The sequence below is a fragment of the Pan troglodytes genome, chromosome 2, assembly GCF_028858775.2.
Source record: "Pan troglodytes isolate AG18354 chromosome 2, NHGRI_mPanTro3-v2.0_pri, whole genome shotgun sequence".
NCBI classification, from domain to species: domain Eukaryota; kingdom Metazoa; phylum Chordata; class Mammalia; order Primates; family Hominidae; genus Pan; species Pan troglodytes.
Genome location: NC_086015.1, coordinates 123,892,348 through 124,850,000, shown reverse-complemented (window position 1 = coordinate 124,850,000; position 957,653 = coordinate 123,892,348). Strand labels below are relative to the sequence as shown.

Here is a 957,653-nt window from a genome sequence, read left to right as displayed (position 1 = left end):
CCACCTCAGCCACCCAAAGTGCTGGGATTATAGGCATGAGCCATCGTGTCCAGCCAACTTTCATTTATTTATGCATTTTTGAGACAGGATCTTGCTCTGTTGACCAGGCTGGAGTGCAGTGGCATGATCATAGCTCACTGCAGCCTTGACCTCCCAGACTCAAATGATCCTCCCACTCTAGACTCCAGAGTTGCTGGGACCATAGGTGTGAACCACTGCGCCCAGCCCCTCAGCCAACTTTTTAAATGTCTCTTGGTTATCTATGCCTACCAAATTCTCTTATTCCTGTCAGTCTGTTGCACTCCTATCCAGCTCCTCCTTCCTCCTTCCCTCCCTTTCTCCTCTATTTCTCCTCTTTTACCCTTCCTCTCTCTAAATCTCTTTCAAAACTCAATTTCTCAGCCAGGCACGGTGGCTCATGCCTGTAATCCCAGCACTTGGGGAGGCCGAGGCGGGTGAATCACTTGAAGTCAGGAGTTCCAGAGAAGCCTGGCCAACATGTCGAAACTCCGTCTCTACTAAAAATATAAAAATTAGCTGGGCGCAGGGGTGCATGCCTGTAATCCTAGCTACTCGGGAGGCTGAGGCAGGAGGATTGCTTGAGGCTGGGAGGCAGAGGTTGCAGTAAGCTGAGATTGAGCCACTGCATTCCAGCCTGGGTGAGAGAACAAGACTCCATCTCAAAGAAAAAAAAAAAGAAAATATACTGAAACAAAAAGGCCAATAAAGAAAAACCAAAATTAAAGAGAGAAGGAAGCAAACTATTAACAGGGGTTCTTAAGGGATTAGGATTCCCTTGAACAGACGCATAGTTCATTATTGTCATTTTTTTTATATAAGAATGAGAAAAAGGCTGCGCGCAGTGGCTCACGCCTATAATCCCATCACTTTGGGAGTCCGAGGCAGGAGAATCACTTGAGCCCAGTAATTTGAGACTAGCCTGTGCAACATAGCCAGACCCTGTCTCTATTTAATTATTTTTTAATGAGAAAAAAATGAAAATTTAAAATAAATCAGATTTGCTGAACTCTTTCTGCATCTCTTCCCCATTTTCAGCCTGTTTATGTGCTGAGCTTTACCTTGAGTGGACTAGGGTAGGGACAAGCCCAGCTTTGCCCTCAGGCAGCTCCTCCTTTCTTTTCTCTACCCTTCTGTTTTCCTAACTAGTGGGAAATGCAGATTCCTTTCTTGCAGATAGAAGCCAGTGTGTGAAGAGGTAAGACTGTAGGAGTGCCCTGTAACACAAAGGGGAGAGAATGTCCTAGGTGAGAGCACCCCAGATGACAGCAAAGATTCCCAGCTTCAGCAATGAGCCAGGAGAGAACTGTCAGCAGAGGTAGAAGCCCATGGCTTGTGTTGAAAGGGAGGGAAATTGTCTGGAAGGAGCCTTAGGGGCCTGCCCTTAATCTCCACTCCCACCCTGAGGGAAGATCCTGTGCAGCTATGTGGCATAGATTATGGTTGTTGGGGATATTGTGTCTTCATTCCAGTAAACCCATTTATTCATCCTAAAAGATTAGTGCCCTTGGGACAAGACCCTTATTCCAGGAGCTGGTCTTGTTTCTGAAAGTCTGATTGGCTCATTCTTCCTTATCCCCAGGTTGCTTCTTCTCCAGCTCGCCCTCCTCTGAGCTTGGCAGGGCCTAAGACTCCTCCCTAACTCCTGCCTGCCAGTGTCCTTGTTCAAACGTGAAGAGCTAAAAGAAGGCAAAGATGTAAATAAAACTTTGGCAGTTTCCCCAGAAGTAAAAGTATCTGCAAGATGAGGAGAAGGACAGAAAAGGAAGGATAAGGAGAGTGAGAAAATGTAGAAAACAGTGAGAATGGGCCCTGGAGCCAGAATATATGCATCTAGGCTCCACTATTTACTAGATGTGTGGCCTTGGGCATTTTTTTTTTTTTTTTTTTTTTTCAGGCAGAGTATCGCTCTGTCTCCCAGGCTGGAGTGCAGTAGCACAATCTCGGCTCACTGCAAGCTCCGCCTCCCGGCTTCACGCCATTCTCCTGCCTTAGCCTCCCAAGTAGCTGGGACTAGCGCCCGCCACCGCGCCCGGCTAATGTTTTGCATTTTTAGTAGAGATGGGGTTTCACCATGTTAGCCAGGATGGTCTCAATCTCCTGACCTCGTGATCCGCCTGTCTCGGAATCCCAAAGTGCTGGGATTACAGGCGTGAGCCACCACGCCCGGCCAACCCTGGGCATGTTACCTAACCTTTTGGGGTGGTTCTGAGGTTGTCAACCCAAGTAACAAATGGAAAGAGGCCCTCTAAAAGGAAAAGATATAAATCTGGGAATAGAGCATTGCAAAGGGAATACACATGCCATAATAAATTATGGGCATATTCAGGGAGGTAGAGGAAGACAAAGATGTTTAAAGGAAGAAATGAAGAGAATTACATAATTATTTTGAAACAATTATCCCCGGCTACAAAAATCAATAACAAGGATGATGCCAGTCTGAGGTTGGACAGGCAGTTGCTAGGCAGATGTCCTTGCAGAAGTATCTTTTGTGTAAGATCGCGATGGCCACTGTGCAAGGTTGTATTTTTGGCAGAATCTTTTGTGATAGTTTTTGTTATCAGGCATATGAGCATGAGGACCTTCTATTCATGGCCTTCCCCAGCTCTTTTCGTCAGGATTTTTGTTTTTGTTTTTAACATTAATGACACCATTTTAGTTCTGATTACTTTCACAAGGTTAAAGCGATTAATATCACTGGAGCAATCAGAACATTAAATCATCTGTGATACTGTGATTTACAGTAAAATGTATATGCACATGTATATTTCCTGGCACAGAGCTCCGCAAAGTCAGAATCTCTGGAGTGATAAGCGTGTGTTTTTTATGTCAACACAATGACTGGTAGCTGGCAGCCCTAGGTAGCTTCAGTGTGGGGCTGGTCACCAGAAAGACCAAGGCATGATTAGAGGATTGGGGCTTTCAGCCCCACCCTCCAATCTTCAAGGAGAGGACAGAAGGCTAAAGGTTAAGATGGTCACTAATGGCCAATAATCCAGTCAATCATGCTTACATAATGAAACCTCCATAAAAACCCAAGAGGACAGGGTTTAGAAGAGTGTCTGGATAGCTGAACATGATGAAGTTCCTGAAGGGTGGTGAGCCCAGAGCAGGCATGGAAGCTCTGCACCCCTTCCCACAAACCTTGCCATAGGTATCCCTTCATCTGGCTCTCCAGTATCTTTTATTATATCCTTTATTAATAAACCAGTAAACATAAGTAAAGTGTTTACCAGGTGCAGTGGTGCATGCCTGTAATCCCAACACTTTGACAGACCGAGGTGGGAGGATCACTTGAGGCCAGAGGTTTGAGCCCAGTCTGGATAACATAGTGAGACTCCATCTCTACAAAAAAATAAAAAAAATTAGCTGGGCAAGGTGGCACATGCCTGCAGTGCCAGTTACTCAGGAGCTGAGGTGGGAGGATCCCTTGAGCCCAGGAGGTCCAGGCTGCAGTGAGCTAGGATTGCACCACTGCACTCCAGACTAGGCAACAGAATGAACCCTGTCTTAAAAACAAAACAAAACCATGTTTCTCTGAGTTCTGTGAGCCACTCAAGCAAATTAATTATACCCAAAGACGGGGTTGTGGGAGCCCAAATTTATAGCCAGTAGGTCAAAGCATAGACCATAACCTGTGCTTGCAACAGGCATCTGAAATGGGGACAGCCTTGTGGGACTGAGCTCTTGACCTGCTGGATCAGATGCTATTTCCAGGCAGGTAGTATCGGAATTGAACTCAATTAGAGGACACTTAGCTGGTGCCTACTGGAGAATCTGCTGCAGAATTGGTTGCTGCTGGGGAGAAATCCCCACATACATTTTGGTGACCCCAGGTGAGGTGGTCTTTTTTTTTTTTTTTGAGACGGAGTCTCGCTCTGTTGCCCAGGCTGGAGTGCAGTGGCGTGATCTCATCTCACTGCAAGCTCCGCCTTCCGGGTTCAAGCAATTCTCTTGCCTCAGCCTCCCGAGTAGCTGGGACTACAGGCGTGTGCCACCATGCCCAGGTAATTTTTTGCATCTTTAGTAGAGATGGGGTTTCACCATGTTGGCCAGTCTGGTCTCGAACTCCTGACCTCGTGATCCACCTACCTCGGCCTCCCAAAGTGCTGGGATTACCCGCGTGAGCCACCGCGCCCGGCCAGATTATGTTCTTATCAGTAAGAAAAGTGGGGCTTATATGGATATGACAGTGTGCCCAAGGTTATACTCAGGAGGTGGCAGAGCCGGGTTCTAATTCAAGACTTATCTGACTCCAAAGACTTTGCACACAACCCCCACTCTATATATAGAGATGAGTCACAAAAATTAGAAGTGTGAAAGAAGGAAAATATTCAATGAGATTCAGAGATAGAAAAACAGAAAGTCTGATGCAGAGAAGGAGAAAATAGGAGGAGGGAGAGACAGCAAAACAGCCGGAGCAGTGACTGAGGGAAAGGAAGAAATTGAAACCCTTGAAGACGGAGGCAGAGAGAGAAAGAGATTTTTATTTTATTTTATTTATTTATTTATTTATTTATTTTTTATTTATGTATTGACATGGACTCTCGCTCTGTCCCCTAGGCTGGAGTGCAGTGGTGTGATCTTGGCTCACTGCAAGCTCTGCCTCCTGGGTTCACGCCATTCTCCTGCCTCAGCCTCTTGAGTAGCTGGGACTACAGGCGCCCACCACTAAGCCTGGCTAATTTTTTTGGTATTTTTAGTATAGACGGGGTTTCACTGTGTTAGCCAGGATGGTCTTGATCTCCTGACCTCGTGATCTGCCCATCTTGGCCTTCCAAAGTGCTGGGATTATAGGCGTGAGCCACCGCGCCTGGCCAAGAAAGAGATTTTTTTTTTTTTTTTTTTTTGAGACGGAGTCTTGCTCTGTTGCCCAGGCTGGAGTGCAGTGGCGTGATCTTGGCTCATTGCAACCTCCGCCTCCCGGGTTCATGCCATTCCCCTGCCTCAGCCTCCTGAGCAGCTGGGACTACAGGCGCCCACCACCACGCCCAGCTAATTTTTTGTATTTTCAGTAGAGACGGGGTTTCACTGTGTTAGCCAGGATGGTGTCAATCTCCTGACCTCGTGATCCACCCGCCTCAGCCTCCGGAAGTCCTGGGATTACAGGCGTGAGCCACCGCGCCCGGCCCAAGAAAGAGATTTTTAAAAACATCTGGAAAAGAGACAGAGGCAGAGTTGACAAAGATGGAGACAAGATTAGACAGAAAAAGAAAGCACATGACTGAAATCTTTTTTATATTTATTTTTTGGAGACAGGGTCTCACTCTGTTGCCCAGGCTGCAGTGCAGTGGCATGATCATAGCTCACTGCAGCCTTGACCGCCTAAGCCCCCAAGCAATCCTCCAGCTTCAGCCTCCTGAGTAGCTGGGAGTATGAGTGTGCACCAACATGCTGGCTTCTGTTTTTTTTTGGAGACAGAGTCTCACTGCATCACCCAGGCTGGAGTGGAGTGCAGTGGTGCGATCTCAGCTCACTGCAAACTCCACCTCCTGGGCTCAAGCAATCCTTCCACCTCAGCCTCCCGAGTAGCTAGGATCACAGGCACAGGTCACCACGCCTGGCTAATTTTTGTATTTTTAGTAGAGATGGCGTTTCGCCATGTTGCTCAGGCTGGTCTGAAACTCTTGGGCTCCAGCGATCTACCCGCCTCAGCCTCCCAAAGTGCTAGGCTTACAGGTGTGAGCCACTGGAAATATAATTCTTGACCTTTGCCTCATTCTTCCTTCATTGGTGAAAGCCTCTTTCAAGGGTGTGGTGGTGCATGCCTGTAGTCCAGCTACTTGAGAGGATGAGGCAGGAAGATCACTGGAGCCTGGGCATTACAGGCTACAGTGTGCTGATTGTGCCTGTGAAAAGCCACTGCAGTCCAGCCTGGAGAACACAGCGAGGCTTTGTCTCAAAAAAAAAAAAAAAGTCTTCTTCAAGGTTTTCATAGCTATTCCCTCTCTCATTCCAGGAGGAAGAAAAAGGACAAATCAGACTAAGGAAATCAGGGCACAGATCTCAAACTCCAAGAGAGTCAAAGTTTAGGAGTCATTCTCAAATGCTCACAACTCTTGTCTCTAATATGAGCGGTTAATATTTATATCTCAGGGAACATAGCACACTCAGTAAAGCCTTCCTTAAACTAAACCTCTCTTTTTCCAAGTCAAAGAACAAAAGTGAAAAACTTTAGAAAACGTAGTCAGATGGTTTGAAATTGAGATTCACAAAAGGGGAGACTGGGTCCCATTCATTCATCACTGTATCCCAGAGCCCAGCAATGTGTCTGACATAGTGGTCACTCACTCATTCCAAATGTCTGTGAGTGTCTGCTATGTGTCATACATTGTACTAAGTGCTGGAGATAAGACATAGAAGGCAAAGTTCCTGCCTTCATGGAACTTACTTTCTGGTGAGGAAGTCTATAAAAATGTAAATAAATGCAAACGGCCAGGTGTGGTGGCTCATGCCTGTAATCCCAGCACTTTGGAAGGCCCAGGCAGGTGGACTGCTTGAGGCCAGGAGTTCAAGACCAGCTAGGCCAACATGGTGAAAAAAACGTGTCTACTAAAAATACAAAAATTGCTGGGTGTGGTGGTGCACGCCTGTAATCCCAGCTGCTTGGGAGGCTGAGGTGGAAGAATTGCTTGAACCCAGGAAGGGGAGGTTGCAGTTAGCAGAGACTATGCTACTTTACTCCAGCCTGGGTGACAGAGAAAGATTCTGTCTCAAAAAAAAAAAAAAAGGTTAAAAATGTAAACAAATAATACATTACAGAGACTTATACGTGTTATGAAGAATATAAAGCAGAAGAAGAGAAAAGAGAGCTGAGCCAATGGGGGATATTTAGAAAGGGTGGTCAAGGAAGCCCTCACTGAGAAGATAACTTTTAAAGCAGAATATCTGTGGAATAATTGCATGAATTAATGTAATCTTTTTCTTTTTTTCTTTCTCATTTGTAAAAGAAATGGGTGGCCCTTGATCAACTACAATTTTGATTGTGACAAAATATTTTAGGAAAACCCTAAAATCAATGTTTAAAGTTGATCTTCCATAACTAAGTGAGCAGAAACCCGTAAGTCCAAACAGTTTCCTGAAAGTTTTTCTTAAAGGGCACAAGATAGTCCATGGGAAGAGGAAATGCCAAGATCCCGGCTGCTGGGAATATCCTTTTCCCAAGGAGGAAGAAATTAAGTAATGGGGCCAGGCGAGGTGGCTCACGCCTGTAATCTCAGCACTTTGGGAGACCGAGATGGGGAAATCACCTGAGGTCAGGAGATCGAGGCCAGCCTGGCCAACATGGTGAAACCCCGTCTCTACTAAAAAATACAAAAAAAAATTAGCTGGGCGTGGTGGTGGGTACCTGTAATCCCAGCTACTGGGGAGGCTGAGGTAAGATAATTGCTTGAACCCAGGAGTCAGAGGTTGCACTGAGCCAAGATCACACCACTGCACTCTAGCCTGGGCAACAGAGCAGGACTCTGTCTCAAAAAAAAAAGAAAAGAAAGAAAGAGAGAGAGAGAAAGAGAGGGAGAGAGAGAAAGAAGGAAAGAAAGAAAGAAAGAAAGAAAGAAAGAAAGAAAGAAAGAAAGAAAGAAAGAAAGAAAGAAGAAAGAAGTTAAGAAATGGGTGGGGATAATAGAGTAGGAAAGTCTAATGTATTTCTAATTAGAAATCTGGGCCAGGCGCGGTGGCTGACGCCTGTAATCCCAGCACTTTGGGAGGCCGAGGCGGGCGGATCATGAGGTCAGGAGATTGAGACCATCCTGGCTAACACGGTGAAACCCCGTCTCTACTAAAAATACAAAAAATTAGCCGGGCGAGGTGGCGGTCGCCTGTAGTCCCAGCTACTCGGGAGGCTGAGGCAAGAGAATGGCGTGAACCCCAGGGAGCGGAGCCTGCAGTGAGCTGAGATCGCGCCGCTGCACTCCAGCCTGGGCGACAGCAAGACTCCGTCTCAAAAAAAAAAAAAAAAAAAAAAAAAAAGAAATCTGGAAGAGAGAGACAATATATTTGAGCAGTGATACAGTTTGGATATTTGTCCCCACCCAAACCTCATGTTGAATTGTAATCCCCAGTGTTGGAGGTGGGGTCTGGTGGGAGGTTTGGATCATGGGGGCGGATACTTCATGAATGGCTTGGGCCATCCTCTTGGTGGTAAGTGAGCTCCCAGACTCTGAGTTTATACAAGACCTGATCGTTTAAAAGTGTGTCACACCCCCACCCACCACCCATGCACTCTCTCTCTTGCTTGCTCCTTTCTCCATGTGAAGTGCTTGCTCCCCCTTTGCCTTCTACTATGATTATAAGCTTTCTGAGGCCTCCCTAGAAGTTGAGTAGATGCTAGCACTATGCTTCTTGTAAAGCCTGCAGAACTGTGAGCCAATTAAAGTTCTTTCTTTTATAAATTACCCAGTCTCAGGTCTCCCTTTCCGTCCTTCCTTCCCTCCCTCCCTCCCTTCCTTCCTCTTTTTCTTTCTTTCCCTCTTTCTTTCTTTTTCTTTCTTTCTTTCTTTCCTTCCTTCCTTCTTTCATCTTTCTTTCTTTCCTTCTTTTTTCTTTCTTTCTTTCTTTCTTTCTTTCTTTCTTTCTGTCTGTCTTTCTGTCTCTCTCTCTCTCTCTCTCTTCTTTCTTTCTTTCATGGAGTTTCATTCACTCTTTTGCCCAGGCTGGAGTGAAGTGGCACGATCTCCGCTCACTGCAACCTCCACCCCAGGGTTCAAGAGATTCTTCTGCCTCAGTCTCCCGAGTAGCTGGAATTACAGGCATGTGCCACCATGCCCAGCAAATTTTTGTATTTTTAGTAGAGATGGGGTTTCGCCATGTTGGTCAGGCTCGTCTGGAACTCCTGACCCTTAGCGATCCACCCACCTCAGCCTCCCAAAGTGCTGGGATTACAGGCGTGAGCCACCGCATCCGGCCTTGTTTTGTTTGTTTGTTTGTTTTTTAGATGGAGTCTTTCTCTATTGGCCAGGCTGGAGTGCAGTGGCACGATCTTGGCTTGGCTGGAGTGCAGTGGCGTGATCTCGGCTCACTGCAACCTCTGCCCCCTGGCTTCAAACGATTCTCTTGTCTCAGCCTCCCGAGTAGCTGAGATCACAGGCATACACCACCACGCCCAGCTCATTTCTGTATTTTTTGGTAGAGATGGGGTTTCACCATGTTAGCCAAGCTAATCTCAAACTCCTGACCACAGGTATCTGCCTGCCTTGGCCTCCTGAAGTGCTGGGATTATAGGCATGAGTCACTGTGCCTGGCATAATCTACTTATTTCTATTGAGTGTGTCTATGTGTTTATATTTTTCCAAAATATTTGTATCATGCTTCCTGTTAAATTTTGCAAGCCACTTTTTTCTCTTAAATATCAATATGAACAATTTTGCTTTTTGAAATTAATTGCTAATTCGCTTAGCTCCAACTGTCCCCTCATCTTCTAACTCATTTTTTTTTTTTTTTTGAGATGGAGTCTCGCTCTGTTGCCCAGGCTGGAGTGCTGTGGCTCACTGCAACCTCCACCTCCCGGATTCAAGTGATTCTCCTGCCTCTGCCTACTGAGTAGCTGGGATCACAGGCACCCACCACCACACCCGGCAATTTTTTTTTTTTTTTTTTTGTATTTTTAGTAGAGACAGGGTTTCACCATCTTGACAGGCTGTTCTTGAACTCCTGATCTTGTGATCCACCCACCTCAGCCTCCCAAAGTGCTAGGATTACAGGCGTGAGCCACCATTCTTGGCGGGGTTTTTTTTTTTTTTTTTTTTGACAGAGTCTTGCTCTGTCGCCCAAACTGGAGTGCAATGTCGCCATCTGGGTTCACTGCAACCTCTGTCTCCTGGGTTCAATCGATTCTTGTGCCTCAGCCTCTTGAGTAGCTGGGGCTACAGGCGCGCAGCAACCATGGCCAGTTAATTTTTGTATTTTTAGTAGAGATGGAGTTTCACCATGTTGGCCAGGCTGGTCTTGAACTCCTGAACTCAAGTGATCCACCTGCCTCAGCCTCCCAAAGTGCTAAGTCACTGCTCTCAGCCTTAATTTTTTTTTTTTTAATATAGAGACAAGAAGAGGAGCTTTCATTATTCTCTGCATGTCCCACTCGACTCTCCCTCCAATTTCTCTGATTTAGACTGGGTCTCTAAGAATGCTGTGGACAGGAGAACTTGAGCATTTTTCTACAGAAGAACAGGACAGGGACAGAAAGCTACTGGCAAGAGGGAGCACAGGGTGTGGCAGAGAACAGTGAGAATGGCAGAAGATAGTTGGGAGGAGTGAGATGTGTTCTGGTCTGAGCAACAGGGGAGGAGCACAATAAGATGGAAGGGCTGAGGTACCAAAGGAAAGCAGAAGATGCCCACCTTTGCTGTGAATTTTACACAGAGAAAATAATATATTTCTTTTACAAATTAAAGTATAAAATAGAGTAGGTAACATAAAAGAGTCTGAGGCAATAGAATTACGATACAAATTGCTTCTGTCTATTCTCTCTCATTGTGTTGCAAACCCTGTGCAAGTGCCTGCAAGTGCATGATCTTATGGAGTGTGCGAGGTTGGTACATTACTCCCACTTTGCTGATGAGATAATCGAAGCTTAGAGAGCTGAAGTGAGTTGAGATTAGCTTTGTCCACCTTGACATCACAGAAACACATTTAGAAAAATGGAAGGAGTAAAAGAGGAGAACCAGAGATGGTCAAAGGGGAAAAGGTAGCAGGGAAGTTGGAGGAGGGATGGTAGATAACAAATGCATAAATAGCATTAACCATAAGAGAAAAGATGGATAAATTCAGCACCATAAGTATCAAGAGCATGGTCTCAGCTGCAGACTAGCTTCAGTCTCATTTCAGGAGGAAGCTCTGTAGCACAAATCTGCAGCATTGATAGCAGTCAGGCCCTGGCCGAAAGAGTAGATGGTGGTGCATAGGCCACACAAAGACAGCTTCTGTTTGTCCCTGAGATATTCCTCCGAGGAGGGGGCAGCTGTGAGTTATCAACCAACACGGCAGCCAGGGGTTGGGTCAAACAACTAGTAAAAGGGATCTGGGAAGGGCAGTATCATACACTGTAAATGTCTGTTTGTAAAAAGATGGTTAAAAGACTAAAAGGTGAGAATTCTGCTTCTGGGACGATGAAGTAGATATGCTTTCCCCCGTTCCTCCTGAGAAGTGGAACTAAAAGCCCTGACCATTATATGTAAACAAACATATGAAGATTCCGAAGGCAGACCAGGCAAGGACCTGGGGAACCAAAAAACTAAACTTTTGTGAATTGCTTGGGTTTTGTTTTTTTGTTTTATATATTCTAAACGGGACACTGGAGAGGCCAGCAACCTGGAAATGCCAATGAACACAAACCAAAACCAAAACCAAAACAAAACAAAACAAAACAACAACAACAAGAAGTCACAAGAAAATCCTAGTTTTCTCTAGTCCAGGGACAAAGGAAGGTCAGCCAAGCAAGAGAGACAAGACAGAAAACATATATATATATATATTTTTTGAGATGGAGTCTCACTGTGTCACCCACGCTGGAGTGCAGTGGTGCGATCTTCGCCCACTGCAACATCTGCCTCCTGAGTTCAAGTGATTCTCCTGCCTCAGCCTCCAGAGTAATTGGGATTACAGGCACACACCACTACGACTGGCTAATTTTGTATTTTTTGTAGAGATAGGGTTTCACCATGTGGGCCAGGCTGGTCTCAAACTTCTGACCTCAAGTGATCCACCCGCCTCGGCCTCCCGAAGTGCTGGGATTACAGGGATGAGCCACTGCCCCCAGCCAACAATACATTTCAGTTGTTTATAAATTATGCAGTCAAAGGAATTTTACTATAGCAGCCAAACTAAGACAGGACTATGTATGAATCTGGAAGTTATGGGTTTGTGTTCTTACATGTTCAAGTAATTTAGTCTTTTTATTGGGATTCATTCTTTAGTTTTACTACCTTCAAGTTGGCTTTCTGATGTTTTAACCTAGACTTTTGAAGTTATTTCAGTTGTGCTTTCATCTGCATCTACAAGTAAGCTATTTCAACTAGTTCTTTGAGGCATTGTGGAAAAATAGGTCTTTGTCAGAGTTCCTTGTTAATTTAAGCCTCTTATTAAAACTTTCTCACTGAAGCCACCTGAATTCAAGTCAGCCTCATCCCTTGTGTGCACTGGTGGTTTTCTTTTCTTTTCTTTTCTTTTCTTTTGAGATGGAGTCTCGCTCTGTCACCCAGGGTGGAGTGCAGTGGCGCGAACTCAGCTCACTGCAACCTCTGACTTCCGGGTTCAAGCGATTCTCCTGCCTCAGCCTCCCAAGTAGCTGGGATTACAGGTGCGTGCCACCAGGCCTGGCTAATTTTTTTTGTATTTTTAGTAGAGACAGGGTTTCACTGTGTTAGCCAGGATGGTCTTGATCTCCTGACCTCGTGATCCACCCGCCTCGGCCTCCCAAAGTGCTGGGGTTACAGGCATGAGACACCATGCCCGGCCTTTCTCTTCTTTTTTTTTTTTTTTTTTTTTTTTTAGTAGAGACAGGGTTTCTCCATGTTGGTCAGGCTGGTCTCAAACTCTCGACAACCTCACGTGATCCACCCGCCTCGGCCTCCCAAAGTGCTGGGATTACAGGTGTGAGCCATCGCCCCCAGCCGCACTGGTAGTTTTCAATTCCAGCATGTCAGAATACCTGGGGAGCTTTTAAGACATGTCAGTGCCTGCACTCCATCCCAGATCAATTAACTCAGAATCTCCAGGGGTATTATAATATTTTAAAAGCTCCTTAGGGATTCTAATGTGTACCACTGGACTTGTTTTAGCTGAGAGTCACTGGATTTCAAACACAAAATCTCCTTAATTAGCATCTCCTTTGTTCTGAGTACCTCAGACCTAATCAGTACTACTCTTATTCCACGTTCGTTGTTTATTTTCCAGCTCTTTTCTTTCTTTGCCTTTTTGTAAATCACTTCCACTCACATCACATGAGAAACAGAGTTTTCAGTCTGGGTAGATAATTCTGTTTTAGTCAATTCACAAATGTAGTTTGAGTAATTTTTGTTTTTGTTTTTATTTTTATTTTTGAAACCGGGTCACTCGGGGGATTGCAGTGGTGCCATCACAACTCACTGCAGCCTCAACCTCCTGGGTTCAAGCAATCCTCTCTCCTCAACCTCCCTAGTAGCTGGGGCTACAGGCATGTGTCACCACTCCTGGCTGATTTTTAAATTTTTTGTAGAAATAGGGTTTCACTATGTTGTGCAGGCTAGGCTCAAACTCCTGGGCTCAAGTGATCTTCCCGCCTTGGCCTCCCAAAGTGCTAGGTTTATAGGTGTCAGCCACTGTGCCTGGCCTAATTTGGGTAAAATTTTATTTTTCCATATAACTTCTGAAATTTCCATGGGAAATCACTCTTGATAATTTATGTAAAGTTAAAAAAAATCAGATGATGTTTTTGAATGTACATCAATTATTGTTATTTGGGGGCTTTTTTTCTTCTGTTTTTAGCAATATTAAACTGAAAAAAAACCACTTTGAGTATGGCACATCTTCCTTAAAATTCTAAATATTATATTTAAAAAACTTTTAAAATTCATAACTAAGTTGATTAAAATCAGGGAATCCTTTGTAGGACAGAAATGTCAAACATATTCTAGAGGATTAAGAAAAGCACTAGACCCAAAGTTTTCCATAGTGATGCCTGCTGTTCCCCCTGGAGTCTAGAGCATGGATTATGGGCTCTGGGGGATAGGAATCTGTTGTTCCCAGCAGGGTGAGAAGTAAGATCTAAAATTCTTTGCATAGGCCAGGTGTGGTGGCTCACACCTGTAATCACAGCACTTTGGGAGGCCAAGACGGGTGGATCACTTGAGGTCAGGAGTTCAAGACTAGCCTGGCCAACATGGTGAAACCCCATCTCTACCAAAAATACAAAAGTGAGCTGGGCGTGGTGATGCCCACCTGTGGTCCCAGCTACTCGGGAGGCTGAGGCACAAGAATCGCTTGAACCTGGGAGGCGGAGGTTGCAGTGAGCTGAGATCGCACCACTGCACTCCAGCCTGGGCAACAGAGTGAGACTCTGTCTCAAAAAAAAAAAAAAAAAAAAAAATTTCTGCAGAAAGCCAAAACCCAAGAAAGGCAGCACTCTCAGTAAATGAAGCAGAGAAATATCTGTCCTGCAGATTGAGACAATAAGGATGCAAGCCTGCACAAACCTGACTCTGGGTATCTAGCATAATTCTACTACTTACATATTTTTTAAAAAGCCAAAGATTAAATTTAAAGTGATCCACAATTGGTATGTCTCCCAGGTAACTGGCAGAAGTATGTGTAAATTTTATTTGGAGGGGTTTACTCAGACCTTGAAGAATCTTTTTTTTTTTTTTTTGAGACTGAGTCTTGCTCTATCACCCAGGCTGGAGTGCAATGGTGTTGTAGCAGGATGAGCTGCAGACAAAACTTCTCAGACACCGAGTTGTAGAAGGAAGGGCTTTATTCAGCTGGGAGCATCAGTGAGCTACTATCTCAAAATCCAAGCTCCCCAAATGCACAGTTTCTGTCCTTTTTAAGGGCTCACGACACTAAAGTTTTCGTACGAAAGGATCGTGGTTGATTGAGCAGTCTAGGGGTATGTAACAGGGGTTTCATGCACTGGTATTCAGAAAGAAACAGAACAGGGCAAGGAGTTTCACAGTGTTCTTCTATACAATGTGTGGAATCTATGAATAACATCAGTTTCTAAGTTATGAGTTGATTTTTAACTACTGGGTTGAGGCCTGGCAGGCCCAGGCCTGGTTTCGGGCGTGGCGCCGGGCTGCTGGTCTTTGGTTTTACTTCCTTGTTGGTTTTTTTTTAAAAAAAAAACAAAAAAAAACAAACAGGTACTGAGTATAATACAATATAAAACAATATGAGAGGGTCTCTCTCTTCCCAATATGAGAGGGTCTCTCTCTTCCCTCAGTGTGATCCTGGCTCACTGCAACTTCTACCTCCTAGATTCAAGCCATTCTCCTGCCTTAGCCTTCCAAGTAGCTGGGACCACAGGTGCACCACTAGGCCTGGCTAATTTTTGTATTTTTAGTAGAGACAGGGTTTCACCATGTTGGCCAGGCTGGTCTCGAACTCCTAACCTCAAATGATTCGGCCTGCCTTGGCCTCCCAAAGTGCTGGGATTACAGGTGTGAGCCACTGCACCCGGCCTCCTTGAAGAATTATCACAGACAAAATTCCAAGGAACACGAGTTTAGACACAATACAGATGGAAAATGCTTCTGGTATTTTAATATTAGTTATTATGATAACTGTTAGCATAAACATCTTTAATATTTTTGAGAAATAGCCTTCTATTCTCCATTTTCAGAGTTTTTCTGAAAAAATTAGAAATGTTGAACATTTAAAATAAATTATATATTTTAAAATATTCTCTAGGCTTTTGGTAGGATGACATAAAACTTTCAATTCCTTTCTAATTATTTTTCTGATTTGATCATAGTTCACCTAATAATAAAAACAGAATAGCTTTGTAAGAGATTTTTCTAGTTTAGCCTTTTCCCAGCAAAATGCTGAATTTAAATTGGGAGCTATATTAGAACATCTAAATATTTTCTCTGAATAGTATTTATTATGTGCCGGCACTATTCTAAGTACTTTACACATATTGACTTACTCAGTCCTCAAAATAACCAAATAGGTTGTTACAATTATTATCTCTATCATACAGACAAGGACATGGAGGCACAAAAGGGTTACGCTGTAATCCCAGCACTTTGGGAGGCGGAGGTGGACGGGTCATTTGAGGTCAGGAGATCGAGACCAGCTTGACCAACATGGTGAAACCCTGTCTGTACTAAAAATACAAAAATTAGCCAGGTGTGGTGGTGCAGGCCTGTAATCCCAGCTACTTGGGAGGCTGAGGCAGGAGAAACGCTTGAACCTGGGAGGCAGAGGTTGCAGTCAGCAGAGATCAAGCCACTGCACTCCAGCCTGGGCGACAGAGTGGGACACTCCGTCTCAAAACAAACAAACAAACAAAAAATGGGTTAAGCAAGTTGCCCAAGATCTCACAGCTACTAAGTTTCAAACCTAGACTGACTGCCTCCAGAGTTGCACTGTTAACCCTTAAGTTACACTGCATCTGAGAAAGTTCTTTCTTGGCTACAATCTAGGGGTCTCTCTCTTTTTTTTTTTTTCTTTTTTTGAGACGGAGTCTTTCTTTGTCGCACAGGTTGGAGTGCAGTGGTGCGATCTCGGCTCACTACAACCACCGCCTCCCAGGTTCAAGCGATTCTCCCGCCTCAGCCTCCAGAGTAGCTGGGATTACAGGCACCCGCCATCATACCCGGCTAATTTTTTGTATTTTTGTAGAGACTGGGTTTCACCATGTTGGCCAGGCTGGTCTAGAGCTCCTGACCTCAGGTGATGCACTCATCTCGGCCTCCCAAAGTGCTGGGATTACAGGCGTGAGCCACCACGGCCGGCGAGATCTCTTTTATTTCTTTAATAGTACTCTTCATTTCTGCCCGAGCATATGGCACACTTCATTAACTGACTTGTTTAATGTCTGCCTTATTCTCTAGACTCTTTCTCTTTGAGAGCAGGAACCATTTTATGCCATTTCACTGCCATTTACCCAGTGGCTAGCTTACAGTAGATACTCAGTAAATAGTTGTTGATTGCGTAAAAGGCCAAGAGAAAAATGTTTCATTCACGGAGTAATGTCGCCATCTCGTGGAACTTTAGAATATTGTCATTTAAATCAAAAAAATGTTTTCACGGAAGGAATTGATGGTTCGAATGCTATTTTCCAGATTGTATTCGAGTGTTTTTTTTTTTTTTTTAATTGGACTGGACCTTTTGAGATTTTTAGTGCTCTAGAACTGCACAGCCTCTTCAGGTCAGGCTTAGGGCCTACTAGGTTTGCTTGGTGAAATGAATTATGCAACTAGGTAATGGATGGTCACCGTTTTACGTTCAGAACTCGTTCGCTTCTACCTTTACAAAAGGGACAACACAGATGCATTACTAAGCTCTTGGCTCATAACGATCCCTGGGGTATATTCAGAGCCCCTTCCTCGCGGCGTTCATACAGTGTCTCAGGGGTCTGTCAGCCAGCAATCCCCAATTCCTCATTACATATTCCTCACAATGCATGCTGGCTAAAATGGAAATTGTGTTCAGAAATAGCCCTGCCCTACCATCATATACTAGGAGAAAGGAGGAAATTATGCTCTATTAGAAACCCTAGGCTATCTTGCATAATGCTTCTCAATCTGAAATAATTTTTTACAGAATACCAATACGTTAAGAAGAGCTACTTCCCTGATCTACCTATTATGGGCAGCCCATTTTATGAAGTTAGCATGGCCTTCCTATTCAAACCAGAAATGGACAAAAAGAGAAGGAAGGCTTTTAGGTCAGTATGGTTATAACTATAGATTCTGTATTCTTCCTCTTTAATCTAGCTCTCATATTAACCAACCAGGACGTTGGAGGCCGGAAGTCTTAGACGCCAGCGAGAGCCGCTCCTTCCCCACGAGTCTATGGCTTTCGGGTTACTTAAGCCACGGAGAACTCTATGGTTCCGGGGCGGGCCGGGAGGTTTGAGTTTGAAGACTGGCGGGAAGATGCCCGCAGCTGTTGCCAGGCCAGGGTTCTCCCGAGAGGGAGGACGCTGGGACTGCGGCTTGCCCTGATCGGCCGAGAAGGGTTTGCCATGAATCTTCTGCGTCGGAGTGGGAAACGGCGGCGTTCAGAATCAGGCTCAGATTCGTTCTCGGGAAGCGGCGGTGACAGCAGTGACAGCCCCCAGCTCCTCTCCGGGTCCGTGCTGAGCCCGCCGCCCGGCCTGGGTCGCTGCCTGAAGGACCGCGGCCGTCAGTCGGCCGCAGCTGCAGGTGCTCCAGGAACCCGGGAGGCCGCGGGCAACGGGGGCAGCTCCGCCGGGCCATGGGTCGGGAGGTGTCCTCACCCCACGGGGCTTGCTTCGTTGCATACCCTATTGGGCTTCTACTCCCCTTCTCCGTGACTGGGGCCTGGTGTGGCAGGTCACTTTCTGTTCAGACATACGCGTGTTTTCAGTGATCGCCTGGTATTAATGTTCACGTGGCTTCTGGATCTTTCGACCTTTACAGAAACAACTTCCTAGTTAGCTTCATCCCATCATCTGTTGGGGGGCTCGTTCCTCGTAGTACCCAGTACTCCTTACAGACCCTTAAGACAGGATTGTTGGGCCTGGAGTACGGCACAGGCTGTTCGGCATCCAGGGGAAGGCTGGAAGGGATTCGTAATGAGATTGGTTGGGTGTCCCGTGGATGTCGACCCAGTTTTTAAAAATCGTTAGTTGTGCAGTCGTCATGGAACTAAAACTTACTATAAATAGAAACTCACCTAACTTAGCTTTGTAATGCTTGCATATTGCCCTCCTCCCCCAACTACACCCGTAATTCCAACACTCTTTATCTACTGTGTATTGCACGCTTTTTTGTTCGTTTGAGGCTTTTAAGGAATTTTTATTATATGCAGTAAATAACAATTTATTACTTTTCTATACATGGTCAATTTCTCATAAGATTCTTGAAGTCAGGATGTGCTTTAAAGAGCTTCATTTCAACACATAGGAATTCCAACACACGGTGAAGGGCTAACTGTAAAACTCATATATTAGAAGTAAATTAAATTTTAATTTTTTCTTTTTCCTAAAAGGAGAATGCAAGCCTACAGTTCCTGACTACGAAATAGACAAGCTACTATTGGCAAACTGGGGACTTCCTAAAGCAGTTCTGGAAAAATACCACAGTTTTGGTGTAAAAAAGATGTTTGAATGGCAGGCAGAGTGCCTTTTGCTTGGACAAGTCCTGGAAGGAAAGAATTTAGTTTATTCAGGTATCCAAATTTATGTAAACTAATTACTATTTTTAAGATATGAATGTAAAGAATACTCTATTGAGGTAGTTGTGGTTTGTTTAAAAGGTGAATGAGGCAGTGCTTTATAACTAGAGAAAATCGTACAATATGTGTGAAAAATGGAGTTTTATTATTTATATTTAAATTACAAAAGTTTTATTGTTTGACTGGGGTGGAGGGAAGCAAGAAAAATGACAATTTAAAGAGTGGGCAATTCTGCCTGCCATTATTCTCAACAAACATATATCCCAGTGAGTGTGCAATGGGAGATGTAAATCTGCCCTTCCCCTGTTTGATCCTGGTTGCTTTTCAGGGTATGAGCATTATCATTATATGTTTGTTAATTTACCTTTTTTTTTTCTTGAGATAGAGTTTGTCTCCAGGCTGGAGTGCAGTGGCGCTATGTGGGCTTACTGCAACTTCCACCTCCCAGGTTCAAGTGATTCTCCTGCCTCAGCCTCCCAAGTAGCTGGAATTACAGGTGTGCGCCACCAGGCCCAGCTACTTTTTTGTATTTTTAGTAGAGATGGGATTTCACTGGGTTGGCCAGACTGGTCTTGAGCTTCTGACAAGTGATCTGCCTACCTTAGCCTCCCAAAGTGCTGGGATTATAGGTGTGAGTCACCGTGCCCAGCTATAGATTGACCTGTTTGTACAGGGTTGTATATACAAACAACAAGTAATATACTTTATATAAAATTTTTATGGGTTTTCTTTTTTTTTTTTTGAGATGGAGTCTTGCTCTGTCGCCCAGACTGGAGTGCAATGGAGTTGTCTCGGCTCACTGCACCCTCTGCCTCCCGGGTTCAAGTGATTCTCCTGCCTCAGCCTCCTGAGTAGCTAGGATTACAGATGCCCGCTGCCATGCCTAGCTAATTTTTGTATTTTTAGTAGAGACGGGGTTTCACATCTTGGTCAGGCTGGTCTCGAACTCCTGACCTCAGGTGATCCACGCACCTCAGCCTCCCAAAGTCCTGGGATTACAGGCATGAGCCACCATGCCCGGCCCTATATGGGTTTTCATGGGCAACTATGGCATACACAATTTTTAACTCGTGCTTACTACACTGACTTTAAATCTAATCATTTGGTAAGATGCAATTCCTTTGTGTCAGTTTTCTCCGAAATTATGAGTCACACAGATTTTTCATTATGGCTGTAAGGACGAATTAAATAATTATCAGCAGATATAAGTTCAGGCAGTGGAATTAGACTGGTTGGATTTGAAAACTATCACTTACTGGCTATGCAGCCTCACAGATTACTTAGGAAGAGTGAGAGAGTGTGTATGTGTTTGTGAGTATGTGTGCCTCGGTAGTACTTAGAGTTGATTAAATTATTTCATATATAAAAGCTCAGAACAGTTTTTGGCACATAGAAAGTACTTGTATTGTGAAAAGGCATTACAAAAAATAAAATACTTGTAAATGCTAAGAAGTCATAGTTAGTGGCAGTGGCATAATTGCTTGACCATTTCAATTGCTTGAAACTGAAACTTGGGTATCATTCAGAACTCTGGTCACCAGCTTATACAATTAAACACCAAGTCCTGGTGTCTGTTACCTCATATATCTCTTGCTTCTGACTCCTTTCTGTTTTTAGGTCCATTACCTGGTACAGCTCATTATCATCTTCTAGATTATGCAATAGCTTTGAAACTAGTTCATTCTTTTCCTCTGATCTTGCCCTGCTCCTGCAGCCAAAGTGGTCTTTTTTTTTTTGATGGAGTTTTGCTCTTGTTGCCCAGGCTGGAGTACAATGGCACAATCTCAGCTCACTGCAACCTCTGCCTCCCGGGTTCAAGTGATTCTCCTGCCTCAGCCTCCGGAGTAGCTGGAATTACATACAGGCGCCTGCCACCATGCCCGGCCCCAAAGTGGTCTTTTTAAAAAAAATTTTTGTTTAAATTTTTTGTAGAGATGGGGGTGGCACTGTGTTGTCCAGGCTGGTCTTGAACTCCTGGGCTCAAGTGATTCTCCCAAAGTTTTGAGATTACAGGCATGATTCACTGTGCCCAGTCCAAAGTGATCTTTATAAAGTACAAATATGATCTTGTCACTCCTTTTCATAAAACTCATCAGTCACACTGCATTGCTTTCAGGACAAGGTTTAAACTCCTTAAATGGTGGGATTATAAACCTTTCTTGTGGCACTTTCATATCTCTTCTTTTATACCCCTGGGGTACTTTATACTCCATGCTTACTAAATTACCTTCTGTGTTATCTGAACATGCCAGGCTTTCTTCTAGGCCTTTGTACCATATGCTGTTTCTTAGGCATGGCATTCCTTTTCTCTTCCTTTCTTTTTTCTTTTTTTGGAACAGAGTCTCACTGTATCACCCATGCTAGAGTGCAATGGCGTGACTGCAACTCACTGCAGCCTCCTCTTCCTGGGTTCATGTGAACCTCCCAAGATGCTGGGATTACAGACATACAACACCTTGCCCATCGTGGCCTCCCAAAGTGCTGGGATTACAGGTGTCAGCCACCACCCTGGCCTCCTCTTGCTTTCTTCCTTACCTTCTCATAAATTCTGTTTCATTTCCATAAGATTCCTTGCAACTTTTTTCCTTCCACTTCTTTTTTTTTTTTTCCTTTTTGAGACGGAGTCTCTCACTGTCGCCCAGGCTGGAGTGCAGTGGGGTGATCTCGGCTCACTGCAACCTCTGCCTCCCAGGATCAAGTGATTCTTGTGCCTCAGCCTCCTGAGTAACTGGGATTACAGGTGCCCGCCACCACGCCCAGCTATTTTTTTTGTTGTTATTTTTATAGTAATAGAGATGGGGTTTTACCATGTTGTCCAGGATGGTTTCAAACTCCTGACCTCAAGTGATCCCCCAGCCTTGGCCTCCTAAAATGCTGGGATTACAGGCATGAGCCACCATGCCCAGCCCTTTTCTTCAACTTCGATCATAGCTCCTATCATAATAAAATTGTTCATCTACTTCCTCAAAGCAGGCCTTTTACCCATTTGGTACTTAAAGGAAAGGATCTTTAGGTATAAACTAGGTACTCAGTAGTATTCATCATATTGCTGATATAAAGATTTATTTACACTGTTTTTAGTTGAGACTATTAAGACAGGTGGTTTAAAGTAAAGGGCATTTCAGGGTATAAAGATTTTAAGTGCTATTGGGCCCTTAGTGATCGGTTAACCTTAGGCTCTGTAGTACTACACATGGCTTAAAACATTTATTAATGAATTGTACCAAATATTACTTTTTTCTTGTAATCTTGTGGAATAATCATGTTTTAGCTCCTACAAGTGCTGGGAAGACTCTTGTGGCAGAATTACTTATTTTGAAGCGGGTTTTGGAAATGCGGAAGAAAGCTTTGTTTATTCTTCCCTTTGTTTCTGTGGCTAAAGAGAAGAAATACTACCTCCAGGTAATGTTTTTTACTAAGTTTGAAATAGTGAAAGGCTCATTATTGGCAGTCTTGGTTTCATTCATTTGAAATAGAATTATAAAAGCAAGTGGAAAACAAAGTTTCTTCATTGTGCCCTATGTAGCTTTAAGAGGCTACTGCCAAAAGCATTAAAAATTTACAGCAAGGGGCTGGGTGTGGTAGCTCACGCCTGTAATCCCAGCACTTTGGGAGGCCAAGGTGGGCGGATCATCTGAGGTCAGGAGATCGAGACCAGCCTGGCCAACATGGGGAAACCCCATCTCTACTAAAAATACAAAAATTAGCTGGGTGTTGTGGCGCACACCTGTAATTCCAGCTACTCGGGAGACTGAGGCTTGAACCTGGGAGGTGGAGGTTGCAGTAAGCCGAGATCACGCTATTGCACTCCAGCCTGGGCAACAGAGTAAGACTCTGTCTCAAAAAAAAAAAAAAATTAAAAAAAATTTACAGAAGGAAATTAAAAGAAAATTATTATTGCATTAAGGAGAAGGGGCCATCAAATCAAAAGAATAATTGGTGAAAATTGTGTAAAAATTTGTAAACCTTTTCTTAGGAAATAAACAGAATACTTAAACTAGCATATAAACATGCACATTAAGAATCAGCATTTAACTGAACAGTAGGACTAGACTGAAGCATAGAAAGGAAAGAGTGTTTAAGGAAGTGTATCCTGCCCTAATTGAGGACTATTTAGGAATATTTAGGGAATGAAGGTCAAGATCCATTGGTGCTTAGGTAAAGCTCCAGGTATGTTATCTGTTCCTCTGTTCTGCAAAAATGACTGATAGTAGTTTACATCAATAAGATGCTCACAGTTTTTAGGGCATTTTCACAAATACAATGTTTTATTAAATGGAATAAATTTACTGTTGTGATTTCTGCAGTGAAAAATATGAGCTTTTGAAATGGAAAGATTGTTATACTGATTGTTAAAGAAATGTGGGTTCTAGTCCCAGTTTTGCCACTAACTATGTCTTTAGGCCGGGCATATAACCGGCTGGGCCTCAGTTTTTTTATTCGTAAAATTAGGATGTTAACCCTTAGCCCTGTGGGTTAACTTAGTAAACACTCAGGAAAATTTTATTGAATGAATAGCTCTAAATTTCTATGGTTCTATAAATCTTTTAAATAGTTATTTCAGAGGCACAATAGCCAACAAAGCTGGTCATACATGGTAACATCACTCAACTTAGACCCAAAGTAACGAAATGATGAAAGGATCCTTTTTATTGAAAGGTATGTTAGTTAAAAGTTAAACTAAAAAAAAAAAAATTATTATAAAAGTCCCACTGAATTTGACTTTTAAAAACTTTTCTTCCAATTACATTAAAAAATTGGTCATTAGTAGGATAATGAGACTATTTTCCTCATGAAGTATAAATTTGTTTCTTTAAGTGTTATAGCTAGTTTCTTGCTATTTATTAGATTAAAAATGTTAGTGCTTAAGGTAGTTTTTCTCCAATTTTAATTCCTCTAAATAGCTCTTAGAAGTTTTTAGATTATTATGCTGTCATTAAAATGGCATAATTTTATTTGACTCTTAACAGTTTTGTCAGTTCTAAACTTTATATTTTTAGTGTATGATCTAAAAAGAACCAGTGTGTCCTGGCCAGAAACAACTGACGACAATAATCTGGTAGATGTCTTTAGATACTTAAGTCTATGTTCTGGGATAGAACCAGTTTATAACTCTTGAATTTCAAGTTTTTTCACCTGTATTGTTCCTTTTTACTCAATTCAGAGTCTGTTTCAGGAAGTAGGAATAAAAGTAGACGGTTATATGGGCAGCACCTCTCCATCAAGGCATTTCTCTTCATTGGATATTGCAGTCTGCACAATTGAGAGAGCCAATGGTCTGATCAATCGCCTCATAGAGGAAAATAAGATGGATCTGTTAGGTAAGAAAGTTAGAAAATAAGTAAATACTTTCTATTGCTATTTTTGATGGAATGAGTGGAGCCGTTGTGATTTCTCTAGGTCCCATTTGTTTTTCTCTTGTCTATTATCTACTTCTGGAGGCAAGAATTGGCATCTCAATATCTTATTTCAAAGATATTGAGTCTTTTAAATGTCTTCTTGGCGCAGTCATAAAAAGAATGAAATCATGTCCTTTGTAGCAAAGCCACATGGATGCAGCTGGAGCCATTATCCTAAGCCAATTAACGCAGGAACAGAAAACCAAGTACCACATGTTCTCACTCGTAAGTGGGAATTAACCTTTGAGTACTCATGGACATAAAGATAGCGACAACAGAAACTGGGGACTACTAGAAGGGAACAAGGGTTGAAAAACTAACTATTTAATAATAGGGTACTATTGCTAAGTACCTGGGTGATGGGATCATTTGTATCCAAACCTCAGCATTACACAATATACCCAGGTAACAGACCTTCACATGTACCCCCAAATCTAAAATAAAAGTTGATATAAAGGAAATTAAATAGAGTGAAATAAAGGTTGGAAAAAAATTCTTCATGGATGTGACATTCTGTAAAAACCTAGTATCTGGAAAATCTTTTTAGGAATGGTGGTTGTGGATGAATTACATATGCTGGGAGACTCTCACCGAGGGTATCTGCTGGAACTTTTGCTGACCAAAATTTGCTATATTACTCGGAAATCAGCATCTTGGTAAGTACATGAAATAACTGAGTTCCTGAGATTTCAAACAATGTTGAGAAAGTGTCTGAAAAATGCATAAGTATGAGTTAAATAAATTAAGGGAGTGTAATATTTTTCTTATTGAGAAAACTTATGGATAGTAGTTTGTTTTTGTTCCAGAAGTCAGTCCAGGCATGGTGGCTGACACCTGTAATCCCAGCACTTTGGAAGGCTGATGTGGGAGGATCACTTGATCCTGAGTTCCAGACCAGCCTGGGCAACACAGTGAGACCCCATTTCTATAAATAATAAAAAAAATTAGCTGGGCATGGTGGCACACACCTGTAGTCCCAGCTTCTCAGTAGGCTGAGGCAGGAGGATTACTTAAGCCCAAGAGTTCCAGGCTGCAATGAGGTATGATTGTGCCACTTTACTCTAGCCTGGGCAACACAGCAAGACCATGTCTGTAACAACAACAGAAAAAGTATTTCAGGTTGCAACTGATTTTAGATTACCGTGTAAACATTCTTAATTTTCTGACTGCTCACCTTTCAATGTATACATTTTTATTATAGATTTTTAAAAATCTAGTTTCTGTATTTGTCATCTATATATATATAAGTAGTCAGGCTAATTTTGAAAAAAATATTATTTTTTTAGCCCTCACTTCTCAGAGGCAACTACCTTTCAACTCTTCTAGCTTTTTAAAAATATTTACAGCAGTATCTCTAATTGTGGCTACTTAATTTTTTAAATTTCAGACCTTATATCTTGACTTTTACTATGAAAGATGAAGATCTAGCTTTCTTTTAAATTTTTTACTAACCACTACCCAATCTTCTCCCTTCTCTACAGTCTCTCCTTATCCTCTCATTATCTTCCTATTCTTCAAATATAGTTATGTTATGATTTTGCTTAGATCATTATTCAGTGTTACACTATTATGACTATATAAATGACATTGGTAACTGGGCTATAGTGTAATATGATTACTTTTGCTTTTCTAAACAACTTTTTGTTTTCTCTGAAATTAATAACTGTCTTTTTTGTTTGATGGCTTGGTTTTCCAGATACTTACTGCTAATTTATCCCTAGCCTCCTCCCCAGTTGTGTATTCTACCACATTTGCTATTCTGCCAGTCATCTTCTTGAAGATTTTCCTGAAGCCCTTCAAGTTGTTATATATGTGCTATATAGCAATCATCTTGGGATTCCCTTCCCCCTACCAATTTTTTGACCATATGTCTGTCTTGATTTACCATCTCATTTTGGTGGGAATATCTTCCAGGAACTTCTACTTTATTTCAGTGAACACACATAGGTATAAACTTTTTGAGAACTTGCATGTCTGAAAATGCCTCATAATTCTTTCTTTCTTTTTTTTTTTTTTTTGAGATGGAGTTCCGCTCTTTTGCCCAGGCTGGAGTGAAGTGGCGTGATCTCGGCTCACTGCAACCTCCATCTCCCGGGTTCAAGCGATTCTCCTGCCTGAGCCTCCTGAGTAGCTGGGATTATAGGCGCCTGCCACCACACCCAGCTAATTTGTGTATTTTTAGTAGAGACAGGGTTTCACCATGTTGGCCAGGCTGGTCTCGAATGCCTGACCTCAGGTGATCTACCCACCTCGGCCTCCCAAAGTGCTAGGTTTATAGGCATGAGCCACTGTGCCCGGCCTCCATAATTATGGACTGTCCAGGTATAAAAGTCAAGATTAGAAATACTTTTCCTTCAGAGTTGTCAAGGCATTACTTCATTTTCTCATTGCTATTGAGAAATTCAGTGCTATGATGGTTTTTCATCCTTTGTAAACAATTTTTTAAATTCTGTCTGGGAATTTTTAGGCACTCCTCTTTTTCCACAGTGCTGTGAAATTTCATACTGATGTGTGTTGGTGTTGGTCTATTTTTAGTCATTGTGCTGGGTACTCAATAGATTCTTTTCAGTTAAGGGAGAATTGAACACATCTCTCTTGTGATAGAACAAGCAGATAACCATCTATATCCCAAATCACTAGGGATATAGAAAATCTGATTAATATAATCAGCAAATTTGACCTAATGGATATATATTGAACAATTACCTCAAAACAGCAGAGTACCTGTGCATTTGAGTTACACATGGAACATTTATCAAAAAGTTTTCCATATGCTGGACCATAAAGCAAGTCTTAACATATTTTAATGGATTCATATCATTTATTTTCTAACAACAGTGAATTTAGCTATAAGAAAAGCATAACTAGGACATGTCTACATGACTAGAAATAAACACATTTTTGACACACTTTTAGATCAAAAAAGTAATCACAACAGAAGTTAGAAAATAGTTTGAACTGAAAGTATAATAAAAATATCTCTTAACAAAACTTGTGAAGGGCAGCAAAAGTTGTTTTTAAAAGGAAATTGATAGCATAAAGTGTATATATTATTAAGGAAGAGAGACTGAGAATCAATTATTTAATTATCCATCCCAATAACTTAGAAAAAAGGCCAAGCATGGTGGCTCATGCCTGTAATCCCAGCACTTTGGGAGGCCAAGGCAGGCAGATCACTTGAGGCCAGTTCTAGATGAGCCTGCCCAACATGGCAAAACCCTGTCTCTACTAAAAATACAAAATTTGGCTGGGCGTGGTGATGCATACCTGCAATCCCAGCTACTCAGGTGGCATAAGAATCACTTGAACCCTGGAGGTAGAGGTTGCCATGAGCCAAGATCATGCCTTTGCACTCCAGCCTGGGTGACAGAGCTAGACCCTGTCTCAAAAAAAAAAAAGTAAAATAATGCAACAGAAAGCTTGATAAACTAATAAAAACAGAGCAAAAAATGAAAGAGGAAATTCACTATCCAGACATTTAAAAATTCTACAAATGAATAAGAAAAACACAACCCACTATATCAATGGACAAAAAAACAGGCTTTTGAAACAGTATTGGCTGGGCGTGGTGGCTCACGCCTGTAATTCCAACACTTTGAGAGGCTGAGGTGGGTGGATCACGAGGTCAGGAGATCAAGACCATCCTGGCTAACATGGTGAAAACCCGTCTCTACTAAAAATACAAAAAATTAGCCAGGCGTGGTGGTGGGCGCCTGTAGTCCCAGCTACTCGGGAGGCTGAGGCAGGAGAATGGCAGGAACCCAGGAGACGGAGCTTGCAGTGAGTGGGCGACAGAGCAAGACTCCGTCTCAAAAAAAAAAAAAAGGGTATCCACATGGTTCATACACATGAAGTGATGCTCAGTAGTCTCATTGGTTATCAGGGAACTGTAAATTACTTCTTCAAAGAAATACTGGCTGGGCACAGTGGCTCACACCTGTAATCCCAGCACTTTGGGAGGCCGAGGTGGGTAAATCACAAGGTCGGGAGTTCGAGACCAGCCTGGCCAACACAGTGAAACCCTGTCTCTGCTAAACATACAAAAATTAGCCAGGTGTGGTGGTACACACCTATAGTCCCAGCTACTTGGGAGGCTAAGGCAGGAGAATCACTTGAACCTGGGAGGCGGAGGTTGCAGTGAGCCGAGACAGGTCCATTGCACTCCAGCCTGGGTGACAGAGCAAGACCCTGTCTAAAAAAAAAGAAATACTACCACATACTGTCTATAACTGCCAACATTAAAAAGATTGACAATACCAAGTGGTGACAAGATTATGGAACAATAGAAAACACAGATTGTGGAGGTGTTACTTTGGAAAACAATGTGGGATTATCTACTAAAATTGAAGATATTCTGTGACTCAGTAATCTGTGGCTCAGTAATTTTATTCTTAGGTATATATCCTAAAGAAATGTATGCATGTGTGTACCAAAGGGCATAACCAAGCATATTGTTAGCAACACTAATTATTAATGTATTATATATCTTTTAATGTTCTTTTCATTTGTTTTTTTACAGTCAGGCAGATCTAGCCAGTTCTCTGTCTAATGCTGTGCAAATCGTTGGCATGAGTGCTACCCTTCCTAATTTGGAGCTTGTGGCTTCCTGGTTGAATGCTGAACTCTACCATACCGACTTTCGCCCTGTACCGCTTTTGGAGTCAGTAAAAGTTGGAAATTCCATATATGACTCTTCAATGAAACTTGTGAGGGAATTTGAGCCCATGCTACAAGTGAAGGTAAATCAATATGTGTACATCACTACTATTTTTATCTGTGTGTTTGATTTCATTTTCTAGCAAATTGCTAACAAATTCTGAATGATGTAATTGGGAGTTACATATACATTAGGATTAATATTAAGCTAATTGGTTTCCTCTTAAAGAATTGGTGGTGAGCTGGGTGTGGTGGCTGACGTCTGTAATCCCAACATGTTGGGAGGCCAAGGCGGGTGGATCACTTGAGGTCAAGAGTTAGAGACCATCATGGCCAACATGTGAAACCCTGTCGCTACTAAAAATACAAAAATTAGCTGGGTGTGGTGGTGGGCGCCTGTAATCCCAGCTACTCGGGAGGCTGAGGCAGGAGAATTGCTTGAACATGGGAGGCTGAGGCAGGAGAATTGCTTGAACATGGGAGGCAGAGGCTGCAGTGAGCCGAGATCATGCCACTGCACTCCAGCCTGGGCAACAGAGTAAGACTCCATCCCCCACCAAAAAAAATATTGGCGGTGATGGTGAGAGAGGAAATGTAGTTGTACCTTTAATTTAAATAAATAATTGTTTCCTGATATATAATATAAACATTTAAAAAAAATAACTGATCTTGTAGCGTTTTCTTTTTACTGGGAAAAGATTTTCTTATGGTTTAGTTTACACTGCTAGTGTGCAAGATTAACTTTTTTGTTAAATGGTAGGTATAATATATAGTAGAGTGAAAAGAATATTATTTTTGTAGTCTGATAGATCTACCTCTGATACTTAATAGAGATACTTGATATGGCTGAGATAGTAGTTGAATCACAAAACCTATCTGAACCTCATATCTTCACCTATTAAATAGGATATTATAATCCCTATCTTGAATATTGTAAGAATTAAATATGATTTTTAAAAATTATCTGGCATCTAGAAAGTTACTTGATAAATAAGTACCCTCCCATACTCCCAAATACACTTTAATCCTGAGGTTAAAGAACTGACTCATGTACATTGGTGGAGTGAGGCATCTGCTGTTTTTGTGCAGAGTTGTGCCTCTGAGTACTAAAACAGCTAAGGGTCATTTTAGAATTGGAAATAGAATTGGAAATTCATGTGTTTCACTAACTACCTAGGTATGCATTTGTAGCTTCTGCATACTTGGTATGGAATCTTGCTTGCTTTGCTCTGTGCCCCATATTTCGCCTGGCTATGCCTTGGTTACTTCAATACATTTATGTGTGAACACATTCATTTGCTCTCCTGTTAATTTTTTTCTTCTTTTACCATGTCTGTGCCTCCACCCTTTTGAACCACTTATATTTCTTACCTGGATTATTGAAATATTTCCTAATTGTTCTCTCTGCTTCTGACCTTGTCCCTTTCAGTCTGTGCTTACAGGAGCTAGTGATCTATTTAAAATGAACATCAGATCATGTTACCCTTCTTCTCAGAAACTTGCAGTGGCTTTCTGTTTCATTTAGAATAAAAGCCAGTGTCTTCTTAGTAGTCTATGAGGTCCTACATGATCTACATCCCCCACCCCTCTTAGTGCTCCATCTACTATGTTCCCTCTCACTTCCTTCACACTGGCCTCTGCTGTTTTTTAATACAACAAGAGTTTCTGGCCTCAAGTTCTCTTTTTCTAGAATACTTTCCCCTTAGGGCCATCAGTGTGGTTTACTCTTTCATCTTTGGACTTTTTTACTCAAATGTCACCATCTTAGACCTTCCCTGGCCAACTTGTCTAAATTATAGTGTTCTCCCTTACATGGTCTCTATTTCTTTTCCCTTAGCACTTTTCAAAACCAAACATATTATTATTATTATTATTATTATTATTATTATTATTATTATTGAGATGGAGTTTTGCTCTTGTTGCCCAGGCTGGAGTGCAATGGCACGATCTCAGCTCACCGCAACCTCCGCCTCCCGGGTTCAAGCTATTCTTTTGCCTCAGCCTCCCGAGTAGCTGGGATTACAGACATGCGCCACCATGCCCAACTAATTTTGTATTTTTACTAGAGGCGGAGCTTCTCCATGTTGGTCAGGCTGGTCTCGAGCTCCCGACCTCAGGCCTCGGCCTCCCAAAGTGCTGGGATTACAGGAGTGAGCCACTGCGCCCTGTCCCTTATGTATTTTACTTACCTCATATTTGTAATTATCTATCTCTTCCTACTGGAGTAGAAACATTATGAGGGTAGAGCTTTTTTTCTGCTTTGTTCGCAGCTCCATCCCCAGTACCTAGAACAATATTTGACAAATAGTAAATATTTGTTTAATGAGTGAATAGATGGATGCATTAATCCAGTTTTTAATACATACATTGACATACTTCCAGTATGGAGAACTTGCAGGGCCACCACAGTGGATTCACACGTGCCCTTTTGTTCATTTGAAATGTGTTGCCTTTCATTGAGATAATGTTTCCCCACCTTCACATCTCAGCTAAATTGTTTTCTCAGGACAATTTTTCTTTCAGATCTTTCTGTCAAATATGAGGCCTCAAAACACCGTAAAACTCTCTTTTAATGGTATATATTATTGTTGTATTTTATATTTATTTATTTAGTACAGATGCTCTTCGACTTATGATAGGGTTATATCCTGATAAACTCATCGTAAGTTGAAAATGCCTTTAATACATTTAACCTACTGAATATCATAACTTAGCCTAGCCTACCTTAAATGTTCTCAGAACATTTACATCAGCCTATAGTTGGGCAAAATCATTTAGCACAAAGCCTGTTTTATAATAAAGTATTGAATATCTTATAATTTAATGAATACTGTGCTGAGAGTGAAAAATAGAAGAGTTGTATGGGCACCCAAAGTATGGTTTCTATTGAGTGCATACTGCTTTTGCACCACTGTAAAATAAAAAAAATCATAAAGTCCAATCATTTTAAGTTGAGGACATCTGTATTTTAATGTGTCTCTTGGTGAGACTATAAACCCCTTGACTATTAGGATCTTGACTTTCTTTTTACTCAATATTGTATTCCCATTGCCTGAGGGTTGGAGCTCAGTAAATATTAGTTGAATGAATAGTAAGTATTTCTTTCACCTTTCATCATTAGGAGTTTATTTTTTCTTCTTTTTTTTCCTTTCTTTTGTTATTGACTTTGTAACTGATTTTCATTATGCCTTAAAGAAGAAAAAGCTTCCCCAGAAAGGAAAATGAGTGCTTTTAAACTGATGTGAGAATCTTTTGAAAGTACCACTAAAGTGGTTATTTATCTTTCTGTTTTAGGGAGATGAGGACCATGTTGTTAGTTTATGTTATGAGACGATTCGTGATAACCATTCAGTATTACTTTTTTGTCCATCAAAGAAATGGTGTGAGAAGCTGGCAGATATCATTGCTCGAGAGTTTTATAATCTACATCATCAAGCTGAGGGTGAGTTATGGATGGAAAGGAAAGTCTTCATGCTTAGTACATTTGCTTGAAAGTAATGGTAGTGATTATATTAGCAAAAACATGGCTTTTGTTCATCATTGTCACTGCCTGCCCACTAGGTGGTATCCTTTTTACCAAGCTGTGCTTTTGTGATTCTAATCATATTCCGTCCCTAGTGTAGACTATGTATACACACACATGCTTAGACTAATCAGCTTTAGATTTTTAGAATACTGGGTATATACTATAGTTCTTTATCAGGGATCCATGGGCTTTAAGAGTTTGATCTTTGGAGCCCCTAAATTGGATGCAAAACTTCACATGTAGACATTTCTTTGGGGAAAGTAACCATATCTTTCTTTATATTTCCAAAGGAATGTGTAACTCTGAAAAGAATCATACACACATACATACATATGTATAAGTTGACCCTTGAATGACATGGGTTTGAATTGCGTGCGTTCATTTATATGTGGATTTTTTTTCAATACATAATATATTAGAAAATGTTTTGGTGATTTGTGTTAATTTGAAAAAACTGACAAGCTATGTAGCCTAGAAACATGAAAACATTAAAAAACAAAAAGAAAAAGGTATGTCATGTAGCCTAAAACATATGTAGATACTAGTCTATTTTATCACATACTACCTTAAAATATACACAAATCTATTATTTATTTATTATTTTTTGAGACAGAGTCTCGCACCGTCTCTTAGGCTGGAATACAATGGCATAATCTCGGCTCACTGCAACCTCTGCCTCCTGTGTTCAAGTGATTCTTCCATCTTAGCCTCCCCAGTAGCTGGGTTTACAAGCACCCGCCATCATGCCCGGCTAATTTTTGTATTTGTGTAGAGACGAGGTTTCACCATGTTAGCCAAGATGGTCTTGAACTCCTGATCTGAAGTGATCCTCCTGCCTTGGCCTCCCAAAATGCTGGGATTACAGGCATGAGCCACTGTGCCCGGCCCAAATCTTTTATTAAAAATTAAAATTTCTGCCAGGTGTGGTGGCTCATGCCTGTAATCCCAGCACTTTGGGAGGCTGAGGAGGGTGGATCACCTGAGGTCAGGAGTTCGAGACCAGCCTGGCTAACATAGTGAAACCCCGTTTCTACTAAATACAAATAATTAGCTGGGTGTGGTGGTGCACGCCTGTAATCCCAGCTACTCGGGAGGCTGAGGTGGGAGAATCACTTGAACCCGGGAGGCAGAGGTTGCAGTGAGCTGAGATCGTGCCATTGCACTCCAGCTTGGGCAACAAGAGCGAAACTCCATCTCAAAAAAAAAAAAAATTAAAATTTCCAGCCCAGCCAACATAGTGAAACCCCATCTCTCCTAAATACAAAAATTAGCTGGATGTGATGGCGGGCACCTGTAATCCTACCTACATGGGAGGATAAGGCAGGAGAATCACTTGAACCTGGGAGGTGGAGGCTGCAGTGAGCCGAGATCACGCCACTTTACTCTAACCTAGGTGACAGAGTGAGACCCTCTCTCGAATAAATAAATAAATATTTATCAAAACTTATGCACACAGACACAGACCATACATGGCCCCATTCACAGAAGAAAAATGTAAACAAATGTAAAGAGGCAGTGTTAAATCATAACTGCATAAAATTAACTAGTATATACTGTACTACTACTGTAATAATTTTATAGCCACCTCCTGCTGCTGTTGCAGTGAGCTCACGTGTTGTAAGTATGCACTTAAAATATGACGCTTATCACCTTCATATGAGCAGTTTGTGTCTCATAAATTTCATATTGCAGTAAAAAGTAATTTATCATGTTTCTCATGTACTTTTCATCATATTTAGTGCAGTACTGTAAACCTTGAATAATACCATGGGACCAATTTGAGGTGCCACTAGTGATGCTGGAAGTGTTCTGAAGAAGCAGAGAAAAGTAGTGGCATTCTAAGAAAAAATTGAATTGCTTGCTATGTACCATAAGTTGAGGTCTGCAGCTGCATTTACTATTTTAAGATAAATGCATCGAGCTTAAGTACTACTGTAAAAAAGGAAGGAAATTTGTGAAGCTATTGCTGCAGCTTTGCACATTTTATGAAATACTTCTTCATCTGATTTTGAAAATGCAGTTTTATGTGGCTGCAGGATCACTATATGAAAGGCATACCTGCTGGGTGAGGTGGCTTATGTCAATAATTCCAGCACTTTGGAAGGCCAAGGCAGGAGGATCACTTGTGTCCAGGAGTTTGAGACCAGCATAGGCAACATAGTGAGACCTTATCTCTACAAAAGTTAAAAAATTAGGCTGGGCATGGTGGTTCACACCTGTAATCCCAGCACTTTGGGAGGATGAGGTGGGCGGATCACCTGAGGTCAGGAGTTTGAGACCAGCCTGGACAACATGGTGAAACCCTGTCTCTACTAAAAAATATAAAAATTAGCCAGGCGTGGTGGGGCATGCCTGTAGTCCCAGCCACTTGGGAGGCTGAGGCAGGAGAATTGCTTGAACCTGGGAGGCAGAGGTTGCAGTGAGCCGAGATCGTGCCACCGCACTCCACCCTGGGCGATGGAGCGAGACTCCATCTCAAAAAAAAATATCCAGGTGTGGTGATGTGTGCCTATAGTTCCAGCTACTTGGGAGGCTGAGGTGGGAGGATCGTTTGAGCCTGGGAGGTAAAGGGTGCAGTCAGCCATGATCGTGCCACTGTGCTTAGCTCAGTCTGGGTGGCAGAGTGAGATCCTGTCGCCACAGATGCACGTGCGTGCGCGCACGCACACACACACACACATACAGAGACACACACACACACACACACACAGAAGAAATACATACCTATAGACTCTACTATGATTTGAGAAAAAATGAAGTCCATATGGCAACTTAAAGCAAAAGGATCTAAAGCTGGAGAATTTAATGCCAGCAAAAGATGGTTGGATAATTTTAGAAAGAGGTTTATATGTGGATTTTTTTCAATACATAGTATATTGGAAAATTTTTTGGTGATTTGTATGAATTTGAAAAAATGTCAAGATAACAGGAGATGCAAGACCAAGAGGCTGCAGATGAGTTCCAAGATACCATTAAGAAAATTATTGAGGAGAAAGGATATCTGCCTGAACAGATTTTTAATGCAGATGGAAGTGCCCTATTCTGAGAAAAAAAAAAAATTGCCACAAAGAACCCATTTATTAGTAAGAAAGAGAAGAAAGCACCAGGATTTAAGGCAGGAAGGGATAGGCTAACTCTTGTTTTGTGCAAATGCAGTTGGGTTTATGATCAGGACTACTCATGTCTATAAAACAGCTAATACTCAAGCCTTAGAGGGAATAGATAAACACTAGTTGCCAGTCTTTTGGTTGTACAAGAAGGACTGGAGAGTGAGAACCCTTTCTCTGGATTCGTTTCATCGATGCTTTGTTTCTGAAGTCAGGAAATACATTGCCAGTAAGGGACTGCCTTTTCACTTTCTTTTGATATTGAACAATGCCTTGGGCCATCCAGAACCCCTTGAGTTCAACACTTAAGGCATCAAAGTGATCTACTTACCCCCAAACACAGCATCTCTAATTTGGTCTGTAGATCAAGGGGTCATGAGGACATTTAAAGCTCATTACGCACTGTACTCTATGGAAAGGACTGTCAACATTATGGAAGAGAACCCCGATAGAACCTTGTGAAAGTCTTGAACGAAAATCATGAAAAAGATTGTGAAAATGGCAAAAAAAGGTGGAGGTATGAACGAAATCATGAAAAAGATTGTGAAAATGGCAAAAAAAGGTGGAGGTAAAGGGTTTCAAGATATGAATCTTGGAGAAATTCAAGAGCTAGTAGACACCACATCAGAGGAATTAACAGAAGATGACTTGAAGGAAATGAGTGCTTCCAAACAAGTGCCAGATGATGAGTAAGAAGACACAGAAGAAGCAGTACCAGAAAACAAGTTGACATTAGACAATTTGGCAGGATTCTAATTATTCAAGACTGCTTCTGACTTTTTTTATGGCACGGACCCTTCTATGATATCGGCACTGAAACAACAGCAAATGGCGAAAGGATTGGTACCGTATATAAACATTTTTAGAGAATGAAAAAGCAAAAACAGGCAGAAATTATAATGTATTTGCGTAAAGTTACACCAAGCGTGCCTGCCTCTACTGCCACCACTTCTGCCTCTGCCACCCCTGAGACAGCAAGATGAACCCCTTCTGTTTCTCCTTCATCAGCCTACTCAAGGTAAAGATGATGAAGATGAAGACTTTTATGATGATCTACTTCCAGTTAATGAATAGTAAATGTATTTTCTCTTTTTTGTTTTCTTTTCTTTTTTTTTTTTTGAGACGGAGTCTCGGTCTTTTGCCCAGGCTGGAGTGCAGTGGCACTATCTTGGCCCACTGCAAGCTCCGCCTCCCAGGTTCATGCCATTCTCCTGCCTCAGCCTCCCGAGTAGCTGGGACTACAGGTGCCCACCACCACGCCCAGCTAATTTTTTGTATTTTTAGTAGAGACGGGGTTTCACCGTGTTAGCCAGGATGGTCTCGATCTCCTAACCTCGTGATCCACTCGCCCTGGACTCCCAAAGTGCTGGGATTACAGTTGTGAGACACCACCTATTAGTAGTTAACTTTTGGGGAAGTCAAGTTGTGTGCAGATTTTTGACTGGGGGTTTCTGTGTTTCTAACTCCTGTGTTGTTTGACAGTCAACTCTGTGTTTGTGTGTGTGTGTGTGTGTGTGTGTGTATTTATACACAAATATACACGCACATGCATGTATATACAAATGTATTTTAAAATAAGCTCTGAGGTATTATTTATAAGAAAATGTACCCATTTTGTATGTATATGATAAATTTTAACAGATGCATACATCTGTTTAACCATAATATAATCAACACCTAGAACATTTTCATTACCCTAAAATATTCTCTTTTCTTTTGCTGTCTCTTCCCTCTATTCCAGACTTAGGCAACTGTTGATCTCTGCTTGCTGTCACTTTAGATTACTTGTGCTTTTCTAAAAATTCCACGTAAATAAAGTCATACAGTATGTATGTGTCTTTTGTATCTAGCTTGCTTTCACTCAGCCTGGTGTGATTGATGTTCACCCAGGTTGTTAATTTATCAGTTTGTTCCTTTTTTGTTGCCAGATGGTGATCTAGTATATACTAATGGCTATAATCATAGTATATATTTTTACCGATTCTAGAGTGAACACTGTTGCCTCACTATTTTTACTAGTCTGTGGTGCTCAAGATAAATACAAGGAAGACAGGGACCAGTTCTAGTCACAGAATATTAGGATATTTTATTAATTAATTATACCAGTCACATCATGAGGATAAGTGATGGAAATCTCAAGCCTAGCTCTAACAAGTAAACTTTGCCTGAAGTTTATATTGGCTAGGCTGTTGTCTAACAGTGTATCATCTCTTCCAGTTTCCCCTTAACTGGTACTTTCTATACCAGGTTAGCTTATTTCCTTACATTTTACCTTGGCCATTTATAATCCTTAATAACCAGAATCATCATCATTTTCTTTTCTTGAGATTTTGTTATCTTGGTTGTAGCAGTGGTTCCCAAATGCTCCTGCTTGGACTGGAGCCTGGTCTATGATGAGATTTTTATCAGAAAAATAAAGACAAGGCAGCACATTATTTATAAAGCTGCAGTTTACATTCTGAAATTATTCCTACTCATTTTTTAATGTTAAGTGTCTTTTTTTGAAGTAAAAATATTGATAGATAAGGTTTTAAAAAATTAATTGCCCTCAGCAAAAGAAAACATTGGCAACTCTCTGTGATTCCTTAAAATTTTTTAAAAAGTTTACCTAAAAATTTAAAAATGTATGAAATATAAGGTACATATTTAAATATACATATTTTTATTTTCAACTGACATATAATAATTCTAGAACATACATTTATTTATTTTCCTTTTTGTTTGTTTTTATTTTTGTTTTGAGACAGGGTCTTGCTCTGTTGTCCAGGATGGAATGCAGTGGCATGATCTCAGCTCACTGTAATCTCTACCTCATGGGCTCAAGTGATCCTCCCACTTCAGCCTCCCGAGTAGCTGGGTCTATAGGTGCATGCCACCATGCCTGGCTAATTTTTTTGTATTTTTTTTTAGAGATGGGATTTTGCCACATTTCCCAGGCTGGTCTCAAACTCCTGGATTCAAGTGATCTGCCCACTTTGGCCTCCCAAAGTTCTGGGATTATGGGTGTCAGCCACCATGCCCAGCCATATATTTACTGTTTATGAAAAGTTTTACAAGTTCAAAAATCCAAAAGTCTGGAAAATTTTTAAAGACAACATATAAGTATGTAAAGCTTTTACTGCATATAAGAAAGTTAAGGCTGGGTGGTGGCTCATGCCTGTAATCTCAGCACTTTGGGAGGCCAAGGTGGGAGGATTGCTTAAGCCCAGGAATTTGAAACCAGCCTGGGCAGCCTACGGAGACCCTATCTCTACAAGTGAAAAAAAAAATGCTAGCTGGGCATAGTGGCTCGTGTGTCTGGTCCTAACTAACCAGGAGACTGAGGTAGGAGGATTGCTTGAGCCCAGGAGGTCGAAGCTGCCATGAGCAGGGATTGTGCCACTGTACTCCAGCCTGGGTGACAGAGTGAGACCCTGTCTCAAAAAAATGTTAAGCTCTTACTGGGGGAGAAGACAAAAAACAGAGGGTACTATTTAATTAGCTACCAGATTAATGCCAAAGAGGCAAGAATAATTTCACAGAGGAGTAGGCTTTTTCATGACGGGATTGGTGAAACCCTCTGATACTGCTACTGCTGGTTGGTGGTACACACCTTGAGCAAGGGTTTTGATTTTGGGGCTTTGAGTGGTAATCAGTATCCGTAATACTCTGCTTCCTCAGCAGGTTCCTTTGATCCCCTCCTGTGGGCTTGGTCTTACCCTTACACAGTTTCCTAAACTTTGGCGCACATTGGAATTGCCTGGGGAGATTTAAAAATTCTTCATGTCCAGGTCACATCCCACACCAATTATATAACAATGTCCAGGATTAAGAACCAGGCATCAGTATTCTTAAAAGATCCCAGGGGATTATATAGCATGCAGCAGTTTCAGAACCATTCCCCTGCTATTTAGCTCTATTATGATTTAGACAGATACACTTAAAGAAGCTGAGTTAGAAGCAAATGGTGTTGATAATTTTTTTGTGACAGGATTGGTGAAACCCTCTGAATGCCCACCAGTAATTCTGGAACAAAAAGAACTCCTGGAAGTGATGGATCAGTTAAGACGTTTGCCTTCAGGACTGGACTCTGTATTACAGAAAACTGTACCATGGGGAGTAGCATTTCATCATGCAGGTATTTCATATTTATAATCTGTTATTAAGAAACCTCCAAAATTCCTCATACTGTCTTAACTTTTATATTTGTGTACATTTATTTCTTGTTAAACACACTTAATATCCTTAGATTTCTTTTTAAGAAATTGTGTGGGCTGGGCGTGGTGGCTCACTCCTGTAATCCCAGCACTTTGGGAGGCCGAAGCAAGTGGATCACCTGAGATCAGGAGTTTAAGACCAGCCTGGCCAACATGGCGAAACCCCATCTCTACTAAAAATACAAAAATCAGCTGGGCGTTGTGGCACGCACCTGTAATTCCAGCTTCTCAGGAGGCTGAGGCAGGGAGAATTGCTTGAACCCAGGAGGCGGAGGTTACAGTGAGCCGAGATCGTGCCACTGTACTCCAACCTGGGTGACAGAGCGAAATTGTGTGATAGATTAAACAAGAGTAAAACGAACCTGTTTCAGTTTACTTATTTGTATATAGTAGTCTCCCCTTGTTCACTGAAGCTATGTTCCAAGACCCCCAGTGGATATCTGAAACCATAGATAGTACCAGCCCCACATATATGATGTTTTTTCATAGCATGTTAAAACTTTTAAATGCATTAGAAATGTGTGTGTGTGAGGGGGTATATATATATATATATATATATATATATATATATATATATATATATATGGTATATAGTAGTCCTTTGTGAGGAATATGTTCCAAGATCCTCAGTGGATGCCTGAAACCACAGATAGTACCAAACCCTCTATATACTATGTTCTTTCCTATATAGTCACATTATATAGTGCCGGTAGTGTATACAGCATGGATACACTGAATAAAGGGATAATTCATGTCCTGGGTGGTAGGACATGCAATTTAAAACTTATGAGTTGCTTATTTCTGGAATTTTCCTCTTTATATTTTTGACTTTGGGTAACTAAAACTATAGAAAGCAAAACCACAGATGGGGGAAAACTACTATATACACACACACAGAATTTACATTGTATGTAATTTATGATGCATACTAAAAAAGTGAACACCTGTGTACCCATCACTTAATTTTAAAACTAGAACCCCAGCCCTTTAAATTTTTAAATAAAATTGAAAATGAGCCAGCTAAATATATATTCTATACACTGTTTTTCATTTACTCATGTTTTTGTTCATCACATATTTATGTCAGAGGTATATCTGACCAATGTGATGCATAGGCCCTGAAGATATCTTGATGAATAAGGCATATCACTACCCACAAGGAGTTCATTGTTTAGAACAGTGGTTAGCAAGTTACAGTCTGCTGGTCAAGTCTAGCCTACCATCTGTTTTTGTAAATAAAGTTTTATTGGAACACAGTCATGCCCATTTGTTCTGTTGCTGCTTTCATGTCACAGTGGCAGGGTGGGATAGTTGCAGCGGAGACCTGCTGTTTTCCACAGGAACAGGAAAAGTTTGTGGACCCCTGGTCTAGAAAATAAGATAGAGGTATACTAGAGGCAGCAGATTCTACTCTTTTTTTGTTATTGTTGTTGTTGTTTTCTCGCTCTGTTGCCCAGGCTGGAGTGCAGTGATGTGATCTCAGCTCACTGCAAACTCTGCCTCCCAGGTTCAAGTGATTCTCCTGCCTCAGCCTCCTGATTAGCTGGGATTACAGGCACCCACCATCATGCACAGCTAATTTTTATATTTTTAGTAGAGGCAGGGTTTCACCATGTTGGCCAGGCTGGTCTCGAACTCCTGACCTCAAGCGATCCACCTGCCTCAGCCTCCCACAGTGCTGGGATTACAGACATGAGCCACCGTGCCCGGCCAGATTATGCTGTTAAAGAGATAGACTGTGATGACTCCTTTGTCAACAGTCATAACAATAGTTTCAAAAATCTTTAGAGGCTTGAAGCAGACTCTCAAATCCATTTGTAAGTGAACACATATAATATTTTCATTATATATCAATAAATATATAAAAACCTCCTTTTTTTAGGTCTTACTTTTGAGGAGAGGGATATCATTGAAGGAGCCTTTCGTCAAGGTCTCATTCGGGTCTTGGCGGCAACTTCTACTCTTTCTTCTGGGGTGAATTTACCTGCGCGTCGTGTGATTATTCGAACCCCTATTTTTGGTGGTCGACCTCTAGATATTCTTACTTATAAGCAGATGGTTGGTCGTGCTGGCAGGAAAGGAGTGGACACAGTAGGTAAGTGAGTTTGAATTTAATTGTAGCAGCATTGCTGAAGGACAGTGTCTACTTGAAATTTGACTAGTGTCTGGCAACCTGTTTCTCATCATGCTGTATTTCTTTATTATCCAATGCACTAGTGTCATCATTTTGGATTCACTTAATATTTATAGTGAGTATGAGTTATAATTTTCTTTTTTTTTTTTTTTGAGACAGAGTCTCGCTCTGTCGCCCAGGCTGCAGTGCAGTGGCACGATCTTGGCCCACTGCAAGCTCTGCCTTCCGGGTTCATGCCATTCTCCTGCCTCAGCCTCCCAAGTAGCTGGGACTACAGGCGCCTGCCACCATGCCCGGCTAATTTTTTTGTATTTTTAGTAGAGACGGGGTCTCACCATGTTAGCCAGGATGGTCTCGATCTCCTGGCCTCGTGATCCGCCTGCCTCGGCCTCCCAAAGTGCTGGGATTACAGGCTTGAGCCACCGCGCCCAGCATAATTTTCATATATATATATATATATATATATATATATATATATATATATATATATCATCAACTGTTGATTTTCTACAAATGTTGAATTCAGTTTTTCTTTCGTATTGTATACAATAAAATGATTTAGTATTATGTAAATCAAGATGACTTCTTATGACTTAGCTGGAAGATGATTTTTAATTTCTAGGTGTAGTCTACTCTTTAGCACTAATTAATTTTCACAGATGTTAGTTCAACTTAGGTGACTGGTCTCAGAAATCAGACAGGGATGCTGGGGTGCACCCTCACACTTTGGGAATAGGAACTTGACATCCCATCTTTTTTCTCGAAATTGGTGCTGGCTCTGAAAAAACACCTTTTCATTTTTTTTACCTTGTATCAGCAAGTTATGATTGTTTTTACCAGCAATCCAAACAAAAGTTTTGTCTTAAGCAGTAAGGAAGAGGTTTGTTTGAATTAAATGTCAAAACGGCAGCAAATTTTATTTCTAACGTGCTGTATCATTATATGTAACTAAATCATTATCAGCCATCTAACATTGAAGAACCTTGGGAGGAACATTCCCTGCCACTTTCTACTCTAGGACATAATTGTCATCTTTCTACTCTAGGACATAATTGACTCCAGTATTTTATTAGATATGTCAAAAAAAAAAAAAAAGGCAAACAGTTCTGTGGCTACTGAAGAGAAATTAGGAAATCCAGGAGAATAAGGAAAGTGGATGGGAAATGGATATTCTGGGCAGAGGAAGCTGGGTAGTACACTGAGGAAGTAACTTTTAGAATAAACTGACTTGTCACATGAAGTCCCCAAATATGTCAGTTCTCATTATTCATGGATTCCATATTTGAATTTTCCACCTTAACAGAATTTATTCAGAATCCCGAAATAATACCTCTGGGGCTTTTGTGGACATATGCAGATCTGCGAAAAATTTGAATCTTTCCAAGCACACTTTCCCTGCTGTGGTTGAACAAGCCAAAGCTCTGCGTTCTTGTTTCAGCTCTTATACTGTGAACAAGCTTCTTTTTAATGGGCTAGTTAGTGCCATATTTTTCACATTTTTGTGCTTTTAGTTGGTGATTTTGCTGTTTAACATGACCCCCAAGCAAAGTACTGAAATGGTATCTAATGTTCCCTAGTGCCTTAAGGCTGTGATGTGCCTTATGGAGAAAATATGTGATAAGTTTTCTTTAGGCATGAATTATAATGCTGTTGGCTGGAGCTCAATGTAAACAACTATGTACATTAAATAAGATGTCTTTAAACAGAAACATGCATAAAACAAGGTTTTGTATTGATGAAGTGATGAAAACGTTTTTACTAGAGGCTTGCAGGAACCTAATCATCTATTTTCCTTGGCAGCAAGGGTTCAGTATTCTGTGTTCGTGGCAGCTTTATAGAACATGACTACCACAAATACCAAAAATTGACCGTAATTTATTGGTATCTGGATTAGTTAGAATATAAATTCACTGCTGTAACAAAAACCAATACAATAAGTGTTTAACAAGATAGATGTTAATTTCTTTCTCATATAACAGTAAAATTCTATTCTAGGCCTTATATGATGTAATTGTAATTTAGGCCTTATATGATGGCTGTAGTGTGTTGGGGACCTAGTCTTCTATTTTGTTTTAACATTTTCAGCAATGTAGTTTCTATCCTCGGTATATGATGGCCAGTCCAGTCTCTGTCATCACATCTGCATTTCAGCCATCAGGAAGGGAAGATGAGGAAGCAAAGAGCATGCCCTGCCCTTTAAGGCCGCTGCTCAGAAGTTGCACATAGTATTTCTCTTCACATACAATGGGCCAGAACTTTCACATGATTACATTCCCCAACTATAAGAGAGGCTGGGAAATATAATCTTTAGCTTGGGTGGCCACGTGCTCCACTAATACTTAAGAAGATGTGCATGGCTATTGGAACAGCTTTCAGTCTCAGCACCAGTAATAAATGACCCATTTACAATCCCTGAAGGGCATTGGTCAGCCTTTCTTTTAAGCCCTGAAAATTTTGATGATTTAAAAAAAAAAACAAAACTTCCAATTTGTTGGATTTTTCCTACAGCTGACACCAGAGACGTTTATCCTGTTTCTCTCTTACTTTACCTACAGAATATGCAGATTACATGTATATGCTTAAAAAGAGTTGAGGGAAGAGAGTGAGATTCTTCCTTCCCATTCCTATTTGCCTACCTCTGTCCATCCCCAATTTTCAGTGGACTCACACCTCTGGGGAATGGAGTATAAGTCCATTTTACATAGATAATTGTCTCTCGGGACAGAGGGTCTTTTAGTTAATGTAGAAGATAAGGAGAAATAAGACAAGAAATAAGCTGAGATCTTATTTGCCTTGTTATGTTCTTAGCTTATATTTATTATGGGAAAGAACAATTGGAAGGTTAGTGCCCTGGGCTAATTATCAAGCCTTAAATCAGACAATTTTCAAACAGAACTAAAATATACTGTAATAAGTTCATTTCTGAGGTCTTAAAGACTTCCAAGCTTTTGATCTTGCATATCATTGTATTTCAGGATGTCATATGACTTGCTCATAACTTCAAGCTAATGAAGAATGTAGGAATATAGTGGTTTATATTCACTATGGAGACTTAAATACTTGGTCATGCTTTTTGTATCGTGTAGCATCATTGGAAATTCTGTGCATTTTATATTCCTGGACAGCACATGGTGTTTTATTTAGATGACACTTCAGTCTTTCCATAGACTACTTAGAAGCTTCTAGTATAGGATGATGGTGCTTGGTGCCAAAATAGCGATTTGCAAGTTCAGCAGTCAGTAATAAATTATTTGATTCTAAATAATTTCAACTTCCCTCTTGTGATGTGGATGAGTCCTCCCCAGACAGGTGGTTGCAGGAACCTGTACATATATACTGATGTTCATTTGGACATTTTATAAACCTTGCCCATTCAGGAAAAGGGCAGTTCATTTTGTTGAAGAATCAAAGCCCCGAAAGACCTTTAAACAGCCCAAAGTGGCTTGTTTATCTTGCTGCTAATGCTAGTTGATTCATTCTCTAGGTAATTTATATGTGTGTGTTTTCTTTCTTAAGCTGGGCTGTTTTGTAGCCATTGCAAGAGTCAGGTGTTATATTCATGTGATTTTTAAAAATTGGATATTGACAAATTATAATTGTATATATTTTTGAGGCACAGAGTGATGCTATCTGTATACAATGCAAAATGATGGAATTAAGCCAGTTAACATATCACCCCCAAATACTTATCATTTATTCTTCCTGTCTAACTGAAACATTGTACTCTTTGACCATCTTCTCATCCCTCCAACTCCCTAATCTCTCTCTCTTCTGCTTGATTGAGCCTGCTGCTAAAGCTTTGATTGCATTTTTCAGTTCACTCATTGTACTCTTCATCTCTAAGATTTCTCTTTCTTTTTTATTGTTTCTATTTCTTTGTCAAACTTCTTGTTTTGTTTGTATATTGTTTTCCAAATTTTATTTAATTTTTTATCCATATATCCTTGTAGTTCATTGGACTTTTTTAGGAGAATTATTCTGGATTCTTTCTCATTTCACAGATCTTCATTTCTTTAGGGTTCATTGTTGGAGCTTTGTTAGTTTCTTTTGAAGGTATCTTGGCTTCCTGGTTCTTTGTAATCTGTGTTCTTGTGTTGGTATCTGCACATTTGAGGAGACAGCTACCTCTTTGGCTTTTATAGGTGTTCTTTGGCAGGGATAGAACTTCACTTGTCTAGCCTTTGATTCTGAATAGGCCAACTGGCAGCAGCCCTGAGCAGGCAAAGCTTGCTTTGGATTCTGTAGATAGTTGGGCTGCTGCCTTTGCTCTGAGTTTGGGTGGGACTGCTGGCTGGGCTCTGCTATCAGGTGAACCCACAAGCTGAGCTCTGCAGTCAGGCAGAGTTGCTGGTTTGGCACTGCAATCACCTCTCAGCTGGGCCCCAGAGTGTATTCCTTGGCCAGATGGTACCCCTATTTGAGATCTGTACTTGGACAGTGTTGCAGGCTGGGCCTCGAGGTTAGGTGGAGTTGCTATTCTGGACCAGTGGGCCAGCTGCTATGCTCAGTGGAAATGCATGATTGAGCATGGTGGCTCATGCCTGTAATCCCAGTGACTTGGGAGGCTGAGATGGAAGGATCGCTTGAGCCCAGGAGTTTCAGGCTTCGGTGAGTTATGATCATGCCACTGCACTCCTATGTGAGTGACAGAGATCCCACCTCTAAAAATAAAATAAAAAAAATGCATATCTGAGGTTTGCCTCCCTGCCTAGGTGGGGACTTGGAGTGGGCTTTGAGACTGAACTGAGGGCTGTTTAAACTTCCACCCTTGGCAGAACTAGTCCCTGCACTTTGCAAAAATACAGTATGATAGGCATCTTCCACCTGGGGCAGGTCCTTGAGGCTGAGCTTGAGCACTGTTTAAAATCCCAGGTTTGGCAGAACTAGCCCCTGCTTCTTTCCAAAATGCACTGTGATGGTCATCTCCTTTCCTGGGCAGGGTCCTCATGAGCTTTGATGCTGGGCCTGGAGGCTGGCCATCTAAAGATTCAAGCCAGGTAGAATTTCCTACCACTTCTAGAAGTGATCAGTTTGGCTTTGTCCTGGGCTACACTGTTTAGCTGTTAGCTGGTACCTCTGATTGGGCACCACCACTGGCAGGTACACAGAGCTACCACCAAGATCTGCATGCTGGTTGCCGTGAGCTCTACCTCCTTGCTTTGTTTCTGCCTGACCCCAGGTGATCTAGCCGTGCTGTTACCCAGCATGTTCTCTGTGAGGCGAGACTGGAGTTGGCTTCTTGGGAAGCCTCTTGGAATGCTAGGGAAGCTCTATGTTCTCTGGTTTTCTTCTCCCACTGTAGAAGCCATGAGCCCTGGGGATTCCTTTCTGTGTGATACTATGCTGACTTAGGGGAGTGGAAGGGGTGATGAGGTTAAAGTGAGACAGTTTCTCTTACTATATCTTGCAATTTTTATGTAGTTTTGTGGTCCATGCATAAGTTTCAGACTTATTCCCAAGTTTTGGGGTTTTTTTTTTTTTTTTTTTGGTTATTGTTGTTGTTGTTGTTGTTGTTTTTAATACACGGAATTTTGCTCTTGTTGCCCAGGCTGGAGGGCGATGGCGCAATCTTGGTTCACTGCAACCTCCACCTCCTGGGCTCAAGCGATTCTCTTGCCTCAGCCTCCCAAGTAGCTGGAATTATAGGAATGTGCCATCATGCCTGGCTAATTTTGTATTTTTAGTAGAGATGGGGTTTCACCATGTTGGTTAGGCTAGTCTTGAACTCCTGACCTCAGGTGATCCGTCCACCTTGGCCTCCCACAGTGCTGGAATTACAGGCATGAGCCACCATGCCTGGCCTCTTTTTTTTTTTTTTTTGAGATGGAGTTTCACTCTTGTTGCCCAGGCTGGAGTGCAGTGGCACAATCTCGGCTCACTGCAACTTCCACCTCCAGGGCTCAAGCGATTCTCCTGCCTCAGCCTCCCAAGTAGCTGAGATTACAGGAATGTGCCATCATGCCTGGCTAATTTTGTATTTCTAGTAGAGACGGGGTTTCACCATGTTGGTTAGGCTGGTCTCGAACTCCTGACCTAAGTGAGCCACACTCCTTGGCCTCCCAAAATGCTGGGATTACAGGCGTAAGCCACTGGGCCTGGCAGTTTTGGGGTTTTCACAAAGGTGTTCTTGTCTGCAGATAGAAGCTAGTTGAAGCTTCTGGGGAGGGGGGTAGTAAAGCCTCCTAAACCACCATCTTGCTGACATCTTGTTTTCCTTTTTTTTTTTTTTTTTTTTTGTGATGGAGTCTCTCTCTGTTGCCAGGCTGGAGTGCAGTGGCGTGATCTCGGCTCACTGCAACCTCTGCCTCCTGGGTTCAAGCGATTCTCGTGCCTCAGCCTCCTGAGTAGCTGGGACTACAGGTGCGTGCCACCATGCCCAGCTAATTTTTGTATTTTTAGTAGAGGCGGGGTTTTACCATGTTGGCCAGGCTGGTCTCCATCTCTTGACCTCGCGATCTGCCCTCCTCGGCCTCCCAAAGTGCTGGGATTACAGGTGTGAGCCACCGCGCCTGGCTGTTTTGCTTTTTTAATGGTGCCTATCTTTATAATCATTTCTGGGATAAACAGCCATTGATAATCAAGTTTATAATCCCTTCACTTTATCCTATCTTGATTCTCAGTTTGGCAATTGGGAAGGATAATCTGTACCTTCTCTTTGCCTCGGGTGGTAAGGATATTCCAGCACTGTGCCAGTTTTATCTAAAAAAAAAAAGTATTCTTCATTTGTCTTTTTGAACCTCTTACCTGCTTTCTTTCCCACAGTATTGGATTCATTTTTGAAGAAAAATTATGATTCTCTCTAGTCATAATTGTTGCAATAATAGTTTGTATTTGTTCAAATTGTATAGTTGTATATGGCTTTAACATATAAGTGCTTTCATGTATTTTTGTTCATTTGGTTCTCACAATAAAGCATTTAAATTAGTAAATGTTGTAATATAAATTTTGGGTATCTACAAGTATTTTTGAATTTATTTTATCATATAACTGGTAACAATTTACATTTGCATTTTACTTTATAGGTTTGAAAGTACCTCTATTAATTACTTCATTATTCAATAATAATGGTTAATCCTGTAGGGGAAGAAGAAGACTTTTCCTCTACTTTCTTAGGTTCTGCAGTTGGGACCTGCTAATTAAATTGACAGATTAACAGGAGAAAAGGCATATAAACTTTATTTGATGCTAATATTTTAATTTTTATGTACATGGAAGCCTTTATAGAAAAGGATTGAAGACCTGAGAAACTGTTTAACCTGGGGTCTTATATAACATTTTAACAACGGGCAGTAAATTGTGGAGAAGCAACAAGAAAAAGGAAAAGGTATCTGGGCTTCTAGGGGCAACAAATTGTGAGAAGGTAAGTATATGGGGGAAACTAATGGAAGATAGAAGTTATTTTAGTAGGTAGAGTTTGTTTGTGCAGACCCATCTCAGTGCTGACCTGTCTCCAGTGATAAGGGTTGTTGTCCTGTATGGGAGAGGGAATGGAAAACATCATCACAAAGGGAAAAATTTATTCTTGCTTTTAGGCAGATAGGGAGAGGACAAAGAGTTCTTTCTGTGTTTGCTGCTTCCCAATGGCCTTCAGCTCAAAATAATCCTTATGCTGAAGTGGCATATTTTGGAGTAGCATATTCTGATGCCCTTCTGTCCAAAGTTCAAAAAATAGCCATAATTTTATTACCATAACAACCACTATCATCTCTTGTCTGCTTTTAAGCAAAGTAAGGCAACTTAAAATCTCTTTAGCAGATATCTTATGGAACTATATTGGGATTTTGCAAATGTGTATCTTTTGGTTATAGGCGAGAGTATCTTAATTTGTAAGAACTCTGAGAAATCAAAAGGCATAGCTCTCCTTCAGGGTTCTCTAAAGCCTGTTCGCAGCTGTCTGCAAAGACGAGAAGGAGAAGAAGTAACTGCCAGCATGATACGAGCTATTCTGGAGGTAAGAGAGAATTTACTAAATTACCATTTGCTCTTTTATGCCTAAATTAGTAAAATGTTAGTATATGAAAATCTTAGCTTTATTTATTTATTTTTTTAATTTATTTTTGAGACAGAGTCTCACTCTGTTACCCAGGCCGGAGTACAATGGCATGATCTCAGCTCACTGCAACCTCCGCCTCCCGGGTTCAAGCAATTCTCCTGCCCCAGCCTCCCGAGTAGCTGGGATTACAGGCACACACCATCATCCCTGGCTAATTTTTGTACTTTTAATAGAGATGGGATTTCACCATTTTGGCCAGGCTGGTCTTGAACCAGCCTTCAGGTGATCTGCCTGCCTTGGCCTCCCAAAGTGCTGGGATTACAGGTGTTAGCCACTGTGCCCGGTGCTTTATGTTTTTTTTGTTTTGTTTTTGAGATGGAGTCTCGCTGTGTTATCCAAAATTTCAGATGAATTTAATGATTCATTTCTTTTTCTTTCTTTTTTTTTTTTTTTTTTTGAGATGAAGTCTCACTCTGTTGCCAGGCTGGAGTGCAGTGGTGCAATCTCAGCTCACTGCAACCTCTGGCTCCTGGGTTCAAGGAATTCTCGTGCCTCAGCCTCCTGAGTAGCTGGGACTGCCACCACACCCAGTTAATTTTTTTTTTTTTTTTTTTTTTTTTTTTTTTTTTGGAGACGGAGTCTCGCTCTGTCACCCAGGCTGGAGTGCAGTGGCGCAATCTCGGCTCACTGCAAACTCCGCCTCCTGACTTCACACCATTCTCCTGCCTCAGCCTCCCGAGTAGTTGGGACTACAGGCGCCCACCACCACGCCTGGCTTATTTTTGTATTTTCAGTAGAGATGGGGTTTCACCGTGTTAGCCAGGAAGGTTTCGATCTCCTGACCTCGTGATCCGCCTGCCTCGGCCTCCCAGAGTGCTGGGATTACAGGCGTGAGCCACCGCGCCCGGCTCACCCAGTTAATTTTTGTATTTTCAGTAGAGACGGAGTTTCACTGTGTTGGCCAGGATGGTCTTGATCTCCTGACCTCGTGATCTGCCCGCCTTGGCATCCCAAAGTGCTGGGATTACAGGCGTGAGCCACCATGCCTGGCCCACTTATTTTTCTTTTTAAGAAAATATTTTATCTACTTTAAGGAGAACTTTTCTGTTGTCATTAGGTGTTACCAACAGTTACAGTGAGTGGTGATGGGAAAGTAAATAAAGAATCTCTACATTAAGATTCTAAGAACATTTAAAAAAATGAGAATGAAATAGCTTGCTTTATTTTATATTCAGAGGGCTTGCATGTTTTATTTATTTATTTATTTAATTGTTTTTTTGAGACGGAGTCTCGCTCTGTCGCCCAGGCTGGAGTGCAGTGGCGTGATCTTGGCTCACCGCAAGCTTCGCCTCTTGGGTTCATGCCATTCTCCTGCCTCAGCCTCCCAAGTAGCTGGGACTACAGGCACCTGCCACCAGCCTGGCTAATTTTTTGTATTTTTAGTAGAGACGGGGTTTCACCGTGTTAACCAGGATGGTCTCCATCTCCAGACGTCGTGATCCGCCCGCCTCGGACTCCCAAAGTGCTGGGATTACAGGCATGAGCCACCGCGCCTGGTGGCTTGCATGTTTTCTTAAAAAGCTACAGAAATTTCCAAATATCTTCTTTCAGATAATAGTTGGTGGAGTGGCAAGTACATCACAAGATATGCATACTTATGCTGCCTGCACATTTTTGGCTGCAAGTATGAAAGAAGGGAAGCAAGGAATTCAGAGAAATCAAGAGTCTGTTCAGCTTGGAGCGATTGAGGCCTGTGTGATGTGGCTACTAGAAAATGAATTCATCCAGAGTACAGAAGCCAGTGATGGAACAGAAGGTAAGTGTGACTTCTCAGTTGCAATTTACTCACTTTTTCTTCTTTAGTGAGGGTGTATGACTGCTCAGTGAATGGAAATTGTCTTTTCATGTAGTATAAAAGGAATTTGATTTTTTGAGCAGCGTATCAACTCATTTTTAGTAAATCAGTATTGTATTTAGCAACTTCAGACCATTATTATAGAGCCTGCTCATACATTTTCATGTGCTGGATAAGGTACTATTTGTAAAATTTATCAGCCGGGAGGGTTAGCATGGAATACAGAAAGATAGTATTTTGTTTTATTTTATTTTGAATGTTTGTTCCTCTGTTTCCTCACCCTAACCCTAAACCAGGAAAGGTGTATCATCCAACACATCTTGGTTCGGCCACTCTTTCTTCTTCACTTTCTCCAGCCGATACTTTAGATATTTTTGCTGACCTGCAAAGAGCAATGAAGGGCTTTGTTTTAGAGAATGATCTTCATATTCTCTATCTGGTAAGTTCTGTTTTAACAATTATGTTTGTGAAAATAGGGAGAAAAAAATAGATATATAATCCTGAACATCAAAGATACCCTAACAGAACATCTCGTCTGTTTTCCATGCCTAGGTTAGTACTGGTGGGAATAGAGAAGAGGTAAGAAGATAATTGTTTTAAAGTAATAATCTAAATGTTCTAGTTACCTTTAAATTTATTTTCTCCAACCTCCTTCCAAAAAAGATTTGAGTTGTTTTATAAAAAATATATATTTTTACAACGTATAAAAGAACAGCAAAGAAAAATGGGATATCAGAAAATTAAAGATCGGATCATGATGTAAAACTCAAGCAAAGGTCAGTACACAAACATGCATGCCATTAAGTCATGTCCAATGCTGTTGTCAACTTTGATTCTGGGTTTTCTAGCAACTAAAAGAAAGAGGAAAGCTTGATTAGTGTTAATATTCATAAGATAAAAAACAAAACAAGTTTAGGAAAAACATTGCATTTCCCTGCCTAAGAGAAATTTAGTCCTAAAAGGATACTTTGGAACTTAACATTGTTTGATAAAAATCTCTATAATAAATGCAATAAGGAATTTTAACAGTTTGTTTATATTAGACAATGTTCTGTGAATATTATTTTGTATAACAAAGATATTAATAAGAATTGGATAGTGTTTAAGGTCATATTCTCTGGCAAGAACCTGATCAGAAATAATTAATTTTGTCAGTTAAGAGCAGATGCATGCATTTTGATAAGCAAGTGATAAGGGGAGGTGAGTAAAATTGAAATTCTCATTAGAATGAAGGGGGCTTATCAGGAAATGTGTTCCAATAAAAATCGCTATGTAGTGAGCAGAGGGGAAATGTCTAGACAGTGCCAATTTTCTTTTATTACAAACTCGCATAATACATGGGTGATAATAGGCTCAAAGGTCTGTGCCCAAGAATGTGGCTGGGAGGAATCTCAAAGCAGGTTTCACCGGTCATCTATCATGGCCTTAAAAATAAGTCATTTATTATACAGTGGCTAAGATTGTGGGCTCTAGGATCAGACTGCCTTAGTTCAACTTTTGGCCTCATCACTTAGTAATCATACAACCTTGGGTAAGTAACCTCTCTTACGATTCCATTTCCTCATTTGTAAAATGGAGATAATAATACCCACCTCAGGGCTGATAGTCTTTGATGAATGTTTGGTATCTGAATAAATGTTTAATAACATCTATTATTTCTAGTAAATTCTCCCATAAACATTATGTAAGTCATTTGCCAAATTACCTAACTACTCCTACTCCTGTTCCCTCTCTAAAACGTGAAGACTGTTGGCAGTGTTAGTATGCTGAATGCTTGTGGTTAGTGGTCTTGTATACTTCTCTCACCATTCAAGTTGTATGCCCTTCAAGAGTTAGTTGTGTTCCCAAACTCGTTCATGTCAGTTTGCTTCTGAGAAAATTAGGCTGAGGCAGAAGGATCACTTGAGTCCAGGAATTTGAGACCAGCATGGGAAACAGAGCAAGAATCTGTCGCTACCAAACAAAAAAAAAAAAAAAAAAAATTGTGTGTGGTGGTGCATGCCGGTAATCCCAGCTACTTGGAAGGCTGAGACAGAAGAATCACTTGAGCCCAGGAGTTCTAGGTTATAGTGAGCTATGATTGTGCCACCATGCTCCAGCCTTGGTGACAGCAAGAGACCTCGTGTCTTAAAAACAAGCAAAAAAATATAAGTGAGATAACTGAAAGCTCTGAGAAAAAGTTATAGGAATTTAGACAGGGAAGAAACTAAAAGGACACTGCTCAAAGTTTATTTTGCAGTTATCTTTAATTTTTATTTATTTATTTATTTATTGAGTAGAGTCTCACTCTGTTGCCCAGGCTGGAGTGCAGTGGCACAGTCTTGGCTCATTGCAACCTCTGCCTCCCAGGTTCAAGCAATTCTTGTGCCTTAGCCTCCTGAGTAGCTGGGACTACAGGTGCATGCCACCACACCTGGCTAATTTTTGTATTTTTAGTAGTGACAGAGTTTTACCATGTTGGCCAGGCTGGTCTTGAAGTCCTGACCTCAAGTGATCCACCCTCCTCGGCCTCCCAAAGTGCTGGGATTACAGGTGTGAGCCATTGCACCCGGCCAATGATTATCTTTAATATCTAACTTCACATTACAAAACAGAAACTGGATTTCTTAGACAATGTATTGTGGTTATGGTTTAAGAAAGCCATGGTAAATTCTAATCAACAGACTCATGCTCAAAAGGCCTTGACCCCTAGCTTAAAGCATTGGCAATTAAAATACATTTATGTTTTAAGTTAGACAAAACATTTAGTGTTTGCATGTACTATTTTATATTTTGAATATATAAAACATTTCTGTGATTCAAAAGTCAGAACTATATAAACAGGAATAGTCAGAGAAGTCTGACTCCTATATCCATCCCTTCCATGCCTTTTCCACCTACCTTTCATAGATGACTGTTTTCATTCATTTTTTAATGTATCTCTTCTCTTTTTTAATTTTACAGAAATTATCAGACATACATATTCTTCACCTTTTTTATACAGAGGGTAGCATGCTGTATACATTATACCTTTTTTTTTCTTAACAGTGTATCTTGGAAATCACTTCATATCAATTCATTTTTTATTCTTTTTTAAAACTCTATAATTCTGTCATGTAGGTGGATGTGCCGTTGTTTATTCTGTCAGTTCCCTATTGATGGACATTTGGATCATTTTCAATATTTTGTTGTGGCAAATTATGCTTCAGTAAGTAACATGGTACACACAGTGTTTAGTTTTTATGGAGGTGTATCTTTAGGAAAGACTGAAATGTAAAACCATAAGTGATTTTGGTAAAATGTAAAACCAAAGAGTGAAATGTAAAACCATAAGTGATTTTGGTTTTGCAAAGTTGACCTCTGTAGAGTTTGTATCACTTTCCTGTTTTACCAGAGATATATTAGAGTTGTTGTTTTTTCACAGCTTCACAAGTAGAGAGTATATGGTCAAACTTTTGTATTTTTGAGTGTAGTTTTAGTTTACATTTTTTTACATTATGAGTAAATTTGAACATTTTCCCCATTTATATAAAATGTCCAGAATGGCAGTCTATAGAAACAAAAAGTACATTTAGTGCATTAGTAGTTACCCAGGGCTGGGGGAATGGAGGAGGTTGGATGAAAATGGAGAGTGATTGCTAATGGGTACAGGGCTCCCCACCTCCCTCCCCAGTGAATTGTCCATGTCTTTTGCTCATTGTTCTGTTGTGTGTGTGTTTTTTTGTTTTTGTTTTTGTTCTGTTTTGTTTTTAGTTTTAAAGGTTTTTTTATATATTAGGGAGATTGGTGCTTTGTGGTATAAGTAGAAGGATTTTCCTCTTGATTTTTCACTTGTCTTTTGACTTTGCTTATTGTATGTTTTGTCTAGTAGTTGAATATATGGACTTTTGAATTAGTGAGAAATTTTTTTTTGCTCTGAAATTATTAAGGAATTCACCCACATTTTCTTCAAGTAATTGTATAGTTGTGATCCCCCTATTTTTTTTTTTTTTTTTGAGATGGAGTTTCGCTCTTGTCGCCCAGGCTGGAGTGCAATGGTGCAATCTCGGCTCACTGCAACCTCCGCCTCCTGGGTTCAAGCGATTCTCCTGCCTCAGCCTCCTGAGTAGCTGGGATTACAGACATGCGCCATCACACCTGGCTAATTTTGTATTTTTTTTTTTTTTTTTTAGTAGAGATGGGGTTTCTCCATATTGGTCAGGCTGGTCTTGAACTTCCAACCTCAGGTGATCCACCTGCCTTGGCCTCCCAAAGTGCTGGGATTACAGGCATGAGCCACTGTGCCTGGCCTGCCCCTATTTTGAGCTCTGCTTCATTTGGAGTGTATTCTAGTACATGGTTCTTCAGTTTCATGTTTTTTTCATAATGGCTATCTGTAATCTCAGCATCATTTATTAAAAAATTCATTTATACAATGACTCAAGATGGCAACTTTTATCTTCTGTATTTCCATTTGTATTTGGGTACATTTCTAATTCCATTTGTCATTGTGTATATTCCTGTTTCACTTGTTAGTCTGACAAAAGACCAGTTTGACTGATTTTTGTGCCAGTGCCTCTGTTTTAATTAAAAACTTTCTGGTAGGGCAAGTTTCCCTTCATTGCTCTGCTTTTCAGTGTTCATAGCTATTCTTTTTGGCTTACTGTATTAGTCCATTCTCACACTGCTATAAAGAAATTATGGAGACTGGGATATTTATAAAGAAAAGGGGTTTAATTGGCTCATGATTCTGCAGGCTGTACAGGAAGCACAGTGGCTTCTGCTTCTGGGGAGGCCTCAGAAAGCTTCCAATCATGGCAGAAAGTGAAGGGGAAGCAGGCACATCTTATATGGCCAGAGCAAGAGGAAGAGAGTGAGAGAGAGGCGGGAAGTGCCACTTACTTTTAAACAACCAGATCTCACGAGAACTCACCATTACAACGACAGCACCAAGTGGGGTGGTGTTAAACCATAAGAAACGGTCTTCATGATCCAATCACCTGCCACCAGGCACTATCTCCAGCATTGGAGATTATATTTCAACATGAAATTTGGTGGGGACACATATCTATACTATATAAATCTACACTTGGGCCCCTAAATCTCATGACCTTCTCACATTCCAAAATACAATCATCCCTTCCCAACAGTCCCCCGGAGTCTTAACTCATTGCATCATTAACTCAGAAGTCCAAAGTCTCATCTGAGGGAAGGCTACTGCTTTCCACTGATGAGCCTGTGAAATAAAAAAACTAAGTTAGTTACTCCCAAGATGCAATGGGGTTACAGGCATTGGATAAATACTTCCATTCCAAAAGGGAGTATCTGACTTGGTTAGGTTGTATAATCCTTTTTATGTTGCTGGATTTGGTTTGCTGGTATTTTATTGCTAGTATTTTATTTGGTTTGCTAGTATTTTTGTCATAAGATACATTGACCTGTAGTTCTGTTTTCTCGTGATGTCTTTGTGTGGTTTTGGAGTAACACTAACTGCACAGTATGATTTAGGATATATTTCTTCCTCTTCTGTTTCTTTTGAAGAATTTGTTAAAGATTGCTATTAATTGTTATTTAAATGTTTAGTAGATTTCACCAGTCAAACCACTTGGGCCTGGGCTTTACTTTGGAGTAAATGTTTTGATGATGAATTTAATCTTTTTACTTTTTATAACTATTCAGAGTTTCGATTTTTTCTTCAATCGGTTTTGGTAGTTTGTGTATTTCCAGAAAATAGTCCACGTAGATTATCTAATTTGTTGGCATTTACTTGTTCATAGTATTCCCTTATAATCCTTTTTATTTATGTGAGGATGGTGGGGGTGGTTCCTCTTTCATTCCTGATTTTAGTAATTTGAATCTTCCTGCATCATTTCTTGATCAGTCCAGCTAAATATTTTTCAATTTTGTTTGCTTTTCATTCTTTCAGCGGATCATCTGAGGTCAGGTGTTCGAGACCAGCCTGGCCAACATGATGAAACCCTGTCTGTACTAAAAATACAAAATTACAAAATACAAAAATTAGCTGGGCATGGTGGCACTCGCCTGTAATCCCAGCTACTCAGGAGGCTGAGGCAGAAGAATCACCTGAACCTGGGAGGCAGAGGTTGCAGTGAGCCGAGATTATGCCACTGCACTCCAGCCTGGGTGACAGAGTGAGACTCCATCTCAAAAAAAAATTTTTCTGTACTGAACTTACAGTTTATTTTGTCATTATTCCCTAAACAATACAGTATATCAGCTATTGACGTAGTATTTATGTGGTATTAGGTATTATAATTACGCTAGATGATTACTCTGTATATGGCAGGATGTGCATAGGTTATATACAGACACTATCATTTTATATCAGAGACTTGAGCATCCATGGATTTTGTTATCTGAAGGAGGTCCTGGAACCAATCCCCCACAGATAACAAGAGACAGCTATACATTTTGCTATGGTTTGGTGGAGTTCTATAGATGTCTCTTAGGTCTAATTGACTTAGAATGTTATTTTAGTCTTCTATTTCCTTTTGATTTTCTTAGTAGTTCTATTCATTGTTGAAAGTCGGGTATTGAAGTTTTCAACTACAGTCGGTATTCTCAGGGAATTTGTTCCCCTGTACCTCTTTTACTGCTCTTTTTTGAATGAAGGGAATATATTCTAGTATAGTCATTATTGCTTAAGGACAGTGATACATTCTGAGAATTGCATCTTTAGGTAATTTCATTGTTGTGTGAATATTACAGAGTGTGCTTACACAAATGTAGATGGTATAGCCTGCTACACATCTAGGATATATGGTATAACCTTACTACTTCTAGGCTACAAACTTGTTTGGCATGTTACTCCACTGAGTACTGTAGGCAGTTGTAATACAATGGTAAGTATTTGTGTATCTAGACATTTCTAAACATAGAAAAGGTAATGCAACATGCTAGATATTTGATGACTATGATGTCACTAGGCAATATTAATTTTTCAGCTCCATTATAATCTTATGGGACTACTGTCATAAATGCAGTTTGTCATTGACCAAAAATGTCATTATGCAGCACAAAACACTATGACATTTTAATTTTGTACATTTTTCTCTATATTTTTTGCCATTTTTTTTTTTAGTGGTTACTCAAGGGTTTATCAGGTACAGCTTAAAATTTATACTAACTTAATTGCAGTGAAATAAAGAAGTATTCTTAAATAACTCTATTTTGATTCCTTTTTTTGTGCCATTGTTATACTTATTACATCATTATGTGTTGCAAACCTAACAGTAGGTTGTTATACTTAGTATTTTATGTAATTTAATGTTTTTAGAGAAGCTGAGAGAAGAAAGGAGAGCAAATATACATTTACAGTTTGCTTCATTAACATTCTTATTTATGATTGTGTTTTTTTCTTCATTTATTTCTATGGATTTGGGACACCATCTCTTGTCATTTCCTTAGTCCAGTACAGCTTTGCTTCCACCTGCCTCCTGTGGGCTGATACTGTCAAATATATTGTGAGTTTTATATGTTATAGACCCAACAATTCAATTATATGCATATTGGCAGGTTGTAGTGGCTCATGCCTGTAATCTCAGCACTTCGGTAGGCTGAGGCGGGTGGACCACTTGAGGTCAGGAGTTCAAGACCAGCCTGGTCATCATGGTGAGGCCCCATCTTTACTAAAAATACAAAAATGAGCTGGGTGTGGTGGTGCATACCTGTAATTCTAGCTACTCAGGAGGCTGAAGCACAAGAATCACTTGAACGTGGGAGGTAGAGGTTGCAGTGAGCTGAGATTGTGTCCAGCCTGGGCAACTGAGTGAGACCCTGTCTCAAACAAACTAACAAACAAACCCAATACAGTACAAAAATATGCATATTGTTTTATAAGTTGCCTTTTAAATCAGTCAGGAGAAGAAAAGAGAAATATGTAATGATACTGTTTTTATATGTACCCACATAATTTCCTTTGTTGACTTTCTTTTTTTGGTTTGGAATTGAAATATGGTTTTGGTGAGTTTCTTTCAACCTGAAGAGCTTTCTTTAGTATTTCTTTGCTTTTTTTTTTTTTGGAGACAGAGTCTCATTCTGTTGCCCAGGCTGGAGTGCGGTGGTGCAGTCTCTGCTCACTGCAACCTCCGCCTCCCAGGTTCAAGCAATTCTCATGCCTCAGCCTCCCGAGTCCCTGGGATTACAGGTATGCGCCACCACTCCTGGGTAATTTTTTTTTGTATTTTTAGTAGAGACAGGGTTTCGCCATGTTGACCAGGCTAGTCTCGAACTCCTGACCTCAAGTGATCCAAACCCCGCCCACCCAGCCTCCCAAAGTTCTGGGATTACAGGCATGAGCCGCTGTGCCTGGCTAGCATTTCTTATAAAATGGATTTGCTAGCAAAATTTTCTTGGGTTTTGTTTATCTGGAAATGTTTGTTATTTTTATTTTTGAAAAATAACTCTCCTTTATATAATATTCTTAGTTGAGGCTGGGCGTGGTAGCTCATGCCTGTAATCCCAGCACTTTGGGAGGCTGAGGCAGGTAGATGGCTTGAGCCTAGAAGTTTGAGACCAGCAACATGGTGAAACTCTGTCTTTACCAGAAAAATACAAAAATTAGCCAGGTGTGGTGGTATGCATCTGTAGTCCCAGCTACCTGGGAGGCTGAGGTGGGAGGATGGCTTCCGCCCAGGAGGTGGAGGTTGCAGTGAGCTGAGATCGTGCCACCGCGCTCCAGCCAGGGTGACAGAGCCAGACCCTGTTTCAAAAGAAAAAACAATGTTTAGTTGACAGATTTTTTTTCTTTGAGCAGTTTGAATATGTCATCTCACTGCATTTAGAATATGTCATCTCACTGGCCTTCTTGTTGCTGGTGAGAAGTTAGCTCTTAATCTTATCGGGTTTCTCTTACATAGGATGACTTTTTCTTGCTGTTTTCAAGATTTTTTTTCTTCAGTTTTAATGTTTTGACTGTGATGCGTCTTTGTATGGATGCCTTTGTATGTATCCTGCTTGGAGTTCACTGAGTTTCTTGGATATGTAGGTTAATGTTGTCCATCAAATTTGGAATACTTTTAGCCATAATTTCTTCAGATGATTTTCCTTTTCCTTTCTATCTTCTCCTGGTACTCATTATGCATATGTTGGTACACTTAATGTTTCCCATATTCCTTTAAGACTCTGTTCATTTTTTCTGCTTTCTCCTCTCCCTCTTTCAGATTGCATAGTCTTTATTAATCTATTCATGTTTGCTGATTCTTTCTTACGCCAGCTTGGATATACTGTTGATCTCTCTAGTAAATTATCTATTTTAGGTCCAGGTTTGGTGGCTCACGCCTTTAATCCTAGCACTTTGGAAGGCCAAGGCCAAGGAAGGAGTGTTATTTGAGTTCAAGAATTCAAGACCAACCTGGGCAACATAATAAACCCCATTTTAGTTACTGCACTTTTTTTTTTTTTTTTTTTTTTTTTTTTTTTGAGACATGTTCTTGCTCTGTTGCCCAAACAAGAGTACAGTGGCACAATTACGGCTCACTGCAGCCTTGACCTGGGCTCAAGCAGTCTTCCCACCTCAGCCTCCCAAGTAGCTGGGACCACAGGCATGTGCCATCATCCCTGGCTAATTTTTGTATTTTTTTGTAGAGACAGTGTTTCACCCTGTTGCCCATGCTGATCTCGAACTCCTGAGCTCAAGTGGTCCTCCCCTCTCAGCCTCCCAAAGTGCTGGCTTTATAGGCATGAGCCACTGTGCCTGGCCAGTTATTGTACTTTTAACTCCAGAATTTTCATTTGGTTCTTTTAAAAATAATTTTGTCTTTATTGTATTCTCTACTTAATGAGACATTGGCATCATGCCTTTTACTTCAAGCATGGTTTTTGTTTTTGTTTTTACCATATTTATAATATTTGCTTTGAAGTCTTTACTTATTTCAATAGCTGGACCCTCTCAAAGGTATTTCTTTTTATTTCTTTTGCCTGCTTTCCCCCCTGTGTTTGAGACATACTTTCCTATTTCTTATATGTTTCATAATTTTTGTTGAATCTTGACATTTTGGGTAATATATCAACTCTGAATATTGATTCTTCCCTTATCTCCTCTATGTTATTGATTCTTTCTTGAAAATTACTCAGAATACTTAAGATTGTACCTACAGTTAGAATATTGATATTAGAAGTGTCTATAATTAAAAACTTAGGTTCTGGCCGGGCGCAGTGGCTGATGCCTGTAATCCCAGCATTTTGAGAGTCTGAGGCAGGAGAATTGCTTGAGGCCAGGAGTCTGAGACCAACCTGGGCAACAGAATAAAACCCAGTTTCACCAAAAAAATTAAAAAATTAGGCAGACGTGGTGGCACTCACCTTGTAGCCCCAGCTACTTGGGAGGCTGACTTGGGAGGATTGCTTGAGCACAGGAGGTTGAAGCTGCAGTGAACTAGATCCCAGCCTGGATGATAGAACAAGACCTTGTCTCAAAAAAAAAAAAAGACTTGGGTTCTATAAAATCCAGTTTGTATGCTTAGTGATCTCTTTCCATTTGTCCTGGCAGTGCATTGTTTGTGAATAAATGATGTTTCCATATGAATGAGGTATTATCACAGTTAGACATTTTTGTAAATCCTGAGGCCTTTGTCTTTTTATTTTAAGTAATTTTATTTTATTGTAATTTTTTTTGAGATGGAGTCTTGCTCTGTTGCCCAGGCTGGAGTGATGTGGCACAGTCATAGCTTACTGCAGCCTCAAACTCCTGGGCTCAAGCGATCCTCCTGCCTTGGCCTCCTACAGCATTGGGATTACAGGCATGAACCACCACAGTCAGCCATTTCATTTATTTTATTTTATTTCATTTTTTTAGAGACAGAGTCTCACCTGGTCAGTTGAGCTAGAGTGCAGTGGCACAGTCATAGCTCACTGTGGCCTCAAACTTTTGGGTTCAAGCAATCTTTCCATCTCAGCCTTCTGAGTAGCTAGGACTACAGGCACATACCATCATGCCTGGCTTTTGTCTTTAATATGAAGGTTGTATATAATGGTTTTTTGTAATATAATAGTTTTAGTTAATGAATAATACTTCTTCCTTTTAGGTTACACCTATGTTTGAGGATTGGACTACTATTGATTGGTATCGATTTTTCTGTTTATGGGAGAAGTTGCCAACTTCAATGAAAAGGGTGGCAGAGCTAGTGGGAGTTGAAGAGGGGTTCTTGGCCCGTTGTGTGAAAGGAAAAGTAGTAGCCAGAACTGAGAGACAGCATCGACAAATGGCCATCCATAAAAGGTAAACGTCAAGGTCTCTGGGCTCTCCGGTATTTAACACAGTGTCTTGCATGTAGTAGACGCCCAGTTTATTGTAGTCACTTTCATTGTCAATAAAATCAAAATTTTGGCAGAGTATAAGATTTTTCAGTTTTCTTTTTTTTCATTTTCTTTTTTTTTTAATTTTGAAATGGAGTTTTGTTCTTGTTGCCCAGGCTGGAGTGCAATAGTGCAATCTCAGCTCACCGCAACCTCCGCCTCCCAGGTTCAAGCGATTCTGCTGCCTCAGCCTCCTGAGCAGCTGGGATTACAGGCATGTGCCACCATGCCTGGCTCATTTTATATTTTTAGTAGAGATGGGGTTTCTCCATGTTGGTCAGGCTGGTCTTAAACTCCTGACCTCAGGTGATCCACCCGCCTCCGCCTCCCAAAGTGCTGGGATTACAGGCGTGAGCCACCACGCCCAACAAGTTTTCTATATTTACTAAATTTATTGGTATTTTAGTTTCTTTCTGCAGCTCACAGTTTAGCAGCCATTATATATAAAGACCTTATCTTTTAAGGTAGAATATTTAATTACCTCTCTTTTGTAAAGAAGGTGTTGATCAGAAGAACCACCAACTTACTGTGACTTCACCTGGGGTTATGCTTTATATCATACTTAAAAGTGATTCATTACCAATAGAGGAGAAGAGCTAATTAAAAGATTCAGGTGGAAAAATTGGTACAGGCTGTTAGCTTCTTTGAAATATAATGAAATTGGCTGGGTGCAGTGGCTCACGCCTGTAATCCCAGCACTTTGGGAGGCCAAAGTGGGCGGATCACTTGAGGTCAGGAGTTCGAGACCAGCCTGGCCAATGTGGTAAAACCCTGTCTCTAGTAAAAATACAAAAATTAGCCGTTTGTGGTGGTGTGCACCTGTAATCCCAGCTACTTGGGAGGCTGAGGTGGGGGAATTGCTTGAACCCAGGAGATGGAGGTTGCAGTGAGCCAAGATTGTGCCACTGCACTCCAGCCTGGGCAACACAGTGAGACTCCGTCTCAAAAAAAAAAAAGAAATAATAATGAAATGATTTTTCTTAAAAAACAGTCTCTAATATATTATTTATAATATGGTTAAGTATAAATTTTATAAGGATTTATATACTTGGATTACTTTTGCTACCGTTGCCTTTCAAATCAAAATTGGATGCTATATTTATATTGTCATTTTATTGGAGTAATGATATACATGTAGCTGTATATCAAGTTATCTTTTTAATTTTTGTGTCATCACATTTCTTGAACCAAGTCTCATTTCTTGTTAGCAGCAGTTTTGAATATGGGCAGGTTTTTGTTATACAGACATTAGTTCTTTACTGTAGTACTAATGCATGTCAAAACTTGCTTTGCAAGCATTGATCTCAGCCTTTGTCCAGTAATCCTATTTTCTATTAAGAATCTCACCACAATGTATTATATAAGCCCTCTGTTGCCTTTCCAGTTCTTAGTCATTTTTCAACACACTGTATCGCCTAGTAGGCGTGAAGGATCTCTTACCACGCTTTTGATGATTTATTCCCAGGTTTTTCACCAGTCTTGTGCTATTAGATTTAATCAGTGAAGTTCCCTTAAGGGAAATAAATCAGAAATATGGATGCAATCGTGGGCAGATTCAATCTTTGCAACAGTCAGCTGCTGTTTATGCAGGTCAGTTAAACAAAGGGTTTCACATTTATTTAATACTGTGATTTGAGGTCGAGTTAAGATTACTTTTTTTTTCAAATTCCATTTTATTATAGGCTTCTTTAAAAGTGCTAAAATTTTGTACAGTTCTTGTCATCATCAGAAAATTCAAAACTATGGCTCCTCAGGGCTCAGTACCATGTTACAGAGGATTGAATGTCTTGGCCTCTATTCCTTAGCAACCTGCTGACTATCCTCCTTTCTGTTTTCCTTTTCTTTTTCCTGTTGCAAGAAGAAACAGAAACAAAGTTCTCTGTGGTCTCCCCTTTCTCATTAAGGTACTGATTGCCGGGCGTGGTGGCTCATGCCTGTAATCCCAGCACTTTGGGAGGCCGAGTCGGGTGGATCACGAGGTCAGGAGTTCAAGACCAGCCTGGCCAAGATGGTGAAACCCCATCTCTACTGAAAATACAAAAAATTAGCCAGGTGTGGCGGTGGGCGCTTATAATCCCAGCTACTGGGGAGGCTGAGGCAGAGAATTGCTTGAACCCGGGAGGCAGAGGTTGCAGTGAGCTGAGATCGCACCACTGCACTCTAGCCTGGGTGACAGAGCGAGACTCTGTCTCAAAAAAAAAAAAAAAAAGGTACTGATTAATACATATTGTTGAGGAGAAGGACGGAAGATGGAGAGGGATTTCTGAACTCCTGTCTGACTGTTATAAAAATGATCTAAGGAAGCACTGGTCTGCCTTAATGTATTAAACCCTAAGCAAACGAGAAATTCTGGGTCTGATTTTACTAAGGAATCCTTACAAGCCCTTAAGAAGGAAACTATGGGCTACAAGAGGGTGTGTTATATGTATAATAGGTTTCATCGTGAAGATATGTGCTTAGGAGGGAGTACTGCGGGGAAGATGAGAAGAGATAGTGGTAGGAAGGGAGGCACTCACTTTTTTTTTTTTTTTTTTTTTTGAGACAGAGTCTCGCTCTATCTCCCAGGCTGGAGTGCAGTGGCGCCATCTCGGCTCACTGAAAGCTCTGCCTCCCAGGTTAATGCCATTCTGCTGCCTCAGCCTCCCGAGTAGCTGGGACTACAGGTGCCCGGCACCACGCCCGGCTAATTTTTTTTTTTGTATTTTTAGTGGAGATGGGGTTCCACTGTGTTAGCCAGGCTGGTCTCGTTCTCCTGACCTCGTGGTCCACCCGCCTCGGCCTCCTAAAATACTGGGATTACAGGTGTAAGCCACCCGCGCTCGGCCGGGAGGGACTCACTCTTAGACTCACTGGTATCAAAGATGAAAGACTGCCTCTAGGGGTTTATGTTCTTGTAGGGAAGTGTAACAAAATTTTAATTCAACAAATGTCTTTATGACATGGCACTTGTTTTGGTTTCTTTATTCCAAGACAGTGCAGCTATTGAGCTCAGCAACCTTTCTTTGAAGAAAATGCGGGTGGGAACTTCACTCTTTCTAGTTCTCTCAGCACTTGAATATTTAAACCAACTCTTGTTTTCCTCCAGGTGGAAAGAGTCCCTTACTTTTTTTTTTTTTGAGATGGAGTTTCTCTCTTGTTGCCCAGGCTGGAGTGCAATGGGACGATCTCGGCTCACCACAACCCCCGCCTCCCAAGTTCAAGCGGTTCTCCTGCCTCAGCCTCCCGAGGAACTGGGATTACAGGCATGCACCGCTAATTTTGTATTTTTAGTAGAGATGGGGTTTCTCCATGTTGGTCAGGCTGGTCTCAAAGTCCTGACCTCAGATGATCTGCTCGACTTGGCCTTCCAAAGTGCTGGGATTACAGGCGTGAGCCACCGCGCCCAGCATCTTTACATGTTTTTTTTTTTTTTTTTGAAAATTTGTATTATTTTAATTATTTTTATATACAGAAAACTCAACAGTGTACATTTAACCCAGTTTAGTGGCAAGTTCTTTAGCCTTTGCCTTTTCGAGCTTGGTGATACGAGCCACAGACTTAGGACCCAGGACGTTGCCGCCCCAGTGACGGTGGGTCTCATCCTATCTGTCGTTGTAATTGGTCCTGATAACTTCCACCAGCTTAGCCAAAGTGCCTTTGTCTTCCGAGTTCACCTGTGTGAAGGCGACAGTGGTGCAGGTCTTCCTGTGGACTAGACGTCCCAGTCTTGCCTTCCCCTTGATAATGCAGTAAGGGACCCCCATTTTACGACACAGGGCAGGCAAGAAGACAACCAGCTTGATGGGATCCGCGTTGTGTGCAGTCACCACCAGCTGAGCTTTCTTGTTCTCCACCAAGGTGGTGACGGTGTTAACTCCTGTTCGAAGGACAGGTGGTCTCTTGGTGGGGACGTCCCCTCTGCCAGCAGCTTTCTTCTTGGCCCAGGCCAACAGCCTCTGCTTCTTCTCTTGCTTTGACTCTGGTCTGTACTTGTGGGCCAGCTTAAGCAGCTGAGTAGCTGTTTGGCGGTCCAGGGCCTGGGTGAACTGGTTAATCGCAGGAGGCACTTTCAGCCGCTTATAGAGGATGGCTCTCTGCCGCTGCAACCTGATATAGGGGGGCCGTTTCACAAAGCGGGTGAGGTCTCTTTTGGGCTGGATGTCCTGTCCAGTGCCAAAATTCTTAGGCCTTTTCACAAACGGGATTCACCACTTTCTTAGCCTCCTGCTTCTTCACGACAGCAGGGGCGGGGCCGGAGCCACCTTCTTTCCCTTGGCCTTCTTTCCTTTCGGCATCTTGGGCGGCGGGAAGAGAGAGACCTTTACATGTTTTTAAGAGTTCTCTTTTGCTTAAGAAAGAGAGAGAGAGAGGAATGAATTAGGGTGAGGGCTTCTTGTTTGTTTTGTGTTTATGTGCTCTGCCTCAGTTTTCATGTATTAACTTGAGGATTAAGAATAAATAAGATGACATTTAATGTCATCTCATAAAACTTAGCACATTTATTGTCCAATTAGTTAAGGCTCTTAATATATATCTGCTCCCTTGTTAACTTACACCTTGGGCCTTGTTAAATCTTACAATTTGGCAGGGAAAAAACAAAAGAAAATATAAATACATCTAAAGAAATGGAGAATTCGTCTGTAAAAAAAATTGAATTCAACAAATATTCTATGAATGTTCTAGGGATGATTACAGTATTTTCCAACCGTCTGGGCTGGCACAACATGGAACTACTACTTTCCCAATTTCAGAAGCGTCTTACGTTTGGCATCCAGAGGGAGCTGTGTGACCTGGTTCGGGTATCCTTACTAAATGCTCAGAGAGCCAGGGTTCTCTATGCTTCTGGCTTTCATACTGTGGCAGACCTTGCTAGAGCAAATATTGTGGAGGTGGAGGTGATTCTGAAAAATGCTGTGCCTTTCAAAAGGTAAGAAAATACCTTTACCTACATGGGCTTATGAAATAAAAAAAAAAATCATGTCAATTTTAAAATAATAGATAATGTATTAAAGTTATTTTTCTCTTAAATAATCTTATTACATACTTGGTGTAAGTGGAAGAAAATATGGCTACTTTTTCCCCGTTGCAGATTACTTTTTTTTTTTTGAGAGGAAGTCTCACTCTTGTTACCCAGGCTGGAGTGCAATGGTGCGATCTCGGCTCACTGCGACCTCCACCTCCTGGGTTCAAGCGATTCTCCTGCCTCAGCCTCCCGAGTAGCTGGGATTATAGGCACCCACCACCAGGCCCAGCTAATTTTTGTATTTTTAGTAGAGACAGGGTTTCACCATGTTGGCCAGGCTGGTCTTGAACTCCTGACCTCAGGCAATCCGCCTGCCTCAGCCTCCCAAAGTGCTGGGATTATAGGCGTGAGCCACAGTGCCCGGCCGCAGATTACTTTTTATTTTGTATATTTAAAAAATAATACATGACTTAAAAACATTCCTGCTAGAACGTCTGAGTGGGGCTGGGCACAGTGACTCACGCCTGTAATCCCAGTACTTTGGGAGGCTGAGGCTGATTGTTTGAGCTTAGGAGTTCAAGACCAGCCTGGGCAACATAGCAAGATCTCATCGCTACTAAAACTGAAAAAAAGAAAAAAATAGCTGGGCATGGTGGCATGTGCCTATAGTCCCAGCTACTTGGGGATGTGAGGCTGGAGAGTTGGTTGAGCCCGGGAGGTCAAGGCTGCAGTGAGCCCTGATAGTGCCACTGAACTCCAGCCTGGGTGACAGAGTAAGATCGTGTCTCAAAAAAAAAAAAAAAGAACTGAGCAAAAGTTTGGTATCAATGCTTTCTGCTTTGCTAAATTTTGATTTTGATCTGCTTTGATGGATATTGATAATTTTGATGTGATTTCATTATATATCTCAGGCTCATCTTACACTTTAGGCAAGAGCATTTTAAAATACATTCCTCTGAAATGTTCTTTGGAATGCTAGTGTCCCTCAAAACAATTTGTGAGAAGATTCCTTGATTATTTTTTTGTGTGTATGTCTGAATAACCAATTTATTGAACGGGCTAGACTCAGTATATAAATCAAGGAATAGCTTAATTATTTTTTCTACCACTGTTTTTTGAACTCAGTCTTATATGAAATCTCAGGCAGATTCTATAGGTATTTAGTTACTTTCAGGTACTAACAACCAGTTTTATTTTCAGGTATTAAACAATTTGTTTTAGATGGAAGCATCAATCTCATTTCCAATTAGTGTTTCTTCCCTCCCACTCAGGTCTGAGACCTTAACCTGTGTGGGAAGGGATGGGGTATAGTATTTTACTATCCTCTTTGCTCTTGCATATCTCTTGCCCATGGAAGACAATTTTTCCACAGACCGGGGGTGGAGGTGGTGGTGGGGGGTGGTGGAGATGGTTTGGTTTTAGGATGAAACAAAACAATTAGATTCTCATAAGGAGCACGCAACCTAGATTCCTTGCATGTACAGTTCACAGTAGGGTTTGCTGCAGCTGATCTGACAGGAGGCGGAGCTCAGGCAGCAATGCTCCCTTGCCTGTAGCTCACCTCCTGCTGTGCGGCCCAGTTCCTAACAGGCCATGGACTGGTACTGGTCTGCATCTCGGGGGTTGAGGACCCCTGGTTTAGACTTTTAACTGGCCACTTGGAATCTGTCCACACTTGCACGGTTTAGAGGTCAGTCAGAGATTTGGGCAGAGTTTATATAAGAATTACGAGTTGTTCCTCTCTAGTTATCTGTTCTAGACTGCCTTAAATTTCCAACTAATGTAGTTACTCTTAACTCTCTTCTGACTTCTGTCAATCAGTGAACTCCAGGTTTTTATCTAAGTTTTTAGCCAACCTACAGGGTGCTGACTGGGCCCTGCCTTCAGGTAAAAAGTGAAAATTAACCCACTGCCATTTTCTTTCTTCCAAGTCTCAACCCCCCTCCAATTTCTGCTTTCTTTTGTTCATTTTCTAGTCCCTTCATATATTTTGCCCAGAGTTTATATTGTGTATTGTACAGAAGCATTCGTTTTCTTTCTTGTCTTGTCTTTTTTTTTTGTGACAGAGTCTCGCTCTGTCGCCCTGGAGTGCAATGGCGTAATCTCGGCTCACTGCAACCTCTGCGTCCTGGGTTCAAGCAATTCTTCTGTCTTAGCCTCCCAAGTAGCTGGGACTACAGGCACATGTCACCACACCCGGCCAATTTTTGTATTTTTAGTAGAGAAAGAGTTTTACCATATTGGTCAGGCTGGTCTTGAACTCCTGACCTCAGGTGATCTACCCACCTTGGCCTCCCAAAGTGCTGGGATTACAGGCATGAGCCACTGGGCACAGCCTTTTAAAAAATTTTTTTAATGAGACAGGGTCCTGTTCTGTCACCCTGGCTGGAGTGCAGTGGTGTGATCTTGTCTCACTGTAACGCCTCCTGGGTTCGAGTGATTCTCATGCCTCAGCCTCCCAAGCAGCTGTAATTACAGGTACCCGCTACCATGCCTGGCTGATTTTTTGTATTTTTAGTAGAGACAGTGTTTCACCATGTTGGCCAGGCTGGTCTCGAACTTGTTGCCTCAAGTGATTCGCCTTCCTCGGTCTCCCAAAGTGCTGGGTTTACAAGTGTGAGCTACCGCGCCCGGCCGGATGTTTTTCAATGAAAGTTTTATGGCTTTCACTTTTTAAAAGGCTTCTACTTAAAGAATCTGTCTTAGTGAAGCCTTCCTTTATTATGCCGTTTAAAAACTACAGAACCACCCACCCCTTTCTGGTGCCTCATTTTTGTATACAACTCTTATCACCAGGTAATATAGAATGCATTTTAAACTTTTTGTTTATTTTCTGAATTCCCCAGCTAGAATGTGCCATGAGAGCAGATACATTTCTCTCTCTTCTTCATTGTTATTTTTTCAGTTCCTAGTAACAGCTCAGATTGCATGTTTAATAAATATTTGCCTTACGAATGAATGAATTCATTTCTGTCTTTTCCCATCTCCTTGTGTAGTGCCCGGAAGGCAGTGGATGAGGAAGAGGAAGCAGTTGAAGAACGTCGCAATATGCGAACTATCTGGGTGACTGGCAGAAAAGGTTTAACTGAAAGGGAAGCAGCAGCCCTTATAGTGGAAGAAGCCAGAATGATTCTGCAGCAGGACTTAGTTGAAATGGGAGTGCAATGGAATCCATGTGCCCTGTTACATTCTAGTACATGCTCATTGACTCATAGTGAGTCCGAAGTAAAGGAACACACATTTATATCCCAAACTAAGAGTTCTTATAAAAAATTAACATCAAAGAACAAAAGTAACACAATATTTAGTGATTCTTATATTAAGCATTCACCAAATATAGTGCAAGACTTAAATAAAAGTAGAGAGCATACAAGTTCCTTTAATTGTAATTTCCAGAATGGGAATCAAGAACATCAGAGATGTTCCATTTTCAGAGCAAGAAAACGGGCCTCTTTAGATATAAATAAAGAGAAGCCAGGAGCCTCTCAGAATGAGGGGGAAACAAGTGATAAGAAAGTTGTTCAGACTTTTTCACGGAAAACAAAAAAGGCACCTTTGAATTTCAATTCAGAAAAGATGAGCAGAAGTTTTCGATCTTGGAAACATAGAAAGCATCTAAAGCGATCTAGGGACAGCAGCCCCCTGAAAGACTCTGGAGCGTGTAGAATCCATTTACAAGGACAGACTCTGTCTAATCCTAGTCTTTGTGAAGACCCGTTTACCTTAGATGAGAAGAAAACGGAATTTAGAAATTCAGGGCCATTTGCTAAAAATGTATCTTTGAGTGGTAAGGAAAAAGATAATAAAACATCATTCCCATTACAAATAAAGCAAAATTGTTCATGGAACATAACACTAACTAATGATAATTTTGTGGAACATATTGTCACAGGATCTCAGAGTAAAAATGTGACTTGTCAGGCCACTAGTGTGGTTAGTGAAAAGGGCAGAGGAGTAGCTGTTGAGGCAGAAAAAATAAATGAAGTGCTGATACAAAATGGTTCAAAAAACCAGAATGTTTATATAAAACACCATGACATCCATCCAATTAACCAGTACCTGCGAAAGCAATCTCATGAACAGACAAGCACTATTACCAAACAGAAAAATATAATAGAGAGACAAATGCCCTGTGAAGCAGTCAGTAGTTACATAAATAGAGACTCAAATGTTACTATCAATTGTGAAAGGATAAAGCTTAATACAGAGGAAAATAAACCAAGTCATTTTCAGGCATTAGGAGATGATATAAGCAGAACTGTGATACCCAGTGAAGTACTTCCATCAGCTGGAGCATTTAGCAAATCAGAAGGCCAGCATGAGAATTTTCTAAATATTTCTAGACTACAAGAAAAAACAGGTACTTATACAACAAACAAAACTAAAAATAATCATGTTTCTGACTTAGGTTTAGTCCTCTGTGATTTTGAAGATAGTTTCTACCTGGATACTCAGTCAGAGAAAATAATACAACAGATGGCAACTGAAAATGCCAAACTAGGAGCAAAGGACACCAACCTGGCAGCAGGGATAATGCAGAAGAGCTTAGTCCAACAGAACTCAATGAACTCTTTTCAGAAGGAGTGTCACATTCCTTTTCCTGCTGAACAGCACCCTCTAGGAGCGACTAAGATAGATCATTTGGACCTTAAGACTGTAGGTACTATGAAACAAAGCACTGATTCACATGGGGTTGATATCCTGACTCCAGAAAGCCCGATTTTCCATTCTCCAATACTATTGGAGGAAAATGGTCTTTTTTTAAAAAAGAATGAAGTTTCTGTTACTGATTCTCAATTAAATAGTTTTCTTCAAGGTTATCAAACACAAGAAACTGTGAAACCAGTTATACCTCTGATTCCTCAAAAGAGAACTCCCACTGGTGTAGAAGGAGAATGTCTTCCAGTTCCTGAAACAAGTTTGAATATGAGTGATAGTTTACTATTTGATAGCTTCAGTGATGACTATCTAGTAAAAGAACAATTACCTGATATGCAAATGAAAGAACCCCTTCCTTCAGAAGTAACATCAAACCATTTTAGTGATTCTCTGTGTCTACAAGAAGACCTAATTAGAAAATCAAATGTAAATGAGAATCAAGATACCCACCAGCAGTTGACTTGTTCCAATGATGAATCTATTATATTTTCAGAAATGGATTCTGTTCAGATGGTTGAAGCTTTGGACAATGCGGATATATTTCCTGTCCAAGAGAAGAATCATACTGTAGTATCTCCTAGAGCATTAGAACTAAGTGATCCAGTACTTGATGAGCACCACCAAGGTGATCAAGATGGAGGAGATCAAGATGAAAGGGCTGAAAAATCAAAATTAACTGGGACCAGGCAAAATCATTCATTCATATGGTCAGGGGCATCATTTGATCTAAGTCCAGGACTGCAAAGGATTTTAGATAAAGTATCCAGTCCTCTAGAAAATGAAAAGCTAAAATCAATGACTATAAACTTTTCTAGTTTGAATAGAAAAAATACAGAGTTAAATGAAGAACAAGAAGTTATTTCAAACTTGGAGACAAAACAAGTGCAGGGAATTTCATTTTCTTCTAATAATGAAGTAAAAAGCAAGATTGAGATGCTAGAAAACAATGCCAATCATGATGAAACCTCATCCCTCTTACCTCGTAAAGAAAGTAATATAGTTGATGATAATGGTCTCATTCCTCCTACACCCATTCCAACATCTGCTTCTAAGCTGACATTTCCAGGGATTCTTGAAACACCTGTAAACCCTTGGAAAACTAATAACGTTTTACAACCTGGTGAAAGTTATTTATTTGGCTCACCTTCAGATATTAAAAACCACGATTTAAGTCCAGGGAGTAGAAATGGGTTCAAAGACAACAGCCCTATTAGTGACACAAGCTTTTCACTTCAGTTATCACAGGATGGATTACAGTTAACTCCAGCCTCAAGCAGTTCAGAAAGTTTGGCCATAATTGATGTAGCAAGTGACCAAAATCTTTTCCAAACCTTCATTAAGGAGTGGCGGTGCAAAAAGCGATTTTCCATCTCACTGGCTTGTGAAAAGATTAGAAGTTTGACATCTTCTAAAACTGCTACTATTGGCAGTAGGTTTAAGCAAGGTAAGAATTTTTTTAATTTTATTTTTTCATATTTATAAACTACTTAGTAGACTGAGATAAGAGTTAGATTTCTCAATGTTAGATATTAAATATAATCTATTCAAATTGTAGTATGTATCTCCTCTGTGGGTTTATGTGTAGAACAGCCTTATTTATTCAGCATACCTAAATTAATTAATGATAGTTGCCCTCCAGTATAAGAGGTGCATGTAATATATATTAGCATAAAAGTTTATAAAAATAAAGATAATACATATTTTGAATATGAATGTGACATTTCTTTTATGGTATATTAATGTTGTAACATAATGGTTTTTATTAATCACCAGTGCTCATGAATTCTTTTCTTTTTTCTTTTTCTCCTTTCTTTCTTTTCTTTTCTTTCTCTCTCTCTCTCTCTCTCTCTCTCTATCTCTCTTTCCTCTTTCTTTGTCTTGTTCAGTTGCCCAGGCTGGAGTGCAGTGGTGTGATCTTGATCTTCGCTCACTGCAACCTCCACCTTCTGAGTTCAAGCAATTCTCCTGCCTCAGCCTCCCAAGTAGCTAGAAGTACAGGCGTGTGCACCATGCCCAGCTAATTTTTGTATTTTTAGTAGAGATAGGGTTTCACCATGTTGTCCAGGGTGGTCTCAGACTCCGGACCTCAAGTGATCCACCTGTGTTGGCCTTTCAAAGTGCTGGGATTACCGGCATGAGCCACTGCGCCCAGCCTCATGAATCATTATTATTATTTTTTAGACAGAATCTCGCTGTTGGCCAGGCTGGAGTACAGTGGCATGATCTCGGCTCACTGCAACCTCTGCCTCTTGGGTTCAAGCAATTCTCCTGCCTCAGCCTCCTGAGTAGCTGGGACTACAGGTGCATGCCACCATGCCTGGCTAATTTTTTATTTTGTATTTTAGTACAGATGGGGTTTCACTGTGTTAGCCAGGATGGTCTCAATCCCCTGACCTCGTGATCCACCCGCCTCGGCCTCCCAAAGTGCTGGGATTACAGGCGTGAGCCACCATGCCCGGCCTCATAAATTATTTTCTATTAAATTGTAATATCCTTGTTTGCTTATGTAATTACAAAATTACATTGCTAATAGGAGCTTTGTTCTTCACAGTGTACATTAGCTACATTTTCCAAGATTTATCTTGAGTAGAACTTAGACCTCCATGATAGTCATGAATTGTATACTGAAATGTTGCTTCCAAAACCTTGCCGAGCTCTTCCAGGTTTTGAGAGAGTTGAACCTTTTGGTCAAATAAGGCTATGTATATTCCTGTCTTATTGCGTGAGCTCTGCCTTCTGGATTGTGGGGACCAGTTGTAGTCAGCTGTGGAAATCAGGTGTTTGATTAGATTTATTAAACCTTGCTATTTTATGAATTAATTTGTTCATAAAGGTTTGAGTATTGGTCTGATTTTCAATTCATGAAGCAGATGTGTTAACCACAACTTTTATGTACTTTTAGTGTTGAATAGCACTTTCCATTTTTGATGTAACAAACAAAATTGAGCACATTTTCTGTATCAGGCTATATAATAGAGGCTAGAGGGATAAAAAAGTTCACCTAAATTTAATAAATATGTACTAAGTTCCTATGTGCCAGTTATTTTCCTGCTACTAGGGATATAATTATCAATAAGACGGATTGATTCTTGACCTTTATAAAATTGGAGATACATTATTTTAGGAATAAAACATTGACTCTAGATACAAAATTATGCTTCTTCACTAAGGAGTAATAGTCTTTATTTTTCTGGAGTTTCTTAGCTAAGAATTGCTGAATTTGCTGCAAAATATTTGTAGTATGCAAATGATCTGTATTTTTGTTTGAGTTATAAAATTTGAAATGCAGCCTCCCTTTCTTGACGTTAATCATTATAGATTTATTTTAACAAATCCTTGATAGCTTTTTCATAGTGACAGTTATCTTAATTGATGGGAAGCCTGGAAAGAGCTTACTTATACTTAAAATGACTGTCCAAATGCATATTTTAAGATCTGGAAATTTTGCCTATCAAAGATAGGTTTTTTATTATAATTGTTTTAACAATTTATGTAATGTCTTTATTTTTAGAGATTTTTAACTGTTTCACTTTTGTTTTACTTAGCTAGCTCACCTCAGGAAATTCCTATTAGAGATGATGGATTTCCCATTAAAGGTTGTGATGACATCTTGGTGGTTGGACTGGCAGTATGCTGGGGTGGAAGGGATGCCTATTATTTTTCACTGCAGAAGGAACAAAAGCATTCTGGTAAGTAATGAGTATTTGGCTAAGTCACTATGTAATTACTGTAACATCCATTAGGGTAGTGATCTTATATTTTGAGAATAATTTCCTGATATTTACCTAGGATTTATTTTTAGAGTTTAAATTTTTGTTTGTTTGTTTTTTGAGACAGAATGTCACTCTTTTGCCCAGGCTGGAGTACAGTGGCATGATCTTGGCTCACTACAACCTTCACCTCCTGGGTTCAAGCGATTCTCCTGCCTCAGCCTCCCAAGTAGCTGCTATTACAAGCATGTGCCACCGCACCGGCTAATTTTGTATTTTTTTAGTAGAGACAGGGTTTTACCATGTTGGTCAGGCTGGTCTTGAACTCCTTACCTCAGGTGATCCACCCGCCTTGGCCTCCCAAAGTGTTTGGGATTACAGGTGTGAGCCACTGTGCCTGGCAAAAATTGTAATTTTTTGGAGAGCAGCTGGCATGTACATTATTGCATATATTAACTAGAATTAATGTTTTAAGAAGCACTTCCTTACTTCTCCCTGCCTGTCACACGAGGCTATTCATGCTATGGGTTTTTCCTCTGAGGGGGCAGTGAAGACTCAGGGACTCTCTTGCCACCTTTAGGGTTTGCTTCTGAAGACTAAACGATGGCAGTTTATTTTCAGTCTTCTGTCCTACCATTGAATGGGTCTGAAACTCATCTAGAGGGAATGTTGAGCTAGAGATCTATAGTAGTCGAATTATATAAACTTTGGAGAAGTCTTTAGAGTGGAAAGGTTGTAATCTGGAAATACCCTGTGATCTGAATGTGGATGTTGGATACCCCAGCTGATAGGTTGGTTTTGGACAGGAGCAAAATTAATAAGGAAACATTTTAAAGGATGCTGTATAGTGTCTGTTCCTTAGTAAGCATGAAATATTTTCAGTTGTTTTGAAGGAAAATATATTGGGGTGAGTAGTTACTTAAGCTTTTTTTAGGAGCAAAATTAATAAGGAAACATTTTAAAGGATGCTGTATAGTGTCTGTTCCTTAGTAAGCATGAAATATTTTCAGTTGTTTTGCAGGAAAATATGTTGGGGTGAGTGGTTACTTAAGCTTTTTTTTTTATTTTGGATAGAATAGTATCTGTTCATACTAAATCTCTCTTTAAAATTTATTTCCAAATACTTTTCCTGTCTTTAACTCCTCATTTTGGGAAATGTAATTTTGTTTTTACAAGTATTAATATTTAATATTTTCTCCCACCTAAGTAGAGCATTAAAAATCTTCTAGCCCAAATCATAATTTTTAGATATATGACGCACTTCATCTACATAGCTGATATGACCTGGATGAGATGCTGAATTACTCGTCACATGGAACCAGACCCTTAGGCTTCTGAGTCTTTTTCAGTCTTTCTACTAAAGATTGCTGCTTCAAATGAATGCATGTAATTTTTGCCTTAAAAATGTTTTTTCCTTTTTTTTTTTTTTAAAGAAATTAGTGCCAGTTTGGTTCCACCTTCTTTAGATCCAAGCCTGACTTTGAAAGACAGGATGTGGTACCTTCAATCTTGCTTGCGAAAGGAATCTGATAAAGAATGTTCTGTTGTCATCTATGACTTCATCCAGAGCTATAAAATTCTTCTTCTTTCTTGTGGCATCTCCTTGGAGCAAAGTTATGAAGATCCTAAGGTTCTATGTCTAATTTAATTTTTATATACTTAAAACAACATTTTTAGTGTTAATTCTTAAATGACTTGGTATTTACTTAGCATCAATAATGCAGCTTAAGTATTTTAGAGTAGTCACTTCTTTATTCAATAATCTCATCTACCCAGAATAGAATATCATGCACCAAATATCTCTGTGTAGATAAAAACAGAGATGTCACAAATTTGGAGCCCTAAAGTTTATGTCTTTCCTCAGAGATTTTTAAAAAATTTTAATTTGGGTCATAAGTCCTAAGTTTTCTGTCTGATAGTAAATTGGAAGTGAAATGAGAACAGATTTAGGTGTATGATAGCAGGAGGTCTTAAATATTCATGAGGGTGGAGGCAGAAAATTGGAAAAGAGTGTGAATAAGATGTCAAAAAGGATTGTAGTTAGTGGCCATTTAGCATAGAGGCAAATCCCCTTACTGGCTCCTGAGAACTTTCCTTTATAATAGCAAAGTATGATGCACTCTTCGTAATGATGACTCAGTTAAGAAACATGTTAACTTTTACATCAGACTATTTCACTCAATATTCCCCTATAAAACTTTATTCTTAACCTACAAAAGAAAGAATTGAGTCATATAGTAAAGTAATTGTCAGAATTATGAACAGGGCTTAGATTCCCTTATTCTAATCCAGTTAATGATCTGCCTGATCTAGTATTAGAAACTACAGGACTCCTAGTCTCATGAGGAAGTTGGAAATAGCAATCAAATGAATAATTGGATGATTCTGGTGACAGACCCCCCCATTCTGAGGGGAAAGTGTAGAGGCTTTCTGAAACTCTGGATATAAACTTTTAATGGTAAAACATTTATGCGTCACTTTTTTTTTTTTTGAGACGAAGTTTTGCTCTTGTTGCCCAGGCTGGAGTGCAGTGGTGCGATCTCGGCTCACTGCAACCTCCGCCTCCCAGGTTCAAGCGATTCTTTTGCCTCAGCCTCCTGAGTAGCTGGGATTACAGGTGCCCACCACCATGCCCAGCTAATTTTTTGTATATTTAGTAGAGACAGGGTTTCACCATGTTGACCAGGCTAGTCTTGAACTTCTGACCTCAGGTGATCAACCCGCCTCAGTCTCCCAAAGTGCTGGGATTACAGGTGTCAGCCACTGCGCCCGGCGCCTCACTTCTTTTGATGATGAAAGAACTAAATATACCTAAAACCTCACAGGCCCATCTTTATTACAGTAGCTTAGCCCAAATTAGCCTAAGTGGAGGAGTCCATCTTCATTTTCAGACACATGGTTTGAGTTTGCTGAGACACACTTGTTTTTCAAGCCTACTGCTAAACTGGATCGGCCTGAGCATTGTAGGAATGGAATAGTTACAACTTTCCTTTCTTTGAAAGCTACTGCTGTTGTTGCTACCAAAAATGAGTCCTGTTACAATTATTCTTTCCTTCTTTCCTGGGAAGACCACTGAATAAATATTAAATGAAAATGAGTGAGGTTAGAAATGAGCTTTGTTTTTTTCCCTTTTCATTTAGAGGTACACAAGTGTCTTTGAAAAAAATCAGGAAAATATTCTCATTGCTATCCCATTCAGGTGGCATGCTGGTTACTAGATCCAGATTCTCAGGAGCCGACTCTTCATAGCATAGTTACCAGTTTTCTTCCTCATGAGCTTCCACTCCTAGAAGGGATGGAGACCAGCCAAGGGATTCAAAGCCTGGGGCTAAATGCTGGCAGTGAGCATTCTGGGCGATACCGAGCATCTGTGGAGTCCATTCTCATCTTCAACTCTATGAATCAGCTCAACTCTTTGTTGCAGAAGGAAAACCTTCAAGGTAAAAACCAAGTTTCTGGCATTTTTATGTTATAGATTAGAGATAGAGATTTAGCCACTCTTTATCAAAAATGGGTAAATTACACATTTATGCAAATCCTACCTTTGGATTGTCTAGTGCTTTTTTTTCTGTAAAAGGCCAGAGAGTAAATATTTTTGGCTTTGTAAACTAAACAATCTCTATCACAAATACTCAACTCTGCCATTGTAGCAAAAGAGCAGCTGTAGACAAGACCAAAACAAATGGCTGTCTTCCAATAACACTTTACAAAAATATGCATCTAATGTTAGTTTGGCCATAATTTGCTGACTTCTGGCCCTTGTGTGAAGAAGAGAATTACAAAATCGCATTTATGCAGTTGTTGGTAATTTTGTATTTGAACTTTATCAAAGGATTTTTATTCACACTTAGAAGACATCCTTAATGGATTTCAAAAAGTTAACTCTTTTCTTTTTGGAACTATTAACAAACAGATGTTTTTTCACAGCAAGGGATAATCATGAGAGTCTCTTTTTTCCCTCATGACAAATAACATGAATTTATTGTCATTGTTATCTGCTGGCCCAGATCAAGCACCTTGACTACAGAGAGCTTAACGGATGCTTATGGTAGAGATGTGAAGTAGAACAAATTTGGCTTCATTGTGAGGAGTGACCGAATTTATTGACTAATCAATAGGTACTAGAAAATAGATGGATGAATTCATACAGACTAGGGTTTGGATCTGGGTTATCCACTTATGAGCTGAGGGACTTTGGGCAAACTACTGAAACTGTAAGTCTGGTTCTTATAAAGTTGTTCTAAGGATTAAATAAGATAGTGAATATGGGCAGTGTTTGTCACAGAGCAGGTGCTTATTATGTTAGTTGATTATTATAATTTTTAACTTTCACAATTTCAATGTGCTTTTGAAAGCTCCTTTTTTTTTCTGCACTTTCAAAAATGTATGGCTAGGCTGGCTCAGTGGTTCCTGCCTGTAGTCTCAGCTACTCAGGAGTCTAAGGTGGGAGGATCACTGGAGCCCAGAAGTTTGAGACCAGCCTGGACCACATAGTGAGACCCCATCTCAAAAAAAAAAGGGTGGTTAGGAGGTATTAAATGCATTTTTTACAGTGTTAATGCTTTCTTATTCATAGAATTCAAGAATTGAAGTGCACTGAGATAAGGGAAGTTTTTGGAGAGAATGTAGACAGCTATCAGATTTAGTTTGAATATAATTATTTCTTTGTAGAAAGACATATAGATATGTTTTATTTTTTAAATTTTTCTGTTAGCCAGGAGGTATTCTTATCTGACATAGAAAGATATTTTAACTACAACTTTGATTTCTTTAATAACTGTAAGATTATTCAGTTATTTCTTTTTGAATATATTTGGTAAGCTATATATATATTTTTTTTTTCCAAATCTTTTTTTTCTTTTTATTACTCCACTGTGACATTCTCAACCTATATATTTTTAAGGAATTTATGTTTCATCTAAATTTTCAAATTTATTGATATACAGCTATTGCTAAGTCTCTCTTTTTTACGTCTCTGGTTTATTTGTTATATTCTCTTTTTCTTTCATAATATTATTATTTAATGTCACTTGAAGTTTTCCCAATTTTCTAGTCTTTTCAAGGAACCAACCTTTGCCTTTGATTCTTCCTATTACTTTTGTTTTGTATTTCCTTGATTTCTGTCCACATCTATATTATCTATTTTCTTCTAGTTCCCCTAACTTTATTTTGTAGTCATTTTTCAATATTTATAACTTTGACCTTAAAACCATTACTTCGCAAATTATTTTTTTTCTTTTCTAACTTAAGAATATAAGGCAGCCGGGTGCAGTGGCTCATGCCTGTAATCCTAGCACTCTGGGAGGCTGAGGTGGGTGGATCACTTCAGGCCAGGAGTTTGAGACCAGCCTGGCCAACATGGTGAAACCCTGTCTCTACTAAAAATCAAAAATTAGCTGGGTGTGGTTGCATGCACCTGTAATCCCAGCTACTCGGGAGGCTGAGGCACGAGAATACCGGAGGCAGAGGTTGCAGTGAGCAGAGATTCCGCCACTGCACTCCAGTCTGGGCAATAGAGTGAGGATCTGTATCACAAAAACAAACAAACAAACAAAATATATATATATAGCTATAAATTTTCCTCAAAGCACTACTTTTATTGTATTCTACAGTTTTGATGTGTATACACACACACACACACACACACACACATTTTTTTTTTTTTGTAGAGATGGGGGTCTTGCTATGTTGCCCAGGCTGGTCTCAAACTCTTGCCCTCAAGCAGTCCTCCTGCCTTTGCCTCCCAAAGTGCTGGGATTACAGATGTGAGCCACTATTCCTGGCCTGATAATATTCTTATCATGCTAGATATTTTTAGATTTCTGGTATATTTTTTCACTCACAAATTATTTAGAAGAATGGTTTTTAATTCCCAAATATTTAGAAACTTTTATTTTGTATTTTTATTATATTTAAACTTAATTGTGTTGTAGTTCGAGTACATGGTTGTATAATACTAATTCTTGAAATTTTTAGCCAACGATTCATTATCTAAAACCTGAGCTATTGTGTAAATGCTCTATGTGCACACAAAAGAATGTGTACTCTAATTCTGGATGCACAATTTTATATGTCTGTTAAGTCAAAGTTGTTTTTAAAATATTCTATGTCTAATTTTCCCTGTAATTCAATCAATTTTAACTTTGTTTTGAGGCCATTTTATTAGGTGTGTATGTGTTTAAAAATGATTTGTCTTCCTGGTGAATTAAACCTTCTATTATTGTATTATGACCATCTGTATTACAAATAATGATTTTTATTCTTAGTCTGTTTTCTTATATGAATATGGCAACATCAGCTTTCTCTTAATATTACTTCATATAGCTTTTTTCTATCCCTTTTAACCTTTCTAGGTTCCTATCTTCAGACATGTCTTATAAACAAAGTATAGCTCATTTACTTTTCAGGCTTAACTTTTTTTTTTTTTTTTTTTTTTTTTACAAATTTGCCAATTTATTGTGATTCTTGATGTATTTCTGCTTATTTGATTATTGATACACTTGTTCTCTATTTTCCTACTATTTTACTTTGTTTCTAGTCACTTTTTGTTTTGTAAGTAGTTCGTTCGCAGTTGTGCAATATTCTAACTAGTCCTTATCTGCAATTTTGGGGATCTAAATTTCTTCTTGGTTGTTTCTTCTGAGTCCTATTCACATTTCTTTGCTGTCTTGTATTTTTCATATTTTTTGTGAGTTCATATAGGATTTATTATGATCAAGGATCCCTGCAGGACTTACGTGGGGGAAATCTTCCCTTAGAAAGGTTTTGCTCCTGCCTCTGCTGGGTACCACACTACTCTGCATCAAAGGACCACAGTAGCCTTTGAGAGTTTTGTTTCCGAACAGGAGTCTGAGACTCAGCTCCTCATCCTGTTGTTGTTTCAAGGATCTATATCCCCTTAACTTTTTTTGCTATGGGACTCCATTCCCATAACGACCTTGCTCCTTCCTAATGGCTATGGATGCAGGCTAGCTTCCTGCCACTCTTACTTTGTGCTTCTCTGATTGTTCCTGTTCTGACCCAAGTTCATTATTTCTCTAGTCTCAAGTAACGTGAATTTCTCCACTAGTTCCAGGCTTCTAAAGCCAGGCTCTGACAGTCTCGTACCTTCTGCATGTAGTTAGAGGCCAGTAACTCTCATTTGTTTCTTTGCTTTTCGTGGTGGTTACGGGTGTCCCTGGAGATTTCTCATGCTAATTGAGACCAGCAGTGCCTCAAATAATGTTTGTGTGGAGCTGGGGAAGGTGGGCCAGGGTTGCTTAGATTCCTAGTGACTCAATACTGGAAGCTGAAGTCTTAGGGATTCTTTCTTAATGATTTAGGACAGCATTTCCTATAGTACATTCCATGGATGCTTACTTTTCAAGATGTTAATAAGTATTATATGAAAAAAGGGTTTAATGGTCAAATAAGTTTGGGACTTTCACTTAAAATAAAATTAAATAGTTGTCTTTGCTTCAGGTCCTCTCAGGGCCTTTAATATATAAGTTAAGTCTGCCTTATCCAAAATATGGGACCAGAAGTGTTTTACATTTCAGATTTTTTTGGATTTTGGAATATTTGCATATATATAATGAGATATCTTGGGGATGAGATCCAAGTCTAAATGTAGAATTCATATATACCTATAGACATAGCCTAAAGATAATTTTATACAATGTGTTTAATAATTTTGTGCACAAAATAAAATTTGTGTACACTGAACCATCAGAAAGCAAAGGTATCACTGTCTCAGTCACTCATGTAGGCAGTCTGTGGTTGTCTGGCAGAAAAGATACATTGAAGCTGAATGGGGCAAGGAGGGGCTTTTTTCCTTTAGAGACGCTGAATAAACTTTGTGTTGTACACCTGTGTTTTGACTGTGCCCTGTCACGTAAAGTCAGGTATGGAGTGTCCTAATTGTGGTGTCATGTCAGTGCTCAGAAAGTTTCAGATTTTGGAGCATTTTGGATTTCAAAATAAGGTTGATTGTTATGCTGCTGCTAAGAGTAGAAGCAGAAACATCTTAGGAGAAATACAGTCTCTTGTAATCCAGACTAGTCACAAGATTGCCGACTCTTCTACTCTCTGCAGAGACAAGGATAGTTGTCCAGTGCTAAACTAGCCTGTACTTTTCCACCTTTCATTGTTGGCTTGAGGATGCTGCTCGGGAGACTGGCTCCTGAAGGATACCTTGGTAGCATTTCTGGATTTTCCTAGATGAATTCTGTATAGTTTAGGTAAGGCTGCTGATCTAGCCACTTAGCCAATGAATTAACGTTTTAATTTTCTTTTTTCTTCCAGATGTTTTCCGTAAGGTGGAAATGCCCTCTCAGTACTGCTTGGCCTTGCTAGAACTAAATGGAATTGGCTTTAGTACTGCAGAATGTGAAAGTCAGAAACATATAATGCAAGCCAAGCTGGATGCAATTGAGACCCAGGCCTATCAACTAGCTGGCCACAGTTTTTCTTTCACCAGTTCAGATGACATCGCTGAGGTTGTATCATGGGGTTAGGGATATAGATACATGATTTTTAGAGTTAAAATGATTGTGTGTGTGTGTGTGTGTGTGTGTGTGTGTGTGTGTGTGTATTTACCTGAACACCAAAGGTCAGTAAAATGAAACAGCCAGTTAACCAGATTGCTTTGGGAATATTCTAGCATCTAATTTGTAAATTATATCTGTATTTAATTTACAAATAAAGGAAGGTAATAAAGAGGACTTCTAGAATGTAAGCTCCTTGAGAAGGAGATTTGCCTGGAACAGAGGAGGGACTCACTAAGTATTTGTTGAAGAAATGATTGGTACTGGTGGTTGCATGACAGCATAGCTATTTTTCCAGGAAGTTGGTCATTTCATGAGCCCTTACCCCTTCCTTGCTTGCCCTAACATCTTTCTATAGAATAGGAAACTGGATATTTTTCTGAATTAAATGAAAAAGGGATTTTTTGCTCGTGAATTCTCATCATTTAGCTTCCACTTATAAGTGAGAACATGCAGTATTTGATTTTCTGTTCCTTCGTTAACATATTTAAAAGAAAATGAGGAACTTGGTTTCTCTTATTCATGTGTTGAATTCAGTGGTGCCTTTTTTTTTCTTTTTGGTATCTGCTTTTCAAATCCCCAAGCCAATACCTAGCTGACAGCACATAAAATTACATAGGGAACTTATAGAAAATATAGAATCTCTGTTTCAGCACAAGTAGGTTTGGGGCAAAGGCAAGAATTGCTGCCCTTGTGATTCAGATGGGCCTGAAAGCATGTAAGCTATAGGCCTTGAGCAAATCCTGGACTAAGAGTAAAGGGCCTTTGATAGTATTGGCTTCTTCGTCCTGCATGTCAAAATGGCAGTTACCTGGAAGGTAGTTTGTATGTGAAGTTTCACAATTAATTCTGAAAGCTTCACCCAAAAAAAAAAAAATGCTTAAGCTAAAGAACTTCTAAATATATAACTTGAGATATTTGTGTTGTCTTTAATCATAATGGGTCTGTCTTCCTGGGTTTGCTGCTTTATTATTACTTTAATAGTGTTTTATTTTTCCTATCCAGTTGCTTGGTTTTTTTTCCCCTATACTGCCATTCATGTACCCTTTGATACCTATATTAGGGTTGCCTGATAAAATATGGCACATCCAGTTTGAAATTTGTATTTCATCCTGTCATTTTTGAAAACATGGAGGAACCTGAAAGACGTTATGCTAAGTGAAATAAGCCAGTTACAGAAAGATAAGTACCATATGTTTCAGATGATCTCACTATATGTGGAATCCAATGAAGTTGAACTCCTCGAAGTGGAAAGTGGAACAGCTGTTACCAGAGGCTGGGGGAGTAGGGAGCGGGGAAATGGGGAGTTGCTAGTCAAAGGGTATAAAGTTTTAGATAGGGGAATGGGGAGTTGTTTATCAAAGGGTACAAAGTTTCAGATAAACAGGAGGAATCGATTCTAATATTTATTGTACACAAGGGTGACTACAGTCAATAGTAACGTATTATATATTTCAAAGTAACTAAGAGTAAATTTCAAATGTCTTACCATAAAAAATGATAAGTCTAAGTGTGGTGATCAATATGTTAATCAGCTTAATTTAATCACACCACATTGTATACTTACATCAAAACATCATCTTGTACCCCATGAATGTATACAACTATAATTTGTCAATAAAATCAGGTAAACAATGGATAACAATTTAGTATAAGTATGCCCCATGCAACTCAAATTTAACTGGGCATTTTGTAATTTTATTTGGTATATGTGGCAACCCTAATCCCTATACATGCATATGTTCATATCTGTGTAACATAGTTCTTGGGCTAAATAGTTACTGACATCTGTAGTAAGCCTCAGTACCTTTCATTCCTAAAACCCCAGTTCAAACTGGAACCAGATCATTGTTTCTGTCATCATTACTATTCTAGAGAAGCACAGGGATTATCTTCCCTTCCACCCCTGGCTCAACTTGTGGGAAAAATTCTTGTACTTACACAAATAGTTTCAATATTTAGAATTATTACTGGGAAAATAATCCAAGGTTCATTAAAACCCACTCAAAGTATATAAGTGAATGATTAGGTATAGTAGATAATGTTCTGAATTGCCCTAGTTTCATCCCCTCTCATCTGAGCTTGTGAGTGTTACATGGGGTCTTCCACCTCCCACACAGCACGGTTCTGGTGTCTTCAGTGGGTGCTACCGGCCCTCTCTAGCATTCATTATTGCCACATTGTATTGGCCACCTTCTCCTAACTTTTTGTGCCTAGGGACTATCAGGGCCCAGCATTGTGGTGGTGGGACTAGATGACTTTTCAAACCCCTTCCTACTTTAGTGTTTTCTGATTTTTGTAATGAGACAATAGCCATGTAAGCTTCCATGTTGATCTATGGGGCTTAACTGATTGAGCAGCCTCATTTAGGAGAGCTCACAATTCTTAGAGCAATAAGTCTCAATGTCAATAACTTGTTTGCCAGTTGCTCAGCACAGTGTATATACGTGCCTGTGTTCCTGACTGCTTAAAAGCTGGCTGTGTGTGGTGGCTCCTGCCTATAATCCCACCACTTTGGGAGGCTGAAGCAGGTGGGCTGCTTGAGCTTAGGAGTTTGAGACCACCCTGGCCAACATGGCGAAATCCTGTCTCTACCAAAGATACAAAAATTAGGTGGGCATGGTGGTGCTTGCCTGTGGCCCTAGCTACTCGGGAGGCTGAGGTGGGAGGATCACTTGAGCCCAGGAAGTCAAGGCTAGAGTGAGCTGTGATCACACCACTACACTCTGGCCTGGGTGACAGTGAGATCCTGTCTCAAAAAAAAAAAAAAAAAAAAAGGCCTTGTGTTAGTATTAATTAATCTGATAGTGTCTAATTAGAGTATGGATAGACTACCTGACATATAAATTTTGATTGCCATCATTTATTAAATATGGTAATTCCAAATTATCCACAGAAACATTATTTCAATCCATGTTGAACTGTAGAGATTGTTTTCTGAAATAACTTAAAATATTTTCTGAATGATAATCCTTGCAAGTTTCATTCTTGACTAAAGAGACATTAATTTCTTGCAGGTTTTATTTTTGGAATTGAAGTTGCCCCCAAATAGAGAGATGAAAAACCAAGGCAGCAAGAAAACTCTGGGTTCTACCAGAAGAGGGATTGACAATGGACGCAAGCTAAGGCTGGGAAGACAGTTCAGCACTAGTAAGGTGCTCTTTGGGGCAGTCACAGAGCAGGGCAGAACCTAAACTACTTTTAACATTTTGGTGTCTAGAAAGAATGCTGATGAAATCAACATCTTAGCCTACCATTTGAATTTACCCAGATATAAATTAACACATTGGTTTGTGGTTTGGTAGCCCACAAATTCTGTGGAGATATTCCAGCATGGAAAATCCGAATCATAAGTTAGCAGTTGTGTCCTTCCTTCCTATCATTAAAATGGTGTAAAGGTTTATAAAGGTGTACCACCATGCCTGGCTAATTTTTGTATTTTTAGTGGAGATGGGGTTTCACCATGTTGGCCAGGCTGGTCTTGAACTCCTGACCTCAAGGGATCCTCCCGCCTCAGCCTCCCAACGTGCTGGGATTACAGGCATGAGCCACTGCACCAGGCCCTGATTTAAGAATTTAATCTGCTAATTTCAAAGTACAATTGTTAATCATAATCCATGGAAACTGTACGCATTAGTGGGAGGGAAGAGAGAAGGGGCTTAATTTTACATTTTTACAGATGTTTCAGGGGAAAAATAGGGTAGAAAATATAGCCACAGAGCTGTCCAAGTTGCCCTTGTGTAGAATTGTGGTCCTTATACCGTTATCTATGATTTGTCTGCTCCTAGGAAGTTTCCTTAGCTCCAGGCTATAGCACAATTTTTAATTTAATCTCACTGGCCCTTTTACTCACAAGTTTCTGTTCCTTAATAGTTCACTGAAAGTCTATAGTATGAAAAATTCAAAGTTTTAAAAATAAATGTCTCCTCATTACCTTGATATGGAAACCGTCTAAGTATCCGGGCAAGCACAAAAACAACTGGGATACTTCCAGTCATGTGAGGAGCGAAGGAGGAAAATGCATAAAGAAAACAGATGGTGTAAAATAAACTTTTGGTGGGGTGTGGGGAGGCAGTTACTTTGTTAAACTGACAATTCATTTATTTTTTTGAAAAAGGTAGTTTTAAATTGATACTGCTCAGTATTACCACATTTCCATTTTGTAAACTGTAGTTATAGTTTTATCAATACGGTGGTTTAAAAAACTCCAAGTAATAGTTTTGAGTTGTCGATATTACTCTCAAATTTAATTTTGAGACTATATTATTTACAGAAAAGAGATTTTAGCTTGCTGTGGAATTTGGACAAGAATTCAATCTTACCTTATATTTTTTTGGCAGGACGTTTTAAATAAATTAAAGGCATTACATCCTTTACCAGGCTTGATATTAGAATGGAGAAGAATCACTAATGCTATTACCAAAGTGGTCTTTCCCCTTCAGCGGGAAAAGCGTCTTAATCCTTTTCTTGGAATGGAAAGAATCTATCCTGTATCACAGTCGCACACTGCTACAGGTGATGAGAAATCTTAAGTATAAACAATATCCAATTTTGAAGGAAAAACATTTTCATATGTAATATTTTTTATGATGGCCAAGAATTCAAGTGTTGATCAAGGGGTTCAGTGAAGTTTTACAACTATAAAATACATGCTTTATCCAAAGCATAGATAGATACTACCTGGGTACAGAGATGAGTATTGGTTCCTGCTTTTATTTTTATTTATTTATTTTGAGACAGAGTTTCACTCTTGTTGGCCAGGCTGGAGTGCGGTGGCATGATCTCAGCTCCCTGCAACCTCCGCCTCCCTGCAACCTCTGCCTCCCAGGTTCAAGTGATTCTCCTGCCTCAACCTCCCGAGTAGCTGGGATTACAGGCGCATACCACCACTTCTGGCTAATTTTTGTATTTTTAGTAGAGATGGGGTTTCGTCACATTGATCAGGCTGGTCTCGAACTCCTGACCTCAGGTGATCCACCTGCCTCGGCCTCCCAAAGTGCTGGGATTACAGGCGTGAGCCACTGCGCTCAGCCTGGTTCCTGCTTTTAAGAACTTGTATAGAGTAACTGGGATGTCTGAGACAGTACTTTCAATGTGAGTATACACAGGAATTAAATATTTGAGTCAGTGGTCTTATCTAATTTCAGTCCCAGCCCTTTTTTGAGCCTCTTAAGATTTCTCCAAGTTGAATCTGAGTAGGCCTCTGGGGCATCCGTATAAGTAAGTGTCTTATTTTACCCAAGCAGAAAAGAAAGCTGTAGAGTCCTTTGGTTATCTCATGGTCCTCCTGAGATAAGTAAGAGTGTAATCTTATGAAGAAAAATGTATTCTTTCTCTAGGCAGTACAAAACTCTAAATATTTGCTAAATGTGATGTGTAGTGGAAGAAAAGGTAGCTTTAACTCATTCATAGAGGAGGCAGGCAGTTTAGATTGGTGGTATAGAATGTGGGCTTTGACATCAGAAATCAGGGTTTGAATCCTGGTTCTGTGAATCTTTAGACAAGATACTTAACCTCTCAATGCCTACATTTTTTTTCATGTATAAAACAAGGTAATAGGCTGGGCACAGTGGCTGCCGCCTGTAATCCCAGCACTTTGGGAGGCCAAGATGGGAGGGTCACTTGAGCCCAGGAGTTTGAGACTAGCCTGGGCAAGATAGTGAAACCATGTCTCTATAGAAAGTCAAAAAATTAGCCATGTGTGGTATCTTGTGCCTGTAGTCCCAGCCACTTGGAAGGCTGAGGTAGAAGGATTGCTTGAGCCTCGGAGATCAAGGCTACAGTGAGCTGTGATTGAGCCACTGCACTTCAGCCTGGGCAACAGAGTGAGACCCTGTCTCAGTCAATAAATAAACCAATAAACAAATAAGGTAATAACAGTCTCACCTCACCTGGTAATTCTGAGGATTAAATAGGTTCATAGATGTAGAGTATTTAGAATAGTGCATGGCTCCTAGAAAGTGCTCACTATCAGTTGCTGCTGTTACCCAGCACGGAGGCTCCATGAGGTGCTGCTTTTCTCTGCTTGCTTTATCCCTTGTTCTAAACGTTCTAAACTTGTCCCATCCTAGTGATATCTTGTCCTGTTGGTATTTAAATTTCACTTTGAAACATATGCTAATGATATAAACTTACGTAAAATAAAATCCTCCGTGATGAAAAGACAACATCAACCTAGAATTTTCTTTTATTTATTTATTTATTTATTTTTGAGACGGAGTCTCACTCTGTCGCCAAACTGGAGTGCAGTGGCGTGATCTCGGCTAACTGCAACCTCCGCCTCCTAGGTTCAAGTGATTCTCCTGCCTCAGCTAATTTTTGTATTTTTAGTAGAGACAGTGTTTCACTATATTGGCCAGGATGGTCTCAATCTCTTGACCTCGTGATCCACCCACCTCAGCCTCCCAAAGTGCTGGGATTACAGGCATTAGCCACCACGCCCAGCAACCTAGAATTTTCAATGGTGTTGCACATTTATTTGTTCTTTACAAAACAGAAGATAAAATCAGTAATAAGCCTTCTGCTTTGTTATTTGTTCGTAAAGAACAAATAAATGTGCAACATTTCTTTTGATTTTATTACTGATTTTACTTATTAGTGATTTTAGAAATGTATTTTAATATTTTATAATGCTTATAATATTTAGAAATACAAACTTAAGCATAGCAAAGCCATTTCATGAATATACTTCATATCCATTAAGCTATATATTCATTCTTTGTAATTTATTTTTACCATTTTTTTGGTCTGCCAGTGTTGCTTCATTAATTCAACTAATAGACCAGAGTAGTGTGCTGAATATTAAGTGTTATAGAAAAGAAGACAATGTGTTGATGTAAAAAGAGCCTTGGATGCCTTCCTCTGCTGTTTGTTAGCTTTGTAACACTGAACAGGCCATTTAATGTCAACAATTATGTTAAAGGTTATCATTAACTGAGCACTTATTTTGTGCTAAAAGCTAAATGACAAAGACATAATATTAGGGGATCATTCAAAAAAACAACGTCCAAGTCACTTAAAAGGTCTGATTTATCAGAAGATAATGGAGTTATACATAGCTAGTAGACAGCCTGTTACAATGAAGAGTGTGTCATAAAATAGAGTTTTAGTGTTGCTGATAGTGTTATAAAAATCACAGTAACAAAATTACTCAAACTTTTTTGGAGTGATACTTAACATGTTTTCACGTTTTAGAGAAATTCAACCAATAAGTAAACAAAAGATGTAAAATATATTTGGAAATAAAGGCTTTATAAGCATTTTTTTTTTTTTTTTTTTTTTTTTTTTTTGAGACAGTCTCACTCTGTTGCCCAGGCTGGAGTACAGTGGCATGATCTCGGCTCAGTGCAACCTCCGCCTCCCAGGTTCAAGCAATTCTCCTGCCACAGCCTCCTAAGTAGCTGAGGATTGCAGGCACCCGCCATCATGCCCAGCTAATTTTTTGTGTTTTTAGTGGAGACGGGGTTTCACTATGTTGGCCAGGCTTATAAGCATTTTTTTAAAAAACAGCTTTCTGTTCACTGGAAAATTTACTATTAACCACCTGATTCAAGTCTCACCTGATTCAGTACTTCTAGTAAGTACTGTTGTAGATTCTCTTGATGAATGACAATGATGAAGAAAAACAGCCAGATGATGTCTGAAAGTGTTGTTTTTAGAAGCTTCAGTGGTTGTTTCTCCTAAGATCCATTTGATTAGCCTTTACTCATTAATATGACCACTAACATGTTATAGTGCTGAAATCTGATACTCATTTTAGCATAAGAATAGTTCAGTTTATCAAATTACTTCTCATTGTGGGATGGTTTTCTGTGTAAAATATAGTATTGTAGCCAATTCATACATTCATTTATTTGGGATGATCTTGTACTTATTTTATCATTGTTAGACACATGAACATGATGAAAAATATTTAAATATAAATGTATTTCAGTTCAGCATTGATAGTCTGCATTTTTAAGATAATCCAGAAATGTGAATACTGTTAAGACAAATACTAGATTTTTTTTTTCTAATTTTATGTCTTTATTCTGCTTGATTTTAGGACGAATAACCTTTATAGAACCAAATATTCAGAATGTGCCAAGAGATTTTGAAATCAAAATGCCAACACTAGTAGGAGAAAGCCCACCTTCTCAAGCTGTAGGCAAAGGCCTACTTCCCATGGGCAGGTAGGTGCTGTTTCTCTGTATCTGTATTAATAAACTTTTGTAAGTATGAATGGCTCAAAATAGCTTATTAGACAAATAAATGAAATTAGTTTAATTTTATGTTTCAGACATACCCATTTCTGTCCTAGACCGTTTTGAATCCTGAGTCCCATCTATAAAGAAGCTAATTCATGTTTAATTCAATGTTTGCTAAAAAAAAGTTCTAGTATCTTTGTTAAGCTTTAAAGTGAGTCTCAGATAAAGATTTGGTTTTCTTTGTTTGTTTGTTTTTTTGAGACGGAGTCTTGCTCTCTTGCCCAGGCTGGAGTGCAGTGGTGCGATCTCAGCTTACTGCAACCTCCACCTCCTGGGCTCGAGCAATCCTCCCACCTCAGCCTCCTGAGTAGCTGGGACCACAGGCGTGTGCCACCATGCCTAGCTGGTTTTTGTAGAGACAAGGGTCTCACTTTGTTGCCCTAACTAGACCCGAACTCCTGGGCTCAAGCAATCTACTCGCCTCGGCTTCCCAAAGTGCTGGTATTACAGGTGTGAGCTACCACACCCAGCCCTCAGTAAGGTTTTTATTAAGTTTCTTAGACGGAAATACTGATGTTACTGAAAATCAGACCTTTTTCATATATTTGAGACTGCTTCATGTCTAACTGATGATGTTGTTTGCACCACAGAGGAAAATATAAGAAGGGTTTCAGCGTGAATCCTAGATGCCAGGCACAGATGGAGGAGAGAGCTGCAGACAGAGGAATGCCATTTTCAATTAGCATGCGACATGCCTTTGTGCCTTTCCCAGGTAAGGTGGCTGATAGCTTTGAAGCTTCTCATTGCTGTGAGAATGTTTTTCAAAGCATGGATAAAGCCTGAAATATGAGTGAGACTTAGAGCATGCATTGGTCCCTCCATCTTTCTGTCTACGGTGGAGCCTGCCTTTCTCCTTTGTCATGCCAGGTTTATAGCAGTCATCATCTCCATGATCTGCTCTGTGGGAAACTTTTATGGTGTGTGCTCAGCAGCAGCAGTCTGCTGAAACCATGTTTTCTAACGTCATTGTAAACCTCTTTGCAAAGGCCAGTTGGTTTTGTCAGTCTTCATCCTGTTTAACTTGTTTACAGCATTTGTCACTGTTAATCAACTCCTTCTTCAATTTCTCTTCTCCCTTGACCTCTAAGGGCAGTTTTTCTCTCCTTCTAACTTGTTTGCTTTTATGTTTTTTCTCTCTTTTTCTGCACTGCTGCTTCCTATTGCATGGGGTGGCCCCTAAGGCTATTCTCATTCTGCCTGACCCCTCCTCAATACTCTAGTCATAAACCTTTTGTTGTCAAGACATTTGGAAGTTATAATGTAACTTGCAGATCATTCCAACTGTTAGTATACATATTTGTTCTTTAATCTTTCACCAGCTAGCAAGTCCTAGTGAGTACAATTAACCATCTGAATTTATTTAAATTCCATCAGAAACTTATATGCCAATGGTGAATTCAGACCTATGATGACATGTCCTGCTTGGCAATTTTTAGTTTTACTTATGTCTAAACTATCAGCATACACAATTCTATCAAAGTTATCCAAGGGAGTCCCCAGAAAGTCTATATGGTGTATGGTAATTTTTTTTTTTTTTTTCGAGACGGAGTTTCCCTCTTGTTGCCCAGGCTGGAGTGCAATGGCGTGATCTCAGCTCAGCGCAACCTCTGCCTCCCAGGTTCAAGTGATTCTCCTGCCTCAGCTTCCCGAGTAGCTGGGATTACAAGCATGGGCCACCATGCCTGGCTAATTTTGTATTTTTAGTAGAGACGGGGTTTCTCCACGTTGGTCAGGCTGGTCTCGAACTCCTAACTTCAGGTGATCCGCCTGCCTCGGCCTCCCAAAGTGCTGGGATTACAGGCGTGAGCCACTGCGCCTGGCTAAGGTGTATGGTAATTTCTTTCTTTCTTTCTTTCTTTTTTTTTGAGACGGAGTCTCACTCTCGCCCAGGCTGGAGTGCAACAGAGTTTTCTTAAAACTCATGAATCAGTTTTTTTTTTTTTTTTTTTCCTTGCAGCTTCCTCACCCCTCTCAGCCTTCATAGAAATTCTGGAGTAGGAAAATGCAATTGACATACTGAATAGTACATCAGAGTCTCCTTGCTCTGGATTAGACTTTGGCTTAAGAGAATGTTGTGGCTGGTTTCATTTTTTTTATCCAGACCACTTAAATTTTCTCCATATTAGCAATAAGCCTGTTTTGCCTTCTTATCATTTGTGTGTTCAGCGTAGTAACACTTTTAATTTCCTTCAAGAACTTTTCCTTTGCATTCACAACGTGGCTAACTGTATGGCACAAGAGGCCTAGCTTTCAACCTATCTCAGCTTTTGACATGCCTTCCTCATAAGCTTAATCATTTCTAGCTTTTTGGTTTAACATGAGAGAGATGCGACTTTCCCTTTCACTTGAACACTTAGAGGCCATTGCCATTGTAGGGTGATTAATTGGCCTAATTTTAATATTGTATCTCAGGGAATAGGGAGTTCTGAGAGAGAGGGGAGAAAGGTGGGGGAACAGCCAGTCAGTGGAGTAGTTAGAACACACACAAAATTGATCAATGAAGTTCACTCTTACATGAGTGTGGTTCATGGATTGTAATAATAGTAATATCAAAGATCACCATAACAGATAATAATGAGAGGGTTTGAAATAATGTGAGCATCACTATTAATAAAATGTGCCAGAGTGAGCACATGCTGTTGGAAAAATGGTGCTGAAACACTTGCTCCACTCAGAGTTGCCAAAAACCTTTAATTTCTTTAAAAAAAAAAACTGCAATATCTGTGAGGCATAATAAAGTCAAGTCCAATAAAGCAAGGTATGCTTGATTTTATAAAACTTATATTTTGAAAAAGTAGATCACATGCCCAAGTTGTTTCAAACATACTCGAAAGTATTTCTCACAAGGCATGGTGGCTCACACCTGTAATCCCAGCACTTTGGGAGGCCGAAGCAGGAAGATCGCTTGAGTCCAGGACTTCACGACCAGCCTGGGCAACAAAGGGAGACCCCATCTTTACAGAAAGTCAAAAAATTAGCTAGGCATGGTGGTGCGCACCTGTAGTCCCAGCTACTCAGGACACTGTGGTGGGAATATCATGTCGCTTGAGCCCTGGAGTTTGGGGCTGCAGTGAGCCATGATCATGCCACTGCACTCCAGCCTAGGCGAAAAAGCAAGACCCTATCTCAAAAAAAAAAAAAAAAAAAAAAAAAAAGAAAAAAGAAAAAAAACATTTCCAGTAACTGGAGTACCAGAAACTCATTTTTTAAAAAATTGCATCTGATTGACAAAGCTGGTTCATCTTTTTTTAGAAGTATTAATTTGACTTTGAAGCAGAAACATCCATTACAAAACAATGTCTATACAAGTTAAGTAAATTTACTAATTCTTATGTTACTCAGTATTACAAGTTAAGTATCCTTTATCTCAAATCCTTGGGACCAAAAGTATTTCAGGTTTTGGAATATTTGTGTATACATAATGTGATATCTTGGGGATGGGATCCAAGTCATAATGTGAAATTTATGTTTCATATACATCTTATAGACATAGCCTAAAGGTAATTTATACAATATTTTAAATTTTATTCATGAAACAAAGTTATAACTTTGACCTGTTACAAGAGGTCAGTTGTGGAACTTTCCACTTGTGGCATTATGTCAGTGCTCAGAAAGTTTTAGATTTTAGAACAGTTTGGATTTTGAATTTTCAGATTAGGGATGCTGTACCTACAGTATGTCAAATTCAAAGGAGTATTACTTAAATAAAAAAGCGACTCTAAATTCATCAACATCAGAGCATTTTTAAAAATTTTTAATATTTTCAGTTTATATAACATGTTGATTGTAATTAAACTATACTGCATATTGATTTATGCTTGAAAAATGCATAAAATTATTATTATTATTGTTGTTGTTGTTGTTGTTTTTGGTAGAGATGGGGGTCCCACTATGTTACCCAGGCTGGTCTGGAACTCCTGGGCTCCTCCAGGAGTGATCCTCCAGCCTTGGCTTCCCAAATTATTGGGATTAGAGGTGTGAGCCACTGCACCCAGCCCATTATTAATTTGTTTTATGAAAAGTTTTCATTTCCAAATACATTCTCTTACCTGTCTAGCTAGGTCAGAAGTACATTTTTCGCTTTCTTGGAGCCTCAAATATATGCTGTGTGATATCAGTCAAAAAACATAAACCACATTGTTCTTTTTGTCTTTGATTACTGAATACTTGGCAAATGTTCTTTTGTTTCAAGAAAATATTGAATTGGAGTACAGTTAATCTTTGTAGGACTCTCATGAATCAAACAATGAGCTTTGACAGAGTATACAAGATTGTTAAATTCATTGTTGGAAATTTTCAACAGTTCTTAAGTTGGTGATGACTTAGCATTTGTACACATACATAAAATAATTTTAACTGTATTGTAACACTTTTGATGGTCTGATTTAGAAAACTAAACATAAATCTTTTTTATATATATAGTGGAATGAAGAAATAGGGAAACATCATTCTCCTGTTTAAAAATCTAAAAAAAAGAAGTTTTTAATGACAAAGCTAGAGCATTGTCTATATGATGGAAACTAATTTTTTCATATCTACTTAAAATTCTTCTTTGACAAATGTAAAAGATTCCAAAATATCTATGCCACTGGTTTGATTTTGTAAGCTAAGAATGGTGTTTTCTTTATAAATTTGGAAGTCCACTGAGACAAAGCCTATTCAGAATATTAATTAAGCAGTTTCTCTGTTATGGGACAATTTATCCAAAGCCAAAAAAGAAACACTTGCAATTTGATTGATGTATCATACTGTTAGGTTACCTATAGAATCTATAGGTAATTGTTTGGTGGTGTATTAGTCCGTTGTCATGCTGCTAATAAAGACCTACCTGAGACTGGGTGATTTATAAAGGAAGGAGGTTTGATGGACTCACAGTTCCACATTGCCGGGGAGGCCTCACAATCATGGTGGAAGATGAAGGAGAAGCAAAGGGACATCTTGACATCTTATATGGTGGCTGGCAAGAGCTTATGCAGGGGAACTCCCATTTATAAAACCATCAGATCTCGTGAGACGGACTCACTACCATGAGAACAGTATGGGGGAAACCACCCCCATGATTCATTTATCTTCACCTGACCTCTTGACATGTGAGTTTTGTTACAATTCAAGGTGAGATTTGGATGGAGACATAGCCAAACCTTATCAGGTGTGTTATTTGGAGATCTTTTGCTTTTTGTAAAATGTGATTGATTCTTGTTATTCATGGTAGTTGCATTCTACAAAGCCACAATGAACACTAAATTAAACAAATATTGAAGCATTGCTGCTAGTATGCGGACGTTATGGTTGCCACCTTGTTGAATCTTTGGATTTTGTAGTCTTCACTAATAGAATATAAGGTTTTCTTTTGTCAGACAATTTACTTTCACATCAGCTTGGTCATTTTGAGGCTTTTAAAGCTTTGCTAACAAATGTTTAGAGTAGCCTGCACTCTAGGGCTAGGTTATTCCTGTTCATAAGGTGTGGCCTTTCTGGAGTCTACTTGGTGCTAAAGTTGTTTAGCAAGATCTCTTCTCAGTCTTGTTTGTTACAGCTTGATCATTTCTCAGCATTCAAGAATATGTTGTTGAAGTAGTTGTTCAGCTGAAAGCTATGCAGTATTTGTTCTTCCTTTAGTAATATTTATTTCTTCAGTGTCTGTTCTTTGGCGCCCTGCACTTTCCCCCTGCACAACTTAATATTTGGTCAAAAATCCAAGGGAATTCCTGTGTGTATTTCTGGTGCTCCTTTTATGCACAACTCTTTTCTCTCCAAATTCCAGCTGCCTCAAAGCCCCAAACTCTAGACTGTGTTTCCTTAGTTCAGAGACAGATACAGTGCTGTGCTTCAGCTCCCTTTCCCTGCTACAGATTCTGGAAAATGCCTCCATTCAGATCCCTGAGACCTTTGTGTGGCTCACCTCATTTTCTTCCATTCTCAGTGATTATAGTTCTGCATGGCTTGTTGTCTAACATCTGAGAACCATTTTTTTTTCCCCATATAATTTGTCCAATTTTATGGTTGTCTGTGGTAGGAAGTCCACCAAAGTTGTGGCCATTTACAGTTTGAGTATCCCTTGTGTGAAATGCTTGGGACTAGAAGTGTTTTAGATTTTGATTTTAGAATATTTACACTATTTAGAATATTTACCAATTGAACATTTCTAATCCAAAAATCCATTATCTGAAATGCCCCAGTGAGCGTGACGTTTGAGCATCTCGTTGGTGCTCAAAAGTTTTGGATTTTGGAGCATATTGGATTTTGGAATTTTGGATTAGGGATGCTCAACCTGTATTTTAAATTAGTATTTATCTCTGTTTTTGAATAGGTTATTCATTAACATAGTTCAGAAATCAACATGATATAAAAGATGTGTATTGGGAAGCTTTGCTTCCTTCCCTGTCATCTACACTATCCTTCCCAATTCTTACAGATTACTACATGTATGAGGCCTTTTATGTATTTTGACAGTATTTCTTTATGCAGATATAAGCAAATATGGGTATATAATCTTTTCTTTCCCTATTTTTACACAAAATTAGCATTCTGTATACATTATTGTGTACCTTGCTTTTTTCATGTAATGTTTCTTTTTCTTTTTTTTTCTTTTTCTTTTTTTTTTTTTTTTTTGAGACGGAGTCTCACTCTGTCACCAGGCTGGAGTACAGCGGTGGGATCTCAGCTCACTGCAACCTCCAACTCCCTGGTTCAAGCAATTCTCCAGCGTCAGCCTCCCGACTAGCTGGGATTACAGGCATGCTCCACCACTCCCAGCTAATTTTTGTATTTTTAGTAGAGACAGAGTTGCACCATGTTGGCCAGGATGGTCTCGATCTCCTGACCTTGTCATCTGCCTGCCTTGGCCTCCCAAAGTGCTAGGATTACAGGCATGAGACACTGTGCCTGGCTGTAATGTTTCTATACTAGAGATTTGTGCTTATCAATAAGGACATTTAAACAAAAACCAGTTTAAACTATGTTCAGGTAGTCTGTGCAGCAGTCTGTGGGCTTGTTTGCTGAGTCATAGAGTAAAAACCTGTTTAATTTCGATAGACACTGTTAAATTGCCAACGAATGGGGAGGAGATTCCATTTTACTTCTCAGTAACAATGTACGAGTGTTTTTCTCCTCAGCCTTGTCACAGAGTGTTGTCCAACTTTTGTAATTTTTGCAATACAGGTGAAGAAAAATTGTTTCTTGCCATAGATTTTTTATTTCTCTTATGAAGCTGAGCATTCTTTAATATGTTTAAGGTTCTTTTGTTTTTATTATGTCTGAACTTCTTATTTATAGTTTGTCTTTTCCTCCACAAGTAACAACTCTTCTTATGAAAGGGCAATGAGTCTTGTGAGATCAGTTGCAAATATTTTTCTAATTTTTCTTTGACCCTGCTTTTATTTTTTTAACTTTGTTTTTGTTTTGTCATGCATATCTAATCCACCCATTTCTAATCTATAGGTAAATTATTTTAATCGTTTTAATAACTTGCTCACCTGTTGACCACTTGATTTTTTTCACTGAATGACTTTGTTATTGTCAAATCAGGGCACACATTTCTCTCCAGCCCACTTAACATTTGCACACATTGGACACCAGTTTTTTCATTAATTCATTCATTCAACAAGCATTTGTTAAGGGCCTATTATCTATCAGCAACTGTGCAAGCTTTTCTGTAGAATGAAAAGGAAAATTAAGCTTCCTATTCTTAAGTACTCAGAGCAAAATAAGAGAGGCATGAAAGCACCATTTTGGATTATGTGCCAGGTGCTGTAGGAACACTGAGGAATGCACTCCACGGTGGGCAGATGTCAGGGTGGCTTTACCCATATTATACATACTTGAAAGCTACATGGAAAAAAATGACCTAAGATACAGAGCTGAATTCCATCATATTAAGAGGAAGGTTTTAACTTTTGACATGTAATTTCAAAGTTCTAAGTTAGAACAAAATTTTTGTCATCCTGCTCAATTATATGATATAGAACTTGGATTGTGTGATATAGAAACTTTGTACTAGCTTTTCTGAAATCACTTCTACTTCAGGTGGTTCAATACTGGCTGCTGACTACTCTCAGCTTGAACTGAGGATCTTGGCTCATTTATCCCATGATCGTCGTCTCATTCAAGTGTTAAACACTGGAGCTGATGTTTTCAGGAGCATTGCAGCAGAGTGGAAGATGATTGAGCCAGAGTCTGTTGGGGATGATCTGAGGCAGCAGGCAAAACAGGTGATTTTAGTGAACATGGTTAATATAAAGGAGAAGAATTTAGTGACTCAAAAAAAATTAAAAATGGTCTCAATTATTTGCAGCTGAGAAACAGTTTCTCCAACTTTGGATCTTTCAAAGCACAGTTCATCTGAGCTTATCTCATGGTATTCATTATATTTTCTTTTGTGGAGGCAGTAGGAAGAACCAAAAAGACTGAGATCTGAGGCTACTTCGTGTCAGGAAAACCATGTGCATTTAAAGCCATTATATGGCTAGTCACAGTGCCTGGTACTCACTAGATGTCATGGTGGTAGTGGTGGTCAGAGTGCGTGTGTTCGTACACACCCGCATGTGTGCACATATGTATACTTAAAAAACATCTTTCCAGGCCGGGCGCGGTGGCTCACGCCTGTAATCCCAGCACTTTGGGAGGCTGAGGCGGGCGGATCATGAGGTCAGGAGATCAGGACTATCCTGGCTAACACAGTGAAACCCCATCTCTACTAAAAATACAAAAACTTAGCTGGCCGTGGTGGTGGGTGCCTGTAGTCCCAGCTACTTGGCAGGCTGAGGCAGGAGAATGGCATGAACCCAGGAGGCGGAGCTTGCAGTGAGCCGAGATAGCGCCACTGCACTCCAGCCTGGGTGACAGAGCAAGACTCCATCTCTAAAAACAAAAACAAAACAAAACAAAAAAATCTTTCTAGTCTGTAAGTGTTCTGACGTAAAGTTTCATATTTTCATTTTTATATCTTTTATAGCATCAAGCCATAGTGCTTTGTATAGAAGGTGGTCTCTAAATGTTTGTTGAAAAAATATTGCTGACCTGTAGATTATAGTTAGTACCTGATAGCTTTTTAGCCGTTGAAGTTATTGGTTAGTAATCTACCTATGAAACTTCATGCTGCCTTTGTAACTTTGAAATGGATCCATGTTAGTTTCTACTCTGGATAACTATTAGGCAAAGAGTAAGTCAGAGGCCACATTTATACCATTCCTTGGCCTGGGTTAACACTGATACTTTCTTACCACATGACCCGTGGGAAATCTGATGCCATTTGCAAGACAGTAGGATTGCTAGCTGAGGTAAATGCACACCACCGTACTCTGAGATCCTGCTTTTTTTGTTTCGCATTTACATTTCTAGTTCCTCACAGTTGTAGTTTTTGTGTGTGTGTGTGGAGAGGTGAGGTCTCAATTTGTCGCCCAGGGTGGTCTTCAACTCCTGGCCTCAAGTGATACTTCCAACTTGGCCTCCCGAAGTGCTGGGATCGTAGGCATGATCCACTGCACCCAGCCTCACAGCTGTACTTCTTGACTGGCTCATCAAGCATGGAACACTTTCTCTAACCACCTGTTTAGCACCAACACTTGTTTCTTCCACTATTTAAAAAGCCAGCTCTGTCCTCTCTGTCTGTTTAATCCCTGGAGAGGTTCTGCATTCAGCAAGAATCAAACCCTAGGTAAAATAGGTAATATTCCCATATTTAATTCTCATAACCCATGAGATAGCTATTATTATTACTATCACCATTTTATAGAGGAGGAAACTGAAGCACAGAAAGTAATTTGCTTAAGGTCATGCAGCTATAAGTGGTAGACCAAGAATAAATTCAGAATGCCAGAACTTGGGCACCCGACTTCCTTTTATTTATTTATTTATTTATTTATTTATTTATTTTTATTTTATTATTATTATACTTTAAGTTTTAGGGTACATGTGCACAATGTGCAGGTTAGTTACATATGTATACATGTGCCATGCTGGTGTGCTGCACCCATTAACTCGTCATTTAGCATTAGGTATATCTCCTAATGCTATCCCTCCCCCATTCCCCCACCACACAACAGTCCCCAGAGTGTGATGTTCCCCTTCCTGTGTCCATGTGTTCTCATTGTTCAATTCCCACCTATGAGTGAAAACATGCGGTGTTTGGTTTTTTGTCCTTGCGATAGTTTACTGAGAATGATGATTTCCAATTTCATCCATGTCCCTACAAAGGACATGAACTCATCATTTTTTATGGCTGCGTAGTATTCCATGGTGTATATGTGCCACATTTTCTTAATCTAGTCTATCATTCTTGGACATTTGGGTTGATTCCAAGTCTTTGCTATTGTGAATAGTGCCGCAATAAACATACGTGTGCATGTGTCTTTATATCAGCATGATTTATAGTCCTTTGGGTATATACCCAGTAATGGGATGGCTGGGTCAAATGGTATTTCTAGTTCTAGATCCCTGAGGAATCGCCACACTGACTTCCACAATGGTTGAACTAGTTTACAGTCCCACCAACAGTGTAAAAGTGTTCCTATTTCTCCACATCTCTCCAGCACCTGTTGTTTCCTGACGTTTTAATGATTGCCATTCTAACTGGTATGAGATGGTATCTCATTGTGGTTTTGATTTGCATTTCTCTGATGGCCAGTGATGATGAGCATTTTTTCATGTGTTTTTTGGCTGCATAAATGTCTTCTTTTGAGAAGTGTCTGTTTATGTCCTTCGCCAACTTTTTGATGGGGTTATTTGTTTTTTTCTTGTAAGTTTGTTTGAGTTCATTGTAGATTCTGGATATTAGCCCTTTGTCAGATGAGTAGGTTGTGACAATTTTCTCCCATTTTGTAGGTTGCCTGTTCACTCTGATGGTAGCTTCTTTTGCTGTGCAGAAGCTCTTTAGTTTAATTAGATCCCATTTGTCAATTTTGGCTTTTCTTGCCATTGCTTTTGGTGTTTTAGTCATGAAGTCCTTGCCCATGCCTATGTCCTGAATGGTATTGCCTAGGTTTTCTTCTAGGGTTTTTATGGTTTTAGGTTTAACATGTAAGTCTTTAATCCATCTTGAATTAATTTTTGTATAAGGTGTAAGGAAGGGATCCAGTTTCAGCTTTCTACATATGGCTAGCCAGTTTTTCCAGCACCATTTATTAAATAGGGAATCCTTTCCCCATTGCTTGTTTTTCTCAGGTTTGTCAAAGATCAGATAGTTGTAGATATGCGGCGTTATTTCTGAGGGCTCTGTTCTGTTCCATTGATCTATATTTCTGTTTTGGTACCAGTACCATGCTGTTTTGGTTACTGTAGCCTTGTAGTATAGTTTGAAGTCAGGTAGCTTGATGCCTCCAGCTTTGTTCTTTTGGCTTAGGATTGACTTGGCGATGCAGGCTCTTTTTTGGTTCCATATGAACTTTGAAGTAGTTTTTTCCAATTCTGTGAAGAAAGTCATTGGTAGTTTGATGGGGATGGCATTGAATCTATAAATTACCTTGGGCAGTATGGCCATTTTCACGATATTGATTCTTCCTACCTATGAGCATGGAATGTTCTTCCATTTGTTTGTATCCTCTTTTATTTCCTTGAGCAGTGGTTTGTAGTTCTCCTTGAAGAGGTCCTTCACATCCCTTGTAAGTTGGATTCCTAGGTATTTTATTCTCTTTGAAGCAATTGTGAATGGGAGTTCACTCATGATTTGGCTCTCTGTTTATCTGTTATTGGTGTATAAGAATGCTTGTGATTTTTGTACATTAATTTTGTATCCTGAGACTTTGCTGAAGTTGCTTATCAGCTTAAGGAGATTTTGGGCTGAGACAGTGGGGTTTTCTGGATATACAATCATGTCATCTGCAAACAGGGACAATTTGACTTCCTCTTTTCCTAATTGAATACCCTTTATTTCCTTCTCCTGCCTAATTGCCCTGGCCAGAACTTCCAACACTATGTTGAATAGGAGTGGTGAGAGAGGGCATCCCTGTCTTGTGCCAGTTTTCACAGGGAATGCTTCCAGTTTTTGCCCGTTCAGTATGATATTGGCTGTGGGTTTGTCATAGATAGCTCTTATTATTTTGAGATATGTCCCATCAGTACCTAATTTATTGAGAGTTTTTAGCATGAAGTGTTGTTGAATTTTGTCAAAGGCCTTTACTGCATCTATTGAGATAATCATGTGGTTTTTGTCTTTGTTTCTGTTTATATGCTGGATTACATTTATTGATTTGCGTATATTGAACCAGCCTTGCATCCCAGGGATGAAGCCCACTTGATCATGGTGGATAAGCTTTTTGATGTGCTGCTGGATTCGGTTTGCCAGTATTTTATTGAGGATTTTTGCATCAATGTTCATCAAGGACTTTGGACTAAAATTCTCTTTTTTGGTTGTGTCTCTGCCAGGCTTTGGTATCAGGATGATGCTGGCCTCATAAAATGAGTTAGGGAGGATTTCCTCTTTTTCTATTGATTGGAATAGCTTCAGAAGGAATGGTACCAGTTCCTCCTTGTAACTCTGGTAGAATTTGGCTGTGAATCCATCTGGTCCTGGACTCTTTTTGGTTGGTAAGCTATTGATTATTGCCACAATTTCAGAGCCTGTTATTGGTCTATTCAGAGATTCAACTTCTTCCTGGTTTAGTCTTGGGAGCGTGTATGTGTCGTGGAATTTATCCATTTTTTCTAGATTTTCTAGTTTATTTGCGTAGAGGTGTTTGTAGTATTCTCTGATGGTAGTTTGTATTTCTGTGGGATCGGTGGTGATATCCCCTTTATCCTTTTTTTTGGTGTCTATTTGATTCTTCTCTCTTTTCTTCTTTACTAGTCTTGCTAGCGTTCTATCAATTTTGTTGATCCTTTCAAAAAACCAGCTCCTGGATTCATTAATTTTTTGAAGGGTTTTTTGTGTCTCTATTTCCTTTAGTTCTGCTCTGATTTTAGTTATTTCTTGCCTTCTGCTAGCTTTTGAATGTGTTTGCTCTTGCTTTTCTAGTTCTTTTAATTGTGATGTTAGGGTGTCAATTTTGGATGTTTCCTGCTTTCTCTTGTGGGCATTTAGTGCTATAAATTTCCCTCTACACACTGCTTTGAATGTGTCCCAGAGATTCTGGTATGTTGTGTCTTTGTTCTCGTTGGTTTCAAAGAACATCTTTATTTCTGCCTTCATTTTGTTATGTACCCAGTAGTCATTCAGGAGCAGGTTGTTCAGTTTCCATGTAGTTCAGTGGTTTTGAGTGAATTTCTTAATCCTGAGTTCTAGTTTGATTACACTGTGGTCTGAGAGACAGTTTGTTATAATTTCTGTTCTTTTACATTTGCTGAGGAGTGCTTTACTTCCAACTATGTGTTCAATTTTGGCATAGGTGTGGTGTGCTGCTGAAAAAAATGTATATTCTATTGATTTGGGGTGGAGAGTTCTGTAGATGTCTATTAGGTCTACTTGGTGCAGAGCTGAGTTCAATTCCTGGGTATCCTTGTTAACTTTCTGTCTCGATCTGTCTAATGTTGACAGTGGGGTGTTAAAGTCTCCCATTATTATTGTGTGGGAGTCTAAGTCTCTTTGTAGGTCACTCAGGACTTGCTTTATGAATCTGGGTGCCCCTGTATTGGGTGCATATATGTTTAGGATAGTTAGCTCTTCTTGTTGAATTGATCCCTTTACCATTATGTAATGGCCTTCTTTGTCTCTTTTGATCTTTGTTGGTTTAAAGTCTGTTTTATCAGAGACTAGGATTGCAACCCCTGCTTTTTTTTGTTTTCCATTTGCTTGGTAGATCTTCCTCCATCCTTTTATTTTGAGCCTATGTGTGTCTCTGCACGTGAGATGGGTCTCCTGAATACAGCACACTGACGGATCTTGACTCTTTATCCAATTTGCCAGTCTGTGTCTTTTAATTGGAGCATTTAGTCCATTTACATTTAAAGTTAATATTGTTATGTGTGAATTCGATCCTGTCATTATGATGTTAACTGGTTATTTTGCTCATTAGTTGATGCAGTTTCTTCCTAGCCTCAATGGTCTTTACAATTTGGCATGATTTTGCAGCGGCTGATACCGGTTGTTCCTTTCCATATTTAGTGCTTCCTTCAGGAGCTCTTTTAGGGCTGGCCAGGTGGTGACAAAATCTCTCAGCATTTGCTTGTCTGTTAAGGATTGTATTTCTCCTTCACTTAATGAAGCTTAGTTTGGCTGGATATGAAATTCTGGGTTGAAAATTCATTTCTTTAAGAATGTTGAATATTGGCCCCCACTCTCTTCTGGCTTGTAGAGTTTCTGCCGAGAGATCTGCTGTTAGTCTGATGGGCTTCCCTTTGTGGGTAACCCGACCTTTGTCTCTGGCTGCCGTTAACATTTTTTCTTTCATTTCAACTTTGGTGAATCTGACAATTATGTGTCTTGGAGTTGCTCTTCTCGAGGAGTTTCTTTGTGGCGTTCTCTGGATTTCCTGAATGTGAATGTTGGCCTGCCTTGCTAGATTGGGGAAGTTCTCCTGGATTATATCCTGCAGAGTGTTTTCCAACTTGGTTCCATTCTCCCTGTCACTTTCAGATACACCAGTGAGACGTAGATTTGGTCTTTTCACATAATCTCATATTTCTTGGAGGCTTTGTTCGTTTCTTTTTACTCTTTTTTCTCTAAACTTCCCTTCTCGCTTCATTTCATCTTCCATCACTGATACCCTTTCTTCCAGTTGATCGCATCGGCTCCTGAGGCTTCTGCATTCTTCACGTAGTTCTCAAGCCTTGGCTTTCAGCTCCATCAGCTCCTTTAAGCTCTTCTCTGTATTGGTTATTCTAGTTATACATTCGTCTAAATTTTATTCTAAGTTTTTAACTTGTTTGCCTTTTGCTTGAATTTCCTCCTGTAGCTCTGAGTAGTTTGATCTTCTGAAGCCTTCTTCTCTGAACTCGTCAAAGTGATTCTCCATCCAGCTTTGTTCCGTTGCTGGTGAGGAACTGCGTTCCTTTGGAGGAGGAGAGGCGCTCTGCTTTTTAGAGTTTCCAGTTTTTCTGCTCTGTTTTTTCCCCATCTTTGTGGTTTTATCTACTTTTGGTCTTTGATGATGGTGATGTACGGATGGGCTTTTGGTGTGGATGTCCTTTCTGTTTGTTAGTTTTCCTTCTAACAGACAGGACCCTCAGCTGCAGGTCTGTTGGAGTTTGCTAGATGTCCACTCCAGACCCTGGTTGCCTGGATATCAACAGCGGTGACTGCAGAAGAGCGGATTTTTGTAAACTGCGAATGCTGCTGTCTGATCGTTCCTCTGGAAGTTTTCTCTCAGAGGAGTACCCAGCCATGTGAGGTGTCAGTCTGCCCCTACTGGGGGGTGCCTCCCAGTTAGGCTGCTCGGGGGTCAAGGGTCAGGGACCCACTTGAGGAGGCAGTCTGCCTGTTCTCAGATCTCCAGCTGCGTGCTGGGAGAACCACTGCTCTCTTCAAAGCTGTCAGACAGGGACATTTAAGTCTGCAGAGGTTACTGCTGTCTTTTTGTTTTTCTGTGCCCTGCCCCCAGAGGTGGAGCCTACAGAGACAGGCAGGCCTCCTTGAGCTGTGGTGGGCTCCACTCAGTTTGAGCTTCCCGGCTGCTTTGTTTACCTAAGCAAGCCTGGGCAATGGCGGGCGTTGGGCACCCGACTTCCTATCCAACACACTTATCCGCCGGAGACAACTGCTTCTATTTAATAGACTCCTGCATGATTTAATAGTGTTTATGCTATACCAGTTTTTGTTTGTGTCACCATGCACTGAACCACCTAATCCCTGAGCCTTGCTGAGATCTCAGACAGCACTAAGCAACATGAGTTAAAAAAAAAAAAACAGGAGTAACAACAAAAAAAAGGTGAAAAAGAAAAAAAGGAAAGGAAAAAGGCATTAAAAAACGTGGCGGTGGGGGCGGTTCCAAGATGGCCGAATAGGAACAGCTCCAGTCTACAGCTCCCAGCGTAAGCTATGCAGAAGACAGGTGATTTCTGCATTTCCAACTGAGGTACCAGGTTCATCTCACTGGGGCTTGTTGGACAGTGGGTGCAGGACAGTGGGTGCAGCCCACCGAGCGTGAGCCAAAGCAGGGCGAGGCATCACCTCACCTGGGAAGCACAAGGGGTCAGGGAATTCCCTTTCCTAGCCAAGGGAAGCTGTGACAGATGGCACCTGGAAAATCGGGTCACTCCCACCCTAATACTGCGCTTTTCCAAGGGTCTTAGCAAAGGGCACATCAAGAGATTATATCCTGTGCATGGCTCGGAGGGTACCATGTCCATGGAGCCTCGCTCATTGCTAGCACAGCAGTCTGAGATCGAACTGCAAGGAAGCAGCGAGGCTGGGGGAGGGGCGCCCGCCAGTGCTGAGGCTTGAGTAGGTAAACAAAGAGGCCAGGAAGCTCGAACTGGGTGGAGCCCACCACAGCTCAAGGACACCTGCCTGCCTCTGTAGACTCCACCTCTGGGGGCAGGGCATAGCCAAACAAAAGGCAGCAGAAACCTCTGCAGACTTAAATGTCCCATCGGACAGCTTTGAAGAGAGTAGTGGTTCTCCCCGCACAGAGTTTGAGATCTGAGAACGGACAGATTGCCCCCTCAAGTGGGTCCCTGACCCCCGAGTAGCCTAACTAGGAGGCACCCCCCAGTAGGAGCAGGCTGACACCTCACACGGCCAGTTACCCCTCTGAGACAAAGCTTCCAGAGGAGCGATCAGGCAGCAACATTTGCTGGTCAGCAATATTCACTGTTCTGCAGCCTCCGCTGCTCATACCGAGGCAAACAGAGTCTGGAGCGGACCTCCAGCAAACTCCAACAGACCTGCACCTGAGGGTCCTGACTGTTAGAAGGAAAACTAACAAACAGAAAGGACATCCACACCAAAAACCTATCTGTACATCACCATCATCAAAGACCAAAGGTAGATAAAACCACAAAGATGGGGAAAAAACAGAGCAGAAAAGCTGAAAAATCTAAAAATCAGAGTGCCTCTCCCACTCCAAAGGAACTCAGCTCCTCGCCAGCAATGGAACAAAGCTGGACGGAGAATAACTTTGACAAGTTGAGAGAAGGCGGCCTCAGACAATCAAACTTCTCCGAGCTAAAGGAGGAAGTTTGGACCCATTGCAAAGAAGCTAAAAACCTTGAAAAAAGATTAGACGAATGGCTAACTAGAATAACCAGTGTAGAGAAGTCCTTAAATGACCTGATGGAGCTGAAAACCGTGGCAAAAGAACTACGTGACAAATGCACAAGCTTCAGTAGCCAATTCGATCAACTGGAAGAAAGGGTATCAGTGATTGATGATCAAATAAATGAAATGAAGCAAGAAGAGAAGTTTAGAGAAAAAGAATAAAAAGAAACGAACAAAGCCTCCGAGAAATACGGGACTATGTGAAAAGACCAAATCTACACCTGATTGGTGTACCTGAAAGTGACCGGGAGAATGGAACCAAGTTGGAAAACACTCTACAGGATATTATCCAGGAGAACTTCCCCAGTCTAGCAAGGCAGGCCAACATTCAAATTCAGGAAATCCAGAGAACACCACAAAGATACTCCTCGAGAAGAGCAACTCCAAGACACATAATTGTCAGATTCACCAAAGTTGAAATGAAGGAAAAAATGTTAAGGGCAGCCAGAGAGAAAGGTCGGGTTACCCACAAAGGGAAGCCCATCAGACTAACACCAGTTCTCTCTGCAGAAAGCCTACAAGCCAGAAAAAAGTTGGGGCCAATATTCAGCACTATTAAAGAAAAGAATAATGAGAACACTTGGACACAGGACAGGGAACATCACACACTGGGGCCCGTTGTGGGGTTGGGGGAGGGGGGAGGGATAGCATTAGGAGATACACCTAATATAAATGACAAGTTAATGAGTGCAGCACACCAACATGGCACATGTATACATATGTAACAAACCTGCACATTGTGCACATATACCCTAGAACTTAAAGTGTAATAAAAAAAATAAATAATAAAAAAGCGAAAAAATAAAATAGAAAACTTGGGGGTGGGGGTAGACTTTAGTTAGCTTATCATGTTGAAAGTTTCTTTGGAATTCTGATAATCATGCAAGTTATCTTTTTAGATTTTATTTAATGATATTTATACAGAGCTTGCTTTATGTCAGTTTCCTAAACAGTTATAAGTAATAACTCATTTAAACCTAACAATCCCATGATGCAGATATTACTGTCTTCATTTTGTAGATGAAGAAATTAAGATACAAATTGGTTAAGTGACTTGTGCAAGATGATACATTTTGTGAATGATAGATCTAGGCTTTGAACCCCGGCCGTCCTTATGATTAAACCAGACTTTCTTTAATTGCCTATTTAGATCATTTCCCTTCACTACTCCCAAAATTTTCTTAGGAGTTTTTGTTTGTATTTAAGTGAATTAAATTCTGCAGTTGTGGCAATTTAGGTGGCTATGAGGTGAGGAGGATTTTTTTTTCCAGTTAAGTCTTCGTCATAAAGTCACAAAGCCTACTGTTTCTACACTTCAAGTCTTTTTCAAGGACAAGAAGAGGGATGTTTGTAATGCTTCTCTTCCCTGACTCCTAGGCACTTGAAGTGGAAGTTAATGAAGTTCTGTGAGGAGTAAAAAGTTGCTATAAAGACTGCTGGATAAAGGACAAATAGTCAAAAATAAATTTTTCCTTAGATCACACATACCTATTCATTCATACTCCCTCCTGCCCTTCTGTCTCTCTCTCAAAAAGTAATGCTGAAAGGCAGAAAAGATGTTTGCTGGATATCAGTCTCTGTGGATCTAACCCACCAAAAGCAATCTAATCATTGTTTCACTCACTGTGAAATAAAAAGTTTGCCGAAATTCGCATCCTAATGAACCCTTTTATTTGCATTTTATGTACTTATAACCTTTATTTGTTGGATGACTCCCTTTCAGATTTGCTATGGGATCATTTATGGAATGGGAGCTAAATCTTTGGGAGAGCAGATGGGCATTAAAGAAAATGATGCTGCATGCTATATTGATTCCTTCAAATCCAGATATACAGGTAATTTATCTTCTAGATAGTATTCTTTTCAACCATCTTACCATATTATATTTTTAAAAATTTGTGTAATGGAATTTTCTTTTGAAATATCAATTAGTCAGAAGTTTTCATCAGGCATTGTTAAGGGTAAATAATATTAACCTTATAATCACTTACTAAGATGTAATAATCTTATTTCATATTTTTCATTAAAGTAGGAACAGAATAGTAAAATGTAGTTGATGTGAATCTACTGTGTCACTGTGAACAACCCATAAAATCAGGAGTTGACTTGTGCTTTGGTTTAGATAGCTGTAGTTTGAAACAGTAAACTATTGAGTATATATACTAGGAACTCTGATAATTGCTAATTAAATATACGAGGAATTCTGAGAACAATTGCTGTTATAGAGCAGTTTGAGTATTGTCTTAAATGATCTTTTTTGCCTGTTTGTTGTGGTATAATTTATGTATAATAATTAGATTCACCCTGAAAAAGGTATATATTTCTGTGAATTTTGACAAATGCATATGGTCATAAAATTTACACCACAACCAAGATATAGAACCATTACTCTATCATCCCAAAAAGTTCTTTTATGCTCTTTTTAAATCAACCCTGTCCCTTATCCCTTATCCCCCTTGTATTGGTACTGAAGCAAGCAATACAATACTAGGCATGGTGGCTCACGTCTGTAATCCCAGCACTTTGGGAGGCTGAGGTGGACAGATCACGAGGTCAAGAGATCGAGACCATCCTGGCCAACATGGTGAAACCCCATCTCTACTAAAAATACAAAAATTACCTGGGCGTGGTGGCATGCACCTGCAAGTCCCAGCTACTCGGAAGCTGAGGCAGGAGAATCACTTGAACCTGGGAGGCGGAGGTGCAGTGAGCCGAGATCACGCCATTGCACTCCAGCCTGGGGGTCAAGAATGAAACTCCATCCCAAAAAATAAAATAAAATAAAAAATGTAAAGAATCAAGCAGAAATTCTGAAGTAGGAAAATGCAATTGATATACTGAAGAGTATCAGAGTCTCTTAATATAGCAGAATTATTCAAGCAGAAGAATTACTGAGTTTGAAGACAGGCTATTTGGAAATTCACAGAGGAGATAAAAAAGTATTAAAAAGGATGAAGCACACCTGCAACATCAGAAAATAGCTTCAAAAGGGCAAATCTTCTAAGAGTTATTGGCCTTAAAGAGGAGTAGAGAAGGAGATAGGAGTAGACAGTGTATTCAAAGGGATAATAAAGAACTTTCCAAACCTAGGGAAAGATATAAATATTCAAGTAAAAGAAAGTTATAGAACAGATTTAACCCAAAGAAGACTGCCTTAAGACATGTAACAATCAAACTCCCAAAGGTCAAGGATAAAGAAAGGATCCTAAAAACAGCAAGAGAAAATAATCAAATAATATACAATGGAGCTTCAATATGTCTGGCAGCAGACTTTTTAGTGGAATGAAGTGTCGAAGGAAAAACAGCTTTTACCCTGGAATAATATATCTGGCAAAAATACTAATATCCTTCAAACATGAAGGAGAAATAAAGACTTTCTCAGACAAATGAAAGCTGAGGGATTTCATCAACCCCAGAGTTGTCCTACAAGAAATGCCAAAAAGAGTTCTACAATTAGAAAGAAAAGGATGTTAATGAGCAATAACAAATAATCTAAAGGTACAGAACTCACTGGTAATATTAAGTACGCAGAGAGACACAGACTATTATAACGTTGTAATTGTGATATATAAACTATTATCTTAAATAGAAAGACAAAAATATTAATCAAAAATAACTGTAACAGCCTTTCAAGACACTGGCAGTACAATACGATATAAATATAAACAACAAAAAAGTTAAAAAGTGGGCCAGGCGCGGTGGGTCACACCTGTAATCCCAGCAATTTGGGAGGCAGAGACAGGCAGATCACCTGAGGTCAGGAGTTCAAGACCAACATGGTGAAACCCCATCTCTACAAAAAAATACAAAAATTAGCCGGGCATGATGATAGGTGACTGTAATCCTAGCTACGTGGGAGGCTGAGGTGAAAGAATCGCTTGAACCCAGGAGGCGGAGGTTGCAGTGAGCCAAGACTGTGCCATTGCACTCCAGCCTGGGAGACAGGGCGAGACTCTTTCTCAAAAAAAAAAAAAAAAAAAAAAAGGGTTATAAGACATTATTTGCAAGTCTCATGGTAACCTCAAATAAAAAAATATACAACAGATACACAAAAACTAAAAAGCAAGAAATTAAATCATACCACCAGAAAAAATCACCTTTGTTAAAAGGAAGACAGGAATGAAGGAAAGAAAGAGAAAAAAAAAAAACATGGAACAACCAGTAAACAACAAAATGATGTTGTCCTTAGCTGTCAATAATAACATTGCATGTAAATGGACTAAACTTTCCAATAAAAAGACATAGAGTGGCTGGATAGATTTTTTAAAAAAAGAAAAACAAGACCCAATGATCTGTTGCCTACAGGAAACACATTTCACCTCTAAAGATATAGACTGAAAATAAAGGGATGGAAAAGAGATTCCATGCCAATGGAAACCAAAAAAGATCAAGAGTAGCTATACTATTTATCAGACAAAATAGATTTCAAGACAAAAACTATGAAAAGAGACAAGGTCATTATATAATGTCTTTTACATTATATAATACTCCTTTTGAGTCAATTAAGCAAGAGAATATAAGAATTGTAATATGCACCCAGTATTGGAGCACCTGGACATATAAAGCAAATATCATTAGACCTAAAGAGAGAGAGAGAGAGATCGCAATAATAATAACTGGAGATTTCAACACCCCTCTTTGAGCAGCAGACAGATATTCCAGACAGAAAATCAACAAAGAAATTATGCTAAATCTGCACTATAGACCAAATGGACCTAATAGATATTTACAGAACATTTCATTTAATGGCCACACAATACACATTCTTCTCCTCAGCACATGGATTATTCTCTAGGATAGACTATATGTTAGATAACAAAACAAGTTTTAAAATATTCAGAAAGTTAATATCAAGTATCTACTCTGACCATAATGGAATAAAACTAGAAATCACTAACAAGGAATTTTGGAAAGTATACAAACATGGAAATTAAACAATATGCTCTTGAGTGACCAGTGAGTCAATTTAAAAATTAAGAAAGAAAATTTAAAATTTCTTGAAACAAATGACAATGGAAATACAACACACCAACACCTATGGGATACAGCAAAAGCAGTGCTAAGAAGGAAGTTTATAGCTATAAGTGCCTACATTAAAAAAAAAAGAAGAAGAAAAATTTCAAATAACCTGCAATGCATCTTAAAAAACTAGAAAAGTAAGAGCAAGGCAAATCCAAAATTAGTAGAGGAAAAGAAATAATACAGATCAGAGCAGAAATAAAGAATGAAATTGAGACAAAGAATACAAAAGAACAACAAAACAAAAAGTTGGTTATTGGTTGTTTTTTTTTTGAGATGGAGTGTTGCTCTGTCACCCAGGCTGGTGGGCAGTGGCATGATCTTGGCTCACTGCAACATCTGCCTCCTGGGTTCAAGCAATTTTCCTGTCTCAGCCTCCCAAGTAGCTGGGATTACAGGTATGTGCCACCATGCCTGGCTAGTTTTTGTATTTTTAGTAGAGACAGAGTTTTGCCATGTTGGCCAGGTTGGTCATGAACTCCTGGCCTCAAGTGATCTGCCCATCTTGGCCTCCCAAAGTGCTGGGATTACAGGCTTGAGCCACTGCACCTGGCCTGAAAATAAGTTGGTTTTTTGAAAAGATAAAATTGACATACCTTTAGCCAGACTAAGAAAAAAGGAGAAGATCCAAATAAATAAAATCAGAAATGAAAAAGGAGACAGCACAATGAATACTTCAGAAATTCAAAGGATCATTAGTGGCTACTATGAGCAGCTATATGCCAGTAATTTGGAAAATCTAGAAGAAATGGGTAAATTTCTAGACACATACAACCTGCCAAGATTAAACCATGAAGAAATCTAAAACCTGAACAGTCTAAGAACAAAAAAACCTGAACAGTCTAAGAACAAATAATGAGATCAAAGCCATAATAAAAAGTCTTCCACAAAGAAAAGCCTGGGACTCAATGGCTTCCCTGCTGAATTCTACCAAAAATTTAAATAACTAATACCAATCCTACTGAAACTGTTCTGGAAAATAGAAGAGGAGAGAACACTTCCAGACTCATTCTGTGAGGCCAGTATTACCCTAATACCAAAACCAGACAAAGACATATCGAAACAAACAAACAAAACCTACCTACCGGCCAGTATTTCTGATGAAAATTGATGCAAACATCCTCAACAAAATAGTAGCAAATGGAATTCAACAATATATTAGAAAGATCATTCATCATGACCAAGTGGGATTTGTCCCTGGGATGCAAGGATGGTTCAACATATGCAAATCTATCAATGTGATACATCATATCAACAGAATGAAGGATAAAAACAATATCATTTCAATTGATGCTGAAAAGGCATTTGATAAAATTCAACATTCCATCATGAAAACCCTCAAAAAACTGGGTTTACAAGAAACATACCTCTACATAATAAAAGCTGTGGGTATGATAGACCCACAGCTAGTGTCACACTGAATGGGGAAAAAGTGAAAGCCTTTTTTTCTAATACCTGGAACACGACAAGGATGCCCACTTTTGCTTTCATCACTGTTATTCAACATAGTACTGGAAGTCCTAGCTCAAACAATCAGATAAGAGAAAGAAATAAAGGACATCCACATTGGAAAGGAAGAGGTCAAATTCTCCTTGTTTGTAGAAGATATGATCTTATATATGGAAAAACCTAATGACTCCATCAAAAAACTATTAGAACTGATAAACAAATTCCTTAGTATAGTTGCAGGATACAAGATCAACATACAAACATCAGTAGCATTTCTATATGCCAGGAGCAAACAATCTGAAAAAGAAATCCAGAAAGTAATCTCATTTATAATAGCTACAAATAAAATTAAACACTTAGGAATTAGCCAAAGAAGTGAAAGATCTATATAAGGAAAACTTATAAAACACTGATACTAGAAATTGAAGAGGACACAAAAATATGAAAAAATATTCCATGTTCATAGATTGGAAGAATCAACATTGTTAAAATGTTCATACTCCCCAAGTCAATCAACAGATTTAATGCATTCCCTATCAAAATACCAATGACATTCTTTACTCTTCACAGAAATAGAAAAAAAAGAAAAAAAGTACTACAATTTACATGGAACCACAAAAGACCTAGAATAGCCAAAGCTATCATGTGCAAAAAGAACAAAACTGGAGAAATCACATTACCTGACTTCGAATTATGCTACAGACATATAGTAACCAAAATGACATGGTACTGGTATAAAACAGGCACAAAGATCAGTAGAACAGAATAGAGAACCCAGAAAGAAACTCACACATCTACAGTGAACTCATTTTCAATAAAGGTACCAAGAACATACATTGGGGAAAAGACAGTCTCTTCAATAAATGGTGTTGGGACAACTGAATATGCAGAAGAATGAAACTGGACCCCTATCTCTCTATATATACAAAATGAAATCAAAATGGATTAAAAACTTTAAGACCTCAAATTGTGCAACTGCTACAAGAAAACATGGGGGAAACTCTCCAGTATATCAGTCTGGGCAAAGAGTTCTTAAGCAATACTCACAAGCGCAGGCAACCACAGCAAAAATAGACAAATGAGATCATATCAGGTTTTAAAAAAACTGCACAGCAAAGGAAACAACCAACAAAGTGAAGAGACAGCCCACAGAATGGGAGAAAATATTTGCAGATACCCATTTGACAAGAGATTAATAAGCAGAATATATGAGGAGCTCAAATAACTCTGCAGAAAAAAAATCTGATTTTAAAATGGACAAAAGCTCTGAACAGACATTTCTCAAATAAAGACATACAAATGGCAAAGAGGTTTATGAAAAGATGCTCAACATCATTGATCATCAGAGAAATACAAATTAGAACTAGAATGTGATATCATCTCACACCAGTTAAAATGGCTTTTATCCAAAAGACAGGTGATAACAAATGCAGGCGAAGATGTAGAGAAAAAGGAACCATCATTCACCTTTGGTGGGAATGTAAATTAGTACAACTACTGTGGAGAACAGTTTGGAGGTTTCTCAAAAAACTAAAAATAGGCTGGGCATGGTGGCTCACGCCTGTAATCCCAACACTCTGGGAGGCTGAGGCGGGTGGATCACAAGGTCAGGAGTTTGAGACCAGCCTGGCCAATATGGTGAAACCCCATCTCTACTAAATATACAAAAATTAGCCGGGCATGGTAGTGGGCACCTGTATCCCAACCACTTGGGAGGCTAAGGCAGGAGAATTGCTTGAACCGGGAGGCAGAGGTTGCAATGAGCTGAGGTCACGCCACTGCATTCCAGCCTGGGCAACAGAGTGAGACTTCATCTCAAAAACAAAACAAAACAAAACAAAACAAAAAACTAAAAATAGAGCTATCATATGATCCAGCAATCACACTGCTAGGTACATACCCAAAAGAAAGGAAATCTGTGTACTGAAAAGATATCTGCATGCACTCCCATGTTTATTGCAGCACTATTCACAATAGCCAGGATTTGGAAGCATCCTCAGTGTCCATCAGCAGATGAATGGATAAAGAAAATGTACAGGTACACAATGGAGTACTATCCAGCCATAGAAAAGAATGAGATCTTGTCATTTGCAACAACATGGATGGAACTGGAGGTCATTATGTTAAGTGAAATAAGCCAGGCACAGAAAGACAAACTTCACATGTTCTCAGTTATTTGTCACTCAGCTAAAAATTAAAGCAATTGAACTTGTGGAGATAGAGAGTAGAGTAATGGTTACCAGAAGCTGGGAAGGGTATTGGGGGTAGGGGGTATTGTTAATAGGTACAAAGAAATAGTTAGAATGACTAAGAACTAGTATTTGCTAGCACAACAGGGTGACTATAGTTAATAATAATTAATTGTACATTTAAAGATGACTAAAAGAGTATAATTGGAATGTTTGCAACACAAATGATAAATGCTTGAGGTGATGGGTACCCCATTTTCCCTCATGTGATTATTATGCATTGCATGCCTGTATCATATGTACCCCATAAATATGTACACCTACTATATACCCACAAAAATTAAAAATTTATGAAAAATGTAAAAGCAAGGTACAAACTGGGAAGAAATATTTGCAGTACTTCCATCGAACAAAGGATGTATATCCAGAATATATGAAGAACTTTTACCATTCAATGCTCAGAAGCTAGACAATCCAATAAATTAAAAGTCAGAAAATTTGAAGAGACACTTTACCAAAGGTATGAATGACCATATTAAACATTGTCATTATTTGTCATCAAGCAAAAGCAAACTGAGATGCCAAAAACAGAGATGCCATTACAAAAACACTAGAATGGCCAATATTAAAAACACAGTCTTTTACGTTGTTCATTTATTTGTAAAATGGTAAAACTACTTTGGAGAACCGTATGGCTCTTTTGTGTAAAGTTAAACATCCATTTAACTATATAACCGTGCAATTCTACTATCGTATTTGTGCAAGAAAAATGAAAGCATGTCCAAAGGAAGGCTCGTATGTGAATATTATAGCAGCTTTATTCACAACAGCCAGATTCTGAGAACAGGCCACATGTCTATCAACAGGAAAATGTATAAACAAATTTTGTTATACCTCCACAACAGAGTAGTATAGATCAAGGAATAGTAATTAAATATTGATATTCAGTACAATATTGATGATTCTTAAAAATGTTTTTCTTAGCAAAAGAAGGCAGACACAAATGAGCATATACAGTGTCATTCAATTTGTATGAATTCATGAACATGAAAAACTTAAGAGTATCATAAAGCAGATGAGTGAGTGTCTGAGGGTGATCATGGGGCCTGACTGTAAAGGGAGATGAACATGTTTTGTATCTTGTAGTAGTAGCTGCAGGGGTGTGTATATTTGTTAAAATGCCTCAAGCTGTTTAAAGCGAGTGTGTTTTGTTGCATGTAAATTATACCTCAGCACTGATTTTTTTTTTAAAGTAGCTCTTTCAATTTGAGTATTTGGAGGTCTCCTATAGGAGTTTGGTAAGAGATTTTGTAGAAGTGCAGCCTCTTAAATCTCACTCTTTTCTTTCCTCTTTACCCAAAAATATCACAGTAATTCTTAAACAGAAAAAGATGAGAGTCCAGTGGCTTTTGGAAATTCCCATGCTATTGATTACATATCACCAACAGCAAAGGATTCATCCTGGAGATGCTTAAGACATAATGACTGACCCAGATTGCAAAGGATGAATGTTGGTCTAGGAAATACAAATACGTTGGAATACTACACTACACATAGTTTTTTTTTTTTTTTATTTTAAGAAGTGGGTCATGTTTATTCCTAGTGAAATATTTATCGTAACTCATGCATTAATTTCAGCAAGGTCCTACTTTGGATCATAGTGTAGATGGTAACAAGGAGCTATTGAAATGTTTTAAACCTAGGAATGATAAGATGAAAGAGTAAAAGGGGATTCACACAATCAACAGACACTTGTGAAAAGTGATGTGGAATAGTCTTAAGATCCTGGAATAAAGACACCTAGATATCTGCCCCGTTCTGGAATTTTTAGTTTTACGTTTTGTTTTTGTTGTTGTTACTCAAAAAACAAAGGCCATGTAGTGGCTCACACCTGTAATCCTAGCACTTTGGGAGGCGGAGGTGGGCAGATCGCTTGAGCTCAGATGTTTGAGACCAGCCTGGGCCACATTACGAAACCTCATCTCTACAAAAAATATAAAAATTATCCTGGCATCGTGACGCGGTGCCTGTAGTCCCACCTAGGCAGGAGGCTGAGGTGGGAGGATCTCCTGAGCCTGGGGAGATCCAGGCTGCAGTGAACCATGATAGCACCACTGCACTCCCACCTGGGTGACAGAGTGAGCGAGATCCTGTCTCAAAAACAAAAAAAACCAAAGAGTTAGAGTATTTCATTTCTAAAGTCTCTTTTATTTCTAACTTTTTGAGTCTAGAAAAAGTGAATGAAAGTTCGCATGCCTGATTTGACGATATGATATTAATGTTAAGAATCATCGTGGGGTTTTGGTGTATTTTGCCATATTTAAGCCAGTGAATGAAGTGAAGGATAGACTTTGGTTCTAATTAATTATTTCTGTATTTTCTTTGTAGGGATTAATCAATTCATGACAGAGACAGTGAAGAATTGTAAAAGAGACGGATTTGTTCAGACCATTTTGGGAAGGCGTAGATATTTGCCAGGAATCAAAGACAACAACCCTTATCGTAAAGCTCACGTATGTTGAAATTTTTTAGGAATTTTAACTTAACATTTCAATGACATGTACTTTTTCAGCAGAGTAAATACTACAAATATCCGTTTTAGGGATTACTGGCATATTAATTGGATTTTCTGTATAGACAAGGTCAACCATTGGTTTCATTAAGGACTTCTGAAGTGATGGCACATGCCAGTATTTGCTGAACAGAGTCTGGGGGATTAATGTAAACATGTGTTTACTTAATAATACTTTAAGCATGTTCTGTTGCAGTAAACCAATTATTTATTAGCTTAGGTAATAAGTTGTAAATAAACTTAATTTTTACATTTGCTAATTATTCTTTGTTTCCTATACCATATACTAATTTATCATATCATACCAAATTGCTAACATTCCTCAGAGATTAGCCAGTCACTAAATTTTGATTAATTTTTGGTTCATTCTACTTGTTTGCTTATTTTAAAAGCACTATCTGGCCAGGCACAGTGGCTCATGCCTGTAGTCCCAGCACTTTGGAAGGCTGAGGCAGGAGGATTGCTTGCGCCCAGGAGTTTGAGACCAGCTTGGGCAACATAGTGAGATCACCTATATCTATAAAAATAAATAAATTAGCTGAGTGAGGTAGTGCAATGCCTGTAGTCTTAGCTACTTGGGAGGCTGAGGTGGGAGGACTGCTTGAGCCCAGGAATTGGAGGCTGCAGTGAGCCATGATTGAACCACTGTATTCCAGCCTAGGTGGCAGAATGAGACCCTATGTTTAATTAAAAAAAAAAAAAAGGCACTATCTCATCAGAGATTATTAAGATATCCCAAATAGTGAATAAGGCTATTTTTAATGGCACTTAAAAGATTTATTGATATTTGCTCAAATTATGTTTAAGTCTCTTTTTGAATTCATTGGGATTCATGAAAGTATTCTGTGTACCTAAGTATTTAAACTTCGAGTATAGTTCATATCTTCCTATTTTAACTAGATGTTTTTTGCCCTTCACCCATAACTTTGTATTTTAGTGCTCATTAGACATTGTATGTAATGAAAATACCCCGCTAAACTTCTGTCTGGAGCTCAAAGCCTTCAGAGCATTAATGCTTTTAGGGACTGTGGAAGAATAGTTGGCTTTTTGTTACTGCTTTACTCTCTAGCCTCCCATATATCCACATGCAAATATCAGATATTTATCAGGCTTCTACCATATCTGTAAGTGAACTAGTAACTTTAGTTGATGGACTAGGAAACTTAAGTTTTAAGTCTTGGAAGAAATAATGCAAACAAAAAAATATATATGAAAACATCATTGATATACTTAATTATTTAGGTTTCAGGGAGAAGGAAAGACTTAAACAGATTCTTGAAGGCTAAAGTTTAGGCTGTTGGGAATGAGAAAAAGACAATCACAAAAGGATAACTGAGTGAGGACTGGCTAGAAGCCAAACTGGTAGGAATGGAGAGTTTGAGTTGTCACATAGGGGTATATAATTTTCTCCTGGATAGATGGAGCCAGCTAGAACCTAGGAGACTAAAAGGCTTCTTCTAAATGACAGAAGGCTTTTAGTGGCAGGCTGAGAAATTTGGACTCGATCTAATAATACGAATTGATTATGTTTTCTGGCATTTACATGATAAAAAATGGAATATGTAGTTATTAATATAAATGAATCATATGTTTGTGAAAATTAATATTATTGTACCTGAAGATGCAAGAGAGTAATAAGACTTTTTCATGCCAAATACTTCAGTGTTAAAGTTCTGATTCATTATGTTGCTGCTGAGGAAAAATATTCCAGCCCTCTGAATTAGGAATAGAGTAAACACAGCCAGGTTGTTTTTTGGTTTTTGTTTTGGTTTTTGCTTTTGTTCAAACTTTTGTTGTACTGAAAAATACATTCTCACACATAAAGAATGTAGATTTCACTAAATTATCACAGAGCTACACCTGTGTAACTACCATTCAGGGCAAGAAATAGAATACTGTCAGTGCCCCAGAAGCGCCCCTCATGCATCCTCCTAATCACCACCCATCACCTTCCCAGAAATAGCCACTGTTATAACTTCTAACACTATAGTTTTGTTTTGCATTTTTTTGAGCTCCATATACATCATATATGTATATTTTGTATCTAGCTTCTATCAAAATTACATGGGTAAGTCATTCTTGTTTCTTGTAGGAATAGCTGTATACTCTTATATAAATATACCATAATTTATCTATTTTTCTCTTGATGAGAACTTGGGTTTTCAGTTTGAAGCTAAGCTATTATGTTTTTGAACATGCTTGTAGAAGGTTCTTGGTGCACATATACATGCATTTATGTTTGGTAAAGACACAGTGGTGGGATTGCTGCATATTTTCAACTTCAGTAGATAAAGCCAAATTGTTTTCTGTGGAGATTATAGCAGTTTGTCCTCCCATCAGAAGAGTATGTGAGTCCTCACTGCTCTGCATTCTTGTCGACACTTGCTATTAAGCTAATATAATTTTAGCTATTCTGGTGGGTATAAAGTAGTATCCTGTAGTTTTAATTTGTGTTTCCTTGGCTACTAGTGAGGTAATCTTACAAATGAGCAACCTTACAAATGTGTATTAGCCATTTAGTTATTTTTTCATGGGTAAATACCTATTCTGGTTTTCTTTTTAATTTTTCTGTTGAGTTTTCTGCATTTTTTCTTATCAATTTGTAGGAACCTGTTACTGGTTACATGTGTAGAAAATATTCTCTCCTACATTGTGTCTGGCCTTTTCTCCCACTCATTAGTAATTTTAGGTGTGGAGAGAGGTTTTTGTTTTATTTTGTTTTTCTTAAAGACAGGGTCTCACTATGTTGCCCAGGCTGGTTTCAAACTCCTGGTCTTAACTGATCCTCTTGCCTTAGCCTCCTGAGTAGCTGAGATTACAGGCATTTAATATACTAGAAGTTGGGTATAGCTCAGATGACAGAGGACTAGAGAATACCTCTCATGTTACATTGACTCCCTTCCCTGGAGTAGACCTTTTTCATTTTCTTAGATATTTTGGGGCACCGGGAATGATATTCATATATAGATTACACCTGGATATTAACCCAGACTCCCTTCTCTACTCTTCCAAGATGATTAATTTTAGTAGGCATGGTTCCCTGCCAAGAAGCACTTGGCAGCAGTCATTTCAAGGAAGTTGTAACTGAATACCCAGGGATCTAGGATGTGCGTTTTCACTAGCGGCTAAGGATTTGCCTCAGCAGCCCATGAAAAGCTCTGATTCACATCAGAGGGCTCCATACCTGCAGGGCTCACACTCTATATTAAAGACCAAGAGGCCATTGGTATAGAGGGTGTGCTTAGGACATTCCAACCCCCCTCCCAAAGAATGATATTCTACTTATTTAGGATTAAGATTATTTTGAGGAGCAGATCTTTTAGAATGATGTCTAGAACAGCTATAACACTGATGAGCTAAATACATCTAAGTGCAAAGTAGTTTTTGGATGCTAACTGAGTAGTCAAGATATCTAAGCTGAAGCAATCTGACCTTATTTTTGTCTGCCCTAATGTGGAAACCCCAGAATCTAGAGCCCTGGATCATGATAGGTGTTATTCTTAGGATGCAGCCTAATAGTTGGTGTTCTGGGTCACATCTCAGTCCAGCTTTCCAGTCTGGCTGCAAATGTGAGCACTGAACTGTGGACACTAAAGGAAAGTATGAAACCATGTTGGCATATCTGGTGGAGCACCTGTTGATTGTTTTTTCTAGGCTGAGCGTCAAGCTATCAACACAATAGTCCAAGGATCGGCAGCTGATATTGTCAAAATAGCCACAGTTAACATTCAGAAGCAATTAGAGACCTTCCACTCAACCTTCAAATCCCATGGTCATCGAGAGGGTATGCTCCAAAGTGACCGAACAGGTTTGTTCATAGATGAGGCCTGTGCTGTAACATGATGAGAATAATTGTATCAGAAATGTAAATGGGAAGTATTTTTTATTTTATTTCTCAACAGTTCTCAAATGTTTTGGTCTCATGATGTCTTTATACTATTAGAAATTATTAAGGATTTCAAAGAGCTCTTGTTTTTGTGGGTTATGTCTATATATTTACCATATTATAAATTAAAACAGGGAATTTTAAAACATTAACATTTAAAGTAATTACAAACTCACCATATTTTGACATGTCACATATTTTTATGAAAATAACTACATCTCTTAAGAACTAAAGAAAATTCTTGATAGGTGGCTTTATTTTACATATGTGTAAATCTCTTTAATGTTTGGCTTAAGAGAACACAGCTGGCTGTTTGTATCTGCTTCTGTATTCAATCTGTTGTAATATCACATGTCCTGTAACCCTCTTTGGGAAACTCTCTACAGTCTGGGATGATGCATGTCTCAATTTGTGGGAGACGGATGGGTTTCCCAGGATGTGGAATTTCACTTCTATACCAGGACAGTTGGCCACTTTGCTGCACTCTTACAAGAAAATAAAACTGAAAAAGGCAAATAGCCTCATAGTGTTATTATGAAAGTAATTTTGACTGCAGATTTTGGGATCCTCTGTGGTCTTCAGACCATACTTTAAGGATATGTTGATATTCCTATTTATGACCTTCAGTGTTCTCTGGTCTTAGAATATACTCTTGATCTCTTTATCACATATGTTCCTTTGCTGATATTGTTTTCTTGTTCTTACTTTCAGAATATTTTCCCTGAGTTTTCCCTTTATTGCTTGGATAAATTATTTCTTGTACTAACAAGTACAGTGAAATTTTCTTTTTTTCTTCTGTCACATTCCATATTTCTGCTTTAAATACCATTTCACTGTCACTGAGATTGTCAAAGCATGACAGCAGACTTTTTTTTTTTTGAGACAGAGTTTCACTCTGTCACCCAGGCTGGAGTGCAATGGCACGATCTCAGCTCACTGCAACCTCTGCCTCCTGGGTTCAAGGGATTTTCCTGCCTCAGCTTCCTGAGTAGCTGGGATTACAGGAGTGTGCCACCATGCCTGGCTAATTAAAAAAAAATTTTTTTTTAGTAGAGAGGGGGTTTCACCATGTTGTCCAGGCTCTTCTGGAACTCCTGACCTCAAGTGATCTGTCTGCCAAGCTTGGCTTCCCAAAGTGTTGGGATTACCAGCGTGAGCCATCACACCCAGCCAGGAGGCATGTTTTAAATTTTCCTGGGAAGAAATTAAGGTTTGGTGCATACAGAGGAAGAAAAAGCTGCTAGAGATGGGGCAGAAAGGTCATGATTAGTTATTGAGGATGAGATTTGCTATTTCTAGAAGAGACATACATACAGGTTATAGAGAATAATACAGCCAGTTATAACGTGTTCACTTACGTACAAAAATACGTAGATAACAAAAGTTTATTTTCTCATTAAGTGAGGATTATTAATTTTGTCATCAGTCCCCCTTGAAATATCTGAGGCCCCTCATTCATTTTCAGTGTGGGACTATGTGTGTATATACACACACATACACATTTATATTTAATTGAGAGAGAATATATAATTAAACTTATTTGGGGAGTAATACTGTGCTGTGTGCTTTGGGGATTTAGAAGTAAAAGTTATCAATCTATCTTTAAATTTAAGTTCTATTTAAGAAAGGAGAGGAAGATATGATACCTGACTGAAGTATTTGTATTAATTCCACACAGCAGAGTGATAAATGTCAAAATGAGGATACAGACAGTAATGACTTTAAGAGTCAGTGGAAGGCGATATGGCTCTGTCGCTGAGGATGGCTTCATGATGTCATGCCAGCTTAAAGTAGCACTAGGTCAGTAGGGTGAAAGGAAGGTGAGCGTGAGGAAGCAGACCATATGGGGAACAAGAGCATCATGGCATTCTAGGTCAGAAGCCAGGTAGCCAAGGGAAATCAAGAGGGCAAAGGCATGGTCATCAGAAAGCAGAAAAGCTAGAGCATCCAGACAGTCAATGGTGTGAGCCAAGTGTGGCTTCATGGGGCAGATCCGATTTCAGCTGAACAGGTGAACAGAGGTACAGCCTTTGCAGTCCTAGTGTGGAAGCAGCTTGCTGCAGCCTCAGGTGATTTTGTTTGCTTACTGTGTGAGAGCCACCTCTGAGCAAACTGGCACTGCAGATAGTGACAGTTGAAGAACTCTCTCCCTGAGGGAAGCACCAGATACTGAGGGAGATGTTACTCATGCTGGACCTGAAAGATAAGTAGGGAATTTGGACAACAGAAAGGAAGATGACTACTATGAGGTTTAAGCAAACAAGTAAAGGCAGTTCCAGTAAAGGTGTTCATGTTGAGCTTTATCTTTTTGGTCAGAAGGGCATAATCTGTACCACTAGGTCCAGCTAATGAGGAAATAGTAACTAAGTCTAGTATATATTTTGGAGTTATGGCTACTGGAAGGTATGGATTATCTCCACAGAAAAACGTACAGACATAGACTCTTACATATAACTGCAAGGGGTTTATGTACTCTCTGAAGTCCACTTTGGGAGCCTAGGTTTTACAATTACTTGTTTGGAGTGTGTACGGTTCAATTGGGGAAGCACCAGTTCTATCACGATGACACTTCTGGCCATAAAAAGACATGAGGGAGTGTCCCCCTTAAGAAACAGTGCCTAACAATATTAGTTTGCTTTCCTGGGGCAGGAATCAGGCCCCATACCTCCCTGGTGCTATTACTCAGATGGTGGTTGGGGGACTCCATGGATAGAGAAAATGTTAGTTATTCATGAGAAATAAGTTGGACTAGAGCTTGGAGCAGAGTTCCTCACACCCCATTTACTGACTTCTTTGGGAGACTCCTTCTTTCTAGGAGGAAGTTTGTGAGTTTATACCAGATACTTAGGGTAGGTAGCGACCAGCAAGTAGTTATTTTCCTGATAGTTCTTATTCTTGTGTGTTTTAATCTTCTCATTAAAATTCCTCAGAGTTACTCAGAATCTCTAAAAACACTCTCCTATGACTTAGCGACATGCTGATCAGTTTTGCTCCTTTTTCATGAAGTAGGATTGTCACGAAAGAGAAAACTGCAAGGGATGTTCTGCCCAATCCGAGGAGGCTTCTTCATCCTTCAACTCCATGATGAACTCCTATATGAAGTGGCAGAAGAAGATGTTGTTCAGGTATTTTTGCAATGCTTGTGTCCATTTCATAGGAAGACAAGACACTGTATTGTCAGGCCGACAGCTTTGTTTCCTGTGCATGAGGATTTTGGAACTCTACCCTAGCCCTGGGATGGCTGTATAAATGTTGAGTCCTTACAGGTAGAAAAGGAGCTAAGAGTGTTCCGTTTTGTACTAGTTCTTAATAAGTGAAGAAATTGCCAATGCAAGATGTTTTTGTCTTGGAGGAATTAAACAAAAATTTGGAGTCTTTCCCTTAGGGTTTCTAAGCTCCAAGCATTCTAGCAAAAACTTTCAGAAATTCCTGCTCATCAGTGAAGAAGAGTATGAGATGTCTTTTTATTTATTTATTTATTTTATTTTTTATTTTTTCTGATTTAGCATTTTAAGCACCATTGGGTGAAGAGCTCCAGTCTGGTTTATAACCTTCTCAGGGGATGGTTTGGGAAACATTCTTTGACTGGGCAGCGTTTGTTAACTTCATTTTTTTTTTCCTTAGGTAGCTCAGATTGTCAAGAATGAAATGGAAAGTGCTGTAAAACTGTCTGTGAAATTGAAAGTGAAAGTGAAAATAGGCGCCAGCTGGGGAGAGCTAAAGGACTTTGATGTGTAACTGTGCTGTTGATGAAGTCCTCCCAGGGAAGCCTGTGCAGATGCAGTCACCTGGAAAGAACAGAGATTACCCTTTCCCCTACCTCAGGAAAACAAACTTTCAAGTCTTGATAGACTTAGCCTAGTAATTTTATAGTGAGAGTTTCAAACTATATATCAGTGTCTATAGCATCAAAAACTTCTGGGGGCGTGGGGGAAGTAGAATACCAAGTATAATAGTTACATTCACTTTCAAAGAGCATCTATGAATTTGCCTTTTGTAACTTACTGTGGCTTTAAACATATTCAGAACAGATGCTTGAAATATGCACTTAGCACTTTGGTTCCACATCTGTCTGGGTAAACCATGAAGAAAATGAAGCTGCTGCCTCTATCGACCCAGACAGCAGCCATAGGCAGATAAAGATTTGGTTTCATCCTGGTGGTGGTAGGCATTGTGTGTGACTTTTTTTCCTCTAATATCAATTTTACAGTATGGAAATAGTATTTTAAAATAGTATTGGCTAATAAATTATGAATTCTATAAAGTAGTAAGACTTGGTATGGTTGGAGTGTAGGAATGAATATTCATGAAATGTTTCTTATTGCTTTTCCTTCCCTAATTCATACAATGAATGTATTTGGAATACTTACATATTATAAAATAAACTATACCTCTTCAAGAGGTATCCTGTTCTGTAATATCAGATGTTTTTATTGCAGGTCAATATAATACTGCCAGAGACAGAAAATACCCCCTTATCAGTCCCTTAGTGCCTCTTTCTGTTTGTGGCATGGTGAGAAAACCCATGCTGAAAAGATTGTACTTTGTGATCCCAATCGGAGGGATGGAGCTAATCTTTTTGCTGTTGAAATAAAATGAATTTATGAGAAACTTTATATCAACAATTGTTTTGTTAAAAATTATAGTCGGTCTAAGAGTGTCCCTTATTTAGTTACTCCATAGCTTGTTCATAGGAAACACTGATTATATTCTTAATCAGTTACCAGAAGAGCTCTTTTATGTTTATTAATCAGAATAATGAAAAAAGATAGTTGCTTTATAAAATGTAATGCATTATCAGTAGTTGGATATTAATGCATAAGAGACTTAGACATAGTTTTTTTGGGGTGGCAGGGTGAGAAAGGCAGAGATGGCAGCAGTAAGAGGGAAGAATATCATTATTTCTTTTTCCATATTTACCTGTACTATGTTTCTCAGAAGCTGAAGTGCTGTCAGTATTCTGGTAGGCTTGAAAGATCTGGCACAAGAGAAAGCTCAATCTGTTTACCTGTGAGTGTTCTTCAAACATGAGGGCAAGCAAAAGTCCCTTCTGCCTCATTCTCTGCAGCCGTGGCCCAGCATGTGTAGTCACATGCATTTTCTCATTCTGTTTGACCTGTCAGCTGGACCTGAAACAGGCCATCCCCATTTTGCATGATTCAGATGTGCACAAATCCCAGTTACTATGGTTTACTTAATAACATGAGTCTCCCCTGCAACACAATTCAAATTTCAGTTACCAGTGGATATTAACTGTGAGTAACTGCATGAAATTCAAACTTCACTGATAGTTCTTCAAACCACAACCACTGTGTAAATAAGAAATGCACATTGTGTTATGCAGAATAATGCCCCCCACCCCAAAGTTCACATCCTAATTCCTAAAATCTGTGAACTATTATATTACATGGCAAAAGGGACCTTGTTGATGTGATTAAGTTAGAGATCTTGAGGTGGGGGATTATCCTGGATTATCTGAATGGTTCCATTGTAATCACCAGGGTCTTTATAAGAGGGAAGCAGATGGTCAGAGTCAGGGAAGATGTGACAACAGAAACAGAGAAAGATTTGAAGATGCTACACTGCTGGCTTTAAAGTTGGAAGAAGGGGCCATGAGCCAAGGAATGCAGGAACCCTCAAAAAATTGGAAAAGGTAAGGAAATGGATTCTCTCCTAGAACCTTTTGAAGGGATGTAGCCCTGCCAACACCTTGACTCTAGCCCAGTTAAGACCATTTTGGACCTCTGTCCTTTAGAACTGCAAGACAATTATTTGAATTGTTTTGAGCTAGTAAGTTTGTGGAATTGGTAGCAGTAACAGGATATTCATACATGCATCATGATGAGGACCAGTTACATCACTTCTTCCAAAGGCTGTCTATGATTGGCTACTTCACATCTGTTATTCACTTTACTTGCAGATGGCAAAATGTAGTTGTGTTGATTGCTTGTCTCCCAGTGGTAAATCCACATTATACAAAAATGGATAATCAAAAGTAGAAGTTGGCTAATAAAGATCAAAGTGTACCAGAGAAGTAAAAAATAACACTGGAAGTGAAATTCAAATTGAACATAAATGGAATTACAGAAGAACTACCTGCCTGGGAATGCTGACACTGCTGCTGTTTGAGATACGGTAGATAGGCAACCTGAGAAACAGTAAAGGCACAATTTACATAAATGAGGAAAATGGTTGTGACAAAAGGATAAAGATGTCCCAGAGGAAGCGATGCCAACAAAAAACTTCATTAATTTTTAATCTATAACTTTAATTCCATCAAAGTCTCATCAGGATTTTATATTTTTTAGATAGATAGTATCTTAAAACTCACCTGAAGAAAAACCAGTACCTGGCCGGGCGTGGTGGCTCACGCCTGTAATCCCAGCACGTTGGGAGGCCGAGGCAGATGGATCACGAGGTCAAGAGATCGAGACTATCCTGGCCAACATGGCAAAACCCCCTCTCTACTAAAAATACAAAAAATTAGCCGGGTGTGGTGGCGGGTGCCTGTCATCTCAGCTACTTGGGAGGCTGAGGCAGGAGAATCACTTGAACCCAGGAGGTGGAGGTTGAAGTGAGCCGAGATTGCGCCATTGCACTCCAGCCTGGACAAAAAGAGCAAAACTCTGTCTCACACACACACACACACACACAAAATACCAGTACCTATCAAACTTGAGAAGTAACAAAGATTTGTATCAGATATTAGGATGTATTACAAAGACATAATAGTTTCAAATTATATATAGGGGATAGAAATAGGTAAGAGTATTAAAACAGACTAAAGAATTTAAGAAACAGACTTATACATATATGAGAAATGATTAAAATGTCATTTCAAATTAGTGGTGAAAGATGGGCTGTTCATAAACGCGATGTAGTGATAAGAGTATCCATTGGTAAAAATATCAAGTTGGATCTCTATCTCAAATGCTCACAAAATACTCCAGATGGATTAAAAGCCTAAATATTTAAAAGAAGACTATGAAAGTAAATTTAAAAAATATGAGAATGTTTATGACTTTATAGAAATAAAAGCCTGCTTTAAAACAAAGTTCTAAAATCATAAAGTAAAAGATAAAACTTGACTACATTATAAAGAAAAATTTTCAGTATAAAAGGGACATCAATAAAGTTAAATCATGAAAGACACTGAACTGTCTAACCCAGGGGCCATGGCACAACAGCAAATCCAAAACAGATCCATAGCCTAAGTAAGGCTGAGTTAGCAAGCGAGGACCATATGGTGCTAACCCCAAGTGAGAGCAAAGCACACATTCATCAGTTGTACTTCAGCACATATCAGTGGAAGGTGCTCAAGGGTCACAACAGACCAGCCACTGTTACAGAGTCCCAGAGGATCCAAGGAGGAAGACAAGGACCAGCACCCCTCCTTCCTTATCATGAGTTAATATAAGCCTTCCCCTAAACCCAGAAGCCAATCTTGTAAGGAGGAAGAGGGAGAGACTACAGAATTCCTAGGAAGACTCAAAGGCAAGGAAAAATCAGTCATAGAAAGTAAGCTACATTTTAAAAATCAACAATAGACAAATGATCTGTAGTAGAGTCTGACTCCATCTTTTGATGTTTGCTGACAAGTTTTGAGCCTCTATTCTCCCACTTCCTCTTCTGTCCACATCTGAGTAAGCTGAGAAGAAATCCAATGCTCCCTTCTTTGGTGCCAGTGGGATTTTCAAACCCTGCAAGCCCCATGCTGCAACCCCTGGCCCACCTTCTGACCACAATAAAAACCCAGTCTCTTCCTTGTTCTCTCAAGTTGCCTTGCTCTCTGCAGAAAGCCTCACTGAGTAATAAACCTTTTCATATCAGAAAAATTCCAATTAAAACAATAAGATGCCATTTTCATCTTTCACAGTGGGAAAAAATGAAAATATTTGAAAATAGGTGAAGATGAGACTAATTTTTATACACTGGTAGAAGAATAATTTAGTCAACATCTATTTAAATTGTTTAAATGAGCATGCCCTTTAATTCAGCAATTCCACTTGACATTAACATCTTCCCTAGAGAAAACACTTGCATGTATGCAAAATACATGTGCAGATGTTCACTGCAGTCTTGTTTGTAATATCAAGAGATTGGAAAATATCTAAATACTAGTAAAGAGTGGTAGCAAGTTATGGTTTATTGACACCATGGGATAATATAAGTGAGTTAAAAAGAATGAATTATAGGTACTGACAAAGAATGATCTGAGACATAGTAGAGACATGAATAAGCACGTTGCAGCATAGAAAAATTTTTTAGAAGGAAACACAGCAAACTATAACTCGTTAGTTTAGATGAGTAGGAGGTAACCAAGGGAAATACTCACTTGATCTTGTCTAAATTTATCATATGACTATTACAATATGCATTTATGTATTATTTGTGCAATTAAAATACATTTTAAAAAACGTTTAAATAATGGTTGGATTCCCAAATCAGCTCACGAGACTATTGTTTAAGCTGCAAAGCCGCTGTCCATTTGCTATGAAAGGTAGAAGACAATGCCATTGAAGTGCAAGTAATACAACAAGATTGGAAATATTTTATTTTTATAACTTTATTTTGGAATAACTTAAAACCTAGGTAAAAGTTTGAAGAATACTACCAAGAATCCCAATCAAGTCAGAAATCACCATTCAAGTTTTGTTAATTTCTCCAGTTATGTCATTTATAGCAAAAGGGTCCAATCCAAGACTAAGAGTTGCACCTAGTTGTCATGACTGTCTAGTCTCCTTAAATCCAGAACATACATCTTTCCTTGACTTTTATGACACTGAAAATTTTTAATAGAGGGCAGATATTTTATAGAATGTCACTCAATTTGGTTTTGTTTATTGCCTCATGATTAGACCTTGATTCTGCCTTTTTGGCAGGAATATTGCAGAGGTGATACTGGGTTCTCACTGCATCCTGTCAGGTGGCACATGATGTTGATTTGTTCCCTTGCTGGTGGTGGTAACTGATCACTTGATTAAGATGGTGTCTGCCATGTTTCTCTAGTTACAGTTTTCTTTATGATTAGCAAATGTTTTTTTGTGAAGATACTTTGACTATGGAAATGTCCTCTTCCTCTGTCCCACTTTACCTCACTAGTTTTAGCATCCACTGGTATTTGTTGCCCAAGTCATTATGATAATGGTTGCTAACTGGTAATTTCAAAATTCCATCTACATTTATTTATTTGTTGACATTCTATTGTAAGAAAGAATTTTTGCTTTCTCTTTTTATTTATATTAATGTGGACTAGTGTGTACTTATTAAGTTACTGTTATGACTTTTGATGCTTTTTCCTTTTTCTTTTCATTATTATTTATTTATTTATTTTTGGGTAGACACAGGGTCTTGTTATGTTACCCAGGCTGGTCTCGAACTTTTGGTCTCAAGCAATCCTCCCACCTTGGCCTCCCAAAGTGCTGGGATTACAGGCATGAGCCACTGCACTTGGCCTTGATGCTCAAATTATACCTGATTTGTCCTAAGCTAGCTTGTCCTTAAGCTTGTCCTAAGCTAGCATGTCCTTAAGCTAGCTGCTGTATCCTTTTGACATGTCCCTATTCTTTGAATACTTTATTTTCTGACACAAAAATGTTCCTTAAAATCAGACATTTCTTCATAGAGCTCCAGTTCCTTTTAGCAGAGAATAGTAATTGGAAATCAATATCCAGGCACTAGTTGTGCTCATTGCTCCAGGGTGTGAGGGGCTTGCTCCCTGTCCTCTTGGTGTGCAGAATTAGGAAATATATATGTACCACACAGGCACGTGTGCACACACACACCTTTATATCACATATGTATGTAAACTATGTAGCGATACCCATATATATTTGTATACATTATTTATACACACTTTATATATATGTAAAAATTTATACTTATACTTCCTATTCTAATCTAATACCACAGGGTTTATTCTAGCTTTCCCTTTTAATTTTTCCTTTCTTTGTTCTCCATCAGGGAGAAACCTGGCTCCCATAGTATCAATGTACTTGTTAATTGCTCAGTACCCTGTATGTAGCCAACCTCCTGACCCCACCGGGCTGCCTTCTGCCCTGCTCCAGTGCCAACATCACACGCCATCACTGACCACTGAAGGGTTGACCCTGCCACTTCCCTCCAGTGCTGTCTCCTGTGGGCTGCCCTTCTCACCCTACTCCAATGCAGTCTTTGTATGGGGATGCCATCACCAACCTTTTTGAGTGTGGCTGACTTTTGGAATGAATGAATGAATGAAAGGAAAGAAAGGAGGAAGGAAGGGAGGAGAGGAAAGGGCAGCAGGGAACAGAGGGAGGGAGGGGGTGAAGAAGAAACAGAAAGGAAGGGAAGAAGGAAGAAAGGAAGTTGAATCAGTATTTCAAATATTGAATGCAAGTATCTGAAGCTTGAGTTACTGTAATTCAAAAATAAGAAGGTAAATGGATCCCTTTGAAGAAATTCTGCTAGAGAAAAATTCTGAAAAGGAATTTGTATTTTAAAGGGTCAGTATGCATATTTGTATTTTTAATCAACAAGTTTTTTAGCCTAGAGTTGGTTGGCTGTTTTTTTCAATTTTTATATGGAACTAAAATTAGGAGAAAAATTATGGCGGTGGGGAAATTTTCCTGAGATTAAATTAGACAGGATTTGGAAGAATAAAGTCAGTTGTTTACGGCCAGAGTATAGATAAATATGGGGAAAGTGCCTGGAGAGGAATTAACTATGCTTATGAAAGCCAGAGGCGCAGGAGAGCGACACTCTCCAGAGAACTGTTGGAGATCTTGAGTTAATGAATGTTTATCATAACTACTAGGAGCTGGAATAAGCCCATAGTAGCTTAATTTTTCGGCCTGGATGAGGACAAAGCCTGAGCTGAAAAGAAGTGAGGAAGTAAGGTCTGCATGTTGAGTTTGTAGGTACATCTTACCCACCTTGGTTTCGTTTGATGCATTATTAACAAATTATTTTTGCTTGTACTTCACTGAAGGTGGACTTCAATCAACATCGTCAAAAGTTGTCTTTAAAGTCTTCCAACAAAAAGTAACACATCTCCTCAAATTGATGGAGATTTTGAATGGCTATTGGGTTAATAAATTCTAGTACAATGTGTGAGTTTTGGGAAGTTGTATTTGATAGATTTGCTGTACATTGCTCTCCCACCCCCTCCCTGCTTTTTGAAAACAATTAACACTTTGCAAAACCATAGTTCATACTGTTATAAATGGGTCTTACCTCTGTCCATATGTAATCTTGGAAAAAATCATTAGTGCATGACATCATGACATAAGAGAGCATCTATGTACAAACATATACAATTTTATTGATATCTCTACAGACTACAAGAATTTTGTTAAGTATAGTCACAATTGCTGAGTGCAACAGAAAAATAGTAATTTGTCATTTTCTGAAAAGATGCAAAAATTCTGAAGATGAAAGAAAGATACATCAATGATGTCATCTGTTTCTTATTTCCTAGAATAAAACATCACATAATTAAGTACTAAAAATTATAGGTTATTAGAGGTTCTGTTCCTGTGTACAATTGTCCAAAACCACCATCTAGTTTATTTTCTGGCTTTGCAGTCAAGAAGGGTGGGCCAACAGCAGAGGGAAAGCAGTATGAGAGGCGATAACTCTGAGTTTCTTCTCATTATGTGTTACTGCCTTTGATAGGCTGGACTCTCCTTTTTTGAAGGTGTAAGCACCCTTTCAGGGCACTGGATGTCATATAGGAAGTTACAGGTATTCTTTTCCTTTAAACACATGTCCAAAGACTAAGAAAATAAATCCAAGTGGCCCTGGGAGCTTTTGATTGAGATAACAATCAAAAAGGAAGATTTGTTCTCCCATTTTGCTAAGGCCAAGTCCAGTGAAATATACCTACAGCAGAACAGGTACCTGGTACCCATGTCTCCTCCAGAAGAAGAATGAATAATAAATTTGGACCTAATTTAGCAAATGATTGTTTTGAGAATTTCCACTGTCTAAATATGAAGAATTAGTTTTCCACTTAGCTTTATATGCTGTTGAATTTACTGTGCTACTTCTGGTATCTTGTGATGTCACATGTGTAAGACAATTGAAAAAAAACCTAGACCTTTGAATTGGAATAATTGATGGACAAGTCACATAGGAGAATATCACAAAGATGGTTATTAAGAGTTGATGGAGCACTGCCTGGTCAGAAATTCTCAAATGCTTTTGTTCTGTGAGACATACAGAATAAATACCATTACTATATCTTACATCTTGCCTTCCCTGACCACTCAGAACTGGGGCTGGAGCACCAGCCAAGGCAGACAAACAAGGTTTCCTTAGTTGGCCATAAAGCAGTGATAATCAACTTTGGCTGGACATTAGAACCGCCTTGGAGGCTTTCACAAATATTGGTGTCTGGTTCCCACTCCAAATGATTTTAATATAATTGGGAATTTAAAAATTTCCTGAGGTGATTCTTATGTACAGTCAAGGTTGAGAATCACTCCTCTAGATAAATGTGTAAATCAAAGCATCCATCTGTGCATCTGATTCCTTAAAGCCTCTTTCACTTCACTGTGGCTCCCATGTCCTTCCTCACCACGATCTTCTTGCACCAAATTGGTACTTCCTCCTCCTTTTCTAAGACAGACCTTACCTATTCTACATTTCATGCTTTCAGGGCTATGTTGTCTGCAAATACACACACTAAACTTGTTATGTTGACAACCATGTTCCCTGGAATGGTGCATACTAGAGGTACTGCTCAAACCAAGTACACCACAAGTATTTCTGGCACCCAGGACAGTGTGCATGTGAAATAGTACCTAGCCAAAAATGGAGTTGCATGACAGAGGACAGAGGTGAAGAAGCTGTGAAAGCCACCATGTTTCTCCTGACACAGAGACCAAGACCTGATATGAATGTTTTGACTTCTTTTGCATTGCCGTGTGTGAGCCAACATGGTCAAGTTACAATTCTTTTTTCTCATAGCAGCAGGTTGTAATCACACAGATATACTCCCAGTTTGACCCAATGATCCTAAGCCAAGGAGAGGATTTTTAGCTTACTTTTCTAGATTGGCTTCATTTTTCCCTTCTGCTTGAATATAAGAATCTATTTTAATCTTCTTCAACCAATCTTAGGCCTAATCTGATTCTTTTTTCTCTCAAAGTCATGGTGATCCCTTCATGTAGATAAAGTATAGATGGTGCCTTTAAAACTGGTACATGGGTCACATAAAAAGGGACTCCAACAGTAAACCTTTTCCTTCAGATCCCTAAAAACTTTGAGGGAAAGGAGTTGGATTTTGATTTATTTATTTGAGAATCACTTTCAAAAGATTTGAGAAAATTGTCTTTGTGACTGAATCACTGGAAAACATCTCATTCAGTTCTGTCACTGTCCTTTCAGAGTTCCAGTTAGACAATGATCTTGACAGTGATTGGGGCCCTAAAGTCTGGGGCTCAGTGAAGTGTAAGAAGCAAAGTCAGTAGTACTGCTTTTGTAGGTGATTAAAACAAATGAGGAATCAATCATTCCTCCCTCCAAACTCCAAGACTAATGGATGATTTCAAGGTAAGGACTATTGCTCACGTTATTATCAGGGAAACAAATACCTCTAGCTTCTCACAGATGAATAAATGAAAAGGCCCATTTTCTACTGTAACACTAAAAAGGCCTTATCTTCCAAGGAAATCATAGGGAGACAAGGTCAACTTGTTGGGACTGTGGTTTGCAAGCCTTATCTTCTGATGTCGCTTTAGCAGATAGAATGTAATTTTGATGGTAACTAAGGCTCAGAGTCACTTTCTGTATCATTGTCCAAGTTATTAGGAGTATTTTTCTTATGTTCCGAAATAGAAGAAAGATAGTAAAGATGAGACTATGCAAAGGATTACATGGATCAACAGTACTTATTTTCCAAAGATGAGGATAAGATGATGATGGTAGTGGTGGCGATGGTGTGTGTGTGTGTGTGCGCGTGCGTGCTAAGGTCAGTGCAACAGAACAGAATTGTTCAAAGAGAAAAATCACATCCACATTAGATTCTTCTTATTGCTATCATCTCTTTGAATTATAAAAATAATTTTGATACAGTAAAACCTCATTAATTTGGATTCCACTAACCAGGAGTTTGTGAGATGAAGTTACCCTTACGTTAAGGAAGGGCTTATAAAAGCAATTTTGAAAGACACGTTTTAACTACTTCAAAGAGCCTTTTCTTTTCAAGCATTTGAAAAGCACCTGTTTACTTCCAATTGGTGTGCTAATTATAAACTTTTGATCTATTCACTGAGGCCAAAGTTTTAAGCACTTCTACAGTGAAATGCTATAATGTCCTTTTTGATATTTTCTCTGTGCGCCGTAAAATATTCTGTAGTTGTTATTTTTCACTGATTCCTATAAGCTTTCTTCAAAATTGTATCTTATTGCATATGAACCACACATGTAATTTTGGGTATAATAATTTATCTTGCTAAGACATTGTATACTTATTGTACAGTTTTATACAACAACATATATTACATATTCACACAATCTACCTCTTTGTATGATGTAGAATCGTGGCTGTAAACTGGGAGAAATTTGGGCAATGACTGGAGACATTTTGATTGTCATTACTAGGAGGTTCTTACTGGCATCTAGTAGACAGAGGCCAGGGATGTTGCTAACATCCTACAATACACAGGACAGTTCCCCACAACAAAGACTTTCAGCTAATAGTGCTGCTATTGAGAAATCTCGATGTAGATCAAGTTAAAACAAGTTAAATCTTATTGAGAGCTTCAGAAATACTCATCAAATGTACTGCTACTTTGGACTGAATTTCATTATTTCTAAAATAAACTAATATTTTACTCTTTTAGTTTTTTTTTAAATACAGAAATGATAAAGTATTTGTTCTGAAAATCAGAAAACTAAGTCTTTGAAACAGATGGTACAAAGAATACATTGCAATTTGGCCACTAGTATTTTCTAGATCCTACTCTTAAGTTTCTTTAATATTTTTACCATATAATTTTATAATTCTATAAATTATACAGTCATGTAATGTCTGTGTTTCCAAGCCAGATTCTGTTACCGTAAGGCTGTTCACAGGAGTCTGGGAGATTCAGAGAGGCTTTTTTAACAAGAGGATTCAAGGACTCTGAGAAATGCTATCCTAGTGTACATTATCTAACTCTTTCACTCATCTTTGTTCTCCTCAAAATTACTGAGAACATTGTACCACTAGAAACATTTGCTAGAAAGTACAACTTCTAGCAAAAAATTAGACTAAAAAGGAAATAAAAATACCATTTTTTGGCTAATAAAATAACCTGAAATCCAGGAAAATTGTGAAGTCTTAAGAAACACAAATGTAAATCCAATAAGACCTTGATAAACAAAAATTCAATAAGCCAAAACCATAATTAAAACTTTTCGTGACGAAACAACATATTACAGGATGGGTCCTGGAATATGTATATATACATTCCTATAACTTTTGACTTCCAGAATCATGTTAAATGGTAGTAGGTGTCTCTATTTGGTTTTGACTCTGGTGCTTTTCTGGTGAGTTATAGATACCTTGTATCATGTTAAGGATATTCTTTATTCCAGCTTTAAAAGAGTCTTTAATAAGGGACAGGTGTTTGGCATCTATTGACATAATCTAGTGGCTTATATTATTTGACCTAGGGACAAAAGCATTGATTTTGTATCATTAAACTCTTTATGTATTTCTGTTGTCTATAATGATGACTGAGACCAAGATAGCAAACAGATCACTATATTTTATAAAGATTTCCAGTGGTAAGTATCGAACCAATTTCCAGTGGTAAGTATCAAACCGAAAGGTATTTTCTAAGGAAAGCCCTTGTAAATCAGAAATGTCATAAATCAGAATCCCTTTCCCAGAACATTAACTGAGATTTTACTGAATCACACTAAAGAGAATGACCAGTTTGGTTTGTGAATGTCAGGCTGCAAGAGCACCTTTCGATTGCAGACCCTACTGGGTTTGAACAGTAATATACTGTGTAACTGGCAGACAAGGATACAAATGAAGCTTTTAAAATATATCACTTTAGAAGCTGAAATTGGGGTGTGTGAAATTTCCCTTTTTGTGAAGTCAGTTCTCATAGCTAACTCTATTGTTCCTATAGATTCCCCACACCTACTACCAACTCCCCTATAGAGTACAAGCCAGGCTGAAGAAAATGCTTTGAGGTGACCCAACCCTGCATGGTTTGTGCTAAAAACAGCAACCCATTCTGAAGGTGATAGAAATGAAACTGATTGTGTTGGGAATAATTTACTATACTGGCAATATTTGATTTTGACACAACTGTGAATGATGTAAAACATGGAGAGAGAACATTAATCAGACTCTTGCCATAAGAATTCAATAAGGTTCTAGTACAATGAAAGTTACAGATGAGGAGAAAACTCTGGGTTCTTGTTTTGTTTTGTTTTCCTTTTCAGTTGGGTATGGCAAATATATTTGAAATGCACTGACATCTTCAAATGCAGATTTTTAAAATTGTTGAGTGTGGCCCAATTGATAGAAATAGTTTACCATGAATCTTTTTTTCTTCTATCACAACATGCTTTTTTTTCTTTTCCTCTTAAGATGTTAATTTATCATGCAAAGATTTTTTTTCATTAAGTGCATTAATGCTTTTGTTTGTACAGGAATTTTCAAATCAAGAGGACTCCCCGTAGTTACTAAATATAAATCCTTATCGAATGACATGCCAAGATGATAGCTCCATTCCACATGGGAAAAGGCAAATTCAGCCATATCTTGGGATTTTAACCAGGGCTCCAGCCTTTGGGTTGCACAGTGTCTCTGATACATCTCTTTTATGAAAATTTCAGATTGACTGTAAATGGAACATTTTGTAGAAGAAACTGGCTTCTAGCAGTTGAATAGTGATGCTGGGAATAAATTTGGTTTCCCTGAATATGGTTTCTCAAAGCAGTCACAGCTTCTTTGGAAGTCAGAATTGGTACCATTTCTTATCCTTGTATTTCAGCATTAACTGCAAAGAAAAAATAGCCACCATAAGACGCTAAAATACTTTAAAAGTGCTATTCAAAGCAAGGCCATTTTGAGCTAATCATGCAAATCTATCTCAAAACTTACAATCAAACTGAGTGGCTTCTTTTATTTTGTGAAATAAAGTGCATATGAGAAAGATTTTAAAAATAAACAAGCTGTAAAGACTCAGCTGATAGAAAATGATTTTTCATGACTGAGACAAAATGGAGGATGTGGATCCCAGATGTATCAGAACCAATGGATAATTTCTTTAATTATCCCCTAAGGTAAAGAAGTATTGATACATTAAAGTATTTTTTTAAAAAACCTTTTATCTCCCAAGCACTGGGAGAATTATAATACTTAGAAGAGATCCAGGTTACCATGATTCTCATACAGGATTACTTATGTGGATCTCTGTTTAAGCTTTCTTGTGCAGATCCTAAATGTTTAAAGTTACTCCTGTATGAAGATGTCTGTATTTACTTAGGCAGTTTACCTCATGTGCATGTTTGGAAAATGCTTCTGCACTGGTCATCATGCCTGCAGTTTTCTCTTCCAGCTCTCCTAGCCTCTGTCCTCTTTCATCAAGTGCAATCCGTGCACGGGTGAGCTCTCCCATCACCCCTCCAGCAGCGCCTTTCATCCCTTCTATACTACCTGGTCCAGGAATGTGTTGCGCAAGGCTGCGGGATGCTTTTCCTGCCGAAGCTTCCCCAACTGAGAATATACGCAATAGCAGTTTAAAACATTTTGTCAGTAATTCAAACAGTCAAGCTTGTCACCAAGACAAAGTACTAGTATTACATTCTACTGTCATAATTCTCATTAAAAGAGAATCTTATTTGGTCCAGTCATATATGTATTTGGAGATGTTAGCACTTAAGAAAAATGCTAAGAAAGAGACTGTGAGATATATTGTTATCATAGGCCTTTTGTATGTGTGTGTGTTCCATACAATATGGCATAATTGCATTTCTTGATGCTGAATTGGAATATTCAAATATGTGACTTCATATTTAACCCATATTAATGTTTGTTCCAAGCTTAGGCCTGATCATTTGCTTAAATTTCTGCCTGAGTTTTTATTTCAGCCTTCTTGGTTCACCTTCATGTATAAAGCCTTTGTAGGCCTCAGGTTCTCTTTCTCTCTCTTTCTGTCTCTCTCTCTCTGTAAATACTGAAAAATGGGGTATATGAATATATGAATGATGGTTCTGTGTGTTAAAAAATTGATTTATAAAACAAACATAACATTTACCCATGTAAGTTACATATGTTAAAAATCTGTGGCTGGGCACGGTGGCTCACGCCTGTAATCCCAACACTTTGGGAGGCTGAAATGGGCAGATCACCTGAGGTCAGGAGTTCCAGACCAGCCTGGCCAACATGGTGAAACCCTGTCTCTACCAAAAGTACAAAATTAGCCGGGAGTGGTGACATGTGCCTGTAGTCCCAGCTACTCGGGAGGCTGAGGCACGAGAATCTCTTGAACCAGGGAGGTGAATGTTGCAGTGGGCTATGATTGTGCCACTTTACTCTAAAGCCTGGGCAGCCAAGTGAGATTCTTTTTTTATTTTTATTTTTAAGGAAAAAAAACAGCTATTTTGGCAGAAATTTAGTTAGAATTCCCAAGGATGTAATATTGGAATGGATTCTAGATTTTTTTAAAATAAGAGTGGATGGAATCTAATTTTTTTAAAATAATAGCCTTATTGAGATATAATTCACATAACATTTATCCATTTAAAGTGAAAAATTCACTTGTTTTTAGTGTATTCACAAAGTTGTACGACCATCACCACTATCTGATTGCAGAACGTATACATAACTCCAAAAAGAAACTCCATGCTCATTGGTAGTCTCTCCCTGTTCCTTCTGTGCCTCAGCCCCTGGCAATCATTAATCTACTTTCAGTCTTTCTGAATTTGCCCATTCTAGACATTTTATATAAATGGAATCATACAATATGTGGCCTTTTTTTTTGTCTGGCTTCTTTCACTTAGCAAGATGTTTTCAAGGTTTATCCATGTTGTACCATGTATCAGTACGTCATTCCTTTTCATGGCCAAATAATATTCTATTGTATGAAGGAACCTAGATGTTTTTGCATAAAAGTTCCAGAGAAAGAGAATTTTGATCTATAGGACCAAATGATGGTAGGATATTCTGGAAAATATATTCATACCTTCTCTCTGAAAATTTTCCCTAGTATCTTCCTATTATTTAAAAATCTACCAGTGAGGCTGGGTGTGGTGGCTCATGCCTGTAATTCCAGCACTTTGGGAGGGTGAGGTGGGCAGATCACCTGAGATCAGGAGTCCAAGACCAACCTAGCCAACATAGCAAAACCTCGTCTCTACTAAAAATGCAAAAATTAGCCAGGCATGGTGGGCGCCTATAATCCCAGCTACTTGGGAGGCTGAGGCAGGAGAATCGCTTGAACCCGGGAGGCAGAGGTTTCAGTGAGTCTAGATCAGGCCACTGCACTCCAGCCTGGGCAACAGAGCAAGACTCTGTCTCAAATAAGTAAGTAAATAAATAAATAAGTAAAAATCTACCAGTGAGACTTTGATAAACAATAATACTTTTTGATTTTGTTTATCAAAGTCTCACTGGTAGATTTTTAAAGTAATTTATTCTGTAGGATTTATAAATCTTACATTCTGAATAAGGAATCTGTTTTCCAGCAGTGATTAAAGTCAAGCAGATTCAAAAATCTTTTTTCCAGACTTTTTTGAATACCTTCACATTGCCATGCAGGTATGATCTACTTGCAAATGAGATATTTATTAGCTTGCTCATTATTTGTATGAATTATATGTATCATTTTTGTTAAACAATTTCCTAATATGAAGTGACCACTTTCCATGTTTGGTAAACGGAAATGATTTTTATGGTACAGAAGGAAACAAATATTCAAACTTTAAGATAGATGCAAAAAATACATAGTCTAGAATTTGAGATCACATATTACATTAAGTTACACACACAAATACACATACACAGAAACGTCTTCTATTTTGCAATACATTTCTATAATCAGGAATTTACTCACAGAGCTCTTCTCTGTCAAATGTTTGTCCGCTTCCACCAAACAGTCCCTTGAGAAAGCCTCTGTTTTGAGCTTCTGGTGTCTCTATGGGAGTAAACAAATCTCCTAGCATGTCCTGTATCAAATTCAAAGAAAAAAGCATTAGAACAACTAAAAAATCAATTAATATACAAAAAGGTAACACTGTGATATATTAGGACACATCATGAAAAAACAGTCTGCTTTTCATATATTTTCATGGTGATTTTTGCTGTGCTCACAGTTCTCCCTCTGGCATTTCTTTTATTCCTCCCCTTCTGTAGTAACAAACATTCTAAAATTTTCCTTTATCCTCTTCTCTTCTTCCTTCCATCAAAGCATGGGAAGCTAATATAGCTACCCTAGGATTAATTTCCATCTGTGCTCAATAATTACCACTAGACTTCTGATTCTTTTTCAGTCACTATAGCTTCTTTTTTATCCTGGTACCCTTCCCTGAACCAAGCATAGACTGCCCTATGAAATAGGACAGCTTTGGTGGTATGTGGAAGGTTGGATCTATTTTTGTAGGAGTACAAAACTATAAAATGATTAAAGATAATTTAAACGAGTCAAAATAGGCAGCTACTGTATAGGGTGAAGTACATTTGTTTTCAATATTTGGTGAGCTTTACAATGACTAGAGAAATGCTTGTTAGAAATGCAGATATCCAGGCTGCATTCCACATATATGAAATCAGACTCTACATAGATGTACTCTCGTTATCTACATTTTTACCAGACCTTGCTCCCCAGCTCTTTCTAAAGCAGACCAAAGTTGAAGAACCATCAGTGTGGAGAAAGGAACTTAGACTGAGTCAGGAGATCTGTGACCTAATATTGGTTTCCTATGAACTTCCAGTATGATTTTAACTGCATCATCTCCCTTTACCTCTACTGAGACCTGTGCTCTTCCTCCTGAAGCCCTTCTCTTTGGAAATGGCAACATCATCTATTTGGTTCCCCAAGCCAGAAACCGAGAAATGACTAATTCCTTCCTTTCCACTCCTATTATCTAATAACCCTAAATCCAGTTGATTACACTTTATGGCTATTGAATCTGCTAACTTTTCTCCATCCTTATGCTTCCTGAAAACCAACTGCCATACTATAACCAGAATATTTATTTTAATAAACAAATCTGCTAAAACTTTTTAATGACCACTGCCCTTGGGATAAATGCTATAATAGATTCCTTAGGTAGCTTACAAGGGGCTGCAAGATCTACTCGACTAATTCTCCAGCACAACACCTCCACTCCCAATTCTGCACTTTCTTGGCAGTTTCCTTAGCCCTGAGGCTTTTGCATGCCACTACTTCTGTCTAAAGTATCTTACCTTTTTCATGCCCAACCATTCAGTCAACTGGATAACTCCTGTTTACCATTTGGAAGTCAGTTGTGCCCATAATCCTTCTCTAACTTCTTTTGATTAAGGGACACACAAAATAAATATATATCCAGTGAGTTAGAATTGGGCATTTGTCTCTGATTGTAGCCGTAGGCATAGACTAGAAACAGGATAGCTGTAAAAGTTTAACCTTAAGTGAGAGTGGTCACAAAATTTTTAAAAAGCATGTTAGAGAGTCAACGGGTTAAACCACCTCCCTTCTGCTCCATCAACCCAGGTGTCCTTCTTATATGTCTCCCCAGTACTGGCACAGCCATATACAGCAGTTTCCACAGAGTAGTGTGATTGTGTTTACTTCTGTCTCTCCACACTAGCAGGCAGGGACTTGTATCTTATTTATTAGCATGTTCCTAGAGTCTAGCCAAGTATTAGGCATATAGAAAAAACTCAATAATTATCTGTAGAATGACAATGGTGATGATAGTAATATTTATTATTATTTATTTTAAAAAACATACTATATTCCAGGCACTGAGCTCAGTCTTTTATATGAATTCTTACTAAATTCTGACAACAGTGCTCCAAAGTAGAGTGTACAGATAGGTTAAGTAAAATGCCCAAAGTCACACAAATGGAGGAGCCAAAATACAACTCGAATAGTTCAGAGCTTATGCTCTTAACCCCTGTATTATAATAAATATGTTTTAGTTTTCTTATTTGTAAAATGAGGGGGGGTTAACTAGTTAAATGTCCAAGATGCTTTTAAAAAATGTTGTGACCATTCTTACAGAAGGTTAGACATTTATATCTATCCTGTTTCTAGGCTATGCTTACTGCTACAATAAAAGACAAATGCTCAATTCTAACCCACAGGATATATGTTTATTTTGTGTGTCCCTTAATCACAAGGTTTCTTCAAGAGTTCTTGAACTCCTTGAATGGTATGGAAATTTTTGTGTTTACATACATATTTTCCACCCTGAGGGGAGAGTTTATAATCTTTTATAAGATTCTCCATAGGCAAAAACAATAAAATAAACAAAAAGATTAGCTATTAATATGAATGATCTTTCCATTGTCTCCCTCTTTCTTATTATTTCTGTGCAATACCTAGAACCATACTAGAAGTTGGTAGGCTCAAAATGAAGAATATATATTCAAAACATGTTATTGGAAGGGCATATTTATTGTCTGACCTAATAATATTTTTGATTTTAGACATCTTTCTCATTCTCTCAACCATGTCCAATGTCTTTTTCATAAATGTAACTCCTGACCTACCTGTAGATTATCACACATTTCTTGGCTGTATGTTAACCGCTGAATTTCAGTAGGAGAGACGAGGTATAATGCCTGTCCTTCATTGGTAAAACAAAATGTTCGTGCTATCCTCATGTCTGTCAGTGGCAAATAATTAACATCCAACATTGGGCGAAGACTAGGTAGGCTGAATGGAAAAAAGTAAATCCATATATCATATGCAGGTTGTTAGAAGCAGATATTTACATAAAAACAGTAATTTTTATTCTAGTATTTTATGGTTGTTTCTTTTTATTTTTTTATTTTTATATTTTTTGGAGACAGAGTCTTGCTCTGTCACCCAAGCTGGAGTGCAGTGGAGTTAGCTCACTGCAATCTTGCCTTCCAGGTTCAAGTGATTCTCACGCCTCAGCCTCCTGAGTAGCTGGAACTACAGGTGTGCGCCACCCCCCTGGCTAATTTTTGTATTTTTAGTAGAGACAGGGTTTTGCCATGTTGGCCAGGCTTGAGCCACCATACCCGGCCTGGTTGTTTCTTCTTATCTTCAAGGCTCAGTGGTAATAAACTAGACTTTGTTTTTTTCTTTTTCTTTTGTTTTTTTTTTTTTTTTTTGGAGGGAGAAACAACTTTATTTTCATCAGAAATAGTAATGTTTACAAATTTGTTTATAGTAGTTTGTAAACTATTATCAGAAATGCTAATGTCAATAAACCACTTAAACTTTAAGAGATAATTGGGAACTATGATGAGGGTGATAATAAAAGGAGAAATCTTACAAAAATTAACCTGGATGTTAGGCTTGCTCTAAGATTAAGTCACTAGGGAAACAGATTCAGTATTATCCAATGGCTTAACCTTCCTTCCTTCCTTTTGTTCCCTTTTTGGTGGTGGCTGGGTTACAAAGAGTAGTGTCTTCTGCCCTGAAGGTAGCAGTAGTATGGTGGGTGCCTAGAGGTCAATTATTGGTTTAGAAGAGATTCAGGCTCTTAACTTCTACATGTGCTTCCCAGGAGGGGGAACACTTTCTTTCTCAGCCCTGTGTGAGGACCATGTTAGCCCAGAAAGTGTTCTCAGACCACTGGGTGCCCATTCTCAGTGTTAGAAACAGGAAGACCTTGGTTTCCTGGCAGAAATGGATCCTACAGTTTTCTCTCCATCAAACTGTAAGTCACAGTAAGACAGGACTCTGAAGTCACAGGCACAGCCAGGAGAGGTCAGCATCCTTATGCTGACTCCTGTTCCTGGACATGGGTCTTAAGATCCAATAAACTAGACTTTCATATAAAATCATAAAAATCACAGGCACAGTTCTTTTAATTCACATAGATGCTTAGCAAATGTTCTTGATGGATTAAATGCAGTGGCCAGCAATTTCAGGGGCACTTTTTGTAGCACTTCACATGTTCCTACAATGACTTACAGCCTTTGGCTATGTCAGAAACACCACAGCTAGAAAGTGTCTGACTGCATACTTGGTCTATTGTCTTTCTTTAAGGCAAAACTGACAGAGATGTGTTGTGGGTCCAGTTCACTGTGCCTGGAAATGAAGTGGCTTTGTTCCCCATTCCTTTACTCACTCTATACACAGGAAATGAAAATTACCCATAACTTAGGGCAACTGCACTGGAGGCATGACTAATAAGTAAATATGGCCAAGACTGTAAGGGAATGAGAATAAGTTATAAATAATAGATCAGAATTTGCACATCCAAATGAATACCATCTGAATTGTCTTACCCCATGGCTATATGCTTATCCTAATGTAGCAGATAATTTTGCTAAAATATTCATCAGAATGTCCTTTTGGATACTGTTTTTCGAGCCAGTTTTACAAACCACTGAAGAAAACCAGTCTCATTGCCTTTTAATCAGTCCTTTAATGCCAAAAGGGAAAAGGTAAACTTGTAATTAAATTTTGAAACCATTATACTGATTCTAAGTGTGCACAATGATTTTACATTGTCCTAGATCATAAAACCAGCACCTTGAAAAAAATACTGATTTCCTTTATCAAAGTGGTTTGTAACTATACTTTGAGACCTGGAAATTTACTATGTAAAATGGGACCTGAAATTTGTGCTATTGGACTAAGCACTGTGCTGTCCAATATGGTAGCCAGTAACCACATGTAGCTATTGAGCAGTTGATACGTGGCTCGTCTGAATTGAGATGTGCTGTAAACGTAAATTACACACTGGATTCAAAAGCTTCATTGATGAAAGAATTACCTAATATCTTAAAAAGATATTAAAAGATGATCTGTTATAGCACTTCTGGTAACTAAGCTCCTTAAGATATGAGTCCAAACCAATGCCAGTTAAACAGATTTCCATGACAGATTCAGTCAAATTAAAGGGTGGAGTTGAGGAAGAGGTTCCAACTGACTTTTCTGATGTGCTACATTGTCTATATTGTGTAATAACAAGTAAGCCAAGAAAAGAAAATTAAAGAGGTGTAGTCACTTCAGGTAGGAAAAGAGAAAGAGCAAGTCAGTTGCTAACTGCTAGGAAACAATTGCTCTTATAACAGAAGAAAAAAGACTTTCTTCTATGCAGGACACTTTAATAAAGAAATAGTGTCAGGTAACTAAAGGTGGATCTCACAAAAAGTGTCTCTTACAGCCAAGTTTGAGAATTCATACAAAGATAAGCCTCTTCTATTTCTCCTCTCTACTCTCAAACTTGCTTTTCTGGGTCTGGGTACTTAGGATCTAAGTAACCACTGGCTAGCTACCTGATATCTATCAGAAACCCAGGACTTGAGAAGACTGGGCTCAGGAGAGTTACCTTCTGATAGGGTCTGGAAAGATCCTGGGAATATACTCAGTATGGGAAAACGAATGAGGCCAGGTGCATACTAATTTGTAGGATTCATTTCTTTAAACCATAGAGCAGAGTACATACCATTGTTTCCTAGCTATACTTTATGTATATGTATTATTAAAATCATATCAAAATTATTTCCTTTTCAGATATTTTTGAGGATCCTCAGGAACACATGAAGAATTTCTACTATGACACAATATCAAAGTAACCATTATCATGTCAAGCAGCTTTTATAAAGGACAGAGGAAGACAGATACCATTTATCAATGACTCAATGTATGTGTGTGAGAGATACACACATTTACACACATACACAAATAGACCTTTTTTTCCCCCCCAAATCTGAGGCATGTATGGGAGTTAAATCATTTTCAAACAAGATTGAAATGACCTTATCAGAAATTTCTAAAAACAGTTTGAGAAAGGGGGAACTAGATAGAAAAGAATCAGAAATATATGAGAGAATGAACAGACCATAAAATGATTATTTTTATTCAAAATTTTCTCCTTTACTACTTTCCCTTGGCCTACAAATCTGCTCATATTTTCCCTATTTAAAAAAAAAAACACTCTCAAAACCTAGTTTCACTCTTAAGCAACTTTCCTGTCTCATCTCTCTTTTAACCACAAAATTTCCTGAAAGAATAATCAATACCAGGGGAAAAGGGCCCATAAATATTTATGATAGTAAATATTTTAGGCTCTCTAGGCTATATAGTCTCTGTTGCAACTATTCAACTCTGCCCTGTAGTGCAAAAGCAGCCATAGTCAATATACAGAAACATGGGTGTGGCTGTGTTCCAAAACCTTTATTTGTGGTCATTGACATTTAAAATTAGTATAATTTTCACATATCATGAAATATTCTTCTCTTTGAGTTTTTTCAACCATTAAATATGTAAAAACCATTCTTAATGCTTGCAGGCTGTACAAAATCAGATAGGGGAATGGAGGTTGATTTTGTTTTGGATATTAATTTGCCAAACCCTGATCTACACCACTGCCTCTATTCTTGTCTCCTTGAAAATTAGCTTTTGTTTCCACCATTCTGCTAAGATTTGCTTTCTCAAAGATCATTAATATCCCACCAGTTGTGAGATCTACTGTTTTTTTCTTGTACCCAAATTCTTTGACCTCTCTGCTATATTTTACTACCTCTTGACAACCTCTTTTGTTTTAATATTCTTCTCTTTTTATTTAATGAAGTTATACAATTCTGGTCCTTTCCTATCTTTCTAATAACTTCTCAATCTCCTTTGCTGCATCTTCTTCTTTCTTTCACTACATAAACGTAGAATACCCCCAAGTTTCTATCCTCAGCTCAGTCAGTTTCTTGTTTCTTTTTATGCTATCTTTTTTATTATCTCATTTGCTGACATAACTTTTACTGATGCATTTACATAGATGACTTCCAAAGCTGGACCTTCCACATATATTTTTCTAAGAGTGCAAATCTTAAATTTATTGCTAAACCTCTGCTGGATGGCTTATAACACCTAAAATTTCAAATATTTATTCTCAATTTATTATTAAATTTCTCTTTATTGGCTTTTTCAAATCCTTCTGACTTTCCTATATGCTAATAACATAACCGTTATCTAAGTTCAAAAAAATTTTTAACCTTTAAACTCTCTTCTAACCTCGAGATTTAACAACCTCCATTACTGTTCACAACCAATCAGCTTTGCATTCAATAAGTTTCCCTTACACCTGTTTCCTCGTTGCCTTCAATACAGACACCACTTCAGTTCAAAAGCCTATCTCAACTTCTCCCTCCCTGTGTATGTCCTAACACATGGCTAGAGAAGGTTAATTACCTGCTTAAAACCCCATTTCCTATTAATTGATAAATGTCAAACTCAGCCTGACATTCAAGGTCCTCAACAATTTGCTTCAAACTACCTCTCCATGTTACTGTCCTCCCAACAACTCTTCTTTTATAATACGTGTTCAACTATGCTGTGACTTTGAACTCTGGGAACTTAGTTTGTGGCTAGAAAATTCAATCCCATATTTCCTCTGTTGGAATTTATATTTTCTTTTTGTTATAATGTCTGTGTATCTATCTTATCTCCCAAGTTAGACAGTGAGTTTCTTAAGGGTTAGGACCATGTTCTACTAATTTTTATATCCTTCACAGGCCTAGCACAGTGCTCATCTCAATGATTTTTGGAAATAAGTGAGATATTAAAAAAATGACAGTGACTTCTATATAGTATACGTTTATGAGCTATTTGCTGAATTCATAAAATCATTAGGTAATTATTTTTGTGTCTCGTAAATTTTATTTCATTTCACTAACAGTAGAATGAAATCTCTTGACCAATATTTTATTTTAAAAGTATCTGATAACTTTTAATTATCAGACTGGCCTCACTTTTCCTAGACTTGCAACCTCAGGCAAACTGTGTAACTTTAATTTATTAACACATGTAAAATGGAGGATGCAAATAATAGTTTATTTTCCTATGTCCTAGAGAAGTTCTAAGGATCAAATGAAACTCTGTATGTAAATTTCTTGGGTGAAGTATGAAACACAGGAAAAGTAAAAGTTAACTTCTTTTCCATTTAGCTTATTCATCTTTTATTTCCAGTGCTTAGTGTAGCATCTGGGAGATATGCTCAATAAATATTTGTTGAATGATTGAAAAATCATTCTTTTCTTAGATTCCTTCAAAACAATTAAAAATATATTTCACTCACAATGCCAAGCATTTTTAGAAAAAAGAAAAACCAAAACAAAACACAAAACCCCCAAACTCTCATCAAATTGTTGAACAATAAAACATCCAGAAACATAATGAAACAATCATCTCAGTTTGCTTCTTGATAACATCTGCACATAACACATATATTTTTTAGGATTGTACCTTGCTGGTATTGTTGTGATTACCAGATAATTTATAAGAAGGCAAGTACCTCATTATCATGATATGTCCGTTAGCACAAAAGCATGCCAAGCAGGCACTGCTACACATGACCACCACATTTGCTTGCAGTATAAAAGATGTCTCCGTGATGTTATGAACATAAAGGCAAGTCTGAGAAGGCAGTGAGAAGACTTTGGCTTGTTTTTCTGAGCAGATTATTGTATACTGATGATCTCCTATTTCTTGGGATGCAGAAGATGAGTTCATTACCACTTTCCTTCTCCAAGATTTTTCATTTTCATCTATGTTGTTTGGATCCCTCCAAACTTCATATGGCGGTTGCATTAATCCACCCATTCGGTCCATACAGGAGAATGTTAGCACAGCTCCTTTCAATGAGAGGAATGTACCTATAAAAACAATTGGACATCACTGACATGTCAAATTCATTCTAAAGCATCTATAGGGAATTAAAGTTTTACATTGTGATAATTTATACCTATAGAGTCATAATATTGCCCTAATGTATATGAATTTGTAGATTTGTGAGCTCATCTGTTATAATAAGTTGGAATCATAGAATGTTAGGTCTAAAAGGAACTTAAGACGTCAACTGGTCAAACCCTCTCATTATATTAAAAAAGAAGAAAAAACAGACCCAGAAAGATTATGAAAGTTGGGCCAGGTCACACAGCAAGTTAGGTCACAGCCTAGATTAGAACTCAGATTTTTCTGATTCCTACCCCACGATTCTTTCATTATACTATATAGTCCCCCTTAAAGACCTTTTATAAAAAAGAAAATTTTAAAAATGTACATATTTTATTTATTGAAATAACTTCAACTGAAAAAATAATCACACAATCTTATTTGATTTTCTTATTTCATAGACTAATTTGCTAGAAAATGCTTGATTTTTCTTCAAAATCAAACAAGAAGAAATTTCAATATCTGGAATTCATGGTGGCAATTTTAGTTGTATGAAAAAGACAAAACAATTACCTTCAGCTCTTAGGTAGGCTTTTGCATCTTTACACAGAAAGGGGTTTTACTCACCTGGATTCTCCAAGGTTGACAATGTATGCCAGATTATTGCCTATAGGTGATTTTCACCAGTCTTGGAGGACAATATACTATAAAGCTTAGGAGGTAGTTTGGGCTCTATTGATCTTTGGATATTTCCAGAATCTTCCCTAAGCAGTACCCTATTAGCCCTTTCTTTCCTTTGTCCTTTTACATCATGCAGAGAAAGTATGTTAGCTTAGACTGATAATGTCTCAAGGGTGTACATGTGACAGAGACTTGAAAAGGGAAGGGTGACAGATAAAAATATATTCATTTAGAAAGTACTTACAAAGTCCTTAAAATTTATCAAATTGAAAAGAGTATATTGGGATGATCTAATATCTTAGTTGTGTTTTTAAATCCACTTCAAAACTAAGAAATCTATAAATGTATATAAGGGTAACGGCAGAGGCTAGGGGAGTAGAGGTTTAGGTGCTGCAGTTTAAGGGTTAAGGGATAAAAGAACATCTCTCCCAATCTCCCATGAAGGAAAAATGCCAAAAGCTATGAAGAATGATTTAATTAAAATTAACCTAGGATTGATCCTGCTGTTCAGTAAAACCACATTTTCCTAACTACCTGCCATAGAAAGACTTTTCTAAATATATCTTTTCATCCTTGATTTAGAGATGGCTGACAGTAGGTTAAAAAGACAAGAAATCCACATTTTGAAAGCCATTTTACTTATACTCATTGCATACAATCTGTCAGCATCAAGATGAATTTCTCAATAAGCTGCCCTTGCCAAAACAGCTGCTTTGTTTCTTAATTTTTAGTCATAAATGCTTTGATTATATTCTGTTCATTAGGTTTATACAGGGTTTAAGTTTTCCAAACAATGTATTATTAATCATTTAGAATTCTTTCTTTAATCTTTTCCAACTGGAAAAAACTCAAGTAAATCTAAATTATAAGCAGCTACTACTTCAGAAATACACTTACAAAGTATGCTTAAACTTATGGGCTTCAATAATAAGATCTTAATTAATTAGGACTTTCCTCTTAAAGAAGAACTCACTGGCTAGGAGTGTACTTTACTCCAGCTTTCCCAAATAACCAGCCTTGCTGACTACAACCTTCATTCAATCAATACATACAGTATCAAGTACATTCTATGTGCTCTAGGCTCTATTTTAGTCATAGTCAATATAGTAGTGAATAAAACAGACAAAAGTCCCTGCCTTCATAAAACTTACTTTCTATGGTAGAGATAGATAATATGTCTGATAAATAAGTAATCATATGGGATATTAGATAGTAATGAGTACTAAGGAAAAAATTAAAGCAGAAAAGAAGATAGGAATTCTTGAAAAAAGGTAGATAAATTTTAAATAGTGTTATAGACTGAATGTTTGCATCCCCTGCCAACCTCTTGTAAAAAAAATCATATGTTAAAGCCCCAACCCCCACTATGGATCTATTTGAAGAGGGAGCCTTTAAGGAAATAATTAAGATTAAATGAGATCATAAGGGTATGGCTCTAATCTGATAGAATTAGTGTCCTTTTAAAAAGAGATACCAGAGTACATGCTCTCTCTCTCTCTCCCCCTCCCTATGTGTACACAAAGGAAAGGCCATGTGAGCACACAGCAAGAAGGCAGCCATCTGCAACCCAAAGGAAGAGACCTCACTAGACATCTGCCCTGCTGGCACCTTGAACTTAGAGTTTCAGTCTCCAGAACTGTGAGAAAATAAATTTCTGCTGTTTAAGCCACTGAGTCTGTGGTATTTCATTATGGCAGCCTGAGCAAACTAATAAAGAAGGGAAGGCTTCTTTTCATCATCCTGTGGGAATTAGGGTTCAGGAAACCAGCACAAAATACTGATATTCTATGACTGTTGTGAATAATAAATTATCCTTTGTCCCTGAGCCAGGAGTTTCATGTCTTCTATCAGCATCGAAACTGGCAACCTAACTTTATTAGCTTACAAGTAGAATAAAATCTCAGATTCTTTATAGATCTTGACTTTCTAGAATGCCAAGAAGATTCATAGGAGGTAAGATCAGAGAGATGAAGTAGAGCCACATCATGTTGGTTCTTTCAGGACATGGTAAAGACCTAGACTTTTACTTGGCATGAGATGGAAGGATTTTGAGAATGGAAGTGATGTAATCTAACTTTCATGTAACAGAATCACCCTACCTCCTGGGTGTATCCTAAAGGGAACCAAGGCTGGAAGCAGGGAGAGCAGTGAAGAGGTTAGTGTATTAGTGTGCGTGAAAAATGGATAGAGGCTTGGTTGAACTGTGTGGTAATAGTACAGATGGTGAGCAATGTCAGAATCTGAGTGTATTGTAAAGGTTGTGCCAGCAGGATTTGTTAACAAATTGGATTTAGGGTATGAAAGAAATATGGGGGTCAAGGGTGATTCCAGTGTTTTTGACCTAAGAAACTGGAAGAATGGAATTGTCATTAATAGATGTAGAAAAGTGTGAGAGGAATGAGAGGAATACCAGGAGCTCAGGTTTGAACATGTTAAGTTTGGGATACTTACTAAACATCCAAATGGATATCAAATAGCTGGATATATGTTAGGAATTTGTGGAGAGGTCCAGACTATAAATATAAATGTATGATCCATCAGACATTTAAAGGCATGAAGCTGGCTGAATTCATCTAGTGCTTCAATATAAAGAGAAAAGTTTCAAAGAATCAGTCTTGGGGCATTCTGGTTTAAGTCCACTGAAATGGAGGAGGAACAAGCTAAAGAGATTGAGAAGGAATAGCTAGAAGGTAGGAAGAAAATCAGGTGAAAATAGCACTCTAGAATTTGAAGTGTTTTAAGGTAGGAATGGTAGCCTGTGTAATACGTTGCTGATATGTCAAATAAGATGTTTCCTGAGAAATGACCAAGAATTCCTATCTCCTTTTCTGCTCTAATTTTTTCCTTAGTACTTATTAGTGTCTAATATCCCATAGAATTACTTATTTATCACACATATTATCTATCTCTACCATAGAAAGTAAGTTTTATGAAGGCAAAGACTTTTGTCTGTTTTATTCACTACTATATTGCCCATGACTAAAACAGCCTAGAATCCATTGTTTCTCTTTTTTAATGGAAGATATAACAATATATTTATATAATGATTCAGTAGAAAGAAAAACATTTATTATAAAGGAAACAAAGGAAAAATTGCTGGATTGACTTTCTTAAGTAGGTGAAAGCAGGTAAAGTCTAGTATATAAGTGGAGTCTAGTGTACAAACAGAGTCTAGAGTATAAGTGGAATATAGTGAATAACTACCACCCAGTTCACACAAGCCTCTATCCATTTTTCATCCAGACTATTATATTAACCTCTTCACTGCTCTCCCTGCTTCCAACCTTGATTCCCTTTAGGATAGGCTAGGAGATAGAATGATTCTGTTAAATGAATCACCTAGTTAGAAGCTTAGTTTAGTAACTGTAACAGGAGAGAATATGCAGGCCATGAAGATACAAGCAGATAGGTTGGTAGATGTGATGATAGCTGTTGAAGTTTTTATCTGATTGTTTCAATTTTCTCAATAAAAGAGGACACATGGTGATTGCTGAGATTGAAGACAGAAAAGCAAGTTTTGGAGATTTAAAGAGACTAGAGAAAATACGTAATTGTTAGCCAGGCATGATGGCATGCCTGTAGTCCCAGCTACTCAGGTGGCTGAGACGGGAGGATCGTTTGAGTCTAGTAGTTCAGGGCGACAGTGAGCTATGATTGCACCATTGCACTCCAGCCTGGGTGACAGAGTGAGACCTCATCTATACCAAAACAAAACAACACACACACACACAACCAAAAGGATAAACAAGAAAATATGCAATTGTTGTCCAGGAGTGCAGGGGCAAGGACTAGGAAAATATAGTATGATTACCTAGCAGCATAAGAGCCCACTTGAAGTTAGTGATGATTTATGGTAAAATGTGACACTTTAGTGTGGTTATGTATTTTTCTCTAGCCATATTCAGCTACATGGGTCTAGAAATAGGATAGGTAGAGTTGAATTTAACCAGGTTTGAGATTAAGCTGAATAAGTATGACAAAGCAAACAAAGCAAAAAGGAGGCAAGAGAGTTGACAATGCATGAAAGAAAAGCATTATAGAGCTTGACTGTGAAATTTAAGTTAGAAAGGGGGAACATGAAGGGGGTGAATGACAATGAAAATGGTAGGATCAATAGATTAAGGTTCCAGTGAGGCTGAAGAATTATATTAAAGTTGGAGTCTTAAGGAGCCTGAGATATTTGCTTTCCTTTTCCCTTACATACATTGTTTAAACTTTGTCTCTCAACTTCCACGGAACTTCTCAATTCCTATCTAGAATGTAAGCTCCTTGAGGACAGAAACTTCGTATGACTTCGTCATTACTTTATCTTCAGTGCTTATTATAATATCTGGACATGTCGTGTGCTCAATAAACATTTATTAACTTCCTGACTACTCCAGTTCAGTCTTAGTTATGGATTTTTAAACTTCTATTTTATATTATATACTCAAGATCAGCTACACAATTTGTGGGCCTAGCACAAAATGAAAATGCACTAGGCCTACAAATTATGGGGGACTTTTTGTTCAAAAATTGGGAGAAGAGGTACCATTGAAGGTTGCAAATTATAAAGCTTTTTTCTTTCTTCTGTGGTCTATCTCTTTAGTGTTTTTATATTTGCTATTTATGTTCTATGTAAAGGAAAGTTAACTTTTTTTATTATTCATCTTTATAATATTCTATATAAGAACATTTAACCTCTATTTTGTACTGTAGCAAAAACACAATAGCTAGTCTCCAGAGCTATGAAATGATTATCCACAGGGAGTTGGCCAGAAGAGACAAACCAGTCAGTCTCAGGAAGGTTGGAAGGTGGAAGACAGGGTCATTCAAGTCCAGACCAGACCTGAGGGAGCACATTCTTAGGTATGGGGATATCTCTTTCAGCTTGAGAATGCTTGCAAGATGACTGCAGACTTTCACAGGCATCTGAGGGTCTCACCACATGACTTCAGCTACTTAAGTACATATGAGTCTGATGGCTGCTAAGTTTCTCCTCTTTACAGCAATAAGACCCCATCCTGCCACCTCAAACCATAGAAGAGGGGTGACTCCCAGAAAGTCTTTAAAATTGTTTGCTAGGAAGTGCTAGCTACCTGGAACAGGACTGGTTAAGACTCTCAATCTGAGACATGGCCTCTGGTTGGCTGATCACATGCTAGAGTCACCAAGTACTACCAACTCAGGATAAGGATGGCTGCTTCCATGCCCCAAAATGTCACCAGGCATGTGCCTGACCCTGACCACCTCTATGTATACTCCAGGCCCCAAAAGCAGTGGAAAGTGAAAGTGGAATGCCTCTCTCCCCACAAACTAAGTCATCGCCTGGGTGAGAGGTAGGTGGGAGGCAGACTGCTCATGAGCAGAGGCTTCAAGCCCCTGGTGCATGGTCCATTGTCTCATTGGTCTTTACTTACAAAGCATATATCAAAAGATAAAATTATTAAGAATTTTAAGACTTTAAGAGCAGAGGGCCTTCTGGGAGCAGAACCCTGTGCATCAGTAGACAAAAGGGACAAGTAAGGTTTCATTTTTGTAGACTCAGCACATCTGGGAACTTGCTAAAAATGCAAATTCTCAGACCCTACCTCAGACCTACTGAATCAGAAACTTTGGGGGCAGGGCCCAGTAATCTGTGTTGTAATGAATCCTTCAAGTGATTTTGATGCAGACAAAAGTGATAGGTGTTGGAAACAGGCCCCCCAAAATCTGGCCATAAACTGGCCCCAAAACTAGCCATAAACAAAATCTCTGCAGCACTGTGACATGTTCATGATGGCCGTAACGCCCACGCTGGAAGGTTGTGGGTTTACCAGAATGAGGGCAAGGAACACCTGGCCCTCCCAGGGCCGAAAACTGCTTAAAGGTATTCTTAAGCCACAAACAATAGCATGAGCAATCTGTGCCTTAAGGACATGCTCCTGCTGCTGTTAACTAGCCCAACTTATTCCTTTAATTCAGCCCATCCCTTCATTTCCCATAAGGGATACTTTTAGTTAATTTGATATCTATAGAAACAATGCTAATGACTGGCTTGCTGTTGATAAATATGTGGGTAAATCTCTGTTCAGGGCTCTCAGCTCTGAAGGCTATGAGATCCCTGATTTCCTTCTTCACACCTCTATATTTCTGTGTGTGTGTCTTTAATTCCTCTAGTGCCACTGAGTTAGGGTCTCCCCAACCGAGCTGGTCTCAGCAAGTGGCATCCATCGTGGGGGCTTGAATCCAGGTTGAAGGGTCGCTGGAGCAATGGTTGGAGAACATGAAACTAGCTGGAGGACACCCGAGTACTCTTAAAGCAATCCCCATGGTGAGTAAGAAGGGGAGCTCAGAAGCATCAGGGTAACAATGGGACAAGTGTGGGGTCTGGTTCATTCCACCTTGGAACTTTTTCACACTGATGAGGAGGAGGAAGGAGAGTATAATGAAGTACAGAAGAGGTTACAGACCAGGCTTATTTGCCAGCTAAAACTAAAGTGGAAAAGGAGGGAGAGGTTCATCCCTACCCTTCTGCACACCCTCATTATTATTTTGAAGAAAAAGAGTGGCCTGACCCTCCAGATCTTTCTTTTCCGTAGGACACTGGGTGAAAAGTAGTTGCCCCAGTGTCTGTTCGAGCAGTGCCTCGAGCGACCACTCTTAGTTCTATTCAGGCAGGAATTCAGCAAGCTAGAAGAGAGGGTGATTTAGAGGCTTGGCAGTTCCCTGTTAGAATACAGCCCCCAGATCAGCAGGGAAATATTATAGCTACATTTGAGCCTTTTCCTTTTAAATTCGGGAAAGCACATTTAGTTGATTATATCAAGGCCTGTGATGGTATTGGAGGTAATCTGCATAAAGCTTTGTTGGCACAGGCAATGGCAGGACTGAGAGTGGATAAAGGAAATACTCATTTCCTGGGGCTTGTTTTAACTGTGGGAAGCACGGTCATACTAAAAAAGAATGTAGAAAAAATCAGCAAGTCAGGCCGCCAGATAAGGGAAAAAAGAAAACTGCTGAGCCTGAAATATGTCTAAAATGTAAAAAAGGAAAACATTGGGCTAAGCAGTGTCACTCTAGGTTTGATAAAGATGGGAACCCGATTTCGGGAAAAGCCATGAGGGGCCCATCCTGGGCGCTGTTCTAAACTGGGGCATTTCCAGCTCAGACCATTCCCTCACCCCTGTACAATATCTGTCCCCTGCCACAGCCGGTAGTGCCGCAGTAGATTTATGCTGCACAAAAGCTGTGAGCCTTCTGCCTGGGGAACCCCCACAAAAGGTCCCAACAGGAGTCTGTGGATCCTTGCCAGCGGGGACAATAGGATTACTTTTAGAAAGGTCTAGTGTAAGTTTAAAACGGGTACAAATACATACAGGAGTCATTGACTCAGATTACAATGGGGAAATTCAAATTGTTATATCTACTTCTGTTCCCTGGAAGGCAGAGCCAGGAGAGCACATAGCACAGCTCCTGATTGTGCCGTATGTGGGAATTGGAAAAAGTAAAATTAAACGAACAGGAGGATTTGGAAGCACAAATAAACAAGGCAAAGCTGCTTATTGGGTAAATCAAATTACTGATAAACGGCCTACCTGTGAAATAACTATTCAGGGAAAGAAATTTAAAGGTTTGGTAGATACAGGAGTGGACATTTCAATCATTTCTCTACAGCACTGGCCGTCTGCGTGGCCAATTCAACCTGCTCAATTTAACATAGTTGGAGTTGGTAAAGCCCCTGATGTATATCAAAGTAGTTATATTTTGCATTGTGAAGGGCCCGATGGACAACGTGGGACTATTCAACCAATTATAATTTCTGTACCTATAAATTTATGGGGAAGAGATTTATTACAGCAATGGGGAGCACAAGTTCTAATTCCAGAACAATTATATAGCCCTTAAAGTCAACATATAATGCATGAAATGGGGTATGTCCCTGGTATGGGACTAGAAAAAAATTTGCAAGCTTTGAAAGTACCGCTTCAAGTGGAAAGACGACGTTCCCACCAAATATTAGGATATCATTCTTGATGGCGGCCATTCTTAAGCCTCCAGAACCTATACCTTTAAAATGATTAACAGATAAGCCAATTTGGATAGAACAATGGCCGCTAAGTAAAGAGAAACTGGAGGCGTTAGAGGAATTAGTTACTGAACAATTAGAAAATGGGCACATAGCTCCAACATTTTCGCCTTGGAATTCTCCAGTTTTCGTAATTAAGAAAAAATCAGGTAAATGGAGAATGTTAACTGATTTAACAGTCATCAGTTCAGTTATACAACCTATGGGAGCATTACAGCCAGGATTGCCTTCTCCTGCTATAATTCCTAAAAATTGGCCTTTAATAGTCATAGATTTAAAAGACCGTTTCTTTACTATCCCCTTAGCTGAGCAAGACTGTGAACGGTTTGCATTTACAATTCCTGCAGTAAACAACCTGCAGCCTGCTAAGCATTTTCATTGTTTCACAGATGGGTCTAGTAATGGTAAAGCTTCTTATTCTGGATCGAAAAGTAAAGTTTTCCAGACACCCTATACTTCAGCTCAAAAAGCGGAGCTTGTAGCTGTAATTGAGGTATTGACTGCTTTTGCTATGCCTATTAATGTGATTTCTGATTCTTCATATGTGGTTCATTCCACACAGTTAAATGAAAATGCTCAGTTACAATTTCATACAGATGAACAACCGATGACTTTATTTACCCAATTGCAAACAGCAGTTAGAAGTAGAATGCACCCTTTTTACATCACTCACATTAGGGCTCATATACCTCTTCCAGGACCTTTGACTGAAGGGAATCAAATGGCTGATCGCCTAGTTGCTAATGCAATATCTAATGCTAGACACTTTCACAATTTAACCCATGTTAATGCCTCTGGTCTCAAATGCAGATACAGCATTACCTGGAAAGAAGCTAAAAATATTATCCAGCGATGCCCAACTTACCAAATGGTACATTCTTCATCTTTTACAGGAGGAGTTAATCCTCGAGGATTGGAACCTAACTCTCTTTGGCAAATGGATGTCACACATATTCTCTCGTTTGGGAGACTAGCATATGCACATGTATGTGTGGACACCTTTTTTCACTTTGGGCTACATGCCAATCAGAAGAGTCTTCTGCCTGTGTTAAACATCACCTTTTGCAGTGTTTTGTGGCGATGGGCATTCCAGCCTCTACTAAAACAGATAATGCCCCGGGCTATACTAGCCAAGCTCTAGCTACATTTTTCTCTATGTGGAATATTAAACACGTTGCTGGTATCCCATACAATTCTCAAGGACAAGCCATAATGGAAAGAATGAATCTTTCCTTAAAACAGCAGTTGCAAAAGCAGAAAGGGGGAAATAGAGAATATGGAACACTGCAGATACAACTGAATCTAGCATTATTAACTTTAAATTTTTTGAGCCTGCCCAAAGGCCAGATGTTATCAGCAGCTGAACAGCATCTACAGAAACCAGCTGCAAAGACAGAAGCAGAACAACTGATTTGGTGGGGAGATCTGATAACAAAAAGTTGAGAAATAGGTAAAATAATAACTTGGAGTAGAGGTTATGCTTGTGTTTCTCCAGGCCAAAATCAACAGCCGATTTGGATACCATCAAGACACCTGAAACTTTTTCATAAGCCAGATGCCGAGGAAGAGATTCTGGGAGGATCCCGAGGACCCCTCGGCTGCAGCCATGTCGAGACTGACGCTGAGGAGGACCCCAACTGTCACAAGCAACACCTGTTGAACACAGCCACCCACCTGGGGACAGATCAAGAAGCTGTCACAGATGGTGGAAGAAAACCTGAGGAAAGTGGGACAACCACTCACAATGAGTAATTTAATGGTAGCTATGATAGCGGTATCACCATTGCTGGGAGTATTCCTTCAACAAGGGCTGACACAGAGAACAATTATACTTATTGGGCATATTTATCAACCTTGGCTGGCAATAATGCCTAGATGTAATCACTCTATGATGCAGTTGCACATGCTTTCTGATCTCAGTATTTATCATAATAAATCTGCTCCTATAATTGAGGCATACCACCCTCAAAAACCTATTTGTAAACAAAATGGAACCTGACCAGAAAAAAATGCAAGAATATTTTATTAATGACTAAAGGTTTAGCAGAAACAATTTAACATATGTATCATACTCATCTGTAAGACTATGCTTTTGGAAAACTCAGCCTTAATTAAAAGTCATAATTTTTAATTTCTTATTTGTTTGAAAAAATTTTCATCATTTTGAATTTATATTTCCACAGTCCAAGATTATTTCTTCTGTTTCAGACTTTTCTTATGTGAAATAGAAGAGTTTTGTTTTGTTTTCCGTTTGGTTTAGCCTGAAAAAAGATGTAAAATTGCAAATACCTCAAAACTACATGCCCAAGTAAGGATGTGTATAATTGACAGTCTTTCAATGTTTGCCAGTCACACATCTAAAGGGTTACTTACTATTTCTGCTCTATTAAGAAAAGAACTGTATATCTAGTTCATTGAATTTTCACAAAGAATGATAATAGATTTTTTTTCATCTGTCTATATAAGAAGGGGCCCTATTCTGGCAAAAGTCTGAATTCATGCCACTAAAAAATGACAAAAGGGTAAATGAAGTTTTGTTTTTGATAATAATACCTGAAGGGAATTTCATTTTTCTTCAGTGAATTTTAAAAATCTAAAAATCCTTTAAAACCCTCAACAGCCTGTAATCCCAGCACTTTGGGAGGCTGAGATGGGTGGATCATGAGGTCAGGAGATCAAGACCATCCTGGCTAACATGTGAAACCCCGTCTCTACTAAAAAATGCAAAAAATTAGCCAGGCGTGGTGGCGGGCGCCTGTAGTCCCAGCTACTCAGGAGGCTGAGGCAGGAGAATGGCCTGAACCCAGGAGGTGGAGCTTGCAGTGAGCTGAGATCGTGGCACTGCACTCCAGCCTGGGCGACAGAGTGAGACACTGTCTCAAAAAAAAAAAAAAAAAAAAAACCCTCAACAAACTAGACACACAAAGAATATGCTTCAAAATAATAAAAGTCATATATGACAAACCCATAGCCAACATCATACTGAACAGGGAAATGTTGAAAGCATTCTCTCTAAAAACTGGAACAAGATAAGGATGTATACTTTCACCACTCCTATGCAAGTCCTAACCAGAGCAATCAGGCAAGAGAAAAAAAAAAGGCATTCAAATTGGAAGAAAGGAAGTCAAATTATTGCTGTTCACTGATTATATGATCTTATAACTAGAAAACCCTAAAGACTCCTTCAAAAGACTCCTAGATTTGATAAATGACCTCAGCAAAGTTTCAGTATATAAAAATCAATGTATAAAAATCAGTACCACTTTTATACACTAATAATGATCAAGCTGAGAACCAAAAGAAGAAATCAATCCCATTTATAACAGCTATTAAAAATACCTAGGAATAATTAATCAAGGAGGTGAAAGATTGCTAAACGGAAAATTTAAAAAACACTAGTGAAAGAAATTGAGATGACACAAACAAATGAAAAAACATCCCATACTCATAGACTGGAAGAATCAATATCATTAAAATGACCATACTGCCCAAAACAATCTACAGATTCAACACAATTCCTATCAATTTGCCAACAGCATTCTTCACAGAAGTAGAAAAAATAATTCTGAAATTCATATGGAACCAAAACAGTCTGAATAGCCAAAGAAATCCTAAGCAAAAAGAATGAAGCTGCAGGTATCACATTGCCTGACTTCAAATTATACTACAAGGCTATAATAACCAAAACAGCAGAGTACTCGTATAAACATAGATAGATAAATGGAAGAGAATAGAAGACCCAGAAATAAAACTATATACCTACAACTAACTGATCTTTGAGAAAGTCAACAAAAGCATCCACTGAGAAAAGAACATCTTACTTAATAAATGGTTCTGCAAAAATTGTATAACCATATGCAGGAGAATAAAACTGGACCCATATCTCTCAACATATACAAAAAGTAACTCAAGGTGAATTACAGATTTAAATGTAAGACCTGAAACTATAAAAATGCTAGAAGGAAACCTAGCAAAAATTCTTGTGTGGACATTGGCTTAGGTGAAGAATTCGTGAATAAGACCTCAAAAGCAAATGCGGCAAAACTAAAAATAGACAAATAGGACTTAATTAAACTGAAAAGCTTATGCATAGAAAAAGAAATAAACAACAGAGTGAATAAACACTTGAGGAATGGGAAAAATATTTGCCAACAATGCATCTGACAAAGGGCTAATACCCAGAATCTGCAAGGAACTCAAGCAATTCAAAAAGGAAAACACAAATAACCCCATTAAAAAGTGAGCAAAATACATGAACAGGCACTTTTCAAAACAACACATACAAATGGCCAAGAAACGAAAAAAAAAATGCTCAACATCATTAATCATGAGAGAAATGAAAATTAAAACCATAATGAGATACCATCTTATACCAGTCAGAATGGCTATTAATAAAAAATAAAAAAATAGACTTTGGCAAAGATGCAGAGAAAAGGGAACGCTTATACAGTATTGGTGGGAATTAGTTTAGTACAACTTCTATGGAAAGCAATATGGAGATGTCTCAAATAACTAAAAATAGAACTATCTTTTGATCAAGTGATCCCACTACCTGCTATTTACACAAAAGAAAAGAAATAATCATATCAAAAAGACACAAGCACGTGTATGTTTATTGCAGCACTACTTACAATAGCAAAGTCATGGGATAAACCTAAGTGTCTATCAATGGGCAATTGGATTAAAAATGTGATATATATATATATATATATATATATATATATATATGCCATGAAATACTACTCAGTCATAATAAAATGAAATCATTGCTTTATACTTGACTACACACTGGGCTTATTAAGTGAATGACAAGGAGTTTGGTTTGTCTAGGGCCCAGGATATGTAGTGAAAGGTCAAAGACTATAAGCCTGGAAAAGAATGGTGGAGCTGGGGAATGGAAGGTCTAAATGCCAAGGATTCCTTTCAATTGCTATATAAAAGAATGTAAAGACTGGGGGGGTGTTCCAAGATGGCCGAATAGGAACAGCTCTGGTCTGCAGCTCCCAGCGTAATCGACGCAGAAGATGGGTGATTTCTGCATTCCAACTGAGGTAACTGGTTCATCTCATTGGGACTGGTTGGACAGTGGGTGCAGCCCACGGAGGGTGAGCTGAAGCAGGGTGGGGCATTGTCACCTTACCTGGGAAGCGCAAGGGGTGGGGGGATTTCCCTTTCCTAGCCAAGGGAAGCTATGACTGACTACCTGGAAAAACAGGGCACTCCTGCCCAAATACTGCACTTTTCCCAAGGTCATAGCAACTGGCAAACAATGTGATTCTCTCCCATGCCTGGCTTGGCAGGTCCCATGCCCATGGAGCCTTGCTTACTGCTAGCACAGCAGTCTGAGATTGATCTGCAAGGTGGCAGCCTGGCTGGGGAGGGGTGTCTGCCATTGTTGAGGCTTGAGTAGGTAAACAAAGTGGCCAGGAAACAAACTGGGTGGAGCCCACCACAGCTCAACAAGGCCTACTATCTCTAGACTCCACCTCTGTGGGCAGGGCATAGCTGAACAAAAGGCAGCAGACAACTTCTGCAGACTTAAACGTCCCTGTCTGATAGCTCTGAAGAGAGCAGTGGTTCTCCCAGCATGGTGTTTGAGCTCTGAGAACAGACAGACTGCCTCCTCAAGTGGGTCCCTGAACCCCATGTAGACTAACTGGAAGACACCTCCCAGTAGGGGCAGACAGGCACCTCATATAGGTGGCTGCCCCTCTGGGACGAAGCTTCCAGAGGAAGGATCAGGCAGCAATATTTGCTGTTCTGCAATATTTGCTGTTCTGCAGCCTCTGCTGGTGATACCAAGGCAAACAGGGTCTGGAGTGGGCCTCCAGCAAACTCCAACAGACCTGCAGCTGAGGGACCTGATTGTTAGAAGGAAAACTAACAGATAGGAATAGCATCAACATCAACAAAAAGGTCATCTACACCAAAACTCCATCTCTAGGTCACCAACATCAAAAACCAAAGGTAGATAAAACCACAAAGATGGGGAGAAACCAGAGCAGAAAAGCTGAAAATTCTAAAATCAGAGCGCCTCTTCTCTTCCAAAGGATCACAGCTCCTTGCCAGCAACAGAGCAAAACTGGACAGAGAATGACTTTGACAAGTTGACAGAAGTACGCTTCAGAAGGTCAGTAATAAGAAACTTCTCCAAGCTAAAGGAGGATGCTCAAACCCATTGCAAGGAAGGTAAAAAGCTTGAAAAAAGATTAGACAAATGGCTAACTAGAATAAACAGTGTAGAGAAGACCTTAAATGACCTGATGGAGCTAAAACCATGGCACGAGAACTTCATGACACATGCACAAGCTTCAATAGTAGATTCAATCAAGGGGAAGAAAGGGTATCTATCAGTGATGGAAGATCAAATTAATGAAATAAAGTGAGAAAACAAGGTAGAGAAAGAAAAGTAAAAAGAAATGAATAAAGCCTCCAAGAAATATGGGACTATGTGAAAAGACCAAATTTACGTCTGATTGGTGTACCTGAAAGTGATGGGGAGAATGGAACCAAGTTGGAAAACACTCTTCAGGGTATTATCCAGGAGAACTTCCCCAACTTAGCAAGGCAGGCCAACATTCAAATTCAGGAAATACGAGAAGACCAAAAAGATACTCCTCGAGAAGAGCAACCCCGAGACACATAATTGTCAGATTCACCAAGGTTGAAATGAAGGAAAAAATGTTAAGGGCAGCCAGAGACAAAGGTTGAGTTACCCACAAATGGAAGCCCATCAGACTAACAGCAGATCTCTTGGCAGAAACTCTACAAGCCAGAAGAGAGTGGGGGCCAATATTCAACATTCTTAAAGAAAAAAATTTTCAACCCAGAATTTCATATCCAAACTAAGCTTCATAAGTGAAGGAGAAATAAAATCCTTTACAAATAAGCAAATACTGAGAGATTTTGTCACCACCAGGCTTCCCATACAAGAGCTTCTGAAGGAATCACTAAACATGGAAAGAAACAACCAGTACCAGCCACCACAAAAACATGCCAAATTGTAAAGACCATTGATGCTATGAAGAAACTGAATCAATGAATGGGCAAAATAACCAGCTAACATCATAATGACAGGATCAAATTCACACATAACAATATTAACCTTAAATGTAAATGAGCTAAATGCCCCAATTAAAAGACACAGACTGGCAAATTGGATGAAGAATCAAGACCCATCAGTGTACTGTATTCAGGACACCCATCTCACATGCAAAGACGCACATAGGCTCAAAGTAAAGGGATGGAGGAAGATCTACCAAGCAAATAGAAAGCAAAAAAAGAGCAGGGATTGCAATCCTAGTCTCTGATAAAACAGACTTTATACTAACAAAGGTCAAAAGAGACAAAGAAGGCCATTACATAATGGTAAAGAGATCAACTCAACAAGAAGAGCTAACTTTCCTAAATATATATGAACCCAATATGGGAGCACCCAGATTCATAAAGCAAGTCCTTAGAGACATACAAAGAGACTTAGACTCCCACACAATAATAATGAGAGACTTTAACACCCCACTGTCAACATTAGACAGATCCACGAGACAGAAGGTTAACAAGGATATCCAGGACTTGAACTCAGCTCTGCAACAAGCAGACGTAATAGACATCTACAGAACATTCCATCCAAAATCAACAGAATATACATTCTTCTCAGCACCACATCAAACTTGTTCCAAAATTGACCACATAATTGGAAGTAAAGCACTCCTCAGTAAATGTAAAAGAACAGAAATCACAACAAACTGTCTCTCAGACCACAGTGCAATTCAAATTAGAACTCAGGATTAAGAAACTAACTCAAAACCACACAACTACATGGAAACTGAACAACTTGCTTCTGAATGACTACTGGGTAAATAACAAAATGAAGGCAGAAATAAAGACGTTCTTTGAAACCAATGAGAACAAAGACACAATGTACCAGGATCTCTGGGACATGTTTAAAGCAGTGTGTAGAGGGAAATGTATAGCACTAAATGCCCACAAGAGAAAGCAGGAAAGATCTAAAATCGACACCCTAACATCACAATTAAAAGAACTAGAGATGCAAGAGCAAACAAATTCAAAAGTAACAGAAGGCAAGAAATAACTAAGATCAGAGCAGAACTGAAAGAGACAGAGACACAAAAAACCTTTCAAAAAATCAATGAATCCAGAATCTGGTTTTTTGAAAAGATCAACAAAATTGATAGACAACTAGCAAGAGTAATAAAGAAGAGAGAAGAATCAAGTAGACGCAATAAAAATGATAAAAGGGATATCACCACTCATCCCACAGAAATACAAACTACCAGCAGAGAATACTATAAACACCTCTACGCAAATAAACTAGAAAATCTAGAAGAAATGGATAAATTCCTGGACACATACACCCTCCCAAGACTAAACCAAGAAGAAGTTGAATCTCTCAATAGACCAATAACAGGCTCTGAGATTGAGGCAATAATTAATAGCCTACCAACCAAAAAAAGTCCAGGATCAGATGGATTCATAGCTGTATTCTACCAGAGGCACAAAGAGAAGCTGGTGCCATTCCTTCTCAAAGTATTCCAATCAATAGAAAAAGAGGGAATCCTCCCAAATTCATTTTATGAGGCCCACATCATCCTTATACCAAAGCTTGGCAGAGACACAACAAAAAAGAATTTTAGAGCAATATCCGTGATGAACATCGATGTGAAAATCCTCAATAAAATACTGATAAACGAATCCAGCAGCACATCGAAAAGCTTATCCACCACGATCAAGTTGGCTTCTTCCCTGGGATGCAAGGCTGGTTCAACATACAGAAATCAATAAACGTACCCATCACATAAACAGAACCAATGACAAAAAACACATGGTTATCTCAATAGATGCAGAAAAGGCCTTCAACAAAATTCAACAGCTCTTCAGGCTAATAACTCTCAATAAACTAGGTATTGATGGAACATATCTCAAAATAATACGACCTATTTATGACAAACCCACAGCCAATATCATGCTGACTGGGCAAAAACTGGAAGCATTCCCTTTCTGGCACAAGACAAGGATGCCCTCTCTCACCACTCCTATTCAATATAGTGTTGGAAGTTCTGGCCAGGGCAATCTGGCAAGAGAAAGAAATAGGGGGTATTCAATTAGGAAAAAAGGAAGTTAAATTGTCTCTGTTTTCAAATGACATGATTGTATATTTAGAAAACCCCATCATCTCAGCCCAAAATCTCCTTAAGCTGATAAGCAACTTCAGCAAAGTCTCAGGACACAAAATCAACGTGCAAAAATCACAGACATTCCTATACAGCAATAACAGACAAACAGAGAGCCAAATCATGAGTGAACTCCCATTCACAATTGCTACAAAGAGAATACCTAGGAATCCAACTTACAAGGGATGTGAAGGACCTCTTCAAGGAGAACTACAAATCCCTGCTCAAGGAAATAAAAGAGGACACAAACAAATAGAAGAATATTCCATGCTCATGGATGGGAAGAATCAATATCGTGAAAATGGCCATACTGCCCAAGGTAATTTATAGATTCAATGCCATCACTATCAAGCTACCAATGACTTTCTTCACAGAATTGGAAAAAACTACTTTAAAGTTCATATGGAACCAAAAAAGAGCCTGCATTGCCAAGACAATCCTAAGCAAAAAGAACAAAGCTGGAGGCATCAAGCTACCTGACTTCAAACTATATTACAAGGCTACAGTAATGAAAACAGCATGGTACTGGTACCAAAACAGAGATATGGACCAATGGAACAGAACAGAGGCTTCAGAAATAACATCACACATCTACACCATCTGATCTTTGACAAACCTGACAAAAACAAGAAATGGGGAAAGGATTCCATATTTAATAAATGGTTCTGGGAAAACTGGCTAGCCATATGTAGAAAGCTGAAACTGGATCCTTTCCTTACACCTTACACAAAAATTAATTCAAGATGGATTAAAGACTTAAATGTTAAACCTAAAACCATAAAAACCCTAGAAGAAAACCTAGGCAATACCATTCAGGACATAGGCATGGGCAAGGACTTCATGACTAAAACACCAAAAGCAATGGCAACAAAAGCCAAAATAGACAAATGGGATCTAATTAAACTAAAGACCTTCTGTCCGGCAAAGCAACTACCATCAGAGTGAACAGGCAACCTACAGAATGGGAGAAAATTTTTGCAATCTACCCATCTGACAAAGGGCTAATATCCAGAATCTACAATGAACTCAAACAAATTTACACTAAAAAACCAAGCAACCCCATCAAAAAGTGGGCAAAGGATTTGAACAGACACTTCTCAAAAGAAGACATCTATGCAGGCAACAGACACATGAAAAAATGCTCATCATCACTGGTCATGAGAGAAATGCAAATCAAAACCACAATGAGATACCATCTCACACCCGTTAGAATGGCAATCATTAAAAAGTCAGGAAACAACAGATGCTGGAGAGGATGCGGAAAAATAGGAATGCTTTTACACTGTTGGTGGGAGTGTAAATTAGTTCAACCATTATGGAAGACAGTGTGGCAATTCCTCAAGGATCTGGAACTAGAATTACCATTTGACCCAGCAATCCCATTATTGGGTATATACACAAAGGATTATAAATCATGCTACTATAAAGATGCATGCACATGTATGTTTATTGCAGCACTATTCACAATAGCAGACTGGGAACCAACCCAAATGTCCATCGGTGACAGACTGGATTAAGAAAATTTGGCACATATATACCATGTAATACTATGCAGCCATAAAAAAGGATGAGTTCATGTCCTTTGCAGGGACATGGATGAAGCTGGAAACCATCATTCTCAGCAAACTATCACACAAGGACAGAAAACCAAACACTGCATGTTCTCACTCATAGGTGGGAATTGAACAATGAGATCACTTGGACACAGCGCAGGGAACATCACACACTGGGACCTGTCGGGGGGTGGGGACCTGGGGGAGGGATAGCATTAGGAGAAATACCTAATGTAAATGATGAGTTGATGGGTGCAACAAACCAACATGGCACATGTATACCTATGTATCAAACCTGCACATGGTGCACATGTACCCTAGAACTTAAAGTATAATAAAATAAATAAATAAATAATGAAATTATTGCCCTTTGCAGCAATGTGAATGCAGCTGGAGGCTGTTATCCTAAATAAAATGACTGAGAAAGTCAAAAACTACATGTTCTCACTTATAAGGTGGAGCTAAACAATGGGTACACATGAACATATGAAATAGAATAAGAGATACTGGTAACTCCAAAAGGTGCTAAATATTGAAACCTATAAATGGGGAGTATATATGTTGACTATTGTGTATGAGGCCTTTATTATTCTTGTTCAGTCAAATATAATGATTATGTTTGATTTTACAATGTTATTATTGTATTAGTTCTTATTGCAGTTTAGAAGAGATAAAATGTGTGAATTTCATAAGTATATTTGAAATATACCCATCTTATATCAAAAGACCTTAACTAAATAATACTTTAATAAAGTTTTTCATCAAGGTTTAGACTTAGGATTAAAAATAATATCATTCTAATTTCAATTAAATAATTTCCAGACAAAGCCTATTAACCAGTTTTATATTATATCATAAGAAAGCACATTAACCTATTTTCATATTTATATAAATTAGTTTACTAGTTCTTCAATGGAGAAATGGACTTTAATGGAATTGAATGCTGGAAAATAAGTTTGACTTAGGGAGTAAGGCTGGGACAACTCTAGAGTAGACAGGGTAGGTCCAAAAGTGAAAATTCAATGATGAAAATAATACTGGTATATGACCAATATGAAGGCAGTGAGTAAAAGGGATCAGAAGAAAAAAATTGAAGTTATGGAGGCTATTTAGGTAGTATGATGGCTATTAATTACATTTCTGTTAATATTCTACTACTAACAGAAATGAAAGAGTGTTAAAAATAACTAGTTTGGAAGTTGACATGGTTTGGATGTTTGTTCCCTCCAAATCTCATGTTGAAATGTAATCTCCAATGTTGGAGGTAGGGCCTAATGGGACGTATTAGATCATGAGGATGGATCCCTAATGAATGGCTTAGCGCCATCTCCTTGGTGATTAGTGAGTTCTCTCTGTGCTAGTTCACATAAGATCTGGTTATTTAAAATTATGTGGTACCTCCCTCCTCTCTCTCTTGCTTTTCCTCTTGCCATGTAATGTGCCTGTTCCCTCTTTGCCTTCCACCATGACTGGAAGCTTCCTGAGGCCTCACCAGAAGCTAATCAAATGTCAGCACCATGATTCCTGTACAGCCTGAAGAGCTATTAGCCAATTAAACCTCTTCTCTTTATAAGTTGCCCAATCTCAGGTATTCATTTATAGCAATGAAAAAGCATCTACCACTGGGGTAAGGAGAATGAATTTATTCTGGAGAATCTTGACTTTAATCATGAATTTAAATCTTGAGTTTGATTATGAGAGATATATATTTATATATACACATATATATTATATATGTTACAAAGCATGCTAGGTACTTTGTATGGCAGAACTGATCATTATAGAATAATTTATAGTTGGCAGCATAAAGAGTTAAGTAGAAATAAACAAAACTTAAAATGAGTTTTAACAAATTTCTCACCAAGTTGCTAGTGGAGAGTAAAATTCCTAGGGGAGGAAATGAGGATGGGGACGGGGACAGAGAAGGGACAAAGTTTGCTAGTGGCAGAATTTTCATTTTTTTCCTTTATATTTTGATTTTTACAATTATAAAATTTAAAATTTAATAACTAGATCTTGAAAAAAACCCAATGTTTTGCATCACAAGTTTTGTACTGAAAAAATAATCTACTAGGTAGTCTTTTCCTTCTTCATGATTTATAAGGCACTGTATAATAATTCCCTGCCTACTTTTCCATCCTCATTTAGTATCATTCTATCTACAGTCTCCAGCTATGCCATGTCCTCTCTTACTTCTAGAGTTTTACTCACACTGTACTGACTTTAGTCTTTCAAAAATTTTTTTTTCTAGAGACAGGGTCTCCCAGTGTTGCCCAGGCTGGTCTTGAACTCCTGGGCTCTAGCATTCCTCTCGCTTTGGTCTTCGAAAATGCTGAGATTACAATTGTGAGCCACTGCGCCCAGCCTCTGAATTACTCTTAAACGCCAGTACTGTACACTTCCTCCCAAACTTGTCCAACTTCCACTTCAGATGTCATCTTTGTTAGGGAGCTCTTCCCCAAATCCCCCTGCCATGCTGCCATGGTATTCTTTATTTCTCTTTGTGTAATTTCCATTATTATACTTTCTTTATTGTAATTTTGTGTTTAATTTTGTTTTTCCCTACAAGTCTCTGAAAACAGGGACCACTGTATCCCCAGTGCTTATTTCGGTGGTATGGGCTTGGTAAATGTTTGTTGAATGAGTAGATAAATTTCAAAGTAGACTGTTTTCAAGTCTAAGGAAACTATTTGACTCATGAATTTTCCTAGGCCGACTAACAAAAGTTTATTTAACAACGTTCTCACAGGAAAAAAGATGCATTCAAGGTCAGAGAGCATGTCACTCACTTCAGCACTGACAATGGACAAGTGCTAAATGCCCCTAAATCCAAACCTTCTTTAATGGTTCCCATAAGCTATGGCAGCAATCATAATAACATAAACAGTACCCATAATAGTTCCCATAAGCCTGGGCAGAGACTCATGGGTATAGGAAAGAAAATAAATATGGCAAGGAGAGTGAAGACCGGGACAGTTAGTCAATAAGTAGGCTCTGAAAGAGGAAGCACAAAATTTTCTACTTTAAATTTAAACAAGATTTCTGTCACCTTTATCTTTTCCCTCCTTTCTTTTTACTGCCATAAATTATGGCTCCCAAGTAGACTTTCTTTCTTGTAATGGTTAATTACAGAACAAACATGGGAACCCAGACTCATGGCTTTCTCCTTTATATACATCATTTTTCAACAAATTAATAGAGTGTATTTTTAACAGCAGTTTCAGATTTAAAGAAAATTTAACAGATAGTATAAAGAGTTCCCACATACCCCTTCTGTCATTTCCTTTATTACTAACATCTTGTATAAGTGTGGCACATTTGATTTAATTAATTAAGTTTTTATTATTTTTCATTGAGATGGAGTCTCACTCTGTCACCCAGGCTGGAGTGCAGTGGTGAGATTATGGCTTACTGCATGCTCATCCTTCTGGCTCAGGCACACACACACCATGCCTGGCTAATTTTTAAAAATTATTTGTAGAGATGGGGTCTCATTATGCTGCCCAGACTGGTCTTGAACTCCTGGGCTCAAGCAATCCTCCTACTTTGGCCTCCCAAAGTGCTGGGATTATAGGTGTGAGCCACTGCACCCAGCAATTTTTAAAAATATATATATTTAAAAAAAATTTTTGGTAGTGATGGGGTCTCACTATGTTGCCCAGGCTGGCCTTGGATTCCTGGCCTCAAGTAGTCTTCCTCCCTCAGCCTTCCAAAGTGCAGGAATTATAGGCATGAGCCACTGTGCCCAGCCAATGAACTGATGTTGACACATATTATTAACTAGAGTCTTGAAAGAATAGTGACATAGAGACTTGGAGAAGATAGCTTCCCATTAAATCTTATTAAATAGATAAAGAAAAAGTTTTCAAATATTTACAAAATAGTGTCAAAAGTTAAATCTATACTTATTTTGTATTTTGTCATCATTTTTTGGTCTAAGTATATGTGCTAAGAATGACAAAGAATTTCCCTATAATATTGAGAGATCTGCTTTATTAGTCCAGGGATTGCTTATTTCTATGCTTGTGATACAGAAAACCACAATTGTTAGAATATTTCTAATTACGAAATTGTCTTTCACTTACAGCTTTAAACTTGTGTGACAGTGGAAGCTGATTGTACCTTTAAACTTGTGAGGAATGCCTGGTACATATTAGATGTCCAATATATATAATCTTTTATTGAGTTAAATAATGAATTGAATTAATAATTAATAATTCATTATGATCTCACTGATTTGACTCCAACTAACTCACCAGTCAAAAGAATTGTGTATATTTCTTTATAATTAGGAATATAGTAAAATATATTTTTCATTGTGAACTATATGTTAAAATAAAATTGTCATCACGATTAACTTTTAAAACACAAATCTGAATTTGCCACATTAGTAGAGAACTGACTACTCTACCTACAATCTTGTCATATGAACTTAGCACATTAGTTAAAGAAAACACAAGTGTAATCTTCTATATAATATATATCCTTTTAAAATAAAACCCTTATCCTGCAGAGTAATGAAATTTTTTGACTTAAAAACTATCTGAAAATTTCTTATATAGGAAACAGGGAAACAATAAAATTAGTGATAAGAACAAATTAGGAATAACAGGAGGAATCATACTTATCTCTTCTTCAAAAAAAGATAATTCAAGGAGGAAGAGAATACAACATATGCTTGGCAACAATACTTACAACATTGGTCAAATTCTCTAGGCACTAGCATGAAAAGGAAAGAAATTGGGTGGCATGCTTTTGAAACAAGATGGGAAGGTTATAAAAGTCTTTAGAAATCCACCTTAGGTCAGATAGCTTCTAGCTTAATTATTCTGAGTTCTTCAAGGATGATGTAAAAACACTCATGCTCTGATCTGGCATGGAACTTTGGGTAATGCTTCAATTTGTTAAAAATAAATTTAAGTTTTGCATTAAGGTTTTCCTCAGTGCTTTTCAGGAACTTATTTCCCATGTCATTGTTCAGGTTGGCACTTACACAGTTTGCTACCGAAGAAATGGTTGTACTCTTTTACCCCAAAGGAAAGTTACAATATGACAGATGTTGGGATGGTATATGATGTATAAAATTCTTAATAGTTCCCATTGTGCAGAATACTTATAACCTTTGCTCCAAATCAATACAAATTTATGTTTATAATACCTTATATCTAAATTTGAAAAAGTAACAGTGAAGGAATGAATGAATACAAACTCTTACCACTTGGCAATACCATGACTGGCTCTGTAAACCTTTGTTCATCTGCTAATGGTAGGTTTAAGGAGATGATTAACACCATTCCCAGACTGGTTCCAACGAACAGACAAGGAGAGATGGTAGAGTCATTTTTCCGTGCAAAGGAGTCCATGAAGTATAGTGCTGTAATTGCTTCTTTAGAATCTTTGTCAATACTGGAGATACTAGAGCTTCTAGAACGATTATAGGAATTTTCTCGGTTTTCTATGGAAATAAATAAAAAAACCCACACAAATTGTTAGTATATTTCCACAATAACATCAGATTTAATATATATAAACCAAAATTATGAGGAGAAAGTAAAATTTCATTGTTTGTTAATTGACCTGGGAGGGAGCTTATCCAGTTCACCAGCTTATTTTGAAGATGGAGAAACTGAAGTCTAGAAGTATAATTCATAAGCTTAGGCAGACCTAGGACTAGAATTGGAGGCTCCTGAGCTCCAGTTCACCATTTTTCTTTCTCTATGTTAACTCACAAGTTTGTTGAAATTCTTTTACCTAGAGAAAAGATTTAGTCTAAATAGTAATGGTTACAAGAATTTCTGACATCAGTTAAATTGTGCTTCCCTCCTACCTCTAAATTGTTGGAAGTATCCCTAACAGTTTCTTGTCAATTCCAATGACAATACTGTGGCGATTGGCATGAAAGGGCTTATCAGGATCACAAATCTTCTGCAGCAAACATATTCTATATCTGGGGTAATTACAATTCTAAAAATTAACATTTCTACCAAGGCCAAAATGCAAATTTTATCTCCCTGAACTGGTTTCAGGCTGTTACCTTTAATTCAAATGCAGTCCTAACTTTGCCTAGGGCTAAACAAAGAGTACAGACTATATGCCATCCTGTTGATAGTGGTAATCTTTCTGAGAGTGCTTCAGCTCACTTAAAAAAAAAACAGGATGGTTTCAGGTTCTCCTCTCATCAACACTTGTACATGTGCACGCTCCAATAAGCATAAACTCATACAGCTCAGTGAAATGTTATCAAGGTTGTCCTGCTCTTATAATCTCTCCAGAGTACAAGTTCTTCATATTTTTCTTTCTACAGCCTTCACTCTCTTTTCCCTCTTGATAGGTACACATGTAACTCATAATTGTTTTTATAGAAAGAGGATAAATATAGGCTCCTCAGACTTTTTTCTAGGAAACAAAATATAGTATTCCTAATTTCTCCTTTTTATCTCTTAGCAAATTTATAAAAATAATTGTTTGTCATAAAATTTAGAGATGAGAGGGAGGTTGGAGGTTATATGTTTTACAGATTTGGAGACAAACTTAGAGTTTAGTAATTTTCCCAGAATCCAGGACAAATTAGAGGTAGAAGTATCTAAAATTCAAAATTCCCACCTCTCATTACAGTGATTGAGAGTGCTACTTCTGGCTGGGTGTGGTGGCTAATGCCTGTCTGTAACCCCAGTGCTTGAGGCCAGGAGTTCAAGACTACCCTGGGCAACTTAGTGAGACACTGTCTCTACAAAAACTGAAAAATAAGCTGGATGTGGTGGTGTGCACCTGTACCTCCAGCTGCTTGGGAGGCTGAGGCAGGAGCATCACTTAAGTTCAGGAGTTAGAGGCTGCAGTGCACTATGATTATGCCACTGTAATCCAACCTCAGCAACAGAATGAGATCCTATCTCTTTAAAAAATAAAAATTAAAAGGGGGCTACTTCTTTTATAATCATTACATATTGCTTCTTTTATAACATGCTAGATATTATATGGCTCCAAATCTTTTCCATTCATGGTTCATCACCATACAAAGTTGATACTCACAGACACCTGTTAGAGAAATAACATCATTATCTGCATATCTAAGGGATCAGATTTAGTATAGCATAATATTTAAAAAACCAAAAACTTAAATATAATTTTTTTAAATTTGAAGACCAATATAGATCACTGTCAAAAGTTTTCAGGAGTAGTAAATAGAGACTTACTTCACAGCATAGAATTACTATAGCAAATCTTCCTAAAATTATTTTTTTCCTATCTCTTTCTCTAAAGTTCCTTATCAATAAGACAGTTGCAGCAAAGTTACAAAATTCCCTTTTTTTGCCTCTGTAAAAATTTCTGGTCTCTGGCTCTTGTAATTTACTCCCCTCCCCCACCGCCCCACACTCATTCCATAAATAAGCAAATAGACCTTCCTTTTAAAAATATATGAAGATGAAAATTGCAAACTTTAGAATTTAATATCTTGCCTTTGTTCTTGGTCACATTCATTTGACAATTGAGGAAATTAAGGTTGCAATACATTAAATATCTACAGATAGAGACACCAAAAAGCTTACCATTGGGATTGAAATAAACTCTTAATTATTATGGGAAAGGTAGGGAACAGATTAAGGCATAGGTCTCCCTTTGTACAGAGGAGGGGGTAGTTACCTATAAGCAGAGGCATTCTGGTTTTAGAGGTGAGGAAGGAGGTGGAGTGAGGAATGGAGTTGGAGTTATGGCCACAGCCCCATCAGGCTCTCAGGTATTCACTGATTAGTAGTTTTTTAACATCTTTCATATGTGATCTCCATCCCATATCTCTGTTCCCATTACCATCGTAAACCAAATTTTAACTGTAACAAAAAAATTTAATATGTTTAACATACCTTCTGTTGTAACTGGTAAAGAAATCTCCATGCAGGCTGCTGACTGGGCCTTTCGAAATGGTGGTCTTCCAGGACCCCAGCGATTTACTTTTGAAACATCGGCACTAGAAAGACGTTTTCCAGAACTGCAACTCTGAGAAGTTGGACTTGTGCAGTGTCCATTTACATGGTCTGTGCCAAGAGGAGGAAGGCAGCATACATATAATGATTAACTCTTAATACAAAGGAATACAAGCGTGTAGATTAACAAATGAAGATGAGCAACAATTCCTTTATTTTCTAAACCAAATGAATATAGTTAAGTCCTTGTTCTTTTAAGACTTAGTCATAATTTTAGTAGTTAGCCAAAAATTTCAAAAGATATTTATTAAGTATAAGATTCATTTTTTTATATTTTGGCTGTGTAACATAGATTAAAATTGGTTCTATATCTCTACCATGTATTCTGTCATTATAGTATTAAACTTTTTGTTGCATAACTTAAATATACAATGAAAGTACTTTAAGTGCTTGGAGTTTAAAAAGATAGAATAGAAGCATTTTTAAAAAAATTTTACTTTAAGTTCTGGGATACATGTGCAGAATGTGCAGGTTTGTTACATAGGTATACATGCACCATGGTGGTTTGCTGTACCTATCAACCTGTCTTCTAGGTTTTAACCCCCACATGCATTAGGTATTTGTCCTAATACTCTCCCTCCCCTTTCCCCCCACCCCCCGACAGGCCTCGGTGTGTGATGTTCCCCTCCCTGTGACCGTGTGTTTTCATTGTTTAACTCCCACTTATGAATGAGAACATGTGGTGTTTGGTTTTCTGTTCCTGTGTTAGTTTGCTGAGAATGATGGTTTCCAGCTTCATCCATTTCCCTGCAAAGGACATGAACTCATTCTTTTTTATGTCTGCATAGTATTCCATGCTGTATATGTGCCACATTTCTTCATCCAGTCTATCATTGATGGGTATTTGGGTTGGTTCCAAGTCTTTGCTATTGTAAATAGTGCTTCAATAAACATATGTGTGCATGTGTCTTTATAGTAGAAAGATTTATAATCCTTTGGGTGTATACCCCATAATGGGATTGCTGGGTCAAATGGTATTTCTGGTTCTAGATCCTTGAGGAATCGCCACACTGTTTCCACAATGGTTGAACTAATTTACACTCCCACCAACAGTGTAAAAGTTTTCTATTTCTCCACATTCTCTCCAGCATCTGTTGTTTCCTGACTTTTTAATGATTGCCATTCTAACTGGTGTGAGATGGTATCTCATTGTGGTTTTGATTTGCATTTCTCTGATGGCCAGTGATGACGAGCTTTTTTCATATGTTTTTTGGCCACTTCTTTTGAGAAGTGTCTGTTCACAGCTTTGCCCACTTTTTGATGGGGCTGTTTTATTCTTGTAAATTTGTCTAAGTTCCTTGTAGATTCTAGATATTAGCCCTTTGTCAGGTGGATAGATTGCAAAAATTTTCTCCTACTCTGTATGTTGCCTGTTCACTCTGACAATAGTTTCTTTTGCTGTGCAGAAGCTCTTTAGTTTAATTAGATCACATTTGTCAATGTTGGCTTTTGTTGCAATTGCTTTTGGTGTTGTAGTCACGAAATCTTTGTCCATGCCTATGTCCTGAATGGAAGTTCTGGCTAGGGCAATCAGGAAAGAGAAAGAAATAAAGGGTATTCAAATAGGAAGAGAGAAAGCCAAATTGTCTCTGCTTGCAGATGACATGATTGTATATTTAGAAAACCCTATGGTCTCAGCCCAAAATCTCCTTCAGCTGATAAGCAACTTCAGCAAAGTCTCAGGATACAAAATCAATGTGCAAAAATCACAAGCATTCCTATACACCAATAATAGACAAACAGAGAGCCAAATCATGAGTGAACTCCCATTCACAATTGCTTCAAAGAGAATAAAATACCTAGGAATCCAACTTACAAGGGACGCGAAGGACCACTTCAATGAGAACTACAAACTACTGCTCAAAGAAATAAAAGAGGACACAAACAAATGGAAAAACATTCCATGCTCATGGATAGGAAGAATCAATATCGTTAAAATGGCCATACTGCCCAAAGCTATTTATAGATTCAATGCTATTCCCATCAAGCTACTTTCTTCACAGAATTAGAAAAAAAGCTACTTTAAGTTTCATATGGAACCAAAAAAGAGCCCATATAGCCAAGACAATCCTAAGCCAAAAGAACAAAGCTGGAGGCATCAAGCTACCTGACTTCAAACTATACCACAAGGCTATAGTAACCAAAACAGCATGATACTGGTACCAAAACAGATATATAGACCAGTGGAACACAACAGAGGTCTCAGAAATAATACCACACATCTACAACCATCTGATCTTTGACAAAGCTGACAAAAACAAGCAATGGGGAAAGAATTCCCTATTTAATCAATGGTGCTGGGAAAACCGGCTAGCCGTATACAGAAAACTGAAACTGGACCCCTTCCTTACACCTTATACAAAAATTAACTCCAGATGGATTAAAGACTCAAACCTAAAGCCTAAAACCATAAAAACCCTAGAAGAACAGAAGCATCTTACTGTGCAGTTAAGAAGGGTACATAAGAACATTGGTTCTGGGGCCAGGCTAGACTGCCTGGAATCAAATCTCAGTTCTGCCACTTACTAGCTGTATAGATTACTGAAATCTTCATGCATTAGTTGCCTCTTCTGTAAATTTGGAATATTATTACCTACCTATTGGAGTTTTTGTGATAATACATGTCAAATGCTAGAATATGTGCTGGCATACAGTAAACTCAGAACAAAAGTTAATTACGATTGTCGGTCTTGTTCCAGAGTATAAAACTACTCACGTCCAAGATAAGAGTACTGTTTATTTAGACCTTGTGAGTTTGGCTCTGTTTTGATAGAACTTAAAAACTTGGCAATGCATTAAAGTATGTCTTATTTTTCTTAATGCTAACAAATTATATTTGAAACATCATCTCGTAGTTCAGCAATACGTAGAATACATTTTAAAATGTGTTTCTTTGGTCATACAAATGAAGATAGAGTGCCACAGAGAAAAATCATGTTTATTGGCCATGTTGAACATGAAGAACTAGTACTTGGTATCCACTACAATATAGCCTTACTGTATTATAGAGTTTGAAAAGGTATGATTGTACATTTCCTGGATTCCCTTGCAGATAGTGCAAAGATGAAAATTAGTTTTCACCATTTAAATGGGCTGGCATGTTAAAAAATGGGAGTTAACATTTATCAAACACTTAAATGCTGGGCACTTTGTACACATTACCTCATTTAACCTTCACAACAATCCTGCAATGTAGGTGTTTTTTTCTATTATCCTGATTTTGCAGATGAAGAAACTAAAGCTCAGAAAAAATCAGTAAGAAAATTTTCTCATATCACATACGTAATAATCAGAATTCTAATCCAGAGTTGCTCACTTACTGTCTGTATGCTTAAACATTTGACTACAGGGTCAGGTAAAATATTTCAGAAGGAGTGGAAATTTTGAAGACATATTTAGTAGGGTTTAAGAGGCACATGTAATGCACACTGAGATCCAGGCTTTTTGGATTCTGACTATAATGTGCCTTGGAGAGGACATTTTAAAATTAAATCTATTTGGGGATTATTGAACTTTCCATATCTGTATGTTTATATCTGTTCCAAGACTTAGGAACTTTTCAGTTATTGTTTCATTAAGTTTTCTTTTTTTGGTATAAATTTAAAGGGTACAAGTGCAATTTTGTTGTTACATGAATATATTGCATAGTGATGAAGTCTGGGCTTTTAGTGGAATCACATCTGAATAAGTACTCTGTACCTGGTAAGTAATTTCTCCTCTTTCACTCCCCCTCCCACCCTCCCACCCTTCTGAGTCTTCAATGTCTAGTATTCTGCACTCTATGTCCATGTGTACAAATTATTTAGCTCCCACTTATAAGTTAGAATATGCAGTATTTTTCTATGCCTTTTTCCTTCTTTTCTCTTTCTGCAACTTCTAAAATTTGATTATTTGTTTGCTTGTTTCCCACATCTCCTAGGCTTTCCTAATTCCTTCTCATTCTTTCTTCTTTCTCCCTCCCTCTTTTCCTCCCTCCACAACACCCCCATACCACCTTTGTCTGATTGGGTTATTTCAAAAGACCTGGGTTCAAGTTCAGAAATTCTTTCTTCTGCTTGGTCTAGTCTACTGTTAAAGTACTCAATTGTATTTTTTTATTCCATTCACTGAATTCCTCAGCTCTAGGATTTGTTTGGTTCTTTTTTATGATATCTATCTCTTTGTTGAATTTCTCATTCAGCTCAGGAATTGTTTTTCTTATTTCTTTGTATTTATCTGTATACTCTTGTATCTTGCTAGATTTCCTTAAGATCGTTATTTTAAATTCCTTTTCAGGCATTTCATAGATCTTTTTCTTCCTTTGGGGTCTGTTATTGGAGAATTATTGTGTTCCTTTGGAGGTATCATGTTTTCTTGATTTTTTGTGTTCACGTGTCCTTACATTGATATTTCCACAGCTGGTATAACTGTCACTTTTCCCAATTTTATAAAGTAGCTTCCATAGAGAAATATTTTTTCCTGTTGATGTATCTATAATGTAAGTTGGGTACATGGCTTTGGCTTTGGTTCTGGATGGGCACCATAGTGTAGTCTCCATGTGATTACTTTGGCTGTAATCAGTATTGGAGATGTCTGCAAGTTCCTTAGTGGCATAGGCTGCAGTTGTTTTTGGAGGCTGTGGTGAGGATTTGCTGGGGATGGAGGTGCCAAGTGGGATGGTCCTCAGGCCTCTTGGTGGGGTATGTGAGCATCAGCAGTGATGGCAATGGGCCAGTTCTTGGTTCCCTGGGGGGCACATGCAGGTGTCAGTGGTGGTAGTATGGGCCCTGAGTAGGCTGGTCTTTAGGCCCTTGGGTGGAGCACACAGGTGCTGGCAGGTGAGGTGGCCTGCTCCTTGAGTCCCTGGGTAGGATGCATGCATTGGCACTGGCAGTGGCAATAGCAGGTGGGTCCTCTGGTGCCTGAGTGGAGTGCACAGAGACTGGTGGTGTCAGCAGGCCAGTAGGAGCAGTCTGCAGGCCACTGGGTGGCATGCATGGGTGCCAGTAGTGAGCCAAATGGCCCAAACCCTAGGCCTCTGGGTGTGGTATACAGGCACTAGTGGTGTCCATAGTAGGGCAGGCAGGCTGATCCCTGCTCCCCTGGGTGGGGCATGTGAGTATACAGCCTCTCTGATGTGCTAGATCACCTGCTCCCTGGGATGTAGGGTGCTGCATGGCTCAAGTGCCAGAAATGCGGTTATACCACTGGGTCAGCTGGCATAGCAACACTGCAGCCTTCTGGGTGGATGTGGAGGGATGTTGGAGATGCAGGAGTCATTGGGCACCAGGGCAGGATGTAGTTTGGTGTTGACTCTGCTCTCAAAATGGCACCATATTGTAGCAGCTTGGGTCCCAGAGGTCCCAGCACAAATTCCCTCCCTGAAACAATGCAGTCTTGTGGACTCCAGGAAGCTCCTTATACTAGGCTCAGGGCCCAAGAGGGCCAAAGGGCTTTCTTATAGCTAGGACTGCAGGCATTTGTGGTTGGAATGTGGACTGCTAGGAATCTCTCACTTACCGTTTCTCCTGCATTGGAGCATCCCTCCTAGGTGTGAGCCAATCCAACTGAGTGCCTTGCTTCCTTTTCTATGCTCCCATCTCAAACTTCCATGCCTCAAAGGGTCCCTGTTGTTTTCTTACTGGATTCATTAATTCTTCCCTAGATTTTCTACCTGATACATTGTTACCTACTTGCTGTAGGTTCCTAATATACTGAGATAAGATTATTTGGTTAAGAAGGTTAAGAACAAGTTTTACTCTTGGATATATTAAGCAACGTCATGTTCTAGCAGTGATCTCTGGGTATTGTAGTTTCTACCTCCAATTTACTTATTCTTTTAAAAATAGCTTTAATTTTTAAAATTTTAACTTCCTTAGAGTCTCACTTCCATTTAGACAAAAAGTTAATATTTTCTTTCAGTATCCTTCTGCAATTAGTCTAATTAATTTTTTTCCAACAGAAATAGAAGCATAGATTGAATTCCTGCTCTAAGATGGCTGACTAGATGCAGCCAGGGGAACATCTCCCACCAAGAGACCAGGATACTGGGGAGACTGGCACACTCCTATCAGATCTTCAGAGGGAAGGCATTGAGAGCAGATGGAGGGAAGACACAGGGGCTGGGCTAAAGGAGAAGAAAGCTAGGAAACCTGCATTGGGCTACCACACACCACGACTTGTTCCCTGACCCCAATGACTCCTGCAAAAGGGGTGAGTTGAGCAGTCAAGAATGAACCTGCTATCGCCATGGGCCTCTGGAATCCCAGCAGGAGGAGACCCCTTAGCCACAATGGACATCTGAATTGGCAGGGAAAGCTGCTTAGAGAAGAGAGAAGCATTAAGGAAAGAACTCCAGCTAGCGCCCAGAGGGTTTGGTGTGGGAGCACCTGTAATGGAGCAGACCAGTGATGCCCATCACCCTAGGCTCAACTTGCTCCCATAAGAGCTTTAACCCTAGGGAAACTGTGAGGCCTGAACTCTATAGGGTGGTCTTGCCCATGAGACAGAGCCAGTCTGACCTGAGCACCCCTCAGTCTTCTGGCCTCTCCCAGGCCCCCAGCCTGGCTAAGCCTGTCTGTAGTACAGCCCCTAGGTACCTCCTGGGGGCCCTTATCATAGCTCCTGTGCTGGTGGACTGTGCCTGACTGGCAGAGTGCTCCAGCAGAATGCCCCTGCCTGCACCACACTGAGCCCTCCCCCAACAGCAGCCTCCATGCTGCTTTGCCCACAGGCACTCACCCGTAGCCACCTCCACATTGCTTTGCCAGCACATGTGTGTGCAGGTAGACATAGCCTTCCCTTCCCTGCCAGCATAAATATGCATGAGCACCCTGTCATGACACTACTGCCAGTGGAGTGCACCTTGTCCCACTTCTCCCAGCGGTACCACCATTGTTGTTGAAGCATTGGTGGTCAAGGAGCCCACTGGCCCTGCACTGCCTGTGCCCCACCTGTGCAGCAACACTGCCACTGGTGCAAAACTAGGCACAGAAAATAGTGGCCCTGGCCTTGGCACTGGGTGGCCACCACTACCAGCATGAACATGCACAGAGGGCACACACAGCACCCACCAGTGCTCCCATGATAACACCACCACTAGCATGAATGCATGCACAGTTGCCTACAGGGACCCCTGGTCCACACTGCCCCCACCCCCCAGACATACTGCCACTACTACTGCTGTGAATGCCTGCTCAAAGGCTGGCACTCTGGTACCTACCAGCACCCTGCTGCAGCCAATGAGAGTCTACACTGCTGCACTGCTGCTGCTGCTAGCATGTGTAAATAAGAACAGAATCTGCTGCCACCACCCTACGAAGTGCTTTGTCTCCATGGTTGGCATTACCCATTGGAATGCTGTGACCAGTGGCCAGGACACTCTGGCCCCTCTAGTGCAGTAGATTCCTAAACTCAAGGAGCTGGAGATCAAAGGCAAGGCCTGAAAGGAGTCCTCAAGAGTTAAAGCTTGCAGTCCAGGTGTCCTAAGCTGAGCCTTGGTCCCCAAAAATCTTGCCATAATGAAGAAAGTAGTTAGCTGGGCCCATATTATACCACAATCAAACCCCCAAGGTCATCAAATAGAATAAAAGAAAAAAATACTCATCCAAAGGACAACAACTTCAAAGACTGCAAGAACATCAGCCCATAAAGATGAGAAAGAACTACTGCAAGAACTCCGACCACTCAAAAAGCCAGTGTCTTCTTTCCTCCAAATTACCACATTAGTTCTCCATCAAGAGTTCTTAACTGGGCTGAGATGGCTGAAATGACAGAAATAGAATTCAGAATATGGATAGGAATGAAGATCATCAAGATTCAGAAGAATGTTGAAACCCAACCTAAAAAAACTAAGAATCACAATAAAATAATACAGGAGCGGACAGACAAAACAGCCAGTGCAGAAAAGAATGTAACTGAGCTGATAGAGCTAAAAAACACTCTACAAGAATTTCATAATGCAATCACAAGTATTAACAACAGAATAGACTAAGCTGAGGAAAGAATTTCAGAGCTTGAAGACTGGCTTTCTGAAATAATAGAGTCAGAAAATAATAAAGAAAAAAGCATGAAAATGAATGAACAAAACCTCTGAGAAATATGAAATTATGCAAAGAGACTGAATCTATGACTCATTGGCATTCCTGAAACTGATGGAGAGAATGGAAGCAACATAGAAAACACATTTATGATATCATCTGTATTAGTCCATTCTCACACTGCTATAGAGACACACCTGAGGCTGGGTATTTTATCAAGAAAAGGTGTTTAGTTAACTCATGGTTCTTTGGGCTGTACAGGCTTCTGCTTCTGAGGAGGCCTCAGGAAACTTACAATCATGGCGGAAAGTGAAGGGGAAGCAGTCACATCTTCACATAGGAGGAATGGGGGAGGTGCTATACACTTTTTTTGAGACGGAGTCTCCCTCTGTTGCCCGGGGTGGAGTGCAGTGGTGTGATGTCAGCTCACTGCAACCTCTGCCTCCTGGGTTCAAGTGATTCTCTTGCCTCAGCCTCCCGAGTAGCTGGGATTACAGGTGCCTGCCATCATGCCTGGCTAATTTTTTTTGTATTTTTAGTAGAGATGGGTTTCACCATGTTGGCCAGGTTGGTCTTGAACTCCTGACCTCAAGTGATCCACCTGCCTCGGCCTCCCAAAGTGCTGGATTTACAAACATGAGCCACTGCGCCTAGCCACTACCCACTTTTAAACAAGTGTATCTCAGGAGAACTCTATCACAAGAACAGCAAGAGGGAAGTCCACTCCCATTATTCAATCACTGCCAATCAGGCCCCTCCTCCAACACTGGGAATTACAATTCGACATGAGATTTAGGTGGGGACACAGAGCCAAGCCATATCATCATCTATAAGAAATTACCCAACCTAGCTAGAGAGGCTAACATTCACATTCAGTAAATGCAGAGAAACCCAGCAAAGAAGACCACAAGAAGACCATCCCCAAGACACATAACCATCAGATTCCCCAACATCAAAATGAATGAAAATATTTTAAAGGCAGCTGGAGAGAAAGGATAGGTCGCCTACAAAAGGAAGCCCATCAGACTAAAGTGGATTTCTCAGCAGAAAACCTACAAGCCAGAATCTCTAGTGAATTGCCTGGTGAAAGGCTTTTCTGAAGCCAGTGAGTAAGGACTGGAGGAAGTGACTGCAGACTTCAAGGAACATGAAAAAAAATCAAAGAAAAAATCAAAGAACCACGACACCACCACAGGAACAAAATAAACCTCCAGTGGCCAACCCCAAAGAAAGAGACCTTTAAGAAATGTCTGACAAAGAATTCAAAATAATCATCTTTAGAATTTCAGTGACCTAAAAAGAACAAAGAAGAAAGAAAAAACTAAACAAAATCAGGAAAACAATACCTGAAAAAAGAGAAGTTCAACAAAGGGATAGAAACCATTAAAAAAAAAAAAGCCAAACAGGAGGATTCTGAGATGGAATAGGAGGCACCAGAAAACTCTAGATAACAATTGCACTGACAGAATTTGAAAGAACTACTGTGGAACTCTGGAGTTTATTGAAGACATACAACTTTCAGGGGAAGGCTTACATGGTAAATTGCAGCTAATTTTGGTCAATTTTAGCTCTTAGCTCAGTAGTAGCTACCTATGCCCCACTCCCAATCCCCTGCCAGGCAGCTGTGCACATGTTCCTGGAACAGTTTGCATACAGCTTTCAGGAGACAGGGTGGACCAACAAAACCCCCCTCTATCCTAAAAAAATCAGGGATTTGTGTCCTGATCATTGATGACTGCTTCTGATCACAGAAGTGCAAACAAAGAACTGGGCAGCCATTGTTGTTGCACTTACCCTCATTCCTGCAAGCCCTACACCCTCTGTCTGAAGTGACTTCCAAGGGATTTAAAGCTCCACTGCCACTCCATCAACTCCTTCATTTTTCTCTTTTTCTTCTTTTGAGAGCCAGACATTAAAGAATTAGACATTAAGAAAACAACTGCATATACAGGGAAAATTAGAAAATGACCACACATATCCAGAGAAAAGCTCAGAAAAGGCTTAAGAAGACCTTAAGATTACACCCCAGACCAGTCCTTGGCACAGAGACAGATTACAACTATAAAGCAAATTAATAAATAAAATCTAAAGCAATAACAGCAACAAAATAAACCCTAGAAAATGGAGCAAATATGATTTCCAGAGTTATTACATTATTAAATTAAAAAGTTCCCTTTTAAACAAAAAAAATCATAATGTACACAAAGGGACAGGGAAGGATGGCCCATTGAAAGAAAAAAATAGCAACAGAAATTATCCCTGAAAAAGTCCTGAGGGTAGACCTACTAGATAAATACTTTAAAACAACTGTCTTAATGATGCTTAAAGAACTAAAGAAAGATGGGGAGAAAGTCAAGTAAAGGATGTATGAACAAAATATAAATATCAGTAAAGAGATAGAAAACCTAAAAAGAAACCAGAAAGAAACTCTGGAGCTTAAAAGTATAATAACCGAAATGAAACATTCACTAGAAGAATTCAAAGGCAGATTTGAGCAGACAGAAGAATTAGCAAACTTGTAGATTAAAAAATGAATATTATCAAGTCTGAAAAACAGAAAGAAAAAAATTCAAAATGGTGAACAGAGGCTAAGTGACATATGCATCCCCATTAAGTAAAAAGTCAATATTGTGGAAATTTCAGAAAAAAAAGAGAAGAGAGACAGAAAGGGGCAGAGAAAATATTTGAATAAATAATGACTGAAAACTTCTCAAATTTGATGAAACACATGAATATAAACAACCAAGAAGCTCAATGAATTCCAAGGAAGATAAACTCAAAAAGACTCACACTGAGACATTATTACAAAGCTTTCAAAAGTCAAAGATGGCTCATGCCTATAACTCCAGCACTTTGGGAGGCCAAGGCAGGAAGATTGCTTGAGTTCCAGAGTTTGAGACCATCCTGGGCAACATAGGAAGACCTGGTCTCTACAAAAAAAAAAAAAAAAAAAGGAAAAGCAAAAAAATTAGCCAAGTGTGGTGGCAAATGCCTATAGTCCCAGCTAATCAGGAAGCTGAGGCAAGAGGATCTATTTGAGTCCAGGATGTTAAGGCTGCTAGAAGCCATGATCAATCAGGCCACTACATTCCATCCTGGGTGACAAAGTGAGAACCTGTTTAAAAAAAAAAAAAAAAAACAAGAGTCGAAGACAAAGAGAGAACCTTGAAAGCAGCAATAGAGAAGTGACTCATCATATACAAGGCATCCTTAATAAGATAATCAGCATATTCTTGATGCTGATTATGAAAACTTTGGATGGAAAGTAGAAGGCAGGAATCAATATATTTAAAATGCTAACAGGAAAAAAAATTTCAACCAAGAGTCCTATATCTGGCAAAAGTGTCCTTCAAAAGTAAGGAATAAATTAAAATATTACCAGATAAACAAAGCTAAGGGAGATTGTTACCACCAGATCCGCCCTGTAAGAAATGTGCAAAGGAGTCCTGCAGGGTGAAATAAAAGGATATTAGGTAGTAACTCAAAGCCATATGAAGGAATAAAGATCTCAATAAAGACAAATACAAGGGCAATTGTACAAGCTAGTGTTATTGGAACAATGGTTTGTAACCACACCTTTTGGGTTCTACATAATTTAAGAGATAAATATATTTAAAAGAATTATTAGTTCATGTTGTGGGGTACATATGGTATAAAGATGTAATTTTAGAACGTAAACAACTGAAAGAAGTGAGAAAGAAGCTGTAAAGTATCAGAATTTCTGTATGCTATTGAAGTTAAGCTGGTATCAATTCAAATCTTAGTGTTATAACTTTAGGATATTAAATGTAAGCCAAATGGTAACCATAAAATTAGCTATAAAATATACCAAAAGGAAATGAGAAAGGAATCTAAACATCCCATTTAACAGTCAGCTAAACACACACAAGACCACACACAAACAGTAATAAAAAAATGGAGTACAAAAAAGCTATAAGGCCTATAGAAGAGAAATCATAAAATAACAGAAATCCCTCTTTACCAGCAATTACTTTAAATGTAAGTGAATTAAAGCCTCTACTCAAAAGATAGAGATTGACTGAAAGGATAAAAACACATAGTCTAACCATACATGGTTTATAACAGACTCACTTTTGATACAGAGTCACAAATAAATTGATAGTGAAAGGATGGAGAAAGAGATTCCATGCAAATGGTATCCAAAACAGAGTGGGGTAGCCATATCAATATCAGACAAAATGGTCTTTAAATTTATAAAGTTAAAAGAGACTAAGAAGGACATTATATTTCCTAAAAAGCTGAACATATTAAGAAGATACAACAATTATAAATATTTAAGCCTCTAATGAGAGACCATCAAAATATATGAAGCAAAAAATGAGACAAAATAGAAATATACAGTTCTATAATAGTTGTACAATTCAATATTCCACACTGAAAAATAGATAGACCAACCAGACAGAAGTAAGAGAAAAGAGGACTTAATACAATAAACCAACTAGATCTAACAGTGATATATAACACTCTATACATCAACAAAAGTATACGCATTCTTTTCAAGTGCACATGAGACATCCTCCAGGATAGGCCATATGTTAGACCATAATTGAAGTCTTGATAGACTTAAAAAGATAGATGCCATACAAAGTGTCTTCTATGAGCACAGTGAAATGAAGTTAGAAATCAATAACAGAAGTACAATTGAGAAATTAACAAACTTGTGGAAATTAAACAACACTCTCTTAACCAATGGATCAAGGCAGAAATCAGGATGAAAATTAGAAAATAATTAGAGATAAATGAAAACAAAAATACAACATACCAAAAACATATAAGATACAGTGAAAGCAGTGCAAAGGGGGAAATTTGTAGCTATAAATACTTATAATAAAAAATAAGAAAAATCTCAAGGCAACAACCTAACTTTACAACTCAAGAAAGCAGAAAAAGAAAAAAAGAACCCAAAGCAAGTAACAGAAAACATAAACATTAGAGCAGAGATTAAAAATTAGAGAATAGAAAAACCACAGAGAAAATCAATGAAATCAAAAGTTGGGTCTTCAGAAAATCAACAAAATTGATAAAGCTTTAGTTACATGTAAGAAGAAACAGAGAGAGAAGAGTCAAATTACTAAAATCAGAAGTGAAAATGGGGACATTATTGCTGATTCTACGGAAATAAAAAGAATTTTAAGATAGTATTATGAACATTTGTATGCCAACAAATTGCATAATCTAGATGAAAAAATAATTCCTGAAACACAAAACTTGCCATGACCAAGTCACAAAGAAATACAAACCGTGAATAGACTTATAACTAGTAAAAAGATTTAATCAGTAACAAAAAAAATCTTCTGATTAAAAAAAAAGAAAGAAAAAAAGCCCTGAACCTGTTGGCTTCACTGGTGCATTCTGCCAAATCTTTAAAGAAGAATAATATCAGTCCTTGTAAACTTTTTCAAAAATTGAAGAGGACCAACACTTCTAACTCAATCTATAAGGCCAGCATTACCCTGTTACCAAGCTAGAGAAAGACACTACAACTATAAACTATATTGACTATATTAATATTCCTCATGAACAGTGATGCAAAATGCTCAATAGAATACTATTAAATAGAATTCAGTAGCATATTAATGGAATTATAGACTATAACCAAGTGGAATATATTTCTGGAATATAAGGATGATTTAACATGTGAAAATTAATCATTGCAATATATTAAGGTTACAAATTAATAAAATAAATATACCAAGCAGACTCAGATAGAGACTCAAAAAAAGAGGGGAAAAACCCACATGATCATCTCAATTGAGCAGAAAAAGCATTTGATGAAACTCACCATCCTTTTATAATAAAAACACTCAACAAATTAGAAATAGAAAGAAATTATCTCAATATAATAAAAGCCATATATAAAAACAAAGATTCCACAAAAAACTGTTAGAGCTAATAAATACATTTAGTAAAGCAGCAGAATATAAAGTCAACACATAAAAGTCAGTTGCATTTCTTTATATAAACAATCGGCAAAGGAAATTATAAAAAATTTCATTTACAATAGCATGAAAAAGAATAAAATACTTAAGAATTAATTTAACCAAGGAAGTGAAACACTTGTATAATGATATCTATAAAACATTACTGAAAAAATTAAAGAACATATAAACAAAGGAAAACATATCCCATGTTCATGGATTAGAGGACTTAATATTGTTAAGATGTCAATATAACCCAAAGTAATCTATGGATTCAATGCAACCTCTATGAAAATCCTTTTTTTTTTTTTTGCAGATATAGAACAACACATCCTTAACTTCATCTGGAATCTCATGGCCAAATCTAATAGCCAAAATAATTTTGAAAGAGAAGAATAAAGTTGGAAGATTTACAATTTCTGATTTCAAAACTTACTACACAGCTGTAATAAGACATTTTGGTACTGTTATAAGGAGTGACATATAGACTATTGGAGTAGAATCTAGATCCCATAAACAAACACTCTCACAGATGGTCAAATCAATTTTGACAAGGATACTGAGCCCATTGAGTTAAGAAAGAATAGTTTCTTCACTAAATGGTGCAGGTAAAACTTGATGGTGCAGGTAAAACTTGATTATCTCTTAGAAGCTACAAAGGGCAAAAGTTAATGACATTACATTTAGTAACAATTTCTAAAATATGATATCAAAGGCACAAACAAGAAATGAAAAAATAGACAACTGGACTTCATAAACATTTAAAAACTGTGTACCTCAAATGACACTATCAACAGAGTAAAAAGGCCACACATAGAATGGAAGAAAATATTTGCTAATCATATATCTGGTAAGGGACTATTATTATCTGGAATATATAAAGAACTCCTAAAACTCAACAATAACAAAATAAACTACTCAATTCAATAACGGGCAAAGATAGGAGGCATAGCAAGATGGCAGAATAGAAAACTCCACCAATCATCTCCCCTTGCCCCCAGCAAGGACACCAAGCTAACAAATATCTACACAGAAAAAAAACCCCACCTTCATAAGAACCAAGAATCAGGTGAGCACTCATAACACCTGGTTTTAACTTCATATCATTAGAAGAGGCACTAAGGAGATAGAAAAAACAGTTCTGAATCACTGATGCCACCCCTCCTCTTGGTAGTGGTGATGTGGTGTGTAGAGTATCTGGGTGCTCAGGGAGGGAGGGAGAAAACAGCAATTGTGAGGCACTGAAATCAGTGCTGTCCTGTTAGAGCAGAAAGGTAAACTAAACCAAACTCAGCTGATGTCCATCCACAGAGAGAGAATTTCAACCATCCCTAGCCAGAGGGGAACTGCCAATCCCAGCAGTCTGAACTTGAGTATGTGGAAACATCACCACCAAGGGCTACAGCTCTCTGTGTCTCCAAATAAATTTGAAAGGCAGTGTAGGGCATAAGGACTACAACTCTTAGGTGAGTCCTAGTGCTGAACTAGGCCCAGAGATAGTGGACTGGGTGGGGCAGAGTGGGGGGCAAACAACATATTGAGACACCAGCTGGGTCAGCCAAGGGACTGCTGGTATCACCTCTCCCATAACCCCAGGCTGCACAGCTCATGGCTCCAATAGAGACCCCTTCTTTCTGATTAAGGACAGGAGAGAAAAGAGTGGAGAGGACTTTGTCTTGCATCTAGGATACCAATTCAGTCACAACAGGATAGGGCACTGGTCAGAGTCTTGAGGCCCCTATTCCAGGCCGTATCTCTCAGAAAAAATTTCTTAACATCACCTGGGCCAGAAAGGAACCCAGTTCTTTGAAGGAAAGAACCCAGTTCTGGCAGCATTGATCACCTGCTAACTGTAGAGCCCCTAGGCCCTGAATAACCAGCAGCAATATCCATGTGCAATGTTAAGGGCCTTGGATGAACCCCTTAGACTTGCCAGTTTCAGGTGAGACTCAGCACATTATCAGTTGTGGTGGCTATGGGGCAAAACTCCTTCTGCTTGAGAAAAGCAGAAGGAAATGTAAAGGGGAGTTTGTCTTGTACCTTAGGTATCAGCACAGCCACAGAGGAGGAGAGCACCAAGCAGGCTCTTGGGGTCCCTGATTCCAGGACATGACTCTTAGATGGCATTTCTAGACCTGTCCTGGGCCAGAGGGTAATTCACTGCCGTGAAGGCTGAGTCCCAGGCCAGGCAGCATTCACAATAAGCTGACTTAAGTGACCTTGGACCTTATTGGAATGTTAGTGGTAGCATGACAGTACTTCTCATGGCCTGGGGTGGTGGCAGCTATGGGGTGGAGCTCCTCTGCTTTTAAAAAAGGAGGGAAGAGTAGGAAGGACTCTGTCTTGTGTTTTGAGTGCCAGCTCTGGCTCCCAGACAGCACTTCTGGACCTACCCAGGACCTAGGGGGCCTTGCCACCCTTGAAGAGAAGGACACAAGCCTGGCTGGCTTTGCTACTTGCAGATCGTAGAGCACCAGGACCTTGAGTGAACATAGGCATTAGCCAGGGAGTGATTATAGCAGGCCTTGGGTGAGACCCAGTGCTACACTAAATTTAGGTCTGACTCATCACAATAATAGTAGTGGTGGCCACAAGAGTGTCACTTCACCCCCAGCTTAAGGTGGCTTAGAATAGAGAGAGAGAGAGACTCTGTATGTTTGGGAGAAAGTAAGTAAAGAATAAGAGTCTCTGTCATGTAACCCAGATAATTCTCCCAGATTTGTCCAAGACTATTAAAGCAGTACTTCTATGAGTCTGCAAGAACTATAGCACTACTGGGCTTGGGGTGCCCCCAAAGCAGATACAGCTTAGATCACAATACCCAAGTCCTTTCAAATATCTGGAAAGCCTTTCAAGAAGTATGGATACAAATAAGACCCAACCATGAAGACTAAGATAAATACCTAACTCTTCAATGCCCACACACCAAAGAACATCTACTAGCATCAACACGATCCAGGAAAACATGACTTCACCAAATGAATTAAATAAGGCACCAGAGACCAATCCTGGAGAAAGAGAGATATGTGACCTTTCATATAGAGAACTCAAAATAGCTGTGTTGAGGAAACTAAAAAAAAAAATTCGAGATAACATAGGGAAGGAATTCAGAATTCTATCAGATAAATTTAACAAGAGATTGAAATAATCAAAAGAATCAAGCAGAAAATCTGGAGCTGAAAAATGCAACTGGCATACTGAAGAATGCATAAGAGTGTTTACATAGAATTGATCAAGCAGAAGAAAGAATTAGTGAGCCTGAAGACAGGCTATTTAAAATACACAATCAGAAGAGACAAAAGAAAAGAGAATAAAAAAGAATGAAGCATGCCTACAATACCTGGAAAATAGCCTCAAAAGGGCAAACCTAAGACATGTCCTTAAAGGGGAGGTAGGGAAGGAGATAGGAGTAGAAGTTTTATTCAAAGGAATAATAACAGAGAGCTTCCCAAACCTAGAGAAAGATATTAATATTCAAGTAAAGAAGATTATAGAACACCAATAAGATTTAACTCCAAGAATACTGCCTCAAGGCATTTAATAATCAAACTCCCAAAAGTCAAGGATAAAGAAAGGACTCTAAAAGTAGCAAGAGAAAAGAAACAAATAACATACAATGGAGCTTCAAATGCTGGGCAGCAGACTTTTCAGTGGAAACTTTACAGGATAGGAGAAAGTAGTATGACATATTTAAAGTGCTGAAGGAAAAACCTTTTACCCTAGAATAGTATATCTGGTGAAAATATCCTTGAAACATGCGGAACTAATAAAGACTTTCCTAGACAAACAAAAGCTGAGGGAGTTCATCAATACCAGATCCATCCTACAAGAAATGCTAAAGGAAGTGTTTCAATCAGAAAGAAAAGGACATTAATGAGCAATATATAACCACCTGAAGGTACAAAACTTACTGGTAATAGTAAATACACAGAAAAGCATAAAATATTATAACACTGTAACTGTGGTGTGTAAACTACTCTTATCCTAAGTAGAAAGACTAAATGATGAAACAATAAAAAATAATAACTACAACTTTTCAAGACATAGTACAATAAGACATAAATAGAAACAACAAAAAGTTAAAAAGCAGGGGGACAAACTTAAGGTGAGTTTTTATTAGTTTTATTTTTCACTGTTGGTTTATGCAAATAGTGTTAAGTTGTTATCAGGTTAAATAGCGGGTTATAAGATAGTATTCGCATGCCTCATGGTAATCTCAAACCAAAAAGCATACAATGAATACACAAAAAATAAAAAGCAGGAAACGAAATCATATCACCCAAAAATATCATGTTCACTTGAGGAAGACAGGAATGAAAGAAGGAAGAGAAGACCACAAAACAACCAGAAAACAAATAACAAAATGCCAGGAGTAAGTCCTTACTTACCAAGAATTACTTTGAAAGTAAATGGATTAAACTCTTCAATCAAAAGACACAGAATGACTGAATGGATTTAAAAAAAGATCCATTGATCTGCTGCCTACAAGAAAACACTTCACCTATAAAGACACACGTTGACTAAAAATAAAAGCATAGAAAAAGATATTCTATGCCAATTGAAACCAAAAAAAGAGGAGGAGTCACTATGCTTATATCAGAAAAAATAGATTTCAAGATAAAAACTATAAGAAGAGAAAAGAAGATCACTATAAAATAATGAAGGGGTCAATTCAGCAAGAGGATATAACAATTTTAAAATATATATGTACCCAGTATGGGAACACCTATATATATATATAATTAATATATATTATATTTATAGTAATAATATATATATTATATATATATTATATTATATTATATATGTATAACCACAAAAGACTCAGAATAGTCAAAGCTATCCTAAGCAAAAAGAACCAAACTGGAGGAATCACATTACCAGACTTCAAATTATACTACAGAGGTACAAATTATACTACAGAGGTATAGTTACCAAAACAGCATGGTACTGGCATAAAAACAGACATATTGACCAATGGGACAGAATAGAGAACCCAGAAACAAATCCACACACCTACGGTGAGCTCATTTTTGACAGAGGTGCCAAGAACATATGCTGCAGAAAAAACAGCATCTTCAATAAATGGCACTGGGGAAACTGGATATCCCTGTGCAAAACAATGAAAATAGACCTCTACATCTCACCATATACAAAAATCAAATCAAAACGGATTAAAGACTTAAATATAAGACCTCAAACTATGAAACTACTACAAGATTGGGGTATATCTCTAGGACATTGGTCTGGGCAAAGGCTTCTTAAGCAACACCCCACAAGCACCCCCAAAGCAAACATGAACAAATGAGATCACATCAAGTTAAAAAGCTCAGCACAGCAAAGGATACAATCAACAAAGTGAAGAAACAAACCACAGAATGGGAGAAAATATTTTCAAACTACCCCTCTGATAAGGAATTACTAACCAAAATATATAAAAAGCTCAAAACAACTCTATATGAAAAAAATCTAATAATCTGATCAAAAGATGGGCAAAATATTTGAATAGACTTTTCTAAAAAACCACGTACAAATGGAAAACAGGCTTATGAAAAGGTGCTCAACATCAATGATCATCAGAGAAATGCAAATCAAAACTAATGAGATATCATCTCGCTTCAGTTAAAATGGCTTATATCCAAAAGACAGGCAATAACAAATGCTGGCAAGGATATGGAGAAGAGGGAACTTTCATGCACTGTTGGTGGGAATATGAATTAGCAAAACTGCAAACAGTTTGGAGGTTCCTCCAAACTAAAAACTGAGCTACTTACTATATGATCCAGCAATCCTACTATTGGGTACATACTCAAAAGAAAAAAAATCTGTATATTGAAAAGACATCTACTATCCTATATTTGGAAAAAACCTAAGCATCCATCCACACATGAATAAATAAACAAAACATGCTACATATATGCAATGGAGTACTATTCAATCATATCAAAGAATAAAAGCCTGTCATTTGTAACAAGATAGATGGAACTGGAGATTATTAAGTGAAATAAGCCAGGCACAAAAAGACAAACATTAAATATTCTCACTTATTTGTGCGATCTAAAAATAAAATCAATTAAACTCATGGACAGAGAGAGTAGAATGCTTATATGGTTTGGCTCTGTGTCACCACCCAAATCTCATGTTGAAGTGTAATTTCCCAGGAGGTGGGGCCTGGTGGGAGGTGACTGAATCATGGTGGTGGTTTCTAATGGTTTGGCACAATCCCCCTAGTGCTGCCTCATGATAGAGTTCTCACAAGATCTGGTTGTTTAAAAACATTCAGCACTGCCCTCTTTTCTCTCTCTTCCTCCTTCTCTGGCCATGAGAAGACATGCCTCGCTTCCCCTTCACCATCCACCATGAGTATAAGTTTCCTGAGGCCTCCCCAGCCATGTGGAACTGTGAGTCAATTAAATTTATTTTCTTTATAAATTACCCAGTCTCAGGTAGTTCTTTATAGCAGTGTGAGAATGGACTAATACAGAAAATTACCAGAGGGTGAGAAGGGTAGTAGGGGGTTAGGGAGGTGTTGGGGATGGTTAATGGGTAGAAAAAATTAGAAAGAAAGAATCAGACCTACTATTTGACAGAACAATAGGGTGACTACAGTCAATAATAATTGTATCTTTTAAAACAACTTAAAGAATGTAATTGGACTGTTTGTAACTCAAAGGATAAATGCTTGAGGGGATGCATATCCCATTGTCCATTATATGGTTATTTCACATTGCATGTAATCAAAACATCTCATGTGCCCCATAAATATATACAACCACAATGCACCCACAATTTTTTTTAAAATAAAATATTTTTAGAAAACAAAAAAAGATTTTAAAATATTGCTTTTCCACTTCATAAATAGGTATTTGAGTGATGATGTTATGAAGCAGCTTCTCTGTAGCTCTATTGCTGTCTGTGGTTGTGGCTCTTTTGTATGTGTGTGGAAGTGTTCCATGGCTGACATTTTATGCTGCATGCTCTATTTTGGAATATCTAGTTTGGAGACTAAGATCAAGTATCCATCACCATCATAGTTACAGAGCCTTCAGCAGCAGTCTTGGCCAGTGGCTACAACAATGTTATTCTCCAAGACAAATGATATATTCATGACAGGCAGCAACTTCTTTCAGAGTTGAAATCTGCACTCTGAAGCATCAGTAAAGAACATGTTGCTATCATAGCTCATCCAGGCCAGAGAGCTCCCATAGACAAATTGAACTTGGGACCCAGTCTCCAGTGGCACCAAGCTATGACATCAGCTAATCAAAAGGCATCTTGCTGTCCCATGGCATACTGGTTGGGTTTTCAAACATTAATGTACGCAGAAACACTCTTCATTTGAAGTCACATGAACCTGCTACTAGCAAAACATTGTTGGAATGCCAATCCAAACAAAGGACAATGAAATTAATTGGCCTTTAAATTAACTTGCTTATCCACTATTCATTTCCACACACACATAAAAAGCGATGCTCCACTACCTACAACAATTTTGTTCTCTAGGAGGGACCACTTCACAAAATTAGTTGCATGATCAATTCTCAGGATCACCAGGGTTAGCTTCCAGACACCATCTTTCTGACTCATGCAAATGATAATGTGGTCATGCTTGGGAGCCCAGTCAGTACCTGTGATTGTGCTTCTGGAGTTTATGAGGTTTTGCTATTGGCTCCCATTCTTCTTACAGATGTGGATTTTGTGATTATTCAGGCCAAGGGCAATTTGGGTATGATCCCTGTTCCAGGCATGACACGTGATTGGCTCTAGGAAAAACTGTTGCAGAGACAAAATTCTTGCTGTTTTCAAAGGTAGAAAGCTGGGATTGAGGCACTCCTGAAAGGCTCAGACTGGAGAATTTGAAGACTGACCAGTCCCTTGAATGGGCTCTGGCCAGTTATACCACTTTTTATAGTAGGTTATATCTTCTTCTCATTTGAAAATATGCTGGTCCAGGTTCCAAGATGGCCAAATAGGAACAGCTCTGGTCTGCAGCTTCCAGCATGATTGATACAGAAGATGGGTGATTTCTGCATTTCCTACTGAGGTACTTGGTTCATCTCAATGGGAGTGGTTGGACAGTGGGTGCAGCCCATGGAGGGTGAGCTGAAGCAGGGCAGGGCATTGCCTCACCCGGGAAGTGCAAGGGGTTGGGGATTTCCCTTTCCAAGCAAAGGGAAGCTGTGACAGACTGTACCTGGAAAAATGGGATACTCCCACCCAAATACTGTACTTTTCCCAAAGTCTTAGCAATGGGCAGACAAGGAGACTCTCTCCTGTGCCTGGTTCGGCAGGTCCCATGCCCACAGAGCCTTGCTCACTGCTAGCACAGCAATCTGAGATTGAGCTGTGAGGTGGCAGCCTGGCTTGGGGAGGGGCATCCGCCATTGCTGAGGCTTCAGTAGGTAAACAGAGTGGCCAGGAAGCTCAAAATGAGGGAGCCCACCACAGCTTAGCAAGGCCTACTGCCTCTAGACTTCTCCTCTGTGGGCAGGGCTTAGCTGAACAAAAGGCAGCAGACAACTTCTGCAGACTTAAATGTCCCTGTCTGATAGCTCTGAAGAGAGCAGTGGTTCTCCCAGCACGGCGTTTGAACTCTGAGAACAGACAGGCTGCCTCCTAAGTGTGTCGCTGACCCCCGTTCAGCCTAACTGGCAGACACCTCCCAGTAGAGGCTGACAGATACCTCAGATAAGTGGGTGCCCCTGTGGGGCGAAGCTTCTAGAGGAAGGATTAGGCAGCAATATTTGCTGTTCTGCAGCCTCCACTGGTGATACCCAGGCAAACAGGGTCTGGAGTGGGCCTCCAGCAAACTCCAACAGACCACCAGCTGAGGAACCTGACCGTTAGAAGGAAAACTAACAAACAGAAAGGAATAGCATCAACATCAACAATAAGAACATCTACACCAAAACCCCATCTGTAGGTCACCAACATCAAAGACCAAAGGTAGATAAGACCACATAGATGAAGAGAAACCAGAGCAGAAAAGCTGAAAATTCGAAAAATCAGAGTGCCTCTTCTCCTCCCAAGGATTGCAGCTCCTCGCCAGTAACAGAACAAAGCTGGATGGAGAATGACTTTAACGAGTTGACAGAAGTAGGCTTCAGAAGGTCAATAATAACAAACTTCTCCGAGCTAAAGGAGCAGGTTAGAACCCATCGCAAGGAAGCTAAAAACCTTGAAAAAAGGTTAGAAGAAATGCTAAATAGAATAAACAGCATAGAGAAGACCTTAAATGACCTCATGGAGCTGAAAACCATGGCACGAGAAATTCGTGATGCATGCACAAGATTCAATAGCTGATTCGATCAAGTGGAAGAAAGGGTATCAGTGATGGAAGATCAAATTAATGAAATAAAGTGAGAAAGCAAGGTAGAGAAAAACGAGTAAAAAGAAATGAACAAAGCCTCCAAGAAATATGGGACCATATGAAAAGACTAAATCTAGTTTGATTGGTGTACCTGAAAGTCATAGGGAGAATGGAACCAAGTTGGAAAACACTCTGCAGGATATTATCCAGGAGAACTTCCCCAACTTAGCAAGGCAGGCCAACATTCAAATTCAGGAAATATAGAGAACACTACAAAGACACTCCTTGAGAAGAGCAACCCCAAGGAACATAATTGTCAGATTCACCAAAGTTGAAATGAAGGAAAAAATGTTAAGGGCAGCCAGAGAGAAAGGTCGAGTTACCCACAAAAGAAAGCCCATCAGACTAACAGCAGATCTCTTGGCAGAAACCCTACAAGCCAGAAGAGAGTGGGAGCCAATATTCAACATTCTTAAAGAATTTTCAACCCAGAATTTCATATCCAGCCAAACTAAGCTTCATAACTGAAGGAGAAATAAAATCCTTTACAGACAAGCAAATGCTGAGAGATTTTGTCACCACCAAGCCTGCCTCACAAGAGCTCCTGAAGGAAGTACTAAACATGGAAAGAAACAATTGGTACCAGCCACTGTAAAAACATGCCAAATTGTAAAGATCATAGATGCTAGGAAGAAACTGCATCAATTAACAGGCAAAATAACCAGCTAACATCATAAGGACAGGATCAAATTCACACGTAACAATATTAACCTTAAATGTAAATGGGCTAAATGTACCAATTAAGACACAGACTGGCAAACTGGATAAAGAGTCAAGACCCATCAGTGTGCTGTATTCAAGAGCCTCATCTCACATGCAAAGACACACATAAGCTAAAAATAAAGGGATAGAGGAAGATTTACAAAGCACATGGAGAGCAAAAAAAAAAAAAAAAAAGCAGGGGCTGCAATTCTAGCCTCTGACAAAAGAGACTTTAAACCAACAAAGATCAAAAGAGACTAAGAAGACCATTACATAATGGCAAAGGGTTCAATTCAACAAGAAGATGTAACTATCCTAAATATATATGCACCCACTACAAGAGTACCCAGATTCATAAAGCAAGTCCTTAGAGACATACAAAGAGACTTAGGCTCCCACACAATAATAATGGGAGACTTTAACACCCCACTGTCAATATTAGGCAGATCAATGAGACAGAAGGTTAACAAGGATATCCAGGACTTGAACTCAGTTCTGCAACAAACAGACCTAATAGACACCTACAGAACTCTCCACCCCAAATCAACAGAATATACATTTTTCTCAGCACCACATTGCACTTATTCTAAAATTGACCACATAATTGGAAGTAAAGCACTCCTCAGTAAAGTAAAAGAACAGAAATCACAACAAACTGTCTCTCAGACCACAGTGCAATCAAATTAGAACTCAGGATTAAGAAACTCACTCAAAACTGCTCAACTATTTGGAAACTGAACAACTTGCTACTGAATGACTACTGGGTAAATAACGAAATGAAGGCAGAAATAAAGATGTTCTTTGAAACCAATGAGAACAAAGAACAATGTACCAGAATCTCTGGGACACATTTAAAGCAGTGTGTAGAGGGAAATGTATAGCACTAAATGTCCACAAGAGAAAGCAGGAAAGATCTAAAATTGACACCCTAACATCACAATTAAAAGAGCTAGAGAAGCAAGAGGAAACAAATTCAAAAGCTAGCAGAAGGCAGGAAATAACTAAGATCAGAGCAGATCTGAAAGAGATAGAGACACAAAAAACCCTTCAAAAAATTAATGAATCCAGGAGCTGGTTTTTTGAAAAGATCAACAAAATTGATAGACCACTACCAAGACTAATATAGAAGAAAAGAGAGAAGAATCAAATAGACGCAATAAAAAATGATAAAAGGGATATCACCACCGATCCCATAGAAATACAAACTACCTTTGGAGAATACTATAAACACCTCTATGCAAATAAACTAGAAAATCTAGAAGAAATGGATAAATTCCTGGACACACACACCCTCCAAAGACTAAACCAGGAAAAAGTTGAATCTCTGAATAGACCAATAACAGGCTCTGAAACTGATGTGATAATTAATAGCCTACCAACGAAAAAAAGTCCAGGACCAGATGGATTCACAGACAAATTCTACCAGAGGTACAAACAGGAGCTGTTTCCATTCCTTCTGAAACTATTCCAATCAATAGAAAAAGAGGGGATCCTTCCAAACTCATTTTATGAGGCCAACATCATGCTGATACCAAAGGCTGGCAGAGATACAACAAAAAAAAAGAGAATTTTAGACCAATATCCCTGACGAACATGGATGCAAAAATCCTCAATAAAATACTGGCAAACCAAATCCAGCACCACATCAAAAAGCTTATCCAACACGATCAGGCTGGCTTCCTCCCTGGGATGCAACGCTGGTTCAACATACGCAAATAAATAAACATAATGCATCACATAAACAGAACGAATGACCAAAACCACATGATTATCTCAATAGATGCAGAAAAGGCCTTTGACAAAACTCAACAGCCCTTCATGCTAAGAACTCTCAATAAACTAGATATTGATGGAACGCATCTCAAAATAATAAGAGCTATTTATGACAAACCCACAGCCAATATCATACTCAATGGGCAAAAATTGGAAGCATTCCCTTTGAAAACCAGCACAAGACAAGGATACCCTCTCTCACCACTCCTATTTAACATAATGTTGGAAGTTCTGGCCAGGGCAATCAGGTAAGAGAAAGAAATAAAGGGTATTCAATTAGGAAAAGAAGAGTCAAATTGTCCCTCTTTGCAGATGACATGACTGTATATTTAGAAAACCCCATTGTCTCAGCCCAAAATCTCCTTATCTGATAAGCAACTTCAGCAAAGTCTCTGGATACAAAATCAATGTACAAAACTCACAATCATTACTATACAGCAATAACAGACAAACAGAGAGCCAAATCAGGAGTGAATTCCCATTTGCAATTGCTACAAGGAGAATAAAATACCTAGGAATCCAGCTTACAAAGGATGTGAAGGACCTCTTCAAGGAGAACTACAAACCACTGCTCAATGAAATAAAGAAGACACAATCAAATGGAAGAACATTCCATACTCATGGATAAGAAGAATCAATATCGTGAAAATGGCCATACTGCCCAAGGTAATTTATAGATTCAATGCCATCCCCATCAAGCTACCAAATGACTTTCTTCGCAGAATTGGAAAAAACTACTTTAAACTTCATATGGAACGAAAAAAGACGCCAGAAGTCAATCCAAGGCAATCCTAAGCCAAGAAAACAAAGCTGGAGGCATCAAGCTACCTGACTTCAAACTACACTACAAGGCTACAGTAACCAAAACAGCATGGTACTGGTACCAAAACAGAGATATAGACCAATGGAACAGAACAGAGCCCTCAGAAATAATGCCACATATCTACAACTATCTGATCTTTGACAAACCTGACAAAAACAAGAAATGGGGAAACGATTCCCTATTTAATAAATGGTGCTGGGAAAACTGGCTAGCCATATGTAGAAAGCTGAAACTAGATCCCTTCCTTACACCTTACACAAAAATTAATTCAAGATGGATTAAAGACTTAAACGTTAGACCTAAAACCATAAAAACCCTAGAAGAAAACCTAGGCAATACCATTCAGGACATAGGCATGGGCAAGGACTTCATGACTAAAACACCAAAAGCAATGGCAACAAAAGACAAAATTGACAAATGGGATCTAATTAAACTAAGGACCTTCTGCACAGCAAAAGAAACCGCCATCAGAGTGAACAGGCAATGTACAGAATGGGAGAAAATTTTTGCAACCTACTCATCTGACAAAGGGCTAATATCCAGAATCTACAATGAACTCAAACAAATTTACAAGAAAACAACAAACAACTCCATCAAAAAGTGGGCAAAGGATATGAACAGACACTTCTCAAAAGAAGACATTTATGCAGACAAAAGACACATACAAAAATGCTGACCACATACATCACTGGCCATCAGAGCAATGCAAATCAAAACCACAATGAGATACCATCTCACACCAGTTAGAATGGCAATCATTAAAAAGTCAGGAAACAACAGATGCTGGAGAGGATGTGGAGAAGTAGGAACACTTTTACACTGTTGGTGGGACTGTAAACTAGTTCAACCATTGTGGAAGTCAGTGTGGCGATTCCTCAGGGATCTAGTACTAGAAATACCATTTGACCCAGCCATCCCATTACTGGGTATATACCCAAAGGATTATAAAACATGCTGCTATAAAGACACATGCACATGTATGTTTATTGCGGCACTATTCATAATAGCAAAGACTTGGAACCAACCCCAATGCCCATCACTGATAGACTGGATTAAGAAAATGTGGCACATATACACCATGGAATACTATGCAACCATAAAAATGATGAGTTCATGTCCTTTGTAGGGACATGGATGAAGCTGGAAACCATCATTCTCAGCAAACTATCGCAAGGACAAAAATCAAACACTCATGTTCTCACTCATAGGTGGGAATTGAACAATGAGAACACATGGACACAGGAAGGGGAACATCACACCCTGGGACCTGTTGTGGGGTGGGGGGAGGGGAGAGGGATAGCATTAGGAGATATACCTAATGCTAAATGATGAGTTAGTGGGTGCAGCACACCAACGTTTCACATGTATACATATGCAACAAACCCGCACGTTGTGCACATGTACCCTAAAACTTAAAGTATAATAATAATAAAATAAAAAGAAAAAAAGAAACAAAACTAGAAGAACAAAGACTAAATCATTAACAGTGGTACTGAAGATGAGCAGTTTGGGATTAAGGAAGGAGGCAGGTGACATTTCCTTTAGATATATTGTCTGAATTTTAAAATTAGTATATAAAAAAAGAAGACTTCTATGCAGCCAACAGGCACATGAGAAAATGCTCATTATCACTCGTCATGAGAGAAATGCAAATCAATACCACAATGAGATACCATCTCATGCCAGTTAGAATGGCAGTCATTAAAAAGTCAGGAAACAACAGATGCTGGAGAGGATGTGGAGAAATAGTCACGCTTTTACACTGTTTGTGGGAGTGTAAATTAGTTCAACCATTGTGGAAGACAGTGTGGTGATCCCTCAAGAATCTAGAACTAGAAATACCATTTGACCCAGCAATCCCATTACTGGGTATATACCCAAAGGATTATAAATCATGCTACTATGAAGACACATGCACACGTATGTTTATTGTGGCACTATTCACAATAGCAAATACTTGGAAACAATCCAAATGTCCATCGATGATAGACTGAATTAAGAAAATGTGGCACATATACAGCATGGAATACTATGCAGTCATAAAAAGGATGAGTTCATGTCCTTTGTAGGGACATGGATGAAGCTGGAAACCATCATTCTCAGCAAACTATCACAAGGACAAAAAACCAAACATTGCATGTTCTCACTCATAGGTGGGAACTGAACAATGAGATCACTTGGATACAGGGTGAGGAACATCACACACGGGGTCCTGTCAGGGAGTGGGGGGCTGCGGGAGGGATAGCATTAGGAGAAATACCTAATGTAAATAATGAGTCGATGGGTGCAGCAAACCAACATGGCACATATATACCTATGTATCAAACCTGCATGTTGTGCACATGTACCCTAGAACTTAAAGTTTAATTTAAAAATATGCTTTCTGTACTTACTTTTTTAATATATACAAAAATGTGTATATATATATAATCTTATATATATAATTAAAGATCTTATAATCTTATATACATACTCTTCTTTGTAATTTTAAAGTTTTGGGGTATTTTAATATTTTTCTAATGGTCACCTTGAAGATGTATTCTTAATTCTTTACTTTTTAAGTTATCCTCTATGTATAGTATCAATTGATTTCCCTTTATGAAAGGTGAAATTAGTATAATTCCTCTTCCTTCTACTTCTCTTTGCTCTAAATTCACCACCAATTAACCACCAAATATAGTTATAGAATTATTAACTCTTTTATTGGGTACTTTAACCTCCTCTTTGCCTCCTATATTTCAATTTTTAAAATTACACTATTGTATTTGTATTGTCGTGGATTTTAACTTCACATTCTATTTTACAATCATATTTATCACCATTGCTTAACTTTAGTTTTACAATTAAATGAATTAAATAGCACCTGTCCTTTAACCATGGCCTCTCCATGTATCTTTTTGTTGGCTGAAGATAATCCTGTAGCAGTTTTTTTTTGTAAGGGCTTAGGGGGACCAATGTTGCACTTAATAGTATTCTAATTTAATTAGATCCCATTTGTCAACTTTGGCTTTTGTTGCCATTGCTTTTGGTGTTTTACACACGAAGTCCTTGCCCATGCCTATGTCCTGAATGGTAATGCCTAGGTTTTCTTTTAGGGTTTTCATGGTTTTAGGTCTAATGTTTAAGTCTTTAATCCATCTTGAATTAATTTTTGTATAAGGTGTAAGGAAGGGATCCAGTTTCAGCTTTCTACATATGGCTAGCCAGTTTTCCCAGCACCATTTATTAAATAGGGAATCCTTTCCCCATTGCTTGTTTTTCTCAGGTTTGTCAAAGATCAGATAGTTGTAGATATGTGGTGTTATTTCTGAGGGCTCTGTTCTGTTCCATTGGTCTATATCTCTGTTTTGGTACCAGTACCATGCTGTTTTGGTTACTGTAGCCTTGTAGTATAGTTAGAAGTCCGGTAGCTTGATGCCTCCAGCTTTGTTCTTTTGGCTTAGGATTGACTTGGCGATGCAGGCTCTTTTTTTGTTCCATATGAACTTTAAAGTAGTTTTTTCCAATTCTGTGAAGAAAGTCATTGGTAGCCTGATGGGGATGGCATTGAATCTGTAAATTACCCTGGGCAGTATGGCCATTTTCACGATATTGATTCTTCCTACCCATGAGCATGGAATGTTCTTCCATTTGTTTATGTCCTCTTTTATTTCCTTGAGCAGTGATTTGTAGTTCTCCTTGAAGAGGTCCTTCACGTCCCTTGTAAGTTGGATTCCTAGGTATTTTATTCTCTTTGAAGCAATTGTGAATGGGTGTTCCCTCATGATTTGGCTGTCTGTTTGTCTGTTATTGGTATATAAGAATGCTTGTGATTTTTGTACATTGATTTTGTATCCTGAGACTTTGCTGAAGTTGCTTATCAGCTTAAGGAGATTTTGGGCTGAGACAATGGGGTTTTCTAGATATACAGTCATGTCATCTGCAAACAGGGACAATTTGACATCCTCTTTTCCGAATTGAATACCCTTTATTTCCTTCTCCTGCCTAATTGCCCTGGCCAGAACTTCCAACACTATGTTGAATAGGAGTGGTGAGAGAGGGCATCCCTGTAAAGAGCTTCTGCACAGCAAAAGAAACTACCATCAGAGTGAACAGCCAACCTACAAAATGGGAGAAAATTTTCGCAACCTACCCATCTGACAAAGGGCTAATATTCAGAATCTACAATGAACTCAAACAAATTTACAAGAAAAAAACAACCCCATCAAAAAGTGGGTGAAGGACATGAACAGACACTTCTCAAAAGAAGACATTTATGCAGCCAAAAAACACATGAAAAAATGCTCATCATCACTGGCTATCAGAGAAATGGAAATCAAAACCACAATGAGATACCATTTCACACCAGTTAGAATGGTAATCATTAAAAAGTCAGGAAACAGCAGGTGCTGGAGAGGATGTGGAGAAATAGGAACACTTTTACACTGTTGGTGGGACTGTAAACTAGTTCAACCATTGTGGAAGTCGGTGTGGCGATTCCTCAGGGATCTAGAACTAGAAATACCATTTGACCCAGCAATCCCATTACTGGGTATAAACCCAAAGGACTATAAATCATGCTGCTATAAAGACACATGCACATGTATGTTTATTGCGGCACTATTCACAATAGCAAAGAGTTGGAACCAACCCAAATGTCCAACAATGATAGACTGGATTAAGAAAATGTGGCACATATACACCATGGTATACTATGCAGTCATAAAAAATGATGAGTTCATGTCCTTTGTAGGGACATGGATGAAATTGGAAATCATCATTCTCAGTAAACTATCACAAGAACAAAAAACCAAACACTGCATATTCTCACTCATAGGTGGAATTGAACAATGAGAACACATGGACACAGGAAGGGGAACATCACACTCTGGGGACCGTTGTGGGGTGGGGGGAGGGGGGAAGGATAGCTGTGGGAGATATACCTAATGCTAAATGACGAGTTAATGGGTGCAGCACACCAGCATGGCACATGTATACATATGTAACTAACCTGCACATTGTGCACATGTACCCTAAAACTTAAAGTATAATAATAATAAAAAAATAGTATTCTAGTATAATTCCTAATGTTATGTGCCAGCCCCTCAATTACATACATTCAAGGCTTGAATTCTATTAATTTACTTTTAGGTTTTTAAATTAAAACTCCTGTTTATTAGGAATGAGAAATGTTTATGCAGTTGATCCTTGAACAGCAAGGGTTTGAACTGTGCAGGTTCACTTGTCTGTGAATATTTTTCTTTCTTTAATTTTTAATTGTTGTGGGTAAATAGTATGTGTATGTATTTATGGGGTACATGACATATATTGATACAGGCATACAGTGTATAATAATCAGGGTAAATGTGATATCTATCACATCAAGCAATTACCCTTCCTTTGTGTTACAAAAAGTCCAGTTATATTATTTAAGTTATTCTAAAATATACAATAAATTATTGTTGACTGTAGTCATGTTGTGCTAGGAAATACTAGTCTTATTCATTTTTTCTATTTTTTTATACTCATTAACTATCCCACTTTCCCTTCACTACCCTTCTCAGCCTCTAGTATCTCTCTATGTCCACGAGTTCAACTGTTTTAAATTTTAGTTCCCACGAATAAGTGAGAACATGTTGTTTGTCTTTCTGTGTCTGGCTTATTTCACTTAACATAATTACCCCCAGTTCCATTCATGTTGTAAACAACAGGATCTCTCTCTTTGGTGTGGTTGAATACTACTCCATTGTGTATATCTACCATATTTTCTTTATCCATTCATCCACTGATGGATACTTAAATTGCTTCCAAATCTTGGCTACTGTGAATAGTGCTGCAATACATGGGAGTGCAGATATCTCTTCCATATACAAATTTCCTTTCTTCTGGCTATACACTTGGTAGTGGGATTGCTGTATCATATGGTAGCTGCATTTTTAGTATTTTGAGGAACTTCTAAACTGTTCTCCATAGTGGCTGTACTAATTTACATTCCCACCAACAGTGCTTTTCTCCACATCCTTGTCAGCATTTGTTATTCCCTGTCTTTTGGATATAAGCCATTTCAACTGGAGTGAGATAATACCTCACTGTAGTTTCGATTTGCATTTCTCTGAAGATCAAGGATGTCGAGCACCTTTATATGCTTGTTGAGCACATAAACCTGTTTTCCAGTCAAAATATGTCTTATGTTGAGAAATGTCTACTCAGATTTTTTGCCCATTTTAAAATCAGACTATTAGCTTTTTTCCTACAGAGTTGTTTGAGCTCCTTATATATTCTGGTTATTAATTCCTTGTCAGAGGGGTAGTTTGCAAATATTTTCTCCCATTCTGTGGGTTATCTCTGCACTTAGTTGATTATTTCCTTTCTTCTGCAGAATCTTTTTAGCTTGATGTAATCCCATTTTTTTTCTATTTTTTATTTGAGGTTACCATGAGACTTGCAAATAATATCTTATAATCCATGATTTTAAACTGATGACAACTTAACACTGATTGCATAAACAAGCTAGCAAAGAGAAAACTAATAAAAACTCTACACTTTAACTTTGTCTCCCTGCTTTTTAACTTTTTGTTGTTTCTATTTATATGTTATTATACTATCTATGACTTGAAAAGTTGTTGTTATTTTTTATTGGTTCACCTGGGTCTTTCTACTTAATGTATGAGCAATTTACACACCGCAAACCCAGTGTTATAATATTCTGTGCCTTCATATACACCATGGAATACTATGCAGCCATAAAAAGGATGAGTTCATGTCCTTTGCAGGAACATGGATGAAGTTGAAAACCATCATTCTAAGCAAACTATCACAAGGGCAGAACACCAAACACCACATGTTCTCACTCAGGGGTGGGAGTTGAACACTGAGAACATACGGACATGGGGCGAGGAATATCACACACCGGGGCCTGTTGGGGGGTGGGAGGCTGGGGGAAGGATAGCATTAGGAGAAACACCTAATGTAAATGACGAGTTGATGGGTGCAGCAAACCAACTTGGGCACATGTATACCTATGGAACAAACCTGCATGTTGTGCACATGTACCCTAGAACTTAAAGTATAATTTAAAAAAAGTAAAAAAAAAGACATTACTACCTTGAAAAAAATAATATTCCGTGCCTTTCTATACTTTGTCAAAGATCATTTGGTTGTAAGTATTTGGCTGTATTTCTGGATTCTCTGTTGTGTTCTATTGGTCTACGTATCTACTTTTATACCAGTAACATCTTGTTCTGGTTACTACAGCATTGTAGTACAATTTGAAGTCAGGTAATGCGAAGCCTCCAGCTTTATTCATTTTGCTTAGAATTGCTTTGGCTATTTGGGCTCTTTTTTGGTTCCATATGAATTTTTGGATTTTTTTTCTAATTTTGTGAAAAATAATTTGGTATTTTGATAGGAATTTCAGTGAATATGAAGCTTCCTTTGAGCAATATGATCATTTGTGTGATACTGATTCTTCCAATCCATGAGCATGGCACGTATTTCCATTTGTTTGTATCATCTGTGATTCCTTTCAGTGGTGTTTTGTAGTCCTCCTTGTAGAGATCTTTCACCTCCCCGGTTAAATGTATTCCTAGGTTTTTTTTTTTCCAGCTATTATATAAGGGACTGAGTTTTTTATTTGATTCTCAGCTTGGTCGTTGTTGGCATGCAGCAGAGCTACTGATTTGTGTACATGGATTTTGTAACCTGAGACTTTACTGAATTCATTTCTCAAATCTAGGAGTCTTTTGGAGGGATCTTTAGGTTTTTCTAGTTACACAATCATATCGTCGGCAAATATAAATAGTTTGACTTCCTCTTTTCTGATTTGGAATTCCTTTCTTTCTCTTGACTGATTGGCCTGGCTATGACTTCCAGTACTATATTTGAATAGAAGTGGTAAAAGTGGGCATCCTTGTCTTATTCCAGTTCTTAGGGGGAATGCTTTTGACTTCTTCCTATTCTGTATGATGTTGGCTGTGGTTTTCCATATGTAGCTTTTATTATTTTGAGATATGTTCCTTCTATATCTAATTTGTTGAGGGTTTTATAAAAGGATGCTGTATTTTATCAAATGCTTTTTGCATCTATTGAGATAATCATATGGTTTTTGTTTTTAATTCTGTTTACATGGTGAATCACATTTATTGACTTGCATATGTTGAACCATCCCTGCATCCCTGGGATAAAACCCACTTAATCATAGTTAATTACCTTTTTGATGTGCTGTTGGGTTTAGTTTGCTAGTATTTTGTTGAAGATTTCTGCATCTATGTTAATCAGGAGTATTGGTCTGTCATTTTGTGTTTTTTTGTTTTTTGTTTGTTTTGTTTTGTATGCCCTTTCCTGGCTTTGGTATCAAGGTGATACTGGCTTCATAGAATGAGTTAGGAAGGATTCCTTCTCTCTCAGTCTTTTAGAATAGTTTCAGCAAAATTGGCGCCAATTCTTTGAATGTCTGGTAGAATTTGGCTGTGAATTTGTATGGCCCTTGGCTTTTTTTAGGAGGACAACTTTGTTAAATTACTGATTCAATCTCACTGCTTGTTGTTGGTCTGTTCAGAATTTCTGTTTCATTCTGATTCAAGCTGGGGAGGTGGTATGTTTCCAGGAATTTATTAATTCCCTATAGATTTTCTAGTTTATGTGCACAGAGGTGTTCATAGTAGTCTTAAATAATCTTTCGTATTCCTGTGGTATCAGCTGTAATGCCTCCATTTTCCTTCCTTCCTTCCTTCCTTCCTTCCTTCCTTCCTTCCTTCCTTCCTTCTTTCCTTCCTCTTTCTTTCTTTTCTCTTTTTCTTTCTCTCTTTCTCTTTCTTTCTTTCTCTCTCTCTCTTTTTTTTTTTTGACAGAAATGCAACCTCTGCCTCCCAGGTTCAGATGATTCTCCTGCTTCAGTCTCCCAAGTAGCTGGGATTACAGGCGGCACCACCACGCCCAGCTAATTTTTGTATTTTTAGTAGAGACAGGGTTTCATCATGTTGGCTAGGCTGGTCTCAAACTCTTGACCTCAAGTGATCCACCCGCCTCAGACTCCCAAAGTGCTGGGATTACAGGCGTGAACCACCGCACCTGGCCATCCATTTTCATTTCTAATTGAGCTTGTTTGATTCTTCTTTTCTTGGTTAATCTAGCTAATAGTCTACCAATTTTACTTTTTCAAAGAACCAACTTTTTGTTTTGTTGATCTATTGTATTATTTTTCTTTGTTCTAATTTCATTTAGTTCTGCTCTGATCTTTATAATTTCTTTTATTCTGGTAGCTTTGGGTTTGGTTTGTTCTTGCTTCTCTGGTTCCTTGAGGTGTGATGTTAGGTTGCCAATTTGTTTCATTTCAGACTTTTTGATGTAGGCATTTAGTGCTATAAACTTTCATCTTAGCACTGCTTTTCCTGTATCCCAGAGGTTTTGATAACTTGTGTAACTATTATCATTCACTTTAAAGAATTTTTAAATTTTCATCTTGATTTCATTTTTTACCCCCAAATCATCCAGGAGCAGATTAATTTTTAAGCATTTGTATAGTTTTGAGTGTTCCTTTTGGTGTTAATTCTTGGTTTTATTCCACTGTGGTCTAAGAAGGTACTTGATATAATTTCAATTTTTAAAAATTTATTGAGACTTGTTTTGTGGACTATCATATGGTCTGTTTTGGAGAATGTTGCATGTGCTGAGGAAAATAATGTATATTCTGAAGCTCTTGAGTAAAATGTCCTGTAAATTCTGTTAGTTATATTTGTTCTAGAATGCAGTTTAAGTACAACATTTTCTTGCTCACTTTCTGCCTTGATTATCTGTCTAGTGCTGTCAGCGGAGTGTTGAGTCCCCCACAATTATTGTGATGATCTCTTTCTCTTTTCTTAGGTCTAGTAGTAATTTTTTATGAATCTGGAAGCTCCATAGTAAGGAGTAAGTAATGTATATTAAGGATTGTAATATCTTCTTGCTGGGGATTGATTCTTTTATCTTTATATAATGACTTTTTTTTTTTTTTTTACTGTTGTTGCTTTAAAGTCTGTTCTATCTAACATGAGAATAACTACTCCTGCTGCTTTTTCTTATATTGGCATGGAATATCTTTTTCCACCCCTTTACCTCGAGTTTGTAAGAATCCTTGCATTAGATGAGTCTCTTGAAGAGAGCTGATATTTGGTTTGTGATTTTTAATTTTTTTGTTTAACTTGTATTTTAAGCTCAGGTGTATATGTGCTGATTTGTTATATAAGTAAACTCATGTCATGGGGGTTTGTTGTACAGATTACTTCATCACCCAGGTACTAAGCCTGGTACTAAATAGTTATTTCTTCTGATCCTCTCCCTCCTCCCACCCACCACCCTCAAGTAGACCCCAGTGTCTGTTTTCCTCTGTGTCCACGTGTTCTCATCATTTAGCTCCCACTTGTAAATGAGAACATGCAGTATTTGGTTTTCTGTTCCTGCATTCATTTGCTAAGGATGATGGCCTCCAGCTCCATCCATGTTCCTGCAAAGGACATGATCTCATTCTTTTTTATGGCTGTGTGGTATTCCATGGTGTATATGTACCATATTTTCTTTATTCAATCTGCCATTGATGGGCATTTAGGTTGATTCCATGTCTTTGCTATTGTAAGTGCTGCAATGAATACACACGTGCATGTGTTTTTATGGTAGAATGATTTCTATTCCTTTGGATATATACCTAGTAATGGGATTGCTGAGTCAGATGTTAGATGTGTTTTCAGCTCTTTAAGGAGTTGCCACACTGCTTTCCACAATAGTTTAATTTACACTCCCACCAACAGTGTATAAGCATTCCCTTTTCTCTGCAACCTTGCAGCATCTGTTTTTTTTTTTTTTTTTTACTTTTTATTAATAGCCATTCTGACTGGTATGAGATAATATCTCCTTGTGGATTTTTTTGTTTGTTTGTTTGTTTGGTTGGTTGGTTGGTTTTTTTGAGACAGGGTCTTGCTGATGCCCAGGCTGGGGTGCAGTGGCACAATCTTGGTTTATTGCAATCTCTGCCTACTGGGCTCAAGTGATCCTTCCATCTCAGCCTCCTGAGTAGCTAGGACTACAGGCATGCATCACTGCTCCCAGCTAAATTTTGTAGTTTTTGTAGAGAAGAGGTTTTGTCATGTTTCCTAGGCTGGTCTCAAACTATTGGGCTCAAGTGATCTGCCCACCTCAGCCTCTCAAACTGCTGAGACTACAAGCATGAGCCACCAGGCCCAGCCTCTCATTGTGGTTTTGATTTGCATTTCTCTAGTAATCACTGATATTGAACCTTTTTTCATATGCTCTTTGGCCACATATATGTCTTCTTTTGAAAAGTGTCTATTCATATCCTTTGACCACATTTTAATGGGGTTGTTTGCTTTTGTAATTTGCTTAAGTTCTTCTTAGATGCTGGATATTAGTCCTTTGTCAGATGCATAGTTTGAAAATATTTTCTCCCATTCTGTAGGCTGTCTGTTTACACTGTTAATAGTTTCTTTTGCTGTGCAGAAGCTCTTAAGTTTAATTATACCCCATTTATCACTTTTTGCCTTTGTTGTGATTGCTTTTGGTGTCTCCATCATGAAATCTTTGCCGGTTTCTATGTCCAGAATGATATTGCCCAGCTTGACTTCCAGGGTTTTTATAGTTTTGGGTTTTACATTTAAGTCTTTCCTCCATCTTGAGTAGATTTTTGTATGTGGTGTAAAGAAGGGATCCAGCTTCAATCTTCTGCATTTAGCTAGCCAGTTATGCCAGCACCATTTATTGAATAAGGAGTCCAAAGATCAGATGGTTGTAGGTGTGTGGCCTTATTTCTGGGCTCTCTATTCTGTTCAATTGGTCTATGTGTCTGTTTTTGTACCAGCCCCATGCTATTTTGGTTACTGTAGCCCTGTAGTATAGTTTGAAGTTGGGTAACATGATGCTTCCAGTTTTGTTCTTTTTGATTAAAATTGCCTTGGTTATTTGGGCTCTTTTTTGGTTCCATATCAATTTTAAATAGTTTTTTTCTAGTTCTGTGAAGCATGTCATTGGTAGTTTGACAGTAATGAATCTCTAAATTGCTTCAGGCAATATGGCAATTTTAATGATATTGATTCTTCCTATCCATGAACGTGGATATTTTTCCATTTGTTTGTGTCATCTCTGTTTTCTTTAAGCAGTGTTTTGTAATTTCATTGTAGAGATCTTTCACCTTCCTTTTAAGCTGTATTACTAGGTATTTTATTCTTTTTGTGGCAATTGTGAATGGAATTGTGTTTTTGATTTGGCTGTTGGCTTGGCTATTGTTGGTGTATAGAAATGCTAGTAATTTTTGTACATTGATTCTTGTATCCTAAAACATTGCTGAAGGTGTTTATCAGCTGCAGGAGCTTTTTGTCTATAACTATAGGGTTTTCTAGATATAAAATCATGTCATCTGCAAACAGGAATTGTTTGACTTTCTCTCTTCTTGTTTGAATGCTCTTCATTTCTTTCTTTTGCCTGATTGCTTTTTGCCAGGGCTTCCAATACTCTGTTAAATAGGAGTGGTGGGTGAGCATACTTGTGCCAGTTTTCAAGGGTAATGCTTCCAGCTTTTGCCCATTCAGTATGATGTTGGCTGTGGGTTTGTCATAGATGACTTTTATTATTTTGAGGTATATTCCTTCATTACCTAGTATGTTGAAAGCTTTTAACATGAAGGGATGTTGAACTGAGATGATCATGTGGTTTCTATCTTTAGCTCTGTTTATGATGAATCACATTTATTGATTTGCATATGTTGGACCTACCTTGCATCCCAGGGATAAAGCCTACTTGATTGTGGTGGAATAGCTTTTTGATGTGTTGCTGGATTTGATTTGCAAGTATTTTTTTGAGATTTTTGCATCAATGACCATCAAGGCTATTGTCCCAAAGTTTTCTTTTTTTGTTGTTGTGTCCCTGCTAGGTTTTGATATCAGGATGATGCTGACCTCAAAAAATGAGTTGGAGAGAAATCCCTCCTCCTCAATTCTTTGGGATAGTTTCAGCTGGAATGATACATTTCTTCTTTGCATATCTGGTAGAATTCAGCCATGAATCCTTCTGGACCTGGACTTTTCTGGTTGGTAGGTGTATTAGTCAGTTTTCACATTGCTGATAAAGACATACCCAAGACTGGACAATTTACAAAAGACAGAGATAATTGGACTTACAGTTCCACATGGCCGGGGAAGCTTCACAATCATGGTGGAAGGCAAAAAGGAGCAAGTCACGTCTTACATGGACGGTGGCAGGCAAAGAAAGAATGCGAACCAAGCAAAAGGGGTTTCTCCTTGTAAAACCATCAGATTTCATGAGACTGCTCCCCACGAGAGCAGTATGGGGGATACTGCTGCCATGATTCAATTATCTCCCACCAGGTCCCTCCCACAACAATGGGAATTATGGGAGATACAATTCAAGATGAGATCTGGGTGGGGACACAGCCAAACCATATCAGTAGGCTATTATTAACAAACTCAATTTTGGAGCTTGTTATTGGTCTGTTGAGTGAATCAATTTCCTCCTGGTTCAGCCTTGGGAGGGTGTCTGTGTCCAGAAATTTATCCATCTCTTCTAGGTTTTGTAATTTCTGTGCACAGAGGTGTTTATAGTAGTCCCTGCTGGTTACTTGTATTTCTTTGGGGTCAGTGGTAACCTCCCCTTTGTTGTTTGTAATTGCATTTATTTGAATCTTCTCTTTTACTCTTTATTACCCTAGTTAGCAGCTTATCTTATTTTTTTTTCAAAAATCCAGCTCCTAATTTCATTGATCTTTTGAATGTTTTTTTGTGTGTGTGTGTCCCAATCTCCTTCAGTTCAGCTCTGATTTTGGTTATTTCTTGTCTTCTGCTTTGGGGTTGGTTTGCTCTTGGTCCTCTAAGTTTTTTTAGTTGTGACATTAGGTTGTTAATTAGAGATCTTTCCAACTTTTTGATGTGGGTATTTAGTGCTATAAATTTCCCTCTTAACACTGACTTAGCCGTGTCCCAGAGATTCTGGTATGTTGTATCTTTGTTTTCATTTGTTTCAAAGAACTTCTTGATTTCTGCCTTAATTTCATTCTGTATATTTTAAGTAGAGCATTTAGACCATTTACATTTAACATTACTGTTGAGATGTGAGGTACTGTTCCAATCATCATGCTGATTGCTACCTAGATGCTTTATTTTCTTCATGTGCTATTATTTTATAGGACCTGTGAGTTTAAGCCTTTCAAGAGTTTCCATTCTGGTGCATATTGACCTTTGGTTTCAAGATTTTGCCCCCTTTTAGCATTTTTTTTATAGGGCTGGTGTGGTAGTGGCCAGTTCCCACAGCCTTTGCTTGTCTGAAAAAGACTTTATTTCTCCTTCATGTAAGCAACTTAGTTTTGCTGGATTACAAGATTCTTGGCTGATGATAGTTATTCTGTTTAAGGAGGCTAAAGATAAAGCCTGAATCCCTTCTGGTTTTCCTGTATAGGTTACCTGGTGCTTTTTTTTTTTCACTGTTCTTATCATTCTTTACTTCACTTTGACTTTAAATAGCTTGATGACAAATACCTTGGTGATGTCCTTTTTGCAATGAATCTCCCAGGAGTTCTTTGAACTTCTTGTACTTGAATGTTTAAATCTCTAGCAAGGCCAGTGAAGTTTTCCTTAATTATTCCCTTAGATAGGTTTTCTAGACTTTTTGGTTTTTGTTCTTCTTCAGAAACACGAGTGATTTTTAAGTTTGGTCATTTTACATAATCCCATATTTCTTGGAGACTTTGTTCATTTTTTTAAACTTATTTTTGTTTTATTTTGGTTTGAATTAATTCAAAATTTTGTCTTGAAGCTCTGAAATTCTTTCTTCTACTTGGTCTAGTCTACTGTTAAAAGTTTCTGCTGCATTTCATAATTCCTTAAATGTGTCTTTCATTTCCAGAAGTTCTGGTTTTTTTTTTGAAAATATCTATCTCTATAGAAAAGTTTTTATTCATATCCTGAATTGTTATTTTTAAATTTTTTTTATGTTAGTTTTCTCCTTTCTCTTGTATCTCCTGAAGTAACTTAATAATCAACCCTTTGAATTCTTTATCTGGTGTTTTAAAGATTTCATCTTGGTTTGGATCCATTGTGCAAGACCTAGTATGATCTTTTGGGGGTACTACAGTATCTTGTTTTGTCATATTGCCAAAATTATTTTTCTGGTTCCTTCTCATTTGGGTAAACTATTTCTTTTAATTATTTTTGGATTTATTTTTAATTCATCTGTGATTTTTAAAAATTTCTTTTTTGTGTGTGTCTTAAAGTGACTTTAATGATTATAGTTTTTGTAACCTAATTTGGCTCTGGGCGCTTTCAGAGGTGAAGACTCTGTATGAGTTTCTTGGTTATAGAAAGTCTTTGTATGATGGCTTTCTCAGATGCTGGTTGTGGTGGCAATGTGCTTGGTGTGTGAGCAGGTTCACTGTCTCCTGCAGGGCTAGAATGGCAGAAGTTTCTGGAAGCTTATCTTGTTCCCCATTGGTGTGCACTTTTTTATTTAGTTATTTTTTTCCCCAACATTTTATTTACTGGGTTGAAATGTTCAGGCTTCAGGCCAGTAGGGGAGGTGTCTGGGGGTAAAAACCAGATGTAGCTAAAGTATGTGGGTAGATGCAATACCCAATGTTGGGGAGAGATCACGGCCTTGACAAAGGTAGCTGGGAGAATTCTCAGTGAAATGCACTGTGGTCTTTTCAGGAGGAAGGGAGAGAGCCACCTCAGCTCCTCTGCCAGACCAGAAGGAAAGCTACTCAACTCCCAGACACACTCTTCACCCAGTGTTTCACCTATTCAGATTAGACAGGCACCTCTTTTCATCTGCAGGAATTTTGATATTCCAAGTAGAGAGGAACTATGATTCTACCTTTCATGCAAGCCTGAACTTGGAGGATGCTCCTTCTGTGGAAAAGCAGTCACCCTGAAATGTTCCAGAAAGGGTGTCTACAGGTACACTCATGCTAAGCTCCCATGGGAGAAGCCTCAACTGTGTCTGCAGTGGCGAGCAAGGGGGAGAAGTTTCCATCTCCAAGATCTTTCACGAGCACCCGGGCTGCCTGACTGTTGGGGGAGAGCTGCAGACTTTTCTTGCTGAGCTCAGCACTGCACCAGTGCCTCTGCTGAAAGAAACTTCCCACATGTGGAAAGTTTGGTACTCAAGACCTGCCATCTGGATTCTTCTGTCCCACAGGATGCCTCCTTAATGTTGTGCACTCCCTCTTCCCCTAGCCGTAGGAGTCCCTGAAGGCCAGACTACTGTGAATGCTGCTCTTCTGGGTCTAGCTGCCCAGTGGGGCTGCCACGCTTCAGGATGGTAGTGGGGACTGTCTGCAAGGGATCCAGGCACATGACCTGTCCTCAAGTCTCCCAGCAGCAGGTATTAGCACCAGCTCTGATGGTGGTGACAGGCGAGTGATATAGATTCTGTGAGATTCCTTGGTTATAAATAGGCTTACTGTGTTGGCTTTCTCAAATGCCAGCTGTAGTAGTAATGAACGGGTCATGTGAACAGACTCAGGATCTCTCGGTTGGCCAGGGTGATGCAGGCAATGTTGGTAGCTGAGGTCATGCACAAGTTTTCTCCTTCTTGGGTGCTGTGTTATTCTGCCTGCAGATGCTGTTGTGGGCTGTGTTAGTTGGTCTCCAGCCAGGGGGTAGCATTTGCAAAGAGCAACAGCTGTGGTGGTAGTGGTGGGATTTGTGCTTGTCTTATGTTAGTTACCCAGGGGAGGTACTCTGATGTCTCAAGTGTTACCCAGGAAAGGTACCCTACTGTCTCAAGCAATGAGTGGGGTCATAGAACTCCCAAAAGTTTCTGTCCTTTGTGTTAAGCCGTTAGGGTGGGTAGAGGAGCAAAGCCAGGTGGTGGCTGGGTCAGGTTAAGTCTGCACTCTAGCTCTCCACATGTGGGTGCAAGAAGCAGCCCCGGGGAAATCAGAAGGCAGTTCTCTGCTGCTGGGGTAATGTTCCAAGGAGAAGTGTAGCTGCCTCTGCTTCCCAGAAGAATCTGCTAAGGCAGTGGGGAGTAGCAGGCAGCAGTAAGCCCCATCCAGCTCCCACATACTTGGCAAGGCAGGTTTCACACCTACAGTGTTCCACTAGCAGCAGCTAGCTAGGTTCTGAGCAGTCTGCACTCAGAAGGCTTATGCCCTATGCCATAAGCCTTCCCTGTTGAGATAGAAACTGTGGCTTTCAGGCCATGCCCCTCCCAGTCTGCCCATGAAGCAGAAATATTGTATAATTATTAAAACCCTGATGAACATTCCATTTAGTGAGCATGTATGGAAGCAGAAATATTGTTCCAATATTAGTGTTTTGCTATTCAGTAGTAAATATTTAATATGCAAACAGAAATATGTGAAAAGCAATTGTCTTACATTAAATAAGTGTATCTTTATGTAGATTTTTTTCATATGTGGTGTGACAAGTAGTTTCTTCTTTAATTCGGAAAGAGGAATGTGGGGGAACAGGGTCTTGCTGTGTCACCCAGGCTGGAGTGCAGTGGTGCAATATCGGCTCACTGCATCCTCCTCCTCCTGGGTTCAAGCAATTCTCCTGCCTCAGCCTCCCGTGTAGGTGGATTATAGGCGCCTGCCACCATGCCTGGCTAATTTTTGTGTTTTTAGTAGAGATGAGGTTTCACCATGTTGGTCAGGCTGGTCTTGAACTCCTGACCTCAAGCAATCCTCCCGCCTCAGCCTCCCAAAGCACTGGGATTACAGGCATGGGCCACCCGTCCCACCCCTACTACATTCTTGACATTCTAACTGTTTGAGTATTTCCATGATAGAACCTCCAAAAGTATTAAAAAATTCTAATTTGGGATTGCTATAATTGCCACAGAATTTCCTCCTATTCAAGCTCAAACTACTTTTCTTTACCATTTATTGATTTGTCTCAGTTCTAACCTCTGGACCAATAATGAGTAATTAACTGGTTCTTGCTCCCACATGCCAGATCTTAAAGCACCTGGAGAGACTTAGTGGACACCTCCAGGTATCCTTAGGTCAGCAGGAATTGTATTTTAAGAAGAATTGCATGTTATACTGACATCAAGAGGTTGACAGATGGCATTTCAAAAAGCAATCTTTTAAGTCTTCATGAGTATTAACCAACCTACGGGACTTTTACCCAGGATAAGAAGGTACATAAGAAGTACTTCCTGAAGTGCAGCTCAGATTTTCCATACAAGAGAAGCCATATTGTTCTTAGTTGTTGAATTAGACATAGATGTGCATACAGATACAAATGTACATTATATATATAATATATATACATACACACATATGCATTATATATATGTGTGTATATATAACTTTTCTGGGCTTTTTAAGGTGATTATGATTAGTTCTTTTTTTAAGTAATTAAAATTTTTCATCATATTTTTATATTCCATTTTCTAATGAGGAATAGAAGGTGGTAGTTACAAGGAACAGTAGTGCCCCTATTAGGAGAGGTTAGATGCATTTTTTTCCCTTTATACAGCTCCACACAGACACTCTTGCTTTTCTCCATGGTAGGTTTCCTAGCATTTATGAAGCGAAGCCTAGTTTATTTATTTATTTATTTATTTTTTGAGACAGAGTCTTGCTCTAGCACCCATGCTGGAGTGCAGTGGCGCGATCTCAGCTCACTGCAACCTCTGCCTCCTGGGTTCAAGCAATTATCCTGCCTCAGCCTCCTGAGTAGCTGGGATTACAGGCGCATGCCACCATGCCCGGCTAAGTTTTTATATTTTTAGTAGAGACGGGCTTTCACGGTGTTGGTCAGGCTGGTCTCGAACTCCTGACCTCAGGAAATCTACCTGCCTCGGCCTCCCAAAGTGCTGAGTTTACAAGCGAGAGCCACCAGGCCCAGCTGTGAAGCCTAGTTTTTAAGAACACAAATGAGCTGGATTCAAATCATGACTCAACCATCTGCCCTGGGCTAATAGTTACTTAATTTCAGAAAGATTGATGCTTCCCTTCCTCTGTAAAATAAGGATAATAATTGTCTGTACTTCACAAGAATCTTGTCAGGATTAATGGAAGGAATGTGTGTAAAGCCCTTAGCATAGTGTATGGTATATGGCAAGCATTCAATGTTAGCTATTATTTTCATTATTAAACTTAATTGGCAAGAAAAGATTGTCATTCTATAGTATTCCATGTCAGAAATAATTTATCTGGGCAACATGTTCTACTGAAAATCTAGTGCCTGGCATTAAACAGCACACTTGATAAAGCCTTCAATTGTATATAATACTGTTATTTCCTTTGCACAATAGTATGTCCTAACAAACTTGAATTATAACGGGCTTATTTATTTTCTCTAAAAATCTCCTTAAGTCACATTGTGCATCCTCACATTGAATGGTCTCTTTAATCCTTCACACCCTGAAAAACTGCCTGTCTTAGCTCACAAAAGTAACACGGCAAAAAGTACCATATGTAATCCAGTTGGAGTCAGGGAATATTACCACAGCAAGTGTTAGAATTATAACAATTTGATTTCTTATGCCCACGGACTTGTTAGATTCTGGGCAAATTGTCAGGAAATTTTTGTTACTTTAACATGCTGTAGCATACTTTTTGAAAATAGAAACAAAATCAAAAACAAAAGAAAGAAAATCTGTAGAATTATACACTAAAATGTGAATGTTATTTTACATAAATTGTACTTTAATAAATATGACTAAAAAAAGAAACAAAATACATAGGAAAGCATCCCCACAGATTGGGTTAATCACTTACCTAGTTACATCTATCAACTTCTGAATTAACTAGTAATTGTTAAGTGGTATAGCATGAGAGACTAAAAATTATGAAAATGAGTGAAAGGATTCACTGATGGCAAACTACACAATAATAGTCATCTGTAAATTCTGGCCTAAAGATTAGATGATGGCCTAGCCTCACAACAGCAGCAGATTATAAACCTTTGTGAAAGTATTTATCTCTACTCCTAGACTCATTCTTTCCAAATTTATGTTCAATTATAGCATTGCAGCAGAGTAATCAACAGTCTGGTGGCTTACCATAGCTTATGTGAGAATGAGGTTTTATGCTTAACCCTAAATAAAAATAGAATTGCAGGCATTACATTATGGTTTTGTCTAGGGGACTTCGTGTGTTTTGACTGTATCATCTTTCTTCAATCATCTGTATATTCGTATGCCTTTCTGCTGACTCCTAATTCAATTCAAAGTCAATGGATAGTGCAGCCTGGTTCATCATAAGGATGTTGTATTGGCTACAAATAAGTCTCAGTCAGATCATTGGTTCTACATCTGAATTAAAATTTTAGGAACAGATTAAATCCTGAATCAAAGTCTGCATATGGCTACTACTTTAATGGGAGATATCACAAAGAGATAGGTCAGAAGTTTCTAATTCAAAGCTTCTGATTAATTGCTTCTTACTTTGAAATGACAGAATTTACTTTTTGATTTCCAGTGAAGAATTTCTACTTTGTTATGGCTAAGCTACAACGAATATTTGGAAGTCCAGAATGGTCAAAGGGACCAAGCTGAGTCTCTTCAGGCCATGGATATTCACCACTGCTTTTATAATAATCACTACCATATATTATTGAGCATCTATGTTCTGAACACTGGCACACAATTAAGTGTAAGAAACCTGCTAAAGTTATAACTGTAGAAAGTGAGAGGGTAAGGTCAAATTTTTCTCCAAAATTGACTCCAAAGCTATGCCATTTCCACTAAGCAACATAATCTCCTTGATACAGAAGATACCACCTGTATGGTCTGGATATATTCTCTGAAATAAATAAATACAACATTAAATTAAAATAAAAGTTGTTTAGATTAAAATGTTTTTAGTTTATGTACTTATGAATTTATCTATTTACTGATTAATTAGCTGACTGGTTGGAATACAGTAACAAATTTCATTTGTCTCTACCTTTCCCTAAGCCAGAAACTAAGATAAGACAAAAACACCTGGTATGTATAGAGACAAAGTTAAAAACAAAAAAAGCAAGCATTCTGGGGTCACCACGCCATGGTAAAGCCATAAAAAGCCTACATATCTCTAATTTTGTTGCAATTTTCCCCTTTTTTCCCAAGATGTGGTTAAGATACAACTGGGTAAAGAGGTATTTTTTATTAGAATTTGCTCCAGCATGACAATGTTTAATGTTGTGACACTACCTTCATCTTAAAATATGTAATATATTTCTATTTGGACAATGTTAATGAGTCCATGACTATTAATGTCATATAGTTGTTCGATGATTATAAAACTTCATTTCTGTTAAGATTAATGTCTATTTTGAGTTATAAACTTACAGTGATAACTGAGTTTTTCAACCTACTTTTTTTTTTTTTTAGTAGACATAATAGGAGGCCAAATAATTTGGGCCAAATAATCAGAGGACCTTGAAGTCTGAAGACTTGGGTTCAGACTAAGCCATTACTAGCACAGTGACCTTGGGAAAGAAATTATGGCTAAGAATCTTTTCTTAGCCATAATTTCTCCATTCATACGAAATAAGAACAATAATAGTATTACATAGATGTAAGGATTAAAGATAATACATATGAAAAATACCTTGTTTGCTTTAAAGTACTATACAAATGTTGATTATAATTTTTAGTAAAAAAGGCTTAATATATTCAAAAGGTGATAATGTTGTTGATTTATGAACTGTAAGAACTAAAAATTATTTTGAAAATCAGTTTTTCCAGAAACTTTAATGGTAAACTATATTTTTTCTGATGTTTCATGGAATGTATATTTCTTAAGTTCTATTAAATTTCTTTGTTAAAACATTTCACAGCTCAGCTACTTTTCATTTTCTCACTGTTTGAATGTCCCATAATTTTAATTGTGATTATTTTTTGTAATTCCCAAATTAATTTTTCTCATTTAATTAACGAACACTAGGGAAAAAACAAATATAACTAACTTGGAATTCCACCTCTACTCACTTAAATAGTCTGAACTTTAGTTTTCTCACCAGAAAAAGGCATATGCTGGGGTGTTGTATTACATAAGAGAAAAATAAAATACTGTTTGAAAAACTGTGGATAACTATTATCTCTATCTTCCTTGGCTACTGACTTTATTTGGGGACTAGAACATTAATAGTTCACACTTTGTGGAGTTGTAAAACTGGCCACAGTCATTTTGCGATAATGCCTAATTTCAGGAGGCTGTGCAACCTGTGTTTGAGTGTTTGTTTTTTTTTTTAACCCTATGAGCTAGCATGGGGTAAAAGAAAGCAAATGTCAAAGACTGCATAAAATTTAGATTATAGGACCTTCCTTTCCATTTACTGTTTTTGAGAGATAACATTGCCTCTTTGAGGCAATTTTTTTCATAAAGTTTCCATGGTTATCATAGTTGTTTCTGATGACAGAAAATATTTCATGGTATTATGAAGAATTACAGAGAATATAAAAAAAAATCTTACTATTGTCTGGATCTTAAGATTTCACTGAATTCTCTATTGACCATACCCCCGACCCCCTTACTTTCTTAGAGACCTGAGAAAACTAATCAGGTTTAGAGTACAAAAACAACACTACCAAAATTTTGTGGAAAATTTCCAAACATTTCACAAAAGCCTTAGGGATTCCTAATTCATATCTCATGAAGTGTCTCTGGCGTTATATTTGCTTCAGAAAAATTTGTTTTCATACACCATGAAGGACTTGTGTTTCCACCACAAAAAATGAGAATAAAGTTTTGAGACAAGTTGTGAAGCCTAGAAAATTGTGGAGATATGAATAACTTTTGTTTGTTCATAAAGAGATTTTCATCTTCACCTGGCAAGTGATATACTTGATTCCTCTGTCTCATAGCTGATATTTCATTCCTATAAAAGCCTAGTGCTGACTCAGGGGTTCTGGTAGCAAGTCCTAAAGGAAGGGAATATAAAACTATTGGCATGGAGTACCTTAGCCTAAGTGAACCAATAATTTTTATCTTTAATAAAGCTGAATTTCATAATAACTATTTGGAAAGATCTGCATTTTGTATCCTTATCTAAAATAAAGATAAATACTGCTCCAACAAAGGACTGTTTGGAGGGAGAAGAAAGGTTTTTGGAGACTAAAATAGGACTTTAGGCACATAGGAATGCCCAGAAGGAGCATTCAAACTAGGCTGTAAGACCAAGCTCTGACCCAATCCTGAGAACAACAGAGTTTGATACTCCTTTGTTAGTATTTTGTGACTAACCTCTATGATATTTTGATAAAGATATATATTTCTATCATCCTAGCCTTCACTTGAACTTGATAGCATAATAAATATGTTGTAGATTGTGCACTGAGAATTATGAAGGTGAATGTCTACACAGGTAGCAGTGTCAGGACCTAATGCGAGTATAGAAAAAGATATTAATCCAAGTAAAGAATTAGGAAAAAGGGATACATTCAATAGGACATTAGAAAAACAAACAACGTTTAGAAAGACACAGCCCCACAGTTGAAAGCGTGGTAAGTTTTCAATTCTTCGTCCAAATAAAAAGGATCTGTTCTCTTTAAGAGGTTGTAGTCCTGTACCAGGTAAGTGAAGCTAGGGCTGATTGTTAGCACCTACTCACCCTCTTGGGAGGTCAAGTTGTACAGTACAAGTTGGTGAGTAAAAAAAGGTTGTACAGCCTTTAAAAAAGTATGAACAATTTATATAATTAAAGTTTAATGTTTATTTCTGCATTTGAAGTATGTTTATTTTGTTCATTAGTTTATCCTCAGTGAATAGCATAATGTCTAGCTGTAGAAACTGGAAATTATTTGATGTATAGTTGAGTGAATGAATAGATAATATAAAGTGTTATATTATCTTGGAAACTGAGAACATTGGCATTCCACTTGACTCAACGGATTCTTCAAGCTCCCAATCCCTGCTCTTTTCTCCTGTATTATCCTCAAGAAAATGTTTAGGTCTGAACCCTCACTCTATTTTATCTGTAGTTCACTGTGGTATAAGGAAGTTTGAGACCCACATAGAAAATCAGAGTTATAATCTTTCACCATATACAAAAATGAATGCAAGATGGGTTAAATATTTCAATGTAACACCTCAAACTATAAGAATCCTAGAAGAAAACCTAGGAAACACCATTGTGAACACTGGCCTTGAAAAAGAATTTATGACTTAAATCCTCAAAAACAATTGCAACAAAAACAAAAATTGATGAGTGGGACCTAATTAAAGAGCTTCTGCACAGCAAGAGAAACAATCAATAGGGTGGACAGACAAACTACAGAATGGGAGAAAATATGTGTAACCTACGCATCCAACTAAGTTATAATATCCAGAATCTACAAGGAAGTTAAACAATTCAACAAGCACAAAACAAATAACTCCATTAAGAGTAGGCAAAAGACATGAACAGACACTTCTCAAAAGAAGACACAAGCAGCCAACAAACATATCAAAAAGTGCTCAACATCATTAATCATTAAAGAAATCCAAATCAAAACCACACTGAGATACCATCTTAAACCAGTCAGAATAGCTGTTATTAAAAAGTCAACAAACAACAGATGCTGGTGAAGCTGCAGAGGAAAGGGAACACTTATATATTGTTGATGGGAATGTAAATTAGTTCTGCCCCTGAGGAAAGCAGATTGGAGATTTCTCAAATAACTTAGAACTACTATTCAGCCTAGCAATCCCATTACTGGGCATATATCCGCACCCCCTCAACCCCCCCCCCCCACCGCCACACACACACAAAAAGAAATAGTTCTACCAAAAAGACACATACACATATATGTTCATTGCAACACTATACACAATAGAAAAGATGTGGAATTAACCAGGTGCCCATCAACAGTGGATTGGATAAAGAAAATGTGGTTCATATACACCATGGAATGCTATGCAGCCATAAAAAAGAAAGTCATGTCTTTTTTTTTTTTTTTTTTTTTTTGGCACAGTTTCACTCTTGTTGCCCAGGCTGGAGTGCAATGGCACTATCTCAGCTCACCACAACCTCCGCCTCTTGGGTTCAAGTGATTCTCCTGCCTCAGCCTCCCTAGTAGCTGGGATTGCAGGCATGCACCACCACACCCGGCTAATTTTTTATTTTTAGTAGAGACTGGGTTTCTCCATGTTGGTTAGGCTGGTCTCAAACTCCCAACCTCAGGTGATCTGCCCATCTCGGCCTCCCAAAGTGCTGAGATTACAGGCATGAGCCACGGCGCCCAGCCAAAAATCATGTCCTTTAAAGCAACATGGATGCAGCTGGATGGAAGTCATTACCCTAAGCAAATTAACGCAGGAACTGAAAACCAGATACTGCATGTTCTTATTTGTAAGTGAGAGCTAAACATTGGGTATTCATGGACATAAGGATGGCAACCATAGACACTGGGGGCTACTAGAGGGGAAAGGAAGGAAGGGGGACAAGAGTAGGGTTGGTAAACTAACTGTAGGGTACTATGCTCACTGCCGGGGTGATGGGATGATTTGTATCTCAAACCTTGGCTTCATGCAATATACCCATGTAACAAACCTGCACATGTAACCCCTGAATCTAAAATAAAAGTTGAAATTATATTAAAAGGAGAATATCAGAGTTATAAAATGATTACTGGTTTCTGGTTTGCCTAATTCCTGACCTCCTTTATTCAGAGACATTTGCATCAATCTTTTCATCTGTAGCAGATTTAAAGGGGTGAGAGCTGAGATTCCCAAACAGATACCTACAGGGGAGGTAACTACTGAAAAAATATTTTTAAAATGTTTCATAGGGCAGTGATTCTCAAGTGATCTGGAGACCAGAAGCCTTAGCATCAGCCAAGAGCTTGCTAGAAATACAAAATCTCAGGCCCCACCTCAGATCTACTGAATCAGAATGCAGCAATTCCTACAACAGCAAGAGATTACAGAATGTAGTTTTAGGTGTATGTGTGGCTATTGTATATGTATTGTATTGAATTTTGGAAATAATAATGGGCACACTGTCCTTTAAATGACCCTCTAATATAGCACAATCAATTATCATTCTCTTTCATGGAAAATGAATGAAATCAGTAAATATTGTGATTATTTCCAATATTCTTAAGTAGTAAACTCCATTCGCACTTTTCCCAGAAGGATGCATTTCACATAGTTTAACAAATATAACATTTAATGATTACAAAACTGTTATAAGGAAAAAAAAATCTCTCATTCTTCAATTATTATTACTTATAATTTAAAGTTGCTACTAAAGAAGAGTGGGACCTGTCTAGTAGACCAGTATCAAGTAAGGTATTGAAGTGACAAATGGATCTTATCACAATCCATCATTTCTGCCTCAAGTAACATAATACAAAAATAGTCAAAATTTTCCTGCTTTGAAACAATCTACTTAATTGCATGCACAGTTTTCTGAGTCTGCTTTGAAATTAAAAATAAAGTGTGGGCCGGGCATGGTGGTTCACGCCTGTAATCCCAGCACTTTGGGAGGCTGAGGCGGGCAGATCACCAGGTCAGGAGATCGAGACTATCCTGGCTAACACAGTGAAACCCCGTCTCTACTAAAAATACAAAAAATCAGCTGGGTGTGTGACACGCTCCTGTAGTCCCAGCTACTTGGGAGGCTGAGGCAGGAGAATCCTTGAACCTCGGAGGCAGAGGTTGCAGTGAGCTGAGATTGCGCCACTGCACTCCAGCCTGGGTGACAGAGCAAGACTCCGTCTAAAAAAAAAAAAAAAAAAAAAGTGTGGTCGTTGTGCGTTGTGGTGGTGTTCCTAAATCTGCTGTAACATTAACAAAAGAAGAAACATCATAGGCAAAGGGCTAAAAACAGCATATCTACCAAAAACTGACAGCAATTATAATAATTAATTATGAGTTACTGAAAGCCTTATCAATGAGACTGGGAACAAGAAAAAAAGTCTACTTATACCACATCTATTCAACATTGTATTGAAGGCCCTAGCCAATTTTTTCCTTTAGAAGGAGAAAATGGAGGTTTCATTTTCACAAGGGGCATACTTAGATACATAGATAATCCAAAAGAATTTTACCAACTATAAGAATTAAGAAATAGATTTAGCAAGTTTCCTGGATGCAAGCTCAATATACAAAAATTAGCTGTATTTTCATATTCTAACCACAAATAATTAGAAAAAGACATAAAAATAACACAATAATAGGAAAAAAACAAACACAAAGGAACAAATTTAATGAAAGATATGCAAGACCTCTACAAAAAAATCCCAAAAATATTACCGAAAGAAAGTAGACACACATAAACAGAGAGATACTAAATGAAAAATTCAATATTGTTGAATATGTTAATTCTGCCCAGTTGATCTATAGATCCAGTGAAATCATAATAAAAATCTAAGCATGTTTGTGTGTGAACCGACAAATTCTTTATAAAAGTTATATGAAAATACAAAAAGGTAGAACAGCTATAATGATCTTTAAAAAACTTTTAAAAATTATTATTATTATCATGTTTAATGAGACGGGGTCTCACTATGTTGCCCAGGCTGGTCTTCACACTCATGGCCTCAAGTGATCCTCCCTCCTTGGCCTCCCAAAGTGCTGGGATTACAGGCATGAGCCACTGTGCCTGGCCAGCTATAACAAAATTTGAAGTTATGTATGTAAATTTGATAAAGGGTATTGAATTATATTTTATATCGAAGATTTATAAGCATGGGAAAATATGATCAAAGTAATATTTTAAGAATATTAATTTTACAACATGACATGCAACATTAATTGTAAAAGGTGAAGAGAGAAAATACAGACATCTACTAGAATATTTGTATGATACCATAGGTATGAGGCAATAAATACCTAAATTGGGTTGGTGTCAATGAGAATACAAAAGGCAGGGTAAACATATGAGACAATCTTTACAATAAGATCAGTAAAATAAGAATTAAAAATATATGACTAAAAGAAAAATTTACATAGGATATAACTAGATTATACATAGCCTAGATTCCTGAAGAATAAGAACAAAGAACTAACCACTTTTCAGGGATGGAATAAATGGAAGAAATGCTGCAATTCTAAATTAATTTCTACAAGTCCAAATTCGTTGCTTTATAATGGCATTATTAAACTTTTGTTTGTTTGTTTGTTTTTGGGTTACTGATTTGAATCTGTTTTCTTTTTTTTTTATTATACTTTAAGTTTTAGGGTACATGTGCACATTGTGCAGGTTAGTTACATATGTATACATGTGCCATGCTGGTGCGCTGCACCCACTAACTCGTCATGTAGCCTTAGGTATATCTCCCAATGCTATCCCTCCCCCCTCCCCCCACCCCACCACAGTCCCCAGAGTGTGATATTCCCCTTCATGTGTCCATGTGATCTCATTGTTCAATTCCCACCTATGAGTGAGAATATGCGGTGTTTGGTTTTTTGTTCTTGCGATAGTTTACTGAGAATGATGATTTCCAATTTCATCCATGTCCCTACAAAGGACATGAACTCATCATTTTTTATGGCTGCATAGTATTCCATGGTGTATATGTGCCACATTTTCTTAATCCAGTCTATCATTGTTGGACATTCGGGTTGGTTCCAAGTCTTTGCTATTGTGAATAATGCCGCAATAAACATACGTGTGCATGTGTCTTTATAGCAGCATGATTTATAGTCATTTGGGTATATACCCAGTAATGGGATGGCTGGGTCAAATGGTATTTCTAGTTCTAGATCCCTGAGGAATCGCCACACTGACTTCCACAATGGTTGAACTAGTTTACAGTCCCACCAACAGTGTAAAAGTGTTCCTATTTCTCCACATCCTCTCCAGCACCTGTTGTTTCCTGACTTTTTAATGATTGCCATTCTAACTGGTGTGAGATGATATCTCATAGTGGTTTTGATTTGCATTTCTCTGATGGCCAGTGATGATGAGCATTTTTTCATGTGTTTTTTGGCTGCATAAAAGTCTTCTTTTGAGAAGTGTCTGTTCATGTCCTTCGCCCACTTTTTGATGGGGTTGTTTGTTTTTTTCTTGTAAATTTGTTTGAGTTCATTGTAGATTCTGGATATTAGCCCTTTGTCAGATCAGTAGGTTGCGAAAACTTTTATAAATTTGTATAAGGTTCAAATTAAAATAATGTAAATAAAAAGGAACTACAGTTTCTTGTCTGTAAGAACAGATCTATCATTCAGTAAATACATACCTAATGATTTTGGTGTTTAAAAACTCACACAAAACTATATATACATTATAGAAAAATCAGAATTATCAAATATGTAAAAATTTAAAAAAACAGGCCAACCAGTCATATTCCCACCACCCAAAAATAACTGTTAACTTTTTTTTTAACAGACAGTACCTTAAAGATTTATCCCTAGGAATCTTTATTCTCACATTTTAAATATATTTTAATGGGTGCACACTTTGTCTTGATGTTTTGCTTCATATCATATTCTATTATCATTTTTCCTTGTGAATAAATATACATGTTTCCAAACTGTGGTCTAGAGGAATGGTATCATTTGCTGCTGCATATATACTGTATATTTCCCACTAATTCAGCTCTAGCCTGAAGATGACAAGTTTCTCTATATCACCAATTTTTATTCGATACTTAGTAAGCATTATTAATGTATCTGCAAAATAACTTTCCTTTAAAATGTCTTTTAAAGTGTTGCACTTTTACCTCTGATCTTAATTTTATTTTGAGATAAAAATATTTTAAAAGACATTTGTTTGTATTTGATATTTGGAATCAAATTTGCTTACAGTAAATTTAATGAATGGAATTATACCTAATTACTAAAATTATAAATTTCACATTATAAAGATCATGAAAATAAAGCAACAGATTACTGCAGTGAATTACCAGAAGTCTGCAAAATACCACTCATGTTTACCTGAGGTAGGAGACTTGCAGCGCTCAAGTTCTAGGGGAACTGGACTGTCATTCAGTTCAGTTAAACCTGAAAATACAATGAAAAAAAAATGAGATAAATTTTGCTAGCATTTTGTAGGTTATTCTTATTTCTTAATTCCTACAAGTTTAAAAGGCTTTTTTTCATGTGAAAACTACTTTACCATGTCCAAGTTATGTCAATTATTCTGAATTTTAAAAATATTTTTATTAATTTTAATTTTTATTTTTATAGAGACAGGGTCTCACTATGTTGCCCAGGCTGGTCTTGAACTCCTGGGCTGAAGCAATACTCCCACCTCAGCTTCCCAAAGTGTTGGGATTACAGGTGTGAGCCACCATGCCTGGCCTATTCTGAAAATTTGTTTAAACAAGTGATACAGGAAAAAATAAGGAGAAGTAACTGATTGACATGCAAGAGTATTTAAACATGGATGGTACAAAGATATAAAATCCTTTTTAAACTATTTTCATAAGAAATAGCTACTTTAATAAATGACCTAATTTTATCTGAAAATAGATCATAAATAAGAAGAATTAGAAGGGGTTTTAACAATACCTAATCAAATATCCTCTCAGGAGATATGATTATTGGCTTTTAAAAGATCTTTAAAAACTACAAATTCTAAATTTTATATTTATTTATAAAAATATAGTATTGTATATTACATACTGTGTTTTGTTCAATAGTATCAAATTCCTTATAATAAGCACTATATTTTTCCCTTTCCAATATTTCTTAATTTTTATTCTGCCACTTTTCTGACAAATGCAACAATAGACACAACAGATTAATAAACATTTTATAATTCTTTCTACTTGCCAATCTGTATTTATATGGCATTTGTAAAATATTCTTCATTATGGTTTTTCTATCTTTGTTAGAAAGTCTCACAGACTTTCTTTTGTGAAATAAATATTCATAATTTCTATTTTAATCTGTCTCCATGCTCAGAAACATTTGAGAGCTATTTTCAATGACCAAAATAATCTTTGTTCCTATTCTTTCCCATCACCCTCTTCTTTATACAATTTATAGCAATAAGCTTGTGGTAGGTCCAAAAAAAATCACAGAATTTTGGAACCAAAAGGTGCCTTGTGACAACCCAGCCCAACTCTCGTGTTTTATAAGTGAGAAACTATAACTTCAAAGAGTTTAAGCTATTTATTCAAAGTCAGAGAAGTAAGTCAATAATATAGCTTGAAAAGGACACAGAACTCAGATTTTTTATTCTGCACTCATATTTCAATTGCTTATAGAGCACTGAATACCAAATGCAAAGCTTACTGTTTGCTCTATTTTTTACTTCATTGAACATTATTTTCAAGACTTTCAATTTAATGCTCATCCAATTTTAAATTTCTGTTTGTAATCATAGTACACATAATATTTACTGATATAAATATTACCATTAATCTGGAAATAGGCATTCATCAAACTAAACTATGTCGAACACGGTCTTAACCCTAGATATACAAATTAGGAAAAAGTTTGACTAAATAAGCAGTAAGTGTTAATCCACAGAGTTGCTATAAGAGTTTTCCAAGCACTCCAAGAAAGTGTACTGACTTGAACAGGCTTTGCTATCTGACAGCAAATTAGAAACTGCAAGTTATAAAGAGGAGGAGGCTGCTAGAACTAGAAACATTAAGAAAAGTAACGTGGAACAACAGTGAAAAAATGGGCAGAGAAAGGAACTGTAATGACTAGTGAGTGAGAGATCTGGGACCATTTAACAGGTGGGTGTTTTACAGATCTCTGAAAGGTTTTAAAGACATCACTGTAAGTTGAGTCAGTGAATCAAATTTATTGAATGCCTACTGTGCCACACGTTCTTTGTAGTAATAGTAATAACAGCAACTAGTATCTATTATTTTGTACCTAATCCTCTGCTAAATACTTTATATAAATTATCGTTTTCCCACCTACCAATATAATTAGAGGGGTTATAATATTAACCCCATCATACAGATAAGAAAACAGGGGAAAAAAGGCTATTACATCAGTTCTCCAAAGTTAAACAGCTAGGAGGAAGGATGGGATTTGGTCACTATAAGATAGTAAGTAAGAAAGCATGATGTATATGTTAGAAAGAGTTTCATCAAAATTTTAAAATACAAAATTTGGTGGTTAAAGAGCTAAGCTCATTTGTCTGGAAAATACCATCTTTTCTATTTCTGTACTGTCTATTGATTCTGTCATTTTCCCTAGCTCCTTCTGAATTTACCTACTTTCCTGATGAAGGTAGGAACTGAACTGAATATGGATCTAACAATAATAGTAAAACTACTTCCTTGTGCCAATTTACAATGTGTCAAAACCCTAAACAATTTTATAATTATCATCATTAAATACTATATAGTTATTCAGAACAATCATTATTTAAAAATAAACATTTTTTGGACTATAGAAGTAATGTTTTGTCCCTCTAGAAAACTTGGAAGATACAGAAAAGTGATGGAGAGGATTAAAAAATACACAATTTCATCATAATTTTGGCTTTTTTCTTCCTTTTTTTTTTGGGGGGACAGAGTCTCACTATCGCCCAGGCTGGAATGAATTGGTGCAATCTCGGCTCACTGCAACCTCCACCTCCTGGGTCTCAATCAGTTCTCCTGCCTCAGCCTCTCAAGTAGCTGGGATTACAGGTGTGTGCCACCAAGCCCAGCTAATTTTTATATTTTTAGTAGAGACAGGGTTTCATCATATTGGCCAGGCTGGTCTCGAACTCCTGACCTCAAGTGATCTGCCTGCCTCAGCCTCCCAAAGTGCTGGGATTACAGGCATGAGCCATCACGCCTGGCCCCTTCTATGATGATTTTTAATCCAATAAAGAGAGTTTCATACTCTGATTTTTTTTTTTTACTTTGATGAGCTTCTTTTTATTATTATTATTATTATACTTTAAGTTTTAGGGTACATGTGTACAATGTGCAGGTTAGTTACATATGTATACATGTGCCATGCTGGTATGCTGCACCCATTAACTTGTCATTTAGCATTAGGTATATCTCCTAATGCTATCCCTCCCCCCTCCCCACTCCCCCCACCTCACAACAGTCCCCAGAGTGTGATGTTCCCCTTCCTGTGTCCATGTGTTCTCATTGTTCAATTCCCATCTATGAGTGAGAACATGCAGTGTTTGGTTTTTTGTCCTTGCGATAGTTTACTGAGAATGATGATTTCCAATTTCATCCATGTCCCTACAAAGGACATGAACTCATCCATTTTTATGGCTGCATAGTATTCCATGGTGTATATGTGCCACATTTTCTTCATCCAGTCTATCATTGTTGGACATTTGGGTTGGTTCCAAGTCTTTGCTATTGTGAATAGTGCCACCATAAACATACGTGTGCATGTGTCTTTATAGCAGCATGATTTACAGTCCTTTGGGCATATACCCAGTAATGGGATGGCTGGGTCAAATGGTATTTCTAGTTCTAGATCCCTGAGGAATCGCCACACTGACTTCCACAATGGTTGAACTAGTTTACAGTCCCACCAACAGTGTAAAAGTGTTCCTATTTCTCCACATCTTCTCCAGCACCTGTTGTTTCCTGACTTTTTAATGATTGCCATTCTAACTGGTGTGAGATGGTATCTCACTGTGGTTTTGATTTGCATTTCTCTGATGGCCAGTAATGATGAGCATTTTTTCATGTGTCTTTTGGCTGCATAAATGTCTTCTTTTGAGAAGTGTCTGTTCATATCCTTTGCCCATTTTTTGATGGGGTTGTTTGTTTTTTTCTTGTAAATTTGTTTGAGTTCATTGTATATTCTGGATATTAGCCCTTTGTCAGATGAGTAGGTTGCGAAAATTTTCTCCCATTTTGTAGGTTGCCTGTTCACTCTGATGGTAGTTTCTTTTCCTGTGCAGAAGCTCTTTAGTTTAATTAGATCCCATTTGTCAATTTTGGCTTTTCTTGCCATTGCTTTTGGTGTTTTACACATGAAGTCCTTGCCCATGCCTATGTCCTGAATGGTAATGCCTAGGTTTTCTTCTAGGGTTTTTATGGTTTTAGGTCTAATGTTTAAGTCTTTAATCCATCTTGAATTAATTTTTATATAAGGTGTAAGGAAGGGATCCAGTTTCAGCTTTCTACATATGGCTAGCCAGTTTTCCCAGCATCATTTATTAAATAGGGAATCCTTTCCCCATTGCTTGTTTTTCTCAGGTTTGTCAAAGATCAGATAGTTGTAGATATGTGGTGTTATTTCTGAGGGCTCTGTTCTGTTCCATTGATCTATATCTCTGTTTTGGTACCAGTACCATGCTGTTTTGGTTACTGTAGCCTTGTAGTATAGTTAGAAGTCCGGTAGCTTGATGCCTCCAGCTTTGTTCTTTTGGCTTAGGATTGACTTGGTGATGTGGGCTCTTTTTTGGTTCCATATGAACTTTAAAGTAGTTTTTTCCAATTCTGTGAAGAAAGTCATTGGTAGCTTGATGGGGATGGCATTGAATCTATAAATTACCTTGGGCAGTGTGGCCATTTTCACGATATTGCTTCTTCCTACCCATGAGCATGGAATGTTCTTCCATTTGTTTGTATCTTCTTTTATTTCATTGAGCAGTGGTTTGTAGTTCTCCTTGAAGAGGTCCTTCACATCCCTTGTAAGTTGGATTCCTAAGTATTTTATTCTCTTTGAAGCAATTGTGAATGGGAGTTCACTCATGATTTGGCTCTCTGTTTGTCTGTTATTGTTGTATAAGAATGCTTGTGATTTTTGTATATAACATTTATTTCATAAACAATTCCACCATTTAAAAAATTTATCAAATCATTATAAAGATATACCACACTTTTAATTTAACATTCCTCCATTGTGAAACATTTGGATTTTCCAATCTTTACTATACTAAATAAAGCCACAATAAATACCTATATGTCAAAATCTTTGATTTGTTTGTGTTTTTCCTTTAAATACTTCCATAGTCTTTCCACTATGGTAATGACAGGGGCTGTCTATTTTGCATTCTCCGTAGCAACTTACGGGAGTTCCAATTGTTCAATATCTCCACCAACACTAGGTAATAGTCTCTTAAAATCTTAGTCCTTCTGGTCATAGTGGTATCTTATTATGATTTTAAATTTCTCTGATGACTATGGATAGTTGGAACATTTTCACATGCTTATTGGCTAATCATATATCTTCATGATTCTATCCAAATTTCTGGCTTATTTTTTATGTTGGACTGCTTATATTTGTGTTATGTAGTAGTAAGAATTCTTCATATGTTTTAGGTAAGAATTATTAGTCAAAAATAGGCATTGTGAATATTTTCTTTCAGTATGTGATTTATCTTTTAATTTGCTTAATGGTGTCTTTTTTTTTTTTGAGACAGAGTCTTGCTCTGTTGCCCAGGCTGGAGTGCAGTGGTGCGATCTTGGCTCACTGCAACCTTCACCTCCCAGCTTCAAGTGATTCTCCTGCTTCAGCCTCCCAAGTAGCTGGGATTACAGGTGTGGGCCACCATGCCTGGCTAATTTTGGTATTTTTAGTAGAGACATGGTTTCACCATGTTGGCCAGTCTGGTCTCAAACTCCTGACCTCCAGTGGTCTACCTGCCTTGGCCTCCCAAGGTGCTAGGATTACAGGCATAAGCCACCATGCCTGGCCTCTTTTGTTTCTGAGGCGGAGTCTCCCTCTGTCACCCAGGCTGGAGTGCAGTGGCACGATTTCGGCTCACTGCAAGCTCTACCTCCTGGGTTCACGCCACTCTCCTGCCTCAGCCTTTGGAATAGAGTAGCTGGGACTACAGGTGTCTGCCACCATGCCTGGCTAATTTCTTGTACTTTCAGTAGAGACGGGGTTTCACTGTGTTAGCCAGGATAGTCTCAATCTCCTGACCTCGTGATCCGCCCGCCTCGGCCTCCCAAAGTGATGGGAGTACAGGCGTGAGCCACTGTGCCCAGCCCATGCCTGGCCTCTTAATAGTGCCTTTTGATGAGCAGAAATTTAATTTACTTGAAGAAAAATTTATTATTTTTATTGTAATTTCTTTTTAATTCCTAAGTAGTCAGTGCCAAACCTATGATCATGAAGATATTATTCTTTGTTTTCTTCTAGAACTTTAAAAATGATTGGTTGTGACGTGAAGTAGGAATTAAAGTTCATTTTTCCTCCTATTTGTTTGCCCAGTTGTTCCACCATTATTTGTTAAAAAGACTTTCTTCATTGATTTTTATTGGTGCCTTTGTCAAAAACAAATTGGCCACACATGTGTGGATCTATTACTGGACTTTTTATTCTGTAATGATCCGTTTATTTATCTTTTTTTTCAATTACCACACTATCATAATTAATGTGGCTTTAAGGCACATCTTGAAATCAGGTAGTGAAGTTCTCCAATTTTGTTCTTCTTTTCCAAGAGTATTTTAGTTATTCCAGATCCTTTGCATTTCCGCATAAATTTTAGAATCACTTTCTCAAGTTCTACAAATAATATGTTAGATTTTTTTATAGGACTGTGATAAACATATGGCTTAATTTGGTAGAATAAAGATCTTTTAAAAGGTGAGTCTTCCAACCTGTAAACCTGGTATTCTCCTCCATTTAAATAATTTTTTAAATGTTTCTTTCTGCAATATTTTGGAGATTTTGGTATCGAGGTCTTCTACATAGCATTTTTCCAGTCATCTAATTCTTTTTTGATCTTCTGTCTAGTTCTTGTATCTATTTTTAAAAGTGGAACTTTGAAATTTCCAACAATTATTATTGACTTTCTCTTTTTGATCATGTTAGGCATTGCTTCATGTATTTTGTAACTCTGTTATTTGGGACATATATGTTTTAATTATTGTGTCATCTTGATTGACACTTTTATCATTATAAAAGGTCACTTTTTATTCTAGTGACATTCTGTTTGCTTTAAAATCTATTTTTTTAAATGGTATTAGTAAAGTAACTCCAGTTTTCTTATGGCTGTTGTTCATATGATCTTTTCCCATTCATTTTCAACCTATTTACACCTTTAAATCTAAAATCTCTCTCATAAACAGCATATAGGCAGATCTTGATTTTTTTAAAAAAAGTCTCACAATCTATGTCTTTTGATTGGATTGTTTAATCCCTTAACATTTAATATTATTGATATAGTTGGGTTACACTTGTCATTTTCCTTTTGGTTTTCTCTGTCGCATGTCTTTTTTTGATCCTCTAGTCCTCTTTTACTGCTTTGTTTGGCATTAAGTGAATATTTTCTTGTGTAGCATTTCATTCCTTTGATTAATCTTTCACCATATTTTCTGGAGTTTTCCTAGTGGTAAAACTTACCATATACATTAGAACTTACTGTATATATCCAATCAGAGTCTACTTCAGATGTATACTGACTTAATTCCAGTGAGATACAGAAATGTTAATTTTTAATAGCTGTATTCTCTCTTATGTGCTGTTATTGGTATACAAATTAAATCTATATATTTTACAAACCAATAAAACATTATAATTACTACTTTATATAATTTTATTTCTTTTATAAAAGCTAAGAAATAAGAAGAACAAGCATATATTTATAACCTTCTGATTTACCATTTACCATTTTTTATTCTCTTTATTTGTTCTGGTGAATCCAGGCTATCATCTGGAATAATCTGTTTACTCAAACACAACTTTGCTCCCACCCACTTCCTTTATGCTGTTACTGACAAACGTATTTAATTTCTATGTTATAGATCCCCAAATAACAATTATATATATGTTGTTTTATAAATTGCTTTAAAAATCAGCTGAGAGAAGAAATATGCATTTATACTCTTTCATAATTACATAGTTACCTTAACAATGCTCTTTGTTCCTTTGTGTAGATTTAAATTACAATCTAGGTTCACTTTCTTTCAGCCTGAAAAACTTCCCGTAGTATTTCTTGTAAGGTGGCTCTGCTAGTAATAAATTCTCTCGGTTTTTGTTTACCTGACAACGTCTATTTCACCTACATTTTTGAAAAATACTTTTGCTGGATATGAGATTTTTTAAAAAATTTAATTTTATTTTAAGTTCTGGGATACATGTGTAGGACGTGCAGGTTTCTTACATAGGTAAACATTTGCCACGGTGGTTTGCTGCACTTATCAACCCATCACCTAGGCATTAAGCCCCACATGCATTAGTTATTTATCCTGATGCTCTCCCTCCCCCTGCTCCAACAACAGGCCCCAGTGTGTTGTTCCTCTCTGGATATAAGTTTCTTGAATGACAGTTTTTTCGTTTGACCAATTTGAATATGTCATCCCATTCCCTTCTGGCCTCCATTGTTTCTGATGAGCTGTTAATCTTGTAAGAGTTCCATGCATGTGACAAGTCATTTTTCTCTTATTGCTTTCAAGATTTTCTTTTTGTTTTTTGCCTTGTAGCATGTTTCAGCATGTTTACTATGATGCATCTGGTTGTAGATATTTTTCTATTTATCTTCTCGGAGTTCATGGAGCTTCTTGGATGTGTAATTAATACTTTTCATAAAATTTGGGAAGTTTTCAGTCATTATTTCTTCAAATATTTTTCTCCTTTTTTCTCTAACTCTCCTCTCCTTCTGCTAATCCTATTATGTATATGTTGGTGCACTTAATTGTGTCCCATGTTTCTCTGAGACTTTATTTTTCTTCATATTTTTTCTCTCTGTCCTTCAGAATGCACTCTCTATTAACCTATTTTCAAGTTTACTGGTTGTTATTTTTGCTAGTTCAAATCTACTGTTGAGTCCCACTACTGAATTTTTCTTTTCACTTACTGTACCTTTCAACTCCAGAATTTCCATTTGGTTCTTTTTGTAACTTCTATTTCTTTATTTATGTTCTTGATTTGATGAGACATTGTCATCATAGCTTCCTTTACTTCTTTAAGCATAGTGTCTTCCAGTTCTTTAAGCATATTTATAATGGTTGTTTTGAGGTCTTGATCTGTTCAATCCAACATCTGGGCCTTCTCACAGGAAATTTTTGTTGCTTTTTTTCCCTGTGAATGAGCCACACTTTGTTTCTTTGCAAGTCTCATGATATTTTGTTGAAAACTGGATATTTTAGGTAATATATTGTATCACTTCTGGGTACTGATGACTGATTCCTCTCTCCCCTCTCCAGTTTTTGCTGTTTGCTTATTTATTTATTCAGTGACTTGGCTAGACTATTTTCATGAGGTTTATTTCCTCTACATTGTGAAGACTTTGAGGTTGCTTCTCAGAAGGCACAGTATTCAGTGTATATAGTCACTCTGGGATGGCAGTGATTTTAGCAGGATTCTCTTTAACTACCTCCTTCATCTCTCTGTTAACCTGTCTGCCTCTGTTAATATCATATACAGCTGTTACACTGCCAAATCACAGCTGGGTAATTGGTCTATTATTTTATTGTTTTTCAAGCTTAGCATCCACCAGATGTTCTATTATTTTTGACAGTACCCTGGGACATACATTGTACAGTATTCTGATCTAATTTAATTTGATAAGGGGTCATTGTTCAGGCTAGTCTTTCAGGTTTAAATCCCAGGAAGGCTCTTCTTAGCAGTCTTGTTCATTGGTTCTCACTGGTCTAGTCTGTTGCCCCTAATTAAGAGGTGCTATCAATTACTTCCTCTTATTTCATTATCACCAAATTTCCCATTGGTCTTGAGAGCACACTTAGGCTTGAACTTTCCCACACTGTTTCATATAAGGCTAGTCACTTTGGGGAGGGCTTTGAAGCTCTCTATTCACGTAGACTGCATTTCTTTCCTGGGCAAAACCTTTGAGCCACTAGTCTGGGCCTTGGGCAAAGGTGGTATCCTCTGGTCTTCTCAGCTTATCTTTTCAAGCATAAAACTTCTGCCCTATGAGCAAGATGGGGTAAGGGCAATCAGGGATTCAACATTTTATGGTACTGAGGTCTATGCTTGGGGTAGAGCTTCTGTCCTGTGAGTGGGGAATGGTCAGAAGGGAGCCTCTGACCTCTTGGTAACACTTCCCAGGAATTTGGTCTCTTCAACTTGGAGTTGGAGGGGATGAGAAATGCTGGCAACCTGGAAGGGGGAGAGGAATTAAGTGAGTTGTGGTTCAAGTGCCACAGACTCTCATTGTTTCTACCAAGTTTCAGTAGATTTTCTTGAATAAATATGTCTTCATTTGCTATATGCCCTTACAACAATTTCTGGAGACTTTACATGGTTGTTTTTAAAATAGCTTTCACAAATTATGCTCTTCCACTCAGGAATAAGTCCATGATACTCCTCAGGCTGCCAGCTGGAAGTCTATCCTGTACATGGTATTTTTTTAAAGTTCATTTTCAAATTGTTTGCTGTTATTTATATAGAAATATAATTAATTGTTGTCTACTGACATGTGTTCTTCAGTCTTGCTAAATTCACTTATTATTTTTGTAGTTTCCTTTGGGTTTTCTACATACACCATCATACCATTGGCAAGTAAAGACAGTTTTAAATTTTCTTTCTAATCTTTAGGCATATAATTTTTTAATCTTGCTTTTTGTCCTTACTAGGTTATGAACTAAATGTTGAATAAAAGTGATGATAGTAAACATCCTCCCCTGGTTACTGATTCTACAAAAAAAAGTCAGTATTTCACAATCAAGTATGATGCTGTAGATTTTTCTTAGTACAATTTATTCTATTGAGGAAATATTCTTCTATTCTTGTTTTGTTAAGGATTTTTATTTTAAAATATCTAATTTTATCAAATGTTTTCACATGTATTGATATGACTGTATTATTTTCTCCTTTATTATGTTAATCAGTATTTTACATTCATTGATTTTCAAATTTTAAACTTGCATTCCTGGTATAAATCCACCTTGGTTATGATGCTTTATCTTTCTTTTATATGTTTGTCTTCCATTTGCTAATATTTTATTTCTGATTTTTGCATCTAGTTCCATAAATGAGACTGACTTGTACTTTTATTGTACTGCCTTTGTCAAGTTTTAGTTATCAACATTGTGCTGGTTTCAGATAAACAGTTGGAAAGATTTCCTTCTTCTTTTATTTCCTGGAAGAATTTGCATAAGATTGGTGTTGCTTCTTCCTTAAATGTTTGATAGCATTAACAAGTGCAGCCACCTGTGGCTTGTAGTTTTCTTTGTTGTGGGTATTTAATTTTGAATTAAAAAATTTTAATGATACGGGTTACTTATATTTTCCAATGTGTTTGGTGTTACATTTGGTGAGTTTTGTCTTTCAAGGAATCTCTTAATTTCATCTAAATTGTCAATTTCTGGGAATAGAGTTAATAATCTTACTTTATTTCTTTAATGTCTGTAGAATTCACAGTGATGCTTTTTTTTCACTCCTGGTATTAATTATGTTTCTTCTTTCTGGATCAGTATTGTTAGGGTTTTATATAGTATTTTTGAAGAACTGTTTTGGGGTTTTGTTGATCTACTCTGGTTTGACCTCTATTTCGTTCATTTTTGATGATTATTATTTCCTTTACATTGGGTGGTTTTCATTGCTCTTACTTTTTAATGTCCTAATCAAGAGCTTTAGATCATGAAGTAGAGATTTTAAAAAAAATCTAACATAGCATCTAATGTTCTAAATTTTCCTCTAAGCACTCCTTCAGTAATATCTCATAAATTTTGATATGTTGTGTTTGTACTTTCACTCAGTTCAAAAATATTTTAAAATTTCCTTTGTAATTTCTTTTTTAAGCTATGAGTTATTTAGAGATGAGTTGCTTAATTTTCAAGTATTAGGGAATTTTATACATACTGTTGATTCCTAATTTAATTCCTTTTGTGGCCAGAGAACACATTCTGTTTAATTTCAATTATTTGTAATTTATTATAACTTGTTTTATCGCCCAGTCTATCCTTGTGAATGTTACGTGTTTACATGAAAATAATTTGTATTTTCAATTGCATTGTGTAGGTGTGTATGTTATTAGATCAATCTGGTCAAGAAAGTTGCTTTAGTTTTTTATAATCTTACCAATTTTTGTCTATTTGTTCTGTCAGTTACAAAAGAGAAATGATGAATTTCCAGCAATGATGGTAGAATTGTCTATTTCTAGTTTTGACAGTTTTTGCTTCATATATTTTGAATAGTTCTTATTAGGTTTATGCAAGTATGTAGGATTTTTATATCATTCTGGTCATTTATTTTATTAATTTGAACTGTTTATCTCCTTGCCTTGAAGTCTACTTCATCTAATATTAATATAGCCATATCAGCTTTCTTGGGGATAGTGTTTTCATGGAATTCTTTTCCCCTTCTTTTACTTTCAACGTATTTATGTTTTTTTTTTTATACTTTAAGTTTTAGGGTACATGTGCACAACGTGCAGGTTTGTTACATATGTATACATGTGCCATGTTTGTGTGCTGCACCCATTAACTCATCATTTAACATTAGGTATATCTCCTAATGCTATCCCTCCCCACTCCCCCCACCCCACAACAGGCCCCGGGGTGTGATGTTCCCCTTCCTGTGTCCATGTGTTCTCATTTTTCAATTCCCACCTATGAGTGAGACTATGTGGTGTTTGGTTTTTTGTCCTTGCGATAGTTTGCTGAGAATGATGGTTTCCAGCTTCATCCATGTCCCTACAAAGGACATGAACTCATCCATTTTTATGGCTGCATAGTATTCCATGGTGTATATGTGCCACATTTTCTTAATCCAGTCTATCATTGATGGACATTTGGGTTGGTTCCAAGTCTTTGCTATTGTGAATAGTGCTGCAGTAAACATACGTGTGCATGTGTCTTTATAGCAGCATGATTTATAATCCTTTGGGTATATACCCAGTAATGGGATGGCTGGGTCAAATGGTACTTCTAGTTCTAGATCCCTGAGGAATCACCACACTGACTTCCACAGTGGTTGAACTAGTTTACAGTCCCACCAACACTGTAAAAGTATTCCTATTTCTCCACATCCTCTCCAGCACCTGTTGTTTCCTGACTTTTTAATGATTGCCATTCTAACTGGTGTGAGATGGTATCTCATTGTGGTTTTGATTTGCATTTCTCTGATGGCCAGTGATGATGAGCATTTTTTCATGTGTCTTTTGGTTGCATAAATGTCTTCTTTTGAGAAGTGTCTGTTCATATCCTTTGCCCACTTGTTGATGGGGTTGTTTTTTTCTTGTAAATTTGTTTGAGTTCATTGTAGATTCTGGATATTAGTCCTTTGTCAGATGAGTAGATTGCAAAAATTTTCTCCCATTTTGTAGGTTGCCTGTTCACTCTGATGGTAGTTTCTTTTCCTGTGCAGAAGCTCTTTAGCTTAATTAGATCCCATTTATCAATTTTGTCTTTTGTTGCCATTGCTTTTGGTGTTTTAGTCATGAAGTCCTTGCCCATGCCTATGTCCTGAATGGTATTGCCTAGGTTTTCTTCTAGGGTTTTTATGGTTTTAGGTCTAATGTTTAAGTCTTTAATCCATCTTGAATTAATTTTTGTATAAGGTGTAAGGAAGGGATCCAGTTTCAGCTTTCTACAGATGGCTAGCCAGTTTTCCCAGCACCCTTTATTAAATAAGGAATCCTTTCCCCATTTCTTGTTTTTGTCAGGTTTGTCAAACATCAGATAGTTGTAGACAGGTGGCATTATTTTTGAGGGTTCTGTTCTGTTCCATTGGTCTATATCTCTGGTACCAGTACCATGCTGTGGAAAGATCTAAAATTGACACCCTAACATCACAATTAAAAGAACAAGAGAAGCAAGAGCAAACACATTCAAAAGCTAGCAGAAGGCAAGAAATAACTAAGATCAGAGCAGAGCTGAAAGAGATAGAGACATAAAAACCCTTCAAAAAATCAGTGAATCCAAGAGCTGGTTTTTGGAAAAGATCAACAATATTGATAGACCGCTAGCAAGACTAACAAAGAAGAAAAGAGAAAAGAATCAAATAGATGCAATAAAAAATGATAAAGGGGATATCACCACCAATCCCACAGAAATACAAACTACTATCAGAGAATACTATAAACACCTCTATGCAAATAAACTAGAAAATCAAGAAGAAATAGATAAATTCCTCAACACATATACCCTCCTAAGACTAAACCAGGAAGTAGTTGAATCTCTGAATAGACCAATAACAGGCTCTGAAATTGAGGCAATAATTAATAACCTACCAACCAAAAAAAAGTCCAGGACCAGATGTATTCACAGCCGAATTCTACCAGAGGTACAAGGAGGAGCTGGTACCATTCCTTCTGAAACTATTCCAATCAATAGAAAAAGAGGGAATCCTCCCTAACTCATTTTATGCGGCCAGCATCATCCTGATACCAAAGCTGGGCAAAGACACAACAAAAAAAGAGAATTTTAGACCAATATCCCTGAGGAAGATCAATGCAAAAATCCTCAATAAAATACTGGCAAACCAAATCCAGCAGTACATCAAAACACTTATCCACCATAGTCAAGTGGGCTTCATCCCTGGGATGCAAGGCTGGTTCAACATACGCAAATCAATAATTGTAGTCCAGCATATAAACAGAACCAATGACAAAAACCACATGATTATCTCAATAGCTGCAGAAAAGGCCTTTGACAAAATTCAACAACGCTTCATGCTAAAAACTCTCAATAAATTAGGTATTGATGGGACGTATCTCAAAATAATAAGAGCTATCTATGACAAACCCACAGCCAATATCGTCCTGAATGGGCAAAAACTGGAAGCATTCCCTGTGAAAACCCGCACAAGACAGGGATGCCCTCTCTCACCATTCCTATTCAACATAGTGTTGGAAGTTCTGGCCAGGGCAATTAGGCAGGAGAAGGAAATAAAGGGTATTCAATTAGGAAAAGAGGAAGTCAAATTGCCCCTGTTTGCAGACGACATGATTGTATAGCTAGAGAACCCCATCATCTCAGCCCAAAATCTCCTTAAGCTGATAACCAACTTCAGCAAAGTCTCAGGATACAAAATCAATGTGCAAAAATCACAAGCATTCTTATACACCAATAACAGACAAACAGAGAGCCACATCATGAGTGAACTTCCATTCACAATTGCTTCAAAGAGAATAAAATACCTAGGAATCCAACTTACAAGGGATGTGAAGGACCTCTTTAAGGAGAACTACAAACCACTGCTCAACGAAATAAAGGAGGATACAAACAAATGGAAGAACATTCCATGCTCATGGGTAGGAAGAATCAATATCGTGAAAATGGCCATACTGCCCAAGGTAATTTATAGATTCAATGCCATCCCCATGAGGCTACCAATGACTTTTTTCACAGAATTGGAAAAAACTACTTTAAAGTTCATATGGAATCAAAAAAGATCCCGCATTGCCAAATCAATCCTAAGCCGAAAGAACAAAGCTGGAGGCATCACGCTACCTGACTTCGAACTATGCTACAAGGATACAGTAATCAACCTATTTATGTTTTTATAATTAACGTGCATCTTTTATAGATAGCATATACACTGTTTTTGGTATTTGTTTCTTTTTAATCCTGTCTCAGAAGCTCTTTTTCTTTTTTTGGAATGTTTACTCTATTTATATTTAATATAATCTTTGATGGGGTTAAGTTTATGTCTATCATCTTTCTAATTGTTTTCAGTTTGTCCCCTCAGTTCTTTTTTTTTTTTTTTTTTACTGTTACTCTTTTCTGTCTTTTGAGAAAATAAAATATACTTAGTATTCCATTTTATCATCTCTTTGGCTTCTTAGCTACACCTCTCTGTTTTATTTTCTTTAATGGTTGTTCTAGGGATTATAATGTGCATCTATTTGTTAGATTCATTACAGTCCATCTTTAATTATTCTTACATCACTTCTCCTATGTTGAAAAAAACAACAGTATAATTCTGTATACTTCTCTTCAATACTTTGTGTTACTGTTGTCATACATTTTACTTCTACATGTTATAAATCCTATAATACATTGTTACTTCTGAAAGAGTAACACAGAATTTACGGAAAGACAAAATACCTTTTTATATTTACCCACATATTTATTATATCCAGTGCTTTTCATTCTTACCTGTATTCCTAATTTTCCATCGTTTTTTTATCTGCTTTAAAAATTTTCTTTACTATTTCTTATAGTACAGATCTGTTAATTCATGCACTTTCATTTTTGAATGATATTTTTGCTAGATATAGAATTCTGGATTGACAGTTGTTTTTCTCTAGCACTTAAAAGACGTCATTATGTTGTCTCTAGCTTCAATTATTTCTGATGGAAAAAATCACTCATTATTCATATTTTTCCCTTGTATTTGTATATGTGTGTATGTTTCTGTACTGCTTTTAAGATTTTCTCTTGTAGGTTGGTTTTAGTAGTTTGACTATAAAGTCTTAAGTGTCGTTTTCTTTGTATTTTTTTTTTTTTTTTTTTTTTTGAGTTCAGGTCTCTGTTGCCCAGGCTGGAGTGCAGTGGTGCAATCATGGCTCACTGCAACCTCTGCCTCCCAGCTCAAGCAATCCTCCAACCTCAGCCTTGCAAGTAGCTGGGACCACAGCTGCATGCCCAGCTAACTTTTTGTAGTTTTTGGTAGAGACAGGGTTTTGCCATGTTGGTCCGGCTGGTCTTGAACTCCTGAGTTCAAATGATCCACCTGCCTCAGCCTCCCAAAGTGCTGGGATTACAGGCATGAACCACCATGCCTGGCCTTTTTGTATTTTTCTAGTTTAGGGTGTTTTGAGCTTCCTGGATCTTTAAGTTGATGTTTTTCATCAAATTTGGAAAAAATTTCAGCCAAAGTCACTGATGTTCATTTAGCTTAATTATTATTATTATTTTTTAACTCTGTGCTTCTGTTTGGATCATTTCTAGTGACGTGTATTCAAGTTAATTGATAGTTCCTAGTGCTGTGCAATATATTGTTAAAGCAATCATGTGAACTTTTGTCTTTGAAAGGAATGCCTTTTTATTCAAAAAGTCCAATTTAGGTTCCTTGGTAGTAAGTATAAAGGGTGCCTTGACACTTCCATAAAGACGTTTAAATGTTACTGTCTCTGAAAAAACAGTTTTAGAATATGAAACCTTTATCCCCAAGGTTTCTATGAATATGAGACTCCTCAAGGAGGAAAAACATCACCAGCTTAATTATTTCTATAAAATATCTTCCTCATTTGCTTTTCATGTTGCTAGTGGGAAAAGATAATAATACTGTTTTCAAAAAATGACGATGATAGATGATTTCATGAAACTTGCTTTTGATTTTTTGTCTACTTAATACCTCAATTCAGAGGTCAGAGATGAATATAGGATTATATATTATCCTTCCATGTTGATTTTTACAAGATCTGCTAGGAGAGCAAATACAATTGAAAATATGCTGTTGTGTTGGTGATTGTTACCCTACACTGACTTCACAAAGGTTCTTATAATTAGGAGAAGAACCCCAAAGACACTTAACTCTACATATATAATCAACACATATATTCAATGGTAAAAAACACACAACATGAAATCTACCTTCTAAACAAATTTTTCAGTGTACATTACAGTACTGTTTACTATATTCACACTGTTGTACAGCAGATATTTAGAACTTGTTCATCTTGTATAACTCAAACTGTGTATCCACTGAACCATAGCTCTCCATTTTTCCCTCTCCACAGATCCTGGCAATCATTATTCTACTTTCTGCTTCTGTGAGTTTGACTATTTTAGATATACACCATATAAGTGGAATCATATAATATTTGTCCTTCTATGACTGGCTTATTTCATCTAGTGTAATGTCCTGAAGGCTCATCATGTTGTAGCATATGACAAGATTTTCTTTTTCTTTAAGGCTAATATTCCATTGTATGTATCTACCACATTTTCTTTATTCATTCATCTGTCTGCAGATATTTAGGTTGTGTAGAAGCTTTCAGTTTGATGCGGTGTCACTTACGTATTTTTGCCTTTATTACCTGTGCCTTTGATGTCATATTCAAGAATTCTTTGCTAAGACCAATGTTACGAAGGTTTTCACCTATATTTTCTTCTGGAAGTTTTACAGTTTTAGGTCTTATGTTTAATTTTTAAATGCATTTTGAATTTATTGTCACATATTGTGTAAGATAATACAAATAGCCAACAGTTATATGAAAATAACATCACTAATCAACATCACTAATTATCAGGGAAATGCAGATTGAAACTACCATGAGATATCACCTCATACCTGTTAGGATGGCCATTATAAAAAACAAAACAAACAAACAAAAACAGAAAATAACAAGTGTTGATGAGGATGTGGAGAAATTGGAATCATTGTGCACTATTGGTGGGCATGTAAAATGGTACAGCTGAGATGGAAAACAGCAATGAGGTTCATCAAAAAATAAAAAACAGAACCACCATATGATCCAGCAATCCTACTTCTGGGTATTTATCCAAAATAATTGAAAACAGGATTCTCAAAGAAATATTAGCATTCTCATGTTCAATGCAGCATTATTCATTAACAGCTAAGAAACAACCATGAACTTTTAATTTCACATATTTTATTTTTAAGTTCTATAATTTCCATTTGGTTCTTTTTCAGCGTTTCACTTTCTCTTCTAAAATTCCCCAACATATTTACTCAGCCAAACCATCTTTTCCTATATATTATTTTGGCGGTTGGGAGCAGAGTCTCACTCTGTTGCTCAGGCTGTAGTGCAGTGGCGCGATTTTGGCTCACTGCAACTTCCACCTCCTGGGTTCAAGCAATTCTCATGCTTCAGCCTCCCAAGTAGCTGGGACTACAGGCATGAGCCACCACATCCAGCTAATTTTTGTATTTTTAGTAGAGGCAGGGTTTCACCATGTTGTCCAGGCTAGTCTGGACCTCCTGACCTCAGGTGATCTGCCCACCTCTGCCTCCCAAAGTGCTAGGATTATAGGCGTGAGCCACCATGCCCAGCCTCTTTTCCTATATATTCTTATAATAGTTCTTTTAAAGTTCTTGGCTTCTAATTTCAATTTGGGTCTCTATGGATCTGCTTCGACTGACTTTTGTCCCCCCACTCAATTATGAGTCACAATTTTCTGCTTCTTTGCATGTTTTCTAATTTCTGATGGTATGATCTGTGTACAACAGTAGTAAAAACTAAAGAATCATTCATATATGTATATTATCACTAATATCAGGAATATCTCACACACACACACACACACACACACACACACACACACACACACATAATGTAGAATCATTCGGATTCTGCTAAGTATTTAACTAAGCTGGGGCTGGGCTGTAGCTTTAATAAGATTAAGTTCCACTCTTGTTTCAAATTGGACTATGAAAATCTCTCTTTATTTCTCAATCCAACACTCAATCTTTTATATCCCCTTTGCCAAGGGACTGATTGTTATTTGTATTGGTATTTGTGCAGTGACACAGTTGGGATGCTGTTTCAGATAGTTTTAATTCATCTTAATTCAACTTTTGGTTAAATTCTATAATTACCCCAGAATACAGCACATTAAGACTGCATAAATTTCTCTGCCTTCCAGTCCACCTGCATTGCTACTTTTGCAGAAAAATTCTGAGATTGGTGAGGGTTTAGTGGCAGACAATTGCCAACTTGAATGATTTATTTTTCTATTTAGGGTTGTTTCAAATTCTTTCAAATTCCAATCTATAGGTCAGTCCAAACAGCCATTAAACCTCACTGGCTATTTTCTATTCCTTTCAGTCTGTCTATCTATCAAAAGCCCACTCTTTCCCCCACCTATACCCAGGTCAGTCACTAGCCCCAGGTATGGAAGCAGCAGTAGCTTTCTGCTCACCTGTGAATGGCTCTTCTCTGTCTGGCATTCAGTTAATTAGACTTCTTTGAATGTATCACTCTTCCATAGCCCCATAGAAAAGGATAATTTTAATTTTATTGTCATTACTATAGGATTTTGTTGTTTTCATCATTGTTCCTACCATGGGGATTAAGGTCTTTTACGTCTTTTAACATCCTATCTGGAAATGGAAAGCCCCTCTTTCACTTATATTTGAAATATTGGAAATACTGTGAAAGCTGGATTGAAGACAGGAGGAATCAGTGGAATGGAAACCAGTTAAGTTGGTTAACCCATTACTGACATTAGTAGGTATTCTACTAAAGTACTCAGGGTACAGGTCAAACATCATGCTTTTGCTAATACTCTAATGAGCACTAAATGGTGAAATTTCCCCAAGATTTTATGTGGATAAAGCTGTGTCTGACACGTGAATAGAGTAAAGCAAACTGGCTACTAAACTTGAAGGTTTTTACAGTGATTCATCAGAAAGTATGTAATAAATTCTGGTTGGAACAGATACAGAACTTTTATGGTAAATAAACAATTGAGTATCAGAAATATGATTTCCTGGCTACTGTGAATCACACCAACTTTTATAACTTAAAAATATACACCTGTGATGTAGCTTACTTGGTAATATAATAAGATAGTACTTTAAGTAATAACTTGTAAACATCAAATAAAATATCAGTATTCTCTAGGAGACTTATACCCAATATACAAATATTTCCATCCATATAGTCTACACTTTAAAATTTTTGCTTACTAAATTATTATTTACAAGTGTGTTCTAAATGTTTTCAATTTGATTTCACATTTTGGCCAGATAATATTTTGTTGTAGAAATACATTGTAGATGTAGGTGTCAGTAGACTATCCCTACTCTTCAGTTGTGACAATCAAAAAGTTCACAGACATTGCCAAATATCCCTGGGGTACAATGTTATTCCTAGTTGAGAGACTGTTTTATTTGTCTGACTCACGATGAGATTACTATTAACTAACGTCAAGAAAATTCACACATACTGCTAGGTAATATCTCCCGTATTTTGTATGTTTTTGTTGATTTTTGTAAATTCAAAGATAGAAACATATTTTTTCCTACTAATTACAATTCAAAGTAGTTGATTTTCAACATAAAGCTTTGTAGTAAGAAATTTACACTGTAAAACTGATTTTAAGAGAAAAAAACTACTAAAATACTGAACTGAAAATCAGATATAACAATTACTTGTTTCATCTCTCAATGAAACAATGTACTTTTCAATGTATCTCTTCATTCTGTAGCTCTCTCATTTCTTTTAAAAAGTCTGTCTATAATAATAGACAAAGCCTCCTATTAAATGTCAGTCCTTGTACCTGTGCTTTGATTCCCATTCCTTCTCACTTCCTTAAGAATTTTTTTCCTTTAGTTATCCCCTCTCTCCCTTATCCTCAATCTCTTTTTCTATGGATCATTCTGTATTCACATAAATTAAAAATATGCTCTTTTCTCTAAAATTAAAAAAACCCCAAACTACTCCTTTTAACATCTTACTCCAATCCAGGTATTAATCTTTTTCAGCACCCCTTCATAACCAAATATCTTTAAAGAGGTATTCAGTTGTGCTGTTTCCTCACCTGCCACTCTTCAGTTTAACAATATTTTGGCTTCTATTTCATTGCTTTTCTAAATTGCTTTTTAAAGGGTCACTAACAACTTTCACAGAGCCAGACACACTCTAATCACTTTTCTGAACCTATCCTACTTAGCTTATCTGTAGCATCTGATGGAGTTTACCACTTCTTGAAACATTCCCCAGGTTTTTTGTTTTGTTTTGTTTTGTTTTTTCTTCTGTGAAGGTCTTTTCCTTTTTCTCTTCTCCCTGGCAACTCCTCTTCTTCCTGAAATTAAATGTTGAAATTCCTGATATCTCTATTCACAAATCTCCTTTTCTTCCCTACTCCCTTATCTCTCTCTCTTGCTTTCTCTTTTTCTCTCTTGTCTTCTTCCTTCTATGCTTCCTCCTTCCCCCACCCTTCTTCTAGGTAATTTCATTTATTCCCATGCCATTATATACCATCTATATGCTAAAGACTCAAATTATTGCCCTAGACCTCTCATCTGATATTCAGACCTACTTGTCCACTTGACATCTCCATTTATACAACAGACATAATAACATTTAACATGTCTAAAACTGAACTCTTTATTTCCTACCACCACATGCCCCCTCCTATCTCAAGCTTCTTCACCTTTGTAAAAAATATCATGACAATAAGTGGCTCAAGCCAAAATCTGGGAATAATCTTTGATTCCACTCTCTTATCTCTGACATTGAATGATAATCAGTAGCTCTGTAAATGCTAATGATTTCCGAATCTATCCTTTTTTCTCCAACAGCGTTGCTATCACCCTAGTCAAGGCCACTTCATTTCCTGCTGGAGTGCAATACTCGCCTTCTAATGGGTACACCAGCTTGCTTTCCTTTTTGGCTCCACAATATTTTCTTCACACAGCAGTGTGGATATTTATAGCATAAATCAAAGCATATCATTCCCCTGCTTAAATTAAAATATAATTTCTTGTAATTACTTCAGAAGCTTTTATGATCTTGTCCTTACTCATCTCTACAACAAAATCTTCACTCACTTTTTCTCTTCCGCATGACACTGTCAGCTTCCTTGCATTCTTTCTGTTTCTAGATGATATAGTTAAGTCCTTTACCATCCTAGAACCTTCTATTTTATTTATTTATTTATTTATTTATTTATTTATTTATTTATTTATTGAGGCAGAGTTTTGCTCTTGTTGCCCAAGCTGGAGTGCAATGGCACCATCTTGGCTCACGGCAACCTCTGCCTCCCGGGTTCAAGTGATTCTCCCGCCTCAGTCTCCCAAGTAGCTGGGATTACAGGCACCCACCAATACACCCAGCTAATTTTTTGTATTTTCAGTAGAGACAGGGTTTCGCCATATTGGCCAGGCTTGTCTTGAACTCCTGACCTCAGGTGATCCACCCACCTTGGCCTCCCAAAGTGTTGGGATTACAGGCGTGAGCCACCGCACCTGGCCTAGAACCTTCTTATAAGCTGTTCACTCTGCTTGGAATGTGCTGTTCCCTGCTCTTCTTTGCGTTAGTTCTTCTTTTAAAAAATAGCCTTGTTAAGGTTTAATTAATATGTTTATAAAATGTACTATTTGAATACATTTTGACATACGTATACATCCATAAAACCATCTCTGCAATTAACATAATAAACACTTCTGTCATGCCCAAGAGTTTCTTTGTGCCCTTTTGTAACCCTCTCTTCCAGCCCTCACCACATGTGTCCCTTCCCATTCCCAGGCAATTACTAATCTGCTTTCTGTCACTATGCATTGGTTTTCATTTCCTGGAATTCTATAGAAATGGAATCATACAGTAATGTGTCCTTTTTTTTCCTGATTATTTTTACTCACTACAATTATTTTGGATTCATCCATGTTGTAGTAGTTATCAATAGTATATTCTTTATTGCGGAGCAGAGCACCATTGTTTGGATTTGCCAGAATTTGTTTATCCATTTACTTAATAAAAATTTGAGTTGTTTTAGTGTTTAAAATTTAAAATTTTTTTTTCGTTTTAATAGGTTTTTAGGTAACAAGTGGTGTTTATTTACATGGATAAGTAGTGGTGATTCCTGAGATTTTAGTGCACCCATAACCAAGCAGTGTGCACTGTACCCAATGTGTCATCTTTTATCCCTCACCTACCTCCCACCCTTTCCCTTGAGTCCCTAAAGTCCACTGTATCATTCTTATGCCTTTGCAGCCTCATAACTTAGCTCCCACTTATAAGTGAGAACTTACAATGTTTGGTTTTCCATTCCTGAGTTACTTCACTTAGAATAATGGTCTCCAACTCCATCCAGGTTGCTGCAAATGCCATCATTTCATTACTTTTTATGGCTCAGTAGTATTCCATGATATACCACATTTTCTTTATCCACTCGTTGATTGATGGCCATTTGGGTTGGTTCCATATTATTGCAATTGTGAATTGTGCTGCTATAAACATGCATGTGCAAGTGTCTTTTTCATATAATGACTTCTTTTCCTCTGGGTAGATATCCAGTGGTGGGATTGCTGGATCGAATGGTAGATCTACTTTTGGTTCTTTAAGGAATCTTCATACTGTTTTCCATAGTAGTTGTAGTAGTTTACATTCCTACCAGCAGTGTAAAAGGGTTCTCTTTTCACTATATCCATGCTAACATGTATTATTTTTGATTTTTAAATTACGGCCATTCTTGCAGGAGAAAGATGGTATTGCATTGTGGTTTTGATTTGCATTTCCCTGATAATTAGTGATAAGCATTTTTACGTGTTTGTTGGCCATTTGTATATCTTCCTTTGAGAATTGTCTATTCATGTCTTTAACTCACTTTTTAATGGGATTATTTGATTTTTTTTCTGGCTGATTTGAGTTCCTATAGATTCTAGATATTAGTCCTTGTCAGATGCATAGTTTGTGAAAATTTTCTCCCACTCTGTGGGTTGTCTTACTGACTATTTATTTTGCTGTGAGGAAGTTTTTAATTTAATTAAGTCCCATCTATTTATCTTTGTTTTTGCTGCATTTGCTTTTGGGTTCTTGGTCATAAAGTCTATGTTTAAGCCAATGTCTAGAAAGGTTTTTCCAATGTTATCTTCAGAATTTCTATGGTTTCAGGTCTTAGATTTAAGTCTTTGATTCATCGTGAGTTGATTTTTGTACAAGGGTAGAGATGATGATCCAGTTTCATTTTTCTACATGTGGCTTGCCAATTATGCCAGGATCATTTATTGAATAGGGTGTCCTTTCCCCACTTTATATTATTGTTCGCTTTGTTGATGAGTTGGCTGCAAGTATTTGGCTTTATTTCTGGGCTCTCTGTTTTGTTCCAGTGGTCTATGTGCCTATCTTTATGTCAGTACCATGAAGTTTTGGTAACGATAGCCTTGTAGTGTAGTTTGAAGTCAAGTAACGTGATGCCTCCAGATTTTTTCTTTTTGCTTAGTCTTGCTTTGACAATGTGGGCTTTTTTGGTACTGTGTGAATGAATTTTAGGATTGTTTTTTCTAGTTTTGTGAAGAATAATGATGGTATTTTGATGGAAATTCCATTGAATTTGTAGATTGCTTTTGATAGCATGGTCATTTTCACAATATTGAGTCTACCCATCCATGAGCATGGCATGTATTTCCATTTGTTTGTGTTGTCCATTATTTATTTCAGCAGTGTTTTGTAGTTTTCCTTGTAGAGATCGTTCACCTCCTTAGGTAAATTTCTAAGTATTTTATTTTATTTTTTTTTACAGCTGTTGTAAAAGGGGTTGAGTTCTTAATTTGATTCTCAGCTTGGTCACTATTGGTATATAGCAGTGCTATTGATTTGTGTACATTGATTTTGTATCCTGAAACTTTACTAAATTCACTTTTCAGATCCATGTGCTTTTTGGATGTGTCTTTAGGGTATTCTAGGCATACAATCTTATCATTGGCAAATAGTGACAGTTGGATTTCCTCTTTACTGATTCATATGCCCTTTATTTATTTCTCTTGTCTGGTTGCTCTGGCTAGGACTTCCAGTACTATGTTGACTAGAAGTGGTGAAAGTGGGCATCTTTGTTTTTTTCTAATTCTCAGAACGAATGTTTTCAGCTTTCCCCCATTCCGTAAAATGTTGGCTGTAAATCTGTCATAGATGGCTTTTATTACCCTTAGTTGTTTTCCTTCTATGCTGATTTTGCCGAGGGTTTTAATCATAAAGAGATGATGAATTTTATCAAATGCTTTTTCTGCATCTATTGAGATGATCATACGATTTTAAATTTTGTTTCGTGATGTATCACATTTATTGACTTGTGTATGTTAAACCATCCCTGCATCCCTGGTATGAAACCCACTTGATTGTGGTAGATTATCTTCTTGATATGCTGTTAGATTTGGTTAGCTAGTATTTTGTTGAGGATATTTGCACGTACGTTCACCAGGGATAACAGTCTGTAGTCTTCTTTTTTGTTATGTCCCTTCTTGGTTTTGATATTAGGGTGATACTGGCTTCACAGAATGATTTGGGGGAGGATTCCCTCTTTCTCTATCTTTTGGAATAGTTTCAATAGGATTGGTACCGATTCTTTTTTGAATGTCTGATAGAATTCAGCTGTGAATCCATCTGGTCCTGGACTTTTTTTTTGTTAGCAGTTTTTTAAATTACCATTTTAATCTCACTGCTTGTTATTGGTTGGTTCAGAGTTTCTATTTCTTCCTGGTTTAATCCAGGAGGGTTGTATATTTCCAGGAATTTATCCATCTTCTCTAGGTTTTCTAGTTTGTGTGCATAAAGGTGATGATAGTAGTCTTGAATGACCTTTTGTATTTCTGTTGTATTGGTTGTAATATTTCCCATTTGTTTCTAATCGAGTTTATTTGGATCTTCTCTCTTCTTTTCCTGGTTAATATCATTAATGTTCTGTCAATTTTGTTAATCTTTTCAAAGAACCACATTTTGGTTCATTTATCTTTTGTATTTTTTGTTTGTTTCAATTTCATTTAGTTCTGCTCTGATCTTTGTTCTTTCTTTTTTTCTGCTGGGTTTGGGTTTGCTCTTGTTTCTCTAGTTCCTTGAGGTGTGACCTTAGATTGTCTATTTGTGCTCTTTCAGACTTTTTGATGCAGGCATTTAATGCTATGAACTCTCCTCTTAGCACTGCTTTTGCTGTATCCCAGAGGTTTTGATAGGTTGTGCCACTATTACCACTCAGTTCAAAGAATTTTTAAATTTCCATCTTGATTTCATTGTTGACCCAACTATCATTCAGGGGCAGATTATTTAATTTCTATGTATTTGCATAGTTTTGAGGGTTCCTTTTGGAGTTGATTCCACTGTGTGAATTTTATTCCACTGTGGTCTGAGAGAGTACTTGATATAATTTTGACTTTTAAAAATTTATTGAGACTTGTTTTGTGGCCTATCATATGGTCTATCCTGGTTAATGTTCCATGTGCTCATGAATAGAATGTATATTCTGCAGTTGTTGGGTAGAATGTTCTGTAAATATCTGTTAAGTCCATTTGTTCTAGGGTATAGTTTAAGTCCATTGTTTCTTTGTTGACTTTCTGTCTGAATGACCTGTCTAGTGCTGTCAGTGGAGTACTGAAGTACTGCACTATTATTGTGTTGTTGTTTATCTCATTTCTTAGGTCTAGTAGTAATTGTTTCATAAATTTGGGAGATCCTGTGTTAGATGCATATAAATCTAGAATTGTTATATTTTCCCGTTGGACTAGTCCTTTTATCATATTTAATGTCCCTTCTTGTCTTCTTTAAACAAGAAGGGACATTCTTTAAACAATGTCCCTTCATGTCTTTCTTAAATATTGTTGCTTTAAAGTCTGTTTTGTCTGATATAAGAATAGCTACTCCTGCTCACTTTTGGTGTCCATTTGCATGGAATGTTTTTCTACTCCTTTACCTTAAGTTTATGTGAGTCCTTATGTGTTGGGGGAGTCTCTTGAAGGGGAACAGATACTTGGCTGGTGAACTGCATGTTGTGGGAGTTTGGTGTACAGATTATTTAGTCACCCAGTAATAAGTATAGTACCTGGTAGGTATTTTTAAAATCCTCTCCTCGCTCTCACACTCCACCCTCAAGTAGGCCCCAGTGTCTGTTGTTCACTTCTTTTTGTCCATGTGACATAGGACCTGACAAAGATTTCATGATGAAGATGCCAAAAGCAATTACAACAAAAACAAAAATTGACAAATAGGACCTAATCAAACTAAATAGCTTGAGCACAGCTATAAAAACTATCAACAGAGTATACCGACAACCTTCAGGATAGGAGAAAATATTTGCAAATTATGCATCCAACAAAGGTTTAATACTCAGAATCTGTAAGAAATGTAAACAAATTTGTAACAAAAAAACAAATGATTTTATTAAAAAGTAGGCAAAAGACATAAATAGACACCTTTCTAAAGAAGACATATATGATGCCAACAAGCATATGAAAAAATGCTCAACACCTCCAATCATTAGAAAAATGCAAATCAAAACCACAATGAGATACCATCTCACACCAGTCAGAATGTCCATTATTACAAAGTCAAAAAATAACAGATGTTGGAGAGACTGTGGATAAAAGAGAATGCTTATACACTGTTGGTAAGAGTGTATATTAGTTCAGCCATTGTGGAAATCAGTGTGGCAATTTCTCAAAGAACTTAAAACAGAATTATCACTCAACCCAGCAATCCCACTATTATGTATATACCCAAAGAAATATAACTTGTGGTTTACCATAAAAACACATGCATGTGTATGTTTACTGCAGCACTATTCACAATGGCAATAACATGGAATCAATCTAAATGCCCATCAACAGTAGACTGGATTAAGAAAATGTCATACATGTACACCATGGAACACTACACAGTCATAAAAAAGAATGAAATCATGTCATTTGCAGCAACATGAATAGAGCTGGAGGCCATTATTCTAAGCTAACTAATGCAAGAACAGATTCTTCTTTTTAAAAGCTGTTTTGGCTACTCTAAATCCTTTGAATTTCCGTATGAACTTTAGAATCAGTTTGTCAGTTCCTACAAGAACATCTGCTGTATTTTTATTGGGATCTAGCATTGAAACTACAAATCGATTTGGAATGAACTGCCATCTTAATAAAATTGAGTTTTGTAAGACATAAACTTGGTGTAACTATTTATTTAAGTCTTCTTAACTTTTCTTAGCAATGTTTTCTGGTTTTCCATGTGTGGGTCTTTCTTTTTTTTTTTGAGATGGAGTCTCGCTCTGTCACTCAGGCTGGAGTGCAGTGGCGCGATCTCGGCTCACTGCAACCTCTGCCTCCCGGGTTCAAGCAATTCTCCTGCCTCAGCCTCCTGAGTATCTGGAATTACAGGAGCCCGCCACCACGCCCAGCTAATTTTTGTATTTTTAGTGGAGACGGGGTTTCACCATGTTGGTCAGGCTGGTCTCGAACCCCTGACCTCGTGATCCACCCACCTCAGCCTCCCAAAGTGCTGGGATTACAGGCATGAGCCACCGCGCCCAGCCCATCAATGTGTGGGTCTTTCATATCTGTTGTCTCATTTATGGCTAAGTACTTCTTATTTTTGATGATATTGTAAATGGTAATTTTAAATTTCAATTTCAGATTGTTGTATGCATATAGAAATACAATGGAATTTTGTATATTAACCTTATATCCTGCACATTGTTAAACTCACATTTTTAGTTCTAGTAGCTGTTTTTGGCAGATTTCATTAAGTTTTCTTCATAGACAATCATGTGTTCTGTGAATAAAGACTATTTACCTTCTTCTTCCTTTCCAATCTAGATAACTTTTATTTCTTATTCTTGCTTGACAACATTGTCTAAAATTTCCAGTACAATGTTAAATAGAAGTGGATGTGAGTTATGAACTATTTCTAGTTGGGGTAGTGGAAATGGCACTATTTCCTTTATTTGAGTGTTGGGCACTGTTTCCTTTAATCCTTTCAGATGACTCTTTACCTGTTCCTGGATAGCTGCATCATATGTATACGTTGATCAGCACTTTGCTCTAGGAGGAAACACTGTAGATCTCTGAAATTCTTTTGTGAGCTGTAGATGCTTTGGTTTCTCTGGTTTCTCATCTTCATCTCCCAGCCTAAAAAGCTCAGTGGTTTCCTCCTGGGCTTCCCCTCCCTTTGCTACAGTCTAGAAATTATCTTGCCATAGTAAATGCGTGTGATTGTTAGGTTTCCCATCTGTCCCATCATTATTTTTTCATTGTTTGATACCCCGTGTCTTAAAAACCATTGTTTTCATTTATTTTGTCTATTTTGGGGGAATGGGTGTGGGGTTTTCAGGCAGGAGGTTAAATCTGGTACTTGTTACTCTATCTTTCTATCTTGGTTGGTAGTGAGAATCTAAAGCTTTGACTATTTATCTTGCAAAACTTCACTTAAATGTTTCCATGTTGGATAGGCCATTCCCTGACAACACTTTCAAAAATAGGTCCACCTTATCTCATTTTTCCCTATTATTGCATTGCCACCTTTCTTCAATTATCTATGACTTTATTTATCTGTATATTACCTGTTATAAATGAAAGGAAAAGACCATAATTGTTTCACTCATCACTATGTACTTAATGCCTAGAAAAATGTTTGACACAAGAGATGCTCAGTAAAATATTATTTGAATGAATGTTTTCCCCATTTATTGTTTACCATAATTTTTGCTGATTTTTGTTTCTTAAAGCATTTCTTCTTTAATTTTTTGTTTACTTCTCCATTCCTGACTTTCTGTTCGTTTTAAAATACTTATTTGCCTTTCTTGGATAGTTCTCTTATCATCCCCTTTTCTTTTATTTCTTCTTTATGTTTCAGGTGTTTTTAGGATCTGTTATCATACCCCTACCCTTTGAAAAGAAAGGGATAATAGGCCTGGGACTCTCCAAAGGATCCCTTGTTGCATAACTAGAAATTGATGCACAAGCAATGTAGACAATTCTCTACATTAAGCCTACTTTTCAAACTTCCCTTGATTCAAATGGCATAATATCAGTTTTTAAATAGCAAAATTTATGTGATTATCATAAGTAGAACTGTTGCTAGGCAATGAGGCAGCAGCCTGAGTTTTAGTTCTACGTATTCCATAGATTTCTTATGATTCTGGAAGTTATTTAACCTCTCTGTGGTGTGGGTTGGTTCATCTTTTATAATAATTATAATAACTAACATTTATAGAATCACTTTTATTAACATTAACCCAGAAAAGTTCTACAACTCTCTAAGGGAGGTAAAAATTGCAATTTTTACTTTATATATTAGAAGAAAGAAACTCAGAGTGATTAAATGCCTTAAGATTATAAATGTATGAAGTAGCTAATAAATGGAAAAGGTAAAATAATGTAAATCTTCTGATAAGATGTCTGCTGTTCTTTTCAAAGCGTTTTTCTGCTTCTAAAAATCATAATCTGTAGAACACGAAAGTTTTCTTTCAACTACAAAATTTTATTATTCTATGATGTGAAAGTTTTGCTGCTTGGTAATTTAAAAGTTTGGGGAGGTCAGCTGTTTGGAGCCTAACCTATGGAATAAGGTGACCAGTAAAAGAGTCATTGATATAATTTCATTGAGTGTGCAAAAACTGAGGTGTTTTCTGATTATAAAATAACGGACTTGGTTTCCAATGTTCCTGAAACTTTAAAAAAGACACTTAGAGATCCAAGATTATACAGTGAAAAGCCTATCGAGTAATTTTAGTGTCAGATAGGCATAAGTTTGGGTCCCACTTATTCTGTGTGGCTTTGAGAGACTAATTTCATTTTTTTCAACTTCAATTTTCTCATGTGTAGAGAAATATACTAATATATATCAATCTGCCTCAAAGGGTTATAATCACTAGTAGATAATATAACACTGAGTCAAACTGACTAGCAGAGTAGAATAGATAATCAATGGAACTGGGTTCTATTACCCCAAATATGAACAATGCGTATATGCTTTTCTGAAAGTTAGGAAACAATTAATGAAAAGGCTGAGCAGTGTCTACTATAATAAAGTGAGACTATAGAAATATAATCAGATTATATTATCCAATAGTTAAACTTCAAGTCAAATTTTCATTAAATGTATTTTGAAAAGCAATTGTAGGATATGCCTTTGAGTGGTTAAAGAATCAATCCCTTTTCATAATATACAATATCAATCATTCAGAGAAGACTTTTAGGAAATCTGATTTGAAATCCTAGAGCTTGTCTGAGCCCTTGTGGGGCCCACTGGTAGAGACACGGGGATTTCTTTAAGTCCTTCAACAGACTTGATTTTACTTCTGACTTAAAACGTTAGGTCTCTAGTTAGAAACTATGATTACTTTTGCAAAATTCTGGTGAGCCCGTTACCTAGTTCTTCTCTCATTTGTCAGATTTGAAAAGTTTTCTGGCAGTTCATGTGAGAGAATAAAGTCTGCTGCCATGCTCTATCCTACTGACATCATCATTTACGTAGAGATCTTGTGACTTGTGCTAGATGCAGGGAATATAAAGAATTTTAGATATGGTCTTGAGATTCTTGTCATGCATTTGGAAAGGCAGAACAAAAGTATAAAAGTAAGTAGCCATACAAATGAATCTAGGCTAAATGTCAACTAAATGGTTCAGGCAAGCCTGTACTGTGTACAAACCTGGACACTGGAAGCATTTAAATAAAGGAATTGGCACAACAGGGCTCTGATGGTGGTAGGAAAGGCTTACTATAGAAAGTAAACTTTTAGCAGGGCATTTCCAGAGAGTGGATAATATGAGTAAAACATAATGGTAGTAAGATACAAAAATTTGGCTTAAGAGGAGAATAGTAGAAAATCCATTTGAGGATGTTGATAGAAATTATACTTTAGAGGATCCTGAATGATGGGCTGAAAAAAAATTCTGAAGGAAATATAAGGAATATAAGAAAATATATTATTGAGATTTCTCAGAACTTTTAAAAACTTTACATCATGGCTGATATTATAGGATCCTGATAAACTAAGAGCCCGTTTCTGCTCCTGACCTTCAGTCTCCAATTTAGCTTTTTAGCATAAAATAATTACAAGTTTATTACAGAAAAATCAGAGTATACTGTAAAGCCAAAAGAAGTCTGTAAAATCCACAAAGCCATGTTCCAGAAACTTTTCTGTCTACACACACACACACACACACACACACACACACACACACACAAATGTAGGAGATCCTACCTTCAGAAGGCTAAACTGGGATTCTGAAGTCTGAATATGTGTATTAAACTACCCTGAGACTATTTACAGAAAGGTTTTGGCTGAAATCCTTTATGTGGTGCAGAGGATGGGTATGAAAAAATGGCACAGAGCAGGAATCAGCAAACTTTTAATGTAAAGAACAGGATAGTAAACATTTTAGGCCTTGTGGGCATATAGTTTCTGTTGCAGCTACTCAACTCTGCCATTGTAGTGTGAAAGCATTTAAGGACAATATATAATGAATGATTGGGACTATGTTCCAATAAAACTTTATTACAGAAACTGAAATTTCATAAAATTTTCAGATGTCAAGAAATATCACAGTTATCATAGTATCAAATAAGCTTCTGTTTTAGGAGCAGCAGAAGCCAACATAGATACCAATATTCTTGCACACAGCAACAGGAACAGAGAGAGTGGGAAGGATTCCTAAAAGGGGGTGCTCTGCTAGAGTAGAAAACTAGAGAATATTTATGAGCAAAAATTACTCAACTTCTAGGCATTCCCAGGAACATTTTAAGGATTTCACAGAGACTGACTTATGTAAGCTAAGGGCATAAACCAGTAAAGTTTTAGGTTTTATTACTGATAAGATTCCATTAGTATCTATGAACTGGTGAGGTCTGAAGGAATTCAGGTTACAAACAACATATATGTGTGAGTGTGTGTATATAATGTATAATGTATATGTTATACAACTATAAGGCCATTTTGTATATATTGTTAAACAACCTGCTTTTTAACAGAATATATTAACATATGATAAACATTTTTTATGTCAATAAATATTTACCCATAAAATCACTAGTCTCATCTGTACCTCCAGTAACACACACTCTCACTCTTCATCCTTTCTATACCAGTTTTTATAATTGCTTACTCTAGACATTTTCGGATCTGTGTTTGATACGATGGTAAATGTTGATCTTATTTATTCATTTACTTTTTACCTTAATTATCCTACTTTATAATGTCTGAGTGCCTTAAATCACCATAGAAATATGTGTTTGTATATTTTAATAAAAATCATCAGAAATCAGGAATACTTAGTTATCTTCAAGGAATATAATTATTTAAAAGAAGCAAATATTGTGACCCTGGTTAGAATAGTATTATAAAATGGCCAAAGCATAAGGTTGCCAAAATAAGAAAGCATTAACTTATTACTGATACTGGCATGTCAGTAATAAGTTTTATTATTTACAGGGCATCATAGCTCTTCCTCCTCAAAATAAAAGACAGTGACTCTTGGAATAGTAGGACATGGTCTGCATGGTTGGAAATAAACACTGAAACAATGGGTATGATTGAATGGGTACAGGACAAAAATGGATTGAAATATTTCTATAATAATGTTTATTAAAATTATCAGGTTGCACACCATAACAAAACAAAAATTTGCATGCATGCTGAATGTGTTTTAAGAAACACATTACTGAGCACTGATGTATGGATTTAACTCAAGCATTATGTCTTAAAAAGGCTATTTGCCTAACCTTTATATAACTTACTCTGATAGGAAGTACGGATCCGTTTCGTTAAATCAGGATAAAAGTTAGACAGGCCACGCATGCAAAAGTTGTCTTTGGAACATGCCAGACCACCAGCATCAGCAGCAGGCAGAAGAAAGAGAAAAAAAAGTCTAAAGTGAAAGGAAGTGATATCATACCAGAATCTAGAACAGCCAAGATGAAGAAATTGCAGCAAGATTAGGTAATTAAATTAGAAGGAGATATTAATAAAACAAATCAATTATAAAGTAAGAGGTGATAGATGAATGATGAGAATGCGGTAGTAATTTTAACATTTATTTAAATATTTAATATAAAAATATTTATAAATATTTATTTTTATCTTATTTAAATGTCTTATAAAAGTAGATGGCACATTTTCCTTATATGTTTTTACAAAATACACTTCTTTGGCTTGTAACTAATATGTATAAATTATTTCATTAATAAAAAATGATTGTCTTTAATCCTTCAGCAATTAAAAAGAAAGCTAAAGATTTCAGTCTTTAATACTTCATTGTTATAATATAAAGTGAGTTCTCATTGTGTCATCTTGTACACTAAACACAAACTGAGTTTATAACTTCACAGATTTTCCTGATTTTAAAGTCATCAATGTTCTAAGCTCTAGTAGTAACTGTTAAGGTTCAAGCAGTTTAATTTAAATTAAATAATAATTGTATTACCTTTGTCAAATTATATACTTTTTTTGCCCCACTGTGTATATCCAGCAAGTGATTTAGATATTGTCATAGGATTCACAGCTTTTCTGATTATATTGGTGCTTTTAGCATTGCAAACTGAACACCTGAAATATGGTTATTATGACTGAGGAACTAAATTTTTAATTATAAGTAGCCTACTGCCCCCTAACACCTTTCTATCCTAGAGTCCATCAACTTCAAACTTGTCTTTCCTAATCATGAGGAAACCTCATGTTATGTGAATGTACAGTTGCTTTTTATTTTGTCTTCCTTTCAAAATCTGGTAGTGATAGAGGCAAAATCTCCAGAAACTGAAATTTCTAGCTCTCCTAAAATATTGCTAAAAGTTGAGATCCCTCACTAAAAACCCTTGGTTTCTGAAAGAGAAATTTTGTGCCCCTCAAAAGGGTCTAAACTGGTAATTCGGAAATCATTGAGTTTTGCAAAAGAAAGGTTAACAAGAAGAGTTTCAGTATAACAAGTTTCATTAGTCCAAAAAGGAAATTCATTTATTATCACATTTGGATGTTAAATTTGACGTATCTGCCACTTGGAAAATAACACCTACCATCATGTACCTTTTTTATTTTTTATTATATTTTCCTATGGTCATATTTAGTAATATCATCAATATTCAATAAATTATTTTAAATAATACAATGTAGAAATTTTATTTTATTTACTTATTAAAAAATTTAAAAAGTTATTATTATTATTATTATTAGAGATGGGGTCACACTATGTTACGTAGACTGGTCTTGAATTCCTGGCCTCAAGAAATCCTCTCACCTCGGCCTCCCAAAGTACTGGAATTACAGGCATAAGCCACCATATCTGGCCCAAAGTAGAAGACTTTAAAGGACTGTCTAAAATAACACTTAATATTATAGAAGCATTTTCATCTGCAACCTTTTGGCCTAATTTTCTTTTACCAACTGGACTGTCAATGGACAGAAAATATGCAAAACTTTGGCAGTGTTTATAAAGCCAACTATTTGGATATATACTAAAATTTCAGTAGAACTTTGGATAATTGGCATATCAAAGTTTGGCATTAAATCCTAATTACCTTAAGTTTATTTTCTTTTATAGTTAAATACATCGATTTATTGATCCTTCCAAGAAAAATGCCATCTGTCATAGTACTTTAAAAATGTTAATGAAAAATGTTTATTGAATTGTGAAAATACCTTCAGGAAGGTCATCATCCAACAAGGAAAGGAGTCAGCTACAATATGGAATTAATTTAAAAAATTAAAAGTAGTAAATGACCTAAAATTATCTCTTTAAAGGGACCAGATATTTTAGAAGAAAGTTAACCTGTTTGACACAACCATTGCAAGCAGTTTTTTTCAACTACAGAGCCCTAATTTTCATAGCATTTTTACATTTAATAGCTTCTTATTTTCTGTTATTTCTTAGGAATTAAACCTAAGAAAGTTGAGATGCTTCCTAACTTCAATAGCAAATTGAAGTTTAAACATACACACCCCTGACCCTTTCAAAGATTCTCACAATGTTTCTGCCCAATTTATTTTACTTACATGATTTTGTAAATTATGTTGATTTTATTTTGCCATGCATTTGAATAGTATCAGAGAAGAAAGACAAGAAATCTAAAAGTAAGAACACAGATGACCAAATCAAGTTCATAACTCATCTTGTTTTATCTCCTACCTGCAATGAACTGTTTGTTTTTTCGAGGAGACCGTGGTTGTCGCTGGTATAAGTCACTTGATCTATATAGGTCAATGGTCCCCATGCTTAACAGTACTGTCTTCTGTATAAAATCCACCACAGCCAACCCATTGCAGTTCCCAAATGCAACTCTAAGAGAGAAAAAAAATACAACTAGAATGTATCACAACAAGCATGATTATTTTTATCTTCAAATCAATCATAGGATTATTGAAAAGTAATGTCTTAGGGTTGGGGAAGTTGGGCAGTGATTTGTGTAAAGTCAAGAAGGATGCCTTGCCTTTATGATGGATAAACTGTCTTCGTATAATAGGCATACAATTTACCACAAAAAAAGGATGATCGGCAATTATATTTTGCCAGCAGTTTTATCATGTAAGTCGTGATTACCCAATCCGCTCTTTAAACTAGGCCTTATGTTTTCACAGAAGAATCACACAAAACCTTTTTGCTATGCAAGGGGGAGATAGGTTAAGAAATGTCACTAGCTAAAGATGCTTACGTATGTAATTAGATGCCTTTTTCAAATAAAATTATAACTACTAGACTCCAAATTAATTATCTTCTGAAAGAGAGAAAAATAAAAATTAACTTCATATATCAAAGGCATTGACACTATATTAGAAATGAGGAGATACAAAAAGTTAAATGTTTCTTACTTTTGTGCTCTTTATTTTGTGCCCCTTTCAAAAGATAAGGAGACCATTTGATTAATTACTTAACTAAATCTCCTGAGAAATTTAAAAAAGACAGCTCTTCTAAGTAGGCATTTTGATTATCTTAACCATTAGGCATACATTAACTCTTATTTTTCTCCATTTACAACATGCCCTCTAGCTGAACAATTCTGTCGGTACTTTTTGCTTCATAAACTATTAAACATTAGTTATATGAATGTTGTTTTGCTTGTTTTATGTATGTTCCATGTTGTATTATTTAGATTGAATCTTGTTTACAAACCATCTGCTTACTCTTAAAATGGTTCTTTCCACTTCACCACACAAGTTAAAACACAACAACAACAACACTTCTACCCATACTAGATGTTTTGCTAATTCACATAGAGCTCTACATCTTCCAGTAAGACAAACTTTGGAAACTGAAAAAAAGTATTGTTATACTGGTCAGATCTGGGTTTAATTCTCATCTCTATCACTTACAGGATATGTGACTTTGAGAAAAATTAATGAATCTTGCTTGGCCTTAGCTTCTTTATAATGATAATTATACTTCTACATTTATTTGGTTCACAGAGCTTTTATGAGTATCAAGTCAGAAAATTATTTTTAAAGTACATTGAAATTTTTCCATGCAAAAAGAATTGATCTTAATATTATAAATAAATGCAATATTATACATGTTACCAGCTATAACAAATTAGTATCCTTAAACTTTTTATGTTAAAATATAGCAAATTACTTCTGCTTACAGACACGACACGATAGAGTTTCTAAATGCAATAATGACTGAAAAAATGTAGGCAACTAGGATGCATGACATTCTATATACCATAAATAATTATTTTTGTCTTGGAATTAAAAATAAGAATACTGAGAAGTTATAGCTTAGGGCTGGGGAAGTCAGGCAGTAGTTGTCAGAAAGTTGGTAAAGAGAAAAGATTTAATCTCCTATTTTAAATTACTAGAAAAGTGGACAAAAATATATTAAACAACAGTTTTCACATATTGGTCAACAGGCAACATAGAATAAGATGAGAGAAGGATAGCAACCAAGGTAATACATTTCACAAATGTTCTGTGTTAGTGACTGAAGATAGTTCCCAGGCTTGGGTACAGGAAACTAGAACTCAAAGAGAGATTGATGGTCTCATTTAGTTGAGGAGGCAGAGATGAGAGACTGAGACTACAAAAACAGCTACAACTAATAAGGCAAAATAAACTGCACAGAGAAAGAATACCAGAGATTTGCAGAAAGATGTCCTTGAGACTTCGGCTGTGTACTAATCTGTGCATCCATGTGTAGAAGCTACTCAAGACCTATAAAAGAGCCACCAAAAAGATAAGGCAGAACAATTCCCAGAGCTCACACAAGGCTAAGAATATTTTATGCTACTACCAATGAAACTGCAGAGCTCTCCTAATACATGGAACAGCAGATATAGGAGTGTCACTTCAGCAGTGAGACAAATTAGCTACAGATTCCAAGTAACTTAATTTCATTCCAGGAAAAAATTGAACACTACTAAAAAAAGGCACAAAATACCACCAAAAACGTAAAATTCACAATATCTAGTATATAAAAAGTAGCAGGCATATAAAGAATCAGGAAAATATGATAACCAGAGGAAAAAATAACTCAATAGAAACATATCCAGAAATGAAAGAGATGATAAAACTAGCAGATGGAAAATAATGAAAGTGCTTTTCAAAGCATATTACAGATAATCAAGAAGGTTGAGGAAAATACAAATGTGACAAAGGAAGGAATGGAAGACATAAAAAAGCCTTAGAGATATAAATGTATATGAAATTTAAACATTATCTGCACATTAGACATTATAGTAGAAAAGAATAGAGAATGCTATCCTCTGAATGTTTGTGTTTTCCCAAAATTAATACGTTAAAACTTAACCCCCAAGATGATTGTATTAAGAGGTGGGAACTTTGGAAGGTGACTAGGTCATGAAAATGGAGCTCTCATGGATAAAATTAGGGCCCTTATAAAAGAGGCCCTAGAGAGCTGCCTCACCCCTTCCATTATGTGACGATGAATTTAGAAGGTACTATCTATAAGGAACAGGTTCTCACCAGACATCAAATCTACTGGTGCCTTGATATTAGACTTCTCAGCCTTCAGAATTGTGAGAAATAAATTTCTGTTGTTTATAAGCTACCCAATTTATAGTATATTTGTTTACAACATCCCAGACTAAGACAGTAAACTTGAAGAAATAAGAGAAATTACCTAAAATGAAATGAGATCTTTAAAACTTTAAAAAACAAAACTCCATAATTGGAGTTTCATAAAGGAAGAACAAAAGAAAACATATTTGAAAAAATGATAGCCAATTTATATAAATGACAGACAAAATTTGAAGACAGTAATAAGCCTGCAGATAATAGAAACTTAAAGATCCCAAGCAGAATAAGAATGAAGAAAAACAAAAAGGCATCATAATCATATTGCTGAAAACAACTAATAATAAAGAGAAAATGTTAAAAGCTGGCAGATAAAAAAATTTATTACATGTAAAAATTAAAATGATAAAATCATTAAAAACATTAGATGAAACTATACAAACCAAAAGATGATGGAGTGGCATCTTTACAGTAAGAAATAAAAATAATGTCAACCTAAAATTGTATACCCAGCAAATACATCTTTCAAGCAGTGGAAAAGAATTTTTGCAAAAAAACAAAAGCTGAAGGAATTCATCACTCACATAAATGGGTTACAAAAATAATAAGGGAAATCTTAGACAGAAAAAAATGATTCCAGATGGAAATATGGATCTCCACTATATAATGAAGAGCAACAAAAATGTTAAATATGAAAATTAATATTAAAGACTTTTCTCATTTCTTTAAAGGATAATTGACTAAAGTAAAATTAATAACAATGTATTGTGCGGTTTATAACATATGGAAGTAAATTTATGACAATAATGCAAAAAACAGGAGGATAAATAGAAGCATGCTGTTGTAAAGTTATTAAAATATATGAAAAGTGGTATCATTCCATTTATTTATCTACTTATTTGATAATTCAAAGATACATATTGTAAGCCTGAGAGCAAACAAACAAAAAACTAAAAGAAGTATATCTAATAAATCAATAATGAAGTTAAAATAGAATCATTAAAAGATATGCAATCTTTCCCTGAGAAGAAGGCAGAGAAAAAGAAGAAAAAAAAAAAGGGGGAGTGGGGGGACAAAGAGAAAAACAAATTAGAAAATGTTTTGCTTAAACCCAATCACGTAGATAAGTATATTAATGTAAATGACTGAAACACTCCAATTATGGGCAGAGATTGCCTGAGTGGATAAAAAGTAAGACCCAACTATATGGTGCCTACAACAAATCCACTTTAAATATAAAGCGAAATGATGGAAAACATTTACAATGAAAACACTAATTTAAAAAATGCTGAAACGACTATACTAATATAGACAAAGTCTATTTCAGAAAAAGGAAATTTTGAGAGATATATAGGGAAAATGATTAAGGAATCAATTTCTTAAGAAGATATAGCAATCCTAAATGTGGATTCATCTTATAATAAAGCTTCAAAATTCATGAAAACCAATAGAACTGAAAGGGAAAATAGACAAATCTACAATTAAGGTGTAGTATGCAAACATTCCTCTTTTAATAACTGATAGAATAATCAGAGAAAACAAATCAGTAAGGATATAGAATTTGTAAGCGACACTGTGAACCACCTTCACTGAACTAAAATCTATGGAACTCTTGAATCAATATTCATAGTGGCATTGCAATTATGAAATACATATGAATAAATTTAACAGCAAATGTGGAAAATCTGTACATTAAAAATTATAATTATTGTTGAGAGAAATTAAAGAAGACTTAAGTAAATTGAAAGATGTACCTTGCTTAATGGTTAGAAAATTCAATATTGTTACTTTTCCCCAAACTGATCTACAAATTCACAGCAATTTCAAACAAAATCCCAGCAGACTTCTTTTTTACTTAAGAAACTTAAAACATGATTGTAAAATATATAGAGAAGTATAATAGACCTAGAATAGCCCAAATTGTTCTGAAAAATAAGAAAGTTTGAGGATACAGACTATATAATCTTAAGACTTAATTAAAAGTACAGGAATCAAGACAGGCCGCTATTGGTATAAAGACAGACCTAGATATTGGTAGAACAGATGAGTACCTGGAAATAAACTCACACATACATGGTCAAATAATATTTGACAAAAGTGCTAAGAAACATATATAATCTTCAACAAATGATGATGAAGCAGTTGTATATTCATAAGTAAATAACTGACTGCTCTCTTACCTTGGGTTATAAGTCAGGGCTTTTACCTACTTTCACTGGGGCTTCAGACTACTGCTCTGCATCCTGCCCCTGTTGTGACCTGACAGGCCTCTGATACACCCTGTTGTCACTGGACCCACGTTACTGCTATGTTCCATGCTATTACTATGTCTCATCACCCCTGGGACCAAGTCATCATGGCATTCCCCAAAGATGACACAGGTTCTTACTCTATAGGCAATCTGTATATGCCCAGGCCTCAGACATTGGTGTCAATGCCAAGTAAAAAAAATGCACCTGTGCCCCAGGCACCACCTCAGTTACACGTGCCTCTGACCACAGAGCCCTGGCTTCATGGCTGCTCTGGGCACCTGCACCCAGAACCAGCATTGCTGACTGTGCACCAGTGCCCAGGATCCCAACACCACCACAGCTGCATGTGTGCCAGCACATCGGACTTAGTGCCAAGAGGAATCACTTTGGCTGGAACTTCCCTATGTGAGATAAAAGTTGAATAGGAAAAACTCAACAGCTTTCAATACTGAGGACCTTAACAGCCTTAACCACTACAGTTACTACAGACATCTGCAACTTTGGCTTCTGCCATGGATACCTGCAGTATTTGCCAACACTGACTTCGGCTGATTAAACTGCATTGAGACCATACCTGTGTCTTTCTTAAAACAGGAGATGTTGCACCCCATCCAGCTGGTGCCCTTGTAGCCATTCACAGCTGAAAGCATTTCCCCACTGTATCTACTTCAAAAAGACCAGATCAGGTGACTTGTTGCCTCAAATATACAAACATCAATGCAAGTTCACTAAAAACACAAAAAAGCAGGGAATGATAACACTGGCAAAGGAACACAATAGCTATCCAGGAACTGACCTCAACAAAATGGAGATCTATTAGTTATCTAAAAAATGATTCAAAATAATTATTTTTCAAATTCAAAATAATTATTTTAATTCTTTTAAGGAAGCTCAAGCTGAGCAAGACACAAGAGTAAACAGACAACTCGAGAAACAATGGAAAATAATACGTGAATAAAATTTAAAGTTCAACAAAAAGAAATCACAAAAAAGAACCAAATAGAAATTCTGGAGCTAAAAGAATAATGAATGAAAGAAAAAATGCAGTAGAGAGCTCTGCTAGCCGACTTGATCAAGCAAAAGAAAAAATTTGAAAACTTGAAGACAGATCTTTTGAAATTATACTATCAGAGTACAAAAAATAGATAAGAATAGAAAAGAGGAAAGAAACCCTATAGAACACTGAAAATAACAAAAAACGGAAAAGAAACCCTTATCGAACACTATCAAGAGAACCAATAGTCACATTATGGGAGATTCAGAGGAAGAGAGAGAGAAAGGGACAGAGAGTACATTTAAAGAAATAATGGTTGAAAACTTTGATAACCTTGAGAGAAATATACATATCCAGATTTATGAAGTTCAAAGGTTCCCAAACAGATTCAATCCAAAAGACAGCTTCACACACATTATAATCAAACTGCCAAACATAAAAAAAATTGAAAGCAGTAAGAGAATAGTAACTTGTTACATACAAGGGAACAGTAATAGTGCTAACAGAAGACTTCTCAGCAGAAACCATACAGCACCAGAGAATGGGATGATTTATTCAAAGTGCAAAAAGAAAAAAAAAACTGCCATCCAACAATACTGTATCTAGCAAAATTGTTCTTCAGAAATGAAGGAGAGATACTTTCACAGACAAACAAAAGTGATGATGAAGTTCATCACCACTAGACCTGTCTTACAAGAAATGCTAAAGGGATCTTAAATTAAGCTAAAATGGAAGGGTGTTAATTAGTAACATGAAATCATATAAAAGCATAAAATATACTTATAAATGTAAATTTATAGTTAAATTCACAATATTGTAGTACTGAAATGATGGTGTATAAATCAACTTTAAGTCCAGTATAAAGGTCAAAAGACAAAAGTATTAAAAGTAACTATAGGTATAATATTTTGTTGTTTTGTTAATAAATTCACAATATAAAATATATATAAATATAAAATGTGTGCTGGAGGAGAGTGACAGGTAAAATGGTAGAGATTTTGAATGAAATTGAAGTTGAGTTGTTATTATTTCTAAATAGACTGTTATTAAGTATAAGATGTTCCACGTAAGCCTCATGGTAGCTGTAAAGCAGAAACATAGTATGTATATATGAGATAAAGAGAAAAGAATCAAAGCATATCACTACAGAAAATCAACAAAGCACAAGGGAACACAGCAAGCAAGAAAGGAAGGACAAAGAATCCATTAAAAATAACCAGAAAATAAAAATGGCATTGTAAATTTGTACCTACTAATCATTACTTTAAATGTAAATTGTTTAAATTCTCCAAACAAAAGGAAGAGTGGCTGAATGGATCAAAAATTAAGATCCAACTATATGCTGCCTACAAGAGATTAACTTTAGCCTTACACATAGGCTGAAAGTGAAGGGATGAACATGAATTTCTATAAAAATGGAAGCTAAAATAGAGCAGAGGTAGCTTAATTATATCAGAAGAGAACAGACTTTAAGTTAAAAACTGTCATAAGACAAAGAGGATCATTATATAACAATAAAGAAGTCAATCCATCAAGAAGATATAACAACTATGAATACATATGTGCCCAATATCAGAATACCTAAATATGTAAAGCAAATATTAACACAACTGAAGGGAGATACAAACGGCAATTCAATAAAAGTAGGGCATTTCAACGCTCTCACTTTCAACAATAGATACGTTATCTAGACAAAAAATCAGTAAAGAAAATTGGACCTGAACTATATGTTAGTGCAGATGGATCTAACGGACACATACAGAATATTCCATTCAACAGCAGAAGAATACACATTCTTTTCCAGCACATGTGAGACATTCTTCAGAACAGATAACATGTTAGACCAAATCTTAGCTGATTGAAATCATATCAAGTACCTTTCCTGATCACAATAGTATAAAACTAGAAATCAATCACAGGAAGAAAATTTTAAAATGGACAAATATCTCCTGTTCCACCATAGTAAGATGTGCTTGCTTCCCCTTCACCTTCCACCATGATTGTAAGTTTCCTGAGGCCTCCCAGCTTTGCTTCCAGCACAGCCTGCAGAACTGTGAGTAAATTAAACCTCTTTTCTTCATAAATTACCCAATCTCAGACATGTCTTTAGAGTAGTTTGAGAATGGACTAATACAGTTTTAATTGATGCAGTAAAAGGATTTGACTGAATTCACAAGACATTCATGATAAAAAGATTTCTTAGAAGAATCCAAAAGCAAGAATATAAAAGAATAAATTGATAAGCTACTTCAAAATTATATCCTCTATATATCCTTTAAAATTGTATCTCATATATATCAAAAAGTGTTCAATGTTTGTTTTTTCTTAGCTTTGTATACTGATAGGGGCTAGAAGCAATGACAACAATAGAAATGAGCATCTTTTGTGTCCAGATATTGTTTTCTAAATAACATTCTCCAGTAAAAGAGACTAAGATAGCTGATTCCAGGGGTAGACTAAAGAATATACAAGATACACATTGAACATCACATTGTACTGGAAAATAACAAACTGCTAAAAAACGATGGGAACATATCAAAAGGACATAGAAGCCATTTTGATGGGGTTCCATATGGTCAAATCTGGAAGAATTAGAGCATCACAGGCACAAATGATAGAAACAGATCTTAACTCACTGAATAAAATGCAAATCTACGATTTCATACTTATATAGTAAACAAGTAAATAAATGTTTATATAGGATAGGGAGTTATGGTCTCTTAATAGTAGAATCTAACTTATAAATATAGAAGGGTAACAGAGAATAACCAATGGATGCTAAAAGTAATGGGTGAAAGTTTGATGAGTAAGAAGTTTAAAAACTTTCAAGTATCTCCCCACAAACTATTATCTATGAAGGGAAACAGCAACTTTATAGTGGAGAAACCTGGTAGATATCACCTTAACAAGCAATCAAAATTAGCACCACTAAAATTAGGACAATCCATGATCATGTACCTTCTGATAAGATAAACTGAGAAGACATTACCTTGTTTCTGTGGTATTCCTGCCAAAATGCTTAATTTACTCTCATCATGAGGAAATATCAGACAAACTCAGCTGAGGTACAGTTAACAATATAATTGGCTGTATTCTAAAAATATGAAGGTTAAAAAATAAATGCTGGGTCAGGCACAGTGGCTCACGCCTGTAATCTCTGCACTTTGGGAGGCCTAGGTGGGCGGATCACATGAGGTCAGGAGTTCAAGGCCAGCCTGGTCAACGTGGCAAAACACCATCTCTACTAAAAATACAAAAATTAGCTGGGTGTGGTGGTGCATGCCTGTAATCCTAGCTACTCAGGAGGCTGAGGCATGAGAATTGCCTGAACCCAGGAGGCGAAGGTTGCAGTTAGCTGAGATCGTGCCACTGTACTCCAGTCTGGGCAATAGAGCGAGACACCATCTAAAAAAAAAAATGCTGAAGAACTGCCCCCGATTAAAGGAGACTAAGAAGAAATGAAAACTAAAAGCAATGCAAGATCCTGAATTTGATTCTGTTCTGTGAATAGACAATATAAATGACATTATTGGGACATATCTAGAAACTTAATATGGTATGTGAAGTAGAAAATAGTCCTGAATCAATGTTGAATTTCTTAATTTAAAAAATACACTATGCTTATGATGTAAAAAAAAAAAGCTCTTCTTCTTAGGAAACATACACTGAAAGAGTAAGACCAGTTTTCAGTTCTTAAATTTGTTATATTATCTTTCCAAGTTCAGAGCAAAACCCTCAATATGAGTGACTACTCATATTTTATCAAAAGCCCAATATCACAACATATCCAAAGGGGAACAAGACTGAATTTCAAAGGTTCTTACAAGAATTCTATTCCAGCAAAAAATTCTTAAACTGAAATGTGAGATATGCAATTTACTTCTAAACATAGACTCAAATGGCAAGTAACACAACTTAAGTCTAAGGATCTCACAGGCTAATATAAACAAACTGGCACAATTAATCCTAAATAATAATGTACAACTGGTCACATTACAATTGGTAGACCATTCTCCATTAGTACTTCACTGTACTGCACAGTCCTTTTAGTGAAGGCATTTACAGTTATGTTTGTATGAAGAGACATCCCAGAATAGTAAAGCTTAGGGGCATCTCCCTACTTTGAGACATTTCAGGGTAGTAGAGATAAAAAAACCTCTCTTCTTCCCCAGGGAATATTTGCTTATGTTCCAGAGTAAAGATAAATGGGCAGTTCACCAGCAGACCTACATAAGATGTGAGTTTTTAAAACTTGGAGTTCCTCTTTTATTATGCACCCAGTTGCACATGCAAGTACCATCTGCCACTCACCATGTTCCCCTGTGGGCTCAGGGAACTGATGCAAGATCTTGCACTAAGCTGCTGCTTTTGCTGTCACTAATAAACTGTCTTTGTTCTGACCCAGAGGACTATTTTCTGTCTATATATATATATATACACACACACATATAATACTGTCGCAGACAAATTTACTATTTTCTGAGAGGGAAACATCTTAGACCCTTCACAGTTTCTGATTTAACAGTTGCCCCTTGATATGTTCTTCAAAAGAGTAAACAATTAATAGTGAATGGAATAGTAAGGCCACTGAGTTAACTAAAGTTAACCACATTAATCCTTGAAAATTATTTTCCTAGTTAGACTTCGGCCAACCAGGATTTAGAACATCAAGTGGTTTCCACATATTTCTTATAATAATCATGATTGTCTTATGCTTTTTCCCCCCTTAATGTCTAATGTCCAGATACTGAAATGCTGCTACATAGGCATTGTAATGAGGTACTATATAACTAATAATCTGTTCTATAAAGAGACTGAGGCCCTCATGGTCAGTCAGCTTGGGGGTTGAGTTTGACCAAAAGGGTAAAATTGAGAAATTATAAGAAGAAGAATGATAAAGACCTGGTGTAATTCAGACAGGCATACTACTAAATGATAATGACATAAATAATACAGAAAATGTCTTCCATATATGTGCGACAAACTGAACAGCTAAAGCCTTTTGGAAAAGCTAGAAATAAATGAAATCAGTTTAGTTGATGATTCATACAGCTGTCCAAAAGCAAATACCCTGACTGGTCTTTTGGCCGGCTGCTAACTCATTAGCATCTCACAATGAAAAAAAATTAGAAAATTCATTGTTTAGAAAGTGGCCGTGGTTTTTCTCTCTCTGCTTTTCCCTTTTTATTATATATAAATGCTTTGTTTGCATTCATTAGATGAAATCAATCTATTACGGTTTAATGTGTATTCAAGTATATAATATGGTAATAATCAATATATATCTTTCAGTTATTCTTTTTTTATTATACTTTAAGTTCTGGGATACATGTACAGAATGTGCAGGTTTGTTACCTAGGTATACATGTGCCATGGGGGTTTGCTGCACCCATCAACCCATCATCTACATTAGGCACTTCTCCTAATGCTACCCCTCCCCTAGCACCCCATCCCCTGACAGGTCCCAGTGTGTGATGTTCCCCTCCCTGTGTCCATGTGTTCTCATTGCTCAACTCCCACTTATGAGTGGGAACATGCGGTGTTTGGTTTTCTGTTCCTGTGTTAGTTTGCTGAGAATGGTTTCCAGCTTCATCCATGTCCTTGCAAAGGACATGAACTCATACATTTTCATGGCTGCATAGTATTCCATGGTGTATATGTGCCACATTTTCTTTATCCAGTCTATCATTGAAGGGCATTTCGGTTGGTTCCAAGTCTTTGCTATCGTGGACAGTGCTGCAATAAACATATGTGTGCATGTGTCTTTATAGCAGAATGATTTATAATCCTTTGGGTATATATCCAGTAATGGGATTGCTGGGTCAAATAATATTTCTGGTTTGAGATCCTTGAGGAATCGCCACAACTGTCTTCCCCAATGGTTGAACAAATTTACACTGCCACGAACAGTGTAAAAGTGTTCCTATTTCTCCAAATCCTCTCCAGCATCTGTTGTTTCCTGACTTTTTAATAATCACCATTCTAACTGGTGTGAGATAATATCTCATTGTGATTTTAATTTGCATTTCTCTAATGACCAGTGATGATGAGCTTTTTTTCATATATTTGTTGGCTGCATAAATGTCTTCTTTTGAGAAGTGTCTGTTCCTATCGTTTGCCAACTTTTTGATGGGGTTGTTTTTTTCTTGTAAATTTGTTAGAGTTCTTTGTAGATTCTAGATATTAGACCTTTGTCACATGGATAGATTGCAAAAATTTTCACCCAGTGTGTAGGTTGCCTGGTCACTCCGATGATAGTTTCTTTTGCTGTGCAGAAGCTCTTTAGTTTAATTAGATCCCATTTGTCAATTTTGGCTGTGTTACCATTGCTTTTGATGTTTTAGTCATGAAGTCTTTGCCCATGCCTATGTCCTGAATGGTATTGCCTAGGTTTTCTTCTAGGGTTTTTATAGTTTCAGGTCTTATGTTTAAGTCTTTAATCCATCTTGTGCTAATTTTTGTATAAGGTCTAAGGAAAGGGTCTAATTTCAGTTTTCTGCATATGGCTAGCCAGATTTCCCAACACCATTTATTAAATAGGGAATTCTTTCACCATTGCTTGTTTTTGTCAGGTTTGTCAAAGATCAGATGGTTGTAAATGTGTGGTGTTATTTCTGAGAACTTGGTTCTGTTCCATTGGTCTATATATCTGTTTTAGTACCAGTATTATGCTGTTTTGGTTACTGTAGCCTTGTAGTATAGTTCGAAGTCAGGTAGCATGATGCCTCCAGCTTTGTTCTTTTTGCTTAGGATTATCTTAACTATACGGGCTCTCTTTTGGTTCCATATGAAATTTAAAGTACTTTTTTATAATTTTGTGAAGAAAGTCAATGGTAGCTTGATGGGGATAGCATTGAATCTATGAGCATGGAATGTTTTTCCATCTGTTTGTGTCCTCTCTTATTTCCTTGGGCAGTGGTTTGTAGTTCTCCTTGAAGAGGTCCTTCACATCCCTTCTAAGTGGTACTCCTAGATATTTTATTCTCTTTGTAGCAACTGTGAATGAGAGTTCACTCTCTGTCTGTTGTTGTTGTATAGGAATTGTAGTGATTTTTGCACACTGATTTTGTAACCTGCCACTTTGTTGAAGTTGCTTATCAGCTTAAGGAGATTTGGGGCTGAGACGATGGGGTTTTCTAAATATACAATCATGTCATCTGCAAACAGAGACAATTTGACTTCCTCCCTTTTTATTTGAATACCCTTTATTTCTTTCTCTTGCCTGATTGCCCTGGCCAGAACTTCCAATATTAATGTTGAACAGGAGTGGTGAGAGACCGCATCCTTATCTTGTTCCAGTTTTCAAAGGGAATGCTTCCAGCTTTTGCCTATTGAGTATGATATTGGCTGTGGGTTTCTCATAAATAGCTCTTATTATTTTGAGATATGTTCCATCAATTACTAGTTTATTGAGAGTTTTTAGCCTGAAGGAGTGTTGAATTTTATCAAAGGTCTTTTCTACATCTATTGAGATAATCAAGTGGTTGTCATTGGTTCTGTTTATGTGATGGATTACATTTATTGATTTGCACATGTTGAAGCAACCTTGCATCCCAGGTATGAGGCCAACTTGATAGTGGTGGATAAGCTTTTTGATGTCCTGCGGGATTCGGTTTGCCCGTATTTTATTGAGGATTTTCGCATCGATGTTCATCAGGGATATTGGTCTGACATTTTCTTTTTTTGTTGTGTCTCTGCCAGGTTTTGGTATCAGGGTGATGCTGGCCACATAAAATGAGTTAAGGAGGAGTCCCTCTTTTTCTATTGTTTTGAATAGTTTCAGAAGAAATGGTACCAGCTCCTCTTTGTACCTCTGGTAGAATTCGGCTGTGAATCCACCTGCTCCTGGACATTTTTTGGTTGGTAGGCTATTAATTACTGCCTCAATTTTAGAACTTGTTATTGGTCTGTTCAGGGATTTGACTTTTTCCTGGTTTAGTCTTGCGCGGGTATATGAGTCCAGGAATTTATCCATTTCTTCTAGATTTTCTAGTTTATTATAAACTAGAAATACTAGTTTATAGTATTCTCTGATGGTAGTTTGTATTTCTGTGGGATTAGAGGTGATATCCCCTTTATCATTTTTTGTTGTTCCTGTTTGATTCTTCTATCTTTTCTTCTTTATTCATCTGGCTAGTGGTCTATTTATTTTGTTAATCTTTTCAAAAAACCAGCTCCTGGATTCATTGATTTTCTGAAGGGTTTTTCATGTCTCTATCACCTTCAGTTCTGCTCCGATTTTAGTTATTTCTTTTCTTCTGCTAGCTTTTGAATATTTTTGCTCTTGCTTCTCTAGCTCTTTTTATTGTGATATTAGGGTGTCAATTTTAGATCTTTCCTGCTTTCTCTTGTAAGCATTTAGTGCTGTAAATGTCCCTCTAAACACTGCTTTAGCTGTGTCCCAGAGATTCTGGTACGTTGTGTCTGTTCTCATTGGTTTCAAAGAACTTATTTATTTCTGCGTTAATTTCATTACTTACCCAGTAGTCATTTAGGAAAAGGTTGTTCAGTTTCCATGTAGTTGCATGGTTTTGAGTGAGTTTCTTAATCTTGAGTTCTAATTTGATTGCACTGTGGTCTGAGAGACTGTTTATTATGATTTCCGTTCTTTTGCATTTGCTGAGGAGTGTTTTACTTCCAATTATGTGGTCAATTTTAGAATAAGTGCATTGTGGTGCTGAGAATAATGTATATTCGTTGATGTGGGGTGGAGAGTTCTGTAGATGTTTATTAGGTCCACTTGTTCCAGAGCTGAGTTCAAGTCCAGAATATCCTTATTAATTTTCTGTCTTGTTGATTTGTCTAATATTGACAGTGGGGTGTAAAAGTCTCCCTATTATTGTGTGGGAGTCTGAGTTTCTTTGTCTGTCTCTAAGAACTTGCTTTATGAATCTGGGTACTTCTGTATTGGGTGCATATATATAGTTAGCTCTTCTTGCTACATTGATCCCTTTACTATTATGTAATGCCCTTGTTTGTCTTTTTTGATCTTTGGTTGTTTAAGGTCTGTTTTATCAGAGACTAAGATTGCAATCTTTTTTTGTGTGTGTGCTTTCCATTAGCTTGGTAAACATTCCTCCATCCCTTTATTTTGAGCCTATGTGTGTCTTTGCACATACGATGGGTCTCCTGAATATAGCACACCAATGGGTCTTGACTTTTTATCCAATTTGCCAGTCTGTGTCTTTTAATTGGGGCATTTAGCCCATTTACATTTAAGGTTAATATTGTTATGTGTAAATTTGATCCTGTCATTATGACGCTAGCTGGTTATTTTGCCTGTTAGTTGATGGCAGTTTCTTCTTAGTGTCGATGGTCTTTACAATTTGGTGTGTTTTTGCAGTGGCTAGTACCGGTTTTTTCTTTCCAAAACTCCATGGGAGTTTTATGGGACTTACTTTGGAGTTATTTCCCCTTTCTTTTTTCCTAATTCTTCCTTTAGAATGGGTATGTTTACTTTGTGCTGATGTCACCATTGTATTTTGGAAACATAACTTGTTTGATTTCATAAGCTCACAGTTGGAGAAGAATCTGCCTCAACTTTCCTCAGGAGCTCTTGTAAGGCAGGCCTGGTGGGGACAAAATCTCTCAGCATTTGCTTGTCTGTAAAGGATTTTATTTCTCCTTTGCTTATGAAGCTTAGTTTGGCTGGATATGAAATTCTGAGTTGAAAATTCTTTTCTTTAAGAGTGTTGAATATTGGCCCCTACTCTCTTCTGGCTTGTAAGGTTTCTGCAGAGAGATCCTCTGTTAGTCTGATGGGCTTTCCCTTGTGGGTAACCTGACCTTTCTCTCTGGCTGCCCTTAACATGTTTTCCTTCATTTCAACCTTGGTGAATCTGACAAGTATGTGTCTTGTGGTTTCTCAAGGAGTATCTTTGTGATATTCTCTGTATTTCCTGAATTTGAATGTTGCCTGTCTTGCTAGGTTGGGGAAGTTCTCCTGGATAATATCCTGAAGAGTGTTTCCCAGCTTTGTTCCCTTCTCCCTGTTACTTTCAGGTACACCAATCAAACATAGGTTTGGTCTTTTCACATAGTCCCATATTTCTTGGAGGCTTTGTTCATTCCTTTTCATTCTTTTTGCTCTAATCCTTTCTTCACGCTTTATTTCATTAAGTTGATCTTCAATCTCTGATATCCTTTCTTCTACTTGATCAATTTGGCTATTTATACTTGTGTATGTTTCACGTGCTATATTTTTCAGCTCCATCAGGTCATTTATCTTCTTCTCTAAACTGGTTATCCTACTTAGCTGTTCCTCTAACCTTTTCTCAAGGTTCTTAGCTTCCCTGCATTGGGTTAGAACATGCTCCTTTAGCTCAGAGGAGTTTGTTATTACCTGCCTTCTGAAGCCTACTTCTGTCAATTCGTCAAACTCATTCTCCATTCAGTTTTGTTCCCTTGCTGGTGAGGAATTGTGATGATTTAGAGGAGAAGAGGCTTTCTTGTTTTTGGAATTTTCATCGTTTTGTGCTGGTTTTTCCTCATGTTCGTGGATTCATCTACTTTTGGTCTTTGATGTTGGTGAACTTCAGATGGGGTTTTTGTGTGAATGTCCTTTTTGTTGATGTTGATGCTATTTTTTTCTGTTTGTTAGTTTTCCTTTTAATAGTCAGGACCCTCTGCTGCAGGTCTGCTGGAGTTTGCTGGGTGGTCCACTCCAGAACCTGTTTGCCTGGGTATCACTAGTGGAGGCTGCAGAACAACAAAGATTGCTGCCTGTTCCTTCCTTGGAAGATTTGTCCCAGAGGGACACCCTCCAGATGCCAGCCAGAGCTCTCCTGTATGAGGTGTCTGTCGACCCATGCCGGCTAGTGTCTCCCAGTCAGGAGGCACATGGGTCAAGGATCCACTTAAGGAGGCAGTCTGTCCCTTAGCAGAGCTCAAGCGCTGTGCTGGGAGATCCACTTCTCTCTTCAGAGCCAGCAGGCAGGAACATTTAAGTCTGCTGAAGCTGTGCCCACAGCCACCCCTTCCCCCAGGTGCTCTGTCCCAGGGAGATGGGAGTTTTATGGGACTTACTTTGGAGCTATTATCCCTTTCTTTTTTCCTAATTCTTCCTTTTAGAATGGGTATGTTTACCTTGTGCTGATCCCACCATTGTATTTTGGAAACATATAACTTGTTTGATTTCATAAGGTAACAGTTGGAGAAGAATCCTGCCTCAGAATGAATCATACCTTGAGTCTCACCCATATATGATTCAGGTGACTTTTTTTTTTTGAGATGGAGTTTCACCCTGTCACCCAGGCTGGAGTGCAATGGCAGAATCTCAATTCACTGCAACCTCTGCCTCCTGGATTCAAGCGATTCTCAGTATCCCTAGTAGCTGGGATTACAGGCACGTGCCATCACGCACAGCTAATTTTTACAATGTTAGTAGAGATGGGGTTTCACCATGTTTGCCAGGCTGGTCTCAAACTCCTGACCTCAGGTGATCCACCTGCCTTGGCCTCCCAAAGTGCTGGGATTACAGGCGTAAGCCACTACATCCAGCCCAGATGATATTTTGATGAGACTTTGAACGTTAAACTTTTGAGTTAATGCTAAAATGTTTTAAGACTTTTGGAGCTATTAGAATCAAAAGAATGTATTTTGCATATGAGAAAGACATAAATTTTGGGAAGCAAGGTCACAATGTTATTGTCTGAATTTTTGTGTTTCCCCAAATTCAGACCATCTAATCCTCAAGGTGATGGTATTAAGAGTTGGGGCCTTGGGAAGGTCTTTGGGAGGATTCCGCCATTATGAATGGAATTCATTTTCTCATAAAAGAATTCTGAGGGAGTTTGTTCACTCCTTCTGCCAAGCGCAAACAAAGCTAGAAGGTGCTATATTTGAAGCAGAAAGCAAAGCAGAGAGACAGACACTGAATCTCCTGAGACCTTGATTTTGGACTTTCTAGCCTCCAGAACTGTGAGCAATAAATCTTGGTTGTTACAAATTACCAATTTGTAAGATATTTTGTTAAGCAGCCCAAATGGACTAAGAAACTTCTCTTATTTTTTCCTCAAAGACAAAGTCTCTAACATTTCACCATAGAGCATATTTGCTAAAATGTATCAGATTAAGAAAAATTCCTTCCATTTTAGCTATTAGTTTCTTTTGAAGTCACAAATGGATATTTAATTTTATCAGATGTTTTTGTTTTTTGCATTCCTGACCAGACCATCATGTGGTTTTTCTGGTTTATTTGCTAATGTGATGAACTACACTGATTAATTTAAAATGTTTAAAAACTTCGAATTCCTGGTGTAAACCAAACTTGGTTATGATATGTTATCTTTTTTAATTGCTAGATTTATCTATATTTTGGTTGGGATTTTAAATCCATGTTCATAAATGATATAGACTTACAACTTTCTCTTTTTGTAATACCCTTTTCAAGTTTTTGCAGTGAGTTATGTTGGCCATAAAATGAGATGAACATGATTTCATCTTTAATAATTCTCAGGAACATTTAAAGTAATACTTGTAAAATTTATTTCTTTAAAACTTGGTGGAATTTACTCTAGTAGCCACATGAACTAGGATTTTTGCAGTGGAGGCTCTCTATGAGATAGATGTCCAAGCTGTCATTTTCATACAAGTGTCAGTTATTCAGAAGCTCTGTAATAACTTTCACCTCCACAGTTCCCTTATAAGGGAAATGTGTTTTTTATCTGATCTATTCTAACAAACTTCAGCTTCTGAACCAGGTGACACATCTTCATAGTCTCTGAATTCTGAAGTCCCCTTGTCTTTACAGGCCAAACTCTAGAGAAGTGAACTCAGAAGATGGCTTGAGCTCAACTATCTTTCACAGTAATTACTTGGGCTAGAGAATAATCATATATTCTTACCGTATCAAATAATGAAACAGTAGGCTATCCCACAGTCCATTCCTTCTCTCCCATCATCCATCAACTGTGGTTGCCAGCTTTCCCATCAAATAATATTCTAGTAAAGAAGCAAGCACCCAATACTCTATGTTCACATATATCCTCCACATCCCCCTGAAGAAAATTCCAGGTACTCAAAGATAAGACTTTTTTCCATGGACTCCTTACTGATGGTTTCAAGGCATTCTCTTGGAGCTTATAAGACTCAGCTTAGGAAGTACAGAAATAAAAGTGAAATATATAAGGTAATGTATTATTTGATAAAAGTTGATTCCAAATAAGCATAGAAAGATGAAGTATTCAGGAAACAGTATTGGCACAATTCTTAGCCATCAGGAAAAAATATAGTTTAATACTTACTTCATATCTTATACTTAAAAAAATTCCAGACAGATCAAAGATTTAAACATATAAAAGAAAAAAAGCATATTAGAGAGAACATAATTTTTTTGTTTTTATTAATTTTTATTATTATCTTGAAGTGAGGAAGGACTTTTTAAATAAGACACAAATTCAGAGCCATAAAAGATAACAAAAAATAGAATTGCAAAAAATTCTTTAAAGTAAAAACCATCTTAAACAAAGTCATAAAGCAAACAAAAGCAGGGAAGATCATTGCAAATTACACTATAGAGAAAGCTAACTTCCCTAATATGCAAACAGTTTTCACAAATCTCTATGAAGGCCAACAACTTTACAGACAAATGGACAAAGAATAGAAACAGAATGTCACAAAACAGGAAAAGATGTTCAATTTCACTTAAGATATACGAAAATTTTACTGATATTATAATAACATACTACTCTTTACTTAACAAACTGACCAGGATGGAAAGTTTGATTATACATTGTAGTTAGAAAGGTTGTAGGAAAGTAGACATTCTAAACATTGGTGGTGGGAGTATAGTTTGACACAACCTCTGTGGAGGGCTACAACCTAGAAATAAGGATTAACTGAAATTAAATTAGGCTTTAATGGGAATAAAATTCAACTTTCAAAGACCTGATGTCTGCTTGAATTATGTTGTTCTGACCCTTCAATAGTTTTTTAACCTAGACTGCCAGAGGAAATGTAGATACTTTCTGGAGGAAAGTATCATCTAGAACCTCAAATTATAATGTTCATTTCTCAATTAAAAAAAAACCAGGAACAACTAATAAAAAAACCATACAAACTGGCATACATGAACATAATATAATGTGACCCAAAACTAAGAAATGTAATAGACTAGATACCAAATATGGAAGTATCAAACACATATTTAAAGTAACACATTTTAAAGTCATACATTCAATATGTTCAAAGAAATAAAGAATACAGTGATAATTTAGGAAGAGAACAGGATGTTTTAAAATAATCAAATGTAAGGTCTAGAACTGAAAAATAAAATAGCTGAAATTGAACTCCATAGGTGGATCTACCATCAGATCAGACACAGTTGAAGAGGGAGTTAGTGAACTCTAAAGGATAAGTCAAAAGAAAGTATCCAAAATGAAATATAAAGAGAAAAAAAGACAATATAAAAACAAACAACACAGTTTAAGTGTAATAAAATCCTAGCAATCTCCTACTAACATCAAAATTGGGAACACTATCACAGGTTTGACTTCAAGAAAGAACAAAAAACCATAATGTAAATTTAAATTATTTTTCTTATATATTGTTTAATCTAATAAAAATCCAGGTAAGGGCTTCTTTTCATTTTTAGGACTTAAGCAAGGAACATCTAAAAAATCAAACATATTAGCTAAATAATACATATCATAAAAAAGTTTAATTACTTACATTCCATATGCTGAGCTTACAGCAAGACTAGTAATCTGTTGTGGAGGTTCACCATCTACCCACACCAATTGAATAACAAGTTCTGCTTGATATCCTGGAGGCATTCGCACTGGCCGTGTCTTCACACTTTAAGAACAAAAACAATCCTATTATATACAGCTTAAATAAACATGGTCAAACTTATCTTGAGAATTTACATAGAATCATGCTACAGAAATATACAACACCAGGCATTGCAGGCAGCATGCAGATGGATGGTGCCTTCTAGCTTTCTCAAAATACGCTGAGTCCCTTATGATTACTTAGTTATTTCTTTATGTGGCTTTTCAGCCAGTTAGGTCCACAACTTCAACTGGCGCTTTATCATTTCAATTTTTTCTTTTGAGAATATTATTTTTAGTTATTTTTATTATGTAATTATTTTTCTAATGTAATATATGTTACATATATATCAGTTATAAAGCATAACAATAAAACAAATGACCATTAACCTACCCTCCAGTGTAAGAGTTCAACATATCTAGCATCTGAATTCCTATTTTCCTTTAAAGCTGACTAATATCTTTCTCTCATACTTCCCACCAAACCAATTATCAAATACTGTTGATGCTACTTTCAAAAAATATATCCACTTGCTAAAATTTTATGATGATGTTTCCTCTTTGTAGATTTTCCTCCCAGTAATATTTGCTCATATTTCCTTCTTTTTATGTACTTCAAAAGAAAATTTTGAGAGGACAATCAATGATTACAAAAGTATAGCATCTGCTAATTGCATGAATTTTGCTCCTAAAATCTTATCTCTAAATTTTCCATAAGCATATTTGTAAGAAATGAGAAAACTAGCTGTCTAAAGTTTTTTGAGTGGCAAATGTAGATATGCAGCTCAAAGAAATTCCCTGCTTAGGTTTAATTCTCCAGCCAGCTAACACTAGAAATATTTGATTTGATGGTATAGAAGCAGTAAGTAGTAATTTATACTCTATTACTAAAATCATAAAATATTACTATGGGCTTTGTTAACTTTAGGTTTTATTGAACATGATGCAAATCTTTGTTTAGCTTATTCATAAATAGTTTTAAAAAAGAAAGATTATGAAATATACTAGCAATCATGAGAGAAATCCTTTTTTCTAATATAGAACTCTTGTAGTAGATAGTAAACTTGGTTTTCTTTTTGATTCCAAGAAAGCTAAAGAAATTACATAAACATACTTCTTTAAAAAATTATCATTATTATTTTTTTGGAGACAGGGTCTTACTGTCACCCAGGCTGGAGTGCAGTGGCAAGACCATAGCTCACTGCAACCTTAAACTCCTGAGCTAAAGTGATTGTCCCGCCTCAGCCTCCCTAGTAGCTGGAGCTACAGGTGTGTACCATCACACCCAGTTAATTTTTAAATTTTTTGTAGATACAAGGTCTTGCTATGTTGCCCAGGCTGGTCTCAAACTCCTAGTCTCAAGCATTCCTCCCACCTCAGCCTCCCAAAGTGTTGGGAATACAGGCGTGAGCCATCACACCCCATAAACATACTTTTTCAATTGGAAATATCAGGCATGTCACCAAGTTTCTGCCCTGCCAAACTTCCTATTCTGTGAAAGCCATGTTTTCTTTAGAGTCCTTCTGGGAAGGAAATATATAAATAAGTGAATGAAGGGTGAAAATATTATGCCCTCTTCACAGATGTTCAAAGAAAAGACCAGAGTAACCCCTGAAGAATTGTAGATCACCTGACAATAGCTTGATAATAAGAGAAAATTAATTTCATTTGTCACAGTTTCAAAGACATATGATTAATATCTAAAATTGTTTGAAAATTTGGTAGAAACTCTTACTTGAGGCATGGAATACTGTCCTTTGTTACTCCTTCACTAGCAACAGTGTTAGTGCTCCCAGAAAGACTCCTTGAAGAAGGAAGCTGGGCTGAGAGATCTGGAAACGGAGGACTTGTTTCTGGTTCAGGGGTAATAATATCTTCAACATCATACTGAAGTCGTACCTCTAATGACTTAAAAAAATCAAGTTTAAATTTAATTTAAGTCACAATAATAATCATCGTTTTAATTTAATCTAAGTCATAATAAATAATCACATTAAAATACCTGATAACTTTTTAGGAATCATTCACACAGTTTTTTTCAAATTAATAAGTTCAATACTATTTACAGGAAAGTTGAGAAGTATCTCATACTAAATCAAATAGTTAATTATATGGAATATTCAATGGCAATCACAAAAAATGTAAATTTTTAAACTTCAGAATTAAAAGAAAAATACCTCAGTGAAGATAAAGTTTTTATATAATAAATATACTTTAAGATATAGTATAAATTACAATTTATATATTACAATTTGATATATGATAAAATAAAAGGAGAAGTTGATTATGATTATTCCAATGAAAGAAATTAAACTTTTTTCATATACACACACAAACGTGTATATGTGTGTGTAGTGTGTATGTTTGTGTGTGTATGAAAAAATTACTTGTTTAAAGCCTTTTAGTATAAAAAACTTTCATTGCATTTTAACTTTGCATTAATTCACTAAAAATTTTCCAAACGAAATTCCATATTTTTGGTTGTTTATTTCATTACCTTGGCTTTTGTTTAATCTAATTAGCAGATCAGAATTACTTGATAAAAAACATATAATAATTTACATAGGAATAAAAAGGTGACCTAAAAACCTTTATTAAACTAAAAAAGTTTTAAAACTAAATCCTTTATGAATGCATAAAATGCATTAAATGATTTAATTAGAACTGATTTTATAACACATATTTGCCTTATAATGTAAAAATGAGCATTTTTAAGATTGAAAACAATTACTTACAAAAATGTCATTATGGGAATATCACCAAAATTATTGTCATAATTATTTTAAACTACAGAAAAACCTCTGGTGGTGACAATACAGTTACCAATTATTGAGTGCTTACTACAGTAAGGACACTATTATAATGTCTTTATATAATCATCACAAGAACACTATGAAATTGGTATTTATATTCCAAGTTTATTTTTATTTTCCATTTTCCCATTTTATTTACACAGGGAATTGTACATGTGATGAAACTGAATCATAGCTACATTCTACTACTGACTTATGGCTTGTTCAGAGTCACACAGATATTTAATGGGAAAGCCAGAATTAAAACCTAGGTTTATCTGACTCCAAAGCCTTAGCTTTCAGCTACTATACAATAAAAGGGTGATATTAATTTTAGCTGTTGAGGTAAAAACACTTATATCCAGGCCTATAGTAAATAATCTTTATATTCTGGTAAAAGGGGCAAGGTAGAGAAGGACAGTTGTTTATAGGTGGCTTCATTTAGAATTAATTTATCCCATAAAATCATTATTCTTTTGAATAAGCAGAGTATTTCATTGATTTAAAAATTAAGATTAGGTGAGGTTGCCCCATAATTAGATCTGCCCCATAAAAATGTTGCTACATAGAAAATCATTAAAAATAACCTTATTGTAGCTGAGAAATAATCATTTATGTCAAACAGTTGATGAGAAAATACAAATCAGATAAACTTAAAAATTAATAAAAGTATAGAACAAAGCCTGCATTAATTTGATTTTTATACAAAAATAAATCAATAACTATATGTATAAAACCTATACATTTTATTAGTATATATAGAAGAATATATAGGTGTATATTCCACAATATATACATAGTTCAAAACATCATGTTGTAGAGTTGACTTATTTCGGCCAGGTAGATGCAACTCACGTAACATCAAAGAGAAAAGTGAGAAAACTGTAACATGTTTAATTTGTAACAAGATTAACTTAAAATACTAAGCTTGTTTTGACATTGAAAAAAATACCAAGTTTTGATAGAGAATTGTTTTGGCCTTTTAGGCCAAACCATTTATTAATATGTTATAGTAAGTAACAATAATAATTTAAAATTCTGTGAATTGTATTACTAGCCACATACTGCACACTTCATGGAAACCATACCAAGTAGTAGTCAACTCTATGATAATAGCTTTCTTTTAATAACTGTAAAAGTGAAAGTTAAATTTTAAATAACTTACCACTATTTCTGTTGTAATTTCATGTCTGCTGAATTTATAAATTATGACATATGCAGAGACTCCTGATACACAGAATATTCTGCTCTCTGGACACCAGTAAATCATCTGAATGGCAAATGGGTCTTCCTCTACAATTTCACATGTTTGTTTTCCTTCTCCTACCTTCTGTTTTTCAAACACTTTTGAAGTTTTTAGTTTGTACAGCATCTGCAGAGTTACTATAAGACATCGAAGCACAGTTATCTTCTAATTTAAACTTAATTCTTAGATGTTATTAAAGCTTTTCCAATATATTTGTTAAACAACAAAAGTAAACCTAAGTAGACAAAGTGAATTACATTTTAACCAGTAAAGCATTCAATGCCACGCTTTCATATCAGTACAGCAGCTAGAGGGAGACTACAGGGAAAAAATAAACATTCCTTGAATATATACTACATACCAAGGAATATATAGTTGCTTTCTTGTGTCATTCTCAGAAAAGTCTCATGAAGGAAGTATTTTTATCATTATTTATTGATAAAAATATTGGGGCACAGAAAGTCTAAAATGGGAATACTGAAAATAATTCTTCCCTAGCGGAGACTCCTCTATTCTTTATCTCAGTTTTCCCCTTTGATTGTTAGGTGAGAGGTTGATGGTATTCCTAGAGGGTTTACTACTCTCAACAAATTTTTAGACACTCCTTCAGATAAGAAACATTGTAATTTACCAGTTAGCAATATTGGGAGTCCAAGAATCTGTAACTATTTGAGAAGGGATCTTTTCTGAGTGGCTCTGTGTCAAGAAAGGGTCAGATATAATCTCATACATTGTGTTCGTGAACTGTTTTTAAGAATATTTGGGGGAATATTTTTCCACTGGAGACCATGATGATAATAACTCTATAAAAGAACTATGATTCTACAAAGGATCCTTGAGTAAAGTTTTAAATATGAGTCCTGTGAAAAGTGCATCACCTGAATCTAATAATGAGAAACATTAGTCAAAACCAGACTGAAGGAGATTCTATAAAATAACCGGCCTGAACTCCTCAAAAACGTCAGTGTCATGAAATGAAGACTCAGGAACTTTTCCAGATTTTTTAAAACTCAGAAGATACAATGACTAAATGCAAAAATAATCCTGGATTTTTTTGTCGTAAAGAATATTAATTTGCGGCCGGGCGCAGTGGCTCACGCCTGTAATCCCAGCACTTTGGGAGGCCGAGGTGGGCGGATCACCAGGTCAGGAGATCGAGACTATCCTGGCTAACGTGGTGAAACCCCGTCTCTACTAAAAATACAAAAAAAAAAAAAAATTAGCGGGGCGTGGTGGCGGGCGCCTGTGGTCCCAGCTACTCTACTGGGGCTGAGGCAGGAGAATGGCGTGAACCCAGGGGGCGGAGCTTGCAGTGAGCCGAGACTGCGCCACTGCACTCCAGCTTGGGCAGACAGAGCGAGACTCCGTCAAAAAAAAAAAAGTATATATATTTATGTGTATATATACATATATATACACATATATATGTATATATACATATATATACACATATATATGTATATATACATATATATACACATATATATGTATATATACATATATATACACATATATATGTATATATACATATATATACACATATATATGTATATATACATATATATACACATATATATGTATATATACATATATATACACATATATATGTATATATATAAATTTGCAAAAGCTGAATAAAATCCGGAGATTAGATAATAGTGTTGTGTCAGTGTTAATCTACTGGTTTTGATGACTGAAGTCTGGTTATGTAAGTGAATGTTTGTAGGCAATACACACTGAAGTATTTAGGGGTATGTAATGTGTCTCCAACTTACTCTCAAATGCGTAAGAAAAAAAGCTATATGTATATATGTATGTGTGTGAGAGAAAAATGTGTGGAAGGAAGAGATAAAGAGTAAGAGAGAGAGCCAGGGAGAGGAAAGGAATATTTGGAGAATCTGGTTGAGAGGTATAAACCATTTCATAGTACTTTTTTTTTTTTTGCAATTTTTTTGTAAGCTTGAAATTATGTCAAGCTAAAATAGATTTTTTTAAAAAATAGACAAAGGATTGTATTGCGTGCTATAGCCTGGCTTCTGAGGTCAGATAGGGTATCATTCCTATGATTATTTATGTTACATGACAACAGTAAAATGATATTGCAGACATCATTAAGGTCCCTAATTAGTTGACTTTGAGTTAATCAACAAAGAGCTTTTTCTTAACAGCCAAAACCTAATCAGATGGTCCCCTTAAAAGAGGGACTGAGGCCCTCCCTGAAGGTAAAGAGACACTCTTGCTAGCTTTGAAGCAGCAAGCTACCATGAGCTCTGAATATGCAAGAAAATGAAGTCTGCCAACGATTACATAAGCTTGGAAGAGAACCTTCAGTCTCATGAAACCTCAGCCCCAGCCAACACCTTGATTACAGTCTTGTGACACCCTGAGCAAAGGACCCAGCGAAGGTATAATCAAATTCCTAACACACAGAAACAGTGAGATGATAAATGGGTATTGTTTTAAGTTGTTAAATTGTGGTAATTTATTACTCAGCAATAGAAAACTAAGATACATAATAATATAAACTCAGTTATTCAAATTCATTTTGCTTTCTGTATTAGACAGTGTTTCACAAAGTTAGCAAACTAAGTAATTTTTTTAAGACATCCATTAAGTTGGAGATATGACCTTGATTACAGTGAAAATATTAAACATGCTGCAATCATTTGCAATTTATATTCTAAATGTGATAAAATATTTATTTAAAAATTAACTTCTCAAAATATTATTATGCATACTTACGGGTGTTATTCACTCTAATAATTAAAGTGTTAAAGTGTCCTCTAAATTTTATTTTATTTATTTATTTATTTATTTGTTATTTTTCTTTTTGGAGATGGAGTCTTGCTCTGTCACCCAGGCTGGAGCGCAGTGGTGTGATCTCGGCTCACTGCAACCTCTGCCTCCCAGATTCCAGCAATTCTCCTGCCTCAGCCTCCCGAGTAGCTGGGACCACAGGCGCATGCTGCCACACCCAGCTAATTTATATATATATATTTTTTAGTAGAGACAGGGTTTCACCGTGTTGCCCAGGCTGGTTTTGAACTCCTGAGCTCAGGCAATCTGCCTGCTTAGGCCTCCCAAAGTGCTAGGATTACAGATGTGAACAACTGCGCCTGGCCCTCCACATTTTAAAAGCCAAAAAGTGACTTTGAGGTGGTGGGAAAGGAGCAATGGCATCACTATGCGATGAATTTTGTTCCAGGAACAAACTCAGGTTTGCATGAGAAGATTCATCAACAGAAAGTCTGTTGTCCTTTGGAGTTTCTCTTTAGGCAGTTGCTTTTTATTATGTGAAGTCAGAAGGGGACTTCAGAATGTGTGGGTTTAGATCTTTTAATCCTTTTCTCTTGCTGATAGTTAGTTTGCTTGCTCAAGGGACTCTACCTTGTGGGCTAAGAGTATCATCAATATTCAACCTTCTTCCTCTGCTTGTGTGTTTATTGCAGTCTTCCTCAGAAGCTATTCATTTCTACAGCTTCAAACATCACTTTTATGCTGCTTCTTCATTGGTTTCCATTTCTGACTGTTCTCCTTACCTGCTGGATATTTTTACTTGAATTTTATGGTTTTACTAAAAAATTCAAAGCTCTCTTTATTCCTTATTTCCAAAAGAGTTACCTACATCTTCCTGGTTACTCAGCTTCAGAAACTTAGAGTCACTGTTAACTTGTTCTTCACTCCTATTCCTGTCAAAAGTTAACTAACTTCCAAAACTCACATTAAATGTTAACTCCATTAAAATACCTTTCCTGGATCTACCAGGTCTCAATAAGACTCTCCCATTTCTGATAGCAAACAGATCTGGGGTACTGCATTGAGAGTTCTTATATTGTTTTCCCTATAGTTATATATGTGCATTTCTTTATCTTTTCTAATGACTACAATTTTTCTGAAGGGTATATATGAGTATAATGAAGACTTAAGTATCTTTGCATTCCTTCAACATTGAGCAGAGTACCTTATTTATTCTGTAAGTTACATAATTCTCAAGAATTTAAAAAGAGTTCTTATAGTTATCAAATCATTTGATCTTTGCAGGATGTGGTAGATGAGTGGGGAAAAAAAGTGAAGACTAGAGGGATATAAGCACTTGGCGAAGACCACAGAGGTAGAGGGTGAAGGAAATTCCTTGAACAGAGTTAATTTAACAGAGTTTGGTACTTTTTCTGATGTAACATGCCTCTTGTAGATAATAATGGGTTGCTGACAAAGAGTGACTTAGTCTTGTTTACCTTATATTATAGAAGAGAAGTAAAGCAGAGATAATACTTTCAACTGATCTAACAGTGTAGGTAATAGATTTTTGTAACACAGCCACATATGCATGCTAAAAATATATCTGAAATTTTAATTGCCCAAACTAAAAAGTGGTAGCTGGCTATAAGTAAATATTAACCAATTGGTTTCTGTTGTACAGAAACTTGAAACTTACTTGCAGAAGCATCCCAAAATTTTATTGATCCATCTGCATGACTAGATGAGAAATAAATTAGCATTAATTAAAGTATACTAAATAAAAATCATAATCACTCCAAATGTACAGAAACTTGAGTTACTGTTGATACAGTTTTGATTCAAAAATACCACTTTAATGAAAACTAATGTATGCTAAACCATTTCTAAGCTTAAAACAATGGCTCATTTCTTAAACAATATACTAAAATCTAAAGATTAGAAAAGGAACAATAATTCCTTAGACTTTACTGTAAAAAGGTTATATGTGTAATGGAGAACAATGAAAAATGGCCTGTGGAAAGTGAACAACATATTTTCATGTAAAAGGATAGATAATTTTGATATTAATATAAATATGAATTGAATATCATAGTAAAATTCAGTTAAGTTTCAAAATATAAAAGCAAATCACCAAATATATCTAGAGTTGCATCATTATTTGGTAATAATCAAATGTCAATTCTATAAAAACTCATCGAGAAAATAGAAGATAAAATACTTCCCAACACTTTTGATGAACTCAGCATTACCCTGACACCAAAACCACATAAAAACATTACAAGAAGAGAAAATTACAAACCGATATTCCTCATGAGAATAGGCATAAAAATTGTCAACAAAATATTGGCAATGCAAATGAAGTAATATATAGAAAGGATAGTACATAATGACTAAGTGGGTTTTCTTAGGAATGTAAGAGAAACACTTAAAAAATCAACTACCATATTAAAATTCACCATATTGACAGATTACAAAAGAAAATCCATATAGTCATCTCAATAAATGCAGAAAAAGCATTTGACATGATTTATCATCCATTCCTAAAAAAAACTTTCAATAAACTAGGAACACAGGAAATTTCTATAACCAGATAAAGGGTGTGTAGGAACAACCTACAAATATCTCCTAACATACATAATAATGAAAGATTGCATGTTTTCCCCTAAGATCAGGAGCAAAGCCAAAAAAATGTTCACTCTCACCATTCTTATTCAACATCTTATTGGAGGTGTTAAGCACTGAAATAGGGAAGAAAAAGAAATAAAAGGCATACAGACTAAAAGGGAAGAAATAAAATTGTTTGTATTTGCAGATTATATGGCTATGTAGAAAATCTCAGAGATTCTATAAAAAGGATACTGGAACTCATAAATGATTATCAAAATTGTAACACACAATATCAATATACAAAAATCAATTGCATTTCCATTGAATAGCAATAGACATTTGGAAATAACAAAATAGTACCACTTACAACAGTGCCAAAACCAAGAAATAGATAAAATCTAACACAATTTGTGCCAGATCTGTATGCTGAAAATTGTAAGATGTTGACCAAAAAATAAGGCATTAATAAAAGGAGATATATATTATTGATAATTGTATGACTTATTCGATGTTTGTTCCCCTAAATGGCATATAAATTCAATGTAATCACAATTAAAATATGGTAAAACAATTTTTTGTAGAAATAAACAAACTGATGGTCATACTGCCCAAAGCAATGTGCAGATTCATCACTATTCCTATCAAACTACAAACATCATTCCTCACAGAAGTAGAAAAAAAAACTATTCAAAATTTCATATGAAACCAAAAAAGAACCTGTATAGCTAAACAAAAAGAACAAAGCAGGAGGCATCACACTACTCAACTTCAAACTATACTATAAGGCTACAGTAACCAAAACAGTATGGTACTGGTACAAAAACAGACACATAGACCAATGGAACAGAAGACAAAACTGAGAAAGCCTCACACCTACAACCATGTGACCTTTGACAAGGCTGACAAAAACAAACAATGGGGAAAGAACTCCTTATTCAATAAGGGGGTGCTGGGATAACTGGCTAGCCATATGCAAAAGAGTGAAAACTAGACCCTTACCTTTCACCATATACAAAAATTAACTCAAAATGGATTAAAGATTTAAATGTAATACCTCAAACTACTAAAATCCTAGAAGAAAACCTAAGAAATACTCTTCTTGATATCAGCCTTGGCAAAGAATTTATGGCCAAGCCCCCAAAAATGATTGTGACAAAACCAAAAATTGACATGTAAGAACTAATTAAACTCAAGAGCTTCTGCACAGCAAAAGAAACTATCAACAGACTAAACAGACAACCTACACGATAGGAGAAAATATTTACAAAGTATGCATCTGACAAAGTATGTCTAATACCCAGAATCCATGAGGAACTTGAACAAACCAAAAAGCGAAAACCAGATAATCCCATTAAAAAGTGGGCAAAAGACATGAACAGATGCTTCTCAAAAGAAGACATACAAGCAGCCAACAAACATGAAAAAATGCCATCATCACTAATCATCAGAGAAATGAAAATCAAAACATGGCCAGGCACGGTGGCTCATGCCTGTAATCCCAACACTTTGGGAGGCCGAGGCCAGCAGATTACCTGAGGTCAGGAGTTCTAGACCAGCCTGGCCAAAATGGTGAAACCCTGTCTCTACTAAAAGTACAAAAATTAGCCAGGCATGGTGGCACATGCCTATAATCCCAGCTACTGGGGAGGCTGAAGCAGGAGAATTGCTTGAGCTCAGGAGACAGAGATTGCAGTGAGCCGAGACTGTGCCACTGCACTCCAGCCAGGCCAACAGAGCAAGAGTCTGTCTCAAAAAAAAAAAAAAAGAAGAAAAAAAAAGAAAATCAAAACACAGTAGGATACCATCGTACAACAGTCAGAATGGCTATTATTAAAAAGTCAAATAGTAACAGATGCTTGCCAGATGGCAGAGAAAAGAGAATGCTTAAACATTGTTGGTAGGAATGTAAATTAGTTAAGCCACTACTGAAAGTAGAAAGCGGTTGGGAGATTTCTCAAAGAACTCAGAGCTACCATTTGACCTAGCAATCCCATTACTGGGTATATAACCAAAGCAATATAAATCATTATACCTAAAAGGCACATGCACTCATATGTTCATTGCCATGCTATTTACAATGGCACGTGGATCAACCTAGGTACCCAACAACAGTGGATTGGATAAAGAAAATATAGTACATATATACCATGGAATATTACACAGCCATAAAAAAGAGTGAAATCATGTCCTTTACAGCAACATGGATGGAGCTGGAGGCTATAATCCTAAGTAAGCCAGCACAGGAACAGAAAACTAAATACCACATGTTCTCACATATAACTGGGAGCTAAACATTAAGTACACATGGACATAAACACAGAAACAATAGACACTGCAGTCTACTAGAGTGGGGAGGGAAGGGAAGGAGAGGGATTTGGATTGAAAACTACCTATTGGGTATTATGCTCGCTACCTGTGTCTAATATACCCATGTAACAATCCTACACATGTACCCCTGAATCTAAAATAAAAGCTGAAATTATTTTTTCAAAAGAAAAGAAACTAGATTAGCCAAAGCAATTTTGAAAAATAAAAACAAAGTTGGAGAACTCAAACTACATAAGGTTTAAGTCTCACCCTAAAGCTCCAATAAAGTTTTTGTGCTAGTGGTGAAAAACAGACATATATATCAGTGAAACATATTAGAGAGTCCAGAAATAGAACCATATGTATATAGCCAACTGATTTTTTATTTTGAGAGGGGGTTAGTCACTGAGTGGCTTACTCTACTTTAACAGCTTTATTCAGATGTAACTTACATAACTATAAAATTCACCCACTGGGAGTGTACAGTTTGATAATTTTTAGTAAATTTACACAGTTGTCACATTGACACCATCATCCAGTTTTAGAACATTTCCATTACCCCAAAAAGTTACCTCATGGCAATATGCAACCCTCTTTCTCATCCCTAGTAGATCCCCAATAATCTACTTTCTGCTTATATAGATTCTTTTTTTCTTAGAATTTTTATATAAGTGGAACCCACATAATATCTACTGCATTTTGTGTCTGCATTATGCACTTAGCATAATGTTTTTGAGGATAATCTTTCTTACATGTATTAATAATTTGTTCCTTTTTGTTGCTAAATAGTATTCCATTGTATGGATATGCTCTACTTATCCCTTCACCAAATGATGAACATTTGGGTTGTTTTCAGTTTTTGGCTGTTACAAATAAAGATGCTATGAATGACTTTGTATGTTTACTCTAATTATAAACTTATAGATATTTTTAAATTTTATTGCTGAAAAATCTGCAGGATGTTGATCTGAGACTCTATATACCCTAACAAAATTTAATTCTATTTTATTTTTCATCATGTAATACTTGATATGAAAATAACAATGTATGTAACATAGATTTAATATACAGAATATAATCGTATTGAAACCACTCAACCAAAGAACTAACATTACTAATAACTTGCATCTACAGATGTGTGGTCTAACGGAGCACTCCCCAACCTTTTTGGCACCAGGGACTAGTTTCGTGGAAAACAACTTTTCCACAGATGCGGGTGGTGAGAGATGGATTCGGGATGAAACTGTTCCACCTCAGATCATCAGGCATTAGTTAGATTCTCATAAGAAGCGTGCAACCTAGATCTCTTGCATGTGCAGTTCACAATAGGGTTCGTACTCCTATGAGAATCCAATGCTGTCCCTGATCTAACAGGAGGCAGAGCTCAGGTGGTAATGCTCACTTGCCTGCCACTTACCTCCTGCTGTGTGGCCTGGTTCCTAACAGGCCATGGACTGGTACTGGTCTGCAGCCCAGGGGTTGTGGACCCCTGGCCTAACATATTACTTATCCTAGAACAAGGTCCATGTGTGCTTAAGGAGAATATTTTTCTCCTATTGCTAGGTGTAGTGTTTTGTATATCTGTTAGGCCCAATTGTTCTATAGTGTTTTTCAAATACCCTGTTTCCTTCTTGATCTTTTGTCTAGTTGATCTGTTCATTACTGAAAATGTGATATTGAAATATATTACTATTATTGTGTTATTCTGTTTGTTTCTTCAATTTTGTCAATGTTTGCTTCATATATTTTGATGCTCTGTTGTTATGTTCATACATATTTGTACTTTTTATATCTTTCTGTTCGATTGACTCTTTTATTATTAGGTAATGTCTTTCTTTGTCCCTTGTGAGTTATTGACTTAAAGTCCAATATAAATGTATTCATCTCGTTTTCTTTTGGTTACAATTTGCATGGTACATCTTTTTCTATCCTTTCACTTTCAACCTATGTGTGTCCTTAAATCTAAAGTGAGTTTCTTGGAGGCAGCATATAGTTCTACTTTTTTCAATCAAGCCATTCTATGTCTTTTGATTAGGGAGTTTAATCAATTTACATTTAACATAATTATTGGTACAGAATAATTTACTAATGCCATTTTATTATTTTCTATATGTTATGTGGTTATTTTGACTTTCTTTTCTTCTCTTGCTGGCTTCCTTTGGGTTTTGTTTTGTTTTTTTAGTGACATACTTCTATTCCTTTTTCATTTTCTTTTGTGCACCTTCTATAGGCATTTTCTTTGTGTTTACCACCAGGATTACATAAAATATCTTCTAGTTATACCAATCTATTTTAAACTATAACAACTTTAACTACATACAAAAAATCTACTCCTTTACATTCACTATCTCTTCATGTTATTGATGTCCCAAATTACATATTTTTATATTTTGCATCTATTATCATAGTATTATAGTAATTTTTATGTTGTTATTGTTTAAATTATATGCCAGAAATCAAAGTGATTTATCCACCATCTTTAAAATCTTACAATATTCTATATTTGTCTATAAATTCAACTTTACCAGAGAGCTTTTAAGTTTTTGTATGCTTCGGTGGTGTTGTCTAGTGTGTTTGTTTCAACTGAAGGAACTCTCAGCAATTCATGTAAGACATGTCTAGTTGTGATGAATTCCTTCAGTTTTTGTTTATATAGGGAGGTCTTATTGCTCCTTCATTTTTGAAGTTGGTTATGCCAAATATAGCATTCTAAGTTGGTGGGGTTTTTTTCTTTCAGCACTTTGAGTATATTATCCCACTCCCTTCTAGTCTGCCATGCTTCTGCTAAAAAACCTGCTGACAATCTCATGGGGATTTCCTTGCATGTGATAAGAACTTTTCTTCTTGATGCTTTCAAGATTTTCTTTTTGTCTTTGATTTTCGACAGTTTGATTGTCTCTTTATGAGCTTCTTTGGGTTCATATTATTGGACTTGTTTAAGCTTCTTGAATTTGAATTTCCATTTCTTTCCTCCAACTTGGGAAATTTTTGACCATTATTTCTTCAAGTAAGCTCTCTGCTCCATTCTCTCTACTCCATTCTCTCTCTCTCTGTCTCTCTCTCTCCCCGCCCCTTCTTAAATTCCCATAATGTATACATCAGTCCACTTGAATGTGTTTGTAAGGCTCTTAGGCCCTCTTCTTTTTGTTCCTCTGACTCAATAATTTCAAGTGACCTATTTTCAAGTTCACTGATTCTTTCTTCTGCTTGGCCAAGTCTGTTGTTGACACTCTGTAATGAATTTTTCAAATCAATTATCATATACTTCAGATCTAGAATTGTTTCTTTTTAATAATTTCAAACTCTGTTGATATTCTCATTTTGTTCATGCATCATTTCCCTAATTTTGTTTAGTTTTCTATTTGTATTCTCTAATATATTGAGTTTCTTTAAGATGATTATTTTGAACTCTTTGTCAGGTAATACACAGATTTCTGTTTCTTTAACCCTTTTCCCATTTAGAATAAAAAGTACAGTTCGCTTCCAGTGCTCCTTTAATTTTACATAAACACACTTTTTGAGGCTGAAGAAAATCTGACTGGTTTTCAATGTGAAAATAAAATATGAAAACTGTTCCTGGAGTTATTTCTGAACAGAACTAACATCAGAATAGTCTATTTCGGAAAAAATAAATTCACCAAATGAATCCTCAGCCAACAACTGTACAAGAATGATGTTAACTTCACACGTAGGAATGCTATGTTTCCTAGGATAAGACATTTTCAGTGATGGAGAATTACTATATTTTGTAAATGGAAATACCACTACTAAAACCAGAATGCTATAAATAGAATGATGTCTTTTATTTCCAAAGTCAATATACTAGAGTGATACAACAATAATAATAAAAGTGAGATATTTTGAGGCAAAGTTATCTTGGCATAAATGTTATAGCTGCAACTGCTGCCAGTGAGTATTCTTGGGGCAAGTAGGAAAAGGGTTAAAATCATTTACTGGACTTTTTTGTGTGTGTGTCTCTTTGATTGGGCCATGTTTCCCTGTCTCTTTGTATGCTTTATTTTTGTTGACTTTAATGTGAAAAATTAGTCATATCATTATGGACTGACTTTGTACAGGGAACATTTTTCATAAATCAGCCCAGGTAGAGATTCTAAGAGCCTCTCAAACCTTTTATGGGAATTTGTCTTCTCTGGGCTTGTGCATGTAATTCCTAACTAGTGAAGTTTTCCAGTTTCTTTCAGGAACTTGTAGTATCTTGCTGCTCTAGTATCTGTCTGAAATACTGCAGGTTCTCTGATGCTACAAGCCACTGAAATATATTTTGCTCTCAGTGGCACCCAGGAATCCAAAGTATGCCAGATCTCTATCAGATGACACAGAAACTAGTCCCTTGAGCAGCCGCTATAACATATATCCAGAACATTGTGTATATCTTCCGCTCTTTTCTTTCCCTCAAAAAGGTGAAGCCATGAGTTGCACTTTTCCTCCTAATTGTGAGCTCTGCCAGCTTGGAAAAAGGACTGATGTGGCTGAAACGCCCTGCTTTTCTTACCCATTTCAATGTGACCATTCTTGGCTTTGAGCTTGTCTGGGGTACTGTGACTTCCTAAATGGTTTCTGAAGTTGTCCTAATGGCTTTTTGGACCACATGTTGTTGTAAAGTAAGTGTGCCTGTGGAGAACAAAGTCTAGGGCTTCCTATTCTGTCACCTTGTTGACATCACTCTCAATTAATTCTTTTATTAGTTTTTTTTTCTGTCTTTTTACTCTCAAATTGTCTATGCTGTTATATTTGAAGTGAGTGTATTGCAGATAACATATAGCTGGTCATGTTTTTAACCCACTCTGTCAATCTCTATATTTGAATGGAAGTATTTAGACCATTTCTATTTAATATAATTATTGATATGTTAGGGCTTCAGTATACCATATAATTTTTTCTGTTTCCTTTTTTCTGCCTTCCTGTTACCTGAATTATTATAGTGCTTCCATTTTGATGTGTCAGTAGTGTTTTTAAGTGTACCTCTGCATAATTTTTACAGTTTTTTTAGGTATTACATTGTACCACAACTTATCACATTCTATGAGTGTCATCTTATTACCAGTTCAAGATATATAAAAGCCTTAACTCTCTTTACATCCTTTTACCCTCTCTTATTTATAATTGTGTTAAATATCTCCTCTATACACATTTAGAACCACACCAGACAATGTGATTATAGTAACATCAGACTCTGTTACTATAATCTTTGCTTCAACCATAAAATATACCTTTAAAAATCCAAGAGATGGAAAGCCTATTGTATTTATCCATACTTTTATTATTGCATTATTTCTTCCTTCTTGGTGAACCAAGGTTCATTTCCTTTCTGTGTAGGGAACTTCCTTTAGCTACTTTTTTAATGGTAGATTTGGTGTTGAAAAATTCTTTTAGTTTATTGCATCTGGAAATGATGGATTTTGATCTTGATTTTGCCTTAATTCTTGAAGGATATTTTCATTGGTTATAGGATTCAAGATTGATAGTTCTTTTCTTTCAGTACTTGAAAACTACTCATTTTTCCTTTTGGCAGGCAGGGTTTCCGATGAAAAATCTGCTGTCATTCAAATTGGTTTGGCCCCATAGGTCAGATGTCATTTCTCTACTGTGGCTTTCCAGATTTTTTTCTTTCAGTGTTTACTGTTCAGAAGTTTCACGATAATTTATCTTGGTATAGATTTATTGGGGTTTGCTCAGCTTCTGGAATCTGAAGGTTCATGTTGTTTTGCTAAATTTGATAAGTTTTCAGCCATTATTTCCTTAATACTTTGCAGTCCCACCCTCTTTCTTCTCTTCCTTCCTCATTTATTTCTGTTGACACAGGGAAGGGGATAGGGAGTGGTAGCTACTCATTACTGCTAGGCAGTGGTGAGAATTCTAGCTCCCCACTGACACCACAGGGGAGGGGTTTCACCCACCATGATTCAAAGCCCCAGCTCCCTACTCTGCTTTATCTGACACTCTGGGGAAGTTGGGGGTACCTCATTATACCCTGATAAGGGTGAAACTCTAAGCTCTCCACTTGGCCTTTACTGGAGTGAGTTGGGGTGGGGCCACAGTTGTGTGTGTGGGAGGAAGGTGTGTGCATGTGTGTGTGTGTGTGTGCGTGTGTGTGTGTATGTGTGTGGTGTTGTTAAACCTAAGTAGAGAGATTATTTTCCAAATGTTTTCTGTCTTGATACACTGCCGCTTTCTTCATTCTATGATTAAAGAGAGCTAGATTTTGTTGGGATTTTTAATTTGTGTTTATTCCCAGTTCTAGGTTACTAGCTTCTTTAGCTCTAATTCTGGGATATATGAGGCGGAAAGAAAACTTAGGGAACTGACTTCCATGTCATTCTCTAAGACTTAGGGGTCCTACTTGGTCTGATGCTTCTTCACATTTCCCAGTCATCTTATGTTTGTCTTATATGTAATATCCAGAGTTTTTAGTTGTTTAGTGGGAAGAATAGGAAAAAATATATTTACTCTATCTTCCCATTAGCAGATCCCTTAATTACTTTTTAAATCTCATATTTATCATTAGCTATGTCTCTATTTTTGTTCCTAATATTAAAACATCAAGTGGGTTGTCATACAAAGGAGTGTTATTTCTGGTGCTGTAAGTTTTGAGAAATATTTAAAATAACCATCTCGTACAGATATAGAGCAGTGATTCCTGAATTTGGCAGAAATAGATAAGTGTTTGTAAGGGCCTTTGTAAAGCTAATATTCTGTGATTTCCATGAAGACTAATATCTCATGACTTCCCAACTTTGACCTTCTCCTGGTGATATAATCTATGCTTACTTTTCTGTTATTATGTTTCCAATGGTTTGATTATATCCTCTGTCAAGATGAGAATCTTTGGGTAGAAGCTATTTCTTATATTTTTACTTTTACTTAAACTATTATTCTGCATAGAACACAATTATGGAAAAGTATCAAGACTCAGTAAACATCTTTTTGTTGATGAACTAATAACTCACAAAACACATCTACTTACCCAGTAATAATAATTTCTGGATATGTTTGTGCTCCAAGGTTCCAAGCTCCTCCACTGATTGGCCACTCCTAAACAGATTATCCAGAAAGAATATATATACATGTTTAAATGGCTTAGAAATTTAAAATGAAAATAGCTTAAAATAATGATAAAAAGCTCACTTAAAGAAAAATAAGTGTAAAATAATCAAGAATGAAGTGCGTAGCTGTCTTTTAATTCTTTCATTGAACAAACACCTCTAAATGCACAATTCCATCTCCCTTAAAAATATAGATTTTAATCAATCTTACCATTTATATAAACAAATCAAAGAAGTATTTTTAATTGTACAAATACAGTGTTGCTACATGCGTCATATAGTCTGTGTACCACCAAACTACTGTGGTGCCATTTAACATAGAAGCTATGTAAATAGTGTCTCTTGAAGTTGTCCATCCCAACAGCCCTGGGAGAATAATAGAAATCATAATAGATAATCTGTTACAATTGTAAATAGTTGAATCTTGTAGTAAACTATAATAAAAAATTCTAGAATGTTATTTAACAAATAACTTTTAATAATTATGTTTCCTAAACCATTAATTAATTAATTATAAACTAGGAAGACCTGAGTCTTTTTATTTTCTTTTTTATTTTATTTTATTTATTATTATTATACTTTAAGTTTTAGGGTACATGTGCACAATGTGCAGGTTAGTTACATATGTATACATGTGCCATGCTGGTGTGCTGCACCCACTAACTCGTCATCTAGCATTAGGTATATCTCCCAATGCTATCCCTCCCCCCTGCCCCCACCCCACAACAGTCCCCAGAGTGTGATGTTCCCCTTCCTGTGTCCATGTGTTCTCATTGTTCAATTCCCACCTATGAGTGAGAATATGCGGTGTTTGGTTTTTTGTTCTTGTGATAGTTTACTGAGAATGATGCTTTCCAATTTCATCCATGTCCCTACAAAGGACATGAACTCATCTTTTTTATGGCTGCATAGTATTCCATGGTGTATATGTGCCACATTTTCTTAGTCCAATCTATCACTGTTGGACATTTAAACATATTTTTTCATCTAAAATAAAGGTTACATCTTATGACTCAAATATATATTAGTATAAGTACATACTTAGTATATAAATGTACATACTAGATAAGTATATCTTAGTATATAATTATATACCTTCTGTATAAGAAATTATATTTCTATAGGCTTAAAGCTATGTAGCATTTAGAAAATTTGAATTTAAGAAGTTATGTATTTAATAGATGTTGGCTTATAACTTAAAAAGAATTTAGTTAAGTCCTCCTATATGGAATGTAAGAAAATAAAGTAATGGAAAAAAGTATGATCATGTGATATGAATACAAGAAAAGTTATTTATAATTTCTACTTTTACCTTATTACTGTATCCTTGTTTTTTATGCTTGACTCCTATAGAATACAGTACTAGAATCAAATCCGGAGGACAATCTGCAAAGTATGCTGTGCATGTAACTGGTGATTCATGAATGTCCATGGGATATGGATTTTCAAAGATTGGAAAACTAATAGATAAAGACAATATATCAGTGTTATTTTACAAAGAAAAAAACAGAAAATAATTTTGATAAAGTAAGCCCTAAAATGTCTCTAAACATCACTATAAATTTTGCTTGTTTTTTAAGTACCATAAAACAAGAATTGTATGAACAAAAATGCTCTTTTTGTAATAGTAATTTATAAAATGTAATATTAATACTAGTAAAATTTTACTCAAGCTCAAAATTTACTTCTCATAATTCTAACATTCCACAGTGGCATTGTTTTGCTAATATAGATACAATGAATTCTATTAATCTGAAACTATTATATAACAAGTTTACTTAGTTAATTCATTAAAAATAAACCAAGCACTTTACCTATATACAATGGTAAATATTTATTTAGTATCCTTATAAATATTAAAATATAAGTAAATTTTGACTTTCTTTCAATGGGAGTGCTATGGTTTGGATGTTTGTCCCCTCCAAACCTCATCTTGAAATTTAGTCCCCAGTGTTGGAGGTGGAGCCTAATGAGAGGTGTTTGGCTTATGGGGCAGATCCTTCATGAATTGATTAATGTCCTGTCTTGGAGGTGAATGAGTTCTCCCTTTTTGTTCCTGTGAGAGCTGGTTGTTAAAAAGAGCCTGGAGCCTCCTCCTTCTCGCTTGTTTCTTCTTTCATCATGTAATCTCTGCACACACCAGCTCAGCCCCGCTTCACCTTTCACCATGAGTGAAAACAGCTGAGGTTCTCACCACATACAGATGCCCAATCTTGTAAACAAAATAAACATTTTTTTTAAAAATAAATTACTAGCTTCAGGTATTCCTTTTAGTAACACAAAACAGACTAAGACAGAAAATTAGTACTAAGGAGCAGGGTGTTGCTATAAAGATACCTGAAATTGTGGAAGCACTTTAGAAATGAGTGATGGGTAGAGGTTGGAAGCGTTTGGAGAGCTCAGAAGATAAAAAGATGAGGGAAAGTTTGGAACTTCTTAGAGATTGGTTAAGTAGTTGTGACCAAAATACTGACAGAAATATGGGCAGAAAAGGCTATGCTAATGAGGTCTCAGACAGAAATTAGGAACTTACTGGAACTGGAGCGAATATCCCCATTGTTGCACTGTAGCAAAGAACCTGGCTGCACTGTTGCACTGTAGCAGAGAATTTGGCTGCATTATGGAAGGCTAACCTTAAGAGCGATGACCTAGAGTATCTGGAGGAAAAAAATTCTAAGCAGCAAAGTGCTCAAGAAGTGGCATTGTTACTTTTAACAGCTTACACTAAATTATGTCCACAATGGAATCACCTAAAGGAAGAATCTATAATTAAAAGGGACACGAGCATTAACATTTGAAAAATTTGCAGCCTGGCCATGTGATAGTAAAGAAAAGAGTGTTTTCAGGAGAGGAATCTAAGCAACTACTTCCTAAAGAGATTAGCATGACCAGTAAGAGAGCAAGGTATTAATAGTCAAGACAATGGACAAAAGGCATTTCAGAAATCTTTGAGGCCACCCATCCCATCACAGTCACAGGAGCCTAGGAGAACAGAATGGTTTTGGGGGACAGGCCTAGGGCACCACTGCCCTGTGCCCCTTTGGGTCACTGTTCCTCACATCCCTACAACTCCAGCTCCCACTATGGCTCAAATGGACCCAGCTACTGCTGGGGTTGCTGCTCCAGAGGGCACAAGCCATAGCTTTGGTGGCATCCACATGGTGTTAAGTCTGCAGGCACCCAGAACACAAGAGCCATGGAGGCTTGGCAGCCGCCCCCTAGATATCAGAGGATATATCAAAAAGCCTGGGTGCCCATGCTGAAACCTGCCACATAGGCAGAGCCACCAGCAGTGTGCAACCTCAGTCTGGAAAAGCCTCAGGCATTCAACTCCAACATATGAAAGCCACATGGGCTGTGCACAGCAAAAACATGGGGACAGGACTGCCAAGGTCTTGGGAGCCCACCCCTTGCACCAATGTTTCCAGGATGCAGGACATGGAGTCAAAGAAAATTATTTTGGAGCTTTAAGATTTAATGTCTACTCTGCTGTGTTTTAAAGCTACATGAGACTTGTTACGCCTTCCTACTGGAATGGAAATGTTTACCCAATACCTATACAACCATTTTTACCTTGGAAGTAAAGAACTTGTTTCATATTTTATAAGCTTACAGCTGAAAGTAACTTACTTTGTGTCTCAGATGAGACTTCGGACTTTGAACTTTTGAATGGATGTTAAAATGAATTAAGACTTTTGAGACTATTGGAAAGGAATGATTGTATCTTTTATGTGAGGACATGAGTTTGGGGGATTCAGGTGAAGAATGCTATGATCGGGATGTCTTTCCCCTTCACAGGGGCAGATTCCTCATGAATAGATTAATGTCTTCCCTTAAGGACGAGTTCCCACTCTTCGTTCCCATGAGAGCTGGTTGTTTAAAAAAGCCTGAAACCTGTCCCCTCTCTCTCTTGCCTTCTTTCTCACCATGTGATTTCTGCACACTCTGACTTCCCTTCACGTTCTGAGATGAGTAGAAACAGCCTGAGACCCTCAACAGAGGCAGACACTCAACCTTGGACTTTCCAGACATCAGAATTGTGAGCCAAACAAATAATTTTTCTTTATAAATTATCTAGCCTTGAGTATTCCTTTATAACAATATAAAAGGGACTAAGACAAAGAGGTAATATATAGGAAACTTTTAAATTTTTTTGCAGGAATAATGAAAAGATGTGTGTCATATGTAGGTTTGTGTGTATGTGACTGTGTATATCTAAAAGATCATTTCCTATGTAAACTAGAGAACATAGTTGGAATAAAGACTTATGGATGTAATAACTTTCATATCCTCAAGCCTACTATAACCTTAAAAAGGAAATGAGTTCAGACTCAAATTTAAAATTCCTGTAGCTATTTAGAACATCATATGTACAAGGCACTGTACTAGGAGGAAATTAGTATTATTCTATGCTATATCCGTTCCAGGTCTGTGTCATCCTATAACTTCTGACACACTGTGTTTTTTTAGGGTAGGAGGTGCTTGTTACAAAACAGTTTTTTGCCATATTATTAGGAACTTAATTAAAAATTAGGAGTTTAGTCCAATCTCCAGAGAATATAGTGTGTGTGTGTGTGTGTGTGTTCTGGCAGGAGTTCTCTTTCCACCAATCTGAAATGTTGCAGATAGTATCCCAAATAAGAATAGTTATATATGCAAAATCAGGTAAAGGAAAAACTCATGTCTAGTTAAGTGACAAGTAGGTTAAACTAGAGGTACCAGAGGTTAAACTAGATATATCAGAGATTCTCTGTTTCAGAGTAGAAATTATTAATATTTCTAAGATTACAGAGTTAGAAGATAAATGGACCCCTTGAAGACCAGGCCTACAATTTAGAATTTGATAATAGCAAGAGGTAACGATAATAGGCTCCTGACAAAGTGAAATATTGAGAAAATTTTTGAGAAAAATTATTTTAGTACATTGGCAAAGAGTAGGCAAAAAGATATTTAAAAGAGAAATAATAACTAAAAATTTACTAGAGGAATTTAGACATAAAGAAATCAAGAATAGAAATAATTTGTAAACCCTAATGCTTGCCTTTGGGTTGGGGATTAAATGGAAAGAAAAAGATAAAAAGAAAAAAATTGAAAGAGATTCCAAAGTTACAACTTGTTTAACATTCAATATAGCTGAGAGGTAACCATTTGGAGGGAAAGAGAACATACTCAGTTTTTGACATGTTAAATTTCATGTAATAACCAATGAAATGGGAATGCCACATAGATTTTAATACACGCTAAAGAAGGTAAATGTTAGATGAAAACTTGCAAGCAAAATGTTAATTCACATACTTATATAGGGTAATGAAAAGCACAAGAATGTATGTGTACATAAAATGGTAACTTTTATGTTATACATAGTCTATCACAATAAAACAAAATTTAAATTAAAAAATATATATATACTGAAGAAAGTGGGCATGAAAGGTAAAGTATAATGGGCCTGCAAAGATGTTAGATACTTAGACAAAGTATGAGTAACCAACAAATATGACGTAGAAAGAAGAGTTGAGTACCAATGAGATTAGAAGAGTATGTTTTAATAAGACTCATATTAGAACTTCTTAGAGGAATAAGCATAAATCCTTACATCTACCCAAAAAGTGTTAATGTTGATAAATAGGGCAGCTAAGCAGAATTCCCAGTTATGATGATTTAATGGCCCAAATCCTACATCCCTTTCCAAATTCCGAGAACAATATCTGCAAATTAGTATGAGGAAGAACCCTGGATCTTACATTTACAAACAACTTGAAGAGTAGAATTTGGACTGATTTATTCAACAAAAATTTATTGAGAGCTGACTCCATGTGGAGACAGAGCCCCTCCTTCATGGAGCCTACAGCCTAGTGGGGAGACAATCTTTAAGCAACAGCAAATAGAAAATTGTATCTGTGTCAAAAGCTATGAAGAGAGAAATGTGGGGGGTATGAGAGCCCATACTAGAATATGTGGCCAAATTATATAGATAATGAATTTTTTTTAAATAAGGAAGTGATATCTGACTTGAGAATCTTACAGATATTAATAAGAAGAAAAAATGAAGAGAAAGTCATTCCAGGCCAAGGAGAGACAACTTACAAAATTGTGTTACAAATATATGAGGCTAAAAGATCAGTGGGTGAAGAACATACAATGATGGAAATTAGTTTCATGCTATTACCATTATAATAAAAATGTATAGTTAGATTTTTACTGACAATGTAAAGGAGTGGAGAGCACCACTATTATAGCATTATTCTACAGTTGTTTCAATTGCCTGTGACATAATGAAAAAGGAAAAAAAGTAAAAGAAGGCCCCTGTCTTCTCTGCCCCTGAGATTCTGGTCTTCTGTGTTGTCTGCAGCAGTAGTGCAATAATACTTCTATCATGTGTCATTTTCCATTACTCAGCTATCACATTGTACAAGTTTTCATAATGATTGATTTTATTTAAGGAAACAACAAAAATGTGATCAATTTTATGTGTCCTGAGTCTCCAATGCTTCTGTCCAAACATCAGGTGCTGCCTTTAAGTTGTCTCACAATTTTCTCAGTGTTTCCCAAATTCCTCTTGTTTAATTTTCACCATTGAACCAAAGTGCATTTCTGTAATTCTAGCAAACCAATATTCACACAAAGAATATTTCCTATTGAAAGAATACAAATGCCAATAATCTAAAATAAATAGAGTTTAAAAGTGTTAATCTGTACATGGATAACTTACTTGCTTTGTGTCAGATCAACTACAATGAGATCTTTCTCCAGAAGTACCACGACAGCATAGGGTTCTTGAAATTCTACAAGTAAAAATAAAAAATGACAAGTTTTCATATTGTATACACTATAAAATCAGCAAAATTGCATTTCCTTTATCCCTATACAAATATTATTTAAATGATGTGAGAAGACCAAACTATAAGCCAAAGTAAGAAGTAACAAAGAGCACTTAAAAAAAGTTGTGCTTCTCAAATTTAATATTAAGATCACTAGAAAGAACAAGAAAAAAATTTTAAGAGTAGCACAGTATAAATATATCTCAATAATCATGCAGTGATGACAATATTGGATTATGTGAAGACAGTGAATCTGTCACCTGATCTCACAAACATTTATCTTATTCTTCCATAACCTTTGTATTTTAGATGTGATTTTATGCCCACAGGGAGATGTACTGAGGGAATAGTATCTCTGCTTCTCTGGGATATGACATACATTCACATCCGTATAAGAGCAACACTGCTTATAATAAAAAGTTTACTTTCAATTCAATGTAATTTGAAATATATTTATAGGTTGTATAACCATATCATATCAATCTGGTTCAACTTTTACATAACAAAGCTCTTCAGTTGCCATGGACTCCCAGATTGAAGGCCACGTAACCTGAACATGCCAAGATAAACCAAGCATGCAACCACAGGTAGAACCTAAGTGCCCAGAACAAGGAACAGGGATTAAAATTAAGAAGCATACATTGCATGGTAGGCTGCAGGATCCGATCAGATAGAGCCCTGGTATCACACCAGGGAAGGATCCAGTCAGAGCATACCTCCTGGCATCATCCTATGGCAAGATCCAATCAGATCATGACTTATTACGCTCTGACTATAAAACCTTCCTGAATCCCCAGCTTGGGGAGACAGATTTGAGATCTGTCTCCTTGCCAGTTCACTCACGATAAACCTTTCTTGCTGCAAAAACCTGCTGCTTCAGTGTTTGGCTTTCCATTGTGCATGGGCAAATGGACCCAGTTTAGTTCAATAACAAAGTTGGTGACCCAGATCGGACTTCTCTAAATCCTTTCAGGACAGTTTTGACTGTGGCTCACCAGCTCCATATCAGGGATGGGATCCACTTGAGGGTCTGAGCAGCTGTCCAGGTGTTTTACTCAGTGATTTGCTCTTGGTTCCTGTCTCCCCAGCATGGCCCTGCTGACTTTTGGTGCTTTTACTTTCATTTTTGCAGCAAAAAGAAGTTTTGAATTTTGGAACACATTTTTTTTCCTCTTTTTTATTTTTATTTTGTGGTGAATTAATCTCTGTACAAGTAACCAACTCTCAGCTCCTTTCTTATCAACTTCCACTAGGGAGCCTTGTCAACCTCCACAAGGGGGTTTTGTTAGGGGATTTCAACTTTGATTGAAAGAAGAATAAGGGGGTATGTTCACGTGGCACTCTTGATTATAAATTTGACTAGGAACTTGACTGGGAACTTGGAACTTGGATGTGTATATGTATACGTGTCAAGTTTAGGGTTTGTCTAGTCACTTGTTTATGTTGTTAAGACCACTCAGCAAACCCTGAAGGAGCTGCCAGTGGCAGCCAAGGAGGCCTGACTCAGGGTCGCTGTCTGTTCCAGTCAACTAGACTGAGTAAATTATTTGCTTGATTATCGGCTGGAGGTCAACCTTCTCCATCCAGAATGGACTAAAGATGTCGGAAGCTTGCAGGGACAAGTTTGAGCCTTGTCTGTTTGCTCCCTTTGAGGGGATCAAACTCAGAGTCCAAAATGCTGTGGTTTGTCTTGTTTGATTGGCTTTTTCTGTTTCTGTTTGTATTCTGATATGAGCAGTAATATTTGGCTTAAGCAGCAGTAAATATTTTGATGGCACAGAAACAGCCTAATTAGAAAATTATTTAATAGAGGGACTACATTGCTCCCTCCAGCCCTTTTAGGTACTCCCAGGTGACTAGAGGATACCCAACCCATTGGGTGATTCACTGGGAAGGAATCTCCATAAGTACCACATTGCAGACCCAAAATATATATATCTCTTTCTAGTGCAGGGCCTTGCTCTAGCCATCTGAGATAAACTTCCAAGCAAAATGGGGAATGTTAATTGTAGCAGGACTCCAGCAGCACAAGCCATAAAAGTACAACAGTGGCCAAAGAAAATGCTTCTTCCTTTCTTGTGGTCCTTAAAGCCTTCAGGCAATACACTAACATTAACCCTGAACATCTAGGTAACCTGAGAGTTTTATCAGTCAGAGTGCCCCTGGCATAAGAGGAAAACTACAAAAAGTAGAAAAGGTGTTGGGAATATCAATATCTCCAGTAGTCGAGATTGCCTTTAAGGCATTTAATCATCTTATTCAAGTCCAGGAAGGGCAAAAGCAATGCGACATGAGACAACAAGCTATGCTGCTTGCTGTGGCTCTTGGCCACAACCAGTCGAGGCACAACATGGAGCATGCTAGGAAAAACAAATGGCCATGGGTAAGACCCTTAGGGACCCCACTGGTGGCCAAAATGGCCGTACACTCTTGAGGCCACAATGTGCATATTATAAACAAGAGGACCATTGGAAATGGGAGTGCCCTAATCATCCTGGCAGGTAGAGAAAGAAGCTGTCCATTAATCAGCCCACCAGATACCAGTTTCTGATAGTGATTAAAAATAATGGGACTGGGGATCCTCTATGATCTAGGAACCTTAGGTAATCTAATGTAGAAAAGAGACTCATTGGCTTTCTAATTGATTCTAGAGCTAACCTTCTTCAACTAGCTCCTCTCTTCCTGCCGGTCCGCCCGACTACTTTGCTACTCTGGTTTCTCTAAAATTCAGTAAGGGGCTTCAGCCACGTGGAACAGAAAAATTTAAACTAAAATTGTTAGTTTAACAGTGACGAAGTTTGAATCTAACTATCCCTTTTAACTAGTGAGTTATGCCTGACATATGGCTAAAGCTTTAATTAAAGCTTGATCATTATTTGTATCTGGCTGCATGTACAAGTCTGGTTGTATTTGTCTATGGTACCAAATTGGCTTATAAATAGATGAGTATTCATAAATTAAGCAAATAAGACCAGGAACTTTTCAAATTCATGTTTGACTTAGAAATCTTTTGGCAAATGGGACTAGTCTAAGATTGTCGATTTGATGGGAATGCCTGTGTCCTCTGAATTATTTGACTTTAAGGTCATTACTTTTATAATATTTGCCTGATATAGACAAATACAACCAGACTTGTATCTGGCTGCATGTACAAGTCTGGTTGTATTTGTCTATGGTACCCAATTGGCTTATAAACAGATGAGTACTCATAAATTAAGCAAATAAGACCAGGCACTTTTCAAGTTCACATTTGACTTAGAAATCTTTTGGCAAATGGGACTAGTCTAAGGTTGTTGATTTGATGGGAATGCCTGTGTCCTCTGAATTATTTGACTTTAAGGTCATTACTTTTATAATATTTGCCTGATATGCAGTTATATAAAATAAGTAATAGATAAATAATTTGGAATAATGACTAGTTTGTCTATTATCTCAGTTTTCATAAGTAATCTCAGCACACTGCTAAAAATAGATAAATAAAGGTAAATGGGATAAATAGCTATAAATTTTATGTAATCTGAAATCCTAAATTAAATAATAGATAACTCATTAAATGTACAAGTCATTTTCAAATACGATAAAAACTGAAACAAACTGCTGAACATAAATAGGGTTGTCCTTGGCTTCTTAAATTTAATAGAAAGACTAGAAATACTAAGAGAAAGACTAAATATGCATAAAAATATGTTATAGGGAAACACGTTTTTCTGACAATTATAAAATGGCTCTTGGCCAAGCATGGTGACTCACGCCTATACTCTCAGCACTTTGGGAAGCTAAGGTGGGAGGATTGTTTGAGGCCAGAAGTTTGAGACCACCCTGGGTAACAAGGCAAGACATCTCTACAAAAAAATAAAATAATTAGCCAGGTATGGTGACACACACTTGGAGTTTCAGCTACTTGGGGGGCTGAGGTGAGAGAATTGCTTGAGCCCAGGAGTTTGAGGCTGCAGTGAGCCATGATCATGCCACTGCACTCTAGCCTGGGCAAAAGGGCAAGACCCTGTCTCTAAAAAGTAAAAAAATGAAAAATAATAAAAATAAAATGGTTGTTATCTGTTAAATAATGATATGTAACAGGCAATTCAAGATTTTGTGTTTCCTATGTTTTTAATAAAATTTAAGGTTACCAGAAGCTAAAAATTCCAATTGATATATAATTCTGTATATAAAGTATGCCAAAGTAAGGTGTGTTTAATAAGAGAAAAAAATTATAAGAGGAAAAAAATGTCTTTTATTGGGAAAAAATAACTTTTTCTAATTCAAAGGTTATCTAAAGGGAGTGTCAAAATGTGGATTTAGGAAGGAAATAGAAACAAGATAGAAAGGAACTGTAAATAGTAGAGACAGAAAGAGATGTAAGGAGAGTTATAGATGTAAAGATAAGAGAATAATTTTGCATGAGATAGTCTTGCATGGTAAATCTTTTTCCTAGAGTGATATAACTGGTTACTTAAGAAGAAAGAGGAAGTATAGAGTGAGGCAGGGTGTCTCAGTAATCCATAGATGGTCTGAGTAAATCATGATAAGGTTCATGAATGGGAACTTATGAAGGAAATTCTGGGTGTGATTAAGCTGGCTATAATTAAAAGAAATTATTTGTGACAGTCTTTCTAAAGAATAAACTTTGATGTTAAAATACACTGATACAAAGTTTAAAAATCTGGTCACCTATGTTAAAACAACAAAGGTTTCCTTTCTTTTCTTTTCTTTTCTTCTTTTCTTTTCTGAGATGGAGTCTCACTCTATCGCCCAGGTTGGAGTGCAGTGGCATGATCTCGGCTCACTGGAACTTCCACCTTTCAGGTTCAAGCGATTCTTCTGCCTCAGCCTCCCGAGTAGCTGGGATTACAGATGTGTGCCACCTCACCCAGCTGATTTTTGTATTTTTAGTAGAGACGGGGGTTTCACCATGTTGGCCAGGCTGGTCTTGAACTCCTGACCTCAGGCCATCCACTGCCTCAGCCTCCCAAAGTGTTGGGATTACAGGCATGAGCCACTGCACCCAGCCAACAAAGGTTCAATTGCTTTTAGTAAGATTGCAAGAGGTTTTGATTTTTAATTCTGAAATGTGTTTAACAACCATCCTCTGAATTACAAACAAATTTCTATTTCTGTCACATTTCTTCCTGAGAACCACCTAGTTTCTCTGGTTTTACTTTTATCCTGAAGGTCCAGAAAAGCAATGTTTTACTCGGTATAACTTGATTGAGTACTCTTGGCTTTTCTTTATGTGTCTGAATTATTTTATGTAACCAGAACTTCATATGCTCTTGCTAAGAACCACATATTCCTTGCTCAAGGAATATATGAGCCTAGGAAACACAGATTCTGTGTTTTACCAAGGAAACTTCCTGTACTTCATGCTGTCCTTGTTGGGTTTTGACTACTTCAGAAAACTGAACTTTACAAGGGTTAAGGTTTTCACATCCATGTAACTTTCTGTATTGCTTTTGAAATCTTCTGATTTTTACTCTTACTTTGGTTGAATAAGTAACTATTATTTAGCAGTGAACACCATTCTATTAAAGAAAGTAGTTTTTGAAATTTTTAACATCTTTGGCAGGTCTCTCCAGGACCCAAATCTTAAGTTAAGCCTTTTGGCCTAAAATTAATTTTACAATTTTCCACATAGGCCCCCTGAAGAGCCTCAAAGGGTTTATCTCTCATCTTGTACAGATATTAAATGATTAGGTTTATTTGGTAAATAATACAGGAAGTGCTGTCAAATTATGAATGGTGTTTAACTTCCTTTAAATTATATTTGTGGCTTTATTAAAAAGTGTAAAATTGTATAAAATTCTGATATGCCAAGATATGTGCCATAATAATGATTATTATGTTAAATGATTGTATGCCACCAAAACATCTAAATTGCCTTGTCAATTGGAAATTCTCATCATATCTTTGGCTATAATTGTTCTGGGTTTTTGTCATCCACAGTTATTGTTTTAAATTCTCTAGAAGTATTTGCAATGGGCTATAGTCCAAAATTGCTAATCAAAATAAAGAAAAAAAATTTTTTTGAAACAGTCTTACTCTGTTCCCCAGGCTGGAATACAGTGGTGCAATCATAGATCGCTGCAGCTTCCATCTCCTGGGCTCAAGCTTGATCCTCCTACCTCAGCCTCTGGAGTAGCTAAGACTACAGGCATGTACCACTACACCCAGATAATTTTTTTGACTTTTAGTAGAGACAGATCTTGCTATGTTGTGCAGGCTGGTCTTGAAATCCTGAGCTCAAGCTATTCTCCCACACAGCCTCCCAAAGTGCTGGGATTACAGGTGTGAGCCACTGCACCTGGCCAACCAAACAGAATTATTTAAATGAAATTAAGTAATTGATAAGGATAATGTTTTTGTTGCTTAAATGTTTTGATTTCCAAATTCAAGGAAATTTTCTGACATAAGCTATCTATAGCTTGCAATATTTTGGTAAAGTATCCTCTATTGAACAAAGGTGGAAGCGTTTGCTTTTTCTCCCTACTTGATTCCTTAAAATTCAGAAGCTATAAATGAATATTCTTATTTTTATTTATATAAGTTAAATAAAAATCTTATCTCTCTTGAAAGCAGGATACAATTGGGAACATTGGTTATATTACCAAGGTATGTACTGAAATGTTATATGTAAAAATGTGCCTAAAATGCTTGTCTTCAAGAGTTCCTAGTTTTACAGTGAGTAAGTAAAAACTATCACTTCCTGGTAGGCCCAAGAACCTTAAGACTATAAGTAAAATCTAATGCCTGACTTGGTCTGGCCATCTAGCTTCAAGAGGTTCTAATAGCTGAGATTTCTTATATGATCAATGTGGAGAGGAAAAGTTATGCTTCTAAGAAAAGCAAAATTGTATCTGTTATTAGATTGTAACATTGTGCATTGCCCTAAAGTCCTTGTTATTTGGCTATAGACTGGACTAGATTCTGAATTCTCCTAAGATCCTCTAACATTTGGTTATAACTAAATCCTGATGGAGTCCCCTAGCCCTCTTTCCCCAGTCCAGACTACGGATGCTCTCGGGACATTCAGGGGATTTCCCCTTTTAAAATCTAACCAACTAGGTGAATTAAAATATCAGAATTGGACACAAACCGTACCCATAGGATACTATAGTCTCCTTGTCTCAAAGAAGTTGATGTTGTCTCTTCTTTTGTAAAAGCCACAATGAAAATAGTAACGGGGCCCCCCTCACTATCTGTGTTCCACACTCTAATGGGGCTCTCCTCAATTCACATCACAAGAAGTCTAGCAAACTATGCAGTTCTTTTTCTATACTCACCTCCCCTTACCATGACCCAATATAACTTGCTTAATTCTGCCACTTTACTTACCTTTCCTGATGTCAGGTCTGTCCAACAGGCAGAACTGCATGCTCTTACTAGACATGTCTTTTAGCCAAAGGTAAAACGGCCAATTATTTATACAGATGGCAAGCATGCCTTGGGATAGCTCACAACCTTAGTATCTGTGTGAAATATATCCACAATACCATATTGGAAAACCATTTCGTGCCTTCATGGACCACTTCACATTACCAAAAAGTCCCTTTGAGGCATGGCAACAATATTTTTTTCAGCTCCCTGTCTCTCAAGGATATCAGTATGTACTAGTTACAGTTTACATGTTTTAGCATTGCATTGAAGCCTTCTATTGTCAACAGGCCATAGCCATGGCAGTAGCTAAGGCCCTGTTGGAAAATGTATAACAACCTGAGAAGTCTCTCAAGGGCTTCATAATGCACGAGGAACTCATTTTACAGGGCAAATTATTGAAAACATTTGTATAATTTGGCCTATTTATCAACATCTCCATTGTGCTTACCACCTCTAGTCCTCTGGACTGGTGAAACAGACCAAAGGAATAATAAAAGCCCAATTGGCAAAGATTTGTGGTGTGGCATTTAGCCTGCCATGGCCCAAGGCCCTTTCTTTAGTCCTCCTTAACCCTGGCATGCTTTCAATGTTCCTTCGTAGAGTTCTAAATTCATCTAGGTGGTCAGGGTAGCCAACACATTTGTGGTAGTCTCTAATCTTTACTGATCCCCTTCCAATTAGGACTCCTCATTGGCAGTCATTTCTGCTTGTCCCATTGGCCTCTGTACAGCTCCTGGGAAAGAATTTTGTACAAATCTGCCAGGTCCATATTTCCTTCTCCCAAAAAGGGTGAAATAATATTAGCATTATCTCACCAGGAGATCTGGCCTCAGAAATGGCTTTTACCCTAATTCTCATCTCTCGAGTTGGCCTCACTAACAGTGCTCACCCTCCTCTCCACGAGCTACCAATTGTGCCCCGAGAGTCCTGGGGCACAATCCAACACCAATGATAATCCCAGAGATTACAGCTGGGGATGTACTCAAGGATGTGATTTACATGGAGAATAATCCTCTAATGAAGGAGCTAGATTAGGAAGGTTTCTGGGGTCCTGGTTTGGACTAGGTTCTGCTTGAGATGGATATATGGTCAGAAACCTTTCCAGCACTGTCAATAGAGTTAAAGTACATCTCCTAGCTTTTGACAAGTGAAAAGTTCCATCCTCATTACCACATTGCTAAAAAACAAAGATTTTTATATATGGCTTGAAAGTGAATAGGAATGGTTACATTGCATTTATGCTTTATTGAACCTTATTAGAAATTGTCCTAACATCTCTACCAACGTGCAGAAATTTATATACACACAGACCACACATTCTCAATTTCTATTGCTCACACATCTTCTTCCTCAAGGCTTTTCATAGGAGGCATTTTCCTAAGCTCAGCTGTTGGTCTTCTGTTCTTTCTTCCTACATTCTTTCATTATTCATTTTTGTAACTCCAAAAAACACTTATATTCTGATGATTCATAAATATTGTAAGACAGTTTCTCTCTTCTTCTGTTCTCTAAACAACTCTACTCTCTCATAATCAGACTTACCTTTCTCTCTTTCCAAAAACTGCTATTACTATGCATGAAACCACGACTATTTAGCTTAAAAATTAATACATTATTTATACTCTGAACCATACAACTCAGCACTTAATTAAGGTCTTTCATTACTTAAACTTAACAAGTCATAATAATCTCACTCATCTGACCAGATTTTATGCAATTTGATATCAGAGATTAGTTCAATACTTTATCTGTATGCTCAACAAGTTCTTGTAGTACTGGGGCCATAGAATGATTCGATAATTATTTGACAATTAAAAACATAAGTAAATTGTCTGTCCTAGTAACTTTGGAAATAAAGTGCTACATTGATTATTATTTAATATCAATTTATCCCATCTTTTAAATGTGAGACTAAATAAACTAAGTTAATACATATAATAGTGGAACTCACAACATATATATTTTTATAGTTTAAGAAGTATGCTCACTTAACCTTCCAGTAGTCATGTGGAGACCATATTACTATTCTCTTTCTACAAACCATAAATAAAACTAATAAATGTAAAGTGACTTGCCCAAGGTCACCTAGCTTGTAAGTGGCAGAGCTAAATCATAACCTCACATATTCTGTCCCCAAGTCCAGTGCTCTTTCTCTTATATCTGCATATTTCGTCTTAAAAATATAGTAATGTATATACACATACTATGTTGTTTTAACATGACTCATATTTCCTTTTTTATGTTTTCACTTTTCTCACTTTTTAGATTTATTTATTTATTTATCTATTTATTTGTTTGAGATGGAATCTCATTATGTTGCCCAGGCCAGTCTTGAACTCCTGGACTCAAACGATCTGCCTGCCTTGGCCTCTCAAAGTGCTGGGATTACAGGCATGAGTCACCACACCTGGCCACATTATTAAAATATTTCATCATTATTAGATTTCATTATACAGATTGCAAATAAGTTTAGACTAGTTGTTATGTTTACAAAAAGTCTTTATATTCAGTATAATAAAAATATATAAGCATTTCTCCTCCCAAAGTCCCTTCTGACTATTCTCAAAATTTTAAAAAGTCATTAACCACACATCTGCATTACTAGAGTAATCAGAGGTGCTGCAGTTGCATCTGAAGCAAAGCCAGATGTGAAACAGATGCAGCACCACCACAGTTACAGATTACTGATATCAGGTAAGTGCTTTAACTTTGATTGGCTTTGGGATGGAATTGATGGAGCTGGTCTGAGAGAGGCTATTAAGAGACCTCAGCTTCCCCAAGTGATTTCACCCTGGACCCTTATCAGACCCTCCCAGCTCAGCTTCCACCATCTAATCAAAGTTTAAAGCACTTACCTGATATTAGAACCTGAAATGCCAGCATTGCTGTACTACATCTGTGTTATTTCCAGTTTCTCAAGTAGGTACAGTTGCAGAACCTGTTCCAGCACCTGTAGCTCACAGCGTTATACCACAGTAGACATCTGAAAATATTTAACCTTAATTTTGTTAGAAACTTGTCATTTCCAAAATGATTTTCAACATTAATAGTTTCATTTTAGTTACTTACCATTTGGATAGGGCGTTTCACATAAAGTTAGAAATTCAACAATAGGATGATCCATTTCAAGTACTGTAATTGCTTTTCCATGCATGATGGTTAAACTTGGTCTTCTACAAGCTTTGTCATAGGACAGCCCACCAGAGAATATTATGAATGGTTCGCTACATAGGAAAAAACATTAATGAGACTCAGAAGTCCTTTAAAATGACACAAAGTCACAGGACTGAACCTATAAAGAACAGGTTTTGTTGCATACCATATAACATGACAGACAGCAAAAAACTTGCCCGGCTCAAAATTTCTCATTCAATAACCTACTATTCTACCATTTCCCACTTTCTAGATGTACATTCTCACATTAAATTTACTAATGGACCAGTCTAAACATATTGGGGTAGGTTTGGGGAAAGGCAGTGAGCTTGGAGGAAGGTAGATGTGCTCACTGACTCTCAAAAGGACATCTTCACATACTTTACTTGGTTCCCAAACTCTAAATCACTATCATTGGAATATTAGTCTATGTCAGAATATCAGATTAATTAGCTGGCCTATGGAGCCTAAAATCTGTACAAGAGAAAAGAGACAAATTTTAATATAAAATGAAATGTGACAGTGGAAAGCTCAGAATGGCAGAGGGTAAAATAAGAATTCTAGATAATGGAGTTTCTGTGAAAAAAGAGTAAAGATAAAAAGATGGAGAAAGCTAATATGTAAGAGAAGGATAGCTAATCAAAGATAAATTGCCTTTTCTATTTTACTTGTGGCCAGTCTATAGATCAGTATAAACTCCATATATCTTGCTCAACTAACTTTAAACAAGATTTTTGGTCTGTTGCTTTATAAGATATAATTAGATAATAGAGTGGGGTTAAGATTCCTCTAAAACATTATAGCTATCTGAAAATTATGAAGTCATTTCACAGTTTTTCATTTTTCATTTCTCAAATCAATACTTACATATCTCTAGTGTATGTGTACAAAAGAAAAAGTGTGTTAGCAAGAAGTATTTTCAAGAAGTAAGAAGTAAATACCAAATTGAAAATATTCTTTTCTAATTTTTTTAAAGAACTAGAGGCTTTTATTGTATCAAATTATTTGAGAATATAATGCTCATCTACATAATTCACTTACATCCTATTTGCTAAGCTGAAGAATCTACTTGTTTCTAGAAATCGCTCTGTAAGATTTCCTTTTCTCTTCCGTTTTGTACTGTGTGTGGCGCCAAACATTATCAGTGGGACATTTACTAATCTTATGCTGGCTATATAACCAAAAAGGGTTTTTTTTTAACAAAGCTTCTATACAAACATACATATAAAATGTGTGTATTATTTTCTATTTATAATTCTATCTTAATATTCTGACATAAATATTTGAGTTATAAGCAAAATAAACAAAAATACTCTAACTTATTTTACTTCAGTTGATTTGAGTAATAGTCTTGCACCAGTGATTTGATATGGTAAATGACCAACCTACTAATGGTGCCATTAAAAAGCACATTTGTTATTTCTATAAAATGTATATTTATATTATTAATAAGATTTATCCAGATTTAAAAAGCATTTCTAATATAGTTATTTATGAAATCGTGTGGGGGTTTTTACCTTTGTTTTTTGCTCTGTTTTGCAAAAAAAGGCCACGACTTAAGAGAATGTAGTATCTTTTCATAATATTAATAATAATATTAAGCTTAACTACCTACTATTAATATTAATAAAGGCCATACGTATCTATTTTTTTCCTGTGTAAAAGTAGGTGAATTTACTCTCATCCCCTAATACTAATCCAAACATAGGATAAGGAGCAATGTACCCCCCCTGCTTTTTTGTATATACATTGGAAATATGTCCTCTCTAATATTGAAAGGAAGTAAAACCTCTTCTGCTCTAATTACGACTCTGCATCAGAATACTCTGGGTCTGAAGTTAGTTGTTAATATATATGCATTTCTCTATAAACTACTGAGTGATTGAATAAAAAGTTATTTCCTCAGGAAAGTGCTCAGGGAACCACTCATGGTTAACTGTACTAAATATTTAATTATCATCTTTAATACTCATAAGCAATGTCCTCATTTTATTAATGAGGTTAAATAACAGCTAAGAAGCAACAACCAAAAGAAAATTGAGATCTACCAGACTCCAAAGCCTATGATTCTAAACACTCCTATATATTGCCTCTAGTAATAAATAGCTACCATTTACTGAGTGCTTACCATGTGGCATATATTGTGCTATGTGTATATATAAAGTAAATTTTGTGTAATCCTCACAACAACCTTGATGAAGAAAGTACTATTAGTCCCATTTTATACATGAAGAATCTGGGATTAATGCAGATTAAACTTGTCCAGGGTCAAGCAGCTAGTGAGTACCAGGACAAAGATTCAAACCCAGACTCAAAAGCCCACATTTTTCATTTTTAGTTTAATGTTTCCCAAACTGTGGAATACAACTTGGTAGTTGTCGAGCAGAAAAAAATTAATTTTGATGATTTGATAATTTGCACTTGCAAAACCATATCTCCTTTCAGGAATTTTGCATTTCATAGCATATGTTAAAAATTCTGAGAAATCATATGGCAAGCAATCCAATTTACTTTTATAGAATTCAAAATTTCTCACATTTATTAGATTACAGATCCTTTTTATTGCATGAATATCATTAGTGATTAAAGGAACACAGTTGTTTGATAATGCTGTACCACACTAAATGTTGTACCAGACTAAACTGTGTCAGGTGTTATTTAATACAAAGATTCTATTAAGGGATACCTATCAGATGGATTCTTAGAAAAGAATTAAATGACCATATACTTGAAATGTCCTCATACTTAAAGAAAGCATTAATAAAAAATAACAAATTATGGATACATAACTTGGATGAATCTCAAAGGCATTCTGCTGAGTGAAAGAAGCTAGGCTTAAAAGGTTACATAATATATAACCACTTATATGTAACAGTCTCCAAAAGGCAAAACTATAGTGATGGAGAACAGATCAGTGGTTGCCAAGGGTTAGGAGTTGGGGAGAGGAGTGACTATAAAGGGACAGAAAGGGAGAGTTGTGGGAAATGATGGAAATATTCTTTATTTTTATTGTGGTGCTAGTTTTAGAAATCATACATGTGTTTAAAAACATGAAACTGTACACCAAAAGAAAAATAGTTAATTTTACTGTATGTATAATTTGTAAAATACATAAAGAAAACAGCATTAAAAGTTTGTTCCAATGAAGGCAACAAGATTAAACAAGTTGTGTAACATAATAAATATTAAATGCTAACATATATTGAGTATTTATGATATTCTAGGCATCGCATGCAGAATTTTACATGCATTCTTTTGTTTAATCCTTATAACATCCCAATGAGATAACTACTATTATTATCTCCATTTAACAGATGGGTATATTGAGGCTTGGAGAACTTAATTATACATAAAGCCTATCAGTAGGCTGCCGTAATAGGAACAGATTAAAAGATTAGCAGAAAATAATTTTCTTTAGCTTAAGAGCACCTAATAATTCTAGTGGTAGTCAGTATATAAATCAATATTCCTATCTTGAAGAGGATAAAATTATTAAGCCTAGAGGCCATCTTAGTTGGAGTGTCAGTAAGCAAATTGGTGATTGGGGATAAATGATTCCCATATACATAGCTGTTTATCTCTGGAAATGTAAAGCAAGTCTGCGATTGGCTGGTCTGACATAAAACCGAGAAGAAAACACATCCCTTACATGTGCTACCTATGCAATCCAGTAAGAGACCCTACTGCTGCAGCTTATATGGTAGAGCTCTTCCTAAGGTTCCTGTTTCTGTGACAGCCATCCTGACTTATAACTGTACAGTTTCTGCCATGTAATAGTTGGAGCAGGGATATAGCTATATAATTCCACTTCCTAACTGTGGCCCATTTTGCTGTGGCAATAAATTTTAGTATTCTTTTTTTTTTTTTTTTTTTTTTTTTTTTGAGACGGAGTCTCGCTCTGTCGCCCAGGCTGGAGTGCAGTGGCGCGATCTCGGCTCACTGCAAGCTCCGCCTCCCGGGTTCACGCCATTCTCCTGCCTCAGCCTCCCGAGTAGCTGGGACTACAGGCGCCCGCTACCACGCCCGGCTAATTTTTTGTATTTTTAGTAGAGACGGGGTTTCACCGTGTTAGCCAGGATGGTCTCGATCTCCTGACCTCGTGATCCACCCGCCTCGGCCTCCCAAAGTGCTGGGATTACAGGCGTGAGCCACCGCGCCCGGCCAAATTTTAGTATTCTTAACCTACTGCCCCTCTGCTTTTTAACCTCCTTGTGTGCTAAGCTCCAGAGGTAATAAAGTAGTAATCACAAAAAAACAGAAGCAATGTACTAATGTACACAAGTAGGTGGGATGACAGTAATTATCATCAATAATATGATTGTTTCACATTACAAATATGAAGATTAATTTACACATAGTTGTATTATTGACTAGCAAAAAATTAAGGATACTTGAATAATTTTAACAACATGAAATAATGATGTCAATAATAATAGTAACTATTAAGAAACCCACTATATGTCTTCATCAAACTGAGGACATTACAGGCTGTATCCATTATTTCATTTAATTCTCATGAATATCATAGTGAGACAGGTATTGTTGATAAGGAAACTAAACTTTAAGAGAGTTAATTAAACTTTGCAAGGTCACACAACTGTCTTACTTCAAAGCCAATGATTTTAATTATTACTTTACACTGCCTTAACTTGAGTTTTTGATTTCTAAAAATATGTTCTCTTCACTTTCATCTCTTCCTCCCTTTGCTTGGCAACATCTGATCATCCTTAAAGTCCCATCTCAGGCATCTCCTTGCCAAAGAATTTTCCTGATCTCTCTCTTCATGGTTCTCCTCCCTACTCCCCTCAAGGCTGGGTTAGGTGCTCTTTTTGTGTGCTCCCATAACATATCTCTATAAAAGTAACTTCCATGTTGTATGGAAATCACTAGTTTATGTCCTTGCCTCTACTGCTAGAATATAACAAATTCAAAAGCAAGCAGTAATCTTATTTCAGAACATCAAACAAATCGCATTTGTTTAGTAATATAGTAATAACTACTAAATAATACCATATACTATATATTATATAGTATATTATACTAGCATATATAGTATATTATATATAAGCTAGTAGTATATAGTAATATATATACTATATTATACTATGTATAGTATATAGTAATATATATACTATATTATACTATGTATAGTATATAGTAATATATATACTATATTATACTATATATAGTATAGTATATTATTACTATATATTACATTATATATTATACTACATATTATATTATATTATACTATATAGTATATTATATATTATACTATATATTATATTATATACTGTATGTAGTGTATATATATTATATATAGTATATTATATATTATATTATACTATATAGTATATTATACTATAGTATATATAATACTATATAGTATATTATACTATAGTATATATATTATACTATATGTTATATAGTAATAGCTACTAAACTATAGTAGTAACTACTAAATGTTGTTTTAACTGAATTAAACTGAATACTGTTGAGAATCCAACAGAAATACAAATTTTAAAGACCTCCAAGCAACAAAATAGATATCATAAAGTCCAGGCATGTATACATTGTCATGGAAGAACCTCTCAGGCATTATATGGATCTATTTGCTCTCATTTTACAAGTTTGGCTTTCAAGTTTCTTAGTCTACAGAAAATCAAAGATTGGATACTAGTAGATAACACAATAAAAATTATAAGAAATCCTCATGGCTCAAAACTGAAGGAAAGAGAAAGATTTTTAAAAATATATGAAAGTGAAGCAGAATCTGGGGCTAGCAAGATGGCCAAATAGGAACAGCTCTGGTCTGCAGCTCCCAGCGACATCAACACAGAAGAAAGTGATTTCTGCATTTCCAACGGAGGTACCCAGCTCATGGAACTGGGAATGATTAGACAGTGGGTGCAGACCACGGAGGGTGAGCAGAAGCAGGGTGGGGCATCACCTCACCCGGGAAGTGCAAGGGGTTGAAGAACTTCCTCCCCTAGCCAAGGGAAGCCATGAGGGACTGTGCTGTGAGGAATAGTGCATTCTGGCCCATATACCACGCTTTTCCCATGGTCTTCGCAACCCGCAGACAAGGAGATTCCCTCCAGTGCCTACGTCATCAGGGCCCTGGGTTTAAAGTGCAAAACTGGGAAGCCATTTGGGCAGACACCGAGCTAGCTGAAGGAGTTTCTTTTCACACCTCGCTGGCACCTGGAATGCCAGCAAGACAGAACCATTCACTTCCCAGGAAAGGGGGCTGAAGCCAGGGAGCCAAGTGGTCTAGCTCAGAGGATCCCAACCCCACAGAGCATAGCAAGCTAAGATCCACTGGTTTGAAATTCTCGCTGCCAGCACGGCAGTCTGAGGTCGATCTGGGAAGTGCCAGCTTGGTTGGGGGAGGGGCGTCACCATTACTGAGGCTTGAGTAGGTGGTATTGCCCTGACAGTATAAACAAAGCCACCAGGAAGTTCGACCTGGACAGAGCCCACCACAGCTCCACAAAGAGGCTGTAGCCAGAGGGCTTCTCTAGATTCCTCCTCTCTGGGCAGGGCATCTCTGAAAGACAGGCAGCAGCCCCAGTCAGGGCTTATAGACAAAACTCCCATCTCCCTTGGACAGAGCACCTGGCGGAGGGGTGGCTGTGGGCGCAGCTTAAGCCGACTTAAACATTCCTGCCTGCTGACTCTGAAGAGAGCAGCAGATCTCCCAGCACAGTGCTCGGGCTCTGCTAAGGGACAGACAGCCTCTTCAAGTGGGCCCTTGACACCCATGCCTCCTGACTGGGAGACACATCCCAGCAGTGATCGACAGACACCACATACAGGAGAGCTCCAGCTGGCATCTGGTGGGTGTCCCTCTAAGATGAAGCTTCCAGAGGAAGGAACAGGCAGCAATCTTTCCTGTTCTGCAGACTCCCGTGGTGATAACCAGGCAAAGAGCGTCTGGAGTGAACCTTCAGCAAACTCTAGCAAAACTGCAGCAGAGGGGCCTGACTGTTAGAAGGAAAACTGACAAACAGAAAGGAATAGCATCAACATCAACAAAAAGGACATCCACACAAAAACCCCATCCGAAGGTCACCAAGACCAAAGGTAAATAAATCCATGAAGATGAGACAAAAAAGTATAAAAAGGCTGAAACTTCCAAAAACCAGAAAGCCTCTCCTCCAAAGGATCACAACTCCTCGCCAGCAAGGGAACAAAACTGGATGGAGAATGAGTTTGATGAATTGAAAGATGTAGGTTTCAGAGGTGGGTAATAACAAAATCCTCTGAGCGAAAGGAGCATGTTCTAACCCAATGCAAGGAAGCTAAGAACCTTGAAAAAAGGTTAGAGGAACTACTAACTAGAATAACCAGTTTAGAGAAGAAGATAAATGACCTTGGAGCTGAAAAACATAGCACATGAAGCATACACAAGTATCAATAGCCAAATTGATAAGTGAAAGAAAGGATATCAGAGATTGAATATCAACTTAATGAAATAAAGCATGAAGAAAACATTAGAGAAAAAAGAATGAAAAGGAATGAACAAAGCCTCCAAGAAATATGTAACTATGTGAAAAGACCAAACCTATGTTTGATTGGTGTACTTGAAAGTGACAGGGAGAATGGAACAGAGTTGGAAAACACTCTTCAGGATATTATCCAGGAGAACTTCCCCAACCTAGCAAGACAAGCCAACATTCAAATTCAGAAAATAAAGAGAATATCATAAAGATACTCCTAGAGAAGAGCAACCTCAAGACACATAATCGTCAGATTCACTAAAGTTGAGATGAAGGAAAAAATGTTAAGGGCAGCCAGAGAGAAAGGTCGGGTTACCTACAAAGGGAAGCCCATCAGACTAAACCAGTTCTCTCTGCAGAAACCCTACAAGCCATAAAAAAGTTGGGGCCAATATTCAACACTATTAAAGAAAAGAATTTTCAAACCAGAATTTCATATCCAGCCAAACTAAGCTTCATAAGTGAAGGGGAAATAAAATCCTTTACAGACAAGCAAATGCTGAGAGATTTTGCCACCACAAGGCCTGCCTTACAAGAGCTCCTGATGAAAGTACTAAATTTGGAAACAAAAAACTGGTACTAGCCATTGCAAAAACATACCATATTGTAAAGACCATAGACACTACGAAGAAACTGCAACAACTAATGGGCAAAATAACCAGCTAGCGTCATAATGACAGGATCAAATTTACACATAACAATATTAACCTTAAATGTAAGTGGGCTAAATGCCCCAATTAAAAGACGCAGACTGGCAAATTGGATAGAGTCAAGACCCATCAGTGTGCTGTATTAAGGAGACCCATCTTATGTGCAAAGACACACATAGGCTTACAATAAAGGGATGGAGAACTGTTTACCAAGCAAATGGAAAGAAAAAAAAAGCAGGGGTTGCATTCCTAATCTCTGATAAAACAGTCTTAAACAAAGATCAAAAAAGACAAACAAGGGCATTACATAATGGTAAAGGGATCAATGCAAGAAGAAGAGGTAACTATCCTAAATATATATGCAACCAATACAGGAGCACCCAGATTCATAAAGTAAGTTCTTAGAGACCAACAAAAAAACTTAGACTCCCACACAATAATAGTGGGAGACTTTAACTCCCCACTGTCAATATTAGACAGGTCAATGAGACAAAAAATTAACAAGGCTATTCAGGACTTGAACTCAGCTCTGGACCAAGTGGACCTAATAGACATCTACAGAACTCTGCACCACAAATCAACAGAATATACATTCTTCTCAGTGCCACAATGAACTTATTCTAAAATTGATGACATAATTGGAAGTAAAACATTCCCCAGCAAATGCAAAAGAACAAAAATCATAACAGTCTTTCAGACCACAGTGCAATCAAATTAGAACTCAGGATTGAGAAACTCACTCAAAACCACAAAACTACAGGGAAACTGATCAACCTTCTCCTGAATGACAACTGGGTAAATAATGAAATTAAGGCAGAAATAAATAATTTCCTTGAAACCAATGAGAACAAAGACACAATGTACCAGAATCTCTGGGACACAGCTAAATCAGTGTTTAGAGAGAAATTTATAGCACTAAATGCCCACAGGAGAAAGCAAGAAAGATCTAAAACTGACACCCTAACATCACAGTTAAAAGAACTAGAGAAGCAAGAGCAAACATATTCAAAAGCTAGCAGAAGACAAGAAATAACTAAGATCACAGTGCAACTGAAGGAGATAGAGACATGAAAAACCCTTCAAAAAAATCAGTGAATCCAGGTGCTGGGTTTTTGAAAAGATTAACAAAATACATAGACAACTAGCCAGCCTAATAAATAAGAAAAATGAGATGAATCAAATAGACACAATAAAAAGTGATAAAGGGGATATCATCACTGATCCCACAGAAATACAAACTACCATCAGAGAATACTATAAGCACCTCTATGCAAATAAATTAGAAAATCTAGAAGAAATGGATAAATTTCTAACCACATGTACCCTCCCAAGACTAACCCAGGAAAAAGTCAAATCCCTGAACAAATAAGTTCTAAAATTGAGGCAGTAATTAATAGCTTACCAACCCAAAAAAGCCCAGGACCACATGGATTTACAGCCGAATTCTACCAGAGGTACAAAGAGGAGTTGGTACCATTCCTTCTGAAACTATTCCAAACAATAGAAAAAGAGAGACTCCTCCCTAACTCTTTTTATGAGGCCAGGGTCATCCTGATACCAAAACCTGGCAGAGACACAACAACAACAACGAAATTTCAGGCCAATATCCCTGATGAACATCAATGCAAAAATCCTCAATAAAATACTGGCAAACCGAACACAACAGCACATCAAAAAGCTTATCCACCATGATCAAGTTGGCTTCATACCTGGGATGCAAGGTTGATTCAATGTATGCAAATCAATAAACGTAATCCATCACATAAATAGAACTAATGACAAAAACCTCATGATTATCTCAATAGATGTAGAACAGGCCTTTGATAAAATTCAACACCCCTTCATGCTAAAAACTCTCAATAAACTAGGTATTGAAACATATTTCAAAATAATAAGAGCTATTTATGAGAAACCCACAGCCAATATCATACTCAATGGGCAAAAGCTGGAAGCATTCCCTTTGAAAACAGGCACAAGATAAGGATGAGGTCTCTCACCACTCCTATTCAACATAGTATTGGAAGTTTTGGCCAGGGCAATCAGGCAAGAGAAAGAAATAAAGGGTATTCAAATAGGAAGGGAGGAATTCAAATTGTCTCTGTTTGCAGATGACATGATTGCATATTTAGAAAACCCCATTGTCTCAGCCCAAAATCTCCTTAAGCTGATAAGCAACTTCAGCAAAGTCTCAGGATACAAAACTAATTTGCAAAAATCACAAGAATTCCTATACACCAATAACAGACAGAGAGCCAAATCGTGAGTGAACTTACATTCACAATTGCTACAAAGAGAATAAAATACCTAGGAATACAATTTACAAGGGACATGAAGGACCTCTTCAAGGAGAACTACAAACCACTGCTCAAGGAAATAAGAGAGAATACAAACAAATGGAAAAGCATTCCATGCTCATGGATAGGAAGAATCAATATCACGAAAATGGCCACACTGCTCAAAATACTTTATAGATTCAATGCTATCCCCCTGAAGCTACCATTGACTTTCTTCACAGAATTAGAAAAAGCTACTTTAAATTTCATATGGAAGCAAAAAAGAGCCTGTATAGCCAAGACAATGCTAAGCAAAAAGAACAAAGCTGGAGGCATCATGCTACCTGACTTCAAACTATACTACAAGGCTATAGTAATGAAAACAGCATGCTTCTGGTATCAAAACAGATATACAGACCAATCGAACAGAACCGAGTCCTCAGAAATAACTCCACCCATCTACAACCATCTGATCTTTGATGAACCTGACAAAAACAAGCAATGGGGAAAGGATTCCCCATTTAATAAATGGTGGTGGGAAAACTGGTTAGCCATATGCAAAAAACTGAAACTGGACCCCTTCCTTACACCTTATATAAAAATTAGCACAAGATGGATTAAAGACTTAAACTTAAGACCTAAAACCATAAAACCCTAGAAGAAAACCTAGGCAATATCATTCAGGATGTAGGCATGGGCAAACACCTCATAACTAAAATACTAAAAGCAATGGCAACAAAAGGCAAAATTAACAAATGGGATCTAATTCAAGTAAAGATCTTCGGTACAGCAAAAGAAACTATCATGAGAGTGAACAGGCAACCTACAGAATGGGAGGATATTTTTGCAATCTATCCATCTGACAAAGGGCTAATATCCAAAATCTACAAGGAACGTAAGCAAATTTACAAGAAAACAACAAACAACCTCATCTAAAAGTGGGTGAAGTATATGAATAGACACTTCTCAAAAGAAGACATTTATGCGGCCAACAAACATGAAAAAAAGCTCATCATCACTGGTCATTAGAGAAATGCAAATCAAAACCCCAATGAGATACAATCTCATGCCAGTTAGAATGGTGATCATTAAAAAGTCAGGAAACAGGCCAGCATGTTGGCTCACTCCTGTAATCCCAGCAGTTTGGGAGGCTGAGGCGGTCGGATCATGAGGTCAAGAGATGGAGACCATCCTGGCCAACATGGTGTAACCCTGTCTCTACTAAAGTAAATACAAAAATTAGCTGGGCATGGTGGCACATGCCTGTAGTCACAGTTACTCAGGACGCTGGGGCAGGAGAATCGCTTGAACCCCGGAGGCAGAGGTTGCAGTGTGCTGAGATCACGCCACTGCACTCCAGCCTGGTGACAGAGCGAGACTCTGTCTCAAAAAAAAAAAAAAGAAAGAAAAGAAAAAAAGTCAGGAAATAAGAGATGCTGGAGAAGATGTAGAAAAAATAGGAATGCTTCTTTGAAAACTGGCACAAGACAGGGATGCCCTCTCTCACCACTCCTATTCAACATAGTGTTGGAGGTTCTGACCAGGGCAATCAGGCAGGAGAAAGAAAGAAAGGGTTTTCAATTAGGAAAGGAGGAAGTCAAATTGTCCCTGTTTACAGATGACATGATTGTATATTTAGAAAACCCCATCGTCTCAGCCCAAAATCATCTTAAGCTGATAAGCAACTTCAGCAAAGTCTCAGGATAAAAAATCAATGTTCAAAAATCACAAGAATTCCTATACACCAATAACAGACAGAGAGCCAAATCGTGAGTAAACTCACATTCACAATTGCTACAAAGAGAATAAAATACTTAGCAATCCAACTTACAAGGGATGTCAAGGACCTCTTCAAGGAGAACTTCAAACCACTGTTCAACAAAATAAAAGAGGACACAAACAAATGGAAGAACATTCCATGCACATGGGTAGGAAGAATCAATATCGTGAAAATGGCAATACTGCCCAATGTAATTTATAGATTCAATGCCATCCCCATCAAGCTACCAATGACTTTCTTCACAGAATTGAAAAAAATTACTTTAAAGTTCATATGGAACCAAAAAAGGTCCCGTATTGCCAAGACAATCCTAAGCCAAAAGAACAAAGCTGGAGGCATCACACTACTTGACTTCAAACTATACTACAAGGCTACAGTAACCAAAACAACATGGTACTAGTACCAAAACAGAGATATAGACCAATGGAACAGAACAGAGGCCTCAGAAATAATACCACACATCTACAACCATCTGATCTTTGACAAACCTGACAAAAACAAGAAATGGGGAAAGGATTCCCTATTTAATAAATGGTGCTGGGAAAACTGGCTAGCCATATGTAGAAACCTGAAACTGGATCCCTTACTCACACCTTATACAAAAATTAATTCAAGATGGATTAAAGACTTAAATGTTAGATCTAAAACCATAAAAACCCTAGAAGAAAACCTAGGCAATACCATGCAGGACATAGGCAGGGGCAAGGACTTCATGTCTAAAACACCAAAAGCAATGGCAACAAAAGCCAAAACTGACAAATGGGATCTAATTAAATTAAAGAGCTTCTGCACAGCAAAAGAAACTACCATCAGAGTGAACAGGCAACCTACAGAATGGGAGAAAATTTTTGCAATCTACTCATCTGACAAAGGGCTAATCTCCAGAATCTACAATGAACTTAAATTTACAAGAAAAAAACAAACAACTCCATCAAAAAATGGGCAAAGGGTATGAACAGACACTTCTCAAAAGAAGACATTTATGCAGCCAAAAGACACATGAAAAAATGCTCATCATCACTGGCCATCAGAGAAATGCAAATCAAAACCACAATGAGATACCATCTCACACCAGTTAGAATGGCGATCATTAAAAAGTCAGGAAACAACAGGTGCTGGAGAGGATGTGGAGAAATAGGAACACTTTTACACTGTTGGTGGGACTGTAAACTAGTTCAACCATTGTGGAAGACAGTGTGGCAAGTCCTCAAGGAGCTAGAACTAGAAATACCATTTGACCCAGCCATCCCATTATTGGGTATATACCCAAAGGATTATAAATCAAGCTGTTATAAAGACACATGCACACGTTATGTTTATTGCAGCACTATTCACAATAGCAAAGACTTGGAACCAACCCAAATGTCCATCAGTGATAGACTGGATTAAGAAAATGTGGCACATATACACCATGGAATACTATGCAGCCATGAAAAAAGATGAGTTCACGTCCTTTGTAGCGACATGGATGAAGCTGGAAACCATCATTCTCAGCAAACTATCACAAGGACAAAAAACCAAACACTGCATGTTCTCATTCATAGGTGGGAATTGAACAATGAGAACACTCGGAAACAGGAAGGGGAACATCACACACTGGGGCCTGTCATGGGGTGGGGGGAGAGGGGAGGGATAGCATTGGGAGATATACCTAATGTAAATGATGAGTTAATGGGTGCAGCACACCAACATGGCACATGTATACATATGTAACAAACCTGCACGTTGTGCACATGTACCCTAGAACTTAAAGTATAATAATAAAATAAAAATAAAAAATAAAAAAACATTAAAAAATAGGAATGCTTTTACAATGTTGTTGGGAGTGTAAATTAGTTCCACCATTGTGGCAATTCCTCAAGGATCTAGAACCAGAAATACCATTTGACCGAGCAATCCCATTTCTGAGTATGTATCCAAAGGATTATAAATCATTCTACTATAAAGACACATGCACATGTATGTTTACTGCAGCACTATTCACTATAGCAAAGACTTGGAACCAACCCAAATGCCCATCAATGATAGATTGGGTAACGAAAATGTAGCACATATACACCATGGAATAATACTGTGCAACTATTAAGAAAGACAAGTTCATGTCCTTTGCAGGGACATGGATGAAGCTGGAAACCATCATTCTCAGCAAACTAACACCGGAACAGAAAACCAAACACTGCATATTCTCACTCATAATTGGGAATTGAACAATGAGAATACATGGACATAGGGAGGGGAACATCACACACCGTGGCCTGTTGGGGGTTGTGGGGGTTGGGAGGCTAGGGGAGGGATAGCATTAGGAGAAATACCTAATGTAGATGATGGGTGCAGCAAACCACCATGGCACGTGTATAACTATGTAACAAACCTGCACTTTTTACACATGTATTCCAAAACTTAAAGTATAATAAACTATATATAATGTGAAAAAAACCCATAAAATAATACCACAAGCTGCTAGGAACAGTTAATATAGTGTCCTGCACCTTAATAATCCTTGAAGTGCAATACTACATAAGAAATATTGTAAATAATGTTGAACCTGAAAACTCAAGCAAAGCTTAAACTATAAGTAATATTTCAAGAGGCAAAATATATGTCATATATTTCATATTTCCATTAATAATGATTAAATTTGAAACTTTCTAATACTTTAGTTATAATGGTATAAAACAGTGGTTTTTTGTTATTAGTTTTTTTTACTATTACACTTTAAGTTCTAGGGTACTTGTGCACAACATGCACGTTTGTTACATATGTATACATGCACCATGTTGGTGTGCTGCACCCATTAACTCGTCATTTACATTAGATATATCTCCTAATACTATCCTTCCCCCCTCCCCCCACCCCATGACAGGCCACGGTGTGTGATGTTCCCCTTCCTGGGTCCAAGTGTTCTCATTGTTCAGTTCCCACCTATGAGTGAGAACATGTGGTGTTTGGTTTTCTGCCCTTGGGATAGTCTGCTGAGAATGATGGTTTCCAGCTTCATCCATGTCCCTACAAAGGACATTAACTCATCCTTTTTTATGACTGCATAGTATTCCATGGTGTATATGTGCCACATTTTCTTAATCCAGTCTATCACTGATGGACATTTGGGTTGGTTCCAAGTCTTTGCTATTGTGAATAGTGCTGCAATAAACATACATGTGCATGTGTCTTTATAGCAGCATGATTTATAATCCTTTGGGTATATACCCAGTAAGGGGATGGCTGGGTCAAATGGTATTTCTAGTTCTAGATCCCTGAGGAATCGCCACACTGTCTTCCACAATGGTTGAACTAGTTTACAGTCCCACCAACAGTGTAAAAGTGTTCCTATTTCTCCACATCCTCTCCAGCACCTGTTTTTTCCTGACTTTTTAATGATCGCCATTCTAACTGGTGTGAGATGGTATCTCACTGTGGTTTTGATTTGCATTTCTCTGATGGCCAGTGATGATGAGCATTTTTTCATGTGTCTTTTGGCTATATAAATGTCTTCTTTTGAGAAATGTCTGTTCATATCCTTCACCCACTTTTTGATGGGTTTGTTTGTTTTTTTCTTGTAAATTTGTTGGAGTTCATTGTAGATTCTGGATATTAGCCCTTTGTCAGATGAGTAGATTGCAAAAATTTTCTCCCATTCTGTAGGTTGCCTGTTTACTCTGATGGTAGTTTCTTTCACCGGACAGAAGCTCTCTAGTTTAATTAGATCCCATTTGTCAATTTTGGCTTTTATTGCCATTGCTTTTGGTGTTTTAGTCATGAAGTCCTTGCCCACGTCTATGTCCTGCATGGTATCGCCTAGGTTTTCTTCTAGGGTTTTTATGGTTTTAGGTCTAACATTTAAGTCTTTAATCCACCGTGAATTAATTTTTGTATAAGGTGTAAGTAAGGGATCCAGTTTCAGGTTTCTACATATGGCTAGCCAGTTTTCCCAGCACCATTTATTAAATAGGGAATCCTTTCCCCATTTCTTGTTTTTGTCAGGTTTGTCAAAGATCAGATGGTTGTAGATGTGTGGCGTTATTTCTGAGGGCTCTGTTCAAACAGTGTTCATTTTTATCAGTGAATGTATAGTAGGCTAAAGAGATATCTATATATAGATAAAATAACAGGTTAAAAATGAGCATAATTTTGTACTATTAAAATTTTAAAAGAGCAGTTATAAACAAACATTCAGTATACCTATGATACCAAGAAAACATTATAAAATGATCATATTATTAATATAAACTAGGATTATTTAATTTGAATTAAAATAAATTTAATGTTTAGGCAAGATTTATTATGGTAATTCTCAATGAGTGTATTGCCACTAATTATTATTGCCAAGTAAAAGGAACTTGTTGATTTATAGGATATGGCTACTTTTTTTTTTTTTGAGACAGAGTCTCGCTCTGTTGCACAGGTTGAAGGGCAGCGGCAGCATCTTGGCTCACTGCAACCTCCACCTCCTGGGCTCAAAGGATTCTTGTGCCTCAGCCTCCCAATTAGCTGGGATTACAGGCACATGCCACCATGCCCAGCTAATTTTTTTGTGTGTTTCTAGCAGAGGCAGGGTTTTGCCATGTTGCCCAGGCTCGTCTCGATCTCCTGACCTCAGGTGATCCACCCGCCTTAGCCTCCCAAAGTGCTGGGGTTACAGGCGTGAGGCAGGGCACCCAGCCAGATATAGCTACTTTAAACACAAAATAATATTTTACTAAATATTATTATTTTTGTATTTTTCAACACCTTAAAATTTAGTACTTTTTATTACATTAATATACACAACTTTATCTTTCGAACAAACTGTAATCTTCCGACTTCAGAATGTAAGATCTTAAAGTACAGACACTTGGTTATGTATTTAAGTCTTTCACATCCAATATTAACGGGCACATTGCTTCTGCTTAATAAATCCTGCTACTTGTAATATGCATGGCCAGAAGTCCTTTACTGTTAAAATTAATGTGTATAATACTTGTCTAAATGTTCATTAAGAATCCTGAAATAATTAACACTTGTAATTTATAATAATCATAATAATAATCATCAGAGATATGTCTACGAGACAAGTCAATTATGTTAATATTGAGGATTCAGTTGTCTTTACAATTTTGTAAAACGTTAAACAATATCTTAACATTAAAGGTCATCTGCATTTTTTGTCTCTGCTTCATATCCCTCTTTCCCTAAAGTAAAAATGCATACCTGTTTTTGCAGGTCTTGTATTCTACTTTAAGAATTGGTTTACAAGATTCAGATTTTCTTCCTTCTCTTTGACTTTTTCCTAAAGAAAAAAAATATTTAATTGAATCTAATTTAAATTATATTCATCTGTAAGAATTAAAAAATTTGACTAAAGGAATTTAAAGATAAAGGAATAATAATGTTAATTCTATGTTTGTCATAATAGGATAAACTTATATCTATGAATCCCAATATTTTTGTTGAATTTGTAAACAATCTTTAGAGTTGCAATAATTGTCTGCTATATAATTCATAAAATTACCTGTAAAATTATATAACTTTTATCACTTTACATCCTTCACACATAAATCTAATTTCATGTGGAGTTATTTTAATTATTTAAGTTTGAAGACAAAATAAGTTTAGAATTGAAGACCACACATACATACTTATCTACATAATGAAATGTATTACTATTGCTATGGTTTGAATGTGTCCCCCAAAATTCATGTGTTGGAAACTTAATCCCCAATGCAACAGTATTGAGAATGAGACTTTTAAGAGGTGATTAGGACATGGGTGCTTTGCCCTCATGGATTAATTAATACAGTTATTGTGAGAGTGGGTTGGTTATCATGGGAGTGGGTTTCTGATGAAAGGATTAGCTCAGCGCCCTTCCCTCTCTTGCACATCTCTCAACATGTGATACCTTCCACCATGTTATAACACAGTAAGAAGTCCCTCATCAGATGTTGCCCCTCAATCTTGGCCTTTACAGCCTCCAGAATCATAAGCCAAATAAACCTCTATTTTTTATACATTGCGTAGTGTGTAGTATTCTGTTACAGCAACACGAAACAGACTAGGACAACAATGACAATCCATACTAGGATCAATATTTTATCTATAATACATGCAAACTCCTTTCATACAGAGAAATACTTGCTATTTAAAGCATACAATGAACTATTAAAATTATTCTATCAAATACATTTTTTAAAACTTCCATTAGACAATGAACACAGATACTACATTTCATGATTTTTAAAAATCATTTTAATGATGTATTCATTTTGCATAAAACAAAAATGATAATTTCTTATAGGGGATGGGTTATTCTGTTTAGACTCCATAAGATTTTGAATAAAGGATCAAAAAGAGAAGGAAATAGAAGTGAAGCTACTTCTGCACATAACATGCTTATCTTTCTAGTTATGCTTTCAGTTTAATTCTTTCTCATTTTGGTTAAACTGGCTTGTGTTCTGAAATGCAATATTTGTTTCTTTTTTATTTTCAGTAAGTACCCTTATTTATTCTTGTATTACCACAGTTGTTTATCTATTACATAGATACCTATGTAATACATTGTTTATCTATTACATATCTATTACATAGAAGTTTACATGCATATAGCTTTAAATTTTCAGATTAGCTTCAGAATAACATAAGCATATCCAAATAGGATATCAAGATAGCTTTATTCAACTTGTTTAAAGGGCAAGGAATTAACAAACAACAAATCAATATCTGCTGCTTGGCATGCTTTCTGAAATTGCCTTTTCTTTATTTTACCCTATGTTGACTAAAGAAGAAACAAATAATAAAAAATTGACCATAATCATTCACACTGTACAAAAATATACATACTGTGCCATATGTAAAATAGAATTGCTAACATTATATGTAGATCATGATGCCTTAGAAAGAGAAAACTTTTGCTCAGGAACTTATCTGAACAATAGTCTTTTTTTTTTGAGACAGAGTCTCGCTCTGTCACCCAGGCTGGAGTGCAGTGGTGCGATCTTGGCTCATTGCAACCTCTGCCTCCTGGGTTCAAGTGATTCTCCTGCCTCAGCCTCCCGAGTAGCTGGAACTACAGGTGTGTGCCACCATGCCCAGCTAATTTTTTGTATTTTTAGTAGAGACAGAATTTCACCGTGTTAGCCAGGATGGTCTCAATCTCCTGACCTCGTGATCCACCTGTTCTCAGCCTCCCAAAGTGCTGGGATTACAGGCATGAGCCACCAAGCCCAGCCCTGAACAATAGTCTTAAGATTGAGAAATAGATGGTTGGAGATTACTGGCTTTGGTAATGATGTGGGAATAGAGAGAAATAAAAAAGTGACACAGCCAGGGGAGAGATCCACTCCCCTTAGTTTATATGTCTTTTCCATCCAGCACTTCACTAAATTGTCAAACCATTAATTGAACAAAACAGTATATTTGCAGTTGTTTGTACATATTAAAGCATTTTTAATCAATATACATCAGAGTCATCAATTGATTTCAGTGGGAAAGAATAATTATATAATTACTTGTTAAGTTAACATTTTCCTTCAATTTCCAACTCTACCAATTTATTCTTGGGAGAGAATTTTTGTGCTTTGATTATACTTATTGACTGTCACTAATTGAAACATGATTAAATGTCATGTTGTGTATCACAACATTATCAACAATTATATTTCTTACTATTCCTAACATTCAGAGTAGTGTACCAAGTGTTAGGGTATTAAACAACTGAATTCCAGAGGCTTAAAATTCACTGTATTAAAAAATAAGTAAAAATGACAATATGAAGTACTATAATGAAATGAGTGATAAGCATAAAGTGCTGTAGAGGTTGAGATTAAAACTGGTTTTACTGACAGGCCAATTTGACTAGATTAAAAGATTTGTGAAGGGAAATAGGGGAAATAATGTTAATGAGGTACAAAATAGCCAATCAATGGCAATCTCTAAACTTATTTTCAGTATAGACAATGGAGAGTTATGAGAAGCTTTCAAGTTAGGGAGTGATGAGTGTAAAGCAATGTTTCAAAAATATTAATGTGTCTTCATTTAATAGAGCAATTTTGAGGGTGTAAGAGACTGATGCTGGAAGAACACAGAGATTATTGCAATAGCACAGAAAAAAAACAGAAAAAAGAATGAAGGAGTATGAACAATCTCAAAGAAATGTGGAATACTGTTAATCACAAGAATATACATAATTGAAATAGAAGAAAAGGAAAGAAAGGAATACAAACTTTTTAAAAATAATGGTTGAAAACTTTCCTAAATTTGAAAAAAACATTATCTATGCTTTAAGAAGTTCAATAAACTCCAAGTAGGATAAAGAAATCTCTACTCAGAAACATCCCAGTAAACATGCTTAAAAGAAAAAAAAATAAAACACCTTGAAAGCAGTGTGTACAAAAGAACCCTATTAAGATTAACAGCTAACTTTTAGAAACGATGGAGGCTGAAAGGCAATGGAATGTGATAAGACATATTTAAAATAGTAGAAGAAAAAAAGTCTGCCAACCAAGAGTCTTATGTTGAGCAAAACTGTCTTTCAAAAATAAAGATGAAATAAAGATAATTTCCAGATAAACAAAAACTGAGAGAATTTGTTGATAACAGAGCTATCTTACAAAAAATACTTAAAAAAGTCCTTCAGGCTGAAAGAAAGTGACCCCAGCAAGTAATTTAAGTCTACACAAAGAACAGAGTACCAGTAAAGGTAACTAGGTAGATAATTACAATGACATAATTGCATATGTATTCTCCAACCACCTCTTAACTGACTTAAAAATCAATTATATAAAACAATATGTATATAATTGTATTGTGAGATCTGTATATATATTTGCCAATAACAAGAAAAAGAAGGTGGGTGAGAGCAAAGCTGTATTGGAACAAGGAAAAGATACCAGTTGGTAATTTGAATCTACAGCAACAAATGAAGAAAACCAAAAATGATAAGCAAAAACATCAATGTAACAGATTCTGTGAATATATACTTGATCTACATTTTTTGTCAACATTCTTAAAAGACATACAATTATATAAGATTTAATAATAATTTAATTTAAATAATGTATTATTGGATTTGCAGCACATATAGATATAAAACGTATAACAAAAAATTGGACAAAAAAAGGAGAAGAAGAGCAGAGCACAATGGCTGATTCCTGTAATCCCAGCAATTTGGGAGGCCAAGGTGGGTGGATCACCTGAGGTCAGGAGTTCAAGACCGGCCTGGCCAACATGGTGAAACCCTGTCCTTACTAAAAATACAAGAATTAGTCAGGTGTGGTGGCACGTGCCAGTAATCCCATCTACTCGGGAGGCTGAGGCACGAGAATCCCTTGAACCCAGGAGGGGGCCAATATTCAACATTCTTAAAGAAAATAATTTTCAAACGAGAATTTCATATCCAGCCAAGCTAAGCTTAATAAGCACATAAATAAAATGCTTTCCAGACAAGGCAAATGTTGAGGGATATTGTCACCACCAGGCCTGCCTTACAAGAGCTCCTGAAGGAAGCACTAAATATGGAAAAAAAAAACAACCAGTATCGGCCACTGCAAAAACATACAAAAATATAAAGACCAATGACACTGTGAAGAAACTGCATCAACTAATGTATAAAATAACCAGTTAGCATCATAATTATAGGATCAAATTCACACACAACAATATTAACTTTTAATGTAAATGGGCTAAAGTCTCCAATTAAAGACAAGACAGATAAATTGGATAAAGAATCAAGACCCATCGATGTGCTGCATCAGGAGACCCATCTCACATGTAAAGACACACTTAGGCTCAAAATAAAAAGATGGAGGAATATTTACCAAGCAAATGGAAAGCAAAAAACAGTAGGGGTTGCAATCCTAGTCTCTGATAAAACAGACTTTAAACCAACAAAGATCAAAAAAGGAAAAGAAGGACATTACATAATGGTAAAGGGATCAATGCAACAAGAAGTGCTAACTATCCTAAACATATATGCTCCCAATACAGTGGTATCCACATACTGGGATATGAGCCAATATACCACCCAGATTCATAAGACAAGTTCTTAGAGGACTACAGAGACTTGGACTCCTGCATAGCAATAGTGGGAGAATTTAACACCCCACTATCAATATTAGACAGATCAACAAGACAGAAAATTAACAAGGATATTCAGGACTTGAACTTGGCCCTGGACCAAGAGGACCTAATAGACATCTGCAGAACTCTCCATCACAAATCAACAGAATATACATTCTTCTCAGTGCCACATAACACTTATTCTAAAATTGACCACATAATTGGAAACAAAACACTCCTCAGCAAATGCAAATGAATGGAAATCATAACAAACAGTCTCTCAGACCACAGTGCAATCAAATTAGAACTCAGGATTAAGAAATTCACTCAAAACTACACAACTAATGGAAATTGAATAACCTGCTCCTGAATGACTACTGGGTAAATAACAAAATTAAGGCAGAAATAAATAAGCTATTTGAAACCAATGAGAACAAAGAGAGAGACAACGAGCCCAGAATCTCTGGGACACAGCTAAAGCAGTGTTAAGAGCAGAATTTATAGCACTAAATGCTCACATCAGAAAGCAAGAAAGATAAAAAATCAACACACTAACATCACAATGAAAAAAACTAGAGAAGAAAGAGCAAACAAATTCAAAAGCTAGCACAAGACAAGAAATAACTAAGATCAGAGTGGAACTGAAGGAGACAGAGACATGAGAAACTGTTCAAAAAATCAATGAATCCAGAAGCAGGTTTTTTGAAAAGCTTAACAAAATAGACTGCTAGCTAGACTAATGAAGAAGAAAAGAGAGAAGAATCAAATAGATGCAATAAGAAATGATAAAGGGGATATCACCACTGATCACATAGAAATACAAACTACCATCAGAGAATACTATTAGCACCTCTATGCAAATAAACTAGAAAATCTGGAAGAAATGGATAAATTCCTGGACACATACACCCTCCCAAGACTAAAACAGGAAGAAGTTAAATCCTGGAATGTACCAATAACAAGCTCTGAAATTGAGGCAGTAATTAATAGCCTACCAACCAAAAAAGTCCAAGAATGGATAGATTCACAGCCAAATTCTACCAGAGGTACAAAGAGGAGCTGGAACCATTCCTTCTGAAACTATTCCAAACAAAAGAAAAAGAGGCACTCCTCCCTAACTCATTTTGTGAGGCCAACATCATCCTGATACCAAAACCTGGCAGAAACACAAGAAAAAAAGAAAATTTCAGGCCAATATCCCTGATGAACATCAATACGAAAATCTTCAATAAAATACTGTCAGACCAAATCCAGCAGCACATCAAAAAGCTTACCCACCAAGATCAAGTCGACTTCACCCCTGGGATGCAAGGCTAGCTCAACATACACAAGTCAATAAACATAATCCATCACATAAACAGAACGAATGACAAAAACCACGTGATTATCTCAATAGATGCAGAAAAGGGCCTTTGATCAAATTCAACATCCTTTCATGCTAAAAACTCTCAATAAACTAGGTATTGATAGAAGATATGTAAAAATAATAAAAGCTATTTATGAAAAACCCACAGCCAATATCATACTGAATGTGCAAAAGCTGGAAGCATTCCCTTTGAAAACTGGCACAAGACAAGGATGCGGTCTCTCACCACTCCTATTCAACATAGTATTAGAAGTTCTGGCCAGGGCAATCAGGCAAGAGAAAGAAATGAAAGGTATTCAGTTAGGAAAAGAGGAAGTCATATTGTCTCTGTTTGCAGATGACAAGATTGTATATTTAGAAAACCCCATCATCTCAGCCCAAAATCTCCTTAAGCTGATAAGCAACTTCAGCAGAGTCTCAAGATACAAAATCAGTGTGCAAAAATCACAAGCATTCCTATACATCGATAATAGACAAGTAGAGAGCCAAATCATGAGTGAACGCCTATTCATAATTGCTACAAAGAGAATAAAATACCTAGGAATACAACTTACAAGGGACGTAAAGGACCTCTTCAAGGAGAATGACAAACCACTGCAAGGTAATCAGAGAGCACACAAACAAACGGAAAAAAATTGTATGCTCATGGATAGGAAGAATCAATATTGTGAAATGGCCATACTGTTCAAAGTAACTTACAGATTCAATGAAATTCCAACAAGCTACCTTTGACTTTCTTTGCAGAATTAGAAAAATCTACTTTAAATTTCATATGGAACCAAAAAATAACCCGTATAGCTAAGACAATCCTAAGCAAAAAGAACAAAGCTAGAAGCATCACGCTACCTGAGTTCACACTATACTACAAGGCTACAGTAACCAAAACAGCATGGTACTGGAACCAAAACAGATATATAGACCAATGAAACAGAACAAAGACCTCAGAAATAATACCACACATCTACAACCATCTGATCTTCAACAAACTTGGCAAAAACAAGCAATGGGGAAGAGATTCCCTATTTAATAAATGGTGCTGGGAAAACTGGCTAGCCATATGCAGAAAACAGAAACTGGACCTCCTCCTTACACCTTATACAAAAATTAGCTCAAGAAGAATTAAAGACTTAAATGTAAGACCTAAACACATAAAAAATCCTAGAAGAAAACCTAGGCAATACCATTCAGGACATAGGCATGGGCAAAGACTTCATGACTAAAACATCAAAAGCAATGGCAACAAAAGCCAAAATTGATATATGGGATCTAATAAAACTTATGAGTTTCTGCACAGCAAAAGAAACTATCATCAGAGTGAACAGGCAACCTACAGAATGGGAGAAAATTTTTACAAGCTATCCATCTGACAAAGGTCTAATATCCAGAATCTACAAGGAACTTAAACAAATTTACAGGAAAAAAAAAAACATCAAAAAGTGGGAGAAGTATGTGAACAGACACTTCCCAAAAGACATTTATGCAGCTAAGAAAGATATGAAAAAAGGTTCATCATCACTGGTCATTAGAGAAATGCAAATCAAAACCACAATGAGATACCATCTCACGCCAGTTAGAATGGCTATTAAAGAGTCAGGAAAGAACAGACACTGGTGAGTCTGTGAATAAATAGTAATGCTTTTACACTGTTGGTGGCAGTGTAAATTACTTCAATCAATGTGGAAGACAGTGTTGTGGTTCCTCAAGGATCTAGAACCGGAAACACCATTTGACCCAGCAATCCCACTCCTGGGTATATATCCAAAGGATTATAAATAATTCTACTATAAAGACACATGCATGCATATGTTTATTGCACTACTATTCACAATAGCAAAAACTTGGAACCAACCCAAATGTCCATCAGTGATAGACTGGATTAAGAAAATGCGGCACATATACACCATGGAATACTATGCAACCATAAAATAGAATGAGTTCATGTCCTTTGCCGGGACATAGATGAAGCTGGAAGCCATCATTCTCAGCAAATTTACATAGGAACAGAAAACCAAACTCTCACTCATAATTGGGAGTTGGACAATGAGAACACATGGACCCAGGGAGGGGAACATCAAATATCGGGGCATGCTGTGGGGTAGGGGTGATGGGGAGGGAGAGTATTAGGACAAATACCTAATGCATGCGGGGCTTAAAACCTAGATGATGGGTTGACAGGTGCAGCAAAACACCATGGCACATGTATACCTATGTAACAAACCTACACATTCTGCCTATGTATCCCAGAACTTAAAGTAAATAAATAAATAAATAGAAATTAAAATTTTTAAAAATATTCATTTAACGTTAAAAATCAGTAAAGGAGGAGTACAAGGAAAAAAGGCATGAACATATGGAAAATAAAAACTAAATTTACAGACATCAATCTAACAGTACCAACAATAACACTAAATGTGAATTGATTAAACATTCCAATCAAAAGGAAGATATAGTATGACTGCACAAAACAAGCAAATAGTATCCAACTATATGCTTTCTACAGGAGACACGCTTTGATCAAAGATACAAAAAAGTTTAAAGCAAACCATAAAAAAGGACATAACATGGAAATAGCAGCCGTAAGAAATCTTCAGTGGCTCTACTAACATCTGACTGAATAACAAACGAAAGAAACGAAAAATACTTTGTGAAGAATGAAATGAAGATATAACATACTAAAAACTCCAGTATGCAGCTTAAACAATGCTGAGAGGAAAATTTATAGCCATAAGCAAGTATGTTAAAGAAAGGAAAAGAGAAGAAAAGAAAAGAAAAGAAAAAAAGGCTGAGCCCAGTGGGTTGCACCTGAAATCCCAGCACTTTGGGAGGCTGGGGTGGAAAGATTGCTTGAGTCCAGGGTATTGAGACCAGACTGGGCAACATAGGTAGACCCTGTCTCAATCAATCAATCAATCAATCAATCAATAATCTGGGCATGGTAGCAAAGGCCTGTAGTCCCAACTACTTGAAAGGCTCAGGTGGGAGGATCACTTGAGCCAGGGAGGTTGAGGCTGCAGTGAGCCGTGATCCATGATCATGCCACTGCACTCCTGCCTGCGTGACAGAATGGGACCCTGTCTCAAAAAAAGGAAAAAAGAAAAGAAAATTACCTCAAATCAATATCCTCACCATTCACATTAAAATATAGAAAAATAAAAAAAAACTAAACTGAAAGCAAACAGAAAAAAGGAAATAAAGATTATAGCACAAATTAATGAAGTATTAAAGAAAAAATATATACAAAAGCAAATAATCTAAAAGTTGGTTCTTTGAACACAGATAAAAGGAAAGACCTCCGTTTTTATGGACTGGGAGAATTAATATTGCCGGGTGCGGTGGCTCATGCCTGTAATCCCAGCACTTTGGGAGGCCGAGGCAGGTGGATTACCTGAGGTAAAAAGTTTGAGACCAGCCTGACCAACATGGTGAAATCCCATCTCTACTAAAAATACAAAAAAAATTAGCCAGGCATGTCGTGGGAGGCTGAGGCAGGAGAATTGCTTGAACCCGGGAGGCAGAGGTTGCGGTGAGCCAAGATTGTGCCACTGCACTCCAGCCTGGGTGAGAGAGCAAGACTGTCTTAAAAAAAAAAAAGAATTGATATTGTTAAAATCCCCATGCTATCCAAACTGATCTATAGATTCAATGAAATCCCTATGTATGAAAATACTAAGGAAATACTCTACAGAAATAGAAAAAAAAATCCTAAAATTCACATGGAACCACAAAAGACCCCAAATAGCCAAAGTACTATTGAACAAGAATAACAACGCTGGAGGCATCCCACTTTCTGATTTCAAAATATATTACAAAGTTAAGTGGGATTGAATCAAACTAAAAAGCATCTGCAGAGCAAAGAAAACAAGCAATAGAGTGACAAATGTGTCCCAGGGGGCAGGGCCAGGGCTTGGATCCTACTGTGTGCCCAGTCTCCTTCTCTTCCCTGCAGGTTCCACCATTCTCCCATCCTAATGGCATCATTAGGGATTGGAAAGCAGGTATTGTTGATGGGAACCAGGAGATTTGAGCAGTAGTCCTGTCCCCACTGCTCACTGACTTCGTCCTTGGATGAGTCACGCAATCTATTAGTTTACTAGAGCAGAAAATGTGATACACATACACACACTAATTCACTGAAATATTATTCAGCTTTTATAATAAAGTAAATCCTGACATTTATGACAACTTGGATGAACCTGGAGGATATTATGCTAAGTGAAACAATTCAGACACAGAAAGACAAATATTGCATTATCTCACATATGCAAAAGTGGAAATACACCTAGACAAAGTAGAATGGTGGTTGCGAGGGTAAAGCAGGGGAGGGGAGAAGGAAGAAAATGACAATTATGTGACGCGATGGATGTTAATTTATATAAAATATTGAGTTGTATACCTTAAATATATTCAATTTTTGTCTCATAATTCAATAAAGCTGGAAAAAAGCAGCTTCTTTGAAAAGGTCAAAACGGTTGACAAAACTTTAGCTAGGTTGACCAAGACAAGAAGAGAAACTAACATTATTATAATCAAGAGCAAAGGCCGGGCACAGTGGCTCACACCTGTAATCCCAGCACTTTGGGAAGCCGAGGTGGGCAGATCACGAGGTCAAGAGATCGAGACCATCCTGGCCAACATAATGAAATCCCGTCTAAATTTTGTATTAAAAAAATACAAAAATTAGCTGGGCATGGTGGCGTGTGCCTGTGGTCTCAGCTACTCGGGAGGCCGAGGCTGAAGAATCACTTGAACGTAGGAGGCGGAGGTTGCAGTGAGCCAAGATCTCGCCACTGCACTCCAGCCTGGTGACAGAGCTAGACTTCATCTCAAAAAAAAAAAAAAAAAAAAAATAGTGAAAAGAGGGACCTATCTCAGAGAATTAAAAAGATTGTAATGGAGTATTATGAATAACAATATTCCAACAAATCAGATAACCTGTACAAAATGGATAAATTCCTAGAAAACCACAAACTATCAAAACTGACTTTAGAAGATATGAATAGACAAAACAAGTAATGAAATGAATTTGTAATTGGAAAAATCTCTCACAAAGAATAGCCCAGGCCCAGAGGGCTTCACTGTTGAATTCTACCCAACATTTGAGGAAGAATTAGTATCAATTTTTCACAAACCGTCCAAAAAAACAGAAGAGGAGGAAACACTTCCCAACTCATTCTATGAGGCCACTTCTTATAGCAGTCTGTTATGTCCTCTAAATGTTAAACACAAAGTTACTTTTTTTTTTTCAAGGCAGGGAGTGCAGTGGCATGATCATAGCTCACTGCAGCCTGGAACTCCTGGGCTCAAGCAATCCTGGGCTCAAGCAATCCTCCTGCCTAGGCCTCAAAAAGCACTGATAAATAAATAAATAAAATATGATAAAATGGAATCTTATTCACCAATAAATAGGAATAAAGTACTCATACGACATGAATGAATCGTGAAAGAATTTTGTTAAGAGAAAAAAGCCAGTGACAAAATGCCAAATATTGTATGGTTTTATTGCTTTGAAATGGCTATAACAAACAAATTCATACACACAGAGACTAAAGTAGTCATTGCCTAGGGTTGCAAGGTTTGGAGAGAAAGGGGAGTAACTGGTAATAGGTACGTGGTTTCTTTTTAGAGTAATGAAAATATCGTAACATTGATTTGGTGATGGTTACCAACTTCACTGAATATACTCAAAATCATTGAATCATATACTTTAAATGGGTAAATTGTAGGATATGTCATTTTATTTCAATAAAACATTTACTAAAGCAAGCATCTAAAATTTCTTTTTATTATTATTATTATTATTATATGTTAACTTCTAGTGTACATGTGCACAATGTGCAAGTTTGTTACATAGGTATACATGTGCCATGCTGGTTTGCTGCACCCATTAACTTATCATTAACATTAGGTATTTCTCCTAATGCTATCCCTCCCCCTGACCCCTACCCCATGAGAGGCCCCCATGCGTGATGTTCCCTGTCCTGTGTCCAAGTGTTCTCATTGTTCAATTCCCACCTATGAGTGAGAACATACGGTGTTTGGTTTTCTGTCCTTGTGATAGTTTGCTGAGAATGATGGTTTCCAGCTTCATCCATGCCCCTGCAAAGGAAAATGAACTCATCCTTTTTATGGCTGCATAGTATTCCATGGTGTATATGTGCCACATTTTCTAAATCCAGTCTATCATTGATGGACATTTGGGTTGGTTCCAAGTTTTTGCTATTGTGAGTAGTGCCACAATAAACATACATGTGCATGTTTCTTTATATTAGCATGATTTATAATCCTTTGGGTATATACCCAGTAAAGGGATGGCTGGGTCAAATGGTATTTCTAGCTCTAGATCCATGAGGAATCACCACACTGTCTTCCACAATGGCTGAACTAATTTAAACTCCCACTAACAGTGTAAAAGTGTTCCTATTTCTCCACATCCTCTCCAGCACCTCTTGTTTCCTGACTTTTTAATGATCGCCATTCTAACTGGTGTGAGATGATATCTCACTGTGGTTTTGATTTGCATTTCTCTGGCGGCCAGTGATGATGAGCATTTTTTCATGTGTCTGTTGGCTGCATAGGTTTCTTTTTTTGAGAAGTGTCTGTTCATATCTTTGCCCACTTTTTGATGGGGTGGTTTGTTTTTTTCTTGTAAATTTGTTTAAGATCTTTGTAGATTCTGGATATTAGCCCTTTGTCAGATAGGTAGATTGTAAAAATTTTCTCCCATTCTGTAGGTTGCCTATTCACTGTGATGGCAGTTTCTTTTGCTGTGCAGAAGCTCTTTAGTTTAATTAGATCCCATTTGTCAATTTTGGCTTTTGTTGCCATTGCTTTTGGTGTTTTAGTTATGAAGTCCTTGCCCATGCCTATGTCCTGAATGATATTGCCTAGGTTTTCTTCTAGGGTTTTTATGGTTTTAGGTTTAACATTTAAGTCTTTAATCCATCTTGAATTAATTTTTGTATAAAGTGTAAGGAAGGGATCCAGTTTCAGCTTTCTACAGATGGCTAGCCAGTTTTCCCAGCACCATTTATTAAACACGGAATCATTTCCCCATTGCTTGTTTTTGTCAGGTTTGTTGAAGATGAGATGGTTGTAGATGTGTGGTGTTATTTCTGAGGCCTCTGTTCTGTTCCATTGGTCTATCTCTCTGTTTTGGTACCAGTACCATGCTGTTTTGGTTACTGTAGCTTTGTAGTATAGTCTGAAGTCAAGTACCATGATGCCTCCAGCTTTGTTCTTTTGGCTTTGGATTGTCTTGGTAATGTGGGCTCTTTTTTGGTTCCATATGAACTTTAAAGTAGTGTTTTCCAATTCTGTGAAGAAAGTCATTGATAGCTTGATGGAGACAGCATTGTATCTATAAATTAACTTGGGGAGTATGGCCATTTTGATGATATTGATTCTTCCTATCCATGAGCATGGAATGTTCTTCCATTTGTTTGTGTCCCCTTTTATTTCCTAGAGCAGTGGTTTGTAGTTCTCCTTGAAGAGGTCCTTCACATCACTTGTAAGTTGTATGCCTAGCTGTTTTATTCTTTTTGAAGCAATTGTGAATGGGAGTTCACTCATGATTTGGCTGTCTGTTATTGGTGTATAAGAATGGTTGTGATTTTTGCACATTGATTTTGAATCCAGAGACTTCGCTGAATTTGCTTATCAGCTTTTTTTAAATTATACTTTCGGTTCTAGGCTACATGTGCACAATGTGCAGGTTTGTTACATATGTATACATGTGCCATGTTGGTGTGCTGCACCCATTAACTCATCATTTACATTAGGTATATCTCCCAATGCTATCCCTCCCCCCATCCCCCACCCCAAAACAGGCCCCTGTGTGTGATGTTCCCCACCCTGTGTCCCAGTGTTCTCATTGTTCAATTCCCACCTATGAGTGATAACGTGCTGTGTTTGGTTTTCTGTCCTTGCAATAATTTGCTGAGAATGATGGTTTCCAGCTTCATCCATGTCCCTGCAAAGGACAAGAACTCATCCTTTTATATGGCTGCATAGTATTCCATGGTGCATATGTGCCACATTTTCTTAATCCAGTCTATCACTGATGGACATTCGGGTTGGAGAATTCTTCAAATGGAAGAACATTCCATGCTCACGGATAGGAAGAATCAATATTGTGAAAATCAATGCCATCCCCATCAAGCTACCAATGACTTTCTTCACAGAATTGGAAGAAAAACTATCGCCCTATCCCTCTCCCTCTCCCTCTCCCTCTCCCTATCCCCTTTGCACAGTCTCCCTCTGATGCCCAGCCGAGGCTGGACTGTACTGCCGCTATCTCGACTCACTGCAACCTCCCTGCCTGATTCTCCTGCCTCAGCCTGCCGAATGCCTGGGATTGCAGGTGTGCACCTCCACACCTGACTGGTTTTCGTATTTTTTGGTGGAGACGGGGTTTCTCTGTGTTGGCCGGGCTGGTCTCCAGCTCCTGACCGCGAGTGATCTGCCAGCCTCGGCCTCCCAAGGTGCCAGGATTGCAGAGGGAGTCTCGCTCACTCAGTGTTCAATGTTGCCCAGGCTGGAGTGCAGTGGCGTGATCTCGGCTCGCTACAACCTCCACCTCCCAGCCGCCTGCCTTGGCCTCCCAAAGTGCCGAGATTGCAGCCTCTGCCCGGCCGCCACCCCATCTAGGAAGTGAGGAGTGTCTCTGCCTGGCCGCCCATCGTCTGGGATGTGAGGAGCCCCTCTGCCTGGCCGCCCAGTCTGGGAAGTGAGGAGCGCCTCTTCCTGGCAGTCATCCCATCTAGGAAGTGAGGAGCGTCTCTGCCCGGCCGCCCATCGTCTGGGATGTGGGGAGCACCTCTGCCCCGCCGCCCCGTCTGAGATATGAAGAGCTCCTCTGCCCGGCTGCGACCCCGTCTGGGAACTGAGGAGTGTCTCTGCCCCGCCGCCACCCTGTCTGGGAGGTGAGGAGCATCTCTGACTGGCCGCCCCGTCTGGGAATTGAGGAGCCCCTCCGCCCGGCAGCCGCCCCATCCAGGAGGTGGGGGGCAGCCCCCGCCCGGCCAGCCGCCCCATCCGGGAGGTGGGGGGCAGCCCCCGCCCGGCTAGCCGCCCCATCAGGGAGGTGGGGGGCAGCCGCCGCCCAGCCAGCTGCCCCGTCTGGGAGGTGGGAGGTGCCTCTGCCCTGCTGCCCCGTCTGGGAAGTGAGGAGCCCCTGTGCTCGGCCGCCACCCCATCTGGGAGGTGTACCCAACAGCTCATTGAGAAGGGGCCATGATGACGATGACGATGGCGGTTTTGTCGAATAGAAAAGGGGGAAATGTGGGGAAAAGAAAGAGAGATCAGATTGTTACTGTGTCTGTGTAGAAGGGGGTAGACATAGGAGACTCCATTTTGTTCTGTACTAAGAAAAATTCTTCTGCCTTGGGATGCTGTTAATCTATAACCTTATCCCCAATCTCGTGCTCTCTGAAACGTGCTGTGTCCACTAAGGGTTAAATGGATTAAGGGCAGTGCAAGATGTGCTTTGTTAAACAGATGCTTGAAGGCAGCATACTCCTTAAGAGTCATCACCACTCCCTAATCGCAAGTTCCCAGGGACACAAACACTGTGGAAGGTGGCAGGGCCCTCTGCCTAGGAAAACCAGAGACTTTGTTCACATGTTTATCTGCTGACCTTCCCTCCACTATTGTCCTATGAACCTACCAAATCCCCCTCTCTGAGAAACACCCAAGAATGATCAATAAATACTAAAAAAATTTAAAAAAAAAATGGGACAAAAAACCAAAGCTTATTAAAATGGACAATTTTCCCCAATTAATCTATAAACCTGAGAATGCCAAGATGCTTAAAGATATAATCGATTACACTTATAAGTGCTTTCTATGAAAGAGAGGAACAGGAATAATGAGAGATTGATTATGAATGTACTTATTTATAATATAACTGTTAGTGAATACATACTTTTTATTTGTTTATTTTAAGTTGGTCATTTTATTCACACGCAAATTATTCATTATGGAAAAATGAGTCAAATGTATAATTTAATGTAATAAAGGGAATCAAATAACAAACAAACAAAAAAAACTATTTTAAAGTTCATATGGAACCAAAAAAAGCCCGCATTGTCAAGACATTCTGAAGTCAAAAGAAAAAAGCTGGAGGCATCACGCTACCTGACTTCAAATTATACTACAAGGCTATAGTAACCAAAACAGCATGGTACTGGTTCCAAAACAGAGATATAGACCAATGGAACAGAATAGAGCCCTCAGAAATAATACCACACATCTACAACCATCTGATCTTTGACAAGCTTGACAAAAACAAGAAATGAGGAAAGGATTCCCTGTTTAATAAATGGTGCTGGGGAAACTCGCTAGCCATCTGTAGAAAGCTGAAACTGGATCCCTTACTTACACTTTATACAAAAATTAATTCAAGATGGATTAAAGACTTAAATGTTAGACCTAAAACAGTAAAAACCCTAGAAGAAAACCTAGGCAATACCATTCAGGACATAGGCATGGACAAGGACTTCATGACTAAAACACCAAAAGCAATGGCAACAAAAGCCAAAATTGACAAATGGGATCTAGTTAAACTAAAGAGCTTCTGCACAGCAAAAGAAACTACCATCAGAGTGAACAGAAAACTTAGAGAATGGGAGAAAATTTTTACAATTTACTCATCTGAAAAAGGGCTAATATCCAGAATCTACAATGAGCTTATCAGCTTAAGGAAATTATGGCCGAAGACAATGGGGTTTTCTAAGTATAAAATTCATGTCATCTGCAAACTGGGACAATTTGACTTCCTCTTTTCCTAATTGAATACCCTTTATTTCTTTCTCTTGCCTGATTGCCCTGGCCAGAACTTTCAAAACTATGTTGAATAGGAGTGGTGAGGCAGGGCATCCCTGCCTTGTGCCAGTTTTCAAAGGGAATGCTTCCAGTTTTTGCCCATTCAGTATGATATTGACTGTGGGTTTGTCATAAATAGCTCTTATTATTTGGAGATATGTTCCATCAATACCTAGTTTATTGAGAGTTTTCAGCATAAAGCGTTGTTGAATTTTGCCAAAGGCCTTTTCTGCATCTATTGAGATAATCATGTGGTTTTTGTCATTGGTTCTCTTTATATGCTGGATTACGTTTATTGATTTGCGTATGTTGAACCAGCCTTGCATCCCAGGGATGAAGCCCACTTGATCATGGTGGATAAGCTTTTTGATGTGCTGCTGGATTCAGTTTGCCAGTATTTTATTGAGGATTTTCACATTGATGTTCATCAGGGATATTGGTCTAAAAGTCTTTTTTTTTTTTTTTGCTGTGTCTCTACCAGGCTTTGATATGAATGAAGGCTTTGCCTTCATTTCGTTAATTACTCAGTAGTCATTCAGGAGCAGGTTGTTCAGTTTCCATGTAGTTGAGCAGTTTTGAGTGAGTTTCTTAATTCTGAGTTCTAACTTGATTGCACTGTGTTCTGAGAGACAGTTTGTTGTGATTTCTATTCTTTTACATTTGCTGAGGAGTGCTTTACTTTCAACTATGTGGTCAATATGGGAGTAAGTGTGATGCGGTGCTGAGAAGAATGTATATTCTATTGATTTGGGGTGGAGAGTTCTGTAGATGTCTATTAGGTCCACTTGGTGCTGAGCTGAGTTCAAGTCCTGGATATCCTTGTTAATTTTCTCTCTTGATGATCTGTCTATTACTGACAGTAGAGTGTTAAATTTTCCCACTAACATTGTGTGGGAGTCTAAGTCTCTTTGTAAGTATCTAAGAATTTACTTTATGAATCCGGGTGCTCCTGCATTCGGTGCGTATATATTTAAGATAGTTAGCTCTTCTTCTTTCAGTGATCCATTTACCATTATGTAATGCCCTTCTCTGTCTCTTTTGATCTTTGTTGGTTTAAAGTCTGTGTTATCAGAGAGTAGGATTGCAACCGCTGCTTTTTTTTTTTTTCTTTCCATTTGCTTGGTAAATATTCGTCCATCCCTTTATTTTGAGCCTATGTATGTTTTTGCACATGAGATGGGTCTCCTGAATACTGAACACCAATGGGCCTTGACTCTTTATCCAATTTGCCAGAATATGTCTTTTAATTGGGACATTTAGCCCACTTACATTTAAGGTTAACATTGTTATGTGTGAATTTGATCATGTCTTTATGATGCTAGCTGGTTATTTTGCCTGTTAGTTGATGCAGTTTATTTTTTTTTCTTTTTTTTTATCATTCATGGTTCTTTTTTCTATTTTTCATTTTTTATTTTTATTATATTTTAAGTTTTAGGGTACATGTGCACAATGTGCAGGTTTGTTACATATGTATACATGTGCCATGTTGGTGTGCTGCACCCATTAACTCTTCGTTTAACATTAGGTGTATCTCCTAATGCTATCCCTCGCCCCTCCCCGCTCCCCCCACCCCACAACAGGCCCCAGTGTGTGATGTTCCCCTTCCTGTGTCCATGTGTTCTCTTTGTTCAATTCCCACCTAAGAGTGAGAACATGCAGTGTTGGTTTTTTTGTCCTTGCAATAGTTTGCTCAGAATCATGGTTTCCAGCTTCATCCATGTCCCTACAAAGGACATGAACTCATCATTTTTTATGGCTGCATAGTATTCCATGGTGTATATGTGCCACATTTTCTTAATCCAGTCTATCATAGTTGGTTCCAAGTCTTTGCTATTGTGAATAGTGCCACCATAAACATACGTGTGCATGTGTCTTTATAGCAGCATCTTTTATTATCCTTTGGGTATATACCCAGTAATGGGATGGCTGGGTCAAATGGTACTTCTAGTTCTAGATCCCTGAGGAATCACCACACTGACTTCCACAATGGTTGAACTAGTTTACAGTCCCACCAACAGTGTAAAAGTGTTCCTATTTCTCCACATCCTCTCGAGCACCTGTTGTTTCCTGACTTTTTAATGATTGCCATTCTAACTGGTGTGAGATGGTATCTCATTGTGGTTTTGATTTGCATTTCCCTGATGGCCAGTGATGATGAGCATTTTTTCATCTGTCTTTTGGCTGCATAAATGTCTTCTTTTGAGAAGTGTCTGTTCATACCCTTTGCCCACTTGTTGATGGGGTTGTTTGTCAATGCAAAAATCCTCAGTAAAATACTGGCAAACCAAATCCAGCAGCACATCAAAAAGCTTATCCACCATGATCAAGTGGGCTTCATCCCTGGGATGCAAGGCTGGTTCAACATATGAAAATCAAAAAATGTAATCCAGCATATAAACAGAACCAAAGACAAAAACCACAGGATTATCTCAATAGATGCAGGAAAGGCCTTTGACAAAATTCAACAAACCTTCATGCTACAAACTCTCAATAAATTAGGTATTGATGGGATGTATCTCAAAATAATCCGAGCTACCTAAGACAAACCCACAGTCAATATACTGAATGGGAAAAAACTGGAAGCATTCCCTTTGAAAATGGGCACAAGACAGGGATGCCCTCTCTCACCACTCCTATTCAACATAGTGTTGGAAGTTCTGGCCAGGGCTATCAGGCAGGAGAAGGAAATAAAGTGTATTCAATTAGGAAAAGAGGAAGTCAAATTGTCCCTGTTTGCAGATGACATGATTATATATCTAGAAAACCCCATTGTCTCAGCCCACAACCTCAAGCTGATAGGCAACTTCAGCAAAGTCTCAGGATACAAAATCGATGTGCAAAAATCACAGGCATTCTTATACACCAATAACAGACAAACAGAGAGCCAAACCATGAGTGAACTCCCACTCACAATTGCTTCAAAGAGAATAAAATACCTAGGAATCCAACTTACAAGGGACATGAAGGACCTCTTCAAGGAGAACTACAAACCACTGCTCAATGAAATAAAAGAGGATACAAACAAATGGAAGAACATTCCATGATCATGGGTAGGAAGAATCAATATTGTGAAAATGGCAATACTGCCCAAGGTAATTTATAGATTCAATGCCATCTCCATCAAGCTACCAATGACTTTCTTCACAGAATTGGAAAAAACAACTTTAAAGTTCACATGGAACCAAAAAGGGCCCGCATTGCCAAGAGAATCCTAAGCCAAAAGAATAAATCTGGAGGCATCATGCTACCTGACTTCAAACTATACTACAAGGCTATAGTAACCAAAACAGCATGGTACTGGCACCAAAACAGAGATATAAACCAATGGAACAGAACAGAGCCCTCAGAAATAATACCACATATCTACAACCATCCGATCTTTGACAAACCTGACAAAAACAAGAAATGGAGAAAGGACTCCCTATTCAATAAATGGTGCTGGCAAAACTGGCCAGCCGTATGTAGAAAGCTGAAACTGGATCCCTTACTTACACCTTATACAAAAATTAATTCAAGATGGATTAAAGACTTACATGTCAGACCTAAAACCATAAAAACCCTAGAAGAAAACCTAGGCAATACCATTCAGGACATAGGCATGGGCAAGGACTTCATGTCTAAAACACCAAAAGCAATGGCAATAAAAGCCAAAATTGACAAATGGGATCTAATTATACTAAAGAGCTTCTGCACAGCAAAAGAAACTACCATCAGAGTGAACAGGCAACCTACAGAATGGGAGACAATTTTTGCAATCTACTCATCTGACAAAGGGCTAATATCTACAATTGTAGAATCTACAATTAACTCAAATAAATTTACAAGTTGCAGTTTCTTCAGAGTGTCGATGGTCTTTAAAATCTGGTATGTTTTTGCAGTGGCCGGGAGTGGTTTTTCCTTTCCATGTTCAGTGCTTCTTTCAGTAGCTCTTGTAAAGCAGGCCTGGTGGTGGCAATATCAGCATTTGCTTGTCTGTAAAGGATTTTATTTCTCCTTTGCTTATGAAACTATTTGGCTGGATATGAAATTCTGGGTTGAAAATTCTTTTCTTTAAGAATGTTGAATATTGGTCCCCACTCTCTTTTGGCTTGTAGGGTTTCTGCTGAGAGATCTGCTGTTAGTCCGATGGGCTTCCCTTTCTGGGTAACCTGACCTTTCTCTCTGGCTGCCCTTAACATTTTTTCTTTCATTTCAACCTTGGCGAATCAGACAATTGTGTGTCTTGGGTTTGCTTTTCTCGAGGAGTATCTTTGTGGTGTTCTCTGTATTTCTTGAATTTGAATGTTGGCCTGTCTTGCTAGGTTGGGGAAGTTCTCCTGGATAATATCCTGAAGAGTGTTTTCCAACTTGGTTCCATTCTCCCCATCACTTTCAGGTACACCAATCAAATGTAGATTTGGTCTTTTCACACAGTCCCGTATTTCTTGGAGGCTTTGTTCATTTCTTTTCATTCTTCTTTCTCTAATCTTGTCTTCACACTTTATTTCATTAAGGTGATCTTCAATCTCTGATATCCTGTCTTCTGCTTGATCTGTTTGGATATTGATACTTGTGTATGCTTCATGAAGTTCTTGTGCTGTGTTTTTCAGCTCCATCAGGCCATGTATGTTCTTCTCTAAACTGGTTATTCTAGTTAGCAATTTCTCTAACCTTTTTTGAAGGTTCTTAACTTCCTTACATTGGGTTAGAACATGCTCCTTTAGCTTGGAGGAGTTTGTTATTACCCATCTTCTGAAGCCTACTTCTGTCGATTCATCAAACTCATTCTCTGTCCAGTTTTGTTCCCTTGCTGGTAGGGAGTTGTGAACCTTTGGAGGAGAAGAGGCATTCTGGTTTATTGAATTTTCAGCCTTTTTGCACTGTTTTTTTCTCATCTTCATGGATTTATCTACCTTTGGTCCTTGATGTTGGTGACCTTTGTATGGGGTTTTTGGGTGTACATCCTTTTTGTTGATGTTGATGCTATTCCTTTCTGCTTGTTAGTTTTCCTTCTAACAGCCAGGCCCCTCTTCTCCAGGTCTGCTGGCGTTTGCTGGAGGTCCATTCCAGACCCTGTTTGCCTGGGTATCACCAGCGGAGGCTGCAGAACAACAAAGATAGCTGCCTCTTCCTTCCTGTGGAAGCTTCATCTTAGTGGGCACTTGCCAGACGCCAGCTGGAGCTCTCCTGTATGAGGTGTCTGTCGACCCCTGCTGGAAGCTGTCTCCCAGTCAGGAGGCACAGGGGTCAGGGACCTACTTGAGGAGACTTTCTCTTTCCTTGCTTTCCTTTCCTTGCCCTTCCTTGCTTCCTTCCTTCCTCCCTCCCTTCCTTCTTTCTTTCTCTTTCTTTCCTTCCTCCCTCCCTTCCTTTCTTTTCCTTTCTCTTTCTTCTTTCTTCCTTTCTTTCAATTTTTATTTCTCTCTTTTTCTTGCTTGCTTGCTGTTGTAAAAGGGGCTGTGTTCTTGATCTGATTCTCAGCTTGGTCACTGTTGGTGTATATCAGTGCTACTGATTTGTGTACACTGATTTGTTTTGTCCTGAAACTTTACTGATTCATTTATCAAATCTAGGAACTTTCTGGATTAGTCTTTAGGGTTTTCTAGGTATACAATCATATCATTGGTGTACAGCAACAGTTTGAGTTCCTCTTTTCCAATTTGGATGCCTTTCATTTTATTCTCTTGTCTGATTGCTTTGTCTATGACTTCCAGTATTATGTTGACTAGAAGTGGTGAAAGTGGGCATCCTTGTATTGTTCTAGTTTTCAGGGCGAATGCTTTCATCTTTTCCCTATTCAGTATGACGTTGACTGTGGGTTTGTCTTAGACGGCTTTTATTACTTTGACATATGTCCTTTCTATGCCAATTTTGTGAGTGTTTTCATATTAATGGGATGCTGGATTTTGTCAAGTACTTTTTCCCCACCAATTTTTGTTTTAAATTCTGTTTATGTGATGTATCACATGTATTCACCCATGTATGTTAAGCTATCCCTGCATCACTGGTATGAAACTCACTTGATTATGATGTGTAATCTTTTTGATATGCTGTTAAATTCGGTTAGCTAGTATTTTGTTAAGGATTTTTGCATCTATGTTCATCAGGGATATTGGTCTGTCATTAATAGTAGCTTTGAATGATCTTTTGTTTTTCTAAGGTATCAGTTGTAATATCTCTCCTTTCATTTCTAATTGAGTTTGTTTGGATGCTCTCTCTTGTTTTCTTGGTTAATCTAACTAATGGTCTATCAATTTTGTGTATCTTTTCAAAGAACCAGCTTTTTGTTTCATTTATCTTTTGCATATTTTTTGTTTCAATTTCATTTAGTTCTGCACTGATCTTTGTTACTTTTCTTCTGCTGGGTTTTGATTTAGTTTGTTCTTGTTTCTCTAGTTCCTTGAGATGTGCTCTTTCAGACTTTTTGATGTAGGCATTTAATGCTGTAAGCTTTTTCTATTAGCACAGCTTTGCTTTATCCCAAAGGTCTTGATAAGTTGTGTAATGATTATCATTTAGTTGAAATAATTTCTAAATTTAAATATTGATTTCCTTATTAACCCAAAGATAATTCAAGAGCAGATTATTTAATTTCCATGTATTTGTTAATGTTGAGGATTCCTTTTAAAATAAATTTCCAGTTTTATTCCACCATAGTCTAAGAATATACTTTATATGATTTAGATTTTCTTAAATTTATTGAGACTTATTTTGTGGCCTATCATATGGTCTATCTTGGATAATGTTCCACGTGCTGATGAGAAGAATGTATATTCTGCACTTGGGTTGAATGTTCTGTAAATATGTGTTAAGTTCACTTGGTCTAGCATATAGTTTAAGTCTACTGTTTCTTTGATGCCTTTCTCTCTTGATGATCTGTGTAGTGCTGTCAGTGGAGTATTGAAGTCTCCCACCATTACTGTGTTGCCATCTCTCTCATTTCTTAGGTCTAGTAGTAATTGTTTCATAAATTTTGGAGCACCAGTGTTAGGTACATATATATTTAGGATTGTAGTATTTTCCTTCTTCTTTTTTTTTTTAACTGTTGTTGCTTTCAAGTCTATGTTGTCTGATACAAGAATAGCTACTCCTGTTTGCTTTTGGTTTACATTTGCATGGAATATGTTTTTCCACCCCTTTACCTGAAGTTTATGTGAGTCCTTATGTGTTAGGTGAATCTCTTAAAGATGGTGGACACTTGGTTGTTTTTTGTTTGTTTGTTTTTGTTTGTTTTCTGTTTTCTTTGAGATAGGGTCTCATTCTATCGCCCAGGCTGGAGTGCAGTGGCACAATCTCAGCTCACTGAAGCCTCCAACTGCCTCTTGGGTTCAAGCAATTCTCCTGCCTCATCCTCTCCAGTAGGTGGGACTGCAGGCATCTATGACCATGCCCAGCTAATTTTTGCATTTTTAGTAGAGAAGGGGTTTCACCATGTTGGCCAGGTTGGTCTTGAACTCCTGATCTCAAGTGATCTGCCCACCTTGGTCTCCCAAAGTGCTGGGATTACAGGCGTTAGCCACTGCGCCCAGCCGGTTGGTGAGGTTTTATCCATTTTGCCATTTTGTATCTTTTAAGTGGTGCCCTTAGGCCATTTACATTCAATGTTAGTATTGAGATGTGAGGTACTACTCCTCTCCTCTCCTCTCCTCTCCTCTCTTTTCTTTTCTTTTCTTGATGGAGTTTCACTCGTGTTGCCCAGGCTGGAGTGCAATGGCACGATCTCAGCTAACTGATACCTCCACCTCCCAGGTTCAGGCCATTTACATTCAATGTTAGTACTGAGATGTGAGATACTGTTCCCTCCTCTCCTCTCCCCTCCCCTCCCCCTCCCCTCTTTTCTCCTCTCTTCTCTTCTTTTCTCTTCTTTTGTTTTCTTCTTTTCTTTTCGAGACAGAGTTTCACTCTTGTTGCCCAGGCTGGAGTGCAATGGCACAATCTCAGGCCATTTACATTCAATGTTAGTACTGAGATGTGAGGTACTGTTTCCTTTCTTCCTTTCCTTCTCCCCTCCCCTTGCCTCCCTTACCCTCTGCTTCTTTTCTCTTCTCTTCTTTTCTCTTTCTCTTTCTTTTCTCTTCTCTTCTCTTCTCTTGTCTTCTCTTCTTTTTCTTTTCAAGTCAGAGTTTCACTCTTGTTGTCCAGGCTGGAGTGCAATGGCACGATTTTGGCTCACTGCAACCGCCACCTCCTAGGTTCAAGTGATTCTCCTGCCTCAGCCTCCCAAGTAGCTGAGATTACAGGCATGAGCTACCATGCCTAGCTAATTTTGCATTTTCAGGAGAGACGGGGTTTCACCATGTTGGTCAGGCTGGTCTTGAACCGCTGAACTCAAGTGATCCACCTGCCTCGGCCTGCCCAAAGTGCTGGTATTACAGGCCTGAGCCACTGTGCCCAGCTGGTGAGGTACTGTTCTATTCATTATGTAAGTTATTGCCTAAATACATTGTTTGTTTGTTTTTTCATTGTATTATTGTTTTATAGGCCCTATGAGCTTCATGATTTAAGGAGTTTCTATTTTGGTGTATTTTGAGGTTTTGTTTCAAGATTCAAAACTCCTTTTAGCATTTCCAGTACTGCTGGTGTAGTAGTGGCAAATTCTCTTAGCATTTGTTTGAAAAAGACTTTACGTCTCTCCTTCATTAATGAAGCTTAGTTTTGCTGGATACCAAATTCTTGGCTAACAAGTATTTTGTTTAAGTAGGCTAAAGATGGCACCCCAGTCCCTTCTGGCTTGTAAAGTTTCTGCTGACAAATCTGCTGCTAATCTGACAGGTTTTCCTTTATGGGTTACCTGATACTTTTGTCTCACAGCTCTCAAGATTCTTTCCTTCATCTTGACTTTGGACCACCTGATGACTATGTGCCTTGGTGATGATCTTTTTTGTGATGAATTTCCCAGGAGTTCTTTGAGCTTCTTGTATTTGGATGTCTAGATCTCTAGTGAGGCCGGGAAAGTTTTCCTCAATTATTCCCTCAAATAAATTTTCCAAACTTTTTATTTCTATTCTTCCTCAGGAACACCAATTATTCTTAGGTTTGGCCATTTCACATGATCCTATATTTCTTGGAGACTTGGTTCATCTTTTAAAATTCTTTTTTCTTTGTTTTTGTCTGATTGGGTTAATTCAAAAGCCTTGTCTTCAAGCTCTGAAGTTCTTTCTTCTACTTGTTCTAGTCTGTTGTTGAAACTTTCCACTGTATTTTGTATTTCCCTAAGTGTGTCTTTCATTTCCAGAAGTTGTGATTGTTTTTTCTTTATGATATCTATTTATCTGGAAAATTTTTCATCCATATCCTGTATATATTTTTTAATTTCTTTAAGTTCGTTTTCACCTTTCTCTGGTATTTCCTTGAGTAGCTCAATAATCAATCTGAATTCTTTATCTGGCAGTTCAGAGATTTCTTCTTGGGTTGGATCCATTGCTGGAGAGCTAGTGTGATCATTTAGGGGTATTAGAGAACCCTGTTTTGTCATATTATCAGAATTACTTCTTGGTTCCTTCTCATTTGGGTAGATTATGTCTTCAAATTGTTTTTGAATTTTTGACTGGACTGTTTATGTATGGTATTTTTTGCTTAGAATTACTTTTTTTCCTTCTTATGGATCATACTTTAATGTTTATTTTTGCCTATTTTGATTTTTTATGCTTTAGAGGTGAAGACTTTGTATGAGTTCCTTAGTTATAAAGTCTCTGTGCACTGGCTTTTCCTGATGTTGGTTATTGTAGTTATGTTCTTGGTGTGTGGGTGAGTTCACTGTCTCCTATGGAATTGGAATGGCAGGGATCTCTTGAAGCTTATCTCGTTCTCTCATGGTGTACAATTTATTTATTTATTTTCTTTGTCTCCAGTTTTTAATTTACTCAGTTGATGTGGGGAGGTATCCTTTGGTGAGCACCTGCCCCAGGTCATAAGCTTTCCCACTGAGAAAGCAAGCACAGCTTTCAGGCCATGCCCCTCCCCATCTTCCTGTAATGCCAAGTGCCCACACCTGTGCTCGTATCTGCCACAGTTCCCATTTGTGCCACAGATTCTTTTAAAGGGGGTTTATTCCCACTGTAAATTAAAACAAGATTCTGCTGGAAGCTTCTTTCACCCTGTGACTCTTCCTAATTCTGCTGGCTGCCTGACTCTTCCCTAATTCTGCTGGCTGCCTTCCCTCAGGGTGCCTGTAAGATATAGTCAGGGATGGCTTCCCTGGGCTTGAGCTAGAGACTGAGAATGCCTATATGGCTCTTCTCAATGCTACTTCTACTTTCATATTTTGCACCATTCCCTAAATCCATTCCAGCTCCAGATAAGGTTAAAGCCTTCTCCTGTGATCTGGATTTTCAGATTCCCCAGTGGAGATGTGCATTCAGAGGCAGATTCTCCCCATCTCACACTCTGCAAACTTGTTTCCCCTTTTATTTTATGTTGTTTTAAAAAGAGTTTTTATATAAACCAGTAGAAGATCATTTATTTTTTAAATTAATTTTATTGTACTTCAATGTCATCAAAAGATGCTTTATCGTGCCTACTTTATAAAATTTATTAAGATTTTCCTTGTTATTTAACATATAGCCAATTAAAAAATATTCCATATGTATTTCAACAGATGTAATGTGCCATCATCTTTCACTCACTGGAACACGGAAACATGGCCAACTTACCTGTAAGGGAGACTAGAAAATGTAGTGTTTTTTTTTTTTAATTGTAGTAAAATACAACTAAGATAAAATTTAAAATCAACTATTTTTCAGTGTACAGTTCAGTGGCAGTAAGTAGATTCACATTGTTGTGCAAGAATCACCACCATTAATCTCCAGAACTTTTTGTCTTCCTTAACTGAAACTCTGAACCCATTAACAATAACTCCTTATATCCCCTTTTTCCTTAACCTCTGGCAACCACCGTTCTCCTTTTTGCCTCTGTGAATTTGATAGTATAGGTACCTTATATAAATGGAATCACACAGTATTTGTCTTCTTGTGCCTGGCTTACTCCACTTAGCATAATATTCTCAAGGTTCATCCATGTTGTAGCATGTTCAGAATTTCCCTATTTTTCAAAGTTGAATCATATTCCATTTGATGTATATACCACATTTTGTTTATCCAGCCATCTGTTGAAGGACAATTCAGTTGCTCGCTTCTTTTGGCTCTTATGAATAACGTGGCAATGAATATGAGTATACACATATCTCAAGTCACTGCTTTCCTTTCTTTTGGGCATATGCCCAGAAGTGAAACTGGTAGATCAAATAGTAAGTCTACTTTTAATTTTTTTAAGAAACCACCATACTGTTTTCCACAGAAGGTGTATCATTTAAATTTGCACCAACAGTGCACAAATGTTCCAGTTGCTCCACATTCTTGCTAACATTTGTTATTTTCTAGTTTTTGTTTTGTTTTGTTTTTGACAGTAATCATCCTAATGGATGTGAGGTGGTATTTTCATTACGGTTTTAATTCACATTTTCCTAATGATTGGTGATGTTGAGCATCATTTCATGTGCTAATTGGCTAACTGGCATATCTTCTTTGAAGAAATGTCCATTCAAATTGGCTGCCTACTTTAAAAATTCAGTTATTTGTAGTTGTTGTTGTTGAGTTGTAGGAATTCTTTACATTTTCTGGATATTCACCCTTTATGAGATATATAATTTAGAAATATTTTTCCCCACTCAGTGAGTTGTCTTTTCATATTGTTGATTGTGTTCTTTGATGAGAAAAAGTAAATGTATTTTTATTTTAGTAGGTGAATTAAGCCTATCTAAACTTATGGTTATAGTTGATGACATGTGGGCTCAGCCATGCCATATTATTTTATAGTGTCTTTGTTTTGTTCGTTGTTATATTTAATATATGTTGTGATGCTTCATTGTGGGTGAGAATTCTGATGCCACCCATATTTTTTCCTTTATAAATGATCTAGTCTTTTGCATATTGGCCTAGCAGATTTTTTTCCCTTTGTCTTAAAAGTAGAAATTTCCTAAAAAATGAGTTACCAATTTTCCCAGACACAAAGTAGGTCTTTCAAATATACAGATTCAGAGTTTTTATTTACAAAAAGCTATCTCAATTATAATTTTAAATATTACTTCTGTTTAGTGCTTTGTTCTTCTTTCTAGATACTTCAATTAAACTTTTGTTATATTTTCTTTGCTGATCTTCTATATTTATTACTTTCTGCTCTGCTTTTTTTTAAAAAAACTCCTTCATTTCATGTTTGTTTTATTGGTTGTTCTCATGCCTTTTCTCAGTCACCCTTATTGGGTTGTTAGCTGAGAACATTTGTTCTTTGTAATTTTATCTTTATTTTTGAGATGATTTTGTCTTTTTATTGACTTACTTTCTTGAAGTCAGTTGATTTTTATTTCATATTTCCTAAGGTTTTGTTGCCCATTTCTGTCATAATTTTAAAATTTTTGATTTGAGATTACTTTTCATATCTGAAAAAGCTTAAGAATATTAGTTATTTTGGGAGTGTTAAATGACAGTTTTTCAATACTTCATCTTTTTTTTTTTTTTTTTTTTGGCCAGTTTGGCTAGATGTTTATTGATTTTAACCTTTTCAAAGAACTCTCTTTTGGTTTCATTGATTATCTGTTTTCTTTTTGTCTTTAATTTTATTGACAGTTGCTACAATCCTTATTTCTTTCTTTATTCTTGCTTTGGGTTTGATTTCGTCTTCTTGTTTTAAGTAAGCCTTGCTTACTGATTTTAGATCTTTTCTAATATAAGCATATAATGCTCTAAATTTCCACCCAAATTTTGTGTTATTACTATGCCTCAAATTTTGGTATGCTATAGTCTCATTTTTATTCATTTCAGAACAATTTTTTTTGAGACAGAGTCTTGCTCTGTTGCCTAGGCTGGAATGCAATGGCACAATCTCGGCTCACTGCAACCTCTGCCTCCTGTGTTCAGGCAATTCTCTCACCTCTGCCTCCCAAGTAGCTGGAATTACAGGTGCATGCCACCATGCCCAGCTAATTTTGGTATTTTAGTACAAACGGGGTTTCACCATGTTGGCCAGGCTGGTCTTGAACTCCTGACCTCAAGTGATTCACCCGCCTTAGCCTCCCAAAGTGCTGGGATTACAGGTGGAAGCCACCACGCCTGGTCAAAAAATTTTTAATTTCTCTTAGGATTTTGTCATTGTCTCATGGGTTCTATAGAAGTGAGCTGTATAATCTCCAAACAAATAGGGATTTGATAGATATTTTTCTGTTATTCTACCTCAGACTGTTATGGTCTGTGATCATATTTTGTATGATTTCTATTACTTTAAATTTGTTAAAGTTCGTCTTATGGCCCATGACATGGGCCATTTGGATTAGTGTCCCATTTCCACTTTTAAAAAAATGGTGTGCATTCTGCTACTCTTGTGTTGACTGTTCTATATATGTCAGTTAGGTCAATCAGTTGATAGGGTTCAGGCTACCAATATCATGCCCACTTGTTCTATCAATTACTGAGAGATTAGTTTTGAAGTTTCCAAATATAGCTGTGGATTTGTCTATTTCTCCTTTCAGATCTATAAATTTTTGTCTCATGTATTTTGAAGAGCTGTCTTAGGTACATACACAGTTAGCATTATTATGTCTTCTTGAGAAATGCCTTTATTATTATTTTATTATTGGGTTATGCCACTCTTTGTCTCTAATAATATTCCTTTATATCTACATTATTGAAATTAGTACAGCTACACTAGCTTTCTTTTGGTTGGCATTTGTAAGCTATATCTTTTTTTTTTTTACTGTCAACTTATCTATAGTTTTGTATTTAAAGTTTGTTTCCTGTAGACAACATGTAGTTGAGTCTTGCTTTTTTCAAAATTGAATGTTAGAATCACTGTCTTTTAATTGGCATGTTTAAGCATTAAAATGAATATTGATATACTTGGATTTAAAATCTACCATATTTGTTATTTTCTATTTGTTCTTTATTTCTTTTTTCCCTCCTTTTCTGCCTTCTATGGGTTTAATTGAGCATTTTAATGGTTCTATTTCATCTCCACCATTTACTTAACATTTATACTTGAAAAACTTTTAGTGATTGTCCCAGGGTTTAAAATATACATTTTAAAACTTAAAATTTAAAATGTATCAGCATGCTTGCTTTGCCTCTTGAGACTGTGTGTGTTTGCCTTGTCATATGCCTCATAAATTTATGTGGAATGTTGAACATGTATGTACAGGACAAGAGATATGGAGATAAATATTTTTATGCTTGGAGATGAACATTTTTTTTCTAGGCCTTTAGTGTGGGTGTTAGCATTAATCTAGCCAGTAGTTACAGTGGGTTTGGAGTTTATTGTTGCTATGGTTACCTTCAGTGCACCAAACCTTCAAATTTCTCTAGAGATGTCTGGTATTTAGGGCATGGGCTATTTGCCAGAGGGTTTTTCTCAATCTTTGTTCCCCAGAGAGAATCTGTCTCCTACAGTTTGTCCAGTTGTATCTACTGTTATTTTTCCTTGTTACATGTCATATAGTTTAAATTTTGGCAAACTGGTGTGTGGACAGTAGATACAGTGTTCTCTTATTTGTACTGTGAACACAGTTTCTTTGCAGGATAAGCTTCAAAAGTGTTTCTCTCCCTCTTCCGGTAGTTGTGCAGGCCTGGCATATATTCCTTCCATTCCTCTAAAGGTAGGGTTGTCTGGGTTTTTTTTCCTGTTCCCTTTCCCCAGCTCAGTGAATTTCATCCAGTGCCCTAAATTGACAGTTTTGTTACTCTTCTTCCTCTACAGGCTTTTGTCAATAAAATAAATAGAGGACATTTGGCTTTGGCTGCTGTTTCCTTTCTCCAGCAAGAACCCTGAAGGAAGCTTTCCCTGGATTGACTCTGATTTTCCCTGTGGTTGGTTGGTAAGGTCATGGAGGAAAATGCTGAAAGACGGTACAAAGACCTTATGTCTGTAGCCCCAGGGGGCTTTATACCTTCATATTAGTCCATATTCAACTTTCAGAAATTCATTTAAAAATTTTTGCAAAATCTTTCTATTGGCTTTAGTGGCCTCCAAAGGTGTCCGCCCTAAGCAAGCGAAGATTCAGGTCTTGTTTCTCCCAAATTGGCACCTTTCTCTCCCCAGATTTCAAATTACAGTTGACCTTTCAGTAACATGGGTTTAGACTGCATGGGCCAACTTATGCACAAACTTTTTTCTATAAGTATATTGGAAGTTTTTGGAGATTTAAGACAATCTGAAAAAACATGCAGACAAACATCTTTAGCCTAAAATATCAGAAAAAACTAAGGGAAAGCTATGCCATGAATATGTAGAAAATATATAGATACTAGTCTATATTATCATTTACTACCATAAAATATATACAAATCTATCATAGAAGTTAAAATTTATTAAAACTTATATACACAAATATTTACAGAATGTACAGGTGCCATTTGCAGTCAAGAGAAATGCAAAAAACTGTAAAGATGCAGTATTAAACCATAACGGTATAATATTAACTATAATCCACACTACAACTCTGAAATAATTTCAAAGCCACCTCCTATTGCTATTGCAGCAAGCTCAAGTGTTGCAAATATCTGCTTAAAATGCCATGTGACCCTAGTCATCTCAGTATGAGCAGTTCATCTCTCCAGCATATTGCATATCACAGTAAAAGGTGATCCCTCCGGTTCTTACATATTTTTCATCATGTTTAGTGCAATATCAAAAACCTTAAATTGCGTCATGGAACCCATACAAAGTGCCACTACTGATGCTGGAAATGTTCCTAACAAGCAGAAAAAAGTCATGACATTATGAGAAAAAACTGAATTGCATGGTGTATATTATAAATCAAGGTCTGCAGCTGCAGTTGTCCACCATTTCAGACACGATTCATCTTGTAAAGAGATAACACAAACTTATGATATTGATAAATACAGTACAGTATTCTAAATGTATTTTCTCTTCCTTATGATTTTCTTAATAACATTTTCTTTTCTCTAAGGGTACAGTATATAATACATATAATACACAAAATAGTTGTTAATCGATTATGTTATTTGTAAAGCTTCTGGTCAACAGTAGGCTATTAGCTGTTAAGTTTTTGGAGAGTCAAAACTTATACATAGATTTTTTACTGCATTGGTGGGGAGTTGGTGCCCCTCACACTCATGTTGTTCAAAAGTAAACTATAGTTGTTTGCCCTACAACCTGAGTTCTCTGATAAGTTTAATAAAAGTTGTTAATTTAAAGTTTGTCCAGCATTTTTTGTTGTTACTGAAGTGAGAGCACTATTCTATTATCATTATTATTATTATTATTATTATATTTTAAGTTCTGGGGTAAATGCACAAAGCGTGCAGGTTTGTTACGTAAGTATACACGTGCCATGGTGGTTTGCTGCACCCATTAACCTGTGATCTACCTTAGGTATTTCTCCTAATGCTATCCCTCCGCTAGCCCCCCATCCCCTAACAGGCCCCATTGTGTGATGTTCCCCTCCCTGTGTTTCCATGTGTTCTCACAGTTCGACTCCCAATTATGAGTGAGAACATGCGGTGTTTGGTTTTCTGTTCTTGTGTTAGTTTACTGAGAATGATGGTTTCCAGCTTCATCCATGTCCTTATAAAGAACATGAACTCATCCTTTTTTATGGCTGCATAGTATTCCATGGTGTGTATGTGCCACAGATTCTTTATCCAGTCTATCACTGATGGACATTTGGGTTGGTTCCAAGTATTTGCTATTGTGAGCAGTGCTATAATAAACATACATGTGCATGTGTCTTTATAGTAGAATGATTTAAAATCCTTTGGGTATATACCCAGTAATGGGATAGCTGAGTTAAATGGTATTTCTAGTTCTAGATCCTTGAGGAATCACCACAGGGTTTCCACAATGGTTGAACTAATTTACAGTCCCACCAACAGTGTAAAAGCATTCCTATTTCTCCACATCCTCTCCAGCATCTGTTGTTTCCTGACTTTTTAATGATTGCCATTCTAACTGGCCTGAGATGGTATCTCACTGCGGTTTTGATTTGCATTTCTCTAATGACCAGTGATGATGAGCTGTTTTTCATACGTTTGTTGGCTGCATAAATGTCTTCTTTTGAGAAGTACCTGTAGATACCCTTTGCCCACTTTTTGATGGGGTTGTTTTTTACTTGTAAACTTGTTAAGTTCCTTGTAGATTCTAGATATTAGCCCTTTGTCAGATGGATAGATTGCAAAAAATTTTCTCCCATTCTGTAGGTTGCCTGTTCACTCTGATGGTAGTTTCTTTTGATGTGCAGAAGCCCTTTTATTTAATTAGATCCCATTTGTCAATTTTGCCTTTTGTTGCCATTGCTTTTGGTGTCTTAGTCGTGAAGTTTTGCCCATGCCTACATCCTGAACGGTACTGCCTAGATTTTCTTCTAGGGTTTTTATGGTTTTAGGTCTTACATTTAAGTCTTTAATCCATCTTGAGTTAATTTTTGTACAAGGTCTAAGGAAGGGGTCCAGTTTCAGTTAGCTGGATATGGCTAGCCAGTTTTCCCAAAACAATTTTTTCCCCATTGCTTGTTTTTGTCACGTTTGTCAAAGAGCAGGTGGTCGTAGATGTGTCGTGCTATTTCTGAGGCCTTGGTTCTGTTCCATTGGTCTATATATCAGTTTTGGTACCACTACCATGCTGTTTTGGTTACTGTAGCCTTGTAGTATAGTTTGAAGTCAAGAAGTGTGATGCCTCCAGCTTTGTTCTTTTCACTTAGGATTGTCTTGGCTATACAGGCTCTTTTTTGCTTCCATATGAAACTTAAAGTAGTTTTTTCTAATTCTGTGAAGAAAGTCAATGGTAGCTTGATGGGGATAGCATTGAATCTATAAATTACTTTGGGCAGTATGGCCATTTTCACAATACTGATTCTTCTTATCCATCAGCATGGAATGCTTTTCCATTTGTTTGTGTTCTCTCCTATTTCCTTGAGCAGTGGTTTGTAGTTCTGCTTGAAGAGGTCTTACACATCCCTTGTAAGTTGTATTCCTAGGTATTTTATTCTCTTTGTAGCAGTTGTGAATGAGAGTTCACTCATGACTTGGCTCTCTATTATTGGTGTATAGGAATGCTTGTGACTTTAGCACATTGATTTTGTATTCTGAGACTTTGCTTAAGTTGCTTATCAGCTTAAGGAGATTTTGGGCTGAGACGATGGGGTTTTCTAAATATAAAATCATGTCATCTGCTAACAGAGACAATATGACTTCCTTTCTTCCTATTTGAATACCCTTTATTTCTTTCTCTTGCCTGATTGCCCTGGCCAGAACTTCCAATACTATGTTGAATAGCAGTGGTGAGAGATGCCATCCTTGTCTTGTGCCAGTTTTCAAAGGGAATGCTTACAGCTTTTGCCCATTGAGTATATTGGCTGTGGGTTTGTCATAAATAGCTCTTATTATTGTAAGTTACGTTCCATCAATTCCTAGTTTATTGAGAGTTTTTAGCATGAAGGGGTGTTGAATTTTATCAAAGTCCTCTTCTGCATCGAAGGCCTTTTCTGCATCTATTGAGAAAATCATGTGGTTGTTCTCATTGATTCTGTTTATGTGATGGTTTACGTTTATTGATTTGCATATGTTGAACCAGCCTTGCTTCCCAGGGATGAAGCCAACTTGATCACGGTGGATAAGCTTTGTGATGTGCTGCTGGATTCGGTTTACCAGTATTTTATTGAGCATTTTTGCATTGATGTTCATCAGGGATATTGGCCTGAAATTTTCTTTTTTTGTTGTGTCTCTGCCAGGTTTTGGTATCAGGATGACGCTGGCCTCATAAAATGAGTTAGGGAGGATTCCCTCTTTTTCTATTGTTTGAAATAGTTTCAGAAGGAATGGTTCCATCTCCTCTTTGTACCCTGGGATAATTCGGCTGTGAATCCATCTGGTGCTGGGTTGTTTTTGGTTGGTAGGCTAATAATTACTGCCTCAATTTTAGAACTTGTAATTGGTCTGTTCAGGGATTGGACTTCTTCCTGGTTTAGTCTTGGGAGGGTATATGTGGTTAGGAATTTATCCATTTCTTCTAGGTTTTCTATTTTATTTGCATAGAAGTGTTTATAGTATTCTCTGCTGGTAGTTTGTATTTTTGTGGGATCAGTGGTGATATACAATTTATCATTTTTTATTGTGTCTATTTGATTCTTGTCTCTATTCTTCTTTATTAGTCTGACTAGCGGTCTATTTTGTTGATGTTTTCAAAAAACCAGCTCCTAGATTCATTGATTTTTTTGATGGGTTTTTCATGTTTCTGTCTCCTTCAGTTCTGCTCTGATCTTAGTTATTTCTTGTCTTCTGCTAGCTTTTGAATATGTTTCCTCTTGCTTCTCTAGTTCTTTTTACTGTGATGTTAGGGTGTCAATTTTAGATCTTTCCCACTTTCTCCTGTGGGTATTTAGTGCTATAAATTTCCCTCTAAACACTACTTTAGCTGTGTCCCAGAGATTCTGCTATGTTGTGTCTTTGTTCTCATTGGTTTCAAATAACTTATTTATTTCTGCCTTAATTTCATTATTTACTGACTGGTAGTCAGGAGCACGTTGTTAAGTTTCCAAGTAGTTGTGCGGTTTTGATTGAGTTTCTTAATCCTGAGTTCTAATTTGATTGCACTGTGGTCTGAGAGACTGTTTGTTATGATATCTGTTCTTTTGCATTTGCTGAGGAGTGTTTTACTTCCAATTATGTGGTCAATTTTAGAATAAGTGCAGTGTGGTGCTGAGAAGAATGTATATTCTGTTGATTTGGGGTGGAGAGTTCGGTAGATGTCTATTAAGTCTGCATGGTCCAGAGCTGAGTTCAAGTCCTGAATATCCTTGTTAATTTTCTGTCTCATGGATCTGTCTAACATAGACAGTAGAGTGTTGAAGCCTCCCACTATTATTGTGTGGGGCCTAAGTCTTATTGTAGGTCTCTAAGAACTTGCTTTATGAATCTGGGTGCTCCTGTATTGGTTGCATATATATTTGGGATTGTTAGCTCTTCTTGTTGCATTGATTCCTTTACCATTATGTAATGCCCTTCTTTGTCTCTTTTGATCTTTGTTGGTTTAGTCTGTTTTATCAAAGACTAGGATTGCAACTCTTGCTTTTTTTTTTTTTTTCCACTTTCCATTTGCTTGGTAAATATTCCTCCATCCCTTTATTTTGAACCTATGTATATCTTAGCACCTGAGATGGGTTTCCTGAATACAGCACACTGATAGGTCTTTATTCTTTATCCAATTTGCCAGTCTGTGTCTTTTAATTGGGGCATTTAGCCCGTTTATATGTAAGGTTAATATTGTTATGTGTGAATTTGATCCTGTCTTTATGATGCTGGCTGTTTATTTTGCCTGTTAGTTGATGCAGTTTCTTCAGAGTGTGGATGATCCTTACAATTTGGTATGTTTTTGCAGTGGCTGGTACCGATTGTTTCTTTCATGTTTAGTGCTTCCTTCAGGAGCACTTGTAAGGCAGGCCTGGTGGGGACAGCATCTTTCAGCATTTGCTTGTCTGTAAGTGATTTTATTTCTCCTTTGCTTATGAAGCTTAGTTTGGCTGGATATGAAATTCTGGGTTGAAAATTCTTTTCTTTAAGAATATTGCATATTGGTCCCCACTGTCTTCTGGCTTGTAGGATTTCTGCAGCGAGATCTGCTGTCAGTCTAATGGGCTTCCCTTTGTGGGTAACCTGACCTTTCTCCCTGGCTGCCCTTAACGTTTTTTCCTTCATTTTAACCTTGGTAAATCTGACAATTGTGTCGTGGGGATGCTCTTCTCGAGGAGTATCTTTGTGGTGTTCGCTGTATTTCCTGAATTTGAATGTTGGCCTTCCTTGCTAGATTGGGGAAGTTCTCCTGGATAATATCCTGAAGAGTGTTTTCCAGCTTGGTTCCATACTCTCCTTCACTTTTAGGTACACCAATCAAACATAGGTTTGGTCTTTTCACATAGTCCCATATTTCTTGGAGGCTTTGTTCATTCCTTTTCATTCTTTTTTCTCTAATCTTGTCTTCACACTTTATTTCATTAAGCTGATCTTCAATCTCTGTTATCCTGTCTTATGCTTGATCAGTTCAGCTATTGATACTTGTGTATGCTTCACGAAGTTCTCGTGTTGTGTTTTTCAGCTCCATCAGGTCATTTATATTCTTCTCTAAACTGGTTATTCTAGTAAGCAATTCTTCTAACCTTTTCTCAAGGTTCTTATCTTCCTTGCATTGGGTTGGAACATCCTCCTTTAGCTCAGAGGAGCTTGTTATTACTCACCTCCTGAAGCCTACTTCTGTCAATTTGTCAAACTCATTCTCCATCAAGTTTTGTTCCCTTGCTAGCGAGGTGTTGTGATCATGTGGAGAAGGAGAAGAAGAGCCATCCTGGTTTTTGGAATTTTCAGTCTTTTTGTCCTGGTTTCTCCCCATCTTCATGGATTTATCTACCTTTGGTCTTTGATGTTGGTGACCTTCAGATGGGGTTTCTCAGTGGGTGTCTTTTTTGTTGATGTTGATGCTCTTCCTTTCTGTTTGTCAGTTTTCCTTTTAAGAGTCAGGGCCTTTTTCTCCAGGTCTGCTGGAGTTTGCTGGAGGTCCACTCCAGACCCTGTTTGCCTGGGTATCACCAGTGGTGGCTGCAGAACAGCAAAGATTGCTGCCTGGTCCTTCCTCTGGAAGCTTGTCCCAGAGGGGCACCCACCAGATGCCTGCCAGAGCTCTCCTGTATGAGGTGTCTGTTGGCCCCTGCTGGGAGGTGTCTCCAAGTCAGGAGGCATGGGGGTCAGGGACCCACTTGAGGAGGCAATCTGACCCTTAGCAGAGCTCGAACGCTGTGCTGGGAGATCCACTGCTTTCTTCAGAGTCAGCAGGCAGGGATGTTTATGTCTGCTGAAGCTGCACCCACAGCCACCCCTTCCCCCAGGTGCTCTCTCCCAGGGAGATGAGGGTTTTATCTGTAAGCCCCTGACTGGGGCTGCTGTCTTATTTTTTTCAGAGATGCCCTGCCCAGAGAGAAGGAATCTGGAGAGGCAGTCTGGCTACAGTTGTTTTGCTGAGTTAAGGAGGGCTCCACCCAGTTTGAACTTCTTGGTGGCTTTGTTTACACTCTGAGGGGAAAACAGCCTACTCAAGCCTCAGAAAAATTGCAGACGCCACTTCCCTAAAGTGGGATCTATACTCTTTCCAGGTCTACATTTAGAAGGTGAAATCTAAACTACCTGTTGTTGTTTTTGATGAGAATTTTTAGCAGCTAAAATATCTTTATTTTCTATTTACTTTTTTCTTTTATGCCATCTTTATATGAGGATGGATTCCAATGGTTGTTAATTTGAAATGTGTATTCTTTATGGAACAGAATTAACACATAAGCAGTTAGGTTAGCTTACTATATTTCTTAGGTTTAGAGCAACTTCTCATTTTGGCAAAGTACAGTTTTATTAATTGTACTTCATTTATGTGTGTGTGGAGGTGTTGATATGTGTTCTGATTTTGTGATTTTCTTTTGTTTCTGGAGGACCCTCTATTTTCAATGCTTGCTTCCTTGTTTCTCTTTACCACTTGGACTCCAAGAGTCATATCCTCCTTTATTTCAGAAATGGTATCCTCCAAAGACTGCTAATTCTAGTCTGGCATATTTTTAGGCTCCTTCGTTTTTTTTTGAACAGTTTTATTTTGATATAGAATTAAGGAAAATTTACTTAAAAAAATCTCTTCTATATCATTTACCCAAGTTCTCTAGTTCTTTATTTCCACAATTGCCTTATCATATTCTTTCTCTTTATATGCTATTATTTCACTTCTGAGCTATTTGAGAATAAGTTGCAGATATTTTGTCGTTTCATCTCTTAGTCAGAGAAGCAAGAGAAGACTCTCTGAAAAACTTTCAAAATCCTCAATCTAATCCTACTCTATGTATTAATATTGAGCAATGACCTTTCAACCCAATATCATTACACTAAAAGGAAGTTAGACACTATGATAAAAATCAGCAGAAACAGTAAACAGCTTTATACTTCCAATAAATGCAGACATTAGAATAGTAGGACCCAGAATATAGAAGACATGTGTATGTAATGATTAAAGAAATAAAGGATATTATCCCAAAGACCAAAAGATTATTAGATTTGCAAATTATGAATATGTAAAATTATAATCTGCAAAATTAACTTTAGAAACAAAAACTAATTATAGAAATTAAGAAAATTAATTTCACAAAAAGCAGAATATACATAGCTGAAGAGAAAATTAGTGAAAGAAGTTATATCTGAAAAAAATTACCCAGAATGCAGTACAGAAAAGCAAGGAGACAGAAACAAACATTATATTGAAATATATGAAAGCCAGGAACGGTGGTCATGCCTGTAATCCCAGCACTTTGGGAGGCTGAGGTTGAAGGATCATTTGAGCCCAAGAATTTGAGACCAGCCCAGGCAACATTCGAAAACCTGTGTCTACAAAAAGTATAAAAATTAGCTGGGTGTGGTGGCACACTCCTGTAGTCCCAGCTACTCAGGAGGGAGTATCACTTGAGTCCAAGAGGCAGAGGTTACACCTCTGCAGTGGGATCACACCACTGCACTCCAGCCTGGGTGACAGAGCCAGACCCTGTCTCAAAAAAATAAAAAAAAAGTGAAAATCTTAATATGTCTAAAATACATTTGAGAAGAGAGTGGAATGGAACAGGGGCGATATTTAAAGAGAAAATAGCGGTAACTTTTCATAACAAATAAAAAATATAAATCTATAGATCAAAAAAACCCAATGTATTCCAAAATGAGACAAGCCAAGTATAAAGGGGTGCCCGGAGAATCTCCAACCGGCCTGCCCACTGGGAGGAATGCACACTGGGGTGGAGCCTCGGGAAGTTCGCACCATTTGCAGTGGGGAGGAGCCTGACCTCTTCTGTTTGGGAGTGGTAACCTGGGGTCCAATCTGTGAGACAGGAAGCCTGTTAGCAGGACTCTCGCTTTGCTGAGAGTCCTTGTTTCCCTTTTTTTCCTTTTCACCCAATAAACCCTGCTCTTCTCACCCTTCAAAGTGTCTGCGAGCCTAACATTTCATGGTCGTGTTATAAGAACCAGTTTTTCCTACAACAAAAGCAGGATAAGGAAAGAGATGTCCAACCTAAACACACTTCAATGAAATCATAAAACATCAAAGGTACGGATAAAATTGTAATAGAAGTCACAGAAAGGATGAATCACCACAAAAGAATGAAAATTGTGTGACTGAATACTTCCAACAATAAAATGGTAGCCTGGCAAACATTGTATAATATCATCATAGTGCTGGGGGAAAATAGTTCCCAATGCGGAATTATATATATGCAGATAAAACATCTTTCAATAATGTGGGTGAAATGGAGGCATTTAGAGATTAGCAAAAGATGAAAAAACATTCATATATAAACTAAAGGAACTTCCAAACTTTTAAAGCATACACTTTTTTTAACCTTACCTACAGCCGAAACACTTCATTTTTAAAAATAAATTTTATCGTATATATTTAAGGTATACAACATGACGTTATGGAATGTATATAGATGGTAAACATGTTACTATAGTGAGGCAAATTAACATATCCATCATCTCCCATATTTAACCATTTTTTTGGTTGCAAAAGCAGCTAAAATTCTTAGCAGAAATCTCAAATACAATTTTATTAACTTTAGTCCTTATGCTGTGGATTAGATTTCAACTTGTTCTTCTATATATCTGCTACTTTGTATCCTCTGACCTACATCTCCCTGTTTTCTCCCCCAGGCTCTCCTGCCCCTGGTAACCACTGTTTTATTCTCTCAGTATATTTGACTTTTTAAAAAAAATTTCACATGTGAGACAATGCAATACTTTTCCTTCTGTGTCTAGCTTATTTCACTTAGCATAATGTCCTCCAGGTTCAGATATGTTGTGGCAAATGACAGGATATCTTTCTTTTTTAAGGCTGCATAAAATTACATTGTATTTAAATACCTTGGTTTCTTTACCCATGCATCAGTCAACAGACACTTAGGCTGTTTCCATATCTTGGCTATTGTGAATATTGTCATGAACATGGGAGTGCAGATAACTTTATAGGGTGGTGATTTCATTTCCTTTGGGTATATACCTATAAGAGAAACTGCTGGGTTTCTATCTTAGTTCTATTTTTAATTTATTTAGGAACCTCCATACCCTATTAGTTTTCCATAATGACTGTACCAATCTACATTCTCACCAATAGTTTACAAAGATTCCATTTTCTCTATATACCTGCCAACATTTGTTATCTCTTTTTGATAACAGCCATCCTAATAGGTGTGAGATGATTTCTTTTTGATAACAGCCATCCTAATAGGTGTAAGATGATTTCTCATAGTGGTTTTGATTGGTATTTCCTTGATGATAAATGATGTTGAGCACCTTTTTACATACGTGTTGGCCATTTTTATGTGTTCTTTGGAGAAATGTGTATTCAGATCCTTCACTCATTTTTTAATGGAGTTATAAAGAGATAGAAAAAGATTAGTGATTACCTAGGGCTGAAGGAGTGGGGATGGAAATGAACTGCTAGTGGGTATGGGGTTTTTTGGGGGAGTGATGAAAATGTTCTAAATTTATTAAACGATTAAAAGAATTGTGTTAATGATTGCACAACTGTGAATATATTAAAAAATCATTGAAGCTTATACTTTAAATTGCTGTTGTGAACTATACCTCAATAAACCTGTTTTTTAAAGAACGAAGTTTAAGCTCTCCAAAGTATAGCAGAAAATTTAGAACAAAATCTATTGTCACTTATCTCTCAGAGTTCCTAGTTTAACATTCTCTTTTGGAGTCTTTAGATTCCTTATTCTCATGCTTACCATCTCAGTGACATTTAAAATTAAAAAAAAAACATGATATATTCAACGTTTTATTTATTTCAGTAAGAATCATTCAGGGCATCAAACCTTCCAAACTGCCTGTAATTAACCAGTACTTCTTGTTTAAATAATTTTCCTACTGTGTTTATCTTTGCTACATATTTGCTCATCTAATTTTAAAAACCCTGTAATTATTTTTCTGTTTTATTGTTTATTAAATTTTAAGCTCTGGGATGTATGTGCAGAAAGTGCAGGTTTGTTACATAGGTAATCATGTGCCATGGTGGTTTGCTGCACCCATCAACCCATCATCTAGGTTTTAAGCCCGGCATGCATTAGGTATTTGTCCTAATGCTCTCCCTCTCCTTGCCCCCCATCCACCGAGAGACCCTACTATGTGATGTTCCCCTCCCTGTGTCCATGTGTTCTCACTGCTCAATTCCCCACTTATGAGTGAGAACATGCAGTGTTTGGTTTTCCGTTCCTGTGTTAGTTTGCTGAGAATGATGGTTTCCAGCTTCATCCATGTCCCTACAAAGGACATGAACTCATTCTTTTTTATGGCTGCATAGTATTCCACGGTGTATATGTGCCACATTTTCTTTATCCAGTCTATCACTGATGGACATTTGAGTTGGTTCCAAGTCTTTGCTATTGTGAATAGTGCTACAATAAACATACATGTGCATGTGTCTTTATAGTAGAATGATTTATAATCCTTTGGATATATATCCAGTAATGGGATTGCTGGGTCAAATGCTATTTCTGGTTCTAGATTCTTGAGGAATCGCCAGACTGTCTTCCACAATGGTTGAACTAATTTACACTCCCACCAACAGTGTAAAAGCATTCCTATTTCTCCACATCCTCTCCAGCATCTGTTGTTTCCTGACTTTTAATCATCGCCATTCTAATTGGTGTGAGATGGTATCTCATTGTGGTTTTGATTTGCATTTCTCTAATGACTAGTGATGATGAGCCTTTTTTCATATATTTGTTGGTTGCATGAATGTCTTCTTTTGAGAAGTGTCTGTTCATATTCTTTGCCTACTTTTTGATGGGGTTGTTTGATTTTTTTCTTGTAAATTTGTTTAAATTCCTTGTAGATTCTAGATATTAGCCCTTTGTCAGATGGATAGATTGCAAAAATTTTCTCCCATTCTGTGGGTTGCCTATTCACTCTGATGGCAGTTTCTTTTGCTTTGCAGAAGCTCTTTAGTTTAATTAGATCCCATTTTTCAATTTTGCCTTTTGTTGCCATTGCTTTTGTTGTTTTAGTCATGAAGTCTTTGCCCATGCCTATGTCCTGAATGGTATTGCCTAGGTTTTCTTCTAGGGTTTTTATGGTTTTAGGTCTTACGTTTAAGTCTTTAATCCACCTTGAGTTGATTTTTATATAAGGTATAAGGAAGGAGTCCAGTTCAGTTTTCTGCATATCACTAGCCAGTTTTCCCAGCACCATTTATTAAATAGGGAACCCTTTCCCCATTGCACATTTTTGTCAGGGAAAACCCTGTAATTATTTTTCTTGGGAACAAACTGAATTTACAAAGTAATATGTGGGAAATCAACGTCTTCATACCATTGAATTTAGTATGCATACATATGATATGTTTTTAATTTATTCAAGTTTTCTCTTGTATGTTCCGTATTAGAAATAATACTTCACATGTACATTAAGGCTTATTCCCATGTATTCTTGTGGGTGCTGTGATCTAAAATGGTTCTATTCATCCATTATATTTTGTTTGTTTTGTGTACAGAATTCTACTGTTACATGTAATAGTTTTCCTAATTCATTTTTGTTTTGTGTTGTCTAATTGCATTATAAGAAACTAAAATTTTGAATACTCTCTAAATTTTTAAATATCATATTTCATTTTCAAGTCTAATAATATTGGCTAGTATTTCCAGGAAAATATTAAATAAAAGCGGTAATTGTGGACACCCCTGTCCTGCTTCTGAGCAAAATTTTCACTATTAAGTATTTGATAGGATTTGGTTTAATATCATATATATAGATATGTGTTGTATATGTATGTGTGTATGATTGCATGTGTAACTGGTAGCACTGCAATTGAAAAATACACATTTGAAACCATAAATACATATTTGAAATCATTGAATAGGAAAAATCGATGTTTGCAGCAACAGCAGCAACCAGCTATAAGAACAATGCCATCAACAGTGCTAATCTTGAGTAAAACAGCTGATGATCCAGCAAATTATATATCATATATATATATATATGAGAATCTTGGTAGAACCCTTAACAGAATGAACTTGAAGAAACCAAGCCTAGACATAAAGTAGTCAAATTGCTGAAAATAAAAGATACCCCGCAAAATTTTGAAAGCAATTGGAGAAAAGTGACACATTATATAAAGAGGAAGCAAAATTCAAGCTACTACAGATTCCTCATTCAGAAATTATGGAAGGCAGAAGATCATGTAAAGTGTTCATCACCTTAAAACCAAAACACACATGCCCACACAAACTGTCACTTCAGGAATCTAAATCCAGGAAAAATGGCCTCCAAAAAAGGAAAGCAAAAAAAAAAAAAAGCAAAAGCAAAACAAAACAAAAATGAACTTCCAGATAAAGGAAGCTATGTGAATTCATTTCCACTAGGCCTACAAGAAAAATTAAATAATGTTCTTGTATCTTCAGGAACAAATGAAAATGATAAATAGCAAAGAAAATTCAAAAGACTGTTTTTCCTCTTAATTAAAAAAAGACATGATGATTTAAAGCAAAAATTATAACAATATATTTGGATGTACTATATGATAACCATAGCATAAAGGACAGTAGGGGAAGAGAAATAGATCTACATGGTTACAAGATTTGCATATTTTATGTGAAGTGTTACAATGTTAGCTCTAATAGGCTTTGAATAGTTAAGGAAGTATATTGTAATCCCTGGAGCAACCAATAAAAAATATGTGAAAATAAAATGCTTAGATTAATATTTAAATTAAAATGGAATTCTAATAGAAAATATTGAAATAAACTCCAAGAAGGCAAAAAGAGAAAAGAGGGAAAAATATGACGGGACCCACAAAACAAATAATAAAGTGGTAGGCCAAAATTCAATCTCATCAGTACTTACATTTAATATTAATAGATTGAACTCTGACTAGATAAAAGCACAAGACTCAACTATGGTTATTCCCAGTATCCGTTGATTCCAGGACTCCCCCTCCTATACCCAAATCCACAAATGCTTAAGTCTGTTATATAAAATGGCATAATATTTGCATATAATCTACATACATCCTCCTGTATACTTTAAATCATCTCTAGATTACTTATATGCAATACAGTGTGACACTATGCAAATAGTTGTGATACTGTATTGTTTCTTTTTATTTGTATTATTTTAAATTTTTGTATTTTTAATTTTTTTTCTCAGAACACTTTTGATCTTTGGTTTTGTTGAATCTTTGGGTGAAGAATCTGTGTATACAAAAGGTGGACTATGCTCTTTATAGGATATGTAATGGATGCCTAATAATAGATCCCCAAAATAAATAAAGCAGAAATGGGCAGAATTAAACTGAGAAGCGTGCACTTCTATAATCATATTAGGAAATTTAATAGCACTCTCTCAGCAATTGATAGCACTAGACAAGTATCAGTTCAATTACAGGGAATCTGGAAAACACCATCAACTACCCTGACCTATTTGTTTTTTAAAATACATAAAACAAAAATGAACAGAATTACAAAGGAAAATCCATTATAAGAGAAATGTTAACTCGTTTCTCTAAGAATTGAAATATCAAAACAAAAAATTAGCAACAATTTAAACCATACAAAATGAAAAACACAATTTCAAGTTTGACCTTTATGTAACAATTAGAAAATGTACATTCTTCCCAAGCACACTTAGAATGCTATGGTAATTGGCTCTGCACTGATTATAAAGCAAATCTCAGTAGATTTTGTAGAACTAGTTATGTCATATTCTCTGGCTACAATTTTAAAATCCATCATAAAAAACATGCTTAGAAATTGAGGTTGGGTGTGGTTGCTCACACCTATAATTTTAGCACTTTGTGAGGCCAAAGAGGGAGGATCACTTGAGGCCTCCAGAAGCTTAGGACCAGCCTGGGCAACATAGTAAGACCCATCTTTTATTAATAATAATAACACAAATAATAAAAATGAAAATGTTTAGAAATTAGAAAGCACATGTCTAAATAACTAATGGGTCAAAGGAGAATTATAATAGGAATTATAGAAAATATCTCAAACTAAATATTAATGAAAATTATATATGATTAATAATATTACATTTAAAGACTTATAGGATATATCTAAAGTGGTACTTAGAGAAAAGTTTTATTTTAGAAAATAAAAATGGCTAAAACAAAAGGGAAAAAAATAAACCCAAAGAATGTCAATAGATATGACAATAAATGCCTCTATTATCAAAATCACTGGTGCTTATGTTATTGTGAGGCAACAGGAATATAATCTATTCCTGTTTTATATGTTATAAAAGACATCAAGGCTGATGTGTTGAACAACCTGTAAACAGAACTTTATTTCAACAGAAAAGCAGAATAATAGAAAACAATCCAAACTGATGAAATAAATATGGATATGGTAAAAAAATAAAAGTATCAAATGTCCAGTCTAGCCAAAAGAACTAATAGAAACTGATATTTGAGAAGAACATAAGGAAGTAAGTAGAAAATTTATGACTAGCTCATATTATACTTTTACATATAAAAGGCATGAGTATTGGGGGTTAGCTGGGGGTGTGTGGAGAGAACTTATCCCCTATCGTAGAAATAAATAGTTAATCCTAAGTGGTATGTATAGCTAATATCTACCCAAGGTTTCTGTAATGGCAATCTCTAAATAAAGCATCTCTAAGTAAGCATCTAAATGTAAAGTAATCTCTAAGTAAACCAGCTAAAGACTAAAACATTTACATCCTGGAAGAATGTTGCAATAATTTAATCATTTACTGATGGAGCATGTAACTATGGTACAAAAAAATGGCAGACAAACAGCATGAAATAATTCTAAGAATGCTTGTGATCTATGGGTCACCCATTACAGAAAACATACCACTACTTTCCAAATGTGACATGATAACGAACGCTCAGAAACTGTAACATAGAATATGTTTGATCAACTGTTAGTTTCTGACATATCTATTATTACAAATAATCAATGGTATGAGGTAAACATAGAACTCAGATCATCACCAATATTATCAAATAATTTAGTCATCTGAATTATATATATTTATACATTTGAATTGCTTATTCTTCCCCATTAGGTATACAGATCCAATATAAATCCTCAATTAAGATTAAAATCCTCATTTAGGATTAAAATGCTCTTCTCAATGTGGAAGGCAATAAGAAAAGTAAAACCTAAAATTAAAACCACAGTCTTCATAACTTACTGGAATCAAATGGCAGAAATGGAAACAAGTGGGAGAATCTAGAAAACAACAGACTATAAAGTGGTATAGGAATTAACTCTGAAAGTCACATCTAAATAGTGCCATTCCCTCACTGGCTCCTCAGCCCTTAAAAGTGACAAAATTTCCTATATTATCTCCTCTGCCCCAGATATATCAACCATCCATTATCCAATTTTTGGTTGGGACAGTACATAACTACAGCTTACAAAACAGGGATGTGGGTTGGTAGGAAGAAGGGAAGTATGGAAAGTTTGGGGTACAATGTTGGGATCTGTAGGTGGTATAAAAGGGATGTTTAGAACCAGAAGCTATGTCCTATTACTTTTTTCTACCAAACGCATTAATACCATCTCTCTTACTTCAAGTCAAGGCACTGAATTGCCAGTGTTTATTCCTTTTGAAAGCATACATCTTACCATGTGGAATTGTGGTCTGGAAAGGGCGACTTGGGCTTTTCAGGTTCCATAAAGTCAAACTACCATCTGAATGGCTGCACATGAACTGTTTGCCCTCATGATGCCAATCAATTGAATGAATAGCCTAATAAAATAACAATTAAAAACAAGTAGAGGGGGAAAAAAGTAGATAGGTTATATCATTCTATATTCTAAAGAAAAACTATTCTGATATAAAATTATTATACTAACAACACTTAAAAAACATAATTTTTCTGACCCATATCAGACTATAATTTCTGGTAAGATGAAGTCCTATTTCCTCCTAACATAGCCAATTAAAAGAATAATTTAAGTAAGAGCTACCATCTGAAGGCTTTCTATGTGCCAAACCCCAAGGCAAGCATTTTATACACATTATTTCATTTAATCCTATAAAAAGTGTATTGATTTTTCAATTTACACATGGTGAAACAGGCCTTCAGAGATTGAGATACTTGCTCAAGTCACAGAACTCAAAACCAAGGTCTAACTACGAAAAACATTCTCAATCATTGCACTGTATTGCCCTCTTGCATATACTATTTAAATCAATTTGAAGCAAGAAAGGTTTAAATTTTCTTTTATATTTTCAGGTTAACTCTGTAGTTTTGAGTCAGATAAGATTCAAAAGTAATTACAGCCATCCCTCGGTATCCACTGGGGATTAGTTAGAGAACTCCCACACTCCCTCAGATTCTAAAATCCACAGATGCTCAAGTCCCTTAGATAAAACAGCATACTATTTGCATACAACTTATGAATATCCTCCCATATACTTAAAATCATCCCTAGATTACTAATAGAATGTAAATGATATGTAAGTAGTTATACTATACTGTCTTTTTATTTGTATTATTATAAATTATTATATTGTTTTAAAATTATTTTTTGTTTTTAAAATATTTCCTATTATAGTTAGTTGAATCCAAGGATATGGAATTTATGGATACGGAGGGCTGACTGTATTTCATTTTCCCAAGCTATTGTATTCCCAATGCTAGCATAGTGACCAGCATAAAGTAAGTACTCAATAAATATCTGTTGACTGAATTAGTAATTAATGTCACATGCATTTCCACACCCTTGGTATTCTTTCTAAATTAATAAAGTACATACAGAACTTGGGTAAAGTACTAAGTACTATGAGAAAAATTCTAGTAGACATAAAGGCAGAAAAGAAGCATACAACATCTTTTCCTTAAAGACACTTATAAAACAGCAAGAGAGAGAAGATTAATATAAGTGAATACTAATCATATTTATTTTTTGAAACTTCACACACAGACACATACAACTAAAATTTCCAAACTAAGTTACACATACATAACTGATAAAAGTTCTAAACAATCAGTATTATTAGAGTTGCAGATAACTGATGGCTAAAGTAATTATTACACATATAATCAAGAAAATAAGATTTGATTAAGCGGAAAAAGCAACATGAAATCCTGGACTTGTGTTTTCTCTCACTCTGTGGCCTTCATTACTAAGCAGAGATTTCTTTTTTGCTAGGGTCCAGCAGAGGAAGTTAGAGATAAAATACATTTTTCTCTTCTCCTCTGCTTATTTCTTCTCCCTTCTGTAGGTGGTTCAAGGGAAAGTCACATCTTCTTGCCTCCCCTACATGTTAACTTTGATGAGCCTCATTTAACTTAAAGTTGTCTCAAACTGTTTTGCCATCAAAGATGGAGGCAGAAAAGGCACTCTCAACCCTAAACTTTCTTATTTCACTGAATTTCTATCTACTGGAGAGGACAGATATAAAAACAATAGCTAAAATAAAGCCAAAGTAAGTCAGTACTATTAAAGAAGTATATTTATTGTTTAGAAAAGCAAGCATGTAAAACCAACTTGTTATTAGAGATCAGGGTCTCATATAGTGCATTACTGAGTAGCTAGCATTTGATCTAACTTGATGGATAAATATTCAATTTCTATTTATTAGATTCTACCCCTCTCTTTTCTCAAAAAAAGGGAGGGGGGCTCAGAGGGCTTACTGAAAAAAACAAATATAATACAACTAATCCAAAAAGAATTTTAAGAGATAGAAAACAGAATTTTCAACATAAAATACTAGCTAGTTTTATCAACTCAGTGGCTGAGACTGAGTTTCTTGAACACATGAAAGAAGAAGGAAATCCAAAAAACTGGATAACAATATGGAAAAAAAGAAATACAGCAGTTCTTAAGAAATTAAAAAATTTTCCTCAGGCCAAACTCTGAGGGATTTCTTTGTGAAAGATTACTTAAGAATTACTGACATAATGAAAGAAAAATTTTACAGTTAATGTGAAAGTAAAATTCATATATTTGTTTCTAAAAATAATCTTGGATTTCCAAAACAAAACTGAATTCATCAATGGCTATTTATGAAGAGGCTAGTTAAATTGTCTAAATAGTTTTACAGGGGCTAAAGACCTAACAGAATTTTGATATACAGAAGAGGAAAGAAGGCAGTTCATGATGAGAAGTTAGAAGGAGCAAAGGCTCAGAGATAAGCAATAAGTGTTATATATGGAAGAGAGTAATATGTCTGAAATGTGGGGAATGTGTAGAAGGATGTTGTAAATTTAACTAAAGAGGAATGATAGCACTAGGACCTTAAATCTCAAGTCAAGCAATATGGACTGTGTATTGTCGACAATTGAGAGCTATTCAAAGGTTCTGTTCTAGAGAATTCCAAAATCTGTTTTAAAATGATAATCTTGTTAATGAAGGATATATTGAAGAGGTAAGACATCAAAGGAAAAGTGGTTGTGATTAGTTAAAATGCTCTTATAGTCATCCAGGCAAAAGATAACAACTTAAACTAGGACATTGGAAGTGGGAATTAGAAAAGAGGAAATAAATGAGACAATATAAAATCAGAATCAGAAAGCCTGCAGAAATTGATTGCATATACAACACGATGATGGAAGAGACAAATATTACTTTGAGGGGTCTAAACTGAATTAACTAAACAAGACTTAAAAACCAGAAGAAAACATAGAAGGAGGTTTAGATATTTAAATACAAATTCAGTGCCAATGGGATATTTTGCTGGATTTATCTAATATATTGTTAGATATTTAGATCTAGAGTTCAAGAGGGAGGTAAAGGCTACAGATATATGGATGTTCTTTTTTTAGCATAAAGGTAATATTTGAAATAAGAGATAATATAAACACTAGAAAGTAAAAATTAGAGAGAGAAGAAATGAGGGTAAAGACATAATATCCTGAAGAATATCAATAACGTAAAGGAGAGCTAAGGGAAAAATCAGTTATGGAAAAAGGTGCATGATAAATGAGGTGGAAAGACACAGACAAGTGAATAAATTATTTTAAGGAGGAGAAACTGAGGTAAAGCCACAGGTTTAGTGAGGAATTTAAAGGCTTGGAAGAGGTCACTGTGTGTAGTAATGAAGAGCTTATTGGTGACTTAAGAAAAACCATTTCAGGTAAGTATTAAGCATGCTTTCTAGATATGAGAGGTAAAGTGCTGAGGAGAGGCTGAAAAGTTTGGTAGTGAAATGAAGTATTTAACTATCTCTATTAAAACAATAGAGCATATAATGACACATTAAAGTAGATAAAGATGATATATTTACATACATATATCAGATGTCAATAACTTCTAGGTATAAATTACATATATTTGTACTAACTTAGGCAGCTGCAAATCCTTATTTTAAAATTTCACTGAAATTTTACTCTCTTTTTAAGGCTCAAAACGTTTCTTCCATACTTTTTAAGGCCATAGGAAAGCTAGATGATTCAGCATTTTCCTCTGGGTTTTCTTTTGAGCTGGTTATTCTAATTCCAACTGGCTAAATATTCCCATGGTGTTTGTATTCTTATTTAGCTGCTAGTGTTGAGAGAGGGAAGAGAAGGAGCACTATCCATCCCCATCTTTATGATTTGTATAACAAAAGGAAAATCCTAGCTTAGCTCCCTAAGACCTTCTTTTCTTATGATTCAAGATGCTGAAGAATTTGATTATAAAGAACATAACTGCATGATATTACTTATCAGATTATTTTTCACCAATTGTGAAAAAATTACCCAGCTGCCATTTTATTTTATTTCTAAACATTTTTTTACCACTATGAGAATGACTGATAACGAATTGTGCAGCTTATGAAATAGGTGAAGGCTTATATCTTTAAGCACCGAAACTTAAAAAATTAACTGTTATGAGGGGGATGGGAGAGAACATGTAAAGTATTCTAGGGTGACTACAGGTTCATCTGGAGACTTTTTTTTATCCCTCCAATGATAAAATGAGGAAGTGTTCTAAAATAAATGTGTGTGTGTGTTTCATTTTCTAATTATTTCAGTGCTGCTTTAAATTATTTGGCACTTTTCCTATATAAGATTAGGTTTTACTGGACATAAATTTTTGACATATATTTTCCTCCTATCTCTTCCTACTCCCACCATTTTCAAATTGAATTAATAGCACAGATGATCACCTTTGTTTCCACAGATACAAAAGGTAATTTCCCTTTTAATCTGTTGCCCCCAGTTTTGCCATCTTCTTATTAGCCTCTTCTAAATGCAAAAATAATTAATGGCCCGGAATTAATATTTGAACAACTGAAGTGTCAACTGGGAGATTATTCCTTGATGAATAGGAGTTTGTTGCTTCCCCTAAATACAAACTTAATCAAGTCTCAATTACATACAATAAAACTTACTTCAAGATCTTGTCATTTAATAAGTGTCACTTATTAATATCTGGTCACTTAATAAGTATTACTATTTACAAAATTTTTCTTTATTCTAAGAAGGCAAGTATTAGAAGACAAGACCTTTCAAACTGACTTGAACTTCTTGTCACTGAAAAGGAATTTTCTAAGGAAGGTGTGAATAGTGTCTTTAGAGACCTTAAGGACAATGAGGCACAACGTAGCATGGAGCCTACAGAAAGGAAAAGCAGTTGAGACAAAGTTGGGGATATAGTACAGGTGACAGGCACCCAAGTATATAAGATTGACAAGGCAGGATCTATTAACAAATGCAAAGTATATAAGATGCCACAAGAGGGCCCCGAAATAGGCAGTCAAGGCAGAATTTCCTCTTAAAAGAAAATTCTAGAGATGGAACTTACACAAATACTAAAAGACAGTGTGAAGCACTGGGTCAGAATCAGGCAACTTTCCAAGGCTAAACATACTGGTAAAGTGCAAAGCTTAAAAGTAGTAAACAGGCATAACGTCACAATACTCTTTCAAACATGTCGGTAGAAATCACTTACCTCATCATAATAAACTCTCAGTTCTGCTCTTTTAGATTTCAAGTCCCAGAATACTACAGTACCATTTTCATAACCTATTAGCAGCTGGAAAACATTAGAACAATCATTTTCTTAATTCTAACATTAATTTTAACTTGCTTCAAATAAAGTTTAATGTTAATAAAGTAAAATCATACCACATAACACAACCTTATTTAGAATAAATTTTTCTAGAACTTGAATATAGGTTTTCTACATTTAAAAAATGGCAAACTCTGCTTCAATATGAACACTTACCAATAAATCACCTAATTTCAAAGAGGAAATAAGGAAGAATATAAATATATATGACATGATATAAAATAAGTATGAAAATTAGAAGAAAAGAAAAATGGGATAGAAAACGAAGATGAAATAAAACATGAAATGGGATAAGATTAATGAACTATGTATATGCCATTCAGTCCTATGCACTTGAGAAATGTGGCTTCAAATTTGGCTTCAAATTTCTTCTACCAAATCCTATTTTCTCTTTGACCGAATTCAATATTTTAAACTGATGTTTTATGAACCCTCTGAAGATTATAAAGTTATTCTAGAGATTCACGTCATTAAAAAGATTAATATTTATTTTTAAATCAATAAATAAGATGATTAATAAAATATTATTTCTTTAAAATAGAAGAATTTTAGAACATATCATGATTATAATATGATCATCTTTAAGACTCAGCCATTAAGCTAAACAATGCTAGCCATACTGATAACTTTTGCTGTTAAATGATTCTCAATTATTATTTGTATCCTTCCTATTTTTTTGTTACCAATGACAGAAAATTTAACCTATCATTGGTTAGGGAAAAAAAATAAGAGGAAGGATAAAAATAGCCAATGTTAAAATAATGATATATTTCTGACAGATTTGCCTTAAGATGATTTTCTTCAAATACATTAGTAGCATTCCTCTGATGAAAATTCTTATACACTGGATAAAGATGTATCAATAACTTCAAAAAACCATTGGTAAGAACAGAAAATATAGTGGTGGTGATAACCTAAGCCTGCAGAGCATCCTGAGACCTTATCACTTATCTTGACATCTTACAATGAGACACAAAAAATAACAAAAGTAAACCAGCTAGTAGTTTTCGCAGTAAAAACACAAAAGATTTCAAATATCAGTTCATTAAAGCAATATACATTTATTTTTGAAGTTATAACAAAAATGCTTGGTTATTAAACCACACACAATAAATGTTAAAAATGACAAAAAATTGAGCTTTTTACATGTTAACTTGAAGTAAATGGCATATATGACTTGCTAAGTGAAAATGTCAAAACTAAATACATATTTGAGTAGTATTTCTTAAAATAAAATTGATATGACTGTACTAAGTGTACTAAGATATGTTTTAACTTCAAATTGATTTTTTTTACATACAAGAGAAAATGATGAACGATGAAACCAATTTCTTTTCTTTTTTTTTTTTTTGAGACAGAGGACAGAGTCTTACTCTGCCACCCAGGGTGGAGTGCAGTGGCACAATCTCTGCTCACTGCAACCTCCGCCTCCTGGGTTCAAGAGATTCTGTGCCTCAGCCTCCTGAATAGCTGGGATTACAGGCATCTGCCACCACACCTGGCTAATTTTTGTATTTTTAGTAGAGATGGGGTTTCACCACGTTGGCCAGGCTGGTTTCGAACTCCTGACCTCAAGTGATCTGCCCCTCTTGGCCTCCCAAAGTGCTAGGATTACAGGCATGAGCCACCATGCCCAGCCAATAAAACCAACTTTATTGAGTGTATGAGACTCTTGGCAAGGAGATATTGGCAAGGAGATTCATTAGCCTAAAAAGTTTAGAAAATATAACTTAAGCAATAAAATGAATAATATAATCTTTCTAAATCTGAGCCCCAAGATTTAATAAAATAATATCCTAAAACACTATTATATTTTATTAAAGTAAATATCTGAAAGATAAAAGTTGCTTTGCTTATAAAACATTGCTAGCAATAGCCCCAGTAAATCACAAAATATAACATACTGAACCTCAAAAACACCATAAACTGTTGAGATAAGTATACAAGATTATGATTTAGAAAACATGATATTAGAATCAGTTAGAGAATTAGAAAAGAGAAAAGAATCCCCCTGACATCCAGGAGACATTAGACAAGGCCACTCTGTGACCATGAGGAACCAAGACAAAAATAAGAGCACTCTGCAATATTTGACCACACCAAAACAGGAACAATGCCCAAACCACAAATTATATATACATATTTTTTAAACAGAAAATGTCTCTCACAATAGAAGCAAGTACCATAAAGGCAAAGAAGTAGGGTTACTTCTTCACCATGATATCATTAGAAACTACACTAGTGTCTGAAAAAAATAGGTATTTGGTGAATAACAAATTAATTGTTAAATACCAAAAAATCAAAATTGTAGATATTATATTCTAACCACAGTAAAATAAAATTAGAAGTCATGACAAAAATATTTTGAAAACTAAAAAATATATCTGTAGGTAATTAATAAGCAAAGAATAAATCATAATGAAATATATAAAACAGAACTGAACAAAAATGCCTCACAAGACACAGATGAATCTTAAGAGGAAATTTTATGGTTTTGTAAATATGTACATAGAGAAGAAAAACTGAAAATGTTTTAATGATATAAGCATTTGACTTTGAAAAGTAAAGAAAAAAGTAAATCTCAGAAAGCAGAATTAAAAATAATGAGCCACCTTATTCAAGAGCAAAGGATACCACCTTTTATTTATTTGAGTATATGTTTATATCTTTTAGGAAAAGTTTGAAAGTTTTCCACATATTGGTTTTCTTGCTAATTTTATACCTAGTTATTTTAACTTTCTTATTGCTATTTTATATGGGTTCTTCTCTTCATTACCTTTTCTAATAGGGTATTAATTCTATAGTTAGATTTTAGTATACACCTTTCTAAATTATTTTGTTTGTATTCATTTTAAGGTTGATTCTCTTTGCCATTCCAGATATATTATCATATAATCTAAAATAGAGACTACTTTATTTTTTTCTAATTTTTATGTCTGTAATTGTTTGTATTTATCTAACTGCTTTGCTAAAAATCATCCTAGAGTATTAAAAATAGTAGAGAGGCTAAGCATCCTTGCCTTCTTCCTGACTTTGGTGGCTATGCCTCTAGTGTTTCCCCATTAAATAAGATCCTGAATTCTGGGGAGGGAGGGAGAGGGCATAGAAAGAGAGAGAGAGAGAGATTTAAAGAAGTATAAATTGATTTATATGTTATACATTTCTTTTATTAGGAATAGGTGTTTAATTTTAAAATAAATATTTTTGTTGAAATATATATAATGTACACAGATTATAGATGTATATTTAATGAATTATGATGAAGTAAACATACCCATGAAACTACAATCCACGTTAAAAAACACAATAGAAAGACAAGTAATACAAGAAAAACAATACAAGCCATTCACAGAAGCCTATTTCATACTCTTACCTAGTTAATATTCCCACTCTCCTCTCTAAAAATAACCACTATCCTGACTTCTAACACTATAGGCTACTGTTACCTGTTTCGAATTAGACAGGTAGAATTATACAATACATATTGCTCTCTTTCTTGCTTCTATTTCTATTATATTTGTAGCATTAGTTAATTTAATTTCATTATTAAAATAGCATTTCATTGTTTGGCTATGGCACTACCACAAATTAATTTATTCATTTTACAGTTGATGTAATAATACTGCCATGAACAACCTTGTACATATCTTTTGGTAAATACATATATGCATTTCTGTTAAATGTATATTGATCCATAGGATATTAGTATGTTTAACTTTAATAGATACTGCCAAGCAGTTTTCCAAAGTGGTTATACCAACCACTTCATGTTTTCATTTTCACAAAATGTATATGAGTTCCAATTCCTTCTCATCTAATGACCAATATTGTGAATAGCTGTACAATGTTAAATTAAAGGAATAAATCATAGCCATCTTTGTCTCATTTATCATTTCAGGAGGAAAAATATTAATTCATCATTAAGGAGGATGTTTTCATAGCTTTGGGAAAATTAACAAAGTTCATATTAATGAAATTCCTTTCTTTCCCTAGTGTACCAAGAGATTTTTATAATGAAGAGAGGGTAAATTTTATTAAATGCTGCTTATTAGCTATTTTTATTGCCATATATTTTTCTCCTTATTTCTGTGAATTGCATTGACTGATTCTGAAAAGTTAAACCAACTGTACTACTAGGGGGAGCATAAATTGGTTGTGATTTTTTGTGCCTTCTCTTTCATTCTTGATCAGACTTGCCAGAGATGCATCAATTTTGTTAGTATTTTCAAATAACTGCTTTTGTTAATGTACTAAATTTTTGTTTTCTATTCTTTTAATTTCCACTCTCATCTTTTGAATTAGGGTTCTCCAAAAAATTAGAACCAAGAGATGTTTTTCTATGTATAGAAAAAGATATTTATTATGAGGAATTGGCTCACGTGATTATGAAGGCTGACAAGTCCCAAGATCTGCAGGGTGAGCTGGCAAGCAGGAGATCCAGGAGAGCTGATGGTGTGCCAGTCTGAGTCTGAAGACCTGAGAACCAGGAGAACCAATGGTATAGTTCCAGTCTGAAGGTCAGCAGGCTCAAGAACCAGGAAGAGCCGATGTTTCAGTTAGAGTCCAAAGGCAGGAAAAAGCTGATGTCTCAGTTCAAAAGCAGTCAGGCAGGAAGAATTCTCTCTTACTTGAAAAAGGGTTAGCCTTTTTGTTCTATTCAGGCCTTCAGCTGATTGATGAGACCCACTCGCATTAGGAATGGCAACCTGCTTCACTCAGTCTACAGATTTAAATATTCATCTCAACCAAAACATCCTCACCTAAACCTTTAGAATGATGTTTGACCAATATTTGGTTACCTCAAGGCCCAGTCAAGTTGACACATAAAATTAACCATTATATCTTTATTGTTATCTTTCTACTACTTTCTTTGGGTTTAATTCACTGTTTATCTAGCTTACTGGGTTGGATACTAAGATCACTGATTTTCAGCTTTTCTTCACTTTTTAATAAATGCAATATAAACTATAAATTTTCCTGGAGGCACAGCTTTAGCTACATTGCACAAGTTTTTGATATGTCACATTGTTATTGCAATTTTGTTTAAAATATATTCTAATTTTTATACTGATTTCTTCTATGACATAGAAGCTATTCAGAAGTGTAGTACTTAATGACTAAACAATTAGGGGATTTTTCATTTATCTTTTTCTTATTGATAATCTTGCTAAATTCTCTTGTGGTTAGAGAATATATTGTGTATTATTTTAATCCTCTGAAATTTATTGGCATGTTTTTTGGTTCAGCAAATATACAACTTTGGCAAATACTCTATAAGCACTTGAAAATAATGTGTGGTCTGCTAGTACTATATACATAATGTATTATATGTGTCAACTTGGTTAAGTTGTTAATCATGTGGTTTTAATTTTCTTTATCCACACTAATTATTTCTTTGTTTGCTTGTTTTCTCAGTGACTGGAAGAGGTTTGTTAAAATCTCCAACTACAATTGTAGATTTGAGTATTTTTCATTTTAGTTCTGTCCAATTTTAAAAATATTTTTAGTTCTATCAAATTATACATACACACACATCATGATTCCATGCAAAATGAAAACACAATTCAGATAAGCACATGTTTTAGTTAACGTGGTACCATGCAAAGTAAGCACTACCTGTATACTATAAATCTATGTCATCATTAGGCATATACAAATTTAGGATTATTACATCTTCTGCTGAATTAACCAATTTCTATTATAAAATATTATCCTTAAAAAAGTTTTTGCCTTAAAGTCTGTATCCTCTGATATTAGTATAGTTACACAAGTTTTCTTTGGTTATGGTTTACATACTGTATCCTTTTGCAGTTTTGCATTAAACTTTTCTACATCTGTAAGTTTAAAATGTATCTCTTGTAACAGCATATTGTTGTTTTAGCAGTTTGCAAATTATTGTCTGGTAATTAGCCTATTTAGTCAGTTTACATTTAATATAATTGCTGACATATTTTAGAACAAAGCTACCTACTTATCTTGTATTTGTCCCATTTGTTAATGTGTCCTCCCTTTTTCTGGGAAGGGAGTTGGTTAGTAGTTTTTTCTTATCCTAATTTTCCACTCTATTAACTTATCCATTATACATACATTTATTATATTTTACCCACCAGAATAAAAATTTTTCACAACTTATCAAATTATAATGTAAACTAGTACTTGTGCTACTTTCTGGAAATTATAAGGACTGTATTAGTCAGGGTTCTCCAGAGAAAGAGAATCAATAGGATATATATCTGTATAGCTATATAAGAAGGAATTTATTATGCAAATTGGTTCATGTAATTATGCAGGATTAGAAGTTCCACAATATGCTCTCTATAAGCTGACTAAGTAGGAAAACTGGGATTGTAATTTAGTCTGTGTTTGAAGGCCTGAGAACCAGAGAAGTGGGAGAGGCCTGGTGTAAGAAGAGTCTGAAGTCCTGAGAACCTTGAGCTGATATTCAAAAGCAGGAAAGGATAGATGTCCCAGTTCCAGTAGAGAGAGCAAATTCACCTTTCGTCTTTTTTGTTCTATCCTAAGCTCAATAAACTGGATAATGTCTACTCACATTTGTGAGGGCAGATATTCTTCACTCAGTCTACTAATTCAAATGGTCATTTATTCTGGAAACACTTTCACAGACATACTAAAAATAATGTTTTACCAACTCTCTGAGTATTCCTTAATCCAGTCAGTTTGATGTGTAAAATTAACCATCATAAAGACATTGGCAATTAAATTTAGTGAACGTCATCCCAACTTGTATCATAATTCTCAATATATTACACTGCAAGAAGTCATTATTATTTTTATAAAATATTTCCTTAGTTTAACACGTTTGTGGTTCTTTATTCTTTTCTTCATCTCTGTTCTTATATAATAGATCATTTTCATTTTCTTAAACAAGTCTTTTAGGTTTTTCCTTAGTAAGATTTGATGTTGATGAATTGTTGCAAATTTTGTTTGCTGAAAATAATTTGATGACATGTTTTAAATTATATTTTTGTAGAGTATAGAATTCTCCCAGTGGAAGGACTGATCTGATTATCAAAACTGGAAATACAATGGGTGCTAAATTTTATTCAAAGACTTTGTCAGCATCAATAAAGATAATCATTTGTTCTTAGACCTATTAGCGATATAAATTATATTGATGGATTTTGTAATAGTATCTATCCTTGCATCCCTGGAGTAAAACACCACTAGTCATAATGAATTATTTTTTAATGTGCTGGTGGGATTCTGTCTCCTAATATTTTATTTAAGATTTTTCCATTAATATTTTATTTTATTGTAGTAAGAACACTGAACATGAGATCTACCCTATTAACAAATTTATAAATATATAGTACATTACTGTTGACTCTAGATACAATGTTGCACAGCAGATTTCTAAAGTTTATACATCAATCAAGCTTGCTTGACTGAAACTTTAAGTTCATTGATTAGTATCTCTGCATTTCAACCTCCCCCAGCCCATCAGCCACCATTACACTCTTTGATTCTATATATATGACTATTTTAGATACCTGATATAAGTTGAATAGTGAAGAATCTGTCTTTCTATGACTGGTCATTTCACTTCACATAATATCCTCCAGGTTTATCCATGTTGTCACATACTGTAAAATTTCCTTATTTATTAAGGCTGAAAAGTATTCCATTGTAGAAATACCACGTGTATTATAGGTACACGAAGGGATACTCTTCCGCCCTAATAAGGGCTGGGTAACCACATGTTGTTTATTCATCTGCCAGTGGCCATTTAGGCCATTTCCACATATTGGCTATTGCCAAAAGTATTGTGATTTATTTCTCTTTGAGATCTTGATTTCAATTCTCTTGTATAAATATCCAGAAATGGAACTGCTGTATTATATAGGTAGTTCTATTTTTAATTTTTTGAGGAACCTCCACACTGCTTTCCATAGTGGTTGAACCATTTTGCAGTCCCACCATACAAGTGTTCCAATATCTTCACATCCTTGTCAAAAGGTGTCTTTTGGTTTAAAATACATACACATAATAATGATCCTAGTATCTATTCTTGGTTTTGATTTGCGTTTCTCTAATGATTAGTAACATTAAGCACTTTTCCATATACCTGATCTTAGGCATTCTTTGTGTGTGTGGTTACCTTAGGACTTATATAAAATCTAATGCTCTGTTTTAAGCTGATAACACCTTAAGTTCAATAGTATACCAAAACTCTACACTTAAAACTTCTCTTGCCCTGACACATGCTTTATAGTATAGACATTGGAGAAATGTCTATTTAAGACTTAAGCCCATTTTAAAATCGGGTTACTAGATTTTTTTTTTTTTTTTTACTATTGAGTTGTATGAGTTTCTTATGTATTTTGCAGATTAACGCTTTACAGATACATGGCTTGCAAAAATTTTCTCCTATTCTCTACATTGTGTTTTCACGCTGCTGATTGTTTCTTTTGCTATGCAGAAGCTTTTTAGTTTGACCTTGTCCTACATGTTTATTTTTGTTTTCATTGTAGTTACTTTCAGTGTCAAGTTTATAGAGCCATGACATTGTCAAAACCAGCGTCATGAAGCTTTTCTTCTACGTTTTTTCTACATATTTCAGAGTTTAAGGTCCTATGTTTATTTCAGAGTTTAAGGTCTCATGTTTAAGGCTTTAATCCATTTTGAATTGATGTTTTTAGTAAGATGTATGAAAAAGGTCTAATTACATTCTTATACATGTGGATATCCAGTTTTCTCAATACCACTTGTTTAAAATATTATCCTTTCTACACTGTGTATTCTTGGCACCCTTGTCAAAGATCAGTTGACCACATATGTATGGATTATTTCTGGGCTCTCTGTTCTGTTCCATTGGTCTATATGTCTGTTTTTATGCAATTGTCATACACATTAATTATTGTAGCCTTGTAATTTAGCTTAAAATCAGACAGTGTTATTATTATGTGTTGAATCATCCTTGCACTTCAGAGATAGATCCCACTTGATCATGATGCATGATTATTTTAACGTGCTCTTGGATTCAGTTTGCCAGTATTTTGTTGAGGATTTTTGCATCTATTTCATCATGAATATTCACCTACAGTTTTATTTTCTTGTGATATATTTGTCTAGTTTTGGTGTCAGGGTAATGCTGATGACAATGTTTTCCCCTCTTCAAGTTTTTTTTTTTTTAATTTAAGGACTGATGTTAATTCTTCAAATTTTTGGTAGAATTCACTAGTGAAGCCATCCTGAGCTTTTCCTCGTTAAAAGGTTTTTCATTACTAATTCAATCTCTATACTAGTTCTTAGACGTTCTGTTTCTTCATGGTTTGTCTTGGCAGGTTTTATGTTTCTAAGAATTTACTCAATCCTTCTAGATTATACAGTTTGTTGGTATATAATTGTTCTTATTAGTCTCTTATGATCCTTATTTCTGTGGCATCAGTTGTAAATCACTCCTTTCATTTCTGATTTTATTTATTTGAATTTTAAATCTTTTTTACTTAGTGTAGCTGAGTTTGTCAATTTTGTTGATCTTTTCAAATAATAACTCTCCGTTTTGTTGATTTTTTTATCCATTTCATTTATTTCTCCTCTAATGTTTATTTCCTTCCTTCCACTACATTTGTGCTTAGTTTGCTCTTCTCTAGTTCCTTGAGGTAAAGTTGTAAGTTTGCAGGTCTTTCTTATTTTTTAATGTAAGCATTTATTGCTAGAACTTCCCTCTTAGTATTGCTTTTGCTGCATCCCATAATTTTTGGTAGAGTGTGTTTTCATTTTGGTCTCAAGATATTTTCTAATTTCTTTTTTGATTTCTTATTGAGGCAATGGTTGTTTAGGGATGTATTGTTTAATTTCTATATATTTATACATTTTGGAGTTTTCTTCCACTATTGATTTCTAGTTTTATTACATTGTGGTCAGAAAGGATACTTGGTATCATTTCAATCTTCTTAAATGTATTAAGGTTTGTTTCATGGCCTAACATGTTATCTATTTTGGAGAATATTCCATGTGTGCTTGAGAAAAATGTATATCTTGCTGCTGTTGGGTGGAAAGTTCTGTATATATGTTAAGTCCATTTGGTCTATAGTGTTATTGAAGCCCGCTGATTCCTTTTAATATATCTGGATAATCTGTCTATTATTGAAAGCAGAGTACTGAAGTCTCTTACTATGATTGCATTGCTATCTATTTCTCCCTTCAGTTCTGACAATATTTGCCTTATATATTTAGGTGCTCTGATATCAGATGTGTATATATTTATAATCATTATTTTCTTCTTGGTGGATAGACCTTTTTATTGTCCTTCTTTGTCTCATGATAATTTTTGACTTAAAGTCTATGGTGTCTGCAATAATAATAGCCATCCCTCCTCACTTTTGTTTACTATTTGCATAAATTATCATTTGCATGAAACATCTTTTTCAGTCTTTATATATCCTTAAATGGAAAGGGAGTTTACTGTAGACAGCATATGGTTGGGTCTTGTTTTTTATTTTTTATTTTTCTAAATCAATTCAGGTACTTTGTATCTTTCGATTGGGGAGATCAATTTATTAACATTTAAAATAATTATTGACAGGGAATGATTTGCCATTTTCTTAGTTGTTTTCTGTTTGTCTTATAACCCTTTTGTCTGTCCTTTCCTCTCTTGCTGTCTTCCTTTATGTTTTTTATTGATATGCTTTGATTTCTTTTTATTTTGTGTAACTTCTTAGGCATTCTTTGTGTGTGTGGTTACCTTAGGACTTACATAAAATCTAATGTTCTATTTTAAGCAATAACACCTTAAGTTCAATAGTATACCAAAACTCTACACTTAAACTTCTCTTCCCCTGACACATACTTTATAGTATTGTTGTCACAATTTTCATCTACTTATATGGTGTATCTTCTAACATAATTTTCAGTTAGAGTTATTTTTACTAATTGTATCCTTTGAATTACTTTACTGCAATTACTTTTGCACTGTCCTAATAGAATTAAGTGATGTACCCATCATCATCTCACGCTACAGTATTCTGAATTTGTTTGTATATTTACCCTTATCAATAAGTTTTACACATTTTTTTTTTGAGACAGAGTTTCACTCTTGTTGACCAAGCTGGAGTGCAATGGCACAATCTCAGCTCACCGCAACTTCTGCCTCCCGAGTTCAAGTGATTCTCCTGCCTCAGCCTCCCAAATAGCTGGGATTACAGGCATGTGCCACCACCCCCAGCTAATTTTGTATTTTTAGTAGACACAGGGTTTCTCCGTGTTGGTCAGGCTAGTCTCAAACTCCCAATCTCAGGTGATCTGCCTGGCTTGGCCTCACAAGTGCTGGGATTACAGGTGTAAGCCACCATATCTGGCCTAAGTTTCACACTTCCTTCTGCTATTGCATTGCTGTTTAACATACTTTTCTTTCAATTTCGGTATTTTTTCAGTCTTTAAAAAGTTTATTTCTTTTATATTGACAGATAACATTGTATGTTTTTATCACATATAACACAGTATTTTGAAATATATATACATTGTGGAATGGTTAAACTTATTATAGTTAACAAAAGCATTCCCTCACATAGTTATCATTTTGTGATAAGATCACATAACATCTACACTCTATATTTTTCAACAGTGCAATATATCATTACCTATAATCACCTTGTAATACATTAGATATCTTACAATTTATTCCTGCTACATAACTGTAATTATGTTATTCTTTGACCAACATGTCCTCATCCATTCCTCCTCATTAACCACCTCAGCTGCCGGTAAGTAACTTTCCTCTCTCTACTTCAATGTAATCAATTTTTTAAAATTCCACATATGAGTGAGATGATATGGAATTTGTCTTTCTGTTTCTGGCTTATTTCCCTTAACGTAGGGTCCTCCAGGTTCATCCATGTTGTCCCGAATGAGAAGATTTCATCATTTTATATGGCTGAATAGTATTCCATTGTGAATATATACCATATTTTCTTTATCTATTTATCCAATGACGGATAATTACATTGATTCCATATCTTGGCCATTGTGAATAATGTTGTGATGAACATGGGAATGCAGATATCTCTTGGATATATTGACTGCAATTCATTTAGTTATATACCAAGTAGTGGTATTGCTGGATCACATATGGTATTTCTATTTTTAATTTGAGGAATCTCCATACTATTTTCTACAATGGTTATACCAATTTACATTACCTTCTCTCCATATGTTCACCAGTACTTATTATCTTTTGTCTTTTTGATAATGGCAATTCTAAATGAGGTGAGGTGATAGCTCACTGTGGTTTTGATTTGCATTTCCCTGATGATGAGCGATGTTGAGCATTTCACTATATACTCGTTGGCCATTTATAATATGTCTTCTTTTGAAAAATGTCTCTTGTCATTCATAGTTTGAGGAATTACACTTAATTATTTAATCTATTTTAATTTTTTAATATAGTGAGAAATGAGTGTTTCATGTCATTCTTCCACATGTGCATATACATGTCTATTTTGTCCATTTTTCAACTGGGTTGTTTGGTTTTTTATGGTGAGTTGTCTGAGTCCCTTATACTCTTGAATGTATAGTTGACAAATATTTTCTCTCATTCTGTAGGTTGTCTTTTTTTCTCCAAGTCTTTTATTGTCACTTTCAGCATAAGTGATGGTTTGTCCAACATACTTTGAAGTCTGCTTATAGTAATAACTATTCTGCTACTAAGTACGGTTTCCTTTGCATTGTCCTCCCTCTTCAAGTTTCATACATTTGAGAATTAATCCTGACTGGTTGCAATAGAATATGTACCATTTTCTTTTGAGCCTAAATGATGGTGATGAAGTTAATGTTCTCATTGCCTTTGAATTACCATTTTGATTCAGAACTCAGAATAAAAATAGAATTTATATCCTCCAGGTAAGTAGATATTTATTATATCTGTTCTTATAGTGTGATTGTTAAGAGCATTGACTCTGAGCCACATTGCCTAGGTTTGAACACTAATTCTGATACTTACAAGCAACACGATCTTGGGTAAGTTAATTCATATTCCGCCTTAATTGTTTCATGTGTAATGGCACTCCTCTCATAAGGTTTTTAAAAATTTGACATGTGTCATTCTTTTTCTTTTTAGTTGACATATAGTAATTGTACATGTTTATAAGAGAGTGCTTTTTTACATTTGAACAATGTGTAATGACCAAATCACGATAATTAGCATACCCATCACCTTAAATATTCATCATTTATTTGTGTTATGAACATTCAAAATCTTCTCCTTCAGCTTTTATAAATATACACTAAATAATTGTTAATCATATTCAACCTATAGTGCTACAGAATGCTAAAACTCATTCTTTCCATATAGATGTAATTTTGTGTCCATTAACCAACTTCTCCCTTTCTTTTCCTTGCCTTCTACTCTTCCTAGTTTCTAATAATGACAATGCTACTTTAATTCTGTGAGCAGAATTTCTGTTTAGCCCTCCAATATGAGTAAGAACATATTTATTTTTCTATAACTAACATTTCACTTGTAGATTGTCTTTTCACTCTGTTGTTTCCTTTGCTATGCAAACATTTTTGTGTGTGATATAATCTCATTTGTCTATTTTAACTTTTGTTGCCTGTGCTCTTGAGTTCTTATTCAAAAAACTCCTTGCCCATACCCATGTCATGAAGCATTTCCCCTATGTTTTCTTCCAGTAGGTTCATAGTTTGAGGATTTACACTTAATTATTTAATCTATTTTAATTTTTTAATATAGTGAGAAAAGAGTGTCTCATGTCATTCTTCCACATATGCATATACAGTTTTCCCAATATTATTTATTAAGGAGACTTTCCTTTCTTTATTGAATGCTTTTGGCACATTTGTCAAAAATCAATTGGCTGTAAATGTGTGGATTTTTATGTTGGGCTCTCTAATATGTTCCATCAGCCTATGTATCTGTTTTTATGCCAGCACCATGCTGTTTTGGTTACTATAGCATTGTGGTATACTTTGAAGTCAGGTAATGTGATGCCTTCGGCTTTGTTCTTTTTGGTCAAGACTGCTTTGGTTATTTAGAGTCTCTTATGGTTCCATACAAACTTTGTGATGTTTTTTCTATTTCTGTGAAGAATGGTATTGGTATTTTGATAGAAACTGTATTGAATCTATAGATCACACTGAGTGGTAAAAATATTTTAACTATATTAATTCTCCTAATCCTTGAATATGGGATAGCTTTCCATTTATGTGTCTTCTTCAATTCTCTTATCAATGTTTTATAATTTCCAATGTAGAGACCTCCTTTCACCTCCTTAAATTTATTTCCAGTTTTTTTAATGGATATGGTAAATAGAATTATTTATTTCTTTTACAAATAATTTACTATTAGCATATACATATACTACTGACTTTTGCATGTTGATTTTATAACCTGCAACTTAACTCACTTATAAATTCTAAAAGCCTTTTAGTGGAGTATTTAGGGATTTCTATGTATAAAATCATGTCATCAGCAAAAAGGGACAATTTAACTTCCTCCTATCAAATTTGGATGCCTTATATTTCTTTCACTTGCCTAGTTGCTCTGGTCAGGACTTCCAGTATTATGTTGTATAGGACTGCCAAGAGTGGACATCCTTACCTTGTTCCGGATGTCAGAAAAAAAGTTTTTAACTTTTTCCCATTCAGTATGAGGTTAGCTGTGGGTCTTGTCAATTGTGGCCCTTATTGGGTTGAGGTACAATCCTTCTATCTAATTTACTGAAAATTTATATCATAAAGGAATGTTGACTTTTGTCATATGCCTTTTCTCCATGTATTAAAATGACCATATGGTTTTTGTCCTTCATTCTGTTAATATGATGTATTATGTTTGTTGATTTGAATATGTTGAACCATCTTTGTATTCCTGCAATAAATCTCACTTGGTCATAATGAATGATCTTTTTAATGTGCTGTTGAATTTGGTTGAGTATTTTGTTAAACGTTTTGCATCTATGTTCATCAGGAATATTTGCCTGTAGTTTTCTTTTTTATTATGTCCTTACCTGGTTTTGGTATCCAGGTATTTATCTATTTCTTCTAGGCTTTCCAATCTGTTGGCATAAAATTGTTCATAAGAGTCTGCCAATCCTTTGAATTTCTGTGGTATCAGATGTAACTTTTTTTCATCTCTGATTTTATTTATTTGGTCTTCATTCTTTTTTCTTAGTGTAGCTAAAAGTTTGCCAATTTTGTTTATATTTTTAAAAAACCAACACTTTTTTAATTCTTTTCAACTTTTATTTTAGGTTTAAGGGGTACGTGTGCAGGTTTGGTACATGGGGAAATTGCATGTTATCAGGGTTTGGTGTACAAATAGTTTTGTCACCCAGGTAATTAGCATAATACTTGATAGGTAGTTTTTCAATCCTCACCCTCCTCCCACCCTCCACCCTAAAATAGGCACCAGTGTCTACTGTTCCCTTCTTTGTGTCTGTGTGTACACAATGTTTAGCTCCCATTTATAAGGAGCACATGGAGTATTTGGTTTTCTGTTCCTGTGTTAATTTGGTTAGGATAATGGCCTCCAGCTCCTTCCATGTGCTGAAAAGGCCATGACCTCATTTTTAAAAATAGCTATGTAGTATTCCATGGTGTATATGTAGCACATTTTCTTCATCCAGTCCACCATTGATGGGCACTTAGGTTGATTCCATGTCTCTGCTATTGTGAATAGTACTGCAATGAACATACACACGCATGTGTCTTCATGGTAGAACAATTTATAATTTCTTTGGCTATATACCCAGCAATGACACTCTTGGATCAAATGGTAGCTCTGCTTTCAGTTCTTTGGAAAACCTCTAGATTGCTTTCCACAATGGCTTAACTAATTTACATTCCCACCAGCAGTGTACAAGTGTTACCTATTCTCTCCAACCTTGCTGGCATCTGTTATTTTTAAAAAATTGTAGTAATAGCCATTCTCACTGGTGTGAGATGGTATCTTATTGTAGTTTTGATTTGGATCTCCCTAATGATTAGTGATATTAAGCACGGCAACTAAGGTTTATTCTGGTCTCAAGGCTGCTGAAGTAGGCAAGAAGTGATGTGGGTTGAGTTCTGAGTCTGCTTTGCTGGGGCCCATGGGTTCCTAACTGACACCAGGGCAGGTCTAGAGGCTCTGCCTGTGCATATCAGCCTAGAGTCAGGAGCTGTGGTGGGGAGGGATCTGCCAGATATTGAGTTTTACTGTGGTGGGCACTATACTGGGTTCTACAGCAAACCTCTATGCTTATACTTTCCTTTCCTTCGCCAAGTGAATGATTTTTCTCTCTGTGCTGTGCTGCCTGGTGTTGGAAAAAAGGAGACATGAGTTATCTTCTGGTTGCTGAACTTATACCCAAAGTCCACTGCTACTAAGATGAGAATGGCACCAGGGCATGCCTAAGGCCCGCAGCAGCTATAACCTGCCTGCCACTGAGGTTTCTTCAGGGCCTAAGGGCACTGTAGTTGGTCAGCGGTCATGCAGGCCAGAACTCAAGTTCATTCCACCATGGCCATGGGTTCCTGTCTGGCACCTGGACATGCTAAGGCCTTCAGTAGCTATAGCCCGCCTGCCACTGAGGATTACTGGGGGCTTGAGGCCACTGTAGTTAACCAGTGGTAATGCAGACTGGTACTTCAGCCCATTGGATGGTGTTGTGGATTTTCATGACACCAAGGTGGTCTAGAGCAGGGGTTCCCCAAACCCTGGCCACAGTACCAGTCTGTGGCCTGTTAGGAACCAGACCACACAGCAGGAGGTGAATGGCAGGTAAGCAAGTGAAGAGTCATCTGTATTTACAGCTGATCCCCGTCACTCGCATTACCACCAGAGCTCCACCTCCTGTCAGATCAGCTGCAGCATTAGATTCTCATTGGATTGTGAACCCTATTGTAAAGTACACATGCAAGGGATCTAGGTTGCATGCTCCTTGTGAGAATCTAATTCCAGATGATCTGTCACTAATCTAATTCCTGATGATCCATCACCCCCAGATGGGACCATATAGTTGCAGCAAAACAAGCTTAGCACTCCCAATGATTCTACATTATGGTGACTTGTATAGGGTGACTATCACTGAAGAGTCTTACTTCACCATTGCTATGGTTTGAATGTCTCCTCACAGGCAACCTACAGAATGGGAGAAAATTTTTGCAACCTACTCATCTGACAAAGGGCTAATATCCAGAATCTACAATGAACTCAAACAAATTTACAAGAAAAGAAAACAAACAACATAGTCAAAAAGTGGGCAAAGGATATGAACAGACATTTCTCAAAAGAAGACATTTATGAAGCCAACAGACTCATGAAAAAATGCTCATCATCACTGGCCATCAGAGAAATGCAAATCAAAACCACAATGAGATACCATCTCATACCAGTTAGAATGGCGATCATTAAAAAGTCAGGAAACAACAGGTGCTGGAGAAGATGTGGAGAAATAGGAACACTTTTACACTGTTGGTGGGACTGTTAACTAGTTCAACCATTGTGGAAGACAGTGTGGCGATTCCTCAAGGATCTAGAACTAGAAATACCACTTGACCCAGCCATCCCATTACTGGGTATATACCCAAAGGATTATAAATCATGCTGCTATAAAGGCACATGCACATGTATGTTTATTGTGGTACTATTCACAATAGCAAAGACTTGGAACCAACCCAAATGCCCATCAATGATAGACTGGATTAAGAAAATGTGGCACATATACACTATGGAATACTATGCAGTCATAAAAAAGGATGAGTTCATGTCCTTTGTACGGACATGGATGAAGCTGGAAACCATCATTCTCAGCAAACTATCACAAGAACAAAAAACCAAACACCACATGTTCTCACTCATAGGCGGGAATTGAACAATGAGAACACTTGGACACAGGAAGGGGAACATCACACACCAAGGCCTGTTATGGGGTGGGGGAAGGGGGGAGGGAAAGCATTAGGAGATATACCTAATGTAAATGACGAGTTAATGGGTGCAGCACACCAATATGGCACATGTATACATATGTAACAAACTTACACATTGCGCACATGTACCCTAGAACTTAAAGTATAATTTAAAAAAAAGAAATTTAATCTCCAATGTAGCAGTATTGACAAGTGGGGCCTTTAAGAGGTAACTCAATCATGAAAGCTCTGTCCTAATGAATGAATTAATGGGTTAATGAATTAATGAAGCATCATAGGAGGAGAACTAGTGGCTGTATAAGAGAAGAAAGACCTGAGCTAGAATATTAGCACACTCTGCTCCCTCACCATGTGATACCCTGCACCACCTCGGGACACCACAGAGTCCCTACCAGCAAGAAGGTTCTCACCAAATGCCTTCCCTAGACCTCAGACTCCCCAGCCTTCATAAATGTAATAAATAAATTCCTTTTCTTTATGAATTTCTCAGTTTTAAGCATTCTATTACAATCAACAGAAAAATGGACTAAGAGAGCTGATATGGTTTGGCTCTGTGTCCCCACCCAAATCTCATCTCAAATTGTAATCACCATGTGTCAAGGTTGGGAACTGGTGGCAGGTGACTGGATCATGTAATCCCTTGCTGTTCTCTTGATAATGAGGGAGTTCTCATGAGATCTGATGGTTTTAAAGTGGGGCATTTCCCCTTTGCTTGCTCTCTCACCTGTCACCATGTAAGACATGCCTTGCTTCCTCTTTGCCTTGCGCCATGATTGTAAGTTTCTTAAGGCCTCCCCAGCCATGCAGAACTGTGAGTCAATTAAATCTCTTTTGTTTATAAATTACCCAGTCTCAGATAGTATCTTTCTAGAAGTGTGAGAATGGACTAATACAACAGCTATCTTGCTTCCCTTTTGCTTCAACTTAAAGAACTCTTTAGCATTTCTTGCGAGTCAAATCTAGTGGTGGTAAACTTCCTGAGCTTTTGTTTGTCTGGGAAAGGTTTTATCTCTCTTACATTTTTGAAGGACAGTTTCGTTGAATATACTATTCTTGATGGACAGTATTTTTTTTCTTTTAGGATGTGAATATATTGTACCACTCCTTTCTGTCCTGCAATTTTTCTGCTAAAAACTGTGGATTATCTTATAAAGATTCCTTTGTATGTGACAATCCACTTTTTCTTGCTGCTTTAAAAATCCTTTCTTTGTCCTTGACTTCTGACAGTCTGATAATAACATATCTGAACATAGATTTCTTTGGGTTCATTTTATTTGGTGTTCTTTGGGCTTCCTGGGTTTGGATATCTACATTCCCCAGATTTGAGAGGCTTTCAATCGTTACATCTTTTTTCTTTTTCATAAAATCAGGGTCTTGTCATGTTGTCCAGGCTGGTCTCAAACTCTTGGGCTCAAGCTATCCTCTCACATCAGCCTCTCAAACTGCAGGGAATACAGGCATAAGCCACCATACCTAGCTCTCATCATTTGTTTAAATAAGCCTTCTGGTCCTTGATATGCTTCTTCTCATTATGGATCTTCTATAATACACAGTGGCCCACTTTAATTGTACCCCATAAGTCCCATAAGCCTTCTTCCCTGTTCTTCATTCTGTTTTCCTTTTGCTTTTCCGTCTGAATTATTTCTAGTTACCTGTCTTTGGGTTCACTGATCCTTTCTTCTACTTTATGTAGCCTGCTATTGACCCCTGTAGTGATTTTTTTTTTCAGTTCTATTATTGTGTTCTTCAGATCCATGCCTTCTGTTTAGTACTTTTAAATATTTTCTCTTTCCTGAAAATTCTAGTTTTGTTCATGAATTGCATTATTGACCTCAGTGAGTCTCTTTTTGAGAGTTATTTTAATTCTCTATCAAGTAAGTCATATAAATCTATTTCATTAGGGTTGGTTTCCATTATCTTATTCTTTGTTTAAATATTTTTGCCTGATTCTTCATTTTCCTTGACTCACTATGTTGCTTTCTGCACTTTAGGCAAAGCAGGCATCTCTCTCAGTCTTCCTGAAATGTTCTCATAGAGAAGTCCCCCACCAATTGGCCTAGACAGAGATTCTGAGGACTTCTATCTACTCTTTCCTTTCCCATGGAGATACAGGCATCTGTGGTCTTTATCTTCTCACTCTGTGCTGACCCCAGTGGGGTAGCTATGGCATCTACCAGCTCAAGCCACCACCTTGGTTCTCCCCAGGTAGCTAGATGTTCCAGACCCATCAGAGCTTCAGGACTGGTGAGATGTGTGCTAGTTCTTTTGGCACCCCCAAAGAAGCTGGGGCACTGGATGCACAGATCCACTCTTTTCAACCTAAGGGGTAAGCTGAGAGCTGGGATTTTTCATCTGTCCTCTGTGCTAAGCAGCAGGGCAGGGAGGGTCAGAAGTGTTTATCAGCGCAATTTGCTGCCCCCATTCTTGTCTAGGCAGCTAGGCTGTTTCAGAGCTGTCAGTGCTCCAAGACTGGCAAGACAGAAGCCAATTCTCTGGGGAGCCCCTTTGGAAAAATTGAGGTGCTAAACACATGAACAAAGTTCTTACCTCCCTTAGGTGAAGCTGCAACCTAGGAAATCTCTCCTTGACCATATGGCACTGCACCAGGAGCAAGGTTTCTGGTAAGAAGGCATCCTGAATTTCCTTACTGGTGTTAATGAATCTGGTTTCATGTTCTCCCGGGGTTCAGAAACTTTTCAATTACTTTGTCATTTCTCACAAAGGGAATTTATATGTGAATTGTAGCTGAATCTGTGTGTTTGTAAGAATGAAAGCCCAGGCTTCCTATTCTGCCACTTTGCTGATATCACTCCTCTTCCATTGGTATTAATACATCCAATAAAACCAGTTTTCTTTTTATGCAACTTTTATTAGGTTTAGTTATCACTCTTACAATTGCTTCATAAAAACAATTTGAATTTTTTTCTTTTTTGAAACTATACTCAGAACAGGGGTTGGTAAAGTTTTTCTGTAATAGGCCAAACAGTAAATATTTTAGGCTTTCCAGACTACACAATCTCCAATAAAACTTTATTTAAAATAATAACAGGTAGGCCATATTTGTCCCACTGGCCATAGCTTGGCAATCTTTTTTTAAGAACAGTCTATGTAGCATTGGTATTATCTAATATTTGAAAAATTCATAAAATTCCATTATAAAGTCATCTGTGTCTTGTACTTTTGGGTGGGAGTAGTAATTTAATAACTTTCTCATTTTCTTAAACTTTCTGTCTCCATTGGTATCACTGTTAATAATTTCCCTATGGGATTACCCATTTTATGTAGGCTTTTATATCTACCTGCTTAGAGCTGTGTAAAATGATTTAACTCAAAAGTTTAAAAATGTCCTTAGTTTTAGTATGATTTCCTCTTGTTTCGTGTATTATTCTGTGTAAGTTTGTTTTCTCCCTGTTTTTCTTGATTAGGTTGGATGTTGGTTTGCATATTTTGTTTATGTTCTATTCAAAGAACTAGCATGTTGATTAGTTTATAACATAGCTTACAATCAGAACTAACTGAAGTTCTGCTCTTATCTCTTTATGTCTGTTTCCTTTTGCTTTATTTTCTTAATCTTTTTTCTAGCTTTCTGTGTTTCATATTAGATTTATGTATTTTAATTTATAATTCTATTTATATATGATTTAAAGACTACAAATTGTTTTTGATAATTATTTTCATTATATTCCATAGATTCTGATATATATATCACTATTTTGATGTTTATATGTTCACCTATTTTGATTTGTATTTTCTACTTGATCTAATAGTTGTTTAATGAAGAGTTTTAACATTTTCAAGTGGAAGAAAATTTTTCTGAATTTTAAATTATTGTGTCATTATTCATATGAAATGCATAATACAGTATACTGCTATTGGCTCTACCCATTGTGATGATTTTCTTTACCAGGGTCATTCAGGGTTAGCCCTTAGTAGAGATGTAATTGAGCAACAGTCTGTAACCAGCTAATGGCAACCAATCCTCTGACTTGTCTATGAAGCAGGCATAACTTCTTTCCTCCTCTGTCAATTGGTTTTAGGTATTTCCTTCCAATCCCATAAGATTATATATGTAGGTCGAGAGGGAGGCATTTTTGCAACAGATGAAATTCTGGGCTCGGTGTACATCTAATTCACTAATAGCTTTTGAAAAGTCAAGGCTAACATCCTAAATATACCATGTCTCCCACCCAATTTTATGACTCAGTGAATATAATATGTAACTCATGATGGACAGCACAGGTAACACAGTCATTTGGCATTCCATGGTTCAGTCTCTACAAGGGCCCAGGAGCATGTCAGGAGTTGCTTTGAAAATGGATAGTAACTGCTATGACTCCTCTAGAGGGCTTTCCAATAGAACATTTTATCTACCAGGTGCATTAAGTTCTATCAGATCTATAAAATCATACATCCCAAGTAGTACAGTAGCTTGCAAAGCATCTTTGACTTAGGAGACAAACACTACCAGCTTTTTCTCTAGGCTTTCACTCAAAACTGGCAGACTTTTGGGCGATATAAAAATTAGTTGGTTCAGTAATTTCAAGGACATTATAAACTATGATTCAAATCCAAGAGCCCCATCAAGTGATGTGACACTTTCTTAGGGGAAGTAAAATTGCTTATGCTTTAATTTAGAGGAGATGCTCTGTATGCCCCAGACCCTAAGACCCTCAAAATCTTCATATCTGGTACAGGCCCCTGGATCTTTGTGGTATTTTCTTCCCACCCTCTGAAACATGAATCTTATGAGTTATAAAGGTACTCGCCAGGTCTGCTCACCAGATCCAGTTAGCATTACATAGGCAAAAAAGTGAATTGGTATACTTTCCAAAGAATGTCCAGACAATCAAGATTACTGAGAATTATATTATGACTGAGAGCATGAAAAATAACATAGTCCTGGAGAAAGATTTTGAATTTACACTGCAGTCCTTTCTTTCATTCCCCTCTGTTGATGAATATGGGGTCCATCCCACATCCATGTGAAAAAAAGATTTCACTAAATATATAACTGTATCTTAGGTACCATAGGTTGTGTTGATCTATACACATAAAAGCTAGGCAGCTGTGATTGGGACTGTCACCTGGTTATTTTTATAGCGATGTACTATTACCAACCTCAATCTATTTTTTTTTTTTTTTGCAAAACCTACACAATGGAACTCAACAATATGTATTGGTGACCACTACCATTACGTCATTCAAGTCTAATTGTGCTAATAATCTCTGCAGTTCCTTCAGAGATGCTGTATTGCTTCTGATTACAATATTGGCAGAGGAAGACAGTTTCAGGAGACTCCATTTTCCTTTCCCACTATGTGCCTCTAATTACAGGGTAAGCAAACCAATATGAGTATTATTCCAGCTACTAAGCATATCTGTCAAATTATACATTTGGAGAAAATAACTGGGTATGTCTGCATACCCACTAGATCTACTGTGAGATTAGACTTGGGCCAAAACTCCGTCTATCAACTGGGTATTTATTCCATATGTCTCGCCTCTAACTGGAGGACCATAATTGCTTTTTTTAAAATTTCCCAGTACTAATGTCTGCTCTGACCCTATATCTAACAGTCCTGAAAACTAAACAGTTACTCCTGCAAACAATCACAGATGTTTCTACAATTACTATATGTACTTATTAGAGCATTTCAGGATTCTTTTTCAGTGACAACTAGCTCCTTTTTTAATCAATAGATTCTGAATCTGCAAACTGACTTATATTTGAAAACCTGATGAGATATTGTGATTTTCCATTTTGATGGTGACTGTCAAAAATTAAACTACTCTTAATTTTTTTCTGATCATACAAGGCAAACAACATCCCAGTCAGCTTCCCACCTTATTTTGCTCCTTTAAACGTCATGGTATATTAGCCATTACCATAGATTCCTGCATTGCCACTCCAGCCTTGCTGCTTATTATGGTAATTAAGCCCATATTGCCAGATGGTTAAATTTTGTGACCTGGCCTCTACAATCCATGAATATTATGGAACCTGGCTCTCTTGCATCAACTCCTACTGTCAACAAGGGCCTAAAAAGGGACAACCACTACCAAGCTTCTCAAATATGCTAATATTTTCCTTTCTAGGGCATTTCTTATTAGGTTAAGTGAAGACAGTCTCCTCAGAAGCCTCCTAGGGAACACAGTCAAAAGGTGAGTTGCCAGAACAAACATAATACATTCATTTTAACATTATCATCCCCCAATCCCTTCTTTAATACCATACCCAAAGACTCTGACATCTCTACTTTATTTACTATATGGCTTTTTTTTAGTCTAGGCTTCAAGGAGCCATGCCAGCAAATTACTACTAGGACCATATCCAAGTGTCCCTGCCAAAGCACTGAATCCAAAATCATAAGTAACTGCCCCCACAAAAATAAACCCTCCTCTAGGCAGCCCCCACGTTCAAGTCCTTAAAAACCACTCTAAACACATTTCATTGGTGAATGGCAGTATTAGTCATATCCTCAATTCCTTTGGTAGGTATTCTATTTCTTTCAAGTATAGTTTATTTATTCCTTGAGGAAGATTTATGCTTCTGTGTTAGGCTGTGCTGAGATCTGAGATCTGATTCTGGTTCTTTGCCTGGATGTAATGATACTGGAGGTGGTCTTGTGGGGAAAAACATCATCATACGAGGAAATTATTTTAGGTGAAGTCATTACACGGTCACCCAGAAAAGGGAAACTGTTCTCCTCCAGAAATGGTGAAAGAGGTACTTCTGCTGACCAGAAGTGTTTGAGGAAATTGGGGGTTGCTGGGGTTTACAATATTCTCAGGCTTATCTATATAAATTTTTCCATCCCAGGTTAATGGTTGAATAGTGCTCTCAAAAATTCATGTTCACCCAGAACCTCAGAATGTGACTTTATTCAGAAATAGAATCTTTGCAGATGTAATTAGTTAAGGATTTCAAGAAGAAATCATTCTGGATTTAGGGTGGGCCCTAAATCCCATCCTAGGCCCACCCTAAATCCAATGACTGCTGTTGTTATAAAAAGAGGAGAAGACATAGAGAAGATCATGTGAAAATGGAAAATGAAGGCAGAGATTGGTGTTATACTGCCACAAGTCAAGAAACATCAGGAGCCACCTAAGCTGGAAAAGGCAAGGAAGAAGTCTCCCCTAGAGTCTTCAGAGGGAGCACGGCCTAACTGACACCTTAGTTTTAGACTTCTGGTTGTTAGAACTAGGAAAAAATAAACTTTGTTTTAAGTCATCCACTTTGTGGTCATATGTTATGGCAGCCATAGGAAACTAATATACAAAGGTCATACTCTTTCCTTATCAGGGCTCTGACTTTAACAAATGAGACCTATCAAAGTTATGTATTTGGTCTCCTTATAAGCAGCTCCTGGGCCTATTTTTAGCACAGTCTTCCCTAGAGCTACATGAGGTAGGAGTTCCTTTAAATCTACTTTAGAGGACTTCTGGGATTTGGTAAATCAGTAATTAAGTGTTCTGAGATGATGTAGGAAGAATAAAGGACTCCCAAAGACACCCACACTCTAATCTTTGGAATCTGTCAATATGTTCTTTACATAACAACAACAACAACATAAAATATTTTATAAAAGTGAAGAACGTTTCCCAGTTGTGGTGAGAAAGAGGCACAATTGCGGAAGAAGAGTCAGAGAGATACTATGCTGTTGGATTTGAAGATAGACAAAGGGGCTGCAAGCCAAGGAATTTTGCAGCCTCTGAAAAAGGCAAGAAATCAGATTATCTTCTAGAATTACTAAAAAGGAATGCAACCCTGCAGATACCTTGATTTTTGCCCAGTGAGACCTGTGTTGAACTTCTGGCCTACAGAACTGAAAGATAATAAATTGTTTTGTTTTAAGCTATTGAATTTATGATAATTTATTTTGACAATGGGAAACTAATACAAGTGCCCTCAAAGGAAGTTATTTTATTTCATCATCATTATGTAATTATCATTACCCCATATCAATTAAACACCATGACTACTTGATCTCCCTTTATCTTATCTTTCTAGCAGAGAAAGATTAGTCCCTAATCACAGAAGAACATTTTTAAAGTAACTGTGATGTCACTGCATGGAAGAGTTTAATTCATTTCACCTGGTACCTTCAACAGGTTTGCTGATTTTAGACAGGAGACAACCTAACTTCAAAAATCCAATACTGAGGGTTTACAGACTAGAACAGGAGTTGGCAAACTTTTTATGTAAAGGCCAGATAGTGAACATTTTAGGCTTTGCAGCCCAACTGCTCAGCTTTACTCTTACAGCAAGAAAGCAGCCACAGACATATGTTAATGAATGAGCATGGCTGTGTTCAATAAAACATTTTGAGAAAACAGGCAGCATGCCAGATTTGGTTTGTGGCTGTATTTTCCAGTCCCTTATCGAGAATAATTGTAGTAACTGTTATCTTAACCAGGAGTGTGTACAAAAAAAGCTTGAGGCAGGGTTTAGTCCTAGTGTTTAAGGGAGGAGTGCAATCTCAGGGTTGTAATAATAAAAGAAAGATGATTCATTATCACTCTAACTACTATTTCATGGGGAGAAGCAGAAGAGACATCACTGGTCAGGTGTAGCATGGTCTTGCAAGAAATCTCCAAAAGTTTATGTGAGAAAACTATGACTCAAATTAGCCAAATAATAAGGAGGAAGAGAGGAAGAATTTATTACTTGTCTCTTGCCTAACATTGGTCAAGGTTTTCTCCATGGGAGGTTAACACCCCCTCTCTTCAGAATTGTGTCATTTGACCCCTTTGGTGTGTGTTATGGAAGCCAGATTGAATGCCTTATGTTGTAGCACATCTTCTGAATCCAGAATTAATGAAAGGAGCCAGAGACCTGGGAATAGCTCAATTAATTTTGCCAAACATGAAGTGAAGCAAACAGCCCTTGTTTGGGAGAGCATTTGTTTGGGAGACAAGAGAAGCTAAGAGAATTCAAGCAGATTCACTCAATGCTGTATCAAATCAATACAGGCATCTCTCAGCTCAAGAGTACCCTTTTGTATTTGATAGACCAATGCACAGTTTCTTTATAAATGATATATTGGGGGAAAGATGGCCTATTTTCTGATTCTATGACATTATCTTGATTTTTTTTTGAGATGGAGTCTTGCTCTGTTGCCCAGGCTGGAATGCAGTGGCATAATGTCAGCTCACTGCAACCTCCACCTCCTAGGTTCAAGCAATTCTCTTGCTTCAGCTTCCAAGTAGCTGGGACTACAGGCGCATGCCACCACACCAGGCTAATTTTTTGTGTGTTTTTGGTAGAGACAGGGTTCCACCATGTTGGCCAGGCTGGTCTTGAACTCCTGACCTCAGGTGATCCACCCACCTCGGCCTCCCAAAGTGCTGGAATTACAGGCGTGAGCCACCGCGCCCAACCATATTATCTTGATTTTGTAGGAACCTTAACTTTAGCAGTTTGTTCCTTCTTGCACTTCACCAATTAGCTTCCAATGGAAGCGTTCCCCTTCCAAGTTGAATTTATCCCAGAAATACAAATATGTTTAAAGTTAGAAAATCTATTAACATAATTCAACAAATTAACAAATTAAGAAATAATAATCTTGATACATGTAGAAAGCATTCAATAAAATTTGACATTATTCATAATTTTAAACTCTTAGAATATTGGAAATAGGTGGAATGTTTTTAACTTCATAAAAGCAATCAAAGATCTGCAACAACCATTTTACTTAATGCTGAAATCGTGGAGGCATTTCCTTTGAAGTTGGAAACAAAAAAAGTTCCCACTAAAACCATTTTTACTCAACACTGCACTGGGGTCCTAGTCAATAAAACAAAAAAGATATCTATAACCATAAATATTGGAAAGGAAGAAAATTTGTCTATATTTTCAGTTTTTATAAATAGAATATTCCAGAGAATCTAAGGACAGCTATTAAAAACAAAACATTCAATGATGCAACTGAATACAAAATATTAAAAAATCAATAATATTTGATAATCTAAAGATAATCAGTTATGAAACTTCTTTAAGAAGATTAAGTCACAAGTCACAAGAGCAATAAATTCTATAAGGTACTTATCAAATTGAGCTAGCAGAAGATATAAAATACTTTTATAAAAAAATTTATAGTTATATAGCAAAACAAATGAAAGCCAAAGTAAACATATTTATAGATGGAACACCCATATCTTAACATGTAAATTTTCTATAAGTTATACACTCGAATTTCAAACAAAATCCCAATTGAGAATCACATTGAGCTTGATAAGCTGATTCCAAAATTCATATACTAGAATAATGAGTCAGAAATAGCCAAGATAATTCAGAAAAAGAAAAGGGACCAGCTTACCAGATATCAAGACATTTTGTAAGTTATTATAATTAATAAAGTATGTCATTAGTACAATAGTAGATAAATAATTCAGCAAAAGGTTAAGCCTAGGAGACCAATCCAAATATTGGAACTTGATATATGAGTGAGGTGTATAAATCAGTGGAAAATAGATTCACTATACAATAAATGAATTATTTACATGTGCAAATAAAAGTCTACTATATCAAACCATCATAAACTACATGAAGATTAAAATCTAATTGTGAAATGCAAGGTCTTAAAACCAGTAGAAAAAAATAGAATTGTATTTTCTCTCTGGTAGGGAAATATTTACTGAATAACAAACAAAAAGCAAGAATCACATGAAAAGACTGATAAAACTGCATATATTAAAATAAAAAAACTTCTGTGACAAAAGACTATTGATGGAAAAACTGATATACAAGAAGTAAAGTGATTTATTCAAGATTATATGCTAATAAATGCTAGAGCCACAACTCAAACCTATAGTTTTCTGATGCCAATATTCATTTATTTTGCAGTCCTTTTAATTTGTAATTAAACAATTGCCACATTATATTCTTTCATAAAAATTTGAACAACACAAATAAAATAAGAATAACTTTGACCATTTTCCCCAATTCCAATCTTTAGTGTTCTCCCAGATTTGTCTATATTCTTTCAGGCTTTTTTTTTCTTAGGCATTTGAATATATAAGTACAAATATAAAGGCAATGTTCAAGTGGTTTTATACCTTACTGTTCTGCAACTTTTCTTTTAAAAAATGCATCTTAAAGAACTTTCCATATCAACACAGCATTCCACAGTATGAAAACATCAGCATTCATTTATTCAATATTCTATTAAGAGACATTTAGACTATTTTAATAGTTTGCACCATTAGTCACATAAACAGTATAGATATCGGAAATGAATTTTCTAGGTCATAACAAATTCCAAAAACGAATATATGTTTTAAATGTTGATAATGCTTAATTGCTCATCCTGGTATATATACATATATTTAGATGGCTATTTCCCAGTGCTTTTTCCATTCTCTGATATTTTAAAATTAATATTTTTAGTGTTTAACATTTTGTCGGTATGATGTTGACAAATTGTATATTGTATTTCCCTAATTACTAGTGAGACTGTTTCCTCCTCACTGCCAAATCCTTCTCTCTAGAAGTAAGAGGCAACAACATCAACTCTTAAAATCATCTTTTTTGGTAGACTTATTTTCATATGTCTAAATACGTTTATATTGCTATTTTCTGATTTAGTCATTAGATATTATATATTGATTTCTTACTACAAGATGAGGATTTAGTACAAGTTCTTTATATATTTTACATGTTCATTATTTTTGACATGAAGGAAATATTACCTCCCACTTTGTTGCCTATCTCTTATTATGAGAGTCTTGTTATAGCATATGCCCTAAAGTTTTTAGATTTTGCCCAAGAGTGTCCCTACTCCACAGTAACTAACAACCCTATCCTACAAGCATCTTTGAATACTTTCTGAGTTGTGATTTTAATGTTTATTAAACATTGGTTCTTTATGTATCTATGAGGCAGAGGTCTTACTATTCTTTTCAAAGTGAAGAACCAATTATCCAGTACCATTTATTCAATAGCTAATTATGTCCTCAGACATCTTCTTTAAAATATATAACATTTTCCCAAATACCTGAACTATTTGGGGATTTATCTATTTAGATACATTGGTCTTCTTGTGTACCCCTGTACCAATATAACACTGTATTTCTTTTTCAAAAATGTCATGGCTATTCGTATACATTTTCTTTTCTTAATAAATTTTAAAATCACCTTTTGAATTCTTAAAAAATAAACTCTGATGGCACCTGATTGGAATTACATTGTACTTGTGGATCAATTTGAAGGGATCCAATTTTATTCCTTGGGTGGGTGGACTTGCCTTTCAGGTTTGATTTTTGATAGGCTAATTCAGTTTCTATCCTTTAAAAATAAAGAACCAAACCTATATACTAAATAATTTATTAACATTAATTAATTAATATTAAAAATATCTAATTTTCATGTTTTCAACTGTTTCCTCACCATCAAAGGCAAATTTTGAAATAATCAAAGTGAATAAGAATTATTTCTGTAGTCTGATAACATTTTATATATTAGTACATGTTAATGAAATCAAGATTGGCTAATTTATGTTATTTAATATTCGTCATTTTTCATTACCAAACTGAGTAACAAAGGCAAATTATAATCATATTATTAAATTCAAGCATAGAGTATTTGAAAATTAAAGTTGTTCTACATGTTATCGTTCTCAAAATGCCAGAATTAAATACCGATTTTATCTCTCAGTAAAGCTAAAGACTTAATTTGGGACCATCAGTAGCATGATTCATTCATTCATTCATTTACTCATTCGTTGATTCAACACATTTTCATTTTACATAATATAAAATGCTATCAACTGGGCTAGATACTAGATATAAAATAATAGTAAGAAACACCTTTTTTCAAGAATGAGGAAAATAAAACTAATAATAAAGATATCATAATACTCACTTTGCCTTCATCTCTTGGGCTATCACTTAAATGTACAACTGGACCTGGATGAGTCTTAGTGGATCTGTTAAATCAATTCAAAACAGTAATTAAAAACCAAACATTAAAATACCTTACCACTAGAGACTGAAACAAAGAAATTAAGATTACACTGGAATAAAATCCCACCATTCTAGGGTTAAGCTCAGATTCACTTAAGTTTTTTATTTACTTTACCAGTCCTAACTGCATTTCTGTTTACTAATTGCAAACTACTTATTTATGTTTTTCTTTAAAAATCAGGTTAAAACACAAAGATCCTAATAACAATGGGGTTCTTTATTATTTGAAACGTTTGTTGTCAGATAAGCGCCTCTGAATTTTTTTAATTGAATTTTTATTTACATAGATAAAAGAACACTACAGCTACAAAGGTAATGGTGTAAAACTGTCTCAATTAAATTGCAAAGTACATACCTGATTTAAGATTTCCTTTTACACGAAATCTCCTCTGATTATTTTCCCCTAAAGAAAAGTACAGTGGCACTTCTGATTTAAAAATAAATCTACTCTAGTGATAACGCTTTTACAGAAAAACAACAAATTGGAGTGAAACCTAGTTCATTGGTTATACCACACTTATCAGGTTATTTAGTATAATAAATAACAGATAATTATGAGTCTAACAGAATATTGTTAAAAGACCTGGGCTCTCTATCAATCTGACTTTAAATTTATTCTACTCTCATATCTGGCATGTTTCTATTATAATTCTTAGTTTAACTTACATCACTTTGAAAATGATTATGTCATGATTAAATATGATCTGATCTGATATAACAAGGGTTTTATTATTGCTCCACTTTCCACAGCCTTTCTCCACGACCTAACAGTGTCAAATTATTCTTATGATTATATTAACACAGTTTCAGTTTCTTTCTTAAGCACACATGAAAACTATCAAAGATTCTATACAAAACAATGAAGAAGATTTAAATCTTAGAAACTATTTGGAATCAGAGAAAAGTGACAAATTAATTCTAGGATCTCCTGGTGCTGACTCCTCAGAGTTACCAAGGGGAATAAACACAGATTAATTGGATATTGATGAATTTTGTTAGTGGATTCATCTTAAATATTTTCATCTAAAAATGGAAATATTAGCACTGACCTTACTGAATAATTGTGCAGATTAGAAGATACATACAGCATCTAATACTATGGCAAAACATAGTGTGCATTCAATAAATAGTATGTATTATGATTGATGTGATAATTGGAAATTAGAGTTACTATTTGCATTCTAGAATATATGCAGGAAGAAAAGAAATTAAACAGGGCTTCATAAAAAGTTTACAGAGCTTTCTTTAATTTTTTCCACATTTATATGTAACATATCATTTATACATAAATTAAGTGTTCTATAAAGGTATAAATGCCTCTGATAAGGTTTAATGTCTTTAAATTATCCTCCAGGAATTCATAATTGCCAACAAACCATAGCCTCTCCGTCTCTTGGTTTGATTGCACTAACACTTACCAAAGTGTACTTTACGATAAGTTAGTTGTTCTATATTTTAAAACTTTGGGAAACCCTGAATTAAAGTTAAATATTATTTCCCCTACAGAATTTCTTAGAGCCTGTAATATGCAAATAAGCATTGTAAATCTTCAGTACTTTACAAAATTATTAGTCCATTGAATCCTTTTTCATTGATCATATTAATGAAATCACAGAAATTTGTTTTGGGAAACACTACTCGGATCACATGCAAGACTCTTGTGTTTAGATCCTTAAACTATAAAATATTCTACTTCTGAAAATAATCTAACATTAAACTTCTGTTATTTGTAGTTGCTTTTTCAGACTCTAGAAGAAACATTATTTACTATCTTAAACAAACATAGAACACATCAAAAGTGAAGAGGAAAAAGGGTTCACATTATTTCACTGCGTAGAGATAATGCCTATTAACATTTTGGGGTATTTCTTCTGGCTTGTTCCCTAACATTAAACTTCCAAAACCACAAAGCACTCCTGGAAAAACTTATGGTCATGAGAAATTGACCTAAAAATAAAAAAGCATCTGTGGACTTTGGATTCTGAAAATTACAAAAAAAATTCTTTAGATAGAATTATCAATGAATTATTTTCATGTACTAGCCACCTAAAAAAATGTGCAGTAATTCTTCTCGGTATCCCTATTTAGTTCTCTTTCTCCCATTCACTAAAGTAGCCTTCTTAATATTAGTTTCTATTATGGGCTTTTCATTATCTTCCCATATCTTAAATATTGATATTCTATGGTATCCTGTCCTAGACTGCCATGTATTCCCATATAATATATGACCACAAATTCAAAACCCTACAGGAATCAGGCAGGTATTGCAAATGAGTTAAATAGGCTGAATAAGAACTGTACCAACCTGGATAGCACATTACCCACCTACATACGGAAAGTTACTACTCATTTGCAGTTGATTATTGCCATACAGGAATGCTAGACTAGGACTGTTTCACCAAAAAGTCCAAATTTTTATCTTCATTCTACCAATTTTTAAATAATAGAAAGTCATAATTCAGAGCATATTTAAATGCTCTGATGGCCAAACAAAATATATCTATGAATCATAATTAGTTCAATGGCTATTAGTTTGCTAACTTTTCTCTACATACTCTTTATGCACAATTTCATCTGTTCATCTGGTTTTAACAACCCAGTAAATTCTGATCTCTCTCATTACCTTCAGATCCATATATATCCCACCTCTTGCTATTCTTCTAAACCAACTCAACTTGAAAGTCTTATAAACACATACAATTCAATGGAGCTAAAATTGAACTTATTATTTTACTCTCAACCTACTCAACCTCTTGCACTTTCGCTAAATGGCACCATTGTACACCATTGCTCAAGGCAAACACTGGGAAGTCATCTTTAATTTTTCCCTATTATTATTCCTTCTTTTAAATATTTCTTTAATATGTTGGTTTATCTCCACTCCTACAACACCAACATAATTTTTACCAAGAACACAGTCTTTCTTTCTCTCCAATTATTTCTCCATACCTGCATTCAGGGTAGTACTCCTAAAATATAGATTTGATTGAGATCTGCTTACAACCGTCAAAATCTAGCTCCCTATTAGTCTTTAAAGTCTGAACTTATCAAATTGGCTTACAAGACCTTTCATGTTATAAAACCTGATTACCTTCCAGCTTTATCCCTTGCTATCCTATCCACCAGCCATTCCAACAAACTATAAACTGCAGTACTTAAAATTTCTGGGCATAGAGCAGAAAATTATCTTATATTCCATCCTTTAAATATTCTGTTCCCTCTGCCTGGAATGTTCTTGTCCCTGGTATTTTACTCATCTAACTGAAACTCACCCCTTGGATCTCAGCATAGATGTAACATTCTTCACAGATACCACTTTGAGATCCCATGTCTATATTATAATTGATGTCCTTCTTATGGAATTGCCATATTATATTACCAGTATATTGTAATTGCCTTTTTATTTAACTTTGCCTCCATTAAACTGGAAGTCCCAGGAGGACAGAGATTATGTCTTCTCTGTTCATAGTTGTTTCTAGTATCTATCATATAATAGAGCTCAGTAAACATGCTTGAATGATGTTAAACATGAGTCTTACACTTTTATGATTTGATTATAAATTTCATGCTCAAATTTTAATCATATGTGGAAAAAAAGCTTACATTTTTTTAAAATGTTAGGGCTGCCCTACAGAAATAGCTGTTTCTATGCTATCACCTGGTATATATTTTCCCATATAAATATTTTTAATGATAGTTTAGTTCTATGCTGTTATTTTATAAGGTATTCTTCAAATATCACTGTTTAAATGAAAAATTTCTCCCAGGTTCCAAATAACCAATATATACATTTTGGAAACCCAACTATTCATACTCTTGGGAATTGCCTCTAATTGCAATTAGAATAATTCACTAAAAATAGAAACAAGGTGAAAAATAAACATTAAATGAAAAGTATTTCAATAAGGACTTAAAATAGAAACAATCTCATATTTTTTTAGATAATTCTTGCATTTGTCCTACTTAGAAAATATATTATTAAAATTCATGGACTAAAATTATATTTATTAAATGAGTCTTCTTAATTAAATGCATATTTTATTACTGTCCCATACACTTGACAGATATTAACAGGAAGTTACATACATTTTCTAATGTATCTCAAGAGGTAGAGAGCAATGAAAAGACAGTTCCAGGAGATTGGAAATTGGCATTTAAAATGTTATCTGTCACAGTGGAATTAGAATTCTATGGAACATATTTTTGGAAATCCGGTCTAAATAAATCAAGAGACATTCAGGAAGTGATGGTATGTGGTTTACTAATAATTTCTCAGAGATATTTCAAGAACATTTTCAGAGGCATGTACAACTCGATAAAACACAGGTTTATATATAAAATAGTAGATGCTATTCTAATGCTGAATCATGTGTATATTATGAAAAATAAAAATGCCTTATTTTAGCTCTTTAATTTCTCCTGATTTTAGCCTCCCTTATAATATACATTTTAAAAACTCTTCATTAGTCTTGAAATTGTATAGACTATATAAACACATTAAAATAAAGTATAAGTCACTAGTTCACGTAGTAATCTGAACCATGAAAAGGATTTGTTACATAAATGAATATAAGAACAGCATTGCAAGAGTGGTGAAATGTTTAATTTGCTTAAGATAACAAATTCTTCTCAATTACTTTAGCAGCATTCAACCTGAACACAAGTGATGCATCTATATATTTTCACTAATATTGAATTTATTTAAAAGTTGTATAACTGAATCTTCTCTTGTTCATCTAAGCCTGTATGTTTTTATCAATATCCTGAAACAATATTATGTAAAACTATTAAAATTCAGCCCTTTTATTACTTTTATAGGACTAGGATTACAGGGGAAAAGGACCTTCCCAAATACCTAATAAAGTAACTTTGTGGGGAAACATAATTATTTATAGGATTAATGTTTTTAGAAATATTCACACAGAACAACAAAATGAGCAAAATAACTCAAACCAATTATCTTGAAAACATAAATGAAAGTTGTAAGTCAATAGCAGTGTGTATGTAACAATTTATCATACTAATGCTTCAATAATGTCATCAATCATTTAGTATTTACTTTGGAAAGCACAGAAATAAGCCAAGTACGAAGAACAAGAAAAGAACAATAAACAAAAATCCTGCTCTGGAGCAGTTCCTAATCTAATGAGGGAGAAAGAATTATCATTAATAAAAGACCCATTCAGACATAATACAAAAGGAGTATCATGACAAGAGTATAACTAGTAACAACCTTCCTTATGAAGCAATATACATGCATATTGAAACATTAAGATTAGGTAAAAGATTTATTTCCAGCGTCAAGCTTCACAAAAATGGGGTGTTTTAATCAGAATTTTGCAGAATAATTTTGTAACTTAGACTATATATGAGGCAGAAAATGAGTCAGCTTCAAGTCAAACATCTTATCAAGGACCTAATATGTATAGAGCATAAACGTGTTAAATAAAAGTTGTTTTTCTGATTAATAATTTTACTAGAAGAATTGCTTACGTATGTACTACAAATAGATGGTGATATAGTTTGGATATTTGTCCCTGCCCAAAGCTCATGTTGAATTGTAATCCCTAAATGTTCAAGGTGGGGCCTAGTGGGAGGTATTTGGATCATGGGAAGTGGATTTCTCTTGAATGGTTTAGCACCATCCCCTTAGGGCTCTTCTTGTAATAGTGAGTTCTTGCCATAGTAAGTGAGTTCTTGCAGTAGTGAATGAATTCTCGTGAGATCTTGTTGTTTGAAAGTGTGTGGCACCTCCCCCTAACTCCTCCTCTTGCTCCTGCTTTCATTATATGACATGCCTGCTCCTAACTTCTACCATGATTGTAAGCTTCCTGAGGCCTCCCTGGAAGCTAAGCAGATGCCAGCACCATGCTTCCTGTAAAGCCTGTAGAACCATAAGCCAATTAAACCTCTTTTCTATATAAATTACCTTGTCTCAGGGATTCCTTTATAGCAATGCAAAATGGCCGAATACAGATGGCTTGAAATTCCACAGAGTTTGATATTTGGGGAATTTCACATTTCACATGTACAGAAACTTAAATATCAGTGCCAAAGCCAAAGTGGTAATTGCCATTCATCATACACCCAAAAAACCTATGTATAACGTAACCTAAAAGATATTTGAGCCCTGAACAATATTTTAATGAGGCAAGAAAAGAACAAGCTACAAGCATTAAAATCATATGCAGTGATCATGATTATTTTTACATAACACAATTCATTCTCACTGAAAGTTGCTATACTAAGCTTGATTATAATGAAGTGAGATTTCCATGTAAAACTTTTAGAATAAGCCTTACTATTTTGTCATCACATTTTTAGATATAAAGCTTAATTATTTATGGTATTTGGAAAGCCTAAAATATTGTAATATCTATTTTTAAAAGCTTTTATGGCTTTAAGTTATTTTACTGAACTTTTCACTCAAATTCATTATAAATTAGTAATAGATGTATCAGATAACTGTAATTTGACCTACATGTTACATAACTGTATGAAGTATTTAAGCCAATAAAGTGATATCCAAGTTCAAACTTACAGTTCAATTGCCTTGTTCCACATGATAACATATCCAGAAAGAATGAAAGATTCAATATTTACAATATGTGTATTTCCTCTTTCTGTTCCAACATAAAGCCATTTACTCTGGAAAGGTAGATGACAGTAAGTAATTCTGAAAGAAAGAAAATTATAATTAAAATATCTAAATTTTACATTTGGTCAGCATTATATTTTCCTTACATGTATTATGTAGTGATAGCTATATAAATAATAAAATGTACTATATACTCAAGTATAGCATGTAGTTATTCATTGAGAGTATAGGATAAATAACAATATTATAGCATTAAAAACAATAATGTTAATAAGCACTATTAATAAGCGCCTATATGGGCATTAATTTACATTATTTCTAATTCTGAAAACAGCAAGATAGATATGTATTTCTGTTTTACAAAAATGAAACTGTGGCTGAATTTTTTTGTTTACTTGCCTAAGACCGCTAATAAGCAGCAAAACCGGGATTCAAATCCTTTCCTGTTTGGTTACAAAATTAACATCTTTCACTAAGCTACATTTTTTTTCTATTTTTAAGATCATATTTGCTTCAAATACATGAATTTCATATTATATTTCGTAAACTTAATATTTGCTTCAAATACATAAAGATCATATTTGCTTCAAAACATAAATTTCAGAGTTCACAGAGAAGTGGTAGCTATGTCTACATGAGATGATAAATTATTTAGTTTTTATTCAGATGTTTGACATACAAGCAATAAAAAGAAAACTTATAAAGTCAGAGCTTCACTGTATTTTTCCCTTCATTTTATTGTTCTGTTTTCATCTTCACAATGGGCTCTCTGACTAGCTCTAGGACCTGTTCCATAGCCAGAGCAACCATGACTCCTACATATTAAATATGGGAATTTACCAGAGTCCTCTATTCACAACATTATCACTCCTTCTAGTTTGGCCTAATCATGCTTTTTAGTTACTCCACAAAAGAGAAGGAGGATAAGTTCATAGTTATCTCTTGTCAGACAGACCAATAAATTTTTCAAAAAAAATGTGAATGACATATTTCCAATATGATATTGTCTTGTACTTCTTTATATAAGAATAAAAAGGCCAGGCGCAGTGGCTCATGCCTGTAATCCAAGCACTTTGGGAGGCCGAGGCAGGTGGATCATGAGGTCAAGAGATCAAGACCATCCTGGCCAACATGGTGAAACCCCATCTCTACTAAAAATACAAAAAATTAGCCGGGCGTGGTGGTGGGTGCCCATAGTCCCACCTACTTGGGAGGCTGAGGCAGGAGAATCACTTGAACCCAGGAGATAGGGTTACCGTGAGCCGAGACTGTGCCACTGCACTCCAGCCTGGCGACAGAGCAAGACTCCGTGTCACAAAAAAAAAGAAAAAAGAAAAAAAGAAAAAAGAATAAAAGTGAACATCCAGTGTGTCCAATTTATATTCTCAGTCTGGTTCACTGAAGTTTTCAACAGTCTGTTTCTTTGAACCAAACTTCATCTATTATTCAAAGTACCCTGCACACTACATTCAAAAAATTAAAAGCCCTGCTATTACATAAGCAATTACTATTGACAATAGTAATTGTGTAGCCTATATGATGTTGGAAAATTTTGATTAAAACCTAAAATCTAGAATTGCTGTTGCCAAGAGATATTTAATAATGTTGCACAGGAAATAACTTGATGGTCATGTTTCAAGGCAATGAAGAATCAATTTTCAATTCAATCTTAGGTAGAAAGAGGAAACTTACTTTAAAGAGGATTAAGATCATCCTTTCTGAATTACAGGGACAGTGGAAAAAACACTAATCCCATTAAAGAAGACATAAATATAGGGGTTCAAGTAGAAAAAAAGCAAACCTCAATATTACATAGTCACTTCCAGGGTTAAGAAGAAAAGTGTAAGAACTACCAGGTTTCAGTAATGAGACAGAACTAGAACTATTCCTTGAACTAGTAACTACTTTTTTCCTCATCCTTATTAAATAGAAACTAGAGCCTTTATATCAGACAGGTTTCACCTTATATTCAATGTCCAACTGATGAGTAGTGGTTACAACAACTAGATAAAGATTTTCAGGTTTTAACTGAACCCCCCCAAAAAGAGTAATAGGATTACTTAGAATGATTGCCATAGATAAAGGAAAAGATATACTAACACTTCTGCTGTGTATTTGCTAGCTCTAATATATGATTAGTCAATACCTTTATACAACTTAATTTATTGTATTTTATAATTACACTTTCATTTGTAACTTATTTCTACCACCACTACCTGATAGATGAAGGATTTTTTCTACTGCATGTAAGCCTTGGAAAAATAATCTTATTCCTATATCAATATCAACTATCATTAAATAATCGAAGATATCCTTAGCTTTCCATCCATTCATCCATTTATTCAATCTTCACCGAATAACTCTTTATAAAAAAGTATTGTTGCCGGGAGGGACCAAGATGATTGACTGGAAATAGCTACGGTCGGAGGCTCCCACCGAGAAGAATGAAAACGGCGAGAGAAGAACGAAAACTGCAAGTGAATCCCGCACCGGCAACTGAGGTATCCAAATTCTCTCATTGGGACTGAATAGGCAGTTGGCACAACCCACAGAGAGCCAGCAAAAGCAGAGTGGAGCAACGGCCCACCTGGGAGCTGCAAGTAACAAGGGGAACTCCCACTCCCAGCCAAGCAAGGTGGTGAGTGTGCTACCTACCACCAGGAAAACCATGCTTTTTCCACGAATCTGTGCAACCCGCGAATCAGAAGACCCCCTTTGTGAGCCTATGAGACCAGGGCCTTGGGTCCCAAGAACAGAGCTGTGCAGATTCTTGGCGGTCGCTCAGCTAGAGACTAAGATTACCAAGTTCCTGAGGGGAGGCGCAGCTGCCATCATTGCAGCTGCCTGTTGCCTAAGATGACTGAGTCCTGGGGGGAGGGGTGGCAGCCATAAATGCAGCTCCATTCTGCCACTTTTCCCCTGCTGGTGCGAGGGAGACTGAGCGGTTTGGACTCAGGAGGAATTCTCCACAGTGTAGCACAGCGGCTGTGGTGGATCATGGCCATACTGCCTCTTTAGGCTGGACCCTGACCCATTCCTCCTCACTGGATGGGGGCCTCTCTGCAGGAATTTCAGAAACTCCAGCTAGGGATTTACAGACAGAACTCTGATCTCCCTGGGATAGAGCCCCTTGCAGGAGGGGCAGCCATGGTCTCTCTCCATGGATCAGTGGACTTAGTCTTTCCCTCGATGGCTCTGCAGAACCTGGGAAGTGCAGATGAGAGGGATTCCTCCCACCACAGTGCACCCCCTCTGCCAAAGCCCAGCCAGAGTGCTTCGTTAAGTGGATTCCTGATCCCATGCCTCTTGACTGGGTGAAACCCCCCAACAAGGGTCACCAGACACCTTATTTAGGACCATTCCTGCTGGAATAAAGTTGGTGCCCCTCTAGAGAAAGTAGCAGGCAGTCATCCTTGCTGTTCTGCAGCCTCCACTGGTGACACCTTCAGGTGTGGGAGGGACCCAGGCAAATAGGGTCTGGAGTGGACCCCCAACAAACCAGAAGAGGGGCCTGACTGTTAAAAGAATAACAAATAGAAAGCAGCAACAACATTAACAAAAAAGTCCCCTCAAAAACCCCATCCAAAGGTCAGCAGCCTCGAAGACCAAAGCTAGATAAACTCATAAAGATGAGAAAGAATCAATGAAAAAACACTGAACACTCAAAAAGCAGAGTGCTTCTCCTCCTCCAAATTATTGCAACACCTCTCTGGCAAGGGCACAGAACTGGGCAGGGCTGAAATGAATGAATTGACAGAAGTAGGCTTCAGAAGGTGGGTAATAATGAACTTCACTGAGCTAAAGGAGCATGTTCTAACCCAATGCAAAGAAGCTAATAACCATGATAAAACATTACAGGAGCTGTTAACCAGAATAACCAGTTTAGAGAGGAACATAAATGACCTGATGGAGCTGAAAAACACAACATGAGAACTTCACAATGCACCCACAATTATTGATAGCCGAATAGACCAAGCGGAGGAAAGAATTTCAGAGCTTGAAGACTATCTTGATGAAACAAGACAGGCAGATAAGATTAGGAAAAAAAAGAAAAAGGAATGAAAAGGAATGAACAAAACCTCCAGGACCTATGGGGTTATGTAAAAAGACCAAACTTCTGACTGATTGAAGTACCTGAAAGAGACAGGGAGAACAGGGCCAAGTTGGAAAACGTACTTCAAGATATCATCCACAAGAACTTCCCTAACCTAGCAAGAGAGGCCCACATTCAAATTCAGGAAATCCAGAGAACCCCAGTAAGATATTCCATAAGAAGATCAACCCCCAAGGCACATAATATCAGATTCTGTAAGGTCAAAATGAAAGACAAAATATTAAGGGCAGCCAGAGAGAAAGGCCAGGTAACCTACAAAGGCAAGTCCATCAGACTAACAGCAGACCTCTCAGCAGAAACCCTACAAGCCAAAAAAGATTAGGGGCCAATATTTAACAATTTTAAAGCAAAGAATACTCAACCCAGAATTTCATATATGGCCAAACGAAGCTTCATAAGTGAAGGAGAAATAAAATCCTTTTCAGACAAGCAAATGCTGAGAGAATTTGTCACCACCAGGCCCATCTTGCAAGAGCTCCCAAAGGAAGCACTAAATATGAAAACAAACAAGCAAACACACAAACAAAAAACTGTTACCAGCTACTACAAAACCACACTGAAGTACAAAGACCAATGACTCTATAAGGCAACTACATCAACAAGTCTGCAAAATAACCAGTTGGCATCATGATGACTGGATCAAATTCACACATAACAATATTAACCTTAAATGTAAATGAGCTAAATGCCCCAATTAAAAGACACAGAATGGCAAGCTGGTAAAGAGTCAAGACCCATTGGTGTGCTATATTCAAGCGACCCTTCTCACATGCAGGGACACACATAGGCTCAAAATAAAAGGATGAGGGAAAATATACCAGCAAATAAAAAGCAGAAAAAAGCAGGGGTTGCAATCCTAGTTTCTGACAAGACAGACTTTAAGCCAACAAAGATCAAAAAAGACAAAGAAGGGCATTACATAATGGTGAAAAGTTCAATTCAACAAGAAGAGCTAACTATCCTAAATTTCTATGCCTCACTTCAAGAGCAACGAAATTTATAAAACAAGTTCTTAGAAACCTACAAAAAGATTTAGACTCCCACAATAACAATAGGAAACTTTAATATTTCACTGCCAATATTAGATCATTGACACAGAAAGTTGATAAGAATCTTCAGGACTCAAACTCAGCTCTGGCTTAAGTTGGTCTGGGTATCTACAGAACTCTCTATCCAAAAACAGCAGAATATACATTCTTTTCAGCACAACATGGGACTTACTCTAAAATCAATCATTTAATTGGAAGTAAAACGCTCCTCAGCAAATGCAAAAGAACTAAAATCATAACAGTCTCTCAGACCATAGAGCAATCAAATTAGAACTCAAGATTAAGAAACACAGTCAAACCCACACAACTAAATGGAAATGCAACGACATGCTCCTGAATGACTCCTGGGTAATGAAATTAAGGCAGAAATCAAGAAGTTCTGTGAAACCAATGAGAACAAATAAACAATACACTAGAATCTCTGGGACACAGAAAAAGCAGTGTTAAGAGGGAAATTTATAGAACTAAATGCCCACATCGAAAAGCTAGAAAGATCTCAAATCGACACCATAATATCACGACTAGAGAACCAAGAGCAAACAAACCCCAAAGATAGCAGAAAACAAGAAATAACCAAGATCAGAGAAGAACTGAAGGCGATAGAGACATGAAAAACCCTTCAAAAAAGTCAACAAATCCAGGAGCTGGTTTTTTGAAAGAATAATGAAATAGACCGCTAGCTAGACTAATAAAGATGGAAGAATCAAATTGATACAATAAAAAATGATAAAGGGGATATCACCACTGACCCCACAGAAATGCAAACAACTATCAGAGAATACTATAAACAAATAAATTAGTTTATTTGCATTAATTTGCATACTATGCAAATAAATTAGAAAATCCAGAGGAAATGGATAAATTCCTGAACACATACAGCCTCCCAAGACTGAACCAGGAAGAAGTTAAACCCCTGAATAGACAAATAATGAGTTCTGAAACTGAGGCAGTAGTAAATAGCCTACCAACCAAAAAAAGCCCAGGACCAGACTGATTTATAGCTGAATTCTACCAGAGGTACAAAGCGGAGCTGGTACCATTTATTCTGAAACTACTTCAAACAAATTAAAAGGAAGGACTAGTGCATCAATCATTTTATGAGGCCAGCATCATCCTGATACCAAAACCTGGCAGAGATACAACTAAAAAAGAAACTTCAGGCCAATATCCTGATGAACATCAATGCAAAAACCCTCAATAAAATACTGGCAAATCAAGTCCAACAGCACATCAAAAAGTTTATCTACCACGATCAAGCTGGCTTCATCCCCGGGATGCAAGGCTGGTAACAACATATTCAAATCAATAAATGTAATTCATCATGTAAACAAAACTAAAGACAAAAAACCACAGGATTATCTTAATAGATGTAGAAAAGGCCTTTTATAAAATTCAACATCTCTTCATGTTAAAAACTCTCAATAAACTGGGTATTGATGGAACATAACTCAAAATAATAAGAGCCATTTAGAACAAACCCACAGCCAATATCATACTGAATGAGCAAAAGCTGGAAGCATTTCCCTTGAAAACCAGCACAAGACAAGGATGCCCTCTCTCACCACTCCTATTCAACATAGTATTGGGAGTTCTGGCCAGGGAAGTCAGGCAAGAGAAAGAAATAAAGCGTATTCAAATAGGAAGAAAGGAAGTCAAACTGTCTCTGTTTGTAGATAACATAATCGTACATATAGAAAATCCTATCGCTTCAGCCTAAAAGCTTCTTAAGCTGATAAGTAACTTCAGCAAAGTCTCAGCATACAAAATCAATGTGCAAAATCACAACCATTCCTATATACCAACAACAGACAAGCAGAGAGCCAAATCATGAATGAACTCCCATTCACAATTGCTACAAAGAGAATAAAATAACTAGGAATACAGCTAAAAATGGATGTCAAGGAGCTCTTCAAGGAGAACTACAAACCACTGCTCAAGGAAATCAGAGAGGACATAAACAAATGGAAAAAACATTCCATGCCCATGGGCAGGAAGCATCAATATTGTGAAAATGGCCATACTGTCTAAAGTAATTTAAAGATTCAATGCTATTTCCATTAAAATACCACTAACATTCTTCACAGAATTAGAAAAAACTACTTTAAAATTCATATGGCGCCAAAAAAGAGCCCATATAACCAAGAAAATTCTAAGCAAAAAGAAGAAAGCTGCAGGCACCATGATACCCAACTTCAAGCTATAGCACAAGGCTATAGTAACCAAAACAGCATGGTACTGGTACCAAAACAGACACACCAACGGAACAGAATATAGATCTCAGAAATAAGACCACACATCTACAACCATCTGAACTTTGACAAACCTGACAAAAAGAAGCAATGGGGAAAGGATTCCCTATTTAATATATGGCACTGGGAGAACTGGCAAGCCACATTCAGAAAATTGAAACTGGATCCCTTCCTTAAAACTTATAAAAAAATTAAATCAAGATGGATTAAAGACTTAAATGTAAAACCCCAAACTATAAAAACTCTGGAAGAAAATCTAGGCAATACCATTCAGGACATAGGCACGGGCAAAGATTTCATGATGAAAACATCAAAAGCAATTGCAACAAAAGCAAAAATTAACAAACGGGATCTAATTAAGCTAAAGAGCTTCTGCCCAGCAAAAGAAACTATCATCAGAGTAAATGGACAACCTACAGAATGGGAGAAAATTTTTGCAATCTATCCATCTGACAAAGGTCTAATATCCAGAATCTACAAGGAATTTAAACAAATTTACAAGAAAAAAAAACAAAGAATCCATTAAAAAGTGGGCAAAGGACATGAACAGAAACTTCTCCAAAGATAACATCCATGCGTCCAAAAAACATGAAAAAAAGTTCAATATCACTGATCATTACAGAAATGCAAATCAAAACCACAATGTAATACCATCTCACTTCAGTCAGAATGGTGATCATTAAAAAGTCAAGAAACAACAGATGCTGGCGAGGCTGTGGAGAAATAAGAATGCTTTTATACTGTTGGTGGGAATGTAAATTAGTTCAACCATTGTGGAAGACAGTGTGACAATTCCTCAAAGACCTACAACCAGAAATACTATTTGACCCAGCAATCCCATTACTGGGTATATACCCAGAGGAATATAAATCATTCTATCATGAAGATATATACATGCATATGTTCATTACAGCACTATTCATTACACCAAAGACATGGAATCAACCCAAATGCCCATCAATGATAGTCTGGATAAAGAAAATATGATACATATACACCATGGAATACTATGCAGCCAAAAAAGAATGAGATCATGATCTTTGCAGGGACAAGGATGGAGCTCAAAGCCATTATCCTCAGCAAACTAACACAGGAACAGAAAACCAAACACCGCATGTTCTCATTTATTAAGTAGGAGCTGAACAATGAGAATACATGGGGAACAACACACACTGGGGCCTGTTGGGGGAGGTTGGGAGGGAGGGAAAGTGTCATAATAAATAGCTAATGCATGTAGGGCTCAATACCGATGTGATGGGTTTGTCAGGTGCAGCAAACCACCATGACACGTGTTTACCTATGTTAACAAACCTGGATGTCCTTCACATGTATCCCAGAACTTTAAATTAAATTTTTAAAAATGTATTGTCCCAGATTATACACACACATCCGTTTTTCTTCAAATCATACTATCTAACAGGAGAGAAAAAACAAGCAGACAAGAAAAATAAAACTAAAATGTAATAATTTCTATAGACTCCAAAGAAGGAAGAGATTAATTACAGTAAGAAAAATCAAGAAAAGCTAATGTAGAGAGTTGTGTTTCAATTGGGCCATTAATGATCAAAACACAAAATAAATAAATTTTTCTCACTTTGAAAAATGGGCAGACCTTTGAATTTGTTTATATTCTTTACTTTTGACTTACTCTTAGAAATTTTACTTAGGTATAAAAACAAAATAAAATATAAATTTTTCACACTTATGGCTCTTTACACATATAAAACAAAAATTCCAAATTAATTACAAAAAACTACAACCAGAATTTAAATCAATATTAATTAATGTGACAGTTGAATTTTTTTTACAGAAATAAAATAACCTCAAAATATGAATATGGTTCTAACTGCACAGGTTCTATTGAGTTTCATGTGTCCATACTTAGTTTGTACCTTTTCACTATATTTATCTATTCTAACAGCTTTTTTTTAAATCAAAAGTTATTTAAGGAATCTCCATACTGTTTACCAGAGTGGTTGTAGTAGTTTACATTCCCACCAACAGTGTAGAAGTGTTTCCTTTTCACCACATCCACGCCAACGCCTATTCTTTTTATTTTTTAATTGTGGCCATTATTGCAGGAGTAAGGTGGCATCACATTGTGGTTTTGATTTGCATTTCCCTGATAATTAGTGATGTTGAGCATTTTTTCATGTTTCTTGGCCACTTGTACATCTTTTTATTTATTTATTTATTTATTTTGAGACAGAGTCTCACTCTGTTGCCAGGCTGGAATGCAGCGGCGTGATCTCGGCTCACTGCAACCTCTGCCTCCCAGGTTCAAGCGATTCTCCTGCCTCAGCCTCCCAAGTAGCTGGAACTACAGGAGCACGCCACCACACCCAGCTAATTTTTGTATTTTTAGTAGAGATGGGCTTTCACAATGTTGGCCAGGATGGTCTCCATCTCTTGACCTCGTGATACACCCACCTCGGCTTCCTAAAGTGCTGGGATTATAGGCGTGAGCCACTGTGCCCAGTCCACTTGTACATCTTTTGAGAACTGTCTATTCATGTCCTTAGCCCACTTTTTGATGGGATTATTTGTTTTAATTTTTTTTCTTGCTGATTTGTTTGAGTTTATTGTAGATTCTGGATATAGTCCGTTGTCAGATGCATAGGTTGCCAAGATTTTCTCCCACTCTGTGGGTTGCCTGTTTACTCTGCTGATTATTTCTTTTGCTGTGCAGAAGCTTTTTAGTTTAACTAAGTCCCATCTATTTATCTTTCTTTTTGTTGCATCTTGGTCATGAGCTCTTTGCCTACGTCAATGTCTAGAAGAGTTTTTCCAATGATATCTTCTAGGATTTTTGTGGTTTCAGGTGTTAGATTTAAGTCTTTGATCCATCTTGAGTTGATTTTTGTATAAGGTGAGAGATGAGGATCCACTTTCATTCTCTATATGTAACTTGTCAATTATACCAGCACCACTTGTTGAATTGGGTGTTCTTTCCCACTTTATGTTTTTGTTTGGTTTGTCAAAGATCAGTTGGCTGTAAGTGTTTGGCTTTATTTTTGGGTTCCCTATTTAGTTCCATTTCCCTACATGCCTATTTTTATATCAGTACAATGCTGTTTTGTTAACTATAGTTTTGTAGTATAGTTTGAAGTCGGGTCATGTGATGCCTCCAGATTTGTTCTTTTTGCTTAGTCTTGCTTTGGTTATGCAGGCTCTTTTTTGATTTCACATTAATTTTAGGATTGTTTTTTCTAGTTCTGTGAAGAATGATGATGGTATTTTAATGGGAATTGCATTGAATCTGTAGATTATTTTTGGCAGTGTGGTCATTTTCACAATATTGATTCTACCCATCCATGAGCATGAGATGTGTTTCTACTTGTTTGTATTCTATTATTTCTTGATTCTCTTGTCAGGATATTATTTGTTACCTACCATATAAGTTAAAATTATAACATTTTTATTATCTTGCCTGGATCAGGCAAGAAAAATATATGGTCAAAAGATTTCATGAGCAGTCATAAATTCATATAATGATTGACATATAGAAGATTTACTATTGTAATAAACACTTCACAGATACTATGTACCAGCACGTAGATGCTACAGACACATATCATCTGACACACTCATAGTCCTTCAGAAATTCATAATTAAAAATAATTTGACAGAACTGAATGATAAATATTTATTATTTTCGTTCACTTACGTAATACCCTGTCAGCAGTAAATACCCAAACATATTTCTTCACTAAAACTTAAGTGGCAAAACACTAAGAACTTTGTTTTGAAGACTGTTACTTAATTTTCTTTATCTGTTCTTAAAATAATCACCTAATCATCTAATTTTCTCTAACTTTTCTCTTAACCAACAGAAGTCATTTGTAATGCAAGCATTTTATGTCATATGTACTAAGCTTTATATTCTCTATACTGTCTTATCTTTTTATATATTCATGTATGTTTATTTTGTGGTTTTTAAAAATAATTTCAACTTTTATTATAGATTCAGGAGGTACATGTATAGGTGTGCTGCATGGGTATATTGAGTGATGCTGAGGTAAGCACAGTACCCAACAGTCAATTCATTAACTCCTGCCCCCTATAGTAGTCTCTAGTGTCTATTTTTGCCATCTTTTATCCAAGTACATCCAATGTTTAGCTCCGATGTATACTTGAGAACATGTGGTGTTTGGTTTTCTGTTCCTGTGTAAATTTTCTTAAGATAATGGCCTCCAGCTGCATCCAAATAGCTGCAAAGAACATGACTTCATTTTCTTTATGGCTGCATAATACTCTGTAGTGTATATGCACCAATTTTCTTCCTCCAATCCACTGTCAAGGGGCACCTGGGTTGATTCCATGTCTTTGATATTGTGAATAGTGCTGCAATGAACATACATGTGACATTTTGGTAGAACAATTTATTTTTCTATGGATATATACCCAGTAATGGGATTTCTGGGTCAAATGGTAGCTCAGTTTTGTTTGTGAAATCTCCAAACTGCTTTCCACAGTAGGTGAACTAGTAACATTCCCACCAAAGGTGTACAAACATTCCTTTTTCTCCACAGCTTTGCCAGCATTTGTGGTTTTTAGACTTTTTAATAATAGCCATTCTGATGGGTAGGAGATAATATCTCATTGTGGTTTTTGATTTGCATTTCTCTGATGATTAGTTATGTGGGGTATTTTTTCATTTTTGTTGAACACTTGTATGTCTTCTTTTGAGAAGTGTCTGTTAAGGTCTTTTGCCCAATTTTTAATGGGGTTATGTGTTTCTTGCTTGTTGAATTATCTAAGTTCCTTATATATCCTGGATATTTGACCTTTGTTTGATGCATAGTTTGTAAACATGTTCTACCATTCTGTAGTATATCTGTTTCTTCTGGTGACAGTTTATCTTGCTGTGCAGAAGTTCCTTAGTTTAATTAGGTCCCACTTGTCAATTTTTGATTTTGCTGTAATTGCTTTTGAAGACCTAGTCATAAATTCTTTCCCAAGGCCAATGTCCAGAATGATATTTCACAAGATTTCTAGGATTCTTATAGTTTGAGGTCTGATATTTAGAACTTTAAACCATCTTGAGTTAATTTTTGTGTATGGTAGAGGTCTAGTTCATTTTTCTGCATATGGGTAGCCAAGTATCACAGCACCACTTATTGAATAGGGAGTACTTTTCCCATTGGTTATTTTTGTTGACTTTGTCAAAGATCAGATGGCTGTAGGTGTGTGGCTTTATTTCTGGGTTCTCTATTCTGTTCCATTGGTCTATCTCTCTTTGTATACCTGTACGATGCTCTTTTGGTTACTGTACACTTACAGTAGTATAGTTTGAATCAGGTAATGTAATGTGTCTGGCTTTGTTCTTTTTGCTTAGGACTGATTTGGCTATTTGGGCTCTATTTTGGTTCCACATGAATTTATAATAGTTTTTTTCTAATTCTGTAAAGAATGACTCTGGTAGTTCGATAAGTATAGCATTGAATCTTTACATTGCTTTGGGAAGTATGGCCATTTTAACAATATTGTTCTTCCAATCCATAAGCATGAAATATTTTTCCATTTTTTTGTGTCACCTATGATTTCTTTCAGCTGTGTTTTGTGCTTCTCCTTAAAGAGATATTTCATATCTTGGGTTAGATGTATCCTAGGTATTTTTTGCTTGTGACTATTGTATATGGGATTGTTTTCTTTGTTTGGTTTGCAGCTTGAACATTATTGGTAGATAGAAATGCTACTGACTTTGTATCCGGAAACTTTACTGAACTCATCAGTTCCACGAGCTTTTCAGTGGAGTCTTTAGGGTTTTCTAGGTATAGAATTATATCATCAGCAAAAAGACATAGTTTTTCTTCTTCTTTTCCTAGTTGGATGCCTTTTATTTCTTTCTCTTGCCTGATTGCTCTGGGTAGGACTTCCAGTACTATGTTGAATAAGAATGTTGAGAGTGAGCATCCTTGTCTCGTTCCAGTTCTCAAGGGGAATGCTTTCAGCTTTTGCCTGTTCAGTATGATATTGGCTATGTGTTTATCATAAATAGCTCTTACCATTCTATGGTATATATTCCTTCGTTGCCTAGTTTGTTGATGTTTCTTATTATGAAGAGATGTTAGATTTTATCGACAGCATTTTCTATGTAAATTGAGATGATCATATGGTTTTTAAATCTTTTTATGTTGTGATTTATTGATTTGCATATGTTGAATCAACTTTGCATCCCAGGAATGAAGCCTAATTGATCATGGTGTATTAACTTTTTGTTGTGTTGTTGGATTCTTTTTCTTAGTATTCTGTTGAGGATTTTTGCATCTACGTTCATTGGGGATATTGGCCTGTATTGTCCTTTTTTCATTGTGTCTTTGCCAGGTTTTGGTATCAGTGTGATACTGGCTTCATAAAATGAGTAATAAAGGAGGTCCCTCTTCCCTGAATTTTGGAATAATATCAGAAGAACTGGAACCAGCTTTCTTTGTATGTCTGGTGGAATTTGACTGTGACTCCATCTTGTCTGGAGCTTTTTTTTTTTGTTTGGCAGATTTTTCACTAGTGATTTAATTTTGGAACTTGATATTGGTCTGTTCAGGGTTTCAATTTCTTCCTGATTCATTCTTGGGAGGCTGTGCTTCCAGGGATTTATCCGTTTCCTCTAGATAACGTAGTTTGTGTGCATAGAGGTATTCATAGCAGACTTGGAGGATATTTTATATTTTTGTGGGATCAGTTATAATGCCACCTTTGTTGCTTCTGATTGATTATTTGGATCTTCCCTCTTTTTTTTCTTTGTTAATCTAGCTAGTGTTCTACCAATATTTATTCTTTCAAAGAACCAACTTTTTTTTTTTGTCGATATATTGTGTGGATTTTGGGGTCTTAATTTCATTTAGTTCTGCACTGATTTTAGTTCTTTCTTTTCCGATGCTAGCTTTAGGATTAGTTTGTTCTCGTTTTTCCACTTCCTTTAGATTTGATGTTAGATCATTAATTTGAGATCTTTATGACTTTTTGAGACAGGCGTTTAGTACTATAAACTTTCCTCTTAACATTGCTTTTGCTGCATCCCAGAGATTTTAGTAAGTCATGTCTCTGTTTTCATTTATGTCAAATAATTTCTTTTATTTCTGCCTTAATTTCATTGTTTACCAAAAGTCAATCAGGAGCAAGTTTTTAAGATTTTCATGTAATTGTGTGGTAATAAAAGATCTTGGTATTGATTATTTTTATTCCACTGTTTTCTGAGAGTATGTTTGATATGATTTCAGTTTGTTTGAGTTTATTGAGACTTGTTTTATGGACCAGGATGTGGTCAAGTTTGGAGTATGTTCTGTGTGCAGATGACAAGAGTGAGTATCCTATAGTTGATGGGTGGAGTATTCTGTAGACATATATTAGTTTCAATTAGGTCAAGTGTTAAATTTAATCCAGAATTTCATTGTTAAGTTTTCTGCCTCAAGCATCTGTCTAACGCTGCCAATGGGGTTTTAAAGACCTCACTATTATTGTGTAGCTGTCTAAGTCTTTTTATAGGTCTAGGGGTACTTGTTTTATGAATCCGGGTGCTCCAATTTGGGTGCATATATATTTGGGATAGTTAAATTTTCATGTCAAATTAACCCCTTTATCATTATGTAATGTCCTTCTTTATCCTTTTATACGGTTGTTGGTTTAAAGTCTGTTTTATCTGATATGAGAATAGGAACTACTTTTTTGTTTTCGATCTGTGTGACAGATATTTCTCCAACCCTTTCCTTTGAGCCTGTGGGTCCTGTTAGGTGTGCAATGGGTCTCTTGAAGACAGCAGAGAGATGAGTCTTGCTTTTTTCATCTACCTTGCCACTCTATGCCTTTTAAGTGGGGCATTTTTAAGAACTGCAAATACTTGAAAGCTTTTCCACATTCCTTAAATTTGCAGGGTTTTCTTGCAGATGCATAGCAAGGCCTGGAGTCAGGGTGAAGACTTTTGCAAACTAATTAAACTAAGGAAGCTCCTGTCCAATAGAGGTTTTCTTCTGCAGAGTATGGATGTCTTTTCTACACTAGTTACACTCAGAAGTGTTCCCTCTATTCTGAGCTCTCATGTGTGTCATATTGATTGATATTGGTCTGTTCAGGGTTTCAATTTCTTCCTGATTCATTCTTGGGCATAACTGTTCACTGAAGTTTTCTCTACAATTCTTACAATCACAGAGTTCCCCTCTATTGTAGCTTCTTGAAGAACTCCACTCTGAACTGTCTTCAACTCTTTTTATTGTAACCAAGAGATCAGGCTGTGTATAAAGAGCTGAAATCTTACTGAGCCCAGGTGCTTGCAGTTCTCCAGTATCATGTATCTGCAGAGGTATCTCTGAATCATGTCCAGTAAAGTTCACTCCTCTGGGTGAACTCCATAGTCATATCATAAAAGTTCACTGAATCCTGATACCAATTTGGCAGACAGTCACCCACCAACCTTTCTATTATATCTTTGTCTTTTTCTCATAAAGGCAGATTGGTTCCCTGGTAAGGAAGCCACAGGACAAATCAATGGCTGCCATGCTGTGAGGCTGATGGTGAAATGTACCTGAATTCTCCCTTCATTGATACCAAGATCATTTTGGGGAAGCTTACGAATGTATACAGATAGAGGCAATCTCTATCTCTCTATATATATACAGGGTTATTTGGAGTCCAGAATGCACCAGAATTGCAGGATCTGTGAGGTGGGAGGATGCTGGGGACCATGATAATGTGCCTGAAATGGAGAAAATTATTTTCTTTCTGGAAAAAAAAATTCACAATAACTTCCTTGGAGGCTTTTGAAGGGATTACAGTGGATGCTCCCTACAGACATGCCAATTATAAACCAGATTCCTTGTAGGGAACAATGGCCAGAGTGGTCTTTTGAACCTGGCCACATCAGGAGGACCCATCATCCTTGCAGATGCAAGTGGAGCAGGCCAGGCCAACCCTACAAAGGTATTCCCGACAAAACTTGAACTTTAGCATTCCATTCCACAGCTGAGCCACTTCATTTCTCTGGCCTCATAATACGGTTTGAGTGTGTGTCCCCTCCAAATCTCATGTTGAAATGTGATGTCCGATGTTGGAAATGGGTATAGTGTTTGGGCCATGGAGGCAGATCTCTCTGCCTTGATGACTAATCTTATAGAGTCAGAACTCACTCATTATCATGAGGACAGCACCACCATGGCATGGTACTGTCTTCACGATAATGAGGGAGTTCTTACCCTGTAAGTTCATATGAGACCTAGTTGTTTAAAAGAACCTGGCACCTCCTGCCTCTCTCTCTTGCTCCCTGTCTAACCACATGATACTCTGCTCCTCCTTCTCCTTCCACCATGATTGTAAGCTTTCAGAGGTGCTCACCAGAAGCAGATGCTGATATCCCACTTCCTGTACAGCCTGCAGTACTGTGAGCCAAAATATATATCCCCTTCTACTGAAAAAGAGCAGTCATCAAACAATCTCCACCAATTTTCAAACCAACTCTAAAAAAAAAATCAAGATATTAGATAATATAATGTGCTTTCCACATTTCTTGATATCAGTACCGTAGGTTGAACAGAAAATTATACTAATAGGGATACATAGAAAATTCTGCATTTTCATTTAAAAAACATCAACTGCTAAAGTATATGATTGAAAAACTGTTTAACAATGGTTAAAATAGAAAAAAAAATGGGAGTATTGCTTGGCTTTACGTTCAACGTAAACCAACAGTATAACCGCTCTATAACCAAGATTACAAAATTAAATGTAATCTTAAGTATAATATATTCAGTAATGGCATCCATTGTATTAGATCACATTTCAATTAGTTCCATTTGATATGCAACAAGCTTAAAAAATACTGGCAAACAAGGGGATAGCTGGCAAAATGGCCGAATAGGAACAGCTCTGGTCTGCAGTTCCCAGCAAGATCGACACAGAAGGTGGGTGATTTCTGCATTTCCAACTGAGGTACCCGGTTCATCTCATTGGGAATGGTTGGATCGTGGGTGCAGCTCACGGAGGGTGATCTGAAGCAGGGTGGGGCATCGCCTCACCCAGGAAGTGCAAGAAGTCGGGAAATTTTCTCCCCTAACCAAGGGAAGCCATGAGGGACTGAGCCTGAGGAAGGGTGCACACTCCGGCCCAGATACTGCATTTGTCCCATGGTCTTTGCAACCCCGCAGACCAGGAGGTTCCCTATGGTGCCCACCCCACCAGGGCCCTGGGTTTCAAGCACAAAACTGGGTGGCCATTAGGGAAAACACTGAACTAGCTGCAGGTGTTTTTCTTTCCATACCCCAGTGGCTCCTGGAATGCCAGCAAGACAGAACCGTTCACTCCCCTGGAAAGGGGTGCTGAAGTCAGGGAGCCAAGTGGTCTGGCTCGGTGGGTCCCACCCCCACTGGCTTGAAATTCTCACTGCCAGCACAACAGCAGTCAGAGATCAACCTGGGACAATTGAGCTTGGTGTGGGGAGGGGCATCCACCACTGGTGCAGCTTGAGTAGCCAGTTTTAAGCTCACAGAGTAAACAAAGCAGCCAGGAAGTTTGAACTGGGCAGAGCTGAGCAAGGCTGCTGTGGCCAGACTGCCACATTTCTCCTCTCCGGGCAGGGCATCTCTGAAAAAAAGGCAGCAGCCCCCATAAGGGACATATAGACAAAACCCCCATGTCCCTGGGACAGAGCACCTAGGGGAAGGGGCTGCTGTGGGCACAGCTTCAGCAGACTTAAACATCCCTGCCTGACAGCTCTGAAGAGAGCAGTGGACTTCCAGCAGAGTGTTTGAGCTATACTAACGGTCAGACTGCCTGCTCAAGTGGATCCCTGACCTCCATACCTCCTGAATGGGAGACACCTCCCAGTAGGGTCTGACAGAAACCTCATACAGGAGAGCTCTGGCTGGCAACTGGTAGGTTCCCCTCTGGGACAAAGATTCCAGAGGAAAAAACAGGCTTTTTTTTTTTTTTTTTTTCGCTGTTATGCAGCCTCCCCTGGTTATACCCAGGCAAATAGGGTCTGGAGTGGACCTCCAGCAAACTCTAGCCAACCTGCAGCAGAGGGGCCTGACTGTTGGAAGGAAAACTAACAAACAGAAACGAATAGCACATCCACTCAAAGACCCCATCAGAAGGTAACCAAAATCAAGGACCAAAGGTAGATAAATCCATGAAGATGGGGAGAAACCAGTGCAAAGTGGCTGAAAATTCCAAAAACCAGAACACCTCTTCTCCACGAAAGAATCAGTGTCTCGCCAGCAAGAGAATAAAACTAGATGGAGAATGAGTTTGATTAACTGACAAAAGTAGGCTTCAGAAAGTGGGTAACAACAAACTCCTCCAAGCTAAAGGAGCATATTCTAACCCAATGCAAGCAAGCTAAGAAGCGTGAAGAAAGGTTAGAGGAGGAGGTGGTTCCAAGATAGCCAAATATGAACAGCTCCAGTCCACAACTCCCAGCATGAGTGATGCAGAAGATGGGTGATTTCTGCACTTCCAACTGAGGTACCGGGTTCATCTCACTGGGGATTGTCAGACAGTGGGGGCAGGATAGTGGGTACAGCCCACCAAGCAAGAGCCGAAGCAAGGTGAGGCATCGCCTCACCCAGGAAGCACAAGGGGTCAGGGAATTGCACTTCCTAGCCCAGAGAAGCGGTGACAGACACTAACAAAAAGAAAGGACAACCACACCAAAACCCCATCTGTACGTCACCATCATTGAAGACCAAAGGTAGATAAAACCACAAAGATGGGGAAAAAACAGAGGGGAAAAGCTAAATATTCTAAAAATCACAGTGCCTCTCCCCCTCCAAAGGAACACAGTTCCTCACCAGCAACAGAACAAAGCTGGATGGAGAATGACTTTGACGAGTTGAGAGAAGAAGGCTTCAGACGATCAAACTTCTCCGAGCTAAAGGAGGAAGTTCGAACCCAACGCAAAGAAGTTAAAAACCTTGAAAAAAGAATAGACGAATGGCTAACTAGAATAACCAACGCACAGAAGTCCTTAAATGACCTGATGGAGCTAAAAACCATGGCATGAGAACTATATGATGAATGCACAAGCTTCAGTAGCCGATTCGATCAGCTGGAAGAAAGGTTATCAGTGATTGAAGACCAAATGAATGAAATGAAGCAAGCAGAGAAGGTTAGAGAAAAAAGAGTAAAAAGAAATGAACAAAGCCTCCAAGAAATATGGGACTATGTGAAAAGACCAAATCTACATCTGATTGGTGTAACTGAAAGTGACGGGGAGCATGGAACCACGTTGGAAAACACTCTGCAGGTTATTATGCAAGAGAACTCCCCAACCTAGAAGGACAGGCCAACATTCAAATTCAGGAAATACAGAGAATGCCACAAAGATACTCCTCAAGAAGAGCAACTCCAAGACACATAATTGTCAGATTCACCAAAGTTGAAATGAAGGAAAAAATGTTAAGGCAGCCAGAGAGAAAGGTCGGGTTACCCACAAAGGGAAGCTCGTCAGACTAACAGCGGATCTCTCGGCAGAAACTCTACAAGCCAGAAGACACTGGGGGCCAATATTCAACATTCTTAAAGAAAAGAATTTTCAACCCAGAATTTCATATCCAGCCAAACTAAGCTTCATAAGTGAGGCTTTACAGACAATGCTTTACAGATATGCTTTACAGACAAGCAAATGCTGAGAGATTTTGTCACCACCAGGCCTGCCCTAAAAGAGCTCCTGAAGGAAGCACTAAACATGGAGAGGAACAACCAGTACCAGCCACTGCAAAATCATGCCAAAATGTAAAGACCATCGAGACTAGGAAGAAACTGCATCAACTAACGAGCAAAATAACCACCTAACATCATAATGAAAGGTTCAAATTCACACATAACAATATTAACTTTCAATGTAAATGGACTACATGCTCCAATTAAAAGACACAGACTGGCAAATTGGATAAAGAGTCAAGACCCATCAGTGTGTTGTATTCAGGAAAACCATCTCACGTGCAGAGACACACATAGGCTCAAAATAAAAGGATGGAGGAAGATCTACCAAGCAAATGGAAAACAAAAAAAGGCAGGGGTTGCAATCCTAGTCTCTGATAAAACAGACTTTAAACCAACAAAGATCAAAAGAGACAAAGAAGGCCATTACATAATGGTAAAGGGACTAATTCAACGAGAAGAGCTAACTATCCTAAATATATATGCACCCAATACAGGAGCACCCAGATTCATAAAGCAAGTCCTGAGTGACCTATAAAGAGACTTAGACTCCCACACAATAACAATGGGAGACTTTAACACCCCACTGTCAACATTAGACAGATCAACGAGACAGAAAGTCAACAAGGATACCCAGGAATTGTACTCAGCTCTGCACCAAGCAGACCTAATAGACATCTACAGAACTCTCCACCCCAAATCAACAAAATATACATTTTTTTTCAGCACCACATCACACCTATTCCAAACTTGACCACATAGTTGGAAGTAAAGCTCTCCTCAGCAAATGTAAAAGAACAGAAATTATAACAAACTATCTCTCAGACCACAGTGCAATCAAACTAGAACTCAGGATTAAGACACTCACTCAAAACTGCTCAACTACATGAAAATTGAACAACCTGCTCCTGAATGACTACTGGGTACATAATAAAATGAAGGCAGGAATAAAGATTTTTTGGAAACCAGTGAGAACAAAGACACAACATACCAGAATCTCTGGGACACATTCAAAGCAATGTGTAGAGGGAAATTTATAGCACTAAATGCCCACAAGAGAAAGCAGGAAAGATCCAAAATTGACACCCTAACATCACAATTAAAAGAACTAGAAAAGAAAGAGCAAACACATTCAAAAGCTAGCAGAAGGCAAGAAATAACTAAAATCAGAGCAGAACTTAAGGAAATAGAGACACAAAAATCCCTTTAAAAATTAATGAATCCAGGAGCTGGTTTTTTGAAAAGATCAACAAAATTGATAGGCCGCTAGCAAGACTAATAAAGAAAAAAAGAGAGAAGAATCAAATAGAAGCAAGAAAAAAATGATAAAGGGGATATCACCACTGATCCCACAGAAATATAAACTACCATCAGAGAATACTACAAACACCTCTACGCAAATAAACTAGAAAATCTAGAAGAAATGGATAAATTCCTCGACACATATACCCTCCCAAGACTAAACCAGGAAGAAGTTGAATCTCTAAATAGATCAATAACAGGAGCTGAAATTGTGGCAATAATCAATAGCTTACCAACCAAAGAGAGTCCAGAACCAGATGGATTCACAGCCGAATTCTATCAGAGGTACAAGGAGGAACTGGTACATTCCTTCTGAAACAATTCCAATCAATAGAAAAAGAGGGAATCCTCCCTAACTCATTTTATCAGGCCAGCATCATCCTGATACCAAAGCCGGGCAGAGACAAAACCAAAAAAGAGAATTTTAGACCAATGTCCTTGATGAACATTGATGCAAAAATCCTCAATAAAATACTGGCAAACCGAATCCAGCAGCATATTAAAAAGCTTCTCCACCATGATCAAGTGGGCTTCATCCCTGGGATGCAAGGCTGGTTCGATATATGCAAATCAATAAATGTAATCCAGCATATAAACAGAACCAAAGGCAAAAACCACATGATTATCTCAATAGCTGCAGAAAAGGCCTTTGACAAAATTCAACAACTCTTCATGCTAAAAACTCTCAATAAATTAGGTATTGATGGGACATATCTCAAAATAATAAGAGCTATCTATGACAAACCCACAGCCAATATCATACTGAATGGGCAAATACTGGAAGCATTCCCTTTGGAAACTGGCACAAAACAGGGATGCCCTCTCTCACCACTCCTATTCAACATGGTGTTGGAAGTTCTGGCCAGGGCAATTAGACAGGAGAAGGAAATAAAGGGTATTCAATTAGGAAAAGAGAAAGTCGAATTGTCCCTGTTTGCAGATAATATGATTGTATATATAGAAAACCCCATTGTCTCAGCCCAAAATCTCCTTAAGCTGATAAGCAACTTCAGCAAAGTCTCAGGATGCAAAATCAATGTACAAAAATCACAAGCATTCTTATACACCAATAACAGACAAGCAGAGAGCCAAATCATGAATGAACTCCCATTCACAATTGCTTCAAAGAGAATAAAATACCTAGGAATCCAACTTACAAGGGATGTGAAGGACCTCTTCAAGGAGAACTACAAACCACTGCTCAATGAACTTAAAGAGGATACAAACAAATGGAAGAACATTCCATGCTCATGGGTAGGAAGAATCAATATCGTGAAAATGGCCATACTGCCCAAGGTAATTTATAGATTCAATGCCATCCCCATCAAGCTACCAATGACTTTCATCACAGAATTGGAAAAAACTACTTTAAAGTTCATATGGAACCAAAAAAGAGCCCGCATCGCCAAGTCAGTCCTAAGCCAAAAGAACAAAGCTGGAGGCATCATCCTACCTGACTTCAAACTATACTACAAGGCTACAGTAACCAAAACAGCATGGTACTGGTACCAAAACAGAGTTATAGACCAATAGAACAGAGCCCTCAGAAATAACACCACATATCTACAACTATCTGATCTTTGACAAACCGGAGAAAAACAAGAAATGGGGAAAGTATTCCCTATTTAATAAACGGTGCTGGGAAAACTGGCTAGCCATATGTAGAAAGCTGAAACTGGATCCCTTCCTTACACCTTATACAAAAATTAATTCAAGATGAATGAAAGACTTAAATGTTAGACCTAAAACCATAAAGATCCTAGAAGAAAACCTAGGCATTACCATTCAGGACATAGGCATGGGCAAGGACTTCATCTCTAAAACACCAAAAGCAATGGTAATAAAAGACAAAATTGACAAATGGGATCTAATTAAACTAAAGAGCTTCTGCACAGCAAAGGAAACTACCATCAGAGTGAACAGGCAGCCCACAAAATGGGAGAAAATTTTCACAACCTACTCATCTGACAAAGGGCTAATATCCAGAATCTACGATGAACTCAAACAAATTTACAAGAAAAAAACAACCCCATCAAAAAGTGGGCGAAGGACATGAACAGACACTTCTCAAAAGAAGACATTTATGCAGCCAAAAAACACATGAAAAAATGCTCACCATCACTGGCCATCAGAGAAATGCAAATCAAAACCGCAATGAGATATCATCTCACACCAGTTAGAATGGCAATCATTAAAAAGTTAGGGAACAACAGGTGCTGGAGAGGATGTGGAGAAATAGGAACACTTTTACACTGTTGGTGGGACTGTAAACTAGTTCAACCATTGTGGAAGTCAGTGTGGCGATTCCTCAGGGTTCTAGAACTAGAAATACCATTTGACCCAGCCATCCCATTACTGGGTATATACCCAAAGGACTATAATCATGCTGCTATAAAGACACATGCACACGTATGTTTATTGTGGCACTATTCACAATAGCAAGGACTTGGAACCAACCCAAATGTCCAACAATGATAGACTGGATTAAGAAAATGTGGCACATATACACCATGGAATACTATGCAGCCATAAAAAATGACGAGTTCATGTCCTTTGTAGGGACATGGATGAAATTGGAAAGCATCATTCTCAGTAAACTATCACAAGAACAAAAAGCCACACACCGCATATTCTCACTCATAGGTGGAATTGAACAATGAGAACACACGGACACAGGAAGGGGAACATCACATTCTGGGGACTGTTGTGGGGTGGGGGGAGGGGGGAGGGATAGCACTGGGAGATATACCTAATGCTAGATGACAAGTTAGTGGGTGCAGCACACCAGCATGTCACATGTATACATATGTAACTAACCAGCACGTTGTGCACATGTACCCTAAAACTTAAAGTATAATAATAAAAAAATAAAAAATAAAAAATTCATACCATCTGAGGCACTAATTGTGTCCCCATGAAGTAAAGCTAAACTGTACATGATCAACAATGTTATTAGTACAAATAAATGACCAAAAATGATTACTCTTAGGTACAAAAATTTTTAGACAATTCAGATCTGTATATACCTCCTTTAGAGACTTTAAAATATTTTACACATAACTAACTAAACTCATTCCCTTTCTGTTCCACAGGAGCAAAAGCCATGATTTCTGGCAGAGGTATGGAAGTCTATTTTCATGCTCCTGAACAACAGAAATAATATGTTCTACATTTATATGGATAAAATATTTCAATTTCTGAATGAGAATTGGGTTAGTAGAATCCATTTGAGGAGCAGTAAGGAGGTACTCTTATTCTTCCTTGTAAGAGGGGTAAAAGTGGAGGCATAGTGGAGAGCCAAAAATCCCACCCCACCCAGCAGCTACAAGCTGTCTCTCCCTATCTAAGATGTCAGTGAGTTTAAATGGAGCACCTGAACTTCAATTCCCACCTATCATTAATAACACAACATCTGACCTTCCCCTGCCAGACCAATGTAAAATACAACCACCTAAAAAAGGGGTTTAAATAAAAACTGAAACCTCATAACAATGCCTAGAATGTCCAGGTTTTAATTTAAAAATCACTTATTATAATAGGAAACAGAAAAACCTCAATTTGAATGAAAAAAGGCAATAGTTACTAGCAGCAAGATGACATAGATATTAGAATTCGCTAACAAATATTTAAAAGAAGTAATCATGAAAAGGTTTCAACAAGTACAGACACAATGAAACAAATAAAAATATAAAGTATAAGCAAAGAAAAAGTAAGTAAAAAGAACCAATTACAAATTTTACTACTTAAAATATAATGAAGAAAATTTAAAATTCTGTGGATAAGCTAAACACCAGAATAACAAGGACAGACATAAGAGCCAGTGGCCTAGAGGATGTAATAATATTTATTCACCAATCTGAACAAACAAATAATAGAAGTAAAAAAATACCAGAGCTTCAGAAACCTATGGGACAAAACCAATAGATCTATCAATCATATTATCAGGATAACGGAATGAAAGGAAAAGAGGATGAGACTGAAAAAGCAGTTGAATAAATAATGGCTAAAAAATGCAAGAAGCTGAGCAAAACTAAACAGAATAAACCCAGAGAAATAAACAGTCAGACAAATCACAGCCAATTATCTGAGATAAAAACAAGGAAGAAAAGAAAAAAAATCTTTAAAGCAGCAAGAGAAAAAACAACACCTTAACTATGGAAGAAAATTTCCAATGACAGTAGATTTCTCATCAAAAACCACAGAGACCAGGAGGAAGTAGAATGCTATTCAGGTGTATAAAATGAAAAACAAAGAAAAACTACCAACCTAGAATTCTATATTAAGCAAAATTATCCCTCAGGTATGAAGAAATTATGACATTATCAGGTAAAGGAAAACTAAAAATTTTTTCTTTAAAAGACCAATAAAAAATTGCTTTATGGAGTTTTCTAAACAGAAAAAAATCTAATAGAAGAAACTTTTAAAAATCAAGTATGGGAAAAAAGAGACAGTAAAAATATAATAAATGTACTATGTATATACTAAGTGTATTTATATATTTTTTTCCTTCTCTTGGAGCTTCTAAATTATATTTGATGGTTAAAGCTGAAATAACATAGTCTGATGTGGTTCATAATATATATAGGGAAAAACAATAAAATTTATTATAAATGAGAGAAGTAAAGGGAAGTAAAGAAAGGAAAAGTCTCTGCATTTCATTCAAACTGGTAATTTGTAGCAGCAGTAGATTCCAGTAAGTTGTTTATATATAATAAAATACCTATAGCAACCTCTTTAAAAAGTGATACAAAGAAATACACTAAAATTAACTAATAATAAGTCAAAATGGAATTCTAAAAAGTGTTCAATTAAACCACAGAAAGGCAAGGGAAAAAAAGCAGAGCAATAACAAATAGAACAACCAAAAAACAAAAAATAAAATGGAGAACCTAAGCCCTAATATATCAATAATTATATCTAATATAAACATTAATTAAAATATATAGACTGACAGAATGAATTAAAAACCATGACCCAACTATACACTTGTCTATAAGAAATACACTTTGAATATATTAACATAGCTAACTTTAAAGTATAAGAATAGACAAAGATATATCGTGCAAACATGAATCACTAGAAAGAAGACACTATATTATGTTAGATAATGAAAATTTCACAGTAAAGGAAATTATGAGATAGAGAGGGACACCAAATAATAATAAAATGGTCACTCTACCAAGAAGATATAGCAACCCTAAATGTGAATGCACCAAACAGGCTGCAAAATATATTAAATAAAACATGACAGAACTGAAAGGAGAAAAAAGAAATCCATGATTCTTGTAGGAGACTTCAATGCCTCTCTCTCAGCAATTATTAGAACAACTAAAGAGAAAATCAGTAAGGATATAGAATGCAAGAAAATCATAACCCTATAGAATCTAATCAACTTTTACAGAATAATCTGTCAACAACAGCAAAATAGACATTATTTTTCTAGCATACACAGAACATACACAAAGATGAGCTACATCCTGGGGTTGAAAAACAAACCTCAACAATTTTAAAATAACTCAAGTTATATAAAATATTTTCTCTGAATACAATGGAATCAAACCAGAAATCAGTAAAAGAAAGATACAATAAAATCTCCAAGTACTTGGAAATAAGAAAAACACTTCCAAACACAGTCATGCATCACTTAACAATGGGCATAAGTTCTGAGAAATGCATCATTAGGTGATTTTATCATAGTGCAAACATCGCTCTTATATAGAGTGTAAGTACTTACACTAACCTAGATAGTACACCTTTTTATACAGATAGATTACATGGTACAGGTTGAGTATCCCAAAACCCAAAATCCAGAGTGCTTAAAAATCCAAAACTTTTTAAGCATTAACATGACACTCAAAGGAAATGCTCATTGGAACATTTAGGATTTTGAATTTTCAGGTTTGGGATGCTCACCTGGTAGGAATAATCTCAACATTCCAATATTCAGAAAAATCTAAAATCCAAAACACTTCTGGTCTCAAACATTTTGGATAAGGAATGCACAACTTGTATAGCCTATTGCTCCTAGGCTACAAACCTGTACCGTATGTTACTGTAGTGAATACTGTAGGCAATTGTTACATAATGGTAAACATTTGTGTATCTAAATATATTTAAATATAGAAAAGGGCAATGCATTGTGCTATAATGTTACAATGGCTATGAACGCATGAGGCAATAGAAATTTTTCAGCTTCATTATCCTCTTTTATATGTAGTCCATCATTGACCAAAACATGATAATATCATGCCTTATTGTAATCTTTGTGTCTAAGAAGTCACAATAAAATTTTTAAAAATACAATGAACTGAATAAAATTGGAAATATAAACATTTGTCAGATATAGCTAAAAGACTGCCAAGAGGGAAATGTGTAGTGCTAAATACATTTAAAAAGAAAAAAGTCTTTAATCCATCTTGGGTTAATTTTTCTATAAGGTATAAGGAAGGGGTCCAGTTTCAATTTTCTGTATGTGTCTAGCCAGTTTTCCCAGCAACATTTATTAAATAGGGAATTATTTCCCCATTGCTTTTGTCAGGTTTGTCTAAGATCAGATGTAGATGTGTGGTCTTATTTCTGAGATCTTTATTCTGTTCTATTGGTCTATGTGTCTGTTTTGGTACCAGTACCATGTTGTTTTGGTTACTGTAGCCTTGTGGTATAGTTTGAAGTCAGTGTTGTGCCTCCAGCTTTGTTCTTTTTGCTTAGGATTGTCTTGGCTATGTGGGCCCTTTTTTGGTTCTATATGATTTTTAAAGTATTTGTTTCTAATTATGCGAAGAATGTCAATAATAGTTTAATGGGAATAGCATTGAATCTATAAATTGCTTTAGGCAATATGGCCATTTTCATAATATTGATTCTTCCTATCCACAAGCATGGAATGTTTTTACATTTGTTTGTCCTCTCTGATTTCCTTGAGCAGTAGTTTGTAGTTCTACTTGAAGCGCTCCTTGACTTCCCTTGTTAGCTATATTCCTAGATATTTTATTCTCTTTGTAGCAATTGTGAATGGGAGTTCATTCATGATTTGGCTCTCTGTTTGTCTATTGTTGGTGTATATGAATCCCTGTGATTTTTGCACATTTATTTTGTAATCTTATCCTGAGACTTTGCTGAAGTTGCTTATCAGTTTAAGAAGCTTTAGGCTGAGGCTATAGGGTTTTCTAGATATAGGATCATGTTATCTTCAAACAGAGACAGGTTGACTTCCTCTCTTTCTATTTGTAAAACCAAAAACTATTAAAATCCTAGAGAAAATCTAGGCAATACCACTCAGGACATAGGCCCAGGCAAAGATTTCACGACAAAAACGTCAACTGCAACTGCAACAAAAACAAAAATTGGCAAACGGGATGTAATTAAACTAAAGAGCTTCTGCACAGCAAAAGAAACTATCATCAGCATGAACAGAAAACCTACAGAATGGGAGAAAATTTTTGCAATTTATCCATCAGACAAAGGTCTAATATCCAGAATCTATAAGGAATGTAAACAAATTTCCAAGAAAAAAACCATCAACCCCATCAAACAGTGGGCAAAGAACATGAATAGACACTTCTCAAAAAAAGACATACATGCGGTTGACAAACACATGAAAAAAAAAGTCAACATCATTGATCATTAGAGAAATGCAAATTAAAATTAGAATGAGATACTATCTCATGCCAGTCAGAATGATGACCATTAAAAAGTCAAGAAACAACAGATGCTGGCGAGACTGTGGAGAAATAGGAATGCTTTTACTCTGCTGGTGGGAATGTAAATTAGTTCAACCATTTTAAAGAGTGGAAGACAGTATGGTGATTCCTCAAAGATCTAGGACCAGAAATACCATTTGACCCAGCAATCTCATTACTGGGTATATATCCAAAGGAATGTAAATCATTTTATTATAAAGATACATGTATGAATATGTTTATTGCAGCACTATTCATAAGAGTAAAGACATGGAATCAACCCAAATGCCCATCAATGATAGACTGAATAAAGAAAATATGTTACATATACACCATGGAATACTATGCAACCATAAAAAGGAATGAGATCACATCCTTTGCAGGGACATGGATGGAGCTCAAAGCCATTATCCTCAGCCATGTATCACAGGAACAGAAAACCAAACACCACATGTTCTCACTTATAAGTGGGAGCTGAACAATGAAAACACGTGGAAGAAGGAGGGGAACAACACACACTGGGGCCTGTTGGGGGTAGGCGGGGAGGGAGAGCATCAGGATAAATAGCTAATGCATGCAGGGCTCAATACCTAGGTGATAGGTTGATAGGTGCAGCAAGCCAACATGGCACAAGTTTACCTATGTAACAAACCTCCATGTCTTACACATGTATCACAGAACTTAAAATAAAATAAAATTACAATAATAATAAGAAAAGTCTCAAACCAATAACTAACCTCCTGTCTCAACAACCTAGAAAAAGAAAACCAAAATAAACACAAACTGAGCAGAGTGAAAAAAAAATAGTAAAGAGCAAAAATCAACAAAATTGAAAACAAAAAGAATAGAGATAATCAATGAATGACAAAGCAGTTTCCTTGAAAAGTTACATAAAATAGAAAAATCTCTAGTAGGAGATTTTTTTAGGAGAAAAAAAGAAAAAACAGTGCAAATATCAGGAATGAAACAATGAGTATTGCTACAGACCATGCAGCTTTGAAAATGATAACAACTCCACACAAATACATTTAACAACTTAGATGAAATGAAAAAATTCCTCAGAAACTGTAAACTAGCACAATAACCCCAACTGAAATAGGCTGAATATCCCTGTAGCTACTAAGAAAATTGAATTTATAATTTCCAAATTTCCAAAAAAGAAATTTCCACACACACATGATTTTGCTAGAGAATTTTACCAAACACTTAAAGAATAATTGACACCATTTTTTTTTTTTTTCTTGAGACACAGTGTCACTCTGTTGCCCAGGCTAGAGTGCAGTGGTGCAATCTTGGCTCACTGCAACATCTGCCTCCCAGGTTCAAGCAATTCTCCTGCCTCAGCCTCCTGAGTAACTGAGATAACAGACGCCTGCCATCACGTCTGGCTAATTTTTTGTATTTTTAGTAGAGATGGGGTTTCACCATGTTGGCCAGGCTGGTCTTGAACTTGTGACCTCAAGTGATCTGCCCACCTCAGCCTCCCAAAGTATTGGAATTACAGGAGTGAGCCACTGCGCCCAACAATTGATACCAATTTTAACAATCTCTTCCAGAAAATACAAGAGGGAAAACGTTCCAATTTATAAATAAAGACTACCTGAGAACAAACCAGATAAATTCAGTAAAATAAAGAAAACTACAGACTAATATCCCTGATGAATACAAATGTAAAAGTGATTTTTTTTGTTTTTTTGGTTGTTTTTTTGAGACAGAGTCTTGCTCTGTTGCCAGGCTGGAGTGCAGTGGCGAAATCTTGGCTCACTGCAACCTCCACCTCCCAGGTTCAAGCAATTCTCCTGCCTCGGCCTCCTGAGTAGCTGGGACTACAGAGCACGCCACCACACCCAGCTAATTTTTGTATTTCTTTTTAGTAGAGATGGGGTTTCACCATGTTGGCCAGGATGTCTTGATCTCTTGACCTCGTAATCTGCCTGCCTCAGCCTCCCAAAGTGCTGGGATTACAGGCATGAGCCACCACGCCCAGCCCAAATGTAAAAGTTCTTAACAAAAGATTACTAAATAGAATTCAGCCATACATTTAAAAACAAGAGAGGCTTATTCCAGAAATTTATGGCTAGCTCAATATTCAAAAATCAATCAATGTTGTTCACTAAATTAACAAGCTGAAACAGAAAAATCATCAGTTGATGCAGAAATAGTATTTGACAAAATTCAAAACCAAATTACAATAAACCTCAAAAACAGGATTACAAATATATATATACACACACACTGTCATGTCCCTCCTGCTTACACATGTACTCCATTCTCCTATGAAACTTCATTTAAAAAACATGGATTCAGAGATAAAATTACCAAGAATTTCAAGATGGTCAGAGCAGAGTATTTAACCAAGCATTGGCCCTTATTAGTACAGACCTTGGTCCAATGGAATGGGTCCCAAGCAGATAAAGCTGCCTCTGCCTGAAACTTACTAGTGAGTTCAGCAAAGTTGCAGGACACAAAGTCAACAAAAATTAATTGTATTTCTATATATCAGCAATGAACATGTGCAAAACAAAATTTTAAAAATACCACTCACAATCAAAAAAATACATAGGTATAGATCTAACATGACATGTACATGATTTGTATGCCAAAAAAAATGATGAAAGAAATCAAAGAAGATCTAAGTAAATGTAGAGACCTACTATGTTCATGAATTGGAAGACTCAACATAAGCAATGATATAAATTCTCCCCAAAGTAATATACAGATTTAATGTAATTCCTATCAAATTATCAGCAAGATTTTTTTTTGAAGTAAAAAAACTTATTCTAAAATTTAGGTAGAAAGGCATAGGAACTAGAGTAACTAAGACAATTTTGAAAAAGAATAAAGTTGGAAGAATCAGTATATCCAATTTTAAAGCTTACTGTATGGTCACAATAATTTTAAAAGTGTGGTATTGGCAGAGGGACAGACACATAAAAATAGAAAAAAAATAAAGAATCTTGAAATAGACCCATACAGCCTGTCTGATTTGAACAGCCAGAACACTTGGACAAGAGTAAGGCTGTGAGGCTGATAGCTTTCCTGCTAGTCTGGCAGGGGAGCTGAGGTAGCTCCCACTCTTTGCCCTGATAAAGCCTCTCCACACCTAATTGAGAGCTCCCCCAGCCAACTTAATAAATACTGGGCCTCTGCCCACCATTGGTAGTATGTCTCCTCAACCTGCCTTAGCTACAACCAGTGCCTAGCCAGGAATACCACCCCTATTGGCCTGAAGGTTGAATCACCAATTCAGTAAATAAAATACTAGGGAAAAATTAAATAAGTAAATAAAGTATACACTATGAGAGAATAAGATAAGCTTCAAGAGATCCCTGCCATTCTAACCCCCTAGGAGACAGTAAACTTCCCCATACACCAAGTACATAACTACTACAACCAGCATCTGGGAAAACCAGCAGACAAAGACTATAACTAAGTAACTCATACAGAGTCTTCACCCGTAAAAGCACCAAGAACCAAATTCGGCTAAAATAAACTACAAACATTAAAGTTTGATCCTTAAGAGCAGAAAGAAATTTAAAAAACACCACAATCCAATCAAAACTAAATTCAAGAACAATTTGAAGAAATAGTTTACCCAAGGAAATACCAGAGGAAGGTAAAAAACAACATAAAGAAATTTTTAAAAAATACAGGATATGGATAAAAAATTTTCCAGAGAGATAGCATAAAGAAAAAGAACTACAACTTCTGGAAATAAAATACACACTTAGGGAAATATAAAATGCACTGGAGAGTTTCAACAATAGACTAGAACAAGTAGAAGAAAGAATTTCAGAGGTCAGAGACAAGGCATTCAAATTAACCCAATCAGAAAATGAAAAAAAAAGAATTAAAAAAATAAAGTCTCCAAGAAATATGAGATTATGTTAAACAGCCAAACCTAAAATTAACTGGTGTCCTGAGGAAGAAGAAAAATCTAAATTTTGGGAAACATATCTGAAGGAATTATTGAGGAAAACTTTGCTGGCCTTGATAGGGATCTAGACATCCAAATACAAGAAGCTCAAAGAACTTATGGGAAATTCATCACAAAAAGATTATCAGCAAGGCACACAATCATCAGGCTAAACAATTACTACTGAAGTCAAGATGAAGAAAAGAATCTTAAGAGCTGTGAGACAAAAGCATCAGATAACCTATAAAGAAAAACCTATAAGGTTAACAGCAGATTTGTCAGCAGAAACCTTACAAGCCAGAAGGGATTCAAGCCAGAAGGGATTGTGGTCCCATCTTCCACCTCCTTAAACAAAATAATTGTCAGCCAGGAATTTGGTATCCAGCAAAATTAAGCTTCATGAATGAAGGAGAGATAAAGTCTTTTTCAGACATACAAATGCTGAGAGAATTTGCCACTACCACACCAGCAGTACAAGAAATTCTAAAAGTTCTAAATCTTGAAACAAAACCTCAATATTCACCAAAATAGAAACCCCTTAAAGCATAAATCTCACAGGGCCTATAAAACAATAACACAACTTTAAAAAAACAAAGTATTTAGGCAACTAACATGATGAATAGAACAATACCTCACATCTCAATACTAATATTGAATGTAAATGGCCTAAAAACTCCACTTAAAAGATACAGAATGGCAGAATGAATAAAACACCACCAACCCAATATCTGTTGTCTTCAAGAGACTCATCTAACAGATAAGGACTCACATAAACTTAAGGTAAAGAGCTGGAAACATGTTCCATTCCAATGGAAACCAAAAGTGAGCAGAACTAGCTATTCTTATATCAGACAAAACAGACTTTAAAACAATAACAGTTAAAAAAAAGACAAAGAAGGACATTATATAATGATAAAAGGATTAGTCTAAAAGGAAGATATTACAATTCTAAATTTATATCCACCTAACACTGGAGCTCCCAAAAATATTAAACAATTAGTACTAGACCTAAGAAATAAAATAGACAGCAACACAATAATAGTGGGGCACTTCAATACTCCACTGACAGCACTAGACAGATCATCAAGACAGAGAGTCAACAAAGAAACAATAGACTTAAACTATACCCTAGAACAAATGGGCTTAACAGATATTAACAGAACATTCTTCCCAACAAATGCATAATACATTCTTCTCATCACGTGGGGAACATTCTCCAAGATAGACCATGACAGGCCACAAAATAAGCCTCAATTAATCTAAGAAAATCAAAATCATATCAAGTATCTTCTCAGACCACAATGCAATAAAACTGGAAATCAACTCCAAAAGGAATCTTCAAAACTATACAAATCATGGAAATTAAATAATACGCTCTTGAATTATTTTTGGGTTTGAAGAAGGAATTAATAAAATCAACTATAACTTAATAGTAGCAGTAATAGAAATTTTAATATCCTCTTAAAGTTGCTGCAAATTGTGACCCTCCCTTAAACTCAAGTTAAAAAGGAATATTAACAGCCTGTCTTCTCGCTGTGGACAGTGAACCTTATCTATACTCCGCAACTCCACGTTCCTCAAAGTTTATTACAGGCCCAGTGAGTTCCTGCATGGCTGCAGGGTCACAAGACCAATAAGTTTAGGTTGCAAGACATGTTTCTCTCAAGATGTAAGAAATGTTGTAATGCTGCCTTTGTTTCTTGCATCTGTAACTCACTTCCTGCCTCACGTAGTTCCCACCTTAAGATGTTTAAAAGTAGGAAAAGCCCTTTGTTCAGGGCTCAGACTTTCTGGACATATGTCCGGCTGAGCCGGTGAGCACCTTAATAAACTTTCCTCCACCTTTTTTGGTCTCTCTGAGTGGTGACAGCGTGCTGGCACCCTTGCAGCCCTCATTCGCTCTGGGCACCTCCTCTGCCTGGGCTCCCACTTTGGTGGCACTTGAGGAGCACTTCAGCCCACTGCTGCACTGTGGGAGCCCCTTTCTGGGCTGGCCAAGGCCGGAGCTGTCTCCCTCAGCTTGCAGGGAGGTGTGGAGGGAGAGGCATAAGTGGGAACTGGGGCTGCGCGTGGCAATTGCGGGCCAGCTGGAGTTCTGGGTGGGCATGGGCTTGGTGGGCCCTGCACTCAGAGCAGCCAGCCAGCCCTGCCGGACCCAGGCAGTGAAGGGCTTAGCACCTGGGCCAGCGGCTGCGGAGGGTGTACTGGGTCCCCCAGCAGTGCTGGCCCACTGGCGCTGCACTCGATTTCTCCCCAGGCCTTAGCTGCCTCCCTGCAGGGCAGGGCTCAGAACCTGCAGCTGGCCATGCCTGAGCTTCCCCCACTCCGTGGGCTCCTGTGTGGCCCGAGCCTCCCCAAAGAGCACCACCCCCTGCTCCACAGTGCCCAGTCCCATCAACCACCCAAGGGCTGAGGAGTGCGGGCGCATGGCACGGGACTGGCGGGCAGCTCCACCTGCGGCCCCGGTGCACGATCCACTGGGTGACGCCAGCGGGGCTCCTCAGCCTGGTGGGAACTTGGAGAACCTTTATGTCTAGCTAAGGGATTGTAAACACACCAATTGGCACTCTGTATCTAGCTCAAGGTTTGTAAACACACCAATCAGCACCCTGTGTCTAGCTCAGGGTTTGTGAATGCATCAATCGACACTCTGTATCTAGCTACTCTGGTGGGGACTTGGAGAACCTTTATGTCTAGCTCAGGGATTGTAAACACACCAATCGGCACTCTGTATCTAGCTCAAGGTTTGTAAACACACCAATCAGCACCCTGTGTCTAGCTCAGGGTTTGTGAATGCACCAATCGATGCTCTGTATCTAGCTCCTCTGGTGGGGACTTGGAGAACCTTTGTGTCTAGCTAAGGGATTGTAAATACACCAATTGGCACTCTGTATCTAGCTCAAGGTTTGTGAACACACCAATCAGCACCCTGTGTCTAGCTCAGGGTTTGTGAATGTACCAATCGACGCTCTGTATCTAGCTACTCTGGTGGGGACTTGGAGAACCTTTATGTCTAGCTAAGGGATTGTACATACACAAATCAGCACTCTGTATCTAGCTCAAGGTTTGTAAACACACCAATCAGCACCCTGTGTCTAGCTCAGGGTTTGTGAATGCACCAATCGACACTCTATCTAGCTACTCTGATGGGGACTTGGAGAACCTTTGTGTTGACACTCTGTATCTAGCTAATCTAGTGGGGACGTGGAGAACCTTTGTGTCTAGCTCAGGGATTGTAAACGCACCAATCAGCACCCGGTCAAAACAGACCACTCGGCTCTCTGTAAAATGGACCAATCAGCAGGATGTGGGTGGGGCCAGTTAAGAGAATAAAAGCAGGCTGCCCAAGCCAGCAGTGGCAACCCGCTCCGGTCCCCTTCCACACTGTGGAAGCTTTGTTCTTTGGCTCTTTGCAATAATCTTGCTGCTGCTCACTCTTTGGGTCCACACTGCCTTTATGAGCTGTAACACTCACCGTGAAGGTCTGCAGCTTCACTCCTAGCCAGCGAGACCATGAATCCACCAGAACGAAGAAACTCTGAACACATCCAAACATCAGAAGGAACAAACTCCGAACACGCCGCCTTTAAGAACTGTTAACACTCACCATGAAGGTCCGCGGCTTCATTCTTGAAGTCAGTGAGACCAAGAACCCGCCAATTCCGGACACATCTCCAGTCTTTGATTGCCCCGTAACATTTCTGGGGACCCATCCGGGAGTGGAGACAGAAGATTTTCTGTTTTGACAGGGTGCTGATTTGGATGAAACTCACACCCTAACTGACACCAGATGCGGGTGGGGCTCGTGAATTGGTCAGAAAGGAAAATTGTTTCAGGGACAGAGGAAGTGTGTGAAAGTGTGTGAAAGAGATGGTCTCAGGAGAGACCAACACAGAGCGTGACACTGGGAGGCACAGACCTCTTATCATGGACTGTGTGCTCCAAGGAGAGTATGGGAAAAACCAGACCTAGGACACTGCATACAGTCCATAGAACCAGCTCCACAGCTGCAGCTAGCTGTGACAGGAATTAAGGCACTCTCCTGGTTAAGTAGTATCAAAACCTCCTGTAATAGGACCCAGTCTGGTGGATCCAAGAGTGAAACTGAGAGTGAAAGCACGCCATGAGGGAGGAAATGGGAGGAAAAGCATCAAAGCCTACTCCACTGGAGTGCATGCTGAAAAACTTTAAAAAAGGTTTTAATGGTGATTATGATGTTAACCTAACTCCACAGAAACTGAGAACCCTTTGTGAGATAGACTGGCCATCTCTTAAGGTAGGGTGGCCAGCTAAGGGGAAAATAGACAGGGAGATAATTGGCCAAGTGTTTTGGGTGATCACCAGGCTTGGAGAACAGCCTGGGCACCTGGATCAGTTTCCACATATCGACTCCTGGCTAAGTGTAATTCAGACCTGCCCTGAGTGGCTGCAGGGCACTGAAGCCTACTTTGAGACCTACTGTAAGACTCTAATGGCCTGGACAAAACCAGGAACCACAGAAAGAGACTGCAAGGCATCAGAAAAAGAAAAGGAGTCATAGAAAAAGCAGAAAAAAACCATCTTACAGGCCCCACCAGAAGAGTTAGAAAGTCCACCCCCCTATGCACCAATTTATCCATCCCTGACAAGGCTTAGACAGGAGGCTGACCCAGCTGCCTACAGAGGCTCAGACTCAGAAGAAAGCAACACCATGCAGAGAGAAGCCAGAGCCCTTGCCTGAAAAGCCAAGGGAGGAACTCCAGGGGGATGAGGTCAGCTGCCTTAGGTCGGGCCATGCCCAAGCAATGCAGGTGCCCCTCCGAGAAACACAGAAACAAATTTATTTGAATGCACAGAATGAAGTCCAAGGGGCAGAACAGCTCTTCGTTTATCAGCCCTTCTCTACTACTGATCTCTTAAATTGGAGACAACATACTCCCTCCTATACAGAGAAGCCTCAGGCTCTTATAGATCTAATGCAGTCCATTTTCCTAACTCACAATCCTACCTGGGCTGATTGCAAACAACTTCTTCTGTCATTATTTAATACAGAAGAGCACTGTAGAGTTATACAAGCTGCTCTCTAGTGGCTGGAGAACAATGCACCTGCAGGCACAGGAGATATCAGGCAGTATGCACAATAAGCACTCCCAATAGATGCTGACCCAAACTGGGACCCTAACCAGGCTCAAGGGCTACAAAGTTTGGAGCAGTATCAAGAGGCACTCCTAAATGGAATAAAGCCTGCAGGGAAAAAGGCCACCAATATCAGAAAGGTCTCAGAGGTCCACCAGAGCCAAATGAAAGTCCCAGTGAATTTTATGAGAGGCTCTGCAAGTCTTACTGGCTTTACACGCCATTTGACACAGAGGCTGCAGGTAATCAGTGTATGGTTAATGCGGCATTTGTAAGCCAGGTGCAAGAAGACATAAAGCAAAAGCTTCAGAAGTTAGAAGGTTTTGAAGGCATATTACCAAGCTTATACAGGTGGCTACTAAGACGTTTGTAAATCGAGATGAGGAGGCCAAGAGAGAAGCTAGATGCAGAGCTAAGGAAAAGGCAGACTTGCTGGCAGCAGCCTTAGTTGGAAGAGAAACCGGTTTTGTGAGAGGACGTGGTCATGGTCACAGTCATGGTAGAGGACTAGCTAGGCAAAACCAGGAAGCTAAGCCAGAACAAGGGGGCTGACCTAGGCTTGAGAAAGATCAATGCAAGCAGATGGGACACTGGAGGAGTGAATGTCCAGAGAGAGAAAAGGATAGAGGCAACAATCAAGGACAAAACGGCTGGCCAGAACCCCCTGCCACCAGTCAAGGGGTTCAGAAGTCAGATATGGATTTATTCAGACTGGCAGGAATCAATGATTATTATGAGGACTGAGACAGACTGGGTTCCATTTCATTAGGCCCCAAAGAGCCTATGGTCTTAATGGAGGTAGAGGGCCAAAAAGTGGACTTTATGGTCAATACTGGTGCAGAGCACTCAGGAGTAACTCAAGCGATTGGGCCATTGTCTAAAAATTATGTCAATATAATTGGAGCTACAGGAGTAACAGAGGCCTTACTTCAAATCTACAAGATGTGTGATTGGAGGACAGCAGGTTCAACATTAATTTTTATATTTGCCAAATTGTCTGGTGCCCTTGTTAGGAAAAGCCTTGCTCCAGAAATTGCAAGCACAAATCTCCTTTACACCGTAAGGGGGCACGACTCTAAACCTAGGTCAAAGAAAAGGCATGATAATGACCCCTACTGTCCCAACAACAAAGGAATGGAGACTCTATGAGAGATGCAAAATTTATAAAGATGCATTTTGCCAGCGGGAAAATGAGGCAATGTATAAGAAATTATTTCTCAAGCTGCCAGGGGTCTGGGTGGAAGACAGTCCCCCAGGCTAGCCATAAATCAGGCACATGTAGTGGTGGAACTGCTGCGGGGCACTTACCCAGTGTGAATCCGTCAGTATCCCATCCCAGCAGAAGCCACCCATGGGATTACAAAGCATATAGACTGGCTCCTTAAATTTGGGATAATGCAAAGATGTGCCTTGTCTTGGAACACTCCATTGGTACCGGTGTTAAAGCCCTCCAGAGATTACCAGCCAGTAAAGGATTTGCGGGCCGTAAATAAAGTTGCAGCTACATTATATGCCATTGTGCCCAACCCATATACGATGCTTGGGTGAATTCCTGTGGATGCTGCTTGGTTTACATGCTTAGACATAAAGGATGCATTCTTCTGCATCCAACGAGCTCCTGAAAGCCAGGGCATCTTTGTCTTTGAGTGGGGCTCATCACAGTATACTTGGACCAGGCTCCCCCAAGGATTCAAAAACCCCCCAATCATTTTTGAGGAAGCACTAGACAGACCTGAAGGCTTTTGTGCCACCAAGTGACCCCTGTGTCCTGTTGCAGTACATGGATGATGTATTGTTGGCTGCACCCACAAAAGAAGAGTGCTTTCAAGGCACAGAAAGCCTCCTTCGTGTTCTGTGGGAGGCTGGCTATAAGGTGTCTAAGGAAAAAGGCACAAATCTGTGGCCAAAGGGCAAGATATCTTGGCTTTAACATCTTTCAGGGGCAGCATGAGCTTGGACATGAGTGAAAAGAGAACATGTGTGGCATTCCTCTACCTGACACTAGGCGACAAGTGCAGGAGCTTTTAGGGGCAGATGGTTTCTGTCACATTTGGATTCCAAATTACTCGCTTTTGCCAAAACCATTGTATAAGGCTACCAAAGCTGGGGCAGGGGCAGGGGGAAAGAATCCCTCCTGTGGGAAAAAGAGCAGGACATGGCCTTCAAAGACATCAACAAGGCTTTGATCCAGGCCCCAGCATTAGGACTGCCAGACATGACAAAGCCTTTTTACCTGTATGTCCATGAAAGAAAAGGAATAGCTACAGGAATCTTGGTACAAACACTAGGGTCATGGTACTGGCCCACGGCATATTTCTCCAAGTGACTAGACCTGGTGGCTATGGGATGGCCACCCTGTTTCAACGCATTGGCAGCCACTGCCCTGTTAGTGGAAGATGCTAACAAGCTCACATTTGGACAAAGGTTAATAATTCAGGTGCCCCACATGGTCGTGTCACCCTGATGGAGCAGAGGGGGCATCACTGGCTTTCTAACCCTAAGATGTTAAGATATCAAGGGCTTTTGTGTGAAAACCCCTACATAACCCTGGAGACTGTGAACACTCTAAATCCAGCCACACTGCTGCCAACAGAATGGGTGGAGTACGGAAAGCCCCATTGTGTGGCCCAGGGTATCACTGTTGTGTGGAAACAGTGAATGAGGTTTTCTCAAGCCAAAAAAACTTAACGGACTAGCCCTTAAGAGACCCAGATGTTGAATACTTTACTGATGGAAGCAGCTTCATATCTGAAGGTGTCAGACGGGCTGGATGTGCAGTGGTAACACTGAATTCAGTAGCCGAAGCCCGCCCTCTGCCAGTCGGAACTTCGGCCCAAAGAGCTGAGCTAATAGCTCTCACTAGAGCATTGCTCTTAGCCAAAGGAAAGTCAGTAAACATCTATACTGACTCAAGGCATACTTTTGCCACTTTGCATGCCCACAGAGCCAAATATAAGGAAAGAGGATTATTAACTACTGAAGGAAAGGAAATCAAAAATAAAAAGGAAATAGAGAAGCTCTTAGAAGCCGTATGGGCTCCAAAAGAAGTAGCAGTCATCCATTGCAAAGAACAACAAACAGGAGGAGGTGACAAGGCTAGAGGAAACAGAAAGGCAGACAGAGAAGCCAAAAGAGCTGTAATGATAGAGGTAACTAAGAAGGAAAAGGAAACCCTTACCATGCCCTTACTGGAGCTTCCGCTAACAGAACTCCCTAACTACTCTTCTAATGAAAAGGCTTCGTTTGAGCAGGAGAGTGGAAGTTACCAGAAAGGATGTTAGTGGAAGTTCTCAGATGGGAGGCTTGCCATCGCAGAAGCAATAGCCCCCCAGTTCATAAAGCAGTTTCATCAAGGAAAGCATATGGGAAAAACTGCATTAGAAACTCTTATAGGACGGCATTTCTATGTGCTGCTCCCAACTGCCATCACTCAAGCCGTTTGTGAGCAATGCTTGGGTTGTACCCAAAACAATCCATGGCAGCGGCCAACACGGCCCCCAGGGATTCAAGAAACTGGAGTTATACCCTGTAAAAACCTGCTTGTGGACTTTATGGAGCTGCCTCAAGCCAGAGGCTACTGGTACATGCTAGTGTTTGTCTGCACTTTCTCAGGGTGAGTGAAGGCATTTCCTACCAGGAAAGAGAAAGCTCAGGAAGTAACCAGAATCTTACTAAAGGACATTATTCCTAAATTTGAACTGCCTTTAACTTTAGGAACAGACAATGGCCCAGCATTTGTGGCAGAAATAGTACAACAGCTAATGCAGATGTTAAAAATCAAATGGAAACTGCATACAGCTTATCGCCCACAAAGTTCTGGAAAAGTTAAAAGAATGAACCAGACACTCAAACAGCTGTTAAAGTTTTGCCAAGAAACTCATCTAAGGTGGGATCAGGTGCTGCCCATGGTCCTTCTCTGAGCCAGGTAAACCCCTACTAAATTAACTGGGTATTCACCCTATGAGATAGTGTTTGGCCAAGCACCCCTGATGATAACTCAGATAAAAGGTGATTTAAGAGAATCTGGGGAATTAACCTTAAGAAGGCAAATGCAAGCCTTAGGTGAGGCCATACAGGAAATATAAGGGTGAGTAAGAGAAAGAATACCTGTTAGCCTTACAGATGCAGTACATCCCTTCCAACCTGGAGACTCTGGGTCAAACAATAGAACCCAACCACTTTAGGGCCTTTATGGGATGGTCCCCATATTGTGATCTTGTCTATCCTCACAGCTGTTAAAGTTGCAGGTATCATACCTTGGGTTCATCATAGCTGGCTGAAACCAGCAGCTGCTGCCATCCAGGACCAGTGGACCAGTCAACAAAACTAAGACCACCCAACATGGCTGATCCTGCAGTGAAACCAAGCCACTGCTGACACGGACAACTTCCCTGCTCTGACTGCACCAGAGGCTGGTCGGTCCACGCACAACTGAAGCTTGCGGAAACATTGAGCCCTGCTCTAGTCACACAACCAGAATCTGACTAGTCTATGCATGGCCAAAGCCTAAGGAAGTCAATGATAGATAAGTAAATGTGGGTTAAATGTACAAACATAGTTATATGTTTACTTGTGCTGATTATTTTGCTGTCATGTTATCTTTGCAAATGCTGCCAAGCTTGTTGCCTAGAAGGGTGCCCGTGCATAGTATAAGTTTAATCATATTAGTAATACTAAAGCCACCGACACTTTCACCTATGGTTATAATTGGGGACCAGGATGTCTGTCATCACTGTATGATAGAAGCCTGGTCCAGAAAAGGTGTGACTAAAACTCTGTTATACCAGACCTACTACAACTGTACAGGGACTCATACAGGAACTTGTGTCTATAACTAGACTAGTTACTCGGTCTGCAATCCCGGAAATGAGCAGCCCCAACTATGTTATGACCCAGAGTTCTTGCCCTATGACTTCGGGTTTAAAGTCCGAATTGGCGAACCCCTAATGCCATTATATACCAACCCCACCGAAACCAGGGTCAGTAAACTTGTAAACAAAACAGAAGTATTCCCATACTCACATAAAAGGCCTGTCTCCATATATTTTGATGCCTGCCAAGCTGCACATCTCAGTAAACTAAATAATATTAAAACCACCTGTAAAAATCTAGGACAAGAAAAACTCGGCAGCAGAGCCATTATTCGGGTCGTGGGGTATGTCTGTTCTTGGCGGCTTTGCAAAAGTACCAACTGGTATCACAAGATGGGTATGTACCCACTCAAGAAGAATTAGCTAACTGTGGTGCTCTTTACTAATCTACATTTGTGTCGAACACCAAAAGGGAGGAATGAAGAAGGAAATAATGAAAATAACTGTAACCGAATAGTAGTAGTAATAGAAATTTTAAAATCCTCTTAAAGTTGCTGCAAAGTGTGACACCCCCCCTTACACTCAAGTTAAAAAGGAATACTAACAGCCTGTCTTCTCTCTGTGGACAGTGAACCTTATCTATACTCCGCAACTCCACATTCCTCAAAGTTTATTAGAGGCCCAGTGAGTTCCTGCATGGCTGCAGGGTCACAATACCAATAAGTTTAGGTTGCAAGACATGTTTCTCTCAAGATGTAAGAAATGTCATAATGCTGCCTTTGTTTCTTGCTTCTGTAACTTACTTCTTGCCTCACGTAGTTCCCACCTTAAGATGTTTAAAAGTAGGAAAAGCCCTTTGTTCAGGGCTCAGACTTCTGGACATATGTCCGGCTGAGCCGGTGATCACCTTAATAAACTTTCCTGAACCTTTTTCAGTCTCTCCAGTATTTGATTGTCCCACAACAGGTTAACAATGAAATCAAGAAATAAATTTAAAAATTCTTTGAAATGAATAATAATCATGACACAACTTATCAAAACCTCTGGGACACAGCAAAAGTGCTGCTAAGAGGAAAGTACATAGCATTAAATGCCTACATCAAAAAGACTAAAACAGCATCCAACTGAGTTTCGACAAAAGTGCAAGAGCAATTATTTAATGAAAAAATCATCTTCAACAAATACTGCTGGAGCAATTGGACATCCATAGTGGAAGAAAAAACAACCTTGACCTAAATCTCATACCTTAAACAAAAAAATAGCTCAAAATGAGTTATAATTTTAAATGTAAAACCATAAAAACTTTTAGAAAAAAAATCAGAGAAAATCTTTGAGACCTAAGGCACCGAGACGTGACCTAGATGTCACAAAATTCTAGTTAGTATATGGCGAAACTAGATCTCCTACATATTTCTGGTAGAAATATAAAGTGACACAGCCACTCCAGGAAATAGCTTTGCATCTTCTTATAAATGTAAACAAATGTCATACAACCCGGCAATTGCGCTTTTTGGAAATTACACCGAGAGATGAAAACTTATGTTCACAAACATACTTGCACACAAATGATCATAGCAGCTTTACTTGTAATAAGTTCACAATGGAAACAATCTAGATATCCTTCAATGGGTGAATGGTTAAATAAACTGTAGTCACTAATACTGTAAAATACTACTCAAGAAATAAAATAAGCTCTTGATGTACACAACTTGAATGAATCTCCAGGAAATTATGCTTTGTAAAAATACAATCCCAAAAAGTTACACATTGTATGATTCCACTTATATAACATTCTTGAGTTATAAAATTATAAATATGGAGAGCAGATTAGTGAATTCCAGGCGTTAGAAATAGGAGAGATAGGGATGACAATGGAAGTGACTATAAATGGGTAGCACAAGAACAATCTTTGTGGTGATAGAACCATTTTGTGTCTTGATTATAGTGGTTGTTACATGAGTGTAGTCATGATAAAATTACATATAACTATGCACATTCAAGTATACACACACACACACACGAGTGCATGTACGACATTAACATATGGGGTGAATTGAACATAAAACCTCTGTACTAGTTTTGCAACTTCCTACAAATCTGCAACTATTATGAAATAAAAAAGTATTTTAAAAAGTGAAATAATAAAAGCAGAGAGAATTTGTTCTAACAAAGCTGCAGTAAAATAAAGAATAAAGAAAAATTTTCAGGCAAAAGAAAAAGAATGCAAGTAGACATAGTAAGGAATGAGGATAAAAAGAAAGAATAAATACATATGCTGATAAATATATATGAATATAAACAATATTAACATACTAAACTATATTAGCAATGTATTATAGGGTTTAAAACGGATGTGAAAATAAAATACAAAAAAAAAATCCAAAGAGCAACAGGGATGGTAAATAGAGGTAAAGTGCAAGTTGCTGTCATTATTAAAGAAGTGGTAAAAGAAATGCTCTATTTTAGATCAAAATAAGTGAAGGATTCATGTTGAAATCCTCAAAAAGAGGTTATTAAAGATAATCCCTCAAAAAGCATGAAAAAATACATATTAATGTCATATAGAGAAAAATAGGATAATAAAAAGTTTAAGAAAAAAGAAAGTAAAATAAAAAAGAAACATAAAGACTGAAATAAAAATATGGCAGATAAAAACCTAGCTATATCAATAAATTATATTAAATGTTAGGTACACCAAGTATAAGACTAATATTGTCACCAGGTGCATTGGCTCACGCCTGTAATCCCAGCACTGGGAGGCCGAGGCAGGCAGATCACAAGGTCAAGAGATTGAGACCATCATGGCCAACATGGTGAAACCACATTTCTACTAAAATGACAAAAATTAGCTGGGCATGGTGGTGTGTGCCTGTAGGCCCAGCTACTTGGGAGGCCGAGGCAGGAGTATCACTTGAACCCAGGGCGTGGAGGTTGCAGTGAGCTGAGATTGTGCCACTGCACTCCAGCCTGGTGACAGAGTGAGACTCCGTCTCAAAAAAGAAAAATTTACTAATATTGTCAGACTAATTTTTTAAAATTGTATGCTTAAAAATGACTACGAAGAAGTTGACAATAATATAATGGAAATATATATGCCATGCAAACACAAAGTAAAGATGGACTAGCTATGCAAATATCAATGTATATTTCAAGACAAGATATATTACAACAGAAAAAGAGATATTTTATAATGATAAAGTAATAAATACATATACAGAAAATAAATGTATACATCCAACAACTTAGATTCAAAACATAAGTCATCACTACTAAAAAGAGAAATTCTCAAATTTATAATCATAGTGGGAGCTTTTAACGGTCCTCTCTTAATATCAGATAGAACAAATACAAACAAATTGGTAAGAATTTACAGATCTAACAACACAATTAATGAACTTAGTCAAATTTACATATATAGTACATTTAACCTAGTAACAGAATAGTAAAATCAGTTTGTGCACATTTACTAAAATTGTCCATGTGCTGAATCATAAAACAAGTCTCAACAAATGTCAAAGAAGCTAAAACCATATACTATGATCTTTCCACAGTGGCATTTTATTTTTTACTAACAAGAGATAGAAAACTCTCAACTTCTTGAAAACTAATTAACTTCTAAATAACACAAGGTTCAAATAAGAAACTATAGGAAAAATTATAAAAGTTTTAGTTCCACATTAATAAATATTAGACATAAAATCTGTTGGATGGAGCTCAAACAATTTTCAGGGAAAAATTATGGCCCTAAAGTCACATATTAAAGAAGAAAAAATACTGAAATCAGTTATGTAAGGTTCCATCTCATTAATCTAGTTAAAAGACAGTAAACCAAACCCAATGAAGAATAAAAATCAGTAAACTAGAAAAATACATGTACATTTGAAAAAAATCAAGTATTCTACCAGTACTTTGAAAATACTGAAAAAATGATAAATCTCCAGAAGACTTATTTTTTAAAAAGATAACTCAAAAATAACCAGTATTAGGAATTGAAAATAGTAAACTACTACAGGCCCTACCATTAAGGCTAATAAATTTGAAAAATTAGATGAATAGGAAAAACTTCTTCAAAAACACAACTTACCAAAACTGACTCAAGAAAAAACAGAATATCTGAACATTTCTACACCTATTAAGGAAATGTAATATGTCATTTAAAATTGCCCCACATAGAAAACCCAGGCCTACATTGCTTTACTGGTGAATTTTTCCAAATTTTAAGAGGGAACACCAAAATTTCACAAATATTTATAGAGTACAGAAAAAAGGAAACATCCCCCATTCATTTCATAAAGTCGACATAACTATGAAGTGAGAACTTGACAGGGGAATCAAAAGAATGGAAACTTACATACTAAACTTTCGTGAACATAGAGATTAAAATCTCAACTTATTAGCAAAATATTAGCAAACCCAGCATATATTAGCACATATAATAATGCTAATACATCGCAAAATTTGTTTGTATTCTGGGAATGCAAGGGTCATCTAACATTTAAAGATCAACTGATGTAACTTACCACATTAACACATTTAAAAAGGGAAAAATTACATGCTCATCTCAATAGATGCATGAGAAAGTATATGATAAAATTCAACACCCATTCATGGTTTAAAATATATATATATATTTCCTATAAGCGTGTGTGTGTATATATATATATATATATATATATATATATACACACGCTTATAGGAAAATAAGAGCAAAATAAACTTTCTTAATCTTACAAAGAACGTCTACCAAAAATCTTCCAGCAAATATCACACTTAAAGGTGAAATAATGAAAACATTCCCCCTACAATCAGTAATGAGACAAGAAAACCACTGTTCTTTTCCATTTTAGTCAGTACTGTACTGGAGGCCTATAGAGGACAAACTCAAAGGTAGTTTCCATGAGTCCCACCTCATAGTATTCTTGCCCTTGAGTGTGCACGGGACCTGTGATTTCCTTTTAACTAATAGAATATGACAAAGGTCATGGGCTGTCACTTCTGTGTTCACATATGATTATGACCTCCATCTTGTAAGGAAACTCACACCCTTATTGGTTTTGAAGCAGCAAGCTGCTCTGTTGTGAGTTGGCTTATTGAGAGGGCTATATGGCAAAAAACTGAGGATCATCTCTGGCCAAACAGCCAGCAAAAAGTTGAGGCTCTCAATCCAACAACATGCAAGGGATATGAATGCTACCAACAACAAAATGAGCTTGAATAAAGATCCTTTCCCAGTCAAACCTCGGAAAATCGCACAGCCCTGGCCACAATTTTAATTTGTGAGACCCTGCAACAAAAAAGTCAGCTAATAATATATATTTTTTAATTCTCAAATAAGCCAGGCATGGTGGCACATGCCTGTAGTTCCAGAATTCCAGATACTTGGGAGGCTGAAAAAGAAGGATCCCTTGAGCCTAGGGGTTTGAGGCCAGCCTGAACAACATAGTGAGGCTCTATCTCTGAAAAAACATTTTTAAAACTTTTTGTAAACTCAACTAAGCTATGACTAGTCTCCTAACCCACTGAACTATGAGATAATAAATGTGTGTTAAGTCACTAAGTTTATGGTAACATTGTTATATTATCAATAGATAGTTAATACAAGGTCCTAACTAGTGTAATATGGTAACAACAACAAATAAAAGACATGTGTGTGTGTTTATATAATGTATAAATATGTATGGATATATATTATAAAATATGTATATACAACTACCATTTACAAAAGCATTAAAAAATATCAAATATTTCTCAGAGAACTTAAAGCAGAGCAAACATTTGACCCAACAATCCCATTACTGGGTATATACCCAAAGGAAAATAAATCATTCTACCAAAATGTCATCTGCCCTCATATGTTTAGTACAGCAGTATTCATAATAGCAAGGACATGGAATCAACCCAGGTGCCCATCAACAGTGGATCAGATAAAGAAAATGTGGTACATATACACCATAGAATACTATGCAGCCATAAAAAAAAATAAAATCACAACCTTTGCAGCCACAAGAATGCAGCTGGAGGCAATAATCCTAAAAGAATTAATGCAGGAACAGAAAACAATACTATATGTTCTCACTTAAAAGTGGGAGCTAAACATTGAGCACACATAGACATAAACATTTGAAGAATGGACACTATGAACTGCTAGAAGACGGAGGAAGGCAAACTACATACTAGACGGAAAAATTACCTATTTGGTACTATGCTCACCACCTGGGCGACAGGATCCATACCCCAAACCTCAGCATCACATAATATGTCCATGTAATAAACATTAAACATGCCCATGCATCCTCTCTGTCTAAAATAAGAGTTGACATTTTTTTAAAAATCAAATATTTAAGACAAAACCTTAAAAAATGTGGAACATCTCTACAAAAAAATCTATAAATGTTACCTGGAGAAAGCAAAGACTCTAAGCAAATAAAGGAATATAACATATGTCCACAAACTGAATGAATCACTACTGTCACTGTCAATGACAGAGAGTCAATATTGCCATCTCCCACAGTCATGTCAGTTCTCCCGAAAATGATCTATAGATTCAAGGTAGTTCTAATCAAAATCTCACAAGGGTGTTTGTGGAATTTTTCAAGCCATTTGTTAAACTTAAACAGAAATGCAAGAGCGGCTGGCAAGATGGCCAAATAGGAACAGCTCCGGTCTGCAGCTCCTAGCAAGACCAACACAGAAGGTGAGTAATTTCTGCATTTTGAACTGAGGTACTCAGCTCATCTCACTGGGACTGGTTAGACAGTGGGTGCAGACCATCGAGGAGGAGCAGAAGCAGGGTGGGGCGTTGCCTCACCCAGGAAGTGCAAGGGGTTGAGGAACTCCCTACCTTAGCCAAGGGAAGCTGTGAGGGACTGTGCCGTGAGGAACAGTGCATTCCGGCTCAGATACTACACTTTCCACAGTCTTCACAACCTGCAGACCAGGAGATTCCCTCCGGAGCCTACACCACCAGGGCCCTAGGTTTCAAGTGCAAAATATGGCAGCCATTTGAGCAGACACCGAGCTAGCTGGAGGAGTTACTTTTCATACCTCAGTGGCGCTTGGAATGCCAGTGAGACAAGCATTCACTCCCCTGGAAAGTGGGCTGAAGCCAGGGATCCAAGTGGTCTAGCTCAGTGGACCCCAACCCCACTGAGCACAGCAAGCTAAGATCTACTGGCTTGAAACTCTTGCTGTCAACACAGCAGTCTGAGGTCGATCTGAAACATGCTATCTTGGTGGGGGGAGGGGCGTCCTCCATTACTCAGGCTTGAGTAGGCCGTTTTCTGCTGACAGTGTAAACAAAGCCGCCAGGAAGTTCCACCTGGATGGAGCCTACCACAGCTCCACAAAGGTGCTATGGCCAGACCTCCTCTCTAAATTCCTCCTTGCTGGGCAAGGCATCTCCGAAAGAAAGGCAGCAGCCCCAGTCTGGGGCTTATACATAAAACTCTCATCTCCCTGGGACAGAGCACCTGGAGGAAGGAGCAGGTGTTGGCGCAGCTTCAGCAGACTTAAACATTCCTGGCTGCTAGTTCTGAATAGAGATCTCCTAGCACAGTGCTCAAGCTCTGCTAAGGGACAGACTGCCTCCTCAAGTGGGTCCCTAACCCCCATACCTTCTGACTGGAAGACACCTCCCAGCAGGGGATGACAGATACCTCATACAGGAGAGCTCCAGCTGGCATATGGCGGGTGCCCCTTTGGGATGAAGCTTACAGAAAAAGAAACAGGCAGCAATCTTTGCTGTTCTGCAGCATCCACTGGTGATACCCAAGCAAACAGTCTGCAGTAGACCTCCAGCAAACTCCAGCAGATGGCCTGACTGTTAGAAAGAAAACTAACCAGCAGAAAAGAATAGTATCAACATCAACAAAAAGGATATCCACACCAAAACCCCCTCCGAAGGTTACCAACATCAAAGACCAAAGGTAGATAAATCCACAAAGATGGGGAGAAGCCAGCGCAAAAAGGTTGAAAATTCCAAGAACCAGAATGACTCTTCTGCTCCAGAGGATCACAACTCCTCACCAGCAAGGGAACAAAACTGGATGGAGAATGAGTTTGATGAATTGACAGAAGTAGGCTTCAGAAGATGGGTAATAACAAACTCCTCCAAGCTAAAGGAGCATGTTTTAACCCAATGCAAGGAAGCTAAGAACCTAGAAAAAAGGTCAGATGCATTGCTAACTAGAATAACTAATTTAGAGAAGAACATAAATGACCTAATGGAGCTGAAAAACACTGAATGAGAACTTTGTGAAGCATATACAAGTATCAATAGACAAATCAATCAGGCGGAAGAAAGAATGTCAAGAATGAAGAGCAACTTAATGAAATACAGCATGAAGACAAGATTAGAAAAAAAGAATGAAAAGGAATGAACAAAACCTCCAAGAAATATGGGACTATGTGAAAAGACCTAACCTATGTTTAATTGGTGTATCTGAAAGTGATGGGGAGAATGGAAGAAAGTTGGAAAACACTCTTCAGTATGTTATCCAGGAGAACTTCCCCAACCTAGCAAGACAGGCCCAGGCCAACATTCAAATTCAGGAAATACACAGAATACCACAAAGATACTCCTTGAGAAAAGCAATCCCAAGACACATAATCATCAGATTCACCAAGGTTGAAATGAAGGAAAAAATGTTTAACATTTTTCCTTCAGCCACTGAGAAAGGTCAGGTTAGCCACATATTTCTCAGCCACTGAGAAAGGTCAGGTTAGCCACAAAGGGAAGCCCATCAGACTAACAGCAGATCTCTCTGCAGAAACCCTACCAGCCAGAAGAAAGTGGGGGGAAAATATTCAACATTTTTAAAGAGAAGAATTTTCAACCCATAATTTCATATCCAGCCAAACTAAGCTTCATAAGCAAAGGGAAATAAAATCCTTTACAGACAAGCAAATGCTGAGAGATTTTGTTACCACCAGGCCTGCCTTACAAAAGCTTCCTGGCGGCTTTGCCTTTCAAGAGCTCCTGAAGGAAGCACTAAACATGAACAGGAACAACTGGTACCAGCACCTGCAAAAACATACCAAATTGTAAAGACCATCGACTCTACGAAGAAACTATATCAACTAACAGGAAAAATAACCAGCTAGCTTCATAATGACAGGATCAAATTCACACATAACAATATTAGCCTTAATTGTAAACAGGCTAAATGCCCCAATTAAAAGACACAGACTGGCAAACTGGATAAATAGTCAAGACCCATCAGAGTGTTGTATTCAGGAGACCCATCTCATGTGCAAAGACACACATAGGCTCAAAATAAAGGGATGGAGGAACATTTACCAAGCAAATGGAAAGCAAAATAAAGCAGGGGTTGCAATCCCTGTCTCTGATAAAACAGACTTTAAACCAACAAAGATCAACAGAGACAAAGAAGGGCATTACATAATAGTAAAGGGAACAATGCAACAAGAAGAGCTAACTATCCTAAATATATCTGCACCACATACAGGAGCACCTGGATTCACTAGGCAAGTTCTTAGAGACCTACAAAGAGAATTAGACTCCCACACAATAATAGTGAGAGACTTTAACACCCCACTGTCAATATTAGATCAACAAGACAAAAAATTAACAAGGATGTTCAGGACTTGATATCAGCTCTCAACCAAGTGGACCTAATAGACATCTACAGAACTCTCCACCCCAAATCAAGAGAATATGCTTTCACCTCAGCACCACATCATACTTATTCTAAAATTGGCCACATAACTGGAAGTAAAACACTCCTCAGCAAATGCAAAAGAACAGAAATCATAATGAACAGTCTCTCAGACCACAGTGCAATCAAATTAGAACTCGGGGTTAAGAAACTCACTCAAAACCACACAACTGCATGGAAACTGAACAACATGCTCCTGAATGACTACTGGGTAAATAACAAAATTAAGGCAGAAATAAAGATGTTTTTTGAAACCAATGAGAACAAAGACTCAACGTACCAGAATCTCTGGGACACAGCTAAAGCAGTGTTTAGATGGAAATTTATAGCATTAAATGCCCACAGGAGAATGTGGGAAAGATCTAAAATGAATACCCTAACATCACAATTAAAAGAACTAAAAAAGCAAGAGCAAACATATTCAAAAGGTAGCAGAAGACAAGAAATAACTAAGATCAGAGCAGAACTGAAGGAGATAGAGACACGAAAAACCCTTTAAAAAAATCAATAAATCCAGGAGCTGGTTTTTTGAAAAGATCAACAAAATAGATAGACCGCTAGCCAGACTAATAAAGAAGAAGAGAAAAGAATCAAATAGATGCAGTAAAAAAATGATAAAGTGGATATCACCATTGATCCCACAGAAATACAAACTACCATCAGAGAATACTATAAACACCTCTATGGAAATAAACTAGAAAATCTGGAAGAAATGGATAAATTCCTGAACACATATAACCTCCCAAGTCTAAACTAGGAAGAAGTCGAATCCCTGAATAGACCAATAACAAATTCTGAAATTGAGGCAGTAATTAATAGCCTAACAACCAAAAACAGTCCAGAACAAGACAGATTCACAGCTGAATTCTACCAGAGGTACAAAGAGGAGCTGGTATCATTCCTTCTGAAACTATTCCAAACAATAGAAAAAGAGGGACTCCTCCCTAACTCATTTTATGAGGCCAGCTTCATCCTGACACCAAAATCTGGCAGAGACACAACAAACAAGGAAAATTTCAGGCCAATATCCCTGATGAATATCGATGTGAAAATCTTCAATAAAATACTGACAAACCAAGTCCAGCAGCACATCAAAAAGCTTATCCACCACAATCAAGTCAGCTTCATCCCTGGGAAGCAAGGCTGGTTCAACATATGCAAATCAATAAACATAATCCATCACATAAACAGAACAAATGACAGAAACCACATGATTATCTCAAAAGATGCAGAAAAGGCCTTTGACAAAATTCAACACCATTTCATGCTAAAAACACTCAATAAACTAGGTACTGATGGAACGTATCTCAAAATAATAAGAGCTATTTATGACAAACCCACAGCCAATATCATACTGAATGGGCAAAAACTGGAAGCATTCCCTTTCAAAACTAGCATAAGACAAGGATGCCCTCTCTCACCACTCCTATTCAACATAGTATTGGAAGTTCTAACCAGGGCAATCAGGCAAGCAAAAGAAATATAGGGTATTCAAATAGGAAGAGAGGAAATCAAATTGTCTTTGTTTGCAGATGACATGATTATATATTTAGAAAACCCCATAGTCTCAGCCCCAAATCTCCTTAAGCTGATAAGCAACTTAAGCAAAGTCTCAGAATACAAAATCAATGTGCAAAAATTACAAGCATTCCTAGACACCAATAATAGACAAACAGCCAAATCATGAGTGAACTCCCATTCACCATTGCTACTAACAGAATAAAATACGTAGGAATACAGCTTACAAGGGATGTGAAGGACCTCTTCGAGGAGAGCTACAAACCACTGCTCAAGGAAATAAGAGAGGACACAAACAAACGGAAAAACATTCCATGCTCATGGATAGGAAGAATCAGTATGGTGAAAATGGCCATACTGACCAAAGTAATTTGTAGATTCAATGCTATCCCCATCAAGCTACCACTGACATTCTTCACAGAATTAGAAAAAAAACTACTTTAAATTTCATATAGAACCAAAAAAGAACCCACATAGCCAAGACAATCCTAAGCAAAAAGAACAAAGCTGGAGGCACCATGCTACCTGACTTCAAACTATACTACAAGGCTACAGTAATGAAAACACCATGGTACTGGTAACAAAACAGATATACAGACCAATGGAACACAACAGAGGCCTCAGAAATAACACCACACATCTACAACTATCTGATCTTTGACAAACCTGACTAAAACAAGCAATAAGGAAAGGATTCTCTATTTAATAAATGGTGTTGGGAAAACTGGCTAGCCACATCCTGAAAACTGAAACTGGACCCCTTCCTTACACCTTATACAAAGATTAACTCAAGATGGATTGAAGACTTAAACGTAAGACCTAAAATCATAAAAACTCTAGAAGAAAATCTAGGCAATACCATTCAGGACATAGGCATGGACAAAGACTTCATGACTAAAACACCAAAAGCAATGGCAACAAAAGGCAAAATTGACAAATGGGATCTAATTAAACTAAAGAGATTCTGCACAGCAAAAGAAACTATCATCAGAGTGAACAGGCAACCCACAGAATGGGAGAACATTTTTTGCAATCTATCCATTTGACAAAGGCTAATATCCAGAATCTACAAAGAACTTAAACAAATTTACAAGAAAAAAACAACCCCATAAAAAAGTGGGCAAAGGATATGAACAGACACTCCTCAAAAGAAGACATTTATGTAGCCAACAAACATATGAAAAACAGCTCATCATCACTGGTCATTAGAGAAATGCAAATCAAAACCACAATGAGATACCATCTCACACCAGTTAGAATGGCTATAATTAAAAAGTCAGGAAACAACAGATGCTGGAGAGGATTTGGAGAAATAGGAACACTTCTACACTGTTGGTGGGAGTGTAAATTAGTTCAGCCATTGTGGAAGAGAGTGTGGCGATTCTTCAAGGATCTAGAATCAGAAATACCATTTGACCCAGCCATCCCATTACTGGGTATATACCCAAAGGATTAGAAATTATTCTACTATAAAGACACATGCACATGCATGCTTATTGCAGCACTGTTCACAGTAGCAAAGACTTGCAACCAACCCAAATGCCCATCAGTGATAGACTGGATAAAGTAAATGTGGCACATGTACACCATGGAATACTATGCAGCCATAGAAAAGGATTAGTTCATGTCTTTTGCAGGGACATGGATGAAGCTGGAAACCACGATTCTCAGCAAACTAACACAAGAACAGAAAACCAAACACCGCATATTCTCACTCATAAGTGGGAGGCGAACAATGAGAACACATGGACACAGGGAGGGGAACATCACACACTGGTCCTGTTGGGTGATGGGGGTGTAGGGGAGGGATAGCATTACTAGAAATACCTAATGTAGATGACGGATTGATGAGTGCAGCAAACCACCATGGCACTTGTATACCTATGTAACAAACCTGCACTTTCTGCACATGTATCCCAAAACTTTAAGTATAATAAAAAATTTAAAAAAAAACAACAACAACAAAAAACATAAATAAAAGAGCAAGGTGTTATGCTACTTGGGAGACAGAAAACAATATGAAGAGTCAGGCTATAGTATGTATTTGGAAGATAGAGAGAGTGAGAGAGAGAGAATGAGAGATAGAAAAAAAGAGATATAAAAAGAATTTTAAAATTTTTATTATTATACCAAATTATTGATATATTTTCTAAAGAAATGTTATAAAAAATAGAAATGCAAAAGTTAAGTTTAAGAAAGAGAACTAAAATAGAATGGTTAATCAAATTGCAGAATATCCATTAAATAGAATAGTACATAACAATGAAAATAAACTACAGCTAAATGCCACATGGATGGAATTCATAAATACAGTGCTGAGCAAAGGGATCCAAAAGCAAAGAACTATATATATATTATTCCATTTTTATATGTGTCAAAAACAGGCAAAATTAATCTATAGAGATGGAAATTAGGATACCTGGGGGTAAGTGACTGGAAGGTAACATAGGGGAGTTTCTATGAATCTAGTAATTTTCTGTATCTTGATTTAGGTGTTTGTCACACAACGGCAAAGTTATTTCAAGGTGTACACTTAAGATTTAAACAGTTTCCTGATGATTCAGTAAAATTTACAAACAAACAAAGAAATAGGGAAAGTCTATATAAAGAGTGATCCTTTAGAATATACTATAGAGGGAAAAAAGCAAGACACAAAACTGTATAACATGCTACATTAACATGTAGCATTAATTTTGCCTGTTTTTTGACACATACAAAAATGGAATAATATATATGTAGTTTGCTTTCGGCTTCTTTTGCTCAGCACTGTATTTATGAGTTTCATCCATGTTGCATTTAACGGTAGTTTATTTATTTTCATTGTTATGTAGCATGTTATGCAGTTTTCTGTCTTGCTTTCTTCCTTCTTTATAATATATTCTAAAGATCTTGCTAATTTGTTTAACAATATATTGTGTGTAATAAAATATATATAAATATATATGTATATTTTGTGTCGCTTTTTTCCCTCTTTATAATATATTATAAAGACCTTGCTAATTTGTTTAAAGGTCTTGCTAATTTGTTTAACAAAAAAATATGATATTCTCTCTATATATGATATATGTAAAAATATATGGTTTTCTATTTGGCTTATGTACATATAAGAAAGAAAATTATGTTACATATTATATTTGCTTATATATGTATTTAATGAACGTCTATAAAGAAACAACAAATTAATTACACTGTTTAGCTCTGCTGAGGGGAAGTAAGTAAGTGTCCAGGGCACAGGAATAGAAGAAAGATCCTTTATTGTATATACTGTTGTACCTTTTGAATGTCAAACCCAGTAAATATATTAGTTATGCAACACTTTGAAAAGAATCAAAGCCAGTTCAAATTGCCTTTATAAAATAATATTTTTAATGTGGGTTATAAATTGGGTCTGCAAAAGCCAATTCAGATGGATCCAGTTTGCCAGAGATTTCATAAATTATGGAGTTTTCAACAAAATATTGCTTCCTTCCAGTTTAGTTAATAGTTTTCAGAAATTCTCTGATAGTAAGTAGCAGAACACTAGAGTAAGAAAAATTAAATATACATAATAAGTACAGATAATTTAAGGGTCTGTATATCGTAGCCTACATTTGAATTTCACTCAAAAGCCATATAAAACAACTCTGTGCTTTCTCCAGTATTCCATAAATTTATGATTGTGATAGCAAGGACTGCTATGCCTAAAATATGAATGTTTTATTTTATTCATTACTCAGATCATGCATTACAAAAATCAAGACATTTTTTTCTTCCTTATTTAGGTTTAAAATCGTATTTGTAAGAAGTCCAAGGATCATCCACCAGAAAGGCTTTAATATATAAGCCTTACCAGATGCAAAGGTTCATACTTGTAATCCTAATACTTTGTAAGGCCAAGGCAGGAGGATAGCTTGAGCCCAGTAGTTCAAGTCTAGCCTAGGCAACACAGTGAGACCCCAGGCCAAGCACAGTGGCTCATGCCTCTAATCCCAGCACTTTGGGAGGCTAAGGTGGGAGGATTGCTTGAGCCCAGGAATTTGAAACCAGCCTGGGCAACATGGAGAGAATCTGTCTCTACAAAAATAAATAAATAAATAAATAAATAAATAACATTAGTCAGGCATCATAGTGCACACCTCAGGAGGCTAAGGTGGAAGGACTGCTGTAGCCCAGGAATTCAAGGTTGTGTGAGCCAAGCTGATGCTACTGTACTCCAGCTTAGGTGACAGAGTGAGACCCTGTCTCAAAAAAAGCATAGTAAGAAACCATCTCTACTTTAAAAAAAAGAAATAGCTGGGCGTGGTAGCACACGCCCATAGTCCCAGCACTAAGGAGGCTGAGGCGGGAGGATTGCTTGAGCCCAGGAGTTTGAGGCTGCAGTGAGCTAGGATCACACCACTGCACTCCAGCCTGGGAGACAGAGCAGGACCCTGTCTTCAATAATAATACTCCAATAATAGTAATAATAATAATGAAAGCCTATTACTTAACAATCTAAGGCTGGATTCTGCCTTCAAAAATTGTAAGACTAAAGACTGTAGGTGCCCTAATAAAATAAGCTAAAATTTATAGTATAAATTTATAAACTGAAACACATTTAGCATAAACATAAGAGTACTTAGAAAATTTACAGAATTAAACGGCTAATATCAGATGTTTTGGAGAATGTCCCAAAAGATGCTTGGTTAAATTCTCCTACAGGACCTGAACCTCCCATTCACCATACTTTGATAGATAATTTTATCTCCTCCAATAAGTTATGATCATAATGAATATTCTCATGTTACATGACAATATGTATGTATCTTTCTTAAGAGATAAATATCACATTTATCTTTAATGTAAGCATTAAAACATTTTCAAACTTCCTGTGATTAAAACTTAAATCTGTCAGCTTGCTCTTTTATGTTTCTACCAATTAATCTAACTCAGTTGAGATAATAAAATCACAATTGGAAATCATCGCCACTAATCAATTCTTCCTCCCAAAAAGTCCATAAAAGGGGCCAGAACATTGCCTTCAACATTCCAATTGTGAGGGGAAATAAAAACACTCTGTCCATCCACATAAAACTATACAGTCAGATCTATTCAAAGTATTAGAAGAAAAATCTTACAAACAGAGAGAAAGATAAAATCAATATGGTGATCTAAATAGGTAATATTTTACTGGTAAAGAAAAAGAAACAGTAAAACAACTCTTTTTAAAATTTTATTATTATTATTATACTATAAGTTTTACGGCACATGTGCACAATGTGCAGGTTTGTGACATATGTATACATATGCCATGTTGGTGTGCTGCACCCATTAACTCGTCATTTACCATTAGGTATATCTCCTAATGCTATCACTCACCCCTCCGCCCACCCCACAACAGGCCCTGGAGTGTGATGTTCCCCTTCCTGTGTCCATGTGTTCTCATTGTTCAATTCCCACCTGTGAGTGAGAACATGCGGTGTTTGCTTTCTTGTCCTTGTGATAGTTTGCTGAGATGATGGTTTCCAGTTTAATCCATGTCCCTACAAAGGACATGAACTCTTCATTTTTTATGGCTGCATAGTATTCCATGGTGTATATGTGCCACATTTTCTTCATCCAGTCTATCGTTGTTGGACATTTGGGTTGGTTCCAAGTCTTTGCTATTGTGAATAGTGCCGCAATAAACATTCGTGCACATGTGTCTTTATAGCAGCATGATTTATAATCCTTTGGGTATATACCCAGTAATGGGATGGCTGGGTCAAATGGTATTTCTAGTTCTAGATCCCTGAGGAATCGCCACACTGACTTCCACAATGGTTGAACTAGATTACAGTCCCACCAACCATGTAAAAGTGTTCCTATTTCTCCACATCCTCTCCAGCACCTGTTGTTTCCTGACTTTTTAATGATTGCCATTCTAACTGGTGTGAGATGGTATCTCATTGTGGTTTTGATTTGCATTTCTCTGATGGCCAGTGATGATGAGCATTTTTTCATGTGTCTTTTGGCTGCATAAATGTCTTCTTTTGAGAAGTGTCTGTTCATATCCTTTGCCCACTTTTTGATGGGGTTGCTTGGTTTTTTTCTTGTAAATTTGTTTGAGTTCATTGTAGATTCTGGATATTAGCCCTTTGTCAGATGAGTAGGTTGCGAAAATTGTCTCCCATTTTGTAGGTTGCCTGTTCACTCTGATGGTAGTTTCTTTTGCTGTGCAGAAGCTCTTTAGTTTAATTAGATCCCATTTGTCAATTTTGGCTTTTGTTGCCATTGCTTTTGGTGCTTTAGACATGAAGTCCTTGCCCATGCCTATGTCCTGAATGGTATTGCCTAGGTTTTCTTCTAGGGTTTTTATGGTTTTAGGTCTCACATGTAAGTCTTTAATCCATCTTGAATTAATTTTTGTATAAGGTGTAAGGGATCCAAATTCAGCTTTCTACACATGTCTAGCCAGTTTTCCCAGCACCATTTATTAAATAGGGAATCCTTTCCGCATTTCTTGTTTTTGTCAGGTTTGGCAAAGATCAGATAGTTGTAGATATGCGGCATTATTTCTGAGGGCTCTGTTCTGTTCCATTGATCTATATCTCTGTTTTGGTACCAGTACCATGCTGTTTTGGTTACTGTAGCCTTGTAGCATAGTTTGAAATCAGGGAGTGTGATCCCTCCGACTTTGTTCTTTTGGCTTAGGATTGACTTGGCAATGGGGGATTTTTTTGGCTCCATATGAACTTTAAAGTAGTTTTTTCCAATTCTGTGAAGAAAGTCATTGGTAGTTTGATGGGGATGGCATTGAATCTATAAATTATCTTGGGCAATATGGCCATTTTCATGATATTGATTCTTCCTACCCATGAGCATGGAATGTTCTTCCATTTGTTTGTATCCTCTATTTCCTTGAGCAGTGGTTTGTAGTTCTCCTTAAAGAGGTCCTTCACGTCCCTGTAAGTTGGATTCCTAGGTATTTTATTCTCTTTGAAGCAATTGTGAATGGGAGTTCACTCATGATTTGGCTCTCTGTTTGTCTGTTATTTGTATATAAGAATGCTTGTGATTTTTGTACATTGATTTTGCATCCTGAGACTTTGCTGAAGTTGCTTATCAGCTTAAGGAGATTTTGGGCTGAGACAATGGGGTTTTCTAGATACACAATCGTCATCTACAAACAGGGACAATTTGACTTCCTCTTTTCCTAATTGAATACCCTTTATTTCCTTCTCCTGCCTAATTGCCCTGGCCAGAACTTCCAATACTATGTTGAATAGGAGTGGTGAGAGAGGGCATCCCTGTCTTGTGCCAGTTTTCAAAGGGAATGCTTCCAGTTTTTGCCCATTCAATATGATATTGACTGTGGGTTTGTCATAGATAGCTCTTATTATTTTCAGATATGTCCCATCAATACCTAATTTATTGAGAGTTTTTAGCATGAAGGGTTGTTGAATTTTGTCAAAGGCCTTTTATGCATCTATTGAGATAATCATGTGGTTTTTGCCTTTGGTTCTCTTTATATGCTGGATTACATTTATTGATTTGCGTATATTGAACCAGCCTTCCATCCCAGGGATGAAGCCCACTTGATCATGGTGGAGAAGCTTTTTAATATGCTGCTGGATTTGATTTGCCAGTATTTTATTGAGGATTTTTGCATCGATGTTCATCAGGGATATTGGTCTTAAATTCTCTTTTTTGGTTATGTCTCTGCCAGGCTTTGGTATCAAAGCCTGGATGCCAGGATGATGCTGGCCTCATAAAATGAGTTAGGGAGGATTCCTCTTTTTCTATTGATTGGAATAGTTTCAGAAGGAATGGTACCAGCTCCTCCTTGTACCTCGGGTAGAATTCGGCTGTGAATCCATCTGGTCCTGGACTTTTTTTGGTTGGTAAGCTATTGATTATTGCCACAATTTCAGAGCCTGTTTTTGGTCTATTCAGATATTCAACGTCTTCCTGGTTTAGTCTTGGGAGGGTGTATGTGTCCAGGAATTTATCCATTTCTTCTAGATTTTCTAGTTTATTTGCGTAGAGGTGTTTGTAATATTCTCTGATGGTAGTTTGTATTTCTGTGGAATTGGTGGTGATATCCCCTTTATCATTTTTTATTGCATCTATTTGATTCTTCTCTCTTTTCTTCTTTACTAGTCTTGCTAGCAGTCTATCAATTTTGTTGATCTTTTCAAAAAACCAGCTCCTGGCTTCATTAATTTTTTGAAGGGTTTTTTTGTGTCTCTATTTCCTTCAGTTCGGCTCTGATTTTAGTTATTTCTTGTCTTCTGCTAGCTTTTGAATGTGTTTGCTCTTGCTTCTCTAGTTCTCTTAATTGTGATGTTAGGGTGTCAATTTTGGATCTTTCCTGCTTTCTCTTGTGGGCATTTAGTGCTATAAATTTCCCTCTACACACTGCTTTGAATATGTCCCAGAGATTCTGGTATGTTGTGTCTTTGTTTTCGTTGGTTTCAAAGAACATCTTTATTTCTGCCTTCTTTTCGTCATGTACCCAGTAGTCATTCAGGAGCAGGTTGTTCAGTTTCCATGTAGTTGAGCGGTTTTGAGTGAGTTTCTTAGTCCTGACTTCTAGTTTCATTGCACTGTTGTCTGAGAGACAGTTTGTTATAATTTCTGTTCTTTTACATTTGCTGAGGAGTGCTTTACTTCCAACTATGTGGTCAATTTTGGAATAGGTGTGGTGTGCTGCTGAAAAAAAATGTATATTCTGTTGATTTGGGGTGGAGAGTTCTGTAGATGTCTATTAGGTCTGCTTGGTGCAGAGCTGAGTACAATTCCTGGGTATCCTTGTTAACTTTCTGTCTCGTTGATCTGTCTAATGTTGACAGTGGGGTGTTAAAGTCTCCCATTATTATTGTGTGGGAGTCTAAGTCTCTTTGTAGGTCACTCAGGACTTCCTTTATGAATCTGGGTGCTCCTGTATTGGATGCATATATATTTAGGATAGTTAGCTCTTCTTGTTGAATTGATCCCTTTACCATTATGTAATGGCCTTCTTTTTCTCTTTTGATCTTTGTTGGTTTAAAGTCTGTTTTATCAGAGACTAGGATTGCAACCCCTGCTTTTTTTTGTTTTCCATTTGCTTGGTAGATCTTCCTCCATCCCTTTATTTTGAGCCTATGTGTGTCTCTGCACATGAGATGGGTTTCCTGAATACAGCACACTGATAGGTCTTGACTCTTTATCCAATTTGCCAGTCTGTGTCTTTTAATTGGAGCATTTAGTCCATTTACACTGAAAGTTAATATTGTTATGTGTGTATTTGGTCCTGTCATTATGATGTTAGGTGGTTATTTTGCTCGTTAGTTGATGCAGTTTCTTCCTAGCCTTGATGGTCTTTACATTTTGGCATGTTTTTGCAGTGGCTGGTACCGGTTGTTTCTTTCCATGTTTAGTGCTTCCTTCAGGAGCTCTTTTAGGGCAGGCCTGGTGGTGACAAAATCTCTCAGCATTTGCTTGTCTGTAAAGTATTTTATTTCTCCTTCATTTATGAAGCTTAGTTTGGCTGGATATGAAATTCTGGGTTGAAAATTCTTTTCTTTAAGAATGTTGAATATTGGCCCCCACTCTCTTCTGAACAACTCTTTACTGATCTTAAAGTTTTTTGATATCCTCGAAATTTCTGCTACGTTACTTATTTTAAACTAAAATAACCAGAATTAGGACTAAAGAAATAAGTCCTATCTAGTTTCAACAAATGTCTAAAATATAAATTCCTTTCCTCTTAAAAAAAAAAAAAAAGACTAAGTTTAGAGATTTGGGGTGAGATAGCTGAGTAGAAGTGGGTAATAAGCACCACTCTCATGGAGAGAAGAAACAGTGGTGAATGGACACTAGCTCTTCAACCAGAACATCCAGGTGGAAACATGCGGATTTATCAGGGAAACAGCATCACCCACAGTGAACAGAGAAGAGCAAGACAGGACAATTGCCCACCCAGAAGTGGCATGGAGCCAGAGGAGTCCTCGCATTACAGGGAACAGTGAGTGAGTGAGAGTCCCCAGGGATTCACACTTCTGTCATGGACCTTTGCATCCTTGGACTCAGGATCAGGAGATTTCTCATCATCCCTGCAACCAGGGCTTCCAGACAAACATGCAAAGAGTTATGTGGAGTCTTGGCAGAGCCATCACTCAGGTACTCAGAGACTCCCAGGAGTGCTGGATCCCCAGGCACCTCAACACCAGCATATGCAGCTCTAGCAATGGAGGAGGCCAGGCTCCCTCACGTCTCCAGGAAAGGGGCTGAATCCATGCGGCTGAAGAGTAACCAGGCCCAGTAGACCTTATCCTGCAAGGTGCTACAGGCCTTGTCTCTGCAGCACCTTGCAGGATAAGACCCACGGGCCTGGGACACTAGTGAGACCACCACAGCCCTACCAGAATTCTCGGATCAGGAGCAGCTCTGTGCTTTTCTGGGACAAGCTCCTAGAGGGAGAGGCAGAACACAACCACAACCCTCCCTCCTGTTTGCCCTCAGGCTAGGGAGTGTACACAGTGATTAGGGGCAATCGTAGACACTCAGTAAAAGGCAGCCACCTTAAGGAAAAGTAGCCAGATTGTTTTCCACAGGAGCCCCCACCCCTGCTACTTCTCACTGAGCAAGGCCTCCTGACCTAGAACCTCAACCACCCCACACTGGACTCTTAGGCCACTACCAGCTCTCCACTTCCCTGGGACAGAGCTCTCAGTGGGAAAGGCAGGCCACCAGGTTTGTTGCCCTACAACCTTCCCCACTGATGCCCTCAAGATCAGGAGGGTACACAGTGATTAGGGACTACCATAAACCCCTAGCACAGTGCAGCCACCTTACAGAAAAGCAGCAGACTGTTTTCTACATGGGTCCCCAACCCTGCTATGGTTCTCTGGGCAGTGTCTCCCTACCCGGGTCTCTAGCCACCCCCTACCTAGGCTCTCAGGCTAGTAGCAGCTCTGTGCTTTTCTGGAACAGAGCTCACAGAAGGAGCAAGCAGGCCACCATTTTTGCTGCCCTGCAGCCCTTGCTCCTGTTGCCCTTGGGATTGAGAGGACGTATAGTGGTTGGGGACCGATACAAACCTCTAGCACAACACAGCCACTTTATGGAAAAGCAGCCAGACTTGTCCACATGCCTCCACTACTCTTCACTGGGCAGTGCCTCTTGACCTGGGCTCCCAGCACCTGTAGTCCCAGCTACTCAGGAGGCTGAGGCAGGATAATCACTCAAACCAGGGAGGTGGAGGTTGCAGTGAGCCAAGATTGTGCCACTGCACTCCAGCCTGGGCAATAGAGCAAGACTCTGTCTTAAAAAAAAAAAAAGACTCAAACTGATCTGATAGAGTGGAAAACACACTACAAGAATTTCACAATGTAATTGCAAGTATTAACAGAAGAATAGACCAAGTTCAGGAAAGAATCTGAGAGCTCAATGACTGGTTCTCTGAACTAACTCAGTCAGAGAAAGAAAATGAACAAAACGCTCAAAAAATAAAGGATTATGTAAAGAGACCAAATCTCCAATTCATTAGTATCCCTGCAAGAGATAAGGAGAGAGCAAGCAACTTGGAAAGTATATTTCAGAATATCACCCATGAAAACGTCCCCAGCCTCACTAGAGAGGCCAAAATACAAATTCAGGAAATGCAGAGAACCAGCGTGAGATACTACACAAAAAGACCACGGCCAAGACACATAATTAGATTCTCCAAGGCTGAAAGAAAAAGGAAAAAGTGAAAGGCAACTGGAGAGAAGGGGCATGTCACCTACAAAGGAAACCCCATCAGGCTAACAGAGGACCTTTCAATAGACACCTTACAAGCCAGAAGAAATTGGGGGTCTATATTCAGCCTTATTAAATAAAACAATTTCCAAGCAAGAATTTCATATCCAGCCAAACTAAGCTTCATAAACCTAGGAGAAATTAGATCCTTTCCCAATAAGCAAATGCTAAGGGAATTTATGACCACCAGACCTGCCTTACAAGAGGTCCTGAAAAGAGTGCTAAATATGGAAAGCAAAGACTGTTATAAGCTACTACAGAAAGACACTTAAGTATACAAACTGTTGACCCTATAAAGCAACCACACAAACAAGTATGCACAATAGCCAGCTAGAAACATGATGAAAGGATCAAATCCACACACATAAATATTAAACTTGAATGTAAATTGGCTAAATGCTCCAATTAAAAGGCACACAGTGGCAAGCTGTATAAAGAAGCAGGACTGAATGGTATGCTGTCTTCAAGAGACCCATCTCACATGTAATGACACCCATAGGCTCAAAGTAAAGGGATAGAGGAAAATCTACCAAGCAAATGGCAGTCAGAAAAAAGCAGGGGTTGCTATTTCAGACAAAACATACTTTAAGCTAACAAAGATCAAAAAAGACAAGGAAGGACATTATGTAATGGTAAAGGGTTCAATTCAACAAGAATGCCTAACTATCCTAAATATATATGCACCCAACACAGGAGTACCCAGATTCATAAAGCGAGTTCTTAGAGACCTACAAAGAGACTTAGATTCCCACACAATAATAGTGGGAGACTTCAACACCCTACTGACAGTTTTTAGATAGACCATCCAGTCAGAAAATTAACAAAGATTTTCAGGATCTAAACTTAACACTTCACCAAATGGAACTATTAGACATCTACAAAATGCCCTACCCAAAAGGAACAGAATATACCATTTTCTTATCTGTACATAGCACATACTCTAAAATCAACCACACAATTGGACATAAAACAATCCTCAGAAAATCTTAAAAAAATGAAACCATACCAACCACACTCTCAGGCCATAATGCAATAAAAATAAAAATCAATACTAAGAAAATCGCTCAAAACCATACAATTGGATGGAAATTAAACAACCTGGTCCTGAATGACTTTTGGGTAAACAATGAAATTATGGCACACATCAAGAAATTCTCTCGAACTACTGAGAACCAAGAAAACATACCAGAATCTCTAGGACACAGCTAAAGTAGTGCTAAGAGGAAAGTTTATAGTGCTAAAGGTCCACATCAAAAATTCATAAAATCTCAAATTAGCAACCTAACATTACACCTAGAGGAACTAGAGAAACAATACAAAACAAACCCAAAGCTAGCAAAAGACAAGAAATAACTAAAATCAGAGCTGAAATGAAGGAAACTAAGAGGCAAAAAAAACATACAAAAGATCAATGAGTACAAGAGTTGGTTTTTTGACATAAGAAATATGATAGACCACTAGCTAGGCTAATAAAGAGAAAAAGAGAGAAGATCCAAATAAACAATCATAAATGCCAAAAAGACATTACCACCAACCCCACAGAAATATAAAAAACCCTCAGAGACTGCTATGAACACCTCTATGCACATAGACTAGAAAACCTAAAATAAATGAATACATTCCTGGAAACATACAAACTCCCAAGATTGAGCCAGGGAGAAATTGAATCCCTGGACAGACCAATAAAGAGTTCCAAAATTAAATCAGTAATAAAAAGCCTACCAACCATAAAGGACCCAGGACAAGAATGATTCACAGCCAAATTCCACCAGATGCATAAAGAATAGCTTGTACCATTCTAACTGAAATTACTCCAAAAAATTGAGGAGGAGGAACTCCTCTCCAACTGATTCTATGAGGCCAGCTTCATCCTGATACCAAAACCTGGCAGAAATACAACAAAAAAATCTTCAGGCCAATATCCTTGATGAACACAGATGTAAAAATTCTCAACAAAATACTAGCAAACTGAATCCTGCAGCACGTGAAAAAGCTAATCAACCGCACTCAAGCAGGCTTTATCCCAGGATGCAAGGTTGGTTCAATAATCACAAATACATAAATGCGATCTACTACATAAACAGAACTGAAAACAAAAACCACATGACTATCTCAATAGATGCAGAAAAGTCTTCTGGTACAATTCGATGTCCTTCATGTTAAAACCCCTCAACAAACTAGACATTAAAGGAACATATTTCAAAATAAGAAGAGCCATCTATGACAAACTCACAGCCAACATCATACTGAATGGGCAAAACCTGGAAGCATTCCCCTTGAAAACCAAAACAAGACAAGGATGCCCTCTCTCACCATTCCTAGTCAACATAGACTGGAAGTCCTAGGCAGAGCAATCATGCAAGAGAAAGAAATAAAAGGCCTGTAAATATTAATAGGAAGAAAGGAAGTCAAATTATCTCTCTTTGAAGATAATATGAGTCAACACATAGAAAACCCCATAATCTCAGCCCAAAAGCTCCTTAAGCTAATAAACACTGCATTAGTAGGTGACTGGATCTATATCAATTACGCATTTTCTACAAAAAAGAAAACACTATGAAAGTAAGCATAAACATTAAATTATTTCTAGCTGTTGAGATTATGAGGAAAAAAGCCTGTCAAGTTAACAAAAACTTGCTCAGGAAATAATTTTGTTGTACATTAAGAAATTGTTTAATTCATAGGTTCTTACCGTTCCCGGTTAAATTTAAGAGAATGGAGTATGGCTGGCCTTTTTTGTCTAAGGTTCCACAAATGAAGTGTATCATCTGAACTTGCACTGACCAAGGCACCCTAGAACAAAAAGAAGATAAAGTAAGTGTGTGATTTACTTAATTTAGGGTTTTTTTAATCACAAACAAGCTAATTTACTCAATGTTTACTACCTGAAGAGGTACTTTTGTTATCTCAGAAATATAAGGAAGGATAGGTGCATAAACTTCAATCAGGAAGGGTAAGAATGCTGAAAGTAGAAGAGGCAACTGACCCACTGCATTTCAACGGTCAGGGAGACTAGCTTAAGGAATATTTATTTACCAATAGAGAGGATTAATTATTATAGCACTGTTATGGCCATTAAAGGTTTTTCTTTGGGAAAAAATAGTTTAGGGATGGTTTTTGTTTCTACTGTTTACACATATACTATATAGGCTTACAGAGAAGAAAATATTCAATGCAGTCTTACAAAATTGAATACAGGTCATATAAAAATTCTCCTTTGCAAGAATTTTCTGTATATTTGGAAAGTGTATATCTTCCTAAAACGTATATTTGGTATAATTTAATTTGCTTCTTATAGTCCAAGAAGCTTCATCAATTATAAAGGAAATATCCATAATAAAAGAAAACATTTCTCCAACTAGAATTTAGTATAACTATAAAATTATACTAAGATTCCTTTTATACAGCACCACCAAATACAAATGAATCCTATTTCGCATACAATAGGATATTTTCTACCTCTTAATGTGGCAGAAAGCATGTGGACAGATAATAACTGTTTGTATGACTTTGTATATATGCTTAAACTATTTATTTGACTGGGTTAAATCAGATCATTTTAAAATGTTAGAACTTTTACCATAATGACAGCTAACCAGCTGAAAATGTCGATGCTTACCCATTCACAGATCCTAAATCCAGAGCATTAAATGTGTTCTCTAAGAGTGATCTTTCAGAACCTTGGTTGTCCAGAGATACCTAAAAGGCTTTTTATATTTTCCAAAGTACTTTGTTAGAAGTAATCTCTCATAGTTTACAGTATCAATCACAGATATCCCATTTAGATGCTAGGAAGAACAATATTGAAATTGCTAGCATTTATTTCTTCTTTAGGAATTAGAAGAGAGAAGATAGGAATCTAAATGCCCTTCTATAATAATTTCTAAGCCAAAAAAATGCTCATGTATCCTATGATAGGTCTCTTTATATTTGGTACCTGTGATTTTAGTCTCAGAGAGGAATGGCTTTATAAAAATAGAAACATAATCAAAGATCATATCCAAGAAAATATTTACAAATTTGTATGATTTGCATATTTATATCTAATTACATACATACATGTTCAAAGATGTATATATTGATATATACATCTTAACATGAACTCAGATAATTTCCTTCAATGAAATAGGAGGTATTCTATATATAAGCCTTGAGAATTTTTGTGTTTGTTTGCCTGTTTTATTTGTATACTGTACTTATGCTTCCTATAAACAAACGAGAAATTTATTAGGATTCCTTGGAAGCATTTGATGAGTTACACTTGATTTTTTTGAATACAGTATACTGGTCTCATTTCTCAGAGAGCCGTGGAAGTTCACCTGAGATGGGGTGAGGATAGAACATGATATGTAACAACAATAAAACATTCTCTACAAGAGATAGTTACATGCTATACAGAAGATACAACATGCCAAAGGCAATGTTATTAAAGTAGCATATATTCAATAATATCTTACAGTAATACCTAAATAATTCTAGTGAGGAATTCAGTATTCTTTTTTTGTTTGTTTGTTTGTTTGTTTGTTTGTTTTTGAGATGGAGTCTCGCTCTGTTGCCAGGCTGGAGTGCAGTGGTGCGATCTTAGCTCACTGCAACCTCTGCCTCCCAGGTTCAGGCAATTCTTCTGCCTCAGCCTCCTGAGTAGCTGGGACTACAGGTGTGTGCAACCACGTCCAACTAATTTTTGTAATTTTAGTAGAGACGGGGTTTCACCATGTTGGCCAGGATGGTCTTGATCTCTTGACCTCGTGATCCACCCACCTTAACTTCCCAAAGTGCTAGGATTACAGGCGTGAGCCACCGCGCCCTGCCAGTATTCTTAATTCTGTGATAAAACTGAGATGTGACTTATCATCGGAGGGAAGTGAACGGTACCACTAAGCATAACAGCACCAACAGAGACAGACACATGAAAGTAAGCACAACACCACAGTGTCTGGGTTCATTTATAAAAACAAAGTGAACCTACCAAAAGCACTATAAAGATCTGTGAAAATGCTTAAAACTAAGAATAGAAAAACCAGTCAGGTCAGAAACTGGGAAGTTTGGGAAAAGATACAGAAGCTTTGTGTGAGGTACATAGGGCGAGTAGTTCAGGATAAATGATGTGAACAAGGCAAGGAGGTTGAAGGCTTGTCTTTATTTATTCTTAGTTATGTACCACAGGGGCAAACTTAGGACCTGGAAGACAAATCTCAAAGGATCAGACCCAGTACAAATCACATGGAAACAAATTATGCCTGTAAGTATACATCCATGCAGAAGGCAAAAAGCTGAGATCCCTCAACAAGGAACTACAGAGTATCACTGAGACCTCGAGAAGCCTGACATTCTAGATAATAATGAGCAGTTATTACAATGAAATATTTTTCAAATGTTTTCTTTACCTTCCTTTCTCATTTCAGTACCCCATAGCAAGTGTGCCTACATGGTGAAATATGCTACGTTTGTCAATAAAGAGGATCTCATAGTCCTCTGAGAAAGACTTTGAGCCAAGAGAAGTGAAAAGTGAACATTTGCCAATATCTTTCTTGCCTTGGGTTACCTCTGATATGAAGTTCTATGAGACATTTTACCCACACTTATAATTGTAAGTTCTTAGGAAGATAAACAGATATAGATATATGCAAATATATGCAGACACTGAATGAAAGATCATTGTCATGCCATGAGAAAATAACCAAACATTTTTTTCCGAGACACTGAGTTCAATCTTCTAAGTGCCTGCATTTGGCATGGCACAAACTTTTAAAGCATTTTTGCATTGACTGGCTCACTTAATATAAAAGAAGCTCTAGAAGACTCTAATTTCCACTATAAAAATCTGATTTAAGAAAGCCTAAAGTAGCCTTCTACTAATGGAATATCTGCAACCTCTCTGAGCTTCATAAATACATATTTTGTTTTTAGAGAGTTCCTCATCACCATAATTTTATAAAAATGTAGATACAGTGGAAAGCTAATTTCCATAATAACTATGGACACAAAAATAACTACAAATGCATATCTATTCCAACAAATGTATTTGGAGATATATACAGATAAAAGGGCCCATACGTATATAAGCAAAAGGATCATTTCAGGGAAGATAAAGATAAAATATGAAGTTAGGCCTTAATTACAAAATTTAAGTTGGTGGGAAGTGAGTGTATAGAAAAAAAATTAATGGCCAGTGAAGCAATCAAAAGACATTAGGATTTTTTCTTAATTTAAATAATTAAACTAAATTATGCTATATAGTAACAATAACAGAATATGGCATATACAATCTTTTTTCTTTAAAATTTAATAAATTAACCAATACAGGAGTACAGTCTTTTGTGAAAAATATAATCAGAAGTAATATTGCATGCATATATATTTAAGCACTTAGAATCACAGTATTTAAAAGATTACATTAACTGATTCACTGTGCAGTGGGGGAGTGTGTGATTTAAGTAGTCAAAAAATAATCCTTACCTCATTGATCAAAAATTGGAGCTGTAGGACAGCTGCACCACTTTCATGTTGGCAATAGCAATCAACACCAGGTCTCCCGAGTCTAATATAATAAAAGTCAAGGATTCTAACATTTTAATTAGCACCAATATTAATGAGCAAAGAAACTAACTTATTGATCAACAGATGTTTTGCTATTTAGTTTCCCTTATTTTTATAAATAGTTGAAAAATCTTACTCTTAGTAGATGTAAATTAAATTGTATACCTCAGATGTTTAATACTCCAACAATTTGAAAAAAAGAATGACAATAAGGAATTTGAAAGATGGCAGCTTTTTCCATGAAGTTAAACAAGAATTGGGAATCTAGATACACCTCATTTAAGATTTTTTAATTGATTAAACACTATTTTCACTACAATAAATTCAAAGTGAGTCAATAACTTCATATAATTAAATCATAAGATGAGTTTTAAAAGACACAGGTAAATATGTTGATAATCTTGACATATAAAAAATCTTCTAAGCATAATTTAAAACTCAGAGATCATAAAGAAATAGATTGATATATCTGACTAAATAAAAGTGTAAAACATCTACACAGAAAAACATGATAAGGTAAAAAAACAAGAAAACTGGAAAATAAATGGTAACAAGTCATCTACATATGCTACATAACATATAAGTAAGAGAGAGGAAAAAAAAAGGAAGGAGGAGGAATGAAGGTAAAAAAAAAAAAGAATGAGAAAACACCATATAACAAAATTTACTTACATATTCTATACCAAATGATCTGATATATATGTATATTTACTTATCATTTGTTTGCTTGCATAAAGATACAAATTAGATGAGAGTCTCCACTTATGGTCATAATGAGGAATGTGGGCCAGATTTATTCACCACCTAAAACAATTAAAAATCTGTACAAAATGTATGTAACAAATTTTAAGACACTGCATATCAGGTAGGAAATGACAATGATCCCTGAAAGAGAGAAAATATATAAGGCGAGGCTTATGATAGCCCCAGTTTACTGCCTAGAGAGAATTTCAAGGCTCCAGCACAAGGAAGGGGAACCCAGATAAAATCTAGCAGGCCTACTGAATGAGGAGACAGAATTAACAGTCTAGGGAGGCCAGGGACAACTAGAGTTCATAGGGTTGAGTAGCAAAGAAGAAAATGTGACACACAAAAAGAGCTCTAGAGATTTGCAGAAGGGTCTTCCTCAAATCTTTAGCTAAGTACTAAGGAAGGAATAAGTTTGAAGAAACTATCTGAGACTGAGGAAAGAACAAACCAAGAAGAAAAAGCATCCTTCTTGAAGAATAAATCAAGAAAACAAACCAAAAATAAAGTTTATGTTGAGGCAAGAATTTTTCATGTTCCCACCAACAAAAGTGCAAACCCTCAGAATTCACATGCAAAGTACTCAGAGAATATTACCTCAGTATGAGGAAAAATTCCTCCCTAAGATAAAGACTGCTCTGGTTCTGCTTAGCAATACTTAAAACCAGGTTACAAAAAGGATCAAACTGTTCCACATAGCTTAACTGCATACTAAACAAAGATCAAAGATAATTATAGAAATACGAAAACCTTTAGCACTCAAAAACGTAAAATTCAAGAGGTGTGGCATTCACTGCAGAGAAGTAAAAAAATATAACTTGTAACAAGGAGAAATATCAATAGAAAGAGACCCAGAAATAAAACAGGATAGAAATAATAGACAGAGATAGTAAAACATTTATTATACTACACTGCATATGTTGAAGAAGGTAGAGAGGAGATTGAGCATGTTAAGTAGATATACAGAAGATAGATCTATCTATCCATCCATCTATCTACCTATCTATCTCAAATAGAATATCTAGAGATTTTTTTTAAAAAATACATTGAGGATTAGTGAACTTGAAAATATGTCAATAAAAACTACCCAAAATATAACACAGAGAAAAAAATAACTGAGGGGTAGAGAAAGAACAGCACACCATTGAACTGTGGGTCAACGTCAAATGGCCTAATTAGTTGTAATTTGAGTAATAAAAAAGAGAAAGAGGAGGGAGAGAAGAGATAAAAATTTTTTTAAATAATGACCAAAATTAAGTTTTCTTCAAAAATGAAACTGAAATGAAGGCACTTTTCAGACACATAAAACTGAAATAATTCATCATGAAAAGACCTGCACTAAAAGGAATGTGAAAGAGGGTCTTCAGGCAAAAGGGAAATGATATCAAATAGTATCTGGATATACAAAAAGCAAAAAAGAACATTTAAAATGATAAATATATGGGTAAATATAAAATACAAGTTATCTTTAAAAAATAATTTACTGTTTAAAGCAAAAATAATAATAGTACATTTGTGGTTTATAACGTATGTAGAAGTAAAGTGATATTAACAGTAACACAAAGGCCAATAGGAGGGGAAATAGAAACTTTACTATTATACCATTCATAAAGTAGTATAACATTAATTGAAGGTAAATTTATATAAGGTACAGCTGCACACTATTAATGTAAACCATAAGGCAATCAGCAAGAAGATTACAGCTAATTAGCCAACGAAGGAGACAAAATGAAATCATTAAAAAGTTTAACAAAAAATAACGCAGAATATTGTTGGGGGGAGCTAAGAACTAGTAAGATAAATAGAAAACAAAGAGCAAGATGGTAGATTTATACCCAGCCATACCAATACCACACTAAATGCAAACAGTGTAAACACCCCATTTAAAATGCAGTGACTGTCAGAAAAGACAAAAATGCAGACCTAAGTATATGCTTTGTACAGAAACCTCCTTTAAATATATACAAATAGGTTAATATATACAAATAGGTTAAAAGTTAAAACATAGAAAATTATACAACATGCTAACATTAATTAAGATAAAGGTGGAAAGATATATTAATATACAGTAAAGTTGATTTCAGAATACAGAACATTACCGGGGTTAAAGGTGGTCACTTCATAATAATAAATGGGTTAAATTATTAAAAAAACATAAAAATCCTAAATTATACACCTAATTACAGAGCTTAAAATACATAATACAAAATTGATAGAACCACAAAGAGAAACAGATGAATTCACAATTATAGTTCGAGTTTTTAGCACCCCTTTCTCGATAACTAATATAAGACAAAATCAGTAAAAATGAAGAAGACATAAGTAAAAGGCTATCAACCAACTTGTCCCAATTGGCATTTATAAAACACACAACCCAAAAAAAGCAGAATAAATATACTTTTGAAATATAAAAGAAACAATTACTAAGAGATAAAATATTTCGAACTATAAAACAAGCATCAAAGCATTTAAAAGTATTGAAATCATAAAGAGTATAGTTTCTGACCATAATTGAATTTGAAATTAATAACATCCAGAAAACCCTCCAAATGTTTGAAAATTAAATTATAAACTACTAAATAAGCATTGATAAAAAAACAGTAGATAATTTAATAAACTAATAAAAATATATCAAAGGTGTGAGATGCAGCTAAAGCAGCACTTTGAGAAAAATTTAGAGCTTTTATTACCTATATTAGCAAAGAAAAAGATCTTAAATTATGTAAGTTTTCATCTTAAGAAGGTAGAAAAAGAAGAGCAAATTAATTTCAAAACCAGAAAAAAGGAGAATAAAGATGATCAGATAAATCAATAAAATAGAAACAGATTAACAATTTAAAAAAAGTGAAACCAAAACCTAGTTTGAAAAATTCAATGAAATTAATAAACCTTCCGCCAGAGTGATCAAGGTAAAAAGAAAGTACACACATTTCCTTTTATAAGGAAAGGAATATTACCATAAAAACTTTAGAAATTAAAAAGACAACAAACAAATATTATTTAAAAAATTATGCCAATAAATTTGACAATCTAAATGAAATGGACAAATTCCCAGAAAGACATAAATTACACAAGGAGAAGTAGGAAATTTAACAGCACTATACAAATTAATGAAACTGAATTCTAATTAAAATTATTTCCTCTAAGAAAACTCCAGGTCAAGATACCATTACTTATAAAATAAAATCTATGACACATTTAGAGGAAAAAATAATGCCAATTCTATAAAATTCCCGCAGAAAAATTGAGAGGAAGAAAGATTTTCTGACTCATTCTATAAAAATACCTTTACTCTAATACCAAATCATGACAAACGATATCATAAAACAAGAAAACTTCAGACTAATATCTCTCATGAATATAGATTCAAAAAATACCGATAAAAAATGTTGGCAAATTTAATACAACAACATATAAAAAGACTATAGTGCTTCATAAGGCCAAGGCAGGAGGATGATTTGAGGCCAGGATTTCAAGACCAGCCTGGGCAACATAGCAAGATCTCATCTCTACAAAACTTTAAAAGATAATAAAATTAGCTGGGTTCAGTGGCACATACCTGTGATCCCAGATAGTAAGGACGGTGAGGCAAGAAGATTGCTTAAGTCCAGAAGTTTAAGGTTATAGTGAGCTATAATCACACCTCTGCACTCCCGTCTGGATGACAGAGTAGAGCCTTTCAAAAAAAAAAAAAAAGAAAGAAAAAGACAGAAAAAAACAAACCAGGTGTGGTGGCTCACTTCTGGAATCCCAATACTTTCGGAAGCCAAAGCAGAATGATTGCTTGAAGCCAGGAGTTCAAGACAAGCCTGGCCAACATAGTGAGACCCCCATCTCTACAGATAAGATTTTTGAAAAATTAGCTGTGCATGATAATGTGTGCTGGTAGTCCCAGCTACTCAGCAGGCTTAGGTGGGAGGATTGCCTGAGCCCAGGAGTTTGAGGCTTTAGTGAGCTATGACCATGCCACTGAACTCAAGCCTGGGTGACAGAGAAAGACCTCATCTCTAAAAAATATATATTTTAAAAATTTTTTAAAGAATTATATAATATAACCAGTGGGATTTATGCCAGGAATGCAATGTTGGTTGAACATTTAAAAAATCAATCAATGTAAGTCATCCTATCAACTGAAAACAAAACCAATCATTTTGATAGATACAGAAAAAGCATTTGACAAAGTTTAAGATGCTTTCTTAATAAAATCTCCCAGTAAACTAGGAAAAGTGAACTTCCTCAATCTGATTAAGTGCATTTAAGGAAAATTTGTACATTATTCTTAACAGCAAGAGGAACAATACTTTCTACCTAGGATAATGAATAAAGCAAGAATCATCTATCATTATTTCTATTTACTATCATGCTAGATACTAGAAGTACTATCAAGTGCATTAAGGTGAGAAAAATAAAAAGCATGCAGGCTGGAAAGGAAGACAACTCTGTTTGCAGAAAACATCAAATTTATATAGGAAAACCATAAGAAAGCCATAAAATATTACTGAAACAAATAATAAGGTTGTAGAATGCAAAATCAATTTTTTTTTAAGATGGAGTCTCACTCGTGTTGCCCAGGCTGGAGTACAGTGGCTCAATATCAGCTCACTGCAACCTCTGCCTCCTGGGTTCAAGTGATTCTCCTGCCTCAGCTTCCCAAGTAAGTGGGATTACAGGAGCCCACAACCGTGCCCAGCTAATCTTTGCAGTTTTAGTAGAGATGGGATTTCACCATGTTGGCTACGCTGGTCTCAAACTCCTGACCTCAAGTGATCTGCCCACCTCAGCCGCCCAAAGTGCTGGATTACAGTTGTGAGCCACCATGCCCAGCCCCCAATTTTTAAATAAATTGTAATTCTATCTACTAGCAAAGACCAATTATATATTAAGAAAAATTCATTTAAAACAGCATCAAGAAATACTTTGGAATAAGTTTAACAAAAGATGTTTTAAGACCTGTTCACTGAAAGCTATAAAATATTACAAAGAGAAATTAAAGACCAAAATAAATGAAGATGTTCAAGACTCAATATTGTTAAGATGGCAACTTTCCCTAAATTGATCTAGATTCATTAAAATGACAATACTTCCCAAAGCAATCTACAGATTCAATGCAATTTCTATCAAAATACTAATGTCATTTTTCACAGAATTAGAAAAAATCTTAAAATTCATATGGAACCAACAAAAGTGCCAGAATAGCCAAAGCAATCTTAAGCAGAAAGAACAAAGCTGAAGACATAACATTGCCCAGCCTCACATTACACTACAAAGCTACAGTAACCCAAACAGCATGATATTGATATAAAAATAGACACATATCTCAATAGAACAGAATCGAGAACCCGGAAATAAAGCCACATGTCTACACCCAACTGATACTTAATAAAGTCAATGAAAACATACACTGGGAAAGGACATCCTTTTCAATAAATGGTGCTGGGAAAATTGGATTGTCATATGCAGAAACATGAAACTGGACCCCTATCTCTCACTATATACAAAAACCAACTCAAGATGGAGTAAAGACTTAAATGTATGACCTCAAACTATAGAACTACTAGAAGAAAACTTGGGAAAACTCTTCTGGACATTGGCCTAGGCAAAGGATTCATTATTAAGACCTCAAAAGCACAAGCAACAAAAACAAAAATAGGCAAGTGGGGCTTAATTAAAATAAAACCTTCTGACAACAAAGGAAACAATCAACAGAACGAATAGCCAACCTGCAGAATGGGAGAAAATATGTGCAAACTATTCTGGGGACTGACATCCAAAATCTACAAAGAACTCAAACAACTCAAAAACAGTAAAACAAATAACCCCATTAAAAAACAGGCAAAGGACATGAACAGGCATTTTTTCCAAACAAAGACCTACAAATTGCCAACAAGTATATAAAAAATGCTCTACAACACTATTCATTAGAGAAATACAAATTAAAACCACAATGAGATATCATCTTATGTCAGAATGACTATTATTAGAAAGTCAAAAAATAACAGATGTTGGCAAGGATGTGGAGGAAAGGGAACACTTACACATTGTTGGTGGGAAAATAAACTAGTACAAACTCTGTGGAAAATAGTGTGGATATTTCTCAAAGAACTAAAAATATAACTACTATTCAATCCAGCAATCCCACTATTAGGTATCTACCCAAAGGAGAAGAAATCATTATACCAAAAAGATAACTCCACTTATAAGTTTATTGCAGCACTATTCACAATAGCAGATACATGGAATCAATCTAAGTGTCCATTAATGGATGGTTCGATAAAGAAAATGTGAGCTAGATAGATACATAGATAGATGGATGGATGGATGGATGGATAGATAGATAGATAGATGATTGATAGATAGATAGATAGATTAGATAGATAAATGATATAGGTACAGCTATATAGAGAGATATATAATGGAATACTATTCAGCCATAAAAAATGAAATCATATCTTTTGCAGCAACATAAACGGAATTAGAGGCCATTATCCTAAGTTAGATCAACTCAGAAACTGTGAAATATTACAGTCTCACTTATAGATGGGAGTTAAATAACGTGTCCACATGGACATAAAGTGTGAAATAATAGACATTGGACACTCAGAAAGGTGGGAAGGAGGAGGATGAGGGATGAGAAATTACTTAATGGGTATAAGGTATATTATTTGGGTAACGGTTACACTAAGAACTCAGAATTCACCACTATGTAGTATATTCATGCAACAAAACTGCAATTGTACCCCTTAAATGTATATAAATTTCAGAAAAAAATAAAACAATGGTTTTATGTCTTGTTTATATCACTAATCTCCATTTGCTACCTAGAGAGTGGCATATTATAGATGCTCATTTTAAAATAATATCCAAAGCTTAGTTTCCTAGTGCTATTTTAGTAGTTACTATCCAAAAGACTTGCATAGAATCAATTTTCAAAAACATAGAAATGGCATGAGAAAATACTGTTTTTAATAAGAGTTAAAATATTTCAAGATCTTTTAAGTATTTCTTAAAGCAGTAATGTATTAATCAGTTTAATTCATGTTTTCACAGGCTGCTTGATACTTTTCAGCTGTGACATTTAGTTTATATAATTATAACAAATGTTCACAAAACTCAAAGTATATAATTTTATATAAAACACTATAATTTATCTTTCAATTATTAAAAAAAGTTCTTACTTATAAGAATATACAGCAGTTAATGCTAAAATTACAAATACAATTACAGACTACTTGGTAATGTATTGGTTTAACACCAAGTGGGTAAATATACCATAAAAAACACATGAATTTATTACCTAGTGGCTAATAAGGTCACGAATAGCAACTTTCTAGTAGCTAAATTCAATGATCACTTTTCAGTCTTTCTCTAATTTGATCCCTATTGCAATATTTGACTTTATAATCAAACCTTTCTTCATGATACATTCTTCTTCCTTTGGCTTTTTATAATAACAAGACTCTCCAATTTCTTTTTTTTTGCCCATCACTTCTCAAGTTCCCTTGGGAAATTATTTTTCTCTACTGCTTATATATTTTCCTACATTCTTTTCTAGACCTACTTCTTTTCATACCTTACTCACTCCTCCTGGGCCATCTCAGCCTTCAATTACCATTATATGTTTATGATTCCAAAATCTTTATCTGCAGCTCAGAATTCTGCCCCAAATTTCAGAAAATGTATCTAAATACGCAGTAGATCACTCTACTTGCATGTACCACAAAAATCTTATACTTAGCACGTAACAAACTGGTTATCTTTCCTACCAAATCCTGCTTTGCTTTTTCTGTATCCTATCTCAGTGAGTGGCAAAACCTTCCACTACGATGGTCAAGCCTATCATCTGTTATTCTATTCCAAATTCAGCATATTATGTTAGTCAATTCTACTTTGAAGCATCTCTTGAGTACATCTATTTTTGCCCATTCTTAGTGCTACTATCAAATCTTTCACATTGCAACTCCTTAACTGGTCTCCTTGTGTAGTGGTTAATTTTATGTCCACTTAGGTACCCAGTTTTTGACCAAATACCAGTCTAAATCTTGCTATGAAGATATTTTTTATGTGATTAGTATTTAAATCAGCAGATTTTGAATACAGCAGGTTACCCTTCATAATATGGATTGGCCTTCTGTTGAAGGCCTTATAAGACCAAGTTCCCTGAGAAAGAATTCTGACTCCAGACTGCCTTTAGATGTAAGACAGCAACATCAATCATCCCTGGGTCTCCAGCCTGCCAACCTGCCCTACAGATTTTGGATTTGCCAGCCTCCATAGTTGTGTGAGCCAATTTCTTAAAACAATCTAGATAGTTGATTGATTGATTGATTGATGAATAGACAGAAATAGAAATATATACACATACATAGATATATACATATACATCCTATTGGTTGCCAATAGGATATACATATACATATATGTATGCACATACATGTACATAAACATCCTATTGTTGTGTATTCTGACCTTGCTTCCAACCTATTTTCCACAATGCATCCTCAATCATCTTTCTACAATGAAAATCTCATAATGCCATTCCTGTTTAAAAGTCTCCTGCCACGAGAATAATATTCGAATTCCTTATGGGGTTTTAATCATGTGGTTTATGGGGTGTTTCACGAACTCTTGCTGCTTATCTTTCAGCCTTTTCCTTCTCTGAGTAATTCTCACATGCAACAAAGATACAGTGGGAGAAGAGATCATAATTTGTTTTAAGAGTGTCAATACATCCACATTAGGTCACTTCTATAGCATGGTTTGCGATGTTGCTCTTGGAAGCTTGTCTTGAACTCATTTTTCCAGCTCTCCCAGTAAGTTACCCAATATCCATTTAATAAACTCCCTTTCTTTTTTGAGGAGAGGGGAGCTATTGCTTTAATTGATCAGGTTTAAAAAGCCATTGAATTTTCCTAAAATATTGATTCTCAAGCTTTATCATGCATCAAAATCTTCTACAGGACATGTTAATACGCAGATGGCTGAGCCCTACACTGAGAATTTCTGATCAGTAGTTCTAGGGTGGGGCCTGGGAATTCTGGGAATTTGTGTGTTTTTTATACTTTAAGTACTGGGATACAGGTGCAGAACGTGCTGGTTTGTTACATAGGTATACACGTGCCATGGTGGTTTGCTGCACCCATCAACCCATCATCTACATTAGGTATTTCTCCTAATGTTATCCCTCCCCTAGTCCCACACCCCACAACATGCCCCGGTGTGTGATGTTCACCATGCTGTATCCATGTGTTCTCATTGTTCAACTCCCACTTCTGAGTGAGAACATGCAGTGTTTGGTTTTCTGTTCCTGTGTTAGTTTGCTGAGAATCACAATTTCCAGCTTCATCCATGTCCCTGCAAAGGACATGAACTCATCCTTTTCTATGGCTGTATAATATTCCATGGTATATATGCGCCACATTTTCTTTATCCACTCCTATCACTGCTGGGCATTTGGGTTGGTTCCGAGTCTTTGCTATTGTGAATAGTGCCACAATAAACATATGTGTGCATGTGTCTTTATAGCAGCATGATTTATAATCCTTTGGGTATACACCCAGTAATGGGATTGCTGAGTCATATAGTATTTCTGGTTCTAGATCCTTGAGGAATCATCACACTGTCTTCCACAATGGTTGAACTAATTTACACACCCACCAACAGTGTAAAAGTGTTCCTATTTCTCCACATCCTCTCCAGCATCTGTCGTTTCCTGACTTTTTAATAATCACCATTGTAACTGGCATGAGATGGTATCTCATTGTAGTTTTGGTTTGCATTTCTCTAATGACCAGCGATGATGAGCTTTTTTTCATATGTATGTGGGCCTCATAAATGTCTTCTTTTGAGAAGTCTCTGTTCATATCCTTTGCCCACTTTTTGATGGGTTTTTTTCTTGTAAATTTGTTTAAGTTCCTTGTAGATTCTGCATATTAGCCCTTTGTCAGATGGATAGATTCAAAAAAAATTCTCCCATTCTGTAGCTTACCTGTTCACTCTGATGATAGTTTCTTTTGCTGTGCAGAATCTCTTTAGTTTAATTAGATCCCATTTGTCAATTTTGCCTTTTGTTGCCATTGCTTTTGGTATTCTAGTCACGAAGACTTTGCCCATGCCTATGTCCTGAATGGTATTGCCTAGGTTTTCCTCTAGGGTTTTCATGGTTTTAAGTCTTACGTTTAAGTCTTTAATCCATCTTGCATTAATTGTTGTATAAGGTGTAAGGAAAGGGTCCAGTTTCACTTTTCTGCATATGGCTAGCCAGTTTTCCCAACACCATTTATAAAATGGGGAATCCTTTCCCCATTTCTTGTTTTTGTCAGGTTTGTCAAAGATCAGATGGTTGTAGATGTGTGGTGTTATTTCTGAGGCCTCTGTTGTGTTCCATTGTTCTATATATCTGTTTTGTTACCAGTACCATGCTGTTTTGGTTACTGTAAGCCTTGTAGTATAGTTTGAAGTCACATAGCGTGATGCCTCCAGCTTTGTTCTTTTTGCTTAGGATTGTCTTGGCTATATGGGCTCTTTTTTGGTTCCATATGAAATTTAAAGTAGTATTTTCTAACTCTGTGAAGAAAGTCAGTGGTAGCTTGACGGGGATAGCATTGAATCTATGAATTACTTTGGTCAGTATGGCCATTTGCACGATATTGATTCTTCCTATCCATGAGCATGAAATGTTTTTCCGTTTGTTTGTGTCCTCTCTTATTTTCTTGAGCAGTAGTTTGTAGTTCGTCTTGAAGAGGTCCTTCACATCCCTTGTATGTTGTATTCCTAGGTATTTTATTCTCTTTGTAGCAATTGTGAATGGGAGAATAAACTCCCTTTCTAATCAATCAGCCAACTAGTTTCTATTGTTAGCAATTAAGAACCACAACTTATATGGCAGTTGTTGTCAGGAATTAAGTGGTACAAAAACAGAACCTGAATGTGGAATTTTGGCTCAGTGAAGGAAGCAAAGTAACAGAAGTGAGGATATAGCCACTGCACTGATTACTATTTAAATTTAAATTATTGGTAGGTTTTCTTTTATTTTCTTTGCTACTACCAGAAAAAAATGATGGTTCCAATGGCTTATACAAGATCTCCAAAGAAAATGATAATCTTATTTTTGAAAACTGACTGTAAATATAAATGAAGCAATATTTCTAAAAGATCTCCTTAGAATATTTTTGATGTTTCTACTATAGAAAATGTAAGGGACACCCTGGGAACACACAGCAGTGGATAGCTTTACTTTTGAATATCATATAATCACTACAAGACTCTTGCAATGATTTTTAAGGAAAGAAGACCTACATAAAAATTTCTAAGTTTTTGAGGATATTCTAGTAACTTACAGCCATTGATCAAGCAAGTTATAGAGTACCAATTAATTTTTCCATTACTAATAATATCAACTAGAGAAAAGAAAATACTGCAAAAATTTCTGCTATAGCCTGAAAAAGTTATTATTTCTATTTATTAATAGCATAATAATCTATGTATTACACAGCAAACAATCCACTTAATACTTCTAAACTTAATGAAAATGTAGTCAGTGATTTTGAAATAATTCAGCTGTGAAAACTGAAATTAATTCTAATGTTTCTATTAATTTAGATACAATTTTTGAATAGATACTTGTATTAATTAATTTATTTAACAAATGTATATTGTGTATGTGATTTCTGAAGAAATTTAACTGACTGAATTTTTATTTCCAGAACAGATTATTTCTGGCCCTATTGCATATCACCAAATAAATCAAGTGACAGTTTACAGAGTACTCAAAAAGTTACGGTGATAGAGAAAAGTAGAAAAAATCAAACTAATAGCTGAGAGCTGAGGATATACGAAAGGAAAGGTGAAGAATAAAATATAGGGTGACTATCAGTGTAGTAGGTAGAATAATGCACCTGCCCTGAAGATGTCCATGTCCTAATCCCTGAAACCTTTGAATATGTTATGTTACATGACAAGGTGAAATTAAGGTTGCAGATGGAATGAAGGTCACTGTTTGGCTGACCATGAGATGGGGAGATTATCTTGGATTATTCAGGTGGGCTCACCATAACTACAAGAGTCCTTATAAGTGAAAAAAACAAACAAAAAAAGACACAGGGAGTTAGTGTCAGGGTAATGCAACATGAAATAGACTCCACTGACCACTGTGGACTTTGAGGATGGAAAGGGGCCAAGAGCCAAAGAACAAAGGCAGCCTTTAGAAGCTGAAAAAGGAAGGAAAACAAATTCTTCCCTACAGCCTCCAGAAAGAAGTGCAGCTCTTCCAACACATTGATATTAACCAAGTGAGACTCATTTTGGGATTCTGATCTCCAAAACTGTAAGATTCAAAGGACTTACCCTACATGGATGCTATTAAGTTAACCTTTCAGTTCCTCTTGACCCTGAAATCCCACGGGGGTGACTTTTTCCTTTTCTTACACTAATTTCCTTAAATCATGATTAACTACATGAATTTGAGTACTCTCTTTCAGAATGTACTAACACATTGGATTTACATGGCTCTCAAAAGTATTCTGAAATGGAATGAGACATATTTTGATCATGTGCTTATAGGATTTAGGAATCCAATGGATATATACATATATATAAACACACATACACATATACAAACACATATATATACACATATATACACATAAATAGAAAAACTTACATTCATTTTGAAGAGGATCAGAATATGCCACACCAATATATGCCACTTTGGCATATGGATTATTTTGAGCTGAAGGCAATTGAGAATCAACAGATGTAGAAAGAAGTCTACTCAGAGCTTCCCTTGTCTGACTAAAAGCAGAAACTTATGGAAGTGAGGGCTGCTTGGAATAACCTCTTTTTGTAGTGCAACCTAGAAATATAACTATATATATATATATTTTTTTTTTTTTAATAATACTTTAAGTTTTAGGGTACATGTGCACAACGTGAAGGTTTGTTACATATGTATATAACTATATTATATATCTGCCACCTCTTCCTGATTTTACTTTTTCTTCCTCTTTTAGTTACTCTTTTCTCTTATTCCTATTCTTTCAGTGTCAAATTTCTTGAATCACTAATGGATGCTTTCTCTGCTTATTCAACTTGCATTCAGTCTTTACCCTATGTTCATCAAACTTCGTCATCCATCTTTTCTCTGAAACTACATTAGCTAAGGTCATAAATTACCTAACTGCCAAACCATTGAACACTGTTGTACATATGAGGATATATCAGTGAACAAGACATAAAAGCCCTTGCTCTCATATTGCTATATTTTACTTGAAGGGAAGCAACAGCAAACAAATAAGCAAAATGAGAAAATATAAGCTAGTGATGTGTTATAATGAAAATAAAATAGGAATATGTGATAAAGTGTTTTGTGGTTGTCTCTTAAGGAAAGGCTCTGTTAGTAGGTGACTTTAAAGCTCAGGCATGAATATAAAAGATTTAACCAGGCAATAATCCAGGTGATCTAGAACAAAGACATTTAATTGTGAATTAACTTGAGTTACTAAAAGAACTGTAAAAGGTTAATGGTGCTTGGAACACAGTGATTGAGGTTGGAGAAGAAGCAAGTACTTGATCATATAGACACCTTGAAATCAAGGTGATACATTTGAATTTTATTTTAGATGTAATGAAAAGTCACTGAAAGCTTTTAAGCATGGGAATTAAATATAATTTAATTATAATATAATTAAATTATAATATATCTTATAAAATTATAAATATATTTATATATAATATATTGATAATACTAATATATTATTAACATTAATATATTATACATTATGATATATTGATATAATTTATAAAATTATAGACATATTTATAAATTTATATAATTTATATATTATAAATATATAAATAATATAATTATAATATAATTTAATGATACACTTTTAAAAATTACTTTATATAAGTAATGCTCTAGAGGGATTCAAAAACAGAGGCAGTAAGGCTGGTTTTAGTAGGATGTTTATTCATTAAGCAATTTATTCCTAAATGCCAGATAAGACAACTAATATAATCCCATGTACCAGGTAAAAATATATCTGAGTCAACAGTTCACGGTTTACAGAAACTATTGGAATTTGAGAGCCAAGAGCAGGTTTTGGAAATTCAAATACCTGCAAAATTTAGACAGTTAAAAATTAACTTAAGTGAATAAAGTGTAAGAAATATATGGAACAGTAAAACCTTTAGTAAACTGGAAAGTCTGTACAATTTAAAGAAACAGCTATGCTTCAGCTTCAGCTGATAATTGCTATATGAGAACTCAGGCTCAGATCTGATTATTCAAGAGAAAATATTTGCATTATAATATTTATATTTAGAGAAAACCCACTTATATATAATGTATACTTTAAAAGAGCAAACCATATAGGGTTGAGTTATAAGCAATAGTATTTCTTGCTATCCCAACTACTCCCTCAATCTACTGTGTACATCCTAAGCTGTCCAAGGAATCATTTTGAAAACTCCTTTTCACTAGGTCCAGCATAGGGAGATAGGGAAGCATTTCCTACTTCTTCAAAAATAGGGGAGGCTTAAAAACCACCAAAACTCCCTTTAAAGAAATATTTATAATCTCTAACATCTCTCTTGGCCTCTCTAACTTCTCTTATTAATTGAGTTGGGTGGTTACCTAAGAGTCACAAATTACTTTTTCATTTTCTCTTCAAGCCTTGCCAAGGTGATTTAGTGCCTTGCTTTGGAATTTGGGGAATATTTGCCACCTAGTTTTGGAGACCTCAATTTAAACTATCATTTTAACATTCTGTTATATACAATATTAGAATGATACTGTTCTAAGCATTGAGAAATTAAGTGATTTTTCATGATCAAAAAACCAGGGCATGATAGAAGTAGAATTCTAATCCAGGGTTTTCTAAATCAATTGCTCAAGCTTTATGCACTATTTTTGTTGTCTTTATTATCTTTTAATTTCTGTAAGGATCAAATCTATATACTTGTGTTTATACATTTATGGGATATATATCATGGAATAGATGTTGTAGAGAAGGAAAAATTTTCTCCAACCTCTTAACGTTTTCTACTTGAGTGTTGCAAATTAAATTAACAAATGGCATTAATGGTAGAATGAGTTTATAAATGTTATTGATGGTAATATTTTTATTTTACCTGCATGGGGCTTCACAGAAAAGAAGTGGAAACCCAAGAGATGTTTAGACTTGACAGCTTACATAGCACTAGAAGTTACCTGAATTCCAGAGCTGAATGTATCCGAGAGCTGACAGAACACTGAAAGGTATTTGAATTTCAAACACCAAGAGTAGAGATATCTCAATGCTCAACCAGAGGCATTCAGTAGTAACCCCAAAAAGATTTTACCTTAGTGGTAGGACTAAAGAATTCCTAAAGTAAAGCCACTCTAGACCCATCCTAATTCCCTAATGGCATATGAGGCAAAGCATATTTTCATATGCTTATTTGTGATCCATATAGCCTCTTTGGTGATATCTGTTCAGAAATTTTACCAATGTTTAAATTAGGTTGTTTTCTTATTGTTGAGTTTTTAAAGTTCTTTAAGCTTGTGGACAGCAATACTTTTTTAGATACATGTTTTGCATATATTTTCTCCAAGTCTGTGGCCTCTCTTTTGATTCCTTTAAGAGTGTCTTTCGCAGGGCAATTTTTATTTTTCATTTTTTGTTTAAAAATACATTTTTAGGCCAGGCGCGGTGGCTCATGCCTGTAATCCCAGCACTTTGGGAGGCCAAGGCGGGCGTATCACAAGGTCAGGAGATCGAGACCATCCTGGCTAACACGGTGAAACTCCATCTCTACTAAAAATACAAAAAAAAAAATTAGCTGGGCGTGATGGTGGGCACCTGTAGTCCCAGCTACTTGGGAGGCTGAGGTAGGAGAATGGCGTGAACCCGGGAGGCAGAGCTTGCAGTGAGCCAAGATTGCACCACTGCACTCCAGCCTGGGTGACGGAGTGAGACTTCTAGAATTTTTATGGTGTCAGGTCTTAGATTTAAGTCTTTGATCCATCTTGAGCTGATTTTTGTATAAAGTGAGAGACGAGAATCCAGTTTCGTTTTTATACACCTGGCTTGCCAATTATCCCAGCACCATTTGTTAAATAGGGTGTCCTTTCCTCATCTTATGTTTTTGTTTGCTTTGTCAAAGATAAGTTGGCTGTATTTCTGGGTTCTCTATCCTGTTCCATTTGTCTACATAACTATTTTTATACCAGTACCACTGTTTTGGTAACCATAGCCTTGTAGTGTAGTTTGCAATGGGATAATGTGATACCTCCATATTTGTTCTTTTTGCTTTGTCTTGCTTTGGCTAGGTGGGCTATTTTTGGTTCCATATGAATTTTATGATTGTATTTTCTAGTTCTGTGAAGAATGATGGTGGTATTTAGATGATAATTGCATTGAATTTGTAGATTTCTTTTGGAAGTATAGACATTTTCACAATACTGATTCTATCCATCCATGAGCATGGGAGGGGTGTCCATTTGTTTGCATCATCTGATTTCTTTCAGCAGTGTTTTGTAGTTTTCCTTGTACAGGCCTTTAATCTCCTTGGTTAAGTATATTCCTAAGTATTTTTTTTTTGCAACTATTGTCAAAGGAATTGAGCTTGATTTGATTCTCAACTTGGTAACTGTTGGTGTATAGAAGAGCTACTGATTTGTGTGCATTATTTTTGTATCCTGAAACTTTGCTGAATCTATTTACCAGTTCTAGGAGCTTTTTAGATGAGTCTTTAGAGTTTTCTAGGTATACAATCATCACAAACAGCAACAGTTTGACTTCCTCTTTACCAGTTTGGATGCCCTTTCTTTCTTTCTCTTGTCTAATTGCTCTGGCTAGGATTTCCAGTACTATGTTGACTAGAAGTGGTAAAAGTGGGTATCTTTATCTTTTTCCAGTTCTCAGGGGGAATGCTTTCAACTTTTCCCCATTCAGTATAATGTTGGCTGTGGGTTTGTCACAGATGGCTTTACCTTAAGGTATGTCCCTTCTCTGCCAATTTTACTGAGGGTTTTAATCATAAAGCGGTGCTGGATTTTGTCAAATGCCTTTTCTGTGTCTATTGAGATGATCATGTGAATTTGGTTTTTAATCCTATTTATGTGGTATATCACACTTATTGACTTGTGTATGCTAAACTATGCCTGCATCCCTGGTATGAAACCCACTTGATCATGGTGGATTATATTTTTAATATGGTCTTGGATTTGGTTAGCTAGTATTTTGTTGAGGATTTTTGCATCTATGTTAATCAGGGATATTAGTCTATAGTTTACTTTTTATTTAAGGTCCTTTCTTGGTTTTGATATTAGGATTTGATTTAGAGAGGATTACCTCTTTTATCTTTTAGAATAGTGTCAATAGCATTGGTACAGATTCTTATTTGATTGTCTCATAGAATACAGCTGTTAATCCATCTGGTCCTGGACTTTTTTTGTTGTTGTTGGTAACTTTTTAATTACAATTTCAGTCTTGCTGCTTGTTACTATTTAGAGTCTGTTTAGAGTTTCTATTTCTTCCTGGTTTAATCTAAGAGGTTTGTGTATTTCCAGCACTTTATCCATCTCCTCTAGGTTTTCTAGTTTATGCACATAAAGGTGTTCATAGTAGCTTTGAACGATCTTTTCTATTTCTGTGGTATCGGTTGTAATATCTCCTGTTTCATTTCTAATTGGGTTTATTTGGATCTTCTCTCTTCTTTTCTTGGTTAATCTTGCTAATGGCCTATCAATTTTATTTATCTTTTCAAAGTACCAGTTTTTGTTTAATTTGTCTTTTGTATATTTTTTAGTTTCAATTTCATTTAGTTCTGCTCTGTTATTGGTTAATAGTTTTCTTCTGCTGGGTTTGGGTTTGGTTTGGTTTGTTCTTGTTTCTCTAGTTTCTTGAGGTGTGACCTTAGATTGTCTATTTGTGCTCTTTCAGACTTTTTTATATAGGCATTTAATGCTATGAACTTTCTTCTTAGCATCAGCTTTGCTGTATTCCAGGAGATTTGATAGGTTGTGTCACTACTATCGTTCAGTTCAAAGAATTTTAAATTTTCCTCTTGATTTCATTGTTGACCCAGCAATCATTCAGGAATAGGTTATTTAATTTCCATTATTTGCATGGTTTTGAGGGTTCCTTTTGAAGATGATTTCCAGTTTTATTCCACTATAATAGAGAGAGCACTTGCTATAATTTCGATTTTCTTAAATTTGTTGAGACTTGTTTTGTGGCCTATGATATGGTCTTTCTTGGAGAATGTTCCATATGCTAATGAATGGAAGGTATATTCTGCAGTTGTTGGGTAGAATGTTCTGTAAATATCTATTAAATCCATTTGTTCTAGGGTATAGTTTAAGTCCATTGTTTCTTTGTTCACTTTCCGACTTGATGACCTGTCTAGTACTATCAGTAGAGTATTAAAGTCCCACACTATTATTGTTCTGCTGTCTATCTCATTTCTTAGGTCTAGTAGTAATTGTTTTATAAATTTGGGAGCTCCAGTGTGGGTTGCCTATATATTTAGGATTGTCATATTTTCCTGTTGGACTAATCCTTTTATCATTATACAATGTCCCTCTTTTTTAACTGCTGTTGCTTTAAACTTTGTTTTGTCTGATATTAAAAAATAGCTACTCCTGCTTGCTTCTGGTGTCCAGTTGCATGGACTATGTTTTTCCACCCCTTTATCTTAAGTTTATGTGAGTCCTTATGTGGAAGGTGAGTCTCTCAAAGACGGCAGATACCGGGTTGGTAAATTCTTATCCATTTTGCCACTCTATATCTTTCAAGTGGAGAAATTAGGCCATTTACATTCAATGTTAGCATTGAGATATAAGGTACTATTGTACTCATTGTGCTATTTGTTGCCTGAATACCTTGTTGGGTTTTCTTTTCATTGTATTGTTTTATAGGTACTGTGAGTTTTATGCTTTAAGTAGATTCTATTTTGGTGTATTTCAAGGATTTGTTTCAAGATTTAGAATTCCCTTTAGCAGTTCTTGTGGTGCTGGCTTGGTAGTGGCAAATTCTCTCAGAATTTGTTTGTCTGAAAAAGACTGTATCTTCCCTTCATTTATGAAGCTTAGTTTCACCTGATAAAAAATTCTTGCCTGATAATTGTTTTGTTTAAGGAAACTAAAGATAGGAACCAATCCCTTCTAGCTTGTATGGTTTCTGCTGAGAAATCTGCTGTTAATCTGATAGGTTTTCCTTTATAGGTTACTTGATGCTTTTGCCTCATAGCTCTTAAGATTATTTCCTTCATCATGATTTTAGATAACCAATAACTATGTGTCTAGGTGATTATCTTTTTGCAATAAATTTCCCAGGTGTTCTTTGAGCTTCTCATATTTGGATGTCTAGATCTCTAGCAAGGCTGGGGAACTCTTCCTTGATTATTCCCTCAAATATGTTTTCCAAACTTTTAGATTTCTCCTCTTCCTGGGGAACACCAATATTTTTAGGTTTGACCATTTAACATCCCAAACGTCTTGGAGGCATTTTTTTTTCTTTTTTCTTTGTCTTTGTTGGATTGGATTAAATCAAAAGTCCTGTCTTCAAGTTCTGAAGTTCTTTCTTCTACTTGTTCAATATTATTGCCGAGACTTTCCAGTGCATTTTGTAATTCTCTAAATGTGTTCTTCATTTCAAGAAGTTGTGATTGTTTTTTATTTATTCTATCTATTTCACTGGCGATTCTTCCATTTGTATCCTGCATCATTTTTTCTTATTTCGTTAAGTTGGACTTCACCTTTCTCTGTTGCCTCCTTGATTGGCTTAGTAGTCGACCTTCTGAATTCTTTTTCTGGCAATTCAGAGGTTTTGTTTTGGTTTGGATCCATTGCTGGTGAGCTAGTGTGATCTTTTGGGGGTGTCAAAGAACCTTGTTTTGTCATATTACCGGAATTGTTTTTCCAGTTTCTTCTCATTTGGGTAGATTATGTCAGTGGGAAGATCTGGGACTCAAGGGCTGCTGTTCAGATTCTTTTGTCCCATGGGGTGATATCTTAATGTGGTGCTCTCCACTTTCTCCTGCGGTGGAGCTTCCTGAGAGCCAAACTGTGCGATTGTTATTTCTCTTCCAGATCTAATCACCTAGTGGAGCTACTGGGCTCTGGGCTGGTACTGGGTGGGGAGTGTCTGCAAAGAGTCCTGTGATGTGATCCATTATCAGGTCTCTAAGCCATGGATACCAGGACCTGCTCCAGTGGAGATGGCAGGGGAGTGAAGTGGACTCTGTGAAGGTCCTTGGTTGTATTTTTGGTAAGTGTGTTGGTTTTGTGTTGGTTGGCCTCCAGCCATGAGGTGGGGCTTTCAAGAGCACATCAGCTGCGGTTGTATAGGGAGGATACAAGCTTGCCCTATGGTCACCTTTGGATAAGTATTCAGGTTTCTCAGGTAGTGTGCAGGCCCATACAGCTCCCAAGGCATTATGTCGTTTGTCTTCGATTAGGGTAGGTAGACAAAGACCATCAGTTGAGGGGCAGGGCTAGGCATGTCTGAGCTCAGACTCTCCTTGGGCAGGGCTTGCTGTGGCTGCTGTGAGGAATGGGGGTGTGGTTTTCAGGCCAATGGAGATACGTTCCGGGGGGATTACGGCTGCCTCTGCTGCATCCCACAGGTCACCCGGGAAGTGGGGAAAAGCCTGCAGCCACAGGCCTGACCCAGTTCCCAGGCAGCCTGCAGCCGAAAGGCCAGTTTCACTCCCACTGTGCCCCCTCAAGAGCACAGAGTTTATTTCTAGGCAGCCGGTGAGCAGGGCTGAGAACCTGCCCCAGGCTACAAGCCTCTAAGCTGAGAAAGCAAGCAGGCTCACGGTTTCTTGGCTGTCCCATAGAGCCTGCAGCAGCAATCCACCTCCTTCAAAGGGTCTGTGGATTCTCTTGTCTTTCTTGGTATGTTCCTGCAGTAATTCATGAAGTAAAAGTTCATGATGTGGGTCTCCACATGCTGTTCTGTCCATCCAAGTGGTAGCTACAAGTTAGTTCCGCCTCCTATCTGCCATTTTGTGCCTTATTTTAATAAAATCCAAGTTACCGATTCTTTTCTTACTATTGTACCTAAAAAGCTATTACAAAAGCCACATCACCTAGGTTTTCTTCTGTTATCTTCTAAGAGTTTTATAATTTTGTGTTTTACATTTAAGCCTATGATCCATTTTGGGTTGATTTTTGTGAAAGATGTAAGGACTGTGTCTGGATTTTTTTTTTTTTTTTTTTTTTTTTTTTGGTATATGGATGTCCAGTTGTTCCAGCATCACTTGTTTCAAAGACTATACTTTCCCCCACTGAATTGCCATTGTTTCTTTGTCAAAGATTAGTTGATTGTATTTATATAGATCTATTTTGGTGTTACCTATTTTGTATCATTGATCTATTTATTTATTCTTTTACCTGTACAACACTGTCTTAATTACTGTAGCTTTATAATAAGACTTGAAGTCCAGTAATGACAGTCTCCCAACTGCTCTCCTTCAAGATTGTGTTGGTTATTCTGGGTCTTTTGCCATTCCATATACACTTTGGAATCACTTTGCTATTATCTACAAAATAACTTGCTGGGACTAAATTGAATCTATAGATCAAGTTGGAAAGAACTCAATCTTGACAATATTGAATATTGCTATCCATGTACATGGAATATCTCTTCATTCATTCATTCATTCATTTGAAAAAGGGCCTCCCTCTGTCACCCAGGCTGGAGTGCAGTGGCGTGATTGTGGCTCACTGCAACCTTGAACTTCTGGGCTCAAGTGATCCTCTCAACTCAGCCTCCTGGGTAGTTAGGACTGCAGGCGCATGCCACAACACATGGCTATTTTTTTGGTTTTGTTTAGAAACTGGGGTCTCACAACATTGCCCCGGGCCAGACTTGAACTCCTGGCCCCAAGAAATCCTCCTGCCTCAGCCTCCCAAAATGTTGTGATTACAGCCATGAACCATCACCTTCACCACCCCCCCCATTTATTTAGATCTTCTATGATTTCTTTCATCAGAGTCTTCTGATTTTCGTTATATAGATCTTACATGTATTTTGTTATATTTATATATAAGTATTTCAGTTATTTTAGATGCCAATGTAAATGGTACTCTGTTTTTAATTGTTCATTGCTGGTATATAAGAAAGCAACTGACTTACATATATTAACCTCTTATCCTGCAACCTTGCTGTAATCACTTGTTAGTTCCAGAAGTGTTTTTGTTGATTCTATGGGATGTGCTACATATTCATGTAATCTGCAAACAAAGATAGTGTTATTTCTTCCTTCCCAATCTGTATATCTTTTGTTTGCTTTTCTGATCTTACTGTATTACAGCTAGGACTTCCACTAAGATGTTAAATAGAAATCCTTGGGGATACATCCTTACCTTGTTCATGATCTTAGCAGGTAAGCATCTAGTTCCTTACAATTAAGTATAATGGTGCTGTACGTTCTCGGTAGATGTTCTTTATCAAGTTGAAGAAGTTCCCTTCCATTCCTAGTTTGTTGAGGGTTTTTATCATGTGTGGGTGTGAGATTTTGTCAAATGCAATGCTTACTCTGCGTCTACTAATATAATCATTTAATTGTTTTTTCTGTAGCCTGTTGGTGTGATGGTTTACATTAATTTTTTTAATGCTAAATGAGCCTTGTATAACTGGAATAAATCCCACTTGGTCATAGTGTATAATTCTTTTTGTACATTGTTGGATTTGATTTGCTAATATTTTGTAGATGATTTTTGCATTTATATTCATGAGACATATTGGTCTGTAGTTTTCCTTTCTGGTAATGTCTTTGTCTGGATTTGATACTTGGGTAATGCTAATCCTCCAGGGATGAACTGGAAATATTCCATCTGCTTCTATTTTCTAGAAGAGATTACAGAGAACTGATATAATTTTTTCCTTGAATGTTTTGTTAGAATTCACCAGTAAACACATGTGGGTCTGGTGCTTTCTGTTTTGGAAGATTACTAATAATTGGTTTAATTTCTTCAATAGATACAGGCCTATTCAGATTATCTATCTGTCCTCATGTGAGTTTGCTACATTATGTCTTTCAAAGATCAAATATAGTTCTTCTGTTTTGCTCACTCTTTCTCCTGCTTCTGGTAGTCCAAACGCACATCTATGTTACACCTTTTGAAACGTCACACAGTTATTGGATATTCTATTCACCAGCCCACCCCCAATTGCCTTCCTTCTTTACATTTCCATTTGAGAAGTTTCTATTTATCTATCTTCAAACTCAATGACTCATTCTATGTCTGAGTCTAATCTATAGATACGTACGTCAAAGTCATTTATTTCTGTACAGTGTTTTTGATTTCTAGAATTTCCTTTTGAATCTTAGAGTTTCCACCTCTAGGCTTTCATTACTCATCTTCCATGTTGCTTACCTGTATACATTTTGTCTAATCTCTACATTAAATCTTTTCACATAGTTTCACTGTTATTTTAAATTCCTTTTCTAACAATTCCATAATCTATGCTATTGCTGACTCTGGTTCTGTTACCTGCTGTATCTGTTTAGATGATTGTATTTTTTCTGGTCTTTGGAATGCCTTGTAATTTTTTGTTGAAAACCACACGTTTGTATTGGTTAATAGGAACTGAGGTAAATGACCTTTAGAGTATTTACGTTAATCTGTGTAAGTGCACTTGATGTGTGCTATAGCCATATATGCCAGAGACTTCAAATTTCTCTAGTGTCTTCGTTTGTGCCTTTGTTCTTGACTTTGGACTTCTTGAAATATTCCTCCTCAGACAGAGTCTGCACTTGTTATTATATGAAGACTGGTTAGTGTGTTATGGTAAGATGTGGGAGAAGGAAAATGCTCAATGATTTTATGATTAAATCTCAGTCTTGATATAATGGGTCTGTGTGTCTGGGCTGTGACATTCACAAGTGTTTCTCCAGTTGTAACACCTTTTGCCCCCATCTGATGAGACAGGAAGGCCAAGGTGGCTAAAGTTGAGCAATGCCCTTCCCCTACCTTGGATAAGGCTCTAGTAAAGCCTTTTTTCCAGGAAAATACTTTTTTGTTAGGGAGAACGCTCTGAGTATATTTCACAATGCTTATTTGGAAGAATAAGCACCCTGCCAGAGTCATAAAGGAATCTTTCTCAGATCTCTACCATGAGAACCTGGTGGGTTCCCTAAAAGGAAAAGTATTGGGGGTTCCCGAACATTTCAGTAACCAGCAGTTTCTCATTCTCATGCTAGTCCCACATTCAGCACCCAGCAATTTGAAAAAAGTTACTATTTGAGTGTTCCCATAAGTTTATGGCTTTAGTGGCTTCTGCACTATCTGTGACTATCTGGATTTGCTTTACTCTTCAGGCTTCTGGCTGTAGGTTTCCACTGAAATCTCAGTTCTCTAATAGGTCCAAGAAAAGTTGTTAATTTTAAGACTGATCAACATCTTATTGTTTTAAGAATGGGAGTAACAACTTCCAAGCTCTTTGCATGTTGAAGTTGAAACCAGAAATCTAATTAACTGATTTTTTAAATTATTAAGCCAATCATAAATTCTTGTATTAATCCCTAGCTGGGTCAACTTCTTGCTATTTTGTTAAAGAGTTTTAAATCACCTTGTCAATATTTACCAAAAATAAAAACAAAAACAAAAAACCATGCTGAGATCATGATTAGGATTGGATTGAATCCCTAGCAATTTGGAAAGAACCTCTTAATGACACTGAGTCATTCAACACACAAACATGATCTTTTTCTCCACTGATTTCAGTCTTCTATAATTTCTATCTGCTATGTTTTATAATTTTCAGTATAGAGGTCTTGAATATCCTTTGTTCAATTATCCCTAAGTACTTTATTATTTTTATCAATATTAAAGTTAATTTTTATTTAGTTTTTCAATTGATTACTCATATCACATAAAAATATAATTATTAAATATTTGTTTCTGTAATCTTGCTAAGTTTACTTATTAGGTCTAATAGTTGCTTTTTAGATTCATTTTGATTTTTACATAATCAATATGTAGATCTGCAAGTACAGATAAGTACTGGAAAGAATATGAATCTACTGAAACAGTGACATATTGCTGGTGAGAGTGTAAAATTGTACCCCTATTTTGGAAAATAGCTTGGCAATTTCCTATGAAGTTAAATATATATTTGCCATAAGACACCTAATGTTTGGTATTCATAATAGCCAAAAGATAGAAAAACAAGTCCATGAACAAGTGAAAAAATAAGCAAACTGTGACATATCTATACATTTGTATACTACTCAGCAATAATAAGTCATGAACTACTGATAAATAAGTCTTGAACTACAAGATTAAATCATTATGCTGAAGGAAATACCTCAGACAGAAAACAATATATACTGTATAATTCCATTTATATGGAACTCAAAAAAAGACAACCCTGATATGTGGTGACAGAAGGTTAGTAGTGTTTTCCTACAGTGGATGTTGATGTAAGAGGTAGATATTGTAGATGACACAAACAAATAGAAAAGCATTCTATATTCATGGATTGGAAGAATTAATATCATTAAAATGTCCATACTGCTCAAAACAATCTACAGACTCAACACTATTCCTATCTATTTACCAACATGACTTTTCATGGAATTAGAAAAAAAAATTCTAAAATTCACATGGAACCAAAAGAGCCTGAATAGCCAATATAATTCTAAGCAAAAAGAACAAAGCTGGAGGCATCATATTACCTGACTTCAAACTATATGGCAAGGCTACAGTAATCAAAACAGCATGGTACTGGTACAAAAACAGACATACAGACCAATGGAACAGAAGAGAGAGCCCAGAAATAATGCTGTATACCTACAACCATCTGATCTTTGACAAAGTTGACAAAAATCAACAACAGGGAAAGGATATCCTAATTCAATAAATGATGCTGGGAAAACTGACTAACCATATGTAGAATGAAACTAATCCCCTACTTCTCACCATAAAAAAGGTTAACTTAAAATGGATTAAAGACTTAAATGTAACATATCAAACTACACAATCTTAGAAGAAAATCTAGGAAATACCCTTCTAGATATTAACCTCAAAAGCAAATGCAACAAAACCAAAAATTGACAGTTGGAACCTAATTGAACTAAAACCTTCCATACAGCAAAAGAAACTATCAACAGAGTAAACAAATGACCTACAGAATGGGAGAAAATATTTGCAAACCAGGCATCCAACGAAGGACTAATACCCAAAACCTATAAGAAACAAATAACTCCGTTGAAAGTGGGCAAACATCATGAACAGACACTTATCCAAAGAAGACATACAAGCACCCAACAAACATATAAAAAATGCTCAACATCACTAATCATCAGAAAGATGCAAATTAAAACCACAATATGATACCATCTCACACCAGTCAGAATGACTATTATTAAAAAGTCAGAAAATAACAGATGTTGGCAAGGTTGCCAAGAAAAGGGAACACTTATATACCATTGGTGAGAATGCAAATTAGTTCAGCCTCTGTGGAAAGCAGTTTGGAGATTTCTCAAAGTAAAAACAGAATTACCATTTAACCTAGCAATCCCATTAATGGGTATATATCCAAAGGAAAATAAATCATTCCACCAAAAAGTCATTTGGCCTCATATGTTTATTACAGCACTATTCATAATAGCAAGGACATGGAATCAACCCAGGTGCCCATCAATGATAGATTGGATAAAGAAAATGTGGTACATATACACCATGCAATACTATGAAGCCATAAAAAAAAGAATAAAATCGTGTCCATTGCAGCAACATGGATGCAGCTGGAGGCCATTATCCTAAGCAAATTAATAAAGAAACAGAAAATCAAATACTGCATATTCTCACTTGTAAGTAGGAACTAAACACTGAGTATAAATGGACACAAAGATAGGAACCATAAATACTGGAGATATCAAAAGGGTGGAGGGAAGATGGAAGGTGGATAAGGGTTGAAAAACTACCTATCAGGTACTTTGTTTCCTACTTGGGTGATGGGATCATTAGAAGCCCAAACCTCAGTATCAAACAACATACCAATGTAACAAACCTGCACATGCACATGTATCCCCTAAATCTAAGAATAATAATAACAATAATAATTACCCAAATAAAACTGAGCAAGATATTTAAATCGACATTTCTCTAAAGGAAATATACAAACTGACAATAAATGCATGAAAAGAAGGTCAACATCATTAGTCCAGGGACATGCCTATCAAAACCACCATGAAATACCACTCTACAGCCACTAAGACGGCTATATTCAAAAAAATAAACAATAGCAAGTGTTGGTAAAGATATCCATATGGAAGATATAAAGAAATTTAAGATCTAACACATTGCTGGTGGGAATGTGAAACCATGCAACCTTTTTGGAATTCAATAATAGCAGCTCCTCATAATGTAAAACATAGAGTTACCACATGATGCAGCAATTCCCTTCCTGAATACATGCCCAAGACAAATGAAAACATATGCACACAAAAGCCTGTGCACAAATGTTCATAGAAGCATGATTTATAATAACCAAGAAGTAGAAAGGCAATCCAAATATCCATCAACTACTGTAATGAATATATAATAAAATGTGGTATATCCATAAAATGGAATTTTATTTGCCAATAAAAAAATCAAGTATTGATACATGCATAAACTTTGCAAACATTATATTAAATGAAATAAGTCAGTCACAAAAGACTACATATTGCATGATTTCATTTATATAAAATTTCCACAATAAGGAAATCTATATAGACAGAAAACAGATCCATAGTAGCTAGGATTAGGAGGATTTGGGGGAAATAGAAAATAGAAAGTGACTGTCTAATAGGTACAGAGTTTCTTTCTGGAGTGATGGAAATGTTCTAAAATTCACTGTAGTAATTATTGCACAACTCCGTGAACATACCAAAATCACTGAATTGTTTACTTTAAATGATTAAATTATGTGGTAGCCAAGTTATGTGTCAATAAAGCAGCTTAAAAAGTTTAACAACAAAACAAAAAAAAAAGATATAACAAATTCATTATAAGTGTCCAGCTTTGGACGGGAAAGGGGCTGAAAAAGAGGATTTGGGATCTTAATTGTATCTGTAATAACTGTTTTTTTTAAAAAAGTGAATATTACCAGGAATAACATCTGTTCATTTTGGATGGCAGATTTCTTAGACTTTGTTACAGCATTCTAAGTATTTTCTAAGTATATTTAGCTATAATGGTAAGCAGGTAAATGAGGATGAAGCTTGAGAGGAATAGAGGGTAGCAAGAACTGATAGTGGCACACTAGTATCACTTGTCCTTACACCATTTGAGTGTCCACTAGGCTAACTCCCAATTATCTGAAAATCTCAGAATGCTCAAACTGGGAAAATATTGTCCTTGCTATAAAAAGAAAGGGTTGCAGGACTCATCTAATAGGTACTGGCAACAACCAGGAGACCATACTGAGAAATGGATGTTAGAAGCACTGAACTGGGGAGAGTATAGCATATAAGAATGAATAAGGGGACGGGGATTTTACTGATTCAGAGACACTTTTCTAGAACTGAGGATTTAACATGGTAGGAAGTACACCTGCAGCCAAGCCTAAATGTTACCGGGATAGTTCCAAGGCTTAAAAATGACTATGATAATGAGGTTGAGATGCTGTAACTACCTCGGTGAAGTACAAAGAAAGCAGTCCTGAAACTCCAAGAGGTAGACATACTAGATTTAAAACATAATACAAGAAAGACAACCAAATGATTATATTCCCCTACTGAACCCAAATAATATTTCTTTCACCAAAGCAATAAGTACAATCGGCCCTTGAACAACACAAGTTCAAACTATGTTAGTCCACTTACACATGAATTTTTTATTTGCCTCTGCCACCCCAGAGACAGCAAGACAAACCCCTTCTCTTCCATCTCCTTCTCAACCTACTCAAAGTAAAGATAACAAGGATGAAGACCCTTATGACAATCTACTTCCACTAAATGAATAAATATATTTTCTCTTTCTTATGATTTTCTTAATATTTTCCTTTCTCTAGCTTCCGTTATTATACGAATACAGTATACAACACATTTAATGTATGAGATAGGTATTAATTGACTGTTTATGTTATTAGTATGGCTTGCAGTCAACAGTAGGCTATTAGTAAAGTTTTTGTAGAGTCAAAAGTTGTACACAGGCTTTTGACGGTGTGGCAGATCAGTTCCCCTAACCCCCGTGTTGTTCAAGGGTCAACTATTATCTGCTAGTGAGAAGCTCAGTGATAGTTTCTTCTGCTTGCCAGGATTGATGGTAGGGAATAATGCTGTAACACTAGGTTCTCTAGTATCAGTGAGACAAAAAACAGAATTCTGGAATAGCAGAAGACTAATGTTAGACACCAAAGGGAAAATTAAAATACCTTGCCCAGTTTCCATAAATGAGCCAGTTCTCAGATCCAGAGCCTATCAATTGAAGGGGAGACCAATTCCTCTTGAAGAAGATGCTGCAGTGCCACAACAACTACGTGTAGTAGTGATTCCCTCACTCTTTCCCCAAAGATATATATAGCCATTTACCTAAATAATTATGTACTGCTGAAAGGGGAAGACTCGAATCTCTTAAGGACTGTTGAACATGGAGACTCAAAAGACTATCATGGCCCCCATATGCCCAATTAATTAATAGGTCTGAGTTCTCCAAAAATGATATGAATCATAGCAGACAACTGTAAATTCCTACAAATTTAACCAAGTGGTATTTCAATCACAGTTGTAATATCAGATAAAGTATCTTTACTAGAACATGTCAACATAGCCTCTAGCATGTGGTGTGCAACTGTTGATGTGTTGAAAATATCCCCATTTTTAAAACTCAGTAGGAGTCCAAGCAGATGCCTTTCGAGTTCTTGAGCAAGGCCATGCTGTCTGCATAGGGAACGTTCATCATTCAAAAAGAAATTCCTGACATGCTACTAGGCCCTTGTAGACACTAAATAGATGATCTAGAAAAAAACATTATGATCCACCAAATAAGAAGAGTTGGCACAATAGCAAAAACATGATAGAAGTGGTACATTCAGAATTAGGCCCAACTAAGTTCATATATAAGTGACTCAGATCCCCATTTCACCTTTCTCTAATTGCACCATTATTGCTTCCTCTGCTCATAGCTATGAACATGTAGGTGTTTCCTTATAACTACCACAAAGAGGAGAAATAAGAATGCACTTTTTAAATAAATGGGTCATCTCCATAAGGTGGTACAGTAATAAATGAACTGCTACCACATTCAGATGTGGTTGTGTTAAAACAGTGGTGAAGGGAATTCCTCCCACTGAGCAAGGATCCAAGCAGTACACTTAGTCATAAACTTGGTGTGGACAGAGAAGTAATGTGAGGAAGGATAAATGCAGACTGTTGGGCAGTTGCAAATGGCCTGATTGGTTGGTCAGGAGTCTAGAAAATAAATTGGAAGATTAGAGACCAAGAGGGGGAAGAAGCATGTGAATGAATCTAGGGGAGTGCATGCAAGGTATGTGGATTCTTATTTCTTATGTCAATGCCTAACATAGTACATCTACCAATGAAGAGACACTAAAAACCCAGTTAAGTAGGATGACCAATTGGTGAAGATAAGTCAGCCATTGTCTGTCCTCAGCCACCCCACTGCCTTCATAATGAGGAACAGAGTGACCAGGTGGCAGGAATGGAGGCTACGCATGGAACCAATGTTGTGAAATCCTTCTCTTTAAAGTTCATCTACTCACTGTCTCTACTGCATATCCAACCAGTCAGAAGAATCCAAGCTAAACCATCAATATGGTATCATTCCTCAAAAGATCAACCACCCACTTGGTAAAAAAAAAAAAAAATTGATTATATTAAACTGTAAGAAACTATTCCATCCTGGAAAAGATAGATATTTTATTTATTACAATTGCTACATATTCTAAATATGGATTTTCCTTGTGCTGGACCACTATCTCAGAAACATAAAGTGATTTAGCCTCAACAAATTCCATATAAAATTACCTCAAACCAAAGGACCCAGTTGACAATGAAGGAGATGAAATAAAGGACACATTACCATTGAATATACTAGTAGTACTATTATCACATAAGCTAAAAGCTAGCAGCCTAAGAGTGTGCTGGAATAGCCTCTTAAACCATTGTAAGGAACCGGCTTAAACATGATACTATATAGTTTTAAGTGTGTTATTATTCAAGATGAGGATTAATACTTCCAGTCAATGTCCATTATTTGGTGTTGTATCCCCATTAGTTGTAATATATAGGTTTGAGAACCAAAAAGTAGAAGTAGAAATGGTTTCCTCATACCATCATTCTCAATGTCTATTTTGGAAATGTGCACTTCCTGTCTATATAAATTTAGTCACTGTTGCACTAGAGACATTAGTTCCAGGGGAGGGAATGCTTCTACAAGGGGATATAAGAATTACAGTAAACCTAAGGCTACCACTTCGATACTTTAGAACCTCTCATGACACTAGACCATCTGGCAAAGGAATGAGTTATTATACTGGGAACTGACCCTGATTATTATGAGGGGCTAGAGTTGTTGCTACTAAAAGTGGTCCAGGAGAAGCTTATTACTGAGGCGTCGATGCCCAGTACTAATCACATATAAGCAAATGGAGAAAGCACAGCTTAACAAGTACTCTGACACCCAGAAAAGGCCCACATAAACCCAGTAGGAAAGAAACCTAAAATAGCAGAAGTGCTGGATGAGAGTAAGGAAAATCTATAAAAAACGGTAAAAGAAAAAATGATAAATATCTATTACAACCTTAGAATTAACCATAGCAGCAGGAAAGTATAGTTTTTTCCACTAACTCTCCTATTATAAATTTTTTTTCAATGTCATAAATGAATAACACCTGTAAGTATTAGTTTACATAGTAAACTTAACATGGAGCATAAGAGTAACTGTGTAGTAAAAGTTGTGTATCTGTAGAAGATGCTGTCAGTATCCTGACCACATTCTTTTGACCATTACAATTTCTATGCAGGCAGGGTAACCTTCAACTACAAGCAGTGTAAGCTTCAACTACAAGCAGTTAAAGGCTTTCTCTAAACACTGATGCTCATTCTGCCTATGTAAACAACAGATCAGAAGTACTAGTGAATAATATCCCACCCTCATCCTGTTATCTCCTGCTGCGTCAAGTAATGATTAACAGAGTTGAATATCTCCTTCCTGAGGAGAATAATGCTGCTATATCTATTAAAGAATATTAATTTCTAGTTTAAAACTTTCCAAGAAAAAAATTCATACCCAAATGGTTTCACTGTTGAATTCCAGCAAACATTTAAGGAATTAAAAAAACACTAATTTCACACAAACTCTTCCCAAATATAGAATAGATGCAAATAATTCCCAATTAAATTTGAGGCCAGAATTTTATTAATAACTACACCAGCCAAAACTACTATCATAAAAGAAAGCTACAGACAAATATTCTTTAGAAACAAGAAAAACAGTCAACAAAATCCTTAGTGACCAAAAAGAACAATATATAAGATAGATAATGTATCATAATTAAGGGGGCTTATCACAGAAATGTAAAGTAACTTCAACATCTATTCAAAATTAATGTAGTTTAACATACAAGTAGAATTTAAAAATGTAAAAGTATAATTTCAATAACTGTTTTAAAAAGCTGGAGAACTTCCCCAATCTAGCAAGGCAGGCCAATATTCAAATTCAGGAAATACAGAGAACGCCACAAAGATACTCCTCAAGAAGAGCAACTACAAGACACATAATTGTCAGATTCACCAAAGTTGAAATGAAGGAAAAAATGTTAAGGGCAGCCAGAGAGAAAGGTCGGGTTACCCACAAAGGGAAGCCCATCAGACTAACAGGTGATCTCTCAGCAGAAATTCTACAAGCCAGAAGAGAGTGGGGGCCAATATTCAACATTCTTAAAGAAAAGAATTTTCAACCCAGAATTTCATATCCAGCCAAACTAAGCTTATAAGTGAAGGTGAAATAAAATCCTTCACAGACAAGCAAATGCTGAGAGATTTTGTCACCACCAGGCCTGCCCTAAAAGAGCTCCTGAAGGAGGCACTAAACATAGAAAGGAAAAACTGGCACCAGCCACTGCAAAAACATGCCAAATTGTAAAGACCATCAATACTACGAAGAAACTGTATCAACTAACGAGCAAATTAACCAGCTAACATCATAATGACAGGATCAAATTCATACATAACAATATCAACCTTAAATGTAAATGGGCTAAATGCCCCAATTAAAAGACACGGACTGGCAAAGTGGATAGAGTCAAGATCCATCAGTGTGCTGTATTGAGGAAACCCATCTCAGGTGCAGGGACACACATAGGCTCAAAATAAAGGGATGGAGGAAGATCTACCAAGCAAATGGAAAACAAAAAAAGGCAGGGATTGCAATCCTAGTCTCTGATAAAACAGACTTTAAACCAACAAAGATCAAAACAGACAAAGAAGGCCATTACATAATGGTAAAGGGATCAATTCAACAAGAAGAGCTAACTATCCTAAATATATATGCACCCAATACAGGGGCACCCAGATTCACAAAGCAAGTCCTTAGAGACCCACAAAGAGACTTAGACTCCCACACAATAATAATGGGAGACTTTAACACCCCACTGTCAACATTAGACAGATCAACGAGACAGAAAGTTAACAAGGATATCCAGGAATTGAACTCAGCTCTGCACCAAGTGGACCTAATAGACATCTACAGAACTCTCCACCCCAAATCATCAGAATACACATTCTTTTCAGCACCACACCATACCTATTCCAAAAGTGACCACATAGTTGGAAGTAAAGCACTCCTCAGCAAATGTAAAAGAACAGAAATCAGAACAAACTGTCTCTCAGACCACAGTGCAATCAAACTAGAAGTCAGGATTAAGAAACTCACTCAAAACCGCTCAACTACATGGAAACTGAACAACCTGCTCCTGAATGACTACTGGGTACATGACGAAAAGAAGGCAGAAATAAAGATGTTCTTTGAAACCAATGAGAACAAAGATACAACATACCAGAATCTCTGGGACACATTTAAAGCAGTGTGTAGAGGGAAATTTATAGCACTAAACGCCCACAAGAGAAAGCAGGAAAGATCCAAAATTGACACCCTAACATCACAATTAAAAGAACTAGAAAAGCAAGAGCAAACACATTCAAAAGCCAGCAGAAGGCAAGAAATAACTAAGATCAGAGCACAACTGAAGGAAATAGAGACACAAAAAACCCTTCAAAACATCAATGAATCCAGGAGCTGGTTTTTTGAAAAGATCAACAAAATTGATAGACCGCTAGCATGACTAATAAAGAAGAAAAGAGAGAAGAATCAAATAGACGCAATAAAACATGATAAAGGGGATATCACCACCTATCACACAGAAATACAAACTACCATCAGAGAATACTATAAACACCACTACGCAAATAAACTAGAAAATCTAGAAGAAATGGATAAATTCCTGGACACATACACCCTCTTAAGACTAAATAAGGAAGAAGTTGAATATCTGAATAGACCAAAAACAGGCTCTGAAATTGAGGCAATAATTAATAGCCTACCAACCGAAAAAAGTCCAGGACCAGATGGATTCACAGCCGAATTCTACCCGAGGTACAAGGAGGAGCTGGTACCATTCCTTCTGAAACTATTCCAATCAATAGAAATAGAGGGAATCCTCACTAACTGATTTTATGAGGCCAGCATTATCCTGATACCAAAGCCTGGCAGAGACACAACCAAAAAAGAGAATTTTAGACCAATATCCCTGATGAACATAGATGCAAAAATCCTCAACAAAATACTGGCAAACCGAATACAGGAGCACATCAAAAAGCTTATCCACCATGATCAAGTGGGCTTCATCCCTGGGATGCAAGGCTGGTTCAACATATGCAAATCAATAAACGTAATCCAGCATATAAATAAAACCAATGACAAAACCCACATGATTATCTCAATAGATGCATAAAAGGCCTTTGACAAAATTCAACAACTCTTCATGCTAAAAACTCTCAATAAATTAGGTATTGATGGGACGTATCTCAAAATAAGAAGAGCTATCTATGACAAACCCACAGCCAATATCATACCGAATGGGCAAAAACTGGAAGCATTCCCTTTGAAAACTGGCACAAGACAGGGATGCCCTCTCTCACCACTCCTATTCAACATAGTGTTGGAAGTTCTGGCCAGGGCAATTAGGCAGGAGAAGGAAATAAAGGGTATTCAATTAGGAAAAGAGGAAGTCAAATTGTCCCTGTTTGCAGACGACATGATTGTATATCTAGAAAACCCCATTGTCTCAGCCCAAAATCTCCTTAAGCTGATAGGCAACTTCAGCAAAGTCTCAGGATACAAAATCAATGGGCAAAAATCACAGGCATTCTTATACACCAATAACAGACAAACAGAGAGCCAAATCATGAGTGAACTTCCATTCACAATTGCTTCAAAGAGAATAAAATACCTAGGAATCCAACTTACAAGGGATGTGAAGGACCTCTTCAAGGAGAACTACAAACCACTGCTCGATGAAATAAAAGAGGATACAAACAAATGGAAGAACATTCCATGCTCATGGGTAGGAAGAATCAATATCATGAAAATGGCCATACTGCCCAAGGTAATTTATAGATTCAGTGCCATCCCCATCAAATTACCAATGACTTTCTTCACAGAATTGGAAAAAACTACTTTAAAGTTCATATGGAACCAAAAAAGAGCCTGCATTGCCAAGTCAATCATAAGCCAAAAGAACAAAGCTGGAGGCATCACGCTACCTGACTTCAAACTATACTACAAGGCTACAGTAACCAAAACAGCATGGTACTGGTACCAAAACAGAGTAAACCAATGGAACAGAACAGAGCCCTCAGAAATAATGCCACATATCTTCAACCATCTGATCTTTGACAAACCTGACAAAAACAAGAAATGGGGAAAGGATTCCCTATTTAATAAATGGTGCTGGGAAAACTGGCTAGCCATATGTAGAAAGCTGAAACTGGATCCCTTCCTTACACCTTATACAAAAATTAATTCAAGATGGATTAAAGACTCACATGTTAGACCTGAAACCATAAAAACCCTAGAAGAAAACCTAGGCAATACCATTCAGTTCATAGGCATGGGCAAGGACTTCATGTCTAAAGCACCAAAAGCAATGGCAACAAAAGCCAAAATTGACAAATGGGATCTAATTAAACTAAAGAGCTTCTACACAGCAAAAGAAACTACCATCAGAGTGAACAGGCAACCTAGAGCATGGGAGAAAATTTTTGCAATCTACTCATCTGACAAAGGGCTAATATCCAGAATCTACAATGAACTCAAACAAAATTACAAGAAAGAAACAATCCCATTAAAAAGTGAGCAAAGCATATGAACAGACACTTCTCAAAAGAAGACATTTATGCAGCCAAAAGACACATGAAAAAATGCTCATCATCACTGGCCATCAGAGAAATGCAAATCAAAACCACAATGAGATACCATCTCACACCAGTTAGAATGACGATCATTAAAAAGTCAGGAAACAACAGGTGCTGGAGAGGATGTGGAGAAATAGGAACACTTTTACACTGTTCGTGGGACTGTAAACTAGTTCAACCATTGTGGAAGTCAGTGTGGTGATTCCTCAGGGATCTAGAACTAGAAATACCATTTGACCCAGCCATCCCATTACTGGGTATATACCCAAAGGATTATAAAACATGCTGCTATAAAGACACATGCACACGTATGTTTATTGAGGCACTATTCACAATAGCAAGGACTTGGAACCAAGCCAAATGTCCAACAATGATAGACTGGATCAAGAAAATGTGGCACATATACACCATGGAATACTATGCAGCCATAAAAAATGATGAGTTCATGTTCTTTGTAGGGACATGGATGAAGCTGGAAACCATCATTCTCAGCAAACTATCACAAGGACAAAAAACCAAACACCGAATGTTCTCACTCATAGCTGGGAACTGAACAATGAGAACACATGGACACAGGAAGGGGAACATCACACACTGGGGCCTGTTGTGGGGTGGGGGGCTGGGGGAGGGATTGCATTAGGAGGTATACCTAATGTTAAATGACAAGTTAATCTCTTAAAAGAAAATATTGTAAGAATACTTTGATACTGATCTTGGTAATGATTTTTTTGAATATGATACCAAAAGCAAAGGCAACAACAACAACAAAATAAACAAATGGGACTATATCAAACTGAGTTTCTGCAAATAAAATAATCAACAAAATTAAAGGCCACTGAAGATTAGCAGAACATATTTATTTGCAAACCATATATCTGATATGCATATATAAAAGAAACTCATATAACTCAATAACAAAAAAAAAACTCAAATTTTAAAATGGGCAAATGACCTGAATAGATATTTTCCAAAGAAGACACACAACAGATGGACAATAGATATATGAAAATGCACTCAACATTACTAATCATCAGGGAAGCACTAATCAAAATAACAATGAGATATTATCTCACATTGGTTAGAATGCCTATTATCAAAGAGAAGAAAGATAAGTGTTGATGAGAATGTGAAGAAAAAGAAACACCTGTACACTATTAGTGAAAAACATAAATTGGTACAGCCATTTTGGAAAACAGTAAAAAGGATCCTCAAAGAATTAAAAATACTACATGATCCAGTAATCTCTCTTCTGGGTATATATGAAAAAGGAAATAAAATCAGTATGTCATAGATATATCTGCACTTGAAGGTTCATTAAAGCATTATTCATTATAGCCATAATATGAGAACAACCTAAGTGTCTGTCAATGGATGAATGGATAAAAAAATGTGGTGAATGCATACAATAGAATATTATTCGGCCTTGAAAAAGAGGAAAGAGCCAAAATGACTGACTAGACACAGCTAGGAAGAGCTTCTCTCACTGAGTGGCCAGACCATGAAGATCAGCACACCCCAATGAAATCTTCAGAAGGAAGGCTTTGAGAGTGAATGGACAGAGAATGCAGAATCTGGGCTGAAGGGACAGGAAGCTGGGAACCCTATACAGGGTTGCAGAGCACTAGGACTTATTCCTGGCCCCACGAAGCTCCTGGAGAAAGAATGAGTTAAATAGGCATGGAGTGGCCCACTCTTGCCATGTAACCAAGGACACCTAGATGCAGGAGACTCCATGAGCTCCAAGCGGGAGCTGCTTGGGAGTTAGCGGAGACAGGACTCCATCCTGCAAAGCCCAGAGGGTTTGACGTGGGAATGGCTGCAGTGGAGCACAGCCAGGGATACCCATCCTCCAAGGCTCACCACACTGTTCCAGGTGGCTTAGGTCTTTTTTGACTGTCAAACTTGCACAGAACAGAGCTATCGTGCCTGTGGGATGTGACCAGTCTGATCTGAGTATCCCGTTTCTGCAAGAATTCCCGAGGATCTCTGCCTGGCCACATCCACTTGCAGTGTAGCCTCAGATGCTCAACCAGGGCACTTCCAAGCAGCTACTGCTATAGCTCTTTTACTGGAAGACCCAGCCTAACTGTAAGAGAGTTTTTTCACATGGGCCTTGCCAGCATGCATCCACCTGCAGCCTCCCCAATGGCTATGCCAGTACACATGCCTATGCACAGACCCTGCCATGCTGCTGCCACCTGCCACTCCCAGCACATGCATGTGGGCATGGATCATGTTGCCATCACCTTGACAAAGTGCTTTTGCCAGCATCCACCAATGCAGTATCATTGCCAGAGGACCAGAAACACTTGCCCCCTTCCCCCTGCCACCCCGGCTGAGTACATCAAATGGTTAACTTTGAGAAGCCAGAGAACAAAGCCATAGGCTTGATCCCAGCAACCCCAGGATTAAAGTGCACAGCCCAAGAGTGCTGAGTTGAGCCATGGCCTCCTGAAATCATCCAGAAATGAAGCCAGTCAACTAAACCCAACTTATACAACAGTCGAACACTCAAAGGTAGCAAAGAATATAAAAAGAAAAAGCCCCATCCAAAGGACAGCAACTTCAAAGATTAAAGGAACATCAGCCCACACAGATGAGAATCAGTGCAAGACCTCTGGCAACTCTAAAATCCGGAGTGCCTTCTTACCTCCAAACGACCATATTAGCTTCCCAGCAATAGTTCTTAACCAAACTGAAATGGCTGAAATGACAGACAAAGAATTCAGGATCTGGATGGCAATGGCAATGATCATCAAGATTCAGGAGGAAGTTGAAATTCAATACAAAAGAAATCTAAGAAATCCAGTAAAACAATTCAAGAGCAGAAAGATGAAATAGCCATTTAAGAAAGAACCTAACTGATCTGATAGACATGAAAAACTCACCACAAGAATTTCATAATTCAATTGGAAATACTAACAGCAGAATATAGTAAGTTCAGGAAAGAGCTTCAGAACTCAAAGACTGGCTCTTCAAATCTATTCAGTCAAGACAAAAATAAGGAAAAAAGAATGTAAAAGAATGAACATAATATATAAGATATATGGAATTTTTATAGACCAAATCTATGACTCCTTAGTGTCACTGAAAGAGAGGGGGAGAGAGCAAGCAACTTGTAATACATATTTGAGGATTTTCTTCAGGAAAATTTCCCCAACCTCACTAGAGAGGTTCACATTCAAATTCAGGAAATTCAGAGAACCCCTGGAAGATACTATGCGAGATGACTACCCCCAAAACACACAGTCATCAGATTCTCCAAGCTCAATGTGAAGGACAAAATATTAAAGACAGCTAGAGAGAAGGGGAGGTCACCTAAAAAGGGAGCCCCATCAGGCTAACAGCAGAACTTTCAGCAGAAACCCTGTAAGCTAGAAAAGACTGGGGGCCTATATTCAACATCATTAAAGAAAAGAAATGTCAATCACAAATTTCATATCCCACCAAACTAAAGGAGAAATGAAATATTTTTCAGACAAGCAAATAAAGGAGACAAATAAAGGAGAAATGCAATATTTTTCAGACAAGCCAATGCTAAGAAAATTTGTTACCATCAAGACCTGCCTTACAAGAGCTCTTTAAGGAAGTGCTAAACCTGAAAATGAAAGACTTACCACCCATCACAAAAACATATGTAAGTACACAGACCATTGACACTTTAAAGCAACTACACAATAAAGTCTACAAAAAAAAAAAAACCCCCAGCTAACAACACAATGACAGGATCAAATTGGCACATGTCAATATTAATCTTGAACATAAATGGGCTAAATGACTCATTTTAAAGGCACAGCATAGTCAATTAGATAAAGAAGGAACACCCAACTGTACGCTGTCTTCAAGAGACCAATGTCACGTGTAATGACACACATAGGATCAAATTAAAGGGATGGAGAAAGATCTATCATGCAAATGGAAAAGAAAAAAGAATTGGGGTTGCTATTCTTATTTCAGATAAAACAAACTTTAAACCACAACATCAAAAGTAACAAGGAAGGTGTAATCTCAGCACTTTGGAAGGCCAAGGTAGGCAGATCACTTCAGATGAGGAGTTCAAGACAAGCCTGGCCAACACGGTGAAACCACATCTCTACTAAAAATACAAAAATTAGCTGAACGTGGTGGCATATGCCTGTAGTCCCAGCTACTCGGGAGGCTGAGCCACAAGAATCACTTGAACCCGGGAGGAAGAGGTTGCAGTGAGCCAAAATCATGCCACTGCACTCCAGCCTGGGTGACAGAATGAGACTCCATCACTCAGACCATAGGACAACAAAAACAGAAATCAATATGAAGATCTCACAAAACATACAATTATATGAAAATTAAACAATCTACTCCTCAATGATTTTTGAGTAAACAATGAAATTAAGCAGAAATCAAGAAATTCATTGACCATCTTAACAATATTGATTCTTCCTATCCATGAGATTGGAGTGTTTTTCCATTCATTTCTGTCAGCTCTGACTTCATTCAGCAATATTTTGTAATTCTGATTGTACAGATCTTCCACTGCCCAGGTTAGCTGCATTCCTAGATTTTTGTTCATTCTGTGGCTATTGTGAAGAGGAATGCATTCTTGATTTAACTCTCAGCTTGGATGTTTTTGGTATATAGGAATGCTATTGATTTTTGAACATCAATTTTGTATCTTAAAACTTTGCAGCAAACTAACAGAAAAACAGAAAACCAAACACCACGTGTTCTCACTCCTAATTAGGAGTTGAACAATAAGAACACATGGACACAGGCAGGGGAATATCACACACTGGGGCCTGTTGGGGAATGGTCAGCTAGGGGAGGGATAGCATTAGGAGAAATACCTAATGTAGATGATGGGTTGATGGGTGCAGCAAACCACCATGGCACGTGTAACAAACCTGCACGTTCTGCACATGTACCCCAAAACTTAAAGTATAATATTAAAAAAAAACTTTGCCAAAGATGTTTATCAGATCAAGGAACTTTGGGGCAGAGATTACAGGGTTTCCTGGGTATAAAATCATATTGTCTGCAAACAGGGATCGTTTAACTTCCTCTCTTCCTATTTGGAGGACTTTATTTCTTTCTCTTCCCTGATTGCTCTGGCTAGGACTTCCAGTACTATGTTGAATTGGAGTGGTAAAAGGGGGCACATTTGTCTTGTTGTGGTTTTCAAGGGGAATAATTACAGCTATTGCCCATTCAGTATGATGTTGGCTGTGGGATTTTCATAGATGGCACTAATTATTTTGAAGTATGTTCCTTCAATGCTTTGTTTGTTGAGGGTTTTTAACATGAAGTGATCTTGAATTGTGTAGAAAGCTTTATCTGCAACTATTGAGATGATCATGTGGTTTTTGTCTTTAGCTCTGTTTATGTGATGAATCAAAATTATTGATTTGCATATGCTGAACAAACCTTGCATTCTAGGGATAAAGCGTATTTGGTCTTAGTGGATCAGCTTTTTGATGTGCCGCTGAATTCAGTTTGCTTCTATTTCATTTGCTTATATTTCTGCATCCACATTCAAAGACAATATTGACCTGAAGTTTTCTTTTTTCATTGCCTCTCTACACAGCACAGGAAACTATCAACAGAGTAAACAGACTATCAACAGAGTAAACAGACAATCTACAGAATGAGAGAAAATATTTGCAAGCTATGCATCTGACAAAGGTCTAATATCCAGACTACAAAAGCTTAAAAACAAATTAAAAAACAAACAACCTCATTAAAAATTGGGCAAAGGACATGAACAGATGCTACTCAAAAGAAGACATACACACGGCCAACAAGCGTATGAAAAAATGCTCAATCATTAGAGAAATGCACATTAAAATCACAATAAAATATATCATACCAGTCAGAATGGCTATTGAAAAGTCAAAAAATAACAGATATTGGCACAGTTATGGAGAAAAGGGAATGCTTATTCACTGCTGATGGCAATGAAAATTAGTTCCACTCCTGTGGAAACCAGTTTGGAGAATTCTCAAAGAACTTAAAACAGAACTACCATTCAACTCAACAATCCCACTAGTGGGTATATACCCAAGACAATATAAATCATTCTACCATAAAGACACATGCATGCATATGTTCAGTGAAGCACTATTCACAATAGGAAAGACATGGAATCAACCTAAATGTCTATCAGTGGTGAATGGGATAAAGGAAGTGTGATACATATACACCATGGAAAATTATGCAGCCATAAAAAAAATCATTTCCTTTGCAGTAACATGGATGGAGCTAGAGGCCATTATACTAAGCATGTCAACACAGGAACAGAAAACCAATACTGCATGTTCTCACTTACATAAGTGGGAGCTGAACATTGAGTACACATGGATAAAAATGATGAAACACCAGTGCCTACTTCAGGGTGGTCAGTGAAAGGAGGATAAGGATTGAAAAACTATTGACTACTATGCTCATTACCTGAGTGATGATATAATCTGTAGACCAAATCCCCATGACATGCAATTTACCCATGTAACAAACCTGAACATGTACCCCCCTGAACCTAGAATAAAAGTTGGAAAGCAAGAAAAGTGGGAATTTCTCTCATTTGCAACAACATGGATGAATGTGGAGGATATTAAGATAAGTGAAAAACTCCAGACACAGATAGGAAAACAGTGTGTGATTACACATATATGTGAAATCTAAAAAAGTTGAATTCATAGGAGCAGGGTAAAATGGTGGCTATCAGAGGCTGGGAAAATGGGGAGATATTAGTTAAAGTGTACAAAGTTTCAGTTATATAGGATGAATGAGTTTTAGAGGTTTAATTTAGAGCATGATGACTATAGCTACTAATACTGTGTTGTATACTTGAAGTTTGCTAAAAGAACAGACCTTAAGTCTCAACACTCCTCAAAATGGTAACTATGTGAGTATATGAAGACAAAGATATGTTAATTGACTTGACTATAGTAATCAGTTCAAAAAATATATATGACATTGTATACCTTAAATATACATATTAATTTAAATTTTTAAATTAAAAATAACTATCACTAAAAATTTCCCAATTTTATTGAAAATGTAAACTTATAGATGCAAAAATCTGAGTAAACACCAAATAAGATAAACCCAGAGATATGCATGCCAAGGCACATCATAATTAAGCTTTAAAAACTAAAACAAAATGAAACAAAAATATGGAAAGCAGCCAGAAAAAAATACTGTATTACAAATAAAAATGAATTTGAATGATAGCATGTCTCTCTTCTGAAACTATAGAGGCCAGAAGGAGACGTAACATTTTTCAGGTTCTGAAAGAAAACTGCTAATTGTGTATTCTACACCCGGAAAAAAATATCCTTCAGGAATGAGAGTGAAATAAAGACATTCTCAGATGAAGAAAAACTAAGATAATCTGATTCTGTAAAACCTACCCTTGAAAATGGCTAAAGGAATTTCCCCAACAGAAAGGAAATGATAAGAAAAGAGGTCTTGAAACTTCAGAGAGGAAATAGTAACATAAGAACGGGTGGAAAATGTGGTTCAGTATAATAAACTATTCTAATTCTTATTAGTTTCGTAAGTCATATTTGATTGTTGAAGCCACAGTTATAACATTATCTGATATGGCGCTCAATGTATATAAAAAAACTTAAGAAAATTATATTATTCTAGGGTAAGGAGACTTAAGTGGAAGTAAGGTTTCCATGCATCACTAAGAGTAAAAAAAAATGTTGATAACCGTAGACTGTGATCATTTACATGTTTATTGTACTACCGAGAGAAATCATTAAGAAAATTCTACAAAGCAATATACTCAAAACAACATAAATAAATCAACATTAAATCATTTAAAATGTTCAATTAATGCACAAGAAGGTAAGAAAAGAGAAACAGAAGAACAAGAAAAAGAGGAAACAGCCAGGTGTGGTGGCTTATGCCTGTAATTCTAGATATTTGGGAGGCCAAGGCAGAAGGATCACTTGAGCCCAGGAGTTCAAGATCAGCCTGGTTGACATAGGGAAACCCTACATCTACAAAAAATAAAAAAATTAGCCAGACATGGTGGAACACTCCTGCGATCCCAGCTACTGGGGAGGCTGAGGTGAAAGGATCGCTTGAGCCTAGAAGGTCAAGGTTGCTGTGAGCCATGATCATGCCATTGCATTCCAGCCTGGATGACAGAGAAAAATTCTGTTTCAAAATAGGAAATGAAAACAAAAAGAGAAAACAAGCAGAAAACACTTTTTTAATTTGCAGACTTAATCCCTAAAATATAATTACCTTAATGGTAAATGTATTAATATATCAATTTTTAAAAGTAGGTTGAGGACATGGATAAACTCCTGGTTACATAAAACCTCCCAAAATTGAACCTGGAAAAAAAATAGAAAACCTGGACAGCCAATAATGGATAACAAGATTGAATCAGTTATAAAAAGTCTTCCAACAAAGAAAAGCCCAGGACCCAATGGCTTCACTGCCAAGTTCTACCAAAATGTATGAAGAACTAACACCAATTGTCCTCAAACTATTCCAAAAAATTGAAGAGTAAATTCCCCCTAATTCAATGTATAAGGCCAGAAATACCCTGATTAAAAAAACCAGACAACCATGCAACAAAAAAGAAAACTACAGACCATTACTCATGATGAAAAAAGATGCAAAAATCAACTGAATACTAGCAAACCCAATTAAACGGCACATCAGAAAGATAATATAGCATGATCAAGTAGGATTTATCTCAGAGAGGCAAGGGTACTTCAACATTTGCAAAGCAGCAAATGAAATACATCAACAAAATAAGGACACAAATCATATGATCATCTAAACAGAGAAAAGGACTAGATAAAATTCAACATCTCAACTCTCAAAATAAAAAATGCTCAACAAACTAGGCATTGAAGAAACATACCTTAACATGAAAAAGGTCATATATGACAAACCCACAGCTAACATCATACTGAATGTGGAAATGCTGACAGCTTTTTTTTCTAAGACACAGAAAAAGAAAAGGATATCCATTTTCACCACATCTATAAAACATAGTACTGAAAATTCTAGCCAGAGCAATTAGGCAGGAGAAAAAAATAAAAGGCATCCAAATTAGAAAAGAGGAAGTCAAACTGTCCCTTTGCAGAAATAATCTTATATTCAGAAAAACTTAAAGACTGCACCAAAAAATTCTTAGAACTAATAAACAAATTCATTAAAGTTTCAGGACGAAAAAAATTGGCACACAAAAATCAGTAGCATTTCTATACATCAATTATGAAAAAGCTGAAAAAGAAATTGAGACAGCAATCCCGTTTACAACAGTCACAAAAATAAAAAGGAATACATTTAACAAAGGAGTTGAAAGACCTCTCCAAGGAAAACTACAAAACACTGATGAAAGAAATTTAAGAGGACACAAACAGATGGAAAGATATCCCATGCTCATGAATTGGAAGAATTATTATTATCTAAATGACCATACTACCCAAAGCCATCTGTACATTCAATGCAATCTCTATTTAAAAAATCAATGATATTCTCACAAAAATAGAAAAAAATCCTAAAATTTATATGGAACCAAAAAGAGCCTGAGTAGCAAAAGCAATCCTAAAGAAAAAGAACAAAGCTGGAAGCATCACACTACCTGATTTCAAAATATATTACAAGGCAATATAGACAAAACAGCATGATATGGATATAAAAACAGACATGTAGACCAATGGAACAGAACACAGAATTCACAAATAAATCCACATATTTACAACCAACTCATTTTTGTGCAAAGAACATACAATGGGGAAAGGACAGTCTCCTCAATAAACAGGGTTGGGAAAACTGGATATATCCTTATGTAGAACAATGAAACTAGACCCCTAAATCTCAGAATACGCAAAACTCAACTCCAAATGCTTAAAGCCTTAAACATAAGACCTGGAACTGAAAATACTAGAAGAAAACATAGGGGAAACACTGCAGTACATGGTATAAGAAATGATTTATTAAAAAAGACTGTAAAAGCATAGGCAACAAAAACAAAAATAGACAAATAAGATGGTATTAAATTGAAAACCTACTGCAGAGCCAAGAAAACAATTAACAGAGTGAAGAGGCTACCTGTTCAATAAGAGAACATATTTGCAAACTATCCATCTAACAAAGGACTAATATCCAGAGTATATAAGGAACTCAAATAGTTCAACAGCAAAATCAAACAAACAAATAAATAATCCCATTAAAAACTGGGCAAAAGACCAGGGCAGACATTTCTCAAAAGAAGACATACAAATAGTCAAAAGGCACACGAAAAATGCTTAACATCACTAAACATCAGATACATGCAAATCAAAACCACAATGAGATATCATCTTACTCCAGTTAAAATGTCTATTATCAAAAAGACAAAAATAGCAGATACTGGCAAGGATGTGGAGAAAAGGAACTCTTATACATGGGTGGCGGCAGTGTAAATTAGTATAGGCATTACAGAAAACAATATTGAGGTTCCTCAAAAAGCTAAAAATAGAACTACCATATTATCCAGCATTCTACTACTGAGTATTTATCCAAAGGAAAGGAAATTAGTGTAACAAAGGAATATCTGCAGTTCCATGTTTATTACAGCACTATTCATAAATGCAAAGATATAGAATCAAGCTAAGTTTCCATCAATGGATAAATAAGAAAAATGTGGTATATATACAAAATGAAATCTATTCAGTTATTTTAAAAGAGAATAAAATCCTGTCATTTGCAGCAGCATAGATAGAACTGCATGTCCATCATGTTAAGTAAAATCAGACAGTCACAGAAATATAAACATCACATATTCTCACTCATATGTAGTAGATAAAAAAAATTGATCTCATGAAGGTAGAGTGTAGAATGGTAGTTTAACAGAGGTGAGGAAGACTGCATGGGGGAAGGACAAGAGAGGTTAGTTAATGGGTACAAATATACAACTAGATAGAAGGAATGAGGTCTAATGTTCAATAGCAGAGTAGGGTGATTATAATTAAAAACAATGTTGTTTTATATTTCAAAATAGCTAGGAGAGAGGACTTAAAATGTTCCCAACATATATAAATAATAAACACTTGAGGTAATGGATATCCTAAACATTCTGAGTTGATCATTACACATTGTATTCATGTAACAAAATATTGCCTATGCTCCATAAATACAGAGAAATATTAAGAATCAATCTAAAAATAAATAAATAAATAAGTTTTTTTTAAAGAAAAAAGCAGATTGACATAGATTTTCTTTAGTGATCCAAAAAAATGTTCTCTACAATAAATCATTTCAAATACAATGACATAGGTCAATTTAAAGCAAAAACATGGAAAGAAATATACCATTTAAATATTAATTTTTTAAAAAAGCAGCAATCACTATATGGATTTTTTTTTATTATACTTTAAGTTTTAGGGTACATCTGCACAACGTGCAGGTTAGTTACATATGTATACATGTGCCATGTTGGTATGCTGCACCCATTAACTCGTCATTTAACATTACGTATATCTCCTAATGCTATCCCTCCCCCCTCCCCCCACCCCACAACAGGCCCCGGTGTGTGATGTTCCCCACCCTGTGTCCATGTGTTCTCATTGTTCAATTCCCATCTATTAGTGAGAACATGCGGTGTTTGGTTTTTTGTCCTTGTGATAGTTTGCTTCATCCACGTCCCTACAAAGGACATGAACTCATCATTTTTTATGGCTGCATAGTATTCCATGGTGTATATGTGCCACATTTTCTTAATCCAGTCTATCATTGTTGGACATTTGGGTTGGTTCCAAGTCTTTGCTATTGTGAATAGTGCCACCATAAACATACATGTTCATGTGTCTTTATAGTAGCATGATTTATAATCCTTTGGGTATATACCCAGTAATGGGATGGCTGGGTCAAATGGTATTTCTAGTTCTAGATCCCTGAGGAATCACCACACTGACTTCCACAATGGTTGAACTAGTTTACAGTCCCACGAACAGTGTAAAAGTGTTCCTATTTCTCCACATCCTCTCCAGCACCTGTTGTTTCCTGACTTTTTAATGATTGCCATTCTAACTGGTGTGAGATGGTATCTCATTGTGGTTTTGATTTGCATTTCTCTGATGGCCAGTGATGATGAGCATTTTTTCATGTGTCTTTTGGCTGCAAAAATGTCTTCTTTTGAGAAGTGTCTGTTCATATCCTTTGCCCACTTGTTGATGGGGTTGTTTGTTTGTTTCTTGTAAATTTGTTTGAGTTCATTGTAGATTCTGGATATTAGCCCTTTGTCAGATGAGTAGATTGCAAAAATTTTCTCCCATTCTGTAGGTTGCCTGTTCACTCTGATGGTAGTTTCTTTTGCTGTGCAGAAGCTCTTTAGTTTAATTAGATCCCATTTGTCAGTTTTGGCTTTTGTTGCCATTGCTTTTGGTGTTTTAGTCAAGAAGTCCTTGCCCATGCCTATGACCTGAATGGTATTGCCTAGGTTTTCTTCTAGGGTTTTTATGGTTTTAGGTCTCACATGTAAGTCTTTAATCCATCTTGAATTAATTTTTGTATAAGGTGTAAGGAAGGGATCCAGTTTCAGCTTTCTACATACGGCTAGCCAGTTTTCCCAGCATCATCTATTAAATAGGGAATCCTTTCCCCATTTCTTGTTTTTGTCAGGTTTGTCAAAGATCAGATAGTTGTAAATATCCGGCATTATTTCTGAGGGCTCTGTTCTGTTCCATTGGTCTATATCTCTGTTTTGGTACCAGTACCATGCTGTTTTGGTTACTGTAGCCTTGTAGTATAGTTTGAAGTCAGGTAGCTTGATGCCTCCAGCTTTGTTCTTTTGGCTTAGGATTGACTTGGCGATGTGGGCTCTTTTTTGGTTCCATATGAACTTTGAAGTAGTTTTTTCCAATTCTGTGAAGAAAGTCATTGGTAGCTTGATGGGGATGGCATTGAATTATAAATTACCTTGGGCAGTATGGCCATTTTCATGATATTGATTCTTCCTATCCATGAGCAAGGAATGTTCTTCCATTTGTTTGTACCCTCTTTTATTTCATCGAGCAGTGGTTTGTAGTTCTCCATGAAGAGGTCCTTCACGTCCCTTGTAAGTTGGATTCCTAGGTATTTTATTCTCTTTGAAGCAATTGGGAATGGGAGTTCACTCATGATTTGGCTCTCTGTTTGTCTGTTATTGGTGTATAAGAATGCCTGTGATTTTTGCACATTGATTTTGTATCCTGGGACTTTGCTGAAGTTGCCTATCAGCTTAAGGAGATTTTGGGCTGAGACAATGGGGTTTTCTGGATATACAATCATGTCATCTGCAAACAGGGACAATTTGACTTCCTCTTTTCCTAATTGAATACCCTTTATTTCCTTCTCCTGCCTGATTGCCCTGGCCAGAACTTCCAACACTATGTTGAGCAGAAGTGGTGAGAGATGGCATCCCTGTCTTGTGCCAGTTTTCAAAGAGAATGCTTCAAGTTTTTGCCCATTCAGTATGATATTGGCTGTGGGTATATGGATATTAGGTAGAGTAGATTTTAGAGAGAAAAATTACTTGTGACAAATGAAAACATTATGTAATGATAAAAGGATCAATTCACCAGTGGGACATAACAATCCTAAATGAGTACAAACCAAACCACACAGCCTCAAAATACGTAATACAGAAAACAAAAACTAGTAAAGCGGGAAAGAGAAATGGAGAAACATAAAATTCGAGTTACAGTCCCCAATTTACTCCACTCTCAGCATATTATAGAACTACCAGACAGAAGGGGAGAAATATTTGCAAACTATGCATCCGACAAGTTAAGTCACATGCAGAATCTACAAGGATTTCAAACAACTCAACAACAGCAAAAAAAGCAAACTCATTAAAGAGTGGGCAAATTACATGAACAGACATTTTGCAAAGGAAGACATATAAATTGCCAATAAACATATGAAAAGATACTCAATATCACAAATCATCAGAATAATACAAATTAAACCACAGCGAGATACCATCTTAAACCAGTCAGAATGGCTATTATTTAAAAGTCAATCAATAACAGATGTTGATGAGGATGCACAGAAAAGGGAACAATTATACATTGCTTGTAGGAATGTAAATTTGCACAACTTCTATGGAAAACATAAAACAGTTGACTCAGCAATCCCACTACTGGGTACCTACTGAAAGGAAGAGAAATCATTGTATCAAAAGATAACTGCACTTATACATTTAGCACAGCACAAGTCACAATAGCAGAGATATGGAATCAACTTAAGTGTCTATTGATGGGTAGTAAGAGAAATAAAGTGTGATGTATATATATTCCATGGAATATTATTCAGCCTTAAAAAAGAATGAAATCATGTCTTTTGCAGCAACAAGGATGGAACTGGAGTCCATTATTTTAAGTGAAATATCTCAGAAATAAAGTCAAATATCACATGTTCTCACTTGTAAGAAGGAATTAAATAATGTGTACACATAAACATAGAGAGTGAAATACTTCACAGTGGAGACTCAGAAAAGTGGAAGAGTGGGAACAGGGAGAGGGATGATAAATGACCTTGTGGGTACAATGGACACTATTTGTGATGGCTACACTAAAAGCCTAGGCTACACCACTACATAATATACTCATGTAACAAAACTGCACTTGTACCGCTTTCATCTCTAAAAAAATTTTTTAAAGAAAATTAGCAAGGATATAGAACTCAACAACACAATCAACCAACAGTATCTATTTGACAAATATAGAACATTTCATCCAACAAAAGAACAACATACATGTTTCTCCAGAGTTCACAGAGTATTCCCAAGACAAACCATACCCTAGGCAAGAAAACAAATCTCAAAAACTTTAAAATTTAAAACAATTGAGGTGAAGCAGAGTGTTTTTTCTTAACACAATGGAATTAAACTAGAAATCAATAACAAAACAAGAAGAAAGTTTCCAAACACTTGCAAATTAATTAGTACACTTCTAAGGAGCTCATGATTCAAAGAAGAAATCTGAAAGGAAATTTTGAAAAATAAATATAACTAAATGAAAAAAACACCTGTATTAAAACAGCTAAAGCAGTGCAGAGAGAATAATTAATAACACTTAGTAAAACCTTACAAAAGACAGAGCACCAAATCAGAGTACCAATAATCTAAGTTCCTACTTCAAGAAACTAGAAAAAAAGAGCAAAATAAACTAAAAGCAGAGAAAGGAAGAAATGATAACAGGAAAAAAAAAGAGAAAATCAACTGCAGCAACAGGCTAGTTCTTGAAAAAAAAAATCAATATACCTGAAAAACCATCAGGTAAGACTGATGACAAACTACAAAAACTAAACCAAGATGAAGGCAACAAACAAAATAGTCCTATAATTTACTAAGTAAATTAAATTTGGAATATCAAATCTCTCATGAAATTATCTCCAGACCCAGTTAGTTTCACCAGAGAATTCTACCAAACATTTAACAAAGAATTAACAAGAATTTGTCACAAAAACTTCCAGAAAGCAAATAAAAGGAATACTTCCTAATTTACTTTATGAAGATAGTATTACCCAGAAAACAAAATCAGATTAAGACAATACAAATAAAATATTAATAAAACTAATATTTAAGTATAAAATGTAGAAATGTAAATTTTATTTTTTAAAAAAAAGGAAAAAATCATCAATATTCAGAGCGAAGCAAAGAATTCTAAGCGGTGAAACCACGAACACAATCTATTTTTTAAAAAACTGATAAGCCATCCTCTGTGAAGAACCCTGTCAAGTTAAGAGGGTGAAAATACAAGTTAAGAAATGAAAGAAAATAAATGAAAACCATATATCCAACAAAGGACTAGTCTCTAGAATATATAAAAACTCTTGAAACACAACTTTACAAAAAAGAAATAATCAAAATATAAAATGGGCAAAAAATATAAATACATATTTCAAGGAAGATATTATACAGATGGCAAATAACATGTTTATTCAATATCATTAGCCAGCATGAAATGAAAATTAGTACCACAATTAGTTCTTACTACAGCATTATCAAAATGACTAAAACTTAAAAATACTGATAATACAATATACTGGTAATAATGTGGAAATACTAGACCATTCATACACTGCTGGTGGGAACATAAAATTGTACGACTACTCTGGAAAATTGTTTGGCATCTTCTTAGAAAATTAAATGTGCTTTCAGGATTCTTTCTTTGCTTGACTTTTTAAAGTCTGATTATAATGTGTCTCAATATGAATCCATCTTACCTGGAGTTTGTTGAGCATCTTGGATGCTTATATTCATTTCTTTCATCAAATTCAGAAAGCTTTGGTCATTATTTCTTCAAATATTCTCTCTATAACTTTCTTTTTTCTTTCTGGGATTCCCACTATACACATGTTGGTCCACTTGATGGTGTCCCACAGGTCCCTTCTGTTCCATTCACTTATATTCCACCTTTTCTCGTTCTTTAGACTCAATAATTTTCATTGCCCTATCTTCAAGTTTGCTGATTCTTCTGTCTGCTTAAATCTGTCTTTGAATTGTTCTGGTAATTTTTTTATTTAAAGTATTGTAATTTTCAGCTCTCAAATTTCTATTTTTTTGTTTGCTATTTCTTTATCAATATTTCCATTTTGCTTATACATCATTTTCTTGACTTTCTCCATATCTTCCTTTAGTTTTTTCAACATGTTATCAGAACAAGTGTGTCTATACTAATATTAGACAAAATGTACTTTAAATGTAAAAAGGTTACAAGAGACAAAGAAGGTAATTACATATTAACAAAATGTTTCAATACAACAATATTTACTTATCTAATGACAGACCATCAAAATATAAGCAAAAACTGACAAAATTGAAGGAAGTAGACAGTTCTATGATAGTAGTTGCATACTTCAATGTCAAACTCACAATATTAAATAAAACAACCAGATAGAAGATAAAGAGAGAATTTAACACAATAAATCAACTAATCTAACAGACATATACAGAACACTCGACCAAACCATAGCATATACATTCTAATCAAGTGCACATTTTTCAGGACAGATCATACGTTAGGCCATAATTAAGTCTCACTAGATTTCAAAAATACAGAACATACAAAGGATCTTCTCCAGCCACAATGGGATGAAGTTAGAAATCAACAGATGTAAAACTGCAATAGTCACAAATTTGAAGAAATTAAACAATACACTGTTAAACAACCAATTGATCAAAGAAGAAATATGAAGGGAAATAGAAAATACTTAAATACAAATGAAAATGAAAACATACCAAAACTCGTGGGATGCAGCAAAAACAGTGCTAAGGCCAAAATTTTTAGTTTACTTTAAAAAAAGTCTCAAACAAACAACTTTATAACATAAGGAACTAGAAAAAGAACAACAAAATAAACACACAGCTATCAGAACAAAGGATATAATAAAGATTAGAGCAGAGACAAATTAAAAATACAGAAACAATAGAAAAAATCAGTGAAACCAAAAGTTGGTTCTTTGGAAAGATGAACAAAATTCACAAACCTTTAGCTAGACGAACAAAGAAAAAAAAGAGAAGACTCAAATTACTAAAGTCAGAAATGAAAAATGGAATATTACTACTCATTTTACAGAAATAAAAAGGATGATAAGGCAATCCTATAACAATTACACATCAACCAACTGAAGAATCTAGATGAAATGGACAAATTCCTAGAAACACAAAATCTACCAACACTAACCACAGAGAAATAGAAAATCTGAATAGACCTACAACAATAAAGAAATTGACTCAGTTGTCAAAAAAATCTCATCTCTGATGTTGGTGAAAAAATGCAAAGTTTCATTTAGGAGAATTAGTTTTAGAGATCTATTACACAGCATGGTGACTATAGTTGATAATAGTATACTGTATACTTGAAAATTGCTAAGACAGCACATTTTAAATGCTCTCACTACAAAAAAGATACGTATTTCAGGTACTGGATATGTTAAGTAGCTTGATGTAATCATTTTGCCATGTATACGTACATCAAAATATCATATTGTATCCCATAACTATATACAAAAGACATCTCCTGACAAAGAAAAGCCCCCATGGCTTCGCAGAGGAATTATAACAAACATTTAAAGAAGGATTAAAACCAATCCTTCTCAAACTTTTCCAAAATACTGAAAATGAGGGAGTACTTCCTAACTCATTCTATAAGGCCAACAGTACCCTAATAACAAAGTCACACAAATACACTACTAGAAAAGAAAAGCTACAAAACAATATCCCTTATGAACACTGGCATGAAATTATCAGAAAAATACTAGCAAACCAAATACAGCAGCATATTAAAAGAATTATACACCATGACCAAGTGGGATTTATTCCTGAGATGCAAGAATTGTTCAACATATGAATATTGAACAATGTAATATCTAACAAGAGACTGAATGGGAAAAAACACACAACATCTCAATTGATGCAGAAAAAGCATTTGACAAAATTCAACACCATTTTATAATAAAAACTCTCAACAAATAAGGAAGAAAAAGAAACTAACTCAACACGATAAAGGCTATATGTGAATAACCCACAGCATACATCATACATCATACTCAGTGGTGAAAGACTGAAAACTCTTCCTTTAAAATCAACAATAAGAAAAGGATGCCCACTTTCACCACTTCTATTCAACATGGTACTTACTAGAAGTTCTAGCCAGAGCAATTAGGCAAAAAAAAAAAAAAAAAAAAAAAAAAGGAAAGAAATGAAAGGCATCCAAGTTGGAAAGAACGAAGTAAGTAATCTCTGTTTGCAGATAATATGATCTTACATATGTAAAACCCTAAAGATTCCACCCACCAAAAAAAAAATCCCGTTAGAACTAATAAATGAATTGAGCAAAATAGTAGGACACAAAGTCAGCATGCAGGAGATCTCAGGGTATCAGCAAGATAGCGGAATAGTAGATGCCCTGGCATCACTTCCCAACACAAAAATTCAAGAAACTATTCAAAAATGAGAATACTATCCTGAGTTCACCAGAACTCTGGGTTTGGAGGAGAAGTGGAGAAAATATCTGCGTCCATAAAATCAAGAGAAGCCATTACTGGTAAAAGAAAAAGTCATTTTAGGCTCCATCAGCCTATCCCCCAAGCTGGCATAATGTCACTCACAGAGACTCTAGACCTGTGATTTCTGAGCTGAAAGAGGAGAACTGGAGTGAATCTTTAACCTCTTCATGAGTCTAAGAGAAGAGTCTTAACAGGAAGCCTACTCCAGTCCCATCCCATGGGAACCACTGAGAGTGGAGTGGCTGAATCATCCGGGGTGAACTAGGAACAAAGAGCAGGATGCTGATCACAGCAACTGACGTGTGAAACTCAGCAGCTACTCTGCACTCTGATCACCAGGGATGCCACAGTTAAGAGACTGACTGGAAGGAGGGTTCAAAATGGCTGGCCAGATGCAGCTAGTAGGTGCCTCTTCCATTAAGAAAAATCAAAATATCAAGTAAATATACACACTTTGAATGGATTGTCTAAGAGAGAACACTGGAATTCAACAGAGAAGTGACAAGAATCACAGAAAGCAAATAAGAATGAATCCAAGCAGCCTACTGGGCTGGGATAGGTGTGAAACTGATAGAAGCTCCCTGATGTGGGGAAAAGGTGAGTGAGAGACCCCTAGGGCTCCACACTCCTATAATAGATTTTTTCAATTCTATCTGTAGAAGAGTCCCTCAGTCCTCCCAGGCCTCCAGGATAAAAGGTAACTGCCTAGAAATTACACAAAGGCATTTTCGAACTCATGTGAAGTCCCACAGGCTTTTGAGCCCTGAGCAGCTGTATCCTAGTCCCAGTCTGAGAGCCCAACCCCCAGAGGCCTGTGTGTTACCCTGGGTCTGCCATCAGTATCACTGCCCCAGCCACAAGGCCAGAGAGAAAGCAGGGCACTCAAACACCTTCACAAGGCCCCAAAAACAGATACCACCACCACTGCTGTGGGACAGAGAAGTGAGCAAACTGAGCACCCCATAACTGCTTGACTTTGCTGATCCCACTGAGAGACACCTGCCCCGATATACATATGCCATGGCAGACCCACAGTGCTGCCACCCTGCCCCCATCTGAGCATTTCCACTGAAGCCAGCACCACTCTGAGAGGCCAGACCCCAGACGCCTGTGTTCTGCCCTTAGACTCCTGCCATCGCTGCTGCCTCTGCCACCCTCAGGCCAGAAAGAAGCAGGCAGGTCAGGCACTTTCATATGCCTCAAGGACAGATACCACTGCCACTGCTGTCAGATGGAAGTGTGAGCAAAACATGTGTATCACAGCTGCCTGCCTCCACTGCTCAAGGCAGAGAAAGGTCCAGCCTCCCTTGGTGGCAGGTCCACAGCACAGCCACCCTGCCTGAGCATTCTGCTGCAGGACTGCGGACCAGCCCACTCCTCCCTATCACAGGCAGCACCTGAACCCTAGGGACCTGAGGACAAATCCAGCAGTCCAGTCCAACCAGGACTCATGCATACCATCCAAGGGGCCATCTAGGGGCCTGGAAATTGGGGGACTTCCTAGCCCAGTCCACCACAACTGGCACCTGATCAGTCCAGGGTCCAAGTCAGGCCAACCCAACCAGCTGACAACATCACAGCTGGCATGCACTTGCACATGCCAAAAAGTGGAGCCATTCCCCCTCTATACACAAAGCAGCAGTGTTCCTGCATTGGAGGCCAGGAACACCACAAAGCTGAGATAAGAGGTTCTACTCCAAAGCCACTTCGACAGAGAGCCATAGGACAGGAATTTTCTGCAGCCCTCAGTTACACTGTGGCCTGGAGGTAGACAACCATGTCTGACTAAACTGAGAGTCATGAGCCCTGGGACAGGGGTATAACAGGGAAATGGATTGCATTCCCACCTGCCTAGGATGTGAAGCTGGTGCAGCCAACTCCCCTCCTTCAGAGAGCTCAGTACATTTCACCAGGAGCTCTCCCTGCCACTCATGTCAGTGCTGATGTCTTCTCTTGTCAATAGGGTATTCATGGGTGAGCTTGGATGTCCAGTTCCACCCAGCTTTGTCCCCCCACCTATGGAAGCTCAGCAGGGAATTCCTGGAAACTGGGCATTCTACAGACCAGCCCATCACCTGAAACAACAGAGAGCACCTCCCAGTAAACAAAGATCAAGCCCATACCCATCTGCTTCTGCCACAGCCACTCTTACACATAGATGCTACCTACTTACTAGCCTGGGGGTTGAACTGCACAACACAATACAAAACCTGATAATGGAAGTCCACAGTGTTGAGGAATGAGATAAGCTTCCTGAGACAAATACAATCCTGTTATTGCAGAAGGCAGTTAGCCTGCTCAAATACCCAGGACATCACTACTAAAACTGGCATTTAAGAAAGCCACTGCACAAAGGCTATCTATAACCAAGGAACTCATACAGTACCTTGCTACCTGAAAGCACCTAGAATTGAAGCCAAACAATCATACACAACATACATGACAATCATACCTTCAAGGAGGAAAAACAATGTCCCATCAAAACAAAACTAAACTCAAAGATAAGAAGTGATGGCTTCTTCAGATGAGAGGGAACCAGCATAAGAACACTGGCAGTATGAAAAAACAAAGTGTTGTACCACGTGCAAAGGATCACATCAGCTTTCTAGCAATGGATCTTATTCAAAATGAAAATTCAAAGATAAAGAATTCAAAATATGGATGGTATGAAAGCTCAATAAGATCCAAGAGACAGTTGAAAACCAATACAAAGTAATCAGAAAAAACAATTCAGAATATGAATCGAAAACTTACTAAGGATAATTATTTTTTAAAACAGAACTTCTAGAACTAAAAATTCATTAAAGGAACCACAATATAGAGATCAAAGCCCTAATAATAGGCTAGAACAAACAAAAACAACTTCAGAGCTAGAAAACAGAGCTTTTTAATTAACCCAGTTAGACAAAAAAAATTAAAGAATAAAAATGAGCAAAGCCTTTGAGAAACATGGGATTATTTAAACTTACTAAGCTATGAGTTATCATTGTTTCAGAAGAAGAAGTAAAAAGTATTTAAAAAATTGAGGGAACAATTTAGGAAAACTTCCCTGGTTTTGCTAGAGATTTGACATTCACATACAAGAAAGTCAGAAAACTCCTGGAATATACATTGCAAGACAAACTTCACCATGGCATATACTCATCAGAAGATCCAAAGTTAACATGAAAGAGAAAGTCCTAAAAGTGGAAAGAAAGAAGGGGCTAATCAGCTATGAAGGAAATACCATCAGACTGACAGTGGACTTCTCAGCAGAAACCTTACAAACAAGAAGATGCTGGGTTCCTATATTCAGTCTCTTTGAAGAAAAAAAAAATCTAGCAAAGGATTTTGTATCCTGCTAAATTAAGCTTCATTAATGAAAATAAAATAAAATATTTCCTAGACAAGAAACGGCTAAGGGAATTCATCACTACTAGACCAGCTATACAAGAAATTTTCAATGGAGTTCAAAACGTGGAAATGAATGGGCAATGCCATCATAAAAACACAGGAATATAAAAAACTTATAGAACTTATAAAACAATTACACAACCAAGATTGCAAACCATCTAAGTAACAATTAACATTACGACAGGGACAAAAACCTCACATATGAATATTAACCTTGAATGTAACTGAACTAAATGGCTAACTTGAAAGATATAGATTGGCAGAATGAATTTAAAAAAAGAAGATCCAATGATAGCTTCTTATAAGAAACCCACCTAACTCATAAAGATATTTAAAGACTCAAAGTCAAAAAGTAGAAACAGATATTTTATGCAAATGGAAACCAAAAATGAGCAGGAATAGCTATACTTACACCAGATAAAATAGATTTTAAATCAACAACAGTTAAAAAAAAAGCAGGACATTATATAATGATAAAGTGATAAATTCAACAAGAAAATATAACAATTCTATATACATAGAGCACCCATATTCATAAAACAGACACTACCAGAACTAAGAGATAAATAGCAAAACAATAATAGTGGGGGATTTCAACACCCCACTGACAGCATTAAACAGATCATTGAGGCAGAAAAATCAACAAAGAAAGTCTTTACTTAAATTGGTCTCTAGACTAAATAGAACAGATAGAAATTTACAAAACATTTACACAACAACCACAGAATATATATTCTCCTGTTCTGCACATGAAACATCCCCCAAAATATACCATATGTCAGGCCACAAAACAAGTGTCAATAAAACTTTTAAATTGAAATCAAGTATTTTTTTCAGACTACAGTGGAATTAAAACTGGAAATCAACACCAACAGAAACTATCAAACAGATACAAATATGTGGAAATTGAACAACCTGCTCCTGAAAGATTGTTGCATCAATAATGAAATTAGGCTAGGAATTTAAATTTTTTTGAAACAAATGAAAACAGAAACACAACATACTAAAACATACAGGATACAGCAAAAGAAATGCTAAGAGGGAAGCTTATAGTGTTAAATGCCTACCTTAAAAAGATAATAAGATCTCCAACTGACAATCTACAGTCACACCTCAAGAACAAGAACAAAGCCAAAGGTAGCAGAACAAAAGAAACAACAAAGATCAGAGCAGAACTAAATGAAACTGAGACCAAACAAAAATACAAAGGATCGGAGCTGGCAGTCAAGATGGCCAAATAGGAACAGCTCCAGTCTACAGCTCCCAGCGTCAGCGACGCAGAAGATGGGTGATTTCTGCATTTCCATCGGAGGTACCGGGTTCATCTCACTAGGGAGTGCCAGACAGTGGGTGCAGGACAGTGGGTGCAGTGCACCGTGTGTGAGCCAAAGCAGGGCGAGGCATTGCTTCACTCGGGAAGCATAAGGGGTCAGGGAGTTCCCTTTCCTAGTCAAAGAAAGGGGTGACAGACGGCACCTGGAAAATCGGGTCACGCCCACCCTAATACTGCGCTTTTCCGACAGGCTTAAAAAACGGTGCACCAGAAGATTATATCCCACACCTGGCTCAGAGGGTCCTATGCCCACGGAGTATTGCTGATTGCTAGCACAGCAGTCTGAGATCAAACTGCAAGGCGGTAGTGAGGCTGGGGGAGGGGCACCTGCCATTGCCCAGGCTTGCTTAGGTAAAAAAAGCAGCCGGGAAGCTCCAACTGGGGGGAGCCCACCACAGCTCAAGGAGGCCTGCCTGCCTCTGTAGGCTCCACCTCTGGTGGCTAGGCACAGACAAACAAAAAGACAGCAGTAACCTCTGCAGACTTAAATGTCCCTGTCTGACAGCTTTGAAGAGAGCAGTGGTTCTCCCAGCATGCAGCTGGAGATCTGAGAACTGGCAGACTGCCTCCTCAAGTGGGTCCCTAACCCCTGACCCCCAAGCAGCATAACTGGGAGGCACCCCCCAGTAAGGGCAGACTGACACCTCACACGGCTGGGTACTCCTCTGAGACAAAACTTCCAGAGGAACGATCAGACAGCAGCATTCACGGTTCACAAAAATCTACTGTTCTGCAGCCACCGCTGTTGATACCGAGGCAAACAGGGTCTGGAGTGGACCTCTAGCAAACTCCAACAGACCTGCAGCTGAGGGTCCCATCTGTTAGAAGGAAAACTAACAAACAGAAAGGATATCCACACCAAAACCCATCTGTACATCACCATCATCAAAGACCAACAGTAGATAAAACCACAAAGATGGGGAAAAATCAGAGCAGAAAAACTGGAAACTCTAAAAAGCAGAGTGCCTCTCATCCTCCAAAGGAATGCAGTTCCTCACCAGCAACAGAACAAAGCTGGATGGAGAATGACTTTGACGAGTTGAGAGAAGAAGGCTTCAGACGATCAAACTACTCCGAGCTACAGGAGGAAATTCAAACCAAAGGCAAAGAAGTTAAAAACCTTGAAAAAAATTTAGACGAATGTATAACTAGAATAATCAATACAGAGAAGTGCTTAAAGGAGCTGATGGAGCTGAAAGCTAAGGCTTGACAACTACGTGAAGAATGCAGAAGCCTCAGGAGCTGATGCGAACAACTGGAAGAAAGGGTATCAGCGATGGAAGATGAAATGAATGAAATGTAGCGAGAAGTGAAGTTTAGAGAAAAAAGAATAAAAACAAACAAACAAAGCCTCCAAGAAATATGGGACTAGGTGAAAAGACAGAATCTACATCTGATTGGTGTATCTGAAAGTGACGGGGAGAATGGAACCAAGTTGGAAAACACTCTGTAGGATATTATCCAGGAGAATTTCCCCAATCTAGCAAGGCAGGCCAACATTCAGATTCAGCAAATACAGAGAATGCCACAAAGATCCTCCTTGAGAAGAGCAACTCCAAGACACATAATTGTCAGATTCACCAAAGTTGAAATGAAGGAAAAAATGTTAAGGGCAGCAAGAGACAAAGGTCAGGATACCCACAAAGGGAAGCCCATCAGACTAACAGCAGATCTCTCGGCAGAAAATCTGCAAGCCAGAAGAGAGTGGGGGCCAATATTCAACATTCTTAAAGAAAAGAATTTTCAACTCAGAATTTCATATCCAGCCAAACTAAGCTTCATAAATGAAGGAGAAATAAAATACTTTACAGACAAGCAAATGCTGAGAGATTTTGTCACCACCAGGCCTGCCCTAAAAGAGCTCCTGAAGGAAGCACTAAACATGGAAAGGAACAACTGGTACCAGCCACTGCAGAATCATGCCAAATTGTAAAGACCATCGAGGCTAGGAAGAAACTGCCTCAACTAACGAGCAAAATAACCAGCTAACATCATAATGACAGGATCAAATTCACACATAACAATATTAACTTTCAATGTAAATGGACCAAATGCTACAATTAAAAGACACAGACTGCCAAATTGGATAAACAGTCAACACCCATCAGTGTGCTTATTCAGGAAACCCATCTCACGTGCAGAGACAGACATAGGCTCAAAATAAAGAGATGGAGGAAGATCTACAAGCAAATGGAAAACAAAAAAAGGCAGGGGTTGCAATCCTAGTCTCTGATAAAACAGACTTTAAACCAACAAAGATCAAAACAGACAAAGAAGGCCATTACATAATGGTAAAGGGATCAATTCAACAAGAAGAGCTAACTATCCTAAATATATATGCACCCAATACAGGAGCACCCAGATTCATGAAGCAAGTCCTTAGTGACCTACAAAGAGACTTAGACTCCCACACAATAATAATGGGAGACTTTAACACCCCACTGTCAACATTAGACAGATCAATGAGACAGAAAGTTAACAAGGATAACCAGGAATTGAACTCAGCTCTGCACCAAGTGGACCTAATAGACATCTACAGAACTCTCCACCCCAAATCAACAGAATATACATTTTTTTCAGCACCACACCACACCTATTCCAAAATTGACCACATAGTTGGAAGTAAAGCTCTCCTCAGCAAATGTAAAAGAACAGAAATTATAACAAACTGTCTCTCAGATCACACTGCAATTAAACTAGAACTCAGGGTTAAGAAACTCACTCAAAACCGCTCAACTACATGGAAACTGAACAACCTGCTCCTGAATGACTACCGGGTACATAACGAAATGAAGGCAGGAATAAAGATGTTCTTTGAAACCAGTGAGAACAAAGACACAACATGCCAGAAACTCTGGGACACATTCAAAGCAGTGTGTAGAGGGAAATTTATAGCACTAAATGCCCACAAGAGAAAGCAGGAAAGATCCAAAATTGACACCCTAACATCACAATTAAAAGAACTAGAAAAGCAAGAGCAAACACATTCGAAAGCTAGCAGAAGGCAAGAAATAACTAAAATCAGAGCAGAACTGAAGGAGATAGAGACATAAAAAACCCTTCAAAAAATTAATAAACCGAGGAGCTGATTTTTTGAAATGATCAACAAAATTGATAGACTGCTAGCAAGACTACTAAAGAAGAAAAGAGAGAAGAATCAAATAGACACAATGAAAAATGATAGAGGGGATATCACCACCAATCCCACAGAAATACAAACTACTATCAGAGAATACTACAAACACCTCTACGCAAATAAACTAGAAAATCCAGGAAAAACGGATAAATTCCTGGACACATACACCCTCCCAAGACTAAACCAGGAAGAAGTCGAATCTCTGAATAGACTAATAACAGGCTCTGAAACTGTGGCAATAATCAATAGTTTACCAACCAAAAAGAGTCCAGGACCAGATGGATTCACAGCCGAATTCTACCCGAGGTACAAGGAAGAGCTGGTACCATTCCTTCTGAAACTATTCCAATCAATAGAAAAAGAGGAAAACCTCCCTAACTCATTTTATGAGGCCAGCATCATCCTGATACCAAAGCCTGGCAGAGACGCAACAAAAAAAAGAGGATTTTAGACCAATATCCTTGATGGACATTGATGCAAAAATCCTCAATAAAATACTGGCAAACCGAATCCAGCAGCACATCAAAAAGCTTATCCACCATGATCAAGTGGGCTTCATCCCTGGGATGCAAGGCTGGTTCAATATACACAAATCAATAAATGTAATCCAGCATATAAACAGAACCAAAGACAAAAACTACATGATTATCTCAATAGATGCAGAAAAGGCCTTTGACAAAATTCAACAACTCTTCATGCTAAAAACTCTCAATAAATTAGGTATTGATGGGACGTATCTCAAAATAAGAAGAGCTATCTATGACAAACCCACAGCCAATATCATACTGAATGGGCAAAAACTGGAAGCATTCCCTTTGAAAACTGGCACAAGACAGGGATGCCTTCTCTCACCACTCCTATTCAACATAGTGTTGGAAGTTCTGGCCAGGGCAATGAGGCAGGAGAAGGAAATAAAGGGTATTCAATTAGGAAAAGAGGAAGTCAAATTGTCTCTGTTTGCAGATGACATGATTGTTATCTAGAAAACCCCATTGTCTCAGCCCAAAATCTCCTTAAGCTGATAAGCAACTTCAGCAAAGTCTCAGGACACAAAATCAATGTGCAAAAATCACAAGCATTCTTATACACCAATAACAGACAAACAAAGAGCCAAATCATGAGTGAACTCCCATTCACAATTGCTACAAAGGGAATAAAATACCTAGGAATCCAACTTACAAGGGACGTGAAGGACCTCTTCAAGGAGAACTACAAACCACTGATCAAGGAAATAAAAGAGGATACAAACAAATGGAAGAATATTCCATGCTCATGGGTAGGAAGAAGCAATATCGTGAAAATGGCCATACTGCCCAAGGTAATTTATAGATTCAATGCCATCCCCATCAAACTACCAATGACTTTCTTCACAGAATTGGAAAAAACTACTTTAAAGTTCATATGGAACCAAAAAAGAGCCCGCATCGCCAAGTCAATCCTAAGCCAAAAGAACAAAGCTGGAGGCATCACGCTACCTGACTTCGAACTATACTACAAGGCTACAGTAAGCAAAACAGCATGGTACTGGTACCAAAACAGAGATACAGATCAATGGAACAGAACAGAGCCCTCAGAAATAACACCGCAAATCTACAACTATCTGATCTTTGACAAACCTGACAAAAACAAGAAATGGGGAAAGGACTCCCTATTTAATAAATGGTGCTGGGAAAACTGGCTAGCCATATGTAGAAAGCTGAAACTGGATCTCTTCCTTACACCTTATACAAAAATTAATTCAAGATGGATTAAAGACTTAAACGTCAGACCTAAAACCATAAAAACCCTAGAAGAAAACCTATGCATCACCATTCAGGACATAGGCATGTGCAAGGACTTCATCTCTAAAACACCAAAAGCAATGGCAGCAAAAGCCAAAATTGACAAATGGGATCTAATTAAACTAAAAAGCTTCTGCACAGCAAAAGAAACTACCATCAGAGTGAACAGGCAACGTAGAGCATGGGAGAATATTTTCGCAATCTACTCATCTGACAAAGGGCTAATATCCAGAATCTACAATGAACTCAAACAAATTTACAAGAAACAACCCCATCAAAAAGTGGGTGAATGACATGAACAGACACTTCTCAAAAGAAGACATTTATGCCACCAAAAGACACATGAAAAAGTGCTCATCATCACTGGCCATCAGAGAAATGCAAATCAAAACCACAATGAGATACCGTCTCACACCAGTTAGAATGGCAATCATTAAAAAGTCAGGAAACAACAGGTGCTGGAGAGGATGTAGAGAAATAGGAACACTTTTACACTGTTGGTGGAACTGTAAACTAGTTCAACCATTGTGGAAGTTAGTGTGGTGATTCCTCAGGGATCTAGAACTAGAAATACCATTTGACCTAGCCATCCCATTACTCGGTATATACCCAAAGGACTATAAATCATGCTGCTATAAAGACACATGCACACGTATGTTTACTGCGGCACTATTCACAATAGCAAAGACTTGGAACCAACCCAAATGTCCAACAAGGATAGACTGGATTAAGAAAATGTGGCACATATACACCGTGGAATACTATGCAGCCATAAAAAAGGATGAGTTCATGTCCTTTGTAGGGAATGGATGAAATTGGAAATCATCATTCTCAGTAAACTATCGCAAGGACAAAAAACCAAACACCGCATGTTCTCACTCATAGGTGGGAATTGAACAATGAGAACACATGGACACAGGAAGGGGAACATCACATTCTGGGGACTGTTGTGGGGTGGGGGGGAGGGGGGAGGGATAGCATTAGGAGATATACCTAATGCTAAATGACAAGTTAATGGGTGCAGCACACCAGCATGGCACAAGTATACATATGTAACTAACCTGCACATTGTGCACATGTACCCTAAAACTAAAGTATAATAAAAAAAATACAAAGAATCAAAGAAATGAAAAGTTAGTATTCTGAAAATATTTTAGAAAATGATAGACTGCTAGCTAGATTAACCAAGAATAAAAAAGAGAAGATTCATATAAGCATAATTAGAAATGGTAATTTCTGACATTACAACGGACATTATAGAAATGCAAAAAAAAATCACCAGAGACCATTATGAGCACCTCTACACTCTCAAACTAAAAACCGAGAGGAAGTGGATAAACTCTTGAAAACATATAACTGCCCGAGATTGAACTAGGATGAAATAGAAATCAAGAAAATACCAATAATGAGTAGTAAATTCAATCAGTAATTTAAGAATCTCCTACGAAAATAAAAGCCTAGGACCAGACAAATTCACAGCTGAATTATATCACATTTACAAAAAAGAACTTATGGTGGTTCTACTAAAATTGTGCCAAAATATCTAGAAGGGAATCCTACGTAACTCATTCTAGGAAACCAGTATCATTTTGATACCAAAGCCAGGCAGGGACACACAACAAAAAGGAAAACTATAGATCAATATCTCTGATGAACAGAGTTGCAAAAACTCCTCAACAAAATAGTAGCAAACCAAATTCAACAGCACATCAAGAAGATAATACACCACATTAGAGTGAGTTTTATTCCAGAATTGCAAGAACGATTCAACATATGCAAATCAATAAATTTGATTCACCACATAAACTGAATTAAAAACATAAAAACTACCTGATAATCTCAATAGATGAAGAAAAAGCATTAGATAATATCCAGGACCCCTTCATGATAACAATTCTCAACAAACTAGGCATACAAGGAACATATCTCAAAATTATAAAAGCTGTATACAACAAATCCACAGCCAACATCATACTCAATGAGGTAGAGTTGAAAGCATTCCCCCTAACAACTGGAAAAGACAAGAATGCCAGCTTCCAGCACTCCTATTCAACATAGTACTGGAAGTCCCAGCTAGAGTAACAAAAGAGAGAAAGAAATAAGAGGCATGCAAACTGGAAAAGAGAAAGTCAAATTATCTCTGTTCACTGATGACATATTCTTATATCTACAAAACCCTAAATGCTCCTCCAAAAGACTCCTAGATTTGATAGATGAATTCAGTAAAGTTTCAGAATATAAAAATCATTGTATAAAAATCAAAACCATTTATATATACCAATAATGATTAAGCTGAGAAGCAAATCAAGAATTCAATCGGATTTGCAATGGCTAGAAAAATGTATATCTAGAAATACATTTAACCAAGGAGGTGAAAGATCTCTACAAGGAGAACTACAAAACAACAATGAAAGAAATCATAGATGACACAAATAATGGAAAAACATCCATGCTTATAGATTGGAAGAATCAATATCATTAAAATGACCATACTGCCCAAATCAATGTACATATTCAATGCAATTCCTATCAAATTACCAATGCCAACATCATTCCCCATAGAATAAGAATAATTGTAAAATTCATATAAACCAAAAAAAAGTCCCAATAGCCAAAGAAATTCTAAGCAAAAAGAATAAAGCTAGAGACATCACATTCCCCATTTGTCACAGTAGGTCACAGCACTGGCCACAATAGCAAAGTCATGGAATCAAGCTAAGTGCTCATCAATGAATGATATGAAGGGTTGGTTAAAAAACAGTCATATACACTTCTGTGTGTGTGTGCATGCATGCGTGTGCATGGATATTATAATAGTATATTATACCAGTATTCCATGGCACAGACATATATATATATATATACACATACACATATATACACATATATAAAATGTGATATATATATACACACATATATGTGTGTGTACATATATGTATTATTCCATGGTGCTTATATATGTGTGTATATAGATGCATGTATATGTGTGTGTGTGTGTGTGTGTGTATGTATGCATGTGCCATGGAATACTACTCAGCCATAAAAAGAACAAAGTCGTGTATTTTGCAGCAATATGGATGGAACTGGAGGCCACTATCCTAAGATGTGAAATGACTCAGAAATAGAAAGAAATAGAAAGTCAAAAACCACATGTTCTCACTAACCACATGTTTAGCAGAAGCTAAACAGTGGGTACACATAGACACACAGAGTTGAATAATAGACATTGGAGTCTCCAAAAGGTGGGATGGAGTTAAGGAGTTGGGGGGGGGTGCGGGTGAAGGATAAAATAGTACCTACTGAGTACAATGTACACTACTTGGGTGACGGGTACAAAATCCTCAATTTCTCCACTACTCAATATATCCATGTAACAAAATTGCACTTGAAAAATTTACAAAAAAATTTTGTTAAATAAATAAAATTGTAAAAGCAACTGACTGGTACCATAAGGCTGCAGAGAACGCAATCTGCAGGAAGGCCCAAATTTCTAACCAGATTTTTCCCAATGCCCAGATGCTCAATCTGGAACCTCCCCCCTACAGAGAAATAACTAAAATGTCAGAATTAAGTCCTAGTTTCTGCTTAAGTCTTCCCCAGACCGGGAAACAATGGCAGGGCTACAATACAGTTCTGGGGCAATGTCTAACATTTGGTGCTCACTATAAGTGTTCCCCAGTTCAGGAAACAACAGGGCAGGGTTTTAATTCCAGAGCAGCATTTAAGTTCTGTTGTTCACTGTAAGTCTTCCCCAGACCAGGCAACAATGGAAGAGCAATAAGTTAGTTCCAGTGAATTGTTTTAGTTCCTGTGCTCAATATAAGTTCCCCCTAGAATGGAAAAAAACAGCAGGCCAGTGTTCAGGAGACACGAAGAAAAAGACCTGGAAAGCACATGTAAAAAAAATAATAATAATGGTTTAAAAATTCCAAAATCTAGAGAAAGAAGACATCGTCCAGGTACAGGAAGTTCAGGGGCCACCCATCAAATTCAACCCAAAGGAGAAATCTCTAAGGCATATCATAATCAGTGAAATGAAAAGACAGGATACTCAAAGCAACAAAAGAAAAGAAACATCATATTGAACAGCATCCTGAATACAGATTGCAGCAGATTTCTCAGCAGAAATCCTGCTGTCCAGATGATAATGGGATGTTATATTGAAAAAGAGATGGGAAAAATTGCCATCCAAAAATACTGTACCCAGCAAAAGTATCATTTAAACACATTCAAAGATTCCCAAACAAACAGAAGCTGAGAGAATTCATCAAAATGTGACCTGTCTTACAAGAAATACTAAAAGCTATTCAATCTAAAATAAATGGGCACTAGTGTATAATAAGAAAACATTTGAAGGTGTAAAATTCACTGATAAAAGAAAAAAAGACTAATTCAGAATATTCTAAAACTGTAATTTGAATAAGTAAGCCATTTACATCTTGAGTATGAAGGCTAAAAGACAAAAACCTATTAAAATCATTAATTACTACAATAACTGGTTAAGAAACAGATAATATAAAAAGACGTAAACTGAAACACCAATAAATCAAATTATTGGGGGGGTGTTAAAGGGTAGGGTTTGGTTTTCTTATAATACTTTTCTTCTCTATGCAATAAAAGTTAAGTCATAATCAGTTTTAAATGACCTGATTTTTTGGAAGCCTCATAGTAACCACAATGCAAAAACCTGTAATAGACTAAAAATAAGTAGCACAAAATCAAAACATACTACCAGAGAAATTCGCTTAACCACAAAGGAAAACAGTAACAGAGGAAAACAGAAAGAAAGTATCTACAAAACAACCAGAAAACAAGTAATAAAATGTAAACAGAAAATAATCTTGAAGGTAAGTGGACAAAAGTCTTCAATTAAAAGAGTGCAAGCCACATGTAGAAAAATAAAACTGGATCTCCATCTCTCACTTTACACAAAAATCAAGTCAATATAGATAAAAGACTTAAATATAAGACCTGAAACGATAAAAATTCTACAAGATAACTTTGGAAAAACTCCTCAAGACATTGACTTAGGCAAGAATTCATGCCTAAGACTCCAAAAGCAAATACAACAAAACCAAAAATAAATAAATGGGACCTAATTAAACTAAAAAGCTCTGTACAGCAAAAGAAATAATCAGCAAACAGACAACCCACAGAGTGAAAGAAAATCTTCACAAACTATCCAGCCAACAAAGGACTAGTATCCAGAATCTACAAGGAACTCAAACAAATTAACAAGAAAAAAAAAACACAAATAATCCCATCAAAAAATGAGCAAAGGACATGAATAGATAATTCTCAAAAAAGATACACAACCAACCAACAAACATATGAAAAAACACTCAACGTCCTAATTATCAGGGAAATGCAAATTAAAACCATGATGAGATTACACCTTACTCCTGCAAGCATGGCTATAAATTAAAAGTTAAAAAAAAAATAGATGTTGGCATGGATGTGGTAAAAAGGGAACACTTTTACACTGCTGATAGGAATGTAAATTAGTACAAACACTATGGAAAACAGTAAAGATGTTCCTTAAAGAACCACAAGTAAAATTACCATTTGATCTAGCAATCCCACTACTGAGTATCTACCCAAAGGAAAATAAGTCATTATATGAAAAAGATGCATGCACACACGTTTATGGTGGCACAATTCACAATTGCAAAGATATGGAACTAACCTAAGTGTCCATCAACCAACAAGTAGATAAAGAAAAAATGGCATATATACAAATGCTACTCAGCCATAAAAAGGAATGACATAATGCCTCTTGCAGGAACTTAGATGGAGCGGGAGGCCATTATTCTAAGTGAAGTAACTCAGGAATAAAGAATCAAATATCATATGTTTTAAGTGAGAGCTAAGCTATGAGGATGCAAAGGCATAAGAGTGATATAATGGACTTTGGAGACTCAGAACAGGGGAGGGATAAAAGACTATATATTGGGTATAGTATACAATGCTCAGGTAACAGGTGCACTAAAATATCAGAAATCACCACTAAAAAACTTATCTATGTAACCAGAAACAATCTGTACCCCCAAAGCTTTTGAAATTTATTTTAAAAATTAAAATGCAGGGTGGCTGAATGGATTTTTAAAACATCCAACTATATACTGTCTACAAGAAACTCTATTTACCTGTATAGACATGCACAAACTGAAAGTGAAGGGATGAATAAGATATTACATGCAAATGGAAGCCAACATACAGCAGCAGTAGCTATACTTATATCAGACAAAATAAACTTTAGTCAAGAATGATAAAAAAAAAGATACAGAAGGTCATTATATGATGATGAAGGGGTCAATAAAATAACAGGATATTACAGTTATAAACATATATGCAGTCAACACCAGAGCACCCAAATATAAAAGACAAATATTAACAGACCTAAAGAGAGAGATTGACTGTGACACAATAACAGTACAAAACCACAGCACTCCATGTTCAGCATTAGACAGATCATCTGAACAGAAAATCAACTAAGAAACATCAGAGCTAAACTGCACTCTTGACCAAATGGACCAAACAGACATTTATAGAACATTGCATCCAATAGCTGCAGAATACACATTTTTCTCAACAGCACATGCAACATTCTCTAGGACAGACCATATGTTAGGTCACGAAACAAATCTTAATAAATTTTTAGAAGTCAAAACTATTAAATAACTTTTCTGACCATAATGGGATAAAATTAGAACTAAACCACAGAAGGAATATCAGAAACTGTACAAAATCATAATTATTAAGCAACATATTCCTAAACAATGAATGGTTTAATGAAGAAGTTTAAAAGAAAATTGAAAATTTTCTTGAGACAAATTAAAATGGAAACACAACATACTAAAACCTATGAAATACAGCAAAAGCAGTTCTAAGAAGAAAGTTGTTTATAGCAATAAAAAGCCTACATCATAAAAATTAGAAAGACTTCAAATGAACAGCCTAACACTGCACCTCAATAAATGGAAAGCAAGAAAAATTCAAACCCAAAATTAGTAGAAGGAAAGAAATAATAAACATTAGCGTATAAAGATATAAAATTGAGACTAAACAAATATCAACAAAATAAAAATGATTTTTTGAAAAAATAAACGAAATTGAAAACCTTTAGCTAGAGTAAGAACAAAAGAGAGACCTAAAAATCCCAGCCCAGGCTTGCTAGGCCAAGCAGCTTAGCGCTACTCTAGAAAATCACACAACTGAAGATGGCCGAATAGGAACAACTCCAGTCTGCAGCTCCCAGTGTGATTGACACAGAAGATGGGTGATTTCTGCATTTCCAACTGAGGTACCTGCTTAATCTCACTGGGACTGGTTGGACAGTGGGTGCAGCCCACGGAGGGTGAGCTGAAGCAGGGTGATGCATTGTCTCACCCAGGAAGTGCAAGGGGAGGGGAAATTTCCCTTTCCTAGCCAAGGGAAGCGGTAACAGACTACATGGAAAAACAGGACACTCCCCGACCAAATACTGCACTTTTCCCAAGGTCTTAACAACCGGCAGACAAGGCGATTCTCTCCCGTGCCTGGCTCAGTGGGTCCCACACCCACTGAGTCTTGCTCACTGCTAGCGCAGCAGTCTGAGGTTGATCTGCCAAGCGGCAGCCTGGCTAGGGGAGGGGCGTCCACCATTGCTGAAGCTTGAGTAGGTAAACAAAGCAACCAGGAAGCTAGAATTGGGCAGAGCCCACTGCAGCTGAACAAGCTCTACTGCCTCTAGAATCCAACTCTCTGGGCAGGGTATAGCTGAACAAAAGGCAGCAGACAACTTCTGCAGACTTAAACGCCCCTATCTGATAGCTCTGAAGAGAGCAGTGATTCTCCCAGCACAGCATTTGAGCTCTGAGAACGGACACACTGCCTCCTCAAGTGGGTCCCTGACCCCCTTGTAGCCTAAGTGGAACACACCTCCCAGTAGGGGCCAACACCTCATATAGACAGCTGCCACTCTGGGATGAAGCTTCCAGAGGAAGGATCAGGCAGCAATATTTGCTGTTCTGCAATATTTGCTGTTCTGCAGCCTCCAATGGTGATACCCAGGCAAACAGGACCTGGAGAGGAATTCCAGCAAACTCCAACAGACCTGCAGTTGAGGGACCTGACTGTTAGAAGGAAAACTAACATACAGAAAGGAATAGCATCAACATCAACAAAAAGGTCATCTACACCAAAACCCCATCTCTAGGTCACCAGCATTAAATACCAAAGGTAGATAAAGCCACAAAGATGGGGAGAAACCAGAGCAGAAAAGCTGAAAATTCTAAAAATCAAACTGCCACTTCTCCTCCAAAGGATCACAGCTCCTCGCCAGCAATGGAACAAAGCTGGACGGAGAATGACTTTGACAAGTTGACAGAAGTAGGCTTCGGAAGGTCAGTAATAACAAACTTCTCCGAGCTAAAGGAGGATGTTTGAACCCATTGCAAGGAAGCTAAAAACCTTGACAAAAGATAAGATGAATGGCTAACTAGAATAAACAGTGTATAGAAGACCTTAAATGACCTGATGAAGCTGAAAACCATGGCACAAGAACTTTGTGACGCATGCACAAGCTTCAAAAGCTGATTCGATCAAGTGGAAGAAAGGGTATCAGTGATGGAAGATAAAAATAACGAAATAAAGTGACAGGAGAAGTTTAGAGAAAAAAAAGAGTGAAAAGAAACGAACAAAGCCTTTAAGAAATATGGGACTATGTGAAGAGACCAATTCTACGTTTGATTGCTGTATCTGAAAGTGATGGGGAGAATGGGACCAAGTTGGAAAACACTCTTCAGGTTATTATCCAGGAGAATTTCCCCAACCTAGCAAGACAAGCCAACATTCAATTTCAGGAAATAAAGAGAAGATCATAAAGATACTCTTCGAGAAGAGCAACCCCAAGACACATAATTGTCAGATTCAACAAGGTTGAAATGAAGGAAAAAATGTTAAGGGCAGCCAGAGAGAGAGGTCGAGTTACCCACAAAGGGAAGCCCATCAGACTAACAACAGATCTCTCAGCAGAAACCCTACAAGCCAGAAGAGAGTGGGGGCCAATATTCAACATTCTTACAGAAAAGAATTTTCAATGGAGAATATCATATCCAGCCAAACTAGGCTTCATAAATGAAGGAGAAATAAAATTCTTTACAGACAAGCAAATGCTCAGAAATTTTGTCACACCAGGCCTGCCTTAAAAGAGCTCCTCAAGGAAGCACTAAACATAGAAAGAAACAACCAGTACCAGTCACTGCAAAAACAGGCCAAATTATAAAGACCATCGATGCTATGAAGAAACTGCATCAATTAGCTGACAAAACAACCAGTGAACATCATGACAGAATCAAATTCACACATAACAGTATTAACCTTAAATGTAAATGGGCTAAATGCCCCAATTAAAAGACACAGACTGGCAAATTGGATAAAGAGTCAACACCCATCAGTGTGCTGTATTCAGGAAACCCATCTCATGTGCAAAGACACACACAGGCTCAAAATAAAGAGATGGAGGAAGATCTACCAAGCAAATGGAAAACAAACAAACAAAAAAAACCAGGGGTTGCAATCCTAGTCTCTGATAAAACAGACTTTAAACCAACAAAGATCAAAAGAGACAAAGAAGGCCATTACATAATGGTAAAGGGATAAATTCAACAAGAAGAGCTAACTACTGTAAATATATATGCACCCAAAACGGGAGCACCCAGATTCATACAGCAAGTCCTCAGAGACATACAAAGAGACTTAGACTCCCACACAATAATAATGGGAGATTTTAACACCCCACTGTCAAAATTAGACAGATCAATGAGACAGAAGGTTAACAAGGATATCCAGGACCTGAACTCAGATCTGCAACAAGCAGACCTAATAGACATCTACAGAACTCTCCACCCCAAATCAACAGAATATACATTCTTTTCAGCACCACATCACACTTATTTCAAAATTGACCACATAATTGGAACTAAAGCACTCCTCAGCAATTGTAAAAGAACAGAAATTACAACAAACTGTCTCTCAGACCACAGTGCAATCAAATTAGAACTCAGGATTAAGAAATTCACTCAAAACCGCACAACTACATGGAACTGAACAACTTGCTCCTGAATGACTACCGGGTAAATAACGAAATGAAGGCAGAAATAAAGATGTTCTTTGAAACCAATGAGAACAAAGACACAACATACCAGAATCTCTGGGACACATTTAAGCAGTGTATAGAGGGATATGTATAGCACTAAAAGCCCACAAGAGAAGGAAGGAAAGATCTAAAATCGACACCTTAACATCACACTTAATATAACTAGAGAAGCAAGAGCAAACAAATTCAAAAGCTAGCAGAAGGCAAGAAATAACTAAGATCAGAGCAGAACTGAAGGAGATAGAGACACAAAAAACCCTTCAAAACATCAATGAATCCAGGAGCTGCTTTTTTGGAAAAGATCAACAAAATTGATAGACCACTAGCAAGACTAATAAAGAAGAAAAGACAGAAGAATCAAATACATGCAATAAAAAATGATAAAGAGGATATCACCACCGATCCTGCAGAAATACAAACTACCATCAGAAAATACTGTAAACAACTCTATGCAAATAAACTAGAAAATCTAGAAGAAATGGATAAATTCCTCGACACATACACCCTCGCAACACTAAGCCAGGAAGAAGTCAAATCTCTGAATAGACCAATAACAGGATCTGAAATTGAGGCAATAATTAATAGCCTACCAACCAAAAACAATCCAGGACCAGACGGATTCAAAGCAGAATACTACCAGAGGTACTAAGAGGAGCTGGTATCATTCCTTCTGAAAGTATTCCAATCAATAGAAAAAGAGGAAATCCTCCCAAATTCATTTTATGAGGTCAATATTATCCCGATACAAAAGCCTGGCAGAGACACAACAATAAAAGAGAATTTTAGACCACTGTCCCTGATGAATATTGCTGCAAAAATCCTCAATAAAATACTGGCAAACCAAATCCAGCAGCACATCAAAAAGCTTATCCACCACGATCAAGTCAGCTTCATCCCTGGGATGCAAGGCTGGTTCAACATATGCAAATCAATAAACATAATCCATCAAATAAACAGAACAAATGACAAAAACCACATGATTATCTCAATAGATGCAGAAAAGGCCTTTGACAAAATTCAACACCCTTTCATGCTAAAAACTCTCAATAAACTAGGTATTGATGGCAAATATCTCAAAATAATAAGAGCTATTTATGACATACACACTGCCAATATCATACTGAATGGGCAAAAACTGGAAGCATTCCCTTTGAAAACTGGTACAAGACAGAGATGCCCTTTCTCACTATTCCTATTCAACATAATGTTGGAAGTTCTGGCCAGGGCAATCAAACAAGAGAAAGAAATAAAGGGCATTCAATTGGGAAAAGAGGAAGTCAAATTGTCCCTGTTTGCAGATGACATGATTGTATATTTAGAAAACCCCATCGCCTCAGCCCAAAATCTCCTTAAGCTGATAAGCAACTTCAGCAAAGTCTCAGGATACAAAATAAATCTGCAAAAATCAAAAGCATTCTTATACACCATTAACAGACAAACAGAGAGCCAAATCATGAGTGAACTCCCATTTACAATGGCTACAAAGAGAATAAAATACCTAGGAATCCAACTTACAAGGGATGTGAAGGACTTCTTGAAGAACTACAAAACACTGCTCAATGAAATAAAAGAGGACACAAACAAATGGAAGAATATTCCATGATCATGGATAGGAAGAATCAATATCGTGAAAATGGCTATACCGCCCAAGGTAATTTATAGATTCAATGCCATCCCCATCAAGCTACCAATGACTTTCTTCACAGAACTGGAAAAACTATTTAAAGTTCATATGGAACCAAAAAAGGGCCTGCATTGCCAAGACAATTCTAAGCAAAATGAACAAAGCTGGAGGCATCATGCTACCTGACTTCAAACTATACTACAAGGCTACAGTAAGCAAAACAGCATGGTACTGGTACCAAAACAGAGATATAGATCAATGGAACAGAACAGAGGCCTCAGAAATAATGCCACACATCTACAACCATCTGATCTTTGACAAACCTGACAAAAACACGAAATGGGGAAAGGATTCCCTATTTAATAAATGATGCTGGGAAAACTGGCTAGCCATATGTAGAAAGCTGAAACTGGATCCCTTCCTTACACCTTATACAAAAATTAATTCAAGATGGATTAAAGACTTACATGTGAGACCTAAAACCATAAAAACCCTAGAAGAAAACCTAGGCAATACCATTCAGGTCATAGGCATGGGCAAGGAATTCATGACTAAAACACCAAAAGCAATGGCAACAAAAGCCAAAATTGACAAATGGGATCTAATTAAACTAAAGAGCTTCTACACAGCAAAAGAAACTACCATCAGAATGAACAGGGAACCTATAGAATGGAAGAAAAATTTTGCAATCTACCTATCTGACAAAGGGCTAACATCCAGAATCTACAAAGAACTCAAACAAATATACAAGAGAAAAACGAACAACCCCATCGAAAAGTGGGCAAAGGATATGAACAGACACTTCTCAAAAGAAGACATTTATGCAGCCAAAAGACACATGAAAAAATGCTCATCATCACTGGTCATCAGAGAAATGAAATTCAAAACCACAATGAGATACCATCTCATGCCAGTTAGAATGGCAATCATTAAAAAGTCAGGAAACAGCAGATGTTGGGGAGGATGTGGAGAAATAGGAATGCATTTACACTGTTGGTGGGAGTGTAAACTAGTTCAACTATTGTGGAAGACAGTGTGGCGATTCCTCAAGGATCTAGAACTACAAGTACCTTTTGACCCAGCCATCCCATTACTGGGTATAGACCCAAAGGATTATCAATCATGCTACTATAAAGACACATGCACACGTATGTTTACGGTGGCACTATTCACAACAGCAAAGACTTGGAAGCATCCCAAATGTCCATCAATGATAGACTGGATTAAGAAAATATGGCACATATACACCATGGAATACTATGTAGCCATAAAAAAGGATGAGTTCTAGCCCTTCGCAGGGACATGGATGAAGCTGGAAACCATCATTCTCAGCAAACTATCGCAAGGACAGAAAACCAAACACTGCGTGTTCTCACTCATAGATGGGAATTGAACAATGAGATCACTCACACACAGGGCGGGGAACATCACACACTGGGGCCTCGTTGGGGGACGAGGGCTGGGGGAGGGATAGCATTAGGAGAAATAACTAATGTAAATGATGAGTTGATGGGTGCAGCTACAAACATGGTACACGTATACCTATGTATCAAACCTGCACGTTGTGCACATGTACCCTAGAACTTAAAGCATAATTTTAAAAAACAAAACAAAAAAAAGAAAGACTAAAGTATAGCCTCTAATTGACCTCAGTGAACAAAGAGATGTATCACGGGGAAAAAAAAAAAAACTAAATAAAATCAAAAACTAAAAAGGAGATATTATATTTCATACCACAGAAATACAAAGGCTCATTAGAAACTATTACGAACAACGATGCACCAACAAATTTTAAAACTTCAAAGAAATTGATAAATTTCTAGACATATACAACCTACCAAGATTGAAATATGAAGAAATAGAAATCCTGAACAGATCAATAATGAGTAATAAGATTTAAACAGTAATTTTAAAAAAATCTTTCACCAAAGAAAATCCCAAGACCTGATAGTATCATGGCTGAATTCCTTTTTTTTTTATTATACTTTAAGTTTTAGGGTACATGTGCACAATGTGCAGGTTTGTTACATATGTATACATGTGCCATGCTGGTGTGCTGCACCCATTAACTCGTCATTTACATTACATATATCTCCTAATGCTATCCCTCCCCCCTGCCCCCACCCCACAACAGGCCCCAGGGTGTGATGTTCCCCTTCCTGTGTCCAAGTGTTCTCATTGTTCAATTCCCACCTATGAGTGAGAACACGCGGTATTTGGTTTTTTTGTCCTTGCCATAGTTTGCCGAGAATGATGGTTTCCAACTTCATCCATGTCCCTACAAAGGACATGAACTCATCCTTCTTTATGGCAGCATAGTATTCCCTGGTGTATATGTGTCATATATTCTTAATCCAGTCTATCATTGATGGACATTTGGGTTGGTTCCGAGTCTTTGCTATTATGAATAGTGCCACAATAAACATACGTGTGCATGTGTTTTTATAGCAGCATGATTTATACTCCTTTCAGTATATACCCCGTAATGGGATGGCCAGGTCAAATGGTATTTCTAGTTCTAGATCCCTGAGGAATCACCACACTGACTTCCACAATGGTTGAACTAGTTTACAGTCCCAACAACAGTGTAAAAGTGTTCCTATTTCTCCACATCCTCTCCAGCACCTGTTGTTTCCTGACTTTTTAATGATTGCCATTCTAACTGGTGTGAGATGGTATCTCATTGTGGTTTTGATTTGTATTTCTCTGTTTGCCAGTGATGATGAGCATTTTTTTCATGTATCTTTTGGCTGCATAAATGTCTTCTTTTGAGAAGTGTCTGTTCATATCCTTTGCCCACTTTTCGATGGGGTTGTTTGTTTTTTTCTTGTAAATTTTTGTTTGAGTTCTTTGTAGATTCTGGATATTAGCCCTTTGTCAGATAGGTAGATTGCAAAAATTTTCTTCCATTCTATAGGTTGCCTGTTCATTCTGATGGTAGTTTCTTTTGCTGTGTAGAAGCTCTTTAGTTTAATTAGATCCCATTTGTCAATTTTGGCTTTTGTTGCCATTGCTTTTGGTGTTTTAGTCATGAAGTCCTTGCCCATGCCTATGTGCTGAATGGTATTGCCTAGGTTTTCTTCTAGGGTTTTTATGGTTTTAGGTCTCACATTTAATTCTTTAATCCATCTTGAATTAATTTTTGTATAAGGTGTAAGGAAGGGATCCAGTTTCAGCTTTCTACATATGGCTAGCCAGTTTTCCCAGAACCATTTATTAAATAGGGAATCCTTTCCCCATTTCTTGTTTTTGTCAGGTTTGTCAAAGATCAGATGGTTGTAGATGTGTGGCATTATTTCTGAGGCCTCTGTTCTGTTCCATTGGCCTATATCTCTGTTTTGGTACCAGTACCATGCTGTTTTGCTTACTGTAGCCTTGTAGTATAGTTTGAAGTCAGGTAGCATGATGCCTCCAGCTTTGTTCTTTTGGCTTAGGATTGACTTGGCAATGTGGGATCTTTTTTGGTTCCATATGAACTTTAAAGTAGTTTTTTCCAGTTCTGTGAAGAAAGTCATTGGTAGCTTGATGGGGATGGCATTGAATCTATAAATTACCTTGAGCAGTATGGCCAGTTTCAAGACATTGATTCTTCCTATCCATGAGCATGGAATGCTCTTCCATTTGTTTGTATCCTCTTTAATTTCACTGAGCAGTGGTTTGTAGTTCTCCTTGAAGAGGTCCTTCACATCCCTTGTAAGTTGGATTCCTAGGTATTTTATTCTCTTTGAAGCAATTGTGAATGGGAGTTCACTCATGATTTGGCTCTCTGTCTGTTTTTGGTGTATAAGAATGCTTGTGATTTTTGCACATTGATTTTGTATCCTGAGACTTTGCTGAAGTTGCTTATCAGCTTATGGAGATTTTGGGCTGAGATGATGGGGATTTCTAGATATACAATCATGTCATCTGCAAACAGGGAAAATTTGAATTCCTCTTTTCCTAATTGAATACTCTTTATTTCCTTCTCCTGCCTAATTGCCCTGGCCAGAACTTCCAACACTATGTTGAATAGGAGTGGTGAGAGAGGGCATCCCTGTCTTGTGCCAGTTTTCAAAGGGAATGCTTCCAGTTTTTGCCCATTCAGTATGATATTGGCTGTGGGTTTGTCATAGATAGCTCTTATTATTTTGAGATACGTCCCATCAATACCTAATTTATTGAGAGTTTTTAGCATGAAGGGCTGTTGAATTTTGTCAAAGGCCTTTTCTGCATCTATTGAGATAATCATGTGGTTTTTGTCTTTGGTTCTGTTTATATGCTGGATTACATTTATTGATTTGCATATGTTGAACCAGCCTTGCATCCCAGGGATGAAGCCCACTTGATCATGGTGGATAAGCTTTTTGATATGTTGCTGGATGCGGTTTGCCAGTATTATATTGAGGATTTTTGCATTGATCTTCATCAGGGATACTGGTCTAAAATTCTCTTTTTTTGTTGTGTCTCTGTCGGGCTTTGGTATCAGGATGATGCTGGCCTGATAAAATGAGTTAGGGAGGATTCCCTATTTTTCTATTGATTGGAATAGTTTCAGAAGGAATGGTACCAGCTCCTCCTTGTACCTCTGGTAGAATTTGGCTGTGAATCCATCTGGTCCTGGACTTTTTTTGGTTGGTAAGCTATTAATTATTGCCTCAATTTCAGATCCTGTTATTGGTGTATTCAGAGATTCAATTTCTTCCTGGTTTAGTCTTGGGAGGGTGTATGTGTCCAGGAATTTATCCATTTCTTCTAGATTTTCTAGTTTATTTACATAGAGTTGTTTATAGTATTCTGTGATGGTAGTTTGTATTTCTGCAGGATCGGTGGTGATATCCCCTTCATCACTTTTTATTGTGTCTATTTGATTCTTCTCCCTTTTCTTCTTTATTAGTCTTGCTAGCGGTCTATCAATTTTGTTGATCTTTTCAAAAAACCAGCTCCTGGATTCGTTGATTTTTTGAAAGGTTTTTTGTGTCTCTATCTCCTTCAGTTCTGCTCTGATCTTAGTTATTTCTTGTCTCTGCTAGCTTTTGAATGTGTTTACTCTTGCTTCTCTAGTTCTTTTAATTGTGATGTTAAGGCATCAATTTTAGATCTTTCCTGCTTTCTCTTGTGGGCATTTAGTGCTATAAATTTCCCTCTACACACTGCTTTAAATGTTTCCCAGAGATCCTGGTATGTTGTATCTTTGTTCTCGTTGGTTTCAAAGAACATCTTTATTGCTACCTTCATTTCGTTATGTACTCAGTAGTCATTCAGAAGTCTACCAAACATTTAAAGAACTAATACTACTTCTACTCAAACTCTTAAGAAAAAAATTGAAAAGCGGGGAATACTTTCAATCTCATCTATGAGGCCGGCATTATCCTAATACCAAAACCAACAAAGACAGAACAAAAAAGAACACTACAAGCCAATATCCTCGATAAACCTAGATGCAAAAATCCTCAACAAAATACTCACAAATCAATTTCAACAAGAAAACATATTTTTTAAAAATCACTTATCATTATCAAGTGGGAATCATCTCAGGAATTCATGAATGGTTCAGCATATGCAAATCAATAAATATCATATATCACAGTAACATAATCAATAACAAAAACTATCCGATCATTTCAATAAGTGCTGAAAATTCATCTAATTTCAAATTTCACACTATCTGGTTTCCAATCTACAAAGCTACAGTAAATAAAAACAGTGTAGTAGTAACATAGAAACATACCTATAGATCAGTGGAATAGAATAGGAGAGCCCACAAACAAACCCTAACATGTATGATCACATAATTTTTTGACAAGGGTGCCAGTACCATTCAATGGAGAAGATAGTCTTGTCAACAAATGGTTCTGGGAAAATGGGATATCCACATGCCAAATAGTGAGATTAGACCCTTTTACTATATACAAAAATTCACTCAGAAATGGATAAAAGGCCCAAATGTAAAACCTAAAACTATAAAACTCTTAGAAGAAAACAGGGTAAAAGCTTCATTCCATTGGATTTGGTAAAGATTTCTTACATATGACACCAAAGCACAGGCAACAAAAGAAAAAAATAGCCAACTTGAACTTCATTAAAATTTAAAATATTTGCATCAAAGGGCAATTACTATTGGTGAAAATGTAAACCAGTATAGCTGCTATGAGAAACAGAATGACAGTTCCTCAAAAAATTAAAAATACAATTATCATATGATCCAGCAATTCTTCTTCTGGATATATACCCAAAAGAACTAAAAGCAACATTTCAAAGAGATATTTGTACACCCATGTTCATAGCAATATTATTCATAATAGCTAAAACATGGAAAAAACAAGTGCCCATAAATTAACGAACAGATATCAAAATGTGATATATACATACAATGAAATATTATTCAGTCTTAAAAAGGAAGGAAGTTCTCACATATGCTTCAACATGGATAAACGTTGAGGACATTATGCTGAATGAAATAAGCCAGTCACAAAAAAGAAGAATACTGTATGCTTTCACTTATATAAGTTACCTAGAGTAGTAAAAATTATAGAAACAGAAAGCAGAATGGTGGTTTCCAGGGGCTAGAAGAAGAGGGACATGGAGAGTTATAATTTAATGGGTGTAGAGTTTCAGTTTTACAAAGTGAAAGATTTACAGAAAAGGATGGTGATGATGGTTGCATAATATAAATGTATTTAATAACACTGAATGGTACACTAAAAAAATTAAAACTAAAATATCTAATTACCACATGACCCTTCAGTTGTACTCCTGGGCATTTACACCAGAGAAACAAAAACTTAGGTTCACACAAAAATATGTACACAGATGATCATAGTTGTTTAGTAAGAATAGCCAAAAACCAGAAACAAGTCAAATTTCTTTGAATAGGTGAATGGCTACACTGTGGTACATCTATACCATGGAATATTATCCAATTCAGTATAAAGGAATAAACTACTGATACATGCAACAATATGAATGAATCTTCAGAGAGTTATACTGAGTGAAAATGGCCAATCGCCAAAAATTATAAACTGTATGATTCCATTTATATAACATTTTTGAAGTGGCAAAATTATTGAAATGAAAAACAAATTAGTGGTTGTTAGGGGTCAAGGATGGGGTTGGAGGGACAAGGTGTGACCATAGAAGAGCAATATGAAGAATCCTTGTGGTGATAGAAATGTTTTGTATCTTGATTGTATAATGTCAATATCCTGGTTGTGATATTACACTATAGTTTTCTAAGATGCTACAATTGGAGCAAAGTAGGTGAAAGAATATGGATATCTCTGTATTATTTCTTATAACTACATGTGCATCTACAATTAATTATCTCAAAATAAAAAGTTTAATTTTAAAAAACAAGATGACACTAAAGTAGAATTTGGGAGGAAATTTATAGTACTATAGGCACATATTAGAAAAGAAGAAAGTTCTCAAATTAATTAACTGTTTCCACTTGAAAAACTAGAGAAAGAAGATCAAATTAAACCCCAGGTAAGCAAAAGCAAAGAAATTTAAGTGATCAAAGCAGAATTCAATGAAATCGAATATAGAAACACAATAAAGAAGAGCAATGCACCCAAAAGTTGATTCTTTGTGAGAATCATGAGAATCAATACAATTGATAAACTTCTAGGCAGATGGATAAGGAAAAAAGAGAAGATACAAATTACAAATAACAGGAGTTAAAGAAGAGACATCAATACTGATCTCAAAGACATTAAAAATATGCCAATAAATTTGAAAGTGCAGATTTTTCACAATAGTTACTCATTTCTTAAAAAATAATAAACTTTATTTGGTCATAAATATTTATCTTACCTGAATATTTAAAGAAATGTAATTGGCATTACTGTGGCAGATAATGAACCAAAATTTAAGGATACATTCGTATAGCACCTGTTCTCGTCCCAATAGCCAAGATTTTCTGAACTGGATCAAAGGCTAATGCTGTGGGCTGATGAGGAAAACCATGCCGAACTGTCTGAAAGAGAGCAAATAATACCAATAAGTCTCTAGGGAAATAAAAATTACAATCACAAGATACCATTATATAGCCACCAGAATGTCTAAAATTAGTTTAAAGGAAAAAAAAAAAGCTACCACCAAACATTAACACAGAGATGGAGTAACCTAAACTCATACATTGCTGATGGGAGTGTAAAATGATACAAACACTTTTTTAAAATATCTTGCAGTTTCTTATAAAACTAAATATACATCTGTCTTACAATCTAGCAATTCCACTCCTATGCATATATTCAGGAAAATTAAAAGCATATGTTCATAAAATGATTTGTATAAGTAAGACCCTACCAGCTGTATTCAAAATAGTAAAAATCTGGAAACAGCCCAGGTGTCCAACAAAAGAATTAAAAAAACAAACTGTGATATGATATAATCATACAATGGAATACTACTCAACAATTAAAAGACACAAACTACTGATAGATGCAACAACACAAATGATTCTCAAAAAAAACTATGCTAAGAAGCCATACACAAAAAAGTTTATAAAATCAGAACAGTAGTTGTCTTGAAGAGTTATTGATTGGGAAGGAATATGAAGAAACTTTTTTGAGTAAAGATGTAATATTCTGTATTTTCATAGCAATTTGGATTACACAAGCATATACATTAGTTAAAACTCATAAAATGGTACAATAAAATTTGTGATTTCTCTGCATATAAATTACACCTAAAAAAAGTTAAGAAATTATTAGAAACAAATATTAAAATCTATTCAATGTTATGTATACGGAGGTGTTAAAGGGTAAAGTATACTGACATCTGCAACTTGAAAATGCATCCACAAAATAATATAGATACCTGGGTGGACAGATGGATAGATAGATACATGATAAGTGAATGATAACTGTCAAATATTAGTGGTAAGAATATACATATGAGTGAGTGTTCACAATATAATTCTTTCAACTTTTCTTTCTGTTCCTGCCTTATACATCTAATAAATGGCATGTATAAAAAACCTACATCATAAAAATTAGTGAAAGAATCAATGTTTTCCTTCTAAGGTTAGGAATCAAACAAGTATTTCCACTCTATCCACCTCTATTCAATATTGTACTGAAGGTTCTATCCCATCCAGAGCAATTAGACAAGAAAAAGAAGTAAGACACATCCAGATAGGAAGGAAGAACTAAAACTATCTGCAAGGAACACAATTTTGTATAAATGCAATCCTAAGAAATACACTAAAAAATTATTAGAACTAATAAAGGAGCTCTGCAAGCTAAAGTTACAAAATTAATGTAAAAAACTCAATTGTGGGCTAGGCACAGTGGCCCATGTCTGTAATATCAGCACTTTGGGAGGCCAAAGCAGGAGGATTGCTTGAGTTCAGGAGTTCAAAACCAACCTGGGCAATATTACAAGACCCCATCTCTACAAAAAAAAAAAAAAGGAAAAATTCATCAGGCATGATGGCGCACACCTGCAGTCCCAGCTACTCAGGAGGCTAAGGCAGAAGGATCACTTGAGCCCAGGAGGTTGAAACTGCAGTGAGCCATGATCATGCCACTACGCCCCAGCCTGAACAACAGAACAAGACCTCATCTCAAAAAAAAAAAAAAAAAAAAAAGTCAATTGTGAGATCTTTCAAGGCTATTGGAGCTACTGGCAAAAAATTACTGTATAGATTTCCACTGCTGCTTATTTATAATGAGTAGTTTTCCCCACTCCAAGTTTATATTTCATATCATATTTGTTCAACAGCTCTTTAAGTGAATCTATTTCAAGCATGTCTGTAAGATCCATTTCTTGTTAGAACAATGCCTGATAATTGCTTAGAAACTATATGGAAAATGGGCTGGGTGCAGTGACTTGCACCTGTAATCCCAGCACTTTGGGAGGTCAAGGCAGATGGATCACTTGAGCCCAGGAGTTCGATACCACCCTGGGCAAGATAGAGAGATCTTGTCTCTATTAAAAAAAAAAAAATTAGCTGGGCATGGTGGTGCATGCCTATAGTCCCAGATACTCTGCAGGCTTAGATAGGAGGATCACTTGAGCCTGGGAGGTTGAGGCTGCAGTAAGCCATGATCACACCACTGTACTCCAGCCTGGGTGACAGGGTACAAAAGAAACTATATGGGAAAAATTTTAAAAATTGTACACACCCTTATTCATTGACCAAGGATATTGTTTATTGATAAGGGCATAGGGTACTTTATATAGTTGCATGATCAAGCATCCATCGATGCCAAAAGAAGAAAAATGACATTAATTGTTGTCAGAACTATAGAAACGGTGAGTTGAAGTCACTGCTTCAAAGTGTTTTTATGAAGATAAATGTCTTGATTCACCATGTTGCAAAATCACGATTATAAATCCAGTGCTTTACCATTAGGCTATAATAAAGGCTTTTATGAGGACTTAAAAGTGAAATATTAAAAAAAAAAGTCAATTGTATTCCTGCATACTAACAATAAACTATCCAAAAATAAAATAAAGAACCCCATTTATAATAAGTAGAATCCAAAGGAATAAAATACATAGGAATAAAATGAACAAAAGAAGTGCAAAATTTGTACTCTGAAAACTACACAATATTCTTTTAAAAATTAAAGATCTAAATAAAAGTCATCCCAGATATCTATAGATTAAACATTAATGTGGCAATACTCTCCGAATTGATATTAAAATCAATGCAATCTCTGTCAAAATCCCAGCTGGCTTTTTTGCAAAAATTGACAAACTAGCATTAGCTATATCTCCCAATGCTATCCCTCCCCCCTCCCCCCACCCCACAACAGTCCCCAGAATGTGATGTTCCCCTTCCTGTATCCATGTGTTCTCACTGTTCAATTCCCACCTATGAGTGAGAATATGCGGTGTTTGGTTTTTTGTTCTTGCGATAGTTTACTGAGAATGATGATTTCCAGTTTCATCCATGTCCCTACAAAGGACATGAACTCATCATTTTTTATGGCTGCATATATTCCATGGTGTATATGTGCCACATTTTCTTAATCCAGTCTATCATTGTTGGACATTTGGGTTGGTTCCAAGTCTTTGCTATTGTGAATAGTGCCGCAATAAACATACGTGTGCATGTGTCTTTATAGCAGCATGATTTATACTCCTTTCGGTATATACCCCATAATGGGATGGCTGGGTCAAATGGTATTTCTAGTTCTAGATCCCTGAGGAATCGCCACACTGACTTCCACAATGGTTGAACTAGTTTACAGTCCCAACAACAGTGTAAAAGTGTTTCTATTTCTCCACATCCTCTCCGGCACCTGTTGTTTCCTGACTTTTTAATGATTGCCATTCTAACTGGTGTGAGATGATATCTCATTGTGGTTCTGATTTGCATTTCTCCGATGGCCAGTGATGGTGAGCATTTTTTCATGTGTTTTTTGGCTGCATAAATGTCTTCTTTTGAGAAGTGTCTGTTCATGTCCTTCGGCCACTTTTTGATGGGGTTGTTTGTTTTTTTCTTGTAAATTTGTTTGAGTTCATTGTAGATTCTGGATATTAGCCCTTTGTCAGATGAGTAGGTTGCGAAAATTTTCTCCCATTTTTGTGGGTTGCCTGTTCACTCTGATGGTAGTTTCTTTTGCTGTGCAGTAGCTCTTTAGTTTAATTAGATCCCATTTGTCAATTTTGGCTTTTGTTGCCATTGCTTTTGGTGTTTTAGACATGAAGTCCTTGCCCGTGCCTATGTCCTGAATGGTAATGCCTAGGTTTTCTTCTACGGTTTTTATGGTTTTAGGTCTAATGTTTAAGTCTTTAATCCCTCTTGAATTGATTTTTGTGTAAGGTGTAAGGAAGGGATCCAGTTTCAGCTTTCTACATATGGCTAGCCAGTTTTTCCAGCACCATTTATTAAATAGGGAATCCTTTCCCCATTGCTTGTTTTTCTCAGGTTTGTCAAAGATCAGATAGTTGTAGATATGCGGCATTATTTCTGAGGCTCTGTTCTGTTCCATTGATCTATATCTGTTTTGGTACCAGTACCATGCTGTTTTGCTTACTGTAGCCTTGTAGTATAGTTTGAAGTCAGGTAGCATGATGCCTCCAGCTTTGTTCTTTTGGCTTAGGATTGACTTGGTGATGCCGGTTCTTTTTTGGTTCCATATGAACTTTAAAGTAGTTTTTCCCAATTCTGTGAAGAAAGTCATTGGTAGCTTGATGGGGATGGCATTGAATCTATAAATTACTTTGGGCAGTATGGCCATTTTCACGATATTGATTCTTCCTACCCATGAGCATGGAATGTTCTTCCATTTGTTTGTATCCTCTTTTATTTCATTGAGCAGTGGGTGCAGCGCACCAGCATGTCTCATGTATACATATGTAACTAACCTACACATTGTGCACATGTACCCTAAAACTTAAAGTATAATAAAAAAAATTGACAAACTAATCCTAAAATTTATATAGATATCCAAGAGACTCATAATAACAAAACAATCTTGAAAGAGAACAAAGTTAGATAACTCACATTTTTCTATTTCAAAACTTATACAAACCAAAAGTAATCAAGAAAATAAGGTATTGGCATAAGGATAGACATATAGATTAATGGAACGGAAATGAGATTCCAGAAATAAATCCTCACATTTTCAGTCCATTGATTTTCGAAAAGAGTGCCAAGACAATTCATTGAGAAAAGACTAATCCTTTCAGCAAATGGTGCTGTAGCAACTCTATACACACATGTAAAAGAATCAAGTTAAATCCCTTACTTATAACATACACAAAAATTAACTCAAAATGGATCATACGTTTAAATATAAAAGTCAAAGCTATAAAACTCTAAGAATAAAGAAATCTGTTTAAATCTTAGTGACTTCAATTAGGTAATTTTTTTTAAATTATTTTTTAATTGACAAAAATTATAAATGTTTATGGTTAGAACATGGTGTTTTGATGTATGTCTATGCTGTGGAAAGGTAGACAATGGTTTCTTAAATAAAACACCAAAAACACAAGCAATGAAACAAAAAACAGACATATTGAACTCTGTCCAAAGCAAAAACTTATGCGCTATAAAGGACACCATCAAAGACAGTTAAAGAAAACAAATCTGGAGGCATTACATTATCTGACTTCAAACTATACTACAAGGCTATAGTTACCAAAACAGCATGGTACTGGTATAAAAATAGGCATGTAGACAAATGGAACAGAATAAAGAACCCAGAAATACAGCTGAATATTTTGACAAGGTATTTGACCTTCAACAAAGCAACCAAAAATATAAGGTAGGGAAAGGACACCCTATTTAACAAATGGTGCTGGGATAATTGGCAAGCCACATGTAGAAGAATCAAAGTGGATCCTCATCTCTCACTTTATACAAAAATCACCTCAAGGTGGATCAAAGTCTTAAATCTAAGACCTGAAACCATAAAAATCCTAGAAGATAACATTGGAAAAACTCTTCTAGACATTGGCTTAGGCAAAGAGTTCATGACCAAGAACCCAAAAGCAAATGCAACAAAAACAAACATAAATAAATGGGACCTAATTAAACTAAAAAGCTTCTGCACAGCAAAAGAAATAATCAGCAGAGTAAACAGACAACCCACAGAATGGGAGAAAATATTCACAAACTATGCATCTGACAAACAACTAATATCCAGAATCTACAAGAAACTCAAAACAAATCAGCAAAAAATAAAAATAAAAATATAATAATCCCATGAAAAATTGGGCAAAGGACATGAATAGACAATTCTCAAAAGAAGATATACAAATGGTCAACAAACATGAAAAATGCTCAACACCATTAATTATCAAGAAAATGCAAATTAAAACCACAATGAGATACCACCTTACTCCTGCAAGACTGACCATAATTTAAAAATCAAAAAATAATAGATGTTGGCGTGGATGTGGTGAAAAGTGAACACTTACACTGCTGGTGGGAATATAAACTAGTACAAATCCTATGGGAAACAGTATAGATATTCCTTAAAGAGCTAAAAGTAGAACTACCATTTGATCCAGCAATCCCACCATTGGATATCTACTCAGAAGAAAAAAAAATCATTATATGAAAAAGACACATGCACAGGCATGCTTATAGCTGCACAATTTCCAATCGCAGAAAAATATGGAACCAGCCTAAATGCCCATCAACCAATGAGTGAATAAAGAGAATGTGGTATATATACACCATAAAATACTACTCTGTCATAAAAAGGAATGAAATAATAGCATTTACAGAAACCTGGGTGGAGTTGGAGACCATTATTCTAAGTTAAGTAACTCAGGAATGAAAAACCAAATATTATATGTTCTCACATATAAGTAAGAGCTAACCTATGAGGACACAAAGGCATAAGAATGACATAATGGATTTGGGGGGCTCAGGAGGAAGGGTGGGAGTTGGGTGAGAGTTAAAAACTACACATTGGGTACAGTGTACACTGCTCAGGTGATGGGTGCCAAAAATCTCAGAAATTAGCACTAAAGTAGTTATCTATGTAACCAAAAACCACCTGTTCCCCAAAAACTATTGAAATAAAAATGGGAAAGGATAATCCACAGAATGGGAAAATAATTTGCAAATCAAATATCTGAAAAAGAACTTAATCCAGAATATATAAAGAACCCTTAAAATTCAATAAAAAGACAAATAACCTAAATTTAAAATGGGCAAAGGATCTTAACAGACATTTATTATATAATAAATAAATAATATATATAAATGGCCAATAAACACTGAAAGATCCTCAACATCATTAGCCATTAGGGAACTGTAAATCATATCAACAAGATACAACTGTGCACCCACTAGGATAACTATAATAAAAAACAGATATATTAACACATGTTGATAAAGATGTAAAGAAATTGGAGCCCTAATACATTGCTGTTAGAAATGTAAAATAATGCAGGCTCTTTGGAAAATAGATTGGTAGTTCCTCAATATATGAAATACAGAGTTACCATATGATTCAGCAATTCTGCTCCTGGGCATAAACCCAAGAGAAATGAAAACATAAATATAAACAAAGCTCTTGTAATGTTCATAGCAGCATTATTCATAGCAGCCAAAAAGAAACAACTCAAATGTCCATCGACTGATGAATAAATAAACAAAATGTGGTATATCCACACAATAGAATATTGTTCATCAATTTTAAAAAATGAAGTACTGATATGTGCTACAACATAGATGAACCTTGAAAATGTTATGCTAACTGAAGAAGCTAGTCACATACTGTATGATTCCATTTACATGAAGTGTATAGAATAGGAAAATCTATAGAAACAGAATTTATATTAGTGGTTGCCTAGGGATGGGGGTTCAGAGTAATAGGAATTGACTGTTAATTAATACAACGTTCCTTTCTGGACTGATGGAAATGTTCTAAAATTGATCGTGGAGGTTGTTGCACAACTCTGTGAACATACCAAACACCACTGAAATGTACACTTTAAATAGGTGAATTGTATGGTGGGTGGGTTATATTTCAATTTGAAGTAAAAGAATTTTTTCTTCTCAAGAACACCAAATCGTATTATGAGACAAAGTATGCAATAAAAAGTTGAGATCAGTTGGGGTACCTAGTTGATTTCAAAAGAATCAAGGACATCAACTGGAATGATATAGATGCAGTAGGAAAAAAGGAGCAAAGAAAATGTAGAACAGAGTTTGAAGACAACTATGTTAAGCTTAAAAAATTCTCAGTTTTAGACAAAGTCAAAAAGTGTTCTTGAAATATTATAATTTATGCTCAGTGAAGTAAGATAATGGTAGCAAAGCTAGTAAAAAAATAAGTGAATTTCTTAATATCTAGCTCTTCTTAATGCTACTTTGCTTTGCTTGTTTTCTTTTGTTCCACTCTCCCTTCAAAATATTACAGGAATGAAGTGGCCAACGTATCAATAGTTACACAAATCTATCTAGATATTTGAAGCAAATAAACATGTAATAGAAAGAATTAGTTACAAATATGTGGGAGGGCTAGTCATACTACCCTGAGTTAAGGAAGTTGCTACCTCTTCTGAGGATGAAATACATAAACCTGTACTCAGTGCTGATATTGCAAGAGGCACTACCAGAAAAAAAATGACTTTTGCTTCCCCTCTACTTTTTAATTTGACGTAAGTGCCTCCCATTGGCAGAATCTAACCAGAACCCAGCTACCAAAAAAATCTGAATATTTTAGTGTAGTTTTAGTTTTAGTTTTCTTAGTATAATTGGGAACACAAAGGGACCAGGATAGAACTAACAGCAGTACTTTGGCAAAGCAGAATTTATATGAGGCCTGATTGTTCAGGCTTAATAGTGTCATAATATGGCAAAATAGCCTCAAAACCACCTGTGACGGGGACTGTCTACTGTTCCCCAATGTCTGCATTTTTCCCTTCTATACTAATAGAAGTTTTAGTTCAGCAGATAACAATCCAGTTAAATACTATATTTATCAGCCTCCACTGCAGGCTAGACCAGATCGTGAACAAAGGAAAACAGAAGAAATTATATATAATATATTCTTAATGGTAAAGGCAAATATTCTATTTTTCTTACCTTCTGACTGATTGGAAAATAGATACAATAGCAGGAGTTAGAACAGCCATCTTAGAATATGAGATGGAAGCCATATGTTGAGGATGGCAGAACAAGATAGAAAGATCTTGTTGGATTATTGACACCGTACAATCATGGAATCAGTTCAAGGTTGCTTTTGATTGGACATATTCATAAAAGAAAGACAAATTTCTATATTGTTTAAGCCACAGTTATTATGGCCTGTTACAGTAGCCTAACTTGCATCCTAATACATACCCCAACCATTCATTTTTAAAAAGAAGTAAATATTAGATCACCAAGTTAATTTATGAGGAATGCTTCCCAGTATTGATCATCAGCCTAAAAAGTGAAAAAAATAAATATGGCTTTTGATTCTAAAGACTTCTAGTGTGCTACCATATTAATGGTTCATGCTGTGAAAGTTGCAGATACCAGAATGAAATCATTTTTTGTAGACCCAAACAAACCAGAGCTGGAAAAGCGAAAAGCTTGAAGGGTTCATGCTTGCATGTCTGAGATAAAGACTGTCTCAAGGACTTTCTAAAACAACTCCAAGAGAAATTCTTTTTTCAGTACTGCTATAATTAATATAAGATCCTCTTGAAAGAACACTTGCCCAGTAATAGCGTTTCTACCAATGAACTGATGCCAACTCTGGCTTTGAGTCTCCAAAACCAATGACCTCTATTTCCAAGCAGTTTATGTGAACTTCTCCTTTTGCCAATACCAGCTTCGCTTTACTCTCGCCTCTTCAGATGCATACGTGGCTTGGCATGGCTATGCATCTCAGGTTAAAAAAAACTTCATTTCTAATTCCCAAATAAATTCAACATATTTGGACATATTTTTCATCTGATTTTTTTGGTTGACATTGCATATATATATCATATTCAAATAATACTGATATGCCAAAGCTATCATTTCTATATTTGAACACAGAACTCCTAGAAGCATTGTACCAGGTTTCACTTAATAATATTAATGTAACCATTGGAAACTACCATGTATAGAAAATAATAATAATACCTATATGTAACAGGGAATAGAATATTCCAATTATGAAGTACATTTATTTTATTTAAAAATTATTCTAGGTAGAAGATTTGCCAGTAAATAGCTATGATTACCTAATATATGCTATGCCTTTTCTGATATTAGGTTACTTGTCGGGTTTTTGGTCTACAGATGTTACACTCTGGGTAAAGTGTGGATTGGGGCATATCATTTCAGATCTTGAATTCAGAAATTGTATATAAACTGTCTCAAAATTTATGCAGTAAGTCATGAATTGATATAATTTGAGATAAAATATCTGTAGTAAGGAACGTGATGGACACAACATATTTTGCCACTTTGGTAAACAAAAGCCAATTATTACTGGAACTATGGAGCAATTCTCATTGTTGAGAAAGGTCCCTCAATTTCAATGATACTTGTTTTCAATAACAGCCAAATCATTTAAACCTTGAGTTTTTTAGGATTATGTGTGTATGTTCACAGCTCTTACCTAAATCTGATGTCATCTTGGGTCACTGAAAGTATTGCTGAATAATTTCCTGCTCTCTTGGATGAAAGAAAAGACTAAGTAAAAGGTCTATAATGCATATGACACCATAGAGTGGCATAACGGTGATAGAAATAACAAGTTCCCATGAAACTCCATCACATTGTGATTCAAAAAAATTAAAAAGTAAGATTGTTCTGTATGCACAAGAGGGGCAAATTACCTGCTCACGTAAACAACCACTGGTCATTGGCGATGGAAGTATTGGTACTAGTTTCTCAGTAAGACTTACAAATCTCTTGAAATAACAAGGAAACTATCACATTCAAAGATCCAAAAGGTAGTTATATTGAATTTTTAAAAGAATAAAGCACTAATCCACTCCCATTTTATATTTGGAAATATATATAATAGAAATGGGATATTTGTTCATTAACTTATTAATTTTTTGAAATTTTATATCTAACTTTTTTCTCTTCTCATGCTAGTTTTATTTTTAACATATTCTATCATGCACATAGTTTAACAAGTCATATAATTCTATAGGACATATTAGGATAATTAAAAGTCATATGTCTCCTTCCCTCTCCCATTTCCTACTTCCCATATGCAACCACTTTTCAATCTTTTTTGCTCTTTATTTTGGTATTTTTACTTAATGTGTCTCAAAATAACATTTTTACATTGCTACTTACTGACTTTTCCAAAGGAAAAAAAAAAGGATTCTCTTTCTCACCTACCCCCATTACACATACAAGCATACTTTCCACATCCCCATCCTCCAAAAAAAAATCCTAACTGTTCAGTCTCTACTAACTACTACTCTTTTACTTTGACACACAAATGTTTTTGTTCCCTGGGGCTAATTTTTTTAAATTTTCTTCATTTCCTTAGTTTTTATGTGCTTATCACTAATTCAGTCCCAAACTCTTCCCCCAATTGCCCTCATCTTTCAATATGTTAAACATCAGATACATATATTCAAACAGAAGAGACAGAGAAAAAGAGAGAAAGCGAGACAGAGAGAAAAATAAACTATATAAGATACTAATGATCGAGTTTAAAAAAAAAAAGAAGAAGAAGAAGAAGAAAACAGTTGTTTCCTGGGTCCAAGGCAGAAAAGATGGATGGGCTGCTGCAAAGGGCCACAAAGGATGAAATAGCCACAAAAGGGCTATTTTGAATATAGTAGTAATTTCACAGGAAACTCATCATATTTTATAGTCTACATAATATCAGATTGTTTTAAGCATTATAAAGCAAATGAAGACTTATAAATATAGGTGCAAAACACTAAATAAGATACTGATAAATCAAAACCAAGTGATATATTCAAACAATGATAAACCATGGCCAAACACATTTTATTCCACAAATGTAAGTATAGATACTAAATATATATACTTCATACTCTATTAGTTACTAACTTATTTTATCCTTTTCCTTTCCTTAATTTAAATTTTGAGTTTTCCAGACCCTAGCCTTCAAATTGTGAGAACTTCTAACTGCTTACAAAATAAACCTTGGCAAGATACAGATACAGAAAAGCAAATGATATTCTTCATCATATAAATGTCTTTGCAAATGTTGTCTCTAAAAAGGAGTCTTACAAGACAGCTGTACTTTACAGATTGCTGCTACCTCTTGTGAATATAATCTTTAGTCTCTAAGGAATCTGTAATTCTGATTGTTTGTTTTACTTAATTTTTTCCTGTGATAATAATTTTTAATTGACATAGCATTTTCAGAAAAATATAAATATGAATTAGTTTTATTTACAAAGCCAGAAAATTATTCACACTTTTTCTCTTTCATGGAAGGGAAAATAAATAAAATTTAAAACATATTTCTGTTAGATTTCAACAAGAAGTTGAATAAGGATTTGTATTGACATTATTCATTAATCAACAAATTAAAGAATAAAACCATGATTATATCATTAGGTTCTGGAAAGGCATTTGATGAAATTTAGCAGTCAATCCAGGTAAATATGTGAAATAGGATTAGAAGAAAATGACATAATGAAAATAACAAACATATGCTAAACAACAAAAAACTACAGTCATTCCCATTAAAATCAGGAATAAAACATATATATTTGCTATTCCCATTATTATTCAACTTTGTTTTATAAATTCAAGCTAATTCAGCAAGACAATAAATTGAAATAATGCATATAAATACAAGAAAATAGAAACAAATTACTAAAAATTTTTTGCAAATAAAAGAATGTGGTAAATTATCTAGGTAGAAGATTAAAACAAAAAAAAATCAGTAGCTATTACCTATACTAGCAATAAGCAACTACCAAAAAAAAGGGAGGAAATTCTTATTTATATTTCTAGTTGTAAATTTGAAGACTGTTAAATTTGTTAAAAGCCTCAAAACAAAGGTTTTATTCAGTAACATTGAATAATATATTTTCCATTATATAAAGTGGTTAGAAAGACAAAATACTTTTCACTAGCTTGGAACTTAGATTAACCTGTTTTCATAATCTTCATTAATAGCAGTATTATATTCATATATCTCAATGTTTATTGAATACTACAGAAATTACAATACCATTGTTATAATTCTATTAGAAATACAGAGCCGATGTCATCAATTTCTATTTTAGCTGTGACAATAAAATCCCATCAGAATTTAGTATTCAAGAAGTAATTGTTTATATATCTCAAGAACAATTTTAATATTTTGCTTTGATTGGAGCTGCTAATAAAATATCTTTTCAAAGTATCTTCAAAAACCTAATAGTCATAAAATTATTTATACACAGCGATTAAACAAATGAGGTCCTAAATGTTAGCATTTTTCACAAATAAAATATTCACCTATTTATCTTCTCAAATTCCAAGTCAAAGCCTTACTGCTACATAAAATATTTGTTAAAATGCTAAGCCAACACCACAGCTTAGGTGTTTTAAATGCTTGTGTTTAAATGCTTATAGGAGCATATGTGTACTGAATTCTCCTTGAAAATAATATTCAGCTCACTGTGGAGACATTTAATTTTTCCTTTTTTGATTTTTCCATTTTTATTCAAAGTTATTGACGAATGATATGGCACTTTGGTCTCCCCAAATAAGTTCTAAACTCCTTTATAAACAGACATCACGCCTTCCATTTGCCCCCTTCACTGAGCCTAGTGCCATGATTAAATATTAATAGGTAGTGTTTTCCAGTTCATTGATATGATTTGTGTATATAAGCAGTTTTTCCTTCAAAAACTGTTATGTCATATTTTAAGAAAGGTAAATAATTGTAATAAAGTATTTTGTAAATATTTAAATAAATTCTTTATCTAGAATAATGTTTAAATCAATATATAATTATCTCTGTATTCGGAGCTGTTGTCTGAACTTTCTATAGTAATGAAGGCACATTTAAAAATTTTTTTAAAAGTACAGTAGCTTTCATTCTCACCCTTTTCCCACTGACCATCCTTGTGACTATTGTCACCATATTAAACTGAATTATATAATGCTAGGATGTTAGAACAGAATGAGCACCTACATTTTTACAATATTTTATGCAGTTATATAATTGCCAATATGTTATGCATACTAATGTATTATTAAATCTAGTGATTATTACAGATTAAAAGTAGATTATTCTTTACTACCTGTGTTTCTTCCCTACCGCATTAATTACTTGAGATCAGAGATTCTATTGTTTAAAGCTCAAGAGCCTTATAAGCATTCAAAATACTACTTATTTTCATCAAAATTCATATATATGAGTAACTTATTCTGTAATTCACACTGTTAATCTTACCCCAAAACTCATGATTGAGATAATGCATGTTAATATGCTTTGTAAATTGAACATATTATGTAAGTATAAATTTATAGTACTTAAACTTAAAAGTGTCCTTTCAAAACACGAGAGAATCAAGTTCAAATTAAATTCATTTACCATCTCTAAACTATCTCATCATCTCTCATATTATCACTTCCTTTCATAATATTATATATATATATATATGTTAAAACATACCTTCAAAGAAACACATCAAATTATATATATTAACAGGCCCAATTCTTGCTATTGAAAAGTATATATACATACCAATATATAGTGACAGAGTAATACGAATACCAGCACACTAATAACATGAACTAACCATGGGCATAACCCCTAAAGGATATCCAATCCTATCATCTTTATTATTCAATAAAGAACACAAGACTGAAAGAACAATCTCTCATGTAGCCAGATAGTGCTCTACAAATAAATTCCACTGTTTTTTTTTTCCACCCCTAGGACTCATTTTCATCTTCTTATGTGATTTTACCATCTGGCTTATATATTTTCTCTCTACTCTGGACCCTATCAACAGCCTCAGAGTCTTCAATATCCTTGCTTCAATTTATCATACACTTTGACCTCATCATTCTGTCCTCTCTTTCAACTCAACAAATCATCACTAATTAATATCAGCCTCAAATGAACACAGCCTCGTCATCATACTCTTCTAGACTCTTAAGAACTCAAATTTGGTATTCCATTTCACAGTATCTTTTATGGTCATGGCTTCCACTCCATCTTTCTTCCTGCCCTAGTACTTCCACTTAAATTCTCCTGCTTGTCTGAAACTTCTATTTTCTTCCTAGCTACACTAGCTTCTCTCCCCAGAGTATTTAACATGTAAACACATTGCAACTTAATACTGTATCACATTTGAAAAACATAAATACATCTTTTGTTGAATCTATTTTATGTGTCTAAATAGCTATCAAACTAATTTATATGAACTTAATGATCTTTCTCATTGATATATAATAAAAATGGAAATTAGCAGTCATAGAAAATAATTTGGCTTTTGGGTAAAATAAAAACCACTTTTAAAGAAAATGAAAATCTTGTGAAACAAAATTACAGAAATAGAATGACATGTAAAAATATTTTGTTAGAAGTCAGGAGACGTAGTTCAGTCTAGATCATTTTAAGGTCCCCTTCCAATTCCATCTGTACTTCTAATACAAATACTTGTACCGGAAACCATGTTAAACACCTGATTAAATACCTATAGACACCTGATAGGTATTTCTATATTTCTCAGTAATAGTGTATTTCTTAAAAGAAACAAGAATGGGGTTATGTTTAACGTTATGTTCGACGATTGAAAAAGATTAGTTATCTAACTAATTATGGTGTTAAACTACTAAAGACGATTTGCTGTTGCTTTCGTCTGATTCCCTCATGAGCTACACACTTGCATTTCAAACAGTCCACTGAGATATCAGGTACTGTTGTTATTTCTATAAATATGAATAGCTTTTAGGTATCTGTGGGTTACCTCTTTTCCTCAGATGGTGCCTTCTTCAATTTCCAGTAGTAGACAGGGGAGGGGGAACATTTTGGGCCTCCATCATAAATAAAATAAAATCTAAATACACAATCTACTTACAGAAACAGTATTTTTGTCCCCTACCAAAGAAGTAATATAGTCCATGTCTTTCTTTCTTAGCTTATTTGTTGCCAGTTGCAAAGAACTTGAAAATGACAGCCGTCCTCTTGCTACATTAGCAATAAACCAAGAAGTCTGTATGTATACAATCCTTCCACCCAGGGCTGATATCCCTACCATTTGTTTACTACGTACTAGACACAATGAAAAACACTTTACGTGGATTATATCATTTAATTTTTATTTATTTCTATAGCCCCATGAGATGGGTGGTATGATTACAAATGATGAAATTGAGGCTTACAAAGGCTAATCAAGACCAGGAGTCCTGACGCAAGCCTGTAATCCCAGCACTATGGGAGGCCAAGGTGGGAGGATCACTTGAGGCTATGAGTTGAGACCAGCCTGGGCAACATAGTGAGACTCCATCTCTACAAAAAATAAAAATAAATTAGCCAGGAATGGTGTTGCGCCCCTGTAGTTCCAGCTACTTGGGAAGGATGAGGTGGGAGGATCCCTTCAACCCAGGAGTTCGACACTGCAGTGAGCTATGATTTTGCCATTGCACTCCAGCCTGGGCAACAGAGCAAGCCTCTGTCTCTAAGAAGAAAAAAGAAAAAGAAAGGCTAATCAACTGTTCAAGGTCACCAACCTAGTGAATACACATGGTGTGACTGATAGCTTTAGAATGAGAGCTATATAGCATTTCAGTAGTTTGATCCCATCTCGAGATGAAAGAACTTGATTTGCCCTATATGAATTTAAGACCAGAGACAAAAATGGCTTTCAAAAGAATTATAGCTTGGGGTAGAGTCAAGATCAACCATTGAGTTAAAGGAACCACAGGATAATAACCAAATGTTTTGGATTTGGGTTGCTCAACCTGTACAACCTTTCAGTGGGACAATTTGGTCGCATATATCAAAAACCTTTAAAAATATGCTAACTTTCTAGCTGTGAAGTTGCTCTCCTAGGAATTTATCCCAAGGAAGAATTCTAAGTATATAAAGATGCATAAAGACATTTAATGTAGTATCTTTAGGAAAGTAAAATATTAGAAATAATTGAGTACTGATTTAAATAAGCCAGGATGCTTAATAGAATTCTATGAACCACTTAACCATATATAAAAAATAAATAAATGAGCAGACAAGGAAGATGTTAATAATATATTAAGTAGAAATATTACCAAGAAGAATGTATCAATCCCATTTTTATATAAAAACTTTTTACATGTAATCATAAACATAGAAAAACATCACATATAAATACTGTGAAACATTAATGATGGTTATATCTAGGTAAAATAATAGATTGTTCTGTTTTTGCTTACCTGTATTTTCTAACTTTTTTACATGGAAGATACATTACTTGTAAAATAAAAAAAAAAAAACTTTTAAAAGAAAAAGAATGCTGGATACATCTTAAACACTCACTAAACTCTTCTCAATTTTAAAATAACTCATAGTAAACCTCAATATAATTAAAAGGTTAAACTTATGCCCCTATTATTGTGTATCAAAATCAGATTTGAGTCTACAAAGTAACTCAGAAAGTTGTAAATCATTAACAATTATTTACTACTATTATGATACTGAGACCCTTGTTTAAGTATATAAATTAATTCCAACATAGACCCTAAGATTTTAAGTTTTTCTGTTTGTTTGTTTTTTAAGATACTGAAGTTTCCATTTCTAGTCTGGCATGTGGAAGCTTAGATAGAAGTCATCGCTCTCCTCCACAAAACAAGAAAAAAGCAAAGAAACTGAAAATCAACAACTTTCTTTAGATCCATCAGAAAACTAAGGTCACAGGACAAATTGCTGTCCCAAAAACAGAGAGACAGACAGGCAGATATAGGGATCACAACATACCTGAGCAGAAACCTAAGGGCAGAAACTTCCGCGTGGGAAGCAGTAACAGGGTTCGAGCTACAGTGATTACAGCCTAAAATTTAACTGACAAATTGCTGGAGGTTTAATGTGAACAAGTTTGAGAGTTAAAAACTCTGGTGGAGTGGGGAGGGTTAGAGGTGTCCCTACACTTTTGTGAGTTTTACCTGCAACTCACTTTTGTGAGGTTATTACAGTGAAGATCAGAACAAAATTTCAACCTGCTTCCAGCAGAGGGAGGGAAAAAGGAGTCATTTTGAAATATACTCAGAGCATTCTGTTCTTAACAAGACCTGTCCTCAAGAGAAACTAGTTTCCACTTAAAACTAGTCGAAACTAGTTTACTTAAGTAAAACTTTATCCAAGTGAGGTTTTACACACAGCCTAACCAAACTGAAGGAAGAGATATGCCCACCTCCAGCCATCTCCAGCCTTCCAGGTAGGGGAAGAGAAAAGAAATACCAACTCTAGCCTTCCTGTCTCCCCTAATAAAAGAAAAATAAATCAACCTGAGAAGCACTTGTGAAGGTCACAGCCCAAGGACACAGGCTCACTAAAAGACTGAGTCCTAATTATAGACCTACAGAATGTTTTCCCTCCCCCACACCTCAATACCACATCAACAGGGCTCCTATAATAACAGGGGAAAACAACTTTTAAAAACTGCATGTGGCCAGGCGTGGTGGCTCACGCCTGTAATCCCAGCACTTTGGGAGGCCTAAAAATACAAAAAAATTAGCCGAGTGTGGTGGTGGGCACCAGTAGTCCCAGCTACTTGGGAGGCTGAGACAGGAGAATGGCATAAACCCGGGAGGTGGAGGTTGCGGTGAACCGAGATCACGCCACTGCCCTCCAGCCTGGGAGACAGAGCGAGACTCTGTCAAAAAAAAAAAACCTGCATGTATCAGACTTTATTTAAGAAAGAGTCTCTAAGTGAACCTAAAGACAACTGAAGATACAAAAACAAGGACCCAGAAAAAAATTTTGGCATCTGACATTACAGCTACAGCTACAGCAAAGAACAATCACAGCTTGACCCCAATCAGATAAACATAATCTCAAACTAAAAGCCTATGTATCTCAGTCCCTTTTATCCTGTGCATCCTTTCTTTCCATTTTAAAAATTACGAGATGTACTAAAAGACCAAAAAAGACACAGTTTGTAGAGACAGCAAGTGTCAAAAACTGCATCAGACATGACAGAGATTTTTTAAATCTATGATTAATAAGCTATGGGCTTTATAAAAAACAGTGGATACCATGTAAGAACAGGTGGGTAATTTAAGCAGAGAAATGGAAACTCTAAGAATCAAAAAGAAATGCTAGAAATCAAAAGCCCTCTAACAGAAATGAAGAATGTCCTTGATGGGCTCACCTATAGACTGGAAATGGCTGAAGAAAGAAAAGAGTGAGCTTGAAGAAAATTCAATAGAAATTTTCAAACTGATATGCAAAGAGAAAAAAGAAGAATCGAATATCCTAGCACTATGAGATGATTATCAAAAAATGTAAATACACATAATGGGAATATCAGAAAGGTCAAGAGAAAGAAACAGAAGAAATATTTGAAGCAATAGTGACTGAGAATTTCCCAAAATTAACGACAGACACCAAACCACAATTCTAGGAAGCTCAGCTCACCAAATAGGATAAACACCAAAAAATATATGCATAGGATATTATATCCAAACTACAGAAGATCAAAGACAAAGAGAAAAATCTTTAAAAAAAAAACGCAGAAAAACTAAACTTTATCTATTGAGGACTTAGGGTAAGAATTATATCAGATTTCTCTTCAGGAACAATGCAAACCATAAAAATGTGAAGTGATATGTTTAAAGTGTTGAAAGAAAAACACCACACCAACCTAGAATTCTGTATCCAATAAAATTATTCTTCAAAAGGGAAGGAGAAATAACCTTCTTGAACAAACAAAAATTGAGGGAATTTGTCACCAGTAGATCTTCCTTGCAAGAAATGCTAAAAGAAATTCTTCAGAAAGAAGGAAAATGATATGGGTCAGAAACGTAGATCTATACAAAGAAAGAAAGACTGTTAGGGAAATAATAAATAAGGGTAAAAAAAACTTTTTAAATTAAATTCTTAATTGAGCTAACAGATATTTTTTTTTCAAAAATAGTAATAGCAACAATGTACTTGGTGATTATAACCTATGGATAAGTAAAATGAATGAACGCAGTTATAAAGGACAGGAGGGAAAAACTGGAAATACTTTATTATAAGGGAACTTGCATGGCTCATGTAGTGGTACATTGTTATTTAAAGGGGTCTTGGATTAGTTGTGAATATATATTGCAAACCTAAGGGCAACCACTAAAAAAAGTGTAAAAATAAGTAGAATTAATAAGCTAAGAGAGGAGAGAAAATTGAATGATATAAAATGCTCAAAGTTAGACAAGACAGAAAAAGAGTATAAGACCAAAAAAAAACCAGAAAGAACAAAGCCAACAAATAAAAATGGTAACAAATATGATAGATATTAATTCAACTCTATCAATAACCATTTTAAATGGCAATGAATTAAATATATCAATTAAAAGACAGAGACTGTCAAGGTGGATTAAAAAACCAGTCCCCCACTATATGTTGTCTACAAGAAACCCACTTTAATATAAAGACACAGACTGATTAAAACTAAAGGGATAGAGAAAGATACTATGCAAACACTAATTAAAAGAAAACAGATGTAGCTATAGTAATTTCAGATAATGCCAAATTCAGGACAAGGAAAAAAATACCAAGGATAAAGATGGACATTACGTAATGATAAAGGGGCTAATTCTTCCAGAGGAAATAAGAATCCTTAATGTCTATGTGTCTAACAATAGAGCATCAAAATACGTAAAGCAAAAACTAATAGAAGTACAAGGAGAAATAGATAAATCCACTATAATCGTTGGAGACTTCACCCCTCTCTCAATAATTAAGAGATCTCACAGGCCAAAAATTAGTAAAGATATAGTAAAAGTTAAAAGTACCATCATCAACTGGATCTGATTGGCACTTATAGAATATTTTATCCAACAACAGCAGAACACACATTCTTCTCAAGTTCACACAACATTCGCAAAGGTAAACCACATTCTGGGCCATAAAACATACCTTAACAAATTTAAAAGAATAGAAACCAAACAAAGTATGCTCTAAGGCCATAGTGTAATTAAACTAGAAATCAATAACAGAGAGATAGCTGGAAACCCCCAAAATACTTGGAGATTGGACAACACACTTCTAAATAGCACATGGGTCAAAGAAGTCATAAGAGAAATTTACAATATACTGAAATCTTAACATGCCTCAAGACAATTTAGCACCAGAAATTATTCTTAATCTTGGAACACAGGCAGAATGTAACCTGACACAAACAACTGAGACAGCGAAAAGAAAGACTGAACAAAGAGAAATGAAAAAGAAAAAGAAAACTAGGGAAAGAAATAAATTAGAGCTAACCTAGGCAGAGAGAATACGAAGGGCAAAAAAAAAGCTCAAAATTTTTTGCAGTGTGAAGTTACAAGAAGAAAATGATTGGTGGTTTCATTCAAAATGAAATTGAAGGTTTCAGCAAACTACAATCATTCCTTTAAAAGTAATCCACTCTCTAGATAAAGGAGACTTTTTTAAAACTTTGGTCAGTAGACCTGGTATTGAATTAGTTTTGCTACTGGTTCCTAAATGATCTTTAATCCTAGTTCTTCAAGATCAAGCTATTTAAATTCTTGTCCACTATCATAGTTCCTCCCATATCACTCTTTCCTCTGCTCTTCTAGGATCTGGAATTTTCATCTTGAATATTAATCTCTGCCTATGCTTAATCACATGAAAGCAAGTAAATACAATTTTTAGACAGATTCCTTCTGTGACTATGCCCTATTCACTTCCTTGTCTGAATCTCCACCCAATGCAGTAAGTTTCTGCATTGTTGACTTATTAATTCAACAGTCTGGCTATCTTATTACCAAATATTAATACAATGCTCTCATCAAAATATATATTTGTTAAAGATATTATTTTACCTCATAAAATTTTCTTATATCACACAATTTATGTTTGCCCCTATGACAGAATGACTAAAAGCGAAGGGTTGAAAAAAACAGCAGTGACACTACTCCAGCAGTATAAAATGTTTGCAGTGATGTTGGCCAGATAATTTAGCTTCTGAGATACAGTTAAAATAACTGCATCAGCTAATGTTGCATAGTTTAGGTAAAAAATCAGAATATTATAGTCAACTTATCTCACTCAGCCTAATTCATACACAACAGAGCTTCCTGTAGGATTTTTGGAATTTAATTTTATTTCTTTTTTTATTATTATTATACTTTAAGTTTTAGGGTACCTGTGCACAATGTGCAGGTTAGTTATATATGTATACATGTGCCATGTTGGTGTGCTGCACCCATTAACTTGTCATTTAACATTAGGTATATCTCCTAATGCTATCCCTCCCCCTCCCCCCACCCCACAACAGGCCCTGGTGTGTGATGTTCCCCTTCCTATGTCCATGTGTTCTCATTGTTCAATTCCCACCTATGAGTGAGAACATGCGGTGTTTGGTTTTTTGTCCTTGCGATAGTTTACTGAGAATGATGGTTTCCAGCTTCATCCATGTCCCTACAAAGGACATGAACTCATCATTTTTTATGGCTGCATAGTATTCCATGGTGTATATGTGCCACATTTTCTTAATCCAGTCTATCATTGTTGGACATTCGGGTTGGTTCCAAGTCTTTGCTATTGTGAATAGTGCCGCAATAAACATACGTGTGCATGTGTCTTTATAGCAGCATGATTTATAATCCTTTGGGCATATACCCAGTAATGGGATTGCTGGGTCAAATGGTATTTCCAGTTCTACATCCCTGAGGAATCGCCACACTGACTTCCACAATGGTTGAACTAGTTTACAGTCCCACCAACAGTGTTAATTTTATTTCTATAATAGCTTTTATAAACAGTTTAATTTTTTCAAATTCACTTTATTTCTACAGTAACTGGAATTTTGTGGATTCACCTAGCTACACAAAAAATACTAAAGCGATTTGCTGGGTTGAACTACTCTCAGAAAAATAAAAGCTACTTCAAATCTTCTATTTATCTGCTAGAATTAAAAATGGCTGCCTGCTAGACTATTATAAGGAGGAAATAACATCTGCATTACTTTCTCATAGTGGAGAGGGAAAGAAAATGTAAATAAATAGAGAAATCATGTAAATAATAAGAGCATAAGAAATTTATATACTTAGGAGAGTTGTTTCCAAGAACACTATTTCAAGTTCATACCATCATGTGCTGCATAATGACATTTTGGTCAACAATGGACTACATATTATGGGTGGACCCATAAAATTATAATACCATAATTTTTACTGTACTTTTTCTATGTTGAGATATACTTAGATACACAAATATTTACCATTCTGTTATACCTGCCTACAGTATTCAGTACAAGCAACATGCTATATAGGTTTATAACCCAGGAGCAATAGGCTATACTATATAGCTAAGTGTGTGGTAGGCTATGCCATATAGGTTTGTGTAAGTACACTCTGTGACGTTCACACAATGACCAAATTGTCTACCAATGCATTTCTCAGAACCTATCCCTATCATTAAGTTACATGTGACTGTATATAATTACACTGTAACAATAGCTGTTATCCAACAATTACATAACAAATACAAATATGGCAGCCATTGGCCATTTCCTGATTATTCTGGGCTGATGATTGCAGAGATTGTGGTTTGACTTCCCAGACTGGTTGCTGCAGGGATTGTGGTTTGGTTTCCTTCTCTGGTTGCTGCAAATCGACCAATACAAATTGTTGCCTAATAATGAGAAATTTTTTTTCTTATCTAGTTCTTAAAGCATACCTGCTTAGCAACATATTCTAGCAACTTTATCTACAAAAACTGCTTTAAAAGTAATAAATTGATTTTTTAACAAAAGAAAAAATAAGCAACCTCCTAACAGCTGTAAGCTGCAGTTTACCTGGCACTAAGGGCTGGGTCATGGTTTTCTCTTTTGGAACATGAATAATTTCACAGAAAACCAACATCAAACAAAGCCACTCTATGACCGTAATAAAGCAAGACAAAAATAAAACCACTGTGGAATCATGTCTGGGTAGTGATAACTGTAAGAATATTGTACAAACCACACTAATAGCTAAAGACTCCCCTTATCCAGCTAACATATACAACTGCTTCTTCTTTACCTATTATGTAGCCTCATGCCACTCTTCCTACCTTCTAGATAAAACGTCTTAGGATAACAAATGATAGAATTACCCCACTTTCTGACAATATCCAATTCGTGTTTCTTTGAACTTTGTCTAAAATGACCTAACACAAGTTCAAATCCTGTAACAAGCCCTCCCTATGGTATATAGTCTCCCTTATTCTAAAAAAAAAAAAAAAAAAGAGAAAACCCAACTTTGTTTAACTACAGGTATGCAGTCTTTGGCTGATAGGCACACAAACTGTATTTCCTTTTAAATATTCCAAAACCCAGTCTACATAGCATTTTGGTCAGCCTTTAGACTGAAAAAAGAAATTGGTATGTGATTGCCACAAGAACAGGCAGAAAGATAGAAAAACATAGTTATCCCAGTTATAAATCCTAGTACATTTCAAAACTTAATATATGACAAAGGAGTACCACATTCAGTGGAAGAGGGAAGCAGCAGTTAAATGGTATGGCGCAACCGACGGGCTGTTTGGGGGAAACAACATTTTGGAGTCATACTATATACTAAAATAAATCTGGTTAAAATAAAAATGTTAAAATGTGATATATCAAAACACTAAAATGTAAAAGAAAATAGAAATGAATATTCAATCAAAACTCTGGATTGTAGAGGATAAAAAAGAAATCACTAAGGATAAGTCAATAGATTTGACAATAGAAAAAATTATGAATTATGCAAATTAGAACTATCATGAACAAGATGCAAACAATGAACTGGGAAAAACTTTACAAAACTATAACAGATAAAAGATTGATCAATTTAATATATTAAAATGTATAAAAGCTAATAGAAATTACTAGGAACCAATAAATAGGAAGAAAGGGGATATGAAAGGACAATTCATAAAAAGAAAAACTCAACTGACTAATAAGTATACTGGAAAATAATCAAGCTCACCAGTAATCATAAAATACAAATTAAATAATTACAAAAGTGTATTTTTCATTTACTAAGTTAGTAAAAATATTTCTAAATATCGAAAGCTGGTAAGAATACCACTGAACTGACAGTTATATACTACTAGGTGAATCCTTTTAGAAAGTAATTCAACAAGATATATAAAGACTTATAACCTAACTATTTTACAACTAGAAATTTCATCTCGGGAAGTAATATTAAATATGCTGAAGGTTTAATGCCCACAGATGTTCGTAAAAGCATTACTGTAAGAAGAGAAAAACTGAATGAAAATTAAATTTCCAGTAATAAAAGTACATCCCCTAAACTGATTGTTATACAGCCATTACATTTATATAAAGAAAAAAATCCTTAACAACCAAAAAGTGTTTATATTCTAATGTTAAGTGAAAAAAAAATAGGATGTAAAATTCTATATAAGATCCATAACACATACCAAAATATAACCAAGAGACTGACCATACAATATAATATACAATTACTAAACTATATATGATAATAGAACTCTAACCTACAACCTCTGCAGCAACCAGACAAGGAAGCCAAACCACAATCCCTGCAGCAACCAGTCTGGGAAGTCAAACCACAATCTCTGCAATCATCAGCCCAGAATAATCAGGAAATGGCCAATGACTACCAGATCCCTAACTTCCGCAGCTCCCTCATTCACAACACTTCCAACTCAATACTGACTAGAGAAAGCCAAATATGCTTCCCAAACCAATCACATAGAATGCCTCCCTTGTACACAGCCTGCCTCCAGCTTCCCATACCAACAACTTACAATAAGAACATACTTAAAGCTTACCCTTTTTTCACCACAAAGCTCTCCCACTCTTCTGCCTGCGTTTGGGTCTCTGCCAAATACAAACGATGGTGGGTTTTGCCACAGCAAAATCTGAATAGCCTATGTCCTCATTTGGGTGGTCTTTGTTAATTTCCACATAACAAAAAATTAAACATAAAAAAATACTAAAATGAAATGCACCCCAAAAAATCAATAATCATTGCCTGCATGTGCATGTTTGAAGTATGGATACTTTTGAAGTTTTTTTCTCTCTACCTACTACTCAGCAATAAAAAAAGAACAAATCACTGACACCATCAACAACTTGAATAAATCTTAACACATTGTGTTGTATAAGACACACACACACACACACACACACACTCTGTATACCATATGATTCTATTTATATGAAGTCTAAGAACATGTAAGCATAAGCTATGGTGATAGAAGTCAGAATTTAGGCCAGGTGCGGTGGCTCATACTTGTAATCCCAGCACTTTGGGAGGCCAAGGAGGGCAGATCACGAGGTCAGGAGTTCGAGAGCAGCCTGGCCAACATAGTGAAACTTTGCCTCTACTAAAAATACAAAAATTAGCCAGGTGTGGTGGTACACGCCTGTAGTTTCAGCTACTCCAGAGGCTGAGGCAGGAGAATTGCTTGAACCCCAGAGACGGAGGTTGCAGTGAGCCGAGATTTCACCACTGCACTCCAGCCTGGATGACAGAGTGAGACTCCATCTCAGGAGGAAAAAAAAGAAGTCAGAATTTAATTGCCTCTGGAAAAGGGTAAGGATGGGAAATTCACTGGAAAGTGTCAGGAAGAAATTTTTAGAAAATGTAAGATATTTTATATCTTGTTTTGACTGATGGTTACACAGATGTGTATAATTATCAAAACTCATTGAAATGAGTACTTAAAATCTGATTTTTATGTGTAAATTATACCTCACATACTTCCCTCCCTGATCTTTCTTATTTTGCTTTCAATTGTCAACTCCCAAATGTTCAGCTCTTAGCACCCTATTCTCTCAATATTTATCTTTGTTCCAAGTTCTTTAAATCTATAGCTCTTCACAGAATAAAATATATGAGCACTGTAAAAAACATTAACAATAAATAAAATTATTTCTAGTAAATATATAATCTTGCTTTGTATGAAGACAGAAATTGTTGTATTAGGGAGACTACAGGTTCCAAAATGGCAGCATACAACCAAAGTTGTTTCACTGCCCATACAGAAAACCTAAACAAATATACATCACTGAGATTATTACCAGAAATACCCCCAAAACTCAAATATAAGAACAAGTCAGCTTCTAGGGTCACAGGGAAGTGAAAAAACTCCAAGCAGACAGTAAAGAGAATAAGATTTCCATATCTGTGATGCCACTCACACCAATCTGCTTTGCACCAAGAGCTAAGAAAATTTCCCCCAACTCATGATTTCTACTTTGTAAAAAGTGAGCTCAAGGTAGACAACCAACTTCCCCCATATTTTGGGTTCCCTAACAGGAGCCCTGTCTCTACCCCAACCCAGGGAAAGCATTAGCGGTACCTGAAGTAAGAAATATCCCTGATGACAAAGAGAAACAAAGAGGGGAGGTGGGACTGCAATCCTAGCCTTGGAAATTCTGCTCTGTAACTCAGCCAAAGGAGACACCAAATTAGAGGCTGTTCAGCAGTATCATGCTATAGGAAGTTCATCCATCAGGTCTGCTGGGCATGAACCCCTAGCCAGCCTTCCCACACAACACAGAAAAGCAATTAAGAAATTTATCAGAAAAATTGGCTGGGCGTAGTGGCTCACACCTGTAATCCCAGTAATTTGGGAGGCCAAGGTGGGTGGATCATGAGGTCAAAAGATTGAGACCATCCTGGTTAACACAGTGAAACCCTTTCTCTACTAAAAATACAAAAAATTTGCCAGTTGTGGTGGCATGCGCCTGTGGTCCCAGCTACTCGGGAGGCTGAGGCAGGAGAATCGCTTGAACCTGGCAGGCGGAGGTTGCAGTGAGCCGAGATCGCGCTACTGCACTCCAGTCTGGGCGACAGAGGGAGACTCCATCTCAAAAAAAAAAAAAAAAGAAAAAAAGAAAGGAAAGAAATTTATCAGAGAAATTTAACAAAAAGATTGAAATGATTCTTAAAAATCAAACTGAAATTTTGGAACTGAGAAATATATTTGCTGAACTGAAAAACTCACTAGAGGCCCTCAACAGCTAAATGTATGAAGCAGGGGAAGGATAATGTGAGCTCAAAGACAGGCTATTTGAAAATACACAGAGGAGAAAAATGGAATAGAATGAAGATTGCTTGCAAAATATAGAAAATTACCTCAAAAGACCAAATCTAAGAATTACTGATAGTCAAGATGGAGTTGAGCAAGGGTAAGGGGTAGACAGCGTGTTCAAAGAAATAATAACAGAAAACTTTCTAAAACTAGAAAAGAGATAAACATCCAAGTACAGGAAGGTAGAATACCAAACAGATTCAACTCAAATAGGACTACCTCAAGGCATAATCAAACTCTCAATAGTCAAAGACAGAGAGAGGATCCTAAAAGCAGCAAGAGAAAATACGCAAATAACATAAAAAGGAGGTTTAATCCATTCAGACTTCTCAATGGAAACTATATAGGCCAGCAGGGAGTGGTGAAAAAAAAAAAAAAAAAAGAACTGCCATCCAAGAATACTCTATCCAGCAAACATGTTCTTCAACTATGAAGGAGAGACAAAGTCTTTCCCAGAGAAACAAAAGCTCAGAGAATTCAACACCACCAGACCCATCTTACAAGAAATGCTAAAGGGAGTTCTTCCATCTAAAATTTTTTTAAAAATTAACTTACAAAACCAAAACATGGGAAAGCATAAAACCCACTGGTAAAATTAAGTACACAGACAAACCCAGAATACTCTAATACTGGAGCTGTAGTGTGCAATCCACCTATAATTCTACTATGAAACCTAAAAGACAAACCTATCAAAGACAATAATACCCACAGCAATCCGTTAAGAGATAAGCAATTAAAAACATAAATGGAGATAACAAAATTCAAAATGAGGGAAGAGGGAGTTAAAGTATAGAGATTTTTTCCCACTCTTCTTCATTTGTCCTATTCTTTGTATGATCTAATATAAGTTGTCATCTCTTTCAAATAAACTTGTTATATCTATAAGATGTTCTCTGTAAGCCTCATGGCAATAACAGTGCAAAATCCTGTAGCTTCACTAAAAATAAAAAGCAACAAATTAAGACATACTACTAGAGAAAATCACTTAACCACAAAGGAAGACAGTAAGAAAGGAAGAAATGAAGAAAAGAGTTACGAACCAGAAAACATGCAATAGTATGGCAGTAGTAAATCCTTACTTATCAATAATTATCTTGAATGTAAATGGACTCAATTATCCAAGTAAAAGGCATAGGGTGGCTGAATGGATAAAGATACAAGACCCAACTATATACTCCTTACAATAAATCCACATTCTGAAACTGAAGACTGGAAACCAAAAAAGAGCAGGAGTAGCTATATGTAGATCAGATGAAATACACTACAAATCAAAGACTATAAAAACAGACAAAGAAGATCACTATATAATAATAAAGGAGTCAATTCAGCAAGAGGATATAATGATTATAAATAACAATGCACCCAACACGAGAGCTCCCAAGTATATGAAGCAAACATTAATACATCTAGAAAGAGAGGTATACTGCAATACAATAATAGTAGGGTACTTCAGCAACCCACTCGAGGCTGCTCCTCATCCCTTCCTCCAGAAGTGTGGACATTGTCATTAGGGCTTCATGGTTGCGGTTTAGGAGGTGAAGCCCAGGCAATGGTGTGCATTCCTTGTATCATCATTTCAATTCTGTTCTGGAAATACAAAAGAATTCTAGAGCCATGCATATACCCTCTTATTTCTCCTTTTGTTAGTTATATATAGCCTATAAAGCTATACAGGAATACAACAATTTAAAATAAAGACAAGGGCCAGGAGCGGTGGCTCACGCCTGTAATCCCAGCATTTGGGAGGCCGAGGTGGGCGGATCACGAGGTCAGGAGATCCAGACCATCCTGGCTAACACGGTGAAACCCCGTTTCTACCAAAAATACAAAAAATTAGCCAGGCGTGGTCGCGGGAGCCTGTAGTCCCAGCTACTCGGGAGGCTGAGACAGGAGAATGGTGTGAACCCGGGAGGCGGAGCTTGCAGTGAGCCGAGATCACGCCACTGCACTCCACCCTGGGCGACAGAGCGAGACTCTGTCTCAAAAAATAAATAAATAAATAAATAAAAATAAAATAAAGACGAGGTAGACTGTAAGGATGTAAACAAATGGATTACCAACAACAGGACCAATGGAAATCTCTGACAAAATGAAAGACTAAAGCCATTCTCCCAAAGGATCTCACTAGTTAGAAAAATGGACCTGATAATATGAAGCATCTTCTTTGTAATTGTCTCTGACATTTTTCTCTGAGACCAGAATTTAAGATAGATAGTTTAGATATTTACCTGATACTAATCACAAAATATATCTATATTTAAATATTACTGATCTAATTCCTTAGATTGTTTTTCATTAATGTAGCTTTCATTTCTATTATTGCAGTTTTAATAATATGAATAAATAGAAGTCTTATGCCTGTAGATTTAGTAACTGTTACTAAATCAATACTTTAAAATCTTTTGTCCTCTAGCATTCATTCACATGAATTTGACTGTTTTTGCTCTAATTTCTTTGGGCTTTTCTAATTTAAGTGGAATACAATTGTACTGTGAAACAATGCAGTGGGATTGTGTGGTGAAATGAAGGGTAGAATTTTTGAAGATGATAATGATGTGAAACATACTGGTATAATTACTGTCTAAGACAATGAAATAAGCTTGTCCATGAGAATAGTAATAACTACTGATTTGAGAAAGATAGAAAAGATAGGGACGTAGGAGAAACGTCTTTGAAAAATGAAACATCTTTTACATAAATGTCTAATGTAATTATAAAATTCTAATCCTTGTTGCATTCCTTCTGTTCCTACAAATGTGTTGAATATTCAGTTAAAAAAAAAAATCTCTCTCAGTAACGGACAGATCATCCAGCCAGAAAGTCAACAAACATCACTGTAAACTACACACTAGACCAAATAGGCCTAATTGGCATTTATAAAATATTTCACCCAACTGCTGCAGAATACACATTTTTTTCATCAGCACATGGAACATTCTCCAAAATAGACCATATCTCAGGCCATAAAACAAGTTAGAACAAATTCAAGAAAGTAAAAATCATATGACATATCTTTTATGATCACAATGGAATAAAACTAAAAATCAGTAACAAGAGGATCCTCAGAAACTACACAAACACAGGAAAATTAAACAACATGCTCTTGAATGACCAATGAGTCAATGAAAAAAATTAAAAAGGAAATTTAAAATTTTCTTGAAACAAATGAAAATGGAAATACAATATACTGAAATCTATGAGATACAGCAAAAGCAGTACTAGGAGAGAAGTTGATAGCATTAAACACCTAGATCAAAAAAGCAGAAAGACTTCAAATAAACAACCTAAGATACACCTCAAGGAACTATAAGAGCAAGAACAATCCAACCCAACATTCATAGAAAAAGAAATAATAAAGATCAGAGAAGAAATAAATAAAGTTGAGAATAAAAAAAACACTACAGAAGATCAATGAAATGAAAAGCTTGCTTTTGAAAATGTAAATAGACAAACCTTTAGCTAGACTAAGAAAAAAAGAATATCCAAATAAATACCATGAGAAACAAAAAAAATTAGAGACATAATAACTGAGACCACGGAAATGCGAGGAATTATTAGACACTATTGTGAACAACTGTATGCAAACAAATTAGAAAATTTAGAAGAAAGGAATAAATTCCTGGACACATACAACCTACCAAGATTGAACCAAGAAGAGATAGAAAACCTCAACAAACCAATAATGAGGAATAAGATTGAAGCAGTAATAAAAAGTCTCCCACCAAAGAAAAGCCTGATGGTTTCATTGATGAATTCTACCTAACATTTTAAAGAACAAATAGCAATTCTACTCAAACTCTTCAAAAAAATTGAAGAGGGAATACTTCCAAACTTATCCTATGAGACCAGAATTATGAAACCCAGACAAAGACACAATAAAAAAAGAAAACTACAGGCCAGTATCCCTGATTAACACAGATGTGACAATCCTCCACAAATGCAAAACAATAAACGTGATATATCACACTAACACAACCAAGAACAAAAACAAAACAATCATTTTAATAGATGCAGAAAAAGAATTTGATAAAATTCAATATCCCTTTATGAGAAAAACCCTCAGCAAACTGGATAGAAAAAAACATACCTCAAAATAATAAAGGCTATAAATGACAAACCCACAGGTACCATCATACTGAACAGGGAAAATTTGAAAGCCTTTCCTCTAAAGTCTGGAGCAAGACAAGGATGCCCACTTTCACCACTTTTAGTCAGCCTAATACAGAAAGTCCTGACTATGGCAATTAGGCAAGAGAAAAAAATAAAGGGGTATCCAATTGGAAGAAGGGAGTCAAATTAGCCTTGTTCACAGGTGACATGATCTTACACTTACAAAAACCTAAAAACTCCACCAAAAAACTGTTATAACTGATAAGCAAATTCAGTAAAGTTGCAGGATACAAAATAAACATGCAAAAAAATCAGGAGCATTTATATGCACCAACAGTGAACAATCTGAACAAAGAAATCAAAACGCAATCTCATTTAGAATAGCTACAAAGAATATAAAATACCTATGAATACCTATGAATAAATTTAATTAAAGAAGTGAAAGATCTCTACAAGGTAAAACGCTGACAAAGGAATTGACGAGGACACAAACAAGTGGAAAGAATTTCACACTCATGAACTGGAAAAATTAATATTGTTAAAATGACAATTCTACCCAAAGTAATTTACAGATTCAATGCAATCTCTATCAAAATACCAATGTTTCTTCACAGAAACACAAAAAAAATCCTAAAATTTATATGAAACCACAAAAGATCCTGAATAGCCAAAGAAACCCTGAGCAAAACAACAAAGCTAGAGGCATCACACTACCTGACTTCAAAATATACTACAGACCTAAAGTAACCAAGTTAGCATGATACTGGCATAAACAAAGATACATAGACCAATGGAACAGAACAGAAAACCCAGATATAAATCCACACATTTACAGCCAACTAATTTTTGAAAAAGTTACCAAGAACATTCAGTGGGGAGAGTTTCTTCAACAAATGGTGCTGGGAAAACTGGATATCTATATGCAAAATAATGAAACTAGGCCCTGTCACTATATACAAAAACCAAATCAAAATTGATTAAAGACTTAAATCTAAGAACTAAAATTATGAATCTACTAGAAGAAAATGCTGGAGAAATGTTCCAAGACATCAGTCTAGGCAATGATTTTTTTGTAAGACCTCAAAAGTACACACAACGAAAGCAAAAATAGAAAATGGGATTGCATCAAGCTAAAAATATTCTGTATAGCAAAGGAAACCATCAACAAGGTAAAGAGACAACCCACAGAATGGGAGAAAATATTTGCAAACTATTCATCTGACAAGGGATGAAGAACCAGAATATATAATAAGCTCAAACAACTCAATAGCAAAAATAAATAAATAATCTGAGTTTTAAATGGGAAAAGAGCTGAGTAGACATTTCTCAAAGAAGACATACAAATGGCCAACAGGCATATGAAAAAATGCTAAACATCACTAATCATCAGAGAAATGCAAATCAAAACTACAATGAGATATCATCTCACTCCAGTTAAAATGGCTTTTATAAAAGAGACAGGTAATAATGAATGCTGGCAAGGATGTGGAGAGAGGGGAACTCACACATTGTTGGTGTGAATGTAAATTAGTACAGCCACTAAGGAAAACTGTATGGAGGTTCCTCAAAACTAAAAATAGAACAACCAGCAATTCCACTACTCGGTATATGTTCAAAAGAAAGGAAATCAATATATCAAAGAGATATTGGCACTGTTACATTTATTGCAGCACTACTCACAATAGCCAAAATATAAAATCAACCCAAGTGCCCATCAATGAATGAATGGATAAAGCAAATATGGTATATATACACAAGGGAATATTATTCAGTCATAAAAAAGAATGAAATCTTGTCACTTGCAGTAACATGAATGTAATGAGAAGTCATGTTAAATGAAATAAACCAAGCACAGAAAAACAAATATCACAGGTTCTCACTCATGTAGGAGCTAAAAAGTACATCTCATTAAGACAGAGAGTATATTGTTTGCCAGAGGCCTGGAAGGAGGGTGGGAAAATGAAGACAAGTTGATTAATGGGTACAAATATATATTTTGAATCAAGAAATAATATCTAGTATTTAATAGATCAGTAGGGTGACTATAGTTTACAATGATCTATTGTACATTTCAAAATAGCTGGAAGAGAATAATTCTAATGTTTTTAGCATAAAGCAAAGACAAATATTTAAGGTGATGTATATCCCAATTATACTGATTTGATATTTACAAACCATATAAATGTTTTAAATTACCATATGTACCCCAAAAATATGTGCATCTATTATGCATCCATTTAAAAGTATTAAATTTTTAAGAAGCAAGAAAGTACCCCAAATCATTTTTCAAAAAAAAAATTTGTAAGAAATTTGAGTCTGTTAGCAGAGAACAAAGAAGCATGATTTAAAGATAATTATTTGATAATTATACTGAGCTGACCCAGATTAAATACTTTCCAATCCTTTCAAAAAGAAATTGGTGAATAAAAGAGAAACTGTGACTTAAAGAGTTACTTTCGTATGTTAATAGTCTCAATAAGTATTAGACTTGTTAGGGAAATGAAATTGTACCAAAAGAAGTATATTTCAGACATTTTCCAGGTTCTTTTATTTTAGAATAAAGCAGCTTTTAGCCAAGAAGATATAAATGGAAATTAACATAGGCTAAGGACAAAGAGAAAGATATCAAATACATTATAAAATAATTCAAAAATAGTAGAAATACAAGGAAAAAAGAAAGAAAGAGACAGGGAGCAAAAAAACCTGAGCCATTGAAAAAAGAATAAGAGGGAGTTTCATAAAAGTTATAAAACATGAATTAAAGTTCACATGATGCAAATTATTCTGTTAATCACATTAAAATATAAATGGTTCACAGAGTGTGTGCTTGCCTTGCAAAGTCATTCCTAAAAAAGGGTTGCCCAATTAAAAAGTCTAGTTTAGAATCATATATAAAATATGCTTTCAATAAATGTTTAAATAATAAGTAACTGAATTCACCAAATAGCTAGTGGGGAGCTGTGGCAGAGCACAAGAATATTGAATATTACCTCAAACAGCAAAGGAGTTTTGGTTAAGATGAAACTGGAAAAAGCAAAGAAAGAGCCAACAATAAACTACCATAGGATGGCAGAGAATCAGAATAAGGTACCTTTTGAATTATGTAAATATTCAATAAATGTAATGTACAGATTATTTATAAATGGAACTCAATACATCAAAATGTGTTCCTCATCAGTATTTTAATCCTCTTCCTACCACCTTCCAACTCAGTTCTTCAAGTATATTTAGCCTATTAACCCAAGTGAAGAAATCTAAGTTACTAATAAAACAGATTTTGTCCAATTCAATTTCAGCTTTTTGCTATATAATTCTATTCTAAGTAACTGTAGAGTGAATCCTTATCAAATGTTCTGTTCTTTCACTTAAAAGAAGAGCTATACAAAACTGAATCTCATCCTATCCCTCAAATTATTTATATATTTATTTCATGGGTAAAAATCAGTAACGTTGAGAATCCACCTCACTTTTATTCACTTTGACACATACTGTGTCTTTTATGACACTTTTCTCTTTTCTAACATTCTCAGCAAAGCCTATCCTATAGTAGCATCACAAAATAGTACAACAGCTCTCAGGATGACCTAAAAATATTCTTTTTCCCATTCCTTAAAGAATGTTACCATCTCTAGAAAACATTTAAAAGTTCTCTATTTGGCATCTTGTGGTACACTGAACAACCCACCCACTTCCTCACATATAGCCTTCTAGTTCATAAAGAAATCAGGACAAAGAGTTATTTTTTTTCATTAATATACACAAAAGCACAAGATAGCTGATCTTATCAAAAAACCGGTGACTTTACACAAACTGAATTAAGATAACTTCAAGCCAAGTGAAAATGCAACATGAACCTTGCTTGGATGCCAATCTAAACAAATCAACTACAAAAAGACAATATGGGACAACTAAGGGAATTTAAACACTAACTACATGTTAGATTATATAAAGAAATGTTAATTTTCTTCACTATGATAATGGTCTTTAGGATTAATAGTGTAAGCACAGGGTGAGGAGAAGTGCTTATCTGCTCTGTAAGGTTTTTACAGGTGGAAGGGTACAATGTCTGAGATTTGCATTAAAATAATGAAATGTAAGAGTAGCAAATAAGAGAATATAAATCAGCAAGATTTGCCAAGGATGATCATTGTTGAAGCTGGGGGTTCAATACTATTCTCTCTGTTCTTGTGTGTTTAAAATTTTCCATAAAATAACTCAAAAAACAAAAACAGGTGAGGTGATGAACATCTAGGTACAGAGAATAACAGCCCCCAAAGAACCTGTGAATATGTTAGCTTATATGGCAGAGGGGAATTAAGGTTGCAGATGGAATGAAGACTGCTAATCAACTAACCTTGTAATGGGGAGATTAACCTGGATTATCCTGGTGGGCCCAATGTAATCATAGGCATCCTTAAATATTAAAAAAGGGAGGCAGGAAAGTCAGGGTGGTGACATATTGGAAAGATCAACTGGCTTTGAAAATGGAAGGGGGCTGGTTTTGAAGATGGGAGGGGGCCATCGGCCAAGGAATTGTGATCAGCCTCTAAAAGCTGCAAGAGTCAAGAAAACAAAATCTCCTCTACAGCCTCCAGAAAGGAATGCAGTTCTGTGAACACATTAATTTTAGCCCAGTGACATCCATGTCATACTTCTGACCTCCAGAACAATAAGATGATAAATTTGTGTTGTTTTAAGCCAATAAGTTTTTGGTAATTGAAGCAGCAATACAAAAGTCATATGATCTTCTCATAGAATCACATGCTTTTATTTACCTGAAAGGACATAAAGCACAGATTTCACTGAGAATTCAAATGAAATATGTATTCTTATCAGGTAAGGAGAAAAATTCCAAATTAGATACTTACTGTTTTATTTTACTTACTTATTTATTTATCTTAGAGACAGGGGTCTTGCTATGTTGCCCAGGCTGGAGTACTATTAGTGGCTATTCATGATCACAGTGCATTAGAGCCTCGAACTCCTATCCTGAAGGGTTCCTCCCCCTCATCCTCCTCAGTAGCTAGGACTACAGGCATGTGCTACCATGGCCACCCCTTGCTATTTTAAAAGGCAAATCTTACCTCTATTCCCCACCCTACCATTCCCTTTCTGGTAGCCTCAATTGCTTTTCTGTGGATTAATTGCATCACCACCCCTACAGTGTACCAAAATGATATTAAAACCTACTGTCTCTGCTATTTTTTCACCACTTTTCTTTTCTATAAAGTCAATTCCTCACACATCTCCCCTACTTCTACTCTTGGTACTGATGCTACTAATTATATTCTCTATTATATTGTTGACCTTAATTCTATCCATCACCTTACTGAAAATATGTTTACCCTAATCAATTTCCTCTTGGCCTAATTCACTTGTCTCTGACAATTCTGTGTTATTTGTTTGTTGTTTTGAAGTTTGTTTTGTTTTTACTATCTTTGACCACTCCACAAAGCTGGGACATGCCTGAGTTTCTCTCTTACTATTCTCTCTAAAGAATGCTTCAGATTACCTGCCTCTACTCTTGAATTTTCCTCATATTATTCTGCTCGATTCTTCTCTATCTCCTTTTCTAGTTTCACATTTTCCATCTACATGGATGTTTACCAACTGTAAGCATTTCCCCCAGACTCAATCTAACTTCAAAATTTATTATACTACTAATAATTTTCAAACTTTTACAGTTTACAGATTTATAGACAGGTTTTTAGTCAATTTATAGGAACAAATTAAACAGAACATTAACCAATCCAGCTAGTTTTCTTCAGAGTGTAACTAATTTTATTGTGTTCATTTTGGTAAAGTAAAAATAAAAGAAAGATAAAAGAAGTATAACAAATTTCTCTCAATTCCAATCTTTACGTTCTAAATCCAGGTATTAAATCTGCATCTAAAACCACCAAAATGATCAGTTTTATTTATAATAAAATTTACATGTCCAAACAAGATGTCGATTTTATGCTATTGTCAATTCAAAGAGATATTTATTGAATTATAAAACACTTGCCAGGTGCGGTGGCTCACGCCTGTAATCCCAGCACTTTGGGAGGCTGGGGTGGGCGGATCACCTGAGGTCAGGAGTTTGAGACCAGCCTGGCCAACATGGTGAAACCCCGTCTCTACTAAAAATACAAAAATTAGCCGGGCGTGGTGGTGGGCGCCTGTAATCCCAGCTACTTGGGAAGCCGAGGCAGGAGAATCGCTTGAACCCAGGAGATGGAGGTTGCAGTGAGCCAAGACTGCACCATTGCACTCCAGCCTGGGCAACAAGAGCAAAACTCCACCTAAAAATAAAATAAGATAAAAATAAATATAAAACACTTAACTGAAACTAAAATAAATACAATATTTTCCATTTCAAATTCATTATATTGATTATATAGCATCATTATATACCATTATATTCAAAATAATTCTATAAACCATCAATATTAACTGGTAATTCTGGGCTTCCAATAAAACTCAAATCATATTCTTCTTTCTAATATGTTAGATAAGTCCAGAATATATCATAGGTGATTTTGCTGATAAATCAATCCCAGAAAGCATTATTTCATTCTTATTATAGTCAGTTGGCTGAGAACAGTTTATGTCTTAATTATTTTTAAAGGTGTATAATAAATACAATATATTTTCAACAATAAACATGTCAAAATACCTTCTTGCTGCATTCCTTCAGTGACTATGAATGCTTCATTTAATCAAGTCTCTCCCTAGGTATCATGGTGAACCCACTATATACTTTTTGGAGGGCTTATATTCTATTCTTTATAACTACCTTCTCTAAATCCTTTAAATGTTATTTCTGTTTTTGGCTGTATAAAACTTAATCAATGATTTTTTTCCTAGTCCTTATAAAGACAGTTTAGTATTACCTAGGAAATTAGGAACAATTATTCAGAATACTTAATCTATATTTTTAAATAAAAACACTAGTATATTGTGCACATTAAAAGATTAGCCTTTCAAATACTAAAAAGAATTAAGAAAAGTTATCCTCCTTTTAAGACTAAAAAAGAAAATAACTGTCACTATAAACAAAAGCATTTTTATAAAGATCATCATTTTGATACTTAAGTAGGAACAAAAAGTTCCATTTTTCTCTTATGAGAAAAACAAACTCAATTTGAAAGTTTAAAGCAGGGCTTCTACTTGATACTTTTAATGGATATAGTCAAAAGTCATTGCTATTAAACCAATATGTAAATGGCTTTACAGAACTATAATACAGGAAATCAGTACAATCATCCTATTATTAAAAGTAAATATGAACTTAATCCTGAGATTTTTCACAGGAACATCGTCAAATGAGGCTAGAGAAATATCTACAGAAATGACTAAATTTTAAGAAATAGAAATTTCATTTACTTAGTGATAATACTCCTACAGAAAAACATACTTGGAAATTATGTTAAGATTTTAACTTAGCTCTGTATGTATGAGAAATACAAAAAGTATGATGGCACTACTTGTTTTTAAGAACATTTAAGAACCACCACACTATACAAGACCAACAACCCAATTTGCTGACAAATACTAGCACCAAAGGACTTTTTGTGAGAAAATGTGATTGCCCTCTAGGTAACTTTAAAATTTTACAAACGTACTTCTACACATCTATAATCCTTTACTCAAGCCTGCCCCTACACCCTTATGCTCTCAGGATAAGCAAAGCAGACAGCCTGGAGTACTGAGTCATCTGGCTTTGGTTTCTGGTTCTTAAAAGAAAAACAAATCTTTAATTCTTTCTGGTTATTACGCTTGTTAGCATCTTAGTCTTAATGGTAGATTAATTCTTCCTTGCCTCCATTACCGTTCTTAAAGATGCCTCTACTGTGCTTTTTGGTGACAGGAGAATGTAACAAATCCACACATCTCAGGGAATCTTCTGTTATTCTTTTTATGGATGAAAACTTTATAACTGTGGAACTGTGATCATGATCTTTTCCCAATCTCAGTTGCAAAACCGCTTAAGTAAAATGGAGTGAAATTAGGAGAATGTGGAGACAATGAAAATCTTGAGGAAGAGATAGTATTCAAGGATATCTGGGCATTTAATCTCCTTTCATCTTGCTAGGGTCCTGGAAAGCCCAACTCTCTACAGTTCATGCCTGTATTTCTGATCTATACCTATTTACCTGGTACGATCTGATATTATGTCAGATATGAGGATCATTGTTATAAATCCATTTCCCTGCAGAAGTTATACTAGTTAACTACATGTTGTTTCTGACATTGTGACCATTTATAAAAACAGTTTATAAATGATTATGAATAGTGAGTTGGCTAATTTAAGAGTTTATTCAGAAATTTAGGGATTATGTCATCTGGTTCTGGTAATATACTTATTTTACTCTTTTTTTGGTAATATACTTATTTTTATCTTTTGTTAATTAGGTCTAGAACACCCTGTGTGTTTGTCACTGTCAATCTAGAACTTCTGAGTTATTCCCCCAAAAAGATCATTTAAAAATGAGAATGTTCCTAATATCTTCTTCAATAAAAACTGAAATAAATTTAATTAAACCCTCCTACAATCTTCTTTTCTACATCTGTTTGAAAAGCATATACCATGTTCCTAAAGTGGTATCAACTCTTTCACTAGATGCTCTCCACCTCTTTATATAAAAGTTATTTCATAAAAGCAACTCCAAGAAGCTGTTCAAAATAATATCTAGTTTGCTTTTAACACAACAATCTGTATAGCTTCCCTCCTTTAATTTATTCATTTATTTGCTCAACAAATATTTGACTGCCTTCAATGGGCCAGGCACCATTCTATACATAGATGATACAGATGTGAACAAAATAAAGCCTTGCTTTATACATATCACTGTATATATAATCTAGAAGGACTTGACACTTGGTTTGCTTCAAAAGCATGTAATTTCTTACTCTGCTTTAAATAAACCAAAAGTGAAAGTTGTAGATATGAATTTGGAAAGGTTTATGGAAGAGAAGTCCACACAGAACTCCAATCACAGAACCAACATTCAACAGAAAAACATAGTCATTTATCAAATGATTTGTAAATTGTATATTTAGATGTTTTCAATTAAAATAAAATGTTTAAAGCATATATAAGTAGTAATTGCTCTCTGCTTTAATATCTTTTTCAATTAATCGACCAATCATGTATATGCATCTTTACTCATTTAAAGTGTATCAAGTGCCCACTATAATGGTTTTCACTAATGGCTGTGCATAGAAATCTCCTGTGGGGCCATTCAAAAAAATGCAAGTGCCTAGGACTCATCCCTAGAGATTTTGATTCTCTAAGAATGGGGAGGTGCTGGAAATCTCTATTTTAGACACCAGAGTTAAGAAATACTGGCCAGCTAGATAGTGTATACCCTAGCAATAAGAAGGAAACAAGAAAAAAAAAATTATTTGCTTCTCAAAGAGTTCATAGTATAACGGCAGTGACAGATTTTTAAGAAATTTTTTTAATCACAAGAAGATGCTAAATTCACACTATAGGTATATGCCAGATGCTACAGAAAAACATAGAATAGGTTTTTAAAAAAGAAAAAAAAGAACCCTGGTGGGTAGTTGAGGTGGCAGTGGTCAGAGCTAGTCTCATAGAGGTGATGTTTGAATTATGAGGTAAAAGATGGCTGGGAATTATCCAATCATATGAAAGTAGAAAAGGTATTCTAGTCAGAAACGAAAGAATGAGAGAAGGCATTGAGATATGAGAAAATATGGTATCTTTTAAGGAATGCAGTATACTTAGGGAATCAAGCAAATAAAAATGGAAAGGTAAACAGGAATCTCTTCTGAAGGAAACTCTATACCCATCAAGGTAAGCAATTTGAAATTTATTTTATAGAGCAATAGTTTCAAATTGTATTTCACAGAATTCAAGTTCAGGAAAGGCAGTTCATGTATTTCACAAATACCTGGACAATGCAGGCATTCCAATGTATACACATTCTGAACTTAGATTGCAGTAACCCAATGCATTAACTTTTTTTTTTTTTTGGCTGAACTTGAACCAAAGTTTCTTCTGCCATTTCTATGACTTTGAACATCTTATAGATATTTTGTTTATTATGAAGGGTACAGCTTTATACTTTCACTTTTTTAAGGCTAGCGAACATCCTACTACCTTCCTATGGGCTATATTACACAATAAAAAACAAATATAAAAAGTTTTTTTATCAATTGGCTGTATAATTTATTCTTATAATTTCTGAAACAAATGTGTGCCCATGAGTTGCCACATTTTTTTGTTTGAATAGATGTTATTTACTGTGGTTTCAAATAAGACTTTCATTTTAAGAGCATCATTGCTGTAGGAAACCAATATAGAATTTTTAGCAAGGAAATGACATAATTAACATTGTATTTCAGAAATAGCCATTATTGTAACAAAATGAAGTGTAATCCAGAAAACTAGAAGTAAAGAGATCAGTTAGAAAGTGATTTCAAAAGACCAAGCAAGAAAATATGATGGAACGAACAAGTACTGGGGATGTAGAAAAGGTCATAAATTTCAGAAATACTAAGGAAATAGAATAGATGGGATGTGATGACTAATCAGATAGTAGAGAGGAGGCTTTCAAACAGCCAAGTCTAGATTTATACTTTAGTTTTGCCCATGTTGAAAAGGTAGAAGCACCCAGAATATGACAGTTCCTTAGAACTCAGAACAGAAATTTTTTTGCACATTTAATCAGGGAGTCTATGAGTCTAAATAAAGTCCCCATTTCAGTAACGGTCTAATTTTGGGATTTCCTTAGTCCATTTTTATATGTTTTGTTATAGACCAGGTAATTATAATACATCCATATAACTACTTTTTAAAATTAACTATATTCCTATCCAAAGATGCTACAGTATTTTCCACATTTAGTAAGACTTCAGTACTGTTAGTGGACAACTTATATAGCTATCTATCTTATAATTTATTTGAAAATCATAAGCTAATATTATTATAACCCACTAGTTATATTCGTTCTACTATGAACACGTGATTTTACAAACTTTAACAATAATATTCGTATATATTTTATCATCCTTTCCATTTATGCATTACCATCACCTTATTCTGTCTGATCCTCCCAATAACCGTCTCTTAGTTAAGGAGAGCAGATACACTTATTCCTACACTGCAGATGCAGAAATCAAGGCTCAAGGGAGATAAATGGCTTACCCAAGAGTATATGGCTGTCAACTAGCAGAACTTTAAATAAAAGACAAATTTTCTGATTCCTAGGCCAGTGCTCTTCCTACCATGCCATATGTTTTTAAAGTAGTATGTATTTAACTTCTGGTACTTCCTATGACTATCTCTTGCCTGAATAAATGGGAAGATAACTATGTATTCCATTATCTCTTGCATTCACCCATTTCCCTGAAGTTTTTTATTTAAAACCTTCTCTACAAGTTTTATGACCTCAACAGCCCAATGCCATTCTGTTTCAGAAGTCTATCTTTCCTATACCAGTTTTACCTCTGGTAAAATTCTCCTGTATCACTGTCATATACATGAATTGAGAGAATTTGGAAAAAATTTTCAGAATCTGATCGTGAAAATTGCAAACACATCAAAGATTAGAGAATCAGGGCATAAGTCCCCTGCCTAGCAGTTCAAATTTGAACTCCAGGACTCTTTTACATTTGTCTCATAACCACTGTTAAGACCTTCCCTCATCGAACAGAATATCTGTTATTTCCTACTGAGGAAAAAAATTATTACTGTACACAAATTTCACGAAGTAGCTTAGAATTAAATCTGTTTATCTAACTTAACTCTAAATAAACTTGCTTTTATGTAAACTAATAACTATAGATTTAACGTTTTTATAATGACCCTGCTAGGAATATAGGCTGAGACAGTGATTGAAATATACCTCATTATACATATATCACTTGTTTACCACAAAAATAATTTTAATAATTTCAAAAAACTTTTATTTTGTGAAAGTATTTTTTTAAATTGTTAATTTCTGTAATTTTGCAATTTTTCTATTTCTTATGTAGCCAAACACATTTACAAAACTATATTCATTTATATGACATAAATAACTTAGTAGCTTTTGTTGCATATAATAGGCACATTCCAAGACAACTCAAAAAAGGGCAATAAAATTATAAATCACTTTATGTCATAAAATATAACAAATACAGCAATAACAATATCTCTATGCATTAATCTAATGCTTGTTTTATAAACTCTCATCTTCTCTACCTACCAGAAACTCTCTTGTGCATATTCATTAGAAGTTCAATATCAAAGTATAATTACATAAAATGTTTTCTTACTAAACCAGAACACCCGCTATTTTTGAGTTCCTACAACTGCAAGTTCTTATAAGCCTGTGCATTTGTCTGTTTGTGTATTTATGAAGAGTTTAAGAATGTGAAGGTGTTTTTATTCGGAATTTTAAAGCAATGTCATTGGCCTCCTTAAAATGGACATATTTTCCTATTATCTACTTAATCCTAGCAACATGCTAGTAGCTTTATTCATTTCATACTGAACAGTGAAATAACAATATTTTCTCTGATAACACAAAAAACCAAACGACTATTTGCTTCTTCAGTTAATATAATACACAAATATTAAAAATTTTGTCCACTATTGGATCTTAACATTATCTTGCAAATTCTACTTTTTGTGTGTGCTCATTTCCCACTTAAACTATCATTGCTTTTTAAGTTGACGCCTAAAATATCTATTAAGCCAAACTGATCTACCCACAGAGCTTTCTGCAGCAGACTCTGATGCTGACATCTCAACAGTTTCCTGTTCCTGGTATGTTTTTCCCCCCTTGTTTCCTTACAACAGTATAATAAAGAAATAATAGGCTTTAAGCCAATTCAAAACTTACCTTGCAAATCTGGAAATACTCCGAAGTCAAAGTTTCCTGAATTTCCTCTCTGAGAACCCCTGCAGTCCCCGCCGGATGTACGGAACCACTTCCAGCCCCACCACCACTGTTACTGCCACTGCTGCTACCACTGCCAGGGGAGGAGGCAGTTAAGCCATCCAAAACTTTTCGGAAATTAAACTTCTTCATTTTAAACACTGTTGAGAAATACAAAGGAAAAAAAGGGAAAGAGGTGACTTAACACATGCAATTAGACCTTGGTAAAAGCCTTTCTCTTTTCATTAGTCAAGTCAGTCCCCATTTTATGAGCATTGGTTATAACCGACTGGAAAAAAAGAGTCAGGATTCGTTTTGCCAAATTTTAATTCTAAAAAGCATATCCTTTTTTAAAAAGATAAATATAACACAACTCCAAAAGCAACAGTATTCCTTCCTCACACATCAGATTTTCAAGGACTGTATCCCCAGCTGTAACTACGCTTTATCAGCACTGGGGTAAAAATAAAAGGCAGTGTCATCATCGTCATTAGCATTATATCATCATTATTATACAATCAAACCAGAGTTCAACAGACCAAGACTCTGTCTCTCTCTTAAGGGCGGACTTTCCTTCTTCGAAACGTTCGGCTCAGAGTATTTTATTTTCAGAAAAACGACGTTGGGGGAGCCGGTATTTACTCTGCCACCACCTTCCGGGCTCTTCCCCCATCAGCTTCAACGCTTCCTTTTTTGTCACTATGAAAGGCGGGGAGGGGGGTACTTTTTCTAGTCCCCATCCCCCAGCAGCCCGGACCCCAAAACATCTGCGAGTGACCCACAGCAACAGCTGCCGGGGAGGGGGGGGAGGAGGAGAACGGCGACACCGTCTGTTTCCACTTGTCCCTCCGCCTCCCCCTCACCTCCCCCTCATCTCCCTCCCCGCGTCCTCTTTCCCCCCTCTCCCCATCTCCTGCTCCCCTCCCTCCACCTCTGCCCGCAGCCGCCGCCGCGCTCTCCCGCCTGTTCGCCCGCCCGCCGTCCGCTCTCCCCGCTGCACGGCAGCCGCCCTCGGGGGACGTGAAGCGGTGGCGGCGACGGCTGCGGCCCGAGTCCCGCCTCAGCCTGCTGGGCGCGGAGAGCCGCCGCTCCCGCTGTCCCTCCCCCAGGCCGAGCGCTGAGGCGCGGGGCTCTCGCCCGCCCGCGGGCGCGCGAACACACAAACACCTCACGCCGAGGCATTCGCGCTCCCAGCCAGAACACACACAAACACCCTCACACGGGCATTCGCGCGCTGGTGCGCTCGCTCTCTGTCTCTGTCTCTGTCTCTCTGTCTCTCTCTCAAACACACACACACACTCACACAGACACACACAGGTGCGAGGGAGCCACAGCTGGACGGCGGCAGCGGCGGCGGCGTCCCAGAGGGATGACTATCTGACCCAGGACTTAGGCACCTTCCTCAGACGCCTCTAGCCGCCTGCCAGCCCGGGAAGCTGAGGGGGCCGAGGTAGGCGGGCTCCGGCCGCTTCTCTGGGCCCTCTGGTCGCGGCGCCTGGCGCTCTCCGAGGTCCTAACCGAGCAGTCAGGCTCCAGAGCAGGCTCCGCCCTCCCGCCGTGGGAGGCAGGCCCCGCCCCCGGGCCGGCCCCTAGCTTGCCCCGCCCTGCTTCTTCCCCGGCAAAGCTGGGAGGTGAAGGGGGCGGGGTGCCCGGGGACGTCAAAGGGCGGGAGTAGCTTCGGCGCCAATCCTAGATTCGATAGGGTAAGTTCTGTGGTCTCCAGGGCAGAAGAAATCTGTGGATAGGCCGAAGGTAAAGCCAATGACAGTGGGAGGGGAGAATTTAGAGAGGTAGGTGAGGTATTTGATTGACAGCGGTATTGGCCAGTATGCTGGGGGTCGTGCTCTGGGGGATGTAATTGGCGCTACCTGTTGAAGGACTCAAGTGTGAATCAATAGAATGCCTGCAAGCGTGCGAATTTGGACGCCTGGAGCCTGAGGATGCGGGAAGCGTTGCTTACCTTAGGTATGGCTCTGGACAGTATGGTGAACTGAGCAAGTGTTTTGCACCTTTTCACTTCTGCGAGCCTCTTCCCGGTCTTCAGGAGTATCTATCTGGCTCCCATCACTCTCCTGCTACCTGCACTCAACTTGTATCTGTGATTAACCCCTGCTGTTACCAATAATGGCTTAATGGTTCGTATCTGCCAGGGAGAATTGTATTTCAATAGTTTCAGAATATATAGCCTTCTAGAGCCTAAGGAATTGATTGCTCACCTTGCTCTCCAGTAAGTAGAATTACTCCTTCCCCATCATCCTCACATATACAAAGATATTTATTTAATTTCTTTAAAGAAATATTTCTCACTCTGTAAACCGTATCAAGAATATATTTTAAGCTATTTCTGTGAGTCACAATAATCATTTTGAAAGATGCATTATTCAGTGCAGGAAAAAAAAACTGTATCAGGATAGATTTGGTTCTGAGCCCTCACCTGCTATTGACTTGGGGAAAATTTGGACCCCGATGTCTTTGCAAAATGAATGGCAGTTCAGCGGGTCACAGCTAACTGAGACTTCAATTTGGGCATCACAACAGAACTCATTAGTGATCATTTCAAATATTGTCTTACATCTTACAATCTTTGACCTCTTTTTTTCTTTTCTTCTTTTTCTTCTTTTTCACCTCTCCTCTTCTCTCTCTCTCTTTTCTCTCAATCAAGGGAGAGAGTGGGAAGGAGGAAGCAGGAGACTTGAAGGATGATGACTTGTCCAAGGACATAGCAAAGAAATGGTAAAGATGAAATAGAGCTCAGTTTTTCAGATCCTCAGCTCATTCTGTCCTGAATGACTATTTCACTCCTTTTGGGACTCCCTACACTGCTGGTAGTCTCTCATTGCCACAGCTAGACAGTAACCTTCTTGAAGGCAAGCATGGAATTGTATATTTCTCCTAGATTATTTAGCACCAGGCACAATATTTCACTTAAAATGGGCACTTAAAGGGTTCTGAAGAGTTGGTTTATTAATATTTTTTATTAAAGATATATGAGTTGGTACCCAATTACATAATGTTTGAAAGGGGTAAAAATAATGGTGGAAATAAGTGATATGTCTGACACAAACTAGATCTTGATAGGGTTCCAAATTCTATATTGGGTCCCTAACAACAGGTATCTTTTTACTCTTTTCCACCTTTTTTCTTCTCTTCCTCCTGGCCCATTGCTCACCTCAAAGTATGGACGCTAGTTAAGGCTAAAGAGTTTGCTTTCCTTGTTTTATGTCTGTCTTTTCTTTTTAAAAACAGAGGCAAGGAGGGTTATAATAAAGTGGCTGAGTTTTCATTTTTCTAATAAATGAAAGCAAGCCTATAGCAAGTAGTGGTTTGACATTTTGATGGGAGCGAAGAAGGAGAATAGCCCCAATTCAGCAAAGTGAGATGTAATGTTTGCAAACAAAACCTCTTAAACTGATCATCACTAGCACCATATTATCACAAACTAAATGATGGTCTTTATTCTAAAAATTGGGGGAGAGCTGAGGAAAAAAGTACACAAAAGATTGACAGAGATCCTTCTTGAGGACCCTGGAGATAATTCAATGGACTGCCTGAGTTAGATGGGACAACAAATAGGTATAGGAAGTGGGAGAAAAGCCAAGTCAAAATGTATTCATGTTTCCAAATAAATATTGGAAGCCTAAAAAAATATGATCATTAGGATGCTTAGATTGTGGACTATTTGGGATTATTTCAAATATCTGTGTTCCTCCACAGTGAATAGCACAATGTCTTCTACATAGTAAGTGCCCAGTGAATATTAATTTGAATGAATGGCAGCAAGTAAAAATCATAACGTAATTGCAGTCTCAGAGAGCCTGTGCACACAGGATATTGTGATGCCAATTCACAAACTGTGAGCAAAGGATAGAATCAAGCAAGAGGCAGAGTACATTGTGTGTATGAGGAGACAGCAGAAACAATAGCCTAAAAATCTTACTAGGTGAGAGAAGCATAATGAAATATCTATGGAAGTAAATTTCATCCTGGATTAATTAAAAAGCAATAAGATGTTATTTTATAAATCATCTATTAACAGCAATGAGACCAGACCACAGCATATATTTTATAAATAATGTGAGAAACTTCAGAGTTGGATCGGGTAATAATAATGATGACCCCTTATCATTCACTGCAAACTGGAAGAATACTTTGTGGAGAGGAATGGCTGAGGTACAGCTTCTGAATAAGGCTTGATTTCTTCCTAAAATGACAAGTATGAAGAACTGCAAAAAGAAAAATACTTTCAGCTTGATCCATGGAGCAAAATCATCAAAGCATTTAAATAAATCTACTACATCAGAAGGATTTTTAGGATGTGTGTTGAAAATATGTTACAACTCACTTTAAGTGTTCGTGATTTTGGACTCAAGCCAACAATGAAGCTAAGAGAAGCTGCCTTTCCACACCTGCAAAATAATTAAATAATTATAGAAAGTATGTACATGTGTGGCACTTCACACAGAGAAGAAAATTTAACTGGCTAGGGTTACAGAAAACTAAGCAAAATTGACAAAACCATATGTAAATAATCCATTGTATATAGAGATAATAATAATTCTACCAGTTATTTAGCACTACGTCAAACATTGTACTATGAACTTTACATACAACTCTTTTAACTTGATCCTTATTATAACTCTATAAGATAGGTATTGTCCCCATTTTATGAATGAGGAAATTTTGGGCTCAGAAATATTTAAGAAATTCACCCAAGGTCACTTAGGTGGATAATCCAGTCTTCGAATTCAAAGCTGTCTAACTTCTAAGATCATGCTCTTAATCGGTGCCTTGTTATTTGACACCATTTAGAAGATTAAATAGAAACTAGAATAGAAAAAAAGGTGGCGGGTCAATTCTCCACCTAAAATAGTGATTGTATGTGTATTAGTCTTTCAGGACTGCCATAACAAAATACCATAGACTGGGTAGCTTAAAAAACAGGAACTTAGCACAGTTTGGGAGGCTAGAAATCCAAGATCAAGGCATCGGCAGATTTAGTTTCTTCTGAGGCTCTCTCAATGGCTTGCAGATAGTCACCTTCTCTCTGTGGCCTTACATGGTCTTTTCTCTGTGGGCTCACATCCCTCGTTGATTTCTCCATGTGCCTAAATTTCCGCTTCTTATAAAGCTCCCAGTCAGATTGTGTTAGAGTCCACCTTCATGGCCTCATTGTGGCTTAATCACCTTTTAAAATATCCTATCTCCAAATATGCTTCCATTCTGAGGTACTGAAGGTTAGGGCTTTGACATATGAATTTTGGGAAGACACAATTTAGCCCATGACAATAAGATCATCAAATTCAACATCCTTTGAGGAGAGCATCTACTATGAGCTGGAATTGTGTTTAAAAATTTACATTTATTGGCCGGGCGCGGTGGCTCACGCCTATGATCCCAGCACTTTGGGAGGCCAGGGTGGGTGGATCACGAGGTCAGGAATTCGAGACCAGCCTGGCCAACATGGTGGCCTGTCTCTGCTAAAATACAGAATTTACCTGGGCACGGTGGTGGGAGCCTGTAATCCCAGCTATTTGGGAGGCTGAGACAGGTGAATTGCTTGAACCCAGGAGGCAGAGTTTGCAGTGAGCCAAGATCGCGCCACTGCACTCTAACCTGCGTGACAGAGTGAGACTCCATCTCAAAAAAAAAATTACATTTATTTTCTCATTTAATCCTCACAACAATAATGTATGGTAGCTATAGATAACTCCATTTTACAGGTAAAAAACTGAAGCAAAGCAAGGTTAAGTAATAAGCCCAATATCATACATCTGGTAGGTTTTGAAACAAGAATTTGGACTAATCTCAATCTTACTCCAAAGTTCTTTCCTCACGCTAGTAGTTTTCTGTTGAGGACCCAGAGAAATCCCTTTATAAAGGTGTTTTATATTAGAAAAGTTAATTATGACAAATTCGAGTATTAGGTTAAAACAAAACAGAAAAAAATGGAAAATATCTCATCAGGGATTTGGATACTAGAACTAAAAAGACATTTGAGAGTTCATGGGCACTGAGTACTAGAAATGGAAGACTTTGGGAACGGCAAGCTAATGGGAGGTTCTTATCTCACAAGAAATCTCAGTATAATTTGAAATACATTAACAGAGTCGCAGGGGAGTACCCCATCAAAATTGAAGAAAATCAGTTATCAATAACTAATTAGATGTAGTAAGGCAGTATTAATTTGCTGAGAAAGGCTGTAGTCTGAGTGACTATCAGAACAGCTGGAAGGAGAATTTGGACGGAGGGAGAATGATGACATAATACTTACCATAAGGTGGGGCTGGCAATTGTTTACATTAGCAAGTGCGAACATTTCCATTGTGCGTGCTGTGAGCTTCTAGGTCTTGGCATGAGCAACCTAATTTGTCACTCACTTCTGACTCTTCAATCAAGTTATAGCAGTGTCCTTATTATTTGCCGGTTTAAAAGTTAGAATTTCAGTAAGAGAACATAGCTCAGTAAACAGGTTCCACCTATATCCTTTCTGGCAAATTTTTCCAGAGGATTAGGAATTACCTTTCCTTCCTAAGTTTTCATCTAACTCTTTTCTGACCCTATTATACATCCTTCAAGAGGAGTACTGGTTAATAATTGTCAGCTTTCTATTATATGGCAATAAATAACAATCAGCATTAAAACCCTTATTCCTAGTCCAAATCCACAAAGGAAAAACCACAGGGTTAATTAGATAATGTCATAGCTGTCATGGGTTTCAGATAAACAGGCAGGGGTCATTAGGATAGAACCAAGACACAAAATATGGCTCAGCACACAATCAATAACAGAATAGCAAATAGTTTTGCCCTGCTAGGGGCAAAACTCAAATATTTGCTGTTAAACATGTACTTAAAATCAGCTCTTTGTGCATATTCTAAAATAATTTTCACATATTCATCCATCACATTGTGATGTGGTAAGAAAAAAGATTTAGTGTTGGGACAGGCTTAAGTTTACTAACTGTTGCACTAACAAGCACTTTTAGCCTCTAAGCCTCAATTTACCCTTTTATATGGGAATAAATACAGGGTAATATAAGAAACAAGTGAAATTATGTATATAAAAGTGACTTGTAGAATGCAAACCACTAATAAATAATATTGTCATCATTTCCATTATTTGGTACTTTAGTAAAATAGTTTATAGGAATTGGCTTTAGATTTGAATTTATGTTCCCATTACTATTAACACGAAATTCCTTTGCATCTGTGGATTGACTATAGCTGAAATTGAGAAAAAGAAAGAGGATTTGGACTAGGTGACTTTTAAGGTTCTTTCCAATCAAAAATTCTGTCTTCATATGATTTGTTTAGTCAACATTCACTACAATCTCTTCCTAAACACTACACAGACTTATTGAAAGGTAATTAAGGGGGGTGGAGCCAAGATGGCCAAATAGGAACAGCTCCGGTCTACAGCTCCCAGCATAAGTGATGCAGAAGACGGGTGATTTCTGCATTTCCAACTGAGGTACCGGGTTCATCTCACTGGGGAGTGCCGGACAGTGGGTACAGGACAGTGGGTGCAGCGCACCACGCATGAGCCGAAGCAGGGCGAGGCATGAGCCGAAGCAGGGCGAGGCATGAGCCGAAGCAGGGCGAGGCATGGCCTCACCTGGGAAGCGCAAGGGGTCAGGGAATTCCCTTTCCTAGTCAAAGAAAGGGGTGACAGAGAGCACCTGGAAAATTGGGTCACTCCCACCCTAATACTGCGCTTTTCCAATGGGCTTATCAAATGGCACACCAGGAGATTATATCTCGCACCTGGCTCAGAGGGTCCTATGCCCACGGAGCCTCGCTCATTGTTAGCACAGCAGTCTGAGGTCAAACGGCAAGGCGGCAGCAAAGCTTGGGGAGGGGCGCCCACCATTGCTCAGGCTTGAGTAGGTAAACAAAGTGGCAGGGAAGCTCAAACTGGGTGGAGCCCACCACAGCTCAAGGAGGCCTGCCTGCCTTGTGGGCTCCACCTCTGGGGGCAGGGCACAGACAAACACAAGACAGCAATAACCCCTGCAGACTTAAATGTCCCTGTCTGACAGCTTTGAAGAGAGTAGTGGTTCTCCCAGCACACAGCCTGAGATCTGAGAACAGGCAGACTGCCTCCTCAAGTGGGTCCCTGACCCCCGAGTAGCCTAACTGGGAGACACCCCCCAGTAGGGGCAGACTGACACCTCACACGGCCAGGTACTCCTCTGAGACAAAACTTCCAGAGGAACTATCAGTCAGCAGCATTTGCGGTTCACCAATATCTGCTGTTCTGCAGCCATCGCTGCTGATACCCAGGCAAACAGGGTCTGGAGTGGACCTCCAGTAAACTCCAACATACCTACAGCTGAGTGTCCTGACTGTTAGAAGGAAAACTAACAAACAGAAAGGACATCCACACCAAAACCCCATCTGTATGTAACCATCATCAAAGACCAAAGGTAGATAAAACCACAAAGATGGGGAAAAAACAGAGCAGAAAAACCAGAAACTCTAAAAATCAGAGCACCTCTCCTCCTCCAAAGGAACACAGCTCCTCACCAGCAATGGAACAAAGCTGGACAGAGAATGACTTTGACGAGTTGAAAGAGGAAGGCTTCAGAAGATCAAACTACTCTGAGCTAAAGGAGGAAGTTTGAACCAATGGCAAAGAAGTCAAAAACTTTGAAAAAAATTAGACAAATGGATAACTAGAATAACCAATGCAGAGAAGTCTTAAAGGACCTGATGGAGCTGAAAACCATGGCAGAAAAACTACATGATGAATGCATAAGCCTCAGTAACCAATGCAATCAACTGGAAGAAAGGGTATCAGCAATGGAAGACAAACTGAATGAAATGAAGCATGAAGAGAAGTTTAAAGAAAAAAGAATAAAAAGAAATGAACAAAGCCTCCAAGAAATATGGGACTAGGTGAAAAGACCAAATTTACGTCTAATTGGTGTACCTGAAAGTGACAGGGAGAATGGAACCAAGTTGGAAAACACTCTGCAGGATATTATCCAGGAGAACTTCCCCAATCTAGCAAGGCAGGCTAACATTCAAATTCAGGAAATACAGAGAACGCCACAAAGATACTCCTCGAGAAGAGCAACTCCAAGACACATAATTGTCAGATTCACCAAAGTTGAAATGAAGGAAAAAATGTTAAGGGCAGCCAGAGACAAAGGTCGGGTTACCCACAAAGGGAAGCCCATCAGACTAACAACTGATCTCTCAGCAGAAACTCTACAAGCCAGAAGAGAGTGGGGGCCAATATTCAACATTCTTAAAGAAAAGAATTTTCAACCCAGAATTTCATATCCAGCCAAACTAAGCTTCATAAGTGAAGGAGAAATAAAATCCTTTACAGACAAGCAAATGCTGAGACATTTTGTCACCACCAGGCCTGCCCTAAAAGAGCTCCTGAAGGAAGCACTAAATATGGAAACGAGCAACCAGTACCAGCCACTGCAAAAACATGCCAAATTGTAAAGACCATCAAGGCTAGGAAGAAACTGCATCAACTAACGAGCAAAATCACCAGCTAACATCATAATGACAGGATCAAATTCACACGTAAAAATACTAATCTTAAATGTAAATGAGCTAAATGCTCCAATTAAAAGGCACAGACTGGCAAATTGGATAAAGAGTCAAGACCTATCAGTGTGCTGTATTCAGGAAACCCATCTCACATGCAGAGACACACATAGGCTCAAAATAAAGGGATGGAGGAAGATCTACCAAGCAAATGGAAAACAAAAAAAGGTAGGGTTGCAATCCTAGTCTCTGATAAAACAGACTTTAAACCAACAAAGATCAAAAGAGACAAAGAAGGCCATTACAGAAGGGTAAACGGATCAATTCAACAGGAAGAACTAACTCTCCCAAATATATATGCACCCAATACAGGAGCACCCAGATTCATAAAGCAAGTCCTTAATGACCTACAAAGAGACTTAGATTCCCACACAATAATAATGGGAGACTTTAACACCCCACTGTCAACATTAGACAGATCAACGAGACAGAAAGTTAACAAGGGTATCCAGGAATTGAACTCAGCTCTGCACCAAGCAGACCTAATAGACATCTACAGAACTCTCCACCCCAAATCAACAGAATATACATTCTTTTCAGCACCACACCACACCTATTCCAAAATGGACTGCATAGTTGGAAGTAAAGCACTCCTCAGCAAATGTAAAAGAATAGAAACCACAACAAACTGTCTCTCAGAACATGGTGCAATCAAACTAGAACTCAGGATTAAGAAATTCACTCAAAACCGCTCAACTACATGGAAACTGAGCAAACTACTCTTGAATGACTACTGGGTACATAAGGAAATGAAGGCAAAAATAAAGATGTTCTTTGAAACCAATGAGAACAAAGACACAACATACCAGAATCTCTGGGACACATTCAAAGCAGTGTGTAGAAGGAAATTTATAGCACTAAATGCCCACAAGAGAAAGCAGGAAAGATCTAAAATTGACACCCTAACATCGCAATTAAGAGAACTAGAGAAGCAAGAGCAAACACATTCAAAGGCTAGCAGAAGGCAAGAAATAACTAAGATCAGAGCAGAACTGAAGGAAATAGAGACACAAAAAACCCTTCAAAAACTCAATGAATCCAGGAGCTGGTTTTTTGAAAAGATCAACAAAATTGATAGACCGCTAGCAAGACTAATAAAGAAAAAAAGAGAGAAGAATCAAATAGACGCAATAAAAAATGACAAAGGGGATATCCTACCAATCGCACAGAAATACGAACTACCATCAGAGAATACTACAAACACCTCTACACAAATAAACTAGAAAATCTAGAAAAAATGGATAAATTCCTTGACACGTACACTTTCCCAAGACTAAACAAGGAAGAAGTTGAATCTCTGAATAGACCAATAACAGGATCTGAAATTGGGGCAATAATTGATAGCTTACCAACCAAAAAAAGTCCAGGACCAGTGGATTCACAGCCGAATTCTACCAGAGGTACAAGGAGGAGTTGGTACCATTCCTTCTGAAACTACTCCAATCAATAGAAAAAGAGGGAATCCTCCCTAACTCATTTTATGAAGCCAGCATCATCCTGATACCAAAGCCTGACAGAGACACAACAAAAAAAAGAGAATTTTAGACCAATATCCTTGATGAACATTGATGGAAAAATCCTCAATAAAATACTGGCAAACCGAATCCAGCAACACATCAAAAAGCTTATCAACCATGATCAAGTGGGCTTCATCCCTGGGATGCAAGGCTGGTTGAACATACAAAAATCAATAAACGTAATCCAGCATATAAACAGAATCAAAGACAAAAAAACACGTGATTATCTCAATAGTTGCAGAAAAGGCCTTTGACAACATTCAACAACTCTTCATGCTAAAAACTCTCAATAAATTAGGTATTGATGGGACGTATCTCAAAATAATAAGAGCTATCTATGACAAACCCACAGCCAATATCATACTGAATGGACAAAAACCGGAAACACTCCCTTTGAAAACTGGCACAAGACAGGGATGCCCTCTCTCACCACTCCTATTCAACATAGTGTTGGAAGTTCTGGCCAGGGCAATGAGGCAGTAGAAGGAAATAAAGGGTATTCAATTAGGAAAAGAGGAAGTCAAATTGTCTCTGTTTGCAGATGACATGATTGTATATCTAGAAAACCCCATCGTCTCAGCCCAAAATCTCCTTAAGCTGATAAGCAACTTCAGCAAAGTCTCAGGATACAAAATCAATGTGCAAAAATCACAAGCATTCTTATACACCAATAACAGACAAACAGAGAACAAAATCGTGAGTGAACTCCCATTCCCAATTGCTTCAAAGAGAATAAAATACCTAGGAATCCAACTTACAAGGGATGTGAAGGACCTCTTCAAGGAGAACTACAAACCACTGCTCAAGGAAATAAAAGAGGATACAAGCAAATGGAAGAACATTCCATGCTCATGGGTAGGAAGAAGCAATATCGTGAAAATGGCCATACTGCCCAAGGTAATTTATAGATTCATTGTCATCCCCATCAAGCTACCCATGACTTTCTTCACAGAATTGGAAAAAACTACTTTAAAATTCATATGGAACCAAAAAAGAGCCCACATTGCCAAGCCAATCCTAAGCCAAAAGAACAAAGCTGGAGGTATCATGCTACCTGACTTCAAACTATACTACAAGGCTACAGTAACCAAAACAAAATATTACTGGTACCAAAACAGAGATATAGACCAATGGAACAGAACAGAGCCCTCAGAAATAATGCCGCATATCTACAACTATCTGATCTTTGACAAACCTGACAAAAACAAGAAATGGGGAAAGGATTCCGTATTTAATAAATGGTACTGGGAAAACTGGCTAGCCATATGTACAAAGCTGAAACTGGATCCCTTCCTTACACCTTATACAAAAATTAATTCAAGATCGGTTTAAGACTTAGGTGTTAGACCTAAAACCATAAAAACCCTAGAAGAAAACCTAGGCAATACCATTCAGGACATAGGCATGGGCAAGGACTTCATGTCTAAAACACCAAAAGCAATGGCAACAAAAGCCAAAACTGACAAATGGGATCTAATTAAACTAAAGAGCTTCTACACAGCAAAAGAAACCATTGTCAGAGTGAACAGGCAACCTACAGAATGGGAGACAATTTTTGCAACCTACTTATCTGACAAAGGGCTAATATCCAGAATCTACAATGAACTCAAACAAATTTACAAGAAAAAAACAAACAACCCCATCAACAAGTGGGCAAAGGACATGAACAGACACTTCTCAAAAGAAGACATTTATGCCGCCAAAAGACACATGAAAAAATGCTCATCATCACTGGCCATCAGAGAAATGCAAATCGAAACCACAATGAGATACCATCTCACACCAGTTAGAATGGCGATCATTAAAATGTCAGGAAACAACAGGTGCTGGAGAGGATGTGGAGAGATAGGAACACTTTTACACTGTTGGTGGGACTGTAAACTAGTTCAACCATTGTGGAAGTTGGTGTGGCGATTCCTCAGGGATCTAGAACTAGAAATACCATTTGACCCAGCCATCCCATTACTGGGTATACCCAAAGGAGTACAAATCATGCTGCTGTAAAGACACATGCACACGTATGTTTATTGTGGCACTACTCACAATAGCAAAGACTTGGAATCAACCCAAATGTCCAACAATGATAGATTGGATTAAGAAAATGTGGCACATATACACCATGGAATACTATGCAGCCATAAAAAATGATGAGTTCATGTCCTTTGTAGGGACATGGACGAAGCTGGAAACCATCATTCTGAGCAAACTATCGCAAGGACAAAAAACCAAACACCGTGTGTTCTCACTCATAGGTGGGAACTGAACAATGAGAACACATGGACACAGGAAGGGGAACATCACACTCTGGGGACTGTTGTGGGGTGCGGGGAGGGGGAAGGGATAGCATTAGGTAATATACCTAATGCTAAATGACGAGTTAATGGGTGCAGCACACCAACATGGCACATGTATACATATGTAACAAACCTGCACGTTGTGCACATGTACCCTAAAACTTAAAGTATAATAATAATTTAAAAAAAAGAATAAAGTGCCAACTTGTTAAAAAAAAAAAAAAAAAAGGAAAAGGTAGTTAAAATGGTATCCATGTAGGTACTGGCCAACAGAGCTGAACTATAGCCCACAGTAGACAAAAAACACACAAATTCTCAAAAGTGTCCTTCTACCAATTAGAGATTTCTGGAGATCACATTTTTATTAATATATTTCTATTTACATCTGTGTACATTTATATCTGATTATAAAAGTAAGGTGCATGTATTAGAGAAACTTTAGAAAATCTAGACATCTATTTCTAGTCCTTTTTAGGACATTTTTAAATAAATTGGAAGTGTCTAATATATACTATTTTGATTTCTTTTTTTAACTAACATTTTGTTGTAAGCATTCCCCATTTCATTAAATATTCTTCTTCAGAAACATCATTTTTGAATGCCAATATTATGTTTAATCATGTAAATATTCCACAATTTATTTAATCATTTCCATATTCTTGAATATTTTATTTTTTTCTAACTTTATACTATTATAAATAATAATGAGGAGAATACCTTCATACTAAATCTTTGGTAAAGTTTCAGTATTTTAGGGGATATTACTATGTCAAAATAATATGTCTTCATTTGTAATTCTAAATTTTATTATTAAGAGGTTGTGCAAATTTATACCCTCATTAAGAGGTTAGGTCTCTGTGGAGAGCTCGTGTTACAAGGGACTTTTGTAAAGTGAAATCCCATACCACCTACATTGATGTTTTCATTTAGATGTTGACAAAATTCAGAGAGATTTTAAAATGATAAGAATTGCTAAGCATAATCAACTAAACAGAACAGAAAAACGTGGCAATGTAAAACATGTGACTGCATGTGATTTCAGTTTGGAGGGAGGAACTATAAAAGTTTTCATAGAACTTTAAGGCTAGAGAGAAGCTTAGTAATCTCTAAGTTTTACTTCTAAATTTTAAAAGTGATGACACAAACTTTCATCCAATTTTATCAAATAAGAATTATAGCTTTTTGTGTTATTGTTATTTGAGGGGAAAATGAGAAAATAAGAACAAGGACAGCTGAAAGGGCAGAGAAAGAAATATAGATATATCTACAGAAGGAGAATTTCATCTTAAAATAATACTAGAGACCTTTAAAAACCAGTTTTGGTTTTTACAATGATAGACAAAATAAACAGAAATATGAACCCTTGAAATTTTTATTCACACTGAAGTTGTGAGCAAGATTCAGGCCATAGACCATAGATTCTTTGATCCTGATCTAGATGAAAAAAACTACAAAGGGATGTAAGCTTTTCTTGGGTTTGGAATATGGAGACAAGAGGAAACAATTTCTTTTAGACCCAGCCTCTCTTGTTTCCTGAAACTTTAATTCATCATGACTCATGAAGATTGCACCAGTTTAAGTAGGGATATATATTTATTTTCATGATGGTAATAACAAATTTAATAATGCCATTACTGAATTATTTTTTCTTAATGGCTAACAAAGGGTTATAATGTTATAATTTTGTAAATGGCCATATTAATTATTAGCGCTGCTAAAACTGGCACACTGGAGTTTCAGACAATAAGCCAGGATACCAGCATGACTTTGCTTTACCATAAGCAGAAGTTCAAACACACAGTCATGAGGGTAAGAAAAAGGATGAGTGACTTCTTGCCTGTCTGATTGCAGACTCTAAAACAAGAAAACCTTTTAAATGGGTCCTCTCTGGCTATGAAGGATAAACTTTCTGTTCTAATCAGCTCCTTGGCTAGCTCGGGCTGACAAAACATTATTGTTCTCTTAACCTTTGCCAAGCTGAGGAACTTTACAAGCATTTTTTCAGTAACAGCCAGAGTGATTTATGGGTTTTTCTCCCTCTAGCTCTCCGCAGTTAGAAAAACAAATTTTATTTCTCAGTCTCATTCCTTCCTCCCCATTATTCCCAGTTCTCTACTGTCTTTAGCCATAATCCTTCTTTATTTAATGCAAATATTACTTTATTTTGCATAGTTTTTAAGTATGTCTGTGTCTAATGTTCTTTAATTATGGAGACCAAATATCTTGAATCTTCTGGAACAGTTTCTATTTAAATATTGTGTACCTCTAAATATACTAAGACTTTAAATTAAAAAAAAAATCTGTATTATTGTTTTCCTAAACCATGAAAAAACATCCAGTTTCTCAACAAATACCACTGTTTTCCATAAGGCCGTTTTTAAGTTTGAGCGGCAAAACCTTGAGGGGAGACGGATACATGATAGTTTGTTTTTAAGAGCAAAATCTCTGGTTTCATGCAGATTTGAGGCTGCCACATTTTTGGTGTGTGATGTTGGGCAAGTTACTTAACTTCTCTGTGCTTCAAGTTTCTTATCGACCAAAGGAATATAAAATTACCAACCTCATGAGATTGTTGTAAAGATTAAGTGAGAGAATTCATGCTAGCACTCAACACTGCCTGGCACGTAGGACGACTTCCATAAATGTTTGCTACTATTCTTTTTCAGCACCAGAAGTCTCATATGAATATTAGTGATTATAAAAGAATTGAAAGAAAAAAGTGTTAATTTTACTATGCAAAGTAAAAGAACTTAACATGAACATTATAAAATACTGTTTGTTATGATTTGGACCTTGGGTAGTATGTACCTGGATATTTGTAGGTTGCTAATTACCTAGTCATCTAGAAAGGAAATCTCATTTAGAAAGGAAATCTAAGAAACTATAAGCTGCGTAGATTCAGTTGGGGAGACACAGAGTGATAAATCTTGGAAAAGTAGGTAATTAACTCAGTCATGTTATCTGTTAAAGGAACACTGTGGCCTTAAGTTGTATCTTTACAAGAACTTGCTAGCAAAATGAGACAAATATATCTATAGATCAATGACTGTTGAATATGTTTAAAGATTTTCAACATGGAAACATTATTCTTCCAGAAATGGAAGGAAAATATATAAGCTTAGTCTCTGTCTATTTAAACTCCAGAACTGAGGAAAACTGTTGTTTGCTTGCTTGTTCTTTATTGTTTGTTTCTTCATTAACAATTTTTGGAGATTTAAATAACCATTGGCATTGTAAAATCTTTCCTAGTAATCCGCATGGAGTACTCAGAGACTTGCCAAGAAATTCGGGGGGAAAAAAATGGAAAGAATAAACAATTATTAAGCAAGCTGAGTTCTTCAAACAAGTATGAGAATAATAATGTGCCATCATTTCAACAGCAGATGATGAAAGTGACAATGCAAATATTGTATTAACTAACATTTGTCTTGGCTGAATTTTTAATTTCTCTTTATGTAATTGTATAGTTTTTAAAAAGTATTTATTATATATATAATTAAATGTGATTTAAATTTTATGCCACAGTAAGATGTTATGTAAATTAGTTTACAAATAAGAAAAAAATAAGCTTTTTGTAAGAATATATGCCCTAATTTATAAACATAAAAATACAGTTACCATATTTATAATTCATCAACTCAGAGAGATTTCCACAGTCCCAAGAAAGGAAGAAAGTTGAAAGAATTAAGGTTAGTAGCTACCAAAACATGTGTTTCATGGAGTGTGGGAAGCAAACGATGATGAGGAAGGAATCTTATTCCCTTTATGCGTATCAGGCTTCCTGAAGGCCTTAGCCTTTGATAAGACAGGAATAGAAAAGAGGAAAAATACCAGGGAATAGAAAGAAGGGTCAGTTTTATGGTTTGTAAAAGGGCTTACAAAAATAGATTTTTGTCTCTTTTGTCTATGGTTATATCCCCATCACATTATATTAACAATAGTGACTAACATGTGGTAGGTATTTTGTAAATATTTGCTGAATGAATGAACACTAGTATATAATATTCATGCTTCATGCTAGGATTTCAGGCCTGAGTTTGAAGATAATTAAGCCACAAGTTAGATAAAATACTTCACCTATTCAACAAATATGTATTGTGTGCCTATTTTGCACTAGGTACAATGCTAGATGTTATAGGGGACAAAAATCATAAAGAAAAAAGAAATGAAAAAGAGAGTAGTACTAACTTGAAGAACTAATAACAATTGAGTATAGGGGAATAACAGACATATAAACAACTAATAATAAACCACTGTAATAAGATTATTTATGTGAATTGTAAAAACAGAGTCTTGTGATTGTATTGAAGGAATAACCAATTATTCCTCAGTAAAGAAGAGGTGAATGAATTGAGATGGATTTTTAGCTCTTTTGGAATCTTATTCTATACTCAGCTTCGTTAACACGACTCTATGCTGATTTTCTTCTGACTTCTTTGAGGTCCCTTTCATCTTCTTCACTGGGTCATCTTCCTTTTCCCAACACTTCAGGATCCTTAAATCCTAAGGATTTAGGAGCAAATGAAATATGAGCAAGAATTGGTAATTAACTCAATTACTATTTCAAGAAGTTTGGTAGTAAAGAAAAAAGGGAAAGAATAAACAGGCAAAAAGAGAGGGACTGGAGGGGATATGAGTGAATTGGAGAGATGTTATAATATTTTCAAGCAGAGTGGTAGAACTAGAAAACAAACTACTAAAGATCCAAATGTAAACTAAGATAACCAGTGAAACAAGGTCATTACCTGCTACAACTATTTCATAATCTTTCTACTTTTCTCAATCCTCCAATTTCTCCTTTCCCACTGCAACTCCAGCTGATGACTTTGCCATGAGTAGAGAAAATGGAAGCCACTCAATGTGAATGTCCTCATCATCCTATCATCAAATCTTCTAGACAACACTAACATCAGCACTCATCCTTGCCTTCTCTAATTACCCATCCCCACCCCACCCCTTTGACAATTGACAGATTTCTCCTTCTGTCCCAAACCATAAGCTCTGGATCTACCCCTCCAGGTTTCTCATGAACCTCACCCCATTTAGTAGCTCCTTCTCTCTCCCACATCTTCAGCCATTTCCTTTTTGATCCTTCCCTCAGCATTTAAACATGATATAAAATCATCTATCTTAAAACAAAACAAACAAATTATCTTGACTCCCATATTTTCTTTCAGCTACCTGTATCTCTCTACTCCCTCTTTATAGACAAATAAATATCTTAAAGTAGTTTAAACTTCCTCATTTTCCCTATATAACCCATACTAATCTGGTCCATTCTCACCACTACAATGCAAGTGCATTTGCTAAGGTTACCAATGTTCAACAGGTTTAAATTCAATGTACACTTCAACTTCCTTTCTATTTGATTTATCAAAGGCACTCAACACAGTTGACTCTCTCTCCTTTTCAAATACTCACTTCTCTTGGCCTCTATGGCTCACTCTCCTAGTTGTCCTAATTTTCTGGCCACTCCTTTCTGGACCCTCCCTCTCTCCACAGAAGGAATTGGACTGCCTCAAGTCTTTCTTCTAGATTTTTTTTCTTCACACTCTACATTCTAATTTCTATAACCTATGATCTGTCTGGTCCCATGGCTTTAAATACCATCTATATGGTAATCACCTACAAATTGATAACTGGAGCCCAGATCTTTTTTCTGAGCTCCAGAACTACAGTCACCTTTCTACTTGATAGCTCCATTGGAATGTCTTCTAGAAATCTCAAAAAAACATGTCTGAACTAAACTACTCCTGTTCCCCATTTCAGTGAGTGGTACTTCAATCAACTAGATTTCTCACACCAGAAACCCAGAAATTACTCTTGATCCTTTTGTCTCCCTCACTTGGTGACAGCCAATCTATGACTAACTCCTGTGTTCTGTCAATTCTACATCCTATACCTCTTTTTAGATATTGTTGGGCTTTGGAGAAAAAAAGCACATTTACTCTCTGCATCTCACAGATTAGGCCACTAAAAAAAGAATATTTGTAGATTGGAATTTTGAAAGGAGGTTGATACATTATATAATATTTAGAATTAAATGATTGTCTTGGAAATGTTATCTTCCTACCCTGCTAACAGCCCCTACCTCCCACTTTATTCCTGCCTTCTCCCATTTAATCACACTCTCTTACTTCTATCAAACATCATGTACATCTCTCTTTGTGATATGGTTTGGCTGTGTCCCCACCCAAATTTCATCTTGAATTGTAATTCCCACAATTTTCATGTGTTGTGGGAGGGACCCAGTGGGAGGTGATTGAATTATGGGGATGAGTCTTTCTTGCACTGTTCTCATGATAGTGAATGAGTCTCATGAGGTCTGAGAGTTTTAAAAATGAGAGTTTCCCTGCACAAGCTCTTTCTTAGCCTGCCGCCATCCATGTAAGACGTGACTTGCTCCTCCTTGCCTTCTGCCGTGATTGTGAGGCCTCCTCAGGGATGTGGAACTGTAAGTCCAATTAAACCTGTCTCTTTTGTGAATTGCCCAGTCTTGGGTATGTTTTTATCAGCAGTGTGAAAACAGGCTAATACACTTTGTTCATCAATATGACAATTAAGAATCCCTAGAGACTTCTCACCTTCTCTATGTACAAAATTTTGATAGTTTACCCTGATTCTTCAAGCTGTGGTTAAATTTTAGGGAAAAAAATCCATGAGAAAAAGTCCTACACAATTATGGAAGCATTAGATATTCTTTCATCCTGCAATAGGAAAGATGAACAAAAGATTTTCTTTCTTTTGCCACATCAGATAGCATGCTTTACTGAGTGGGAAGAATTAGGAGATTCCTACCTAGCAGTGTTATAATAAGGCTTTATTTATGTTTATTTAAAATAATTAACAATTTTCCTCCGGATTTTTTTTAGTTATTTAAGCTTATTTTTTTAAACCCTGGATTAAAATCAAAATTAACTGCTTTAGAGTTTGCATGATGTTTTGATTTTCAGATAAAAATAAACAGAAGCTCAGTATTCTTTTCACTTTGGCATTTAGATTTTTTTCTAATAGCATAAAAGAAGCAAGCTTGCCTCCTGGGTGTAAGAAGAGCTTCTAGCTGTAAGAGTCAATCAATCGGGAAGGGCATTTGTGGGTAGGAGTTGTGAAAAATTGCCAACTTGACCTTGAAAAAAAGAAAAATAATTGAGACTAGTGGCAATGAGCATTTATTTCCCATGTGCTGCAGTCTCTCACATTTTTAATTTGCTTTCAATTTCTGTCCCCTACCACCTATTCAACACACATTTATGTGCACTATTAACATCATAATGTATATTAACGAGCCCTCACAGCTGGTTAAGAAGCTTCTTCTAGCAGGCTAATAACTTTTCTTTGACTCAGTGATGCCGTGCATAATGTAGTCTAATAAAACTATGTCATGTGCATTGAAAAGCAGTCAGAATAAAAGAATAGTTTACTCACCCAAAGAGGCAGCAACTAAGAATACAGCTATACTAGCCAATCATCCCTATTTGTATAGCTCAGTAGAATTTGTATCCTTGTATACATTTCCTTGTTTCCATATATGTGCATTGTGAAGGCTAGACACAAGATGATAGAATCTCAAGGTTGGAAAAGATAAAAGGCTACCTACTCCAATAAACTGTTTAATGCTTAGATTATTTCAGCAACATTTGCTCAGAGTGATCCTCCAACACATACATGAAACACTACCCTCACCCCCATCTTCCCTCATCTATCCTCAGCAACAGAGAGAAGGACTAAAATATCTCTAGAGAAGAGGTTTTCGACCTTGGCTGCACAATGGGACACCTGTGGGAGCGTTTTAAAATCACCATGCTGAAGCTACAGCCCAGATCAACTAAATTAGAATCTGAGGGTGGGACCCAAAAATCAGAATTTTTTAACTCTCTCAAGTGACTTCAACTGCAGCCAAGATTGAGAGCCACTGCTCTAGAGGCAACACATCCTGGAAATGATAAGTCGTTTTCATAGAAAGTCAAAATTTGTTACTCTGCAATATTCGTCTTAAAAGAAGTTTTTTTGGGAATTTGTAGCTGAAACTCAGGGAAATAACCTCTTCTCCTTGCCAAGTCAAAAATTAAATAATAGATTATTGTTTATAAAGCATAGGTGAAAGACTCAGAACTATATATGACAGACATCACATATAATTCCAATTTGTTTTTCAGCCCTTGGGAGACAGATCTCTTTCCTTAAACTTGTACATATCTGAGCAGAAAAGAAGCCTCTCTCTTAAAAGGATTGGACAGAAACATTTTCAGCTAGAATCTCATTCTTTGGACGTGATCCAGTCACTACTTCTCTACCTATGAGACTGTTGATCATCTCTTTCTCAGATGAGGTATGATAACATCCAACTAAACTTTTTGTTTTGGGACACTGAATAAAGGGTTTCCTTTATACGCTAGTAAAGATATTGCAAAGTAACAATCATGGACATATAGCAATTTATTAAGACTCTGAAACATCTCAAGATATTATTCCTTTCGTTTTTTATTACACACACACAGAGAGAGAGAGAGAGAGATGGTCATAGATATACATATATAGTCTTTGGAACTAAATGGCTTAAGCCTTGCAGTATTATGTTCTTTTAGTGGCTGATTATCAAGTCTATCCATTCCCAGAAGAAAGCATTGTCATATTCCTAATGGCTTAACTGTACTAGGATAGATAGTTCAAATTGTGGTGATCATCCCTCCACATGAAGGACTGTAGAAATATTTGACAACAGATGTAACTTCTCCTTTGATTTTTTTATTCTCTATCCTCAATTTCTTCAACTATTCCTCATAAACTTGGCTTTACTTTCTCTCAATATCTTGGTGATTTTTCCTCTTAACACCCTCCAGATGCCTGTAACCCTCTTAAATTATAGTTCCCAGAAATGTAGAGATTATCTTCTTAGTCTTAGATACCATAAAATAGAAAGTCTCTTACTTGAAAGAATGGGATAGGTAATTGATCAATAACCAGAAAAAAAGTACTGATATGAAGAACCGTTAAATAATAATCAGTTGGTGCAAACTGTTACACAACTGCTGGAAGTTTATAGTATCAGGCCTGAACAACTTAAAAAATGAAGTTGCCATTAACTGGTCAGGGAAGAATTCAAAGGGAGAAAGTTTTTTTTGTTTTGTTTTGTTTTTTATACTTTAAGTTCTGGGATATGTGCAGAATGTGCAGGTTTGTTACATAGGTTATACACATGCCATGGTGGTTTACTATACTCATCAACCTGTCATCTACATTACGTACTTGTCCTAATGCTATCCCTCCCCTAGCCCCCCACACCCCGACAGGCCCCGGTGTGTGATGTTCCCCTCCCTGTGTCCATGTGTTCCCATTGTTCAACTTGGGGGAGAAAGTTTTTAAGGGCAGATCAGGACTTAGTTTTAGACCTGTTAATATTTTGGCCCTGTTCATTGGCAGTTGGATATTTAAGTCAGGCATTCAGGGGAGAGACCTGAGCTATAAAATGTCTTTATAAATTTATAGCCATGAACCACCAGTGTTTAGATTGCATTTAAAGAGCCAGACACAGTGGCTCACACACCTGTAGTCCTGCATTCCAGCTCTGGGCAACAGAGTGAGACCCCATCTCTAAACAAACAAACAAACAAACAAAAATCATGCTACTGAATCAGACCACCAAGGGAATGAGTATGCATAGAAAAGAGTAGAGATGTAATCACTAAAACCTAAGGTATTCCAATGTAAAGAAATGAGTAATAACCAAGAAGAGAGAATAAAAAGGAACAGTAAATGAGGTAGTTGAAAAACGAATAGAGTGTGTTGTCCATGCCAAGTGAAAAGGAGGGAGTGCTCAAGTCTGTCAAATGCTGCTGAAAGTCTAATAAGATGAGGACGTGAGGTCATGGATGATATTGACAGGAGTGGTTGTGGTGGAGTGGCAAGGGTAAAAGCTTATGTAGAATGCATTCCAGGAAGAAGGGGAAGAGAGAAATTGGAGATCAAGCGTATAAATACCTTTTTCTTAGGGTTTTGTTGTAAAGGGAAATGGCATGTGAGCTGGCAAGGAAGTGAGTTCAAGAGAAGGGTAATTTATTTATTTATTTATTTATTTTATGATAAGATAATAAAAACAGAATGTTTACTATTGGGAAATCAATGATGCATGAAAGTAGGAAGAATAGTTGGAGGACATCCCTGAGTGGGAGAGAAGGGAAAAGATCTAGAAAAGTTGAAGGCCTGGACTTATTTACAAGTACATAGAACTTATCCATAATAACAGAGGAGAAAGCAAAGTATATGGTCACAAGTATGTTAAGAAAGGTAGAAAAGGTGGTATCACTTTTGCAAGTTCTTAAATATTGCTTCTATTTTATCAGGCAAAGTGGAAGCAAGGTCATAAGCTAAAAGTGAAGCTTATGAGGGAAGAAATGTTGAAAATTTAAAAAGAAAGGAGAAGAATGAAATAATTATCTGAATCTAACAGAGTAGGCCTATGTGTAATTGGTAGGCAGCATTAAGAGTCCACTTAAGGTTAATGATCATGAATACAAAATGAAACAAGTCAACATTGTTCTGTGTTTTTCTCTAGTCATGTTGACTGAACAAGTACAGATAGGCAATGGCATAAAATTGGATTTAGTCTTGATTGAAGATGAGTGAAAGCAATATAGTGAGATAGTGGCGAGTGGAAAGAAGGTAAGGGTATAAGTACAGGAGTTAGTATACTGATAGATCATAGAATTCAAACTGAATAACAAAGGGACAAAAGACATGAGTGATTAGATAGTAGAATACTTTATGGTCTTGGTGGGTTCAAAGGATTGCTGGAATTCAGGTACTGAAAGAAATGAACTGAAAAGGTTAGAGGAGGTGGAAGTCAGAATAGAAAACTTGAGATTATGCAGAGATTTCAGTTATTCACAATCACAAAATTTAAGATGCGACCTGTAGAGTGGCTGAAGGAAGGTGGAAGACAAGGACATTGGAAGAAAGGAAGGAGGTAAAGAAACCAAAAAGTCAGGCAATGGGAAGGATTATCCATCTGTATGAAGAAATTACCAAAAATAAAGACAGCTGTATTATTGGAGAAAGAGACAGAAATGAGGAGGAGTGATCTTCTTGGGGTCAGTACATCACTACAAAAGGGAGGGCTCGTGGGTGGAATAGACATCCGATGACATAGGAATAAAATCTTGGAAAGGAGATGGGGTAGAGGTTGTTTTGTGTATTTCTTCTTCATGTATCATATTTGTTTCATCTCCAGCTTGTCATTAATATGTTTGTTTAACACATTCTACACTTTTATTTGTGACTTCAGTTAAGTTACAAAATAAAACAAGTTTGGGATAGGGCTCTGAGGTATGCCACTAGAAACCTATCTCTGGATTGATACTGACCCATTAATAAACATTCCACGAATTATTGCTATGGTTCAATAATTATTATCTTGTCCATGAGGATGTCCAGTGTTGTGAGAGATGTCATGTCTTGCTGAAATATTGATATTTCACAACAAGCACAATGTCTTTCAGACTATTTCATGCAGCTTTGGTAATCCACATATTCTCAGATTCTCAAGTCCCTTATGAGAATTATGCTAATGTTATCATTTAATTTTAATAATAATCATTTTTAAGTTAATACAAATGTATTCAATATAATTTGAATGACCCTTTTATAACTGAGGATTGGCACACTACTTTTGTTCCTGGGTCTGCATTTATCCTTGGTACCAAAAAGTACTACTTTAATTGTTTTTAATTAAGAAAAAAAGGATGCCTTAATACTGAAATGATGCATGCACACCAAAAGCAGGCTAAATGACATCACTGTGTCCTCTATAAATGATGATTTTGCAGTGTTTCAAATAAAGAAAAAACGTGGGTGACCTGAATCATCACACGGCATGTGATAGAATTGGAAGACTAAACCTATGGAAGTCAGTACCATGTTCACATTACTAAACAGCAATTTTATTTTAATTCATGGGATGAATTTTAATAATACTAGTTTTGTAGCTTTTTTAGCATTCATATTTGATGATCTTGCTTTACAGTTTTATTTATATTTAGCTATCATTAAAATAAAAATAATTTAAACAGATTCTATCTTCTTTCTTCTTCTTCTTTTTTTTTTTTTTTTTTTTTTTTTTGAGACGGAGTCTCACTCTGTTGCCCAGGCTGGAGGGCAGTGGCACGATCTCGGCTCACTGCAAGCTCCACTTCCTGGGTTCATGCCATTCTCCTGCCTCAGCCTCCCGAGTAGCTGGGACTACAGGCGCTCGCCACCACGCCCGGCTAATTTTTTTTGTATTTTTGGTAGCGGCAGGGTTTCACCATGTTAGCCAGGATGGTCTCGATCTCCTGACCTCGCGATCCACCCGCCTCGGCCTCCCAAAGTGCTGGGATTACAGGCATGAGCCACTGTGCTTGGCCCTCTTCTTTCTTCTTAATAGGGTTTACATATTACTTAAGTTAGGAGAGAAATTCAGCCTTTTCCATTCCTCTTATATTTCTGGTCTAACAACTCTGATTGTTAAAAATGAGAGTAAAATATCTAACATGTCTTATCCTTGAGGACTCCGTGCTAGCTAGGAACCAGAAATAACTCCCCTTTTTTCTACATCCTTTAAAGTCGCTCTTATATTAGTCAGAATAACAGCTCCCCAAGCTATCAACCCAGCCAAATCTCAATAGTTTAACATGGCAAAAGTTTATAACTACCTTATGCTACAAGCCTAATGTAGGGCAGCAGAGAAGCTCTTTTCATCATAGTCCCTCAGATACCCATGCTAATAGAGATTTCATTTTGACACAAACTTCCCTGATCGCCAGAACAGTGGCAAACTGCACACTGGTTTTCAAAGTTTTCACCTAGAAATGCTACATATCACTCCAAATCACCTTTCATTGGCCAAAGAAAATCACATGAGCATACTTCACTTCAAAAGGGACTAGGAATAGGAGTCCCACCACATCAATGGTAGAAGAATTAGATTTGGTAGATAATCTCTCTAGAAACTTATAGGATAAATATCACATTTACCAGTTTAGAATGAATATTTGTGGAATTAGTGTTCTTTTCTGTTGTTTGCAAACAACAGAAATGAACTCTAGCTAACTTAGCAATAAAAAAGAATTCATTGGAAGAACTAAAAAGAGAAGATTAAATAACCAGTTTCAGAAAGACCAAGAACCCAAGGTAGTTCTGGGTGTCTCAATAGCAACAATAAATGGATGGCCTGTTTAAAATGCCCTATCAGGGTAAATAAAGTCCACAAAAATTCAGTCATTTTAATAGTCATTCAAGGTGTGCGAATTGATTGGCTATATTTAGTCACAAGCCCATCCCCTGGCTAGAAGACATCAAGGCATTGTAATATGCCACTCCAATGGGGAAAGAGGTAATTTCCCAACAGAAAAAAAACAGTGTTACAAAAAAAAAAAAAAGAAGAAGGATACTAGACAGCCAAAATGCATCCTTCTTTCCCTTTTGAAAATCTGAACTTTATTAAGCTATCTCCCAGTATTTATTCTATTCTTAATTCCTCAGAAATTTGTTGATGTTCTCGTGATCACAGTATAAGAGACTAATAAGAGAAAGATCCTTCCTCCCCACAATATTGTCTTGCGTATTGACATGCCATGTAGCTAAAATCTTTTGACGTTATAACCATTGTTTTCTGTAGTCATCTCCAGGAGGGGTTTAACAGCAACAATCATCACTAAAACAATTCATGGATGAATTTGTGAGATTAGATGGCCATAATTTATCAGCACAAAACCACATGGGAAGGAAATGAAGGACCATGAGGGCATTTTTTACTACTTTATTTTAAGTTCTGGAATACTTGTGCAGGATATGCAGGTTTGTTGCATAGGTAAACATATACCATGGTGGTTTGCTGCACCTATCAACCCATCCCTAGGTATTAAGCCCAGCATACATTAGCTCTTTTTCCTGATGCTTTCCCTCCCCCTGCTTCCCCCAGCAACAGACCCCAGTGTATATTGTTCCCCTCCCTGTGTCCATGCGTTCTCATTGTTCAGCTCCCACTTATAAGCGAGAACATGCAGAGTTTGGTTTTCTGTTACTGCATTAGTTTGCAGTAACAGAGGATAATGGCTTCCAGCTCCATCCATGTCCCTGCAAAGGACATGATCTCATTCCTTTTTATGGCTGCATAGTATTCTGTGGTGTATATGAACCATATTTTCTTTACCCAGTCTATAATTGATGGGAATTTGGGTTGATTCCATATCTTTGCTATGGCGAATAGTGCTGCAATGAACATATATGTGCATGTATCTTTAAAATAGAATGATTTATACTCCTTTGGGTATATACCCAGTAATGTAACTGTTGGGTCAAATGGTATTTCTGGTTCTAGGTCTTTGAAGAATCACCACACACAGTCTTCCACAATTGTTGAACTAATTTACATTCCAACCAACAGTATAAAAGCATTCCTATTTCTCCACAGCCTCGCCAGTATCTGTTGTTTCTTGACTTTTTAATAATCACCATTCTGACTGGCATGAGATGGCATCTCACTGTGGTTTTGATTTGCATTTCTCTAATGATAGTGATGTTGAGCTTTTTTTCATATGTTTGTTGGCCACATGTATGTCTTCTTTTGAGAAGTGTCTGTTCATGTCCTTTGCCCACTTTTTAATGGGGTTCTTTGGTTTTCATCTTGTAATTGTTTTTTAATTCCTTGTAGATTCTGGATATTAGACCTTTGTCAGATGGATAGATTGCAAAAATTTTCTCCTATTCTGTAGGTTGTCTGTTCATTCTGATAAAATAATTTCTTAGGGTGTGCAGAAGCTCTTTAGTTTCAATTAGATCCCATTTGTCAATTTTTGCTTTTGTTGCAATTGCTTTTGACATTTTCATCATGAAACATTTCCCCATACCTATGTCCTGAGTGGTATTGCCTAGATTTTCTTCTGGAGTTTTTATACTTTGGGGTTTTACATTTAAGTCTTTAATCCATCTTGAGGTAATTGTTGTATAAGGTGTAAGGAAGGGGTCCACTTTCAGGTTTTTTGCATATGGTTAGCCAGTTCTCCCAGCACCATTTATTAAATAGGGAATCCTATCCCCATTGCTTGTTTTTGTCAGGTTTGTTGAAGTTCAGAATGTTGTAGATGTGCAGTCTTATTTCTGAGTTCTCTATTCTGTTCCATTAGTCTATGTGTCTGTTTTTCTAGCAGTACCATGTTGTTTTGGTTACTGTAGCCTTGTAGTACAGTTTGAAGTTGGGTAATGTGATGCCTCCAGCTTTGTTCTTTTTGCTTAGGATCGTCATGGCTATACAGGCTCTTTTTTGGCTTCATGTGAATTTTAAAATAGTTTTTTTTCTAATTCTGTGAAGAATATCAATGGTATTTTAATGGAAATAGCATTGAATCTATAAATTACTTTGGGCAATATGGCCATTTTCACAATATTGATTCTTCCTATCCATGAGCATGGAATGTTTTTCCATTTGTTTGTGTCCTCTCTTTCCTTGAGCAGTGATTTGTAGTTCTCCTTGAAGAGGTCCTTCACTTCCTTGATTAGCTATATTCCTAGGTATTTTATTCTCTTTGTAGCAATTGTGAATGACAGTTGATTCATGATTGAGCTCTCTGCTTGTCTGTTCTTGGTGTGTAGGAAAGCTTGTGATTTTTGCACATTAATTTCGTATCCTGAGACTTTGCTGAAGTTGCTTATCACTTAAGCAGCTTTTGGGCTAACACATGGGGTTTTCTAGATATACGATCATGTCATCTGCAAACAGAGACAGTTTGACTTCCTCTCTTCCTATTTGAATACGCTTTATTTCTTTCTCTTGCCTGACTGCCCTTGCCAGAACTCCCAATATTATGTTGAATAGGAGTGGTGAGAGAGGGCATCCTTGTCTTGTGCTGCTTTTCACAGGGGATGCTTTCAGCTTTTGCCCATTCAGTATAATATTGTCTGTGGGTTTGTCATAAATGGCCCTTATTATTTTGAGTTATGTTCCATCAGTACCTAGCATATTGAGAATTTTTAACGTGAAGAGATGTTGAATTTTATCAAAGGCCTTTTCTGCATCTATTGAAATAATCATGTGGTTTTTGTCTTTAGCTCTGTTTATGTTACAAATTATGTTTATTGATTTGTGTATGTTGAACCAGCCTTGCATCCCAGGGATGAAGCTGACTTGATCACGATGGATAAGCTTTTTGATGTGCTGCTGGATTCGGTTTTCCAGTATTTTATTGAGGATTTTTGCATCGATGCTTATCAGGGATATTGTCCTGAAGTTTTTTTATTGTATCTCTGCCAGGTTTTCGTATCAGGATGATGCTGGCCTCATAAAATGAGTTAGGAAGGAGTTCCCATGAGGGTATTTTTAAAGTCTGCAGCCTGGGGAACTTCCTGGAGAATAGTGATTTGGCTGGGGTTTGGGGGCAAGGCTCTAGAAGGAGGTCCTGGGCAGCCTTAAGCACTACTATTATAGTTGGGGGAAGGAGCCATAGGCAAACATTTTTACAGTAAGAGTATGAACACAGAATGCTTCCTCTTATTCCACACTTGCAGCATCTGACCTTTGAAATTTGGCTACTATTGAGTTCTTCATGAGTACCACCTGTTTTTCCTACTTTGGAGAATCGGTTATAAATAAAATGAGTTACTAATATTTGGCAATGCAGTTTCAAACATGGAATAGAAAGTTTTACTGACTACTCTGCAGAGTCCTTGATGACAGATGGACCAAGCATGTGTGCATCATTTGAAAAGGCAACAGTTTGCAATGGAGGGCCAAAATCTTGTTCTGTCCACCCCGCCCCCACACACACTGCTTCTGCAGGCTGAGCTCTCTGGATAATCAGAGAGCTCTGCATATGCAAGAAAAAAACAATAGCACGAGTCTGGGGGTAGGTTTAAATTATATTTAGTTACTTTTGATTATTTAATTTTTTTAAAAGGAGATTGATGCCAAAGAGTCACTGGATGTGCTTATAATATAAAGCATTTTATAATAAAATTCTTCCAGTACAATCTCTCGTGAGCACAAAATTTAGCAATCTGAACACTGCATTTACTCTCAGGCCATGAGTAACTGCCACTTTCAGAATGGCCCAAATGCAGAAACAAATACAGTACAAAGATAAGAAAATGGGCTTCCATGCCAGTTTGCTAATAAATTGCCACTTCAATTCCCTAAATGAATTCCTAGTGGCCTAAGAGTTGAACTAGATTCTGAATTCCTGTCAAACTTCTGAACAGGAGCTTAGAAGCTAGTAGAAAAAGTAATAAATTATTTAGATTTTAAAGAGTAAAGATGAAATAAAGAAAACAGTAACTGTTTATTCCATAGACCGAAGAGTTAGTTAATTTTTCTTGGAGGCAATGTGGGAAAAAATGATCCTATGCTTTGAGGAATTACTTCAAGAAGGAACTTAGAAATGCATTATATAGAATGCTGCTGATTGCAGTATAGTGGACTGAGGCAGCTGTTTGCTACAGGCTAATTTGAGGGTATAACTACATCTATGTGGGGTCATTAGAGACTACAGACTGGATCTAAACCTTAATCTAATCACATCATTCTGATTAAAATACTCCAGAGCCAAGTGCAGTGGTGCACACCTGTGATCTTAGCTCTTAGGGAGTCTGAGGCAGGAGGATCACTTGAGCTCAAGAGTTCAAGTGCAGCCTGTGCAGCATAGCAAGATGCTGTCTCTAAAATCATAATTATAATCATAATAAATGAAATACTACAGTGGCTTCTTATTGATACTAGAGTGAAGTCTAAAATCTGTAACATGACCTAAAGCATCCTGCTTTATTTGGCCCTTACCTGCTAGTCCAGCCTTTGCTCATGCTAATATGTTCTAGACACACTACCTCCTTTTATTTCTTCCAATGCCCCAAACTTCTTCTCACCCTGGGTTTTTTGCAGATACTGGCCCCTTTAACTGGGATACTAATTCTCCACTGGTTTAAGTGGCTAAATCTTAATAATCTTTCAGGCCCCATATAGCCTTCCTTAGTCTTCCCTAACTCCCACAAGAGGTCAGGTTCCCTTACTTAATTTTTTTTTTTCCCAGCACTGTCCCTTTACAGAACTCAACAGAGTCATAGTTAATTATTGGTGTGGTCAACTGCTTAGTATTTGTCTTCCCTCATATAAACTGCAGGTTTCATGACAGCAGGGAGTGCATCTGTTCTAATCATTCTGTATCCCAAAACCTAGTACAGTGCCTACTAATATATGGTAGCTATTAGTGAATGAATGAATCTCAGTATTGCAATTTAGGACTCTCAATCTTAATTCAGCACTAATTCTTCCTACCCTAAATTCTAAGATAAAAAAGCCAGATGATTATAAATTAATAATGGGTAATAATTTATAATAATGAGAGAGCAAAGGCATTTCTCAAACTGAGAAACAGATTGCTTCCAAAATTTCACTTGTACATATGTGTTTATGACTGTGGAATATGTTTTTCAATCATTTTTGGAGTCCTAGGCTAATTCAAAAGGATTGATCTAGCAAAAAACATGCTTAAGTATGGTACATTCAGTATGATTTAAACTAAATTTAACCACAATTTATAATAGTATTTCTATAGGAGAAGACATTCAGGATTCTACATAAAGATACAAGAATTTATCTTGTTTCAGCAGATTTCCCTTGACCCTCCCTCTCCCATGACAGAGGTGGCCAAGGGGTCTAAGGAAAAAGAGGTGGAAGAGGGGGACTGCTGTTGGAGTAGTCACCCATGGCCAGAGTTAATACTTCTAGACATGCATAACATTTTATTTCTTACCACTATCCTTCACTTTTCATGTGACTTACAGTAGTAGAAAAAATAGCAGGGGTGTCACCTATGGGAAGAGTGGTACGTGGAACAGGGTTATGAGTAATATGGAGAAAATACTACAATGTTACCAGTTGCTTTTAAATCAGATAGCTATTCATACATCAAGGATTACTTGTTCTCATGTCTCTTAGCTAAGACATACTTTTCCCAAAATAATAATTATAAGATTCTTCTTAAGCTTAAAGTGAGAAAGAAGGTACTTGAATAATTTATATAGAAGCCAAATGATTTATACCTACTCTGTCCAGAGAACACCTTGCTAGTGGCTGAAATTCCTGTGTTTTATCTAGGGGTCAGATACACAGTGCCTTTTTTCCATGGATGCTGCTAGCTAAATACTTACAATTTCTTTACTTTGCCTCTCTTCATTTTTAATATTTGCTATTGGCCTACCAAGTGCTTCAGTCATTACAACCTAAATATACTTTCCAAGGTTAGAGTTTATTCTCTATCATCATATTTTAGATTGGCTTAAATTTGATGAGATGTTAGGAAAAAAAACACTTTAAAGTTACCACCAACCTTTTTAAATTATATTTAAAGTGGATCTCCTTTTGTGAAGTTGTTTTCAAATAATCCTATCCAATGTGTGTTGATTTCTGTGCCTCATCCCTAAATTCAAAGCTGGGATGTCTTTGAATGTTTGGAGTCTTTTATGTTGAGAGTCTTTTAACATTTATCCTCTTCCTACATTTCTCCTGTCTCATTTTCCACACTCATTGTCTTAAGTCTAGGTTAAAATTACATGTGAATCTAGAGGAGACCGGAAGTTGGTGTGAGGGTTCGAGGTGGCAGGTAACTGAAGTAAATTCCTATAGAAGAGGGCCTTAGAAGCAGCGATCTAATTGATTAAAAAAAAGTCAGGGGAGCTTCTCTTAAAGTTGTGATTTTGGAGTGAGCACACTTTTTTCCTAGACTATCTGCTTGTCTAAGGGTGGCTTCAGAGTGGGTTTGGCCCTTTTGATTGATTTTTTTGTTTTTTCTTTCCCTACTTTTGAGAGAATTGATATGGGTAAGGAAAAAACTTTTTCCTCTACCATAAGGAACATCAGCAGTCCAAGTGTGATAATAAATGGCAAATGACATTGTTCTTAGGGAGAAAAAAGGAGTGATGGGAACATGATAAAATGGAAAGTGCCCCATTTAAAAGACGCAGCTGCTTTTTGGTTCAAGTGGATGATTGTTATGTGGGAATGTTGGCAGTATGTTATCAGTGTTTTCTATTTTTCTAAAGAAGCCAGAAATCCAGACTTTTATGTGAGCTCTCCCAATTTTTTTCAGCGTTGGCTCAAACTCATGCTTTTTGTGACTCTACAAGACAGTATGGCATCTTTCTTTTTTTTCAGGAGACACTGACATCCGTTCTATCTCACTGACTCATTTGGTGGGAACAAGAAGTCCACATGCCAATGCAAATAAAGAAGGGAGAAGAGGTTCAGGAAGAGGGGGGAGCGGGGGAGACATTCTGCAATGTATAAAGATAATGAGCATTGGTGCTTTATTTTTTACCAAAATATATATGTTTCACCAAGCTCAATTCTTGAGATGTCAAAAACATGTATGTTAGTGAGAAACTTACAATTTAAAAAAGAAATGCTATAACCTTTAAAATAGGAGATGAAGAAGGAATATTGATATATAGAACTGTGATAAGTCTGGAAAGATTCTGCTCATTTTAAAAAATTGTTTTAAAAATACCTTTTATAGAGACAGGGTCTCACTATGCTGGAGTGCAGTGGCATGATTATAGCTCACTGTAACCTCTAACTCCTGGGCTTAAGTGAACTCCCACCTCAGCCTCCCTAGTAGCAGGGACTACAGGCACGTGTCACCATGCATAGCTAAAGATATGCCCTTATAAGGAATTGATGTTGGTTAATGGCAAAAATACAGAGAAATGTATTGGATGACAAACAACAAAATTCAAGATACTGCTTATCTGGGATACAATCTCAGAGGGGTACCAAAAGTCTTATTTTGTTGGTGTTTTATTTCTTAAGGTGGGTGGAAATGTGAGTGTACAATATAAATTGTTAAAAATTTTTTATATGTCTGAATTATTTCATAAGTACATTTTAAAAGAATAAATGTTAGTTCTTTGTCAGACCTGTGAATGTTTTTTTTTTTCTGCCAAACAGTTATATTTTCTTTTCAAGGCCAAGAAGGAAAAGACTCTTAGGCTTTTCTTCCTGTGCTAAAAATCTCTCAGCCTCTGCCAGAAAAATGACAGGGGTCTGAGCTGAAAAGTACATTTCAGCTTGTCATGAAGGTTGAGGAGTTATCAGAAATGTGCTAGCTAATAGCACAGAGAGGACTCCAGCAATTGAACCCTAGATTTCTGTTTGCTCCCTAAACCTAACCAGGGATGTTTATAGAATGACATTGCTCAGGTGTTTGCTGTGATTTCTAGAAGAAAGTGATTAAGATGGATTAGTAATTCCTGAAAAATACCAGGCTCCACATTAGGCATATCATCATCATCATCATCAACAATTAACATCCATGTAACATTTAACAGTATACAAAAAGACTTTACACACACTTTCTTTTTTTGTTTGTTTTTTATTATTATACTTTAAGTTCTAGGGTACATGTGCACAACGTGCAGGTTTGTTACATATGTATACATGTGCCATGTTGGTATGCTGCACCCATTAACTTGTTATTTACATTAGGTATATCTCCTAATGTTTTCCCTCCCCCCTACCCCCACCCCTTGACAGGCCCCGGGACACACACTTTCTTATCTCTGCCTCAGAACAACCCCAGAAAGAACAGACAATAAGTATTATTATATCCATTGTGTGGCTGAGAAAACTGAGGATCAGAGTGATTTTTCCCAAGGTCAATGAGCTATTGTCAGAGCACTGACCTAAAACCCTTCTGATTCCAAACATTTGCTCTTTCTTCATATGCTCTGGTTTAGCTCAATGGTTCAGCTACCCTAACTCCAATACGGAGTGACATTTGATGAGGCGGTTCCAAGATTCTAACCCTCCAAAATTAAGAATTAATTAAATATCTCTAATCCTCCTAATAGGTTGATGGGGATACATAGCCATGACTTTACCAAAATTTTCTGGACAATTACCCACCAGTCACTTTTCTTTTCCAATCCCACAGTCAAGTCTGTGTATCTGTCTTAGGCTATGGGTTTAGCAATGTAAACAAAAAAATAAAATTCTAAGCCCCTTGGTTGACTGATGGACCCTCCCCTTAGCCAAGGGCATTTCAAAGTCAACCTGAAAAACTAGTTCAGACCATAATGGGAAGGGGAGTTGGACATGCCTCATTATTTCCTCCCTTTTGGAATTCTGGCACAGCTGACTAGCATTAGTACTAAAATAGATCTTAAGACTGACAAAACAGACTTTGTAACAACGAGATACCAAATTCTAGCCTGACTCTAGTACAGCATCACATGACAGATAGCAGGCCCTGAAAGAAATTGAAGTGTTTTACCTCAAATTATGTTCCTTTGCCATATCTTGAAATAGGCCTGCAAAGCTGTCTCTTGTGGGTAAAATCTACATTCTGAAGAGAATCCCCTTACTTTTCCAGGCCTTTTTCCTGATTCAGGAAAGAATCAGCTGTGATAAGAAACGTTTACAATGTATTCCCTCTGAAGCCTGCTACCTGGAGGCTTCCTCTGCATAACCCACAACTCTTCTTCTTAACCCAGACATTCCCATCTATTGATTCTAGGTCTTTGGACAGTAACTTAACCTTTCAGCTAATTGCCAATCAGAAAATCTTTGCATCTACCTATAATTTGGAAGCCCCCACTTCGAATTGTCGTGCCTTTCCAGACCAAACCAATGTACATCTTACATGTATTAATTGATGTCTTATGTCTCCCTAAAATGTATAAAACCAAGCTATAGCCCGACCACCTTGGTGGATCTCCTGACAGTTGTGTCACAGGCCATTGGTCACTCATATATGGCTCAGAAGAAATCTCTTCAAATATGTTAAAGCAAATATTTTATAGCATTTAACTCTTCATCTACAGCTGTGCCCCAGACTTGATGACCAATCCTGTTCTTAATCCTGAATAACTACAAAAAAAGCCTCACATGTAAGAATAATATCTCAGTCTGTCAGTCCCATCTGATATAGTATCTATGTTCTTGTAAACATGCTTTTGCCTGTGAAAGGAAAATAAAACCTAAGGATTCCAAACTTACTATGCCAAAGGGAAAAGTCAAGCTGGGAACTAGGTCATGTAAACCTGCCTCCCATTTTGTTCCTAAATAGATAGCTACAAAGATAAAAGGCTACATATCTCCCTCACAATTTGCTCACCAGAAAATTCCCTGTGAACCCCAAGATCTTTACCCTAAAACAAATCTGTCGAATTTCACCCTGACAATGTAAATTGACAGCTTATTGTCACAGCCACAGGACAAACGAGAAAACTAAAAGTCATCCCTCCGTTCACCAGAGACAAGTGCATATCTGACTGCTTCCTCAACTCTTTTTTTATCATATGTAGAAATACAGAGTCACTGAGCACAAGATGAATGCATAATTGCCTATTCTTCTACCCGCTCCTTTCACATATAAGATGTGGATTCAGTGAACACTAATTGAAGACTCAAGAGAATGCAACAGCTGCCCCCTTTATCTACCCTTCCCTCTTTTTATTTTCCTTCTTCTTTCTCCTACTGCCTGCTCTTCCCCCTAAATATTGAAATTCCCAGATCCTCTGTGGAAAAAGCATGAATCACAGATTGTTCCTGTGTTTTGTTTTGTTTTGGGGGGGTTTTCTTGTTTGTTTGGTTGGTTGGGTGTTTTGTTTTGTTTTGTTTTGCTTTGCTTTGCTTTGCTTTGCTTTTTGAGATGGAGTTTCACTCCTGTTGCCCAGGCTGGAGTACAATGGTGTGATCTTGGCTCACTGCAACCTCCGCCTCCTGGATTCAAGCAATTCTCCAGCCTCAGCCTCCCAGGTAGCTGGGTTTACAGGTGTGCACCACCACTCCCAGCTAATTTTGTATTTTGTATGTGTGTGTTCCTTTTTCCTGAGTGTGTCCTTAACCTTGGCAAAATAAACCTCTAAAATGATTGAAATTCACCTCAGTATTTTCTTTGATTTGCAGCCTATAAAACATTTTTTAAAAAATTTGCACAGGTTTTGTTTTTAAGTAACTGGCAACAGCATTTCTTAACTAAATGGTTTTCACTCATTGTTCTCATCTTCACAGTTCTGCCATTAAACTGAATATCCAAATGTGCATAAATCCTGAATCCTAGGCTATTCTGGCCAATCAGCAAGAGAAAGGTATGCACTGGAATCTGGCGTGAGTTTTAAATATGTTTCAATATGTTCTCTACTCTTCTGTCTCTATGTATTGGCCAAGTGTTTGAATGTTTTTGAAAATCTGACTAATGAAGGCTTAAATATACGGTGGTTTATTTTTCTCATATTACAGAGAGCCTAGAGATAAATGTTTCTCTCTGCTGGTATTAGTTAATCTTCTCAACAATGCCAGAAGCCTAAGCTCTTTCTATTTTTCAGCTTTATCATCCAAATCATGTTGGATTTTATCCTCATGCTTAGTGCCTCATAGTAGCAAAATGGCCTCTGAAGCTATAGACTCCATATCTGCATTCAAAGTAAGAAGAATACTTTGGGGGCTGGAAGTAGGGGAGAACAGTGTCAACAGCATCTGTTCCTTTTTATTTAAAAAATATCACCAGAAATTTCATCAACAGATTTCACCTTAGGTCTCAATGGAGAGAACTGGATCATGTGGCTACCCCAAGCTGAAAAGAATAGGAAAGGAAAGGTGTCATAATTGGCATACCAGTCATCAGGCTTCTGTAGCAAGAAAGAAACAAATAATAGATTTAGAACATATAACTAATTTTGTTTGCCTTAAATATGCAATCTGAAACCATATTTTTTTGCAATCCTTTAGCAAAGAGGTAAGGTAAAAAAATCCAATAATTTCTTATAAATAAAAGAAATATAGAAGTATAGTAAATTATGAATACTTATTTCTCCTTGTTCTCTCCTATCCATACCATAATTAATTTTAGTGAAAATAAGCAGCAGCAGACTTTCTTCTAGTTGAGGAAGGTCAATGAAGTGTGAAAATCTTAGGCTCTTTATTCACGTAGAGAATATTCTACTATGTGATCTTTCTGTCTCTGTCTCTCTTTCTCTCTCCCTCCCACTCATTTTCTCTTCCCTCTTTTCTTTCTGAAAATTCATTCATTCTTCTATTTCCAGGATGATTTCTATGGGCTACTCTAAAGTCCATCATACCCTAATTAGGAGAGAAAGTGGTGATCACTTCGCACACAAAAAAACCTTGGCCTAAGATGGAGATCCATTGTATTCAATAACTACAAATTGTTTTATATTAATGCTATAGAGATGACAAGTTTCTTTCTCTTGGCAATATTTTTCTCATAAGTAGACAACTATTGCCTTTTGTGGTCTTGTAACAAAGTGCACCTACCATTACTGGACATGTCAACTGACACTTTGAACAGGTTTGAATTGCCTAGAGCTCTGAAAATTGATAAGAAAAATTAGAGCCTATTTCAGCTTTTCAAAAGCTCAAGTATCAAAATGTAAACCTCTCTTTGTACTAACTTCCTTGTCCCAAAATGCTGATTTGGTCTTTCAAGTTGTTTGCTTGTTTAGATGTAAGAATTTCCCAGTTTTCATAGTTTCTGCTCTGTCAAATAAAGGAATAAAATGTACTTTCTAAATTTAATCCTATATGTTTAATCTCTGGAAACTGAAATGTGAATTCTCTAAGCTTCAATGTTAAAACCCATTGATTTAACATTCAACAGATATTTTGGGGTGTTTACACATTGTGTACAGACACTGTAATAAGAACAAAAGATAAAATAGTGAATAAGATATTGGTGTCTGCCCTTACCAAGCTTATAGTAGAGTACAGAAGACAGATATTTTCAACCAGAGAAGGTTTCCCAAAGTTATGTCAACAAAAACCTTGAGTCACTTAAGGACAGCAATGCCAGCTGCTGAAACAACCCCAAGTTCTCCACAGTTCCACACACTAATGATTTATTCTTGCTCATGTTACAGTCAAATGAAAGTCCCAGGCACCTTTCTTAGGACTCTGTTCTCCTCAAAGTCCTCTGAGTCCTTTCCAGTCAGATGGGTGGATGGAGAGGTTGAGGAAGGTTTGGTTTCTTGTGGCAGGTTTTTTTAATGGGCTTGTGGCAGGCATACCACTTCCACTCACATTTTATTTAGTCATGTGATCACACCTAACTGCAAGGAAGGCTAGAAATGTAGTCTAGCCACATGCCAAGGATGAAGAAGGAAAGATGGATACTGGTGAGCACAAGTAGTTTGCCTGCCCAAACCTGAGAGGTGGGTAGAAATTAGCCATAAAATCTGAAAGAAGAGAGAAGTAGGAAAGAGGCAATGAAGAAAGTTACAGACAGAGAAAACATAAAGTGCAAGACTCAGAGGTGAGACAGCATGACATTTGGGAGCTAAAAGTTGTTCACTGGGGCTCAAATATGGAATTCAAATTGGAAAAGCAAATGACAAGAAGATTATGAACATCTTCATAGACCATTTTAAGGAATGTTGGCTTTATACAAAAAAACTGGGTACCATTAAAGGTTTGAATCTTAGCAATGAAATTATCAGGTTAGATATTTAGAAAAACAGTAATTGCTGTGTATGGAAAAGAAATTGGAAGAAATAAGGGAGAGCTAGATAGGAAAAAAATTAAGAAGCTGCTTTAATAGTCCAGGTGAAGGAGCTTGAACTAGGTCAATGTCACAGTAAGTTGAGGGAAAAAATTATTTTTTTGTTTGGGAGATATTTAGGAGGCAGAATTAAAATAATACAATTTCTGATTAGATGTGGGTTGCATGTAGCATTAACCTGCAACATTTTGGGGTTTTCTCTGTATTGTAGCTAGGTCTACTTACTTGTTTATCTAGGTAAGCGAGAGCACTCTTACATCATATAACTACCCATTTATCAATCTTTGAGATGAGACTAGGGTGTTCCCAACACAAAGATCAAGATATCACCAATATATTCCACTTGGAATTATAAATGCAATTTGGGACTTGAACTCCTTGTCCAAGGCCATTTGCCAGACATCATTATATAAGTCAGTAACTGAGATGAATTAGGAAGTTCTCAATTGACTCTGGGCATCTGATATCTCATTTATTTCATTTCACATATTTCTAAAATTTATAGAATTTCCCAAATTAAAACAAGTTTATCTGTCCTATCACAAATTGGCTCATGTATTGGTCTGGAGCGAGTGTTTAATTTTGTCACTAGCTGAAGAAGTTGAGGACATCTTCATCAGACAAGAAGCAAGAGGCACCAATGGCTTTGGCTTGCACAGGCCTTGCCATCACGTTTCTGGAATTATTTGCTTGGCAGAACCCCAGACTGTGTCCTGGGACCTACTACCTTAGGACATTTTGTTTTGTAATATCAAATCACAAAGATGTTACTCGCCAAGACTCACGCTGTTGTCCACCTGGCCAGGCCTGACCATTTTACAAATTGAAAGTAGTGGACAGAAGATGTTATGGAAAATAGGCTATGCCCACAAGTTCATCATTAGGAGTAACTGCCTGCTGGATTCTAAAACTCCCTGGTGTGTTCCCTACTCTGCTCCTGATCAGTGATCCTGAGTGACATCTTGTTGTTCCTGGTTCTATTTCTTCATTCCTCTCTCCCTTAGACATAGCTAGTACCTTCTTACTTCCTCATGAATCCCATTCGATTCCTTGTGCACCACGTGTATTCTGATGCCACACTCTGACCTCCAATCTTTCTGAATCTGGTTTCTGGCTCTTCCCCAGGAGGGAAGTATGTATTTCTTTCAGGTGCTGTACTTCTATCCCATCGTGGAGCTTCCCTTACCCTCTGGAGAGCGTCTACATTACACCTACTGTTCTGACTTCACCTCTACCCACCTCTTTTGCTCTCTGCAACTGGAATTATCTGTTGGACCCCATCTGTTGCTCCAACTGTAATACCACTTGTTTTCTAGTCCTGTAAGATGTGATCATATGGCTAACTTCATATATTTCTTCTTTTTAGATTTGAGATTTAAGAAATCTGCAGCAACAAGAATTGACTGATGGCAACTACTATTTCTTAATAAGAGTATTTTACTTATGTTCTCTGGTTCTTGAGATTCAAAATGTATTTTGAGGTGAGTTTATTCTACTCATTTAGTTGACAAATATTAGCTAAAACTGCACTATCTGAGCCAGATGCAGTGATTGCTAATGTCATGGTTTTAAAATATTATGAAGTTCATATCTCTGCACTTAAGCTCAGAAGGTACCGTCTTAGAGGGGTTGCCCCTGTTTTTCTGAGTGCAGTAAGATCCTCAATAACTATTGCTATTTCTTGAAGAATCATTTTTAACTCTCAAAGGAAATTTTTACTTCACTCTATCAAGTTTTACTGCAATGTTTCAGTGTTACTTATTCATTTTTCCCCCCTGGTTCTTTTTTAAATAGAAGAAACTTTTTTAATTATTATTATACTTTAAGTTCTAGGGTACATGTGCACAATGTGCAGGTTTGTTACATAGGTATATATGTGCCATGTTGGTTTGCTGCACCCATTAACTCGTCATTTACATTAGGTGTTTCTCCTAATGCTATCCCTCTCCCTGCCCCCACCCCACAACAGGCCCCCGTGTGTGATGTTCCCCACCGTGTGTCCAAGTGTTTTCATTGTTCAGTTCCCACCTATGAGTGAGAACATGCGACATCATGCTACTATAAAGGCACATGCACACGTATGTTTATTGCGGCACTATTCACAATAGCAAAAACTTGGAACCAACCCAAATGTCCATCAATGATAGACTGGATTAAGAAAATGTGGCACATATATACCATAAAATACTATGCAGCCATAAAAAAGGATAAGTTCATATCCTTTGCAGTGACATGGATGAAGCTGGAAACCATCATTTTGAGCAAACTATCACAAGGACAGAAAACCAGAAGAAACTTCTAAAAATAGTTTTTCAATAAACTATTCTTTGTTATAAGTAATTTTTACATATTTTATAACTTCCATTTTCCTAAATATCTTTTATGGCATTCAACTTCATGATGACATGATGAAGCAAATTTAGGCCATGTGATGTAAAGTCCTTTGAAGGCAAAAGGAGACATGCATATGATCTTCCAAAATGCTTTCAAGTTACTTACATCATTATTCAACAGAGCAAATATCTTTCCATTCTCTGCCTACTGCAGGACAGCACACATTTCACAATTAACTCAGTCTCCTGAGTGCTGTCCTCTTCTGTTTCAGGGTGTCTCCTACAAAAAATAATTGGACATGTTTTTGACCGTTTTATGTTTTCTTATTCCTGAATATTTCTCCATTTACCAATAAGTACTATAAGACACAATGCCTCACTGATTCTTCCTTTCAAGATCCCATTACTTGTTTATATTTTGAATCTAAAATGAGACTTGGCCAGGCGCGGTGGCTCATGCATGTAATCCCAGCACTTTGGGAGGCTAAGGCCAGCAACCGCTTCAGCCCAAGAATTCAAGACCAGCCTGGGCAACATGGCAAAACCTTTTCTCTACAAAAAAAAAAAAAAAAAAATTAGCCGGATGTGGTCCCGTGTTTGTGGTCCCAGCTGCTTAGGAGGCTGAGGTGTGAGGATCGCTTGAGGCCAGGAAGTGGAGGTTTCAGTGAGCTGAAATTGTGCCACTGCACTCTAGCCTGGGCAAGAGACAGACCCTGTCTCAAAAAAAAATAATAATAAAAATAAAATGAGCCTTGCTTTAAAAATAACATATGCTGGAAAAATTAAATTGTGGGCTTAAGAATTTAAAACGCCTTAAGAATAGTTACTACTTATTGAATACCTAACATGTACAATGCATCGTGTTAGGTGCATTTAAAGATTTTATTATTAATCCTCACAGTAAAAGGTATGTCTTATTATCTCCATTTTGTAGATAAAAAAGAGGTAACTGAAGCTCAGAAAGGTTTAATAATTTATCTAAGGTCACACAGCTAAAAAGTAACAGAACCAGAATTTGCAGTCAAGTCTGATTCCAACACCTAGGCAAATTCTATAACACCATATTGCATCTAATGCATGTTAATTCTAAGTTTTGAAGTAGTGGCGAAATGAATTAATTGGAATAAGCCTAGGAGAACAGGAAGAACTTTCATGGTAGGATAAAGGCTGGCATCTAAATATGAGGGCATGCCCAGGAATTTTTTATTTTAAGATGCATTGGATTTTTATTGCTGCCTTAACAAATTACCACAAACTTGGTGGCTTAAGTCAATTCAAATTTACTTATAATTCTGTAGTTCAGGAGTCCAACATGGGTCTCACTGGGCCAAAATCAAGGTGTCAGCATGGTTGTGTAGCTTTCTGGAAGCCATAGAAAATAATCCATCTTCCTGCCTTTTCCATCTATAGAGGCCACCTGCATTCCTTGGTTTGAAGCCCCCTTCTTGCATCTTCAAAGCCAGTAACAAAGCATCTTTTTAACCCTGCTTCCATTGGCACATATCTTCCTCTGTCTTCTTTCACCTCCTTCTTTCAGTTTTAAAAGCTTGATTACATTGGGCCCAATTGGATAATCCAGGATAATCTCCCTATTTTAAAGGCAGTTGATTAGCAAACTTGATTCCATCTGCAACTTTGATTCATTTTTGCCATGGAACCTAACATATGTGTAGATTCTGGGGAGTAGGACTTGGATGTCTTCGGGAAACCATTATTCTGCCCACCACACAGAGCTAGACACAATGAGATGTAAATCTCAGGGTAAATATAGACCTAGGAGATTAGTGACCTAAAAAGAGGGCAGGAAGATCATGAGTACAGTCAGGTGAAGTTCAAATCAAATCTAAGAAGGGTGTGTAGTAAAATAAGCAATCAAAGGTAAATCATGTATAGGCCATTGGCAGAAATCAAGCAGGGCAGCATTTGGAAATTAGGACAAGAGTTAATAAGCTGTTATGGGTTGAATGGGCTGAATTGTGTATCCCCAAAATTGATACATTGAAGTTCTAAGCCCCAGTTTCTCAGATGTGACCTTATTTAGGAATAGTATCCCTGCAGATGTAATCAGTTAAGATGAGGTCATAATGAAGTACAGTGTGCTCCTAATCCAACATGACTGATATCCTTATAAAGAGAGAACACCACTTGAGCCTGAAGGCAGAGATCAAGGTGATGCCTCTACAGGTCAAAGAATGTTAAAGATTGCCAGCAAACCACCAGAAACTAAGGGAAAGTTGTGGAGCAGATTCTCTCTCATAGCCCTCAGAAGGAACCAACCCTGGTGACACTTTAGACTTCTAGCTTTTAGAACTGTAAGACAATAAATTTCTGTTTTTCAAGCTATCCAGTTTGTGGTACTGTGTTATAGCAGCCCTGGCAAACTAATACATAAGCTTCAGAGAATAACATGAGAGCTGAAGAAATTGGCAGAAAGCTCAGTCAATGGTGTAATTAGGAGATAGGAAATAAACACAACCAGGAACAGATGCGACACCAGGGTTAGAGAGGGGCCAGCAACAAATCGGACTTGATCTCAAATTAACAAGTTGGGTAGGACTTATTCCAAGACCCTGAAAGGAAGCAGAGCCTGGTTTTGGGACAAAGGAGCTGCCCGGGTTAAGAAGCCAGTCAGGTGCACTGCCAGTGAGCAGCATAGCCCTGTGACAAATACATTCTTCTTACAAGTGCTTGGTCAATTTATTGACTGATTCTCTGTGGTTATCTTGCCTACAAATGAAGGCCGCTGAAAGGTTTTTGTGTATTCATTTGTTTTAAATATTTGGTTACTCAAGGAAGTTAATTGGCTACCTCTCTCTGTTCACTTTGCAGAAGCAGCAACAGGAGAACATCTGGAGAGAGAAGGGTGAGAAATGCAACTTGTCTTTTGTGTGGTTCTTCCTCTCTTATATCTATGAAAGATTTCTTTTTAAAAAATAAACTGCATTGAACTTCCTACATACAAAAACGCACTTGGTCATCCCAGTAGCAGTGGAATTGTACATTTTGGACAGTATATGAGTCTTTCTTTTTCCTCATTAGCATTAAATTTCTTAGAATTATACATGCAAGAAATTGGCTTCACCATTCTGCTGTAGGGTAAACAAAGAAAAATACAGATAATTGGCTACTTTGCATATAAATGCCAACCTACAGCACATACCAATGTAGAGATGGGTTAAATGTAAACAAATTCCTAGTCTTACAAGTTTCACTTCACTGCCAAGGTCAAGCAGGTGATTATACAATAACACCACATAAGTAAAACTTCAATGGCAATTTATATAAGCTCGGAAGACATGCTAATGTTGTTGAAATATGGTGCAGTATTCACACTCATATATATTTAAACCCTTGCCTATCAATGATCTTTAAATTCCTTTGTGGAAATCCATATTCTAATTGCCATATTTTTGTTTTTAGATTTATTTATTCTTTTTTCTCTCTTTCTTTCTCTTCCTCCTCTCTCTCTCTCTCTCTCTCTCTCTTTCTCTCTCCCTCTCTCGCTCTCTCATGTGTTTTAAGTATTAGGGCAATATGCTTCTTGATTCCAGTCCCTAAGGGGCAGATTTCTGCTGCAACCACTATTTACCCCCAAGCTTCAAGTCTTAATCAGCAGAATAGGAAAACTTCCCAACTTTTAAATTAGAACTCTATAAGCAAAGAAATCTCTTCATTCTTTCTTCTTCTCAGCTTGGGAAAATGGATGGGTATCCTGATTTTTACTTTTGTATTTGAGAACTATACTGTGTTGCTTGTCAACTGACATTGTGCAGATTGTTACATAAGAAAATATTCTTTGAAGTTTGGGAAATGCAAGAGCTAGAGAGCAATAGAGAAAAACTTCTTTCTGAACTTTTTATTAATATTTTAAACAATTTTATTTTTAGTATATATTTTTAAATTCTGTATTTAGAAAATAACTATTTAATTTTTCCTTCCCATACCCCTTCATTCTGACTCATCTCTCCTACAAATCATGTGAACACTCTTGGCAATCTTCTTTTCAGAGATTCTCTCTTAGAAGGGAAATAAAAGAGGAAACAAACAAATGGAAGAACATTCCATGCTCATGGATAGGAAGAATCAATATTGTGAAAATGGCCATACTGCCCAAGGTAATTTATAGATTCAATGCTGTCCCCATCAAGCTACCAATGACTTTCTTCACAAAATTGGAAAAAACTACTTTAAAGCTCATATGGAACCAAAAAAGAGCCTGCACTGCTAAGATGATCCTAAGGCAAGAGAACAATGCTGGAGGCATCATGCTACCTGACTTCAAACTATACTACAAGGCTACAGTAACCAAAACAGCATGGTACTGGTACCAAAACAGAGATATAAACCAATGGAACAGAACAGAGGCCTCAGAAATAACACCACACATCTACAAGTATCTGATCTTTGACAAACCTGATAAAAACAAGAAATGGGGAAAGGATTCCCTATTTAATAAATGGTGCTGGGAAAACTGGCTAGCCATCCGTAGAAAGCTGAAACTGGATCCCTTCCTTACACCTTATACAAAAATTAATTCAAGATGGATTAAAGACTTAAATGTTAGACCTAAAACCATAAAAACCCTAGAAGAAAACCTAGGCAATACCATTCAGGACATAGGCATGGACAAGAACTTCATGACTAAAACACCAAAAGCAATGGCAACAAAAGCCAAAATTGACAAATGGGATCTAATTAAACTAAAGAGCTTCTGCACAGCAAAAGAAACTACCATCAGAGTGAACAGGCAACCTACAGAATGGGAGAGAATTTTTACAATCTACTCATCTGACAAAGGGCTAATATCCAGAATCTACAAAGAGCTTAAACAAATTTACAAGAAAAAAATCAAACAACCCCATCAAAAAGTGGGCAAAGGATATGAACAGACACTTCTCAAAAGAAGACATTTATGTAGCCAACAGACACATGAAAAAAGGCTCATCATCACTGGCCATCAGAGAAATGCAAATCAAAACCACAATGAGATACCATCTCACACCAGTTAGAATGGCAATCATTTAAAAGTCAGGAAACAACAGGTGCTGGAGAGGATGTGGAGAAATAGGAACACTTTTACACTGTTGGTGGGACTGTAAACTAGTTCAACCATTGTAGAAGTCAGTGTGGTGATTCCTCAGGGATCTAGAACTAGAAATACCATTTGACCCAGTCATCCCATTACTGGGTATATACCCAAAGGATAATAAAACATGCTGCTATAAAGACACATGCACACGTATGTTTATGGTGGCACTATTCACAATAGCAAAGACTTGGAATCAACTATGATAGACTGGATTAAGAAAATGTGGCACATATACACCATGGAATACTATGCAGCCATAAAAAATGATGAGTTCATGTCCTTTGTAGGGACATGGATGAAGTTGGAAACCATCATTCTGAGCAAACTATCACAAGGACAGAAAACCAAACACCACATGGTCTCACTCATAGGTGGGAATTGAACAATGAGAACACTTGGACACAGGGTGGGGAACATCACACACCGGGGCCTGTCGTGGGTTAGGGGGAGGGGGAGGGATAGCATTAGGAGATATACCTAATGTAAATGACGAGTTAATGGGTGCAGCACACCAACATGGCACATGTATACACATGTAACAAAGCTTCATGTTGTGCACATGTACCCTAGAACTTAAAGTATAATTTTAAAAAAAAAGAAGGGGAATAAAAAACAAAAATAAAAGAATACATTTTTCCGACATTTCAAGGAATGGGATCTCTAGGTAGGAGGAGACAACTGACCACCCCACCCCAACTCTGTGTCCTTGGGGTTCACCTTCCCATTGATGCCCCCATTCTGAATCCTCAGGGGTCTACAATAAAACTCCAACCAAAATAGGAAGAAAACCCCTTTCCTTGGTTTCCTTTGGCATGGCTTAGGCAGGATAGAACTTTCAGTACAACTCTACTATAGGAAGGGAAGAGGAGAAAGGGAAATAAAAGAGTACAAAAACATAAAAACAATACAGTTTCCAAGCACAGGTTCCTGATACTCTTGCTGTCTGTCCTGCATGTACCTGCTGTCTGAGAAATGTGCATAGCCTCAAAGTATCCTCTTAGTAATCTCCACCAAGAGTTCCTTTTAATCATCTGTAGCTAAACTAAGCAAGACTAGGTGACTTTTGCTTGCAATCTATTACTGATCCAATTTCTAATATGAAAAACTTTCCTCTTCCCAGGTACTTTATTTCTGTAATAATCTCGCCTTTCAGATGAGATCCTAATTCCTTAACTGCCAAGATGTGGCTACATGTATAACCACAGCTTATGAGATATTGTGTAAATTTAAAGTTTAAAGTAATTTACCTTCAACAACAGGAGACTTGTTTCATTATACTACTTTTAATACCATCAGAGGTATAAAAAGAATGAGCATTTGGTGTTAGAACATCCAAGTTTGAATCCTAAATCCATCCATTTACTAGTTATTTCACTCAAAGCAAGGCAGAAACTTCACAGATTTCCAGTGTCCTCATCCGGAAAATGGAGATAATAATGTCACCTCTGCCTGCATCACTATAATATTCTACTGAAAAATAATGTTTCAAAATGGCTTTATAATTACAAAATTTTAAACAAACACAAGCTCTTAGCATTACTGTTCTCTGTATGCCACTTTAAATAAAGCATTTTTAGAGGAAGACAGAAGATAAACACACAAAAAGTATGCAAATAATCTAAATAAAGCTCAGTTTTAGCATGGCATCATTCTGAAAGAAACAACAGTTTAACAACCAAAATCATAATGATTGACAGTATTATAGTAACTAAAAAGCAATTTAAATATTTACAGAAGTCTCTCAAAAATACCAAATGGAAATTTTAGCCTAACACATAGAAAAAGTTCTTAAAATTTTCTTTCTCCATCTCTTTCTGTATAGCTTTCATGCTCTTTAGTTCTATCTCCAAACCAACTTCAAAATTCAAAATAAACCTTTTCCCCAAACCAGCCCACTCTGGCTCTTATCCCCAGTTTCTTTCACCTTTTTGGTCTATTATTTTAGTTTTCCAATAACTCTCTTCTTTTACCCCTATAGCAAGCCCTTCTAGCTGGGTTCCTTTCAAATATCTCCTTCACCTCTCACACTGATTCTGTACAAGATAGACCCATAAAACTCAGCTGGCAAACACATAATTCTCCTTATGGATCAAGAGAAAAGAAGTTCTGGATACTTGTGAGTTATTTTTTCATGTGGCTATAAATATGATGTTTATTACTATTACATCTTGTGAAATTTAGAGTGAAACTTATTTTCTAAAGTCTCCCTCAAAACACTGTATATGGACAAGGAGTTATGGGGAAAGGATTCCCTATTTAATAAATGGTGCTGGGAAAACTGGCTAGCCATATGTAGAAAGCTGAAACTGGATCCCTTCCTTACACCTTATACAAAAATCAATTCAAGATGGATTAAAGATTTAAACGTTAGACCTAAAACCATAAAAACCCTAGAAGAAAACCTAGGCATTACCATTCAGGACATAGGCGTGGGCAAGGACTTCATGTCCAAAACACCAAAAGCAATGGCAACAAAAGCCAAAATTGACAAATGGGATCTAATTAAACTAAAGAGCTTCTGCACAGCAAAAGAAACTACCATCAGAGTGAATAGGCAACCTACAACATGGGAGAAAATTTTTGCAACCTACTCATCTGACAAAGGGCTAATATCCAGAATCTACAATGAACTCAAACAAATTTACAAGAAAAAAACAAACAACCCCATCAAAAAGTGGGCGAAGGACGTGAACAGACACTTCTCAAAAGAAGACATTTATGCAGCCAAAAAATACATGAAAAAATGCTCATCATCACTGGCCATCAGAGAAATGCAAATCAAAACCACTATGAGATATCATCTCACACCAGTTAGAATGGCAATCATTAAAAAGTCAGGAAACAACAGGTGCAGGAGAGGATGTGGAGAAATAGGAACACTTTTACACTGTTGGTGGGACTGTAAACTAGTTCAACCATTGTGGAAGTCAGTGTGGTGATTCCTCAGGGATCTAGAACTAGAAATACCATTTGACCCAGCCATCCCATTACTGGGTATATACCCAAATGACTATAAATCTGCTGCTATAAAGACACATGCACACGTATGTTTATTGCGGCATTATTCACAATAGCAAAGACTTGGAACCAACCCAAATGTCCAACAATGATAGACTGGATTAAGAAAATGTGGCACATATACACCATGGAATACTATGCAGCCATAAAAAATGATGAGTTCATGTCCTTTGTATGGACATGGATGAAATTGGAAACCATCATTCTCAGTAAACTATCGCAAGAACAAAAAACCAAACACTGCATATTCTCACTCATAGGTGGGAATTGAACAATGAGATCACATGGACACTGGAAGGGGAATATCACATTCTGGGGACTGTGGTGGGGTGGGGGGAGGGGGGAGGGGTAGCATTGGGAGATATACCTAATGCTAGATGACAAGTTAGTGGGTGCAGCGCACCAGCATGGCACATGTATACATATGTAACTAACCTGCACAATGTGCACATGTACCCTAAAACTTAAAGTATAATTAAAAAAAAAAAAAAGAAGAAGAAAGCAAGTGAAAGGGCTCCTAATTATCCTAGAAGATAATTTGGACAGGAATCATGAGGCTTTCTAATAGGGAAAAAAATGGTACAAACAGGACCTAAATTGATTTAAAAATTTTTTTGTTGGATTTTGCTAGTTTCCATGCTATCAACAATTCCGTATGGAAAACAAACTAAATGGCTAAAACTTAGGAAAACTGAAGAAGGACGGAAATGAGGGGGAACACTCAAAGTGAAAAGGGAATACTAAAGAAGCAATTAATGTCTTCTCTCTGATAAGCTGCAGACAGATAGTTAAGAGCTTTTAACACTGTGTGGAAGCACAGATGTGCTTTGCAGTGTACCCACCCACACAGATACCCGTACATGAAAACTAATTTAAAAAAAAAAAGCTAAATACAACACATAGTTACACAACATGGGGGGACTAACACCTATTGAGTGCTCACTTTGTACCAGACTTTTAAGCAGACATAATTCGAGTGCGGGACCAGTCATAAATGATGACTAACTTGTAAAACTGATGTAAACATCCATTGAATACAATCAAATAATCATCCAGTGGTTATCACTTGGCATCCTCGGATAGCCAAATGTCATACACAATGTAATGCAGAGATGACTCAACAACATTCAACAAATATTTATTGAGTACTGAGTTGGAAAACATCTGTGTACATGCCAAAAATGTCCTGCTGTCATGGAGCTTATATTCTAGCTGAAAGAGAGAGACAGAAAGCAGAAAATGTAAGAAATAAATAAACCAATTGTATGGTATGCTAGGAGGTGAAGGGTGCAATGGAGTGAAGAAAACAAATAGAGTAGGACATGGGAGATCAGGAGCTCCGGGGATTGGGTGTGAGTCAGTTTTTAGTAGGTCTGGGGTAGGTCTCATTGAAAGCATAACATTTGAACCAAGATTTGAAGGAGGTTCTCTACAACTTCCACAGGTGACTGCTGCTTTCTCTGCCTTATATGCCTGTCTTAATTTACTGTTATTGCCAGGGAATCTCTGCTGGCCCAGAATGCATGTTGTTTCACCACAGATCTTTGGACAGGAAGGCTGATTTAGATGCTTGCAAGAGGTGGGCAGAACCAGGTCTGGTCTTTGTCTAAGTGAAGCACTTGTTTCCCCACCCAGACCTTTAGATTTTCAAACTACTCTTTCTTCAAATGGCTCACTTTTGCTGGTTTGATATATTCTTCACCATATTATTATTATAAATAATAATAGCAAACATTAAAGTTTGTTGGGCATCAAGCTAAGTATCAAGCTCAGCATTAAGCACTCTATATATACCATCTCATTTAATTCTCATAACAGTTCCATGAACTAGAGAATGTTATTACTTCTATCTTACGGATAAGAAAACTGAGGCTTGGGGAGGTTAAATAGCTTACTCAAGATTAAAGAACTGGTAAGTGCCAGAGTCAGGCTGCAAGCCTGTCTGATTCCAAAGTTGATTTAGTTAATAAATTTAGTACTGAATTAAATATATTCCTTAATATAAACTTTAAACTATATAGTAAAGATCACAAATTTAATGGTTTTTTGAAGACATTGCTTTAGCTATCTTGGGTAATTTACACCCACAAAGAATATGACATTTGTTCTCACAATGCTTCTGATTGTCCAGTGCCATGGTTTCACAAATTTCATTTAGCAGCAAAATATTTTACTAAACAAAACCTTACAATAGAAGACTGGATCAGTCATAGTCCTAGCATGACAAATTCAAACTGAAGGAAAACTCAAAAAGGGTAAGTGAATAGGGTTTAATGAAGGGGCTATTCACAAAGGTCTGGGTGGGATAAAGGGAAAACTACAAGGGAAGGTGAGAGTACCTCAGGGCCAGGAATGGTGTTGCCACCCCTAGGCCTGAAGGTGCAAGAAAGAGGGCAGAGTGATGATCAAGACCTGGCAAGAACTGAAGCTATGGGAGAGGGCCACCAAATAAGAGAGGTGGGCTTTGGTAGAGGAATGAAGCCATTGCCAACAACAACCTAGAAATTAAGGAATCTGGAAAAGAAATACCCTTGCTTCTCTCTCCTTCGGCTCTCCAATCTACTGCTGCTTCTTCCATTGGCTGAACCCAATAGAAAGCTAAAGGTCAAGGAAGTTCAATTAATGCAATCCATAGAAGTCAGCCTCCCGAGACAAAAGACAAGATGAAAAGGACAGAGAATGGATTTAAACAAGCAAACAGAAGATATCCAGCACAGAACCAAATATGCAAAACTCGTCAAGCAGAATTTTTCCTGTTGAATAGGGGTGGGGTCTTCAGAGCCTGCCAACTTGATTCTCCACACTCACTTACTTTCACTACAACAATCTCTGCGAAAACTTTGTTGAACTCTAGTGCTCTAGTCTAGTCCTTATGTTATAAATATCTCAGTCACAATCAACTACAGGTATGTGTGCATTGCCAACCACCATTTTTGAAAAACACAATATGTGTGTACACAATCATAGCACAAAAGGAGAGGTACCAGACCTGTCCCTGAAGGCTCAGAGTTCCAGGCTCTGGAAAGAATAGTCTGATAGCACATGTGATCGTACTGAGGGTCCCCTGAATCTGGGAACCTGAGGGCTGAATGAAACATCTATGAGATGTACAGGCCAGCTGAGGACCCTCTTTCCCCACTAGACAGGCTTTGGGCTTATAGGGGCTTCCATGGGGCAGCCTTGTCTGTTATTAAATGGGACTTTCCCAAAGGGATTCACAATTAAGTTTTGTGTGTCCATCAGATTAGAGAGAGGAATTTATATCCAAAGACATTGAAATATGTAGTTATTCACAAGGACAAACAAGGAAATAGATATAAGGGGAGAGGGGGCAAAAATAAAGGGTAGTTGGAAAGAGGGTCATATAGGTAAGATAAGTTATTAATCAGAAAAGTAACCACAAAGTGCCCATCACTAACCAAGTGCAAGTCTAATGCAGTTACTGGCAGCTGAGAAGCAATACCCTCCAAATATGCTCTGAAGTCTGAATCACAGCCTGGCCTCCTCCGCGGGGGCTGCTGCAGGTCCATCAGTCATTGGGCAGAGCTGCTGAGCACACCCTCTGCTGCTATGCAGAGAAGTCTGACTAGGAAAGCCAAAACTAGGATGGGGATGGGCGGGAATGGAGAGGCGCCAGCACACAGGAGCCAGACAGCCAGCCAGATATTCTGTCACTGGAGCTGCTACTTAAATCTCTTGGTTCACTGGAGAAAAAGTTTTTTTTTTTTTTTTTTTTTTTTTGCGGGGGGGAGAGAGGGATGTTGTTTTTAATCTCAGTAGCTAGAGTGGCCTTCATGGGGAACAAAAATAAGCTAAACGGAGGAGAAAGGCACAGCTGTTCTTTGCTTTCTGAAGAGTTCTCCAAATCTCTTATTTTATTATGTGTTGATGCAGCTGCCCAGCCAGAGGAACACGGCTTACCTCTGTGCCAAATGCAGGTAGAGAACAAGGTGGTGTGAGATGCAGCCTATGCTGCCCCATCTCTCTTCTGTGTTATGGCCCCTGGCCCTGCTCCCCTCCACAGCATGTCTCTCCTCTAGGTTGGCAAGCTTTATATTAATAACATAAAACCTTTGTCACACATGAGATGGAATGCAAATCATCTTACATATATTATCACATTTAATTAACAACATTATGAGGTAGGTACTATTATTACCACTGTCTATCTAGACAGGGAAATTAGGACTTGGGGAAGTCAAGAAACTTATAAACAAACAGCAGGCTGGAGTTTGAGCCTCAGCAGGCTGACTCAGTACCTGTGCACATAAACACCAGACCATCTTGTCTTGTCTATATATGGTTAGTACTTCACCTTATGCCTTTGTTTCCTCTGTCCTCTGAGTCAGCCTGGCCTCCATGTTTCTGACTCTAGACTGATCACCTAATATTTGGTTTTTAATTATTTTCTCTGTCACAGATGCTATAAAGGGAAGGCCAAATGCCGCTTGCCTGGCTTCTCTCTTCTCCTAAGAAAAGCCAGTCAGGGGGCCATCTGCAGGGCAATCAGTCCTGGTCAGGAAGAGGAAAGCACCCAGGCCTGTCCCTTGGAGGGCCATCCCTCCTCCACATAGAATCCCATTCTCAGATCTAATGTTGAATGCAGAGCCCTGCCTTGAAATGTAGTTTAGCTGAATCCAGAAAGCCTCCCCAAACCTTGTACGTCCTCTAATGAGGAAAAGGAAGCTGGGCCATTAGCCTGAATCTATGACAGTGCCCATAAAAAGCAATGTTTGCTTTGCAAAACTGAGTCAGAGAGGAGAGGAAAATAACTCACACTTCAAAATCACCTCACCAAGTGTTTTCAGAGAATTAAGAATGATTTAAATGCTCACATTTAGGAATTCAGTTGCAATTCAGAAAGCTACTAAAATTTTCCTTATTCAGAATAATACATAGGTTTAGATAAGACCTTTCAGTTTCAACTGTGTATTTCAGTATTATAGGGGTAGATTTGAAATTGCTTTCTGTGTGTATCATGGAACTTCATGCTTCAATTCCATATCCTCTGCCTTTTTTCTTTTCCCAAGTAAAACTATCAATTTTTCTGGTATATTTTGCATATGTATATATTCATACATACATACTCATATTTAAATGAAAATTAAGAAGGTTAAAAGTAAAGTTTACATGAATCATGGAAGCAGCTACTTTACCACCTTAGTTTTTCCTCCCCCTCTTTGTGGTATAGGCTTTGTCTCTTGTTCTAGAGAATAAAAAGATATATGGAATTACATATATTTCAGGATATATCTGTGGTTATTCATGGTTTTAGTCTCTAAAGCTTAACCTTGGCCTTAGAATTAATTTTATCCTTTGTATTATGGCACATTTGCTTGCAGGGAAGAGAAATCTACTTAACATGGCTCAAGTAAAGGGGGCTTATTATAACGATACAGATCTACAAATCAAGAGGCCTCAGAAAAACCAAGCAAATCAGGAAACTCCAGCAATAGTCATTCTGTTTCCAACATAAACACTATTCAGCTACCAATGTCCTCAGTTTCTAGCTTTCTTGGTTCAAATTAGAAAGAGAGAGAGAGAGAGAGTCTGCTCAGTCAGCTCAGTCTGTACATTAGTTCTCTTTGAGTCAAATGACACCCCTGTGGTCACTGTAGCCAAGCAAAGTAAAACAGGGTTATTTGCTACCAACGGAGCCACTAGAGCTATATTGCAGATTCTCTCAATAGAATATGTGGTTAAATGTATATGAGTGCATGTTTGGGGTTGAATGGGGATGGGGCAGAAAATGATAAATATCAATTTCTAATATATCCATTAAAGAAAATCTAAGATGAAAAATTATCTTTCTTCAAGGTTTCATATTGTTTGCTCAAACCCTAGGTTTCTAGGGGGCACTTCTAGCATATGTTATTCTAAAGTTTAGTGAAAGACTGTGTGCTAAAATGTCTGTTCTCTGCCCCACAAACTGCTTCAAGACCTAGGGCTTAAGGTAGTGAAAAATAATACATAAGAGCAGCATAGAACTTAACAATAAATTATGTTCTAAGAGTTTCTTGATGTATTAGTTTGCTATGGTATCTCTAACAAATGAATACAACAATAAAGAAATGTATTTTCTCACAATTCTGGGAGCCAGAAATCAAGATCAAGGTGTGTTGCAGGGTGGCTTCTTGTGACCTTTCTCCCGACTTACAGATGGCTGTGTTCTCCCCATATCTTCATATGGCTTTCCGCGCGCGCGCGCGCGCGCGCGCGTGTGTGTGTGTGTGTGTGTGTGTGTGTGTGTGTGTGTGTCCTAATGTCCTTTCCTTATAAGGAAATCAGTCACATTGCATTAGGGCTAACCCTAATTTTCTTTATTTTAATTTAATTACCCCTTTAAATATTTTGAAACACGGTCACATTCTGAGGTACTAGGGGGTTAGGACTTCGACATGTGAATTTTGGGGGAGACACAATTAAGCCTAAAACAATTGGGAGGCCTATTATTTGGAACAGGAATAGAAGACGCATTTTCCAATCACTCGCCTGGACAGTAAACTCCTCCCTGGTCTTCCCACTTTACCATGTTATGGTAAATCCACCAGAAAGCCAGAGATTGATCCTTTTCTAAACCAATGACAAATCTAATTTTGTCATTTCCTGCTTAGAGGACCCCCTCAAGGTCCAAATGCCTCCCATATCACACACAGCTTCCCACAGTGAGCTCCAGGTAGTATCCCCAGTCCCCAGCCTCACCTCCAGCCACTCTTCTGCCCTTCTGCACACGATGCTCCAAACCCCTGGACCACTGACTGATGGCATGTTGGGAAATTTCTGCCTTATGCATTTTATGTTCTTATTTATTCTGTATTTAAACAAATTTCATGGTACTTTAAAGACAAAAGAATTATTCTACATTACTGCTTTCTACCATTCATTACTTGTACATTTATTTCAATTACATTGTAAGTGAAATAGAATTCTGGACTCTCTAAGAACCTAGCTTATTATTTCTGATTAATTCCATAAATATTTGTTATGCACCTATCAAAAGTCATTTATGTCTTGACATTTATTATATAAAGATGAAAAGTGAAGTCTCTGATTTTAGGAAGTTCAGAATCTAGCTATGAAGGAAGACAAGCATGTAAACAAGTAACTGTAATATAAGGTGACAAGTGCGGGAATAGAAATATGCATGCAGCACTCTAGGAATGCAAAACAGATTAATTTTACCTGAGGTGGCTAGAAAAGCTTCAGGGAGGGTAGTTGATATTTGAGCTAGAAACTTGATAAGAGGAAGTGGGAAATTTCAGGTACACAGCAGGAAAAGCAAAGATAAGAGCCGTTTACAGATACCTGCCAGGACATTAGGGGACCCTCAGGTGCTATCCCTTTTCTCTATCTGGGAATCTGCAGCTAAGGGTTATGTAGCCTTTGCTTTTGAACTGTCAAAATGCAAAGCATCTAATTATACCCCCCTTATTCTAGACAGCAACTGTTGAGTTCAGACTCTAAGAACTCCTATCCACCTGCCTGTCTGAAAGAAACCACCTTCAGATTCCACAGTAATTTCCCTTCTGAAGGAGAGGCCTAAGGTGATTCCATGGTGCTTTTATGGTGCCTCTCTCTCTAAAGAAAAGAAAAAAATTAATCTCTGGAAAGTTACGCTGTTGCATATGATAATTTCCTTTTTGAAAGATCCCAATGCCTTGCCAGCACTCCAAACCAATTGAATCAAAATTTCTGAGAGTGGGACAAAGGCATCAGTACTTTTTAAAGCTCCCCAGATGATTTCAATGTGAAGCCAAGCTTGAAAATTAGATTCAGAATATATGGGTATTTTCCCCCTTATTACTGATATTTAACTATCATAATTTTCAAGGTTTTTTGACAAGATTAGAATTACTTGTTGGTTCAGAGATGGAAGGGGACAGACACTGCTTGTTTTCATCTCCAACGTGAAATTTGTCTTTTCCTGTTTTGGTTTATCTCAGTCACATAGTCTATCTTGTTTCTGTCAACATTCCTTTATCTTTCTCAGGCACGTGTCCTCAGATTAGGAGACAGGTTTTGGCCAAGTGAGTTTAAGAGAAAGGCCTGCAGCCTGCCCCACCTCTGCTTCATTGCTTCCATAGCTAGGAGGTCACCTTAACTTAAGGATGCAGACAATGGTATCTTTACCTGACTTCAGAGTATTCTTTGGAGCTAAATCTTTGCGATGCCCTCTTCGTGCAAGGACTGATCCCAGTCCCTGACCTGTAGACTGAAATTAGACTAAATACATCTCTTTCCATTGCCTAATCCTCCCAATATGCTGCTGAGGAAGGGGATGAGAGGAATGGAGAGATCCTGACATCAGAAGAGAAGGGAAGAACTTTAGTTGGGGAGAAGATGGACCACCAGCCCTCATCCTCAGGCATGACACCTGATCTCTACTCCTCCTTTTCCCTGATTTGAAGACAGAGATTGTGAGAAGGCAGTTGGCTGGAGGGGACTAGGCAGAGGAGAGAAGAGTGAACCAATTAGCTAGTCTACTAAAAAGTTAGCATCAGTAGAGCGGGAAAAGGAAGAACTCAGAGACCCAGCAATCACAGTGACAGTGACAGGTAAATGAAGCCCAGACTAGGCAAAACTGCTGGTGCTGCAGTCCACTGAGTCAGAAAGAACTAATTTATCATCAAATTAACCAGCTAACGCCTATGGATGAAGCATCCCACACAAGTGTTGGCTCTAGCCAGGCTGCTCATTTGTCAGCACTGAAGTGACATCATCCAAATTCACAGGCAGATGCCCAACTTGATGAAAACTCATGATTCACCCAGAATCTGTTGGGCATACACAGCTGACTGGATGACCTCTAAGGCCCCTTCTGGTTTTTTAATTCTAAAGTCCTGTGATCCCAAGTTGCTGCCATGAACCTGGCATGTCCCAGAAAGTGCACTCAGGGGTATTTCCAAGGAGTTTTGTGTCTAGGTGCCAGTGCATTTTATGTGAAAAATGAGGGCTCACTATGCCAAGGGAAAGAAATTGCCAAAAGGCAATTTCCAACAAAGGAATGGCTGCTTCTATGTGCCCATTTTTCCTAAGCAGTCCTCTAAATGGTATACAAACACAGGGCCATTATCTCAACCAGTTTCTACCCAGGCAATGAGATATTTGTATGGCAGAGATCTTACTCTTCCTTCTTCCTGGTTGCCCATAGATAGAATTCCCTTAGGACCATACTACAGAAGCCACGCCCCACCCCTTTGCTATTAGCAATCTGTCTCCCCTTCTGCGGCTTTCTAAGCTTACTTGTTCAGAGGCACCATGGGGGGGTTGGTCTTTATTTCTGATCCCTCCAGGTAGTAAACATTGTGCCAGTTCCTTTTGGACTGAGAACTAGAGTCAGCAGAGAACTCAGCGGAAATAAGGGCTCTGCAAGGATGGAAGCAGACCATGTGTTCCTCCTGCGTGCATAACAGGTCTCTGTTCTCACGCTGAGGTAGCAGCTGCAGCTCCGCACCCTATCCCCACCAGACCCTTGCCTTATTCTCTTTTTTAATCACTTATTCTGGCTGTTCTTCCTCCCAACAATAATTCATAATGATTTCAGATAGAGTGCTCCTCTCATCATGGTGCAGTATAAACAGTGAATTTACAATAAATACCACTTACATAATTCTTTGACTGCATATGAAAATAAGGGGAAAGACTTAAAATATTTTCCTTCTAATCATGAGTTAGAAACATTGGTGGATTTGGATTATAATCATTTGTTTTTGTGGTTTTTACAAAAGCATTTCCCATTTCCTGGATTTTCTTATTACATTAAAATATCTGTTCATAGGAGGCTGGGATCTATGGCTCTGTATTTTTAAAAGGAGAAAACGGACAAAAAATTAGACATCATGGATGTAATTTTTAAAGTAATTTTGAAGAATGTCCTGAGTAATAATGAATCAGTACAATCTTGCAAACTTCTGCTGTGTGCATTATCTGCAATGATAGGTGATTCACTCATTCACAGAAAGGTTCACTCATTCTATAAAATCCTCAAACTTTGAGGAAACATTACATTCTCTGGTAATTCCATATCTTCAAATTACCCAGGGTTGTGAGAATAAGTAAGTTGAGCTCAAAAAGGGAACACGTCAAATACTTTGCCATTCTGTGAATAAGGCACATCCCTCAGATGAGAAATCCTGGTTAAATGTGAGGACTCAATGAATTCTGGGAGTTTTAAACTAGAAAAAAAAAAAAAGGAATTTGCTCTGAGAGGAAACAAGAAGGCCAATTAGGCCAGTTCATAGGAAATAAGATATAATCAGACCCCCAGAATCCGAGTAGCCAAAAGGAGGCTGGAATTTGAGAAGGAAGGTAGGAAAGACATCTATAAATCTGCACCATGCCTCAGACCAAAGTATATTTATTTTAATATAAGAAGTTTTGAGATTCAGATAAGTTTTGCCATATTTACTAGTAACCTTAGAACCGAAAACATATGCTATACTTTAAAGATTAGATAATTGCAAAGTCTTTATACTCTCCCTTATATATTTCCCCATTTCATTAAATTATAGAGTCACCTTATTTTTTTTAAGAAAATTGTTGTTTTTCTACCTTGTATAGTGTAATTTCTTAATTACAGCTCTTAATTTTGGAGTATATCTCCCTGCCATACATGGTCCACTCATAAGTGATTACACCTAACTGTGCTGGAAAAAAAGACTACTATGGAAAATGTTTCATATGTAAGATTGAAAATTTTTCCTGACTAATTTTAAATTAGCAAGGAAAGTCAATTTCGGTGTAAATTTTTACATTATAGGTAAACATTTAGTGATCACAGAAGATAGTAAAGGAAATTGAAGATTGGAAATGGATAATTTTTGCCGAATTAACAAAAATGGCAGGGTAGAAGAGAGAGTAGCTCTCTATGACTAGGAACTATGGACAAATAAGTATAAAATTGCATCTTGCCAAAGGTCTGAAACAGATTCATTTACAATGGTTTGTAATCACATGGAATTTGAAGCGGTGAACATCAGAAGCCAGCATAGGATGCAAAGAAAGAAAAACATCATTTCCCTTAATAAGATTAGAGATATACTAAATAGAAGGAATTCCAAAGACAAATCATGATTTCAGTAAATCTCTTAGAATGTCACAGACAGGATGATTTGGTGTGAGCTAGGATGATGGTTTAGATAGCCGACATTTCTTAAGAATATGTCACTCTCTCCCACTAGACGGTGAGCTCAATGATAGAAAAAAAAAAAAAAGCATGTTTTACATTTCTTTGTCTCTATGGCACCTAATTCAATGTCTGGCAAATACCAGGTAGCCAATCCATTTTTCCTGAATTCATAGGTGCTTAAACAAATCTACTCAAAATGAACTGTATAATGGACAGATCAACCATGAAAGAATACTTAAGATGTATATTTTAAATACTCTGTGCATGACCATTATTCTATTCAACACTTTAATACTAGCAAAAAATAAATAAAATTTTACAGGTAAATGTTCTAGTGAATAAGAATTGGAAAATAGAAGCCATAAAGAAGACAGTGGCTGTGTATCCTATAGTGCCCAATATAATGCTGCATACAGAATATATATGTTCAATAGCTTTTTTTTATGGTGGTTAGGACATCTCAATATCTTTATTTGGACCCTACCTCATACTACATCTAAAAATAACTCAAAATGAATCAAAGATCTAAATCTACTTTTTTTTCTTGTTACAAAAGCCGGTTTTTATTATTTGAATTATAAATGTTAGAAAGTACAGGTAGGGAAAGACAAGATTAAAAACATTCCTAATCCTACTTATGAGAGTTAAGCACTACTAACACTTTGGGGTGGTATATACACCCCCCCATCCATATTGCTTTGAAATAATCTTCATTTAGTAATACATTATGAACATAATTCCTGCCAATAAATGCTCATCTAAGTTAGGTCTGAGAGAGAGAAACCGTTAATGCTCCAGAAGGGGGAAGTTTGGGAGGAACTTACCCAGCCCTCTTCCTCTACCCCAGGGTGGAGTGGGCTTATTGAAAGATGTGAGCTCAGGAAAATGGAACTGGACACGTGTGGTTCACATTCTTCTGAATTCTCTCTATTCTGGGAAGAATAGGACAGAAGGCGGCTCTTATTTTTTGGTCCACTCTAGCCCTATTATTACTTGGTCACGTTGCTGCTACTGCCAAAATTTCAATATGAAATATTTTGCTGAGATTCTTTTGCTGTAACTTGGAATTGTTAAAGTAAAAAAGACCTAAATTAAAAAGCCTAAACTATAAAACTCTTTGAAGAAAACATAGGTATAAACCTTCATGACCTTAGATTATTGAATGATTTCTTAGATATGACACCAGAGGCATGAATGATAAAAGAAAAAATAGATAAGCTGAGCATCATCAAAAATTTAAAACTTCTGTGCTTCAATGGACACTATTAATAAAGTGAAAAGACAACTCACAGAATGGGAGAAAAATATTTGCAAACTGTGTATCTGATAAGGGACTTGAATCTAGAGCCTAAAAAGAATGATTACAACTCAATGATAAAAGGACAAATAACACAATTTTTAAATGAATAAAGGATTTTAATAGATATTTCTGCACATGAAAAGATGTTCAACATTATTAGGCATCAAGAAAATGTAAATCAAAACCACAAGGAGATATCACTTCACACCACTAGAATGACTATAATCAAAAAACAGATAATAGCAAGTATTGTCAATGATGTGAAGAAACTGGAATTCTCATAAACTACCGGTGGGAATGTAAAATGGGGTAGCTGTTTGGAAAACAGTCTGGCAGGGCTTCAGACAGTTAAATAGAGCTACCATATGATCCAATTCCACTTCTAGGAATTCATATCAAGAGAAATAAAAACACATGCATACAAACACATCAACACAAAAAATTGCACCTGAGTATTTATAGCACATTATTTATAATAGTCAAAACATGTAAATAACTCAAATGCCTATTAACTGATAAATGGATAAATAATATTCATATAATGGAATATTATTTAGCAATAAAAAGAAATGAATAACTCACATATGCTTCAACACTGATGAACTTTGAAAACATTATGCTACATGACAAAAGTCAGTCACAAATGACCACATGTTGTATGATTTCATGTATATAAAGTGTCCAAAATAGGCACAGAAAGTAAATTAGTGGTTGCCTAGGAATGAAGGTGATGAGGGAACTGAGAGGTGACAGCTAAGGGGAGCAGAGTTTTTCTTGGTAGTAATGAAGATCTTCTAAATGAATAGTGGTGATGGATGTACAACTCTGAATATAATAAAAGTTACTGAATTGTATACTTTAAATGGGTGAATTTTATGTTACATGGATTATGTCTTAATAAAGCTGTTTTTTTTAACCTATAGTGGGCTTCCTGTTTATGGTAGACATGGCTACCTAAATTCCCCTTCAAGGAAGGACTTGCTGCCTAGCTGTTAGGAGTGCAGTCAGCAGGTAGCCTACAGCTGTCAGCTCCTTCAGAGTCAGCCACAGCTCCAGGGAGCTGCCTTGGCCAAATCTACACCATTCCCAGGGCAGCCCACATCCCAGTGAGGCAGGGAACAAAAGCCCAGCCATTTCTCTGGATGAAAGACAATTCTTACCAGCTCTGCTCACTCCAGAGCTCCCTGCTGGGTTGGCTGAGGCTTTGACAGACCTGCATCATGCTTTGACTGCTTCCTCTGCTCAATCCTGCTTCCTCCCGCTGCCTTTCACAACACTGATCTCTAACCTTGAACCCCAAACTATCTCAGCATCCGCTTCCAGTGAACACAAGCTAAAACAATATTAAACATGGCAGATTAGGCATGCTCATATCTTCCATATCTCAGAAACCCACTAAAATGAAGGTAAAGTAATTTTGTTTATTTTTTAACTCATTAAAGAGAACAAGAAAAGAAGTTCAGTGGATGAAGGAATAAAAGTTATCTTAGCAGAAAGAAGAAAGCAACAGAAATGCCTTGCAAAGTGTGATATCAATGAGGATTTGAGTGATTTCTTCCATAGAATCTCCGAAAGACTCAGGATTTGGATGGACAGGGGTTCCTGGAGACAGATGCAAGAGCAAAGCTGAAAACAGGGCTTGATTAAAATCAATATATCAATAGTGTACAACCCCAGGTCTTTTCCTTTATCCTTGCATAAGACTAGAGATTTATTTCTTGGAAAAATGGACCAGGGAGACTCTAAATTTGAGAATACTAGAATCGCTAGAACAGGGGTGAGGCTTGGAGCTAAAAATAGGGGGACTAAATGAAAGCCTATGTGTTCAAGAGGAAGACTCCTCCCCTCTAGTCTGCTTCCTCCCATTAGCTCTCTCTCACAAAGGCCAGCTTGTTGCCCCCATATAACAGATGGGAGATTTTTCTCTGGAAAAACTGAATGACTCCTGAGAAAACATAACTACCCAACACTGGCACTTGCAAGTCTTCAACAACAACAAAAACTATTTGGCTGCTCTATCATCCTAACTGCCGCCACACCCAGAGCTTCCAGCTTTGTAGTTCCTCACTCTTAAATATAAATGGGCAGGTGAGGACTACCAGAGAGTTGAAGAAAACCTTCAATAAGAAAAATAGACCAAAACAAAGAAAGGCATAGAACAAACAGTGAAAACACAAAGAGAAGGAAAAAAATGCTTCCAATAACAAAATACTCATAACTTGATATCTGTGGGGAGAAAAAAGAGAAGCAGTTGCATCCCTGAAGCAAAAATGGGGAAGGAAGAATAACTAGAGATGAAGAACTTTTGGTAAATAAAAATTTGATAATAAAAATGCAATAGAAGGCTTGGAATACCAAGGTATGGAAAGTTCTTAAATATAGAATAAAAGCCAAAGAGATGGATAGCAGAAGGGGAGGGATAAGAGAAAGACCCAGGAACCCAAGACTTGTAGAAAATAATAGCATAAGATAAAGAGAAATTTAAAAAAAAAACAGAGAAACAAAAACAAATCACAAAGGAAAGGATTGAAAGTCACTGGACTTTTGAATAGCAACACTTGCTGTAAGATAGTGGAGAAATACTTTCAAAACTCTAAGAGAAAATTTAACATTAAATTCTATACATAGTCAAATTATCAATCATTTATAAGAATAAAGGCTTTTTAGGCATTTGAGGACTCAAAACTGATTCTTTAACATATGCTTTCTTAGAATACTGCTGAAGGATGTGCTCCACTAAAAGCAATAGAGTAATAGGAGGATACAGAATTCAGGAAACATGAACTCCATCCAGCAAAGGAGAGTAGTGAAGGATGACAGCAGAGCAATTGGTCCAGATTGAGGCAGGAGACGGGGCAGAGAGAGGTTCTCAAAGACCAAAAAAAAAAAAAAAGGAACTGATAAATTATCTGATACATTTAACCATATGGAAATAGCATTGTGAGGCATTTTAAAAATATATGGAGTATAAGAAACAAAATTGTTAAAAAATGGAGGCAATTTTTTACTCCAAAAAAGCAAAAAGTTGTACAGGAAGGAAACATAATCAAGGTACATTACCTAATGGGGCAATAAACAGTATCTATATTATGATTATAACGTAAGCATTGAATATTAATTTACCTTAGAAATTATATAACTGTTGAAAAGATGCAGTAGAGAGAGGAAGAAGAGGTGGAGCTATATAAAACACAAATATTCATCTACAAAAATAAGATAATAGATAATGTTAAAAATGATAAAGCAATAAATAGTGTAAGCATATCATTTTGAAATATGGAGAACGCAATAGAATGAAAAAAAATAAGAAAAATGGACATGGTTACCTCTGAGGAGCAGTACCTGAAGATGGGGAGGGAAAGGTAGTTGGGGAACTGCTAAATTTGTCATGTTTTTATCAACTATACGCATATGTTACTCACAAAAATAAAATGTAATGAAAAATGAAACCTGTAAAAAAAATAAAATTTCCTAGCATAGTCAACTTAAGCTACTTTAAATTGTGGAAATGGGAAAGACCATGAGCTGCAGAGTCAGACAGAAGTGCCACTTATTAGGCCATGTGACTTTGGTCAACCATCTTAACCCCTTTACCATATCATCTAAAACAGGATTCATAACACCTTTCTCAGAGGATTATATGAACTAAAGTAATCTAGTGTACTGTGATAAGTGATTTATTTGCGGTAGTTTCAGAATGAGTGCTGATAAAGATTATTGGCTCTAAGCCCACCTAAATTATCACTTGACACCCTTTACTCTTCTTCCTGCAAGCCACCCCTCTGTAATGCCACCTGATTCCTTTATTCAGAATTCTCTTGACTCTCTTGTATGTACCATCATATATAATTTTGGGCACCTAGTTAAAGGTTGCTTTTCTTAGGTGATCTCATTCATTATCTTCCAGACTAGTGGTAATGGTTCCTGAGAGCAGGTACAGGTTTCTATTTGTTTTGTATATTCCTACAACTTCTGATGCATACCCTGCTCAAGAAATCTTTGATAACTGTGTTATTTGCTTCTTACTGATACATGGAGTCAGGTATCCCACTACATAGAGGAAAAAAAAAATAGAAACTTAGGCATCTCCTTGGAAGAAATCCATCATTGGCCAGGCACGCTGGCTCACGCCTGTAATCCCAGCACTTTGGGAGGCTGAGGCAGGCGAATCAAGAGGTCAAGAAATCGAGACCATCCTGGCCAACATGGTGAAACCCCGCCTCTACTAAAAAAAATTACAAAAATTAGCTTGGCGTGGTGGCACGTGCATGTAGTCCCAGCTACTCAGGAGGCTGAGGCGGGAGAATTGCTTGAACCCAGAAGTAGGAGGTTGCAGTGAGCTGAGATCGCGCCACTGCACTCCAGCCTGGCGACAGAGTGAGACTCCATCTCAAAGAAAAAAAAAAAAAAAAAGGAAAAGAAAAGAAAAGGAAAGAAAAAAATATCCATTATCAATAACCCATGAGAATACACGGTGGGCCCCTTCAAAAGAGAAAATAATGGCTGAGAGAGTAGGAAGGAGAGAACCAAGGGAGGTATATGGGGACAGCAGGGATTTGGCTGGAGACATTACATAAATGGGAGGGAAGGTGTATAATCAGTAAATGGCCACAGCTCTCCTTCAAGTGACGTTCAGGTACTGCAATAGCACTAGGGCTGGCAGCATCACCATGACTATTATTATTTAGATCTTTAAAATGTGCCCATCACTGAGCCCTGAGGCACATGTACAGAAACAAACACATGTTTCAATATTTACTCTCTAGGGACTGAATCCATGGTGGTACAGTTGTCGATCCTCCCACCGCCATCAGGCAAATGCTTGACTAAACAGATGGCTTTGCCAGAAATTTTTCATTTGGGTAGGAGGGTGAAGGCTTACCCAGCCAGAATTCTTAATCCAATATGTCTTCCTGCTTATATTCTCTGAATAGTCCAGCTTAGAAGTACCATGAGGAATGGGAAGAGCAATAGATGGGAGAGTGAGGGAGAAGAGGGGTAGAAGCTCTAATATAGCATTAAAAAACATACAGAACTTAGAGACCAAAAATCTAGTTTCAAGTTGTTTCTTGCCGCTAAATTGCTATGTGACTGTGCAAACATCTCTTCACCTCTTTTAGTCTCAGTTTCCTCATCTGTGAAATTTAATAATAGTGTTTCTCATGCCTACTTCTCATGCTTTTATAAGAATCAAGCAAGTTTAATTTGTCTCAAAATACTTTGTAAAGTAAAATATTATATCCTCATCTTATGATACTCTAGTGTCTAGGACAACTCTTTTAAGTCTTAGTTTTTCCAAAGGAGAAAAATAAACACTCTTTTATTTTAAAGCCTTTGTAAAAAATATACATAACAAAATATTTGTTACTAAATATACTTTAAATTTCACAATTATTCAAGATTAAGATGGAGAGAAATAATTTATTTTCAAGAATTCGGAAGGATGTTCTGTACCAAAATACTTTTCAAAAAGAAATAGAATTTGGGTATAAGTTATGTAAGAGAATTTTACTCATACTTCAATATTCTTATAACTTGGTTATTTAAACTACTGAAAGGTCTGTATGTGAACATTTTCATTATATAATTAATTTAAAATCATCCTCCAATTGAACCTAGAAATACAAAGAATGAGTTGAGTGAATAAAAACAGTTAATGAAAGACTAGGTAATATTGGGAACAGGCAGGAAAGAGGAAATCTTTTATGGAAGAAAAGATGAGGAACGGAGAAAATTTTATTGTAGGAATATTTTTTTAAAGAAGAGGCTTTGGGGGGCATTTATTCTACAATTTGCACTCCCAGTTCTAAAATCATTATTTAATAGCTAGAGTTTAAAAACTGAAAATAGTTTAAGTCACTTCTATGCCGTGAAACTGAACTGAAACCAGTTTTAAAAGTAATAGATAACATACATCACATATTACCCAGAAATGACACAATGTATTGGCCTGGGCTCCAGTCACCATCTGTGTAACCTTGAGTGGGCTCTGCCTCCTCATCTATAAAAATGAGGAATTGGTACCAGGTGGTCACTGGAGTTTCTTCTACTTAGGACTTCAGGCCATGAGGCTTCTTTTGACTTCTGAGAGTTTGTTTTCTAACTTAGTGGAAAACAATAACAATGCGTATGTTAATACTTCATTTCTGGATGGAAAATGCATCAAAATGTTTCTGAAGGTTTGGCATTGTGTAGATAAAAGTCAATTGACCTTTTCATTTAGAAGTAATTGGGCCGGGTGCGGTGGCTCACGCCTGTAATCCCAGCACTTTGAGAGGCCAAGGGGCGGGGGGAGGTGGATCACGAGGTCAGGAGTTTGAGACTAGCCTGGCCAACATAGTGAAACCCCATCTCTACTAAAAATACAAAAATTAGCCAGGCATGGTGGCGCACACCTGTAGTCCCAGCTACCCGGGAGGCTGAGGAAAGAGAATAGCTTGAACCCAGGAGGCGGAGGTTGTGGTGAGCAGAGATCCGCCACTGCACTCCAGCCTGGGTGATAGAACGAGACTTGACCTCAAAAAAAAAAAAAGTAATTTTGTAGACATTCCAGAAACAAGTAAAAGCCATCACGAATAATGCTATACATTAATGGTATCCGGGATTGAAATGTTTGATTCTTTTCTTTTTATTCTGTGGCTTAATTCACTGACCCAAGCAGGTGATGTTTCAACCACTTGAGAGAGTCTTGTCAGAAAGTAATTTTTAGTCTTATTTCCTGCAGACAGACCATCAAACTTTTCTGAGAACAATAGCAATTCACTTACATAAATACTGTTTGAAATAGATAAAAGATAAAATTTGGTCATAGTATTGAAAGAATAAGTAAGTTTAGTATTTCTGTTTATATTAAAGAATAAATGGAGCACTTATATCTTGTTTAAATGTTTTTATTTGAATATTACAACCAATTTTTTATTGAGTATATTTCCCAAAATAGTCATTGAAAGTTAAATGACAAGAAAATGTAAAACATTTTCAGAACAGTTTGCAAGTGGTGATTTATAAAGTGCCCCACTGAAGATGGAGGCTTCCTTTCCTTCTTTTTATCCTTTCCTCCCCTTTTTTAAAAATTTCTCCTTCCTCCTTCAGCCATGTCTTTCTGACAAAGCCCCCAGACTGTGTAGAACTTGGCTATTCTGTGATGGGTAGGCCAAGGGAAAATGGCTATTCTCAAGAGAAGGTCTAGTAGCTACCAGCAGAAGTGAGTAGTAAGGGCTGACACTGACTGATGGGACCTCTCCCTCTCTCTCTCTCCTTTCTTCCTTCCCTTCTTTTTCTTTCTTTCTTGCATTCCTTACTTTTTCTTTTTTTTTCTTTTAACTTTCTTTGTTCTCTTTTCATTTGGTTTTAACATTTTAAATCACTACTTCCGTTCCTCTTTTAAATTTTCAAGATACTGACCAAAAAAAGAATGAAAACAGGGAGAAAAGAGAGTATTCATTTGATGATTGGGGAAGTAGGGCATCCTTAGTCCCAAAGAAGTTTTTAAAAAATTAATATATAATATATACCTACAGTATATTTATATGTACAGAAAAGTACTTATAATATAAGCATTCAACTTGATGAATTTTCAAAAACATAATACAGTCATTTAACCAATGCTCAGATCAAGAAAAATATTGCCAGCATTCCAGAAGCCCTAAATCCCAATGACCCCCTGTAGTCCCTACTTTCCTCTTCAAGGGTGACTGCAATTCTTATTTCTGACAGCATAAATTTGCCTGTATTCATGTTTTATAGAACTTGAATCATTTTGTATGTATTCTGTGTGACTTTACTTTTGCTTAATGGTACATTTATGCATTTGTTTCATATTGTCATGTACAATTTTATATCTTAATTCTCCATGGCAGGATAGTATTTTATGGTGTGAATATACCACAATTTATTTTTCCTTTCTATTGTTATTCAACATTTGGGTAGTTTCTAATTTGAGGTTACTATGAATTGTGCTTCTATATACATTCAAATACCTTCTTTTTGATGAATATATATATGTGCCTTCTGTCGAGTATATACCTGGAAGTAGAATTGCTGAGTCATATGATATTTGCATATTTGACTTTTAGTCCTGCCAAGCACTTTTGAAGTTCTAATGATTTCACACTCCAGGGAGAGAAACTTGTTCTTGTTTTTTTGCTGTCCACACAATAACTTTCCTCTTCTTCTCCTTTTCTAGTTACACTTACCCACGTGCATATATGTGTTATTCTTTAACGTGAGGCTTGTTTTGCCTAGATTTAATAAAGTCAAATAGTCTAAGCATAATGGAGCCTTATTCTGTGAATAGAGACTGAGAACGTTGCATAAAAGCCTTCACTATCCTCCTTCTCAAAACCATGACAGAAAATTCTTAGTTATCTTCGGTGATCTTCTCAGGGAGTTTAACCTTACATTTAACTTTTCTAAACTCATGCAGAGTTCCATTCCCTGGTCATACCAGGCTGTCCTTCTCCCCATTCACCTCTTGACCTCACATCTGCTTTTTTAACTATACTAAAAGAAAAACAAAAGTCCACAGGTGGTTATCCTTTCAGCTGTATACAGGAGTTACAGAAAATATTTAAGGGCAGAAAAAAAAAATCTTTGTAGGGACAGACTAAGAGGATATGAATGCCTTACATCAGCTTTTCAAACCAACTGAACCAAAAGGCACCATTAATCTTTAGTCTGTTAATCCAATAATTTATCAGGTTCGATGGTCTCAGGAGGGATTTCAGCAAAAATTAGGTCAAGGGCCTGTCATGCTTGATTGCCGATTAGCCTTGAAACCTATCTAGGGTTTATGGGATTATAAGACTCCAGATGACTCCAGCCAGGGTGCACTTTTACTCCCAAATACAGTTAATAAAAATGTTTCTAACATATGTATTTCTACAGGCTTCCCATTCAGCCTATTTCAACTCAAAGTTTTGAGTATTCATCATCAATGAAAAGCCTTAAAACACTCTTCATCACATAGTTTTATTGAGTTAATGCTGGCATATTTGTCTCCTATCAAGGTTAGATCCAATTGAAGCATTCATTTACCAAATATTTATTGAACACCTACAACATGCCATGCATATTTAAATACTTATTTAAATCAGCATCCTCTTTATTTAATATCAAACTAACCAAACATAGTTCTTGTGTCCTTTTAGAATTTATAGCCTAATGAGTAGACGAAAAATAAAATAGATATGAGGCCGGGTGCAGTGGCTCAGGGCTGTAATCTCAGCACTTTGGGAGGCCGAGGTGGGTGGATCACCTGAGGTCAGGAGGTTGAGACCAGCCTGGCCAACATGGCAAAACCCCATCTCTACTAAAAATAAAAAAATTAGCCAGGTATGGTGGCGCACGCCTGTAATCCCAGCACTTTGAGAGGCTGAGGCGGTGGATCACCTGAGGTCAGGAGTTCGAGACCAGCCTGGCCAACATGGCGAAAACTTGTTTCTACTAAAAATTAGCTGGGCACGGTGGTGCATGCCTGTAATCCCAGCTACTTTGGAGACTGAGACAGGAGAATTGCCTGAACCCAGGAGGCGGAGGTTGCAATTAGCCAAGATTGTGCTACTGCACTCCAGCCTGAGGGACAGAGCAAGGCTCTGTCTCAAATAAATAAATAAATAAAATAGATATGAATAAAAATAAGATATGAATAAGTATACAAGTACCATTAGTGATTAGGCAGAAAACAAACAGAATAACGTATCTGAGCATAGTGGAACAAGAGGGAAGAAAATCTTAGAGGGTCAAGGAGTCTGGAAGGTGATGTTTAAGTTGAAATATAAATGATAAGAAGAAACCAGCTATGTAAAACGCAGAGGGGAAAGTGTTAGGAGGAAACAGCATATGCATAGGCCAGTGCAGTCTGTGAATCGTGAGTTAACTTTTCACATTTTAATTTATTTTTTCATTGACAAGTCACAATTGCATGTATTTATGGTATACAATATGATGCTTTGATGCATGTATACATTGTGGAATGGCTAAATCAAGCTGTTTGAATATGCATTACCTTACAGATGTATCTTTTGTGGTCAAAACACAAAATTTAGCAATTTTCAAGTGTACAATGTATTATTATTAACCACAGTCACCATGATATACAATAGATCTCTTTAACTTATTCCTTCTCTCTAACTGAAATTTTGTGTCCTTTGACTAAAATCTCCCCAATCCCCCAAATCCTAGCCTCTGGTAACCACCATTTTTCTCTGTTTCTGAGTTTGATTTTCTTTTAATTCCACATAATAAGTGAGATCACAAAGTATTTGTCTTTACATGCCTAGGTTATTTCACTCAACATAATGTCCTTCAGGTTCATCCACGTTGTTGCAAATGACAGAATTTTTTCTTTTTTAAGGCTGAATAATATTCCTTTGTGTATATATACCATATTTTCTTTATCCATTCATCTGTTCATAGATACTTGGGTCAACTTTTAAAGAAATGCATATTTCCTTTCAGTTTATTTTGAATATACAGTACACGGTTTGGATTTTTCAACTCTTTTAAAGAGGAGCAAGAACAGTCAGCTTGTTTGTAGTAAATCTTATACAGATGTGAGAAGGTCCTGATTGCTCTATGCCAAGAACTTGTTTGACTACAGGTCTGTGGATTAGAACGGGAAAATGGGGATAGGGACAGGAGTCCAAATTAAGTGTCAGAAAATAATCAGTTTAATGGCATGCTCAGGCAGTTGACAAAGGCATAGCATAAACACAGGCAAGGTCCAAAGTACTAGTCAGGAACCAGAACTGAAGTCAAATAATATTGGCAAGGTAGCATTCTAAAACATCTAAAAGGCTGTTGTCAAGCCAACAGAGCTTCCTGATTCCTCACCTCCTTTGAGGAGGAAAAACAGTGACTTGGGCAGTTTGGAGTAGGAAAAGGACCAGAGTAGAAATTCAGAGTCAGAATAGCCAAGAAGTGAGAGGGTGATAGGGAGGCTGGGTCAGATACTGGACAGCAACCAAGAAGTGAAGTCACAAAGCCAGAGAAGCAGGGAGAAACCATAAGGTAACAGATACAAGGCACCCAGAAGAATGTAGAACTTTCATAACAGAAAGAAAAGTTTTTAGGCATCTATTTTACCATCTCAGAGGAAGATAGCTGCAGTTGTGTAAAACAGGTACCAGGATTTTAAGAACCTTAATCTTTGTAACTTCTTTATGTTTATAATTTATACTATAAATACAGTAAAAATTGTTTTGGCAAAACAACTTGAAGGAAAATCCTTAAAACCAGTAGAGCCTGTGGGCTTCCCTTCAAAAGGCCATGTGACTGGGAGCTAAGGAGTCTGTGTCCCACTCTGTGGTCAAGTTGGGGCAGATCTCCAGGGATGGCAACAGCTACAAAAGAAAAGCAGAATACAGAGAGCTGCTCTAGAAACCTTGAGGCTGAGAGGAAGGGCCTGTGTGAGGTCCTCTAAAGTTTGGTGGCCAGATATGAGGTTGATTCCACTTACACTAAGTCCCCAGGGAGGTTCAATTGGAAGCTCAGGGATGCAGGAATGAGGGTGAAAGGAAGCATAATTGGGCCAGGCAGATGCAGTGGTGACCACATTAGAATGAGGTGGCTTACTTAGACCTGAGCTGGGATACCCCTGCAAGAAGAGAGTCTCCAGGTCTTCTAGGACTAGGACCCTGCTACTCAAAGGGTGATCCATGGATCAGCAGCATCAGCTTCACCTGGGATGCTTTTAGAAGTTCAGAATCCCAGGTCGCAGCCCAGACCTACTAAATTAGAATCTACATTTTAAATGACCCCCAGGTGATTCCTATGCAACTTAAATTTGTGAAGCACTGGTCTAGGATACCCCTGGAGAATCCAAAAGAGTGGGCCAGGTATGGTGGCTCATGCCTGTAATCCCAGCACTTTGGGAGGACGAGGTGGGAGGATCACTTGAACCCAGGAGTTTGAGACCAGCTCTGGGGCAACACGGATAAACCCCATCTCTACAAAAGATAAAAAATTAGCCAGGCATGGTGGCATGTGTCTATAGTCTCAACTACTCAAGAGGCTGAGGTAGGAGGATCACCTGAAACAGGGGAGGTTGAGACCACAGTGAGTTGTCATTGCACCACTGCACTCCAACCTGGGTGACAGAGTGAGACCCTGTCTCAAAAAAACAAAACAAAAACAAAAGAGCATTACAGACATATAAAGAAATGATGGAAGGAAGAGGCTAATCTGTGGAATTGGAGGCAGATGATGAGTTGCAGTTTGAAGCCAGACTCAGAAAAATTCGACGGTAGAGAGCCAGCCAGCACTAGTGCAGGTAGCAGGACGACACCTCTTGGGGAGAGAACAGATTCCTTTTCTTGGCCTGCAAAGAAGGTGACAGTGAGAGAGAGAAAAGGCAATTCTAAAGACCCTCTCAGAAGAAAGTCCCAAAGACAGTGTTGAGGCCTAGAGGTAGGTAGACATTCATTAGAACAAACTATAGAACTTTGTGCCATGAGGTATACATGGAACAACAAACAGTAAAAATTAACTTGGAGATTTTGAGTAAGGAAAAAGAGAGCATACATGTGTCCTCATCATATCCCTCTTCCTATCTAATCCCATAGGCAGTATTCTCATGGAGGCCCTAGTTGCTTCATTGTCAGCATCACGGTATCTTCCCAATTGAACTTTCTTCCTCTGGCATCCAGTTCTTCCTGGCACAACTTTCAAAACAACCTTTTCATCATGTCATCCTTTTGCTTAAGAACCCAATTCCTTCCAACTTCATATTGGCTCAAAAAGAAAGAAATTGATAGATATGCATGTGTATTAATATTTCCACATTTCTTGGTACTAGAGTACCAAGAAATATTACTACAAACCAAATTGGTAGCCTTATCATTTTTCTCTCAACTCTTGATCATTCTCATTTTTGTTCATTTGTTTATGATTTTTCCCTTTGCCTGGGTGGCTCTCAGCATCTCCCCATCAATTCATGACCACCACTCAGTTAAAATCAGATTCAGTATTCACTTGCTACTCTCCTTGGTGATCACCTTGGTTTTCATTTCCATGTACTATCAGATAGATAGACAGATAGATACAAATACATCTACATGCGTCTATGTACATATACCTATATATAAAATTCTTTTTACATATTATTTATTTTCCAAACTAATTTATATAAAATAAAGGGACTCTACTACTTTTTCATCAGTGTAGAGTGGAATTATTCATAAACTAGATTATTATTAAGGCATTTTAAAGAAATAAATAATTTTACTTTGAAATGTTGGCATTGCCACTTGTTTTTCTTCATGGATAGATAACTTGAGTCATTCATTCATAGATTTATTTATTCAAAAATCAACTATTTATGGAATACCTACTTTGTCTTGAGCCCTGATGTGAGAGCTGGAGATCCCAAGATGAATAAGACACCATCGCTACTGTCAAGGAACTCACAGCCCAGTGAAAGACACAGAGAAGAAACTAGACAGTTGTAGTTGTATCAGACACCTGCAGTTGCCATCTACCTTTCTAGGAATTGTCCTTTCCCACCCACACAGTCACAAAAGGCAATATGATTCTACCCTCACTTTCCCAAGATGATTGGTCCCTCAGGATGCAGTTGACTCATGAGTATTCTACATTGTTACTGAAGTGATGATTCTTCTGACCAGTGAAACGGGGTCATATTTCCTGCATTTAGAATTTTATTTGGTTCCCAGCAAGACAATAGCAGTTAGATTGAATGACTCAGTAATGGGAGCACTGATTGAAAAAGAAAGATGAGAAGAACCTCTGGGACTTGAACAAGATTTAATCTCTATTGTTCTCAAAGAAAACTGGTCTGCATAAAAGAGCTCAAACTGAATTGTTCTAAACTGGAGGGGAAGGGGACTTCTAAACAGCCTATTATTTGAGATTATCCAGATTATATAACTTAATTCCAGATACTTAGGAATCATTTTATTTTCAATAAATTCTATCTTTTCATCTTCCCTGATGTTTTGTGGTGAGTGGCTCTTATCTGGTTTTCAATTATAGATTTCCTCACAATCCCATATTCTTTGTGCTTTTCACTTCTATGTTCTTCAGTGAAACCTGATTTCTGTTGGTTCCTTATTGGAACATATATTTTAGCAGTGCTGTGGTTTATGACATTCTGATATTGTAGGTCCAGGAACACATCTATTTGGTAAGATGAAGTGAAAGGAAAACATTGATAGTAACCTTGATAAGTGAGAAAATAAAACAGGATGAAAGTCAAAGAAAACTCCAGGTAGTTGATTTATAAACAGAAACACAAACATAAATATAAGATAGAGAGTGATACTGTGCAATTGTGTAGAGCTTTGCAGCTAATGATTTGGGGAAAAGAAGAAGAGAAAGATGAATTGCATTTAAACTGCTTATGTACTTTAAAATTTTTTGAGAGGTTAGTGCTTATCAGTTGTTCTCCATGGAAAAGAGAGAGAAGAAAGGAAGAAAAGAGAAGAGAAGAAAAAGGAGAGAGAGAGATAAAGAGAGAAAGAAAGAAAGAAAGAAAGAAGGAGAGAGAAAAGAAGAGAAAAGAAGAGAAGAGAAGAGGGGAGAGGAGGGGAGGAGAGCGGAGGGACGGGGAGAAGACAAAAGAGAGGAGAGGAGAGGAAAAAAGAGAACAGAAGATTGGCTTAGAATAAAGAATATTATATTTGGTTGTACACCAGCAAGGCTTTCTTTACTGTTGAGGGATAAAATACTGAAATGGGCTTCTATGGGAGACTGTGGAATCTCTAGTCAGTCAATAAGATTTATTGCTATCCTTGGGGAATCATAAAGAGAATAAAAAACTCCTTGAGCTGAAGGATTTAGTTCTTTGCTTACTTAAGGAAAGGTAGCTGAACAATCTTTCAGTATCCTCTCTGGCCCTTGATTACCTTCAAAAACATGATTCGGGGAAATTCAGGAATCTAGTAAGGGAATTGTTTAGAACTGTATGTTGAATTGGTCCCATGCTATATCCTGACTCTATAAAAAAAGAGATATCTGTATTTTATATAGGTATTTCTCCTAATTTTTAGTTTGACCCTTCACAGTTTGTTGACATCCACGACTAGCTATGGTGTGGGGAAAATGTTCTATTTTATAGTAGCATTACTCTCACTCACCACTTATGACAGCTAACATTTTCTGTCACTAAGTGCGGAATGAACACTAAAGGTAAAAATAATGTACCCTAATTAGCATAACAATATAATCAACATGGTCTGTCTTATAGTTTCTAAAACATGCCCTTGAATCCTATATTCTATCCCAGGACCTAAATTCCTTTTCCTCTTCTACCTCTCCCAAATTATATGCTAATGATAGCACGAAAGTATCCTGAATTCTAGAAATGTGAGCCCTATGCTTGCATTCCTTGACCCAGAGGCCATAGGGAAAAGAATTCTAAAGAATACAAAAGGAAAGACATCTAGCAGAATGAGGTGACTTACATACTAAGGCAAGAGTGACATACATGCTAATAGCAAAACCCCCATTTCAAGTTCTAGATAGGTGCTGCCCAATAGAAAGATCAAGTGAGTTATGTGCATATTTAAATTTTCTTGGTAGCAGGCCAGATGCACTGGCTCATGCCTGTAATTCCAATACTCGGGGAGGCTGAGGCAGGAGGATTGCTTGAGGCCAGGAGTTCAAGACTAGCCTGAGCAGCATAGTGAGAACCTATCTGTACAAGAAATTTTAAAAATAAAATTTTCTGGAAGCTACATTAAAAACTTAAAAAACAAAATTAAATTAAAAATATATTTTATTTAATCCAACATGCACACAATATTCCCATTACAACATGAAATAAATATGGAAACATTAAAGAGGTATTTACATTCTTAGAAATCCAGTTTGTATTTCCCACTTACAGAATATCTCAACTTGGACTAGCCACATTTTAAAAACTCAGTAGCCACATATGACTAATGGCTACTATATTGGACAAAGAAGTTCTAGGTCATGTATCTGGCTTCATGTATCTTGCAAGGAAAGGCAAGAGCAAAGCAACAAAGGCTGGGCCATTGGGATGGAGTCGAGACTCCTCTTAGGGGCCTGCTACTCCCCTACCCCCGCACGCCCTCCCCAGGGAGCCAGGAAATAAAAGAAAATCTTGAGTTCCTTCAAGGGAAATTCCAGGTACTTAGCTAGTCCTGAAAAGTAAATAAGCAACTTGATAAGCAAGAGGTAATAGTAGCTTAAAACAATAGCCAGGGAAGTTAGAGCCCTGAGATGTTTGGTTCCATATAGAAACTAGCAATAACATCTTAACATATGTCCCTGAGTTGTTTTTTAGAGACCTGGACCCCTGTCAAACAAATCCACTGGCACATAGACCTCAGCTAGGGAGAAACTGAGGACTGAACTCTGACAGTCATTCTTTGTTCTAAAGTTTTTCCTGAGGGGCGCAAACTTGTCCAACCCACCTTAGTTTGTTGTTGTTGTTCTGTTTTGTTTTGTATTAGGCTTTTAGCAGCCTGAAGCGACGGTTTTCAGTTTCTGTCTCTAGTGATATGTGAAAAAGAGTGATGAGGAAGGGGCTTTACTGGTTCAACCAGAAACAGAAACTAGGAACCCATGGCTGTATTCTCTCCCTTGGACACCCCTGTGAGGAAGCCATGCCCATGAGCCAGACCTACGCTTTCTTTCTGCTGATCCCAGATTTTTAAACACAGCTTCTCTTCTTTAAACAATTGCAAATCAGGAAACTTTTAACTCTACCTATGACTTATAAACCACCCGCTTCAAGATATCCACCTTTTTAGGTCAAAGCAATGTATAACCTCCATTTGTAATTTCCCTTTAACTTCTGTTTTCCTGAAATTTATCCTTGCTTTTTAAAACCCTTGCTTGTATCAGAGAGGTTGGATCTTAAGCGTGAGCTGCCCAATTCTCCTTTCTTGGCATCTTGCAAATAAACGCCCTCCCTTCTCCCACTGAAAACCCTCAGTGTGAATGTTTGGCCTTACTGTGCTGGGTGAGTGGACCCCAGTTTGATTCAGTAACACTATTTCTGTGGTGTTTGCTCCAGCACTTCTTTAATACTTTTCCCTCATACCACACAGAAAAAAAAATACTTTTTAGAGGGCACTGGACAGGGCATTGTCAAGTCTTTTCTTGAATGACATCTCCTTAGTCCCACCTGACCACTCTATATAAAATTGGAAATCTGCCCCATCCCACACTTCTGATTCCCTCTTACATTGTGCACAATATTCCATAGCACTATAACCTTCTGATAAATTATTTTACTTATTTATTATTGTGTTTACTGTTCATTGTTTGTCTTCCTACCCTATAGAATGTGAGGGAGGAGGAGGGCAGGCATGTGTGTCTGTTTCAGTAGCTAAGGCATCCCAAGTAACTAGACCATTGCCTTGCATGTAGTAGGTATGTAGTAGGTACTGCAACAATAGCCGATGAATGTTAGAGGAGTGAGTAGAATTTTAAAGCTCAGAATTTACAGATAAAAAACACTGGAGCCCAGATAAGTAAAGTGACTTACCAAACAAGCTGGTCAACAGCAGAGCCAGTCGGAAGACTTAAGCTTTTGAACCATTCATCTGAAGCTTTTTACACTATTGGATGTATAAAAAGAAAGAAAGGTAGAAAAATAATTCCATTATTAGATACTAAATATAAATTATGATATTGAAAATACAACATATTTGTGTTGGATTATAAATTCCTTTGGGATAGAGATTGTGTCTTATTCATCATTAAACTTTCTCCCCACCTCCCATAATTAGAAAGAATGTTTTATACACAGTAGGTGCTGAATTAATAAAAGAATGAGTTGTCAGTAGTATCAGTTTGTGGTATAATGTGTGGTTTTCTTTTACTGGGAAGGCAGTGGAAAGAAGTTACTGTGACCATCACAGATGATTAGCTTTTCGTCGTGGCTTGGAGAGTTTGAAATCAGGTTGACGTATCTTCTGCTACTATTAGCAACCAGCCTCTGGAACCAAAACACTAAAATCTTAGAAAAGTGTAGAAGATTCCAGAGGCAAATTTTGACAACTGTCTAGTTTCTAATTCTACCTAAAGATTTTCAAGGCCATGAGTGCTGTCAGCTTAAATCAAATTTAATATTTATGTTTCTGAGAATCTGGCTTTTTGGACTGAAATCAATGTGGTGATGACAAACAATGAGGCTGACTAATGAGTAACAAAAGCTGTTCATTGTATGGACCTGTAATAAAACTCAGCTATTGCCATGATGTGATTATATTTATGAGTGTTACATTTAATTAAATATAACCTCTCTTTTAATAATGTTCACCAACATCCTTAATCCTTTGATACCCCTGGGAGAATGGAAAGAGGCCATTGTTGCCTTCCTTTATTAGAGAAGGAAACTGAGATGGAGAAAAGACATTTGTTGGTTATTCAGCAAGTTACCAGCCAGATCATAAATCCATATCTCTGCACTATGAATACCCTTACGAAAATACTTCAGATCAGAGTCTAATAATCTTTGATATGCATTTGAACTAAAGGGCATGTCCTTAGTTAAAAGCAAAACTAGCCAGAGAAGTCCTATCTGCCTAGGAAATTCACAATCAAAAGTTTACAGAAACGTACTATTGGCATCCTAGTAACTTGCTCAGCTTGAACATATGCTATATCATCCTTTTTTAGAATCTTTAAAAAACTGATGCTGGAACTTTGGGTGCAGCTTAAAGTACAAACATAGGACAACTAGGGGCAATGCTCCTATGATTGAATCTGAAGTTCAGTAGAGAATTTCAGTGGCTGAAATAAACTGTAGGCATCTTACTATCGTTTTCTTTGAATTTGAAGTTTTCTTTAAGGGACCATAGATGGAAAGCTATTAAAAATTGAGCCATATTTTGCAGATTAATTTGGCTGGAGGTGTCAAAATGTCTTCTTTGCCATGACTGGGGTCCAGCACAAGGGAAACAGTCTTCAGGAGCTGATGCTGGCCTGAGCTAGTAGTATTTTATTATTAGGCAAACTCTATACAAACGTAGTTTGAGTTTCCATCTATGAATTTCATCCTACATTCATCTTATTCTCAAACAAGTAGTTGTCACTGAGTAAAGCAAGCACAGTCTTGAGGATTAGAATAGGTTTAAATCCAGGTCAAGTGCTTGCAATTCGACCTCAAGAAAATCATTCAACTCTGAATGGATTTTTCATCCAAAAAAATAAGAGGGAGAAAACTGTAGGTGAAGGGAAACTTATGAACAGAGACCTCCCGTTGAAGGTGACAGATGTCTCTGGGCTTGATTAGGGCAGAGACAACCTTTTTGTTTATTTGTTTGTTTTTTGTTTGTTTGTTTGTTTTGCTCTTGTTGCCCAGGCTGCAGTGCAATGGCACGATCTTGGCTCACTGCAACCTCCGCCTCCCGGGTTCAAGTGATTCTCCTGCCTCAGCCTCCTGAATAGCTGGGATTACAGGCATGCGCCATCACGCCTTTTGTATTTTTAGTAGAGACAGGGTTTCTCCATGTTGACCAGGCTGGTCTTGAACTCCTGACCTCAGGTGATCCGCCCACCTCAGCCTCCCCAAGTGCTGGAATTACAGGCATGAGCCACCGCGTCCAGCCCATATTTAAAAAAAAAAAAAGAAAGAGAGATGGCATGGATAGAGTTAAATAAGTACAGCCAAAATAAGGATGTGGATTCAACTCAATGGGCCTCAATGGCAACACCTCAAAGGGTGTGTAGAAGAGCAGCCAAGGGTGGTGGTGAAATGCATCTAAGAGCAGTGTCTAGAATCATAGAGGCCCCTACTGTCAGTTGAAGTAATTCGTATGTGAAGTGAGGAGGCCTGAAGTAGCATTGTGATGGAGGGACAGAGGGAAGAAAAATCATCAGGACTTGTTCTCTCTCTCTCTCTCTGTCTGCTTCTTTCTCCATATATTATATGTATATACACCATATATAGATATATATTTAGAGGGATATGTATCTATATCACATATAGATACCTATATATTAATCAAAATAACTGCAAGATTTAAATCTGGCTTATGGCAAATATGACAATTTAATACACAAAGAAATAAGGCAGAAGAGGAGAGTGGGAAGAGTTTCTGAGATGTTGAAGTCAAGACTGGTGATGGCAAGTCATCCATGGGAAAACACCGACTGAGCTTTTGGTGATATGGACCTGGGGATGTAGACATATCCAGATTTTGAGATTAAGTATGATGGTGATAGCTGAAGCCATTGGAACAAATGAGCTCCCCACAGTGAATAGAAAAAAGAAAGAGCATAATTCAGGATTTAAGATGGAATATTGGAAGATTAAATGTGATAATGTATGTAAAGTACTTAGCACAGTGGCTTGCATATAGTAAAAGATCAATAAATGGCAGTTTTTACTGTAATTAAGTACATGCAGCTTAAAAAGATAAGGCAGAGAAGGAGCTTGTAAAGGAGAGAGAGGCATGCATGGTGAACTACCGCAGCTCTTCTTTCAGACTGAAGAGTGTGGTCTCTAATGTAAGGGAGCCAGTTCTCTGTATGAGGATGCCTCAGGGCTCCCAAAGATCATCTTCCACAAAACTCCTTATCAGCTATAAAAGAAAACTAAATATTAACAGCTTTGTTGGTGGGTGGAGTTCCTAAGAGCTATATCAATGGTTCATTCAGGCATTAACTGGGAGTGATGTAAAATATGACCCATGCTCTTTTTATGTTTTTTTTTTTAAGCCAGAGTGTGTGAGAGTCTATCATTATTCTTCTCCTAGCCAGTTAAGGTCACCCTTGGGAGCATAAAGTGTGGATCAAACTATTTTTGTTTAGGTTGAGTGTATAGACAATTAGCATCAACTAGAAAAGAGACCTCCCCTTTACGATTATCCCTCCAGTTTTACGGCCACTTGACCTCAAATCCATATATCTGGTCAGCTTTCTGACCAAGCAGCCCTCACATGAGGCCCTTTGAATGTTATAGTACCCATGGAAACTTGTATAGGTAGATACTACTAGAAAAGCAGTCATTCATTTATTAACATATATCAGGCACCTCCTCTGATCCAGAGCAGTATCACCCACACTCAAAAAATAACAAGCATAGAAAAGGATGGTCAATGAATAAAGGAGCAGAGAAAAAATAGTGAGGGCTAAAGAGACACAGGCTGTTGATAAAATGCCACAAAGCATTTAACTCTTCATCTGTCTTCATAAGCTTTCTCCATTTTATAACAGAGAAGACAATTAGACATGTAGGCTACTCAATCATAATTTGTGAATTCTAGGAGAAATTAATGATTCTTAAAAAAGAAGAGTTTTTTTCACTTTTCCTACATCAATCCAGCATGAGCACAAATGTATCTCTGTTAAGGCTGGAGGAGAAAGGGGGAGGGATAATATGAATACTGCCAGAACAAGCTCAACAGACAGGAACAGAAAAGAATTTTACTGGCAGAAATTAGAAATTGTTCTTTCTCACTCCACCAACACATAAGTAATAAACGCAGAACTACCTTCTGCTGCCTTTATAAGCTGTGTTGCAAAATGATGCCTCAAGGGATAGAAGTAGAATCTACCATGCAATAAAACTATACCACCCTACTCAGAACACCTGAACCTATTACAAAAATTTCCTTTTTTTTTCTTTTTTTTACTCATGATGTCTTTGATATAGACCCAAAGTTAGCTCATAAATGAAGTTAAAACCTTTTGGCCATGGGCCTTTGTAAACCCTCCAGAACTGAAAAGTCTATGATGCAGTCTATAGAATTAATAAAAACCATTACACACATGATTTAAAATGAGTGTTTTATGCATGAGACATGTAATGTTTCAGAGTGTACCAGACATGTAATAGAATGTTTAAAAAGAGTCAGTCTTGATGGCTTATGCCTGTAACCCCAGCACTTTGGGAAGCTGAGGCAGAAAGAAGGGTCACTTGAGCCTAGAGTTCAATCCCAGCATGGGCAACATAGTGAGACCTTGTGTCTACTAAAAATAAAAATAAATTAATTGGGCATGGTGTCATGTGTTTGTGCTCCCAGCTACTTGGGAGACTGAGGTGGGGGGATCACTTGAGTATGGGAAGTTGAGGCTGCATTGAGCCAGGATCTCACTACTGCACTCTAGCCTGGGCGACAGAATGAGGCCCTGTCTCAAAAAAAAGTAGGCGAGATTCTGTCTCTTTTCGACTGAGAACCCTAAGATAATGAACGGCAACCCATCCCCTATTCAAAAGTGAGGTGAAGCTCCTCAGAACAGGGCTTACAGCTTTATGACCATTAGTTATTCACTCATCCCCTGCCTATAAAAATAAGGTTGAACATGCTGAGAAAGTTTTTGTCAATTAAAAAAAAAAAAGTTTTATTCTAGAATGAATTGTGGAACCATGGTGTCAGTTTCCTTCTCCATTGTGCTCACTTTGCCCCAATATGGAGCCCCCCCATAGTACCCCAATCCCAGTGACAGGAGTGTCAAGGACAGCATCAGAGAATTCAGTATGTGTCTCCAGGTCAAATCATGAGAAATCTAAAGGGTTAAAGGCTGCCTGAAGTAACCTGAGCTAGCAAGACAGAGCACTGTCTTGTTGGTAGGTAACTAGGTCACTGCTAACAATAGGGCTAAGGTGCTTGTGTGCCATGGATCAGTTGTGAGAAACACAAAAGAAAGGCTGCTGGTCTGGAACTTGTTTGGAGAGTGCCCAGGAGGATCTTCAGAGGGGGATAAGACAATCTTCAGCAGAAAGAGGCTCAGAAGTGTCAATGGGTATGGAAGTTGCAGCCAGGGGAGGAGGGAACGGTTGAGTGACCCCCCAGGGGAATGTTTGAGGAGGTCACAACAGTACCACTAGATGCTTTGCTTGCATCTCTGCCATAGCTATAGGAAATTAAGACCACTAAAGTGGTACTAGTCAGACTTTTGCTATCCCACACCTCTGGTGCCTTCCTGTACTTCAATATTAAAGGAGCCAGAGAGAACCTAGTGAGTGGGGAAGAAGGAAAGGAAACAACCCACGTGCTCCCATCCACACCCAACTGCACAGCAAGCTTCCAGTTGAAGCAGGTCCAAATTAGGGAAAAGGAAAAGATGTAACTTTGAATGAATTTCAAAATTTTTACTATTACAGTGAACTAGATATATTAATTACTGAACTAAGGCTGTTTTAGGAAATCAAGTGACCAGAGGAGACAGATTTTATTGTCTAATTGTAAGCATATAAGATATGAGCTCTACCCAAGATTTCATCTGAGAGCAGAGGAAGATGTAACAGCAGAGAGTACAGGCAATAAAGAGAAAGCACAAAGCTGTTTCCTGATTGCACCCCACTTTGTGCTATCTGTCCATAGGTCCTGCTGAAAGGAGCCAATTTGTCCCTTGTGATGCCACCTCATTCCCAACTCCTGGCCATAGTTCATTAGACCAGGGAAGGCTATCTGACCAAAGTCAGCCAAACAATAGCCCAGCCAGTGACCTGTGACATAGCCTTGAGAAAAAGATAAAATAAATCATTTTCCTTGGTATGACAGTATGAGAAAAACAAATAAACAAACAAGAGAATTAGTGTACTTCGCCATGAGAGTTTAAGCAAAAATATCATTCATTAATCCAACAAATACTTATGGAGTGCAGTACTATATTATAACAAAGAATTAAAAACATAAAGTCCCTGTCTTCAAGGAACTAACATTCTAGTGGGAAAGAGGACAAAAAGCAATGAAACAAATAAATAAATGAAAGAACGACAGATGATTATTATTGCCATGAATGAAGTAAATAAAGTATTTGGATAAGGAATAGCAAGGGGGAGGGACACTTTATGTAAGGTGGTTTGGGAAGGGCTATCTGAGATGTGATATTTAAACTGAGATCTGAAGAATGATAGAGATTCAGATTTGTGTATAGTTGGGGAAAGAATGTTCCAAATATAAGGAGAAGCAATTGCAAAGACCCCAAGGAAGGAAATTCTCAGCAGATTCCCAGAACTGACAGACAGCCAGGGCAACTGGAGCAGAGTGAGCAAGAGGGAAAGATGAGATCAGAGAGGGAGACAGAAGCCAGATCATGCTGCGATTGGGAAGCCATGGTGAGCACAATGCAAAGCAATGACACAGAATTGAGGCCAGTGTGGACTATGTGAAATGTACCTTTAGAAAAGAGTAGAGACTGAGCAGTAACTGAACTATCTACTAAAGCTTACAGCTGACAAGTATTGAGTGTTTTCAAACCTGTCGATGTTCTATATCAGAGGTCAACAAACTTTTTCTAAAAATGGCTAGATAGTAAATATCTGATGTTTTGTAGGCCTTATAGCCTTGGTCACATCTACTTGACTCTGCTGTTATAGTATGAAAACATCCATAGACAACATGTAAATGAATTAGTATGTCTGTGTATCAAAAAAAAAAACTTTTATTTTTGGACACTGAAATTCGAATTTGATATAATTTTCATAAGTCAAGAAATAGTATTTTGAGAGTCTCTGAGCCTATTCTGGCTTGGGAGTCTGCCTGATTTAAAAAAATTAATAAATAAAGTAAGAAATAGCTTTTTATTTTTAACCCATTTATAAATGTAAAACAAAAAAAATTCTTATCATCCTTCTGGCCATAAAAAATAAATAATGAACAAGATTGGCCCACAAGGCATAGCTTTCTAACCACTGTTCTACATGCTTTTATTTATAAATAACTCATTTAATAGTTTCAACAACCCCATGAGACAGAAGCTATTAATATACTCACTTCGCAGAAGAAACTGAGGCAAAATATCTCACAGCTAGAAATTGGCAGAACCAAGAGATTAACCTAAGCGAATCTGGTCCCAGATCACATGCTTTTAATTTTTCAATCCTGCGTCATGTTAATAAATAATTCAAATTTAACATATGACTGTTTTTACCACACCCTACAAGGCCTTACTTAATCGGATCCCTGGATACCTTTCTGACTCTATTATCCATGAATTTTCCCTCTGCTCTCAGCACTCCATCCCTAACTGATTTTGGTGTTGATCCCAACACAACAAGCATATTCTTGCCTTAGGGTCTTTGCACTTGCTGCTTCCTCTACCAGGAACACTGTTGCCCTGAGGCTTCCTCTCTCAATTCATTCAGGTCTGTGCTCAAATTTTACCTTCTTGGAGAGACTTTCTCTGATTATCCTATCTAAAATAGCATCCTGCTATTCCCTATTTTCTTTCCCTGCTTTATTTTTCTCCACAGCATTTATTGCTGCTTGGCATTATATATTTATCATCTGTTTGTTGCCTGTCTCTTTCTATTAAAGTCTGAACTCTATGATTTTGTCTATTTTTTTTCAACACTTCATTCTTGGTACATAGAGCAGTACCCTGCACATCAATAAATATTTGTGAATGAATGAAGAAAAAGCAATCAGGAGAAACAAGAAAGTCACAGAGATGATATTATTTAGAGAAGCCATATGTCCCTGAGAAAATTCAAAAAAGCAGTTATTTTCTAAATTGCTTTGGCTCTCACCAGATTTTCAGGCTCGATTATAGTTCAAGTATATCCTTAGAATAGCTACCCCCTCACCCCATTTGTCTCTGTTCCTTGCAACCAAAGGAACTTAACTAAACCTGAAATTGATACCAGGAATAGGGTGTTACATAATAGGTCCAATTAAAATGTGGCACTGGGTGTGTCCTGTTAGCAGGATGAAGGGCAGTAGCATCTCATTCTAGTATGAGAATACAGTAGTGTAGAGTATGTGGAGCTAAGGCTGGAAAGACAAAAAACCAGGGGCTGGGATATCTTGGGCCCTTGAAAGACAAGTATTTCAGGAATCTTGTGGCCACTGCCTTAAAGCATTTCTGAGCAATGAAAGTAAAGAATTGTGGTTTATTACTTTTTATTTTCTAAGGTAAAGTGCAAGAAGAAAAGAACAATCTTTGCTTCCAGGTTGCCCAGCTAGCAGCAGATAGAGAAACACAGGGCCATTTTACAGCCTTGTAGGTAATCCTTTTTGCATCTGTCCTGTGTCTTACAAATCAACATGGCATGGTATGCCCATGCTGAGTGTAAAGGAAAAAAAAAGACAAATTATGCTGCCCAGAAGTGGGTTAATGAGCAGGAAAGGATTGTTCTGTAGGTCCTCCCTTCATAGGGAACTCCTACAGCAGTGTGAAAACTCAGGCAGTGTGATTGGTGACCAACAGCAAGTTCCTCTCCAAAGAATCAAGAATGTAAACTGTTACCTATGGGAACTACTGGTGCTATCATATAGCCTATAATCCACAAGAAGCTAGCCAAACAGTTCAAGCTTGACTGCCGGTTGTAGGGTGTGGATAGGGGGATTGCTGCAGATGATTGCAAGCCTAGAGTGTAAATAGGCAATGAATGAATTGCAGATGTATTTATGTTGCCTCCCCACCTTCAGCCCTTCTGAGAGGAACTGCTCTGTTCAGCAACCTGACGGTGTCCAGTTAACCTGGTTATATAGCACAACCTTTGCCCTGTTGCCTCAACAACTGTTGCTAAGAGAACCAGGCAGGCTGTACATCCCAGGCTTACTTAACATAGTAAATGTTTCTCAGTTGCCTCTATTTGTTATGTGAATTCATAAAAAGCAATGAACATTTTAAAGCTATAGTACAAAAGCCCAATAAATTCACATAGACAACTCTCGTGCTCTATTTTGCCACATTTAACAAACATAAATATCCAATGATTTAAAATGTAAGATGATTACTGTTTTCTAAAATAGTCATTATTTTAAGAACTATAATGAAGCTCATCTCAGCCTTTGTTTAAAAAAAATCCTTATTTAAAATGTTAAAGGGCCAGGTGCAGTGGCTCACGCCTGTAATCCCAGGACTTGGGAGGCCAAGACGGGTGGATCACGAGGTCAGGAGTTTAAGACCAGCCTGGCCAACATGGTGAAACTCCATCTGTACTAAAGATACAAAAATTAGCCAGGTGTGGTGGAGCATGCCTGTAGTCCCAGCTACTCGGCAAGCTGAGGCAGGAGAGTTGCTTGAACCCAGGAGGCAGAGGTTGCAGTGAGCCAAGATCACACCACTGCACTCTAGCCTGGGCGACAGAGCGAGGCTCTGTCTCAAAAAACATAAAAATAAAAATAAAAATTTTAAAGTAACTGAATGCATTCGTTAGGAATAGATATGACTATAAATAACAGTGAATTAAACAGAGCAGTTTATTTTTCTATCAGATAAAAAGTAAGGTGGTCCAGGGCTAGCATGAGAATCCACAATCCTTAATATTAATGCTTCCTCCAGCTCTCTGTTTTGACATCCTATGACAAAGTCCATATTCATGGTCCAAGATGGCAGCTAGAGTTCAGTCATCACCTCCCTTTTCCAGGTTGCATAATGGAGAAAGAGATGAAGAAGAAGGGGAGAAGGCACTCAGTGACTACATTTTCAAACTGTTTCCTGGAAGGCGCTGCACAATCTTTCTGCTTATGTCACATTAGCTAGAACTTAATCTTAGCTGCAAAGAGAGTGGGAAATGTCTATATTCTGGGTGGCTGTGTGCCTAGATAAATATTGGGAGTTATATAACTATGGAAAGAGAAGAATAGATATTGAGGTAAACAACTAGCAATCTGTGCGACATTTCAGAATGGAGCTCTGGAATTCTGTTTCCAGAGCAGCTTAGCCACAGTAGTTGCTAAGGATAAGGAAAGATTAATCCATGTGATGATTGAGATATGCCTGGATAGATGTAGAAAAAAAAATGGAGGTATAAATTTATGTAAAAGAGTAAGGATAGAATTTTTTTTTTTTGATGGAGTCTCACTCTGTCATCTAGGCTGGAGTGTAGTGGCGTGATCTCAGCTCACTGAAAACTTCACCTTCCAGGTTCAAGTTATTCTCTTGCCTCAGCCTCCCAAGTAGATGGGATTATAGGCATGCACAACCATGCCCAGCTAATTTTTGTATTTTTAGTAGAGACAGGGTTTCACCATGTTTGCCAGGCTGGTCTCCAACTCCTGACCTCAAGTGATACTCCCGCCTCAGCCTCCCAAAGTGCTGGGATTACAGGCGTGAGCCACTGCACCCAGCCAAGATAGAATGTTTTGATTCTTAAATATAAAAAGGAAATTAACTATTGGTTGAAAAATACTAACATGGGGTTGGAAAGGAGAGCTATGCTCTTAATGGATACCTCCACTGCCCTTCATGTTGCAGAAGTGAGAGTGTAGCAGGAATGGGGAAGAGTCACTTTAAAGTGATGAGTAAAAGCAGGGCTTGGAACACTATGGCTCTAGGATCAAATCCAGCTATTTTTGTAAATAATGCTTTATTAGAACACAGCCACTTTCATTCATTTACATCTTGTCTGTGGCTGCTTTCATGCTATAGTGGCAGAGTCAAATAGTTGCAACACAGACCATGTGGTCTGCAAAGCTGAAAATATTTGCTATCTGGGCTTTTACAGAAAGTTTGCTGACCTCTGATTAAAACACCTGAATGAAGTGATCCAGTCTCTGACTTTAATACTTCCTATGGTCTTAAGCAATTTCACGTGCAGTAAAATTGTGGATTTCACTGTAACAGTGGGTTATAAATATGATCTGATCTACAATTACAAGGATGCAGTAGCTGCATATTATTGGGGAAAGGGCAATGTTCCTTTTCTTAAATAATGAGTTGTCATTTTCCCTGGAGAAGTTTCTATTTCTTACTGTAGCTTGTTAGGATTTCTCTGGACTCTGCATTCTCCTGTTTTCATAAGACCCCTTGCACAAACTAACACAGGAACAGAAAACCAAACACCACATGTTCTCACTCATAAGTGGGAGATGAACAATGAGAACACATGGACACAGGGAGGGGAATATCACACACCGGGGCCTGTCGCGGGGGCAGGGGCAAGGGAGGCAGAGCATTAGGACAAATACCTAATGCATGCATGTGGGGCTTAAAACCTAGATGACCAGTTGATAGGTGCAGCAAAACACCATGGCACATGCATGTCTATGTAACAAACCTGCACGTTCTGCACATGTATCCCAGAACTTAGAGTAAAAATTTTTTTTAAAAAAAGACCCTTTGCACTGCTATTGGAACAATCAAATGTGAACCTGAGCTCTGATACAGAATGATAATATCCCCAGGAATTCATCATACATATTGTGCTGCTCTTGTTTTAGTGCAAAGTGAAGGGATTTAATGTTCTTAAGTTAATGAATTTACCTATTCAAATAAAACATCAATTTACAGAGCAAAGAAAGAGAAAAGAAAATCATCTTTCAATTTTTCATCTTTCAATTTTTAGATCAAATGACCCGTCCTCCTTGAAGGATTCTGTTATCTACTAGACAGAATCACTCTTAGCCTCTTCTGTCTTCCTGTAGCATACAGCTTCTATCTCTATTGAATCTGTCACATTATGCCTTGTTTTGAGGTTGTCTATGAACAGATCTACCTTATTCTCTAAAATGTTATAATGGTATAACGTATTAGCTTCTAAATGTCCAGGGTGCAGCACAATACCTGGCACTGCTCAACAAATGTTAGTTGACTTGAAATGTGCAAAAGGAAGACTGTTAGGCTCCACCGCATCTCCTCTGTCTTCTCCATTGCGGAGGCTGTCAGATCTGCCTACAGCCGACCTTGTTCTGGACAACGTGTTCTCTCCTCCTTTCCCTTCTCAGTTTACTTGTTCATTTCCAGATCTATATAAGCTATAAATGTGTGAGAATCTATCACATTTAAATTTTCAAAATATGGATTTTCTTCTATCTCTAAAAATTCTTATTCTGTGATATTTTTGTTCACTGGACAGTGTTTTCCCTTGCTTCCTTTTCCATCCTTAAATTACCTTCACCCTTATGCACTCCACAGAGCAGTGAGGCAGAAGAGACAGAAAAGGAGCTTGATTTCCCTACATTCCCCACCTCCCTTCCTCTGTACTCCATTGATCCAAAATCTTTGGACCCATCTTGGCAAGAACTGGCTGATCAGAAGTGCAGCAGCTTCCCTGTCCTGAATTTTAAGCCTCATAACAGAGGAACAGTCTCTTCTTATTCCCACTGTCATCAAAACATGGCCTTAGCTACGAGGACATATAATTATTTTAAAGAATTAGTTTAAAAAACAATTTCATGAAAAACTAATTATGATAAAACTAGGAACCCACAAGAATCGATACTCCCATGATGCCTTCATAGGCCATGGACCAGCTCTGCCCTGTTAGCAAGGGGCCTAACAGCAAGGATCAATGCCTCTTTTGGCCCCAGTCCTTTGTCTGTGGGCCCTTTTGCCTTTTCCTAGTGTTATTGTTGCCAGGGCTGATTCTTAGTGTTCTAGCTTCTGACGTACCCACCATATGCAGCTGCCAGACTGAAAGGGAAGAAAAATTGATTTCAGCTTCCAGCTTGAGAATGTTCATGCTGCTCTGACCTTGAACAGGGCTACTTCACTTTCTTGCCAATCCTCAGTCCACAGCCAAGGTTTACTTTCAGTACTGTTTTGATGCATTTTGCAGGATTTTTTTTTCTTCACATCTTCTCTGTGGCCTCTCATCTTGCCTGGCCTTGCGCCCTGATCCTCTCCAAACCCAGCAGGGCCTCCTAGCCAACCAGGAGAATGATGGGCACTAAGACAGAGTTGCAGCACCAGCTCCTGGCAGGCTGACAGGTACCAGGGAGGACCAGTGGCCAGGAGAGAACTGAGGCTGCCTGGTCCATCTCTCTTAGCCTGAGAATTGCCTTGACCCTTGTAAATGAAGAGAGACTGGTCCTAATATTGAAGTGGTATGACCTCTGGCAGGACATATGCCTATTTTTGCCTCCTTTTAAATTTATAAGATAAAAATACACCAGGAAGGTACAAATATTCACAAAGAAAGAGACTCAATGTCAGAGCAGTGGTAAGCACTCCTTGGAAGAGAGTAGTGATTGCTTTAGGCTAGAACCACTAAAGATTTGAGAAAGTCATACAGGAGAACTCAAATTTGATCAGACTTTCCAACAATAAGATCCAAACTAGATTAGGTAACTCTGTAGTCAACCAATTACACTTATCTTTCCAGTGAGTATATCTTATTGTCAGAAGTTGTGCTTGTCTAGGAAATACTGATTCTTGCACAGTACTGTGATTCTAGAATCTTCTATGCCTGCCACAGCCCATACCTCTTTCCTGGGTCACATCCCAGCAAAAGGTGGCTGCATGACTCTCTCTGAGGCAAAGTTTAGCCTTACTGCTAGGAAGTAAAATGAAGATTCTTAATTTCTTCTGTAGGCTGGAAGTCAGTAAAGGAGAGACAGGAGATCTCGTTCCAGTTCCATCTTGGCTTGCTTTATATCTCTGGACCTCAATTTCTTCCCTTTACAAAATAAATAGGCTAAATCTTTCTTTAACATTCCTTCCAAGATCTGCTGCAATAATTCATTCCTAGCTGCATCAAGTGCATCATAACTGTGAAGGCAAGAGGAAAATGATTGGTTCTCAGGTCCACTGATTTCTTTTTGCAGCACAAATGGAAATTCTTTACAGAGAAAAGCTGCCATATAGCCTTAGATATGGAGGAGAGGAGTTGTTATCAAATAAAGCCATACTCCAGCTGTCCTGGACATCAGTTCTTCTTGAGAAGCAGTAGAGTCTATAGAGACCAGCAAGAATCATCTACTTCAAGCATCATTTCTGTCCTCCACTGCTCATCCAGTTCACTACACACTGAGCAAGCACTTTTATGTGCCAGGCATTATTAGAAATACAGAAATGAATTAAGATCCTTTTCCAAATCAAGCTCACAGTGTTTGATAAAAGAAAAACCTAGCAAGGTAAAAACCCAAGGGTCCTAGCTGATGAGCCATTCTGAACCTCTTGTTCACCTACTCAGGAAGAAAATTAAGTAGAGATTCAGAAGAAGATCTTGGAAATCAGACACACCTGGATTCAAATTTGGGCAAGTTAATCTCTCTCCTTCAGTTTCCCCACCTTTAAAATGGCATAATGATAGTATATTTCTCAAAGAATTAGTGAGATAGTTCATCTAAAAATTCTTCACTTTTTTTCCACAAATATTTTTTGAGATATTCTATGTATCAAGCATTTTGGAAGATAACTAAGGATACAACTTTGAGTTGTTGATGTGGTCTCTCCTCTCATAAATTTGCAGTGTGGTGCCAATATTTACTAGGTATTACATAAATAAATTTATAGATTGCAATCATGATAAATGCTATGTGTCATTGGGTTCTGCAGAGTTAGATTCAGAGAAAGAGTCAGAAGCATACAAGATTCATTGGGGGTTAATGTCCGAGAAAAATTAAGGGTGGAAGAAGCAGGATTGGGCAGGAATGAGCGTCAGACTGCAATGCTGTTGTCAAAGTCTTGGCCAATCAAAGAGAGACTTGGAAACAAAGATTGCCTAATAGAGGAATCCCAGTTGGATAGAAATGATCAGATGCTAGTCCCCTTACTACATCCAGCCACGACACTGGGGCTGCTCCAGAAGAGTGTGGCTGAGGCAGGCCCTGAGACACTAACGGCTGGAGGCAGTTAGTCGTCTGCACTCCTTTCAGCTGAATGGCAAGGTCTTGAAGGGACATCCTCTTGGTGTACCCCCATAGCTGTCCACACTGTGAAGGAAGCAATAGGAGAGGTTGCCTAGGCTTTCCTGACAAAGTTTCTCGGAGATGTGGAGGACGAGGCAGTGTAAACCAGACCCAGAGGTGTAGGCAGGAGCTGTCCAGGATTAAGAAAGAACACGTGTGAAGCACCAAGCCAGGAGACGGCAGTGCTTGTTTTAAGGGACAAAAAGAGAACAAGAATTGAAGCTGAAGAGGCTGGAGCCAGATACAGTAGGGCCTAGTAGGGATATGTTAGGATTTTGATCTTTATCTTAAGAGCAAAGGGAAGCTGGTGAAGGATTTTAAGAAAGATGTGGAGGAGTCAATAACATGATCAGATTTGCATTTTTAAAAAATTACTGTGGCTGTTATGTTGAGGAAAGAATTAGAACAAGAGGAAATGCAGGAAAACCACTCGGAGGTTCTTGCACAATGTTTTGCACATAGTAGTAAGCCCTCTAAAAATAAGACCGACATAGTCATTATTAATAATTATAAGCCTAGCCGGGTGCAGTGGTTCACACTTGTAATCCTAGCAGTTCAGGTGGCCAAGGCAGGCGGATCACTTGAGCTCAGGAGTTCGAGACCAACCTGGGCAACATGATGAAACCCCGTCTCTACGAAAAAATACAAAAAAAAAGTTAGCTGGGCTTAGTGGCGTGCGCCTGGAGTCCCAGTTACTTGGGTGGCTGAGGCAGGAGAATCACTTGAACCTGGGAGGTCGAGGCTGCAGTGAGCTGAGATCATGCCACTGCACTCCAGCCTGGGTGACAAAGTGAGACCCTGTCTCAAAATAATAATAATAATTATTATTATAAGCCTGAATTACATAATCTTACTCTTACTCCCTCCATTAAATCTAGACACTTTTGCATTCACTTTAGGCTCTCTACCAGTTACCTCTTTATTTATCATAAACAGCATTGTTCAATAACTTTACATTTCATTACTCTATTTCAGACATTATCCTTTGTTTTAAAACTCTTCCTGTTCTCTGAACACATTTCTACATTTTTGCTCCAAACCACAGTTCTTGCCCATCTGAATGCCTTTCCCCATTCTCTGCCAAAAATTATTTTCCTCTTGTTCCAAACTCTGCTAAAGTCTTTCTGGCCCACTCCACATAGCCTGATATTCCCTTCTTTTCATCATCCTTCTGGTAATAACAGAGCACTGTAAAGCTATAGTGTGTACTGGAATGTGTGCTTATGTTCTTTTCATGTTCTTCTCACTTCTTTTGAACTCTTAGAAATCAGAGACTTGAGGAGGAAATAGGCATAAAGGATAGCTTATCTTTTCAAGAAGCTTAGCATTTTTTAAAAAAAGAAAATAATAGTTGGAAATGATCCAAAAACGTAGGTTGTTTTGGACCGAAAACGGGAGCAAATGCAAAATAAAAACTGCTAGAGAAGCAAACGTAATTGTTATGTGCTGGGAAAAATAGCTAAAGATGATAGGAACTAAAATGTATTGAGTTATTACCTAGTGCCAGTCACTATTCTAAAAGCTTGGCGTATATTATCTCATTTAATTCTCACAACAACTCTATGAAGTATAATTCTTATCCTTGTTTTATAATGCTGAATGATGTATATCACCCAATTGCCTGAGCTCTAAAGAAAAATAAAATTTTCTTGGGCAGCTAATTGTTGAGCTTTAGTTGTGCCATGTGATGAGGAGGAGGGAGGGTCACTAGAAAGAAAAGGTGATAGCAGCCAAATGGCTTCAGATAATTAATTTCACTTCCAGAAGAAAAGACTGGGTAGTGGGAAGTAGAGGGAAGAGATATAGGCAAGGAAGTAGGAGTTAGAAAGGAAAATCAACAATATATTTCAAGGAAGTTTTGTATATTCCTTCCCCATCTCCTTAAGAAACTTTAGTGAAGACCTAGACTGCTCATTTTTGTTTCAGGGTTTTTGTTTGTTTTGTTTTTATTCTCCAATTATGTACCTAATCTGGCCTTGAAGGAAGAGCTAGATAGCCCAACTCTTTCAGGTTTATCTGGAGATAAGTTCTCCCAGGATTTTGGAGGAGTATAAATTGCAAGAATTAACTTTAGACAAAGAGGTACCTATTTATCTGGATCAACAGGATAAAATAAGGGAAGAAGAATGAGAACAGTTTTCTCTCTCTATGTTACAGTGAAGGAAGACTTTGAAAGAGCAGAATCGTGAGGAATGATGCCAGTGCCATTTGCTGAAAATGAAAGCAGGAACTTGGACCAGAAGTTTTAGAATCCTGAATTTATCAAAGAAATGTGAAGGCTGAGGCTTACAGAGATAGAAGAGTAGAGGATGCATTGAGGCCACAGTTGAAGGAAAGGAGCCTGGATTTCCACTGAATTTGGGCTAAATTTCCACTATTCTTCTTCCTCTTCCTTAAGATTCTGCTCATTGGCTTACCCACCAACCCAGGAAACAGACTTATCTCCTTATCCTCAAGTTGCTGAAGGCAGGAAGAATGAGCAAGGTTTTGCTCAAGGAAGAGCTATTGTAACAAAATAATTGTAATTAGTCTGATAGTGCAGGGAAAGAAACTCCATTTCTTCTGCGGAATTCGGGGCATTATTTGCATTTGAAAAAGCAATCTCATTAGAGCAGTATGTTATATTATAAGATATTTTCCAGAAAAATGTTTGAGAAGAACCATAGCAGTCTCTTGCATGTGCATGTGTGCCCACACACACACACACACACTCTGAATTTTCCACTTAAAAGTACATATACTTCAATTAAAAAGCAATTTGAAAAGGAATATAAATTGATCAGGGGATGTTCCTAAATTTAAAGAGGGAAAGACTTGTAGAGGTTTAAAAATAAAAGGACTTGGGGTTGGACGAACAGGCATTAGGGAAAGCTATATGGCAAGGTTAAAAGAATTGTGGAATTAATGCTATTTAAAAATAATTGCATTAGAAATCTAGCTAATGGGAATTAGTCCATTTCATTGACTTAGATAGTTATAAAATTAATTCCTTTTTGTGGGACTTTTAATTGGGTGGCTACAAGCAGATGCACATGAGGAATCCCCTCCTGGTGCTAGAATTGCAATCAGGATGTTCAATTCAACAACAGAGTTCGATTCATCAATTGGGTGAATCTCCCAATCTAAAAAGGTTCCGCATAGCTACTATGCACCTAAAATTGCCCCCAAATTGTTTTCTTACTTTCATGTTATTCTAAGTTTTTTACTCTTGGTGAAACCTCCTCACATGCTAGGCTACTTGTCTATTTTCATCCCCCCTTAGCCTCACTTCCCAAAATATTTCATCATTTTCTCTTTTGGCTCAACAATTACGGAAAATAAAATTATTTCTATTTCAAAGGATTTTAATTATCTTCTTATTCTCTTTTCCCATTTTATAGGTTAAAAATCCAAGACTAAATAGGTTAATTTCCCCAGGATCATGTGCAGCTGTTTAAGGGGAAGAGTGGGAAAAGGCCTAGAACCCAGGTCTTTCTACCACAGGCCTCCAAACGTGCCACCTGCTCTTCAATAACTTTCATGGAGTAGCTTTCTCATCCTCTAATTTTCCCTCCCAGGAGCCTTTGCCAGCTCATTATTGCTCCCCTGTGAGATGGAGATCAATATTACACACACACAACATGTTTATGCAAGTGCAATTTCACATGCCCTGGTTTGTTTCCTAAACACATTTTGTGGCCTTTTGGCCTCATTTGCACATTGGGCATATGTCTCACTTTAAGTAGGCTGGCCCAAATGCCTTCCTTCTCCAGGGAGTCTTAAAATAGAAAAAAAGAATTCAATAGGAAATTAAAAAAATACAAGAACACTTGAAATAATACAAATACATAACAGAAAACTAGAAGTCATGATCCCATCTCCTCACCCAACACTGTAACCATTATGATGCATATATTAGTCCACTTTCATGATGCTGATAAAGACATACCTGAGACTGGACAATTTACAAAGGAAAGAGGTTTAATGGTCTTATAGCTCCACGTGGCTGGGGAAGCCTCACAATCATGGTGGAAGGCAAGGAGAAGCAAGTCACATCTTACATGGATGGCAGCATGAAAAGAGAGAGCTTGTGCAAGGAAACTCCCATTTTTAAAACCATCAGATCTCATGAGACTTATTCACCATCATGAGAACAGCATGGGAAAGACCTACCGCCATGATTCAATTATCTCCCACCAGGTTTCTCCCACAACACGTGGGAGCTACAAAATGAGATTTGGGTGGGGACAAGAGTCAAACCATATTAGTTCACTTCCTTTAGACTGTTTCTGTAGGCATCCCCTTTTCATTATCATTATTTTTCCTTAATTCAACTTAGTTCAAACCCAGTGTTGGAATAAGCTGTCTATAAACTGCCTTGCTCTTCCCTGGAATCCATGAAAAAGCATCCCAAGAACATCAATACATCTAGAGCCTTACCCAACACATAACTGGGAGTTGGAAATAACTTTTCAGGCATTCTTTGGTTAGAAGGTTGTGGCAGAGATTTCTAATTGCCTTTTTAATGTCCATAATTCCCTTTATCTTACTAAGAGAACTCCAATTTTATTGAAGGCAACTCAGTGCTAAGTTTAAAAACTATATTTCCACAGCTTCTTTTTAAGTTAGGATTGGTCATATCAAACAGATTTGGTGAAAGGATGTAAGCAGAAATCACAGGGTGGACTACTGAAGAGAATGCTCTTTAAAGGGGACTGGCTGACTTAGCTGATAAGTAGAGTGTGCTTTCCTCTCTTCCTTCTTCTTCCTCCCTTTATGGTGGATGTGATGGTTGGAGCTGCAGTAACTAACTGTGACCATGAAGCAATACTGAAGATGAAAACTAGATGCTAAGGATGTTGGCATCTGAAAGAATAAGGGTGGGATTCTCTGACATTGTGGTGCTTCTATACGAGCTCTGGACTAACAACTGCTCGACTTTACATTGCTTGAGAGAAAGGCGCATTTCCATTTTACTTAAGCCATGCTTTTTATCAGATTGTTTTTTACTTGAAGCTAAAAAGTACTAGTTAATATAGGGGCCAAATAATCCTGAAATGTGTGCAAGGAAAGCTTCCCTTGAAGCCCTAATGGCTCCTCTGAGCCTGAATCTTTTGGTTACCTGGGATTCCCCAGTCATCTCTATGCACTCCTACCTTCTATGTTGGTATCTTGGCAAAGCCAGAACCTCAGCTTTTGGACTCTTTGGGCTTGACACTCTGGACTCATAGTGCTGAGCTCTTTTCCTCTTACACTGCCCCTGTTTCCAGTTGCATTCCCCAAAAGGTCCTGACTTTGCCTGGGAAGCTCTTGCTGCTTCCAAATTTTACCTGTCCTCACTCCCATTCCCACCCCAATTTAGTTTGTGCACCTGCTAGGGGTCATCTTGGCCAACTTTCTACCAAACGCTTAAAGAACATTTATATGTAGTATTTATTTGTAGGACATTCTCTAACATCTTCTCTAGTGATTTTTATCCAAGATTTCCAGATTTATTTTCCCCCTTTCCTAACAATCTCTATCAAGCTGAGTGACTAGTTCCCCCATGGTTCTTAGAGAGGGGTAATCACTGTGAATTAGACTCAGCCTAAAATCTATCCATAGGTGGCTAATGAAGAAGCTTCTGTTACTATAAATTTTTTTTCCCAAAGGTTAGCCATAGAAATAGAGAGGGCCTATTCCATTTCATTCTTTTTACCTCTTAACCTTTCTAATCGAGTTGTGATTCTGGCAACACACAGAATCTTCAATCTTTAGGTTCCAGATTTACTTAATGGAGAAGTAATAATTTTCTTTTTTTATATAATTAAATCCTAATTTTATTAAGGATTTCAAGTTACATACTTCAAATTTCTAGTATGGAATGGAATCATTTTGGAACAGGAAAAGTGGTATAAACACTGACATCCCTTGAAACTTCAATTTTATAAAGAAAATTCTTCTGCAAACCACGTCCTCATTATATAACAAGACTAGGTATTATCTACACCTTCACTTTGGCAATAGCTATTTCCTAAAAGAATGAAAAGATGATTTTGCTACTTCAGTTCATTAGAAATGGGATTCTAGCTTTAAAGTTAGAAAAAGCTGAATTTAGATGAACTATGGTTACAAAAAAAATATCACAGTGTCTAATCAAAGCAAAGGAAATCATTTTGAAAATAAAGAGAAAAAAGCTATTATAATTGGTTAAGGATTTCCAGTAGTAAGTTAAAAATCTCAGGAGAGGAATGGATAGCACTGCAAACAATGTGTTCACATTCCAAGACCTTAACACTAACTTCTCAAAAAGGAAGTTTTCATCACCTTTAAAAATGAATTGAATGTAATTTTATTAACAGCAGAAAATCTAGACCTTCCTCTAAATGACAACCCAAAAGTCCACCCTCGCTGTCGTCAAAAAAAATTCAACCCCGAATTTAACAGTAATTAGCCTGAGGTATTGTAAATGTGGCTCTACAGTCTGAAATTTAATGGCATCTTTTATCAAAAATAGTCTTATGTCCACTTTAGTCTCATGACTACAATACTATAGTGCTATCCAAGTAGTATTTACTGCTATACAGTCATCAAAAATACCTGAAAAAAATTCTTGGACTTTGTGAAATAGTGCATCCATCCACTTCTATACAAATGAGAGCAACAAAAAGATCTAAAAGAGTGTTGCCTGCCCAGGTCCAGAACAGAGGTACTTAACCTTTGTTTTCCAATTTAGTTATCAAAGTGTGGTGTGAACAAAATGCTGAGTGTCACACTGACATTACAAATAGGCCCAAAATTTTGAGCTGTTAACAAGATTGAGAAACATTTTATGAGATTTAACTCAATATGCCTTAACACATCCATGAGGTAGTTAGGTAAACAGTACTACCCATTTTAATACATAGTAAACAGAAGCATGGGTAAGTGACATATTCATACTTTAAGCAATAAGAATTAGAAGAAACCACAGAAGTTTGGGGCCTTTTCTCTAGCTCTAACCCAAAGAAAATGAACTTTAATTTTTTTTTTTACAAAAAGCATCAAATAACTGAAGATTTTCTTCTTCTTCTTCTTCTTCTTCTTCTTCTTCTTCTTCTTCTTCTTCTTCTTCTTCCTCCTCCTCCTCCTCCTCCTCCTCTTCTTCTTCTCTTCTTCTTCCTCTTCTTCTTCCACACTTGCTTATTAGTATAGTATCTCTTTCCAAAGCTGGTACCCTTCTCTTCAATAATGTGGTAAAAACTGTGTGTAACCCTTAATTCCAGCTAGGCCTCTGCTTCTACCTGAATTGGTACAAAATTAAGACATTATCTTGTAAGAACTAAAATTGTATTTGAAATTTTTCTTTTAGGCTGCAAAAACAAAAACAAGCAAACAAACAGCAAATAACTTGAAAATAGGCCTGTCAGATGATGTAAATTCTTCCTTTCCAGGGAAGCAGAAGGTAGACTTTACCACAAAGAAAAGATGCGTAGTTAATGGAGTTTAAATTTAAAAGTATAGTTAAATTGAGGGTAACTTCTGAAAATCCTGTTTTATTCACCTCACTGTGGTACCAGTAACTATCCTGAGTCAGGTTACTTTACCGTTAACTGTCACCTATAACACAATAATCCATTAACAATCTAATGCAGTTATTGGATGTGTTCATACTGGAAATTCTTAACCATATAGTTGTCTTGCCAATTTTATTTTAAAACAATGAATTGTCTTAATATAAGTCACTGCATTTCTGTAACATATTAAAGAAGGTCACAACTAATCCAAGCAGACTTAACCCTATTCAACAACCAGCTGAAAAAAATACTTTGGCTCATCAAGGAAAAAATTATGAAAAGAAAGTATTTCACTTAGCAGTTGTTAATTTTCACAGTTGTACTCCAAGAGCTACATGAAAATATTCCAGAAGAACCAAATTACGTAGCAATTAATGAACATGCGTGACAGAATTTGTGCATTCAAAATATCTGGCGGAAAAACTAGTTAAAATGCTAGATAGGACAAATTGGTCTTTAAAATATCAGTTTCCTGTCCTTTAAAAAAGTTGCATAGTCTACCAAGAAAATACGAAAACATAAGGCTGTAAGTAAATAAGAGTTGTGTTTAGGCTATTACAGTGCAGGTTATCCTCAAGGCCACATACATCCTGCTTCACTGCTGCTTGCACTCTGCTGCGTTTTGATCTTTCTTTGGTTCATAGTCTGGATCATTTTCCTTATCTTCTTCTTCCCCTTCCTCATCTGCTTCTTTGCCTTCTTCATCATAATCATCATCAACATCTTCAATAGCTTCTCCAGTAAAATATAACACTGATCTTGGGATTATACGCTCAGGTAAAAAGTGACTGATTTGGAAGTTTGCAGCATGGATAGCTTCAGCAGCATCATCCAGATATCCACTCTCAGGAACTTCAGGAGGGGCAAAAAAATTAAAGCAAGAGTCATTAGAAACTCTTTTAGTCACAGTACAAACTGTCCCATGTCCCTTGTGTTTCTGCTGCTTCTTAATGTTTCTCAAAGTGACATTCTTTCCTTTTTTTCCAATCTATCTGGCACCCTGTACAACCCATAATTTCTAGTCCATCAAAAGAAAAGGGACCAGAATCATCTGGTTCTGACCTCATCTTATATGTCTTTGTTGGCACTTCATTTGTAAAATATTCACTGGGTTCAAAGTGAAATTCTAAGACAAAACTCATAGGCTGGCCAGCAACCGAGAACTTCACTTTAATATATTTAAAGTGCTTCAGAATAGGTTCATCATGTTCCTGAAGCATATCACTAAGCAAGTCAACATTCTTAAAAATAGTTAACCAAAATTCAGGAATTCCTATGGGCTCTTCTTTTTCTTCATCCTTCTTCTCTTCTTCAATCTTGGCCTTTTCTTTCAACTCCTCCGAAATCTTGCCATCTTCATCTGGTATCTATTCACATTCTTCTTCTGTAGGTTCATAAATTGCATTAATAATCTCAAATCACTTATCAAATAGAGGCTGATAGAGAAGAGCATAGAGAAGTGATAACTTTCAAACCAATCTAAAATATTCAACTTGTGAATAGAAGTAAACAAAGAAAAGTAAATTATTAAATTAAAATATTGGCTCTTAGATTTTAGTGGTAAATAAATTTTTTCCCTGGGTTATCAGTCAGTAACATTAGCTTTTGGTTATAAATCAGTTTGGACAAGTATTGTCCCCTTGGGTTCTAGTGGCTTTTACCCAAGCCCATAGGAAAGCAATCTTCCTGATCCAGATTCCCTACTAATAAGGCATCCGCAGCACTACTGACTAATGTGATTTAAGATGGCTCATGTGTACACCCACTTTCAAAAGAGCCTGACCTGAGATAGGGAAACATGGAAGAGACCACCATGGCTGCCCTAGGAGGAATGGGTCAGGAAAGAATGACTTGAAGGAGATAGAAGGATTGATAAAGGGCCCTCGGCACAAGTATCTCAGGCTCAGCTCTCAGGGACTTAGTACTCTCAGCAAATTCGGAACTGGTATAAAAGATATCAAAAAGGTGATCTAGTCTAGACTCAGAACATTTAATGGCTTCCTTCTCTGTCTTTAGGGAGTGCTTAAAAGATCTAACCTAGGGATTAAACTATTTCTCCCTTAGGGAATCTCATTTGCCTTTTCCTTCATTATGCAGAGCACTTCTGCACTCACACACCCCAGCTTCCACCTCCAGATTTTATCCCCACCACCTATGAAGACTTGGCAAACAAAGGGCATTCTAGCTACCAGGACTGCCTCTCAGAATTATATATAACATTTCTTTCTCTTACACACAGATAAAAGACAAAATGAAAATAGTTAAAAATCAGTTCAGGTGGTGGAACTATGGGTGATTTTTTTTCTTCTTTCTATTTTCAGTCTTCTCATATTTTATTTGATTATAATACATATTAATGAGCTCTAACATTTCCTGAGCACTGACTCTGGGCCTGGCACTGTGCTAAGCACATTATGTATTTTATCTCACTTAATCCTCTTTAGAAGTATGTGAATTTACATATAAGGAATCTAAACAAAGTAAGTAACTTCTCAGTGGGTACTCTGTACATCAACCCTGGTCTATCTGACATTAAAGTCAGAACTCTTAACTACTACATTTATTTGGTTGTAAGATATTGAAACTAGAAACTTAACCATGGGTTTATCTTAGGGAATTGGACTGTTATAAAAATGAGAAGATGGCCGAGCATAGTGGCTCATGCCTATAATCCCAGCACTTTGGGAAGCTGGGACGGGAGGATCGCTTGAGCTCAGGAGTTTGAGACCAGCCTGGGCAGCATGGCAAAACCCCATCTCTATTGGTTTGCCAGGGGAACCAATCCTGTAATTAGAGGGTTGGAATATTTAGTTCCACCATTCGACCTCCCAGGAGGGGAGAGGGGCTAACAGTTGAGTTAATCACCAATGGCCAGTGATATCATCAATCATGCCTATGTAATGAAGCCTCCATAAAAACCCAAGGGAAGTGGGTTCAGGGAGCCACTGGAGAGCTGACTACGTAAAGGTGCCTGGAGGGTGGTCTGCCAAGCCCTGCACCCCTTCCCACATGCCTTGCCCTAGGCATCTCTCCATCTGACTATTCTTCTGTATCCTTTATAAAACCCTTTACAATAAATGGGTAAATATGTTTCCGTGAATTTTGTGAGCCACTTTAACAAATTAATAAAACCTGAGGAGGGGGGTTATGGGAACCCTAATTTATAGCCAGTCAGTCAGGAGTACAGGCTGCAACCTGGGACTTGCAGTTGGCATCTAAAGTGAGAGGGAGTCTTGAGAGGCTGAGCCCTCAACCTGTGAGATCTGACTCTAACTCTAGGTAGATGTGTCAGAACTGAATTTTAGGATGCCCCCCCCCATGTCCAGTGCAAAATTATTTGGTGTATGGGGAAAATAATTCACCCATCCAGTGTCAGAAGTGTTGTGTTGAGTAGTGTGTGAAAAACAAAAGGACCAGTTTTTCCAATCTCTTACATCTCCTGAAAAGAAATTTAGATTTTATTTCTCCTAAGCTCCTGGATGATGGATTTTAAGAATGAGACTACCTGCCTTTCCTAGTAGGATAAAGATGGGTTGGGGCATGATAGTGACTCTCTTAGGGGCTGAATAGATGTACCTTGCAGGGTGATGTCTCCTGGCGTTATTGTTTGTTTTTTGTTTTTTGTTTTTTTGAGATGGAGTCTCGCTCTGTCACCAGGCTGGAGTGCAGTGGCGTGATCTCAGCTCAACGCAACCTCCGCCTCCTGGGTTCAAGCGATTCTCCTGTTTCAGTCTCCCAAGTAGCTGGGGGTACAGGCACACGCCACCATGCCCGGATAATTTTTTTTTTTTTTTGTAATTTTAGCAGAGACAGGGTTTCACCATGCTGGCCAGGCTGGTCTTGAACTCCTGACCTCATAATCTGCCTGCCTTGGCCTCCCAAAGTGCTGGGATTACAGGCACTAGCTACCGCGCCTGGCTTCCTGGCACTATTGTTAGCAGCACAGCCAAGCCTCAGAGCAGAAACTTTCATTTCTTTTCATGTAACAATTCTAATTATTATTAAAATTATTATATTATCAAAGGTCTGCTCATCGTGTTTAAAAGCAGAAAAAAGTGTCTAAATATTAACAAATGAAATTCAAAGAAATAAAAGTACAATCTATGGAGTAATAAAATATTTCTATAGCAGAAACAATACATGGCCAGTCATGGTGGCTCATGCCTGTAATCTCAGCACTTTGGGAGGCCAAGGTGGGCGAGTCACTTGGGGTCAGGAGTTTGAGATCAGCCTGGCTAACATGGTGAAACCCCACCTCTTCTAAAAATACAAAAATTAGCCGGTGTAGTGGTGTATGCCTGTAATCCCAGCTACTCAGGAGGCTGAGGCAGGAGAATTGCTTGAACCTGGTAGACAAAGGTTGCAGTGAGCAGAAATCGCAGCACTCACTGCACTCCAGCCTGGGTGACAGAGTGAGTGAAACTCTGTCTCAAAAAAATAAATAAAAATTAAAAAAAAATAAGTGCCTAACATATGCTCAAGAAGCAAAGTGAGCCCTTCTGTTATTAAGCAAATGGATAAGTACAAGAGAGTGAGTTTCACTGTTCAGACAATTCCTAAGGAAGGGACTGTATTATAAGCTCAGGCATTCCGAAGTGGTAGTCCCTGCTCAGAAAGTCATGGGCTATGAATCCTCAGGCCTGGTTCTTCAGCCAAAATTGATGGCTTCCAAGTTGAGGCCCAAGAATATATATGAAATATCAGTGAAATAAAAGCAATGAATCCAGTCCTGGCAAAACAGACAGTGGTGTCTTCTTCGCACTTCACCTCTCTCCTTCAAGGTAGCCATAGCTGTAGTACCTCTAGATGCTAGGAGCTCTCTCTTTCTTTAGGACAACGGCTCAGGTATTGAAAAGCTCTTACTTATGTTGTACTGAAATCTGCCTTCTTTAACTTCTGCTCTTTATCTCTACATCTTGACAGGGCAGAACAAATTTATTCTGCCTGTCACACAAGAGCCTTTTAAATATTTGCAGACAAGGATATGGTATTCCTTTGGTTGACTTTTTTTTCTTCTCTAGGCTAAAAGTGATCATTTATGTCAACTATTCCTGACTTCCTGACCCTTACCAACCCATTACTTTTCTTCAAGTTGGTCAAAATCCCTCAAGAATTGTGGTACCTACCACAGAAGCCAGTACTTCAGTGTGGTCTGACCACAGCCCACTGCACTAGGACCAGGGCTTCCTATAATCTCTCCTTCACTTCCCTTCATGCAGTCAAAGACTGGGTTGTTTTTTTCCAGCACACACATCATAATGTTGGAAAATATTCAACTTGTGGATAATTAAAGTCCCCAGTCCTTTCATATGAACAAATGCTGTTTGGGTAATCATCTCCATCCTGAACTTATATGATGGTTTGCTTTTTACCCTAAATATAGAATTCTACAATTATTTCTGATATATTCCATGTTATTGAGTTAGACAAGAAACTCCAGACTGTCTAGACAATTTTGAATTCTGATTTAGCTCTGTAGCTATAGGTATACTTTCCAGCTTTGTGTCACCTGTAGGTTTAATAAAAATGCCTTTTAACCTATCGTTGCATTGCAAAAGTAAAGCAAACTTTTCTGACATTATTGAAAGTGTAGGCTTGGGTACACGATGCAAAATGACTTCTAAATTAGATACAGCAATTTATAGGCAGCCTTTTTCACTTCTCTCCAACCCACCTGCATGACATGCAATACAAAGCACACAAAAAAGAAAAAGAGTCCTACTTAATGTGGGTAGTGAGCAAGGAAGAAAACAGAAAGAAGTAGTGACATTGCTGGTAGCTCTATCTCTATTCCATCCCTGGTCCCAAGAGTGGACATTCTTGTAGTTTTGTCCAGGTGTTATCCTCTGGGGATAGAAATGGTTCGTAATGTTTTTATAGTTCATCCTAGACCATGGCTCAGCCTTGCCACCCAACTTCCCTGTCCAGGAAGATCAGAAGCAATAGGTGGCTATCAAGGCATCATTTGAATAGGGTGGATATCAAATACAGCATCCCCATCTGTACAGGACTCAGCCTTTGATAGTTCTTGATCTACCCACCAGCAACCATTCCTTCCTCCCACTTGCCTTTACCTCCACAGGATCAGTAAGAGCAAGAAAAGTTCTTCTCCTTCTTGATTTATTTCCTCCTACTTAAACCCAGGCAGAGAAACTGGGGCCTAACTTTTATGACCGTGGTGTTAGGAAAACAAAGCTCACTAATAATATTAAGGAATAGAAGTAATTTTATGTCCAGGGCCTGTTGACTAGTATAATGTTTTCTCTGATGCAGTTGACTCTCTGAACCTGAACATATTCTATATAACTTTTACAGCTCCCTTTCCCAAGGGAGATAATCATAACAATAGTCTCTAGGAAATTCCCTTACATGGGCTGATATGTGCTGTCCTTTTTTCCTCATGTCCCAAGATCAGATAATCCAAATGCAACTTTCATAAATGTCCTACACAGTCATCAGAGTGGGAGCTGTAAAGCAAGAGTGGAAGCTAGGACTATATTTAGGAGCTGGCCCTAGGCTTGTGCTTGGATTTCAGCATTGGCTTCTCCTCTTACCAGCCATGTGATCTTGGGCAAATTACTTACCTCTCTATTCCTAAGAGATGGATAAATAAGAATAGAGTTGATGTGATAAGAAGTAATCAAAATAAGTAATACAAACTAGTTAGTACAGTCCCTGGCATACAAACAGTGCTCAATAAAATTAGTTATTATTAAATAACCTTCTAATATATGTGTTCAGATTTCTTTTTCTACTGTTCAATTTCTGTGCTTTGATCTAAAACAATTAAGAAACATGGTAACAGTGTTACTAGATTTTTAGAACCCTAGCATGTAAAAGATCTAATCCAACCCTTCCTTTGACAGATGATGAAAATGAGGCTCAGGAAGAAAAAAGGAATTTCCTAATGTACACAGTGAGTGAAAGGCAGAGCCAGGACTATAAACTAGGTATCCTGACTCCCAATCCTATCCCTATTTATAGCCGCCTTTTTCCCGCTGAGAAAAGAATCAGGATTAACCAAATGCAGATTTAGATGCTAGTATATTTTATATGTAGGAATGTGATAGTTGTTATGGAATATTTGAAAAAAATGTATTTATATATGTCATTCTGTATAGAGAAATTATAAAAATTATCTATAAATTAGTATGCATAGCAAATGAAGCTTATGTTCAAAACTCCCACTTCCAACCTCCCTGTTTACTCAGCAGCATGGGATTATGGAAAGAACATAGAATTTGGAACGGAGTGAGCTTGGATTCAAATCCCAATTCCACCACTTACTGCTGGCATGACCTTTATTTAGCAAGTTACTTAGTCCCTTTGAGCCTCAATTTCTTCATCTAGAAAATGGAGATACAGAAACTTGTTTCAGTGATTTTTGTGGTGCATAGGATATATAGTATGGGAACACAGAGCCTGGTATAAAGAGATGCCCATCACACATTGGCACCCCTCCTTAGATTTGACTCTCACTTTGCTGTCCTGATTTTGGTGCTCTGCTGGAAGCAAGGCACTGCCAGGTGCTAGCGACATGGGAGCCATATTTGAGAGGAAAGACAGCTGTCTGCTTTGTCATGAGTGGGACGGAAACATGGTTCTTGGAGTTTCCCTCAAGGTCACTTGGGAGCATAATGTTGTTTCCTACAGGACATCAGCTCAGGAAGCATGCCAAGGCCCAGGGTTGCTTACCACAGCGAAATTATCTCAAGATTGTTCAATGTCAGGCCTTGGTATTACTGGCTGGCCTTAGAGCGGTCTGTGCACCAGGCTTATATATCCTAATCCTCCAAGTCTATTATCACCTAACAGCAGCTTTTGGTTTTGGCTCTTGGAGTGTCAACTGCTACAGCCTCCTCTTGGTAAGCTTCCTTATGCATTATGTATTTATAAATATTTATGTAAAGGACAGGGGTGGGGGGAGGAAGGAAAAGAAGGAAAGAGGGAAGGAAAGAAAGAATGAAGGAAGCAAGCTCAAGAATACAACAGCGATTGGCCTTTGATAACTAGGAAATAATGTTTTGTTCTGAGAGTTAATCTATACAATCAGTCTGTAATGGATCTGATCAGAATATGCAAAGTCGTCTTAAAGTGGTAGAATAGATTATTAGCCAATAAGACTTTTATATCAGTGGTTCCCCAACCTGGCTGATGATCAGAGTCACTTGGGATGCTTGTAAACATTCAGATTCCTAGACTCCTCCACAGACCTAATTATTAGAATTTCCAATAGAGCTATACAAGCCCGTTATTTCTTTACATGTATCCCAGGTGCTTTTGTGGCAACCGGCTTCTTCCTGGTCAGCAGACTGGCTTTGGGAACCACAGGTGCATTGCAAGAAGTCTCAAAAGGATTAATACATATAAAGAGCAATGTGTTGGTCAACAGAGGGAATGTGGGGAAAAGGGCACACATGGTACACTGGCTCTTGTGTGCATTGTTCAGGAATGGGGGCTTCCGCCACAGTGCCTGAAACATCTAGATCATCTGGAGCAGATTCCTGTTGAGGAGAGAGAGGCTCCAGTTGAGCAGAGCCCTATGTTATCAAACATTTGAATAATATAACTCTCTTTGTCAAAGTTCCTTGTTCATTGAGCAACTTTCAGATGATCTCTCTTCCCATGCAACTGGCCTATAGGGAGAAAAGGGGCAGATCAGGCCAAATGTTTCCCACTGTAAATTAATAAACTGGCATTCTGGTTATATATCAGTCTCTTGTGGATTAGTATGAGTCAGCATCTCTTAGTCTGATCAATTCAGAGGCTCCGTCAAGATCCAGTTTCTGATGCTGTAAAGCTGAGGGCCCAACCCTAGACCTCAGTGTATTCATCAGAGTAAATGTGTCCCAGGAGGTCAGCCAGTTAGCCTTTCCTGGAGAAAGGAGGTGAGAAGGAACCCATTTCCCAGGGAAACACAGTATGGAAGACCTTCTTGATGCTTTACTGGGTGCATGAACTGGGGTGAGGTTCTTGTAAGAACAGTTCTTTAAAAAGCCTTTTCTGTTCTCAAAGGGTTTTCACATATATTAGCTCATTTGATATTCACAACAATCCTGGGAGGTAGGTCAGGCATATATATTATTATTACTACTTCAGAGATGAGGAATCTGAGCGCATAGTCACTTACCTAAGATCCAAAGTAATGACAAAAGTAGGAGGAGAATCCAGGTCTTTTGACTCTTAGACATTATTCTTTTCGCTTCCTCTCTCATTTAACAAAGTAAATACCATAAGCAGACCCATAAAGGAGCAATAGAAACACTTGAATGGGATAGTGTGGGACTGTGTTTGCATGTCTTTGTGTTAGGGGCTGGGTTAAGGCTACAGACATGGAAAGGCAAGTTGACAGCACGGTAGAAGAGAAATCAGGCCAGTGGTGGTAATAAGAAAGCACACTCAATTTTTTTCTTAGTTTAGAAAAATGAAGTCTGATTCAATTTAATTGAACAAATTATTTACTGAGCACCTATTGTGTGCAAGGCCTTTTGTACTAAGTGCTACCAATCGGAGCAAAGTTTAGAAAAGAACATTTTGAAACATGTATTTTGGTGTGAAGAGTGACCCTGAAATCATTTTCCTTCTTTAATCACAGCATTGAAAAATGCAACCCACAACCAGGGTATTTAAGGGAAAATGGGAATGGGGAGAAGCTGATTGTAACTAGAATTCTGGCAGCCAAGACCATTTGGAAATTTGGGCTTGATGACTCTCATTAAGGATGGATGTTCGTGCAAAATTTTGCTGGGCAAATATGAAGGGATGCAGCTTCCTCGACATTTTTCCATCTTTGTATTTTATGTCTTTAAGTCCTTGGTGACTTCACTGGTGACAGTTTCCAAAATAAGTCCTGTTTTTTTGTGTCTTTTTAAATTTTTTTTTACAATGGCATGAAAACAAAATGTAGACTCCAGTGGCCCAGGATTTGTGAAAAGGGCAGGTCCCAGGGCTCCTCTTTCTCCTACTCTAACAAGGGCTTCAGTGTGATCTACAGCTGGGAAGAGGGGTTCCAGCCGGACATCTGTTAGCAAGCCTACAAACAATGCCCTACGGCTTGCTCCAGTCTTTGCGTTTTGCTAACTGGTTGATCACGTTTTCACTTTATAAATCTGTACATTCTAATGTGAGCACTAGCGGGGTAGCAAAAGGAGGGAGAGCTAGCTGCCTGTTCCCCACCCAACAGGTTCATGTCTGGCTGGATCAGCCTCCCACCTCTCTGGCTGATTCATCAGGCTCAGTCTATTCAAACAGATGGAACTTCTATTTAGGTACTTTAATAGCATGTATTTAAGATATCCTATTGAGAATCTGATCTGACAGAGGTTTGATGAAGTGTTAATGTGCTGAGAAACCAGGCTCACTAGGCACATAACTTCTTTCCCCAAACCAGATAATTTAAATCAATTTAGTCAGTACTTAACTGAGGGACTACTGTGCACCAGTATGTGTCTAGCATTGAATTAAGAGAGCCAGGAAAGAAGCAGAATGCTTGGCACACAAGCCCTTGGAAACTTCTACTCTCTCTGGGGAGAAATAGTACATGGATGGATGCATTTGAAGTTTACAAACATCATTAACTACTGTGTGCAAGGGGTTTCAGCATATAGTCAGAGTAGTGGCCACAATACCTCTTTTATATCAAGCCTACCTCAAGCAATTCAAAGGCAAATGGCTTTCTATTGTCTCTTGTGATTAGAAAAATGAAATAAAAGGTCTAACATTGAGCACTTCAGTTAGATATACTGCACACTCTTCAATGCACCAAGTTCCTTTTTGACACCATGCTATTTATTGCTTCTGTTATTGCACTGACTTTAGGTGATATCCACTCCCCAACCTGCTGTACTATTCAATTCTGGTCCTTCTTTTTTGATCAAATTTGACCTTTTCCAAAAAGTTTTTGCTCCCAACCTTCAGGCAATCATGATAATGACAATATCTTTCTCTTATAGCCTTTACTATTAGTACCATGCCCTTTGGATCTTCAACTGAGTAACAGCATATACTGTCTTGTATTGGTCTTGAATCTTGCAGGTTTCTAACACTTGAATATACAACAATACAGTAAGCCCTTTAAGGATAAAGGTCAATTTATATTTGTTCAGTTAATATTTGCTCAGTACTGGCTCTGTACTATATCATAATTGCAGTGAAAAAAAATATGTACAAATGAGAAAAGATTCTTACAAGTAGGGCATGGTGGCTCATGCCTGTAATTCCAACACCTCGGGAGGCCAAGGTGGGAGGACTGCTTGAGGCCAGGAATTCGAGACCAGCCCTAGCAACACCTCATCTCTACAAAAACTACAAATTTAAAAATACATATATCTTGCTCTCAAAGAGCTCACACATTTTGCTACTCTGAAATTGAATGATAATCTCCTTCTGAAAAGCACTTAGCATAGTGCCAGCTACAGAGTAAGTCTTCTCTAAACAAATGCCATTATTAGTTATTATTTCTTTTAGACTAAATGGAAGAGTGGGAAGTGGAAATAAGAACTGAGAAAGGAAGTTGCAACTGTTAAGATACTTTTGGAGGCAGGTAACAGAAAACTCAAAAGACTTAAACAGTAAAGGAAATGTATTGGTTCTCCTAAATGAAAAAGTCCAGAAGTAGAGTAATGATTGGTTGTGATTCAGTGAGGGCTTTGGCTTCATTTCTCTGTGATTCTTTTGGTACTGCTCTCCCCCTGCATTGGCTTTATCCTCAGGCAGGTAGCAAGATGACTACAATAACTCCAGGATTCACGTTTACACACAACATGCAGAGAAAGAGAGGATTCATCTCTTCTGATGGCTTTCTTAAAAGTAACTTACTTCTTTCATCAAAGCCCCAGCAAATCTCCCTTCTCATCTCAGTGTACCAACTGAGTCACAAGCTTTTTTTCAACCTATTCCTTGGTTTAAGCTAGGTTCCTGACCCAGGTACAGGTTAGAGGATGTGATTACTATTTCGGTTAGGACTTAAACTGCAATGGCAGTCAACCCCCAAATCTCAGTGGCTATTTAATACAGCTAAAATTTTATTGCTCTCACTACATGCCAGTGTGGGTCAGCAGGGGGCGCTCTACCATTATAGTCACCCTAGGACAGAGGCTAATGGAGGCTTCACCTTGACACATGCTTTAGCAATCATTGTAGCAGAGGGAAGGGGGTCTGGTGAATCACACACTGGCTTTTAAAGGCGTTTGCCTAGAAGTGACATATATCATTTCTATTCACATTTTACTGGCCAAAGCAAGTCATATGGTCAATCCTAACTTCAACAAGCTGGGAAATACAATTCTACTATGTATCAAGGAGAACCAGAATATTTAGGAACAGCCCCAATTACTACTGTAATTACCCTTGGCTCAATCAGGACCAGCTGTGGATATGACTATAGCGTTAGCTTCTCTTAAAACACATGTACTTCCTTGGTAAGGGGATCCCTTAATAAAAATCAGATATTATAAGGAAGGAAGCAATAGATGCTAAGTAGGCAAACAATAATGTTTATTATAGAAGTTCTATGAAGGCAAACTGGTTTCAGACATCAAATAGAGAAAGTAAGACCATGAACAGATTGGCAAAGGTTGAGAAGCAGCTACTATAAGAATGTAGCCACCTAGAGATCTGCACAGCAGAAAGGGCCCAGATGAAAATAGGCAGCAAGGCCAATAGTGCATGCGTTAGTCTCTTTGCTGTTGCACTTCCCAGCCCAGGAGTGGGATCATAAGAAGCAGATCAGGAAGAGTAGAAATGATGAATGATTTGACTGGCTTTGTGGGAGGTCTTGGGTTGTTGAAGGATCGAAGAAGTCAAAGGGTTCTCCAACGGGCAGTAGGACCCAAATGAAATTTGGGCAAAAGTCGTATTTTTAAACTAGGATAAGTCCTTGAGAAAGAACCTATAACAGAAACAAAGACTGTAGTAGATGGTACACACAGATGAAATGTTATTCAAATAATGAAAAATGGAGGACAGCAATCTCAAAGAGATAGTGAAACAAAGGCCTTCTGTCCCACAGGGCCTTACAGGTGTTAAAAAAAGGTTTCCATGGGAGAAGACAGTGTAAGTTTACATTAGAGCTGTGTTTCTACCCAGGGGAGGCAACACAATTTATTAAAAAAAGAACTCTAAGACCAGGTCCAATGGCTCAGGCCTGTAATCCTAGCACTTTGGGAGGCTGAGGTGGGAGGATTGCTTGAGGCCAGCAGTTCAAGGCCAACCTGGCCAACATAGTGAGGCCCCATCTCAAAAAAACAAAAAAGAAACAGAGAAGGAAAAGAAAGGAAAGGAAAAGAAAAGAAGAGAAACTCTAGATCTGCAGTTAAGAAAATCAGGTTTGAGTCCCAGCAGTGACTACAAATAGCTTGAAATGGGTAAATCAGCATAAACTTCTTTCAACTTGTTTCCTCAGCAGAAGAAAAGGGATAAAAATGCCTCCTCTATCTTACTCAAAGCTTTATGTAAAAATCGAATTAGACAGGAAAGCCTCTTGATAGACTAAAAAGCCCTAGTGTATGTATGGAATTTTAATACTGAAGTGAGTCAGTGGCAGGGGTTGAGAAGGTTAAGGATATGGGCAAAATGCTGTCTCCAATTGAATAGGGCCCAGAGGGAACTATAGAAGTGGAGATAACAGTAGGCTGACAGGTCTTGTCTTGGTCAGTTCTTTTAATTTCAAGGGATAAAAACCCATCTCAAATTGGCCCAAGAATAAAATAAAATGTATTGATTCACATAACAGAAAATCATTGTAAGGGTAAGAATGGCTACAAGTGTGGCAGAATTTAGGAGCTCAAGTGTCATGATTGGAAATCTGTCTCTCTCCACCTCTAGTCTCTGTCTTAGCAATCCTTGTAGAAAAAAAGAGTGGCTTTTTTTTTTTCCATTTCAACAAAAACCCTTAGGTAACTTGATTGTCCTGGAACCCATATCCAGTCACTATGATGGGTGTCAATCCCAGCTGAATCACATGGATGGAGAGTGGGGAAGGAATAAAAACTGTGGGGAAACAAATGAAAACCACTCATGTTCACCATAGGAAGTAGGTTTAAGAGGCTTGCTCCAGAAGTGATATGGCGGAGAAGAGGATGCAGGGAAGAGGAGGGAAGAAAATCAAGGGAGGATCCAAGGCGTAGCCTAGGTAGAGTATCACTCAAGGAGAAAGGCAACTTTAGAAAGGGACTTACCAAGCTCATTTTGGGGGATGGGGAGGTGGTGTGGAAAGACATCTGTGAGTCAAATAAGGGGAGGGCAGCGAGGACATAGTTAAGAATTCCCAAACTGGCCCAAAATACTTTTTGAGAAATAGTAGCGTAGGAGGGAAAAGTAGCCACTGTCATATTCTTTCAGTTAGTTCTTTGCTTGGTGAGTGTTTTGTTCCCAACTGTTGGTAGGGGCAGGGGAGGAGGTGAGAGGGGTAAGAAGGCTACATCAGTAGGAAGCAGCCAGATGCCTAAATGATGATGGAAACATGGACACAGATGCCCGTAACATTGTGATAATTTTATAGCTTAATGAGTCTCAGTGAAAAAAGCAGCAAAGAAATTATCACTAAATTTACTAGAAGTTACGGCCTGTCAGAAATGTGAAATGTGACTGACATATACTACACGGTAGGTCCTCCCCACCCACACACTAAACATAAAGGCCCACCCTGTCTTGCGTTTTTTCCACCCTCCTACATAAACATAATACCTGCACACAGGCACATAGCAGCAGGAAAAGATTCTCTTGGAACATTGTCAGAATCATTCTTGAGACCTCCCAGGTAGCTCACTACCCTGAAATGAAAAGCTGCCAGCCTCCAGTTTTTGAAGCTGGTAGAATAGGGCTGATTAATGCTGACTCCATACTGCACAAATACTGTGAGAGGCAATTTCGCTCTGGATCCATCCTCTCAATGCTAACAACTGCCATCACTACCACCCCTGATACAGGTACAGTTCCAAGCATGTTCAAACAGAAGGGCCTCACCTCCATGCTTAACCAAATGAAGCTATTAGCCCACTGCTGATCCTGTACTTGAAGGCTTGACTATTACAGAGAATTGGAGCATACAGATCACAGTTGTAGATTAAGGCACTAGAAGGCTAGGATGAATCCAGTATGACTCAGAGACTGAATGCCGGGGAAAAATGTAAAGGGTGACTTAGATAACCTAATTCATTCCCGGGGGGGGGGGGTTGTCTGGAACTCCTGAATTCTTACCTCATATGCATATATGCATATTTCCTATTAATCTCTCCTTTGTAGTTATTGCCAGGAAATCTCTGATCACAGACCCTAGAGTTCTGGTATTCTCTGTTGACTCCCACATCCCACAAGAGACATCTTGTACTACTCCCCATTGGATAACAGTAATTACTGCAGATAGTACAGGAAGAAGTATTACTTCAAAAAGAAATAGCACAGAAACACAGAACATATGACCCAGCAATTCCTAGGTACATACTCCCCAAAATTGAAAACAGGTACTCAAACAAATACTTATAGAAACATTCATAGCAGCGCTATCCACAATAGCCAAAATATGGAAACAACCTAAATTCATCAATAGCTGAATGGATAAACAAATTGTGGTATATACATATAATGGGATACTACTTAGCCATAAAAAGGAACAAAACACTGATACATGCTGCAACATGTAAAAACCTTAAAAACATGTTAAGTGAAAAAGCCAGACATAAAAGATCACATACCATATGACCCCATTTATATGGAATATTCATAAAAAGTAAATCCACAGAGACAGAAAGAAGACTGGTGGTTGCCAAGGGTTTGGGGGAAGGGAGAATGAGGAGTAAATGCTTTTTTTTGTTTGTTTGTTTGTTTGTTTTTAATTATACTTTAAGTTTTAGGGTACATGTGCACATTGTGCAGGTTAGTTACATATGTATACATGTGCCATGCTGGTGCGCTGCACCCACTAACTCGTCATCTAGCATTAGGTATATCTCCCAATGCTATCCCTCCCCCCTCCCCCCCCACCACAGTCCCCAGAGTGTGATATTCCCCTTCCTGTGTCCATGTGATCTCATTGTTCAATTGCCACCTATGAGTGAGAATATGCGGTGTTTGGTTTTTTGTTCTTGTGATAGTTTACTGAGAATGATGGTTTCCAATTTCATCCATGTCCCTACAAAGGACATGAACTCATCATTCTTTATGGCTGCATAGTATTCCATGGTGTATATGTGCCACATTTTCTTAATCCAGTCTATCATTGTTGGACATTTGGGTTGGTTCCAAGTCTTTGCTATTGTGAATAATGCCGCAATAAACATACGTGTGCATGTGTCTTTATAGCAGCATGATTTATAGTCATTTGGGTACATACCCAGTAATGGGATGGCTGGGTCAAATGGTATTTCTAGTTCTAGATCCCTGAGGAATCGCCACACTGACTTCCACAATGGTTGAACTAGTTTACAGTCCCAACAACAGTGTAAAAGTGTTCCTATTTCTCCACATCCTCTCCAGCACCTGTTGTTTCCTGACTTTTTAATGATTGCCATTCTAACTGGTGTGAGATGATATCTCATAGTGGTTTTGATTTGCATTTCTCTGATGGCCAGTGATGATGAGCATTTTTTCATGTGTTTTTTGGCTGCATAAATGTCTTCTTTTGAGAAGTGTCTGTTCATGTCCTTCGCCCACTTTTTCATGGGGTTGATTGTTTTTTTCTTGTAAATTTGTTTGAGTTCATTGTAGATTCTGGATATTAGCCCTTTGTCAGATGAGCAGGTTGCGAAAATTTTCTCCCATGTTGTAGGTTGCCTGTTCACTCTGATGGTAGTTTCTTTTGCTGTGCAGAAGCTCTTTAGTTTAATTAGATCCCATTTGTCAATTTTGGCTTTTGTTGCCATTGCTTTTGGTGTTTTGGACATGAAGTCCTTGCCCACGCCTATGTCCTGAATGGTAATGCCTAGGTTTTCTTCTAGGGTTTTTATGGTTTTAGGTCTAACGTTTAAATCTTTAATCCATCTTGAATTGATTTTTGTATAAGGTGTAAGGAAGGGATCCAGTTTCAGCTTTCTACATATGGCTAGCCAGTTTTCCCAGCACCATTTATTAAATAGGGAATCCTTTCCCCATTGCTTGTTTTTCTCAGGTTTGTCAAAGATCAGATAGTTGTAGGTAAGCGGCGTTATTTCTGAGGGCTCTGTTCTGTTCCATTGATCTATATCTCTGTTTTGGTACCAGTACCACGCTGTTTTGGTTACTGTAGCCTTGTAGTATAGTTTGAAGTCAGGTAGTGTGATGCCTCCAGCTTTGTTCTTTTGGCTTAGGATTGACTTGGCGATGCGGGCTCTTTTTTGGTTCCATATGAACTTTAAAGTAGTTTTTTCCAATTCTTTGAAGAAAGTCATTGGTAGCTTGATGGGGATGGCATTGAATCTGTAAATTACCTTGGGCAGTATGGCCATTTTCACGATATTGATTCTTCCTACCCATGAGCATGGAATGTTCTTCCATTTATTTGTATCCTCTTTTATTTCCTTGAGCAGTGGTTTGTAGTTCTCCTTGAAGAGGTCCTTCACATCCCTTGTAAGTTGGATTCCTAGGTATTTTATTCTCTTTGAAGCAATTGTGAATGGGAGTTCACTCATGATTTGGCTCTCTGTTTGTCTGTTGTTGGTGTATAGGAATGCTTGTGATTTTTGTACATTGATTTTGTATCCTGAGACTTTGCTGAAGTTGCTTATCAGCTTAAGGAGATTTTGGGCTGAGACGATGGGTTTTTCTAGATAAACAATCATGTCGTCTGCAAACAGGGACAATTTGACTTCCTCTTTTCCTAATTGAATACCCTTTATTTCCTTCTCCTGCCTGATTGCCCTGGCCAGAACTTCCAACACTATGTTGAATAGGAGCGGTGAGAGAGGGCATCCCTGTCTTGTGCCAGTTTTCAAAGGGAATGCTTCCAGTTTTTGCCCATTCAGTATGATATTGGCTGTGGGTTTGTCATAGATAGCTCTTATTATTTTGAGATACGTCCCATCAATACCTAATTTATTGAGAGTTTTTAGCATGAACGGTTGTTGAATTTTGTCAAAGGCTTTTTCTGCATCTATTGAGATAATCATGTGGTTTTTGTCTTTGGCTGTGTTTATATGTTGGATTACATTTATTGATTTGCGTATATTGAACCAGCCTTGCATCCCAGGGATGAAGCCCACTTGATCATGGTGGATAAGCTTTTTGATGTGCTGCTGGATTCGGTTTGCCAGTATTTTATTGAGGATTTTTGCATCAATGTTCATCAAGGATATTGGTCTAAAAGTCTCTTTTTTGGTTGTGTCTCTGCCCGGCTTTGGTATCAGAATGATGCTGGCCTCATAAAATGAGTTAGGGAGGATTCCCTCTTTTTCTATTGATTGGAATAGTTTCAGAAGGAATGGTACCAGTTCCTCCTTGTACCTCTGGTAGAATTCGGCTGTGAATCCATCTAGTCCTGGACTCTTTTTGGTTGGTAAACTATTGATTATTGCCACAATTTCAGCTCCTGTTATTGGTCTATTCAGAGATTCAGCTTCTTCCTGGTTTAGTCTTGGGAGAGTGTATGTGTCGAGGAATGTATCCATTTCTTCTAGATTTTCTAGTTTATTTGCATAGAGGTGTTTGTAGTATTCTCTGATGGTAGTTTGTATTTCTGTGGGATCGGTGGTGATATCCCCTTTATCATTTTTTATTGTGTCTATTTGATTCTTCTCTCTTTTTTTCTTCATTAGTCTTGCTAGCGGTCTATCAATTTTGTTGATCCTTTCAAAAAACCAGCTCTTGGATTCATTGATTTTTTGAAGGGTTTTTTGTGTCTCTATTTCCTTCAGTTCTGCTCTGATTTAAGTTATTTCTTGCCTTCTGCTAGCTTTTGAATGTGTTTGCTCTTGCTTTTCTAGTTCTTTTAATTGTGATGTTAGGGTGTCAATTTCGGATCTTTCCTGCTTTCTCTTGTGGGCATTTAGTGCTATAAATTTCCCTCTACACACTGCTTTGAATGCGTCCCAGAGATTCTGGTATGTTGTGTCTTTGTTCTCGTTGGTTTCAAAGAACATCTTTATTTCTGCCTTCATTTCATTATGTACCCAGTAGTCATTCAGGAGCAGTTTGTTCAGTTTCCATGTAGTTGAGCGGCTTTGAGTGAGATTCTTAATCCTGAGTTCTAGTTTGATTGCACTGTGGTCTGAGAGATAGTTTGTTATAATTTCTGTTCTTTTACATTTGCTGAGGAGAGCTTTACTTCCAACTATGTGGTCAATTTTGGAATAGGTGTGGTGCGGTGCTGAAAAAAATGTATATTCTGTTGATTTGGGGTGGAGAGTTCTGTAGATGTCTATTAGGTCCGCTTGGTGCAGAGCTGAGTTCAATTCCTGGGTATCCTTGTTGACTTTCTGTCTCATTGATCTGTCTAATGTTGACAGTGGGGTGTTAAAGTCTCCCATTATTAATGTGTGGGAGTCTAAGTCTCTTTGTAGGTCACTCAGGACTTGCTTTATGAATCTGGGTGCTCCTGTATTGGGTGCATATATATTTAGGATAGTTAGCTCCTCTTGTTGAATTGATCCCTTTACCATTATGTAATGGCCTTCTTTGTCTCTTTTGATCTTTGTTGGTTTAAAGTCTGTTTTATCAGAGACTAGGATTGCAACCCCTGCCTTTTTTTGTTTTCCATTTGCTTGGTAGATCTTCCTCTATCCTTTTATTTTCAGCCTACGTGTGTCTCTGCACGTGAGATGGGTTTCCTGAATACAGCACACTGATGGGTCTTGACTCTTTATCCAACTTGCCAGTCTGTGTCTTTTAATTGCAGAATTTAGTCCATTTACATTTAAAGTTAATATTGTTATGTGTGAATTTGATCCTGTCATTATGATGTTAGCTGGTGATTTTGCTCGTTAGTTGATGCAGTTTCTTCCTAGTCTCGACGGTCTTTACATTTTGGCATGATTTTGCAGCGGCTGGTACCAGTTGTTCCTTTCCATGTTTAGCGCTTCCTTCAGGAGCTCTTTTAGGGCAGGCCTGGTGGTGACAAAATCTCTCAGCATTTGCTTGTCTGTAAAGTATTTTATTTCTCCTTCACTTATGAACCTCAGTTTGGCTGGATATGAAATTCTGGGTTGAAAATTCTTTTCTTTAAGAATGTTGAATATTGGCCCCCACTCTCTTCTGGCTTTTAGGGTTTCTGCTGAGAGATCCGCTGTTAGTCTGATGGGCTTCCCTTTGAGGGTAACCCGACCTTTCTCTCTGGCTGCCCTTAACATTTTTTCCTTCATTTCAACTTTGGTGAATCTGACAATTATGTGTCTTGGAGTTGCTCTTCTCGAGGAGTATCTTTGTGGCGTTCTCTGTATTTCCTGAATCTGAACGTTGGCCTGCCTTGCTAGATTGGGGAAGTTCTCCTGGATAATATCCTGCAGAGTGTTTTCCAACTTGGTTCCATTCTCCGCATCACTTTCAGGTACACCAATCAGACGTAGATTTGGTCTTTTCACATAGTCCCATATTTCTTGGAGGCTTTGTTCGTTTCTTTTTATTCTTTTTTCTCTAAACTTCCCTTCTCGCTTCATTTCATTCATTTCATCTTCCATTGCTGATACCCTTTCTTCCAGTTGATCGCATTGGCTCCTGAGGCTTCTGCATTCTTCACGTAGTTCTCGAGCCTTGGTTTTCAGCTCCATCAGCTCCTTTAAGCACTTCTCTGTATTGGTTATTCTAGTTATACATTCTTCTAAATTTTTTTCAAAGTTTTCAACTTCTTTGCCTTTGGTTTGAATGTCCTCCCGTAGCTCAGAGTAATTTGATTGTCTGAAGCCTTCTTCTCTCAGCTCGTCAGAATCATTCTCCATCCAGCTTTGTTCCGTTGCTGGTGAGGAACTGCGTTCCTTTGGAGGAGGAGAGGCGCTCTGCGTTTTAGAGTTTCCAGTTTTTCTGTTCTGTTTTTTCCCCATCTTTGTGGTTTTATCTACTTTTGGTCTTTGATGATGGTGATGTACAGATGGGTTTTCGGTGTGGATGTCCTTTCTGTTTGTTAGTTTTCCTTCTAACAGACAGGACCCTCAACTGCAGGTCTGTTGGAATACCCTGCCGTGTGAGGTGTCAGTGTGCGCCTGCTGGGGGGTGCTTCCCAGTTAGGCTGCTCGGGGGTCAGGGGTTAGGGACCCACTTGAGGAGGCAGTCTGCCAGTTCTCAGATCTCCAGCTGCGTGCTGGGAGAACCACTGCTCTCTTCAAAGCTGTCAGACAGGGACATTTAAGTCTGCAGAGGTTACTGCTGTCTTTTTGTTTGTCTGTGCCCTGCCCCCAGAGGTGGAGCCTACAGAGGCAGGCAGGCCTCCTTGAGCTGTGGTGGGCTCCACCCAGTTCGAGCTTCCCGGCTGCTTTGTTTACCTAAGCAAGCCTGGGCAATGGCGGGCGCCCCTCCCCCAGCCTCGCTGCTGCCTTGCAGTTTGATCTCAGACTGCTGTGCTAGCAATCAGCGAGATTCCGTGGGTGTAGGACCCTCCGAGCCAGGTGTGGGATATAGTCTCGTGGTGCGCCGTTTTTTAAGCCGGTCTGAAAAGCGCAATATTCAGGTGGGAGTGACCCGATTTTCCAGGTGCGTCCGTCACCCCTTTCTTTGACTCGGAAAGGGAACTCCCTGACCCCTTGCACTTTCCAGGTGAGGCAATGCCTCGCCCTGCTTCGGCTCGCGCACGGTGCGCGCACCCACTGGCCTGCGCCCACTGTCTGGCACTCCCTAGTGAGATGAACCCGGTACCTCAGATGGAAATGCAGAAATCACCCGTCTTCTGCGTCGCTCACGCTGGGAGCTGTAGACCGGAACTGTTCCTATTCGGCCATCTTGGCTCCTCCCTCTGAGGAGTAAATGTTTTACAGATACTGGGTTTTCTTTTGGGGTGATGAAAGTGTTTTGCAACTGAATAGAGGTGGGGGTTACACAATACCATGAATATACTAATTGCCACTGAATCGTTCACTTTAAAATGGTTAATTTTATGTCAAGTGAATTTCACCACACACACAAAAAAAGTGGGGGAATACTGATTTAGCTGGCATGCACATTTATCCCCCAATACCCTCCTTTCTTTCTACCTGAAGGTGAGGGTGGATCAGGCATTATGAAGCAACAAGCATTTGCCAAAGCAGGCTAAGCATAAAGATAAAAGGAACCTGGGTCTTTGATATCATGAAGGCAACCACAGAACCATCATTTTTTATGAAAATAAAACTCCTAGATTTAAGAACAAAACAAACAGCATAATCTTTGTTCTTTACAAATGTCCTCTTTAAAGAGTGATCTTAAGGTAGACTAAGTCAACAAATTAATGGGCAAGTCTTGGGCTAGATATATTTTTGGTTAAGGGGCTTCACCAGGTGCTGGGAAAATGCCCTTTGCTACACAGATCAGCACTTACCATCCATAAGCATTCCAAACAGGAAGTTCTGGACAAAAAAATTAATACAAAATAGCATCACAGATATTAGGTATAGAAATAACGACAGAAATGGAAAATAGCAGCCCTTTATATAAGGTCCATAGTTTACTCATGGCCTGAAGAAGTCGCCACTTAATTGTTTATTCATTCAACAAATAGGTATTAATGACTATGTGCCAGGCATTGAGCCAGAATACTACAGGGAGCAAGAAAGATAAAGCTTCTGCTCTCATGGAGTGCACATTCTAGTGGGGCGGGGGAGGATAGATAATAAACATATGAGCAATTTAACATACAATATCTATTAATACATGCATCTAGACCAACACATTGGACTTCCAACTCTCCTCTGATTTAGGACTGGCTCTTAGCTCCTCCATCTCTGGCATAGCTTCACAGGATGCTCAGGTTCCTCAGTTACCCAGAAGTCAGAGCTTCATCAATGTCACACTATTGGTCTCAGTAATTAAAAACTTCAGTTCCTTATCGCCATTACTGCAGTTTCCTTCCATTCTATCCTACTTCAAGAAAAAAGCAACAAACAAAACACATTACCCCAACCATCCCCAACCCACCTCCCCACTGGGAAAAAATAAACCAGAAACAAAATCCATTCATTCCCAAGAACAAAGAGCCTAAAAACAAAGTAAAACCTACCTTTCAGGTAGAGGGTGGGGGAGGAGAGGAGGGTGGGCACAGCATTCAGGTAAAAAACTTGTATATGAGGAAAAATGCAAATAATCATTAAGTACAATACATAACGTTATTCGTGTAACTCTGGCACCTGAAGGAGATGCCCTAGACCAGTGCTGTCCAATAGAAATAGAATTTAAGCTACAAATGTGAGCCGTTTATGTAGACTTACATGTTCAGTCATATTAAAAGAAGTAAAAAAAAAGGTAAAATTATTTTTAACATTGTATTTCTTTAATTCAATTGATTCTATGCTATTCTTTTCAATGTATATTCTATATAAAAAATTAAGATATGTTACATTCTTTCTTCTCATGCTGGGTCTTCAAAATTCAGCATATATTATATATTTATGGCCTACCTCAATTTGGACTAGATACATTTCAAGTGCATGCTAGCAACCAAGCTACCTTATTGAACACTGCAGCCCTAGACAAAGTACTCACTTAATTCCCTTTTCTAAAAACACTAAAGCTAATGGCTACTAGAATTAAAGCCTCTAAACATCTCATTGGCTATGCCCTAGAAGCTATATCCCAGCATCCCCTACTGTTGGTCCTGGAGACACAGCCCTAGGTAACATGTTCCACAAATGAACCCAATTAACTGATTAAGAACATATTAACTGACTTGCCATTCAGGCAGGAACAAAATGATGAGCCCTGGTGGAGAAAAGGCTATGTTCTCCCTAGTGCCAATTCTGTCCATCTATCCATTCAACATTTATTGAGACCCTACTACGTGCCAGAATTAATTCTATATGCCCCCAAGGAGCTTACAGTCTTTTGAGGGGTTGATAGACATAAACAATCAAATAAGAAATAAACAAGTTCATTTCAAATAATTTTTCTATGAAGAAAATAAAACAAAAATATGATAGTGGAAGTGATTCCTTTAGAGAAAGGAGAAGACTGACTTCTGTGAGGTGGTACTGAAGCTGAGAATGAAATAACAGGGACAAGAGCGAAGTGTACCACTAGGGCAAAGATCTAAGGCAGGAAAAAGGCTGGCATATTTAAGAAACACAGAGAATGTCAATATGGTTAGAGAGTAGACTAGCAGATGTAGGTAGCCAGGGGGCTAGACCATGTAAAGCCTAGTGAATAGAGTAAGTTTGGATGTTATTCTAAGAAAAATCAATTAAGGGTTTTAAGGGGAGTGAGATAATCTAATTTAGATTTAAAAGATCCCTTTGTGTGTGGGAAATGGTTAGAACGCATGTGTGTGAGAGGGGGATAAGCATGCAAGCAGGGAGACCAGTTGGGAAGTTGCTGGAGTAGTCAAGGTGAGAGTTCATGTGGCTGGGAGTAGGGTGGAGGTGGTGGAAGCAATGAAGTCAGATTTAGAGTATAGTTTCAATTTATTAGCAAGTCCTGTCACCTCTACTTTCGAAATCAGATTATATTTTGAGTCTAACAGGACTTGCTGGTAAGTTGGATGTGGGATTAAACTATTAAGATTTTTGGCTTGAGCTTGTAAGTAAAATGGTGGTGACATTTACTGAGTCTGGAACAGGAGGAAAACCTGCTTCTCCTCCTATATTTGTAATGGTGTTAATGGAATTACTAACCAGCTTGACACCTGAGAATCATCCAAGACACTGCCCTATCCAAACAGTCACCAAATCTCATTAATTTTACCTCCCCAGAGTTTCTTAAATTTGTCCCCACTTTCTCATCCCCACTGACTTGCTCAGGTCTTTTGATCAAATTACTTACCAAGACTATTGAAATGGCCTTAATAATCTCTAGGTTTAAACTCCAATCCAGTATCAATACTACAAATTACTCCTCTGCTTAAAATTATCCAGCAATCTTTTCGAAGAGCAGTTTAGCAGTATATATCAGAGTTTAAAATAGACATGCTCTTTGTTTGGCTATTTCTTTTTTATGATTCTATTCTGTAGAAATACTCGAAGAGAATGAAAATGAGTAATTGATTATAGCATGTAATAGTGAAAAACTGGACACTATCTAAATGCCCGTCAATAAAGGAATTTTTACATAAACCATTATACAACTATAAAATTCTATTTTATTTTTTAAAATGAAGATCTAAATATACTGAATGGAAAGCTCTCCAAGATATTTCAAAACCAAACGGCAATGTGTATGATATGATTCCATTTGTGTAAAAAGCACTGTAGTATGTATGTGTGGTTTCTAAAGGCCTAGAAAAGGTCTGGGAGGATACACATTAAACTATCAACAATGATTACCTCAGTGTAGTAAGATAGCGGTGGGCTGGGGAGTTTTCATTTTTTACTATATATATTTCCTATTGAATGAATTTTTAAATAATTAAAACATTAACAAAAAACTGTACAACCATCCTGTATGCCCCAGTGATTCAAGGCATTTTCAGACCTGGCACCAGCCTTCTTTCCAGACTAATTGCTCAGACTTATTTACATTAGGTAGGCCATTATGCACTTCTGCATTATGGGAAACGTGGGTTGACTGTTGAAACTGGATTGTGTACTAGGCCTACCTGTTTTGCAACTAGAATAGGAAAGGCCACCTCTGATACTCAGAAGGTCATGAAGCTCTTTCTGAAGAGAAGCTAAGGTACTTGTTCCTGCCCTGAGGACATGCCAAAATAGGTTCATTCCTTTAGCTCTTCAAAGGAAGAAGTAAAATTTCATAACTCTTTCCCCTTCCCAACCCATTTTTGCATTAGATGTTTTAAAAGTACCTGTACTTATCTTGTTCACTGTTTAGTTTGCTTCTTTTGTAGCAGAAAGAGCCAACAAAATTGACAGTAAATTTACTACAGTGCCAGTTCTTTTCTGGAAATCTTCCTCATTTTTAGATATTAAAAAAAATAAAGTGATAGTAGCTCAGCTCTGCTAGAGATGACATAAAGTAGCTTTAGTGGAAACAAAACAAAGGTGAAATTACACCAATTTCTAAATTCTAAAGATTTTCGTATTTGTTTTTGGATTGATATTTTCTACTTTTAAACTCAAGAATAAAGAGAATAAGAAAGTACATATGTAAGTCTTTCAATTGTGGTCCTGGCTGGAAATCTAGCCATCAAGCCAACTGCTAGAAAAGAAAATGAACTGTTCTTCCCAAACTTGTTTCCATTCAGTGTCCACTTATCTCAGATAATACCAACAAGTTATGAAATGAATCAATTATTTCTCCCTCACTCATTCAGATGACTAGAAACGAAGTAACTTGGCAAGATGAGGAAGGAGAAACCAAATTAACTCATGCTTTTGCTGTGCTTTGCTACAACCTCAATTCTAAACCTGCCACCTACATTAATCCCTTAATTAAAATATCCTTCACCTGGTTTGAATTACCCTAGCATATGAGAAGACCAAAAAAGAGCCCAAACAGCCAAAGCAATCCTAAGCAAAAAGAACAAAGCCAGAGGCATCACACTACCCGACTTCAAACTATACTGTGACGCTACAGTAACCAAAATAGCATGGTACTGGTATAAAAACAGACACATAGACTAACGGAACAGAAAATAGGAAACCCAGAAATAAAGCCACACACCTACAATCATCCAATCTTCGACAAAATCAACAAAAACAGGCAATGGAGAAAGGACTCCCTATTCAATATAGTGGTGCTAGGATAACTGGCTAGCCATATGCAGAAGACTGAAACTGGACCCCCTCCTTTCATCGTATACAAAAATCAACTGAAGATGAATGAAAGACTTAAATATAAAACCTAAAACTACAAAAACCCTAGAAGAAAACCTAGGAAATACCATTCTGGACATAGGCCCTGGCAAACATTTTATAATGAAGATTCAAAAACAATTGCAATAAAAACAAAAACTGACAAATGGGACCTAATTAAACTTAAGAGCTTCTGCACAGCGAATGAAACTATCAATAGAGTAAACAACCTACAGAACAGGAGAAAATATTTGCAAAGTGCATTCAACAAAGGTCTAATATCCAGAATCGATAAGGAACTTCAACAAGCAAAAAATAAACAACTCCATTTAAAAAATGGGCAAAAAAATATAAACAGACATTTCTCAAAAGAAGACATACATGTGGCCAACAAGCATATGAAAAAATGTTCAGTATCACTAATCATTAGAGAAATGCAAATCGAAACCACAATGAGACATCTCACACTAGTCAGAATGGCTATTATTAAAAAGTCAAAAAATAGCAGATGCTGGCAAGGTTGCAGAGAAAAAGGAATGCTTATACATTGCTGGCCAGAATGTAAACTAGTTCAGCCACTGTGGAATGCAGTCTGGAAATTTCTCAAAGAGCTTAAAACAGAGCTATTGGGCCGGGCATGGTGGCTCACACCTGTAATCCCAGCACACTTTGGGAGGCCGAGACAGGCAGATCACTTGAGGTCGGAGACCAGCCAGGCCAACAAGGTGAAACCCTGTCTCTACTAAAAACACAGAAATTGGCCAGGCATGGTGGCTCACACCTGTAATCCCAGCACTTTGGGAGGCCAAGGCGGGTGGATCACCTGTGGTCAGGAGTTTGAGGCTAGCCTGGCCAACATGGCAAAACCCCTTCTCTACTAAAAATATAAAAATTAGCTGAGCGTGGTGGTGCGCACCTGTAATCCCAGCTACTTGGGAGGCTGAGGCAGAAGAATCACTTGAACCTGGGAGGTGGAGGTTGCAGTGAGCTGAGATCGCGCCATTGCACTCCAGCCTGGGCGACAAGAACGAAATTCTGTCTCAAAAAAAAAAAAAAAAAAAAAAAAAAACAGAAAGTAGCCAGGTGCGGGGGCACACACTTGTAATCCCAGCTACTCAGGAGGCTGAGGCACGAGAATTGCTTGAACCTGAGAGGCGGAGTGAGCTGAGATCATGCCACTGCACTCCAGCCTGGGCAAGAGTGAGACTGTTTCAAAAAAAAAAAAAAAAAAAAAACCACACACACACCCCAAATAGAGCTACCATTTAACTCAGCAATCCCATTACTGGGTATATACCCAAGGAAATGTAAGTCATTCTGCCATAAAAACACATGCCCATCACTGGTGGACTGGATAAAGAAAATGTGGTACATATACACCATGGAACACCACACAGTCATAAAAAAGAATGAAATCCTGTCTTTTGCAGCAACATGGATGGAGCTGGAGGCCATTATCCCAGGCAAATTAATGCAAGAATAGAAGACCAAACACCCCATGTTCTCACTTATAAGTGGTAACTAAACACTGAGTACACGTGGACACAAAGAGGGCCTTCTTGAGGGTGGAAGGTGGGAGGAGGGTGAGGACTGAAAAACTACCTATCTGATACAATGCTTATTACCTGGGTGGCAAAATAATCTGTACACTAAACTCCACGACACGCAATTTACCTATACAGAAAATCTGCACGTCATATACCCCTGAGCCTAAAAGTTGGAAGAGATAATCACTCTGCATCCCACAAATATGTACAATTATTGTGTCAACTAAAAATAAGAGGAACATAGAAACAAAAATCCCCCTCATTGCCCCGCTCCCTTTGCTCACTACTGTAAAAACTTCAGGGAAGATCTGCTACACAAACTTGTGTTGATGGTACTAGGGGGAGTAAAGGACAGGTGGTGTAGAGGAGAGATGGAAAACCAGGGAAGCAGAAAGGCGAAGCCAGAGGATACAAGCTCCCTGCCTACTCTCCCCGGTCCCCTACCACCTGCAAAAAAGAACTGTCATCTCCCAAAAGAAATGATACTAGAAGTAGTCCAACATGTTAGGATAAAAAGTTCTATTTAAATCTTAAAGGACAGTGGGAAAGTTGGGACACTTGTTCAGCTGACACTTGAGATACACGAATATAGTCAACCACATTCAGGGAAACCAAGTTCCTCCATCATCACTTATGGGCTGTGTGTGGTGGTGACTCTAGTTTTCCTGGGGTCAAGAAACACAGTGACTACATGTATCTACCAACCTTGGGTGTGAGCCTGCCCTTACTAGAGCTTCAGAGGCTAATCGGCAGGGCTCCCATTTTTGGTACTTCTGTCACTGACTGTCTCTCCTCACCAGATTATTGTGCCACTCAAGAGACAAACCTATCTGATAAAGTAATATAAATTCTATTGAGTCTTATTAGATGTCACTGAAAGGGAGGTAGTTACCTATTAAATTATATCTTCCCATTGATTTTGAGTATAAATTTAGAGACGTTTATCCAAGAAAATGATAAACTCTGGATTTTTTCATTTTACTTAACTGAGGGTCTACTCACCCAAAAATCCTAGCATCAACCTAAAAAGACCTTGCTTTTGACACTCTACTATTTCTTTCATTAAATGTGTTTGATTCTTTTTCAAAATGAAAATATCTTTTTCATAATAATATATTAAGATCACTGTAATTCTCATCCCTAATTTATATATACATTTATATATGTATACCTACCTCACAGATTATAAAAGATTGAATGAGTTAACATATATAAAGCACTTAAAATAGTGTCTGGCACACAGTTCACTATATGTTAGCTACTTTCTTCTTCACACACACACACCTCTAGAAAAACTGAATCCTATATTTAACACATTATGGATATCTTTTCCTCTCAATACATTCTTTTCTGGGGAGGGATGGGATCTCATTACATTACCCAGGCTAGCCTTGAACTCCTGGCTCAAACAATCTTCCTGCCTTGGCCTCCTGAGTACTTAGGACTAAATACAGATTTAGTGAGTATATCTATCTTTCTATTCTATTTCAAATACTGCTGCAATGAATACCTTTATTCTTACCTCCATATTCACTTGTGACATTTTTCCATAACACGAATTCTACATATACACGAACACACTTACAAAAAATAGTTTAAAAAATTAACTACATTTTAAAAGTTAACATCTGATTACCATTTTATTTAAATTAACTTCTAGAACTATGAAAGTTTAAAAAACAATGTTTAAAAGCTGAAGAGCATTGCTTCTTGGTCTTTTGGCTAAGATCAAGTGTAAAAGTTGAATACTTTACGTATACAAGGTACAAAGGCATCTTATTGCACAAAAAGTTTAGATCCCATATGATGCATCTATCATTTGAAATATGACTAATAAAAAAGTCTTTAACATTTTTTTAATGGGAAGAATATTCATTTTAATATGCCCCAAGATGTTACAGAACTTAAAATGAACAAACTTCAGTCAGTATAAAACAGATTTATTGTCAACATTCAGTCATTAACACAACCCAGGTAAATGAAACATCACTCCATACAAGGCTCATATATTCTTTACATGTGTACTATAAAATGATAAATACTTAAAAATTACAATGCAAGGAAAAATATTGTAAGATATACAATTGTTACAGACCCTTGTGTGAAAGTTCTTTATTTTTAAAGTTCTGCCTTAGGGAAAATACCATGCTGCATATCAGAACCCAAAATAAACTGTTTCTTGAGGTTACAATGCTCAATGGTATACTGGATGCACCCTAAAATACCGTGTCTGACAAAAATTAAAAGAGAGACAGCCTTCAATGATGTTTAGAAAGAGGGAGAGTGAGAGAGAGAGAGAAGAGTAATCAATTATTCTGTTGATTTCTGCTGGAATGGCCTCATTAAACAATTTATAGCACTGACAAGAGGTCTGTACCCAAAGGGAACAAAACCAAGACCAGTCTCAGCTTTACATAAAGGATTTCCAAATCAGACTAACTGACACAGTTCTAAGGCACTGTTACCAATGCTTGTCACTCTTCAACCCTTCACAGAGACTTCTTGTCTTATGTCCATGTTTTTCTAATTTCTTCCTAAGGGTTTACCAATTATACTTCTGTTTTCTATCATCCTAAATCCAAACCAAAAGACATTAAGCAATACAATAAAATCTACCAGTCTGGTCAGTTCTAAAGACACGAATTCTGGTTTAGACATTAATCATAAGACTCAAGTATATCTCTCCCCCTTCCACACATGCTCCCACCTCCCCTTACATATTGATCCATCTCAATTTTGAGGAAATGCTCAAATTCTAAGCAAAATTTCAGGATTTTTTCCCCCAATCAGTGATTTGACTGTTGGCAAGCTGCTTTGGTGGGCAGCAGTATAAGAAATTGTTTGGAATGCCTGGCTAGAACAGATAAAATGGATGTGATCAGTGAATTATTGTAACCTATTGTAGTAAACAGATGGATGGGAAGGATTTACCTTATGAACTTCCCTCACTCATTTCAGAAGGGAGAAAATTATGTCTTAATAAGGCAAGAAAAAAATCAGATAAGAAAATACAGCACTTTGGGAGGCCGAGGCGGGTGGATCATGAGGTCAGGAGATCGAGATCATCCTGGCTAACATGGTGAAACCCTGTCTCTACTAAAAATACAAAAAATTAGCCAGGCGTGGTGGCGGGCACCTGTAATCCCAGCTACTCAGGAGACTGAGGCAGGAGAATCGCTTGAACCCAGGAGGCAGAGGTTGCAGTGAGCCGAGATCATGCCATTGCACTCCAGCCTGGGGTACAAGAGTGAGACTTCATCTCAAAAAAAAAAAAAAAGAAAAGAAAATACAGTAAAATATTAATACTGTAGTGACAGCAAGGAAGGGTAGGATTCTCAGCACCCTACCTCGCTGGGAAAGTTTCTGGCATTAAAGTCAAACTCTCTACCATCATTCTTTGCACAAGGATGGACAGTTGCTTACATCAAGAGGGGCAGAAAGCCACTTAAATACTTTTCTTCAAAGATGAGACATTTCTTTTTGAACTGAGCATTAGAGAAAGGAGAAAGAATTAGGGAAAGCTCACTCAAAGAGGTCCTCAAACATGCGTTGTCCCATTGCTATATATGCTTCCTTTTCTTCTGGTGTCATCTGGGCCACTAGCTCTGGCCGTTGGCTCACTTCACTGTAGGAGAATGGACGGCCAGCCACCATGACAATGGGGTCATCTGCTACTTCTTCAAACTCGTCATCTTCCTCTTCATCCTCTTCTCGTTTATGCACAGCCACAGCTGCCGGACGGGGTGGAGAATCATCATCTGACTCACTGGTCTCACTTTCTGAGTCACTGCCATTGGCAGCGGTCACTGGAGCAGCTGCCCCCACTGAACCAGCCATGGCAGAGGAAGTCTTTTTCTCGTGAATGAGCAGTGCTCGCATGACCTCTTCGTTGTCATCAGGCCCAGCACGGCCTTCCTCACGCTCCTGAAATGCGTCCATATCTATGCCCCCTGGGGAGTAAAACTCAGAAAGTCAATATCCTTAAATATAAATGGCATTTCTTTATAGCATATAGACAATATTTTAACATATATTTAAATAATACGATAAAATAACAGACTTCACTGGTTCCATTTTTGAGCTGCTATCCATAAAATATTCAAAATATTTCTTACAAACTGGAGCTTAAGTAGCATAATGGTCAAGTACATTGGCTTTAAGAGTATTATAGCATAGATTTGAATCCTGGTTCTTCTACACACAAGCATCTTGGGCAAGTTATTTAATCTCTAAACTTCAATGCCTTTTTCTGTAAAATGAGGTGATAAAAGCATCTACTTTCTAAGGTTCTGAATAAAAACATATAAGATAATGTCTATGAAGAATCGACTAGAGTAGCTGGCATAATAGAAAATCAAAACATGGCTCTTTATCTCACTCAAGGTAAAAGCCAAAAGCTTTGCAATGGCCTATAGGGTCCCACATCATCTGGAATCCTTCCTGATCATCTACCTCTTACTTCTTTCCCCTGCTCATTCTTGTCTAGCCACAGTAGCCTCCATGGTATTCCTTGTACATATCAGACACACTCCTACCTCAGGGCCTTTGCATTACCTGTTCCCTCTGCCTGGAATATTTTTCCTTTAGGTACTCACACAGCTAACTCCCTTCCATCTTTCATGTCTTTATTCAAATGTTACCTTTTAAATGTATCCTATCCCTACATTCCCAATGCTCTATTTTCCCCCCATAGCACTTATTTCCTAACATAATGAATAACTTACATCTATTGTCTTTGTCACCCCCTTTCCAAGGATGTAGGTTCTACCACAACAGATATTTATCTTGTTTATTCATGGATATATCCCATTTACCTAGATAGTACCTGCCACTCTGTTACGCACTGAATAAACATCTAACAAATGAGTGAATAAATGTGAGTTTTATTTTCATGAAGCAAACTAAGCATACTTCACACTCTTTATAAAAAAAGAATCTAATTTTAGGAATGAAGCTTCTCTCACCACACACCTCCTATCATTTTGTGTACATATCTTACCTGATATACTGCAGATGAAATATTTAAGAAAACCATCTGCATTCTGCATTCTGATACTACTACCAAACACACTGCCATTTAAAATACATAAAAAGATTAAAAGTATTGTTTGGAACCTGACTCCCTGATTCAAATCCTAACACTATTTAGCTGTATGATTCTGGCCAAGTTATTTCATCTCTCCGCTTCAATTTTCTCAAGTACGGAAAGGGGGAAAATAGTATTTACTTCACTGGATTACTGTGGGGGTTAAGTGAATGTCTGTGAAGTGTCTAGAATGGGCCTGGCACTTAGAATAGTGTTATCTATCATCATCGTCATCAAGAGAAGACTCAGAAATGGTCAATTCTGACTATGGATAAAGTGAAAGCATCTTCTCATTAACACATTAAAATGAATTAGCTAAATCCCTGGACATTTTAGAAGGCACAGAACTCCTAAAATGAGATACTGGGCAGATAAGAGAGAGAAAGGGAAACAGAAGCAGACAAGTTAAAAGTTTAGGTCAGAGAAAAGAGGCTTTTGATAACATGACTGTCAAAATGAGCGTTAAAATCAAACTTAACTACTTCAAAATATTGTCAAAGGCTGAACCTCCTCCTTAGAGCTTACTGCCAATGTAGCATTACAACAGAAAGAAAAGAAGGTAAGGAATGCATGCAAGCCTTTAAGACAATAATTGCTTCTAAAAGAATGTTCCAAATAGTTTAATAATATCAACACAGTATTTTGATTAATGTTTAAGTATTAAATTAGGGAAAAAGAAAATTAGTTTTGTAAACTAAATTAAGTCACACGTAACAGATTTCTGACAAGGGTCTTGAGAGGTTTGGAGAAAAAAGAATTATTCTGTTACAGATGAAGACAGAAAACAAAAAACAAGGATAAATGAGCAAATTTCTGGATGGTAAAGTAGAAACAGTGGTTCTAGGAACAGCCTTTTTCAACAGAGTTATAAATTACAAAGAAGATGTATACTGGGAAACTATATTCACGGAATTGATGCTAAGCAATTGTGGGTACTGAAAGGCCAAGTTGCAGCAAAAAAATATAGGAAGAGCTGAAGGTTGTATACGTGGGCAGAAAAGTAGCAGATCTATTTCTATTTCAGCAAGTGCAAGAAAATCAGCCTACAGAAAAATAATCTAAAATATACTGAAAGATATGATCCAAGCTATTGGATTCAAGGCACAGAAGAACCTAAAAAGTACCTCTACGTGTTTCTAGAAGTTTTTGGTCTTAACATGCTTCCAGAACCAAAGCAACAAACAAAATCTCAAGTAAAAACCAGAAAGATACTGGAAATAAAACTCAAATCAATGGTGAATCCATGCATGAACAACATGTATCATTCTGGTCACTATGACTCAAGTAAAGTATATTACAATTAGAGATGGTCCAGAAAAAGACAAAAATAAACAAAAACTGTAGGAGGTGGCAGCAGTGGAAAAGAGAACTGTTTAAGGAAAACAGAATCAAAAGGAATTAGAACTTTCTTCAGTATAGTAATGAGAACATGATTGAAGTCGATACAATTGTGAAAGATATCAACATGACTTGAAGTTTGAGGAAAATCAAGTGTTAAGACCCACTTCATACATTCACTGGAAAGAGTCTGCTCTACTATCAAGAAACTTAGGACAAATTCAGACATGACAACATACTATCCTATTTTATGCAGAAATAAATATTTACAAAACTTAAGTAGACCAGATAACTTATTTAAGGCCCATACGATTCATATTCTATCATTCTAGGAACTGTAAACTAGAATGTTAAACTTATGAGCTTAATATATAATGTTGGTTAATAATAATTTTATTTTATTCAGTTTTCTTCCTAAGTTCAAAGAAAAGAAGGCTGCTTTAAGAATAGGCAAGAAGCCAAGTTGGGGAAAACAAACTTATTAAGTAGTAGTATAGCCTAACTACTGTATAATCTAAAACAACTTTAATCTAAATAACACAACAGGCTGGGCACAGTGGCTCATGCCTGTAATCCCAGCACTTTGGGAGGCCGAGGCAGGCAGATCACTTGAGGTCAGGAGTTTGAGACCAGCCTGGACAACATGGCAAAACCCCGTCTCTACTAAAAATACAAAAATTAGCTGGCCATGGTGGCTTGCGCCCAATTCCAGCTACTCAGGAGGCTGAGGCAAGAGAATCACTTGAACACGGAAAGCAGAGGTTTCAGTGAGCCGAGATCGCACCACTGTACTCCAACCTAGGCAAAAGAGCGAGACTCCGTCAAAAAAACTAACATGGCAGGCTAATCAGTGAGGAAGAAGGAGGGTAAAGTATGGTTGCCTTGGAAAACCTTTTCTTATTAAAATTAATATATCAAAGAGAATCACAGTAGAGGTATTACCTGCTTTACCATCACTACCAAACTCCACGTTACCTTCACAATTTCTAGTATATACATATACTAAATGCTAATTATGAAGGGAAAAGAGGCTAGGAGAAACGCCAAAAAACAAGTGGTTTTCAGTTACTGATTATTCTTTGGCACTAACATATCACCAAACTCAGGTGATATGTTAGTAATGATATATTAACTTGGGAGTAGCGGCACATTGATTGTTACACTGATAAAATCCAGCCAGAAATAGAGACACCCTTCCTCTCTACTTTCCAGCTTGAGTCATCGTCATCCATTTTTGCCTCCCATTTTCTACATACTCCTAAACCATCATCACTCAAAGTCTTGAATGCAGTAACTTAGACTAAAACTTAGAAAGTAAAATCTTGCAGTTCTCTAACTTCTGAAGATCAGTATGCAATTCTTAACCCTTTATGGCTCAGAAATTTCCAAAATCCTCTAGAACAAAGTTCTGCTAACCGTCTTGGACTGTGAGAATGCTCAATCCTTTATTCATGTGGTCTCTTTGTATCTATTTCAGGTAGCACACACTCCTTGGTATTTATGAAGAGAAAACATAAAGTTTGGGGTAGTGTATAGTTTTGGCTCCCAATTCAGAAAAATTAAATGCATATAAGTCAGGGTAATATAAGATTAAAGGAAAGGTGAGTATGGCTACCTTGAAAACAACAGATAGCATTTTTCCAAGAAATTAAGATAAAAAGGTGACAATTTTTCAAATCTAAAAATGAAAATTTAAAAGGCTATTTGTTATTTTCACTAAGTTGAAGGGCAATGGAAGTATACTAGTTGGTTTTTATCTTATTGTTCAATTTCTTACTTCCTAATATAATGCAATTAATTGTTCTGTAGAACAGATCCAGAATTGCCCAGGCAGTTTCCCACTAAGCCAAGTTCATGTTCTACTGAACCTAAGACACATCCATTTTACTGACTTCTACTCTTACCTTCTTTCATATCTTCAGAACCATATGCCCCTTGGACAGTGCTTTCTCTCAACCAAATAGGCCTCTCTCTGGCAGATTTCCCTTCCAGTGAGGCTCGATGAAGATCTTCTTGGTCATCCATGTTAATGACAACATTCTGAGTGTATAAGTCTTCATAGGAAGGACCTTTGGTGGCCCATGCTTCCCGGTGGTGCCCACCTGCTAAGCTAGCAGCTCCAGCAGTAGTTGCTGCATGGTCCTTGCTATATAAAAAGAATAGAGGAGTACAGGAAGAAGAAAAATTAATGTCTTGGTGTTGGAAAAGAAGGGCAGCTAGGGAGGCAATTACTGAAATACTGCATGTAAATGCTACCTAGCAATCATGCACACATGCTTTAACAATTCCAAGAAAGTGCTTCTATACCTCAGGGTAAAAGTTGTAAGCATTAGAAAAACACATCATATTTATATTTAAGTTCCTCAAACATGGGATCCTCTGATGTATATAAATGACTGAGGTTTTATAGATTTAAGATGTTTCAATAAATCTATTAATACTTGGAGAAGGAGAAAGTGATATGGTGACATCATCTACTTAAAGCCACTAGTCTGACAAAAATCTCTCCCAGTATTTTGTTTAAAAAACAAAAACAAAACACATTGTATTTTTAAAAATGTTATCTCAGCTCAACCCAGAACAATTCAAAGTGGTTCTGTGTGCTTTTTCCTTTCTTTTGTGTGCTGATCATGGAAAAAGCTAGAAAACTATTCTACAAAGCCTGACCTCAACCAACGTTCTTCTCCCACCACTCATGCAGTAAGGTATAACCCTCTGCACAAACTAGCTGCTTTTCTATGTAGTTGTATGTTTCTATCTCCACATCTATGCTGATACTCTGTATCCATCTCCAACCACTGATTCTACTCTGCAGTAACAATGGTCTGTTTTTCTCAGTCTATTTTATTTTGTTTTACTTTTACCACCCACGATCTTCTTTGTCTGTTAGCCTGTTCCATGTCTGATCATTTCCTTATCTTCTAGTCACTTAAGTTCCCCCCAACCTCTGTGTTAGGCCAAGTTTTCAGTATTTCTGATGGTTCCCCATTTTACCTGCCTGTTTCACTCTCAATCTGTTCCAAATTCTTTCGAATATGCCTGATTCTCTGTCTGAGCTCATGCCTTTCTCTGCCTGCTACTGATGCTTTCCACTTCAACTTCTATGTATGCTTCTCCACCTCCCTCTCTGTCCAGCTATTTTTTATCCTGTAACCATCTTCATGTTTCTTGAACTGCCTGCTCACTCCAAACCTTTTGGGTGTTTCTTTCAGTGTCCATGACTGACCTGGTCTCACGTTTCTCCTTTATTTTTCGTCCGTTTTTCTCACTCTTTTCCATGGATCCTGAATTATCTCCTGTGTGGAGCCCCGACTCATTGTGAATCTAATAAATACTTCATTAGTCTTTCCTCCTAAGCCATTCACTATTTTGCCTTCATTTTTGTCTTACTTCATCTCTGCTTACTCCCTTACTCTTCACTTCTTTCTGGGTCCACTTCTTATCTACTGGGGTTTTCTAACTCATACTTAGCTGAGGTCTGTGTCCGTGTATCTGATTAGCCCATCACATCTTTCCCTAAATTACACTGTGTTTCTGACCATCCTCTGGAGGTAAACTTGGGCTTAGCTCATCCCACCTATCCTGTCCTGCCTCTGGATATCTATAGGGCCATGCTACTTGTGCAACAAAAAAATAATGTTATCTCCAGTTGCCCAATCCACACTGATCCAGTCATTTAATCCATGCCTTCCAGGTACTGCGTTTGCATTCTTTTCATTATTCCACCTCTGTGCCCAGGGCTACTTTGTAAACCACTTTCTCCCACAGCCTTTTTCTTCCCGGTGCCTGTTCTACCTGTTCCATGTTTCAATCACTTCTTTTGCCTCCTCACTGCTCCTACTTTCTACCAGTTATTTGCTCTCCACTCTAAGTCTAGACCTATGAGGCATCTCTCTGTAAATATATCCAATCCATCTATTTTTTTTTTTTTTGCTATATTCTGAAGTCTTATGCTACAATTGCAAATAACTGGTTTCTCTCTGCTATTTCTTTCTGCATTCATTGATGTTACTTTGTGTATCATTTCTTGTTCATCTCAATTTAACCATTAACTGTCCCTAGTCATTCTCTATCTTCTATCTGTTCTGTGTGGTCTTTTAAAGGCTATGTGGCTGCCTTCACTGTAATATGATGCTGCTTACTTTGTATAGGTTGGCTTTTCGAACTTTTGTCTCCTTCAGCATTCACTTTTCTTTCTCTTTTCTCTTGGTCTGATCTGGTTTTTTATGTTTCTGTGCTTACTCTACATTCTGGCCTCTCCTCTCACACCCATTTGTCTCTCTGACTCCTTTCAATGCCTCTTCTATCCTCAGCCAACATCCCCATCTTGATGTGCTGAGCCTGCTCTATATATCTGCCACCCCAAAATGTTTCTCCCTGAGTTAGCTAACCCCACCTGGGAGAGACAGAATAGGCATATTTCTCTGATCTGGCCAACCACATCCTTATCTTTCCTTGATTCAGACTTAAATGACTCACTCACTCTGAGGTTACTGTTTCTCTTTATATATAATCCTGAACACAGAGTTTTTCTCTATTCTCTATCTTTAGCATTGACTACAAAGACTGTCTTACGAAGGTATGAGGAGTACTTTGAGAAAAACAAGAAAGCTAGAGAGAAAAGAACAGAATTAAAATAAATGTTAACACAAGAGTACTTTTAAAAAGTCTTTTGTTTTTAAATTCAAGATGGGTTTTATTCCAGTTTGAGGCAGCAGACATTTGACCATAAGTCAAACAAATTTTAAAATTTGGAACAATTTTAATTGAAGATGACAAAAATGACAATTCATGTTTGAATCTTTTTATATTATTTAAGAAATTTTAGAACTTTTAAAAGATATAACTCTTACTCAGAGATGAGAGGGGAATATTATTTCAAAACTAAATTTTTAAAAATCTTTAAGTGTTAAGAGATGATGAAAAAGGGAAGGTTACTAGCAAGGAATTCCACTCTAGAAAGATAGGAAGATTTTTATATCTCATCAATAGGTTGACTTGCTGAAAGGATAGAATTGTCCATCAATTCTTGGGTTAGGCCTACTGACAGTTCTGCAGAGGTAGCCCCTAGTTTCTGATCTAGGGACAAGCTAGAATTTAACTGATTACAGATCAGTAATCAAACTCATAATATTGCCACTTATTTAAAAAAAGAAAAGCTATCATCTCTGAGTTCCCATACCATTCTATTGATGCCTCTTCTCTTGTACTGAGGCAGGATGGACTATTACATCCTTGGGGCAGGATGGGCCATTTCAAAACTTCATACTCCTATAGTACAGAAAGGCCAAATCAATACCACCTCCAGGATGTTATATCCAAGCAGTGGAATTTGTCAAATGCTTTGGTGGGGACATTATAACCTGGGTAACATCTTCTAACCTAATGGTTTTTTTCCTGACCACGTGGAAATGATTTTACTTTGGTCTGGCTGGCAGCTCTAGGAACCCCATTCTGTCTTTCTTGTCTGCCTCCATTTCCTCCCTTTTTTCTTAATGACCAGATTTTTGGGTATCCTTTTTCCTGATCAGTTTATTTCCTCTATTTCCTGGTTCTTCTTCATCCCTGGAGTCACCATCATTCCTGATAAGAAGAAGGTGACTTGATACAGAGAGCTGCTGTTGGGCCTCTGGTGTCACTGTACCACTAAGACTCATCCAAGGCCTGCAGTGAGTGGGGGATATCGAAATAAAGATCCTGGAAGGGGAGCTGGATTGTGGTAGGTGGAGAACATTAGAGACAGGAAGCCAGTGGTGGTGGTGACTGAATGCTATTGTAGTGGGGAAGCATCTTGATAAACAGGACAAGTAACTACAGGTAGGAGAGGAAACATCAGAATAATTCAGATAGTATATTGTGTAGGAAGCAATCAGATACTACACTGACGCATACTTCAACATGAAATAATCCATAAGCTTAGAAAATTTTGTATTTTTGTAAAATCAATTTCCCTCATAAGCTTGTATGTTAGAGCTACAATATAACTTAAAAGGACTGAAAAAGATACAAAAAGAAAAATTCCTTTTTCAAAAGAGGAATTCCTTTTCTTATACAAAAAGAAATAAATAACCAGTACCAAAAGTTAAGGCTATCTGTGATACAGATGTTATTAGTTTCCTATCAACTGTGGCTCCTTTCTTTCTTTGCTTATTGGTTTTATTAAAATACCAATGGCAATTTGCTCCAAAGCGCTCTGGGACCTTCCCCAGTCCTAGAAGGTAAACCTTAACTAGTCTAAGTACCAGTCATGTGATCTCATTTCCTTTGCCAGCTGCTGGTTTAGAAATATGCATATAAAACAACTGTAGCCAGTGAGACATCAGGGGATAAATAGAGTATCCTAGGGAGCCCTCTGGGAAACCTTTCTTCAGTTTTAAAATAGGACACAAGGAAGGGACGGTCCCTTTTTCTGCATTTGGACATTGTCATCTGCATGTGATACCTAGAAATACATGGCCATCTTAGACTAGCTCCCCTCATGGTCCCAAGAGGATAATCAACAGGCTGAGTTCAGCAGAGTATAAAGATGGAACAAATCTAGATCCCTGAAGATATAATTGAGCTGTGAAATTAACCAGTTTTGAACTGTACTACTTCAAGACTTCTAGTCATGCAAGACAAATTTTCTTATTGTTCAATCTACTGCTAGACTGGATTCTAATTCCAACTAGAGTTGGATATTCTGTTATCACAGGCAAAGGCATCCTAACTGACACACGGTACTGGATTAGAAAATTCATAACTCTTACAGATACAAAATTTTCTGTAGAATTGGATTGCTTTGAACCATCTAAAAGAAGCCCAATTTACTCAGGATGTGTAACATCAGTACCACAGGAAATAAAATACTAAGAATGCTCCTAAAAACTATACAAATACAGCCAGATTGTTGAGCTCTTTGGAAGGGAGTGGGTGAAGTGAAGGTTAAATAAAGATATCCCTTACTTGATGCTGGGAAGAGGGAGAGAAAAAAAAGGGTAGAGTAGGAGAGCACTCCCTGACCCCAATTTTCATTTATGCTTTTCAAGAAAGAATATAAACCACCTTTTCTGGCATGGCAAAACTAAGGCTACCTCTGAAATTCAAACATTAGGGAACACTGATAAAAATAGGGAGCCACTGTTAGGAGTATTAACCCATAGGTAACACCAGCTATACTTTACTTTCAAGGAAGTTGCAATTACAACTAAGAAATAAAGGTGATTAAAATGCTTCAAAAACAAAAAAGAAAATGCTGAATTCCTTAAAGGACTTCAGCCTTCAGAAGCTGGCTAGGAAAGTTCAAATATCCCCAAGCGGCACAACTAATTTAGGATTAGCTAACAATTGGCTGAGTTGCTGCAGTCCCAAGCAGAATGAGTACTTGAAGTCAAACCTAAATATTTAAAGATTTTTGCCTGAAGTCCACAGTGTTCTACATTTAGAACAAACGAATTTCATCACAGGCACACGTTAATAAGACAAATGTGGCACAACTGAGAACCTACGTAACATTACAGTCTTGAGTCTCCTAGTAAATTACCCACTCTTGTTCTCCAAGGTACAGGTAGTTAAAACAAGAACAGGTTGAAACGTGTTCTTAGTAAGAGCACAGGGCCTACACTCACCTCTGTTTCAGGGCTGGGATTTCTGTGGGTTCTGGCTCAAGTATTTCATAGGCCAAGTTCACATCCTCTGTCTCCCGAAGCAATGCATAAATGGGCTCAATTTGTTCATTAAACCTTGCCAAAAGTGTGCGTGCATCTTTTTTGGGCATTGCTGATTCATCCTCTTCTACCTCTGTATGGCAAAAAGTACAGCGGAAAGTTCCTACAGAGAAAACAAGTATCTCAGGTCAGAGAGAAGACTTTAGCAGATAGTTTATACCTCCACCCTCCCCCAATATCTTATTATTAAAACTTTCAAATATACACAAAGGTTGAAAGAATTTCACAGTGAACAGCCATGTGACCACCATTTAGATTCTACAATTAGCATTTTGCTATTCATCACATATCTATCCATCTATCATTTTTGATGTATTCAAAGTAATTTCATCCCTAACTTCAGCATAGTTTTTAATCACAATATTTCTAATATGTATTTATTTTAACTTAAAGCCAAATTCTTTACAGCTTACCACCACAACTTGTACCCTTTCCCGGCAGCTTTAGTCATTTTTTTTTTCACATTACACATTTGGGCCTACATTATGGGGAAAGCCAAATAAATACCTAAAACCAAGAGTTTCTAGTCATCCTGAACATTGTCACAGGCTATTTTTAAAAATTTATTAACCATTTGTATCTAATCAATTCAATCTATTATGCTAAAACTCACACTCTTAAACATTACTTAACAGTCTACGCCACTAGCCACACCTGGATTTCCAGTTTGGTTCTTATTCCCAAAGACAGGAATATGCATCCTTCCTTTCTGACTCAACTTACTTGAAAGATTAAAAGGGAACATGTAAGTACTTAGTGTCTGGCAAATAGTTAAGTACTCAAACATTTAGCTATAAAAGGCCCCATGTATGATTCATACATAAAGAATAAACAACCAAGTGATCTCTACTTCAACATAACACTAGATCCTACTGATACATTACCAGTATAATAATTTCCTTTACTGCCCCTCATACATAGCCAATAGCATGTAAATTATTTGTTCAAATACCCTAAAATACATCTTCCTATTGTCTAAATGCCACCTAATCTACATCTATCCCAAATAAGTGAGAAAGAGAGAGAAATGCAGCCCTTCACAGCTAGGAGGTGGCTCAGCACTCACAGCTAGACTGTGGCATTTTTCTGTCAAACAGGATCTCACAGATCACTAACATCAGACTATGATGGAAGTGAGGCAAACCCAAGCCACTGTGGAATTGCGTCTGAGAACAGACAAAAGCAAGGACTCCATGCAAACCACAAAAAATCCCATCTTGCACAAGTGACTGCTGCTTCTTTACCATTTAGTTTTAGCGTCACTCTGTTCTTGTCACCTCCTAGATAAGATTTATGAAGATACCCAATAATAGAATTATCCCCACTTCTTCACAGCATCCAATCCAAAGGAAACCTTCATCACTTCCCTGAATCCTCCCCAAAATTACCCAACAAAAGCCCACATCCTCTAAGTCTGTCCAACATCATCTTACCGACATTTCATGGTTTCCCCATGGTATGTGGCTTCCCTTGCTGCAGAAAGCATCAATAAACCTAACTTTGTTTACTACAGGTGTGTACCTGATAGCTTTTGACTAATGGTCACCAACATAAAGATTATAACTTAATCAACTGGACAAGAATACTATTATACCAAAGTAAAGAGAGGAAGAACTAGCTTTTTTTTTTTTTAGGTAAAAGATATCAAATTGCTTTAAATATAAAAATGAATATGTAAAAAGCCAACTAATTACAAATGCTAACAATTCAGCTCAAGAAAGGGGTTTAGACTACAAATTTAGATATGAGAATCAACAACCTATAGGTGGTAACTGAAGCCATATAGTAGATAGAAGCATCCGAAGAGATTAAGGAGAGTGAGAAGAAGCAGTTAAGGCATAAACTCAAGGAATGAGGAATCCTTGAGAAACAGAAATGGTGCAACCAGAGTGATAGGATGGTGTTTCAAGGAACTGTATGGTCCTAATATTAAGAGGCCAACAAGAGTTGAAAACCGGCTTTTATATTTGGTAACAAAGGGTAAGAAGCAACCTCGGCTAGAAAGGTTTTAGGTAGAATGTTATCTTATATTATTCTCCAACTGTTCCAAGCTGTCTCAGCCTCTTCTCTTCAACAGAAGCAAGGAATATAATCATGTGGGGGCTTAAAAATAAACCACATAAAGTAGGGTTGAATATAGCTCTCGAATACCTGCTGAATTAGAAAACACACCAATGTGAGACTGGGACTTAAATTGACTGTTGAAAAATAAGCACCTACAGGGACTGTCAATGAGAACTAAGAATAGTTTGGAAGACAAGTTATCTAGTTCTGTAGTTTTCAAATATGTTTTTAAAGAAAGGAATCTCATTTCTCAAATGGAAAGGTGCTTAATATATAAACATAAAAGCAAATGCTCTGGGGTAAAGTATAGAAACACAGCTAAGACAAAGGTTAATACTCCAACCCTCTCATTATCTGTTTTCAAAGCATCACAAACCGGCCTCCTCAATGTCTCCCATCAGGCACACTCTGCTGCAGAGCCTTGGCACTGCTGTGCCCTCTATCCAGATGCCTTCCCTCCAGAAAATCACATGGCTCATCTCCAAACTTACTTCAGTTCTTTACTCAGAAGCCACCAGTAAGGCCTTCTGTAGCCAACATTATCTAAAATTTCAACTGTCTTGTCCACCCAAACAATCGTATCCTCTTTCATTTTCTTTTCCCTTAGCATTATCATTATCCAACATGTTTTATTATTTATCTAATTTATCATTAAAAAGTCATGTTATACCCGAATTTTTAAAAAATGTCCTCCCAAATACCCCATTTCTCATTTTAAGACAATATGTACTCCAAACTTCAGCTTTAAGTAAACAAATCAACATGCTTGTCAGTGTAGCTCATCCTCATAAAACAGCAGTGCTTTTATTTGGGGAAAAGAGAGAAAGAGAACACCACTAATATCATTATTTCACAGAAGGACAATCTCAGAATGACAGTCCTTTAACTCGAGTAATTTATTTTCATGAAAAAGAATAGGGGGAAAAATAAAGTATATAGTCATAAGGCACCTAAATTCTAATCTCATCCAAACTTAACAGGAGTTACTTACAGAAGGGCTGATTTTGCAGGTATGAAAACAGCAGCTTTAACATTATTACTAAGAACTGTGAAGGGTCTGAGATTTTACCCTACTTGTAAGCTAACAAGTTATTCTGCCAGTTTCATGGATACTGGTAGAAGACACAAGACCCCAGGTCAGAGACAAAGAACTTCACTACTCAAGGAAATAGCAGTAGCCAGTGTCAGTATTTAAGCCAGTTCCCCATGCCCCAATTTCCATGGGGTGCGATAGAAGGGCCAGGTAACAATTACACATGCAACGGGTTGTGTTACAGGAAAGAGAGCCTGAGCTTAAAAGGAACTCAAATATTTTATAATGGGCATAAGCATGCCCATTCTTTGCACTGGAGGGTGGCATTATCCTTACTTACTATAAACTCTATGTAAACATGCTCTGGAAGGAGACACTTTTTATACTGGACCATAAGCAAACCTGCTCTTTGCTCTGAAGAGAAATACTATCTCTGTCTTGCAAGGCTGCTCGTTATATAAACATCCTTGAAAATGATAGTCCAGGAAAAAAGCAGTCAGTCTGTATCTCTGCTTGCCAAGACATGCATAACATGTGAGAGACCCATGGAGAATAGTCTCCCAATAAATACCACATCTAGCAAATATTACAAAAGGAAAAGCTAGCCTGACATCTCTGAGCCCTATGTTTATCACAAAAACATTAGTTATAAATGAGAAGCCTGTCAAAGCCAAATGTAGAATTTCTTATTTTTCTTCTGGGACCCTAAAAAATGCAAGAAAAGTAAGAAATTTGACATTTTACAGAAAATGACTTAAGACCAGTTTAATATACCAGCAGCATTTTTTATACATTTCACTACGCATTGTAAAAATGCAAATCAGTTTTCCTGAAATCAGAAGGGGCAAGTGGCAAGGGGCAGGAGGACACGGAAACCCAGCACATACTATGTAGCAAGCAAGCACCCACGCTACTGAGAGAGTGGTGGTGGCATACACAGACAGAACCAGTCAGCAAGAAGCTTTAGTAGGGAAGAAAGATGTCTGGAGATAAAACAATCAGGGATCAGTGCAAAAAATAAAGTACATAAATGTTTTGGAGTTCAAAGAAGGAATGTGACTTCTAGCTGAGGACACTAGGAAAAGCTTATTGAGAAGGTAAACCTTTTTGAGAGAGAGTTTAGAAGATAAAAGATGAAGGAGAAGATGAAGGGGTAAGGGAACAGGACATTCTAGATCATCATAAGAGAAGTAGGGTGGTTGAAAAATGATGCTAGACTGCAATTTCAGTCTGATAGGAAAACAGTTATCAAAAAGAATGATAAAAAACAGAATTAACAAGATAAACTTACGGTGACCATAAGTTGGTCACCCCAGTTTATCTTGTTAATTCTGTTTTTTATTGACTGCAATTTCAGTCTGATAGGAAAACAGTTATCAAAAAGAATGATAAAAAACAGAATTAACAAGATAAATTGGGGTGACCATAAATTGGTCTTGAATGATAAGCTTCATTTTGACTTTATTCTTTAGTAATAGGAAAGCCACAGAAGGGTGTTAGGAAAGACACTGAGGTCATGAAAACTAATATTTACATATATTGATCTGCCTGAGTGGCTTGAGATGGCCTCCCAATAAGGCAGTTCTTAACTGAGTGTCTGCATAAAAATCCCCAGTGGAATTTATACTCAGGCTCCATGCCACAAATGCTGATCCCAGAGGTCCAGAGTGGGGCCCAAGAATTAGAATTTTTAAAGTTACACAAGGAATTCTGATGCCTACACCTGGTAGAGAGCTGCTATTAAGCAATATGATAAACATCCCAACTTTTCTTGTAACTAGACCATTCTACACTAAGTAGTGTACATAGACTATACTACTCAAGAATGAGAGAAGATACTGAAATTGAAACTCAGAGCTCTGCACAATTTTTCCCTTTTCACATATAAGATCAAGAAGGCAAAACCCAGAAATGGTGAATCCAAGGCATGCAAGGGAGAACATGCAAGCTAGATCTAAGAATGTGGCAACAGAGAGAAAACGAAGGCTACAAAGATTCTTTAGGCAAAGCTTGATAAATAATGGGGTTAGGAGGAAAAAAGGAGTTCTATAACACATTTGTTTGATAAGCTATACTCAGAAACCACAAAAAGAACTAAGAAAGCTACTTTACAAATATTCCTATATATTCATCAGAAGCAAATCTATGCAATAATTCTATCCAAATCTGACATATAAGGAAATTAACGCTTAAGAGGCGTTAAGTTTACCAAGTCATAGCTTGAAAACAAAAATCACTAAATTTGGATTCAAATACAAATCTTTCTGTCTCAAAAGACTAAATTCACTATACTATCCTGAATTATACATTCCTTCCAACTTCCTATCAGCCCTGCCAGCTACAATTTAGCAAACTTTTCCCATGTATATACATTAGCTCCATTTTTAAAAAATATTGAATAGAAGGAGAAAAGATTTATAACAAATAATTTAACAAACATAAGTGCCTGTCACATACCTGGCATTTACTTGGCTAAGTCTTAACCTATCAGGTTTGCCAAACAAATAAAAATAAATCCCATTGCAGATAACGAACAGGCATTGAAAGTGGGAAGAAAAAAATATCTTTTATAAATAGATATTTCAAAGCTATATTTTAGGGTCATATATTCAGTAGTATAGGAATGTCCCAATTTTATAACTCAGGATTCTTCTACAGAAGGTAAGTTATCACTCCACAATGAGAAAAGAAATGGAGACCTAATTGTGGGGATGAGGGGGACAGTGGCAGAAGAGGGAGGGGAAAGGGAAAGAGTTCTACACCATTTTAATTTTAACTTTCTCCAAAATAAAAAAAGTAAAAGCAAAAATGAATTGGGGATGGGGAGGGTGGGGGGAAGGGATTGGTAACAATAATTAAAAAAAAAAACAGTAATGCTCAGCGAAATTTGAAACTTGACATTTTTTCTTTGCTAAACACAGAAGAAAATTTAAGTGGTATATATGATACCAGCCAAGGCCTTCAACTTAACTGCTTCCAACATATTTCATTTTAACAAACATGTTACTCACTGTAATTATATGGGTATTCAGTCAAGAGAATAAATAAATAAATACAAATAAAACCAAAGCAAAAAAAAGAAAACCCCACCAAAAACTTGTTTATTCTCTTAAGTTTGACAAGTACGTGCTCTGGAAATGTATAATTGACAAAAAGGACACAGATACATGATACTAGGGCAGAAGACATGATTAGTCAAATCCTCAATTAGTCATTACTTAGCATTACATTTTTCTCTCTTCAGTCCAGTATATACAATGAATAAGCCATCAGCTAATGCCCACAATTCACTGACAAATATTTGTCAAAGGTATCAGTTGCAACTGAAATATTATTCAGCCATTTTTCCCACAAACTTTTAAAAAATCAAAATAAGCTCAAATGCTTTGATATGGCACAGGGTGCTTAAGTGCTCAAGTGGGACTCCTATTGCAGCCCATGTCCTCAAGGCTGGCCAAGGAAACAGGGAGGATCAAATGTCTGCTGCTGCAGAGCTCTCACCCCAGAACAGTGGGTTTGATATCCCCAGGGCTGCTGACATTCAGCCTTCCCAAGTCCAGCCAATCATCTTCTGAGCTACTTTCACGGCCCTCACATTCTAGTTGGGGGTAGTCAAGACACAAAAAAATCACATCCATAGTATGTAAGTATTACGGGGGAAAAAAAGCAGGGAAGGAAGAAGGTGAAGGGAAAGGGGTGTTGCTCTATTATATAGGAAACTCAGGGTAGGCCTCTCTCATATAGCAATGTAAAAACAGAGACTTAAAGATGGGAGCAAGTCATGCAAATGTTTGGACAAGGGAAAATAGCATGCAAAAAGGCAAATAAAGTAAAGGCATGCCTGGTGCACACAAAGCACAAATAAGGTGGCTGCTGTGAACATGGGAAGAATGATAGAAATAGTCTCCAAAAGGGGAAATTGGGGAGGAAGCAAATAGAAGACTTTATAAATTCTGTTAAGGACTTTGACTTTTCTGAGGGAAAGAAGAAGCCTCTGGAGGATTTTTAACAGAAGAGTGGCATGCTCTGATATGCTAGAAGGATCACTAGTTGCTATGACAAATAGTCTACACGGGAACCAAGAGTGAAAGCAAGGAAACTACCTAAGAGAGCTTTGCAAAATCTAAGCAAGAGATAATGGCATGCATAACTTTCCTGGACAATCTTATGAAAAAACTTTGAATCCAAGTTTTTTTACTCCCCTTCACTCAAAAAGCTTCCAGGAAAAAGAAAAAAACAAAAGACACTTCACAGTTCCATGTTAAAACTAAGTAGCTAGAAGCAGAATTCCTAGGATTTCAGTGAGATAAGGAGGAAACTATAAAATTTCAAGACATAACACTAATATATATGATTAATTTTACTGCACTGTAAACATCCAACCACCATATAGCTTACGAAGCATATTTAGACACTGTTTTCCCCTCCCACTGAATATTTTATGAAATACATAAAACCACCCCCCAAAATTCAATTTAGTTTGTCCTTCCTTAAATGTGAACTTATCTGGATTTGGTCTAATCATGCATCATTCCTCCATTCTGGAACTCATTATAAAGGGGAAAAAAGGTACAATATGGGGGAAGAAGGGCAAAAAACAACAAACTGAAGGATAGTACATGGATGAATATTAAAGCTTGCAACAAATTATCTAAATTAGGCCCAAATCAAATTCATCTCAGCATGCAGAATCAAACTCATCTCAAATACTTAAAAGACGATAGCCAATAGAATATATATATGCGGAAGGTAGTGAATTGGGGAGCTTGGAAAAATAAGACTGCTTAAAATTATTAATATTATTCTCCATTATGCCTGTGCGTTTCTGAAGATGTAAACAGAGCATATTTTCTATATGAATACTATAACTGAGGGGTTCCAATTCCTAACCAAGGCTTCTAAATTAACCCAAAGTGACTAACATAATCCTCTAAAACCAGTGATAAAACCCCCAAGCTTCTCCATACTTTTAGAATGTCAAATATGTTCCAAATCAAAGAGTAAGTATAAAACTAGAGTTGAGAGAAGCCATATATGGTATAGAATAGGATGAACGTATCATTTACACATGCTAAAAGAAGGCCAAGAATGGTTACAGGATTTGCCCAAGGTAACAGTTACTAACATGACTAAGACTAAAAGCCAGGGCTCTTGAATCTTAACATCCTGTCATTTTACTGTCTTGCAGCCACTGCTGAAAAGAAAAGCCAAAAAACTTCTAGAAATGACATGAACACTGAACATACTGATTATGCAAAAGGACCCAACATAATAAGTGTTCTAAATAAAACTATACAATATTATGAAAAGTTGACCAAGCATTACTAACCATAAGCTGTTTTAATAAAGTATTTAAGAATCACTTTGCATCAAAAGAGACAAAGAAGGCCACTACATAATGGTAAAGAGATCAATTTAACAAGAAGAGCTAACTATCCTAAATATATATGCACCCAGTACAGGAGCACCCAGATTCATAAAGCAAGTCCTTAGAGACCTACAAAGAGACTTAGACTCCCACACAATAATAACTGGAGACTTTAACACCCCATTGTCAATATTAGACAGATCAACGAGACAGAAGGTTAACAAGGATATCCAGGACTTCAACTCAGCTCTAGACCAAGCGGACCTAACAGACATCTACAGATCTCTACATCCCAAATCAACAGAATATACATTCTTCTCAGCACCACATCGCAATTATTCTAAAATTGACCACATAATTGGTAGTAAAATACTCTGCAACAAATGTAAAAGAATAGAGATTGGCCAGGCGCGGTAGCTCATGCCTGTAATCCCAGCACTTTGGGAGGTCAAGGCAGGCGGATCACGAGGTCAGGAGATCGAGACCATCCTGGCTAACATGGTGAAATCCCGTCTCTACTAAAAATACAAAAAATTAGCCGGGCGTGGTAGTGGGCACCTGTAGTCCCAGCTTCTTGGGAGGCTGAGGCAGGAGAATGGCATGAACCCGGGAGGCAGAGTTTGCAGTGAGCCGAGATCACGCCACTGCACTCCAGCCTGGGCGGAAGAGCGAGACGACGTCTCAAAAAAAAAAAAAAAAGTTGCTCACACCACAGTGTAATCAAATTAGAACTCAGGATTAAGAAACTCACTCAAAACGCACAACTACATGGAAACTGAACAACCTGCGCCTGAATGACTACTGGGTAAATAATGAAATGAAGGCAGAAATAAAAGATGTTCTTTGAAACCAATGAGAACAAAGACACAACATATCAGAATCTCTGGGATACATTTAAAGCAGTGTGTAGAGGGAAATTTATAGCACTAAATGCCCACAAGAGAAAGCAGGAAAGATCTAAAATTGATGCCCTAACATCACAATTAAAAGAACTAGAGAAGCAAGAGCAAACACATTCAAAAGCTAGCAGAAGGCAAGAAATAACTAAGATCAGAGCAGAACTGAAGGAGATAAAGACACAAAAAACCCTTCCAAAAAATCAATGAATCCAGGAGCTGGTTCTTTGAAAAGATCAACAAAACAGATAGACTGCTATCCAGACTAATAAAAAAGAAAAGAGAGAAGAATCAAATAGATGCAATAAAAAACGATAAAGGGGATATCACCACCGATCCCACAGAAATACAAACTACCATCAGAGAATACTATAAACAATGCTATAAAAATAAGCTAAAAAATCTAGAAGAAATGGATAAATTCCTGGACACATACACCCTCCCAAGACTAAACCAGGAAGAAGTTGAATCTCTGAATAGACCAATAGCAGGCTGTGAAACTGAGGCAATAATTAACAGCCTACCAACCAAAAAAAAGTCCAGGACCAGACACAGCTGAATTCTACCAAAGGTACAAGGAGGAGCTGGTACCATTCCTTCTGAAACTATTCCAATCAATAGAAAAAGAGGAAATCCTCCTTAACTCATTTTATGAGGCCAGCATCATCCTGATACCAAAGTCTGGTAGAGACACAACAAAAAAAGAGAATTTTAGGCCAATATTCCGGATGAACATCGACGTGAAAATCCTCACTACAATACTGGCAAACCGAATCCAGCAGCACATCGAAAAGCTTATCCACCAAGATCAAGTCGGCTTCATCGCTGGGATGCAAGGCTGGTTCAACATATGCAAATCAATAAATGTAATCCATCACATAAACAGAACCAATGACAAAAAGCACATGATTATCTCAATAGATGCAGAAAAGGCCTTTGACAAAATTCAACAGCCGTTCACGCTAAAAACTCTCAATAAACTAGGTATTGATGGACTGTATCTCAAAATAATAAGAGCTATGACAAACCCACAGCCAATATCATACTGAATGGTCAAAAACTGGAAGCATTCCCTTTAAAAACCAGCACAAGACAAGGATGCCCTCTCTCACCACTCCTATTCAACATAGTGTTGGAAGTTCTGGCCAGGGCAATCAGGCAAGAGAAAGAAATAAAGGGTATTCAATTAGGAAAATAGGAAGTCAAATTGTCTCTGTTTGTAGATGACATGATTGTATATTTAGAAAACTCCATCGTTTCAGCCCAAAATCTCCTTCAGCTGATAAGCAATTTCAGCAAAGTCTCAGGACACAAACTCAATGTGCAGAAATCACAGGCATTCATACACACCAATAATAAACAGAGAGTCAAATCATGAGTGAACTCCCATTCACAATTGCCACATAGAGAATAAAATACCTAGGAATCCAACTTATAAGGGATGTGAAGGACCTCTTCAAGAACTACAAACCACTGCTCAATGAAATAAAAGAGGACACAAATGGAAGAACATTCCATGCTCAAGGATAGGAAGAATCAATATCGTGAAAATGGCCATACTGTCCAAGGTAATTTATAGATTCAATGTTATCCCCATCAAGCTACCACTGACTTTCTTCACAGAATTGGAAAATACTACTTTAAAGTTCACATGGAACCAAAAAAGAGCCTGTATAGCCAAGACAATCCTAAGCAAAAACAACAAAGCTGGAGGCATCACACTACCTGACTTCAAACTATACTACAAGGCTACAGTAACCAAAACAGCATGTTACTGCTGCCAAAGCAGATATACAGACCAACGGAACAGAACAGAGGCCTCAGAAATAACACCACACCTCTATAACCATCTGATCTTTGACAAACCTGACAAAAACAAGAAATGAGGAAAGGATTCCCTATTTTAAAAATGGTGCTGGTAAAACTGGCTAGCCCTATGTAGAAAGCTGAAATTGGATCCCTTCCTTACACCTTATACAAAAATTAACTCAAGATAGATTAAAGACTTAAATGTAAGACCTAACACCACAAAAACCCTATAAGAAAACCTAGGCAATATCATTCAGGACATAGGCATGAGTAAAGACTTCATGACTAAAACACCAAAAGTAATGGCAACAAAAGCCAAAATAGACAAATAGAATCTAATTATACTAAAGAGCTTCTGCATAGCAAAAGAAACTATCATCAGAGTGAACAGGCAACCTACAGAATGGGAGAAAATCTTTGCAATCAACCCACCTGACAAAGGGCTAATAACCAGAATCTACAAAGAACTCCAACAAATTTACAAGAAAAAAACAAATGACCCCATCAAAAAGTGGGCAAAGGATATGAACAGACACTTCTCAAAAGAAGACATTTATGCAGCCAACATATGCATATGCAGCATAGATGACATATGAAAAAATGCTCATCATCACTGGTCATCAGAGAAATGCAAATCAAAACCACAATGAGATACCATCTCATACCAGTTAGAATGGCAATCATTAAAAAGTTAGGAAGCAACAGATGATGGAGGGGATGTGGAGAAACAAAAATGCTTTTATACTATTGGTGGGAGTGTAAATTAGTTCAACCATTGTGGAAGACTGTGGAGATTCTTCAAGGATCTAGAACTAGAAATACCATTTGACCCAGCCATCACATTACTGGATATATACCCAAAGGATTATAAATCATGCTACTATAAAGACACATGCACACGTATGTTTACTGCAGCACTATTCACAATAGCAAAGACTTGGAACCAACCCAAATGACTGTCAATGATAGACTGGATGAAGAAAATGTGGCACATATACACCATGGAATACTATGCAGCCATAAAAAAGGATAAGTTCATGTCCTTTGCAGGGACATGGATGAAGCTGGAAACCATCATTCTCAGCAAACTATCACAAAGTCAGAAAATCAAACACCTCACGTTCTCACTCATAGGTGGGAGTTTAACAACGAGAACACATGGACACAAGGCAGGGAACATCACACACCAGGGCCTGTCAGGGGGTGGGAGGCTGGGGGAGGGATTAGCAGTAGGAGAAATACCTAACGTAAATGACGGGTTGTTGGGTGCAGCAAACCAACATGGCACATGTATACCTATGTAACAAACCTGCACGTTGTGCACATGTACCCCAGAACTTAAAAGTATAATAAAAAAAATAAAAAAAGAATCACTTTACATTGTTAGATTTCTAAAGGGCTTCTGGAGGATGGTGTTAGGGATACAAGGTAACAGGACTGGAAGGATAAGCAAAAACTTCATAGTTTCTCTGTTATGACAGAGAAAATTGGTGGGAGTGCGGTGAGCGGAAAAGCCACAGAGAGGAAAAACTAGTTTGCCATTTTAGTTTACATACCTCTCTACTATTTGTGTCTTTACCAAGTTTTCATTCATATATTACTTATTTTATTTTTTTGAGACAGAGTTTCGCTCTGTTGCCCAGGCTGGCAGTGGCGTGATCTTGGCTCACTGCAACCTCTGCCTCCGAGGTTCAAGTAATCCTCGTGCCTCAGCCTCCGGAGTAGCTGGAACTACAGGTGTGCGCCACCACACCTGGCTTTTTGTATATTTAGTAGAGATGGGGTTTCACCCTGTTGGCCAGGCTGGTCTTGAACTCCTAACCTCAAGTGATCCGCCCACCTCGGCCTCCCAAAGTGCTGGGATTACATGTGTTGAGCTACCGCTCCCAGCCATATATTACTTATGTATTTTTAAAAGAAAGAAAACGAATGCCATATTGAATTCTCCAAAAACATTCAACTCCCTCTTAATCAATATGCAGAAGCTATACAGTCATTCCTGGGCTTTTCTGAAAGCATTATCAAGTCCTTTGTTGCAATTTTTATAACTCATAATGTTCGGGGGAATATCTATTAAAATGTAATTTTGAAGTCTCAAAAAGTCACCTTTTAGTCTCATTCCTAAACTTTATTTTCGTAAAGCAAATTTCTTCAGTTTAATTGGGCAAGGGAAAATGTATAGAAAAAGGAGTTGCTATTAGCAAACAGTAACACACATGACAGGAACATCGTTTTACATTACATTTAATTATTTTACCTATAATAAAAAGAAATTTGAAAAATCATCTTTTAAAAATTCACCACAGAACACTTAACACTGCAAAATACTCATTCATCTGGCATGCAAAAGAAAAAAAAAGCAGATTTAATGTTTTTGAAATTCAGAATCAAATGTATCAATGATTTACACAATACAACCTCACCCTCCAAAATTCAATTTAATCAATGAAATTGGTTTCTACTTCCTTAAACAGGAATTTATCTAGATTTGGTCTAATCATGCATCATTCCTCAATTCTGGAACTTATGATAAAGGGGACAAAAGGTACAATGTGGGGGAAGAAGGGCAGAAAACAACAAACTGAAGTATTGTACATGGATGAATATTAAAGCTTTCAATAAATTCTCTAAATTAGGCCCAAATCAAATTCATCTCAGCATGCAGAACCAAACTCATCTCAACTATCTGAAAGACAATAAAGAATAGAATATTGTATCAAAATCCAAAGCATCAAAACTAAAAAGCAACTCTTCACAAATAAGCAAATAAATTAGCTTTTATGTCACTGGCATCAAAATACAAAAAAGATAAAAGATTGGTTTTTTTTGTTTGTTTGTTTGTTTTCTGAGATGAAGTTTCACTCTGTCGCCCAGACTGGAGTGCAGTGGTGCGATCTCGGCTCACTGCAACCTCTGACTCCTGGGTTCAAAGGATTCTCCTGCCTCAGCCTCCTCAGTAGCTGGGATTACAGGCGCACTCCACCACGCCCAGCTAATTTTTGTATTTTTAGTAGAGATGGGGTTTTGCTATGTTGGCCAGGCTGGTCTTGAACTACTGACCTCAAACGATCCACCCACCTTGGCCTCTCAAGGTGCTGGGATTACAGGCATGAGCCACTGTGCCCAGCCAAAATGTTTTTTTAAAAAAGTTCTCAAATCCTCAAAATCAAAAGCAGCAGAATTTTAAAAAATCAGACCTAAAGGTTTTGTGGGGGAAGGGTAGAAGAGGGACGATACTTGTTCCTATCTTTCCATAACTCGTTTTTATATATATTTTAAGTTTTTCTAATAAATTTCCCCCCTCTTACTCCCCCCACTCCCCAATCCATACCTTTGAGTTCTGTGGCATAATTGTCTAACCCATGCTGGATAAGATTCCAAAGACTGAGGACTCAGCAACTGAGCAAAACAATCTTGGAAAGATTTCTTCTTGTGTTTGTGTTTTTAGCACTTCAGGAATTGAAAACACTGCTTATAAGATACCTCCTGTCCTGGCAATAACAAATGCTGGCAAGAACGTGGAGGAAAGGGAACTGTCGTACACTGTTGGTGGGAATGTAAATTAGTACAATCACCATGGAGAACAGTTTGGAGGTTCCTCAAAAAACTAAAAATAAAGCTACCATATGATCCAGCAATCTCACTGCTGAGTATATACCCAAAAGAAAGGAAATCAGTATATCAGACGTATCTGCATTCCCATGTTTGTGGCAGCACTGTTCACAATAGCTAAGATTTGGAAGCAACCTAAGTGTTCATCAACAGATGACTAGATAAAGAAACTGTGGTGCACATACACAATGGAGTACTATTCAGCCATAAAAAAGAATGAGATTCAGTCATTTGCAACATAGACGGAACTGGAAATCATTATGTTAAGTGAAATAAGCCAGGCACAGAAGGATAAACATTGTACATTCTCACTAATCTGTGGGATCTAAAACTCAAAATGATTGAATTTGGGAACACAGAGAATGAAAGGATGGTTAGCAGAGGCTAGAAATGGTAGTAGGGATGGGGGATGGCTAACTGGTAAAAAAAATAGTTAGAAAGAATGAATAAGACCTACTATTTGATAGCACAACAGGGTAACTATAGTCAATAATTATACATTTAAAAATAACTAAAATAGTATAATTGGATTGTTTGTAACACAAAGGATAAATGCATGAGGGGATGGATACCCCATTCTCCATGACGTGATTATTACACATTGCATGCCTGTATCAAAACATCTCATGTACCCCATAAACATATACACCTATTTAGCCACAAAAAAATTTCTTTTAATTAAAAAAATTTTTAAAGATATCTCCTATTCTAAGTAGAAAGAGAAGACAGGAAAAAGCAGCCTGCCCTATGAAGGCAAACTCTTTAATCAAGTCTCACAAATAGAGAATCTTAAAAATTTTTAAATGTTAGGGTAAGGGAACAGAAAAGGAATCTCAATGAATGGGGCCATCAGGAAATGGATCTGTCCAAACCAAAAAGTTTTATCTGTAGTCACAAGCCAAGAAGGGACTCATATGATTTAACTCCAAACTTACATATGAATATCTCAAGTAGATACCAAGTTTACTTGACTATTCCAAACTCAGAACTCATCACTAGAAGAGATCTATTCCATTGTTGGCTATTTTTACGAGTTATTTATTAGACACTTACTTAATTATCAAAGACTTCTTTATGCTAATCCTAAAATCTGTTGCTAAGTCTTTCCATGGAGCCAAACAAAACAAGGTAAATCTCCATGAGAAGTGTCATATTCTCCCTTAATAGTAAATCCAAAACAGCCTAGCAATGTATATACCCCTAGATTTATTCGTTATTACATTATACGATCCTCCAAATCCAAGAGTACAACATAGGCATGTCCATGTGCACCCACATACACATTATTTGATGAGTTGAACTAGATAATCTCTGAATTTCTATTTCTAAGATTTTATTAAATATACATTTATAACATTCTTTTTAAAAAAAAATTAAATTATCTCATCTCAAAATTTAAAATGTGACTCCTAGGTCCCTAGGTGAATGCAGTAAAAGGGGCTCCCGAATTATTTCCAATTCAAACATCTAACAATTCTACTCCACCTACTCACAGTAAAACTACAATGCCATATATGTTTTTAGAGAAGCTCTAAAACTGTATTTTTTTGCCCAATATTCCCACTGCCAAGAATTCATAAGAAAAAATGTGAACAGGAATAACGTGCTATATATACAAAGGTATTCAAAGCATCTTATCTATACCAGCAAAAAATAGATACCCCCAAAGTGCCCAAAAGGAGGGGAAAGGAAAATGGGAAAAAATTACACCTATTAAAACGTATTTTGAACACTAGATAGAAACAGGACAGTTTGGTACATTAAGAAACCAAGAGATCATAAACTATTCTAAGCTATGATTGTAATTGTAGGTAATACGGAAAAGGCTGGTGGCTTTGTGGGTGATTTTTTTCTCTTCAAATTTGTCTCTGGCATTATGGTTGCATAATTTTTAAACTAAAAATGGAAAATATAAAGCTATTTCCAAATCATCTAACCTTAACATCTAAAAAGAGCTAAGATCCCCCTCTCCCCTTCAGGAGAAGCATGCTGTTGAACTTAACTTAGAAGTGTTAACTTAGGGTGATTAACTAAATCACCCATGGTTGAGACTGCTAAAATAGAAATACTTAAGTCTATTTAAATGGTCAGAAAGCTTGCTAAATCTAAAACATGCATTTATGAAACACAAGATGTTATTTTGCTGATTCACTGAGAGATTTCATGTCATGTTTTTGTTTTGATTACATAATCCTCCCATATTTTAGAAACTTAAAACCTGGTTTCACCTTAATGATTAAGCTTCTGATTGACTAGTGTGCAAAGGCTAGGCTATTCCATTTTAACAAATAATGTATCTACACATTTGAAGAGAGTTCAACCCAGAAACATCAAAAGCAAATCTAAATGGAAAGTATGGAGAAAATTTACAATCTTTAGGAAAAGTAGAGATGGAGTAGGGAATAGTAGTAAACTGAAGTAGGAAGACCGGTGGCTTATGTGTGAATTAACAATGGTAAACAATCCTTGCTGGGCTGTTTCCTGGGTCCAGAATTTGCAGGTGGTCCTCAGGAGCTCATCTAGGAGTTACTACCCTTTGTCCTGTGGCAGAGAGCTGCCCATACACTTGAGTTAAGCACTTTTTGTCAGGGAAAACAGTAAAATCTAGCAGGCTTCAAATCCAATTTCTGAATATCCCCTAATTGCTTATGTAAACCATAAGTCAATCTAAGAACTACTGAAAAGAAATGGAGGTAGAAGGCCATTAAATACTTCCATCACTTGATCAGAAATATTATCAATCTCCTCTAGCAACCAAGAAACTGGGTATTTGTACAGGACTGGGCTTAGAAAGAAAACTGCAATCTACCAATTTAGACAAGGCATAATTATTACAGCAGAAAAAGTTCCCTCCTTCCTTACTACACACACCAAATTTTTATTGCCCATCTTCTTCATAATGGGGTGGGAGTAGAGGAGAGGACAGAGAGATGAATACCGAGCAAAACAAGAAAGAATAATACAGAAAAACACAAAGATTTCTAAAAGGAATGTACAGACCAAAGGAAGTTGTTGGGTATTAACAGTTCAAAAAAAAAAACAAAAACAAAACTCAAAACATCAGAACTGGCAAAGTAGAGCCTAATATCACCTAATCAGCACATTTTCTCCTTAAAGGAGCATCTAAATGAAAAGCCACGTTACAATAAAAAGGCAAGTATGTTCTCAGAATGAGGGTCCCTAATGATTATAAATTTTTAATCATGATACCTCAGGCTTTACTGTAGGACATAACTGACAATTAAGCATTAGTGTTGGCTGACCAGGGCACCCTCCCCTGAGTGACATTAAGATTAAGTGACTTATTCTTGCTCTCAGGCACCCCTTCTTTTCATCTTCATGCTGACCATAGCCCTCACATTAAAAATAGTCTTTGTTCAGACTGGCCACAACACAATTGTTTCAGTTTTAGCTTTATTTCATAAAATACTTTCATGCCCTCTACCCTAACTCCTTGATTCAAGTCACCTTGACTGTACTGGATGGAATGTTAGGCCATCTCTTCCACAGGCCATCTATTGAGTCAACTAGTTTCATTCAGAATCTAGGTGAAATTCAAGAGTATCATGATCAGTCTCCTAAATACTGATATATAAGTAGTGGAATCATCTCCTTTTAGAAAGTTTCATTAAATTAATATGACTCAAATGACAAATAAATGTAGTAGAAGCATGTTATTTTAGATTACTCTAAGGGACTGGATAACACCTTCTACTGTGGTCAAGAGTGATGAAGCCTCCACTGTTAAAACCAACATCTGTAGAGAATTACAAAACCAAGAACCCAGAGCTCCTGTAAGAAATCTGTTAGAGTGAAAGGCAAGAATCATGAGACTTTTCTAGTCTATTTTGAAGAACTCCAGATATATTCTACAACCTTCCTCTATAGAACACTCAAGCAATTCTCATACCGAGGATGGTTAAGACTTTCTTATAATCAAGATCTCTCCTTGTGGAGCCCTTTCAAGGTAAAAAGCTCGGCTCAGACAAATTAAATGTTTAATACAATTGTGAATTCCTTAAATCAGTTTTCATCCAAAATCATTGCCTCACAGTAAATAAGAAAAAAAGGTCATAGATTGCTTCTGGCTCTTTTTGTCAATAATCTTAATTTATATTGGGGTTATTTCTCACTTAAAAATTTTTTTAATTATTTAAAATGTACCATATATAACATAAAAATTAGAAAATAAAACATACACAGAAATCTGTAATTTTGCACAACCAAATATTTCATGGGTCAAAGTTTAAACTTTCAGACGAAGTTTTTAAAAAAGCAGATTTATGAACTAAAAAGTAGCCTATACTCCTGAATTCAACCATAACAAAGGGACTTAATCTAATTTAATAGCACTGAGTCCTTCTATAGATTTTTACCTGTAGAAAATAAGACAAAATTGATCGAGTATTTAGCAAAACTAGTCTCTTTTTTATTGTGTAAACAGATAACAAGATAACTATATAACTCAGAACTTTAAAGTTTCTCATGTTTATGCTAGACATATTGTCTTTTCAGATAATGCATGCTTTCTAAATTGTGTTATGAAAAATCCTTAAAACTATTCAATCAAATCAGGCCAATTATATATCTTGTTGACAATTTTCTTCCAACAATAATGTGTATCTAAAGGACACTAAATGTCTTATCTTGGAAAGAATTCCCCTCTTATTTCATCTAGCTAACTCTTACTATCTTTTAGGTCTCAAATGTTAACTTCTTCCAGAGGCCTTCCCCAAATCCAGATTATATGCCCTAGTTATATACTCCTGATACCACTTTCTACTTCCACTAACAAAGCATTTAAATACACTGTATTGCAACTGTCTAGAGGTCAAAAATAAAATTAGAACAGCCTCAAAGTGGTAGAGAAATCAACCCTTCAGATTAGGCTGCAGTTGTAAACAAGGTGGGGTGGGCAGAGGCAGGAGGGCCATAAGTGAGAAACTCCCTTGTAAAGGAGAAACGCTTTGCAAAGGCTTCTCAAAGTAGTGTGACAGCCAAACAGGACAGTAAGACTGACTGTATGCTGTGATTTACACTGATCCATTCACTTTTATAATAATATATATGATGGTTTAAAAATTAGATGAATCAATTTAAGAAAAAAGGTAATACACACTTTATTTTAAAGATTCACAAACTGGATAAACCTCACCTGTCATAGGATCAAAGAGCTGATTAGCTTCTAAGTCTGTGAAAGTACTACTACAGACAGGACATTTGAAGGAAGCCCGGTTGGTCGAATCTCTCTCATCGGTCTCAATTCTTCTTCTCATGTGGTCCAGTTTATATTTTACCACATTAACAAGAGTACGATAACTGATGAAGTAGTAGTTATGGCGAGTGGTTTTCCCATCTGCAGCAGTCTCTACCCTCATTCTGCATTTGATAAACTTGTCTCCCTTTAAATTATTCAAAACTGATCGAAGTTGCTTCCGATCAAACTTGAGCAGCTCCAGCATATCCTCCTCTTTCACACAAGGGTTCCTGATCAAGATGTCCAAGGCCAGAGCATGCTCAATGCCATAAAATCCCCGGATCACATACTTGGCTAACCGCTTCAATGCTGCTGGAACTTCAGTGAGGACATCTGGGTCTGCCATCTTTAGCAACGAACTCCAACTTTAAATATACTGAATTCAAAAAAAAATAGAAAATTAGCCAGGTATAAGAACATGGTAATCATATCCACTATCCTTGCAGTGCCAGAAAAGTACCCAAAGAGTTTAAAAAGATTTCTAATACCTAAGCATTTAACAGAGCAGAACAAGATTTTCCTCTAGAATGCACAAAAGATTACACCCAAAAAGCTTTACATATTTCTTAAATGGCTACTTTTATGATCTATAGTGTGTTTGATTAAAAAGTAACTTATTATTTATAAAACAATATATTACGTCAAGTCTACTTTACTTCAGAAGAGAAACACAAAAAAAGCTACATGAAATGCTCACTATTCTTTGGGAATGCTGGAAACCCTGAGAAAACTAGCAGTTCACATTTCCTAAAAGTGTCTTTGTTTCCTTTCTTGAGTAAAATTTTTCTACCAAGATTCTAGGATGTTTTACATAGTCATGCTTTCACAATAAAATCACAACAAACCAATAAACACATGAGTAATCACCACCTGGGGCGTTTGACAAAATCATTAACTGTTGTAAAACTGAAAGAAAGTAATACTTAGATCCAGTTTTACCAACCTTGAAAAATTGAATCTGATAATCAAGGAAAGACCATCCAGTCCTTAAAAAGGTAGAAAATGAGGGAGGGAGAGCAGCCCAAAATATTCTTGAATACTGGATCCCTGGACAAAGCAGAAACTAAGTGTACCTCATTTCCGTACCATGACCCAGAAAGCTGTCTTCTCAAAGCCCACATTGGCATATAGTTTACTTTAAAAACCTGGGCTTCAGGCAGAGACACAACCAAAAAGGAGAATTTTAGACCAATATCCTTGATGAACATTGATGCAAAAATCCTCAATAAAATACTGGCAAATCGAATCCAGCAGCACATCAAAAAGCTTATTATCCACCATGATCAAGTGGGCTTCATCCCTGGGATGCAAGGCTGGTTCAATATACGCAAATCAATAAATGTAATCCAGCATATAAACAGAAACAAAGACAAAAACCACATGATTATCTCAATAGATGCAGAAAAGGCCTTTGACAAAATTCAACAACCCTTCATGCTAAAAACTCTCAATAAGTTAGGTATTGATGGGACGTATCTCAAAATAATAAGAGCTATCTATGACAAACCCACAACCAATATCATACTGAATGGGCAAAACCTGGAAGCATTCCCTTTGAAAACTGGCACAAGACAGGGATGCCCTTTCTTACCACTCCTATTCAACATAGTGTTGGAAGTTCTGGCCAGGGCAATCAGGCAGGAGAAGGAAATAAAGGGTATTCAATTAGGAAAAGAGGAAGTCAAATTGTCCCTGTTTGCAGATGACATGATTGTATATCTAGAAAACCCCATTGTCTCAGCCCAAAATCTCCTTAAGCTGATAAGCAACTTCAGCAAAGTCTCAGGATACAAAATCAATGTGCAAAAATCACAAGCATTCTTATACACCAATAACAGACAAAAAGAGAGCCAAATCATGAGTGAACTCCCATTCACAATTGCTTCAAAGAGAATAAAATACCTAGGAATCCAACTTACAAGGGATGTGAAGGACCTCTTCAAGGACAACTACAAACCACTGCTCAATGAACTTAAAGAGGATACAAACAAATGGAAGAACATTCCATGCTCATGGGTAGGAAGAATCAATATCGTGAAAATGGCCATACTGCCCAAGGTAATTTATAGATTCAATGCCATCCCCATCAAGCTACCAATGACTTTCTTCATAGAATTGGAAAAAACTACTTTAAAGTTCATATGGAACCAAAAAAGAGCCCACACTGCCAAGTCAATCCTAAGCCAAAAGAACAAAGCTGGAGGCATCATGCTACCTGACTTCAAACTATACTACAAGGCTACAGTAACCAAAACAGCATGGTACTGGTACCAAAACAGAGATACAGACCAATGGAACAGAACAGAGCCCTCAGAAATAACGCTGCATATCTACAACTATCTGATCTTTGACAAACCTGAGAAAAACAAGCAATGGGGAAAGGATTCCCTATTTAATAAATGGTGCTTGGAAAACTGGCTAGCCATATGTAGAAAGCTGAAACTGGATCCCTTCCTTACACCTTTTACAAAAATTAATTCAAGACGGGTTAAAGACTTAAACGTTAGACCTAAAACCATAAAAACCCTAGAAGAAAACCTAGGCATTACCATTCAGGACATAGGCATGGGCAAGGACTTCATGTCTAAAACACCAAAAGCAATGGCAACAAAAGACAAAATTGACAAATGGGATCTAATTAAACTAAAGAGCTTCTGCACAGCAAAAGAAACTACCATCAGAGTGAACAGGCAACCTACAGAATGGGAGAAAATTTTTGCAACCTACTCATCTGACAAAGGGCTAATAACCAGAATCTATAACGAACTCAAACAAATTTACAAGAAAAAAACAAACAACCCCATCAAAAAGTGGGCAAAGGACATGAACAGACACTTCTCAAAAGAAGACATTTATGCAGCCAAAAAACACATGAAAAAATGCTCACCATCACTGGCCATCAGAGAAATGCAAATCAAAACCACAATGAGATACCATCTCACACCAGTTAGAATGGCAATCATTAAAAAGTCAGGAAACAACAGGTGCTGGAGAGGATGTGGAGAAATAGGAACACACTTTTACACTGTTGTTGGGACTGTAAACTAGTTCAACCCTTGGCGATTCCTCAGGGATCTAGAACTAGAAATACCATTTGACCCAGCCATCCCATTACTGGGTATATACCCAAAGGATTATAAATCATGCTGCTATAAAGACACATGCACACGTATGTTTACTGCGGGACTACTCACAATAGCAAAGACTGGGAACCAACCCAAATGTCCAACAAGGATAGACTGGATTAAAAAATGTGGCACATATACACCATAGGATACTATGCAGCCATAAAAAAGGATGAGTTCATGTCCTTTGTAGGGACATGGATGAAATTGGAAATCATCATTCTCAGTAAACTATCGCAAGAACAAAAAACCAAACACCGCATATATCTCACTCATAGGTGGGAATTGAACAATGAGAACACATGGACACAGGAAGGGGAACATCACACTCTGGGGACTGTTGTGGGGTGGGGGGAGGGGGGAGGGATAGCTTTAGGAGATATACCTAATGCTAAATGACGAGTTAATGGGTGCAGCACACCAGCATGGCACATGTATACATATGTAACTAAGCTGCACATTGTGCACATGTACCCTAAAACTTAAAGTATAATAATAACAAAATAAAAATAATAAAAATAAAAAATAAAATAAAATAAAATAAAAACCTGGGCTTCGGGAGGTGGAGGTTGCTGTGAGCCAAGATTACACCATTGCACTCCAGCCTGGGCAACAAGAGCGAAACTCAGTCTCAAAAAAACACAAAACAAAAAACCAAAACAACACAAAACTGGGCTTTGAAATTCAGAGTACACAGCCTGTGTTTTGGTAACTATGTAATCCTGAGCAAATCCCTTAAACAATTTCAAGCCACCTTTTACTCGCTAAGAAATAAGGATAGTATCAACTACCTCAGTGGAGTTGTTGTGATTAATAAGAATATAATTAAAGTGCTTAGGAAGGATAGCTTCCATATCAACTTAAGATGTTCCAAACTAAAAATGGCTAGACTATCCACACAGACTAAATCAAGTTAAATTTCCCTAGCCCACAGGGAATTTGTTTTTCTTTTAATAGAGAGAGGGTCTTGCTCTGTTGCCCAGACTAGAGTTTGGTGGTGTGACTTGGCTCAGTGCAGTCTCAACCTCCTGGGCTCAAGCAATCCTCCCACCTCAAACTCCCCAGTAGCTGAGACTACGGGTGGACACCACCATGACTGACTAATTTTTGTGTTTTTTGTAGTGACAGGGTTTCACCATTTTGCCCAGGCTGGTCTCGAACTTCTGGGCTCAAGGGATCCACCCACCTTGGGGGCTTCCTAAAGTGCTGGGATTACAGATATGAGCCACCACACCCAGCCCACAGGATAATTTTTTTTTTTTGGAGACAGGGTCTCGATCTGTCACCTAGGCTGGAGTGCAGTGGCGCAAGCTCGGCTCACTGCAACTTCTGCCTCACAGGTTCAAGCAATCCTCCTGCCTCAGCCTCCTGAGTTGCTGGGACTATAGGCATGCACCACCACGCCTGTCTAATTTTTGAATTTTTAGTAGAGACAGGGTTTCACCATCTTAGCCAGGCTCCACAGGATAATTTTTAACAGAGACATCCCATTGAACTATTTCAATGGAGAATCATATTCTGTTATTAATACTAGTTTCAACTAACCCTTTTATTTGAAATCAGTGGTTATCAACCCAACAGATTTAATACTCTTTTTATAAGAAATATTTTTATATCCACAGTACCATACTATAAGGAAACTCTATACACCAATCAATAACCAATCTATGCATATATTTTGGGGGGAAAATATAAGGCCCTTCCTGTAATAAAGGAAAAGTAAAAGTCAGTCAAAAGAAAATATGTACTTTAGGTTATAAATACTCAGGTATGACTACATATTGTAAGATATAACAAGTAGCACCTAGATCCAAATCTGTGAACTTAGAGCCTTCCTGCTACCCCAGGGCTTAAGGATGCCTGGGAAGTACCTGGGCTCGACACCAAAGTAGTACCACAGCATACCATTGGACACACTTTTCTCTCCTTTTCAGTTTGGTCTATACATTGCACTTGAACCCCGTTTTCGTTTTTTGTTGTTTTACATCCTCAACAGTTGTCAGAACACAACATATGGCTTCAGAAACATTCAACAAAGAACAGCAGAAAAATGTCAACATAACCTGTTTCCAGGATTATTTCCTACTATTGTATTCTCCTTCCCTGCCCCATACATGCCATGCCCCAGACTAATAGTTCTCAAGCCTGGTTGTAAGGCAGAATCATCTAGGGAACGTTTTAAGAATACTGATCCTGGGCCCCACTCCTAAAGGTTTTGTCTCAGGTGGTCTGGGGCAGCCAGATTAGGCATCACACAAATTTTTAAAGCTCTTTAGGTGACTCTACTATGCAGCAAAAGTCCCTATTATATATCCTGCCAATGCTCATCCTGCATGGAGAGGCCCCTGTGCCACTTATTGCTCAGCCTGTTTGCTTTGCCTAAAACACCCTAGGGAGCTGTGAAGACTAAAATAAGGGAGTGATATGAGGACTTCACAATCCAACAGTTTTGGGGTTTAAATCTCAGTTCCAGTATTTCTTAGCCCCCCTGACCTCAGAAAATTCTCAGACTCAGTTTCTTCATATATAAAAAGTGATTAAGCCAAGTGCAGTGGCTAATACCTGTAATTGCAACACTTTGGGAGGCCAAGGTGGGGGGACTGTCAGAGCCCAGAAGTTGAAGACAAGCCTAGGAAACATAGTAAGACCCCATCTCTACAAAAATTTTAAAACTTAGCCAGGTATGGTGCCATGCACCTGTAGTACCAGCTGAGGTGGATCAATTGAGCCAGGAGGTCAAGGCTGCAATGAGCCATGATTGAGCCACTGCACACCAGCCTCGGTGACAGGACATGACCCTCAAAAAAAAAAAAAGTGATTAATGGTGCCCTGCTCACACAGTTAATGTATGAACTCAGTGAGATAATTAATGCAAAGTGTTCTGCTTTCAGGGCTGGCATAAGAGTTCAATTAAGTACTGGCATTCATAATAAATCCCCTATTTAGAAAAATGACTCTTATACCAATATGAGGAACGGACTCAAGTGAGTGAAGGTGGAGGCAGTGTGGAATACTGGGGGTATAAAATCTAAACTAAGAAGGCAAAAAAATTGCAAGAAGAGAACAGAATGAATGAAAGTTATTACAGAAAAAAAAAATCAAAAGGACCCAACAAAATATATTGGATACAGAATATGAGAGTAGGAAAAATCTTAAATAGCTCTCTGTTTTGAGCCAGCGTAGCTAGGAAAAGTACTGCCATGAGAAATAGGTGACCCCTGACGAGGAGCAGGAAGAAATGAGGAAATCACTTTTAGAAGTGTCTTTGAGGAAATACCACAGGATATTCCTCTGAATATGCCCAGCAGGTAGCTGAACAAATGAAACTAGAGCTCAGGAATGAAATCAAGCTGTGCCACTTTGTTCAAAATCTCCGCATTCTAAAATCCTCCTTCCTGACCACTACCTTCTCTCCTCCATCACTTCCCACTCACGCTGAATCTCCTTACTCAATCTCTAGAGGTCTTAGGTAAGAGTTCTCAAATTGGCAGCCCCCCCACGCATTGTATCACCCAAAGAATGTTTCAAAAATTTTCTGAATTAGTTGTCAACATTTAAAAATTGTAAGAGTTCACATAAATTTCAACTTCCAGCTCCTCTTGCAAAATTGGAAATATCTGAGGAAAAAGTGAGCCCATGTTCCCACATGGAAACAATAAGCTGAAGCCGAATAGCAGCTGGCGTTATTAGGGAAGGAGTATGGCTGGTCTCTGGAGACTTCTGAGTGTGGGACCTCCTAGGACCTTTGTGTCTTCCTTTGATCTCCATAGTCCATGAGTCAGATCCCAGCCTCACCTCCCTACCCCAGCCCAGACCCACGTGTATTTTAATCATATCAACATTTAAGGACTACTGTGCACCAGGCACGGAGCCAGAGAAACAAAGTTGAAAAGAAGGCACCCTCTGCCCTCTGTCTACCCTGTCAGCCTCATAACCAGCCACACCAGCATATTCTCAATTCCATGAGCCACATGTGCTTTCCCTGCATCCCAAGGCTTTGCACATGCTGTTCCTTCTGCCCCTACAGCTAAGCCCAAACCCCCTTCTCCTAATCATCCTTCAAGTCTCAAATGATATTTCCTCGTAGAGGCCTTCCCAGACTCCCCATTAAGTAGCATACAATCATCCCCTTTCACATGTTCCATGGCTCTTTCCCCCTTCTTGTACTTTCTCCATGTCTATCTCTAACACCAGACTTCATCTTGTTCACCAATTAATTTCCAGCATCTAGCATAGCCAGACAAGTACTTCCATAAAACTTTCCATATGTCTCCTAGGCACGTTTTGTTCCAACATGGCTCATCTTGCCAGCTTCCCCCCGCTTCACTTCCTCCACTCTTGCTTCCACGGTAGAATCGGACAGGCTACTGGGCACTCTCTTCTTAAATTTAAAACAGTTTTAAGCGGGAGGTGCGTGGATCAAATTCAGGATGTTAAAAGATTGTACTGACTGCAGAGTGGAGAAAAAAACAAGAAAAGTGGATGCGAAGATACCAGTTAGATTACTTCAGTAAATCGCCACTCCAGTTCTGGAACAACTTGGGATTCTACACATCTAACTGCGGTGTTGTGTTACCACATTTCATGGCACTTTCCACGCCTTCACACACACAGCGGCAAACTACCGCGAAACCTCCGGACCCAGCTGCCCTCCACGAGACGCGTTCGGTGATATGCACTCCTCCCCAGTGCGAGACTCCGAGACCCCAAATTCCCTCGGACTCTCCCAGTTGGGTCCAGGGCCACACTCGGCGCAGCCAAGCCCGCCCTACCCGAGGTCGCACACGGGCCGCTCCGGGGTCAATGGTTCTTTGGAGGACCAAGAGGACCAAGGCAACAGGGTAATTCATTAGGGGAGGATAGTTAAGAGGGAGCGAAAGGAAGAAGAAATCATGAAATGCAATGCCCGGCCAGGGAACTCCGAACAAGGAACAGGGAACAAGGTTTACCAACGCGAATCCTCGAACACTCCCACTACAGCCGCCCCCAGCGCTTCAACTACCGGCTTAAATGAGTCACGCCCCTTGCGCGACAAAGAAAACGCACTATTCCTGCGACCAGCTGCGGAAGCACCCCGCTACCTTTTACCAGACCAGCCAATGAGTTCAGTGAAACCTTCGATCAAGACCGTCACGCTCCGAGTGGCCAATGAAATTGAAGGCTCTGCCCTCCATGCCCAACTCTGATTGGCTTACAATCCAGGAACAGGCTTATAACCCAGGGAAGGCAGTGGCAAGATGGCGTCCCTGGATCGGGTGAAGGTACTGGTGTTGGGAGACTCAGGTGAGCGGCTTACCCTACCTCTGGGGCTCCAGACACTTTTGAGTTACCCAGTAACCCTCCCCTTAGCTTCCTTCCCTCAACTTCCTGGCTCCTCGGCCCGTGGCTGAAGTCCCTCCCAGGGCCTGAAGACTACACTTCCCAGGGGACTTTGCTCCGGGTGACGACGCGGTGGCGGCGGCGTCGCGCGGGTGGGGGTCGCGGAACCCGGGTCTTTTGCCTTCGCGGCTTTCCGCATCGGTCTCCCAGGCGACCCCAGCCTAGAGTGTATTGTCAATTCTTTTACTAAAAAAAAAAAAAAAAAAAAAAACAGGCATTGAGTATTGTATGGAGTTCTATGTTAAGGGTACAGAAGTTAGCAGGACCGTGCCTTCAAGAGATTTTGTTCATTAAGGAAGTCAAACGTGCACTGAGAAACGTGCACTGAGAAGCGTGCACTGGCAAGCGCTTCGCATGTATTAACTCATTTAATTCTGAGACAGTCCTGTTATCCCATTTTACAGATGAGAGTAGTGAGGCAGAGAGATGTAAATGACAGAATCCTTTTGAACGCGGAGTCCACGAACTTAAACGCAAAGTTATAATTATGCAGTGACATATTGGGTAGTGGTCCTGTTTTATTCTTAACTGAGTTTAATTTCCTGGTTCTCGTTTGATCTTCATTGAAAACCTATTATGTCCTAGACTGTACAATAGAGAAATTAAAGTAAGAGTTTTATTCTGAAGCAGCTAGGATTTAACGCTGAGCCCAATTTAATCCTAGTGTTAAATTTTTTTTTTTTTTAATCTCAGTGGATGCAAAAAGAATTCTTTTGACACCTGGGACATTTGAGAACTACAGCTGACGTCTGGATTTCCAGCTCCCACCTCACTGCCCTTACCTTTTCTTCCATAATCCCCAATTCAGCTCTCCTTAGTAACTTCAATAAATGCTGACCTTGCATTTTATAGAAGCGCTCTTCTGGAGTTGGCCTAAGAGCATGTGTTGTGAGCAAAGACGTTGTGCTAGATGCTTGGAGGTGGAGAGGCTTGAAAACTTAATAGAAACTAAATAAAATTGTGGGCAGCAAATATAGGTTAAGAATGTTTTCACATTGCCCTGAGGATTATTTGCATTATGAAATATTTTACAGAGAGCATTATTTAATATTCCCCTAAGAAAGTTGCCTTTTGAAACTTAATGAACATAATCACAATTTATGTCGACTTCATTTCTATCAGGTAGCTTGAAGTGGTGCCGAAGTTAGTTTAATAAAATCACTCAGTTTTACAGATAAAGAAAGTAATTGTGGCCTAAAGGGACTTGGCAAGAGTATCACTGAGTAGAATTTAGAATCCAGAACTAACAGACTTCTTCATGATACGTTAAGTGGGTGTTTTGTGTCCTCTATAATTCCATTTTCTATTGTATCTAACAATCCCTTCATATTACAAACTGCTGCAACTAGTCAATTTATTTTCTTTCCAACAGGCACTGTATTAGGTTCTGGGGTTATAACTGTGGAATTAATGCGTCATATAACAGGGATAGAATTAGCAGCTACATTAAATGTGGAAAATTAATCAGGCAATTGATAAGCTTCCCTACTGCCCCCCTCCCCGTTACGGTTTAGTTGTAAAGCAGAAGACACAGCTGTGATGGCCAGCAAAGTGATTGATGTTGTCACACATTCACTAATGTTAACCTTTATGTGCAAAGTTAGTTATTGTCTTTTTATCTTTTTAAAAGGCAATTTTGTCAGTCTCCTTTTAACTGCGATTTAAAAGTACACAGTCTGACAGTTTAGAATGCACTTTTTACACTTCCTCAGCCTTTCTTTCAAACCTGAAAGTTTATTTTTAAATAAAGGCCATTTCCCTCATAAAATTTTCAGGGTTTCACAAATATATAAAGAAATGGCTTAGCCAGACAAGGTGGCTCTAGCCTGTAATCCCAGCACTTTGGGAGGTAAGAGGCGGGTGGATTGCTTGAGCTCAGTTCAAGACCAGCCTGGGCAACATGGCAAGACCCTCTCTCTACCAAAAACAATACAGAAAGTTAGCCGGGCATGGTGGTGCACGTCTGTAGTCCCGCTACTCAGGAGGCTGAGGTGAGAAGATCACTTGAGCCCGGGAATTTGAGGCTGCAGTGAGCTAGGATCGTGCCACTGCACTCTAGCCTGGGTGATAGAGTGAGACCCTGTCTCCAAGAAAAAAAATAAAAAGAATGAGTTGATATTTGGTGATTTGTTTTCTATCCTATTGAGATGTTTGGTAATTTGGTAAGGAACCCTGAAAGTCTCACTACCATACGGTTTTCTCTTTCTTTCAGAGATTAGGGACTAGTTTAACATATTACCAAACAGCTGTATTTGGAGCTGACATTTATTTATATTGGGCCTTTTTTACCCCCAAGCAAATCAAGTGCATTCTTTTGATCAAATTTAGTTCTAAAGGTGAAAACATAGAATCAGAATCTCCCAAAATTCTTAAAGAAATGAAATTCGCCATTATTCCCTAGCACTTCAACTGTTCTTACTGTTTAGGGTTTCATCCCTTGTTAGCTAATACTTATCACCCAAAGCAGTTAATTCATGGAGAGCTATACAATTTTACTGCCTGGAAATGTTTACCCTAACACAATTAAGCTAAACTAGGCCTCAAGTGGTGCATCAAGCTGATAATTAAGTGGATAGATACATTCCTTGAACATAAACAAACCTATTTACAAATACAGAATCAACAATACATCCTAAAAGTTACAGATATTAGACACAATGCAGTAAATTCAATGACAAATATAATTTTGAGTATTTAAAAATCTTAAATGTTTATATGTAAAAAAAAGTAATAAAAGGGAAGCCTGGGAAAATGTTTGATTCAATTACACATACGTAAAATGATTAATATATTTAATAGATAAAGAGCTCATATAAATTAATGACACTAAAACCCGGTAGATAAAGGTACAGAGTAGATCAACAGAGAATTTATGAGAGGAAAAACAACTGATTTGCCAGAATAATCGTAATGATAATCTTTGATCTTTATCAGAAAGTAAAGAAATGCAGACTAAAGCAAGCTGTCACTCCCCCACTGCCCCCCACCACCGAGACGGATTGTTGCTCTGTCACCCAGGCTGGAGTGCAGTGGCGCAATCTCGGCTCACTGCAACCTCTGCCTCCTGGGTTCAAGCGATTCTCTTGCCTCAGCCTCCCAAGTAGCTGGGATTACAGGCACCCACCACCACGCCCAGCTAATTTTTGTATTTTTAGTAGAGACGGGGTTTCACCATTTTGGCCAGGCTGGTCTCGAACTCCTGACCTCGTGATCTGCCTGCCTCAGCCTCCCAAAGTGCTGGGATTACAGGTGTGAGCCAACGCGCCTGGCCAAGATGTCACTTTTATTCCTTTATCAGGTTAACAAAGATGAAAAGCCAACTACATGATACTGTTGAGGTGCAACAAGACCTGCAGGCTCAAGTGTATGGCTGGTGGCAGTATAACCCCATGAAAGTTATTTCTCAATGCATATCAAGAACTTTAAATGTTTCCTTTTAAGTACTGAGTTTACTCCTGGGAAGGTATACTAAGGACATAATTTTAATTTTAAACAAAGGTTTAAACAGAAATAACCTTTCACTAGCATATCAAAAATTTCAAAACACCCTAAATATCTAATAATAATGGAAGAATGATTAAGTAAATTTTTATGCCTACTCTCTGAAGTACTATGGAGATACTTTAAATGTTTATGAAGATTTTGGAATAATATGGAAACTTTTAATAAATACTAATTAAGGTTCTGATCTAAATACTAAAGATAAAAAAGCTGCATAAGAACCCTCAAGGAACTTAAAATTAAGGGAGCAGTTCCAAGATGGCCGATTAGGAACAGCTCCAGTCTACAGCTCCCAGCGTGAGCGACGCAGAAGACGGGTGATTTCTGCATTTCCAACGAGATACCAAGTTCATTTCACTAGGGCTTGTCAGACAGTGGGGGCAGGACAGTGGGTGCAGCCCACTGAGTGTGAGCCAAAGCAGGGCGAGGCATCTCATAACCCAGGAAGCGCAAGGGGTCAGGGAATTCCCTTTCCTAGCCAAGGGAAGCAGTGACAGATAGCACCTGGAAAATCCAGTCCCTCCCACCCTAATACTGTGCTTTTCCAATGGTCTTAGCGAACAGCACACCAGGAGATTATATCTCTGACCTGGCTCGGAGGGTGCCACGCCCACGGAGCCTTGCTCATTGCTAGCACAGCAGTCTGAGATCTGCAAGGTGGCAGCGAGGCTGGGGGAAGGGCGCCCACCATTGATGAAGCTTGAGTAAGTAAACAAGGAGGCCAGGAAGCTCGAACTGGGTAGAGCCCACCGCAGCTCAAGGAGGCCTGTGTGCCTCTGTAGACTCCACCTCGGAAGGCAGGGCATAGCCAGAAACCTCTGCAGACTTAAATGTCCCTGTCTGACAGCTTTGAAGTGAGTAGTGGTTCTCCCAGCACAGAGTTTGAGATCTGAGAACAGACAGATTGCCCCCTCAAGTGGGTCCCTGACCCCCGAGTAGCCTAACTGGGAGGCACCCTCCAGTAGGGGCAGACTGACACCTCACATGGCCCGGTACCCCGCTGAGAAAAAGCTTCCAGAGGAATGAATGATCAGGCAGCAACATTTGCTGTTCAGCAATATTCGCTGTTCTGCTGCCTCTGCTGCTGATGCCCAGGCAAACAGGGTCTGGAGCGGACCTCCATCAAAATCCAACAGACCTGCAGCTGAGGGTCCTGACTGTTAGAAGGAAAACTGACAAACAGAAAGGACATCCACAACAAAACCCCATCTGTACGACTCCATCATCAAAGACCAAAGGTAGATAAAACCACAAAGATGGGGAAAAAACAGAGCTGAAAAGTCTAAAAATCAGAGCGCCTTTCCCCCTCCAAAGAAACGCAGCTCCTCGCCAGCAACGGAACAAAGCTGGATGGAGAATGACTTTCACAAGTTGAGAGAAGAAGGCTTCAGATGATCAAACTTCTCCAAGCTAAAGGACGAAGTTCAAACCCATTGCAAAGAAGCTAAAAACCTTGAAAAAAGATTAGCTGAATGGCTAACTAGAATAACCAATGTAGAGAAGTCCTTAAATGACCTGATGGAGCTGAAAACCATGGCACAAGAACTACGTGACAATGCACAAGCTTCAGTAGCCGATTTGATCAACTGGAAGAAAGGGTATCAGTGATGGAAGATCAAATGTATGAAATTAAGTGAGAAGAGAAGTTTAGAGAAAAAAGAGTAAAAAGAACGAACAAAGGCTCCAAGAAATATGGGACTATGTGCAAATACCAAATCTATGTCTGATTGGTGTACCTGAAAGTGACGAGGAGAATGGAACCAAGTTGGAAAACACTCTGCAGGGTATTATCCAGGAGAACTTCCCCAACTTAGCAAGGCAGGCCAACATTCAAATTCAGGAAATACAGAGAATGCCACAAAGATACTCCTCAAGAAGAGCAACTCCAAGACACATAATTGTCAGATTCACCAAAGTTGAAATGAAGGAAAAAATGTTAAGGGCAGCCAGAGAGAAAAGTCAGGTTACCCACAAAGGGGAGCCCATCAGCGTATCTCTCAGCAGAAACTCTACAAACCAGAAGAGAGTGAGGACCAATATTCAACATTCTTAAAGAAAAGAATTTTCAGCCCAGAATTTCATATCCAGCCAAACTAAGCTTCATAAATGAAGGAGAAATAAAATACTTGACAGACAAGCAAATGCTGAGAGATTTTGTCACCACCAGGCCTGCCCTAAAAGAGCTCCTGAAGGAAGCACTAAACATGGAAAGGAACAACCGCTACCAGCCACTGCAAAAACATGCCAAATTGTAAAGACCATCGAGGCTAGGAAGGAAACTGCATCAACTAACGAGCAAAATAACCAGCTAACGTCATGATGACAGGATCAAATTCACACATAGCAATATTAACCTTAAATGTAAGTGGGCTAAATGCTCCAATTAAAAGACAGACTGGCAAATTGTCAGGACGCATCAGTGTGCTGTATTCAGGAGACCCATCTCACATACACAGACACACATAGGCTCAAAATAAAGGGATGGAGGAAGATCTACCAAGCAAATGGAAAACAAAAAAAGGCAGGGGTTGCAATCCTAGTCTCTGATAAAACAGACTTTAAACCAACAAAGATCAAAAGAGACAAGGCCATTGCATAATGGTAAAGGGATCAATTCAACAAGAACAGCTAACTATCCTAAACATATATGCACCCAATACAGGAGCACCCAGATTCATAAAGCAAGTCCTTAGAGACCTACAAAGAGACTTAGACTCCCACGCAATAATAATGGGAGACTTTAACACCCCACTGTCAACATTAGACAGATCAACAAGACAGAAAGTTAACAAGGATATCCAGGAATTGAACTCAGCTCTGCACCAAGCAGACCTAATAGACCTCTACAGAACTCTCCATCCCAAATCAACAGAATATACATTCTTCTCAGCACCACATCACACTTATTGCAAAACTGACCACACAGTTGGAATAAAGCAATCCTCAGTAAATGTAAAAGAATGGTAGTTGTAACAAACTGTCTCTCAGACCACAGTGCAATCAAACTAGAACTCAGGATTAAGAAACTCACTCAAAACCGTGCAACTGCATGGAAACTGAACAACCTGCTCCTGAATGACTACTGGGTACATAATGAAATGAAGGCAGAAATAAAAACGTTCTTTGAAACCAATAGGAACAAAGACACAGCATACCAGAATCTCTGGGACACATTTAAAGCAGTGTGTAGAGGGAAATTTATAGCACTAAATGCCCACAAGAGAAAGCAGGAAAGATCTAAAATTGACACCCTAATATCACAATTAAAATAACTAGCGAAACAAGAGCAAACACATTCAAAAGCTAGCAGAAGGCCAGAAATAACTAAGATCAGAGCAGAACTGAAGGACATAGAGACACAAAAAACCCTTCAAAAAATCAATGAATCCAGGAGCTGGTTTTTTGAAAAGATCAACAAAATTGATAGACCACTAGCAAGACTAATAAAAAAGAAAAGACAGAAGAATCAAATAGATGCAATAAAAAATGATAAAGGGGATATCACCACTGATCCCACAGAAATACAAACTACCATCAGAGAATACTAAAAACACCTCTACGCGAATAAACTAAAAAATCTAGAAGAAACGGATAAATTCCTGGACACATACACCCTCCCAAGACTAAACCAGGAAGAAGTTGAATCTCTGAATAGACCAATAACAGGCTCGGAAATTGAGGCAATAATTAATAGCCTACCAACCAAAAGAAGTCCAGGACCAGATGGATTCACAGCTGAATTCTACCAGAGGTACAAGGAGGAGCTGCTACCCTTCCTTCTGAAACTATTCCAATCAATGGAAAAAGAGGGAACCCTCCCTAACTCATTTTATGAGGCCAGCATCATCCTGATACCAAAGCCTGACAGAAACAACAAAAAAAGAGAATTTTAGACCAATATCCCTGATGAACATCAATGCAAAAATCCTCAATAAAATACTGGCAAACCGAATCCAGCAGCACATCAAAAAGCTTATCTACCATGATCAAGTGGGCTTCATCCCTGGGATGCAAGGCTGGTTCAACATACACAAATCAATAAACATAATCCAGCATATAAACAGAACCAAAGATAAAAACCACATGATTATCTCAATAGATGCAGAAAAGGCCTTTGACAAAATTCTACAGCGCTTCGTGCTAAAAACTCTCAATAAATTAGGTATTGATGGGACATATCTCAAAATAATAAGAGCTATTTATGGCAAACCCACAGCCAGTATGATACTGAATGGGCAAAAACTGGAAGCATTCACTTTGAAAACTGGCACAAGACAGGGATGCCCTCTCTCACCACTCCTATTCAACATAGTGTTGGAAGTTCTGGCCAGGGCAATCAGGCAGGAGAAGGAAATAAAGGGTATTCAATTAGGAAAAGAGGAAGTCAAATTGTCCCTGTTTGCAGATGACATGATAGTATATCCAGAAAACCCCATCGTCTCAGCCCAAAATCTCCTTAAGCTGATAAGCAACTTCAGCAAAGTCTCAGGATACAAAATCAATGTGCAAAAATCACAAGCATTCTTATACACCAATAACAGACAAACAGAGAGCCAAATCATGAGTGAACTCCCCATTCACAATTGCTTCAAAGAGAATAAAATACCTAGGAATCCAACTTACAAGGGATGTGAAGGACCTCTTCAAGGAGAATTACAAACCACTGCTCAACGAAGTAAAAGAGGACACAAACAAATGGAAGAACATTCGATGCTCATGGGTAGGAAGAATCAATATCGTGAAAATGGCCATACTGCCCAAGGTAATTTATAGATTCAATGCCATCCCCATCAAGCTACCAATGACTTTCTTCACAGAATTGGAAAAAACTAAAGTTCACATGGAACCAAAAAAGCGCCCACGTTTCGAAGACAATCCTAAGCTAAAAGAACAAAGCTGGAAGCATCACGCTACCTGACTTCAAACTACACTACAAGGCTGTAGTAACCAAAACAGCATGGTACTGGTACCAAAACAGAGATATAGACCAATGGAACAGAACAGAGCCCTACACATCTACACATCTACAACCATCTAATCTTTGACAAACCTGACAAAAACAAGCAATGGGGAAAGGATTCCCTATTTAATAAATGGTGCTTGGAAAACTGGCTAGCCATATGTAGAAAGCTGAAACTGGATCCCTTCCTTACACCTTATACAAAAATTAATTCAAGATGGATTAAAGACTTAAATGTTAGACCTAAAACCATAAAAACCCTAGAAGAAAACCTAGGCAATACCATTCAGGACATAGGCATGGGCAAGGACTTCATGTCTAAAACACCAAAAGCAGTGGCAACAAAAGCCAAAATTGACAAATGGGATCTAATTAAACTAAAGAGCTTCTGCACAGCAAAAGAAACTACCATCAGAGTGAACAGGCAACCTACAGAATGGGAGAAAATGTTTGCAATCTACTCATCTGACAAAGGGCTAATATCCAGAATCTACAATGAACTCCAACAAATTTACAAGAAAAAAACAACCCCATCAACAAGTGGGCGAAGGACATAAACAGACACTTCTCAAAAGAAGACATTTATGCAGCCAAAAGACACATGAAAAAATGCTCACCATCACTGGCCATCAGAGAAATGCAAATCAAAACCACAATGAGATACCATCTCACTCCAGTTAGAATGGCGATCATTAAAAAGTCATGAAAAAACAGGTGCTGGAGAGGATGTGGAGAAATAGGAACGCTTCTACACTGTTGGTGGAACTGTAAACTAGTTCATCCGTTGTGGAAGAGAGTGTGGCGATTCCTCAGGGATCTAGAACTAGAAATACCATTTGACCCAGCCATCCCATTACTGGGTATATACCCAAAGGACTATAAATCATGCTGCTATAAAGACACATGCACACGTATGTTTATTGCAGCACTATTCACAATAGCAAAGACTTGGAACCAACCCAAATGTCCATCAATGATAGACTGGATTGAGAAAATGTGACACATATACACCATGGAATACTATGCAGCCATAAAAAATGGTGAGTTCATGTCCTTTGTAGGGACATGGATGAAGCTGGAAACCATCATTCTGAGCAAACTATCGCAAGGACAAAAAACCAAACACCGCATGTTCTCACTCATAGGTGGGAATTGAACAATGAGAACACTTGGACACAGGAAGGGAACATCACACACCGGGGCCTGTTGTGGGGTAGGGGGAGGGGGGAGGGATAGCATTGGGAGACATACCTAGTGTAAATGACGAGTTAATGGGTGCAGCACACCAACATGGTGCATGTATACATATGTAACAAAGCTGCACATTGTGCACATGTACCCTAGAACTTAAAGTATAATAATAAAATAAACAAATAAATAAATAAAATAAAACATATTTCTTTATACAGGGCATTCTTCTCCACTGCATATAAATCAACAGATGGCATCATTTTTTTAAGATGAATAAAAATCCAACATCCAATCAAAGAAAAATCAAAGTTAATAAAACCTATAAATAAACACATGTAATAATGTGTTTTAAGTGCTCTGTAGGAAAATGTACAGGGTACAGTGGAGGCCCAGAGAATAGTGGATGCTATGCTTAGTTCTCCCTGTGTGGGTTCAGAAAATACTTTATAACTAGAATGATGCTGAGTCTCCAAAGATTAATTCACCAGGCCAATGGGCGAGGGAAGGGAGAGGATGGGTAGGATATTCCAGACAGAACAAGCTATGGAAGCAGACGCTTATGTTGTTTTATTGTTTTTAAGTATACTGTGTATATAATCACAATAACCACCTGCTCATAGAAAAACTTTTCTTGTGGAATTAAATAAACCTTCATGTTGACAGTAGTCTTAAGGTGATTTTTTTTTTGTAGACAGGGTCTCACTCTGTCACCCAGGCTAGAATACAGCAGAGTGATCATAGCTCACTGCAGCCTCCAACTCCTGAGCTCAAGGGATCATCCTGCCTCAGCCTGCTGAGTAGCTAGGACTACAGACACAGGCCACCATGCCTGGCTAATTTCTTTAAAATTTATTTTTTATAGAGATGCAGTCTTGCTATGTTGCCCAGGCTGGTCGCAAACTCCTGGGCTCAAGTGATCCTCCTGCCTCAGCCTCCCAAAGCACTGGGAGTACAGACGTGAGCCACTGTGCCTGGCCCTCATTTGTGCATACTTTCTAGATTGTAAATATAACTTTTTATAATAAAAAATAAACAATAGGTTCCTACACAGTATGATCAAAGATATGATCTAAATTTTTGATAAAACTAGTGATTTGTAAAGATACCAACCATGCTTGTCATAATGGAACCCCAAAAATGCCGTTAAATGAATGAGTGACTCCACACATGGATGTAGAGGAAGAGCTCATTCCCTTTCCTCTTCATACAAATCTCTCAATGCTACCCTTAGAATGAATAACTAGATTTCCCTGAGCCCAAGAAATCTAAAAGAAGATCAAATGGTAACTTAAAGGGCCATGATGTAGAAGAGGGAGTAGACCTTTTTTCCAAAAGGTAAGTCTTGGCTAAGTGGTTGGCTGCTTTTTTTAAATCACTATTTGGGACAACTGGAGTGTCTAAATTTAGAATTTTGAAATGGTGAATCCCTCTCACTGACAGTATTCAAGCAGTCTGGAAGACCCTCTAACAGGATGCCATGGAGGGGACCTCAGCATTGGTGTGCAGGAGAGAGGGATTACTTCTCAGATCTGTTAAGATTCTACAACTCTAAAATAGGCTAAATTGATTAAATCATTCAAAAGGAAAGGGATTCATTAAAATGAAATTGACCTGGACCAGTGGTTCTCAAAGTGAGACCCCTGGACCAGTATCAGTATCACTTGGGAACTTGTTAGAAGTCTTGGGCCCCAAGACCCGCTAAATCAGAAAGTCTGGGGGTGGAGCCCAGCATTCCATGTTTTAACTCACCCTCCAGGTGATTCTGATGCAAATTTGAGAGAACCACTGCCCTCTATCATCTTCATTTTATTCAGTGAGGCTTATATTGTTGGTATGGCATTCTAACAACTATGCTTTACTTAACATTATTCCTGTGTAGTATTAGTCTTACTCTTTCCAAAACAGATTTCAGCATTGTCTCTTACGTGACTAGAGTTCTTGTATCTCTTACAGGTGTTGGGAAATCTTCATTAGTCCATCTCCTATGCCAAAATCAAGTGCTGGGAAATCCATCATGGACTGTGGGCTGCTCAGTGGATGTCAGAGTATGTGTCTTTTATATTTTAGTTTTTCAATAATGTATAAAGATAACTGCTTCAAATTACATGATCAAATTACAGTACTATGGTCAAGATCAATAGTAATAGCTGGGATTTATTACATTCATACTGTGTGCCAGGTACTATGCCAGTTGCTTTACATGTCCCTTCTTATTTCACCTTTTTAAAACTGAGATGTGTAGATGCAGAAACTAAGGCAGAGTCAAGATTTGAACAGTTTTTCTGATGCCACAGACTTCAGTTTTAATCACTGTGCCATATATCTAGAGTTCACATAGCATCCTCCGTAAATAATTCTGCCTAAGCTTGTGCTATTAAGACTGCCAACTTTCAGCTAGAAATATAATGTAAAGGCAAAAGCTCCTGGAGCTTCATGTCTGGGTCATTTGTTCCATCTTGTGTTTAGGAATTAGGTATAGTTTTAATTAAATTAAATATCTTCCCAGATATCATTGGTCTTTGCTAATGCCAGCTAGTTCTGACAAGTCTCTCATCTGCTGGCACACCTCTCTCCTTTGAGTTAAGACACACATACAGAAGGCAAGGTAGTTGGCTAGATTGGTAGTTATTTTCCTTGTGTTCTTTGAAGCTATTGTTCCATAGCTCTGATTTACATTGCTGCTGATTAGAAATCTTCCGTAAGACTAATTATTATTTCTTTTTAATGTAATTTCTTCTTTGGTTGCTTTTAAAATATTTTTTGTGTTTTTTTAATCTTTGATATTTTGTTGTTTTGATAACCTATGTCTAGGTGTAGATTTGTTTTTATTCATCCTATTCAGAAGTAGTCATGGTTCTCATCTCTTTATTTTTCAGAATTTTAAGCCATTATCTGTCTTGCCTCATTTCTTCTATCCCTTCTTCTTGACTTTCTATGAGATTTTTGTTCTTCATAACTGTTAATATTTCTCCTTGCTGCCTTCTGGATGATGTACTCATGTCTGCCTTCCAGTTAACTAAGAATCTCTTCAATTATATCTAATCTGCTTTTTAATATATCTATACAGTTTTTCATTCCAAGTACCTATACTTTTTAATTTCTAGATGTTCCTTTTAGTTCTTTTTAAAATGTAAAAATTTTCCAAAATGTCCTGATCCTTCATTATGGTGTCTGCTTTTTATTTTAATAATTTCCAACATACTTATTTTATGGTTTCTTTTGGATTATTTTATTTTTTCTGGAGGAGAGGTAGCTATGCTCCTTGCTGTATATGCTACTCTACTTCATGGAAATGTATCTCCTTGTATGGCTTGTAATTCTTTAAGATGATCACATCTTCAACAGGATTTTTTTCCTCTCCCTTTGGAAGTCCTGTGTGCTGTATTGTGAAAGTATCCCTATACAGCGCCTTTTCATTTCTGTCATTGCCAAGACCGTAAGGATTTCAATTTCTCAGCTCAGATAATGTAAATCTAGATAATGTAAATTCCCCCAGCATCTGATTGTAGCACAGACCTATAGTTTCCATTTCTTGTGGACCATTTATCTTCTGTCTACCTTCTGTCTGAGGTCCCTGACAGAAAGTTTTTGCCGTTTCCCTGAGCCCATGGACAATGTTTTTCCAACTCTCTCTTTTCACTGACTGGGCAGCTCGTCAAAGGTCCAGATTTCAAAAAGGCATCTATAGTCTAGTCTTCATCACTCACTCACATATACTTTTGCCTTGAATGCTGGAAAACAGGTCTGCTATTCCTGGATGGGCATTAAGACTCCAGGCACCAACCCCTGAAGCTATATCTGAATCTATGTCAGTTCCCACTTCTCACTCTGATTTTAAGTTTTTTCTTCATTTCTAGCATTTGGGGATATTCCTTTCTTTCTCCTAACTTTCTCTTGAGCTAGTCTTCTCTGTCTCTCCTCTCTGTACTCTTTCTCTCTGTCTCAAAATATTTTTATAGCATTTCTATAAGTTTGAAGTAGGAGCGGACCTATTTTGTGTCATTTTTTTTTCTTTTTTTGTTTATTATTATTATACTTTAAGTTTTAGGGTACATGTGCACAATGTGCAGGTTAGTTACATATGTATACATGTGCCATGCTAGTGTGCTGCACCCATTAACTCATCATTTAGCATTAGGTATATCTCCTAATGCTATTTTGTGTCATTTTAGCCAACCATCTTCCTAAATTCAGTGGCAACTTTATTTAGGTTTGGGAGACCCAATAGCAAGTTCTGGACAAATTTTCCCTTTGGATTTTTCTAGCTCCGATTCTGTGAAAGAGCATGACATATTGAAAAGAAACTTACATTTAAACACTCACCTCCTGAGACAATTGCCCTTCGCTTCTGAAAGAGTGACCTTAGACTAATCAGTTTACCTCTTTGAGGCATAGTTATATCATCTGGAAAACAGAGGTCAATAATATGTGCTTTATTGAGTCTACAGGTTTGTAGGAAGGATCAGAGAAGCTTAATAAATGGGAAGTTATGGTCTAGTCCTTTACAATGTGAAGTTGTAATTGAACTTTAGTCCAATTTTCTGCCCCTTCCCTTCCTCCTACCCTACTCCTTTTCCTGTCTCCACCCAGTGCCCATTCTATTCATTTTGTTCACCTTTTGTCTTGGTTTTCTTTCCCACTTGTCTTATTGAATTAGCTAAAACTCCAGTACAATGTTGAATAGAAGTGGCACCAACAAGCATCTTTGTTTCATTCCCATCTCATGGGAAATTTTCAGTATAACACTATTTAGTAAAGTATTTGCTGGAGGATTTTTTATGGGTATATTTGATTAGATTAAAGAAATGTCCTTCTATTGCTATTACAATGAGAGTTTGTATCATGAATGGGTATTCAATTTTACCAGTTGCCTCTTCATGATAATCATGATTTTTCTGATTTATTCCATTACTGTGGTAAATTATGTTGATTAATTTTTTGAATGTTAAACCAACCTTGCAATCCTGTAATAACTCTAACTTGGTCTTGTGCTGCTCTTTTCATATATCACTAGATTTAATTTGCTAATATTTTTCTTAGACATTTGCATCTAAATTCATTGGAAAGATTGTCCCATCATTTTCTTTTCTTGTAATCTCCTTGTGGGTTTTCTGTCAGGCTTATGCTAGCCTTATAAAATAAGTTGGGAAGTATTAATTTCTGTATCTGTTCTCTGAAAGATTTTATTTAAGATTGGTATTTTTTTTTCTTAGATATTTGAAAGAATTCACAGGTGAAACCATCTGGACCTAAGTTTTTCTTTGCGGGAAGTTTTTAAGTAACATTAAAGAAAATAATAAAATAACTGTATTCCTTCTTGTGTCAATTTTGGTAGTTTATGTTTTTGAAAGAATTTTATGTAAATTGACACAAAAAAATTTTTTCCGTCTTACTGTTTTTCAATAAGATAATTGAACAATATTCCCTTTTTCATTTGTGGTAGAATGATTTGTGGCTTTTCTCTTACTTTCTTGATCAGTCTTACCAGAGGTCCATCAAAGACCAGTTTCTGCCTTGTTGATTTTCTCTATTGTATGTTTGTTTTGTGCATTGTTAGTTTCTGCTCTTATCTTTATGAACATACTTTCTTTGGGTTTAATTTACTGTCTTCTTTCTAACTTGTTGAAATCAGTAATTGCTTAATTTTTTTCAGACTTTTTTTTAGAGCTCTAAGACTCTAAAATTTCTATCTAACCACAGCGTTAACTGCATTCCTAAAATTTTTTCATTATTATTCAGTTCAAACTATTGTCTAGTTTCCATTGCAATTTTTTCTTTGACTCATGGGTTGTGTAGAATATGCTTCTTAATTTCCAAACATTTGACAATGTTTATCTTTTAATGATTGATTTCAGTTATCTTTCATTGTGCTTAGAGAATATACACTGTATGCTTTCATCCTTTGAAATTTGTTGAGATTTGCTCCATGTCCAGTTTTTTTTTTTAATGTTTTATTTATTTATTTATTTATTTATTTAATTTATTTTTTTGAGATGGAGTCCCACTCTGTTGCTCCGGCTGGAGTGCACTGGCACAATCTTGGCTCACTGCAACCTTTGCCTCCCGGGTTCAAGCGATTCTCCTCCCTCAGCCTCCTGAGTAGATGGGATTACAGGCACAACACCACCATGGCCGGCTAATTTTTTTGTACTTTAAATAGAGATGGGGTTTCGCCATGTTGGCTAGGCTGGTCTCGAACTCCTGACCTAAGGTACTCTGGCCTGGGATTACAGGCATGAGCTACTGTGCCTGGCCCGACTTTTTTTGTTTTATACAGATGGGGTTGCACCGTGTTGCCCAAGCCTAGTCTCCAACTCCTAGGCTCAAGCAATCCTGCAACCTTGGCCTCCCAAAGTGCTGGGATTAGAGGCGTAAGCCACCATGCTGGGCCCTAAACTCTTCTTTTGAATAAAAGCACAGATAGCAAACAAAGTTAAATTTGAAATAAACAGTTTTATTTTTAACAGAAATCAAAAGGCTTATATGTTCTCCACCCCTTGTTATAAAATGCACCTTACCTTGGGCAAGCAAATTCTACCTGTCTTGAAAAAGCAATAGGAAATACTGCTAGTCTCTTCTCTATGAGACAGAAAAACGTTTACCCAGAGGTGTTGAGTAGGCCAGACATGGTGGCTCATGCCTGTAATTCCACTGCTTTGGGAGGCCAGGTGGGAGGATCACCCAAGCCCAAGTTAAAGACCAGCCTGGGCAACATGGTGAGACCCCCGCCTCCATAAAAAAATGTTAAAATTTTTTTTAATTTAGTTTTTTTCTTTAATTTTTTTATTATACTTTAAGTTTTAGGGTACATGTGCACAACGTGCAGGTTTGTTACATATGTATACATGTGCCATGTTGGTGTGCTGCACCCATTAACTCGTAATTTAACATTAGGTATATCTCCTAATGCTATCCCTCCCCGCTCCCTCCACCCCACAACAGGCCCCAGTGTGTGATGTTCGCCTTCCTGTGTCCATGTATTCTCATTGTTCAATTCCCACCTATGAGTGAGAACATGCGGTGTTTGGTTTTTTGTCCTTGCGATAGTTTGCTCAGAATGATGGTTTCCAGCTTCATCCATGTCCCTACAAAGGACATGAACTCATCATTTTTTGTGGCTACATAGTATTCCATGGTGTATATGTGCCACATTTTTTAATCCAGTCTATCATTGATGGACATTTGGGTTGGTTCCAAGTCTTTGCTATTGTGAATAGTGCTGCAGTAAACATACATGTGCATGTGTCTTTATAGCAGCATGATTTATAATCCTTTGGGTATATACCCAGTAATGGGATGGCTGGGTCAAATGGTATTTCTAGTTCTAGATCCCTGAGGAATCGCCACACTGACTTCCACAATGGTTGAACTAGTTTACAGTTCCACCAACAGTGTAGAAGTGTTCCTATTTCTCCACATCCTCTCCAGCACCTGTTGTTTTCTGACTTTTTAATTATTGCCATTCTAACTGGAGTGAAATGGTATCTCATTGTGGTTTGGATTTGCATTTCTCTGATGGCCAGTGATGGTGAGCATTTTTTTCATGTGTCTTTTGGCTGCATAAATGTCTTCTTTTGAGAAGTGTCTGTTCATATCCTTCACCCACTTGTTGATGGGGTTGTTTTTTTCTTGTAAATTTGTTGGAGTTCATTGTAGATTCTGGATATTAGCCCTTTGTCAGATGAGTAGATTGCAAACATTTTCTCCCATGTTGTAGGTGGCCTGTTCACTCTGATGGTAGTTTCTTTTGCTGTGCAGAAGCTCTTTAGTTTAATTAGATCCCATTTTGTCAATTTTGGCTTTTGTTGCCATTGCCTTTGGTGTTTTAGACATGAAGTCCTTGCCCATGCCTATGTCCTGAATGGTATTGCCTAGGTTTTCTTCTAGGGTTTTTATGGTTTTAGGTCTAACATTTAAGTCTTCAATCCATCTTGAATTGATTTTTGTATAAGGTGTAAGGAAGGGATCCAGTTTCAGCTTTCTACATATGGCTAGCCAGTTTTCCCAGCACCATTTATTAATTAGGGAATCCTCTCCCCATTTCTTGTTTTTGTCAGATTTGTCAAAGATCAGATGTTGTAGATATGTGGCATTATTTCTGAGGCCTCTGTTCTGTTCCATTGGCCTATATCTCTGTTTTGGTACCAGTACCATGCTGTTTTGGTTACTGTAGCCTTGTAGTATAGTTTGAAGTCAGGTAGCATGATGCCTCCAGCTTTGTCCTTTTGGCTTAGGATTGACTTGGCAATGTGGGCTCTTTTTTGGTTCCATATGAACTTTAAAGTAGTTTTTTCCAATTCTGTGAAGAAAATCATTGGTAGCTTGATGGGGATGGCATTGAATCTATAAATTACCTTGGGCAGTATGGCCATTTTCATGATATTGATTCTGCCTACCCATGAGCATGGAATGTTCTTCCATTTGTTTGTGTCCTCTTTTACTTCGTTGAGCAGTGGTTTGTAATTCTCCTTGAAGAGGTCCTTCACATCCCTTGTAAGTTGGATTCCTAGGTATTTTATTCTCTTTGAAGCAATTGTGAATGGGAGTTCACTCATGATTTGGCTCTCTTTTTGTCTGTTATTGGTGTATAAGAATGCTTGTGATTTTTGCACATTGATTTTGTATCCTGAGACTTTGCTGAAGTTGCTTATCAGCTTAAGGAGATTTTGGGCTGAGATGATGGGGTTTTCTGGATATACTATCATGTCATCTGCAAACAGGGACAATTAAACTTCCTCTTTTCCTAATTGAATACCCTTTATTTCCTCCTCCTGCCTGATTGCCCTGGCCAGAACTTCCAACACTATGTTGAATAGGAGTGGTGAGAGAGGGCATCCCTGTCTTGTGCCAGTTTTCAAAGTGAATGCTTCCAGTTTTTGCCCATTCAGTATGATATTGGCTGTGGGTTTGTCATAGATAGCTCTTATTATTTTGAGATACGTCCCATCAATACCTAATTTATTGAGAGTTTTTAGCATGAAGGGTTGTTGAATTTTGTCAAAGGCCTTTTATGCATCTATTGAGATAATCATGTGGTTTTTGTCATTGGTTCTGTTTATATGCTGGATTACGTTTATTGATTTGTGTATGTTGAACCAGCCTTCCATCCCAGGGATGAAGCCCACTTGATCATGGTGGATAAGCTTTTTGATGTGCTGCTGGATTCAGTTTGCCAGTATTTTATTGAGGATTTTTGCACTGATGTTCATCAGGGATATTGGTCTAAAATTCTCTTTTTTTGTTGTGTCTCTGCCAGGCTTTGGTATCAGGATGATGCTGGCCTCATAAAATGAGTTAGGGAGGATTCCCTCTTTTTCTATTGATTGGAATAGTTTCAGAAGGAATGGTACCAGCTCCTCTTTGTACCTCTGGTGGAATTTGGCTGTGAATCCATCTGGTCCTGGACTTTTTTTGCTTGGTAAGCTATTAATTGTTGCCCCAATTTCCTAGCCTGTTGTTGGTCTATTCAGAGATTCGACTTCTTTCTGGTTTAGTCTTGGGAGGGTGTATGTGTCCAGGAATTTATCCATTTCTTCTAGATTTTCTAGTTTATTTGCGTAGGGGTGTTTTTAGTATTCTCCGATGGTAGTTTGTATTTCTGTGGGATCAGTGGTAATATCCCCTTTACCATTTTTTATTGCATCTATTTGATTCTTCTGTCTTTTCTTCTTTATTAGTGTTGCTAGCAGTCTATCAATTTTGTTGATCTTTTCAAAAAACCAGCTCCTGGATTCATTGATTTTTTGAAGGTTTTTTTGTATCTTTATTTCCTTCAGTTCTGCTCTGATCTTAATTATTTCTTGCCTTCTGCTAGCTTTTGAATGTGTTTGCTTTTGCTTCTCTAGTTCTTTTAATTGTGATGTTTGGGTGTCAATTTTAGATCTTTCCTGCTTTTTCTTGTGGGCATTTAGTGCTATAAATTTCCCTCTACACACTGCTTTGAATGTGTCCCAGAGATTCTGGTATGTTGTGTCTTTGTTCTCGTTGGTTTCAAAGAACATCTTTTATTTCTGCCTTCATTTTGTTATGTACCCAGTAGTCATTCAGGAGCAGGTTGTTCAGTTTCCATGTAGTTGAGCGGTTTTGAGTTTCCATTTCTTTGGCATCTGTGATGCTAGTGTTAGCCAGTTTTGTTGTAAGTGTTAGAAAGAGGACACTTAGAGCTAGGAAGCTGATTAGGAAGATGATTATAATGGCATGATCATGGAAGGCGATTAGCTCTTCTGTTATAGGGGATGTGGCATCTTGAAGGCCTAGTTGGGCTGCATGTGCCATTAAGATATACGGGGCTTAACCTGTAACTTAACTTTGACAAAGTTATGAAATAATTTTTCTAATATCTTGTTGAAAAAGTCATAGAGGTTATGAGGTTGGCTTGAAACCAGTTTTAGGGGGTTGGATTCCTTCCTTTTTCGTCTAGGTTTTATGTAGACTGGTTCTTCAAACGTATGGTAGGGTGGAGGGCAGCCACATAACCACTCTAAGTTAGTGGAAGGTTGTTCAATTATTAGAACTTTCCATTTTGAAGCAAAGGCCTCTCAGGTTATGAAAATGATTAATATTACTGCTGTTAAGGAGATGAATGAGCCTACAGATGATAAAATATTTCATGTGGTATATGCATCGGGGTAGTCGGAATAACATCGGGGTATTCCAGATAGGCTGAGAATGTGCTGTGGGAAGAAGGTTAGATTTACGCCTACGAGTATGTTTCTTAATCCTGAGTTCTAGTTTGATTGCACTGTGGTCTGAGAGACAGTTTGTAATAATTTCTGTTCTTTTACATTTGCTGAGGATTGCTTTGCTTCCAACTGTATGGTCAGTTTTGGAATAGGTGTGGTGTGGTGCTGAAAAGAATGTATATTCTGTTGATTTGGGGTGGAGAGTTCTGTAGATATCTGTTAGGTCCGCTTGGTGCAGAGCTGAGTTCAATTCCTGGATATCCTTGTTAACTTTCTGTCTCGTTGATCTGTCTAATGTTGACAGTGGTGTGTTAAAGTCTCCCATTATTATTGTGTGGGAGTCTAAGTGTCTTTGTAGGTCTCTAAGGACTTGCTTTATGAATCTGGGTGCTCCTGTATTGGGTGCATATATGTTTAGGATAGTTAGCTGTTCTTGTTGAATTGATCCCTTTACCATTATGTAATGGCCTTCTTTGTCTCTTTTGATCTTTGTTGGTTTAAAGTCTGTTTTATCAGAGACTAGGATTGCAACCCCTGCCTTTTTTTGTTTTCCATTTGCTCGGTAGATCTTCCTCCATCCCTTTATTTTGAGCCTATGTGTGTCTCTGCACATGAGATGGGTTTCCTGAATACAGCACACTGATGGGTCTTGACAATTTGCCAGTCTGTGTCTTTTAATTCGAGCATTTAGCCCACTTACATTTAAGGTTAATATTGTTATGTGTGAATTTGATCCTGTCATTATAATGTTAGCTGGTGATTTTGCTCGTTAGTTGATGCAGTTTCTTCCTAGCCTCAATGGTCTTTACGCTTTGGCATGTTTTTGCAGTGGCTGGTACCGGTTGTTCCTTTCCATATTTAGTGCTTCCTTCAGGAGCTCTTTTAGGGCAGGCCTGGTGGTGACAGAATCTCTCAGCATTTGCTTATCTGTAAAGTATTTTATTTCTCCTTCATTTATGAAGCTTAGTTTGGCTGGATATGAAATTCTGGGTTGAAAATTCTTTTCTTTAAGAATGTTGAATATTGGCCCCCACTCTCTTCTGGCTTGTAGAGTTTCTGCCAAGAGATCAGCTGTTAGTCTGATGTGCTTCCCTTTGTGGGTAACCTTACTTTTCTCTCTGGCTGCCCTTAACATTTTTTCCTTCATTTCAACTTTGGTGAATCTGACAATTATGTGTCTTGGAGTTGCTCTTCTCGAGGAGTATCTTTGTGGCGTTCTCTGTATTTCCTGAATTTGAATGTTGGCCTGCCTTGCTAGATTGGGGAAGTTCTCCTGGATAATATCCTGCAGAGTGTTTTCCAACTTGGTTCCATTCTCCCTGTCACTTTCAGGTACACCAGTCAGACGTAGATTTGGTCTTTTCACGTAGTCCCATATTTCTTGGAGGCTTTGTTCCTTTCTTTTTATTCTTTTTTCTCTAAAATTCTCTTTTCACTTCATTTCATTCATTTGATCTTCCATCACTGATACCCTTTCTTCCAATTGATTGAATCGACTACTGAGGCTTGTGCATTTGTCACGTAGTTCTCATGCCGTGGTTTTCAGCTCCATCAGGTCCTTTAAGGACTTGTCTGTGTTGGTTATTCTAGTTAGTCATTCATCTAATCTTTTCCCAAGGTTTTTAACTTCTTTGCCTTGGGTTCGAACTTCCTCCTTTAGCTCTGAGTAGTTTGATCGTCTGAAGCCTTCTTCTCTCAAATCATCAAAGTCATTCTCCATCCAGCTTTGTTCCATTGTCGGTGATGAGCTGCGTTCCTTTGGAGGAGGAGAGGCACTCTGATTTTCAGAATTTTCAGCTTTTCTGCTCTGTTTTTTCCCCATCTTTGTGGTTTTATCTACTTTTGGTCTTTGATGATGGTGACATACAGATGGGATTTTGGTGGGGATGTCCTTTCTGTTTGTTAGTTTTCCTCCTAACAGTCAGGACCCTCAGCTGCAGATCTGTTGGAGTTTGCTGGAGGTCCGCTCCAGACGCTGTTTGCCTGGGTATCACCAGCGGAGGCTATAGAATGGCGGATATTGGTGAACAGCAAATGTTGCTGCCTGATCGTTCCTCTGGAAGTTTTGTCTCAGAGGAGTACCTGGCCGTGTGAGGTGTCAGTCTGCCCCTACTGGGGGGTGTCTCTCAGGCTACTCGGGGGTCAGGGACCCACTTGAGGAGGCAGTCTGTCCATTCTCAGATCTCAAGCTGTATGCTGGGAGAACCACTACTTTCTTCAAAGCTGTCAGACAGGGACATTTAAGTCTGCAGAGGTTTCTGGCTGTGCCCTGCCCCCAGAGGTGGAGTCTACAGAGGCAGGCAGGCCTCCTTGAGCTGCGGTGGGCTCCACCCAGTTGGAGCTTCCTGGCTGCTTTGTTTACCTACTCAAGCCTTGGCAATGGTGGGCGCCCCTCCCCCAGCCTGGCTGCTGCCTTGCAGTGTGCTCTCAGACTGCTGTGCTAGCAATGAGCGAGGCTTCGTGGGCGTAGGACCCTTCGAGCCAGGAGCAAGATACAATCTTCTGGTGTGCGTTTTGCTAAGACCGTTGGAAAAGCGCAGTATTAGGGTGAGAGTGACCCAATTTTCCAGGTGCCATCTGTCACCGCCTCCCTTGGCTAGGAAGGGGAATTCCCTGACCCCTTGCGCTTCCCAGGTGAGGCGATGCCTCGCCCTGCTTCGACTCACACTCGGTGCGCTGCACCCACTGTCCTGCACCCACTGTCTGGCACTCCCCAGTGAGATGAACCCAGTACCTCAGTTGGAAATGCAGGAATCATTTGTCTTCTGTGTCGCTCACGCTGGGAGCTGTAGACTGGAGCTGTTCCTATTCGGCCATCCTGGCTCCACCCTCCCCACGTCCAGTTTTATGGTCAATTTTGATAAAAATTTCATATGTACTTGAAAACAAAGTATATTTTGTAATTGTTGGGTGCAGTGTTCTCAATATGTGTTAATCATTTGTTAAATCTTCTCCATCTCTGTTGGGTGGGTTTTTTTGATCTGTTTTTTTCATCAATTGCTAAGGAATAAGTATTATAATCTCCAACTATAAGTGTGAATTTTTCTATTCCTCATTTTAATCCTGTCCATTTTTCATTTATATACTTTGAGATTATATTACTAGGTGAGTACTAATTTATGATTGTTTGAACTTCCTAAAGGATTTAACATTTTGTTATCTTAATATGTCCCTCCCTATATCTGGTAATACATTGTACCTCGAAGACTATTTTGTCTGATATTAAAATAGTTAAAGCCAACTTATTTTTAGTTAGTGTTTGTGTGGTTTACCTTATTTACATATTTCAACTTTCATCATTCTGTGTCCTAATATCTATGGGATGTCTCTTATAAGTAAGATATAGCTAAATTTTGTTTTGATGACCAGTCTGACAGTCTTAGTATTTTTATTTGATTCTTGGGCCTTGCCCCCAGATATTCTGACTCAGAGTTATGATTGGTGCCCAAGCATCTGCATTTTAAGAAGCATCTTGATGATTCTCTTATAGGTGAATAATGCCTTGAGAAATACTGGGTAAGGAGTGCAATCAGATTGCCAAGTGGATATCAAAGTGTTTCATGACAGGACTTATAGAGCAGAGGGATAAGACTAAGAATGAGATGCTAATAGGAAGCTAGTACATATTAACGATAAGACAAGGAGGGAGGGGAGTATAGCCGATGGTCCAGAGCATCTAAAGAAGGCAGATTTTTAATATAAGGGTAGAGGAGTAATGCACTAGAAGTAGCTTTGGAGTGTTAGCAAGGCATTTCCTATTTTCTGAACTCCAAGGTAATTAGAATATTGAAAAGTGAACAGCATCTATCTGAGAGGACATAAGGAGAAGTTGTGTTTTCAAGGTAGAGGCAGAGATTTGTTAATAGAATGAGATTGAGGATAGGGTATAAGGGAATTTTGTAACCATGGAGTAAGATTCCAGGAGAAAAGTGGAAATATTTGGAGAAGGAAACAATTAGGAGTTTAATGATGGGTAGAGAAAGCAAAAGCAGTCTGGGAATAACAATATGAGAGACCAATTAAGGACCCAATATGTATAGTAACAGAGGATAACTGGGATATAAATGTCTTGAGTGTAGCTGGTGGCAAAGTTTCCAAAAGAAACTTTATCTCAGCAGTCCCCTGTATGTGAGAGTGGAGACTTGATTTTGTCTGCAAGGAATGCTTTTGTGCAAAGTCCCAGAGAGCAGGCCAACATGAGATTACTAGTTAGTTCTCAAGACACTGACCAAGTTTTAGAAGTAATAGCAGTAATTCCGTTTAGAAACTTCTGCTTTGGGGCCGGGTGCGGTGGGTCACGCCTGTAATCCCAGCACGTTGGGAGGCCAAGGTCGGTGGATCACGTGAGGTCAGGAGTTCGAGACCAGCCTGGTCAACATTGTGAAACCCCGTCTCTACTAAAAATACAAAAATTAGCTGGGCGTGGTGGCACACACCTGTAATCCTAGCTACTCGGGAGGCTGAGGTAGGAGAATGGCTTGAACCCGGGATGCGGAGGTTGCAGTGAGCTGAGATCAGGCCACTGCACTCCAGCCTGGGCAACAGAGCGAGACTCTGTCTCAAAAACAAAACAAAACAAAAAGACAAATGTCATATAATTACGTTACTGGGTTTACTGGAATGAGTGTGGCACTAATTGATTCCTTTAAAGACAGTCTTACCTGAATTGTGTTATTGTGGAAGAATGGGACATGGGCTGAAAATGACTTGCTTTACTGTTCATTGTATCTTAAGCCAGTTGACTTCTGTCTTGTTTTTTTTTTTTTTTTTTTTTTTTTTTTTTTTTTTTTTGAGATGGAGTTTTGTTCTTGTTGCCCAGGCCGGAGTGCAGTGGCACAATTTTGGCTCACTACAACCTCCACCTCCCAGGTTCAAGCGATTCTGCTGCCTCAGCCTCCCGAGTAGCTGGGATTACAGGCACCCACCACCACGCCCGGCTAAATTTTTTTGTATTTTGAGTAGAGACTGGGTTTCACAATGTTGGCCAGGCTGGTCTCAAACTCCTGACCTCAAGTGATCCACCCACCTAGGCCTCCCAACGTGCTGGGATTACAGGAGTGAGCCACCATGCCTGGCCATGTCTTCCATTTTTGAGAAGAATGCACTGCGTGAGTGATAACATAAGTAAAAGGCATTTTTAAATGATAACCTTAAGTTGTCATGGACATGTAAATCACTTTGACTGTTGTTATAATAAAGTGAACAGTTCTTTTCTATAGAAAGAATAACTAAAGCTTATAAAGGCTTTACCTAAATAACTTGGGAGAACACTGTTACCTGTAGCAGCTTTTATACTGCAGTTATAGTTTTTGTTTTAGTGAAACCTGTGAGAAGGGATCTCCAGAATTAGTGTAGATTGATGAATACACACTTTTCAAAACTCTTAGAAACAGTTGCCTCTTTTTTTTTCTTTTTTTTTTTTAATTTTATTATTATTATACTTTAAGTTTTAGGGTACATGTGCACAACGTGCAGGTTTGTTACATATGTATACATGTGCCATGTTGGTGTGCTGCACCCAACAGTTGCCTCTTTTACTTCAAATCTATTAAGAGCCAACCAAAAATAGAGATGATAGCAGTGATGATGTAATTGTTTAATCTTAAGTACCAGGTGAAGCTAATGAGTTTAATGTATGTACTCAGTAATTATTAACATTTTAGATTTACTGTTTAGTACAGAGGTGTTCATAACTGAACTGAAAAGAAAAGGAAGAAAAGTTTAATTTTGTGGTATTCTTCATTCCTGTCTTTAACTTCGCTGTCCCAAGTCTAATGGGAGTAAATATAAATACATGGCTACTCTTAATTATGAAAACAAGACTTAATGAATTTAGAATTTAGTCTTTTCACAAACTATAAATAAGGAAATTGATTTGTCATTTCTAGTTCACTTTAATGGTAATTTAACCCTCTAATTTACACATTGCATACAATTGATATTTATTGAATTCCTCTTTGGACAGCATAACAATGTACAGACACTGGGGAGAAATTAGAGGAATAGTCTCTATCTTCACTAAGCATATGAGGTGGGACACTTTTTATTGCTTACTTTGGCTAGGCATCCATTTACATACTAATTCATTTAATTCTCACAACAACCCTATGAGGCAGGTACTATTAGTGCCCCTATTCATTTAGCGTGGAAGCAATTGAAGCACAGAGGCACTACACGACTTGTCCTGGATCATATAGTTAGTAAGTTATGGAACTGGGATTCAAACCCAGGCAGTCTGCTTCAAGAACCTGTGTTCCTGATCACTACTCTGTACTGCCTCTTGTTCCAGAACAGTATTAAGAAAAAAAAAATTCTGATACTGTTCAATATAGTAGCCAGTAGCCTCATGTGGCAATTTAAATTTAAATTTAAATTGACTAAAATTAAAAATCTAGCTCCTCAGTTAAACAAGCCACATTTCAATTGCTAAGTAGTCACATGTTGCTAATGGTTACTGTATTGGACATTTCGTTCTTTCTTTTTTTATTTATTATTATTATTATTATTTTGAAAAAGAGTCTCATTCTGTTGCCCAAGCTGGAGTGCAGTGGCACCATATCGGCTCACTGCAACCTCTGCCTCCCAGGATCAAGAATTCTTGTGCCTCAGCCTCCTGAGTAGCTGAGATTACAGGCGCGTGCCACCATGCCTGGCTAATTGTTGTATTTTTAGTAGAGACAGGGTTTCGCCATGTTGGCCAGGCTGGTCTCAAACTCCTGGCCTCAAGTGATCTGCCTGCCTCAGACTCCAAATGTGCTGGGATTATAGGCATGAGCCACCACACCTGGCCTGTATTGGACATTTCTATGGCTGTAGAAAATTCCATGGGACAGCACTGATATAGAAAATAAGTGTTATAGTAGTTCAAGAAAGTAAGTGTAAAATTATCCTAGGCACTAATGATTGAATGGGTGGCTTAAGTAAGTGGCTAGATGGACTGTCCCCAAGAAGAGGGCCATATTATAGGTGAAAAAGAGGGAAACAATAGTAAGTTCAGTTCTGCACATGGTGAAAGGAGGTATCTGTGAGCTAGCCACCTGGAGCTGTCCTGGAAATGAAATGCTGAAGTTCAAAACACAATTCTGAGTTGGAATCATATTTATAGAAATAATCCAGAACCGCTAGAACTGATGTAATTTCTAAAAGAGAAAATTTAGAAAAAGGTTGGGGTGTATTTAGAGAGTTGATGGGAAAAGAGGGGTCAGAGAAAGACTGATTAAAGAAATAAGAGGATAGCCAAAATGAACGACAAGAGCAAAGAGAGATGAGAATTTCATGAAAGAGGGATTGATTTTTAGTATGAAACAGTAGCAATATGAGGACTGAGACAGGAAAAAAAATACTGGATATGTTGATGATAAAGTCTCTGCTGACCTTTGAAAGTGCAATGGAATATTTGTGGCAGAAACCAAATTATATGACTGGCAGAGAGGAAATAGAGACAGAGGTTTAACTCAATTTTTCACGAAGTTTAGATGTTAAATAAAAGAGTGAATGGGTACAGAATGGCAGGGAAAGTGAAGGGCTTTTTTTTAATTAGAAAAAAATAAGCTTGACTGAAGGCAAAAGAGCAGTAACTGGAAGGGAAGAGACAGCAGTAACCTTTATTCATTTGTTCATTTGTTCCTTCAATACATATGTTACATACCTCCTTGGTATCAGACACTGTGCAAGGAACTGGAAGTATAGCAGTGAATGAGATAAATTAATTTCTGCTCCTGTGGTATATTCTCCTAGTATCTCTTTTTCACCCTTCTCTCTTTGTTACCAACTCCCTCCTAAGACCTCCTACCTCCCTTCCTCTCTTTAATAATGATTCTGCAGGTACAAATACTAAACCAAACTTATTAGCATCTACAATATCCACTGTTCTTTCTTGATGTATATCATTTTTTTTCTAAATATGTTTCTGCATTTTAAAAGTTACAAACAATGGGCCAGGCGCGATGGCTCACGCCTGTAATCCCAGCACTTTGGGAGGCCAAGGCAGGCGGATCACAAGGTCAGGAGTTTGAGACCAGCCTGGCCAATATGGTGAAACCCCATTTCTACTAAAAAATACAAAAATTAGCCAGACGTGGTGACATGTGCCTGTAATCCCAGCCACTTGGGAGGCTGAGGCAGGAGAATCGCTGAACCCAGGGAGGTGGAGGTTGCAGTGAGCTGAAATCATGCCACTGCACTCCAGCCTGGGTGACAGAGTGAGACTCCATCTCAAAAAAAAAAAAAAAAAAAAGTTACAGACAATGAATGAACTCTTCCAATGAAACAAAACCTTATGTACATGGGTCTTGATTTTGTTTTCAAGAAAAAGTCAAAAGCTGAATAAATGAGAAGGTCCAAAGTGGCAGCATCATTGAGGAGTATTGTTCCTTTTTCCATTTGATGATCAGCTGTACTGTTGCTTCCTTTATTGTTAAGAAAATCCTTTATTGTATAGCTGTAAGGTCTGTAATGACTTTAAGTATCAGATCCTTGATGACCTGCTTTAAATATAAAACACACTTCTTATAGTTTGGCATTACCTCCCATCATGTTGGGTTCTCAGTATAGCGCCAAAGTACTACTTACTGTATCAAGAGCAATACTTGTTATAATGTCAGGCTTTCCCTTGGAAATTACTCACACATGTGAAAGATTTAACATCATAACTACAAGCTGTAAGCTACTGATTTAAAATTGTTGGGATTCATTCCATGTGAATTGGGTTAAACTTAGCCAGTATTAAGTTGGAAAGGAAAGAGGACACCTTATCTTCTGATTTTAAAAGGAAACAGGAAAGGATTTGACTAGCAAAGGTAATTTGTGGTAGAGAAGAGTTTAGATGAATGAGTCAGTCTGGCTTGGGAGTATGCATAGCCTGAAAGGTGCTGGCTAACAGGTTTGGTACAATGCAAGGCTAAGAGGGTATGCTGCCTAGAAATTTACATTGGATGATGGCTATTCTCAGAGGAGTTATAGTCCTTTAGAGGAGGCAACATTAGGTACTTGAAATAATTTAGAGAAAAAAAATGGTGTACTGCAGTGGTTGCCAAACTTAATCATGTATCAGAATCACCTAGGGAACTTTAAAAAAAAAAATACAGACTCTTGAGCCCCATCCCAGAAGCTTCAAGGACAGTCCAGGAATCTGTATTTTTTAACAAACTTCCTATTGGCTTTGATTTAGTTTGCTCTTGGAACTGTACTGGAGAAACACTGGAATTCGGTAAATAATAAACTGAACATAATAAAAACCTGGAGGATGAGTTATCCTAAATTTATTCATGTATTTAATAAACATGTCTAAGCATCTAATATATGCTAGATATTATGCTATTTCCTAGGGCTAAAGGATGAATAATACATGGTCCGTGCCCCTACACTCAGAGTCTAGAAGAAGAGATATCAGTAGATAAATAAGACAGTGTGCTTAGTGAAATGATAGAGGTGTGTAGGATGCTATGGAAGCAAATAGGAGGAGTACCAAACCTGCTCTGGTTGATTTGGGCCCAGAAGGAAGGTAGGATCAGAAAGACTTAACTGAAGTGGCTGAGCTTTTTCATAACAGATAACTTACTCTTTATAAGACCTCATACTGCTTTTTCTCATTGTTTTGCTTAGAAATCTTGCTAAAACATGTTTTTTCTGCTTGGTTTAACTTTTTTATTGCTAACTTGACATGATCACATATTATAAGTTATTTTTGCCATATAACAAAATAGTGATGCCTTCTATTGTAGTATGCAGAATTAATTTCCATTATCCCAAATGGTCCTCAACTGCTGTGACTGTGCTATTCTCATTTTTCTGTCATACTGTCTTTGATGTCAGTCTGATAATTATCTTCTTAATGTCAATGTGGCTGTTTATAGAGTAGCATATTTATTTAAATTTTTCCTTGGCCAAAAGGATTTGGACAAAAAAATTGTGAATAAGTAAAAGTGTAAAGCATTAAGTTGAATGTAGTATGTGAGTTTTAGTGCATTTTATGACATCTATTTTAACTAGTGAGCTATCTTGTTTTTTTAATTATTATGTCAAAGCCAGTAGATACTTTAGAAATCACATAATACAATTCTTTCATTTTATAGGCAAAGAAACTGAGGCTCCAAGATACCAGGGACGATCAATGGCAATCAAGGAGTAGAATCTAGGCCTCCTGATACTGTAATAGTCCCATTCTATAAAAGCAGCAGTTCTTAACGAGGGGATTACAGCAGAATCGTTTGGAGAATTGTTCAAAATACACATGCCTAATATTTAATTCCAAAGGTCCTGATTCAGTAAGATTGGCATGTATATTTCTTAAAAAAAATTAATTCTTGGAAAATGCTGATGTGTACTCATGAACCAGCATACTTTAATCTGCTTGCCATATATCATAATTTGTTTCTGAATAGTTATACAGTACAGGCAATAAATGCCTATAGAGCCTAGACATGAGAAAAAGAGAGTCTTTGGAGATAACTGTGAGTGAGAAAGTCATTGGAGGGTTTTGAGCAAAAGAGCGTATGCTATAACTTGCATTTTTAAAGGATCACTCTAGCTACTGTGTGGAAAACAAACAGGGAGGTTGGGGGATGCCTCTAGTAGGGAGATCAGTCAGAGGCCATTATATCAATTCAGGCAAGGAGATAGAGACTTTGACCTGGGTGGTAATAGTGGAGATAGGGAGAAATGAACAGATTTTTGACATATTTTTTTAAAGTCAAAGCAGCAGAACTTCTTGGCAAATGCAATAATGCAATATGAAAGGAGTCAAGGATCAGTCTTAAGTTTTTGGCCCAAGTAACTGGAAGAATAAAATTGCCTTTTAGATGAAATTGCCACAAGAATGAGTATTGATAGAAAGGAAAAGAGACTGAAGAACTAAACCTTGAGATACATTAGCAATTAGAAATCAGAGAGATAAGAAGAACCCAAATGGAAGCTGAAAAGCACTAGCCAATGAGATAGGAAGAAAACTAGAAGAGTGTGATATCCCAGAAGCCAGGTGAAAAATGTTGCAAGACACAAGGTGGATCAAACGGTGGAGTAAAATGAAAACTGTTAATTGACCATTGGAGTTAACAATGTGGAGGTCATTGGTGACCTTGACAAGGAATAATTCATTGGGGTCATTAGGGCATAAGTTCGATAGAAATGAGTTCAAAAGAGAATGTGAAGAAAAGGATTACCGCTAAGAATAGACAACTCTTTGGAGGACTTTTGCTGTGAAAAGGAAAAGGAAAGTGGCATGGTAGCTGGAAGAGGACTTGAGGTCAAGAGAAGGATTTTTTTTAGATGAGGAAAATTATGCCATGTTTGTATGCTGAGAATTGAATTGTGTGGTGAGGATTATCCAGCTGAGAAGGAAAATTTGATGGTATAAGGGAGAGACGGGAGAACTGGTAGAATTACATCTTTAAGCAAGAAAGTGGGGATGGGATCTCATGCACAGAAGGAGGATTTAGCCTTAGGGACATAGGCAGCCTAAGAAAACAGCAAGAAGGAAAGCAGATTATGTGGGCACAGATGGAGAGAGGCAGATAAATACAGGAAAAACAGGTTGTAGAAGTTCCTTTCTAATTGCTTCTGCACTAGGAAGCAAAGTTAGTTGTAACTGAGGATGGGGAAGAGATATTAGAAGTTTATAAAGAGGAAAAAGTATGAAATAGTTATCTGGAAGAGGAAAATGGTAAATTAACTGTGGAATTGATTGAAGGACAGCTCCAAAGGTACACTTAAATTTAGAAAGAATCCATTCATCTTGAATGCGTATTTTTCCGAGCTCCACATTCGGTTGCTGGGTTGTAGACATGAAAGAGGGTAAAAGGTGGATATAACCAAGAGTGGAATTTTGTCAGATGAATACAATGTGAGAGAGGGGCAAAGGAGTGACTGTATGATGGATCATGAAATTTATGCTTAGTTAGGAGGGAGGTGAGGCTTCGGAAGTGGAACAGAGAGCTGTGAAAGATATTAAGATTAACTATAAGGTCCTCTGGAGTAAAAATTATTAAAGTATTAAAGAGAGTAAGCTTAAAAGATAAGAGGTAGCGATCAGAAAGTCAGAGTAAGATGCTGAAATGCTTTAAACCGGAATAAGGGTACTTACTAGTTTGTTTAGTGGCTATATTAATTATTTTAATTGGTTGATTTGTTAGGTTCATGATTACAAAGAAGGAACCCCAGAAGAGAAGACATACTACATAGAATTATGGGATGTTGGAGGCTCTGTGGGCAGTGCCAGCAGCGTGAAAAGCACAAGAGCAGTATTCTACAACTCTGTAAATGGTGAAGCATTTTTAAATTTCTATCATATATTAATGGTCTAAGAGTATAGATCATCTGATATGTAATGCCATAGCATGCCAGACTCATCTTAATTTAAGAAAGATATAATGTACTCACAACCCTTGATTTAAATCTGCATAGTGCGTTCCAGTTTGCGTTTCTACATTGTAACCATCTAATTCAAAACATTAAACGTGCTTTGTCCTAAGTGTTTCTATTTATATTATTGTCATAAACTAAATATTGATAAATAAAATCATATTTTTGGTACTTGACATAAAACATGGAACTTAAAATGTTGTCCTCTGGGGTTGCTCTGTCTCCAGTGAGTTGAGTAAGTACAGTAGGACCATAGGAGTCCCATAGTCTTAAGCCAGATAACACAGAGATAGAGGGATTTCTTTCATCTGCCCCTTAGAAAGAGCCCTAAGGCTCTTTCTCAGCTAGTTATAAAGAGCTGCTTAAGGGGGTCTTTATGGGTGCAGAAATTTTATCCAGTTATAGATATTCAAATACCTGGAGCAGACTTCCAGATGGAGCTGTGTAATATACGACATAATTTCCTTTCATAGAGTACCTACTCTGTGTCAAGAGACTAAACTGCTTATACCTGTGATTTGCCAATAGAGTTTCTTTCTTAGTCTTTTTAAAAATTCCTTTTTAAAACTTGTTTTTACTGTGAAACATAATTTCAACTTCTGTTTGATTAATACACCAAAGGATTTGGCATTTCCCTCCTGGTAAATGCATAGCCATTAATAGACTTCATTTATGCTGTGCTTAGATCTCACTCAATATTAGGTAAGCATTGCATTTATTCAGTATGTTCATTCCTTATATTCCTCTTCTGATGTCTTCCCAGATCATGAGGTGTTGTAGATTCTACAAAAAGATGTAGAGAAGGTTCTTTTCATTGGATACATATTATAGAATACAGAATGAGATGTGTCAGTTCAGACCCATATCCTATTTAGCTCAGAATTCTATCTGAAAATGTCACAGTCTTAATAAAGAAACAAAGCATTCATAAATGAGACAAAAATACAGTTATAAGATGACCTTAATATATGCCATCATCATGCAAAAAAGTATATACAATGGTATATATGAATAGAATGCATATAAATAAGAAAAACAACAATAAGACTAAGTATAGTGTGAGGTGACCTCTTAGAGAAGGAAGTGAAACCTAGTTTAGACTTATACTAGAGTGATCAACTTGTATCAGTAAAATTACTTGTCAAAGTAAGATATCTATCCGATCTGGCACAGAGAAGTCTGAATATATAACACCTTTGATATTTAGGTATTTTTGAGACAGAGGTACAATAAAAATTATGAATAAATAATAGAGATAAATACCACTCAAATCCTAGAAGCTATGAAATTCTGAGTTGTAAACTTGTAAGTGCTGAAGAAGAAATCCATCTAATCCATATTTGTTTATCTTTTCTGTACCTACTATTCATTAGTGATTTGTCTCCTTTAACATTATTGAAAGAATTGCATATATCCTATGTTGATTTTGCAGATAAGACTGAAATATATTTCCTTTCTTAAAAGTAAAAAAAAAAAAAACTGCATTTATTGAAAAACCTATTTCTGTGTTCTTTCACCTTAGCTCTGGAACATTCTTCCTGGTAGAAGCACTCAAAGTTCTTTATTCCATCTACTATCCTTAGTTTCCTAAGAAACTGAAGATAAGGATCACTCTATCCAAATGCACAGTCCATGTTCTTAGCAATAACTTTCTTCCCTTAATACCCTACATTCTTCCCTCTCTGATAGCCTAGGCTAGTAATCCTTCAGAAGGAAATAATGAAGTGTCTTTACTTCTCTCCCTTAAGATTAAGATATATTATCGTATCACCCTGACTCCTTTCATCTCGGCCCCACCTTGATTCTTCTAGCACATGTTCTACAAAGCAAGAACTCTCAGCCCAAATGAAAGAGAAAGAATAGGGGAAAAGGGTACTCAAATGGCCTTAAAAGCTCAAAAGTCTTACCTAAAGATCCTCAATAAAGTCTTCCCTGTCCATCTAATAGCCAACTTAGGCCTTTGTAATTCTTTTACTCCCCCGTCCAAGATTCTCACCCATAGTTTTGCCATATTTATAGCCTGGGGAAAAGGAAAGGGAGAAAATATATGCCAGTTTTTTGCCCTAAAATGGAGATTTTATTCTGCTTACCACCAGTCTTTACTGTCAGATTACCTGAGTGCAAATTCTGACTTACCATGTGCCCAAGGACAAGTTACTCTACTTCTCTGAACTTTAGTTTTCTCTTGTGTATAAAGATAATAATAATTCTTACTTCATAGGACTGTTCTGAAAATTAAATTAGATAGCACATGTAAAGCACAATGTTTAGTACATTAGTACTGAATAAATATTAGCTGTAGTCTTTAATGGTAGTTCTTTATTCCTTTTTTTAAATCTATGCCACTGATGCTGATTAAAACCCCTCACTGAGGAAGGAAGAGTGGGTACAATTGGATATTAGGGCAAGTGTCAGATCTCTATTAGTTTCAGACACCAGAAGAGATGCAGGTTTATCTAAGCTGGCTGGAACAAGTCAGCTATAGCTTGTACAAGCCCTTTAGTTACACAGATGGCTATAAAAACTGTAGAAGCCAGCTAATTCTACCTCTTCTGCTTTTCTTTTTCAAATTGACACATACCACCTCTTGAAGATGGAGGAATCATTGGTTTCATGTCCTATTCACAATCTGGGTAATATAGAAAAGGGTTGGGAGTTTGAAACCTGTAGTGTTTTGACCATAAGATGATATCCTAAATTCTAGTGGGCATCAAAGTTTTTCCTCTTTTGTCTGTATCTTGCTGTAATAATTAATTCCCTGATTTACCTTTCTATCTAGGATTTTAATTGATTCTCTTCAGTTGTATTTTATTGTATTTCTGGGCCTTGTTACATTTTGTTATTTTTCTCAATCTATCAAAATCCGTGCATGTACTTTCTACTATCCATACTTCTTTACTATTTAATGTCTCACCCACTCTCTTATAGTGGCATATTTCTTTTGCTCTAATAACTAAATCTCTTACAGGTAGGAAGCTTACATAACTAATCATTATTCAAAGAACTAGAAAATTAGACATTTGAGTAGATTAGTCTCAGATGATCTACAGGACACTATTTTGTCAGCTAAAGAATAGCAATTGTATCAAATCAGTACTATTTTAGTAGATTTTCATTACTTAATATTACTTTTAGTGAGTATAAGTAATATATGTATGTACTGGTATCTATGGCAATACTATGTACAGTGAAGAAACAACATAACTTTTTGAATGAATAATTTCATATGTACTTGAAGTAGTTTTGATTCTCTTGATTAATAAAGTGGTTCTACAAGTAGGAACAGGCATGGAGTAGGCACTCAGGAAGTGTTGAATGAAGTAAAGATCTGCTAAAAGTTTAATGGGATTTCGTCAGCCATTGTAAAATAAAGAGTTATAAAACTGACAGAGAAAGGTTTATGGCTATTTATAAATATTTGTAGAGAAAATTTTAAAATAATTGTCTCTGAGTTGTTAGTCATACTAGAATGCTAGATTCATTAAGCAACCTAATGCTTCTGTTTACTAAGCTTCATTTGGCCAATTGTGAAATGAAGAGGAATTGTTAAGGGATTAACATTGTTTTCTCTGATTATTTTAGGTATTATTTTCGTACACGACTTAACAAATAAGAAGTCCTCCCAAAACTTGCGTCGTTGGTCATTGGAAGCTCTCAACAGGGATTTGGTGCCAACTGGAGTCTTGGTGACAAATGGGTGAGCCAATTTCACAATTGGTTTGAAAGATTGTAGCAATCACAGGAATGTACTTCCCTGAATAACACTTTGTAAAATGTTTGATTTGCAGTGTATAGATTATCTTTTCCTTTTAACAGTATCTTTCACAAAGCAATAGTTTTCATTTTGATGAAGTCTGATTACTCTTCTTTTCTTCTATGGATGGTGCTTTTGATATCATGTCTCAGAACTCTTTGCCTAATCCTAGATGATGCAGGTTTTCTCTTATGTTTTCCTCTACAGATTTTATGGTTTTACATTTTTATAGTAAAACATTTATATAAAACATTTTAAGTTTTATAGGTTTGCATTTAGATTTATGATCTAAGTTAGTTTTGTACGCGATGGGAGGTTTTGGTTGAGGTTAACATTTGCATATGAATGTCTAATTATTCCAGCACCATTTATTGAAAAGATATCCTTTCTCCATTGAATTGCTTTTGCTCCTTTGCCAAAAATCAGTTGACCATATTAGTATGAGTCAATTTCTGGACTCTAGTTCTGTTCCATTGATCTATGTGTCTGTCCCTTCACCAGTACTATGCTGTCTTAATTATAGTCTTAAAATTGAGCAGTATGATTCCTTCTACTTTATTCTTTTTCATAATTGTTTAGCTATTATAGTTTATTTGTTTTTCCACATGAATTTTTAGAATCAGCTTGTCTATATTGACAAAAATTTTGGTTGGATTTTTATTAGAATTGCATTGAACCTATTGATCACATTGGAGAGAATTAACATCTTTATTCTGTTGCATCTTCCAGTTCATGAACACAATATATCTCTAAATTTATTTAGATCTTCTTTTATTTCTCTTAGCAGCATTTTGTAGTTTTCAGCATACAAATCCTGTGCATGTTTTATTAGATTTATACCAAAATATTTAATATTTTTTAAGCTATTGTAAATTGTTTTTTTTGTTTTGTTTTGTTTTGAGACTGAGCCTTGCTCTGTTGCCAGGCTGGAGTGCAGTAGCATGATCTCAGTTCACTGCAACCTCGGTCTCCCAGGTTCAAGCAATTATTGTGCCTCAGCCTCCTAAGTAGCTGGGATACCTGGCTGATTTTTGTATTTTTGGCAGAGACAGGGTTTCACCATCTTGGCCAGGCTAATCTCGAACTCCTGACCTCAGGTGATCCACCTGCCTTGGCCTCCCAAAGTGCTGGGTTACAGGCGTGAGCCACCATACCTGGCCATAAATGGTATATTTAAACTTCAGTTTCAAATTTTCCATTGCTAGTATAAAAAAAAATAGAATTGATTCTGAGTGCTGACCTGTATCTTGTGACCAGAGTTTTTCAGTACAATCCTTAGGATGCTCTACATAGACAGGTTTATTTCTTCCTTTTCAATCTGTGTTCTTGTTGTCTTATTTCTTGCCTTTTCGCACTGGCAGCAACTTCCAAAAGGGTACTAACTAGGAGTGATAAGAGTGAATATCTATGTCTTACTCCAATCTTAGGGGGAAAGCATTCATTTCACTATTAAGTATGATGTCAGCTTTAGGTTTTTTTTGTTGACATCATTTATCAGGTTGAGAACATTTCTTTCTATCCCTAATTTGCTGATAGTTTTGTTAATATCATGAACAGATACTGAATTCTGTCAAAAGCCTTTTCTGCATCGATTGATATGGACATGTGGCTGCTTCTTTAGGCTGTCAGTATGGCGGATTACATTCACTGATTTTCAATACTGGTGGATTACATTCACTGATTTTCAAATATTGAACCAGCCTTCCATTCCTTGGTCATGGTGTATTATTCATTTTATGTGTTGCTGGATTTGATTTGCTAATATTTTGTTGAGGATTTTTATCCATGTTCATGACAGGCATTGGTGTGTAGTTTTCTGTTCTCATAATGTCTTTGACTGGTTTTGGTGTGAGGATAATGTTGGCCTCATAGAATTAATTGGAAGTATTCCTTCCTCTTCTATTTTTTGGAAGAAATTGAGTATATTTGGTGTTATTTCTTCTTTGAAGGTTTGGTAGAATTTACCAAGAGACCATCTAGGCCTGGAGGTTTCTTATTTGAAAGGTTTTTAACCACAAAGTCAACTTCTTTAGTAATTAGGATTGTTCAAGTTATTTATTTCATCTTGGATGAGTTTTTGTAGTTTGTGATTTTCAAGGAATTCCATCTATTTCATTAAATTTTTGAATTTATAGCAATAGAGTTGTTTATAGTATTTGTTTATTGTCCTTTTGATAGTTGCACAGTTTGTAGTGATATGACCTTTTTCATTCTGATTTTGGTATTTTATGTCTTCTCTTTTTCTTGTCAGACTTGTAGAGGTTTATCAATTGTATTGATTTTTTTCCAAAGAAGCAACTTTTGGTTTCATTGATTTTTCTCTATTGTTTTTCCATATACAGTTTAATTGATTTCTACTCTTATTTCTTTCCTTCTGCTTGCTTTTGGTTTATTTTGTTCTCTATAGCTTCTTAGATTACTGACTGGATACCTTGCATTTTTGCCAATACAAGCATTTTAATGCTATAAATTTCCCTCTAAACACTGCTTTAGCTGCATCCTGCAAATGTTTAAATGTATTACTTTTATTTTCATTTAGTTCAAAATATTTTCTAATACTCCTTGAGATTTTCCCATAGGCTGTTTAGAAATGTGTTGTTTAGTTTCCATGTATTTAGAGGCTTTCCAGTTATTCTTTGCTATTGACTTCTAGCTTAATTTTATTATGATCCAAGAGCATACTTTATATGATTTCACTTATTTTATATTTGTGCAACACCCGGTATGTGACCTGGGTGTTGTTGTCTCTGTTGTTTCAGTTTTCACTGTCTTTGGTACACTAAGTAGGATCAAATCCATGCATGCACAGCTTTGGCAATGAGCTCAAGCATTCACAAACTACTTCATGGGGTTGCTTTCCCACACTTCACCCTGTCTACAGTCTCTGCCATACTTTGTGATTTGCTGGGGCTCCCTTTTTCGGTCCCCAGGCCAAATTTTCTCATGCACTTGCACAACTGCACCTATGTCCAGGGCCAAGTGGTAGAAGGACAAAGAATAAAAGCAATGGGAGTTTGCCCCACTGTCTTGAGATACAGTTCTATCAGTCAGAAAAATTTCCCTTCTGGGCCTGGCACGGTGGCTCACGCCTGTAATCTCAGCACTTTGGGAGGCCAAGGCGGGTGGATCATGAGGTCAGGAGATCGAGACCATCCTGGCTAACACAGTGAAACCCTGTCTCTACTAAAAATACAAAAGATTAGCCGGGCGTTGTGGCGGGCGCCTGTAGTCCCAGCTACTTGGGAGGCTGAGGCAGGAGAATGGCATGAACCCGGGAGACGGAGCTTGCAGTGAGCCGAGATCACGCCACTGCACACCAGCTTGGGCGACAGAGTGAGACTCTGTCTCAAAAAAAAAAAAAAGAAAGAAAAATTTCCCTTCCTCTGTATTTGTAAGCAGGCGTTCCCAACCCCTGGTCCATGGCCTGTTAGGAACCAGGCCACACAGTGGGAGGTGAGTGGCAGGTGAGTGAGCATAACCATCTGAGCTCCACCTCCTGTCAGATCAGCAGAGGCATTAGATTCTCATAGGAGCGTGAATCCTATTGTGAACTGTGCATGTGAGGGATCTAGGTTGCAGCCTTCTTATGATAATCTAACTAATGCCTGATGATCTGAGATGGAACAGCTTCATCCTGAAACCATCCCCCAAACACCTGTCCATGGAAAAATTGTCTGCCATGAAACCAGTCTCTGGTACCAAAAAGGTTGGGGACTGTTGTTTTTGAGCATTCTGCTTGTGTTATAGCCTTTGCCACAACCGTCATGAAATTGCTCAGAGGCTGGCTTACAACAGAAGGAAAAATATTGTATTTCTACACTATCTCCAAGTATTCGGGTGTCGCCTTTCTTGTTTCATGAGCCAGAACTATAGGCCTTCTTCTGGAGTATTCTGTTCACACTTTTGGGTTTTAAGCTGAGTTGCATTCAGACAAGGGGATATGGAAGGAAACTGCTAATTCAATGGTTCTTCACATTGCAGTCTTCCTTAATATGCTCACTATTAATTTTTCAGAGTCCTCAAATAGCCACTTCATGTATCCTGTCCAGGTTTTATAGTTGCATTCACTGGGAAAGACAGGATAGAGTTTGCTTATTCTGTCTTACCTAGAACAGAACCCCATTTTCTATCTTTTGATTGAAGCAAGTCTTTCAAAGGCTTTGTTTTCTGTGTGGAAGTCTAATTGTTATGTGAAACCTAAATATAGTGTAAGTTTGAGTATATATATGTAGATTCCAGCAAGACCTAATAAAGAATAAGCACAACTAATTTAAAACCTATATTTCAAAGCCTCATTGATATTTATTTCCTATCTCAATTCCTTTCATCACTGATGTCTTCATTAACCTAGCTTGTTCTCTATTTTCTACTAAAATTTCTACTTAAGAAACTTATCCTTAAATTTAGGATTAGGAGACAGCATATTCATATCAGAAAGAAATCTGCATTTTTGTCAGGGAATTCAGTAAAAATTCTATACCCATTTGCATTTTGACACTACAGTTTCATTTTGATTCTATAGATAAACCTGCAAATGTATAAAACAACCTTAATACATTGGTGTGCTTTGTTGGTGCATTATTGTATAGCATCAAAAAATTTGGAAACAACCCTAGTGTCCGAGCAACGAAAGATTCATTGAATAAATAATGGCATATCCACATACTGGAGTAGTATTCAATGTTTAAAAAAGAATCAGGAAGATCTCTATGAACTAAAATAGAAAGATCTACAGAGGGTACATTATTAGGTTTAACAAATCAAAACGCAGAGAATATATATCGTATACCTCCTATTGTATAAGAAAGAAAAGAAATAATATGTATTTATATTTGGATAAAGAATCAGTGAAAAATAAGAAACTAATAAAAATGGTAACCTATAGGGGGCCAGGGGAGATGAGTGGATGAGTACAGTGGTAGGAGCAAGACTGCTTAGCATATATCTTTTATATCAGTTTGAGTTTTTAGCCATATTTAAACAATTTAGGTAAATTTTATATTATGTGGTTTTTACCACAATAACTTTTTTTAACTTTTTATTATAGAAAATTTTAAACATATGTAAATACGAAGAATGGAAAATGAACTCCCATATACCTGTTGCCTAGTTTCAACAATTATCAACATATAGCTAGTCTTGTTTCATCCATATCTCTACCCACTTTCTATCTTCTCCCACTCTCAACTGGATTATTTTGAATCAAATGTTAAAACATCATATCATTTCATCCATATATACTTTAAAACATAAGGGCTTTTTTTTAACATGACACCATATAATTATCACAGCTAAAACTTTAATAATAATTCTTTAATAACCAAATATTATTTTAATTTCCCCAATTGTCTCATAAATGTTATAATTGATTTTTTTGAAACAGTATCTAAATAAGGTCCACTGGTTGTATTTGGTGTCTTAAGTATCTTTTAATCTTAGGTTCTCCCTTTTTGGTTGTTTTTTTTCCAACCTCCTAGCAGTTTGTTTGTAGAAGAAGATGGCTGTTTGTCTTGTACAGTTTCCTATATTCTGGATTTGCTGATTGTCTCCTGTATTGTCTTTTAAATGTGTTTCTCTGAATTCTAAATCTTCTCTAAAGTGATAATTAAATATACTGGTCTGAAAGATGCAAGTTTTTTTGTCTTTATTTTTCCACCCAGTATTATGCATATAATATGATACCTGGCTGTGTGTCTCTTTGTGATGTTAAGGAGCTATCAGCCTTATCCATCCATGATAAAGTTCTTCAGAAGTTTACCAAAGAAGATTTCAAGATTAAAATTTAAATTGGATGCTGCAAGATTTTATGAAAAAGTTAAAAGGAAAGCTAAAAAGAGAAATAAGAGAGCAAACTATATATGTATGCTTTATATGTGTCAGTGTGCAAGGAATTGTGCAAGACTATATGAGAGATGTATGTACATCAAAGATGATATTTGTTAGAAGATATGCAAAAATTTGTATGTGAGACAGAAGGAAACAGTCCTAAAGGAAAGACACTCTCAAAACTTCATTCCCTAACAAAGCGAATTGTAGCTTTGAACCATGTCTCTTTAATTAGAGTTGCTGTTGGTATGAATAATCAAAGGTCTTGATCATGCTATTATTGGCTTTGATGCAATAAATAGAATGGTAATATTTTTGTGAGATGGGAGGTTGTATAGTAAAACGCTTGTGTTCCGAGGCTGAACAGTTTGCTGAGGCGCTGTAAGATTATTGTGAAGGGCATAAATACTTAGTAACTTTGCCCCCTACCCCAATTTAGAATTTCTGTAAGAGAAAGAAAAGTAGTGTTAAAGGAAGAAAAAAAGCTATGCTCGACTGGGTTGTAGTGATTGGATTATGCAATATTGATTTACTGTCATAAATTGTGCACAACCAGATTTTGCTGGCTGTTGTAAATTGAGCTTATAACGTGTCAGAAATCCAAATCTGTTTTATTTCTAATATGTGAGTAGAATTTAAATTAATTCAACAGCAATGGCCTCTGTGTTCTTTTCAGTAATGAGAAGTATCATTTACATCACCACTCTGTTCTTTGGATAAATAAATTTTTTTAAAAATAAGGATTGCAATAGCCAGTGATCCAAGGCCACTAACCCTAAGTGGTTCTTATTTTCCTTCCTCTATCTCCCGTGGCTCTCATTTCAGGAAACAACTACTTGATACTAAGTTCTTTCCTTTTACTATTCATTTTGCATTTCAGCTGTTTCCTTCCATTTCCATGTGTTTAACCCACCTTTCCCAGGCTATAGTATCACCTATATTTGATTTATTCTAGGCTTCAGCTTCCCTATTTCTATTTTCTTATTCTTCTTATTTCTTTACTATTCAGACAGAAATGTGTATTGTAGATATAGAATTAATGCATACCCCAAAAGGTACCCAAGAAGCTTGCCATTTTCTCTTCTAGCACAAGGCTTGAGTGTCATGCTAGGCTTTTGGGTTTTGGCTACGATGAGGCTTAAATCCACTCTCTGCTTCTACTCTGAAACATTCCTGAGCTGTTATGTTAGCCTTAGAAGACACAGCTACATTGGAAGTTAAGTCCACTGACTGTAATATACTTGATGGGCACTTAGTTGTTTAATTATTCAGTATTATTCAATATTCAATAAAAACATGGGACCAAATTTTGAGAAGTTAGTTGAATAGCTGGAATCTGATGATGAGGATGGATTGATAAAAGAACAGGTAGATGGAAGAAGCTGGAAGGAAAGTAGGTTTGTAGGTGAAGGCAGCAAAAATCAGTTAACTTTCAGTAAAATAGTGTAAGTTAGTTGCAGTTAAATATTACACATCTACACCAGAAAGGTACATTCTATTCACCTCTTCATTATTATTTATCACAGGGATTATGATCAAGAACAGTTTGCTGATAACCAAATACCGCTGTTGGTAATAGGGACTAAACTGGACCAGATTCATGAAACAAAGCGCCATGAAGTTTTAACTAGGACTGCTTTCCTGGCTGAGGATTTCAATCCAGAAGAAATTAATTTGGTATGTATTTTCACTAATGCATGCTTGTATTATTATCAGGTAAAGACAAAACTAAAGACATATTCAAATAATATATTCTAGTGAAAGAAGCTTTATACTTGAAATCAGGCTATTTGGATTCTAGTCTAAATGTAGTCAAGATTGGAATCAACATATCTAGACTGAGAGATGTGCACAGTCACTTCAGCCTTTTATGTTGATCTGTTGGAATGTTCCAACTTTATTCCATGAATAATTTAAATCATAGGCTTCTTTTTTTGAAACAGAGTCTCGCTCTGTCGCCCAGACTGGAGTGCAGTGGCGCGATCTCAGCTCACTGCAGCCTCTACCTCCTGGGTTCAAGCGATTCTCATGCTTAGGCCACCTGAGTAGCTGGGATTACAGGCATGTACCACCATGTCCAGCTAATTTTTTAAATATTTTTAGTAGAGATGGGGTTTTGCCATGTTGCCCAGGCTAGTCTTGAACTCTTGACTGGATTTGCCCTCCTTGGCCTCCCAAAGTGCTGGGATTACAGGCGCGAGCCACTGCACCCGGCCCATGGGCTTTTTCTTGAGAAAGGTTTTTAAAATCACACCAAAATTAAAATAAATTGATTAAAGTGGCACTATAAGCATATTATTCTTGCTTTTAAAAAGCCTCTTAGCTTCTTAAACTACAAATTTTACCTTAAAGGGCAACCTAACAAATACATGAAAAAATTGCAAACCTTAAACTAGGAGTGCTTCATAAGGACTAATTTATGTACACTTATGCGTATATAGAGGATTGAGTCCCTTGATGAGATAACTAGCTCAATGAGAACTGAGCACGTAAAAAAGCTAAGAAATGGTTGTCATTTAAGCCTGTTAGGATCCCAGAAAAAGATCCTGGCCAGCAACTTCAGTCATGGTCATGTTGTTCACAAATAGGATTTCTGCAACTGTGCACTGGCATTCCAGAAATGCAGTGGTGGTGGTGTAATAGTACTAGTGAGCAACATTTATTGAGCACTTATGGGTTGAAAACTGTTTTAGTTATTTACATACATTATCTCACATGCATCATCTTCATAATCAACTCTATAAGACAGGTACTATTACTATCCTCTTTTTAAAGATAAGAAGGAGAGAGGTAACAAGACCAAGGAAGTTTACCCAGGTCAATTAGGGTATTCTGATTCAGAGTCTGTGCTCTACAGTTAAGCCTCTTTTCTACTTAGTTAATTCTTCAACTCACCTTGAGAATTTGGCAGCTGAAAAATCTCTTAGAAATCATCTAGACCAACAGTTACCCAAATCTGATTGTGTATTTATATTACCAATAGTACCTATGGAAAATTTTGAATAACTGTCCCACAGCTGGAGCTTTTTATTCATCAAGCCTGGCAGGAGGACCAGGAATCTGCAGTTTTAACAAATAACTCGGGTGATTCTGATGCCTTTATTCTATGAATCAATGTTTATGAACACTGCTTGGTTCAGCCCCACCTCTACCCCCAGCTTCTGCCTGCCATTCCATTGTTTTTTACATTCTGCTTTGCAGCGGAGAGCCCCTCATTTTTCTCAGCTGCCACAATGGAATATTTGATGTGCATACCCCAGGTAGTCAGCACTGAACCATGATATTCCAAAGGATTCTTGCTAGATATATAATATTCTTGTTGAAGAAGTGCTGAGATTACTTTGAACATTATTTCCAAAGAGAAATTTACCATTGAAAACACTTAATTTGTTTCAGCGCTTACTTTTAATATATTTTAGAATGTATCTGTTTCTAGTGCCTGTGGGTTTCTCTGATAATCACGTGTGTGCGTGTGTGCGTGTGTGTGTGTGTGTGTGTGTGTGTGTGTGTGTGTGTGTGTTATTCCTATTTGCCTTACAAAGCCAAGGCCATCTTTTAACTGTGAGTCAGATGTAAAGGTACTCAGGCAGTGAGACTTTAGCACATACAGTCTCCAAAGAGTTCAAATATAACATGTTTTTGGCCTTTATCAGTGTACAGCTTCAAGAACACAGCACAAATAACAATAGGAGAGGGTCAGAGAATGCAGGGAAGAAAAAATGAGGAGGAAAATTGAATACAAGGGTTTCAAAAAGAAATAGCAATCAGAAATTCAGCAATTAAATATAAAGCCTCAAATAAAAACTAATGTAACATTATTAGTGCTAACATCAGTTACTGTATAAATTTCCTTAAAACTGTAGAAAAGTAAGAATTAACAAATGTATACATCAAAGGTGGAATCAGAGTTAATAAATAACTGCCTGAATAAATGCAAATTGTTTAAATTATAAATAGGTGAACCATTACTTATTTTCTAAAATCCTGTTAGGCTTATTGTACCCTGTAAAAACTTTTCTCTGTTATGTATTTACTTTGAAGCGATCATATTGAAGTATCTTCCCTAGTTAATAGTCCTTTCTCAAGCTCAGTCAAGCTATTTGGAGCTATTAATTTTCAGGCTTTTCCCTCAGCCATGATAAATGGCAGATGGCTCTTTCAGCTCTAAATTTCTTATCCCAAAAATCATAGTGTTTCTCTAGGCTGGTCGACCTGAAATTATGGAACCATAGAATTAAGGTTTTGGGGGTGTTTTTTTGTTTGCTTGTTGTTTGCTTTAGTTTTTGTATTTAGTACTTCAGCTCTATTTAGAATTGTCTCAAACTTTTGACATTCTGATGACTAGCTAATCAATATCTATTTTATAAAACATTTCTACCACAGATCTAAGGTTTGCCTCTTATATGCCCCAATTGCTGTAGAAATGTGTTCAAACACTATTTCAAATACCATAGTTTGTGCAATGATGTTTCAGTCTACATAATCCATATATGGAATTATCTTTGTTATGGTAAGTGCTTGTTGTGCCTGAAAATTCAATCTGCTAGCATTTTCTTAGATTGAAGAGAGGAGGACTAATATTTTACTACCCAGTATGTCCGGGTATGGATTATTTAATTTTTCACAAAAATCCCATGAAATAAAATATTGTTATCCCCATTCCACAAATCAGTAAGCCCAAATTTAAAGGTTTAGTACCCTAACCAGTGTTACACAGAGTAGAAATGTTGGGATGGATATTCTGATTTAGAGCTTGCTGGCTTTGAAGACCCCTGATTTCTAGTACTCTGTGATCTTTGACAACTTTGTTGTAGCCTCTCTTTTTTGTGGTTTTAGAGAATGTATTATCATTTCTGGCTAAAATTTAAAGTGTGAGCCTTGAAATGTTGCATATGAATAAAATAGGAGGCTTCATTAGAAAGGAATCATGTGGGCCTGGAGATTGCAAAAACAGAATAAATGTAATAATAGTAATTTCAGTAATTTCTAGGGGCACAGAGGGTCTATAGCTAAAAGACAAAATTTCATACTTGCAAAGGAGCTTACATGGTAGCCCTTATAGTTTGGTCTTAGGTACATTTCAGGTAAAAATCAAAGTACTCTATCTCTCAAGGTCACAAGTCAATGGTGACAAGCCAAAAAAAAAAAAAAAAAAAAAAAAACAGACTGGAATTCCAGCGGATAGTAGGCCTTTTAAGGTTTTAAAGTTATTGTAATGATTAATGTTCCAGATCGTTTTGTCCCTTCTGGGCCCATTTTTTTTCCCTATAATAAAATTCCATCAAAGAGTAGTAATATATCTTTATTATCAAACAATAGTAGTAGATGTTTATTACCAAAAATAATATATCTTTGTGGCCTACCAAAAGATGTAGTACCTTGCATCTAAAGAGAAATCCTTGGCAATTGTTCTGTTTGTTCTTTGCACCTCTAAATCCTTATTTTCATGCTTTCTGCGATTCATATGAACTGCATAGTACTAAATTAGTTGAGCACTGGTGATTAACTAGTACTAAAAGTGAAATGCTTACTGTTTTTCATGGCTCTCTCTCTCTGGTTTTCAGGGTAAATGTAGGTAGGTCACTCCAGTAGTACCTTGGTTTTGTTATTAGTAAAATATTAGTAATCTTGTCTTCCTCTATGAATTATTTGATGATGAATACATTGATTTGGTATACTCTAAAATTGTTTAAATTACAAAGATTAAGTGACCTTATTTTCCTTTAATACTTTCCTCCTTTGTGCACCATAATTTGAAAATTATTTGAATATTTTGTGAGAGTATTGTGCCTAATAGTATTATGCCTATAGAAATGTGCAACAGGATAAGTTATGAATAGCAACGAGCTTGTGTTTCCTAACTTTCAATTGTGGATCTTATGTTTTATCTTCTAGGACTGCACAAATCCACGGTACTTAGCTGCAGGTTCTTCCAATGCTGTCAAGCTCAGTAGGTTTTTTGATAAGGTAATGGTTTCAATTAAGTTATTTTTAAACCTAATTTATATATTATGAGAGTTTAAAATTTTTTCGTAGAATCCTATGACCTTTATTTTTTTGTCCAAAACTTCACAGCCTGGAATAATCCTTGTTTTGATCTCTCTTATCTGTTGGTATAATTGCCCAAGGCCTGCTGACGTATTTATTCCACCACCAGTGTTCTCTAAGTAAAGGGCAAAAGCTACTGGATTTAAATGGGGGTTTTAAAAAGATATCTAATTCCTCTCCTTAGAAGAATTTCTACTTACCCATTTTCTAGCTCTTTTTTTCACTTATTCACCCTCCCACCCCCATAAAGGCGCTGAACTGAGGAGATTCTGCTTAAAGCCCTGAGTTCTTTTTGCTCTCCTAGCTGTTAATATTCTCTACATAAATGTTACTGTTACCTTTTAAGGTAATGTCTTCTTGATTTCCCAGTGTTTCCCTCTCAGAAATATTTGCATTCCAATTATTGACTCTCTGCTAACATTGTTTTATTGTCCTCAGCTGGAAGGAAAAGGTAGAATGACTCAGCATACTGGTAAATTAGAGCACTGTTTGTCTTTCCTTCACAAAGCCATACAACTTTATTGCACATAGTATTGACCAAGTTTAAGTTGTTTGTCCAATGCTGACATTGCATAGTAAGGTAAAATAGGATGTCTTTCTGCATGTATTATTGAAAAAGGTTAATTCCTGTGTTATATTTCTTTTTAAGTGACATCTCCTAAGAAAATCATCTTCCCCATAGCTCTTCTTTATCAATCATTTTTTTCTTTTAACTATTTAGGGATTTAATAATTGGCCCTTTTGTTCAGCATTGGATAAGCCCCACCTTTAGATAATTTGGGATTTAATATTTGGCCTTTTTATCAGCACTAGATAAGCTCCAGCACCCTCCTCGATTAATATTAGGCCAGTAGGAAAATTTTGCTTCACTGCAAAACTTCTTAACTGATATGTGGGAAATAGGGTACAGATGTGCCTAGATGCTGATTTCCCTCAGTTTTCAGAGCAGCCAGGGTCCTCAGGGTGGGGGGGTTGGGTGATTGGCAACCGCTTCCATTTTCTCCAGTGTGCTATACAAATATTAGCATTTTCTACGTGTGCCATGACATGAAAAATGTTGTGTAGCACTGCAAGGAGCCAGATTTTCTGTCCACATTGTTTTCAAACTTAAAATATAAGAATTTCCATTTGGTTTAGATCTATGGCTCCATCAATACAAAATTCTGTCCCTTATGAGCAACATCTTATAGATCTGCCCTGACCTGGAAAGATCCCACAGTATGTTAAATTTAAAATTTTATTAGTTCTAAAATTAAAAAATAAGATATACTAAATTACATCCTAGAGAAACTGGGTTATTGATTGGTATAATCCGAGTTGTCAGGCAAGGCTTTATTTTTTTAAAAATCAGGAGTACACATTGCAAGTCAGGGGTAAAGAATTATGACCAAAACCAAAAAGGTAACTTCTCTTTTATTGCCTGAATCACAACAAAATGTATGTGGGTTAGGAGGTTGGCCAGACCTCCAGACTGAGGTGGTTGCCTGAAACCAAAGGAGGTGACAACCAAATTTCATCCAGTTTTCTATACATCAGTTCTTCCAGAATTTAGCATAAAGATTTCTTCTCCAGCCGGGCACGGTGCCTCACGCCTGTAATCCCAATACTTTGGGAGGCCGAGGCGGGCAGATGACAAGGTCAGGAGATCAAGACCATCATGGCTAGCATGGTGAAACCCCATCTCTAGTAAAAATACAAAAAATTAGCCGAGTGTGGTGGCGGGTGCCTGTAGTCCCAGCTACTCAGGAGGCTGAGGCAGGAGAATGGCGTGAACCCAGGAGGCGGAGCTTGCAGTGAGCCGAGATCGCACCACTGCACTCCAGCCTGGGTGACAGAGCAGGACTCCATCTGAAACAAACAAAAAAGATTTATTCTCCAAAAGGAAGTCTAACTCCTTCTCCAGCCTCTTTCAACTAGTAGTAATTCCTCACACTCCAGAATAATCAGATTTTCCTGTCCTGCCATAGAGAGGAAAGGGAATCAGTCTCCTTCTTGGTTTTTGTGGGATTGTTTTAAGATGTACACTAATGATAAACCAACTTTTCTACCTCTGGGGTAAGTGAATGCAACTTTGCCCTGGTGTCTTGTGGCTAAAAATAATCCAGCTATAGTCTCCAAGACAGCAAGAATCTGGATGAATGGCTGTCGCACCAGAGAGAGCAAGCTGGTCTTGGTCTTGGATCTGGATGAATGGTCTTGGTGTTGAATCTGGATGAATGGCTGTCGCACCAGAGAGAGCAAGCTGGTCTGTTCTCATTCAGAGGAACTCTTAGCTGCATAATTTCAGATTTGAATGTCTTAGAGTTCATCTCCAGCTGATCTGTATTATTATCCGATTAACTTTTCTTATCACAGCAGGTCTATGTAAAGAAAATACAGCTATTCCTCAACTTGCAATAGGGTTATATCTCAGTAAACCCCTTGTAAATTGGAAACATTGTTAGTCAAAAATACATGTATTACACCCAACTTACCAAGCATCGCAGCTTAGCCTAGCCTTCCTTAAACATGCTCAGAACACTTATGTTAGCCTACAGTTAGGCAGAATCATCTAACAAAAGCCTATTTTATTAAAAAGTTGTGAATGGCTCATGTAATTTATTGAATACTATACTGAAAGTGAAAAAAGTGCCCATTGTATGGGCCCTCAAAGTACAGTTTCTACTGAATGCATGTTGCTTTCACACCACCATAAAGTCAAAAAATCGTAGTCAAGCCATCCTAAATCAGAGACCATTTATAATACTTGCTCTGTAACCATTGCAGTTTCTCAAGTGTCAGAACAGAATTTATTATTCTTGAAAATGTTTTTCATCATCTGAAAACATGGTGCTCTTTAGGGTTTACAGCAGTTTTGGGAAAAAATGAAAACATGGTGCTCTTAAACTTACTACATTTGGACATATATTTTGAGGGTTTCTTTTCAATAATGGTGATGGATTTGTGCAGATACATCTGCTGCTTGAACATGTTTTTTCTACTTACCAAATGCAGGTAATTCTGAAACTACTGAAGTAAGGGTGCAGTTAGTTAAAAAAAAGTAGACAATTTACAACAGTCATTAGACTGCTTTTGATGTTGTGTCATCTGTCTATATTGAGGACGTATAGAATTTGTCACCACTTACTATAGGGATGTGGTGGTTTGCTATGTTAAACAGTCCCCTATTTAAGAAATAGACAAGACTATTGTAGCAGGCAAGTGCTTTTTTTATTTTATGAATGCTGTTTAGTACCTTTTGGGACTGACTGCTAGGAAACTTAGAGTCAGATTTGCTGTCATACTCTAAGAATTGCATAGGATCTTATATCATTCTATCATTATTTAGTTTTTGTTATTCATTTATTTTTTGATCTATCATTAATGCGTTTTGGAATGAGGCAGGCTTTTATGGAAATACTCTCACAATTCTGATCTCATTAACACCAGATTTTTAGCTGACTGTACTACATGTCTACTGCTATGGAAAAGATTCTTAGTTTGGATATATTCCTTTTAGTACCATTAGTGGTCGTTGCAGTTAGCCACTTTTTGCAGGTATGTGTGCTAAGCCTTTAAAATCTTTGTTTTTCACAGGTCATAGAGAAGAGATACTTTTTAAGAGAAGGTAATCAGGTTGGTATCTCTTTTCTTGATAAAATAGATTCTTAAATTTTGATAGGTGATTTCCAAATTTAAGTTCAGAAGTAGTTTTAAAAAGTTGGGGAAAGCCCTTTATAGGCACAAGCAACTGATTTCCTTCTATCCTGTTAAATACAAAAGGAGAAAATCAGAACAAAGGGAAAATAAGGATCTAGGAAACAAATATAATCTAGGAATAAGATTACATTATAAAATAGAAGAAGAAAATAATTTGCTTGGGACTCCAAGAGTATACGTTCAGGGTCTGTCACAATACAAATAATTTCTGTAAAAGTCTAGTAGGTATTATGAGATTTACCTTCATTCTTTCTGATTTAGATGACACTATCACCAATTTGTTGGGAAATGTTTTCCATTTTGGTAAAATTTATTTTTATTATTTAATCTGTGGTTTTCTGAGTAAAACCTCAGAAAGTTGTTTTTTTAAGAAACAACAGGCTGACATACAGAAATGGAAAAGAAGGGAAAAATTACTATTAGTATTTGAACTTTTATTGCTTGAGACTTAATGCAATTATCTTTCTTGCCTACAGATTCCAGGCTTTCCTGATCGGAAAAGATTTGGGGCAGGAACATTAAAGAGCCTTCATTATGACTGAATTACACTCATCCTTTGGAAGAGTGAGCAAGCAGTGGCAGTTTTTCACAGCTCATCTTGCTGTGTTCAATTATTACCATCACAGCCTTTTAACAAAATCATCTTAAAATGCTACCCTTCAGCCTTACCCTTTAATGGAAAAATGAAAGGAAGTGACAATACGGGAGGTCCAAACTTTGTCCCTGTTCTCTGTGTTCCTTACCTTTCTGTCCCTGTGTATAGATTATGTAAAAGCCTTGTTTAAATATGAGATGTTGTCAAAATGATGCAGTAAATGAGCAATGACAGTGTACTGCAGAGAAAATTTACTCTTGCCTAGAACTGGAGGGTTTTTATGGGTCTGTAATTTTCCCACACTCATTGCTGAAAGCTTAATTAAGTACTTCAAAAATGTATCTCCATTGTTTTACCTTCTTGAGGGGAACGGTCTTGTTAACCAGCCCTGAGTTGTCTACCTCAAACAATCTCTGTCATTTTCAAAGATGCAAAATGGTGTTATTTAATTGTCTCCACCCTTGTCACACACAGGAATGCCTAATAATAGCAACCCTTGTCTCCCTCTTCTCTCCTTTGCAAATGGCTCAGTGACTGGAAGAGGCGGACTAATAGCCAGAGTTAAATATAAATACAAATTAATAATACATAGAGAACAGCAATACCAGAAAAAAAGAATTCTGGTAAAATGATGTGAAAAATTGACAGCTCCCTCACTCTTAAGGTTGCTGCTATATGCAGTCTAGGTTTTCTGTTTGGAAATAGGTGGGGTAAAATCTAAGACCTGCACAAGGGCAGTGAGAGACATTTACAGCCTCCTCTCCATTTGTTTTTTTAAGGAAAAGTCAACTCCTGAAATGTCCCTTAGCTATAATCAGAAAACTAAGAATATTATTCTGTGTCAACAATGTATTTATGGAGAGAAGTAAAAATAAGTTCCACAGCAACACATTTACATGAATTATGAACTAGGATTCTTGGATTTCATAATCACTCCAAAGCTTTTTGGGGATGGTGTGTGTGTGTGTGTGTGTGTCCGTAATTGTTCATCATTACTTTTTTTAACCTATCTTTTTGCTTGCTTAATCTTCTCTGCCCCAGTTCTTCCTGAGTATATGAATTTGATTTCTAAAAACAATTTATTCAACACTTTATCACCCATATTCTCTCTCTGGCTCTGCTGCAGGTCTCTGCACTCCTGATTTTGCTCCATACTTTTAAATAACAATAATAAATATACAGTTTTCATTTCTCATTTAAAAAATAGGTGGAAAACACCAAATTCACTTTCTATTCCATTTTAATTAGGTTTCAGAAGTATCTTGGAAATCAAGGTATGCTGCAAGAGGATATTAAAATAAGAATGTTAGAGAGTCCTTTTAGAAAGGCAGTCTTGGGAATTTGGAAAAGGATTTTTAAAGCAGCTTTCATCAGCTAGACTGTTCTCCAGCCTTTCTTTACTTCCTCTTTGAAAGGACATAGCCCTGGTTTCTTTTTGACACAAAGGAAAGCTATGCAAATCATGATCTGTATGTAGAATGGGTCACAAGTATGTTGTTGCATAGGCTGTACAGTTGGGAAGTAGAAACCAAATGCTACCCAGAGACCTAACCCAATTAAGCTCTTTGTATTTCTCCTTCAAGAAATAAATCTTCCTTCCTTCTTTCTTCCTCTTTCTTTTAATTTTAAAAAAATTCATCCTGATTTTTTTATTTTCTATCTTATTTAAAAAATAAAAATAGGCCAGGCGCGGTGGCTCACACCTTTAATCCCAACACTTTGGGAGGTGGGTGGATCACTTGATATCAGGAGTTTGAGACCAGCCTGGCCAACATGGGGAAACCCTGTCTCTACTAAAAATACAAAACTTAGCCAGGCCTGGTGGCACGCGCCTGTAATCCCAGCTACTTGGGAGGCTGAGGCAGGAGAATCACTTGAACCCGGGAGGTGGAGGTTGCAGTGAGTCAAGATCGTGTCACTGCACTCCAGCCTAGGTGACAGAGTGAGACTCCAACTAAAAGAAAATAAATAAATAAATATATAAATATATAAATAAATAATAAAAGTAAACTATTGCTGATGACTGCAGGGTCAATCTGGAAAAATTAACAGTATTCCTCAACTCCATTACTTTCTGCAGCCAAGCTTGATTCCTTGAATTATAGTTTTCTAAGAAAAAATAGTTTTTAATAATCTAAGGTAAATTTGTTGCAATTATTAGCAGCAGCATAATAAGGCTTTTTGCGCAAATGAATGTTATTAGCTAGAGTTATTCAAAAAAGAATGAAGCACAATTTTTGCTAGGACTTCTTGAGAACTATTCATAAAAATGCTTTTAGATAATAAACAAGTATAAATGTCAAAATATTTTTTTAAAAGTATAATTGGCCAGGTGCTGGCTCACGCCTATAATCCCAGCACTCTAGGAGACTGAGGCAGGAGGATCACTTGAGCTCAGGAGTTTGAGGCTGCAGTGATTCATGATTGCACCACTGCCTTCCAGCAGCCTGATGACAGAGTGGGACTCCATCTCTTTACATATGTATATCTTACTCTCTTGATGGGATAAGTTGGTAGAAATAAAGATTTTTTTTTTCTGTTGTGATTTCGGTGTCTAACCAATTTTCTGACTCATTGTGAAGGTGACCAGATATGAAGGCATATATATGACTACTCCTCTGTCCCTTAGGTGTACAAGACTTAGCTGGAATCCAACTAAAGATTTGGGCTGGTCTCTCTATCTTAACGTTGATGGGATTCAGGACACATAACCCCAAAATATTGCACCCTGTTATTTGAGAAAACTGCAGAAGCAAGGTTTCTCATACTTTCCCCTTACCCCTTCTCCCCTGAAGCAGGCCATAAACCCTAAGTGGCTGTTCCCTGAAGTAGATCATAAAACCTTCATTCCATAGGTACCCTTTATCCTCACGGATACAGAGACACCAAGAAGAATCTGGACAAATAGGACTTGCTAAGTTCTCCACAGTTTATTACCATTAGATTATGTCCTTTTGTCCTCTGATTATACTTCTGCATAAGACTGTACATAAAAATACACAAGTTTTCCTATTTTTTGTCTTCATTTCTGAAGATTCCTGTCGTGTAAAACTTACAGTAAATAAATTTGTGTGCTTTTCTCAATAATCTGTCTTTCGTTATAGGTGCCTCATTTGTGAACCTAGTGATGGGTGAAGAAAGAAAGCTCTTCTCCGCTACAGTGCTCTAAGAAAAGCTATTCCCAAAAGAGTTGATCCATATTAGCTTTAGCTCGGGTTCTTAGAATTCCTCAAACTTGAGGCATTCATGATATAATCCAGGTGCCCTGACACTGTTGTTTTTCTGTTCATTCTGACAATGAACTTCATGGAAATGATGTGCAGGGACATCAGACTGAGGTGAAGAGCTCCTAATTGCTCCCTGTAATCAGAGTTTCTGAGTCCTCATTTCAATAGTTTGCAGTAGCACCCACCATAGGTAGGACCTTGTATGGGTTACTAGATGGTGGCTTAATTGAATTTTTTAAAGCACAGGTAACATCCTATTTTAAGAACTTTAAAGGTCTAACAGGGTGTCTGCATTGGTTTAATATATGTTAAAATTCAAAGGAGGAGTCTGTTTTGGGGAAAGGAGGAGAAGGAAATTAGAAATTCATTTCTCCGCAGTCCCAAGACTGAGCTAAATCACTGTGGTGGGAGAGGAAGGGTCGCAGGAAGTCTAACCCTGTGTCTCAAATATTTCACAGTATGTTTGCCTACACAAAATATCTGATGTTAGGGTCAGCTGGGGCTGCTCCATAGCATAGTAAAGGAATTGAACATCCAGTTACAATTAATCTGCACCTCCATTAAGGACTCACATGGAGGGCTTTCAAACTCTAAAGTGTGTAAGAATCCTCTGAAGTGCTTGCTGAAAATGCAGATTCCAGGATTTCCTCTCTCTTCCCTTACTCTCCCCTTTCTATATGTATAGGATAAGGCCAGGATTTTGTATTTTTAACAGACAGGCCAGATTTTTCTCATGCAGATAAGTCAGGATCTAGCCTTTAAGAAAGACAAATAAACTCATCAAAAAGTAGGGAATATAGATTGTGAACTCTACTTTATGAGTGCCATTATAGCAGAATTCATCAAAGCGCATCTTTGGCTGCCTCAACCTGATCTCACCTTAATGAACTGATCCACTCCTCCCCACTCAAAGCTACATATGCCAAATTAAACATGAGATGATTGTCATGTCTTCTGTTGGCAAAACAAGTATTTGTCTTTCATGTATTGCTATCATTTTTATTACTGCCACTGTTTTTCCCCTGGGTTCTGTTTTTAATCCAAATATATTTATTTCTAACCAGTGCCTTGCCATCTTACACACAGCCCCCTCTCTAGTACTGTGTTTTCTCAGCTGGCTAATCACTAAGCTTTACCAAGGTCATCAATAACTAATGACAAAGAATGGAACCCCTAAACTCCAACCAAGGTGTAAAACCTCGCTCAGTACCATCAAGTATATCAGGTAATCTCTGCGTTCCATCTTTTTCTCGGAGACATCTGTCCTGGAGTCCTCTGATGCCTAACTCCGTTTTGGAGTGATTACTCTGTAGACCTGTCACACCCTGCTTCACATTACCTTGTAGCAATTCCTGGATGTAATGTTTTCCACTTTCTATCCAACTCTTACTCTATGGGACTTGGCTCAGACATAGTCTCCTCTGGGAAGCCCTCCCTGGCTCTGCTCGTCTGGGCTACGTGCCCACTAGTGCTTCCCCTAGATCCCTGGGCTCTTTCCTGTCAGAGCACTTATACTATGTTGTGATGGTTTTCAAAATTTGTTAAATAAATGAATGTATAATTACATTAATTAAAATGAAAAGCCATTAGACATAGAATCAGAACTATCTGTAGCTGTGTGTTATTTATTCTCCAATCCCAGCAGGACATGATGGCTTATGCCTGTAATTCCAATACTTTGGGAGGCTGAGGCCAGAGGATGGCTTATGCCTGGGAGTTAAAGGCTGCAGTGAGCTGTGATGATGCCACTGCACTCCAGCTTGGATGACACAGCAAGACTCTGTCTCTAAAAAAAACCATTAAGTCAGGTGCAGGGGTTCACGTCTGTAATCCCAGCACTTTGGGAGGCTGAAGTGGGAGGATTGCTTGAGCCTAGGAGTTCAAGTTCAGTCTGGGCAACATGACGAGACCTCATCTCTACTAAAAAAATTTTGAAGTAGCCGGGTGTGGTGGTGTGTGCCTGTAGTCCCAGCTACTCAGGAGGCTGAGATGGGAGGATCGCTTTAGCCCAGGAGGTTGAGGCTTCAGTGAGCCATTTTTGTGCCACTGCACTCCAGCCTGGATGACAGAGAACCTGTCTCAAAAAAAAAAAAAATTAAATAATAAAATAATATTTTAATATCCCCTGTGTGTATTCTCTCCTTTTAGAAGGAATCCCTAAAGTTTAGTGAAAGATGTATTCAACTTTAAATATTTTCAAGCCCCTCAAAGTAATTTTAATCCAGTCAAGGAACTGTTAACACTTTCTTACCCCTTCAGAAGTCTCTCATACCTTAGGAAAGAACTGAAACACTTCTTAAATCCGCCTTCACAACTGGTTCAATGGAAATAACAGAAAGTTTGTTGAAAAATAAGGCAGTAAAGATTTCCCTTTGTCTTTTATTAGCTCCCTTTTGTTTATCTAATGACCAACTGCTAACTTCCAAGATCAATAGAGATTGAAGGCCCAAGGTACTCATAAACTTAGATACACAGGAGATATTTTCTTCGAATTCAGTTTCAGAGTCTGCATGTTATAGGAATAGTGAAAACTTAGCCTCAATAAAGCTAGGGCCTCCACCTACCTTCCTCCTAGGTTTGCATATGAATTCCAGAATAGTTTATATAATGCCACAATGCCATCTGTCTATGCTGACATATGCTGAGGTTTCCTATCAGCTGCCCGGTCCGTAGGCATCAGTCCACATGGTTTGCTACCAGCATGTTTCCTATCAACATGTCCCCTTTTGTCTGGCCCAGTCTGTGCTAGCACCTCATACACAGGCAATAATTCTGCTGCTACTGCAGTATGCTGGAGCCTGGGGACCCTTGGAGGTTGTTTAAGCCCATTTATCTAAAGCAGAGGGTCTCAAACTAGCAGCCTGTGGCCACTTCAAATCTGCACATGTTTTTCAACCTGCATGATTATATCAGTTATTTATCACTGCTTAACAAACCACCCCAAAATTTAGTAGTGTGAAATACACCATTCTATTTGTTCCCAATTCTATGGCTCAGCAGTTCGGGCCAGATTTAACTGGTGGTTCTTCTGCTGGTCTTGCCTGGGATCACACATGTTCTGCAGTCACCTGGCAGCCAGACTGCCTCATTCACATGTCTGGCAGTTCCTGTGGGGCTTGCAGGGCTGTTGCCTGGACCTCTGGAGGCCAGCCCAGCTTCTCTGCACTGTGGTCTCAGGCTGCAAGAATGGGCCCTGTCCTAAGGCACAGGCATGTTTCAAACTCTGTGTCACGTTTGCTACTAGCCAAAGAAAAAGACCCTACCTCTTGATGGGAGGAACAGCAAAGTCACATTCAAAGGGGCACACATACAAGGATAGGAGGAATTGGGGCATTTTTTGCCATCTACCACAGGGTGGTTTCTCTGTCTCTCTCACTCTAATTACCAATGGTTAAAAATGGGAGCTTCATCTTATCTTGAAAAATCAGCTAGCCTACTTTATTCACTTACACTTCCTCCCTCATCTGTTGGCATTTGAGTTGTGATAATGCCTAATTTACAAGATTGTTTTTGTGAAGTTAGATATGGAAAAATCTGACAAAAGCAGAAACTCAATATATGTTTTCTCCTTTCTGAACACCACTAGTCCTGAAGCTGCTACCTGTCAATGACCAAGGAGAGCGGCCAAGATGAAGAACAAGGGAGTCATAGAGGAGGTGGCTGGAGAATAATCCCTTGGTCTGTTTTAGAAGTATAGAGGCATTAGGAAACAAAACTCTTAAAGAATTTATAAGAAAACTAAACGTACTTTAAGAAATTAAAAGGAGCAGTAGGAAACATATCAGTTTGCTCTAAGTGAAATATTTCAGGCTCTGAATGGTTCACCCAAGAACCTGAGCTCATTCCTGGGAGGCACCTGCAGAAAACTGGTTCTGGTCCTGGTCCCTGTCTTCAGGTGGCTGTGTGTAAACATCTTACCCCAGTGTAAACATCTGCAGCTGGTAAATGCCTGGGGGTTTTCTCACTGCTCTCCAGGAGACTCAGCACTGCCCTGTTCCTTCCTAGCCTGAGTCAGGACTGAGCAGAGAATCCTCCACCACACACAGCAGGCACTATCTGCCACAGTTCCTTTCCCTGATAGCTTCAAATTCTCTGCCTTTTGAAATAAGCCTACTTTTAACTGGAATAAATAATTGGTCAATCTCTACCTCAGGTGAAGAGGAACCAAGCCTCTGGAAACACTTAGGAACAAACTGTGTAAAAACCAAAGGCAATTGTGTAACCGGTTAAATAAGCTTGCTGGACTTTGTCCCTGTGTATGAGTTAGGCAATTCTTTCAGCTAGTTTGAGTGACGCACTGACCAGTGAAGCGCAGTGAAGCAGTGGGAACCGGAATATCCAAAGAGTGGTTTGAAGGAGAAAGAAGCATTGTGGCTTTATATCCTCTGGGCCTGGGTTTCCTGAAGTCATCACACATAGAGGAGAGAGAAAATGGCTGAGTTAAAGGTAAGAAACCATCTGACAAGTTTGCTATGGCTTCTTCAGCCAAAATTTATGGAAGTTTCTGAGAACTCCAGGGTATCAGAGTTGGAAAAGACTTAGAGAGGCCCTGGTTCAAACCCCTGTGTTCAGAGGCTTCCCTGTGGTGTCTGTGGGCACAGCTGGAGCTGAAGAACAAGGGAAAGATGATAAAGGAAAGAAATGAAGCTCTTATTGGTCATCCCTTGCCTTTGTTCATTTCAATTATTGTCTTGGAAATCTGTAGACATCCTAAGAGCTCCCCTCCACTACGGACATGCACGTTTCTCTCTATGTCTTTTTCCCACCCCCTGCTCTGACACCTTCCCATTGCTGCAGCCTCATGGACCACTTCCAGTGACCAATTAGATATGCTTGATCTATTTAGTTAATTAAGGCTCTGAATCAGCCCTTGGCCAGAAGAAGCACCTCCTCTAGGAAATCATTCCTTCTTTTTAGTAATACGCAATTGAAAAGTATGTGTGGGTTATGTGCTGTTAGGTGCTAAGCATTTTAACTATGAATTAACTCATAATCCTCAAAATAAATCTGGGGTATAGAGAGAGGTTCTTGTTTCAATTAGAAAAGTAATGCTTGGAGAGACTATGATTTGCCCAAGGTCACTGCCAATAGATGACTTGATTAGAAACAGGGTATGTTTGAATGCGAAGTCCAGGCTCAAAAAGGGGCCTTAGTGGCTCCTACTAGACTGGTATCTTAAGGCAAGGAAAACAGAATATGTCCCTAATATCTAAAACCATGCCTAGTGCCCAGGCCAGGCTTGCATCAATGCTCAACACATGCATGTGTAACTGAACAGAACTGCCCAGAACCTTGGCTCAGGCCAAGTGGGCCAGACCACCCCACAACAGACATCTTCCCAGAATGCAGGGTTTGAGAAGTGCCCTAATGCCCTCTAACTGATGCTGAGTTTGAAGAATCCATCAGTTAAGGGGAGGTGTTTCTAAGTTTGAAGAATCAAACACCTTCCTAATTGGTAGGAATCCTGAAAACACTCCACACCGGAGTAAAAGACTTTGGTTTTTTATCTTTATGCCTGACTAAAAGTTAACTCTCATTCTTTCATTCAGCAAATATTTTGTGCTAGTGCATGACACTGCAGATTAATATCATAGATGAACTGAGTCTGGGCTAGGTAGAGTCAAAAAAAAAAATTTCCTAAAGGAGCCTGTACCTAAACTGAGTCTTCACAGAGAAGTTGGAACTGGCAAAGTGAGGAAGGACGGGGTCTGGAGGGAAGAGTGAGTGCAAAGGCACAGCACATACAGAATGCCTGCATGCTCTAGAATCCAAAACTGTGTCAGCCAAATTTGAGTTGATGGAGGGACAGCCAAACTGAGATACCCAGGCGGTGGTTGGATTTATGGATCTGGATTTCAGGGGAGTGGGCAGGGCTAGGGGAATAGAACTGAGGGTCATGATGTCAGTGGTAGGAGTTGAAGTCTTGGAAGAAAGAGTAGATAGAAACTTTGTTTTCTGATGAACATTCTATGAGGAAGTTCAGCAGAGGTTGGAAACATCTTTGCCATTTATAAATAAATTTTATGTAAAATCCTATCCTGCTGTCATGTTTAAGCAACTTATTATGCACAGCACCAGGACATCAATGTAAATTGCATGCCAGTCTTTGCTCTCAGTTTCAAAGGCATTCTTCCCTGCCTGCTGTCTAATCTTTACAAAGAAAGGTTAACTCCAGAGGTCAGGAATCTGAACACAGAAAACCAGATTGCATCATATTCATTCTAATCAATAAACATTATATAATTTTTAAAACTGTTTCTCATCTTTTATTTCTTCTTTTTAATGAATATGTCAACACAAAGCCGTAAATGAAATCACATTTACACAAAAGTACAACTGGGGTAAGAAAATTCAAAAGATAAAGTAATAAAATTAAATTTAAAATGAAATACCCTATGTATTTGAGTAAGTTGCTTAGCTTCTCCCAACCTTGGTTTCCTCATTTCTAAAACGAAGAACTTGCTTAATATTCAGGCTCTGGGCCCCACCACCAAATCCTTGATTCACTGGCTCTGGGTCTGTATGTAACAAGCTTCTGGAGTGATTCTAATGATTAGCCAGAGACAGGACCTACTATTCTACGTAACTGATTTCCTCTTGCTGCTGTAAAAAATTACCACAAATTTATTGGCTTAAAACAACACAAATGTATTATCTTGAAGTTGTGGAGGTCAGAAGTCTGAAATCGGTTTCACTGGGCTAAAGTCGAGGTGTCAGTGTGGCTGTTTTTTCTGGAGACTCTATGAGAGATTGTGTTTTCCTGCCTTTTCCATGGATTCTGTTTCCTCTTCTAGAGGCTACCCACATTCCTTGGTTTGTAGCCTCTTCCTCGATCTTCAAAAAAATGTATCTCTGCTTTTGTAATCACGTCACATTTTCTCCTCTTATAAGTCAAATCTCCCTTTGCCTCCCTCTTATGATGACACTTGTGATTACATTTAGGATACACCCAAATAATTAGGATATCTCCCCATCCCAAGATCCTTAATCATATATGCAAAAGTCTGTTTGGCTAGAAAAGGTAATACTCACAGGTTTCAGGGGTTAAGCCATACATATCTTTCAGAGTGAGCCATTAGCCATTATTCAGCCTACTGCGATAATGTGCAAGTTCCCTTTACAATCTATGTTCTATGTTCCCATCAAGGTTAATTAGAAATATTAGACTCTTTTTCCACAGAAAAAAAAATGTAGCAGTAGTTTCATCTCTACCCTGACTTCTCTCTCTTTCCTTCATGCCCAGTAAGAGGAAGTGAGGTGCACCATCTGTTCATCTCATCAGGTGTTACCTAGAATCAGAGTCAGGAGAAAGCACCTCATAAAACTACTCTGACAAGTAAACCATATCCTGGGGACCAGGTGAGAATTAAAAAGCTGTATACTCATAAGCTGCCAAAGAGCTGATGGTACCGAAGTCACATGGAGCTCAGGAATTTATTCTTGCATTTAGAAAGTATGCATATAATTCTCTTGAAAAGAAATGAAATCATATTTTTCTGTCGGATCAAATTATTCAGAAATCCGAACTGTAGAAAACATACAAACACACTTGCTTAATGTTAGCTTTTTAATCTTATTTTTGTACACAGTATACTTTTACATAGGCACTGAACCAGCTGGAAATGAATGCTTGGATTTTCGCAGCTGATAAAAGCAGAGTTCAGATTCTGTCCTTGAGCTCAATGTCTGGAGAAAGCAGCTGTGAATACTGCTTCCTTAATTCAGATGCCTTTGGCCGTGAGGGGCATGGCATTTTAAAGCTGCAATAAACTCTGTACTTTTTCTCTCAGGGGATTAGAAAAACCAATTGATTTGATAGTGACTCAGCAGTTTTCACCTTCCCCTTTAGCCAATGCCCTGCAGCTAAGATTGAGAAACGGATTCAGAACTCACACCTCTTGGTGCTTGGTGGCTCCCTTCCAAACCATCAGCTGTTCTTTCTACTTTCTTTCCTATTTTTTAAAGCACAGTCTGAATCAAGTGCTTCAGAACCATTTATGCTAACTCGTGTTCCAAACACATAACCCTGAACCCTCTTCTAAGGCCACCAGTTACAAAGAATGGGGAAGGTTAATGAGTAACTCCACCAGTGCCTGCCAGAAAGCTCAGCTGTACTCCAGCCTTCCTTCCTCTCTTGCAGAGAGAAACAATGCGGCAGTTGAACAAAGCGAAGGCACTGTAATGCCCAGTGGCTTCAGTCACAGGCTGGTCTAAAATTCCATTTCACAGAATTGAAGATAATTTGGGGTTATTATCAATTCTCAGCAGCTCAAATTCAATCCCGTTGATGGTGAGCATGGGGTTCATTTTGAGAGTAGAAAATTGGATGCAGTGGAGAATCAGAATGTTAGATGGTCTCTGCCATTTCCCCAAAGATATCATCCTAACTGCATGCTGCTGCTTTTAACAAATCAGTATACAACTTAGTATTTTTTGTGTTGACAAATTTTCAAATATACAAAATATTGAGTCTGAAGGCAAAAAGAATAATTTTTCACTTCCATTGCTTCCTAAGTCATAACATTCACATCTGATATTTCTTCCAAATACAGACTGTTGTTGGCCTGATCATCACTCACACATCCAGGCTTGTTACATCTCCACGCCACTGAGTATAAGGGAACCTGCCCCAATATTCACATAGGTTCTTTTCTATTTTCCCTAAGCATCGGCCAACTTTAGAAATAAAGGGACAGAGTACAAAGGAGAGAAATTTTAAAGCCGGGCATCCGGGGGAGGCATCACATGTCGGTAGGTTCCGTGATGCCCCGCAAGCCACAAAAACCAGCAAGTTTTTATTAGGGATTTTCAAATGGGGAGGCAGTGTGCAAATAGGTGTGGGTCACAGACATCAAGTACTTTACAAGGTAATAGAATATCACAAGGCAAGTGGAGGCAGGGTGAGATCACAGGACCACAGGACCGAGGCGAAATTAAAATTGCTAATGAAGTTTCGGGCACCATTGTCATTGATAACATCTTATCAGGAGACAGGGTTTTTGGGATCAACTGGTCTGACCAAAATTTATTAGGCGGGAATTTCCTCTTCCTAATAAGCCTGGGAGCGCTGTGGGAGACTGGGGTCTATTTCACCCCTGCAGTCTCGACCATAAGAGACAGGCGCACCTGGGGGGGGCTGTTTATAAGCCTATACCTCCTGGCTCGTATTCTCTTTCTCAGGGATGTTCCATGCTGAGAAAAAGAATTCAGCGATATTTCTCCCATTTGCTTTTGAAAGAAGAGAAATATGGCTCTGTTCTGCCCGGCTCACCAGCAGTCAGAGTTTAAGGTTATCTCTCTTATTCCCTGAACAATTGCTGTTATCCTGTTCTTTTTTCAAGGTGTCCACATTTCATGTTGCTCAAACACACGTGCTGTACAATTTGTGCAGTTAATGCAATTATTACAGGGTCCTGAGGCGATATACATCCTCCTCAGCTGACAGGATTAAGAGATTAAAGTAAAGACAGGCATAAATCACAAGGATATTGATTGGGGAAGTGATAAGTGTCCATGAAATCTTTACAATTTATGTTTAGAGATTGCAGTAAAGACAGGCATAAGAAATTACAAAAGTATTAATTTGGGGAACTAATAAATGTCCATGAAATCTTCACAATCCACGAACTTCTGCCATGGCTTCAGCTGATCCCTCCGTTTGGAGTCCCAGACTTCCCGCAACAACTGAGAACTCTGGAGGGCCTACCCTTCACCCACTTCCACCCTTCTTATATCTCTTAAGGAGCTGTGTTCAGATGGTTACATTTCGCTCGCTGAGCAAGACTGCATTTTCATTATCCTGGGCTAAAATCAATTGGTATTTAAGTTAGAGCAAAAAGTGTTCTAACCCTATTTACAGCAGCACACATACACTTACATTAGAATTGGCTTTAAGGGAAAAATTCAATCAATTGACAAATTTCCACTGATTACCTTCTATGAGCCAAGACTGCCATAGTCTCAGCCTTCATGCAGCTTATAGGCTAGCAAAAAAGCCAGACAGTGCACAAGAACTCACAAGTGTGTTGAGTGTTGCAAGAGTAAGTTTCAGGGGCTCTCCATGACTTACCTGGTTTAGAAACCCTTTAACTTTTTTTTTCTCTGGGTGTAAAGTGAAGAGATGGCAATCAGAGTAGGTTCCATTGTGTCATTGTGAAAAGATGCTGGGCTGGCATGTCTCCTGAAGGCCACCCATATCTTTAAACTTTATTTTCATGCATTCGCACAAATATAGATGTGTTCCATAGATGAGGCAGATAGCAGAGGCTTCTGCCTACAGCAAGGCTAGTTTGGAGAGGGTTTTGCTGTCAGGGTTGGACCCACACACCTCTTCATAGATGCTTTTTCTTTTTTTTCCCAGAGTTTGAAAGGGAAATGGAGTCTCAAGTTCAGGGAGGTTACAGTGTAGACCCACAAATCAGCTAAGTACAGCTAAGGGTGGAGAAGTCTATGCAATATCCAGCACTCTTCTGATTAATTAGAAGTCTTTAAAATTCACAGAAAGCATATTGTCTTCCCTAAATGATTCATATGTCAAGACACAGTAAAGATATTATATGTGGAACATCATACACAAACATAGGTCCATATAGAAATTCTTACCTTAGTAAACTGCCAATTTTCTGAAATGCTCTTTAAATCCTGCTAATGGTGGCATTTGTGTCTTTGTCACCTACAGTACATTTCTGGATTTGGGAATGAGTGTTCTTCAGAGGATCCTCGCTGCCCAGGTTCCCTGCCAGAAGGACAGGTATGAGCAAATAAAGTGCTTAGAAGAGCTCTGAATCCTATTCCTGGATGACTAGCTTTCAGGCCAAAGTGCCTCCACCCACCGTGGCTCTTCCAATCTAGCCTGTGAACTGTCTAGGGGTTTCCCAAGTCATAGGGGCAATGAAGATACAGAGCAATGACAACACAAAAGATTAAAATTGGATTGGTGGCACAGCAGCCAATCCAAACTAGTAAAATTAACTGTAGGGTTTCCAGTAGGATCCCCAAAAATCCAGGGTTAAAGAGAATCCCTCATATTCCCCTTGAACACCATGGATGTGAGCATTATGATAAAATAACAAGGTGCTTTCACATGTATGCACAAAGATGTGCATACTAGTGCTGGTTAGAAAAGCAACAACACAGGAAACAAAAATATTTTCAAAACTTTTTGCAGGCCGTATCATAGCATAAAAAAATCCTCATTTCTTAAAAAAAAAAGGAAAAAATGCCTGATTATTACAGGGTTACAGGTATAATAGGGTCACAATTTTGGAGGATAAGAATGCAAGGAAAAATACCAACATGTGAACGCTTGGTTATTTCTGGTTGTGAGATAATGGGTGATATCATATAGTTTATACATTTTCTACAATAAATATATATTACTTTTATAATCAGGGGGCAAGTCACATCAAAAGTTGTTACAAGAAACATATCGGGTTGCAGATGGTCATGTGCAGTCGCCCAGAGCATCCCCATCCCCCTACTGAGTTGGTTGGTGGGAAGGTGGGATGCTTTTCGGATGGGAGTAATATTGTTTATTGCATCCTTTGTTTCAGAATAATCCTCAGGTCTGCCCCTACAATCTCTATGCTGAGCAGCTCTCAGGATCGGCTTTCACTTGTCCACGGAGCACCAATAAGAGAAGGTACAAGGATTAGATGAATTCTGACCTGCAGACTGTGGGTACTATGACAGGGACTTTGTGCTGCCTCCTTCCCCTGGGCCACAGCCTCCCAGAGCTGCCCAAGATCCTGCTTCTTATAGGCTATGGTCTGGGTCATGGTCAGAAGAGAATGAACTTCCTGCCAGCTAGCCCCAAGTGACTGGTGGAAGAAGGTGAAGGAAAGCTGCACAGAGCTGGGAAAATACACATGTCCAGTTCCATTTACAAATTATCTCCTATATTCAGAAGGAAATATTCCTAATAGTTTGGTCTTCTTCTAAAGACTGTCCTGTTGAGTTTTGGCTTGGGGTTTACCTGTTTTGTTTTGTTTTATAATGACTAAGTCACAATTATGGAAGATTCAGAGCAATATCTTTCTCAGCTGACTAGAGGTATGTTCTTTGCAAGAAAATGTTGGGTAAACGAAGTTTGGATAGTTAAAAAGTCACATATTATGGCCCACTGTGGTTTGAATTAATGAGGTTTTTACTCTGGTATTTGCCTTTGCTAGAAACCAGCATATTCCTTTACATACTGTGCCATGTTCCATGTTTGCTGTAATCCTACATCCAGGTCAATGAACGTAATCCCTTGATTAACTCATATCAGGCAGGTTGGATGCAGTATGTGTTATAGTTTTGGGAGGCAGTAAGTGTTATGATTTAAACAAATAGTGTCTAATTATAAAAATTTTAGGCTGAGGTATTTGTGAAGAGGAATGCTGCTGGTATTAGAGACTTGGGGAGAAGGGCATGTGGTCTTGTACTGCTTAGTAGGGCAGCCTGGGTTTATCTCCACAGGTCCTTCTGAGAAGCAAATGAGATAGTAAGAAAAAACTATAATGGACCACACAAATGATAAAGATTGCAAGGTTTAATCATGGCCACCCTGGAGGCAGGCCCCCTAAGTATAAATCCTGGCTCCTTTTCCAGCTATGTGGCCTTGGGTAAATCATCTGCCCTCTTGGATCCTCTAGTTCTTCATTCGTAAAACAAAGATAATTATAGTACCTATTTCATAGCTGTGGTGAGGATTAAAAGAAAGGATGTGTGTAAAGCACATTAGCTTAGCTTAGCACATTGGCACAGGCACATGGTTAGTGCTCAGTTAATGCTAGTTATTGTCATGATAACTATCATTAAGTATTGCCATCATAGCAGAGTTTCTGCCTCATTTCCAGGGTATCTCTAGGAGGCTGTCAAGAGAACTGGGCATGATATGTGGCAAGTGCTATGTTACAATGTCAATATCAACAGTACTTTTCTCTCAATAGATATATGCGTGGGAAGAGGAAGAGATAGAGAAAGATTTCTATACATGTCAAAAATCAGGGGATAATTCCTTCACTATTTAATCATCTCTCTCTCTCTCTGTAAGCCCAAATAGGGTAAGATAAGCACGCAGATAATTCTGTCCATTCTAATTTATGACAACCTGTCCTCTATGACTATGTTCTTGACTTTATGGCCCATTCCCTAACAGGCCACCTGGTCTCCGGATTCTGCAGCCTGTCCCCATTATTCAGCAATATCTTCAGCCAGCAGGAACTGAGCTTTGTTCCAGCAGGCTGAAAAGGAGCTGTTGGCATTTCATTAAGAAGCTGGCACTGTTCCCTGAATCAGAATTAAATCTCTGTTCAGGGCAATGTAGTACTGCCTGGGGAGTTTTATAAACTCAGCTAAAAAATAAGGGACACTAGGTATGGCTCACCCATCTATTTAGAAGAACTCTTCAAAGATATCCACAAGAATTTTGTGGAAATGCTTCCCACTCAAAATCTTCAGTGGGAAAATGGGACCAGTCTTATCCATAAGTAGGCCAGCCTGAAATTCTTAGTTACTACTCATCTGAACCATAGCATACAGGGCCACCACAAAACTATTAAAGAGTCTATCTACCTACCTACGTACCTACCTACCTATCAGGGATTAATTTTTATCAGATTAGCTAGCTGATTGATCCCTTGGGTCTTGAAAAGGCAAAAGTCTGGAGAGAGAATTTGGAAAATGTGGACTGTGATAAAAATTCAGAAGATTAAGAGAAGAAATGCAATTTAACAAACACATGATAAGCCAGCAGCTACTGTATGCCAGGCATTTTTGGTACACAAACTCTCTGAGTTCTCACAACAATCTTAGGTGACAAGGATGAAGAACATAAGGTTCAGGAAGTCTAGTAACTCTCCCAGGATCACACAGGTGGTTCCAAGACATACACACATGCTCTGAACTTCATATACTGGGAGCTGGAGAGGCTTAGTAAGACCAAGGTCTGAGGTCACATCATCAAGAGATGGAGGAATCAAATGGAAACTAAACAGATCTAGCCCTTTTTCCCCCAGATGGCTCAATGTTGGGCCAGGCCAACTCAACTCACTGAGGTAGACTGTCCTTGGTCTTGAAAGGGCCAGAGCCTGTTGATTCAGGTCTGGTCTTCCGTTGTCCTTCTGTATTTTGTCAGGGTAGTACCCTCTGAAAGGACTTGGGTCCCTCTTAGTGAGCTTCAATGTCCCTTCCAACTTCTGGAAGGTCTCATCCTGGTGTCCTTTCAGATTCCTTTATCAGAGTCTTCTTCCCTTCCTGAAGCCTGAGATCTGGTCCTGGTAGAGAGGACACACTTTAAAAAGAAAAGAAAGAAAAACAAATAAAGGCATAAATGTACTACAATAAAACATGGACATACACTCTTATAATTTTGGAGTACAGAAGTGTTAATTTATTTTTATTTTATTTTAAGTTCCAGGGTATAGGTGCAGGATGCACAGGTTTGTTACATAGGTAAATGTGTGCCCTGGTAGTTTGCTGCACCTATCAACCTATCACCTAAGTATTAAGCCCAGCATACATTAGCCATTTTTTTAATGCTCTCCCTCCCCCAACTCCCACCCCCAACAGGCCCCAGTGTGTGTTATTCCCCTCACTGTGTCCATGTGTTCTCATTGTTCAGCTCCCACTTATGAGTGAGAACATGCAGTGTTTGGTTTTCTGTTCCTGCTTTAGTTCGCTGAGAATATAGGCTTCCAGTTCCATCCATGTCCCTGCAAAGGACATGATCTCATTCCTTTTTATGGCTGCATAGTATTCCATGGTGTATATGTACCACATTTTCTTTATCCAGTCTATCATTGATGGGCATTTGGGTTGATTCTATGTCTTTGCATTGTGAATAGTGCTGCAATAAACATACGTGTGCATGTATCTTCATAACAGATTGATTTATATTCCTTTGGGTATACACCCAGTAATGGGATTGCTGGGTCAAATGGTATTTCTCATTGTAGGTCTTTGAGGAATCACCACACTGCCTTCCACAATGGTTGAACTAATTTACATTCCCACCAACAGTGTAAAAGCATTCTTATCTCTCCACAGCCTTTCCAGAATCTTTTTCTCTTATAAATTAATATCAAAAAGACTAACCCAATAGAAAGTGATAAAGGACTTCTACAAGTAATTCACAGAAAAACTATAAAGAGCCAATAAATAGACTTGTTTTTTGGAAATATTTTGTATTTTCTAATTCATAATAAAGGAAATACAAAATAAAATGAGATACTATTTTCCACCTAAAACACTAAAATTTTTAATAATACTCCAGATTTGTGAAGATGTGGGTGACCAGGCACTCTCACACGTTGTTAGTATGATAATAAAGAGTTAAAATGATCTGATAATTTTGTTTAGAAATGCATTGGACGTATCTGAAAGAATATATAAGAAATATATAAGAAAATCACTAAGCTCTGATGCCTCTGAGGAATAGCCCTGAAGAAACTGGAGGACGAAGGTGCCATTTACCTTTCAGGACTTTTTAATTACTTGAATTATTTTTACCTTTGGCATGTATTACTTTTGTAATTTTAAAGGAGAAAATTGATTTACTATTTCAAAAATAACAAAGATACCACCCATATTCTCTCAAGCTGCGTAGAACTCATTGTTCTTGCCTTCCAGAGCAAGGACTAGCATCCTATGATACACACATAAGCTAATGTTTTTCTATGGATTTTCCTACACAGATATCCCTCAAGGTACTTCCCCTTCCCTTATAGTTTTTAGAAAAGACAGTTCTTCATTTTTTGGCAGCATGGATATAACCATGAGTCAGAGTCCATTTGAAGCATGATGGGTGGAATGAAAAAGTGAGAAGAGGCCAGGGCTGTGGGCAGCAGATGGCCATAAAAAGTGATGCTGTATCATTGCTTCACTGCTTCACACATTAGAGCCCACAGGTCGTTGTTGACTTGAGTGTCTTCCTGATGGTACTGCCTGAGCCATTCTGTGTATCACTCAGAACATTACTCTAAGGCTTGTATATCTTGTATGTTTTTCCCTCTAGCTGGCTGTATAGGATTCTACCTTCAGTTTCTCACAAGCCCTTTGAATCCATTGACGAAGGCCATGTCACTCACAACTGGGATGAAGTTGATCCTGATCCTAACCAGGTAACCTGGTCCTGTGAATTGAAGCATATCATATACCCAAAGCCTTGACTAGAAATACCTAAATAGAATACCATGGTCATTGGAAAAAATAGATAGTTTTTTAAAGTATTATTTTAATAAATGCTAAAGTGTGTCTGTTTTCTGCTCAAACTTGGGTGGTGTATTAGTCCATTCTCATGCTGCTATGAAAAAATAACCAAGACTGGGTAATTTATAAAGGACATATTTTTAATTGACTCACAGTTCTGCATGGCTGGGGAGGCCTCAAGAAACTTACAATCATGGCGGAAAGGGAAGCAAACACATCCTGCTTCATATGGCAGCAGGAGAGAGAAGTGTTAAGCGAAAGGGGGAAAATCCCCTTATAAAACTATCATATCTTGTGAGAACTCACTATCATGAGGGTAACCATCCCCATGATTCAATTACCTCCCACCATGAAGGTCTCTCCCACAAAATGTGAGGATTATGGGAACTATAATTCAAGATGAGATTTGGGTGGGACACAGCCAAACGATATGAGGTGGGAATTTTGGAAATGATGGATTGATTATGTATATACATATTGTTAAAAGAAAAACCTTTGACAAATCTAATTTAACAGAGTTTAATTGGGCAAAGGACAATTCACAAATTATTCTACCTGAGCCGGGATAGGTTCTGAGAGATTCCAGTGCAGACACTAGTAGAAGACGATTTATGGACAGAAAAAGGAAAGTGATGTACAGAAAACAGAAATGAGGTACAGAAATAACCAGATTGGTTGCAGCTCGGCATATGACTTACTTGAACACAGTTTTAACAATGTGTCACAATGATTGGCACAAGAGTAGGTTACACATCCAATTAGGTTATGGTTCACTATGTATGGAGAAACCTTTAGGCAGAACTTAAAATATGTAAGGAAGCAACTTTAGGATAAACTTGATTAACAGTCTGCATGTGTGTGTGTGTGTGTGTGTGTGTGTGTGTGTGTGCACATGCGCAAATAAGCTTGTATTTTTCTAGCCTTATGGCATATAGATGGACACAGGAGTAGTTCGGACTTACTAGAACTGCTCAGGTGAATTGGATGAGCGGAAATTTTATAGGTTGGTCAAAATATTTTATATTTTATAGGTTGGTCAAAATATCTACATGCTCATGGGTTTTTTTTTGTTTTTAATCTAAACTTACCACAAAATATAGAAAATACATTCAATACAGACATCTTGGAAGAGAGGCCTTTGAAATCTGGCATAGGGGTGAGAGTCTTGCTATCTGGGCTGAATTATGCAAGTCTATTGTGGTCACAGATCACTATCACAGTCTCTTCAGACCTAGGACTTCCATTCTTTTTCTAGGAGTTTCCTCCTTTTGGTCTAGTAATAGTGGGCGTTTTCTCTGATTATCGTTATTACTTACGTACTCTGCTTGCAGAGTATATAAGATAGAATGAGACAGAACCAGTACTATAGCAATGAGATAGACCCAGTGCTATAAAGGACTGAGCTCTTTTTTTTAACCTTCTGAGAACCCCAGTGTATTGCCTTTGTCCCTGAGTTTAGGTACATGTTGCTGATAATAGGTATGTAGGGCAGGAAGAAAAACAGACCTGGGTTTGCATCCCTGCCCATCTACTTACTAGCTGTGTCTTAAGCTATGATGTTTCAATTGTAAAATGGGATGATAACATTTGCCTCACAGTGCTATTGTGAAGATTATGAGAGAATAGGTGTGAACCTGCTTCATACAATGCCTGGCATGTGATAGGCAAGAACCATGATTCTGACACAGCTATTTATATTTACCTGAATTTACATTATTCAGGTAACATTATTTCTTCATTTTATATTATTTTTTACTCTGAAGGCTTCTTCTGCCCTCTTTCCCTCCCTCCTACTCTCTCTCCTCCCTCTCTCCCCACCCGGCCACTTTCCACAACCCAAGGAAATCTCCTGCTTCCCCTTTGTTTACCATGACATTTTGTCTATACCTGCAAATCTCCCTCCCCTAAGTGCTTAGACTTTTTATAAGACAAAAGTCAAAATAATTTATAGACACCTTTGGTTTCCTGCCCAGTTCTCTCTCTTGTCTTAATTATGGAAATCTCAGCGAAATAAGCATCTGCTTGAATGTTACCACCCCTCTCTACCAGGGACAGGAAGGGAGGGAGGCATTTAGGGTGGAAAAATGTGAATTGGTATTTAAAATACTATCTACCTCATAGCCACTTTGAAACTAAGATATTTTGTCTAAATAATTGACCCTTAAACTCGTATGAAGTTTAATGCATAAAGCAGACATCCTCCCTGGTCCCCGGCTGGCCTATATATTGCCTTTAAGCACATTGCAAAATGCAGCCCCTATTCTAACCCCCAACCCCTTAGACTCAGTCCCCCACACAAAGGGACACAGATGAGGCATTCAGCTCCTCCCTTTCCCCTTCAGTCGGACAAGGCCCTTGCGCAGGGCACAGCTTGCACAACCAACCTGGGGACCCTGACTTCACCTCATTCCTGCGTCTCATGTGGATTCAAGTAATATGGGTATAGTAATTATGTATATGAAGTTAACTAAATGAGGGATTATAAGAAAAGTCCATGGGCAGATTTGGATAATTTAAATTATTGTTTATTTATAATGAAAAATAATTATTTATTATTATTTTGCTTCAAGATAGCAATCAAATCAGTAGAGGTTAACAGGGTAGGCTGGGGAGTTCCAGGGCTCCTGCCTGCTCATGTCGATCACAACAATTTTCTAAGCCTCTCAACCTTAATAAATCTTCATAGATCTGTTTATAGTTGTGTGGACAACAGTGGAGCCATACTTCTTTTACATAGTTTTATTCGGGGTGGGGGGTTAGGTTTTAAACCTAACCTTTAAAGAAAATATGTGATGTGACTCTACTTTGAGTGTGATGTGTAATATGCTCAGTAATATACCTTTATTATATATTATTATTTCCTTGACTATCATTGCTACATTTTATTTAACATGAATACACCCTTTCATAGGAATTATTCTGGAGTTCGTGTGACATATCCATGGAAGACAATCTTGTTCTAATACAATTGTTCTAGCTTTGTCTTTTTTTTTTTTTTTTTTTTTGAGACAAGAGTCTCACCCTGTTGCTCAGGCGGGAGTACAGTGGTGTGATCACAGCTCACTGCAGCCTTGACTTCCCAGGCTCAGATGATCCTCCTACCTCAGTCCCCTGAGTAGCTGGGAATACAGGTGTGCACCACAATGGCCAGCTAATTTTTTGTATTTTTGGTAGAGAAAGGGTTTTACCATATTGCTCAGGCTGGTCTCAAACTCCTGGGCTCAAGCAATCTGCCTGCCTGAGCCTCCCAAAGTGCTGGAATTACAGGCATGCACCACTGCACCCAGCTTAGCTTTGTCTGATTGTATGAGTAAAATATACTTATAAAAACCCAAAAATATTGTAGAAATTAATAAAATATTACTGGACATCTCCCATCATTAAGTGAGAGTCAAGTATATAAGTTGTACATGTTAATTCATTATTTCATAAATAGTTGACATACATTTTGACCAGGAAGTTTGAAGCAACTGGATTAAAAAGCTTGAGTTAATACAGAGGCATCAAAATAGCTGTATCAGGGTGGGCATGGTGGCTCATGCCTGTAATCCCAGCACTTTGGGAGGCCAAGGCAGGCAGATCACCTGAGACTGGGAGTTTGAGACCAGCCTTACCTGAGGTCAGGAGTTCGAGAACAGCTTGACCAACATGGAGAAACACCATCTCTAATAAAAGTACAAAATTAGCCAGGTGTGGTGGTGCATGCCTGAATTCCCAACTACTCGGGAGGCTGAGGCAGGAAAATTGCTTGAACCCAGGAGGCGGAGGTTGTGGTGAGCCAAGATTGCACCATTGGACTACAGCCTGGGCAACAAGAGCAAAACTCCATCTCAAAATAATAATGACAATAATAATAATAGCTGCATTGGAAGTTTCTGCTTGTTTTCTAGCAGACCCTCAGCCCATATTTGTTCCCCTTCTCCCCGCTTCCCATGTTTCCCATTCTAACCTATGGTTAGAATGGCTTTGCTTTTGTCCTTGAACTTGTTGCCTTTCTTCTGTTTTGAATTCCCTGAACACTTTCTATATGGTAGCCACCAAATGAATTTCTTCTCCAATATCTTCCCTGCTCCTTTGAGACCTTGTCTTCACACACACTGGGAGAGATGTGCCTCAGAATTCAATAGTGTCTCAGTGTCTCTGTGAACACCGGCTCCAACCAGGTAGCAATTTATTATCTTTCTGACTTGTGACCTCTGTCACCCGCCAACTACTTCTCTCTCCATGATAAACCCTGGCTGATCTTGCAAAATCTACCCTTCTGTCTTTTCTTTTACACCTTCTTTACAAGTTAATATCTCTTTCCAATTTTACACTTCATTATTTAACCACAGCATTTTGCATTCATCACTTTCTCCCTCATAACCTCCTCCAAATATGTACTCCAGACTCTCAGCAAGAAAGGCTGAGAAAATTATATTTAGGCACCCCTCTGACAGTCCTTCCCAGCTGAAGCCTGTGTGATAGGTATGTCTTCACCTGTCATAGACCAAATCCAATACTTCATCAGCTTCACCAACTATCCACATTAGTCATCTCTGGGAATTTGAAGACCTGAGGATTGCCTGATGATTCCTCCAGTGTAACATTTAGTCCCAAAGGCAGCATCGTGCAATATGTGATCAACACTGTCATCCTTGATACCCTCTCAGGAAGACTGGGGGCTGCTCCCCCTAAAGCCTTCATTTTCGTTAGTGTATATTTAATCAGTTATCCAAGAATTAATGCAACCTCTTTTTGAGTGTATTTAAATTCAGCCTGAGGACATAAATTCAATTCATTAATACCTCACATAAGAAGTATACCTAATTTTATGTGTCTGCCTCTAATTTCTGAAGTCTCAGAATTTAATGAACTAATCTACATCCAATTTAACCATGATTTTACAGATTTCAGCTAGAATTCCTGAATTAGCACTTCTCTTTAAGAGTCCTTTAAAATTTATTTTTCTTATTATTTCATTCTAACCTCTTGATTGTTGAAAAATCAGATTCTTGACTCAGTTAAGACTCAGCTGAGAGAATTACCTCTTGGTTCTTAACCAGTATAATTTGGATCAAGTGAGAAATACCTCAAAGCTAATTAAAGAACATATCATAAAATGCCTTCTGTCTCTAGTACATGCAAATTATAAAAAAAAGTTTCAAAACAATATACCCTTACAGGGTATTTGCTGTCTAATTTGTCAAACTTTCCAGGTTTTGCCATCCTGAAATCCCCTTCCCTCCACAAATGTCTTGGATTTTCCTGCCTCTCTTGCCCAAGTCTGTCCTAGTCACAGCCAGACTCCTTGAGAAATAATCTAAACCCACTTTATCACCCTCATTCACTCTTTAACCCTATGCAATTCAGCCTGCCCAGATGACTCTATTGAAAATATTTATACCCTCTTTACACAATAGTGCATCACTGTCTAATTAATACATATTTTTATTTAAAACTTACATAAAAGTGTCAATGCCCAGTAATTCCACTAACACAGAGTTAACAACTTCTAATGTTTTGGGTTCTTTCAAGTCCTTTCTTTTTGTACATATATGTAAATAAATAATTCCTAGGGTCCCATGTAGCCAGTAACCAAGAGTAATTTAAAATAATATCTGGCCAGGCACAGTGGCTCATGCCTGTAATCCCAGCACTTTGGGAGGCCAAGATGAGAGGTTCACTTGAGTCCAGGAGTTTGAGACCAGCCCTGGCAACATAGCAAGACCCTGGCTCTACACAAATGTGAAAAAAAATTAGCTGAGCATGGTGGCAAGCACCGGTAGTCCCAGGCACTCAGGAGGCTGAGGTGGGAAGACTGCTCGAGCCTGGGAGGTCAGGGCTGTGGTGAGCCCTGTTCATGCCACTGCACTCCAGCCTGGGCAACAGTGTGAAACCCTATCTCAGAAAAAAAAAAAAAAAAAAAAAAAAAGGAAGAGAAAAGAAAGAAGGAAAGAAAGAAAGAAAAGAAAGAGAAAAGAAAAGTTAATCTTTACTTGTTTTTCCTGAAGACATTAAAGAGTATCCAATATATGACCCACAGCAACACTTTTTAAAATCCCCTTTTTCCAGTTTTTCCCAGACTCCAACCCTCTCACATCTGTCTTCTCTCACCTCACCTCTCACCTTCCCCAAGCTCTTCATGCCTTGTCACCATTGATTGTTGGCTTCTCTCTTCCTCCCTGTACATTCTGCCTCTAGAAAATGATACCTGCACTGTAGATCCCCTACCCCATTTGGCTGGGATCACACATGGTGTTATGTGGGATAACACACACATAACAGTGACCTCCATGGCAATACTGGAGTTCAAAGGACTCCAGTGAGAATAGGCAAATCTGAATTTTCTGCAGAGATCAGGGAAGGGAAGAGGAAGAGGCTGTGAATACACTTATAATAGTGCTTTAAAAAAAAATCAGTTACATATATATTTACTATAATTAAGCTGATGGTGTAATGCAGTCTTAGATTATTTTTATTTAAATATCATATTTTGCACCTTTTTCCATGTCTTTTTAAACTTCTTGAGTGTAGATATTTTTGATATGATATTATAATCCAATAAATGTTTATAAAACAATTCCTAATATTGTGAGATATTTGAATTTTTTCCATTTTTGCTATTATGTAGTAAATCCACGCTAAATATAATCCTTTTCTCCTCTACATCCCAGCCTGGAACAACAGACCTCCTTCTTTTCTTCCTGAATCCCCTTTTTTCCCTGGGTTCCATGACATTGCATGATTCCCAAACCTGCAAAATAAGTATTCTTCAAGGTCCTGAACTAGAATCTTGATCTTGAATTCCCACGTGTTACGGGAGGGACCTGGTGGGAGGTAGTCTATCTGCACAAACTCTTTCTTTGCCTGCTGCCACCCAAATGAGATGTGACTTTCTCCTCCTTGCCTTCTGCTATCATTGTGAGGCTTTCCCAGCCACGTGGAAATGTAAGTCCAATTAAACCTTTTTCCTTTATAAATTACTCCTTCTCGGGAATGTCTTTATCAGCAGCATAAAAATGGACTAACACAACTCTCACCTCCCCCTTGTCCTCATCTCCCCTCTGAGAGAAGGGGAAGTACTTACTCTCTCTCTTCCCCTCCTCTTCCTTACTGTCTTTCTTATCCTCCTCTTTTCTTCTCCTTCTCTTCACCCCAACCTTCCCCTTCCCCTCTGTATTGTACTGCTAGAGCTATCATAACAAAAAGATACTGGGTGGCTTAAGCAAAAGAGATTTATTTTCTAACAGTTCTGGATTCCAAGATTGAGGTATCGGCAGGGTTGCTTTCTTCTGAGGCCTCTCTCATTGACTTGTATCTTCTCCTTGGCTCCTCACATCATCTTCCCTCTGTGTCTATAGCCAAATTTCCTCTTCTTATAAGGACAGCAATCATATCAGATTAGGGTCCACTCTAGTAACCTCATTTAAGTTTAATTATTCCTGTAAAGACTCCATCTCCAAATATAGTCACATTCTGAAATACAGGGGGTTAGGAGTTCAACATATGAATTTGGAGGAGGAACACAATCTAGCCCATAATTCTCTCCTTCTGCTTCTTTTTCCCTCTAAATATCTACTAAGGATTCCCACTCTTTTGGATTCTCTTTGCCTTAGAGATGAAGGGATAGTTGTTGATAAGAAATAATCAAGTGGGACAAACTAACAGGAGGAACTCCTTGAGCAATAGAGGATTTTCCTAGCTCACTACACTGAATCAGGTGCCAAGTCCATAGAATGGTGATGCCTGAGTATACATAAGAGTTACCAGGGGACTTGTTGAAAATGTAGATTCCTCAGTCTTGCTCCCCAGAGATCCCAGTTCAGTAGGTCTGAGGTGGTACTCAGGAGTCTCCCCAGATGACTCCCATGCAGGTTGGTGCTGGACTGCGCTTTAGGAAATTCTGCTGTAGAGTGTGCTTTCAGGATCTCTCTGGTTCCTTTTTTCCTTTTCCTACCTCCACCTGGTTCAGACCTCATTTCTTCTTACCTAGACTATTTTAATGACCTTCTACCTGATTCCTATGTCTTCCCCTCCCTATCCCACACCGTGCTGCCAGAATCAGCGTGCTAAATTATCATCTCAAAAATCTTTAAATCTAACCATCACCCGCCCCCTCCACTGCCCAGCCAATCCAGTGCAGGCTTCCAGATAAGAGCTCAAGAGCTCTGATTCACTATCACAGCCTTTCAGACTCTCCACTCACTTCCATGTCCCCTACCTATCAGTCACACTAGAACCATCGTCATTTTATCTACCTGGGATTTCCTGTTCTTCCATCACAAATACTCACCCATCTAAATCTCACTCACGATTTATGATTCATTTTAAATAATACTTTCTTCATTATGCCCTTTCAATATTTCTCAGAGTATTTAAGGTTCTATGTCTCTATCATCTTCATCTGATCTGCAGTATCCAGTACATGCCTTCTTCCAAATAGAATCGCAAGTATTTGTTGAATTTACTCCCTGATAGTTCAGATCCTATCATTCTATAAATAAATTAGATTGCATTTCTCTAAATGCATTCAGTGGTGTGTGCCAACATTACAGTGCACATTCCCCTGCTCAGCCCTTTTGGACAGCTTGCTAGCTCTTTTTACATTTCATCTCCATCAACTTACATTTCACTTCTTGCAAAGATATTGGAGCTGTCTGCAAACCAGATGATTTCATTGCTTATATCTCTTATTTTCCATATATAAGAATGTTAAATAGGCCCTGTGCCAGGACTTATTCCTGAGAGAACATTTCTATTTACATTTCTCTTCCAAAGTTATTTGCACTGATCCACTTCCTTGTTTTTCTATCATGAGGTTTTCACATTTCCAGGATCTTCTGTAATGGATTATCTGAGGGAAGAGACAATGTCATGTTCACCTCCAGCATCTAGCATAAAATCTGGCACACAGAGAGGTTCAATAAATACTGTTTGAAATAATTAATATAAGGGGATTAGACAAGAAACATTAACCCTGAAGGACCTAAGCAGGGTTAGTGTCCCAGGAATCAGACTGGCCAGGGTGATTCAGCACTGGAGGAACAGTAAACAAAGGTCAATTTGGAAGACCAGGTACAAGACCATTAAAAGGAGGGAAAGCTTGGGTTTAGGAGCCAAGGAGATCAGGAATAATTTGGGAAACAGGTCAAGACAGGCTAAGATCAAAGGGCTCAGGGTGTAGGTTAGTAAGAGGGTCTGAGAAAGTGTTGGCATCAGTTCTTAGTAGAGAAAATTTAACTGTTCTAAACCATCAGTTTTTTCACTTCTAAAATAGAGATGATAATAATAATCATAGGGAGCCTCAGAGAGTTGTTGTGAGAATTAAATGTCATCCAACAAATATTTATTGAGTGACTATTATGTTCTATACTCCGTGCTAGGTGCTAGGTAATGGATTTAAAGCTCTTAGCTTTACATTCAAGGACAAGGTCAAATGAGAATCCAAGTTTTCATCCTTGATGGCTCATCTTCATTTGTAGCCTCATGAAAGACTTTTGTTATGTTTTGTTTTGTTTTTTGAGTACAGGCTGGAGTACAGTGTTGTGATATCAGCTCACTGCAATCTCCTCCTCTTGGGTTCAAGCGATTCTCCTGCCTCAGCCTCCCGAGTAGCTGGGATTACATGTGCCCACCACCATGCCCGGCTAATTTTTGTATTTTTAGTAGAGACATGGTTTCACCATGTTGGCCAGGCTGGTCTCGAACTCCTCATCTCAGGTGATCTGGCCGCCTCGGCCTCCCAAAGTGCTGGGATTACAGGCGTGAACCACCTCGCTTGGCCTGAAAGACTTTTAGAAATCTAAATTACAGTGACTTGGATCCTCATTATCTATATTCTTGCCTATCGCCTCAAAGAACTCCAACGGATCAACCAAAGCCTGATTTCTCTCCACATAATTCATGCTACCTTTTTTTCCTCAAACTTCCAAAGTTTCTGAAGAATTCAAGTGAGCCACTGTTTTATTTTAATCCTTCCTATCTTTCTTAGTCTGGACTGAAACTCACCACCACAAATTACCCTGGATCTCTCTGCTAACAACTATTTATACATTGTATTAGTCCATTCTTGCACTGCTATAAAGAAATTCCTGAGACTGGGTAACTTACAAAGAAAGGAGGCTCATAGTTCTACAGGGTGTACAGGAAGCATAGTGGCTTCTGCTTCTGGGAGGGGCCTCAGGATGCTTCCAATCATGGTGGAAGGCAAAGGGGGAGCAAGGTATCTCAGATGGCAGGAGCAGGAGCAAGAGAGAGAGGAGGGAGGTGCTACACGCTTTTAAAGACCAGATCTCATGAGAACTCACTGTCATGAGAACAGCACCAAGAGGGTAGTGCTAAGCCATTCGTGAGAAATCCACCCCCATTATGCAACCACCCCCCACTCTCTCTTGCTCCTGCTCCCATCATATGAGATGCTCCCGTCATATCTTTGCCTTCTGCCATGATTGAAAACTGTCTGAGCCTCTCCAGAAGCAGAAGCTGCTATGTTTCCTGTGCAGCCTGCAGAACTGTGAGCCAATCAAACCTCTTTTCTTTATAAATTACTCAATCTCAGGTCTTTGTTTATAGCAGTGCAAGAATGAACTAACAAAGAAAATTGGTACCAAGGAGTGGGACATTGCTATAAAGATACCTGAAAATGTGGAAGTGACTTTGGAACTGGATAACTGGCAGAGGTTGGAAGAGTGTGGAGGGCTCAGAAGACAGGAAGATGAGGGATAGTTTCAAACTTCCTAGAGACTTGTTAAATTGTAGTGACATGAACAATAAAGTCCAGGCTGAGGAGATCTCAAATGAAAATGAGGAACTTACTGGGAACTAGATCAAAAGTCAAACTTGTTATGCCTTAGCAAAGAACTTGACTGCATTGTGCTCCTGCCCTAGGGATCTGTGGAACTCTGAACTTGAGAATGATGATTTAAGGTGTCTGGTACAAGAAATTTCTAAGCAGCAAAGCATTCAAGATGTGACCAGGCTGCTTCTAACCGCCTATGCCCACATGCATGAGCAAATAAATGACCTGAATTTGGAACTTAAATTTAAAAATAAGTTTAGATTTAAACCTATATTTAAATTTTAACTTGTATTTAAAGGGAAGTAGAGTGTAAAAGTTAGGAAATTTTGCAGCCTGGCCATGTGGTAGAAAAGAAAAGCCCATTTTCAGGAGAAGAATTCAAACAGGCTGCAGAAATTTGCATAAATAAAAAGGAGCCAAATGCTGATAGCCAAGACAATGTGGGAAAGGCCTCAAAGGCATTTCACAGACCTTTGGGGCAGTTCATCCCATCACAGGCCCAGAGGCCTAGGAAGGAAGAATGATTTTGTGGGCCAGGCCCAGGGCCTCGCTACCCTGCACAGCCTCAGGACACTGTTTTCTGCATCCCAGCTGCTCCAGCTCCTCCTGTGGCTCAAAGGGATCCAAGTACCACTTCAAAGGGTGCAAGCCATAAGCCTTGGTATCTTCCATGTGGTGTTAAGACTGCAGGTGCACAGGATACAAGAGTTAAGGCCTGGGAGCCACCACCTAGATTTTAGAGGATGTATAGAAAACTTAAATGTTCAGGCAGAAGCCAGCTGCAGGGGCGGAGTGCTCACAGAGAACCTCTACTAGGGCAGTATGGAGGGGAAATGTGGGGTTGGAGCTCCCACACAGAGTCCCCACTGGGGCATTGCCTAGTGGAGCTATGAGAAGAGGGCTACCATTCTCTAGACTCCAGAAAGGTAGATCCATCCACAGATTGCACCGTGCACCTGAAAAAGCCACAGGCACTCAATGGCAGCCCATGAGAGCAGCCGCAGGTGCTGAATCCTGCAAAGCCACCTGAGTGGGGCTGACCAAGGCCTTGGGAGCCCACCCCTCACACCAGTGTACCCTGGATGTGGGACATTAGGTCAAAGGAGATTTTTTTGGAGCTTTAAAATTTAATGACTTCCCTGCTGTGTTTCAGACATGCATGGGGCCTGTAGACCCTTTGTTCTGGCCAATTTCTCCCTTTTGGAATGGAAGTGTTTACCTAATGTCTATACCCCCATTGTATCTTGGAAGTAACTAACTTATTTTATATTTTACAGGCTCATAGGTGGAAGGGACTTAACTTGTCTCAGATGAGACTTTGGACATTTGAGTTAATACTAGAATGAGTTAAGACTTTTGGGCACTGCTGGGAAGGCATGGTTATATTTTGACATGTGAGAAGGACAGGAGATTTGGAAGGAGCCAAGGGCAGAATAATATGGTTTGGATCTGTGTCCCTACCCAAATTTCATATCAAATTATAATCCCTAATGTTGGAGGTGGGGCCTGGCAGGAGGTGATTGGATCTTGGGGACAGTTTCTCATGAATGGTTTAGCACCATCCCTGTTGGTACTGTCCTCATGATAGTGAGTGAGTTCTCATGAGATGTGGTCATTTAAAAGTGTGTGGCACCTCCCACCTCTCTCTCTCTCTTTCTTTCTCTCTCTCTCTCTTTCTCTCTCTCTCTCTCTCACTCCTGTTCCTGCAATGTAAGCCATGCCTTCTCCTGCTTCACCTTCTGTCATGATTGTACATTTCTTGACGCCTCCTCAGAAACTGAGCAGATGCCAGCATCATGCTTCCTGTACAGTCTGAAGAACTGTGAGCCAGTTAAACCTCTTTTCTTTATAAATTACCCAGTATCAGGTAATTCTTTATAGCAATGTGAGAACAGACTAATATGTACATTATGATGACTATTTCACCTAGAAATTACTTCAAAATTCTTGGATAGGTGGTACTGACTTCTAATGATATGTCTGTCTATCCTCAGCCAGTGTTGTTGAGAGTACTCAAGTCATCCAATCTAGTTGAGTCCATGGGAAATTTGGAGGGAATCTCAGTAAATTAAACAATTTCAGTTTTGAAAGGGATACTTGGATCATCTAGTTCAACTCCCGGTATTCTAACTGGAAATATTTAGGCCAATTATCTAATATTTTCTTTTCATCTCTGAGCATGAATTTTGAATCTTGATAATCAAATGTTGATACCAATTCTGTCTTCCTCCTTTGGTAATCTTAAGTAATTTTTAATTCTAACTTTGGACACCCTTAAAGATGCTTTCAAATTATTTTTGACCACCTCATTTCTAGCAAGTAAAAGTTTATCGTCCAATAGAACTCATAGAATACAGTTGTAAAATATGTGAAGCAATAATACAACTAAAAGGATAAATAGACAAATCCACAATTTTAGTTGGAGACTTCAACACCCCTCTCTCAACAGTTGATAGAACAACTGAACAGAAAGTCAGAAAAGATACAGAAGTGATCTACAGAAGGAGCAGGATTGGAAAAAAAGTTTTTTAAAAAAGAAAAGATATGGAAGTGACGATTTTACACGTGTGAAGAACTGACATTTTACCTTTGGACTTTTAGAAATATTTGATTTTCTAGACATTGCCTAAATGTTATTTTGAATTCCAAAAGATCTCACGGTCCAGGCACAGTGGCTCATGCCTGTAATCCCAGCACTTTGGGAGGGCGAGGCAAGTGGATCACCTGAGGTCAGAAGTTCGAGACCAGCCTGGCCAACATGGTGAAACCTCGTCTCTACTAAAAATACAAAAACTACCCGGGCATGGGGGCATGCACCTGCAGTCCCAGCTACTCAGGAGGCTGAGGCAGTAGAATCGCTTGAACCCAGGAGGTGGAGGTTGCAGTGAGCCAATATCACGCCACTGCACTCCAGCCTGGGTAACAGAGCGAGACTCCAACCCCCCCCAAAAAAAAGATCTCAAAAATTTACTTTATTCTTGTTCTTAGCAATGTTGTTAGTGCCTTAGATTTATTCATCTATTCAGTCATTCAACAAATATTAATGCCTACTATAGTCAAGCCATTGCATTGGGCATTACAATTGATTTTATTATTTTTGAAATGTTTAATAAGTAAATTCTATAGAGAAGAAGCTATTTAACAATAGTGTATAGTATAAATAAAATAAACTATTTTAAAAAGTTGTAGGACTATATTAGTCTGATCAAGCTGCCATAACAAAATACCACAGACTGGGTAGTTTAAACAACAGAAATGTATCTTCTTACAGTTCTGAAAACTGAGAGTCCAAGTCCGAGGTGTTAGCAGGGTTGATGTCTTGTGAGGCTCCTCTTTGGTTTAAAGACAGTCCTTCTTACTGTATCCTCACATAGCCTATCCTCTGAGTGCAAGCAGAGAGAGAGATCTCTTCTTCTTATAAGGCCATCAATCCTATCAGATTAGGGCCCCACATTTATGATCTCTTTTAACTTTAAAACCCATCTCTAAACATAGTCACATTGAAGGTTAGGGCTTCAACACACAAATTTGGAAGAGGACACAATTTAGTCCATATCAAGGACTAAATCAGTCAGCAAGCATCCTTTACTTCTTTCAGAGGTTCTTCTCTGGAGAGAATTATGGAATTATAGTTCTCACCAGCACCCGTTGTTATATGTAAGAAAAAAACAAAATTTGGAGAGAGAAAATGGCTTTCCTGAAGATCACAGAGTAAACGGGAACAGAGACAGTAGCAAAAACCAAGTCTTCAGTGCACAGTCCTTTTGGTCTGGCCTTGGCTCAGAGAGTTACTGCTCCACAGCATACAATAAAGCTGCAGCTGGCTTTAGTAGATGTTTGTACCATGCACTCCATGGACTCTTCCTATTAATCCTCTGCTCAAATCTCCCTCCTCACACTTATCAAAATATCACATCAGCGCTCCTGACCAAAATCTCTGCTTTCTCTTGTGAGTACTGAGTTTATCAGAACCACCTTGGGGATTTTCTTATCCTTCATGATACAGGCCCAGTATGATCTGAATATCGACTCTGAATAATCTTCTGCCATCAGGGCCAACAGATAAATAACTCCTCTCCCTATACTATCTCTGTCATTTGGTGGGGATCATTTTTTGCATTAGAGAAGGTTCATCAAGGTCGTTGCTTCTTCCAGATTGTGGGCCCTATTGAAGGTATGTTCTCTTCACTATGAAATGTAGTTGCATTTTCTTCCACCACCTCAGGCTCTCTGTTCTCATGACTTGCAGGCTAATGTGCTACAGAAGACCTTGAAAAATGACCAGCTGACCTGGTCAACCCATCAGTCTCTCTGGCTCAGCCTTTTCCACTCAAAGAAGACAAACCCCTTCTCTGAGGGCCAGGACTTTATTACCACTCACAGCAGGGTTTTTGTTTGTTTGTTTTGTTGTTGTTGTTTTTGTTGTTTTTTGTTTTTTAGACAGAGTCTCACTCTGTCACCCAAGCTGGAGTGCAATGGTGAGGTCTTGGCTCACTGCAACCTCCGCCTCCCAGGTTCAGAAGATTCTTCTGCCTCAGCTTCCTGAGCAGCTGGGACTACAGGTGCATGCCACCACACCCAGCTAATTTTTGTATTTTTAGTAGAGATGCGGTTTCACTATGTTGGCCAGGCTTGTCTCGAACTCCTGACCTTGTGATCCACCCGCCTTGGCCTCCAAAGGTGCTGGAATTACAGGCGTGAGCCACCGCCCCTGGCCTTACCACAGGTATTTTAACATCAGGCAGATGTACAAAGATATTGTCCCAGTACAACAAACCAGGCAGAAAATCCCCTGCTACTGGGATTTCTCCCTCTCTCTCTTCTTTCTTTCCCCTTGCTCTTTCTTCTTTTTTCTTGATCACTTTTTTCCTTAGATTTGTAAATCCTTAGACTTGTACTAATTAATCACTCCTGCTATTTAGTAACTGGCATTGTCACTGCCACGTATGGCCCAAGATGCCAGAATTTAGTTGATTGATCAGTTGGTGGGCTGGTTGGTTTGTTGACTGGATGGACTTTTCTGAGTATGATGCTTGGTTCATCAATACAAGAATCACAGAACCTCTGGATTGGGTTCTTAAACCCTAGCTGCACATTAGAAGAACTTTTATAAAATACCGATGTCTGGGCCCTACCTTCACAGATTCTGATTTAATTTGGTCTTGGTCTCAAAGGCTCTCCATGTGATTCTCATGAGTGGCCAGAATTGAGAATCTCTGGATAGAGCTAAAAGATTACGCAGGCAACCATTGATCTGATGCTTAAATCCCTTCTACTGGGAAATCCAGAAAGATGACTCTTTCTGGATTTTCTTTCTGAAACTAAGATTCTAGGTAGTATTGTCTTCCTAACAATCTTCCTGGGTATAAATACTCTGCTCTGTTACTATAGAAGGAAGCAGCAGGTAATGGTTAGTGGTAGACCAGAACTTCCCCTAAAAAATCCAGCAGTGCTTAGCTGTGGCACTTCCTGATGTCAGGGAAATATCCTCCCAGGTCAGTGGTTCTCAACTGGGAGAAAATTTCCCCCAAGTGATGTTTGGCAATTTCTGGAGACATTTTTGGTTGTTACAGCTTGGTGGAATGTCACTGGAACCTGGTGGAGGCAGGCCATGGATGATGCTAAGCATCCCACAATGCACAGAACACCTCCCCACAACAAAGAATTATTTGGTGTAAACTGTCAATAGTGCCAAGATTGAGAAACCATTTCCTAGATCCTTGCCCTCAGGTCCCCCTATTATACCCCTAAGAGATACCATCCTTAATGAAATTAGTCCTAAAGCATTTCCTTCTTTCTGAAGCATGATTTCAGCACTGTTTCCCAAATCAACATTTTACATCCTTTTGAAGTATCTTTTAATGTGACCATCCTGCTTTGCTTTTAAAAATGAAGGCTGCTGCCTGACTGTGTGTGTCAGAGAGGCAAAATAATCCCAAGGCTGCCTTTTCCACTTGCTGCTTCCTTTCCCATCTGGCTGCCTCCCTGAAATACAGAATGAGTTGAGCCCTGTGACCTGATGGAGGCCCTGCCAAGCCCACCTTGACCAGGTGCTGCAGCCAGTGGAGCTAGTCTTCAGGGTGCAGGTCGCTCCATGAAACGTGGCAGCTGGGCTTATCAGCTGCCAGCCTGGATAAGTCAGGCCTGCTGCCAAGTTGATTAATAAGCGCTGGGCTGACACTTCAAGAAGGGCCTAAACCTGCTGATTTTCCTCCCCTCTTCCTTAGATCATTTCATTATTAAATTAAAGATTGTTGTGATTTAAACTGAACTGTCAGGCAGCCTAGGGACAAACGTGGGGTTTGGTGAAGCAGCTGAAGCTGGTACTGCATTTACCAAATCAGATCTCAGCTGGGTGCTCTTTCTTTCTCTTAAAAAAACAATTTAGAACTCTAAGGGCTTGAAGTAGAAGTAGAACCTTCCCCTGCAGTGTCAGGAGCCCACACAGGGAGGCTGGCATGCCAGGAAAGGGACCTGATTATAAATAGCATGAAAAGCAGCATCAGTCAAAACTCACTGATGTGCCTGGGCAAAATGTTAAAAGAAACAAATAGCTTCTAAAAAAGGAAGCAATGGTTTTATTTTTATAATCTAAAGTGCTAAGGAACAAAAGCAGTTTATATTCACATAGTTTTAAACACACAAACATGCGTGTGCACGTGCACAAATAACATACACACTAACAGAGTCCCTTTAAGGAAATGATGGATAATCATTTTAATATAACAAAATCACAAGTAGAGCCTCACAGAGGGGGTAGCTGTCCTTTCTTTTCTATGTAATTGATGCTATTTATTTAGAAGGTCTATGGTTTACCCTTGTGAAGTAATTTTTCTGTATGTGTATTTTTTTTCCAGCTTAGATGGAAACCATTTGAGATTCCAAAAGCATCTCAGAAGAAAGTAGACTTTGTGAGTGTAAGTCAGTCCCATCCACACCCTTCCTACTGCTCTCCTCTCTTCTGTGGTGAGTGAGCCAACCATTTGCAGCCTGAATGCCAAGCAGAAGCAGCCCTATCAGGAGGCAGCAGAGACAAAACCACCTGCGTATGCTTTGGGGGCTGGCGGAGGGATGTCTTACTTACAGAAACCATATGGCCCCTGACACCAGAGGGTATTCATGAACTATTTATATCTCAGAAAGGCCAATGACAATTGAACATTTTCTTACTTAAGTTCCTTTCTTTTGGCTAGAACGGGGGCTTTTAACCTTTTTGCTCACTTTGATGTCTGATGTCTGATGATGTCTTTGTTTATAAATATATAAAATAAATTATATAAAATTACAAAGAAGCTAATGATATTGAAATATAACGATAAAAATACTATTAAAAACAAATTTGATTTGGTTTATAGTCATTCATGTGCTTTCTTGTTAATGTACTAAATCATAATATCTATGGAAAACATCTAATAATTCTGGTATGAGATAAATATACTTTGAGGTATCTATAACAACTATAATGTGATATCCATGATTTTTATCATTGATAAAGTTACAGGCACCTCTAATACTGCTGTGGTTTTTTGCCTACATTCATATTAGTTGAAAGAAATGATAAATTTCACTCAGAGATTAGCAAAAGTAAATATAAAATATTTCCCATCCAAGTTCATAAATCTCCCTGAAGTAGATGCTTGGGCTAGAATGGCGTCAATTCAACATGGCAACTCTAGTTAGTACAATGCTGATTGGAAGCTCTGTTTGGTAGTTATAGGTCCCAGGAGTACTGGAATAACTGTGCAGAGCAAGGAGTATCTGGGAGAGAGGAGAAAGGAGCTCTAAGGAAGTGGGGCTCAAAGAGACCAGTGGAGGGTTCTGCAGACCAGCCCCAGCTCATGGCTTACGTAGGGACACTCCAAGTGCCGAGCCATAGGATAAATTGTTGGAAACATCTTGAAGTTCTCATCTTTATTAAGTGCTCCAAACTCTTTGTAGACTCACTTAAATATACCCTAAACTTACAAATTGAGTTAAAATACAAAATGATATCCCCATCTCCTTTCTTGTGTGAATTGTAGATATCTGGAGGTGCAGAGCTCTCTCCTTTTGGCTCTGCATCTGCAGGTTTGGGGCTGAGGGCTATTTTGAGAAGACCCATGTGTTAAGGTTTCTTGCACTATGGATCATCTGGTCACACAGCAGAGAGAATTACAGTCCATCTGAATACAGTCCTCTGCCCTGTTCCAGAGAGATTAGGCTGACCCTATCCATAAGCAGAGGGCTGCCCATAGTGGAGTGTACTTGAGAGGCATTAACTGGTCCCTGATGCTGCAACCTTCCTCCCCAAGCCTCCTAGATGCCTGATGGTACCTCCAACAGAATCTCTTCTTCCAGTTGATGTCAAGCATCAAATTGATAAAATACCAAGTAATGAACTGATACTCTGTAAGTTCTTCTGATATAGCCACTAAGACAACCCAGATTTAGGCCATGGCTGGAGACTAGGGTAAACCACAAACTACCAAACATGAGTCAGTAAATTCAGGCTCCTTAGAGGCTGCCTGGATTCCAAACGTCCCACCGGTCCCAAAGGGAAGACCCTAGTAGAAATGTGCCTCATGACCCTCAGGGACCAGTGGAAGGGCTGCCTCTTGGGCACCGTTCACATTAACCTTTCCCTCTTCTGTGGGTCTCTCCCAGGGCCTGCATACCTTGTGTGGAGCTGGAGACATAAAGTCTAACAATGGGCTTGCTATCCACATTTTCCTCTGCAATACCTCCATGGAGAACAGGTAAGTGGCTCAGTTCTAGGGAAGGACATGCCCATCTTCTAAGGGCTTTTGGCCAGAAGTCAAACTCCAGGTTTCACTCTTGTGAAGTCACATATGCACATACATAGTTGTTTTTGTTATTGGTTTTCTCCTCAAGGCAATATTCATATATATTTATTGACAATGATAATGAATGAGACAAAAGGCATTTATCTTGACTGAACATCAGTGATATAAACAAGCACATCACATAACAATGTAAACAGAAAAGGGAGGATGGAGCCCTGGAATGCAGGAGTAGATCGAAAGGCATTTTGACTTTAAGTCTGAGTCCAAATATCCTTTTGTTGTTGTTGTTTGATATTTCAAGGATTTTTCTGAGCCAAATATGAGTGACCAATGGCCTGCGACACAGCCATCAGGAGATCCTGAGAACATGTGCCCAAGGTGATTGGGCTACAGCTTGGTTTTATACATTTTAGGGAGGCATAAGACATCAGTCAACACATATAAGGTGTACATTAGATCCAAACTGTGGTTTTTATCTCAGTAGAAAAATAACAGCAGATTTAAAGCAGGCAGAAAAGAAAACAGAGAAATAGAGAACTTAGAAACTCTGTAGTTGCAGGTTGACCTTTGGGCTCTGAATGATACAATTTTCCCATTGGTTTAAAATGTGCACAACAGACTGTAATATGTAACCAGCTGGAGTACTAGAAACTCTGGCATACCCTTGAACTTTTCCATTTTACACAAACACTTGCAAGTAGAGGCACCTTTCTCCTTGTCTTTCCTCATTCTTAGATTATTTGTTTCCCACTTTTTTTTCTTAAAAGGAGGAACTGAACTGTGACCTAGGGGTTTTGTGGGTGGTGGATTGGTGTACTGAATGTAGGCAGGACTCCACAGTGTTTCACCACCGAGTCGTTTCCACCCTCTTACCTGTCTCAGTTTCTCTCTCCAGAGATCTAGCACCTCTGAGAGGCCTCAAAATGCCAAGTGATCAGCTCTTATATGTATTTCCGGGACAAAACTATTTTTGGGGGGGTTCCCTGTAGGGCCACTGCACATCACAGGGGATGAATCCCTCAGACACTGCAACTCAGCCCCTAGTCACCCAGGGTGCCTTTCAGTTGGGAAGAACAAAATGCCCTTTCTCTTCAGAGCTGAGGAGCTCAGTCTCTCATTTATGCACAAAAATGACAGTCACGCGAATGCGCAGGCAAGCCAACTGAGCTAAATTTGGGGAGAAAAAACAATGGAGTAGACCATTTAGAATACACCTCCAAACTGGAAACCAAACAGGGTACCCAAAAGGGAGTCATTCTTGTTGTCTTTAGAAAAAGACAACGGAGGCCGGGCACAGTGGATCACGCCTGTAATCCCAGTACTTTGAGAGGCCGAGGTGGGCGGATCACGAGGTCAGGAGCTCGAGACCAGCCTGGCCAACATAGTGAAACCCCATCTCTACTAAAAAATACAAAAAATTAGCCGGGCGTGGTGGTGGGCGCCTCTAATCCCAGCTACTCAGGAGGCTGAAAAAGGAGAATTGCTTGAACCCGGGAGGCGGAGGTTGCAGTGAACCTAGATCATGCCATTGCACTCCAGCCCGGACAACCGTGTGAGACTCCATCTCAAAAAAAAAAAAAAAAAAGAAAAAGAAGAAAAAGACAATGGAGAAAATCCTTTAGAATGGACCTGTGAACTAGAATTAGGAACCTAATCAAGAGCTTCCTAGGAGGGAAAAATCAAGAACTGTCAACCAAACAGGGCTCAGCAGGACTTAACAGTTCCATCAGAGGAGAAGCCCAAAGTTGAAGGCGCTTTCAATAGGTCCCTGCTGATACCTTAGCTCTGAGTTCAGGCAACTCCTTCAGGGTTCTGAGTCTTCTCTGAGGCCCAATGTGTCCAGGTGCCAAATTATTGTTGACAAAAATAGTCAAACTATTAATATGTAAAATATTTGAATTGATGTATTCTGAGCCAAATATGAGTGACCAGTGACCCATGACCCAGCCCTCAGGAGATCCTGAGAACATGTGCCTTTGAATATCCTTAATTTCTAAGGTTCCCCAGGGCTGTTCTTGAGTCCCAGGTCACAGTGTGTGAGTTTCCATTAGGACCACCCGTTAGTAGCAGGCTACCCGACTTTGGCTTCAGCTAATAGTTCTGTGTAAGCTTAAAATTCTTAAGTAGAGGAGCTTATATACTGGCTTTGCAAAACAAAGTATGCAAATGGCATTCCTGCCTTATTATACACTACCTCTGGAACTGGACCATTTGTGTCCAAAGCCCAACTCTACATTTCCTGGCTGAGCGACCTTGTGAGCCATGAATCAGGGACAAGATCACAGCCCTATGACAAGGCTCTGGAGGCCTCTCTTTGGGTAAAATCTCATATCAGGCCACCTCCCCTCTCTCCACTTGAGCCGCATTGGCCTTCATTCACTTCTTTCAAGCTGCCGCGTGCCCTCCTTCTAAGCACTTGCACTTGCTGTTCCTTCTGCCTGGAACATTCTTTCCTTTCTCCAAACCCTCACCTAGATAACACCTTCAGATATCAGGTCAAATGTGTCCCTTCTTTGAAGAAGCCTTTGCTGATTCTTCAAACTAACCAAGTCGCTATTCTTTCATTCCCTCAAACTTGATTTTCACAGGGTCATTACAGTCTGCAATGATATTGTTCTGTAATTATTTGATTGCTCTCTGACTCCCCACTAGACTCTAAGTTCCACAAGGGCAGAGCCTGGGTCATTTTGCTCCCCATTTTATACCCAGCTCTGAGCTTGCTACATAGGCACTAAACAATGATTTGTGTGATGACGTAATTTGTCTAGACAATGTTAAAACTGAAAATCACAAGAATTACTCTATATGTTTCAGATGCTTTTACAATTCAGATGGGGACTTCTTGATTGGTGAGTTCTGAAGACTTCAGACCCCCTCACTGTTAATTGACCCCTAACCGCAAGCTGCTTTCTAATTTTATACACATTATTTTCCTTCATTCTCCAATCTGTCTTATTTCATTTAGTGCAATCCAGAGACTGAGGTCTAGAGGCCACAGGTGGTCTGGAAAAGATTTCTAGTGTACCTCAAAGCCCCTACTCTATTTCCTTGTCTCTCTGTCTTTGCCCATCTCTTCTGGACCTTTCTGATGTGGGAGACCTGGGCAGCTGAAAAGAAATGAAGACTAATACTAATGGGATTAACTTATTACGGTAACTGTATTTGCCTTGAAACTCTCTCAGTAAAAGCCCATTTATCATTAGTAACTGCAATTTAAATTCAAATTTTCATGAGACCATCTAAAATGTAAAGTCTATCAGAGATTGTTCTGGTCTGCCTATTATATTTGATGGTTTTTTAGTATCAATATTTTGGAATCAACATTTTCGTGTATATGTCACACAAGCAAATGTCAGCCTTTCACTGGAACTATCAGAAATGGGTGACTTTCCCATCCTATTTCTGCTACCCCTTTTTGACCATGTCACAAAATTGTGCATATACAAGTTCCTTGCCTGGTGACCAAAAAAGCAGAGTCATTGTTTTATTCACATTCTTCTAGATAGGAAAATAGCTAATCTAAGTTGTCAGAATTTATCTTTTTCCCCAAGAGACTCAATAAAGCTCTTTTCATTTGGAATGGAAAAGCAAATGCAGCCTTAAGCCTTTCCTGTTCATGAAATGGTTATCACACCAAAAGAATTGCTCACCACTGCCCTGTCTTTTTTTGTCAGTTCCGCAGAAAGGGAACCTTCTCATTTACACCGAGTTTGGCAAGATGCTTGTACAGCCCAATGAGATCTGCGTCATTCAGGTTGGTGATGTGTCCCCTTCTCTTCCCTGCCTCTCACTAATTTGGGAGCAGTCAGATGTTTCAGCTGCTGCTATTTCCAACTCTAAAATTTCTCTGTCATGTCTGGGCAACGAGGAGGGAATCTGAGTTATGCAGAAGGTTCCATGTGCTGAAGAGTAAGCAAGCTTGGGTGCCTGCTTTCTTTTAATATAGCACATAATTCTAAAGGAAAGACCACTTGTCATTGCACTTTCCTAAATATTTACATATACTCTGGATAAGGCCCTGTTCCCACTAATGGCAGTAGAGGCAGTGAAGGTGGACTTTTTTTTTTTTTAGTGTGGCTAAATCAGGCTTACCGTTATCTCTGGACCCAATGAGAGGGTAGACTAGAATTGGCTTGGGTCACATGTGTGATTAGGAATTCAGTTTTTCTTTTTAAACTGAATTTTAAAAATTTCTTTTTAAAAAAATTCAGTTTTTCATGTTTGCTCTGGTCACCTCCCAAGCAGCTCAACAAACAAGAGCTTTACTTTTGCATGTGGGATGGGCTATGGCTCTGGGCAGCTTCTTTATAACTACAGCTGTGATTTCAGAGGGCACACCAGTGTCTGCTTTCCATTCCAGAGAGGAATGCGGTTCAGCATAGATGTCTTTGAGGAGACCAGGGGCTACATCTTGGAGGTCTATGGTGTCCACTTTGAGTTACCTGACCTTGGACCAATTGGTAAATCTTCATTACAAGCCTCTAAGCCTCGCTTGAGATGTAGGACTCAGATAATTGCATGAAAGTTAAACATCCTTCTCCCTTCGCTGTCTCACTCAAACTTCCACTTTTCTCTCTAGACAAATTCTTCTCTAGACCAAGTGTCTTCCCAGAAAATATATGCAAAACAGAAAGCAACCCAAACCAATCCACTATAAGTCTCTCTAGAATAGTATATAGACATTGGAGATAAAGACGGCATGTAATAGATTTCTGGTTGCATAGTGTGTACAGGAAAGAATATAGAAGTTTGGGTTACTGTGGGCTCGGGTCACCAGAAACAGCTCCACAGAAGAGATGAGAATTTGACTAATTCTTTATGAAAAGTTGAGGAGAGTAAAGAGGAAAGGGAACAGCTTTGCAAAAGCATATAAGTGAGAATAAGCTTTGTGATTAGGAGGAAGATATTTTTGTTAAGTCAGTGAGATTTATAATGGATTGGTTTGGATTGCTTTTTGTTTTGCATATTGTATAAAATGGGAAGGCCATAAAAATGCCCTGGGCTGTATTCCTATGGAAAGGAGGGATGGACTGGGTGACACATAGTCTATGAACCTCTGTGTATACCCCACCAAATCCACACACTTAGCAGTCAAAAAAACACATCACTCTGTGCTATGAAAGATCTAGAAACCACACCCCAGGAGGCAGATTAAAACATTCCAAAGTGAACCAAGGTCTCCACAGCCCCCATTCTTCTGGCAAGCTGGAGGAAGTGAAAATGTTAGGAGGGGTTGTTCTCAAACTGTCTCTTGGATTGAAAGAAATGGCTGGGAAAATCGGCCCTTGGTTTACTCTTTGGTCACATCTCCCAATTCTTCCCTTCCTTGTCAACAGCTTTTTAGAGCAAACAGGGACAGGCCAGTGTGTGCCTTCTGGTCAACTCCTCTGAGGAATCCAAATATGCAGAGGAAGGTGGGAGGCAGCAAGAGGCAGCTGGAGCCGTGGTGGGCCGTCTGTCATCCTGTTCACCGCCCACTCTTCCCACTCTGCTCTGGCTTCCTGCTGCTCTATAGTCAGCATAGCCTCCAGGTTCCGTGGAACATGTACCCTCTGGAAAATATCTATAATTTGCTAACCAGCCGGGGACTTATTTTTTTAAGCCCAGGAGCTGGAAATGATAAAACACTCCTCAGCTCGCTCCTCTCAGAGTTAAATTGTTTTTGCACTTAAGTTTTTCATGTTTGGTCTTTTGATTTATTTCCTTTCTCTGGAGGAAACACTCACTCCTAAGCAAAGGTAAGCAGGCAGGTCCTAAATTCTTCTTCCTGAGTGGCAGACAGGGTTTTTCAGGCTGGAGAACTGTTTTCAGACTGGAATCTGAGTTCTGTCTAGGGAGCAGAGGCATGCCTTAGGCAACAGCGTGTAACCCTTTCTATCTGAGATCAAGGACTGTCAATGACTTCTAGAATATTCAAGGGTTCCTTCAAAAGAAAAAGTTCTGGAGTTCTATCAGATCTTCCCTTTTCCTCTTTTCAGTTCTCTTTCTCTCTTCCCTTCCCCTCACCTGTAGTGATAAGATAATGCATATAAGATGGTTTTGTTAACCATAGTCACTCCACAACCTTAGAAAGTAATGCTGGTTTTTGTGAATTTTTTTCTGACCAGATTCCTTGGGTCTTCCTAAAAGGTACCAGACTGGAAATGCAGTGAATCTTTGAGCAATGAAAGCAATTTGTGGAGTAGCTCTTGACATGAAAGAAAGCCTTTCTCTTCATGCAACCATGGACATCTTTCCTATGTTTTGGAAGTTTCTAAAAGACTTTTGGGTTACTGTTTTCTAGGGGCCAATGGCTTGGCCAATCCTCGTGATTTCTTGATACCCATTGCCTGGTATGAGGATCGCCAAGCACCAGGTGGTTACACGGTCATTAATAAATACCAGGGCAAGCTGTTTGCTGCCAAACAGGTAAAGTAAAAGGGTTGGCAGGCAAGGGAGGAAATGAAGAGTGATTGAGCACTTACTGATTGCCAAGGCAAGTGTTACAAACTTTACATATATCCTTTCGTTGTTATCATACCACTACGGCACTACAAATAAAGCACATAGTTCTAGTAGTCAATGATACTTTCATAGTCATGGAAAAGGCCAGTAATGATAAATAATTTACCAATTTCACAGTAAGTGGCAGAACCAGAATTTGAACCCATATCTGTCTGACTCCAAAGGTTGTGCCCTTTCTACTCACCAAGCAATGAAAATATTAGCAATATGTAGGTTTCTATAAGTGGTATGGAAAACATAATATATGTTCTGAAAAGTAAATGAGTTAACAGATCAGCCAAGATTTATACTCTCCAATACCACCCTATTTCAAATACAAGCAATTCTACAAAACAAGTAGAATTCAGTTAATTAGCTTGGCTTGGTTTGTACCACCGGGCTGGCAATTCAGGACACAAGCAAAGGCACAGATATTAATAAATAATAATAAAAACAATGTAATATGGACTCTGTAACATAATATATTACTAAATGTACTGAATATATATTAGAATAAAATAATCATATAATAAGAAGAACCCAAAGATCTCTTCTGTTTAGCATTATTTGTTTGCTTCATTTTGTCTATTTGACTTATTCCTTATATTTTCCAAGGTATGTTATTCTTCTTAGGCAGCGTCTAGAGATAATGCCAACCAGCCGAGGCCAACCAGTTTGGCACTTAAAATTAACCCCTGAAGCAGACATATTGTTATTCTCTTATTCTCTGGGTCAAGGTCTCTCAAAATTCGGGGGCTATTTGCATCAGAAATCCTCAAGGAGGCTTGTTTAAAATTCAGATCCTAGGCTGGGCATGGTGGCTCATGCCTGTAATCCCAGCAGTTTGGGAGGCCAAGGCAGGCGAATCACCTGAGGTCAGGAATTCAACACCAGCCTGGCCAACATGGCGAAACCCCGTCTCTACCCAAAATACAAAAATTAGCCAGACGTGGTGGTGCACACCTGTAATCCTAGCTACTTGGGAGGCTGAGGCAGGAGAATTGCTTGAACCCAGGAGGTGGAGGTTGCAGCGAGCCAAGATCATGCCATTGCACTCCAGCCCGGGCGACAGAGCAAGACTCCCTCTCAAAAAAAATGCAGATCCTTAGATACTACTCTAGCCTTGCAAAAAATGATAAGCTTTGGAGATGGGACATGGAAACCTACATTCATTTTAAGCATGTTCCCCAGATCATTGTTTACATACAATTGTTAAAGAACCACAATTCTAGAAGCAGCCAGTAGCTCCTCCGAAAGGTTTGCACTTTCCAAGTGGACCCTGTGCTGGTTATTTTCTGTGTGAGTCCCCACTGATCCATTCTCCCTCTTTGCCATGATCTGTGCCCTGGAAGGTTGACTGTATCACCCGGGCTCCCTAGCCAGCTGGCTTCTGTTGGGTTCAACCCACAGGAAACTACAAGGCAGGAGGAAAGACAAATTGGGATATTTCTTCCCCTGCTTCCTCGCTGTTTAGGACTGTGTTTCTGACAGTAGCTGCATCCCCCATATGACCTCAGTTCCTGTTGGGTAGCCCTACTGGTGGGCTGGAGCTGATTCATAGTGACTTGCAAAAGCTGATATGCACGCTTCTGTCCAACTGTGTATTTGTTGATGTCATACTGGTAGCTAGAAAATCATCATGGTGAGACTGTATACACCTTAGAAATCAGTAAACACTATATGTCAATGCTTTATGTATTTTTTTCAGAGTGCTAGTTGTTAAATATTTACCAGCACACCACTGGGTAACACCCTTCTTTATAATTCTAGCTCTTGCTGAAGTCCTATAACAATATTTCCCTCCTCATTCCACATGCCCAGGAAGAGCAGTGTCTTCCCGCTATTGCGAGGCTCAGATACCTCAACATTTCTAGTCATTCCAGTTAACCCTAACCACGCCTCTATGAGTAGCGCCTTCATTAAAATCTTTAGCACTTTCAGACCCATAGATACAGAAGGGACCACCTTCCTATAGCAGGACACTGATCCTCTTCTACCCCAGGACAGGACCAGGAAGTATTATGTTAGGATTGCTCTGAAATCTCAAGTCCTTGGAGTTGGAACTTTTAGAGGCCTTCTCCCCTCTCCTGGACTCACCAACCCAGGCACTGTGTCTATTGCAAGCTCCTCTAGGCTGAAATTACCTGGAGAAGCATCACAGCAGGTACTCTCTGTTCCAGGAAACAGAAGGTAGCCCAGATTGTTTGAGAACTGCTGACATCCACAGATCCTCACAGTTAGGTTAAAAATTGTTGAAAAGGCACTACTTGGAGAATGTGCTGTGTTTCTGCTGCATGTGTGATCAGAAGGCAGCTGCAGCTTATGAACCAGAAAAATAGGGTTAGTGGCTAAGTAGAGGGTGTGTGGAGCAACCACAAAATGATTCAGGGTTATACTTCTCCCAAAGGACAGTAAAATTAAATCGAGAACAAAATCAAATCAAAAGAAAGAGGTATGCTTAGTACATATTGTGGGATCACAGCTACAAAAGCATTAGATGGTAAAATTATCCTTTCCTGCTTTTTGTGTTTAGGATGTCTCCCCGTTCAATGTTGTGGCCTGGCACGGGAATTATACACCCTACAAGTACAACCTGAAGAATTTCATGGTTATCAACTCAGTGGCCTTTGACCATGCAGTAAGTCTGAACACTGTAGGGGCCTTGGGATGAGGCAACGCTTGGGTGGGAGGGGTCCACAGTAGACCCCTGACATTTACAGATCTAACATTTCCAATGTCACCATTGGAAGCCCTAAATATAGTCATTTGTCCTTTGGTGAGGGAGTAAATAACACAACTAGTAGGGAAGCGAAGCCAGATACTCAACATTCCCCTGTGAACATAGCTTCATTCTCTACAGAGCACTGGTGATACTCTGACTTGTATTTGCCAAACTAAGTGGATAAACACTTAGTTTCTCTGTGGAAAATTTATCCCCCAAAACAACCAAGTGTTAATGTCGGTGGTAGAATGAGGAGAAAGGAACTTTATGAATTTGGAGAAGTCTCTGACCCCACAACTCTCAAGAGCCTCCTCTATGATCTCTGACTTCTCACCCCAGTGCCTTCATTCCTGGCTGTATTTGGCAGTGACAGAGTGAACAGCCCACTTCTAAAGTTACTCATAACTTTCAGTGCTTGAGTTTAAACCAAAGAAATTCTAGAGCATGAACTTGGTCATATTTTTCACTCAGTTCAGAGGCCACAAATGGTCTCTGGTCTACAGTGCAGGCTCCCAAGACCCTACATTCTTAATAAAGTGGTGGTTCTGAGGCCCCGGGGGGAAGTTCATTTTGCAGCTCACTTCATAAGAGATGAACCTAACCCACAAGCTGGAAGGATAATTAGAGCAGAAGTCAGAGACTCAGAGGCAAAAGGATTATCGTGAGCCAGTTCAGTTTATCTCTGGGGGGACAAACCTACCTCTCCAAACAGCAGCAACTCTTAATAAAAGCAAAGGGGAAAAGAAAAGTGAGACATCAGACCCCAAACAAACAGCACGAAAAAGGATCCTGAGACACTGATAAAGCTTTATTTGTGATTCACTACCTTTGCTTTAATAGTTTCAGATCATGTCCCATGACAGTTGAAGAAATGTCAATTCTTACAGCAATAAGGGTTGGGTTTATTTTTATTTGAATTTACACAGATGCGATCTTCTCTGTATTGCTGCAATAGTTATTTTTCCAAAATTCAGTTCTGATCATGCCACCACTGTCTTCATTAGAAAGCCTTTGCAGGCTTCCCATGGCTTAAGATTAAGTCTGCACTCTGAAGCATGGTGTTTGATGCTCTTCACCATCTGTCCCTGGACTCATTTTCCAGTATCACCTCTTGCCCCTCTCCCTTCTGTCAACGCACTGGGGTTTTAGCCTTCTCTCCTCTTAACAAAATCTCTGTGCACTTTGATGTGTTTTCAGTGATTAAAATGTCATTTCCCTTCCTTCCCACTTCCTTAGTCCTCCCTCCCTCCCTCCCTCCCTTTTTCCCCCATCCCTGCCACGTCCTTCCTTTCTTTTTTTTTTTAACTTTTATTTTAGGTTCAAGGGTACATATGCTCCTTCCTTCCTTCCTTCTTTCCTTCCTTCCTTCCTTTCTCTCTCTCTTTTTCTTTCTTTCTGTTCATTCTTGAAGACCTGCCTCAAATGTCACCTCCTCTTTGAAGCCTTCCTTGACCCTTTCAGGTAGAATTAGCTGCCCAACCCCCACCCCACAATTAATGCTAAAGAAGCAGGGAATCGATCCCCATGATCTTTGAATCTCCAGACTCTTACATGGCATCTGAAAGGGAACATGATTGTTGATTTCAATTAAATTGAATATCAACCTTCTCACTAAAGAATTCTGAAGAGTTTTAAAAAGTATAATTTCGTCCCTCAACCTATCCCATCTCTACACTACCACTATGAAGACTACGGATGTAAATGCTGTGTTTTAGACCTGAAAGTCAAACAAAGGTAGGAAAGCAATGAACCACTTCTCAGACTTTTCTGCCAATGGATACAATCTGGAATCTCCATATTCTCCCAAAGAGGAGCACATCTACACCAAAACTTGGATTTTGCTTTATTTCTATTTCTACTTTGCTCTGAGCATCCCTTCTGCTGCACATCTCAGCTCTAGTCAACTTGATCTGAGGTTGAGAAGCAGGCACCGTTGGTTCTCAGACCCACGGGGTAATAAGTTGCATGTAATGTGGGCTCAGCAGGGTGAAAAAGCAGTTCAGAATCCTTTTAGCTGGTGTTAATTCATTTTGCCTCAAGCACAGCAAGAGGAAAAAGTCATATGAGTGATTATTGCACCTTGATGACAAGCCCAGACTTCTGTTGTTTGATCAGAAATTAGGCTGTCCGTTTGCAGCAACATGGATGCAGCTGGAAGCCATAATCCTAAGCAAATTAATGCAGGAATAGAAAACCAACTTCTGCATCTTTTCACTTATAAGTGGGAGCTAAACATTGAGCACCCATGGACATAAACATGAGAAAAATAGACACTGGAGACTACTAGAAGGGGGAGGGTGAAAAAACTACCTATTGGATACTATGCTCACTACCTGGGTGATGGGATCCTGTATTAGTCCATTTTCATACTGCTGTGAAGAAATACCCGAGACTGGTACTTTATAAAGAAAAAGGGGTTTAACGTATCCACAGTTCCACATGGCTGGGGAGGCCTCACAATCATGGTGGAAGGCGAAGGAGGAGCAAAAGCATGTCTTACATGGAGGCAATCAAGAGAGCATGTGTTGGGGAACTGCCCTTTATAAAACCATCAGATCTTGTGAGACTTATTCACTATCATGAGAACAGCATGGGAAAAACCTGCCCCCATGATTCAGTTACCTCCCACCGGGTCCTTCTCACAACATGTGGGGATTATGGAAGCTACAATTCAGGATGAGATTTGGGTGGGGACACAACCAAAACATATCAGATCCCTACCCCAAACCTCAGTATCACACAATATACCCATGTAACAAAACTGCATATGTATTCCTCTATCTAAATTAAAAGTTGAATAAAAATAAATAAAAAGAAATTAGAATGTCACTTGCAAACACCTTCATGTATGCATGAAATGTGTGTCATTGTCCAGTCACTTCCCTTGCATCATGCGTTCAGTCTCTCCTTGTGTGTTCACAGGACCCATCCATTTTCACAGTATTGACTGCTAAGTCTGTCCGCCCTGGAGTGGCCATTGCTGATTTTGTCATCTTCCCACCTCGATGGGGGGTTGCTGATAAGACCTTCAGGCCTCCTTATTACCATAGTAAGTCTGTCTTTTACCAAGCCACATTTGCAAGCCAAAGAGACAACAAAGCAGTGAGCGCTACACATTGGGAATAATGCCTGGGTTATTTCTGGACACCCACCATGGCATGAATTCAGGATCCTGCTGCACAAGGCCTAGTGCTGACCCCCAAGCTTTAATCTCTTTAAGGGATGGTAGTTGTGTTAGTCCATTCTTCGTTGCTATAAAGGAATACCTGAGGCTACTTAATTTATAATGAAAAGAGGTTCATTTGGCTCGTGGTTATGCAGGCTGTACAAGCAGCATGGTGCTGGCATCTGTTTCTAATGAGGCCTCAGGAAATACAATCATGGTGGCAGGCAAGAGGGAAGCTGGCATATCACATGATGAGAGCAAGCAAGAGAAAGGAGGAAGTCCCAGCTTCTTTTGAACAGCCAAACCCAATGTGAACTCATAGAGTGAGAACTCACTCATAACCGTCATGATGGCACCAAGCCATTTATGAGGGATCTGCCTCCATTACCCAAACACCTCAAACCAGGCCCCACCTCCAACACTGGGGATCACATTTCAACATGAGAGTTGGAGGGAACATACATCCAAACTACATCAACAGTGATGCATTGATTCTGAGCCTAGTTCCCAGTTTCTCTGTCCCTGTAAGAGGCAGAAAGGCTGGTAAAGTTTAGAAGCCTTGTTAGAAAGGCTTCTAAACAAGTTTCCTCACATTTTAGATGTTTCCTTTTGGGGAATACTGGGGAGGTTGTTAGTTAGTCTGTTGTTTTGGGAAAGTTCATCACCTAAGTCTGGTTCAGAGAACCAGAGAAATAAGAAGAGAGAGACAGAGAGAGACAGAGAGAGACAGAGAGAGAGACAGAGAGACAGAAATGTGCCTTCTCCAATTATTTTGGCAGGGCAAAGCAGACTGCAGCCTGCATTAAGGAATGGACTCTATTCTGGAAAGAGTTTCTGCAGAACATTTGTTGCCTAGTACAAGACCTAACAAATCTACTATTTTTATTTTATTAATATTATTATTCTTAGCACCTAATAATTATTGTCCAATTTCTATGGCTCTGTTACAAGTTTTTTAAAAAACTAACTCATGAAGTGTTTATAATACTTGTAAGAGACAGGTAGTATTATTGTCCCCCCCACTTTTTTTTTTTTTTTTTTTTTTCAGAAAATTAAACTGACACAAGAGGGATTAAGTAACTCTCTCAAGGACTCACAGCAAGTTAAGTGTAGAGTCAGGATTTAATTGCAGGCTGTCTGATACCAGAGCAAACACTCATGACCACTAACTGGTATGGCTAGCATAGTGCCTGATATATAGCATGCTTTTAATAAATATTTATTTAATAAGTGAATGCATCAACAAGAATAAATAAAGTACTTCATGGCTGTACTTAATGAGGTTGACGTTTTTAATTGTGCAATAGCTAGCTGAAAATCCAATCAAAGGTCAATGTGCAATTCTACTTCCTGGAATGTGCATTTTTTTGTACATAGAGTTCTGGAAAGACTCTAAGAGGCATTCCACCTGGAACATTCTAGAAAACAAATTCCTTTCTTTAGTAAACTCCAGGGCCTTCTGTTTATAATAGGTCCCTCTCTATATATACCAGTTCCCAGGTGTCAGGGCTCAACAGAACACAACAGTGCACTGAATGGCCAATTTAGCTATTTTATAGCATCAGGAATGAAGGCCCTTAGGATGGACGTAGGCCACTCCATGGTCAAATGCCAGCATCCCCCTTTTCAGATGGCACCATCATGGTAGAGAAAAGAAAACAATCAGTTACCATGGCAAAGACAGCAGCTATTTTGTGAATAGCATCATAAGTCGTTTCTAAAAACTGTGAAGCCTACTAAAGACTCTAACTTTTCTCCTCCTGGAAGTTAGTGACCTAGAGGACCTGTTGTCAAGGAGAGAAAATTGCCCTGGCTTATAGTCTGTACTTCGCATGCTACTCCTTAATAATTCACCATTTCACTCTTGTTCTTGTATTGAGGTTACTCTGTGTGCCTGTAGTGGTTCTTACATTTTACAATGTGTCAGAGTCAGCTGGAAGGTTTATTAAAACACAGATTACTGGGCTCCATCCTCAGAATTTCTGCTTCAGTAGGTCTGGGATAGGACCTAAGAATTTGCATTTTTAACAAGTTCCCACAAGTGATGCTGAATCTGCCTTTTTTTTTTTTTGAGACAGGGTCTCACTCTGTTACCCAGGCTGGAGTGCAGGTGGCACAATCTCAGCTCACTGCAACCTCCACCCCCCAGGCTCAAGTGATCCTCCCCGCTCAGTCTCCTGAGTAGCTTGGACCACAGGTGTGCACCACCACACCTGGCTTTTTTTTTTTTTTTTTTTGTATTGTTAGTACAGACGGGGTCTTGCCATGTTGCCCAGGCTGGTCTTGAACTCCTAAACTCAAGCAATCCACCTGCCTTGACTTCCCAAAGTGCTGGGATTACAGGCATGAGCCACCATGGCTGGCCAGAATCTACATTTTTCACTGGCAAGTCAGGGGATTCTGATGAAGGAGGTTTACAGACTGTTTGTTGAGAAATACTGGCCTAGGGTGTGTCCCCATCCCTAGGTGGAGGAATAATAGAGTGATCTGATTTAGACAAGTTTGCTACTGTGCTATAGGGTCTCAACCCACTCCTTAATTTTTATTTGTAGTTCAGAGTTGCTGGCACAAATAATCTTGAGAGATGCCTCCTATAGTTTTTTAATGACTCTCAAAGTAAATTTGGCCCCAGGGTAGATCTTATAAAGGTATGGGTACCCTGAGTTCGTTGGAAAAAAACCACAGAACCCCAGGTTAGAAATGAGTTTTCCAGAGATATTAAAAATATTGCCTTGGCAATACTCAAAATCTTTGCTGTTTTGATGTGACTTTATTATAAGAGAAAATGGAGAATTATTTCTATAGAAATATTGCCTCCAGTCATCTTAATGTGCCTTAGTCAACTAGATTCAGCTTTTTTTTTTTTTTTTTTTTTTTTTTGAGACGGAATCTCACTCTGTCTCCCAGGCTGGAGTGCAGTGGCGCCATCTCGGCTCAATGCAAGCTCTGCCTCCCGGGTTCATGCTGTTCTCCTGCCTCAGCCTCCTGAGTAGCTGGGACTACAGGCGCCCACTACCACGCCCGGCTAATTTTTTGTATTTTTAGTAGAGACGGGGTTTCACCATGTTGGCCAGGATGGTCTCGATCTCTTGACCTCGTGATCCACCCGCCTCGGCCTCCCAAAGTGCTGGGATTACAGGCGTGAGCCACTGAGCCCGGCCCAGATTCAGCTTTAATCAGAAAGGCAAGGTCTATCCTCCCACTGTCCTTTGAAATATAGAAAATGATATAGAAATGTCATCACCAAGCTCACTGCTATCTAAATTCATATTCAGATCAAAGCTGAATTCTGTTTTGCTCTCTTCTTAAAATTAAGCCATGAAGGTGACCCTGAGGACACATACTAGAGCAAGGAGCTTGACACCAAATTTAAGTCATAAGCTGAACTGTTTTTAAAACATAGACAATTTATGCTTACATTTGCTTCTTTTTCTGTATTTCCACTTCATAGAGAAACAAGTAGAACTATGATCTGGGTCTCACCTCTTCAGCAGGAGCTCACACACTCTCACTCACTTTGTAGGGGCCTGCAGTAGCTTTCTGTTTCTGAGCAGGGTGGGTGTGGCTGCTTAGTCAATTATAAAAGCATTTGGCACTTGGTTATACTGCACATGTAAGCAAGAAGGGCAGGTATGTATCATGTCCAGTGTTTGATTTTGTAAGGATTGCCACTGCCACATCTCTCTATTCTGTCCTTGGTTTGCCCTCTCAGTACTCTCACAGGACAGACTATGAGTAGCTTTAAAGGCTATGTTGTTGTTGTTGTTAATTATTTCTTTTTTAAGTAGCTTTAAAAGCTATTTCTTATTCATCTCTGTCTCATGTTAGCCAGCACATATCTAATTATATGTGCTGGCTAACTGGATGGGCAGATGGGTGAAGTGGGAAAAGGACAGATGAATGAATGGGTAAGTAGATGTGTGGTTTGAGATGCAAAGGCACTTAAATTTGCCCAGGTGTTATATTTCTTTAATTCCTGCTCTATTGTATTGCTACTCTAATAAAGAGCTTTATTTCAATAGAAGCATAAGATTGGAAGAGTGGAAACATGGTGATTTTTGTTAAATTTTGTGTGACTCTAGAAAGCACAACTAGGACCAATGAATTTAACTCATATAAAAGCAAATTTCCATTTAATATAAGAACTTTCTTACACACAGAGCTCTTCAATAATATGATATGCTTTGTAGAGTGGAGAGCTTCCATTCACATCCAGGCAGAGCCCGGGAGGTAATCAGTCAGGAAAGATATAGAAATTTCTTCTACATTGAGTAGAAGTAAGGATCCCTTCCAATTTCAAGATTTAGGACTCTATGAATAGGGTATCAATGGAACTAGAAAAAATAAAAACAAATCCAAAAGACATTCTGAAGAACAGAAAAACAAGAGGATAACAGATTCATCTATAGAAGATAATATTTGTTATAATAAATAGCATTTATGGTCTGTTTTATACACATACCAAGATTCTTTCACACAGATTATCATTTGATAATGGACTTTAAGTATGGGGTTCTTTTCATTACATTATCATCCATCAAAACCACACACCCTCAATCTAAGCCTTCTAGATTGGGAATTAGAAATATGCTGTTGCTGTGTCCTACAGTGGAGCTACTTGGGAAAGGGTTATGAGCTGGGAGATAAGATAACTTTGATACAGGGCTCCTAAGCTTAGATGATAGAGTACATTCGCTCTCTATTATGACTAGCATTTTAATTATTATTATCTTCTCTGGGCCCTGATTTTCTTTAGATCTAGCCTGATTCCTGTCAGAGAGTGGAACTCGAGACCTCTGATAATCCACATGGCCATGGAGTAGAGCTGTGCCTGCCAAGAATGCCAATATGAATGTTTTATGATTGTTCTTCTGTCAATCCATATTCTTTATTAATCCTATACAATTTACTAGTTTCTCCTGTGTTCTTGGAATTCTGCAGAAATAATGTTTAAGGGGTCTTTGTGTTTTACTGGTCTTGCCTTGGATAATAAAAATAATACTGCTTCAACCTTCCCAGGGAACTGCATGAGTGAGTTCATGGGACTCATCCGAGGTCACTATGAGGCAAAGCAAGGTGGGTTCCTGCCAGGGGGAGGGAGTCTACACAGCACAATGACCCCCCATGGACCTGATGCTGACTGCTTTGAGAAGGCCAGCAAGGCCAAGCTGGCACCTGAGAGGATTGCCGATGGCACCATGGTAAGTATGTTAACTGCCACATTCCAGCGGCCTCTGAACTCCCCACCCTTGCTGAGAGGGGTGGCCGTTTTTCATTTCTCCAAAGTCACAGAGGAAGAGTCAAAAGAGGGAGAGTTAATGACTGCATAAGTATGTTTACATGTATATATACTCACATCCTTGTGTATATACTAGACTTCTGTTGTGGTGGTGTAGAAAGATTGTTGGACTTGGAGTCAGACCTGGGTTCTGAGTTCAAGTCCCATCTCTTAGTTCCTACAGGATCTTGAACAACTCACTTAGCTTCTCTGTGCTTCATTTTCCCCATCTATAAAATGGGTATAGTATCCAACCCAGCAGATGGCTATGAGTTAACCTAACAGACTGTCCAACACTATTCAAATGTAAGGGAACATTATTAATACTATGTGAAGCCTCTTCCTGTATCCATATGCAGCCCTGGGCATATGCTATGTCTCAGAGTCTTCTGCATTTTGAAGTAATCCTCCAGGGCCACAGTAGTAGCGGAGGCAGGATCTCACCTTCAGCACGTGTTTCAAGCCAAGGAGGGTCAAAAAGCCCTTGCCTCACTATAGTCAGGGCTTGTGAGAAGCAATTCTCAGCTGTTTTTTGCATTTTCCTTTGCTCTGCTTTGGCATGGATGCAACTGATGGGATTTAAAACCTGTTTTGTATTCTTTCTGTGTCAGGCTGTAAACATTGAGGCTGAACACAATTGCAGCTGGCTGCGGTGCTTGATTTTATTTTATTTTTGCATTCTTCAAGGTAGAGTTTATGGTCCACAGGGAGTAATTTTATGCTAAATCACAGGCAAATTTGCTTTACTTTTGAAAATAAATGCCTTCAATGCTACCTGGTTTAAAATCTATAGCAGAGACCTGCCTGCTTCATGCTTGCAAACTACCTAAACAGTGAGCATTATCTGTCCATCTGTCCACTGCAGTTTGCTTTCAGTCCCAACCCTGGAGCCAGAGTTGGTGGAGCTCCTTTGCAAAAGGAGGGTGTACAGAGTCCCATTTGCTTGCTTTGGCTCTATTTCCCCTTTCAAGGGCCTCTATGGAGTTTCTGTAGAACCCCTACATCTCAAAGAGATGCAGTCTGGCAGTCTCAGTTAAGCTATTACCTCTGAAGTCTCCTGGAGGTGCAGTCCTGGAGGCTATTCCAGAGTTGCCACTCAATAACCTTTGGTCCCCCAATTTGGCTTTGGGTAGTCAATGTTATGAGGGAGCTGTGTTTTACAACAGTGAGGCGTAGGACAGGGCTGTTTCTATGAGGAGCAATACTTTGAATTACTAGTGAGAAAGAGCTCTCCTATTAGGATGGGAGACCCTGGGTATCAAGGAGCCAGAATACCTGATGGCGGAGGGTCCAACATCTTACCTAGACCTAACTTTCAGTCGTCCTCACCATTTCCCATTATATAATTCAGACCCAGGTCTATCTACATGCCTTATCCTTATTCTTGTTTGGAGTGATTAACTTGGTACAATAGCATCTTCAAAGTCAGCTGGGATGGGGCTTTTGTTAATCCAGCCAAATGGAGAGGCTTTTAAGAAGCAGTCAGCAAAGAGACAATAGCAATGGCCATAATGATCCTTGTATGTGAATAGTGCTTTTTAAAAATCTTTATTACTTATTATTTATTATTTTTATGGATACATAATAAGTATGTATATTTATGGGGTACATGAGATATTATGATACAGGCATATGATACGTAATAATCACATCAAGATAAATGGGGTATCCATTACCTCAAGCATTTATCCTTTGTGTTACAAACAATCCAATTATATTCTTTCAGTTATTTTAAAATGTGCAATTAAATTTTTATTGACTATGGTCACCCTGTTATGCTATCAAATGCTAGGTCTTATTCATTTTTTTTCTTTTATTTCTTTATTTATTTTTAACTTTTATTTGAGGTTTAGGGGTACATGTGCAGATTTGTTATATAGGTAAACTGATGTCACAGGGGTTTATTGTACAGATTATTTCATCACTCGGGTACTAAACAGTACCCAATAGTTATTTTTTCTGATTCTCTCCCTCCTCCCACCCTCTATTCTCAAGTAGGCATCAGTGTCTGTTGCTCCCCTCTTTGTGTCCACAAGTTCTCATCATTTAGCTCCCATTTAGAAGTGAGGACATACAATATTTGGTTTTCTGTTCCTCTTAGTTTGCCAAGGATAATGGCCTCCAGCTCCATCATGTTCCTGAGAAACACATGATCTTGTTCTTTTTTATGGCTGCATAGTATTCCATTATCTGTGTGTGTGTGTGTGTGTGTGTGTGTATGTGTATATATATATATATAAAGCTCTTAAGTTTAATTAGATCCATTTGTCAATTTTTCTTTTGTTGCCAATTGCTTTTGATGTTTTTGTCATGAAATCTTCTTTGCCCATGCCGATGTCCTGAATGGTATTGCCTAGGTCATCTTCCAGAGGTTTTATAGTTTTGGGCTTAACATTTAAGTCCTTAATCCATCATGAGTTGGTTTTTCTATATGGTGTATGGAAGCGGTCCAGTTTAAATCTTCTGCTTATGACTAGCCAGTTGTCCCAGCACGATTTATTGAATAGATAGTCCTTTCCCCATTGCTTGTTTTTGTCAGCTTCATTGAAAATCGGATGGTTATAGGTGTGTGGCCTTATTTCTGGGCTCTCTATTCTGTTCCATTGGTCTATGTGCCTGTTTCTGTATCATTACCACACTGTTTTGGTTACTGTAGCCTTGTAGTATACTTTGAAGTTGGGTAGCATGATGCCTCCTGCTTTGTTCTTTTTGCTTAGGATAGCCTTGGGTATTTGGGCTCTTTTTTGGTTCCATATGAATTTTAAAATAGTCTTTCCTAGTTCTGTGAAGAATGTCGTTGGTATTTTGATATGAACAGCGTTGAATCTTTACATTGCTTTGGATAGTATCGTCATCTTAATGATGTTGATTCTTCCTACCCATGAGCATGGAAAGTTTTTCCATTTGTTTGTGTCTTCTCTGATTTCTTTGAGCAGTGTTTTGTAATTCTCATTATAGAGACCTTTCACCTCTCTGGTTAGGGGTATTCCTAGATATTTTATTCTTTTTGTGGCAGTTGTGAATGGGATTGCATTCCTGATTTGGCTTTCAGCTTGACTGTTGTTGGTGTATAGGAATGCTAGTGATTTTTGTACATTGATTTTGTATCATGAACTTTGCTGAAATTTGTTTATTGGTTGAAGGAGCTTTTGGGCTGAGACTATGGTGTTTTCTAGATATAGAATCAGGTCATCTGCAAACAGGGATAGGTTGACTTCTTCTCTTCTGGATGCACTTTATTTCTTTCTATTGGCTGATTACTCTTTGCCACGACTTCTAAGACTATGTTGAATAGGAGAGGTGAGAGAGAGCATCCTTGTCTTATGCTGGTTTTCAAAGGGAATGCTTCCAGCTTTTCCCCATTCAGTATGATGTTGGCTGTGGGTTTGTCATAGGTGGCTCTTATTATTCTGTGATGTGTTCCTTCAATGCCTAGTTTATTCAGAGTTTTTAACTTGAAGATATACTGAATTTCATTGAAAGCCTTTTCTGCATCTTGAATAGCACTGTATAACTTGCATAGCACTTCCATATGATCTCATCCAGTCTTCCCATCAAGCCTGTCACAGGAAATCAGGCAGCGATACTCATATCCATTGTTTTAGACAAAAATAATTTAATGTATATTAGAGACCAAACATTAATGTGGGTGCTTTGGGTTGTAGCACAAGATAATTCTATTATTTTCCTTTTGCCTGTCTGTATTATACAAATTTCCAAATGTGAGCATATAAGAATTGTAGGGTTTGGTTTTTGGGTTTTGTTTTGTTTTTAAAGCCACAGTGGATAAGAAAAGTCAGCAATTGATGAAGCTGTAATGTCTAAGATGCACAGAGTATTTACATATTCTTTCTGTTGTGGACAAAAACCTCCTGACAGTGCAACATCCACCATTCAGACACTTCTGAGATATGACTTTTAAAAGTGCTACAGCCATTCCTGCCATTTCCTTCACCTCCCTCTCCTCCCCACTCCCTTTTTCCCTTTTCCCAGCCCATCTCTTGGTCAGAGTCCTGAAAAGACAGGCTCAAATCCCAGTTCTGCCATGACTTGTCGCCTTAAGCAAGTCGTTTCCCAGCTCTCAGCCTTAATTCCTCCTCTGCAAAATAGGAAGTATGACTTTCCTCACAAGGACATAGCCACAGTAAGTGAAGGCCCTCAGAAGATGGATATTCCCAGGATTCTCCCATGTCTGCCCTTGGATCTAGCAGACTTAGTTCTGTAATACCATGAAGATAATTTGAAGCTTAAGGGCTGAATTTTATTTTACAGAATGAAACTTGAGGCCCTGAGAAGTTAAGGGTCTTGTACCAGGTCTCACCAGCTTACAAATGGAAGGACCAGAGCCACAACTCAGGGCTTGAGCCTGCTCTCCTCACCACTCTAGCACACAAATCTTTGATTTGTTATTGGAAGATTTCACCTACCCATACCTTCTGTTGACATCTAATCAAATGTGTTTATTATCTATCTCACCTCTTTTTTCTCATCCCCATCCTCACTTCCTCCAGGCATTTATGTTTGAATCATCTTTAAGTCTGGCGGTCACAAAGTGGGGACTCAAGGCCTCCAGGTGTTTGGATGAGAACTACCACAAGTGCTGGGAGCCACTCAAGAGCCACTTCACTCCCAACTCCAGGAACCCAGCAGAACCTAATTGAGACTGGAACATTGCTACCATAATTAAGAGTAGATTTGTGAAGATTTCTTCAGAATCTCATGCTTTCTGGTAGTATTGGAGGAGGGGGTTGGTTAAAATGAAAACTCACTTTTCATAGTCAAGTAACTCAGAACTTTTATGGAAACGCATTTGCAAAGTTCTATGGCTGTCGCCTTAATTACTCAATAAACTTGCTGGTGTTCTGTGGACGTAGTGATTGGTCATAATCAAGTCTTGATGAGACAAACCTGGCAGGTCAGGTCAGTCTTGCTAAGATTGAACCAAGGCCCAGGGCCCTTTCCCTTGTGGTTGGCCTGAAGGCCTTCATTCTAGGAGCACAAGTCCAGGCATATACTAGGTATCACAAGACCAGGCCATAAGGCCAAACGTTAAGACCATGAGCTGAGACTGGAGGTATGGCAAAGCTCTTAGGAGCCAATCCAGACATGGGGAAATTTAGGGGATCATGAGTGCTCCAAATATCCAGCTTTCAATCGATGAGGAACCAGGCCAATAGGCTGTCTAATCTTGGTAGTCACGTAGCAGCCAATATGATGATACTGGAGAATAACACCAGCCACCAAGAAGTGAGAATCACTCCTTTTCTTGGGGTGACCAACTGTCCCAGTTTGTGCAGGACTATATCAATTTTTTCACTGAAAGACCCACATCCCAGGAAACCCCTCAGTCCTGGTCAAACCAGGACAGTTAGTTACCCTACCCTTCACTCATTTATCAATCCATTCGGTAACCACACGTTGAGTCCTTACTACCAGCTACAGTCGAAGATGCTGGGAATGAAGGGTTGAATAAAAAGAAGCAGGCTGTCCCCTTAAGGAGCTCACAGTCTGGAGAGATAAGGGCCAAAGAAAATCAAGGCCCGAGTATAAGGCCATGATAAAAATTTCCACTGTGTGAAAAGCTGTACCTACCAGTTCCCTTCCTATGGTCAGCATCCCTCCCAGAGCGCTGGGCTGCCCAAGACTTTAGATGTGAGTTGATTAGAGTCTCCTGGTGTGAAAAGACAGGCAAATCTGAACAGAAATATGATGGAAAATGATATTTTTCGCTACTTCAGTTCTGTACTTTGCACATTTCCCCAGCTTTGTTGCCATAGTAGCAATTTTGATATGCTGCTACCAAATTTTCATTCAGTAAGATGTAGTGAGAGTCAGCTATGTGTCAGGGCCTAAGGATTAGGATTGCCAGATAAAATATACGAGGCCCAGTTAAATTTAAATTTCAGACAAACCACAAATAGTTTTTAGTGTAAGTATGTCCTATGCAATACTTGGACATTCTTATGTTAAAAAATTATTAATCGATTACCTGAAATTCTAATTTAAGTGGGCATCCTGTATTTTTATTTGCTAAATTTGGCAATCCTACTAGGGGTAAGTGGTCAAGGAGATAGGCATGGTCCTGCCCTTACCAAGGTTACATTACAGAGAGGGAGATGACATGACTTCCCCCTGGAGAGATAGCAAATAAAATAAATAAATAAATAAATAAATAAATAAATAAATAAATAGAGGGAGTTCGAGTGTCATGGCTCACACCTATAATCCCAGCACTTTGAGAGGCCAAAGCGGGCAAACTGCCTGAGGCCAAGAGTTCAAGACCAACCTGCCCAACATGGCGAAACCCCATCTCTACTAAAAACACAAAAATTAGCCTGGCGTGGTGGCACATGTCTGTAATCCCAGTTACTTGGAGGCTGAGGTATGAGAAATGCTTGAACCCTGGTGGCAGATGTCGCAGTGAGCCAAGATTGCACCACTGCACTCCAGCCTGGTTCACAGAGCAAGACTCTGTGTCAAAAAAAGATAATAATAAAATAAAGAGAGGGAGACAACAAAATAAACAAAAATATTACAAACTGTGGAACGTGCTGAGAAGAAATCAAATGGGGATTGATATGGAATAACAAGTGGTATGAGCTAGGAGAGCTCTTTCTTCAGAGGAAGGAAGGTCTTCAGTGAAGATGTGACTTTAACCAGACCTAAAGGATAGGAAGGAGCAAGTCATTGGAAGAGCGGGGATGGGGAGAGGTGGGAAAGAAAGAAGCATTTTAAGAAAAAGCCTCATGGGTTCAAGTGCCTGAAAGAGCAGTGAATGTGGGGTGCCCAAGAGGAAGCTATTGCGATAGTCCAAGCAAAAATAAACCTTGTCCTGAACTAATGAGGTAGCAGCAGAGACAGAAGTGGATAAATTCCAGAATGTTTTAGAGTAGACCTGAAATGACTTGGTGGATTGGATGTAATGGGTGACTCAAAGAAGAGTTAAGGACAGGGCTGGGATGACTGCTAGGTTTCTGGCAATGGTATTTCATGGTCTCAAAAACTAAGGTGAAGATATCTTTAAGGCTGACGGAGGTTGATAACATTTTTTTTTTTGAGGCAGGGTCTCACTCTGTCACCCAGGCTGGAGTGCGGCGGCACAATCGCAGCTCACTACAGCCTCAACCTCCCGGGTTGAAGCGATCCTCCCACCCTCAGTACTGAGTAACTGAGACTATAGGCTCACACCACTACACCCAGCTGATTTTTTATTTTTTGTAGAGACGAGGTCTTGCCATATTTCCCTGGCTGGTCTTGAACTCCTAGGCTCAACCTATCCTCCCACCTTGGCCTCCCAAAGTGCTGGGATTACAGGTGTGAGCCACCATGCTTGGCCCCGATATTCTTTCATATAAAAAAAAGTCTATTAAAAATTAAACATTAACTAAGCAAAGAAGTCAGTACTTTAAAATAAGAAGTTTAAAAATCGACCACTGTAGCAGAGGCTGCCAGTGGCTTACCTACATCCCATCAGCAATCACCATTCAGTGCCAACTGGCTGCTTTCAATTGCCAGCACTGGCAACTCTGCCTGAAGCCAAAACCAGAACTCAGCCAAAGTACTTAGGAATGAATGGCCTTGGATGTAGCCTTTAACCCATGACAAATAGGAATTAGTGGATTAATACAGCAGCTCTGTCACCTCATATCTCTGAGGTTTGTGTTCTGCCCTGGCTCTCTGCAGCTCCCAGAGGAATTCTGCTCCAAGTGCCCACATGGCAACTTCTTGATAATGCACCCATTATTCACATCCTTCCCTTCCCTCTCACTTCCCCACTCTCCTAGGGTACTTCCTGGACTCTTCTCTCAACCAGTAACTAAGACAACCACTGAAATATTTCATTCACAAACCCCAGGCTTCCCCTTATGAGTTCATTCTAACACTATTCTTATACACATATATCAACTCTCACCCATTTCACCTCACTCTACTCTCAATTTGGTGGCAAAGCCTTCCTAGGGCTAATGCAACATTCCTGGTTGACATCCACTTAGCACCCAAGCCCTTTTACTTTGTCACCCCACTGCTGGCTGCAACTCCTTAGCTGGAGGCAAGATTTCATCCAAGCCAGACTGTTCATACTAATTATAAAAAGATTTCATTTCCTTTCGTTGTGCCTCAGATCAGCTAGAAAGTTTCCTGTATCATTTTCTTAATTCCGTTTTCTAAGATGCCTTCCTCTACCATGCTCCCCAAGAAATATGCCATCTCTTTGCTTAGAAATAGAAAACCTTAAAGAACAGAAAGCACCCTGATTAGGTTTCTTCCAATGACAGGAGAATTTTCTGCCAGATCCCCTTGGCATCTATATATATATATAGTTAGAGAGGGTGCAATAACAGCCACCTTCTTTCTTTCTTTCTCAGAGATGTCTTTCACAGCCCAGACTACTAGCAATGGCTCAGGACTAATGGTGCTCAACAGAAGCAATTTTGTCCTTCCCACCCCAAGACATCTGGCAAAATCTAGAGACATTTTTTGTTGTCACAACTGGGGAGGGTGCTCCTGGCATCTAGTCAGTAAAGTCTAGACATTCTGATAAACTTTCCACAATGCACAAGACAATCTCCCACAACAAAGAACTACGTAGTGCTAAATGCCCATAGCACTGAGGTTCAGAAACCCTCCTCTAGAAACAGTGGTTCTCAAGTTCATCTGTGCATTGGATCTTTTGACAACTCCATAACTCACAGTGCCCAGAGCATGCCTCAGATCAACCAAATAGAAACACTAGGGATGAGACCCAAATATGATAATTTTTTTGAAACTCCTCAGATGATTCCAATGCACAGGCAAGGATGAAGACCATTGTTTTAGGAATTTCAAATCAGTATCCAAAACACCCTCTATTTCCAACCTCAGATCCTGGTCCAACTCAGGGACTGGTTTTGTTTTATTTATTTTTCAGGGACAGGGGTCTCACTATGTTGTCCAGGCTAGCCTCAAATTTCTGGGCTCAAACAATCCTCCTGCCTCAGCCTCCCAAGCAGCTGGGACTACAGGCATGTGCCACCAGGCCCAGCCATATCAGGGTTTCTTAAGGTGTACAGAAAGGAGGTGAAAAATCCCTAAGGCTCCCAACATTTGAGTAACATAATGGGATGAGCTGAGGTATAGAGTGAGGGATTGCCCTTCAGAGCAGTGTTAGATATGAGTTCTAAATTTCTTTTCAAAGAATCAATATGTCAGTATGTTCAATTCTTTGCCTTCTACTTTTAACTTTCTTGTAAAGCAACTTTTTCAATTACCTGCTCCACCCTGACTCATTCCGATTATCTACTCCGCCCTGACTCATTCCGATTACATGCTCTGTCATAACCATTTTTCCCGACGAACCACTCACCCCTTCAGTCTGTTTAAATTAGCCAGTCGTAATTAGTTTAGCCTGTGTGATCTAACCCTAGCCAATAGGGGAATGACACAGCAGCAGGGGCCACATGCGTCAGGGATAAGAACCCCTTCCCCTCCCTTGTCCAAGTGTGTGCTCACCATTGCTCCATCTGTAAGGGCACACCCTTCTATATAAGTAACTTGCCTTGCTGAGAATTAAAAAGAAAATGTTATATTTGAGTGCTATTTCTTTTGCAGCACCAAAACTTTATTTATAACAATTCAGGGGCTCATTTGGGATTACATTCCACTCTGGGGGCAGTCTCTGGTTCTCTCTCATGAGGAGGCATGTCCCGCCCCCTTGTGGTGGCCTCAGGGGTGAGAAATCAAGACCCACCCAGTGCAAGGAATAACCTGAGCTCTCAGCAACATGGGAAAAAAAAAAAAAAACTGGCCCACAACCTAGCTTAAAGGATCCTCACATACTGCGACAATGACTCTGTGCACAGACCAAGGAAGGAGAAGCCGCAGGAGCTGGTAAAGTATTTCCTAGGTGGTCGAGACTAAGGAAAAAGCTGCGAGGCAGTAAATCATTCCTTGGTTAGGACATACCAAGTAGAGAGAAACTGCAGGGGCAGTAAAGCATTCCTGAGTTGGGACTAGGGAAAGAAAGCCACAGGGGGCAGTGAAGTATTCCTTAGCTGGGAAGCCCTGGAGGTTAAAAAGAGGTGAGAAATCCCCATGATGGGGAGGTTGAACCTCAAAAAGAGGTAAGAAATCCACATGAGGGAGGGTTAAACCTCAAAAAGAGGTGAGAAACCCCCATGGGGGGATTGAACCTCAAAAAGAGGTGAGAAATACCCATGGGGGGGTTGAACCTCAAAAAGAGGTAAGAAATCCCCATGCGGGGCTGAACCTCTAAAAGAGGTGAGAAATCCCCATAAGTGGGGGGTTGAACCTCAGAAAGAGGTGAGAAATACCCATGGGGGGGTTGAACCTCAAAAAGAGGTGAGAAATCCCCCATGGTGGGGGTTGAACCTCAAAAAGAGATGAGAAATCCCCATGGGGGACATTGAACCTCAAAAAGAGGTGAGAAATCCTGATGGGGGGAATTGAACCTCACACAAACCTCCGGTAGTAAGAAAAATATTCAGAACTCCCCTTTCCTTTCTTCTTGGGGGAAGAAAGAGTAGCTCCACTCCTGCCAGTCCCTCCTCCAGGGGAAGGGGAAGGAGACTGGAGAACAGCAGCATAAGTAGCTGGCAGAGGCAGGGAAAGAACAGCAGAGAGGAAAGAGGGAGAGAGAGAAAGAGAGAGAGAGCGGGGGGGAGACAGAGAGAGAAAAAGAGGGGAAAGAGAGACAGAGAAAGGGGAAAGGGGGAAGAGAGAGGGGAAAGGGGGGAAGAGAGAGAAAGAGAGAGAGAGGGGAGAGAGAGAGAGAAGAGAGAGAAAAAAGAGAGGGAAAAGAGAGACAGAGAAAGGGGAAAGGGGGAAAGAGAGAGAGGGGAAGGGGGGAAGAGAGAGGGGAAAGAGAGAAAGAGAGGCAGAGAGAGAGGAAGAGACAGAGACAAAGAGGGAGTCAAAGAGAGAGAGAGAAAGAGAGAGGCAGAGAGAGGAAGAGACAGAGACAAATAGGGAGTCAAAGAGAGAGAGAAAGAGAGAGACAGAAAGTCAAAGAGAAAAAGAAAGAGACAGAAGTAGTAAAGAGAAAACAGTGTACCCTATTCCTTTAAAAGCCATGGTAGATTTAAAACCTATAATTGATAATTGAAGGTCTTCTCCATGACCCTGTAACATTCCAATACCACCTTGTTGTCAGTGTAAACAAGGGCATAGCCCGAAAGCACTGAGGCCACTGACAACCCATAGCCTTCCTGTCAAAAATCCTAGGCCAGGCGTGGTGGCTCACTCCTGTAATCCCAGCACTTTGGAAGGCCGATGTGGGCAGATCATGAGGTCAGGAGATCAAGACCATCCTGGCTAACACGGTGAAACACCATCTCTACTAAAAATACAAAAAATTAGCCAGGCATGGTGGCGGGTGCCTGTAGTCCCAGCTACTCAGGAGGTTGAGGCAGGACAATGGCGTGAACCTAGGAGGCGGAGCTTACAGTGAGCCGAGATTGCACCACCGCACTCCAGCCTGGACGACATAGCAAGACTTCATCTCAACAATAATAATAATAATAATAATAAATAAATAAATAAATAAATAAATAAAAATCCTTAACCCAGTAACCCGCGGATGGCCCAAAAGCATTCAATCTGTAGCGGCAACTGCTTTGCTAGCAGAAGTAGAAAAATAACTTTTAGAGGGAACCTCATTGTGAGCACACCTCACCAGTTCAGAACTATCCTAAGTCAAAAAAAAAAAAAAAGCAAAAAGGTAGCTTACTAAATCAAAAATCTTAAAGTATGGGGCTATTCTGTTAGAAAAAGATGATTTAACATTAATCACTGATAATTCCCTTAACCCAGCAGGTTTCCTAACAGGGGATCTAAATCTTAATTAATTACCATACAAAGGTCCGACAAGACCTAGGAGGAGCTCCCTTCAGGACAGGACAACAATAGATGGTTCCTCCCAGTGACTGAGGGTAAAAGACACAATTGGTATTCAGTAATTGATAGGGAAAACTCTTGTAGAAGTAGAGTTAGGAAAATTGCTTAATAATTGGTCTGCTCAAATTGGAAGCTGTTTGCACTCAACCAAGCCTTAAAGTACTTACAGAACCAGGAAGGAACCATCTGTACCAATTCTAAGTTAATTTGGACTAAACAAGATCTTATTAATAGCAAAGGATAATTGAAATCCCAAACTTACAAGGTTTTCAACAAAAGTAAAGTTTGCTAAAAGTTAATAGTGTAACATGTATTATCCTAACTTCTAATCTTGAGGCCTTAGACAGTCTAGTCCACAGACATGAAGGAAGTTTACTTTGGAAAAGAATGGTTATCATCTTTGTGTAGAAAGGAATGTTATATGGTAAAATCTTGTCCTAAAATAAATTAACCGGTTGTTTAAAGAAAGGGATATTTGCAACAAGTCAGAAAGTTGAGGCATGTCAAACAATTGACTGTGAAAGTCGTGAGAAAAAAAAATGTTATAAAAGGGAATTTATGAAAGATGTGTTGTATAGTTTAAAAGTAATTAGGCCTCCTGAATGTAAAACTATTGAAGAAACAGTTTATGTGCAAGGTGTATAAGGAAAGTAAAATATACCTTTGGTAAAAGGATTATAAGGAGGCATAAGAATGTGGATTTTTATCTATTAAAAGGTTAAAAAATACTTTGTTTTAAAGATTTAAGCAAGTTTTGAAATGTTAATTGTGAAGGAAATTCTGTGTGTAAACATATTCGCTAAAGTTAAAGGGGTATCATCCAGTTTGTCTGTGAACTGGACATTGAAATAAAAGCACAACAGGTTTTTCTTAAAGCACTAACTTGCTCTTTAACAAAAATTATAAAAGGTTAAAAAGAGCCTATAAAAATCTTACCCTATGGTCAGACATTAAAAATTGGATAAATATGTCTACAAGGTTTTATTAAAATTAAGTTTAACATGAATAACACTAATATAAAGGTGAAGTTTAGCTTATCTGGTATAAAAATCATACAGGAAGCATTGTCAAATATAAAATGGTGTTTGGCTTTCTTTAGTCTAAACACTAATAAAAATACGTGCTAAAGGAAATTTCTCAGTAAGAAGGCACCGAGGACTATAAAGTCCACTGCTGATGTCCCCACATTTAAAATAAAAGATCAACTTCTTAGAAATTATATACTTGGTTTATATACTTCCACTTTATATTATATACTTCCACTTTCCTTTCCCTCAAAACTGAGTCTTTTTGCATAGGTACCACCCCTAGAATTTCCGGTAAACCAGCACCAGCCTGAGGATCACGTTCTCATCAAAGGGTGGAAAGAAGGAAAACTTGAGCCAGCCTGAGAACGACCCTACCTTGTGCTGCTAACCACCGAGACTGCTGTTCGCACAGTGAAAAGGGGATGGACTCATCACACCCGGGTCAAGAAAGCACCGCCCCACTCCAGAGTCATGGGCCATAGTCCCAGGGGAAAACCCTACCAAACTAAAGCTAAGGAAAATTTAACTCTTTCATCTATGCTATTACTCTTTCTTCTATCCTCGCTCTATTGCTGACCATCTAGTTATTAACATAACCAAGTCAATTTTGCCTCAAACTATTACATTTAATGCTTGCCTTGTTATACCCTGTGGGGACTTGCCAAGTCAGACAGCTCTCTACTTCAGAAAAGTCCCTTTGTCCCTCCTGACTCTCCTCAGACTGGGCATTAGTGAATTGGGACCATTTAATCTGAGGAGGCTTCAATAAAAACCCCACTGTCAACCAGGAGTCTTGCTCCCTGATGTAGAGCTTTTATGCCATAGTTGGTCCAATGTTCTTTGGGCCACTAAAGAGCAAGAATGGACTGCCACAAATGGTTTTTGTAATTTCCTAAAACCATACATTCATTTTACTAGAGGGACAGCCCCCCGCCACCAACTGTCAGCTAAACTGGTGCAATCCTATACAGGTTATTATCTCGAACCCTCAAAGTTGTTCCCCTTTTCTAAGCCGGTTCACTTCTTTAAGCCTGTTTTATGGTATGGGGGCTAAGGTTTCAGGAACAGACCCTTTGGATTCTTTGAAATGCATTTCTTTGATCCCCCGCCACCTGCACCTTCCTCTAAGCCTTCTTCCAAAACCTCTTACAATTGAACAATTGCTCCTCCACCATCTAACGACAAGACCAAGATAGCTATCATAGAAGTTAAAGACTTAAAACAAACTTTGGCAATTAAGACAGGATACCAAGATGCAAATGCCTGGTTGGAATGGATCAAATATTCCGTCCACACATTATACAAAAGCAGTTGTTAACGCTTATGCACACGGCAGGCCAGAGGCCCAGATTGTCCCCTTTCCACTAGGTTGGTCCTCCAGTTGATGGGGCATGGGCTGCATGGTAGCTCTTTTCCAGGATTCTAGAGCCTGGAGTAACAAGTCATGCCATGCTCTCTCTCTGCTATATCCCAAAGTCCAGCACCCTGCGGGTCAGCCCCCGAGAGCCATCCAGCTTCTGTCTCCCAACACTAAGTTCACTTCGTGTCTCTCATGACAGGGAGGAAACTTAGTGTTCCTTGGAGACCTGAAGGGATGCAGTGAGCTTAAGAATTTTCTATTCAATTTTACTTATCAATCAGTCAGCCCTTGTTCATCCCTGAGCGGATGTATGGTGGACCTTTACTGGACACTCTGCCAAATAACTGGAGTGGCACTTGTGCTTTAGTCCAATTGGCTATCCCTTTCACCCTGGCATTTCATCAACCAGAGGAAGGAAAAATAAGACATCGTAAAGCGAGAGAAGCCCCTTGTGGGTCTTTCGACTTTCACATCTATTTAAATGCAACTGGAGTCCCACAGGGAGTACCAAATCAATTTAAAGCCCAAAATCAAATCGCTGCAGGATTTGAGTCAATATTTTGGTGGGTGACAATTCATAAAAATGTAGATTGGGCCAGGCATGGTGGCTCACGCCTGTAATCCCAGCACTTTGGGAGGCTGAGGCGGGCAGATCACGAGGTCAGGAGATCGAGACCATCCTGCCTAACACAGTGAAACCCCGTCTCTACTAAAAATACAAAAAAAAAATTAGCCGGGCATGGTGGCAGGCACCTGTAGTCCCAGCTACTCGGGAGGCTGAGGCAGGAGAATGGCATGAACCCAGGAAGCGGAGGTTGCAGTGAGCCGAGATTGCACCACTGCACTCCACCCTGGGCAACAGAGCGAGACTCCATCTCAAAAAAAAAAAAAAAATGTAGATTGGATAAATTACATCTATTACAACCAACAGTGATTTTTTAACCACACTAGAGATGCTGTTAAAGAAATAGCTGAGTAATTAGGGGCCACTAGCCAGATGGCTTAGGAAAATAGGATACCCTTAGAGATGATATTAGCAGAAACAGGAGGAGTTTGCGTCAAGATTAAACTTCAGTGTTGCACCTTCATCCCAAACAACTTACATGGAAGTATAACAAAGGCATTGCAAGGTCTGACTGCTCTACCCAGTGAGTTAGCCAGCAACTCAGGGGTAAATGACCCCTTTACAGAATGGCTAGAAAAGTGGTTCAGTAAATGGAAAAAAATAATAGCCTCAATTCTTACTTCCCTCGCAGCTGTAAGGTGTACTTATTCTTGTCGCGTGCTGTGTCACACCATGCATCCGTGGGTTGCTGCAGAGGCTCATAAAAATGTCACTTACTAAAACCTCCCTTAACTACCCTCTACCTTATCCAGACAAGCTTCTTCTTTTGGAAAATCCAGCAGAACAACTAAGCCAAGACATGTTAAAAAGTTTGAAAAGAAATTGCTGTAAGGAAATGCAAGATGAGGGGTTGTTAGATATGAGTTCTAAATTTCTTTTCAAAGAATCAATATGTCAGTATGTTCAATTCTTTGCCTTCTACTTTCAAACTTAACTTCCTCGTAAAGCAAACTTTTTCAATTACCTGCTCCACCCTGACTCATTCTGATTACCTTCTCTGTCATAACAATTTTTCCTGCCAAACCACTCACCCTGTCACTCGCTTTAAATTAGCCAATTGGAATTAGTTTAGCCTGTGCGGTCTAACCCTAGCCAATAGGGGAATGACACAGCAGCAGGGGCCACGTGCGTCAGGGATAAGAACCCCTTCCCCTCCCTTGTCCAAGTGTGTGCTCACCATTGCTCCATCTGTAAGGGCACACTCTTCTATATAAGTACATTGCCCTGCTGAGAATTAAAAAGATAATTTTTTTTTTTTTTTTTTTTTTTTTGGCTGAGGAAAACAGGTTCAGCAAGATTAAGTAAAATGGCAGAAGGAAGGATTGTGGGGCGGGGTGCGTGCTCAAACCAGAATTGTTTGATCCCAAACCCTAGGGCCTCTCCATCATTTACTATCATAGGTCGTAGGAGTCTTCAGGCTGGAAGTGAAGGTTGCCTGGATTCTGGATCTGCTCTGTCTTGTGGCCCCCCAGCACAAAGCTCTTGCATCTCAACCTCAGTAGCCTTACTCTTGTAGCACAGATGGGACTGTCACTCTCATGGCTGGCTTCTTGGGATACTTTCTTTCCATGTTGAATCCAGTTCTGCCTTTCTTTGGGGTGCCTCATCAATCAGGGCAATATTTATGAAATCATACAGGTGTTCAATACATTTTTAGATTTAGGTCTAAAAACCCAGGCTGACTCGCACTTGGTGTTTCAAAAGAAAAAAAGATTCTACCTTATCTGGGATTTTGGACCAGGGACTGTTCCTTTTTATCTTTTTTTTTTTTTTTTCTTTTTTTTTTTTTTCTTTTTTATTGATCATTCTTGGGTGTTTCTCGCAGAGGGGGATTTGGCAGGGTCACAGGACAATAGTGGAGGGAAGGTCAGCAGATAAACAAGTGAACAAAGTTCTCTGGTTTTCCTAGGCAGAGGACCCTGCGGCCTTCCGCAGTGTTTGTGTCCCTGGGTACTTGAGATTAGGGAGTGGTGATGACTCTTAACGAACATGCTGCCTTCAAGCATCTGTTTAACAAAGCACTTCTTGCACCGCCCTTAATCCATTCAACCCTGAGTGGATACAGCACGTTTCAGAGAGCACAGGGTTGGGGGTAAGGTCACAAATCAACAGGATCCCAAGGCAGAAGAATTTTTCTTAGTACAGAACAAAATGAAAAGTCTCCCATGTCTACCTCTTTCTACACAGACACGGCAACCATCCGATTTCTCAATCTTTTCCCCACCTTTCCCCCCTTTCTATTCCACAAAACCGCCATTGTCTTCATGGCCCGTTCTCAATGAGCTGTTGAGTACACCTCCCAGATGGGGTGGTGGCCGGGCAGAGGAGCTCCTCACTTCCCAGTAGGGGCGGCCGGGCAGAAGCGCCCCTCACCTCCCGGACGGGGCGGCTGGCCGGGCGGGGGGCTGACCCCCCCAACCTCCCTCCCGGACGGGGCGGCTGGCCGGGCGGGGGGCTGACCCCCCACCTCCCTCCCGGACAGGGCGGCTGGCCGGGCAGAGGGGCTCCTCACTTCCCGGTAGGGGCGGCCGGGCAGAGGCGCCCCTCACCTCCCGGACAGGGCGGCTGGCCGGGCGGGGGGCTGATCCCCCCACCTCCCTCCCAGACGAGGAGGGAGGATGCTCCTCACTTCTCAGACGGGGTGGCTGCCAGGCAGAGGGTCTCCTCACTTCTCAGACAGGGCGGCCGGGCAGAGACACTCCTCACATCCCGGACGGGGCGGCAGGGCAGAGGTGCTCCCCACATCTCAGACGATGGGCGGCCGGGCAGAGACGCTCCTCACTTCCCAGATGTGATGGCGGCCGGGAAGAGGTGCTCCTCACTTCCTAGATGGGATGGCGGCCAGGCAGAGACGCTCCTCACTTTCCAGACTGGGCAGCCAGGCAGAGGGGCTCCTCACATCCCAGACAATGGGCGGTCAGGCGGAGACGCTCCTCACTTCCCAGACGGGGTGGCTGCCAGGCAGAGACTGCAATCTCGGCACTTAGGGAGGCCAAGGCAGGCGGCTGGGAGGTGGTTGTAGCGAGCCGAGATCACGCCACTGCACTCCAGCCTGGGCGCCATTGAGCACTGAGTTAACGAGACTCCGTCTGCAATCCCGGCACCTCGGGAGGCGGAGGCTGGCGGATCACTCGCGGTTAGGAGCTGGAGACCAGCCCAGCCGACACATCGAAACCCCGTCTCCACCAAAAAAATACGAAAACCAGTCAGGCGTGGCGGCGCGCGCCTGCAATCGCAGGCACTCGGCAGGCTGAGGCAGGAGAATTGGGCAGGGAGGCTGCAGTGAGCCGAGATGGCAGCAGTACCGTCCAGCTTCGGCTCGGCATCAGAGGGAGACGGTGGAAAGAGGGGAGAGGGGAGAGGGGGGAGGGGGGAGGGGAGAGGGGAGAGGGGAGAGGGGAGAGGGAGCTCCTAAAAAGATAATTTTATATTTGAGTGCTATTTCTTTTGCAGCACTGAAACTTTATTTATAACAGCAGTGTGGGGAGGGGCACTACCTCCCATAATAAGCTTGAATTCTGCAAGGGTGCTCAGGTGGGGCACAGGGAGAGTCAAGGTGTTGTAGGAGTTATTAAGAAATTATTTTAGGCAGATACAGAGGAACAGGGGTCCTTCGGAAGTTTTCATTTTTTAAAGCATCTTCAGAAACCTTTCTTGTAAAGCCCGGGCTCTTAGAGCCAGGCAGGCAACCTTTGATATGCAAATGCAGGCCACTAGAAACTGGGTCCACCCAACATGGCGATTCCCAGCATTGTCCTCTTGCCCTTGCCCCAACATGTGCTGGGCAATATGGCCACCCCCACATATCCCCTGTGTAGAACATCATGGCAACCTGTACTTTCATATTAAAAGGCTAGGGTGGGAGGGCCAGCTTTTTCGTGGGCTACATGAAGGACATGCCTGGTCAAACCAATCCCCTGAGCCCTGTGCAAATCAGACACCGCCTCCTCCAGCCTATTCATAAAACTGGCTGATATCCATGGCACTTGGGGGTACCCCCCTCCCTCTGTCTCTGTACAGGGGAGTGAAAGATTCTCCCCAGGGCCTGAAAGCTTAAGGGAATGAATAACTCCTCCCTCCTCAGGCCCAGTCCCAAGGCTCCAGGCCACTTGTGCCAGCAGCATGCGTCAGCAAGACAGCAGAAGCAGGAAGAGAGCTGGCTGGAAGACACATATCCCCTGAAGACTGAGGAAGAGGCCGTCAGGATACTGCGTAGCAGTTACATCAGGCTGAGACACTTCCTGTTTACAGGACACTATAAAACCCCTGTCCCGTCCTCATTTGGTGCCGACGCCATTTTAAGCCTCAGCCTGCCTGCATACAGGCGCTCATTAAAACAGCCTGTTGGGAGAAATGCAAATCAAAACCACAATGAGATACCATCTCAAGCCAGTTAGAATGATAATCATTAAAAAGTCAGGAAACAGCAGATGCTGGAGAGGATGTGGAGAAATAGGAATGCTTTTACTCTGTTCTTGGGAGTGTAAATTAGTTCAACCATTGTGGAAGACAGTGTGGCGATTCCTCAAGGATCTAGAACTAGAAATACCATTTGACGCAGCAATCCCATTACTGGGTATATACCCAAAGGATTATACATCATGCTACTATAAAGACATGCACACGTATGTTTATTGTGGCACTATTCACAATAGCAAATTTGTGGAACCAACCCAAATGTCCATCAATAATAAACTGGATAAAGAAAATGTGGCACATATACACCATGGAATACTATGTAGCCATAAAAAAAGATGAATTCATGTCCTTCGCAGGGACATGGATGAAGCTGGAAACCATCATTCTCAGCAAAATATAACAAGGACAGAAAACCAAACACCACGTGTTCTCACTCATAAGTGGGAGTTGAACAATGAGAACACATGGACACACAGTGGGGAACATCACACACCAGGGCCTGCTGGTGAGTGGGGGGCTGGGGGCGGATAGCGTTAGGAGAAATACCTAATGCAAATGATGAGGTGATGGGTGCAACAAACCAAATGGCACATGTATCCCTATGTAACAAACCTGCACGTTGTGCTTATGTACCCTACAACTTAAAGTATAATAATAACAATAAAATAAAATAAAAATAAAAATAAATAAATAATCCATCGACATAAATGGAAAAAAAAAAAGCAGCTTGTTGCCCACACCGCTTCATGTTGTTTGTTGGTGGGCTCTCTGGGTTCCAACCGATACAAGAGCCTCGCAGGGAGCTGCTTCTTTCTGGCTTCTCAGTTCCTTCTTGCCTATTAAACTCTCCGCTCCTTAAAACCACTGCACGTGTGTCTGTGTAGTTTTTTTCCAATTCGACACGAGACAAGAGCCCTGGTGTTCCTCCACTCATCGAAAACGTATCAAAGGGAGGAGGAGAGGGAAGTTTAAAAAAAATCTAAGGCTTAGATATAAACTTTCTATAAGTTACAAATTAATGTGCTGTTTCTGTATTGTGACTTTCCAGAGTGATGAAAGAGTTATCACTTCCAGGTGTGAAGGAAATTGTGTCCTTCTAGAAAGATATTTAACTATTAAAATGAAAAAACAGGCTTGAGTGCTGGCATTTAAACTTCTTTATTATATTTAGTAATCAGCTAGGCTTCAATTTGATATAATTAAATTTATATAATTACATCACCAAACCTGAGGTATGTCCAAAATGTATCCTTTTATGAGGCAGAGTAGTGTATAGATAAGAGAACAGATGCTAGAGCCAGACTGCCTGGGTTCAAATTCAGATTCTACAACGTGTTAGCTGTGTGACCCTGAACAAGTTACTTAACCTCTCTGAGTTTCTTTTTCCTCAGCTTGAAAATAATAATAATAGTACCTACCTCATAGTGTTAGTGTATTAAATGAGTTAAGACAGGAAAATTGCTTAGAATAGAACCTATCACATAATAAGCACTGTATAACAAGTAGCTATTATTTCAGAGTGTTTTTAAAATTTGGATCTTGATATATTAGTTTTCAATATAATTGTTAAGTTATCATATAATAACCATTATCAATTAGTTTAATTTTTTCAAAAGAATAGTCATTAAGAATACAGGCCCTGGAATCCAGACTGCACTTTCATAGCTGAATGAGCTTGGGCAAGTGATTTAACTTCCGTAAATCTTACCTTCCTCATTTGAAAGAAGTAAATGATTTATTTCACAGGGGGTTTTCTGAGAGTTAAATGAGATAATGCACTAGAGGCACCCACATGGTTTTCAGGACATGGTGAGCATACATGAATATTAGCCATTATAAGATAATGGCTCTTTAGCTATTGTCTTTATATAATTACATCACAAAATCTGAGGTGTGTTCAAAATTTATGCTTATGTGAGGCAGTGTAGTATGTAAGAGCACAGATGCGACATCATCTAGATTATGGGGGCCCCTGAGACTCCAATTAGCCTAACCTAGGTTTTTAAAATCTGAAATTATATTAGAAGCTTTGACTCAACCCACCATGGCACTATTGACTGTGAAACCCTGTAAACCCTGTAACCAAGTATATGCAACTCTATACAGTCCTTGGAAGAGAAATTAGCAAATGGGGCAGTTTCGCTCATTCATGAGCATTTACTGCCTTTATCTTGGATTCTATGAATAAAATTTAAATCTGAAGGGCAGGCACATTGTATGATATCACTTCTCTTTATATGTATCAATTAAGAGTGCATTCAATTATAAGTATCTGAAAATCTAACATTAGCTTAACAACTAGGGCTTTGTCTCCCAAAAGAAAAAGTCTGAGGTTTGGCAGTTCAGGATGGAGAAAATGATAAGAAAATGATAAAGTTATCCCAGACCCACGTGCTTTCTGATTTTCTGTTCCTGGCATTTTGTCTTATTGTCTTCATTTTTAGGCTTCACATGCATGTTCCAGGTCAAAGGAAGGGGGAGAAACCAAAATGATGAATGGCTTTTCAAGTCTTCTGTTTGTATGAGGTAAGAAAGTCAACTGGACATCGTCTTTAGTGCCTGACAGTTTCACTTCTAATCACAAGCAGGTGACAGGGGCAATTGGAGCAGTAGTTCCTAATCAAAACCTAGAATCCTAATCCTTGAATTTGTAGGGTTTCTTGAAGAACTGAACAAGTCATTTCTCCTGTCCAAACTTTTCCTATAAAATTAGGCTGTGAGACTAGCAGATCTTTAAAGATCCTTCCAGCTCTAACATTCTATAAGTCTGTGAATGTGCTAGAAAACCTAAAAGTACAAGTGTTATTGGAAAGGGATGCCAATCAGGACCCCAAGAGAGGGTTCTTGGATCTCGCCGAAGAAAGAATTCAGGGTGAGTCCATAGAGTAAAGTGAAAGAAAGTTCATTTAGAAAGCAAATGAATAAAAGAATGGCTACTCCATAGGCAGAGCAGCAGCTTGGGCTGCTGGACTAAGGATACTTACAGTTATTTCTTGATTATATGCTGAATGAGGGGTGGATTATTCATGAATTTTCTAGGAAAAGGGTAGGCAATTCCCAGAACTGAGGGTTCCTCCCCTTTTTTGACTATATAGGGTAACTTCCCGACATTTTCATGGCATCTGTAAACTGTCATGGCTCTGGAGGGAGTGTCTTTTATCAGGCGAATGCATTATAATTAGCACATAATGAGCAGCAAGGATGACCAGAAGTCACTTTCGTTGCCATCTTGGTTTTGGTGGGATTTGGCCAGCTTCTTTACTGCAAACTGTTTTATCAGCAAGGTCTTTATGACCTGTATCTTGTGCCAACCTCCTATCTCATCCTGTGACTTAGAAAGCCTAACCTCCTGGGAATGCAGCCCAGTAGGGTCTCAGCCTTATTTTACTCAACCCCTATTTAAGATGGAGTGGCTCTGGTTTGAATGCCTCTGACAAAAGTGGGAATCCTTGATCTCTAAGGCACCGTCTCTTAAACCCTCCAGGCTGGATCAGATGTCCTTTCTCAATACCTGGATCCCCAATGCATCAGTCTGTATCCCTTTCAAAACATGGTTGAAGATATGTTCTCTGGAGTCAGGCTGCTCAGATTTAAGTCCCACCTTATTAGCTCTGTGGACTCAGGCAAAGTATTTAATCCTTCTAAATCTCATCGGCATAAAGGGGCTATTAGGAGCTACCTGAAAGGGTTGTTTTGAGGTATTTTGAGAGGTGTGTAAAGCCCTTAGTTTAGCATAGTGCCTGGAACACAAGTCAGAGTTAGTAGTGTTGGCTGCTGTAATTGTCTTTGTCCACTATAAGTTCCTCTAAGAAGGAGCTGTATCTTCTTCATATTAGTATCCTCAATGCTCAGCAAATGATAGGGGCTCAATAAGTGTTTGATCAATGCAGAAGAGGCCTGCACACCTACAAGAATTCAATAGGACATAGGCTCCTGTACCACAGCATCTCCAGAAAACCAACCATCCCCAGTATCTGCACACCAACAGCAGCTCATCCTCCTTACAGCCTGCAAAACTGTTCTGAAAGGACCAAATCACTTCTGGGCCACTCTTTCTGCACCACATGATTTTGGAGGGGAAGCTGCCTGATCAGCTTATAATAGATGGCTTCAGGGAAGTTGGCCAGTTCCATCTCCATCTACCCTCCACCCAAGCCATCCCATATAAAATAATAATACTCTCTGATGTTTTCTCCATTTTCTATAAAATATGAATAAAACCCTTTTTAGAAAACTTTCTGTTTTTAATGGATATGAAACATATAATGTAAGTTTTTGTTGTTGTTTGAGATGGAGTCTTGCTTTGTCACCCAGGCTGGAGTGCAATGGCATGATCTCCGCTCACTGCAACCTCTGCTCCTGGGTTCAAGTGATTCTCCTACCTCAGCCTCTCAAGTAGCTGGGATTACAGGTGTGCGCCACCATGCCCAGCTAATTTTTGTATTTTTAGTACAGACAGGGTTTCGCCATGTTGGCCAGGCTGGTCTTGAACTCCTGATGTCAAGTGATCTGCCCACCTTGGCCTCCCAATGTGCTGGGATTACAGGCATAAGCCACCATGCCCAATCTAACATGAGTTTTTTTTTTTTTTTAAGTGCTTAAATGTGCAAAGTTTTGGAAGTCTCCTACCACCTTCTCCTCCTGCCCTCAACAATTTCATACCAGAATTCAGCCCCTGAGTACCTCCTATACTGATTTATGGAGCAACCTCAGACAATTTTCTCTTTCCCCTAGTGCCAAGATTCCTCAAAGCATAATTATTAAATAATAGGTGAATTATTTAAATACAGTTGGTGATAGAAGTAAATAATAACTCAAAACTGATAAGGTAATACTCCTTGTGATTAAGGGGACAAGGGAACTCTAGTGCCAGGTTTGCTCCAGAAATCTCAGATGTTCCACCAGCCATCCAGCTCCAGGAAATTCAGAGGTCAGATGTCAGGAATTGAGCTTCCTTTAATACTTTGAATCCTGAAGCTTGGCAATGAGATTGATGTGCTCTGTACTTTCTTGGTAACTCAAAATGAAGGTTCTCCAAATAGGTGATGTGGCGCCGTGTCTCTCCAGGCCACAGTGAGTATCAGCAGAATGAGGAGTCTCTATCTTAGCCACAAAAATGGCTGTAAACAATGCAGCCATAGGGGAAACTATAGGAAGTATTAGTCATATTTATAGGTACAAGTGGGTCCTCTAAATGAGGAATAGAAACATGATAAAATTCTATTTGTTCACACAAAGGTAGAAAGTGGCAGTGTGTCAAAAAATAACAGATGCTGGTGAAGATGCAGATAAAAGGGAACACTTATATACTGGTAGAAGGAATGTAAATTAGTTCAACCATTGTGGAAAACAGTCTGGAGATTTCTCAAATAACTTAGAACTACCATTTGACCCAGCCATCCCATTATACATATATATCCAAAGGAATATAAATCATTCTACCAAAAAGACACTTGCACTTGCATGTTCATTGCAGTGCCATGTACAACAGTAAAGACATAGAATCATCAAAGTGGATCAAGTCAATGGTGGATTGGATAAAGGAAATCTGGTACATATACACCATGGAATACTACACAGCCATAAAAAATAATGAAATCATGTCCTTTGTGACAACATGGATGGAGGTGGAGGCCATTATCCTAAGCAAACAAATACAGGAACAGAAAACCAAATACTGCATGTTCTCACTCATAAGTGGAAGCTAAACCTTGGGTACACACAGACACAAAGAAAGAAACAATAGACCACTGGTGGAGGGAGGGAGGAGGGTGGAGGGTGAGGATCAAAAAAACTACCTATCAGGTACTATGCTTATTATCTGGATGATGAAATAATCCGTACACCAAACCCCTGCAATACACAATTTACCTATATAACAAAACTGCACATGTACCCCTGAACCTAAAATAAGAGTTTTTTTTAAAAAGACAGTGGCAGTGAAAGCTTTGAAAATCCAGAATCTTTGAATATATGTATAGCATTACATTTTTAGTAATTTTAAAGTGCTGTCCATATTTTGTAACCATGCAAATTTGATCGAGAGAGCTTCTTGTGCAGATCTCTGATTTTTTCAAATACACCATTAATTATCCTGAAGAATATAGACATAGATATTATAAGAAGACTGCCAGGTGCCACTAGGAATGAGAAAACATAAAAAGGAAAATAAATCAGAGACTGGACCCACTGGGATTTCAATCAGAGCATGGATGTTATCTTTTTCTCCAGGCAGGATCCACAATAAAGGGTAAAAAGACATAGTACTTGAACCAGCCTGTTAGGGAAGCAATATTGTTCCAGGGACGGGGAGAAGATGTTATAAAAGGGTAAGGAATTATAAGACTGACTCCTCTTGCATGTGCGTAAAGGAGAACTCAGAGAGATAATGTATTTAGACTTTCATAAAGCTTTCAACAAGTTCACATCCAAATGAGTCACCTTGGTATTGGCAGGGGCTGCTTTGTTCTGCATTGAGGGCTGTCTCAAAAATAAAAAATTATGTCTGATTGAAAATGAACATGATTATCGTCCTCCTGCAGCCTCTCTTGTCCTGCAATCATCCTCCATCCAGGAACCAGATGATTTTCCAGAAATGAAAATCCAATCATGTTTGTCCTGCTTAATCCCTTCAGTGACTCTCACTGCCATCAGGCTAGAGCCTAAACTCTTTACGTGATAAGGGCTTTATGATCTGGTTCCTGGTTACCTTCCTCATTGCACACGTCATTTTTTGGATGCTCAATAGTACCAGAGTGAGCTCCTGTGCCCAGTGCCCAGGGCTAGTGCATTGGTCAGACAGATGGTAGCATGTGGTGCTCAGACGAGGTGGCAATTGTTACCCGCACCGGACCACTTTCCGGTGTGATTTCAGACATTTCATTGTTCCTGACTGATAAAAAATCTATTGAAACTGATTAAACCCACAAGAACACACTGCTCAATAATTCCTAACATTAAAACGTGTTTTTTAAAAATCCTACTAAGTAAAAATTGCTTCGGGTACTGCCTTCTTTCAACATTGGGTACCAAGAATATACTGTAAATATTTTTCCTGTTACTGAGGGGTACCAAAATAACTCCTGATGAAAGAAGACTAGTATGATCAAGAATTAATGTCTTTAATATATATTGTTTATGCCTTAAACTCATTAAGAAAAAAGACCTATCAGAAAAACAGAGCCAGGTCAGGTGGCTCACACCTGTAATCCTAGCACTTTGGGTGGCCAAGGTGGGCAGATCACTTGAGCTCAGGAGTTCAAGACCAGCTTGGGCAATATAGTAAGACCTCCTCTCTATTTTCAATTTTAAAACAAAGAGAGAGAGAGAGAAAGAAATACAGGCCGGGCACAGCAGCTCATGCCTGTAATCCCAGCACTTTGAGAGGCTGAGGTGGGCAGATCACCTGAGCCTAAGACTTTGAGACCAGCCTGGGCAACATGGCAAAACCCTGTCTCTACAAAAAAAAAAAATACAAAAACCAGCAGGGCATGGTAGCACTTGCCTGTAGTCCCAGCTACTTGGGAGGCTAAGGTGGGAGGATCTCGAGCCCAGGAAGTCAAGGCTGCAGTGAGCCATGATCGCGCCACTACATTCTAGTCTGGGCAACAAAGTGAGACTCTGCCTCAAAACAAAACAAAACAAAAAACAAAAACAAAAAAACAAAAAAACAAGCAGTGATTTTGAACAAAGAAGTAAAAAAAAAACTGGATAATATGAAAAAAACTTTTAACCTCAATAATAAATAAATTCCAAATTTAAAATAGTTTTCATCCATTAGGTTTAAAAATAATAATAGTAAACACTAAGACTATATACCACTGTCCTAAATACTTTATTAGTAAGAAATCATTAAACAATACTATGTGTTATTTAGTACATCTATTATAAAGATAAGGAAACTGAGGCACAAAGAATGTAAACACTTTCCAGGTCACTTCACCAGTAAGTGGCAGAGCAAAGATACAAGGGCAGAGTTTGGCTTCTGTGACTGTGCTGAGGGTACAGGGAACAGACACTGCATTCATTGCCCAGGAATATAAAATTATAAAACCTTTTATATTTATACCCAAAACAAAACATTTGAATATTTATTGACCCAGAAATTTCACTCCCAGAAATTTATCCTATGAGAAAACTTAAGACACACACAAAAATTCATGGCAAGAGCATTCATTACATTAATTATAACAGCAAAAAAATTGGAAAATGAGTCGGGCACAGTGGCTCACACCTTTAATCTCAGCACTTTGGGAGGCCAAGGTGGGCAGATCACCTGAGGCCAGGAATTCGAGACCAGCCTGACCAACATGGTGAAACCCCATCTCTACTAAAAATACAAAAATTGGCCGGGCATAGTGGTGCGTGCCTGTAATCCCAGCTACTCAGGAGGCTGAGGCAGGAGAACCACTTGAACTCAGGAGGCAGAGGTTGCAGTGAGCCAAGATGGCACCACTGCACTCCAGCCTGGGCGACAGAGCAAGATTCTGTCTCAGAAAAAAGAAAAACTTGGAAAATGAAATGTCCAACTATGAAATTGGTTAAATAAATTGTGGTAGACACATGGAATACTAGCAGTTATTTGAAATGTTGCAGAAAAGTCATTGCATGGAAAGATGTCCATGACAAATCATTGAGCCAAAAATTTACAAATTATTATGCAAAGTGTATCTCATTTTGTTGAAAAAAAAAGATATGTAAGCACAGAGAAAAAAAAAGTTTTAGAAGGATATGCAATTGGCCCTCAATATCCGAGGGTTCCACATCTGTGAATCCAACCAACCATAGACTGAAATTAAATAAATAAATAAAGTCAATATAACAATAATAAATTATAGAAATAAACATGACAGTATAACAACTATTTGCATAGCATTTACATTGTATTAGGTATAATAAGTAATCTAGAGATGATTTCAAGGAAGATGTGCATAAGTTATATGCAAATACTAAGCCATTTTACATAAGGGACTTTAGCATCTGAGGAATTAGGTAACCACAGGGGGTCCCAAACCAATCCCTTGCAGATACCGAAAGACAACTGTACACTAAAATATCATCCCTGTGTGATGGAATTGGGAGTGGCTTTTATCTTATTCTTGTACTTAACTAATTTGTAATTTTCTTTTTTGGAAATTTGTAATTTTCTTATAATAGACTTGTATACTTGTATTCTTATTAGAATAGCGTGTTCCCTTTTATCAACAGAAAAGACATTCCAAGACCCCCAGTGGATGCCTGAAACCATACAGATAGTACCAAACCCTATATATACTGTTTTTTCCTATAAATACATACCGATAATAAAATTTAATTTAGAAATCAGCCACCAAAAGAGAATAAAACAATAACTAATAGTAACATAGAACTATCATTATATACTGCAATAATAATAGTAAACACTGTTATGTTATGGGAATGTGGTCTCTCTCTCTCAGAACGTCTTATTGTACTGTCTCACCTATTTTAGAACTGTGGTTGACTTCAGATAACTGAATAAGTGGGGACTGCGGGGTACACTAAAGTCATCTAGAAAAAAAGACTGAAGGTCACAGTAGGATTCCTTCTGTTTTTGCCCTCTAGCAAAATGAGAATAAAGTAATACAATTCTTTAAGATCTGGAGAACAATATAACAATAATGGCCATTAAGATGGGTGGAAGAGGCAGGGTCTTACCGTTATTGTAATGATATGGGCAGGGGCAAATTAGCAAACAGGAACCACATGGAAATCATATGATTTGGTCAAGTCTCATGGGCACAGGATGGTAGCTGTAGATCCAAAATAGTTTTAAGATCCATTTTGCAGGAATTCATGGATCTTTACTCCACCATTACACACAGCTACTCCCACGTGTCTACCACCTTGGCCCCTTTGAATTGCTGTTTCTCACACCTTCTAGTATTTCTGCCTTAAAGCTTCTGTTTACTCATAGATTAGATTCCTCATTACCTTAATGCACTAGTATAAGATCCAGAAAGTGGGAGATAATCTCTATAAAGGTTTAGGAGCTTCCCATATCAGTGATGTTTGTGGGTATCCAGTGGTCTTTGGCATACCAGGATAGCCCCTCCAAAGTAAAGCACAAGTTGAACCACTTCACACCCTCTACTACAAAGAAAAAGGCACAGCACTTTGTGGGCCTCTGGATTCTGGAGACAACACATACCCTACTTGGGAACAGTACTCTGACCCATTTATGCAGTGATTTGTAAAGCTGCCAGTTTTGTTTTTCCAGAGAGAGGGTCACAGTTTGTCACCCAGACTGGAGTGCAGTGGGTGGCATGATCATAGCTCCCTGCAACTTTGAACTCTTGGGCTCAAGAAATCCTCCCATCTCAGCCTTCCAATTAGTTAGGCACATACCAGGCATGCCTGGCTATAAGCTGCCAGTTTTGAATGGAGCCCAGAAAGGACTCTGCAGCAGATCCAGGCTGCAGTGTAAGCAGCAGCCACTTGGGTCATATAACACAATAAAGCCAATACTCTAGGTGTCTGTGGTAGGTAGTTAAGGATGCTGCTTGGAGTCTCCTACAAGACCTTGGCAACAGAATAGTTGCAGTGCTGACTTCTTAGGTTGTGGAGCAAGGCCATGCCTTCTGCAGCAAAGAAAAATTCACCATTCCAAAAGCAGCTGGGCACCCAGTATGAGATGAGGTGACCATTCAACCAGAACTGCCTATCAAGATCTGGACAGTCAGAAGCACTGTCATGTGATTGGATGTACACAGCAGCTCTAGGGCACAGATGAATTTAGCTAAGCCTACTAAAGGCTTAGCTAAAGTACCAGCTTAAGGACATCTAGCAGGATCGAGGCTCAGGGTTGACCATGTGGTATATGCAATGAACCAATGGTCATAGATACAGTGCTATGCCCCAGCAGCTAGAATTTATGACTCTGAGAACCAAGAAGTAGGATTGGCCCCTTTTGCCATCCCAGTAACTCATGGTGGAATGTGCGCTTCCCCTCCCTCCAAATTTAGGTTCTGCTGGAAGAAGTCCTGATTCCCATGCTGGGGCATAAGAACACTTTCACCAGGGAAACAAAATAATCTGGTACTTCTTGTATTTGGGAAACAGTAGACCAAAAAAGAAATTTCCATACTGGCAGCAGTAAGTGACCCATGGAGCTAGGGTTGCTGCTACACAATGGGGCAAAAAGGGTAATGTCTGGAGTCCAGGGGATTCACTGGAGCATCTCGGTGCTTCCACTTCCAGCCCAGCTGTAAACATGCAATTGCTACAACAAAGGGCTGATGATGATAGAGTAACTAAGATTCTGGTCCTTAGAAATGAAGGCTTTGGTGACTCCATCTGGCTAGCAATGTAGACCTGCTAAAATGATGGCCAAGGAAGGGAAATCTAGTAAATACGATGAGGGGAGATGAATGAGTTACAGACTCTGGGCCACTTGCAACAGTATGTACTGTAGCTGGTTCCACTAATTGTCCATACTGAGTGTTCTGTAGATTGTATACAGCCATCACCTTGAAGGACATGTTATAGACTGGACTCAGTGTATGTACAAATAGATCCAAGCAGCGCATGAAGTGGAGGAAGAAATCCTATATCTCTTTTGCCTGCCTCACAACCTCTTGGTCCACCTTTTTACTCTAACTATTGCAGCCACTGTCAGCTGCCTGCAAGTGTGACCTGACAATACTTTACCTCAGCTGCACATCACTTGCTTTCTGCCCTAAGCTTCCTTTCTCCCGCATGTGTAATGCCTGTAAAAACATCGTCAGCCTTTCCAGAGTATGTCCATATCCTGATGTACACGAGAATTGCATGGGATAACCCTTGACCAATGGAGACAAGACAAACATTTGCTTTTCCCACATCTGGTTGAAAAATTCTACATTCCACAGGGCTTCTCAGAAGGTCCCAGGTGGGAGCCTGTTACTCTCAGAGGCAACAGGTTCATGGCACATGTTTGCTGGCTTTCTCTCCTTCCATGTTTCACTCTTCCCAAACTTCTATTCCTTCAGATCACTTCCTAATATAAACTACCTGCACAGAAGACTTTCCCTCAGTCTCTGCTTTCTGGGGCAACCCAGGCTTATGCAAGCATCAAATCAAAGTAGTCGTGGATATCCTTTGAAAGTTAAGACCAATATACCATCTACACCAGCCTTACAGAGCATGCTGGTTATCTACAGCACTTGACTTTACTCTGCCTTTGTGGTGAAATTATCACCCTACTGTTTCCAGACTTAACTACAAAGCATAATACTGTTATTTCATTGTCATCTTTATGACCTTGTGAGGTAGTAGGCTATCTCCATGCTATAGATGAGCATATGGAGGCCCAGTATTCCAACTGTTTAACTTGAGCTAGGATTCTAGCCCAGATTTGACCTCCAAAGCTCACGCCCCTAACCATTATATTTCTGTTCCTCAGCATGACCTCCACGCTCCATCTCCTCACCCCACAGTAGCCCACAATCCAGCCATACCCAACACACCTTGCCCCTTCATGCTCCTGTTTTGTCCTGTCAGCCTTGTGAACTTCAGAGCCTAGATCAAATGCTACCTCCCTAAATTCCTCAGGTGGAACTGCTTCTCATCAGCTTGCCTACATCATTTTCCTGAATCTCGATTGTATTTTTTACATTGGTGTTAGTTTGGCTGTATTTACCACTGCAGCTGGGGCCAGACAAGGGCTTAGGTATTAAATAGTACCAGACGGTAGTAAGCACTCAAATAATTGTTCAATAAACAGCTGT

At 37.7% G+C, this 957,653-nt stretch overlaps 5 protein-coding genes, 1 long non-coding RNA gene and 2 pseudogenes across 32 annotated transcripts; 4 read left to right on the top strand and 4 right to left on the bottom strand.

The window, feature by feature from the left end:
* The first annotated feature begins 16,814 nt into the window (after nucleotides 1–16,814).
* On the top strand, nucleotides 16,815–129,939 carry POLQ (DNA polymerase theta). Of its 20 annotated transcripts, none has more exons than XM_063806145.1 (32): nucleotides 16,815–17,864; nucleotides 18,673–18,852; nucleotides 22,130–22,260; nucleotides 24,023–24,179; nucleotides 24,805–24,913; nucleotides 28,777–28,996; nucleotides 32,208–32,355; nucleotides 39,517–39,663; nucleotides 41,625–41,837; nucleotides 49,685–49,827; nucleotides 51,481–51,685; nucleotides 52,021–52,163; nucleotides 52,277–52,303; nucleotides 62,728–62,921; nucleotides 64,464–64,588; nucleotides 67,661–67,904; nucleotides 70,937–72,596; nucleotides 73,836–74,043; nucleotides 76,145–76,288; nucleotides 77,743–77,939; nucleotides 79,509–79,749; nucleotides 84,593–84,786; nucleotides 87,852–87,989; nucleotides 89,175–89,349; nucleotides 92,879–93,005; nucleotides 93,671–93,792; nucleotides 101,106–101,290; nucleotides 111,932–112,043; nucleotides 121,254–121,378; nucleotides 125,092–125,245; nucleotides 128,333–128,448; nucleotides 128,948–129,939. In XM_063806145.1, exons 1-32 carry the CDS (start codon nucleotides 17,546–17,548, stop codon nucleotides 129,059–129,061), a joined length of 6,717 nt encoding a protein of 2,238 aa, XP_063662215.1. In that variant the 5' UTR covers nucleotides 16,815–17,545; the 3' UTR covers nucleotides 129,062–129,939. The 20 variants fall into 20 exon arrangements, 13 of the variants coding, with proteins under 13 accessions (XP_063662215.1, XP_063662214.1, XP_063662208.1 ...); XM_063806144.1 differs by having other exon boundaries at nucleotides 128,330–128,448; XR_010155307.1 differs by having other exon boundaries at nucleotides 70,937–74,043; nucleotides 87,852–87,984.
* On the bottom strand, nucleotides 66,428–67,278 carry LOC107970739 (large ribosomal subunit protein eL8-like; annotated as a pseudogene).
* Nucleotides 129,940–136,601: 6,662 nt separating the features above from the next.
* On the bottom strand, nucleotides 136,602–644,200 carry STXBP5L (syntaxin binding protein 5L). Of its 5 annotated transcripts, none has more exons than XM_516678.8 (28): nucleotides 644,013–644,200; nucleotides 642,580–642,776; nucleotides 597,923–598,020; nucleotides 512,427–512,508; nucleotides 508,660–508,760; nucleotides 440,112–440,246; nucleotides 433,470–433,533; nucleotides 402,605–402,688; nucleotides 397,346–397,469; nucleotides 348,678–348,756; nucleotides 331,202–331,356; nucleotides 320,650–320,722; nucleotides 315,253–315,400; nucleotides 313,862–313,929; nucleotides 303,659–303,699; nucleotides 299,143–299,360; nucleotides 296,921–297,093; nucleotides 295,085–295,210; nucleotides 274,329–274,480; nucleotides 271,948–272,019; nucleotides 237,972–238,037; nucleotides 181,448–181,618; nucleotides 178,804–179,043; nucleotides 153,737–154,097; nucleotides 148,014–148,179; nucleotides 145,369–145,480; nucleotides 142,810–143,030; nucleotides 136,602–142,311 (listed from the first exon to the last, which is right to left on the bottom strand). In XM_516678.8, the coding sequence occupies exons 2-28, from the start codon at nucleotides 642,766–642,768 to the stop codon at nucleotides 142,270–142,272; spliced, it is 3,561 nt and encodes a 1,186-aa protein (XP_516678.3). In that variant the 5' UTR covers nucleotides 642,769–642,776; nucleotides 644,013–644,200; the 3' UTR covers nucleotides 136,602–142,269. The 5 variants fall into 5 exon arrangements, with proteins under 5 accessions (XP_516678.3, XP_024211376.1, XP_024211377.1 ...); XM_024355608.2 differs by lacking the exon at nucleotides 644,013–644,200 and adding an exon at nucleotides 643,155–643,547; XM_024355609.3 differs by lacking the exon at nucleotides 271,948–272,019.
* Nucleotides 644,201–716,420: 72,220 nt separating this feature from the next.
* LOC104005700 (uncharacterized) lies at nucleotides 716,421–740,527 on the top strand. The gene is made up of 2 exons (XR_001713567.3): nucleotides 716,421–716,516; nucleotides 740,020–740,527. It is a non-coding gene; the product is annotated as an uncharacterized LOC104005700 (long non-coding RNA).
* Nucleotides 740,528–745,757: 5,230 nt separating this feature from the next.
* LOC460616 (nucleosome assembly protein 1-like 1) lies at nucleotides 745,758–746,611 on the bottom strand (annotated as a pseudogene).
* Nucleotides 746,612–775,314: 28,703 nt separating this feature from the next.
* GTF2E1 (general transcription factor IIE subunit 1) lies at nucleotides 775,315–816,015 on the bottom strand. 4 transcript variants are annotated; one of them, NM_001243861.2, is made up of 5 exons: nucleotides 815,932–816,015; nucleotides 807,756–808,233; nucleotides 787,720–787,921; nucleotides 782,017–782,258; nucleotides 775,315–777,638 (listed from the first exon to the last, which is right to left on the bottom strand). In NM_001243861.2, the coding sequence occupies exons 2-5, from the start codon at nucleotides 808,201–808,203 to the stop codon at nucleotides 777,211–777,213; spliced, it is 1,320 nt and encodes a 439-aa protein (NP_001230790.1). In that variant the 5' UTR covers nucleotides 808,204–808,233; nucleotides 815,932–816,015; the 3' UTR covers nucleotides 775,315–777,210. The 4 variants fall into 4 exon arrangements, with proteins under 4 accessions (NP_001230790.1, XP_016795423.1, XP_016795424.1 ...); XM_016939934.4 differs by having other exon boundaries at nucleotides 775,612–777,638; nucleotides 815,477–815,982; XM_016939935.4 differs by having other exon boundaries at nucleotides 775,612–777,638; nucleotides 815,755–815,982.
* A 2-nt stretch (nucleotides 816,016–816,017) lies between these two features.
* Nucleotides 816,018–872,061, top strand: RABL3 (RAB, member of RAS oncogene family like 3). Its single transcript, XM_516675.7, has 8 exons — nucleotides 816,018–816,265; nucleotides 827,967–828,058; nucleotides 848,824–848,953; nucleotides 852,635–852,749; nucleotides 860,159–860,309; nucleotides 864,528–864,599; nucleotides 868,257–868,295; nucleotides 868,856–872,061. The coding sequence occupies exons 1-8, from the start codon at nucleotides 816,220–816,222 to the stop codon at nucleotides 868,919–868,921; spliced, it is 711 nt and encodes a 236-aa protein (XP_516675.2). The 5' UTR covers nucleotides 816,018–816,219; the 3' UTR covers nucleotides 868,922–872,061.
* Nucleotides 872,062–876,483: 4,422 nt separating this feature from the next.
* On the top strand, nucleotides 876,484–930,473 carry HGD (homogentisate 1,2-dioxygenase). Its single transcript, XM_001164938.6, has 14 exons — nucleotides 876,484–876,647; nucleotides 882,880–882,951; nucleotides 883,754–883,842; nucleotides 888,199–888,304; nucleotides 906,030–906,089; nucleotides 907,816–907,907; nucleotides 910,770–910,804; nucleotides 911,630–911,709; nucleotides 912,316–912,415; nucleotides 914,239–914,363; nucleotides 916,972–917,076; nucleotides 920,083–920,209; nucleotides 925,346–925,527; nucleotides 930,116–930,473. The coding sequence occupies exons 1-14, from the start codon at nucleotides 876,633–876,635 to the stop codon at nucleotides 930,263–930,265; spliced, it is 1,338 nt and encodes a 445-aa protein (XP_001164938.1). The 5' UTR covers nucleotides 876,484–876,632; the 3' UTR covers nucleotides 930,266–930,473.
* Nucleotides 930,474–957,653: the final 27,180 nt, after the last annotated feature.

Bases quoted from the DNA above. Each gene is read 5' to 3' on its own strand.
- STXBP5L (XM_516678.8), bottom strand. From the start codon at position 642,768: ATGAAGAAGTTTAATTTCCGAAAAGTTTTGGATGGCTTAACTGCCTCC. The intron at 297,094-299,142 runs GTAAGTTATTTA...GATTTTTTTAAG, and splicing joins AAATTACAACAGAAATAGTG to TCATTAGAGGTACGACTTCA. The intron at 181,619-237,971 runs GTAAACATGAGT...CTCTTGGCACAG, and splicing joins CTGCAAGTCTCCTACCTCAG to ACCATGTAAATGGACACTGC.
- RABL3 (XM_516675.7), top strand. From the start codon at position 816,220: ATGGCGTCCCTGGATCGGGTGAAGGTACTGGTGTTGGGAGACTCAG. The intron at 852,750-860,158 runs GTGAGCCAATTT...TATTTATCACAG, and splicing joins GGAGTCTTGGTGACAAATGG to GGATTATGATCAAGAACAGT. The intron at 864,600-868,256 runs GTAATGGTTTCA...TGTTTTTCACAG, and splicing joins TCAGTAGGTTTTTTGATAAG to GTCATAGAGAAGAGATACTT.
- POLQ (XM_063806137.1), top strand. From the start codon at position 17,546: ATGGTTCCGGGGCGGGCCGGGAGGTTTGAGTTTGAAGACTGGCGGGAA. The intron at 18,853-22,129 runs GTATCCAAATTT...ATCATGTTTTAG, and splicing joins AAAGAATTTAGTTTATTCAG to CTCCTACAAGTGCTGGGAAG. The intron at 89,350-92,878 runs GTGATGAGAAAT...GCTTGATTTTAG, and splicing joins ACAGTCGCACACTGCTACAG to GACGAATAACCTTTATAGAA.
- GTF2E1 (NM_001243861.2), bottom strand. From the start codon at position 808,203: ATGGCAGACCCAGATGTCCTCACTGAAGTTCCAGCAGCATTGAAGCGG. The intron at 787,922-807,755 runs GTGAGGTTTATC...TTTTCTCTGTAG, and splicing joins GCTCTTTGATCCTATGACAG to GAACTTTCCGCTGTACTTTT. The intron at 777,639-782,016 runs GTAAGAGTAGAA...TTTACTCCCCAG, and splicing joins TTCTGAAGATATGAAAGAAG to GGGGCATAGATATGGACGCA.
- HGD (XM_001164938.6), top strand. The intron at 907,908-910,769 runs GTAAGTGGCTCA...TATATGTTTCAG, and splicing joins AATACCTCCATGGAGAACAG to ATGCTTTTACAATTCAGATG. The intron at 925,528-930,115 runs GTAAGTATGTTA...CACTTCCTCCAG, and splicing joins GGATTGCCGATGGCACCATG to GCATTTATGTTTGAATCATC.